Source organism: Phaenicophaeus curvirostris, chromosome 2, assembly GCF_032191515.1.
Source record: "Phaenicophaeus curvirostris isolate KB17595 chromosome 2, BPBGC_Pcur_1.0, whole genome shotgun sequence".
In the NCBI taxonomy this organism is placed as follows: domain Eukaryota; kingdom Metazoa; phylum Chordata; class Aves; order Cuculiformes; family Cuculidae; genus Phaenicophaeus; species Phaenicophaeus curvirostris.
This window is the reverse complement of record NC_091393.1, coordinates 60,753,654-61,774,381: the sequence shown is the minus strand read 5'-3', so window position 1 is coordinate 61,774,381 and position 1,020,728 is coordinate 60,753,654. Positions and strand designations below refer to the sequence as shown.

Sequence of the window (1,020,728 nt, the reverse complement as noted above, 5' to 3'; positions counted from 1 at the left end):
AACTCCCCTCCCCCTTGTAATCCTTTAGTCAATGTTCATTTCCAGCTTTTGTATTCCTCCTGCTTCACTTCATTCCACTTCAACTTTGGCTGCTTCGTTTCCTTTATGTGTCCCACTTGTGTATCATGAGAATTGCCCTGAGGATCAGGAAGTCTTGTTATATGTCTGAATAGCATCTTGTTCAAGGGCAGCGTAAGAGCTGGCTGAGCACCTCAGGCACTACAGCAAGGCAAATAATGGGCTGTAACAATAATGGCTAACGCCTGACAATCACAAGAAGCAGAGGTTTTGCATTAAAAGTTGTGAAGACTAGCTAAAGACATGGATTTTAGACTATGCCCAGCTATCTGGGTTAACAACAGGTAACTTTGAGATGCACCAGCTGCTACAGATGTCACACTCCCACTGTCTGGATGCAAGATGGAAGAAGAGGATCTCTGTCCTTTCATCCAGATGGACTGGAGAACTATTTGTGGTGCTCCCGCTGTTTTCTAAACAACCAAATCTGGCCTGAGCTCAATGCCATTCTTTGTTGAGGAAATTAATTTATTAAAAAGGCTGGTGAGTCACAGTCTGTGGTGAGACTGTACATTGTTTTGGTTTGGCATACTCCTGCCTAATGGATTCTTCCTATCCTTCAGGTTCTCCAGTCTCTGGTAGAAATAGCCACAGCTGCAAAGCCTCACACTTTCCCTACCGTAGAAAGCAGGCTCCAATTTTAATGCTGGTCTCCTTGGTAAGACATGCAAAAAAAGTCAGTGATTTCCAGTGCATTTCCCCAGACTTTCCACTTGTCACATTACTGACTGGGCTCTTCTCTCTATTGTAAATTCTGTTATAATCAGTTATTTGCTTTACTTATCCATTCAGGCTAGCTGCTCCTCCAATGGGACAGTCAGTGTGAGGCATGAAGGTGTGTTTTACCTTAGCATTTGACTTAAGACAAGTGGGTAAATTTCAGATGTGAACTTCCACTAGCTATTTCTATCTGCAGTGACCTCAGCTGAGTCAGATACAGTGGTAAGACCATTCCCTGATGTCCATAACCATGTCTCCATGAAGACAGAACCAGCATACTGAGAAAAGAATATTACTGAATTTAAGCATATGATACTTTTCCTAGAGGCCTAAATTTATTTCACCTGTTGGTACTAAAACTATTTAGCCTTTAGGAACATTAGCTGCTACAATGGAGCCTTAATCACAGAGAACGGAAATAACCTACATTTCACTTCAGAGAATTGACAAGAATACTCATCAGCTTTTAAACACTTTAAACAGTACTGATTTTCTGCTATTTGGACCTCTGGTCTCACTTCAACCACCAGTGTCCTGCCACCTTTTACAGTCTGAGTGGGGCTGCACATCAACTGCATGGCTCTGGTCTTCATATTGTGTCTGTGGACTGATACATACAGGTAAAAACTCTGTCCAGGAATTAACAACTTCCTTGATGTGTGCGTAGATGGGCAGGAATAAAGTGGAATATGCAGCTGAGATGTATGCATGCTTTTGGCCCAGACAAAAAAAAGCTGAGCAAAGGTGAGGATTATTTATTCTGCAATTCGGATGCAAATTTGTTATTACTCTCCCCAGCCCAGGAATGATAGCAACCTTCTGTGAAGCTCATGTCAGATACCCAGCATGCACATACACACAACTTGCACAATCCCCAGTTCCAGGAAGTCTCCAAGTAGTCCCTCATTTTTCTACCATCAGATAGTCTGTGAGGAAAAATACAGCACTGGCATTAGAACCAGAGTGAGTTATACATCCACCAACACATGAAAAATCATTGATCTTACACTAACATGACCTTTAAACTCAGTATGTTTTTGTAACGTTTATAGCAATTCAAGTAAAGAATACCTCCACCATGATGCAGTCAAACAGCTAAAATCTCAGCCTGAAATGGGCTAGATGACTCCTTCAATCACAGAAGCTTTCTTACAGACTATGCCTTATTTCAGGCAGGATGCCTAACTGGTGAAGAGCCTTTGCCATTGGCCATATCCTGTGCTTAAACACCAGTACTTCAGTCTCCTCAAAACATTCAGTCAATATCAACAAGTACTTGATGCTTTTAAGTATTGATCTATAAGAACTAGGAGAAAAACCTCACCAATGAAGCTGGAAGCTTCATCCCTGGTTTCTAAGGGAAATTAGAAGAGATTAGGCAGTATATGTTAAAAATAAGAAAATGTCATGCAAAACCCATCATTCAGGCCCTCAAGTTCCATTTTTAAAATGCATTGACTAATACCACTGAACATATTTAAAGGGTTTGGAATTTAGGTGCAGAGTAAAACACAAAATGCCTGCCATGGAGGTGTTTAAAGACCCTGATCTCTTCAGGTGAGCCTGGAGATGGCTAAGAGGCAATTTGATTTTTGCCTACAAGAATCCTCACAGGGAGAAAAAGCCCATGTTCTGGAATCACAGAGAGGCAGACCAGAGCATGAAAACAGGCAAATATCTGGGTGCAAAATTCACACTGCTGCAGAATGAAAATAAAGTAGCTATAGTTTTAAAAGCGAGGCTGATTATTCATCAGAAAAAAAGGCATCAAAAGAGAAAAGAGGTTTGACATTCCTCTCAGTGGCTTTCAGCAGATATGCCTTAGCATACAAAAGGCTAGTACGAAAGCAAGTGGACAACTTCAATATCCTGCAGTAATTTGGGAATCAATATAAATGCTATGATGGTCTCGTTTGCCCTGAAATACAACATGCATTCATATCACCCTACCTTCAAGCAGTCAGCACTGAGCGAATGTATCAGTTTTCCACAGGACTGGTATACACACTTGAATCTGTTGTGGGGTGTTTTTTTTGTTATACCTTAGATAAACCTAAATGACTCCCTGTTGAGTCCTAAATGGCATTGTAGAAGACCACTAGAACCTATTGTTTATTTCACTTTGATCTCAGTAGCTTTGGAAAGGACTTTAGCATGTTTACCTTCAAGTTACTCACCTTGTATGCCCACAGCTTGTTTATCCATGGTAGCCTACTGAAATTGCCCTCCCCCCTTTTGTTAGCCTGTTAAAGAAATAGGCCAAAGGTGATTTTAGGGTCCCTATCTGGCTGTGCATCACCAATTTAATCAAAGGCAACCTTTGGCTTCCTCTAATAAGGCAGTGGCATCCTAGATACTGTCTTGTTCTCACAATTCACCAATGAGTGTGAGAAATCTCAGTTCATGAAGCAAAATATTGACCCTAACTTAAGATTTAACGCTACTAGTGATACTGCATTAGACCAAAGTTTGATGTGGTATAATCATGCCTAATCTGCTTTTTTTTCCTAAGTGAAGCCTACCAGTACTTATGTTCAAGGTTCTCTAGTGGCAGTAGCTGGGGAACTTGTTTAACAGGGAAGGGCCGGAGGCGGAGGGAAGCAAGAACTGTACTTCACTAACAGTAATGATCCACCACTCCTGGCCATCCTCCAGCCTCACTTGAGTTATTTAGGCTGGGGAGAGAGCCAAGGTACCAGGAAAGAACATATTTAGAGTGAGTGAATTTATTAATAGTGGAACATACTGGGAGCCTATATTTTTATCTCGTTCTACTAAATTTATATTTATTCAGCTCGATAAAGACATATGAATCCTGAGAAAAGATTACATAATTTAAATGACTGTCATTACTTAACAGCATGTCTCGCAACTTTGACCCCTTCACTTCCTGCCCTCAGTCAGAATCCTGATTTTAGGCTTCTCCTTATGACCTGTGGGACATTTTTTTTTTTATAAAACACTTGAAGGACACAGAAGGCTTGGGAGAAAACCCATGACTAGTTCTCCTCATGAAATAAAAATGTTTCAGCAGTCACTTTGAAAGGCAATAAAGGAGGAAGGAGACTTCATGAACTTAAATGAGATGTTCATGCAACATTGATACTCCTTCCCAAAAAAAAGAAAATATTTTTTTAAATAGAACAGAAAACTATTTCTACTTTTTTTTTATCCCTTTGGATTCATCACCATGGCATGTTTTCCACAATGAGGAAATCAACTCTGCAGCCCAGTTCGATGACTGCTAGGAGGTGCAGTCTGCCGAGAGAGTTACCAGCCCTCCTGCTCTGTTCCTCTGGAAAGTGAAGTGATTATGTGTCACTTAACTATAAAAGATTTCTCTAACTGAGCAAAGTAGGAAAATTTTGCAAGGTGGCTTTACAAGAAGAGGTTCTCTTAACTCAGCTGACCCAATTTGGCAACATAAAGTACAGAGTTCACATGACTGAATAAGCAGCCCTCATCTCTTCCCAAATAAAAGCTAATCATCAATAATTGCTTCAAGGATATCAGCAATGCAGTGGTGCAATCATAGAAACAGCAGTTATGTGCTTCTTCACACATGGATGCAGAGGCATGATGTTTTAAAAAAATTACCATGTATTATCAAAATTTCTTTACTTAAGGAAAGAGAATTTTATAAGTTAAAAATAAAACCCAAATACTATTATAAAGGTCTGGTTTTAAATCATAATCACGTTACCCTTGTAGCCCAGCACCTGTATCCACATAACCAACTGAAAGTACAAGTAACCTGCAACTAAACCCATCAATCCCCAAGGGGATTTTCCCTCCATGTTCCAAAACCAGATTTATTCTAAACAGCCCTAGCAATATAGTTTTATATTTAAAAACAGAATCTAAAACTATCTATTTTGAAGCATTATTAAATTAGTTAACTGCAGAGATGAGCTTAAGAGCAGAAAAAAATCTTAAAACTCTTACATTAATTCAGTCTTCATGATGGTAAAAAACTCAGATGGATATAGCCATCACCACTACATTAATTTCAGGATGAAGTTGCCTTAAATAATTTCAGCTGCAATTTTGGCTGTCTGTTTTATCCTTTGTTACTAATTGAGGACTCAGTGCAGCCTCATCTCATAAAAGCTACATCCTCCAGCTGCCCTGAGGCTCCACACATGAAGTGCTACTTGTGCAGGATGCAACCTTCAGCTACAGCCATTTGGCTTTCATAAAAACAAGAAAAAAAATCCTGGGAGAAAACTTGCCCTTAAGAATAGTTGTACTGTAAGCTTAAGTAGAGGAAGATATTGCGCTCGGGATTTTATTTGCTTGGTTTGAGTTTTTGGGGTTTTCTCACCTTTCCAAAAGGGTTTGAAGCCGGCAGTCAGCCCAGCAGTGGAGTGCTGCTCCCACTCTCGAGCAGTGGCCTCTAGCTCATTCAGGCTCTTTCCCAGGCACAGAGAAAAAGCACCTGTACAGCCTTGCTGCAAACCCAGCCACCACTCTGCCAGTGTGTTGTACTTTGTTTCTCCTTGTCTATACAACCTTAGACACCATATGCTTTTCACAGCACAGGACTACCTCTTTTCAATGTGCATATGGTATTGACCATGCTAGGGCCAGAGCTTGTGTTATTTAGTTTAGAATAACAGGAACATCTACACTAATAAAAGTTTCATGTGTTCAGGCCTGCTAAATCATAACCTAACCATGACAGACAGGTCTTTTTGCACGTGAGGCAGGGAAAGGCAGTGCATTCCTCTCTCCCTGACTGGGACATGTCACCATGCATGTGCCTGCAAAGGCATGTCAAGAGGAAGAAAGAGATGCCCTAAAAGGAGAAAAATTGCAGGCTATTTTACTCAGCAGGTGGATCTATATCTGTTGAGGTCAAGAAATGTTAGCTCCTGAGCTATGGTTCTTGGGTGAGAACAGAAAAGGCCATACATCCCCCGCAGATGTGAGAGTCACCATCTGAGGAACAGAACAAGTGAAGTATATTTTAGAAAAAATGTCTGGCATGACCTAATGAAACTCGGTCTGAGGTCTGTCATGCCCTAGGAGAAACAATTAGAGATCATTAATGATTATCCTCCAGTTCAAGGACAGGACAGTCCAGCACTGGACAAGGGCATGTGTCCAAAGAGAATGAACAAAAACAACCCAACAAAATATAAGCAAATGGCCCAATTCCAATACCCCCCAAAAATTCCTAGAATAATTTATTAAACTCCTTGTTAATGCTCACTCAGGGAACAACGTGCTTAAAAGCAAGCCTAAAATGGACTTGTCAAGAGCAGCTCATGCCAAATCCAGTCTAATTTATCTATTGAACAGGCCAAGGGGATAAAAGAGAAGGCCATGAAAATGGGGTCTTTCGTATGGTATTTGATATCTTTACAAGAAACACAAAAAATGGTATGCAAATAAACCCACTATAAATACATACAGAACCACAGCAAAAGCAAACTTTAAATCCTTGGTAGCTGCTTTTGTTGTGTAACTGGTAGAGCCTGTCACGTGGGACTGGTTTCTTCTGGGTACATTTCCAGTTAATGACTTTTTCCATTAACTACTTCAAAAACAAAGTGGGACACTCAAAAAATAGAGAAGGGTACTGCACTGCTGCTGAGGCTTTGACTGAGACATGATAACCCTTGCTGGGTCTATGCCTTAAGAAAGCTGTAAACAAGAATGGAGTGAGCGAAATGTTTAAAGCAAAAAGATTTAAAAGGCAGAGCCTGTGAAAAAAAAAAAAGTTGGAAGAACTTGTTTCACTCCAGGGAAAAAGACTAAAGAACACCTTCCAGTATAGATAGAAGACTTTTTTTTTCCCCTCCATATATAGCATTAAGGAAAAAAAAAAAGAAAAAAGCACCTTTTCAGTAAGGGAGAATAAGGCTACATTTTTAGGTAAAACTGTAGCTGCAATATTAATGGCTGAGCCTTACCATATAGGACACGTGGAATTCACCTACATGATAGTATTGTTTTAGCATACAGGATTGATTTCCATAGACATTCCTTCTGGCAATACAAGTTGAATCAACTAGAATAAATTAACTCTTTGAGATCAAGTTAAAATTCATATTGTTGCTTTTAAATGAGGAGTCTAAATAGTCCATAGAAATATGTTGGGCTACGTTTTGGCTTTTCATAACGTGGTATACCCAAGGGAATTAAAACTCTTTCTCCCATATAGCAATGCCAGAGGTGGTTGTGGGGTGTCATATCATGTGCCATGGACATAGAAAAAGGAGGGGATGTGTCTACGTGACGCTTTCCCTCAAACCTGCTACTCTCTGAGCAAGCAATTAGGGAGTCAAGGGTGAAGAGCTCTTACTCTTTTAGGTTTGGTTTGTTTTTTCTCCCCAAGATCCTGCAAGGATGAGGAGGGAACCAGAAGAAAATGAAGCAGCCATGGCCTCTGGGACCTCTTGCAGAGCATAGCTATGCCCCAGGTTGCACTCAGCCCAGTTCTTGTCTGTAAAAACCGAGGCTGCAAGTCTTGGGAAAACAGAAGAGATAAGCATCCATTTTCACTATCTCTAGCGCACTGAGCACAGATAAAAGCAGTAATTCACATATAGATATTTGTATGGCCCAAATTTTACAGAGATGGTATTAGCAGGGTTAGAGTTTATCTTCCTTTCTAAGTAAGTAACCTCTGCTCAGGTATGAAACAGAAAGTGTTGTTAAGAGACGGGATCATAGACCATTCCAGGTAGTAGGAGAGGCTGAACCGTGGAGCGCTCCATCACAACCCTGCGCTCCCAGCTCCAAAAAATTCCAAGCCCGTGGATCGGGCTGTTAAAAACCCCACAGGAGTACATTTTTTTAAACGTCACTGCAGCAGCTCCGGGCTCTCTTAGCTCTGTCCTGCTCCGCTCGCCCTCGGCCGGCGCGCTGACGGGGCCGTTTACGTGAGCAGGAGCAGCGACTCGCCCGCTCGCCCCCGAAGGCCCCGGGGAGAGGCAAACGGCTCCTCCCGCACCCGGACAGCCGCCTCGCCGCGACGAGCCGGGGGCCCCTCGGCCCCGCCCGCCGCTCCCTGCCCCTCGGCGGCCAATGGGAACCCGCCGGCCGCCGCCGCGCAGCCAATGGCGGCGCCGCGCGCCCCGCCGCGAGGCCCGCGGGGGAGTGCAGGCGGCTCGGCCCCGCCGAGACCCCCGCCTCCTCGCGCTTTGCGACAACGCCCACCCACCCCTTTCCCTCCTCCCGCCGCCTTGCTTTACGACATCACAGCCGCTCCCCCCCACCCTCCTCGCGCCCCTCTCCCCGCGCGCGGCGCGAGGGCGGAGGGGGGCGGGGCCGCCGCGGCCAATGGGCGCCGAGAGCGCCGCGGGGGGGGGCGGCGGCTGCCGTAAAGCGGGCGGCGGCGCGCGGGAGGAGTTGTCACCGGTGGCGGGCGGGCGGGCTGAGCGCTCGCGGCCGCCATGGCGGGGGCGCTGGGCCGCAAGGCCCTGGACTACGTGCGCAGCAAAGACTTCAGGGACTACCTCATGAGGTGAGCGGGGGCCGCTGTCCCTTCCTTCCCCGGCCGCCCGGTCCCCTCCCTCGGCTTCGGGGCGGCGGCCGGGCGGCTGCGTTTGACCTCTGCCGGGGCGGCGAGGGCGCGGTGCCCGCCGGGGCGCCTCTGTCGCCGCTCTGGCTGGTGGGGCTGCCGCCCGCCCCGCCGGCACCGAGCCTGACCTTGAAACCGCGGCGGCGGGATGGGGGGGATGTGAGGGAGGGATTGAGGCTGCGTGTAGCGGGGGATGCGGGGTTGGAGCGGGAGGTGTGCGGGAGAGATGTGGGGGGGTGTGCGGAATAGAGGGCTGGGGAGGGGTGCGAGAGGGCTGGGGGGGTGCGGGAGGGCCCCGAGTCGTTCCGCCCGGCGGTGGCCGCCGCGGGAGCGCTGTCCTGTCCTCCCCCGTCCTGGCACTGGGGCCGGGCGCAAGGACAGCGGGCGCCGCCGGCAGGCAGGACGGAAGAGGCTTTGCTCAGCCGTGGGTGGAGGCGGGGTTGGTGACAGGTGTAATCTTACTGCCGCTTGTGTATATCTCCGATTATGCGATAATAGGTGCTTTTGTCGGAGGCTTGTTAGAGAGCCGCTTTCATGGGAGCGTGGCTTAAGTCACCTCCCAGGTAGCTCGGTGCTCTTGCTGAACCTCAGTTCGTGTGCACCGAGCATGGCACCTCTAACGAGAATGCTCTAATGATACTGTTGCAGCACACTTGCTTATTTGGTTGAACTGAACGGGAACTGTCTCAAGCAGGCAGAGTGAAGTTTCCTGTCTAACAAACACTTTGACAGAGCTACACAAATAAAAGCGGGCTCTTCAAATAAAGATGGTTGAGCAACTTTTTGCTATAGCTGTTGCTTATTGTTCTACCTACATGTATTGCAACTGACATTTGATATTGAGCAAGCATGTAGGAGGACATACCTGGGAAACTTAGGCTTGGTTAAAGTAGCAGGAAATGGTGTAAGCTTGTGTGGAAGAGGGACTGTAAAGCAAAGGCTCAGCAAGCAGAAGGGCTTGTTTAGCACTTGCAAAATCAAGTCCCGCAGAAACTGTGGGGCATAAAGATGAGTAAAATCCAAGAACGAAGAAAACATCCTTGAAGAAAAATCATGAAAGGTCAGAGCAGGCTTCTATATGGGTTCCTTTTGAAGGTCTTGAAGATATCATGTAAGCCTGATATATTCATTTTAATGTCAACATTTAGTTAATTGTACCAGAATTCATGCAAAGCAGGTATGGCCAGTAAAACAGCAGCCTGCTTCTTAATTAGAAAAGCAAAACCCAAAAATTTGGAAGTGATAATAGCTGCTTTGTAATACCACCAGTTACTTGCTAGAAGTATCTCTTTCCTTACCAAAGACTGAAATAAGCCTTTTCAGCTGTATTTCATCCTACATCTGGTCTTGAGATAAGCTGTCTAAAAAGAGCGTTCCACAGGATCCTGCATTTGTGGAATGCTTTTTGCTTTATGTGCAAAGAAATGTGCTACTGGGTGTGTCATGAAGGGCTGAAGTCAGTTGCTTTCTCCAGTGTGGCTTTTGAGCATTATTTCTTGATTACTAGGATACCAGTGTCTAACTTGTTTTGCTTTATGTTGAGTTTAAAATTTAAATTAACAGTCAACAAAAGACTGTCAGCTGTCTTCTCTGCAGGAGAAATGGAGAGTTTGTACTTTAGACCTGCACCTCTTTACATTTCTTTCTGAAGGCTCTTGTTTCCACACGCGGCAGAACTCTAATGTGAAGAATATTTTCCTCTTGCCTTGCTCACAGAGCAAGAGTTTCCTCAGAGCTCTGAGACTGTTATCTGTTCTCGAAATTCACATCTAATCACTGCAATGAAGCAAGGCTTTATAAATGTGAAACTTGTTTTTGAGGAAACGATGAATTGAGGTATTGTTTGTGATAACAGTGTTGTATTTTAAAAAACTTGCCCCTCAATAGAATAACTGAAGTTACCCAAACTGGTGGAATTGCGTGTGCCATTATTATGGCTTGGGGCAATCAAGACTTGCAGGCATCTGTTGGAATAAGTAGATTCACTTCTAGCTCCATAACTTGAAAACATGAAAGCAAGCGTAATGAGAGCATGCTGCTTTTTTTTGGGTGGATATACCTGGCATTAGAATTCCATTACATCATGGGTTAGCTTTTGGATCTTCTACAAAGGAAAAATACAAGATAATTTTAAAACTATCATTAATAATTAAGTGTTCTGCTAGTTTCACGTCTGGCTTCTCTAAAGGGGTGATTAATAGGGATCTGAGTAACTGTAAATCATGTAAGTATAGGTTTGCCCTAACGATGTCTTAATGTTTTAAAGAAAGCCTATTAAGAATGTAAGCTGTAAGTAGACTTTTCCTGCTTCTTGTAAAATTTAGCAGTACGGCTAACTTAAAACTAGCTGATCAGCATATGAAAGTTTGGTAGCTCTGTACATTAGGAGCTTGAAGTTGCATCTTTCTCCGTAGATCCTAAAAATGTCAGCTATTGCTAAAGCTGTGTTATCTAAGCCACTAATAGTAGGCAACTGAGTCTTCTTCCTTCCTGTCCCAAAGACTTAGAATAATATCTTTTGAAAAACATGCAGTAGAACAGCTTTCCTCTTCTCTTGAGAAACAAAACCTATAGGCCACTCTAGACAAAGTCTGGTATCTTCTTGTGGTAAAAGTCTAAATTACTGCAGTCACATAATGAATTCCAAGGAGTCCCAGAATCTTCTGGTAGTAAAAAAATAAGCAGGGAGACTGCCACCATTTGGGACACTTCTAAAATGTCTCTTCCTGACAACTCTGCAGTAATGCAAATGTACTAATTCTATTAATGTAGATGGCTTTTAAATAGATAGTATATTCCTTTTAAAGCCTGAGCACTTGTGTTGATTAAGCTGCCTAGGTCCTTTCTTTAAATTGAAATGAACTTTAAAAGAAGTAACATCGGTAGTGTAACTAGAATTAGTTGATCTTCAGTTCTCCTCATTAGTAAATTTTTAAACACAAGAACATAAGGGCTTAACAAAATGTCCTCTAACAGTCTATGCTTAAAATTGAAGGACACAGTATCTCTTGTCATCATCTTGCTTACTCTGAGAACTAAACAGTCTACCTCTTGCAGAACAGTAATACCCTTTCCCCTTAGGGGATGGCAGTGTAGAGGAAACGAGAAGCAACAGTTCATCTGTTTTTCAGAATGGTCTCTGGCCTATTAATATCCTGATTGCCAATATGAGGAAAACGTACGCAAAAATTTTGGAAAAATAAATCTTCCCCAACAGACTTTTTGTAGTAGAAATGTAAGGTATTAATCAACTGGTGGTTCCTCTTGTGATATCCAGATACTTACACAGAAATTAATGAGTAAATTAAATAACTGTTGTCTACATTTCTGGAAACTTTAGTACAACCTGTTCCCTTTGTGAAGGGATTGCATGTAGTTCTTGGAAACTACTAATTTGGAACAGTATCACTTCAAGAATAGACACATGCACTTGCTGTGATATTGTTGCTGTTAGATACTGTGCATTTGTTGCAGCTGTATTGGCTGCAGAGCTTTGGGGCTTGATGCCTGCTTCTGGAAGAGTCTTTGACCTTGGTGTGCCCCTCTTCTAGAGTATAATAACTGTTCCAGTCTCACGTGGATGTAGGACAACCTTGCAAGACTTTAGCCAGACCTGCCTACTCTGTTAGAACAGCAGCAGTTGATTCTGTTTTAGGCTTTCACTTGCCTGAAAACAACTTCCCCTTTAAAAATGAAGGTTGGCTTCTGTTGGCACAAAAACGTTGTGCCGAGAGACACATTCGAACTTTAGACAAGGTTTTATAAAAAAAAAAAAAAAATTGAAGTGTGCACTTGTCTTGTGAACTTCAGTTAATTATTGCTGCAGTTCAGTTAATAAGAAAATAAAAAACAAGTGGTTAGGCTAGTCAAGGACACCCTAACAAAGCGTCTTGAACCAGCCTGCAGCTTGTCACAAAGACTCACTGAAATGCACTTCCAGTGTGACTTCCTAAGCAGACCTGACTATTCCCTTACCATAGCTATTTGTAAAACAGTGCTCTAAGGAGATGAAAATTGATGTGAAGGAAGTGACTGTATTCTGCAGCTTGAGGCAGTGGTAGGTGAGCAGCAATCAGTCAGCAACAGGCTTTCTAATAAGTTAGCAATAGGCTACTAAGTCATAATTTGGAACTGATCAGGATTCTTGTTAGAATCCTGTCAGGATTCTTGTTAGAAAGTGAATATTTAAAAGTTCTGAAGCAGTTTAAAAGGTACAGTAGCAAGCAATCTTAAATATATGCTGTAGTCTAGCTTTCAGGGATAGATCATTAAGTGATTACATTAATTAATTGGTACCTGTATGATCACTTAAATGAACCCCATACATGACTGGAGTGTAGTTGCATGTTAGAACACTGAAAATGTGTTATAGCTCGTGTTTGGTCCAGCCATGGTTGGCATGAGCTTAGGGACAGTAAGATCTCTGGCAGCATTTGGTTTGACTTGCTTATGTGGGTATACAAAGAATTCCAAGTCGCTTCTTCAAAGCCTCCACAGAGGAGCTGTAGCTGTTCAGCTTTGTCATGAGCAAACCTTGACTTCTTTTGGCATCCTTTTAAACTAGTTGGAGTGGGATCTTAAACACTTTGAAGTCTACTGAGGATGAATGTCTTCCACAGACCATAACAGGATTTTATTTTGCTAGGAAAAATGTGCTTGAGTGACAGATGCTTGTCACAATGACACCTCTTGAGGGAAATGGGATTTTTAATAGTTACATTAATCAAGGTTAATGCCACAGCAATCTCCTGACTTCTGCTTATCTTCCGTTTGTGGTACGCTTTGTCGATTATGAAAAAAGCCCTAACTTTTGTCTTTTTTTTTTTCTTTCCATGTGCTTTTTCAATGGAAAACAAATAATCGCCACTCAAACAGCACGGTAAGAAAAGGAAGGGGACTTCTGGTTTTACTTTCTCCCCAACTTCAATAACTTGCAGTCTTTTTCCTCAGCACTGTTATGACCTTGCCTGCATTTGAAACGCGTACTGTGAACCTCCACAAGTAATATTTATTTGCAAGTCTGAGGCTAAGGTGACAAAACATTAGCTCCTTCAGAATGTCTCCTAAAGTAATCACTGCAAAATTAAAGGGGCTTCATTCCCACCCACCACCTACCCCAGTACTCTTTGCCAAGGAGACTGGCTCCATATTGATCCATTCTTCTGCACAGCAACATTACTGGTACGGAATGGAACTACTTGGTTTATTTTTAACTAGCTTAAGACAATAAATAGTACCGTATAGCTCTCACTCCAGACTTTTCTTTCCTTTAGCCTTTATTTACTCCCAAAACTGGGAGTGGATATTTTATGCCAGTTACACCGTGAATCATAATAAGGCTTGCTGTTCTATGTAGACCAAAGACAATCTGTATAGGTGTAATTTAATTCTTGTGTGTGGAAACTTCAAAGGGCTGCCTGCCTGGAGACACTTGAAACTGGATAATCATCTCAAGTGGGAAGGTTCCAAATCTGCCTCCCTGGTCAGCAGAGAAAAGTTACTACTGTAGCACAGCTGGAGTGTGAACTGATGATTTTTCAGCTTGTGCGGCCTGAGCTCAAAGTGGTCTGTAGTCTATAGGGCATTACTTGTTTATGTTCTGATGAAGTGTTTATTTTCAATCCCTTACATCAAAAGTAGTCCCTGTCTTAAATTGGAATTTTACCTTAACTGTGTCCTCTAAAGCTTTGTGCGGCTGAGGAAAACTGTAAGAATACTGCAGGAGGTCTGTGCTTCTGTGTCATTTATTTTCCTTTTCCCCCCTTACAGCACTTTTGGGGGCCAGTTGCAAACTGGGGACTTCCTATTGCTGCTATTAATGACATGAAGAAATCTCCAGAAATCATTAGTGGCCGAATGACATTTGGTAAGACCTTTTCAATAAACTGACTACAGAACACAGATTCTATCCTTCAGGCATTTATATATTATAAATTGCTTGTAAACTTGTGATGAATGCAAATACAGATATCAAATATCTTGTTATATGACTGCAGAGGCCACTTAAAAGTGGAAGTACTGGAAAGCTGTGGAGCTCTTCACAGGGCTTTCCAGTAATTTTGGGGGCAGGAGGTGGGTCTTGAGTCTTAGCACTTTTGATCACCAGAATAATTCCTAAATTGTTTAGGTATCTTATACTACTGCATGCACTCGTATCATCTGAGGAAGGTTAACTCTTTGCAAAGCAGTTGCCTGTGAGAGGCTAGCATGACCCTTAATGGGATAGTGTGAGAATTTCTTTTTAAAAGCATAACCAATATTTTTCCACCTGTTTTTGGAACATGTATAGCTTTTGCCTAGATGTCTGTCTCTGTATTTTATTGTTCAAATACTTCTCTAGTATAGATCATAAATCTGACAGCTTTGATTTATTAGCCTAGTTTTAGAATTACGTCTCTTCTTTAATTCAGCTAATAACTTAATTTTGAATAATTCTTCTCCCTGAAGCAAAATACCTTTGGGTTAAGGAAATGTTATAGCCTTACACTTACCAGGTTCTGCTTAGAGTAATTCAGTCTCTTAATTGGCTTCCTAGAGATGGAAGATGAGTTTGAATAATCTTTAGTATTATGAAACTGTTTTGGAAGTAGTACTTTGGTAACAGCTACTCAGCTCAGTGAAGTTAAGACACCTCTTTAATTTAAGTGTATATATATGATTGGGTATGTACAAATATTTTCCCTCTATCTTCTAGGTTCTGTATGTTTAAAAAAAAAGAAAGAAAAAGAGCTGTTCTCTTGAACAATTCATTTCCTTATTCAGAAAGCTAAATATCAACTTTGCAAAACTAGTTCTTGTATTTCATTGCGCTTATGGCAGGAGAATAGGTTAAAATTGTTTCTTGTCTTCTTGGAAAGCAGGTGACAAAAGCTTTATGCTTCTGAATGATCATAATTTCCTGGAGATGGAATCCTCTTTCTCTTAAAGTCCTTTTCAGAATGTTTGCAGTAAGAACTATATTTAAGTAATTAGTACTTTTAAAAATACTCTGTCCTAGAAATTGTCAGAATAGTTGCACTGTACAGGTCATGTCTCATTGGGCTTGACTCTTATTCTCTGAGACAGTTGAGGCAATAAACTACAAAGGCTTCAGTTGCATCACAAGAAAGCTTATGAGCAAAGTAATTATTTTTTTTTCTTTTGTGGAAAGCTGCAGCTCTATGGATTTTCTTGTGTAGCAAAATTAGCTCTGTTCCATGTTTTCCGGCATTAGATCCACAAAGTGGTCAATTTGTAGGATTACTGGAAAGCTCAAAAGTAGTGAGAAGCATTTTACTTGTCATTACATTACACTAGTATGAAAATCAAGCCCCCTGCGAAATGCAGATATTAAAAATAATGTATCTGTCGTGTTTTGCAGCACTGTGTTGTTACTCCTTGACTTTCATGAGATTTGCCTACAAAGTGCAGCCAAGGAACTGGCTTCTTTTTGCATGCCATTTCACTAATGAAGTTGCACAACTTATTCAAGGAGGACGACTGATCAAATACAGGCAAGTCACACTTTAGAAGGGGAAGTTATAAACTCATGGCTCTTGGAATACTCTGTTAGTGGCTTTTAGCTGTGGTGCAAACCTTGCACAGTTTATGAACTTGTTTAACTTCATTACCTTTTGTAACCCTGTTAACAAGCTTGTTGTCAGTAGGCTGAACAATGGACCAGTTGCCTTGCACCTTTCTTGAAGCCTGTGAGGAGTGCACACAGAAAAGGCTGAAAACCTTTATGGTCATGGAAGTAGACAGGGCTTTTGGCAGCTGCTGGCTATTTCGCTTTGTCTTGTGTATTACATTTTTAGCCCACATGTGTTCATCTGTGAAGGGCTTATTTCTGAAAGAGAAACCCAAGCAAAACCTCTCCAAACTGACTCTTCTATATTTGGGGTAGATCCAACTGAGTGTGACTGGAGAAGAAACCACAACCAGTCTTGTTACCTTTGTTATGTAGCAAGTGGTGCAGACACTGCACCAAGCAATCCTGATGAGTAAGGATTATGGCTTTTCTCCTTTCCCTCCAAGAAATCCATGTGGAGCAGTGAGAGGAGGAAGTCTCTGAATTATAAATTAAAAAATTAGACTGAGTAAAACTGGACCTAGACCTGCTTTTGCATGAATAACTGCCAGGTGTCCTTCGTTCCTAAAGTTCTACTCTAAGTACAGATTTTGTATAGCAACTGTAGTTCTATATTCACTCTTATAAAAGCTGTTCTTCTCTTGGCAGGATGGAGAAAAAGAACTAAATATCTAACTTGAAATAAGCCAGGGAATGCGTTCATCCCAAATTACAGCCAAGGAAGACTTGCCATCTACAGTTGCTGTCACAGTTCCAGCGGGGACAGAACAGAAACACATATTTTGAATATGATCCCACCAAGACAAGAATCCTACTAATTTTTGCCTTTTAAAAAGTACTGTTTAGCAATGAAAAGTATTGGATTTAAATCTTGTTGCCTTACAGGTCCTTAATTAACTACCCTTTTAATAAAGAGTTAGTCATCTAAATAACAAGCAATGTTTGAAAAGCAACTTTTCATCTAACAGTCTACAAAAGTGGCCCATGATGGTTTGGCAAAACTTGATTTCAAATCAAAATGAACAGAGGTCAGTAAACAGAACTGTAGGTGGTATTGTTGTTCTAGGTATTAACATATTCTTAAAAGCCATTTAACTTGGGTGCATTCATTCCTATTCTGTCTCCTTTTTTTAACTTTAGCAGTGGCTTGCTAATCTGCAAGAACAAATGTGTAGATATGCAGCCTGGAAGTGACCATCTTTCCCTCTTCCCTTGCTGCATGCCTTGTCTCAGTAAAGAGACTTTATTAACATATGTTTTTAAGTCGCACATTATTTAAAGAAGACTCAAAGGCAAAAGCATAGCACTGAATGAAGGAAAGCAGTGAAGTCTGATACTGTTCTTGAAGTTTTAAGTGGATTTTAGTATTTTTCCTGCTGTTTGAGTTGTTCTAGCTGTATGTAATCCTTACACAGGCAAAAACTTGACTTGTTTGCAGTCTAAGATCTGAAGGACACAGGGTGCCTTTCAGTGGTTTTTGACTTCCTTGGAAGAGTGGGTTTTCTGCATGACCTGCCTGAAAGTTACATTGCTGTAAAGATATAGACAACAAAGAATGTATGTGATGGATTTTATTTCAGTGCAGTGTTTTTGAACAATAAACATGTTCCAAATGGCAATAAATCCCTTCTACATTTTGAAAAGTTTTTTGTTTATCATATTGTGATACCAGATACCAAAGTGAAATTTTAGTATGCAGTGTCACTTTATTACTTAAAGTGTGAAGCAAAAACAGCCTGGAAAAGTAAATGGCATTGTCCTTTTTATGTGCTGAGTTTATGCATGTGTCCTTTGGATCCTAATACCTACCCCTTACCCTCCCCTCCCCCCTCCAAGGAAAAGGTGGAGTGGGTACTTGACTGAGTATTCCTGCCATGACAGGCAGGGTTAAATTCAAGGCTCTCTGTGCAGCTGAGTAAATATTATATATTGTCTTCTATCAGTTAGAAGGTGGTTAATGAAAAGACTTGCTTTAATCCTAGGTTGATACTGTGTTCTCAATTGCACCATGGATAAATTTTGTAACAGGTATACAAGAAATAGGCTTATAGGGCATGCCCAGCTGGATGGGCAAAACTTGTATGGGCTGCTACTTGTTCCTTTTGAAAAGTTAGTGCATAAAGCTGCCAGTTTGGTACTGCTAACTTATCACAAAAGTAGTCATCTCCTTTCTGATTTCCTAGAGCAGAAGAAGCATTAGACTGTTGCATAAATGCATAATGAGATACAAGCAGATAAGCATAACTGTTTATCTGGGCATCTTATTGTTTATTATCTTATTTCGGGAGAGAAAATACCTTATACATGAGTTTGAAATTCATAGGTATGAAATGTTAGTGCTGCACCTGGGTAAAGCTTGAAGTAGGTGGAATACTCTAGCTGCACCTGGTGTTTTGATTGCTGTTCACTAGCTGCTGATTGTCTTAACTTCCCTAACTAGGAAATACCATTTCTGAGAGTTTGTCTCCTCTCATTTTCCTGGTATCTGCCCGTCCCATATTTTCTCGTGTATTTCCTTCTACCTTTCCTTTCTTTCCCCCATCCATTCACTGTGACAAGGCTCAAATTCTTTCATACTGGAGTAATGCATGAGTGAATTGCAGGTGGAAAGTGGGCTCTAGCTCACATTGATTAGACTTTAAACCAGTGGTGCTTCCTGCAGCCCATACAGCCCTCTATGAAGAGGGGGAGGAGTGGAGCAAAGCATCATTCATGAGACTTTTATGGACAGGGCCCAGACTGGATGAGGAGTTTGGGGCTGGATGGATGTTCCACAGCCTGTCAATCTGCCTAGTGACAAAAAATTTATATGGGCAGAGTGCTACCAAGTAGATTGTGTGACCTGTGTCCTCCAGAGCATTTTTTGTCAAGGCATTTACATTCAATTTCTTTAAGTATTGGTGCTCTGGAGGAGGGGGAAACACACACACACAACCCAAAAAAAATAAAGCACCCACCCAACCTGAAAGAGGAGAAATATGGCATTGTAATCATAATGATATGTTTAATCTGTGCCCCGTTCCTCTAGCACAAAATAATGGGATGCATTGGCATATGGCCATTTTTGGGATGGTGCTGTCTGGAGCAACCCAAAATAGAACACTTTAAAGAGACTCTGGATATTGGATAGCATTGAATGAAAGAATGGATCTATAGCAGTTTAACTGATTAATAGTAATCTGAAGTTAGAGCTCAGTATTTGCATTTGATTTATAAGATTATAGGGCTTGTCTCTACATGCAACTATTTGGTTTTAATTTCACAGCTTGCTTTAATCCTGGTAACTTTCCAACTGTAGGATGTGTCTTGCCACTGGAGACTGTGCTGTCCTGTGTGTACTGCTCCTGTTCCACCACAGTAAGACTGCAAACAAGAGAGCCTTTCTTGTCTTGCTGCAGTGGCTGCTGCTGCAGAGTCAGCTGCTGTCTTCTTTCATGTTTTCAGACAGGAAAGAATTTCTCACCTTTCTGAGCAAGTGCTGCTAGATTGCTGGTAAGGAATGTGACACCCTTGGGAATTCAAGTGAGAGAGAATACCAGCTTTCAGTTCCTCTCTCATTCCCCATCATCCCCCAGTTTGAGTTGAGATCCCTTGACCCAATTCTTCAAGGGGACACTCGGACTATAACTTTCTGTGGCATTAAAATAGCTGACAATTTCTTTTGCTGTTGAGAGATCGAGTGTCCTTGATCTGGAAGCTTGCTGATGTTATGTTTTAAATGTGGAGGTAATTTCGTAACACAGTAATAAATGGCAAAAAAAGCAATAACAATAATGGTGGGGTCAGAACAGAAGTAATTTGCAAAGCTTACTTAATGAGGGTAATAAAATCTACCTAGAGTGAATTTTGTTCAGCTTCCCACCGCTGTCTACATAATTATTTCAGCCAATGCTGTGATGTATGGTATATTCTTTTTTTTTTTTTTCATTTTGCTTCTATGACTTCTCTGTACTCTAAAACCAGCAGAAAACTCCCTTTTGCCAGTGTATGGCAAATACAGCTTGTCAATTCTCAGAGAAAACACATTGCTAGCAAAACACAGTTCTCCATAGCATTGTAGATTAATTTTTCTTCTCCATACAAAGCACAATGGTGCCATCTGAGCAAAGGCAGCAGCGCAGAGGACTTGGTGGGAGGCAGGGCAAAAGTCTCCGTAGGGTTACAGACTGAGAGAAGGAAAGAAGAAAGGGAGAGTTAGCTTCTCGGGACCAAGACCAGTTTTGACATGGAAGTAAAGTCTTTAGAAAATGCAATCCCTGATTAGGACAGAGCAGTCTTCCAGCTGCTCCAGTGCCTTCCCTGAGCTCTCTCCGTGAATGCAAATACAAAGTGTGTTATGGTCCAGCTACTATGTAAAGCATTTACATGTGTTTACTTCAACTGCTTATGTTTCCAGGGTACATGAACCTGTATTATACTGGCACAGAAGCAGACATATGTTACTGCTTTACATGCCACTTAAAAGAAAGGGAAGGAAGTAAAAAAAAAAAAAAAAAGATAAGATAGGAAATAATAATTTTAAAAAATACCGGTATTTATTAATTGGTGGGTTTAGCGTGGAGCCCTTTATGAATAAGGCCTGTTTCTTCATGCTAATGTGACAGATTAATGACAGTATTAAATAATAATCAATGAAAGATTCACAAGTGCAGTTACCAGCTCTCTTAGGTTTTCAGCCTGAGTCTCACAAGCTACTTTGATCCTGATTGCAATTAGAGAACAGTTCTGACAGCCTAATGTAGTATGTCTGCCGTTCTGCTTCTGTAGAGCTGAAGTATTTCTGTTGTCATCTTAAACGGAGACTAAAAAGTTTATTCTGATTAAATAAGATGTTGCTGCAAGTTTCATTATCTTTGTAAAGCAGAAAAGCAAACAGTCTGGTGTTCTAAACTGAGGCATTTTCTTTATTAGATAAATTGTGCAGAAGTCTGTCTCTCCCCACCTGATCCTTTCCTGCTTTTGCTGATCTAATAACTGCCAGTGCATTGCATTTAGTGACTGTGGTAACTATATATAACCGATGTCTATAGAATCAGCCCAAGAGCAACCAGAGGGCAGAAATACTGGCTTCCTGGATAACCTGCTCTGAGTGTCGTTGCTGAGGTCCTGGTCCTTCAAGATCATTGCCTCTATCACATGGTTTAATCCTAACTGTGATACTGCTCTCTTCTTTTCCTACTTTTTCTCCTCTCTCTCTTCCCTCTCTTTTAATAGTAGGTTTCAAGTAACTATGGCAACAAGCCTGAGAATTTTAAGCTTATTCATTTTGTTTGAAATCTGGGTCATGTCTTTCTCATTCAGTGAAACTACTGTATGTGGATAACTGGCCCAAACTCAGCCCTTAGTACAAGAGAAAGTGGCACCAATTACAGCAGCACTTGCAAATGCTTGAGATGGCTGTATTTGGTCCACAGTGTAGAGAAGTGTAAAGGTACAAAGCAAGCTATGTAGAATTTTTAAAGTATTTAATAATTTTGAAAGCATTCCTGGAAGACTGGGGAAGTTCCACTGGACTGGAGGCTGGCTGATGTTGTGCCCATCTACAAGAAGAGTTGCAGGGAGGATCCAGGAAACTACAGGCCTGTCAGTCTGACCTCAGTGCCAGGGAAAGTCATAAAACAGGTGATCTTGAGTGCTATCATGAAGTACATGCAAGAGAACCGGATGATCAGGCCCAGTCAACATGGGTTCACAAAATGCAGGTCTTGCCAAACTAACCTGATCGCCTTCTATGACAAAGTGACTCGGCTGCTGGATGAGGGAAAGGCTGTGGATGTGGTCTTCCTGGACTTCAGTAAAGCCTTTGACACAGTTTCTCACAGCGTTCTGCTTGAGAAACTGTCAGCCTCTGGCCTGGACAGGCGCACACTCTCCTGGGTGGAAAACTGGTTGGATGGCCGGGCCCAGAGAGTGGTGGGAAATGGTGTGAAATCCAGCTGGAGGCCAGTGACAAGTGGGGTTCCCCAGGGCTCAGTGCTGGGTCCAGCCCTGTTCAATGTCTTTATCAATGATCTGGATGAAGGCATCGAGTGCACCCTGAGCAAGTTTGCGGACGACACTAAGCTGGGTGGAAGTGTCGATCTGCTGGAGGGTCGGGAGGCTCTGCAAAGGGATCTGAACAGGCTGGACCGCTGGGCAGAGTCCAATGGCATGAGGTTTAACAAGGCCAAATGCCGGGTCCTTCACTTGGGGCACAACAACCCTATGCAGTGCTACAGACTAGAAGTCTGTCTAGAAAGCTGCCTGGAGGAGAGGGACCTGGGGGTGTTGGTTGACAGCCGACTGAACATGAGCCAGCAGTGTGCCCAGGTGGCCAAGAAGGCCAATGGCATCTTGGCTTGTATCAGAAACAGGGTGACCAGCAGGTCCAGGGAGGTTATTCTCCCTCTGTACTCGGCACTGGTGAGACCGCTCCTTGAATCCTGTGTTCAGTTCTGTGCCCCTCACCACAAGAAGGATGTTAAGGCTCTTCAGCGAGTCCAGAGGAAGGCAACAAAGCTGGTGAAGTGGCTGGAGAACAGGCCTTATGAGGAACGGCTGAGAGAGCTGGGGTTGTTCAGCCTGGAGAAGAGGAGGCTGAGGGGAGACCTCATTGCTCTCTATAACTACCTGAAAGGAGGTTGTAGAGAGAAGGGTGCTGGCCTCTTCTCCCAAGTGACAGGGGACAGGACAAGAGGGAATGGCCTCAAGCTCCACCAGGGGAGGTTCAGGCTGGACATTAGGAAAAAATTCTTCACAGAAAGGGTCATTGGGCACTGGAACAGGCTGCCCAGGGAGGTGGTTGATTCACCTTCCCTGGAGGTGTTTAAGGCACGGGTGGACGAGGTGCAAAGGAGCATGGTTTAGTGTTTGATAGGAATGGTTGGACTCGATGATCCTGTGGGTCTCTTCCAACCTGGTTATTCTATGATTCTATGAACTGATAACTTACCCAGAGGAGAACCATGCTTTGTTTAATTAGTATTTCTTTATAGGTTGATTGAAATAGTCCTATGACATGCTTGTTGTCCTAGGGTATGTATTAACTGAAGAGACGCCTTCTCAGAGCAGTATTGAGTGATCTAAATGATACTAATCGCCTCTCTCATTCTTTGAAGGGGGCATGTGGTGTTGTGAAACCTTAAAGCTGTTTTGGCAGGACAAGATATTAATCTCTAATCTGTCACTCTTCAGTCTGCATGTATCTAAGATCTTGACTTATCACAGAAATAACTCCAGGTTTTAACTTGTAGCAGTGCCAAGGGAATAAGGAGGTTGCCTCAAACAGTCTTCTCTTACACATTCAGATGCAGTATGTCTCCTTGCCCCAGGGATCACTTAAAATCCTAAGACAATGACTGTGTTTGTTCTTGGGGAAGCCATGCGAAGCAATAATTACAAGGGGTTTTTTTGTATGCACTTGATCATATGGGTCACTTGGAAGCAAAACACAAAGCCAGCAACGTGATTGGTAAACTCTCTAATACTTGGCATATATACAAGTATAGTTAAGCTCTCAGCCAGAATATTCTTAGGAGCAGGAGTGAATGGGTTCAAATATTTGGCAAGGTAGTATATCGGATAATCAATCCTCTGTGATACCTAATCTGAGTGTGTGGTGCCACAGAGAGAGATGATCTCACAAGGCTATTTGTTCCTTCCTTACATGTGTTGCGTTAGCCACAATGAGCCAAGAAAGTCTATGACCTTTCCCTCCAAAGCTTTGCAGTAGCTCACAGTGTTATTGTGAACCACAAACACACCTAGCTGCTAGGTGTCTGACAAGCACTCTGTGAAACAGCTCTTATTTCTGAGGTTGGCTTTTGTATGCCTCAGCTCCCTACTTGAGAGACCTATGAGTAAGATCACTTTCTGTCACTACAGAAGCGATGACTGAATCTGGAAAAGTTTGAGTCAGAGCAGAAACAATTACCATGAAGCTGTATGAAGTCACCAAGTGTGCATGCTGCTGGACAAGCCTGTGACTCTGGGTGATATACAGGAAGTATCAGACAAATTAGAAGCACTGGGTTGCCTCAACTGAGGCAGAAGAAAGGGGATGCATTTTCCAGCTTTTGCTTCTTTGCTCCTTGTTTTTGGATCACCACTACTTGTCACTGTCAGCGATCCAGGCCTGTTGGAGGAGGTTTATAACTACATTTTCAGGAGTACATTTTCCAAAATATACGAGGGGCATTTGTGCCTACTGCAAGCTCCTTTCCTTTCAGCGGGCTTCAGAAGCTGCTGTTTTGTTTGATGTGCTATGTTTGCGCAAAGCAGCAGGATTGAGGTGGAGTCTTATCATGTAGAACGGCCAAGTCCCTGAAGCAGCTCTGTTTTCTGTGTCCTGCCATGCTCCCAGTGGGTCTCTGTAGGAGATCTTTGAATTAGTTTGTTTTAGCATTCTTTGTAACCCCTGGCTTTCACACCTTTCAGCAATATTTATTCAAATTTCCCATTTCCAAACGTGAAGAATGCAAAAGTGAGGAGGGATATGGGACAAAAAAGCCCTGAAGTGTGGCCAGAGCAATCACAGAACTATTACTTTTACATAATAAGGGTTTACATCTGGTAGAGCTATAACTCTGAAGGGTATAAACACTGCTCTATGTACATTAAAGCTATGCCACTGATTGCATCAATTCAGCAAGTTGTCTGAATTTGTGTGTTTTTCAGGAAGACAACATTACTAAGCAGCTAGCTTCAAATTTAGATGTGGATACCAGTGAGATCATGAATCAATAAAATTTGTAAGCAGACCATACCATACCTTAGGAATAGAGAATTGAAGTGGGGCTTTCAAATCCATAATGCCCTCATCCTGAAACCAGAAATTAGATCCAAATATGCTATGTTAGTCAGCTAAAGGCAAGATGGTACTTTGTACTAGCTATTTGGACTTCTGTTCAGAAAAGGAATTTGAACTTCCTAGAAAAGCAGACCATTTTTTTTTGATCCTACTGCCTTGTTGGCCAAAATTCATCACAGAAATATTGAACAATATAGACCTTCTGAGTTGCCTGTTTTTATGGCAAGGTATGTCCTGATAGTGCAGAGAATTAAGAAGTTCTTTTGAGAAAAAAAACTAGGAAAAGTAAATTTGGGGTGACTATGCCAATCTTCCGCTCAAGAACATAGCAGGGAAGCAAACAAAGCCTTTTGCCTCATTCAGGAGTGAAGCAGCTATGAGTGCCAGCCAGGCGGTGCAGCCCAGGCAGCAGCCAACTGGAAGGAAGGGGCAGGAGCAGGATACAAGCTGCTCAGGGCTCAGGCAGACAAGGTTTGCACTGTTCTTCTCTGGGTTAGGTAGCAAGACTATGCACTTGTTCACACAGAAACAAAACCACAGTTCAGCTTGCTCTCTGCCAAGTGCTTACGTGCATATATCCCATGTACAACCAGAAAGTCACCGCTAATCTAAGGCAGAGCCAAACACTCCTGCATAAAGTCATGCAGATCAGAAGGATGGATCCAGATTTAAATTTTCTTTATCTAGCTATATCTATATATAAATTAAGAAGGAAAAAGACAAAAGCAACTTTAATTGTTCTTGGTCTTATGTTTTGCTCTCAGTGCTTGGTTAACTGCACATCTTGCATACAGCCTCCCGCAGCCTCTGCAAGGAGCTTGAGCTGCACAGTCCTTTCTCTCATCGAACTCAGGGGGCTGATTGTATGAGTAGGGCTAAAGCTGGCGCAGGTCCTGCTGCCCAAGCTGACCCCTGTGCTTGGGGATGCAGCAGCCACAGTGCCCTTCCCTCCACAGTGTCATTGCACCCCAACCGTGATTCCAGCAGGGTCACAGAATCACAGAGCTAGAAGGAACCCACAAGGATCATCGAGTCCAATTCCTGTCCCTGCATAGGACAATCTCAACATTCACACCATGTGCCTGAGTGCATTGTCGAAATGCTTCTTGAATACTGTCAGGCTTGGTGCTGTGACTACTTTCCTAAGGAGCTGTTCCACTGCTCCACCACCCTCTGAGTGAAGAACTTTTTCCTAATATCCAACCTAAACTTCTCCTGGCACATCTTCCTGCCACTCCCTCGGGTCCTATCATTGGTCACCAAAGAGAAGAGATAGCCACCTGCTCCTCCTCCTCCCCTTGTGAGGAACAGTGAACTGTGATGAGGTCCCCCCTCGGTCTCCTCTCCTCCAGGCTGAACAGACCAAGTGACTTCAGGCACTCCTCATGCAATTTCCCCTCTAAATCCTTCACTAACTTTGTGGCCCTCAAAGGGCCGTGTGCAGTCTGCGTGTCACCATTCTGTATCAGAGTCATAGAACGGTTTTGGTTGGAAGGGACCTTTAAGATCATCCAGTTCCAATCCCCCTGCCATAAGCAGGGACATCCCACCAGCCCAGGCTGCGCAAGGCCCCATCCAACCTGGCCTTGAACACCTCCAGGGGTAGGGCAGCCACAGCCTCCCTGGGCAACCTGTGCCAGGGCCTCACCTCTCTCGTGGTGAAGTAGTTCTTCTTCGTGTCTAGTCCAAATCTGCCCCTCTCCAGTTTACACCCATCGCCCCATGTCCTATCACCAGAAGCCCTTGTGAACAGTCCCTCCCCAGGTTTCCTGTAGCCCCCTCAGCTACCGGAGGCCGCCCTAAGGCCTCCTCTCCGCCCTCTCTTCTCCAGGCTCCCCCCCAACACGACCCTTTCTCGAACCGCCCCCGCGCGCGCACCGCCCCCGCCTCGCGCCCAACCCCGCCCTCCCGGGGGAGCGGGGCCTACGACGCGCGAGGACGCCACTTCCTGTCGGGCCCGCGGCCCCGAGGGGAGTGTGGCCGCGGCCCTGCCCGAGCGGCGGCATGGAGAAGCTGCGGCGGGTGCTGACCGGGCAGGACGATGAGGAGCAGGGGCTGACGGCGCAGGTACTGCCCGGGGGAGGCCCGCTCTGCTTCCCTCCGCTCGCACCGGCGCCCTGGCGGCGGCACTTCACCCCCCATCTGCGGCGCGAGGTCGCCGAGGCCTCCCTGCCCCAGCCCCGCACCCTGTCTCCGCGCGTTTCCCTCCCCGGAGGCTACACAGGGACGGGCGGGCGGGCGGACAGATAGACAGACACAGCGGCGAGCGGACGGACGGATAGACGGACACAGCGACGAGCGGACGGAAAGACAGACAGACAGACCCAGGGACGGACAGACGGGCGGGCACATCTTCCCCCACGCCCCCCTCCCCCCCAACGGCCTCGGTGTCAGCCCCCTTCCCTGCTCGAGTCTGAAAGCGAGGGAGACGGGTCTGCTGCCAACAGCGAAGGGCGAAGTTTGTGGGCACCAGGGAGCTTGCCTGGGAGTAAAAGTTTTGGCAAATTTTTGGTGTGCTGCGAAGCTGTTTGTTGTGTTGGTGGTTTGGGGTCTTTTAGTTTCGTTTTCCATGTCCTGCCTCGAGATAACATGGTCTCCTGATCTTGTCTGTACTCCTCCTCCTGCATGGCCTTAGTACTTAATTCGTTAAATGGTACTTTCTACATTGCTTCTCCATCTCTCCATTTATAAAAACTATGAAATACTTCCTCTAGACAGAGAGAGTTTTTTGTGTATTTTGCCGACGTTCCTTTTTTTGCCCCATACTCTTCAAACACAATTTAATTTTTCCATTCATTCCCCAGTATCTTCATTGTTGGCAGTTTTGTGTTTGATTGGGTTTGGTGGTTTTTTGGTTTTTTTTTTTTCCTTCTGGGCTTGAACACCAAGCATTAGTGAGACTTCACTTCTAGGTTGAGGCAGATCTTAGCTTACATCTAAAGAACCATTTATACCATCAGCTCCCTTTTAATTGCTGTGACTGCAGGTCACATGGGGTGTCTTGTTACTATCTGCTACAAAATGCTGGAGCATAACGGAGGCAGCTGGAATGTAGAGCGGCTTGGATCTGAGCTGCAGCTAATAAACCTTGGTGGACCAGCACAGTCTCAGTATGGTTAGTGTCTGTGTTTAGTGTATGTTAGTTCCAGCAGCTTGCTGCTGATATGCTTCACTTGTCTTTGCACTGAGTTGTTCCTAGCCTACAAGGTTTGTGAACTTGGTCTCTTTGCAACAAAGTAGCTAAACTGTGTCCATGCCTGATTAAATCTGGAGGCAGTGTAGCATCTGTGCCCTTTCACACCAGAGCTGGCTGCCAGCAACTGGGGAAGAATGTTTCACCTTCTGATTTTACAGATTATCAAAGAAATACTTAAGTTTCTGTTAATCTTAGTTCAGTTCCAACAGAATTAATTAATCTGCCATCCCCAGGCCCGTTTTACCCGTGGTATATGATAGTGACATACAGTTGTCTTTTACTGGGTGCTGTGATGTTTAAGGCAGCAATTGATAGGTAAATGCCAAAGTATTTAATTTTATATTTGAAGTGTATATCCTGAGGAGAAAACAGAGCTAAAAATGTGCTGTTTGTTAAATGTCAGTAACTCAGCTGTGTATGATTTGCTGTCACATGTAATGGTGCTGTAGCTGGAGAAGACTTCAAATACAAAACATCTCCCCATATTTAAAGCCTGTCTGGTACATGTAAGAAGAAAACATATAAATATGTCTTTGGTGTAGTGCAAAGGGGCTTCATGCTGAAAATGAACCAGAAAGGTCATCTTTAAAGTAAATAAATACCTACCATCTCAGATGTTTAGGTTGGTGATGTCTCTGTAGATTTCTCTCGAAGTAGCAATGTATTTCTAGAATACTGGAAATGAAGCCTTTTTTTAGCGAGGAAATTCACGTGACATTCACTAAAGCTCTAGCTTTACAGCTGGATGGTGTTGACTTTTTTAAAGTGTGTATAATAGAGCAAAAAAGTGTATGCATCCATGCAGAGAATGACACTTTTTAAGAGGGGTGAGTGTGTGTGTGTGGGGGGGTTATATGTATTTTGTGTGTAAAATCTTCATCTGTTTTATATTATATTTCTGGAACTAAATCATGTGTAGGGTTCAAAACAATGGCCCTCTCTTTGGAATAGCTGGTAGTTTCGTAATAGCAATCATACGGTTTGCGTTCATAGATGTCTCTGTGTTCTGTTCCTCCTTGTTTTTTTGCAGAACTGTTAGCATGAAGTCAGCAGTAATTCCTGTTAAGTAGAAGAAAAGTATATAGCAACACAATTGTGTGACAATTCAATGAAGCCTTTTTCTGTACTTTCTAAACTCTTGCTGCAATTAGGTAATTTATTCTAAATATTTTAAAAAAGGAATTAAAGGGATTTATTACAAAAAAATCAGTAATAAATTGGAGATTTACCAGTGTAATGATATCAGAGCAGTATTATGCTGCTTAATTTTTATCATCACCAAAAATAGTCTAAAAATCTGTCCATTTAACACATTGGCTTGTTTTCTGGCTGTAGTTTCATAGTAGCTGCCAGTTGACAACTACTTAAAGCAGATTTTAGCAAGGAGGGGTAGACCAGATATTCGAATTTCTTTTACTTTTAAGTGTTGATAGAAATACATATAAGAAAGCCTGTAAGGGAAGGGTAAAAATATATCTTTTTCAAGATTCTTTAAAATATTGCTTAGGAACTCAGTTCTGCAAGTGTATTCAGTGTTTCTTTGAAATTGAGTTTTGTGTTAACTTGCATATTCTTGAATTTACTATTAAGAAGAGCTGTGACCATTAACTTAGAATCTTTCTTAAAACCTGTAAAAGAAAGTGCTGCTAAATTTTGCTTCCCGTATGGAAAACTTTTATAAGACAGTTAATGTCAGAGGAGCTTAAGGAGATATCCAAAAACACAAGAAATGTTTTGGAGCAAAGTCAGCCTTGCAGATTATCATTCATAGGATTTATTGGGTGTCTATAGCAAGCTGTTCTTCAAAGAGACCGTTATCTGTTGCTTGCAACTTCAGCTATTAGACTATTGCAAGACTGTTGTGTATGTTTCAAGAAGTCTGCCTTCTAGATTCCAATTTCACTTGAGGTTTCCTCTTGATTTCTGGATGTCTTGATCGTTTCTTTGATGTGACATTTTCTTTGAATATACTGTGAATAAAAATTTTTTGCTTCTTACCCAGGATTTTGGAGTTAGAACCCTGTAGTTTTCTATAGTTAAGCTTTATTTGTTGATTTCTGTTTCTTTTTATTACTTAGAAACAAGCTGATAAGTGGTATAGCAAGAAAGGTATATTTTACAGAAGCTACCTTGCTGCCACCACTGCACAGTTCTTCTTTCCGCAGATGTGAAATTTGCATGGCGTTATTTTCAGTCTCCTAAGTAAAGGCTTCTGCTAATGCAAATACTGTAGAACGTAATGCTAGATCTTTTTATCTGATATCTAGGATTAGCTGTACAGCTTATGTCAGACTATAAAAGAATTACTAATTACCCTTCCGTTGTTTCCTACTTTTGTTGCAAAGGCAGCTTAGACTTACTAACTTTTTTTTAGGCTTCCGGTTCAGTCTCTGCATGTAAGTTTAAAACTCAGCTGTTATTTCATGTTGTCTCACAGCCCATCTTCTAGAAATCACTGCTCCTGCAGAACATACACCAGAATAGGCAGGTTCTCAGCTTTTACATATTGTAGCTTGGCATTTTAGCACAAACTTAAGTTTATTTTAAGTAGTGGAACTATGTACCTGTCACACAATGTCTGCAGCAAGATGCTTCACTACAGGACTGAAACAGACATCTCTGAAAAGTAACCAGTTTGGTTGCTTCTGTGGAACCTGAAAAGTATTAGCTATCAGGTACTAAGAAAATGCATTGCTAGATCTTCAGTTTCGAGGATTAAAACATTGCATTAACTAGGTTCAGGCTGATAAAATAAATGGTGATGGCATCAGGAATGGTTGGAGGATCAGCCTTCATTTTAATGCCAATTCATTTATTTAATATCATTATTTCAGCGAATGCTACATTGTGGTGCTTTGGCAGCCCTCATGTCACAGCTTCTCTTCCTTAAGTTCACGTGCATGTATTGCCAACCTCAAGTTTTTAATTAATTCCATAAATTGCATTACTCTAGTTTTAAAATCATATTTTAAATCTTGTGGCATTTTTTGTTCTGAGCCTTTGTGTTTTCCAGTTATTTATGGTGCTGGTATTTTTTTCCACCTAATAACTGTTAGGTATTTACATGAAGATAAAGCTATTTTCAAATTTATACAAAAAATGAGATTACATGGTAGTTGTTTTAGGAATACCATCAGATACTAAGACTGGAAGTAGAATAGTAGTAAGTGGCAGCCGTGTGCCTGGTACAGCTGAAGAAACTATTTACCTTTGTGCTTTCCCTGTTTTCTCAGCAATCTGAAATAGGTGTATTGATAGTGGTAGCCCATCCACACTTCATTTCTGAACAGGGATAGAAAGGATTTTTACTTGTGTGTGTGTATACATGTGATTAGTTGTGTGAACAGGTATAACTAAAAGTGTGATTCAAATTGATATCCTCACTTATGTCTTGCCTGTACTTCAGACATGTATAGACATTCAGGAATATGATTATCAAATATGATTTCAAATGCTGAACCCACTTTCAGTTACTGGTTTTTGTCTGTTTCTTTAATGCATACATAAGGATAAAGAGTTGGACCTCACAAGGTAAGATGCAACTTCTGATGTTTGGGAACTTCTGTCTTAACTGCTGAATGCAGAAAAAGGGAAAGAAAATTCAGAACAATATCGTATCCCAGCTCTGTGTCTGCTCAGACAGTATGCAAGTGTAAAATATTATTTTTAGTATTGTGGTCTGCCTTCTTAAGTAAATATTAAAATTATTTAATTGGATTAAATAAGATTAGCACTTTTTTTGTAAGAAGAAAGTATTCCAAGCTATTGCTTGTTGACATACGTTCAGATGCTGATTGATCACAACACATAAATGTGTACTTTTATGTGGCCCTTTCTTACTATACTAGGTGTGGATTCTTCATTTGTACAGCAGTTAAATCATTCTAAACAGTAACCACATTTCATTCATTCATTCATTTAACCACTACCTGAAAGAGAAACTTCTCAAAAGAATAGGAGAAATGTCAGTCTTGTTGGGGAAGCCTTAACTTTTTTATTTAATTATTAATACTTGATTGAAAATACACTGTAGTCATTTTATGTAAGCTGAAACAACACTTAACAGACCATTTTAGAATAGAAAGTGCATTTGGTTTTAATGACCTGAAGTAAACTGAAACACATTGTTCTTACAGCATGGGTGGGGGAGATGACCTGAGTATATCACACCTGTCACTTCTGCTGAAAGGGACTGTTCTGCCAGTTGTGTGGCCCTACCTCTTTCCTTATATCGGCCCTGCTGCTTTTCTGACATCTTGCTGAGCTGGTTTGACTCATTACTCTAGCACAGGACTAAGTCTTCAGAATAGAAGGAACACTAGTTCTTTTCCCACTTTGTGAGTTGTATTAGCTCACTCAGCTCTTACAGGTTCTGGAGTAACGCTGGAGAAGCAGGAGCTAAAATTACCCTTTTTGGCAAGTTAGCTGTCTGGTGAGATAAACTGTGTTAATCTGCCTACACCTTCACCCTGTAAGGAACAGTAATTGAAGTGGAATCATAATGCTTGCAGTAGATACTTCTGACTAGTAACAGGAAAAGGTAGTAATGCCTATAGGAACATACAGTACTGCACAAATAGGTATGTTCATCTGCAGATACCTAGAAGGTCCATTCATCTGTGTTGGTACAATTGTGAGAATATTGAATTCCTGTTGTATGGTGAAAAGAAGGTCTGTTTGAAGGCGGAGCAGTGTTGCTTGAGTTTTGGGATATACCTTCACAGGTTTTGTCTTTGTTTTGGAGATATGTTTCCAGATTGCTTATATAATTTCTTAAACTGAAATAGTTCATACACAAGCAACTGTTAAGCAAGGTAAAATAATTGCTTCTGACTAAAAAAATTTATTTTGTTTGAAATTAAGTACTTAAAGAAAACAAATGACCTTTTAATTGTTCAAAACTGGAGTTTTGATATCCTTTTTTCTCCCCCCTCTTTTCCTGTTAAGGTCTTTGATGCCTCAACACTCAGCTTTGGTACTCGAGTCAGATGGTTTGCCATATGCTTTGTTGCTGGCATTGTCTGTTCTATTCTTGTAAGTAAAGCGATTCCATTTGCTTTATCTTCTAACCTAAATTTTATAACCATAAGTCTAACTTGACATTAACTGTATAATTAGCATGTAGGGACTGTTGTTATGTAAGTTATGATTTTCGATGTCTTTCTGCCATTCACAGCAGAGGACATTTTTATTGTAGTGTAATAAAATTTCTTACTGGAAGGTTTGAACACTGATAAAATATGCTATTTTTTAGTTTAGATTTGTCAGTGATGTACTAGAAAACTTAATGTGTACTCATCTTATTTTTATTGTCCCCAATAAAAAGGGAAAAGGAGAGGGGGGCTTGAAAGATTTTTAAAGGCTGAAGAAACCACAGGTGTAACCTGTTGCACTCACAAATCAATAGGTGGTGGCTGTGGTAGCACATTGACACTTGAAAAACCTGCTGCACTCCTATTTTATTTGCTAACTGCAAGATCTTTGTTCATTCTTTGACTTGACATGTTGTCAGGAGGCTTAAGCCTGCAGTTTAAAGTTGAGAACCATTAATTGATTGTGTCTATCAAAATCTGATATGGGTAACTTGCAATACAAAACAGTTCTTTATCTGCATGGAAGTCTCAGAAACAAGTCAAATAACAAAATAATGTTGGATGGGTATCCAGAGTGCTGGTTTTGTGTTTTTTCTTTCTTTTTTTTTTTTTTTATTGTGAGGTAGGGTGTACGTTCTTCACACAGCATGACTTTCAACGTAAGCCAGTCATCAGTCTATGGATAATCTATCGGGATGACATTTGCAGTTTTTGTGGAGAGTCATCAGGCAGATTGGCTTGACTTACAATGCCTTCTGGTAGTGTGATGCCCAAGCTTGTCCTGTGTGCATTAGTTTCTGGTTTTGCCATTTAAATGGGTTGCTGCTCTCTCATTTACCATGAAGAGTTTTTAAACCAAGGAGACTTAATGTAGTGATAGAAAGAAGCAGCTGTTGAGGAGCAACCTATTGATTGTTTGAGGGACTAATTTAGACATAGCAGCTTGCTGGATTCTCCTGTGGGTGAAAGCTTCTGATTCCTTATCAAAACTGGTTGTTTGTTAGATTCCCTGAGACCCAGCGGTAAACCAGAACAATTGTTTGTCTTACCTATGAGAGGTCTCATTTAAGCGGTAGTCAGTTCAATGAAGGAATTGGATATTTGTATCTATGCCAAGTACAGAGACACAAATTCTGGCCAGATACTTGTGTTATAGAAGGGGTAAGTTCTGGGGATGGAGCTCAAGACTGAGATTGGAATATCCCTTTTTTTAGGGTTGCTTAATCATTATTGGTTGAATCCATTTCCCCTTCCATATTTGATTTTATAAGTAACATTTAACTGGTATAATCACAAATGTTAGTGCATACCTATTTCTGGATAGGTTAACATCACATTTTTTGCTGCTATTTTTTTTAGTGTTTAATCTCTGTGCCTATTCTATATCATGTGGTGTGAAACTATAAAACAGCAGATAAAATGCTTTAGGAACTTGGTTTCCTAAAATTTCTTTGAGCTTGATAGATAAGAGTAAAAAATCTGCTCATGTATTCGTGGATCTCGTATCTTGGAGAGTTTGAAGGCAGCTTCCTAGCTAAGCTTTGCCATGTGAATCTGAGAGCTGGCATCTCTACCTTCTTTCTCAGACTATGAACTATTTGGTATATTTATTATGTTCTTGGCTAGCCAAAGTTGTATATTCTAGTCTTCGCAACATGTCTGTAGGCTTTTCTTGCAGAGTGTAATTACACTCTTCTCCTGCAGTGTTCCATGATTGCTTGTACTGTGGTCTGTGCAAACTGACATCATGGACTCCCACAGAAATTGCAATTGGGTAGAGTATAGTAGAGCTTTTTTTTTTTTTCTTAGCAAGATATAGTGTCCACATCACACCTTAAAAAAAAAAAGTGTTGAAAACCCAAACTAAAAAAACCCTCTTTTTTTGCTTGTAAATTAGAATCTGCTTTTCCCTGGCCATCATAGGGACTGTGATTAGCAGAAGGATTTGGAGGTTCTTGTGTTTAGTGGAAATAGATGTCTGGAAGTAAAAGTTCTGATGTGTTTCTATTCAACCTTAATGCATATCTAGACTGAGAGTCCAGACGGTTATATGGAAGAGAAAGTTGGATGGCTTTATGACATTTTCCTTTGTGTGCAGAGGTGTGTGGTGTATAGTGGGGAACAGTAACAAAACTGAAAGTGCCATATATAGAATATAAACAGTATGAGTAGATGTTATAAACAATATAAATAAGCAATGCCTAGTTGTAAAAATTGTGAAATGTAGTAAATGAATACATTATTGCCAGTAGGTGGCAATAGAAGTATGCTGGATATTGACTGCTACAAATCTGAGAACAGTATACTCTGCTAGTGTATATTAGAATGACACACTTCATGGTCTGAAAATATGTTTCTGGACTATATAATGTAAATAAATTCAATTACCCAATAAAACCCCCTGTACAAATAACCTATCTTTTATAGGGAACAGCATTGCTATGGCTCCCGAAAGGGATCAAGCTTTTTGCATTGTTTTACACGCTGGGAAATATTGCTGCATTAGCCAGGTACTATCTTTTAATTTTCATTATTAGAAAAGTATCCTACTTTTTACCTGTATTTCTATGTGCTTTTACTCTAAAATGCTGTCTATGTAGTGTATAAACAACATTGTTTTCATATTGAAATGCTAGTAACATTTTGTTTGCCTTAACATATTTAAGATTAGTAATCAGTGAACAGTAGTTATTCACTTGTTATGGCCCAATTGTAACGTTTTACATGATTATTTTGTAGACACATTAAAACTGCTATCTGAAGCATGAGGTACATCAATTTCAGAGGCAAACTCATCTGTGTGGATGCTTTGTTACTGGAAGAAGCTTTTGTTTTTAACAGAGAGATCATCCTGTTTCTAGGAAAACCCTTTGAAAAAGGAGAGATTCGTGAAATCCTCATTTTCACTGTATGGCCAGTAGAATCTAAAAATTGTTCACCATGTATTTTAAACTCTGCGCTTGTTTCTTTGTGGTGTTCCCTGTAGCAATTAGTCTTAAAATATTTGCAGGGGGGACTTCTGAGGGTCTGAAACTCTTTCACTGTTTGAAGGAGCTGGAAGAATCAACTTAATGTCAATGAAGTATTTTCAATTTCTATTTGTCCTCCTTACTATCTTAGCATAGTTGAAGCGTGGCCATGGGACTTATCAGTCATGGAGTCTGCTCTTGACTTTCTCGGACTCAGTGATTTTAGTCAAGTCACTGGAGTCAAAGCATTGTTAGTCTGTTAAAACTCTTGCAGTGCACCACTAATGTGCAAAATGTGATGGTGTACTGTTCTTCCTCAACAAATTTGTTAGGGGACAAAGGTGCTTATACAGGAATTGAGTGTCTCATTTGTATAATTATTCCACGCCCTACTAAAACAAGACAAAAAATTAATATTAGAGGAAGGCAAAACTGAGTATTTCCCCCTCTCTCCAGTACCTTTTTCTTTATTGTTTGTTGGTTTGTTTTTTTGTTTATCTAGTATATTTTGTGTGTTTTTCACTGCTTTAAATTAATATTTTAGAAACTTGATACTAAGCAAGTCTAATTATCAGTGAACTAATAGGAAAGCCTATACAGACTGATATGGAGAATGCTGAAAATCTTTAGTGTGGACTCCAATTAAAATTAGAAGTAAAAAGAAGGCCTCTTCCCTGTCAGTAGTCTTTTTAGATATAAACAACAGGCAACTGTGTTCTACGAACAGTAGGAAATTATAATAAAATCCCAAATTGACAAAGATATTTCCGGTTTGTTTCCAAGTCTGTCTAAATAGTATGCAGTTCACACTTTCAGTAAACATTCTGGTCTGTCCTGGTTTTACTGAATTTTCTAGCCACAAACAAGAAAACAATAGTGCTTATTTGATTCTCCTCTGAGATGGTTAGTTTATCTCCTACAGAATGAATTGTATATGAGAAATATGCTGTGTAAGTTGTGGACCTCTAGAATCTTTTTCCCTTAGCCTTTTTCCTCCCTAATTTTATGACTCGGCAGCCAAGAGCAGAAAATACTGAGGAAAAAGTTAGTTTGGATTGCAGTGAATTTAAAACATATTTTTCTATCGAATTATCTATTAAATATTGTCTATTGAATTAAGAAAATATTTTTGGATGTTTAATATCGACTTTAAAGATCTGTCTGCACAACTTAAGACAAAAAAAGAGTGAAGAGAAGGCAGATATATACACAGAGTTGCTGGCAGGGGAACATCTGGAGACAGTAGGTTCAGTTTACTGCTTGGGATGTGAATTCTCCTGTTTTTTCTATCTGAGATGTGTTCCTCACCAGGTTTATGACTGGTTTCAGGAGGGAACTCTACTAAGCTCTTCCCCACTACTAGTTGTTTCATTTCATGTAAATAAATATTAGCTAGAAAAGGTGTTAAGCTAGGTTTCTTACTCTGTAATAAAGCATTCAGACCAACACAAGGCTATAAGCACTAAATTTTTGCATTTTCTGTGAAGCAGAATGGCTTGAATGACAGGGAAGGAAGAGTGAGAGACTCTCACAATATTTGAAGACAGATAATTACTCTTATGGTTATGAATTTGTTGTTCATATCACCTTTTTTTGCATGCACAGGTATAGCACAGTATTGCTGATGCTTTTCCTTCTCCTTTTTAGTTAAATACAGAGTAGAAGAAAGCAGGAGGATTTAATACAAACTGCTGAGCTTTTTCCTCCTTTTTTTTTGCTTGTTGACTTTGGGCAGAGAGTTAGAGTTACCCTGTAATGTTGATTGTAGCTACTTCCTCACTACCTGGGTAAGAAGTTTACTGTTAAACAGAATTTTTTTTACAGAAGATCAGTCTTTGTATTCTCTGCGTTCTTTTGGTAAGTCATTTCTTGGAAGAACCTTAACTTGGAATTCAGTAGACTTCCAACTTAACAACCCTCTGGTATAAGTTGTAATGTTACAGAAAGAATTTCATGACCGAGGATGACTCAATACATAACCTGTTTCCATGTCTAAATTCATGAAGTATTTCACCTTTTATTCTAGTGGGTCTCTGGTAAACACTATAAAAGCTTTTTTAAAAGACTTTATAGTCACCTAAGTGTTGGAAAACTGGTTAATTACCTATTGTCTTTTACAAATTTTTATTTTAAAGTGATTTACCACTTGTTTTGGGTTTTTCCCCTGCTATTAGTACATGTTTCCTGATGGGGCCTCTGAAGCAACTGAAAGCAATGTTTGAGCCAAAAAGATTATTAGCTACAGTTATGATGTTGGTAAGTATACTATTGTTACTTCTTTCTGCTAAAACTTTTTCCTCTAGCCTCAGAGCTAAATTTGAGGCTTTCCTAAAGGGAAGTTATTTCTCAATCTACCTCTTCTTTGTATTGAGTAACAATGATCAAGCGGATTTGCTCACTGTATCGTAAGAATTAACTAACTACTTTCTATGAGCCTGTGGTTTTGTTGCTTAAGATTTTTTTTTTTTATTAGTCATCTGGAGTAAAATTATCTTTAGAAATATTTCTTACTAAATACTAATATTAGATTGATTAATCTATTCTCTGCAACAATTTCTTCAAGAACAGGGCTAAAGATACTTTCCAGCTACTGTGAAAAGTCAGTGGTCACAGTCTAGCTTCACAGTTGTTTGTTGGCTGCAGCTCTGTTTGTATAATTTAGTGGTTCAGTGCTTTCAAGCAATGGAGAAAATTAATTTCTCTCTCCAGTGTCTGGGGAGCCACTTGTTCAGCTTCACACTTCTCCATTGTGAGGTCCTTAGCTACTTTACCTCCATAAGCATAATTTCTTCTTCCAGGATGGAAATAATGACTCCACCCCGAATCTCGGAATTCCTGTCCCATAATTCTATATTAAAAGCAACTTTCTGCCCCTGCTGCTTCTCTGTTTTGTACTTCCTTGCTGTCTTGTTCCTTCTGATTTGTTTCAGCTTTTTTTTAAAATGTAGCTGGCTGTCCTATTCTAGTATATAACTTTCTTTTCTAGTTGATTACAGCTGATGTGGATAAAGAAGTCACAGATCTAGCTATCTAAATTTGCAGAGAAACTACCAACAAGGTTAGGAAAAGACAGAATAAAAGCTCTCATCTAATAGGGAACAGGAACATTGAGTGAAAGCTAAGATCGTTAGGATGGAAAATTTCAGTTAATACAGAAAACAACTGGAAAACTTATAGAATTCAGAAAACTTTCGATACATTTGACTGTTTTCTTGCCCATCCTAACACAAAGCTAGAATTGTAGGCAACTTGGGAATCATAAATATGTTTGTAAAATTTCAAGAGTACATTAGTTTTGTTTCTTTCAGTGAAATACTAACAATTTTTTTTCAGTGAAAATAAATTCTGAGTTCTGTTTTCTACTATGTGTATTGACAAATGGAGGGAGTCTGGTGAGATTTAGTGGAAAACTTACAAGTGATGGTTGAACTTGGGCAAATGTGATTAATTTGGCATAGTAAGCCATATGTAGTAGTGTTCCATCAGAGGTGTATAAGTAGTTAGAATAAAGCTTCATGTGAGCTTTTTTTTACTGTCTAAGGCATCTGCTGCCTAGTGGGCTTTTCATTACTGTAAGAAAATGAGAAAACACTGTCAGAAGCAGCAGAGCCTGTGTTTGCCAAATACCGTGATTGTGAATGGAAGTTTTTAATAATGGATTTTTCATGGTGATGCGCATACCTTTCTTGTCAAATGTCAATGTTATGAATACTACATCCAAAATGATACTATGTACTGAAATAATAGAGTAGCAGTTCCCAGACTACTTGGTTGCTTTCAAGCAAGCTTTATCATCTAAGCCTACCTCTTAAGAGACCTATCAGATAAGGCTACACAGACCTGGTTATGTTCCTCATGGTTTCTGAAGTCAGTTCCTGCCTCCTCTTTCTTCTACAACTTGTCCTAGCCCTTCTGGCCACAGAGCACACTACTGTTCTTTGGAAAATATCACTTTACATGGATTTCAGCATATAGACACTGTGTGACAACATTTGGTTCATGCTTTTATCATGAGTTGGTTCTGAAACTGCTGCTTACACATTGAAAACCTGAAAACAGTTACTGTATTTGGTTTGTTGAGTATTCATCCTTTTGTTTTCTTTGTCTCTCCTTTCATTTCCCTGCAGCTTTGCCTAGCATTGACTCTGTGTGCTGTATTCTGGGTAAGTGAGAATACATTGTTTCTCTAAAGAGCAATCTAGCTTAGTTACTTTAATTGTATTACAGCTTTAACATTTGGCTCAGCTGTAGAGGAAAGATGAGCTTGTGTGTGTGGTATTTGTTTTCAACTGCAGTTGAGTTTAGGTAGACTGATGAGCCTGCTGGCTACAAAGCAAATGCACCCTTCCACCTGCATGGGACATAGATGAGAATACAAAATCCAGAGTTTCGGATACCGTCTGCAGACTAAGTATTAAAAAAAGCAAGTTAAAAATATACTTATCTCTTAGTAATGTGTCCTTATGTCAGAGAATATCAGAGGATACATAGGAGCCATGGGTACATTATATTTACCTGATTAAGACAAAGGAAGAGAGCAGAACAAGTAATTTCAGGCATTTGACTGAAAAAAAACTGCTATAATGATGTTCCATGCAAGTGAATATGTGGCTGAAGTGAACTTCCGTATTTGCAGAAGTACAGTATCATGACTGAAAGTGGAAGTATTAGCATCACTGTTATTTAGTTTTCAAATCTAGAGATTTTCATAGCATGGTGGTAATGGAGTGACAGACAAAATGAATGGAAAGTTGTTTGAGTGGAAAGGAGTAGTAAGTTAAAACAAGGAAATTTAGGCATAGTCAGTTAACTAAATTTTTGACTGAACAGGCTGTTGCAATTGTTTACAGTGTAGACTGGTGCACAATGAACTAACTTGCAATATTTGCTTTGCTTTTATTTAGTGGAACAAAAAAGGTTTGGCACTGTTATTCTGCATATTGCAGTTCTTGGCAATGACCTGGTAAGATTCTTAAAATTAATTTTAATTTATTCTTCCTGCCCTTGCACCAGCATGATTATAAACCTGTATATATACTTTGCATAACATAAGTGTGCCAAAATGCTAGCCTCAATCTGTTTTTCTAAGCTAGTTTGTGTAACTTCAGCAAAATCTATATACAATTATCTTGCAAAAATGGTAATTTTAAGTATATTCTGCAATATGTGAACTTATTTGAGGCATTAGGAAAGGAATATATATGCAAAAAAATTCTTATGCCTTTTCTCTGTTGTGAAAGAAACTGTATGTTTGTATGCTTCTTTGATCATCTCCTCCTTGTTTTGAGTTCTAACTAAATTTTAATTTTTGAAGTGGAAGAAACTAAGTATTTTTATAGGATGTGTCCTGTCCCAGGAATATTGAGCAGCACTGGGGAAAGAGTGGGTGGATGTGAGAGGGTAAGCTTATTGCAACAGGTAGTGTGACGACCATCCAGGTGCACTCAAGGGCTAGGCTTTGGAATGTGGGAGCACAGCTGGTGAGTGTTTGCAAGCCTAGCAGAAGTTATTATTTTGTCTATGGAGATATAACTGAACATACTTAAGTCTCTGTCCCAGATGAATTACTTAGTACTAACTCTTAAGTGATCCAAGGTGACCACAGTTCTTGTTTGAACTTGCCCTGAATACACAGTGTCTGTACTGAACTCGGATCTAAGGGCAAATAACCATTTGTTCGGGATAGGGACTGTTGAGCATCGTGCTGGGCCCAGGTAAGTGCTTGATATTAGATAGAGGGGAGGCTGCTGACTCAAACTATGTTCTACATGTTTAGAGCAGTTTCATGTTTAAGCATCCTAGAGCTTGATGAGGCTTGGCCTGAGCACAAACAGCTTGGTGGCTTGCGAGGAGCGAGTTTCAGAGGACGATAGAATCAGCTGTATGTGTGTCACAGTTACGGGCATGTTATTCATACTACAGCATATATCTTTATTTAGGACTATATGAAAAATATGATTAGATGTATATATTTGTCTTTTAAACTGGGAAAAGTTGTCTCTATCATCTTGAATACAATTTTCCCAGAAATCTCCATTCCTTTTGAATCTGATGATAGTAAATCTGCTTTTTTAAGTTTATGTGCAATAGAAGTAATGAACTATATTAAAGAAACTACACAGAAGGAAAAACTAAACCAGAAAATCCTTGGCAGTACATTTTATTCTTGTCAAAGTGTGCTTTTTTTTTTCCTTTAGTCAAGCATTAAATTGAGTAGGTAATCCTGTTTCAAGTTTTGTTACAACAGGTTGCTTTTATTAATGATGAACTGAGGTGAAATAATAGGATTCTAGGAGAGATGCGAACACTCTGTCAAATACACTTTTTTCATTTTTTTCTGTTCAGGTATAGTCTGTCATATATTCCTTATGCGAGGTGAGTGTGCGTAATTCCATCTTAAAAGTCAGTTATCTTTATGCTAGGGAGGGGGAAGAAGTTTTTGAAGTCAGTATGTGAAAAAGACATAACGTCTGTCCTTTCCTTTTAATTTTTAGAAATTGACAAAGCTGAACTCAAAGTCTCATACAATTTTTAGTTACAAGTGAAGTGCTTAGTAATTCTCTTTAACTGTTATTTTAGTTTTCATACTGGAAAATAAATTTAGGTTTTGTTTAAATCTCTGGGGATTTTAAAATGTATTGATGCAATAGTGACTTCCCCAGTACTTACATTAAATACATCTTACAGATCTGAGGTGTTAGTTAAAAGCAATCAAGCAAGCATAATTTCAGCTGCTAAGTCTATTTCTGAATTCCTCCATCATTTTTAGGAGGGGTGAAGGCAATGCTTCATCTTCATTTTCATTTTGACAAACTTTCTCCTTTCACTTTTGTGTGTACAGAAAGGGAATGAAAGCTAGCCAAACACACAGAGTGAAAACATGCAAGTACACAAACCGAAGAATCTACTTTTTTTATAATGCTTCACATAAAATGCAGTATGATCTTTCAGTTGGTCACTGGTATTTTCTTCCCTACCAATAGCACTTTAAGTTCTAGTCAGAAAAATATTAGGTTCTATGCCTCACTTAATTTCTTTGGTTTTATTTGTCTTAGATTTTATGAGCCAAAGAACTTAATTTACACAGGCTGTTTTTAGTAATGCAGTGATTTCTTTGGGGATTGTTGAGTTATTTGCTTATGTGGAATTCTATCTTAAGTTTCTTGCACAGGCTGACTTTCTTACAGAAACTCTGATATAAACCATGTTAAATGGTTTAAGCCATTCATTCTGTGTTGTTATTACATACACCTTAAACCTTTCAGCTGGGGCTTTTTTTTTTTCCCCCTATGGCCTGAGGGTCTAACTTAAATGTGGCTTGGACTCAGAGCCCCTGTGCTTTGCCAACTGTCTGCTCCTCTGCCCTGCCCTTGCTTGTCAGCCTTTGCAAAATGAGGCTTTGACCTGTGTGTGCTAAGCCACCAAGAGTGCTGCAGAACAATTGTTAACACTGTGTCTGCATTGTAGCATGTGCTTGAGTGGAAACTTAGAGGATATGGGCAGACCTGGGCTTTGGAGTGGGCTTGAGCCTTTGCTTTAACTGGTGCTGTAGGTGTATTCAACATATTGATGGCTGCTAAGAGGTCCTGAATTTGATGAACTATTGATTTATCTCTTTATGTAATATTTTTAGTTTTAAATACATAAAATACATAATGGTTGGTAATAATGAAGAAAATAACTTATCGTAACTGACTTTTTTTTTTCTCTCTCCTTTTTAAAGGGATGCTGTGATTAAATGCTTCTCATCCTGTCTAGGGTAAATGAAAACCAAGAACCACTGTACACTTTAAAAGCCAACTTTATTCCTCTGTGAATTTTGCTTGGAAAACTGTACTTTTCCATTCATGAAATATCCAGTAACAGTTTAGTATTTTCCTTGCCTTTTGCATTTGGGGTTTTAAATAATTTTTACTAGAAACAATTTTAAGAAAAAATTGGTGAACAGTTTGTTTACCTTGGAACTTTCAGGCTTTTTTTTTTTTTTAACAAAAAAAGTACATGTAAATATGTTGTGCAAAGTAGTCATAAAACTACCTTGCATGCAGTAATAGTTTATTCCCCAGTGGAGGCAAGACACTAAGAGCTGGGAAGTATGCGTAAAGATTTCATTTACAGTTCTGCCTAAAATTTGCAATGTGCCACTTGTGTTTGTATGTTATTCATTGTATGCTTTTCCAAAGACAGAGTTTTATAAACGTTGTAAAGATTTGGTAAGTTATAATTAACTTTGAAATGTCCTTTGAAATGTCTATAAATGTGCCTTATGGAAAAAGCTTAATGAAAATATGTGAAAAGTCTGTTTAAAGCTTGTTGGATTTTATTAAAAAGCTATGTTTTAAATGATTTTTAATTTACTTTCATACTTAAATACTTTTTACTAAAAGAACTTATGGCTAATGTATCAATGAGATTTGTGAAATAAATTCATTTTAAAGATGCCTAAACTATTTTTTATTCATTTAGGAATCTGCTGTTTATCTGCATAAATATGAAAATATAATGAAAGGTGTGATATGCATATATCCAGATTTGCTGATTAGGTTTGCAGAAGCAATGTAAAAGCTTTTTTGTGTTAGTTTTTAGACAAATTGTTCATTCTGACTTAATTGATCTAATACTTGGACTAGCTTCAAGGTGATGTTCTCATTTCTAGCTTTGAAACTAAGAGCTATTTATTATTAAGGAGCAAAGTTAAATCTTTAGTGTTTGGCTAACAGGAGGTTCTTTTTAGAACAGGACAGATGTGCTTTATCACCTGTGTTCTAAACTCCAGCTGTTTTGGATTATTTTTTTCTGCTAATCCACAAATAGAAGAAGGAATGGATTTGAGAAGGTGTGAGTTGCACTGTCAGGAGTTGGCACCTCCCCAGTCTTCTGGTGTTAAGGTTTCAGGCTAAAGAAATGAATTGTGGTACGCTCCTGTTAAATCTCAGTGTATGTTGCACAGCATCTTTTGGGGAAGCTGTATAAAGGGTGATTGCATGATTTTGCAGCTAAACTGCCAACCAAGTCACACCTTTTAATGAGTTAGTACCAATAAATTGCCAGTGAGTCATCCTTCCTAGTGGTGATGTAGGACCAGGTAGTCCTGACCCTGCAGCAGGCTCTTGGGCTTGCTGGTGCTGTGTGGCGGAGTGACAGCCTCTCCAGCTCTGCCTGTCACAGCCTGAGGGTGCTGGTGGACCCTTGAGTGAATTTGCAGTTCCTTTTTAGTTGTCAAATTGCATTGTTTGCATCTGTTTGCTCCAGAGTTTGTTTTGCCCATCAACTAACAGATTTGGAACATGATCACATTCACTGTAACCTATGGTAAATAATAAAATTAACACTCGTCAGTTACCAGAATAGAATGGGTTCAAGAACTAAGTCCAGAAATTCTATGTACGAGTATGCTTTCATATGCGCTTAGGTCTGTGATGCCATGTACTGTCTTATCTGTTTTTCTCTTCTGAACACTTACTTATTCATCTGCATACAGAGCATGTTCTTTCATTGGTACTTTTGCTCCTTCACATCCTCTTTGTTTGCTGCATATGAATATTCCAAAAGTTCCCCATTGATGCATCCTTATTGTATGATACCTTTTTATGACAGTGTGAAACCATAGACATGGAGACCTGTATCCCTGTGGATTGCATACATCTTACTCATCTTTTCGTAAAATGCTGGTGCTGTAATTAAAACAGTACTTTGATGTAAAATCTATGTAAGTGCCATGACTTTTTAGACAAAATTTTTGAGTGGTATTTATTTTGGATTCATAAGGAAATACATGCTTACTTTATTACTACCATTAACCTCTGTTATTGTTCAGAGTACTTTAAAAGTTAGAAATGACTGGCTGCCCTCCTCCAAAAAAAAAAAAAAAAACCCCCAAAAAAAAAAGAAACAAAACAAAAAAAAACCCAACAAACCACGAAGTGCTGTGCCTCAGTCACAGAAGGAGTTCAAGCTAGGAAGGAGGATCTCTGGGCTAGGTTCTTCATTAGGACCTGAGGGCATGGCAGGAAGATGTGCCAGGGGAGGTTTAGGATGGATATTAGGATAAGGTTCTTCACTCAGAAGGGTGGTAGAGCACTGGAACACACTTCCTAGGGAAGTGGTCATGGTGCCAAGCCTGACAATATTCAGGAAGCTTTTGGACAATGGTGGGTGATGGCGCTCTTGCCCTGTCTTCTTATTATTATTCACGGCAATTCAAGCAGTCACAGAGCTCAAACTATCGTTAATGTCTTGAAGAGGGTGCCCGTGTAACATAAAAGTAAGAGGCTGCCCTTTCACACTCGGACACTTGAGGGCTTCGGGAGGAATTGGGAGTCTGCCTGCCTTTGGGGGCACGATCCTGTCCTTGCTTTCCTTCAGCTCTGCCGTGGGCCGGGTGGGAGATGTGGGGGGAGTGGTGGTGGTGCTAGGAAAGTTACACTTAAAGTAGGATAAAACACTGATCATCGACTAATCAGGAACTAAGACTGAATGTAAAATTTCATGATTCTGTTGATTCTTAACGTATCCTAGCAACAGACCCGAGATACTTGCTCAAAGGACCTCATGTAACAAATAAGATCCAGGTATGCTTAGGAAAAGTACGTACTAGCTACCCTACCCAAGTAGAACATACACCTGCAGCAGCCAAAAGACCATCATAAATCTTGTGAAGGACAGAAGAATAGGTTTCAAGAGGCAAGAAAAATATACCTGAGCGGTCAAGTGGAGATAAGTGCGGGTCCAGCCAAGAAAAACCGACGAGTTTGCCAAAAGAACAAGATGTAATAAAGACAATGCGAGGAAGACTACTTACTTCATCTGAGGAAGACTACTTACTTCATCAGGACGACCACCAGAGGGGGCTACGCAGGCGCAATAGAGACTGATGTCGCAATAAGGCGATGAAGTAACCTACCTATGCATATGTATTAGATAATGAAGTAACCTGTTGAATATACAATAGATTGCGAAACTTTTAGAGAATAAAAAGCGGACGCGATGTGACGGTCTTTGGAACCAGATTTGGGTGCGTACCCCTGGTTCCCGGGGCCTCGAAATAAAGCACCACATATAACCTCCTAGTGTGGTTATGTGTTTGTCATTCTGCTAACAGTGGCACAACCAGCATGGGAAGGACTGACAGGCTGAGAGTTGGTGGTGTTCTGCCTGGAGAAGAGAAGGCTCCGAGGAAACCTTATAGTGACCTTCCAGTACCTGGAGGGGCTACAGGAAACGTGGGGAGGGACATTTTACGAAGACATGGAGTGATAGGATAAGGGGGGGGGATGGCCTTAAATTGGAAGGGGAAAGATTTAGACTAGGCATTAGGAGGAAATTCTTCATCATGAGGGTGGTGAGACACTGGCACAAGTCGTCAAGGGAAGCTGTGGCTGCCCCATCCCTGGAGGTGTTCAAGGCCAGGTTCGATGGGACCTTGGGCAGCCTGGGTTGGTGGGAGGTGGCCCTGGCCGTGGCAGGGAGGTTGGAACTGGATAGGCTTTAAAGTCCCTTTAAGATCCATTTTATGACCCGCCCCGCGCCGAGAAAGGGTGTTCCCGGGGCGGGAAGGGGGCCGGGTTATCGAAGGGGGCGAGGCCGCAACCGGCTCGGCTGGGAGCAGCCCCGCACCCCGCCCCGATCGAGGCGTCGCTGCTCAACGAGAGGCACCGACGAGGAGGAGGAGGAGGCGGGAGGAGCCCGGGACGAGGCGCCGGTGCAGAAGGAGGAGCGCGGAGTGGACGCGCGGAGTAGCCGCACCGAGCGGCCGGGGAGCCCGCTCTGCCGCGTCCTCTGGCCTCGCCCCGGGGGAACCGCAGCCTCGAGGCGGGAGGGAGGCAGAGCAGCCGCCGCGGGGTCCCGCCTGCCCTCTGAGCTCGGCTGCGTCCGGAGAAGAGCGACGGGGGTGGAGAAGGGGCTGGAGAACAGGCCTTACGAGGAGCGGCTGAGGGAGCTGGGGTTGTTTAGCCTGGAGAAGAGGAGGCTGAGGGGAGACCTCATTGCTCTCTACAACTACCTGAAAGGAGGTTGTAGAGAGGAGGGTGCTGGCCTCTTCTCCCAAGTGACAGGGGACAGGACAGGGGGGAATGGCCTCAAGCTCCGCCAGGGGAGGTTCAGGCTGAACATTAGGAAAAAATTTTTCACAGAAAGGGTCATTGGGCACTGGAACAGGCTGCCCAGGGAGGTGGTTGATTCACCTTCCCTGGAGGTGTTTAAGGCACGGGCGGACGAGGTGCTAAGGGTTTAGTGTTTGATAGGAATGGTTGGACTCCATGATCCAAGTGGTCTTTTCCAACTGGTGATTCTATGGTTCCATGATTCTAAGCTTAGACAATTGCCGTTTATCACTAGCCTGGCTGTGACCGCCGGAGCCTGCACCCTGAAGATGGGGATGTTGGAGCTGATAACCAGGCGGAGACGGTCTGCCAGCCCAGCAGTTGCTTAGGACACTGTCGATAACAGCCACCACCAGCTTGGCTTCTGCCAACATCTGCATCAGGGATGCAGCAAGATGAAGGGAGGTGGGAGAAAAAGCAGCCGGAGCTGCCGAGATGGAGCTGTCAGGGAGCAGCCCCTCTGGGGGACCCACGGACAGTAGGAGGATGGGGGCAGGGGAGCGCAGAGGCTTGAGTCTGTCCACAGGCTGCATGGTTTCACCCCCTCCCAGGTAGTAACACATCCCACCTTTCCCCAGACACTTTCCACCCAGCTGCTGTCGATGGATGAGGTGGAGGAGGGATGGAAGAGTGGGTGGAAAGCAGTGGCAGCATCTTTTGACAGTGTCCCCCTGCTCCCAGCTGCAGCTGTAGCTGATGCTTTCTGGTACTCTGGGTGTTGGCAGAGGTTAAGCTGCAAAAATTACTGGTGGAAAGGAAAAGGGTCAGTCTTAACAGGCTTACACTTGTCATCTTGGGCACTTACTGCCACTGTAGTATTGTTATCCGACCTCTCAGAACAAAAGTAAGACCTAAATGTTTACTATTATATGCTAAACATTTAACAAATGGGTGAGCACGTAGGAACATTTTAGGTTTGATTTACTTAGGGGAGTAAAACACAGTTTATTACCACAAACTGAGAATTACATGTTTCATGTGGATGTCAGTAGTTTACACCAAATGATACCTGTGTTGACTGTTCCATTAAATCATGGGAGATAAATCTTTATTAGTTGCATAATGTAGGGATGTGCTACATTTTGTACAACGTTCCCTTTCGTTCCAGGTTAGTTCAAACTTCTTCTTGTTTCCATTTTTTTTTTTTTCTGTTGAAACATCAGGAATGACAGAGGAAACACTTCGAGAGAATATTTATTAAATTTGTTGATATAGCCATAGAAAAAATAATGAACCGATATAATACTGACATGAAATAGCTATGCTCAAAGAAAAGCATGTGGCATGAGAATGTATGGACAGTAATCCCATTAAGGAAATGTAGAGTAATTTGTAGTGCTAGCTATGAAACACATGTGTCTTCATGTCCTTTTAACTGAGTTTGCATGTGGTTCTGCTGTATTCATCAACGTTCAATAAGATCTTCAAGCAGATCTGCCTTAAAAATTGCAAATTTCCTGCTAAATTTTATTTATGCTGGATTGATGTCAGGCACACTTTGGTTTGTTGGTTTTTTTTTTTTCCATCTCTTCTAACAAGTAGTTAAAACAGTAGCAGTTAAGCTGTAGCTGAGTTAGTTAAGCTGTAGCTCAGTTTTCCTCTTGTGCCTCTTTTGGGAGTGCAAGTTTAAAAGGAGCATCCTGGACTCACAGATCTTTCCTCCTTTCCATTAAAAAGAAAACTGATGAATTCTAGTATCAAAAACTGGAGATAAGATAAACATAATAAAACTGCTTATTTACTTCATTAATATGTGGTATAATAGACTTCTGAGACCAGTGACAGGCTTCAAAAGACAAAAATGATTGTGGCGATTCTGATCTGATAGAGGCAGAAACCCTGAAATAAGTCTTTGCACAGCATCACTACTGCTGTCCAAGATCCAGTAGTTAATTATGTGCTAACACTCGTAATGTTATGAACATGGTTCTTTTTCTTAGAGCCCTCTGAAGTGCTGAGAAGTTAAACTTCCCACCACCCCTATCCCACCTTTCCACCTCCCATCCCAACAGTTCCCGGTCGACAGGCTGCCATTAGCTAGACTGGAAAATGCAAGTGGGATGCTGTTCCACAGCATCTCTCCTGTCCCTCTGCTGTGCCTGGGCTCAGCCAGGGGAGCTGTCAGCAAGCCCCAGTGTAAGTACTGAAGCAAGTAAGAACCGTTATTCTGTACCGGTGAACAGATTGGATACATTCAGGAATACTCTTTAGGTGGCATAGATCTACTTTTGCCATAAGGACCAACAAGCAACCTGGAAGTCACTGCATTTGCTTTTTACAGTATATTAGCCATCCTCAAGCAGCCTCAACCTAAGCTTCCCCCTCATAACCCTTTCAGCTGCTGAAAGGGAGTTATGAGCAGCTGGTGCCATGAACGCTTAAAATAATTGATACTTGCTTCAGGGCTGATAGCTTCCCTTCTTCCTCCAAACATGTTAGTATGACTTACAGGGGAGGAGGAAGCCCATTTTTCTCTACTGAACGGCCCCAGCACTCTGCATCTCTGGGTTTGCTTTTCGGTTCCAGCCTGAATCTCAGCTCCCCCACCCCGGTGACACAATTGGCACTTTCTTTCTTCTCAAGGCTGAGGAGAGAGCATTTTGTTGCCAAGCTTTTCCATGCTTTCATGCTGTCCCTTACGAAAAAACTTATAAAGCCCAGGCAGGCGGTATTCCCTGGGAGCTGGCGAGTTGCTCAGCTGCCTTCGTCAGCCCTGCCTGATGGGTCCCATGTGCAGCTCGAGGGGAACGCCAGAGTTCGGCAGCAGCTCTCCGGAGAGGACCGGTCAGGTCTGTTTTGAGCAGCCACTCTCTTTCCAGCTCGGGGCTGCTTCTTTGGCTTTGTGGGTTGTTTTTGTGGGGTGCTTAAAGGCACATTCTGTTAAGCCCCTCCTAATTGGTGGGTTTGTAAAGAGAGGAAGAGCTTTTGAGCTTTTTGTTTCCTGAAAGAGAGAAACCAACCGCTGAGGTGCTTAACATGCCCACTCCCTAAGCCATCGCATCCAATGAGCTTGGCTGGCCTGGGCTGGAGAGATTTGCTCTCTGGTTTGTTTAGACTGTACTATCAGGGAGAGCTTCTGCAAGTGGTTGAATCGATAAATGCAAATAAGACGTTTTGCTATAATCTTTGATTGCAGCCTGAGGATTTCATTTGTACTGTATTGACCCCTTGAAGGGTTTACTCGAACTCCCATTTTTTGGGGTGGGGAGCTTAAACCATTGCTAGGTAAAAGCAAATGAAAACAGCGGAAGTGTTCTCAGTAGTAGTGAAATGGTTTATTTCCGCTGCTGCTTGCATGGGGTCACATAAAAAGGTGTGATTTTTATCACCTGACACTAACAAGTGTGCCCGCATTGATTGTTGTTTCCAGGGGAAACAGCAAGTTTTGTGAGTGATCCTTGCTCTCACCATTGCCTGGGTACTGCTAAACAGCAAAGGGGTTCAGTTTTGCTTGAGAAACAAGCAGAGTGGGTCACTAATGCCTCATTCTTTTTCATGGAAAGAAAGAAAATACTATGATTGTGAGATCATATCTTAAGGTCTTCAGTGTTTGAATCTCAGTTGCAACCCTACAATTTATCCTCAGTTAATATAACAACAAAGTTAATAAAATAACCTTTGTTTTGATTCTCTGAATGATTCACCATCCCCCTTTGTGGCTGTTTTGTTCAAAAATAAAGGGAGGGGAAGAGAGTATATTTTAAGTACAAAGGGAGAAGACAAAAGCATCAGTCCATTTCTGTACCACCCATGTAATATTGCCATAGTAACAAGAAGCTGAATGCGGCTGTTCATCACTGAATGCTGTGGTAAAGCAGACGCTCTTCATATTCAGAGGAATATTAGTAAAATACATATTTTTAAGGTGTCAGTAAGGAATCGGGGGGAAAAAAATCTGCCATACATAGCACACTGTAAGGTAATAATAAAGTACCACTTGGAAAGAAGAGAGGGTAATTAAGGCATTTAGCAAACCTTTATAATGCTGTAAATCAGAGTTTTATCTTCCACGCAAAGCCATGCTGAGTTGTGAAGTGCAGTCACAGATAATATATTCTCACATTCAACTTACAGGAGACAAAGAACACTCTCTTCTGCTTAATACATTTTGTGCTGCAGCATTGACTGGCCATGCTCTAACATGGATTAAAATATAAGGGGATAAATTGTTTTGTGAGTTTAGGTCTGTATGGTGTCTCCTAAATCCTGGTGCTAATTTTTTAACCATTAAACCACCTCCAGAGGGGTTGAAATACTGTTCTAGGTGTATGTATCAGGTAAAAATATATGTCTTTGAGATTTCAGTGAAAAAAAAAAATAGATTACTCTCAAGAGTGAAATCTGAGGATAAAAACGTACATTTTAGGGCACTTAATATAATTTACTGCAGTTTCTCTGTGTTTTGCAGCAAGATTTTGACATTTAACATGTTGCATTTGTGTCCAATGACAGCTTTTTTTTTTCTTTCTTTTTGCAAAGGTTTTCTGTATTTGATCAAATGGTGGATTAAAAAGGAAATATTTTACTCTACACACACTGTCAAAGGTCTTATTAATTTGGAAGTTGTCGTTTGTGGGGGATTTGGGGTTGGTTTTTTGTTGTTTTTTTTTTTTTTTTCCAGAAAGATTTTTCAGCCTGAAGCATATTTAAAAGGAGGGCTTGAAGCAAGGAGCAGAAATTTGTTAGCAGCCACATCTGCCTTCTGGGATGGGGTGGTTGGAAATGGCTGCAGGAGCAGCTTTTCTAACAGCACTATTACTCTCTGCCAGCCTCTCACGCCTCTGGTTGGGGTTAAAACAAGAATACAAGAGCTGGAGGCAACAAATCTGGGGAATGTTATCTGTTCTCAGATGCCTGGGAAAATGATATAGATTCAGGACAGAGCCAGGCTGAAGGGATGGAAGAACTCAACCATAAGGAGCTGGAGGCTGTTGCTGTAGGGGCTGACAGAAGCAGAGACTGAACTGAGGGTGCTGGAAAAAACCCTATGAAACCTCTAAGTGAATGGTCTGTCCCAGCTTCTGTGGTTGACTCAGGTAACAGGTGACAAACTGGCTCTGCAGCCTCAGCTCTCTGCTGGCACCCTGACAGTCCCACCCAGCTGGCAGCTGGTGGGGCAGGTGAGGTGAGGCATATGGTATCATTTGTTTGAGAAGTTAGGAGGAAGGTTCTCATTCACTTTTTCCTCTTTGAAGAGTGCCCTGGGAAGTCACACAGGTGTGCACACTACAGTTGTGGAGTTAAGCATGAAGTAATTAATACATCCTCCCTCATTTATGTACTCAAATAGGCTTTTTGTTTAAGTAATCTCAGCATGACTTACAGCTGAGGGTTTGTTCTTCCTCATGCAGTCCTGTTGTGTTTCTAGGAGTTTGTTATGCCCTCCATGATGGGTTTTACAACTGCTCGTTGGGCTGAACATTGACATGTTCTTGTTGATGTTGACCATGTTGCCTGCTAAAAGGCTGGCAAACCTGAACATTTAGCTCCTGAGCATACTAATGAGGGCTTCTTATATTGCACCTGCCAGGGAGTCTCTGTGTGGGAAGGGAACAAATAAAGGTTCAGTTTTCATGGTTTGAACAATTGCCTAGAGGGTATTCTTATTGCTTGTCTGTGACTAGTAATTTTTTTTTTTTTCCTGTGAAACTTTGACTGATTTGAATTATGTACCTCCAGTTTCAAAAACAACTCTTAGATTTTCAGGTTTTCAGCTTGGGGGGGATAGAGCAGGGTGTGAGGGTGGGGGAGGGAGTATGGGGAGATGTGTGCTTTTGAGGAGATAGGAGACCGGGCTTTGGAAGAGGGAAAATTTGTGGCTTACTATTTCTTGTCAGATTGCTGTAATTAAAATACCAAGCACATAGTTTTAGAAGCAAATGAAGAACAGGCTTCCTCTCCACCTGGCTTGTGCCCGTTGGGGAGAGATATAGCCTTACATGCATTCTCTTTTCCTCATCTAGTAGGCTCAGAAGACAAGTAAAATACCTTCAGTGTAGTCAATAGACTGGTTCTTATGTTGCTGTCCTGGAAGGTGGGGGTGTATGGGTCTGAACTCCTTAGTGCAGAGGAAGTGAATGAAGTGAATACTACTAGCCATTTACTCAAATATTGCCATTTTGTAGGACAGTTTTCATCATTGGAGAGGTGACAGTGAAATGCTTCTGCTTATGAGGGAACCCAGGCTTCTATAGACTGCCAAATCAGTAGTTAATTCGTTACCATAATTCTTAGTGAAACATCTGATTGTAGATGTGAGAAACATTCTTTTTGGGTACTTCATTGTTACTTTTGGAATTCTTTTATTATCCACCTCCCCCTGCAGCCAGGGTATGAAAAATTTCAATGCACCTGTGAGAGGGAAAATCTTCAGCATTTAAGCTCTAGGCTCTGTCAAGCGCCATTGATATGGGGTTTGGTGTCTGAGCTGGACTTGAATACCAGTCAATGAGCTGTATGCCTGAAAGCTAGATAGGGCGATACCAAGAGTTGCCTCACTGTAAGCGTATGTCTTTTCTGATTGCTGTGGATTTTGGCTATTGTCTTTATTTATATGTGTTGTGATTCAGGTGGTTTTACACAACAAAAATGTTTCTGAATGTTGGAAAATTATAAAGTACTGAGATTAGGGCTATAATATGTGCTTTCTATGGGGCTTTGTTTAAATTCTTTAGAAAAGGTAGACAATGCATCACCTAACGGAGAAGAATGAAGCAAAAAGTTGACACAAGGCAAGTGTTGGATTATGTAGGGTCAACGCAGTATTTTATGTGCAGCCAGCAAATAATCTGACACATGACTAACCAGATAAGAACATAAGAGCGCAAATAGGCAGATTCTTAATTGGGTTTAACAGTACTTTTACAGTGACTTCTCAGCAGTTGTATTTACTTGGGGCCAGATCACATAAAGGAAGATCAGGTATGTTAACATGTATTTGATTATTCACCTGCTGAGTGCTTTTTCTGGTTTTCCTAGTGTACGTGCCAGGATGTTGCACAGTATAATCCATGTTTGTGTGATGCCAGCCTTGTATTGCTTATGTTACTACTTTTTCTTCCAACAAACACCTACTGACTTGTTGCTCAGCTGTCTGGAGGCTGAATTGCTCTTTCCTGGTGTTGCAGGAGGTACTGAAACTTACAGTAAAAGATACACTGCATACTAAATTTTTAGGATTGCGAGTGGAAAGTTTTGTTGCATGAGCCTAAAAGGAGTCTTAGACTGTCTTGTTCCTGAAATTTTTCTCATGGTGGTGTTTTACCACAGGAGCTTTTAGCAAGATCATCATAAAAGCCCAAACTCTCAAATACTCTGTGGAATCAAGTTATTACAGCAAGAAAGAGAACAAATGATTAGTAGTGATCAACAACAGGGTAGCAGCAACAGCTTATGAGGGCAATGCATCTAATCGTTAGCAAAGATAGATCACCGATTGCTTTCTTATCATCATGCAGATCTGCAGTCTCTGCAGGGGCACCTCCTTTTTCACAGCAAGGATTTGGAGAGGCTATCAGCAACTGGGAACCCCACATAGCACATCCACTCATGGGTGATGTCTCTCGCCATTGCTGCAAGGGTCTTAGCCTTTTTACCATTGAACAAACAACTTGCTTCACCCCAAAAATGTGGAGTCTCTGGCCCCACCAGCATACTACCTCTTTCTCATGCTTTCTTGCTCCAAGAATAGCACAGCACAATCACACCATTAATAAAACACTTTCTCAGACTCCTATGTATTAAGAATAGCACAGCACAATTCTACTGATAATAGCAATGTGAAAAGTTACAAACTGAACAGTACCTGTAGCAATGCAATACGAATCATCCATGGGTCACCCACATTACTTTAGGCCTTGTCATTTCAGGTGGTTTGATTGCTGTTTTCTTTAACTTTATGCACTTTTGCTTCATGATCCTCAAGCCTCATTGATGGCGGATCAGCAATACACTAGAATTGTATTGGCTTGGAATAGGTGAATATTCACAGACTCTCAACAGTTTCTCTTCATCTAAGCTACTCTGTGTTGTCTGTTCTATGTATTAGTGTCCACCGTACACTAAAGATGGGAACTCAGATCCAGAAAGCTCACTGAATTGTCTCACAATGGTGTTGCTGGGAACCTTTGTGTAAGAAGATGCAAATGGGAGCTGCTTCAAGAAGGAGATGGGGAAATAGAAAAAAAGGGTTGACATGAAGAAGAATAGGCAGAAGATTAGGAACAACAAAATACCTCAGTCCCTGGCATGGTTCCATTTATCTCTTATAAATCTTGTACCGTCCACATGGGTCTCAGTAGCATCATCTTGCCTCTGGAGAACGTGCACCATCTGTCAGCCTTGTCCTCTCTGAGGAGATCACCGTGTCATTTGACATTAACTCAGTGTGGGAGTACATTCATCTGAGTCTATAGTATAGTCAGTACTTACTCCCTTCACTGCTTTTGACAGAATTGTAAAAGTTTGCTTTGCTTCACTGCTCAGGATCCTTCAAATGCTATATTTAAAAAAGAAATGGGAAGGGACATGGGTTGAATTATTGCTACTGATTTAAAATCTCTCTCTTTAGCTCTTTCCTCTACCTTACAAGATGTTGTCAGTGCCATAAGGTATCATTGGTGTATTTCTTCGCTCTAGACATTGTTGCTGTCTCGTACTTGGTTGGAGGCTGAGGTCTGTGAGGTAGGTGCCAAGTGGGTGCTCACAGGCCTTTCTGCAGGGTGGGAACAACCAGGATTATGTATGTTTGCTCATGTCCCTGGTAGCAAAGAATTACTTACAATGCCAGTGGGATTCTTCCCACTGCAAGCAACGTGCCTATTAAGCAGTGCTTTGGTATGTAGCCAGAGATGGATTTTGCAAATAAGTGGGAGGAGGAAAGAGTGGTGCTTTTTGCTTGTGGCTTAGTTTTCTGGGTGGGTTGGTTTGTTTGTTCCTTTTTTTTAAAAAAAATCTTTTTATATGTCAGTAATTTTTATTTTACTGCCTTTTTAATTGTTTCTCATCTACTTGATTTTGGTTCTTATTAGATACATATTAGATATTCACAGACTTTCAAAATCAATCACTGGCATTCTTGAGATTTCATAGAAACAAATTATACCAGTGAAATAAAAAAGCAAAATTGTGCTGGAATACTTCCAGTAATGCCAAGTATTTCTGTGAGATGGTAACAACACTCAACCAACTAACATAGCTTACTTCTTGCTTGCAACAAAACTTAGGGAAGCCTTACCTACCTGTGAGCCACCAGAGCTGTTGTAGCGTCACAAGCTATCCCTCCAGAACCAGAAACAGGCTCTTGTCTTTTGAAGTATGTGTAGCATGAAAAAATGTCTTAAGATCAGCTGTATTCCAGCTTCATTCTGCTTATCTAGTGAAGTTAGCCCTGGCACATATGTTTAGTCCATAAAAGCCTCAGAAACACAGTGCTTACACTAGGGCTTCGTATTTCAAAATGGTTTGTTAGCCTGTGTTATTGCTTCATAGTAGAAAAACTAAAAGTGTTTGTGAATTAAAAATTGCATGCTTAAATACATGCATGAATTATGTGTGCCTTACTAGGGTCTGGATTATACATACTGGCAAAGAAAAGCATTTCAGCACATATCCATTGCCACAACTGCACAGACCCTCTTTTTTGACAGGGATTTATCTTTTTATGGAATAACCATGATGTGTGGGCATATGATATAGGGGAAAAGTCAGAAAAACTTAGAAGGCTTAGCTCACTGAAATACTCATTGTCTGCTAGTAAAGGCCTTGAAGATCCTGGATGTTGATAAGGGAGGAGCTCATCCACAGACATTCACTGATAAGGGAAAGCTGAAATGTGCACAACAGCAGAAAGCTGACTGCACCTGTCTCTGCAGTCTTGGAGCTTGACCAGGATGAGAATGTGCCTGCGCACAGATTGGGTTCAGGGACGATTCATGAGGAAGATGAAGGCTACTTCAGCCCTGAGCCCCAGACCACGACACTGTGCCTGTGCGAGTATGGGAGAAGCTTCTTGAATCTAATTATAATAAGAAGGGGGAAAAAGTCATGAATATGTAATAGGCACTTATGAATAGGCATGTCTTTACACTATAACTATCTGCTTGTTAGACCATACAGTGTACGAGTTAGGAGGATTACCCCCTTGCACCCACGGGCGAATAAACACATACCTGCTTTATAACCCTTAATGGAGTTATAGAGTTTGATTCCGCAAAACAACCACAAGCAAAAGGGAACTATCAAAGGTAGCAAAGAAGAGAAACAGCAAATCAGTATTTAGTGAGGATGATGAGGAAGTTATAATGAAACAAGCCCTGATGGACCAGGTAATGCCATTACAGCAGGTTATCTGATAATTGATACAACTGGGTTTAAGGATTTCTGATCAAGAAGCAGTCAAATAGTTCAGTTTCCCAGGGGCTGGAACTCCCTGTTTAGTACCCAGGTGCAAAGAAAGTTTCTATACTGGTAGAGCACCAAGGTAATTCCTTTGCTTAGCTGCTAAGAGAACAGATTCTGATATCACTTGTGATTATTCTAGCTCTATCTTTAATTTGTTTATTCTTTATTTATTTCTGTATGGGCAAGAGAAAAATTGGACGACATAGCCTAATGCTGAAGACAGTCTTCAAAAAAACTCCTTTTGTACCTATGTAGTAAGACTAACGGAAATAAAATGAGATTTTTAGGTGTGGTCTCTTGCTTTTGCTGCGGTGTTCATTGTTTTCAACTGCTAGCAGATGAGGGTCTGTAGGGAAAGGCTTATAGGGTGTTTGGCCATTTTCAGTATAGAATATTCACCTATGCATCAAATGATAGCTGACCTTGATCCACCTAGGTATTAGAGCGAAGATATTAATCAGTAATTATTTGCATAATGACGTATGCAAATGTGTGATATATCAGAACACTTTTTTTTAATTAAAAAATTTGTTTTGTAGCCAGTGCCATGGAATGCTTTCAAAATTTTCTTATGATTAATACTCACCTCTAGCATTTCCAACAAGTATCAGGGAATTCAAGAGCTGACTTCCCTGTGTCTCAACTCAAGCATTGCTGATAACTACAAGAGATTTGCCTTTGTTGCAAGTACCGTCACATCATTTACACAACAGTGGCATGCAGTAGTATGACAGCTATAATTTCGCAGTGCCAGAGGTTGTAATTGTACATGGTTGAAAAGACACTCTCTGTTCTGTTGAGAGTTTGAATGTACTTTTCTTTCAAAAAGCTAAGTCCTATGGCTTTTCTTTTCCTTGTTTGACTGTATCTCTTAGTATATGTTGCTATTTAGCGTATTAGGTAGCTGAAATCACATCTCTGTACATTTTCTTTGGCGATATGCGACATGCAAGAACATAAGGCAGTTAATTCAAATTTACAGAAATTTGGGCAGCGTGTAGAAACAAGCTATAAATGTGACTCGGAATACACTTGTATGGAGTGAAAGTGGGCTCCAAGGCGTGCAAGCACGTGAAACTCAAAGAAGGGAAGTTCTATCGTGGATAAATTCTTTGAGGGCATGTGGGTGGGAACCAGGTGTTACTAAATGAAAGTCAGAGCAATGTTGCCATCTGCTGGGGAGTTAGGGGAGTTGTCAGTTGTATATGGCCAGAAAATACTACTTTGTGATATTTATAGTCTGGAGTTTGAAAATGTGCAGATAATGGGGCGTACAAGCTAGCGGTGTATCATTAGCTAAAAAAGAAAATCTTGCTGTGCCCAAGCTCTTTCCATTTGAGTTTAGAGAAAAGAGGCTTCCCGAATCTGGAGTAAATCTGCTGATGCCTTACTCTTTCCCCAGGAAGAAAAGCAACCCACAACTATAGACATTACCTTCAAGCAGTTACTACTTGGTTTATAACTTCTCTGTATGTTCCTTTACAGAGAATTCTGTATGAGGCATTTTTGCGGGTATTCATTTGCTCTGTGGCCAGAACACCTCAATTTCCAATTAGCCAACGAGTATCAAATGGAAGTGTCAGTATGTATCCATTCCTGAGAGCCCCATAACACTATGAGGAAAGGAAAGTTATAACTCAGCTTCTTTGTTGTATTAACTAGTTTCTTTTAACAACATAATGCAGATAAACTTCTTGGGTATCTGTCAAAGATCAGTCTGTCTCTACCCTTTTAAAGACACAATAAAACCAGCATGTGAAATGACTGTTCAAAGGGCTTTTATAATTTAAACGGTTTCAACATGCTAAACAACTCAAGCTCCTTCAGTTTTTCCTTTTATATGACATCCATCCAGGATACATATACATTGACAAAAGATGAAAAATACATGCATTTAACAAAATAAATCTGCCAAGCATAAATTAGTTAATGAGAGAGACTTCTTTTTCTCCGGTGCTACCTTAAAGTGTATAAGGATCTCTGTAGGCAGAGAAATGCTATGTATATCTGTTACCAGGACCTGCTGAATACAGAGGCTCAAAAGCACAGAATTCGGATCCCAATGTCTGATTTTAGGACCAAACAAAATCTTGAACAGCAAAAAAAAGGAAAAAGGTATGAAGCTGAGGGGCATGAGGGTTCTGGGCCAAGGGGGTAACAGAGCACAAAGGGTGTTGCTGATATTACTTTTAAGAAGAATGCTGTGTTCATGGGAGGATCCACATATTGCATAGTCCTGGAAATTAATATATATTCTTTTCCAAATAGGGAGCTCTGTTGGAAAGTCAGTTTGTTATGAGAAGCAAAATAACCAAGAAGACTGACAAATTCCATTAAGAGAGACAGTTTGAAAGCAGATGTGAAAACCTGTCTTTATGGAGTCATTATTAGTTAAGCAGAGATGGTGTGATCAAACCAGGGTGCTTCTTTTGACAGAAAGAAGTAGTGACACTGGCACTTACAAAAATCTTTCTCCAGCTTGTATGTCTGGGCATTGCCTTGTGCAAGGATTGCCTAGCTGGTTGGAGGTGGAGCTGTATTACTTAATAGCTTCAGAAGAACATAAAAGGAGTCAGATTTTTTTTTGTTTTTTATCCCTGTTTTCTAATGCCTCAATGTTAAGCCTCTAAAAATCCATTTGTATCTCTCAAGACTTCTACCTGTTCTTACAACATGACTTTGTGCTGAATGAAGAGAAAGGGCAAATCTTTTTCCTATCTTCACTGCAAAGAATGTATGAAGTCCTTTGAATTATGAGAAGAAATTTGTTTTCAGAAAAGCTTTACCTATGTTTTCTACTGAAAGCTTTCTTTTTTTCTTTGTTCCTGGTGCAGGAAAGGATTTTCTATCTCCAGTTTAGCTGAAACGGAGAAACTGGCACTGCAGGTTTTTAAAGTGCAACTTCAACATAGATGCATACGTTTCAGCAATTTATGCATAATAATAAAGACTAAGTAGATTTAAAAGCCGAAGAGATGACTGTAAACAAAGGACATTAAAAGTAAAAGAAATCAGTCAAAATGGAAGGCAGGCGGTTTATAACAGTAACTACAGTAGTAAGTAACTAATTTTTTGCAATGATAGATGCAAAGATACCCGAGAGTTTAAAACCACTTTTGTAGTTATGTGGTCACCGCAAATGTAACCTACCAAGAGCAAGAAGTGTGATTTGTTCCCCTTTCTTGCTTTAATTCAGTTTATGAAGAAATTCGGAAATTAATGTTTTAAATAAACTAAGATCTTTTAGTAGCAGGCAATTAAACTGCTCTGCCTAGAAAATGCAGACAACCCAGCAATCTCCAAACAGTTTTTATAGCTTGCAATTCACCAAATGCCAATTGTGGAAATCTCCTTCCTGTCTGTCACTTGGGTTGCTAACATTGGCATCCTTTTATGGACTCTTACTCCTTTGCAGTTGCTACTTTTTTTTTTCATCAGAAGAGGAGAAAGCCCTCCAAAATTGTTTGTGGGCTAAGCGTGCTGTATTTTCAAGAAACTCTGGGGAACAATGCTGCTTTGAGTGAAACAACACATTTATCTTGGGGGTTTGCCAGTCTCCAAAATTCCAATGGATATTAATATCCAAATGTTAGGGGGGTTGTATAGCTTTTGTAGATTTGGTCTGTCAGCTTGGCTGTACAATAGCTTTGTTATGTGGTAAGAATTCTCCCCCTGCATATGCATCAAGGTTTTTGCTCCTGATGATATTATTTTGTTTAGCTATGAATTTCCACATGCTGCCTTGGGTTGTTACTGCCCAGCTTGTGATTCTGTTTTTACAAAAATCTTGTTAAGTTGGCTCATTGACAGGAATATAGTCAGAGCAGTGAGCTGAATAATATTTTGTTCATTTGGCATTAGCCTGCAGGCAGACACAGCTCACATCCTCTCCTCTCCCTCATTTGCTGCTGCTTCTGTCAGTTCATGGATTTTGTGGTGAGGTGCCCTGCTGCCCCTTAGCAAAGCTTTCTCTGGAATATCTTGATTTCTTCACACTAGTTATTTCTCCTGCATGATCTGTGAAGACATGAATGTGTTGGCCTCTGGAATAGGTGCCACAAATCAGTCTAGCACTTCTTTCTAATTTTAATGGAGATGAGCTACTAGTTGTAATTTCTTGAATCTCTCAGTTAGGATGTAGGGAGACCATAAATCTTAAAGCAACAAACATCCCCAAATCCTACGCTTTGAAGTGAACGGGAGCTCCTGGGTCATCAGCCCTTTTGGGAAACAGGCTGCTTAACTAGGTGTCTGAAGCTATTACACCCATCTTTTTTTTTTTTAAAAAAAAGCTTTGCTTATAATGTCTAAGGAAAACTGCAACAGGTTTCCTTTAAAGTTTGCATAATGTGAGCAGCGTCTTCCCTGAACAGCTTCAGACAAAGCCAATGGATATTGGAGCACCCAGACTTGGCATTTCTGTGCCAAGCCAAGTGTTTGGTTTTGAGGTTTATTACATTTATTATTGTCGTTTGATTTGGTTTGTTGGGAGGGACTTTCGGGTTTTGTTTGCTTTCAACTTTATTATTAAAAAAACCACAAGAAAATATAGCCCAAATGCCATGTTTGTTTGGGGTTTCTTTTAAGCTTCTTCCATCAGGACTTTTCATTTCTTATCTTACATCTTTCCCTTTCAAAACTTACTCTTAGTTGGGTATTGCATGTGATGATATTCTAAGCAATTGCTATAAACATGTTTCTTTACAATTTATGACATAACTAAAAGCATGCAATAAATTATGTTCTGATTCTTGCCTCCCCTTTTGTTTCTTAAACTGAAAATCCAGTTTATCTTCATAATTTTCTTTTCCTAAGAGCTAGTGCAGTTTTCCCAGTACATAAACCACGTAAGCAATACACTTAAACATAGATGAACAAATAGACCAATTTCTGATAAATCCTTGCAAATCAATTAAGGAGGTAGGGGAAGGTAGTACCATGGTTTATCATATAATGGATCATATCATGGCATAAGCGTTTACATTTTTCTTAAGGTAAACTCTTCAGCCTTTGTTGGGCATCTCTTGAAGACTGATTCATCCTGTGGGCAGCCTTCAACAGCCCGGCTTGTTGGAGTAACACCCTGCATGGTGTGGAACTCTGGTTTTGATGGCACAGCTATGCTTCCACCACAGCACTCATTGTGATTTTTATTGGGGATTATTCCATATAAATAATCTTCCACTGAACCTTTCGGGGGTTCACAGGCACCTGAGCACTGCAAAGAAGTAGATGAAAGGAGCTGAACTTCCCTGGAAGAGGCAAGGGGCATTCCCTACACTAGAAAGTTTCCAGTGCCTCACTATTGCTAGCAAATCTGTGGTGTTATTTGCGTGTAAGGTCCTTGGCAGGATGCAGCAGAATGATTATCAGATTTCTCCCTTTGTAATCACACAATCTGAACCTTCATTAGGTGGTGAACATTTTTTTATGTTTTGTGCTGGTGGATCACTCAAAGTGGTGCCTCCTCTGTCCAGAGGCCTCAGGGTGATGATACTTGTGTCCTACAAAATGACCCTGGGCTGGCTCCCCTGGCAAAGACTTTGCCAATCTGAGTGTCAGTAAAGCACAGCCTACTTGTACTTGTGGCCTGGCAAATGCAGCAGGTGTACTGGCAAAAGGATATTTGCACATTTCAAAGATGTTGTTTTTCCCAACACGTAGCCTGCATGGTTTCTGATTCTGTTTTTATTCCTTAGTTAAAAGGTGCTGTATAAAATGACATATATGTCCTTACCTCCATTTCCACATTCCATTCCTACCACTGATCACCAGCATGCAAGAAATATCTTCCTTGTTTCTTTTTCACCTGCTACTTTGCCAGACTTTGTAATTTACTGTCCTTCTACCCTTGTTAATGTGGTTATGTGCAGGTGGCTCATCTGTTGCTCACAGCTTGTGCAGGCTCTTCTTTGATTAACACTTTAGCAAAGCCATCCTGTCTCACTGTCCGTGCTCCAGCAAAGCCCACCCATGGTGTCTGAAGTATTTTTCTGGCACTACTAGTCTAGTCAACGCCCCCCCATCAAAAGATTTGGAGGCTTGCTTCCAAAAACCAAAGCAGAGTGTAAGTGGGTATTTCTCTCAATGTCATTGGCCACTTCAGAAAGTTTCATGCTTATTTTGAAGGCAGCTTGGGTGAAGCCTATGGGCTTTTGGGGTATTTTGGATTTTTTCAGTGTTTTTTCTGTGATATCCTCACAGTTCTTCACATCATTGTGTGCGGCTCATAGTATAGTGGAAAATGTATGAATCTTGAGTGTTTCTTTCATGCTACGCTTCAGTGATTAGGAGTGTTTTAAACATGTGATTAGAAGGTTCCAAAAAGATCAGGAGTAATATTCTCTATTTTTTTATCCCGTATGTCCTTTGTTTCTTTGAGTGTAATTATAATAGGTAGATGATGTTTTAAGATCCCTTCTGGAAGGGAGTAAATGCAAACATTTTAAACTCCAAAATTTTTAGATGTGAATTCCTAATTCCATGATATTCTTAAAATAATTTATTAGGAAAATAAAACTTCAGTTTGAAAAATCTACCTTGATTATTATAGCCAATAAAAAAGGAAAACTATTAACTCAGTAGGTTACATTAATTTGAAGTATAGATTGCTCCAAACATTTATAATTTCACAAGCATCAACTGAACTTTATTTTTAAACCTACACGTATTGTGCATACCTCTTCCGGAAAGAGCATTTATTTTGTTTTGAAATTTTAGGTGAAATGCTGTAACACCAGATATAATTAATCAACCTGTATTGGGTTCGCACAGCAGGGTGTTTGTAGTGGTGTTCTGCAGGAGTAGCTTCTGTGAAAAATGGAAGCTGGCTCCAAGATGAACCTGCTGCTGGCAAAGGCCAAGTCTAAGCACATCATCCTCTGGGATATTTAACAAGAGGGGAAAAAAATCTGCTGTACAACAGCAATTGCAGCTAGAGAAAGGAGTGAGAATATGTGAAATAACTCTACAGACATGAAAGTCAGTGAAGAAGGAAGGGGAGGAGGTGATCCACGTGCCAGAGCAGAGATTCCCCTCTGTCCCATGCTGAAGCCACGGTGAGGCAGGCTGTCCCCTTGCAGCCCATGGAGGCTAACAATGGAGATGATGTTCACCTGCAGCCTGTGGAAGACTTCATGGTGGAGTAGTGAGATGCCTGAAAGAGGCTGGGACCCTGTGCAAGGCCTGCACTGGAGCAAGCTCCTGAGAGGACCTGTGGACCCACAGAAAGAGGAGCCCACGCTGGAGCAGGTTTGATGGCAGCACTTGTGACCCTGTGGGGGATCTGCACTGGAGGAGTCTGTTCCTGAAGGACTGCACCGCATGGAAGAGATCCACGCTGGAGCAATTTGTAAAGAACTAAAGCTCATGGAACCAACTCACTTTGGTGAAGTTCATGGGTTGGTCTCACCTAGGCGGGACCCCAAGCTGGGGCACGGGAAGTGTGTAAGGAGTCCTCCCCATGAGGAGGAGGAAGGAGTGGCAGAAACAACCCACAATCCCCATCCACTTGTGCCACTGTAGGGGAGGAGGTAGAGAAAATTGGGAGTAAAGTTAAACCTGGGAAGAAGGGAAGAGATTTTAAGATTTGCTTTTATTTCTTATTATCCTACTCTGATTTGATTAGTAATAAATTAAATTAATTTCCCCAAGTCGAGCCCATTTTTGCCCATGATGATGGGTGAGTAATCTCTCCTTGTGTTGTCCCATCAATCTTTTGCTATATTTTCTCTCCCGCGTGTGGCCAAAGAGTGGGAGTGATAGAGTGGCTTTGCTGGGCACCTGGCATCCAGCCAGGGTCAACTTGCCACACAGCCAGAGGATTCTGAAAAAAAAAATTAAGTAAACTAAAACAGATCTGTGAGGCTTGCTCTTTGAAATAATAGAGAGGCCAACAGAGTGTTAGCTGCCAGATGTGGAAGTAGGTGTCTGTGTATCCATCCTGTTTTAGAACTTGACAATCATTCTGGCTTCAGCTCAGGAAGGGACAGTATCCCTGCTCTGAGCAGTCTTTGGTACCTACAGACCTCACGTTAAGCATGCACTTCAAATGCTGCATAACATCAAGCTGCTTATGTGGCATATTCCTAATTCAGACTCTTCTAATTACTTTTCTTCTTGTATTTCATCTTGCTACATTTTTAATGATGTGATATATTTTATACGTATAAAATATATAGCATCAGAAATAGAAAACTAGAAACTGAGGTTATTTGTATTGAAGTTGTGTATGTCCATTATGAGTTTCTTGTCCTAATAATTTCATGTCTTTCATTTTATGACCATGAAGGCCAGCAGCATCTCTCGTCTTTCTCGTGCTTAGGCTTTCCCTCCCAATTCACAGGATGTCTCTTGCTGTTCATATCTTCGGACAATCCTAGTCCTGATGAGGGGAGCAAGGTGGGTGGAACTGAAAAATCAAAGGAATGTCCATCAGTTTAGGCCAGGACAGATGAACTGCATCAGCTCCCACAGGCAAACCTCAGAGTGGTCAGTAAAGCATGATTAACATCTATGGGACCCTATAAGATAAGAGATTGAGAAACTGGGATTTAGTTTTCTGTTTGAATGTTAGATTGAAAATTCTTTGAAAAAGAAAATAAAAATCAGAGAAAGAAGGAGGTCTCCAAACAGAAAATGCTTTAATTTGTAGATAATGAAGAGTGCTTTCTCTTCTATTTTCCTGGTTTTAAAATCCAAACACCTCATAAAATGTCTTTTAATACCCTGATGGTATCTATCCTCTAAAATATTAACTATTTCCACAGAAAAAAAATTATATTTGTTGCTTTCACTTAGCTAATGGTCTGATGAAGGGAAAATGCATTTTCACAATGCAAGTGAAAGTAAACTTACTATTCTATTAAGGTAAATTAAGGTAAGCTGTGTAACTTGGGAGTTCCTTTTTTTCTTCTTTCTTTCTTTATTTACTTTTGTTCTGGGAAGAACAATACAGTTTTCAGTACTGCTTCCAGACTCTTTAAGGGTCGTCTTGTGTGGTGCTGAAGTTTGTCTTCACTCATGAAAAGGTGTGGGCTTTGTGTCAGGGCAGTTAGCAAACTGGAGTTGTTCTGAGTTGCTGTGAGGTGAATTTGCCAAGATTTGTTTTCTCGCTGATGTTAGCAGTTTCACCTTAGGGTAAATCAGCATCTCATCTTCCCAAAGGTAAAGATTTGTTATTACCTTGGGGTGGTCTTTATACGTTGTTTATATTGAGAGAGATCTCCTGCATGGTAAATGAGCCCAGAGCTGGCTGAAGGAGGAAGGCAATCTGCTGGCTTGGTTGTCAACCCCGGTCAGAGGCAGCAGGCAGGACCCAAGTCGGGGCTAGTGATGGTAAGATATTCACTATGGCCTAGAGGAGCTCACACAAATTTCCCTAGTGGCAGCAATGCAGCCGCCCTGATATTGGGTTTCCTGACTGCAGAGATAGAAAATAGCTTGTGTTTATCCAGAAATGTTATCATTTCTGCTTTGAATGCAGAGTTGGCATCTCCTACAGATAATGTGCATTTCCTAATAGTTCAAATATCTAGGACCCTTCCCCACAAAGCATTCAGCCATTGCTTCAGTGGATTCAGTTTCTCCCATGTAGTTTTTAACAGCTCTCACAAGTCAGAATTTGAACCGATCCCATCAAGGTTGACATGAATGGTTGGCAAGCCATTGGGAGAAACCTGGCTTGACTTTGCACATGTAGGCTGGCTTCATGAGTTTAAGGATCCTGTTAGTCAAAGAGTAATAAAGACTGTACTGTTTTCAAAAGATAGTCCTCGAACTAGGAAGGCAATATGGTTTTGGAATACTATCTGAATGACATCTAAAGTGGCTGAGGGCACATGCCCAAGTGCTACAGGCACGTGTGTTCTCAACATCTTAGCACCTGTAGTACAGAATACAGCCAGCTGTGTATTCGTATGTATTTTGAAGGTCACAATAGCATGTATATATACCTGCGTGCATCCTTATATTTGTTTGAGCTCTGGTTTATGGCTTGCCCATTTTCTGTGGATGTTTATGTTCCTCCCTTGAGCCTGCGCTCTGGCTTTTTAGGTCATACAAGTGGGAAATCAAACTAGATTAGCAGTAGGTATCAGCGGTTATTTGACTTGTTGCTGTTCTTTGAATGCAACTATAACAGTCACACAAGCACTGCAGCACAGCCCTGAAGGTACTGTGACCATACCCTAGAGCTGTCCTGCTCCATCTGTAAGAGAATCCAGTGCCTGGAGCTCTGGACTTTCATATGTGTCTTCTCAAAACTGGAAGCTTCCAGCAAGAGAAGAGTGAGAGACTTTTCTCCAGCACAGTGGTCTTGTGAGCAAGTGAGATTTAAAAAAAGAACAGGTTTGTGCAAACCATAGCACTATGATGGCTGCAATCATGCATGTCAGAAACAGCATCTCGTGAGTAGTGCTGAGTGCCTTGTTTCAGAATATGCTTGATTATGTTTATGAGAGTCGCTTGCATGGACACAAGCGTATTTTGAATCGTTTGCAGCAAAGTCATAAGACATCTTGGGGTCACATTTTGCTTCTGCTCTTTTTGTTGTCTTTAGATGAAGGTAGCTTAAGTGACCAGATGAAACTTGTCATGTAGAAATGGCAGGGAAGAGGGATGGGAATCCCGTATTAGCCAACATTAAAATTAATAAACTGCTTTGCAGTTTCAGAACTATAGTTACTCATTGGCTTTTGCATTAAAAATGGAAATGCTGCCAGACTTTCTTCAAGTTTACAAATAAGAATAACCAATGGGTGACAATTCTCCTTTGGTTTTGTTAGCCACTGAAATCAAGCAGACCAAATATTGTCAGTACAGCCTTGAGCTGATAGAAATAAGTTTAGAGCAGAGAACTTTTTTCAGGATAGGAAAAGGTATTTGAAACTGTTTGAGTAGCGTCTGGCCACACACATGTTGGCAAATTGTCCAGGCTGGAAATACGAGTATGTATTGAAAACAAATGTAAAATGCTTAAGTCATATAGATTTTTTTAAATGACAACAAAAATGGGTATTAGGATTTTCTTTTAGTTGTATTAAAGCAACAGTTTATACAAGGGATAAGTTTCTGTGTCAATAGGTTAAGAACAATCTTAGTATTTTCCAGGATTTTTATTTTAAATTCAAATGGAAATCAGTAAGTTGTTTGTTTTCTTTTTCTCTTCTGTGTGTGATTTTTAAGTAAAAGACATTTTTAGTGGCTGATGATGAAAGCAAAATTGTTCCAAATTATTTTTGTTGTTCAAGAACTAAAAATGAAAAAAGTTGAAATAGGGAAATCGAAGTTGTTTTGGGGGAGAAGATGTGCAGAAGACTTGTTTGAATATGTAATTAACTTAATCCTTAAATGCTACTAGATGTAATTTCTAGGTATTTTTTTAAGGGTAACTATAAACTAGGACATATACATGGTCAAGGTGATTCTTACCTACAGCTTTTTATTTCTTTGTATCTCTTATAAATTTTGCAATTGTTGTTTGAAAACAAAAACAATCCATAAATATTTAGCTTTGAAATATCTCAGAAACTTGCAACAAAACAAGATCTTTCTCAAAGTTTTCCATGAAATGCATCAAGCTATTGAAATACATGCTGATGGTTTCTGTGCTCTGCGATTTTGATACCTGAATTGTTTTTGTGACCTAGTAATTTAAGCAGGCTTGCAACTGAATGGCCTTATTTTGCATATAAGATTACCGATGAGAGCAAAAGCTGCTCCTAGTTACTTTAAAAGGCTTGGCTTCTGTCTTGATCTTTTGAAGGTTGCTTTAACTGAGAAACACTCTTAAAACTAGTAGTGTAACTTTGCAAGACATTTTCATCTGAACTTGTAATTAAAAATACTTAGTCTTAATCTCTTGCTGTGTGCGAGGGGAATAAATCTTCTGCTTAAGACGGCTAGTATAGCTGGTGCCACATATCAGGTTGTCTCTACAGGTCCCTGTTAAAGTAGAGCTGTAGGCTTATTAGCATCCTATTAATATGTGCATAAAATGTAGTCTGTGTCTGAGCCCAAATACACAAGATGGGAAATCAAAGAGAAATCCTTCACACCTTTTGCTGGCTTCATCCTGAACTTTTACTTATCTTAAAACAACTTCCTTAAGAGAATTTCCTCTTCTAAAGGAAACACTTTTCTCCATACTTAACAGGGGAATACTGCATTGAATTATTTGTGGAGTAACACAGTCACCATTGAGAGAGAATTTCTTTAATTGTGACATAAGAATCTTAATTTTGACTTCTGTAAAATATTAATTACTTTAAAAAGTATTGAACCACCTGGGACTTTTTTGTTTATAGGTAAAGGTTAGGGAAATATTTGATAAAGAGCATGCTCACTTGTATTTTATCAAATGTTTTGAAACAAGGGACTGCAATGGCTGCACTGTTACAAGTTTTATTTTATTTATATGAACAATAGCAGCATACTTGTTTCTGACTACTTTAGTGCTTTATATGTACCACAGAATTACTTCAAAAACTTGGTCTGGTTTAATATTGACTTAGATAATGTATTTAACACTTATTACAATTTAAAATTACTTCTGTTTAGCTTATGTTAGTAAACAGTCAGTTTAGGCTGAATTAATATAAGTCACTATTAAATTGAAAGAAGAGGTTTATACAAGTTTAAAATTCACTGTTTAAGTGTTTCCTAGCACAATTTGGTGTTCTGCCAGAGACTGTTTCAGTTATAAAGTTATGTAGACTGAAGTCTGATGCTAGTTAAGCACTGTCTTTTCCCAAGGTAGACAAAAAAGCTATTAATTTTATCAGGCAGAAAAGAATCATAGAATCATAGAATGGTTTGGGTTGGAAGGGACCTTAAAGATCATCTAGTTCCAACCCCCCTGCCATGGGCAGGGACACCTCCCACTAGATCAGGCTGCTCAAAGCCCCATCTAACCCGGCCTTGAACATTTCCAAGGAGGCGGCATCCACAACTTCCCTGGACAACCTGTGCCAGTGCCTCACCACCCTATTTGTGAATAACTTCTTCATAATGGCTAATCTAAATCTTGTCCCTTCCAATATAAAGATATTTAAAGAAAAAAAACAATGCTTCTCAAGTACAGTACTTATTCTTTTATATTGACACTGCATTTTGGCAAGTGGTAATTAGATTTTGTTAGCTTACACATATCTCATAATTATTTTCCCTGCACTAATAGTCAGACTACCACTTGACTACTACTATATTTTAATCTGTAATGCTATGGGACTCCAATGGCAACTGCTTGTGGAAAAGTTCATTTCCCAACTCCTCTTGGTCCAAGCTCGTTTGAACAATTGTGCCAGAGAGCTTGGTCTGAGCTTCAGAGTAAATTGAATGATTTGTCAGAAATTGTGGCACTCTGACCACTGGGCAGGGTGAAGAGCATGAGGTGTAATTGTTGCCATATTTGGAATCGTATTCAGGGTGGCATTTACATAAAGCAAGCTGTGAGTTGTTGGTGGAGAGGGGATAGGATAGGTTCTTGCATACACTGTTTTCTCTGGTGTCTAGCACAGTTTCAGGTCTGCCTCATGCATGCTTTGGAATTGTTTAAAAACATTAGGGAATTCCATTAGAGCTTAAAGGTTGAGGACAAACTTCATTTGGCAATGAAATCTAAAGTGTGTACTTCTAAAATTAGACCAAGTACTTATGTCTTCTAAATTAATCTAATTTAACAGCTCAGAAAGTTTCCAATACATTTATGTTGTTCAAATCAACAAAAATCTATTTCTGTATGTTGTTCTTCAAGACTTTTAAATGAACATATTTCCCCTTCATTTTCCTGACTTGTAGCCACCAGTGAAAGTGTCCCCTGAATTGCCTGCAGCCAGATGCCTACTGGTAGCTGCTCCTTGGCAGAACCAGCACAAGCAGCCTCCAGGCAAGCTGTTTCCACACTTGTGTGCCAATGGGTCTGGAAACCTGTGTCGAAAAGTGCTGTATCCAATTACTCAGCTGTCATTCAGATTTGTAAAAGTATGCTAATGCTTCTTTTTACAGGGATTACTCTCATATTATTGCTCAGGACTTCCATATCATTGTTTCCCACTGTATGTTAATGTCATAAATACAATGGTGACCATAAAATATAGGCTTCCTCTGCCTGGGCCTGAATACATAAAATAGCTACACTTTTTGTAGTCTTGTCAACTGTGTCACCAGGGCTTGGAAGTCTAAAAAGAAACACTGTCTCAAGTTTTCTCCTCTTTCAGCATTTTAAGCTTGTTTAAAGTATTTTCTGTAGTGAGTTGTATTCATGTGTATAATGCCTATAAGGTCAATACAGAAATTAAAAAAAAAACAAAAAACCCACAATATTTTTTTCTGCCCAAGATCTATCCATGGATTAGACCACATTTGTAAAAATGAATAGATCACCTGTTTTGCTGTAAAGACCTAAACATGTCTAATTTCACTGATGCTTATTTGCAGGCATTTTTGCATACACATGGGAAGCCCTGAGTGTTTTAAGTACAAAGCAGGAAATCAGTAGTTGTGCTTATTTAAATAAGCATATTTAAATCATAGAATAGTTAGGGTTGGAAGGGACCTTAAAGATCATCCTGTTCCAAGCCCTCTGCCATGGGCAGGGACACTTCCCACTAGATCAGGCTGCCCAAGGCCCCATCCAGCCTGGCCTTGAACACCTCCAGGGATGGGACATCCACAGCTTCCCTGGGCAACCTGTGCCAGCGCCTCAGAAGTCCAATGGTGAAGAAATTCTTCCTTATATCACGCCTAAATCTGCCTCTCTCCAGTTTCTACCTGTTCCCCCTTCTCCTATCACCACAAGCCTTTGTGAACAATCCCTCCCCAGCTTTCTTGTAGCCCCTTCAGGTACTAGAAGGTTGCTATAAGGTCTCCCCAGAGTCTTCTCTTCTCCAGGTTGAACAACCCCACCTCTCTCAGCCTGTCCTCATAGGAAAGGTGCTCCGGCCCTCTGATCATCTTTGTAGCTCTCCTCTGGACCTATGCCAACAGCTCCATATCCTTCTTATGTTGAGGATTCCAGAAGTGGACACAGTACTCCAGATGAGGTCTCACAAGAGAGGAATAGAGGGGCAGAATCACCCCCCTTGACCTGCTGGCCTCAATCCTTTTGATGCAGCCCAGGATACAGTTGGCCTACTGGGCCACGAACGCACATTGCTGGCTCATGTCAAGCTTCTCGTTGACCAGCACCCCCAAGTCCTTCTCTGCAGGGCAGCTCTCAATCACATCATCCTCCATCATACACTGAAATTGGGGATTGCCTCAACCCAGGTGTAGGACCTTGCACTTGGCCTTGCTGAACCTCATGAGGTTCTCACAGACCCACTTCTCCACACTGACATCCCAGTGTTATGATGATGTCACAAGTAAAGCAATGGATGTGATCTCTCTAGACATCTGTAAACCCTTTGACATGGTCCCCCACAACATCCTTCTCTCTAATTTGGAGAGATATGGATTTGATGGGTGGACCATTTGGTGGATAAGGAACTGGTTGGATGGTCATATTCAGAGAGTAATGGTCAACGGACCAAGTCTAGATGGGGGTCTGTTAAAAGTCGTATCTCTCAGGGCTCTGTACTGGGACCAGTGCTGTTTAATATCTTCATCAATGATATTGACAGTGAGATTGAGTGCACCCTCAGCAAGTTTGCAGATGTCACCAAGCTGAGTGATATACATGATCACAACTGCTGACAAACATTAAATCACCTTTGTCCTTACCAGTTTTAACTGGAAATACCTGAGATGCATTTAAACAGTTTATTTAGCAAAAGTCTTTAGAGCTAATTATTTCAGACTGACAATGTACTTTGAAGTCAGCCTCCAGTTGTCCCTTCTTGGCTCAGCTCATCATGCAGCAGAGTGGAGGTCAGTTGCATGGAGGGAGGATGTGTTTCATCTCAAGTGTGCCAGCTGCTAGAAGGTGTTTCTGTCAATAGATGCAGATTAGAGGTAGCCCAAAGTAAAAATCCTCAAGTGGATGTTGAGTCCTCAGCACTGACTTTTGTTCTGTAGATTTGGCTTTCACTGTGCTGTGCCAGTTGTTAAAGTAGACAAGACCAGAAAAGTGCACCCAGAATCTGTTCATTTCATTGCTCTTAAAGTGCCTGCATCTTAGGAATTATGAAATTCTTGATTCCATTCAATAATTTGTAAAGGTGGAGTCTGTGAAACTGTATCAGGACTTTAAATCTTTGGCTTGGGTATGTAATGCATTGCTATGTGATCAAATAATAACTAATTTTTAACCTTGACAGCTATTAGCTTTTAGCAAATAAAATAAGCTATATACTGCAGGCTTGGTTGTGCTGGTCCATGTAAAAAAAAAATCAGTTGGAGCAAAGGACAGGGTAATTTGGGATGTTTTCCTCTGATGATTTCTTCAGAAGAATAAATTCTGCAGGATGTTGAGGAGGAAGGGGAAAAAACTGTCTGTAGGGGAACTGAGAGAAAGGTTCTGCTCTGGCAGATCTGCCAATATCAGTTTCTCTGTTGGATGCAGTGGCTGTTATGAGGAATACTGCACAAAGTATGTTTGCTGTGAAGCTGCTTTTCTGGACTCAAATCTTGCATTTGCACCATGTATGAATGTATCTATCCAATAGGTTATGGACAGTGGAATCAAGTGAGTCTATACAATGTAGACACTGCTTTGCTCTGCTCCTTGCCTGCAGATGCCCAGGTTTTGACTGTCTGTGAGTGAGCATTGTTAGAAACTGGGGGTGTAAAACTGAAGTGTGTGACTTGTTGATCTCCGTGGTGTCTGCCAGTGTTTTACAGTCCTTTTACATCTCTCCAGCCTTCCCAGTCCTTGAATTACTGGAATGCAGCACGAAGCTCTAGGACAAGGCAGGTGAAATGGTTGTAAACTAACAATTAAGGTCTCTGCTACTTTCCTCAACCATTATGGATTTCAGTAGGATTATTAGCGTGACAGGGATATAACTGTGTTTAAAGGAACACAGTGTCTGGAATACTGTGTATTGGTCAGTGTTTCAGTTATGACAGTTCAGTGACAGTTACTTATTTACACTTAAATATCAGCATGGTGCTGGCAGGTATCTGTGAGTCTTTTCAACCAGCCACAGCAACACAGTGAAAGGCGAACCTAATGTCGACATTTTACTCACTCTGTAAGACCAGGGTCTGACTTGTAGAATTTACAACCACTTTCAATGTCCCCATGTAATCACATTTTTTATGTTTTCTCCCCGTTTTGCAAATAATTGACATGAGAAGGGAAAATCCTAAAGGGTGTGATGGTAGGAAATGGACAGAGAAAAACACTGCCTGTCCCTTTCTCAACCTGTTTTGGAGTTTAGTTTATTCAGGACTTATGAAGCAGCATGCTGTCTTTCCTGTGCAGGGAGAAACTGGGCTGATGACTGAAGATTACGTATGTTGCTGGCACGAACCTGAATTTCTCAATTCCTTTGGCAGTTAGCCTTGCAGGAATGCCAGATGTGACTCTCATCATTCCCTATTTAAAGTAAATATTAGTGGTTTAAAGCAACTTGCAAACTAAAAAAGGAGACAAAAGTAATTTTAACAAAATCAGTGTCCGGTTGATTTGAGTGGTATTTTTTGTTCTGAGGTTTTTGTTTGTGTGGACTTAGCTACATTCATAAGTAGTAAATGCTAGCATATAAATAGCTAGCATGGAGAAAACAGAAGCAAGGCTATCTGTTTTAGTACTGAGAGGTACTGTTGAGAGTTATTATTAACAAAAGCTGTTCTTACTCTTCGCGTGAGTATTATGCTAAATGTAAAAAGAAACCTTGCACTGCCAAAGAACAACTATTGTGAAAAACTATTGTCTTTACTTGACACTGTTGTGCCAGATGAATGGGAATAGTGAGCTATGCAAGTTCCTCCTCTGGGTTTGTGCCTAAAGTCAGCTCTTATGGCTAATGCCACATTCCCATCTTTCCTCTTTGCTCAGCTCTGACAAATCTATCCTTTACTTTGGTAACTTGTTGCCACAAAATGTGTAAGATTTTTTAAAATATATGTCTTTCTGTCATATTGAGATGAAGTCAACTAAGAGGTTTGCAATAAATAATTTGTTAACCCTCAGAATGTGGTCGGAAGGCAGAAGAACATGAGCCCTGTTTCTTTAGGAAAACACGCTAAAAAATGTCCATCTGTCTACTATAGATTCAGTGACCCACAGCTCGATTGATGGAGACTGTATGGTGACTTTTTTCACAGGGAATTTAAATTTTTACTCTCTCCAGGAGCTCAAATAGAATGTGAATTTTTCACACGTGTGTGAGTCTATATAATCCTTTCTAATCTCATAGTATGAGATTACTCTTAACATTAGCTGCTAAAAGTTAGGTATCTCTCCTAAGATAGTAATCTAAGATGATCCCTCCCCCACAGGGCCAATAGCAATGCCAGGGGGATTCATCTCACCTGTTTTACTCACCTATCCTAGAATGGGGTAAGTGGCAATCTGGAGGCACTTATCTCTCTTGCTTGACTACAGAAGGAGCCTAGATGACTGGCTTCAAGGAGACACCTGATTTGTAGGTGGATCCATACCAGGGAGACTGTCTTTTGATCTTGGCACATAAGTTGTAGTTTTCAAAGATGTTTTCTTAATGCTGAAAAGATTGCTTATATATGTATGCACATAGTTGTATGAATAATTATGTCTTTCTTATTAATCAATGTTTTGTACAATGATTTCTGTACACTTAAGCGATCAGTGCTTAATTGTAAAATTTTGTGTCCCAAATTTATTTTTGAGAAGAAATGTGTGTATGCAGATGAAGTTATGCAGTTGCAGTAGATCCCTTCCTAGAGAAACAAGGCACACCTCACTAATGAGTGAAACTCCCCTCGGTTTGGTATCTGGTAAAGAGCAACGTAGGCTAATCTCTAATGGAATAAATAAACCTCATTCTGAAAATTTGGTCAATGTCCTCCATAGTCATATCCTTTTAGCTATGGAGGAGGATGTCTGAGCTTGCATTTATTCATGGGGCAACACATCAGCAGAGCCCAGCTCAATTCCCTTCTGTGTTAAGTCTAAATTTGTGGCAACGGGCAAGCTGGTTAGGCTTTCTATACCTACGTTTCTCTATGTGTAGTGTTTTTCAGTATTGCCAAGGAACCTCAGTCCCTGGAGAGTTTCAGTATACTGACCTCCAGTTACGCAGTGCTCCTGTCCTCCGACATGCCAGGAAACAGTGATACAGACTCTTCAGCCCTTGGTTTCCTGCTGAGGTGATAAGAACAGGCCAGGTACTGAATTTCTCTATTTTAGAGGCCACACAGTCTCATTGGAATGCTGAACAGCAAGGCAGCACCAGTGAGAAGTCAGTGCTGTCACAGTACTCGTTGGTTTTTAGCCACTTCCCATGATGTGACTGCTGGCCAAGTGAGCTGTGGGTGCACACAAGTACTGTGGGGTTTTTGAATTCTAGGCTGCTAATATCTGGTAATCATAAGAACACCTGTATACTACACACGTGCTGAGATGCATGTCATGAGGCTTAAGGTATATTGCTTGTTACTCTCTGAAACTCATCAGACAGTCATCCTGGGAACTCTCTGGCAGCCTTTATCCCTCTGTCACAGGTGATTTTCAGTGCAGGTTGTGGGGGCTGTTTAATGCAAAGGCTGCGTGTGAACAGCTCTGGCAGGCTGCTGAAGGAGCAGGAGTTGGGAGCTTCGGTAAGAACTGTCAGCAGAGGGGGTATAGGAAGCTAGGGTAGCTGGGTCCACTTTTGCCAACAACCATCAGGGATTTAACATGAAGTACTATTGGGAAGTAATTCACTAATCTCATGGTATTTCCTTTGATTTTTTTTTTGAAGGGCTGAGACAGGGAAAAATAAAAAGAAATTATTAAAAATGAAGAAAATTGAAGAGAAACAGAGAGAGCTCTGCATTGGCACAGTTATTGTCTGCTTTCCTTGTTTTCTTACAATGCCAAAAGCATCAAGAAATGATCAAACTTCAGCTGATTATACTTTGGTTAATTTTCATCTAGCAATGATAATGGAAGCAGAAATGGCACATCAGAGCACCATGGCTGTGGGTGGTTGATAAGAAAAGGTTAATTTAGTGAAGCCAAGTGGATTGTTCGACACATATCATGTCATATTGTGATACACACTAGAAAAAACTCTTAGTTCTCTGGACTGGATTCTGAATTTTCTTTTGTTTTTGCAGTGGTATGATGCTGCAAAAGTACTTCTTCATTTTGCAAAACAGTGGCAAACTTGTAAAATCTTGGATTGGGGGTTTCCAACCTGCTTTTATTTTATTGTACAATCTCAAGATGCAAAAGTAAGAATCTTATTTTGCGTCACATTTCAGTAAAACTCTGTACTTCCTAAGAGAAGATGTGAGGCACCATCTGTAAGTGACTTTAAAAGGCCTGGATGATTTATCAAGGTTCTTCGGATAGAAGATATAAAATATATTAGAGTTGATACAAGGATCTCAAAGTTGCATGTATTATGTGCGATGTTTTCAGCTGAATTAGAATATGTTTATATGTGGTTCTCTATTAATTATTTAAGGCCTTGGATTAATTTTAAGAACAATATAATTTTTACTCTGTTTTACCAAAAGGGTTATGTTCTTGTTGCAAAATCTGAAAAGTCACAATTTTTTTCTCCATGAGCCCATTTTCTTGACCTCAGCCATTGTGTTGTGCATTCTCCTCCAAAAGAGAAGTTGAAAAGGAGAGAGAGACAAAGAGGAAAGGGATCACAGTATCTCAATTTTATTTTCTTTCCTGAAAGTATTCTCTTTGGACAGACAGTAATTGTAGTTTCTAATGACACAAACTTGAAGGGAAACAGAAGAAGACTACAAACAGGTTTATGGGCCTATCAGCAGGAATATGTGGCTACAAATTGCTTAGTAAATGAAATAGCCTGTTGTTTCCTAAGCCTGAGTTTGAGAGTGTTGTGCCAAAGTATTTGAGGAGGAGCTAGAGCACCAGGCGGTGTAAAGGATACCTGCTGGGTCCTAATTGGTGCCCACTGTTGTTAATGGCTTCCTGTGGCTGAATGTTTACTTGTCATTTGTTTTGGGCTTTGTTTCCCAGCTACTGGAAGGAAAAAAAAATACTGAGCAAAACTTTATTTTGCTTTTAAGTGGACATCCCTGGACATCAAGTACTGTGCTGCAAATTGTCTCACAATGCTAAGTGCGTTGAGTCTGTTCCTCAGTCCTGTAATTACGTGGTATGCTTCAAATGTTACATTTGCTTTGGATATTGTTTTTGAATTTGCAAAATGATCTGATTTATTACAATATATTAAATATATAACTGAGAAAAATATGTAATGTAAAGGTCTGGGGTTTTGTCTACTCTAAGGCTCAGCATGGTTAGACATTAAAAAAAACAAACCAAAAAACCCCACCCAGATAATACCAGTCTATTTTTAGCATTTATTCTGTCCATTTCTCCCTTAAATCTCATTTTTTGTGGGATACCTGTGAGCTGTCTGTCAAAGATGAGGAAAATTGAAAATTGAAACCTTCCATGCTCAGATCTTAACTACAAAAGCGTTCCCATATGTGACACAGTCACTGTCCAGTTTAGTGGTATTTTTCTGTTCCAGTCCAAAGGGACTAATTAAATCCTATGCAGGACAATGTTTCAGACCCTTTGGTTGCTATGCCCTTAGTTTCCCTAATAAGACAGCCACTCACAGTGCCAGCTACGGTGTGAACACTTCCCTGCTGGGAAAAAGGAGTGAAACTGCTATTTTTAACTAGGCCACCAAATAGTTAGCACTGAATAACCGTGTACAGTGATCAAGAAAGAATTAGAACTAGTTAAAACATACTAATCCCATAATCTTGAGTCATCTGCTTCTTCTGCAGTGGGTTGTGAGATTGGGGTGGTTTTGAGTAGCACCAAGGGAGATTTAGTTTCAGTATCCTAGAGAGCAACACAGTTTCTCTCTAAAATTAGAAGACCACAGAATAAACTAATTTAGCTTGGGTCTTCAAGAACCAACAGGACTGTGAAGACTGTTGGATGCTGATCCCACAGCACAGCTCTGCCATAGGTCTGTCACAGCTCACGACTCAAAGAAAAACCTGAGGACATAAAAGAAAAAAAAAGGGGGGGGGGTGTGATGGTTCTTTCACACTTGGTTATCTCTGAATATTTAAGCAGTTTAGGTATAAAAAAATCCAACAAACAAAACTAAACTCAAAATTGGTTGCAAAAAATGGCAGCAACAAGGCAGCATGAAAGAAGCCAGACTTGCAGAAGTGTGCTACTCATTAAAACCAATGTAGCTGTGCTCATTTGTGTCACCTGAAGATCAAGCCCAGCAGTATGGTGTTATGGGTTTAGATTAATTCTTCTGTTTATCAAATTTTTTTTATGTTTCTTAAACAAAAAGTATTCCAGGCTCTAGGAGAAGGAAAACTGAAGTACATTTCAAATACAGATACAAACCACCCCAATTTAAAGCAATTTTCTTTCAATTATTTTAATACAAAGGAAGCCCATATGCCAGAGTACGTAGGAAGTCTGATTAGTTTGTCTTGTGTGTTTTGAACAAGTGATTTTCATGATTGTCTGTAATGTAGTATTAAGTTGATTATTCAAGTACACTAATCCTCATGTTAGGATGAGAAATACATTGACTTTTGGTTGTGATAGTTTACATGTCACTTGCTCATTTTGATCCTCATAAAAGTCATTGAAATGTGCAGACTGTGTTCTCAGTGTTTATAACCTTACTCCTCTCTTAACTTTTCTCTGTTTGTTTTGCACTGTTATTTGCTTTTGTACTCTGATTTTTACCACAGTCCTGCAAATATGTACTTGGTTTGCTATAGCTATTCCATTAACCTAAACTGGCCTGTTGAATAAAGTCTGCAAGATCTATGAGTTGAGGGAAAAAGAGTATTACTTGATTCAAACTGATCCCTTGACTTCTATAGAGATGTCTAAATCTCCATCAGCAGATCTGGAACTCTGATTTCTCTGCACCTACACTCTACTTATAGCATAAAATATCTTGTCTTACACAAATCCGTGAGTATTATGATATTAAGAAATTAAAAAATAATAGAGAAAAATGCCAATCTAGAAATGGAGTATGCAAGAGGTGGAGAACTGTTACAATTAATCCATTTGTATTTCTTTCACAAGCCAGCAGTATATCTTTGATTATTGTTTTGCTTTGATTACAGTGATTGCTTCCAAAACTTTGCCTTCTTGTATCTTTGCATGAACCCATATGGAGCAGCCAGCCTTTGTTTCTCTAAGCCAAAGACATGGGCAGCTGAAAAAGGGTAAGCGATTTATATTATAGTTAAATAAAACTTCTGTTTTCAAGCAGACCTACTCAGACTTCATTTATGAATTATGTCATCCAGAGTGATTCCTCCCTGTATTTATGCTGTACTTGGGAGAATAGCAGAGCAGGCAGCTATGGTGCTCCCATCTGCTCTGGCAGGACACCCAGTGCCTCAGTCCTTGTCAAGGATCTAGCTTCAGAACCATGCTCATCTGTGCATTGCCCCTTCCCTGGAATGCTGGAAAGTGGTTATGACAGTCCTGTTTGTCATGGGCAAGTTGTACCAGTTCATTGCAAAGCAGGAAGAGGGCCACGTTGCATTTGACCCTCAATTCTTTGTAACTTCCCAGTTGTGAAGAATGTGAGTTAATTATCTCTTTTTTTTTTTTTCTTGGACCTGTTTTGCTGTAAGTTTTAGAGTGTACTCATGTCCACCTGCACATCATGGGGATAACACTGTGCTTTGCAGCAGGAAGGCAAGAAACTCTAGAAATTTAGAGGAGGAAAATAATTATTCAGGCAGTGTTTTCAGACAAGGAAAGTTCTGTGTCAGATTCAGGGACTTGCTGGTGCTGCTAAGGGTAAATGAGAGAGCTAAAGAAAAGAGCCTGTGTGAAGGTTTCCAAGTTTTTGATAATGCACACAGTACCTAAGTGGCATGGAGGCAGGGAGAGTATTTCAGGATAGATATATGTGGAGGAGGAGTGACACTTAGATCACTTTATTGGTGTTTGCCCCTATCTTCTTGGTAGAACACCTTCCCCTCCTGCTCATTATTGCCAGGTGTCCTGTGCTAAGGTAGTGTTGGCTGAAGATGCAAACAACGTGTGTTTAAAGGACAGTGATGAAGAAATCATGAAAAGACTCACTTGCACTCCAAGAATTATTCAGTTAAAAATGACACTTTTCCAATATGCTGGCAATGAAAACTGCTTGGCTCAAACACCAATAGGATATGAAGGAAAGAAAAAATATCTCTTATTTTTACTTCAGCCCCTTCTCACCTCCTCCCCTCATACCCGCTTGTTTCCCCTCTTTGTGTACAGTTCAGCAGCTGTGCCCTGTGAGATGAGCTGGGGTGGGCTGTGTTCCTCACACCTCTGTGCAATGCACACATCACTCTCCCAGTCTTCCAGACTTAGCAGTATTTCTCGGGCCAGACTGTTAGATTGCTGAGGATAACTGAGGGTTTAATTTGCAGTTTGCATTCTTTTACTAAGTACTGCATACTCTGGACAGAAGTCAAAAGCAGTCGTATGATTATGAACTCAATGATTCCATCCATCTTTTAATTTAACAGTTAGTTCTGTCCAGATGGTATTTCACATGTTGGGCACACGAAGGTCCTTTATATTGCAAGGGACAAAAATAACATCTTGTTTCTTCAGGAATGAAAGAGATGGGGAACCTCAGTCTCTTCCTTACAAATTAAATAGGCTAATCTTGAATCCAGATTTTTTTTATTGAACATAGCTATATACATGTGGTCATTTTGTGCCTGAATTTACCTGTTTTAAGCATATAATTTTCCATATAAATTGGTATATTTGCTGTGAAAATTAGGTACATGGTTCAATACCTGAATATAATGTGTTTTACAAATGTAAAGCCTGTGTACCAAACAACCTAAACAATGAAAAAGTTTGAAGTTAAAAGAAGTTGTATTCTTTTGGTTTGGGAATTATAGGATAGACAATTAGGAGGTTTATTTTGTATAATTGACTATAGGGCTTGAAGTTTTATTTGTAAATACACAAAGTGTATTACACTACATTGAACAACTTTGAAGGAGTTACCATTGGTGAATTATGGCAACGTTAGTATGATGTAAAGAATAGTTGCGTAAATGAGGAAACTGAGGGGTGGTATAATGTGTCTGCTAGAGCCAATTTGCAGTAAGAGAAGATGAGATTTTGATCTTATTTGTCTTCCTCTTTGTTTTAATTTGGGGGCTAAGGGACTGAGGGTGGTGGGTGTTTTTGTTGGTTTTGTTTTTTCAGGTTTTTAAAACTTTTTTCATTATTGTAGTGGTGGTACAGAAAGCAGAAATTATTTTTCTTTTGGATATTGTTACTTGTCTTGAAATTAAAAAAAAAAGGCTAGGGAATATTTTGAGAGAGAATTTTAACCATCTTCTGGTTTAACTTTTTAAAATACTTTTTTGGCTTTCCTTGGTATCAGGCAGATGTTAAGTGACAGCTCTACTGACCTGATTCAGCTTTTTTTTTTCCTCAGAACAGTTGAAACAAAACACTGTAGTAGCTGATCGTCAGAACAACTTTCTTCCCAGATCCAGACCTCTAGTGTATCCATCACTGTTATCTAGGTGATGACAATTGTAATAGTTTGTATAGAGGACTTCTTTCCTCCCTGCCACTCACCCATACATTGTTGGTTTCTTTCTGTTTTGGCTGGAGAGAGAAGCTACAAAGCTATGGACCCTTTCCAGAGTGGTGGCAGACCTGCAAAGCAACTTGACACTGCTCCAATATCCCTATCCCCAGTGGTGAATAATGGGCCTGCCAAGAACCAGCTATTTGCTTGAAACTTCTTTAGCTGGGTTTCTTGCAGCTGCTGTTATTGTAAAGGCAGCGTGTTCTTTGTATGGCAAAGATGCAGGTGACAAGTTAGGCTTTAGTTTAAGGTGTTTAAACAATAAGGCTGAGGCATTGAAGGTGGCTTTTAACATGAGAGGAAGAGCTAACTCATTTAGTATGAAGAGTGCCTTTCTTTTGATCAAAAGAAGTCATCAGCCTCTTGTTCGACTTAAGACCCAGCCTCTTCCCCCAGTTGGACTAGAGAAGATTGTGCTGTGAAACCCCAATAGCCTTGACTTTGTGCAGCTCTCCTCTGTTAAACTGAAGATGGAAAAAGTATCATTGTCAGGTTTGGGTTTACCTGGGCGCGGAGAGAAAGGACAGAAAGGGTGCTGAAGAGAGACTTGGGTTCTCCAGTTAGTTCACATTTGACACCTGCTGTTTCTCAGCTGATAACTCATCTCTATACTACCCCCAGTGCAGTGCTACAACTTCCTTTTAGTACCTGCAGGGCTGGAAAGAAATGTCAGCACTGCACCACAGCTGTGTCATGTTTACACCCCCTCCCAGCTGTAGTCCCCTGTGACAGGATCTCTTCTACGGCACCACTTGGTGTGGAGGGCCCCCCAGCCACCTCAGAGCACCTGGGCTGTCTACGTGGCCACCACCACAGTGGCAACGGGGCACTTCAGAGCGAAGCACTGTCTTGGCTGTTGGAAAGTGAGTGTGTGCAGATGAGGGAAAGTGCAATTATCCAGTTGCCTCCTCTGAACTTTTGTCCTCTCTCCTAGTACCATGTCTTTCCTAGGTAGCGCTGTAACTCAATTTACAAGATTAGAAAATTGCTGATTATCACAGGCATTGTCCCATGTGGGCAGCAACATGCCTGGGGTAGTAATAAATTAATAGTCACTTAAGCTCTGGATAGGATTTAGCATTGGAGCACAGGGCTTGTGAGAACTTTGCTTTGACTCAAACGTGGGCTTCTTTCCTTGGGTCCCCAGTAAGCAGGAAGATACCGTATATTACCTTTTGGCTGTAAGCTGAAAAAAAAGCAAGCAACTTTAACTCTGTTTTCTCTTTCTACATCCTGCAGCTACACTTGTCAAGCTGAACCCAGGAGCAGTTCACAGTGAACTGCTCCGATGAGTGGACATCCTACGCAGAACAGAGGAGCTAGGGCAGGCTTCGTGTTTTTGTGTAGGCTGACAGGAAGGCTTATTTGGGCAGACATATATGACTAAGACTGATTTATTCCATTCCCATTAAAAGTAGGTTTGAGGACACGTTTCTTTCCATCTTTAATCTCTGGGTAGATATTTCCTCTATAAAATATAGTTTTGTCCATTCTTAAAATTGCTGTTACGTAGGACTTAGCCATCAGCTGAGACATTTGGAGCATTTATGTTAACTTGTATGCAGCGTGCTGATCTGGAAAAAGCACCATGAAAAAAGGGTGAATTTTACCCCTATAAAAAGAACAAAAATGAAACCACACAATTATCGTTTGTATTATTCTTTATTTAAGGAAAAAAAACCCTCACATGAACTACTGTGTAGTCTGGATTGGCCACAAGGAAGCCGATTTATGCACTCAGAAAAAATCCTAAACTATTTCCCTCTGTGAAAGCACCCTTGATTCCCCTCAGTGTAAGTGACAGCAGAAAATGGGTTGTAAGCAAGGGAGGTGAAAAAGCACCCTCTCTTAGTGTTTGGAAAGAGGTTTATTTGCAGACACACTTTCAGGTGACTTTCTGTAATTGTTCCCAAACGAAAGGAGGATTAGTTCAGATGTCACCAAACCGTGAGGAGGCCTGGTTGGCCTTTCATCCTGCCCCAGGTTAAGGGCGGGCTACATCTGCCCTGTTTGCCTGACCCAAGGCAAATATGTCTTGGCTCAGTGCTTGTTTCTATATGCTTGACTGGAGCAGAAGTGATTGCTCACAAATATGTGAGAGAAAAATAAAGTGGAGAAATGAAGGGGCAGCCTTTTGTGCATGAAAAGGGGGAAAGGCGACTTGAAACCCAAACTTTTCAGGCTATTATACTGGCAATGATAAGAAAAGAAAACGAAGTTCAGTGAAGCTATTCATAGAATTATACTCTATGGAAAATGGAAAGTTCAAGTTAGGAGTGTAGAGGGGTTGGTTGAAATGAGTTGGTTCATCGTCGTGTGCTCAGCTTAGAGCAGCTTAACAGTGGGCTGGGGAAAGAAAAGCAAGAGGGGAAAATGACATGTAGGCAGATCGGCTTCTGGATGCTTTCTTGCTTGCTTTGCCCCTAGTATTTTGCATTTTAGGAAAGTATTTCTAGTCACTCAAGTAGTTGCAAGTAGTTACAATACTGAGCCACTATATAGTGCCAACACTACACCTGTGCAAAGGAACTATATGAGTAGTTACGCAGGTGCAAGTCTGTGGAGAATCAAGCCCAGAAATCAGGCCTTTTTTTGTTTCTTTCCATGAAATGCAAATGGCTTTTAATCAAAGGCCTTGCCTGCTCACAAGCTGGCACTGATTTAAATGTATCTGTGTTTTTTTAAGCTGATACAGGCAATCGATGCGGGTTTTACATAGACATTGCCTAGAGCATTTCCTTGTTTTGTATTCCTGCCCACCAGAGTTAGAGATAGATATTCAGCCCATGTATTAAGATTTGCTTAGATGCTTACATTCGCAGTATAAACATTTACAAATATTTATGCTGTTTTACTTCCCTCAAATTCTCATTTCCTTCATACAAACACACTCAAGTCTTTCAGTTTTCATTTGATTTGACTGTGCACTTCAGCCATGTGTTAAATGAAAGTCCTCAGCCCTATAAAGTTTAAAAAAAATCTTTAAAATAATTTTCTTCTGCAGTTCTTTTTCTCCAGCCATGATTTTTGCCTACAGCAAAGCCAGCTTCTTGTTACTCTGAGAAAAGTGTTTTTACTGTCTTGATGCAGGGAACACCCCTAGAATGGAGGCCAACCAGCTCAAGAGTATTTAATGAATCATGTAATTTATTTTCAAAATTTAGTTATAACATTTTAATACTCCTGAGTGTTAAAATAGAAGAGAAAACAGAACAGCATAGAACACCTCAGTTGGAAAGGACCTACAGTGGTCATCTAGTCCAACTGTTTATAAGCATTCAAAAATCAGTATGCAAAATATTCTACAAATAAACTGTAATTCTTGTAAAGTTGTCCTGAACTGTAGCTATTAAAACAACTAAAATGTCAACAAGGTGATGATGTGGTTGTTTTGGATTTATTTTTTTTTTATTGGATGATATGCTATATGTAGTAAACTCTGGAAGTGAACAAAATTTAGCTGAATAGCAAGAAAATAAATCCCACTTTCAGATGCTGCTTTCACTAGAACATCTGCTTAGACACATTTGTGTCTAAGCAGAACTGCATATATGTAACAGTTGAAAGCTGGAATTTTAAGAAAATCCATCTTGGGCATAGAACTGCAGTTTGTAGTCTTTGTTTAGGCAAAGACACTTACATTAAGCTATATATTCATGGAGACTGGAACATGCTGCTAAACTGGCTGTAATGTTAACCTGCTCTGGCTAGTGCCAGGTAGTCCTGCTGTGGGGCGTGGCATTTGCCATGCTCCAGGGACAGCTTCTGATTGGCAGTCTTGCATGCAACCACCTTGGTTTGAAGGCTAAGAGTTTCCTAGCATAAATACCAGCTGCTTTGTGCCACTTAGCTTCTGTGCTAGAAAGCCTCCCTTGGCACATTTGATTTACTACACTTGGCAGAGCATCAGCAGCCCCTAAATATGGTTTGTAGTCTGGTTTGTGATGAAAGCAGTGAAAACACTAAGAGCCAGCAGACGTGCATCAGTGTTCTGAAATAGTAGGGTCTCCTGAATCAGTGGATTTCATTTCATTTCATTTCATTTCATTTCATTTCATTTCATTTGTCTTGAAAGACAGTTAGATCTGAAAGATAAAGATGACAGTTTAAATGTAGTAATTGTTGCCTCTTTCACTGTAATCATTTAAAATGCAAATAAACAGGAGGAACTAAACCTGTAAGTAGAATATGTAAATCTGGTGAGGCTTGTTCCTAATTCTGCTTTCTGTCTCCCTTTCTACCCTCACATTTGAGCACACTGGCCAGTTTCATCTTATGGTTCTGAAAAGTTTTGTGAAAATTTGTATCTAGGAACGGGAGTGTGAGTCAGGCACAAATCTGAAGAAATTATTTCAGTGCAGATTCAAGTTGTCTTGCCTTTTTTTTTTTTTTATGTCATTCTGAGGACACTGTAGGTAACCAGAAAGTCCAGAAAGTGAGACCTTCTGTCCCAGTTCTTGGTGTAGAATTTATGGATAACAGGCAGAAAATGGAAATTCAAAAGGAAGGGAAATTACAGAGTATATGGAACAACTATTCTTGTTATTGTTTCTGCATTTCACTTTTCATGTAATTAAAGTCGCTGTGGACTAATTATCCTGCCATTTCTAGGTGCACTGGGAGTGTGATGCACCACTCAGTTCATCACAGGTTCAGAAAGAGAGGAGCAGTGAAGGACCAAAGAGAGAAATATTTAGAGTAGACAAAGATGGCAAGGAAGTTGGCAAGCATATTGTCTAGATTTATTTTTTTTATTGTGGAAGAGGATCTGAAAAGCAAGAAATATTCCAGCAGTGGTAGGTAGACATAGTCATAGTACAAATTGAAGTTTTTGAAATGGGAAGGATGTTGCTGCTAAATACAATGGAGAAAAGGATATAACATAAAAAGAAAAATACAAGCTGTTTAGCAATAAATGCAAAGATAAATATTCACCCTTCCTGGGTAGCAGATCGGTAGTGTTATTAGATGTATAGGGCTAAACTGAGGGAGATCAGTTTGGTATTGAGATGTAGATTTGCAAGCCATTTACCTAAAGGTAATAGTTATGTCCATGTGAAGAGAGGAGGCTCCCTGAGGATAAGATATAGAAGATGAGACCCAGGATAGAGCTTTGAAGAGCTCTCACAGACAGGGGACAGGAGACAGAGGAGAATGAGATGCCATTAGAGGGTGATGAGAAATCCATATATGTGCTGGTCTGCAATGCAACACAGAGTGATTTGCTAGAACTGGGAAGTATCACAAGTGCCCATGGCTTGCTCCATGCAGACTTACTGGTGTTTGGACTTGCCTGTTAAAAATAAACCAGATATCTCTACCTTACAGTATGGACATAACTTCAAAACTAGGGAACAAAGCCAAGGTGAGTTTTAAAGGAAAAAGTGTGACAACAAAGCATGGGAATCAGGAAGGCAAAATACAGTGCAGGCTTTGACAGGGCTGAAGAGGGGAAAAAACGGAGTGAGTGCGTGTAGTGTTCAGCTGATCCACAGAGGTGAAAAGGAAGGCACTAGGATGAGTCAAGGAAGAAGGGTTGATTGGTAGCAGGGTTATTAGGCTTCAGAGAAATGAGGCAGAAGTTTAAATAATAAAGAAGGCCTGGGACCTGGAATTGCGTGTGTGTGTATGTGTCTGGTGGCTACTAGAGGGTGCTTGAATGTTAGTAGGTGAAAGCTATGGCTCCCTTCTCTTCCCTTTCTAATCATAACAAAATAAAACCCCAACCTTGTCCACGTTGTGCTTCAGGCAGCCTTCCTTTCCCACTTTGCATGCGTCCTCTGCTTCTTACCCTGAAAAAGCCCCTGGCTTTTCCTCCTCTCAGACATCACTGAAACACATCTGCCTTAGGAGGAGAAGGCAGTCTCTGGATGGTAGAATCTGGCCCATTACTACAGGAGGAGAGGTTGCACTTCTTACTTCTTGATATGGAATAGCTTTTGAGGAACAGCATTTTCTGAGGACCAGCCTGGCCATCTGCACCAAAATTATCTTTTTGGTATAGAAATTTTAAAAAAGCTTCCACTGACAGTAAAGAAATTGTCATCAGTGGTATGAACAATCTTTCTTTCCTTTCCAGATCATGCACACTTATAACTCCCAAACCAGAGCTTCCTGAAAACCAGACACCCCCATTTTAACTCTAGGCAGAGCAGCTAAGGTTAACAGGAATTTCATAGAATCATAGAATCATAGAATAACCAGGTTGGAAGAGACCCACCGGATCATCGAGTCCAACCATTCCTATCAAACACTAAACCATGCCCCTTAGCACCTCGTCCACATGTGCCTTAAACACCTCCAGGGAAGGTGAATCAACCACATCCCTGGGCAGCCTGTCCCAGTGCCCAATAACCCTTTCTGTAAAAAATTTTTTCCTAATGTAATTTCTGTTACCTGAAGTTGTATGTATTGATACCCACTGCAGTTTCTTGTAACTGTTAACCTTAGCAGCAAATGGAGTTAGATGTGGAACAGCAGGTGCCAGAGAATCTGAATAAAAATCAGGTAAGATGCATAATTTCTGGGAAACAGAAGCATGCAGAATCATAGAATCATAGAATAACTAAGTTGGAAAGGACCTTTGAGATCATCGAGCCCAACTACACCTGTCCACTCCTAAATCATATCCTTAAGCGCTCCATCTACCTAACTTTTAAATACCTCCAGGGATGGTGACTCAACCACCTCTATGGGCAGCCTGTCACAGTGCTTGATAACCGTTTCAGTGAAGAAATTTTTCCTAACATTCAATCTGAACCTCCCCTGGAATGTTCTTACAGCATAATTCTATAAGAATGGATTTCAGGGATTATTTGAGAATGAAAATATCATTGTTCATTAAGAACATGTAAGGTGGTTCATCCTAAAGTGGAATGGTGTTTCAGTAAAGATTTAATATTTTTCCCCCCATATCAGAGGCAGGGTATGGCTTGGGCCTTGATTTGAAATTAGTTTTTATTCTTCACTAAGCACTTAAGTAGCTCTTGCCTAAGATAGTGAAGGGAGACCACACTGTACTGGCTTCCCAGCTATGAGGCAGTTGGATCATGGATGGATAACAATCCATGTGGAAGGCAGGGCAAAGCAGCTGGCATATTGTGAATACGCAGGTGAATCTTCTGGCAATGCACTTTCTAATACACACTTGGCAATGTTAAGAAATAAGCTTCTTTATACAGGACTAATGCAGAGAAATAACCTGAATAAATATTCTATAAGACATGCCCTTATTAAGTTATCCTAAACAAAGTAATTCCAGCTATATCTGGAGTGAAATTTGATGTTTAGGAAAAAAAGTCTAGAGCTGTTAACCGCAAACGTTTCTATGAGTGGAGGGATCTTGGATATGGTATCGATGGTCTCTTGACATCCCAGCAGGGGTAACTGATCTGTAGAGAGGTGTGGAGAACAGCAGGACTGTGCCAGTTCATTTTTAGGAGTGTAATTAAAGAAGGGTGGGGAGCACCACAGGTATTTATGCTTTCAGTAACCTTCCAGTGGAAAAGCAAACCACAGCATCACTTCTTTCTAGAAAATCTGGGGTTATTCAGTAATTTACAAAAATAACTTCTGAGGCCACATGCCATTATGGTCAAGGAGATTTGTATTTAATCTCATAGTCATCTGTGATTTGTTCTTGAAGCTGTGTCACTGGGTCCTTGCCTGTGGGAACTGGAAGTGCTTTCCAGGAACTATGATCCTTTGTGACGCCAAGTCCTGGATCAGTGTGAACTCTGACAGTTTTCTTCATCAAGGTGGCTGCTGGAGGAGTAGGTCCTGCTTCAGCTGTGCCAGAGAACAAATCCTAATTTATTTTACAATGTGCTCAGAATGTAACATGTGAGAGGGGGCATTTTACTGTTTGTGTATATTTGGTCATTACCAAAGCGCTTATATGTCCAGTGTACAAAATGTGTCATTCATGTTGTATGTGGTTCTGTATAGCTTCTTAGTATTACTGTCATACACAGAGAGTTAGACATAAAACGATACATAGTTTGCTCTGTAGAAGGATTGCAGGTGTGTTTGGCAGAGGACTATTGCAGACCTGTTTTCCATCACCTTACTCTTCTCTTGTCATTTATGTCAGTGCAAGTAGGTGTAAACTGCTGCTAATTCAGGGAGGTGGCAATGACAGCTCAAGGTGCAGAGTCGAGAGAATCGGACTATATCTCTAATACATGGTACTGCACTTAAATTTTGTTCCTTGTTGATTTCTCTTCCTGAACGCTTTTCAAACAAATAGCTACATCTTGTGGTGAGGTCTTTTTTGGTTGTTTGGGGTGGGTTTTTTTGTTTGTTTTGGAGTAATTTTTTGTGGATTTTTTGTTTGTGTTTGTTTTTTTGTTGGTTTTTTTTTTTTACAGAAGAGCATACAGAGTCATTTTATCAAAACTGGTTTTTGAGAATCTCTGTAACAATGGTGAAATCAAATGCAAAAGGAGCATTTAAAGAAACAGTTATTAGATGTTATTAGTTTTTAAGATTTCTTTTAATTCCTCCTTAAAAGGATCTTCAGTTTTGTCTGACATATGGACCTAAGACCCACACATCCCATTGTGAAAGTATCCCTAATGATGTGCTAGTTCTCAAGGATGTATCAGAGTGCTGCAGCTGACACCCGATAACACTGCTCACTCCAGTGCTGGCACACTTTGCCTGCTGAGTGCAAAATCTCTCCTGAAACAGATCTGAAGCAAGATGTAGGGATCTGCATTGATTTGCAGGACCATGCAGCAAGCAGCATAAAAATCAATTCTCACTCCTACTCCTCTTTTTCAGAAAACTAGACAGAATGCCTGATCCTTTTCTTCTTTGGATGTCTTCTTTTTCTCCTTCCTGCATGCAGAAAATGCGTTACTTCTCTTACAAACATTTAGCAATTTTATTTTTTTACACAATAATAGTGGCACATTGTGGCAAGATTTTGCTTTTTAATTTTTTCACAGACTGAAATTAAAGCAGAGCTCCTATGTTTAATGTATTTACAAAGATTAGAGGAGTAATAATTATTATCTTTGCTCTGAGACTGACCTTTGGTTAACTTTTGTTTTGCCAAAAACAATGTGTCTAGTTAAAGCAATGAATTAAGGCCAAGTGTGCATCTGACAAAGAACTGTGGGATGCATACACTTGTGGAGCTTGCTGGAAATAGCTCCCCTTCCTTGCTTTAGCTCTTGTTTGCAGGTTGCTCAGGGTTTCTGCGGGAAGACAGCTGTAAGGACTTTTCTGTTTGCAAACTACAATATATAGCTAACCTCTGGCACCAGGTCCTGGAGGCTGGCCCACTGCCTTCTCTCTTTGCTCAGCTGGCCTCCTGCCTAATCTCCCTGCTGTAACTGGGATGTTTGTAGTTACTTTCCCTCTCAGTAGCAGCTTGTGTTGTACTGTATGGTCAGAAGACACCTACAAGATTGTTTGTGGGTTTCTTTAATTAGAGCAGCTGGAAAAAGGAGACGGTCTGTGAGGCGCGGAAGCTTTTCTCCAGGCTAAACTAATAATCTTGTCATCTGAAGAACACTAACAAAACTTCAAAGACTATTTTCCCTCTCACATGTCTTCATCTAATCCTCTATTTATCGTGTTTTAAGGGCAGGATGGCCTAACCGATTATTGACCCTGTCTCCTGTTCAAGCATCCTTTATATTTTACCCAGCTGTCATAAAGACAGGCTAGTGACTTGTGTTTAGCCAAAGTAGTTAGTCCAGAGAGACGTTCAGTTTTGATAATGACCTCAGGCGTTACTATTTGTAAGTACTTGCTGTTGTACTCAGCAGTGGTGAGACCGCACCTCGAACACCATGTTCAGTTCTGGGCCCCTCACCACAAGAAGGATGTTGAGGTTCTGGAGCGAGTCCAGAGAAGAGCAACGAAGCAGGTGAAGGGGCTGGAGAACAGGCCTTATGAGGAGCAGCTGAGGGAGCTGGGGTTGTTTAGCCTGGAGAAGGGGAGGCAGAGGGGAGACCTCATTGCTCTCTACAACTACCTGAAAGGTTGAAATTTTTCACAGAAAGGGTCATTGGGCACTGGAACAGGCTGCCCAGGTGGTTGAGTCACCATCCCTGGATGTCTTTAAAAGACAGGTAGACAAGATGCTTAGGGACATGGTTTAGTGGCAGGTAGGAACGGTTGGACTGTATGATCCAAGAGGTCTTTTCCAACCTGGTGATTCTATGATTCTACTCTTGGTAAAGTACTCAGGTGAGGCAGGGTGCCTCTGTTGAAATGAGTGGATCAAAACTACTGCTAAGTGAACTTAAAAGCATTGAAAAGACAGTGGTACAAGGGATCTCTGGGGTTTTCTCATTCAACTTCCACTCCAGCTTCAAATCTAGATCAGGTTTCTCAGGATCTTTTCTAGTTGAACTCAGCATGTCTAATCATACCCATACTGAATCTGCCTGCTGCCAAGTGCAGAATTTCAATTCAATCAGAATTTCACAGGGAAGTTTTAAATCAGGTCCATTATAAAACCAAAATATATTACAACCACACAGTTGTTGCCAACCTAACTCAGCAGATAGAGGAAAAAATGCTGATAGCATTCATTATGATTTTATTGCATAAATCATTGTAATAAATTCTTTCTTCTAAGAGTTTGTTAATAGTTTGAGGCATTGACACAAGCTTTTGCATGAAATCACCATCAACTTATCCAACTCAAAACTTCCTTGTAGCTGAGGTTTCCTTTGCTGCCTCAGTCATGAAGCTTTCCACTTTTTGCTCCTGTCTAGAAGTGAAAATGTGTGAATAACTTACTCTTATGCTGCTTCTGTAGAGTCAGATCCAGGAATTTTTGGAACAGTGGTCCTGAAAGCAGCAGGTAGCAGCCACTCGGTCAACAGTGATTTGAGGCAGATGGAGGAAACTATGGGAACAAACAGTGAACCAATGCAACTACAATACTGATGGTCTCATGGAAGTGCAATAACCACTTGGAGTAAAATTACTGTGTTTAAGGTTTCATCAGAACAGCTTTTGCGCAGAGATTAATAGAGTCCTCTCCAACCTCCCCGTTTTCTGTTGAAAGAGCATTGAGATAGCCTGAACAAGGCTTTAAATCTCTCTTTCCAAGCCCTAGTGTTTCAATTCTTGGCCTCTGAGACAGATCTTATATCTTCATGTATACCTGCATTTTACGAAACGTTTCAGAAGAACCACTACAATTTCCTAGCCTCTAAGGAGAAAAAAAAAAATTCAAGAGTTTTGAGGTTTTGCTGTTGTTAACAATCAGCTTAGCACAGATGCTGTAAGTGATGGGTTGATACTACAGCTCAGCTGAAATAATAGCTATTGCTGCCAAGTTCTGCTCCCCTCCGCTTCCTGTCCTTGGTCTTCTGCTAGTGCTTGTCTGACACCAAAGTGAGCCAGTTCACAGAGTTCAAACAAAAAACAAAGAAAGATTCAGGGATTTTTTTTTTTACTGTTTCTTTGTTCTTTCTACAGATTTTCTTCCTTTAACTATGAATTAGGCCAGGACTGTAGTTTCACAATAACTTTGGGTTGATGTAATTGTGTTGTGTAAAGCAAAGGTGTCGCTCGCAGCTTATCCCTGCTTGTAGTCCCAGTGGTACTCGCACCACCCATGTAGGGAGGCAGATCTTGGTGCTGAGCTGGAGGAAAATCGTCTCATCACTCCACTTCCTAGTTGTTCTTCAGGTTAGTTTTGAGATGGTTTCCTGATATGGCTCACTACATAACTACAAATACCAGAAGGAGGTGACAGGACCTCCTTTAGCTGGTAACTTCCAGTTGTTTTGGCTGAGAGCGAGCATGGAAGAGCTACTTCAGCTATGCCCATGCAAAACTGGAGCCACTTTGCTCACACTAGACTATGTACTCTCTACTTTCACTGAAGGTAAGCGGCAACAGGATACAGCCCATATTTTCTTTCAAAAATATGTGGAACAAAGAGAGATAAGTATGAACAAAACAGAATTTCATCCTGTTCAGAAGTTGTTTAATTCCAGAGAAAAGGAGTTTAGCTTAAATAAATAAAATATAACCTCTAAAACAGTCCTGCTTTTATTACTTAGAATTTCCAAGGTGAAGATGCACTTTAGGGTGTCAAACCAAGAGGCAACTATACCATCATGAGTTGAATATCCTGTTTAGAAAACACATCCTTCTAACTTTGTTTTCATTCTTCTGCCGCAGCACTCAGCCAGAGTGCAGGGACTGGCACGCTGCCAATGCCTGCCTCATCGTCATAAACATACAGAGCCCCAAAAAGAAACCGAGCAAATATTTCCTAAGGTAAGTGTGAAAATCCCAGCCCTTGCTGGGTCCTTTCAGCTGAATTTTGCCCTGTAATTGCCAAGTCTGAGTGTATGAAATAAAGGACATGTTTGTTGGCAGTTTTTTTTCCAGTGGTCTTACTGGAGTTGGACTTGGTAGCCATTTCTACAGAATTATTCATAAGTCAGTGGGTGGTTTAGTTACATTTGGCTTCAAAGAACTCAAGAGTTGATTTCATTGCTGTAAAAAAATTAGCTGAACTATAAAGGAAAATATTTGTAATTTGTCAATCCCTACCTGTTGAAGAGGCAGTTAGGTTATAATCATCCTTTTTTAAAAAAAAACCTAATTTCAATACGTCTCCAATGTGTCTTTTTAAATAGTAATAAAAAATAAACTTAACAAATCATTCAAGTTTTACTTTTTGGCTTTAATCATACTTTATTCATATGTCCATAAGGTGGAAGAGGAGTGGTCCAACCTTGCACAACATGAGGCTAATGTGTCACTTAAGTTGTGAAGGTCTTGCCCGTGCTTTGCACATAGAGAGGGATTTCAAGCAGTAACTGTTCCCCCTCCTCCAGTCTTTCCAGTGAAATTCCCTATTCTAATGCTGTCAAGAAAAAAAAAAATTCCATGTCACTAGTTCTAAATGTTCTGCATATACTGATTTTAGACAAGGGTGTCTGTCCTCCTCCTTCCTTGCTGCTGAGGATGAAATAGTACATTCTTAAACTGTTTTTTCCCCCTCCAGTTAGCAGATACTGGGAGAACTTTGTCTGAATGTCATCTCTTTGTTGCACTGGACCATTGTTCAGGTTTACATTTAGTCTCATCTTGATAACACAGTGATGGTTAGCTCTCCCCCTCCGACAGGAAAGATAATCCCATTCTTCAGAGCATAACAGCTGAAATATTGCTTGAGTTGTGCCACTCCCGTGGGAGGGCTTAGCACAATCTTTTCTTATCTTCAAAGCTTCTTAGAGCTTTTCTTCTTCATTGCAGTACCTCATATTGCCTTTCTCTCCTCATATTCTCAGCTATTTTCTTCTCCACTGCTGCCTGTGTGTTACTACCTAAGCATTGCACTGGCACCTTGATCTCATCCAAAGTTCCCAGACCATGGTCATACTAATAGTCTATCCCACTGCCCTGACTGGAGCAAGTCTCAAAGCCCCAGGTAAGTTCCTTGTTTTCCTTTGCTGATTTCTTTCTGCGCGTCCACCTCTCAACTAACTTGAGAAGTACAGCACCTTCTTGAACATTAAAAAATAATATTGTTACACAAAAATTGCTATAAGAAAACCCATAGATGCTACTTACAGAAAGAGGTGGCTAACATTTGGTCAGGAGGAAAAAATCAAATAGATTCCTATGACGGTATTTTAGATTTCAGGTCTAGCTGGAAGTGATGAAGTCTCACAAAATACCTTCTAATTCCTCGCTAGAAAACACTGCTTTCTCCCTGCCTCACCATGACTGTGTTCTATAACCTAAAATATTGCATATGCTCAGAAAATGTGTCTCATTCAGCACCAGAAAAAGATTATAAGAATGTGAGCCACGGGGCAGCACTGAGGTGTGTCAGCTTGAAAAAATGGTCAGTATCAGAACTTCAGAGTTAAGGAGCAGACTGTTTTGCTGGTTTGGTTTTGGGTGTTGTTATTTGTTTTAATTTTTTTGCGTTCTTTTTGTTTGTTTGTTTAAATTTAGATTATTTCTTTCCTATTTTTTGATATCTCTCTATACCACAAGAAGACTGTTATGCTCCAACCTACAACAGAAAATATCTTGAATAACACCTTTAGTGTTGCAATAGGGAAAAGTTGATTTTTTTTCCTAAGAGAAAAAGTAACAGTATTAATTATTTCTTTAAAACACAATGCTCTTCATGTCTGAAAATGGTTTATTTGATGTATAGAAACTGTAGTTACAAAAACTAGGCTGGTTAATTTGTTTCTTCCTAATGTGGTGCTGTAATATCTGCTTTTCAAGATTCTTAGATGAAGTATTTTTCAAACATCTCTTTATTAAGCCTCTGGGCATACAGTGGGGTTGATAGTCTCTGAAATGTGATCACATCCGGTTGTGTATTTGCAGTCAGTGCATACTGAAATGCACTCTAGAGTCTGAGACATTGTTTCAAACAACAAGGTGAATTTAAGGAATTATCTGAATTGGGTTAATGTAACATAGCTAAAAAACAACTTTTCTGACCAGCATTGGGGGAATCGCAGCACAGAGAGGACACTGTTTTTTACAGATTTTCTTCATTCATCTCTCCAGGACAGTAACACATTTTCCTCACTGTGCCTGGGAATCCTTGTTCCCTTTGATCACCATCTCACGATCTTGCAGTTTCACTTCTCACTCCAGCTGATACCTCAGAATTCTTCCCACCTTTCTCTTGGTTGCCAGATCAGACAAGGGTTGGCCGTTGTCATGTTATCATGAATTTACCAAGTTTTAATGTTCTGTAGTATTTCTTCAATTAGAATTCACTGGGAGAAATGAAGAAAAGGGAAATATTTATAGCCTGTTTGAACTCTGCTGGTTTTCACAATGTGTTTTATTGTGTTAAAATTTCACACACTTCCAGCATTTTGATAGTTTAGAAATTGCTGCTGTTTGAAAACAGTGTTTGAAATTAAAAATAAAAGCACGTAGACTTAGCTATACCTTTTACTTTTTACCATGTTATCAGAGTTCAAGAAAAACTGCAAACTCCAAATGTCATTAATTGAAAAAGTTTGCAAACAAGTCTGGGAAAATCAAGGTGTGCTAGAAACTTCTTATCCTCTGAGTAAGCGGAGTTATAAGAAGCAGGATAGCCCTGCTAGCCTTGTGTTCCATCCAGGTTGGAACAGGACCCTGATTTAACTTTGCGCTGCAATGCGCTATGCCTCATTCAGCCTTAAAGTTAAAGCCTCTGATTTCAAACAGAGAAGGACCAGGTCATAATAACATAACTGATTAAATGGTGGACAAATAAGCTAGTAGAAATCAAAGTTTGATATCACAAAGATGCTTGTTTAAATAAAAATATATTCCACAAGTACACTGATACAGAGCAGAGAAGGCAAAAGTGATCTGCAAAAAATTATTGGCCAGTGTGTCATGTTAATAATCGTTCTGTGTTTTAGGCAGCCTATAGGATTAATAATGCAGGGGATGCCCTGTGTCACGTGCGGCATACAACTAATCTCAGTATAGCATGTGGCTGGGACCTGCAGTTGCCACTATCCCAGCTGTATTGGGAAGGGCAGAGCTGAGGCTGATACAGAAAACCCCATAGTGTAGTCCCTGTAGGATGCTCACCAGCTGAACCCAGACAGAGTCCTAACAGCCCATGAGAGAACAGGTGAGCACACCTGGAGATGAAGTTCTAGCTCCTTCAGGCTTATAGCTGGCTTTACCAAACTGTATTTGAGGCATTTCAAAAGGGACTGTAATGCAGCAAATCTAAGGATGCTATCTATAGCAATCACAATTGCTGGCAGTATCCATAAAAAAGAAGCTCGGGAATCACAGAATAAAGAATCCTACATAAATCTAGAGAAAGGCAGAACAAAAAAAAAATCAGTCTGAGATAAATTTATTGCCTCAATTATTTTGATATTTGCAGCTTTTCTGCTGCAGTAGCTTCTCTAAAACCTCCCATCACCTCACAACTTCTTTCTCACTAGCTGCTTCTCTCAGTCCTTATCATATTGCCATGCTTTAAAACACTGATGCAGAGGGCTAGGGTTCAAATACATATTCTTAAAGGTTGGAACACTAGGGGACCTAGGACTTAGAGGCTGACAAAGTGCTGGCATCTCACAACTAATCAGGGGCTTGCGGACGGATTTTAATGCCTAAATGCAACTGTTCAAGCTCTATTTCCTAGTGGAGATAGGGTCACTAGTTGAAGTTGGGCACTAAACATTTTGTGAAATCTGAGCCATACTTCAGTGTTTGGATGATCTGCAATTTTAAATCTCAGTGATTCTGAGTGGTAGAGAACATCATGTGTCACGTGTGTTCTGGAAAAAGGTTCCTGTAGGCCACTACTTTCTGGCACCTATTTCTAAAAATCTTGATCTGGAGTTGTTTAAATTGTTCTTTTGGTACAGTTCAGATCACAGCTTGAATGATATTTAAAGTAAATCAGACTTTTAAGTTATTTTTATAAGCTAAGCATTTTAGATATTATGCCATTCAGTTATTTCAAGAACAGAAAATTGTTGTGATTTTTCACGGGGTTTTTTTCTGCAATTGGTCCTCTCTGCCTTCATTGCTTTCATTGCCCAAACATTAGTGGGTGCAGAAATTCCAGATTAAAACTTATGAACCCCTAATGATTTGATTTTTGTTTTCTTCTGTTGAGTCCACATAATGGGAGCTGGCTGCTCATCCTTGAGTAAGATCATGGAATGATTTAATGGGAGGCTAAATGAAAAGTAAGAGTTTTCATACTAGTGTGATGCAAATCCTGTGCCCAATTAAAGCCTCAAAGCATTTTTTAAAAGCTGTATAAAAGGTAAATCATTTCTGTAAACAGCCCTTAAAGTGAAAACTCAACACCTTTGCTGTGGGAGAAGTAATACAATCTTGAATACCTTTGCAAACAAAGAGTCACTTGCCTTCTGCGAGCTGTGCTCTTTTTTTCAGCAACTCAGCATGGGGTGCCAGAAAAATCATTAACGGGCCCATCTTGCACTTCTGGCTTTTCCACACCTGCGTATCATGATCCCTGCTGTAACTTTATGGACCGTGAGGAGGCAGGTTTGACGCCACGAAACACAAGCTCGGCTAACAGCTGCAGGATGGGCAGAAAGCCAGACAGTAAAATGTAAAGAGGAGGAAGGAGAGAGATCACCTTTGAAGTTTACAAAAAAAGCATGACTTTGACCACTTCCTTTTTTAATTAGCTGTCTCAGGTACATTGAGTTTGTATGGAAACTGGTGGGAGTTTGTTGGAAATTCTGAAGGTAATACTGTAAGAATTTCATTTGAATGCAACTATTTTTTTTAAAGCATATTTTTTGCTGTTGTTGTTGGGTTTTGTTTGGTTTGGGGTTGGTATTTTGTTCTGTTTTGGTTTTTTGTTTTTTTGGTTTTTGGTTTTTTTTTTGTTTAACAGCCTAGCACAATATCAGGGGAAAGAACATATTCCATTTGGGAACACCTGAAATACAGCTAAAAAGTGTCTTGCAAGCGTGAAAAAGTACATTAATGCAGTGTTGAAAGTTAGGATTTTGATCGCACTCAGGCCAGGAAATTCATCATCATCATTCCCATAGCAACAAGAACACATCTTCAGGGTACAAGGGTAGAATTTTTTATAAATTTAAATCATGTTTACTTTTAGTAAATATCTATGCTAGCACCAGGAGGTTGCTTTTCATTTACTTTACTGTGGCTGAAAGCCAGATTTGAGGGATCTTCTAGAGGAATTACACTTACTACAGAAACCAAACTTTCATGAGTCCTTAAGAGGCCAGAAGTCCGTTTTGGACTAGTGTGTTCTTTGTAATTTCTATGCAAGCTAAAGTGGGTTCAAAGAAATGGATAAGGAGAAAATACAAACTGTAGTTGTTATCCCTGTAGGAACCACACACATTTAACTTGCAAGACTGTAAATCAAAAGTACATTGATATTAACAGTCTATGTTAGGGTCAGATACTTATATATGGGAGCATTTTTTTCTAAGGTGTCCTTTGTGACTGAAAAGCTTTACATTTAAACATGCTTTAAGGATAAGTAAATTTGTTTGTCCCCATATATTGATGTGTAATTCTTTATATTAAAACAAGCATTTCTTGTAGAGGGGGATTCAAATTATTTGTGTATTCTTGCCTATGAAATGACAGTGATACTTCACAATACGTGTTAAGACAAACACTCAAAATATTTTCCATTTCTCCTGCTGCAAATTTGGCAAAGGTGTTCTCCAATCTGAACACAACAACTTGAAATAAAAAAGGAAACCAAACACATTTTGAAATACTACAGGTCCTCCAAGAAAGCAGATGCAAAATATGCCCTAACTTAATAATTTTAATAATAACTTTCTAATAATTCAGAATGGGATGAGCTATCTACCAGGTTGACAATTTCTGTGACGCGATTAAAGGATAACACAGTTAAATCCTGAATACATTCAGGGAGTATTCCTCAAGCCTGGGAAAATTAATCTGATAATTTATTGGAGAAGCAAAAAAATCCTGGAGACTGGGAAAAAAAATCAACAAAATGATCTACTGTCCTGCTGTAAAGTGCAGAGTGATCTCACAGTAAAGTCCAACAGTACAATATCAAAGACTTACAACTTCATTGTGATTTGTAACTGCAATAATCCTGAGTCTGATTTCTGCTTTAAAGAAAAAAGAAAGAAAGAAAAGGTACCATTGGATGCTGGTATAAATCTACCGAATCCAGGTAGAAACCTTTCAGATTTATACAGGAGTTGAATCTGGTCCAATATGCCAGTGTGTTTTAAAAGCTTCAGAACATGGCAAAAGTGGACACCAAACTCGGTATATCATTATACACAGCTTGTGCATATAATTTAAAAAATATTTTTGAGTCATTAATTTCTTCTGGTGTTTTTCATACAACATTTTTAAACAGAAAATTCAAGACTGTTTTAGCTCATGTTCAGCTGTAGCTGAAGTACATAATTTTATACATGATAGATAAAGAAAAACAGTTATGTAAACCAGTTTAAGCTATTACTTTATTTTTAAATAATCTATTTTTAATTCTATAGTATATACTATAGTATAATAAATCTGTCTTTCATTCCTTGATGCTTGTTTTTATGTCTCTGGACATATGAATTAACAGAAAAGCATACAAACAGATGGTTCCCTCTAGGTGATACACCCCACAATATAGTAGTGTTGATTTTATTTTTCACGATCAGGTACTGTAGATAGGCTTAATGGTGTTCTCAGAAGTCATTTCTATAGACTAATTCCTTTAAAAAAGCCTAGCTAGTGTTTAGGAGTTGTTGCACTCCGTACTTAGTTAAGCATAAGACAAAAGTTGTTTACTGATATCACATTATAGTAAGACATTACGAAACTTAATCTCCTTCCTGACACTTACACCTATTCTTTTTTTGCATTTTCCCTCAGAGAATAACTAAATAAATTTAAAAAATACTATAATTTCCTTTTCACGGGTTTGCAGGTCATAGTGTCTTCAGTCTTTTCTTTTTAAACTAACACCATTGTAATTGTATTTTCTAGACCTCTGTTCATCTTCATTGTTCTGTTCAGCTTTCCTGTGTCCCTCTTGAAGTACCTCACACACAACTGGATGCAGTACTCCCCTTGAGGCTGCAATACAGCATTTAATAGAATTATTATATTTTGTGATTTCCAGGCTGGACTTAAAAGAATTCCTCTTGCAGTGCTTGGATTTGCTTGCAATACTCTCTGGACCCTCAGCTTTTATCTCTGTAGACCTCACTCTTTAACAGCTGTTTTGCTTGTAGTGGATTATTCTTGTCTGTGTGCAGTCTTGCATTTGTCTGTGCTGCATAGCTTAGGACTTCTTCAGACCACATTTCTGACTTGTCAAAATCACTTTATATTCTAAGCACAGCTTCCTAGTAGTCTCTTCCCACTTAGTATCATCCACAAGTTTAAGAAATACTTCCGCTACTCTGTCATCCAGATCACTGCATGATGTATTATGGACTGTAAGATTAATACAGGAGGAATACAAATATATTTTGTCAAAAGGATTAAAGCTGTGCCTAGTGGCTCTAACAGCAGTCCTCAGAATACTAGATCAGGAGCTGCAATGGTGAAGTGTACAGATGTACAAGGACTTATGGCCTAGAAAAAAAGCAGTTGGGAAGTAAAAGGATAAAATACAACAAGATCTATTTTCCTGTAGGAATACACTCCCGCTTCCTAAAAATGTAGTAGCATGTTTAGTGACAGAACTAGGCATTGAATTGAAGCTAAGAGAAATAATTCTTCTACTGAGGCCAGGATCACTTTTTTTTCTGCTTGGTTTATGAATGTCACCAGAGTAGAAGTCTAACCTCTGGCATGGTTCTCCTTTTCACATTGCATTAGAAATTGGATGATGGTTGTATTGTCTGCACCAGCTGACTGCCCTTTTTTCTGTACTGACACAAAGAAGAACCTCTGTAAGCTACTCCCAGGTGAACCATAACTGAATCTGTGACTCATTTTCTGCCTTAAGGAAAGTAGAACTGAGCTCTGTAATGTCTGGATCAGAAAGCTTACTTTTCATGAGGAGCCCCAGAAGTACGTTTATTATTCCTTTGGTACCTTGCAGCCCTAGCAACGTGGGAATCACTAAGTCCCACAATTTAAGGAGAGCAGGTTGTATTGAGTTTGGGAACTGTCCACAAATTCCAGCAAGTGGCAGAGACGTGGAGGGGAAGGCTTTTTACTTCACATCGGTGCTGAGTGAGGGCTGTAGCAGACTGTAAGCCACCATGCTGTTTCACACTGTGACGCTTTGTATGAGCCTTTACATGGGATTTTCTTCTTTTTAAAATTTGAACTGTTATCAAATTATTTCTCAAGATTATCTTAGAATGGTGAGGTCTCATTGGAATAAGGTGGATTATTGCCCACTCAAACACAGTTGGCAGTCTGCAATCTGTTTATCCTGTTGGACTCACTTGTTCCTGTTTCTGCTTTAGGCTAAACCTGAATGTTGGATTACATCCCACAGTTAAAGCTTTCTGGGCCTTCTGAATTGCAGAAAAAACCTGAAGAGACGCTCCAAACTGTGGAGGAGGTGAGTTCTCCTGGCAAATCTTCCCAGCACCTCTCTGTTACCCATGCTTTCTCCTCATTCCCTCACCCCCTACTCTGACAAAAACAAAGTTTATTTGAACTCTTGTAATTATATCTGTCTGGGAGAACGACCAAGGTGTCAAAGTATCAAAGTGAAATTCAGAAAAGTCAAGAGCAAGTAGAGACTTGAAGGGGCAAAAGGGAAGTAGAAAAAAAATGCTGGTCTTTATCATGGTAATAGTAATGAAGCCAAGCTGAAAAAGCTCAGACAATGGGCTGAGTTACTGTACTATAAACTGCTTCCTGCCACTGGGCTTCACAAGGCAATTTTACTGAGCTGATTAGAGAACCACTGAGCCATTCTTGTTGTTTCTGATCCTTGGGGAATCTTACCAAGCCTTGGGACTTCTGTCATTTGTGCATTTCTGGTTCTCACTCCTGAGAAGTGAAGGAGCAGGAAAGACTAAAGAAGCAAACTGCTTACTGTTTACAGCTGGGGAGCTTTGGGGTGGGCAAAACATTTCTCCTGCGGGAGAGCCTCACCGCAGGGGGCTGAGTGTCCTCACATGCTGGCTGGTTTCTGTGTCAGCTGGCCCCTCAGTAACCTGCAGGAGGTAGCACTCATATTTCTCTTGCTGTCCCCCTCTCTCCGAGTCTACTCTACCCAAGTTACTCGGGACCATGCTAGAGATGGGCATGAGCTCCTATCCAGCACTGGTCAGCAGAAAATGATTTCTCAGATGAGGTTCCAACAACGCAGGACATTGCCTTTCTGTGAAGCTCCCATATAAACTCCCTGCCCCTGTGCATGCCCCCTCCAGGCATCTAGCCCTTCAGGGATGCAATCAGGCTTCTAATCAATTAGGCAAATTGACTGCAGGGGTAAGCTATTTCCTATTCAAGACAACAAGCCTGGGTTACATTAACTCCATATTTCCCAGGAGTCCTGATCCTCCCTACCTTGGTGTTTTTTTCAGATGTTTGAAGGACAAAATTATGAAAAGCAGAGGAGCTTCTAGGAACAGGAGATATGCTCTGTTGCTTCAGAAAGCCAAATAATTTAGCCATGCATTGGAGGATTTATGTGACTCTTCAAAAAAAAAAAAAAAAGGGAAGTATTTACTTGGGTTCAACTGTGAAGGGACAAATGTTCCAGTAAGCAGATATGGGACCATTTCCTCTTTAAATCCCAGTCATCTGAAAACACAGTGCACATGAGCAAGCTTACACAAGTCTGTATAGTTACTCATAGAAAAAGTGCTATACGTATTTAAATCAGTAGGTGCTACAAGTGGTTATGGTATGTGACTTACCAAATACAACTTTAAAAGTGCTGAGTACAGAAGTATCAGATGAATGTTAAGCCGCACTTTCCCTCTCTGTTGTTCTTTATTGCAAGTATTTGATTTACCAGGCTCTTCAAGGAGTTCTGCATAAACAAGTTTCTGAAGCCCCAAGGACTCCACGGAAGTGCAGGCATATTGGTGGATCGGTCCTATAGGATGTCATGACTGTTTCTCTTAAACATTTAGATATGCCAGCCTATTGGTTCTAAAGATTACTTCCAAAGATGACATCAGGCTACACTACTGTGTTTGATTTCAGTTGCTATTTCAAGATTTTTTTCAGTATAGCTTCTTGTTTAGTGTTACATACGGGACAGAAAAGTCAGCCCACACAGTACTATAATCAGTTCCTTTCCGTGTGTAGCTGAGCAGCCCACTAAGCGTATGGCCCTGCTCTTGTTTCTGTACAGTCCTACCAGCTGCATTATCTTCACTCTAGGGGGAACATAGAATGCAGAAGATGTTACATAATGAGTCACCCACACCAGTAATTTATATATTAAAAGTGAATTCTGCATTAAGAATGATTCTTGAAGTCTTCTGAAGGCCAGCTACAGAGCCTTAACTTACATTTGACCATCAAGTCACCCAAGAATTTCAGAGAAAAAAAATAACTCATCAGCAATTAAATAGCTTGTTCATTTTTTTATCAGATTTCTTTCCCTCAGGAGGCGAGAAAGCTGCTGAATTCATACAGAAAAACAAAATTAAGAACTTGATGAATTTGCCAGCATACACATATAAAAATCAAAGATTGCTGCAATTAAAAATTCCTACTCAAAGTCATTAATGACAGTTTATCTATTTGTTCCAAATGTCAAGCTGAACTTGACGTGTATGAGTGATACAGTCACGCAGTGAAATAGTGGAAAGAAGAGAGCATTAGTGACGAGTCTTGTTTGCTTGCTGGACTAGCCAGCACAATAGATGTTAAACCCTATACATTTTCATTTACATAATATAAAAAAATTGTAGGAAATATTAAATCTCTCTAGAGCTATACCAATATGGTAGAAAACTATAATGTAACCATATTTTTTTAATATTGGATTTTTGTTGTATACTACTTCCAAGGCTAATTCAAGGCTTTATCAAATTAATTAAGTGAATAGGAATTTGAATAGGAATTTTAGGAGGTCATCAAATATCAAGTGTTTTACAGGATCATAAAGGCAATCTTTATCTCCTATTTGATATAAGTATGCTTAGTCCTTTAAATAGGCTAACAGTTTATAATAACATTTATAATAATGAGAGTTTATAATAATCACAGGCTGAGTTACTGTATTATAAACTGAATCAACCTCCTCCCTGGGCAGCCTGTTCCAGTGCCCAATGACCCTTTCTGTGAAAAATTTTTTCCTAATGTCCAGCCTAAATCTCCCCTGGCGGAGCTTGAGGCCATTCCCTCTTGTCCTGTTTCACAAGGCAACTTAACTGTATGTGTGCGTCTAAACTAAAACTAGTTGCTTTATCCTGACAACGTGTAGCAGATAGATGGGTGGTAGGTACCAGAGGCAGTTGGAACCTTTAAAATCACCTTGCAGTTTGGTATAATTGGTATAAAGTTGAGCTCAGGTCTAAGGCAACAGAAATCTGGCAATACTGAGTAATAGTTTGTGGGCAGATAAGGACTGTAGGCTGAATGTCCTCTAGCACTTGTAGCTTCTTGTACTCATGAAAGCTAAAACTAACCAAAATTTTTATTTTTTTTATTTTTTATTTTTTTTAAAAAATTGTGCTTCTGCTAGAGTCAATGGTAGATCTGCCTAGATGACTGGATGGAAAGTTTTCATCTCCCATTTTCAACCTCTCCTTGGTCCACATGAATTTTAATTAAAATAAATTAAATTAAAATAATTGCCTGTAAGCATAAATTAATACATTTTAAGTAGTTCTTGGATGTAGATTTCACATTTTTGTTACCCTACAGGTTAGAAATGTTGCATTCTCAACTATTAACCAGAGGAAAAAAATCAGACTAATTTTTTTTAGATCTTCTAGGTATAAAACTGGGTTTTAATATCTATTGATATCTGATACCTACACATAAGCCTTTCAAGCAAATTATATCAGTATTCTAGCAGAAATTAGCTGTGGATGCTGTGTGCCTTTGAAAAATAATAAACTAATTCAGGCTTAGGTTCCCAACAGAACAGCAGTTTGCATGCATGAACCCAGAACTGTGGTAAGACGAAAGAATAAGCTCTTAGTTTTATAGTACACCATAAAAGGGAATGCTGGATATTTGTTAATAACATACATGAAAGCCAAAGGGAAAACGGGACACTAAAGGATCATTTTGTTTGAAATTAATATTTCTCTTATTTTTGATATATGAATGGCACAAATTTGACCAAAATAAGAACCATTATTTCAGGCAATAAAATAAAAAATTCATAAATTAAAATTTTCCTCCACCACTTAATATTTTACTGAACAATATTAAAACCATCAAAACCTCAGAATGGGTTGTGATAGTCTCAGACTGTGAGACATTCTTACTGAATTTGGGGATGTATGGCTCTTCTTAAAACGCAAAAACTTTAAACACTGTCCTTTCACGGGTTCCTCTTGCATGATTCCTACAATTATTTCTTTGTACAGTGTATTTAACAAGTAGTAGGTGTAGATATTAATTGCAAGTGTTTGTCTAGTAAACTAAACTTGCATAAAGCAGTAGCTGATTTTGACAGCTTATATCTTACCTATGTTTAAAGTAGATCCTTAAAGATCTAACCTCCTGCCATCTCACCTATCCATTTTCTGTCACTCATGAGGAACAGTGTATGGCTAACTCAGAACTCAGCTATGAATCTCACCCACCATGCTAACTGGCAGTTATTTGCTTTCTTATTGGTTCCAAAATTCAGTCTAAAACTATTATCAAGACTCAAAAGTGGTGAATAGTTCTAGTAACTAACAGATCCAAAGCTCAAGATAAAGATGCATTCAGTTCTGAGCATGTTATTGATTGTTACCACATTTGATGACTTGTAGCTGCATGCAGTATTCTGCTCTGAGTGTGCAGAGTTGTTTTTCATTATTCAAGATAATTTTGTGTTTCTCTTATCCCGAAGTGAATTATTTCCTTCTGAGTGAATGTGAATCACCAAGTGCCACAGAAAAAGAGCTGATGGGAAAAACATTTCCAGTTATGGCCAGAAAGAAGCAGCAGGGACAGAACTGCAAGTTTGCTTCCAAAGTATGCAAATTTTTTAATGAGTGGAGGAATGACTATAATGGAGTCACAGAAATGTGAGTATATTTTCTCAGCCTAATGATTTGCATCAGCATATTTCCTAGATCACAGCCATTCTTGTAGGAAGCCCTCTATAAAGTTTATTTTTACAGGAATAATGGTAGTTCCTGTGAGTAAAATGCCTATATTCTCTCATTCTCTGACTGAAAGCAGGAACCTGATTTATTATAAACAATAAGGTCTCCAACGCCTTTTTCCTTTTGTAACTGTGATTCAGAACAATGCAGTTCTTAAAGTAATCACACATTCAAATACAAGTAGGTGTGAGCTTTCAAATATACTGAAAGTGAATATTCAGAACATCACATCCTGGTGTTTGCTTCTGAAGTTAAGAAAAACCTGCTGGGCAAACCAGGATGCGTGTTTTGAAAAGTCTATAACTTTGTTATTTTGAAACCAGATTTCTTCAAACAGCAAGGCACATATTTACTTTCCAAGGATGTGTGCCATTTGTGCCAGCTTTGGTACTCTTAAAAGAAACTACTTTTGAGTTTCCCTAAATGTAGAAATGCATGCAAGTGCACACATTCACAGCTCATTTTTAGACTATTTTTTCAGGTGTTCTGGAATAAGGGTTTACTAATAATTTATTCTAGTTGAGGTGGAGAAGGTTATACTAGTAAAGGAGAGATGTTCTAAATAAATTAATAAATTAATTTATTATATTAGAAAATTGATATATAATATAATTATTTTGCAAACACATCACTATTCTGTAGACATTAGAATTAGGTCCATTAAATTAATTGTTTATAGGAAGCTTTTTTGCAGAGATGTTATTGATGTATCTTGCATCTTATTTGTTTTTACACTCAGGTCTGAACAATGTAACACACACTGTGTCCTGACTTCCTATGTACAGGCATGCAAATATTGGTATTAATGTCTTCGCCCTAAAAGATAGTATTAGGAACTTTAAAAGTACAGCTTGTTAGAGTTTTGGTTAGAATTGGGGCTGAAAAAAGAAAAGGAAATACCTGAATTTTTTAATGTTTGCTGCTTTCTGAACAAAGAATTAAAATATTTTTGTCCCTTCTGAAGGAGAAATGTCCCCAAGATTCAGTCTGGCAATAGGAAAGCAGTGCTTTGACTTAAAAAAACTCAGACAAATCACTCAACTAAAACACTGAGGTTCTTGGCTCAGAATGTGTTATTTCAGTTTGTTGCAATGACCCCGAGTGCTCTAGGTCAGCTCAGTTTTAACCTGTATTCTTACTATATCCTCCTGACTCATGGGGACCATAACTCACATAAAGAGAGAAGCACAGGCTACCTCTGCCAGACTTTCACATCAAACCAACCTCCTGTGCTGCACTTATTCATAAAGCCTCTGGAGTGTCACTGGAGAGGAGACCTCTTTGTATCATACACGAATAGAGGATAAGCAATCCAGCCAAGGGACTCCGGTAGAAATAAGCCATCATCCTTATGTGGAATCTGACTCGAAGGCTGGCAGGTGCTGTATTTGGCTCCAAACATTTAGACTGGAGTAACAAGAAGTAGTATTGGGGGTCTCAGATCTCTCAGGTTTGTCTTAAAACCAGATTCTTTATGCATCATTTTTTCCTGTTCCAATTACACATGTTCTGTGAGAATGCTTACTTCTGCAAATACTGTATTTTTCTCCCTGTTAAGTAAGCAGTAAAGTACTGAATTATTTCTTAAGAAGCGGATATAATTATATTAATGATAAATCTCTTGTTCAGGACTGATATTATTAATGTACGTGGCTTACTTCTTCAATACAATGGTGAACTTTTATTTGTTGTTTTTTTAACTTCAGGAAGCTAAATCAAGAGTTAATTATTGGACTAATTATGCAGATAAAGAAAAAATCTCCTAAACTGGAAAATAATGACTAAAATTGAGAAGCTAGAATTTGTGTTTTTATAATTTCCAAAAAAGCTACATGAAGTACAGGTTATATATAAATGCTGGGAAGTCTCCCTATTTAATGATCACTCTGGCCCTGCATGAGGATAAGAATATTTGCCAATCTTTTATCTTCTTCTTTTGTAACAAATCTACAAAGTAATTTTTCAGAGCAGTTGGTATTACTGCAACCGAAAGCTTGTACTGGTATAATGAAACAAGAACTTCTCCATTTTGCGCTAATACACTTACAGTACTGAAAAACTACAGTACCAGCAATTTTTTTTGTTTTGTGCTACTACTAAGTTGGAAGAAAAAGTTTTCCAGTGTAAGATCTTCCATATTCCAGTACGTGCAAGCAACAAAACTGAATATGAATCAATTAAGATTCCTACTAAAGAGTACAATAAGCATATTCAGAAGTCTGTTTGTATTTTTGGTATGTTGAAGAAAATGGGTTTCAGATTTGTTTTATGAAAGACGTTGTACCTCACATATGAGCGGACTGCCTTAGATTCTTTTGGTAACTGCTTACAGAATTAAGTAGACCAGAGAGGCACATAGCGGAGACAAGACACTTGCCTGTATGAGAGAACACAATGGAAGAATGGAAATACTTTGAAAAGTCCAAAAAAGGCCAGTGAAGAAGAAAAAAAACCCTTTTCTAGGTGGATCACTAATTATTTTGAGCTAGAAGTAGTCACTGAGAACTAAGAATTTCAACAAACTAAAAAACTTAATCATTTATGATGGAGAAGGAAATATGTAAACCCTAGAAAGCTGTGTGTAGATAAACTCCCCCAAATTTTTTAATATGTAAAAAGTGGTTCCCTCACTCTGCAGAATATTAAATGGATGTGAAATTTTGTTTTCATATCACAGCTGAAAACTGCAAAGCAGATTTAGCCAGGTATGTAAGGTGTCTTCCTGCTCCCTGAGAACTGACTGGACAACCCTCAGTTCATTTAAACATGGATGAAGTCCAAGTACCAGCAAGTTCCCCCCAACTGTTGGAAGAAAAGTCCCACAGTAAGTATTACAAGATCATGTATCATCAGCCACTGCCAAGTAATCAGGCCTCTGGAGGGTATTACACTGCAGCCATGCAGAAAAGCATGGGTTTAAGGCGTGAACACCTTAGTTACTAGCAGTGCCAGGTATGCATATGTAAGGGCACTGTAAACTTCATTGCAGAAAAATCTAGAGAATAAGTTCAGTTCTTGCTTCCAGAAATAGCTGCTGGTTGTATATATCTTGCCCAGAACACAACCAACATGTCTTTAAACAGGAGCAACTGGAATGGGAAAAGTGTGAAAGGTGAAGTCAGTAATGACACTTGACAAAGCAACAAAATTGGGACTGGCCAGCCTGCTTTGCAAGAGCATGGTTATTTTGATAAATAAGTCATGTTCACAGGAAGAATCTCCCTGTTGTAGATGGCCAGTGCTCTCTTTTAAGCCTTTCTTCAGGGCTGATCAATAAATTTATGCTTAATCCAGTTTTATAATTGAAAATTCAGAGTTTAACCGCATTCATGCTCAGATAAATAGCTTCATTTCCAGCTACTAGTTTCCGAGTTCCAAGTACAGTGGATAAAGAACTGGGGGAAACAATCATCCATGACCAGTAAAGAAAGTTTGCCAGCATTTACTCTTATTTAAAGTAAATTTTAAAAAGAAACCAATAGGTTTAGCAAAACAAGCTGTCCTATTTCTTTGCCTTATACTCCAGGCAACAAGCTGGGGGATAAAAATGCTATTTACAACAGACATGCAAGATTACAAAAGCCATTAGTAAAGGCACATTTTGTTGAAGCCATCTGAAATCCAGAACAAAGGTAGTAAGATTTTTAAATGGTATATTTCTGCACTTAGCTGCTAATAAAAGTGGCTACTAATTGTTAGGCCCAAGAGTTATATGGGAGGGACCATTAACATGTTGTTCTGTTTTTGAAGTATCTGTCTGCATTAACATAGGGCATTGTAGTGCAGATTACATTGAAATGCTGACTACTCTGCTGTAATATTGCTAGGAGGAAAACACTCAGTCCTACAGCAAAGAACTGATATTAGTTAACTTAGGGAAGATATTACTTAATTTTATTTTTTTTTACATTTTAGATGGTCTGATTGATAACTGAAGATATATACTAATTTCCTATGAAGATTTGGCTTTTCTGCTTTCCAGAAATAAAAAATTTCCACCGTGACTTTTTAACCTAAAACAAAGCAACTACATATACAAACAGCACAAAAGCTTTGACATTAATGCCCACTTCTTCCTTCCAAATCCCTTGTACTCCAGGAGAAGTCGAGCAGGGTACCTCACAAATTTAAGTTTTAGATTTAGAGGAAAGTCAGATCACTGTGGGTCAGGTTAGTTTTCTTTGCAGCAGTCAAGCCTGTCTAAGGGAAACCTGTACTTTTGAGGTGCTAGAAATGTATACGTTTACTGGTCAAGGTCAATAAAGTCAGTATCTGTAGCCTTACCATATTATATTTTCAGCTTTACATTTTCATACCTAATTGCTTTTGTCCAAAGTGAATTAAGTGCCAAAAAAAAAAAATAGCTAAGTGTCACAATCCAAGCAAAAGAAGCATGTTTCTTTGCACATGCTAATTGGTTCCCTCTGTGTTTAACTTCTCCCCTTCGTGGGTGCAGACTGAGAGTGGATAAGAGCAAGAGTAATTAATTTCTTCTGGCCTGACAGCTATGCTTCTTCCATCATCTCTCCTTCCCCTTTGTTCCTTCCTCTGAACAAAGAAGTTTCTCCTACAGGGCTTCTCCTCAGCTTACCATAACGCTCCTTTCTGCTCTCATTCCCCAACAACCCCTTCCCCCATGCTCCCTTCCCACTGGCTTTCCATCCTCCCTCCCAGCACTTCTGGCTCTTTGTTCCCACAGACTTTCGAGCTCTGCAGCAGGAGCCCAGCACTCTTATTTTTTTTTTTTTCCCCCCTTCTTTCTTTCTCTCTGGAGGGAAACATGGAACACTTGAAGTCCCGTTGACAGAAGACAAGAAGAGAGAAGAGAAAAGAAGGAACTGTCATGTGCCTCAAGAAAATGCCATAGTAAGACATAGCCATGTTTTCCTTCACAAGGAAATATACAAGTGACAAGAAAGAGTGTATGCAACTTGCATGCAATTAAGATTGCTGTTTAAATCATTTATATTGAATTAAGGACTTTCCTTCCCAGCATATTCAACATTTTTAGAAGCACATTTATTTCTGCGGGGGAAAGTGATGAGAAATTAAGTTAAAAAGTCAATTTGGGCTGAAGTTTCTGGAAAGCTTTTACACATAGAATTAATAAGTATATTTTCAAATCCATGTAAGGATGTTTAACAAGGGTTAGCTTTCTGCACTACAGTACAGAAAGGCCTCACTGCATAGTATTAACCTGCTACTGTAGTGGTGCTCTGGGTAAGAGAATTATAAGTCTCCTCAAAGAAGGAGAGAAAGCACAACTGTCTTTTTTTCAGCTTTGGAAGGGTGTATTTTGAAATTTTCATTGAAACCGTAAACCCCAACTTTTATCTTCACCATATTTTATGAGAATAACTGCCAAAACATGTTTAAGCAACCAAAGAAATTTTTTTTTATAATGGAATATGTCTATCATCCATTCCCTTCAACCAAGAGAGGTATCTTTGCTTTCTAATCAAGTTTTAAAACAGTTTTTAAAATCCTGACTGCTTTCATTTTATGCTTGAGATAACCATAAACTGTTGGTTACCACCAAGTGGAACAAGCAACAGTCAGACCAGTCCAGTAGTCCACGTAGCTTGCATGGCAACGCTGAGAAAGCTGAAGGTACTTGCAACTTCATTATCCCTTATATCAAAGATCAAAAGAGTCAAGTGTTGCTCTGCAGCACAGCACATAAATTACTTTATAGGCGAATTCTCATGTGTCTTGATCAATCTATGAAAAGTGGCAGACACTAATAGGCAGTAAAATAATTTCTCTGGAAGTCATCCTTGCTGGCAATTACCTAGCAATTTACAGTACACCAACGTAACAGGAGAACTTGCATTGCAAAGCAATCTGACTAGATAACCAATCTTCATCTTCTGATCCCTCTGCCCTTGCAAAATTCAACAAATCCTAGTGATCATCAGTCATTTTGCCATCCTGAAGTCATTTGGGAGCTGCACTTCGACTCTGGCATTGTATCTGAAGTTATGCAGAAACCACATTCTGCACTGACTTTGGTTTCTGAATAACCTGTTTAATGAGGAAGGCTTTTCAGTAGGACTGTGTGAATGCAAACCAGCAGCCCCATTAAGCTGCAATAGGAACTTAAAAGTTTTTATTATAGCGGCAACCTAAAATCACTTATTCCAGCTGAACTGTGGTTTGGACTGCTCCCGAGAAGGGACTTCCTTCCTGTGTGTAAGACAGAAATTGTATTGCTGGGTAGCTTTTCCCTGGGAAGTAATGAAACCCCCTTCTTCAGATCTAGACAACACCAAGTCTAGCACTTGTGTTAGCCTGTCAGAAAAAGAAATGTGTAACTGAGAATTTGTGAAAGAGATGAGGGACTTTGGAGAGAACTTCCCAAAGAAAAGAAGACCAAAAGGATTTAGAGTTTTTTTCTTTTAAGTCATTGCTGGGCTGATTTTCCAGTAAGCAATGGCACAAATGTAAAAAGATTTTGTTGTACTGTTGATGGAAGGATAAAGAAAGAAGTAAATGCATGTTTTTATTATCTACATATGAATAAAAGTAATTTACAATGTAAGGAAAAGGCAAATAATACGAAGACCAAGAAAATGCCTCATGGATCAATCCTGTCTTCAAACGATTGTGATGTTTCTAAAAACTTATTATTTGCTGGTAAGTGCCAAACCCAAATTATTGTTTCAAATTATGTTCCAAAACAAAATGCATAGAAATTACCAACCTCTGATAAGCACCACAAAATAAACAAATTGTACGTACTTGGGGGTGATTTTTTAAACGTTTTAATTCTTATGACTCTCCCAGATCATTCTTCACTTTGTCATTACCACTGCAGTCTTTAAACCTTGAGTATTTGAATCTTAGCGTCCTTCCTCTGAGATGCTCAAATAACTGGAAATTCTGTGAGATTGTTTCATACTTTATACTTTGTCTAACACAGTGCTGCTGACCAGAAGGGATCCTTACCACAGCCATCCAGCAAATTGTTCAGCTATAGGCCCTCTACTTCTAAACGGATATGTGTATATATATATTCAATTTTCCTCTTTACTATATGCAGCCATTTCACAGACAATTTCGGGAGACAACTCCTTTAAAGACTTTACTAATGCCTGTTGCTTGAGTTTAAAAAAGGAAGTATGAAAACCAAGGGGCTACAGTACACTCTGATAGATAAACTTTTGGAGAATATCTATCTTTTTTCACATTTTTTTGACAGATCTTTCCTAAAGAGGCAAGTGTAACAATAGTCCACCCACATTCATGACCACAGGTTGAGAGTCTTCCCCGCAGAGGACATACAGCATCACCGATTCATGATAGCATGTTACACTGTTTGGGTTTTCAACATGGACATTGATAAGGTAGTTTGTGTGACAGTACTATGTGCTTTCATGCTTAAGGACTGGAAAAATCTGAGTAAACAGTTAATAGCGGTGTACCCGCAAAAAGACAGATTAATCTACTTTACTGCAACTGATGTGAACCAGAGCAAGTGTGTTAAATAAGGAGATATGCCTCACTATATTTGAGATATCATTATACACACATATAATTTTTATACCTTTTTTAGTACATGTATCACACTTACCTGGTGTATATATATTTTGATTTTGTGTAGAAGGATTTATAAATTGGGTTGCTAACTTTTATTAGAGTATTAATCATTACAGTTAATTAATAATTTACGGACGTCAAAACCCTACTCTCCTTACAAATATAAGACTAATTTCTGAACTCATGCCAGCATATTTTGAGCTTCTATGTATCATCTTCCTTGTCCTCAAGAAGCCTTGCTGGGCAGCAAACTTTGCTACTCCAAATCTGACTTGGTCCAAGGTGTTACTGAAAAGTAGGCAGCTCACAAGGATCAGTGGCAAGAAGAATAAGGTAGGCTATTTTAAAACTTCTTTCAGATTACTTCACTGTTCTGAAATGTATGAAAATGAATATTTACTAACTATAAATCAATGATTAGAAGTCAAGGATGGAGAGTAAGAAGTGTAATGCCACACTACAAACCAGGACATGGTATGTTGATGTATTTAGATTCTTCATATTCATCTCCATTGCGCCCTTATGAAATGACTATGAAATGACACATACTGTAGTAATCATTCGCAGTGAATTTTAAAGTGGAAGAAAGACTTGCCTAAAAGCTAACTTGAGTAAACAAAATAAAAATCATAGTTTGTTCATGAATTTGTGGTCAGATGGAAATCTATTGGGAGTCTAATTTAAACCTGAAAATCATGGTGTTGCGTTTTAAAGTTTTGCTTGGTTTACTTGTCTGATGTTCAGAATACAACATCCTTCAAACGGCTTTTGCAAGGCACTGTGAAGCAAGAAGCATGGAGAAGGTGGTTATACAATACCCCTTACCTCTCATGACAGCTGATTGAATACCATAAGACTTCATGGAGCTGTGCTTCCTCCTGGAAGAAAGACTAGGATTCTGTATGTCTATCTAGTTGTTTTGTTCTATTGTCTTCTTCTTTTTTTTTGTTTTACTATTTAGTCCAAAAAAATGTATCAAACTTCTGTGGCTAAATTCAGCGATGTGAATCCAATTCTTCAACTGCTTTATTCAGTGTGATTGAGCCTAAAATAGTTAGATTGGTAAGTAAATGTAAATTTACTGTAAATATGCATACCTTTCTGTGTCTGGGGGCAGGTGAGAAAGGTGTGTGGGGCTGAATTATCCTAGCTTTCAAAAGTTCTTGACCTTGGTGTGAATTGTAGATATATAGTACCACTGATTAGCAGGTAACTTATTTCAGTGTTTAACTTTAGTCACCCAGGTAGGTTGAGTTTTGAGTTGGTTTTTTTCTTGAGTCTGGACATAAGTGAGGAGAGAGTGGCATTGTATATCTCATGAGATGTAAAAACGCAGAGGGAAAGAACTGCTTTGAGGTTGCCTATGAAGATATAGCTAGAAGGAATAGGATGAAAGCTAAGCAGAGTAAAATATGTGCAGCATATGAGAAAAAAAAAAAAGATGACTTGCAAATGAGGTATTTTTGTCTGTAAGTGGGTTTTCCAAGACAAGGAAAGGAAATTTTAGTGTGCATGGACATTCAAAAGGGATCTGGATAAAAGGAGGTACTTACTGGACCTGCATCAAAATGGTTTTAATCTCTGGTTATCTTGTCTCTGGATATTTTACATGAAACATGGTGATTTTGCTTGAAAATTCATGGAGCAGCCAAAAGTTTGTTGCCAGCCACTCATACCTTGTTGAAAGATCAGCTTCCATAAAACTGAGTTCCTTTAAAGAAGGTGCCATGCTGTCAGCACATCTGTCTTGAGAAAGGGAAGGAAGCACTGAAGGTGGAGGATTGCTGTTCATTAATTGCATCATATTGGGCTTCCAGGCAGACAAGTACTTGAGACAGCCAAAAGGTGGAGATTTTTAGGTTCCACCCCCTGCTTTTCCTTCTCTTCCCACTTTCCCAAAAGAAATGCTTTGTCAAATCTTCCCTGTGGCAAAGCAAAGGTTTTTAAAGAAACATCAAGATGAAAGAAAAAAATTTGGAGACTTGTTTAATTTCAGTCTTATCTTTTCTGGAAGGAAGACTTGTAATGTATGCACTATATCATGTTACACCCCTTCTTCAGTGTTATTCTGGATGCAAATCAGAAAAATTTTAAAAATGGAAATAAAACCAAAAAAGGGGCAGAAGTCATTACCCGGTCTTGCAAATACAAGGATTTTCAGCATCCAGTTGTTGCACTGTGAACAAAAACTGTAAGAATTATGGAGGTATTCATACTCCATTCAGTTTTATTCTTCTATGGAATACTCATGGAAAAACTTCCTGTGCTTTCAATAGAATTTTTCACTGGTAAAATTTATAGAATCTAGCTGATGTTTAAGAACTCTTTTTTTAGCGTAAGTATTCATTGATAAAATGAGTTTGTGGCTTTTCTGATTTCATAATCAGAAATGTATACCTTACTTTTTGACTTCATATTGTTTCAGTTTTGAACACTGTAATCGTATATTTCTAGATGTAAAATAAGGGGAAAACACTTGAGAGGGTGAAGTTCAGTTCATTTTGACGGCTACATTAAGAGGATCACAGCAGTTGCTATTCCAATAGAAATATATTTACTGTAAGCGTACACAACTTCATGAGTGAGACAAGACATCCACCAAAGATACACGCTTGAATTATATTCTATTTTTATGAAAACATTGAGGCTTGAAGTTTTTTTTCTGGAGGACTGTGCCTTGAAAGTAAAGCAGTTATTTTTCTGCTGTTCAGATTGACTGTGTCCTTGGCATCTGGACACGGAGAATCAAGGGTAAATTCCTGGGGATACAAGGCATCTGCCACAAGATTCTGGAAGTGAAATGCACCTTAAATCATAGACCTGGACAATACTAAAAATTTCCTTCTGCTTTCTGAAAGAAAATTTTAGAAAAACCAGTGTTAAACAAAACCAATAAAATGTCTAAGGGATAGAATTGGTGGTGTTTGTGGACTCTTTTAGCAATATAAACCAGCAATAAATATAAGATGGCTGAGATTTGTTTTAATTCAACTGAAGATTAACAACTTGTTTTAAAAAGCTGAAGGCGGCAAACAAATGTTTGCAATGTACCTGCAAGATTAACGTATAACATTAACAAATGGAAAGTCCGTGAATGGAAGTAACCTGCTAGCTTGAATGAGCACAGTTGGTAGCATCAGCAGGTGTACCTATGAAAGAACAGAAATATAGTTCAGATTTAAAATTAGTAGTATCTCTTGTATGATGGCTATCGTCTTTTCACTTGTATACCTGGAACACTGAAAATGATACTCTAGAATACCACTGCAATCAGGTCAAAAGTTTCCACATCTCTCTGGGAGAAAATTTTGACAACGTTGTGCGGAACAACATTAGGGACAAGTGACAAAATATCTCTTGAATTAGGAGCTATCAAAAGTGCTAAAGCAGATTGGGACATGATTGGGATCAATATCTTCTATGTTCCCACACAGAAGTTAGGCACACAGATTTGTAAAGAAGAGGTCAGGACAAGACTTGAATATTCAATGCTGAGTGCAGCAAGAACATTGACGTGAGCACACTGAGCAGTCATCTTGGTGGGTGGGTGTAGTGTAACATTGGCTAGCTAAATATCACAAATTAGAAGTCTGTACTTGCTGAGAAGGGGATAAAAATGTTATCATTGAAGAGTTCTGCACAACTAAATTCCTAGCAATAAGAAAGCAGGGTATCCCTGGATTCATATTTTGTCTTTTAGATATCTGGGTGAATTAGCCTGGGGTTCTATCAATAACTTTAAAATAAATGTTTTGCTCTCTTCAACTATCTTGTATATTCAGTGGAATATAAAAGCTCTTATGAGGTGATGAGAGGAAGCTTGGAAAAGGAGTTTCCTTGGGTCCAAGGGAGTGAAAACAGTAGCTGTTCCACTGCCATTTAGTTGGTCTTATCTGAGAATTTGATGTTAGGCTGCTGGAACCAGCGTCAAAAGTGAGAGATTTGCATGCACAGCATTATCAGAATATAGTCTCTATAGAGTGTTTTGAGGTAGTTAAAAACTTAATTGAGGCCACCAATGTTTAGCATTATAAGATTTTCTAGGCAGGGGAGCTATGCATTTTTACTAGCAACCTGCAAGAATATTTGTGATGACCCAGAAATACAGTGAACATCTATGATCTGAACTAGACAGAAATATAATTTCATAAGAATGAGCAATTTTAATCAGTATAAAGATCAGACGCAAGGTGGTTAAGAAGAACATTTAAAGTTAAATTGGCTTATTAAAAATACAGGTGTAAGGCCATATACTTTGGAGAACAACTGAGTCAACAGAAACACAAAGGCAATACCTATCTGACTGGAAACCTTATAAACTTATTTGTATATCCAGGGTTGAAGGATCACGTCTTCCTATGTGATGACTAACCACTGCTAGACAGGACATCAGACTACACAGACTATTAGTTCTAGGTCACAACTGACGTTTTCTCAGCGAGGGCAAGAAATATTTTCTGGCTTTGGGAAAGCATCTAACATACAGAGATATCGAAGAGAGGCCTCCTGTGGCACATGTGCTGGTGGTTATTGCATGATGTGGTACTCACACATTCAGCATCTGCTGCTCAGTCATGATCTCTGTTGTATCCACATGTTGTACTGGCAGCACAAACTGTTAGACACAAAGGTAGGGCTTAACTTATCCCTTTTTCACTATGCAAACTTCTTTTCTAAACAAACTGAAAGTGGAAAATGAACCAATGTCTACCGCATGCTGGAACTAAGTGGGACTAAACTGAGCAGTTTGCTAAAAGTGTAAGTGTGCAAAAAGCATCCAGCAGGAAAAAAAAGAATCAGAGAATCAGACCAGATTTGTATTACCAAAGAACAAAGATTGTGCATTTTTGTTCTGACAGGTAATAACAGGTATGCATTATTAGCTTATTGGATACTTATTTTTTACAAATCGATCCAAAGAAAATAAGGATGGGATATTACCAACAAAATACTCTGTGCAATGTTTTCTCTTTGAAGTAGAACAGCTTACCAAAATAGAGGTCTTGAATATTTGCCCAAAGTGAGACAGTGAGTCAATGGAGCTCAGATTCAGCTCTCCTGACTTCCAGTCTCTCGTGCTGTATGTTGCATCAACCATCTTCCCACAGCTAGAACTCATTAGGTGGCATAAAGCAGGAAAAAAAGTAGCCATGGCCCAATTAACCTTTGCTGAATTCCTTGTAGGAAACCGTAGAAACATTTCTGTTTGTCAAAGCTTGATGGGTATGTTTAAGGCAGAAAGGCAGAAGAGTGCAAAACATTTTACACACTTTGTCATGAACCACCTCTGTGCTCCCCAGAAGATGCACTCCAGGTCTGAACCCTGTGTGACTACAAGAAGCTGGCATCAGTTCACCCACTGTTTCTCTGAGAAGACCAACAGGAGCATCTTTAAGGAGCTGTTGTGTCAGTAATTTCTCTTCTCTGCAACTGCCATTTTCCAGTGAATGTTGCCTTGCTTATTTATTCCCTGCCTAGATTTAAAGCTGTTGGCATCACAGTCCTGTTCTTTCACTCTGTATTGTCCTTCTATCATGTATTTTCATTTGAGTACACCTGACCAAAGTGGTGCAAAACAAAAATGCTGCAGATAAAAGATTTGCAGGAAAATGTGGTGGTCGCTTAATCAGTTTGGGAGTATTTCACTCTCTGTAAAGTAGTAACATGAAAATATTTATATCAGATGTGGAGAAGTCCTTGTTGGTGAAGCAAGTGTGGGTAAGATGAAAGGTTGAGTGTATAAAGTAGAGGTAGGTCACATACAGCTTGGAAGAAAAAAGTTAATTGGGTTCAGAGCAATGTAAGACAGTGGAGGGAGCTAAAAAGTGGCTCAGTTGGTGTAAAAGTATGCTACCCATGAGTTCAAATAATATCTAGATTGTGTTAAGTTTTGGTGCTTTCCTCTGAGACAGCTGAATCGAGGTGATGAAGACAGCAAAACTATCGGTATCAGTCACTGGAGACTAACTCAAATGAGGTAATTGAGAGAACAGTTTTCTATCAGGTAACTTCTTACTGAAGAGAAGCAGAGAATTTGCTTTCAGTAACCCCTCATTGCTGAAGCTGTCCAAGTGCTTCATTTGTATGGATGAATGAGTTACTCAGAACAAGAAATCAGGACATAATCTTGGCACTAAAGGGCTCAGAAGAGGCTGTAAGCTCTGAGCAAGGCAATTGCTAATTCCAAAACATGAGATACTCTAGATTTAGGTGCAAGTTGCCAGGTCAAAGCTAAAACTGTTATACTTTGCCAATAAAATATAAAACAGTACTCATTAGCACTATATGATTACCTTTCCTGTGGGATAGTGAGAAGGAGGAAAAAAGTGTTAAACAGTAAAGGAGGAGGAAAAAAGTGTTAAAACAGTAAAGGAGGAGAAAAAAATGGAAAAGAGGTTGAAATGTTTTTAAAAATTCTGCAATTACAAATTAGAATTTGTATCACTTTTTTCTAGAGGTGTTGATATTATGTAGCTGTGAAGCATCCAGTTTGTCTTAAGCCTTACAGTAATTAAATGTTCAAAGGAAAGGGTAATGAGAAACTATGGATTCCTAATGGCTTAAAATCTTTTGTTGATATTAAAAGAACTGGAAAAGGCATATGGCTTGTTTGATTCGTAGCAGTGCATACTTTTATAAAGAGAAATAATGCTTAGGGCAAAGATGACTATTCCCAGTAACAGTATGTTGGTTTTGTTGCTAATGTCAGAAAATCTGAGGACTTCTGTACTTGAGACCTGAACATCAGCCTTTTAGTATCTCAGCAAGGAAAGTTGCATTTACATTAGTGATTTTTAGGAATTATGTGGGTCTAAGTACAGCAAAAGGTGCTGTTTATGATAGGGTCTCTTGGCAGGACTCCTGTTAGGATGTTTATGACAGAGCAAGTACTTTCTGCCATCAGGTTACTATAGCACTTGCCTGAAACTGAATATGTCTTCAGTGAGTGGTTGGGGTTTTTTTTTTGTTGTTGTCTTGGGGTTTGCTTGGTTGTTTTTGTTAGATTATTTTAGGCCAGGATAAAGCAGTAAACAGTCCTTATTATTCTCCTACCTCTGTTTGCAGCCCCCGTGGTCCATTGGGCCTGTCTCTCTGCAGTTTTTGAAGAAATGGCCTGTTAAGAGTGATAGATGGCTCTTATTTGTGTCATCTTGTGTTTTCCACAGTTAACTCATGATAACTTGATTTAAATAGCTCTGCTCTTCTAAACAATATTATTAATATATCGAAAGGGATACTCTAGCTCTACGTTTTGGATGAAAAGTACTCTGCCCTCAAGTTTACTGATTCTACTCATCTTTGAGCCAGACTGTCCCTTAAGGGCTTTCCTGGGACCTTCAGTTTATTTTGTTGTTTTTCCCCAGTTGGTGCTGTCTAGTGCAGCAGGCGCTGAAGTAATTGGAAGTTTGATCATTGACTTTCATGAGGCAAACCTCAGGATCTGAGCATTTGAGATGGAGAGGGTACTTAGCAGTACTCAAGCAAAGATCTGACTAAGTCAACGGGAGTTTTGCCACCTTCAGAAAATGCAGGATGGCACTCTGCCTTTGCCTTGCCCCCCCAAATGCTCAAGGGGCAAAGCAAAACAAACCAAAATCAACATGTTGTGCTCTGTTCAGACTACTTGAAAAGAAAATATTTTTAAAAAATATGTGTGCATTAAAACTTATTGAGAAAACCAGTCCTTTTTCTTAAATGCTAAAAGTAGAGGACTTGAAACATAATTATTTTGGAGGCTTAATGCTCACAATACAAAACTTAAAATTATTAAAACCACTGTGTGTTTTCATTTGTCATTTACTTTGTAGGGATATGTGAGTACTTTAGGGTTACAAAGCGGTGACTACATCAAAAGAGCTCTCCCAGAACGATCTTTAGGCTTTTTCTTGTTTAAACCTTGTATACAAGGGAAGCAACATGCCAACTTGAAATGAAATCCAGAAGCTTCTTATGAAAATGGCACTTACGTTCTCAGTCAATGCCTCAGCACCAGTTTCAGTAGGACATTACTCTCCAGTGTCGGGAGAAAAACAGCTGACAAGTCGAGATAGAGAAATACGTCTATGTTATATTAAATGCATCCATTTTTCTTCAGGGGGGAAAAAAGAAGAATGAAAAAAAAAAAAGGAAGGTCGTGGGAAAGTGGTTTTTATTCTTTAGAGGTGGGTCCAGCACCAAAGGCAGTGCTAATTGCCTCTCTGTGTGTGTGTCTGTGTGTATGTGTGTCCCCTTCCCCCCACCTCCCCGACGCGAACTGCAAGTGGAAAGATGATTTAAACGAATACCTCCAATACCTAACCACGCTGTTATTTTCACATGGAATCCCCCGGCGATGAAAGCTGCGCATGGGTCAGCGGACACGGGTTTCCATTGGGAAGGTGTCTGGGGATTTGTGCTGTCCCGGGGAATAAGGTAGGGGGTGGTGGACAGGTCTTACGAACTCGAGGTGACAGCTGGAGGGTACTCCTTGCCCCATGCAAGGAGGGAAGTATTGCTATAAATTGGAAATCTTTATAGCTGTTCGGCTGGAGGAAGTTTTTTGGTTGTAAACTGTCATGCACTGCAGCTCTCGGTGAAAAGGCTATGAAAGCGGGAGCCCTCTCTCCTGAGAACCAAAGTGCAATTAAGATCAGAAAGAGGGAGAAGGAAATAAAATAAAGACGGCAGGAATCCAAGCCAAGGAAAAACAGTTTGTGGGGAAGGGGTCCCTCGTTCCAAAGATTATGTTTAGCTTCTGGAAACGTGTTTTTTTTTATTTTGTTGTTGGTTTTTTGGGGGTTTTTTTGTTTGATTGTTTTGGTTTTGTGTTTGTTTTTTTGTTGGTTGTTTTTTTTAATGGTCATTTAAAAATTCAAAGCTGGCTAGACTTCTGTTTTGAAAGCCCAGCTAAATTTGAAGGCATGCATTACTGGTCTGGGATGAGCGATGCGATCCCTTGCTAAGTGTTAAGTAAAACGTGAAATGTATCAAATTAAATTCAACCTCACCTCTCTCTCCCTTTGCCTAGAGAGAGCGATCAGTGCAAAAAGCAGTAACCGTATAGATAAGTGTCTGCTGCCAAAAAGGTTGAGTTTGCTGCCCGTTCCGTGCGTATGTACATATATATGTGTATTAAGAATTAGCCCTTCCTTGGAACATCCATCAGGAAGAATTAGAATAGTGTTTTTAAAGCCTGGATTGCCTAAATACACATTTAGATGAGCTCTATTCAATGTATTTATTCATTTTCAGAACCGTTCCTTTTCCACCGAAACGGCCCCGTCGCTTTCAATTCCGGTTGGTTCTGCTGCTTTCGGCTCTGAAACATGCTCCTTGCCAGGTGAGGTCTTGTTGAAGAAGCTCTGAGGCTGGAGTTTGCCCCACACGGGACCCACCACCACCCCCCATCTCGCCCTCCCCCTCCTGAGGACCGTATCCTCGAAGGGAGCGACTTCTGCAAGAGGGAAAAGTCCCTTCTCTCCCCTTCACCCGCACGGAGTGGGTGAGTGTCTGGGACTCGGTTTCTCCTTGTGCTTGGATTATTTTCAGGATTAAGATGCCTTCAAGGTCCAAACCCAAAGTAAAATGCTGCTGTCAACCCAAACGAGGGACACTGTGCGGTGTTCTTTCGGGGTTTGGATGCTCACGGCTTTTGCTAGGACGTGTTTGTTTCGAGTGGAGCACCTTGAGAGAAATAAACACCTGAGAGTGAAAAGAGCATCTCAAGCTATCTATAGCATCCACTTAGACGTCCACTGAGTGAGCTTCGCCCATAATTTCCTTGCAAATGCTACTTTCCCCTTCTGAAGAGAGCAAAAAGCGCGTGATAGGTGTTCAGGCAGAAAGAGTTTTAAGAAACTTTCAAGCAGGAATTAATCTGAAGGGATAATAATTTTCGCGGTTGAAGAGAGCTGCCGTGCGGAATTTAACATGTCAGGTTGAAGAGGGGGAAAAAAACGCTCCGCGGACGTGAGTAAGTTAACGATACAGGAGCCCGATGGTGCTGTGTAATGAAAATACAGGCGTCACTCATAGCTCCTAAACCAAAAAGAAACCGAAAACGGTAGCGGAAACCTCGGGTTTATTTGAAGTTGGACGGAGGCAGAGGCGCTGGGGCTGCTCTCCGCTGTGTGCGGGGCGGTGCGTGCCCCCTGCCAGCGGCATCCCTGCTGTGTGCCCTGCCCTGCCAGCCCTGACCCCCAGCTCCTCCTGCCCCCAGATGTATCCCAGGCACTCTTTCCGAAAATGTTAAAAATCCCGGCAGCGACGATGCGCGCTGCTTGGAGGGAGAGGAGATGCGTGTTTTAAAATACACCCTTAGTTTTTTTCGCACCGCGCAGCTCCTTTTCCTTCTCCTTTGCTCCTGTTTAAAGAACTTGTTATTGTAAAGGGACCCCATTGAACTATTTCCTGCTCATTGTCACCTCTCTCCCCCTCACCCTCTATCCAGGGATTCTCACGGAAAGGTAATAAACTGTTTCCCTCACACCACAGACCGCAGCAGCCCCGGAGAATGCAAACTATTAAAGCACCGGCCGGCGGGAGCGTTTCAAAACAACCCTCCTCTCCCTCGCCCCATCTCTGCGTTTTTGCGCGAAGAACTTTAAGAGAAATTCATCCCCGCTGCAAAGTTTCACCCGTGAGGCTCAGGCTCCGCTCTCGCCAGCAGAAACTCGAGGGAGTTTCTCCTTGTCATACGAAAGGAAGCCTTTAGTTATCGATCTGATTTTTAGAAGTATGTTTTTATTTAGGCGGGATGGCTCGGAACCTTCCATCTGACTTCTAGGTTTCAAATAAATATATATATTTATTTAGGTAGGGTGACTCGGGACCATCCAAGTTTAGCCTGGAGAAGAGGAGGCTGAGGGGAGACCTCATTGCTCTCTATAACTACCTGAAAGGAGGTTGTAGAGAGGAGGGTGCTGGCCTCTTCTCCCAAGTGACAGGGGACAGGACAAGAGGGAATGGCCTCAAGCTCCGCCAGGAGAGATTCTGGCTGAACATCAGGAAAAAAAAATTCACGGAAAGGGTCATTGGGCACTGGAACAGGCTGCCCAGGGAGGTGGTTGATTCACCTTCCCTGGAGGTGTTTAAGGGACGGGTGGACAAGGTGCTCAGGGGCATGGTTTAGTGTTTGATAGGAATGGTTGGACTCGATGATCCGGTGGGTCTTTTCCAACCTGGTGATTCTATGATGATTCTATGATGAAGTGATTTCTAGATTTCGTGTATTTATATATGTTTAGGTTGGGTGGCTCGGAACCATCGCAGTCCAGTATCCCGGCTTCGAAGGCGGTGGGGAGGCAAACTTCGTCTTTTCTCAGGGCGGTGCTCGCTAAAATCTGGGGACACGGCGGCGGGGGGTGTTTGGGGGGTGCCCTTTCTGTGCCCGGTTTGTGCTCAGCTGCTCTGCGGCGGGGTGCGGGGGGTTCAGCTTTTTGGTTGAAGCAGAGCAAAGGGCGTCGCTGCCAAGTGTCGCTGAAGCCGAAGCGCCACGACTGGGGGCGAGGGAGCGTGGGAAGCGGCGGGGCGGTCGCAGGAGGCTCTGGAGTGTGTGTGTGTTTAGGGGGGGGGGGCGGTTAGAGGAGAAGGACTTCCCATTTATTTTTTCTTTTCCCCTAAATCTGAAGCCGAGGTGCCTCTGGTCTCGGAGCGGCTGCCCGCCGGGGGCTGGGGGCGGCGGGGAGGGAGCCGCGCGCGGGCTGTGGGGCCGGTGCCGAGATGGGCCATTTCCTCCGCGGCGGCCGCGGCCCCGGCCCCGGCGGCTTTGATAGAGGTGCAAACATTTGGGGGTCCGATTTACATAAAACAGCCGCGCCGAATCCCGCGGGCCGCAATTAACATCAGAGGCTCCCCCGGGCCCCGGTTGTGATATGGCCGCGGGCGGCCAATCGGCGGGGCCGGCCGGCGGCATCAAAGCGGCCCGCGCGCCAATCAGCGCGGCCCCCCCGCCGCGGCCGTGATGTCACCGGGGGGGCCTTTAGGGCCGGGTATAACAGCGCCCCGGCCCCGCTCCCCGCGGCCGCCGAGGTCAAGGGGAGTCCCGTCCCGCTCGGGGCCACGATGAGCTCCCCCGGCGCGGAGGGCGCGGGGAAGCCGGGCCCGTACCGCGTGGATCACCTGCTGAGCGCCGTGGAGAGCGAGCTGCGGGCGGGCAGCGAGAAGGGGGACCCCACGGAGAGGGAGCTGCGGGTCGCGCTGGAGGACAACGAGCTGTGGCTGCGCTTCAAGGAGCTCACCAACGAGATGATCGTCACCAAGAACGGCAGGTAGGGGCGGGGAGGAAGGGGGGGGTCCCGGCGGGGCCGGGCGCGGGGAAGGGGGGGGGGGGGGTGCTGCCCCGCCGCCGCGCATCGCGCCTCCGTGTCGCCCCGCAGGAGGATGTTCCCGGTGCTGAAGGTGAGCGTGTCGGGGCTGGACCCCAACGCCATGTACTCCTTCCTGCTGGACTTCGTGGCGGCCGACGGGCACCGCTGGAAGTACGTGAACGGGGAGTGGGTGCCCGGGGGGAAGCCCGAGCCGCAGGCGCCCAGCTGCGTTTACATCCACCCCGACTCGCCCAACTTCGGAGCGCACTGGATGAAGGCGCCCGTCTCCTTCAGCAAAGTCAAACTCACCAACAAGCTCAACGGCGGCGGGCAGGTAAGCACCGGGACCCGCACCGGCACCCTCACTGGTCCCCTCACTGATCCCCGCACCGGTCCCCACACCGGCCGCGCGGGTCCGGCCGAGCCGCTGCTCACACCCTCCTTAATGCTCACTCTTGTATTTATCAAACCTGTTGGGGTGTCTGCGTGTCGCTCCCCAGCTGCTTCTTTTCTTTGTCAGCGCCGAGGGTGGGTGCCTTGGCGTTTTGACTTTCTTTTCTCAATGTCTTTCTGGTCTGAATGATGGTAGCAGCAGTGTAGTCGGTGTGTCTGTCTGGCTACCTCTCGCTAGCGTATTTGGGACTGTGCGAGCTGCCCTGACAAGTGACAGGGATGAGGATAACTAGGCAAGAAGTTGAGGAGTCTAACTGCAATGTTCCTTTCCTTTTCTTACAGCTTCGATTTTAGGGTTTATTCCTACCTGTTGCCTCTCCCTCTTCTGCTGGGACTGCTTTACAGCCCGAGTGCTTTCTGTGCCTGCCAGCATCTGCCTCCGCTCTGTCACTGCTCACCTCCTCTATCCGTTTGCTCACAGATCATGTTGAACTCTCTGCACAAGTATGAGCCAAGGATTCATATAGTGCGAGTGGGTGGCCCGCAGCGGATGATCACCAGCCATTCCTTCCCAGAGACCCAGTTTATAGCTGTGACGGCCTACCAGAACGAGGAGGTATGCACACTGGGGAAGAAAGGATGCAAGAACCAGGAGGCTTCAAGTGGCAAAGTGCATGTCACAGAGCAAACTAATGGATCTCGTTTCACGTTTTTCGGTTCTTTCTGTGCTTTATTTGAAGCTAAATATAAATATAAAAAAGAAGAAATTATTATAAATAAAAGGGCTGTGCATGTGTAATACCACAAAGTTCTGATGACTGTTTGTCCCAATATGTGGTGCAAATGTATTGCAGGGGAATTCTTAAAAGATTCAGTGGGGCAAACGAGTACAGTAGGAAATAGTTGTCATTTTCAGCTAAATAGTGGAATAAGCGGGTGTGCGATTTTCAAAACTGGCCTTTCTCTGATAGCCAACATGCCCTTCTGTATTTAATGGATCTGTAGATTACCAATCTGTGAATTTTCTTTTGATGCCTGCTCTGCTCTGGCTTGAAATGTGAAGCTTTTTGTAACTCTTTGGTGTAGTAACTTTCTTAGCTCTTTTATTAACTGATCAATATATTCAAGCAACCCAGTCTCTTGGAGTCTGGCAAAGGTACTGATTCGCAGCCCTCTGCTAATACTTTAGGGTTTAATTGAAGCCGTTAGGTTGGTCTCACAGGCCTAATCTTATTTCTTCAAAAATCTACAATTTTACAAATTTTAATGGATAACCTGGTCTAGTGGGAGCTGATCTTAAAGGTCCCTTCCAACACAAACCATTCTATGAGTGTATCATCTGTATGATAATGAATTACAATGCTTGCAAATAACAGTGTTTGTTGTTGTTTTTAGATCACAGCTTTAAAAATTAAATACAATCCATTTGCAAAGGCATTTCTTGATGCAAAAGAAAGGTGAGAGTTCCTAATTCGATTCTGAAGTATGGATTTTTTTCCATAGATTTGTAGAAGCGTATTCTTAACTAATACAACACTGTTTCTTTTGTAGAAGTGATCACAAAGACATGATGGAGGAAGCGGGAGACAACCAGCAGTCTGGGTATTCACAGTGTACGTTTCTTCTCATTCTGCATCATGAACATAACTTCGATTTCTTCCATCTCATCTGTTTAGTTAAGCAAAACTTCAAAAGCGATGTTTGCTGGCTTGTTAGTTCACAGGAAGAATAGTATCTCGTAAATCTGAGCTCATGCAGGTTCATGCTTGTATAAACGTGATGATCTATGTGTGTGTGTAGTTAAGACTTCTGTATTATATTCAAAATCCTTTAGTAGAATCTTGCAGTTACCTTGATGTCTAAAAAGACGGCCACCTTTGGATACAAGGACAGCAATATTCATGTAGATATAGAGAGAAAAGTTTATTTCAAAATATGGCAGAAAATTATTGAAATGGTGTTTATGTTTTAAGTACTACAAGAAAATTAGTTTGCTTAAAAAGCTTTTTTTCACATGAATAAAAAAACATCAGTGTTTTAATGATACCTGTTTTAACAGATTATTGCCAAAAAATGCCTGCAGCCTATAAAGGAGAGAAGTTGAATTGCAGTAGGAATTATTTTGTTTCAGCGAAAATACGTAACTTTTAAGAATTATTTTTTGCAGTCTGAGAAACTTCAGGACTTAGCTGTAGACTGAGAACCCCAAAGAGCAGTTTAAAACTGAAGATCACACGGACTATTACTGAGCACACACCATCTGTGTAAGGGAGGGTTTCATCATTTTAGTGTTCCATTACTGTGATTGTAATTAAATGGTGATTTAGAAAATAATGTTAGCTTGGCATGGGGCTTTTTCTAAGCTGTCTTCTAATTTTCTTTCATAAGATTGTTTAAGAAGTTTTAAAGATGCACATTTTTCTGCCACGTTGAAACAGTTTCCTTTTCTGAGTGTGCATTTCCTCATTGATTGATTATTTATTTCATTGCTCTGTGATTCTGTCTTTGCCTGGCTGCATTTTATACCCATCTTATAAACCTCTCACTTCTCCACAGTAGGTAGTTGGCTTATTCCTGGGACTGGGACTCTGTGCCCACCTGCCAATCCTCACCCTCAGTTTGGAGGCCCCCTGTCACTCTCACCTGCTCACAGCTGTGAGAGATACTCATCGCTGAGGAACCACCGTCCTGCCCCCTACGCCAACCCCTACACTCATAGAAACAACTCTCCAAGTAAGTTTGACGTTTCAGCTCTGTAAAAAGATGGGAAATGAGCCAAGGGCTGTGAGCTCTGAGCAGTGGGCATCTCAAACAATGTCATGGAAACTGAGGTTGCCATCTACCTCAGTTTGTGCAGAGGGCTTGGGACGAGTGTTGCAAAGAAACAGGGGTGATGAGTACATGACCCTAGTCTCTTTATGATGGAAAAACTGAGGGTGGGTAGCACTGCCACCTGCTATTTGATTAGATTATATTGTATGGGCTTTATCTCGTGCTCTTGAATTGTTGTAACCAGTAAGCTTAAACTTTATTATATTAAGTTTGAAAGTGAGGATTTTAATCATTAGTTGTAGGTATTACAAGGAAATGAAGAAGTATATGTCTGGTTCTGTTAGTCTAACCTGTGATTAGGACATAACAGTTGAGGGCCTGATTCTGACCATTTTCCTTTCCTGTTACTGTAATTAATATTAGTGCATTAAGTTTGTTCTCACTGAATGCGTTGCAACTGGATACATGAAAACAATACACAGCTGAGCAACCTGCAGAGCTATTTAAAAGCTGTGCTCTGAAATAGCTGCATAGGTACTTAAAGGAGAGAGGAGAAGGGCATTTTTACCACTGATTTTTGGTTTTTTAAATATTACTTCTATTTTATTTTTCTCCTGGCAAAGGCCTGTTAACAATTTTTGCCCTTCAGCCTGTATGGACATTGAAGGTGCCCAATTAAAATACATAAGTCAATATTTTGAATTGTGAAATAATACAGAGGCTTCCAAATGCAGCCTGATCAATCTTATATGGAGTTTTGTAGTTCATTTTAAAACAGAAAACTAGCTTTCTATGGACCTCTCTTCCATCCTGGAAATTTTATGCAAGTTTTATGACTTGAAACAAAAGACCAAAAACCTCTGGTGTTCCTTCTTGTTCCCTGGTCCTCAACAAGGAACCTCTTCTTCTCTTAGGCAGCTGCCACAGTAACTTCTTTCTGCTATGGGTGGCTGTATAGGATTCCCCTTGTAGCTTCCTAGTGTCTCTGCCGTGTTGGCCAGTCAGGTTTGGTCACAAGCTGAGTAGCTTAAGCCACAATTCAATCACCCTTGATTGTGCACAAGGCAGATTTCAGAGCCTGCCGTGGCATTCTCAGCTCAAAACTGGGATGTGTGGTCCAGTGATATGCTTGTTATCCAGGGCTGCCAGGCTGTTACTGCCAGTGCAGACAATGAAGATAAAGAAGGTACCCTGGAAGAGCGATTGAGATAGAGTAAATAAGTAGCCTGCCTCTTCCCACTGACCAAATGAGGAAGCATGGGCTGAATTAGCTGCTGATGTGAAGACGGCTTTTTGGCTGTAGATCCTTCATAGAAATGAGACTTTGCAGTTGTAAGTTGAGCAAAGTGACACATCAGCAGGGACATGCCAGTGAAGTTGGAAACTTGACACAGCTAGTAGTTGACTTCATTTTTCTCTGTGTGTGTGAAGTTTGGTTTCTCGCAAGGCAGTAACCAGGACGGTGGTTTAAAGCTGTATGTTACATCTGAATACAAAATTTTTATTGGACTGATTCTAGTGTGTTTAAGTGCTTGCTTGTTTTCTTAGCAGCCTATGCCGATAACTCCTCTGCCTGCCTTTCCATGCTGCAGTCCCATGACAACTGGTCTTCTCTCGGAGTTCCCACACACACGACAATGGTGCCCATGAGTCACAGCACTGGCACAGCTACCAGCTCCAGGTAGGAATCCATCCCTCAGCCAGCCTCAAATTGGTAGTGATACTTTCTAGGAAGAGAAGGCTGAAAAAGGTTGCTGACCAGAAAATTAGAAGTCCTTATCGCCACATGCACATTATTGGCCATGTGGGGGGGCGTGCACTGAGAAAGACTATTTACAAGGAGAAGATTAAACAAACAGATAACAACTATTATTTTTATGTTTTGATTTTGGAAATGTAGATACTTGTGACAGCAATATTTGATAGATGAAGGATTGCAAATTACTTAAACATCCATTGGATTTGAATATGTTCTTTTACGCTTCATCTCCATTTTGCAAATGGTGTTTAAAAATTTTTTTTTGATCTGTTTCATTTTGGCCAGTCACTGCTTTCTTGTCCCTCTCCTCAAACCCTTGTTCTGCCACACATGAAGGGGCAGTGAACCATACTATGGAGAAGGAGCAAGTGGTTGGGTCAGTAACTGTTTACTTGAGCGTTGCCACAGAAGCCAGCATAGCATCAGATTGTACATGTGGTGAAAACCTTTGCCATTTTCTGATCATATAAATGTATCTTTTCACCTCTCTGTACTTTTTACCATAATTAACTTTTGGATCTTTTAGCAGAGATTTATTTACAGTCATTCCCTTGGAGCTAAACTTACAAATTCGAAGAAATGCATGTAAGGTGGTAGAATCTTTGATATTAACCACAGAGGGATGAGGTTTGGGCGTATTTCTTGGCAAGTCAGATCTACCACTCTGTGGAAACCATTTTTATTTGAACCAAGTGCATAGACAGTTAGCTACTAATCAGAATATGTACTACTACCGAGTATAAAATAACTATTACTGGACAAAAGTTTAGTCCTGAACATATATTAATGAAGTAAACAGGTCCGTCTAGCATGTCTGGCCCCCAGGGTACATATTTAGAAAGTTGCAAAGTCCACTGAGTTTCAACTCTTGTGCTATGAGTAGATAAAACCAGTAGAACTGGAACTGTGGGACTGCAAGGAAGGCATTTCTGCCATTCCTGTTCTCTAAGCCGCTATTTGTAAAGTAAGAAGAATATTTATATTTTTTTGCTAAACTGCTTGGGATCGATAGGTAGAAAGCGCTGTGTATTATTACATAGCAAGACCAAACTTATTCTCATAGTGTTTCTCGAATCAATTTGGGTTTTTTAGTTCATATGTGTGTTTATACATATGTGTTTGTGTCTGTTTACATACCTAGACCTGACAGGGCTTTTTTTCATTTAAGCGGCCTTTTCTGTAGTATCCATGCAATCTGCAGCCATCGAGCTATCTCGTCCCCTTCTAACATGAGATGATGAACAAGGAGGGCTGAATTGCTTTTGGACTAGAGAGGCATTTAAGGGAGACTGGGGATTTGACAGACCCATGGCAATGGATTCAAGCCTGTCTGGGTCCATATTGCTGTGTTTATTCACCTTCACCATGTTGCCTTCCCCTGAGGCAAGGGTATGGCATGGCTTAGGAATCAGCTTTCAAACCTCTGCATTTTTCAGGCCAGCCTCTTCCTCAGTTTGGCGTAAGATTTTCTAGTATACCTGGCACTGGCACCAGTGTTGGGAAAACAGGGAGGTTAGATTTATTGGTGTAGTACCATGAATATGACCTCCTGCCCAGAGGTCCTTCATACTTCATAGTGGCTGTGAGCTTTCTGAAGAAATTCACTGTTTCCAGCAAACAAACTCAGCCTGAGAGTTCTGTTATGACCCGAGTGACTGCCAGCAGGCACTAGTGTCTCTAATAACCTATTTTTTTCCCTTTCCCTCTTTCAGTCAGTATCCTAACTTATGGTCTGTGAGTAACAGCACCATCACACCCGTGTCTCAGTCAAATGGAATGTCCAGCGGCCTGAGCTCACAGTTTTTACGCAGCTCTCCAGCACACTACACTGCCCTCCCGCACTCGGCCACTGCCGCCTCCTCCGCATGCCCCCTGTACGACAGCAGGGCACCCACGGACCTGCCTGACAGCCAGTACGATGCCTCCGCACATGCCAGGCTAGCATCCACATGGACGCCTGTCACCCCGCCTTCCATGTAAACCCAAACCTTTTTCTATAAGACTTTTTAGCTACTGAATTACTTTAAATGCTTAAGCCTCAAGGAAGAGAAAAAAGGACACATGAAGTAAATTACAGACAAAGCATCTGCACAGCTTTGCAAAGAGCATCTACACAATACCTCTTGTAGTGAACAGTGCATCATTGACTTCATTTAGAGTTTACAAACCTGGTGAGCGTGCAATTCTGAGAGCAGATTCACTGCTTTTAATATATTTTTTTAAAATTTTGATAGACCTAAGTTTTAAGATTTTTACTTAGATTCTGAATTTCTCAATGTTCTGATATATTTGGACCTGAAGTTTGGCGTCGTTCTTATCTGGACAACTTTCTTGAGTGAGTTACTCCTTGTGTTTCAGTTAATTTTTTTTTTTTTTTAAGGCAAACTTAGCTATAGTCATGAGAAGACTTTTATTAACCGTCTAGTTAGAAGCATTCTGAAATATGCACAAATGTAGCTGAGGAGTGATTTTTTTTGAAAATCATGTGCACTAACACGTATTTGCCTTACAAATACGTTGTGTTCTTAATTGTATTCTTATTTCCTTGCTGCTGAATTAATGTTGAGACAATCTGCTAGAATTATATTCTTCCTAATAAACACAGTATTAATGTTTGGTTTAAATTGTTTTACGCAAAAGACTCCTTTTAGAGGTAAGTTTTGCTGTTTGATCATATAGATTTCAAGTACCTGCCAGCTTAGCTAAGCATCTCATTTCAAACAGCCAGTCTCTAATAAGGAGCCCCATCCAAAACCTTTGTGAGCCATTGAAACAACGACACTGTTTTGTCTTTTTTTTGGTTCAGGCCCTAAGGGAGGGAATTTAATACCCGGAGAATCATTCTAATTTATTTTACTTCAATATTGTACTCTGTTGAGCTATATTTATTATTTGGTAAGTTACAACTTTATTTTCTACATGTTAAGATATGTAAATAATCCTTCAATCTATGGTGTACTCTTTCAAGACAATCATACGTGGGATATGTTACGCAATGGCACACTGAACAGCATGGGTGTAACTAGTTAGCTTATTGTAAGATGGAAAGCTCTAGGTATCAATAATATGAGCGGAAAAGTACAGATAGACTAAACTTTAAAATACACTGACTGATTGTCTTACTGAAAAGATCAGGTCTTGATACTTCCTTCAGGACTGACATTGAATAATTTAAATCTATATTTCTAATGTAGGCTAACCGAAAGCATTGGCTCAAAGTGTGCCCTTGGACATGTCTCTTTCTCCCACTGACTCTAGCAAATATGTATTGTGAGGGAAGTTAATTGTTTTGCGTAAGCCATAATAACTTTTATAATGAAGTGCCTAATATAGCGAAGCAAAATTCTCTATCAGGGAATTCTTTAAATAACTCATCAATGTGTGCTCATGTGCTATAGTGGCAGCTTGAAGATGAAAAAGCAAATATTTGCCACAATTTTGGTCTCTTTGGCAGCCTATGGGCAGGTCCCTGCACCTAGAAAGACTTTGGCAGGGCTTTCTCCCTGCAGAAGGATTTGTGTGCAACTGCAGGCTGTGGTCTCCCAAAGGTACTCCATCAGGAGGTAGCATCAGAAGCAGATGGCTGCACGACTGCGTTCTCTGTCAATATGTAAATATTGATCTAAGTGCTCCTATTTTATTGTGTAAATGATGTAAGTGCATTATTATTTAGATTATTTTGTAGAAATCGGTAACATATTTCATTGTGAGTTTTTTTTACTTGTATTTCAGAAGTATAATTTAAATTGAAAAAAAAAAAGTAAAGATTCTTAAACTCACTGCCTGCTTTTCAGTTTGTGGGGCGCGGCAGGAAAGATGAAACAGTTGCACATCAGACCTATTGAACCTACAGTATGTTGACCTTCCATGGAGAAGTTTCACAAATGGTTCCTGCTGCACAGTGGCTTCCAGCTGTGGGTGTAGGGTCAGAGAGTTCTTCATAACCAAATTAAAGATGATTTAGTCATGAAGAACGTAAAAAGATCTCTTGAGATGCCACATTCTCCTCATCCACTTCTCCCCTCACCCCATCCTTTGTTTCTACCTCTTTTTGGTAAATCTCTGACTGGTGGTCAGGGGTAGTAGCTGCAACTGGTGTTGGGTGAAATGCTGGAGCTGGATGCAAACTTGGCAAGTGCTGTGTTCTACTTTGAAAATCAGATTTTCAAGCATGTTTCTGAATGACCTCTCCCAGTAATAAATGCATTACTCACAACCTGTTCTTGGCAGTTGCATGAAATGAGCAACTCCGTGCTGTCTGGTCAACTGAAGGGCTACTGCAGGGCTCTGTATTGTGTGTAGCTATACATGTAGCTGAGCATGCAAATGCACTTCTGAGAGCTGATGCCAGTGTGGGAGCCCAGTTCATGTCACGGAGGGAACCAGCATAATCCTTTGCCTCAGAGCTGTGACCTCAAAGCACAGATGTCAAGGGAAGAGGACGTCTGCCATGCAGTGAAAGGAAAAGGGGCATGTGAGGTGCGAGAGAGCTGCTGGGTCCAGGGCTGCAATATGTCCCTTTGCACAGCCCCTGGCAGGCAGCCCACTGTGGGGCTGTCCCTATTCCAAAGAGCCTTGCATGGAGAAAAACAGTTTCTCAGGTCCTTGCAGAGCTTGTACTGAAAAAACAATTGCCATTGATGTAGACAAAAATAGTTTCTCCATTTGTTGATTTAGTGTAGGCTTGCCAAGCTAACTGTCCCGCAGCTAGAGACAGCCTGCCATGAGCTGGAGAAGCCCAGTCCCCATTTCCTGCTGTAACTTGGTGCTTGGCCTTGGAGGCCCCAGTGACACTGTTTTGATGTGCATTTAAAGCCAGCAGAAGCTTTCTAATGTTTGGAAGACTGTGTGATGCTAACTTGGGAGCTGAACTCTGGGTCCTCTAAGAGTTAAGTTCTCAGGTGCGAGACAACTGTTCTGCATGGTGAGCAACCTTGGCAACATCACAGGTTATGTCCCTGTTGGTCAATACCTGAATACTTGTTTTAGGTCTTCAGCCAAAAGCAGATTACCATTACAATAAAATAATTACCATCAAAAGATTTCTGACCCTGAAGAATAACTACACACACAAGTCCTTCATAGATACAGCATTGTACATCTCCACACAACTCAGTGCTAGTATCAGATGGATCTTGCCTAACTGGCTTTTTTGGTATAGGGTTTTTTTTCCTTCACACACTTTCAAATTAAATAAACCGAAACCTTTCAACCCACTGAACAGAAGTTGCACACAGCTTTAAAGCAGATGGAGCATTTCAACATCTGTCTTTTCACACCTGCTGTGCTACCACCTTCTTCCTGAACTGTGCTTTTTCTCTTACTGGGTTCATGTGGCCAAGTAGCCTTCAAAGGTGCTTCAGACTCACCTTACAAACATCATTGGGGTTGTAGTTGCTGGAGGAGTTGGGCAGTCAGACACAGATTACTCTACAAATACTCAAGCTGAATTTCATGTGACTCATCTGGAGAAGCTTTTCTCACCCATGGGCTCACAAACAGCAATGCTGTGCCATGTTCTGACTCCAGCCGCCCACAGGCATGACCCTGCGGCTGGTGGCGGAGGCGAGGTGGAGGCACAAATGTATCCAGAAGCTGGGGAGCACTGGCGTTGACAGTTCGCCTTGACCAGCTCTCTGGTGAGCAGGACTCTGCAATTTCCCTGCAGTAGCTCCACCATAGCTCTTTGCCGCTCCTGTCATTGTGCCACATGCAGACAAGCAGCTGGGCTAGAGGTGAACATGAGAAAGGCACAAATGCTCGGTGACTAAGTGACCAGCAAATGCTCATGACTCTTAGGAAACCTATATTGTTTACAATCTCAGCATATTAATGTTTTTCCTCCTTTATTTTCCTTTGGGTAACAAATAGCTGACAGTTGCAAAAATGTATGTAGAACCCACAGCCCTATTGCACAGAAATATCTTACTCTGTCTGCAAAAGCCATGTGAATACTCAGTCCCATGTAACTGAGTGAAATATGGGACTGGGTATTCCCACGCTTGTCTCCAGCCTGACTCTTCTCCATAGATGTCAATTAGACCTGTGAGTTAAGTGAGACAATACACATCAAGGTACTCCCTCACTGACGTCAATAGTCCCAGCACAAAGATGTAAATAAAATAAAAAGTAAATAAAATTAAAAGTTAAAAAAATAATTAAACCCACACATATTTTTAGGCATATGTAAAGGAGACAGAAATGTAAGTTTTTTAAATCACAAATGGAACCATTCCAAGGTCTTAGATATGTAGAGAAAATTTCCTTTTCAGGGAGTCTAGCTTTAGCTGCTCCTGGATTTCTGTGCCTTTGGAAACTAAGATAAGGAAAATGAGGGAGCCAGTCTCAGTGCATAGTGCAGTTCCAGAATTTCTCAGTGTCTAATAGCATCTTACAGAAACCTTTATTTCTGATGATGTCAAAAATTCTTTGAGAAGATAAGAATAAAGATAAACTCAGGTTCTTCCACTGCACACACCACTGGACACTGTGAGCTTTAAAGGCCAAGGGTATATGACTGGTTAGAGCAATTATTTTTCTAAATAGAGAAGCCACAGGGCTTCACAGGGAACTCCTGGAGCCACCAGTGCTTTTCCACTCACAAAATTTGTCTTTCTGACCTTTGTATTCATCTGCACCCCTTGCTCTCCCAAGCTGACATTGCTAGTTTTATTCCTGGGAACTACAGCAAAGCATCCATACATGGAGTCTGTTAGCCAAAGTGTTGGCTTATGTTTGCCATGTTTAGCATACCTCAAGTGTGTCTACACTGCTGACAGTAGCAGGGTAGTTGCTGAAGCCCAGTCATTATTTCCCAGAGGTGCATGTTGTCTGATTGCAGCCTAGAGCCAGCATGGAGCGAACAGCATTGGGCTCATGTATAATACATACCACCTTGTAGTATCACACAGGTCACTGAACTCAAATTTCAAGCCAATCAAGGCTCTCCCTTTCCCCCTTTTTTATGGAGAGCAGCTGAAATTTATCTATAATGGTCTTATGACTCTGTTCTTGAGCCAAAACCTATTCCCAGCTTAAATAGTTCTTCCTTGGTAGTGTATAAGCTCATATTTATTGTTTGGCAGTGATTGCTCTGCTTCTCTTTTCATGGTTTATAAAAAAAACACTCTTCTTCTCAGGTTACTTCCCCTCTCCTGCTGGTCCTCTGTGCCTGTATGGCTTGTTGAAAGGAGGAGCATGAGTATATGTGGTACAACGCATGCGCTTACAGAAGAGCCTGTGCAATGATGTGCTTCTTCCCTATCTGCACTGAAACTAGCCATTTTGGTAACTTTGAAAACCACATTTTTGTTATCTAGTGTTACATCAGTGACTGACTAGTCATGGTGATCCAAGTCCTTTAGCCACTTTTTGCTGATGAGCTCACATCTCCTGGCAGAAAGTATTATTATTCTCTTACTATGACTTTGACCTTGTCCCATTCAGCTTTATTCCACTTCCATTGCTCCCCAATTGTCTAGTTTGTCCTGTGAGATTTCTCTATTTTGCTCTACATCAATGAGATCTCTCAACCTCACATCTCCAGCAGATTTTGTCAATGAACTCCTAATTTTTGGACTAGGTCATTAAGGAAAGAGACTCCTAGCAGCCTTTTTCTAGCCTGGCACTTCCCCAATAGCTATGCCCTTACTTAGCCTATAATTCACTTGCTAATCTCCATTTGTGATTTAAAAGAATGATCTCAGACCTGTGCAGCTGGGAACAGTGGCTGCCTTGCCGGTGGTCACCTGTGAGGGCCATGGCTAGCGGAGAGAAAAGGTGCTGGGGGGCAGATGCATTTCTGTAAACCCCCCACTTCCTGAAGCTCTGCAAATTGTCCCTGGCCCTGTCAATGAAGAGGTTCACAGGAGGTTCAGAGGGTTAGGGAGGAGTTGTGACGTCTTAGCACTTCAACTGAGGCCAGGTGACAATAAAGCCACAGGCCATATCAGCTTCCATTTCCACCCTTATCCTTAATTATGCTTTCTTTAAAAACTTCGTAGTGAAGCCATTTGTGGCTCAAGATGAACCTCTCAAAGTTTGCCATGTGTAAGTGCATCTCTGTGAGTCTTGGCCTTGCTCAAGCGGTTTCTTTCCCCCGCCTCGGAAAATACATCTCTGATATCTGCGGTTGCTAAATGTGCAACACCAGGTCTGAGCTGAGGAATAAATATTTGCTGCTGGGTAGCAATTTCAGGCTCCAAAATTCTGCAGTAGAAATGATGTATTTATTCCCCAAGCTCAAGTACACTCATCTCCTCCATCCTTGTTTGCATTTTAGGGGCATCCATTCCCAAGCCTCAGCTTCCATTAGCTTTTCTGTCTTTGCCACCACATTATACCTCCCGCTCCTCACTGAGAACAGAAGCAGACTAATGAATGCTTGTGAAAAGAAACTTTGTACTATCCTTAATTTCAATCAGCACAGCAGTCCCACTTCTCTCTCTCTTCTCTCCATGCACATGGGCTGTGGGCTTCTGTGATCCTTACCCTTGGTAGATGCTAGAGAAAGATGGACTTGTTCAGGTTTGCCACACTTGAGCTCTCTGAATATCATTAAGTGACTTCTCCTTGGAAAGACATTCAAGGCTCAAGTTATGTAGGTCAGTATGGGAAGAGCTATACAGTTTACACAGGCAAACTGGGAAAATCCACTCGCTGAATGAAGAAAAACCCGGAGAAGCCTAAACAACACTCAGATAGGAAACTGGAACATTTAGCAGGTCATGAATAAGATCTGCCTGTTTGTTCATATTTGTGATCTAGGACCCCTTACTACTTAAACAGGGATTGGTGTGCAAGCCTGATAACTCACAGTCCATTTCAAAAGGCCTGATGGCCCTACAGAACGTGGGCTGTGTTGGGCTTACAGAGCTGGCACGTAAGCGGCACTAACCCACCTCATGGCTGGCCTGTCTCTGTGGGCAGTGGGAGAGCAGGCAGGTGAAGATGGTTTGGGTGGGCACAGGTGGGTCTTTTGGAAAAGGCAGAGCCAGCTGATTATGTGGGAGGCTGATCTGCTAGTGGAGAAGAGAGGGAGCTGCAGATGGGTTTGGGATGTGCAGGATAATGGTGAGACTGCCTTTATCTCAGGAGTAGCTAACCTGGAGCTTGTAAGTTGGAGTGGTTTTGCTGTTGGACTAGGGTTATATTGTAGAACTGTTGATCCTGGGAGGAATGAACTGTTGTGAACAGGTGAGGCCTTTTTCACTGTGTTCCTCTACAGCAGAGCTGCTGCTTGGCTGTACTCCTGTGGTGGTATGGTCAGATGAACCTGCAGCTTGGTCCCAGAGGCTGCCCTGTGGCTCAGCCTCTAGAGGAGCAGCTTACTGTGGTGCGGTCTTGTATCTTACTGATGTAATTTTTCTGCTAAGAAGTTTGGGGTCTGTAAAGGTAAAGCCTTCATAAGCCTTGCTGCAGGCATTTTTTACCTCTGAGGTGGAGAAGATGCTTTATAGAGACTCTTTTGCAAAAAGTTTCATGTGCTTGAGTTGTATTCTGGGCACTGTACTGAGTGTGTGCAGCTTAATTCTTGATGTGTTTTGCCATCCTTCACCTTAATGAAACATTAGTAGTACTAATTGTGAAACTCTAATCATTCTGAGAACTTCCCACTTGAAAACTCCTGTTTCAATACGCTAGAAGTGGTGTCCCCTGCCGTGCTCTTTGCTTGAATTTATGCCCCAAGGCGTATGGTCTGTGTGAAATGTAATTGTAATACTTGTAACTCAGGTTCTGTTGCTCCTCTCTTACTAATATGTAGATGGTTCATATGAGTTTCCATCATCTGCTACTTCTTTGCCTAGATATATGTTGACTATGGTGGGTGGGAGGGGGAAAGACAGAAATTTCCCCTCACCCCAGCAGTAGGATTTTGCATTTCCTGCAGTCATCTTATGTCTCTACAAAATGAAATGCAGCCTTACAACTGAGGTGAGTGGAAACTTCTGGATTCTTTCTGTTCCTTTGGTTTGGACACAGGCAAATTCTCAAAAAAAAAAAACAAACCAAAAACAAACCAAAAAAACAAAACAACAAACAAAACCCCAAGCTAACAATGAAACAACCAGAAGAGACAACAATATTGTCATGAACTGGATGCATGCTTTCTTATGCCATTGGTTGCCAGAGAATCTGTCACCTTTTGGTGGGGCTTCAGCTTCTGTGCAGCTGCTGCCAGGATGCTTGCAGGGCTGGAGCTTGGGGATCTGCACAGAGGAAGGGGGGAATCTAGGCTTAAGGTGAGACTCGTAGATGGAAAGGGAGCACTCAGTCAGGAAACTTGAGAAGATGAGTTCTGTAACTTTGACATTTTATTATGTACAGAAGTTGTCTAATACCTGTCAGTACATTATTTGTAGTGAATGTAGTGCTCTCTTCTATGGTGCATAAAGAGCATTGACACAGTGTCACTAGGATTTTCATGGTGCAGATGTTAACAGAATTAATGGAAGCAAGTGTAACTGCTTTAAGCTAGGCTTATTTTTTAGTACACTAAAAATACCTAGCAACAGGACAGTAACTTGAATGTTAGGCTAGTGACAATTTCCATTCCAGGACAAGTAAAAAAAGAGATGAACTTTGTCAGCTGGACATGCAGCAGTCTCCTCTCTACATTTTTTTACTTGCAAGCACATTTTTCTATGTAGGTGAGGAATGGTGCTCATCTGGAAAGCACTCTCTTCTGAAAACTGCAGAGCTTTTGTTGGGGAATGCCAGGGAATTCGGCAAACACACTGACTGGCAAAAAAAATGGTAGCAATTAAACAGTTCTTGAAAAATTGCCTGTCAGAAGACTAACTTTGTGGTTTTAAACTGACCAGTAACAGCAAATAGAAACAACTCTTAATTTTTACTCGCCTTTTTTTTGCTAGTGAGTAGATGACAGCATTCCACTAGTCTGCTAATCTGGCAGTTTGAGGAAAGTCTTTCTTTTATTGAATTTCTGCTGTCAGGTAATTAAATAAGTCAAACGCCATCTGCAGTTCACTGAGAATTCAGAAGTTGGTTTCAGCAGGTAGCCAAGTTCTGGACTGAAACTTTTTCCTATTCATTGAATGATTTCGTGCTAGGGAAGCATGACTGACAACACACATAAAGTCTGTGCTCCTGAAGGCTGCCAGTACTGTCTGATTTGTGTTGATAGACTTGATATCAAATGGCTGTCGCTCCTCCCTAGAGTTTTATTTTAGCTCTGACACATGTGGGTGTAGTGGTCCCAGTAAACATAAGGACTGAGTTTTCTCACTGAAATGCGCGTTTTCCCCCTGGACCTTGAATTTATTAAATTAGTGCAGAGAAACTTGCTCACAACTATCTTCAAGGGAATTTAAAATACTTTCTTTGTTTTTGCTCTGTCCTTCTGGGATGGGCTTTTGTGTGCTACTGCCAATGAGATGCTCTCCCTAAGCATACAAGTGTGAGCTCTCTGGTTCTCCCCATTCTTTCTGCCTGCAACAGCATCCCTGACGCTTTCTGGTGCATTGCTGCAGGGAAGTGATCTGGGATTTGGAGAACAGGCCTCATGCAGGGACCTCCTTCTGCAGACTGCACTACACTACAGTGTTTGTGGAAACACTTAGCTCTTTTCTTCTTGTGGTAGATTTCTGTAGGGTCCAGGGTGACACTGTTGGCACTTGTCAAGCATTTAGAGTTGATAAAATTAAGGTGATTATTGTGGAAATAGTAATGTCAGCTGAGATGCTTATGCTGTGATAACAGAAAGCTGGAGGTTAGTCTTCCCTAAGTGAGAATTCCCATCATCCTCAAAAATCCCATCATGCATGGGAAGGCACTAACTGTGCGACTCTGAAGCTGGGCTTCAGGCAGCTTCAGGCCTGTGCCACTGTCTGGGCTGTATCTACCCCTACTTCTCTCCGTGTTGGAGCACCCTATGGCATATTCCATGTACTGGCACCACGTGGACTTGAATAGACATCTTCCATGTGAAAAATCACGTTGCTGATCATTAAATGTCTCTATTTTTATTTTTAGTATGCTGGTTGTGTAGTGGCCAAGTCTCCATACATATGCTGGCATGTGTAATGAGCTGAGGAGGCTGGGAAGAGGCAAAGCCCCTTCCCCTGCTCAGCTGAAGGCTGCTGCTTTGGGAACACAAGCTGGCCCAGGAGAGTCATAGAATCATAGAATAACCAGGTTGGAAGAGACCCACTGGATCATCGAGTCCAACCATTCCTATCAAACACTAAACCATGCCCCTTAGCACCTCGTCCACCCGTGCCTTAAACACCTCCAGGGAAGGTGACTCAACCACCTCCCTGGGCAGCCTGTTCCAGTGCCCAATGACCCTTTCTGTGAAAAATTTTTTCCTAATGTCCAGCCTAAAGGTCCTGGCTGTGTCACGGGATTGGAAAGTGAATACAATTTGGAATGTGCTGACAGGTCTGCAGCTACAGTTAGGGGCAATTAGGTGAATTGTAAACACAAGCCCATGTGCAACAGCAGAGCTGGGCAGGAGCAGCCAGCTTTGTTCCTGCTGTTGGGGAATGCTGTGCTGGCACGGGAAAACTCAAGCCAGCATTTGCTATTTGGCCTGACAGCCTGTGGGGAGGCTGTGGTGAGGTTTTTGCTCATCTGTGTGACCAGGCCTCAGAAATAAGCACTGCAAGTGAATCCCTCCTTGGGCTGTCACACGAGTAGATGGCCAGAATGCAGTTTCTGATGCTGTCTCCACTTAGGTCCACGCTGCAGACGTGGCACAAGTGTTCTCTAGGGCACAGAGACTTGAGTTTTGCTGGCGGCCAGGGAGTGTCAGGTCTTCAAGTGACAAGCAAAATGTCACCATTATTTCTAGAATAAGATCAAGCAGATTGCTTGTGACAAAGTACCTCTTACTGGACAGCAGGCAATGCTAATAGAAGTGTCCCCAGCCTTGTCTGTGAAGCATAGGTCAGTTTTTGTTTTTAGAACTCTGTTACAGAGATTCAGGACCTCTCCAATAAAGAAATGCTCTTTCTTTAGTATCTTTCACTTCCTGTCAAACACGCTTGACTGATAAACAGCCCTGCTGCGGCATCAGGCCTCCTCTTTGGGCTACTGCTGCAGGTGAATTTCACCAGCCACAGCTCAAACCCCTCCCTTTGCCTTCCTTCGACATAATAAAATTTGCTTTTGTTAAAGCAAATACTCAAAAAAAGCTTCTAACGTATAACCAGGTGTGTTGAGCTGATCTTTGTATCTGCCTGCTCAACTTTTGCCCAGTTTCAGAGGTCTAAGCAAGCAAGCCCACGGGGTTGTTGATTGTTCTCTTAAAATTAAATTCTCAAATTCTCTCCCTTCCACCTTCTGCTTTTCCTCTTCCACCCCACAGGACCCTTTCTAGGCTTCAGTGTAGGGGAGGGAGGAACATCTCTCTGAGCCTGGGACTGCACTGGCCTCTTGGTTTACACCTGTAACAGAAATAAAGACTTTATTATTGCTGGTCTGCTAACTCCCTCTTGTGGATAGACCTCTCTCCTTCCTATGAGCATGTAACGTAACAGTGGTATTATGTGTGGCTTGGTGCAGCTGGCAACAGATATAGGATAAACTAATGTGCTACTTGTTAAAACTCACTGGACTTTCTCTGGGTTGTAACTCCATTGCGTGAGCCATGTGAACTGTCCCTGTGAATAAATGCTGCTGCAGAAAAAACCCCAATCATTATATTTGCATTTGGCAAAGCAGAACTAGAATTTTTTAAATCTGCTTTTTGTATTTGGGCTGTCGCTTGCTACCTTTTTTGATGCTGATAATCTGTTGCATTTTAGCAACTGAAATACTACAGATTCTTATAGTGCTGTGTGAGTTTTTGGATATCTTTTACAAAAAGGAGAACAAAACTAAACTTGGTTTAAAAAACGCATATATGAAAGGTCAAGATCAGCAATTTCAGATTTGCCTGTGTCATGGTCACTCAGTTTTCTGCCTTTGCTGTCTTACACATGATAAACTGCTATATCTCCATCCCTTGGCTGCTTGTTGTGCAGCCACTCTGTCTGTGAGGCAGCGCTTCCAGGATTGTCTTGCTGGAAGTCTTGTCCTTTCTAACTTTGTTTTAATGGCATCTGTATGTGTTTTTCTTGATCATTTAAATGTCTTTTTGATTGGACTTTTGAAGAGAAGAGGTGAGCTGAAGGCAGATGATGGCATTTGGCTGGGTAAAAGCACAATGCTTTCATTGGTTAACTATTGATAATTGGACTCATCTTTCTGTATCTTAGTCTATTAATAAACATGAACTTTCCTGCTTTAGGTTATTTACTTTAAATCAAGTTCATTTAAAATATGCCCTTTATTCTTGAATCTCTTATCCCACCTGGACTGCAAAAAGCCATGGGAGAGGAGGCCATGAAGCACTCCTTTGGGCTGGGGCTCTGTGGTCTGGCATTGTCAGTGGTAAGAAGTTTCTCTCTGGGGCTCCTCAATGCTACACAAGAGGCCTTTCCGGTTTGGAAAGAAGCATCTTATAAAAAATAAAAATAAACAAAAAAAAAAGCCTGCAGATATGGGGAGGGCAGTATGATGGATGAGAAAGGAGTGGTCTTCAGCCAGCTCACTTCTTTGCATTTCTCTGGCTTGGTTTTTTTTCCTTACAGGAGATGGGAATCCTTCCCTTGCATAAGGCAAAGGCACGACCACATGCAAAGGCATGGCCAAATGATGTTACACTGAGTCATGAAGCTAGGAGGCATAGTTGAGTTGTTGCAACTTCAATTTCCATGTTGTAGTGAAGTTTCTTAACTCATTACCTGTCTCTGGGAACATTGGAGGCTCCCTGCTAGGCCAAACGATATTGTTTGAGAGTGATTCAGGAACAGGAACTGATGCTTGCTGCTAAGAAATACTGTCTTCATACAGAGCTTGAACATTAAAGATGCTTATGAATGTGTTCATTACTCACTGCATACTTACACAGTTTTTATCTTTATTTTAGTAGGGGGAAACACCAGGAAACAAATAATTTCCTCAGTGAAAAAAACTGTATGAAAATGTATTCTGAGGCTAAGCACTTTTTGAATAGTATAGATAACTAATCAGTAAAGGTAAGACAGACTGGTTAAAACACTTGCCTAATAACTTAATGTAGCTTTGTGTTGGACAACTATGTGGTTAGCTTAAAATCCATTTCTCTTGAAACTGGCTCGGGTTTCCCAAATGAACATTTTGGCAAAGGAACAAATCCTTTGGGAAGTCTGGAATGTGATTATGTAATCTGAGATTAACTTTGTAGTTGCTTTTATTTACTGTTCAGAGAAGAGAGAGCTGGTTTGGGTGAAGTAACTGCCCTGGATATAATTTTGTGACCTAGGTTAGAAGAGAGATTGTACAAACTAAATGGTCTTGACAGCACTTACTGGTCAGGAAATGAATGCACACACAAAATCTGTATTGATAATGTTCCTTCCTTTTGTGAAATTCCCAAACAGATGGTTGATTATCACACCTAATGTAGCTTTCTAATTCGTGCTTTTGCTGCAGTTTGTTCTTCTGCTGTCAAGCTCATGGCACTTCAACAGCTTTCTGGACATTAGGCTGTTGCCAGCTTGCAAAGTTTCTTGGGGACAAATCCTCAGCCCTAAGTGCTGTGTTTTAAATGAGAAGAGGTTGGAAGGTGAACTGGTGCTGCATGAGACTTTCTGTGGGCTTAGGTTTAGGACTAAGTTCTTGACAGCATGCTATCACGTTCTCCTGCAAGGAGAAAAGAGCATTGTGGGATAAGTTGCTGACATCCATCTAGATGGTCCGATGGGTGCCAACAGTAGGTTGCATTGGCACGTTCCTGTTTAGGGGTACTTGGTGCTCCTCTGGGCTAGGTGGATGGTCGGTAATGCCATGCCAGTGGCCCAGCCTCACACCTAACCCACAGTGTCTCTAGGCTGCACTGTGTGAAGTGTCTCTTCCTTCCCAAAGTGGAACGGTCCGAAGTTTATCGTAACCTCTTTGCCAAAGTGATACGTGATGCTTTTTCAGAGCACCTGTGGCATGTAGTTCAGGTACTACTTCATCCTGATGCAACCTGGTCAGGTTGGCCAGTCTTGTATCAAATAGTCTGTATCAGCAGCAACCTGCCCAAGGAACTTCTCCTTCTAGCCTTTGTGGAGAGAAAAGCAAAATGAAGCCTATCATAGAAAACCTTAACTGTGTGTTGCTCTTGCTCCACTCCACAAGCTGTTGAAGACCCTTTTTTTTTAATTTCATTAACAAAAAGCCTATTCTCTACATGTAATCTTTACTATGGCTTTTTCTTATCCCTGCTTTGCCTCCATGTTCTCTCAACATTTCTTTTGTGTACAGGCTGCATGTGCTGCTTGCAGGACTGGGAGCCCTTAGCCACTGTTCCAGGGGTGGAAGAGTTATCCATGGAAACGAACAACTAAATCCCCTTTTTGCTGGAAAACCTGGCAGCAATTTAGAAACAAACCAGTTTATTCAGCAATCCTTTTGTCATAAAGTACAGCTTGTCCTGGGAATCTGGGGCTGGGATAAGAGCAAGGTAAGGTACAGGCCAGAATAAGGTATAATAGAGCAAAATGTCTCTGGAGTGAAGATTTACTTAAAATTCACTGTAAGTGAACATGTGTTGTTCTTGTCCTGTGTTTTCTTTAAGGGTAACCTTAAAAACCTTACCCTTAAAGGGTAGTTAACCTTCTAACCTTCTGTGAAGAATAACGTCCCCTGCAGCTTTGACTCCAAGGGTTTGAGTTTCCTCGCTCAAGCTTCTTCCACAAGCCACAGGTGATTTGCATGTGTGGGAAAAGCATGTGTTTTGTTCAGGAATGAAGCACCTTGGCCTTCAAAAACTTGAATTTGCTTTCTATTGGCAGAGCAACTTACGATTTAATTTTTTTCTTATACAACAGAGGAAATTAACCTTTTTTATAAAAAAAAGTGAATTTTCAAAATCAATAAAGACTTACTGCAATGTATATTTAGCAGCAAGATCAAATAATAATAATAATAAAAAACCAAACACAAAAACCTAAACACCAGCCCTTGACATGTTTTTCCCTCCTCCTCTTCCCTACCAGGCTTTGAGGTTCTAGTCATCCAGTGCAGCCTTTACCATATGTTCATTCTTGTGTGCTAAGGAAATGGTACTGGTGAGGCTTTACTGCCTATTGATCTACAGATCAATATTCTCCTAAAAGCTTTTGAGCATATTGCTCAGTTTGTCACACAGAGATGTCTCAAAAGCGAGAAAGCAACTGAGACTTGAGGAATGTTCTCACTGGGGAGAAGACGTAGAACAGGTCTCCTCACCGAGTGGCTGGTGCTTGCCTGCAACCACCATACCTCTGTTTGACCCTGTATATTCCAACCAGGTGCCTTAGGGTGTGCTGGAGCACATAAGCAGGAGCATCTAGTGTGGTGGGATAGTGTTGGTGCATGGGCTCTGAAATCTGTCTGAAAACAGGCTGTCTTAGTTCTGCTGTCCAGGGAACAGTTATCTGTGCTTTGTGAACTGCCTCTTTCTACCCCAAGATATACACTTCTGAAGTCAAGGAGATTATAAGTAGAGGGAAAGCATGATTCTGCCTGTTGACAAAAGGTGCAGGCTTCAATGAAGTTGAAGTAAATAGAAGCAAAGTCAAAGGTCAGAGAGTTAAGACTCAGATTTAAATTTTTCTTGCACAACTGTTCCTGAAGAGAGGTTACCTGCTCTCCTCTCTTCTCCACAAAGAATTCACCTGGATACTTCATCTTTCATAATAAAGCCCTAATTGTCTCACGCAGCTTGAAGAGAATGCTGATTACCAGCTTGTGCATGAGTTTTGGGGGCTACTGCAGCTCTTGTGATTATTTATCCCATCACTTCATGCTGGAACTGTTAAAATTTAGACTTGCCCCATGTGAGGACAATGTAGACTACTCCTTGAGTCTTTATTTAATGTTAATAAGGGTCATCAGAAGGAAAAGAAAGAGTTTGAAGGAGAGAAATCATTTGTGAACAAATCATCAGCCTAAGCACTTGTGGAATATCCCTAGAGCTGCTGTGTCCTGCTTTCTGTGCTTCATAGCCCATGATTTTCCAAGAGCCTTCATTGCCTTCTTATGATGTTAAAAAGCCCTTAGATGGATGCATAATGCTTTTTCATTGTTTATGTACTACTTTATTCTTGGTGAGACAAGACTTCTTAATTTGGAAGTTAGTGATAATTTTCAACTCTAGCTAAATAGTTATTCATGGGGAGGCGGGAATGGAAACTGGAGTCCATAACAGGGCTGAGCAGTAATTGACTAATAAACTTCTGTTTGCTTGTGTAGGGAGCGATATTTTGTTGAAATAGAGGTGTATGGGTGAATGGCAGGTAAAGCCCTGGAAGGGAGGTTGTGCCCGGGTGTTCCTGGGGATAACTGCCTGGAATATATCCCTGTGCAGAGAGTGCCATGACTCCTGACCACAGCTCCCTTTCCAAGGCTCCTGGTCTAGACCAACTTGCTAAACCTGGGACAGAAATGATAAAATATTTCATGGATAGCTTCTGCAACAGGTTTGCTTGTTTTGGCTTCTCCCTTCCACGGTGAACTTTCACATTCCAAAACTGAAAACAAGTTGTATGTTCATAAGCACAATTTCTAAAATGAAAGAGCACAAATTCTTTCTCTTTAATGAAGTGGGACCTACATCTGAAGGAGATGCTAGAAAATAATAAGTGATAATAGCAGCAGAAATAAGACCACTCTGTTTTTATGGTATCTGTATTAATAAAGTTGATTAAAGAACTTATTTTTCAGTTGAGAAACATGACCTCTATAGCAGCAGACATAATCTATCAGTAACTGGATATGTTACAGTGATAGCCAGTAGCTATAGCTGTTGATCGAGCTGGGTAAATATTTCATCCTGTAACCAGATTATGACTCTATGCAGAAGCCATACACACGAATTGCCAAGGATATGCATTTAACAGTACCATAGCATGCATAATTCAGTTTAGTCTGTAAATGATTCTTTAGTGACCTCATGTATGATTCCAAAAGTAACTAAACACCACCCAGCTACAATGCTGAGGTTCAACATAAAATACAAAATGTTCAGTGTGTCACAAGGCACCAATGTCCTCTAAGATCATGTCCTTGCTTTGCAGAAGCATTGATTTCACTGTATGCAGCCTGGCATGCTACAGAGGCTGCCGTAAAAGATCTGGAAATAAGAGTCTGTGGAGTAGCAACTCTGTATGAACTTTTTTAATTTAATCAGGTTCAAAAGACCTGCATGTGGAAAGAAATGGGTCCCAAGATGTGCAAGGGTCGTACTCTGAGACGCAGAATGTAATTCTCTTGTGAAAATAAAATCTAGTTTGTCCCTGTCCATCTTGCCAGATGCAAGCTAGTACTTGTTTAAGCAAGTCCTCCAGGAAGTTCAAAGCTGGAGCTCAGCCAGCCTATGCTTCCAAGGAAGAGAGGCTTGTAAGAAAATTCAGAAGAAGGAAATGTGAAATCAGGTATAACAATAAAGTTTCTAGGCAAGTTTTAAACATATCTGAGAGTAAGTAGTAATGTAATGCTCAGCATTCAATTGGTGATAAAACAGAGGTTTTGCAAAGCTATTAAGAGTTTTAAAAAATATCTGAGGGTAAATTTCCATATACCAGAAACACAGCCTTCAAGATATGCCTGAGATGCATGGCTGTGATTTCAGCCAAGGTCAACCGATTATTCAGCTTCACCTATTGCAAGCTATTTGTCAGCCAATACAAATATTTTGACAGTATGTTCAGAAATACATTGGACTGTTCACCTGAACAAAATGTCAATTATTTTTTTCTGAGGGATGAAGAAAAAGCTAATATTTTGGCAGTAACAGTAATCTACTGGAAGCAAGTATGGCTTTAATCCACAGTGAGGCAGTCACGGTTTACCTAGTGCGTGACTGGTTTTAATCTCTAACATGCATGCAGAGATGAAATGGAAGTTTTGCAACATGTATCATTTATTCCAGGGAGAATCGTGGCTTGGAACTTTTTTCACAAGTAAGTTAAATCTATTTAGTAGTGTTGAATATAGCTCTCTGTCCATTTTATTAGGAAAGTCTGTTAACCACATGTTTCTCCTCTATTAATTGTGGAGAAATATTGATTATGTGTGCCTTGTTAGGGAATTACTACTTACACCAGGGTTTCATTTGGAAGCATAGCTGAGCTAGAGCATAAAGCAATGCTTCACTTAACCATTGGGCAAACTGTCTGGTTTCTGGGGGTGTATGGCTACAGGACATGCTGCTTTGAACAAGCTGTTTGAAGGTACAACTCCAGCAACGTGTCTGCAAAGGAGAAGGCTCTTGGCTCAATTGCTGAAAAGTAGCTGGCATGGAAATACTTTGTGGTTTTCTGCATCTCATAGCACAAGACAAGCTTTTTAAAGGAGAGACTTAGAGGGACAGGCACAAGGTTTCTGTAGGTAAACTTTGATCTTTTGGTAGTAAGTCAGTATTAGTATCCTACATGAGTAGAAATATTAATTGCAGAAGCTGCATGTGCTTCCCAGAAGAATGGGTGTAGGAGAAAACAGTTTTCTTTAATCTAAAAGCTATGGCCAAGGAGCAATGAGAAGTCTTGACTTCGTTGCTTGCTGTAAATTAATTTTGGCAGAAGCAAGTGGTCTGTCATTTGCTGCAAAATCAAGAAGCATCCTTTAGTACTGTGTCTTGTTCACATTAGGCTTTGTATTTGTTATTTACTCCTGCCAGCGCATATTAAAACTTGCCTGTTTTTACTGCTGCAGAGGGACTCTTCTGTTATACAGCCCTGGTTTGAGTATGAGTGTTTGTGCTCTGGGGTGCTGATATCCCTTTCACTTCATGCTCAGTTGCGGACTTTAGAGCTGTGTTTGGCCTTTCTTCAGGAATCCAGCTATTCATATTTTAGGGGTGGACATTCAAATGCGTGCAAGCCAGGAATAGTTATTGAAACATTTTTTCAGTGAAAAACAAATGGATGCAGCATAAGGTTATCTGTCTGCAAAAGAAAATCACAACGTTAAAATAGATGGTTTCTAAAACTACCAACTTGTAATGCATATTAAATATGAACATGCTGAATAGCATTAACTTGCTTGAGTACGAATTATGTCAAATTGTTGCATTGTATTAAAAATATCCATGGCATGAGATAGATATCTTTTCATGAGACCGTATGTCTGATTGCTTGTCTCTTCCAAGTTGTAGTCTGTTTACGCTCCAGCACCACACTGAGAAATGTGCAGTTGCCTTCTGTGCCCGTTTTCTGTCTTCTTCAAATAAGTTTTTCTGGGCAAGTAAAATTTCCCTGGTGCTATGCACAATATGGAGCTGGAGTCTTCAATTGCTAAGTCTTCAAAGGAGAAACATGATCTAATTATTTATGTCTAAGGCACGTTAACATAAAGTGTCTGCTAAACTACTGTGTTTTACAAGTGGACCTGGCTACTCAAAACTAGATCTGGACCTTGTGGGGTGCTGCAGATATGCCAGCCAGAAAAGGAAGGTCAAAAAAAAGTGTACCCTCTCTTTAAGCAAGACTGGTACACTGGTAGCAGCAGATGAGGAACAGAACGAGGTACTCGACTATTTTGCCTCAGTCTTCTCTGGCAATCTCTCTTCCCACACCTCTGAAGTGGATGTACCACAAGAAGAGGACTGGGGCAGCAAAGTCCCTCCCACTGTAAGAGATCAAGTTTGTAACCATCCGAGAAATCTGAATATACGTAAGTCTATGGGACCTGATAAATGCATCCCAGAGTCCTGAGGGAATTGGCTGATATCGTTACCAAGCCACTCTCCGTGATATTTGAAAAGTCATGGCAGTCAGGTGAAGTCCCTGGTGACTGGAAAAAGGGAAATATCACACTGCTTTTTAAAACTGGTAGAAAGGAGGATGCTGGGAACTACTGACCTGTCAATCTCGCCTCTGTGCTGGGGAAGATCATGGAACAGACCATCCTAGAAGCCATGCTAAGGCACACCGACGTGATTCAGGACAGTTCAGCATGGCTTCTCCAAGGGAATGTCACACCTGAGCAACCAACTTGGTGGTCTTCTGTGATGGAGTGACAGCATCAGTGGATGAGGGAAGAGCTACGGATGTTATCTGTCTGGACTTCTGTGTTGTGTTCCCCCACAACATCCTTCTCTCTAAATTGGAGAGAGATGGATTAGATGGATGGACTGCTCAGTGAATGAGGAATCTTTCAGATGGTTGAATCCAGAAGGTAGTGGTCAATGGCTTGGTGTCCTGATGGAGGCAGGTAACAATGGTGTCCTTCAGGGGTCTGTACTGGGCCCAGTACTGTTTGATATCTTCATCAAGGACATAGGCAGTGGGATTGAGTGCACCCTCAGCAGGTTTGCAGACAACGCCAAGCTGTGTGGTGTGGCTGATAGGCCCAAGGGATGAGGTGCTATCCAGAGAGACATGGACAAGCTTGAGAAGTGGGCCCATGTGAACCTCATGAGGTTCAATGGGCCAAGTGCAATGTCTTACATCTGGGTTGGGGCAACATCTGGTGTCCATACATGCTAGGGGATAAACCAATTGAAAGCAGCCCTGCTGAGAAGGACTTGGGGGTAGTGGTAGATGAAAAGCCAGACATAAGCCAACAATATGCACTTGCAGCCCAGAAAGCCATCTGAGGCAGTGCCAGAAGAATCATGGCTGGCAAATTGAGGGAGGTGATTCTAGCCCTCTACTCTGCTCTGCTGAGAACCCACCTGGAGCATTGCATCCAGCTCTGGAGCCCTCTGCACAGAAAAAAAACATGGACCTGTTGAAGTGAGTCCAGAGGAGGGCCACAAAAATAATCAGAGAGGTGGAACACCCTTCCTATGATGAAAAGCCGAGAGAGTTGGGGTTGTTGAACCTGGGAAGAGAAGACTCCAGGTATACCTTGTAGCAGCCTTTAAATACTTAAGAGGGAGCTCTACAAGAACGATAGTGACAAACTTTCTAGCACGGCTTGATGCAATAGGACAAGGGGTAATGGTTTTGAACTAAAAGAGGGTAGATTCAGACTAGTTACAAGGAAGAAACTTTTTAAAATGAGGGTGGTGAAACCATAGCACAGGTTGCCTAGATAGGAAGTAGATGCCCCATGCCTAGAAACATTCACAGTCAGATTGGGTGGGGCTCTGAACAACATAATCTAGTTGAAGTTTTCCAGGCTCATTCATTGCAAGAGGGTTGAACTAGATGACTATCAAAGGTCTTTTCCAAACCAAAGCATTCTATGATTCTGTATTGTGCAAAAAATATGAACCAGTCCATGTCCCAAGTATTCATAACTAAATATTAAAAAGACAAAGTGAGTTAGGAGGATATCTGCTCTCCAGTGTTGTTATTGTTTTACTGGAATCCTAAAAGAAATGCCCTCAAAACTCTGATTTAACAGTGTCTGGCATAAAGCAGCATGTTGAAGAATCTGTTTTTCTGGCTATAAAAATCAGCTCTGTGATTCAAAGTACTACAAGTGCTATGTCTTGTGAAACATATCTGTTCTATTAATACCTCGTTTTAATAAAGTGGAAAGCGCTGAAAGCTGTCAGAGGGTCAAATGGGCTGGATAGCTGTCATATTGTTTATTGGTATTTACTCACTTGACTCTGACATAGTATACTTCTAATTGGCAGGCAGGCAAATGAATTGGCTATAATTCTTCCTGCAATGTTCTCGGCAGGATGCAAGGGAACAGGAGAGGAAAGAAGCTTGAACACTATCATGCCTAGGGGGGAAATAACAGGACAGAAAGCCCAGAAATCAGAGCTGAAAGAATAAAGGAAACTTCAGAGGAGGAGAAACCGTGCATGCAGAAAGTTCCACTGCACTGATAGCAGCTTGAGAGAAGGAATTGGAAACAAACTTCTCTAGTTCACCAGGGGACTGATTTTTGTAATCCATTCTGTGCAAGGATCACTCATGGAAAGCAGTGAGGAGCTCTTTGCACTAAAAACGGCTCTGCACCTGGTGCTGCAGTGGGTCCAGGTTGCAGAAGTTTTGTGTTTTAATCTGTCCTCCGGGTTGTGTCAGACCTATGCCAGCCTTAATTTTATTTTTGCAGTTGGATTATTGAGAGCATGAAGAGTCCTCTAAGCTAACATGTGGCAGACAATCATCTCTTTCATGCACATAGATACATCTCCATGTCTCTTAATTAAGCTGTTTTTAAATTTTGAGGTATGTTCGTCAGTAATCAAATTTAAATCAAAGGGGAGAAGTTGCTAGTACAGGGATACGGTCTTAGACTTAGGATACAAATTGCTTCTCAGATTTGAAAACTGCAAACCAGCAACATTTGGCAGTTGGCTGCTGTGTATTACTGAGCCTTGGAGCATGCAGAGATATAACATGGATGCAGTGAGGGCCCAGTAGGACCCTCAGTCACTGCAGTGCTGGAGAGGCTTAATGGGACCCAGCCTTCCTTCCTGGAAGGAAAACCAAGACAAGTTCTCTGGTGATGTTGACTGTTTAAAGATAGAATAGAGTGCAAAGAAAGAAACCAGATCCTGCTCTGGGGTTAAGGAGGCTGGAAAAGAAAAAAGAAGGGAAAAAAAAATAAAAAAAGGAAGGGAAGCAAAAGAGTATCTTTTAGGGACTTTCCAGAAATTTCAGTTAACAACCAGGAATCCAGATGCATATCATCACTGCATTCATATGCTAAGGAAAATGTTTTTTAAAAAACAAGAGGGAGAAGGGTGCTTCAAATCGGATTTCTCAAATCCTATTAAATACTCAATTTCTCATTCCAGCATTTGAAAATGACTGCCAAAACCTTGTAATGACTGCCCATTATGATAGTTACCACTGCTAATAACCATTCTCTTTTTTTATCACCCTTCCTTTATCTCAGCAAAAGAGTTGTTTCATTAGCGGAATTCGTTATATTCTATAGGGAAGCAACAAGCAGAGGCTGGACAGGGATTGGGTGGGATGGAGGTGACCGTTGTATTTACTGCCTCAGACTACTGCTTTCTTGTTTCATGACTAGCAGACTTCCAGAAGGGAAGCAGGGCTTAAGGAAAGAAAATAACTTTCCACAGACATAACAGGCCTCAGAAGATTAGCCTGTGTTACTTTAAATTTGATTACGCTCATGCCAGGATATTGCTTTCTGATACTCTGTTCAAGAGGAAAGTGATTTAAAAAGTGTAAAGAATTTAGGTCACAAATGAATGATTTTTCTCCATTGTTTTCCTTCCTCTCTGGTTAATAAACTGTTGCATGATTCAGAGAACTTATAATGTACAACAATTGCAGGAATTGCCCATATTACAATCTGGTGACTCTTCCATGCAAGATGCATACTGTTTGTGATATTCTTTCTGCTTTATCTCAGTCACCAGCTGTGTAACCTCTATGAGAGGGATTCTTACTGAACATAACTCTACAGGTGACATGCACATTTCCAATGTTGTTCTTTCCTGATTTTTCCCAGTATAAACATCACTAAAATATGTATCTACATAATGTCAGCTGCATTTTAAGTTTGAATTTGCTTTGTTGAGAGATTATTTTATTGACATCTTCTTGTATCTTTTTGTAAAAAGCTTGGAAATGGATCTCAAAAATGGACTAAATTATAGTAAGAAAATGCTTGTGATATGACATTGCTTCACCCAATATGTCTCTCTGAGGTATTTTATTCTCCCAATACCTCTCCAGGAAAACCAAACATGAACAGGCTAGGTGAGTCCAGCTGAGGTCAAACTGCTGGAAGCTTTTGGCAGAGCATAAACGAAGCTCAGGTCTCTCAGAGCAGAAGCAAGTATCTTTCTTTCTTTTTAGATTTTAACGAAGTTGCAGAATGGCTTCTTGTCTTCCAAAAGTGCACCTTGGATGATTTCTATTAGCAAAAGCATAAGCTGATGTTACAGTGTGGGAGGAGTGTAAGAAAAGGAAGAAAAAAAAGACATTTTTCACAATCCCTGGAAAATTTTCAAAAAAGAAAGTATTACTTCACTAGGGGAGAAAGTATGAAGAAAGCGCATGCAGCTGCTATCAAGTAAATTATGCAGGCTGAGCAGATGACAAAAATGTTGGTATATGCTTCAGGGACTGTAACTGCATCGCCATAGGAAATCTGGTAGAAGTTCCATGAGTAAGCAGGACTTTTTATTGTTGAAAAACTGTTCTGCTGCTGTACTTCTAGTTATAAAATGATGTTTAAGCTCTCCCTGCTGCTGGATCCCCACCTAAGGAAGTTCTCACTGTTACTCAGAAGAGTTTCCAGTGTTAAAGAAAATGGAAAGTAACACTAATGTTTTATATATTCTGGCTGACAACTTTGCTACATATTCATACGCAGCATATCCAAATCCTAGGAACCTGCCGTATTCTCTTGCAGTGAAAGGCTTTGTCCTGCTCAGAAGGAGGCACTTCTACATCTCTCCTAAGCTAAGGAAAGGCTTTGGAAAGTGTGGCTTATCTGTTGACGTGTGGACAACTATCACTCAGAAATGTGAAAAGCCTTTTGGAGGGGGTTGGAATTTGTCATCATGTGCAAGCCTTGACAGTTCTGCAGTAGGGTCCTGGGAGGGAAGTTGCATGTTTCTCAAAGGAAAAGGTGTTTTCTGCAGTGCTGTTGTGTGTAGCTTCCAGTGCCCTTTGGATAGTCATCTCTCCAGTGCCTACAGGGCAATAGGCAGGATTTTTTTGCTAGATGCAAGCCTTGAATCTTTGCACTTAGTTATAAGAAAGAAGATCCAGAAGTTGGGAGGCAGTGGGCACAAACTGAAATACAAAGTATGCCATTTAAACATAAAATCTTTTCTTATAGTGAAGGGTGGTCAAGCAGTGGAACAGGTCGCCCAGAGAAGCTGTGCAGTCTCCATCTTTAGAAACATTCAAAAACAGTCCCAAGCAATTTGTTGTGGCTGACCCTGCTTTGAGCAGGGGGCTGTACTAGATCATCTCCAGAAGTTACTTCCCAACTTGCCAGGTCTGTGATCCTTGTCAAGTAGGTTAAAGTCTAAGCACTTAGCAAGTTATTCACCTATTGAGTAAGCAGTCCTGGTGATATTTACACTCAATGGCAGGGTGAAATAAATAAATAAGACAAGCTATTGACCGATTCCCAAGCTGAGGCTAACAGAAATATATCCTTGCCTTAAAGTCTCTCTCTCCAGTAACAGATGCTACAAAGTGAGTTTACAGAAACTGGAAAAGCCCAATTGACTCAAGATTCTTGGACTGAGATTCTAAATGCTTCTTCTGACACGTAGAGCAGGATTCCAGTGCTATTTAGTTGCCTAGATCAAAGGCAGTAAACTAGATAGTCCACACTCAATGGCTGGCTAGCTAGAGATGTGTAAAACTTAAGAAGTTCCTTTTTGTTTGACCCAAAGGTTGTACCCATAAAGTTGGATGTGCAAACACACACCTAAGTAGCCAAGTATAGGGTACTGGGTCCCTTGTGACAATCTGAGTGCCTGTATTATCTATAGGTGAGGTAGCAATTATGACTGAATGCTTGTGAGGGGTTGGCTTCTCCTGTGTTCAGGGCATTCCTGAGCACAAAAAACACCTGCCAGCTGTGCACGCTGCTCTCATTCAAAAAGGCAGAGAAGGAAGCAGTGTTCACCTTTTGCATAGTGGTTTGGCAGCTACTTGCAACTTCTCCCTAGGAAATGATAGCTCCGGGGTTAGCTGTTTCTGCAGTCTGTCTCTCACTTTCAAGCAAAATCCCTAATTCCCAAGCTAGGAAACTGTCCAGGCTGGACCCGATTTCTGGACTAGTTGTGCTGCAAGGAAATAATGAGATCAAATAATGTCCAAGGAAAAGCAACATAACTCCTAGTGTCATGGTAACTTCCAGGGTTATTTCTGCAGCTAAAGTATGTGTATTCAGCCCTGGAAACACAGTCAAAGGCTTTAAACATGAGGCCATCATGCTAAAGTTAGGTTCAACTGCTCTGTTTCAACAAAACTGAAGCTAGATGAGGTCCAGTAACGTCCTACTCAGCATACACTTTCTGGGTCATTCTTCAGAGATAAGCTTGTCTGTTGACACCCTCAACGAAATTTCCTGGCCATGACTAGACTCACAACTTTTAAGGCTGTACTAGAAAGAGACAGATCTGGATCTATCATGTTTCTAATTGTCACCGACAGCTGATGCGTAGGAAACAAGAATAGGCACACTACTTCAGAGCACCCTCACACAACAATGCCTAGGTGTGGTTGAGCGATCTTGTCTCCAGTGACATAGTGGATTAAAAAAACTTGCTAAGATGTCTTAGTTGGATTGCTCCCAACAGCTGAGACCAAAAATCTTTGTTATTCTAGGCATCCTTACAGGCAAACCCTATATTATATGCAGCATTTAGAGCCTCAGCCCTACAACCACTGCCGCAACTGTGCAAGAGGTGTTGTCTTCTATGACTGCATCCAAATGAGGTACATTACTCCTTAGCAGTCTGATTTCAATGGATTATATGCAGGAGTTTTGTGCCATTGAGATATGGTGGAAAGGTCGTACAAGTTTTGATGATGATATTTCAGGCTTTGGCCAGGAAATCATAAGCTATGGTTTTGGCAACTCAAGGCAGCCGAAGCTTTTGATAGCAGTGAGACAAAGCTGCGCTTTCCCACACGCTCACTTGAATGAGGGCAAATACAATCCATGTGGTGCTAAGTTTTGCAATTTCCACTTGCTATCCCAAAAGCCATGATTATAAGCCATCTTGCTCGTCACAGCATTCTTCTGCAATCAGTTTACTAGAATGGACACCTCAGCCTGATTTTCTGCTGCGAACATTGGCAACAAAATAATTTAGACTGTGCTGTAGTGGCAATGACCAGCAACAGCACAGCCACATTAAAAAAAAAAATGACGAAGTAGGTCTCACCATACTAAACTAATTTGCAGCCTGAGCTAACTGGCTATGATTTTGCCTGTCATTGACTTTCAGCTGTTTGGGTTTTTTTCTGTCATTGCTGTTTTTCTTTTGGTTGGTTGGTTGGTTGTGGGTTGTATATTATAGCAATAAGAGCTGCGTATTCTTTATATAGCTTATAGTCATCAGAGTATAGATTTTTTCATCATTTAAACTTCCTCAGTAAACTGTTTTCAGTCTTTGGCACTATGTTTGACAGGCACCTAGCTGCTGTGTGCCTGATCTAGCCGATAATGTTTCCAGGCAGGATTAAAATCAGGTCAGTGTTTTCAGGCAGAATTTGACCATACTGAGTGGTGTAGAAAGGTGTTATCCTTCCCTGCTTTCCTACAGTAGATAGGTTAATGATGTCAGTTAGTGACAGTACAATGATAATATCTTCAGAAGGTAGGTATGGTGAATCAAGTGCTTCTGTACCTTTTATGTCTCTTTATTTGCAATTTAAAAAAACCCCAAAACATAGACAAGCGTGGGTAACATTCTTGGATGCTTTTGTAACAGCTCTTGAAGGGAGATTAAAAAAATTTTGTCTAGTGAAAGCTTGCCTCCTCTAGGCACAGCTTAAGGCTCCTCCATTTACATCTCTGAAAACTCTCTAATTCAATGTGGTCTGTAATACACACCTTTATTGCATTTCAGGGCTGACTTGTAAGTTCAATACTGTAGCAATGTGTGTGTCTAGATATCGGATCTGGCTGGGATTTTAGGTAGGAGAATTAGAGCAAATGTCTCTTTGAAGGCAAGGAAGTGCTAGTGCTTTAAGAGGAGATCTTAACAGTAAAAGACTGTATGGAATGGTATAGACCCAAACCTGCCTTGTAAGAGCTACAAAGTCAGAACTGTAGGGCGTTCACTGATATCAGAACAGCTGTGTGTTAACTTACACAAGAGTAGCTTGTGAAAACACAATACAGTTAAGACTCTGTTTTCCTGCATGGTTAATTTTCACTTTTTTTTTTTTTTTACCATCAATATTAGCTTACATTGACTGTAAAATTAGGTCAATTGCTTTGTGGTATCCTGGTGGAATTCACTTTACCACGTGTGTTCAACTGATGACCATCATCTGTTACCCGCAAGGACTAAATAACAGAACCACAGAGCTAAACACAATAAATTGGGGGGGTTTGTACCTTGAAGTAAGATTTAACAGTCTTGCTTCTTGGGCCATAAGCTAATCTTTCATTCCTAACTTGACTTTAAAAGAAATATACATTTATCTTTCTCTTATTTGGTTTCATGAAACTGAGCATTTGAAAGCCAAGGGAGTGATTTAGATGGGACATAAGCTAAATGCTAACTGGTGTCAAAAGGAAGTAATCCAACTAAGAAGTTAGTTTATAATTGTTTATTGAAGCTTCTCTTGCTTGCCTTATGAAGCTGATGGGTCTGGTGTAAGGGAGCAGTTATTGTGTATTGAAGTTCATTAATTGTAAATGTAACTTTCCTTTTTACACACACAAAATCAGTGGTGTCCATTTGGAAATACTTATTCTGAAGAGAAAGTAGTCAGATTTAATTTCCTTCTTCTTGAAGAGTCAAAGGAAAATGAGGCTTTAAATTAAGAATATTCTAATATAATATTTTGTTTGTTTGATATTTTTTACTTGCACAAGCATAAACGTTCCTCTAGACTTAATACTCTAAATTCAGGCATTGTTTTTCACCCTGGTGCCTGAGCGCTTATAAGGACATGATCGTCAGAGCTTGGCTTCAGTCGCTATTTGCAGATACTAAAATTTAGTGCAGAAACAGCAGGTGCTCTCTTCCTCGGGCAGATTCATTGACAATATAATACAGAAGGAAAACTGAGCTGGATAATGTTGCAATTGTAACACAATAGAGCAGATCCTGTACTTCCCAAGTGCCCTTTATGTAAAATATTGCAGGCATCTTGGAAGTTTAAAAATCACTCAGAGATGGGGAAGTTAAAACAAAACTAAATCGTACGTAACCACTGAGTATGCATTTCCTTTAATGAGGAGTCTGCTGAAGTTTTTGTTAATGTAAGTAATTCAACGTATCATTTATGGAATGTAAATAGAAAACAACAAACTTCTGAGTGTTATTTTCTGCTTAATGGCAAGTTTAAAGCTGGCTGACAAGCTAAAGATAGAATAAAAATTATTTTATCTATTTATTATTTAATATTTATTATTTTATCTTTTATCTAGCATTGTGGTGTTGTTGAGCAAGGTCCTTTATAAAAATGAGTAACACCAGCTTTTACAAACATGGAAGCTTGGTGTGAAACTTACATGAAGATCATAAGTGCCACCAGTGACAGAGCAAGGAGTGCAACTCGCATCACAATTTCAGGACCAAAGCAGGAAAAGTTGACAATTACAACTCTGAATCTTCATTTAATTTGGTATATGGAGAGGCTAAATTGTTGTAACAGATGGTGAACTCTCAGTTCTTGCCTGGCTGATAAAGTGAATAACAAACTATAGGTTTGGCATTCAGTTATTACTAATAATGATAACTTCAAAAAAGTAACTATTGGGGATGAGCAAGTACTCATTTGTTTAAGCGATCTGGTGCCATTCATATATTTTTGTTATAGCAGAGTGAATTTTTCATTTTCTAGCAGATTAGGTCAATCAGAATTAGTCATGAAGTCACATTGAATGTGATGAATAGTTTTTCTTATCTCTCTCAAAAAAAAGTGATAATTCCAGAGAGGACTGAATTTTCTATTTTAAATTTCAGGAATACATTTAATCTTAAAAAAGAAAACTTCTCAAAATTAAGGAAAAAAAAAAGTGGTGTATTTACCCTAAAACTATTTTTTAAAAAAATAAATTCCAATTTAGCAATAAATCCCAGACTCACTTATTTGTCCCCTACTTCTAAGTTAGAGATTTGATGAGCCAGTAATTTATCAAAAAGGCTAAGGGCCCCAGTAGTGAATGTTGTGGTGTTTACACCCTTCCATGAATCAAAGCCAGAATTCTCAGAGCTCAATGCTCCAGCTGTGTTGAAGGCCTTGAAAACATTTTTCTTTGGCATCTAGTACCAGTGAAGCGCCTTACAGTAGAATTGCTCCAATTAATAGCTATCCTGGTGGATTTGGACCATCTCCATCTGAAACAGGGTGGAACAAGGGACACCTTCAAACTGTGAGCGATTTTCTGTCTTTGCAGACAAGATTATTCTGATTTAAATTAGTCTTCTCTCACCCACCCCCGGCCGCAACAGAGGCGTATCAGGAAGAAATGTAACTTCTCTGGTTGACTTGAGTGGGTAATCTTACTGGGTTGCAGAATTACTTTCGTCTGTAAGATGGACCAGTGCCCACTGTGGCTAGTAAAAGTAAGAACACTGTTAAAGTCATTACCAGAAGAAAAAAAAAACCACACCAGCTCTCTTCAAATAGGCTGTTGGTTTCCTGGGACAGGATCAAGCTTCTTTTGATACTGAGAACCTTGCCAGTTAGCCACCCTTTATAAATGTATATATAAAATGTTCCCTTTTAGCCTGAACTGCTAAGGAAACAAGACTTTTCTGAGGTCACTATCTGTTTACCCATCCCATTCCTTTCTCTCCCGTAGCTTTTAGCTCCACTACTCAATTTCCACCACCTTCAAAGGAAGGTTTCAGCAATCACTAAACTTCCCCCTTTGCCTGGCAGAAGAGCAGGGACAGCCCAGGACCCCGTGTGGCAGCAGGCCAGTCAGCTTGCTCGTCACCTAGAAGGTGATTGAACACAGCATGGGCTGCATTTCAACCCACAGGGTGCTGGGTGGATGCAGGGGAAGCCTGGGCTGTTGCCAGGAAAGGCGATTGAGAAGTAATGCTTACGGTGTGCCAGCAGGAAACCAGGCTTTGGTAGCTGTGCTGCTTACAGAATAATTTCTTGGTGAGACTAGGTATGGAGATGCATTGCTCCTCTGATTTCTTCAGTTGTTCAGTCATTTGCTGCACCTGCTTTGCTGCTCTGGCTGTGCACAGAGCTGCATTCGTCTCACTCTTCAAATAGTTTCTGTGGTCTGAAATAACTGGGAAAAAAAAAGGAAGTCTTGGCCACACTGAAGTCAACAGCAAGACTCTGATAGCTTTCCCATTGTCTTTAGTTTCATCCAAGGTCTTCTTGTTTATTCCTTTAGGACCACAAGCCTGAGACATCAACCTTCCTATGATAGAGATTACTGGATTTGTGTTTAAGGAGTTCCGTTTTCTGATGAAGAGGTCTGAGAAGGGAAGGTTTCAGGTGATGACAAATTGGCAAAGAAGTTCTTTTGGGTAGATATCACAGGATCTTGTTTGGTGGTTGCTCCATCTTATTCCCTGTACGTACAATGACCTGCTTTAATGTGTAACTTGTGTTCTTTAAAACAGGGCTTCTATTCTAAAGTGTGCAACTTCAATATGCCTCTGAGTTTTTGATTGTGGTATATTCCTACTGATGCTGCCACTAGAAATTCTCTGGAGAGACCGTTTTCTGTGAAAGGTCCTTGGCTGTGAAATGAGTTTCTGCTGCTAGCTTAGCAATGGGTATGTGTTTTTCAGGGCAGATGACAAGACAAGATGATGGATCTTGCCTGATGTTACGTATCTGACTCTATATCTACCACAGAGAATCTATTGAGATCATAGCATTCACTTTCAGGTTTTGGGCATATATTTTTATGCGTTTATATTTTCTATAAAGTTTTCAACTTTTAATGTATACAAACACTCTTCCTTCATTCTCTTGGTGCAGAAGTACAACAAACTACCCAGTGATTTTGTTGCAGAGACGTTTAGATGACTTGTGGTCTTACTGTAAGTGGTGTGGAAAGACACGTGTTGAAGTGATTAAGTATAAAGAATCTGTTCCAGTATGTAATCCCGACACTCCTTTTATAAACAAACACCAGTTCATGTGTTCTGCCTTATGGAAAGCACTGTTTAGGACTTAATGGGATTTTTTGGGGGAAAAAAGTGACTGGAAATCTAAGAAGGAAACAGTAAAGGAACTAAATCCTGATGAATTGACAGGAGAGAAAGCAGATGGATCATGAAGTGTGTACTGAAAGAACAATCTTCCTAACTAAAGTGATTTACTATTTTGCCCTGGCAGACTCCACGTGGGCCTGAAATGAGCCACTTTGACTTAAAAATGCACATGTATGCTTTGACATTAAAACATTTTTTTTATTTATACTATGTCTGCAGCAAAAGTATCACAGAAATAGTCTTTTATAACTGGTAGAAATGGCTGTAAATTGGTAATTCCATTCAGATGGAAACTTATGCTTCAGCACTTGCTTTTTCATCTATGCTTGGCTCAGACTGACCACATACTGAACCTCTGCACACCAAAGTGTCATACCACAACATTGTTTCTTTTTTGGCAAGTACACAGACACAACACCCAAAATGTACTTGCAATGCATTATCCGTTTCAACAGAAAACACAAAACCTCGAAACGAACAAGTTGCTTTATTTTAGAAATAAAATATTTCTTTTCCCAACAAAAAGAGGATCTTCCTAAAACTACTAATGTCTTGTAACATGTTTTCAGACATGCTGGGATGTTTTGTGAAGGCTAATTATTTTTCTAAAAAGTCTTCAAAGGTGTTTTTGAGGTTATGGAGGGACTGTGCAAGTACTCTCACTGTATCAAAGGTGAGCTGTGGGGAGAAAGAGAAAATATTTAGGAAGTAGCATCCTGGCATTTAAATTTCCAGGCAGCTGTGTGAGCTGCTCTTTCTTCCTAAATCAGTGGCATCTCATGGGAAATGGCTGGGACAAGCTGCTGGGTGGTTTTACGTCACTGTAGTGAATCTGCTCTTCCTGAAAAGCTGCAACCTATTTATTTTTAACAGCCCCACTTATTTCCCAAGGGTCAGCATGTTTTCATATACTGCATTTTAAAAATTTCTGAAGCAGAAATGACGATTAGACCTGTCAGTCCTTTCACAACGGAAGATTTTGTTTGCTGCTGGCTCTCTCAACTCCTTTCAGGGTGGTAAGCCATAAGGTTTTCAGAGAAGAATACAGTAAGTGACAAATTTCCACTTTTTGACACTCCCTCCACTTTGCTATAATCATAACCCATTTCTAACATTCTGCTGTTTGAGCTAATCTGACAATAAAAGTTAGACACTGGCATGTACAGGGTGACTAGGCAGATAGATAGTGCAGGCAGTCTGCCTGAGTATTGATTGAAAGCTTGTGATCTTGTAATTAACCTCTTATGTGCTAATTGATTTCTATTGCAATTGGTAGCCCCTCTTCTTCCAGCCCTGCCTTGCATGGAGCTCACCAGTTCTCCTGTTGCGGGCACAGGCTGCGATGGCATGTGAAGAAGGATGCAGCTGGGGCAAAGCCTGTAGAAGGAGAGGATTAGAGGCACCCAAACTGGTGTTCCCAGCAACTGATTAAAGGTATTAAAAGCAAATTGAACAGAATGTGCTAGTTTGATTGTTTAGCTGCTTTCGCAACTGGTCTGTGAGAAATTCTGAAATTGCAGTTGTTTGTTGCGATATAGGACAAAAATGCGTGTGAGGATTTTCCATAAGAATGGAATTCTAGCTCCTAATCAGCTCAAAGAGCAACTCTTCTGTTCTTTCTCTGTTATGTACTCTTGATATGTGAAGTGTGGGCCTTTACTACAGAGATGTTTATCAGTGACTCCTCTCGTCTTCCAATATGCACGGATATTTCTGCAAAATTGTGAAATCATGTAATAGTCATTATTTTTCCTCTGTCAACACCCTACAGGACTTATGGTTTCAGCAAAGTCCAGTGTATCCTAACAATGTAATGAGGTATCCATCTAAGCCTGCTATGGAAGGAAATAGTCTTCATTTACACAAACAGGTAGCAGATAAATTTCCTGACTCAGTCATCATCGTGTTTCTTCTGGAAAACCTTAATTCCAGTTAGCTGTAAATATTTTTAAGTAGTTTTCAAGTCTTGAATACAACACTTCAGCCCACAGAAAGAGCTTTTTTTATATAAATCTTACCAGAACAGTTCCAAATATTTTTCCATTTTAATTAATTTTTCTTAGAACTATATTCAGGACATATTCCCTTACTGTAGATGTACTAGGACATTAGATGACTATTCCAGAAGTGCAAAGAAAAGTGATTCTAAAGATCTATTGGCTATTTAAAAGCATTTGTGGTTAAAGTGAATTAGGAGATTTGTAGTATTAGTAAAACTGGGAAATGTTTATGTGTTTAAGTTCCTATACTGTAAGTGTCAGGCTTTTGAAAGAATAATGAGTTTCATTGCAACCCAGATAATTGATTGCTTTTAATTTATTACTTCAGGTGAAGAGCTAACTAAAGTACTTGCTGCAGCAAGTAAGTTGAAGGGGTTTTTTATTATTCAATAGATACATCCTGTCCGGATATCTACAGCAAATTGACTAAACACCCAAAATGTCCTATTCCAGAAGCAGTAGAGTAGGGACTAAAACCTGGGATGGATCATTTTGCTTGGTGTTAGCAATGTTTGTTTCAAAGGCCCTTCTAAAACACAGAATTTGTTTTTTTTTTAAAAAAAAAACCAAACAATCAACCCAGCAAAAGAACCCAAGCAACCAAACAAACCAGACTAAAAACCAGGCACAAATACTCTTATTTTTGTATTGCTAGGTTCAGTAAAACACCAAAACAAGTAATTTCAAAAACACTAGTACACTCCATCACTGATGGAATTACATTGCTGATGTAAAGTCTCAGCCTGGGTGGCTCTTCTCCATGACAGTCAAGAACTGAAGGTAAATATCTCCATGGAAGACAATGTTAATTACAGACTTCCCAGAACTAGCTAGCTCAGAACTGGTTTATAAAGCTATTTTGGTGAGTAACTGCCATAAATTCACAGATCAGGAAGAACATGAGAGTAATATAGTTGGGAGAAATTGAGGCAGACTTGTAACTCCGTCTTTACTATCATGAAAACAATAAAGCTCTCCTCCTCTTGAAATTTAAGATACTTTAAGAAATTTCATGCATGAGGCTGAATGATGTTTGCATACACGACATGAAAAAACTTTAGTTTACTTTTTTGAGAGAGTTTTATGAAGAATTTTTCACTGGTAATGGCATTTTCAAAGCAGTTAGTATCCTGCAGGCACAAGCACCAAGTCAAAGTCGAGGCAGTGGCAGAACGCTGTTCCACCATTCTCCTGTTGCTGCCATGGGCATTGTCCCTGTTACAGTACTACATTACTCTAGACTAAGCTTACATACCTTTAATTGTCAAAGTGCAGTACAGCAGGCACAGGAAAAAGCTACTGTGAATTCAGTCACGGAGTGAAGATTAATTCATACCACAATAAACTTTGATGCAGATGGCAAAGTAGTGTACCAACTTTGAGACTAGAATAACTTCAGTGCCTAGATCTGAATTTCAAAAAAATTGCATCCTCTAGGAATGTGAGGAAGGCTTGTGCTTTTAAGTCAGAAATGTCTTTTCTTAGCACACCTTGCCTTGGACAGCAGAAACAATCTATGCGGTGCTTTTAATCTCTTCTCTTGTTAATGAGTGAATGGAAAGAATGTTCCAGGTGTGACTCAACCTCAATTAATTTCAGTGATCAGGGATTATGCTGGTCCATTGAGTTTACCTGAGGTTTGCTGGGCTGCCAAAATGAATCATGGCAATATGAGGGTTTCTTACGAGTAAGGCTTGATTCATTCATTCATTTACCTTACTTTCACTGGCAAACCACACAGTTACTTACATTGGCACCTGTAAACAGAATAGTGAATCCCCCACAAAGTGTTTCTCTCTACAGCTTCTTGAAAATATATCCCTCAATTTCTTGTTGCCCTAATCACTGGGAGAAACGTTCAGCTTAGAATTTCCAGGTAAAGTTTAGTCCTTCCAGAATAATGACCTTTAGCGTTAGTCCACTTTGTGATTTATTTGGATAAATTTAGCTCTCGTTAAAAGTGTTAAACCTCATTTATATTACAATGAATACACTCAATCTTGGAAGCTAAGTGGTTTCGGACCACTCTAAGACTTGAGATGTTTGAAAATCCCAGATACTGAAGGCACAAGCCAATAAGTCCTGGACAAGAACTAGTTTAGAAAGACTGACTGAACTGGTAGATCTCATTTGGCTTTCTTGGGCTGACAACAAGAAAGAAAGGAGAAGGGGGAAACAGCAACTTCTTTGCTTGATGCAATGCCAGAAGGGCACCCTCAAACTCATTCTCAAAGGACCTATCTAGAGTAGAAAAGCATATGTTTCTGCATCTGTGACCTTGCTGCTTATATTGTCAGAGATGATCGCAAGCTCAACCGGTTTTGAGCTAGGGATTCTTTAGTCTGAAATGTGGACTTGATGTGGCTCCTGACATAGGTAGAGGCCTTGGAACACAAGCTATCTCCTCATCTACAAAAAAATAGCACTGCAGATTTCCTTCTGTTGGTGATCTCTTCCTTAGAAAAATCAAAAACACTCCTCTGAAGGGGCTTTTGTTTGGGATGCATTAATGTTTGGTATGCATTAGTGTTTGAGCTTGGGCCAGTATTCTTACTATCTTTCCTTTGTCCTGATGTCCTAAATCTCCTACTTCATTCTAGATGCACATCATTATCTGAATACTGGTCTCGCCTCTATAGTCACAGGGATTATTTTGTTATGATTAGATAGTTGTAACTAGTATAAGCCCTGTACTTTCTTACACAAAACTCGTTCAGAGCTTCTCAATTCCTGTCTCTCTTAAAGACGAGTATATGAAGAGTTGTGTAGCCCTTGTTTATTGGGTGATGGTAGGGAACAGCTGGGCTCCAACTGCGATTTTGGATAGTTCCCCGTCTGTCGAGTCAGAATTTGTGAGCGTAGAAAGTCTGGAGCTAGCATGTGTGTGTGTTTATGTGCACTGAGAGGAGACATGGAAGGAGACATGCTGAGAAGCTGAAGGGAAGACGCTGTAGCCTTACTGTGATATCCTAGTGCTGACGGCTGCAGTCCCAGAGCCTGCGACAACTGCCTGCAGTGTCTGGGGGCCGTACAAAATGGAGGGAACACCTGATGTTTTGAAGCCCTCAAGTACATACCTAGTAAGTCTTCTTAGTCTTCAGTCCCTCAGCTGATAGTGTGTTTAAATCTGTGCTTGTTCATGTGGATACAGTCATTCAGAAGGCCCTAGTTCATGGACAGATCACCAAAGGTACCTCCACAGAGCAGGGCACCATGCTTTGTCTCTCCTTGTGGGGCTGCAGGCATGACATGCTGTGTGCAGTCCCACTTTGATGTGGAACCTATGTGTTTGCTGGGCCTCTGAAGATTTAGAAGCAGGTTAGAACTGGCTGTGCTTACAATGCAAGGGAGGAGTATACCACACTAATGACACACTGCCTCTCTTTTAGACTTTCTAATCAGGGACTGGGTGCAGCCTGAACAATGGCAATCAGGCTTATTCACGCTATCTTCGTCAGCACATTTCAGCCCTCTTCAGTTCTGGATCAAGGAGGTATTTTCAGCATTGTTTCTTGTGGTAATTTGCACATTCAAAGCTGCTTTTTAAGACCACATAACCAAAACTGCCAAAATAAAAAGCTCTCCTGAGGAACCAAACTTGAGGAATTAAAGGAAACAAGTTTTTGTTCAGGAAGGCTCCAGAGTGTATAAGAGGAAATGTAAACAGTGCATATAATCTCCCTCCATCCCATTTTATGTTCCCCCTTGGCAAGGAAGGGCTTGTTCACTTTCTCCTAAAGAAGTTGGTACCTATAGACTCTCTTCAAAGCCAGGAGTTCCTTATTCACAGATGCTGTCAGTAGACAGAAGGCAGCTAGATGTCTCCACTCCACTGCAGTTCTCACCAGATTTTGTATGCATATTTGTTCAGTTTAATTCCATCCTTTTCCTAATCCAGTAGATATGAGAGAGGACTGCACCAAACCAAGGTTAATCCTCCACCTTGGAATTTGTTGGGTTTTTTTTTTCTTTCTCCTTCTAAAAATTTGATCTTTTGTCCAACAACCTACAGCCTCTGTGTCATACAAAGATACAAAGACACTGCGTGATTTCTTGGTTATTTTTAAGATCTGTGTGCAAATCATACAGATGCAAATGTATGCAAAAGAAGCAGCTGAACTTTTCTCAAGGGAAACCTTACCCAAGAGGTATAAAAGTAGACTAATCTGTACTTACCGTTCTCCAATTATCAACATGTGATCTGTTCAGAGTTAGAAGGACCTTTAGGATAAGTGTCTGACTTCCCAAATAGTGGGGCCCAGAGAATCTCAACTGGAAAATTCTGCAGCAAGATTATAATCTCTAGAAAGATATCCAACCAGTCTTGAGTTAAATGCTCCAGACAGAGTGAATTGTGCCCCGGGGAAGTGGTTGTAATGGTTAATTAGTTACTCTAAAACACAGAAGATTTTGTTTAGCTTCATTTTTCAGACACTGGGCTCCAGTCTGACTCTTTAATTATAAACAATAACAATAACTCATATTAATTTTTTGAATCAGTGTCACATGGAACTGAATCCAAAAGACTTATAGAAGCCTGCTACCTCAAGATGGTTTTCTTTCAACATACGCGTTTATAAACTAAAAGAAAACAAAACAATACAAAAAATAACAAGTATTGTTTGAGGCCTCTTACACTGTTTCTAGATAACTATGGTAACTGGCATTGATCATGTTGCTGTCCTTTGTTTTAGAGTTGCCAGATTCTAAAACATTACAGTTGTACTAGTTGAACTACAGTAACCATGTACACATGCTCTTAATCAATGACAAAGGGGAAGGAATACTGTCTAGGCTGGCCAACAATGAGAAAAAGGTAAGATAAATCCAGTTATTTTCCACCTGTTGTAGTATCTACCTATTCACAGGAAAACGATGACAGTTTTGGTGGCAGATAATTCATGCCCCTGCGTCTGCTCTTTTGTTATTCCACAGTTTTGACTAGGACCAGTGCCAAGCTGACTGACCAATGGCTACATCCATTTAAAATCTTTTTTTAAAAAAAAAAAAAATATTGGCTCTACAGTAGCTTTTTTCCAGTAATCTGGAGCTTCCAATTGACTTTCCATTGACTTCAGTGCATTTTGGATCAGATCTTAAAATGAACATCTGGTTGCAAACTTATTAGCCAAGGCCTAGCAAGACAGCCTTCATGAAACAAATACCTTCGGACTTTTTGCTTTGATACTCTTTGAACATCTTACTGTAAAAATTTGGTGATCTCAGGAGCTGTAATGCAGTGGTTCTGGCAGCAGCGTCAGTGTGGTGTTGACAATGTGCTCACCTGCTGTTCTCTGATCCTGTTATTTCCTCTTCAGGAGAACAGCTCAACATTTTTCTGGCTACACTGCCAATACATAGGATTTACAGCTCAGCTGAGCTAATGTTGGTATTGGAAGGTTATCTTCTTAATTTCTCCCATTCCCTTTCCATTTAATCAAAAAATTGTGCTGCATTTTTCTGTAATGATTTCAAGTTCTCGGTGGGTGTTAGGAGGAGAGTTTCCCTGCTCTCAGGGGAACTGCCAACAGGTTAGCAGCAAGCATTGGCGCCATCATTTTTATGTAACGGTTGAGTCTTCTTTTAGAACTTGGAAGGGACCTAAGCAGTATTTTAGGCTTTGAGGGCTCATTTCATCTGCAAAGGAGATATTTAGCTTTCTAAAATTCCAAATGAATGAGAGTCAACCTCAGCTATATGTTTACATTTATTATTAGACATACACAGGCGTATGAAACCAAGGAAAGTGAAAACTGACCCACTTCATCTATCCTGTTTTAATTTGCTTCCAGTAGTTTACACAAGCAGGAAAATACATGCGGACACTGGGGAAAGCAGGCTTCTAAAGAGGTTGCATTAATATGGGGGAAAAAGATCCCAATGCATATTAAGAAAGGCAAACTTGATAGTTCATTTAGCAAAGACAGCAGTGCCTGTAGACAGAATTTGTACAGCTCTGCTGGATTCCACCCTTGAAAAGTTTTTGTTATTGTTGAAACCATACATTCATAAACATTATTCTTACCCTTTTTTGGAATTTCTCTATTTAATTAGTTTAAAGCACATGCAGATTTTCTAGATCCCTCCTGATGTGGATTTTTCTGACTAGCAGTGCATTTATAGTTAAACAAGTGAGGCATTTGGACTGTAGTCATTTTGATTTATAGCAGCAGGAACAAAGCGAGAGAGTACAGACGTCAGTGCTGCTGCTGCTGATCTGGCAACAGAGACTTCCTAATGTACAAATTACGTCTTTCACCACACAATTCCGTCTCTACCCTAACTAGAGACAGGGACGCATGCTTATTTAATGCAGTGTGTGCGACTTATGCAGAGGTGTATGTACAGTATTGGGTGGATATTGTATCTCATTTTAGGCGTACAGTTTATATTTCACTGTGCCTTTTGCATTTTAAAATTAATTTTCTATAATGCAAATATGCAGTAATTGAGTTTTCTTGCCCCTCCTAGACGGAACAGTCAAGTGCAAGTTAAAGCCAGCTGTGGAGGTGGCTGCGGTGCTTTACTCATACAGGCACCTGCCCATGAGAATCTGCATTGGAACTATTAATTCATTGTATACAGGCTGCCAAAACACCATGATGTTTGTCCACATCTGGCCCTGGAGGCCTTTGAGTAACTACCCCATGGGTAAAAGGCTTCAGATGTTCATGCTCAGCTCCCTGCACAACCGAGTGGAAGGAGGACTGTTTTGATAATGAATATCAGATTTGGGTGGTGGAACAAAGCAAGCCTCTGGAGAAGATCTTGTTCCACAGCTGGCACTTCAAATTCCAGGCCTGAGTCTATACTTACTTCTATTCTGTATGTAAAGATCCTGTCAGTTTTCCTCTTCAAATGCATGAAGTATTCCATTAGTCAAAAACCAGACTCAACTCAGCTGGTTAAAACAAAATCTTCTGGCAGTCATCACGCCCAGGGACCAGGCATCACACAGCTCTGGTTAATAGGTGGCTGCATTTCATTAGTGGCTGGAGTGATTCCTGTGCGTATAGCACCATAGCCTGTATATCTGCTAAGCCTTTAAAGCACTTCAGGATGAAAATAGCTCAATGCAAAATAATGGTCTCAATTTAGCACTGCAATCTGTAGTCAAAGACTTGGAGCAACTCCCAAGGCAGAGCACAGACTGCCTTGTTTCAAACCTGCTTCTCCAAAGCCAGATCCAATGAGTGCAGTGCCATATTCTGTGCAAAGGCAGGGAGCTACCCCTCTGTCCATTAGGCAGGCACCGCTCTCAGGATGACAGGAAAGAGCAACTGTTTCTGCAGAGACAGCAGGCCACTTCCCCCTCTGCGGGCATCATTCCACCTTCAGTATCATATGGCATATACTGGCAACAGGTACCCTTGCTCTCACAAGGTCAGCTTTTAATGTGAGGTAATAAGTAAAGTCACCCTTATTGATACATAGTAGTGAATGCTATTTGTCCTATCTCTCATTTAACATGCCTGGATACTGAGAGTTGCATCATTCATAACATAACACGCAAAAAAAAAAAAACATGCACAAGCAAATCCTGAGGTCAATTTGCCACACTGAAAGTCAAAAGTAAAAAAAAAAAAAAATTCAAAATGCAGTCACAGTGGTAGGATGTAAGTGATGATGGGTGAAGGCAAGCCGTTTGCTATCCCTGGGACTCTGCAGGAGCGTTTCTGAATGCCTGCCTGCCTTTTCTCACACATCCTGTGACTAGGGCAGTTTGCTGAGCTGCCTGCATGCTTGAATCAGATCTGGTACAGGGAGCCTGGGCTTAGTCAGTTCCCTGAAAACCTCTGTCCTGCGTGGCCTTATGCCTTATCTGTTAAATGCATATTTATTGAGGTGAATCCCCCCCGATATAATTAAGGAAAATACAAAGGGGTAATGTTAATGCTGTTTTATGCATAAGCTGGGTATTAAAATGCGTAACCACATTCCTGCTGTCGTAAGGATCCCTATTGGCATCCGGCACTGTTTTTATGATACCAGGTTTATGTTTCCCTTTTTTTCATGTAAAAAATGCAAATAATAATAAGTTTCAAATGCACAGCAAAGCTCTTGCTGTGTGCAAGTTATTCAGTTGTTAGATTCCTTTTTTCTCTTCAGAAATCTAGTTTGTGGTCTAATTGCTTGCCCTTTTAATTTTTTTTCCTCGTGTTTTGAAGAAAAATGCTTTTTCAAAGTAGCTGATGCTACAGAACTGAGCTGTTTCTGGAACTATTGCTTTTTGCATGGACAGAAACGAGGGTTTTCTACCACGCAATTGTTAATACACCCAGACCTGAGCTGAAGGGGAGCAGGGGTAGGTGCAGGTGGGAGGGTATAAAACCAGCTGTGCCTCACGCCACTGGGAGTTGGACGGCACTGGGCTCGTTTGCAGTCTAAATTAATACAGTCTTTAGATTGCTCTAATTTACCCGCCAATCCCTGACCTCGAAGGACCTTTATCTGCTGGGGAGGTGCCAGGAGGTGGAAGCTAGTTTTGGGTTCCTTGCATGGCGGCAGCAGGGAGGTGCAGGATCTGTTCCAGCTGTTCAACGTCACTAAGGATTCCTGTATAGGAGGGTAGCGCTGCACCAGCAGCACAAGCCAGCCTCCCAGCAGCTTGGCACTGCTGCAGTTAAGCTGAATCGAAACGGTGCAGGGCTTGGCCAGAGTGTGGCTGCACACTCTGCCAGCCAAATCCGGTGACGCTTGAATTCACTGATTCCCATTGACTTTAATAGGAGCGGGATATTGTCCTCTCCGCAGAGCTGAGCGCAGATACATTCTGAAGTAGGGCAAGGTCTGACCCCACAAAAATCCAGGGAGCATTGCCATCACATTCTCCTGAGGAAAAGGAGCTGAAGGAGACAGTCAGGAAGAAAATGTAAATAAATACGTTTTGTGTTTAACTGTGCCCTCAAGACCTCAGTCTGACCTTGATGAGCAGGAGAGGAACACAGACGGGAGGCTGGGGTTATGCGTGCAAGTGAGGACATTCACAGAGCAACCATTTTATAAACCATTATTTGTTAGAGCCCAGGACTTGATTAATGGGGCAGGGGGTGAGACGCAGAGTGGTAAGGGGAGAAATAACAGTGGGTGTGCAGATAATGCAAAAACACAGAATTAGTAAGCTATTGAAAAGCAAAAAAAAAAAAACAAAAAAGAAACCTTGCTTTTTCTGGGAGAGAGGAAAATCTGTTATAATGTAGTAAGCTGAGAGTATGTTGTGTATGGCCTCCTGCTTCCATCCTCCCTCTGTGCTGCAGTGACAGGGAGACCAAGGGGGTGGCCAATACCTGAGGAGATGCAGGCATGTGTGTGACAAGGGACCTGTGTGAAATAACAATAATAATGATAATAATAATAGTAACATAGTATTTATTCGTCAAAATAAGTATTTCAAAAAAATAATGAAAAGGTAAGGGGGGAGGCTGGAATCCCCTCAAACACACACAAAGGAACTGTGTGCCAATGGCCTGATTTATAAGGGGGATAAAGAAAAAAAACAACCACCACCACCTATCCCTCCCATTAAAGCCTCTCACTGAGAAAAAAAAAAAAGGAAAAAGAGAAAGGGGAAAAAAGGGGGGGGGGGGGGGGCCGAGAGGGGGGAAAAAATGAAAGAAGGAGGTAAAAGGGGAAAAAAAAAAGGAAAAAAAAAAGAAGTGAAAAGAACCTAACAGATCCCCAGGAGAAAGGAGGATGCAGTTGATAAAAAAAATAAATAAAAATCTTATTGAGGAAAAAAAAGAAAAGGAAAGAGAGGGGAAAAAGGTGTGGAAGGGAAAAATGGCAAAAAGAAAGAAGACGGGGAAAATATTCAAAAAAGCGGGGGAGGGGAAAAAGAGGGAGGGAAGGCGATAAGGGAATAAAAAGGACAAAAAAAAAGAGAAATAAAAAAAAAAAGAAGCCAACAAACCCCAGGAGAAAAGAGGAGGCAGTTGATTGAAAAAAAAAGCACAACTCATTCAGAAAAAGAAAGGGAAAATGGGAAAAAGGAGGGGAAGGGAAAAAAGTCAAAAAGGGGAAAATTAAGGGGGGGAATTAAGATAAAAGGGGGGGAGGGGAAAAATGGGGGGGGGGGGAAGGGGAGAAAAAAAAAAAAAGGGAAAGAAGCCAACGTAGCCCGGGAGAAAGGAGGGGGCGGTGGGGGCGGGGAGCGCAGAGCCCCGGTGCGTGTCGCTGAGGCAGCATTGACGCAGGCAGCTCTGACGGCAGCAGCCGCCGCGGCGGGGCCGGCGCGGGGCTGAATGGGAGCGGGAGGGGGGAGGGAGGGGGCGCTGCTGCGGCGCTCATCGGTGTGCAGGGCACGGAGCGGAGGAGGCGGGAGAGCCGGAGGGCTGAGGCGCCGTCTCCCCCACCCCAACACCCCCGCGCTGCCCTCCCGGCCCCGGTGGGGCGGGTCGGCTCGGAGCTCGGTGGACACCGAGCTCCGAGCCGACCCGCCCCACCGGGGCCGGGAGGGCAGCGCGCATCCCGCCTCACCTTCAGGACTGGAAGACTTCATAAAACAGGGAAAGGTTGCAACCCTATTTTTTTTGCCGTGCTTCCCTGCCTTTGTATCAGAAACGGCGTGGCCAGCAGGTCCAGGGAGGTTATTCTCCCTCTGTACTCGGCACTGGTGAGACCGCTCCTCGAATCCTGTGTTCAGTTCTGGGCCCCTCACCACAAGAAGGATGTTGAGGCTCTGGAGCGAGTCCAGAGAAGAGCAACAAAGCTGGTGAGGGGGCTGGAGAACAGGCCTTATGAGGAATGGCTAAGAGAGCTGGGGTTGTTTAGCCTGGAGGAGAGGAGGCTGAGGGGAGACCTCATTGCTCTCTACAACTACCTGAAAGGAGGTTGTAGAGAGGAGGGTGCTGGCCTCTTCTCCCAAGTGACAGGGGACAGGACAAGAGGGAATGGCCTCAAGCTCTGCCAGGGGAGGTTCAGGCTTGACATCAGGAAAAAAATTTCCATGGAAAGGGTCATTGGGCACTGGAACAGGCTGCCCAGGGAGGTGGTTTAGTCACCAACCCTGGAAGTATTTAAAAGATGGGTGGATGAGGTGCTGACAGGCATGGTTTAGTGGTTGATAGGAATGGTTGGACTTGATGATCCAGTGGGACGTTTCCAACCTATTGATTCTATGATTCTAAGTAGCCCTGAAAATATCTCCTTGTCTGTGTGACTGATATTGTGCTGTTCCCGAACAGTACTTAGAAAGGGCTTCACATTTTGGGATCATCACTCCGGTAACTTCTAGCTATGTATTCACTACAAACATTTTATCAAATGTACAGTACAAGGAAGAGTTTTTCCACTCTGTCAAGCAGGATGGTTTCTAAAGGGAAGCAAAAATGTAACACCCAGACCCTGACTGAAAATTAGAGGCCAATATAGTGGCAGAATCTGTGGAAGGAAACTGAAAAGGTGACTGCTGGTGATTGTGTCCTAGACAGCGTTAAAGCATGCAGTGTGTTGCTTTTTCTTCAAGCAGGCGGGTCATAGAATCATAGAATCACCAGGTTGGAAGAGATCCACCGGGTCATTGCATCCAACCATTCCCACCAATCTCTAAACATTGGTAGGAGCATACATGAGGCCATGGCATCTGATTGTACTCTCACATCTTTCAGAGCGATTTGGGAGCGTTTTTTGGTCAAATGTGTAAATCAACACTGGTAGCAGAGAAGAATCCTTTCTTTCCTCCTCTAGTCTCCCCAGAAAGGTCTCTCTCCTGTGTTCTGGGTCTTCATTCTGCCCAATTTGTAAAAGCAAATCTTCTGCAAGACTAAGTATGTCCTTGAAAAAATGAGGTTTGCTGAAGGTTTTTATGGAGTGTTCCAATCAAAAGTGCTACCTGGAACATCTCTGAGGCTTCTGACTATGAATACTGGTGTTTCTTGCTGCTTTTGCCCGATCTAGGAAAAAAAAAAGAAAACCAAGACAAACTCTACCCACAAAAAAGAATATGTTTAGAAAAGCCTGAATCAATTCCCATTCAATTCACTGGTGAAGATGTAAGTGTAAAGAACTTACAGAGGAGAATTATAGGTTCAGGTGGGCAGGGACCTCCAAAGGTGTCCAGCCCAAACTCACTCAAAGAAAAGTCAGTAGGGAGATCAGACCAGGTTGCTCAGCTCAACCTACCCTCTTCTTTTATGGTAGTTTTAGAGCACGTCAAGCAGAGCTGCCACTGGTTTGAATAGTAGGAGCAAGAGTAGTTGATGCAACTACTCCTGCTCTATATTAATATAAGGAAGAGGAGTAACCAGTGCTGTTGAATCAAAATGCACCTTAAAGCAAAACCTCTTCTTTGTATTGGTGACTGAATTGCATTTTAAAGACTATACTTTGTTATAACCACTCTTTTAAAGTTATGTTGTATTTTGACAGTATCCTACATTTAGTTTTCCGTTCTTTCTTTCTGTTACCAAATATATTCAGCTGAAAATACCAACAATTATTCTCAGCACCAAAATAGTAGGGGTAGATGATTTGCTGTAGAGTAGAATTCATTTATAGGAGTTGTATGTTCTTCTGATAGCGTTTGATTTTATCCTGAGTTCCTTAAGTAAAGGGTTAAAAATAATTGGAAATAGAGAGTGGAGCATATCTTGCAGAAACATGCAGTTAGATATTATTTATTTTCTCCTCTTTCCACAGAAAATTATGAAGAAACAAAAATCCTGTAGGTTAGACATCATGGCAGGTGTTTAAAAGTGTAACTCCTGTGAGCCAAGAGGATAGTTGAGGAGATGTAGATGTAGCTCGAAAGCAGAATGAAAGCTGAATAAACAGTAAGGGGAAATTATGTGATTTTCTAATACCAGAATTACTTATTTAGACTAAAATATTTCCCCTCCCTCCATACAATCTCAAATGAAGTTATTTGACTAAAACCCAAAGCGAACCTGATTTTCTGTTGCTCATGCTTATTCCTATAAAAATTATATGTTATGAAACATGGGTTTTACCCAGATGAATTTGAGAATGTTTTACTTACAGCTCAAAATATTTGAGCACAAGAGACAGAGGGATAGACTCTGTTCTGCAAAACCTGCAGGCCAGAGGAAGTGAGGAGGCAGAGCAGTAACTGTCTTTGATCCTTCCCCGGCACAATAGCTTTTCAGGTAAAGACTGGCCCCACTAGAGCCCTGCAGGTCCAGGCTGGCTGGCACTGCTGCAGGATGCCTCCCTGACCCCTCTCCCTTGCCCTCCTCCCAGCCTGACGCTGGCAGCACTCCTGTAGGGCAGTTCCCTTCCTACCATAGACTTGGCCAGGATGCCCCAGAGGCAAAGGGTGAGCCTCTGTGTCTTGCCATAAAGTTGAGACTTTGGCCTGTAAAGGAGCCTATAAGGAAGAGGGCTAAAGTAGTAAATAATTCAAATAAATAAATTTTAAAAAAGACAAGTCTTGGATCTTTGGAAGAAAGTGTCATGGAAAATAGCAGGGACAAAGCCCAAAGCGGCAGTGTGTGAGGCAAGACCTTTGCAGACTGGTTTCTCCTGCCCCAACCCTTTTGGTTACCAAAGGTGCCACAAATTACTTTTCAAGCATACTGTGTTTCCCATATCCCCATCATAAAAACTCTCAGTACTGACCTTCTAATGCTAGGCTGGAGTCTAAGAAACCTAGAAACTTGTAAGCAAAATGACCCCCTTGTTTTTTTTACAGAGAATAACATAGTTACATTTTCATCTCACTAATGTCCTAGACGCTTGACAAGGCAAGTGTGTGCTTTCTCAGCTTGGTAGGGGACAGTGGGTTTTACCTCCCAGGAGCAAGGCAGTTGTGAAATTCCTGCCATAGAAATAGAGGAGGAGAGGAGAGAGCTAGAGCAGAGAGAGGGTAGGGAAGGAAAGTGCTGGAGAATCAGAATTACTGCCACTAGGAGATGAGGAAGTTTCTGTACACTACCCCTTTCTGTCTTGAGCAGCTACCTTGAACGCTGTTATTCTTCCCAAAAGAGAGGTGCATGAAAGTACAATCAACAAATTCACAGCTCTTAAAAACTGGCAAAGACTCCAACTGTACAAAATAATCTACCTTATTTTTACAATTAAAAATGCTGTTCTATAATGATAGCAAAGGTTTATGAGAAGACATGCATCAGGACTTGGTGGCTATTTATGTTGAACAAATATGAGGTAGGAAGTAGGAAAAAACAGTGGACAATATAACTTTATTCTTGAAGATGAGAGCACCCAGTTCCCTCTAACTTAACAGAGCAAATTCAGCAAGGCCTTTCTGAAGTACCTTTCTTCATCTGTCCTATGAAAATACGAAGATGAATGTTATGAAATTAGAGTAGGCATTTCATGCTGAAAGAACAATATTTAAAAACAAATCTAAACAGAGACCTAGCTTTGTCTCTTGAAACTGACAATGCCACCTTCCTGGTAGTGTGAATTTCATACGGAGCTTTTATAAGTGTCTTTCACCTCCCTTCTGTGAACGGTTAAATCGAGAGATCAAAAAGGTGGTCATTTTCATAGCATAATAAATTGGGAACTGCATCAGTCCTCCTGAGTTTTCTTTGTGTTATGTGTCAACTTGTATTGTATGTAATGTCAGTACAGAGGGGCTACTTGGTCATTATTACTACTGCAAGTTAGCTTGTGGGGTAGAAAAATGACAGATACGTGTTAAGGTCTGGGTTTTGGTTTTAAATTGGGAAAGCGGGTGAAGCAAAGGAGTGTGTGTGTGTGAAATAGAGAGAGTTCAGTCCTAAGCCTGCACTAAACTCTCTCCAACGCCTTGCTCAAATCACTTAGTGGAAGACACTGTGATTTTCAATCGTATCAAATAGTATCTCACCATGCAAGAATTCCCACTGAAAGTAGTGGAACTAGCCAGGGATTAAGGCAGTAATCAATGTGAGTAAAGATGACAAAACAGACTCTTCACCTCTCTGCTGTTGTTTCCCAATTTATAACATGAGGATAATAAAATTTACCAACTGTTCTGGGTGTTGTAAGTATACATTAGCTCATGCCAGCAAAGCACTTTGAAGACAAAATTGAATGCTATACAAATAATAAGTATTCTGTCAAGATGTGCAGGAGTGTATTCATAGTTCAGGGACACATACCAAAACAACTGCTTTGAGTAGAGAGAGGGCTTTTGCGAATTAGGCTTTACTAATACAGATGTCTACAATATCTGGAACATTGTGTTATAAGTCACCTCATAAAGACATACAATAAAAAAATTACAAACTGCTTGGGAAAAGTGATAGTAGGGCACTGCATGAAAGAACACTGATTCTCCCATTGTGCTGTTTGTTAAGTATTGGTTACGTACTGTTGGGTCAGTTCTGAACTGAATCAGACACGTGAGGGAAAAAGGAAGAGAAAGCAAACTTGCCATGTAAGACCTCTCTAGGTCTTATGACTGTTGGTTTGGTTATTTGCTGTGTCTGTGCAGTGTGTATTGTACAGAAGCGGGTTTGTAGTAACCAGTGCTATTTCTGTCTCCTCTGAAAATTTAATTTTATCTCCCTTTAAAATATGCTGAATTCAGACTGACTCATCACTGAAAACCATCGTGAATGGTCCTTTGTGAACATGATTGACAGACTAGGCTGGTAATGCTTTAAAAAATAAAGCGAAAACCTAAAGTGTTTGCATACTGAGCTGTATTTATTGAAGGACTTCTGCCTGCTGACTTCAGTTACAGACTTATGTGAGGCCAAATCTGTATGTCTGCAAACACTTCAAGTCTATCTCTGAGTAGGACTGCACTTAGTAGAACCTTAACTCCAGGTGCCAAAGCCTGCTTCTGGAATCCCACAGTGAGGGATCACTGGGTATGATGTAACAATTTACCTTCAAAAGTTTTAGATCAGGACCATCTCTTCTAATGGAAAGACTTTGGACTTGATATACTGAATGCCACTTCCTAAGTTTGCTGACATCAAGTCCACCAACAGATAAACAGCTCATGTAATTCTATCCAAAAAATGGGTAGCATTTACATGAGTAATAGCATAGAAATTAGTTACTTTTCAGAGCATTGAAATTTACCTAACAGCAGAGCTCTGGTGGACCATATTAGACATTTTTCTTTGAGGCCTACCTGAGTGATAGCTAATCGCAGTGCCCAGCAGAGATGAAAGGCAGCGTTCTTCTGGAGGTGGGAGTAAGAAGTACTAAAATACTTACATAAAAAAAGATCAGTAAATAATGGTGATACACCAAGAAACCCCAAACACTGGTAAATTATTTCAGACTGGTACTAATGCTGCGCTTCCACAGCTTTCTCTTTGCTTTTCTCTTCTGGATTGTATGCAGTCAACTAGCAACAAGCTGTCTTCTCCTTTTTCTCTGTTTCCCTCTGAGACTGTCCCAACATGATTTGAAGTGCAGAATCACGTCTAGACTGTAAGCAAAGAAAGCCAGTGCAGGTACAGAACTGCCTTCCCTTTTTTTCCTTCCTCCTTCTCTTCTATTATTGTACGTGTCAAAGAGTTTAACTATGGCGGAGGTAGCTCCTTGAGATGGTCCAAATCATGTATGGAGAGGAAGAAATCTAAAAAAAGAGTGCTTAGAAGTAGCCAGATGGAAAGCTTTCCTTTAGCAACATCTGATAGAGAGGATGGAGTAAAATCCCAAAGGGAGTTAAAGTTTGGCTTGGTTCAGCCTCCAAAATTATTGTTTATGGAATTATCCTGTTCACCCCATATCTTCCCCCCAGGAGATGATCTATTCTGTATTTCCATCTCTGATTTCCATGATACTGTAATAAAACCACGATCTGTCAGCCTGTTAATAATTTAGTGGAAACTCTTGTGTAAAGATCTTGATGGGAACTTCCTAAAACAGAGAGGTGGGATAATGCAATGTCTTGTATTTTGATAGATGCATTGTGAATTATGTGTGCTGAGTGAGTGAAAAAAATAGATTTAGAAATGTAGTAAAGATAAAATGAAATACAACATAGCATAGGATTGCCCCTAAAGCTTGACAAATATTTCCAACCCTGATCTCCATATATTTTTTAGAGTATCTCTCAAGGAAGGGGATGTGCTACTAAATGCTGAAAGACTCCAGACATCATTCACAAAAATAAACACCTTGCTAAATCAGACTCTGTAAGAAAGCAAGCATCTTCTGCTGACGATTTGAAAATTTCCTCCTTCACTTTGCAGCCAAATCTTACTAAAGCTGTGTGTGGGAGATTATCACAACAGATATATCAAAGGCCATCACGAATGCCATATTTAACATCCATGCTAGCAAGAAGGTTGTTATGCCTCCTTTCCCTGCTTGGCGCTCCTGTTCGCTGTCTTTCCCTTCTCACCAATATAAACTTTCAAAAGGGAAAGAACTTGCCACCTTGTGAGTGCTTCCAGCAGCCTGCGTACCTGATTTGGGCTTGCAGTGATACCACTTACATCACCAGTATCTAAAATTGTCCAGCAAAGAACAGGCTTAACGGTTTGGGCAAGTAGCCACTTACTGTGTGTAATCATTTGGAGGCTGAAAGAGCTGTGCCCTGGACCTGGAAGGATGCAGAAAGAAAAATCTGGACACTAGGCATGGGACTGGGGATGAACAGAGAGGGAAGAAAGTAGCTATCACAAGACACCTCAAAAGATGGACCCGGCCACACAAGCTGGTTGGGGATGGCCACCTCGGCCACCCAGCACTGCACACCCCTGTATGGCCTCAAGTTGCCCTAGGGGAGGTTCAGATTGGACATTAGGGAAAATTTCTTCACCGAAAGGGTAATCGGGCACTGGAACAGGCTGCCAGGGAGGTGGTTGAGTTTTCATCCCTGGAGGTATTTAAAAGACGGGCAGATGAAGTGCTTAGGAATACGATTTAATAGTGGGCAGGTACGGTTGGGCTTGATGATCTCAAAGGTCTTTTCCAACCTAGTGATTCCATGATTCTGTGGCTTGACAGCAGAACAAAGGCAGGTGTGGGTGCCAGGCTGCCGCTGTGGGACACCCCGCACCGTGCCAGGACACCCCACGGAGGTCAGGTGGCGCTTGGGAGGAACAGCCGCTTCTTCTTGCAGCGCCCGTTCCGCACCCGCTGCGAGGCGCGTCTGCAGCTCCCGCACCATCGCGTGGAAGCCGTCCTGGGATCTCCGTGGCCCTCCCACGCTCACACTCCCCCTCCTCCTCCTCCTCCTCCTCTCCGGCGGAGGCGAGGCGCGGAGACCGACCTGCTGCGTTTCCCCCCGCTGCCCAGCGCGGCCACGCGTGGGCCGGAGCCGCCGGGCGAGGCGCTGCGCTGCGCTCCCGCCCCCGCGGCGCAGCCGGGAGCGCTACCCGGCACGGGAGCGCGGGGCCGCCGTGCCCGCGGCCGCCCGGGGGATGCCGGCGGGCGGCGGGGGAGGTTATCCAACACCCCGGCTGGCATTTCTAGGACGGGAGGGGCGGGGAAGGGCCCCCCGCCGGCGTTCGCAGCGCCCGCGGGGACTGGCGGGGCTGCGGGGAGCGGCAGCGCGCCCCATATGCGGTCAAAACCGCGGCAGTGGGGAGGGTGACCCCGCAGGGAAAGGAGCCGACTGCTTTGCATCGGCTTTTTTTTATTTTTCTTTCCATTGTAAGCACCTTTCAATGCTGTGTGTGTATGGGGGGGGGGGGGGAGCAGTCATTGCAGCCCATTCAGCAAGAAATTCCTACTTAAGGAGATCCAGCCGTACACCACAAACACTTGAGCATGTACCCGAGCCTAAATATATTTGGAAAGATGGGGGGGAGGGCACTTGTACTAGGCTTTCATCAATGCCTGCTTTAAGAGAGACAGAAATAATTAAGGAAAAAAAAATTCTCCCCCCTCCCCCCTGCGCGAGCAATCATAATAGATTGAAATTTCCCAAAGTCAAGTCAGCTGCAAAAAATAAATGTTTCTGGAGCTAGAGGATCATGTTGCAGAGGCGTGTGACTGCAAGACCTAGATTCCTTTCCCTGCTTCCCGGTCTCTTTCCTTAGGTGTTTTTTAGCATTATTATTTGTTTTGAGAAGGGAAAAATAATCTTCGCTTCAGTCTCTTGCTAGAGGTCCAGACTGCTTACGTCTGAGCGCCCCTTATCATTTCACTGAATGGCAATTGCAGCCTTGGTGCTGTTATAGCAATGAAGCTACAGACGTCATTGCCTCCTGTTGGACGTGAGATGTGTCCAAGCATCAGCCCCTTTTGCTTAAGAAAAACTCCTTAACTTCCAAGCAGCCGACAGGCAGGCTTTTCTAAGATCCTGTGGACCCAACATTGTATTGCTAGTTATTGCTTTTTATTTATCTATACATGCCCACATACAAAGGTGTGCATGTGTATGTGTGTTTGTACGTATGTACATAGACAGAAATAGAGAACTTAAAGCTGCAGCTATATTGCGAGCTCCACTAAAATTTCCTGCTCGTCAGAGTAGCTCTCTGCATCGTTTTGTTAAATACAGCCCGGCGGGAAAGCCATCATCAATCAATTTCGGGTAACAAGGAAGACTTGTTGAACACCTTGTTTTCCAGACCCCGGGAAGATGCTGGGCTGCTGGAGCGTGGAAGAGCCAGGATTGTGCCCCGAACTTCACCCACTTGGCAGCCGCTATTCCTAAGCCATTTCCCCTCTCCTCCCCTGCCTCTTTGCCTCCCGGACTGAGAATCTGCTCTTTAAAGTTGATCTGAAGGGGAAAGCAGAGACGAGCTTGTGCATAGTTTGGAGGGTAAGTTGTGTTCTCATCCCCCCCCTCTGGGAATAAATACCCGCTAGCGAGCCTCGAGATCCGCCAGGAAAGGGGGCAGGTGGCGGGGTGGGTACTCCCGGGGGAGAGGCGCATCCCGTACCCAGGACTGAAAGGGTTACAGAGGGAGCGAGGAAGACCGACCGATTGCGGGGGTCCTGACTTGACGGCGGAGTTTGCGAGGTGCGAGTTCCCGGTGACTGTTCCCCGCTCCGCCGCCGCTCCCGCAGGTGCCGGGCAGGGTGACCGCAGCCCCTGCGGAGCCCCTTGCCTCCGGGGAGCCGAGCATCCCCGGCTACCGCAGCACATGACCCCTGCAGGGAATTTAGCCTCCCTGCACCTGCAGACTCTTGTCATCCTTCCTCCTCTGCTCCTGGTTTTCTTTTTAATCCTCTCATTCTTTCCCCCCCCCCCCCGCCCCGCACTCCACCTCCCCATCCATTCAGCTTTTATCTTTTTTTTTTTTTTCCTTTTTCTTTTTTTATCCAGAAGGAATCCCAACAGGGTAAAATAATATCAATCGGCTCCCTCCTTCCTTCTCCCCCCAGTAAAAAAAAAAAAAAAAAAAAAAAGCACCACCTGCTAACATTTGGAAAAACAACAGAAGGCTATTGCCTCTCTCTTTAATTTTCACTCACACACTCGGATGAATGAGCGAGGAAGGGGGATACCTCAACAAGCCCCTTTAGGTGTGGGGCTGAATTGATGGGATTGTGATTTGTAGGATTTCTTCACTTAGTCCCTGCCTCCTACTTGCTCTCCAGCCACTCCAAAGTCTCTTCCCCTCTCTTTAAGCAGCGATTTCTTTCAATCTCTCTCTCTCCCTCCCTGTGTCTCTCTCCCTCGCACTCTCCCTCTCTCTCCACATACACTCATCTCCCCGGAGAGAGAGAGAGAGAGAGGAGAAACTCAACTCCCAAACACCGACCAGATGTCGAAGAAACGCAAAGCCCTGGAGGGTGGCGGAGCTCGTCTCCCCACTGAGGACCCCAGAGCCTGCTTTGGGGCCGGCGAGGAGCAAGGTAGGGCGGCGGAGGCCTGCAGGTGGCTGGGCGGTTGGCAGCCGGGAGCCCACCTCAAGGGGACATGGTCCTGGCTGGCCTCCCGCAGCCCAACAACGCTGGGGTGACTGGCACCTAGGCCAGGCTGCTCCCACCACCGGGCTTGAAACTGCAGGGCTGTTCCCACTGCACTGACACTGAACCTCTGAGATGGAAAGGGTCGAGGGGTGGCAAGGGGATGGGGAGAGAGAAAGGGGTGCAGGAGGGCAGTGGAATGGGGCGTCGGGTCTGCCTAGTGGTCCAGGCTCCCGGCCCCACTGCAGTTTTGTTACTGGGATGGGCATAACCATGCTGCCTTGTTCATTTGCAGCTTGTGTAAATCTGTGTTTGCAGGGCACTCCTAGCTTGGGCAGCGAATGAGCTATAGTTACCTAATATATATGTTGTGGTTTTGTGTGGGTCCGGTTTCCTTCAGCAAGCCCCCGTCCCTGGTACGATTTTGGTTGCGTCATGCTGAAGCTTCAAATGCTGCACTTGCAGTGCACTTTGCATCCAGCTAAAGTTGGTTTTTCCTCAGCCTTGGTGCTTTGCTGTAATTTTCAAGATCCAAGTATTTGTAGTGAAAGCTGCTCTGTACTTTTTGACAAGATAATATCAATGTAGCAGCCGAGTGGTGTAAAATCATCTATGCACACAAGTGTGAAGGAGTTCTGCAGCCAAATTTCTTGTTGTTGTTCAGCCAGCCCAGTGGGTTCCCTTCCTTTGTATTTATTTTAACTAAGTGGGCCCAGATGAACCAAGCTGAGCTACAAGGCTTTGGGCTTGTGGCTGTAATGCAGAGAGGAGAGGGAAATACCGTTTGGATTCAGAGCAGTGTTTCAGGCTGTTGCAAATTGCTCTGGAGGCTGCAGTAGGAAATGGTGGGTGTGTGGTGGGTTCAGATGATGATGTGAATATGTCTCTGTGCCTTCTTGAATTTAGAAATGTGGTGCTTGTGCCTGGGCAGGTGTACACAGAGCAGAGAGGAATGGAATGAGTGTGTTCTCCAACATGGAGTCTGTGGCCCTTTTTGTAAAGGATACGAAGGATCATAATGTCACAAGTCACCCAGATCGTGAAATTCACTCACCACCATGGGTGTTTTTGCCTTTTGCAAGGAAATGTGTCCAGCACAGTGGCTGGTGTGCTCTTCTGGTTTCGTTAGAAAGGAGCTCTTGTTGTGATTCACCATCTCTCTCAAAAGATTTGGTATAGGGTTTATGTGGTGGTTGGTTTTAAATTGCTTGGCTCTCACAAGAAAATAACATCCATGTTCATATTTTCTTATAATTTCTCTGCTTGAGACCAGTCTTGACATGAGAGGGACATTTTCAGACCCTGTGAATGACTTTATTTGCATGACAGCATTCAATGTTTTTGCAGTGTGGAATTTTGTTGTTACTAACCTGGAAAATCTTACCTCTTTGTCAGCAGTGGAGGAGGTTAAACACAGAAAAGGCATTCAGCATAGACCTGAAAGTTGATTATAGATTACATGTAATTTTAGTTTAAATGTATGCCAGTAGTGGCTGTAGGAGCAGCTTACACATTATTGTGATGCAGTGCTGTGTGCCTGGTTTTCATTTTTTTAATTTTTTTTTTTAAACTCCAGAATAGTGTTTCCCATAACGCTTCTGGTTATGTAATAAGAAACAGAAAACAAAATCTAACTTTAAAATAGGATTATTTTTTCTTGATTTCAGGGTGTACAAAATGAATGAAATGGAAAGTGAAAAAAAAATTAATAAAGCATTGGTGTGCATTTAAAGAACTCAAGTAATTTTCCTGGTAAGGGGACACAAGGTATTGTGTAAATCAAACTGATTTAAAACCTGTGCTTGCGCCTTTGTAGTCCAGTCTTGTGTTGTCTTTGACACAGTTAACAGTGAAATTAAATTAAAAATGTAGCTTTATTTCTGAGCTCAAATTTATTTTTGTGAACTTTCATTCTGTTTATTTTCTTCCCCTTATTTTACTGGAAGGAATGTTGCTTGTTAATTACATTGTCTGTGTCTACGTAACTGCAGAAACCATTAAGAGTGTGTGCAATGTATCACAATGTTGTAGGGAGTGTATTTTTGTGTGAGATGGTGGGTGTGGAGTTTTCTTAAGGCATGACATGTCCAGGTAATTTCTTTGGATTAATCTGAAATATTTCACTACGAAGCACTGAGCTCTTACAACAGGTTTAGTACCTCTGTGGACAAGGCATACTTGCTAGTTTGGAGGGAGAGTGTGTAATATTTGTCAAGAAGTATGGAAAAGCCATGTAACTCCTGGGTTTTAGCATTAAAATGTGTGTGCATTGGGAGCAGGGAGGCGGGGAAGGGGAAATGGGCATTAGTAAATGAAGGGAAGAAAAATAGAGAGCTCGGATTTCTGGAGGCTGCCAAATCCTGTGTTCCTGCAGAAGTCAAATGCAGAAGCCCTGCTGTCCTCAGCTAATGAGGTGACTTCTTTCAGTGGCAGAAATGTGAGTGCGCGAAACCCCGGATCCAGGTCTGCCATCTTATGTTTCCGTGTCCCCTGGTCAGCTGAGGCCATGCATTGCCACCAGATGAATCTCAGACCCTTCTGAGGGTCTGCACATCTGTTTTTAGATCTTAAGAGAATACAGACTAGTTCTTAGCTGCTCCAGACTGCGTTGGATATTTGGCCAACGGAAGCGTGTGCTTGCGGAGTTTCATTCAGCTCTTGTTTATTCTCACTTGGCAAAGCTGTGGGTGGGCAGACACTATGTAGGCCACAATAGAGATTTTTCAAACTTCGCTGGTGTGGTTGTGTTCTTACTCTCCTTCAAAGTATTTTACGAAGGAGACTGTAATCCATGCTGTAACGTCACCTTTTATTATGGGGTCTGATATTTCAAGACTCAGTGGTCTGGAGAGGAGATATGTGATAAGAGTACTCGGCATCTCCCACCTTCTCAACAGTGGGAGCCTGAACCTGTCTGTCTAACTCAAGGCACTTCACTGCTTCACAATAGTAAGAGGTTATCTCCTGAGGTTCCTTCCCATAATCTGTGGAGACAAAGTGGCGTTTCCAGAGAGAATTCGGTTTTTTATAATAGGCTGAATTGCCTCTCAGAGGTGCCCCTTTCTTCCTATTGACTGTGCATGGAGCCTAGGGTTTGCTTGTACGAGTCTAAATGGCAGAGACTGCAGCAAAGCTTGATAGGGTCTTACCAAAGAAATCAGATGTGTTTTTTTGGTGTGATATCCAGCATGGAGAAGGTCAAATTTGTCTGTTGAAACACAGCTCCCTGGACTCCTTTTATAGTCAGGAAGCAGAACATTTCTAGGGAGTAATTAATCTCTTCCTGAAGTGGAAGTCTACATTTAGTCAGCAGAATCAGATCTGAGAAGAGCTGTTTCTGCCAACTGAACATAAAGGTAGTCCAAATATCTAGCATGGATGTAGACAACTGTGTATCAGCAGATGACTTCTTCCTTTTGACCAGATCTTTCAGGCTTCAGTGCAAGTCAAAAGGCAAAGATATTTTTCAGCTGCATTTGAAGCAGAGGTCTTCCCTTCTGGTGATAACACTTTTGCTCAACATTGTAGCACAAAAAAATTGAAAGGATCCTGTTTTCTGTAAATCGGTGTTTTCTATGAATGTGTTGAAAGGTACTGTGGAAGATGTAAAAATGGAGAGTGTTGGTTTAAAGTCAAACAAATAAAATATGGACACTTGTCGGGACCAAACCTGACATGAAATTGTGCTTCAGTCATTCACTGTTGCTGCTCACAATTATCTGGCAATTACTGGATATAGTATAATACAGTATTAAAGAAATTTTCTTGCAGAGACTTTTGAGCATGATGGATTCAGGGGAGGAAGAATCTCTAAATTCTCTTTGGGCAGCTCTTTTTCTATTTGGATTGCGTATGAAGAAAAATAAAGGCACTTCTTCTTCCACCTCCCCTGTGGTCCAGTTTTTTAGAGTGCTGAATGGTCTCCATTGTCACAAATATGAGTGACAGTTGAGAGTTTTCTGTGCTTTACAAAATCAGTCTCTAAAGAGAGAAGTGTTGCAAAACTCTTCCAGAGACAAAGTTGAACGCCTGCCTACCCGAGGGTAACTTCTAAGTCGTGATTACTTTCCGTGAATTTGGTGGGACTGGACATGTACATACAAGTTAACCATATGCATAAGGAAGTGTTTGCAGGATTTTGAGGGTCTTTGTTCTTATTACCGAAAACCCTCTTGAGGGTCACTTCTAAGTAGAGGACACTTCCCTTGTAATTACTAAGGGGAGCAGTTAATACTGAACTATTCTCTCTAACTAATACCATGCAATTTGTGTGAGTGCTTAGCATTCATATTTGTCTTGAACTTTGGTATTAAGTTATTGATTATTATTAAATCTTAATTTTGGATCATCAGACACAAGAGACCAAGTTTTGTCCTGTTATTCAAGGCTTATGTTGATGTAATAGAAATCAGAGTTGAACCGAACATCTGTGTTACAGTTTCCCCCACATACTCAGTCTTCATCAATAACAACTGAAGTTACAGCCTTTACTCCCTTTGTTGTTTTATCATGCAGGTGACGTTGGTATTCCTTTGAGCTCTGCATACTTGTAGATCTTCATGTTTCTCTGACACAGGTGGAAAAGCAAAGCAGTTCTTCCCTTGTGTGTGCAATCGGAGGCTTCAGTTTATCCCATGCTTACTTTTCACCATCTTCTGTGTCCTGGCCACTGTTTTCTTTCCACTTAGCTTTCAATCCCTGAAAAAACCAAGCCTTCTCTGTCTCTCGATCCCACTCTGGAAGACCAGGCTACTTGGAGTTAAGGCGTTGAGTGACAGAGACATATGCATTTGTGAGGTCATACAGAAGGCAAGGGAACTATTGTACAGGTTGGGGTTTGTGCCAATACTGTAATAGCACACAAAAAAGCAATCATTTTGATGCTGTTCAGAGGAAAAAGTTTGTGTCACCACAAAAAAAAAAAAAAAAGAAGAAATGCAGCAATAGCTTTTTAAGGGCTTTGTTAATGGAAAAGAAACCATTCTGATTAGCTCAATGGTTACTGATAGTTTCCTGTGTTACGTTTTGATTTTTGATCTCTTTCTCCTGAGACAGTCATGGATCTGCCTTCCAGATGCTGTGAATGGTAGATGGGGTCTAACTTTTGGTTTCAGAGGATCATATTCAACATGCTGAAAAGGAAGACAGTTTTACCAACCCACTTCATTGTATGTGAAGCTGCAAACTGAGAATGATGGAATGATCTAACACTAAGGAAAATTCAAAATACTTAGGAAGAGAGAATGGGGAAAAGGTATATATGCTGTGAAATAGTCTTTTAAGAGCTCCCTGGAAGAAAACGTCTTCCTCAGGTGTTGTTGCTGACTTGCCTTCCCAGCCGCTGTCTCATAAAGACGGTTGAGGAGGTTTGCTTTACATTTGTTTCACATTTGTTTCAGAAGGGTATGTTAGTGTGTACCTAGGTATAAGTTTATGAGCCTTGGTTGAAATGAAATACAAAGGCTAATGCTTAAGTGATTTGCTGAGTTGGTGTTTCCAGGTAGGAGAGGACTTCTCTGTTCAGCAGTGCAGTACTGCCCAGTACACCTTTGTCTTCAGTTGCTGCTAGCAAGACATGAAGTCACTATCTGCATTCTAGGGGGAAAAAAGCTATCCCAACTGATGTCATGAGGCAGAGTCATAGGGAAAGGGGTGATATTTTAAGTAGTTGACATACTTACTTTGGTTGGAAAGTGTGACTTCGGGTGAATTACTGACTTGTCCTATAAATAAATTTATCCAAACATTTTAAAAATGGAGATGACTTTTTAATTATTTGTGGGCACTTAAATATTACAGCTATGCTGGTCATGTAGTATGTATGGTAATGCTATAAAGTTGCCTAGTGACTCAGGAATTGAAATTTCAATGAAAAACAGTGGAGAAGTTGTCTAAGTGACTTTTAGAAATGGGACTTCGGTAAAATACCCAATGCTTCCAAGAAAAGCATCTCTTGAAGCTTTGTGATAACTATTTGAGACTCTGCTTTGGGTTCCATGAAGTTGTAGAATAGTTACCATGATGATGGTGCTGTAGCTCCATTTTTGTCTGCCTGCGAGTGCAAGATACTTGTTAGCCTGTCCTCCTGGCTAGCCCCAGCCTGCACGATACTCCAGTGTACCAGAAAGTGTTAACTCAAGGTACTGACTACTGTTAAATGGAGTCAAGTTCTGCGGCTGGCTGAGTCTGTACCCAGTGGTTGCTGTCTCCCTACCGAGTCAATGGGAAAAGAGTGTCTCTGAAAAATATCTTCAGTGGAGACCTCTCCCTGACTGTACAGTGGGCCTGACTGGCCTGCCAGAGGGGACTGGGGCTAGTCTTTGGGGAGCTTGTCCATCACCTGGCCTCAGGTGTTCCCCTGACTTGTAGAGGTAATGGAGCCTGGATAATGGAGACCCAGCCTAACAGAGAAGAAAGGCTCTTGATTTAAGATACCTTCTAAAACTTGCAGAAAAAACTGAATAGGGAGGACAGTTATAAAGGTGAGAGGATTGTAAAGGAAGTTGTACTGAAAATGTAGAAACTTTGCAAGTTTCATTTAATTTCTGGTAGAATGAAAATCTGTGTGAGTCTCCTTGATTTACTGACAATGCGTTGTGTGGTTTCTGTTTTATCCTTCTTCTGCAAATAAATAATTAAATTAAGTTACTTCTCTATTCCTGGTCAGCATAGGAATGCATATCTTCTCTTGTGCATGAGAGAGAGTCCTGGTCTCCGTGTTAAGTTGTTCACATTCACCAGATCACCCAGTGTTGGCAGAAGACTTGTGTTTTATTGATCATACCACCTTACCTGAACATATCTGAATCCAATGCTTCTATGTGGGAAAGGAGGGGAGTGGCATAAGCCAAGTGATGTGAAAATGCAGATGCATTTATTTTTTAAAGGCATTGTGTTGTTTATAGACAAAACCAGAGACTGTAAGAATCTCTAATGAAGCAGTCACTTTGCATTTTCACCCTGTGACCTTAAAATTTTTGCACTATTTGGGCACAGTCCTGTTTTTAAGCCACTGGTGATAATGCAGAAACCTTGGCAACTCAGTGAGCAACAATTGTTGTTTTACGTTGGACGAGAAGAGCGACTCAGTCTGGGTTTGATGGCCTAGAATGCAGTCGTTTTGTGTGTTTATCACTTCAGTCACAGGGTGATGGTTAATTTTGAGATTTAAGGTGTGCCCACGCATTGGGCAATTCAGCTTGTCTTGCTAAGCTCATTCCTAGCATGTCTGCTAACATGTGGGAAGAGCAGCTGTATTTTGGCTGTCCAGCTGTATTAAAGCCATCCACATTGTATTCCAGTTGAATCCCTTATTTCAGGGGAGGAAAGTTGATAATCAATTGATTCTTGCATTGTTTTTCAGGTAGCATTGGGACCAGACATAATACAGGATAATTACAAATAAAAAACAGTGCAATATGGATCAGAAGTGGAGGAGTCATACATGGCAGGAATACTAAATGGTAATTATGAGAAATGAGAGAGCAAAGATGATCCTCAGATATTACTTGGAAAGTGCTGATGGATCTCCAGCCTTTGAGGGAAGGCTTACTTAAGTTTAGAGACGAAGGTAGAAAAATGACAGAGCGAAGATGTCAAAGCACCTGGAGAAAAAGTTAAATAAGTTTTTTGGAGAAAAGTTAAATAAGTTAATGGTGGCTTCAACTTTGTGACCTTGCCAGAAATGGGACTAGGAGCACTCACACCCCAAGAAACAATTGAGTAAGTGACCTCCCTCCTGCCTTTCAGCTTTTTTTTGTCATCTATGTAAGACTGCATGAGTGCTTCTAGTCTCTTTCAAGGGCAAACTAAAAAAGAGGGCTCACAACGTTTCATCATGGCTTGTCTGTGCAGTGGTAACTAACAGTTGAACGTGCCTGCAGGACACAAAGAGCATCCTCAGTTGTGTGGAAAGAGCTGTGAAGAGTGCTCTCTGCTCTACTGCTCTTCCTCAGCATAACGAGGGCTTGGCTTCTTGTGAAGGTCAGTACCTTCTTAGAAAAGCAAGAAATGTTGCACAGGCCAATTTTTGCATTGGTTAACTCAAGGGCCTTGCCTTCAGTGTTTTGGGGATGTTGGTGGATTTTTTGTTTTGTTCCGTTATCTTTACAGTATATGATGAACTGCAGCGTTTTCTTGCAATGGTCCTTTTGACTCCAGAATATGGTGCTGTGGCCCATGAAGGGTTTTGAGGCAAATCATGTGGATTGTATTGGGTTCTGGTCATGGTACCTGGAAAAGGTGAATTTTTAAGATCAGTTACTTTTCTGAACAAGGTCCTGGTTGAGCATTGGTCATTATTATATCACTTGTCTTTTTACTTGCATAGTCTTTTAGTTTCAAACTACAGTTCACACATCAACAATGGAAACATACAGCTCCACAGATTTAAAACTACACAGGGAGATAACTGTGACCTAGCCACACAACTTCCTCTGCCAGTGGCAATTAGTCTGCGTAGGCAGGGAGAAAGCTACAAGTCTTTTCCTCTCTACTCTGTGAAATACAAAGCCACAGTCCTGAATGGTGGTAGCTAGTACTTGTGAAGAAACATAAATGTACACATCTGCTAATGCTGCACGTGCATTTTTGGTAAAGATATGCATGAAGAAGCCTCTTTATCCAAGGAAAGGGTGGATTCACATTGCGAAGAGGCAAGTGTCATTATACTGTATACAACATTTTTATTGGGCTTTTAAGGGTCAGAGCACCTAGATAATACTTTATCTATGGCTTTACAGCTACAAGTGGCTTCTAGTATGCAGCTTCTTACAGGATGCTCCTGACAGATGCCATTCATTCTGCAACTGCGAAGTAGGCCTTGGGTGCTCCCTAGATTTTCCTCGGTAGGACTACGTCTTCTTGCTCTCTCCTTGAATCATTCCCAGGTAAATGAAGACTAATCAGGAATAGACCATGCCTCACTGGTTTTTAAAGGCAGGTGATGTGTGACACTTAACCTTTCTTTAAATCAGTAAAGAATAATATCAGTCATTTTTGGCTGGGAAACTGCAGAATAAGCACCACTAATCCTAAAGCTTTATATATTTTCTATTTGGGATTTTAATAGGCAATGAAAGAAGGAGGAAGAAAAAAATTTCAAGCTTAACATGAAGGAATGTTTTATTTTATTTGGGAAACATTTTGGCAAAAATCCTCTGGATCTGCACAGAACCCACAGATTTAAGATGTCTTTGCACAGCCAGAGGCTGAGATCATGGCTGTCTAACTAGAGTTGGATATTTTCATATCTGCCAAGTTTAGCCTTAAATAAATAAATGAAAAAAGGTCGTGCTTCATGCTTTGTTCAGACTCTTGAAGTGATTCTCACTTAATATTCTAGGGGATAGTGACCTCCCTTTGAAGATATTGTCTCCTGCTCAAAATCCTGCATGGAACCAACAAAGTAGCTGCTTAAATGAAGCCATGAAACGTCTGAAGGTACTTTCTGGAATTCCTTAAAATTACCCTGGTTCAAGAAATATGCCCTACTTACTGCCAGAAATGCAGTAAACTCAATCACTGGAAATCTATTAGTTGTGGGCAATTGCAAGTGCGTTACTCAACAGTAATCCACAAAAAGGAAAATTAACAGAGTTAAGAGTAGTTCTTGCCAGAGAAAGATGAACAAATAGGAGCAGAAGCTGAGTGGGAAGCTTCTAGCAGCAGGAGGGGACGACTGTAAAGATCATCTGTTCAAACATGCTTTTTAACTTCTCTCCCCCACCCCCCCCAAGTCCCCAGGTATCTCCCTTCTCATTCTTTTAAAGACACAGATGCAAATACACCTAATAGCAACTATGAAATCTGTAATAAGGGTCAACTAGCCAGGATGCAGTTTTCAAGGCCCACTGTGATCGAGGGTAATGTTTTTACAATGAGGTCATGTCGAAAGGCAGCTTCAGCTGATGGCAGGCTTGTACTTGAGCACTGAATAAGCACCTTGTCTTGCATGGTCCCACCAATCTAATAAATCTGGTACACACATATAGGTCTGGATTTTTAAAATTGCTCATTTCATGGGTTTGTGGTTTGCTTTTCTTTTGTTTGAAGTCATCAAACTCTTTCTTCTTTATCTCTCTCTATTTAAATACCCCTTATTTATCTATTCTCTGTCTTAGTAGTGCAGCAAGCCAGTTTTGTGCAAAGTGTTTTTCTGTACTTCACAAAATTACTATTACTAGTCTTGTGAAGAGAACCATGAGATTGAAGGAAGGGAAGCAGCAAACAGGGCAGTGGTTTTTTTGCTAGGCCTGCAAGAAGAGCAGAAGGGAAAGGAGGTTTTATCTGTTGAGTCCTTACTTCTTCTTTATTTTCAGTTTTCTGATGCTGTTTCCCTTTTCCTCAGAAATACCTATCTGTGTGATAGTCAGCTGCATCTGTGCTCCGCAATAATGTTGCTGTTCAAACGGCAGGATGGAACGGAATGTGTAGGTGAGAGAAAAATATCCAAAGTCAAACTGGAGCAGGATTTGGCCAGAATGTTTTGCTTCAAGACTTCTAAACCAAAAAACTCAGACAAAATGTCTTGCCTTGTTGTGCTGTGTTGATAGTCTTGGCAAACCATGTAGAGTTTTACATAGCATTTTGTGACCTTCAATGCAATGACCTGTTTCCAAATACATAGAGCCTGTTCACGTCTTTGCAGGCTTGTCATGACTCAGCTTGGATGAAACCAGGTAGTTTATGTGAGATAGCTGATGGTTCATTCTGGTGTGGTAAGGTGATCTTTGCACTATATTACCTTTTGAGGGTGACTATTCACTGAATTTAACATCTCATCTCCTTTTACTAAAACCAAAAGTTGGTGCTTTTGAAAGAAAATTTGTAGAAATTCTTGTCTGATCATCCTTTCCTTTATCTGTTTGAAAATACTTTTCTTTAAAGAAAGTAAGTGTTCTTTGTATTCTGCTGTGAAAAGTCTCTCTCTTACCAAAATAAAAAAGAAAGGGGGGAAGAAAGAACACCTTACTGGGGATATTTAGAGGCACCATTTGTTTACCATGAAGGAGTCTTGTTTTACAATGGTTGGGGTTTGTTTTGTTTATTTTCTGTTTCCTGCTACGTCTTGGGGAAAGGAAACAAAACCTATCTGGTGATCAGGAAGAGGGGTTTACTGGTGGGTTTGGTGGGATTTGGGTTTTTTTGGTTTTTATTTTCTTTTTGGATGTCATAGATGGGAATTCATGAAAGATAATGTTCTTGGATTCTTGGATAAGTGTTACTGAGGGGGACCCTACAAAGACTGTAGCAGTACAAGTTTATTATAGCGTTTTGTTTGACCAGTGGAGCTTTTTGCTACTGGTTGTGGTGCAAGGTAAACAGGGAGGGTTTCAATATGGCTCTTGGAACAGAAGTTGAATTTGCTTCCTTGTGATGAAGACAAAATGAAGGTTTTCACACATATTTGTTGAAAATAGAGAAAATTCCAAACAGGGAATGCCATGGCTTTGTTTTACAGCTCCGTTCACCATATATGTGGTGTTCCACGTTGGATTATTTCTTTTCAGTTTTTCCCTCTAAAATGATCCTCCAAATTGTCTTGCAGGACATTGTGTTTTCCTCCTCTCCAATTGTTTATTGCTTAATTTAGAAAACCTAAATAAGTGTTCTGATAATGTATAAGTTACTGATTTTCCTTACCCGTTTTCTATCCTCCAGACATCTCTGGAGTTCCACATGGTACAGAAAGTTCATTTTGAAACGAGTGCTGGCCTGGACTATATAAACTCTGTAACTGCTTGGATGTTAGTTGGAGGAAAAATCATGTCAAGTCATCACTGGAAACTGCTGGCACAGCTCTGCTTTTCAGTAACTTTTAGTTCTCTTAACTTTTCCCATTCTATTAGAAAATAATAAGAGACATTAAGTAACTGCTCGCAACCTTACATCCTTTCATAAAAGGGATTGCTATGCTGATGCTGTTAGAAGTGCTGTTGAACTGTTCAGCTGTGGGACTGAGAGTTTTTAGAGAGGGAATATACCTGGAGCAGGGCATTTGTAAAACTCTGAAAGTTATTACTAAAGTCCTGCATATGTATAAAGACGTGCCTATACACAATAGGTTAATACTAAGTTAGGCTTGTGGGTGATTTGTGGTTTTTGATGTTAGGCAGTTGTTTGCTTACTTGTTTTGGTTTTTGTAAGCAACTTTTTGTACATTAATGGTAAAGTTTTGCCTCATGAGGCTCCACTTATTTTTATTTAAATGATGACCAAATAGGATAGATCTTATGCTACCATGACCAGCCCTTTAGCTGATGTTGGAAGCTATGAACTCCTTCAGCTGTTTTATCAGCTTGGTGAGATTAGTAAAGTAGATATTCTCTCACAATTTGCTAATCGCTGAAGAGTGATATGTGGTAAATCTGAGACCTCTTTGCAGAAAAGCTGCTTTTGCCCTTTTCCCTCTGCCCCCAGAATTTCTCAGCTTGACCATTGGTTAACTGCAGGCCAGAATTCTTTACCTGGCAGGTACTACTAGCTGCAGGAATCTAGAATTTTTTTTTCTTCTTCTTTTAGAAGATGACTTCTACCAGCCTACATGAACTAATTAAAAATTGGTAATTTTAGATACAATCATAGAATAGTTTGGGTTGGAAGGGACCTTAAGGATCATCTAGTTCCAATCTCCATGGGATGGGCAGGGACACCTCCCACTAGGTCAGGCTGCCCAAGGCCCCATCCAACCTGGCCTTGAACACCTCCAGAGATGGGGCATCCACAGCTTCCCTGGGCAACCTGTGACAGTAACTCACCACTCTCCTCATGAAGTTCTTCCTTATGTCTGCCCCTCTCCAGTTTGTACCCATTGCCCCTAGTCCTATCACTACAAGCCTTTGTAAACAGTCCCTCCACAGCTTTCTTGTAGGCCCCCTGAATATATTGAATATATTGCTATTTAGCTTCTTTTTGCACTCATATCTGAGTTAAATGTAATACTTTGAATTTTAGCATAGGTAGAAATTTTATTTCGGGAGTCAATGTTGTCCTTGCTGTCCTGACACAGAATATGGTACATGTCATTAAGCTACATCCTTACATATTGGGTTCTGTTTAAATAGTCTAGAGCAACAGACTACTGCTTCTTGGGAAAAGGAGATCGAGTTGAACATTCATCCACTGTTCTCATCCTTGCTTGAGTTGCTGAGTGGCCTACTGTGAATATTCCTGATGGGGTTTAAGGTGGTTGAATTGAATCTGGTGGTTGAATTGACCCTAGCTAGTAGTTATTGGAAGAAATATTCACTTTTGAATAGTATGTAATCATTTTTTTAAATGTTTGCTGAACATGTTTTTCTGTAATAAGCTTCTACAGCATTTGAATATCTTCTGTTGTCTTTTCGTGGAAATTTCACATTTCAAACACCTTACACATGTTGTGAGAGTCCTTCCACTGCAGGAGATGAATTATATGGATTATCTTTATTGTGAGTGGGCTTCTTTCTTTAGCAGGAGTTGCAAGTAGCCATATTCTCTGTTTTGACAGTTCTACATTCACGTTAGTCTGGAGGTCAATTATTGTTTGAAAGTCTGGCTTGTGAGTTTTCCCAGACTTTTTTTTTTTTTCTTCTTATCTGAGGGTGGGTTTTTTTTGCCTCTGATAGAGCATTTGTCTTATGGTAGCTTGAGCAGATGTTTTATATCAAGGTTACTGGCTTGTTCTTTTTGTCTAGGTGAGAGGCAGAGGCAGTTAGTATAATCAACCCCTTCCCCTTGGAAAATCCTTTGGATTGGAAAATCCTTTGGATTGCCTTGGGGTGGAAGGGAAGGGAGGGATTGTTTGGGAGTGGGATTGTTTTTTTTTTAAATGGACATTTGAGACATGTCTTCTGATGTGTTTACTGGAACTATCTCCCAGCACTAGGATCTGCTGCAGGAGAACTAGTGCTCATTAAAACACTGAACTGTGGTTGCTTTAAGATTGGAGACAGCCTGTATTGATTATTGTGCCCTTATTTTCTTCATATCTATGTAGAGATCAAAGAGGTAGGTTCTGTGCATTTCATGGCAGGATGGCATTGCAAAAGAGAAGTCTAGATGCGTCTCAACTTATGTTATTTAGGTCTTATATCTTATGAAGGGACCAAAGGCAGCCTGGAAACATTACCTGGTGTTTCCTGGCAGGCTCAATGAACACTGAAGTGCTAGGTGGGAGGGCCAGCTTTTGTGGTGTTCCAACAAAAAAACCAGCTGAAAGCAAAGGTTTTAGTAAATTTGTAGAAGTCAAATATTTTCCCTGCTCTTTGCTGACAGTATGGCCCACTTGCCTAAATTTTTTAGGTTGAAGCCAAAATGCAGACTCTCTCAGCAGCCTTCACAAATGATCTCTCCACCTGCAGCAATTTGTTCCATTGAAAATAGTTCCATATTGGCTTTCTGTGTTGGATATGTACAACTTGTCAATGGAAGCTTTTGGGACATTGCTAGTAAGGAAGTGGTAGGATAAGATTTGGTCATTAGCAACTGTCTAATCAACTTTCATGTGCTGATAGCTTCCTATGGTGAAGCTCCTCTTGAATATCTCATTCCTTTCAGGCTTACACACAACTCAAAATGAATGTTTCTTAGAATAAGTTGATAAAAAAGTCCCAACTAGAGATACCTCCACTAGGATACAATGGAATTATGTTTCTTCCGGTTGCTGCTAAGAGTCCTCATGCAATTTATTTCACTAATAAATAGTTCTTTTAATAATTTTTTAATAGTTCTTTGTGCTTGCACAAACTTTCTGTCTCAATATAGTTTCTACTAGGGCACAAACACCAGCTGCGATTACGTGAGAGGTGCTGTGTGGTGTGAAATATGAAAGAACCTTGATAGCAAGAAAGAAAGGGGACGTCCAGTTTCACTGAGGTCAGGCAGTCACAGAGCAGACAAGTTTCTTTATGCTGGAGTCTGCACATGCCACTATGTATTGTAGTTCCTACATGTACTGAAGACAGGCGATAATTTCTGGGGGCTTTGCTTTCGGCAAAGTCTGATATACAGCACTCTCTTGCACTTCTTGAGGTTTTTGCTCACCTAAAACCTCTCTGTTCTGCAGTAATCTCTCAAGGCTGCTTGTTATTCCTGCTGGAAAAGCATGGTTCCCAGACTTTTGAGTGACAGTTTTCCCAGTGGGCTGTTTTTCTTTCACTCATTAATAAAATGACATAGTTGCCTGCAGAGATCTCCAGCTGTGAGCACCTTTCCCAGATCTTCTTGGGACCTCATACTCTTTGCTGTTAAGTCACAGCCCCTGGTAGGTCAAGTGCTGTGCAAATACAAGGCATGCAACAGTTCCTTCTTCAAAGAGTTTGCAAAGCAACTGATAATAAAGTGAATATTTAGATAAAGCTAGATTCTGGATCTATCTAAGCCTTTCTTAAAGTGCATACCAACTTAATCATCTTGAGAAGAAAGCCACAAAACATGCACTGTGAGTGGATTCCTTTTTGGAAGTGGATTTGGGTTTGGTCCACTCTGTGCTGAGCAGAAAGTTTGTGGTTTAATCCTGAATTGGGAGACTTTTCAGGATTTGAGATGCTAAGGTTTATATTATGGGTCCATCTCCAGGTAGGAATTTGCACCAATTTCTCTGGACTAACATGGGTGGCAGCATCTCCACCAGTGTTATTGAAGGATCTCTCCAGTACAAAAGGTAGGTGTGGACTTCTGGTTTGCATCTGGGAAGAGAAAGAGAAGTGGTTTAAAGTGGCATTTGAGTGGAAGGACTCTTTCATAGAGTTTAAACACCTTTGTGAGTAATAGCAACCTTCTGCACTGGTTGGGGTAGTGTAACATTCCCTGAAATGCCAGAAGTACTTAAGCCTCAATTTTAATCCTGTTCCTTCCAAGTCCCAGCATGCTGCTTTCAGCAGCACTTTTGAGATCCCTAACAAAGCAATCTTTCTTTTTCTTTCTCTGTTTTGGCCAGTCTATCTTTTATACAGTGGAACCAAAGCTTCTGGGTCTCTTTTAGACCTACCCCTCTATCCTGGTGCTGCGTTTTGAGGGATTTGCCCCGAATGACCATCAATCAAAGAACAGTGAAGTGTGAAGTTAGTAACAAAGAGGAAAAGTTGTGGTGCCCACTGTTCTCTGTGCTTAGTTTGTGGTATGCTGCGTATTGCAAAATGCCTCTTGGCTCTGGCTGTGCAACAACACTGGACTGCCTGAGGCCTGACTGCTGGAAGAGGAGCAATATAGATCCTCCTTCTACGGGGCGTATGGCAGTGAAAAGAGAACAGATGGGGTGGAAAACAAATTAACATTAGGTAGGGAGTAGCAAAAAGAATAGTCTATTTGTGAAGAGTGTATTGCTAGAAAGGTTGACTGGGGCGTCTGGGGCTGAGATGGGGCATATTTGGCTGCCTTAGGTTGTACGATTACGTAGTGACAGATGGCTCACATGGTTTTCTAATGCAGGAGAAGGTATGAAGCACGTCTGTGTTTGTGTGAGAGCGCCAGAGTTTGGAGGATTGATTACGTGCGAGAAGCTTAACATGTGAGCACAGTGTTGTGTGCAAGCATGCAAAGGCAGGAGTGTTTGTGTTGAAGGACGTGTGTGTGAGGGAACTTGTCTAGCTGGTGTATGTATGTACGTAAAGTGTACAAGGAGGTTCTCATGTTGATGCTGTAGTAAGAGAGGACCTGAACATATTTGTGTAGACTGTTAAATTTTGTTGTGATTTTTTTTTTCTTAAAGCTAATGTATCTTGCCTCACTGTAAAACTATGAATGCTCGGAAGATGTATTCCCCTGCTGAAATGTTCTTTTCTGCAAATACTATGAGTTCTTGAAACCTCATTATTTTTAATAAAGCATTCTGTCATAGGACATAAAAATTTCTATTTTGATAATCTGAAATATGATGAACCCAAGTTTTGCAGTACATACCTAAGTCATAACATATAGAAGACACTTAATTTGTGGACCATTACAACATATTTCACATCATGTTATAGCCAAAGGCAGTGACTTCATTTACCCCAGAACTAATCACTTTGAAATACACTTCCTGAACTTTCTTGCTTTTTTTATGGGCTGATTCTTTCTTCCATTCTTCCCTTTTCTCTCCCCCTTTCTCTCTCTCTCTCTCTCCCTTTCTCTCTCTCCCCCTTTCTCTCTCTCCCCCTTTCTCTCTCTCCCCCTTTCTCTCTCTCCCCCTTTCTCTCTCTCCCCCTTTCTCTCTCTCCCCCTTTCTCTCTCTCCCCCTTTCTCTCTCTCCCCCTTTCTCTCTCTCCCCCTTTCTCTCTCTCCCCCTTTCTCTCTCTCCCCCTTTCTCTCTCTCTCTCTCCCCCTTTCTCTCTCTCTCTCTCCCCCTTTCTCTCTCTCTCTCTCCCCCTTTCTCTCTCTCTCTCCCCCTTTCTCTCTCTCTCTCTCTCCCTTTCTCTCTCTCTCTCTCTCCCTTTCTCTCTCTCTCTCTCTCCCTTTCTCTCTCTCTCTCCCTTTCTCTCTCTCTCTCCCTTCCTCCCTTCCTCCCTTTCCTCCTATGTTTACTAATACAAAACCAGTCAAGAGTATGCATTTATTGGGCACGAATGAATAAAATTTAAGATTTGGCCAATACCACTATGGGTTAAAATTCATTGTGGAGAATGATCAGGATTGTATCAAAGCTCTAGAACAGCCTTACCACTGTACCATTCAATCAATACTTTAGAAAAAAAGAAGAAAATATATCAAATTTGGACAAACTAAGAGTATTTCTTAGCAAAATCAGTTTGATGTAGTTCTGTTTTTATGTAGTCATTCTTGTGTGTTTTATATTCCTTTTCAGGCCTACTGTGTTCTTTCTCATCATTCATAGTCAGTACGTTAACTCAGTCTGGGAAATCTATGCAGTTCCTAAATTCTTCTCGGTGTAGCACAACCCATCCTTCAGAAATTGTTCTGTTTTTTTTTTTCAGTGGTTTGTTTTTTTTAATTATAGAGCAGCCTTTGATGAATTTGCTCTACTACAATCTGAGAAATCTATGAAAAATTAAAACTCCGTCCTGGTAGTTAGAGTCTACTTGCAGACATTACTCTAGCAGCAGTTGGTTGGGAGTAGGAAACTGAACATTTTTTAAGGATGGCCTCACTTTGGCTCTCAGCTTACTGAACACGTTGTAAACTTTTTTTTTGTTCTAATATATATATATATAAATAGTGTGCCAGGAACAGCCAGAGAGAGAGGTGTTAAGCATGAAGTTAGGCTATTCTTTTTTTAAAACTTATTAGATAGTCTGACACGTTAGGGTAATGTGTTCTGCTGCAGTCATACTGCTCCCCCATGAGCGTTATCCTACTAAGCAAGGAAAACTGTTCAGTGGGAAACTGCCAGGTCAGAGTTGGGTACGACAGTTAAGTCACCTGGAGGGGGGTGGTCCATAACTTCCACGCTGTGATGTAGGAGTGCCCTTGCACAGTGCTGGGAGCAGTCAGCTGCTGAAAATATTGTACTGTACTTGAGAGGTGGAAGGAAAGGCCTTAACTGTTTAGGGATGAAAGAGTTGATGCTGGACAGCTGATGTAACCCTGCTGTCTCAAGTAGTCTTGGATACTCCCAGCAAACAGGCAAGCAGTTCTCACGTGGAGAAATAGAATTAAAGAGGCAGCTCCTGACACCTGCCACTAGGGGACTGATTTGTACTCTGGAGTAGAATGATTGCTGGTTTGAATAAATATTCTGATTGTTCACATTTAGATTTTGATTGATATTAAGCTCTTGATGACCTTGATGCAACTGTGTGCGGAACAAGCTCATGCAGTGGGTTTGTGTTGGTGTGGGAGAGGAGAGTGAATTGGGGAAAATAAAAACATTCACTAAAGAAACAGTCATTGTGTTTGGTGATAGTGCAATGCAATGATTTCTTCAAGATATTTCTGCCCTAAAAATTACATCTTTACTAAAATGTTTTTGCTTTTGTCCATTCTATCACATCACTTGCATTGGGAGAAAAATAGTTTAGGTACAAGTGCTTGGTATTGCCTGTTTGTTGAGGCATTCTGAATTTGTTATCCTGTTTTGTTACATGAGGACCCCAAGGCCTCAGTGAAGCTTCTGTCACCAGAACCCTATTTTAAAACAGCGTGGGAGACACGCTGCTGTCTGATCTGCTCCTTCCCCATTGCTTTCCGACTGTCCTTCTGGTAACCTTTTTATCTTCATGTTGACAGAGGCATAGCATCTGGCTTCTTGACAGAAGGTGCAGGTGATCAGAGTTGACCATTACAGAGTGGGAGGGGGTGTTTTGGGTGTGATCCCAAACCCAGCTTTATTTTAGAAGTGCTATCTGGTGTTGTGTTGTGTTGTAAGTCGCCATAGAAAGTAGCCTCGAGTACAAAAAGCATTCACATGTTAGTTCTGTGAATGTGAATTCAATGGCAATTATAGTGCCACAGTGTCTGTTTGAATTGATGAAGGCTGAAAGGAGTTCTGAGATTATAAATGGTTTCAAAATTATTCTAATCTGTGATTTTAAACTAGGAAGTGAAGGTGACTCTTTTTGTTTATTGTTCTTGAAACTGAGTTGTTATTAGCAACCTCTTTGATACCAACTGGCTTCTTCCTACCTTACTGGACTCAAATGGTGCAATCTCAAAGGCATGATAGAAGTGTGCTGGTTTTCTTGTTTCTTTTCTTTTGGTGGATGCTAGGACTCGTGTATGCAGGTGAGTTTTTTAAAAAAATTAATTTAGTGGAGAGGTCTTATTGACTTGTTTAGTGGGCTTTGATTCAGACATTTTTTGCTTGTTTTAAAATACTTGGGGAGGAATATGCGTATTGCAGAAACAGTTATTGAAGTGTTGAAGGGTGGGAGAAGCTGAAACATGCATTGCAATTCTTGCCAATTGTATTGAAGAAGTCTTGGAATATCTAATGAAATGTTAATCTGTTCCACTGCATGCATACGATTCTTTTTACAGCTTGCGTAGAAGCACTCCAGGATTATTTCATAGAGTTCATGGAATTTATGTGATTATACATATGATGTTGCTACAACCTTTCTCAGGTTTTGGGTTGTACTAGTCTCTTACTATGAAAAGCTGCTTTGCCAGGTGGTGCCTGGGAAACCTGGGGCTACTCATTGCCCAAGCGGCTTGCTTGTTTTGTTGCATGTTCTAAGTTAGGCTTCAGCTTGGCTGAAGGCTCAGCTGAAACCCGCAGGTTGAACTGAACAACTGCAGGCTCGCTCGCGTTTAAAATCTTGCATTAATGCTGAATGAAACTTTTACCTTGGGTTTTTGAGGTGATTCAGCTCCTAAGCTTCAAAGCAACTGAGAGCCTGTATGAACATGGCACGATGGTGTTTCCATATATCTATGTGAATTTGTAGCGTGTTCTTGTCATATACTGCTAGCCTTTTTAAGACATGAGACATGTCAAAGAGCTGTTCTCATTTTACTCTTTTGGTGTAAAATTGCTTTGACCCTTAATTGCTACATCATTCTGCTTGCATCCAAGCTATCAGAAATTAAAATGTAACCTATAGGGATAAACTGGTTTTCTGCCTTCTTTCTAGTTCTAGTTTTGTGGGGTTTTTTAACATTTTTATTTTATTCTTTTATCATTTTATTTTATTTGTTTGGTTTTGTTTTATTTTTTTTTTCCAGTTAAGTGTATCATCACCAGTATGGAAAACTGTAGGTTGTTTTGAACCTTTTTATTGTTATTTTTCCCCCTCTGGCTTACAGTTTCTCTGACCATATATAGTTACTATGCTGTGAATAGTGGCATGTGGCCTGGGAGAGTTAAGTGATACCTCGTTTGAGTAATGTTTATAGCGTTTTCTGTTAGAATAGAAACTTGTAGGGTTCTGTTTTGTCTCTCTCCTCTTATAAGTAAATATGCAAGCTTCTGTTCTCTAACTTTTTAACACTGAATTTTAAAAATTGGACATCTAAAGGTTCTATCCCAATTACTCTGGGATTTCCTGCTGTAGCATTGTGCCCCTTTGTGAATCTGAATATGTGCTGATGTTCTGGTGTGGATCTTAATTTCTGCAAAGTCTGAGTGGAAGAGTGGGGACCTGGTCTGAGAATCACCAGAGCTTGTACTGAATGGCTCTGTCTCCATTTTACTCTGAGTCTGTGCCTTTCAGGTGCTTTCAGTATTTTATTATTTAAATGTCAGTAGTGCTTGCAAGCTGCCGTCATGAATGTCAACACACAATTGGACTTTATGTAGATTGGTTTTGAAAATCCGGTGGCTCTTTTTCTTCTTTTACCTATCATAGAATCATAGAATAACCAGGTTGGAAGAGACCCACCAGGTCATCGAGTCCAACCATTCCCATCAAATACTAAACCATGCCCCTTAGCACCTTGTCCACCCGTGCCTTAAATACCTCCAAGGAAGGTGAATCAACCACCTCCCTGGGTAGCCTGTTCCAGTGCCCAATGACCCTTTCTGTGAAGAATTTTTTCTTAATGTCCAGCCTAAACCTCCCCCGGCGGAGCTTGAGGCCGTTCCCTCTTGTCCTGTCCCCTGTCACTTGGGAGAAGAGGCCATCACCCTCCTCTCTACAACCTCCTTTCAGGTAGATGTAGAGAGCAATGAGGTCTCCCCTCAGCCTCCTCTTCTCCAGGCTGAACAACCCCAGCTCTCTCAGCCGCTCCTCATAAGGCCTGTTCTCCAGCCCCTTCACCAGCTTTGTTGCTCTTCTCTGGACTCGCTCCAGAGCCTCAACATCCTTCTTGTGGTAGAAAACTTATGTTGTCTTAACTTGAAGTATTTTTATATATTCTGAAATGCCTTCTTAGACTGAAGCTGGTCTTTCTCCCTATGTGTTTTTGATAAATGGCTGTTGTATTTACTTTGCTACTCCTCAGTAGTGTTACCTATTTCTCATATGTCTAATAAATTAGGTTCGCCATCACTTTTATGTTCCAAAGCTTGATAAAATAAATGTTTTCACTTTCAAATTGAGCAATTCATTTTGTCACAATCAAGACTTGTACAATTTTCTGAAGTAAAACAATTATTACTTTGATTTCAAGTTATATCACGAATTTGTCCCCACTGGAGAGCAGGTGCTGGGTCTTGCTGGTGTTTAGCCATTAGAAGTTATATAGAAGTCCTAAAATCGATTTTCTATTGATCTGTGAGGTTATGATGGAAGAAGTTTTGAATAGCCAAACCAGACAAAAAGCAGTTTCATTTACACTGCCTCTCCTCCTCTTCTTTTTTTCATGATTATGGCTAACATTTTTTTTGTGGTGGCTTTAGGTTTGTTTCATCTGTGTCTCCTGCCCCACCCATGCCCCTCGAGGGAGAACAGGGATTTTTCATAGAATATGATAATACATGATGATTTTGCTGTAGTTACAATGAATTAATTAGAGCTTTCAAAACTTCAGTCATGCAAAATAGGATGACATTTCAGGGTAAGACACAAAATATAATAAAGCATGAGAGCTGTCAGCACAGAGTACTAGAAATAATACAGGAAACAAAATATTTTCCCAAAAATGTGGGATTAAAGCTGACTGCCGGAACATGCTTGAAGATATTCATAAGACTACAATTCATTCAAAATTCGAAGAGCCTGCCCTTGTATTTTTTTGTCTGGCCTTGTTATAGGAAAACCATGGAGAAACTTATTTTAAAGCCAGACATGTTACACACATTCTTACAAAGGAAATGATATTTCGTAGTTCCCAGTTCAAAAGAAAAATAAGATCTGACAGTATTTGGTATGTGTCAATACAGAGATCTTAATGCTCTAAAATAAAACTCAGACTTTGCAATCTTTTTATTCATACTGAATAATTTCCTGTTTTACAATTAGCTAACAGAATGTCTCTGGTGTAAAAACAGGTACTTGCTGAGAATAAGTGCATTGGCCTCTGTTAACCATAAAAGAATGATGTTTTCATATTTGTACAGCTGAAATGTTAAAAGTTCCAATAGCGGTTCTGAAACAGCAGTCAGATGTAAAATCTTGGGTTTGGTGATTTTGTCATAGACTGGTATAGGATTGGCTTTTCTCCTTGATCAGTGTAGGCTGGCTTTGGTCCTAATAAAAGTTAACAATTTTTTTTTTTTTTAAGTTTTGATTCAGATTGTCATTGTCCCAGAAACTTACAACGAAAAGATACTTAGGACATGCTCTTTCTCAGTGATGGCCAAGTCGCAGCAGGGCTTTAGTACATGGCTTTAAGTACGCCCCACTGCTGTAGCAGGGAAGTAGTTATAGAGAGAGGCTGGCTTCTAAAAGTGCCAAATGGGTTGCCTTGAGAGGCAGTGCTTATATTGGGACTTCTCATCTGGAAATGTTTGTCAATTTTCTCTGATCCTTCCACTCCTCTTGTCTCTTGATCAGGGATGCACTGGGTGACCTCCCAGCAGGTGGGGCTGGTAAAGGGTCTAGTGAGATAGCTTCATAGAACTTGTCAGCTCTGCAGGGAAACCAGGATCATCTCTTCAGAATAAACTTGCTCCCATCATGGCATACACAGCGCATCCTTGGTTTTGCTGCCAAACAAAGCATACATAGCAGAAGCTATTTCCTTCTTCTGTTCTTCCCATCCACTCCAACCACGGTTTTCCATGGTTGTACTCTAATTTTGGGTCATTCTCTGCAGCCAGGGAACTTCCTCTCCTGTGTGTGATGTACCAAACAGCTTGGATGCTGGATATCTAGTTAACAAAAGGGAAGTTGGCTTTGGGATAATATCTTGAACTTTAAGTATATGTAGGAAAAATCCCATTTCCCTTAGGAAAAAGTTACGCTGACGTTATTAGATGTATAACCAATACAGTTCTATAGACATTATTTGACAACATTAATTTAAAAGAAAAGGCATAAAAAGAATAATATTTTCTACTAAATAATTAATGTGTTTTAAAGTGAAGTTAATATTCTATAGAAACTTCTAGCACATGGGCTTTTTTCCATAGGTATTGTCACGGTTCTTTCACTTTCCGTGATAAATACCTTCTCTTTCCCTCTGGGTTTGTTCTGGCAAAATTGAAGTCCGTGTAACTTTTTACTTTTTTAATAAGGTTAATAGCTAATTCAGAAGTGCTGGCAGGCTGTTGGATGAAGATCAAATGATATTCTTTCATGTCCTGCAGTAAGCTCTTTGGAAAAGCAGAGTGCTGGACAAAGCTGAATATGTCTTGCAGAATCTAACTGACATTATCAGTCTGAATTTAAAACTGAGTTTTGAACAGGTTTCAAGTTTGGCTCTTTTTAACTCTACGATCTAAATAATTAATTTCAACCTGAATTTTTATCCTATGTGGCAAAATATGCGCGCGCACACACACACATATATACTGTTGGCTAGGATTTTGCTGTTTCCTCATAAGCATTTACAGGAGTGCATTTTGTTAAATAAGCATCTTGTTTTGCTGTGGTAGATTTGACAAGAAAGGTGCACTGAGGTATTGTAATTTATCCTCCAAAAGAATAGTTCATATTTTATTACGCTATGTGGAGTGGGTTTTTTTTATGTTTATGGTAGAAATTATAAATAAATTTTAAGTTGAAGTATGTAGGGCCATCCATTTGTTGGGAAGCCATATATCAATTGAAATCTTTGGGATACTAATGTGAAAGCCGTATCTGATAATGTAATACTTTTAACAAATACTTGACCCTACACCCCTTGACTCTGTGTGTTTATTTGCTAGCCTCTATAGGATGTAGACTTGCTTTTGGAAGTTCAAGAATGTACTTTTTCTTGAGAATTTTGATGCAAAGTGAATATGCACTTGAAAAGTTTGTGTCTGTATTGCTACAGATGCGTTGCATGTATTTAAGGAGCATTGTCTTTTGAGAATGAATTCTGCATTAACACTTGTTATGCTTAACTTGCGTTTCTCTATGCCATCAAGTGCTTATCAGTCTGATAACTGCTTTCTTACAAACTGTTATATCTTGTTTATATACCACAGCTACAGTATTCCAGTTCCTACAGCAAGCATGTAGGTACCTCTCAAAACTTGCCCTTACAAGTCCACTATTTCTTGCTGCGTGTGTTGCCACAGTATGTCTAACAGCATTTGCTGACCTACTCTTCTCCATTGTATGCTCTTGTGCTGAGGGCAGCTGAGGCTTCAGTGTAGTGCAGTCTTGTAGAAGTTGAAAGGTCTAGAGGAATTAGTTGTCTGTTGCAATGGGACATGACTTTGTGAGTGAAAAACAATAATGAGATAGTTAGGTTTTGTTTTTTTCCAAAAACAAGAATATTTGTTTATTCTGTGTCCGTATACCTCATTCTGAGGAAATGTTTGCTTCGCTGTCGCAGAACCTGACTTGTTCTTACTGCCCTGATAACGTTTCAGTATTAAAAAGGAAAATATAACTGTTGATTGTGTATTGATGTTTCTCTCAGTGGAAGAGATTGACTCAAGAAAGCTTTTTTTAGGGTACAAGTTCTGAGTCAGGACATGAAAACCTAGATAGAAAAATAGAGCCTTCACATTGGATTCACCATGTGGACTATCTAAAGGCAGTTTGTTTGGTGTTGTCTTTGGAAAGCTGGAGCCTGATACCTCCTCCAAAGGAAAGGCAGGGTGAACAGGGAAGTTTTGTCCACCTGCTCCCTGCTATGTGTGCTGATGGAACTTACTGATTAAGGTGTTGAGCTAGCCTAGTTTCTCAGCTGACTCTACAGTGCCCAGAAAATGGAACCCTAGGCACGAATGCTTGACGATACCGTAAACGTGACCATTCACTGAAGGTGTCCAAGTAATTTTTGAGTACTAGATATAGGTTGCTATGGCATCCTAACCATGGAAATAAGCCAGGCAGGGTTTCTGTGTTTCACTGGTGGGAGTTCAATGCCTAAGTTACCTTCCTAATACATAAGCGTTCTTCAGACGCTTTGTCATTTCAAACTGCTGTATATAAACACAGAGGCATTTATCAAGTCTATCTACTAAAAGTAAAAACTGTGTTGAAGGAAAACCAAGGAAATTACAAGGCAAAGTTAATAAAGTACGTGAATGTTGACCTTGGTAAGTGTGTATATCCCACTACACTGTCTCTGACCCTTGTCCTTCCTTTGTAACAAAACACAGTCTAAATACATAGTGCCTGTTTTATGTTTTGTGATTAAATTCACATGGACGCGGTACAGGGCTCTTATGCAATCTCATTGCAGAGTATGAGAGCAAAGAACTGGTACAATAAGGGGAAAAATATCAGCAAACTTAAGTTGACTTTTTAAGTTAGTTTGATACTTTTAATAATCCTTCAGTTTTTCAGATAAAAGTAAACATAATTCTTCTGCTGATGTGGAAGACTGAAAAAAAGGCTTGATTCTTCTTTCCTTCCAGGTTAAAACCAGGAGAGAAATGTTTTCTAGCTGAAGACTATTTCAAAGAACCAAAAAAATTGCTCAGAACTTCAACTGTTTCTACCTATTCATGTCAAATATGCGGGGTATTTTTTGGCAATGAAAATTTGAGGCAGCTGTAGACTAGATTATAAATGCATTTGCAGTCCACCAAATAATAAAATATTTTCTAGATGACCTGGATATTTAAGCACATTTCTTCTTTATCCACTGTTGCCTTAATATATAAGGTTGTCAAAATGGAATTATCTTTGTTCCAGGGAAAAACATCCTATTAGCTTCTAATTTGCCAGCTTTCTTTAAAGACAAACCTACTACATAATGTGTATACCCAATCATAAAACTGTAGCCATTGCATTATGAAAGGAAGTGCTCATACAGCAACAAACAATTTAACTGTGTAGATCAAATTCCGAGTTAATTTTTAAAGTTTTGGGTGTTACATGAGTATCTTGTCCACCTTCTCCCACAATTTAGAGACTAACTATTAAGGTGGTTTGTGCTTCAAAAGGGTGATATATAAACAAGGCAAGAACTTCATTGTTTTAGGGCACTAATAGTGATTCTTATCTCTTCCAATTTACACATGTCTCACTTTAAGACATCTAATCATAGCCGGTCAGCTTAGGTTGTCCTTGTATTCCGTGGAGAATACATTCAGTGAGACACAGGCACCACCAGATGGTGATTCATCTAATCTATTTTAGACACCTATTTTAAGACAAGATGAATCACCCAGTGAAGGGGCCTTTCTCATAGAGTTATAGAAAAATTTAGACTACCAGGGCCCTCTTGAAGTCACTGGTCTAACTCCTTACTTAAATCTGGGCTAGCTTCCAAGGTTATGTCAGAGTGCTCAGGACCTATCCAGTTGAGTTTTGAGAATGTCCAAGGATGGCAAGTGCAAAGCCCTTCCGATCTCCTTTCTCAGTGCTGAAGCACTTGTACTTTGTTTATTTTTTTCCTTATGTTTGATCAGAATTCCCTGCACTGCAATTAGTGACCATTGTCTCTTGTCACCTTTGAGAAGACTCTCATGCCACCCTCTCTACAACTCACCTTTAGTTAGATGACTTCTGCAATTGGCTCTTAGCCTTTTCTTTTTCAAGCTAATCTAACCAGTTCTTTTAGCCTCTCCTTGTATATCTTCTAGTACCTCCAGCTGCTTAAGTGATGCTTAGTCATTCAGTGCTCTACTGCTGTTCTTTCTCCAGTTTGTCAGCCCTTGTATTGAAGTTGGGATTTTTGCAGAGCTTCTAACCAGTTGGTCCCCGGTTTGTGCTGATTTTTTTTCTATCTGCTGACTATAAAGGAGCCTATGTGGCTAGACTTAACACTAAAGTTAGGTCACATGAATATCATCCTCAAAGCTGATTTCTATGACTAGGTTAAATGTTAAATTTGGATATGCTGCTATACTTGTAATCTTAAACCTTGGAATCCTGCCTGCTTATTAAATGTGCAGAGTTTCTGTGTGCCAGATGGGTATGTTCTCAGTAATGTGTCTGCCTAAACTGAGTACCATAGGGTCTGTCCTGGGACCAGTCAAGGAATATCTTTGACAGTGACCTGGAGGAGGTGGTGGTGAGCTTGCTCACAGTTTGCAGATGACACCAAACTGGGGGGACACCAGTCAGTATGCTTAAAGGCAGAGCTACCATCAAGGGATGCAGGCAGGCCAGTAGAAACTTTTAAAAAATTCTCGAAGGATAAATGCCAAGTCCTGCACCCTGCCTTGTAATAGTTCAGACTAGGGAATAGCTCTGCTGAAAAGAACCTGATGGTTCTGGTAGACAACAAAGTGAGTATGAGTCAGTAGTGTGCTTTGGCAGCAAAGGAGGCAGCCAACATCATCCTCGGCTATATTAACAGGAATATGACATGTAAGACGGATGTGATTATCCCCTTCTAATCAGCAATTGTTAGAGTGCCCCTGTAACTGTATGTTCAGTTTTGGATCCCCAAATACAAGAAAGACATTGCTAAATTGTAGCGAGTTTAGAGGATGGCCATCAAGATGGCTGGGGCTGAAGCACCTGACTGGTGTGAAGAGGCTGAGGGACTTCAGCTTTTTCAGCCTGGAGGAGAGGTGACTTCAGGTGGACCTAAAGGCAGCTCCTGAATTTCTAGAGGAAACATTGATAACATGGAGCCAAGCTCTTTACAATAATTTGTGGTAGAAGGACAAGAAACAATGGGCATAAGTTGAAACAAAAGGTTTGTCTTGGCTGTAAGGAAAAGCTTCTTCAATATGAGGACAGTCAGGCAGTGAAGCAAGTTGCCCAGAGAGGTCATTCAACTTCCATTCTTGGAGGTTTTCCAGAATTAATGGATAAAGCCCTAAGTGACCTGGTCTGATCCTGGCTCACCCTGCTTTGCACAAAAGGTTAGACTAGAGACCTTCAGAGATACTTCCAACCAGAATTATTCCATGATCCTATGAATTGCATTTAGTATCTTCATCTTGTGTTTTAATTTTTCTTTTTTGTTCCCTTTAGGGAGAGAAGACAGTTACAGAAACTATGTTTTCTTGTTTAAAATACTGTGCAAGAAATGGAACATAATTCTGTGAATTGGTGAAAATGACATTTAGGCATGTAACATTTCATGCATTTCTGTATATTTCACTTGTTTTGTTTTTTTTTTTCTATACAGCAATATGACTTAAAAGAAGTCTCTTTAGGAAACAGTAGTTACTAAAGGAACCTCCAGATGAACTGGTTAAGATGCTATCCGTATGTTTACTAGATACAGATAGAAATACTACTTTTCAGTCTAATGAGTTTGTCCTTTTATCAGTACAGTATTTCCCCATGCTGCGCTCTCCCATTAACAAAAATACCACTGGGCTAAATTCAGACCTACAGCTTCTCTGATCTCAGACACATCTATGCAATCTTGTTGATTCAGCTTTCGTAGGGTATAAAATGAGAAGCAGTTGAATAGGTTCTTTAGACATTAATGTCTAAGGCTAGCAGGTTATTTCCAGAACTAAGCTTTAAATACTTGAATGTGGAATTAGATACGTATCATGCTTAAAAATGAAGGCCCAGATAAACATATTTCCATGTTCAGTCTTGTTTCAAAGACAGGGCCTCTATGTCTATGGAACTTCATTGCAACACCATCCAGCATCCCATAATGAAAGCTGGTATAGAGCAAGTGGTAGGGCAATGTCGCTTCTACTCTTTAAAACAACCTGGATCTTTAACTTGGTGTCGTGGATCTGTGAACCTGTCTTAAAGGGCTAAAATCGCCCCCTGAAAGAATGTTTTGCACTAGCCGTTGCCTGGGACTCTTGGCAGACATTGATAAGCTGCAACAATTTTAAAAGGATGCTCGCAACCCAGACAACAAATTTCAGAAGGTGGAGACAGTTTCTTTACTTAGGTTCTCTTCAGTCTCACTTGGTTAGTACTAGATGTGATTGACTCCTTTCAAACTGACTAGAAATTGGAGGATGTCTCACCTTCCCCAGAGCTGTGTAGTTCAAATGATGTGACTCAGCTCTCTGAAGCTTTAAGGCAGGTTGAGAAGATCCCCATTCTGCAAAATCATACCTGTATGCCTGCTCACTTGCTAGCATGTGTAAAGTCTACCTGCCATAGTGCTACCTGTATTTTTTCATGCCCTGCAAAACTGTATTTTTATCATCTTCCAAACAGTGTCAACATGGTCACATCTAGGCTGTGGGTCAGGTAAGTTATGAACCTTCTGACTGCCCATACTGAAGATGTATCCTGCTGTGGCTCCTTATGTGCCTGCCTTCCTGAGTTCATTTCCTTGGGGAACTAAAGCAGGGAAGATCCATGTCCAGGTCTCACCCTGAGAATAGGGATCAGGACTCAGGTTAACTTTTTGAGGGCTATTATGTTAGCATGTTGCTGCCCCCTGGGAAAATAAATGGCTTCCTTCAAATATGTGGAAAATTTATTTTGAGCTATGTTAATTATAGCAGGAAATACCTTTGCTTGAAAAGCAGATGGTTCACTGGGGTTTCAAGCAGGGAAAAATGATTGTTGCTGGACCCATGGACAGTATGCAGGTGTCTCATGGGGACTGCTCTTTCCTGGCAGTGTAGGAGAACGATTTTACCATGTTTGAAAAATTCCCAGTCACATGACACAATAGCTTTTCTAGCTGTTGGCTTTGACTTTTTCCACTTGTATTGAGTAAGAGTACTGGAACTGCCCTGTAAGGCCCACTCGGCCTTCCTAATGCAGAACCTTCTGTACCAACTAATGAGTTGGTTGTAGGCTCTGTCAGTGTATTTGTCAGGTTTCCTTATAGGCACATTTGAGCTTTGTTCTGTGCCACCATATATGAGTAACCTTTCAGTTTTGAAATTCCTCCTATATAGTGTCAGCATTGCTGATGGTGATTCACACTACACTGCACCTGAATTCCATACCCTGTGAATGTAGTGTGGCTGTCATGGCTCACGCTAAATAGTACCATCTGACAAGGTCCTGTGTATTACAGAGGACGTATTTTATTTACTGGGCTTTTATTGTCTTAATAGTTTGCCAAAAGCTCTTTGAGGCAGGAGCTTCACCTGCAGTGTTTGCATAGCATCTAACAAAAAAGATCCAATCCCATGAGCAAAAGGTGTGGGTGTTTTTCTGGTGCAAGTGTGAAATGCTAAAATGTGTGTTTTGTCTAATTTGAAGGGTTTTCCTCAAGTGAAACTTACAGAAGCCCAAACATACAGAAACCCTCTGTATATTGACAGGTACAAATTGATTGAAGTTGGATTATGATCATATGCTGTTTCTAGGTATATTCTTTCTAGATATATCCAGTTACTTTTGTTTCCTGATACAGTTGCGAAAGTTGCATAATTTCATTAAAATGGAGTGTTCCCTCCTTCAAGAGATAGATCATTGATTATACTTAACTAGCATTCTGATAGCTAAATCATTTTAAGATCTATTTCATGGAAAGATTTTAATACCTTATATTGCAATGGAGCAATAAATATGCATAGAGAAAGTACAATGGTAAAAAGAAAACATATATTCTTTTTCCATTAAAACAGATATATTTGGTCAACATCAACATCAAAAAAAACCTGTCAGTATGTAGTCTTTTCTCTGAGAATATTCAGTGAGATTGAATGTATTGAAAAAATACTATTCTTTAAGAATTAAAAAAAGAATTTATTTTTTTAACTTCAGTGATTTTTTTAATGGTAAGATATTTCTGTTTGTCCATTGATAAATTTCACTGGCGCTTTGTACAGTGACTGTGCCCAAGGCCTTTAAACCAGCTGGCATACGTAGATAGTCATGTCTGTGCTCCTCTGAAGATATCATAAAATTCTTCAAGCATCTGTTTTAATTTAAAACAAAATACGCTTGAGGTGTCTTCATGATAAAGAAAACGTAAAAAAAGTGGAGTTAACTAGAGCAGTGCAGGTTTCCATACAACCTGCAATAGTCACCCCATGAGGTGTGAATTAAAGCAAGTTGTAGATCTTCTAAAACGCCTCTTTTACACAGGCAAATCCAAACCATCTAAAGTCTAAGGCTGTCCTAGAAGTGTTCCATCTTTGAGCTTTCACTGAAACCGTTTGTTTCTTGCTGGCTTGCTGTCTGTGCTGCAGACTCCAGGGCCTCCAAACTCTGTAGACTGGGCAACTGCTCCACGGATGCCTCTTCGGGCTGAGGGACTCCCTCATACCTCCAGTTTTAGCAGCTGATAGGAAGCTAGTAGATTATGAGATAAACATCTTGATATCATGAGTCTGAGGCTTCTTGCAACCCCTCTGTTAACTAAGGCAGCAGCCAGTGCACTTGGGCTTTGGGAGGATTGTTCCCCCCTCCACGGGGGGAGGGTATTGCAGAGTTTTTGTAGCAAATTTTATGTCCTGATAAGCTCTTCCAGCAACTACCATGTTCAGCCAAATGAGTTGGCTACTCAGGAATAAATTGTCCAGATGTGGACGTGTGTTGACATGAACCATTCATCGCCATATTTAAAAAAAAAAAAAGGCACCACCATCCCTCATTCCTCCCCCCTTCCCTGAAAAGAGGAAAAAAAAATCAGAAAATGCATGATTACTTGTGAGCAATTTCTCATTTTCATGCTTGCTAGTGCAAAGTTTAGGGAGCCTTGATAACCTGGGGTGACAGCATTACAAGCAAGTCACAACCAGATGTAAACAGGCACTTATGGTGGCTCATGTGAAGAGTGCTTATCCTACATCCATCACATTTCCTACCGTGTCTGTTTTTTCCAACAGGACTCCCCCTATTCTTGAATGAGGAGCTGGCAGGGATGGTTCAGTGCTTCAGCCTCTGATCACCTTGTTTCTGCAAGTCAGGGGAATGTGCTGCAGAGTCCTGAAGTAGTTTTGGATAATTTCTAAGCGTAGTTGAAAAAAAAACCAAAAAACGCACATATCTTCTCTGAGAACTGTAAAAGAAACAGCTGGACTGTGGCAGCAGCTTTCCATGTAAACACGATATCTTATTTAATAACTGTGAGCATTCTTTGCAGTAGATGAGTGTGGCAGGAAGAAAGTGCTTTAGCAGTATCCTGCATCAATTTTAAAGGAAAAAGGTTTTTAGCAATTAAAATATGTGTTGCCGAAGGGACAAACCCACTTCTAGCATTTGTCCCGCAGTCAAATGTAAAATAAAGATATGTTCTCCTTTTATGGAAGGCTATCCTGTTGCTGTGTGGATGGTGGTCAGTTTTGCAAAAAACATCAGAAAGGTTTGTAATATAGAATTTTGAAGTCTCGTGAAGCACTAAAGAGTGAGCCAGTGATCCATATAGCCCTGAAGATAAATGTTCTAGATAAACTAATATAAATTATAGTTATAAAGCATTTTATTATTATTTTATTTTTACAGGCATGCGTTTAAAAGTCAACTTTTCACGCTGTGTGTGTATGTCATTGCCCTCTAGTGGACAGAATTAGAATAACTTTTCGAGCAATGCTGCCTGCTTGCTTGGAGTCTGTGATTGTTACTTCAGCGTAATCAGAAGAGGGATGCCTTCACGCTCCAAGTATTAAATAAACATATGGAAATAACTCTGTAAGGTGGGTAGGTTTGTCTTTCTATTCTATGTTTAGTCAGTAGTTTTCTGTTTTTAATTTGTGACAAAAGCCTCTTACAAAACTGATTTTTTGAGGTCTTTGTCTATTTTGTGGAAAGTTATGCAAGGTAAGACTGCTTATCCCTACTATAAGCAATCATTTATATGGGATAGATGGGGAAAATTCTCTTTTGGCTTGGTACAATCTCCCAAACATTTCACAAAATAAAGAGATTCTGAAAACAAAGTCAGCAGTGAAAATAGAACTGGAGTGGGCAATGTACTTGTATTGTAGTTCATGGGTAGGTCAATGTCATATATTCTAATCCATAAAATGTTTTTAATGAACAGGTTTAGAATGGGTAAATAATTAAAACCAACTGTCTCACTGTTTCCACATTGCAGTTTGGAGGCTTGATCCCACCTTGTGCCCAAAGAGCTGAAATCAAGCCCCTATTTACTGACAGTTTGGACAGGATCATTCTATTTTGGCTAAATATTTCTGTTTTATTAGTGGCTGGCTTTCTGCTGTTAACTGAACCTTGCCTGGAGCTGGTCTCATTTCATACAGAGCAGAGGCAAGACTTGACTCTCTGCTGCTTTGCAGATTTATATTCTGGTTTTCTTTGGTAGGGGAGGTGAGGGATAATCACATGTTGCAGCTAGTGAGAGCGGCTGTGACATGCAGGTTTCCATATAGGACAAGAAGAGCGTGTCTGGTTAGAGTGGGAGGAAGGTGGCAGCTGTCAGTAGCAACAATTGGTTTGGCTGGGTATTTTGCTTAGGGATGTTTTTCCCCCATCTGCTCACCCACTTGATAGCTGTCCCCTTTTGTGACTAGATGGATATCTAAACATACTACATGGAGAAGGAAATACTGCTACTGTCTCCAAAGGTAGTAAAGTTGAACTTTTAGTACAGTACCACATAGAGAACTTCTGATTAACCAGAAGGAAAGGAGAAAAAACAGGTATTATGCGATAGGTAAGGATGTAAATGAAGTCAGAAGGGCGGCAGGCAGAGATGGTGAAGGAGGCACTAGGCTTGCTGAGTGACAATCTGCCACTGCAATTGCTTGAGGACTGGTCTTGGGCCTCCTGCATGCAGTGTTCTTATGTTGACCTTAGGCACAAAACTTGGGAGTAATGATGGAATTGGATGATGTAAGAAAGTTGAGAATTGCTGTAAATACAGAGGAGGATTAGGCTATCACACAGAGAAAAATGGACTGCCTTGAGGGCTTCAATAACAGTAGAAGTAGGATAAGATTTAGTAATGCAGAGAGCAAGGTCATACTTGAAGTTTCTTTCTGGTCCTTTTCTCTTTCAGTTGATATGTAACAGATACAGATCTGCAGGCCTAGCTGTCTCAGGTACTGTAGTCAGCATAGTTCATTTGAAAGTGGAAACTGATTTAAATAAATTTAATGGCATGCTACAGCCAAACTGCCATGTAGCAGGTTTTAGGACTGACTTTTGGTCAGTACTGGTGTGTCATCTTTTGAGCTGTGTGGTTTATGCATGTTCTCTTTATTTAATAACTGTTTTACAGCACCAAACACAATCATAAAAGAAAATACGAAAGCAAATTTTGTTCTTGGGGCAGTATGACCAAGAAGTATGGCATAACATTTAAGTGACAGACAGCATCTTGAATGACACAAAAAAATTATTTAACTTTTCAACCAAAACTCGTTATTAGATTGTTATGGCATATTATTTGAGCTGAGCATATTATCTGAGACCTGGCTCATATAGCAGTCAGAATGTGATTTAGTGTTCAGATCTTAAGAGAATTTCTGGTGTTCCCTTTGCTTTTGTCTCTTTGGAGCTTGGGAAGAGACTTGAATACTAGACATTGATGAGGCTGCACCAAACGTTTTGGTGATTCTTTCTGTTTGAAAGCCTGAATGAACTAAGAGCCTTAAGGGATTGTTTCCAGTTATACGCTGCCTTTTGGAATTTGTTGCTTGCTGATGCAATAGTAGATCAGGAGGCAAAGAAACATGATTTCTGTGGTTGCCTTCTTTGGGACTGACAACAAAGAAAAAGGAAGTTCAAAGTCTCGATGATAAAAGAATCTGAGTTAAATGATACACAGAATGGAAACTTTACCTGCACTTTGGACAATTGTTGATGTTTTCTCTGAACTTCTTCAATATGATATTATGGCAGGAGCACTAAGAAGCGAAATGGAATGAGACCTAAAGGGAAACAAACCTGCACTGAGTAACGCATAAAGTGACGTGCAGGTGTTTCCAGTTTGCCAGTGTTCATTAGAACTTATGTGTATTAAGATATGTATCATTGTGCACTTAGTACCATCTAAACAAAAATATCCAGGCAGAGATTAATCTCGTTGATGCTTTTAGAAACAACTTTTTTTTTACTAACATTTTACAGTGTGATGAGTTTGGATATTCAATAAAACAAATTAGCATAATGGTTTGCTTACAGGATATGTAGCTTTTAGCCAAAGCATCAGATTATAAATGAAACTCATCCGCATCTAGCCAGGAATCACTGTTTGCCTATATAATTTCCCTCGCTCACTACCAGTGCTCTAGCCCTTACTATGTTGTGCCATTGAGAGGAAAAATAGCTTGAAACAGCCATGAACTATTTTTAGCTTGCATTTAGCAAGAGATAGGGTTGAAGGGAAAAAGAAAATTAAGGGCAAGAGAAAGAGTTATGTTGTCTGTCTGTTTTAAATATCTGAATGCTGTTTATGGTGGTTATTCAAAATAGCAAGAGCTAATAGTAAGTAGTTTTTACTAGAAGTTGCAATGTTATTTATAAGAAAGAGGTGGGTGCTGGATTAGTGTGAGAATCTGGAAGACATTTACTACATAATCTTGATTTTTTATTTTTTTTTTTTAACCAGGTATAAATCATACCAGCACTGAATGCCAAAGTCAGTAGGGAACTTCTAGACTAATGAGATGGCTTTGGTACCTGCACTTTGTGGGGTATGTCAGAGAGTAGAGAGCAGTACTTTTGACATCTTGGAACTGGAAGATGCCTTTGAGAATAGAGTGGTAGTGAAGATCAGGACAGATAGTGGCTGAAAACACACTGGAACAGCAGAAGTGGTTTTTGTAGGCAGCAGGGTAAAATTGTGACAAACTGATGGGTATTGTCATATAGACACAAAGTATGTTGAAAGATCATCTTTGGTGACTGCCATTGCTGTCCCAGAAAAACAAGCTAAATAATTTCCATCTATAACAAACATGAGACTCGAAGTCTATGGAAGTTCCCAATACATCAGAGTTAAGTTCACGAGGTGGGGAAGTGTTTCTTTAAAAAATTTCAACCTGTATGCCTGGAAAAGTTCACTTAATATCTATTGATGAAGAAAAGGTAACTTAACTTCAACGTTAAATTTATTTTATTAAATTATATTTATTAAATTATTTACTGGCTTCACTAGCAAATGTGATGCCTTCATTCTCTGTCCATGATTTGAGTGAACAAACATTGGACTTCACCACAGTGTATGTAACCTCGGAAGGAAAAGAACTGAGACATCTGGGTTAGCCACATAGGAGGTGCAGTTAGGAATGGAGCTGTTTCAGGAGGGAATCGGATAGCAGCAGAGGCTGTTCAGGTAAATGTGTTCTTGGTAATGTGTGGCTGGGCTGAGTTCAAGGCAAGTGGAGACAGCAAGTGTGCTGGCTAGGGTGAAAGAATGGTTTCAGCGTACTGGGTGTAGTGATTTGGAGGCTGAAATGTGTGCAGGTTATCATTTGAGGGATGACAAAATACAGAAGGCAGCTGGTTATCAAAACAGTTTGTAATTCACTGAAGGCGAACTGCAAACATCTTAAATGGCAAAGGCTTCAAATAAACCCATGCTTTCTCTCCTTCTCAGGTAACTTCCTCAGTAATGTTTGAAAATACAATTGTTTCACCTAAGCTTTGCGTTTCAAAGTTCTACTAATAGCACCATTTAGGCTGAACATTAGGAAAAAATTTTTCACAGAAAGGGTCATTGTGCACCGGAACAGGCTGCCCAGGTAGGTGGTTGAGTCACCTTCCCTGGAGGTGTTTAAGGGATGGGTGGATGAGGCACTGAGGGGCATGGTTTAGTGTTTGATAGGAATGGTTGGACTCGATGACCCAGTGGGTCTCTTCCAACCTAGTGATTCTATGATTCTGTCTGGAGGGCTTGGAGGAAGAACATAAGGAACCAGTGTTTTGGATATAAAGGTGTATAAAATTCTGTTTTGACTAAATAAGACAGTAACTGTTGGCTGTGAGAAACTCAATCATGCATGTACTGGGCAAAATTCTCTGTCTGGATCCCATTTACTAGTGGCGGATGCCACTACTGATTTTAAGAGTGCACCTCTAGTTTTGTAAAATGCAGCACTATTCTGACCAGTGTTGCTTTCTTTTTTCTAAATCACTTTAGGGAAACTCAAGTTTATGGCCTGAAAAAAATCGTAATGATACACAGAAAACATATTCAAGTCCTACGCTCATGTAATCTTCATGAAGTCTGTGCTATAAATGCCAAGAAATCAGTCAACTCAAGGAATTTAGATTAGGGTCTCTTTGAACTCTGTGACTTGGTGTAGGGCCAATATCCTGCTCTTCCTCTGAGCAAGGAAATCCTGCTTGGATGTCAGTACAATTCCAGGCGTGCATACCAGGATATTGGAGAGAAAACTTGTCACACTGACTTGGATTGGAGAACGCTGTTTATCTTGCTTCTGCATTTCCTGCGCTATGGAACTTGCCCTCTTTGTTGGTTCAAAATATTTGGTGATCTTACTTGGGTGAAGAAACTTGTTCAACAGCTTTTTGGATGGAACTAACCATATTTGCCACGCAGTAAGAGAAGGGTGGTGTGGCAGAAAGAAGCTTTTATTTTGTTTTTCTTTCAACAGATGGCAATTTGGCAGAATTCTTTGCACAGCCATTATTGTAAATGCTGCTGGAATTCTGTTCAAATACAGTACAAAGACTGCCTTGAAGATTTTGTTGCCGTTTTAAACGGGGGAGAAAAAACAGTTAGTTAAAGCACTGGACCTATGCGTAAAAAGGAGGATGAATGTCATTCTTCTTGTTTCACAGCCCCACAAACTGAAGGATAGGGAAGTAAGCCTATCTTACCCAAGGTCGTACAGCATGGAGAATCAGATGGAGCAGTACAACCAGGAGTAGGATGCTGCTCTTTTTACTCTAAAGCAACATACTATCCACTAGAGCATAAGGCCTTGGTCACAGCCCTACTGTCATGATGTTAATTTAAAAATATGAGAACTTCCACCCTGCTCAAATCAAACTTTTTTTGAAATGAATACTTTGAGTTTTGTTAGAATAATGAGGGACACAATGCAGACTTGTTGTAACTAAATAAATTTATACTAGAGCACAGTTTGTTTGTATTTTTTTTTTTGTTTTCCTAATTTGAAATATGCTGGAAAAGACTAAAGCCAGTGGCAAATTTACAGTCTGTTCTTCCAAATTATTTAATGTATGAAAAATCTGAGAGGAAAAGAGGGAAGGGTGATAGCTATACATGAGCTGCTTTTTTTCCTCTGTTGTAATTTCTGGCATGATTTTGCATACTATTTGACAGTAAATTCAAATTTAGAGTAAAGTTAAAGAGTTGGTGTCAGCCATGGTTATGGCTCTGGCACCCAGTGTTCTTAGTGATGATTTTTTTCACCTATTTGGATTTCTGAGGCTTTAGAGTCCCTGTGCTCTGCACCACCAGATTGCAGATGAGGAATTGGCTGTAGTCTTTTCCAGCAAAATCTGTAACGATTATTTATTTGGTATGTTTTTTAATTTGGTAGAATGCTTATCTGTTCAAAAGTTCAGGTTCCCATAGCAATGTTAACATGGCCACATTGCATGTATGCAGCATTTTCAATAACCGTTAATTTATGCTCTGCTATATATCTCAAATGTTTCTGAACTACTGTTGCTGTAGGAACCTAAACTTTTGAGCATCCTGGCTTCTTTGAATAGATTAATACTCAATTATGAAAAACTGCAGTGTAAAAAATGGTGCTAGCATTGAACTCCTTTCTTAGTCTCCTCAGAGTCAGGTATGTTGGAAAACAGTGGGCAAAGTCATAACAGATTCCAAATGTATTTTAAAGTAAAGGGTTTTCCATTTTACTTCTAAGCTAGTTACCCCAGAACAGATAGCGCAATAGTTGTGCAGTCCAGAGTATGCCCCCAGTTACTTCAGAAATCAAGCGCTTGTAGAACTGGTACGTACCTCTACTAACATTCATCTCTGCAGGCAGACTTTTTGTGGTGTAGACCAGGACCATCCTTTGCAGAAACTTCTGATCGTGTGAGGGTAAAGAAGGTGGCATTCAATGGCATAGATAGTAGTTTTGTATCCTGTGATGAGATACGTCAACCAGCCGTAATTGTTGTAGCATGTTCTGGAAATCCCTTGAGGTACTTGTGATTTCCTTTACGGACTTCTGCATACGTGACTTACAAGAACTATGGCTCACAGTTTTCCTAAGTGAATGCAGATTCTTTTTGAAGTTAAACAGTAGGGGTCTCCAGTTATGTAATGAGATCTTCTGCATTGTTCCCTCCAGTAGCACTGTGGTTTAAGGATTTGCCTGTATGAGGAAAATTGATTGGCAGGACTGTTCTCTTCTAGCTATTAGGGTATAATTTAGCTGTTCCAGAGTAACTCCCACATGTGGATGAAATATTCCAAAATAAAAATGATTTTATTCTGTAACAATTATTTCACTTTGGAACTGGAGTAATTATCCCAGAATAAAATAATCACTCTGCTTCCAGGGCAGAATAATTATTACAGAATCAGAGTTGCTTATTTTGGACTAGGACATGAACACTGAGGAGCTGTTCTGGAGAAGTTATTTTACTTTATTTGCCCTGTCTAGTGTCACAAGCAAGTGAATCCTGTTGGTCCTACTGTGCAGCTGGTGCCCTTGAAATTGTGTTGGGGAACAGATATGCTGCAAAGATGGGTCTTCAGCCATATAGCCAAAGGCTTCAGATTAAAAAAACTGTCTTAGCCTTTGAGCTCTGTGAGTATTTTCAGAGATTGATTATTAGTACAAGTGTTTCAGAAATAGTTGATTTCAATAATAAGTCCATATACCACAAGACAGGGCTTCTTGCGTTTTTTTTAATACTGAGAAGCGCTGCTGATGGTGCTTATCCAGGGCCAAAGGGTTGGAAATCAGAGCGATGCTCAAGTGAGCATGAAAGTGTGCCTGGAGGAGATCAATTAGGCAATGGAAGAGGCTACCAAGGGGAGAGGAGGAGTTGCTCTTCATTAGAGTCTTCAAATGACATCACCTCTGCCTTAGACAAATGAGGCTCTCCTTCCCAGGAAAGGAAGAGCAGCTGGGACCTGTGGGGGCCATGGCAGGTGCTAGCCCAGGCTCAGCTGGGCATGTGCCTGGGGCAGGAGCAGGAAGTCTTGGGTTGCCTACGTCTGAAGGAAACTTGACATATTTCCAGAGTCAGTGCAGTTCACTGGTGACGACATACAATTGCTGTCACCTAGGAAATGAAATGTGTTCCCATGGCAACCCCAAGGCTGTGTTATTACTCAGCTTCAAAATGTTGACAGCTGGAAAAAGGCCTCTTTGGTTACCACCCCACACCCCAGCAGTGTCCCCTTCCTTTAATAAATACACCTTATTATTTAATCTGAAACAGGGGAAAGGCACATATTTAACTCAAGATGCTTTGTGGAAGCAAACCTTTTGAAGAAAAAAAATGCAGGATGTCTTACTCACTAAGAGACTTCGCTGCCTCCTAAAATAGTTCCAAATCCTGTGAAGGTAATTTTAATGAAGTGTGTGGCACTTTGGTTGGCTTAAATCATCAGACAGCTCCTGAAATTACTTTGCTGGCTGCTTTTTACTTATTTTGAATCACTCTGTAAGTCTGCAGCTGTAAACCGTAGCTTCTTTTTTGTAACCATATAAATAACTGGGAAATGAAACCTTCATTTTGCAATAGTACGAATGGAGACGCACTTGCTACATGCAACTTTCAGCACTTCTTCAGTATTTATTTTCCGTGGTCTTTTTTCCTTCAGTTACCTGCCTGGATCTTCTTGTCACCCCCACTGGAAGCAACTGTGCATAAATAGACACTTACACTTCTCAAAGTGGTGGGTATGGATGTGGGTATGTGGGGAGTAAATGCTGAAGTTAGTTATTTGTGGCAATAAGGACTATGCTTCTTGCTGAGAAGCGCTCTGACAGCAATGAGGTCGTATGGCCCCAGTACCTGCTGCTATTTCTGTGGGGTTATGTCCCATACCTGTGTGACATTAGTAAGATGACGGGGGAAGGATTTCATCACATCAGTTCTCAACTTCTTCAGATGTCTTTTTCTTGCTGTTTTAAGTCTTGCCAGTGTTGAAAGTGCCTCTGAAATTCATGCATGGAGTCCTGCATAAAATTTATGCAGGGAGTCCTGATGAAAACGTGCAGCTTTGTACAAAACTCTTTAGTGAAAATATTAGGACCAACCTATGAGGAACACAATTTCTCTCCTACAGATACTACTAGTGCTTTTCAGCACTACTTGTTGCTAGTGATTTCTCCATCTTCTTAATACATCCGGTAGTCATTTTCTTCCATTAATGAATTATTTCCTTCATGGCACTGTATTAAAACTTCTCAAGTAGATGAGAAATACCACTTCTGGATTTTTTTTGTTTGTTTGGGGTTTTTTTGTGTAGTTGTTTTGGATTTGTGTTTTGGTTTTGTTTGGTTTTTTTTTTCCTATGAGCTTACTTATAAAAAGGTCTGTCAAGTTAGACTAGCAGTCTATGCTTATCTTATTTTCTTTTCTACTCCATGTCATCTTTTATGCTTTGTTTTGAGATGTGTTGTAAATCCTGGCATGCAAGTAAGATTCTTTGACTGCTTGGATCCTTCTTCCTCACTCCTCTTCTGAAATAAAGGTCCTATGTCTACTGTCCTCCAGCTGGTATCTCCTCATGCCTGACTTCATTAGGAAGATGTAGAACTGGATCAGCAATTTTAGCCTATTGGTCTTTCAGAGTCCTAGTGTGGTTACCAGTGCCCTTCACCTAACACATCTATGAGTACATTGAGCTGTTGGCTTGCTTGCAAAATTTCCATATTGTCATTCTCTTTAGTCATCCTGCTATAAAAGACATTTTCATTATCATGTTTATTGGCAAATCAGGCAAAGTATTCACTTAACTTGAGATTGTACTTGTGTTAGTTTTTGCATTGTGCCAAATGAAATGTGCCCTTTCTTTTTCTGATGTTATTCTCTTATTTATATAGCAAAATAACCTTTCCCTCTTCCATCAACACATAGCAAAGTATATCTTGGTTTGATTTTTGATACTTTTCGCTTACCGCTTCCCCTCTTGATCTCTGGTATTAAGAAGATCTCATTCCTTGCCATTTCACCCTCTTTTGCATTGCTTGGTAAGCTTTCCACTTCTTCTTAGTATTTTCCTTCAGGTTGTTATTCATCTGTTAGATCTGATGCAGCTTAACAGAAGTCCTCCTAATTACCAAAAATATAATTTCAGTATTTATACCCTGGGTACCTCTGACTTGGAGAAGTTCCAGACCTGCTTCACAGTCAAGTCTCTGACATCTTCAATCCAACTGATTTTACTAATAGAGTTTATCAAAGCTATCTGTTTTCCTTGTAGAAATCTGTTGTGGACTTGATTTCTTTGTACTTCCAGTTAATTTACACAGGGACCTGTTGTGATCCTTCTACCCAAGGTCATATTCTACATCTAGATTTTCTCTAATGTCCTCACTGCTCACCAAAAGCAGTAAAATCTAAATTTGCTTTTGTTATTGGATTGAATAGCTGAAGAGGTCAGAGTAGCTGATTGTATCTGTCATCTTTAACTCCTTAATTGTATGAGATAAAAGGTTTATTATTGTTAATATTATTACTCCTTCCTAATGCTGTTGAATAAAACCTAGCGTTTTCCTGTGAGATGTTGTATTTATTTCACTGTAAAATGCTGAAATTAAACTTCTCATGTAATCTGGAAGAAAGCAGTCTGGAGTAGCTCATGATTTTCCATTTGGTGAAATTTTGTGTGTTCATTTTAAGTATTGCAGTTTACTTGTAGTGCCACTTCATTCTGGATCAACAAAGAATAGGTGATATATGAACAAAATAGTGATTCCTGTACAGCTAGAAGCTGGTGTGGACTCATCTGTTCTAAAACTGCTACTACTGTAAATGGGCATCAGTATTTTTCCTTGGATGCATTACATCTGTTTTCCTGAGGAATCTGGAAATGTAAAGATGGAATTTCAGTACCTACTTCACTGTTAACTCTGCTTGTAAAATTGGTATTGACAATGCTCCCATCAGCTGCTGATTTGGAAAGTGCTGACTAACATAACCACTGTCAGATAATTTCTTGGCTGTGACCAAGTCAATTGAGATGATGTGAGGTTGTAGAGACACGACAGATTAGTCACAAGGCCCATTGGAAAGGATTAAAACTTTGCAAAGAAGGTAGAAAATCTTATCCCAGAATTTAGTTCTGTTTATGTAGCCTAAAACTCAGAGGTGATTTGAAATAGGTGTTGGGTTTCTAACTACGCTGGGAGATAGGAAGCACCAGTAGATCAAGGACAAGCTTTCTCTGTTAGACACTAGTCAGAACTATGAGAGAAGGTGAAGTCATGATGCAACAAAAATAAGAACAGCACAGAGGCAAGATGTATTTCCCCTTTGTCAGGTACTTAAATGTAGATATCCAAGTTATCATTAAACACGAATTCTAGGAGAGATATTTATTTCCCTAGCATTCTTTAAAACTGATAAAGATTAAAATGTTTGAGTAGAAGTTAGATACCTGAGGAGTGATTCAGGGACCAAAGCCCAGGCATGCATATAATGTGGTTTTTAGATTTCCTCTGGTATCTGAGACATTGGCAAAGAGATGGCAGATAGGATGCAGGGTTTATTGGAGATGCCACCCTTCTAGAGCAGAAGCTGAAAGCCTGAGTGAATACCTTATAACTTCTAAAATACTCATGCATATCTAAGTTTAAGCACTTAAATCCTTCTCCAAATAGCTTTGTGGATCTAGGCTTTACTCTTTAGTGTCACTGCTCTATTGGATGCTGATTTGCTGACTCCGGCCACACAAATGACTACGTGTGCAACAGCTGTGCTTGCAAGTTTAATTTTCTTGTCATTTCCTTTCAAACAATAAGCTTTTCAGGTGCTATGAGAGCTGTGAGTTCTTGCTGTTTTGCCTCACAGTCCTTATTCTTCCTTTAAATGACGATCCTTCTCCAGAGCTCATTGGGGAAAAGGAGAGACCGTGATTTCTCTTTGCTGACCTTGACAGAAGGGGAAGAGATTGGAGATCTAGTTTTTATTTTACTTTTGTAAGCTTCCTTATGATAGAGGACCACTTTTTTTTTTTTCTTCACTTCTCCCCGCATCCCTCATGTTTTTCATTAACCTTCTTTTTCCCCTAGGTCAACATCCTGTCTATGGTTACTCTATAAGGTATATCTCACTAAGCCTGTGCAATCATTGGAGGGCAGAATGTCCTGCAAGCTTAGCAGACAGTGCTGTTTCTGACTTGTGAGTCATAGTTTGCAGACTGATCAGGCTGAAGACCAATAAGATATTAGAGAACAGGGAGATTAAGGGGGGGGTGTGTGTGTGAAGGTTGCTGAGCAACAACATGACATAAGCATGGTTACAATCTATTTTTAAAGCAAGAAGGTTGCAGAACACTATAGAAAACATTTATTTTCTAGATCCTTATTTGTATCTGTGGGATGAGAGTGGCCTGAGGGGAAGAAATCCTCTACTGACTTGGCTAGTAGCTGTGCCCTTATAATTGCCTCACTGTATGGCCAGGAGTTGGCAGCGGATAAGAAGAGAACAGTCGTGTGCAATGATCCTCCCACAGGTTTTGAGAGGAAAAGGCCATGATGGCTATAACACTATGAGATATAGAGAAGCAGCACAACTGTCAGTAACATCTGGATGCCACTTTTTTACATGCATCAGAGATATGGAATGTTCTTATTTTTTAAAAAGCCCAAGATATGTCAACATAAATTTTCTTTGGCCAGCCAAGATGTCTGTGACTTAATTTTTTCTCTGCTTGAGACAAGAGTATAGGCATATTTTCTAGCTAATCTTTTTGCGTACCTCCCTGATCCCCTAGGAACAATAGCATGTCATCTGTCATCCATCCTTCTCCTTTACCCCAGTTTTATGTCTAGAATGGGCTAACTGTAGTCATGCAATTTGTCACCTTTATCTATGGAGGGACATTCAACAGCAGTCAGGAGGGAGAGTCAGGTCTAGCCATTGAAGTGCAGGGATCACAATTTTGATTAGCTGGAGTCCTGAAATCAAACAGAGCCACGACAGTTATGGCTTCTTCAAAGAAGATTGTTTGATCATTTTGGCAAGAGGTGCAAATGATTGACATAGCCTACAACTTCGAAATATTGATGATTTACTGACTATAGTAGCGTGTCTTTTGATTGGTTTGGCACTGGACATGGAAGCAAAGTTATAAGGTAGGAATAAAGCAGAAAAAATTATGACTAGAATTAGATGTAGCATGAATTAAAAATAAATATTTAATCTAAATTTACTATAAAATTTTTAAACTGCTTGAAGGCCTAGAGAGAATAACTTCGCACAGTGGCAGCATCCCTTTATAAAGTCTTTCTTCACTGGAAACTTTATGAACAAGTTCCTCTGAGACTACTTCATAACTTTCAATTAAAGGTGGCTCAGCCAAAATTATATGAAAACCTTATCTTGTCCCATTCTAAAAATGTTCTTACTGGTTTGTGAGGTTTCCTTTATTGATTTTATTCTTTAATTTAATAGTAATGGTAAATATAGACTTTCAAATTCTAGCTTTTGAAGTCTACGGCTCAAAAAAAAAAAAACCCAGTCAGATTATTTAGTGCTTTTTCCGTATACTTTGTTCTTTTTCTCCATGTCTTCTGTTTGACCTTCTCACTACTGCGAAGGCTTTAAAACAATAGTGAGGTACCAATTGTGAACTCCTTGCAAGATATATGTGTAATTTACTTAATTTTTAAATAAGTAGTGTATTTTAGTTTGCCTGTGGCAAGTGCCCTCAATCAAATGAACCTATCTACGTACAACATTTTACATAAAGTTTTAATGTACCTGAAACAGGTAGAGTATTTCTCTCTTGAGATGAATTTTTAATGGTTTCAGGTGGCTCTCCCTCCCCACCCCAGTTTAGTTTTATGGATGCCTTTTTAATACTAACAACTTTAAGCAATGTAGTCCTCAGTTATGTTACACTGTCATTCCACACAAATTTGTTCTCTAGCTCTATTTTGCTGATTATTATTTACTTTGGATTAAATAAACGATCCTGTTAATTCTAGAGTTCATTTTTGTAATGACATCCCATATAACTTGTTTACCTTAAAAACCAATTTGTTAAATTCCTTTGACCTGCTATGGTGTTCATTCATGCATTACGTTGTTTATGTGCTTGAGGACATGTGTCTTTGCTTAAGCATTTGGGAACTTGGATTACAGTTCAGGAACTAGTCCTTTTGTTTCAAAGTAACTGATGTATACAAATTGATTGTAATAACCTTATTTTGACTCCTGCTCATCTGTTTTCTTTATCTTCTAACGTTTGCTGCCATCCTGTGGTACATGGAGAGAGGCACACACATACACAAAAATGCTAGAGTAACTTAAATGGAAAATGCTTAAACATACAAGCTGAAGGAAGCTATAGAGGTGTTGAGAAGAGAAAACACAGATGACAGTCTTCACTTGTTGCTAGTTTGAGCAGTGTAGTGTGTGTCTCCTTCTCACAGGTACTAGAGGGAAGACTTATATATCACTGCAAGGATGGTGAAGTTTTATGTAGCTCCAGTGAAGGTGCTAACAAACATTGGGGTTGGCTGCTTTTAAACTGGCTATACTTAAAAAAAAAAATAAAAAAATTCTCAAACATGTTCACTCCTTACTCCTTAGTTATTGAAGTGATGAATGGTTTAAGATCTTCCAAGTGCTAGATTCTTGAAAATATGTTCAAGGTTTTACAAAGAAGAGAGCTTCATGCAAAGGCTGCTGAGCAGAAAAGCCAGGTTCATATACTGTGTTGGGGTTTAGCCTTGGCCTGGCTTGATTGTCAGCTAAATGTGAGCAGTTGTGTCCTGATCTGACCCTCCAGGGAAAGATAAATGCAAAAAAAAGACTTGTGGGTTGGAAACTAAAACTAAGAGAGCTTTAATGAAAAAAAAAAAAAAAAAGAAAAATGCCATTAATAAGAAAGTAATAGAGTATACACAAAATTGTGCCCTTCCTTCCCCAATGATGACTACATCACCACAGATGCTGCAGAGCAAGCACAGGGAAAAGGTTCCAAGCTGGATTCAGTGGTGGGAGGGAGCTGGACTCAGGAACTGGATTCAGGAATGGATGGATCTGAGATCAGGGGCAAAAAGACAGATGAAGTCCTTGCTGCAAGCCATCAAAGAAGAGCTTGACCCTCATGATCCCTCTGTTTTATACCAAGTATGACATATATAGAATGGAATACTCTGTTGGTCAGTGTTGGGTTACCTGTCCTGACCATTCTTCCCTGCAAGTGTGATCCTTTTCTGCCCCTTTCATTTATGGCATTCCACCAGCTTGAGCATAGCCTTGGTTTTTATAGGGATAGATGTAAGCAATGGCCTTTGTGCATACCAATGCTCCGTGTTATCACTTCTAGAGAGAAGCACTATCTGAAAAATATGCAATTAACTTTCAGAAAATGAAGTTACCTAGATGAGGCTTAGCTGAAAAGTTAGAAAGCTGATTCTACTTTTCCTCAAACCAGAACAACTGGTTTGATCTGCAATGATGAGGCAAGCCTAGTGCCAATTTTTGTGACAAACTGAGAAAGAAGGTAATAATGCTTTAGATTAGCTGTTATCTTACTGGCTTGTGTACTTGCATCGATCATGTTGGAACCAACAGATAAGTCAGGCACTTACCTGGATCTTTTCTGTCTTTTCAGGATTGTTAACTTTGAGAGGAAGATGAGTACTCTAAGAAAGATAGAGGACAGAAACATTTCCGTGTTGCTCTTAATATTAATATTCATCCAGAATCTGAGACACCTACCCTGATAAATGTCTTGGGTCCTTCTTGCAGAGGGCTTTGGTTTCAACAAATCAGCATAGTCTGATGACAGACCTTTTAAAATAAAAACTCAGATCAGCTATAAAAGTTGTGTCTTATTTTCCTGTATAAAAACATTTCAATGGTTGTATGTAACACTTATAAAACAGATGAAGTGCCTTGGAGGAAAAAAGTAGACCATAGCTCTTCCTTTTCTATCTTTGCTCACTTGGTCCCTTTCTGCACCTCTGCTAACAAGACAACCTCTCAGCTTGTCCTGATTAGCTGGGACAGGCATGGATAAGATTTCCAAAGGTTTCTTGCAGTTTCTTTTATACTAGAGAAATCAGAGAACCTCTTCTTGATTTCTGGATCGTCTCATGACCTGGTCAGCATTCCCCACTTCTGTAAAGTGTTAATAAAGGTTAAGCATAGATGGATTAATATGGGCTTACACTGAATGACTATGTATATGAAAAGAGAGATCAAAGATTTCTGAGTTCTGACAAGAAATCCAAATCTACATATAGTACTGTTTTGTTTTAGGTGTTGAAGTAGGCAGTTTGTGCCTTTCCTGAAGCAGCTGATAGTGTGCAGGAAAGTGAAATCTTGTAGAATTGGATCTACATGTGTGGAGAAGTGGCTAAGTTTGAGTTTAGACTGTTTGGCCTCCCAAGTTCCTGTTATTTGCCCTTAGGATTTTCTGATAAGACTTGTTCCCTTATTCCTCTCAGCAGGCCATTTTTTTTCCTTACTGCTCTTTCCTTTGATTTCAAGATGCAAGAGATTGTGAGATCTTTTGGCAAAGTAGAAGGCATCCACGTTTCCTTTACTCCATCAAGAAGAGATAACTGAACATGTAGTTGTTATACTTTAGTGAGTGCTGTTCTAAGTACTTGTTGTTTCTGAGCTTTGTGCCAAGTTGGCTGGCATGACTGGGAAAAAGTTCTGTCTTTCTATTCTTTTTCGAGATGAAAAGGGTGGAGAACAGAACGTTTATTAGTTCTAGCAAAGACGTGGAGAGGTTGAAAATGTTAGCAGTCCCACAGAAGAACCAAGACAGTGGAGTAGTGAGCCAGCTGTCTAGGCAGAGATAAGGTGGGAAAGAGCATTCCATGAACAAATCCTCCTGGCAGCTATTTCCAAAGATATTAAGCATATGAGCATGATTGGGAGTAGGCAACATGGATTTATGAAGGGGGAATTAATGTTTGACCAGCTGGATAACTTTCTATGAGAAGATGACTGGCTCAGTGGATGCTGGGAGAGCAGTGCGTGATGCTTATCTTGATTTTTGGCAAGTCTTTTGAAACTGTCTCTTATAATATCACTCAAACTCAACAAGTTTGCAGATGATACAAAACTTGGAGGAGTAGCTGATGAACCAGATGGTTGTGTTGCAATTCAGACAGGCTGGAGAAGTGGGCTAACAGGAAGTTCATGAAGCTCTACAAAGGCAAATGCAGAGGTCCTGGGGAGAAAGAGCCTCATTCACCAACACATGCTGGGAACTGACTGGTCAGAAAACAGCTTTGCAGAAATGGACCTGGATTTTCTAGTGAATAACAAGTTAGGCACGAGTCAGCAAGGTGCCTTTGCAGCAAAGATGGCCAACAGCATCCTAGTCTGTATCGGGAAGAGCACTGCCAGCAGGCTGGGGGAGGTATTCTTCCCCTCTACTTGGCACCAGTGAGAGACTTCTGGAGTTGTGGGTCTGGGCTTGCCTCAGGGGCAAGGGATGTAGACATGCTAGGGTGAGTCCAAGCAAAGGGCCATGAAGATGGTTAGGACCTTGGTGTATTTGTTGTCTGAGGAGGGGCTGAGAAATCTGGTACTGTTCAGAAGAGTAAACTTGGGGTGCTCCAATCAATGTTTATATGTGTTTATTTGATGGGGGTGAGTAAAGAAGACAGGGCAAGATTTTTCTTGGCAGTGCCCACCAACAGGATAGGAGACAATGGACACAAACTGAAATACAGGAACTGCTATTTAGACATAAGAAAAATAATTTTTATCTATTTAAGGGTGATTAAATAGTGGCACAAGTGGCCTGGGGAGGTTGTGGAGCCTCCATTCCTGGAAATATAAAAAAAGTAACTAGACGCAACCCCCAGCAACCTGCTGCAGATGACCCTGCATGAGTAGAGGGGGTTGGATGAGATGTCTCTAGAGATCCCTTCTACCATCCTGAGGTTCTGTGACTGCTGAGCTGAGTGACTGGCAAATGCTGATAGAAACGCTTTCTCCAGGAGAAAAAAATAAGAAAATAGAAACCCAACCAAACTCACAAACCCAAAACAAACGAAGTTTTTTATGCTGTGGATGGTACTAGATATGGGGTTATCAAGAAACAGATATCTTGTTTGATAGGAGAATTTGCTTGATCAGTATCTTTTCATTCTTAAGCACATGTTTGTTTGTTTGGTTGGTTTTTTATTTCCTACTTTCTGCAGGCTTTTCCTTCTGCATTAATAAGGCAGAACCCACAGATGTCCCTGAGATCAGCAACTCTGAGGGCTTCGTGACTTTGGTAGCAAGGAGAAGCATAAAATATGTGAAACACATTAGTGTATCCAGACACTTATTCAAAGGTGATTTTTTTTTTGTTTGTTTGTTTTGGCAGAAGTGGGATAGGCTGAAGGTGGGAAAGACCAGTGGCCTGTGTCTAGGGGATGTGTGGAAAAAGCATAGGGTCCCCGAGAACAATGCCTGAATTGTTTATCATTAGGCCACAGGCTCATAGCCTGTCCAGATCTCAGCCTGACCTTATCGCCAGGGAGATGCCCAATGCCTGGGTGCCCTGGCTGGTGGCTCCTGGCTGGGGACAGGACCAGTCCCTATGGCCAGACTTTGCCCCAGTGAATCCCCATGGGCAGACCCCACCACCCCCCGCCCACTGGGAACCCCAAGGGCCCTAGTAATTGTTCTGCCACCTTTCTAGAAATATTCTGAGGCTGTTAGTCAGTGTCACGTTCATTTAAAGTTAATGTGACCCCTGGATTTCTCTGGTACGCACCTCCCAGCCAGCACTGCTGCAGGCAGGTGAATACCCTTGGTCACAGCAGAATCCTTGGGTGAAAACTTATAAACTTTACGAGTGTCTCATTGACTTTGAAAGAAACTTGTGCTGAAGTCATATTAGCAAATGTAATGTGGGTGCCTTGAGAACTTTATTCCTTTTATTTCTGTGACAGAGTCCTGCTATTAAAATAGCATAATCGACGTGCGCTAGGTAGTGCATTAGGAAGAGAAACAATGGGAAACTAACTGCTGAAGGGCTATAGATAGTGCACTAAATGGTGACTTTTTTTTTTCTTTCTAACTTGGGTGTCTTGTCATATGTTAATTAAATGCCATGAAAAATCTTTAGGTGGTAATAAGAAGATAATAGTGCATAGACTTTAATGTAAATTGGAAGCATTATGCTGTACCTTTCTTCTGTCTTACTTTTAAAGCTCAGTAAGAATTCTTTGCTCAAACAATTGATCTTAATGTACTAAAATGTAAGACAATTTAGAAGTAAATTAGAGAGTTGAAAAGCAAGCTTTCTGAATTCAAGTGATTTGATTTGTCTTCATTGTTTGAACTCTCTTTCTCACTTGTTTATATATCATTTCAAGATTTATATGAAGGCTATCCTTGTCCTAGCTCATCTCTCACTGGAAAAAATCAGATTTCTTAGGTATTTCTTTGTTACTCCTTCCCCCCAGTTTTGCCTTTCACTTTTGGAAGTCTATTTCCTGTGTTTTTGATCATGGGTGTGAAACTGTAGTCTATGCATTCATGCAAAGACACTGGAAAAATGCCTGCCATGGCCATAATGAACTGAATTCCACTACCCTTGCCACAGAAGATGGGAGAGGGATGCAGCTTCTGATTATCCCCATGACTGCAATGATTGGCCATTGTCATTATAAAGGCTGATACTCGCATTCCAGCAGGGCTTGATCCTGTTAACCACACAAAGGAACTTCACCATTCATCACTGTTCTACCCAACACTAATTGAAGAATGCACTTTGCTCTGAGGAGGAATCCTAAGCAAAGCTGTGCTGTCCTATTACTATCTTGTTATCTTGTAAGAGTGGATAGTTGCTTATGTTAGATCTAGATAACAAAAAGATGTTTGGAGTACATGCACAGTCTGGCCAATGGATTCATCATATACGTTCCTGAACACCCTGACACTTTTGCTATTTTAACATGTTGTGTGGTCCACTGAAATCTTTCAGCAGAGGAGTAAATTTCTTAAAACACAGTGAAAATGAGAGTTTCTTTTGCTTGCTTTCTGATGGTATTTCATTCCTTTCTTTCCCTTCCTTCCTCCTTCCTTCACTGTCTCCTGGAAAGGGAGACTTGACACTGTGTTCTGTATTGAGACCATTTTTCCTATCTGTTCAAAGCATTAAGTTTGAGAAGGCAGTTCTGGCTTTCAGCTCTAGCTGCAGGTGTCCTAGGTTGGAAGGAAATGGGCTAATGGCCTCCAGGATGCTTCTTTCTAGGTAGTGAATCATGCAGAGTGTGGAAATGATCCATTTGAAATCCCAAACGATTCCCATGGTAGTTCAGAGTGCTGTCAAAAGTAAAGAAGTTATTTGCATAATGTCTAGTAAGTGTTGCAGCTTGGATCGGAAAACAGGGATCCCCCTTCTCCTGTGTTATAGGATGGTTATTTTCTGCAACAGTTTGTCTGTTACATTTTGCTGATATTGCCTGGTTTTGGCTTCAAAGTGAAGAGAAACTGATGCTCTCTTCAGTTTGGAAGACTGAGTTCACAGGAACTGCTTTATTCCGTACTACAGTAGTGGTGACTGCAGCCAAAGAAAGATTTCAAATGATAAACAGATTTTTCTTATCCACTTACAAATCTGTCCAAAAGTGTTAGTGAAGACTTTAGCTTTGGAATTGTTAGTGAAGTCTGATGCTTTGGAATTGTGGCTTCCAGGTGCGTACAGCTCAGCAAGAGGGGCTTGTATACCTTAAGGGCTTGTGACAAAGCCAGACAAATAAATAGCTGTTAGTTATGACCTGTATGTTCCCTTTGTGATCAATTTATTGCACTCGTAGAAACATCAACTTCGGTAAGAGTGTCCTGCTCTACACCATTATCAGGGGTTTCAATGATACTCGGCACCAGGAAGGCGCTCCATGTAGGCAGTTAAAAGTATAAGTCATGTCTGTTTTTTTCAGGAAATTCTACTTTGGGATTGAAGAGCTCTTTGTTTTGGCATGCAGAGATTTTTTGCGCATTTCTAAGATACCTAACCATTAAAATAAGGAGTTAGTGTTTTCTTCACTTAATCAGGGCTGATGTTCATCTTTTCCTTTCCAGCTCAGTCATCAGCTCTACTATGATACTTCAGACAGCCTGAGCTCCCTTAGTGCTTGCATATCTAGCAACTTAGCTTGCCAGTCTCCAGTTCAAGGAGATCTTTGTATGCAAGGATAACTGTTTTCGTTAAAAAAACCCACTGAGAGCATATATTTATTCTTCCTCTCCTGGCTTCTAAATGATGCTGTCCCAAGATTAACAGGCTCTCTTTTTGAACAGTGAGTTTGTCTTATGTGCTTCATTGTTTTTAGCCAAAAAGTCTTTATGTTTGAAATTGTAGCAGATAAAAAGGTAGGTGGGAGGGACAGTACCCCCAGCTGAGATATTTAATAAAGAGAAATTGCTTTTTTTAATAATCTCTGCTGGTTTTACCTCACTGATAAAAAAATATTATAGCTGAGATTATGTAACTGTGTAGCATTTTTCCTTGAAAACATGAACAAAAAAGGGCAAAGGTAAATTTTACAGTTTCAGTCTTCAGGAAATTCTGTTTCTACCTGAATTAATTTAACTATTTGAATCACTCTCTTGCATTGTTTTCCATTTATGGGAACAACATGAAAGGTCAATTCATTGCAAGACAGGTCTTTAGAGTACTAAAGATCCCATGCTAAAGATATGTAGGAATATTAAAAAAAAACATTAAATACATTTACCATCATTACTAAATGGGTTATTAGGATTATGCGATACATTTGATTTGGCTAGTCTACAATGTGTTCACATACTCAACATGTCTCCTCTGGTACAGTGAATCGGTAGCAGTGGCATTTATACAAAGAAAAAAAAAATTGAAGTAGCAGCAGCAGAAGGGGCAACTTCTGTGATTGGTTCATGAAAAGGTGTTGTCCCTCCATTCTGTGACTGTGCACCCTGTAACTAAACAGTCAAATTTTGCATCCTGTCTTGGCAACATGAACAGCTAGGGTTTCCTTATATCACTTTTGAAGGTACAGACAGTTGGGGTACAGACATGATTCCCAGTGGATTCTGCAGGCTTGAGGAATCTAAATGTATTTCACCATGGAAAATGTATGGGCAATTCACCTAAAGAACAGGAGCAGCTGTAAGAAAAGTGGTGACTTCTCCCTGGCATTAGTAAGTTTCTGTTTTGGCTAGCAGGTTAATCCCAAGCAGTATTGAAAGAGTTTTGCAGCATGTTCATTATTTGAAAATGTGTTTAATAGATGCAAAGAGTTTTATGAGCTGTCTTCTGTCGGAAGGGATATGATTTTTATATATATTTTTAGAAATGTACGTACAGATCTGATTTGAAGTTATTGTAGAATATTAGTTTTCTTTCATTTTTCTTAATAGCAGGGTCTTCAACATCCATATAAACATATTTTTAAACTTTTAAATTTGTAACCTCACATCAACAGTTATACTTAATTATAATCACGTTGAATGCTTCCATATCAGTAGCATTAAATGACAGAAACAGTGGTAAGAACTTCAGACTTACGGAATATTTGTATGTATCTGAATGTCAGAGGGGATGTTATTTGGTATTATGCTGATAGCCTCCAAGGGCCCCGTATGGGATTGGGATGCTGTTGTCGTGGTGGTTTTGGAACCATGAAAGTCATCCATTCCACAACTGTGCAATGGGTTTTCCTATAGCTTGAGAAATACCAAGCTAAAAAAAAAATGTGCAAACGTTCCCAATATATTCAAAACATATCTTTCAAATAAGGTATATTCCCATCTTTGTCTTTCCTGTCTTTTTATTTTACTATTTTACTACTTTCTTAGAGTGGAGTCAGTTTGTGGAGCTACATTAAATCAGCTTTTCATGAGTGACTGCCATTCAAAATACATACGTAGAAATGGCAGCAAAGTTTGAGCAGGGGATGAGCAACATCAATTGACATTATCCTATAACCAAAGAAGGGAGATCAAACTAGCTGGCTGGGAAAAATATTGTTTCCTTAAAGTTCACTAAGGGTTTCCTCACTTTGTTCCCTTCCTCCCCTCTTTTTGCAAGTAGGCTTTTTTTTTTCTAAACTGGGAGAAGGGAATGGCCAGTATACTTCACCTTCCTCTCTTTCACTTCTAATTGAGCAGGTGAGATAATAATTTGTACATACTGTATACCATGAGTGTCATGTACAAATAAACATATTAACTATATTTAGTCACCCTTTCCTAAATGAGGTACGCTAACTCAGGTATTGGTGAATTCAGCACAAGATTTTCCCTGCTCTTTAGTTCTTTCCAAAAGTATTGAGAGTATCTATAAACCCTGTTATGAACCCTTAGACTGCAAGGTGCAGCAGCTTCTTTAGTCAAAGTACCATTTGCGTCAGCATTGAAATTGGAGCCTAACAATGTTCATTTTGCTGCTTCCTGCTGTTTTTAACCACTCTATTTGCACAGAATCCTTTCCAGACTTCTGAACAGTGCTGTGAATTTCTCCAGAGGGAATATAGCAATTATGTTGTGGTCACTTATTTAGTGATTTGGTGGTTTTTGCTTCCTGGACTCTTCTCCTGTGCATTACTTGGGAATTGGTCAAGGGCACGTTCTCTCCTCAGATTAGGCTAAGTTACTTTTCTAAGAAAAAGTAATTTGAAGTATTAAAGGATTTGTTTTTGCCAAACTGTAGCTAGATATGCCGGTAAACTCAGTTGATTTTGATGTTCTTTTACTGCTATAGTTGTTCTAGAAAGTTTTGTTCTCTTTCTGAATTTTCTCAGCATTTAAACAAGTCTCCCCAAATGGCTGGTTGTCCTAACAGTAGAGGTTTTTCAGGTTAGGAAATGCTCTTTCTGAAGAACCTTTACATCTGTTGTGGCTCTCTATCTGAGTAACAGTTCTTCTATGATCACCTTTTGTCTGAGCTGGAAGGAGAAAAGGAACATCAGGTGCCACTGGACGTAAGACAAACCAGCCCATTTCTAGCAGAGCTGACTGTCCTCCAAGAGCTGGAGGCCTGCTAGTGAGGTGCTCCAAGCCTTCAGGTCTTGCCCTAAAGTGATGCACTCACTGTTTCTTCCTGAGCTGCCTAATTCATCGCTGCTTCCTGTCTCGTCTGACTAGAATGGGGCCATATGCACAAATGTTTTACTGAGTGGTTGTTGCTTTCTCCCAGCATTATTTTGAAAGCGTGAGTATATTGAAAAGCCATTACCTAACACTAAGGCTGATGAGGGTGTCCGTGCAGAAGGATGAAGTCTGTCCAGATGATAAGAAAAACTTGGCTTTCCTAAAAGGTAACAGAAAAAGATTTTATTTTTTTGGGGAAAGATAAGAGAGACAGATCAGTATAAGATCTGAGCAGATTCTGCCTCTCCAACTGTGATTTCAGCCATGTTCAGACAATGCTGCATCGGTTGCCTGTCCTGTCATATCAGGGAAGTATTCCAGATAGAAACCTAATGTGGAGCTCTACTGACCCACACCAGCCAAGATTCTGATTTAATGGGGAATCAATATAAAGCTCACATTCTTCTATACTATGTTAAAACAAATGGCAGATTCCCTGGCAGATCTCCTGGTTCTGGTAGAGTCAATTGTGGGTGAACCTGAGTGCTGTAATTTTCTTGCTCTGTAGGCTGCTCATCCTTTTTTGTATTGTATAGCAACCACTGCAGTGATGGCTGCATAAATATTCTTCACGCTTTATTCTCATTTACGTCAATGCCTAAGGGAAGAATTTTATTGAAAAATTGAAAAAAAAAGTCTGTATAATATAGAAAATGTAGGTGCATGTCATGCAGACAAATAATTTACTAAATATTTACTTGTGCTTCTCTGAGCAATTCAAAAGCTGAAGAGATGAGGAAGACTGTGGCCTGTGGGTGATTGATTTGGGTTTTTATTTATTTTGTTTGGGGTTTTTTTTTGTGGAAATAGGCCTTCTGGAGAAGTCCCCACATGTGTTTGGAAATTTCTCATTTTGGTCTGTCTGTGTTATTTCATATTTGAACAAGACAGCTATCACACTTCTTTCTATAGGTCCCTTTGGGATTAAGAGAGGTTTCACAGTTAGAGGCTATGCAGCTTGCTTAAATGAATACTGAAAAAAATACTGGTTCCTAGGTGAAACTCTAAAATCTATAGGACTCCATGAGTTTAATTCAGTGGTCTGTGGGCTGGAAACATGATGAAGATATGTTGTGCAGTGAAGTTTTACCTTCATGGGAATCTTGTGGTCTTTACGGCATCCCCTGCTATGTTAGCTGCAAAAGGCAAAGGCTTCATAGAATCATAGAATCACCAGGTTGGAAGAGACCCACCGGATCATCGAGTCCAACCATTCCTATCAAACACTAAACCATATCCCTAAGCACCTCGTCCACCCGTCCCTTAAACACCTCCAGGGAAGGTGACTCAACCACCTCCCTGGGCAGCCTGTTCCAGTGCCCAATGACCCTTTCCATGGAAAATTTTTTCCTAATGTCCAGCCTAAATCTCCCCTGGCGGAGCTTGAGGCCATTCCCTCTCGTCCTGTCTTCTGTCACTTGGGAGAACAGGCCAGCACCCTCCTCTCTACAACCTCCTTTCAGGTAGTTGTAGAGAGCAATGAGGTCTCCCCTCAGCCTCCTCTTCTCCAGGCTAAACAACCCCAGCTCTCTCAGCCGTTCCTCATAAGGCCTGTTCTCCAGCCCCTTCACCAGCTTTGTTGCTCTTCTCTGGACTCGCTCCAGAGCCTCAACATCCTTCTTGTGGTGAGGGGCCCAGAACTGAACACAGGATTCAAGGAGAGGTCTCACCAGTGCCGAGTACAGAGGGAGAATAACCTCCCTGGACCTGCTGGTCACACCATTTCTGATACATAGTTATAGTTGTTAAATGCCTCTGTTGTTTGTTAGTTAATACATCCTTTAGGTTTCTAAGTAATTCCAGTAGAGCATAGATCTATTGCTCTCCTGTTTGCTAGCTGACAGTATTGCATAACAAACTCTTGGGGGTGGCTCCTGACTTAGGCTTTATAACTCTTTTGTATCAGGAGCTGGTAGAGCAGAGCTCTTTCCACCTTTCAGCATGGACTCTCATTAAGAGACTGCACTGAATAGGCTATATGGGCATGATCCATTCTTTTTTTCAGTATTGGACTCAGCTGTTGTCATACAGTTATAAGTTTAAAGTTTTAGTTTGTCATTTGAATGAGTAGAACAGGCATGTGGAATTCTTGAAGAGCTTGGAAATAATGATGCTAGCCAGCCATCTTTAAGCTTTTAGTGTACAGTATTACTGATCCTTGTATGGTCAGATCACAGTGCTGAGTTAATGCCACAGTGTGGCCTGCATAAAACTGAATACTGAGAAGGAGAGGATTAGCCTTGGCTCTCTGTATCCCTTGACACAGGGGAGTTGGGGATGGAGAGGAATCAAGTGGGATGGAATGGGGGAGAACTCTACACAATGCAACACGAATTTTATTGCATTGATTGAGAGACTTCCCTGGAATGCTGCCCATGCAGACATAATCAGTCTGTGCTCTGAGGTACAAACCAAACTGTAGAGCTGACCTCATTAATTCTATTTTTATTTATTTTTTCATCTGTAGAGACAGACTAATAAACAAAATGAAACCTGTGAAGAAAGCTATTACAAAACGTTATTGCTCTTTACATTTTATTTTACTGATAACTTTTCAGTCTTGTTTGCATAGCTAACTTTTCACTATACGTTTGCTTGCTTATTGTTTTTTTGACAGGCTAAATTGCATCTCTGTCAGTGAAGCTTTTGCTGAGCCTCATTAGTTCACAACTAGCTTGCGCGTCATATGCTCTGCAATCAGCTGGCAAGAGAATGGTGCTCATTCTCTGTCTCCTCTCTGTTGTGTTTCTCCTCCCTGCCTTCCTGTGGGCACAGCACCAGAAAGCAAAACTTGCCAAGACTCTCAGCATGAACTTTCTGTTCTTCTTTTCCACAGAAGAATTTGAACTGAGGTTGGCTTTACTTCTGGCTGTCATCATTAGCAGCTATGTCCCCATTTAAAAGTCCAGTTTGTGGATGCATGCACTTTGGTTGCTCACAAATTACTCAGTGTGGGTAGTCCCGTTAGAAGTCGCTTGGTGATACTTACCTGAGGGAGAGACCTTATGAACTAGCGCTGAGTAACAGTGGTACATGCCAGGCATAGAAGGGTCCAGTGATAGTTAAGCTTGGTTTCTTAAGCAAATTGGGCTGCAGTATCTCTGGGTCTTCTCCCTTTACCCTTTCCTCTTCCCTTTTCTCCCCTGACTTTTGGACGCTAAGGCTAAATTTAAACAAAGTTTTAAAGGGGATAGAAGTTTTAAATAGAATTAGTTTCACTAATTTCTGTTGCTATGCTGGCGCAAGAGAAAAAAAAACCAAAACAAATTAGTTCCCTTGCAGAGGAAATACTGAGCAAAATTTAACAATGCAGTATCGTATTCAAGAGTATCCAAGCTTCCAGTCCTTCCATATTCAGGCTGGTCAGTCAATGTGTGTCTAACTCCATAGAAGCCACAACATGTATCATCTCTTATACACAATACGTTGGGGTCTTGATGTTATTGTGGGAGTGAGGAAGGTTTAAAGGATGAAGGACAGAAATTGTTGGAAAATTCATCTTCCCTTCGTAGGACAGGTTATATTGCAGTTGGATATGAGAAAAAGATTTTGTACAACATTTGCCTATATGTTAGCAAATATAATTTAGCCCCTGAATAAATGCAGCTTCTTTGCTGTTGCCTTCATTGTGTAGACCCTCTGTGGATATTATCCATTTCGTGTTGCTTTGCCAGAGTAGGAGCAGTCTAGCTTGAAGGCTCCTTGGCTATGACAGTTCACAGACGGAGCGCTGTGGGAAGCATTTTCTCTTATATAAGAGTAGAAAGGAGTTCGAGCTATTTTATACCTTGTTTCAGATCCCATACTACAGCTTTACTCTGTTCCAGTGCAACTAATGACAGGCTGTCTTGTTTTCTTACATTTCTTAATTTTTATATTTTTTGTAATAAATGTGTGATGAAGAAACTGTATGTTATTCTGCTTATTCCAGAATCTTCCTGGAACAGATTTAGCCTGAAGTGTTACAGGAACAACCTCTGTCCAAACATAGCCAGAATGACGGTGGATATGGAAAATCTCATGAGCTTTGGCAGTTAGATGATGCTACAGCAAGTCACATATGTGACTTGCATGCTAGACAATTTTATATTTCCAGTTGCTAGCATTTTGTGCTGTTCTGGAAAAAATCTATTGTGCAATTTTAATCATTTTAACTAATGAAAAAAAGAAGTTAATATGTGATTTTTTTCTGTAAAAAAACAGAAAACACCAAAAAAAATCCCAAACTATTCTGAAGGGGCATTGTCAGGGTTTTTTATTAACAAAAATGTTTATTTTTAGCAGTAAATATCATTTAACATTATCCAGTTTAATCAAGTCTAGTTACTCTCTGGCATTTATAATGCGTTTACTTTATATTATACCTGAAATATCTTATTACAGCTTATTATATCTTATTAAATGCTATAATACAATAAGCATTACATGCTTATTTTGAGCAGTGACAAAAATATTGGCAGTCAGTGTGCTCCTGGGGTATCCTGTTTTCCAGGTTTCCTGCAGCCCTCATCATCAGTGTCACAGAGGCAGTTTTCAGACCTGGAAAGCCTCATGAGAGCAAGAATTGAATTAACTCTCAGTCGCAGAGGGTGAAGCAAAGAGTTCTAACTGCTGGTCAGCATCGTGCTGGTCCACATAGAGCTAGGACTTCATAGAGGACATGAATTAAGTCTCAGATATCCGGATTTGATATTAAAGGTCAAATAAACCATCTGCGTTATTAAAAGATAAGCTTAAGCACAGTGTTTTTGCCAAATGTAGTGTTAAAGCCTTTAAGCAAGCAGAAATAAAGGGAGAATGATAGAAGTTGTTTCAGAGGTGGCGTACTGTCGCTGTAAATTAATTTCAGCCTGTGGGTTGTCCACAGACTGAAAGGGGTTGATTTATTTCATATTTGCTGTTCCCAGTGGAATGACCGGTCCAGGGAAATTCCTTTTCCTGTCCTACTCCTGACTTCAAATATTCAAATGGACTTAATAGTCTTGTACAAACAAGTCTGTCTGTAACAATGCAAGACTTTGCCATTCACAAATGTTTTTTGACCAAGGGCAGGCTGAGGTGAATAACATTCTGCTGATTTAGTAGCCATGTAGGCACTGGAAGCAGCCCTCTTGTTAGAAGGGTTATCAATTGCCACATGGAAACAAATGAGCAGAAATCTTTGTGAGCTTATGGGGGGAAGGCACAAACCAAAGGTATGTTGTCACAACATGCAATTAGTACCACAAATGTTTTTTAAAAACAGTTGAAACTCTAACTTGTCCTGTACCTCAGGCCTGCCCCCAATGTTTGGGGGTTTGTGTAATAAATATGGGATATGTTAAAGATCTATTTTAAACTTGGTATTTGGTCCTCGAACCTGTGTCCCACCCATGCTCACTGTGGCTGTTTCTCTTCTTTACTAGCCTGGTGTGAAGGCACAAAGTGCAATTTCTTATTGCTGTTAGTGAGGCTGATTCGGGACATTTTGCTTGACTCCCCTCTTATTTTCATTACTGCTGACTGCTCATAAACTTAATAGGAAACTGATGACACTTGGAAGCCACTCAGGTGAAAGGCAGCTATAGACCACTCTGCCTATGAGGTGGTTAGAGGTTATTCCTTATAAAAGTGCTCCTAGAGATGTGATAGTGTTTCTGTTATTCTTTGTGATCCCTGCAAAGGATGTGTCCTGGTTGATGTGAGACACTTGAAAGTTCACCCCAAGGGTAAGGTTCCCACCTTTCATGTAGTTTTCATTTACCATCCTGGATACCATCCTTACCAGAGGCTGCCGAGAAAAGTCCCGTGGCCTTCGTAACAGATCTGAAATTCTGATCTGAACCAGCATCATTGTTTTCAGTGGACTGTCCAAGAAATAACGACTACTCAGTGACTGATGCTTGTTCATCATTTCCTTTCAGATGTTTTGAGGTTAAACATAACACTATGATTTGAAATTCATGCTGGAACCAGAAGTCTTGTTGCCATACAATCCTTCTGTTGGCTTCTTTGCTGCAAACAGGTCCTGCTGCCAACAGTTCCTACCAGATCGAGCTTTCCCCAGTTTTCCTTTCAAGTGTAAATTGCATACTGATCGAATTGGGTGAAACATGCAATCCTTTCCTCCTTTCCTATGTCCCATTCTTTCAGCTTAAATCTCTCCTGCTTGGCAAGGAGTTTGGGCACTTGTTAGACTGCAGCGCTGGAATTGTAAAAATTACCGTATGATTGACAGTCATGAAAATGAATCCCACAGCACTAAAGCAAAATCTCTCTACTTTTCTTGGCAGACTATTGATTTCAGCTGTGCTTTGCTTAAAAGATGCAGAATTTCTCAGAGATGCAGAGAGTGATTGTGATCAGTCCTGAAAGCAACCTCTGCGCATATTCTCCTGAGTCACAGGTACAGCTTTCTTGCAGAGCTGCAGGGAGGGCCAACATTGCCACTCTCTTTGTGCATCATCTGCTGGCAGCGTGGCATTTTGGGGGAAAGCGCTACTTACACAGAGTATGAAAAATAGGGAGAATAATCTCTTAGCATGCCATAATAGTGATGTTTTCAGATTTGAAATATTAAGTGATCAGAGTTCACTGCTGTGAAATTCCTTAATTAAAAACAAATCTGCTCTGTTTATAAAATGTCTAAACGTGCTGTTATGGTTAGAGGAACACACAAGAGACGGCTTTGTTGAAATGTAAACACCTTGTGAATTATTACTGCAGTGTGCTGTCTGAATGCACTCATCTAATGACACAATTCTCAACATTCAAGTGAATATAATTGTAGCAAAGGGCTATTAGGCTCAGATTCAGCATTTAGGCTCCTAACTTTCCACTGAAGCAGTTTATTAAATCCAGATCCTTTGTTAACTCCTTCCTTCCTTTCTAGTTCCTTACAGTGATGGAAAGCGGTAACTGACTATTTTAAATGTCATCATGAATGATCCATGTTCCGCAAGGGTCGTGTTTGTGAATGAGATCCTCAGCACAGTCTTTTTCTCTAGCACTCAAAGAAGAAATGGCTTCATCAGAACAGGGGGAAGGTTGTGGGACTCAGAGAAACATGGTTCCCCCAAAGAATAAATAAAAAGACCTTGCTTATTTACATCTGAATGTGAGTTTAAACTACCCTTACCACTTGCCTGCAGCCAGTGCAATTGTAGGAGCTGTCCTGGCAGATTCATAGGTGAGGGCAGGCCAGGAAAAAATTTTTGAGAGGTCATAGATGTGAATGCCCTTGGATTTCTCTAAAGCTTCATCTACTGTTACTGGGTTTTGGATGCCTCAAATGATAGGGGTAGGCTTCTCTGGTATCCCTGTCAGGGGTAGGTGATGAGGTCGATGGTTCTTCTGAAAGTAGTGCTTCTGAGCAATGGCAGCACGGTAGGCATATAGCTTAGACAGTAGAGTGGTAGCATCTGCAGATTGAACAGTTCAGTCATTAAAATCCTTGCAAACTACCTTAAATCTCACCACAGTGAACAGTTCCACATCAGTGTCTTTAGAGTGAACCGTGTAAAGTTTGGATGGATTTCAGAAGGAGAATAAGCTCAGCTTTTTATTCAGAATTTGCCTGCTGTAATTTGTAATTGAGTCATGTCTGGCAAAGATTTAGTGCTCGTGGGCATAACAGAGTGTTAATGTTATGTCCACAAACTCAATTTTAGTTGGCATTTTGAAGAATTTACTACAGGCATGGTAAAAGGAAATGTGAACCAGCCATCTGAAAACCATGCTGATTGGGAGCTTCTGTATTTTAGTGTAGACTGAAAGGTATATCCTCAGCTTCAGGACTTGGGATTTGGTTGATAAGTATTTTGACTTTTTTGAAAAAAAAAATCCATTATACTTTTTTTGCTGATTGCTAATGAAAACACAAAGGCATGCCACATTTAGAGTTCTCCTTAGTTTTTAAACTGCTGAGTTGATGTGGGTCATGCTGAAATCATCCCCAAAGATCAAAACTTGCATGTAAAGTGTGAAGGTGGTCTTAAAAGGAGACAGTGGTCTCTGTCCAGAATGTTGCTGAGAATACTTCTATGATTAAGCAGACCAGGAGTAAATACTTCATCCTGTTGAAGTGAGCTGCGTTACAGGCAGCCAAGGCTTTTGATGAGGAGAAGATGCTGCAGTAGCACAAGCATTTTCAGAGCTCCAGTGTCCCCCGTTGAACACCAGAGGGCACAAACTCTCTAACAGTCTCCTCTCCAGCTCTGTGAATGCCAACTTTCGAGCAAGTCCACATAAAAGCAGCCTTAAAAGAGCAAACACGAAATCTCACTGGAAAAGCAAAGGGAAAGTCAATGCTTTAGCACCATCAGAGTGCAGATGAACGTCACACATGCAGGTTGTGTACAGCCGTATTATGTGAATTTATATCAAGGACTGTTGTATGGTATGCATGTAGGGGGTTTTATTTTTAAATGCAAAGAGACATGTTAATGGTGTGTTGCCAGTGCATATTTACAAGAGTTGCTTTATATATGAGTGAGAACATAAATGGATTAAGCCAGTCATTTTGAACTAGATCTAATCAAAATGATTTTGTAAAAAGCATTTATTTCTTTAAGTTGTATTTTGTAGAAAGATAATTTCAGAAACATGATAGGATGTTTTGGAACCATTTACCTACCTGACTCCCCAGTTCTCTTTGTGTATCAAACTAGGTACTTCAGTTGCCATGGACTCAGTTGCACAGAGTTGCAGGGAAAAATTGTTGGTACTATATCTAAAGACTTTTCTAAGCCATGCAGAAACTTTTTGCTACATTAGCCTCTCCTAGCTAAGAATATAAGTGAGAATTTGCAAATGGATGCATATGAATTTTCAAGAGATTTTTAAAGCAAATCGGTAGCTAGACTGTGGTCTTTGAACTAGTAGCTTGGGACCTTCCAGGCATCAAAGCAAGCGTTATCTGTCCCTTTGTCAAGCTTCTGCTGTAGGAAAGTATAATACTCCTCTTTTGAGCTGTGTGAAGCTGTCAGCTTTACAGTGATAGAATTAAATCTGGAAGAAATAGACTTGAGAGCTGACTGCAATTTATCATGTGATACAATCTCACTGTATTTTATTTTAAATTTCAGCCTAAAAAGGGTGAATAAAGCTGTAATCATCCTGTCAGCACATGTAACTACTTTCAAAATTAGACAGTGATCAGTCTAACTGAGTAAAATTTGTTGTAATTTCGGTAATGCTATTAAACTTCTAATTACCAGCAAGTGAGGCTGGTCCAGTGGTCCAAAAATGTATCTGTGATCAGGGAGACACAAGTTTAGTCCCTAGGCATGTCATTAGCCTCCTATTGGACATTAAGCTTTTAGCACTTCAAGTTTAAAGCCTTCAGAGAGGATTAACTATGTCAGAAGCCTGGGCAGAGTTCAGGATACCCAAACATTTCCCAAGAGTGTTATTCAAGGTGCTTATCCTCAGTCTTACTCTCTCCAGAAGAGGTGAAACCCCTTTGAGCAAGCTCATTGGGCAGGGGGAAGTCCTTTACTAGCTTTTAGTGCAGTGCTGACTGGGTGTATAAGAGTGTGTTGTGGTAATGGGGAAAACCTGAATTGTTCTGGCCATGTGATCCCTTGTCTGGACATTTGCTGAGTCTGGTGTGTGGGGCTGAATCTTCCTGCATCAGAGAGAACCTTTGTTTATGTCATCCATAACTGGTTGCTGCAGTTGATTTTCTCTGTCTCTCTTTTTTTTAAAAAAAAACTTTTTTTTCACCTTTTCCTGGCAAATACTTGCATATAGGAATGGTTGGACTCGATGATCCGGTGGGTCTCTTCCAACCTGGTTATTCTATGATTCTATGATTCTATATTTAGGATGGTATAGGCCAACGCCTGCATGCCAGCCTCTGGGGAGAATATGATTATCTCAGTATGTCATGACAGGCTGCTGACAGATCAGGCAGACTGGAAAATAGAAATGGAGCTGCCTGTGGCTGCCCACCTCTCAACCAGAGCGACAAAAGGTGTATTTTCCTCTCTGACAGGTGGCAACCATAGCAGGAGCACTTCTGGCTTGTGCTCCTGGTCTTTTTTAACCAGGACTGCCTAAATGAGAAACTGGGGAAGAATATTCCAGTTCAGGAAAGCTCCTACTCTCTCTGCAGGATGTAATGACACAGCAGTAGTAGCAGCAAGGCTTCAGGCCAGCTCTGCGCCTAGGTAGGGAGGCAGGCTGGTGCTCCTGCCTGGCAATGTTAGACCATCAGGAGAAGATCTTTCACTTGGAGGGACAGTGTTGTCCCTGTGGAGGAGCTCCCCAACAGAAGAATCCTTGCAAGCTGGCTCCGAACCAAAATTGTCAGTCCTGGGTGAGGGACCCAGGTGGCTGGAGTGGCAGGTGCATGCTGCGAGTGACGGGGACAGTCAGAAATGCCATCAGGGCTCTTCTGGTGTTAGCATCCACCGTAAGCTGGTTAATACACTTCCCTTGGGGAAGTCATGTCTGTCATTGCTAAGGCTTCCTCTAGTCCCTTTGTGCTCCCAGTCCAATCTTTTGAGTTTTGTAGCAACACTATTAGTAAATCTGGTGATTAGCCACGTCTTCCAGCTCCGTTTGAAGAGGTGCCTTGGAGCAGGATAATTTGAACAGTGCAAGTTGAGACTAGAGCATGTTGGTACAGCTGGAAAGAGTTATTTGCACTATGCCTGCCTCCGGCCTATGCAAATAGCAAGAAAAGCAGTTCCTTGCTTCCATATGACCTGACTCCGTTCATGTATAACTGTGTGCACCTGTGCATTTATGGAACATAAACAGACTCTGCAGTAAAATGGAAAATGTATGAAGCAGCACAGAAGTACCTGTTCTGTTTCTGAGACTGCAAAGGCACCCAGAAGAGCAGAGCATTTGAGCAAGCTGAAGAAATAAATTTGGAGTATGTTACTAGACAGTTTGCAGGCATATCTTAGAAAAAAACCCTCACTGCCTTAGAAACAGTTGTCTTTGATCTCTGCGTCTTTCTAAGCAGTGTTTCTTTGCTTACAAAGCAGCTAGAATTCATTGTGCATTAGATAGTTAACAGTCATTTTCCTGATCTTGCACAGTATTTTTTAAGAAGTGTCTTTCCCTCAATTCTGTGATTCCTTTGTGAGTATATTTATCAAGGAGGTAATGGACAGAGAGATGCATTTAATACTGGTGTTACTCATCAAGACATTTCTGAATTTTAATGAGTTCTTCCCAAGCTTTGAAGAGCCTCTTGTTTTGTTCCCATCAAGTGCCCTGCCCTTTCTGTATTCCAGCTCTGTTGCACCCATTGACAACCACTCCTTGCTCTCCTGAGCTCCTGGGAAGGTACTTGGTTTTCTTCATGGGCTTACAGAGCTGTATCCATACTGCTTCAGGTTAGGACAGCGATGTGAAGCTTCTAAATGTCATGTTAAGGCTTTCAGTGCTGCTCCTAAGCACTTTAAAAATCAGATACCTGCGATTTCATACTTGTTGGTTTAAGAAAACCCACAAGTGTTTTCTGTTTTGGCTGGTGTTCCAGAACTGAGCTGTCCCTAGCTCTCTGACCTTCTTCCTTGTTGGCTGGAAGCCACCATTAGTCCCGCTAAAATAGCGATCGTAAAGTAGCTGGGGCAGACACTTGATTTCTTATATACGCTTCAAAGATGCATGTTATTAGGAAAAGCAGTGGTGGTGCGTTAACCAATAGTAGTGCCATTTGTTAGTAAATTAAGCATTTACTGAAAGACAGGACTTTCAAGTAACGGTCTATCAAAATTAAGTGTTGTTTTTTTATAATGTCCCTGTAAACTGGGAGGAAATTAACTAAAACCCTTAACGTCTGCAGCCATTCTAAATAAAGACCTAATGCTCTGTAAGAAATATAATACTCTTATTTTAGTGCACATCAGCATTTTAAATGCAACTGCATTCACTAGGATGTTTCTAGGCTTTCCTGGATATCAAAGTTTCAGTTACTCTGTAAAAGCAGTGGGTATACTGGTGGGGGGAATTTAATGATATTGTGTTATCTGTTTTCTGGCATCTTGCCAAAGAATAGTGCCACTGGGGCACTCACTGCTGTTTTTGTGATTTTCATTGACTTCAGCAGGCATTGAATCAGGCCTTATAAGCACAATTTCCTCATTGTTAGCAGCTGTTCATTGCTTAGCATTGCTTTAGTCACTATTCAGCTGGCCATCTGTGATCTGGGACTTCTCAGACTGTAAGAAAATCATTAACTGTTCCATTTTGGCAGGATAATATTGTAACTTATCTTAGGGATGTATTTGCACAAGGAGTAATAAGGTTTTTACCCAATAGCTATTGCTTGTCACTCGCCCATCTGTGGTTCTAACTCACAAATGTTAAATAATAAATACAGTAACAGAACCAGCACTTCATGCATTCAAAGACATGGTTGTCTTTTTTTTCACCAGAATGTGAAAAAATTAAGTCTTCTAGCAGGAGGCAGTCCATATTATCAGTATAAATACATGTTCATCAATTTCCGACACCTATCAGTCCACAGTAAAAGTTAACGAAATGATGAAAGTAGGTGCCTATCCAGGAGAGTTTGGATGGCGAGTTATGACACCAAATCATGACTGGGAGTTTTGGATTCAGCTGGATTAAAGGGTATAAGAGAACAATTGAATGTGCATCACATTAAGTGCCTGTATAGCTGAGAGCAGCTGTTTGGAGGTAAAGTTATTACCCTACAATAATCCCTATCCAGAAAGAAGCAACCATGGAAGTGGAAGTCTGTATAAATAAATCAACATTTCAGCTAAACTGTTCAGTGTTATCCTGTATGTCTAGATTTGTTCGAGGATACATCTGTACTTACATTCTGCTTCTTGCAGGAACCATTTGCAAATTCCTGATGACAAATATTTCCCTTAAAAACTAATCCCATTTTATGAAGGTTCAAATGAGCATTGTAAGGCATGGAAAGGAGGAATAAAGGATCATTTCTGTTAAGTGTACCCATTTCAAGAAAAGGATATATTAGCCCACAATCAAAGTGACATAGAATGGAGATCTTACTAGGAGGGAAATTGTCACTTTTTTCTAGAAATACTTTACTTATAGTAATTCCTGGGCTAAAAGCTGCTCCTCATTTTGCTCATGTGCTAAAGTAAATGACAGCAACCTTAAGTTTGGGTTTTGGTGAGTAGCCCTCTGTCCTTTATGTAATTTCAATCATCTTCTTGGTCGGTACTGGAGGTGCACATCTCTGGCATTGAATGGGAAAAATCTTAGCTTTCTCTGGTTTCTGAATCGAGCTGCTTTCACTTTCAGATTTTCATTTAAAAACAGGGAAATCAATTTCACTGTTGCTGTTGAAGCTTGACTGCTCGTTTATATGAAGAATAACTACGGAAATGAGGCTGGGAGGAGGAGAGAGGCAATGGGATTTCCCTGACTTCCTGAAAACAGGATTTCACTGTGTCCAAATTTTCCATTTCTATTTCCAACATAGAGCACTATTGCCTTGTGATAAGAAAAAATTACAGTATTCCCAGACTATGGGAACTTACCAAGTTTCACACAGATTTCAAAAAGAGTTTTCTAGATGCCAGAATAAATGTCTGACTTCACAATGCCCTGGGAGGAGAGCCTGCTGAGCTCTCTTGTAAGGGGGAGGAAGGGTCATTGTGCTGTACTAGGATCTTTGTTGACTCTGAATCTGTCAGCAAAGTTTTGGAGAGAGATAATATGCATGACTGTACCTTGCTTTGGGAACTGCCAAGAGAAGCACAAAGACTCCATCCTATAAACAAGACATGAGACACAAGTTCTGTCTTTCTCAGCCAGTTCAACAGCTCAGAGACCATTCTCTCCATCAGGTGACAGGGACAGTGGTAAGGGTATATCCATGCATCCTCCAAAGTGTGTATTAAAAAGGTTTAAAATACTGCAATAACAGTTTTCCCCATAGTCAGGCTTTGTTTGCCAAATCATGAAGTCTATGTAGTAAGTAAATCTTGGGAAAATATAATAAATCTTCTACGTATTTAGCAGATGTTGGTGGATTTATCCATGATAGGAAGTTATATATCAAACTGTACAATTTAGTGCCTGGTTTGTGTACTCTGTGAATCACAGACATGTTTAATATTTTTCCCTCTGAGCTTTAACAGTGTATAAATAACATTTAATAAACAACCTTTAAACAAACGTATTCAGACATTTGATGTCTGCTCAGATCTCATATTTTAAGGAAAATTATTATGAATACTGGACAGGACTGGTTAAATCTAGCAGTATGTCTTTAATTTATATGCATTCAGTTTCTCTCACAGCAGCATCATTTCAATGTCCCAGTGAAGGATGCATTACTTTTGTTATGAAGTGTTGTTTCAAGGGTGGGAAGTTTTGTAACCCTGATTTGTAGAGAATTTAAACTTGGCACATGAAATTCCTACCCAAGAGTTAATTCCCCCCTCCCTAATATATCTTGAGAAATAGTTCATTCTCCATGTTTTTATGGAAAATGCCCCTTTACTTCCTCCAGTGACCAAGTTATTTTTACATTAGAAACGTCAAGGCATGAAACAATTTTTTAGTTCCTTAAATTTCAGGATAATTTTTTTTAGTGATGGTAAATGGTGATCTGAGAGCAAACCAAGGGAGAAAGAAGTACCAGAGAACAAATATATGAGGTGTGGGAAAATATGGAAAACATTAGCAGGTATTAAAAAAGCAAACAAACAGACAAAAAAATCAAAAACAACCAACTACAAGCAATCAACCAAGGAAGTGAAAACTGCAAATTACTGTGATCAGCAGACTGCAGATAGGCTTTATATTCTTGGAGTGTCCAATATCAGCAGCTTTTCTCTGTTTTACCCTGATGTCCCTCATAATGAGACTTAGCTAAAGAGGTCCATAGCCTTGAGAAGGTAGTTACAGTAAGGTAAAAGGAACCAAAAAGAAGCCTTGTTCTCCTCTGGCCTTTTTGGTTTGGGTTCCTATCCCCTGAGTGTGTTCTCTACTCTTCCATCATTATTTTAATGTTCCCTAGAACGGAGCACTTGCCATTGACTTTGAGAGATTTTGGGGTGCTCAGCAGCTGTTAGTATTTGTCTTTGTGTAACACAGCTTGGTGTAGGGAGCCTGCTAAGAATAAGTGGAGATGAAGAAGGGGTTGATTGACAACCAAAACTCAAGCTATTGGAGACACTAGTACCAGCTTCAGTGAGGTTAGATTGTGATTTTTTGATTGCAATCATGTCTGGGGATTTTGCCATTGCTCAGAATATAGATGTCTTCTTCAACATTGCTCTAATGTCCATTTTGAATATCTGTTGCTTATTGTTTCTTTCTTAATGCACAGGGATTTTTCTGTGATTATATGAAAAGGGAGTTGTTAGTATTTTATTAGATTACCTACAGTAAGAATCTGTAATTCCAAGAGACAGACATACACTCAGATACAGTAGCTCCAAAGCCACAGATTTACGGTCCTTTTTGTCATGCAACATACTGTGTATCTCTTACTGCTAAAGAGGTTGTTAACAGAAGTCTAAACTTGAGTGCCCAGAGGGTACCAATGCAGTCATATTTTACCTGTTCTGCTTATTAAAGGTAAAGGCAAAGTGTCTATTACACATTTCAAACTGCAATTTAGTTGTTCAGGAAAATGAGAACTGTTCTCAGTTTCATTTTGTATTATCTACTGCTTGCTTTGTACAGAGATGCATAAGGTGATTAGGTAAGAAGTGGAGATTTTTCTAGCCCCTAAACTGCCTATTCCTTGAGAAGAAAATTGGAGATGATAATTCCTGGTGGATCCCAGCTGGTGAAGAGTCATTTGCCCAGACACAGCAGCAAAGTGTTACCAAGCGCTGTACTTTGTCTCTTTTGGTTGAAAACCCCAGAGGAGCTTTCTTGCACTAGTTCTCCAGAGATGCGTGAAGTAAGCCATATTCTAAAATATTTTGCTTTTGGATTTGAGACCACTTTACTATCAAGTGCAGGCATCAATACCAACATGAGTGAAATGGGTTTGCAGGCTTTTCAGCAGGGGTGAATAGTTAGAGACCTGCACTATTTCTTGTTCTGCTGGCTTTGTTCAAAGTGAGATCTGCTACTCAAGGGAGAGAAGTCAACAGACCCTTTGAGTTCATCTTCAATTCAAAACTTCAGCATACAAACCAGGTGCATGAGTTATGGCATTCCCACAATGAGTGTTCCTGGAGTGAAATCTGGGATTTCATCGGTTGGTTGTCATATTAAAACAAATGGCACAGTGGGAATTCTAAATGTTTTGTATAGCGGTAAGTGAAACATTCAGTTTTCAGTCTATTTAATACTTTTAGCTTCTTTTTTTCCTTAAATTTGAGTCAGTTAAAAAATTCTGTATTATAGCAAGACATTGACATATGTAATAATGTGGAAATACAACATTTCAGCATTTCTGAAATGAATAATTATGGTTAGAAAATGTTGAAATAAAACCTTACACTGTTTAAACTGTTTTTCCTATTCTTCCTGGCCAAACATTTCCATTAGACGAGACCTGAAATAGGAATCATTCTGTACTTGCCCCTCTCCCTCATTTCCTCTGAAATTGTAGGGTTTTGGCTAATTTTAGCTGTTTATGAAAAGAAAACAAACAAACAAACAAAGAAATCTGTCTGTGCTTCTATCTTATAAACTTTTTTTTTGTATAGACTTCTTTAAACTTTATCTTCATTGCTAAATGAAGATATGTTTTATAGGTTTCTCAGTGATATCTTCCACTTCTCAGATCTTTAGAGGTCAAGGAGCAGTACGTAGGGGGGAAAAGTAAAGTTAAGAGGAGAAAAAGTGAATGTAAGTGTAGACTAGTCATGTGGGTTTTAGGCTTATTGTGAAAGAGCTGAAATATTTTACCCCACTCCCAACTGGGTTCAGATGTACTGCTGTTACCACAGCTGGAAGAATTATTATGTATTAGCTGAACTGTGAAAAGTAGTCAACTGATCTGGTAGCTTGGGGCAAGCTTGAGGTGAGAAAAATTTGTCTAAGCTCTTTCACTGAGGTTTATGCTAATGGATTTTACCTCCTGTTTGTGGCAAGCAAGCTCTGCTGACCTCGCTGTGTACTAGTAATCAGAGAGGAGGATCTTCCTACTGGTGAAACACACCATGGCCCTTAGGGGTGACATGAATAAAGGCCACCACAATAACCGGTGCAAGTTTTGAAATGAACACAAAGGGCGTTTTTCACACCTGTTTCTTTGTCCCATATTTCAGCTAGCTCTTAAGTACAAATCAAGCCCCACTGCAGCAGTGGTGAATAATGCAGATCAAGAACAAGGAGTTAAAAGAAATGCTAATTTATTTTGTGGCATCAAGGATGCAAGCAGTGTTTTTAGGCAGCAGTTGCATTTTTTCTGTGTGTTCACAACCTGTCTTGCTGACAACAGGTCCTAGCTTGAGTCCCAGCAGCTGTAGAAGGCAAAGGGTTGTTGTGTGTGAGGCATCTCGATCAGCTCCCAGCTGCCTGCTGCTGTTCTCCCCATCCCCCTCCAAATTACCAGGGTTACTGCCTGGCTCAGATTTGCTCAGGGTTATGTCTGCAAGCGTCACCTCTGCAACTGTAATACAGATAAGAATTTACCAACAATCATGAGAGACATTCCCTGGCCTGAAGTGCTTGGAGGCATGTGACAGCAGGATCCAGGGCTGTGCTACCAACAAGACAAACAAACACACTCACGTCTAAGCAGTTTTGTTGCCTTGTCAGACTTGGCAAACTGTTGATATCCTTCGAATAGTCTGCCCTTGACTTTTCAGAGAGCTGGCTGGGAAAGGTTTTATGCAAATTCTTTCTAAATGGTTCTCTGCTCTCTGGTGAGCTTGTCCTTTGCAGATGCAAGGGAAGGAGGAAGTTGGTGTCCCCAAAAGTCAGGTCCTAGACAAAATGGGAGCTATCAGGTCAAGCTGAAAAAAAACCCGAAAACCAAACACCCAATCCAAACCAAAACTAGGCTTAACTTTAGATCTGTTACATTTTCACTAACAAATGTGACTGTCTTTTATAATTGGTGCACCTTACCTGGAAGACTGTCTAATGGCTGCCATTTAAGTGAGCTACAGCTACCTGTGTGCTGTTGTCAGGCTGCATACAGAGGGATTTAAGCTTAAGGCAGCAGCCATGCCTCTGCTGTGACTGGGATCTTCTCAAGAGTTTCTGCTAGCTGACACAGTGTTTTCTCGAGGTCTGTATCTACCGGGAGAAGGGAAGGAACTGAAGAAGGTTAAAAGATATCCCCCCTATCATATAAATAAGTGAGATTATGAAGGATAACCTGAATAGAGTGTCAGCTCTAGTACACTCAAACCTCTCTGGAGCGGATGAATAAATGACCACAGACAGCAGGGGAATGGAGTCTAAGGGGTTTACGCTGGACATTAGGAAAAAAATTTTCACAGAAAGGGTCATTGGGCACTGGCAGAGGCTGCCCAGGGAGGTGGTTGAGTCACCTTCCCTGGAGATGTTTAAGGCACGAGTGGACGAGGTGCTAAGGGGCATGGTTTAGTGTTTGATAGGAATGGTTGGACTCGATGATCCAGTGTGTCTCTTCCAACCTGTTTATTCTATGATTCTATGATGATGATAATTCATGCTCAAACACCGGTCATCTGAATGGAGGTAGAAGAGGAGCTAGCCAAGAAAAATCTGAGAAAGGTAGTAGGTTTGGCATTGTGGTGTTGCTAGCTACCTGCTGCTCGTGCTCTGTGGCACCTCTGTGGCTAAGGAAACCCATGGGAGTTCTTGGGTTCAAATGTGTTGGGCTCCAAGGATTCCTTTTATGCCAGGCTGTAGGGTCTTAACCGATTTTTGTGCAGGATTGTTTTTATTCTCTTGGCTGGTGATGCCATTCCTGAAGTAATTCAAATTAATACAATATGTTTGGTGAGTATACCACAGTAATTAAGATTCTCAGCTGGATGTCTTGTTTAAGCAGCAGGATGATCAGGAGAATTAAATTAAGAATCAGGAGCTCCTCTGTCCTAACCTCACTCTTTAGAGTGATTCATGCCACAGGTGGGGCCTGTTCACTCAGACTAATGTTTCCAGACTTGGATGCCTAAAGGTAGGCACTTGGACTTGGATTTAGGCTCTTGCATGAATGTAGATTACTTTGCAGAGGTGCAGCTCCCTGAGAAGCGAGGAGGTTTACAGGCTTTTGGCCTCTCTGGAAAGCGAGACAAGTTTTAGGTACTCAAGCAGTGAAGAATAACTTTAACTTTTGAGGGGGGGTACAGTTCACTCATGTGAAAATAGCAATAAATGCTTTGCTATATCACAGGAGAGGAGTGAGGCTGAGCTGCTGAAGTTAGCATTGGAACAGCATTCTGTAAGTAATACAGCTTTTGCTATGTATATGCTTGATGGTAGAGTTCACAGGATACATTTATGATGGAGATGTCTATCTCGACTTCCGTAAACCCTTTGACACAGATTACTACATCATTCTCCTGGAAAAACGGGCTGCTCTTGTTTAGATGGTTGTGCTGTTCTGTGATTAAAAAACTGTCTGGATGGCTGGGCCCAGAGAATTACAGTGAATGGAGTTAAATTTCAGTTCATGGCTGATCACAAGTGGTATCTGCCAGGAATCACTGTTGGGGCCAGTTCTGTTTAGTATCTTTATCAATGATCTGGACAAGGGGATTGAGTGCTTTCTCAGGAAGTTTGCAGATGACGCAAAGTTGGCCAGGAGTATTGATCTGCTTGAGGGAAGGAAGGTACTACAGGGGGATCTGGGCAGGCTGGGTTGATGGGTTGAGGTCAGCTGTATGGGGTTCAACAAGACTTAATGTTGTGTCCTACACTTGGGCCACAACAATCCCATGCAATGCTACAGGCTTGAGGACGAATGGCTGGAAAGCTGCCTAGCAGAAAAAGCCCTGGGGGTGTTAGTCAGAAGCCAGATGAACATGAGCCAGCAGTGTGTCCAGGTGGCCAAGAAGGCCAGCGGCATCTTGACTTATATCAGAAACAGTGTGGCCAGCAGGTCCAGGGAGGTTATTCTCCCCCTGTACTCAGCATTGGTGAGGCTGCATCTCAAATACTGTGTTCAGTTTTGGGCCCCTCACTACAAGAAAGACATTGAAGTGCTGAAGTGTATCCAAAGAAGAGAAATGAAGCTAGTGAAGGGTCTGGAGCACAAGTCTTATAAGGAGCAGCTGAGGGAGCTGGGGCTGTTTAGTCTGGAGAAAAGGAGGCTGTGGGAAGACCTTAACACTGTCTACAACTACCTGAAAGGAGGCTGTAGTAAGGTGGGTGTTGGTCTCTTCTCCCAAGTAACGAGTGATAGGATGAGGAGAATTGGCCTCAAGTTGCACCAGGGGAGGTTTAGGCTAGATATTAGGAAAAATTACTTCACTGAAAGGGTTGTCAAGCATTGGAAGAGGCTGTCCAGGAAAATGGTTGAGTCACCATCCCTGGAGGTGTGCAGATGTGGCACTTATAGACCTGGTTTAGTGGTGGACTAGGCAGCATTAGGTTTACAGTTGAACTCAATTATCTTAAAGATCTTTTCGAATCTAAACAATTCTGTGAAAAAAAATCCCATAGTTTTTACTTCCCTGGCTTAATTTTATGCTTAAATTTCAACCTCATTAAAGGTCTAAATCTTGATCAAATAATAAAGCTATTTCCTTTTTCTTTTCTTTTTCTCATGCAATATGAGAAATAATGAATAAGCAAGTGCAATGTATAGGGGGAAAAAAATCCACCAACAGTGTTTGCTGAATTGAGCGACTGAGTGGCATTCCTGTGGAGTGGTTTTACAGTGTCAACTGAACCCAGTGGTTAAGCAGTCTCTAGGTAACTGGAGGCAAGTCTGTTTTCCATAATATATTGACTCAGCCAGGAACTAAAAACACATATGCATAAAAATCCCCAAACCTTGCTGTATCCATTGCTGGCAAAAATAATAAAATCCGTTTAAAATGTTGTGCTTTTTATCCACATCGAGTGACTTTTAAATGGCTTGGTACATAAAGAAAAGGGAAATTTGCTTGGCAGGTTTTCCCAGATCATAGTTACTTCTTGATGTAAGACATTTGCAAGAGAAAATGTATGCTCTGCTCGAAGTGCAGAATTCAGAACAAGATGCAAAATTTGTTTGGCTCTGGGACAAAGCTTTGAGGGTAATGGGCAGTGAGGAAAGTGTGGTACTAATGAACATGAAGTCTTACATGAAGGGAAGAGAAATGAGCCTCATTATGAGAGGACAGAGAGATGGTGGGAGGTTGGTGAAAGCGTGTACACCTTGGGAAATGTGAGGGGAGAGTCATAGGAAAAAGCAAGGGAGTTGGTGGAGAGTGAAAGAGGTACTTATCGAGGAGCAGAATTTGGTGCTCAGTTTGCTAAAGCTGCTGCAAAGGTCTGGAGGGAAGTCAGAGATGGCAGCAAAGCACAGAGGAAGCCCAACTAGAAACCAACTGAAAACTTTTCCTCAAAACAGTGCCAGGTACTTCTGGCAGTCTTGCTGGTTTGTGAGTGTTGGAGTTCATGACACTGTTTGCAGTGTCTATGTTATTCCTTGGATGCAGCTTTAAGAAAGAAAATGCTGCCAGTCTGAATGACTGTTTATCCTAGACTTGTTGTAGGAGACTGAACAAGGGGGAGTATTTACCACCTTTTGCCACAGCAGCCAGGATAGGAAAGTTGTAGAGAGAAGACTCCCTTGAAAAAAGGGAGTTTTGGACTCTGATGGAGATGCAAAAGGCACAGGCTGTGTATGTGCAGTAGTTAAAAGAAAAAGGGAAATGCAAGCATGTTTTTACTTCTAATTCAGTCGTTTCTCACTGTAGGCAAGTTGACTAAATGTTGGATAGCTGCATTTCCAACAAGGAGGGAGCTGACACCATATCTGTTGTACCATCTGTTTACCAGTTACCAATGTACTGGGGAGAAGCTTCAGTGAGGAGTGGGAAAGCTTCCAGAGTTCACAGTTGTGTTTAACTGCTTGAATGCCAGCAACATGAAGTCAATGTATTGGCAAGCCTCTGGTGTTCGGAGCCAAAACTACTGTATTGTAGGATGTCCTTTTCAACTAGCACAACTTTTCCAGTTGGGTCTTTCTCCTTGCAGTCTGCTAGTGGTGCCAGAGGAAACCTGGCCCCTCCTAGCCAGGCTGCAGTGGGGGCAACCTTTACCTACCCACCTTTTAATTGTTCTGTGGTCAGGAAGGAGGGAAAACAAAACACCTCAAGTCTGTTAACAGTGGTACCAGAGTAAAAGTTGGAGAGCAAAATTATTTTGCTATAGCTGTGTTGGTCATGTCCCCTGTACAGACAAAGCTGAGGTATGCAGGGTGCCTTGCTATTGTACCAGTGCTGGAATGTCAGTTTGTTAATGAACTACTAGTGTGAAATAACCAAATACATGGTAACTAAAAGCTCAAAAGTGATGGGCAGCACTTCAGCCCATCATCCTGTTTCAACAAGCAGTTGAATTTCTGATTTGCAGTTTCAACAAGCAAGCAAGTTCCTAGTAAGCGTCTCAAATCACATTTGGATAATTTCTGCTTTGGTTTTCTCTTTCAGCTTTTTCCACTCCAAAGCTGAAAAAACCTGGTGGCTGCAAACAGGCTTGAGTGAAAGCTGCAGGGCCCCCTCCAGCCCTGGAGATTAGAGGATTCTGTTTCAAAGCTTCAGTGCTGAAGTAGGTACAGGACATGAATTTTCTAAGTAAAAACTGTGACTCTGTAGGAGGAATAGCAGAATTAGCTTCAAGCTTATAAGGATATTAAGCCCAGGAAGATGGCAGTGACTACCTTTGCTTTCTGAATACTTAATTTCCTTATTAAGTCAGCGCAGCTCAATTATTTTTGCTTCTGTCAAAACTTGGGCAAACTATGACAATTAAACTTATAGGAATCAGTTTTGATGTCTTACAGAACTTTTTAGAGATGGAAAATCCTTATCAATTTCAGCTGTAGTTAGTTTTGCTCCATTTGAATGTCATCTTTGTCAGTCTTGAGGCTATGTGCCTTTCACTTCCCTCTAGCCAAAATTTCCCTAATGTTTATTTACCTTGACCTATAGATGTATATCCACCCTACAGATATACTCTATTGATCTATCAGGTCCAGTGAATTACACACATCTACAGTTACTCCTTTAATGCACAATAGGACCCACAGTGAAGAGGATCCATCTGTCCTGCAGTATCTTTGGGGCAGACATGAGCTTGTTCTGCTTGAAAATTGCATATCAATGAGTTAGTGAACCACTGAGCCCTGGTTAGTAGACACGTCTGAGAGGCAGGGCATATGTTTTTTGCTTGATATTAGAATAACAGAGCCAAGCATCTTCTAGAAAGCTCAGGACCAGTCAGAGTAAAGCGATGTGGCTGCAGAATAAATCGAGCTTCAAGTGACGGCTGCATGGTACTTGTTTTAATACTTGAAATGATGCACTGAGAACAGACATTTTAAGGGAAAAATTTTATGTCAATAGTTGTTCTGAAGCTCCGCTGTACTATGAAGATAGCCTAAGCACAGTTACATGCCCTATCACCTATGTTTCTTTTCCTTGAGCAACTATAACTCCTCTCCCTGCAAGAGAGGCCCTTTTAAATTCACTAGAGCCCTTTGATCTCACATGCACATGGTTGCCTTTTGGCATCATCTTAACCCTCATATGCTTGCAAAGGAGTGAGTTTTTTCATGCCAGTCTGTTTTCTTGCTTCTCTCTTTTGAAAGTGCTAGTAAACTAGTAGCTGTTGAGTGATCACCACCAGGACAAGGTTTTTATGCTTGCTGGCCATCACAAAAAAGACTCATCTTCCAGGTGAGCATTGAACAAAGCACTGCATTCACACAGGAGAGCTTCTCTTCCTTCTTGATAGTTCCTGTAAGAGAGGGTAGTATTTTCTGGGGTTCAAGCTCCTTACCTAGAAACAGCAGCCCAGAGCTTGTGGTGGTTCTCTTACTCCCAAGGCACGTAATTTTGATGCCTGTGTTGTTCTTTGCTATGGCATTTGTATACCCTGTGCCTCTGTCGTGGTCAGCGAGATAGCCTGCTTTTGTACACCTCCTGCACCACTCTGCTCTATCTGCCAGTTCTGCAGGGCATGTAGGCTTTGAATACATCTCCCATCAGCTTAATCTGTTTCCTTCTCCTTCAGGGAGCACCTGAGTAGTTGCCTCTGAGATGGAAGGTTTTGTTCTCACCCACCTCAAAAGCCTGCAACAAAGGTTGCTCTTGGCTTTCCTTCCTAGTCTGACACTAACCAAGGACTCTGTGCGTGTGGAGAGGTGTAAAATTGCTCTAGCACCTGGAACTGCCACTTTGTACCCTTCACTGCCCAGCTACCAGAGCACACAAGTTGAGAACTCAACCAACAGAAATGCAGATCACAGCTTGCTCCTTGGTGTACATATTATGGAGGAGACAGTTTTCCTCTCTTCTCTGATACGCTGTTAAATCTAGAATTACATTTGATTATAATAAAGAACTGAAACATATTCCTCATAGTAGTATACTTATCTTCTCTGTGAGTCTTTGGGTGACTGGAGAGGAAGGGAGTCTCTGCACCTGTGCAGAGGTGCTATGGTAAATCAATCAAGATAGATATGCTCGTGCCACTCAGCACTGAGCACACTGGCAACACTGCAGAAAAGGTCTTCAGGCATCACTCTCTGTAGCTTGTCTCTTCTGCTCTGATCTTATTTACATGTGTCCCTAAATGAGTGAAATGGCAGAAGAGGCTTATCCCTCATCATCACAGCCTTCTTCAGGTACCAGGCGTGTTCCAGGATGCTTGTCTTGCCTGTTCCCTGGCTTCCCGAGGCTACAGACTGCTCAGTGAGCAAGGTGTGCCCATGCCAGTGCAAGCATGAAGGGGGCTGTGTCCTGCAGCGGTGAGGCTGGCCCTCCCATGCCCACTGTGCTGCCCTGATATGGGTTTTTTTTTCTGGATATTGGCTCTGAGGGCAGGTGAGAGTGCCCATGGGGCAGCAGATGCCCAGAGGCAGGGGCAATGCGGAGGTAGCGGCTGCGGGTCTGACGCAAGCCCTGCCTTGCTCTCCTCCCAGCTCCCCCGGCTTTGCTTCCTTACAGCAGGGTTTGATTCATGAGCTTTCTCTCAGCTTGCTGCTGAGCTGAGTGACTCAGAGCACAGGCTCTGTGCAGGCTTCGTTAGTGGATATCAACGTCAGCCTGCACCTTTTGTTTGTATTTGGCTCTTCTCCCCTCACTGCCTCCCCACCCCAGTCTCCCTGCCTTGTAGCTGCTTGCAGAGCGAGCATCAATTGATACAGCAGTCTCTGTCCTTGCCCCTTGCCTGGTTCCCACCAAAGTGGGCATGTTTCCAGAGATGCACTTCAAGTGCCTCCAGCAGTACAGGCTAGATGTAAGCCAAAGCCTTCTCTGTTGTGAGAGGGGCTGCTGAAAACGTTAAGGCTCCTGCTACGGATCTGAAATAATGTTTGGCCTCTGAGGGGAAAAAGAAAACACTGTGGTTTGGGAAAGGGAGTTTGGGGGGGCTTGTCCTTTGTTTGAAAGCGGCAGCGAAGATGTCATGATCAGCTAAATAAAAAGCTGCAAGTCATAGCACCTTGCCATGTGAAAATGCCAGTCAGCAGCTTCCTGTATCCTAACAGGAGAACCACAGGCACCCCATATATTTCCCTTGGACTGGGGAGAGACGTTCAGCAAGGTTTTTGTCACTGCTCCAATCCCTCCAGTTTGCTAAAGCTGGTTCCCAGCGGGTAGGAAGACAATTTTTTAGTGATGCAGGAGAGGGAGGGAAGAGCTTCGGTTTTCTTTTAGCCCGTGCAAAGCAGTGAGAGGAAGAAGAGGGCTGTATAGCTGTTGGAGTCAGTGAGCAAACATGGGGTGTGATCACTGACTCCTGCCTTTCCAGTCACAAATGGCTTAATTTTGTAAGTCTGGCCTGGCAAAGTATTGCTGAATGCTGTTGTCATGCTAAGGCGCTTCGGCAGTGTTTCTTGTCTTAATCCAGCCCTGCCGAGCCCTTTCTCAGCAGAAGTATTGCTACTCCCTGAGTCCTCATAGGCCGTCTGAACTGCAGGAGGGCTGTGAGTTGGAATGGGAGCTGTGGGCGCTGCAGCTGTCCCCCAGGGCAGCCGTTCAGATGCTGAGAGGAGCAGCGGAAGCCAAATTGCACTTGGCCATTGCTTTTGCTCTCTCTGAACTGTCAGCCCAACACTTCCATTACTGCTGACATCCACACTTAAAAAAAAAAAAGAAAAGAAAACTAAGGCAGAAATAGAAAAAATATATGCCTGTACCAAGTAAAACAAGAAACAGGATACTGCAGGAAGTAGGTGAGACTTAGTCCGTGCTGTGAAGCATGACCTATCTTAACAACCAGTGGAGTGAAGTGTTACTTCATAACAGTCCAAAAGAAGCAAGGCGAGCAAACTGCCATAGTGATACAGAACATGCTTCGGCAGTGACTTCAAAATACAAAATGAGAGCAAGTGAGACAGCAGGTCAGTTGGACTGGGCAGTTGATGTTCAGAGATGTAACTAGACCTGCTTACAGTGCATCAACGAGAAATTTGGACAGAAGTGCAAGAAATGAGCAAGTAAGACTGAATAGTTACACATCAAACCCAGTTGACGGGCATGAGTTCGGCAAGCTGCAGGACCACTAAGTCAAAATAAGTGAAGTGGGAAACATGGCTATATTGTCATGTGGACAGATGCAGACTCACAAGTTGCTTCAAAATAAAATAATACCTTTAGGTGGCCTCTAAAATGAGAAAGCAAACAAAGCCTACGTAAGTAAGAAACACAAAGAAAATTAGATTTCTGAGAAGGCTTTGAAATCAGTACCAGAGCACTACAAAATGGCAGCTTGTGCCTTATTCCACAGGGCTGCAGCTCTCAAGGCACGCAGACTGGACAGCATGCTCTTGTGCTTCACGTGGATATCTAGCAAATAACTGGCATTACAAGAAGGCTGTATTCCTTCTCTAATAGATGGCAAACAAACAGAATACCTTCTTTAATCTTTTGTCCCCTAAATGCAGGGTGAGGTGTTTAATGTACAGGGATTTCTAGTAAGTGTTTTACGTACTTGCCTGGTTTTGATGCTGTATTTCAGTTCCTTCCTTAGCAGTATCAAATTCTGTAATAACTAAGAATTTGCTCTTTCAGTCTGGAAATTGAAAGGGTGAGAAAATGCAGGGAGAATAAATGCATAGAAGTCTGCTATTCCATTTTTGTTTCCATTGAACTTTTTTGGTGGCAGTTTCAGCCTGTTCTGAAAAGCAACATGGATGTAATCTTGGGATGAGACATAGCATACCTCTAGATTTCTCTGTAGGAATATTTTACCAGCCTCTGTGATTTCTTCTTCAATACTCTCAGTGCTTGACTTTTCTGAATACTTCCTGGAATCAAGAATTTTCATGAGGTTTTCCATCCTATTCTTAATAAATAAATAAATAAATAGGAAAATTTTGTGTTTATATAGAAACACATATGATGTGCTCTAAAACCTCAGAAAACATTCTAGGAGAGAAAAGAGTGGAATGAAAACTGGCCACATATCTTCAATGCCTTTTTTTTTTGTAGCATCCTCGGGGGGAAGAGATTTCAGGATGTCTGTAGTCCAACTTCATGCTTGAATGAGAGTCAGCTTTCAGATGAGAACAGGCTGGTTAGGGCTCTATCCAGTGGGTGCACAACCACCTCTGGGCAACCTGTTCGCATACTAAGACATTGTCTGTATAGCTTTTTTGTTCAAAGAAGTATATTTATATATTCTAATGAAAATGTGGCAGTCATACCTGGGAAAACCCTAGGCAAACAACACATTACAGATAGGTAACTTTTTTTTTGCATAAGGCAAATATAGAATTTTCTGATTCCTGTGTCAAGTCAGTAATTTCCCTTTGCTGCTGTGGGTCTTCAGAAAGACATTCAGAACTGACTTGCAGGCATCAGATGGTGGAGAATCCTCAACATCTATTAGTGAGATTTTATAGTACAAAATTGTCTTTGCTGTGAAAACTTGACTGAGTTTTCAGTTCTATAAGCATGGTTGATCTTCATGGGATATCTATTTTATATGGAAAACAAGGTGATGTTGAAAATTCTGATGAATATGTGTCCTCTTTCTTGTTGACTTGTTTGGCTCTTCAGAACCTTGTTTTGACAAAATGTTGCATAAAAGAATTCAAATATTTCATAGTATTAAAACATAAAAGGAAGCAATGATAAATTCCCAACACTACTTATTAAAATGAAGCATTTAATTTTTACAAAATGCAAACTAAATAACTGTGCAATGTTTCAATCTTTCGTTTCCTGGTAGAAAAAGCTGCTGCTGTGAGATAATGTAAAGCTTCCAATTCTGTTGTAGATTTAAAGAAGTGCCAGAAGCTTGGTAGAAGCAGCAGAGAATGCACTGAAAAGGGTTAATGCTTGTTAGGGTTTCATTGTTTGTTCGTGTGGTTGGTTCATTGTTGTTGGTTTTTTCTTACTTCTAAGTTAAAACTCTTTTCTCTGACTTCTCAATATTTTTCATTTTATAATTTAAATTTCATTTTATGTTTTATATTTCTCAGATGCTTCCTGTATTTTTTTTTAAAGGAAGCAAGAACAGGAAACAAGTGCCTGAAAAATTCTGATTAATACTGGATGCTAGGCAAAGAAAATATGGATGATGTGGAATTCTTTAGGAGTATCTTTTCTTAATAATTATGAATATAAGATGGCACAGTCAGTCCTAAGACTGGGTATATACCTAATGGTAGGAAACACAAGTAGTTCTGTATCAGTACTTATACTACCTTTCTCCACTTTCATTATGTAATAGAAGAAATTTGATCACAGTGAGATTAATTGAAGCATTGTTGCTTTCTTCTGGATTTAATTCCACAACTTCTTGGACACTGATAACAAAATGTGCTTTTTATCTTTAAAGTTCTGATACCTCTGATTGAAACTGAAATGAAAGCTCAAAGCCAAATTCTTACTAAGTTGTGACCAACTGTGCAGTGAAATTCAGGTCTGGGGAGAGAATTAAAAAAATAAAAGTTATTAGAACCTAAGAATTTGACACAATTTAATATAATAATAGAATAAAAGAAACATAGAATATAATATTTAATATAGAGTGGAATTCAGTAACGCGGATCAAGGCTTAGCTCAATTTCCAAATTCATTAGACAATACCTTTATAAATTGGCTTGTCATCATGTACTGTGAATAAGTAAGGGTAAATTTTGCAAAAGTTTATCTGCGCAGCTGTTACCCAGAGTCCACTGAACGGTTACAGTCTCCAGACCCTCTTTTGGAAAGTATCACATTTTTAAACAAGCACAAAAAGTCTTTGAAAATTCCATTTATGGTGTGATCTTCAGTGTACTGAACCTCCATAGATTACAGATTCCCAGGTACCAAGTGTTTAATACCTCTGGAGATGAAAGCTTATGAATGCTTAGTAAGTATCTTGTAACAGCAGTCTGGTTACATACTGCTGAGAGAGAATGGTTTGCTTTCTTTAAAGGAAAGTTAATTTCTCAAGTGATCTATGTAGATTGCAAAATAACCAAGTACAACATTTTCTCAGTCTGACATAAGTTACTTCTTGATTAAATTCTTTTTTACTGTTCAAGAAGAATTAGTAGGAGGTTTTCATAGCTATTTTATTAACTGTCTAATGTAGTTATGCTTTCCATTCAAATATCGTAATGTTTTTACAGTGCATAGGAAGTTTGGAATTATTTGGGCAACTTGTCAGTAAATTTTCCTGAATTGTAATTTGCTCTAGAATCAGAACATTTCATCTGAGAAATAAGAAAATATGAATGTATGTGGCAGTGTGTTGTGTGAGTCAGAAGGCAGGCAGGACATTTAAAAAATGCTGCTGGGGGTCACTTAAAAAAATCAGGCTATCTTGATTTTCAGTCTGGAGCAGATATAGGTTCAGATTCAGTGTATGGTGACCTGCAAAAGGAACTGCAAGTGGGGCTTTAATTTGGGGGCACCGCCAGTGAGCTGTTCTGTAGTGTGTAAATGCCCAAGCCACATTTTTCTTCTTGTCTTTTACTTCTGTTTCCGTATTTTCCTTTTTACCTCAGAAACACTAAGTTTTATTTTTTCTATTTTTACCACAGGCCTACTTGGAGGGTGTGGGCAGTAGAAATCTGCGTGGAAGGGCTGATTTGAAGGGGCTGCATTGTTGAACAAAGAAATATTCAAGTTTGTCAGAGGTATAAAGAGATTGATTAAAGCCTTTCTCTGAGTATCTGAGGTACAGATTTTATGTAATTGCATCAGAAAAGGAGTTCTTAACAGAAAGTGAGGGAACTAATGCATGATAGTGTTTTTATTCCACCTTGTTTCTTGGACATTAAATAGCTCAGTTCAACTTTTTTAATGTAAGTTGTGGGGTATTTTTTTGCTTACAACAAAGGTGCTAAAGTGGAGAACTCTTAACTATATCTGGTTTTGTAAATACATTTAAAATAATGACATTCAAAGAGATAGCATTTATCTCATCAGGGTTTATGTGCCACCAACTGTCTTTTATTCAGATTTAATTGTGCAATTGCTGTCCTTAGCACGGGGGGTTTGGCAGCAGGGTGTTTTTCCCATGTGAAGAAAATATTGGTCCTAGTTAGGTAAATATTTATTTTTCCTTAATTTGTTATGTTTATAGAACAAACACTGAATGTATGTTTCTGGCATAAAAATGCCTATGTAACACAATCTTCTGCAAGTAGTAGGTATAACTGGATATGCTGAAGTATATTATTAAATCAGCACACAATTAATTTAATAGTATCCTAAAATTAATAGTATGCTTTGACATAAGAAAATGTGAATTCAGGAGCTTGAAATGCATTTTCTTTTATTTCACTTTGTAAGCCATTAAGAGAAGTTTACCGATGCTTTTAGAATACTATTAATAATCTGAGACTATATTTTCCGAGTGGTTCTGTTTGATCAGTATTCACGGAATACAGAATTTTGCCTATTTGGATTTAATTCTCCAAAAATTATTTGTGAACTACATCCCATCTTAGCAAACATATTCTTCTTTGAAAATAGCTCTCAGTTATTTGAGGTACTCAGCATTAAGGATGTCGTTATGGGTTGCAATTATCTTTCTGCTTGCACGGAGCTTAATAACTGCATGTGCACACACAAAAATAATGTAGTTTTCCTGCATACCTTCAGGAAAAACCTGGAAAGTAATTGCATCTTTTTCTGTATTGTATAATTGTATAATTAGTTGGTGATATTCTTGATGCATGTAGCAGGATAAAAATGCTTTTTCAAAACTGCTAGAAGTATAAACTTGATTTCTTTTGGTAAAGTATATTAGTTTTATTTTGAATATGAATATATGCAAGGAGAAGATGTAATTTTACACAATATTTTTACAGTTACTTTCTGGACCATAGATCATTAAAAGCTACAGAAACTGCTTGGCTAAATGAGGTGAAGTGGATGGGGCTGACAGATGTTAGCAAAGATGATTTATCTCATACATTGCAGCTGAATGCATAGAGTTTAAAAAATGCAGCTTTTGGTTCATAAAACAAATTCTTTCATATAGGTTACTACATTAGGAATAGATTCTAATATAAATGTTTTAAGTCTTTAAGCAACACTTTGTTTATGAGTTGGTACAGTAAAGATAAAATGTACTTTTAACAAATCTAATTTAAAATATGAGGCTTCCTTTCATTTGCAGATATTTTCTGCAACAGAAATGTGATGTCTTAAACAAACTGATTTCTAAATATCTAGACTTGCACATCTAGCAAATAAAAATTAGATTAGCATTCGATTACACTGCTTACAATTAACAATAAGTGTATATTTCTTTATCTTTTTTTTACTGCAGCCAGTATTAGTTGTCCCTGTCTTTTATTACTCATTTAGATACTCTGAAATCTTTTGCAAAGCTTTACAGGAGATGGGATAATTGAGCTCAACCTTTGACATTTTGTCCCTGTGGATAGCGGGCTAAGGAAAACTAAGCACACAACCTCAGACTATGGTGATATATTTATACAACGTGTAGTTTTATGAATCTTAGGGAAAGTGTGGGAAATTCCTTCTGAAATGTGCCTTTGCTTAGCTTCTGTCATACTATTTTGTAATGGGGTTCATGAGAGCTCTTGAGGGTATTCTGTCAAGGCTCTTTTACCCTGCAGTAAATCTTCTCTTGTTAAAAATTAGTTAATAAATTTGGGGGAGGATTACTCTCTCTTATTTTTTCCTTCTTAATGAACATGGCAGATGATATCCCTTATGCATGAAGAAATCCTAAACATCATTTTGTCAACATACAGTCATATCAGAATAAACCATGTCAAAGAAAGATTTTACTGAAGGCTTGACTGAGGTCCCCTCCTCTGTACTGCTAAATGTTTATTTAAAAAAAAAAAAAATTAAATTAAAATTTAAAAGCCATCTCTATGGCTAGTTCTCTCTCCTTGATAGCAAATGGCACAGACCACTATGTCAGTGTCATATAGTGCCAGGCCCCAAGTCTGACATGACTGTGGTCCCGAGACATTAGGATTAGTGCCTGCATGGTGCTTTTGAAGATCTCTTCTCAAGTGACTTCAGGCAATCTGGTCTATGCTGGGTCCTGATGGCCTTAGAGAGGAAAGCTGAAGTGGGATGTCTCATGCTCTGGGCTGTGGTGTGAGGAAGGGTTGGTTGGGGAAATGTCTGCAGGGGAATAGTGCCAGAGGACTCTGCAGGGCCGAGGAAGTGAAATATAGTGCAATCTTGCCCATACTTCCAACTAGGAGTTGCCTGGCTGTATGCTATACCCCAAAATGTGTCCAGGCATTATGCTAGCTGGCATGGGCCAAAACCCCACTAAGGAGCATGCCAAGAATTAATGTAGCACAGGTGATCATTGAACTGTCTTACTAATAAACTGAATCTTATAAAAAGAAAAAAAGAAAGACATCTGTCTTTCTAATAATACTTCATGTTATAGACTTTTTTTTCTGTCGCTACCATTTTTGGATTTTTGGTGGTTTTTTTCAGCTTTATTTTGAGAATTCAGAAGACTAACCTTCTCTTTCACAAAGACATTCTGTGATTGTCTGAATTCCTGACACTATAGGGGGATATTTATTTCTTTTGTTTTCATTGTGATTTAAAAAATATATTAATATATAAAAAATATTTAAAAATTCATGCTTTCTCATACACATTTCTGTTTTACTCCATGTAAAAACAGAACATTTAATTAAATGCCTTTGCTGTGCCTCTCACATAAGGAAGGTTCCATGTCTCTCCCTTCCCACCATGCTGAAAGCAAATTTGATCTTTTCAGACTGTCTCCCCAGTGGCATGGGCAGCAAGATGTCAGGTTGTGGATGTGGAGGCTGAGAGGGTTGTGTGTGCCACAGCTAGAGCTGCGTTGCCCTGGCTGCTCACACTGCACCATGGATACTGAGCCAACCCATCACCCTGTGGGGACAGACAAGTACTGGGTGATCTGGTGACCATGGGGTTGGGCTCAAATGCCAGCAGAGGCTACAAGGCTGCAGCACGTCCTCAAGTGTGCTCCAAGGAGCCTGGCTCGTGGACCTTTTCCCAATTAACTGACTAGGAGGTTAAAAGAAGGGGCTGTGTTTGCAAAGGGATTTAGAAGATGTCAAATATATATAAAGGGATGGGTCTGTCTTTTCTGCTGTCATGCAGGAGCGGTGTTCCTAAGGTCCCTTTCAACCTCCTTAAAACATATCAGGACAGCTTAAGAATTTACTTACTGGCAGAGCAGCCCCATGAAAGCAAGGCAAGCAAGGCATACTGTAAGCAATTGTGCCACTATTATACTGCGTTTCAAAAGCTCCTTGGAGAGGCACGAATGAATGAAAAGTATCTTGGATGCTTTCTAGAATTGTATTTCTTCCTTTCTCATTACTCTGTCTAGAAACTGGTGAATTCTTTAGATGCTTTCTGACTTAGGGCCCAGGTGGTGATTACAGGGCCATTAGGCTGGACACTTTAAAGGAAAATTCTCCCAAATGTTTTTCCAAGAAGGAAAAAAAGAATACTGAGAAAAACTGAGAAAATCTGCAGTAAATATTTGCTTATTCAGATGAAATTGCAATTATTGAAATTGTAATATCAAAGAACCTCTGAAAGTCAGCTGGTCCAACCCCAACTTAATGAGGCCCAACTGGGAAGTTAGGTTGTGTTGCTCGAGTTCTATGCATCATGATTTCTGCATAGAGAATACTGCTGGATTTATTCACTAAATAAATTACCAAAGTGCTATAAATTGTTGACTTGTAAATAATTACAGATTTTTCCAGTATTGGAGGTCTGGTGTAACTGGAGGTGCTTCAGTGCTTTTCTTTCATTTGACAGACTTTGGCAATTAGGGGGATAATAATGCCAAAAATAGAAATTATCAAAGGTGTTGATTAGTAAGCAAAGAAAGGTTATAGCTGTAAGGTATAACTAATATATTAACATAACTAATATATTAACAGATGAACACAAAGAAATGTATATGTTTCAACACTTATTATAATGTAGTTAATGCAGCACATAATTTGCCTACAGGATAAAGGTCCAAAAGGAAAGGAAGATAAGAAAAAAAGGTAAGAAAAGTAACTGCACAATATCAAAACTTTTGAAATGAAATGACTTCATTTGAAATAGATATCTATTATAGAAAAATTTCTGAAAGATTGACATGTAGAAGTAATACCATTTTTTGAAGCCTAAAAATACATCACTTTTAGTTATGAAAGAGAGTATTTCACTCTTCTACAAATATCTTTCTTCTTTTTCTTTACCAGACCAGCAGCATATGTGATGGGGTAAAATTTTTTCCTCCCACAAGTCTGTCAGTTAATATCCCTCTTACTTTCATAGTGTTGACCACTGTGGAGGTCCAACGTGGTCACCACAGTAAGGGATGCTTTGACCTAGTCATGGGTTGTCATGGTTTACCAAGGCAGAAAGTTCAGGCTGAGGCTGTGCGTGTGGTTGGAGTGTTGTCCTCCCTGATCTCTGGGCTGAGCTATGGTCTGGCAAAGGCTCTGGCCAGCTCCTTTGGGGTCCTACCTATGGGAAGCACTGGTCCCAGGCAGCCGGTATAGCTTAGTTTTTTGCCTGCTGTGGTCCTACAATAGTCTCCTTAATGCTTCTAAGGGAGCCTGGATAATGGAAGCTGCTTTTAGAACCTAAGGCTTCAATAGCTGATCCTGAGCTTCTTTTTTCATGATCTTAGAAAGGCAGAGGAGATATGCGAAAGTGATGGTAGGTGAACAGACTCATCCCTGGATCTGCAGTGTTCCTGCTGGAATAGGAGAAGTTGTCATTACTACCTGTTTAGTTTTTTCTCTAGCAGTGAGGAAAAAGGGAGTTAATCTCAGTGGACTGTGGATGAGTAGAAGAGAAAAGTAAGGTCCTTTATAAATATATACTGCTAACAAAAGAGGGAAAGCTTGGGCTTGAAAGTCAGATGCAGTTCCTCAATCACAAACTTCACCTGTGATTTTGGTAAATCACATAATCTTGGCTATCTAGAAGCCCCATCTAAATGTAAATGCAAGTGTAAAATGTGACAAACACACCTGCCTCACTGAAACATTGTGTAGGTAAAGCTCATTCATGTAATATAGACAAGTGTTGATACTGCATTTTCAGGGTTGATACAAATCCATGTAGAAGGAGTCCAGTTGCTTTCTGGAGCACTATCTCTATATTCTAAATCTTTGGAAAGGAGAAGAAAAACTGCTTGAAGGAGTTGCCTTACTGTAAATGGAAGTTCATTTACTGGATGATGGGAGAAGGCTAAAGAGTACTAATTTAAAGTTGTGATCCTTTTCGGCTTCTCAGTGGATGATTTTCATCAAAATGTTACATGCACACTCTTCCCTTCACCTTACAACTCTGAAATAATGGCATAGGGCTACATGAAAGAAGGTAAAAGGATGTCTTCCCACAGCAAGGCTTCTGCAGTTACAGTACTGGATTTTTCATGACCTGTGATTTTTGGAATATGTTGCAAAACCATTGATGCTTTTTTTTTTCTTTTTAACTCTGAGGAATCTGTTGTCCATCCCTTGGGAAAGTTTTAGTCACTGTAAAGCTCGGTATAAGCTTGAGTCCTCCAAGTCTTTCCAAAAGCAAGCAAGTTTCCTTTTAGTGAATATGGAGCTGTGTGCTACTCTGTAAAGCCATTATGTGAAAGCTGGCTGTTTGGCTGGTAACACAATACTTGTGTAAGGATATGAAGCTGCTGGTGCAAGAGAGAAAAAGAAGGTCAGCAGCCTCTGCCACTATGCCACAAGGTCATCTTTATTTACAAGAACAGCAGCAGGCTTCTTCAGCATCCTTCTGTTAAGCATCTTTTCAATCCTTTGCTTAGTAAAGAGGACTATTTAAATCTTCAATAGAAATCTGCATTCAGAGGAGACAACTGACTTTTTATTGCATAACTTAAAGATATCACTGATCACTCTCCCTCCCCCACAGCGACAGAGCTGTCAAATTGAAAACATTTTCAGCGTACAAGCCTACTCCTTTCAAACTTCATCAAAATTAACTTGAGAACACTTTTAGAGGGAGAGAAATGCTGCAGAGAAACAGCTGCAGCGTACTTGATACTGGTTTCTTTTGGGGGACCCATAGAAATGTCAAAGTTTAGATCTCTGAAAGTTAGTAATTATTAAAAAGTAAAATTGAACACAGGTGATTGTAAAATAAGACTTTCTTGGTTGGACTGTTTCAGTGGTCAGTTGAAGGTGGTAAGCAGATTTGCAGAGGAGGTTACTGTTGGCACAGAGTCTTGGAGTAGAATGTGTTTCCTCCAAGAAGAGGCATTCAGCTCCATTGGTCAAAACATTACGTATTCATGATTCAGCTCCCTTGCACAAGTTGCTAATGTCTCAGGCAGGGGTTCAGAGGAACCTTCGAGACTGAGGAAAGGAATGAAAAGAGATTGTGTTGATCTAAGCTTAAGTACAAAAGGGGGTGAATTCTTAACTCCTTGCATCTCAGTTTATGAACCAGCCAGAGGCCTCACTCTTCCAGGGTTAGTCTCTTGCTCTGAATTGCCTTCTAGGATAGATTTTCCTTTTTGTGTGCAGCATACAGAGTCTAATAAGAACACCCCATCCTAAATTAGTTGCTTGTGTTTGTGCAGCAGCAGTGCTTCTCTTTAAGCAGAGAAGTTCAGTTGTCTGATATTAAGTGGGATAAGTATTGGCTGAAGAGTTTTGGAAGGCTCCTTGCCCTTTCCTCTTCCAAAGACATTTACTGCCAAGAGATGTTCCCTGTATTACTTCTTGATATCTTCTCATATTACTTGCAACAGTACAGTGGATGGTTGCAGTTTCTCTTGGTGTCTTGTGATTTTCTGTAGGTTGCCTGAACAAGAATGGCTGTGAAAGGTTGTAGAGATGTAAGATTTTACTTTTCAAACTAAGCTCTCATCAATCCATACTAAGTATTATGTGAGAGAAAACTCACTTCTTTTAAGATCACAGCAATTTGATTTGGGATTAGAAGAGGATGGCAGCATGGATTTGGATGGGCATAGCTAGGAACAAGCATTTGTTATGAAACAGATCCGTCTTTGAATTAGGCTGTGTCACCTCTGAGATCTAATCTTCACTTTTGGCAGATCTAGTGCTTCTAGATTTTTTTCTTTAGTAGTAACCCCTGGATTAACATCTAAGAACCTGAGGCATATTCACATGGCTCGTATCCACATGAAAACTTCAAACTGCTGAAAGCTGACCGTATAGCACAGTTATCCTGTAGTTTTCAAAGTCCAGACAGTTTTGGTGTGTAGAGGATTGCCCAAGATAGATTACTAAACATATTGAGGGATGAGGAACAGTTCCAATTTCTAATTTACACTTTTCTCCTTCCCCTGTTATTCTACATCCATTCAGATAAGTGAGGAGCTATTGGGGTGAGGACAGGAGTCCTGCATGAGAAGTCCGACAGCCAATAGGGTGATTGTTCATTTCATTACAGGTTACATGTTCAAGGACACTGACTACAACTCAGCAGTGACCTGGAACAAATTCTCCAGCATGGAGGGAAAAGAATGCTGCTCAAATGCCTTCCTAATGAGAGCAAAACAGAGGGAACCTGAGATAAATTCATAACCTGAACTACAAAGCAGGAGAGCCAATGGGGAAAGTGAAGCAATGGGAACTTGGCAAGAAGTGGCAGAAACCTTCCCCCAATGCATTTGCCACACAAAGCTGTTGAAATGTTGCTCCCTTTCTAGTGATAATGCAGCAGCCCTTTTAATGATGGTTGCTGCAGATAATGTGGCAGCGATAATGAAATATAACCCAGGCAGTGAACCAGAGAGAGCTCCAGACTTGCTGGAGACTGAGAGAGAAGGGCTAAGTACCAGAAATGACTGAGAGGATAAGTGGCTTGCTGAAAGGAGCTGAAGGACATCGAGTAATGAAACAGGTAGAAATTCACAGAACAAAATGGAAGTAAATAATGGTCCCCCAAAACGTTATTAGAAATTGTTACTAACAAAGCTTCCCAGACTCTCAGGGAAGTTTCATGAACCAGAGTGTTCTGTGTGTCAATTAATTCAGCAATAGTGTCATATGTTCTGACACAGGAATCACGAAAGTGTTTTGAAATATTTGGATTATATCAATCAAAGGACATTTCAGAGGAGGAAACAAAGTTCTCTTCTGATAAGGTACAAGACTGATGCTTGTAGACATACTTCTGGTCTCATGTCTGCCAGAAGGTCTCTCTGGCACCTTGGACAAGGTTCTTGGGGCTGCCTTTTGCTTCAGTCCCAACAACACTAGAGCTCCTTGCAACCCTGACTATAGTTTTCCATACGACCTGCCTGTTTTCCAAAGCTTCAGATAGGAAACTAGACCCACCGTCTGGATGCATAGAGAATTTGTGGTAGAACTGGAAAGTGGCTTGAAGCTTTAGGATGTCATTTAGGTGTCATGTTTAGGAGTGTTTGTGTTTCAATCATTCTTACTGTGTATAAAATTGAATTAACATGCTCCAGCTCAGAGACTGGTAGAAAATTTTGCCACATTAAGCTGTATGTAAAGTAGTAGAAGAAACAAACAGATCACAAAATGTTCTGTTTGTTTTGCTAAATACTACATTCATGTTAAAATCATTAAGAGTAGGGATATAACATCACAATGCTTCTCTTTATTTATAGCAAATTATGAATTGCACTTCAGCTATTCCAGGTGGCTTGAAATCTTGAAAGTTTTATTTATTATCAGCTTTGCATTCAACTAATTTTCCTATCCTGAGAAGCTCTGAGGATTGGCAGGGCTTTCAGGCAGACATGAAATGTAGATGTTTAGTTGTTCCCAGGATTGGGCCCAGATTAAAATAATATCGAAGGGAACATGTCACAGTGACTATTAGAGTATTAATATTTTGTTTTATTATATAGAATAAATTTTAGCAACCTAGTCTGCATTCAGTCTGAAGAACTAAATTACAGGGTTAAAGTGCAGCATATATGACCTTTGTCCGATGAAGTTTGTTGGGAGTTGCTGTGACGCTGAACTCGCCCTTCGGCTCAATCCAAATACTAGTCATCATTTCCATAGTGTGTAAATGTTCATCTAGATGATGACATTTCATTCCCGCCTTATCCCGGCTCACGTTACTGCTCTGGGAATATCTATTGTAGCTCTTATCCTTCCTCACACTGTGCTGTCGTCACCACTGCTGTGGCTAATCCACTACTATTTGGCAAGAAAATTGTTTATCCATTCTGTGTTAGGCCAGATAGCTGAAGTAGAAGCTGGAGGACGAGGCAACCAGCGTAGTACATTGTGTTTGTTCTGCAGCGCGTTAACATGCTAGCTGAGCTAACAAGGCGAAGATGACCAAGTGATTTAGTCACTATACTAATTCTGTCAGGGGTTTGACGACATACTCCCTGATATGCTACAAATATGCTATCATAATCAGCCAGAAAGCATTAAAGACCATATCCGTGTAGATTTCTGAACTAGCTTGCACTTTTTCTATACTTTGGCACGTGGAGAACCACTCACGTTTGAATTACTAATGCTGAACTGCTCGAATCACTGTCTTAAAAGCATGAACATTTATGGCTCAGTGTCTCAATTTCCTCCATTTTTTGATATCTTATGTTTGTTTTGGCTGCCACTAGGACAGACACCAGCCTTTTTTTTGCTGCCACAAGGCCTGGTGTGGTGTAGAAAGAGAAATAAGGCAAGAGCCTTCCATCTGAGGAACAACTGCAAACGGTATTCACCCCACACCCTTCCCTGTTTGTGGTTTTGTATTTGGGAAGGGGGGCGGGGGGGGCGGGGAGGGGAAGGGGCAACTTATTTGGTAGGTTGTTTTCTTTTTATACTACATTTTTTACTTTGTTGGATTCTTCCAGTAGCTATTTATAAGATTGTCAAAGTAGACTTAATCTTCATCTGTCTCTCCTAAAGCTAAATAAGCCAGTCCAAAAGAATGAACTAAACTTGTTATAACACATGTAACCATTTACTATTTCTTTAAATGCATTACTTCCATTTGATTCTCCTCAACTAAGAGTTACTCACTATACCTCCTTAAGTTCTTGCTCTGATTACCAAAAAATAAGGAAGTTTTATTTGAAAATAGATGTGACTTTATTCAATGCTTGTGTAGCTGTGCATTTTTTAATGAGTGTGTCCCCGTCCCCGCCCCCCCCCCCCCCTCAAATTAAGTAGTGCCTCTCTTGTCCAGCTCATCTCTGTGATGAGTGAAGCTTTCATTCTGCTCTCTTCCCGGTAGTTCCCTGCCACTGTATTGTGGCCCTTCCACCTATGAATTACTTATTATTAAATGTGAGTAAGCAAATGGGAGAAAACTCAAAATCACCAAGCCCTTTGGTAGTAAGAGATTGTTTATATCTGAAAATTTAGGAGGGAATATGCCTTGTAACTTTAATTCTGCCACTATGTGTGCATGCTTGACAGTAACCTTCATGTGACTGAGCGCAAATGCTGTTTTCTTTCCTCTGCGTTGCAAGGATCCCCTTTCCTGTCCCCAGTGTATTGCCCACATGGGAGCCTGCCAGCTTGCCTTGCTTCAGTGCCAACCTTCCCCTGGAGCTGGGGGTTCAGAGCAGGCAGCAACCAGCTGTGCCCAGGAGGCACTGGAAGAAGTTTAACAGCAGGAAGAAGCTGCATTTTATATAGCAGGAAATCTTTATTTCTCAGGGTTTGTTTTGGTTTCGTTTGTTTGTTTTTTTGTTTGTTTGTTTTTTGATATTTTGGGAATTTTTGTCCTGAAATCTGCCAAGGGAAACTGAAATAATCATAATTTGGGAAAGAATACAGTCCTTATTTTTGTCCTCTGTTACTGATTGGGAGTGACACAGAGAAACGTGCTTAGTCAGAGGGAATGTCTAGAGATCTTATGAAAGACTCTCACAAGCTTCACTGAGCAGAATGTGGTCAACAGATGGTAATTTACTACTGCTCCTAATGCGGTCCTTTCTGAATGAATGTTCGTAGTCGAAGCAAACAAGTGTGGACCTAACAGGAGCTCCCTGCTAGAATCATGTTTCTGTTGCAAGCTGTGATGGAGGTTTTTATTCCTAAAATAAGTTTCACCTTTTTAAAATAAAGAAAAATGCGAGGTGAGCTCAAGATTCAAAATTTTAGTTCAAGCGAGATCTTGGATGCTCATTAACATTAAACAAGAGTATTAGGTAAATCTCAGCCTTCAGAATTTCCCATGACCACAGTATGTGCTCTGAAGTCTTATATTTGATAATATTATCCTCATGAAATGCAAATACAAAAAAAAGGAATTCATTATTCTGTTCATTCTTTTTTTTTCCAATAGCAAATATTTTCTTATTCTGTCACCTTATTTATGGAACTACTTGTTCCCTAGCATTTTTCAAACCTTCAGTATATTGTAAAAAACCTTATTGTTAGTCTTAATACTCCTAGATATTTGTGCTTCATTATTCCTTTATGCACTTCAGGTACCATCATTACATTCCTTTGATTTTTCTTTTTAGGATTAACAATACTGGAGTTTTATGCTCCCTGTAATTTTTAGAGCTCTGTTTTTACTTGCAATTAACTTAACCAGCTTGTCACTCAGACTTATTGGTATGAAATTCTGTGATTAATTTTGTATAATGGTACACACTCCCCCTGAGCCACCTTCATCACGTCTTTAAAGTTTAGCCAGATTTTAACAACTTATCAGTATATCACTAACAAGCTTTGCCAGATTATTTCACTTGTGATTATCAAATTACACAGTTTATTTTATAAATATTTCTAGCTGAACACCCTCCAAGAGCTGTATTAGATGGCAAATTCTGATCCTTCAACAGTCCCTAACTTTCAGTTCATCCCTGCTGTGCAAAACATTTTTAAAACTCTCTTTTACTTTTTGTTGTCTGCAGCTCAGACTGCTGTGAAAGCAAAGCTTCTGCAGGACTTGAAGAGTACGCCTCATGTTGTGTTTGAATACTCTGTTCTTCTGAGGTAAATTTAAATTATCCAGATGCGTTATTTCTAACCTCACAACAGCCACTTGTCCAGTAGTTGCCACTGAGGCTACTTCCTTCATTTGCCAGTTTCTGCAGAGACATGGGGGCTGAAGCACGATGGTGTGTGAGTCTGCTCTGAAGATAGCTATAATCGTCAAAACCAGCTGAAGATACATCCAGAAGTTTGTTCAGAGTTTGTCTAGAGTTCAACTCACTGTCCTGAAATGGGGCCACTCTCTTGTGGGGATTTCCAAAATAAGTTTAGTTTATGTTAAACCTGCTTTGGGTTTGTTCTTTGCCAGCTAGGAACTAAGCAGAATCAGCTTGGACTGTGCTTCATTTGTCCTCTCCTTTAGCATGAAGACTATTCCTTCCCCTCCATTTTGCTGCTTAAATATATCTATTCAAGGACTAATTATATCCCCCTTCTATTGTTTTCTGTAGAGCTAAATAAGCCAAACTCTCTTCAGGTTCCTCTCGTGAGGTAAGCTTTCAAGCTCCTCTGCATTTTGTAGCATCATTCTCCTGTTTGACTACTTCCTTCTCAAGGGTGTGCAACCAGAAGTACACACAATATTGCAGATGAAATGTGTGTCAAATGCCTCACTGGACACACTGTTAAATCACATTTGCCTCTTTCAGGTTGCTTGATACGTAGTGGCTGTCATCTCTGAACCAATCATGGGATTACACCCCACTTTTTTCTGTGTTGGTTGCAAACAATACATTTTTGCTTTTGAAGCGTATCACTTTTTGTTCATATTACTGCATTTCAGCCTGTTTCTGAACACTGTTTTTTCCTGAATTATGCTTCAGTCACATTGATACTGGGGAGAAACAGAGCTTGATGTTTTGGATTTCATCCTCTTGTGCGTATTTTTTGGGCCGAAGTTATTATAAAAAAATGTTGGTATTAAGATTAATTCTGGAGGAACTCAATTAGACCTTCTGCAGCTTGGAGTAAGGCTTTCATAGTATCTGCTTTAGCTATCTTCCCCTACGTAATATTTCTGTGTCAATCTCCATTTTAACAACTTCCCCTCGTGGCACATCACCAAAGGCTTTATTGAAAATCTGAATAGATAAGATCTACTCTGTTCGGTTTCTCCAGGAAATTAGTTATCCTCTGAAAGAATGAACTATTCTGATACTACCAGCCTTTGATTAATGGTAATGTTATCAAATTCTCTTTTTGTCTATGTCTTTAATTGTATTTCATGTTGGTTTTAAAGATTTTTATACTACTGGGAATAAGCTAATGTAATCTTAAACCTTAAGTTTAATTTGCAGAGACCTCACTCACATCTTTATCTTTTGTAAACGGAGATGCTAGGCTGCTTGTTCCCCAGTGATGTGCTATCATATCTTTCTGTAGAGGGGATTCTAGAGGGAATCCTTACAGAAAGAATCTATGGTATTAAAAATCTGTTCTCCTGGATTTGCGATTTCTTAGGTCAAATATTTTAGTGTTCTGGGATGGAGATTCCCCAGTCCCTACTTACCATATCGCAGCAAGCACATTTAGGTTCCTCTCCATTTCATACGTTCTTTTCATTTCTATACACAGTAGTGGTTTTCAGTTCAGACCTGCATTGCATTTAAGCTTCTAGCTTATCTGTGAAATCATGTCAATTATCTGCCTTATCTGTTTTAAACAAGTACAGGCATCACCTCCTAGTAGCAAAAATTAAAGACTATTAGTATGGTCATCAGTCTGACTGATGATGACAGCAAAATTCATGTAGCATTTCCCATGGAGTGTGGTAGTAATTGTGAAATTTTCCTTTTGTTGGGTTGATAGTGGTGAGAAAGTAATGGATTCTTCATAGTGTTACTTAACTTTTGCCTATAAGCAAATTCAGGTGTTTCCACTAATTCTTTGCTGTGCATGTAACCATTAATGTCTAATTACTTTGATATGTTAATAGATGAGGAAATTAAAACCTTGCAGAAAGAAATTCGACTTCCGTGTATTTGGGAAGTAGCAAAAACTGTTGCTCGTTCATTTGTTTCCTAAGAGCGGATATGGTGTTCAGGCTTTCTTCTGGTGTATCTTTTGTCTTTTCCTTATTGGTAAGGAATTATGTATTTCCAGTAATATGTAGCTGATGGACATGAGTCTGGATCAAACGGTGATACCTTTGTCCAGATTCTGAGATGGTCTTTGAATGTTTCCATTCTGACTTTGATGGGATTAAATATTCAATGAGAGCATAAAAATGATATGTGCACTGTTATCTGTATTGCTGAACAGGCTGTCACCTCTTATGCTAGATGAAGCATTTTTCAGGGTGTGTGTTTTCACTTCCAGATATGAATTACAATAATCAACTTAGCTGTGCTCTGCAAAGCTTTCTCTTTTGTTGCATAATTTTAACTTTCACCACAGCTGTTAAGACCCTCTGTGATAATAACTATATATAGCTCTATTGTAATGAGGGAATTGCTACTTTCAGTGAGCAGCTTTTTGCAAGTTATCTTTTTCTCTAAATTAACATGCTTCTTTTCCTGTGATGGTTCAGGGCTCTGAAACCCCACAAGTTAATGTGTACTACATAGCTGTTGGTGTGTGCTACTCTCAATTGCAACATCAGCATTACAGCCAAGAATGCACATAAATTATATTTGGATGTAACAGTTCTTGCTGTCTTCTCAATTTGCTTGGGACCCTCCAGAATGTCTATAAAAGCCTCTCTCTGATACCAAATACTGATGTGTAAATGAGGTTTGTGACTCATTTTCTGTGGTAATTTTTCAACAATACATAAATACCTCTGTAATGCACTGTAAAGACTAAGGGGATTAATCACACGGACTTCAATCTGATGGATTGAAGACCGTGTGATCAATCCCCTCAAAAGACCACAGCCCAAACTAGCTTTATTTAACATTTAGGACTGAAATATTTTACTGCCACTTTATTTTTGCTTAATGCAGTTACTGTTCAATGAAGTAATTTTTAAAATATGTGGTGACCACATTTGAGTCGAAAACCAGTCTTGTTGGACTTGAAACCCCTAACGAAGGGAAGAAACATCTGCTCTGTGTGTAGGAAGCTAGTACCTAAAGTAGTTCTTTCAGGAGTTCAAGGAAGTAAGCAAGATGAATGCACTTAATTTTCAAAGTTTCTCGATACAGAAATTTCTCAGGAGGATTACTTCTAAAACAAGACTACGGTTAGACTTGCTATAAGTACAAGGGCCTTGATTTACTTATGTTTTTCTGCACCTTTGTTTAAACAGCTTGAAGAATGATAAGATTTACATTTGTACTGTCTGTCTAGAGTTAAGTATTTCTTTCCTGCACAGAAATTTCATTCATGTGTTGAAAATAATCTCCTCTTGTTTGGAGGATCTACTTGGGATCTGAAAGTCATGTATTTGTTGTCATTGTACAAGAGCTTGTAGCTGAATAGAGAGAACCTCAAAATGACCTGAGAGTAACACACTGTTTGATAACATAATTTTGAGTTTTGAGTCATTTAGGGCATAAGTGAACCAGACTTTCAGAATTTTTTTATTCTCTGCAATTGCTAGAACTAGAAGTTATTATTTTCTTAAATGACTCTTCAGATCCTTATACAATGACTTGACTCATGTGACTGTGAGAGCTGTGGCTTGAAGATAAATATAAAGTTGTTACAACAGCTGTGATAAAAATGCAGCACTGTGTGCCACTATGTTGAGAGACGAATATTAAAGTAAGTTATTTAAAACTTAGTTCTAATAAGAAATTAAAGGCAGTCATGTGGACTATTGTCCCCAGTAAGGGAAAATGGCATTCCAGTTGTAATATTTTTACATCTTTACCTCCTTTTAATCTGTTTCGGCTTTTAACTTTCTTTTCACCAGCCAGCAATGAAGGCTACATCAACTGTAGCCTTCATCAAAATCAAGGATGATATACATACCTGTAAAATAAAGAACTGGTTCTAAATAGTATATTTTGTAATTAGGTAACAGGAAATGAACCTGAATCCACAAGGCAACAACATACAGTTGTCATGGCAGTAAGTGTTTTCGAAACTTGTTAATGAGATTTTAAAACTTTCTTTTTGGACTTCAGGAAAAGCAAACATATTTTTGTATGTTTTTCCTACTATTGAAAATTTAGCAATGTTTATAATACTGATTTCAGTTGACAGTGGTGTACCACTAAATTACTTAAAATTTTTGAAACGATTTAGAAGCAAGTCTTTAAACAAAAGAACATAACATTTTTTTGTGAATGTTCTGTTACAAAATCTTGAACTATTTAAAAGAAGTATTTGTAATACACTGCACAACTGTTGTGGATCATTACTAGTTTGTTTTAAATTCTTCAGCGTCTTCGAAGACAGATGTTTACCTAACTTGTTCATGTTTTGATGTATACAACGTAGGGTTATATTCCGTTCTCCAGAATTTGCTGTGATAAATTCAAGAAGACTTTTTTCTCTTGCTTTTGTTCTCTACAATGCTTTTTACTATGAAAGAAAAGACAGAGAATTTCAGATAAAGTACTTGTCAAATGTGAGTTACATAAGTTATTACACTTTCCAATCACGGTTCTGTCTGCCACGGATATTGGTAGCAAAACTTCCTTTGGCTTTTGAAGCATGTGTAGATTGTAGTGTATGCAATTACTCTGACTTTGTAGTTTCTTAAAAGATCTAGGCTGATTTATATGCACAAAAGAAAAACATTGATAGAGACAAGTAACTTTCCTGTCATGTTCCAGTACAGTTTATACACCTTTCATGAGTCTGATTTGTCCTCTTCCTGAATATTGACTTTGCCAAAAGTCTAATATAGGAGTATAAACTGCAGCTTAAGGTTTTTGTTTTTTTCCTTCTCAACCCTAGTTCTTTTTCTCAATCCATCCTTCATTTTGTAGGTTGAAACTGTAAATCTTACTATTTATGTAGAAGGCTTGTTAGGAAGCTTTCCTTCTACTTCTTCTTCTAAATCAGAGTTCAAGGAATTTAATCCCTCCATTTAGACAAATAGGTTTGCAAACCCATGCCAAAATTAAGTGTGAGTTTAAGTGTTACTGAAATGGGGAGGTTGGATTAGGGTGTCCAGGCTCCATCTGGAGAACAACATGAGAAAGATGGGTGATAGCAAGAGAAAAATAAGAACCTTGAATGTTCCAGTTGTGCGTGTGTTTAAAAATGATGAAATTTTCAGCTATTCTGTTTTAGAGCAGAACCCCCCCCCATTTCTTAAATTGGCAAAGGGAGGTTTTCCTTCTGCTCTTCATATATTGACTTCTTTCTATTTCCTTCAAAGATTCATTTCCGTGAGGTTAACTATTTTCTCAGGAACAGTACTTGGAAGACAACTTGAAAATCGAGGTCAAATGCTGAACTCAGTTGTCACTGGAAGGGAGGAGGGAAAGGATATTGGGTAAAATGATGAGGACTAGTAAAGGATTTCCTTTCTATCTCTAAGTTGAATGGGAGACAACTTCTGTCCTGCAAAGATTTGAAAGTTTGAATTTTCTGTTTGCCAGGAGTACTGTAAGCAAATTACTGGAGGATGTACTGTCAGAGGAAGTATGCACTGTCCTCCTGCTTGACATAGTTTGACAGAGGAGGTCTGAATTGTGTGGATTCCAGCTCCCAGATACTATGGCCATTTTTCATGTGTATTTAGTTTTTAAGAACAGCTCTTGTGGGAGTCATTTTAGACATTTTCATTTCATGGATATTCCATGACTGGAGATTTGGACATTTTTATTAAAGAGAAACTAAATGTATTCAAATCACCTTGGCCAGTAAAAGGAATTTAAACTGCACACTGAGACTGAGGTGTCATGTGTTTGTGTGTGAGTGCTCTGACCATTTTGATGCTGGGTGAAGAGATTAGTGATGACTTGCAAGTTGTGAAGTTGTGAGTCTAGCCCTTGCTTGTCCTCCTTCTCTCTTGTAATAGGTCAGAACAAACTACATTGTGTGTGAGTGGCATATTCTTTGTTTCAATACAGGCAGGAATGACTGGGAATGTGAAGGAGGGCTTATTTTGCTGTTAACGTCCTTATCTTCCCTCACTTCTCTCTTACAAAAAATAAATACATTTCAAAATGGGTTTAATCCAAGCACAAGAGTTTTTAATATTAATTAATCAACAATTGAGCTGAGAAAAAAACTCAGACCTCACACAGCTTTACTCATCATTTGTTTCATGTAAAGAGCACAGGATTTTTTCCCCCAATATGAAGTTTTTAATTGTAACATAATGAAAAAAGCCCAACCACCAAAGTAAAATGACTAGAGATGAGCGTTGACCTAAACTACAGGAAAAAAAAAAAAAAAAGATTGCTCTTCTAAGAGAGAGTATCTAAAGATGTTCTAAGAAAGGAGCCTTTTAGTGGATAAGCAAACTAGTTCTTATTTGCTGAAAATGGCGATGTGATGCACATATTTGCAAGGCTGATGGTGGAAGGGAGGTTTACCAAAACTTTAGAATTTAGATATGTCAGGTTTTCAATAACAGCCTTAAAGTATAAGTCACTACAAAACATGGGGCATGCGAAGTCATTTAAGGCTTTGTAATAAATTGATGTTGTTAATAGCATTGTGTGTTAATACAGATAATAATTTTAAGTGAAATTGTAGAATTGGGAAAACTAATTTTCCCCAGAGTTAACTCAAACAATATTTTTTTCTAGTATGCTTCTAAAAAGCCAGATTAGAGAAGACTTTAACAGATTACCCATGTTCTTTCATGAAAGGCCACAGAAATTGCCTTTTATATGGAGTATGTTTATGCATGTAGTATTTTACAAATAAATATGAAGGCATTTCTCTTTTCACGAATACCTTGTAGTTCAGGGTCCGGACCCTGCAGACATACTTGTGTGTGATTCGCAGAGTCATCCAGGACATAAGGCCAGAAGGGACATAGATCACCTTGCAGGATTTGTTTTGTAGTGCAAAACAAGGTGGTTTCATGTTACCCATCTCAGCTATCTTGTACAGAGAAACATTTGTTTAGCTAAGCAGCTCTTCCAGAGACACACTCAGATGTAATTCAAGGATCTCAAGACCGGTGAGTCTACTGCTTATCTTGGGCAGCTACTTCCAGTGATTAATAATCTCCTCTATTTAAAGTTTGCACCCTATTTTCAGCTTGCATTTGGCATTGGTTTTTGGGCTTCTGGCTGGTCCTCTGCTGCTCGACCTGTCCCACTTTAACTCAGAGCCTTATGAAACATCTCAGCAATTCTGGTGAAACATCTCCTGCTCTTGAATACATGTGAAACTCTTGGTGGGGTGTGTTTATCCCTGTGCATGCTTTGGGACAGAGCAACTGCTGCTGTTCTTTAAAGCAGGAACTAAAATTGCATGTTCTTTACAGTAGGTTTGGAGAAGGATCTGTAATTTTTTTCTCTTTCCTGCCTACTGTATATTTGTGAAAAGACCAGCTGTGACCTAGCTTTGAATGGTTTCATTATGGAAAAAATAATACGCTTTTCTTTAATCTGTGGTAATTAAAAGCAGTATTTGACTTTTATTTCTAGAAAGATGGTTAAGGAGAAATATTTTTTTTGGTTTTACTGTGAGGCATTTCTTACATATGCTTGATATAACATGAATCTGGCCCAAATGTGTCTTAATGCTATTGCTTGTGTGTTACAAAACCTGGTCTATATAATTGCTTGCAGTTCATGTCTGCATTGACTCATCTGAAGATTAATTCTTTGTTTGTTTTTCCTGATACATATGATGACTTTACATTTTATATTTGCATCATGTTTTTTGTTATTGGTTGCAGTCCTGTATTTCAAAATATTTTAGGTGTCAGGAAGGCATTTCCTGCATCAGTTGGTTTGCTTCCACACTTGCTGCATCAGAATATTCTTTAAAATTAAAGTGTGTAGAGCTTTTGACTTTTGAATTCCAACAATTTATCTTTGTTTTAACAAGTTCTCTTATAGCCTAATAATTTATTTTCAAATTGGGTATATTAGTCTATCACGGCCAGAGCCATCTGTGATCTGTGTTGAAGGGAGGCACAGCTGCAACTGCATCAGGCAACATTACGGTATGTGCTCTACACACACTTCTGCTGGTGGGAGCACAAATCTGCTTAAACCTCCTGGGAAATCTGCACTTATCTACACTTTCATTGTAAGAGCAGGTAAAACTGTGTCTTTTTGCTAATATCTAATGGCACATGTGGTTCATAATGCATAGCCCAGGTAAACAGATACTGAAAGCTGCATAAGTCACCTGTGATACTTCACTATTGTGTTATTCCTGAATTTATATTCTTGCGAGTGTAGTTAGTTTCTTTTAAGAAAATCTGATCATGAGATATGTTGCTTAACATCATTTGTGCTATTTAAGAAGCTTTTAATGGTTCTCAGTTATATCTACAAGTGATTGGCAGAAGTATAGATAATCATGAAGCAGAGCTTTGTGGGGCAGCTGCTTGTGCGGGCAGTTTTCAGTGGCCTGGCAGTAGCTGTATTCATGAGGCCTATGCTGGCTATATGAAAAAATAGACTCGATATGCATCCCAAGCTGAGGTACTCCTGAGCCCAGTCTTAAGCAGTATCAATTGAGGTCAGAAGAATGCCGTTCAGCAGGAGAAGTTGCCCACAGGAGTCTTTGGGGGCATAAGCTCCTAGAAGCAGCATGGTTGTCTCCTGTGACAATTTTTTTTTCTCTACAGCTTCTGGCTTCGTTACTAGGAGGAGCCAGAACAGGCATGTGGTGAAGTGGAGCTTCTGGTTGTCCTAAGTATAGACGCTATCCCAGGAGCATATGTCTTAATAGTCCCTTGATGGTTTAGTATCTCCTGCAGCTTATTTGCCAAGGATGGGGAACAACAGTGAGTTCCATTTAAATCCATCCCACTACAGTTTGCATGTAGTAGGAACTATGGATTTGTTATTGTTACATGCTTTAAATACTGATTTTGAATGACATGGAGGAAACAGGATTCCTCTATGAGAGAAAGGATCTGGTGTTAAATCTTGAAGTTAATAATTCGCATGAAGTTGTAATGCTGCACCTGACATACACCATTTGAGTGTGGGAGCATAAACTATTTTCAAGCCTGTGGCTTTTATTTTAGCAGCCAAACTTTCTCAGACATGAACACGGAGTTCAGAATTCCTTCTATCAATGTCTAACTTTCGTGTTATTGTCAATATCACCTGAGTTTATGTTTAATGAACTGTTTGCAGTAATTTGGCATACCTAATGTTCAAGAAGGTGATGCTCAGGCAAGCTGACAAGCTGAAGTTTTCAAGTAGGTAGGTGTATTTTGTTCCAAGATGTGGATCATACACTGGGACTGCAAATCCAGAACAAGTTTGAGTCTTTTTGTGCTATGAATTGAAAAAAGTGTAATCCAAATGTCAGTTTGTATTTTGAAGAGTGTACACTGAGGCACCAACAATTTGCTCTTAACTCTGTTGTGATGGTGGTCTGCATGTAGAGAGGTGTTGTTAATCAATCATTTGTAACAAAATCATGGATTTAGGTTGTGCTACTTTAAAATTTCTCCAGAAAAGGTAGGCATGTTTAAGATAACGAGTAAACTGCAAAAAGTTTAAAGAACAAACTTATAAAAGACAAAGAGCTGCATGTAAAGTGAAAAAAGTGACAGCCTGTCAATGTATTTAAAATACTGCTTACAGCTGGCATATCAGATGAGTTGAAACACTAAGAGCTGTGGTACACATAAAGACAGTGTGTGTAAAATGAATATTCCAATATTTGATTTTGTCCTTTCCCGTTCTGAAAGACAATCTTATGGACTTGCATGTTTTATTTTGGTTTTGTGGCTTTTATTGTTTTAAACTTCTCCCCTAGTAATTGACAGCTGAAGGCAAGTAATGATCAAATGTCCTATGTTTTCTGTACTATGTGATTAGTATCCAAACAAGCACATCAGACCAATCTAATTCTCTCTGCCTGTAATAGTCTGGTGGCCTGCATTTTAGAAGCACTTACTTTTTCTACTATAAAGAAAACTTGACTCCCCTGCCTGTATATCGGTGTTAAGGCTCGGGAGTGCACAAAAAGGGTGGAGGTAACTTTTCTAGTCAGTTGTATACAATGTGAGAAAATTGAGTTTTTAAGTTGGAATGCAAATGTTGTTAGTTCTGTGCATTTTATTTAGAGGAATGTTACTGCCTTCTGATGGTATTTCTCCTCCTAAAAGTCATTCAAGATTTTAACACAGTGCATCACAGGATATGTAGTCAGTGGTGGTGGTGCAGGTACTCACTTAAAATCAAATCTGTTGTTTTCAGCAGGGCTTCTGTTTGAATCTCCAAGCTTCAGGAGGGAGCCTTGTAAAGCTTTCCTCGGCTTTTCCTTTCAGTATTACACCCTTGCCTGTTGTTAGCTGAAACACTGTTTAAGCTTCTCTAAGGAAGAGATGGCATAAAAGTTAGGCTCCACCATAAACCAGCATGTAAGAGTAACAGAAACAGCATGTCCTAGCCCAAAGTAAAGCAGGTGATGGCTACCTAGTTTCTTGCTGGAAAGACAGTCATGGCTGGGTATGTAGCTAAGAACTGGGGGAGTAGAAGTAGCAGGAGAACTGCAGAAATTGGATGCAGATTCTAAATCTGGGTTTCCTAATTTTTATCTTGGTGAAATATCTCTGGAAAGGTGATGTGTATCCCTCCTAGTAAAGCAAGAGGCTGTCTCCTGTTTGCTTCTCATTCTTCAGTTCCACGGAAAGCTACATTTGGATATTTTTGGAATTGCATCGGGATTCGCCTCATCTTAGTGGCCTGGTTCCTATCAGTCCTTCCCTCGAGGAAAGCAAGCTGCATCACCCCAGGGAGGCTAATGGGACTGTGTGCACAGACTAGTAATGATCTGACTACTAATGAGATGACCAGTCCTTGTCAGGGCCACATCCTGCTCTCATTTTTTGGCATTAATATGCATGAGATGGTACCTCTTCAGATCACGATATCTATGATACTTGACAACTAGTGAAGCTGGTTTTGAAAGGAATTCTTTCTGGTGAAGAACAGGATGGGTGGAAATACCTTGTTTAGCAACACCAGGCTTTACAGAAAGTAGTATTTTCTGTCCATGGAGAAATTTCTGATCCAGCCTTGCTAGATAGCACACTCTGTTAGGGAAATAGTTTCTGGAAGCAGAAGGTTTAACTGGAGTGAAGTAAGAGGGAGATCTCTGCCAAATAAAACAAACAAAGAAGGCGTTCCTGTTTGAGGTATAGGCCAGAAGGTCATATGGATTATCTGAGACATGCCAGGACACTGTCTTGGGAATGATTACGCATTTCAGAGAACATGTTCCTGCTCTCACATTCAGAGACACACAAGAGTGATTATACTGTCCCCTTGTTTTGCCTTACTGGAACTGAGATGAGGAGAATTTAGTAGAATTACATTTTCTTCAGAGGCAACTGAACCATGCAGCTTTGACATGTGGCTGTGAATGAGTTTTGCCTGATTTTGAGATTAGCAATTCAGCAGTTCACCCCATCTTTGATGTTGTTACTATTATTCAAATTATTATTTTAAGATAGAAGAAGTGAGGGACACACTGTGTCACTTTGTCCTACAATAACTTCACTGTAAAGACAATTGCAGTTTTTCTGTTGCTGTTCACTTACCAGACCAGTATCTCACACACTGTGAATTCACATCTCTCCTGTTCTGTAGTGTCACTGTGGGAGCCGTGTTGTCTGTTGTCACTAGCCATTTGATCTAGATTTTGAATGGTTCGTACAGTACCATAACCTACATGAATGCTTTGAAACATAAGTATCCAAGTCAAATCCACTGAACCTCCCTTTCCAACACACAAAGACATCTTATGTACTGAAAACAAAAAAAAAGTGTTTTGAAAGAAAATTGTCTCCCACTCGTACTGTTAATTAACAATTGCCTAGGGAAAGGACGCCCTTCCATGGTCACTTTTTATGCAAGGCTATGATAGCTGTTCCCTTCATTGTCCACTTTTAATCTAAATGGGATTTGCATGCAAGTATTCAAAGAAGACCACATTCAACCTTGCAGGTATTTCACTTTGTAGCAATCACATGTTCTCAAATCTAGAGATGTTTCCCTTTTCTCTCTCTTGAAAGGGTTGTAGACATTTTGGATGATGTAAATCTTGCAGCACCTCTGTTTTTTCTGAGTGTACTATGGAGCAGTCAGTAGTGTAGTTAGGATGTGGAAGTATGAGCTTTAGGTTTGCTTTGTGCTGCTGAGCTGCTCAGCCTGACCAAATCCACTGCACTGAACCTTGTTGGATTGCTGGGGTTTAAACTGGCAGTAGTAAGTATGGCTTCTACGAGCTACTAGAAAGATAAGAAAAAAGCTCAGGTAAGCTTGTTTAGTTTCCATTTATTCTTAAAGAGATTCTGGTTCACGGATCCTACATGCTCCCTCGTTGGGATCTGTATCTTCTGTAGACTTATGTGAGGGTTTAATTATGGCATTCGCAATCTTCCTCCAGTCAGTAAGTGGAGTTCACACATACAAAAATAATACACTGGCCTTCTTTCCAATTACGATGAGAACACTGAGATGGGTTCATTTGACAGTGATGAGGACACAGTCTTTGAAGCAGATGTTGTTTCTAATCTGTTTTCCTATATTTTTAGGGTGTTAATAATAAGAAGGAGAATGTGAAATTGTGCCAGCGCAACAGAACTGAACCATGAGAATGGTTCTTTCAGAACTGGGAATAAGTGGTGTTTGAAAATAATGAAACAGTTTTAAGGTCTGAATTTGCAAAGGAATGTGTATTGTGAACAGACTAAACAAGGAAGAACCTTCTGAAAACAAGATACATTCAAGACAGGCTTTCTATCCCATTGGTAACTTAATTTAGATGTGCTTTACATTAAAAGAGTTGATATTAGCACTTGGAAGAGGTTTGAGTGTATCTCCACTGGATGTCAGTAAAAGTCAAGGAACAGAAAACAAAATCAAGTATTGCAAATATGTTTATCTCATTCACGGAATTGTCAATCATATGTTATCCACAAATTTGCAGGGAGTTGAATGATCAGGTACTCAAATTATGTGTTACTGAAAACTTTGCCTTCTCTTCTTAATGTCAGGCAAACCCTTTTTCTTACAAAAATTCTCAAGTTTTTTCAGACGGTAGCCAAGATTGAACCTTGAAAGTCATGCAACTTTGATCTTCTTCACCTTAAATGGTTGCCACTTGCTTAAAGCTGAAATACAAGACTTCTGAAGAAGCCAGAAGAATTAGCTAACATGCTGTTTATTGTTGTACTTGTTTGTACCTCAGCAAGATTCTTTGCCCAGAGGTGCTAAGGCATCTCGCTGCTGGCTTTTCGATAAAGACATTGTTAGCTATATCCTATATTACCTAACTAATAAAGAAGGTTGAAACCAGCACATCTACACTGCTAGTGCTATTTTGTCCTGAAGAAGAATCAGGAAATGCATTGCTCATGCTTTTGGGGTTCCGAGATGTTTGTGTTTTAGGGTTTGAAGATCTCTCATGCCAAGAACTTCCAACTGTGGGCTTTGTTGTCAGTGACAACAATATCCATTTAATTCGGCAAGAGCAGATTGTGACCTACAGAGCTTTAGTTTTAAAAATACGCCCCTGTTACGTGCCATGTGTTCATGCTAAGTTATTTTATTTTAAATAATAACGCCTGGTCTAAGTGTCTTAACAGTCAAAAGTGCTCTTCCAGGAGAGTCTTATAAGAAGATTGATCTGGCTCTGGATTTTGCACCTGCTCTGCCTCTTGCAGTGTATGCGGGTCTCCCACTGCTGTTCACATGAAGACTTTCAAAACTGTCTATGAAGACTGCTGCACTTGGGTGAAAGGAGCTCTCACCTGATGATGCTCCATTTTAGGGTATGAATGATTTCCTGAATCTCTTCCATCTGGAGAAAATGTGATACTGCTGCTTCTTGAGACCTAGGGGTTATATTGGTAAAAGCTCATTTACCCTTTAAGATGAATATTAACATTCTGGATTCTTGGCTGAATCTCTGGTAGTCTAAAGGGTGGTGTGGGTGGCTGAATCAGTAGGTGCAGCAGTTCATAAATGGCATGAAAGAACTTTTTGAAGGTCTTAAATTCAGCTCTTGATGAGGATGACAAACTCCCAGAAGCTGATTAAATTGTCAGTGATTCATATGATGACTTAAGGCTCTTTGTGTTTTACAGAAACTTTGCTAAGGAAATTTAGTGTCATAAAATTTCCTTGCTATTTTTTAAAAATTATTTTTAGTTTGAAAAAGATTCAAAACTTATAACAAACTCACTCCACTGGAGATTAACCCGAAGTCCATTTTTAACAAGACTGTTTATATCTGTCTTTCAGTTCCTCTGCTTATCTTCAGATAAATTTTCTATTTGTTTTAATCCCTTTTCCACCTGTATTGCTGAAATAGAGGTGATAATCTCATGGGGGGGAAAAAAGAAAAAAAAAATGTGGCTAGGTGTAGAAAGGAGAGGCAAAGAATGCCTCCATTGCAAAGGAGGATATAGTCCTGTGGTTATGGTGTTCCCAGAGGTAGTAGTCATCTGGTCAGTGGCTGTGCACACAGGTAGCTCCAGACTGATTAGAGTATGTGCTGTTGCTTGTCTTAGTCCAGCATGGAGTGGTGAGGGAAGCATGGAGAAGAAAAGCCACTTGGCACACAGGAGAGAGATGACTGAACAGGGAAGCGTTAGGATTTGTAGGACAGAAATCTGCAGGAAATATGCTCTATTAATTCTATTTGTAAAACTGCTTATTGAGGTTATAGGTTAATAGAAAGATTGGGCAGGAGCTTGTGTAGACCATCAGGTCTGTCTCTTTGCAGATAGGAGATCACCAAGAACAATGAATCCTGATGAAGTGCCTCCTGTGGCAAATATCTGATGACCTCTGCAGGAAATCTCCTCTGGTGTTTTAGCTTTGGAGTGGTTCCTAATAGCAAGATGAAATCTTTCTTGCTAAAATTTAAGCTTATTACTGCATAGCGTGCCCATTGGGAATATGGTAAACTCTTTCCTAGTGCATAGAAAACTGTCTTGTCTTCAGAAATAATCTGTATTTACTTTAGTGGGAGCTGGATCAAGCTCTGACTTAATTTCTGAAGTTTCTGATAAATGTACAGGATAGTATAGTAGTTGGAGTAGACAACAGCACCCATCGTACCATAAGAAAGCATTCACAATGCCATATGTAAAGTTTGAAAACTATTTATATAATAGACCATGGACTGACACATTTCACAACTTTCTTTTTTTGAGTGAAAATTATTCTTTCTCGCTTTCTCATGGAAAGCTGTTTTTTCTTTTTGAATTTTTGAATAAAACTCTCTAATAACATAATTTGGCAAGAATTAAAATGTAACTTGCATAGAGAAGCTAGATCTTATTAGCTGACACTGAAAATCTGAAATAAACAGCACATTAAAATATAAAAATGCAGTTAATATATTAAAATTGTGAATTAATCTATTTTAGGGAGGAGGACTGGGTTAAATAATTTCTCTTCTAATCCAGAACATGTCCACAGTTTGAATACTTGAAATCTACAGGACTTCTAATATAGCCAAATTAAAGTTACTTCTGAATTCACCTGAAAGATGGAATTTCAGAAGGAGATTGTTGGATACTTCATGCTGCTTCAGCATTTTTTGTCATATAATGACAATAATGCAATCTATAAACAAATAAGTGTCATTTTGGAACAGTGCACCCACCCTCAATGAGCTGTGTGTGCTCCTCTTCTAAGGAGGGAAATACAAAGTCCTGTCCAGAAAACTTTCCATAATGCTTTTCTCGAGGCTTGTTTTTCTATTCAAAGCACAGACCAAAACCCAAAATAAATCAATGCTTGACTACGGGGTGCTAACCGTGAGGCCTTTCTAACACAAGCAAGCTTCATGAGCCGTGTGTCAGCTTGTTCATTGCTGGAGTTTTCACTTGACTTTTGTGTTCCCAAACACATCAGCTGTGTGAACTAGCAAAGTGATTCATGACATGGTCTTTGCAACGACTCTGTTATATCATTTTAGCTGCCTTCAAAGAGATATTGATAGTGTTTAATGGGTATTGGACTCAGAGGTCTGATAAACATGCCTATAATCAACGCTTTCTATTATTTGTTTTTGTGTTGTTTATGTTGATACAGTGCCAAAGGGCTTTATTAGGAGTGCAAAACAAGTAAAGACAGAATCGTGGCTCTGAAGGGCTATAACTTAAGATGCAAACAGTAGGAAGAGGAAAGAAATGAAAGGAGGTTTGATAAGGGAGAATGAATCACGAAGTATGCTGTGGTTTTTGGAGGCTGCATATATTTCTTTATGGTTGTAGTGCACCCAGTCCTGGTTGACAGGCATGACTGTACAGTCTGGAACGCGTTAAACTTTTTTGAAGGTATTTAGAAAAGGGCAAGTTTAGTTGTCAGCACAGTGTTACTTGTATTGATGAGTTATTGCATAATCTTGCTCATGTTCAGCACATTGTGGCAGGGGAACAGTTATTTTAACTATAATACAAAAATGTTTTCATGCTCACACTTGACTGCTCTAAACATCTATTGTGCATGTCAATTTTCAAGCATAATCAATGTGTTATGAGATACTTAAATGGAGTTTCCTGGCACAAAAAGTTATTAGATTCTTTTACTGAATCTTGTAGTTACTTTACTATAACCTGAACTATCCATCCCTCAATTAAAAAAACCCCTGCATATCAAAATTGCTAATTATGATAACTAATACTTGGTTACTGATGGTTTGTTGGACCTGCTGATTTTCTTAAGAGGCAAGTGTTCCCTGTGATCTCCTTTTCTTTTGGAGTAATGTGATTCAGAGACGACTAAACGCAGGTGCAGTTCTTAGTTTCTCCAATGGAAATGTCATCCTTCTCACGCTGCATTTGATTTTGTCTGATGATGACTACCTTCTGGCAGCATCTTGCAGTTGTGTCAGGTGCTTCTGTGTTGTGTATAGTGTACACATGTAACAAAAAAAAGGTGCTCCTTGTTCGTCTTGCTTAGGATTTAAGTTTTAAGGAACTTGAAAAACACGATTCTCTTCACTAGCTATGAGTAGTGTTTTTCTACTGAAAACCCTGAAAGCGTGTCAGCAGTGTAATCTTTGAATTCAATAGGAAAAGAATATAATAGAGGTATTATTGTGAAGGATGAATACCCTGGTAATTGATTTGAGATGGCATTCATATCTGGAGAGTCTTTTGTTTGGGTGCTGTTTTGGAATGCTGAGATTTTGAACTTATAATGGAAATAAGATGGATAAAGTATGAGCTATGATGGACAGAGAATGAAGGGCATCATTATGAAAAGAGCAGGAAGAAAGGAGACTTTTGAGGCTTTTGTTTGTTGTGGGAACCTTAATGAGAGAACATGGTTAACAGATGCAAGGCCTCAAAGTCTATGGTTACAGGCACCAGTACAAAACCCTGTAATAAATAGTTCTTGCTGAGTAGAGCAGAGAAGTAGGAATTTGGAAAGCTTAGAAGTTGGGCAGTACTGATTGGCAGTGAGCATTTGCTGCGTACATCAGCACCAATAGGTAAGGTGGAAAAGAAGCTGCTGCATAAAGAGAGTGGGCTTCTTGCAAAAGGAAGCTGCCATCTTTTCTCCTCTATTTCTTTTGCTTCTGGGGTGTGGTAATTTCACAACATAGAGTTTTCAGGAACTAAGAACAACTGTTTTCAGTCCACACCCAAAATAAGTGAAGAACAGCAATGAAATGGATGACTCAGAGAGATGACTGACTCTAAATCCAGTGACTGATTGGACGGAATGCTTTCTTGAGTCTTAGACATCTGTATCAGACTTCTGAGCCTGTTTTGGTGCTTGCTTTTCCAAATATCTGGTAGCTGAATATTTTCCAATCCATATTTGGAAATAGTTGATTCATTCATAAGGATAATATTTGTGCTGTTCAGGAAATGCAGTAGTTTGCTCACACAGAACTGATTGAAACAATGGTTTAAAACTAGCCACTATTTTATTTTCTACAATAGTATCAAATCATTCTCTGAGAACTCTATGAATGCTCTAGTGATATGAGCTACCTGTGAGTAACTCAGGTGAAGCAGAGGAAATGCTGTTCTTTTATTTTAAAATCTTTATATTTATTTAGCTGTTCCTTGGCTTGAGATTTAAAATATTGCTAAGTGATATTTCCTTTTAGCGATAAGATGGGGTCTAGCACATCACATGAGTTGGAATTCTTCCCAGACAAACCTCTGAACAAGTAACTGGCCAACATATAGTCTGTTCTTTGCTTACTTTGCAAACTTGCTGTTCTGTTTCTTATGGGCTTAAGAAGGACTCTGCGTGCAGGTGGAATCAGGGTATACTTCAGCAGTGTCCTTGATGGAATATTGGCTTTGAGTGGTGAGAACAGGAATATTATGTGTTGTCATGTAGTTCTCTGATATAATTTGTGTTGGGCTTCAGGTCAGAGCTTTAGAAAAAAGTCAGATCATTGCTTTTTGGGGTACTGGAGACTGGGCATGCACTTTTGGCTCTGGTCTACACAGCAGGGGAGAAGTTTCTCTGCCAGGTGATGATGAAATCGTGCAACCATCTGCCTGCAAATCCTGTGCTCTTTTAAAAATATTAAATGCACTTATGTTTCTTAACTCCTTTATAAGAAGTAATCTATGACCTCTTCCTGGGATTAAAAGAAGGCAACAACTAAACAGCCTCTAAAATAAAAAGTTTAAGGTAAGGTCCACAGGCCTGGGGAGGAGGAGACTTTCCAAAGCACAAATAATAGTGTGAGACCCAGTTCCTGTGCAAAGTCTCCAGGAAGCTTAATGGCAGAGCTAAGAAGAGAATACAGGAATCCCTGCTACAGCCATGGGCACGTCCTCCCTTTGTTGGTTTGGGATCTTGGGGTTTTGTCTCCCTTTCCTTTTGCACTTTTGTTATTTTTCTCCCAAGAGCTTCATGGATTCTGCATGCCACAAAAATAGTAAAGAAAAACAGATTTTATTTCTGTTTTTTTGATGACCTTTTACGAAGTTTATAAACAGTAAGAATCAAGCTTGTTGCCATAATAATCAACTATCAAATCAATAAAATGTAGCTGGTTGCTAAGAGAAAGCCATGTATAGTCATGATGTAATAACCCTGACTGCAGCAGCCCATCTCGTAATAAAAGAGAGGTGTTGCAGTTTGTGTGGGGTGTGTGATTATTTTGCAGGGAGGCTTGCTTAAAACTGAATTCAGTGTTGATTTAAAGTACCTTTCTTTGTTATGGCAACAGAAGGGAACCATCACTTATCTTTTGAAATATCTAATCTTTCTTCCCTCATTGACCCTGTTCTTGATGAACAAGAGTAAATATCCTTGTAGGAAATTTGCATTAGAGAGTATGCTAGAAGTATATGAAGACAAGTATAGCTGAAGAAGTGTAGAGTAGCAAACTGCTTGTTTACTAGAGACTGAATTAGCCCCTTACCTTTTTCACTTGGAAGTTCACCATTTCAAAGTAATTGCCCCAAATATGACAGCTTTGATGTGGTGAGAGGTGAGTCCTCAACCTTGGCTGCTTTGGAGGCTTACCTCAACATATAAAAATCTTCCACAACTGTAAAGCTTTAAATCAACAGCTGCTATACTGCCACCTCGCACACTGGCTGAAGTTATAGAATCATAGAATCACCAGGTTGGAAGAGACCCACTGGATCATCGAGTCCAACCATTCCTATCAAACGCTAGACCATTCCCCTTAGCACCTCGTCCACCTGTGCTTTAAACACCTCCAGGGAAGGTGACTCAACCACCTCCCTGGGCAGCCTGTTCCAGTGCCCAATGACCCTTTCTGTGAAAAATTTTTTCCTAATGTCCAGCCTAAACCTCCCCTGGCGGAGCTTGAGGCCATTCCCTCTTGTCCTGTCCCCTGTCACTTGGGAGAAGAGGCCAGCACCCTCCTCTCTACAACCTCCTTTCAGGTAGTTATAGAGAGAAATGAGGTCTCCCCTCAGCCTCCTCTTCTCCAGGCTAAACAACCCCAGCTCTCTCAGCCGCTCCTTGTAAGACCTGCTCTCCAGCCCCTTCACCAGCTTTGTTGCTCTTCTCTGGACTCGCTCCAGAGCCTCAACATCCTTCTTGTGGCGAGGGGCCCAGAACTGAACACAGGATTCGAGGAGCGGTCTCACCAGTGCCGAGTACAGAGGGAGAATAACCTCCCTGGACCTGCTGGTCACACCGTTTCTGATACAAGCCAAGATGCCATTGGCCTTCTTGGCCACCTGGGCACACTGCTGGCTCATATTCAGTCGGCTGTCAACCAACACCCCCAGGTCCCTCTCCTCCAGGCAGCTTTCTAGACAGACTTCTCCTAGTCTGTAGCACTGCATGGGGTTGTTGTGCCCCAAGTGCAGGACCCAGCATTTGGCCTTGTTAAACCTCATGCCATTGGACTCAGCCCAGCGGTCCAGCCTGTTCAGATCCCTTTGCAGAGCCTCCCTACCCTCCAGCAGATCAACACTTCCACCCAGCTTAGTGTCGTCCGCAAACTTGCTGAGGGTGCACTCGATGCCTTTATCCAGGTCATTGATAAAGACATTGAACAGAGCTGGACCGAGCACTGAGCCCTGGGGAACCCCACTTGTCACTGGCCTCCAGCTGGATTTCACACCATTTACCACCACTCTCTGGGCCCGGCCATCCAACCAGTTTTCCACCCAGGAGAGTGTGCGCCTGTCCAGCCCAGAGGCTGACAGTTTCTCAAGCAGAACGCTGTGAGAAACTGTGTCAAAGGCTTTGCTGAAGTCCAGGAAGACCACATCCACAGCCTTTCCCTCATCCAGCAGCCGAGTCACTTTGTCATAGAAGGCGATCAGGTTAGTCTGGCAAGACCTGCCTTTTGTGAACCCGTGTTGACTGGGCCTGATCACCCGGTTCTCTTGCATGTGCTTCATGATAGCACTCAAGATCACCTGCTCCATGACTTTCCCTGGCACTGAGGTCAGACTGACAGGCCTGTAGTTCCCTGGGTCCTCCCTGCGACCCTTCTTGTAGATGGGCACAACATCAGCCAGCCTCCAGTCCAGTGGGACTTCCCCAGTCTTCCAGGGCTGTTGGAAGATGGTGGAAAGGGGATTGGCCAGCACATCCGCCAGCTCCTTCAATACCCTTGGATGAATCCCATCCAGCCCCATAGACTTGTGGGTGTCTAGTTGGGCTAGCAAGGCTCTGACCACCTCCTCTTGGAATGATGATTTCCGCTCAGCCCTGCCATTCCCAGCAGACCTTCTGGCCTTTTGGAGCTGATGGTGGTTGGTCCTACTGTGAGAAACTAGATAGCTGGCTTTACTAGCTGGGCAGTGGCATGAAAAAGACCAGAGAGTCATCTCTGGATGCCTATGCTTTTCCTTAGCTTTGTGGTGTTCTTCTTACTGCAGCTGGGCCATCTAACCATCATGTGTTTGACAACTGTTGAACAAAACAAGATTTAAAGAAACATAATATGGATTGTCAGCCCCAGGTTACTGCACAATCGGAGTAAATTGTTAACTCGTGTAAATATTTTTATTTCAGGTGTTTACAGAAGTAGTATAGAGAACAGGATATCTCAGAGGTGGCTAATGAGAGAATTAGGAATAGTTCTCTTGAAGACCTCTAGATCAAATCTCTTAAGGTAGCAGCTCCTGCAAAACATGGATATTGAGTAGAGGAAAGAAATTATTTAGTTGATTTTTGGCTCTCATCACAAAATAACAATCACAGAAAGGTGCTAGCTGCCATTCTTAGAGAGACCAGTGATTACATTGCTGTAGAGATTTATCCCCTTGAGTTGCTGTTTTCCTGAGTCAGGGTTAACGCTCTGGCTGGGCTGCCTGTACTGCCAGTGCTTGTATCTACTTTCCCTTTGCGAAGAGATTTAGACACCGGAAAGGTTAATCTGCCAATCTAGATGTTAAACAGAACCTGGAGAACAAATACCACTTGCAGTTTGTTCCATTAATGGTAGTAGATGGGTATTAGCACTACAGTCTTCATTGTGCTTAGTCCCTACCTGAGAAACATATGTGTAGGTGAGAAGAAACACAGTGTATCTCATGAACAGATGATCTACAGAAAACAGATTTATATAAAAACAGCATTATGAAATTGTTTGCATAAGCAAGGCTTGATTAGTGGTTTGGGTTCTTAGGATTCTTTTGTGGTTTGTTCGGGTTTTTTTTGCTGTTGGGATTTTAATATTTTCATTAGGTTGGTGTGAATCACTGGTGGTGAGTACAGGAAGGGGTGTGTTTCAAAGAAGGGAATGTAAAGGACAAGAGATAAGCTGCATGCTTTCCAGGTACAGGGAGTATGTTTTGGAAGGCTTTGGCTCTACAAATGACAAACTGTAAATGCAGTTATAATATTTTGACATTAAAACCCAATAGAGCTGTACTCTTCAGTGCTTGCTATGAATCAGCAGTCCTCAAAGAAATTACTTTAAAGTTTTGTGCAGGCTTATTTTTTTGCTTCTTTTACTGAGTTTTGGTTTTGAATTTTCTTCAGGGCACTTTGTCAGTGCATTGCCTGTAAAAGGTCTTGCTGTGGCCTGGATGACAGTGAGGAGCACAGCTGAAAAGGCATACTTTGCAAGCTGTCTTATTGCCTTAAATATGCTCCACAGGTAGAAGGTTGATAGCTTCTTGCATGGCTCCTCCATCATCCCCGCAGGTGCCTGGCCAGCTGGCCATGTTAACTAGTTGGGGCAGAAGGGAGGCTCCTCCTTCTCCTTTCCCTGCTTTTCCTTCTTAATGATTTCTGGGACGGAGTTGTGGCTTCTAGTGCATGTGCTACACTCATGACCTCGCATCTGAGTACACGTGTACATAGGATTTGTTTCTCTTGCCTGCTCGTTGTACTATCAGTGATAATAATCTAGCCTTTAGAGTGTTTTCCACTTGGCAAAATCGCCCACAACCACCCATTGTTTAGATTAATGCTGACCTTGTAGCTTGTGATGAACCCAAGACCTACGCAAACAGAAAGTGAATAGCCATAGTTGAAAAGTATCTTATCAGATATTTGAAAGAATAATAAACAAGAGGAAGTAGATAGAAGAATGCCTTTCAGTGAGACGGTATTAAAATAGAGCTTTGTAGCCCAGCTTCTATGAAGATAGATAGGTCCAGACAGAGATGAAACTGAAGCAATGCTGTTGTACTTTCATTGAGGTAGTCATAGTGATCACCTCTGTCACCTGGCCTATACTGATGGAAGGATGTCCACATCATCATCCTAGAGTTATCGCCTAGCATCACTTCAGGGCCTATTTTGGGCAGTCTCGATGCTATAGTTGCACATTTATTACTGGGTGCTTGTCAGATATATTAACATAATTGTGCCTTAATGTACAGTATATTGGCTGAGAATTTCTGGGCTTTCAGTGCTTGGTTTGGGGATAATTTACAGTCTCTCTATAGTTTCAAAGTGGGTGCCTAAGGAAAAAAGGCTTTCAGAGTCAGATTGTCTCTCATTGTGTGTGCCCCCTGATTGGTTTTCAGTCCAGGAGTGATATTCAAGCAATTTCACAGAAAGATCTTCCTGATGGCTCTGCAGGACTCAGCAGCAGTAGTGACCCTGCAACATCCAGCTGTGGGGGATGCAGGGAGAGCTGAGCCCTTACTGCTGCTGGGGCTTTCCTACCAGCCAGGCAGAGCTGGCCAAAAGCGTGTTTGAGAACCAGGAGGTTGTTGTGCATTTGGCTCTGAACCTGTTATGATATGTACCGCCTCATGTCTGGTCAGGGAGCCAGAGACAGGTTAGAAACATGGGAGAGAGAGAGTGTGTGGGAGGATGTGTAAAGGATAGGAAAGGGCATAGGATGCCAGCATATGAGGTCAGGGCTGAGACAGAGAGCTGGAGATAACTGTGGACATACCTTGAGGGGTGTAGAGGAGAACTGAAGGAGAGAGGTTTGTTGAGGTAGGGGCATAGTCTGCACATTCCAAAATATGTTATTTTTACTGACTACAGAGAGATCTAGGATTGTGATGTAGGTTTTTTTGTTTACTTTTTAAAAATACATATATTCTTTATAGAGGTCTATATGCCATATACACATCAATGACTCTTCCATTCTATTTTGCCTATTTGTCTTGAAGTATCAGGTGATACTTCAAGAAAGTTGTGGAGTGGCTAGTGAATCTCTGTGTACTACAGGTGCTGTAGCTGAATGTGAAGGCAAAGGAAGATGGACAGAGCAGGAACCTGGGGCAATACAGCCATTCTACTGACAAGCACACTCTTTACTTTTAGGGTCCTGGACTCTTTTTTGGGATGGACTTGCAAGGATGAGTAGTCTGACAGTTTCTTTGTGTAACATTGCATAAAACCCATTGACAGTGAGCTAGTTGTATAAAGGATTACAATAGTTGTCCTGAGGCGTGTGAGCAACAAGCAAGAATATATGTCAATGACAGCTCAATGCAAATGAAGTAAGGGAGGATAGCAAAACTTGATTTTCAAAACAGATTTGTGTTCAAACCAAGGTGCAAATGTTCCTTTTTATATAGTGCAAGTTAGGAGCTGAATGTCATCTAACAATTTGATCCATTATTTAAGCATATTGATGCTGTCTGGACTGCTGAAATTGAACACCCAATTTGTGCAGGATTGTGATTCACATGTTGGATGTATCATGCCATCTTTCCCCCAAGGATTAGGTCACCAGTCATCAGGAGCAGGGGTGGCCTTTTGCTATTATTATTGTTGTTGTTATTATTCTTGATTTAAAATCTCTTGGGTTTCTTTAGGGGAAGGTGGCTGGTTTCAATAGAAGCTGTTTTCACAGTGGGAAGTTACTGCATCTGCAGGAGCAAGAACCTTCTGGCCTTGCAGTCCTGCTAGCACAGCTTCTTATTGCCACAGGGTTTCTCCTAGCAGCCTGTGTAGAGCTGGAGCTTCTGAGGGTGTTCTGAGTTGTGCCTTGCTGCCAAATGCTTTCTGTTTGTTTTGAAATAAGTGGTTAAGGCTGTTTGCAGAACGACTGTGGACTGAAGACACAGGGTAGGGTTTGGTTTGTCTGACTTTGCCCTGGGAGAACAGCTTTTCAGGGTGTGTATTTAGCCTTAGCTGGTGTCAGCGCACCTGGACTGACACAAACTGCATTCCATGGTGAATAAGGTGGTGGCAGCTCTGCTGTCACCCCCCTGCTCCCTCTGTGGCTTCTAAGTTGCTTCTTGCTTTAAATCACTGAAACTTCAAAAGCAATCTGAGGGCTAGAATTGATCTAAGTGGTTTAAATACTTCTAAAGCCTTAAGGCCAAATCAAGCTGTAACTATTCATGTGAGTAGTTCCGTTGACGTCAGTGGGTTTTGTCACTAAAGCATACTAGATTTGACAGCAAGGTTAGAGGTTATCAAGATTTTAAACCATTTGAGAAAAAAAACCCAAAAGCAACCAAACAGAAGCTCTTGACATCCCTTGCATTGAAGCAGTGCTTTTAGGGCAAACAGCAAGAAGCATCTGGAAATGTAAGCAGAGCAGTGGTTTTGCTCTCTAAACTTTTGTTTAAGTGGGTTAAGTTAAATAGTGTGCAAGGACATCAAGTTGTGGAAGCTCATGTGTGCCCTGGAGCCCCCCAGGCTTCTGGCTACTTTTCTTAACTAGCATTTGTCAAGGTTTCACATGATCAGCTTGCCACTTGCAGCTTGGGAAACAATCAAGCAAACAAAATGCCTAGTAAATGCAATGAAGGGAGAAAAAATACATGAGGTTACACTGACATTACAGACTGGGGCTAAAAAATCTTAACTCTCAATTTCCTTGGGATAGCCTTCAACTTCCTAAAATCTGAAAAAGGCTTGAGGTGCCCAAGTGGGTTTCTCTTTTCTCCAGTATAAAGTTTTGACACCGTACACTCTAAAGGGAACATTTTGAAGCTAATTGTTCAGGTGGTTCTCTGCTGTGTAAGATTGAGTTTTATAAAGCCAGGATTGTGGTGCTGTAAAGCAGAGTAACTTTGGGTTGGTGCAGTACCTAAGTAATCCCAAGAGCGCTTTGCAAAGTGGCAAAGTACATGTGAATACAGGAGGTGCGTAGGCAGGAGATAACAAGGAGCTGAGGAGAATAGTTTCACTTGGGAGGAGGTGGAATAAAGTGGGAGTGGGGCTCTCAGCCCTAGTACTGAGCCTGTGAAGTACCCTCAGCCACTGCATGGCTGGCCAGGTGTGCAGGACAAGGTGCCAAGGTGGCAGCCAGTGCAGGCTGGATGGAAGCACGGAGGCCACGAATGGGACAGGCGTGTGTTTGACAATTCAAGGCTGATTTTATGCTGGGCTTTGGGTAGTTTATTTCCCATCATGTCTCTGCCGTACCAGTTTGCGAGACACGACTGGCAGCTTTGCCTTGTAATTTATTTGATCATGGTAATTTTTTTGACAGGCTTCCTTGTGATTTTTTAATATATCAAATAGAGCTTAATAATAGCCTGCTATTAAGTCCTTTTATTTCTCCCTTGGGATTTACTTATGACTGTTGCCTCTCTTACCCATTTGAAGCTCTGAATCTATTTTCCATCTGTGAAGAACTTAGCAGCGTGAGTGCATGCATAATATGTAAAAACATGCAACAGAATTATTGTTATGCTTGGGAATTAATAAATGTCAGCATTTAGGATAATTGCAGGATAAACCAGGCTTGCTTAATTTTCAGGGGTATTCCTATCAAATTCAGTGGGATAGGCTGTGAGGAAAATGCTCTCCTAAAGAATTTTTTTTTTTTAAATTCTAATTTTATTTCCACTCCTCCTTTGAAGATGAATTTTATTGTCTTCAGGATCGAGTGACCTCTGAAGAGAAGAACATCAGTGAGAGCAAAATTGAACAAAAGAATGTATATTCTGCAGTATAGCTAATAGCTTTGAAGTATCAAAGACAATAAAAGGAGAGGCTATGTGCATTTAATCAAAGTATGGTAGCACGTCTAAATGGCATCTAATGGTAGATGATTATATTCCGTAATAGGGGGAGCCAAAATCTTTTGTTTTCCTATTCCCCTGAGACTGTTGATGCTGTATCTTTTGCTGCCTGTTTTCTATCTCCACAAATGCTAGGCCCACTTGTTTTTTCTGCTCTTTGCTTTCGCAGGTATTTTCCAAGACACTCAATAAAGTGCTTGTCTTCTACTCATTCCATTCATATGTGATGTTGAAATGTGCTAGCGTAAAGCCTGATCTGACCGCTCAGGATTCAAATTCACCAAAGGTGACTCAGACCTTCCTTTCTGCTTGTTTTAACTCTGGTTGTTTAGCCCCAGTGTGATGGTTCAGATTTCTCCTTCTTCTCCTCTCCAGCTCTGATTTTCCTGTGTGCCCCTGCCAGAGAAAAAAAACCTGTCAGATATGGGACAGGCTACATTTTGCTGATTTCAGGGTCAATCAAAGTTCACAGGCATATACTGGCTTGTGCTCAGCCCTGACAGTGTTTGCATCAGTGTGAGGATGATGTAGCAGTCTTAAACTGTGCATGCCACTAGCAGACCCAGATTTTCAGTTGTGGTATAGTTTTGGGAGAAGGGCATTAGTACTGTAATAGGATGGTAGGAGTTATACCAATTCAACCCTCTGCCTATGTGTCAGATAGATAAGAGAGAAGATGCCTAAGTGCACCCACCCCTATCAACAATGAAGGTCATATAGTGTTTAAATTCCTTTGTTAAAAAAACAAACAAACAAAACACTACAGTTTGCAGAACAATCACTTCTCCCTTTGTAGGAAGCTGAGGTGTGTAGAAGTCCTCAGGTTCTAGTAACTCTCCTCAAGTCAGAAAGCATCTTACGCTTCCGTGAATTTCCTTGAAGGCTTTCTGAAACAAATAAAACCTGCAGAAAGTTCCAAAGATAGTAAAATCCAAGTTAATTTTGAGCTGGGAATCTAAGAACCTTTCAGAGCTCTTCGGCTATTTCAGGAAATGCTGTGCTAGCTGTAGCTATGTAGCATTTTTCCAGAGCATTGATGAAGTGATTGATGATGCAAAAGCAGGGAAGTTAACAGAAATGGGCATATGTTTGTTGTAAGAAATAGAAACATGAAGTAAAGAAAAAAAAAAATAAAGTGGTGCTGCTTTAGTGAAAAAATACAGAAAGAAACTTTGATCCCCTCTTATGCGTTGTGTCCCATTCTGTTTCCCGATGCAATGAAAACAAGAGGAGGAGAGGGATGAAAATTTATTTATAGAATTGGCACCAAAGATAAAAATAAATGGCTGGAAGTCTGTAGAAGTTCAGACATTCAGAAAGTTCCAAAGAATATGAATAGAGTGAATGGAGAAACTGTCATGCACCTTGTTTCTTTTCCCTCATTTATCATTGACCCTGGATTTTTGGTCTGAAGTGCCTGCTTGTTGCAGGAACTAGAGGACTGAATCATTAGAGGCAGCCTACAGGTCTGGTGACTTCATTTCCTGGGTTATATAAAATTCAAACTTCCTAACAAATTGTCTGCAGGAAGTGTTTACCACATTGCTATAGAACAATCAGTGCACAGAAACCCGACCAGGTTGAAAAAACAATTACATGAAGTATTGACGTTAATTTATAAAGACCTTTAAATGCTGCAGTGGAGTTGCCAGCCAACAAGCAGCCAACATACCTACCTGTGCTTCTGAGCAGAACTATTCAGTTAGATGCCAAGGGTAGATTTATTGTGAAGGGTGGAGACCTGTGTGGAAAAAATGCAATTAAGGCATTACGTCTGGTTTGTTACATTCTCTCTAATAAATTGTTTACCTGTGTAGAGCATGAGATCTAGTATTGACATTTGCTAACATAAATTTTCAGCAAGTCTCCCGAGGACCCTAGAGTTAGTCTAGATTTAAATAGCCAATTAACTACTGAATTTGTTATTTTGTGTGCCGTCCTACAGAAACTTACTCCTGTTCTGAGCTGTTTGGAGCCCATGAAAATGGGCTCCCTACACTGTCATGGTGACACTGTGGGAAATTAGGTTAGCAGAAACAAGAATCTCCCACTGAATGTGGCTGAGAGTAAAACAGTATTTCCTCAACCTATGGAGTCCATGGGCACTTGACATCATCTGTTGCCATGAAAGTGTATTTTTTCCCTGAATAACCATTCTTTATAATACGAAGTGGCAACAGAACGAAAGGCAGAAGTAAACTGTTGACAATTATCTAAAAAAATGCCACTTTCAAATTCACCATTTTCTTTTCTAAAGACCCCAACCAAAACAAGCAACTAATTGTGGAAGTGCTATTGAAGCCATGTTTGTGTGTCGTGACTGTCTGACCAAGTTCTATTAGTTGCTGTTATTGTCCACAGATTTTCATCAGGATGGCAGGCTCCTGATCATTTATTATTGCAATTTATACTTGTCCAAAGCTATTTTATCAGTATCGGTAAGCAGAACATTAGCGTACATTTTGAAAACAAGAAAGATACAACTGCTGTGAGGTGATGCCCAATACTGTCTTTAGCAGAAGATGAAACAGGAGAGAAATTGAGAAAAGTAAATCTTCACATTCAGTTAGAAGTGTAGAAAACAGAGAATTTCCCAGATGAGCCACTTAAGTGCTGCACCATTTCTTGGCCCACAAGTTTGCTGTTGGGGAAATTCCCAAGGTAAATTGTTTAATATTTGCTATTTTGCTTTTAGCTTTTTTAGATAAGTTTTAGATAATGATCAGATCTCTTTCTTTTTAGTCTTGTTAAGCAAGCCTTGCACTTGTTATGTGTCTGGCTAGTTTCTTGCCTAACATCAGTGACATGTTTGTCTATTGAAGGGTCTCCAATGTATTGCCATTGTAGAAGCTTATAATCCTGCAGTCTTTGCAAATTTCCTGTTTAAAATAGTACTCTTCAGGGTTTTTTTTTTTTAGACCATGTTCACTAGAATAAGATGTCTTTCTCACGTAATTTTTCCCATCTATGAAAGGGTTGTTGTATTCCGTTACTGTTGCAAAGTATTGAGGCCTCTGGCCAGTAGCACTTGTTATGACTGTTAAAAATCATGCTACACTTAATTCTGTTTGGACTCCTGAAAAAAAATAGTATGATTTTCAGAGATGGTGAGCAAATGCAAGAAAGAAAAGCCAATAAATACCTAAGAAATCAAGCTGCTTACATTTAATTGACTAACTACATTGACTGTAGGAATCTGTATCTTGGGAAAGAGTATGAATTATTACTACGTGCTGGAACTGTCAGTATTTAAACTCAAATGTGCTCAAATATAGAACTGGGTGCCTAAGCTTTTATGCCTGAATTTGGAGGGAGCCTGACATTTAGAAAATGCTGAGCTTTCAACTTCTGCAACTTTGGTATATCCAAAGCATTTCAGAGGGGGCATCTAAAATTGCTAAATAGTTTGAAACTTTTGGCATTTGAAAGTATGTGTTTTCTTTTTATTGGGATGCAGCCACTTAGAGCACAGGCTGGAAAGATACCACTAGAGATATCTTTGTCAAGGAATTTGTTGTTAGAATTGATGTTGGAATCTAAATCTGTAAAAAGACCATGCTCTTAACATATGTTCCATGTCAGAGAACAAAACAGCCTTTTTGAAGTCTGACTCAGCCTTATTTGCATTGCAGGCTTCAACTATGCATGAGGACATACATGTCAACCAAGCTATTGATGTAACAGTAAAAATTATAGGCATTTGATACATCATTTCTTACATGAATCAACCTTTATTGCTATTAAACTGCTTCTGTGGAATTTTCTAAAGAGTGCTGGAACCATATGAGATTTCTTCCTCTGTTCCCAAGACTGCCTATTTTCATTTCAAAACAAACAAATAACTTCCCTAACCCCTTCACCCTCCATCAATCCTGAAGAACAGACTGTCAGTTTTAGAAATGCTGTAAACATGGGGACAGTAAGTGGCATTTTTATTGTATCTTGTCTTTGGGGAGGAAGAGCTGAATGAAGAGGTGATAATCAGAAGCGGCTGGAAAGTATGTCTGTAAATAAATTAATGGAAAATAGAGCATTTACACTTCTATTAAAGTAACAGAACAAAAATCCCTCTGAATATCTGTGTAGGAATATGATAGAAGCAAAGCTTACAATATGGTAATAATCCCAGGAAGGGCTTTTTCAGCTCTGGTTGCTCTGTTGCATGGCTTTTAAGCCATCTTGAAGCACCTACAAGAGAACCAGCTGATCAGGCCCTGTCAACACTTGCCAAACTAACCTGATCGCCTTCTATGACAAAGTGACTCGGCTGCTGGAAGAGGGAAAGGCTGTGGATGTGGTCTTCCTGGACTTCAGTAAAGCCATTGACACAGTTTCTCACAACATTCTGCTTAGGAAACTGCCAGCCTCTGGCCTGGATGGGCACAGTTTCCTGGGTAGAAAACTGGTTAGATGGCCGGGCCCAGAGAGTGGTGGTAAATGGAGTTAACTCCAGTTGGAGGCCAGTGACAAGTGGGGTTCCCCAGGGCTCAGTGCTCGGTCCAGCCCTGTTCAATGTCTTTATCAATGACCTGGATGAAGGCATCGAGTGCACCCTTAGCAAGTTTGCAGGTGACACTACGCTGGGTGGAAGTGTTGATCTGCTGGAGGGTAGGGAGGCTCTTCAAAGGGATCTGAACAGGCTGGACCACTGGGCAGAGTCCAATGGCATGAGGTTTAACAAGGCCAAATGCCGGGTCCTGCACTTGGTGCACAACAACCCCATGCAGTGCTACAGACTAGGAGAAGACTGGCTAGAAAGCTGCCCAGCAGTGTGCCCAGGTGGCCAAGAAGGCCAATGACATCTTGGCTTGTATCAGAAACAGCATGACCAGCAGGTCCAGGGAGGTTCTTCTCCCTCTGTACTCAGCACTGGTGAGACCGCATCTCGAATCCTGTGTTCAGTTCTGGGCCCCTCACTACAAGAAGGACGTTGAGTCTCTGGAGTGTGTCCAGAGAAGAGCAACAAAGCTGGTGAAGGGGCTGGAGAACAAGTCTTACGAGGAGCAACTGAGGGAACTGGGGTTGTTGAGCCTGGACAGGAGGAGGCTGAGGGGAGACCTTATTGTTCTCTACAACTACCTGAAAGGAGGTTGTAGAGAGGAGGTTGCTGGCCTTTTCTTCTAAGTGACAGGTGACAGGACGAGGGGGAATGGCCTTAAGGTCCAACAAGGGAGGTTCAGGCTGAACATCAGAAAAACATTTTTCACAGAAAGGGTCATCAGGCACTGGCAGAGGCTGCCCAGGGAGGTGGTTGAGTCACTATCCCTGGCGATATTTAAAAGACGGGTGGACGAGGTGCTGAGGGGCATGGTTTAGTGGTTGATAGGAATGGTTGGACTCGATGATCCTGAAGGTCTTTTCCAACCTAATGATTCTGTGATTATGTGATATTGTCAGGGTATATATGAGAAATTATTATCATAGTCAAAATGGAAAAAGGTGGTTGTGGATCTTTGGGCCCACTGGGCATCATGTGCCCAGGAAGCTAGGCAATCCTTAGGTCTTTGTAAATCTGTAGCCAGGGTGGCAGCTGATTTGGCTTTCAGTTCATCGGAGAGCTGCCACAGAGCTGCTCTGACTGATCCCCTGCAGTGGTTTCTCGAATGTGTTATTCTGGCCTTGCCTTTTCTGTCCTGGAAAGGTTTGAGGCGCTGATGCAGAACAAATTCTATTCTTACCTCACTTGCCCAGGCATCCCCTATAAGCACCTACTTCATATGAACTGTGCTTTATATGAACTGTATAGGGTGCATGGGGTGCAAAGTGAATCACCATCTACCTGTTTGCATGTGCATACATTTTTATTTTGCAGATAGTTCCTGGAAGTACTCCTTACTGTAAGGTTCGTGGTTACTTTACAGCTTTCTTAGAAGTGACTGTTCCTATGGCCAGATGGAAATACCTGGCTATTTGGAACTGAGAGGTCTTGGCTGTGTTCTCCAAGTAGAGAGTTTGTCTTCCTTCTCTTTACGCAGCTACAGAATTCACAGCCATCAGCCTCAACAAAAGAGTCCTGTAGAGTAAAGGCCGTCAACTTCTGGCAGCTCTGTATCACAGTAGTGGCCTCATAAGCCATGCTTCCAGGAGCTGTGAAAAGATCCTGTCCAGCTCTGAACAACTACTGAATCAGCAGGGCACTGCATCTTGCTTTTGCTGGGAAGGAAGTCTGGCCTCTATGTAGTACTTTGTCAAACATAAGCAGTTTCTCCTTTTATTCCCTTTTAGTTGCCCAAATTGAATACTATTTTGACACAGTCAGACCCAATTAACCTGATTCTATTTGTACCTGCCAAACCTGTCTTAATTGCAGAATAATTTACTTATTAAATTACTGGTGAATATTTATGTCTTCCTTATGCTATGAGACAGTACAATTCTGCTTGTCCTTTGAAGAATCCAGAGAGATTAGGGCTTCAGCAAGAATAAAATTTCCATTCGCTTCAGTGGCTTGGGGAGATTTTAGTGGAGAAATGCTAGACAGCGTGTATTATAGCTCTCTTGTTCTGTAGTTACTAATGTAAATGATGTATGCTTCAGCGTGTTCCTCTCTTGGCACATTTTACCAAAATTAATCTGGTATAAAGAAATTAAAATGATGGGAAAATTTTTCCTGTACACCAGAAGTATTCAATCCAAAAATCACAAAACCTCTTCTTCCTGAGTTGTGGTATGCAGTGTCCTGGTAAAAATGTCTCAAAAATGGCCATTATCAGTTTTCACTCTGAGGTATGCATCCTATTTTAGTAGACTTGTACAAACTGGCAAGTGGGATATGGTTCCTATAGGTTTGGTGTTGCATAAAACCATTTACATGGCCTGTTCACCTCTTTGGTGTCGCTTACAGGTTCTGAAGGAGTCAGGGCTCCTCTGTTCTGTCATTTGTTTCTTTTTTTCTGACATCAGGGAAATCACTTAACTTCTGTTTTATATTTCTGCCTGATTAGTATAAAACTCAGAGACAGATGTACCTAGATGCTACAGAGGCAAGCCCCAGGTAAGTATTCCAGAGAGTTCTGTGGGCACATTTTGTATATGGTGATGTTGTAGATTAGTAAAAGACCAACACTTTTGCTTTGCTGCTCAATTTTGCAGAAATAGAATAGTTAAAAGTGAGATTGGATTATCTTAATTTTAAATGTTTTACTTAACCTTTTTTGATAGTCTAATTTTCTAAGTGAAAATAACTGTGAACAGATGCTGGGAGGTACAAAGAAGCAGCGAGTGAAGGGCACGCTGGGGGAAAAGGTGTCTGTCTTTAGCAAGGACACATCGGATATACGGGCTGTCCTCCCAAGGTCTGCAGCTCTCTGGCATTTGCAGAGCAGTGACTGCCTGTAAGAGAAACATCCTGGGATTCCACACTGTGAAGCTGTGATTTTTTTAATCAGTTTCATTGCTGCTTCCTGTCTATGGGAAATTCATGGTGAGAATGGGATTGTTTTGAGTTACAGTTCAAAAAAAGTTGAAAGAGAAGTCCTGACAGCCAGGACCTTGGCTGTTTTGGCCACTTCAACAATCCAGTCCTGTTGCTGTAATTCAGCTTTTCTGCCTTTTCTCTAATGTCTTCCCTGCCAGGAGTTGGACTTTTGTCCTGTCAAACAGTGGGAGGCTTGTAGGGGCAAATCCTGAATATTGCACTACCCACCTGTTGAATTTTTCTGGTCAATGAGTCACAGGTGATGTGAGCATTTTTACTTTGGTTGTGTAAAATCAGCCTGGGTGCTTTCTCGCAGCCAGTTCATGCAGTACTGGCATCTTTCCTGTTGAGCCGATTCATGTTTTTAGTAGTACAAATGAGTTCCTAGTCCTGGTGGTCTATCCCCTTAGTGTGGGTTGACAGTGGTCTCTCTCCTTTTTCCAGTTAGTTTTAAAGAGTGAGCAATCACTGACCAAAATGCTTGTTATAGAGTGATAAATAGGTCACCTGCTGAAGGGTTGGTTCTGTTGCTGAAGAATGTCATATGGCTAGCAAAAATTTTCTTTTCATCCCCCCAAATGTCTGCATCTCTTTTCTAAAATATTCCCCTTGTTATCATTAGAGCATTTCTTCATGGCCTTTTTTACAGATCAGTAACAGAGGGTAATGGAGCAGAAGGTTCTCTCTCAGATCTTAATTAATCCAAGAAGAGATATGCATCTATAATGTGAGTTAAGATTAGAAATTAGCTCTAAAACCAAAACAGCCTGTGCAAAATTTATGTACGCTGGCCTATATAACAATTCAGTGAATGAGTAACCATTTGTAATGTGGAATTCCTTGAAATAATTGGCCAACACAGTCTTCATCAGAGGAGGTAGTAAAGACTGAATTAATAGTTTTATCACTTAAAGTGAATTGATGGTGGTGTGCCATGGCTAACCAGTCTGTTCTTTCACTCAGACAGCACATAGCACATTACCATGGCCTCATAAAAAGGTGCTTTTTTTTACTTCTTGAGTTACATGTTGGGTGTAGCTATGACCTGAATGTAGAAGCCTGTGATAGGGATGGGAGGTTCAGTCAAGCTCTGAAGGAGGGAAGGCATCCAGGAAAAAAAGTGTAAGAGCATTTATGTGGGCATCAGAGAAGAGAGAAGGTTTGGAGAAATGACAGGCTTCCATGTCAGAAAGTGAATGTCTTCCCTACGCATGCCTGTGGGAGTGGGCGTAGAGGGGAGGCTGACTGCCTGATTTGCTTCTGGAAATCTTTCATGTTTTCAGCGGAGTGAAAAGAACTTTATTTTTATTACTACTAAAAAGTGCTTCTGTACTTTCAGTGTCTGCAAGTGAGTATTATAGTGCTGCTCAGTGGAAGGTTACCTGAAAGTCAAAGGATATGTTTAGTCTGATGCCTTGGGAGGCTTTAATCTGCATTTCACCTGTGTGATCTCAAAACCAAGTACAAGGGATTAGGAGGTTCCTGTGGTTGGTAATGGGATATAGGAGGCCTTCACACAGCGCAGAGGGGCTCTTTGGTGAGCTGTGGAAGGGAAAGTGAAGGCCGTCAGGATTACAAGCAAGGAAGGAGGCAAGAAACAGCGTGTCAGAAGACAAAGAATGGTCCTGATGACAAAGAGGTGATTAATAAGCATTTCCAAAGGCTCCAAGTATATGGAGCATCCCTCTTGAAAGCGTTAGCTTGCTCTGAAAAGGGGTGGGAGGGCATTGGAGTCGGACTGAAGCATAATAGTGTTAACAGAAAGGGAGTGGCTCCTGTGTATGCCCAAATCCCTCAGGAAGCTTCCTAAGTGAAATAAAAATTTGCGAGGGATGAATGCTGCCCACAAATTGGTTTTATAGTGTTTTTTGTTGTTTCCTTCTTTTATTTTTCTTTCTTTTCACCTGCTGCTTGCTGCTGTGTTGAAGTGATGTGGTCATATCTACTGCATCCTCTCATGATAGTTGAGCAACTTGTATCATTGCAGGCAAAATTATGTAAGACAAGAATGACAAGGTCTTTAGTAGTCAGCTGTCCTTGTGAGTAATGGGGGTACCAAAGACAAAAGTGGTTGCCAGGAAGCTGCCAGGGAACTGCCCTGGATGGGCACTGGTGCTGTGATATGCTTGCACTGTCCATCCTGGATGTTCCCTTGCTGACTGGGGAATGCAGCTGGGGTTGCCTTGCCCCTCATTGCAGAAGGAGATTTGATAAGCATTGTACAGTCTGACCAATGGCTCTGATGTTCTGTTCTCTTCTGCCCCAGATTCAGGAATCAAGGGCAGAGCTGCCCAACAGTTACCCCTGGACAGCCCTGACTACCTAGTCTGCATACCTAGTTATACGTCCTATTTCTTCACTCTCCTTTCCTCCTTGCCATACCTCCCTCTTAGCAACTGGTTTATGAAAGGTGAGACTAGGCATTTGGCCTAGATACCTTCCTGCCCCCTCAGCTTTATGGGGCTGGAGTGTCTGGAGGTGATTATTCTGGCCATGTCTTTGTTATTTTTATAGTTAGATTAGGGAGAGCTAGCTTTCTGACAGGAAAGCTCTTGCCAGCATCACTGACTGTCCCTACTGGCATCACCCAAAGCAGTGTGTGCAAAATGTGCCGCAGAAAAAATGGTTGTTGCTGACCAGTGTTTCCTTTTCTGGCAATACTGAGGCAGAAGGGTATTCCCAGCAACCCTGCAAATAGCCTTTGTTATGAGCAATTAAGGATTGGATATTATTTTAAAGAATTATATGGGTATCTGTTACAGAAGAACTTAACCCTTCCAAATCTAGTCTGTGTTTGCAACAAAAACTGCTTTTAAGTCCTGTAGCTAATAAAATGCAGACATCAGGAAAGCAAGTCTAAGAAATATCGTCTTCTGCATCAAATGAGGAGAAAATCAAGAAGAGGCATGACTATGCTTTTGGTAGCCCTGTCTTACATAGAGGGGGAGAAATCGCAAATCCCCGTCAGGGAGCTTGTTGGCTTCCCATGGGAACTTCCTTATCTAGCAGGTCAGGTCCGTGCTCATTCTCATCGTTTATGTCTGTTTTAGGGGTCAGAAATGCAGCCCTGCTAGGAAATAAAAGGGCCTTAAAAGCATGGGATGGTGCTCCTGACTCCTTCCTCAGTCCTCTGTTTAGCTCATTAAGGAGCCCTTGCCAATTAGACCTCCCAAGAACCAGATAGGCAGGAATAAGTCTGCAGTGAATGTATCAGATTGATTGCATGTGTCATTTGTACTGCTAGCAAGTAAATGATTGTGTTCTTTGGGTAGTTCATAGATTTGTCTAATTCTGCATGTAATCCTCATATAAAAAATACACAAGAGACTAGTCAAGGGTACCATTTCTCAGCAGGAATAAAAAATGCAAATTTTCAGACCAAGCTATTTTGGAGGGCTGACAAATTCAAAGAGTATTTAATAACACTCTTGAAAATGGAATCCAGTGGGTTTTTTGGTTTTTTTTGTTTGTTTGTTTGTTTTATTCCTTTCCGACAATTTCATGTGTGTTTACCCCAATCTGATCAATTGCACGATCAAAGCTCGAGGGGATGGGTTAAACTGTGGGAAGAATTAGCTTTAGCTTTATTGAGAAATGACTCTCACTCAGTGATGTTTGTCCAAAAAGAGGAAAAATGAATGGACTCTTTGGGGACCTGTGCCAATTGCTAGCCTGGTTAATTACTATTAGGTAATTACTAACACTTTGATACTGGCTATAACTGATTTTTATGAACACAACAGAGCATAAGACTGAAAGAAGCATCAAAATTACTAGAATGGAGTAGTGTGGTAGAGTCCTGCACGTCCTTTGTATGTGTGTCCCAGGCTAAGGGTGTGGGGCAGAGCTGATGTCCCCGATACCTTTCCATTGGAGAAATGTCACCTAGACCAGGTAAGTGAAGGACAGCTGGTTTGATGCTTACCAAAAGATATCTACTGCTCTTTAAGGTTTGGAAGTGAACTGACTTCCCATGACATGAAGGAAGGGGTGTGGAGGTGTTCTTTCTGAGCTAAGTGCTCTTACCCTAGTAGCTGCTTTGGAAGAATGTGGCAAGGAAGGACAAGTTATGCAAAGTTCATGTTATTACAGCAAAGGGTAAGTATCCTGTTCCCCCTGCCCTTCCATCTTCCTGCCCCAAGATCTTGCAGTATATTTCTGGTGTGCACATCATTCCTGCGTCATAGCTGTCCTCTTCCCTTATTATTTTTCTACCCTAATTCATCTTGTTCCACAGTGTCTGGCAGGCCTAGCAGTAAAATAAAGCAATGGTTTATTAATCAAAGCCCATAAAGTAAAGCAATGGTTTATTAATCAAAGCCCAAGACAAAGGTACTAGCATTTAGAGGACTGATGACTATAAGCAGAGCAAACTATGTGAGGTTATAGCCTTCATTTAATGTGAGATGCTTCCCTAGCTGTCTCATTGCATCTCACTCAAAGGCCGTGTAGCACATACTAACTTGAGGTGGATGACCTGATCTCTTCCCACATCAGATAAATTCTTCAAGTTCTGGGGGAATTCAATTTCCCTCATAATGTTTCTGGTATTACTGTTAGTAAGAATAAAGGCCAGTAGCAAAGTACTTTACGAAGACTTTCTGCTCCGCTCCTCCAGTCAGTCTCTGGGTCACCCAGTCACCAGCACATGGGAAGATTTTAAGTAAAACCATTAGTAATTCCATACTGTACTCATAGGTGCACCTGTGCACTATGTCTCCTGTGCACTTCTAGGGGCAAATGGCATCATTTCCATATGCTCTGTGGTGAGTGGAAGAACAGGATGGGCAGGGAGGCTTCCCTGAGAGACCTGACTGTAGCAGTGGTGGCGGCTGCACACTGATGGTGGGTAACTCCTCTGAGGAAGGAGGAGTCTTTGTCTTTCTCACATCTGGCTCACCTCACAGACATGGCAAACTTACCTTCCCTACCCCATTCTAGTAAGGGGTTACTTACCATTCCCTTCCCTCCTGTCTGGAAGGGCTGAACAACTGGCTGAGACAAAGGCTGCTATAATGAGCAGGGTTGGGACCCATCCACCCACTGCAGCCTGTTAGAGCTTGTCTTGCCTTCTGCTACCAGCTGCCCTACCATTGTCATAGTCCTGTAGGCTGCAATCCAGGAGAACCTGTGTTGGGTTGTTTGCCACATGAGTGGAAGAGGAAGATTTGCTGCATATGGTGGGGGAAGAGCATGCAACAGGTGTCTGTTTCAGAAGGGAATGATTCATCTAGTTCCATATGTTGTCAACAGAGGTGAGAAATGTTAAGTTTGGTGGTATGACGTCTCATGACCACAAGTAGTGATATGCTGGCATCTGCCTGAAACTGTTTTCAGAAGAATGTGATTGAGAATGTGATTGAAACCTGTGGTTGTTCAACATGAACCAAAGCTCCAAGCATTATATTGTATCAGTGGCTTCTTGGTATAGGAAGTGTAAAGCTGACTTTTGTAATTACAATTTTAACCTATCTGTGTCTCTTTAGCAGAGACTGAAGTATCTAAGGAGGAGGATGTAAAGCTTCTTGAGAACCTGAAGTTCAATAAATTACCAGGACTAAAAGGTACCAGTATACATCTAAGGCTTTGGGAATAGATAGCGTGGAGTCACAAAAGTAATGAATTGTGTGCTTCCCCTTGATCCTGATGAAGTCCAGAGGAATCTCAGTGTGTTTTTTCAGATGGAACATGACATCCTAATTGTGTAAAAGAGTTGTTGGTTTCTTTAAAGGACCAGACAGCTTTTGGATAATTTTTATTTTAGCCAGTTATGATTAGCTGTTCATGGTGAGAAGAAGTGGTTTTGCTGTGCCTATTATCAACTGTTTGCTGAGGCACATCAAAGCATAATTAGGGAGAGGAAAGGCCAGTGTAGGATCCTGGAGAAGAAATTCCTCACCTAGTGCCTCAATTTTTTAACGTCTCTTTGGTGTACTCCTTTGTAAGAAACTTTGAAAGCAAACACGGTGGTACTAGGAAAGCAGTATTTATCCTGAACTGATGCAGTAATGTTTGGAAGTGTAGCTGTCTGCTATGCCAAGCAAGGGGCATGCTCTGAAACCCCGGAATAAACAAATGGTAACTGGTGGCAGAGCAGAGCAAAGTTAAGAGGGGACTCGTAGTTAGGATAATTTCGTACTTGAAGAAAGAACATTGTAGAGATTTGAAGGATTTAGAGGAGGGAGTAGAAAGTAAATTGGGAACTGGCCTGAGGCTCTGTAAAATCAGTGGGAAGTCTTCCCTTGGACTTCAGGTCAAAAACTGAGTGTAGATGATGAAGAGCACCAGAAGGGCTGCAAACAGCAGTACAGATAGAGAGAGGAGGAGGAGGGTGAAAGGCTTGAAGGTACAGAGAAAAGTAGGAGAGATTACATATTAGCTGAAAACCCCAAAAAGTTCCAGTGGTATCTCATGGACTTCCCATTTCCAGATACTTGGGGCTTCTTGTGGCTGAGCTCAGGGAGGGGGTGCCTGGGAAATCCACAGCCACTGAAGTTGCTAGGATATTCACTTCTGTTAAAGAAGGGATTAAAATTTGACTACAAGGTATAAACCTATATGCCACAGAATTGAGGGTAGGTTGGGATATCATGTGAAAGGTTGCCATCTCCTTCAGTGGCAGAAATTGGAAAAGGTGCAATAAAAGTGGTCACAGGAGGAGGAAGGATCAGTGTATAGGAGATTTTAAAGAAGAAAGGTTACAAGAGACAGGTGTGAGGCTTTCTGGAGTGTGAAGGAGATCAGTATCCAAAACTAATTTTTAAAAAAAAACCAAACTGTGAAGGGAATAGTGAAACATGTTCATTTCTTCCTGTTGAATGAAGCCTCCTCCAAAAAAAAAGAGACACATTCTGGTATAGTAAATGTAGAACTAATCAAAGGACATACTTCCTTTCCCAACACTTCGCCAGCTGCTCCAGTCTGCAGTCACAAGAGGTGGAGGCGCATGAAATAAGCATTCTGGATTTACTGTTGAAAGACTGGCAATTTTGCAGCAGAATGCAACATTTTTATTGTAGTATCTAGAGAAATAAGTGGCGGTATTGCTCACAAGCAGGTATTGGGAGGTAGCTCCTGTACAACCCATGTATAACCCTGCACAATTAGCTAGCTACTTACCTCTTCCCATTTGTCACTCTCTGTCACACGCATCGTTTCTCTTGTGCTTTTGGAGATAGCCACAGCAATGCTGGCACGGCAGCCCCTGCGGACCTCTCATCTAATCTGCTGTGGCAGTTCCTCTTCTATGTAGGCCACTGAAGAACAAATTAAATTTTTGGTGTCTTCATCCTCTTCTACAAATGGTTTCTTTCTTTGTTACTGCTTTAATTTGTATTAACATCCACTTTCTCTAACCACATCTGTCTGTCCCTCATCTTTGGCCTTGTGGTGAGTCCAGCATCTCTTTTCCTGCAAACAGCAAGTGTATTTTCAAGGCCTAGGATTTAAATTGCTGTTTTGCTTAAAAAAAAAAGAAAAAGAAAAGGTATAATATTCCTCTCACGCCCTTGACATGAAAATAACAATATGAACAATGGGAGCTGGCCGGAGCCAGCCTGACGCTGGAGCACGCTGCGTGGAAGGAGGTTGAAGAGAAAAAAAAAAAAAAAGCCACATGCCGTGGAGGGAGGATGTTCGACAGACTATTTCCATCAGTTTGAGAACCCACACAATAAAAATGAAAGTGCAGAGCGCAGGACAGCTGCCTGCGATAAGATCACATTGTTGGAAAGGGGAGAAATGTACTGTCTCCACTCTGGCTGGGCAGGCAGTAGAAGTACGAAACAAATGGTGAGATCGCACATGTGGCCCTTCTTCCTTGGGTGCTGACGTATCGAGCAGTTTTGATTGATTTTCTATGTCACAGTATGACAAAGCCAACCTTAGGAGAATTGCAGCAGATGATATAGTGTGCAGGGGAATTGTGCAGAGTGTGGACATGGAGAGGAGCTAAATCAATCATTTTTAACAAGTAAATGCAACTTTGTGCAGTTCCCCAGCAGTGGTAGGGCCGTAACTGATGTGATGGCTTTATTGCAGCTGTTTGTGGGTGAATTTGGCCTCTAACAGGGAGGAAAGAAGGCTCCGCTGTGGCTCAAACAGAGGTCTCATTTGTTCTCTGAGCAGCTCCGGGATTTGGTTCCTCTCATCTGTGGCAAATCTTCTTATTTACCACCTCCAGTGACCAATTCAGATGTCTACAGAAATGGCACTTTAAAAAGTTCACAGATGCAAATAGAGATAATGGGATAGCTGGATTTTTTTATCGTAAATTTAACATATGCTGTGATAAGGCTGCATTGTTGGGTTCTAACTCTCCCACATAACTTTTAGTTCTTGTTTCTTTTAAGGAAAACTATTAAAAATGTATTTTAAAAAACCCACAAAACTCTAGATTGCCTTTAAAGTTCCTGCATGCCTTCCTTGGGCACTACATATGGTTGTGGGGCTGAACTCTGTTTACATTTATTCCAGTTGGAGTTCCTAGGTGATTGCCATGCCAAAATAAATGAGCACATTTCACCATTTTAAGATGATCTTGGTTTTAGCCAAGTACACCAACAATGTCCTTTTCCCAAAAAATTTGGCCCACTTTCTTAGTCTGTGTCTTTCTTAATCTCAGACTGAGGGTCTCATGTTTATTAAGGAAATTTGTTTGTAGGTACCAATACTAAATTTTAATGCTCTTTTCTCACATTCCTTGTGTATCAAGAGGGCTGGTAGATGCAGGTCTTCCCAGTTTTTTTTCTTCAGTAAGTGATACATCTCCTAAGGAATTCAGGCCATCTTAAAAGGGCACATCCTTTACCTCCTGCCTTTGATCTATATGTTCATACTGAAATAATTTTATTCTCTTGGTTTAATGTAAAATATCTACTAAAACAAGGCCTCCTTTGCCCACATTGTTGAGAAATGAGCAAGCTAACACAGGACTGTCCAGCACCTTGTGTTGCTGGCCAGTCTTGTTGGTTTAATGCTCTGCTGATGTCTTTCTGTGCCTTCTAAATTACTTTTCTACTCAGTGATAAAAAAAATTAAGCCTGTGTTATTGCCAAGGAGACGTGGAGAGCTTATTGCAGTGCCTGCGGGCCATTTCTCTCCACTCTTGTGTATGCAGGTGCTAGCATGTGACAGTGCCTCCACCTCCAGTGCTCTTACCTGCTTTGTCCGCCAGGGCTGCTTCTCTCCTGCTACAAATTCACAGCTTTTGAAACACTCTAAGAAGAGTTTTTAGGATGAAGTGCCCAAATACCATGACCCTAGCTTTGTTTCTTCTGATGTAAAGCATGGACAATACCTTCTCTTTACTGCCTTCTCTGCTATTGATCTTGGGCACAGAGAATAGATGATATAGGGACACCTAGCGTAGACTGAGGCAGCTGGGGAACTTATTCGTGAAGCGTGATGCTGTGTTATTGCTCCTTCTTGGCAAAAGGTTGTTAAGCTAGCTCACAAATGAGGGATTCTTCTGCATCTTTTGTGACTACTGCAGTGGATGTATTAGGAGAGAATACTTTGGTATGTAACAGGAGGTAAGGCTGAGCCCTGTGTCTGTTGTGGACTGTGGCATCCCAGTATAGAAGTGTGTATTTAGAGGTAAATTCCACGTACTCCAGCATGGTTTCATCAGTCAAACTGGCTTGTATCTTTTGTACCAATGCGTAAAGATGTTATCTTGGTGTTCTTTCCTGCATTGACAGGACCGGCCCTGCCATTTTACGCCATGGGCTCTGGTTGTGGTTGCATGGAGCAATAGAGGTCTCTGAATGTGGTAGGTCAGGATTGTCACAGGAACCGTATGCATGGATCGGGCCTCTGTTTAAAAATTACTTTCCAAAACTCAGAATTAAAAGCAAGATACATTTCTCTGAGTGGAAATGTGGAGTTGCTGGTCCTGTGCTTATATTTGCTTTAATATAATTTTTTTTTTTTTTTGCTAGCTGTTGAGCTCTTATTGTTACACACTCACAAGTGAATATATATCTATGAGAGCCCACTCAGCTTGCTGAATAAAGACACAAGTCTGGTGGGTAGAATAGAGAACAACAAGTCAAGCTTCACATTCACATTACTCATTCAGTGTAAAAATGCAAGCAAATTATTTCATCTTTCATTGTCTTTATAATTTCTTCTCTTTAAAACAGAGGTTGTGAAATTTTGTTCTGGGAGGATCTTTTTAATTCTTGGATAAAAGTATTAAAGAAGGAAAGAGTGCCTCTTCAGACTCCTGTGAGTCCAGCTCTGCCAGGTCAGCCTTTGCTCAGTCAGACGTGCTCTTTGTCAATTTTAAGAAGAAAAAGGAGCCCTAACAAATTAGTCTCTGGGTAATGGGTGGGGCTTGTGGCCTGCAGATTAATTAGGATGTTTGTTCCCTCTGTTTACTAGTGCTTGAACTTAAGTAGGTACATCCTGTAGAAAAGCATTACTTAAACTGTTTCCTGGTCTTTTAGGAAGTTTAATATAATCTAACGCACTCAGCTTCATGTCTAGAAAGTTAACTGGTTTTGGTTTTTAAGTCTACCTGTGATTTTAAAAAATGGGGATTCATGGAAGGTGAACCTTTTCACAAAAGTATACCTGTACAGATTTTTCCGAGCCATGCACAGTAGTAGGGGGCAAAGTTCCCACTATTCTAAGAGATAATCTTTAAAAAAAGAGTATAAAAATGCATCATTAACTATAAAAAACTGTTGGTTCTCAGTAAAGTCTGTTCAACTCTTTCTCCCTCCTAAAGAGAGACTTTTCCAAAGTCCTTTTCCATATATACATGGGTTTATTTTTCTTTCTTATTTTTATCAAAAGAATTGTGTTTTAAGAACTGCTCAATCCACAGGTCTTAAACAAAGAATTAATGTCTGAATTGTCATCTTAATGTAATTTTTAGGCTGAAAATCCTTCTGGTACGAGGTGCTTGTAGCTTAAAAGCTTTCTCCTATATAAGGAAATGGATTTTATTTAACTTTCTCAGCCATGGCCCTTGTACACAAGAGAGAAGCATCCGAATTTAGACTAAGAATAGAAACTTTCTGACTGCATTAATGAGTTTCTGCTATAGTTCTGTATCTAGCAGTCAATGACACTTCCTTTGTGATCACTCGTCTCTGCTTTCTTGAAGGCTAGAGGCCTCAGGTGTGTTTTCCTAGTCATTTTAATATATCAGTCTTTTTGTTTCCAAGTCCACAGTTGCAGCTATTTGGATGTGAGCTTTGCTCTATCTTCCTCCTGGTTATTCCTCCTACTTTGTGCTCACTGAATTTTGATGGTGAAGGCAATGGTAAGGCTTTTGCCTCGGGGTATTATTGATCCTGGGAGGCTTGAAATCCCAGTCCTTGCCTAAGCGTCCCGTGTTTTCTGAAGTGGATGATAGGTCTAGTTTCTGCATGTTGCCAAGTAGCATGTGCAGCTCAAATTCCTGATCCTTCATGCATTCCCCTTCAGTACAGTTGGTTGTGCTGAGGTCTGTGCACAGTTGTACCAAAATCAGCTCTTGAGCTCCCCAGTGCAAGCAACTACACACAGAGGTGGCATCCAGACTCCTGAGATCAATTCCTCTGGCACCAATGGGACAGCTGGTGGCTCCTCATCTGTCTTTGAGTAAAGAGGACACAAGGTGCAATGGGGTGGGAGCAGGCAGGCTGAGTATGGCGTGCTGGCTTTGGCAGCTGTCTGAATCTAAAGCTTGGAGTAAAAGTGACCCTTGGCTGCCTTTCCTTAGGGCTGCATGCACAGAAGGGGTAATACTGCTATGGGGTATTCACTAGTGGATCCAATATTTAGCTTATTAGCATGTCACTGGTGCTTCATGGAAATGAAAATTATTCTGGCCCATATTGACCTACACATCGTACCTTCCCAGTCTAGGGAAGTGAAGAGTAACTCCTCTTTCCACAAAGCACTCAGTCCTTCACCCTGCTGACTGGGAAGCTCTGAGACAGCATACAGCATGCTTTGGAACCCAAGGCACAGTACAGAGGTGTGCTGCAGTGCTGAGCTGTGTGTGAGCTGACCTCTGCCTGTGGGAGCCCCCCAAACCTCTTCTCGCTTGGTAACAAAGCACAACAGGCCGCTTCACACATTTGCTGAGATGCATTTCTTGTAGTTACAATGCTTCACGTTGATTCCTCTCTCAGATCTGATTTTACTTTTCACTGAAAATTGTCAGTCCAGTCCTTGGTACTGGGGGATTTAAGTAGTTTTAAATCTAGCAACGGAAGACTCGGACCTACTAATCCATGGCCCAGATGAATGTGATGGTTGGGTCCATTTGGAGTTCCTACAGTGTAGGTATTACTGTTATGCATAAAAGATACTTAAAAGCACAAAAAGAACTACAAATGCTGAGAACAACTTCTGCCTACCCCCTTCCCTAATAATGTCTAGCTCTGCCTGCCTGTAGGCCACTGTTCAGCAAAATTTGGTGAGGAAGTTGCAGAACATGAACACATAGGATCAAAATGGGTACCCCATGCTGCTGTCGGCTTCGTGGGCTGTGGGCTGGTTTTTGCCTGTCAGAGTGGCTGTGTTGCCCTTCCCTGCAGCTGCCATGAGGCCATTTGGTGTAAGCATCAGAGTGCCAGTGGTGACTTAGTGCGGTGAGCCCCCTGTGATGGCAGGGAAATGGATTCTTGTCATTTTGCTCTGGAGTAGCTCAGCTCCATGACAACAGTACTGTTGGAGCTCAAGGACAAGCAAGGAGCCCCACGAGTTCAACCTGCTTTAGGTCATAGCAAGTTCAGATGAAAGTTTGTTGTGCCAGTGACTCTTGACATTGTGTGCATAATACATACTTATCAGGGAACTGCAATACAGCAATGGCAAGAATTTAACACTGAGGCACTCTTCTAAAAAGTTAACTTTCCTGGGAACAAATTTATTTCCTATTTAGTCAATTCCTTATATTTATTACTAGAGACAGAAGGAGCTTGTTCGCATAGGGAAATTTTGCCACTCATGCTTGCATAATTATAGTAGGATGATTAGGGACATCATTCCTTGCAAAGATGCTTTTTAGATGCCTAGTAATACAGTCGCCTTGATAAAATGATACTACTGAGAAGGGCAGCATGTAACCATTGGTTGGAAATTTGAGGGTTTCCCCACCTCAGCCACAGATTCTTCTGCTTTTGAAGAGATTATCGTTTAATCTGCCTGTGTATTCATTTGCCCTTTTATGAAAGCTAGGAAAACCTTTCTTTCAAGTCTCCCAGGCTGCTGCCAGGTTTAAGTCATTAAGCTTCAGATCTGTGAATGGAAGGCACTATTAGCTTTACTGCTTGATTTTATTATATTACTATTTTTATTACTGTGGTTGTTCTTTAACAAACACACTGCTTTATGATCTCTACCCTAAAGAAATCCCATTCCACAGAGCAAGAACCATAAGTTGTAGTTACTGGTAGGCTTGCTATTAAACAGTAGGCTCTCAGTAATTTTCTGCTGGCATCCAGGATATCGGAGGCATGCCCTTGTTTTACTGGCTGTGATGAGGAGCAATAGTGAACAGTGACCACAACAGGGAGAACAGTGGCTCTGAATGGGCTAATGTACCAACCCCTTTAAAAGGACACATGGATCCACAGGCAGCAGCCCTTGCAATAATGAAGACTGCTTCCCTGTGGACTTGTGTCTTTGGGAAAGATCGGGCGTGGTCTACATTTTGGTGCGTTCTCAGATGTCAGTAAGGATTATACTTGGAGAATTTGCTCTCAGGGAAGGCACTAATAGGGCAGTAGCCCAGCTCTCCTCCTGCTTCATTGTGCAGAAGCCTTCTGGATCATGGCTGGAATGGGGTGTTAATAAAACCATTTTTTTTCTAACCCTGTGGAGAAAAGCCCCTTTCATTTCAGCATGAACGTAATTTGGACAATCTGGAGTAATCTGAGGCCACTTTAAATTCTCTTTGTGACTTCACAAACTTCTCAGGAGTTCTTTATATCATTTGCGCTGATATAAAGGAGAAATGAATTGGTCCCTATGTTCTTTGCTGACTGGGAGGAGACAAAATTATACACAATGTCAGTGTTACCTCTTCTTTCCTATCCCCATTTCCCTGTAGTTATCCTGTTAAATGATTCAGAGTAGCTCCTTTTCTTTGACTCTCTTCTCTCACCCATTTTGCAGTCTTTATGTTACCTCCTTTTAATCATCCAGATACCCTTGTGAAGGGCCTATTAGAAACACCAAAGTTTGATAGCTGTATCATTTGAACTTATCTAGGCTTCTATTTAATCTCTGCTCATGGCATGTCATGATGAAGAATAATGCAGGAGAAGATGACGTGTCTCTTATTCAGTAGCATCAATCTCTTCCTTCATTCTTCTCTCTGTTGTAGAATGAAACAAGGATAACAAAATTTAGATCTTGTCTCTTTTGATTGCTTAATTCATTTTATAGCTGTGTATTTGTAATGTAGCTTTGACAGGAATATCTCTGGGAGAAACTCTGACCCCATTCTTGTCCACATGGGCCGAATATTGAACATTCTTATGGATGCACTTCTTTTATAATGGGATTTTTTGTTCTTGCAATTCATCTTATTGTCTGTTAAGTTCTTTGTGAGCAAGGTGACGTTAACAGGATTACAGTCAGCAGGTACACTGGAGAATTGTGAATACGGTGTGATGCAGTTCATTGTAAAGCAGTAGGCAGGTTTCAGAGGTGTTCTGTCTTAAGGCTACATTATTGTTCTTCAAGTACCTGTAATCACATCCTAGGGGAAAATTATTTTAGTAAATATGTTAAAATAATGACTTCCATTTCTAAGCACATTAGGACTTATGTAACCATATTTGGGTTTTTTAATGCTAGACCTATATTTCATACATCCAAGATTGCCCCCAACATTAAAAATCACTAATGTAGTAGCCATAAAACTTTTCCAATTTATTGTCATTTTCACTTTGCTAAGAGTTATTTCTGCAGTTACCAAATAATATAACTTTGCTTCTTGACCTCAAAACAGTTGAGCAAAATTTCATGGCAAGGCAAGCTGTAATAATGAGCACACACAAATGATGGTGTGAGTACCGTGTCTATGCCACTGCCCTGCATGTCAGCAAAGAATATAGAAAATCCCGTATTGCTGCTACACACTGGAGGGTGTGTATGTTGGTGGTGAGGATGGTGTATGGAAAGGGAGGAAATGGGACAGAACCCCAAATAGATTCTATTTACTTGGTAAACAAAATGCTGCCTGAAGGGGTGGAGTCCATGAGCCCAGTGCTTAGTCATGCTGTGCTCCCTCTGCTTCTGCCTCCATGGGGGTTTGCTTTGGCTTGTTTGTTTGTTTTTTTTTCTCTCAGTTTTTTTTTGATCATATGTCCTCCTCTTACAGGAATAGTCACTGAAAGATCTCTTTTCTTTGACATTTATAGCATGTGCCTGTGTTTACGGAGTGATCTATGCCTATGTTTAAGGAGGAGGTTGCCTTCGTTTCTCCTACATTCTTCCAGAAATGAGGCTAATTATGTTGATTTTTTTAAAGCTTTTCCTACGTGCTGGATTGCTCTTGGACTCATCACATTTCAAAGAGATTTAATACAATCCATTACAGCATTAAGTAATTACTCATCTATTGTTGCAACACGTAAACTAATCATAGCGATGCTTAAAGAGCATGTGTTGATAACGTAGGAGATATGGAAATTTCAGAAATACTACTTTATGCTGCTTCTCTCACTATTTTTAATGGATAGTATAGCTTCCATCCTCATTTGTAGCCTCCATTGATCTCTGCTTATTTTCCATTAATGCACTCATCTGCTGGATGTCTCTCTGTAATAGTATGCCTATCTGTTAGTTATTTCCATTGTTTGCTGGTACCCTTTGTAGATATTACAGCTTCGTTTTCCCACCATGTGTAGTTAGTAACACCAAGGAGTCTTTTGTGCTGCTATGTATGATAAGGCTATCACTGAAGGATTCATTCATGCTTTCCCTGTTATGCAGTTGCTGTTGGAAACATTTAAAATACCGTAGTCTTTTTTGTGTATTTCGTTATTTTAATTAGACACAGTCTCTGTTCAGAGAAAGGAAGGATCAAGAAAACTGAATTTGAAGTAAGTGTCTGAGGTTCAGAAAGAAGAACTGATGCCCTCAAAATGACAGCACACTTTTTTCCCCATGCTTTTGTGCACATTAAATGGCTTTTCTGTCCTGTGCAGTAAATGCTTGCCTCTTTAATCCCAAACATGAGCTTTTCTATTTGATGTCTGACTTGAACCAGACACTAACCAGATGTGGACTATCACTATTTCAGCAGATTGTAAAACAAAAGGTAAGAAAAGGAATTCTGTGGAAGTTTTGTTGGTCATATTTAACTGAGTGTCAACACTTAATGATACCGTACTACAGCTCTGGATATAACTTTTCTTCTCCACTCAGTTTGGATGAGCTTAAAATAAAGTGCTTGTGGGGGTGGTTTTGCATCTCTATTGCAATCTCTATTGTGATCAATGAAACATAACAATGCAAGCAATGGCCCAAAATCAGTGTTGGGAACAGTGCACAACATGATTTTACCTTACAAATATTACAGTTTCTAAAGGACAGTTTTCCCACTGAGGACCTTTCTTGTGTTGTTGATATACGTGTTGCCATTTTGCTTGCTTTATTTAAGATCACTGTTTTTAACATTATAACAAGCACAACATAAGTTTGGGATTAAAACCTGATTGTGCTGACACAAATGAGAATTTTGTCATTGATTTTAAGAGAGGCCAAAATTTTCCTATTGAATTCTGTATACATGTTAACTCTGTTCAAACCAAGCTGAAGATAATTTATTATTCAAAGAGACTATGTGGCCTATCTCACAAGTTTTATTTTTCACAGTGGTGATCCTAACCAGACCTGTGCTCGCAGTACTGACGCTGTGCAGGAGGAAACCTAGTAGTACAGTGCTTGGCAATTTGCAAAGTAATCTGGCATATTTGTTTAACACTGCAGTCAGCATGTTTGTAGAATTACTGGATTTTTTTCCCCTATTTATTTTCTTTGTTTTTATTGTCTTGGTTTTGGGCTGAGTGTGTAGGCTTGCTGGAGTATTTCCTCTGCTATTTACACCTGTTATGTAAATCCTTGGCACTAAGCTGTTTTTCTGAGCTGTGGAGACATGTTGGTTTGGGCTAAACTTACAGTGAGTGACTGTTATGGCAATAATGAGACTTTGTCTGCATCTAACACTGTCTATCCAAGGGTGTTTCAATCTCCAAGTCTTTGATAGTCTGCGGGTCACAGCCACAGTATTCACCACCACTGATGCATCTATGTTTGTGAAGCTGTTGTTGCAAAATAGAAATGTTAAATATCTGTGAACTTGTTTATTCAAGTAAGACTTGAGTTAAAATCTCAGATTGGAAGTCTATGAAATAGGAAGAAATGCATGGGCCCATGTTCTGCAGGTCTCCAAGGTTTTTACTTTTAGCCTAAATATTCTATGGTGCTATTGTATCTCTTTGAGAGTGGTTGGTCTGAAAAAGGACAGCAGAAGTGATTCTGGATTTAAGTTCTTTAAGTCTCTCCCGTATGGCTTGTTATGCAATATCAAGCAAATCTTTTGTTTTGATCACTTGGATTTTAATTTCCTTTTTTTTTCTTATTATTCCTATTAATAATAATAACATTCCCTTTCAGCCTCAGCCAGTATGCCAGTATCCTGTAATAGCTGGGGACTACCGTACATCTACTTCAGAGAGGTATAAAGAAAAGGGGAGAAGCAGGACATTTGGGTTTAAGTTTGTGTTTGCTCATCGGTGGCACCTTAGTGACAGCAGTGTAATCAGGGGCAGCTTTATTTGTGGTACTGCCAGTCTTCTGGAAACAAAAGACAGAAGAAATTCTGGGAGAAAGCTTCAATGCCTGTTCTGCCATCTTGGCTAGTTTTGTCTGTATGAAAATTATGTCATGCACATGATTTAGATAACTCGATAAACTTATTTAAAGGTCTCTCAACAAGCCCAGAGCTAGAAACCTAGTTGTGCTGAACATGCAAATACCCCTGAGGACAGCAATAGATGTCAGTTGATAAGATGTAGAGAGTAAAGATCTTAGATTTGGCCCCAGGACTGCAGCGTACTCTGCCCTGAAACTACTTGCTGGTGTCTGGGCTGCAGTCAGTGTGCAGGAATACTCAAATCAGAATTGGTCTTGATGTAGTGGAGAAGTACGAAAGGTCTGTACCTAAGCTGGGGAACAGCATGAGGTTTTTGATTTGTGCAACATATTCAAGTAAGTTTGGGCACGGCTGATGGGAGGACCTGAAATACTCAGGCTTGTAACAGTGTTCACTCTAAGTGATGAGAGATGGCCCATCCTGAGATGTTTGTTCATTGGTTTGTGACCCAGTTATCTTAAACAGGGAGGGGGTTAGTTTTCCTCCAGTAAGAGGATAAACAAGAGTACAGCCAACATCTTATCTTCAGAGGTCTTTGCTGGTGTTACCAGCTTCCTGACTGCCAGTGGGCTGGAGCTAGGTTTGCAGTACCCTCTGCCTGGTGATTTTGCAAAGGAACAAAACTCCTTATTCAAGCTTGCAATTCAGACTGCACCAACCAAAACCCATTTCATTCCTGGCACTGTCAGAGGTAGCAGAGGTTGGGCTAGTGTCAGTTAAGGTTGTATCTGCTGTTTCAGCACCAAAGACTTTTAGAATTGCTGCAGTGGTGATATAATGAATGCTTCTACCATGGAGTGGTGGCCAGTGATTTACAGTGTTTATCTGGCATCTGGAGACACATTTGGTGGGGCTGTTCTTTCCAGATCTGAGAAGTATTTCAGAAATGTAGGCAAAGGCTTTCAGGTTCCACTGTTTGGTTCTGGCTAGTTGTTCTGGTTGTGCTATTTCCAGAAAGGTTTATATATGTCTGAACAGAATTGTTAATGTGGAACAGAGCTCAGATTAAGTACGGGCAGAACATTGACAATCCTACTGTTCAGCCACTACCATGCTTTCTCTTGAGGAACCATTGTTTATTTTGTTTGTTGCTTTGATTCCACTTGAAAAGGGTACAATACAGTAACAGTTGCACTGCATGGATGTTGGCCATGAGCCCTGGTCAAAGAGTGGTTCTGAAGCCCATCACGTTATATGTTCAGCAAAATTAGATCTGATACTTTCAGCTCGTGTTTCATCTGTGCAAGCTTCTTGCCATGCGTAATAGATATTTTGAAGTGGTTACAGTGTGGAAGCTTGGGATGGACTGAAGCAGGTAATGGTTGCTGAACAACTGAGCATCTGTACCACTGCCCTCTTGAGTCACCTCCTCTGCTGTTTCGAGCTTTGAGAGATCTGGGCTGACTTCTTTGTCAGAAGGTAGATGCTGAAAAAACAAACATTTTTCCATGGTTGGCATTGTAGTGTATTTTCTGACAACCTAGGACACACCTATGTGCTTTGTCATGATCTTCTGGCGTGAAGTTCTAAGGCAAGAATTTTGCTGAGAACTATGCTTCTTATACCTCATTTTCCTTTGCTATTTCAGCTGACCAAAGTCATCTTCACTTCCTGCTGCAGGCTGCTATTTTGTGTGTCTAGCCATTGCTCAGTACAGATCAGATATCCACCAAGGGGGATGAGCCCGAGTGTACAAAGATGAAAGAAGAATAACTGATATCTGGGTATTATTGTTCTTATGTCTACATACAGTTACAACCATGCTTGATTTCAAAGATGCATTGCACTTATGTGTGATTAGCCTTGACTAATTGGTTATGACAGGCAAGGTGAAATCTAGGAAGACGCTGTAGTTTTAAAATGAATGTATGCGGAAGAAACTGAATGATCTGGATCTTAATTATTCTCATACTGTAGACAATTCCATGAGAATTTTTTTCAAATTTATGTTTATTTTTCTGTTCAGTTTATGTTGAAACTGAAGGCTTGAACTATTACACATTTTAAGTAAATCATTCTCAATGGTCAAAAAAACTAGTATAGATTTTTTTTTTTAGTTTATATAAATGAAACCAGAGTGTCCTAAGCTGTTTATTTCAAACCAGAGCCTAGTGAATTATCCAAAAGGCTAAGTATCATGAGACTCAAGCTGCAATAAAATGACAATGGGAGAATTGGGGGATTTTAGCAGTACTCTAGAAACTGCTTAATTCAAAGCCACACTGAAATAAAGCAAGCTTTTCCCAGACATTGCAGGGAATTTGACCTGAACTATGTGTAGATAACAGATACATAAGTTATATTAAAATAATTTCTTACACTGAAAAAAATGAACCCATCGTGTTATAAAATCATCAAATGCTGTAACTTTAAGTTAATCTAATTTTATGTTATTTCATGTGCAAATGAACACTGTATAGCTAATACCTCACTCAGAAAGAATGATTTTGAGTCAAGGAAATTTTACTGATTCACTCTTGAAAACATATTATGCAGATATTGGTAAGGGGCACACACAGTTTGAGAAGAGGCTGTAATTCCTGGCTCTGCTTTTGTTTTGTTGTGTTTTGTTTTGAAAGAGTAAGCATGTTTGATGAATTCAGACATCAGAACAAAAGACTTTCTGCTAATCTTCAGTTAGGAGATATCACCAATGTTGGGTTTGATTCTGTTTTTAATAAACACAAATGGTGATGACAGCTTTGTTTGGTTTTTAAAATTGTCAGTCTATTTTGGATGCTTTTCTTGCTTGAGCTGAAGGTGTTGGGAGGGGGGAAGGGGGGGACAAGGATAGTTGCTGAGGTGGGCTCTGAGTCCCCTGGGGCTGGAGGGGTCTGGAACACCCTATTTTCAGTCCTGCCTGCAGTGCAGTGAACTCAGGAGCTCCTGCAGTCCCTTCAGGAGCAGCTTACATAACTTTGGGCATGCCAGCAATATGCTACACTGTGAAATAGTCTCTTGCCTGTTTGCTGGATTTTTTCCTTCTTTCTTCCCCCCCTCTTCCTTCTCTCTCCGAGGGATTGCATCATCTGCCTGTATTTCACAGCTTGAGCAGCAGGGGAAAGGAATGGAATAAATCAACATGTTGCTTTTATCAAGTAAACCTCTGTGATGTGGCCTGGTCCGAAGAAATTTATATTCTTTCTATCTAAGCTGTCTTTAAAGAATGTTTCACCCCGTTTTCCCTTTCAAGGATTTTTTTAAGGCTTTCCAAACTGCTTTATCAGAACGTGTGATAAGTTAAAAGGCTGTTTCAACAGCCTAAAACTGTTTTCAACAGTTTACAAGCCTGAAAAACCCTCTTCTCAGAATTGAGAATAAAGCTAAAATGAAGTAATTAGAAAATCTCCTTGTTCTGAAGTTGCAGTGGGACTGATTCCCATTTCCTCTATGAGACATCCAGCACCCCTCCACTGGTTTCAGTGGAGTTACGATGGACTTGCAGAGAAGGAAGGGAGGAGTGAACCTGTCTCAGCATTACCCAAAGCTAAAGGAAGTAAGATGGTCTGAGGAAGCATTTAGCTATTAGTGGGAGCAATGGCAACTACATCAGAAAAAATATGGGACTATGATGTCAGTTTTTAGCATGCAAAAATATTTTTGTCTCTTCTAACATCTTAAACTATGGAGCAATTTCTACAGTCACAATTTAAGTTGTTGCCAGAGACTGCCTCATTCCACTTGCTTATTATTGCCGGTTTTCATATTCTCCCATATTTCTTTAATTTTTTTTGTTTTCTTTCTCAAAGGGGAGGGACAAGTCCTATAAAAAGGAAAGATCTGCTTGGTTTCCAGGATCTTGAGTGTTGTTAGAGTACATGCTTTCTATTAAATACGGTTAGATCCTTTTTATTACTTTATAAAGGAGTCTCTCGTTGGCTTCCAAGATGACGAGATTAGGTATAAGGTTGGGAGGAGGAAGGGATGGGTTTTCCCCTTAGGCAGATAGATATATATTAGGTGAAGGTCTTGAATCAAAATGTAAAAAAAACTCCCTGATGATCCTTTAAGCCTGAAAATGCATCTTTCCATTAGGTGGGTAGGTACAGAATTGTTTAATCTCTCAGAGCTTCGTCTGGATCAATCAATGCCTTGTACAGTCCTTAGGAGACATGTATTTTAGAATGTATTTGCTCTAGTGCTCTTGCCTTCTACAGAGCCACTTCTGAAGTTCAGTGGGGGCCAGGGTGGATCTATAGAAAGCCATTCATATGGCAAAGAGGAATGAAGCTACTATCTTCTGATAAAATAGATCTTTGTTGTTGCTACTAAAGGCTAGATGTGTCTGTCTGCTGTGTTGCTGGGCTTTAATGGAAACACACTGGCTGTGCAAATAGTCAGTATATTTTTATTATCATTATAGCCCAGGAGCACCAAAAGGGTGGTGAAAATGGAAGAACGCTCATGACAGAAAAGAAAGAGGGCTAAAAGAGTTATCTATGGGGGTACCTTTCTTTGAATAGTTCTATATATTGAGGGCATTAACACTGAGGTATTTATATTCTTCATCAGGTACATCCAGGTTCGATAAACTGTTGTAATCTGCAGGCCAAGATCTGGAGGTGTCTGTTTCAGGTTTGATTTATTTTTACTAAGGAGATTGCAATACATTGCAATTAGAAGCTATGTTAGAAGTGTTTCTCAAGAACACAGTTCCACTTAGGGATAATCTTTATACTTCATTTAAAAGTCCTTATCTGTATTATGAAAAATATTTTAGATTACAACAGTGGTTTAACACAATGAATTTACTTTGTAATTTTTGTGGGTTTATTAATTTCATTTTTTCACTTCTCAGCCTGTTAATAGCAAGTAGATATGTTTTTATTTTACTGGTAAGCAATTTCACATTCCTTGTTTGAGGCACAAATTCTATACTCTGAAAGTTTAATTTGCATTTTTTTAAAGGATTAATTTTTTTTTTTCATTTTACTCTAGCTTATTGAAAACTGTGTTGCAGGAGCCAGTTTAACTTGTCAGTGTTATTTTAGCTCTAGACTTCATTAAATATCTACAAGCAAATTAAAATCATTCATCTCAGTGAGATATTTTCTCAAGGATTTGGCTTCCAACACCAGAAACACAGAAGAGGAGTGCCAGGGGCTTTACTATGTTGGAAGAGGAACATTTACATGCCAGTGAAGTACAAGATACCTTTCTATAAAATAAACACACTAGCAGAAAACTTTCAGCTGTATCCTTTCCATTTGGTTTGCTTTGCTGAGAAAGGAAGTGTTTACTTGAGAAAGCATCTGGATTTTATTGTTTTTTAATTCATTGTGGACAGCCTGATGGAGTCTGGAACCACTTAGAATGTCACAACCTTTCATTGTCACATGCAATGTGGAAACGAAATAAAAAGTGATCCAAATCTCAGACTATGTAGCTTCAGTTGTTAAGTTTGCTGTGGTCTTCCTTCTATAAGACAGTTCTCTTGAACAAATACAAATTTGTATTAGCAGCCCTTAAAATGTCTCTTTGTTCGTCTGAATTCTCCCCCATGAGCCTCAGTCTCAGTTTCTCAGGACTAGGGAAACATGAGTGAATCTGGGTAAAAGAAAAGATGAGTAGAATCCAGTGTGGCCACTGTTCCTTTTCTCATGAAGGCAGATGAGAAGAAATAACATCTATCGTGGTGCATCCAAGATGGAGTTCACTTTTTTTTGCTTTTTTTCCCACGTGCTTCTGGTCATTTCTGTCTACTACAATAAGCGGTATCCCAAGAAAGTTAACTCTTTTGTGAGATCAGCCCAATTTTGCAAGCAGAAGTCTGAATTATTTAAATTAAACTTTATGTAAAACAAGATTGATTTTGGTTTTTTAATTCCATGAAATGACCCTTCCTGTTTCTAGTGACTTGGTTATTAGAAGATGACATAAATGTAGACAAGCTGATCTCAAGTGAGCTGCTTCCAATAATTTATTTTTTTAAAAAAAACCTTCCAATTTATAGTTTTAAAGGTAACTTGCCCACCTACATGAGTATGGTGAACAGATGATACATTTCAAGAGCAGATACTTTCATTCTCACTCCTCCTCCAAAGCCTATGAAGTTACATCAGAAAATAATTTGCACAAGTACATCTGAGCAGTCTTTTTGTTTAAAAAATATCTGCAAAAGAATTTGTTATTCCCTTACTCCTCATGTTCCCATTCTTTCTTCTCTTTGTTTGTGTTTTAAATAACACTTCTTTGTATCAATCTGTTGCTAGAACTGGTGTTCTCTTCTTCAGTTATGCTTTCAGATGGCAAACACTCCACAGCATTAATGCACAAAAATCTTTGTTGTGAAACAGCTATGTTGTATGCTTGTGTGTATATAGCAACCCTGATGGCCCTAAGCCATAAAGACATACAAATCAAAAGCTGATGTACATGTAGCATTGCTGACACAAAGAAAAGGAAGAATCTGGAAAAGGAAGGCAGTGCATACCTTCCACCCACATGTCCATCCTTACTGTTACTGCAAATTCTGCACGCATCATTAGTGGTGAGAAAGCTTGCCCTTCTGCACTCTCTTCCCTCGATGCTTCTCCACAGAAAACACAGGCAGTGGAGGAGATTGGCTATGGCATTGGGTTGTAGCAGAAAACGACGGTATGCAGTAGCAAGAGGTAATTGGAGTAGGGGAAGGCTGATGCTGCTGTGGAGCAGAGCTGAGGCTAGGGTTCATGGTCGGTGATTCATGGTGCTTGTGTTCATAGTGAAATACACTCTTGTAGGTGGAGGGTTAGCAAGTGTGTATTGTTTAGGTGGTTATGTTACCAGTGCTGAAGGCACAGTGAGTGATTGTTGTTTCACAGCGCACGATAATTTCCTGATTTTATTGAAAGGCAGGTCAGTGAGGAGGGTTCCATCTGGCAAAGATTTTCCACTAGTGGGAGCAGAGGAGCGCTCCACCTCCCTACTTAGCATGGTTCCATGAAGAGAGAACTTAATGTGATGTAATGCTAAATGGCACAGTCAGTTCACTCCTTTTCCACCCTGCCTCCTGGTAAGGCTGGGCAGGATCAGTCCTGCATCAAGTTAGGGAGTGGGGATAAAGTAGAGTTTCAAATAAAAGTTCAGCTTTCCGTGAATCTTCCTTTACTAGAAGATAAAATTGGACCCCCCAAAAGAGCATATGTAAATTATGACTAAAAATCCTATGTAATTCAAACTTTTTAGAAGCCCTAGCTGTAGGAAGTCTCCTCTGTTGGGATCTATGAGGTTTCTGTCTTTCTATGAGGTTCTTTCTGGGGCAGGATGGACTACACACTATAATTCTTTCTTTTACTTTTTATTGTTGGGGTAAGGGAGTTTAATGACCACCAAAGTGTGGGTTTCCAAAGCAAGATCTAGAGAACAAATGGGAAGGCCTCATATGAAAAAAATATGAATAGAGCAAAGGTAATTTCTAAATTCAGCAATCTAGCCATATCTTAATATAAAATACACATGCTTTATCCCTGTGTGGAAAGCATATGTATTTTGGCAGGTGAATGATCTATGGAAGATGGATATGTAAAAGCTCATCACAATATTATGGCTCCAGATCTTAATTCAGCATGGTTCACAGACAGAAGTCCTCCTCTTAGTGCATGTCTCATTCCTCTGTCTTTACAGGTCCCTGTGTGCATATAGGGTAAACATGGCTATAGCTGCTTTGTGGGGTATTAGTACTAGTTGTACAAAGTGTGTGTCATGGTTCCCTGTGGCTAAAATACAGTAACATTGTATCACATATGGGTGATTCATAGCTGATAAAGGCCGAAAGACTTTTGTGCTTGCCTAATTCAGCTTACCACGGGGCAGACTAAAGCACATTTTTCAAACCATGATACAGCCTTTAAACTGTAGCAAAGTCTACAATGTAGGAGAATTGTTTTGGTTCTGCCTATGGAGGAAGGACTGAGCAATGTGGCTGTGTATGTAGTGTCTGCAGAATTGCATGCAGCTGCAGACTATTGGCATTGTATTTCTGTGTATTTTCTTATGAAAAAGCAGATCCTGCACAGTGAGCAATTAGCCTTTTTAATTGTAAACTCCTGTTTACTGTTGCTGTGGATGTTTTTCCCATTCAAACTGCAGCTTAATGGTTCAGGAATCTTTTGCACACAGGTTATGGCCTGCTTTCTTTCTCTTGAATCAAAGAGACTTGACTCCAGCTGTTTCCCTCTAGTATGACAGTGCTTCAGCCTCTGTCAGTGAGCTCTGCTCACCCATGCAACAGCCTGGTGATTCCCAGGGCTAATTTGTATGTTGTTCCATCAGTGGGAAGAAGTAATTGCACATTAACTGTCTTCATAAATAATAGGCTCCTTTCTCCTGGATTTCTTTTGTTTGTAAGTTTCTTGTCTGAATTTAAATAATATTGGGGGAGTAACTCAATCTGCAAACAGATTAATATTTTGTGAGCAAGGCTTGTCATTGATTTTGTTCTGAACAATTTTGCTAGGAAATTATTCTGGTTTGTTAGGGTAAGAAAATGACTGGCATGCTGCCTCTGTAGTAGCCTAACTCTTTGGCAGATTTATTAACTGTAGCTCACCATTAATTTGCATACTAGATAGTAAGTAGGTATGAAGAAGACTTGAGTATGGAAATGGGCAAGCACTAAAGGAAATTCAGTTTCATTCCACTGTTCTGATTTCTTGAATGACATAGCTCCTTAAGTTTTTAAGAAAGGACCTTTCCTTCCTGGAGTACAGTCTCAGCATTGTTTGGAGCAAAACCAGTGAAAAGCCTTCAGGAAAATGAAAAGAAAAAGTGGAAAGTGAATTTAATAAGATCATCACTGAACTGGAAGTGCGGAAGAGAGTTTTCAGGTTCTTCCATGCAGGCCTGTTCCCACTGTGACAGCTTGATACCAACCGATGCTGTATTTGACCAGTCCAACCCTAGATTAGGTGCTGGATATGATTTGTAGTGCCAGGGTGCTTTACTGAAGGGCTGGCATCCACTGATGTTTGTGGACCTGTAATAGGAAGCTCCTACCCAAATATCAGGAGCAACCCAAAGATGCTTGTTTACTACAAGTAATGCACATTGTCATCTAGAGTCATCCTGATAGCTGGTGGGAAGCAGCAGGTGGGGAAGATGTCTAAAAATCTGTTCAGGGGATTTGCTTGTTTCCTTCGTCTTCAAATGAGGACAGTGTTTCACTCCTCACCTCCTAGGATGTTGCACTGGTTTTGGCTGGGATAGAGTTAATTTTTTTCATAGTCCATGGATATAGCTGCAGTACCAATACTGTACTACTAACACCATGCTGACTAAACTTCCAGTGACAAATAGTGTCGTTTTGTTTGTTTTTTTGATATCATACCTGTAAAGAGATGGGTGCATGTTCTGTACTGCCAGTTGTCACTCATTATGGAAGTTCCTGAAGCTCCTTATCATTGCCAAATCTGAGTATCTCTAGATCTAAAGGCTCAGTACTGACATGTTTGCAAGGTTGAGAAGTACCCTTAGCCTGGTTGTAAAGGGTGTCAAAAGAGGGATTAAATCACACTGGAAGTCTCTTGCAGAGCCGTTAACTGGATCCAGTTTGGGGCCTCAGGCATCAAACCTATCTTCTCCTGTCAGTGCTCTGCCTTTTAAGCCAGTTTCACCCGAATTGCTTTTGAAAAACTTAAACACTTGCACTTTTAACAAGATGATCTCTCTGCCTGATGAAGTTGGTGATATCACCTAATGAGGATGCAGAGGAAAAGGAAATACTAATAAAATGAACACATGTAGGAATAAAACTGACATTCTTCCTCACCCAGGCTTCCAGCTGGCAAGGTTGGATGGGGCCTTGGGTAACCTGATATAGTGGGATGTCTCTGCCCATGACAGGGGGGTTGGAACTGGATGATCTTTAAGGTCCCTTCCAACACCCTGACTATTCCATGATTCTATGAATCAGAAGAAGTTCATATGTACGTGTTGCTCCTGTCTGCACCATATCTAGGCTGCAGGGTTCCTACAAGACATAGAAGTCTGGAGTTAAGACTGTCCTTGATACTGTCCATGCCTGTGTTGCACTGGTGTAAGAAGATATTACTATGGGCTTTGTCTTACCATTGAGTTACTATGTGCTGATGGGGATAAGATAATCCTTTGTGCCTTTGCCTTTCTCTAAATTTCTTCTGCTGTTTCACTAGTTAGTGTGTGTAATGAGTAGCCCTGGGTCAAACAATGGGTAGTGTCTTCCTCCACCACTGTAATGGTACAGTACACATAAGTTTGGGGAACCTGAAGAATATTTTGCATGTCTCACCAGTGTTATAATCTTTGAATGTGCTTGTCTGCTACAGGTGGAAATGGAATGCATATCCTTTAATTCATTTCACTGCAACAAAAATATTCAGAGAAACTCAAAACATAGAACATAGTCTTCCCACAGCTCTTTATTAAAAACAAGGGTCTTAAGTGATTAGTTTCATTTTTTTTTAATAATTTTGAAGTAATTCTGGTATCGTCTACTGATCATGCAAATACATTAGGTATTCTTTGTGGAAGCTGCTTTTGAATGGTGTTGGTTAAGTAATTTGTGGGGGCTTAACTACCTTCTAGTTTGAGACTATTGCTTATAACTTTCTCATTCTTTTGAAAGCAGTGATTACAAAGACTTAAGAAAAGACAGTGCTAGCTTAGCTATGGCTAGCATTTATTTATTGAGTTTAATTTAGAACCTTGGTTTACAAAGTTAGTCTGAAGCAAACTGTAGTGTTTTCAAGTCTTCATCTTTCAGGGAATGGGAGAAGGGTCAGAAATCAGGTTTAAAAACTTACAAATGTTCCCTTTAATCTTGCTAAGCTAAACACCCGTGCTGATGCCTTGTAGCTAGAGAGTAAAATGAGGCATCAACAGAAAGTCAAATTGTCTAGAACATCTCTGAAGGAAAGACTGCTGGAACTCTGTAATGTGACATATCCCAGAGGCCAGGCTGGGATGGGTGGTAAACTTGAACTAAAGTTATTTAAATCCACAAGGAAGGCTTAATGCCTGTGTGCTTCTAGCATGACATCTTCTTGGTGCACACCATATTGTCCACCAGGTCCCATGTAAAAACTTGCTGCTATTTAGTTAGGGATGTCATCTTGAATTATTCACAGCTTTGTGTAAATTAATAGTGTTTTCTGGGGTATAGTTAGCTTGTTTGTTCGTTTGTTTCAGGAGTTTCATTCTGTTTCTATCCTGATACCCCTACCTTATGCTCTGGACAACTTCCTTTGTATCATCAAGTTTAACATTACTTTAAAACTTGATGGATTAATTTTAGATTGCAGTTCAAGCACTATTATGATGACTTTAAAACAGTAAAACATTCCAAGAGGAGTTTTGTGTCTGTGTTTATGGTCAAAAGGAAAAAAGAAGACTCCATAAGTATATAGCAACCACTGGCAGCTGCATTAAATGAAGAAAATGAACAGTTACTGAATTTTTAGAGCAGTTATTTAATTCTGAATTGGTGTACTCAGTGCAAAAGTTTCAAGCAGGCACATGTGAATAGCTGAAATAACCCTTGCCTTGCTCAGGTATTTCATATACCTCCATTTGTGATACCAATCAACCACAGCACAATGTGATTGTACACTACTTCCATTTTACTCTTTTAACTACTTGAGTTTGTAAAGCATAATATTCTTGTTCCAAACAAGTAGCTGCTAGCCTTCTTTAATGCTGTTCTGCTCTGAACAGAAACCAGGAGGCATAACCTGCCAGAATCATCAGGTCGGGGATTGACTGGCAGAGGGGAGGTAAAAAGAGGGATGAGCGCAGGGAATATAGGAGCAGAGACAATGACAGTAGGATCACATGAATTTTTTTTCACATTAAAATGTGCTAGAAACAGACAAAGGATTTGAGGAAGAAATTCTGCTGCTGCAGTAGTAGGAAAGGTGCTAGCAACAGTGCTTAGCAAGACCTTGATAGAAGTGAGCACGTCTTTGAAATCCACTGATGGTTTGTGCTCATCCTTCCTCTTGGCCAAACCACAACTGCATCTCCAGCACAAACCCAGCCGATTGCAGTGTGACTTGAAATAAATCACCAAAACTTTCCCAGCTCCTGTGTGTCTGTGTGTAACAATGCCTTTAGAATTGCTGGGAGAGTCCTGCTTGGAGGCCACAGTGCAAGTGACAATGAAGTTCTTGCATTTGATATCAATTGTCAATGAATAATGAGGGTAGAGCCCTGAGGATGCCCTGCTCCTCACCAGCTCTTGGGCAGGGTACAGACCAGATTTAGATCTCTGCCTCCGTGCTCTTCTTCTTTAAACAGAAAACTCTCCCAGTGTGATGGTTGATGGGCTTTTAAACATGTCAGCTACAGAATCAGGCTCGTTTCTTTAAAATGCTGTTAATGAATGAAGTGGATTATTCAGCAATGTGGTCCACATGGAACCTGATTAAAAAGCAAATATCCCTGAAGATCTGTTAGGTCAGATCTGTTGGTTCCTTGCCTGAATCGAGACCAACAGCTAGTGCATAAAAATGAATTTGACCTGATTTACGCTTCATAATTTTGTAGTGACTCACTAATTAAATTTCACAATTGCAAGTGCACCCCCTGGCTACTCATAAATATCTCAGAGGGTTTAAAAAAATGTAGGTGTTAGTCTTTTAGTAAGACAATATCAGCCTATCTTCTAGAATCTTTATTTGCTAAATGCTGGAACTATGATGTCTGTTTCCAAATACTTGGAAAATACTTCTTCAAATAGTGAATGAGTCATATTTTTCATCTTTCATCTCTAGGTAACTCATGCTGACATAGTGCCTCATCTCTCTTTATCCCTAAAATATGCTTGCTTACCCTTCATTCATGACCATATTTCTGCTTCTTGAGCTCATTAGTTCACCTGAAATTGTTGTCAGCTTGTTAATATTTATTTCCTCACATAGAGAGTAAACTGATTCAATCTTCCACACTTTGAAATTAATGCTTGCTTTGTTTGTTCTCTCATTTTTCAGGTGCTTGTTATGCTAGTGTCATCTCAGTGGGCTTAGTATACATTTTTTACCTTCTTTGTTAGAAATTCCTTATGTTGCTACTTTTGGAAGGTTCAGTAGGGTTAGAAGAAGAGATTGGAAGTTTATAATGTGATTTTGTCTCTGAGTGTGATCTTTGAAAATGCCTACCCTGTAAGTTTTCTATGTAGTATACAGGAGTCGGAAGATGACAGGTTTACCTGGAATTGAGAGAGTGCTGTATTTTTGTACTCCATCTTTCCATCCTGTTCTCTTCCCCATTTCCTTTCTGGAAGACATCCTGGTGTTAACATAAAGTTTTATGCTCTGGGGCTTCAGCTAGCTGTCCACAGGTGTTTGGAAGAATATTTCCTTCTGATGTATTGTTAGCAAATCACATGATGGGATGTTTTTCACCTTCTTTTGACTCCTTAAAGACAGGCCACAGTTGTAGATGAGACCTGATAGGGTAGATAATAGAGGGAGTTCTCGTTGTAACATACCTGTCTAGAATCTTACAGTCTTATACCCCAGGTGAAACTGCTGATCAGATTTGGAGTAGCTGGGGAAAATATTATTCTCCTGGTAACTCTGCTGAGACCTGGGAAGCATCTTGTTTTTCTCTCATGATAGGTATATGGGTCACCTACCAGGAATGTGTGGTTGTACCACACCTGTAGTTCCAAGGATTTGAGCTGCTTCTTCCCTTCTTGTTCATAGTCTCACAGCATGTAGATAACTTGGTTGACCGAAGAATGAATTGCTTTATTATAGCCAAAATTGCTATTCTCAATAGGAAGGACAGTAGTGAATTTTAATGGCCAGTGATAAGTGGGAGGTCACAGTAGATCAACTTGTGGTCTCTTCTGCATTTAAACACTATGAAATCTCCCTCCAAAACTGATGGCATTATTGCTCCATAGGTTAGCTGGCAAGGAGAGGATTTCAAGGCAAGCATCCAGCACCCACCCACAGATTATGTTGGCATTGAGCCTGGCAGCTTGAGTCCCTTCCAAAATGTATCCAGGATCTTCTAGTTAGGAATGCAGCATATTGCTGGTTGTGACACAGATACAGCTGAGTTTACTCCACATCTTATCTGTAACCTTTTAACGTTTTCAGATGGCTTACTCATTTGCAGAAGCTTTTGTAAACCTGAAAACAGAAAACAGCATGGGCTTTATGCAGCTACTGCAGTTTCCCCTGATTTAAGATGTTCCCAGTCTTGCCTCTGGGTATCCTTCATGTTACTTTCAAACCTCCAAGGGTCTGGTCTTGTTACTTTCTGGCCCGCACCCTTCATTTTTCTGGGCAAACCTCCTTCTAGCCTGTTGATGTCGTTCCTAATTGCCCAAAGGAATCATTGCTGAGCAATGTGAGGTATTTCCTTCCCTCTTATTAAAAAGCACCAAAATAAAACTTAGCCTTTCACAGCAGTGGCTGAACCAACCACATCTTAACATTGTGTTATGACTACAGTGTTTTGGACTTATTGTGAAGTAACAAGGTGTTTTAAATCAGGTTTTCATTACTCCCTCCTGTTCCTTGACATTCATGCACGCTGTATATACATGCATGAAGGCTCAGTGAAGTGTTTCTCTACCCCTGTGTTCCCCTGGTAAAAAATTGTTTGTGCCAAGGTCTTCTGACTATGGTGCTGTAGACACAGGGAAGATACCACTGTGCTAACTGTTTTTATGGCAGGAGCATAGATGGCTCCTAGACTGCAGTGAAGAAAGGCCAGTTGAAAATTATGCTTTTAAAGTACTTACTTTGTGTCCCTAGTACTAACCTCCTGCTGGCCTAGCAGAGATAAACACTGAGAGATGAATTACTGGACTATGTATTTCTGTAGTACTGTTAGAAGGGTTCATGCAGCTTTACAAGTCCTTGAAAATTAGCTTTCATCTGTGTTAGGACTTTCCTGCAGTCAGGCATTTTGATTAATTACACCCTCTCATAAAACTTCTCTATGAAACAAAATCCACTTATTGACCACCAGTTAATAACTGAGGCTTAATAAATTGAAAAGAGGAGCCTTGAGATTCCTCTCAGGATAATGGTTAGTGATAGTCACTTTCCCAAAAGTTACAGTTACTTTTCTGATGGGAGGTTGGGATTGCTCTTTGTAATAGACATTCTTGTCCATGAAAATGCTACGAAGATGCTGAAGTCATCCCAGCCATGAAAAATACAACTGCTCCTCACCAATAGCTTTAAGACTGGCAGGTCTGGACTTGAGATGTAGGCACAGAAGCAGTGTCTTGCCCTGTTTTCTCCTGCTCTGGTTGGAAGGACTCATAATTGAATGAAGAGATTAAGTCTGCAAGCCAATTCAGCACTTTGTTTCTTCCACTGAAAGTACTGAGAAGGTTTGTTGGTAATTTTTAATTCTAGAGATGTGGTTTTGAAGTGTGGTTGCCATTCTCTTTATAGAAATTATTTTAAACCAGTAATACCCTAAAGGCAACCAGAAAGCCATCAAAGCACAAAGAAAGGTTTGAGCTGTACTTGAGACAGAAGCATCTTCTTACAAATGAAATGAGTCTCTTTTCCTTAAGGGGTGAGGAGTGTTGTGTTGAGTCTTAGGACATTAATAACTCAATTAATAGTCTGGTTAGCCTCAAGCTGAAATGCTGCTACTATTACCAGCCTCCCGAGATACCCGTTCTGCTCTAGTTTTGTACCCTTGCACAGATTTTGATGCTCTACCTTGCAAAGGAAATTGTTTTGGTATCTTTTGTGCTTCCTTTGTTTTTGCTGAAGACATTAATTCACCAATGCACTGCCAACATGCGAATGCATGCTGCTTTTTATGTTTGATACTAGACTACTATGTTGATGCAATCCATTATGCGTTAATTGTATGGCTTCAAATCACCATTGAGGATCGCTGAAGGAATAGGCAGTAGAATCAATTGTGCCTCTGTCACAGGACTCTTCGTTCTGTTCCCTTTCGCATCAGATCAAAAGCCATCGTCTCCTCCATTTTCTTGTCCCTGGCCTCCACACCTTCACTCTCTGCTTGTCCAGACTGCTTTTCCCAGCAGTGTAACTGCCCCCACTGGGAACACCCTCCGAGGGTTTGGGTGACATACTAACCAAAGTAGGTGCTGCAGATTGCCTGGGTCCCCCCTCTTGAATGCTGCCATTATACAAATAATCAAGTGACCTACACATCTTTACTCTCTTCTGTATGTTAGGAGGAAAAAATAGTCTTAACAGCTCATTTTTGGGTATACACACATTACCTTCAGTTTAAATTGGAGAAGGTGGGGTAGAAAGATGTGGTTACCTGCCTGCAAAAATTGAGCAGCATGATGCTTGTTGTCCCTGAATTAGCAGTGAAAAAAAAATCTGTAGCTAGTGTTTGTGGGAGAGGAATGCCAGATCTGGCATGGTGATGTGGACAGCATGTAAAATGCAGTCATACCAAGTTCTAAAAAGGGTCACCCACTGCAAGTCTGGAGATGCTGGGGAGACTGAGTTTTGCTGTGTGCTGATCCTGTGTGCTGAAGGATGTTAAGAACTTCCAGATTCTGTTGCCTTCAGTTGGGAGGGCAAAACACCATTTGTGTCAAAGAAGGGGTTGCCAGACTTTACCTCAGGAAATAACTCCTTGACACAAGTCTCTAGTTGTAATTTGTCAACTCATACTTTCTGTATGGTGTTTGCTAAAACAGCTCAGATGTAGCATCTCCAGCAGTATCTGGAGTTAGCAGGGCACTTTGGTTCCATTCAACCCAGTCCTCTCTTTCATCAACATGCATAGCACTTTCTGATCAGTATAAGTATGCCCTGAAAAGCTTTCAGCCCAAGTTAAAAGGAAAATAAACAGGAGGGAGGGGCAACGGAGGTGGGGGGAGGAAGAGGGGAGAAAGAGAAAGAAGGCAAGACTGGCATGATTATTAGAAAAACTCTTTCAGATGACTGATGCCAGTGAGTTTTTCGGATTAATGTGAATAATTGTTTCGAATGTGGCAGAAGCCACTATTTCTCATTGAAGTTGATTTTGTGAAGGGGTGTAAGGTGGGAGGATGAGAGGGAGAATGGATGCCAGATGAGGTTTAAGAAGAGAAATCTGGGCACAGAGACAGCATGAAAAGAGCTTGCAAGCAGACGTGAGGGGAACACAAAGGGGCTGGAGAGAGGGCGTGAATGGATACAGGGGAGGGATAGGCTGAGCAGATGGAGGCAGAGGAGGAGGATGGGCAGGCAAGGAAGGGCATTTTCTTGGAAAGAGACCCTGAAAAGTGAAAGTAAGGCGTTTGGCATTGGCTAAGAGGTGGCGGAAGGAAGAACACAGGGATCCCCTGAATGCTGAAGTGATGGTGCGGAGCTTAGCACTCTTGATGAGTTTGGGTGGGTCTAGAGGGGAGTGAATCCTCTTTCTGGGACTAGATCCCACTCAGGACACCCAGAGACCAGGGCCTTGCTCCAGAGTTGCAGTGGATGCATGGGGAGAAAGGATGAATGTGGTTAGAGGTACAAGCAGTGGGATTTATCTAAGGCCTTTCTGGGGAGTCTTTCATTGCACTGCTCAGCGTTGCAGCCATGATTCAAATGACAGAACAAGAGGGAATGGCCTCAAGCTCCTCCAGGGGAGGTTTAGGCTGGACATTAGGAAAAAATTCTTCACAGAAGGGGTCATTGGGCACTGGAAGAGGCTGCCCAGGGAGGTGGTTGAGTCACCTTCCCTGGAGGTGTTTAAGGCACGGGTGGACGAGGTGCTAAGGGGCATGGTTTAGTGTTTGATAGGAATGGTTGGACTCGATGATCCTGTGGGTCTTTTCCAACCTGGTTATTCTATGATTCTATGATTCTAAGGTGATGTCTGCCTGGCTGCATTAAGAATTAGGGATAGGTGGCATGAATTGAAAAGTGTCATAACTTGGGTCATCTGTTTTACCTCATCATTGCAACCCCTTATTAAATGGCTAAGGGGACTGCTGACAGTTTGGGTGAGTAGCTAAAATGTAAGGGTCCTCCTGTCATCAGAGAGTGGGAGGAGAGAGCAGAATACTGACAGGATGCCCTCTGAGGGACTGAATGAGGAGGATGGTGCTGTCTCCTAGTACGACTATGAAGTGCAGGTTCTTGAACATGAAGATGAGATTATTAAAACTAACATTTAAGAAATTTTGGGGATCTTTTTGTGTCCATATCTGTGAGTCCCTTTCAGTCTCTTGTTTATATTTTATTATTCCAGACAGCTTTAAAATAACTTTTCTTTTTCCTTTGTAAACAGATCCACTTGTGCGGAAAAATATCAAGGAAGGAAATAGCTAAACTTTCTAAAAAGTGGAGTATATTTTCCAGCTGAGCTTAACTGGCCTTGGTGGCCAGAACTGTCTGGTAGTAACATGCAGCTCCTCACGCCTCAGCCATGTATATGTTGTTTGCAGTCACCACATCAAGCAAATTGTTGCTTGGGGAATTACCTTTTGGATTAGTGTTGGGGTGATTCAGAGTGTGTTCAGTTTTGTGATTCACAGAGCTGCAAAGGAAAACTCATGAGTGGGGGTCAGGGAAAGAGCAAGACAGTGAGGCAGAAAATCTGTGTCCAGAAGGCATTTGTGAACATGTTTTAGAGTTTCTAATAATATGGGACAGAGATGTTTAGCAACCACCTCATTTATGCTGCATGCTTTAATCTCTACTTCTGACAATATTTTAATGTTTTGCAAAAACACTATTGCTAACATATGAACACTAATATATTCTGATCACTTCCTACTCTTAGGTACTGTTATATCACACAGAACAAGTTAAACCAACTGTTCCAGCCAGGTACTGTTTGGGAATGCAGTCTGTTCATCGGGCTATATTCTGAAGTCCTTATTCATTTTCTGTTCTGCTAAATTTCTTTTTCATATGAAGTGCTTCATTGCTCTGGTTAAACTATGCATCCCCCTCTCCCCAGCATATTTTTTAAATTATTTTGTTCCCCAAAGTTACGTTTGCTAGAAACATAGAAGAAACCATTGCAGATAAGCCTGTCTAGTGGTCTTGGTCTGCTTTGAGAGGGTGCATTCTTAGAAACTTTGGAAGAATCTGCAAGAAATCTCAGTGAAGGCACCTGTGGAATGAACTGCTTGCAGGAGAGGGTATTTCCTAGCATCATTTGTTGAACTGGCAGCCTAAATTCTGAAACTTGAGTGAGTTCAAGCTTAACCTCATTAGCTGTCTGTGAACACTCATTTTTAATATAGCAGTGATTCCAACAGCATGGTTACATATCCCATATTCTATGTATTTTAAACAAGCTATACAGTTTTAGCATTTCTGGAAAAGAAGAAAACCCTTTTAGTTGTTAACTACACTGCACTAGCCTGACTCCTCAGTTTTCTGAAAACAACCAGTTACCATCACCATGCAGAAGTGCTTATGTATACTTCAGTATTTAGCGTTAATTATTTAGTTAGTTCTGTGTGGACAGCCATTTGTACAAACACAGAGCCCTTAAACACACAAGAACAAAATGTTCCAAGGATTAACCATGGGCTGAAATGACCTGTCAGCTGAGGATGGTCAATGTTTGTGCTTGGAACACACGAAACTGTAACAAAGCCATGATACTAATATGTATCAATGAAGTAAAAAAGCCCATTCCACTGGGCCCTTATGGGATGTGCAGTTTAAAAAAAAATGATACTAAAATAAAGAAATTCAGAAAAGCATTTTCGAAACAGCAGGGCATAATGGTTTTGAAGATATCTGCAAAGTCAGAGTTATCTGTACTGCAACTTATGGTGAGTTACCTAATCAGACAGTGACACCAAGGAGTAATGAACCTTAAAAAAATTCTTAGGTCTGTTAAGTAAAAACGGGCTTTCATATGGTGTTTATTCCTTTTGTCCCACCTAATTTTCTTTTAAAATATACTCATTATAAAGAACTATAAGGAAATCCCTTTCATTCAGCAGTTAATACAGGGCTTGAAAAAAATCACCTTGCATCTAAAGAGCCAGTGAAGCCTGAGTCTACAAATGTGAGCAGTTTGTTTTGGTCTCATGTGTGAAAAGCCCAGTTGTAATCCTACTTTTCCCACCTTTCTGAGGATTTCATTTTGGTTTGTTTTGTTTTTCAAACATGCTTGGAAGGCACATGTTGACAAATCAGCAATATGACAGTCATTACCTTTTTAAGTAATTATCCATCTGGTAGTTTCATCTAATTGGAGAGGTGAGCTTGAAGTTCTTTGCTGCTGCTCATTTCACACAGTTTGGCAGTGTTATCTACACAGGAATTCCTAAACTTCCCTCCACTTCCAGTGCTCATTGAGAAACAGATCTATTCCTTGTCCCAAACTGCAGCAAGTACTCACCTGCAGCATAAGGCTTAGGTAACTTCTAGCATTTTTTGCCTTAGAGAACCTTATCTTAGCCAGAGCCCTGGAAGCTGCAGTTGTAGAGGCTTTGAAACAGCAATAAAAAAACCTGCTACGATGACTGAAAAAGGCAGGAAGGCAAGGGAAGGGCTGGAAGGAAAGGCAGAAAACAAGCACTCTGGCTCTTCTCTTCGATTGCAGTAGAAATAACTGGATCTCTTGAAGTCCATGTCTTTATGCTGGCACAAAGCAGAAAAGAATAAGGTACAGGGTTTCAGGCATAGCGAGGGTACAATCTTTCTCATGGGTAAGTAAGTGAATTATCATTGTTCAGCTTGAACTTCTTACCAAGAAGACTGTTTTATGGTTTGGGGAGTAAGAACATGAATGGTCCATTAGACAAGCATGTTTGTGATTGCCTGTATCTACTGCAAGGGTGTGGTAGGATTTACAGTATCTGCCAGCTAAACAGCTAAAAAAAGTGCTCTGCTTTTTCAATAAAGGTGATATATCCTTTCCCAGGGCTCCCCCAGAGCTCCAAGGTGGTGACTCTGCTTGCTTTTCCATTCCCATTCTCTAGATTTCCCTTCCCTTCAAATATTAACCTGCCATTTGATAACACAGCTGTTTTTCCTTTCTCTTTTCTACGCTTTCTTACATCTCACTGTGAACAAACAAATAAACCAAGAGGTTGTTGTTTTGGGTTTTTTTTTAAAACAAATAACAGGTCAGTTTCTGTTGCTTGGATTTTCTAAATTTCTTCTCAGATTAAATTAAGTCATTTACGTACATTGTAATTTAATGTTTGGTAGAGCAAGTTTGCATAGAAGGCTGTTAATTCGTGGTTGAGGAGGGATGGTTTGATCTCAAGAAGGAGTGTGGTTTTGAAAAATTACACTTCTGTTGATTGTGAGGGTTTGTTTTAAAAACTATGTCACTTATTAAAAAGAGAAACGGCCATGGGAAGAGGGAAAGCAAAGAAATTTGTTTTCCTTAAAAAATCAGGACAACAGGCTCTAAGGACAATCCATGAATTGTGATCATACCCTCGGTGGCTGAGACAGCAGGAGGCTTTTCAGGCAGGGCTGGAGCTGTGCTCTTTGGGTGGCTACCCTGCTGGAAGAGCTTGTCTGCTTGTCTTCCTGGAAGGGCAGAGCAGGCAGCCAGGTGCCCTCTGGCAATCTGCGGCTTTCAGGATCTGCTTATTTTGCCTCTGCTTGAGCCAGGTCCAGTCTGGACTCCTCCCTCATACGTGGGATGGATGAGAAAACAGAGGGTGATACTGCAGGAAGAGCAAGGTGGAGGGAGGGAGGGAGGGCGGCAGGGGAGGACAGGATACTTTTGTGTTATTCTTTTAATGTTCTTTTACAACACTTTTTACACTTCCTGCATAACATTAGGGAAAAAAATTAAATGTCTCTCTTTATTCCTCTGTAAGGCAGCATTCATTACTAATACTTCACTGTTTTGCAGTGGTGTCAGACAATACGTTGGGTATTTGTGAATTCTGCAGAAACATTGGGTGCTGTAGACTACTTGGGAATGAAATCAAGTGTTTATAGCTAAACTGTGGACAATTGCCCCACTGGCATAAGGAAGGTTACAAGTTGAATTTAGCAAGTATTTATTTGGGGACTGAACTGATTTTGTATTTTCTTTTCTGCATGCAAGTAAGGGTGTGTTAGCAGATGTTATAGATTATAAAATTTGAGAGGCCGTTTTCTGCACAGAAGGAAACTGGAGCATGTTTGGGGATGATTCAGAGAGCTCTAAAGTCTATATTACCAGAAATGGAATGAAACGTAGCAGTAAACAGTGCAAAATCACTCACCTAGGGACAAATACGAATTTTGTCTTGAAGCTCATCAGTTGGAAACAACCAAGAGGGAAGAAATTCCTCACAGCTGTGTTCATCACAAAATGACTTAGGTACCAATGACCTCTCACAGCCCCCAGTGATGGAATCATGCAACCAGACCTGATTTCTCAAAAAAATCAGGCAAAATATTTCCAAAAGAACTAAGCAAATGTTTAAGCCATCTGTAGAACCTTAGTGAGAATGTGCCTGCAACTGTAGTCACCTGTACTGAGGAAAGATTAATTCCAAGTGGAAGAGGTATAGTTGAAGGGCTTGTAAGGTGAGACATGAGGAGACTGGAGCTACTTTTATATCAGGGAACTGTAAGATTGTATCTTGATTAGTTGGGGAAAATGAAGTCTGAGGAAGATACCACTGCTTTTTAAATACCAGAGGTCAAGAAGGAAGAAGAAATATTTAAACCTAGAAGAAAAAGCTGGTCTGAAAGAAATGGTCATACATTTTTTTGGCTGTAAATTGAGAGAAGAAAGAATTAGATTTTGAATGATCTTTATAATGGGCCACTGGAAGTGGTGTAACTGATTTTTGAATGTGTGAACAGTCTGTGACAGTAGGGACTGACGTTAGGAATCAGGGGATCCCGTGCAGGCCTCTGCTTCAGAGCCCCACTGAACTGGAAGAGAGTGACAGGCTCCACATGGCGATGCCTGCAGCCAGAGCCTGACTTCTGGGCAGGGGAGGCAGTTGTTGGGTTCCCCTCCTGTGGCACATGCTGTTCCCCAAGCTTCCCCTCAAGCCAAAGTTCTGCATAGTTGTCTTGGTTTTGTCTTCTTTCCCCTTTAAAGATTCCAGTGGCTCCCTTTCTCCCTTTTAAAGCAGATTAATTAAAGCTGCTTTAAGGTAGCCTATTATTTCGGAGCTCTATGGTACTGAAATAGTTAGAAAATCAAATTTAATAGCTCTGAAGGCGAGAAAAATGGCCTCAGATTTTGAATCTGTGCTGTGATAAGCTGTGTGTGGCACAAGAGCTGACAGACAAAAAGAAGTTATTGGCAGGAAAAAATCTGCTTTTCTAATAAAATCCTTTAGATTTTTACTGAAGCCATATTCAGTCAAACCACAACTTAGGTTAGAGTAACCACAAATGAAACCCCCCACATAGAGCTTTAGGTTAAATGAGAGGTTTGCGGTCTCACAAAGGAACCCTTTCTCCAGAAATAAACCCAGAGTTGTTCCTGCAGTAATGGCTTGTTTAGTCTGGTTGTCAATCTGTACTTAAAAAAAAAAAAAAGGTAATGATAGATAATTGTATCTGAGTGTGCATGAGCCAGATCAGATGTAGAGATAGTCCGATGTAACTTGGGTGTTGGGACTACTGTGTGATTTACTTTTTCTGCTCCTAGAAACTACAAACTAGATGGCTTGCTAAAAGCTTTCTCAGTGTAGGGATTCTTAGTTATGGGATTCAGTAGGAGCCACATTGCTGCTTTGTCTTGAAAATAGTCAGATTCACAGGTGTGGCATTTACATCTTTGTAGACTGCATCCAGAAAGAGAAAGCTGAGCTGAGGCTACTGTAGAGATTGCTTCAAGTGGGTTAGACTGTGTTTTGTCTTCTGCTGTTGTCCTAAAGGTGCAGGGTATCTGCAGAAGAAAAAAAAAAACAACAAGCAAAAAACCAAACAACAGTTCAAATAAACTGTTTGCAAAAAATCTGCTAGATACTCAGTTCTGTTCTTTCCAAAGGGGATTACAGTATTTTGCAGTATACTGCTCTGTATTTATTTTCTATGTACTAAAGCAATCAGTATATTTTAAAATCCCTACTCTGTTTGGCTAGCATGAATACAAATATTCCTAGCCTGAAGAGGACTCCTGTCAGTTATACCCATGTAACACAACTTTACTCTAAGGAAAACTCATAAAGAAATTTTTTGTGTGCATTTTATTTCTGGGCTGTTTTGGAGTAGCTGCTGATCCTGTATTATCATGGGAGTAGACTGTGTTTTGTTTGTTCTGTTTGAGTTCTATGGTCTGTATTCAGATTCCCAGTCATTCATCCAGGGAACCCTTGTTAAACAGGTGAGATGAGTGACTCCGTGTCTCTGTGGCCAGGCTATAATATAATGCTTCTTCATTTCTACCATCCTAAAGCCTCCTGTGTAGGAAGCACCAGGCTCCTGGTGGAGGAATGCAATCTCTGTCCTTCCTCCTTCTCTGCTTTACCAACTGACCTTTGTTTAGACCCAAGGCTTGTGAAGAAACTACCTTCCCTACTGAGTACCAGAGCTCTCCATGGGATCTGGCCAGCAGAAGAGGTACTGCTGCTAGCAAAAGAGTTTGGAAGCCAGGAAGGGAAAGCAGGTGAAAAGCTTGTTGCAGCAGAGATGCTGTCATCTGCAAGTGTGTTTGCTAAGTTGTGGTAACGTGTGGAGAAATGGTGAACCAGAGAGAAAGATAGAAGGATGTATCATGCATGAGGGAGAGAAAGCTGTTGAGTATCAAGAGATGCTAGATGATGGCAAAGGAGATAATGGAGAATAAGCAGCCAGACAGATAAAAGAGAATTAATAAAGTACATGGCAGTGGTGTCTTATTTCTGAAGGAGAATTGATTTGAATCAAATAAGCTTGTCTGCAATGGTCTAGGGCTGCATATGCGAGATGGCATTTGTTCAGGGATGATGGCAGTAATACCCCATCCTTCTACATGGTGTTTTTTACATATTGATTTGAAGTATTTTCCAAAGGAAATCTGTACTATTATGTTTATTCTGCAGCTAGAGAAATACTGGCTCTTTGAGTGTTTGAGAGAGGGAGGGGAGGAGAAAGAAAAACAGAGAGATAACTTGTGAGTGTAGAAACAGGCAAGAAAAAGATAGCATGGATATAAAGACAGCAGGTACATGTTCATAGCATGTACATGTGTGCCGCTATAGGGAGATGAGTTGAATGTGTTGGTGTGTAAAGTAAGGATTGCAATAGAAAATGGATGATAAACTTTACTGAGTTTTATTCGGCTTGACTGTGGTATTGGCTGAATGCATATTACAGGGCATCAGTCTGAGAGCCCGTGACAGGAGAGCTGCAGGCTGCATGACAAATTTAAAGAATTTAAGCTTTTATTTCAAAGTCAAGTGTTCTATTTTTCAGGTTTGTGATGATATATTTCCATATAAAAACAGGGCATGAATTGAAACCAAACTGTTCTAGAAAATATATTAAATAGCCCATGGTTTCTAGAGATATGCATTTATTTGTACTTTTTTGTCTCATCAGGGTGTTAACTCTGAAAACTAATGTCTGCATTTCAGTATCAACAGCTTACTTTTTTAACAGATGGCATGGGAGTAAAAGTTCTGCTCTTCCCAGAGGGTTACTTGTTAGTTACTGCAACTGACAAAACTGGGATTTGTTAGAAAGTATAAAACAAAGGAGGAATTAAATTGAAAAGGAGGAAGCATTGTTCTCAAAAGAAACTTGGTTTACCTCTGAGCAATGCTCAGAAGTCACAAATGGAGTGCTTAAATTCAACATATATTTGGTTTCTTTGTGGATAATTCTAAAGGCTAGACTCAGTCTCTTCATTTATTCTTGCACCTGCTGTTAATATCAAAGAGGCAAATCAGCTATAGGCTTACACTAGACAAAGCTTTACACTTAAACTCAGAGCTGAGATTGCTAGTTCCATCAAAGAATTTGCCAGAACTGTGCAAACCACACTGGGGAGAAGTTTGCTTGTCTTTAGTGGTTGGAAAATTTGGGAAAGTGTAGAGGGTTGTAAGAGAGAGTTATGGGGGAAAGCTGGTATTCATGTTGTGACAGTAGCTATGTATGGGCTGTGCTGTGCATTAGCCAGATGCACAACTCATGGTAAAGGGGGAAAGGGTAAGTCAGTATTAACTTTTTTGCTTGGATCCTTAAATCTATTACACATAAAGCAACTTAAATTCACATAAAGGTTAGAATTTCTGTGCTCCAATAGAACACAGAATTGAAATAACTCATTAATTATTTGTAGTAGACAGCAAATTATAAAAATCTTCTTCTGTCATCAAGTAACTTGAGATTTCATTATAAAACCAGAAAGATAAAATTACAAAAATCCTGATAATTCTCTTTATTTTCGTTGCAATAAAAATAGCTGTTCCAATAGTATTAGGTAACAACAATGCTGTTGCCTACCATGCCAACTGTTACATCATTTGATGTTTGTTTCATTACTACCTGAAAGGACCGGGTCCTAAGCCAGGGTCCTGTTGTGCTGGACATAATTCAAAAGATGATTGTATCAAAGAGCTTACAATGTTTAAGGTGATTTTGGTTTATAATATAGCATCTCAGTAAAGACAGCTACTGCCAGTATTTAATTTATTTAGAGGAAAGTATTTTTTGGGGGGAGGGAGGGACACTCATTGCTTTAACATTGTTTCCTTTTCTGACCACCCTTTGTGAAAAAACAACTCTGTAAGTATTTGATCTTTGTGCTGCACAAGACTGTACAAAATGGTAGATGGCATCATAAGGTTTCTTTTAGCTAGTTGCACAGTCCTTTATGGGAAACAAACCCAAGTATATTGATAGGAAAGTGAAATGTAAATGGTTTCCTTTGTGCATTGGCATTTCCTTTTAAAACAAAAGCTATTTTGCTTTTTCTTACAAGCTAATATATAGCCTTATGTCTACCTGAAAATTTTCAGATTAAAAAGTCCCACCTTTGCACAAGGTATCTTCTTTCCATAAAGAATTGTAATTTTGCAATAACTTAGCACAGTTTTCTGTTTTCTAAAAGGAGAAAATTGCCAGGAAAAGACATGGTCTTCATAGTTTTATTAATGTACCAGCCATCATATATCCCCTACCATAGCACTTGTAGAGAAACTTTCATTATTTATTGTTCCAGCTACAGAACCTTTCGGGTCTCACCTTGCAGAGCAGAAAGTGAAATGGCATAACCAGAACAGAACAAACTACTGAAAACAAATAATATACTTACTTACTTTTTTTCTTTCTCTTTATATCGGCTATCTCTGAACAGATCTGGACTTCTTAAAAAAAAAAAAAGGTGTTGTTTTGATTTGATGGATGAATTGCAGTTCAGTTTGAAGCTTGCAGTATTTCTTCTGCATCTGGACTGAGTGATTCCCAAAACCAGTGTCAAGATGGCTGCTAGCATGTGCTTGCATGTTATCGACATTTGCAGTTAATATTCTTGTGGAAAAGAGGTAGCTTGTGAGTGTTTGTGGGAATCAAAGAAAATGGCTAATACAAGCCCTTTAAACAAATTTACTCCTTGTACATGTATGACGTTTCAGAATAATCCTTTCCAAAAAAAGAATCTCTTATGAAATAAGGTTCTCTATAAATTACTCTAAAGGTTTATAGAACAAGGCTTTAGGAAACAAAGTCCTTTTCTGTAGGTTTCTAATTTGTTATAGCAGTTCAGTAGCTGGGTAATAATTACTGTATTTTTGTAAGATCATTTAGCAGAAAATCCTTAGGAAATAAAACACAACTATTTTTACTAACTTGGACCAGAGTTTTCAATAAAGGATTTAATTTGGGGCCGAGTTTACTCAGCTCTAGACCTTGGGTTTTAGCTGCATTTATCCTTTTGCTCTCTCTGCCCCCCTCTTTCCAGCAGGTTGCCTTCTCTGTATTTTATTGTGGCTGCTCCTGCTTCACCCACGTGCAGGTGGTTGGTTCAGTCAGCTCCTTTGCTGCTGTCATCCTACATTTTTTGAAACTCCAATTGATCATGCAACATAGAGGAGACACTTAGGATTTAAGAATGAGATAAGGGGATTTACCAGGCAAAAGAGTGGGACCAGATAAAAAATGAGTCACTATCATTCTTAAAATGTAGCAAACAGAATTGGGAAAGAACAGGTGTTGGTTTAAAGCTGTATTTAATACCAAACCACCATTATATAACTTGATTATACTTTTTCCCCACGATGCTTTCCTTCGAGTGTTTTGATTAATATCACCAAATTGTTGCCAAACAGGCTTACTTGCTGCTTTCAAACCAGGCCTTTTCCTGTAAGTACAATGCATGCTAGACCTCCTGATGGCTTCTGTGGGCACTCTGACTCCTGAATTCCTGTGAAATCACATTTATGCATGCATATACCACCAAAGACTTTCACCCATCGTTGCATTGACACAGTGCATTTATAACAGAATCCTTGCACCTGATGGAAGTGGATGCACCAGAACATTTTAACTCACATTTCTTTGTGTTTCAGTTTTTAAAAATTCTTTTTTGGGACAACAGAGCAAACCTCACTGCTTCATATCAAAAATTTCTGTTGGAGACGGTGAGATTTTTCCGGTAAATGATGTGGGCATGTGGTTAGTACCACAGGTAGCATCGGTGACATCATCGCTTGGAGGCAATGGAAACTGTCATGAGCTGAATGAGCAGTGAAAACCCAGACTGACGGATATATTGGGGAATAAGCAAATCTGATTTATCGCTAATTTATCCCCAGGTATTTGGATGACCACTAAGCATATCTGATTTGTTTACAGATCTGTATATTTTACAAATGTGTGTGTACAGAACTTGAATATTAACTTTCACTGTCATCTAACTTTTCTTCTGTAATTGCTTTTGCTTGCCAAGCCAAGAAGCAGGTGACCAACCAGGTATGAATTGTCAATGAATAATTAATAACGATCAAATTAACAGTTTGTAAATAACCCCTAAACTGAAAGCTGCTTATCTAGAATATCTGATGATTCTTTCAAATTAAAATGTGTTTTCCCTGGTTTGTTGACTAAACACATGCATATTTACAAATGCACAAGTCACATTCCCTGTATAAATGCACAGATACTAGTTTCAAGCAGTGATTTTTGAACAACTGTAGTTTGGATGAAGAGCAATTAAGGAATTTAGCACAGATCAGAATAGTCAAACAAGATTTCTACAATTATAAATTGACGATGTAAAGTTTCAGTGATTTACTGTTGGCATCGACAGACCAAATTTGGGGATAATCTGTCTAAAGAAGCACCTTTCATTATTTTCAGGTGAATAGCTCTTGCTTTTTATCAGTCATTTCAGTGATTATCTCTTTCAATGTAAAGAATTTAGTAAAAGATTTGTCTAATGAGAAGTTGTTAATTGCTAAGCAAATAGGCTGCAACAACAAAACATAATTCACTAAAGTTTTATTTCCCTTAGCTAAGCTTTTTCTCAGAGAATTTAAATATTTGCTGGATATCTAGTCGTCCTGCTGCAATTCTGTTTGAAAAGCACTATATGTAAAGTAGGTAAATAATGGTTGCACTAAAGGATATAAAAGCACCTCACACAAATAGATGTATGAGATTTAAAGGATTAAACTATTTTGATCAAGTCAGATATACTGAAAGAAAATGGATCACAGAAGCAGATGCAGTTTCCTGCAGAAAACCAGCAGGTTTTAGGAAACTTCCAGATGAAAATAGTTTAGTAAAACCTGCCCTGTGAGGTTTTTTGGTCTTGTTTTGTGGGGGGGTGCGTTGTTTGTTTGTTTAAATGAGAGTCTTTAATCTGTTTTGGCATTTTAAACCTTTTGCAGGTGCTGTGGATTGTTTCCCAGTGTTACAGAACATTCAGCTAGCTGAAAACACATTTTAATTCTAAAGAGTTACAGTTTTTAGAGGAATATCTTATTAGATTTACAGCGATATATAAATACTCTGACTTTGACTGGAGTTGGGTGCGTATTCCTGCATCAAAAGAAGTCCTGAAACGGTACCTCTAAAGTGCTCGAGCGATTTAAAATTTAAACTAGAAGCGTAGGTTTATATTGTTTTCGAAGCAGGAGTCGAAATTCGAAAGAAAAGAGCGTAATTTTGAGCGGCAAGGGGCAGGATGCGGTAGCCGGGTGCGGATTCCCGCAGCCACCTGGCACCGCAGCACCGGGAACGCAGCACCGGACCGCGCGGAGAATTCGTCTCCTGGAAGGCAGAGAGGAGGAAAACAGAATCTCCCGAGTTTCGGGTGCCCTGCTGGCGACGGCGACAGGAACATCTTCCCCGCGAGTATCCGCAACGGCGTGCGCGGTGGCAGCTCCCGGAGCCCCCGGGCAGCGCCGCGCGGGGCCGGTCCCGCCGCCGAGGAGCCGGACCCCGCCGTCCCGCAACAAAATCTCCGCTCGGGGGCTCGGCCGCGGCCCCGGCCCGGCGGGAACCGACGCGGCGACCCTCTGTCCTCCCGCTGGCGGGCGGCAGCGTCGGGGGAACCGGCCGCCTGCCCGCGGGGTCCGGTTCCCTGCTCCCCGCCCAGGTACCGGAGGAGAGGGAAGCCCGGGTCAGCGCGGTGCCAGCCCCTCACCGAGCCCCGGCCGCTGCCCCGCAGGGAGCCGTCCCGCCGCTGGGGCTCAGCCTTCCAGCCTCCCTTCTTGGAGGAGAGGGCAGGGCAGGGCGGTCCCGGCTCAGGTGAGCGAGGGCAAAGGGCTCAGCGAGCTCCGTGAGCTTCGCCGAGGGCCGGGGCTGCGGGGCCGGGTTGTGCCGGGAGGGCTCCCCGCGCCGGCACCGCCAGCCGCGAGGCTGCCCGCCAGCCGTTCTTCAAACGCAACGGGTAATTCCTTAGGTGCTGGTTTGAACTACACGAGTTTGCTGCAGCGCTCGTCCGAAACACGAACAGCGCTCGAAAATCCTAACTGTTCGGAACTTGGGAGACCGCGTACGAGGAGGCGCTGCCCTGCGGTGCCGTGAGGCTCCGGGACGGCGTCTCCCCGACGGCGCGCAGGGAGCGGGACGGGCTGCGGGGCGATGCCCTCCGGTAGCCTCGGCGGGGCGAAAACGAAACGCGCGGGGCGAGGGCTCCCAGCGCAGCCTCCGGCCCCGCTCCGCTCCGCGCCTGCCCCCGGGCTTCCCTCGGCCGCCCCGCCGAGCGGGGCCGGGGCTGCGGGGCCGGGGGGGCGGCGGGTGCAGCCTGGGGTGGCGGCCGGGGCGGAGGAGCCGCGGGGGCACCGGGGGGAGGCCCGGGAGAGGCCGGGAGGCCGGAGGCGGCACGAGTGCCGCGAGGGACCGCGCATCCCCGCGCAGGAGCGGGGCCTTGATACTCGAAGGAAGGGGCAGCTCTTTGCTGTCTCTGTCCCAGGCGCCGCACAGAGCGTCTGCCTTTTGATCTCGGATGACTGGGAATCTCTGTGTGACAACGAGGCCGCATAGGCAGGATTTTTATTTTTTATTTTTTTTTCTCTCTCACGTCTCTCCCCGGCGTCCCCTTAGGTCGGCGCGGTGCCGCAGGTCCGGGGTGTGCGGGAGGCGCTGGCCCCGCCAGTGGGCGTTCTCTGGCGGCCGGGCCGGAGCCGAGCGGCTCCGCAGTGCTGCCCGCGGCCTCTCCGCAGCCGCGCACGCACCCGCGGGGCAGCCTCGGCCTCGCTCGGGGCTGTCGCCCTTCCCTCGCTTGGAAGGCGAGGCGGGAGCATGAGGAAAAGCGGACTTTAAAAGGGGATCGGAACCGCTCGGCGGTCAGTAGCGCCCTGTTCCCCCCACCCCCCAGCTCCTCCCGCTTAAAGGGGGAACGGAAATGTGAGGATTTTTCGAGGGCGGGGAGCCGGGGTGCGGAGGAAACGCTGCCGGGGGGCTGCTGGAGGGAGCCAAGGACCGGACCGCGGCCGCCCCTCGTTTAGCTCCGTCCTTTTTTTTCGGCTTCCCCTTTCGCTTTACGCCGGTCTGTCTCTAGACGTCCTGCCTTAAAGTGCCGCGAAAGGGAGGGAAGAGCGGAAGCATGTCCAACCCGGAGAAGCGGAGCTTATCCCGCCCCTCGGCCCCCCTGGCTGCGGCGCCCGGGGAAAAGCCCGGCTCCGGCGGCCGCCCGCTCCACTCCCATGGCCAGGGCGGCGGAGGTGGAGGCAGCGGCGGGTCTCCTCCTCCTCCCCCGGCTCCCGGAGGCGGCACGGCTGCCGGCAGCTCCCTCTCTTTCCTCCTGACAGCCGCCGCCAGCGGCAGGAGCCGCGCCGCAGGGACAGCCTCCTCCGCCGGCATCGTCCCCGGAGCGCCAGCGGCTCCTTTCCTCGCTCCAATCCCCTCCTTTTCCTCCGCTTCTCCATCTTCTTTTTACTTCTTGCCGCCGCCTCCTCGTTTCCCCTCCTCGTCTTCCTTTAACCTCACGAGTCTCCAAGGGAGGGAAGGAGGAGGAGAGGCGGCGAGAGCGGCGGGAGGAGGAGGAGGAGGAGGAGGAAGAGATGTTGGCGGAGCAGCGGCGGCAGCAGCTCACTTGATCGCCCATCCAGGCGGCAGCGGCAGGAGGAGACTCTTCTGTTCTTCCTCCATCCAGGGCTCGCTGCTCCGTTCCGCAGCCGGCGGCCCCCGGCAGCAGCACTCCCGGCTCCTCCTCTCCCCAGCCGCCTCTCGCCCGTGGTCCTGCGATTCCCTCGGTGCTGCAGCTGCCCGCGGCGACGGGAACCGAGGAGGCGACGGCCCCGGCGGGAGCAGGACTCCTAGGCGGCAGCAGCGGCAGAGAGGCGCCTTCTTCTCCTTAACGTCTCCCCTGCTCCTAGGGCCAGACATGGAAGATGGATCTAATTCTGCAAGCTGCTTCAGGAGGTTTACGGACTGTTTCTTGAACACAAGTAGGTACCGGAGCGCTGTGCCCGGCGGCGGGTCGCGCGTGTCTCGGGGGGAGAGGCGAAGGGCCGAGGCCGGGGACGTGCCGTGAGGAAAGGGCATTTCTTTGTGAATGGGGTGGAGGCGAAGACACAAAGGGGCCGTCTGCGTGGGGCGTGCGTGGAGGAGCGGCCGGGTGCGTATTGAGGATGCTCGGACAAAGGGGATGCTCCATGTAAGCGGGAGCTCTTTGTGGGAGCTGCCTGCGAACGCTTCGGGGATCGCGGCATCGTTTCGGGATCACACGGCTCTCTGCCTTTCACTTGGTGCATGATTAATTTGCTCGGGAACGATACGTAGGGGGATGGAGACTCACCCCCCCCACCTCGCTTACCTGAAGCAGCAATAAGGAAGCATTTACGCTATCGGTAATTGACATGAAAGCCGCGGCGGCGGAGGAGCGAAAAGGGTGAAAGGCATCGCTTCTTCCCGCATCCCCTGTCGGCTCCGCCACACGCCCGCAAATTCCGTGGCTTCGATCCGGCTTCGGTGCCGGGTGCCTCCTTCCCGTGGCGAGGCGGACGAGGAGCCGGCGAGGAGCCATGTGCTCGTTGTCGTAACGGGGATAGTGCGGGGATGGCGGCATAAAGGGGGCATCGAGGCGCTCCGCAGCCTCTGCCTCCGCCCAAGCCCCAAGCAGCCGCTCGCCGGGTGCCCTCTCCGGAGGGTTTCGCACGCCGGAACCCCCCTGGCCCCGTTCCCAGGGGTCCCCCCCGGGCGTCTCGCCCTGCTCCCGCCGCCGCCTCCCCCTCCGCGCGGCGCACGGAGCGCTGGCGGCACCGCGTCCCGGCGCTGCGGGATGGAGCCGGGCTGTCCCCCCAGCCCCGCGCCCGCACGTGTGCCGGGGATCGCTTTGGGCGTGGGATTTAGGGATTTCCAGGTGCAGCGTGGATCAGGGCTGAAATACATACATATACACATATATACATATATATATATTTATCAGAAACTGTATTTTTGCTCGCCTGATGTTTTGATGCTTAGGGTGACTTCGATCCCCTGTGGTTATCTGCAGTTTTGTTTTGGAGGTTTTTTTCCTTCTCGTTGTGCCAATTTCTTAAATCATGTATCCATGCCTTAAAGCGTCCCTATAGTTGCACTTTCATCTGTTACCTTTACTGTTACTCTTTATCTATTACTTTTTACTCTGTGGCTTTGTGGCTGCTGGTGAATAGTTTGTGCGTGAATGTATTTTGGTGGGATATGAGAAAAACTATAGGGATATCTGCTGAAACCTCATTATTTGTCTTATTGCCTTACAGCCGTCTTTAGAACAATAGCTTGCAAACGCGGTAGTGCTTGTTCCATTCTACAGTAGAAGTGAATAGAGATAAGTACATATTTGCTGTATTGTCTTTTTGAAACTTTATTCAATAGTCAAGTTACAGAGCACATGCTTGTTTAGTTCTGAGGCCTGAAGGGAATCCTAAGCTCTTCCAATTTTTACTTTCTCTGCGTTTGAGAGGGGTAGAGTGCTGTCATGCATGTGGTACCACGCAGATGTTTTAAAATAAGTGGCCTTAGGAGCAAGGGACCGAGCCAGGGAATGTGTGTCATATAGGACAGTTCTCTTCTGTGCTAGACTAAGAAAAAGATGACATAGAAAACATCAGCTCTGTTCAAAATACCATTTTAAAAGCAGTGGAATTCACTTAAGCTATTTTATGAACACTTGAACGCAAGAAACCTGATCATCTCTGACTGGTTGTGACCTCTGACTGAAGATTTTCCTGCAGGCAGGAAGGGAACAGAATGGTGCTTTCCCTTGTGAGTTTACTGACGTCTAAGACGTGCAGCCTCTCTCCGTGGAGACACTTTTCCATGCTCTGCAGCCTGCTTTCATGAAACTTGCAACAACTTAAATGTTTGATATCTCCTCTTTTGAGTGTGATTGAAACTGACCAATGGGCTCAAAAGGTGTTAGTGAGGTCAGACGGACAGACATCCACGTGGGTGTGAATATACATATGCGTACACTTCCCTCTCTCCCCAAGTGGTTGCATGAGTATGATTTCCGTAGGAAGCCAGGCTGCAAAAGAAGTGGAGGGAAGTCAAACAAGATACTATTCAGTTCCAGCGCAGCAACTGCGAAAAGCACTTGTCCAACTGTTTGGATTACTGTGCATAGTCTTGGTTACGGTGCAGCCGGAAGGCTGTTACTGTATTGAAGAGGATGAGGTCATGTAGAATAAAGAAGATGATGTGCTGCATCTCATAGGTTTTGTTTCCTGAATTATATTTTAGATTCTAAATCTTATGTACATACTCAAATACACTGTTTGACTTAAAAGTCTAAATATTTTTATAGGGAAACTGAGGAGTTCTGTAAGGAAGAGAATTGAGATCAGCTCTTTGAAAGGTAGATTTGAAAGTGACCTAATAGGATCCTTAAGACTGGCAAACAATGAAATCGTGAGGGATGTGTTTTTCTTTCTCCTCTGAGCTCTTTCAACCTGTGTGCTTTCCAGTCAGGAATTCATTAGGAGGTTCTTGCTATTATTAAAATTCTAGGTTCTGCGATACTCGGTTTGTGCTATATATGGCTATTTATGCTTTTAAGATTCCTAATAAAGCACTGGACTGCAGAAGGTTATATGAACTTTGTGTGGTGTGTTTTGTTTTTCTTAAATGCTTAAAATCTGTAACTTGATGCATAACATAGTGTTTCAAGAAACTTTTAATATTTAACATCCTGGATCAACTCTCCAGTGGACTCCTACAGTATTTAAGATGTTGCCAGGTATTCCAGGTTTCTGTGAAATGTCTTACCTTTAGGGGAGCATTCCCCCATTCCTTCTGCATTCAAGGCCTTTCAAGCTGCCTGTGTAGCATATTTCAGCTGTGATCCGTGAATCTACTCACATACTCGCAGGTATGAGTATTTTACAGTATGGGGCCTTTCTAATTGTCACATTATTTTCAGAATATTCCTAATCTATATGGCTACTGTTTACCTGCTTTTTTTTTTCTTTTTTCTTTATTTTTTTTTTGTGATGCAGCAAGTTCATCCTGCACCATCATGTGGCAGATGCTGAGACTTTCCGATTGAGTAGTACTCTTGAGAGAGTACAAGCAGTAAGATCTGTAGTTGTGGAAGAAAATGGCAATTATGGTTTAAATAAAGTTAAAAGTATTCCTGCTACCTGCACTAATGGGAATGTTAATTTTGGATTGACTCTAGTTTTTCTCCTGGTCTGTGTATGCATTAGCTGCAGTCAGGGTTTTGTAAGCCAAATGCTCATCTTTAGCAATGAATCCCATGTGTAAAAGCTGGACAAGGTTTGGTTTTACAATTAAATCATCCTTAAAATTTAGGTAGTGATGTAGAATATGGAATTGTCTCTGGTTTTCACGCCAGGGATTCTGGCTCCACCTTAATTGAAAGCAAAATTGTCACTAAAACAGTGTATACTTGTGATGTTGTTCAGCGACATCACATCAGGACTGGTGTTTCATAATACCACATTTTGCATTAATGTATAGAAACACCATGTATCCTGGTCTGAAACACTGCTGTTCTATTTAGAGGGATAATGGGCCAATATGTAGGGCAGTCAGTAAGCAATGGCATGGAAAAGGAATGGAAATGGTGCAGGTGCAAGCAGTTAATAGTGAAGGAGGGCTTGTTTGACTGAGTTGGGTATCTTTACAAATGGTTGTCTATAAAACATACAATTTACATTGAAATATCTGATCTTCTGTCCCTTTGACTCCTCAGCTCTGCTGCCCATGTTTGCGTGATGACTTGGGGGTTCCTAGCAGTTATAGGCCTTAAGAAAGCAGGTGACGCCTACACTGTTAATTCAGTAAGCTTGCTCCTCATTTGAGGTGGACTGTGGAAGGTGTGGTTATGCATGATGGGAAGGTGTAGGTGAGTTGGGAGGCAGTCACTCCTGCAAGGAGAGGATGGCAGGTCATTTAAGCTTCTAACACAAGGCTGGCACCTCCAGTCACCCTGTTCGTGTCTGTCTTCCCTTTGCTTGTGTTTAAGCCATACTTAGCATCTGGACGTGGTGAAAACCAGGAAGCGTAAAGATGAGGTTTTTTATTTTGGTATATACATGATGGTAGAGCGACTTGATTTTGAAACAGTCATATAAATGCTTAATTCCACTAATGATCTAGGACATGCACTTGGTTTATTTGCTTTTTCATCTTCTGTTGTACAGATCAGTGCAACAGTACCTTCTGTTCAGTTTTAAGATTTTATGCTGTAGTCTAATACAAATAGTTTATACCTAATGTTCTCTCAGTAATTATCAAATCATGAACTTAATTTTAGATTTGGAAAACAAGAATGACAGTCTCTGTGTGTATTTATAACTTGGAAATGGCTTATGCAGCGTGTTGGTCGATGTTATCCTTACCTGTGATTAAAATCAGATTTCCATTTTGGTAAGGCTAATGTGAGCTCATATTTTTTAATGCTTCTTTAAAAAGTATTTTAGTTTTGGGTCATGGTTAATACTTTTAAATTCTGTATTTTTAACAATATTCAAGTTTTTGCATTTTTAGCACTATTATCATATTCTAAAGCAAAGCAAGATCATAAGTAAATAAAAATATACATAGAAAAGACCATTTGTTTTTTTTGTTTTGCTTTGATACTCCCTCTGCTGGCTGTTTCAATTACCTGTACCCCTGTACCTCAAAGTTTGTTACTAGATCTGGTCTTCCTTTACTGTTTTATCAAATGAACAGTAACGTGTATTGACTTCAGTCTGTATTTAAAATACAAAAGAGTCTATAATTGTTAATGAGGAAACACTATTTGCAGGAACGGAAAATTCATCACCTGTTTTATGGGGCAGTGTTTCATTTTTGCTATATTGATTTGCACTCTATACAATTGAATCTTTCAGTATGTGGGACAATTGAATCTTTCAGTATGTGGGCCACATCTTCACCAGTAAATATCACAGAATTAACAATTCATATAGCGTTCTGAAATATTTAGTTATATATTCCATTTATTGTAACAAATTTACTACCCAGCTTAGAAGAACAGCTGTGGCAAAACCTAAATAATTATGGTATATTTCATTACGTTAAAAGTAGTATTTTTGTCATTTGTGGGTTTGATTTTCATCTACATAATTAGCTACAAGGCTGCATGCAAAGTGTTCTGCAGATATAATGGATAATTTCTTAAGATACTGGATTTTAGTACACTAGTATACTGTAGCATTCATTGAAAATATTAATAGCACTGAAATTATAATTCTTAGGAACTTCAGAGTCTGTGTACGAGGATTGCTGTATATATATATATTATTGAAGTTATTGTGTTACTAATGAATGTGAGCTATGGTTAAAATCTTTCAATATTTCTTGTTGGTATTTCTGCTAAAGATCCAGACTTTGCTCTGTAATGTCCTCAGTTGTGCTGGTACTTGACTTCCCACTGTCAGAGTTTGAAGAGTGCCACCTACAGCTCCTTGCAGTACTTTGTTTCTTTGCCATCTGAAGGCTCTTGCAGCTCAGCCTTGCTTATCTTGTGGGATGTGACAAGTTAATGTGGTTGAACGTGGCAACTGTGTTAAATAAAGCCTCAGCTTTGATCTCGTGTATTAAGCGATGCTATTTTTTCCATTTTTTTTTCAAGGTGAGGAAACAGGGTTTTTGTCTTGGGAGGTGGGCTTTCCCTGCCCCTCGCCCACTTCTTAAAAGCTTGTGAGAAAGCAGTGTATTTTTGTAGTTTCATCATCGCTTCATATCAAGCTGTCATAATTAGTGTGGGAAGAACCAGCCTGGCTGATGTTTCTGGAAGGCTCTGGCTTATGCTGTGCCAGACAACGTATTGATGTGTTGCACACTCAAGTAAGGCAGTTCAAAAGGCAGGTAACAGGCTTACAATTGTGACTTTATTAACAAATGAACATTCTGAAAAAGCTCATGATGTGTTTGTTTTTGTAAGGGAGAAGGAAAATCTGGATAACAAGTTCTAAAATTTTGTGGTAAATTGATGAATTCATCTTTACTGTTAGTGCACACTGCGAATGCTTTATTTCAACTTAGAAGTATGCTAATTATGTTCTTGGGGGAAAAAACTTGGCAAGAGTATGAATTAGTTAAAAAAACATTGTATCATTTGCATATTTACAAGGAACTCCTTTATTTCAGTGTTCTTTTTATATATTTTTCTTTCTAGTGATTTATCACCACAGGAAGCTTTCGTAATCCCCAGCTCCTAAGCACCTTGTCATAGGTGGCATTAAAAAGAAAAAAATGTTGTGTTCTCAAATTTCATATTCTTTTGAAAAGTGCATTGATAACAAGTCTAAGTCTGTGTGAGATTTTTAACACTAAAATGTCGCAACATCAATAGGTGCCCAATCTTATGGCTAGATAGGACTAGAATGGGAGTCTCTGTATCACTTGAGGGCTTTCAAAAGTGGTTCTGGCTCAAGAATACCAAAAGAGAAGGCTTGGATGTTACTCGCTCCCTTTAGAGAACTCCTACTCATAGTAGTGGTTTTTTTAAAAAAAATAATAAAAAAACTCTACGTAGAAGCAGCAGTAGTAATCTCACTGCCTTTGATGCTGGGACCCAAAGAAGACATTGTCAGCATCTGAGACCAGTTAATCCATCTTCCATCTGGAAATTGTGAAGATTTAATGCTTTCATTAGCACTTATTGATCCGATTCCTTGTTTCTGTCTTATCAACAAACTCCTATGCAGCTGAGACATACTTCTCTTGACAAAGTTTATTCAGCTGTTAAAAATTCCAACATTCTTCCTTCCTTTTATCCTTCCATTTGCATCAAAAAGAAATCCCCTAATGTCAAGCCACAAATAGTTCCTAAAGGAATGAAAACTTTTGCATCCAGATCTGTAACAGAAAACAGTTTGCATGGAAAACGTGCTTCTCTAAGCCTTCTGATCCATATGTGCCTAAAATAGCAAGTATTTCTAGTTGCTGACAAGCGTTGCCATGTTCACCTTAATAATACTGTCTACTTTAATTCACCTTGTGGAGAAATTTCCTGACTGGAAGGAAAGATGGCACTTTTTGCCCTAGATATTTTAGAAGCATTTCTGCAGTATTGGGGTGTTCTGCTGTTTGAGAGATTTAGATGCTGAAGTCCGAATTCTGGTGGCTAAGTGGGCATCCTGTTTATTGTTTCAAAGTTCTCCTCACTGCCTGTTTTTTATTTTTCCATTGTATTTCTTCCATATTATCTATTTTATTTACTTCTAAACTGCGTAAAACTACTACCCTTTCTTCTAATGGTCTTTGAAAAAAAAAAAGTCATGTGCCTTAGTATTTCACTAATGATTTTTTTCCCCCTCGCACATAGCAGTTAAGTTTATGAAAACTCATTCTTTTACTTATGCTGGTTTTCTTTGTGTTTATATTTTGATTTTCTTTCATGTATGTACAGATACCTTGGCAACTTCTCCAGAGTGAATTCTTTCTTGGAACATAGCTTTGTCAGCTGTGTTTTCTTTGTGTGGCTTTCTCTTTCTTTCAGTTGTATCTGTATTTTCGGCTTAATATTATTTCCTTCTTGTCCACCCATCAGCTTATTTTAGCTGCTGTTTCCTCCTTGATTGCTGAATTATGTTGGCTTTGTTTTGTTCTGCAGTGAGCCCATGTCTTACCCTGGCCTTTTTATAATGTTCTTATTTTCCCCAACTCTTTGGTTGTGTGAAGCCACTATGCTGCTGTTACTCTCTTTCTGGTGTAGTTCACTTTGACTGTATTGTCTATATTTTTATTTTGCATGGTAGTTTAAGAACTCTTGCTACGTATTCTGTATTCACAGTGACTCATTGTATTTCCTAATCTGCCACTGTCTGCCCAGCCCTAAGTGTGATGTCAGTAGAGATTTTTTTTTTTCTTGCTTTTTTTTTAAGCAGACGTAGGACTTATGAAAGTTAGTGTTTGATGTAACAGGAAACTGAACTAATCTGTTCCCAAAACAGGCACTGCCTTAGCCAGTATGCTCAGGTTTCATCATGCCAGGCTCCTGTGTCATGCTTGTGAGGAAATTGCTTTTGTGTGAATGTGTCTCATTGTTACTGTTTCTTCAGACTCCAGTTTTCACCAGTAAAGACTCCCAGACAATTATCCTCGAGAAGCTGCCTTTTGATGAATCTTGGGTCTTAAATGTAGTTCTGTGGCTTTCAGTTTATGAATGCAAGAGGGCCTTGGGTTTAGGTGTCCTTTTGAGAAGTGCTTTCAAGAGGTCAGAGAGGATGGGTGACCTACAGTCTCCAATGTTTATAGAAAAGTGCATTCCCCTTATAACTTCTGGCTTAGTTCTTGTGGTAGTAGAGAGAACAGGATCATCTGGCAGGTTGTAGGAACTTCCATAGGCTGTTTGTGGGTAGGAATGTGCTTGCAGATTGCCTGCTTCTTTTAAACCCTTTTTTGTCTTTCATTGGAGCTATATGGAGTGCTTTAAACTTTTGAACTAAGCACACAGAGGATTTGGGTTGAGCTCTAGACCTGTCTATTCTGCTTAAATTTTAGTGTGTTCCTTGGTTTGGTTTAGACTGATGCCTAACTGCCTGCATGGGTATTGGAAGAAAGTAAAGGAGGACCATTGCTAAAAGACAAGGGTAAAGGTATTTTTCTCTACTGACCTTCTGTAAGGAGAAGAGTTTAGTTTTGTGGACACAAGGTGCATCATGCCCCTTTACTTTGTGGCTAGAGAATGAGCTCTGGGCTGTTTTATTTGCTTGTATAGGGACGTAGCCATATGGACCAGCAGAAGAATCTTTATGCCATTTGTGACAGTAAGACCTTGTTTCTATAGGCCAACTTTTCCTAGTGAATGAGCCATAGGTTCTACGAAGTCCTGAATGAAAGATGCATCCAGTGAATAAGGAACCATTGCTGGAGGACGTGGCTTGCTGTCTGACTTAGTACAATTATTTATTTTTAATACCTTTGCTTCCTCAACTTGCTGCTTTGAAAGTCTTCTTAAAAGTTGTGGCTAAAATGCATCAATGCATGTTCATAGGGGAATGAGAAGACACAAAGCTTGACAGCTGATAAGGATGAATGAAGCGTGTGTGATGAAATCACATCTCCTATGTTAACAAAAAGTGATGGAGGTTTACCCAGTAAACAGTAGTATTGAAGATGTAGAAGTCAGAAATAGAAAAAGGGAAAGATTTGAATGATAAGAGAAGTTTAATGTTTTTATTCCTCAAACGAATGTGATTACAGCAGAATAAAATGTGCATGGAAATCTGTTTATAAGCTCTGAGAGGTTTCTTTTGGGGTAGGTGAAAGACTGGACATCTCTCAGCAAATCATCAAATTTTGAAGAAATCTTTTCACTGAGTTATAAGATTTCACTGAGTTATAAGATTTCACTGAAGTGTAAGATTATGGCTGTAAGTGTAATTTTTGTTTTTAATATCACAACTGCTTTCTTTCTGCTTAACTGTATTTTTGTTCCCTTTTTAATAACAACATAAATGGTCCCTGGTGACTCTTATGTACTTCATGAATATACTTACAGAGCTTATTGTTATCTTCACTGATTGGCTAACTGTTAAGTAACAATCTCTTGTGTTTTCCAGCTGGCCATGTCTCTTACTGGTATTTTACTAGGTAATTCTGAAAGTTTTACTGTTCTACCCTGTGTGGTTTTTCTTTCATTTTTTCTTTTTGAAAGCTTTATTTGTAATTCAATACCTAATCAACCTTTTTTCCCAGTTCATCTAGCAGTTTATTAAAACTGTGTAAATCTGGCCACATGTAGAGCACATTCCCTTTCTCTATCACTTAACATAAATTACCTTGGATGGCTCTCATCATGGATATGTTGTGAGTATAGCTGACATCACTGTGGCTGGTTACTTTACTGATGGTGAGCTCTTACCTTTCTGTGACAAGTCTTGATACTTGTTTACAAGATGATGTTGTGGTTGTTACCTTATTTGGCTGCAAGGCTAATTTTTTTGTTTGTTTTTGTTAATTCAGCTGGGTACCCCTTGTTTTTTAAATACGTTGAACTACTCTTTTAGGACTTTGCAACATCTTGTTTTAACAATGTGTGTTGAATCAAAGCAACTAGCTAGCTCTTCTACTGTGCCCAAGAATTTGTAGAAGGAGATTTTTGGTTTTGTTGTTTTGACAGAAATTCTTTTGATGTTTATGGAGCTGAAGGGGGGAGTGGTAAGGAAGCTGAAATCTGCTGTATTTATGTATCAAAATTTATGTATCAAAATTTATGTATCAAGATTGAAGACACAAGAAGAAAACAGTTGCACAGTTACACTGAGCGGTATTGGAATGTTGAAATTCTTTTGCTAAATCATTAATTGCTAAGACTTAAGCTTTGTTTAAATATAGAAATGTCCTGTGCTGAACTTTACTTCGGAAGTTAAAACTGAGTTTTCAAACTGACTTGAAAGTCTGTGTAAAGACTTTTATATTGACTTCAATTAATACAAATTTCTTACGTTTTAGACCTCCAAGATGAGCTCTGGCAGGTCTACTAGTGGCAGCTGAGATTCCTAACTTATGCTTCTCTGCTCAAAGCCACTACCAGCTCAGCAGAGATCGTAGAAGAAAGGCTTAGGCACATTGTCTGGCTTCCTAACCTCTGATCCAGACGGAGTTGAATGTCTGCTAATATCATAGAATCAGAGAATAATCAGGTTGGCAGAGACCCACTGGATCATCAAGTCCAACCATTCCTATCAAACACTAAACCATGCCCCTCAGCACCTCGTCCACTCGTGCCTTAAACAACCTCCAGGGAAGGTGACTCAACCACCTCCCTGGGGAGCCTGTTCCAGTGCCCAGTATATTAAGCTGTAGGCCACTGTGATTGATGAAGAAATGGAAAAAGTGACCTTGAGTCCTGCTTATGTGCTGGTAACCTCTAGAAGCAGGCTGCAAGAGGCTATTAGGAGCAATGACAGCATAAACCGTTAACACGTACTTGTTTCCTTCCCCTTTCTATCTGTTAATACTGGAACATATCTGATCTCAAAGCAAGCTTTTTCAGGGAGCTGAGATGGTAGGTGCCTGTTTACTCTCTCTGGTGCAGGGTAAGTTTTCTGCTGGTTAAATTCCTGGATAACTTCACTGTGAAGTCAGGGGATCACCAGTGCTGATGGGAAAGCAAGCCGTGTCAGCATGTTGTGAAGAGCTGATGAGACCTGTTTCATCAGCACCTCATCTCAGATCAGCTTGGCTGTGATTGATGCAGTTTATCCATAATTTCATGGTCGCTTAAAGTTCACATAAACTAACCTTCTTGTTTAAAGAAATGGCCTAATTCTTCTTCTAAGGCTACTTGTTCCTGTGAATGTGTCTCCTACCTTGTGCAGGAATGTTCACGTGGCTCATGGTGATCTAGGTTGAGGAACTGCTCTCAAATAAAACAGAGCAGAATTGAAAAAGGAGAAGATGTGTGCCTTAAAAAGTTAATAAACTTCTGAAAATAACTTGGAAGTGCATGTTTAAAATGTAATATCTAAGATGGCAGTGTCCTTCAAAGATGTGGAAATAGCACGACTTATGTAACATAAATTTTGCCATGTTGGAAGTTGGCTTTATGGAGGTCTCTACTTGCATGTGCTCAGTGTTTTTGTTTTGTGTGGGTTGGTTGGTTTGTTTGTTTGTTTTTTTCCCCCACAGGACTTTTGCTTTCCTTGCCCGGTACTTTACCCAGCCCAGAATGTGCATGATGTTGATGATAGGAAGCATTACTTGCTATCTTCTTCTTTTCTTAGCAAACCCTGCATCCTTCTAATCTGGTAGTGAAGACCTTCCACAGAGCATAGAATTGCTAGTTGTGCTATGGACTTTTCTGCTGGTGGTAGTTGCATTAAAGTTTTGTGAATATGAAGTAATTTTGTTTTGGTACTGTGGGGCAGTAATAGACTCTTGTCACTTGCACATTACTGAAGAATGCAAAAGAGATTAGAATGGAAAACATAATGGTGCATTGTGCTGTTCAAGGCCAACAGTGAAACCAGTTTAAATGTGCTTTTATTAAAACCATGAAGTGATGTAATGATTAGTTTTGATTAGACCTGCTTCTGCTGCAGCTTTTCCGAGATAAATTTTCATTATGGGAGGAATTACTATTTTAGCAAATAGCCTTATGTTTTTTGAGACATGGTGAGAACAATAAAGATAAGTTTACCTCACCAGTGTCATTCAGACTGAGGAGAGAAAAAAGGTGAAAGAGCAGACAGAAGACAAGATATCCTTCAGATGCTTCTAGACTGTATTTGCAATTCACAGATTTCTGTTTACTTACTATTTTCTGCCACATTTATTGATCTTGAGTATTAGAATTTGCAGCTGTTTTGCTTCATGTTTTAATCTGAATTCAGCCACTGTAGCAATGTGGTCATATCTGAAGCATGCTCTGAGTTTCAGAATATAGTTTCTTCCTTCTGTGTATGATCTGGGCATGGCTAATTGTGCTGCAGTCAGTGCTGTTGGTTAAAGAGTGAAGTATTAAGCTGTACTAAGGGAGAACCACTGGTAATGTCGTATTTGTTGTAGATATTTTCATAACGCAAACCTGCATCTTTGCATCAGGTGAAAGTATGTCAGAGCATGTCAGAGGCATATCCATAAAGGGTAAAAATAAGGAGAAATAAGCATGTATAAAATCATACAGTGACTGTAAATTAATGTGTCTTCAGTCTAGATGATTGTTACTGATACCTTCTTCTGTTGCTATTGGGCATACACACTGCCATCTACATGCAGAAGCATGTATAATGATGACTTCCTATCTTGTACTGCTGGAGGTTATGTGTAGTCCTTTACTTACTGGTGGCTTTTATATTGCTCAGCTGTCAAAATCTGCATGATTCAGTTTTATCAACTGATCATCTGATGCACAGATCAGTGAACCTCGTGAACTCAGTCCCGGGAATTATTCCTTCAGGTTTTAGCGGTTTATTTCTATCCCACAGTTGTTTGGTAATAATACTTTAAATACTGTTATCTTACTGCCATAGTAGTTGTTTGGGTTTTTTTTTTTTTCCCTCTTTTGGAGCAGTGCATAGTTTGGGTGCCAGCCAAAGTGCTGCTCTCCTATCTTATACATCTTCATATTTTCAGCTACTTTTCTTACGTGGCTTTTCTGCTGAACAGCTGGGAGTCTGTTCAACTCTCCACCTGTGACAGAGCAATTAAAATTGAGTGAGATGAAGACCAATAACTTCTAAACACCGACCAATTCAGTGGACATAAGATCTGAAGTCTAGCCATTCCTATCCCTTTTTCTTTTCTCTTTCGTTCCTCCATCTGTTTCTTTTTGTCTAGGCTTTGTACTCCCTGGAACCTGTGCTGGCTTATAAGATGGGCGGAACTTCTGTTCTCTATTAGTTGCCACTCATTTATGTCTCTGTGGTCTTCCTAGCTGCTGTTTTTTATGAACTTATCTGATTAATGAATAGTTTTGTCAAATTTGATTGCAATTAGTCATAAGGTCAAAATGTATTGTAGGGGAAAATTTTGTTGCTGAAAAGCCAGTAGGACAATTGCATGTGTTGTTTCTTTTGACCTTCTAAAGATTTTTTGGGTTTTTGTTGTTGTTGCATCTTTATTAGTTCTCTCAGTAGCATTGAGGTTCTGTTGATGATGGCTGTAATTTCTTTGGATTCTTGAAATTTTTCATGTTTTATGAACAAGGCAGAGCCACATAGCTTCTGCGGGAGAGGTCAACAATGTTTTCAGTAGCTTCTTCCTTCTGAAGTGTAATTTACCAAAGAACTCTGAAATCGAGTCATCATGATGGGAAGTGCATCTCAACTGATGTAATGCATTTGTGTTTCCTGGAAACAGAACAAAATCACAGCTCTGTGCCATTTAATGGAAGGTTTGTCATTGATTTCAGTTGCCATGATATTTACTCTTGTCATTTCATCTTTTTGTTGTAATGGGTTGTTCATGCTTCATGAATCTGATTTCTTGACATCAGTCCCTCAAGGCAGTGTTGAAGGTTTTTATTCATGAAAAGTATTTACAAAAATATTTTGAAATGATGCAGCCATATCTGATTTCAAAGATATGATTTTTAAGATCTGATCTGATTTTCAAAGATCTGATTTTCAAGACTTTAGTCTTTTCCTCTGCAGACAGTACTCAACCAGGAAATCAACACAATTGATACAGGAAGACAGGCAAGATGCATGAAGCTGGATGGACTTGATAGATAAGTTCTTCAGATAGCTGAAATATTTATCCAATGTGTATTACTTCTGTCAGGACTATATTTTCTGATGAAGATGTATTGTTGCTTCTCAGTCTATCTTGGAAACTAAAATGAATTGAGTTGAAACAGTATAACCTTGAGCCTGTCTGGGGCAGTGGTATAAGTTTAACAACGTTACATTGCTGTATTATGCACTATTTTAACCCTTTTGTCTAAAAAATAATTTAATCTGAAGTAAAAACACATTGTATTTCATCACTTGCATGTATGTTGTGCATTTTTTTAAAGGTTCAAACTAGAAGTGTTCAGTGACTACAGTATATTATTATGTCAATAATAATCTATGTCAATAATAATCTATGTCAACAATATCATAATACATGCATATTATTATATCAATATTATTTTTTGATGTCTGTAAAACGAGGGTTGTCTTACTGTTTTTTTGATATGGCGTCCTCTGCGTTGGCTTCAAGAAGAATGAAGTTATGGCTATATATGGAGGAACATGAGCTCAGCGTTAAACAAGGGATTGGTCTGAATTCTTGGAGTTTCCAAATATGTTTATCTGGGCATAGTTGTTAGAATACAACATGGAGGAATTTACCTTCGTAATAATTTGTAGAGTGGATAATTGTGTAATGAATTTTTGACCAGAATATCTTCAAGAACACTCCAAAGGAAAGAGTATTCCATTAGTTATTCTTTTTAATCCTTAATTTCAGTGGGAATTATAGCAGAGAAGTAAAGGACAGATTTGGTGCTTACTGAGTTTTAATTTATTTAGATTATTGCTATATTCAAGGCAATGGTAGTATAGAGTGTGGGAAAGTGTAAAACCAAATAAAAAATAGCATTGTAAAGCAAAAAAATCTCTCCTGTGTACAGACAATTTGATCATGGAGATATTTTCAGAATTCAGACAGTACTGCTGTGATGTTTTCTGTAGAACTTTGTAGGCACTTTATCAGTTACTTACGTATGCAGGTAGGGGAGCAAAAATGTTTGCTTGCAAACGTTCCCTTCCGTCGTGGTCATAATGGTGCTCTGATGGCTCTATATTATTAAAAATAATTGTAATTATTTGTGATATGGGTAATTCATTGTGCTGCTTTATAACCATAATCCCAAGGAAGTTTGTAAGCCACTGGCTGAACCTTGTGGCAGCCTTGATAGAAAGGGAGCAGTAATTAGACAGTTGTCCTTTCAGCATGTTGTAGGACGGAAGACTCAGTGGTTGAGTTTTTATATGCTTAAGTCTGCATAAATCTTGCTGAAGAAAACTCTGTAAGTGGTTTTAAAACAGTAGGATAAAATGATTTTCTAAAATAAAACAGAGTATGTTTTTGTAACAGCTTGAAAATACGTATTCTGTTTATGGTCATTTTGTGGCTGTTCATTTTTCCAGGCCAAAGTTGTATCTATCTCTCAAATCCCAATAAAACTCTTTAAACAAGAGCGGTATTCACAGATGAGAATGATCCTTTTTTTTTTTTTTTTTTTAAATAGACTTTTTCTTCTTTCAAGTGGGGTGAATGTATGTCTAAACACATTTGCAAATTTAGTGAGGACTGGTTTAGCTTAAGATTTCAGGAAAATGAACTTGAAAGAACAGTTTCGGATGGTCTGAACTAATGAATAAGGTGTGCTAAACTGGTGAAAGTTTTCCTTTTTCAGATGTTGGTGTGCTCAGTTCCTACTTCATAGCAATCTCATCTAAAACAACTGTCATCCTCTTATTTGGTTATTTTGGTCATCTAAGTCACACTTAACCACTAAGTTTTCACATGGCCTTTCTGTAAAATCATATATTGGTGCAAGCTTGAGGGCATGAACTGCATTTTGTGTTTATTAAGAAAATGGAGATGAAGGGAAAGGAAGGAATTGCAAGTGGTGATGAGTTTATCTAATGAAACTTCTACACAGCTCTGCTGCTGCTTTTTCCTTAAGTGCATGCCTGTCAGAAAATGGAAAATACCTTTCCTTCACCACCTCCCCCCGATAAAAAATAGGGTCTTTTTCCCCAATGGCCTGCAAATTGGAGAGATGGGGCTGGTGATCTATGTTTTGTTTATGAAAGGGTTGTGATATTTTTATGGCAGTTTTTAAGAAAACAAAACATTAAATAACTGTTGTACAAAGGGGCACAAGTCATAAAATACACAAGAGATGTATTTCTGAATCATAAATTGCATTTTGGACTTGAAAGAGGTTTTTTATTCCCCCAGTGTTTGTGACAAGTATTAAGAGTAAGTTAAGGGCAATGCTGATCCTTTAGCAGAGATGGTTCTCCTGGTTGGATACTGCAGGTGGGCAACTGCCTGCTTGCCCTATAAGCCAGTTGTGCAATATCTAGGGCTGAAAGCCTGTCGGCACAATTTTATTTTTTTTTTTTTGGCGGGGGGTTTTGGCGGGGGGTGGGGCATGGGACGGGATGGAACACAGCATACACACACACACACATGTAGAAGCAGATCATCAAAACTCCATACCACACACACAAAAGCTGCTAGGATAGTGATTTGGATAAGGATAAATAATTTCATTTCAGGTTTTGAAGGAAGCACAGTGGAACTGTCCAAATCAAAATATTTGACATCTGAGTATGTTTTAGTTCATTTTATTTAACGGAGTTCTTCCTTTCTTGAAATCAGAAAGCAAGAAGCTGCTGTATTTCAGAAAATGCATATATGATTTACAGCATATTGAAGAACCTTTACACTTCCAGCTAAGCTCACAGCAGTAGTTCATACTCAGGCAGTTGCTACATTGACTTGAATTCAGCTTAATTTTCCTGACTCTTTTTTAAAAGTTAGATACTTTCCTTCCTTTGACTCAACAGATGGGCTTGTGACATCTTTGAAAATCAGCAGGCTTCGTGAAAAGAAATGGTAGTTGCTGTTTCTGAGGCTGTGGTGAGTCAACAGTGCTGTTGGTTTTGGTTGGGAGACTGGAGTCTGACATATGGTTGTAAACTAGTTTGCCATTCTACAACTTTTCTTTTGTTATTCACTCAATTCTATGTAGACAGCAGTTGTTCTTCAATGCTGTGGTATTTTGAAGTGGGCTAGTGTGCTGAGTAGATCAAGTAACCTTTTACCTGACTGATTTAATGGTCAAAAGAAGGATGGCAAATACTGCGTTAAATACTGCTGTTAGACTATGAACTGCGTGAGCTGCTGTAGTTTTGCTTAGTCACCTGCCCCCTTCCCTTGCTGGTTTTAAGTTATGGATTACTTAGATTTATGGTAAATGTATTTTTCTTTACTATTGTATTGTACATTTGTCAAATTCCCATGTGTCATTCATATAGAAGGTGGGCAGATGGTGGAATTTAGGGAAGGGAATAGAGTACTAGCAAGTACTGGTAACAGTATTTTTAACAACATAGGCTGATCTGTTCATATCCTTCTAAAATACAGAGATGGGATTCCTGGTAGGATGAAATGACGGCTTTTTCTTCTCTATCAGGTCTATATGCTGAAAGGGTGAGAGTGCTTTTCCTTGTTCCAAAACTTCTCATATGGTGTGGGGTTTTTTTGGGTTTTGTTTTTTTTTTTTTTAATTGATTCTTACACAGCTTGTCTTAGTAGTTGCAGTGTCTTCAGGAAAATGTTTTGGTTTTTTGGTTTTGTTTTTCTTAATCTCATCATAAGTCCATTTCAGAAGCAACTTTCTGTGAAAGAAACACCTGCCCCTGAGAGCAGCCATCAAATGAATGAGATTGGTAATTTTATAATCTTTTTGAGAAATACTAGGAGTTGGTATCTATCGGTTACAATTCTGTCACTGCTTTAAGTAGCATTCTTACAGCTATTTATTGTATTCACTAACACTGGCAACACTAAAAAGCTGCTTGATTCTACTGCAGAGTGTACTTTGAAAGATTAATGCGTGCGGGATGTGTTAATAGGAGGAAAGTGGAAGAGAGCAAGAAAGCATATGAAAGAAGAAAGACAGAATTTCATAGTTTCCTTGCCAATCTGAAAATAAACATAGCTGAAAAGACAATTGGGACATCAAGAAATGGAGGGGGCAGTAAGGAATTTTCTGGCAGAAGAGGAAGATTTAAAAAATCGCAACAAAACAAAAATAGATTATGACACATCGGTTCATATTTTTCCATTGAGAAGATACAGTCCCACCTACTCAAGTTTCTGAAAGAAATTCTGCAAGTCTGAGGAGCTGAAACATTAACCTTTGTCCATATTTCTTGTGATATACTCTTATATGTATATATTTGGAGGATGTATGTGGTTATTGTATAAATAAGGCATGTTCTTTCTCGCAAATAGCAGCTGTTTTTCTGGTAGATGCCTTTTATGGTGCACTTAGGTTTTAATGCTTCCTTAATAATTTCCTTTGCAGCATAAAAAGGCAAAGACTGGCCTGCCACTAAGTTTCTAGGCGTCTGAACTGGTTTTTGGAAGGGGTTTCTTTGCAGGATTACTAGTGTGAAATGAGTATGGTATTTCTTGGTCTATTTAGGAAGTCATGACATTTTTGGGCCTTGAATCTATTTTTCAGAGCTATTCAGGGTATAGATACCTCATATATATGTTTTCTTACTAAAGAAAGTAAATCCATGGAACATGGAAATGCAAAAGAGCTCTACTAACACCTGAGTATCAGAGGACAAAATGTTTCATACCAATAGCGTTCTTCAGACATTAAATTTATATAGAACTGGATTTAAATATTAGCAATAGCAAGGAAATGACTGAGGCTTTACTAAAAAAACAGACAAAGGATTTTGTTTTCTTCCTGTTTCTACTTTTTCAGTGTCGCTGATTCATGTGTCCTTTTTTTTTAAAGTGTTTTTTTTTAAAATATATTTTTCTTTCTGTACCTTCCACTAAGCCCTAGGGGACACAGCTGTCTGCCCTGTAACTTTGACTGTCATCATTACCACTCTGTTATCTCACACAGCTATGTGAGGACTTTAATCTTCTATATAATTGGTGGTAGTGACTGCTGCTAAAGCTGTAAAGGAAAAGCATCCGTTCACCTTCGTGTGAAACTGGATGATTGACGAACTCATGAATGTTTCCTCTCAGCTCTGAACCAAGTAAGTAAGGCAGAGTACCTCAGGCAGTCTAATTTCCTGGCTTGATAATAGACTGGGAAAAGAGCCATTTGTTGTCTTCAGGGTTGTCCATATATGGACAAATCTTTTGCTGGGCTCAGTGAAAACAGTCATCTTTCAGGAAAGAATAGAATGTTACAGGATTTAGGAACGAGAAGGTTTTACAAGCAGAGGTCTAGCTTAAAATAATGGATGGTTGCTCACTTCAATGCACTTCAAAACAGCACAGGCTAAGGTTTGTATCCTGGAAGTGTGTTAGCTGATTGCAGCTCTAGATATTAAGTGTGTGTTTACGCTTACCCTATTCTTTGGCAGTGTTTGCTTTGAGAAGGACCAACACCAATGCTGATGCAGACTAGACCTGTAGGCTTTCACTGCCTTTTTATTTAGCTTTGGATTAAAGACTAGGAAGCCAATCAAGGTGAATTTAAATACAAGAAAAGATATTTATATAAATATGTTTTTCAGTCTTTGACCATCCATAGCTTGTACACTTGTTTATTGTTATTTGGAGACCTTTAATAGTATTCCTTGATGATTTTGAGGATCCTTATCACATAGGAGATCCAAGAACAGCTGGAGAAATCTTGACTTGATTGTAGAATTGTGGTGTTATTTATCTAATAATTCAAAAAGTTTGTGGTTTGTGTTCGATTACCTTCCCCTCCCCTAGTTTTTTACTTTAGACGACTATGAAATACAGAGTATGTGTGTGGGGAAACAGCGAAACAGTTTTTTCCCAGATGGATCATAAAACAACACAAAATGAGCTGCTTTTAGCTGTTGTTGGAATGATGTTATCTCTGCATTTTGTCAGATGACAGACTTGAGGACAGGAAGCAGGGCGGAATAAGTCAAACTCATGGTTGTAGGATTATGTTGTATCTACTAATATAATTTCAATGTTTCATTTACTGTCTTTGTTCCAGAGGTAGCAGAAAAGTCCTTGATTTCTGATGAATAGGAACTGTAGGAGTCCTTGATTTCTGACAAGGGAGTGTGTCTGGGACTCATCCCAATTCAAGTGTTGTTGAGCCCACAGGCAGCCTGTGTTAGGACACTGGTTTGCTTCTGACTTAGGGGAGATCCTGTGGTATACCGAGTAGCAGAAGTCCTCCCTAAAAATGTTACGTTGCTCCGAAGGTTCACTTATAGTTGTTGTGTTGACAGTCCTGAAGATGGTGACATTTTTTGGCATGTTAAGTCTCAGTGTAGCTTTTTTCCTCCTCCTCCTACCTGTTGTACTTGTAAAAAGTTACATAAGAGAAAGCAGTCAAGGTTTATTTATTCTTTTTTTTTTTTTAAAGGGTAGAGGGAACAGAGCAGTTGATTTGGTTTAGGCATCACTCAAATCCCTGCTGAATTTATTACACAGAAATAAAATACTGTAAAGCAGATTGCTTAGATTTGACAGATGCTTGAAATGGAACGCTCTCCCTTTTTAACAGTAGGTAGGAGTCTTCCCAAAAACAGGGAAATACCCTTAAAAATTTCACAGAATGCCAGGTTGGAAGGGACCTCTAGGATCATCTGGTTCAGCCTTTTTAGGTGATATATTGTTTAAATGAGATGGCCCAGCGCCCTGTCAGGCTTAGCCTTAGAAGTATTCATTGTAGTGGAATCTACTGCTTCACTGGGGAGATGATTCCAGTGTTTAATGGTTCTCATGGTTTCTTCGGGAATCCAACAGGAATTCCGCCAGGAGCAACTTATACCCATTACACCTTGTTTTCCACGTGACTTCTTGTAAAAAGGCAGTCCCCATCCTCCTGGCAGACACCCTTTATGTACTGGCACGTGGTGAAAAGGTCTCTCTAAACCTTCTCCTCTCAAGGCTGAACACACAGTTCTCTCAGCCTTACTTCATATGATAGGATTCCTAGTCCTCTGATCATCTTAGTGCACCTTCTCTGGACCCTCTCCTGCCTGTCTGTATAGCAGGGATCAAAACTGAACACAGTACTTCAGGTGCGGCCTGACAAGCGCCGAGTAGGGTGGGATAATGACTTCTTTATCTCTGCTGGTGATGCCCTTCTTAATGCACCCCAATGTACTCTTGGCCTTCTTTGCTACCGGAGCACACTGTTCAGTCACATTGAGCCTGTTCTCCATCAAGTCCCCCAGGTCCTTCTCCACAGACCTGCTCTCCAGCCACTTGTTGTTCAGTGGTTATAAAAAGAAAGGTTATAAAAATATCTTCGGCTATTGAAAGTATTGAAGTTTCAAGAGAGGGAGGAAGAAATGCATATAGGAAAAAACAGGCTGCCCAGGGAGGTGGTTGAGTCACCTTCCCTGGAGGTTGTTTAAGGCACGAGTGGACAAGGTGCTGAGGGGCATGGTTTAGTGTTTGATAGGAATGGTTGGACTTGATGATCCGGTGGGTCTCTTCCAACCTGGTGATTCTATGATTCTATGAAAGAGCAGCATGCATAGCTATGAGTGTTGCAGTTTCCTAATTATCTTACAATGCTTTCCTCTTACAGATCTGACTTAGAACCTTTGCACAGATCTTCAGCTGTGAAAACTATTATTGTATTTTCTTTTATTTCTTATTAAATTGAGCCAGTTTAAGTAAGCCTTTTCCTGTTTTTACTGTTAAGAGTTTTTGCTGAAAGTGAAAGACAAAGCTGCAAAATAGTTTATTACTGCCTCCTGCTTTCAAAAATACCTAATCACCTATTGGAAAGAATCTATATCTGCTTGTAGTTCATGGCAGACATTGGAACACTGTTTCACTAGGTGAAAAGCTGGGGTTAGCTTAGGTTCAGCTAACAGAAAACAACAGAGCCAGATAAAGTTAAATATTTTTCTTACCCCCTTCTTAAACAAATCTATTTGTTGGAGGTAAAGTTTACAGTAGTAGTTTCATTTTACAAGGAGTATAAATATGAAAACATAGATGAATAAAGATAAGGTGTATGTTCATTTTTTCACATTTCACTGATTTTATATTATCCTTCTCTTCATACATGCACTAATACTCAGTTTATGTTATGCAGATCAGTTAATTGGTTTATTAACCGTTACTGAGCAATACCTTGGGTGTATTCCACTTCCATCCCAAAATCTGCAATAAATGTATTTAGAATTAAATTGAAGACTTTGTGACATATTAGTAAGAACCACTTTGTTAAAGAATAGCAAAATAGTATTTTAGATTTTTTTCTGATTAAAAAAATAGCCATATGCGTTATCTGCATCTGTCCTATATATTTTTTCTCACTTTGTCTTATGTTTCTGCATGGCATTTAGTACTTTCTAAGATCTACTCTTATTCTGTCCCTGGAAACTTCACTCTATGTAGTCAGTTTCCCCCTCACCTTGTATGTTGTTAGATTCCTTTTTTGAATGTCTTCCTTCAGACTGTCTTGAGACTCAAGTGTAATACCATTCCCTGGTCACTGAACTCATGGAAGGTTTCCATTTTCATTACATTTCAGATAGTTTGAGACGCATTTCCTTTACAGGCTACCAAAGGATGACTCTCCTATTCCTAATTTGTTTTTTTCAGCGTCATAGCTGTATTTAGAGCTAGGTGTGCAGGTCTTGTGGAGCTATAGTTCTGGTTTGAAAGAATTAGTTAGATGGTTGTGCACATTGGTAGCAAGCCTAGAGGAGAGACCTCCCTGAATGTCTACCCATGGCTAGTTTAAGGAGAAAAGGAACAGTCAGTGGGAGGTTGCTGAGGAAGAGTGCTTCAGGCTGAAGGCTGAGTTAGAAAAGGTAAAGACTGGGCCATGAAGGAAGTGATTTCAGCCTAAGACTAAGTGAGTGTGAGACCAAGCAAATAGGAGAGGGATTTGGGGCGGATTTATGTGGTCAGTTTGGTTATGAAGAACCACTGTTAGTTTTCTCCTGTTGTAGGCTCAGTTCTGCCAGTTTTATGGTGAGTAGTTAATAGGTTGTCCATTGCTGAAGCCTCCTGCTGCTGCATTGTTCTTCCTTGGCTGACATCAAGATTTAATGTTAAGTGTAGAAAAGTGTGACTGGGAGCATGTCTACATTAGTGTGTTCAGGTCAGAAGTGTGCTTTCAAGGTGACTGTTCTAATTGTTCTTATTAGTTCACATCAGCAAATGATCCCACAGAGCATCTATTAATTGGATTCTTTCCAGGCAAAACTAAACTGGGGATGTAAGCTACATTCTACCCAACAAAGCAGGTTTGGTGGATAAAACCAGATTAGATCTAGTCTGGAATAAAACCCACCAAACCTTTAAAATACGAATGCTGAGTTTTTGTAATCACCTGCTTCAGTCTGGAAATCCATTCCTGGCAGTCTGTGTTATGTGCCAATGGAGACACAAATGATTTACAGCTTGCCCTACTCTAAAAATTTAGCAGTGCCACAGGAATCCATTATGGTGGTTGTGGCGACAGGAGAAGGAGAAACCCAAGGTGTATGTCATGCATTGACTGATGTTTTACTTAAACGTAAGTGCCTGAAAAATGACCTCCGAAGGCCAGAGTGTGTTGAAGAACTTTGGCAAAGCATGGTGGAAATAGTGTAGAATATTGCTTTACAAATATTTCCTCAACCATTCAAAGGAAGTGGGATGAATGGGGATGAAGGATCACTGTACCATAGGCCTATTCAATCTGTTTGATTAATGTGTTTGTAAAACGTGATTAAGGCTTATATATTACACTGTTTTGAGATGCTATCCTGGGTTTTGATGATTTATGTATGTTGTAAATTTGATCCTGCTGAACTGAGCCTACTTGCAAAGAAATTCAGAATTTTTACTTCACTGAGAACAGCATTATGCATTGTGTCGGATGCAGTTATGGAAAATTTGAGTGTGTGGTTATGAAGTGCCATAATTTTGAAAAAAGAGGAAAAAAAAACCTGATACACTTTTAAAACACAGATTACAAGAGAGGAATATTATGTTTAAATAATGATGTGTTACTCAATGTTCTTTCTGGTTTATAACTGATTTTATAGACTGAACTACTAATCCTTTGTTGTGTGTTGGTTTTGTATTTATATCAATATTGAATCTGACAGAAAAGCCCTGATTTAAACCATATAGTGAAAGTTTTCTTGACAAATGTGTGAATGTTGGGCTGTGGGTTTTTTCCCCTTGTACTCCTGTATCTAGCCAAGTGCATTTTTTCCTAGCCTCATAATGACTAATAAATATACTTATGCCCCCTTTTCTGACTATTTAACCTAGAAGAACACAGATGTTTGACCTCTGTGATCCCAATACAGAGCTGCAACTTCTCATGTACAGAGTGAAGCACTTCTCAATTTCCAGTGTTGTGATTTAATTTTGTACATATATTTTCTATTAATCTTTGGACTGTCCTTTGTATAAATACGATTCACTTTGTGTTCTCTAATCTTTTGCTTTAGTGTCATTTCTGGTGAGAAAACTAAATGACAACCATCCAAAGTTTGCTTGGTTCTTAAAGAAGCTGTTGGAAGAGAGGGAGTATGATATTTGAGGTGATGTGTAGCTGGATCACATACCAGGAGATACTGCTTTCATGTTGCCAAGCAGAAAACCAGAAGGCCAATTTTGACCTTCAAGCCTGTTTTCCCACTTGGCATTGCATGATGTCACTGTGAGGTCATAGGAACATCCATATTTTAAAAAATAAATAAAACTGAGCATCACATCCTCTTCTGGAGCCTGTGCTGGTACCATTTTAGTTAGATTACTATTTGTGTTAAGACCAGTCTAATCTGATGTCTTACGCGGTTGATCTCTGTAATGTTATAAGTCTAATGGGAATTTATATTTACTGTCAAGGAAGTGCATGTTTCGGCAATGAAGCACAGAGCCAACATTATAATAAGCATGAACTATACCTTACTCTCACTGAAGTTTATAGTGAAGCTTTCCCTGACTCCTGGGCATTGGGATGAATCCCTTGATGGCTAGTTTTCCATATCTGATGCACTGGGACCATTCTTGCCTCTCTCTGCATGGCATGTGGAAATGTTAATAGGGTAGTGCTAGCTATCTTGCTTGGGTTTAATAATATGTGTCTTGATGAGGAGCAGTTTCATTACATTTGCTGGAATCATAGAATCACCAGGTTGGAAAAGACCTCTTGGATCATACAGTCCAATCATTCCTATCTGCCACTAAACCATGGCCCTGAGCACCTCGTCTACCCGTCTTTTAAACACCTCCAGGGATGGTGACTCAACCACCTCCCTGGGCAGCCTCTGCCAGTGCCCAATGATGCTTTCTGTGAAAATTTTTTTCCTGAATTCTAGTCTGTACCTCCCCTGGTGCAGCTTGAGGCCATTCCCCCTTGTCCTGTCCCCCATCACTTGGGAGGAGAGGCCAGCTCCCTCATCTCTACAACTTCCTTTCAAGTAGTTGTAGAGAGCAATAAGGTCTTCCCTCAGCTTTCTCTTCTCTAGGCTAAACAATCCCAGTTCCCTCAGCCGCTCCTCATAAGATTTGTTCTCCAGCCCCTTCACCAGCTTTGTTGCTCTTCTCTGGACACGCTCCAGAGCCTCAACATCCTTCTTGTATCGAGGGGCCCAGAACTGAACGCAATATTTGGGGTGTGGTCTCACCAGGGCTGAGTACAGGGAGAGAATAACCTCCCTGGACCTGCTGGCCACACCATTTCTGATACAAGCCAAGATGCCAAATAAAACAAAATAAAAAAAATCCTACAGATGTTGTAATTGATTTTATTCCTAAACACTGTTTTTCTTTTTTTCTGTTCTTAGTACATCACTGGTTTTAACTTCAGCAGGTGCAGCATATTCATATTGCTCATATTGCTGATGTTTTGTGTAACCATGGTCACAGTTATTTGCAAGGGTTTTATTGACTGATAACAAATCACTATTCTATCTTGCAGTTTTATATATTTCATTACTAATGCTATAATCATCTCTAGTGCAATCACTACGTTGACAGAAACATGTGAAAGTTTGGTGTTGTCTCACTTTTTGTTGGAGTAATTCAGGAAGTATTGCGTATACTGACGTATTTATATTAAGTTCTTGGTGCTTATAACATTGGGGAGTGAGTGTGTGAGTGTGTTGTAGTTCTTGTTGTTCTTTATTTTATTTTGTTCTTTTAGGCCAAGCATTGTCAACGCTGCTGTGGCAACATTAGTGGTTTATTAGTTGTTTTTGATATCCAGAGATTCTGGTAGGAAGTTGCTTTAGGAAGTAAGCTGTACGAACGCTTGTGCGATAACCTCTGTAACTATGCTGGTCTCAGCTAAGTTTTCCAAAACTGCATTTGACTCTAACAATATACGCTAACTGACCAGACATTTTTGAATTTCAGTAGCACCGTGTAGCTTATACAGAGGACACTAGCAGCAGTGTTTTAACACAGATAAGGTGGTTTTAGTAACTGCTGGTTTGTGTAATGTTACTTGCACTGATACTGTGTAATGTTACTTATTATTTTAGTTCTCTTTGCTGTTTGCGTACATTAAGAGCATGTTAAACAATACAGATACAGCATTTGTCACAGGTGTGGTTTGTTGTACAAGGTCCTAGGCTGCTGGCCAGAAAAACAGCAGAGTGGAGTTCATGAGTGTGCTTGTGTGAAGCAATGACTATGATGTGAATATACATGTGCATATAACACGTAAACCGTGCAGAGTTTGTGACTGACTTTACACGTCCTCATGAGAGGAATCAAACTATCAACCCACCTGTTTGCTACCTTTATAGTCACGCATTTGATTTGAGCACTATAGACATATGTTGAATCCTGCTTCCGAGGTGTAGGTTTTGAGTTTTGGAAAAGCATTGTAAGAATCAGTTTTGGAGAATGGTGTTTATAGTTACGATAGTTACTACATCTAGTCGCTACAGTTATGGTGAATCACTATTGTTTCTTTCCTGAGAAGGTATGGTAGAAGCTGAATAGGGTTTAAACTGTATTGAAGCTATGGTTGATGATGAAGGAATCTGGCCGGGCATGTGTTCTTTAATTTTGTCATCCAGGTTTGACAGCAAAAGGAATCATCACTGAAATGTGAGTTCATTATCTTAAGCTACTTGCCACGATAAGACTGTTTTACCTGGAGGGCCAGGGGGCTGGGAAGGGGGCAGGAGTAAGATTAGGTTACCTGACAATGGTAGATACTTCAGGTCTTGCCTGTTTTGCACATACTGATTTTGAAGAAGACTGGCTACTGTAAGGAGATTGTTACAGCAGCATTCCAGCTATCTGATTGATTTTCATTTATGTTGATATCTTATTTTTTCTTTCTTTAAATGTAGTTTAAAAGAAATTGAACTAATAATTTCATATAACTTACACTGTTTAGCTGTTGCATGGTGTTGAGATCCCACTTTCATAGAGACTAGTAAGAGTTGTCTCTTTTCACAAGAAATATGTGCTTTGTGTGCCCACCAAGACAATCCTTAAGGTAGCATAGCGTATGCTTTTGTAATTAACAATCATAAAGTTGCCACGTAGGCAGGAAAATGTGGTTAGATTTGAGTGATGAGCCTGAAGTTGGTGTATTCAAACTTCTGAATTCTGGCGTTGCACCAGTGAGAAATGATGACATAAAATAATGCTCTCGTCTTAAATTTCCATTAAAAAAATGGAAAACTGAAGAATCCACAAAATTCAATTATAGTTCCATTGTGACAAATACTCCAATACACAGCTTGTAAAATGAGGCCTCTTAAATCAGCAGCATGTGGCATTGATGTTAACAAATGCTGTGATGTCTCAACCCAAGTGAGTGTGAGAGGAAGCTGAGCAGAATGTTATAAAGTGAAGATTTTAAAAAGAACATGTTCCACTATGCTGTGAGGCTGAACAACATGCTTATAAAATGCAGTTACCAGTTTTACTCTGATTTCTGTGGAGCTGGATGTTTTTCCTGAGAGTTACAGACTTTGGGAACTTATTTAATGCAGGTGGAACATCAAGAAGTTTCTGGGACAAGGGTTGAAGTTCTGAGCATTATCAATTAAGAATATCCACTGTTTAATCAAATATGGTGAAGTCTTTATGAATAACTGTATATCACTGACTTCTGTTATGATCACTGTTTCTCTTTTTAACCCTATGAGACACTAGAATTAATTAGACAAATGTGCACCTGAGTAGAGTTTACTGAATGTGGCAAATTTATACATTTTCTATCACTGTTTTCTGAAATAATTATTTACTGTTTTTGTGTTAAACCTAAGTTCCACTGAATTAAACCTAGTCATGGAAAACTTTTATTTAAAATGTGTGATTTATGAAGGTATGATTTTAAAGAATAGTTTTGGGCAAGACAAACACTAATATCCCAGTAGTACATTTTGGAGAATTTATTAACTGTAGATTTTATTTTGATAAATTGCCTAATAATTTAGCAGGAATTATACTAAAAGTAATAAGGTGTGATGCCTGCTTGTGTTCATTAAGCTCTGTGAAGACAAATATCAATAAGAAAAGAAAAACTAGACAGCAGTTGGACCATAGAGACCTTGTGCTTTGAGGTTTTAGGGCAGTCTGACAAAATTTTCAAGCCACCATATGCCAACACTGCTGCTAAAAGAGTCAGTGCTGGTATTTTGGAGATCTCTGTTTGCCAGCTCAAGGGAGGGCAAGGTAAAACATTTCCTCAAGGAGAGAGTGTGTTGTGCCTAAGAACAACAAGAAATAGTTTGTGGGGAGAGGAGTGAATAGTGGAGAGAAGAGGAAGGAGTGCTCTGGAGATGCTGAGGTATGCCAGATCACATTATCTGTTGAGCTAGCCTCAGGATCGGTGAAGTTAGGGCTGATTAGTTCCCGAGTAGGAGAACACGTCATTAAGTAACCCCATGAGACTCACCAGTGGGACTCTGTTTTAGTCTGGTGGCTGGTCACCCTCTGTAGATGCTATTGTATGTTGTGAGGGCTTAGACTATGCTGCAGCCTTTTTCTCAGTAGAGGCACAGATACACCCTCTTCCAGACTGACCTTTAATACAAGTATTCTGTGGTGATCTCAAACAGATTAAATCCCTGGAGGAGATGAATACTTCTAGTTGCAAATGAATTTAATATTTTCTCACACACACGTGCATGTTTGCACATCTATTGATAATTTAATTTGCTCTTTTTTTTTGGAAATCGTGCAAAGCTATAGTTGCTTCGTGTGAAGCCGATTACACGTTCTGTACTTAGTATCTCTAGAGGTACCTCTTCCTCACTGTAATGCTTTTGGCCTATGTCCCCAAATACTTTTCCTCCCATGTCCCCTAACAGACACATGGAGAAGATGTACCATGTGAAATGACTGATGGCATGGGTTGACTGGCTGCCAGTGTGCTGATTGACTAAACCCTGGCCAGGCAAAAGAAAATCTAAAGCTTTTTTAACTATGGGCACATTAGTTTTTCCAGTTGCTAGTGACCACAAAACTTTCAGGAATGTAGTTATCCTTGGATAACTGTTGTCCTCTGTTAGTTATAGTTGAAAGTGGCTCATAAGCCCATAAGTTATTAACGGACGAAAGCAGAGAAGCTGCTGATCTGGCCAGTCAGACAGGAACTGGGCTTAAGGTGCGAACACTGTGAAGCCTGGGTGTTATCTCCTATAGACTCCTGTAGTGGCTCTGACTTGCACAGGATGTTTCCAGACTTGCATAAGTCTAATGGGGTGAATGCAGATTTTTTCTTCTTGCTTCTGCTTTACACTCCTGTGTTGTGGCATTTATATCCCTGATCTCAAGTTGCTGGGTAGCATGTAGTCACTTCCTTCCTGCCTGAGAATGTGATGTGCCAAACTCTGCAGGTTGACATACTGACTATTCCTGTCATGCAGAGTGGATGCGAGTGTGTTGCAGTAAAACTAGTTAAAAGGGCAGTTACCTTCCCCTGCTGCATGACCCAATGTACCAAGAGGAGTGCCTAGCATGTGATTCTCTGACGACTTGCATAACACGTGAGCAAATGGACTGGAATTCTCTTAGCTTGAGAGGTAAGTCTTTCTACAATCTTATTTTCATTTGCCATCCACACTATTGTTTCAGTGCTTTTAGTGTTGGAGACAAAGTACTCCTTAAAAAGTTATTCATGATATGCAATGTTTCCCAATATATTGATGAGGAATGGCAATCTCGGTGCTCAGAAGTAATGCACTGAAGTGGCTGGGAGTCTAGCCCTTTCCAGGGTGGTACATAGTGATAACAATAGGGCAGTGAAGAGGATGTGTGTGGCAGGGAAGGAGATGTGAAAAAGGGGGCAAATACTATTATGAAAAGTGGATTTGTAAGGGGAAACCAGTTTGCACTACAGATTCAACTTGATCCTACGCACTTTAGTGATATTCACTTCAGCTTGGCTCTGCTTCAGTTCTGTATGTTATGGTAGCCTTGGAGTTCTGGAGAGTATCTTCCTATGTATCTCAGCCTATGAGGAAGCCTCCATGTGTGTGCTCTGAGATTGACCCACCATGGGAACCAAGATGCAATGAGTGGGGCAAATGGAAAGATTCAGTTGAGAGGCAAACTTTTGAGCCCACGATATATGAATGCCATGCTAGCATGGATACGCACCCCATAGGGTGCCTCTGGCAGATGCTTAAAGAGCACTTTAGATACCTTGGAATCTTATAGCACTGCTTTGCTTTGGGTTTCCTTCCATCTGTGCTGAACTCTCTTGTGCGGGTAAGCCTTGGGCTGCGTACACTTAATGAAGGCCCACAGCAAAAGCTTCCAGAGAGTGATGGTGGGTTGAAGGCAGGTGGAGTGGCTTGCCGGTGTTGCAAGGCAAGGGGCAGGACACTGTGCTCCACGCTGCTGCTTCACCCTGTCCTCTGTCTTTTCAGCCAGCTAAGTGACCTTACTGTTGCATCAGGCCTGATGGGGCATCCGAAATTTATGTCCTTGACCTCTGATCTGTTGGGATGGTATAAAGCAGTGTGTCAGAGGGGACTGGGCAAGAAAGGAGAAATGGGTGAGGGAAAAGTGATTGGGAGCCAGGGCTTATGAGCAACACAAAGGGGCAGGGCTGACTGATGGAAAACTCTCAGGGGGGGAAAGCTTCCACATGTCAAAATTCAGGGCTGTTTTTTGCTTTATATGCATTTGTTGCCCGAGTGGGCAAGCATAACTGTATTTGAAATTCTTTCAGCAGTTGGTTAGTTGGTTGGTTTGTTGGCTTTAAAATTAATGCATCTGCAACTAAGGCTACAAAAGCCTGTTAACTGAAATGAATTCATGCTGGTTGCCTGCATTTTCTTTCCAGAAGCTTCTCTACATCCTAAGTTACTTCTGTGAATTTAAAAGAAATGTTTTCACTTGTCTCATTTAAAGTCTTTTTAATTAATTTTTAAAAAGTTCCAAAGTTTGGTAGCTGTGAGGAAGCCAAAGATTAGTGTCCACGATGGTCAGCCCTCAGCAGCAAAGTCAATGGACACATCCCAAACTATAAGCACTGCAACTGATTACAGGTTTTGGCAAGTATTTGGAGACTACCGGAAGATATCCAGACAAAAGCAAGGCCAAGTGAGGTGCAATAGGAGAAAGGTAGTGAAAGGGAAAGAAAAAAAAATACATAGAGCCAGCCAGATCTTGGTGGATGGAAAAATCAGGTTTTATTGTAAGGAGAGAAGAGGTATTGCTGAGTAACTCCATTTGTGGCCTCTGCCTGTCCTACAGAGAGTTTAGGTAGCTTTATGGGGAGAGGGAAGGTGTTAGCTCCCTTGGAGGAGAAAGGTAGAGCTGGTCAGCTGAATGGGATGAATTATCCGCTTTTCTAGGATTAAAAATGTTGGCAGTGCTTGTAGAGACTGTGGGACTTAAAGTGAGAAACCTTTGCTAATAAGCATGCCTCACTGATTTATTTGTGACTGACAGATTTTTTTTTTGCCTGAAGAGGGTTCAGTTCCTGTTGTTTGCAGGAGGCAGTTAAATGGTTTTGGAATGTATAAAATTTTCTCCTTCAATTTCTATAAGGTCAGTGAAAAGTGTACTTTAAAAGTTTCTGTTCAATGTTTGCTTGTTCATGTGCTTTCACTTCAACTTTTGAAAAAAGGAGAGGCAAATAAACTTAGCAGAAGAGAAAGCCTTCAAACTTTTTCCCTCTGAAAGAGATTTCTCTCCCTGAACCCTTTTCTTCTCCCTTCCTCTGGAGCAAGTGTTACTTGCATATGCACTTGACTGACCTGTCACTTCTGTCACTGCCAATCGTCTACTTTTGTGCAGCGATTAATGAATAATTAGTTATTTCATCTGTTCAAACTTGAAAATCTCGGAGATGCAAAGGACAGTATCAGCTTGTAGCATTCAGCTTTTCGAACATCTAAAACCTGATAATGTCGAAGAGAAAAGGTCTGCAACACAACTGGTTGGAACTGGTTTGGCCAGTGTCTGGCTTGCTTTCTTCTGTGTTGTAAGGGAGCCAGAGCGTAGTGTAATATTAAAGGGTAGTGTGGTGTTGAATATTGAAATCACGAAGATGAAAACCAAGGTCTCGGTGTATTAGTTACCAAACGTTTGTATGACTTTGCATGCAAGTTTGTTTGTTTCCTGAACAGTTTACTTTTATTCTGCTAAACTCACCTCAGCGTGCTTCATCTGTAGGAGGAGTTCTTCCTCACTCCTTGGCAGGAAACAGACTCTGTTTTTTGGGTAGTCTTTAGCCTGTGTTATGTACAATGCATGTACAAGTATCTCAAGAGCTGTAGGGAAAATACTGATTTATACAGTTCTGTATTCCGTGACTTTTCTGCTTTGGCTTCTCCAAATAGGTAGCTGCTCAGTAGCAAGTGCTTCTGCTTTGCAGGAGGGTTTACTGTGCTGTACAATGCAGAAGTGGTATGAAAATGCAAGGAGAATTATGGAGTTAAAGCCAGACTAACAGGAAAGAAAGTGTGAAGGAGGAAGGACCTCCTTCGGGAGGTAGAGGGCTGTGGAGCTCAGGAAGCGGGACAGCTTGATTATGTTTTTGGAGAGAAAATTGTTGAAAAGAAAGGAAGAAATTAGAATATGTGATTTCAGTAACCCGAACAGAAACAGTTAATGAGAGTTGGAGGAAAGGAAAGTTAGGGTTTTTTTTTGGGAGAATTCCCAACTGAAACTAATATATGAGAGTAAAACCAACAATAAATATCAGTGAAATGTTAAACATTAAATAGACATTTCCCACCAGTTTTGGGGATCTGTTGAAGGTACTTCATATGACAGCATTTGTTAAACAAAAATAATTCCAGTTTGGAATGTTTAAATCAGGCAGTGCTTTGGCTGTTTGCCCATCAAACTGCAGCATTTTCTAATATTTATGGTTACACCTGTTACACACAGCTGGCAAGTACATAGTGTAGAAACTTGAGTCTCAATTCTTTAAAGTAAATAATTTGAAATAAATAATACTTTATTGATTCTGAGGTTTTGGCACTGGCAGAATGATAGATGGGAACAGTAACTTAGTAGACATCTTCAGTTCTAATTAATGATCTTTTTTCAAAAGCTAATTAGTATTGAGTATCCACAAAAATTGAGCCTTGCCAAATGGGATATATGTTAGGTGAGAATCATGGATAACTTTTCAAAGGCTGAAAGAGAAATATTATTTTTCTGAAGATTTAGGGGAAAAAAAACAACCTTGTTAATTTGTATGTCTCAGATCTCAGGCAGGCCTGACCCTGCCTTTTGGCCAACGAAGTCTGATCAGGGCAGGACCAGATGAGTAATGTTTGTGGTGGTTCAAGTCCCTGGCGACCCATTCTGAGCAGCTGCAGTTCCTAGTTATTGGAAAACTCAGGTTTTGACTAAGACAACAGCTGGAGTCTGGCAAGTTGGTAATAATAAAACAAATTAGTATTATCAACTTGACAAAGGCAACAGCTTTAAATGTTGGCTAAGAAATTGTGAATTGCTTGTTCCAGGTTTGCTTCTTGGCTAAAGGCAGAAAAAATTGGCAGTAAAATAAATTCTCTGAATGCAATTCACTGTTCATTGTGTGGCGTTCAGGAGTAGCACAGTAGAATTAATTGGTACTTTATGTATTAGAGCAAGGAAGCGGCTTCTTTTTAATTTTTTTCCTAGGTTTGCCCAGTCTGTAGATTATTGTTCATTTTTGAAAGTCTTGCTCCTGGAGGAATGTTACACGCTTTATAGAGATGCCTCATGGGTGGTCTGCTGCACTCTCAAGGTAGATGATAGACTATAAGGCAAAGCCAGCCGTGAAAATAAGACCTCTAGCTTATTACTTCGAAACTGATCCAATCCAGAATGTTTGATAATCAAGGGGATCGTGTAGCGTTCTTTTTCACTGATTTCTTGATTGGAGATGGTGTTCTCTTTAAAAATGAACACTGGTGGTGTTTTAGTTTATAGTACTATATTTCATAAACTTCTAGCAAGGGTATCAAATATATGAGAAAGCAAATGATGGATACAGGAGAGTGTGTAGACAAGGCTATGAAAAATAAATGTCAGTACTTTTGACTGTTATGCCTGAGATTTTGTAATATATTCATTTGCTCACCTTCTGCACGTACACATGCAAAATCAGAATGGAAAGCTTACTTTAAAAAAAAAGAAAAAAATGTCCTGAGGGAACACTTCCAAGCTAGATTTTTTTTTTTTTAAAGAATAAACTTAAAAACATGATTTAATTCCTTCCTGCAATATAGATATAATTTTGTCTTACTGAGGTACTGGGAGGTCTCAAAGGACTGCACACAACTTTGAGGCTAGATGTCCCTTTTCTGTTCTTTACCTACTGCTAAGAACTATGGCGGCCATCTGGCTGGAAAGCTGAGCAGGAGAATGTGTCTAATCTTAAAGCCTTCTGCTTTTGAGTACTACTCTGTTAATCGTCTGTGTTTCATGTTATTGTTCATCCTGGGTCATGTTTCCCTTTTTGTGGAGCTGTCAGAAGTGATCTGACTGCTATGAGCAACGTAATGGCTCTACTACTACTGCTACAGCAAGTGTCATCTTAATGGCTCCTCAAAGGATAGTGGGCGTTACACAGCTGCGAGAGGAAAAAATGACCTAGCATGTGTTGGCAAACCAGCACTGAAAAGAGAATAGCCTGCACCACTTTAAAGTACGAGGCAGAAGAGAGAAAAAGATGTAAAGGATAGATGCCCTTCATGTTTTAGTTTTTCTGGTTATATTGCAATAACTGTATAAATGCTTCTAGGCATTGCCACTAAGATTACATGTCAAATTGCATGCTCAGTGGCAGTTTGCCACAGCCAGGGGCACTACTGCATATCTAATCTGAGGTGAGGTTAGAGGTAGTGCTTTCTTTACTAACTCTGTATAAGTTATTGAAATGTTGGTAGTATACATTCTGCAGTTTATAACAAAAAGATAATAGTACTATTAGATAGAAACAGAATGTCAATCAACATTTTCGTAAGTCTTGCTAAAAAAGAGTACTAATACATGATCTTTGTAAGTTTACACTTTACCTGGAGTGCATTTAATGCTGTTGAATCTATGACTGAAGAGGAATAACTGTAAGTATTTGTAATTGGGGTCCTTTGATTATCCAGAGTTGCTGTGCTAGATATACATATGAAAACGCCTCCTTGTTTTATTTTCCCTGTTGGATTGGTTGTTTCGGTTTCTGTCTTTCCGTGATACTTTGGAGACAATCTTAACCACTTCTAAAGCTTGAATGAAATGCATGTCTGTGAAAAACTAAATAGGCAAACTTAACTCAGTGATTGTTAGACAGGAGGACTAATCTGCTGGAGCCTCAGCTGCTTCTCTCTAGCTAAAGCTTGTCCGGCATTTCTCAGGATTCCCAGCTTGGTTTGTCGTTATGCTCCAGAGCTGTCTTGAAACGGGCTTCAGAGTTCTCATGACACTTTTTATGGGTGCTGATAATTGAACAGTGACACCCATGTGACTGTGTATTACGATATTTAATTTTCCTTTGTATTTTCAGCCTCTGTTCAGTGATACTTCCATGCAAACAGATCATTGAGGGCCTGATGCCACAATTCACTCCTCCAGCATTGCATCATGAAATTAATTGCAGATGACCACAGACAAAATACTGTCCAAAATTGTCCATAATCTAATAGCAGAGACAGACCCTGCATCTCCAGAGAGTCAAAATTAACTCTGAATCCATGAATTCATGCTTAGAACATTCATAGACAGCTCATTACAACATCAGTTGTAAATTGTGACTGTGACACTTCCAGTTTATTTGCAAGTTTTGGGCAAAGAGTAGGGAGGGAACAAGCAATATTGTTTACATACTGAAGCTGAGATATGAGATAGGTGTAGGTGCTTTCATATGAACCTTCTTAATATATTGCTATTTTATGGTATGTACATGACAGCCATTAGCAGTATGTACTGCTAAGTTTAATATTGAACGATTAGAAACAATGGAATTAGAATAGTTTCTATTGCAGAAAGAATATTGGTTAGGCCAAAGAAATTTACTTAAAATATAAATACGGTTGATTATCAGTTCACAGTTACATGTTAACCTTAAGAGTTTATAACAGATGTGTCATATTAGACAAATGTTACTTCTTTTTAGTCAACAATCGTACAAAATAGCAGATTAGTACCAGGCTTTGGTATTCATATGTAAGGAAAGCTAATAGGCAGACAGTAGTTACAGCTGCTCAGAATAAAAATGATACCAATGTTATGAATTCTGTAAGCTATGTAAGTAGTGAAGAGGGAAAACACTTTCCGTATTTTTAATAACATTTTCATATGCTGTTCTTAAACAACATTTAAGGAATTTGGGCAGTTCTGATTCCTGTCTTGCATTATTATTACACATATCTATCAAATGTTTGGGTCTAGCTAGCTTTTAAAATGAGAAGATAACCTTAAATTACATAATAATATATACTTTAAAAGTTTTTACTTAGTATCTGAGGAGTCTGAACCAAGCATGCAGCTTTTTAATGTGAACTAACCTGTGCTATAACACAGTAGCAGTTGATCATTGCTAGCTTATAAAAATTTTCTAGGTTTAAAAGGCTAATGATTTAAAAAAAAAAAAAGCGAATTCCTGGCAATAAAATAATTCAGCCTTCTATGTACGATAGGGATTTTTGCATCCTGACTCAGTAACAGCTTATTTGATTATTCTGACTGAGAAATAAGACTCAGTCTGTTTTGCCTTTTATATTCTTGCTTGGTTGATTGACTAATGGAATTGTTCACCACAGATTAATCACAATATTCAACAGCCACTCCTCTGTGTGAAAGGGTTCCAACAAAAAATTCTAAAAATAAGTGAATAGCAGTAAAGATCATAACTGTCTGTTTGTTTGTTATACATGTGTTTTTCTGGGCAAGCTCATTACTGTAGTCTCTTAGCTTAACCACCGTTTTACAAGTGGGGGAGCGAATAATTTAGATCCCTGTTGTGAAATGTAGCCACAAATTTTACATTTCTCTGTGCTAGAATATCTCTTCTGAAAAATCTGGGCTTTTAAAAATCACTTTCTTAACAGAGAGTGAGCCTAAATAGGAAGTGAACTAGCCCTTCTGATGATCAGGCTTAAGTCTCTGATGGGTACCAGAACGTGACATCTGGATTTGCTGATCCTAGTGAGTGGTTTGGCCTTTAGAACTTCCTCGGGATCTCATGGGAAAATGATGTCAAAAGTGGCAACAGATTTTTGTTCTCTAGAGCAAATCTATTTTTATTAACAGAAATGTTATAATTAAGGCTTCATCATTATTTCCACTCAAAGTTCCTAGTATAAATACTCATTGCCCTCTAAAACTTAATGCTCTTTAGGTAGCAATTCCCAGGCTTTTCTTCTGGTTGAGAATGATTATTTTGGGCATTTGCATTAATACAGCTTTCTGAGGGAAAAGAAAGACTGGGAATGATGATGGTGGCTTTTTTTTTTCTTAAATTAAAGCAAAACTTTGAGTTGAATGTTGAACCTTGTACTTACTAAAATAAGTAATATGGGAGATACCTGTTCAAGTGTGATTTTACTTGACTACGATACAAACTTGGAAAGCTCTCATATATGCAGGAAACACTTAAGTGTATAAAGTGAGTAGCCAAGAGTCTGCTACTTACACATTTTACACGTTTATGTTTTATCAAAGGGTGTTTTTGTGTTTCGCACCTCAAGATCAGGTACTGAGAAATGATAATGTTATGCTAATACAGTCTAAAATTCTATTACATTTTTAATGAATAAGATGAGGAATTACTAATGGAAAAAATAAATGTACGTATTCTAATTTTTTTAAAACCTTCCAACTTGACCAAATGCAAAAAGGATTTTCAACAATGGAGGTCTCCCTTGAAACTAAAACTCAATTTGTTAATCCTTCATTTGATTACTTGAGGTACTGTTAAGTTTGACAGTATTGGTGGTTTTGTGTTTTAGTTTTGGTTTTGTTCCTTTTTTGGTTTTTGTTGCTGTGTGTTCCCTCCCTAAAAGAATAAAAAAAGGCAAGTATACTTTCCTTTACCATTTCTGAAATTAACAGAGCTAGATATGTTGAAGTTTGGTCTTCACTGGCTGCAAATGTTTTGATAAACTTGTCTTGAACAGTGAAAATTACAATTAGCTGAAAAAAGCTTTTTCTGACAAGAGTAATCTTAAGAATTGTCAGTTTGGGATCTAATTTCAAGCTAATGAGTTGAAAATAATTTCAGCACTCCCAAAAGACTTCGAAAACACTTGATCTTCCTGCCAATTGCGAGTTTTGTATTTCATTGTGTTTTAAATGCTTTTGTGTTATGCTATGAGAAAGATGCATATGAACTAAGGCCATTGGCTACTTCAAGAAGGGGACTTTATAATAAACTATAGCTGGAGTGAAGCCAAATAGCCAGATTATTTTAATTAAATAATACTGCAGCTTTTATTTTTAAATGTTAATTGAAAGGCTTTTTCCTCACATGAGGCAAGCCCGAAGGGTTGTTGTTTCTCTCTAACAGCTGCTGACATCACTCACACCTAAATTATGGTGAATTGCCTTCCTTCTGCTGATTTAGGTTCTACTGATGCTGGCAATTACAGCAGAGAAAACACTGGAACCCAGAGACCTGAATACATATATTGGCAATATGTGATAGTAGATGTTATTTTAACGTTGTTTTAAATCCATTTCTTTGTAATATAGTTTCGCTTTTTGTGTCAATAAACAAAAACTTCAATTGAGATCTTGTTTTAGGTTTTAAATAATTCTTTAAAGAGCATTCATGCTCAATTTCTGAAAACTATTGGCAATTCTTTCCAGGTTATGTGGACTCGTTGTATTTCTGTATGAGACTGGATTTAATCATAGTAATATAAATCTATGGATCAGAGCAGAAAACATATCTAGGATTTAAAATGTATAGTTTCCAAGATTCTCTCTGCTATTGTTATGCCCTGTTGAGGCACATGTGGAGACTTAATGTCAGCTGAAAAGTTCTAATGTGTTTTGTAGAGAAATTGCCAATATTTTTTAGAAGAACTTTGGAACTGCTCCTTCCTTCTAATCCAGTGTTGTACAATTCATGCATGCTATAGGCTACGTGCACACTGTGTGTTCTTTGTAAAAATAGATGAACTTTGCCCTTCTAAGTATTATTTATTTTAATTTTTCTTTTCTGTGTGTAATAGAATCACAGAATCACTAGGTTGGAAAAGACCTCCAGGTTCATCAAGTCCAAACCTTCCTGTCAACCACTAAACCATGTCGCTGAGCACCTCTACCCGTCTTTTAAACACCTCCAGGGATGGTGACTCAAACACTTCCCTGGGCAGCCTGTTCCAGTGTCCAATGACCCTTTCTGTGAAAATTTTTTTTCTGAATTCTAGTCTGTACCGCCCCTAGCGGAGCTTGAGGCCATTCCCTCTCGTCCTGTCCCCTGTCACTTGGGAGAAGAGGCCAGCTCCCTCGTCTCTACAACCTCCTTTCAGGTAGTTGTAGAGAGCAATAAGGTCTCCCCTCAGCTTCCTCTTCTCCAGGCTAAACAACCCCAGTTCCCTCAGCCGCTCCTCGTAAGACTTTTTCTCTAGCTCCTTTACCAGCTTTGTTGCCCGTCTCTGGACATGCTCCAGAGCTATGAGACTGTACAATATTCATGCTTCTCAGATGCAGGACAGTCATTGCTGGATTTGAGGACTGAACATTGTGGGGAAGGTAAAAATCTGATACAACTAAGTTGCTAATGTGTGAGTTAGAGGTCATAATTATTATATTAAAAAATGAACTGAAGAAGTTATGACTGTATTAAGAATGTGGCTTCTGTGATCATCTTGCTGCACTGTAATTTTTTTTCAGACACTTGAACAGCACTGCTGTCAAAGTGGGCTCAGACTTTGTATTTGCTAAAGCTGTTTCATTGTCCTATTAAAGATGTAACTTCTGAAATGCACATCTGCAAAATAGTAACAGAAGCAATATTTTTTTTCAATTTCATGCTAGTGATCATTTTAATTTCCAAAAAGTATGTTTGCTCTTTTTGTGCCAGCATTATCAGTGATGTTTGGTGGGACTGATTCATGAGATTTCAAGAATGCAAGCTGAAGCAGAATTGGTGTCAGGTATAGACTAAGTCAAAGTATAACTATGTACGTTTTTTTTAATGGTGAGTCTCGATTATTAAAATGCATAAAACCAAACATAGGTTTATTTAGGAACAATCTTTGTCTCTTAACATGCTGTAGGTGATAATTTTTTGTATGCAAGTGGTGACATTTGTGTAGCAGGTGCTTGATTAAAAGGAGCCTAGAAGTGTCTGAGTGTAGTTAAGTACATGTGCTTAATATTGAATAAATGTACATATTTTTAACAAGCAGCTTTTAATTCCTTGTTTGAGGCTGGAGTCAGCCTACACCTGAAATTTAAAATTATTACTTAAGCTCAAACTGAGCTATTTTGAATAAAAGACAGCATTTGCAGTATCTGAGTTACATTAATGTTTTGGGTTTGAGAAAGCAAGGAGCATACAGCTTGGCTAAAGTTAAGTTAGCTGTAGGTCACATTTTGCTGCTTCTAAGAACCTGGCCTTTGCTTGTATTACATCAGTTAATTCTGCTTGCCTCCTAAAATTCTTGTTTGGTGTATTCTCTATAGTATTGATGTAATTGTCAAGGTGGAATTCAGAGATCACTTTCTTGTGGTTTCTTAAATTGTGTCATCATGAGGATGATCAGCTCAGATATATCTCAGACAAGTGGGTTGTATTGTCATCTTTAGAGTTTTTAGAATTTCACAGAAAAATACAGTTTATAATATGTGATTGAGCTGCATTTATGAACCATTATCATTGGTGTGTTTCATTTGATGCCCCTTTAGCATGTTACATACATGGGTGATTACTGAAGAGATATTGGATGCCTCTTCTAGTTTCTAGTGTTTCAGATCCATGCCAGACAATGGTGTCAGAGTTGTATGTTTGCTTTGCTCCCCTCACCAGGTTTCTCTGTTGTAACAGTTCTTTCACATTTCCCAATTATCCAAGCTCTGTTTACCCTGTACCAAAAGGTAATCATAGATGCTTACCTGTTAACAGCGGAGGGGAAAACCAGGGATACGGGTGGAGGGCAAAAAGAACGTGTATGGCAAAGGAAAGAGAAAACATGGGATCTAGTTTAAGAGTAATTAATGTGGCATAACCCCTAAAGGACAAAATGGTACCAAGTATGCAGTTAGCTAGGTTTTCAGTATCTGAAGAGTTAAAAATTCATCTCTTGTATAGCAGACCTTGTATATCATTCTTATATCAGACTTTTTATCATTTTATGGAATTGCTTTGCTTTCTTTTAAAGGCATCTTAACTTGAATCAAATATAGGTCCTGTAATTTTCACGCTCAGTGAACCTAAAAACCTAAAAATTAAAGCTTGTCTCTTGTGTAAAATCCTGGGTGTTTGAAGTTGAATCCTGTTGTCATTTTGTACATATGCTTTCCATTGAATTATATGGCATTGCTGAGCATTTCTGTCCAGTTCTTGACCTGAATTCAACTCAAATGCCTCCTCATACTTCACATGCAAATATTGATAGCTTGCATATTAAAGAATTATTTGTTAGGATGCGAGACTAACTTTTTTTGTCATGTGATATCCCCGTTTCAGCCTAGGATTTCTTAGCACAGCATATTTTCTCCTGTTTAAAGGGCTGTAACTTTAAGATGGATGAACGACTTGATGTGTGAAATCAAGGATGTGACCATCCTGAAGTTTCCATTAGAAGTTTATGTGAACCTTTGGGGGATTCCTGGGTCTTGCCACTTGCATGACTGTTTTTACAGAGAGACCCAGGCAATTACCAGCATCTGTCTCCCAGAACCCATTTGTCTTCACCAGAGCTGCAACTTCAGTCATTAGATGTTACTTTTTCAAGGCTGTCAACACATTCGAAAGGATCATCTGAACACTCTTCAAATGTTTGTTCCCAGCTACAAACACTTGTGGTTTGGTTTGGAATCCCTTTGGAAAAATCACAGACACTTGACCCTGGGGTAACTACTTGAAACATGCATGATGTGTTGATTGCTTCTAGTTGTCACTCAGCTTAAAAAAAAACCAAACCACAAATTGGAGAGAACCATCAGAGCTTTCAGGTCATAAAGGCCAAGGATTAGTTTGGTTTTTTTGAGGCTGGAAGGCTGATGCCCTTCAAAGCCTTTTGCAGACAAAATCTTGTTTTGTGCAGAAGCAGAGAGGTAGTGCTGTAGTGCAAGGGGAGACATAACTTTCAGAGAAAACTCTATGGCCATCCCTTGGCCCAGCTTTGGATTACTTGTCCCTGCCTGACTGGGGAGGAAGGGCCAGCCTTATAGAAAACAAAACCAGGTGGAATCCCATGTGTTGCTTTCCTCTAAGAGTAAGGCTGATTTAAAAACAAAACAAGCCCTGATATTACTACAAAACTACAACATTGCAGTTCTGTGGCTAGATTTCACTAGGTGAATTTCTTATGTTCTCTACTTTCAAAATACTTTTCAAAAAAGTTTGCAAGATTTCTTATATTAAAACTTGAAGACAAAAAGTCATCTTTATACAACAATTTTGATCCCTTTCACAATTTCAGTACTGCTGTAGACATTTGTGTGTGGGAGTAACTTAAATTTTCTTAGATATGTGAATATGCCTACTGAATTGGTAGCACTTAAAATTGGACACATGCTGACATGTTTGCAGGTTTTGAGCTCTGGGCTTTAGCACAGAAAACATTTTTTTTGAGCAAAAATTATTTTCTGTGAGCATCATCTCATGTGCCTCCCCACTCAAAAGTTGGAGTCTGAAAAACTGTTAGATTTTGCTGGCAAATCTGCTGACAGGTTTATGGACAAACTGAAGCCTTTTTCTGGTGTACTAGCACTGGGAACATTCATGTACCTGTGTCAGTAGAACTCTTTCTTCAGTGATGAGCAGGCAATGTGGTCTCCTCGCAGAAATGAATGTTCTGGATAAACCTCAAACTGTCAATCCAGAGATCAGTCTGAACAGTACAGTCCCTGTATATATTTCAGGAAGGTAAATGAGTAAATTTTAACACTGTACTTTATCTCTCAAGTGAGGATCTCGGTATCATTTTGAATTATGATAGTATTATCAGTGTGGGCATGCAGTACTGGATGATGCACCGTAGCTAGCCTGGAGCTTCTGGGCAAAAACCTGTAAATAAATACGTCAGAACAATGGTACCAGATCAGCCGATCACTAAGAACTCTTAAGAACCAGGTAGAGCCATCGTTCCTGCAGAATGGGACTCAGTGCAATTAATAGAGTTGCTTTAATAATGAAAACCAGCTTGTTAATCTCCCTCTGCATAGAGAATGTTTAAATCTAGAGACTTTTCTTGAAAGTTTATTGTTTTCTGTATGTCATCGTCTTTTCCATATTAAGGAAAAATGAAATGAAAAAGTAACAGGTTGAAATAGAGCTTTGTGGAATTGGGTTATGACTACAATTCCCTGAGAAGATATCAGCAACTTCTGTGCTGTGATGCATCAGCTTTGGCTGTCCTGGGAAAGTTTTCACTAAAAGGGAATGTTAGCTGGTAGTGCATGGGATGAAGGAGTGCCCACAAACGGGGCCAGATCTCTTCAGCTGAGCTGACCTGATGTTATGAAGACTGCTGGCTGGGAATGTTCTGCTGGAGCACTTTGGTTGCTAAAGAGAGTCTAGGTGATTTTTTTTTTTTTTTTTTCCAAACTTTCTAGGGTGCGCAGGGTCTAAATTTGGAAAGCATGGATTGGACATGCAATATAAAGTCAGGTAATACAGTGTTAGGTCTGTAACTGTATCTCTTACTTGACAGTAGTGAAGTAAAAACAGCATTATTTGGTTTTTTGGAGAGATTTTGTTAAGGTGGAAAAAATGAGTTACCAGAATGCTTAATAGCTAATGTTTTTGGTATGAATGCTCTTTCAGCCCTTTTAAACTTGTCTTAAAGGAAGATGTTTAGTTTTTAACCTTATAAACTCTATTCCTCTGTAAGAAAGTGGGAATGGGTGGTAAGAAAAATCTGTAATTTGATGATAGTTAGAACTAAAAGCAATAGTCGTAATTGTGAATGTAGAATCATAGAGTGGTTTGGGTTGGAAAAGACTTTAAACGTCATCTTGTTCCGTGGGCAGGGACACCTTCCACTAGACCAGTCTACTCGAGGCCCCATCCAACCTGGCCTTGAACACTTCCAGGGAGGGGGCATCCACAGCTTCCCTGGGAAACCTGTTCCAGTGTTTCACTACCCTCAATGTGAAGAATTTCTTCCTTGTGTTCAGGCTAAATCTTCCCCTCTCCAATTTGTAGCCATTGCCCCTTGTCCTATCATTACATCCCTTTTTAAAACATCCCTCCTCAGCTTTTCTGTAGCCCCTTCAGGTACTGGAGGGTCGCTAAGAGGTCTCCCCAGAGCCTTCTCCTCTCCAGATTGAACAAGCTGAACTATCTCAACCTGTCCTCATATGGGAGGTGCTCCAGCCCTCTCATCATCTTTGTAGCCCTCCTTTGGACCCATTCCAACAGCCCATATCCTTCTTACATTGAGGATTCCAGAACTGGATACAATACTCCAGGTGAGGTCTCAAAGGTCTATGGGGTATTTTTATTGAAAGTAATCCTTCTGGGTTGTTTTACTGAATTTGTGGAGGAATAAACATTTTGCGTAAATAGCGGTAGGGAGAAGATTCACTGCATCCATATGTACCTCATAATATGCTTAATAACCCATACTAATATTTTGTGAGGCAGTCTTGCTAGCTCAATGAAGATAAAAATTTAAGATTATATAGATACTACTGAGTCTACAGAAAAGACCTTTTTTAATGTTGCTTTATTTAAAGTTTATTTTTCTGCAGACTTTCATACTGTCAGACTTGCTAAAATAATAGCACAGTAGACTCTGTTTCTACTTCTGCAGCATTTTCCATGATGGAGTGCATGAAGGGCAAAACATTCTTGAGTTCCATATCTTGGATGTTTTAACATAATTGATATTTAAAAACAAGTACAAGTTGGTCATAATAGATTCTGAATTCCTTTTATACACAAAGAAGTTCAGGGTTTTTGGGGTTTGTTTTTTTTTTTTCAACAGCCCTTCAGCTGTTTGTCCTGCAAAAGCTGAGCAATGTCTGTGTTGGTAAAAAATGAAGACCAGAAACCAGAAGGAAAAACCCAAACCTACATTAGTTTTAAGGACAGCACACACACAAATCATACTTCAGTTTTTTAACATTGTTCTCTTAATGTATTTTGATCACAATTTAGGTTTCTTGAGATGATGTTTGCATAAGTGCATACCTTTTGTGCTATGGTCTTTTGAAGGCTCTCATGCTAAGGAGTATTTTAAGAAATTTCATATGGTTAAGGGACAATTTTTTCCCTTCAGTCTGTGCTGAATCATTCTTCTAGCTGTGGACACATTTTATCTTTAGATAAGATAACAATTCATTCTATATGGGGTTGTTAACTTTCTCATAGCACTTCATTAGTTAGGGTATGTTAATCCTTTGTTTTGTCTATTTGAGCTCACATAATTCTTTTCCTTCTGACTTATTTTCTTTGCGCAGTTTTGTTTTCTTAATGCTTTCCTATTAATATACATAAACCTGTTGAAATTAATTACATCAGAATCTCAAAAAGTAGTTTTGCTTTAAGGCCTGATGGAATTTCTTTAAGGAGAGACGAGAGTTTGGGAATCACTTCATCCATCTCAAATGGATGTTGGGAGTCTTAATTTCAGCCACTGTTTGTACAGTCATTTGAAAACTAGAGGAAGCAGACATCGAAAGTAGAGGAATCAATAGAAGGTCCTATAAAAGAATGATCAATGACAGGGTTGTTTGTGTTTTTTTCTATTATTACAGTATTTTTAGCAGCTGTGGTTAAGATCAAGGGCACGCTGTGCTAAATACGATGTTAATAGGATGTTTGGCTTGTGCAGAGTACAGACATCCTTCTTGCTGACCACAACTGCGATATTATTTTAAGCACATGAAGAGATCCTATTGACTTCATTATACTAAATACATAAGGAGAAATACCACATAAGAGAAGACATAAAGTTTGAATGAAAATAATCATATCCCTTTTACAGATATAAAAAAGTGTATCGAGTGAAGCAGTGTTCCATAGTCAGACACAAGAATTAGGAAATTATTATTTTTTGATTCTCACTTTATTGGTTACCAAAGAACTGTTCCTCTTTTTGACCTTGAAGTTTGACTTTGTTGCGTAAAACTTTAAATGACTGACTATATAACCTGCTTCTGCTCTCTGTTCCCCTCCTTATGTAGAATGTCATCTAAATGTAAGAATGAATTCTCTAGCTACTCATCTATAATTTCTGTTTTGTTTCAGTAACAAAGAATATGGAATAATCCTTGTTAATTTTTGTTTTGTTTAAAATTTCAGAGAAATTAATTTAACATCTTTAACTGATTTGTATTCAAATCAGAAATGAAACAGATTTTCATACCTTAAAAAAGTAAGAGTGCTTTCTCTGCCAGCTTAGATGGTACTTTTTGATAAGTATTTTTTGTTTAATTTAAAAATCAATGATCTTGATCAAGAACTGCCACCTTCCCGAAAAGTCCTCTTCAAGGCTATAAGTAGTTTTGTTGAAGGATTGACCATGTTGGAAAAGCTTGCTAGCTGTACTGTGCCTTTCCAGTAATGTCACATGTGTGATTCTGGCAGGTCACACTCTCATCAAGAGAGCCAGATTTTTTTATTTTATTTGATATTTAGGCCAATGTGCCGTCAGAATTTCTTTCTCTGGGATAGGGTTGTGATGGCAGAAGTAAATTTATTCAATTGAAAAGGGATCTAGCCATAGTATGGAGTGTCTGAGGGTATTTGAGGTGCCCTCCTCAAGAGGGCTGTGTTGCCTCCATGATGGGTTCAGAGTCTGGATCCAGAGTTCCAGCATTGCACTGAGCTCTCTGAAAAAAAAATTATAACTGCTCTTGTGTCATATTCTGGGAAAAAGTAGGGAGAGAATGGATGAACTACTTGATTAGTAACACTTTAGAACAGTAACACTTTCTCTGTAAATAACTTGAATTCTATTTTTTATTATTTTCTAGAAAGTAAAGATACTTTTTTCTTCTCCTCCCTCCTTTTTTTTGTTTTCTCTTTTTTCTCCCCCCAAAAAAAGAAAAAGCCAAAAAAAAATCCATGAGAATCTGAACACAAATTAAACCTCAAAACAAAAACAGCAAAATTCTTAAGCCAACTTCTTTGTGTCTGACAGCAAGTTCAAATCTGATGTTGCAAAGAAAATTAAGGTCCTTCTCTGTAAGTTATTACAATGCAAACGAGCAGCTTGGTGAGTGAGGTTGTGCCAGTTGTGTCATCAAATCTTTGGTAGAACTTGACATTTGCATTAATTAGAATTTAAATACAGTTTAAATAAAAAAAAATGGAACAAGAGTGTGCAAGGAGGGTAATCTGGTTCATTCTTCAAACCTATGTTAGTTCTGCAGATCTTGAGGGGCAAGGGAAATTGTTATTCAAGCATGACTTTAGTTCTTGAGTTAATTGGATGTAGCTTGGAATTCTCATGATTCTAAAAAAGAAAAATAAAAAATTAGTTTACATATTTGAAGAAAGCCACACTTGAATAGTTCATTGTATATATACTCATTGTTTAGATCTGATTTAATTGTGTTAACAACAGCTGGCAAAGAATTCGTGTACAACTTAAGTCTAAATCTGACGCTTCAGTTGAGTTACGTAAAATGATTTGGTATTGTGTATTTGCACTGAGATCTTGAAGATTATCTTCTTCCAAAAATACAAAGGAGGAAGAAGAGGGGGAGTTGCAAAATTGCAGATACACGTCAGACACTTTTTTTCTGTACAGCCATGTAATGTGACAGATATGGTCTTCAAAGATGATGCACGTTATTTTTTCATGTGTGTCTGTTTTTCTTGACTAATGAAGCATCACATCCAGTGTTCATGTATGTGTGTCATAGATCTGTAACTACACTTACAATTCATTTGTCAGTTGTGTTTTCTATTTAAAGTACAATACCTTTTCTTGAACAAACACACACTCTAAGAAACGTCACCTTCTGTAAGTCAAGTGACACATGGAGACCCATGATCCTACATGAAGTAATCTTTGATCACTGTCAATAACTTCTATATTTATCAATTAACTCAAGGGGAAACTGCATGCTCTGCAAGACACTGAATCTGTATCCCAGTTCCTATGCACAGGCCTTTGAGATGAGCAGAGCAGTGACTTCAACCAAGTGTTGAAATCCATTAGTAAAGTTGGCCTGTAGAGTAGTGTCTAAAGGTGATGTTTCTCTTCAGGTTTCTGATTCTATTTGTCTCCTAACCCTGATAAAGTAACAACCTATTTGACCAGGGAAAAGAGTAACAAATAAGAAAACAGAAAAATAAATCATAATAATCAGATTTGGGAAAACAATCTCACGATGACATAATCGTGATAATCGATCTGAACAGGCTGGACCACTGGGCTGAGTCCAACGGCATGAGGTTTAACAAGGCCAGATGCCGGGTCCCGCTCTTGGGGCACAACAACCCTGTGCAGTGCTACAGACTAGGAGAAGTCTGTCTAGAAAGCTGCCTGGAGGAGAGGGACCTGGGGGTGTTGATTGACAGCCGACTGAACATGAGCCAGCAGTGTGCCCAGGTGGCCAAGAAGGCCAATGGCATCTTGGCTTGTATCAGAAACGGTGCGACCAGCAGGACCAGGGAGGTTATTCTTCCTCTGTACTCGGCACTGGTGAGACCGCTCCTTGAATCCTGTGTTCAGTTCTGGGCCCCTCACCACAAGAAGGATGTTGAGGCTCTGGAGCGAGTCCAGAGAAGAGCAACAAAGCTGGTGAGGGGGCTGGAGAGCAGGTCTTACGAGGAGCGGCTGAGAGAGCTGGGGTTGTTTAGCCTGGAGAAGAGGAGGCTGAGGGGAGACCTCATTGCTCTCTACAACTACCTGAAAGGAGGTTGCAGAGAGGAGGGTGCTGGCCTCTTCTCCCAAGTGACAGGGGACAGGACAAGAGGGAATGGCCTCAAGCTCCGCCAGGGGAGGTTTAGGCTGGACATTAGGAAAAAATTCTTCACAGAAAGGGTCATTGGGCACTGGCAGAGGCTGCCCAGGGAGGGGGTTGATTCACCTTCCCTGGAGGTGTTTAAGGCACTGGTGGACAAGGTGCTGAGGGCCATGGTTTAGTGTTTGATAGGAATGGTTGGACTCGATGATCCGGTGGGTCTCTTCCAACCTGGTTATTCTATGATTCTATGATTCTAATTTCATTGAGTTTTATAGCCAGCTGGTACTATTACAGTCTATAGACAGTGTTTAAATGTCAGGATCTTTGATCATAAATTTTTATTTTGTGTTTATGTAAGAATACATTATTGGTGTTTACCTAATAAATAGCCAGGTTGTATCTGGAGAGGAAAGTGTACTACTTCTATTGGAAAATTTCCAAGAATGCACTAAACTCACAGAACAGATTTTATTCTCCTACTTGCAATGTTGACAAAGGCTTAGAATGTGTTTTTATTGAATTCTTTATTTATGCTGGTACAATTTAACCATAAAAGCATATTGCCTCTTCAGGTAAACAATTGTCCCACAGACTACACAGTATTATTGTGGTTCAGGAAGCTAACAAAACACGAGGAATGAAACTTGAAGGACAGGATGGTTGTATGCAGCAAATCATAAAAATTTTTGATGATACATTTTATCAAACCAGTGTTTTGGAGTAGCAAAACTAGAACCTTTGTTTTGGGTGCCCAGTCCCGATCCTTTGTTTTCCGAGCTGTGTTGAATCCTTTGCAGAGTTTCTGTGCAAGTGTACAGCAGTTCTCTTTTGTTCTGTACTAATGTTAGTCTGGCTCACTGCAGTGTAAGATGCAAAATTTTTGTAGGCAAATATGTAGAACTAATTGTCAAGATGGGTCAGGGGTACAAAACCACTAATTTCCACAGATACTTTAACAGCTTCTCATTTTTTCTTGTAATTTATACCTTGTGATGCAGCTTTAGAGGTAGAATAGTGCTTAATTTAAAGGAATTAATCTGAAGGAGGTGACTTTTTCTTTTGCTGTCTGATTCATGCACATTGTGTAGGAAGGGTAGGATAAGACAAATAATATTTTTCTGAGTAATTATATTATTTTCAGTTGGAATAAGCCTTGGAAAGCAGATGTTTTACTTGATAATTGCCTTCCTGGGTGAATGTTTTTCTAAGTACTAAATAGAAAAGTTCATTTGTGCAGTCAAGTTTTAAGTTCACATTTGTGCTGTATCATAAGTCTTCTTTGTCCTCAAGAATAATTTGCTAAAATAAGTCTTGCTGAAGCTGTCATTAGAAGGAAGAATTCAGGCTGTTTAAATCTTGTTTGCAATAAGAAACTTCACTGGTTCAGAGATCTGCTGGAGGATGCGCTTACCTTGGTAAGCTTTTCACGACTCTATCATATTCCTCATTTTTCTGGCAGCCTCCTCTATCAGCTGTATGTGAAAGGGAGCATTGTGCCTCTGACACGCTCGTTATTCTGCCTTCTCCGAAACTCAGTGAGAAGAAGTAGGTCCTCTTTCCTATGAGCATATGGGGAAAGCGGGAGAAATCTCCATTAGGATTTTCTGCAGTAGGCCAAAGTATAATCTGGGTTCTGTTCTGTAGTCCAGTTTGGCTCACAAGTCCCCACCTTCTCCCTCCCAGTCACACACACCTTCCTTCCTTCCCCTACTTTTTTTTTTTTTTTTCACTTTTCTTTTCACACTGCAGCAGTTGAAGTGCCAGACCCTGCAAGCTGATAAGATAAGAACCACATGGTGCATTGCCATAAGCCAGGGGTCCCTACTGGGTCCACTGACGCACGCAGTCCTCCCCTGATGTCAAACAGCTGATAAGTAGCACCTTGGCTCTGGTCCCAAACCTCTGTGCCAAGAGGGAAAAAAAGGCTCTTTGTCTGGAAAAGGCAGCTCTGTTGAGGTATTTTTTTAACATCTTGCTGCTTTTCTTGAATTCAGGCCAGACTTCTGTCTGTTTAAATGATTTAGTGTTATTTCTGAATTGTTTGGCAAGAATAGATGTCCGCTCAGAAAAGTGTGTTTAATTCATCATGCGTGATGTATATTTGACTGGACTTGATGCATCAGATGCACCATACAGTCTGTAGTGTTTGTAAAGCATGATAACTAAGCCTAAGTTACAGTACCGTTTAAAGCAATATGAAGCAGGCTTTTTAAGAACCTATCCTACCATGGAGCTGAACAACAACAACAAAAAATTGAAAAAAAAAATCACAAATTTAAGACCAAATTTAATGGTAAAAAATGAGCTGGATGTCAAAATGATTCCATAATAAATGTGGAAGAATAGTACTCTGTGATGTATTTTGCCTTTTTTTATTGTTTCTCTCCATCTTTGTAGTCCAAATGGTATGACCTTCTTTATTAAATTGTAGGTTTAGTACTTCAGATTTTGAAATGTGCACATGCTTCGACAGTTTCTTATTTTCTCTTAATTTTTTCTAAGCTTTTGTCTTACTATAGCAGAATGTTAGAACGTTTAGAAGATTGCTTACATGACTGCAGTCAGCTTACGTGATTTCAAATTTTTAAGTGTTGTATATTTAAGATAGAAATTTGAACATGTTCATTATCACATGCTTTTTTGTGTATTTGTATAAGCCTTTTGTTTGAAAATGGTACATTCATAGACCTATAATGTTTCAAAATTTGCATTAAGTAATTTACTGTTTTTATTTATATGGGGTTTTTTTGGGGTTTTTTTGGTTTTTTTTTGGTTTTTTTTGTACTTACAGTTGTATTAATAGGAATCATAGGATGGTTTGGATTGGAAGGGACCTTAAAGATCATCTAGTTCCAACCCACTGCCTTGGGCAGAGACATGTCCCACCAGACCAGGCTGCTCAAGGCCCCATCCAACCTGGCCTTGAACACCTCCAGGGATGGGGCAGCCACAACTCCCCTGGGAAACCTGTTCCAGTGCCTCACCACCCTCATCAAAGAAATTTCTTCCTAATATCTAATCTAACTCTCCACTCTCCCAGTTTAAAGCCATTCCCCCTCACCCTATCACTATGTGACCTTGTAAAAAGTCCCTCCCCAGCTTTCCTGTAGACCCTTCAGGTACTGGAAGGTTGCTATAAGGTCTACTTGGAGCCTTCTTCAGGCTGAACAACCCCAACTCTCTCATCCTGTCCTCACAGGGAAGGCGCTCCAGCCCTCTGATCATCTTTGTAGCCCTCCTCTGGTCTTGTTCCAACAGCTCCATATTCTTCTTATTTTGGGCATTCCAGAACTGGACACAATACTCCAGGTGGGGTCAATATACAGGAATATAAAGTAACAATTTTATTTTACCCTGTTGTGAAGCCAAACTAGATCAGATGTGCTAAGATGACCCAATTAATTAGAAGTATCAAAGACTTGGCTACTATTGTAGAAGCCCATCTAAGGCTACTAAAAGTAGCCTTGAAGTATTGCTGCATGAAGTGTAGCACTCGCAGAATAGTACTAACATAGTATGGGCTAACAATTTAAATCATTATTCAAAGCTCTTTGGGAAGCCCCCACAGTCTAAGAGAATGCTTCAAACAACTGTTGGGGCTTTACTTCTAGTGATACTTTAACTGAAGGCAATATGTCTGTGTGCTCTGAAGCATGGGGCTGATGCTAACTTTAATGTGCCATTTTAAGTGGTGATGAAGAGAACATCAGTGTGCGTGGTGTATATATATATATGCTATCTTCTGGGTGTTGTACAGAAGTTACTAAAATGATCACAAGTTATGTTCCCCAGGGCTCAGTGTTGGGGCCAGTTCAGTTTAGTATCTTCATCAGTGATCTGGGATTGTTTAGCCTTGAGAAGAGAAGGCTGAGGGGAGACTTTATCACTATCTGCAACTACCTGAAAGGAGGTTGTAGTGTGGTGTGTGTTGGTCTCTTGGCCTTAGTGACAAATGATATGATGAGAGGAAATGGCTTTAAGTTTTGTCAGGGGAGGTTTAGATTGGTTATGAGGAAAAAGTTCTTTACTGAATGAGTACTAAAGCACTAGAAAAGGCTGCCCAGGGAAATGGTTTAGTCACTGTCCCTAGAGGTGTTAAAAAAACAGGTAGATGTGGCATTTTGGAACATTATTATGCGTGGTGGTGTTGGGCTGCCTTTTGGACTTGATGATCTTAGAGGTCTTTTTGCAACCTTAGTAATTTTATGGCTCTATGAAAATACTTGGACTAGTTTTGGGCTACTTTGTGTATAAAGCCATTTATACTTGTCACCTATTTGTAGAACTTGATCCATACATCAAAAGTTGCCTGGGAAGCTGAGGGCATGTATGGGGGTATGTGTCTCTGTTTAAAATGCCATAGGTGGCAGTGTAATGCAGAGTTTCACAATTGCAAAGTGATGCTAAGTCTCAGTGCTGCTCATTTGGATTGTTGGGATGGAAATCACTATCCCAACACAAATTTTGAGATGTTTTGACATATTTTGAGATACCCAAGAAGTAGTGGGTATCTCTAATCAAATCTTCTCTTGGGCTGGTATTCCCGTGGCTATGCAAGCAAAGCTTGCAAAATTCAGCTGCATTTCTAATCAGGAAGAGCTTGCTGGATTGGATGCCCAGCATTTTAGTATAAAACAGAAACGTTTCATTTCTTTAATGATTGGACACATATGCGACTTAATATTCTTAATAGTTTATCCAGACTCTTATTAAGATGGGAATAGTAGATACAATATTATTTCTTGTGAAAGATCGTGTTACTTGTCAAGTACTTGTTTCAAGAGATACTTAAATCATGCTGAAGTGAAACTGGGCATCAAGTGATCTGTTACTTTTTTTTTTCCAGCTGTGTGAGAAGTCAGAATGGAATGGTTTGAATAATGTACAATTCTGACTTTTCAGGGAGTTATTACTTGGAAATAAATTATGGAGTAAATTTCATCAATATGCAATTCTTTTCTCCCATGTTCCCTCCTCTTTCCCACATAACAATGGGCATTATTTCATGATTGTATGAAAGAGTTTGTCCTAGCTCTCTTCTCCTTCTCAATCTGGTTGTTGTGTTCTTGTTTCTCAAGATTAAGTCTATGAAAAGTGTTTTGTGGATTGTCTGTATGGGAAAGAAGGGAGACACTTTCCTTTAGTCCATTGGTGTTTCTGGTTAATAGAGACTGTATCCACTGTAGAATCTTATTAATGAGAATATATTATAAAGAATGACTTAAAAGGCTGGTATTGAGTTAATTATTGACAATAAAAATAATATAAAAATAGAGATCCAAATATTGTACACATACCTCTAATTATTTCATAACAGTCATATTTAGAGAGACCCTTTCTCTGACAGTTCTTTTCTTCTGCTTAAACTACACAGGAGAAAGTACAGATATATACTGTGATTAATAGAGGCCAAATTTCACCATCCAACTTGCCAGGATGATGTTTCTCCATATGGATTCAAGAATTATTGTCTCCAGATATTTTTGAAAGAATTGTGATTATTGCTTTGATGTAAGAAATATTTCACGAGTTCTTTGTGGGAAGCTATCAAACACAGTATTAATTTCTGATGAAATGTGACTCTAAATACTTTTCATATTAATATTTTGTGAGTATAACAAAATAACTTAAATTCCCTTTTTATCAGTTAGCTTCATTTTAATAGTAATATGAAAAGATAATTGTGTTTTAATGTGAGTAATTATATAATTTTGATCCTTTAGCAATTTGAAGGCTGAAATGGATTTCATTATAGTCAGCAGCAGGCTTTGTACTTTTAGTTTACTTTGCCTGTAATGATTTTTGTATTGTGTATGTTACTTAAAACTCATGAAATATTTTAATTCTGAGTAAAAGCAACTTTAAAACATACACTCGATCTCACTGGTCAACCTCCACTTAGAATAACTCAATTATTTTAAAAAACAGGATTTTGTGTGACTGGGTGGTTTAGTAATATATTTGGAACATATTCTAAGTGTTTTAGAATGTTAATATAAGACATACAGCATGGTATGAAAGGAGGATGAAAGTTACATTACGCAGAAATGGTGGTATGGAAAACTAGTTTTGGCTCATGTGAAATAAACCCCAAGGTCTTTCTTAGAAAAAGCTTAGCCATTGAAATCAGAGGGAACTTACGAATGAACAGTTAAGGCTGAAGGAATCATTTTAGAAAGGCTATGACCAAACATTCTATACAGCTGTAGTAACAGTGCACAGTAGGAACGTAGCAGGCGAGGAACACTTACGGAGTTAAGTGCAGCCTAAGCAGTAATTTGTGACTAAATTCTTCTTGACTTCTTTGTCCCAGGGATCCCATGATAAACTGAAAGCTTCTTGTGCTGTCCTCTTCTTCTCCTGTGCCATTTCAGGCTTCTCTGCTTCCTGGTTTGAGAGCTGCTACGGTGACCTACAGAATGTCATCTCAATTCTAATGGCAGTCTGTGCATTATCACAAGTAAAACAGGAAACTCTCAGTTAAATTTTTATAATGGGATTGCTTTGCCAAATGAACAGCATTATTCAAAGAATAATTAGTAGTAGTTTCCTCTGTAACTTGACAGGCTAGCACACCTTTTCTCGGGCTACATATATTTCATGGAAAAGGGTACATATAAAAAAAAACAGTGGAGGCCACCAAGCAAAGGAGAAGTTGCAAAGAAGGTTTATAATTAAAAAGTATTGGTAAACTGGAATGGTAATCTGGAATGAACAAGACGAAGTGTGATAGAAATACTAAATATAACATATGCAACATAAATACAACAAGTGCCAGGTCCTGCACTTGGGGCATAACAACAGTGTGCAGTGTAACAGACTAGGGAAATAGTGGCTAGAAAGCTGCCTGGAGGAGAAGAACCTGGGTGTGTTGATTGAAAGCCGACTGAACATGAGCCAGCAGTGTGCCCAGGTGCCAAGAAGGCCAATGGCATCTTGGCTTGTATCAGAAATGGCATGACCAGCAGGTCCAGGGAGCTGTTTCTGCCCCTATACTCAGCACTGCTGAGACCGCACCTTGAATCCTGTGTTCAATTCTGGGCCCCTCACCACAGGAAGGATGTTGAGGCTCTGGAGCGTGTCCAGAGACGGGCAACGGATCTGGTGAAGGGGGTGGAGAACAGGCCTTACGAGGAACGGCTGAGAGAGCTGGGGTTGTTTAGCCTGGAGAAGAGGAGGCTGAGGGGAGACCTCATTGCTCTCTTCCACTACCTGAAAGGAGGTTGTAGGAGAGGAGGGAGCTGGCGTCTTCTCCCAAGTGACAGGGGACAGGACAAGAGGGAATGGCCTCAAGCTGTGCCAGGGGAGGTTCAGACTAGATATCAGAGAAAAAATTTTTCACCTAAAGGGTCATTGATCACTGGAACAAGCATTTATAATCTAGGAGAGTGAGAGAATTCAGGCAGTATTTACTTAAGTGTTACCTCAAATAGGATCGTGTTATTTACAAAGGGGACAAAATATTCTTGGCCTGTGTGTAGACAAAAGAAAACTGAAAGTTCAGTCTCTGTTCCTGGTTGTAGAAAAATGCAAGATGAAGACTGAGTAGGAGCCAAGATAGAAGAGTCAAAATGTGCAGGCAAAATTGCTTTTAAGGGATATTGTACTGCACGTTTGTAGTGCATTATTGCTTCTCTTCTGATATGAAATGATGGCTATGAATGTAAAACATGAGCTTTGGTGAAAACAGGTATGTTTTTTCATTTGATTTTGGTGGACATAGTAGATAGTCTGCCAATGCTTATAATGCAACTGTTGGAAATAGTATTCAGCAAGGTAGGTAACGTTTTCAGATGGTTAGTGTTTTATGGAAAGCTTTGGCCAAGTTGCAGCAGCTGAATGTGCGGTCCTGTGCTGGCTGGTTTTTTTTGATTTTTTTTCAGTGGCTGGCAAAACCTACTGTTTCTTCCTTTACTGAGTAATGAAGAAAATACCTTAAAACTAAAATAAGGGATAACAGGAGATTTTACTTTAAAAGAAGGTGTGAGGTTGCAGTTAAAGACAGGCAAGATCAAACTTCAAGAACGTAGTGGGTGCATTAGAGGGAAGCAGTGATGGGGCAGTTGATGTTTGGAACTTGCCTGCTGTTTTACGCTGTCTACACATCAAAAAGAAATGTTTTGGACATCCATAATTTAAATTAATTTAAACTGACAGTTTTGCTTTTATCACTTTAAAGCCAGAATGCTACTATAACACTTCATTATAACTTAGTATGAATTATCCAAATACATACAGTTCTTTCCTTTCACCAAGCAGTAGGATTTAACCAAAGCAGGTTGGATGAATGTCATGCAAATAAATGTTTCTTATGTTTCTGCAGGGCTATAACTCCTTTAAAAAGCCTAGTGAAGCATCTGCCATCTTTATGTGAGGGTATAATACCTGCAAATTTAGCTTGTTGTCCTCTACTGTTTACAAGTCTCAAATTCCTTTTATTGTCATATTTGCTGAAAGCATCAGGGTACTTTATTGTGGATGTGACATCTGTGGGAACAAGTCAGACTTTTGAGAAACAGTGAGATTTCCTATTAGTGTAAGGTTTGTGATTCACATTCATTTATGTCATCAAAGAGGATTTTATGTTGAGAATGTATAACCTTCTGCAGATATAAAATTCAATGTAATTTGTAAGTGAATTAACAAGTTTAGACATAAATAAGATCTGTTCTGTATCTCTAATATAAAAAGGTTTTAGAAACATTTGTAGAATCATTGCTGTTTACTAGATATATATCTACCATTTGGAGTGAACTGAAAAGTGAAAATTTGTCACTGCTTTCAGAGTTTATAAGTGATCTGAAAAATCACTAGGTTCTGAATATTTTAATTGCATTAGTTTTGGATAAGTAGCACTGAAAAAGTGGACTACACATTCAGAACATGACAACATCACAATTAACTCTTATTGAGTTAAATCAAAGGTAATGGGAAGGCTTTGTACTTCTGAAAATATGATTACTTGGATAAGGATCTCAGAATGTTAGGATCAGAAGCGCAAAGTCCCTCACACCTGTTAAAAAACTACATTCCTCTTATGTATGAGATATGTATTTTCATGCAACTCTATGTATTACTGTGAACTGATGTCCATAGTGATAGCTTGGCTGGTGTTGAGCCCTCAGGATAGATTATCGTGTGTGTAATACTGTGGAAAGTAGAAGAAAATGACCAAAAGAAAGAAATTATCTTCTATGAAGGTTTTTTTTAAGGAAGTAAGTTAACTAGGGTGGGGAAATCACTGAAGCCTGGACTTAGTTTCCCTGGTATATTTGACAGCAAAGCAAAGTCAGAACAAGGAATGAAAATTAATCTCTGTCATGCCGAGTGCTGTGAGGAAGTGAATTTTCTTGAGCTTTTTTCTATACTCAGGACCAAAGCCAGCACCTACCGTTTCTGGCTAGGGGCAGACTGTGCTGTAGCTTTGTAATCCAGCTGGTCACTGAGTGCAAAAACATTTCTTCCTTCTGTTGTCAGTAACAGCATATTGTTAAATGAAGGGAGATGAGTGCTTATGAGCAGCCAATGTTTTAACTGTACTATTTGTTTGTTTGGGAACATGGAAGGCAGACAGTACTTCAGATGATTAAAAACCACTGACATAAATCACATTTGAAAATGTTTGTGCAGGGTATGGAGAGCAGAGTCATTGAGCACACAAATGTAAATCCTGTTAGGTGTTGTCTTAGGAGTTGTAAATAATATAAAGTTTCTGGTAAGAGACATCAATGTTGATATATTTTTGTTTTGATACAAGTGTATAACTATAACAATAAGACTAGAATACTGTCCTAAGTTAATCTTAAAGTATCACGGATATTGTAAACTTTTAAGGCTGTATGAGTTTATTTCATATAATGAAGTGTTTTGGACTCCAAAGGTAGAGGAAAACAGACTGCAGGTACGTTTGTTTTATGCAATCATAAGACTGATATTCTGGAATGTCTGTGGGTTTAATTAATGTTTATAGTACATCAAGATGATATTTAAATGAAAATAAGCTATTTTTAGAAAAATGTAGATAAGCTGTATTTTATTTTTTTTAAAGGAGGTCTTAGCTTTATTTTGAAATAACGAAGTAGTAGCTCTAAAAATCAAAGTTCACCCAGTATTTTTTACAGCTTGATAGAGTAAAATTATAGGAAATGTAGGAGGACAAGACTTCAAGAACTAGTTATTGCTTATGACAACATTCATGTTGTTTAAAAAGAAGTGACATTTAAATGTATACAAACCTCTGCCACACCATTTTTTTGTCTGCAATCTGTTTTTGCAAAGAAAAGCTGAGGAAGTTTTGAAGGTGCTGCTTCTACTAAGCCAGTCATTAAGCAGAGAAGACACTTCAGTGTCATTGTTCTGAAGTAAGAAAACAGCTTTCAGCATCAAGGCGCCATGATGTTGCCTGTTTCTTGCAATGTTTATAGCTGTAACTGAGAACTTCTTTCCAGAATAGGCATTACATTTCTTTTGGGGAATTGGAAAGTGTAGTTCTTCACTGATGCAGCAGTCTACTACATGTTAGAATAAAGGCCCATTGAAAAGGTATGTGTACGTGCACTATGGATGTGAGTTGTTCTGGAAGACTTCCTTAGAAAAAAAACCCAAACCCTACTTTATTGTTACCTTTTAAGTGTATCGTATAGTAAAATGTCATCAGCACCAGGTGGTACCACCACTCCCAGCTGAGTGCTCTGGTTCCTGCACAGGAATACCGTTGCTTTTTCTGCTTCTAGCTCTTTCACTTCTCAGTGTCTGAAAAGATTTTGACCTGCTTCAAAAACTTACCTTTCTCCTTCATCTCCCTCTAATTAGAGCTCCTCACTGTGCTCTGGTTATGGCAGTCTGCACAGATTTGAGAGTTGTTGGTTCAAATAGCTTTGGCTGCTGAGGGAAACAGTGCTACACATTATACCTTCTCTACAGGTGTTCCTGCTACTGGAATGTTATATAAAGAGATAGTTACTGTTGTTCCTGTCAGCCTATGTAAGCAATAATGTGACCGCATCCATAATTCCAGACTCTTAGATGCCTTTGCAAACCTGTGGTCATAGCAGCAATGACAGTTACCCTGAGATTTTTTATGTTATATTTCTTTGATTTAGAGGAAACTAAGGTCAGAAGATGTAATACGTGTATTCCGTGAACATGAAGGAAAGCAAAGCTCAAACATTTTTTTCTCGATACTATGGAAGAAAATTGTTTTCTTGGTTTGGGTAACAAGAGAAATGCCTGTACCATTTACATTATTTCTAGATATATCTCAAGAAATTGCTTAGTAGCTGATCTCTCTCCAAGGATTTAAAAAAAAAAATCAAACCCTGAAGATAGCCACTAAATAGAAACCCAGTAAGTTGCTATATTGTACTTATAATAACTTGAAATAAAGTAGTGTTGGCTATTAGTCTACTAATTTATCTTTTAAATGCAAAGGCATGCCACACTACATTGGGAGAAGCTGGAAGATTAGGTTTATGATTTTACTTAGTTAAGACTTGGTATTATATTTTCTTAGGGGGATTATTTAACTAATTCAACTGATTTTTTTATTTTTTTCTCACTCCGTACAAAATTTGTGCTTTATATACATTTAATGGATGTTTAGGACAGACATTCTTTGGGATAAAGAAAGTGCTTATGAATACAGTAGATTTCCAAGGAACACATTTTAAGTTCACATTATCATCTAGCATAAAATCCAACAAAACCAAACCACACCAAACCCCAGATTTTCATTCTCATTTCAGGGTAATTGTAAGTTTGGGAAGTATCCACTACATGTTTTATGATTAAGAAAATGTTGATACTCTTTATTAAAATGCTTTAAATTCAAAATGAATTTGACATTAACTGAAAAGCTCCAAAATTGGCTAATTATCTTAATGTCAAAAACTATTACAAAAATTTACCCTCTGTTTTTTTACTTCTATACTTCATTGCAAAATTGAAGCAACTGAGGACTAATTTTACCTATATGGAAATGCAGACTGTTTGGAAAATTATATTTTTCTTTAAATTGATTATTCAAAATAATTATTCTTAACATCAGTAAAACCACTCACTTTTCATGTGTTGCATGGGTTAATAGTTGGAACACATTTTTCAGCAAAAGTGCTTCTTATGGGCAGTTTATTTTTTTTGGATATTATATTGTTCTTTTCTTGAAGAAATGCCATAAATGCTAATCCACATGTAACTCTGACAGTAAACCTTTCTGTGGACAGGGAAACATGGACTGAGTATCAATCTTGTTATTTTTAAATGATGTTTTTACTAACATATTGACTGAAGTTTTGAAAGTTCATAATAAATATGTAAGTGCTTAGTAAGGGATAGTTATGCACGAAACAGTTATTAATTGGCAGTTTTGATTCCACTGCGTCTCTCTTGTGTGGCATCTTGAGCTTGACTAGGTAGCCTGCTTATGTTGAAAAACACTGCTTGATTTCAGATTAGTTTTAATTTGACTCTAAGGAAGCTCAGTTGTGTTTTTCTCTCTATGAGATGCTGCTGCTTGTAATATCTTTTCTTTATGGTTTGCCAAGTAAATTGATTAGTAAGGTAAGGCATATTCCAGTGCTTCTGTTAAGGAGAAGTTGAACAAGCACATGTCTACATATTGTATAACAGAGATTTTGAGTGGCATGGATATGTGGGCTTTCATCACTCGCAGGTTCTGGAAAATGCAGTCTTGTTGTAATAGAAGTAGGACCGTGTTCTATTAGAACAATTGTGAGTTAATAATTCAGTTTATATTTTTCAAAGTTCTAACTAAGATAATTTTAAGTATTAAATAGTAAATGATTTTGATGTGACTGGAGAAATTTCTTGTGTTGTATAAAATGAAATACAAGTGAAACCAGCCCCCAGTTTTCATTCTTTTATAAATGGCAAAAGGTTGTCTTTTTAATACTGATTATGAATGAAAACAAATTTCAGGATGTTGGAATATTTATGTTTCTTGGGAAATTCTACTTTCCAACTACTTTAAGAAACTAATTGATTAGATTTGGAAATTTTTAATAAGTATTATATATATCCTGAAAACACTAGTACCAATACCTTCCTTGACAGAGATGAGAAGAGAACTTTAGCTATCAGGAAGCACTGAGTCCAGTAGTAAAAATTCAGATTCAGTACCTTGAAAACAACTACTTTCTTGTGCAGCTTCAAAATAAAATAAGAAATCTGTACTAAATTGCCTTGCTATCTGTCAGAACTCTTATGGTCATCAAAACCCCACTGAGAATCACAACACTTAAAAGCTTTCGTTTTCCTAAATGAAGTTTGATGTGAAGTAATGCAAAGATAGGATGCTATCAGTTGGGATATCCTCACTACTTTTTTCCACTCGAAGAGAAATGGTGTTGTCTTTCCAAGGAAACAGAAAGGGAGATAGAGGGACAATATTGTCCTTGGTAGAACAGCATCTCTCAAAAATTTAAAGATATTAAATATTGACCAAGAGTTACAGAATCACAGAATAACCAGGTTGGAAGAGACCCACCGGATCACCGAGTCCAACCGTTCCTACCAAACACTAAACCATATCCCTCAGCACCTCGTCCACCCGTGCCTTAAACACCTCCAGGGAAGGTGACTCAACCACCTCCCTGGGCAGCCTGTTCCAGTGCCCAATGACCCTTTCTGTAAAGAATTTTTTCCTAACGCAAGCCTTGCTTTCACAGTTACAAATTACCTTTTTGGAGACACTTGCATTGTCTTGTTCTTGTGTTGCAGGTGTCTGGAGAGGGTTTTTCCTGAGACTGTGAAGGCAATTTCTTGCAGCTTCCATAATTTTTTTTAAAAATAATATTTCGTCCATTTATAAAAGTGTGATTACATATTGTATCATCAAATCAGACTTTCAAGATTAGGAGACCTCTCCTTTTGTCAAAACAAAACAAAACAAGTTGTTCAGAGGAGCTTCATAGAGTAGACTACATAGAATAAAATAGCTTGCAATAATAATTGTTGATATGGAAACAATGTGCAATAGGTAAGACAGTTTTGTACAATGAGCAAATTATCAGAAAGTGCTTTTTATCCTGCATCTGCTCGGTTTTGTGGTCCAGAAAGGCTGAATAGCTCAAGTCTGTGTGCAGGAGAGATGTAATAATCTTTGTAGTGACTTTATACAATACAGTGTACTCTGTCAAATGAGTTGTGGTGTGGATGACTTAATTATTGTATCCAAAAAGCATGGTAGCTGATCTTTTTTGAATGTTACATACTTGCAAGTTACGGTATAACTATGTGGCCTCTCAGCTGGCATGCTTTCATTCTTCAACATTTTAGGCTGTAATTCACAATCATTGTGAAACCAAGGAGATGAACAACATTGCTGTATGAAGAGATCCTGCCTTGCCTTGTAATCCAGGCTGCTTATTCCCACCCTCCTTCTGCTCTTTGCCACAACATTGTCCGCATTTAGCCCTTATCCAGGCTAAAGTGTACACGAATTCTCTATTACCCTATTCTCTCCACGGCCAACCCAGGAAGGGGAATTAGGGAAGGGAAGGAAAACTCGTGGGTTGAAATAAAAACAGTATTTTAATAATACAATGGACAAAGATGGTATTATAATAATAATTACAATAGTAAGAACAATGTAGATAAAGTGATACTTAGCCGGTCCAATTAGTGATCACAAAATCCATGCTCCCAGAAGTGAATGCCAGATGGGGAACACTGTGAGCACAGTAGTTACAGTTAACAAGGAAGTCACAACCAATGTGAAGAAATCACCAAAGACAGAGACCAAACTCAGAGCACCAGAAACGGCACACTGAGAAGTGCTGAAGGCAAGCAGGACCCCGAGGGACATTGGACACTGAGAAGAAAGTGGACATCCTCAGTCAACTTCCTGCTTTTCTATGCAGTATTATGTTCATGATATGGAATACTTCTGTTGGCCAGTTTGAGTCAGCTGTCTTGGCACCACTCCTCCCAACTTTATACACCTGCTCACTTGTGAAGCATGGAATACTGAGGAAGTTCTTGGTTTCTTTGATAATAATCCAAAAAACCAGTTATTTTTCACCATTCTTCTCATATGGCAATCTAGAGAAACAGCAGTTGTTGAGAAAAAAATATTAATTTTATCCCAGACAAGCATAAACATTACCTGCTAACAACTGTAAATGATAGGCGTTATCAACACTGTTCTACCACTGAACTCAAAATGCTGCAGCTACTAAGAGAATTGACTCTATCCCAGCTAAAACCAGGACAAATATAAAGGTTAGGCAGGATAACTTGATTCTGGCAAAAGTTATTACTTTGGGCTTTGGGGTGGTTTTTTTCATTTGGTTAACTTTGAACTGGTTTGGTTCCTAATTCCAATTCTGTGTGGTGCCTACCCACACAGCAGCTCTGCTCATTCCCTTACCTCCTGAATACAGTCTTTGTACTCCTTCTGACCTGTGTTCATCCTCATGCCCCTCAAGGTTGCTTCTGTCTTCATTTTGTGCTTTCTCCCAGCTTGACTCTCCTCACTTATCCATATTGAAGGAATGGTCACAGGTGGAGTCTTGTGACCTTTTCCTGCTGATAATATATCCTGTATTTCTTGAGCCTGCTTATCAGAAGAGATGCCTAAAATCTTTGGGTCAATTAATTTTTCATTATCCCTTTGCTGTCCTCTTTCTTCATTCCTTTTCCTGCTTTCTGCCCCTCCCCCCAATTAAAAATACACATGGATTATGATTTCCTCAGCTGCTGTCATGCTAAATGCCCTCAATTTATGAAAATATTTTGAATTTACTGATCTCTGTAGGCTTGGATGTCTTGCAGTGAAGTTACAATATGTCTGTCACTGTCACTTGAACATAAGCATTACAGGATGGCTTGTTTGCAGGAAAGATGTAACAGGGTACTCAGATGTGTTTGATTGTCAGGTATGTTCATTAGCTCATGAAGTAACATGAAGAAAGTACTGGTACTATTAAGTCGCCAAAACTGCTATTCACAAAATTACTAAGTCATGACTCCTTAAAGTAATGTGCTGTTGGTACTAAAGGAGAAACAGTAATGTACTGTCATTTATGACTGCTTTTTATCATTGATACTATATCCTTGAGAGACCTTCTGGGGCCATTTTTCTTGCAGTACAACACAGTTAGTTATCTTGGGTACACATTTTTTTTTCTCCAAATAGTTCGTGTTGCCATCAGTTAACTTGCATAACATTGAAATTTATATTCTCCAGCCTACAGAAGTCGCAGTCTTGGAGACTTTCCCAGAGTAAATCTGGAGGAGTTTAAAAATGTTGAAAGCTACCTATTTGTTAATTCTTTTTATTTTTATGATTTGAAATTTTTGAAGCTTTAATTTTTAAGTTTTAATTTTTGCTTATTTCTCCTATTATGATACAGCTTTTAACTGGCTAGTTTTGACAGTAGATCAGTCTGTTTATGTACTATCAATGTGCATTTTTTTAGTATGTTTTTAGAATTTTTGTTTTGTCATTATATGGTATTGTAATGAGCCCATTACAGTCTCGAGAGAATGGTTTTGGTTGTTCAGCATGTTGGACAGAAATCAGAATCTCGACCCCCAGGACTGTAATGCACTGAAGTGAAAATTTATGACCAGCTCTGTGGAAAAGTGCCTTTATTTCCTGTATTAGAATATCTGTCTTATACGGACGACTTTAAGAGTTTTCAACTGTTTCCTGAATGTAGCGAGTAGCCAAGTTCAAGTTGACTTTAGATAAAATTAAGTTATTACAAAGCCGAATTACATTGAAAGATGAAATGATTCTACCAGATTTGTTTTTTCTTATCGAATACTTTATCACCCTTGTCTGTGAAAATTTTATATAAATCATTATATGAAAGGCATAATGCAGAGCATACATCCTGTGAATGGGGGAATGTTGTAGACACAGGTTCTCAGTTTTCATCTTTCCTGTTTTCCTTTTCTCTTCTGCTCTTTTTTGTTTTCTTCTAAGGAAGCTTTTTGGAGGTGAGCACGTTAGTGAACTACACTGTCTCCAAAGCAAACAAAACAGGGTGGGGAGATGATGAGAGGGAGGAGGACAGGGAAAAGATGCAGCTGCTCATTTTTAGATTTTGAAACTAGCCTTGAATTCTGTGGCATTTTCTTAAGCCTTATAATAATAATTAAGCATGCAAATTAAATGCATCATCTTTGTTATATTGTGGTTGCCAACAACAACAAAAAAAAACTAGTATCAAGTAGATTATTTGAATTCTTGTCTAAAATAGTATCGATGGAAGATATTTTCCCAGATGAGATTGTGTGAGTAGAGCGTTTCTACACTAGTGAAAGCTTATGAAAAAACAGCCAGCCTTATTTTGGTTTTTATTTTGTTGTGCCAACATCCACGTTGGTAAAAGATATTTCCTTTTATTTCACCTACTAGGCATTAGAAATCCCTATAAGCACTGTGTGCTTCCTTTCTATTGAACCTGCACAAGAACTGTGCCCTCACAGCAAAGATGACCAACAACATCCTGCACTACATTAGGAAAAGCATTGTCAGTAAGTCAAGAGAGATAATCCTGCCCCTCTACCCAGCCCAGACACATCTGAAGTGCTGGGTCCAGTTCTGTGCTCTCCAGTACAAGAGAGACACAGACAGATTGGAGTGAGTCCAGTGAAGGGCAATAAAGATGATTGGGACTGAGACTGTTCAGCCTGGACAAAAGACGACTAAGGGGGATCTTATCCATGTGTTTAAATACCTTGGGGAGCCGGGGGATAAAATAGATGGAGCCAGGCTTTTCTTGGTGGTGCCAGGCAACAGGACAGAAGGCAGCAGGTACAGACTGAAACATGAGAATTTCCACCTGTACACAGGCAAACCCTTTTCCCACCATGGGCATGATTGAACACTGTCACAGGCTGCCCTCAGAGGGTGTGGAGTCTCCATCCTTGAAGATACTCAAAAGCTGACAGGCCAGAACTCTGAGGAACCCACTATAGGTGACCCTGCTAGTGCAAGAGGTGGATTGTGTGATGTCTAGGGGTGACTGCCAGCCTCAGTGAATCTGTGATTCTTGGATGCCTCTGTTTTGATACTTAGTGGAAATATTGAGCTATGTCAGGTAGCAATGGACATGTGGTGTGTTCTCACATACTTTTCTCAATGGTATCATTAGTGAAATAATACTGTTAACACTATTAGGAGAAAACTTGTAGCTGAGGAACAAAGCTTATAGAATCATTCAGGTTGGAAAAGACCTTTAGGATTATTGATTCCAACTGTTAACCTAACACTGCCAAGCCCACCACTAAACCAGGTTCCTAGATGCCATGTCTGCCTGTCTTTTAAATGCCTCCAGGGATTGTGACTCAACTAGCTCCCTGGAAAGTCTGTTCCAATGCCTGACAATCCGTTCTGTGAAGAAATATTTCCTAATATTCGATCTAAACCTCCCCTGGCGCAGCTTGAGACTGTTTCCTCTCATCCTATCAATTGTCACTTGGAAGAAGAGACCTGACACCCACCTTGCTACAACCTCCTTTGAGGTAGTTGTAGCAAGTAATGAGGTCTCTCTTCGGTCTCCTTTTCTGTAGACTAAACAACCTCAGTTCCCTGAGCCGCTCCTCTTAGGACTTGGTCTCTAGGCCCTTCACCAGCTTCATTGCCCATCTTTGGATACGCTCCAGCACCTCAATATCTTTCTTGTACTGAGAGGCCCCAAACTGAACATGGTATTCAAGGTGCAGCAACTGCTCTACTTGATCCTGTCATCCAAGTAATTGATAAAGATATTAAACAGAATCAGGACCAGCACTGAGCCCTGGGGACCACCACTTGTGACCAGCCATCCACTGAATTCAGCTCTGTTCACCACAACTCTTTGGGCCTGGCCATCCAGCCAGTTTTTAACCCAGTGAAGAGTACACCCACCCAGGCCATGAGCACCCTTTTTTTTTTACCAGGAGAATGCTTTGGGGAATGGTGTCAAAGGCTTTACTAAATTCTAGATAGACAACATCCACAGCCTTTCCCTCATCCACTAAGCTTGAAACAATGCGTGGAATGAAACGTGTTTGCGACTTTGTTGCACAACTCTTCACATGTTAGTGAGCTCTAAGGCACGTAAGTAGTCTCATTGACGTCAGTAGGACTACTCCTGTAAGCGTTCTCCAGTGCAAGTAAGGGTTGCACAATGTGTCCTTGTTTGTAATGTATAAGCGTATGTAACACAATATTTAATTATCACTTGAAACCTCTTTTACTTCATTGGCATATTCATTTAAATATCTCAAATAATACTGCTTTTCCTAGGCCATATTTTACTGACACAGAGATATCATTGCATTCATTGCCTTAAAATTGAGCAGAGTTGGCATCTCTGAAAAATCATCTTTCTTTCTCTTCATCTATACACCTGAAAAAATGGGATGGCAAAAAAAGAAAATAATTCTCTGCTTTCATTATGTTTTAAATAATTTGGAGTCACTAACTTTTTTTCTGATAGTTTGATGTAGTCACTGATTTACTTTTAGAGTTTAATTAATCTGACGATAAGCTTTGTTTTCCCCAAAACAGAACTAAAATACAGCCATTTTTCATTTTAAACACTATTCGAAGCTTAATTTTGTACAAGAGGCATCTTTTATCTGTATTTATAGTAAATCTGAAGGTAAGGTAAGAAAGCAGTTTCCAAGAGAAATTATTTGGTACTAACTTTATGTATTTCAACTTTATTGCTAAAATCTCTACTCTAGTGCTTTGGTGATGTTGAGGGAAGGCTATGTTGTACTCTAACATTGAGTGATAAAGCCAGAATTTCTGTCACAAAACCAGTTATTTTTGAGACTTTTGTAAGCTTTTATTTCTTTCGAACTTCTTTTCTAGTTGCAAGTATTAAATCTGGTCAACATGCTTGAGTTGGGGTAGAGACTGTTCTGAAAGTACTGTAAAATAATGTATATAAATAGATTGAATTAAATCTCTTTGGGATTGTGAAATACTGTATTTTAATTTAGGAAAGTACGCCTATTCCACTTTTTGAAGAGGGTAGATGCTACTCATTCAGGCTAGTGATACCTTTACAGAGAGCTACTCGCTAACACTGAAAACTCTTTTAAGCAAGTAGTTAAAATAAGGAAAAAAAACCAAACAAATTTATTGCTGGAAGCTGAAATAAGAAAGGTTGATAATAGAATTAGAGTGTGGTTTATTTTTTTCTTTAATAGATACACCAAATTATTATCCATTAGCTACCTGAAGAGATTAACTGAAAAACCTGCTAAACTCTTTTATAGCTTGAGTCTTTCTGTAAAATCAGATGTCTTTTTAAGAGAAGGTATGAGTTTGTTTACAATTCATTTTATTAGGCTTTATGTGAGCTGGCAGGTGACACTCCGTCTTAATCAGTAGGTCAGGATCTTGACAGTAGTTTCTATCCGTCCTAATAAAAATGAACCCATGAAGAAAATGGCTGAGCTTTAGATCAGGTAGGAATAGCAACTTACCACAGCTTCTTGCATCATCTCTGAAGTTTTCCATTCATATATTGAGCAGGCTTGTGCATAGTACAGTTACAAAATCTGCAAAATACATAATTTAAGCTAACAGACATGTATTTTTTTATAAATTTTATTTTAGCCATGATGTCGAGAAAAATGTTGGGACTATTGTGCTATGTTTTTGAAGAGCTCGCTTCCAGTGAACAAGATCAAACCTTTCTGCATTTAACCATGCTAGGTTTCTTCTTAATAGAGATTTTTAGTGACAGATGTCTCTGAGGCTTGTAGCCTCTCATTTTGTAAAAGATGTTGACTGTATTTTTCTTTAAGCGTCCTAAGACTGTGGAATTGGAGGGGATTGAAAAAGAAAGACAAATTCTGGTCTGTAGTGCTGCAGGTATGGTGATAGGACTACCAAACACTCAGGTGTCCGGTCTGGTTGCTAAACGGAATGTTATTTGACTGTGTGTAGTTACTGAAGAAGAACCTTTGCCCTGGGAAGCTGCCCTAATGTGTTTACTAATGTAAGTGTTAAGATCAAGTGTGATGCTGCTTTGAAAAGGAAGAACATTCTCTCTATCCTATTTAGTGCAATAACAGAGTGAGACTTGGCACAGGCATGTAGTATCTTTCAAAGGAGGTTTCATCATCCTGAATCTTGTTTGTGGAATAGCTTAAGTAACGTTTTTAGGAACAGCGCTATAAGATTATATTGGTAAGTATATTATAAAAGATTTACAGAAATTTATTCCTGGGTGTTCATTTGAAGAAAAGCAGCCATTAAACTTTGGTAATAAAAGCAATGAGACTGTTCTTGGACCAGAAGAGTTTAAGTGAATAGGGACTCACCCAGGGATCAGCTGTCAGGTAGGAGGAAGAGGTTAAATCAGCCAGAAGGTATTATCATAGAACTCATAAATCAAGAACTTTGTCCCAACAGCGCTATTCAACAGAAGAGTTAAGGCATTCATGCCTTGTATAATTCTTAGTTTTTAAGGAGTTTAATTTACAGTTGCATATGATCTTCCCAGGGATTAGGTACCTGCAATTCCTGAGTAAGTTGACATTTTTCATAATGACTTAGAAATGAACTGTATATTGGTACTTGTCACTTAAATTCATTATCACTGGTCAGGTATATTTTTAGCAGGAGACAAGGTAGCCCAGCTGCGTGTCTGCAAAAGAGAATAAAAAATAGCAACTAATTACATCATACTGAGATGTTCCTTATATCAACAAATATATTTTTGCTTGCTTTAGAGTGACATGTTATTTTAAAGTATGTTAATGATTATTTTTATCAGTAACCTTATGACCATACGTAGCGTTCCTCTCAAGCAAAGTTTTGAAATGAATTTGATTTACAGTTCACAACTTTTAAGGCATTTCTGTATTCCTTTTGCTCGCTTTTTTTCTGAGAGTTAATTAAATCCCCAGATTTGGTCCCATCGTGTACCTGGAAGGAGAATAAACCCCTTTACAGTCCCACAGAGTTACTCCAAAGTGCAAATTAGAACTGGAGAGAAGCTCCTCTCAAACCAGGGAAGTAAAATTCAGAGTTTTAAAAAGCTGCATATATCAAATAATGGATGGTATTACAGCATAACACTATATGTGCTGTGCGGGATTACGCCATTCAGGCAATTTGAAGTGTGTATTGACAGCCTATGAAAAATGATTATTTAAATTAGGATCACTCATTGACCTCATTAAGCATATGTATAATTTCTATGGAAATGTTGCAGGCCTTTTAATTCTAGCCTATTAAAACTGCTTTAATAAACACTCTGACGTGGCTTTTTGCTTTTTTTAACTTAATTCTGAAACAGTGCTCAGAGCTGGCAGTACCGTCCAGTTCTTGAGTGTCAAATTTTGGGGGACATAACCAGCTAAGTGTCTGTAGATGTCTAGGGCTCAAGCTTGCAAGAAGCTGGTAATACCAGAAAAAACACTATGGAAATTGGTGGGCAATAAAGGCACATATGTCTGTGCTTTGCTCAGCATCTGGCATGTTCAGATGCAAAGATACATCCATGGCTTTTTCATCCAGAATAAGGGATTTGGATTACAGGATACAGAATGAGTTGACTATTAGTACTCTTTCTGTAGAAACATGTTCCGGCTCTGTTTGGCCAACTTGGTTCTTATTTTCTCTCTCTAAAACTTAAGCAGTGCTGCTGGTCTCCTGGATGAAATGGTGCATCATGTCCTGCATGAGTGACTGCACTTTGTTGTGAGTGAAGCTATGATCTGTCTGTACATAGTTTTATGCAGTAACTGGAAGCTGACATAGTTAAGCATTCATCTTTATATGTAATTTGAAATGTTTAATGGTAAGATTTATTATATGGGGAAAAAAATATTCTCTTTTTAAATACCAAAATTGACAACATAGTCTTTTTGCGTACTGCATTGTTTTTCACTGCTAATACTGTGAACACTGGAGCAGTGTATTGATTTCCATCTAGAAATGCAGGCGAGAGTTCGAGGGGGAGGGGCAAAAAAGGTGAATGGATCTGCTCACTGGTGAATTTATGAATTAATTTTTCAGGAAAAGAGAAATGAGAAAGCAATCTTGCCAGACCAGTAATGTCAGATTTCACATAGTTTGGGACTTGGTTGTGTTACATTCCTGTATACTTAAATGGATTAAGATAAAAAGTCTGACTTGAAAAGGATATTCCAAAACTGACTGTGCCTGTGGTTTTGAATCCTGATGCTTTGAACAAAGAAGGGATTGATTTAATGGGATTAATGCTTAATCCAAATGAAGCAACGTACACACATGCCTTGAATGCTTTTGAGTATAACTACAGATATCATTTATCAGGTTCTGTAGAAAGATAGAGAGAGGTGATTTTTCTATAAGAAAGAGATGGGGCAAGACACCTTTATTAAAGGAGAACACAAGGCAATGTTGTGTTCCAAGTAGCTCTCCTGGATTACTTTCAGGTATTTTTAAGGCTTCTTTTTTGTACAAGTGTATTTTCAAGTGCTGATTTTGAGGAAGTGTTATATGTCTTCATTATTTTGATATTGCACATGAGAAGGTTTATCTTAATATAATACATTTTTTGCTTACATTTGAGGTAACGTTTTCTGTTTCAGATAATATCTTACCTGGAAAGTGTTTATGATTTGATATCTTGTTTTGTTTTGTTTTTGTTTTACCTTGACTTGCAGATTTTCTGCGTGGCACAATATACTTGGAGAAATTATGACATTGCTTATGACTCTGTGGCCCCTCTCATTTCAGGGAAGAATTATTCATTAAACCAAACGTGAATTTGTAGGGCTTTTTGTTTGGTTTTGGTTTGTTTGAATTTTATTTTTTTAAAAGTTAACACATTCAACATTTACAACATTTAGACTTATTTCCTTTCACCTTAACTAATAAAAGCTTTCTTGATACATAAAATCCATTTTTTTCCCAATGTATACCATCACAATATGTTTTCAAAGTGTTGGATCCTGTCTAACTGGGTGAAAGGTATGTCATATGAATGCCTCCTTACAAGCTCTCCAGCCTGGGAACCAGGATTTTTATATGAAAACTGTAATTCTTGCCTAATGGTGAGATTTGATTGAGCTAGTGGTTTCAGAAAAAGACCAACTATCATAACACTAATGAAAAAATTGCAAGAATTGCTAATGATATGACTGACTTACGTTGTTAAAGTGAGCAGATTTTTAAACATAGCTCTAGGCTTCAGTTCTTTCAGCTCATTCTGTCAGTTGTGCTTTATACTGAGCTCAGTTAAGCTATTCTCAGAGGTCAATGCAGTAGGACAGGGATTAGGAGTCAGAGGGTGGAGCCATTAATTGATTCAGTATTACACTAGTTATCTAATAGCTAAGAAATGTTTTAAATATTTTAGGCATTTTGCTGAAAGCAAAAGTATACTTTTCAAGTGATTTTTGGCTTTTTTTTTTAAAAAAAAAGGAAGGCTTTTGGAGGCTGAATCAAAGACAAGGAGTAATTACTGATAATTAGTGTTTGAAGGAGTTATTGTTTCTTAGTTTATTTTTTAATCCAGCTATGCTATATCTGTGATAGTAAATAAACACTGCAAAGGAGCATTCTTATGTACTGGGTTTTTTTATAGTGATGTCCCAGGCAGGCCTCGCGTGTTGCTCTGAAGTTGGATCAGGCTGGGGACGGTTCCCAGCAGACAGTCGTTATGTGTTACTGTTCCAGTTTTCTCTCACCTTCATTGTTGGAGGTCATGAGGTTTTAATATTAAAGATGAAGGAAGTTAGAAGCCACTTGGTTTCAGCTCTAAACATAGTCAAGATACTGATATAGACAAACCTACCATGTTACCTTGTAGTACCATTACAATTTAAAGTGCGTTTCTAAGATGCTGTGTTTGGTATACTTTGTCACATCTGCTCAAGAAGCAGTTTCTCCTTTAAAATAATAGTGGTTTATGTGGGTTTTTTTTTGTTGTTTTTTTTTTTTTAAGTCTTGATAGCCGTTGATTTTCCAAAGAGTATTTTGCTGGCATCTTAAGAGGACAACAGCATATAAGGCTGTGGCAGCATTTACAGTTTATGTCTCTCTGAAACCTAACATAGACATTGAGGACTGTGATAAACAACGGGATGAATATGAACACATTTCTCACATGAATCTTCCTATTCCATAAGCTCTTCCACTGTTCTGCTTTATTCTTTACTAGTCACTGAGATATACATTTCATTTGGTAACTGTCTTCATTCACGTGAAGCTTCTTGAAAAGTACCTGTAAGATGATCTACTTGCATAGCACACCCAGCAGCAATGCAAGTTCCCTAATTTTCTCTCATTTTAATTAGCATTTTTTGTAGCGCTACAGATTTTCTTTTTAACCTGTGAAGCCGTTGCTTTACTTACACTGGACAGTGGGAGATTGCTCTGTGAGTTAAGTTGATCTCTTTTAGGGTTCTACCTAATGAGATATTGGAGTTGTTGAAATGAAAGCTTTACTGGTGGATGAAAAGGGGAATCCAGACTTGATCAGGCCAGGCAATCGCTAGGTCAGGCAGCCTGGAGTACTCACACTGGCTTTGTATGGGACACAGAAATATAGGTACATCGGAAAGTGATGTTGGTGGTGCTGGGGTGTTTGTTTTCACTAAGCTTTTAGTATAAGTACTAACAAAACCAGAGACCCAGATATGCTTTTGAAGCCCAGGTGATCTTGTCTTGGTAAACTGTTGAAATAAAGGGAAAAAAAGATTCTTGTGGTGGTTCATAGTCTACATAGAATAACAGTTTCTCTTCAAATAGCTGTACTAAACTTGAGAAATTATCTTCAGAAAAAGGTTTCTTTATTCTTTTCCCGTAGTGAAATGAGGCCTGCTATTTAAGTATTAATCGTAGAATCACTGGAAAGAGAGTTATTTGTTGAACCAGGCTATCACAAATGTTTGACTTTCTACTTTTATGTTGAAATGACTGGACTGTGATACTTGATAGTAATGTTTGTATAGTTAGTTTACTAAAACAATTCTGTCTTCAACTATATGTGTTTATGCTATTATTTACTGTGAAAAATAAGCTATTTCATGTAGTTTGTGAAGGAAAAAAACCCCAAAAATACAAACAACCCCCAAACACTCTTATACATACTCCAATGAAAGCCAAGGAGTTATTAAAAAAAACCCACAACAACAAACCTAAAAATGCCCTCCCCCGCTTTGCAAAAAAAACCCCAAACACACAAAACCCCACAAAACCAAACCCCAACCACAAAATCAAAATTCTGATAGGCTGGCATGAGCTATGCTAAATTAAGGGAACAGCTATAGCCTCAGGCATATGCAAATTGGATAAAGACGACTATTGTTTATTTGGTAAATTGCACTTATATACCAGTTTATAGAAATACGATGAGTAAATACAATTGTTTCTTCTATAGTTTGATTCACCCTTCCCTCTCCTACATCCCAGAATGAATATCCTGCCAGAAAGATTGTTCCTTCTGGCAGTAACAAGAGGCCTATCAGTGGTCAAGGAATTGTGTTTTGGGTGGTGTTTGGGGTAAATTGTCTTTTGCCCTCTGCTTTGTATTGAGCTTTGCCAAATTTATATCATACTACCCTATAATAAATTAGATGCACAAACCCCACAGGAAGGTGAAACACTTGCATAAAATCCAGCATTTATTGAAAAACCTAGATTTCTACTTACTGTTCAGAAGGTGCAGCCAAGAAATGGAAAAAAATGAAGCAAACGTAACCTTGATTGATGTTTTCCACGTGTATGAATGAACTTCTAAAAAGCAGATGGCATGGCAAAAGAGAACATTTCAAATAAAGATGTACAAAGGGAATGTAAATGGGTGTGCTGGACAGGAAGCCAGGAGCTGCTGAGCTAACACAAGCAGCAGGCAGCTGGAGCGGTTTCTTTGCCTATGGCTTGTTCAGTGGGAAATGAAAAAAGGAAGGGCTTATCTGATACTTTAATGTCCTTTTCCGTTATATTTTTATTATCATTTTCATTATTTAATCACAATTCCAGAACAAATTGTTAATGTGTGCATAAAACATGGTAACAGCAAGTTGCTGCAGAAAGATATTAGCACTGAAAAGTGGGTTTATCATTTAAAAATAAGAATACAAGGGAGAAAGGTGGTTTGGGGTGGGTGTGTGTTTAATTAAACAGAATATGTGCATGAATCAGGAAGGCAAACTCTAGTGCTTAAATTAAATGAAGGGACATTCAACCCAAGTGCAGCCATATTGCTCATTTAATTCCTAGAGAATTAGGGTTGTTCCAGTATTTTTGTGCTTTCTGGCCTGTTGCATGTTAGGCTGTTGGCCAGGTTTCAACTCTCCTGGGTGATGGTACCTCATAATAACTGCTACAGCTCTGTCAGAGGACGTACAGGTTCCAAATAGAAGAGGTTGTGTTTTCTGGGCATGCATGAGAAGAAGCAAGAGGAGCTTTTCCTTGAGCTGCTTGCAAGAAAGTGTATAGATAACACAGTTATGAATGTTTCCTTTGTTAGAAATCGTTGATGTGTATGATTTATGCTCTGCAAGTACTGATGAAGAAGAATGAGAGGTAGGAACCTTCCTGTTGTGTAAAGAAATAGTGGACATAGTCTACTGTCTCTACTAGTCTACAGGTCCAATCGTAGTAAGCGGATAAGAAAGGAGCAGTGAGGAAATATTTCCAATATGAATGCATGCAGAAATGTTTACTGCCCAGTATACTCAGAACCAATACATTAGAAGCAAACAAAAACTATAACCAGCAATGATTTGTGTTTTATTTGTTTGTTTCTAATTCTGTAAATGATACCTGACTGGTATAACCTTTGCTTCTTCAGTTTGGGCGTATTGTCCTATTTATTCAAAAGTTATTAATTACTGCCTCTGATTTCTCAAATATGGGTTTTTTGCATATTTCGGAATTGAAAGATTACAATGGTTCAATAGAGAGATTGATAATATTTAGCAAAAATGTGTTTGCCAGAAATTTTCAGGAACATGTGAATGTTCAAGAGAGCAAGTGTGTTTATCATTGAACCTTATGCATATTTTCATGTAAAAATCTTAGAAGATCTTACTGCCTCTTGCAATGTAGAAGACTCTATATATGCTATAGAACGATTGTTTATGCATAACTGTGAAACACTTTTACATTCACGCTTCTTTACAGCAATCTTCTGCCTTCATTTGCATAAACCAAAATGTCTAAGCTTCTAAAAGGCTATTTTCTATTATTGCTACATTTTCTTTATGTTAAATTTTGCGTAGTTACAATGTGTTCTTGCTGATTTCGGTTGTGGGGTTCATGTATATGGTTGTGGCATGTATTTTTTGACACAGCAGACCTAACTGTTAGAAGGAATGGTAAGGCTGCTTTAGTCTATGTAGAAAATAGGTTTGTTACTCCTTTTTAACTTTGCAAATGTAGTTGTAAACCCTACTCTACTTGTTCCCATCTACAAATCTGACATTGAAAAAGCATATCTACACAGATGCCTTTAGGGAAATAAAAGAGGGTAATTTAAAGATTATTGTAGAATTTCGTATGTTAGCTCAAATAATCACTTTTCTGTGTAAGGTTAAAGCACAGATTTCACACAAAAGTTGCTGCAATTGCAGGATATCGGGTATGGAAATTAAACTTGTGGCACGTAGACTGAAGTCTTATATCAAATTTACATTTTATTGAATTTTGATGTGTGTTACAAAAACTACAACCCATAAAGATTTAAATCAAGCATTTCCATTGAAGTCAAGGAATAAAAACTGTGTGCCTAAGAAAGTTAAGGTTATTTTCACTGAAAACACAAAGCAACCCTTGTAGAATTTCAGTTACTAATTTTATAAACTTTTCATTCCTAGATTCTTACTGGAAGCAAAATGTCTGTTTGCAGTCTAAAGACAATCTGGAAGTAACAGACATTTTTTGACAACGTGTATTGATAATTTTTCATTCAGAACTTAAAGGGCAGGTAGATTTTGATGGCTTTCTGATGGTTAACTCTGGCAAATCTTCAAAATGCTATATTCTTTATGAATAATTCCCCAAACATGTTTTCTGTTTAAATTCTATTCCTATGAAATTGGGAAGACTTACTTTTTCAAGGTATTACATTTTTCTTAGTTGAGCAAATTACAAAATTATATTAATTAATCTACTACCTAACCAGTATTAGCTGAAAATCTTTATGTTCATGTGGCACATGTACTTCTTTATAGATGCATTTCTATCTAAATTTATAAACAATCATTTGGTTAAACAATCACAGTAGCAGGGTTCTGTTTGTTTGTTTCTGTCCCTGGCTTGCTGACCACCTCCAGCTCTGGCTGATTTAGAAGGAACCTTTTTTTGCTTACTAATGAAAATCAGATTTTCACTTAGCTTTCTTAAGTCAAGTGAATCAGATCTGGAGATTCTTGCCTGTAAGTCAGAACGTTGTTTGAATCTATGATATCAACCAGGAACTGCCACCTATGTGGATTAAGAGAAAGGGTATTTTAAGCCCGGTTTGGGCTGGTGGGGCTGATGTGGTGGGAGTGATGTGCTGCAGTTGGGACAGGGAGAGCGGTGTATGTGGTTGGCACTCTGCAAGTGAGAGTTGTTAGTTTGTGACTTGGTATTGCTTTGTGAAGGCTTTTGTAGTAAACATTGGTAAGACATCCTGAAGGTTAAAGTTATTGACTAGCAGTTAAATTATGTATAGCTATTCTGGTAGACTGAAGCATAACATATGAAAATTGATCTTATTTTATAACAGTAATAGTCTCCAAAAAAGGTTAATGTTGTTTGGAGGGCAGTTTCCCTTCTACTGAACCTAAGATGCTTTCTGTGGAAAGTTTGCAATTACATTTATAGACACACACAAGATGAGAAGGCATATTTAGTTATTACAGTGGTTGCTTCTCCTCTTCCCCTCAGATCTCATTAAGGCTTTTGTACTTAGAGTGTGCGCTCCCTTTGTAACTCCCTGGAGCTTAGTCCCTTGGGACAGATATGCTGCTTTCCTGCCCTCCCTCGGAAAGCCTCCGCACTCTTGGATTCACCATTGCCAGTGGCTATGTTCAGGGGATTTGTGAAGATTTATAATCATATTGTAATTTTATGAATTTGGGGATTTATTTATGATTGTGTCAGGGATCTGAGATTCTGAATGTTCCTTCTTTTTCCAAAATGTGTAGTGGAGTTTTCTTTTTGTTACAGATGTTGTAAAGGCTGTTTTTGTGCCATTACTTTGGTTTCCATAGTTGAATTCCTAAGGTAATAGAAATATACACAACAAAGAACTTTATATTTCTGAAGTTACTTAAGTAACTACAGTATTTAAAAATTGTGCTTAGTTTTGGTATTACATAACAGTTTTTGTTCCTTTTGCTGCTATATACAGTAAGAATACTAAATTTGATGCTCTACAAGTAATACCAATTCACTTTATTCTATCCTTCTGACCAGTTCCTTTATCAATATATCATCTTGCATATCATGGAAATAAGTAATTTTAGAGGAGGAGGAGGAGTAATAATAATAATAATTTATAATAATAATTAATAAAAAAAAATCCTTCCTGTCCACTTATCCAGGGAATATTTATGTGTCTTTCTGTAGGGGACTTTTTGTATGCAGTATCTTGCACGCATATGCTTTGTTTTTTCTATTTTCCATATAACATCCCATTTTTTTTTTTACTGGATATTATTTTGTCTGGGAGAAGACAATTTAAATAGACATGTATTCAATCATTCAATCAGTGTGTTAAACAAAAGGATATTGATTGTTGCTGGTGTCTAGGTATTGTTTCATATGAGGAATTTCATATCAGTATGTAATCAGTTAATATTTTCTCTTTCAGGTTTAACAGATGAAAAAGTGAAGGCCTATCTCTCTCTTCACCCCCAGGTACTGGATGAGTTTGTTTCAGAAAGTGTAAGTGCAGAAACTGTGGAAAAATGGCTACAAAGGAAAAATAACAGACAAGAAGGTAAGCTGTTTGTATTTGTGACTAATATTTAGCTTTGAACATCTTGGTTCTTTTAGATTTAAAAAGGTAACCTAGTTCTGGTAAAACTAGACTGTTACAAATTTTATGTCCACATTTCACTATTTTGTGAAAGGTGGAAGATGTTAACAACTTCTTAAATATTTTCAGCCTTTTGGCATTTCTATTTTGGAACAGAAATTTTAAGTTGCAAATGCTATTCCACCAACCTCTAATATCTATTACCTTTGCGTATGCTTTGAGAACATAATTTTATCTTCTTGCATCTAACATTAGTGAGTTTTGGATTAAAATTAAGAAGTAACTGTGGCATGTAAGCCTCGATAAAATACTGGATATACCATCTCAAAAGTTCCTACTTGCAACATGTATTAAGTCAGTTGCAGATATGAACATTGACACAGAGTCTGGAAAGCAGCATGTTGAATTCTGAAGATATTTTTCTTGGGTTTGGATCAAGAAAACTATTCTGCATGAATTGGCGTGGCTTGAAAATGATTCTAAATTTTGTAACGATGTAAGCCAGGGGTTTAAGTTCTGATGATAATTCCCATTTTAAATAGATGGGCTATTGCTACTTCTTTGAAGATAACTGAGTATTTTCTGCAAAATTGTAGGAAGAGAGCGGACAAGGGACAGAAGAAGCTATATCTAACCAAATTTTAGTGGTGATGACTAGATATTGGAGACAAAGGTGGTAGTATCTTTTTGTTGGTGTTGGGAGATTACTAAATGAAAAAGTAAAAGTATGTAGCAATAGACCACGTTTGCTACTTTCTTTGTGGTTTACAAAGTGCAGTGTTCCAGGTGGGCTATTGTTATAATCCAGAAATGTGATCAGAAAAAGTCTCATGAACCGAGTGAATAAATCATGCAATGCTTTTTGTAGACAGGACAGAAAATACTCTGATGTTACCAGAGATAACTATTACTTTAGAGAGCTGTGTTCCTGTGAAAATGTTGTTTTTCCCTGACATGCTTGAAATCACTATAAGAAATTATTGCTTGTTTGAAATATAGTTTATGGTCTGGGTCAAGAATCTTGAAAAAACTGAATGAATGCTATTGGTAGCATTGTAGCTTCAAGAATTTGTTATTGCTAAGTAGAATTTATTACCTGTTGCTCAGTTGCTCAGTTTCTGGGTTTTCTTTTGGTTTTTTGGGTTTTGTTTGTGAGGGGGAGTGGGGGAAGGGTATAGAGGGTAGGGTTACGTGTGACTTGAAAATAAGTTTTTGTGACAGCGCTTATGAGTTTTTTTTGAGGCATTTACAAAGCAAAGTAGCTGCTGACTACTGTCTTAGCAAAGCTTTAATATAAATGGCTGCAACAATGTGTTTTTTCCATGTTTTTCTTAAAGCTTAAAACTTCTGTTTTATGGCTAACTCTCCCAAAACAGTTGAATTAAAAGTGTCAAGCAATAGTTTTGCTCTTAGTATAATTCAGTTTTGTCTGTTATCATCAAGGGAGACTTTCTGCTTTTCCCTGCTACTTTCCTTGTGATGACAGTAATCTTCAGTGTGGCTGTATTTATTACCCTAAAGGCAATTATGTAGATGTGGCTTTCTTAGTGTTGGATTTTTAGATGAAAGTAAGCAGAACCAGATTTAAATCTACACTTGCTGAGTCAAGAAGTAGTTGTTAAATGCATTTTCTTTATAGAATGAAGCAGATACTGATCAGCCTTACCTGTGATTTTCTTCTAGACAGATAAATTCTATAGGCATATAAAATGTCTCTGCTAAGAAAAATCTCGATTTGTCAGAATGTGATATCTCTAGGAAAAAACTTGCTAACTGGCTTACTCAGTTTGTGTTATGTATGTACCAATCCTACTGCCTGAGTAATGGTGAGGAAGCAGAAGATGGAACTCATTCTTTTGATGTCAGCATGGATCTGTGGTGAATTAAAGTGAATATGCTGCCCAAGACTCTTTACATTAACTGGAGTATAATTTGTGTCTATCCCACTTGCTTTAGTTTACAAATTTTTGCATCATGCACTAGGATACAGACAGAAAAATAAGCTTTGTTTTTGTGAGAAAGTTGCCAGGCGGGCAAAATGCTGTTTTGAGATCTCTGGCTTAGTGTCTGTACTCTAAAATGTTGGTGACGCAGAATAGTCATTAACCTATATGCAAAAATTGTGTCCTGCCTGATTTACAGGCATCCAGCTGTGTGGACTCTTAAGCCAGAAGTCAGTGGGCCTGTAGCCAGAGTAGTTTATCTGAATTTCATTAGCATGAACATAAACTGGTCTGATTTGGACTTAAATGAACCATTTTTTTCTATGACTGAAATTCACTGAATTAGTTACTTTAGATGGATTTTTCTAGACCCGTAAGAACTGAAAATGAAAGAAATCTGTAAATACTTAACAGTTGAAAGTATGACAAGAATCTGTATATCAAAATATTATGAGTTGTATGATCTGAGTGTACCAGATAAATCTTGTATCTCTTACAGTAAAGTTAGCTTGAAAGTCACCCATGACAGGTTGATGGTGATCTGTGTAGCAATTTTTTTTAGTATATCCAAGAAAATCTGCAAAAATTGCTCTGGGAGGCAATGTTGTTCACAGTGATGCTTGGGGATTCACTGCAACTTTTTGAACCCTGCCTGTTATCTACCAACAAAATATGTACTCCTAACACACTCAGGCCTTGTATTGTTGCATAAAGCAGTTCCAAACAACTCATTGTAATCAACTAACACCTGAGTTAAATTTTTCACGTGAGGGTCATGACTGACTTAGGCAGGACTTTGAATGAAACCAGAGCACAAACTGGACTGCTTCTCATGCCAAGTATTTTTGCTTGGATTTTTTTGGATTTTTTGGATTTGGATTTTTGCGAGCAAAACTTAACAAGTGAGAAGATATCTTGATTGAAGAAACTAATTAGCTATTTCAGGGTTCATTTCAAGTCTTCAAAGTCATAGCTATGAAACAAACTTGACTACAGGCTAAGCCTAGTATACTGTTAGTCTATGGTCTGATCTGTATTTGAGCCTTATGGGATGCTTTATGAAGTTTAATGATCAGAAAACCATCTTCATATAGACACAGTAAAAACAGTTAGAAGTGTCCTTACTCCTGTGTCTCATCCTACTTGGAATACTGGTATGAGTTGTACCAGTAAGATAAATGATCTTACTTTATAGATTTATTGAAATTTATGGAAAGAGACTTTTTTCAATGATCATACTGTTTAATAAGTTTACTACTTTTATGTTTCAAAAATTATCAGTAAGCCCTGCAATTGATTTGACCTTAGTAAAGTACTTCCACTATACAAGGAGAGCAGATTACATTTGTTTGCTTGTCTTTGTGCTATGTCACTTAATTTTACATTTCTAAATTTTTAGATGAGTGTTTTCTAAGGAAAAAGTATTGAACTACAGAACTGCTTCACATGGTTTTGCTTTAAACTCTGATGCAGGCATAGTTTCCTCTGTAATTTAATTGCGCTTCTAAAATCATTGCATTGTATAGGGATCTGAGTCCCCAGCTCTGCCTCATTCTCAGATGCTCCCAAAGCTTCACAAAGCTTTTCCTTGAGCCTACATGAAGACATCCCATGTTGCTGTATCTTCTGGCTGAGTGGCCACACCTCTGTGAGGAGGAGTCTGCTTGTGGGAGAAGAAAAAATGGGAAGGGTCACTTTGAAATAACCTTCTCATTTCTGATTTTCTTACACTTGTGTCTACCTACATCCCTCGCTATCCCTCTATTTTATTATTTATTTATTAACATATTTATTTTTCCATGTTTCCGTACAACAGCCTGCCCAGAGCTTTGTCTTGCTGATTCTGGATCTTTCTTTCTGATCCATATATTTGTTTTCTTTAAATACTTCTCTTTCTCTCTACTCTAGAGCCTGGTTCATCAAAGTGTGTGGTCATATTCTTAATTATTTCTAAAACTGGACACATCAACAACAGCTTTATGCATTGTATTCTTCCAGCGATACTTTCCAAAACCATGTAAAGCTATGTATAGCAGGAACTTAAGGTGGCTTTGCTACCATGCAAATGCTGTTAAGTACTTCATAATGTAATACTGTGCTGTAACCTGTTGTACAGTCAAGCAAAAAGAGAAGGTATTATGTAACGTGACCAAAATGTTACTGCTTTAGAAACCATTGCTTTCGCAGTTGTTATTTCCTTACATGAGTTGTTAAAACAGAAACTTGAAATGACTTTTCAAGTATTCTATATATATTCTCTTATGGACTGCTGATTTTTTCCTGTTATGTTTTCCTGTAACTGTTAATTTACTGTCAGTGTTAAATAACTACTACTTGATAGATATGCTGTTGATAACATCTTGCAAATGATTAAATTAGTGTATTTGGTTGTTGCAGTTAAAGGGCATTTATGAACATTCAGAGTACTTTTTCTTCTTTTTATTTATCATTACGCAATAAATCAGAGCGTATTCATTGCTACTTTTATGTAATTACTGTAAGCAGTCTTGATGACTGCAGTATAAAATGTAATTCTTCGTTAGTTATTTAAATGCATGATTTTGTCATGATGTCTCATTCTTCTTTTGTTTCTTGTGAAGCAAATATGACAACTATGTGTAGGTTCAGAATTCAGATTTAGCCCTGATTTTATCCTTCTTTTTAGCTCAGCTATTTCACTTTTCACACTTTTCCCGTTCCTTTCTGTATGTGCCCTAGAAGTGTGCAAAATTGGCATACGGATTTGACGCACTGTATAGCTTTAAATTTGGTAGAGGACTGGAAGCAGTGATCTCTGGATACATTCATTCTAATAATTTGGAAAAATCACTGTAGCTTCCTTTTGGAAGAAAATTGAGTAGGCTTCCTGAGGAAAGACATCTGCATAAAATACCTCACCCACTGCTGGCTGATGTGGTGGCCAAGCCACTCTTTATGATATTTGAATAGTTAGGAGAAGTCCCTGGTGACTGGAAGAAGGGCAACATTGTGCCCATTTTTAAAAAGGGTAGGGCCTACAAGAAAGCTGGGGAGGGACTTTTTACAAGGACGTGTAGTGATGGGATGAGGGGGAATAGTTTTAAATTGAGAGGGGAGGGAAGATTTAGACTAGACATTGGGAAGAAGTTCTTCACGATGAGAGTGGTAAAACAGTGGAACAGGTTTCCCAGGGAAGCTGTGGCTGCCCCATCCCTGGAGATGTTCAAGGCCAGGTTGGGTGGGGCTTTTGACAACCTGGTCTAGTGGTCGATGTCCCTGCCCATGGCAGGGGGGTTGGAACAGGACGATCTTAAAGGTCCCTTTCAACTCAAACCACTCTATGAATGTGTTCCTTTGGGTGTCCCCAATATATTTATATATAATATCTATGCAAGCTACCAGAAGTATTGCTAAAGCATATAGTGAGATTATTCAGCAGAGCAAGAATACAGTTCTGTGCGGGTTAGTTAAGTGTTTTTGTTTCTTTCTTTATAGTCTCTGCTGAGCTGAAAATTTTAGTGGCTGACGCAGTTTTGATGGACGAGCTAGTTTGTTTAACTCTTATACCTTCTGTGGTCTTTAGACAAGTCTTTTCTTCTTTTTAGCCTTTCTTTCTTTAATAGATAATAGGTTGGATGAGTAGGATCTGAGGCAAAAGACTTCATCAAACTTGAGATATATTCAAAGAGAGAATTTGTTTACTAGCTTTTTAAGGCAAACACTGAGAGAAAAATTGTGCTAAGCTGCATCATTAAAATGTAAAAAAGGTCTGTGATAACAAATAGATTGTAAATTGTTTCTGTTCTGGTGCTGCACTTTCAGATATTAAGATATCAGCGTAGTGTGCTTTGAAGTTTGTTTGAGTCCTGTGAAAGAGAAGGTAGTGAGTTTCAGAGAGACATTGATGTATGGCTCTATTTAGAGAGCAAGTATGTATTTAGGTATTTATTGTTAAGCAATACTGAAGTACACATTTCTGCAATAAATCACGGTTATTCCTTTATTTGCTCTCTTAAACAGGTAATTAATTCCTGGTTTTTAATGATGCTTGGTAGAGGAATGACACTTGCAGTTTGGCTAAGATTGTTAAATACGTGAAAGGATGGCTAACATGCATTTCCATAAAGAAGGATGGCTATATGAAAAGATAAATGTAAGCAGGAGTATATGCATTCTAAAAATACATCAGCTTGCTGCCAGAATGAAACGAAAAAACAATTAAGCCTGTGCTTCATTTGTTAGTTTTTGAAGACTGTGCAGTTCCATGCTAAGTAATAGGAAATAACTGTTCTGTAGTGTATTAGTTGTAGCATAGTAGATGAAGGATATTCAGAAGCTGGAGACTAAGAGACTATCACTGTTGAGATACTCCACAGCTTGCTGCTATTCTGAAGTCTGCCCAACCTAGGCAAAAGGAACTGACATGGCAGCATGTTAATCACCTCTTTGGTTTATAATTAGGCTGTCTTAATATTTCATTAGTAGTACCGGCATGCTGTTTCATTCTAATTCAGCCCTGCTGTGCTTATGTTTGTGTGATGTCTAAGCAGGTAACAAATAACTTGCCAAAAAGAAAGAGTAAATGTGGGAATGATTTGGGTAATGCGTGACTTGCAACATTGATGCCACAGTAGTAGGTCTTAATGCTTTTTATTACAAAACCTACTGTTTACATACTTTGATGCCTTTCTTGTAGTTCTCTTCTCAAAATAATATGGAAGGGATGAATCCTCTAGTCTCATTCCCCTCCTCAGTTGCTTGCCTTGGTCTTAGTCTTTGCTCAGCAGCCACTGATGGCCAATTAGAGACAAGACATTGGTCTGAACCAACATAACTGTTGGCATGCTAACAGGTGCTACTTTGTGGGATAATATCCAGGCTGATGAAAGTCATCTTAAGCTCTTTAAGATTCATATTGCTTATGTGTTTTCTCGGAAAATTTGCTATCACATCTCGGGGCTTGACTGCATAGATCCCATTCCTCCATATATTTGGTACAGTCCCTACTTACACAGAGATTAAATTGATCAGTAGACTTTTGTACAGGTAGTTTACAGGTTGCTGTTCTATGTATCGATCATAGTGCATAGAAAGTTTATGCTAGTGTTTCAGTATTTCAGAGGCATACAGATGAAGTGACGCTCCCCCTTAGAGCTGTGTTAGAGCTCTACTGGGGAATGAAGTTTTAGTCCAGATGACAAAAATACCATATATCTGTTACAGGTAAAGAATTATCTTGCAGCTGATTTCTGAGGAGTCTTGTGTCATGCCATTGCTTTTAAAAATTATTTTATCACTGAATTGTTTCCTGAAACAGTGTAATTGTCCAAGGTGAAGTTGTTTCTTTCCTGTGTGTCCAGTTCATTTTTTTATTGTTTTCCCTGTGTTAATCAGAAGAGAGCCAGCTTGGAAATGAGTTCATTAGCTGGCAGTGTGCCCAGGTAGCCAAGAAGGCCAACAGCATCCTGGCCTGTATCAGAAATAGTGTAGCCAGTGGGACCAGGAAAATGATTTTCCCCCTGTACTGTGTGCTGGTGAGGCTGCATCTTGAATGCTGTGGTCATTTTTGGGTCCCTCACTACAAGGAAAGCATAGAGCTGCGGGAGTGTGTGCAAAGAGGAGCAATGAAGCTGGTGACAGGTCTAGAGCACAAGTCTTATGAGAAGTGGCTGAGGGAACTGAGGTCATTTAGTCTGGAAGAAAGGAGGTTGAGGGGAGACATTATTGTTCTCTACAACTACCTGAAAGGAGGTTGTGGTGACCTGGGTGCTGCTCTCTTCCCTCAAGCAACAAATGATAGGGCGAGGGGAAATGTCCTCAAGTTGTACCAGGAGAGGGTTAGATTGGATATTAGGAAAGAAATTCTTTACTGAAAGTGTTGTCAAGCATTGGAACAGGCTGTCCAGGGAAGCGGTTTAGTCACTACTCCTGGAGGTATTTAAAAGACGTGTAGACATGGTACCTAGGAGCTGGATATAGTAGTGGGCTTGGTAGTGTTGCATATACGGTTGGACATGATGATCTTAAAGGTCTTTTCCAACACAAATGATTCTATGATTTATTGATGTTAAAATACCAAGGAGGAGTTAGTGAAAATGTTTCTCTGTTGTGTTATCAGCTTGTTCCTTTGGGCACAAAAAAAGGTTAATGGAAAGCATATATATTTCTATCAGATAGATAATTTTTTTTTAAGTACTAATAGCATAAAAACATTGAGCAGTAGCCTCTTGGTAGGTAATACTGAGGTCTGAATGGTGATGATAGTATTTTATTCAATATGCGCCATGGTGTTGAAGAAGTTATTGATTTTATTCTTTTTTATTGGAATGGCTATCACTAACAAACTCCAAAGAACTGCAAAAAGAAGCCTGGTGCATTAGTTGAACATATTTCTGGATTATTTTCTTCTAATTTGCTGAATTATGTGAGGGTTTGTTGTCTGAAATCTTTTGTTATGAGTAGGTCAAATGAAGGAGGTGATTTTTCTGCATTTCTGGAGCTCTCCTGCATATTTAGGATTGTTTAAATGGTCAGAGATTTGCAGAGAGTAATCCTTTAATGATGAGATGTTTGGCTTTAGGAAGTAGACGTCACTGCTTGGTCTGAGTCCCTTCTTGAACTAATTATGTTAATCACATTATATCTAGAGCAATTATTCTCAACATGTTCTTAAACTGATGGTTATTGTGCCTCTATTAGGCTTGAATTAAGAGGTTTTATGTTTTATCTGTGTACTCAGAAACACTGCTTCTTATTTATAAGCCTTGCTTCGCTGAATCATTTTTTGCCTACATGTGCTTGTTATGTTAGAAAGTAAACAGTGTTTTTTGTCATATCTCAATCATTTTCTCAAGAAAATTAAGCATAGTGCTTCTTTTAGTGTCTTACCTAAGAGAAAGGTTTCCCAGTTTTCTCATCAGTTTACATTTTGAACCTTCCCAGGTTATCCATGTCTTCTATGAAGTGTCGGCAGTGTAAAAGAGATAGTGTTGTGTTAATGGGTTCAGTAGTATTGTAGGTAATAAAAAAACATTTCCCCACTATTCAGGACAATAGTCCTTAATGTTGTCTAGCCCTGCTGTTTGTTATTTTTGATTGTTCCCCTCTTGTACATAGGATCTTTGATTTTAGAATAAAAATGAATGAAGCGAAAGAATCCTCTCACTAAATGATGGAGGAGCTCCATTTCATCACATGGGTGGAGACTGTATACTTGCATAACCAGCACTTTTTAGTAATGGTTGTTTATGGCCATGTAAGCTAACCTGTTTTGCCTGTGTTAAAATGGAGTAGAAACATTCCCATGATCAGCAAGATGAGAAAGTAATAAATAACAGAACAGGAGCAGTCATTAACTTTTATGGGCAGTAACTTTTAAATCCAAGTACACAAGTATGAATTTGGCAAATGTTTTCTTGACAAGGCCTGTAATCGGATATTAACCAACAAGGATTAAAAGACAAAATGCAAAATACTATCTATTTTTGCATTGCTTGTTTTGTCCATTAAATGAGACTTGCATCTTTGGTGAAAAGACAATATATCTTAGTGCAGTTTAGTAGTCTGTTAGAGAACATGTACAAAGAATGGAAGAATAAAATAGCATCCTGGCTTGTATCAATAATAGTGTGGCCAGCAGAACTACTAGTTTTAGACTATTTGTCCTGTGCTTGTCTATCTAATTTAGTGCAGGTGGTTCAAGAGTGTGGTAAGTCATTGACATACGCTTTGTTGTAGTGATGACTGGTAGGTCAAGTTCTTGGAAGAGGTAATTTTGTCTTAAAATGCCTTCTTACTACGTATAGTGAAATAAATCCTGGTAGTTAACTTTCAATGAGACTATAATAGCCTTCTTTTTCCTTGTTTTATGAATGCATGTTAAATTGCATTCCTACTTTATTCAGTAAGAGGAAGGCCTAAGTGTGATTTCATTTCAATTGGTTTACTGCTGTAAGTTCCCTAACTTACTGCTTCAGGTGCTGATACTTGTTTATAGGAGGGACATCTATATTGCACATAAATGAATGCTGCCATGGACTTATGTTGAAGAAAGACATATCACAAATATTACTCAAATACTTTGAAGATATTAAACCTGTGGATGGAAGTTACTTGGTTCAAATTGTGTACTCAAGTTTCAGTTTAAAAAGAAAAACACAGAAAAATTGACATGAGCTTTCTTCAGTAATGGTTGAAGATGTAGGTATTAGAGAAGTCCTATAGATTACTAAGTTATTAAAAACTAGAAAGTAAAAGAAATGGCTAGACAGTTTTCACAACAGAGGTCATTGGTAGTCCGAAGGGGTATTTTCATAAGCTCTCTGGAAAAACGGGTGCATACTAGGATGATAAAGTTTCAAGCATACTGAACTTTGAAACCAGTTGTGTAGAAACTTAAAAAGAATCTCATCAAGCTGAGTAATTGAACAATAAAGTAGCAGATAAAAATCAGTTTTGACTGATCCTTGCCTCTGAGGCCAGGTTGCATGGTGAAAGTCACGTTTACAGTGCTAATTGTACTGTAAGGACAAAGGTGACCAGATGCATTAAGTCTGTATTTCTAAAAATCAGAAAAGCTAGCAGAAAACAGAGCTTTTTTTTTTTTTTTTAAACTTACATCTGTTTGTTGATCCAATGTTCAACAAGCTAATAATTCTATCAGCACCTCCAAGTGTGGCAATGAAATGTGACGATTGTAGGAACCACTTAAACTGACTTTGCCAATGGAGAATGCTCTTGGATAACAGCACACTGAGTTTAATTATGTTTTATTATTTTAATCATTTAGACAATTTGAGTGAAGCAAGTAACTATTGATTACAGAATAGGAGGAGACTGTACCTTTTTATCTTCTCTGGGTCTGAGAGGGGTAGAACACACAGCTCAGGTGTAAGGAGGTTTTGGGAAAAAATAAATGGGTTATAAAACTACTGTCATCTGATGTTGACTCAATAACAGGTATAAATTTTATTTGGAATACTTGTCTTCTTTGAGCATCAAAGTTTCTCTTCTTCATAAATTCCAGGAGGACATTGAGTTCTATTGAACTAAATAGATGACATTTGAGTATGCTTGTTTAGTATACATAGAGCTCATGCTCTTTTGTAGAGGGCTTGTGGTTGAGCGAGTTTAGCAGGGTCTGGAGTTTTTGCACTGGCTGTTGCATCTAGTTCAGTTCAGCTGCAAAAAAACTCCATGCTCTTGGTAACAGTATTAACTCTTTATGAAGCCTGTCTTGCTTGCTATCTTTGCATTGACTCTTATGATGCTGCTATCAAATGGAGGGAATTCTTCATTCTTCACAAGACCTGAACTGTAGCAGAATTATGACTGCCAGGATGAAGACAGTTGACAGATTTGCCATTTTCATGACAGAAAAACTGAAGGGCACTGTGCAAAATGAATTGGTTACAGACTTGAAACAACAGGACGTCCCTTTTCACACAACCCATGCCTAAATTGTGAACTAATTAGCATAAGATATTTTATTTGTTAAAAATGTAAATGGGTTCAGAAAGTGATTAGACACATTCTAAGGAAGAAATACTTCATCAAGAGCTGTTACATACTATGATTCTGATGCAGCCTCCAGCTGAGAAAATTCATAAGCATCTGATTACTCTGAGGCCATACCAGGAATAAGCATACTCTGTGCTTCTATAGTCTGCAGTCTCTCCTTTTCATATACTATAGTTTCTTTATACTTTTTCTCCATAATGAGCTGTTACTAGCCATTGCTGCAGACAGTGAACTTCAGTAGATGAACTTTTAGTTTAGCAGAGTAGGACCATTCTCCTCTAACATTATGCTTCTGTTGCCTCTCTGGCATTTGTGTACAATCCACTGCTAGAACTGAGAGTCAAGTTGTCTTAAGAACTCATTTAAATATGCTGAAAAAGAAACTGTGGTTTTATATTATAAGACATTGTTTATGGATCTTTTTAGATAAGCTGCAAAAGGTATTTTCAGTTGCAACACTTGGGTATCTTTAAACTATTTGGAGAAAGCACTTTATCCAGACTAATGTTGCTTAGCTGCAGCACTAAGTTAAATTATTTTATTCTTTCTTCCAACTTGCATTAGGCACAGATACCCATAAGTAATGATTGTGAATCTTCTTTTGCTTGCAGAAAAACAGAAGATTTATCTTTATCCAGTTGAAAAGTGCTGAATAACACTGAGTAATACGATAACTTTCTTATATATTTTTTTAATGCAAAGCTAGAATGTTTTGTGTGCCCATTTGATTGTTCAGCTAACAGGAATGAGCTCTTTTAGAAGGTGCTTGGTTTTGACCCCGAAGTGCTGTAGTTTCATTTCATTTGTCATGAGATAAGTAGGGGGAGTGGAAGCGAAAAAGATGACTGCATTGATGAGGAACAAGGGTTAGGAAATTAATAAGACAATACAATGATAGGTGTGGGAGGATAAATGTGTGTGAGATTTTGAAGGATTTATAGTAATTGGGTATAACAGTGATATTAGGCTTTGGTGATTGGTGTGGGGAAGTGACAACAGACTTGTTAAATTCATATTAATTCAATCCAAGTGGGTTTATCATGAACACTCAGAAATATCTTCATGCAGTGCGTCAGGTATTTCTATAGTGAGAGGGAGATGTTTATCCCTCCGGACTTGCTGGGCAGAGATTTTAGATTTACTGTGGAACACTTGTGAACATTTATCAAAACAACCTTTAAAGCTAGTAACTATGCAGTGACCCATCGTTTTGAATCAGAGTTGTCATGACCCACATAGTCAATGCCTATTTTGGACAGGAGGGTTCCTTCATTTGAAGTTTTTAAATTACCAGAATTTGCTCTTTTTGCGTTTTACGACTTAGGTAGCCATAGCATTGTGACACCTGATGGTTTACCATCAGGTATATATTTCACGGTATATCGTATAAATAGGAATAATCTGAATTTTCTCTATTGTCTGTTACTTTTCTTAAGCAAAATTTGAGTCCAATGAGTGATAATGTGTTTTTACAGGCATGCAGTATTACCAGGTTGCCTATTCCAGCTTTCTCTGGCCGAAAACCTTTTTATATGCTAGAACGATAACTGTTATCCTCCCCACTGCGAATATGCTTGCGTTCCTCAAAAAACTTTGTCATTTGAGTAGTCATCAAGGACGGTAAATCTCTTCTATATTTGAATGTTTGGGCTAGCTACTCTAGCATTCTACTATATTCACCAACTACAGTGAAAATGGCAGCGTAGAATATAGAAAAGGGTATTATAAGCTGTTTTCTGAAGTCCTTTTTGTTTTTCTATCAAACTTTTGGTTTAACTAATTAAAAAGAATTATCACATTATGAAATAACATCCTTTGACCAAGCATGAAAACAATATAGACTCATCAAAATGCTTGGCATTTCAATTCCCAATAAGTGGCAAGGTGCAGTATGAGAGAGTCACAGAAACATCTAAGAAATGCTGTTGTTGGGTGTGGTGTTGTGCAGCATCTTTTATTTTCAGAGCTGAATACTGATGGCCCATGATGGCAGTTTTGTATTTTACTAACCATTCTCAAACCATAAAGACTTCTTAACCTTGAATTTTGGAATACATACTACAGCTATATAGAATCATAGAATAACCAGGTTCGAAGAGACCCGCTGGATCATCGAGTCCAACCATTCCTATCAAACACTAAACCATGCCCCTTAGCACCTCGTCCACCCGTGCCTTAAACACCTCCAGGGAAGGTGACTCAACCACCTCCCTGGGCAGCCTGTTCCAGTGCCCAATGACCCTTTCTGTGAAGAATTTTTTCCTAATGTCCAGCCTAAACCTCCCCTGGCGGAGCTTGAGGCCATTCCCTCTTGTCCTGTCCCCTGTCACTTGGGAGAAGAGGCCATCACCCTCCTCTCTACAACCTCCTTTTCTCACAGATCTATTTGAACATTGCCAATATTGGCCTTTTGATATAAGGAGATGAATAAGATGCTTTTAAGCATACTCAGAATAAAATCACCAAACCTGTGACTTTCTTTTCTGGGTAGTGTAGGTTATTTGAATGTTTCTTCTGTAGAGTAACAGTGGTGGTGATGTTCCTGTTCACAGATGCAGATGACTTGTCAACATTCTGAACGTGTTAGTTTATGTTGCTGCCTGTCGGCTAATTAGCTGGAGGTGCTTATAGAGCACTTCTAGGAATCTAGGAGTGCTAATAGAATCTAGAAGTGTTTCTGGGGTCAGCTGGAACAAATCATAAGGCAGGTTTCTGATTTTTAGCAAAGCCTTTTTTTTTTTTTTGTAAATAGGAATAATAAGAGAAGCAAAGCTCTAGGTACAGAATCCTCAGTAACAAATGTCAGAAGTTCAACTTTTTTCTTTTCTTCTTCTTTCTTTCTTTCTTGTAAATCTGTAGTTAAGGGGGGAGAAGACATTTGATTTAGCTTTTCTTTACTCTTAAAAAAACATGCATAAAACCTTGGATAAAAGTTTCTTAGTACTTGAGTTTTTATATTTGTTTTTCTGTACCTTAGTGATGCATCTTAAAATACACAGTAATGGCTTATTTCAAATAATAAAATATTTACTCTGGAAGTTTTCTTAACTCCAGATTTTCTTAGTTGGGTTTTTGAAGATCTGTCTCTTCCACAGAGAGTTAAAAATTGACTGGGTTTTTCTGAGTGATTGTCTCTGCATAGTCCTTCTCTTCAGGCATGGAAATCAACATGTGCTGAGAGTTAGCACCCTTACTTACCTTTTGGTCAATTAGCAGAATAAAGTCTGGTGTTCCTTAATTTCCTCTACCTCCCTAGGCTTGTCAACTTTTTTTTTTTTAATATGTATATTAATATGTTTATGTAGTTTTAAGAATATTGGGAGATAAAAAATTGTAGTAGGTTTTCATTTCAGGGTCTTCCATTTCCTTTTATATGTCATAGTAATGGAACCATATTCCTTAGTTTCAAGTTTCTTCCACTCTTTATATGTCCAAATCCCTTGGATGTGGTTGTCTTCATTTCAGTGCTCTTTCTGAAGATGGATTTTCTTAAAAAGTGCAGAAGCGGAGACACTTGTCTGAAGCCTTTTTTTTTAACATCAGTTGGATGAGATTTGTCTCAGGGCCATTCAGTCAGGGCTTGCTGACTGATAGTAGCTTCATTTAATAAAGCTTTTGTGAGATCTGACTCTACTCTTACTTCTTAGAAAAAAAATCTTTAATAAGTGCTCCTGTCATTCCTTTTTTCATATCCTTGAGGTTTCGTCTGTACTTCTCAAAAGCTTAAGGATAACCACTGCTGTGAGAAGTAACAGGGACACACATTTCCATAAGGAGAATCAAGTAAAAGAAAGGTAGGCATTTCTTCATTCTTGTAGGGCCCTACAAGACTGTGTTTTTCTCTTTAGGGATTTTTGTTTCAGATGGCACTTTGTTTTTTAAAAATGTTTTTAGAACATGCACAGGATCCAAACCAGGAGGAGGAATCAGTGAAAACTGGCTAGTAAATCCTGTGTTTCATTGAGGAAACAGGTTAGGAATCTAGAGCACAGTGTTGAATCTCTATTCTGACCTTCCAATAATCCTTTTTATCTCAGTCTGACCTCTGATTACTTGCAAGAGAGGTCATATTTAATTAAATGTTTTTCATTTTATGTCTTTAATATGCACAAATTTTTCTTTTAGTGGTTATGCAGAGTATATGTTGAGTTCAAATTACTGGCATCCTTAAAGACAAGAAAAACAATATCACATAGCTCCGGTTCATTTCATGAATTCTGCTAGAAAAGTCTAGGTTTTTGCAAAAGCAGAATGTGGGGTTTTTTCAGAGAAAAGTTACCTGGAATTCCTTATGACCAATTGAAATGCTACAGGAGAATACAGGCTAAACAACAGGGCTTCTCTTCAAGTTAATGATACAAAGGTCTTGTTTTGCTCCTAAAACACATCTAAAGATGAAGTCTCTGTGACTGGCCAAAAAGGTATAGTGTATAAAGAATAGTTGTGTTAAAGAAACTGTCAGTTCCTAATATTTGCTCACACCTTTCATACTGAACTTGTATCTCAAGAACCCTCCAACCTGTTTATAACGCTTCACCTTATTGAGTTGTACAAATTCAGAATCTTATAAATTTTCCACTACTAGGTTTAGCATTTACTAGTAAAATTACTGCTCTGGAGATTAGTGTTTCAAAGACATTATGGCATAATACATGACAAACTGGGCTACTCTGTCAGTAAAGAAGCTTAAGATAACAGCTTACCTGCTTATCCTGCTCATGCTTTTTATAAATATCCATGGTCCGTTCCCTATTAACACAGGAATATAAAGTGGTTTTATGTAGTGGTTTCTTTAAGGATTTCCTGTGTACTGAAACTGAAGCCTCTTGGGGTGGCATGGGACAGGTAAGTGGACAAATACAGGGAGAGTAGATACACTTGGACTAGAAGAAGGAGAAGTGGTTTGTATAATGTGTTACTGGTGGTGTGCTAAGAGACTCTTTGGACTAATTTAAATCTCATATATTCTGCTAAATATGAAATCTTCATTGTTGTTTTTAGTTTCTTGCTGATTTTCATTTCTAGCTTTTAATGGACTGATCAGATACAATGCTAGAGAGCCTGGGTTTCACTGGGCTTAAGGAAAACATAATTTCCAGAATATAACAAGTTGCAATTCAGGTAATGAGAACTATTTATAATAATATTAGCTGTTAACTTAAACAGAAACCTAGAGTTTCTAAAAGAATGCATGATGTACTCTTTTTTTGAGATTACAGGAAATACTTTTCTGTGTCAAATTGACGCTATGGCTAAATGGTATATGGAATGAGACAGGACCAGTTGACTGATAATATTTCAAAACAGAACTAAAGAATTTAATCAGGATTTTTTTGCTTATTTTGAAAATTACAATATTATGTTTAAGAGAAGAACACAAGATTCTCATTAAAATAATTATTTTTGAGTGTTTATTGTGCTGTGTTTTCTTTGGGTTGAATTATGTACAAAATGGTTATGACTACCATTGACTAGGTGATAGATTAAATTGAAAGATTATTCTTAATTGTGAGACTCTGAACAAACTCCCAATATGTTGCCAACATGAATGTGTCTTTGGGGACAGAACCCAGTCTGTACCACATGGCTGACTGCCAAGGCTTTCCACTGGAAAGCAGCTATTACTTTATGCTTTCTACTGATCAGTAGAGTGCATCCAGTCCTTTACAGCATTCAACCATAGCTTTTCATTTTACTGTAATCTTTTTTTTATTAGATATTCATAGAAATAAATTATCTCTAGCCATGTAGGTCATGTTTCTCCCAAGCAAAAACTGAAAAATCATAGACTCGTATCATTCCTAAAGTGTCTCTGTGAAAATTTTAGTCTTTAGACAGGAAATGGACACATTTTTACCCTGTCAGTGACATTTTAGGCATACCTTATTCAATTTCATTGCCATACTATGGTAGGAAAGCAAACAAAATTAAATAAGGGAGTGTTTTTTCATTCCTTCACTATACTTGGAATTGTAATGGAAAGAGAAAGCAGTAGACGTAATAATGCAGTGTAAGTCAGTAACTGGAATCATAAGCATCTTTCAGAACAAAGCTAGGGAGTCTGCCATTGTGCTGTCCAAGTGAGTTTCTCTCCATGCTTATTTTCTTCTTGAGATTTGACCAAATAATTCAAAACCAGGAAGCTAATAATAATTCTGAATCTGAATCCCCTCCCTCCTTTGACTAGTCCTAAAATTCTCTCATCTAAAGTGTCAATCCTAAATAATTTAAATGTTGGATGAAGCAACAGTAGTGGTATGATTTAGCTGTGTTTGTCTTGAATGCAAAAGTGTTTCAAGATTTAAAGGTAATATTGTGGATTATTACATTAGCTTTTCTCTGCATGCTGTACAGGTATCTAAAACATACTAAAACTTCTTATTCTTTACAATAATGTGCTAGAGGAAACTATGAAATGGAAATGAATGTTCATGTAGATGATCATACCCTTTAAATGGAAGAACCTGTTAAATCCAGACATCTCTGCTACATTTTACTATAGAAGATATGTCTGTCTCCTGCCTGAAGGTAGCATCTTTTTTTATTAAACATGAAAGTATTATATACGAAGGAACTTGTTATGCTCAGAAAAAATAACAATCATCTTAGTGAAGACAACTTTAAATGCCTCTTGAGAGTCTCAGGCTCTTTAGTCTTGAATAGCCTAATCATTAAGAAACTGAGTTGCCAATGAGTCTTGCCTGCTCAAGCAGTATTCACTCAAGACAGAACCACTTGGTTTCCAGGAAAAAACTTTATGGTCGATCTAAGCCTGCACTGCCTGCCCTCAGCTTCCATCTCTGGATGTGTCCTTTCTCTTGCATTGGTCATTGTGCTTATGTAATTGTAGATTATATCTACAGTTCAATGAGTTGCTGCAGCTGAAAACTGCCCTGAGGCAGTCGAAGAATGCAGAGGTGGCAGCTCAGGCTTAAATTGGTTTCTGCCAATGTGGATTTGCACCTCACAATTCCTTTCTAGATGGGTTCAACTCTTCAGGTAGTAACAGATTCAGATGTGTTAATCTGAGATCACATCAGTTATCATTGATTAAGTAATAGGTGTGCATTGGCAAAACATTGGATAAAGTTTGTCATGCAATTCTTTAAAACCTGGAGCAATACACATTTTTTAAATAATATACAGTCCTCTGAATGATTTTCCATGTAGGTATCAAAGCAAGGACTTTCCAAGAATTATGTGTTAGACTGGATAAAATATGCATGGAGTAGACAGGATATTTAAGGGAGTTAAACCTTGCTGAAACACAGATTGTACTAATAAAAATTGCGGAGAGAAGTGCTGTACATCTGAATACATCAGCACGTTTGGGAACTGGTATATATTAGTTCAGAGTTAAAGCTGAATTTTCAGTGTGTTAGCTATCTCTTTTTATAGTGAATCCATTTTGTCACATTTTGAAAGTGACAGGAATTTGTGTCTTTTTCAAGTAACTTAGAATACTAACAGACACCACCTCACCAATTTGAGCTGGAAGAAATACAATAGAAAGAAAGACAAGCAATTACGATTCACACAATTCCTAAGTGATTTCTGTACGTGCTAATAATTCAAGATGGTGAAGAGAACAGCAGATGAAGCATCTCATGTATCAAATAAGCCAGTCTGGCACAGCATTTAAAAGCATTGATGTGTCTGCTAGATGCATTTGGCTGACCTTTTGTTTATTTTCTGGGAATATCACCTCAGAGAAGACAACTGAAATTTCTGTAGGGATTATTTCTAGAGTAATTTCATTGTTACTTATTTTATAACATAGTATGAATTTTATATATATGTTTAAAGAAAAGTAAGTATAGCAAGACCAACAGGCTTTTTCCCTCTTAGCTTTCTTATAGACTGTCAAACTTGAAAACTTCTGTATAGAACTCGGGCTCAGAATGCATGGAGTAACTTGGAAGTGACCCTGGAAAATAAATTACTATTTTATAGAGCTTTTCATGCATTCCTTATGTGCTTTTGTTTCATCTGGCATCATTGTTTTTATATACTAGCTCATAAATATGGGTTTATAACTGTTACTTGTACTTTTATGCTATTTTGAATCCTGCAGCTTTATTTGCAATATTATTGTCTTTTTTTGGTATAGTTAGTGTTGTCTAATGAACTTATAAATACTTCATTCTACTAGAATTTTAATAAAGCCATCTGTTCACTTGATGGAAAATGGCAAAGCACATTGAAGCAACTGATTATTTTTCTTGACAGCTGCATTTTTAAAGCTTAAGATTTAAGTTTCTAGGTTTTTTTTTTTAACAGCAGCAGTGAACAATTTGCTAATGAAATAGTATATTTTTGCACAAATCTTACTTTGTGAATTACATGTATGGTCTTTAGATGTACTCTGAGTTTTTGATCAGTAGAAACAACATTATTTTTTCTTTATAGTATAACTTGTTTTCTACCATGGCAGAAAGTAAAGTAATCCTAGAGAGGTCTGTAAAGTACATCACAGTTAGTAGCACCTGATGTCTTTGTCCAAGCCTCTTACTCATCCTGGCATCTCTGTCCCTCCCTTCACCAAGTCTGTTTTGAAGCTCATTTCTTTGCCGTTTTCTTTTCCCATTTTCAGTCCTGATCTGTTTAATATTTTTTTAATGTTTTTCTTTTAATCCACCAGCCAATTATGTAGTTATTAGACTGTTCTCTTTGGTGTACTGTTCTGTAACTTAGTCTCATTCTGGCAATTAGGTGTCTAAATAAGTGGCCTGATGTTTAGAAATGGTCAAGTCTCTAGCAGCTCCTGAATGAATTAGTGCTGCTGGCCATTTACTGCTTGTGAACATCAGATGGCTTTATACGTATGCCTATGTGGATGTGCGACCCAAATGGATTAACTAATGCAGCTCTGGTATTCTTAGCCAGGTAGATGTAAAATATATTAAAAAAAGCATCTAGGGAGCAGTTGTCACATGGTTGTTTTTCCAAATTCCTCTTTCAGGTACTCGTGTGGCACTTGTGTATGTAAGAAGTTCATCTTGGTGTTGACAGAACTATAAGGCAGGCCTCTTGCAGGAAGTAGGGAAGAATGATGCTGTAATTGACAAAATATGAGATTCCTCAATCCTGACTGTTTCAAAACTATTTTGAAGACATGGGGAAATGGGACTTAGATTATGAATTGCCCTTTACATACTTGCAGGAATAGATTTCTCACTTCGTTGCCTGCTCTCAGTGTGTGATCATTAGTAGTTTTCTTAGATTGGCAGTTTGGGAGATAGACACAGCTCCTTATCCCAGCAGGCGGCAACTTCAGCCATGCTGAAGAGGTATGGTTGGCTCTGGTTCCCTTTATTCCACCGACAGAAGCAGTAGTTTCACTTTCTATTACTGCTGTGTTAGATATAGTTTATTAGCTTCCCAGCTGATTTCTTTATATATTTCCTGAGTTCTTTTAGTATTTTAATTAATTTTCCATCTGCATTGAATTTTGTTAGTTAAATAAAAAAGCATATGAAAATAATTTTGTCTTGCATGAACACATCCAGTTCTCCATTCACTCTAAGTTTGTACATCAGCTTGTATATCAGTTTTCTTCTGGATATTCCTACAATTTTTTTTTTTTTCCTTTTCCTTGGTATCTATCAGGTGGGCCGTAAGCAGAAAATTCTTCCCGAAACAGTCTGTTATCTGTTCTCTGTATGGGTGTATGTCTGAGGCATGTCTGCCTTACGGCCTCTAAAAATGAGATGCTTTCTGGCACTGAGTCTTCCTCATGTTCCTGACTGCAGAGTAACTGTGGTTTACGTCTCTTGCCTATGGTTGGAAGTTTCAGACAGTTAGATCCTTACAATGGGGCAGCCACCAACACTTGCTGGTGTGCCAAGATATTTAATGATCATAACTCCTGATGTATGTGGACTGTTAGGTGCCATGACTTTGCAGTGTATTCTGGTGCCAAAGTGTGTGATGTTGACTGTCACAGTGTGTCCTTGAGGTTGACAGGAGACTGACTGGAGGTATATGAACAATTTCATTTAGAGCATTATTGTTTTCAGACAGGAATGACTGGTATGTGTCACATTTTTTATGTGGGTTTTTAGTAAGCTCACTATCCAATATTATAACTTTCGTCAATTATTTCAAGCATTTAATCAAAGATTCATTAGGTAGTGAGAGCCTTGAGATGATGTTGTAGGGTCACAAGTGGCCAAGCCCCCACAACATAGTGAATTATCATTCTCACTTGAGTTGTGGTAAATCATCATGCCTACTCATAGCTGCGGTATTTAACTTCCTTTAGCTTCAAGGATTTGGGTGCCTGATTTGTTCAGAGGTTTTGGGAAATCCTGGTGCATGTATTGATGCCTGAAAACTTTTCTAAGTCTAGCCTAGTATCTTTAATACTGTACCTGCTACTAGGGAGAGGTAAAATTTTGCATTTGTTGAACTGCTTGTATATAATACTGAACTCTACAACACGTCTTAGATTTTTGCTGTTGTTGTACAGCAGCCAAAAATATATTTTTTAAATTATTTTTCTGATTTTTTTTCTTCTATCATTCTTGTGGATTACAATTATCTGTCATTATAAATCTTTTTATAGTGAAACTGTCTAGTTTAGAAATTCAGATGTTCCTGTCATTATCTTTCATAGAGAGATATCTATAATTTTATTGTTACATATTCTGTTCCTTTACACTCACTGAAGTTATAATTATTTTTTTCTAACAGTCTCTTCACTGCAAGCAAGATGTTTCACTCATGGCGTGTATACTGAGTAGTAGAAAATAGTTCAATCTTCTGTTGGTTTCAGTCTGTTTATTGTGTTAGTGTAACATGTCATTTTTCAAAGACTCTAAAATCTTGAATTATGCACACATCATTATTCTGTAATACTCAACACAAAGACACTGAGAGATTGATTATGATTACAAACAAATCAGCAGAAATATCCTAAAAGCAAAAAGGCTTGATTTGTAACTTTTATTCTGTCACATTTTCTTTTTCTGTATTACCCAGATGAACTTGAACATTTTCTCAGCTTCTCATTTTTCAATTTCCAGAGTAAAACAAATAAAATACATCTCTAATACAAATGTATGTATGTTGTAGTTACAGTAGGGTTTCTTCAGAGGGATTGAAACAGTTACCCGGATGTAAATATGTTTCACACCGGATCACTACACCCTCCCATGTGGTACCCTATCTTCTAAAGCTTTAATGATCCCTTACCCTTGTTGACATTAGCAAATGTTTCCTCTGGGGCATTTTCTTTTGTTTCTTTTGTCAGCTGCTCTAAAGAGAAGAAAACTGCTCAGTCTTGATTTTTCTGCAGATGTTAAGGATTTTACTGCAGAGTTCAGTAACATGACATTTGCTTTCAATGTATTCAGAGACCACCAAAACAAGAAAATCACGCAGGCTGCAAAGCTTCCTGTTCTACTTTAGATTCTCTTGCAGATAAACACTGGACTCTGAAAATTGTAAACAACTTCATAAAAGTGTGATAGCTTACACTTTGATTACAGGGACAAGTTGTTCTTTGAAAAAAAAGTATGTTTCTAAACAGAAGGAAGTGAAAATAGGGGAAACAAAAATTTAGAAATAAGAACAAAATACGAAAAATTAAAGAGAAAATTATAATAAAAGTGCTGGTATCCGATGCTTTTTTTTTTTCCAGCATAAGTGTAAGATTACACTTTTCCCAAAAAGTGTAAGATTATTACATTCTTTTGCTGTCACTGAGCTATATACAATATTTCCTGCTCCAGAAACTGAAAACCTGCTGAAACTTCTTAGCCTGTTAGGGTCAACATACCTTTGAAGCCTCACTACCCATGCCAGGGATGGAAACTCCATGGCACTGAGTTGTGTGCACGCTGTAATCCCATCCCTTGCCTTGTAGGGCTGCAAGTAGAGGACTGAGTGTATACAGTTGTTGGGGAAGGAGGAGGAACTGCTTTTCCTTAAAATCCTCCAGACAACTTATCAGTCAGAAAGAGGGTGTACATGGACTAGAAATGAGCAATTCAAACCCACTATGCCCAGCAGGGTCCAGAGCGTATGAAAAATAATACATTTTTTTAAAATATCCAAATGTCTTTGAATGGACAATATCCGATATGGCTTTCTCAGGTTGCTGGATCTTTGTAGGGCTTGCTTCAAGTAGTGTTCTCTTATAAGGATCTCCTTCATCCCCGGGTCACTATACGTAACAAGAATGCTGTGATGTTTAAAACATAAAAGCATTTCTATTTTCCATTGCATGCTGTAGCAGTTGTATTGATTTCAATGGAATTACTTTAGATATGTGTCTGGGTAGTATTTGAGCCAACAGCGATGTAATTTTTCCTACACATTGAAAACACCTGCTGAACAAAATAAAACTTCAGCCTCTGTGCAGTATATTTGAAACACATTCAAAAGTGAAGGAACAGCTTTATTCAGTAATCAGAGAATGGCTTAGTGGTGTTGATGCTGTTTGAAATACATGATTGTGGTAAACTTTAAGGATCCCTTATACATGGCAACCAGCAGGACCAAAAAATAGCAGAAAATCAAATTTGATTTAACAAGAGTGATACTGAAATTGTATTACTACTGGATCTGAGACTTTCTTCACCAAACATGTTTGCAAGACCTGTAATCAATTTTAAGGAAAGCTGCCTGCAACAGCTAGTGTACTGAATGCTGAACAGAATTGAGTGTCAAGCAAGAAAATGGGTAGCTATAGCCAAAAAGGTGTAGCTGTAAACTGGTAGGCATGAAAACAGTATAAGTTGTTATATGTGCTCTTCAGCCAATTTTCTGTTAGCTGTATTCTGGTAATAAACAATGATGATTGTACCTTGTTGACTGATAAGATAGATGAGCTAACTAGTTTAATAATCTCTTCATTCAGCAGTCGTGTTGAATAGGATATGAAGTTGTAGGCTAATTATCATAAAACACTATTGTAGACTTTCTTCGTGAAGTACACTTGCTGCTGGAAACTATTAAGTTTCTTCCTGGTGATCAGAGACCAGGTTCTAACATGATTTTTGTTGAGATATTTTCAACTTGAGAGACTTCTATAGAATTCTATGGAACTTTTAGCTGCTGTGGGGAAGATATCATTCCACAAGTTCAGAGGCACATCCCTCATCCCTCTGTTAAAACATAATTTAGAAAGCCTATGTTACAGCTATAAAACAATTTTCTTGATCACAACTTTGTTGAAATACCCTGCTGAAATTGTCACATCAAGTATGCAGTTCAGAGTTTTTTGTCCATGGATATGGAAAGTGAGGATCTACTGTCAGTGTGCTTTATATTGTTAAGCAGTTTCAGAAACAAGAGCAAAATCTGGATCTTCCATATGCCTTTCTGTTCTTACAAGAGCTGATGATACTTTCGGTGGCTCTCTTTTGGAAATTTTCTGGCCAGAATAGGTTGTCCTGTAAAATTACTCAAAATATTTCATCAGTTTTGTGGGGGCTAAGACAATAGAAAACAATGAGCTTCCAAACATTTAGGTGTCCCTAGTGAAGTCAGATGAACTGTCTCCTGTCTCCTATTTTGTGTGGTGACCTGTTTGCTTATATGCAAAGGAGTGTATAAAAATTTTAGGACACCTGGCAGACAATATGTTTCTCTGCTTACCATCTGCAAAGAAGTCTTGGTTTAGGACTTATTTATTTTCTGATCCATGTTACATTGTTGTTTAAGAAGAAGGAGAACTGAGCATCCTTTTTCAGGAACTTAAAAAAATGTGGATCATGTATAAGAGCTAGAATTCATTTTTTGTCCTGATTCAAGGAAAGAAACCTAGCATGCCACCAGAGATCAATACTAATAAATGTTCCCATTCAATGTTGAAGTCTATGTCTAAACAAACTGTCTCAGTTTTCTGTGGAGTAACATTACAAGTACTTCTGAATTGTGAAATAAATCCAGAGAGCTGAAAGTCAAGAGAGCTGTTCAAGTATTCTTGGTGAGATTGTACATTAAGGAGCAAGAAGATTTTTGAATGATGGCTTTAGCATATCTGTCACATATGTGAGATAGTTGCCGCTTTGGGAGACTCACTCTCAGCTAAGGTGTCATGGAAAAGATCTTACAAATTCAGTGGAGGCATAAGCTGATAGATGCAAGATGTCTAAAATAAGGATGCAGAGTGTCTGAGATATGGATGCAAATTGCAATAGACTGACCAACTAATCAGATGCTATTCTACCACAAAAATAAATTAAACCAGCTAAACTTTATTTCATGGTAGTAAGATTAGTCTTTAACCGATCTACATTTATTTATGTAGAATGTCTATTGACATGTGGGTGTGTGAGACTTCTGAAGGGAAAAAAAAAAGCAGCAATGATGTTAATGCTGGTCTAATTGCATACCAAACAACTTGTGTCCTATTAGATGAAGGAAAAGGAGCCTAAAGCAAATCTTGAAAAGAAAATTTATTAGGTCAATCTGACATCTACTGTGTGGGGAAACATTCCTTGGGAAAATGTGCTTGTATAGCTATCTGGGATCTCATAAACAGAATTAATCCTTGCATTCTTTTGCTGTCATCAACAGCAATGGTAGACCAGTAGCAGTAGTAGTAGTATTTAAATACACAGATGAGACTGAGCATAGCAGCAGAAACCAGAGTGCAATATTGGTTTTCTGAAAGAGGTTCTGTGATAAAATGTTGAAAGCTTGCTTTGCATTAAAGTTGTCTTTATGACTGCTCTGTCTTAGCATCTTGCAATTGTCAGAAGGTCATTCACCTTTGGTTGGTTTTTTTGTTAATAAAAGCCTGCACAGAAATACAAGTATGAAATGATTTTTTTAAAATGTGCAAAATAAAATCAATTTTTCTTTTTAAATTAACTATGACACAATTTAACACCTTTTCGGACACCCCCAAAGAAAAAGATAACTCCAAATCAAACTAAACCTAGCCTCATATATATCGTACCAAATACCAGCCCTGGCCTCGATTATACTGTGCCAAATGCCAAACCTTCAGTGGAGCTTTTTTTTTGTTTTGTTGTTGGTGGTGGTGATTTTTTTAAAATGTGTGTTCCTTTTCTTGTTTTCTGCTTCTTCCTATCTACTATTATTGATGTACTGCATCTGAATTTATTTTAATGGTTACTCTGTTTCTTCAAAAGCTTTGCATTTTGAAGGGATGGCAGTATTGCCAGTAGTTTTGGACTTCTTATCCTGGAAGAATGCAGTGAGGTAGAGGAGGTAGGAGTGGTGAGAGCAACCAGCAGTGCCAAGTCACTTGCGTGGCGCCAGAAGCAAACCCAACCAGGTTCTCAAGTCAGGAAAGATTTTGATGGTGTGTGAAGCAAAGAAGGTCTTTGGGAGATTTGTAGGATCACAGGCTCCATAGAGAAGGTGGATAGAGGACATCAGATGAAATTCATAATGTGCAGATACAAAATAAAATAGAGATAGTTTTTCTCACAATACTTATGTATGTGAACTGTGGAGCTTGGAGAATGTTCTGAGTGCTGAAGGATGATGGCTCTGGTTTAAAAAAACAAAGTCAAACACCACTCCTACAGTTTCACCCCTTCTACCCCTGAAAAAGTTTCAGGAAGAAACCCCTATCCTAGCCTTTTAAACAGAAGAACATTACCTCTCATTCAAGAAATGTTTGCTTCATTGGTTATTGAAAACTGAGAGTACACTCCAGTGGAAAGCACCATTATGTCATCACTTTGCATTCTTTCATTCACATATTCTGGATCACTGTCAGAAAAAATGGTAGTAGGGGAAATGGATTTTGCATCTAAATTGGGCTGTTTTTGTAACTGTCATGTAGATTAGTCCAGTGAAGGAAGATTCTATGATCAGTGAACACTGCAGAGCATGTGTTACGCATTGTATTGGAAACAACAGAGCTACCTTAAATAGCTCAACTAATTTTACCTCTATGTTCTGTATGTGTAAATTACTGATGTATCATTAATTAGGGATAAGAGAAGACTAAGATTCATTCATAGCTGTGAAATATGTTATCTTACTTGGTATCACTCAATTTTTAGGAGAAATTGGTATGATTATTGGGAGTTCTTTCATTGGAAATTGGATCTTGAATCTGTTTTCTAGAAAATGTGGGGTTTTTTTCCTAGCTTTATTGTTCATCTTAAATGGCAAGATATAAAGATACTTTGATGGTGATAATATTGAAATATTTGTAAATATGCTTATTTCAAGGGGCACCTTGATATCCCTCCTTCGCCTGGGGATGATTTTGGCTAAAATGTAGTGTATATGTTGTTAAGCATCCCAGGTGGTACTATGTCTGTATCTGACGGAGACATCTGAAAATCCACTCAGTAGAGCTGTATCAAAATACATATAACATAAGGGCCACAAATATAAATATATGCTCTTTCTCTCTGAGATTAAATCTATTTGATGATTTAAATTGATTTGTAAAGCATAGTCATTTGATTCTTAGTATCACATAAAAGGATTCAAATAGTTCCTTTCATGTTTTCAGAAACAGCCAACCATCTGAAGGTTTGTAAGGGTGTGTTTAAGCTGCTTTTGGTGTGCTTGAACTGGAAGCTGGAAATGTTTTCTGTGGCAGATGTATTCTTGCTGTATAACTGATTTACCTTTGTTTCCAGAAATAACACTCAGTGGCTTAGCTAGTGCTCTGGTTATACGTGTGTTAATTTTTACATATTTAAATTACAAAAACTTTATGACACTGCTTGTATTTGCAAGGACAAAACATTATAGTTTGCACATATATATATATATATATATAAAGTTGTAATCTGTGTGCTTTTAACATATTATGCCAGATTGTATCAGTGATATTCCTGTAGCCTTACGGTCACAAAGCTTGTTTTTCCACATTTGTAGAAGTTAACAGGAGTAGCATCTTTGATCTTCAGAACAAAAAGTCTAAGTCTGCTCACTAACTTGCTTGTATATGTAGGGTGCAGGTGGCATATATTTGGTAGCAAAGGCCTTTACTGCTCAGACTGTGCCATAATTAACAGTTATCTTACTGTATGGGAGTATGTGCAATATTAGTCTAGTTTGCCTATGAATTGACTTATGAAATGTAGGGAATTTTGTGTTCTTATTAAATCAGGAGAGGATTCTTAAATAGTTTATCCTAATTTTTATTATTTTTTAGATTTAGAAACTTAAAAGATTGTAAAAGCACACCAGTCTCAGGATATTTCAGTTACTTTATAGAATTTTTTCACAAAGGTGCGAAATTGTGTGAAGTGTATCTTGTTCTTCCTTTAGAAACTCCTCTGAGTGCCTAATTGTTTGTTTTGTTTCTTCTCAGGTGAATCGACTCCTAAAGAAGTCAGCAGGGTAAGTGCTACTCTCTGTCCCCTCTAAAAAGAAGTTTAGTCTCTGAGACACACTGTTCACTTGGCATATTTCTTGTGCAGTCTCTGATCAAGACTGCCTATTCCCTAGACATAGTGCATCTCCAGAGGAAAAAAGAATTGGTGTACTGGCTGACTAGAGAACAGTTAATGAGGAAAATAAATATTAAGAGCACTTGATTGGCTGTAAATGAATTAAAGTGTATTTTGCATTAATAAATTTAGAGTTCTCACAGTGCTGTTTTTGTGATCCAGTTTTAAAAAGGTGCTTTACAAAACCAAGAAAATCATGAGACTTTTAGCTTAGGCATAACAACAGACTGTTTAACCACTGTCACTGCCTTGAGAGATGGTAAGCATAAGAGGAAAGAAGTGAAATAATATGCTCTATCTAATAACTTCCTTTGAGATGTGCTGTCATACAGATGAGCTGAATGCTTTAATATGAAATATCTTGTAGTGTACTGTGTGAATCATAGTATCTTAAAAACATATTAAGTAATAAATTCCCAGCTCTAGCCTTTTCTCTGATTGACACTGTGTCCTGCAGAATATTAGTCTGTGGTCGAGGACTAATCGGGGAGATGTTAGAAACTAGTGCCTTTACTGGGAGTGACAAAAGATTAGTACAGGACAGTTTGTTGCCCTCAGATGTGTCCAGTCAGCCTGCAGCATGCAGATTTTATTTCTTATAAGATGAGGGAGCCACTTACAGCTTTCTGAGGTGGAATCATAGTCCTGTTTTACTCCTCTTCTTGAATGCCTCGCATAAACTATTTAATGCTCCCAGGGCAAACACAATAATGTGAGACACATATTGAAAATAAGGCTGATTGAAAGACTACAAAAGCTGTCTGGGTAGGTCAACTGGTGGTCTTGGTCTCAGCTGAAGTCCTTTTGAAAATACGAGGGCATGGAAGGAGTGGGAACCTTGGTTTGGTGACCTTGAGAGCAGAGTGCTGGTAAAAGGGGAAAACGAAGTTCACCTCTTATGAGATTATTAAAGAGAGGTTAAATGATGTCCAAAAGGACTTTATTAAATTGGAATGTATATGGAATGTGTATGGAATAAAATGGATGTATAAGGGTGTTGACAATTTAGGTGAAAATTAGTATGTTTTAGTAATTTATTAATTATAACATGGTTTTTTTGGTCACCCCTTAGTATTCAACAGTTATGATAGTTGAGTAAATACCTACTGGTGCAACCAAAGATTATTGTTATTAGTATATCTGTATGTATAGTTTTGATTTAAAATTAATTAAAAATCTGTGTAAGAATCTCAGAAGCTGTAATTATTTCTGAGGAATTAAGTTCAATTGTCATTAATTTGGTAAACAGATTAACATTTTAAACTGTGTAAAATGGAGGTACAAAACACATGTAGGTTGCCACATTTGAGCTTTTTAAGGCAGAAAAAGCAAAGAACTCTGAAGCTCCCCCCAAGTCTGCCTTGCCAGTTAGCCTCTCTGTCTCTCAAACATGCTGGTCCCAGTCTTCTCAGCCCATCAAATTCATATATATAGTGACCGATAGTTTTCATGAAGATGGATGAGCTGTCAGTTCAAGTTCTGGCATCAGTGGGGTGCAGATGAGACTTCAGATGTTCTTAGTAAACATTTTCTCCCTTGTTTTGTTTAGCTATCAATCATTCTGCATTTGGTGTTTATACCGTGTTACTACTATTATTTTTTTTAAAGTACAGTATTTAAGGGCACTCAGCAATGCACCATAGTACAAATGAACGTTTGTTAGTTTATAGTATATTTTAGTAATGCCACATATAATAATGTAGACCATTGTAATACATTTTCTTCAGCAGCAACTGAAACAGGTGTCAGTTTAATTAAAATCTGAACATAAATTATAATTGAAATTAGGAGGGTTCTGTACATAAGTAATATTTTTCAGACAAAAAGATATGTTCATGCTAACTGGAGAATTATGAGTTTTAAAGTCATTAGATGTTATATTTTTAATTCCTGAAAATGTCTGCAAGAAGCTGCTTATATCATAGGGAAGCAAAAATAAAGCTTAGTGAAAAGAAATTTATTGGAGAATTAAACCATATTAGTTAGGAACCAAGGTGCAAATATGCTGAAAAATATGTGGGTTTCATCACTGCATTTTTTTCTTATATTTCAGTGTTGGACGAAGTGAAGACTAAACAGAGTCATGTGCTGTGACATCTGTTGCTTCAATAGTCTCCATTTTTTTTGTTGTTCTTACGTAGAACAACAGAATTAAATTGGGGGAGGATATTTTTTGTTAAATTTATTTAAGCCCTTTCTCCCCCAAGAAAGCCTCACCATTTTTTTTTAATAAACATACTTGAATGTTGTCCAGATTTTGGAAAAATGTATTTTACTGCTTGAATGACTGGAAGGAAATTTCAGTATTTTCAAGGGTTTTTATTGCAGTTTGACACTTGTGTACAGACACTGCATTTTTAATCTTTTGCCATTTTATCAGCTTAGTAGAAAAATGAAAATGAAGTCGCAGTCTCTGCTATCAACATTACATTGCAAGCTTTTGAAACAAGGAGAGAGTGGGAGAAATCTTCCACATATTTTAAATTTTGAGAGTTATAGAACAAAACCAAAGCTTTTAAAAATTTATTTGCTTTTATTCTGGTCTACTAATGGCAATTTCATTGGTATTTTTGTGTTCTGAAGTTATGTGTAATGATACCCTAGACTGACCTGACATAGTAGCTGATAGGAGGAGGGGTAGGAATTAAAAAAAAAAAAAAAGGAAATATTTTCCAATTCCTGTAGAATGCTGTTGGCGTAACAACTCTGGTTACAAAATATCTGATGAGCATCTGTGACCAAACAGTGAACCTGTGAACTTTTTTCTGCATGCTCATTTCCAATATTTATAAAATATATGTAACTGGGGACAGAATCTCCTTTTCACGTGATGTAGTATTGGGAACATCCTTGGAAATGCTGAGTTTCTTCTGCTTACTTAGTTTGCAGATGTGCATTGGCTAGTCCCATCTGCGCTAGCTACAGAAGTGGTTTTCTGGGCAGAGGGACTTCAGAAAGAAAGTCGACTCTTGAACTATTTTGATTAAGAAAACTTCAGCTGAATTTTATACTTTGTTGTTTTATCTGCAAAAGAAATGAAAATAGAAGTGTGTAAGCTTAACCACTAAGTGCATGTGTATTCATGTATATCTAGACTAAAGACATATTACTTTGACACTGTTAGTGAAAACAATGAGCATTGGAAAAGTGTTATTCTTTTCAGTTGGCAAAAATAACCCCATTCCTTCCTGAACTATAGCCAGGATTTTGTTTTACATGCTGCTAAGCTTCCCATGATCACTGCGTGCTCTTTTGTACCTCATATTCTGAAATTTAAACAGAAATACTTAACGTTCCTGGTAAGATCACAGAGAAATTAGCTGTTGTTCGTTTTGCTTAATGATTTTCTATTCTATGTTTACTCGAACAATACTTCCAGTGAAGCTGCATTTTGCCAAGTACCTTTGCTTTGTAAACTCTTGGTGATGCCAACAGCAATTCACCTTGCAGAAGTGAACCATATAAACACCAGAAAATTATTACCTACCAAGTGACTAGCTCATTTACAGTGCTTTATTCTTGGAAACAGGTATAATACTTTAATCCTCTCCTTTTCCCTTTTTGGTTTTGGAGCTTTTGACAGCTGCCTTGGCACCAGATAGCACCCAGCACAGTATATTGCTGACAGTTACAGAATTAGCAAGTGTGTTTTCAGTAAATAGTTGCAGTAATTGCATATATCTTCACCATGAAACTGGTAATAAAAGTTTGGGCTTCTTATGACACATTGGCAAAGCAAGCTCATTCTTTGTAGTATTTCCTTATTAAAGATGGCATTTAAATGTTTTCACACAATCCCAGAGCTGAAAGCAGCGACAAATTAATAAAAAATTTAAGGGAACTAGAACAAACGTATATATTCAGCCTTTAGAAGTGATGCAAATGGTATTGTGCCCAGGAAGATGCTTGCATAAGTGGATTTCTTCATAATGATAAACTTGTGCATACTGTGGCAGTGATAAGCAACAGTGGTAGGAAAATGAGGAAGTTTATTTTTAATTTTGTACATTATGTTTTTGGAGTGCTTGCAAGTCAAGTATTAGGAGGTGATGTGATTTTATAAAAAGCTTTTTGGAAAGAGGAGCGGTGTTCAGCCTTGTGAGGTTAAGATGAAGCTCATTATGCTTTTTTATTATATAATCTGGAGAGGTGGTATAATTGAGATATTAATGAATTTTTATAAGCCTTACAGTTAATGACAGCTTATATGGTTACTTCCAGGGAATGACAATGTTCTTTCCTCATAAGCCAAGCCTTTGCTTCTTAGTATGTGCTTTACCAATTACTAGCGAAGCAATTTATTTCAGTGTTACCATTTGATAACAGGAAAGGAGCTGATGCAAAGATTAGAGTTAGATGTTAATGAATGGGGGCTATTTGGCATGAATATTCTCATAATGAAGGTGGTCTCTCTTCAAGGCTTGGAGATGGGCTATGTAAAGAGGATGGTAAACGTGGGCCTTCAAAATTAGTGAACCCTCTCTGCTGAGAGTGAGAGTTGGCTTGCATATTTTGAGATAATAGGACTTGTACTTCCAAATGTCATTTCATATTTTCCATTCTTTGCTTTTGTCATGAACAGTGTTTGATGTGCAAACAAACAATTTGTAAATACCTGTGTGTAGTGCCGCAGTGCTAAACTTTATTTGAGCGAGTTCTAATCCATGTCCTCTCCAGTCAAAACAAGAAGAATAGACATCAGACAAATGCGTGTAGAAGCAGTATTCTCTGAGGCTGTGCACAGACATTAAAATGAATCACTTCAGCTATGCCTGTTCTTTGTAGCTTCTTGCAGTGTCCAGGTTTTTTTAAAAAACTGGTTGCTCCAGCCAACCCTGGTTACCTCTTCTGATTTTTTGGAGCAGAGATGTTTTTCTGAGCATCCTCTCCAAGCTCATTGCACCTCTAAAAGCCAGCTTTTCACTGTTTGCTTGCTTACCGTGTTCTCTTTGCTTCTATTTTTCAGTCTGAGGATTTGACATCCTTCAACTCAGGATTTTCACCTTAAAACAAACAATAATTTTTATTCCCTTTCTTTAGTTGTTTTGGTTTTCTTTTTTTTTAAGTAGTATTATTATTTTTGATTTTGATATGAGGTCCAGATCCATATTTTTTGTTCTTCACATGTACAGTTTAGATGTGTTTTCACGGTATTAAAATGTAGTTGTCTTGTAGTTATCTGTGCCTAAAAATGAGAAAGGCCAGTTTCTATGCAAGATATGAACTAGCAATCAGTGCAGCGGAACAGTGCAAAGTATCACAGCCAGTGAAAGTACTAGGACTACAGAAGGTAGTACTACTCATGAATATACATGTCAAACATATATACAACCTGATTTATGTAGAAAAGAAAGAAAGGGAAAGCTGACCTATTTCAACAAAAGGCATCAAACAATTTAGTTTGTTTATTTTTGTGGCAGTAGTCCTTGTTTTTAAGACATATAGAAGTGTTGCTATTGGGATTTCTGCTTTTTCTGTAAAGGAGGTATCAATGGCATTGAGAAGTTATGTATGTAAGAACAGTTTTTTTAATACATCTACTCCAGTATGAGCATACCTAGCATGAAATAGTTTAGATTGACATCTCAGTCAAATGTCAAACAAATGTTCAGAACTCTATGTACTTCTGAAAAACCATATTTCAAGAGGTTTTTAGTTCATCTTTAGTTCATCTGCAAGTCTTGATGCTGTCATTGACAGCTTAATTTAGGTGGTTTACTAATGTGGTAGCTTATTACCTGAAATAATTCTTGATGTAACCAGAGAGAATAAGCATTTTAAACTCCCATGTCTATATACAATCTCTGTGGGCTATGTACATCCTTTGTTCTTAGTGATATAGCACCCTCCAAGAACTGAAGCTCCTTACACGTGCCTCTGTTTGTCCCAATGGATCCTAATATTCATCCAGTAATCGCTTCTTACCAAGTTTTTCTCTCTTCTAATTCCTTTTCTTCAGAATACCATTTTGATCTCATGAAGGGTTTTTTTGTCAGTTTCTGAGGCAGGTTGTTTTTGTTGTTGTTTGGAGGGGTTTTTACTTATTTACTTATTTATTGCTTGCTTACATGTCTCAGATTACATTTATGGCCTCTTTTCAAGTACTCTGGGAGAGAATCACTTACACCTGTCCATGGTATGGCCCATCTGACACCTTTAGAGTGCCTTGCAGATGGATAGGGTGACACTGGGCAAAATGTCTATAAGATTAGCTCACTCAGTGCTGCTGATGTCCTTATTGCACACTGTCCAGACAGCCTGTACAGTGGTGAGATTCAGGCAAGAGTCAGGCTTTCCCAGGGTCTCTACTTTTCAGTCTGAAAATACTTGAAAGAGTGGGTAAGGAACCTTGAAAATTTTTGAGAAAATGCTTTGTACTTGCTAGAGGAATTGGTCCTTGTTTTCCCAAAAAGTTTATTTCCAAGAGTACTGACATGACAAGTCAGGACCTTCTTCTGTTTCCTCAGCAAAACTCCTCTTCTGTCCTTCCCGTTGAGCCTATAATGAAACAGGACTTAGCAGTCACCACCCAAAAGGCTGTGCTACCCTGTCCCTCATAGCTGTGTGGTTGGCTAAAGGCTTCCTGCATCAGTTGACAAAGAGCTCTGTCTTGTGGTTCTCTGACATACTCAGAAACTTGTCTAAGATGCCTAAATGAATACAAATTACAAATGAAAAATTAGCAACATCAAGATCAATCCCTCTGGATGTGTCTGCTTCCTGCTGTGTTTTGTGGCTTTGACAGTTTTGGGTTTTAGTTTTTTATTTCCTCTCCTCATCCAGTGAAATTTTGTATCTGCAAAGTACATTTGGCCATACCTTACCATATTACACATGATTTGGGTTGTTAGTTTGTTCTGACTCCTCCTAGCCTGCAATAATATGATACACTATGAAGGCTGTAAAAGGACATGTTTTTGTTGAGGAACCAGGCAATTGTTGCTGCGCGGAAAGAGCTCTGTAGTAGGGAGTATTACATTGGAACTTGCTCTTCCCATTGCTATTCAGAAGATGCTTTAAGAAGTTACAGAGAAAACAGATCAACTTCTGGGTTATGTTGGCGCTTATTGACCCCGTGCTGTTTTAATGAAGGCTTTCTGTAACAGCAGAAGGGCTTTTTCTTTTCTGCAGGAGCATAAAATACCCCAAGCACAGTTGCCCTGGGAGCATGGAAGTGTGGGAATTAATCTGCATTTCAGCTTGTCCTACATAAAATTTACTTTAGATATTAAATTGTGTCCTTGGATATTTTTCATGTCTTAACTGTTCAGCATGAATGCTTAAAATTCATCTAAGTCTATGAAATTTCAGTATCCCTTTTCATGGAATAAAATGTTTGTGATTCTCAGTCTCTTTGCTTAGGTCTAAGTCATAGCACTACTCTTAAATCACAAGTCATGGGGTGTTGTGTTCTATTACACTACAATATTCTAAAGTCAAATAACCGAAGAAATGTTTTATAGATATATTTTTATATAAATCCTGCAAAAATGTCCTTTCATATTTATAAATTTGAATATGAATATTTATAACAGGATTTCTCTTCTTAATTGTTAGTTCTTTTTCATAGTGTTTTATTATACGCAGCTACTAGAAATATGATGCCAGTATGATAGTGGTATGATAATGCTAAACCAGTTTTTAGTCTGCATGAATTATTTTAATGTAATGTCACTGAAATACAGCATTTTACAATAAATATGCCAAAATACATGTAGATACTAAATCTTAAATAGAAAGAAATCAGCAATGGGAAGAATGAATTAATAAAAAGAGATGAGTATATAATGTATAAATTGAAAACTAAACTAGCCTAAGAGATTATGAAACAGTACTTATGCTATCTATAATGACAAATGCTCTTTTGTTTTTCACTAAATGTGTTGAACTTTTTTTTAGGAATTATTTTCCTTAAGTAAGTTTTACACTAAATATGCACTGGTCTGTGTTAGCAACCGCATTGGATAGCGGGTGCACCAAAGTTTGCTGATGACTTATTTGGTGTTTAAATACATGGTTTCATAAAGAACACTGTGGGTTTTCACCCAAATGTAATTGTGGTTGTCCAATCCTAAATGCCTAGAACCAAACAAATAAACCTCTTTCACTCCACTGTAATTTTATAAATAAAACCATGTTCCAACATGATGGGGTAATTCTTTGTTGGTGATTTATCTAAGTCATAGAACTACTTAATTTTGAATCTTGACAAATTCTATTCATCTGTCCAGCTGTGGATCCACACAATGTCAGTAATAGAAATCTGCCATATTATAACTGTATGTATTACATAGCGGCTATCTTTTTAGTGACATGGATGCATACAGTGATTTGCCCTGTTTCCAAAATGTTTGCAAGCATATGTTGCAGAGGTGAGAATAAAGGGCACATAACTTATTATGTCATTGCATGCAGAACTACTGCTTGATTATGGGAAGAGTTGTTATGCAGCCATGGCTGTTGTGTGAGCTCATTTTGGTGATGTATTCTTTTAATGTATTAGCTTTAACACTTGAAGGTTTGATTTAAATACTGAAGGTGCATCACAGGTGAAGAGATATCTATTCATTTCCAAGCTTTGAGAAGGCATTTTTACACATGATAAAGGCTTTGTGCATGTGTGCATCATTAGCTATTGTCGCTCTAGGATATGTGACTACAGATAATTTGCAGATATGGGTTAATGTATGAATAATATAGACTCTTGTTCACCATTTGCCTTTTATATGGGTACTTATGGCTATATTGCAAGTATAAAAATTCCACTTTCATGGAACTATGCTGTTATTTTCTCCTTTTGAAAAATCATATAGTAGTAAATGTGGGACATAACAGAGGACAATCAGTGGAAGCTTGCCAGCTGCCATATGGTACTAATAATGGTAATGACATGCTGTATTGTAAGCTCAAGACTTATAGCAGTTTATGTATGTGTGCAGTGTGACCTCACCATCATTGCTAAAATTTATAATCATCACATCAATTTATAGAAAGCATTACTAAGTGTTAATTATGTTATAAACTGAGTACTTTTTGGACACCCTAGGTCTCAAATTTTCTAATATGTCCATCTGGAGCAACAGATTAATGCAATACTATGTGTTAAGAAGAGGTCACAGCGAGGCTTGTATGTTCTCAGGAGCCATTTTAAAGTTAAGATTAAGAACTGTTTAATTTAAAGGAATCGGAAATTGGTATTATCCAGCAAGCACTTGGGGGTTTTGTTGGTGGAGTTTGTTTCGGGTTTTTTTTGTTAGTTTTGGTTTTTTTAAGGTGAAGAAGCCAAAAGTATCCTAAACATATGGCCATATGCTCTGCATTCATGACATAGTGTTTTGTACGTAGAAATGGGTGAAAGTAATGGTGGTAATGAAAGTCATACCATGGAATATATTGTCTAAGTTACATGCTTTATCCATCAGTGTCACATGCATAGGTTTACCTGAAGTTACAGACAGAGAATATCTAGAGAGGTACAGAGCAGACTTACACAGGTGTGCATAAACAGTGAAGTGGTAGATAGACTGTGGTACTCTTAAATGTTCATGGCATTTTCCATAGTGCTGTTTACGTTAGTTTGGTCTATATTACATTTGGCTCTAAAGTTTAAATGAGCAGGAGAGTAAATCTTAGTCTTTCAAGCAACGTTAATTCATCAAAGTATCACCAGCTTCCTTTTTAGTTTAAGCAACATAATCTACTGCATTACTGAGTTTGATAAGTAATTGACCATATTACTTTGTTCAGTTACAACATTAGCAGTTTTGGGCAGGGTAATGAATCTTTACTTACTGCCAGGCATTGTTTTCTGTGAAATTATTGTTTATGATGTTGTCATGCTACACGTGCACATTTACAGCCAGTTTTATCAGCCCTTCGGTACGTAGTTTCAGGACTTGGGACCTAAATAATCAAATGCAGCTGGGCCGCTGAAAGGATGCTGCATCTCCTTTCCTGAGCGTTTTTAGCCATGTCAAACTGTTTCATTGTACCAGCAACCAGCACCCCTTTGCTCCCATCTTAATATCCTAACTGATATGTAATCTCATTGTGGCTTAGTCTGCAATCTTCAGTGGAAACAAATGCCTATTAGGCCGCAGTGGCTAGCATGATTTTGACTCATGCAGTTTCTGTCCTTTGGTCTGTTGGTGTCAGTTGCTGTTGTATTTGAAAGGATTAGCTCCTTGAGCTACTTCCTCAAAGGTCTGGTGCTTGGCACAGTTCTTCTGTTTTGTTCATGAATTTGAGGTGGAACATACTGGCAAAAGCAGCTAGTTGCCTCCTTTTCTGGTGGAGTAGGAGCTTAGGAGGAAGGAGTTGAAGAATATTTACCTTTTACTTGCAGCATATCTCAGTTTCTTCTTAAGACATTGTGGCCTTGGCCAAGTTTAGATGATTACTAATTGCTCAGTGTTGTACTTGGTACTCTTTGAGGAAATGTCTAATGGAGCGTACAGTGCAGTGCTGTGCCTCTTGCTTGGCAGTGACCCAGATCTTCAGACAGCTGGATTAGGACAGTCACGATTGACTTGGTATTGAAATCTCAATACATTATTTTTAATGAATTTATATGTTTTAAACCCACAAAATACATCTGACTTATTCTAAAATGTTTTTCTTGTCTTTGCTTCTTTAGTACCAGGATACAAATATGCAAGGTGTAGTGTACGAATTGAACAGCTACATAGAACAGCGCCTGGATACAGGAGGAGATAACCAACTACTTCTGTATGAATTGAGCAGCATCATTAAAATAGGTAAGAAGGATAATCAGATGTCTCTGAGCTGTTACTTGGCATCCATACACAGTACATGTTTACACAGGTTAATTAATAAAGACAGGTATTGAGGCTTGGCAGTGTTTTTGGTTTTTTTTCGATGTTGTCTTAGTATGAACTTACTTGCCTTCTGTAGCTCAGTGAATATCTGACTGCACTTAAGGGAGTTTCATCTTTGGTGAGAGTTTTGCATCTAATTGCAAAATCAGAGTCCCGTGTTAAATGAACCAAAGAATAGACTCTTCTAGTTATGATGGTGTTGCAATGTCAATATTGAAAGTAAAAAAAAAAAAAAAAATTACAATAGAGAGAACAAGAATTATCTCTTACCTCTGACTTTTAAAAGTCTGGGATACAGCAACAGACATTCACCTTTACAATTTTAGATGTTTGTCCTAAGTGGAATTGAATCTGTGGTTTCACCTCAGAGGGCTTGTGTGAGTTCGATTTTCCCCTGTGAGTACAATTATTTCTTTTATTATTGCTTTGACAGCTACAAAAGCTGATGGATTTGCACTATATTTCCTGGGAGAATGCAATAATGTAAGTATACTGGATTAAACTGCTGCTTTTCTGTACAGTGACAAGTGCATTTTTCAGTTCCACAATGATATTTTGATTTTATTCTGCCCATCATTTAGCAGGAAATATTACCTGAGTGCTGAATATTAGCTTTTTGTTATCTTTATTTCTGTAAAATAGAAGTTTATTGAACGTAGTGATAATGAAAAAATGTTTCATGCATTTAGATCCTTGGCCTTTTAATTTTTTTAAAGATTCAGCTGTGGTGCTGCTGTTTGTAGCAATTTCACTTGCAATTTAGCCTGTTATTAGTTGTCTATAAGAAACAGAAAACTTTACTTGGATTTACTCTCTGCATAGCCTGTTAGTTTAATCTAGTTAGCCCTTTGATTTATTTTTTTTTAATGCTATCAGGTCTTCTATTAACTGCCAGCTACAACTTGATAGTGAGATAATGTACATTTCAGATGTAGACTTTAGTTAGCTTGAATGAAATTAGTTTCTGATGTAATAATTTGAATAAAAATGGGTTCAATATTTGCTATTTTATTATTTGGCATTTAGAATATGTTGTGTTTTTTATATATCCAGATTACTTTGTACAGTTACCATTATAATACAAGATTCTCAGTTACTTTGGATGGCTACCAAGGAGGAAATGCTGTTTATGCTTCAGCCAATTCCATCAACTTAAAATTTTTCAGAAATTTTATCTTTCATTAATTGAAGAAACAAAATTACTGAAAAATAACTAGACAGGAAAATATTTTTCACTGGTTTTGTTTCCTTACTTTACACAGCCAGTTTTAACAGTTTATATTTGCATATTCCGTTAGCCAGTTTCCTTTGCTCTCTGTGAAATAATTGGATTGAGACAAAGGGAAAGAAGGACATTTTTTAAACAATGTAAACAGGACTGAAGATGTACAAACCTATGGGTGACTTGAGCCTTGCCTGAAAATATTTTTTACTTATTCAAAAAGGTAGTGGCCAATTTGAAGGATGTGGAAGAAGGCCCATATGGAAATTTACTAAAAGAAATGGAAATGGGTTTTGCATTGTTTTCATTTATTCGTTATTTCTAGAATAAAGATACTCAATTTTATTATTCAGAAATTGGGTCTACTCTCAATGACTTCTGGAAGTATGTAAATAGCATGTATTTTTAATAACCATTTCACTGAGGGGTGTAATTTAAGTAACATTGGTCATCCTTTTTGAGTACAATCTTCGGGTCTTACTAGTAGGTGACAGTGTCCACTGTCATAGGTGGGAGGTAATGCAAAGCATCTCTGAAGAGCTTTCTCCTGCTGCCAAAGGCAGGATATTACATGAAGTGCAACAATCCATTCTGAATGCACAGCACTGGAGAGCTTCAGTGGTCGTAACTACATGCCAGCTGAGCGTGTTCATCTCTTAATGCTTTGTAAAAGATAACGATAAAATTAAGTTTACGGTTTGAGATCTAGAGAATTCTTACTGTGGTGACATTTTTCCTATTAGATCAATGTGGTATAATGCAGGGTTCCTCCTGGTCTTCTGAAACCTTAAAAGCCTGGGCTTTTTATGATTTTCTGCTACTCTATTCTAGTCTAGTCTGTTCTATTCTCTTCTATAATAGCCTGTGAGGCGGTTGAATCTATTTGCTTTCCTTCTTTCCTGAAGAAGATTCCAACTAAAACCACACCTTTCCTTTAATAACCGCTGCTATGTAGCTGCATTTCCAAAAATGGAGTATTCTTTATGTAGTTATTATGGGGACTGATCCCAAGTCCTTTGAAGTTAATGTGAGATTTTCCATTCAAATTAATGGGCATTGGGCCAGTCTCATGTTTGTAGTCTTCAAACTAAATGATAATGCATTGGTCTACTTGTAAGAAATTGTTATTGAAAATTAATTTGGATGTCTTTGTCTCTTGAATATTTAATTTAAAGGATGTGTCTAAGTGAGATTAACCATTGTCCAGCAAATACTGGCAATATATTTTTATTTATTGTTAGTAATTATCTTTTTTAAAAGGGAAAAAATTCTGTGTAGTGTAAACGGCAGAAAGGAGCTAATTCTTTAAGCTGAGGTTTAAAAAAAAATGGTAAAACCCCCTATCATTAGCCTAGACAAAGTAGTTGCTGAACACCTATAGCCACATGTTTAAGAATGACTTCTGTGTTTTGGTGGCTTAATTTTTTGATGCTTGCTTTGCGACTTAGGTTACACAAATTCCAGCAAAAGTGGGTTTTTTTTCTTTTTTTCAATTTTAGCATTTGGCCTTTTATTTGTTAGCTTCAGAAATATACATAAATCTGCTTGTATTTATCCATCCAGCAGCCTTGTGTTTCAGAACTAGAGCTGACATAGCAGTTATTTCCACCATACTTTCAAAGAAAAAATTTGTGACTGAATATAGGTTTTCTGGAGTGTGTGTCTGTGTGTTTTAGAGAATTAGATACTGGGTGGGGATTGTGTAAGAATGGAGGAATCCTGTTAATAGGTAGATACCTACTTTCTCCTGAATAGTTTTGTGATGTTCGTTCTGACTATATTCTGTAAGGGAACTTAGAACCAAAACTGAAGCAAAACGTATTAACTGTATTAACTGTCCTTTGTTTCAGTTCCCACTGTAAATATGTAAGGGTATACTGGCGTTTGTTTAAAGAAGTCCAAATTTAAGAATCTTGACATGTGTTAATCTCAACTAAGGAAAGTTCTTGCAATATGAGATTTCCATTACTACCTTTAGCCTAGGTTAAATAGTGAGTTTCTAATTAGGATAGACAATAACTTCCTTTTACATAAATTTCAGCTATTACAAAATGAAAACCAGCAAATGATTACCACATACTGTGTGCTGTTTTTTTCATGATATTGAGAGGGTTGCTATATCATTGCACTTTTTTTCCATAGGTTACTAAGAATTCATTGTAAATCTTTTCTGAAAGTTTTAATATGGGCAGTACTTCTCTTACATGAGAATTATATTAGAACTGAAAGCATATTCTTTTAATGTGAAGAAAAGCTCTCAGTTAGCTGGGTTTTCTTTTTGCCAAATGGATGATAAACCAACCTTTAAAGGAGGACCCTGTTTCAGAAAAAAATCCTGTGAAGTTTAGAGCATAGGTGTGTGTTTGCTAAAATTTTTGTCCATATGTAGTTTCTTTATGGCCTGGTTTTCTTTCTCTGTATTGAAGTACACAAAGCTGTATCTTGACTTGTATTAGAGTTGTATAACAGTTTAAGGACAAGGTAATTTCTGGTTGACATGTCAGGATCCTCACTTGGGTGAATTTGCTTGAAATGGAAGATGTGGCACCAGTTGCAGGTTACAGTGCATTTCTTTATGCAAATATTACTCAGAACTGGCACCAGAATGAGTGTGGCCTGTTCAGATATTTCAGCAGTCTTCAGGCTGTTCAAATTGCTTGGGAGTACTAGCATTCATCCACACTTCTTGCTAAGAGTGGTCTGATAGTGTGATTCTGCTTTTCACATTATTGCCACCAAGCAGGTATCACTTGCATGCTGAACTCTTTCCTTCCCCATAGTGTTGCCTTGTGTATCAGAATCTGGTTTTGCATATGCTATACATATGGTAGAATGCATTCCAAAATACTCAGGTATGAGACCCAATATAGATTCCTCATCAGGGTCAAGTGATCTGAACAGAGCTATACCTGTACTGCCTCTGATTTTTGAAGTTTCTCCTTGTCTAAGAAATTATCCTTGTCCATGGATTAGTGCAGTTATGCAAATAAAATTATTTAGTCTTAAGGTACATAACAGCCATTTTGCAAATGCTGTGTATTGGAGACTGGAAACACTTCCAAATCGAACAGGGATGTTTCACAACTCTACATGAAAGTGCTTGACTTTATTTCAGTTTTCTGGTTTATTCCTTATGGGAATTAATATATAGTTCATAAATCTCATGTTATGACTTTAATTGAATATCATCTTCAAACACGACTTAAAGGATTTACAGAAATCCTCATATTGGATGGTGTGTGTAAATCAACATGCCTAAGTACCGTCCTGACAGGGCATGGATTTAAGCCCATAAGGTGACATCTTTACAAGGCAATAATTCCAAAATAGTTATCACAGCTACAGAGTTTCTAGCATATTATTATATTATCTGATTCCTCAAATGCTTCTTGTTTATAGTCCTTATGTACATAATTCATCTCATGATTGAATTGTGATTCCTATGTATGGAAGTATGACTTCAAATTTAATAGAAATACCCTTAAAGTTGCTTTTACTATGTCTTGTTCAATGTAACTTACTTCTTGAAACTGCAAGCTGTGTTGACAAACTGATCATCCTTACTTCAGATAAAAGTGTCCAATAGCTTTATTGTAAGACATAATTATGTGAGGCCACAAATATGTGCACATACACTGTGCTTCAGGGTGTATCTTAAGTTATGCTAGAATTTCTGATTATACAGAAATTGTTGCAGCTTGGTGTAGAGTGCCACCTAGTGAATTTATGAGATGGGTGATTTGAATCATTAAGAACCAAAGAAAAACATCTACTGCTTGCTAACTGTCTCGGGTTTTTGTGCCAGACTAAGGAATGTTATTTTGAATGTGTACATATCTTCTCTGAAATTTGAGTCTTATAAACATGTTTCCAGGTGAAGCCCTTCTAGCTGCACATCAGTTCAGAAAATGTTGGTCTCTGGACCACTGTATCCATTCTAACATGGTATACGCTTTTCATATATAAAGTAGTAGAAATATGTTGCTTTCTTATTTGCCAATAAACAGTGATACTCAGGAGAAAGGGAAAGCTGTTGAATTATAGTATCCGAGTCAATAAATTGTCAAACTAAAAGATATTAGATAAATAACACTCAAGATATATTTTAGTGAAATTTCTATCTTGTTTCATTTAATATCCAAGTAAATGGGCTTGTGGAATATGGTCATGATGGATTTCCTATAGGTAGGATGCAGAACAGTTTAGAAAAATAGACAGTGATGAGTTTTTGTGGTTCACTGTCAGAATAGGAGGGTATTTTGCATAAATCCTCAAGGATTTGTCCTGAATCTGGTTTTGCTTAGTATACTCATTAATGCATTAGTGAAGGAACTATATACGCTTATTAAATTTGCATTTTACATGAAAATGGGAAGGACTGCAGATGTGTTTGTAGGGATGGATTAGAATTCAAAACAATCTTGTGAATCTGAAGAAACTGGAAACTGTTTCAGTGAGGAATCTCTGTTGGGCAGATGACTTAGAGATAGATTCTGGGATTTGCAATGCATTTAAAGGTAAACGTGAGTCAGCAATATCATTGCTGTAGAAAAAAAAAAAACACTGTTGTCTGTCAGAAGAAGAAATCTAGCCTTCATGTAAAGTGATTTTCCCATTCCTCTGCCCACTGCTAAGGTGTTAGGTGGAATAATCAGTCTAGTTCGAGCATTGCATATTTAAGAAAAAAAAGCTGAAGTGTGTCTAGGAGAGAACAGGGACAATGTTTGAGAGACAAAAGAACTGTTATTTCATAGTCTAAAGAAAACAAAGTTCAGAGGTGGTGATATGCCTGGATAAGGCAGAAAGGAAAGGAATCATCTCTTCTTCATACCTGTGGTGTGTAGGGCAAGAAGCAGTGGGCTTGAACTGGCATTAAGAAAGCTTCCCCAGCTATGGCTATAATGAAGTACTACAGTGTGTTCCTTGTGGAAGCTCACAGATCCTCATCCCTGGAGGTGTTTGAGAACTGTCTGGACAAACATCTTTTCAAAACATACTTAGCTGACCATGCCTTAAAACGGCAGTGGTGGAAGAGAGGCATTTTGACTCTCTTTTCTGTGTCAATGAACTAGTATAACTCTTGTGGCATTTTTCAATTGTGTAAGTCAACTGGAAATGAAAATATTACAACTGCCACAAACTACTACTTGTTTCTACAGCCTGTAAGTAAACAGTCCCTCTCCAGCTTTGCTGTAGCCCCTTCAGATACTGGAAGGTCACTATAAGGTGTCCTGAGAGCCTTCCCTTCTCAAGGCTGAACAACCCCAACTCTCATGATAGCATGATAGTATTGGGCTTCAACTTAGCCAGTTTACAAATCCAATGTTTTTGCCTGCGGATACTTTCTGAATTAGTTCTGTTTGTTTAGTTTTATTGGTCATCATTGCTTGTTATAATGTTCCTGCAAAAAGACTGGCCTTAGGGCACAGCCTTTATACCTTTTTCTCATCAGGCTATGTGGTCTTAGATGTAGGGTGTTACACCCTTTACCAAGAGTAGAAATAAATTGCTGTTTCTGAACAGGAAGGGATTTGAGCAGAAAAGACCATTAAGCTCACTTAATATCAACTTGTTTAATTCCCATTTCTCTTCAGTTTTTTTTTCCAAACATCAAGTTGTGTAGCAATGCTTTAGTATTAAGTCTTTCATTTAATGTCAGTTGTGTATTAAATGATTTTCCATTAAGCATTTTTAGGGCCATTTTTTTTCAGCAAAATTTGCTGTGGAAAAAACTATATCAGGAGCCAGTCACCCTTACCACTAGAACAGTTTGTTAATGGAATGCTTTTCATGTATACGTCAACCATCATTCTAATAATTAAACCTCATTATCCAGATCTTGTTCCTTCAAAGAAATTTTAGAAATACCGGTTTATGATTGGTATTTACTTACTTACTTATAAAGATTATTATAAAAGAAGAAGAAACAACTGAGCAATTTGTGAAATGGCGAGCCATACCTGTTAGCAGTTCAGATCAAGCCCTGGCAAACTTTATGTAGTTATTTAAGTGGTTTCTACCTTTTGTGGGTTGTTATTTCATGTTGTGCTGGATTCCCACAGGCTGTACACCACCAGCCACTAGAAAACTAGTGTTTACACTTGTAGTTCATCTCTTCATCAGAAGAGGTAAAGACTGAGAGACTTTATCAAAGTGAGCAAAGATTTTAAACTAGGACAGAAGGAATAATTTTGAATATTTTGGCCCAGCTGTAACAATCTGTCATGTCACAGAAAACAGGAAAGGAGGAACCTTGTGTATGCTGAGGTTCCAACAAAGTACAGGAGGTTTGTGGTGTCAGACTTCAGCCTAACTGTGTTTAAAGAAAGAAGTCCATCACCACGTGGAGCTTTCCAAAAAGATTCAGACTAGGGAGTTGTAAGATCCTGTGGGCTCCTGGGTGCCAGAATGCATGAACCTGGATCTTCCACAGGATTCACTGTCCAAGCCAGTTTGCTCTTTTGGTAGATTATCAATCCCAGAGTGACTTTCCCATCTTGTTTGCCTTCTCCTTCATTGGCAGATGTATTTATTGCTCTGTCTACACTAGATTACTTAACTTTTGCCAGGAGAGAGACAGTGACATTGTAATGTCAATAAAGAGCTATTCATATTTGTTTCTGATAATGATTTACATTCTCAGTGCAAGTGATTATAGCAGCAAAAGATACTGTGAGCAGTGCACAGGCATCCTGCTGTCTCCTCAACTTCTTTCCTTTTATTGCACTTTGAGTTGTCCGTGTAGTATTTGGGAAATTATGGGAAATTATAGTCAACAGAAAAAGATATATGAGAATAAGTTGTGCTTGAAAATCCACTGGTTCCTAATTTGTATTGTTAATCACTATTCAGTGTTATTACTAGAAGTGTAAACTGTTACTCTGTTTTTGAAGTGAAATATTCAAACCCACCGAAGAAAAGCAAGCAATCTATCCATTTCTTCATTTACTTATGAAACTGTATACAATATATATGATGTCTACATGGGAACATTTCTAATAACCCTTTGAGCTGATGAAGGATGATTGGAATGTGCATTTGCAAATTGAAGGAATGATGGAGTGATTCGTGGCTAGAAGAAAGTAGGCGAACCCCAAATTTTATTATTACTACAGTACTTTTATAAATATTTCCTTAAGCAGAATGAAAAACAGGGAATTAATAGGTGATGTGAAAAAACTTTGTGGTTCTGGGCAATGGTCATTAAGGAGATTCCCTTAAAGCTGTGTTTTTGAGATGCCTCAGAAATTATTTCAGTAACATGCTGTAGTAGAGCACAGCACAGCTTTTTTTGTTCTTACTGCATTTTGTTTGGCTGATTTCGCCACTGATGGATTCAAAAGCTTTACTAACAAAACTCTAATAAAACTCAAGTAATTTCCACATCCTTGATTGCAAATAAATGTTAAAACTAATTCAGATTTCAATTGATTGTATATGGAATGCATCAATAGTCATGAAATTTCATTGTGTATAAACTAATTGTGGAATAGTAGAAGCTTATGGACTAATTGCAGCTTATACACGGTTATGAAAAAGTTAGCCTTTCTTTTTAATAGTGCTGTATGATTGGGATAAGATTATTAATTATTCTGTGGCCTTGGAGATCAAGGGTTGGTTTTTGAGGTCTAGAGGGAGATCTGTTCTAGCACAGTCTTACTGTTATACCTGTTTAAAGGAGGAATAGTGGCAAATTTAGAACCTGCTGGATAGTTTGAAGGGTGTTTTGACCACTGACCCCTTGTGTCATTTCCTATAAGAAGAATGGGATTGCTTCTGCAAAACTCTTTTCATTACTGGAAGTAAAATAAAGTGCACAAACTTTTTTCATTATAGGTATGCATATTTGCAGCAGTACTTCATGGTGGTAGCAACAGACAGGTTTACCAGCCAAAATGATGATTATACAAGGGCATGGGAAAGACTGTGCCAGAAAAAGGAACTTTTGTTAGTAGCACTTAATGTTCTTAACACATTTTTTGGCTATTGAAGATCCAAGAAAGGCCTTTTCTGGAGAAAAATGCATATGTATGAAAGAAGTGAATTCTTTGTTTTCTGGTGAAAGTGGCTGTTTAGGTTTGGCTGTTTCTGAGAAGAGAAAGATTTGTGCATTGTTTTATATTTAGTTGTGGACATGACTCGAGAGCAGTGTGGAAAAGCACATTTTATACGTGTAAATTAAATAACACAATTACTTTGCTAAGCATCGCACACTGCTGTCTTGGCATTAAGAACCAAATATGTCTTAAGAAAAACTAAGAAAGACGATGTGAATCAAAGTGGAGAGATCAACTTTGGACTTCAGTGTCCTGTTAATTTAATTTAACTCATAAGGTAGACTACATAATGCAGAGTTTAAACATTGTGTTTAATCTCCTACATTTTGCAACAGTCTGCAATATGAACCAACTCTTCAGTATTGAACTCATTTTAGTGTTACTGTTCTTACTATATAGAAATACTTTTAAAATAGTATATCTTTCTCCTATACTCACAGATCAAGTATTTGTGAATATATGTATTCCAATATTTCTGTGCCCTTTATATCCAAAATCTTCTACTAGCTGCTTTGATTTTTTTAAAAAAAATATTTTATTTATACCAGAACACTGAAATAATTGTGAACTGTGATTTCTTCAGTTTTATTGGAATCATGTACCTTTTTTGAGATTATGGGGTGCTTTTCTTTGTATCTGTTATGTAAAATTCTCTTTTTCAGTCTATTTTAAGTGAATGTAAAAACATGAAACTGAAGCTTGTGAAGGCAAGTAACTGTGATACTCATTTAAAAATTATATGTATATCTTTTTTTTCTGTTTATAAGAAAGTAGGAATGAATAGGAATTTTTATTTTGGTAAGTTGAGCAGGCTTTTTCTGGTGGATTCAATGTACCGCTTCTATGTCTTTTGTTTGAGTTTTGTGTGTGTGTCTTTTTATAGCATGTTGTTGTAATTCATATGGAGAATAAACATTCTGAATTTTCCATTGTCTTTCACTGCTAAAGACCACTCTTTAAAGAAGCTGTGACTGTAAATGGTTTTGAAGAATAAGGTGGAAGTTTGGGATCAGAATAAATAGAAAAAGTGAAGATTTCATGCATTTGTGCCATAATGCAAGACCTTATCGCTCTCTGCAGCTACCTGAAAGGAGGCTGTAGAGAGGAGGGAGCTGGCCTCTTCTCCCGTGTGACAGGGGACAGGACAAGGGCGAATGGCCTCAAGTTGTGCCAGGGGAGCTTAAGGCTGGATATCAGAAAAAAATTTTTAACAGAAAAGGTCATCAGGCACTGGAACAGGCTGCCCAGGGAGGTGGTTGAGTCACCATCCCTGGAGGTGTTTAAAAGACGGGTAGACAAGGTGCTAAGGGACATGGTTTAGTGGAAGGTAGGAATGGTTGGACTCAATGATCTAAGAGGTCTTTTCCAACCTAGTGATTCTATGATTCTACATGAAAATGGAGTAAATACTGGGCACGCTCAGTGGAGCTTCTCCAAGTATCTTTCTTTCCAATTGTGTGAGATGTAAGAAATACACTGAGATGGCTTGTCAGAGCTAAATTTCTACATGGCAGCTCTTTTTTCTCTTTTAAGGTAGTTTAATTCTCATCTGTACCGCAATATTAACAAATGAATAAGTAGATTGTCTTCATTGTCTTGCTGAACTTTTTGAGACTGCCTGATGTTCTGCTTAAGAATAGGACACATACTTAGTTACTGGTTTTGTCAGAACCTTGAGTCATTTTCTTTTGAACTTACTAAATGCCCTGACCACTGAACTACTGATTCTTCTTGAATAGACTTAACTCTGGTTTTGGCTGTGAATGCCATGCTCTGACCATTTGTTTTTCCTTCAGCATAAAGTTCAACCTTCTCCTTTAAAAATGCTGTTAATCCTACCTGTGGTGCATTATATTGCATCTTCTTAGTTTCTTAACAGTCCTGTATGTTCTTTTTTGGAATTGTTTAATATATTTTATAATGTGCCTTGCATGTTTGCAGACTGATGAAGGGATAATTATTTTCTGCAGCTGACAGTAGATACTAAATTTTCATGTGAAAATTGTACCTTTAGTGTTCTGTGCTAGAAAACAGTCGCTGTTTAATTTTCCTGGTCTCACAGAGCCCCGACTGGTAACTATCAATCTCTGAAGTTGATCTCCTTTCTTTAACCCTGAGGTTTTTTTTGTTTTGTGATCCGTTTGGCTTGCTCTAGCTCTAAGTCGCAGTGCAAGGCATTGTGTTGGCTATGTGGTAAGCTATGAAGTTTGTACTCAAATTGTAATTGGACCCTCAGCCAAAATAACCATATTAATACAAAATTTTTATTGTAATTTCCATCTATAAAATGAGGATAGCACCCCTACCCAACTGACAGGGGAGTTATAATAATGTATAGTTGGAGATTGTGAAGTACTCAGATGTTACAGTGATCCTGACTACACAGGTCTAGAAAAACAACATAAGAGAAATGCCATTGATTCATAATGCCTAGACTTAACTTAATTTCTTTACTGAATTAGGCCAATGGATTTTTTCATAGATTTTCTGTTAGGTTTTTTTGCTGCGAGGAAACCTCCTGCAGGGGACATTTCGGCTTGACATTAGGAAAAAATTTTTCACGGAAAGGGTCATTGGGCACTGGAACAGGCTGCCCAGGGGGGTTGTTGAGTCACCTTCCCTGGAGGTGTTTAAGGCACGGGTGGACGAGGTGCTAAGGGGATTGGTTTAGTGTTTGATAGGAATGGTTGGACTTGATGATCCAGCGAGTCTTTTCCAACCTGGTTATTCTATGATTCTATGATTCTATGATTCTGTGATTCTATGATTCTTTGAATTGCGTATGCATGTAATGGCGTGATATTTAAATGATAGCAACTCCAGTGTGGAGCTCCTCTCTTACTGCTAAGCCTGGGCTGAAATCTTATTTGAACAAACTAAAAGTTCTTTGTACAGACATTCAAGGCAATGCTTCATTCTGAGCTGCTGGAATCTGGACTACCTGCACATCTGCTTTTGTCTACTATTACAGAAACCTTTTGTGAATGATAAACGTAGGAAACAGATGAGATGGTAATTGTCATAATTTGATACTGTGGACGTTTGGTCCTCGTAATAGTAATAGCTCTGCTTTGCTGAGTAGGGTGTGACAGTGATAAATGCTTCAAAATTTTTAGTGTCTTTGGGATTCTGTTAGGAGACATGTGAATTGATGGGCGTAATGAGAAGAATGTAGAAAAAAGGAAACAGAAGATGAAATTTTTGCTGGTAAAATGAACTGTTCCTGCTGATTGCATTGGAGACGGGGTTTCTTTTGTGCTTTTGTGACTTTGAAATCAGTTGACCCTAACAGACTGCTTCTTTGCGGGTTGTATGAGGGGGAAAATAAAGGAAATTTTTAAAGAGACTGTGATGGGGGCATTGTTTTCCAGCTCTCTACAGTTCCATAAAGTTATCATCCAAACATGAATGCAATTTTAGATTTGAAGAGTTTTTGGCATTTGGGTTTGTAGGTTCAAGCTCTATGTGTGTGTTTAATTTTCTCTTTGTAAAATAATATTTGCAATCCCATTCATTTTGGTGGTGTTACCCTGTTTAATATTTTTGTTGTAGAACAAATATCAGACGTTTCATGGTATGAATGTTGTCATACCTGAACAAGTGAGATAATTTTAGGTAGACAGGAAGTAAAACAGATATTTCTTCTAGTACAGAGGATAAATGCAGTCACTTGAATTTCAGAAAATAAAATGTTAACAATAATTTTTAAATTACCTTTTTCTGGGATGAGATAAACAAGAAATTTAAAGATTACATCTACTTCTTGAGTATTTTCTGTTAAAATAAATGAGTGCATCCCAGAAAAGAAATTTTAGACAGTGAAATTTTTCCTTTGAGTCTGTTGTGTATTGTGTATTCAAGGTAAATGCAATCCAGCCTTGATATAAGCAATGACTATTTTCAGCAGAAGAGTTATCCACTGTCTGAATGGTGACTTTAGAGGGGCATTCTAATTACTTTCTTTTTTTTATTTTTTTTTCCTTCTAACTAGAGTCTGTGTATATTTACGCCACCAGGAGCTAAAGAAGGACATCCACGGCTCATTCCTGCAGGGCCCATCACACATGGCACTACAGTATCTGCTTATGTAGCCAGATCCAGAAAAACGTTGTTAGTAGAAGATATTCTGGGGGTAAAAAGCCTTTTCTTTTTAATGAGATGATTATAGCATGTTCTTAGAATGAATATTTTGTTGCTGAAATGTTTATTGAGCTGAATGTATAATGAGAGAATTTACATCTCTCTCTCTACCAAGAAAATAAATTTGAGTTTGGGTTATCTTGATGAAATAATTTCAGAATCTCTCTCTTTTTTATTTTTCTTTAAAGTTTAAAGATTATTTATTTATTTATTTATTCCTTTAGTATTTTTTTGGTTGTCAGATAGAGGAAGTAATGGTACTACAGTCACCTGGAGAGAAAAAGCCCCAAACCTATAAGTCAAAACTCCTGTCCTCTTGGTCTTGAATTACTTAGTGTGCTAATCCCAAACAAGACTTAATGTAGTCAATCAGTTTGATTTAATTGCAGTGCCAAGCTCACACTGACAAGAATATCAATCAGCATTCTGACTATTAGACAGGGTCTTGATCTCTGCTTATGCTAATGTAAAGACAGAATACTTATAAAAGGATTTATATTATATAAAATTATATAAAATATACTTAAAAAAAGGCCTACATGAAAGGCACACTAATTTAACTGATATCAAAAGGATTCTAAAAATACTAAGATGATATTGTGTAATTCTTGGCACTCTGTATGTACGTGCTTTAAATTTTTTGAAAAACTTCACTGTCTAGTTGCATCTATGCACTTGTATGAAACTGGTATTTAAACTGTACTTTATGAGAAAGCTTTATGATTATCTGGTTGTGAGAACACTAGGGATGTTTAAATTCTCTTCCGTCTTCATTGTTTTCTGTCCTTTTGACTTTTGTCCAGAATAACAATCTTTGTATACTGTTGCCAAAATTGGACATTGCTGTCTCTATTTTTAAAATATTGAAAAATGAATGACCTCTGTGGGGCAACCCAGCCTCTAAACAAAATACCAAATGCCTAATGTGAGTACACTCGAACAGAACCACAAAAGCAAAAGGCAGAAGTTGCTTTCCATATAGTAACTGTCAGTGCTTTCTGTTCAGCCTGGACTATAAAGATTTAATGTGTTGTTAGTTTTTTTCAGTCACGTGCAGGGCTTAAAATGTCATTAGTAGTTTCCAATTAATATCATATCCTTGTATATGAGAACTGTATGTTTTGATTTTACATTAATAAAAAACTTTGGAGTGGATGGGTAGGTAGTGGGGAGGAGTTTTGAACTTTTTGTTAGTTTACAGTATTGGTGGATTATTGACTGAACAGGAATATTTGTTTTCATTTGCTGTCATGTGATTTTTGGGAGCATCTCAATAGCGAAAGGGAAGTGCTTGCAGATAGACTTGTCAGCTCATTTTTGAGGGAGGGCCGAATTAAAACATGAAAGCAGGAGGCTGTGTTGCAAAATGCTTCCTATTCTCTTTTGTCTGTCATTTGTTCTTAGCTGTTCAGATTGATTGTCATCTTAGCAATTAAGGTAGAGATTACTTGCTGTTTTCTTTGAAAAAGGAGAGATTTTGATCAGCCTTGAAGAAATGTCTGTCTTGCCTAAGCAAAGCCTGCAGGGAACATCTGGTACAATCAAGTACTGGAGGATTGATGTGCAATGAAACGGGTGTCACACACTTCATGTTGGCTAGTTACTGCCTTACTATCTGTAACATCCAACTGATTTCTCAGGTCTTTGTGAGTTTTTCTCCATGGGGAACTAAAGCTATAAAGCCTCAGACATTCCCTGTGTAGAGTGAAAGTTATGAATTTGAGTCTTTTATAGCAGCTGGAAGGATTATTTTCCCATTTGTTCCTCCAACTATTGCAACTGGTTTATTTAGCATGCAAAAGCAAGTAAAGAAGAAAGATTCTTACTCTAATGCATAACTTTTTGAGAACGCATTTACCTCCTTGGGAGATGGTTGAGGATTGTGGCTGTATAAGTGGAAGCCTTAGCCTCAGGTTTTGATGTTTGTTTCTTGCAAGCACTGCTGTCTGCTTGGTAATGGTGAAATCTGAGCAGTCCACTTCATCATAACAAAGCCAGGACTGATATTACAGCTAACTCTGATTTCACATTAATAATGTTATCTATATATGTAAATTAATGCTGGGACTTTTTAAATTGCATTTTTAGTACATGTTTTAATAATGTCTATTAATTATGTTGAGAAATAGGAGTTTTAGTGATTTTTATCATTTTTCTGCAGATTTGATCAGCCAAGAGAGGGAAGAAAACATTGGGATATCTTTCATGTTAATGTTATGATATTTACATTTTATCAGATTATGTTTACATTTTCTAGGATGAGCGATTTCCCAAAGGTACTGGACTGGAATCAGGGACTCGTATCCAATCTGTTCTATGTTTGCCAATTGTAACTGCAATTGGTGACCTGATTGGGATCCTAGAGCTTTACCGTCACTGGGGCAAGGAAGCCTTCCACCTTAGTCACCAAGAGGTAAGCTCATGTCCAGCCTTTCCCCAGTTCCCCACAGTGGTCGGTACTTAAGTCCCTTTTTTCCTTCTGATGCTTTACCATCCAGATATTGCCATTTATAACCAACTTCCCATTTCCATGACTTTTCTCTATACTGCATGGTTTACTGTAATTATACAGGACCTTTGTAGCTACATTGTCAGAACGTGTCCATTTGTCAATCCAAAGCAACGAGATGTTAGCCAAGTTCAAACAAGTTTAAAAATAGACTAGATGTCTCAAACGTCATCACTGTATTAAAAGTGTTAAAAGTGCATCTTAACTCTTATGTCTGAATGAGGATCCTTTTTATGGCCCATCTGCACATTAAGAAGGCTCTCACATTAAGATGAAAGTACCATTCATTTCTCTCTGGACCCTTCCCCAGGCAACGGAACCTGAACACAAAAATTAGGACAAAATGGGGTGAATTCTAGCCCGATCTGTTGTCTTGATAGTGGTATGAAATGCACCATGGAGCAGTTTAGCTGTATGGAACATAATTATTCTTGTGAAAAGGACAGAAAACGTGCAGGCAAGAGACACTAAAACTAGCCCTCCCAAAGAAGAAAAAACCAGTAATATTTAATTGTCTATTCTGTTTATCAGTAACCTAAGTAGCCTATCATAAACATAATACTTATACATTTATATTACTTAGGCAGTCAATGTTGCTTCAGCCTCAGTTTCACAACTAGTATTTTTTCACCAGTAAGTGGAGACCATGGTAGGGGGCTGAATTAGCATGGTGATGCCAGTGTCTCTGCTCACAAAACGAGGAACAGACATTCATAAAAAACCAGACTTTATTAATTCTGCTGCTTACACAGAATGTATTTATTTTTTAAAATCATCCTATTACATTAATCAATCTACAATTCAGATAGATCTCAGACATGCATTTTTCTGTGCAAATATGAATCTTTAATGTTATATGAACTACCCTATGTGACTGAAGTCCATGAATGTTATACTTGGAAAAGACTGCTAGATAGAAGTATTTTATTAGTAATTTAAAAATATTTTAAAGTCACTTTCTGAGTGTTCTAAAGCATTCTTTTCATTTTCATGTTTCAGAAAGATCTTTGGATGCCATTAGCAGCTTTTATAAAATGTGGACTGTGTGTTCTTTTTAAAAAAAACAAATGTACATTAGGAGGGTGTGCAGCAAAAGACCTCTTGTATTCCTGTCCTCTGTGTTTCTATAAAGCTTCTGTGTTTCAAGGACAGGAGATTATGCATAGTAGCTCATCTTTGTTAACTGCAGTTTACATGACATTTGCTTGAAATGTTGCCTGGAAACTGTCATACTTAAAACACTGGTCTTGAACTGAGGGATAAGGACTGGTTCTTCTGCCACCAAAATGATAGTGAAAGAAAAAGTGCCTGTTTGCAGCTTGAAATAGCCGTGGCTGAATAGATACAACCCTGGAAAGATGCTGTGGGATATTTTATTTCTGTGGCAGATGCCTTTTACCAATGCATATAACGCAATTTTTAAAGCCCTCGGCTTGTGGAATGTTTCTTTTGATGTTGTATTTCTGAGCTGATGGGTTCCCAATGCTGCTTCTGAAGAGCACTGGTAGGCATTTTTAATACAAAAAAGTAAGGGTTATTCTGTTATGATTGAATGTACCTTACTAAAATTGAAACATTCCCAAGTATATTGAGACTTTCACAAAATAACTGTCTTCTCACAAATTGTTACTGCCTACCTGTCTAAAACAGCTCAGTCAATTTACTTAGCTGCTAGATAGAAAAAAATGAGCATGTAACTGATGTGCAGTTTTCAAAGTTTCTTCAGAATTAGTTTCTTTGCTTTTGTTTCAGGTTGCAACAGCAAATCTTGCATGGGCTTCAGTAGCAATACATCAAGTACAAGTAAGTGTGAGTGTTTTTTTAATTATTTTTTTTCATTTTGTAACCCTTCTGCAGGACATGATTGGTAGGAGCATGGATTATGATCCAATTTAGGTGGAGGTCACTACTGTTAATAAAACATTGATTCAGACCCATTCCCTGAATCTAGGAAAACTATGCTAATGTTTTTTGGTATTGATTGAGCTAATTTTCCTCACTTGCAACTGTGTATCAAATAACAAACAGTATTTTTATTAAAGGAAAAAGAAACTTTAATAAAGTAGATAAATAATTGTTAAAGCAGAATTATAACAACTTTGCAATTTTTTTTTTCTTTTAAGAAGGCAACTGTAGGCCAACTGGTTTGGTTTTTTTCCTGCTCTGATACTGCATTTGAAATTACTAGGTGTTGCTGGCTAAGCCTACTTCAAGCCATCCTTGCTAGCTGCTTCATGGTCCCGTGACTGCTCCCACTAAGGATGCTTTGCCTAATGAAGGTCCACACAGCGGAAGCTGCTTGAGCAAACCTTAGCAACTTTGTTAATATATTTTGTTAGTTCAGCTAACAGAAGACAGAAACACTGAAACTAAACATATTCCATCAACTTACAGAAGATGCTAAAATAGACTTTTCTGTCAACACGAAGGAGGAAATTTATGACATTCTTTTTTTCAAGGTGTCTTTTGTACACTTGGCAGAAGACTCACACAAAGCTTCCTGCTTTTCTTTTCTAGATCTGTAATATTTGCCACCTCGGTGCTAGAAGACTGTCTTTGGGATGGTCATTTACTCTGGCACATGGCAGAATTAGCTGGTTTAGGCTGTTGTAGAATAGCAATTACATGCAGTTGTTATTCACTTCGTAACAGGCTACCACTTGAACTGAGAAGTCTTTCACACCTAAAAAAAACAGAACATGGAAAGTTTAGTTTAAGCCTGTCTACTGGTAATTTTAATTTCTTTCCCTTCTGCTAAGCAGGAGGCTTGCCCTTCTTAAGTTTTTGCATGAGAAGAATGCAAGAGTTTTGATCTGATGTTGGGCCATAACTACCATAGTCACAGCTGGGCTTTAGGAAGCAGCGTATATCAAGAAGCTGTACCTAGTTACTTAGTCATACAAGAGTAAGGCTTGTTGATGTAGTTTATGATATTTTGTATATTTATTTATATATGCATTGCACAGATCGCAAATGCGACTAGTTCTGAGTGATATTTTATTTAATAAAATGTAGAAACAGTAGAGGCTTGCTTTCTTTTTTTTGGTCTCACTTCTTGCTTCAGTACTATACAGGTTTACAATTTCACTTTAGATACAGAGTATGCAGTTAGGTGAAGTAAAAATACAGTTAAAAGCTTTGCTTCATCTAGCGCTTTGCTTCTAAAATGTATACCTACTATCTTTTATGTTCATATTCGTGCTGATTTCTCCCAAAGTTGACCATACATCATCTGCTACTTAGCTTAACTAAACTTGCATGATGTCAGTCTTCAGTTGTGTCTGCATGCTAGTATGCAACCTGTAAAAAAGTGGCAAATATATAGTAAGGAAGAAAGCAAACAAAATATTCAACATTCTCAGAAGGACTCAGGATCTGAATAAGGAGGTATCTTGATTCCACAAACACTTTCACTGGCATAAATGAACAAGTGTAACAACCAACATCTTTCAAAGTGTCTTAAGAAAGATGTTACTTGCACTTGGCAGTTTTAACTCACCTGCTAGATAGCCAAGACTGAAGCCCAGCACACAAGTCCAGTTTTTAATTTTATACAGTGCTGCAACGTATGTGTATACTAGTAGTGGTGTTTTTTTCATACAAATGAAATGCTTTTACTGTGTCTCTCTGACTTCTGTGTTCTTCTGGAGCAAATGATAACGTAATCTGTGTTTCCAGGTGTGCCGGGGCCTCGCCAAGCAGACTGAACTGAATGACTTCTTGCTTGATGTATCAAAGTGAGTTTGATTTGCCCTATAATCTCATCAGTTTATTTTGATGAGCTTTCCTAATATTGCTATTCTAGTCTATCTGTGTTTTACTCTGTAGCTCACAAGCAGGTGCAAAGGCACAGCTCAGAGGGTGGGCAAAATTCAGCACAGGGGCAAGAAGCAACGATGTGGGTGGCAGTTGTGTATATCTGTTAAACCTTTTTTTTGGTGGTGGTGCAGAAGAAAGTGTAACATTTGATTATGCCTCGCAGAGGTTGTTTACTCTTATGTTCTTCTGCTTGGGTTTCTTCCCTCTCTTCTGTCAGTTAAACCTGTCTACCTTTTGAGAAATGACAAATGGGCTTGCCATTTCTCTTCATGGCCAAGTTTAGAAGGTTTGAAAGAACTTTATGAAAAGTTATTTAGCTTGCTTCAGCTTCCTCCTCCCCCACCCCCATGACATTTATGTACACACACACACACATATGCATAAATATACATAATTCAGAGATATGTCCTTGAAGAATTGGGGCTGCCACACTATTGCTTTTCCTCTGAATTTTCTAGAGGCTCTGTTTTCATTTTTAAAGACTGTAAGTGCATGTTATATGTTTTCATTTAATTTCTTGTCACAATAAATGCAAGATTAAATGGAAAACATGGTAAGAGTATGAAAGTTTTAGCTTAGACTCACAAAATCAGTTTAGTGTTTTAGATGTTCTGCTCTTTCTTCATCCCTTTTTTCTTTGCTACTGCTATTGCCATCTTCAGATAGTTAGCCAATATATTAAAAGACAAACCAGAGATATACTTTCTGTGAATGACAGTCTGGGGTGCTTAACAGTGTTTTATCAAACTAGTTTGTTGAAGAAGGACTGATGATTCTGTCAAAAGATGAGATGTCTCGCATTTTTGCTGTTATAAACACTTCCATGGGTCTTGAAGAACAATTCTCAAATAGATGAGATTAGAGGACGTCCAAGATTCCTATGCCATTCCTCAGGAATGCAGGCAGCATAGTCCACCAGGCTGGAATGGGGAGTGATACACTTCAGGAAGGAGGGAAAGCTGTTTGCATCCAAATGTTTTTCCTAGTTTTTTTTTTTACCTTGGGGATAACCTTTTTTTTTTTTAACTTCAGCATAGGTACAGAGTGTGTCTCCTGAAGGACACTCTCATCATTCCTTTGCCAGAGCTACTATCTTACTGCAGTGTCTTGTACAATTATGTTCCTTCCAGAGTGCTTTCATGTTGCTAGCACCTGTACTGAACTTATTTACTGGAGAACTCTATATTAATCTACCCAAATTTATGGGCTGGCAGTTTACTCTTGGTGCATAGTACTGAGATTGTTTTAAAGAACTTTGGTTTACAATTTTAAGAAAAAAATTAGACTAGATATTGCAAATACTTAATATGTATTTCTGTAAGAAAATACCTCTTGTATAATATTATCAATTGCTAGAATTGCTTAGTTTTAGCAGAAAAGAAACCCTGTGTTTTGAGCCACGAAAGTGGAATATAATCTAGTAACTATGAACTTCATGTAGGTAAAGACTTGCACTAGCGAGAAATTAATTTGCTCTTAGAAATGGCCTGTACCTTTTCTTACATGGAAAGAGGTTTTCCTACTCAATGAGGAAATTGTTAGCATGCAATGTCACTGGGACATGTTCTGTAACATTTTATAAAGGGCATAGTATGCAGCGCTCCACCTTTTCAAGTCCCTGACAATGTAAGATTAATGTATTACATATTTCCTTTCCACTAGACCCAAACAGAACTGAGCTGTGTATATGTTCAAGGCCATGGGACAATGTCTTTTTCTGCTGGGAACATTGTAATCCGAGGATTATTAAGACTTGGCATGTGGACGATTTAGACTTCTTTTACTAATATGTTTGACCTTTATCTTTCAATGTTCTTAACTGTCCTTGGACAGTTACCACTTTGCTATGAAACTGACGTATTTCTTTTTCTTTAAGTCATAAGATCAGTCTTTTTCTACAACTTCAGTGTGCTACACCTTGATTGATAGACTCATTAAGTTTTATATATTGTTACCTTTTAAATAGAGTTAAAGGTTGGATGATATGACCTGAATTTAGCTACAATACATAGTTTTTATTAGTTCTGAGTACATAGCCCTCTATGCATCAACCTAATAAGGTACTATCTACATGCATTCAAAATACATATCAGCAATGGAAGAAATTATTTTTTAATCTTCTGGATTGCTTTTTTTCCCCCTTTTTTCGCCTCATTTTAAAATTTTCCATTTGTAAAGAGTGTCAAAGCATTTTGATACATTCTTGGTGTTGCTCAGCAGAGGCCTGTTCAATCCATGGTAGGCAACAGTTGGTAGTCTTTTCCTTTTCTACAAAGGAAATTGTACAGTTTATGGAGAATATTCCACAATTGTGTAATTGTAGAATAATGGCTTGAAGGAACAGAGCTAGGGCCATTTCTCAGTTCCCTTGTGCTATAGCAAGCCAGTTAGTGATTTTCAAGGTGCAGAAGTTTGCTATCACATATTTGGGCTCCACTGTTAAGCGATTAGCCATTTGAGAAGTGTTTGACTATATGTCAGTATTTACTGACTTCTCTTTCTCTGCAGAACGTATTTTGATAATATAGTTGCAATAGATTCTCTACTTGAACATATAATGGTAAGTTGTCTTTTTCACTACTAAGTTTGTTGGTCTTAGTTATTGAAGTCCTCCATTCTTTCCCTGAAGTAAGACATTACATCATTGAAATACATGAACTGTTTATAATGGACATGCAATACAAACAGTATTAACATCTTTGTATGGAAGAAGGTGGTAAAGTTCAGTATGATTTTTCATTGTCACAGCAGCTTTGTTTCACAGCTTTCATAAGTAATGAAACATGACTCTCTCTGAGCAAGGTATTTATTATTGTATTTTTGAGAAGGCTTGAAAACTGTAACAGAACGGCTTCTGTTTTTCTTTCTATTTCAGCTTGTTGTATTCATTCTTTTTTCCTAAATTCAATTTACTACATGCTGCAAAACACTCCTGAAGAAGTTGCTGTCTGTAGGAAGACCTAGAGGTCAAACATTACTCCTAGAGTATTTGTTCCATTTGCTGAATGAGATATGCAAGACTTGACATCCCTTTTGCTTTGTATTTATACCCGTAACTAGTGACAGTCAATATTTTATAAGAACTACTAAATCCAAGGTCATTAAAGTAACTAAGATTGTGTTTAATCAATGAATTAAAGTAATTCAGAAATAGATTTTTTTAATCAATTTTGAATTCAGAATTATTTCCTGAATAGCATTTACAAATAACAATGGACTAGTTGTTCGTAATACATTTTGAGTCTTTGAAATATAAGTTATATTTTATAGCTGTAGAAACACCCCTTACACACTTCAATTATTTTTCCTGAATGTAAATCTTAACCAGGTCTGTGATGCTATTTCTTCAGTTTGCATATTCAAAAAATTACCCACCAGCAGTACCCTGATACTTGCCCTAATCCTTGAAGTGTTATTCTTAGCTAGGCTATTCAAACCCAACAATTTTAGAATACAAACAGTATAAAAGTGGTTTTATTTAGAAGCTTGAATCAGTAATGGAAAATATTCTGCAATGTTTTTCTTATTCTAGTTAGTACACAGTCAAGAATTCTGCTCATAGGAAACATTTTAGAACATTACTTTCCAATTTAAATTAACTGCTTAAAAATAGCTGAACATTTAAAAGCAGCAGTGTAATATAACATATGGCATTGAGAACAAATATTGGTATTCTTCCCTGTCCTCCCCTATGAATACAGGTCTGGTAGAAAACACAATTGGCAGTAGAATACGCTTACTCTTTCATCTTCTTTTCCAACACTTGGCTACATTATGATTCTTCATTTTAACCTGCGTAGATGTTTCATACCCAGCTTTCTTTGTAAGCTGTAGCATTTGGCTGTTTCTTGAGCCAGTTAATTGAATTATGTGCTTGCACATTTATTGCCATTTTATGGGAGTGTGATTTTATCATTATGTGGCTTATTCAGTGTCTCACAGTGAGAAAAGTGTGACACAATTTTACCTCACTATGTCACTCTTTGGGTGACTGCACTTAGTTTGATTTGTTCCTGTAATAATAAATCTAAAAGTACAGAGATTTTAGCTTTCTCCTGGTTTTTATTTTCACAAAAATCCCTCAGCAAAGTTGGTGATATAAGGGTGTTTTTGAATATGGAGGGGAAGCAGTTGTCTTGCAAATTTTTTTAGCAGTATGCTTGAGTAGTTACAAGCAACCTACCCAGAAGGTGGTCACTGGCCTCTCTATCGACAATGCGAAGTAAACCTTTTGTATTGATATTGCCATCCAGCCACTGGCCTGGATTTGAGCGAGGTCTTTAAAGAGATAAGACTTCCTCATTTCTCTCAATTAGTAGTGTTTAGGCAGTTATTTTTCAAAAGCATGAGTCACAACCAAAGTAAGTTCTTGAGTCATATGCATTAGAACACAAAGGTTTAATTGTGTAAGATCAACACTGTTCTGTTGTTTTTATAAAAAAAATCTGATAGAGTTTCTGAATAGGTGTAGAGAAGCATTTACTGGGCCCCTTGTCCTTTTTGGCTCAGTTTATATTCACTGTATTCTGAGCAAAGGAATAAATGGTATGAGTTGTCGAGATATTTGAACTTCTTAATGCTCTTGAGTATGAAATATTTCACAAAGGGTGCCTCTTGGACTGCAGATTTTCTACTGCTCTGATGGAGCAAATGGAGAAGAAAGCAACAGAATCTTTCCAGTCAGGGATTTTTTCAGTACAGGAGGGCCCTGCGAGTTTTGAAGAGTTGGTCTGGGTGGTTTCCGTGCAGCTCCCATTACACGGCTCATATGACATAGGATTGGGCCTCACAACTAATGATTTGTCATCTCATAGTTTTTTTCTATCATGGTCTAATGTTTGTCTGTTTGCATTAGTATGAAAAGAAATATTCTAGGTTTTTAAGAGAGAAGGAGGAGGGGAAGTTATTTCATTGATATGTAAGTCTTGTGAATTCTTAGACATCCCACCTGCATGCATTGTGCACCGAGATGTAGTCAACCTCTCTCTGTTAGTGAATGACTAGACAGCTATTACACAATTTTTTAAAGTTGAATGAGATTTTTCTCAGATCGCGTTCTACTCTGCTATTACTATACTTTCTGAACAGGGACGAAACATGGGAGACTTACTGAATTGGATAGAACAGGTTCTTGAACCTGGATATAAGGTATCTTAAGTTAACACATTGATTCTAATTCGACTTGGTTCATTGTTTCCACTTGTTCTCAGAAAGTGCATTCTATGTCTGAGAAATATTTCAATGAAGAGCTGTAGTGTTCCCACGGCAAGACTCTGTTATGGTAATCAGTGGTGCCTGGCAAATAGTTTTGCTAAAATAAAACTAGCTATTCAAAGTATGATAGAAATCATACAAGTCTGTTGTTGCACTTTCTTGACAATGGGTGCTACCTTGTGGGCATTGGTTAGTTCATGTAGAACTACCAAGTCTCAACTTTTGCATGAGAACTGTCCCTAGCATCAGGAGGGCACAGCCATTTCCTATACCAATGGATAGGGCAGTCCACAATGACGCTTATAATCTTCCCTGTTTGTTCATTGCTGTGTATTATAGGCACTAGCCTCTGTTTGCTGGATATTTCATATCAATGTATTTGCAGTAAAGATAAAACCCCACAATGTTCTTAGGCTTCGCTATATCCTACCTGTTCAAAGTCAAGTAAATCTGGATATTATCTAACCACAGAGGGAAGAAAGCTACTATCTTGAAAAGCATTTTAAAAAAATGTAATAGGAAACCTTCTTTTCTTCTAGCAAACATTCAAGCCTCTAAAAGATAGAGGCTAAAGATATTCCTGCATTCCTCAAAGATAAAAACACTCTAATTTACAAAAAATATTTGCTAAAAGACCCACTTTCATTTTACATTGTATCCTAAAAGATTGCTGTGAAGATGGATGCTTCCTAAAACAGATTTTGTTTCTGGCTGATTTCTCAAAACTATTATGTCCTAGGGACTTACGTTTTTATTCAGTAAATGACTGACAATAATCTAACTAACAACCATTAACTCCAGTTTCATTTTTTTGTCTATAGATATATGCAAAAAACCTGGTGAATGCAGATAGGTGTGCACTCTTCCAGGTTGACCACAAAAATAAGGAGCTGTATTCAGACCTTTTTGATATTGGGGAAGAAAATGATGGGAAACCTGTCTTCAAGAAGACCAAAGAAATAAGGTAAGAGTAGCTAGCAGAAGAAAGCAATTTTGTTAAAACTACAGATGTGCAGGCATTTTATTACCCAGCCTCTGTGACTATCTGCAGGTCCCTGACAATACTTGTCATACTGTGATATCATTCCCACCAGGACCCGCCTCCAGAAGGTAGTACTTCTGGGGATGACATTGCAGTGCCATCGAAACAACGTCTCTGAAGCTATAACGTCACTCCTGGAAATGCCGTCTTCCGGAGGCGGTCCTTTTGGAAATCATGTTGGGAAAAAAACAGAGGTGTTCTGAGGTAGGTAAGGGTGCAGGTAAAGGTGCACCTAATCCATAGTTCTGCCAGTAAGGGACTTTTTTTCCCAAAAGGGTTCCCAAAAAGAGTTGATGTTTGTGCTGTTTAAGCACATCCAAAGCAAGGAAATCACAATTTGTAGTTCTTGCAGATGGATCAGGGATACATATAAACTCATATGGATTAGTCATTGGCTTTGAAGATTTCAAGTCTAGTAATACAGCTTTACTTTTTCTCATATGCATTTAGAGTATTTTCAAAATTTTAAATAGTTATGATTTGGAAGTATGCTTGAAGTGGTGAATTTGAAAATGTGTACAGGCTTGTAATGAATACGTAGGATTCCATGCCTAAAATTGATATTTACTTCTGCTTCATGTCACAAGTATGTAATTTTTGATATATATGAAAAGGAAGAGGCAAAATGAAAAAACATTTTTCGCTTTTCAAAAATTATAAATCTTAAATAGATACAGATCAAGATTTTCAAAGACATACGCATTTTAAACCTGCACCTTTTTATAAAGAAAAAAATGTATGACAAAATATCTTGCACTAAAATTTTCTTAAAATACTCAGCATAGATGTTCTCAAATTTTTTTTCAATTTCTCCATATGCTTCTGAAGTTCTGAGCCAATATGAGATGTGATTCATATCTTCACTTAAAATCATTTAGACAAACGTACTCCCACTTACTACATTGTGTGAGTGAGAATGGAAGGAGTCAAAATTGGTGCAATTTACATACTGACAAGAAAGGAGGTGGTGTCAATTAAAAAAGGTGGCCTGCTTTAACACACACTTGCATGCTCCTTCTTGATAATTGTTTTTCTTGCTTATATCTTTCTGTCTTTTCTCTATGAAAATTATCAGAATGTTAACTCTGAGTGCAAGGGTGTGAGCCATTTCACAGGTGCTGTATTTTGAAAGAAGGGTACTACTGAAATGTCTGTAAGAAAGTGACACTGAGTCAGTCAGTCATCAGGAAGAAGTCTTAAGTTGGTGTCATGTACATATCATTAGAAGCAGCAGAAGAAACTAATTTAAAATCAGGTGTGCAGAGTGAAATCCTGTCAGCTTTGTCACTAACTTCAGTGGGGGCAGAATACTGCCCGAGTACATTTAGATTTGAAAGTGATAATTTCTGCTTATTTTCCTTCACAAATTCTTTTGTGCCTGTATATCATAATTGTTTTATGTCGAAGAATTGAAAATTATTTCCTCGCAAGAGAGACTTATGAATTTTTATGATTCAATTCCACAATGTTTGTTGTGTTTAACTTTCTTGTAGTAATTAAGGAATGCATGTTACTACCATGGCATTGTTTGCATGTCATGAGATGAAACAATCTAGTTATTCTGAAGTGTACATGGCAAATGCATGTAATGTTTACCTTTCAAATATGTAGTGGTCTTCTTCCAAAGTTTTTATCAAACCACCTGTGCCTCTGAAGAATCAAGCTCCATATTGCCTATGATGTGTCTAAAGAAATTATGAACGTGTAAAAACGTTGATAAAATCAATAGCTTGTGACGGTAAACGGAAGTCTCAGATTCATGAAAATCATGTTTATTAGGCATAGCCCCCAGGGTTACCAAAGACTTTGAATTCTTGTCACTAAATTGGTCATATTATGGGAACTTTTGTATTGAACTATGTCGTTATATAATGTTTTATAACTTGTATAAATGTATATATAAACTTTTCAGAAAGTATTTGTTAATATGTGCAGCTTTATTTTATTATTTACTACTTTTTGACAACTTATTTACTACTATCTTGTCATCTTGTAAGATTTTTCTCCTAAGGGCATCAAGATGACATTGGTTGGGAACAAATACCCCTTACCGTGCCCAAGACAGACTACGCTGAAGGCAGTTCATATTGTGACTAACACACATTTTTATTTCCTGCAGATTTTCTATAGAAAAAGGAATAGCTGGTCAAGTGGCAAGAACAGGAGAAGTCCTTAACATCCCTGATGCCTATGCAGATCCACGCTTCAACAGGTAAGTTTTTATTCATGGGAGACAAAAGACAGCACAAAAAACCTTTTGCTTATATTTACTACTTAAATTTCATATTAGGGTGCATTCATGGAGCTGTGATCCTCTGATGAAGAGACAACCCCATCAGAGGATCACAGCTTCATGAATGCATCCTGAGGAGACAACCTCATCAGAAATTGTTATCTCTAGTTATCTATTTAAATGCTTGACCCATTGGAGATATTTTAAAGACACACATAGAACTAGGATTTTTATTAAACATAAATATAATACAGAAAATTTAATTTATTTCTACTATTACGGAACTTTACCTAGTTAGGTAGACTGTTGCCAATTTTCTTTGTTAGATTCCCTGAAATCTGGTTACTTTCAGGGGAGAAAAATCAGTTCAGTAACAAATAGCATGCCTAAGTTCCTGAATGTGTTCTCCAGTTTTATGAATGAACTTACTGTAGTTTTGAGGAAATATTAATTCTTTATCTTGCGAATAGAGATTAAAGGATTAAAAAGTTCTTTCTAAATATGACACAGTAGGTGGAAATATTTGAGAGTTTTGGAGGTGAACTTGCAGGTACTAATTATATCTACATTAAAACTATTTAGTATATTGTACATCAACATTCTGGAGAATCAAGGAATAAATAGTAATTATTAATGTTCACTCTTTTCTTTTTTCCCTTTCTCTTTTCTGGCTCTCCAGAGAAGTAGACCTCTACACAGGCTACACAACCAGAAATATCCTGTGCATGCCTATTGTAAGCCGAGGAAGTGTAATAGGTGTTGTGCAGATGGTGAACAAAATAAGTGGAAGTGCCTTCTCTAAAACCGATGAGAACAACTTTAAAATGTTTGCAGTCTTTTGTGCTTTAGCCTTACACTGTGCTAATGTAAGTTTCATTTATAGTTTTGTAAGCTACTGGTTATAATGAGAAGACTTTGAATTCCATTTGAGGATTTTTGTTGTTCCAGGTTATTAAAGAGATTCATGTCTGTTGTGTTGAATTAACAAGGAAACAAGAATCATTGAATCTTTTGCTGAATAATTGTATTTTAAGAGGATGATAGGTATTCATTTGATACTTAATTAAATAATTCTGCTCTGGATACTTTGATTTCATGTAGCTAAACTCAGAGTTCAAGCTTTGAAACAGAAATGATACCCATCTGTCTTCTCTTTTTCATTAGAAAGTATGGTTCTTATTTATTTTTATAAATTTGTATCACATATTTTACAAATTTAACTAGGAACGGAGATATTATGTATTCTCTCAATTCCATATGCTTAATTTTCAAAGATATCAATTTATACATTTATATGCTGTGTTACATACTCTTGATTATCCATGCTTTTAGATAAGAGTAGATAGTTATTTTTGTTTTCAAGCATTTTATTATATTACTATTCCAGCAGGAAGCATAAGCAATTTACTGATCATTACTATAGAAGTATAAAAATGCAATAAATGTAATAACGATGCAATGCAGAATAAACGTGTCATATTCATTGGAGGTGAGGTACAATGCAATGCCAATGAAACATGGTGATTTCCATTAAGCCATTTTACCAACATTATGCTGTTCATATACTGGAGCAGCAAATTTTACTAGCAATTACTTAAACTTTTTCCATATAACACAAGACAGTTAGAAAGGCCGGCATATAAATGAAAGTTGGGACTGTGCAATTGCTCAGTTGTGTGCAAGTTCACTCTTTCGAGATAGTGAGTATTACAATTCAGTGCATACTGCTCCAGAGGACTATCTTTACTAATAAAATTGTTATGCCCTCACTTGTTTACAAGCTATGCCATGCCCACAATAGCTGTCTGAACCTCTCCATAATTAACTGTGCTTATTTTTTATAATTATTGCATAGTAATGTAAGTATGATAAACATCATCTGTACTTTCTACTGTGCAGAGGTAGCAGTTATTTGTAACAATTAATAGATAAATTCATATAGTGATGCAAATTATGGCTTGTGCCCTATTACTAGTTTTCTTTCTGCTAGCATATTGCAAGGGACTGAGCTCTGTTTCTAATTCCTGAACTTTGATTCTACTTTTCGGGAGAGCTGCTATGCAGTGAAAAACCAGTGAAGCCTTAGATGTTTTCATGAGTGAGTAGATAGAGAAAGATGTGATAGAAGGCCTAGTTTTCCATAAGTACTGACTTTCATATAATCAGTTGCTATTCTAATGTGTGAAGCTGAGGAACCAAAAGCATTAATGTTTTTGCAACTGTGTATTTTAAAAATACTCGAACAAAAGTATTTTTTCCTTTATTAAAATTTTACATTAGTGAATGTCTTTCCTTTTTCAGATGTACCACAGAATTCGCCATTCAGAGTGTATTTACCGTGTAACAATGGAGAAGCTATCCTACCACAGTGTTTGTACAGCAGAAGAGTGGCAAAACCTCATGCACTGTACACTGCCTCCACATATTTATAAAGAAATTGAACTGTAAGTACATTTCTCATATAGTTACAGCTGTATCTCGTATCAGTCTGTGAAAAAGGTTATTTTTTTTCTCCTAGATGTAGTGGAGGTATTTGCCGGAAATACTTTTATTATTGAGTTATCCCCAAAATCATAGGGGTTTATCTCTGGCTTTCTTACATACAGTTATAATTTATGTCCTCTGAACAAAATATATCTAAGATGTAAAATACTATCAACTCAGCACTTCCTTAGGCATGAGTAACTACAGTATTTGCTTTAAGCATTAGTTTATACCTAAAGATTTTGGAGATGAGCTTTCTTTTTGATAGTCCCAGGAAGGCCAACAGCTCAGAGCCAGAGAGAAGGCTGACCTGCAATGTCAGACCGAATGCGTGATCTCATCCTCTTTTGTATATTTTAGAATAAAAGATTCAACTAATTATTGGGAGTTTGGGGGTTGTATTTTAGTTTGGGGGGTGGGTATTGGGTTGTCGGGTGTTTTGGTGTGTGTTTTGTGCATCTGCCTGTATTTCTTGACGGAGGGGAAAATGGGTACAGATCTCCAAACTTTTGAAGATAATTCAGCATTATGAGTCCTAGGTGCTAGAGTTTAGAGTTGAGGCCTAAACTTGGAGGAGGACTCCCCATCCAGCCTCTTAGGCTTTCACTGCAATAATTCAGTTACTTTCAGCTGTCAAGGTTCTGCAATGTGCTGAAGATATACCTCTATCTGTATTTTATCAATCGGTCCCCACTCAACCCTAACACCAGGAGTAATCTCATTTTTGAGTCACTGTTTCTGGCCCAGGACAATAAATTCTACTGTTGTAACCCGATGCCTAAAATCAGAACTCTGTGATATTGAGTCACAAAATCTCAGTTGTCTTTGTAAATCTAATCTCCAGAGCTTGCTCATCCTGTCAGGCTCTGAGCATTGTACCTGTGAGTGAGCAAAGCATGCAAACATATGCTTACCAGGGGTTGCTTATACTTAAAGTTCATTACATACCAATGTGATTTTCTTGAAAGCCAGAGTATTAGCAGCTTGCAGGTTTACACCCTAATATAAGCTTATTCATTGCAAGACAATTTCTTCTGCTTTGTTAGATGATATTATATAACCCACCTCCTCAGCAGAAATTACTTATATTTGCAAAGATGACAGGTTTCATTCTAAATTCTATTAGCATCCTTTAGTTTGAACAATCAGAATACATTTAACCATTTTCCAAGCAATTCAGCTACCTTCAGCTCTCTTGCACCTGCTGTGCTGTTCAGTATGCCACGTACACACAAGTGTTTAGCTGGGTACAGTGAGAAATAAATGGATGACTTGCAGCACAGCAGGTGCAGGGAAAGGGGTTAATTAATAATCGAAGGACAAACAGGTCTACTGAGCAAGTCTCTAATATCAAGCCTAAATGTTGATACAGGGAGAGGGAAGTCCCCAGCTAATGAAATATAAATTTGGTATCAAGTGTTTGATTTTTGAGGTGTGGTCTTATTTTCTATTAATCAGTAAAAGTTTTTTTCTTCCATCAAAACTGAAATGAGTCTCACAGAATTAATGACAGAAATTATCAAAAAAATTCCTATAAATATATTGTTAGAGAGACCATCTGGGAGGAAAGTCTGAAATATTTTAGGAGTGCCTGTAAAGCTCTCATTACCCCTGTAGAACAAAGATTTTGTACAATGCTTAAGCACTGGATTCTTAAATAAAAAAATATGTTTATGTTAAATAAACAAAGCCAAAAGCTAACCAGAGGCTAATGATTCTACTAAATAATCTCAAGGATCTTTTTCAACCTAAACGATTCTGCAATTGTAGTTCCATTGACCTTAGAAGAAACCTATTAACTTACATTGCTGGAAAATACAGCCTGTAAAGTCAGTTTTCTGTGTATATTCAGAAACAAGTAAATGCTGTCGGGTAAACGTCATCTAGTCATTTTCACTTGCTTTTAGTAAAAATGAAAATGTGTTTGTCCTTACTTACTTAGATATCACTTTGATATCAGTCCATATGAAGACGTCTGGCCTGCCATTTTTGTCTACATGGTTCACCAGTCCTGTGGGACAGCCTGGTATGATATACATGATTTATTGCTTTAGTTCTGTTATGTATGTGTTTGTATATTAGGAATTTTTGAGATGATTATTTTTTAATTCAAGGTCTTATTTTCTTTGGAGTTTATTTACTATAACTTGTCTGTACACAGCTGTAATAAGCAGTCTGAATTTCTTGTCCCAGCTTCTTGGTCTTCAGTTAATAAAATTTGTGAACGGCCAGGTGAAAGAACTCACAATATCATCCAAACGGTTGCCCTTCCAATATATAGAAGTATTATTTGGTTCTGAGATGAGATTGCTTTTCAGACAGAAGATAAATTAAAGGCAATCTTATCAATAAAGAGAGAAGATCCATCAGTTCTTATCTTTCAAATGTATTGTTTCTGAAATTAATTTGGTTAAAATAATCCAAGGTTAGATTTTTTAATACAAGGTTAGATCAGTTATCGGCGTTGTTGTGCACTAATTATGTAAGTGAATGATTTTCAAAAAAAATTTTTAATTTATTGGCCTTTCTCTTGGTGCACATTATAATTATTAAGATTTGTAGTCTCTTGGCTAAGTATGTCCCAGAGCTGCTCCAAATTATTGAAAAAGCTACAGATGGGCATTTGAAAGGGGAGTTATCTCCTTGCAAAACAGAGCAACATTTGGTAAACATTTGCTTGTGGTTGTTACGTCTTAGTAAGTGGATAAACCTCCAGGCCCTCAAAGCGTATGGTCCAGCCTGAAGCTCTTTCTGATGTCTTCTTCAATACCACATAGCAGATGACTGTTCTAAATACAGTTCTATATTACCCAGCATAGTTAGATTGTTTCTGTTCCTGACTGAATGGCTGTGACTGAATGGCTGCAGGATTGGGGTTCATATTTCCAGCTAAGTTCTGTTCTTTTTCCTCTCTGTCTGCCAGTCTCTTTCTTTCAAGGTGTAACTTTAATGGGAAAGAATTGATATCTACTTGATATTTTTCAAATAAGCCTCCGTTTTCACATATAAAGTTAAAGAAAAAAAAGTGAGGAAAACATTTCAAAAGGAGACTGTTGGGACTGGACTTGTATTTAATTTCTGAAAGGAGAGAACTTCTCAACTGTCTGAAATAAATACAGTTATTTTAAGTATACAGCTGTGTAATGTATAACTGTCCTGTCCAGGGAGCATTTTGAAGAAAAATCTGTTAAGCTATGTTTTCTTTGCTTTCATGAAGAAATAATATTTTACTGCTTTAATCAAGTATGCAAAATACAGAAGTAGATGAAGTGATAATATTCTGCCTTGAGGTGTTATTGATAATGATTTTTCCTTGGGCTGCAACTGTACTATCACATGGTAGCCATTGAGTTAATATTGGATGTTGATGGAAGTGAAACTGTTATGATACTCTGAATTATGATGTACTATTTTGAACAGTGGTTCTAACAATTCCAGAGCTGTCTGACTTAAATCTCTAGAATTAAAAAAGAAATATTGAAGCTTTCTGAAAGGCAATATGCCTCCATTTTTACTAATGTCAGACTGAGGCTAAGAATAATTACCCTGCTGAGCACATAACCATAGAAATATGTTTTTCTGTCTAACTGGCTCCATATAGTAGATGTGCTCACATTTTTACATATTGGTCATAGACATTCAGCTTTGTTTTCTCAATCCACATATGCTGCAAGACGAGAACATTAACACCACTTCCCTGAGATACCCATGAAACTATCAAAGCATGTAACTTTACTTAAAAAAAAAAAAAATCAAACCACAGCATCTAGGGAAAAGATGTGAATAAAGAAAAACTGATCTGTTTATGAAGGAAAAAGTCTCTGGCTTGGGACTCTGGCATCTTCATTTTTGGGCTCAAGTGTAACACTCCCATTTCACCTCGGGCAGCTCGGATTAGGTGCTTTAGTATATTTTACCCAATATTTAATCTATGCCTGAATTTCCCATCTGTAAACAGCTTTCCTTTCAAAGGAACAGTGGTAGATAATCTATTAAAGATTGTGTGGAGCTCTAGGACTACAGAATATGAACTCCCTCAGAGGTATTTTTGACGTAAGCCAAACATAGCCATTACTTTATTACTGCTTTTTGTTATCACCTTAGAGAAAATACTTTTGATCATAGATTAATTTTGCTTGTCATATTAATAGCAAAAATATTTTAAAAATCTTTATGAAATAATCCCATAAATGTCATAGCTTTGGGGCATTTTCATGGTTGGCCAGCAACTACTTAACAAAATATTTAGTGAAAAATAAAGAAAGAGTGAAATGTGAATTTTTTTTCATTCGGCCTGGGAAAAAAAAAATCTGAAAGTCTTGGAAAAGGTAAAATCATCATCTTTTCACAATGTCAGGATGGAACATCTCAACTTATATTCACAACAAATACTGCACTTGATGTTCAACTGAAGATTTAATTTAAATAGTATTCTTCTGTGTCATTTGCTTAAAAACACGTAATTTCCTATTTTGATCACAATTTATATTTTTAAATTGTCCAATAGATGCAGAGTTGCACTGTTTAGCAGATTGAATTGATAATTTAAATAAACCACACTTCAAATTTCTTCAGAGAAGGTTATGCAGTTGTGTTGCCTGAGCTGGGAAGCTTAATATATGTTCAAGAACTTTACAGATTCAAGAACTTTCAAGTTCAAGTAAAGTTCAAGAACTTTGCTAAGAGCATTCTTAGTTTAAGAATGGATATCTTAGTCAGATATCCACGACCCTCTGTCCTTGCTGAAACTTGGGATGACTCTTGTGATCAATGAGTCATCTGCAATGAGAGCCAGTCCTGGCAAGAATTGTAAATCAAACAGTATCTCATCTGTATCTCAGTACCTTCTTCAATCTCCTCTGTTGGTTATTTTTCCCATTCTTATTTCTTGCCTCTGACCACATTAATTTCTTCCTAGCTTTGAACTTGAAAAGCTATGCCGATTTACTATGTCTGTAAAGAAGAATTATCGCCGTGTGCCCTACCACAACTGGAAGCATGCCGTTACCGTTGCACATTGCATGTATGCTATACTTCAGAACAACCAGGGGCTTTTCACTGATCTAGAGGTAGGTGAGATGATTTTTTCTAGTTTCTGTGCTAGAATTTTTCTCTCACCTTGGACAGAGTATGTATAAAGGCTTGTGGAAGGAGAATTATTCAGATTCCTAATCCTAGTGTTTCCTTCACGTTTTTCAGGTCTGCCCACGGAAGAAGCAGTAGCAGATTTGCTATAAGTGCTCTCTGCCCACTTCCAACCACAGTCGTTATTTTAATTAATTAACTAACTGTCATATCTATTCTAAGGGGAGGGAAACATCCTGGATCTTGAACCCTGTGAGGTCTGGGAGATCCTGAACAGGAGGACAAGGGAGAAGTGCTTGATGTTGCAGGGGTGGTTGATGTAAGTGAGTAAAGGAGGAGAGTAGAAAGGATGGAAGGAAAAGGCTGGTTGAAATGTCCTAATTCACTGCTTGATTTTTAATATACAACAGTTTTCCTTAGCATGCATATACCTATTTAAAAGATATATCCATAACGTTTAAAAAAAATAGGAAAATAAAATACTTTGAAAAGATCACTAACTGGAAAATTTATAACAATAAAATTAAAGACTTAGAATGGTTAAATGTTAATATACACTATGAGAAACTGCCAGGTTTTTTTTCTGAATTATGGTAGGTGCAAGTTGGAGTGCTGTCTATTAATACTGCCTGAAACTTCGGACTGGGAGAACCTATTTTCAGTTATGTGCAACTTTGCCAAATACTAGTTATTTGGGCTGTAATTTTTCCAAGCTCTCTGACTTCCTTAGGCTGATTAATTTGGAGAAATTTCAGCCAAAATTACTTGGCTCCTTTAAAGAAACATGGTAGGAGAAATCAAGTTTTTGTTTGGTGTATAACAGTAAAATAAAATTTTGTGACCTTTTGTTTGAAAAGGTTTAGTTTATTCTGCCATTAAGTAGGAACTTGAAAATTGACATTGAAATAGGAAAATGGCATTTGCCAGCCATATGTTGAATGTTGGCAAAAGCTATACAAGTTGGAAAAAATCAGCATTCCTTCAACAACAAAAACCTGGGGATTGCAGCCTCAGGAAGTATTTAAAGTTCGGAAAAAATCCAGTACTAACCAAATAGCAAGCCCATCTTTTTGGAAACACAGGGTGGGAAAAACAGGGAGAGCAAAAGAGCCAGCTGATAAGAGAGATGGAAACAGTCTTTGTTCCCTGCCGAACTCCAGCCAGACTTCACCTGTTTGAATGCCTCATCCTAGTCCATGTTCTAGCTCCTTCTAGCAATCTCCTTTCCTGAGACTAGAGATGAATCCAACAAGAATACTGGAAACTGCTGAAGGAATGTTTGGGAAACTAGGCTAGGCTGGTCACAAATGAGGGATGATAACATGAACCTAGGTAGACTTAGAGGTCAAAGAGAAGTAAGAAACAATGTAAAGGGGTCTCTGATGTAGAGATAAATAGGTCCAGCAGCTGGCAGTGGTCAAAGAGTTGGGAACCAAGCTGGGACAATTGGTACAAGCTCAAGAGCACTGGAATTAGGCATTGTATAGTCCTGAACAACTGATACCAGGATGATTTACTGGGACATGGAGACTAGGACAAGCTAGACAAAGAGAACCATCTGGTACAAGAGACAGACTGATGAGAACTGTAAGACTGGAAAAAACACAGCTTGTAAAGGATGCATCAGCAGAATTAAACTTGTGAGGGAAGGACAAAAAATCTTATGCCCACTAGATCTAACATGTAGCACAAAGAATTCTGAGATTCATCTTTCTTTTACTATCAGAGGCTGTTTTTCAAGTCTATTTGTTACATGTCTTACCCCTCCTGATAGTAGTAAAAAGGGGATACCAACTTCCTACAGCTGTTTCTGCACAACTTCAAGTAACATAGGTGTGTATGATTTTTCTAAGGTTCCACTTCAGCTGAGGATCTATGTGGATGTATGCAGCTGCATCATCTGTTTTATTATGTGCTTTTTAAAGGTGTACTTCATAAGATGCAATATTGAAAAGCCATAATTGAAAATAAAAGTGAAGGATTGAAAATAAAATATATGGTCTCACAATCAGAAATTCCGTTAGTGTTGCTACAATCTTCATTATGTACATTTTGTATTAGTGATAAAATGTTCAATGACATCATTACTTGCTATTTTTCCACAGGATCATGTGCTTCTTTGTATGGTATATAGGTTGGATGTTGCTCACATCCACTGTATATACCATCCATTGCTCACATAGGTTGGATGTTGCTAATTAGTATCCTTTTTCTACTTCATTTTATAGCTTTACCCTGGTTTACTGAACACTCATCAGAGCCAACTATAAAACAGAGCTGTTAAGTCTATAAAGATATTTTCATGATACTCCATGCTGACAGTGACTGCTTCACAAACAGTGTTTTCAAAACACACCTGCTGTGTCAAAAAGTTCTGCAAGTGTTCATTTATTTTCTGTGTTGAAAGGGAGGTTTCAAGGACTCCATTTTTTCAGGATATTGAGTGAAATAAATAAAAAAAACAGTTACCATCTGACTTTGTTTGCAATTGCCATCGTCCAGCATTTCTGTGGCTAACATTAGTGGCTTCCTAGGAAAAGTTCCACTTAGGTGACTTGGTCTGTATCTTCAAGGAGTATTGCAGAGGCATATCTACCATTGGACTTCAGTGCAGCTGCCTTGACCAGGAGATCATACATCTCTATGTATTTCCTCTCCCTCAACAACTACGCTTTTAATTTTTTTAATAAATGTGGTAAGCATTCAATGGATGATCAGACTGTCTGTTTAAAACTCAGATTTCTTCCTGAAGCAGGTTCCCTCCAATAGTATGTAAATGCGCAACAATGTTTTGGTTTTTTTTTAACTTCATACATATAAAATGGTTGTATTACAATTGGGATGAGAATTTTAGTTCAGTATGTCCTCACTTTCATGTTTATTGCAATTTTAAGGACATTTCTCCATGTGCTTTTTGAAGGCAGTGTAAGCATAGTGCAACTTTTACAGTATTTTGGGAAGAGAGTGACACCTAGGGGCAGGAAATGCATCTTACTTTTCATGTTTATCTCATTTTTTTTGTAGCGAAAAGGTCTTTTAGTTGCATGTCTGTGTCATGACCTGGATCACAGAGGTTACAGCAACAGCTATCTTCAGAAATTTGATCACCCCTTAGCTGCTCTCTATTCCACATCAACAATGGAACAGCACCACTTCTCACAGACTGTGTCTATCCTGCAGGTAGGATTATTGAAATTGTATGTTCTGTGCAGTAGTGTCCAGTGGTGGAATTAAGAGTCACGTCTTTGCCCAGTAGATATTCTGAAGCATGCTTAATTTCATTTCTGGGTCGTAGTGCTCGTTTAGAAATGGGAATGATTTATTACAGCAACCTGAGTTTTGCAATTAGGAAGCCGAGCATTCAACAATAGTGCAAAACATAGCTTTCCCAAAATCTTGACATCACAAAACATAGTGTGCGTTATGCTTTGGACTTTGCTTATGGCCTTCCTTTGGAGCTTCTAGCGTCTGAGTCAATAGGGTTTTTTTCCTGTGGCCAAATGGAATAGGAACTTTGAAAATCAGTTTCTCAGATATTTCCAGCATAGTGCACTTCAATGAAGTCTTCAACCATCTTGAAATTCTGAATAAAATCTCAAATTTGTATGGCAAAAGTTGGTATGAGAAGCTTGAAAACCTGCTGTAATAAATTACGTGAACAATAGATGTGTGGCATGAAAAAGGATATGTTAATTTTGCACGCATGAGAAGTTTAAGCTTGTTTCAATATGTTTTCATGTGCTTTTTTGTTATTTAGCTATTTGAAATAGAAAACACCCAGTTAAGGTAATATTCAGTGAAAGAGGTTCTAATATGAGGTAATGTGTCTGTATGTTTAATGAATAGAAAACTACAAGAAACCATGCAGACACATTTGGAGAAATCTAAGTGGATTACTGACACACAATATTTTCTCATCAGTGACAATTTTTTTTCATGCTCTATTAGAAGAGCGAGAACTCTCACCTATGAAACCATTGACAATCCATAACGTACTTGTGCTTATTGGTTTTAATTTACCATGCACACACTCGAAGTACAGTCTTATCATGCTACTGTGCATGTAGTTCATTATTAACTTTTCTTTCTTTATGGTCTTTCACGGGGGAAGATATTTATTTTCTTAAATACTTAATCACCTTATAGGAAAAATACATATTCTGTATTGCTTTCAGAAGCACATCTTGTGGTTGTGGTTTTAGGTATCATATATATTTCATCAGAGAATGGAAGATTTATCTCTGAATGCTCCTCCATGTAGGAGGATGTAATTGAAATCTTTAGTGGTGGTATGACATTAGATTTTTAGTATTCATTTCTCATGTGACTTTGTGCAGAGTGAGCAAGTTTCTTCAGTCATTAACACTTCTCTGTGTCACTATGGCTACATGAAGCAGACTTCAGTCATTCTTCAGAAACCATTTTACATTTTTCTTGCAGAAATGTTGTAATTGGTGAAAGTCCCATTTGCCAAGAAAGCAGGGAACCCTTTTGCTTCCCTGATGTCTCATAGATTTTGCCATCATTGTGACTGAAAAAAGAGAGAAAAGTGGTCAGGGCTGTAGAGTGGATTCAAACACTGCCTACCCACATGCCCCTGGATGATGATTGATGGCAAAGGTAGATTAAAGCAGCCTTTTGGACTTCCTGTTTTCTGTTTCAGTAATAAAGCCTTACTGAATTCCTCCTAAAGCCTAAAGATGATAGCTCCAAATCTAGAATAATTGAAATGTTGGGACAAATAGCATGTTCCCATGGATTAGGGAGCAAAGTTGGAAAGGAAAGTGCCCCTAAACTCCTAAATAATGAAAATTAGTAGTAGTCATTTCCTGATCCCAGAGTGTTGATGATGGGTTAAAATGTTTTTTAAACATCACGTTCTATGACTTTGGAGGCTGTCAAAGGAGCACTGAGACGTAGAAGGACTGTATTCTATATTCATTATTCACAATAAATCTACTGACATACCAAAAATGTTGGAAAATGGCATTTATGTTCCGGATGGTGAGAAAAACTAAGCCTATTTGTAACATGGATGATTTATTTTGGACAAATTATGTAAATAATTGATGAAAGTCAGGGAAACTTTTGATGATCTTCAGCCTAAATGCCAATTAAATGTCAAAATGCATCTGTTTTAGATATATTTTAATAATATTTTCTATTTGTGAATGTACACACCTTGACATGACTCACTTATTCTTTCTTTTTTTGCTCTGTTTCCTCTCAAGAGCAGAAAGACTTTTGACAAGTTGTTTTCCAAATCTTAGAAACAGTGAAGAGTGTTGACTTTTCAAAATGTGATATAGCTTCATAAGCGATCACAGTACATGGATATTATCAGTTAAATGCACAATCATACCTAGTGGATATCGAAAAGAGATGACAGCGGCAAGTTGCCAGAGCCTCTATAGTGGAAACCATCGTCTTTAGTTTGAAAGTCAGTCAACTCATAGTTGATCAAAACAACTTTTTACCCTAAATGTTCATATACATTAAAGTCTTGTAATTAACTTTATTTCTATAGAGAAAATTGTATCACTAAGAGACAATTTCAAGGACATTTCATTTGGAACACTATGAAAAGAAAATTATTTTAGTACTTTAACTTGGATGTTTCCTTATTCCAATTATGTGTTCATATATCAAAATTGTACTTCAGAGTGAATCAGACACTCTGTTTACCAGCTTGGTAATGCAGTACTCTGGATGAGAACTGAATCACAAGTTCCCAAGTTTATACTGTCTGGGAGTGCTGTGTCTTCTGCTCCGATTTGTCAGCACTACAAAAGTTAGTATTTTTCCCTATTAATACCTGTAGGCTTCAGAATGAGCAGTTCCAAAACCAAATCAGTGGCTTAGTCATAGTTTTCATGACAGTATTTAAAACGGAAAGATAAAAATGGGAATTTCATGCTGTGAACATTTGACTTTGCAACAAAAAAAGGTCATTGGGCTATAAAATCACTGTAACTTGTCTGATGAAGTAAAGACTGAAATAATCTCAGAATTAGAGCTTGTGCTTTTTATTGGTTTTTTACTTTTTCATAGCTGGAAGGGCACAATGTCTTCTCCAATCTGAGCTCCAGTGAATATGAGCAAGTACTTGAGATCATCCGGAAAGCCATCATTGCCACAGACCTAGCCTTGTATTTTGGAAATAGAAAACAGCTTGAAGAGCTGCATCAGACAGGAACATTAAACCTGAAGAATCAAACACACAGGTAAACCAGCAAACCAGTAATAGTTCACTCTAGGTCTAGCAGTAGTCCTAGAAAGAAGAATCTCAAATTCTAATTTTAATAGAATAATTCTTCTGTATATGCAATAATTTTCTTACATATGAGATTTCTAAGACTAGCTATGTTTAAAATGCCGAGCACATAACAACAATTTCCACTATTTTATGTTTGCATGTCACAGCCTTTGGATGTCATCTGCATAGTTCAGTGTCAGATCACCCACAGAGGAAAGTTAGCATACAGGCAGTTAGATGGTGGAGAAAAAGGTACAGTGCAATAATAACTTAGTTTTATTTTTACATAAATAATAGTTTTACATCTATATTTTTGTATCAATTTTTATTACTCTCTCAAAAATTTTATTAAAGGATTCTGGTCAGTTCTCAACCTTTGTGAATTAAGATAGCTCTTAAGTTTTAAAAATAAATGAAGTGTGCATATATTCATATTAATAAATACATGACTCTCTTTGTCCATGTAAGTAAAACATAGTGCACCTTGGATGAGAGATGTTTCATTAAGATGCTCATGCAGGACTTCAGAGCTTTATTAGTAGAAAGTGCATCCTGTTGTTAATCCAAGACAGGAAAAAAATAGAGAGTTAGTATGGAAAAAGATTTTCTTATGGTTTTGATTTATTTCAAATGGAGCTTTGATACTTTGGTCATCTTCTCAGGAGCTTTAGAGGTTTTTGTCAGTAGTTTTGAATAAACTACTACAGCACTGTGGGAAGAGTATTTTAATAAGCTCATTTCACAGTATGGAACTGAAGCTTATTATACTTTAATAGCTCTCAAGATCTTAAGAAGACAAAGATATAGTAGCTCCTGATAATCTCAGAATGAAATTTACCAGAAGTCTTGAATATAGTGTTTATAAAATTCAAGTTTAATATTCAATAGTACACAATTATTTAGTGTGTGGTTGAATATTCTGTTATGTTTAGAGGGTTTTTTTTACTGTTACCTGCCCTCAGAGCATTTTCAGTTCATAACCACGTTGCCCAAATATTGGGCATCAGTTTGTAATGTGTCTAAACAATCCAAGAATTCTAGTTGATATCTGTACATGCAACAGAATGCTAAATTCAGCACTTAAATGGCTGAGGAATGCTCTTTCATAAGTACAGGGAATTGCACTTTGCCATTTATCTATTGATTGTATTGCTTATTCGTGTATTTTCCCTGGTGTATTTGTGTGTTGGTACAGTTTTAATGACTGCCATCACATTGGCATGTGAGCTAGAAAGTTTTGTGCTTTTTTAATGGAATAGGCATTATTAACAAAGATCCTGATGTCCTTAAGTGTCATCTTAAGTTCTCTATTGAGTGGAAAACACATGGATTAATTCATTAATTTACCAGTTTTCTAGATAAAACTTAGATGAGTAAACCATGGATATGGGCAGTAGACAAGTGCTAGAAAACTGTTTAAATAAGACTTTTTTTTTTATATGTGTGCCTTGTTCTAATAATGATTATAATCCTACCAATGCTGTTCAATTATTCTGTGAGCAGGTTTGTCATTGTATAGGACATTTATGTGTAGGATTCTTCTCCAGTCAAGGTTAGAATTCATTCCAGCAAAGAAATGACAGAGTACCTTGAGACAGACTTAGAACTAGTTTTTCATCTTTTTGGAGTTTGTGTTTGTCTCTCTTTAAAGAACAGAAAGAAATGCAGCAACAGGATATTCCAGATTTCTTTTTATAGACTTATACTGTATTTTCAGAAAATTAAGGAAGAGGATTGTAAGTGTTCTAACAGACAGGCATTCTTGTGTAGTTTTCTATGGATGTGGTTGAGCACAGGATAGTCAGTGAACTCTGGCTGCAAAAAAATGCGGGAAATATTACAGGGAATGTAATGAATGTACAATTTGTGTGATGTCTTACAAATGAATCACAAACAAATGAGGAAGAAACAAGCAGAGTAGGAGAAATTTTGTAGTACTTATACTTTAATGCTGATTGAACTAAGGAAGGGCAAATAAGCATTTTTCAATGTGACTCTTAATTCATTACCAAACTTACAATTTAATTTTATTTTGTTTTAGAGATAGAGTGATTGGTCTGATGATGACGGCTTGTGATTTGTGTTCTGTAACAAAGTTGTGGCCAGTTACCAGACTGACAGCCAATGACATATATGCAGAGTTCTGGGCTGAGGTATGTGTGTTTCTTTCGTTCACTGCCTTTTCTTTATAAATGAGAGCATCCAGGAATCAAAAGCAACCATAAGTATTTTTCAATTGATATCTTTATGTGCTTGTTTTAAAGAGTGTTCATTGGTGCAGGCATGTGTTTTGTCATTTACTCTGAGCTAAGTTAGCTTCCTAATTTTCAGACAGCGTTTTTTCTGTCTGTTAAAAATGAATTTAAAAAGCATGTCCTAACAGAAAGAGATCAAGAAACAGAACACAGAAGAAAATCTGTAAGGTTTTTTTAATCATTAACTGTAGTTTTGTGAAGGATTCTAGAAATCAAAAATATGAAACAGCGTCCATGTCAGCTTCCTTGAAACACACTTATAAAGCTGTAGCATGAGTCCAGAAATACTGAAGCAAATATAACAACCCTTAAAATTGTTTTGATCCAACTGTTTGAATCTTGTGAGCCAGCTCAACAACTGTGTCTCAGAGCTGATTTTTTAATAATTTGAAATTTAGTCCACAGGTAAGATGTACTGAGAATTGAAACATGTAATTGAGCTGTACTAATATTCATGTTCCTAAATGAAGATGCAGTCTCTCACATGTCTTATGCTGAGGAGTAAATGTCCAAGTTGTTTCATTTTTAAAGTGAAAGTGACTACTTTATAGATATAAGGAATAAATTCTCAGGGTGTTGCATAGAGTTGAGTTATGCAGTTTGAGATGATACACTGTATTTTCAGAACTTCTACTGCTTGTCTATCATAAAGTGTTACTCTTCTCTATTATGTGCTCTGTGGAAGTCTGCAGGTAAAATGGAAATCGGGCTCACAGAGTTAATGTGGCAGGCATATAGTGTGGAGATTGTTGTCCTGCCCATTGCATGTTCATAATGAAATTCAAGATGTGCATGGCTTGTGTGTATTTTTTATATTTACGTGTTTTCATTCTTGTAGTTATGAACAGTTCCAACTACAATAAAATATTTGAAAGAAGCAGACTGTATAAGCTCAGAGATCTAATTCAATACTTACAGGGAAGTGAGTGTTCTTATGGCTGATATAATGGAGGTACGAAGTTGATGTGCCTCACTGATTATACACTAAGCTTTTCTGCTTACAGGTAAAAAGACTTTTTAATGCAAATCTTTTGAACTTAGTGAGAAGGAAAGATCAAACTTATTTTTCCTATTCAATAAAAGTAAAAATGGAATTATGGATACATAACTGAGCCAGAGTTTAACCTGTTTTGGAACCAAGGATGAGTTAATAAAGATGAATCAGGTTACTTCATGGAACAAATGTAAATTACAAGTAATTTACAGAAATTGAATTCTGTAATTGGCGTTTTACTAAATCTTCTTAAAGAAAAGATTAATTGATACGTGACAGAAGTTCGGTACATTGTGATCCAATCCGGATGACTGACAAAAGCAGCCACAGGTCTAACTGCCTCTAGAAACTGGAAAGTTGGAAGCAATTATAGGGAAAATACTGGAAAAGCTAAACCAATAGAAAGGTTAGATTGTATTTCACTGCCAAGTCATTACTTAGTTGGTAAAAACTGTTAACTCTAGAAAAGTATATTTGACTAGATTGAATGGTTATGTTACAGTTCTAAAAGTAGGATAGAATATTGCTTCTAATTACTACTTGAGTTCATAATTTTAATATGAACATATTTTAATATGTTGAATGATTTAATATTTCTTTGTGCAATCATTAGCTAAAACATTAACTGCAGAAGAGGTTGCAGCAATTTTTTGGGATGTCACACTCATTTTTTTTCATTGAATGAAGCCAAATATAGCCAATATTTTCCACTAAGATTTACCTTGATATCACTTCAGCATGGTTTGCTGATTGATTCTGTAGTATTACAAGCTTGTATAGATTTGTCTGCTGTGATTTTTTTTTTGTGAGATGAGACACATGACAGACCCTTTCTGCAGTATTTTTTTAGTGATTTATTATAGCCATACCACAAGTATGATAAAAACCTCTTTGCTTAGAATTTCAACTTAAACTTTCTGATCATGTTAATAACTATGAGGATAAAAGCAGTATTTTTACAGCAGTGTATCACATACGTGGTCACACATACTGGACTCAAGAAAACACCTGTGTTTCCAGTGCACATGTTCCATCTAAACATAATACTTTTTACTGTGAGAGTGGTCAACCGGTGGCACAGGTTGCCCAGAGAGGTTCTGACGTCTTCATCATTGGACATATTAAAAACCTGACTGGACATAGTCCTAGATCATCTGCTCTTGGTGATCCTGTTGAGGTAGTTGAGTGGGAGGTATTGGTTGATACGGTAACCTGATCTAGTGGCATGTCCCTGCCCATGGCAGGGGTGTTGGAACTAGACGATCTTTAAGGTCCCTTCCAACCCTAACTATTCTATGATTCTGTGATCCCAAAAGGTCCTTTCCAACCCAAACCATTCTGTGATTCTATGATACCTTTTTCTTTCAAGGTGTACTAGTGAACGTAAATCTGAACTTTGTTCGGTTTTGGCATAATCTGTCAGAGGCTGTACAGCTTCCTCAAAGCTCTGACTTCAAGGATTTCTCAGACATTTGATATTGTGTTAATCAAAGATCTTAAAGTCATAAGAATGCTAAATGGTTTAGTATTGAGATTCTTATCATTCAGACTATGTTAGCTGCAGGCAGTTGTGGATCAATCAATTGCAGTACTTCAAGCAAATGGAAAAACAAAAATATTATTTACTAGGGGACATAGAAACCCAAAATTTGCTTACGTCTCCTAAATAACAATTCACTGAATTTCCATGCTTGGAATTGTTATAGGTATCTATTTTATCAGCTGAGGAAGGAGGACTTTCTGTTTATTTCTTGCATCAGTAAAATATCTAACAGAGACCAGATATGGTGATCCTAGCCTATAACTGCTTGGAGAAAGAAATATGTGATGTGAGAAAATAGTACAGACACCAGTTCAAAAATACATTCCTGATTTTATCTCTTGTTGGTTAATTGAGCAGGATTATAGTTAATAGGTATTATTGAGGCAAAATATGAAAGAGAGAATTGAACTCCAGAAGCCTTCATCTTTACTGCACTCGAGGTAGTTGCAAGGCAGTCAGAAAGAAAGTTGCTCTGCTTAGTCCAGAATAAATGTTTTATATTGCAAACTTCTCTTTGAGTAAATGTGCCAAAATCTTCCCTTGCAAGGGCACATTGGCACTTGAAATGTGGATTGATAAAATCTTATGAGAAAGGTGTGATAAATTTACTGCTGGAGGTGCATTCACTAACTGTAGGAGTAAAATAGAACATAGATTTAGGGAATGTCCAAAACTTTCAGATTGCTAAATCTCTGTAACCTGAATCTCACATTAAAGGAGAGAGATAAACAAATATTGTATGAGCAGTTATTCTGCAGGAACTTTCTCCCTACCTGAATTATATGGGTTGTGGTTGGGATGGCGTTGACTTTAGCCATAGTGGCCCTCATAGTTTTGGCAATGGCTCTTATTGGACATGGGGGAAGCTACTGACATCTTGTAGAAGTCAATCCTGTAGCCCCCAAGCTACCAAAACCTAACCATGCAGACCCAGTACACAAGATTAACAGTCTGAAGATCACATTGATTCTAGAATCTCAGACAAGAACAGCAGACAAAAGCAACGATTGCTATAGCTGTAGCTACCTTTATAACCTAAAGGTTAAACATCCATGGTGTCTTGACAATGCAGTTGAGGCAGAAGACTACAGGAAAAATAAAAATTTCTTTCAGAAAATAGCCAGCTACTTATTGATTTTTAAAAAGGAAATTGTTGTCAGGTTCATTTTAGTGCTCAGAAATGTGCTTCGGCTATTCTGCTGTTAATTGTTGAAATATAAGGAGATGGTTTTCTCTTGTACATGACATATATCTGGTCTTTGGATATACTTTCCCAGTATTCCTCTTATGAACGTATGGGGATAATGTACTTAAAAGAGGGCCTTTTGACAGGCAGTATCTTCAAAGCAGCATAGTCAAAATGATTGATTTTTGACAAAGGGCACATTGTAAATTCATCTATTTTACTCAGCTTTTCCTTGAATTACTGAGTTGTGCTCTACTGATCATTGTGTTACAGTGCTTTAAACAGGTAATGTTTTGAAAGGTGAGATTAACTATGAATAGAGCAAAACAGGAGGAACTGATTCCATAGAGTTGTAGAATCATATAATAGTTCGGGTGGGAAGGGACCCTGAAAGGTCATCTAGTCCTGCACCACTGCAGTAAGCAGGAACATGCTGGATATTCTCATCTAGATCTATTTTATTCTTTCTGTTACTTCTTATGATGGAGATGCTTTTGGAAACAAGGAAAAAGTATGTACATTAACACAAAAACTTAATTTTTAGAATCTGCTATCATTTAGGTGAATATATAAAATGAGTCCTTCCGTAGGCAGTTTTGAGGTTGACTTAGACCAGTTTTGAACATTATTTTAAAATCTGGGTGTTTAGATTAACATGCAGTAGGAGATGGAGATCAATTCAGATCTCTGGAATCTTGATTTTTGTTTTCCTGATCTCTTTCTCTATGCTTTTCTGCAGGGCGATGAAATGAAGAAAACGGGTATTCAACCTATTCCTATGATGGACAGAGACAAGAAAGATGAAGTCCCTCAGGGTCAGGTATGATCTCTGTCAGTAAAACAATACATGTTTACAGTGTTTCAAAAACATATATTGGAAAAGAACCCCACATTTTATAAAAGGGATTTGTGTGAGTTTGCTCTGGTGAGAAATGGAAATGTTTGCAAAGGATATTTTTAATTTACTTGGCCTTATTCAGAACCTAAATCCATTGAACTTTTTAGCTTTTCCTCCATGATTGATGTGCATTTTAGCATATAAGCTTCCAGGACCTGAAAGGACACATATTTTATATACTGGGCTTGCAAAGAGAATATTCTTCAGAATATATTGCAGTTTAACTTAGTTTAGTTGAAATCTTTTGTTTTGTATTACTCTTTCAGCCAGATCTACCGTGTGACTGTACCTAAGGTGCCATTTTAATTTTTTATGGCTATTGGAGTAATCTGCTATTTCCCAGTGAAATAAAGTATTCTTCCTTAAAACAAACGAACAAGGAAAAAAAAAACCAAATTAAAAAAACACATAGGAAGAAAACAATGCACTACACAAAATAGCAAACCTTTTGTTGTTGAGAAGATGTCACATCTGTGTGCAGTCTTGCCTTCTTGCCAGCTGAGATTTCTTTCTATCAGCTACATCAGGATTACTTCAACTAAGACTGTTGGGCTCTCAAGTCAGAAATTGTATCGCATTTTTTCAAAGTATGGAACAGTCTTGGTCACATAGCAGTATAGGATGAATCCCTATATTGATGGTGGTGAGCACAAGAGTTTCTCTTCGATTTGTGAATAAGGGACGATGTTTAGATTGTTAAAAAGACACTTATAATCAAATGCTTTGATCACAGCACAATAATACCTGGTGTTTCACTAAAATTTTAAAAAATCTGCCCAAAGAAAGGGATCATAGTACATTACTGTAACTTTCATGAGAGTCTGGGATAAGTGAGTGATGTTACAATGGATCTGAATTCAACCTGTCATCCTTGCTAATATGTAAGTAGCGTTTTCTAAAAATTCCCTCTTGTCATGACAATGGTGTGAGAGCTGTCATACATTCCTAAGCCAGTATTGAATCAGATATCATTTTAAAAGGTGCTCATTTGATATTCTATAAATATATTTACATGACAACGGTAAAAATGTATCACTGAAGGGCATAGGTGAAAAGAAATTGCACACCTTTTAGAAACTTTCCAAAGGTGGAAAGCCTCTAGTGTCTCAGGTAAATTGAGCTATGGAATAAATACTCTGGAGGACACTAGAAAAGTCCAGAATCTGACCATATTTTGGCAATACTGCACAACTCTTCTTTATTTAAAAAAAAAAAATTCATCACAAGAATAACATTTGCAGAAATGGCTCTGTAATCCACAGCTTCTTCTTGTCAATACTTACATCAAAAAGCCAAACAGATCATGAGCAATTGATTAATCAAAAGTCCAGAAGAAGATCCTATCTGAAGCAGCCATATTAGTGATGAAGAGAGTCTTTGAGCTAGTTGACTGTTAACTCTCAGTGTTGTAGTTAGGTGACATTTAACTAATTTTTTTGTTGTTGTTGCTGTTTTTCCTAGATTGGGTTCTACAATGCGGTAGCCATCCCGTGTTATACCACACTTGCACAGATCTTTCCTCCAACTGGGCCACTGCTCCGAGCATGCAGGTATGTAAATGTGCAACTTTTTGCATAGCGTGTAGCTTGATCAAAGAAAAAACAAATAAGTTTTATAATTTAGTCTATAGTTTGAATTTTAGTATTTGCATGCAGAAAAACAGGGTTACACATCTTGCTGTAATCTACATAGCAGCCCCAAGTCAGTAACTACTGGCTGGGACTATCCGATGCATATCTACAAAGAGACCTGATTAAAATGTGTTTCACACCAAAAACATTTGAAGAGAAACAGGTTCAGTGTTTATGTATATCCATCTAGGCTGGTTCAGCATAATTTCCTTCAGTGTTCTTTTTATTTCCTCGTGGTTCTTACAACTAAGATTGACTAGAATTCTGTTCTGTTTCAAAATACATTTTTGGCATATGGTTTTATTTAACATGAGGACATTTTTATTAAAAAAACAAAACAAAACAAAACAAGACAAAAAAAACCCCACAAACCAACAACAAAAAGCCAAAAAAAAATCCAGAAAAAGAACGATATCTAGAAAGATACCTAGAATATTCAGTAATTGGGAGTGTAAGGGTAATACCACTGGAATGTGGAAGAGACAAATGTAACTTTGTCATGTCAGTCAGTTGTGATGTAGATTGGGATCTTCTAGAAGACAGTCAAGTGTCCTTAACCAATTAGCTATTTCTACTCTGGAATGATGATTAATTTCTTTGTACATAGTTCTGTCCAATAACTGTTGTACCCTGAACCTTAGTCTTTCTTGACAAAACTCCCGTTGAAACCACTGTGCTTCATGAAAATGTTCCAGTTTCAGGTTAATCAGTATTCTCCAAGGAAAAACAGCGGGTTTATAAAATGCCAGCAAACTTCAGTCACATCCAGGGAAAAGAAACCTGTTTTTCTATGCTTTTATGAGCACACCCCTCATAATCTTTTTTTTTTTCCTCATGGTCCTTAAATTCTAGCTTGCATTGAATCTTTTCTTTGTCCTGTATGGAAGATCTACCTATTCTGTCACTTTCCTGGTATTGTGGGCTAAGTGATCTGTGTGAAGTAATAGAAGGATGCCCCCTGTATACAAGCAGCCATGAAATTTGATATAGTGGTTAGCAAAGTAATTTAATTTGCAACTAAATGCTATTTCACATAGCTGTGAGAAGAGCATGTAGGTCTGTACCAGTGGGAAAGAGGACTACATTATGAAAAGCAGTGAGTATCTAGAAGCCATCATTAATAATCAGCTGCCTCTGTGGTCCCACTGCTAGGTATGGCTGTGCAACCTTTAAATGGGTAGGGAGAGAATATTATGTAGGATTACAAATTACAGCTTGGTAGTTATGTTAGGAATTCTGTTTAGCATCTGTGCTTTAAGAAGAATTGGTAAAGTTATTAGTAAAGAAGAGGAAGTTAAGAAAGAACTTGAAGAATGTTTTGAGATCTTAGTAGTAAGAGGGTAAAATATTTGACATAGTGTGTTTATTTTATCCAAGAGAATGACTTTGCAAAATCTGGAAGTGTCTTCGTAGTGTGTTTTGTGATTAGACATACCTCACTGTTTTAGCAGGTGAAGACTACTTGAAGCCCAAAGGTTCAAACAAGGAGTATGGTGAATTTCTTCTTTGGCATTTGGAATAGTATAGATTGAAGTTGTTAAACCAAGGCTAAGAATACCTTTTTAAAAGAGACGTGCTAAGTAAAAGGGATGCAGGTCTGAGGCACAGTTATTGTGATGAAATTGCCAAGGCCTATCTCACCAGGCAGTCTGACTAGGTGATCCTTGTAGTAGTAGTGTCTTTTGTCCTCAGAAGCTATGAAAGTAACAATGTCTGGTAAATAATAGGCTGTAATTTGTTATCCTAAATTAAGTAATGTGGACATATTCATAATACATATTTTAGTGGTTCCATCAGTTGCAGTATAGCATTAAACTCTTCTCTAGGTTCAGCATTCCACAGAGTGCGTTGCTGTCATAATGGTATCACAGTCCAAATGCTGTTTTGGAATTCAGGGTTACAGTACAGGATAGGAATGTGTACTCCCTGAGCTGCATTGACCTAAAATATATGTGTTTAGATAGATTGGTTGCACATAATTGAATAATATGTACTCTGATAAATAAAGAGGAGTTGCTTTCAGTGTGAAATCAGAGAACATGAAGTAAACTATAGAACTGATTGTAGTCCTTCCAGTCTTTACAAGGTTGTGAGTTATTCAACTGCTTTACTGAGAGGTAGTCTGGGATCTTGGAAATTTTCTAACTTCTTTTCTTTGTAGTTCTTGCTTGAAAGTATGTTGCTTCACCTGTATTGATGGCTGAAAGCTAAATAGCCTGTTATTTGATCCATGTAACTGGAACATGGACTGTGTTTTGAGTAACCATGTTTTCGGTGAGAGAGTTTTATACTGTTTACATGGTCTAAACAGCATCAACTATAATATCCACTGTTAGAAGTGCATTAATGCATATCAGGAATGTTTGCAGTTACTTGTTTCTGCTGAAGCTAATGAATATTGTCAAAATGCTCTATATATGTGTATTGATTTCTTTGTATTATGTATATGTCAAAATCTAGGTGTATTTTTGCTCCCCAAATCAGTGTCTGTGTCCTTTTAACATAACAAAGTCTTGCAGTTTTTGTATGATTAATAAAGTAACCTGATTTCAAGGAAGTTCTGTTTCTAATGCAATCAAATCAAAGGTCTTAAAAATAGGTTTGTTCTTAGTGTAGAAATACTTGCACAGGCCTGCCAGTATCTTTGGTAAGAAGTTAGCATTGTTACTCCGCTTAATGGAGCTGAGTCTTAGAGACACTAAGTCGAGTGCTTAAGGATGCACAGCATTTTTTTCAGGAGCAGGGTTCTGCAAAGACCCATATCTTTTAATTTCTAGCCACATATTCAAATGAGGCTTATTTTCAAAAGTGTCTTGTAATACTTGATAATCCATCTTTTGATGCTCAAATGAGGAGATGTAAAATTGAATTGTAGAGCATCAAGTACCAGCACGCATATGTGTTCTAGATGAAAGGTTCTCCATCAAGCAAGAATATCTTTTCAAGAGTGGGTTTCTTTGCAAAGGATATGATGTCTGAAGTAGTAGTAGTCAGACTCCTAGCAGAGTTTATATGAAAATTTTCTATTCTATAAATTCTTTGTTGTTTGGAATTCCAGTTATGATACTAATACTTCTGAAAGCTACATGAGCATAATTTGCAGACTGGACACAGATCTGTACAGACACAGCTCCCCATGCTGCTCTTGTTCATTCCCTAGTTTAGATTGCACTGATACAGAAAAGGGGTATAGCTGTGTGGATGGGATGTAAGATCTTTGTAAGACTAAAGAGCTTCCTCAAAATCCGCACCCTGGCCTAAGGTGTTCTGATGAGCAGTTTGATACTTTTAGTTTAACCTTGAAATTACTTTCTGCTTTCTGTCATGAAGTGTCTGAGAAGGAAGTTTTAAGACTTGGAGATATAGACTAGGAAATAAAGAATATGGATCTAGCTTCGACTACCCCATTACTAAAATGTATGTTCTTTCAGGGCTTAGGTTACTCCAGAGTGTTTCAAATAGCTGATTTTGCAGGGGTTCCCCCTTGCCCGCCTTTTTTTTTTTTGAGGGTTAAATGTTATTCAGTATGACGAGAAGTATACAGTCTTATCCCTGTTTGGTAATGACTTAGCTGCTGACTGAAATGATTTTGATATCACCCCTTCACCAGCAGTGCTTGTACTTGAAACAAGGTGTTTAAGCTGCTGTGTCCTTGAGTTGGTTGGAACGCAGACACCAGCTGCAAATAATTGCAGAAGAAGCAGCCAAGACAGCATGTCAGCATCAAGGTTTTGATTTTGAGAACCTCTAGGAATTTATTTCAAACATTTAGGAGCCAGGGTTTCATTGAGAGTGCAAAGGCAAATGAACAGTATTATCTATATCTTAAAAAAATAAAATTAAAAAAAGATGTAAATGGAAACTACCAGTCACCAGTGTTCAGAGTAAGTCCTATATGAGTTTATAGCTATGGTAGTAGTTTGAGGATGAGGTGAAGTGACTTTTATTTATTTATTTATTTATTTATTTCAGATAAAATAATTTTAAAACATTTTCCATGTGCTTTCAGGTCTCTCAATTCTTGCTGAAATTGATACAATTTAAAAATGTTTTGGCTGCAGTTTTTCTCATTACTTTCACAGTTTCAGGAAAAGGACTTAGAAATAGTGACAGTTCAGTTTTTCTGATCCTTAGTGCCTGATTTTATTAGCTGAGATTCAGCACCATATTAACACCTGGAGGCCTAGAGAACTGGCAAAGCAAATTTCCATCTGCCAGCAGAAAATGGTGGAGATGTTTCCCTAGAGGGCACCAGCTTTCTTTGGTAGATTCCATCAGATCTTATCTTCCCCCATCCCCAGTAAATGCAACATTTTCTCTTCTTACCTATTGTAGAAGCAAAGCTGTGACATAAAAATCAGAAGAGGTCTGATGCATAAATTCTGATGTAATACGATAATAAGACACAGTGTAAATGACCTTAGTACTTTAACCAACCTGTTTGTTTATTGTAGATATCTAGTAACTATTGCTTTAGTAACATGGTGTACAAGGGTATACAAGGGTATGAAATTGAAACAGTGAGCTTACTGTCTTTCATTCTGTATTTGAAGACTGAATGATAGATGTGGCCATAGATTGCAAGTATGGTCCATTATTGGATATTATCAACATAGACTTCCAAGTCACTGGGGTGATACTAGTGTACAGCAAGTAAGGTTATGGATCTGTGCTCCCTTCAGATCATTAGAACGTTAGCAGTTTAATTTCTCATTGTTTTATGGCTTCTGAACCAGGGAAGTGGTTGAGTTGCCATCCCTAGAGGTATTTAAAAGATGTGGAGATGTGGCACTCAAGGACATGGTTTAGTGCTGGACTCAGCAGTGTTAGGTTTATGGTTAGACTCAATGATCTTGAAGGACTTTTCCAACCTAAGCGATTGTGATTCTGAATCAAAATATAAGGTTGGGGGTTGGCCAGACTGTGAGGCACTAAAAAATTCTGTCTCAAGGAAGGGGTGTTCTTTAAATGTAATAGATTGATAATATAATCACCAGTAATTGAAAATTGATATTATGATGTCAGCATGCAACATTTTCTACATTATGAGCTATCCCATGTGCAGGAGTTTCAGAAGGCTTAATGCACTTCTGTGGTTTCCAGCAAAGGAAGTTTCCTGGCAAAAGTACTGATCTCTGTGTTAGTTTTTAAAATGGCCAAAGTATGCTGTGGTAAAATCCATGAAATCTGAAGTGGTGAAGGCTGCTTGTCTCCAGAATGCTGTTTCAGAGTCCCTTGAGACATTTCTTTGTTGGGTCACAGCTGGGTTTTCTCTGCAGCTTTGAGGGCTAGAAATTTGTAATGGAAGTCGGTGCTAGCCTCTGCCTCCAGCGCTTGTTCCAGTGAAGGTCTGTCGTAGGCTTATATTTAGTTAAGTTATAAATGATCCTCACAGAATTACAAAATGGGATAACTGGAAGTAAAGAATGAAATAACATAAAGATGATAAAAGCTTGATGACATACAGGTACTTATATACAGCATAAAGCTACATTTCAAAGCATAGTAAAACTGACAATATTGTTAGAACGAAATCCCAGTGAACTTATGAACAGTGCTTTACCTCTTTGACTTTTTTGCATCTCCAGGGACAATCTCAACCAATGGGAGAAAGTAACGAGAGGTGAGGAAGCCTCTATATGGATTTCTTCCCAGTCCATTGCTCCTGGGACCTCAGATTCAGTTCCTGTGAAGATTGATGACTGAACAGCAGCAGCACAGTGCTTTAATCTGAAAAGCATCCCTTCTTGTTTTGGAGGTTGTTTTTGTTTTATTTTGTTTCATTTCTATTTGGGTGAAAAAAAAAAAATGGAAAAAGAAAAGCTACAAAATGCTAAGAAGCAGATCTGCCTAGCAAGGTAATACCCATGGAGTTACCTCAGCTAAATGACTCCGGCAGCCAATCTCCAGACCTACACCAGTGACACAACATGAATAGATGGAAATCGACAAACCCAGATGTTTTGGAATCAGCTATTAAATGAGAACTTATGACTTGTGAATATAAAAGACTGGCCTTATCTCATGGGCTACATTGCTGAGGCCTTAATTTAAAACTGAGGGGGGGCGGGGTGCGTGAATCTTAGGGGGGTACTTCTAAATTGTGTCTTTCTAGTAAGGGTTTCAATGGTACTTTTATTATACCGTACTGTGGCTGGCTTTAACACCAGTGTCACTTGGGATTTCTTGGCTATAAATAGAACAATATACCCATTGCTATTGTGGATGTTTATGTGTGATCTACTTGTAATCAGTTTGAACTCCAGAAGAATCCTTGGAGACTATAATTCATGCTTAGGTTACAGTGAATTCTTTTGCTGCAAACTAAAGGAAAACCAACATTCAGGTTTAAGGTTTGAAGTACTTCATTTGGCATCATGATGCAAATTGTCTGTTGCTCACAAGGCAAATGTTTAAAGAACTAGTCTAGTGATGGTGCTTTGTTCTTCAGAATGATTTATAAACCTAGACAACTCCTCCCTTAAAACACTGGAAGTACTGGATATTTATCTCCGATATGAGAGTTTCAGGTTGGAGTTTTTGTATCCACAGTGACAGAAGTATCATATTCAAATTTAAATGTGACAGCAAAGATTTCCTTGCCTAGCTCTCAAGTAAGTAAAGTCATAATTTTTATTTCTACCTGCTGAGTTGTATTTTTAAAAGGTATTGTAGACATACCTGGAGTATGCTATCTGCCGGGAACAAAAGCCTTGTCAGAAAAGCCAGGTCTGATAAGAGGGATTGTGGTACCATCACAATAAATCAAAAATGTTTTTGTATTGACTTGCTTTTGTGTTGCACAGTAACACTGCATGTCTTCAACTGCTCTCTTCCCCCTCCCACGATGAGTGAAATTAGGAAACTTCTTCATTTCTCTGGTTTATTCACCTAGCTCAGCAAAATTTCCAGGCTTAGAACTACCTTTCTCAATGAAAGAATAGCTGACTGAAGTAAAATATTGTGTTTACAGTTCTGTGCTGACTTGGGCTTCAGCCTTACAAACTTATGCACAGACTTTAAGATCTTATGTTTAATGACACTATTTTAAATTTAGTGCAATTGTACAGAGTGTGTTTCAGCCACTTAATTTGCCTTCATCTCTCTCTTTAAAATAATGAGAAACATTTTTTCGCATTGATCCACACAGTAGGTGAAAACAGTCGTTTCATACCTTTCACATACAGCCTATACTCCATTATATGCTTTTTTACAGATTATACACTCTTGTAGTGGTTCCATGATAACAGCCATTAGTGTAACTGCAGCAAATCATTGTAGTGACTTAAAGACAGAACTCAGGTTCTGGTTTTCCACCTCTGTTGAGCTGTATAACTCTGATAAGCAAACCATCTTATGGACTTCATGTAAATGACTTGTTGGACTCTTGAGTTTTGCCTTTTGTTATGGTCGAGCACATACCAGTATCTGTATATTTGTACAGTATGTGATGCATAATCACATAATGTATAAATGCACATAAGCCTTTGCAGTACATGGATATCTCAGAAGATGAGAATTCAATATGAACTTATCTTATTTGTATGATACAGATTACCTGGCAGCAACACCATAATTTTTTTCAGCTTGCTTTGCCAATTCTAAGTGCAGAAATTCATTGTTAACCACAGCAAACTTATGAAAAAATGGCAGGAAACAATTACACCAAAGTAACAAATAGTATCTCATGCTGTGTCCTCTGCTTTACTCCTTAGCAGTTCTGTTCCAAGTCTTGTAGATTCAACTTTTTCTCTGCTAAGTACTTGAGACGCAATCCACAGTTCCTAATATTTTCATGAAAAATATCCAAATCTATGATGATCTAGAAAATTATTCTTTAGAGTTCAGATACCCAAACAACTGGATGCAATATTTTTCCTTCATGGGTTAAGTATAGTAGCTGTTATTCTCCCTCTTTGAATGCTGATCTTGCAAGTGTTGCAGGAATATTCATCATCACAATGTGTCTGTGTTATGTAAAGCTTTTAATTAATCTTTTACTCATTGACAGTAAAGATAATTTCACTAGTTTTGTTAGCAGTCAAAATATTTGGCAGTATCACATAATATTTTATAGTTTAAAGTTTATATAAATACTGATACAGAACATGTTCCCCAACAAATTTGTCAAATTGGCATTAAGTTGTTCTTTTAATGTCTCATGTCAATCAAATGTTGTTTCTAATAAACAATCTCCAAACCACATTAAACTACATTAAAAATATGTTTGCTATAGAATAACGTCCATTAGAATTAAAAATTTTTGCTCCAGTGGTTGTGGTTTGGTTTGGTTTCCTGGTGTGTGAAAGGAGAAAGGCAATGGGCAAGCAGAAGTTTTTGTTAGCACCTAGACCAACAAAAATAGCCACAATGGGCTGTATTTTCTAAGCAAATTCAGTATGTCTTGGCATTTACAGAGTGCAGATTCAGGTGTGTAAATTTTTTGTAGAAACGACTTTACACCTGCACTTCCAAAGTCAAACCCACTAAAAATTAAAGCTTTGAAGCTGCATTTGAGTATCATGGCTCAAGTACGTGCAGAGATTTAGTTGTTCAGAATAATGGACTTAGACTTACAAATAGAGCAGTAAGACATCTAGATCTGTAAGACATCTAGCTCATTAAGTTCAACTGCTAAAAATAATTTCTTCCTCTATTTTTATCATGCTAAAACTGGTCTTGCACAAGATCAATAAGAACGTACAAAAAAACCTAACAGATCTCTCATTTCCTGGTAGCGTTAGACTTTATACTCGCAGAACTGCATTATTTTATTAATAATTCCAATTGTTTTTCACTTCTAAGCCCAGTAAAGGTAAAAGGACTGTTTGAAGCCATATCTGAGCATTTCTAATGTATTATGAAGAGGTGCCTGAAAAGGTATGCTGTAAGTGAGATCAATAATTGACATAGCACGAATACTCATCTGAGATTTTGCATATTTTATTACAGACCTGACAAACTCTGTTATTGCAATTCATTAATTTTCTACAGTAGTGCAACGTTCTGCAGGAAGTGTTCAACTCATGGCAGTATTTTTTTATAAGTGACCATTAGAGAAATGCTAGTATGCTTTTTCTTTTTTAGTTGGAGTATATGATAAAACGTTTTTACATTGGAGGGGACATGCAGTGTGGAATTCATTTTTTTATGTGGCACAGACTTCTTTTATGTGTTTAAACTTAGAACAGTGTGATCAGTTTGCTGTGACTGCATTTAGAGTATTTAGTGTTAAAATTGTAGAGATAGCAAATAGCACTATTCATGTTTAAAACCAGAGATTGTTAGATGCTCAAAACAATTATGACCCTCTTGGAATAATGCATTTGCCTCAAACACTGTGATATAGGAACAGTTCTCTGAAGTGGAACAATTAATCTGTTCATTTCAAACACAGAAAAGGCTTTCTGCACACTACTACAAGGAAGTTCACATTCAAACTTTAGGATATATATCCCATCTAGCAAAGGCACTTCATAACTGTTGTTTTGCTTTCTGACCAAAAACTGTGCTCGATTGTAATACGGGTGTATACTCTGTCAAAAACCCTAAAATAATGGACTGCTTTCTAGGGTAGATCAAACTGATTTGTAGAGTAGATTCATATGTATTCAAAATTCAGGTTGGGCTGTTATGTGAAGAAGAAAGGACTTCAAGGTAACAACATTCAACTTTACTACATTTAGTGAGCTGAAAAAAATTGTTTTATATATATATATTCACAAACACACACACACATATATATATGATACATATAAACTATCTTTGTAAAAAAAGCAAAAAAAATATGCAAGTGCAATAATTTAAAGAGGTCTTAACTTTGCATTTATAAATTATAAATACTGTACATGGTGTGTAATTTTTTTCATGTATTCATTTGCAGTCTTTGTATTTAAAAAACAAACCTAAACCTTTACTATTACGTTTGTACAATAGAACAGTAAGCATTTATTATGATATAGTTATGTTGTAAATAAATTCACAAACCAAACAGCCAGTACATATGCATATATGGGTGTCCTATTGTGAAACCTGGTTTTGCTTTTACTGCTGGCTTTAGCACAGCAAGACTACTTCTGTGGATATGTAATTATACATATATTTATATGTATGATACATAAAATATATTTAGAAATGTTCATAATTTTAATGGATATATCTATACATATTCTTTGGTGTGAATATTACTGAATACAAAATTTTTTAATATTATTTTTCATGTTTATTTTTGATATTATTGGGAGTGGAAGTGAGGGATGGGAGGGGTGTGTACGTATGTGTATGTTTATACCACAAGTAACCCACAGGAGAAATGGAATCAAAGCAGAGTGCAGTCATTTAAAAAGATATTGCCTGTTTTTCCCTGTAATTGCAGTTTACTGCTTATGGTGTGTTTTCCTAACATAAGTGCATTCTTATAAAAAAAAAAATATATATTTATTTCATCACATATTGCAAGTTCACATTGTCACAAATTGCAGAGATGCACTTTCCCATTTGCTTTTCCACTGCCAGAGAACTTACCTTGCTGTTCACAGATAATTTCACACAAATCCTTGCTTTGCCATCATCAAACAGCAGGGCAGCTAATGCAAAATCATTTGCTACCTTCTGGGAGTTATGGAGATACACAACTGCTGAATTGTAGGAAAAAAATCCCACACCCAAATTTTTAAGGTTAGTACAAATTAACAGAGCTGACAATGCCCTGAAAATACAAGGTAGGTTCAGGGAACTGTAAAACAAAGTTCTGAACAACCCATTAGCAGAACAAAAATGAGGAAAAAAATATCCTGCGTATTTATCTATTTAATATAATCTTTAAAGATCTCTTGCACTGTCCATGCTCAGTTAACGGCATATTTGCCATTTATAGATATCAGTATGGTCTTGCATCTTTATAACCCTGCATGCCTCTTCCATTCTCAGAGAAAGATGTTCTTCCTGGGACCGAGAGTTCAACCTTAACTCTGTCTCTGGCCCTCAGCATGGCCTCCAGTTGTTCTTGGCATCCCTCCTTACTGAAGGAACTCAGCATTGCTAGGGCGTCTTGGCCAGAAAGGTTTCCACAAGGCAATTGTATTGGTTTAACTACAACATAGAGCTGTCAAAAACAAGCTTTACAAGCTATACCTGGGTATGTGCTGCTATGACCAGCCCTTCCAGAATGCTTTGTTTACTGCAAGGTGTGTGGCGCTAGGACTAACTTGGAATGAAACAGGAACTGCACTGACATTTAGTGCATTTTTTTCAGGGTTTATTCAAACTTTCTGAATTGTTTTGAAGGACAGGCAGTACAAGAGGAATGTTTCTGTGAATACTATTAATTTGGTCCTTACCACTTGTTTCTTTATTATTACAAGGAACTGAAGGCTGAAGTCAATAAATGACTTTCTGGTCAAGCTTTTCAAATTGATGGCATGTAATCACATGCCTTTTTATACTTTTCTGCTTGTTATGCAGACTTAGTTCTTATAGCAGAGCATGGAGCTTCACCATGACTGGTCATCAACATGCTTTTCTTAACATTTTTAGCCCTTTGTCATTATCGGAGACTTAGAAAAATAAAACTCTGAACAGATTTCCTTGTAGATATGTAAATGTAAAAACACCTTAACTGAAGCTCAGTGAAGTCTAGGGAAGAAAGTATTTCTGTTTGTTTTGAGGAACTTTGCATTAGGCTTATTTGAATGTATCTAAGTGTTCCTGTGCTCATTTGAGTCAATTGTAAGAGACAGACTTCAGCGGATTTCACCTGCTCAAGACGCGTTGAAGATTATTTTGTTGTAATTATTTTGCTAAAGACGATTAATCAGGAGAGGTTCTACTTCCTAAATTTGAGTCCCTCAGACTAGGTAGAAAAGGGGGTTTTTTTGATGTGTTTCACTAGGGCTCTAGGAAGAGCTGTCTATACTGTGGATGTTACTGATGCAGATGAAGGTCTTTGTCTCTGGGTCAAGAATGAGTTAGAGAGAAATGCTTTAGAAGGTATTTGTTGTGTGTATAAGACCAGTTGTTTAAAAGTCTTCATCTTCCAGCAGTCCTAGCTGACTGGGGAAGTTCCACTGGACTGGAGGCTGGCTGATGTTGTGCCCATCTACAAGAAGGGTCGCAGGGAGGACCCAGGGAACTACAGGCCTGTCAGTCTGACCTCAGTGCCAGGGAAAGTCATGGAGCAGGTGATCTTGAGTGCTATCATGAAGCACATGCAAGAGAACCGGGTGATCAGGCCCAGTCAACACAGGCTCACAAAAGGCAGGTCTTGCCAAACTAACCTGATCGCCTTCTATGAAAAAGTGACCCACCTACTGAATGAGGGAAAGGCTGTGGATGTATCTTCCTGGACTTCAGTAAAGCCTTTGACACAGTTTCTCACAGCATTCTGCTTAGGAAACTGTCAGCCTCTGGCCTGGACGGGCGCACACTCCCCTGGGTGGAAAACTGGTTGGCTGGCCGGGCCCAGAGAGTGGTGGGAAATGGTGTGAAATCCAGCTGGAGGCCAGTGACAAGTGGGGTTCCCCAGGGCTCAGTGCTGGGTCCAGCCCTGTTCAATGTCTTCATCAATGACCTGGATGAAGGCATCGAGTGCACCCTTAGCAAGTTTGCAGACGACACTAAGCTGGGTGGAAGTGTCGATCTGCTGGAGGGTAGGGAGGCTCTGCTAAGGGATCTGAACAGGCTGGACCACTGGGCAGAGTCCAATGGCATGAGGTTTAACAAGGCCAAATGCTGGGTCCTGCATTGGGGCACAACAACCCTATGCAGTGCTACAGACTAGGAGAAGTCTGTCTAGAAAGCTGCCTGGAGGAGAAAGACCTGGGGGTGTTGGTTGGCAGCCAACTGAATATGAGCCAGCAGTGTGCCCAGGTGGCCAAGAAGGCCAATGGCATCTTGGCTTGTATCAGAAATGGCGTGACCAGCAGGTCCAGGGAGGTTATTTTCCCTCTGTACTTGGCACTGGTGAGACCGCACCTCAAATTCTGTGTTCAGTTCTGGGCCCCTCACCACAAGAAGGATGTTGAGGCTCTGGAGAGAGTCCAGAGAAGAGCAAGGAAGCTGGTGAGGGGGCTGGAGAACAGGCCTTATGAGGAATGGCTGAGAGAGCTGGGGTTGATTAGCCTGGAGAAGAGGAGGCTGAGGGGAAACCTCATTGCTCTCTATAACTACCTGAAAGGAGGTTGTAGAAAGGAGGGTGCTGGCCTCTTCTCCCAAGTGACAGGGGACAGGACAAGAGGGAATGGCCTCAAGTTCCGCCAGGGGAGATTTAGGCTGGACATTAGGAAAAAATTCTTCACAGAAAGGGTCATTGGGCACTGGAACAGGCTGCCCAGGGAGGTGGTTGAGTCCCCTTCCCTGGAGGTGTTTAAGGCATGGGTGGATGAGGTGCTAAGGGGCATAGTTTATTGTTTGATAGGAATGGTTGGACTCGATGATCCGGTGGGTCTCTTCCAACCTGGTTATTCTATGATTCTATGATTCTAAGTCTGTCTAGAAAGCTGCCTGGAGGAGAGGGACCTGGGCGTGTTGGTTGACAGCCGACTGAACATGAGCCAGCAGTGTGCCCAGGTGGCCAAGAAGGCCAATGGCATCTTGGCTTGTATCAGAAACGGCGTGACCAGCAGGTCCAGGGAGGTTATTCTCCCTCTGTACTAGGCATTGGTGAGACTGCTCCTCGAATGCTGTGTTCAGTTCTGGGCCCCTCATCACAAGAAGGATGTTGAGGCTCTGGAGCGAGTCCAGAGAACAGCAACAAAGCTGGTGAAGGGGCTGGAGAACAAGTCTTACGAGGAGCGGCTGAGAGAGCTGGGGTTGTTTAGCCTGGAGAAGAGGAGGCTGAGGGGAGACCTCATTGCCTAAAAGCAAGTTGTGGAGAGGAGGGTGCTGGCCTCTTCTCCCAAGAGACAGGGGACAGGAGAAGGGAGAATGGCCTCAAGCTCCACCAGGGGAGGGATTCAGGCTGGACATCAAAAAAACCCCAATTTCATGGAAAGGGTCATTGGGCTGCCCAGGGAGGTGGTTGAGTCACCATCCCTGGAGATGTTTGAAAGACAGGTGGATGAAGTGCTGAGGGGCATGGTTTAGTGGTTGATAGGAATGGTTGGACTGTATGATCCTGTGGGTCTTTTCCAACCTAGTGATTCTGTGATTCTGTGAAGAGGGGATCTATGTCATCTTTTATCATTTACTTCAGTCAATATAAACTATACAAAGGGAAGACTGGAGTGGAACAGTCTTTCTTTTGCTGATGAAGAAAGGCTTTGTGTCAATGACTTGTCACTAACATTTTTGCTTTTTTTTAATAACAGTTCTATATTATAAGCATGAGAGTCCCGTGACTGAGAATGCTGTAATTCAAATGTTTATGCTGCCACAGTCAAGGCTGATGAGGTTGGCAAAGCCTGGAAGCAGGCTTTAAAGTGCATGCTTATCCACAGCCTTTATGGTTCTACAGCTCTATACCCATGTTGCATTTGGTATCTGTTTCAAAAGCAAGTAGCCCAGTAGAAAAATGTAATGTGCTATAATTTTTACATGCCAAGAAATGGTAAAAGGGAAGTGTTTGTGAAAACTCCATTAAAGAGAGTAATACTCTGGGGGAAAAAAATAAACTGCTTTTACTCTGAGAATGGTTTCATTTAGCTTGATAATAAACTGCCTGGATGCTACTTCTCTAGGTTGTATAGGCTCCAGCTAGCTATTATGATTGCTGGAAATCATTTAATCTCAACACTTAAGGTAGCAAGAAGCTGGTAACACACAGAAACAGGCTTCATAACTAAACTAACAGAAATAAACTACAAAAAGCAAAAAAATGATGTTTTAAAATGCTGAAATATTGAGAATAGTTTTCTCAGCTGCTTTTAACACATGACAGAGCCTATGCTTATTGAAAGTTGGGTTTTGGCAGTGCAGGGAAAGCTTTAGGAAAGCTGCAGTCACTCTTCCCTCTTGTAGTTGCTTACACCTGTGTGGTACTACACCTCGTTTAGCATAGACGGTTTAGAATGATCTAACCCAGAAACTGTTCTGTACATCACTGTCTCTGCATTAAAGGATCAGAGGATGCTCGCTGTGACTGGCAAGAGGGCTCTCTGACAAGGAAGAGGTAAGTTCCACTGGTAAGACAATCTCTGCCAATCATGTAAAAAACCAAAAACCAACCAACAACAACAACAAAACCAACCAAAAAACCCAACAAAAACCAAGCAGTAGGCACAATCAAACCAATTAAAGAGGTGATGTTGGGACAGAGGTTCATGGTGTTGCTTATTTCCACTCCCAGCCATATTAACTGGTGGAATCACAGAATGAGAGCTGATGTGAAATCTTACCTGAAGACTTGAGCCTGCACTGTGTTCTCAAACGTGTATTTCTCTGAGCCACAGGGGTGATGAAGCAGGGATTTATATAGGTTTGCATTATTATTCTTACGTTTCAAAAATTAGGTTTTTTCTGCTGTTCCACATAACTTTGACATTGTCCTCAGTTTCCCATTACAATCCATCTCTTGCAATATTTTAGTTATGATGCACAGAATCCTGTGTTGTGTAGAAACTATCCAGCAGAATGAAAAGTTATGGGTGAACACCAGTCCTTTCTCTGAATAGCCACCTGTTTTGTAAAATATGGAGCTTTGCTATTTTTTGAGACTCTTCTCCTTTGGAGTTTGGATGAAATCAGCCAGAACATTCAAAATCTTTATGAGGAGAATGAAGGTACTAGGGAGAGGGAAGTCATCTGGCATTGCAGGAAAGCCACCTAAGATATCAGACTGTGTTTTACAGTTTAAACTTTGACTCTAGGACTATGGTAAAAGAATAAGCTTTATTGAAGCCCCACATACTGTATGAATACCAGCAAATTTATTTTTAGCATTCCTAATGCACAAACTAAACAGTGCAACTTGCCTGCAGTATCTCAGAACAATTCTGGACTTACCTTGGATTTTACTGTTTAAGATGCATTATGTAGAGATATTTTACCTCTATCTGCAGTGGGGAATAATGCTTCCTAACAGATGTCTGGGCTTCAAGACTGCAAGCAGCAATGCTTTAGCCTACATATGGTTATATTTGTGGGACAAAAGTGTGATTTAAATCTCGGATGAAGACAAACAATGAAGTAGCACATATTTAAAAATGATCTTGCATTTTGAGTTGTTAAGGACTTCTGTTTTGTTTTTATTTCTTAAGGATTTAAGCACAGAAACTGTCTTAAATCTAATCTTGGAGTCTGCTGGTATCAATGCCAGCATTCCCAGTGGTACTAAGGAGACTGAATGCTGTGCCTGTTGAATAGCTGGACTACAAGCTGTCCCCAGATCCTGTAAACACTTACTGAGAGATGGGCTCTATTTAAGGTCTCCGTTTTGTCTTTTTTAATAAAGCCATCCCTGCACAGCAGACTGATTTGAATTATCCCATTCCTCAGGTAAGTCTCCCTCAGCCTCCTACTGTTTCCCACCTGTACCCTAAAGGACTTCAGCTTGGTCTTGGTCCATGGGAAAAATTGGAGCTGCATCCTGGCCGTGTCCATGGAGGATTTTCACAGAAACTTCCAGCTAACTCCTTCATGAAGACCAGTCTTAGAGGTGGGTTAGGACAGATGTAAATACCTAAATCACTGTCAATCCCTAAAGCACAAAGTCCATTTAGCCTCTGAAGGTAGCAATTAATGATGGTTGGTAGTGACCTCAGAAGACCCAAGCTCATAATGCAAATGCTGTTTGCTCCCATTCACCCAGCTTTGGAGCTTCCCTTTGACACAGGTACCCATATGGACACATCTGGCTCAACACAACATCCAGTCTGTTTCTATGCCAGAGATAACTGAGAAAGAGTCTGCCCTCATCTTGCCTCTTCCATACACCCAGGCTGGCTCTGCTTGATGCAATGGGCCTATTCAGCCTCTGAGCTGCTTCATTGGATCTGAGAACAAGGTCAGTCCAGCTGCAGTAATTTGGTTTGGGCCCCTCACCAAGGCCTGCAGAACAAATACATTCAACACTTCTAGTGGACTCTCTGCCCTCGGGTTGATTGTGTCTTTTTATGTAATAACAATATGAAATTGAAGTAAATGGAACTCATGACTGTGACAGAGTACATAACAACTGTAAGATATTTGCATTTCAGGGCATTTGAGGGGAAAGATAATATCCATAAAACTTGTAGCACTAGATCTGATTTCTTGGCAACCATTTCTATTGTTCATTGAAAACAAAAGTCCTGCTGTAACACCAACAGTAATGGAAGGAATGCTGACGCTTCTCTTCTCCTTACATAAACATAGCGTGAGGAGCAGGAGCAATAGCTCAGAGGTAAGAGAGGCTTTGCAGCTTGGCGCCTACATGCTTTGCTAGTAACAAAGCTATATTGACTTTGCTAGATTTGTGGTCACCATACACAGGAATGCTGGCTGGGGATGATCACTACTGGGCACAGATGGGAGGTTTCATATTTATTCTAAACTATAACTGGATCCAACTTCTTTGTGAGGCCTGGAGCATAAAACCAGAGGGTTTTTTGAAGGAGAAGCTTGAGCTGCTGTGTGACAATCTGTAGGATGGATGTCAGCCTAGGGACAGCCTTTCGAGTCAGGCAGGTGTGATGACCAATGCTGTGCTCAGTGTTTACTGAAGTGATTGTCATCTAGTTTGTTAGGAATCAAGCACAAAATCTGACATTACTCAAACTATACCTGGGTCAGGGCAATCCCCATTTTCAGTACACAATGGAGATTGATGTGATTGAGAGCAGCCATGCAGAGAAGGACTTGGGGGTATTGGTCGATGAGAAGCTCGGCACTAGCTGGCAATGTGCGCTTGCAGCCCAGAAGGCCAACCGTATCCTGGGCTGCATAAAGAAATGTGGCCAGCAGGTCAAGGGAGGGGATTCTGCCCTATTATTCCTCTGTTGTGAGACCTCATCTGGAGTATTGTGTCCAGTTCTGGAATCCTTAACATAGGAAGAATATGGAACTGTTGGAACGTGTCCAGAGGAGAGCTACAAAGATGATCGGAGAGCTGGAGCACCTCTGCTATGAGGAGAGGCTGAGAGAGTTGGGGTTGTTCAGCCTGGAGAAGAGAAGGCTCTGAGATCTTATAGTGACCTTCCAGTACCTGAAAGGGGCCTACAGGAAAGCTGGAGAGGGACTATTCATAAAGGCTTCTGGTGATAGGATGATGGGGAATGGCTATAAAAAGGAGAGGGGCAGATTTGGGCTAGACATTAGAAAGAATTTCTTCACCATGAGAGTGGTGAGACACTGGAACAGGTTTCCCAGGGAAGCTGTGGCTGCCCCATCCCTGGAGGTGTTCAAGGCCAGGCTGGATGGGGCCTTGGGCAGCCTGGTGTAGCGGGAGGTGTCCCTGCCTGTGGCAGGTGGGTTAGAACTGGATGACCCTAACTATTCTATGATTCAATGATTCAGTGATTCTGTGAAATGGTTTTCATTGGGTGTGCTTGTAGGAGTAACATATAAACATCAGTATGGTTTGGTTTGAGGGGTTTTTTCAGTTCTTCTTTTCTGTGTGCACCAGGAACAAATTACAGGATTTTCAAGCTAATGCATATGTGATGGGACAACTGTGCTTAGAAGATGGAGCTTTGGTCATTGTCCTAAAGCCAATCAAAAAAGTGCCTGTTGCTGTCTGTCAGGCAAAAGCCATCTTCCACGTTTGTATGTTTTTTTCTCGTGTATTCTCACCATGTCATCATCTTGTCTATATTTTCATTCATTAAATTGATGCAGGTTCAGAGGTCTGATCTGACACTCATGGAGGTTCAGTTTGTTTGTGCCTTTGATAGTGGGGCTGGCATGGCATATGCTATGGGGCCACCTCTGGTCAATGACCTTGTGCAAAGCCTGGTGCTGGGTGCCGGCACACGTCATATGTAGTGTGCAGCCCAAGTTTCAACAGCTGCTGGAGAGCTGTGCTCAGCCATTTTGAGCTGCTTTGTCATACTCTAACTTCTTTTCCATCTTCATGTTCTGTAAGCAAAAATATCCCTTTCTCTCCCTCAGGAGGTATATTGAGAGAAGAGATGAAAATGTAGTTAACACCTCTTCCACTCCGCAAGTGCCAATTATGTGGGCTTTTTTTCTCAGATGGTCTAGTTGATAAATATAGCCAGCTAAATTCAGAGTAACTGTTTTCAACCTGCATTTAGCTCTAAAGTAGGCTGGTTCTATTTTCAGGCTGAAGAAGAGTTTGCATGCCTGAAATCCTGCCCAAGTTTTTCTAACTATATCAGTCGGTCTAATAAAAGAGATTACCTCTTCCTACAGACCTTGCCTTGCTTACATCCTTGAGGCACTATAACTACAAAAACACCACTTCTTCCCTGTTGCTTCTCTGCCACCTGCAGTACACAACTTGAATGCACAAGATTGAAAAGGAGGAGAAGAACAACAGGGTGTTTCCTGACTATACAGTGTTTTGTTTGCAAGCTTTCTGGAAACATAGAAAGAATTAAGTCAGAAGGGACCTCTGGCAGTCACCCAGTCCAGCCCTTCTCCATGCTGGGCTAAGAAATTTTGATCAGACTCTCAGAAACTTATCCAGTAAAGTTGCAGATACTTACAAGGATGAAGATTTCACGGCCTCTCTGGCACAAGCTTCAGTGCTGAACCATTCTTACTGTGATGATTTTTTTTTCCCTCATATCCAATATATTCTTCCCTTGTTGCAACGTGTGTACCTTGGAGAAGAGGCTCGATCTCCTCTACCACTCATTGTAATGGGAGACTGCAGTTTTATTCCTGCCTCTCCATATTGGTCTCACCTCTGGGCCATATGAAAATGTTCCTACTGGAGTGGTTTGTGCTCCAGGCTCTCAGCAATCTCAGCGCTTCTTTACTGGACTCTATTCAGATTGTCAATGTCTTGCCCTCCCTGTAGGGCCCAAGACTGGACACTGTTTCAGGACTGGACTTGCCAACGTGGAAAAAAGGGGAATAAGCACTTTCCTTTATCTATTGGCCATGCACGTGCTTGTGTAGTCTAGTGTGTGGTTAGTTGCCTTCATCACAAGGCAGACTTTTGCCTCTTGTTCAATTTGTCCAAAAAGGCTCCTCAACTACTTCTCTGCAAAGCTGCTACCTGCCCATTTCATCCTCAGCATGGACAGCTGTGTGGGTTTAGGCTCTCCCAGTTGTAGATGTTGTAATTCCCCTTTTTGACCTTCAAGAGATTTCTCTTGGTCCATTCCTCCAGTCAGTCAAGGTCTGTCAGGCTGTTTCCTTTATCTCCTTTTTATTAAGCATGTAGTTTCCCATCCTCTTTTACTAGTGTTAACTCTGTACAGATATGTCCAAAGACCTAGTTCCTCTTCAGAGCAGTGTATTTTTATAGACTTTAAAGGCATGGTGGGATGGATTTTTAGAAGCAGACTACTCTTACTTGCAGTAAAGATAATAGTCTTTGAAGGGGAAGGGCCTATACTGCCCAGCATATTGGCCAGTGTCTTTGGAAACTTTCACTTTCTTATAGGTCTCCTACTTACCACCAGGAATGATAGTGAAAGGATGCAGATTTATCCCCTAGCAGGAAACACAGAGTCTGAAGTGTTCACCTGTGCTATCTACTCAGTAATGGAATCACTAAGGAGACAAATTAGAGAATTCCTGCTCCTGAATTGTTGAAGAAAACCACTTTTGACAATTTGTTTTCTTTTGCTTCATGCCTTACCTTGTACTTTGCCTCATCTCCTATCCACTTATAACTTAAAGCTTCAACTTACTTAAATGAGGACTGAACTCAAGGCTGCTTTTGTGTTGAGTTTTTTCAGACTACCGTGATTTGCCCAGAGAGGAAATGAGAGTAAAGCGTCTGAGTGTGAACTTATCCCAGCCCAGCTCTAGACTTCCTTTGAGGGTTATCCTGGGCTATATTCTGAATGGAAAAGCACAATTGGGCTCCTTTTCTGCCCTATACCTAGGCAGCCTACTGTTACATTTCTAGAATAAATGATGGTAATCTCCACAAGAGAGTCTTGTGTCTGTTAAAAGACAGAAAAGTGGAACGAATATAAGCAGTTAGGCAGATCCTACTCAGTAGCAGCTACTGCTACTTCTTTACTCAACATGCTACTATTGCTCTTTCTCTCACAAGTTTCTATGAAAATAATCACCTTTTATCATACTCATTTCCATCCCACCAGCACAAAGCAATCATGGGAACAGTTAAAGTGTTCTGGAATTAGAAGCGACAATTAAAAAAGAAAAAGAGATAAGAGTGGAGTGGCAGGAAGGGAAAATGAAGTTGTTCCTTTCGCCCCTCCCCTTTGCATCCTCTATCATATTGTTCTTGAAGGAATAACATAGTTCTGCCTCATTAGATATCAGTTTCTAAAGTTCACTCTGTGCTACCTAAAACCTACCCATCTCCACATGCTTCTCCCCAGTGGTCCTTCTTGTAGTAATCCACCTGCATTTTTTGCTCCTTGATAAGTAAATCAAGCCTCTGGCTACATCACTTTTAGATAAGCACTTAAAATGCTATTCATTAGCAAAGGGATTCTGTGGGTTATCAAGCTGTCACGATGACTCAGGATTTTACTTCCTGGGAAAATCAAGGCGTGCTCTGTGACACTGGAGATGTTTTTATACCTGATCTCCTAAAATCTTTGTAGTCATGCTACAAGGATGTTTTCTGCTATATGTACTTCGTTTGGTCTCTTCTTAAGGCTAAGTTAATTCTTCCACCTACATACATTTTCTTCTCACTTATGTTTCAGCTCCCTCTCTTCTGGCATCCCTACTTGTCGTAAACCTTCCCTGAAGAGCAGTGCCTGAAACTGGCCATAACATTCGGCTAAAGCCTCTCCTTTTTTGGGCACACTGATAGGATTATTAAAACATAGAATCATAGAATAACCAGGTTGGAAGAGACCCACCGGATCATCGAGTCCAACCATTCCTATCAAACACTAAACCACGCCCCTTAGCACCTTGTCCACCCGTGCCTTAAACACCTCCAGGGAAGGTGAATCAACCACCTCCCTGGACAGCCTGTTCCAGTGCCCAATGAACCTTCCTGTGAAGAATTTTTTCCTAATGTCCAGCCTAAACCTCCCCTGCGGAGCTTGAGCCCATTCCCTCTTGTCCTGTCCCCTGTCACTTGGGAGAAGAGGCCAGCACCCTCCTCTCTACAACCTCCTTTCAGGTAGTTAGAGAGAGCAATGAGGTCTCCTCTCAGCCTCCTCTTCTCCAGGCTAAACACCCCCAGCTCTCTCAGCTTTTTCTCATAAGGCCTGTTCTCCAGCCCCTTCACCAGCTTTGTTGCTCTTCTCTGGACTCGTTCCAGAGCCTCAACATCCTTCTTGTGGTGGGGGGTCAGAACTGAACACAGTATTCAAGGAGCCTACTATGTGTTAAATGCTATCCTGTATGTCCTGGAATGTTGTTTGTTTTGTTCACCCTACAGATGCTTGATTTGTGCTGACCATGGCATCCACAATATTCCCCAGATATTTCTAAGTAATTTTCTCCTGAGCCAGCTGTTGCTGAGCAGTTGATTGTTTCTGCACATATTGAAGTTCATCCAGCTGTTCTAAGAATTTTGTAATTTATCAAGAGCATTTTAAGTTCCAGTCCTGTCTCTAAGAGTATTTGCATCCCCTCTCCATTTCATGTCTTTTACAAATTTAACAAGCATACAGTGTATTCCATCATCCATAGTCTAAACAGAAATGCTAGGAAAATTAGATACAGATTCAGGATGAATCTCCATATAACATCACTTAGTACTTTTCCGTTTGAATGAGGAGCCTCTAAAACTAGTCTTTGCATAGTTGTGTTTGGTGTTGGTTTGATTTTGTTTTGCACCCATGCCAGCCTATTTCCACCTGGATTATTTTCTTTGTATTTGTTTTGTTTTGCTACACAAGACAATGCCAAAATCCCAAGTAAAGGAAAAATATGCAACAGCTACTGCTTCTCTCCACTAATACTCTTAAACCACCATACTGGCTGTTATTTAGGTCCTTATTTTTCATCTTGGTGCTTAGAACAAGTTCACTTTTTTTCCAGAATTTTTTTTCTTTTTGGAAGTTGAAGGTGAAGTTGATGAGCTTTTACTCATCTCCTTTCTCCCTTCCTCACTTCTTTTAAACAGTGACCTTGTACTTATGCTGTTCCCAAGACTGATGGCTCACCAGACTCCAGCTGTCCTTCTCAAAAGTAACTACTAATGCATCTGAGATTGTTTCAGGCAGTTTTTCACATGTGCGAGACAGATGTTCATCAGGCTCAGCTAAATTAGCAACACATTACAGTAAACACTATGTAATGTGCTCATTCAGGCTATTAATTTTTTTAAAAAATTGTTTACCCTTCTCTCACTAATGTTACCTGTACCAGCCACCTGCTCACCTTTTCAGTGATGAGTGAAGGAAAAAAAAATTGATTTGGCAGTTTTGGCCGCCTCTGCCACCTTCCCTGTTGAGCTTGGTGGCCCCATTTCTCTGCCTTTACTATTAATGTTAATGCATTTAGCTCACAAAGTCTTGGACAGTTTGAAATGAAGAGACAGTGATTCCACACATTTCTGAGGAGGGACTGTATCCCTTCATGAAGAAATGTGTCCATCCACTTCAGAATTGCTGGACATAGGTTATCACTGTAACAGCACTGCAGGTTTGCTGGGTCAAAGGCTTCCCTTGGTACAAACCCTCCATGTTCACCACTGGGCAGGGCCAACTTGCTAGGAAAAGTGTTGGTATCCTACTAATACAGCAGACATGCAAACTGTCTTTGTTGGGGTGGCATGAGGAGCTAAGAGGAACCTGTATTGGCCACTTGAGGTTGTCACCATCTTAAGGAGGTGAGGCAAGCTGTCCTATGGAGACCAAAGTGAGAGCCACCTGGAAATACTAGCTCATTGAAGCTGGTCTTGCTTGTTAATAGAGCAAATGCTATTTTGGCATCCTGCCACATGCTAACAATTAATGCAAATATGCTCTTGTTTTCCTCATTGTCTTTCTCATGCCATTGGATTTGGGGTGTGGAACATTGAGGACAGGCTGTGACCTGACCTTCTAGCATGGTCTCCCACAGGCTTGAGTGTCTATCATACATTGTGTGGGTGTCTGCCAGGTTGTGCAGCTGCTTTAAGGTCTTGTCTAGCTCCCAGAGGCACAGAGAGCTGGCCTAAGTGCCAACCCACCCCTTGACTGCTGCCTGGAGCTTTCCCTCAGTGCAGCACTTAGAGGAGTTGCATTGTTTTCCTCCAAATTCCTTCCCATTTAGAAACAGCTTGCAAGACTCTTGTTTTCAGAATTCTGCTACTATGGGTTTCACTACCTGATCCTCCAGGGAAACAAGGTCCTGCAGGACTAGAATAGCTGTGTACCTAAGCCTAAACTCTTCTAAATACACCATAGTGCAGCAGTGACTCATTTATCAGGTCACTCTCAGCCAGAGTACAATAATAACTTGAGTTACAAAAAAGTTTTCATTTTTTGGTAGTGATCTCACACCCTCAACCTCCCAGAATAATCATTCAATGGCTTACCTTCCAGGAAAAAATAGGAAAATCAGCCTACCATTTTTCTCAAGAATTAGGATCATGCTGGTAACAACCTGGTGTTATGTGAGTTTATTACATTAATTAATGCTGAGTGAAGGCAAATTTATTACCACCACAGTTATCATCTAGTTATCAGCTGCAGTGTTTGTGGGCCTTCTTAGTCATGAGGATGACACAGAATGGATTATGCCACCTTCATCCCAAAGGAACTATGGTCTAAGGCTGAGCCATATTAGTGGTAGGTAAGGGCATCCTTTCTTGGTAAATATACTCCAGGAACGTCATTGCCAGTGTTGTTTTGGCAATGTCAGATCCCTGTTAATCCAATGTGTAGATTGAAGCACCAAGACACTTTGGCAGAAAAGGCTGCTCTCATCCTATCAGAATATTTTTATTGTTGTTTTTCCTTTCAAATAAATAAATTTAATTATGGACTGGAAGTTCTTTTAACTTACAATCACTCAAACCTACTCAGTACTTTAAAACAGGAACTCAAGTAAATGCTATGTACGATTCTGTCACTGATGTTCAGGACAGAAGAACTCAAATATTTTTTGTGCCCTTGTGGTAAAGAGGTCCAGGAACATCCTGGACTGCATTAGGAAGAGTGTTGCCAGCAGGTTGAGGGAGGTGGTCCTTTCCCCTACTCAGCACTGATGAGACACTTCTGGAGTGCTAGGTCCAGTTCTGGGCTTCCAAGTATGAGAGACAGGGGCATACTGGTTTGAGTCCAGTGAAGGGCCCTGAAAATGCTTAAGGGCTTGAGGCATCTGATGAATAAGGAGAGGCTGAGAGAGTAGGGACTGTTCATCTTGGAGAAGGGAAGACTCCCTTAGGTTTATACATGAACACTGTTCGCTGAGATTGGGAAAAAGAATGAAGGCTGAGAAGAGCCATGATTTCACTTCAAATACAAAGCAAAGTATAGATGACAAGCTAAGAAATGTTGAAAGTGAAGAACTGGAACAAGATTAGCAGGTAACAAGTATTATCTGAAAATAAACAAAGTTAGACTTAAAATGTAAGAAGTCTAAATTGCTAAAGCAACACACCAATAAGAATGTTGAGAATTTCTGAAAAGGATTATTTGACGTATTATAGAAAGGACCAGCCTTAGACCTAGTGATAATGAATGGCCAGAAGAAGCTACTCTCTTAAGCACCACAATTGATGGAGAGACCTTGGGGAAAAACATCAGACTATGTTACCAAAACGTGCCAGCAGAGGCTGAGCTTCTCAGGAACCCATGAGTGTGTCCAGGTCTGTCTGATTACTTGCATACTGCCATAGATAAGAAGGAAGGTAGCATAGTTTTGTAGGCTGTATCTGATTAAAATATTCTGTCATACAAGTGAAAGGGTTTTGTTCTTTTTTGAAAGTTTTTGTCATCTAAAGTTTTCCCATTTTAAGCATATTTTGTCTTTCCTCTTTCTTTTGATTCTGTGTTACAACAATCCATTTCATCATGGAGGGAAGCCATCAAGTGAGGAGCCTGTTCATCTCTGATAGTTTAGAAATGGCCTACAGAACAGATGTTAAACTTTACACCTTGGGACACTTAAATCATAGCAAGCTTTATAAGCCTTCAGAGAAAATAAAACAGGGACATTTGTACTCTGCTAGGAAACAAACTAGTTTTATGACAGAGAGAAATCAATTCTCGGTTCAAAATGAGAGGGCAAGGAAGATGAAAAGATTTTCAGGTAACTTTTGTTCCAGCATCCCTCTGCTTCCAGCACAGGCTGAATCTTCCTGCCCTAATAAGACATCCACAGTCACCTGTGACCACTGTTGGCATCTCAGCAGATTTTTCTGCTCTGCTGGAAATGTTAAAGTTGAAAGCACTTAAAAAGAAAGTAGAGGGGGAAATTGACAGACTCCATATGTGTCTCAAAAGAGTAGAGTTAGATGTGTTGGAGCTTATGGTGATGAAAAACAAACCAGTTAAGAACAGCTGACAGCATGTCATGGAGCTTGCCAAGAAGGAATAGCAGTTCATACCTTTATACTTGGCTACTGTAACTAAAATTGAACAGTTGAACAAGTTCTTAAATTTCCAGGAGTTTGTAGCAAAGCATGAACTGTTACAGAATGATTTCATGGGGAGAAAAGTATCAGAGCAGCATGAAAGTTGGCTAAGGAAAGAAAAAGTGTGTCCAAGTTAATGGAAGGATAAATTTTGCATTATTTTTCTGGGTGGATTGGTTATGTGTGTTTCAGGAAAATGGAATGGGTATAGGCAAAATCACCTCTCTCATCTTTTCACAGATTCTTACGATATTTCTTTGCTGCATACTGACAGGAGAAATGACACGAACTTGAACAAAGTAATACATTCTGACAGTAACTGTTTTAGAACAACTTGTGCGTATGCAGGTATGTAGTCATTCATTTTGATGATCATACAGGAGTTCCAGAAAATCTGTGAATATGATACCTTCCATTTCAAGTGACTACAGGACATAGGAGGAGTATTAGGATATATGTGCAATAACGCTTTGATATTTGGTGTTATTCTGAAAGAAATTAAGGTAAGAAGTATTCCTAAGCTTTAGCACAACATAAGATAAATGTGAGATGCACATAAGATCAACATCAGAAGGAGACAGGTAAGCAAACAAAAGCAGAGAAGTGTTAAGAGACATACCTCTACAGAAAGTTGGTTTCCAGTTTGCTCAGTGATTTGAGATTGTTAATGGAGAAAGGAGAAACCACAAGGAATTGTGCACCTTTGCAAACTATCTGCAGATGCAAAGTCCACAAGACTGGAAAAAATAGTGCAGAGGAAAAAGGTGAGTTGAAAATTATTCATATTTACCGGTTCAGGAGGAGCAGGCTATGTTTATGTTTACTGCTTTCATTCATTCAAATTAAGGCCATGATTATGTATGTGTTAAGTGTTTCCTTCAGGTTTTTTTTTTATAGTTGACTAGCAAACTAAACTGTATGGCTATATAAAACATGTGGCTTTGTCTTTAATGCATTCCTTGTTCTGCTTCTGGCCCTACTGGTGACACAACAATCCCTTTCATGTGCCCCAGTGTTCCTACTGTGACTTTATGCCTTTTGATTAACCATATAGCAGCAAGTCACGACTTTTTCTTCCTGCAGTGTCCCCCAGGTTACAAGACAGCAACATCACATGGAATACTTATATTTGCACTTTCTTGAATGTCTGTATGGTCAAGAGAGAAGGGCATGCAACTTTTGGGAAAGATAGATGACTTCTCTCCCAGAGATCCCCTAATGTACCATGTAAGTTACACATGCACTAAACATCTGACTATCAGGTAAACACTTAGACAAATAAACCCATGAACAAACCAAAACCTCTCAAACTCCTAACGTTCACTAACATTTTTTTCCAAAGCCCTAACTCTAATTCTAAAATTTTTTAAAATTTCAGGAAAGAAACATAATCAGGCTGTAAGCCACTAGTGAATTATTTTTCCACCTCTCGCTTTGACAGTTACACAGATTCTTATCTGATTTATCAGGCAGTATCCTGTTCTTTTTTTCGTTTTGATTTTTCACTATGTTGAAGGTTGATGCTTGAAATCGTTTATCCGGGGAATAAATGTTTGTTTCTCTCCTTGGGCACTCAGGACAGCAATATGCATGTGGAACACAACTAAAATATTATAGATGAATAATGAATTTACACTTTAACTATGCACACTGTGATGTAGTGTTAGTGATGGTAAAAATTCTACATTGGCTATTAGTAATAACTAAAATGGTGGTGGGGATAAGTCATTCCTCCATATTTGTTGAAAAAATAACTACCTGCTAAAATCCAGCATTATACAGGCAGAGAAGGGAAGGGAGGGTAGACACTATAAGAAATAAATCCTTGAGAAAGAGGACTAGCTGGGTAAGTGAACTGTACTGAGAATGACATTGCAACAGTCAAAATGCAAATGATCATGTTTGGGTTTTGAACAAACCGAAGTGCAGTAGCATAAGTAAAACTCTCATTCACACCTAACTCCTAACCTTAATCCTAACCCTAACCCCTAACCCCCAACCCCTAACAGTAACGCCAAACATAACCCTGAAAGCTAACCCTTAACTCCTAGCACTTAACCCCAGCCCTAACCACAACCCTAACCCTAAGCCCTAACCTTAAACATTAACCCTAAGCCCTAACCTTAAACCTTAACCCTAACCATACCCCTAACCCTAACGTCTAACCATACTCTAGCCCTCACCCCTATGGCCTAACACTTAACTCACAAGCCTAATCCCCAACCTTAACCTTAACCCTTATTCTAACCCTAACCCTAGCCCTAACCCTACCCCCTAACCTAACAATAACCCTAACCCCTAATCTTTAACCCTAATCCTCAACCCCTAACCCCTAACATTAACCTTTACTCTTAACCCCTAAGCCTAATCTTAACCCTAACATATGACCATGACCTAAACCCTTACCCTAACCCTTACTCCTAACCCGTAACCCCTAATCCTCACACTAACCATCTCACCCTAACTCACCACAGAAGTTATGATTTTCCTCAAGCCAAACTGAAAAAAGTCTATAGTCTCTGAGTTGTGTTAAACCTTTTTCAGTTGTCTTTTTTTCCTATCAATTAATTTAGAATGAGCATAAACTGTACTGTATAGTGCTTCTGGAGTCTCTGACTCTAGCACAACACAAGGAAGTATTTGCTTGCCAATATTGGCTCTTTTCCTTGTTGATGCTACAGAGAAATTAAGTATTTGAAGTCAGGTATGGACACTTCCTGACCTTATCTTTGACACAGGACATATAGCGCTCACCCTCTGATTCATTGCTTACAAGAGTTTCTGTAGGAGCAACCCATACCAGAGAAATCTGAGGCAGCATCTGCTATTGAATAAGCAGAACATTGGCTGAATAGCCAGTGCTGGATATCAGAAATATCAAACATATTGTCCTTCTGCTTCCTTTTTTGTAGGCCACATCAAGCTTTGTGCCAGATTTATTGCAGAAATGCTGCTGTACCAAGAGTGACATTGGACTCAGGCTACCAGGAGCAGTGCCACAAACCCCTTCTCTCTGCCTTTCCTGCCAGTGACATTTTAATTCTGACAAATAGGAAGAAATGGCACAAAGAATGTGCTCTGCTATGGTAGTAGAACGGGGGCACAGAGAAGATACCAAGTTCTAAAGGCAGAGCCATTCCTGACTGGATCAACCTGGCCAGCCTCCCTGGAGCCTCTTCCCACCCTGCCCACGGCGCAGGACTGCATTTCAGCCCAGCCCAATCCTGCCAATCCCTGCTATTTCCTCTATCTGACACTTCCGTATTCTTGCCTTTTTTAATTTCCTTCCTATAAAACTAGCCCTTTTTGCTTCTAATAGCTTCTTAGGTTGCTGTTCTCCATTGACCCATAGCCAATCCTTTGGATTTACTCTAGGATTTCACCCTAGCTATCCTTTCTCTTTGGCATTGAGCCTGGGAGCTCCTGCATGATATTGACAATCTGTTGAAATGAAAATGAAAGGTAATGATGAATGTGACACAGTTGACAGCATGAGTGGTTTGTCTAGGATGAGTAACACACTGCTCAGTGCAAAACATCTGAAAGGCTAGTTCAAAGGCAAGGGGTTTGCATGAGTCTGAGTCTTCATATTTACTGGCTGTGACACACAGAGAATCATGCATATTCTTTTTTATTTGTAACAAACCTTTAGATCTATTTATTATATAAATGGAAAGAACTTTGAGTTACTCTAAAGCCTGCCATAGGTTTGGGGTTTGAGGGTTTTTTTGTTCGTTTCTGTTCATATTAGCTTTTAGTCTCATGAGCCACTCATTCAGAAGTTTTCATCAGAACTGAATTTTACTGAAAACATAATTTAAAAAATGGTGCCATAACCCATAGCAAACAAATATTCAACAACATGACTTCAAATTTTACTCTTTTTCATGCACTGTGATAGGTTCTGAAGGCTCAGGTCAAAGGGATCGAAACAAAGCCTTCCAAGGCTCCAGAAATAGAGGCACTTCGGAAAGCTGCGCAGGTTCTTATGAAGAAACTGAGCACTGCTCTGGAGAGAAGCAAAGAATAAGTGTTGCAAATGCTGTCAACATCTCTAGTAGCAACTAAACAGAAACAAATAAATTGAGTACTGTAATTTTTTACCGACATCAGATCCTGGAAGAAAGGCCAAGGGATTAGAGCTGGTGGATGTCCTGTTCTAGGGAAAAAAACAAAACACCTTTCTCCTTTCTTAATATATATGTTGGATTTTTTTTCTCTCTGTCTTTTTTGCCAATCACATTGGGACACATAGTTTAGCTTTGAGCAGGACAAAGACTTTCTTTTGCTATTCCTGACTGATCCCCACGAAAGACTTTATATGTCATCACAGAGAAGTCTTCTGACTGCAGAGACTGCAGCCTGCATTGTTGAATTTCAGACTCTGTCACTTTTGCTGGGACATGGGCTTTGTTCCCTATGATGGAGGGAACAAAAGCCTGTGCTTTTGATTGCCTGTGTCCTGTCCTCTAAGACGTGACTTTGTTTGACTTCCTTATTTTGACCCGCTTATTCTCAAACTTTCTGAGGCTCCCTGTCTTCTTTGGATTGACTTAGTGTTTCCATGCCTCTGTTGCATGCCCCTGATATTTTATATAACAGCTTCCAAATCTTCTTAGTTCTGCTCCAAGCTCTGATCTGACTTACTACCCTTGATGGTTGTATAATACTAGAGCTCTGACCTTTACACTTGAAAGCTGTCCTAGCAGGAGATTTTACCTACCATCTTTCCTGTTCTTGCCCCCTTCCATGCTCTGAACCTGAAGAATTGAGACATCACTCTTTCACTAAACTTCTGTTTTACCTTCTTGCCTATCCCTTTTTCTTTTAAATGTTACTCTGAACAGATGACTTAAGAATTCTTCTATGTCTTTGCAATTGTTGTTTCCAGTGTGTTTAGTGTACACATTTCAATATTTACACTGTGTTTCAAAGTGCAGTTTGGATGATTCTGCAGTTAAGATACTGGAATGTGAGAGAGACTCACGTTCATTATTTTTTGCTAGTGTAAACAGGAAGATAATTTGCGGTGACCCAGTACTATACATGTCTATACTTACCTACAGAGAGAGAACTCATGATGTATTACTGTAGGACAAAGTCGAACTGGCACAAATTTAAGAAGTATCGGGGTATAGTGTGGAATATTTATAAAGCACACATATACAAATTTTATCTGGGCTACAAAGATTGATTTTTGTGCAAGGTTTTATAAATATTTTAGTGGTACCTATAAGTACCTACAGTACCCTATAAGACTTTTAATTTCTGCACGCTGTTTCCAGAGAAGTCTAGGAAATTATGCTATCCTAATGACAACTTTCTAGCTTTGCATGAAAATTAACAATCAAAATCTGACTCATCTGCATGCATTAGTTGCTACTGGAAGCCTAAGACTGATTTTTTTCCTCTTGCCATGGACCATGTGTAGTACTTACATTGTATAAGGAAACTATCCTTGGATGGTGGGCAGGGGAAATGATTTTCATACCAGATCGATGACTTCTTACAAATAACATTGGCTGGTAGATGTCAGAATATCAGGTAGGATTTTTGAGATCTGACAAGGAGGGAAAAATATTGAAGTATATTCAAAGAACTAAGCTGTCCACTTACATAATCGTGATACCTACGTGTCTCATTATGTGTGAAACTAATGTGTAATTGCTTCAACATTTTCATTCTGTGAACAAGAATTTTCCCTCTTAGTGAAAGAAATTACAGTTTCAGTGAGGTAGAGGGTGATTGAATCCTGTTAACTCCTCACAGAAGAGTCAGTTTTTCTCTCCTTTACATCACTAAACTTTCAGACCTGTAGTCACTTTGCTGTAATTCTGTGGGCTTGAATTTGCTCTATGCCCTGTTAGAGCAATATCTGACTGCTGGGCATGTGCAAAAATCTTCATCGTAGGTAACAACTATTTTATTACATCTGACTTTGTATATGAGTCAAGAAGAAAGTAATGATAGTATTATGTTGTTCTAAAGGGTCAGGAAGAAAACCGACCAAAAAGTATCTCAGCTGTTGAGATTTTTCATGTTAGTATGATCAAAATGTGCTGACATCTAATGACATCAGGTGTGTAACATCTTTCTTACACTTCTTTGTGTCCTGGCCTTATCTATAACCAGTAGATGTCAGTGGTAGACTTTCTAATGCTGAAGAAACAGAGAGAACTGCAAAATTGTATCTGAGCCTGTGACTGATACTGTGACTGTCAGAGTCACAACATTCTGGTGTGTTAAAAATGTCTCATGGGAGGGTACATGAAACCCTTCAGCTGGAAGAAATGTAATAATGGGATTTCATGCTTATCACGAGTAGGTTAAGCCCTGAATCATGTGCTTTTACATGCCTTTCCTAAGCTTCCTTTGAACCTTTACTTTATCAGTTCTGGATGCTCTACTTACCATAGAATCATAGAATAGTGGGTTGGAAGGGACCATAAAGGTCATCTAGTCCAACCTCTCTGCAGTGATCAGGGACATCTTCAACTAGATCAGGTTGCTCAGAGCCACATCCAATATCTAGTCTAAACCTCTCCTAGTTTAAAACTATTACCCCTTGTCCTATTGCTACAGGCCCTGTTAAAAAGTTTCCCCCTACCTTTAGTGGCTTTCTGTGATGGGGTAACCACAGCAGTTGACATGGGAAAACCAATGGGTGTGATTTAAGTGAACTTCTGTGAAGCCTTTGACACGGTCCCCCACAACATCCTTCTCTCTAAATTGGAGAGATATGGATTTGATGGGTGGACTATTTGGTGGATAAGAAATTGGTTGGATGGTCATATGCAGAGAGTAGTGGTCAGTGGCTTGATGTCCAAATGGAGATGTGTGACAAGTGGTGTCCCTTAGGGGTCCGTACTAGGACAAGCACTGTTTAATATCTTCATTGATGATATAGACAGTGAGATTGACTGCACCCTCAGCAAGTTTGCAGATGACACCAAGCTGAGAGGTCCAGTTGCCACACTGGAAGGATGGGATGTCATCCAGAGGGACCTGGACAAGCTGGAGGAGTGGGCCTCTGTGACTCTCATCAGGTTCAACAAGGCCAAGGGCAAGGGCAAGCTAAACAACCCCAGGTCTCTCAGTCTCTCTTCACAGGGAAATTGTTCCAATCCTTTAGACTATTTTTGTGGCTCTCCTGTGGTTCTGCTCCAACAGGTCCATATCATTCCTGTGCTGAGGGCTCCAGAGCTGGATACAGTACTCCAGGTGTGGTCTCACCAGAGCAAAGTAGAGGGGCAGAATCACCTCCCCCAACCTGTTGGCTGTGCTTCTTTTGATGCCGCCCAGGATATGGCTGTCTTTCTGGGCTGCAAACACACATTGCCAGTATACATCCAGCTTCCCATCCACCAGGACCCCCGGGTTCTTTTTGGCAGGGCTACTCTCAATCTCTTTATGCCCCAGGCTGTTTCAATACTGAGGGTTGCCCCAAAACTGGAGAAGGACCTTTCACTTGGCCTTATTGAACCCCATGAGGTTTTCACAAGATCACTTCTCCAGCTTGTCCTGGTCCCTCTGGTTTGTATCCTGTCCCTCAAAGATATCAACTTCACCACTGTGCTGGCTGTAATCCACAAACTGCTGAAGGTGCAGTCAGTCCCATTGTCTACAGAATTGCTTAAGGTATTAGACAACACCAGACCCAGAACAGACCAGTGAGGAACACTACTCATCACTGATCTCCATCTGGATGTTGAGCCATTGACCTCTACCCTCTAGATGTGACCATCCAACCAATTTCTTATCCACTGAATAGTTCATCTATCAAATCCATATCTCTTCAATTTAGAGAGAAGAATGTTGTGGGGGACCATGTCAAAGGCCTTAGAGAAGTCCGGATAGATGGCATCCCATGGGTCTCCCCTTGTCCACTGATGTAATCGCTCCCACATAGAATGTATTATCTATACAACAGTCCAGCCCCTTTTGGATGCTTACTGGATATTTAGTTCAGTAACATCAATGAATTTACAGCCCACTTATGTACCACTCAAGAAAGGGATGTCTTTTAATAAGGCTTTGGATCAGTGGAATCTAGATTTGGATCTTTGAGCAAGATAAAATACATAAAACTAGAAAGTTGTGGAAGAGCAAAAAGAAAAGCTGACTGACAATGAACTGAGAAATCCTGTGGAATGCTGTTAGGGTAGAGTACAGCATAACTAGTCTAACTGCAATACAATCTGCCTTTTATGCCTTTATTTGTAGGCAAAGAACAGTTTTCTTCCCCAGCTTGAGGAACTATCAGTTAGCAAATTATAATGTGGTAAAAAAGAAAATAGATGTTAAAGTGGTGACAAAAAAATGTCTTCTGTGTTTCCTCTTTGAGGAAAGAGGAAGATCTAAATCTACTTTCTATTCAATGTCTCAGTGTCCTGCTGCAGGCTATGGGCAGTTGCTAGCTTTGCGGTGGGCAACTCCTATCACTGGCCTCTAACTCACTTTTACAAATACACCTTCAATAGGAGAAACACTTGAATTGAACTACCTTCTGCTTTTCCTTCTTTCTTTCTTTCCCTCCCCCCTTTTAGCAATTAAACTGGCCTAAATTCCTCCCTAGATTAACTGTCTTCCTGTCAATGGATGAATGCCTGAATGCAGCTGCCCTGATTATGTTTGTTACTACAGCATTGTACAGGTTTTGAATTCCAGAGCTTTGCAGCCAACCACTAAAAAAAAACCCTGTAAAATCAGCCATTGGCTCTGGATCTCCCACAGGATTAATGAATAATACAATCAGAACTCTCTAGGTCAAGGCATATCTGAGGAACGGTTTTGCATAAAATGAGCTAAAAGACATTTAAACAATGGGTAAAGGTTTCACCCTTTCTTCTCCCTATCAGGTACTAATTTAAAAACACTTACTCGGTTAACCTCAAACTTCTCCTCCCTACCTTCCTCAATCACACACTGAGGAATCAAAACCAGGCAAGTCAGAAGGATATAAATGTTGCTGTTCCTCTTTTTGTGTTTGTTCTTACAGCTGTATGTAGAAGCCCAAGCCAAGAAATTTGGGCCAAATGTGAAAACACATGCTAGCACTAAAGAGAACAAGGCTCTGCAAATACTGGGGGTTTGTTTGTTTGGTTTTTATTTATTTATTTTTTTTTAATGGGGTGAGGTGCAAAGCAATTAAAAAAGCATTCAATTTGAGTTAACTCAAAATGAGAACTTTACAATTTTCCCACAGGAAGAAAATGAAGATTTGTTTAGTATTTTTGGTTGTTTTTTTTTTTTAATTTGAATAAAATATTTTCTTAATCCTTTCAAACATTTCCATCTCTCCTGGTAGCATTTCTGTAAAGCCTTTCCATTTGCAATCCTGATTCACAGAAAGGGGATATGCTTTCTGTCATTTTCAGTGGCTCACACAAAAGGACAGGATTTTTGAGAAACTGGTAACTGCTAGCAGCAGAAAGTGCAGTGAGGCACTTGCCCCATGTGAGGCAGTGCATCACTGAAGTTGGACTTGCGCTTTCTTCCTCCTACCTGCCTTGCTTTTCATCAAATCTGTCGGCTCTCACTGGACTTATTGACTGCACATTAAATACTGCATTGCATACCAAAGAGTGACAGAAAAGGGGGTTGGCTAACCATGACAAGCTGCTTGGAGAGCAGGAAATTTAGGTGTCCTAGAATCACAACAGGAAGTCTTTAATTATTGAAACATCATCATTACCCAACACAGTGGACTAGTCTTAAATCAGACATCACGACACGAGGCTGTTACATTGCAGATGTGGCTAATGAACAACTGTGGGCTCTGAAAGCCCCTTCTAGCTCTAGTGCAGCACCAGTCAGATAAGCGAGGCCACATTTTTAGGAGCTCTCACACAGCACAGAGTTCTTATTCCCTTCACCAGTGCCTTCTTCCTTCCTTCCTTCCAAGGGGTAATCCTGCACCCTGGCACATTTCCTGGTTGCTTCACTTTCCACAGCTTTCCTTGCAGACAAAAAACAAGACGTGAACCAAGGTGTGTGGGACTGATAGAACAGCATGAACTTGAGCTGGACTGTCACCAGAGAAGAAAACAGTTTATTTGCCTTAGTCCAGGCCCTTGGAGTGAGGTGTTGGAACTATATCTGTGTGTGTAGCTTTCCTCATTCCCTAGATGAGGAGCTGGCAAGGCCCTGTAATACACCTCCAGCTGCAGCAGCACAGACACAGACAGGCTGCAGATGAGCTTGCTGACAAGTTGTGAAAAGCTGAAAAGGTCTTTGACTCAAATAAGACCCTGGCTGGGCAGGAGCATGAACTGGCAATGTAGGAACTTGTAGAATCATGTTATTGACTTGTTTTTGTGAGGTGAGTGGGTAAGGTGGCAGTGAATTTGTCCTAGAAAATTCCGAAGTGTATTTTCTGGACTCTCCTATGGGATTACAACATGTTTATTCTGCCTCTTGCATGCTGTTATCTGGTCTTTGTGCTGGGACACAGTGATTTCCTCCTTGGCTGTGTTCCCATTCTATCTAGAGCCTGACTATTTTTGCATGAAGTGCTAAAGGGCCTCAGTTGGGTGACTGAAGGACAAGTGGCATAGAATCACAGAATTGATTACCTTTTCCTCAGAATTCACTAGGCTCCATCATTACTGCTTGAACTCTAGTTGTCATTGGTATTGTACAAAGCAAACATTGAGAGATAGGCTTATATTGAATATTGTGCAATCCAAGGTACAGTATTTGCTGAGATTTGTTTATGTGCTAGAATTTGTGTACTGAGAGTGGCTTGTGGGAGGACTGCTTAAACTATAAAAATTAGATGCTTGCAAATTTCTGCAGGATTAGAGTACAGCATTTAGAACGGTATTTTCTACTGGCAGTTACACAGTTAGAAATAGCACATGATCTTAGTAAAGGCACTTTTAGCCTGTCCTTGTCACTGGTTACACTGATAAGTGTTCCAGCTGTGAGAAGTGAGGAGGTAATTTCATGCAGCTAAATAGATACTAAAAGTACCATCAGCATGAATAGGAAATAATGTGTCACTCTCAATGGTGGGCAAACAGCAGTTGTTTATGTAGAGCTTATGTCTGGCTCAGCATCTAAAAGGTCAAACATTTCTCTAGGCTTTCTGTCCCCTGAAGCAGAGTTATACCTTTTAACAGGTCATCAAATTAATTAATTAATTGTACTGAGAATAAAACAGACCTACCAGAAAGTCACAGGAAAACTGAAGAAACCTGTGAAAAAAACCCAGAATATGAATATTGCCCTAAGTCTCTATTTCTCTCTTTACCAGCTCAGGTATAGGTACAGCCATTGTGTAGGTCCTCTACTATGCATGGTTGCTTTTAAATTGAGTGACATGTTTAAAATCATTGCTTTTCCTGACAAATTTTTAACCAACCCTCTGCACTGCTACCTAAAAGCATAAGACAGAAGTCTGTCACTTGTTTCTAAAGCAACTCTAGGAGACCTTCAGCATCAGAGATCTTTGGGAAGGAGGTGAACCCTTGGTTAATTTAGACAAATTTATTTGGCATCAAGCTATTAAAACAATGTATAGCAGCTATTAGTCATGACAACTTCCTTTTTCTTTAATTTTTTTTTTTTTTCGCAAACAGGATATTTTAGGCTCCATGTGCATTCTGAAATGTTCCAGCATGTGCTCTGTAAGCTCTGTAAGATACGCTCCCACAGCACGATAACAAATGAGCATGAGAAATCTGGTCTGCTGAAAAAGTAGGCAGAGAAGTTCCTCTCTTTGCCTTTTTAAAACAAATATGAATATTCAGAAAGTCTTTAAATATATATTGCTGGTTTCTACAGTAGATTTTTTTGGAGGAGCTGGGCTTTCCGTGTACTATAATGAAAAAGGAGAGTCAGCAGATGGCAATGTTGTATAGTTGTTCCGTCAGGAGGCAGCCACATCAGCAAGGGAGGGAAACCACGGATATTCCTAAGTAGCCGTGAGGGAAAATGGAGCGGCCCCTCCAGGCCTTTGGGGAGCTGGTCCTTGAAGCATACTTTGACTGAATGCTGGTGTAGGCTCACTAAGTTTTTTTCCTGTTTGTAACAGCAATTCAACATTTAAACCCCCTTATTTGAAAGGGCAAGCCTATTACAATTTAAGAAGAGCAATCTAATTAAACTACTGCATTTCCATATTCTTTTAAAAACATGATTTCATAACGCTACCTAAGTACAACGTGTTCTTTCCCACACAGATTGCATTTTTAAAAAGATAAGTGGGTCTGATGCATTTGCTTTTGCTGGAATGTTGCGTGACAATTTAACTGATCTGTTACAGCCTTTTCAGGCTGAAACTATGAAAATTAACTCATCAAATACTTTTCTCCGAGGCCAAATAAAAGTAAGCTATTTCCTTAGAACCCACTGTGGTTCAGTCATAACGCAAACTAGTTTATACATCAGTTACGCTCACTAGGTCTAATCCCAAATCACTGGAAAGCTCTTCTCTGGCTTAGTAAATTCCAAATCAGGCTTGCCATGCTTTGACGGCTAGTAAGTCTCCCTCTTCTTTTTTAAACTGCCGTGGAGAGCTATTAGGGAGGGTACTGTGATCTAAATCCATAAATCAAAGCTGCAAAATCTCCCTGCTTCCCACTGTACTGAAGACACTAGAATGAGGTAAAAGAGCCTGTGGTATATAATCCCAACATATACATTCCATGGAATAGCTCAGTAAGAAGTACTTGGAAAGACTTCTGTAAAAAAATAGGGACTAGCAGATGTCCTCAAAGAAGAAAAGTGAGTAATAGTTTGAATAACGCAGTCTTTGGTTCAGATGATATTCTGCTACACAAAACTGAAGTGTGAAGCTCTGTGTTAGTACCAAAAAGAACGGGCATCATTTCAGATGTTAGTGAAATGTGAGGAGAAAAGCACTTTGCATTTAAGTAGTCTTTTGTCTAGCAGCTTAATCCAAAAGCCAGAAATGGGCATATATGTTGGAAGACAAAACGAGGTAGTTTGTATCAAAGTAATTGGTTTAGCAAAAGCAATGCTGTGAACACCCTTCCTTGTTTATATGGTAAGACTTGGTTTTACTGTCTGTTGGGTTTCCCTTGGGGTACAGGAACTGGCAAGAAGTGAGGCTCTATGTCAGGCTCAAAGACATTTGTAACTTGAGATGTAGTGCTAAATTAAAACTCCTGTCACAGAGGAACTACTTACTATAATTTATGTCAAGGTTAATGGAGTAAAAAGTATTGGAGTATTTTAAATGCTGATCAGACATTGCCAATTAGTCTCACTGCAGACTTTTTCTTATGTATTGAAGGATATTTCAGTGTTTCTCAATATTTATGTCTCTTCAACAGGAAGTTGAAGGAAAAATCACAGAAATTTTACATAAACTGGAAATCACTCAGGACAATTAAAGGTGAGTGAAAATTTAAAATGTCTATGTCGTTGTGGTTATACAGAAAGTGTTAGGATGATGGAAATGCTAAAATAACACAGATCAGTTATTAATGGCAGCTGCGTTCAAATGCTGATTGTAGAGCAGACATTGCAGCAGCTGGAAATCATAATCAGATATTATAGATTTTACTTCAGTATGGCCCGGAGTGCCAAATCAGAAAAAATAACAATTAGAATTATGCAGTGTTTGATTAACAACTCTGATTCTATGATTTGTTTATTTAGGTACAGAACAGACACATTGTGGTCCTTGTTAAAGCCTTTTAAGCTTTCTGACAGTGTCCTGATCTTTTTTAACACCTTAAGTAGAGGAGTTCAATCTCTTGTCTTTTCTGACATTGATCACTACTGCCAGTTTTAGTAAGTTTTTTGTGAAGTGGAATTTTTTTATGTTGGGAGCTGGCATGAGATTCCTAGACTTGTTTTGCATATTTGGGTTTTTTTGTTTTTTTTTTGAAAGGGATGGATTATAGGGTCATCTCAAGCATTGGAGAGAATATGTTTTAAGAAGTTAAAGTATGCAGCTTTGGTTATTGATGCTTCCTGTTAGAAGTAAATACTGAACTGCTGTGGTGCTTTCAGAATTCAGGTTTAGCCCAAGGCTGTTTATGCTTGCTATGTTTTCAATGTTCCAAAGACTTGGATGAGGAGCTATCCAAGCCAGAACAGCATGGAAGAGGCACTGTCTCTGCTTTTTTTCATCCACTTAGATAGGCATAGCTTCAGGTTGGTTGTGAGTTTGTAGTGCTACCCATAGGTTTGCTTTTCATATCTGCAATATGGTTTTACACAAACTGAGCAAATGCCAGTCATAATTAAAGGCTCCATATAAATTAAGAAAATATACCTATAAAACAGCTGAAAAGTCTAGTGCATTGTGTGAACAGAAGGTACCTTTTCAGTCATGTGCCCTGCTGTTGTCCACAGACATTTTTGCACCTTCAATTTACCAGTTTAAGAAATTGCTGCATCCAGGCTGTAGTCAGTTCAATTCCTTAGTCTGCTGCATGCCTAATTTGTTAGTTTATATCTGCACATGTAATGCAAGTTATTTAATTTGCAAGCTGGGTGCAGACATCACAGGTTAGTAAAAGGCCTGAGCAACACACAGAAAGGCAGACTGACCTTAGTGTGTTTTGGGTCAGACTTTTATGTTTTCACACATGAAGCAGCCACTATGGAGTTGTCTCCTGTTGTTATAACAAAACAATCTCTTGGAGAACTGTTCCTCAAACTTAGATGGCAGGTGGTGTTTTGTGCCATAAGGCCCAGAACCATCACTGCAGGTTCCTATTGTATTTGTGAGCTATGCTCTTTCATGTACAGTTATGAGATTTTTGGTAAAAATCAAAAATTATTCCTATAGACTCCAAGGAAAAAATGCATTAACATGGAAAAGAATTATTCTGTTTTCATCTTATTGCCAGCATTTTGTATTAAGAGGATATGGTTTATTTGATGACATACATAGGCATATATTTTTACCTCTAAATTGTACTAAGAAAGTAAGAAAAGTCTTTTTCTTTCAAGAAAGACTTGACTTTTAGCAAACAAGAACCCTGAACTCAGGTTTTATGAGATATAAAGATTTTCAGTTTACTTTTAGCATAAAATAAAAAAAAATATGAATTCTAAGAGTCTATGGAATCTTAAGATGAAGGTTAAGCTTCAGTTAATTTATACTGTTTATACTATTTATACTATCTTTGGTTAATTTGAGATTTGCCAATGTCATATTTCACAAAGTGGTATGTACAGTTACAGTAGACTTCTATTGTTGTAGGGTAGCAGTGTGAATAGCTTTCCATTCAGGAGCTACCTAATGATCTAAGACCATTAATATATGATAATTTCATGAATATGGAAAATAACCTGCTTTATGGTGTGAAATTACTGTATATAATGTTGTTAAAATTTCCTGGATGGGTGCATTCATTAAGCTTAATGAGCAGGAGAGGAGGAATTGGAAGAAAACAGCAGTAAAGCAAAGCGTGAAATCTAAATAAACAGTCTTCCCAGAAACAACATGGAGAGAACGTAGAAGACAATAACGTATATCTGGCTTCCTACTTAAGTTTGCAAGACTTGCTTTGGCAGCACTGAGCACTAGTAGACCTACAAATTTATGGACAATTACAAAACTACATACAAAATTACATGGCAGTGTGTTGGTTACTGATAGTTATGTTCCCTTCAGGTACTGAACAGAAGTCAGGGTAGTTGATGTGGTAAGGATGACATAAAGGATCTGTACGAAAAGGAAAGTCCTTTGATGCTTCCCTTCAAAAAAATATTTGTGGGTCATGGTCTAAGAACATGGAAAACAGGAAAAGTGCAAACAGGATGATAAAACATGATCATACTTGCATCTGCTTAGAAATTACAGAACTGTGCATGAACCTACTTTCTGACATTTCTTTGATTTTGAAACTAGAATTGCATGACCTGCAGGTCATGTATGGAACTTCATAGATAAATGTCAATGTCGTTTGACATACCAAACTTGGAAGAAAATGAAGCGTAGTTCTATCCATGAGGATAATAGGGTGCATATTGTGAAAAGTTAAAATTTGGGAACATTATTACTGTGGAATAACTGGTCAGCCAAAAGGCTATTAGAAATAAAGCATCGAGGTAACTAGTAGTAGGTATAGTTGAATACAAGGTTAATTAGTCTCATTTGTATGCTGTTAATTATTAAAACTAATCAGCCCTGGGATACTTTCAGAAGGGCTCTTACTAAATATTTAAAAAAATGTAACAGAAAGACTTACATTTTGCTTCCAGCAGAGCTTATGTATAAACCTTTTAAAGATGCACACTGTCTTGGGATATTTGCATAAGATGCTTTGTAAGATGAATGTCCAAAATTCTGCCCCTTCCCCACAATATTATGAATCACATCTCTACATTATTCTTTTTCTCCAGGACAGCTCAGGGAGACAGAAACATTAACAGTAGCATGAGATTTGTGAATCAAAGCCTATCTGGAGGCTTAATTAAAGGAGGGCATCTAATTATCTGAAGTAAAAACTGTATCATCCTTTGCCCTTAATGCACACAAGATAACTTAGATGACATTTAATTAGTGGCAAAGCATGTATTAATACTTATTTAATATCTACGGTAGAAGCTTCCCTTAGGTGCTAAGAGATCAGCCAGTGTATTGAGGCAAATATCTAGCCTATGTCTGCAGGTAAATAAGTAATTTGCAGCAAACAAGTTGCTTAGCCAAGTTTCTATTGTTTCTGCAGCAAGAACATAATTTCTTCAGGCTTAGCATCTATCTCGTTAAAAGCTTGTTATTTTTTAAGGCTTATTTGAGAAATGAAAAATATTTAAAATTCAAAACTTTGAACACTGTTGTTTAGCTCTAAATGGATGGGTTAAGTCACATGGTTTTATTTGTTTTCCTGTTTAGATGGTTGTATCCACAACTCTAGTGGAAGTAGTAAAAGTCTTCTTAGATTTAGCTTTCTATTCTCATTTGTACTGGTGAACGGTCTCTCTTGGGACTTTATAGAAGTCAACTAGAAAAACAACTACAAAACGCGATGGAATACGCTGTTTTCAATGTGAGTAAATATTTATGAGAACTTTCAGCCTGTATTTATTGTCAAGTGTTAACAACTTTATTTGATCCACACCTAAGTCCCTTTAGGAAAAGAAACAGCAGGAAAGTAAGCTATGCTGTGGAAAACATGGCATCCACACTCAGCATTATAAAATCTTATGGACCAGTGCCATGGGTATAAACCCTCCTTACTTTTAATGCATAATACCAGATAAAGAAAAGGTCTCTCTTTTGGTGTCTTTTATTAGAAAAATGTAGAGGGGAGCAAGATATCTTTATGTTCTAGAGCTGTTACACAGAGTTAGGAAGAACAGGCAGGTGGACGGTAAATTTATGCCTAGATTCATCCCAACACTTTTCAGTCATCTAGCAAGATGTTAGGGAGAATGATTCATCCCCTGCAGATGAATCTTTCTCTGTGTAAGCAACCTCAAGTATCTGAAATCAGAGAAGTTGGGCTCAGTTCCTTTTGTATGGCTCATAATGGGAAGACTCCCCAGTGCTCCCTGTGTTTGCATTGGAGTGTTGGCTGTCACTGACTTAGATCTCAGCTTTCAGTATACTCTGCCATCATTCCAACATGACTTCTTTCCTTATAAGAGTACCAGCAGGTATTAATTGAACTCCCAGGATAGAAGTCACAAGTGGAAGTTATTTAAGTAGAATTAAGCTGTGTCTTCTAAATAAAATATGTATACTAGTCTTGAATCAGTCCTTGAACTATGCTGCTACCTGCTAGCATATGAACGTTGCTTATGAGAGTCTTTCCATGATCCCCAGATTTTGGGTTTCATTTTATGAAATCTGACTATAGCTAAATAATTGATTTAAAAGCATGAGCTGTGTTCAGATCAGTTGGAAGTTTCTGCCTAATTTTGCAGAAAGCCTGAAAAAAAACAAGTTGAGGAAAAGAAATAATCCTTTCAACTGTTTTTTGTGACCATCTGTAATTAGACTTTTGCTTTGAGGTTTCTTTCTGTTTATCTTTGTAAAAGAATGTGAAGGAAAAGTAGGAACGACACAGATTTTGCTAACTGCATAACTGTATTCATGCTAAAGGAACATCTTATTTTGGCCCATATAGGATTGAGCTGGGGACAATGGAATCTTTATAACCAACTTAATAAGGAAACAAATGGAAAGGGGATATGGGAACATTCATACTTCACAGCAAGCAAGACAAACCCAGAGATGTCAGTGTGTCAAATGGATATACTTATATTTATTGGAGGGCTACTCAATCCAAGAGACTCATAGACTGTACATCCCAGTTTATGAGAAGGTGCATAGTCTATTGCTGGAAGCCTGGGAGAAGTCTTTTTTTAAAAACAAAGCAAACAAGTAACAACCAAACCCACCATTTCCCAAAAGAAAAATAATAACCCCAGGGTCTTGAGATTTCTTGCAGCTGTTTCTTATTTGGGAAAAGTAAAAGGCTATTCAGATTAATTTTTGCTACTTTTATTCATCAAATTTCATGAACACTTTGTCACTGTAGTAGGTGGCATCGCGAGGCATCAAGTTGGAGAAGTTACTTCATGGAGTTGAATTGTTAGGTTTTAGCCTTAGTGCAGACCTATAAAACCTTGTAGCTGCCAAAAGGGAAATATCCTTACCTTTCTTCCTCTACCTTCCTTCTGGCTCAAGCCGTTGTCTGAGACAAGTGAAACATGAAATACTTCACTTGCAGTGGACTCTTATGTGATCCACCAATGACGCATTACTGTCCCTGTCTTAGACGTAGACACATCAAAGCATGATTCCATGTTGTCCAAAAAAACATATTTAAAAAAAGAAACCAACAACATAAATGTCTTGGGCCTGTAGTCCCTTTACCCTGTCTTCTGATGAAGAGTACCAGATTGGGGGGGTTATGGAAATTAGCAGCATCTCCCAGCTTCTAGTGTACCACTTTTTGTTTGAATTTGCCATCTTCTGCCATCCATGCTACTAAAGAGCAGTTTTAAAAGTCACTATGGAAAAAAGAAGAGAGAAAGACAGCGGTATTATCTCCATGATTTGCCACCAAAAGTTTCATTTGGGTATCGAAACCTGCTGTAGAATGACATGGTCACTAAGGAGTGAGGACAGGATTTTTCTGTGGGTGTCAAGAGTAGACAGAATTATAACAGTTACTGTTCAAAACAGGAAAGGAGTTGGAAGTAAGCCAGAATATCTAATCTGTGGAGTAGAAAGCGAACATCATATAGCAACATATGGTGCTGCTCACTACTGAAGACGGCGTTCTGTGGAAAATGCTTTCTGAATTCGGGCCCATGGTGCCAGTTCCCACGTCCTGTTTTAGAGATGGAAAATGGAGAGCTGTTGAGATTTGCGATTGCTCAGGAATGTACTTTAAGGGTAACTTAAAATATCATTGTCACAAAATTTCAAATTCCATATTTAATATTTCTGTCTTTCTTCTTTTGTTTTGTTTTCTTTTGTTTTGTTTCGGTTTTTTTTCTGGTCATTTCAGTGAAATCAGGGCAGGGGAAACTGATTTGAATTTTATAACAGGGCAGTGTACGCATTCATCTCACAATATAAAACAGCCATTACCTGAGTCTCATCTAAATGCATGTACAAGTACTGATTAGCATTCTGTGAACAAGAATGTGCATTTTGAACTCTCTAATTATTACAGCAGATTTTTAATAATTCTCCTCTTGTAACCCTCAATTTATCTTTATTGCATTTATGAAATAAATGTAGGAGATCCCAAAAGGTGAATGTAATATTGTGCTCACCTCTCTGCCAGAAGTTTACAAACATCAATTAAGTTTCACCATGCTGCCATCTGGGAAATAACTTTTCTTACACCCAGGTTACAGACAGATAAACAAACAGGAGCTAAATAACTTGGCCTGGATCCTGTAACAAATTGGGAATAGTTCTCACGCTGTCTCCCGGTACCTCACTTGGGTTTAACCACTAAGTATGCTGCCACATAGTTTATTTATATTTTGACACTGTCTTTAATGAAGTAAGTTGCTATATCTTTTTCTTCTATACCATGTAAAATATGCCAACATTTTATTTTCATAAAACTTTCAAATACTCAGGCTAGTATTTATAACTAAAGATAATATTTCTTTACCTTTGACTGCTTCTAACATTTCTGCATGCTGATAGCATACGATGATAACAAGCAAAGCATAATTTATTGTGGTTCCTGTTAAGAAATGTTCCAACTGACAACAGTGGCTTTTGGATCAGTTCCTCATGCTCATGTTATAAATTGATCCCTCCAGTTCCTCAATTAGTTTTATTTTTCCTTGCACACAATCCTGTCCATTTCCTAATGGTTTTATGGTAGTGATAGTTGATGCCCAAGAGGATAAGGAGCTGTTGTGGGTTTTTATACACTTAATCACTCAGGCTGGACGCAATACAACTTCCCCTCCTCACCCCCCCTTTTTTTTTAATATTTTTCATTGTAGAGTTTGTCTTCCAGTATTGTTTGTAACCCTTTTCAACCTAACACGGATATATCTAATTGTAGGTGGAGATAGGAAACTTCTAGTTTTACAATAGCTCTCCTTCCATTTCAACTCTAGGTAATGAAAATTTTCCGTGGGGCTTTTTAAAGGTCATCTCAAGTTCTTCTTTATGTGTGATATTAATTATAAGGGCAGAAGGACCACTACTGCAGTAGTCACTTTATGGTGCTGGAGGATTTACTTCAGTGTGAAAAATGGATCATTATTGTTGCACTTTTGGAAGTTCCTGGAATTATTTCTACTGGAGAGAAGGTTGTGCCAAAGAAAACAGGGTACATTACTATACTGGTAACTTCCAGATTGTAGGGACATTGTCTCAGGAGAAAGCCATCCTTAATAACATATGAGATTTAGAAATACCAACTGGTTCTTTCTGATTTTTGCACTGAGATGGACAAATATTAGAACAGATGGGTAGGTACACTATGATAATTCTTTGTAATAAGCAGTGTTATTATCTAAAAATATGTCAGTTTATACCTCAAATATTAGCTTAGGGAGCAGTCAGTGGAGTTCTACTATTACCCTGAAGTTACTTGTTACCGTTATGTCTTTTCACAAATGAAATCCAATCATACAATGCATACGTTGATCCCAGCAGGATGACTATATAAATGAATAGCAAGGTAACCTCTATATAAAAGAATATAAGTTCATAGCATGAAGATTATCCACATAAGGATTTGAAACTGCCCAGACGGGCCTTTTTCTTCAGAAAGGGCTAGCAGTCTGTCATGCACCACAGCAGTCACTAGCTGACTGCTTGCCATTTGGGCAAGCGATAATTACATCTAATCATGCCCAGGGAACACCAGTGTTTCTAAAGGAGATGGGAGCAGCCAGAGGGTGGGAGATCAAATGACGTCTTTGAAAGAAGAAGTAACTGGGAGAAAGAAAATTTGAAAAAGACAATCTTAAGAGATTTTTGTGACTGCTTGCCTATGTATTTCCTTTGATTGTGCTGAGCAACTAGGTGCTTGGACTTAAGCTCTGAATGTCTGACAGTGGGTTTCATGTGCAACTTTAGAGTTAAGTGAAGTAGAAAGGTTTCTTTAATATTTTAATTTTTTTTCTGTAAATTTTGTAGCTCTCTTATCTCTTCAGCTTCTGTCAATAAATGGTTTATTTTACATTTACCTTAATCTGCCTTGGGTTTGGATTGATTTCAGTGTGCTGGCAAATGCCAAGCGGGAACCTTAAACTTGACTGCAGGACTTTTTTTTTATTTTTATTTTTTTTTAACTATTTAGCAAATCCATATCTCTTGGTTTCCAAAAGGCATCTCAGCACCTGCTTAGCTGCATGGACCAGTTTGCAAGCTGATGATAGAGATATATGTGGAAGAAGCCTCTTTTGCCTAACAGCATTAATTAAGTGTAGATTAGCCTGACCATCAAAGAAGCTATTTACCTTAATGGTGAGTCTAGGAACTAACATATGTGCTTATGGTTTTTCTGGTAGTGTTTGTAATACAGATGCTATTTCTAGAATATCAACTTCCTGGACAATGGATACTCGAGATTTTTTTTTTTTTATGACATGTGTTTGTACCTCTTACAAAGTGTCTTTAATTAGGTCTTCTTGTGCCTAAACATTTTCTACTAATGTTTTCTACTAGTAAATATCCAAGGTCTTAGTAGAAGTTTCAACAGAACTCTTTAGAACAGAACAGTTCTCTCATTAAGCCTAAGAGAACAGAGCTCCTAATTGGATTTAAAGAGTTACCATTGAATCTTTTATTAAACAAAGATATTTCTCTTTAGCAGCAGAATAGTTATTTTCTTCTCAGATTTGATTTTCTGCACTCTGAAATGCCATGTAAATATTATTTTATTCATGTTCTCTTAATGAAATGAGAAATTATATTGAAAAAGGAATTATCTTTAAAGCCAACATTACTTGCACTATAGTGAAGATGACACAGTCCTAGAAGTTTTGTTTTTTCTAAACCCCATTCTATTCTGATAAGTCAATCTGTCATTGTCCATCAAGCTCAAATTTGCAAATTTTTTAATCAAGGTAGTTGAGGTGAGTGCCTGAATCACAGAACTACAGAACTGGAAGTGTGCTCATGAAACTTAACTGAGTCCCGATGCTCGTCTAACCTATTCTTAAAATCTTAAAAATTTGGAGGGTGAAGTACATTCTTGCCCTTTATAGCTTGCCTCACATTGTATTTCACTTTCCTCACTTTTAGACAATTAGAACAGTTTTCTGAAATGAAACCTGAAGTCTGCTTAGGAGCACATCTGGCTGCTTTCCTCTTGCAGTCTTTGAAAGGCGACTTACCTTTTAATGAGGTTTTGGTCATGCAGTTTGATGGAGGAAGGCTCTGTCCTTCACTAACTGAAACATCATTTGCATCAGAAAATGACCTATGCTTCTGAATAGTCACAAAAACACTCTGCCTCAAGTAAAAGCAGAAATCTTTCATGACAAAACTCTCACCACCATGCCAACAGTAGTGGGATTTCATTCAAGTGAGTATCATGGGCCAAATGATGCAAAGAAAACACTGTGGGTTTTGCCAGACTGAGCATTATAACAGGTAAACATAGAAAAAACATGAAGAATATCTGCTTTCAAAGGGAAAAAGAAACACAGAAAGATCTCTGGAGTGAGGACGACTTTTGTGGGCAGAATTCATTAGAGTGGAGAAAATGTCCTTGGATGGCTCATACTGTGGGATTAGCAACAGGTATCCATTTCATGACCACCCATGAGGGCTTCTTCTTATCATTTTCGTGTTAGGTAGGTCTTGATTTTGGACACAACTATACAATGTCATGTATAGTTTTTCAGTTCTGCAGTTCTCTTTGTTGGCATATCTCATTTATCTCATGAAACATTTGTTTCCCATTCATAAGGGTAATGAAGGTAACTTTCAGGATGGAAAACTACCATCAGCAGGCGAAAAAGACTTACTATTCTCTACTACCTTGAAGCAAGTGACCTCAGCTCCTTAGGTCTTTGCAATGTCTATCTGTCCCCTGCTATGTACCTACACTATATTATTGCAACTCCAGCACCATATTGCTTTAAGTGAGCAAACAATTCCCCATTATTAGCAGCCAGGAATGGGAGACTTACTTCAAGTCATTACAAAATCTGGACTTGACATACAATCAAAATGTGGCATGTATTTCTTCTATGTTGTTTTTCTAGTTAATTAAACAATTATCCAAAGTGATTAAATTATTTAACCTTGAACAGTTGGTGTATTCAATCTCTTATTTTTTCCACAAAATGAAATACAAGAAGTGTATACAAGAAGGGTTGCAGTAGTAAGTTATTATAATTAACATTTAATTCTGTTAATGAAAGAAAAAGAAACCAACATATGATGAAATTAGTTAGGTACATAAATGACTTTTGGACATAACATGAAAAGCTGCCTCTGTATGCAGTGAAAAAAACTAGTTATTAAGCTACCACCAGCTGTTTGATGATGTGAACAATGTGATGCATTTGTTAATGTCTACATTGCATTATCTGTGTAGTTAGGGGCAGATTCAAGTATTTAAAATCTCCATCAACCTTATCTCTTTGCTTGTTTGCATAAAGCACAGTATTTTGGGCCAATGTCTCGACTAGTAAATATTAGGCAGGACTGGGAAATACTGCAGTATGTTCTACAGGATGCTGTGGAGTGGAGACAGTTCCAGACAACCTGGCACTAGGGTAACAGCTGGGAGTAGTCTGGTCATTTCAGGACCTACAGGTGGATAAGAAAATAATTGGTGTAGTGCAGGAGGGCTAGGTAGGGAAGCAGCTAGTGATATATTATGAAAGGGTGAGTATATAAAAGTAGGTAATACAGTTTTTAGGAAGCTGTGGGTAGAAATCATATAGTTTAATGGAAACTTTGAGGTCTGTGAGTTAAGACTCCCCCCTTCTTTTCTAGCTTGTCCTCCTCTTTTTCCTTCCTCCAACTATTTGAGGTTTATACATTTGCTTTACAGCCTCTTCTGCTACCTGCACACCATCCTTTCTCTGTGTAGACGTTTGCTTCTACCCTCACACACCATTTGCTTGCTCTCCCCCTCCTCCTTATTTCAGGGGGTCACACAGTCTGTTATTCTGCATACTTGCTGGGGCTGCCTGTGCCTCTAGCTGGCCCATGGGCTGAGTCTGCTCCAGAAGAGTTTCCTTCAGAGAAGCTGCAGCTGGGCCAGATAAAAGGACATCAGCATTTGGGGAGGATGGTAACACAGAGTTGTGTGATTGCTGTCAGTGTTTCCTACTATTAGGCCTGCATAGAATACATTTAAAGTTGAAAAAATGTTTCCTCTTGAAGTATGTATGGCAGATGTGGTCTCATTATGAGACAGTACCAAGCTGGAGAAAAACTTTGTTCAGGAGGTATGTTAATCCCACCAAAAAATACAACGAGGAAAATAAGCAGTTGTCAAGAGCAAGATGCTCTAATGAGACCATACATAGCTTGCTGAAGCAATATTCAGGACCAAAAGCTGCTTTTGGAAAAGGTAGGCTTTTATACAGAATAGGTACACTCGTATGCTCTACTATTTTAAAAAGAGTGTTCATGCATAAGCCTGTCTCTTTCTTTTCTTAAGTGAAGATAAGAATGAGGAGACAAATTCAAATCTATATAAGAAACCAAAAATGTTCTGCGATCTTTGAGAGCTAGCTATTATTTAGGTGTCAAAGAATTACTGAGAATTTAATTAGAAATGTTATAAAGGTAATGGGAATGGGAAGAAACAAGTTAGAAAAGAAAATCCTCGCAAATAAGGTGTGGTGTGCTTCAGTCTGGCTGAAGTGTGGCAGCAAGTGTTGTAAGCAGAACAGTAAATGAGAAGCCTTCACCTTACAGGGATGTCAGAAGCTGTTTGCAAAACAGCAGGCAAACTTGTTTCATTTTCTCTTTGGGAACTCAAAGTACTTTGGTGGTATGTTCTGCAAATATTTTCAGTGATAATGTAAGGAGGTGGCACTGCATCATTTTATACTTGTGTGTTGCACCCAATTTGATGTGGAGGGGTTCAAGTCCACTTGGGATGAATTGCAGCTCTATTCTGGAGTTCCACAAGGGTGTAGATTTCAAGAAGAGGTCTTTCCTGTGTATCTTCTTGTTAATTGTTTTAAAGACAGCAATACCTAGCTTCCTCTAGCTATGCGGCAGGAATGTGTGTTAGAAGGGAAATATTTACTGACCACAACGTATGATTTCGGTTCGGTTGTAGTGTTCCTGGAGGGTAGCCTTTTTTAGGATTTCTGTGTGTGCCTGCTACATATTTTTTAGTTTAATGACTTCCTTGTTTTTTCCTTGTCTGCCATAAACTGTTTGCACATTTTAGCAGCTGATGAGCTGATGAGCTGTCAGTCCTCCCTAGACGGCTGAGTGATGCCCTCTGGGCTGCCAAACAGCCCAGAAGCCTCCTAAAGTAGTCTCTAGGTTCTACTCTGGGTTACAGTGGAGCAGGTAATAATTCTTTTAATAAGTGCTACAATGTGAAGTTCTGAATAACATTGAGTGGAATTGGATCTTTAGGAAGAAAAATCTCTTTTGTAAAGTTATTATGTGATCTCGGTAGTTGTCTTGGATCTATAAATGACTGATTTGAGTCGCCCATCAGCAAAGACTGTCAGAAGATCTCTTCTGAGAGAAAAGTTGGTGCCTGCATGTGTGCAATTAAGGAATTCTGGCCTGCTTCTACAAAAAGGCAATGGCAATGTTGGTAAACCATGACTATATAATCAATTTGTTTACCTAACAATATGAAAGTACGTAGTAGTTTGTATTGATGGAGCAATACCTTTCTGTATGTATAACTGCTAACACTATCACTGGATGGAGAACTGCAGATGTTGTTTTATTCCCTGTTGTTATAAGTTTTCAACTAAGATTGGGTTTCTGTACCATGCAAAAGTGTAATGCTACCATCTGTATCTGTACCTACATATTGTCTCAGTGTGAAAACAAAGGTATTTAGTAGACTCCCTTCATTACTGGCACGAGTTCCTATATCCTTGCAGTCAGTCTTGCCTTTTGTTATTATTGATTATTTGAGGGGAGGAAATTCAGGCCTTCTAAGCACTAGTTTGTTATATTTTTGAATCCAAGATCACTGGTCTGAGTAATGTAGTAAAGGCAACTGAATTCTTTTCCCCTCCTGCAGGTGAATCATCTGGATTATAGGCTATTCTGCCTCAATTGCTTTCATACGGTATGGTGGTGATGTGGTTTTTTTTTTTTTGCTTTATGTATTTGTTTTGTGGTTGGGTGGTTTTTGGGTTTTTTTTTTTGCTTTGTTTTTTTTGGGGGGTGCGTATGTTCCACTTTGGGTGTACAATGAAATATTTTTGGGTGTGAAAAAGAGAACCCACATGTCCCAATTCCCATCTGAGTGTCCCAGTGATCACTTGATCACTTATTTATTCCTCTCTCTCACACTTGGTGAACATTTCAGTATCATCAAAGAGAAGCATCATGCACAGGAGAGAGTGCTGCCACAGCTAGGATGTGATCCTGTGCTCTGCATAATGCAGCTCTGTCCAGGCAGCGGAGGGAGCTTACAACTAGCCTCCAGTTTCCTCATCTCAACCTCTAACTGCCAAGCTTCTTTTAGCCAAATGTTGGGTACTACCCAAGGTGCTTCCCTATTCATCTGCCAGTGTCTTATGTATCATCATTGGGTTGCGTTTCTCAGCTATGTAAATACCTTTTTGGTGTGTTCATGATGTAAGAAGTTTGGCATCTGCTTATGCAATGTGACAGTACTGTTGCCTTGCAGGGTAGCACAGTTTCAGCTTTTGCTTCATTTTTGAGAAACCTCTGGTGTCCTAGGTACCTAAGTGGATTATTGAGAAAATTTGGTTACTTTCCTACGTAGGCATCTGCTAGTTTGCTTAAATGGCACCTTGTAATTCAAGTATGGATTGGTATTTAAATGAGGCTGCAGATGACAGTGTGTACTGTTGGGCACCATGCTTTGAGGTTTCAGCAAAAGAGCTGGAATTCTTGGATTTGTATTTCTTTACTGATAAACCCGTGGATAGAAATAAAAGAGGAGGAAATGTGATGGAATGCACTTGAAAACTATTTAGAAATGCATAGGGCTACAGGGACCTCTAGATAATCTTGTTTATTTTGTGCATTTTAGGCTATGTAACTGGGTTGATCCTTGCAATCTGAGTTGGGTTAACTGTCTCATCACTCAGAGAAGTGGCATGGTCCAGACCTTGGCAGTAGCAATTGAGGGATTTCACGTTCAAGATCACTTTGATATAATGAGGTTGCTTAGTACGATGTGGACACATTCACTTGGTGAATTATTTCTATCTCTGCAACTGAAAAAATAGAAAACAACCTTATTTTCTTCCAATCTTGCCATTATGGACTCCTCATCATTGCTATTTTAAACTCCTTCTTCTTGAAAAAAAATAAACAGACTGGAAAATCTGTAAGTTGCGGACAGTGGAATTGCTGCTGTAACTACTCTAGGTGGGTTAGGAAGGGCGTGTCTCCATTGGTGCTATAAGAAAGAAGATTTTCTATAAGAATTATCCTATTGATTCAGATATTTTTTTACCTGTGAAAGCTGTGTGCAATGATGGTATGGATATGTGATATTGTGCATGCAAATTAGGTTGATTACTCCCTCAAGGAGAAAAAATATGCAGGGCACAGTTTTTGTGTCTTGAATGGGAAAGTATCTACATAATTTTTTCTGAAGTGTGTACACGCACAAAGGCAAAGGATTATTAAACAATATACTACCAATGTTAAATGCGCAAAATAATTTATTTCTTAGAGTATGTGTGTTGTGCTTCATCATAATTCTATCTGAACTTGAAAGGTATCTAATACTATTTGATATACATACACATTGTTATCTTAACAAATGTCACTCTTTGCTGCAACATCAAAGTATATTGGGAAATAAGGGCATTTACAGCATATTTATATCATCCTGGACGACTACAGGGAGAACTTCTAAGGCAGTAAAGTCTAAGCAACCAGCCACCATCCATAACTGCAGACTTTCGTTATTAACATTTGTGACCGGAGTACTGCTGGATGTGGAATGAGGTGCATAAAATATTTATTGAGAAATAATAAAAATGCATTCCACAAACAGAATTTTTACCTGCAGTATCACAGACTGACTTTGTGAAACAAAGGAATGGAAACTTTAACCTGCTGGAAACTACTAGCCACAGGTAAAAAAAAAAAAAATACTATAAATCTTCAGCTGAGTATTATCAAACAAAAGGAATTTGTTCACAACTCACCTACATTTGTATAAGAAATTTTAAGCAAATTGATTTTTCTCTTGAACTTCTAAATTCCCCCAAAAGTAAAGCCTAGAAGTAGGATAAAATATTTTTTTTGTTATGGTAATATTCATGCATTTGTTCCAACTAATTATCATTTTTGCTTTATATAGATGACTGAACAAAACCTTCTGTCATGTCTAGAGTTAGATGAAGTATTTGCAGTGGCATATGAAAACTAGGCAAAATTCTGTTTCTTACACCTTTGAAGTAGGCCTCCAATGTAGTTATTGTAACAAACATCTCTGCCACCCAACGCTAATTTGCATGATAAGGCTACAGAACCATGGGAGAAAGAAAAGTGATAGTGCTATAACCATGAGAGATAATACAGGTGCAGGTATTTTAATTGATATTATTTCAATTGAGAATAATCTTAACCCATCTGAAGATCATCACCATGCACTCAATACTGATGCTGATGTTTTAAGTAGAATTTCCTGAGACCTGACAGACAGCTGAATGATTTCCTTCCACTCCTTCCTCCAGCGCACCAATGTTATTACAAACCCAGGAATGCTCTCTAGGAGAGACAAATTTTATTTTGTCTGTGCATTAGACCTAAGTAAATTATTTTTTTGAAAGATTGGTTTTGACTCAATTACTTGTTGGTGTGTGAAAAGTGCACCTGCTCTCAGGTGAAAACTTCACACTTTCCCCTCAAAATGTGTGTCATCAGCTAGAAGGTTTCTGTTTGGCTATCCAGAAATGGTGTGCTGGGAAGCTATAGTTTTGTTTCTTATTTACTTTTTCTCCATTATGAACATTCCCAACAGGAGTAGGATCCCACACTTCATGAAGGTCATATACTTATTCAGTGTGGAAATGGCAAAGCACACTGGGAAATGAGGCAGTGTGGCCAAGGAGCATGGTTATCTACAGAGGATACCCCCTAAAGCATTTAATTAAAACTCCCAGCAGGCAACATCTGCATGAAAACCTTTTCATTTTTGGTGCAGTCTGGAAATTTCAGCTTTCTGATGAATTTTATACACCCTCCTCCTTGGAAAACTATTCTCCAGTGTATATGTAAACAGACTCCATGGATTCCATTAAAAACTTGCAAATTTCCTTTATAAATAATGTCACTGTGGTGCTCTCACCACATCTAGCATAAAGTGAAATGGCAGAACTGTAATGGTGATCACTTGTGTATGCATGCGTGCTTTAGCAGCTAAAGGGCAAATGGCTTATGGCTTTCTATGTTATTGAAATAAGCAGAAAAAGTAGAATGTAGTAGAATTGGCCTAGCTCCTGAGTGACAAAACTGTGATGTTATAATTCCTGTCATCAACGGTGTTTTTCAGGAGAGTCACTCGCTAAGAACATCCACTCCTTTCTGTGGAACAAGTTGTATGCATTTAGTTAACGTGGCACTTAATTGATTTCTGGATGGAAGTTAAAATTTCCTTGTTAGCATTTTCACATTTATTCAAAAAATTATTTAACAAAATCCATACGCTTTGACCAGTATCCTCATTAATGTTTTGAACTCCATGCCTATCATGATACATCCCCTGAAGCATAGCATTTGAACTGTGTATTCATAAAGTGTAAGATATGTAAAATTTTCATTAACACAGGAAATTCTGGTCTGCTTCCATACAATCATTTTTTCTAAAGTACATTCCCCCACAGTCCATATTTTCTGCTTATTTACCAAACTTCAAGGCAATGAATTGCTGCTGATTACATTATTCAGCTATGAGCTTCTTTTATTCCTTCAGAGGGTGTTGGGGGAAAAGCTCCAGAAAAGTCTTTTGCAAAGCAGCAGTGCTCCTGCTGCATTTATTCCAGCTTGGACTGGTTCTTATTGTACTCCAGTGCACTGATGGTGCTGCGATACATTGAAAAGCAAGGAAAAAGAGGAATCAGCTTTTAACCTGGGATAAGAAAGATGCAGCAGAGTTACATTTTGTTTCTTTGTCTCTTTCTATACCTAAATCTGCACTCCTGGGTATAGAATAATTTAGGTTGAACCTTCTTTCCCCAGAAAAAAAATACTGCTTTTTTTCCCACTAAATTGCTCTCTCTTTTCCATTTTAAACTATTTCTAAGAATCGATCTTTTTCTCCTTTCATTTAGGATACAACTACGTACTGCTGCTGCAATCATAATTTGTATTGCATGTCATTTTTCACCAGTACATTCTTTTGTCTGTGTCACATCAAACATGAACCATAGCTTTTCTCTTAAGGACTAACTATCCTTTCTCCCAGCACTGAGAGCTTAACTCCTACTTCCAGCAACCACTTGAAACCAGAAGTGCCAGATGCTTTCGCCCTAATTTTTTAATGTTCTCAGGCAAGTATTATACTTACGCGTTGTCTTCTGTTAGTGCAGGTGCTTGTGAAACTCCAGTGCTCTGCATGACCACTGTGAGTTGACCTCATTGCTGTCTTCCAAATGGATGCTTATAGTTCTCCTTAAAACTCCCCTAGTTCCTACCAGAAACTTAACAAGAGCTGAGCTGCTATAGGCTGGGCTGCTAACTGGCAGGCATCAGCCATGATGCTGAGCACTGGTTTGTCCTTACTTTGAGACCCTTGCCCATGTACCTCTTTGATTGTGTTCAGGCCCTAAAACTTGTCTGCCTGTGCTATGGGCTGTTACATGAGCAAACTGATGTATGAAGGCAAGACAAAAAATTCCTACTCAACTATTGGGTAACATCCATCCACTGCCTTGTAATGTAATTTCACTCGATGTTTTCAGTATATAGGAATGAGAAGAGGCAATGATACATTAGTGTTTTTATAAAATTAATAATACGAGTACATAGGTGTTTAAATAGTGGTGTGCCAAGATGCTATGTCTCTCTATTCAGTACTTATCCTACAGAGATTCCTTCTAATCCTGTGTGCTGTGTCCAGGTTCCTTCCATAACTCTCCTCAAAACAAACAACACTGTTCTGGGTTCCCTTCCCAGACTTGCAAGTTGATGTGGTCTTTGTCTGTTCTCTTAAAAAACGTCTGTTTGATTTCATTTATACAGGACATATTCATCAAATACACAGGTCTGGAAACTGAAATCTTGGTTCTGTCTGATATCAAATATAAAGACAATGTACTCATTGCAGTTATTTTCTAAGTTTGTTTCTCATAGTGATTTAGCTCTTTTTTTGCCCCTGGTTTGTAAGTGCAAGAAGAAAACATCTGAGCTACACATTCTCCTTACCCCAGATTTCAGAAGAGCCTAAAGAGATCCGCATATGCAATTTTTAAATAAATTATAATAAAAATTCTCTATTAAAAATAGCTGATTTCTGTCATGTTCTTCATAAAAATGTTAGGGTTTTTCAAAGGACTTTTATGCTTTTTGCCATCAAAATGTTAGTCAGACTCCATGTTTAATTACTAAATAATTAAACACTGGTGGCTAGAAAAAATGTATTAATTATGCATCTCCTAGGCCACAGAAATAAGCTATTTTATCAGTCTACAAAATGATTTACTATGCATAAAATTTAACATTTAATAATACCATCAGGAACATTTATTTTAAATGTTTTCATGCTCCAGTCCTGTCTAGTTAATAGTTAAGTGTGTTAGTGCAGTATTTATGCTCTTTTTTTCCTTACTCAGTGAAACTGAAGTTGTGTTTAGCAGCCCTTGGTTGAAGCTTCACCAAAAGTTGCAGATGGAGTGATGCACTTTACTGTTAAGAGAGAAGCAACAACAAACTTCATTGATACAAAACAGTGAGCCAGTAACATTCAGTGGTAAATGTGACAGTGGTTTAACAAGATTTGATGGCAAAATACACTTGATTATTTACCATGTAGAGTACAGGGGAAGACAGAACTGTCAGGGAGACCCTCCCATAGAGCCATGAGGTTCAGAAAGGGTCCTCTTATTTCCTAAGCTCCTCAGAGAGGAGTCTAGGTGTGGCTGGATTCACATTTAGCCACAGACTTAGTCAACATTTTATATCTAGAGGATTATATATATGCACAATCAATCCTTTATACCACTTACCTAACATTTTCAAAGTTTCAGTGTACTTTTTGGTCACTTACTGAGGTTCTGCTGTGGCAAGGATTCTCTCAACCTTGAGGAGTAACTTTGAGAGGCATCCCTACTCAGGGGGAGATCTTTGTGTACAGCACACTTGTTCAAGATTGCTTAACAAGTCATCATCACCACAAACTATACAATAGAGTGAAGAAGTTGCCCAATGTAAACTTCAGCCTCCTGAGATATCTTAGAAGTTTCAGGAGGAATGGTCATGAGGAATGTTTCCTATTACAGACAAAAAAATCTAAACAAAAGAGGACTTGGGATTGAGAGGTATCATGCAGGTTAAAGAATGCATCCCTCAGACCCGCATTTTTATGCATAACTACAGAAGCAGTGGAGATTGTTTTGACTTGACTAGCATTTAAAAGTGTGCACTGGAGCAAGTTTTCCAATGCCCTCTTGGATTTTAGTTCCTGAAAGACATTCTGCACTTGACAGCGTATTAAGCTATTCAAGAGCAAAGCCAAAAGGGAAGCCTTTAAGCTGAGCATTTGTTATCTGCTAAAGTGCAGAAATATTGGTTTTAAGCCAGGCAATATTTAGACAAAATATGTATTGGGGTAGATGACATGTCCTCGTAGTCTCATACATAAGTCTTATCCTTACTAAGATAAGACCAAATGTTTTATCTTTAGATGAAAAGATGTTTAAAGTGCAAAACAATGACATCTGCATGAAACAGAAGTCGTGCCAAGAGTGAATGCTTTTTATTAATTAATATACTCTCCTCCTCTCTTGGTGGCATGCAAACACTGGGCCAAGCTTTCACTGAGAGAATCCATCAGGAAGGCTAAGTATATCAAAGTAGTGTTAAAGATACTGCAAAACCTTATTTTATTCTGTTCTAAAACTTTCTCACAACTTTTCTCTTCATTTCCTTCTCTGTTTCTTCACTGTTTATCTTTTTCTTCCCTACAAACTTATTGGAAGTGTGGGAAAAGCCTTACATGCTACACCAACTCATTGGTTCCCTTCCTTCAGGTTAACCCTTTGATTAAATAATCCACACATGTAGATGGGGTACATCCTCCTCTGACACATCACCATTATGAAAAATACTTATTAGGTATGGGAATATGGATGAAAACTTATTTTTTGATAGCTGCAAAATGACAACCTTACGTAACTGCAATTCCAAAGGCAATGTCTGTCTGTGTCACAGACAGTGACTCACTAAATTGTCTAATAAATAAATAAAAATAGAATTAAAATGAGAGTTATTTATAAGATGTGAAGTATGAGTATCCCCTCTAAGGAGAGTTGCCAAATTTAATGGTAAGAGCCATAAGAGTAGACATCACTTGTATTAGATCGATGTTGAAAGCTTGTCAAAAAACGCCACCCCCAGTTCCCCCTCCAAAAAAAGTTTAAGAAGGAAAACTGTCTAATTTGAAACGCTAGTGTACAAGATATATCAAGAGAGTCCATCAATATAACGCCAATTCATATTTACCTTTGAGCAACCATTTGGTTGGTCTTGGCAGTATTTTATGTCAGAACATGGAGGGGATGGAAACTCACTAGACTGAGTAAAGCTCGTGTGGGGTCTCAGGTGCTGGTTTGAAAGGCAAAGAAAGCAGTTCAGTGCCAATATTTTTCCCCCTCCTTTTGATCTTGATCACAGAACCAGAGGATACCCGAGGAGGTGTCTTGGTTCTTTCTTAGCTTTCTTCCTTCATCCTCAAAGCTGTCTGTGGTCTACATGTGCATCAGTAATATCTTTCATTCTGTTCTCTTGTCAAGGACTATGGGCCCATGCTGGCATTCTGAGTTGCCAAACTGAGGCAGTGGAAGCACTGCTGCATGCCCCATTCTGCTGCTGCAGGGCCAGGGATTCAGCAAAGTGTGCAGTGGGAAGCTGAGTTAGTCCCTGAGCACAAACTTGCCAGAGTACCCGTTCCCCTTCTCTTAGCAAAGTCAAGTCAAAAATGGTGAGGCCGAGAGCACTGGCTGCAAGCGTAGAAGAGACGCTCTCTTACTACACCAGTCACTGTGACATTCAAGTTGAAAGATCTGTGCTGGCAGGTAGTCTCCTGCACCAGCATGTCATACAGCGTGACCTACTTATAACACGCAGAACTCAAAACAACTGTTATATATTTTGCATAGACCCCTACCCTGGCATCGCACGAACGTAGATGTGAGAATTAAGACCTGACAAAATACCTTCTTGTAAGCACAATCTTGGATGTTGGCATGAGATGCTTTCTCTTATTTGTAATCTGGTTTTCAGCCTTGCAGATAGAAGTTTGATTTTATCTCCTTAATTAAATCAATTTAGTTTTTAATGCCTAGATTCAGCTGGAGGTGGTCCCAAGGGATGCTGACAATTTCGGGGTGTTTCTTCCTTTAAGGGAAACGATTTCAAATACAATGGTAAGAACATAATCCTCAGGAAAACTGTTCTGTGAGGTGTGTAAGAGGCTGGACAGCATCTTCTGCCAAGCTGCAAGATCAGTATAGAAATTAGCATTGCTGGATTGTGATCCCACTGGCACAGAAATAGCAGGATGTGGATACCCCTTCCTCTACCCACTTGGAGACACCAGACAGCTCTGGTCAGCTTTCAGAGCGCTTCGCGAGGTGCCCTTGCCTCCACTATTAGCAGTGAGTGTGGTTCCTCATCTTGTGGAACACCAGCAGCATGGCTGAGTCCAGTGCGTGGAAGAGATCACAGATTGCTTTTTAATTTATTTTTTGTAAACAGTTATACAAATAAGAATACTCTTATGATCAGAGGAGGAAAAACACTGAAATACTGATTAATGGCATATAACATTCCATCGTTCTTTCTTTTTTTTCCTTCCCCTGTCTTTGCTGATAAGCTGGTATTGTTACATAGCCTTTGGTTATATGAAGAGGTGGTGCAGAGTCAGGGCTCAAAGGACCTGAGTGCTAGGAAGGAGCTGAGAGGGGGTCTTTTGGAAAAAAATGCAGTTGCTGTTGCTAAGGAGCAGTCTGAACAGGCTGGCTGATTTGTAGTTCCAACTGCAGCTCGGAGTTGCCAGCCTCTGAGTCAGTTTTGGACATGTTTGGGATTAGTGAGTTTGCAGTTTGTATGAGACACAGCTGTGCCCTTGAAGGAACAGAGAGCAATTCTGAGCTTGATTTCAGCTTTTTTTCCTGCTAGTCTCTGAGATGTCTGTGACAAGAATGCTGTGCCTCTATATGTGCTGTTGGGGAAAGAATTGTAAGACAGACAACTCTTCTGCTTCAAGTCTCTGCTCTTTCAGTTCATCTCTAAATCCAATATTATTCGAATGCTTTTTTTGTGCTCTACAAAAAAAGCAAAGTTGAGCCAGTGATAAGGTTCTATCTATAGGGAAAATTTCCTTTCACAGGAAGAAAACTAGACTTTAGGGACCTATGAAGAAATTACTTCCTTTTCATCTCCACAGATTTGATGGGGTTTTAGTAAGAGAGTGGTGGTGATGAGGGAGTTGAGGAAAATGGGGCAAAGAGACATCTACCTATCTGCAAATACAAAATGCATTTAGATTTAATAAAGACAGTGAGCAAAGGGATGGGACTTGAGCAAATGGAAAGCCTTGATGGCTTTGACAAGCCTTTCCTTATTCTGTTGAGCTAATTGTGTCACTTGACAGGCTGGCATCAGGGTACAGCCAAATTCTGACAGGCTTATTTGAGCTTGTGGTTCCAGTGAAACATACATACAGCACTCATTATATTTAGTGACAATCAGTGTCATTTTCTGCTTAAATGAAGACAGCTCAATACATTTATTCAGCTGCCTATCTTTAAATGAAGCAAGCAACCCGATGAGGAAGGTGAATCAAAAGGGTTAGATCAGGGGGTCTCTTTGTACTCCTGATAATGCTTGGGGTCCAGAAAGACCCCAAGGGTGGGAAGTTGACTATTAAGCTGGTGTGACTGAAACTGAAAGAGGGGGAGATATGAGGGTAATTGCCATAACCTGCTATTTGATGTGGTAAAGTGAGAAGAATTTTCCTTTCTGCAATAATTGAGCTAGGGATTGAAAGCACTGGTGAAAAAACTATCCCTGCTCAGCGGAGGCTGCCTCCTGGACACCGAATAAGCACAAACCCACTCATTATTATGTACTCTTGGGAGGGATATTGGGGAAAGCAGCCAGATGGGTTGTACACTGCTGGAAGATGGCAATCTTGGCCATGAGCTGCCCTTCAAAACTGAGGAAGTTGGACTGCATGCAGGCTGTTACCCTGGAAAAAATAATCATTACCATTAAAATTCTGCAATTAGAAAGCTAAGTGATACATAACTTAAGAAAAAAAAAAAACCAACCCTTCTTAAATTCTTTTTCTTTGTGCTACTAATCTGTATTTGCTTAATACCACCTTTGTATACATGCCCCAACAAATTTTATTTCACCCACAAAATTGCCAGGAAAATGTCTCGTGAGGGCATAGGGAAGAAAGAATATGATTTTTCAGTGTTGGCTCATGTGTTTTTTTAAATCTGTTTAAGTTCCAATAACTGGGAGTTCAGACCTGATCGATCGTTTTGTTACGTCATCTTTGGGTAATGCTATAATCTTCACATTGTTATGCTATATGTATAGTGACATTCTTCTCTCTCCTTTCCAATTTCTAAATTCTCTGTCTCTAGAAGTGGTATTTTTCTCTTGGAGCAGACACAAGTATTAAGTGTGACTGTGGAACACCTGTATACTGTCTAAGTCCTTATTGAACCAAAGGAAAAAAACCACATATGTATAGAATGCTGTACCATAAGAATTTGTTTATTTGTTTGTTTATTTTGCTGATCATGATTGACGTCTGTGTGCAAAACAGGCAACTTGTGCCAAGATTGTTATCCTTGACTGTTGCTGAGTTTTATTAGGATTAATACTCTGGTATAGTCCAAAGAACAAGAGCCGGAGACATGCAAGACCTATTTGTCTCAAGGTCCTATCTGTCATTCTGTTCATGTGACATAGCTGTGTGTTGTACATTCAGGAAGGATCTGAATTTTTTCTGGTCAGCAGAGGCCCAACACTTCACTAACATAAATGCAAGAAGTCTGGCTTAAGCTATATTATGATGAATCCATGTAACATGGCAGTATCTGACTTTAACTTCCAGTCTACTCTTAGTCTTGGTCTGACGATTCACAAAATTCACTTGTTACTTTGTGGGAAGGGGAAGGGAAACTTGCATTGAAAGCATGCAGCTGAGTTTCACTGAATCTACTTGGATCTAGAGTCTGTCGTTGAATTGGTCTTACTACTGATGGCAGAATTTATATTTTAACATTTTGTTTGCTTGTTTTCCAAAAGCCATTCCCCTGAAGAGTAAGGAAAATGTAATTGGTATGTTATCTGAGGAATCTGATAATTTTCTGTAGGCTTATTCAGTTTTGTAGTATTAACACATTCGTCAAGATGCATCCGTCTCTTGCATCAACACAATCTTGCATCAACACAATCTTGCATTTCCCTACAAGGTTATGTTGATTATGTGCTAATGTAATGATGCTGTCATTCAAAATGAAGATCCATATTTTAATGCTAATGTGCTGATTTCAGCTTTGGAAAGGAACCTGTGCTTAGCTCTGTCAAGGCAACTTGGTGTGACAGATGTCACAGTTTGGAATTGATCCAACTAGGTGTTATGTTGTAAACACCTTGTTTCCCCTCCAGTTTTCAGATGCTGATATGTAATTTATTCCAAGCAGGATGTACTTTGACAAGCCATTTGAATGGGATGCAGCTGCTGTTGTTAAATATTTCCATCTCCCTCTGCTTTCAGGTTTTCTCAGATGTCATCATCTTCAGAGATCTCCGTGCTAGCATCACTGGCAGCTCTGCCAGGGGCTGGGAGGAAGTGGGAGTGGTCAGGGCTGGAAAAGTAGCCCATTATGCTCATTATAGAAAGAGATGGACAAAGGGTTTTGATTGGAAAAACCTTCTCCACTGATGAATAAGTAATTCACTCGGATACTAAATCTGACACTTACTGAGCATTTGATGAATGCTTTGAAAATTCTATATGTGGAAAGATATTGCATAATAATGTGACTTGGAAACAGTGAAGCGATAAGCCTTTTAAAACCAGAGATTCTACCTCAGCTGAAATTATGTTGGTTTTGCTTTGGAACACAAGATCTTTGAAAGCCATTGTATTTCCCACCATTCCACAGACCTAGCAGGTAATGAACATTGCAGTAGACTTGACATATCACTAGAGATGCCTGTCACCTGAAACAGTCCTCCCAAGCTAACCACATTTTTGCTGCATAACATTTTAGAGAAGCGTTTACACAGTTCATCATTTTCTTTTGCAGAGAAGCCAGCAGTGGAGTTATTCCACAAGGTCTTTTAAAAATGTGTCAGTCTGAAATAGCCTATGATACCATCTGCAACTTTTGAAACTGAGTTGTTGCCTCTCAAAAGACTGTAGGAAAGAAGAGTAAAGATTATCTGTATTTTGTTTAACCACTTGTCAAACAAATTTACTAGCCCATCCTTAATCAAACACATATGCTTAGGGCCTTCCGTGCTATGGGTTATCTGACTGTGTAGTTGACTTCAGCAGAGCTCTGACTTTCTTGTTCATTTAAAATGACATGAGAAATAATTTCTTAACCATTTGTTTTCACTTACAATGGCTACTTTTTAATAGGATCTCTCTAATTTTTTCCTGCAGTCAATATTTTTACCTCAACAGTGAAGTAAACTGGGAGACAGAGTTATACCTTTGTTAAAGTGGAGCAGGTGAAATTAGAGCTGGGTCTTGGTTTTTATTGACTCTTAGTTGTTCTGATTGCTAGAGGTAGGAAATAAATTTCAGTCTCTAAACTACACTCCATGTATCAAACGTCTTTAGAGTGAAAATAATTCTGATTTGTGTTGTATTTATTTTTTTCCCCTTTGTTTCTTCCTCCTGCCTTGTTTCCTTTTTATATAAGGAAATGAAGAAAACATGAGAACATAAACATTCGTTCTTTTGTCATCATCCACTGATTCTGTTCTCCAAACCTGGACGAATTATACAAGGGACAAGTTATGGGAAAGTTTATGTGCCGAAAGTACTGTCAAAATCTAGCTGTCCACATCACCATGTGAACTTCTCCTGAATGTTGCCTCCTCCCTACAATTAAAACCCACAATATTACCTCTACAAATCCAAGGTGTTGATGTTATGAACCTATAAGCAAAATAAGCAGCAATGTTGGCAATGTTCAGATTCAGGAAAAACCTGGATATAACATGCCTCTAATTTCTGAATACTGTCTCTACAAAGTGAACATCAAGGATCACTGCTTCTTATAGTTGTGATTCCCTCAGTCTGTTCGTCAGCATAACTAGCTTCTGTTTTACCACAATTTATCGTTTTTTTTTTCCCATTCATAGTGTCCAGTCTTGAAAAATGAAATGTTGACCTGAGTTAAGTGCGTGGGGTGGTGTAAGCTGAGCTGAAATCTGTATGATAGGGTTTATTTCCACACATCTCTGCTTTGAATCTGGGAAGCAAAAGAAGAATACGTTTTGAGAAAATGTGGGGTTTTTTACAATTACAGTATTTTAGACTATTTTAAGGGAAACTTTCTGAAAATTTTGGAGTCAGTTGAGAAAAGACAAACAGTGTGGATTCCTGTCCAGGAGAGCAACTGAATTATTTCAAACATGAAAGAAAAAAAGGTTATGTTTTTTTCATCTGAATTTCAATATGTAATTTTTAAAAAGTATGTATATTTGTCATATGATTCAGCTCACCGATATAATTCTATGACAATCATTATATACTTTAGGAAAAGGCCACTAAATGTGCCCAATTTAGCCAGGATAAATGAAATTTGTGCTAAATACCCTTCGAAAATTATATTCTGAAAGACTAGTTCAGAGTTCAGAACCTATTAGTCTGGTCAGGAACACACAGTGTGCAATAACATATTTTTTAGTACTTTCTGCTGCGTTAGTTTGGCCAGAGAGTCTTACTGGACCCTACCTAATCCCTCATGTATAGAAGAACCATGGTGGAGGTGCTCCTTTGCTCTGTTTTTTTCCTTTGCCTTATTAAGTTTCTCTCAGACATATTTTTATTAACAGTCATCGTAGATTTCACTTCTGAGTAAGATGTATACACTTCTGGGACGATCATTCATGCTCTAAATGGTTGGAATTGATAGTGGCGAATACTGTGCACCTTTCAGTGAAAAAAGTGAATACCCCGAGCAAAAAACACTTTAATTCCCTGTATGAAAAATTCACAGATTGTACACTTCAACCTATTTAAAAAAAACCCAACAAACAACAACCAAGCGTGGGACGATGACGATGCCTGCTGAAAAATAACTGCTTTTAGGTTGTAAAGAAGAAAGAGGTAAGCTTTCTTTTAAGAGTTTGGCAATCAGAACCTTGATTTCAAATATTATCTGAGTGACCAACATTATTTTTGGTTCTTCTGCTTTTTATAATAGCAAATATGTTTTGCTAGCTTTGTGCTTCATTTTTTGCTGCCATATGATAATGATGCATCACTACTGACACTGCAGGACAGGCTTGGGGAAGATCCCAGACTGGCCTCAGTGGCAGGTGGGAGCAGGACTCAGGAACTGGATTCAGGAACCAGGGGCTGACAGACAGATGTGTTTATAGGGTTTGACCTAGTAATCCCGAAGCTTTTATACTGACTGTGACAACTATGGCATGGAATACTTCCTTGGTCAGGCTTGGGTCACCTGTCCCATAAGCTCCTCCTTGCAGGTGACAGCCTTCACCAGCTGCTCTAGGAAGGCCTTAATTTACATAGGAATAGATGCGAGCAGTGGTCTCCCTGAGCACCAATGTCCTGTTATCTTGGTGATATCTCTCGGGTTTATGACATCTAGAGGCAGCCACTGTCTCAGAAACTGTGTTGGTATGGTAAGCTTTAAGAGCTGAGGTTTTGAAAGAGGCTTAGCTGAAAAGTCAGATAATATGTTCTGCTTTAGACCAAACCAGAACAACTGTTGAGTACAATGGGTACAGCTGGCAAATAAACAGCTCCATGCGTAGGCATTGATCTGTTCCTTCCATGCTGCCTTCCGAACTGCGGTGGCCAGCATACCATCGTTCATCAAAGGAGACTTACAGCAATGATAAAATCACTGCTGAAGTTGGTGGAAGCAATATATGGATTCACAGCTGTTTAACAGTTCAGCTCAGCTTTCCTTGTTGATAGCGGAGATAATATACCTAGGTAGATAAAAAAAATGTGCACAGATGTTGCATTTTTGCCCCCATGCAAATGCAAGATGAAAAAGTGTTTCCTCCTGTCTTGTAGGCACTCCTGTCTCTGGCATTTATGCCCAGATAAAATGGGCATAAACGTTGTTTCCAGAGCTGTATATAGGGAAAAAAGCTGGTATATGTTAGAGTATTTCGACTATCTGACTTGGAATTACAATGCTTTAAACTTACTATTTGTTTGTCTGCTTTATTTCCCACACCAGCTTCCATTTCTTTTCTGTTTCTTCTACTTGTTCTCACCTACAGTCCATTCTACAACCCTAAGCAACGTAATTAGTGATTTTCATTGTTCTGCATAAGAATTATGCTTCTTTAAGAAGGAGAACTTAGAGGATGATGTTTTTCATTGTGTTACTCCTTTCCCATGTTAGCTTGTACCATCAATACTTTCTCCTAATTTTTTCTCTTTTTCTCTTTGATTCCTTTTGCAGTAAGTCAATTGCTTTTTGTGTATGCATTTGATGTTAACACTACCACAAGCAGAGCTTATGCTGATGGCTTGCCATAGCAGAGTGGAAAAAAAGATTTTGGGTAAAAACGTGAACATGACAAGTTCCAACTAGTTCAGACAAATTCTAAACAATAGGACTACAACTGGAGTGGCATGCTGTGTTGTGGAGCTGTTGTCAGAAAAAATGTGATCTAGGAGTTTACACACAGAGAAATGAAAATCCACCTAGACTTCCCTTCAGAGCACCGTTTGCATTATGGAAAGGAAAGGAATGAGCGTAAATAATGTCCCTGGCCATGGCCCTGCCCATTGCAGGGGGGTTGGAACTAGATGATCTTTAGAGTTCCTCCCAACCCAAACGATTCTATGATTCTATGGTTCTATGAAATAAGATGTTCTTAGGACATCAAACTTCAGGAGTGGGAAGGGAGGAAGACCGTTGTTTGGTAATCTGAGGCAAATGCAAGTATCAGGTATGATATTTATTTACAGATATGCTAGTTTTTATACTGTATTTACCAGAACTGTTACCTGACATAATGCTCGTTTCCAAGCTAAAGACTAAATATACGCTGGAATAGTTCACAATTATTAAAACTTTTTATTGCAGCACATGAGTCTCCATGAAATTTAATCTAGCAGGGATAGCAAGATGGGCCAATGCCTTTGGTAGATGTCATATAAACCACCATTTCACTACTGATTCACAGATCTCCATCAATGTGGCTACCCACCAGCTGCTTACATTACTTTTTGACAAACAGAGGCTCGTGAAGCTGCAAAACAACCTGTACAAAGATTCCTGAGACCTCATAGTGGATTTTGCCTTGGTATACTATGTCAGTCATTTGGGTGGAGATGATACTAAGTGGTTCTAAAAGGCAAAACAACTTGTTGATGCAGAAATTGCAGATTTGCAAGAATAGATGTTTTAAAGTGATTTATTAGAGTGGCTCCACTAAAGCAATTTTACAGCTTTTTGTTAATCTGTCTGGGAGCTATTTATGGTATTAATCATTTTGCATGTTGTCCCAGCATCACATTCAGTGGACTTGCATCATAAAAGAATGTTTGGACTCTATGAAAAATGTGTCAATACTTTTATTTCCAAAATATATAGTAATATTTACTGCTTCCAGGAGTCTATTATGTGCTCTGAGGCACCTTTTATCAAAGCAGGGATAGTACAGCTTTGTATTATGGATTCTTTTTATGCCCTCTTCTTGCCATTTTCTGGTACTTCATAGCCATCAAGCTGCTTGTGATTAACACAATAAACATGTTTGTGCATGCCTACTGTTAGTCTACATTTTTTACTATTAGGTTATTCCTCTAGAAAGTGATCCTCTTTTTAATAATTTGTTAAAAGCTGCTCAAGAATTTCTACCTTTATACAGACAATGGTGTGCCTGGAACAGAAGCTGCACAGATGGAGCAAGTCAGTCTGGCTGGATTGTCTGATCCTAGGAAGTGACTTACCTTACATCTGTGGAGGAACTGAGAGATAATTTTGCTTGTTGGTTTTGCTTGCTCTGTCACATTTCTCTGCACATCTTCATTCTGGCCATAAGTAGCAATAGAAATGATGCAATGTGATGAGATAGTGACTTCAAGTGGCGGCCTGTCTAAGATTTCGTTAACACAGAACATATTCCAAAGTGACCCAACCAGAGCCATTTGAATACCACCTGTTTCCAGATTTATTTCTTTCAGGAAAGAGACTCTGCTTACACCTTAGTGAGTAAAAGCGGACCAGACTTGTGCCCACCATGTTATCTGGTGTTTGTGTATTGCTGTGGTCTCCACATGGGTCTAGAATTTGTTGCTGACTCTCAGTAGCTTTACAACCTATTTCCTGCATTAACTTCTTGTCTGAGGGTTCAAGGAGACCTCATCCCTGTTGCCTCTATGTGGGGGTCCTGCACTGCTTGATTTTATGGTGAGTACTGGGCATTGGCCCTGTCCTCATGGGTCACCTAATGGGGGCAGAATGGAAGTCTTACCTTAAGCTCTGAGTCATTTTCATGTGCAGAATAACTCAGATCTATAGGTTACTTGTCCACATTGCTCTCTATAGTGCCATTTTGTTCAGGCCCTGTAGTCTTGCTTCAACAAATCAACCGTTGCACTCACTACGTACAGCTTTCTCTTTTTTGTTTTTATTGGGTTTTTGTTGTTTTGGTTTTTTTTTGAGAAGGCCTCATCTCAGTATGTTCTTGCAGTTCCTGTGGTTATTTTCTATTTTCTTGTTGTTCTACCAGCCAGAGCTTCAGAGTACAAGCTGTCAGGGCAAGCACTCTACCATCTCCTTGGGGTTTCACGCCCCCTTTCCTCTCCCCAAACTAACCTTCAGAATAACTTTAACTAGTGCTGCTGCATGGGAACCCTTGGTCTCATGGTTAATGTAGAATGAAACATTTCTAGGGAAGGCTTTGCTCTGCTTACAAATGTTTTAAGGCTATTTCAAGGGCTGCATGCGGGAGATGTCTGGAAAAGCACTGATACGTTTTATCACATTCATGCTAAAGCAAAAATAGCTGCTGAATTCAGTGTCATTACTGCATATGCACAATTTTGTTAATGAAGAGTGTTTCTGTTGTTTGCCTTTTTGATGCTTACCTGAACCTTCCAAGGTTGTCCTTAAAATGGTTGGTTTGGTCATTTTTTAAAATATATTTAGGTTTGTAAGTATCCCATGAAATGAGTGCTCTTGTGACCAACAGACCTTTGAAAAGACTGGCCCTAACAGGGTAGTTTAATTGCAGACTCACACTTTTGCTCACTTTCTGCCTTTTTTCAGGATCAAGTATAGCATTTTAATTGGATTAAGTAGGTAGTTGATTATTCCAATTATTTAATTGTAGCCATCTCTAAAAGCTGTTTTCCTCAAGAAAAGACAACTTCCAAATACAAATATATTTTAAAAAAAGCAACCTCATCCCTCCAAAAAGCCCAGAAAAGTGACTAGATTTATATAGTATTTTGACAGTCAACATAGAGTATAATCCATAATTGCATTGCTGTTAAACTTTACCTCTGTGCCCTGCCTGTGAAAGCTTAGTTGCAGCTCTCCAGTGAAGAGTTTTCCATTTACTAGTCAGTAGCAGACTCATACAGTTGCATAATAATAAACGCTGTCTTGAATCTCCTTCAAAGGGAGATTATTACTGACAAATTCACTTTAGATTCTGCTTTGGGTTTCAGTAGAAAGAAATTTAAAAGGGTTGTGATTAAAGGCCATGCTCAGGATTACATTCAGGAGATCTCAAATGGCTTTACAAAGGAAGAGACAAAAGATCGAGGATTACTTTGTTGACTAGAGGGCTCAGCAATACGAAAGAAATTAAACTGGCTTCTGACTTGGCACTTTGGTTGTGTGGCCCTGGAAACAAAACTACTTTCCCCCTGCCACAGTCTCGATTCCTTCCTGGTTCTGACCTTTTCACTTCCATGCACAACAATTTGGTGTAGCCTTAGAGCAAAAGCCAGCGGCGGCTGAAGCTGAGGCAGAAAGGGTAACCTTGTAGTGTTGGTCCCAGCCAGGGTTTGCTCCACCCTCCTGATATGTGGCCTGGGCTCGTCAGGTTCATGCAGAGATAGCACACTTGGTGAGATAAGATACGCCCAAGGTCTGGCATCTCACCTGTTTCATCTGTAATGTGTTTTAAATTTGATTCTCAGCTGATTATCTTTTAGACAATCACTAGGCAATCGCCAAATACTAGGAGCCCAGTTCTGCCTCTTCACGCCCATGTTAAAAACCCAGCCCTGGAAATCTTGGGGTATTTTTTCCCTCTCCTGCAAGAAATTGGACCAAATTGCTCAGAAGGAGGGGGTGTGGACTGGGGCTGTGACTCTGTCATTGTGTGACTAGGTACTCACAAGACACGAGAGATACAAGCTGCTTTCTATAAAGGCTCTTTTGTGCAGTACTGGAGAAATTAAAAAAGTGTTTAAAGTAAGTCTTGAAGGCTGTGATTGAGAAGATCTCATTTCTGGTTTCTAGCTCAGGTTTGTTTCTGTAATTTCCATGAAAAAAAACCGCAGGCTACTGAAAAGAAAGAACCTTTGAATAGGAGCCTGGTGAGTGTTAACAGCATTTCACTTTACTTCTTAAGTAGATAAATTGCCTTTATCTGTGATAACTTTTTAAGATCAACTGTGGTCTTTTGACCCAAAATATCTGAGAAAAACTCTTATGCAAATGATGAACCATGGAAGTGTCCTGTCTTTTCCTTCTAGTACCTGTGATTTAAAAAGTTAGTTCTTGTACAACTACTTTTGTTCCTTGTAGAACAAAACTACTTCTTGTTGGAGTAGTAGAATAGAACTACTTTGGTTTCTTGTAGAACAAGTGTTTAGACTTGTGGGTGCCTGACTGAAGAAAAGGATTAGTTCAGTCCTGACTTCAGTACCTGAGCTTGAGAAAGTGATCAATGGGTCAGCCATAACAATTTTCTGCTGGTTTGCTACAAAAAGAATGATCATATTCATTCATATATTTGGCTTGGTCTTCTAAATTGACATATTAACATAGATGGGTGCTGAGTGCAACTTTCTGCTTTTGCTCTGGAAACTGAATGTTGTCCCAAAAGCAGGAATTTCAATACCTTGCCTCCAGGTGCCTACTTTATCTCCTAGTTTCCAGTAACAATTTCCAGTACTGGGAGAACTGCTGTACATATCAGAGGCTTGGAAGATATTCTGCTCTATGTTGAGAATGTGCAGTTCCTTTTTTTTAGAGGCTTATTAGATGGTGTGAGCACAGATGTTAGTTGTAGCCAAACTAGATACACCTTCACAGATCAAGTGTGTCTATTGCTGAAATGTGAAATAAAAAATGTAATTAATGAGCTTTTTGGTAGCATGGTGAGTTTACTCTTGAACCTTGAGTATCTCATCTGTATGCTTTCCTGCTAATGAAATTGAGTCAGTCCTGAGTTCATTTCTAGTTCACCTTTCTAGAAAAGCTTTGCGTGTCATTTATAAAGGTTCTTCAGTTGTTCTACAGCTGAGTGAATTCATGTTGACATTTCATTACTGACTGAATAGCATAAAGTGTGAATGTGACAGAGAAACTTTGTTGTTTTAAATTCCATTAAGATCCTTGACTTAAAACCTGAAGCCCTTAAAATCAGATCTTCTTCATGGAAATCTGTTTAAATCTGTGCAGGCAAGCACAGAGGCAGCAGAGGAAAAGATACTGACACATCATTGAAGTGCAGAGGAAGAAGGATATTCAGTTGAAATCATGTTTCATTCTTCCAGGTTTGTTACACAGGAATTGAATGAAAAGCGCTGCACAATCAAATGCTTTGCAGACATCATTTGCTCAAAACTCCACTTCCCTATTTAGTGACTGGTGGTTGAACGCTTTGTTTATCTAGAATTTTCTTTTTCCTGTTTTGGGAATAGTGTTATGGTCTTCAAACAACTTGCTTTTATCAATATTATAGTATCTTGAGTCCAAATGACTGTAATCGAAGATTCTTTTCTGATACTACCCAATAACTACAGAAAAACCCAAAGTATTTTGATTGCATGCTTAGACTGAACAAGTGGAAAAAGTAACATTCCAGCATTAGCCTTTCACTAGATGAGAGATTCCATTTTTTCTTTTCTTATAACATGCCATTTTGAATAGCTTTGTGCAATTATCAGTTCATTTGCTTTTAAAGCCACCGTTCCAGGCTTTGGAGCTTTTTGCCTTTTTATTAAAGCTACAGCAAATCATGCAAGTTTGAGGAAGAATAAGTGTAAAGAATAATTGATATGTTTGTGAAAGAAGTACTACAATTCTTTTAGTAGGTTAGTGAAAGTAGGCAGGATAAGTTCAAGACGTACAATGAACATATGAAAGAAAGGTGTTTTAATGTCTTCAAGCAGAAAGTTGTTATCTCACATTAACTTCCAGTATTGACTACTGCATGATACTTTGAGAAATATGACACTGTTCTTGCTTCTTCTTTCAATGATTTTTCAGTGTGAAGTAAAAAGTATTTCTTCCATTAGGAACGTTAATCTTGCATCTCTGCGTTTGGCTCGATTTCCTTCTATACTGCTGCCTTTATTTATTACATCCCTTACATTCAACATCACTATAGCTAGTGTTTAAATGTGCGGATACCAATATGGAAAAACATCCATATTATGGACATGCATGGAGGTTGATTCTGATGATTTATGCTCAAAGTTTTGCTGAGCTGAACATTCTTAAGTCATGTTTTGTGTTTCTGAGCTATAATAAAAACATAACTGAGCAACTCAGGTGATAGAATTAATCAGAGCTATTTTAATAACAAATACTTAGGTATTGCTGTCTAATTCTCAGGGTCAAATTATGTTGCAAGCAGAAATGTGTAGGTGTTAAAAGCAATGTATTCTGCATTGTACTGTTGAAAGTGAAGCATGTTAATATATCTACTTCATTTAGTAAAAAACCCCCAAAATACAACAAAACAGGCAGGTCTGAAGTGTGTGGAAATTCTCTGGAGCCACAGTTCGTACAAAGCCTGTATTTGTTTAACCACTAATTATGCAAAACCAATGTAATCCCACAAAAATAACCTCTCATGCACACCGAATGCATTCATAGAACCATAGAATCACCATGTTGGAAAAGATCTCTTGGATCATCAGTCCAACCATTCCTACCTGCCGCTAAACCATGTCCCTGAGCACCTTGTCTACCCGTCTTTTAAATACATCCAGGGATAGTGACTCAACCACCTCCCTGGGAAACTTGTTCCTGTGCCTGGTGACCCTTTCTGTGAAAAATTTCTTTCTGATACCTAGTCTGAACCTGCCCTGGCGCAGCTTGAGGCCGTTGCCCCTTGTCCTGTTCCCTGTCACTTGGGAGAAGAGGCTAGCTCCCTCCTCTGTACAACCTCCTTGTTACTGCATATGACTTTCTAACTAAATGTCATATGTGAGATATTTAAAGTAATCTTCATGGATTTATAGCTTCATCCATGTCTGCAGATAAAATGGATTGATTTGGACAGAAGAGTAGATCTTGCTGCCATTTGGTTCCTGGGAGACATCTCTGATTTTGAGCTTACTCTATGCAGGCACTAGCTTGTGTACACTGATAAACGTTGTTGGAAAACAGAAAGCTGTTATTGCTGTGGGACATTCAGGTCTGTCACCCTGGAACAATAAATCTCTTCTCATACAGCTGCCATAACGATCAATCTGTTTTTCACTCAGAGGATCAGTTGTAGTTGTTGTCTTACCAGGTGCAGATAAATCATATAGTGTGTGCTGCTGTGATATTGGTAATGGGAAGGGAAAGTTCAGGAGATCTTCTGTTGACACATAAGAAGTTTTGTCAGTTTTGTTATTGTTGTTTAGGGTGAATAGGGAAGTAAGCTGAGGTCTGTGTAGCTATCTGAAATGTTCAGGAAGCTCCTAATTCAGCATTCAGCAATTGCTGTAGCCATATGCATGTTAAGTCCTTGCAGGTACTCAGGCAGATCTTTCTCCCTGGTATATAAGACAGAGCTACAGAGATGTATAGCATTATTTCTAGCAGCAGAATTTCTCAAGGATTTAGCCAAAGGCATGTTTTTGACAAATAAAATACTGAACATTGTCTTTCATATCACCAGCTGATGACTTTCAGTTAATGCTGCTGATCAGGGCCAGCAAATTTGCTAAGTTAGAGAATTTTCATCTTTAAATTCTGGACTGCATCTTCAGCCAAGGTTAGTTGGCACCTTCTCCAGGTTATACTGTATCCTCTGAGAAACCTAGCCCTTGATCTACTCTCTATCTCTACTCATTCAGTGATGGCATATTTTATGATTCTGCCGTGGAAATGGAAGGCTTGACTGTTTTATTGAACTCTTGCTAACAATGGGCTCTGTATTAAAAATCACCCTTGCTGGAGTTCAGGAATATTTTACTGCTGCAGGAAAGCTTATGAGCATTAAGCTGAATGGGGACTTTTTGTCAACAATGCTTATTAGGCTTTTTTATTACACATTTCTTTTTGTCTAGTGGATGGTACAGTCTGTGTCTTTCAAGGGACATATATAACAATAGCCATGCCAGAAAGGAAGCACGCTATGAAGATAATTGCATCAGCACAGACATGGACTAAACCCTGGAGGTGAGAGAAGTCTGTGAATTAATCTCACTTGACAATTATAACCATGGGCAAAACATACAAGACATGAGGCAATTTAATTAGTGAAATGAAATAGTTAAACCACCAGTGCAATGTGTACTCTTACACCATATTTCCTTTTCTTTACAATAATATACACTGTTGTAGACCATCGTATTAACCTAAACTCTATACCAGAATTTTAACTTTCGAAATCACTGTCCTCTTCAATTTTTTTCCTTTCATGAAGGATTCCCAAACCTTTCATCTTTAACAGTATGTTTTGCTACAGAAAAGTACCCGCAGTACTATTGCATACTACTAGATAGGCAATCTTTGGACTAATTGGTGGCTGGGTGTCAAAAATCTGGATGAGGAGGGTGGGACTACAAGGTTAACTGTGTGAGAAGTATTTCTGGACAGAAAGAGCTGTTTATTTCTCAGGTTTCCTTTCTGAGAAGGGCAAGGAGCTGAAGCTCAATTTTAGGTACAAGATTGTTAAAATTAATGTAGTTTTATGTGTAATGATGAACTCAATCCTTGGTTGCTTCTATAAACAACCTCAGGGAAACAAGAATTGAACCTAGTAAGTTCCTATGTAAATTCACTATTCTTTATTTCCAGCTTTTAGTATTATTTTTTTTAAACTTCTATCCCTCCTCCTTTTTGTAAACTTCTTTTGTCCCTGCTTCAGACTTCTGCAGATAATTCCACTCTGCCCAATGTTTTTTTATAGCTGCTTATTGTTTAACCAGCCAGACCTCTCCTTATCACTTAGTTATTTGGGTTATCACTCTATTTCATGATTTTCTATTTCTCTCTCTCTATTTTTTCTTTTCTTTCTTTTTACCATTAGTAGATTCTGCAGCAAGTCTGTGAAAATGGTTTCCGTTGTGATTATAAGGGAATCTGGGATTAAGTACTAATAGCCTGTGTGCCATAGCCTATGAATCCATTAAGACAGTTAGACCTGTATGAAAGGTCAGGAAAAGTAACCTTTTTCAGCTTTACCACTCCTTAATCTCATTAGTTACCTCAAAAAGTTGTGATTTCTCTTCTGGTGGAAGTAGCTGTATTATAATATCTGTCTATAAATAGGTCTTAAATCAGCTGCAGGTGGATAAAGAATTGTCCCCAAGGACACAAAGGCTTCATGCAATTTCTGGAACATGCATTTTGACCAGTTTCTCAGAATTGGGAGTAGTGGAGAGAGAGGCACTAATGAGGCCCAGCTTACCAACTGGTAATCCAAATATCTAGTGTCTGACATCTTTACAAATTATTCCCTTGGGCACCATCTTTATGTTGTATCTTCTTTATTGAACAATGAACAGCATTTCACAGTATAATGCATGTTTCCTGAAAACTTGGAACATTCTTTAAATATAGAGCAACTTGGGCGAAGCTACTCAAGGTAAAGTGTTGTTATTTACTTGTTCTTATGCTACACTTTCAATCTGCCCTTGGAATATGTAGTTTCTTAACACCTTTCATTAGTACACTCTTGTTTTTTTCCTTTCTTGGTTTAGGGACATTCTGCAGAATTACAGTCTAAATAAATAAGAGAATTTAAAGCAAAAGTTCTTAGTGTGATGAGATATTAAGCTTACCTTGAGGTGATAAAAATCTAAGGTCAGATTTAATTTAAGACTACATCTACAAAATGCCTCTTCAGTTACTGTACTTGTTTAACTATGGCACTAGTGAGGTTTCATTTTTTTCAGAGGTTATTGTTTTTCTGTTTCTTTCTTAATTATTCTTGACCTTTTTATTTTTCCAAATAGTGCTTATCATGGCAGCAGAATTTTCAGTGTAATAGATCCTGATCTAACAGAGTTATGACTTTTCTCTCAGAGACAGTCTGCCACTCCACCTGCAGAATTAAACGTTTTCCATCATGTGTGAGTCTCAAACAATGCTGTAAGTAATACAAATGAAAAGCTGTTGTGTTATGCTGGTCACAAATTTTCACATGCTAGTAAATAAAAATACAATCTTCTATTTTTCCTGGTCAGATCTTCAGTTAGTGATTTGGCTCTGATTTACCTAAGCTCTTGGACAACTGTATTATTCAGAATATCTGAGTTTGTTAAGCAACATGACTTGTGTCACAGTATGAATTTTTAGTTTCCTTTTTTAATGTCCTCCTTCCCCCAGAGACAATTGCTTTTAGGATTTGCTTAGGATTGCTTTTGAAGGTTCTGGTTTTGTTTATTTATATCTGTACAATAGCTGTGTATTCTAGTCTTCCCTATATCTGGAAAATCTGCAGCTGTTTTAATTGCTGGATATTATTTAGGCCTGGATGTTATCTTTTATTCAAAACCTTATTGCCTTGAACTTCCCTTGCAGAGCTGTTTTATGAGCATTTTATATTTCATTTGTGCAACCACTTTAACATGAGGTGCAATGTAGTGTATGTTCAAGTTTGAGAGTATGATTCCATTTGAAGCCATATTGGAAGAAATAGTTTAGGAGTTCTATCTTTGAACTAGCTTGCAACTCTGCCCTCGTACTTGAAGAGGCTGTTTCATCTAAAATTTTATTTCCACTGAATTTGGTGAATTTACATGTGCTTGCTGTTAACTGGATTCTAGAGAGGATTAATCAGATACTGGAGAGGAATCTATTGATATTTAAATTCTGGGGTTTATTTGGAGTTGTGGCTGGTCCCATTTCTGTTTGTCCTGAAGTTTCTGGTAAGAATACTCCCTCAAACAGAAGAGGTGGAAAGAGAAAGATGCTTGTGTGAGTACAAGTGAAAATATTCCTCTGAATAAATTTAGCCCAGTATTTGTGAAAGTATATTTCTTTATCAGTTGAATGAGTAATACAGTATAATGAGGACCAGGAGTTTCTCTCTTCATCACTGCAATGCATTTTAAAGTATTTCATAATTAAAGTCCCGCTGCTTGTCTAAGAATAACAACTGTGTTGCATAGTGCGACTTGCGGAATTCTTGTAGGGAAACTGTCACTCAGCATCCTTCTGCTAGTTAAAGTGCAGGGCTGTGTATAACAAGATTTTGGATTCGCAGCTTAGTCATGTGAAAGACTTTAAAAATATGGCTTTAATAATGAAAGAATAGACTGGTCATGAGTTTCAGATGTGTTTATATCCTTGGTTTCACTGCCTGAAACTTAAATTACTTCTTAAAAATATCAAATATGTGGGATATTTTAAGCTCTCAATTTCGATTTCTTCGTGGAAAAAAAGCATATCTGTGAAAGAAGAGAGGATAAAGAAAGAAGTATTGGATTGAAAAAAGCTAATGGAGGACAGTAAGGGCTCATTTTGATTTGTTCTGACTTTATGAAATGTAGATTTTACAAATGTGTGGGATTTATTTTGCTGTATTAAAAGGAATAAGAGCTCATCAGTTACAACTGACCTGTATATTTCAAACAGTCTGATGCCATTAGCAAAATGCAGAGGATTTTCTCTTCCTATATGTTATACTGTTCTGTCATTGAGTGTGCCAGTGGAAATCTCTTTAATTAGAGATCCAAATCACTCAAAAAATAATAGCTATTTTATGTCAAGTTCTCAGCTACCCTTCTTCATTATCTTTACCCTTTGCATGTCAGTAATGAAAATGAACAAATTCTAGACAACAATGTAAACATTATTTTCTGCCTACTGTCATATGCTGCCTCACACATATGCATGACATGATTCTGAGTCAATATTGTGTTTAGTAAAGCTGATGAAAAAATATTTTCCTATTTTCTTTTTTTTTTTTTTTTTAAAAAAGGCAGGTAACAGTTTTCAAAAGTAAACCTGTTTTTTCTACCTTCTATAGTCTTTCATACAAGGCTTTAAATGAATTCTTACATATGCCAAAAGCTTCTGTTGTTAAACGTTTGAGCTGTGAGAAATCTACCAAGTGGTCTCTGGAAAGAGAAGGATGTATGGCATATTATGGAGAGCTTGTAAATGCAGCAACAGGAAGCATATGTGATTTTATAGGCTTGGTTGTTCATCAGTCTACATTCAGGGCAAAACAAATGTAAGCTTTGTCCTTTTTATACCCTCAGCTTTGACAGTCAAAGAAGTATCTGGCTGTTGCAGGACGGATTTCTGTAACGTCATTTACACACCAACCCACACCCAACCCATGACCGCAAGTCATCATGCAAGGCAAGAATTTCTTGCTGTAAAGTCATTGCAGCCCTGCTTGTGTGCTAGTTACTCTGTGTTGTAGGACTGTTGCTTAGGTATGGGCATGTATTTTTGCAGGGGTGGGAGGAGGAAGGTCTTCATTGTCTGGCTCCCCAGTTACTTTGCAATGTCAGATCAATGCAAATAAGGAGGCAGGATACTGGCTCTGGCTGAGGACTGCAAGTCCACAGTTCAGGTTTTTGTTATCGAAGATGAACAGTCTCTCTACATGGTGTCAGTAAAGCAAAATTCCTGTTTTGCAGGCCAGATCGATGTCTTTGGCATAATAAGCCCATGATCACAGCTGACATTGCATTCATTCAAGGAAAGGAAGGCACATAGTACCTAGTTATATACAATACATTACAATACCATTCAAAGGCAGCTGCTGAGGCTGCATCCCCTGGCTTCTGAGCAAGGTGGGAGAAGGAGGGGAGAGTTTTGCCTTCTTCCACTAATGACACCAAAAGATGATGAATAATCTTTCTCCTGCCAGAGGGCAGCACAGGAGGATCTGTTGCAATAAGCATGCATTAATCACCCTCTAAGGTCAGTAGTGATAGTGCTTGCCTCCTTAGTGTATGCATTAGCTTTCATTTGTTCTTCTTATAAACTGAGAAGGATCAGATTAGAGCTTGACTTTTAATAGGAATTTTTCCTTGCCTTTTCCGTCATCTCCCAGTCTACCAAAATGTTGTCACAAGCCTCATTCTGGGACTGTCTCTTATTAGCAAAAATGTTGCTGATCCTGTAGGAAAGAATGAGATCGGCAAAATATCCCTTTCTAGGAAAGCTGTGTCTTCAGCTCTGGGTTGTGATAATAGAATCATAGAATCACCAGGTTGGAAAAGATCTCTTGGATCATCAAGTCCAACCATTCCTACCTGCCACTAAACCACGTCTCTGAGCACCTTGTCTACCTGTCTTTTAAATACCTCCAGGGATGGTGACTCAACCACCTCCCCGGAAAACTTGTTCCTGTGCCCGGTGACCCTTTCTGTGAAAAATTTCTTTCTGATACCTAGTCTGAACCTCCCCTGGCGCAGCTTGAGGCCGTTCCCCCTTGTCCTGTTCCCTGTCATTTGGGAGAAGAGGCCAGCATCCTCCTCTCTACAACCGCCTTTCAGGTAGTTGTAGAGAGCAATGAGGTCTCCCCTCAGCCTCCTCTTCTCCAGGCTAAACAACCCCAGCTCTCTCAGCCATTCCTCATAAGGCCTGTTCTCCAGCCCCTTCACCAGCTTTGTTGCTCTTCTCTGGACTCGCTCCAGAGCCTCAACATCCTTCTTGTGGTGAGGGGCCCAGAACCAAACACAGTACTCCAGCTGCAGTCTCACCAGTGCCGAGTACAGAGGGAGGATAACCTCCCTGGACCTGCTGGTCACGCCGTTTCTGATACAAGCCAAGATGCCATTGGCCTTCTTGGCCACCTGGGCACACTGCTGGCTCATGTTCGGTCGGCTGTCAACCAACACCCCCAGGTCCCTCTCCTCCAGGCAGCTTTCTAGACGAACTTCTAGTCTGTAGCACTGCACAGGGTTGTTGTGCCCCAAGTGCAGGACCCGGCATTTGGCCTTGTTAAACCTCATCCCATTGGACTCTGCCCAGTGGTCCAGCCTGTTCAGATCCCTTTGCAGAATCTCCTTACCTTCCAGCAGATCAACACTTCCACCCAGCTTAGTGTTGCCTGCAAACTTGCTAAGGGTGCACTCAATGCCTTCATCCAGGTCATTGATAAAGACATTGAACAGGGCTGGACCCAGCACTGAGCCCTGGGGACACCACTTGTAACTGGCCTCCAGCTGGAGTTAATTCCATTTCCCACCACTCTCTGGGCCCGGCCATCCAACCAGTTTTCCACCCAGAAAAGTGTGGTCCCGTCCACTCTCGAGGCTGACAGTTTCCAAAGCAGAGTGCTGTGAGAAACTGTGTCAAAGGCTTTACTGAAGTCCAGGAAGACCACATCCACAGCCTTTCCCTCGTCCAGTAGGCAGGTCACGTTTTCATAGAAGGCGATCAGGTTAGGTTGGCAAGACCTGCCTTTCATGAACCCATGTTGACTGGGCCTGATCACCCGGTTCTCTTGCATGTGCTTCATGATAGCACTCAAGATCACCTGCTCCATGACTTTCCCTGGCACTGAGGTCAGACTGACAGGCCTGTAGTTTCCTGTGTCCTCCCTCCAACCCTTGTAAATGGCTATTACATCAGCCAGCCTCCAGTCCAGTGGAACTTCCCCAATCAGCCAGGACTGCTGGAAGATGATGGAAAGGGGTTTGGCAAGCACGTCTGCCTGCTCCCCTCAATACTCTCGGGAGAATCCTATCCCACCCCATAGACTTGTAGTCTTGTGTGTGTCTAATTGGCCAAGCAAGTCTCTAACCACATCCTCTTGTATCATGGGATGCAAGTGTCTTTACTGCTTAGCTACAGAAAAAGTAGATTTTGCTGTGTAATTTGTATTCACCAACATGGCCAGTTATTAAGGATGGTAATAGCAGCCTTTTTGCATCAGCCTCCATTGTTCATATGTAAGCTCTTCCATTTTTTTTTTAATAGAAGATTTAATGTGATTGTTGTAGGGTAAAAGAGAGCCAATGAAAAAGCTGGCTTCTCCTTATAGCAGTCTGCCCAGTTGTGCTGTCAAAAGGTGATGGGTTACTGCTTCTAATTTTGTATTCCAGCCCCAGGCTGCACCATGGACCACAGGCACCTAAAGCACTTAACTTTCTTGGGAAGCACAAAGCTCTAAGAAACACGCTTTCTCTTATTTACCCTCTTCCTTATCCACAGTAGAGGCAGAACTGTGGCCAGGAGGATGTCTACCCTGAGTTGGTAGGATGACTTCTACATTATTGCAGTGGAGTACAAAGATACAAATATCAGAATTCTGCAGTTTGGACACTTTTCTTCATCAGAACAAACCAACAAAAGCAAGAAGTTATGAAAATATGACTGAACTAAAGCATCATGAGTACTCTAAGTGTCATGTGAAACACAACTTCTTGAATTTTTTTGAAAATGCAGGAAAATGAAGTATATCCCCTGTTTGCTGGCTTTCCCAGTGTACTTCAATATGGATGAACTTAAAATACCTCTTTAAACCAGATAAAGAAGAAACATCTACTGTAAATGAGAGACATAGAAGTCTGCCAGAAATGCTTTGTCCTATTCCGATGAGAATGCAGAAATGGGTAAGTGAAACAATAGTTTCCTGGAACAATATGGTAGTCATTGCCTAGCATATTGGCTAAACATGAAGCATGAATTCTGCATGATTGCTATAGCCTGGAAAAATAATTGTATGTAGTCCTGCCTATATTCCTCTCCCTGGATTCTGAAACAACAAAGGCAGGGAATAAACGCAAACAGAATTGCAGGAGGACACTCTAGGATATAGATTCTTGAACAATTTGAATGAAAAGTGCAGGATTTGTGCATTAGTTCAGAACAAGGAGCTGCTCTCACAAAGAAAGCAATCTATGTCTATCACAGAGGATGAATTGCATGGGCCGTCAGTTCCAGAAGCACAGACAGTTTTGACAAGAATTTCTGTGCTGCATCTGATGAGTGGACTCAACAGTTCCTGAGAGCACATTGTAGTACTCTAGTTGCAAACCTGACAGACTGCAAGGGAAGTGCCATCACAGCTTTAAGGAAAGAGAACAAACTTTCCAAGTGGCACCATGCATGAAATATTTCTATCATTTCTTAGAAGACACTTATATCCAATTTTTTGGTGAATTGGAGTTGATGATATAAAGGAAGAAAGTGTGTGCAAAAGAGCTGAGCACAGGTGTTCAGGATTGTGCTGTACTCATTACGGTGCTCTGTGCTGTATGTAAACCAGAAATGGATCAGGATGGTCTAAATAAGAAGACTTGACTGGAAGTTGTGTTTCTCAGCATGAACTACTGCATCACTTACTGTGACAAGATGATATACAATAGCTTCCAGATGGTTTGCTCACTTGCACTGTCTAAACAGTGTTGAGGTTGTTGTTCCCAACGTCAAATTTAGGCGTGATGGTTTGAGCTTCTGCTGGGCCAGGGAAACCGCTTTCTCTGAGTGGCTTTGTTTAGTCGTACTCCTGGGGATTGCTACATTGGCTCTGTCAGGCACAGAAAGATCCCTGTGCCTTGGCACAGTGTGTGAAAACTGTGTGAGTACTGCTCAGCAATCATGAAAACATCTCTATATTATCAACAATATTTCCAGCAAAAATCTAAACCCATACTAGCTGCTATCCTCCAGAGCTTGTGGTAGAAGATAGTAGGTCAGATCTGGCAGACTTCAAAATTAATTTGATCTCCAAGAACTCTCTCTGACCAGTTTATTATTTGCGTGTTGCCCTTGATAACCCTGACAATGTTTTATGCTAGATAACTTGCAGCTAGGGAATCTTGCAGATTTCTACTTTGAAATAAATCACTGCTAATAAATGAGAGTAGTCACAATGTGGTTTTGCAAAGGTACCTAAGAGGTTAGGGAATACTCCTGAATAGAGTGCAGTGTTATTTTTCTTTCCTTCTGTGAGCTACAGTGAATGGCAGATTCATCAGGTGTTTCACATGTTTTAATAGAGACAATGCAAACAAGCTTCTCTAAATTTCTGCTCCCAGTAACGCTTCTGCTCCTCCTTTACTTGGAAATGATCTTACTTTACTGCTTGTTGTATTAGTCCATGTTGCTCTGCCTGTTATTTTCCCTTTTTTTGGTCATCTTATTTGTCTCTGGAAATTGTAGCTTTTTGTTTTATTACATCAAACAGGAACATGTCCAGGTTATGTAGAGCTGTGCTCTTGAACTTGTAACATTTAAAGGGCAATAGAATGCTAATTTGACTAATAAAACAGGAAAATGGCTTTATGTATGTCAATATAAGAATGGCTCAACCTATCTTTTAAATGGACTAGTTTTCAAAATATTCACTGATAGGGGCCTGGAGGGTGACAGTGAAGCTTGAGGGATTGAGGTAGAACTGTAAAAAAAAAGAAAGCTTTTGTCATTCTTTTCTGGCACCTTTAAAAGAGATCCAGTCAATTTTTTCTAATTATGAGGCCTCTACCATTTATTTTCTACAGATGATAATTCACAAGGCTAATTGACTGTATGTTTTGGTTTTGTTTTCATTCTGCTGTGAAATATGTTATAATCCAAAAGCAATTTTATTGGATTTCTTTACCATTTTTTTTTAATTTTTATTTGGATATGTACAATAAAAGTTCCTCATTTTATAGTTCAGTATTTCTAATATAATGCCATGAGACCTAGAACAACTGTACCTGTAATATCTGCAGGTCATGTCCTTTCTGAATAGTACTAAGCCCATACTTACACTATGTGTTATATGGCCACTAAGTCATGAATTGATGATAGCCAACAAAGGAAAACATCCATCAATTTTACCTTTCTGACCTTATCCATTTCTCCTTTAACAAGGTTTCTCAGTTAACATGAAATCTAGAAATTTTTTCTGGATTGTTACAATAGTCAAAATGCATCAAATAAAAAGAACAGTTTATTACTATAATCCACGGTAATTCTGAGGTATTTTGTTATTCTGGGTAGAATTTGTTTCTTCTTATAAAGGTAATTTGGGAGTTAAATGTTGGGACTGTCTCATGTATAAAGTTTGCTAAAGTTTGCTACTTGCAGAAAGAGTATCGTAGTTATTTTTTCTATATCTTTAACAATAACAACAACAAAACCCAGTTACTCAGAGAATAAGCAGATACAGACCTTGTTTGACAGTTGTCAAAAGTACTTCTAAAATAATTATCATTAAAAGCTTCTTAAAATATTGTTTTCTTTAATGCAGTATGTTTTTCTTTAATGCAAGTGATATTCTTCCATCTTTTCCAGTTACACATAATCTATTATAATGTTTTGAACTGGAAAATTAGTGCTTCAGGTCTGAAGACAGTGACGAGAATAGTGTTTGTGTTATAATTTTAGGACCAGTAATGCAGAAGCACCTTTCCTAGAGGAACAGAAATTTGGTCACCTAATGAACACTCCATGCTGTAAGGTAAATTTTGTCTTAACTCCAAACAATCAGTGACATTGACAGTTTCTTACACGTTGATTTTGCAATATATAAAAAACTACATTCTGGCTCCTTTTTGCCTCAGTACCTTAAGCTTCTTCCTCTGCTCTGTGTCCTGTTCTTATTATTCTAGCTTAAGATCTTCCTGCCACTGAGAGAGCTTGTTTTGTTGGTATTTTCTACTTTGCTACCATTTGTGGTCCCCCGAGATCTGTGGGTGCACTGCCTTGCCAGTGAGAAAAGTTAACCTGACATGTCTACGCTAGCCATCCTGTGTAAGTTAACTTGCAGTTCTGTAGCTCAGGATCTTGGAGCCCTGTATGGACCTCTCTGAGAAATGTGTGCATGTAAATAAATTAGGAGTGGTCTTCTGTCTTAAAAGACTAGTATTTCTAAAGTGTGTTTGATCACACAGATGATGTAGGGCACCACTTCACTGTATTGTCATGTACATTTCCTTGAAGAATTTTCTTCATACTGGAATCTTTTATTAAAAGCATTAACTGAAGATCTTTTTTACACTCCAGCTACAGCTTGTTGTCACTTTGCCCAGTATTTGTTATGTAGGAAACCTGTCCTTCACTGGACCAACACTTCTTCTTTATTTCTCCCTTCTTTTGATAGCTACATGAAGAATTTCTTTCCCCCTCCTTACTGCAGTTCTTTTTTTTTCCTATTTTGCCCTTGTTTCCAGACTTTTCTCTGGGAACAGGAAGGACAGGTGAGAATAATTATCTTGTGCTCACTTTCCAGATTCAGAGCACTGTAGGAGATTTTACTGCAATCTGCTCTCCAGTTGAAAACAGCTGGCACAAACTCTCTGTAGATGTAGTGGTAATTTCAAGATTGCTCATACTTAGCATTGAAGATTTGAAAATGTTCCAGACTATTCAAGGAAATCTTTATTGAACAAAATAAAGCTAGCAAAAAATCAACATTGTTCAGTAATGTTTCTCTAGCAAGACTGAATGTCATTCCCAAGATGGGTGCACTTGTAAAACTGCAGAAGAAAAGAGTCTTTCCCCCTTTTGTGTTATAGAAAGAACTTATTCAGAATTCATGTAGAGCCTTACAACTTAAATCCTACTTTTTAATGTTGAAACCAGTTGTCTTAGTCTCCCCTCACAATTCTTTCCCATGAAATCTACTTCCTACCCATATGCTTTCTGTCTTAGTATGCCACAAACTTTCTATTTCCCACACCCACAGCTTCATGATCATGGTCCATCACTGCAGTCCCTTGAAAGGGTTTTTTATTTGACTGTAATGCTACAGTATGTCAGAAGCTTGGCTGCAGTAAAATCAGGTCTAGATGATCCCTGTGATTTTGCTTTCCGCACAAGAATTAGCACAAGAATTTTTATTCTTGCTTTTCCTAAAAAGTACAAGTACCATCTCTATAAAGCGAATTACAAAGAGTGCTTAACGTTAGGAAGTTAGCAGGCTGATGGTTACTTGCTTTTCTTTGGCTGTCTGACTGCCTGTGATTTTATGTGTGGGTGCAGACATCCACCCTCCTGTGCCAGTTGCTCTTAAATTTGCTGAAAGCAAATCGTCAGCTCTAGAAACTTTATGGGAAGGACGATCTGACCTTTTAGCCTTCATTTATGTGGCTGTAGACAGGCAAAGGGAAAACATCTGTATTATAATTGATGTATAGGTTTTGGTGCTTTTTCTGTGGTTTCTAGCCATCAAATCTTAAATTAATATGGCCTTTAGGTTTACAATATAATGAGAAATTACAAATGGTTATTAATTATCAGTATCCACTTTTTTTAGCCATGTAGGCAGTACTGTTAACCTCAAGCCTCAAGCCATACTTGGTTGATTATTATTATGGGAACACCGTCTTGGGCACTAAAGACACAGGAGTTATACTGGAACAAACTAGTGATATACTTAAACCATAATGTTTGTCTGACAGTGGAAAGAATCTGAAAGTCCAAGAAGTCCTATCATGAGTGTGTGCACCAATAGGGCAGTGATTTAAAATAATAAAAGGGCAGTCTGATTGACAAGGAGTGCTAGGCTGCAGGAACAACTAATGCATTCCTGTGAGAACGGCTCATGGCTCTCAACCCTGTAAAGTTTTACAGGATCCAGGCTGAGGCTTGGAGTGATAAATGTGTTGTGTATTTACTTGCTTCCCTTACTGGTGAAGGTGTATATTTTATTAACTGCAGTCACTCGAGAAGGAAGATAGCAATAAAGTATGAGCAGTTAGGTATCTTCTCAGTTATACCCTGTTTCTTCTAGGAAATCAGATTATGTGATTTTGCTGCTTTTCTGACCCTAGAAATTCATGGAACCATTAAGCCAGTTTTGTCAAATCTTTGCTGAAAGAGGAATGAGTGTTTCTAGCTTCCTACCTATGGTGAAAGTTTTGTGGGGACACTAGGAGTATTGTTTGATGTTGAGGTAGGAAGTGATGGTGTGGGTAGGAAAGATACAATTTGTAGGAAGGCAGACTTTACTAGGTCTACTATTGATGAAACAGTAGACTAATTGTACTTTAAATGTTAATTAAAAGGTAGTTATTCTACTGGCTCATATTCAGCCACAGTCCAAGGGTAACCTATGCTACAGATTATGGTTTGGTTTGTTTTTTTCCTATTCCACTAGCAAATATGCATCTATGGGTTCTTTACTAATCAAAATAGGATAACCTCATCATGCTAATAAATGTGGTTACATTATAGGGCCCATTTTTCCAAAGAGAAGTGAAAGCACAGCATTGTCATTTGAAAGGAGCATATGTGGAGGACAGGGCACCAGAAAAAGCATCCAAGCATGGTAAAGACTATTACTATACCAAGATCCTTTCAGGAACATCCTGATGAGATAGAAAAGTAGAGTTAGGATAAGGAATAAAAGCCCAAATGCACAATTTTTTTACTGTATCATTTTACAATAAAACATAGAACACTTTCCAAAGTGAATTAGCTTTCTGCAGATACAGTTTATCAGAAACTGGGGTTGTTACAAAACCAAACGAAATATGTGAAGATTAATTTTTTTCTACCATTTCCCCACAAATAACATAGCAGATAAATGTGAAAGTGTATTATACGTCTTTAGCTGACAGTAGGGAAAGAGCTCACTTTAACAGGGATTGATAAAAGCAGTTGCATCTTGCTTTAATGGACAGAGAGGATTTTATGCTCCTAGAGTGCCTTGATGTGCCGGTAGCAGATGAGGTTTCATGAGATCTTAATTGTGGTCCAGAACACTCTCTGTTTGCCAGAAGTACAGTGGAAAAGGTATGCACAAGATAAGCTTTCAGGTACTATAACGAAGCATTTAAAGTGACAGAATTAGTACTATCACATGAAAATACATTTATGAAAGTTGAACATATTTGTAATTTTTAAGAAATAAAATATAAGAAATACCCTGCTGGTGTCATCCTTTGGAAGCCAAGGTAAGATGTAGAAAAGGCTTCCAAATAGTAAATATGGCTCTGGTTGGTGGAATGCGCTTAAGCACAGGAGATTAACTGCCCAATTGTTTGAGTAGCTCCAGGTGTACCTGCCAATGGAGCCAAGGGCATTCTTGTCCCAGACATTCCTCCATTCCTTGCTCCTACTTGGTGATTTATTCAGTCCCAAATTTGTCTTCATTCAGGACTTTTACCACATGTATAGTGTTTTGGAACTGATGGATGTCTCAGTATCCTTGTTAAGAGGTTGGGATCCCAGTAAAATAAAAGAAAAAGGACATAAATTATTAACTGTAGAATATCACAAATAAGCTAGGTTAGACAAGATAACACAAAGAGGAAAATCAAGTAAAGCCAAATCAAAGTTCTGTTCATTAGAAAAAAAAAAAAGCTGTTAGGACACTAGGAACTACAAGGCAAGTCTAAGGTATAATATTAAAATTATTTCGGGGGACAATGCTGAAAATTCACATTGTGTAAGCATCATATGAGATGATACTTTCAGCCAGTGTTTCTTCAGCTGCCTTTGGTAACTATACAGCCTCACAAAAGTTTCATAAGGCTGTGTTCTTGGTAAGATTTTATTTAGAATAAGGGCCTACCTGAAGTGTCAACCAAAATTGTTAAAAATTTTGTTCTTTGAATAAGAAGGGCTAGGAGATATCATATGCTGCTCATCTCTGCCCTGACACAGTGTGACCATTCTGGAATTAAAGCCTGCCTCTGGAAACCCAGAGGGGCTACATATCAGTCAAACTTTTCCAAGTCTTTCAGAAATCTCAGAATTAATTGTAATTGCAGTTAAATTAAATTGCAATTGTCATTTGATATAATTGCAGTTAAATTTTATGTAGACCATGTAAAGAAAAGAAACAAAGAAAATACAAGCCATTCCCAACAGACTTTGGAAAAAAGTAGGAAGTTGCCTTTCCACTGCAAGTCATAAAAACAGCCTCATTATTATAGGCTGCTCTGTAGGTTTCTGGGAACTGATTGACTTCTCGGACTTGCAAGTGTTGCAGATAAAGAAACAAAATATTTGGGCAGAAATGGAGTACTAAGCAGTATAATTTAAGATAATGTACCTCAGTGTATTCACAGCGGGTCTGTACAATTTACCATAAAATAGAAATTAAGCTGTATCTTACTGCCATGCAAAACCAGCTACTTGCTGCTGCTAAGCTGTGAGATAAAACTGTTAAGGCTTTATAACAGAAAACTGCAAAAAGCAAAGGAAATATATGACAAACTGTTTTGGAAGTGATAAGAGTTGCTACCAAGGGCCTGTTTAATCTGCAACTTTTAGAGTGCCGAGTATCATGTTTTTCTGGTGTTCTAGGGCTGGAAGGGATGGTAGAGCGAGCTTCAGCCAAAAGAAGTATGAAATACTCAAGTTTGCTGCTACTTCTACTAGACTTCCATGAACTATGACTTTTCAGGTTAAAAATTATGTTTAGGGACAAGTCAAGCATCTGTTGGGAAGAGGCATCCATTTAAAATATAAGCAGGCGTATTAAATTTGCAGTGAGTGAAAATATGTATTACTTAAAGGAAAATTATATTGGACAATCAGGGATGCAAAGCAGAAATGTAATTTTGAAGACAGTGAAATATACACTCCCCTGGGACTTAATGAGGAGGAAGCAGAAGGAATAGGTCAGCATGTTATCATTAGACATCCACTCAGATTTTCAAAAAATCATGCAACAAGAGTAGTGTAGGGGGAAAGGCAGTATCTTTCCATTGTGTGAAAGCCTGTTACTTGCTCCAGCACAGAACTGTTTAAACTATCTATCAACATATAAGGCTTGCTGATGTAATTTTGTTTGGTAGATATCTGAGGAGTGATAAGACTTTAGATTACCAAAGGAAGAAAATTTTTACAATACTTTCAATTGTTTTTCTCCAGATTAATTTGTGCCATTATGCCATTTTGTGGATCTATACATAAAAAAGATTTGAAAAGCATAATTTTAAAGGCTGTATAATGCTATCTAACATGTGAGGGATCAATCCTTTCAAATTACAGAGAAAAGAAAAAAAGTTCCTTCTGTACACCTGGACAGACTGAAATTGTAAAAAGGTTTTTTCTATTTTTTTTTTCCTCTTCACATGAATGGTATAAAATTTAAAACCATGTAACAGAATGATAAATATGTAAGTAGGCCATGGTATTCCTATTTAACTATACTGTCTTGAACAAAAGTGCCAAAAGTAATGTTCTGGTGGATAGCCCTGCAATCGGGGCGTTGTAGTGTGATCACATATTTATATATAAGACAATGTCTAGAAAGTGCTTAATAGAAGGGGACAGTCAGTGGAGGAAGAAATAAATCCTGAGTGTTTCAGTGGGTTGCCTGTCACTCTCATTTATACTTGAATACTGAACATTATCTGTGCTGTGCTTTGAATGTCATGGCTGCTTTGCCAGTTTTGAAGCAGTGCTTAAAGCGAATCCACAAGCAATAGGAAGCTTTCTTCTCCATCTCAGGGGTAATGTCACTGTTGTCTTATTCCAGTGAGCCTTATGCTTGAGAGCCACGTGCGGGTCTGGTTATTTGCTCCCTGAACTTCACCATTGTGAGCTGGCGCTGGCGCATGCACCCTTAGTTTACAATCTGGCTGCGTGCAGCTGGATATTGGTATTGTATTTGGCAGCATTATGTAAACCCCATCCATTTGGTGAAGTCATCTAAAATAATTATACTTTTAAATCTACAGGGCTGTTGCCAAACCATGTACTCATGAAAAACAGATGCTGTGAATTTTCCATTCAGTTCTGCAGCATATCCACCATGCACAGAAGGGGAGTGAGGTGCATTATAAACTTCCCCCTTGTCTTTTATAATGCAGGAAAGCTTTAATTAGACATAAATGAGTTTGATCAATGAATCATTAACTTCCATTAAACTTTAAGTAGATTGCTTGACCCAGCTACTTCATTCTGAATTTAATCTGGTATACACTTGATAATTAGAGTTAAAGGGACAAGGGCTGGAGGCAATCCTTCTCAATCCTTCACACAAAATGGAGTTCAGTCAGCTAATAAGTTAATTTTATAGTCGGCGTGTAAGGACAGAATTGGCCGTAAAACACAATTTTCCAAGAAAAACGGATCAGGAAGAAGACTGTCACTTTGTTTTGCTTTCAGAATTACCTCAGGAATTACCTGACCAGTGTCTTGAAAACCTTCACGGATCCTGTCCTCCTCCTGGGTATTTGCGTGGTTCCACCTGAAACATATATCCAAAATTACTTGAGGAAAGAACATATCAGTCTATGTCAAGTTGGGTGCTATGGAAACAAGAGGTTATTGTGCTGAGCCTTAAAGCACTGTGATATCAAAGTGTCCAGTCATTGTGGTGGTCAGTCCTGTTGTTGAGTGTGTGTGGCTGATGATTTGGTAGAATGGATATATTCTCCAAAGACATGTACAGACCCATGTAGGGAAAGGATACTTTGAAACCCAGAGCTTTTCAGCTCTGACCAGAGTGCTGAAGGGTGTGGTAAATCGTGGGGCAGACACACCACCTATCCCTCTGGCCTCTCTCCATACTTATATTACCATAGTGGACCATGAAGGAGAAAAGGAGTAAGTATAGGATTTCTTTTGGAGTGTGGTTGTGAGATCACTGCTGAGAAACACAGTGTTGCCTGGGCATAAGCTCTTTTGTGAACATCTAGAAGCAGGTGCTTTTTTACCAGTAAAGGATTGCAAGCTCAAAAGCTTAAAAGTGATAATGCAGATGTTCTAAGTTTTGGATTTAGACTTTTCAAACTGCAGTCAGGTTTCAAAAGGGCTCTAAATACCTGGTCTGTGCCTTTCCCGTTCCTTCAGTCTCGCCCTGAGATACTATTTCTGAATTCCCCAGGAGTGCTGCAGCCTGGGGTCACCAAAGGCATTGCTCTGGGCCTGTAATGACCTGTAAAATGACAGGGATTTCTGGGGCTAGGTTTATGAGGTATGTGTTTGCTGCTGCTCTGAGATACAAGTCAAGCAAGGGCAAAAGTAGAAGCTGATTAGCTACCTATTTAAGGAGCCTTGTCCATTCTCTGCAGTCACATAATGCGACACAGAGGGAGGCTGAATTAAGGGTTGCTGAATTAAGGTCATGCAGGCAACCTTAATACTGCCATTTTGAGACTTTTGAATGCTGGATTATGTGACCTTAATGACATTATTTTAAAAGTATTTTATTTGGAAGTGATTTTGTATATTTAGGTCAGACAAAATTGCTAGCAATGTTCTCCTCTGGCTCTTAAATCCACAAATCTATTCTTTTTAACAGTGCTGCCAGTATGCAGGGGAGAATTCTGCTAAAGCCTATGAAGACCTCTAAAAAACATCTCTTTCCAGTGTTTTAATGATGCTGTTGTTGATAAATGCTTGCTGGTATGCTATTATTTATCTTCCATATTCTCTACGGCCAGGCTTCCATTATAAATGACAATAGATGCTGGTGTCTGGTGGCAGAGGGCTTGGGGTGACCTGCTCCCAGACTGTCTGGCTCACCTTCAGCAAGGTCAAGACAGACTAACAGTTTTGCAGTTGACTGTTTTATGTTGCCTGTGTCATGTGAGGTGTTTTGTTCCAGGCTTCTGTAAAACAAATTTCCCAGTTCTGGTACCGAGAAAATGCTTCTCCACCAAAAGAGCACGCAACTTTTCTTCCAAGAAATAGTGCATAGCCACTCCTCAATGCCCCACCCTGCTTTTCTTTGGGGAGAGATCCTTCCAGATGGATGTTTGCTGCACTTTTTTAAGAATGTCATGGGGAAAACATCCCCTGATGATGACCATTTTGTGCTGTAATGAGGCAGATATATGAAGGTTTAATTCCTGTCAGTGCAAAATTGCTCACATCAGTGCTCACAGGGTCATGCATGTGCGTAGCTGTTTGCCATTGGCGGTAATGGATTTACAGTGTGGCTCTCTGGGAATTGAGAAACTTATTCTCTTTAGAGTGTTCCATCCTGAACCTTTTTATAAGCATTTAAAAGTCAATTCGAGTGATAAAACCTGTTATTTACTTTGAAGAAAACATGTTTTAAGGCATCAAAACTGCTTCATTATTTGAAAATACATTTAGAATACATACTTGCTTTCCACAGAGCTCAAAAGACAAATTTCAAGTAACAAAAGCCTTCCTAGCAGGTGGTGGATAAACATTTTATGTTTTCAATAGAAGCTGGGCTTGTCTCTTGCTGCTATAAGCAGTCTGAACAGATAGTTGTTTACCAAAAAGATGCTGCAGAATTTGCTACCAGCCAAGTTTGACTATGAGCTACATCTGTCAAAATGCGACTAAGGAATTTCATAGATCTGTATAATAAAAATAAACTTTTCTCAACTATATTTAACTTCCCTTAACTATCTTTCATCCTATCATCTCTGACTTGCAAACTTTGTCTTACACAAATCCTGCTGCTGAATTCCTGCCTTTTTTTTTTTTTTGAGCCTGCAAAGAGAGGATTCCACAAGTGGTTTGCTCAAAATCTCAAAATCTGATCTCTGCCAAAGCCATGCCTCAAACCTACCCTTACCTGAACCTGCTACTGAGTGAGTCTCCATAGCAGCTGTATCCAGCTGGTCTGTACTTGTATGATCTGGGAAGTACTCAACTAAGCTTTGCAAGAAAATGAAGCGTGTCCAGTCCAGACAGAACCCTCAGAGAGTTTGTTTGCTGGGTTTTATTTGAATGTATATGAACTGTGACATTTGACGGCTTGTAACTTACCCAGACTTTGGCAGTCTTTCACAAGGATAGGAAATTGTACTTTTTTGACCCAAAGCAGATCCTATAAGATTTTTTTCAGATTGGTTGGAATAAGTACTCAGAAGTGGCTGAATCATTTGGACAGAAATTTTCCGCAAAGATTCATACTGAGACAGATATTGACAGGAGAAACAAGCCAAAGAGTAACCAACTGAAAAACTAAATAAAAAGAAAAAAAAGTTGTAATGGAAGAAGTGGGAGGCAGCCTTAATAGATGCTAGTATTACTCTCAGTTACTATTTGTGCACAATCTGGTGGTTACTGGCAAGTTTTGAAACACCATTTCAGACTTCTTGTGGGTTGAAAGTAAAGGCAGATAAAATCTTTTTAAAGCATAGCTAGCAAGTCAAAGGAAGTGATTGTTCTCTTCTACTTTGTGCTTGTGAGACTGCATCTGGAATAGCATGTCTGTTGCTGGGCCCTCTGGTACTTCAACAAATTGGAAGGGGTCTGGTAGATGACCACAATGATAGTTAGTAGATACTTGATGGCAGGCTGAGAGAGCTAGCTAAGGTTGTTCATATCAGGCTGTGACTGTTAAACAGACCTGTGCCTCACAGAAACACCACATTTTGGCTTCTTGATAAGTGCCTTTTCTAGATGAAGATGAAACAACATGGTGTTTTGGCTTTGGTACTTTTTTGTGGTGATGTCTATATAGTTTTCACTAGTAAGTATGACTTTGGGGAAAAATCCCATGTGCTAAAGGCTTTAGAAGAAGAATTCAGCTTTTGAGCTATGTCCACACACCAATTTATTTCTTTGATCAGAAAACACATCCTTAGCTGGCCACTTAGCAATGCAGCAGTGTATCGCCTTTATTTCCAGCCATTGGTTAGTTGTAAATAACAAACCACTTGGATGTGCAGTGACTGCTAGCTGAGAGGCCCTGAAAGATAATGTAATTCTGAGGCATGTGGAGCTCTTGTGTCAACCCTGTGTGCATAGACAGCTTGAGCTCAGACTGTAGAAAACAACTATCAAGGAAAAAGGCCTTTCTGGGATTTGTCTCTTCTTTTAGGCTGTTTTAGCTGCCACACAGCACATAGGAGACCTAAGACCCTGTCCAAAGGAGTGACTGAAAGCTACTGAATAGACAAAAGAAGTGCAAAGCCCTTCCAAAGAGCAAGAAAATGGACCCTGAATTTAACCCCAGTATTTATGGTAGACCTGAGGTTTTCCGCTTGAGAGCCACAACTGTGTGGAGGATGTGCCTGCATGTGAGTGCTGACAGCAAGCAGCGATTGTGACCTGCAGCCTCCTGCCACTGCTCCTCTCTGGCAGCGCCAATACAGCAACTGCCAGTGGGGAGAGTCTGCCCTCACAGGTCGAGTCAGTTCTTCTGAAACTTCCATTAAAAGAGCAGTACCCAGCAGAAGAACTGATAACAGGGAGATGAGCAGCTCCAGTCAGATCAGACAGGAAACCTGGCAGAACTGGAAGCTGAACCCACATATCTTGGTTCTTATTTCAGTGCCTTAGGTCACAGAGAATCCTTCCTGCTGTGAACATGCCACTGTGTTAGCTAAGGAACAGGTTTTTCAGTGTCTATCTTCTCTTTCTACTGCGTTTAGCAACCTTTCTCTCTTTCAGTAGACGTTTTTGGTTGGAATAGTTTGTTCTTTTTTTCCTGCCACTTACCAATGGCATCCTTTTCTGCCTTGTGTCGTATTTGTTGCCCTTAGGCTAACCGCTCCTCCACTTTCTGGCTCTGTAGTACACATCTGCAACTATCATGCAGCAGGCAAACTGTCAGAGTAGCTCTGGCAGAGCCTTCTTGTTTGAAAGCAGTCCAAAGTAGATACAGTATGGTCACAAGTGGTAAGCAGAGGGCATGTAAGACACCCGACGCAAGAGTGAGTTCCCTATTTCCTTTTCTTTCTCCTGCCCATCTGGCTCTGTCTTGTGCTCTTCAGTGGACACCACCATTGATATAATCTCTCCTCACGCACAGTGTACTCTAGGGGTAATGACAGATGTTCTGTAGCTGCTGGTGTGAACCTGTGCAGCGTACACACCCAAGGAGGAGAACACAAGAGAACACCTACATTTTCTGCACCACAGGTAAAACATCTCCCTTTTACTTCACCCGAATGAACACTAACATGTGGTAATGCATTTTTTTTTGTAAATTGAACTACTAGTCTCCCTTGCCCTTGGCAGAGATTATCCTCTTGTTGCATGTGTGGATAGCATACACTGCATCACAGCACAGATGTAGAGCTACAGGATAATAAAGTTGAAGTGGCTTGTGGGAATGTGGGTCAAGAGACAAATGAACACAAGGATAGAAGAGGAACCATGCAGGGAGGAAGGCCAGAGCATGGTATGACCCGATGCTGGAGATATTTGGGATGACAGGGTATGATAACTGTTTTTCTGTTCCTGTCTGATATTAGCAGTGCTGGAGGCAGGAACATAAGAGAATGAATTGCATGTACTGTGCTGTCAGATTGCTTTGTTGTCATCCACCAGACCTCAGTGCACACTAGGAATGCATCTGATGAGCCTCTCTCCTCTCCTTCCTTCATGCCTGCAACTTGGGTGGAAAAGCTAGAGTAGGTATACCTACTTCTTTTCTCTCTGTGAAGGTGTCCCAGGGGATTCACAGGTTTGATATGGAAGGGCTTTGCTGTGTGACTGATATGCAGGAAAACAGTGAGTCAGAAAGGCCAAGAGACCCTGTGGGCTGTGACCATTCTGTGTGGATCCTACTCCTTTCCAATCACTGTGTTATAAGGGAGGGATTTGATAATGCAGAAGATGCTGATGCTGGTTTTAGGGCACAGCACAGGACAGTCCGTTGGAGGATTGCCAGATTAACAGCTTTGGTGGCTGCATTGTTCACTGGCACAGGAATGGCCTGCAGGCCACACTGTTGTTTAAATTATGTGATAAACCGATTGTCTGTGTCAGGTAAACAGAAGTTCCCATTGAATTCCTTTGGAAAAAGACAAGGCATTTGGCCTGCAGCACTTGAGTGAATAAATGTATGCAGCCATAGGGAGCTTGGAAGCAGACTTCTAAATCTTTAAGATGTCTGTTTTAAAAGGTATTTTCTTCTGTAAAAAATCTGCCCTGCACAAAAATGTGGGGGGAAAAAAGGAAATACAGCAATACAGCAAAATAATTTCAGATCCTTAATGAAACATATTCTAATTTTTTATTTTCTCTGTTTTGTTAAATGTGATTTATTTGCTGGATGACTTCTTGAATATGTATATTCTGCATATGCATATGTGTCTGCAAATGCAGATCGAATTCTTTGTGTGTCCTAAATTACTTGCTTGCATTATTCACTTACGCAACTGATGACAATCACAGGGAAATCATACTGAGACCAGGAGCCTGCTACTGTAATACTTTCCAGAAGGATTCTGTTTTGTGTGAGTCCTACATAATTTAGTAATACTAAATAGCATAACTTACAGTAGGTAGTAGTTTTGAATGTATAATACAATGTGTGTTAGCAGAGAGCACTGTAAAATCAATAATACAGTGAATGAGAAACTTAGAGGTAGATATGGGAGAGAAGAGAGTTTTTTGGATTTTTTATGGGCATCAGTGAAGTCTAGAAAAAACGTCAAAGCTTGAAATCATGTACTGGTCTTGGGGAGCAACTTTTTAGCTGACCCTATTGTAGGAGTAGAACATCACCTCGGAAAACAGTTTCAGATTTTCTTCTGTAAAGTCAGTTGTTGTCTGGCCTCTGTTACTCATTAGATCTAACAGAAGATGTAACCCCCTGGAAATCAGGGTAAAATACTCCAGGTATATGAAAATGCTAAGTAACTTTGATTAGTGGTGACCATAATGGTCCTCTGCAATGATTAAAGCTTTGTAGCCTCAAATAGTAGAGAAAATCTCATGGTAACTATTTTACAACACAGAGAGAGCAAGCAATTTCCACCTTTTATCCATGACAGAATGTGGTATTATCTGGCCTTGGGAAGATATTTGCTGCCTCAGTTTCCCATTTGCAAAATGAAAATCATACACAGGGATATCTGACAGGGATTTTGTAGAACTCATTGACTATTAACTAATTGAAGAGAGAAAGCTTTTTCCTTTTAATTCATTGACACTGGTTTCCTGAGGAAATGGACCTCATGCAGATATACTTTGCTTGTTTTACATCTTCATCTTAGCATCTATTGATTTTGTTGTAAAGATTTCAAGCCAGCTGCAATTGCATAGGGTAGAAGAAGAAACCAAATAGATAGGTATTTAGGTAAAGAAGAGACCCAGCAGAGAAGGGTGGGCTTGACCCTAATTAAGAATTTGAGGAGCACAAACCACATGCTCTTGGCATTTAAAAATGCTCCAGCCAAGGAGAAAACGTTGACTATAAGTACATTGGTTGTATTAGTTCTGCTGCTCTCAAAACTAATCCTATTGTCAAAGGCATGTCTGAGAGGTGTGTCTTCGTGTTCCTTCTTTTGTAAGTTGTGGTAGTAGTACCATTAAGCACTTCAGGAGATGGAACTGGGACTACAGTTTTTCCTGGTCTCCTCCTTTCTTCTTTACTTGTTAATGGTTCTCTCTTCACTCTGCAGTTAGTGCTGTTCATCCAAGACCAACTCTGACACCTTTAACTTGCAGGAAAATGCCAAGTGTGGAGAAATTGTTTCCCTTTTCCTAGGACCATAGTGGGTGGATTAGAAGTTGTCATTGTACACAAAAAAGATGGCAAGAGGAAGTGCAGCCGCTAGCAGAGGTGAGGTATTGCTAAGTCGAATGGCTTACTGGAAAATGCAGAGAAATAGTACAAGAGGCTGTGAATCAGCTCTCTAGAGAAAACATAAGATTTGGTTTTTCCTTTTCTGAATGTTGTTTCAGGGCTATGTGGAGTTTCTATGGTATCTCCTTCCTTAAAAATGTTATTTTAAAAATCAGCATCCAGATTATATGCAGGAAACAGCGACATTGCAGTGTCACATTTCATCTTTGTCACATGGTGCAAAAGGAGAAATGGAACTGAAAAGCAAGATCCCTCTTTCAACTATCTGTTTTCCCCCAGCAGTCATAGCAATGCTATGGCATTGGTGTGGGAGGCCATGACCACATCTTCCTGCCTGAGGAAAGACAGAACAGTAAATAAACCCTGCAGAATACTTCTGCCTTGGGTGCTAGCACCAGAACTAACAGTGGTGCACCTGCTTCTGCTTCTTGTCTGCTCAAGGGAATAAAATACGCAGAAGGCAAGAGGATGTGAGAATCCAAGATAGCTGCTCCTGGACAGTAAGTGTCTAAATGATGATGCTTCTAGAAGTGTTTCAGCTCCATGCACAGTAGCAATATGTCTGGAAATACTACAGAATTTTTATCTTTTGAATTCATCACTGATGCAAAGAGGAAGATGCACCAGCTGTAGTAAGTTGAGATCCTCCTTCCAATAGTTTGACGTCAGTACATGAGATGACTATTGATATTGAATTGCTTGACATTAAAGTTCCACTCAGGGCTACCTTGCACCAGCTACTGATACAAATGCCTATGCACAAATAGATTAGAAACTGTGGAATGGACTGGCAAATGCCTGCAGAATAACTGTTACTTGATTCACCTGGTCTTTGCAGATATGTTGTTTTGAGGAAGACTTCCCACAGAGACTGCAAACTCTGCAGCTTTTAAGTAGTCATCCTTAAGATCTTTGTAAGGTTGTTAATACACCTCTAGAGCTTGTAGGCCAATAGATCATGCTTTGTACGATTGGATGAGAACCAAAGTGTGAATTTCATTTTACTACCTTGTTACACAAAATCCATGCTGATCCTAGTGGAAGTTTCTAACCCTTATCCTAGGGTGAGAAAGGGCTGCCAAAGTATCCTGTTCTGAAAAGTAGAGTAGAACTTTTCCCATTGCATATCGCTACACCTTTTCTCTCTCCTTTTTCCTTATAGGTCTCTCTTAGTCAAAGGACATTTTTCTACAGCCAGCCTCCTTTGATACTCCACTTGGTGTAATTAGACTGCTGGGTTTTGCCATTGCCTCTGACATCTGGAGACGTAGTTCAGATTTGGGCTGTGGAATGTGTCTTGAAACAATGCGGGGGAACAAAATAGGATATTGGGAGACTCCAAGTTTGTGAGGAAGAGGTAGAGATCATCAAATGATTTGTTTGGGGACAGAGTGGATTAGGGAATAACTAAGAGGTGGGAAGTTGCTCATTTAGCACCTTGGTAAGTTCACAGGGAAACGTAGGTAAAATAATTTCTTACTGCTTAATGAACGAATAAGATCAGACAACTTAGTTTCTGTCCATGCTTGGAGAAGTGGTTTGCAGGGTTATTTGTGGCTGACTCAGTATGGGACATTAGCAATAAAACATGAAATAGTAGTTTAAGAACTGTCCCTGAGAAAATGGTTCCATATCCAGACCTTATCCCATGGCATATGTTTCTGGCACTGTCACAAGACTTACAGAAACTAACTACAGTCATGGAAGCAAGCCCAGCCTTAAATGATTAAATTGCATAGTAGAATCTCCTTGATTGCAGTACTCGGTACCCTTGTAATCAGGATGCTAGACAATCTAAAACTGGGCATGGGTCCATGAGTGCAGAGTCTCTGTGACAAATGTGACAGTATTCTAGACCATCATGCAGTCGTTGCCAATGGTAAGTAATACAGAATGTCTTTCAAGGCAGATTGATCAAGGCAGGGGGGAAAATTCAACCATTTTTATGGATATTTCATTTCTGTTGCATGCTGGAAAGAAAAAATTCTGTCATGCTAGTTTTAGTTTAAAAAGAAAAATGGAATGTCTACACTAAAAATTATAACCCTGTTTAGGGAAACTGGTTTTTTGTTTTTTCACAGAATAGAAAATATTCAAGTTACTGGCAATTGATTTTAACACCTTCTGACACTAGAAGCAGTCTCCTCCTGGAGCTCTGGGCTTGGGTTTTGAGTAAGAAGAGCTAGAATTTTTCACTTTCGAGAGGCCTTAGTTGTTGCCCCAGTATGGACATCCTTGGCAAAGCTCTGAAGGACTGAATATACAAGGAAAAGAGAACTATGTCACAGATCATTTGTAAAAGCCAAAGGGCTTCCAAGATAGCCAGAGTGCTAACACATGACATATGAATAAGGCTGAAGGAACTGTAACCTGGAGAAGTCTGAGGGAGGTGTTGCTGTCTACAACTGCCTGTTCGCAGGACATTGATAAGATGGAGTTAGAATCTTCTTGGAGGTACACAATGAAAGGACAAGAGACAGTGTGAATCAGCTGGAACATGGACAATTCCGACTGGGTAGTTGCCAGAAGAGATGAGGCAATCTCCATTCTTGGAGGTGTTCATTAACATGGACAAGGCCTTGAGAAATCTCAACCAACTAGACCTGCTTTGAACTGGTGATTGGACTCGGTGACCACTGAAGGTCCCTCCCAGCCTAAATTATTCTTTGAGTCTGTGGTTAAAGCTAGTTGGTATTTAGCACAGTATTTGCTTAATGACCTTGCTGTCACTAACATGCAACTTTGAATATATGTAGTTCTAGAATGGCAAGAGAAAGGAATAATGACTGTCACAGATAAATAAAGGCTGGAGGAGTAAAGCAATCTGAACTATGTCACACAGGAAGTTGATGGAAATGCTGGACACTGCACTGACTACCGTAAGTCCATACTTGAATATAAACAAACTTCAAAAACTTCCTAATGCTTTATTTCAGTGTTGCTGTTTTTAAATAACTACTTTCTTGATTTTGCATCTGGTGCAGTATGTTTTCTGATGTATCTGGTTTTTGCCAGGAACAACAAAGTGGCCATCCAAAAAGCCAGCAGCTGACCCTCAGGTTCTACCTCAGCCTTAGCTCAGACTAGATACAGCTGATATTACATTTGTTAGCTACGTATGATCTCTAAGGAACCATATACTGACTAGGGGTTGCTACATTGCTATGTTATTGAGCCCTTCAGACACCTTTCTGGGCTTTTTCTTGACTGTATAGACATCTCTCTCCATCAAAATATTATCTCTCTCTCTGTACCAGCTGCTGTAGCATGAGGAGTGTGAAAATAAGCCCTGACGTGCTATGCCTTTTGTGTCTATTTCTCTGCAATTCCTTGAGGAGAAAAAGATTCTCTGCAGGACAGATTTTGTTATGCAGACTGATAAGAAGATGAAACTGACAGTTTCCACCTTGGGAATGAACACTTTTATTCTGTTCATTTTTCTCTTTTCTCTTCCTTCTATTTTTCCTTCCTAAATGCAAGTTTGGGTAACAATTGGCAAGCCATACCAAACCAAAATTCCTGCTCTGCAACTATGGGTTCACTGCAGAATTGTGAATGATGCTCACTCGATCTCTGGTTCTGAAATCCAAAGATAAAAATATAGGTTTCTTTCCCCCTGTTATCTTCTAATTCATGGAAAGGATCAGGAAAAAAACCCAAACAGAACACAAACAAACAGAGCAAAATTGTTGTTTTTCCCACCCCTCTTCTTCTCTTTTTATATGACTTGTCATGAAAAACATGATTTTCAGGACATGGAAATGGAGAACTTGTTGTCTGCTTACTGCGTGCACTGCTTGAGGGTCAGCAAGATCAAGATCACTTCAGATAAACAAAGAAAGAAGCCACACAAGACATTTAATGGAGGCATATGCTTCAAACAGGTAAAGGTTTGGGCTGCAAAGAGCTGTTCACTTTATTGCACTGCACTGTCATACCCTACCTGTGACTTACTTCCAGGTCATTGGTCTTCCTTGTGGAAGCTGGTAGAGGATAAATTTTCTATAGCCTCTATTATATAGCCTCACTAGAATCTTTTACAGTTACATTCTAACACTGAATGATCTGTCTCTTTTTCTGGTGAAGAGCTGAAAGGAAATCAAGCTCTGGTTTGTGGCTACAGCCAGGAATGTCAACTCGTTGGGTCCGACAGCATGATTTTACACACCATAAAAAGAGAGAGGAAAAAAAAAAAGCAATGATCAGTAAAGAATTACTTTAACGGAAGAAGTCTTGAAAAAGATTAAATGGTTGTTATCCAAAGGAATGTTTGTGAACATCAAATGATAGAATTAACCAAGAAAATGAGTGTTTATTTTTTTTTATTGCCCTTATTTTTGTTTGGATGTGGACCAACTGTTTCAAGTCTAAGTTTTGAGTCATTCAGAAAGACAAAAGATATTTGCAAGAAGATGACTTTAATTTAAAAGAGATTAATTAAAGGTTACATCACTGCTGGCCATCAGAAATGTAGGTGTCTTGACACTCCTGCTTTGTAACAAACATTTTAACTGTCCATAAATTCTGTGACTCTCAGATTTTTTTAAGAGATTTCTGTTTGTGTTTTTGTTTGCTTGGGCAAAATGTGACAGTTGGGGATAGATGCTGACTTCTAAGGGCACTGCTGCAACAGAACAGGTTAATATTTCATTGCTTCTGCCTCTGTTGAAAACAGGAAGAGAGTTGGCTAATTCTTGAATACTTACTGAATTCTAAGCCTTTGTATCTGTTACACTGGGCTGGGATGCTGTTTTCTTCTGGAGGGAAGACAGGAAGTTGATGTTGTAATATCATCAGTGAGGGTGTCTCTCTTGAAATAACATTGGATTAAAATCTTTTGGTCATGATATTGTACCATGACACATCCCAGGAATTGAAGGATAAAGGGCTGAGTTCTTGGGAACCATCCTGATGAAGGTATATTTTTAGTGGCTTTCAGGGATTCTAGAACTTTTCTATGGGGTGCCTTCAAAAGTATGCTCTACATGTATCAGTTGCCCAGAGAGTACTCCCTCATGGGCCATCAGTGGAATATATTAGCACACAGCTGGGTTTCTAGCTTTGTTCTTTCAGCAACAGATATGGAAAGGCTAATGAAATTTTTCACTGGTTATCACTACTGTTTCTGATGACCACACAACATCTTTTGCAGCTGTTGAAGCACCTTTAGTACTGACCTGAAGGCAATGCATCGTTTCTGTGAATAATGACTGTCTTAGATACTCCCTTACTGGTGAGACCTGTCAGTACAGTGGTCCCTGTCTGCCTTCAGGAGAAATCGTGAACTTGTCCTCTAATGTAAAGAAAGCTGAGCTCTTCCAGGACACTCTCAGGTATGCTGCAAGCTACTATTCACATGGAGATACTGGACATACCTTTGCATTGTTTGGTATGGGTATCATCAGTAAGGTAGTTTTGATGATGAGAGGAAACGTCTGGTTGGCATATACGTGCCAGGTAATCTGCTGAAGAGAGCTGCTGCCGGAGTCTGCATCTCTGTCTTCTTGCACCTGAGTTATGTGGATTAAAACTACTATAGCATAGCTGCACAGCATGCAAGTCCACATTTTGATTGTTGACTGAGTTTCTCCTTTATCCACTACAGCAACTCTGTGGTTTCCTAAGAGGAAAGAGTAAGTAGGTGTTAAATCAGGTCAAGAGAGAGATTATTAAAAATGTATATGCTAAATGAATGGATGCTAAGAAAGATGCTTCAGGTGTAACAGAGTAGGAACAGGCAGATTTTTTGGTTCCTTTTATTTATTTATTTTGCTTTGGTCTACATCTGAATCATACGTTTATTAATTACTGCAAAGACCACATCTTGTTTTTTTAAGGCAGATATGTGATTGCATCTTATGAAAAAAAAAAACCACCCCAACTAAACAACTCCTAAAAAGATCACCTAAACCCTAGAACAACAAAACCCCCCATTAAATAGAGGAGTTTTGCTTGGTAACATGTTTTAATCCTGACATGTTAGTGATTTCTGCTGGGGTAAGAGCACAGTTCTGTCTTCTATGTCCACACAGCCTTTAGTCTGTTGTGTACCTAAGCAAGGTGTCAGCTACTGTCATGAAGTGAAGGGTCATTTAAGTGTTGCTTATAAGTAAGGAGATATGTGTTCTGCTGACTGACTTCTCACGTGTCAACTTATTCAAAGATTACGTTTCTACACTTTTTCTCTTTTTATGTTATGTGGATCCACTATTGAGACAGTGTCTCTGCATCCTCATTCTATTTTCATTGTGTTCACCGAACTTGTTCTATTTTTAATTTCACTCTCCCCACATGCACACACAATCCAAGCTTCTGATCTGAATAAAATCAATGAGTAATGAGCAATTAATTTTTCATACATTCTAAATCAAATTTTTAAAGAGACATGGTAGAAAAGTCAAACTTTGTGAGGTTAAAGAGAACAGAATTTTTTGATTCTTGCCTACTACCTTTTTTTTTCCTTGTTGATTTCTGGTTCTATTTCGTTCATTTCCTGCATTAAGGCTTAACATTAGTGCTTATCTCTCCTTTATTAACATGGAATACTTTATATTAAACTCTCTTTTTGGGAATGACTTTGCTTTTATAATAGCAAAAATTTGGTAATTTGGGAAACTTAGGAGTGAAAATAAATACACTATAAATGTTCTAAATATAAGGATAAATATTGGGATACTATTCCCATCTTAGAATCATAGAATAACCAGGTTGGAAGAGACCCACCGGATGATGGAGTCCAAACATTCCTATCAACCATAAAACCATGCCCCTCAGCACCTCGTCCACCTGTGCCTTAAACACCTCCAGAAAAGGTGAATCAACCATCTCCCTGGGCAGCCTGTTCCAGTGCCCAATAACCCTTTCTGTTATTTCAATCAAACTTTTTCTGATGCCCAGCCTGAACCTCCCCTGGCAGAGCTTGAGGCCATTCCCCCTCGTCCTGTCCCCTGTCACTTGGGAGAAGAGGCCAGCACCCTCCTCTCTACAACCTCCTTTCAGGTAGTTGTAGAGAACAATGAGGTCTCCCCTCGGCCTCCTCTTCTCAAGGCTGAGCAACCCCAGCTCTCTCAGCCGCTCCTCATAAGGCCTGTTCTCCAGCCCCTTCACCAGCTTTGTTGCTGTTCTCTGGACTCGCTCCAGAGCCTCAACATCCTTCTTGTGGTGAGGGGCCCAGAACTGAACACAGGATTCGAGGAGCAGTCTCACCAGTGCCGAGTACAGAGGGAGAATAACCTCCCTGGACCTGCTGGTCACACCGTTTCTGATACAAGCCAAGATGCCATTGGCCTTCTTGGCCACCTGGGCACACTGCTGGCTCATGTTCAGTCGGCTGTCAACCAACACCCCCAGGTCCCTCTCCTCCAGGCAGCTTTCTAGACAGACTTCTCCTAGTCTGTAGCACTGCATAGGGTTGTTGTGCCCCAAGTGCAGGACCCGGCATTTGGCCTTGTTAAACCTCATGCCATTGGACTTTGCCCAGCGGTCCAGCCTGTTCAGATCCCTTTGCAGAGCCTCCCTACCCTCCAGCAGATCGACACTTCCACCCAGCTTAGTGTCGTCTGCAAACTTGCTAATAGCCTCTTTTAAAAAAATTTTCTAGAAGAGCTGCTGTTGCTATTTAACATCTTAATTTGTTCCAGGCTGAAAACTATGACTTCAGATTTCACAGTGAAAGCATAACTCATGAACAACGAATCAATATTTCCATGCTCATGGTTAAGTGAAAATGGGTTTCATCTCAGTAAGGAGATCAAATTAATGCTTACATCTGTAGTTTTGTAGCTATGAGTACTGCAATTTTAATTGGCATTGAAATCCAGAGTGAATGGCTCTTGGTCTGTCATGAACTTGCATTCACAAAGCAAACAGGTGAGTTTCTGTGTTTACAGAAAATAACTAATACAGAAACCTCTCTGTTTTAGAGATAAATTTAATTAGGGATGCATATGCATAGTTTTTGTTGGCTTTTCTTTCTTACCGCCACCCCCTGCTCAAATAATAGAGTGAAATATTGGAAGATAACAAGTCAGCACCATAGCAGAAAGCATCACAAGCAGATTGATGGATAATTTCTCACTGTGGAGAACAAATTCTTTTGCAGATGTTAGTTCTTGCATGTAATTCTTTTTTGAAACTGTTGACAATGAACATGACTAACTTCAGCTTCCATTTTTGTTCAGCAGGATCTGGCATAGTGCAACTGTTATTGTGCATTTTATATTAATTACTCTTATATTTTAAAAGACTGATGAAGGTAAATCTTTCCATTCCCGTCTTCCCTACTCTTGTTCTTTGAATTTCTTCATTGCTTGATTATATTCCGAAATTAGATAGAAATCCATATATTTTGTGCTTTTGGGGGGAATTGAACTGTCTAATACTAGGCTATATTCTCTATTGGTTGAGTAACATTGCCTATTCACTTAGGTGAAAATGAATAATACAAAAATAATATAAAGTTGCTAGAAGAGAAACCATATGTGCTGTATTTGGGCATGAAGTATACTGCTTATACTAAACCATATTACTTTTTCTCATTTTAATTTGCAGTATTTTTGCAGATATAGGAAGAGCCCACATGTTTCTGCATCTATAGGAAACACATATTTAGAAGTCCAGATGAAGGTCAACTAGGCACTTTGCTCTTCTACTGCTGTATTATGTGGCCTGGTAAAAATAATCTAGAATAGCCAAATCCTAAAAAATCAGTGCATCAGGTTTACAAAATTGCATGAATATTAAAAAAAAAGAAAAAAAGTTTCAATTTGCCTAAGAAGGATGTTCTCTATGAATGCTTTCAAGGTTTCCTCTATGACTACAGTGATGAGAGTCCCTTTATGTTCCTCCATAAAAGGATATCTAGGGGTTTTGAAAAATCTCTTGTTTCAACAAGCAGCTCATCAAGAAGTGCATAAGATATCTTGGGAGTAATGGTGAGTGAAAACCCGCCCATAGTTGAAAGAAAAAAAAATTAAATAAGTCAATTGAGTTTGGGTGAGTTAAACTGCAAATTTGTTTTCCATAAAAATGGTGGTCAAATACTGTTTATGACCTAAATACAGTGTCTGAGTGCTAGCAACGTTTGTACGGTGCTGTTGTGGCAAGTTCTGGTGCCCAATGGAAGGAAAGATTTTGAGCCCTATAAGGTGTCTTATAGGTATCTTTCAAGGTATCTTATCTGAGCTCTGAGAAGCCTTTAAGCATGAAAATGAATTTAGACAGCTAAATGCCTTTACATGTGTTAGAACTGTTGCCTTTTAGCCTGAGGGAAAATAACACTGCTGACTAAAAGGGGGTTTTGGATATCTTTGTTGCTTAACATTGCTACAGGTCTGAATACTGTCAGTCTTTAAATGTATTTCTTTCCTGATTTATACTCACTTGTCCCACTTTCCTCATTTGACCTGGTTTTCAAAACTGCCCACTCCACCAAGAGAATCCCGCTACCTCCTTCAGCACAGTAATGAAAGCCATTTTAAGGTATTCCTGACGTCTGTCCGTAGTGGCTAAGCACTAAACTCAATTACGCACACACTTGATCTTGTGCAATAAAATCCTACACCTCCTTTTCAACTCCAGCCTCAGATTCAATTAAGGTCAAAATTAATTTTAGCAGAATACTGCAATGAGGGAAATATATTTATAAAGATTCCATTTTGCAGTAAAATATGTTAAATATGATAACATATATATGGGGCAAATCTCAGTTATTTTCCCAGGGAAATATAAAATAAATTGAACACTATTACTCTTGAGGCTCTGTGTAAATTCCTGCTTCCAGATCTTGGCTTCAGGGATTTCGTTTGGCTTTGTCATCTTGTATGATATACTGGACAAACTTTCTGGAAATGATGAAAACATAAGACAATATTAGCTGGCAAAAACATTCTCCTCTCTTTCTCAGACTTCTCTTTTTAACCGTAACTCTTGCCACACAAGTGGTATTTTATGTGCCTGCGTGGATGATGATTTGTACTAATAATGTTGCTGTACCTGAATTAAATGTTCGCAGAAAAAGCAGTTTCAGTACAGAGGATAATTCAGAGAAACAACAAGCTCAGAGGCTTGCTCATTTCTTTCAAATTTGACACATATGTAATCTCTAGTGAAAAAAATCAGTACCATATTTAGGATCCCAAGCATCTTCACAGTCGAAAGGGATTACTTAAGTTTGCATCTTACAGTTTCATCTCCATCTCTGCTTTTATTTCAGATGTCTCTTCTGTTATACATTCTTTACTGAGTTTATTCTGAGTCAGTCCTTCTAAAAAACCAAAAATAAATTGAGAGGAGATGTTCTTGGCTCTGAGTGTGAGTATGTATCTTCATGAAATTACAGAGAGATTCAACATATGTATGAAGTCTTTTATAGCAAAGCACTAATGAAGTGTACAGGGAAAGATGTATATTATAAGGAGTGTCTGAGCGGCACATGTTTACCTTGATGAAAGGCCTGATAAACCTGGAGGGACAGTGAAGAAGAAATTGAATATGATAACAAACTATTACAAACACTTAGAAAATATTTCAGCCATACAGTACACTAGTAGCTTCCATGACTACTCAAAATTATAGGAAAGAAGTTGCTTGACATGTTTAAAAGGGCTTGGCTTTCTCATCCGAATTTTCCATTACATTAGAAAAACAGTCAGCAGATCAATTCTGTTTATGGAATAAGTTTCTCAGAGCTCCACTGAAAATTACTATGAGAAAAATTTTGCTTATTTGCTTATTATTTTGCTATATTTCTGGATATTCTGAAAAAAAATTGGTATGTACTGCACATGGCAAAGAAAGACTTCACTGCTCTATGCCATTCTGTAGCAATCCCATGAGCATACTGCATTATTGCTTATGAGAAAGGTACATTTAAAGAAACAAAATAACTGTCCAGAACCAATGAGAAAATTCTTAATTTAGGTGTTTGGTGGGTTTTTGGTTTTCTAGCTTTGATGAAAAAATAATTTAAGGTGAAGTATGCGAGAAGCTGGATGAGAAGTTTTCTTTCTTAGAACATTAATGTACACATTTGTCTTCAGTAATTTAAAATGCTTGGCCCAGCTTTCTGGTGGTTTAATTGCCTCTTGACCTAGTCAGGTCCAGACAGCCTAAATGACACAGAGCTATTCCTTCCCCTAGTGATTATGTCAGATTAGTGCAAGTTAAGGTTACTGCAATCTCTCTTTTGCAGATTAGCTTGCCAATTTTCTTGTTACTTATAGATTGCCTCTATCTATCTATGTAAAAACAATGTCCAGGGATCCTATCCAAACCTAATGATCCTGTAATTCTGTGCAAAATGTATGAGGTAAGTAAGAAATGGGGCAGCACAACTGATAAAACAGATGTAATGTTCTGTAAGGTGTGGAGGAAAGCAGAGCAGAAATGTTCATTAGACTCTGAAGAAGCAATAATGAGATATCAACAATGTGATTTTTGAATAAAGGAAAATAGTCTTTGCAATTTAGTTTTGATGCTAGATGAAATTACCTGCCAAAGATTAAATACAAATGAACTGACTAGCATTAGGACCAACAAGAATTCCTGGGCTGGATAGTTTGTGGTATTGGTAAACAACTGTGAAAAATTCATTTCTTTCTTATCTACTGTGGCAAAATCGTAGAATGAATTACTACAGAAAAGTAAAAGATGGGTCACAGGATGCCAAACACTGTATGGTGCAGCTACGCAAAGGTTTGTATATTTTGATATTGTTTTATCAGTGACCTTGCCTTCCTCATGGGATCAGAAGCTGTGATCTCACACTGATTACCAGCTGGTTGTGGGAAGCCCAGAGCACATGTACTGACAAACAGCAGGGAAAAAACAGCTGCACAGAGCGATTGCATGCTGCCAGCACAGAGGCAATGAGCTAAAGCCTAGAGAGAGTATTAAGATACCTGCCAGGAATGAAACCTTGAGGTTGCAGATCTATTCCAAATGACACAAAATAAAATGGACAGGCTTTAAAATGTGCACACAACCAGTACAGGTAGTTATGAACTTGCTGCGTTTCTTAATATTTTGTACAAGAAGAAGCTTTCAAATAAGCTAAATCTATATGAGGAAATTGTACTTTTTTGTGTATGTGTGTCTAGGGCTACATTTTCTCTTATTTAAACTAGCACCAGAGAGGGACGGGGTTGTTTTCTGTAGCACTGAATAAAACCCTAAAAATTTGCTGTCTGTAACACTTTTGTAAGAATCTTTGATCAGGTAATAGCTTTGTCCTATCAATTGACACTTCTAACAGGAGACTATTGATTTATTATATGAGGGATTTTTGGAAGATGGCATTTATGAAGATCAAAACAAGCCTGACATATAGAAAAGTGTCCTTATTTCTCCTAACAGAGCAGCTCATAGTCATCAATTCGTATTGATGTAGCCTTTTGCTTTTTGGAATAATTTTCTTGCTTCTTCAGAAACATACAGAGTAAATGAAGGGAGACAGAGAGGTTGAAGGGGAAGCTCATAGCTGTTGTGAGTATGAGCTGTGTGTGATCTGTTGGGAAGACTTCCTTTCCTGGAAGATGTGACGCATTAAGATATTACAAGTTCTTCTTCTTAATCTGACTTTGCTTGGCACCTACAGCATGCCAGGAAATAAATCTTTAACAGCATTAGAGAAATGAAACTTATTTTATCTCGACCCATAAGGTTTTCATTATATTTTCTCTTCTCTGTCTTCCTAAGGAAGGGAGCGATAGAGCACCTTGGTAAGCACTTGGCATTCGGCCAGGGTAAACCCACTACACTTTTTTAGATGTGGATTTTATACAGGTGGAAAAATGTCAGACTGATTCCCCTATATACTTCATGCAGCTAGAGAACAAGGAACAGGAGGGAAGGTGCAGCTGTCCCATTTCTTCTGGAAAGACTGTTGCAGAAATTACTTGGGGAGATCTGTTCCCTTCTGAAAATACTCTCAGCTTCTCCCAGCTGCTTTACCTAGTCCATAGTCGTCACTTTCCCCTTGTCTTTTAGCTCTTATCTTTGGGGCTGAACTATGGATTGCAGAGAATTAACCCCAAAGTTTATGTACCTGTATTAGATACAAACTCTTGTTACATGTGGTGCTATAATACGTGTGTTGTCAGCACTGCACTGCTGGGGAGAGTATGACTATAACTGCCTATCTATGGTCAATGACACAGCATTCAGAGGAAAAAAAAAGCTGAAGATTTCTCTTTGTCCATCATGGCTTTGACTACTCTGATGAGAGAAGAAGCAGAGAAGCAGCTCCCGCTCTGCTCTTGAGCCCATCCCCCTTGAGATCAACCTTAAGTTTTATGTTATTTTTAAATACTGATTCAGGCTTGTTTCAACCCATAGCCTAAAGCAGAGGAGCCATTTCTTTCTAGTACTAATCCTTTGAGCCTTTTCTTTTCTGTTTCTTCTGACTTAGACAATCACCAGTACAACTTGAGATAAGAAATTAAGAATGAATTTTGCCAAAAAATTATTTATTTCTTTAAAGCTTAAGGCTAATCCTACCTACAGTATGTGAAGAAAGCCAGGTTCCCTGCTGCTGTGTTCTATCATTAACTGCTCTTATGCTTGTAAAAATTTTGGGCACAGTCTAAATTGCATAAAAACTAGATGCACTGAATTTTTCACCCAGAGGCATTCTGAATTCAGTCCTTGCTCTTGAATGTTGAGCTGGGTTATTTTAATCAAGAGTAATACAATCCCATTGTAACTGTATTCGGTTTTTCATGGCACTTGTACAACTCCCACAGACTTAGCTGCATTTCTTCAAGTATAACCAATGGAAATTTGCATAGCAAGGATATTATTCCAGAGGACAGACTACACCTGTCCTTTCTATTAGCTGATCAGATGCCACAGGACTACTAAAAAAGGGCTTTGCCCCCACAACAGTCTGATGTGACTGGATGTACATCTGGCAGAGTTTGATAATAAAACCAGTTTTATCCTGTACTGATCATTTACTTGCATCCCTAATTTTGATTTAAATTGGTCAGTTGTCCCAAGTTTGAAAGTCAAGTGTTTAGAAGTTCTTCTTGAGTATGGAAAAACTGTTCCGATGGAGTAGGATCTTGTCAAAGAAGAGATAACAAACCTCTTTGCTGGCTGACTGAAACATAAAGTCTTGCTCTTTTGAAAATGAACGACTAGTAAAAAAAAAATCACAGTTCCCTTGGCTGTCAGGGGTGGAAGTCTAGAGTTGGAATGAAGAGTATCTTTTACAAGGCCTTCAATTCTTGCAAAGGGCCCAGCAATGAGTAATAAGAGTATTGGTTAAAAAAGGATTCTGGTTAAAAATATATTTTTTATATTTTTAAATAAGAAGTGGAAAAGCTAACATAACATACAAAAATTACTGCTTTACAAAAGCTACTTCAATCGTGCTTTAGCCATGATTCCATTTGTGAATAAATAAGTGTTAAAATGAACACACGTGAGTTGAGATACAGAGATACAGAACCTGGGTTTCCAATTTTGTTTTTCTGTTCTTATAGTTATGTTTGTTCAATTATATACTTTCTTTTCTTTTGGTTTTTTTTGAGGAGAAAATCCTTCTCTCAGACTTTAATTTTTGTTTTCATCCTTTTTCATCTTCCTCCAAATTATCCTCCTTAATTTATAAGTCTCATGCCACAAGAAACCAAACAATTTATCTCCAATTTTCTAATACAGACATATTCTTTCACTAAATTAGAGCAAATGTTCTTAACAATTGTAAGTAACAAAGTGGGTAGCAAAATGTCCTCTCTGTTATTAAACTGTATACCCCAAGGGACCAAGCACATCTGGTGCAAATTAACACCCTCCTACTAAGGAGAAGAAATTGCTACTTCTACTCAGTGCTTCTTTATCACTCCCAGCTATAAGAGCCACACAAACGGTATGTGACAACTTCTCATACTCCCTCATGAAGATGAGAAGCTTTATGCACTAAAATTATCATAAAACAAACAATACTATGTTATACCCAAGGTTATCTGGGTTGCATAATAGACTAATAATCCCAGATTGTGCTTTCTTGTTTTTCAGTGTGTTACTAGTGCAAAATGCCCCACATTTTCTCACCAAATCAATTTTTTTCTTGAGCATATTAACCCTAGAAAACATACTTTTCATACTGAAGGGGTAAATTCAAACACCAGTTTTGTCCCAAAGTTGTATTCCCTTGTTTAGGGTAGACTCGTGGGACACATATGACTCTTGGTTAGTGACAGAAGTAGAAACACATGCTGTTACCAGCTATTCTCCAAGATAACGTTCCCCCTATTCTTCTCATCCTTGAAACGTTGAGTGTAAATCAATTTCTCGCAAATTAATTTCTGCTGCCCATTTCAACAAATTTGCGCCATCCTTGCTGTAAATGCCTACAGAGAGATTGTTGTTCATTTTTGTTACCCTAACTTTCTGTCATACCCTGTTGGGATACGGTTTTTGCAGGGAGAAAAGTTGGTCATCTCTGCTACAGGAAAAGTGGAAGGGACAAGGCTGGCTCAGTCTTGAAACTTTGCTCCTCTCACTGCTGTGTCTAGTCAAGCATCCCTGTGGCACAAAGACAAGAATGGGTGTTGCTGTAGGCTAACTAGAAGGAAAGTGGCAGCTGGGAAGAGCTTTTACTCTGATCTCTGCTGTATTCATCACTGCCCAGCTGGAAGTGAGTCTCAGGGAGAGAGAAAAGCAACACTTGTTTTACAGCTAAGTATTATTCAGTCTATTTAACTATGGTTGTTTTCCCGAGATTTTAGAGATATTTAAGAGCTACTTCTGGTAAGTAAAGGGCAGGACCTTCACAACAGAGCAAGGAGGGTATTTTTTTCCAGACCTACTTTGAGAACCTAAGGGAAGGGGAAAGCTGTGGCTCCTTATGCTATAATACAGCTTAGAAGTTTTGAGAGAATTAATTTTTCCTTGGGCCTTCTGAAACTTCTGTGTGTCCCTGCTGAAAAATTAATCAGTAGCTCTGTGTGAGTGTAAATGAAAGCCTGTTGAAAAATTTTCCCAGGTATTTATAGACTTGATATTCCATCTTCCTCCCAGTTTAAAACAATTAAAGAAATTTAAATCTATTCAGGGATAATAAATACTGGGAAGCTTGGCTTTTCTCATTATTTTAATAATATTAATTATTGATTTTAAAAATTCTTTTGGGACATAGAAGGTAATCTTATTTCATCCGAGAGAAGTTTGGATATTCTGACACTAGAGAACATTTAAGTACATGAACAAGAGTTCAAGCTTAAGAGCTTCTGGTAGTGTCTAGGAAAATGAAACTGAATGACAAGTTAGCAAGAGAAATCTCTATGAATAAGTCAAATGCAAAGAATGAGTAAGGTCAAAAAGAACTTGGCATTTCATGCTAGCATACTGGTGAATATTATAAGGTGGAGAAATTATCCCTTTATCTTTTATAAGTATTTTGAAAGTATTTTATAAGTATTTTGAAAGATGTGTTGTTTTAATAAATGGCCATTGTAAATGATAAAAGACTTGAGATAGATAGAGATGATTAGTTCTTGGTAGTTGATGGGACCAGGAGAGCTGTATACATGAGTGATTGTGGCCAAGATTTATCTGAGTTTTAAGTTTGGAGGTGTAACAGTGTAAGCTGAAAATTATATATCATATTTAACATCTTCACAGGCAAAAGTAAATATGATGCTGAAGAAGTAAACCTTGCTATTCTTCCATTGATTAAAGAAAATTCCTTGGGTCGGATTATGTCTATTTTGTATCATTTACCAGCTATACAGGTGTTCTGGGGCATGGAGGAAGATGCTAGCTCATCCACTGGTGAAACTGGCTGCAGCAATAATGCTCCTCTATTTTGTTGTATAGCTGAGTAGATATGCCATTGCCTCATTCAGCCCAAGACTGTATCCTGCCTCCTCCTACATTACCTCCAGAAATTCAAGATTAATCAAATATACTGAGAGGAGATAAAATCTTGAAATGATAAACAGGAAGATCAGAGGTATTGTCACAGAGGCAATGGAAGATTTTATGCCCAGAGGACCCTCTGATTTTGTCACCAGACTGCACAGCACAGATGATGAAACTCTGAATGGCTGAACTAGGCTTGCTGTGAAGGATCCAATTTATTTACCCATTAGTTATACTTTATTCTTCAGATCCAGAACTTTTTTTTCTCAGTACCACTTGAGTTTTCTCCCTCTTTAACGTTTTACTTCCATTTGGCTTTGACAGCCTCTGAAAGATAAGGGCCTTAAAATACAATGCTATTGTAAATATGAACTTCGGCAAACCATATCACAGCCAGGTGGGATTAGAGATGAGATTGCTGGTTTGTAAACTCCATTATTTCAAAGTGTGCCTGCAGATGCTAACGGGAAAGTGAGAAAAGCAGAGAGACAGATGCCAAGGGCTGGAAATGCTGATGCCGTTAGGTAAGGGGCATGAAAATACTTCATCCTTTTTATTCCACCGAACGCTCTCTGAGATGGAGTGTCTTAAGATAAAGTTGTCCATTATTAACAATGGTCTAACAATTCTCTGAAGAATAAGAACACCAAGACCAGCAGGTCTTTTTGCCCCTTTCTTAATCATCTGAGCCTTTAGAAAATCCAAGGAGTTGCTTAGGCTTTTCGAAGTTAAAAATTCAAATCTTGGGCATATGGCTAACCTTGTGTCTCAACAGAAGGCTTCTAGTCATGTTCAAGGGGAGAGCTGGAACTTATTTATGCTGAACACTTGCTGTGAATGCCTGTTTAATCAAAGTGAACTTTTATTTTCATGCCGAAATATTACATTCTAAGCTATTTCTTCTCGAGTGTACCCATTTTTGGTGGTCAAAGACGTGTTATATCATCACAAGGCCATTAAGTGCTTTTTTCCTCCTTAACTCTCACACTGCCTAGCCTGTCCTAAGGTTGTCCTTTGCTAGAAAAATGATTGATTTTCTCCTTGAATGACTGATCTTGAGGAAAGGACTGAGCATATTTTCCTTTTCTGTAGTTATTATTCTGTTCTGCACTCTGCTAATAATAAACACTGATTTTTCATTCAGCTTCCTTTTTTTTTTGGATTCACTTACATGTTTTGCTGTGCCAGTTTCCTTAGTCACAGTGGAAAGACTTAATTTGCCTTGTTTGTTTGTGTGTTTTTGCTCATTGTTTCTTTTTTTTTTCTTTTTAAATGTGTGATATTTGAGACATTTCTCTTAAGCTAGTAAAAGCTTGTTGTTGCCAAATCAGGCTAAAATGGAATTGTTGCCCCTTCAGATTAGACAGGTGCTTGGAAGAGATCAGTGGTGAAATTCTTACTGGATTCTCCAGCTACTGCTAGAGTTTCATTGTCACTTTTCTGTAGTTTTGTTACTGATTTTTTGGGGGATAACTGAGGTTAGAGGGGAACACTGCTGCAGACAGCTGCAGACAAGACTCACCTGAATGATGGAAAAGGAAATTCTTTGTAGATACTAGTGCACTAGTGTGTCTGTTTTTCCTTTAATCTGAATTTTAACTATAAATATAAGGGAGAGTTTGGATTGCCTTTCTCCAACTGTATCCCCAGAATTCCTGAATTAAAAGTCTCATTTGCACAGTCTGAATGCAAGTGTCTGTTTCTGTAAACAGTTTTCCTACCATGAAAAATATGCATGGCTGGCCCAATCCACTAACTGTTATATAAATTTTATTGATTTCAATATGGCTATCCATGTGGACAGGGTTGTAAATCAAAGCCTGAAAATACTGTGTGACAGGCGCATGCTGCCTGTTCAATGGCCTCTTTTTTGTTCCCATATATTGTTTCACAGTGTATAGGCTTAATTGTTAATCTGGTCACAGATATTAGGTACCTACAGTTTTGTATTGTGGTGAATATTAAGCTTTAAAATTTAACAGTAATCAGTGTTTAGCAGATTGGAATGCTCTTTAGGAATGGTGTTATGTGTACTACTTCCTCTCCTATCCTTGTGTTTCCTCTGTGTGAATGTCTCTTCAGAAGCCTCAGCATACGGTGTACGATTTTAAGCATATGTAGAAGGCTGATGTTTTGTACATATTTGAGTTGTGATTTTTCCCTCTGAGAGGTCTCTATACATTCATTATTGCCTGATGTGTGTTTTATTGACGTAACGGGTAATTTTGCAACGCAGAGACACAGCGAGTTCTAGAGAAAAAGAATTCTATCCTTTTTATGCCCTCGTGTCTCCTTCATTCGTTTCTTATCCTAGGTTTTTCATGGAGATTGAGAATAATAATGCCATCTAAGACCCTAGCATAAACAAGACTGCAATAGCACTTTGTTCCATCTTTGTGTTACAAAGAAAGAATGTATAATGGCTGAGCTGAAAGCTTCTGAAAAAGGGGGAGAAATGAATTGTTCTTGGCTTGTTGGATTATTTCAGCAGCTGAATTTCTTACGAGTGCAATAAAAACTGTAATTAAACATAAAAAAGGAACAATTCAAGCTGCTGCAATTCTGAAAAAAACCCACACCCTAATTATCTTACTGTTCCTGTTCTCTGTTTGGCTGCAAAACTTGTTTCCTTTGTTTCTATTTGCCCTATCCCCATCTATTTCTCTCCTTCCCATCATTGATCTATATTACAGTCTAGTATGGCTTCACAGTTTCTGTAATGACAGAAGCACACAGAACATTAGAACTCAGAGCTGCCTTGGAAGGCTTGATATTAATTGCACAGAACATTGTTACTCAGAGCACAGAGCAGCATGACTGACAAATCTGGCTCAAAAATGAGTTGAGCAATTTTCTTGTTGCAGTGGTGATTATGGCATAGAACATTATGTAGCTCATTTAGGAAGCTTATATTTAGGAGATTTTATTGTTGTTTAGAGCAGTTATGAAAGTCCTATATAAGGCAAAAATAGTTTGTATTTTTGTATTTCAATTAGATTAGCAAATGTTAATGGTCCTTTTTTCTCCTCTTCCAGCCACCCCCACCTGCCTATGTGTAACTGCGTGCCCCATTTCTCACAGAAGCCATGGATGGTGTCATGTCGGCTGCCTTTGTCTTTTTGACATTAGGTGTCAGAATAAGAATTTTGCTTAATTTAATGGCCGCCCTAGGGATAAATTCTACTAGTAAGCCCACTCCAAAGAGTGGCTTAGTGCCCAGTTCTTAGTCCAGAGTGCTTAAACCTTGCTTTGACTCTTTAGATTTGTTTTGGCTTTAACTTAGGGAACACAAAATTGTAAAAATAACAATAAATGTCTTTGGAGTACACCGAGGATGCTAACACTCAGCGTGTGGATGCTCTGGAGGTCAAAAAGCTCCATTTCCCACATTTGAATGAAGTTAGATGATCACAGGGATGGGAAGCACACACATAGACATGCACACTGAAAGCCTTGCCACTCTTTCCAAACTCAGTGAAAATTAGACCAGCTTTTAAGCTGTCCTGACGTAATTATGGTTTTGCATGGCTATTAGAGGACTCATTTAATGGCCAGTAAAGACAACACTTTGGCCAAGTTTGGTGGGGTTTTTTTTCTGCAATAGTTATCCTTGTGGCTGGAACTGATACACCAGTTCTGGGTCACTGAAGACTATCCTGTGCAATGGGTATAATGATTTGTTATAGCATGTGTTAAAAAATGCTGAGACTTACACCGTAATAAAAACCTGGATTGCTGGTACAGTGAATTTGCAGACTGTCCAAATGTCTGCTTCCAGGTAATAGGCTCCGTATTCAGCAGTTTTTTCTTTGTAGCTTGACTGTTGAAAGGGGCATATCTGACAGTGGAGATATGAATGTCAATACATTTGAGTGGGCTGACTTATTAAAACCAATGAAAATGAGCTTTTGCTGGAGACCACAAAGAACTCATTTTGATAAAAGCACCGCATCCACAAGGGATAAAAGATTAAGTGACAAGGTTCTCTAGAAGAAAAGATGGAGAATAAGTGAGGTCGATTGAAACTGTAACTAGCAATGTTCATGTAGGCCTGGACCTAACACACAGGTAAACTTTCTGAAAGGACTACAATTAACATTCTAATGGGCTTGTGCTGTTTAACACCTGGGACAGTTGATTGAAGTTGAGGTGACTTTTTAATCTGAAGCTTCTCTTCCGTCCTCCTGACTAGAGTGCTAATGCTGCCTCTGCAGTGTGGGTAGCAGTCTTTGATTGTTCTTATCTCATGCTGTCTTCGTCGTAATTCCAGGCATACATGACCCTCTTTTGGAAATATCTTTAATCAAAACAATACACTATTCATTCTTTTTTACCAAATATTACAATTAATACATTTATTTGCTTACTTCATCTTTACAATATAGAATTGGTGCCTATAGCCTAACTTAAAGTATGTTAGAACATGAAACCGCACTTCAGCTCTATGCCAGAGGTTGTGCCTCTCTCCAGAGACCAGACAGACTCATTATACCTGTCTTTTTGTTTTGGTGTTGTATGCAGTGTTCTCATGTTCAGCCAGAGTAAGCAGATCTACAGTAAGAGTCTACGCTGCTTGGGATTCACTGATGCACGTGAAGCACTTTGTCTGTTCCTGTGATCTAAATGTTTAATTTATTTACATGGCTACTCTGTAGTGTATGTTACATAAAGCACTTTTCATTAAAAAACATTCGTCCTGACTCATTTCTCTGTGTGCATGATACAGCAGTCAATGAGCAAATTAGTTCAATGAACTGCTGGTGGGAAACATGCACTATGTACACTAATGGATTTGGTACAATGAAGCTAATTTACATGTTCCATTGAGTTGCTTTATGTGCTGTTCTGCTTCCTTCTTTACCTTTCCTAAGTGTTGAAAACATCTGGTACTATACAGTTCAAATATTGATAATGAATTTTGGGTACATGTTTAAAACTTTTCATTAAAGTATAGGATTTTCTCTACAAACATCGTGTGCTGAATAAAAGACTAAAACCAGCCAACTTTTGATTGGTTTTGGCAGTTTTATGCCTCTACATAGAAAGAGTTTGGCATCTAGGATTTTGTTTTTTCTCTTCCGTTTTTTAAATAGTTCAATTAAAAATAAAACAATAATGATAATAATAGAAAAAAACCCCAAAACACTCCAAACACACTAGCTAATTAGCTGTCGGAAGCTAGAGAAAAAGATATCAACCTCTTCAAGATGTTCTAGATGGGCTGCTTCTTCACCTTTTTTTCAGCTCTTTGTGCCTGGAACACTGTTTTATTCCTTCTTTCTTATGGTCTATTATTTCCTCAGGTACTGGGTAAAGCCAGTGTATTTTCTGTTTTTCTAAAACAGAACTTTCATATAGCCTGTTAAAAAACCCTAACTTTTTTAAAAAAAGTGAGAATGGCTCTCCTCCTTAGAAATAAATATGGTGAGACATTCAGAAGCCATTTCTACTTTGCCTGCTCTTGAATCAGAAGGAGCCATAGAACAATGGCAACATCATAAAGCTGATTTTTTTCTGCTTTAGGCACTTCTGAAGAACAAGTGTGCTTGTGGTAACATACTTATAATCTTAACCTTCACATTTAAAATTATTATTCCCCTTTAGAATACAGTAGAGTGTTTCTTTAACTGTCATTGAAGTTTTATTTTTGATTCTCACTGAAAACTGTCTTCAGCTGACAGAAATTCCCCCTCGCCTTTCTTCCCCTCCCACCCCCAGTGGTGTTATATTCATGATTTCTGCCTTTATCCTTTTCTTCAGAACTGACATGACCAAAAAGCTCTCAAATTTCTGAAAAAAAGGTTTGATTTAGATTCTTGGAAGGAGGTCTGTATATGAAGGTCTTAACATGGTGCCATAAATAAAAGAAAGACAAAATAGGAATCTGAAACCAAGCTGGATCTAGGTCAGCTTTAACGTTTATTTTTGACCCTCTGAATTGGATGACGTAAAGTGAATTTGTCTTAGTTATAAAAGGTCCAACTAAGGACTGCCGCTTGGAGGGACCTTTCTTCTCCCCTGTCCTGTAGGAAGAATGAAGTGCCCAATATGTAAACATATTAGTTAATCTCTTTTATACTCTCTCACTAATTCATTACTTTCTCTATCATGGACCATAGTCCTCACTACAGTGATGTTCTTGCAATAGTTTCATGTAAGCTTGGTATTTATATTTATTTATTTTTTTAACAATGAGTTCTCTTTCACGATTGTCTTCAGGAAGTTGAGTAAAAATATGTGTACACTGAAACTCGCAGTAAAACTCAAGATCTCTTTTTGTGATGCAGGTATTTGTAGACACATGTGATGTGAGTACTGCATTTTTGGTTCTGTTTTTGGGTCTGTTTCATGCTGGTCATTTCTTATGCTATTTTTCTATCCTGAGATGCTATTTAATATATCTCAGATGTCCCTGTCTTGAGCCTTTATTTTATTTTTAACCTTCCCTTTCACTTCTTATGAAACTTATCTCTGTGCTACACAAAGACTGTGACACCTTTCAAAGGATTTTGCTTTTTGTTACATTCTGTTCTGCACTCTCTTCCCACCCTTGGCTCTTGAGGTAATTATGCTAAGGGATCTGATAATGGTGAGACTACAATTTGAAGGCATTACAGTGATAAAATTGCACTGCTGAAGATGTGTGTCTTGTTTGTGCTTCCCAGTCTTGGGTCTTTAAGGAACCTTAGGAGGCGTTAAATTACTAGGCATGGATAGCAGCACAATTTGAAAGGCAAATGGCCATCATTTTACTGTGAAATCTGGAAGGTTCCATATGTTGGACTGGCAGTTAAGGGGTGGGGGACTGCTATGCACTGGTTACACTCAGGTGTGTGAGAAAGAAGATTACTGGTGAAGCCAACTTAAAGTAAGTTATCTAAAATACATAATTATTGTTATGCACCTCATTCTAATGAGATTAGTTTGTTTTCATTACTGGATATATATTAGTGCATTCTAAGGGATTTTCAGTTGTTTTACCCTTGAGATCAACAAGGGCAGAGTATGAAGGTGGAATATTCTAGGTTCCTATAAAATGAGAGCTGCGTTACTGTAGTAAGGAAACATTGTGGAATAACCCCTTAAATTATAAAGTTTTCTTCACTTATGAGTTTTAGATATACATTTCTAATTGAGATTATTTAGGCTTTGTGCTTGCCTACTTGCCGTGGACTATAGCAGTCAGATGTCCACACCTCTGTTGAAATGAATGGCTAGAAACTGTAGCAATCAATCCTTCAAATGTTTTGGTAGATCAATAAAACTACTGTCAGTCTCTAAAATGTTCCATAATCAAAATGTCAGTTTATTTACTCAGTCAGGTGTGAGGTGAAATATTAATTATATGAATGCACAAACAGGGCATGTGGGGACAAATTAAGCTTTTTTTCAGCTATGCTTCAGTTACTCATGATTTCATGTTTCCTTTGAGGATTGAGAAGTATGTATGTACGTATGTTTTGCAGTCATTTACATGAGCCAATTCTATGATCATAGAAGTCACTGTAGTGGGGTAATAAGCCCCACCTAGCACTGGCATAAAGGACGGAATTTTCTCCAGTTTGAATGAAGGGATTTGATGCATAATAATGTTGTCTTGCCTTGTGCATTGTGCCATATATATCTCAACACACACAAGGTATTAGGGATGGTAAGTCAGATAAACTGGAAGAGATGTGAAACTGAGAGTGTGTTAGGACCTGGTCAGACAGAATGGTTTTTCGGTACTGTCATTAGTTTTTTAGCTGGCATGATTATATGCCTTTCACAGACATAGCAGGATCTTCTCACATCTACCTAGCAAGCTCAAATTTTATACCATAAAATGTGCCAAAATCATCATCATGAGGTATGTATACCCCAGCCAGCTTCTTGTAAATCCTGTCCACAAGAAAGATTCTTTACAATGATTTAAAAGTCATCCATTACTAACTTTCTTGCATCTGTTTCTGAAGTGTCAGGGATAAGTTAAAGGGAGAAGATTTTCCTACATCAGCCTAATTTGAAGTTTCACACACATTTCACTGCAGCAACTCAGGCTTAGTGTTATAAACAACAATTCTCATCTTCTTGATGAGAAGAGCTACAACTCTTATCTACTGATGGCAGTCAGCATGTTTACATTTTTCTGTGCTTGTACTTGAGATTCGTATCTGAAGCTCAAATGTCGCATCAGTTCTTGTTACCATATAAGATTAATTACTTCTTCCACATAGATATGAGGACATAGTCATGTACCTGATGGGATGGGGTGGTCCTGGCATATACCGCGGGAGATTCAAGCACCCCCTAGAGCTCAGGTTGGGCAAGTCTGTGAAAGATAACAAAAAATCTTTCTATAAATGCATTAAGAATAAAAGGAGGACCAGGGAGAATACTCAATACGTATTGGATGCAAATGGAACAACTGTGACAAAGGATGAGGACAGAGCTGAGGTACTCAATGCCTTCTTTGCCTCAGTCTCTAATTGTAAGTAAAGTTGTTCCCTGTGTGTACGTACTCAGGAGTTAGAGGAGCAAAACAGAGCTCCCATGACCCAAGAGGAAGTGTTTAGAGACTTGGTTGCCCAGCTCGACACCCTCAAGTCCATGGGGCCGGAAGGGATCCATCTAAGAGTATTGAGGGAGCTGGCAGATGTGCTTGCCAACACCCTTTCCATTATCTTTCAGCGATCCTTGCTGACTGGAGAAGTTCCACTTGACTGGAGGCTGGGAGATGTTGTGCCCATCTACAAGAAGGGTCACAGGAAGGATCCAGGGAACTACAGGCCTGTCAGTCTGACCTCAGTGCTGGGGAAAGTCATGGAACAGGCGAGGAGGAGAAGAACCTGGGGGTGTTGATAGCCAACTGAACATGAGCCAGCAGTGTGCCCATGTGGCCAAGAAGGCCAATGGCATCTTGGCTTGTATCAGAAACGGTGTGACCAGCAGGTCCAGGGAGGTTATTCTCCCTCTGTACTTGGCACTGGTGAGACTGCAGCTGGAGTACTGTGTTTGGTTCTGGGCCCCTCACTACAAGAAGGATGTTGAGGCTCTGGAGTGTGTCCAGAGAAGGGCAACAAAGCTGATGAAGGGGCTGGAGAACAAGTCTTACGGGGAGTGGCTGAGAGAGCTGGGGTGGTTTAGCCTTGAGAATAGAAGGCTGAAGAGACACCATATTGCTCTCTATAACTACCTGAAAGGAAGTTGTAGAGAGGAGGGAGCTTGCCTCTTCTCCCAAGTGACAGGGGACAGGACGAGAGTGAATGGCCTCAAGCTCTACCAGGGGAGGTTCAGGCTGGGCATCAGAAAAAAATTTTCACAGAAATGGTCATTGGGCACTGGAACAGGCTGCCCAGGGAGGTGGTTTAGTCACCAGCCCTGGAGGTATTTAAACGACAGGTGGATGAGGTGCTGAGGGGCATGGTTTAATGGTTGATAGGAATGGTTGGACTCAATGATCCTGGGGGTCTTTTCCAACCTAGTGATTCTGTGATTCTGTGACTTTTGAAAATATGTATTTTGTTGTTTGTTTGTTGGGTTTCTTTCTTCTACTTCAGAATAACTTTTATCAGAAGGCATTAGCTGCCAGAGATGATCAAGAGGTTTTTTTTTTTTTTTTTGATTGGTAGTTGTAATCACCAGCTGACAACTGTGGGAGTTACATCCAAGGCATTACTGTAATTTGGGAAAGTAATCAACCAATCACAGCTATATCAGTGCTTTTTTTAACATACAAAAAAGACTGTCACTTTTCTCTTTCATTTGTGTGCCTGAGTTCTTCAAAGAGCATTAAGTACATCAAGTCTGATTGACATCATCTACTTTAAAAACTGCAAAGTATTATTTAACATGCTTTGTTGCTTACAGGCAATGTAATTCAAATGTATCTGAAACCTCTTGCTATTTGGACAATGAAGTATGATGGTGTAGATTTAACTCATAAAAGTTGTGTTAATTAGTTAACTGAAGATAATATTTTACAGTTTTAATAAGAAAAATTTACAAATGTTTTAAGTTTAAAATTATGTATATTGAAGAAATAGAGATCAATTCGTGCTATGAGTAGTGGGCATTGTGTTTTTTTAGGAATACAACCATTCAGTGCATTATTTGCCAAATGATTTGGAAGCAGCATAGGTTTGGATATCATTTCAAACTGTACTTATTTATTTTCTCATTTCTTCGACACACTGTTGTGCTAACTGAATTATTACCTTATTTCTTTTTTTTTTTTAGTGGAGATTTGGTTTTCATTGAATTAGAATAGTTTTGCCATTTAGCCCCTTTTATACATTAACATCCTGCAAGATGACAGACATCTAAGAAGTGGGTAGGTGTTTCTCCCACTCAAGTAGATGTTCTTCATAAATATTTAACCAATAAAAGTATTAAAAAATTATGTTTCAAGAGCTGTGGCACTGCCCTACAGCAGCATACTTTCTTAAAAATATTATTGTTTTGGTGGTTTGTTTCTTTTTCATCCTCTTCCTTCCAGCAACGGCCCAGTCCTTGTTTCTCTCTGGACATACAAGAGAATATAGGCAATAGCACAAGACATATACAGTATAACCACACATAAGCAAAACATTGACAAAATTACTTTGAATTATTTCTTTGAAAACTGTTTTCTCTAGTTATTTCCACAGGCTTTGGGGATTCTAAGGGTAAGGACTAGAGCCCTGGAACAAAGTTTTGTGAATAACCTGGCAGAATAGTTCTTAAGCTAATAAATTCTTCAATTACATAGATCTATACCTATGTATACATTTATACATGTAACTATTTTAAGATCTAATTCTAAAACTTCCCCGAGAAAGACAGAACTGTCATCTGGTTGTTAGAAGACTATTTCTTGAATCCAAGGCATTTCTTCTGAGGAAAATCAGTGCTGTTATACCTGCTTCTGGGTTATCAGTATTTTAACATTTTTAGCAAATCAGAACTACCTTTACACATAAAATTTTACATTAACAGATGTTGAGGTCAGAAGGAAACATGAAGTCATCTGAGTTAACATCCTGTCTGAACATATCAACCTATGTCATCCTCTACATTTACAAACATAACTGGTATTGTGCAAAATCGTATAATTCTTCAAAAGATTCAACTGCTTCTAGGAGCAAGATGACCACAAAAGTACACATAAACATTGGAGGTAGCTGTGGCATGAAATGTTAGCATCTAGCTGCAAATGCAGTTACAAATTTTGGGCAGTAGCCTGGATGTACTTTCTTGTAATATACTGAAATGTTCTGATTGTTTTAATGTACATGTTAATTTAACTTAGGGTAGGTGTGGGAAGCAACAGATCTCCTCTACTTACAATCTGTGTAGACTTTCAAAGTAAAGGTTGAGAAGGGCATAGGTGTGGGATTAGTGGGTGTGCATCAGGACACTGAAGGCCCCGAGGTCCTTAGCCTGCTCCCTCAGAAAAAAGGGTAACTCTGAGCAGTAAAGAAGTGCTAGGGCCATGTCATCTGAAGTGCAGGCTTTTTAGTGACTCTCTGATGAATCCTGTTTTACCTTCAATGCCCACAGAAGCTCATGGCAGAATTTATTCTCCCATTTAGGGTATTACACATTGATGGAGGCCACAGATGACTTATTCTCTCTCACTTGAATCCCTACTGATGTGATTCTGGGCTCTCTTCAGAACCAGTGAAAAACTTGTCATGACTATTTTGGTGCTTTGTCTGTATTTGCCAATGCAGGGTACAGCCCACCTTCCGGGGCTCCTGTCCAGTAGCTGGCATCCAGACTCTGCAGAAAGAGGTGACTGATTTCCAGAATCAGCCAGGTTTTGTGCTGGTGTTGCCTCATTTAAATTGGACTAAACTGATATGAAATCTTGGAGGTGACTATAATATAAAATCCTCTCAGATGTCAATGGCAATTCTGTAGCCGAGCTCCACATACATCACTGAAATAGGAAGCTTATTTATATTGTATTGACTACAACAGTCCTATTCTGGATGTTGTGTTATGTTAAAATACTTGCAAAAAATGTGATGTACTATGAAGAGCTGAGAGTGGGAAATTTAATGACATTGAGTGTGAATGCAAATATTCAAGGAGCAAAGCAGGTCACATTCAAATGCTTATCTATAGTTCTTTAAACAAGATATCGGGGTGAAAGTTTAAATTAATGGATTGTAGCAAAAACTTCTTTTACTTCTTTCAGAAGTCATCATGTATCATGAAGCTGCTATTGAGTTTTAAAATCTCCAAGTTTTTTGATTAATTGGGTTGTTAAACTGAAATTTAGGGATGCCGTTGGTATGCTGGTTCTCCAATGGCTTCCCCTTCAAAACATTTCCAGAGCCAAAGGATCCATTATTCATCATCTGCTGATGGTTGTCACAGATTGGCATTTGAAGTACTAAGAAACTAACACTTCTTGTGATGGTTGATCTACTATAGACAGAATTCATTTTTCTGAACTTATTTCTCTTTTTGTCCAAAGTTGAGGGTCTCATTTTCAGACAAGAAAATCTGGAGGCAGTAACAATCTAAACTCATGATTATTTTAAAAGGGTTTGAGTTTTTTTTTCCCCACAGATAACAGCAAATTAAGAAGTGAGTCCCCTGTTAAAGAAGCTTGTGGAGTGATCTCAGTGCCGGGAAAAGTCATGGAATAGGTGATCTTGAGTGCTACCATGAAGCACATGCAAAGAGAATCAGGTGACAAGGCCCAGTCAACATGGATTCATGAAAGGCAAGTCTTGCCAAACTAACCCGATCGCCTTCTATGACAAAGTGACCTGCCTACTGGACAAGGGAAAGGCTGTGGATGTGGTCTTCTTGGACTTCAGGAAAGCCTTTGACACAGTTTCTCACAGCATTCTGCTTAGGAAACTGTCAGCCTCTGGCCTGGACAGGCACACACTCTCCTGGGTGGAAAACTGGTTGGATGGCCGGGCCCAGAGAGTGGTGGTAAATGGTGTGAAATCCAGCTGGAGGCCAGTGACAAGTGGGGTTCCCCAGGGCTCAGTGCTGGGTCCAGCCCTGTTCAATGTCTTCATCAATGACCTGGATGAAGGCATTGAGTGCACCCTTAGCAGTTTGCAGATGACACTAATCTGAGTGGAAGTGTCGATCTGCTGGAAGGTAAGGAGATTCTGCAAAGGGATCTGAACAGGCTGGACCACTGGGCAGAGTCCAATGGGATGAGGTTTAACAAGGCCAAATGCCAGATCCTGCACTTGGGGCACAACAACCCTATGCAGTGCTACAGACTGGGAGAAGTCTGTCTAGAAAGCTGCCTGGTGGAGAAGGACCTGAGGGTGTTGGTTGACAGCCGACTGAACATGAGCCAGCAGTGTGCCCAGGTGGCCAAGAAGGCCAATGGCATCTTGGCTTGTATCAGAAACGGTGTGACCAGCAGGTCCAGGGAGGTTATTCTCCCTCTGTACTCGGCACTGGTGAGACTGCAGCTGGAGTACTGTGTTTGGTTCTGGGCCCCTCACTACAAGAAGGATGTTGAAGCTCTAGAGAGAGTCCAAAGAAGGGTGACGAAGATGGTGAAGGGGCTGGAGAACAAGTCTTACGAGGAGTAGCTGAAAGAATTGGGGTGGTTTAGCCTTGAGAAGAGGAGGCTGAGGGGAAACCTTATTGCTCTCTACAACTACCTGAAAGGAGGTTGTGGAGAGGAGGACACCGGTCTCTTCTCCCAAGTGACAGGGGACAGGACGAGAGTGAATGGCCTCAAGCTCTGCCAGGGGAGGTTCAGGCTGGGCATCAGAAAAAGTTTTCACAGAAAGGGTCATTGGGCACTGGAACAGGCTGCCCAGGGAGGTGGTTTAGTCACCAGCCCTGGAGGTATTTAAAAGACAGGTGGATGAGGTGCTGAGGGGCATGGTTTAATGGTTGATAGGAATGGTTGGACTCAATGATCCTGGAGGTCTTTTCCAACCTAGTGATTCTATGATCCTGTGTTTGTCATGGCGTTCCTTTCCCAAGTGTTACTATTTCCATCTTCCAGCTGTAAACTTAGGCAACAGATTTTCCTTGCATTATGAATAAATTTTTGATTGAAGAGGTGTCTAGTGACTCCTTGATTTTTATGTACAGATTCATTTTTTTTTAATGTTGATTTTATTTAATCCTATTCTGAGATACGGGAGAGATAGGGATCCAGTATTATTCCAGTGAATAGGCATATATATTGGTTGTAACTAAATGGGCACTCTAAGCATTGTCAGCTTGAATTTTACCTTAGCAAAGAGAACAAGATTATGTGGCATTTCCTGAGTCTGAGAGTGTTGGTGGTTTACAAGACTTTTGCTGCAGCTTTTCAGAAAGGCAAAATGCACTCTAAGCATCTTGTTGTCAGTGCAACACACTGGTTTGTCAAAATCATTGTGTATAGTGATGCTTATCAGCCTTTATGTCCTGTCACAAAGATAACTTTACCTGGATTTAAATTATTAACAATTCTTTTATATACTGCTCTGTCTAGGACACCAGTTAATATTTTATAATCCTGTGATATTGGACGATATTTGTTGTGGGTTTTGGGGTTGTCACTAGATGTCAAAATTATGGATCCTGTTGAAGTTATTGTCCTATGATGGCAAGAGCCACTTCATTTCAGTATGAAGATTTTATGATCCAGATCCACAATCAGCACAGCTCAAGTCAGTGAGGTTGTATTTTTTTACACCAGCAAAAGTATGTTTCTTAAATATGGACTAATATTTTCTCTGGTATACTATATGGTGCTGCAGGCACTTTTCTTCTACCAAGGAAGCTACTAGTTTTTAATGCCGATTTTACCTCATCCAGAGTAATAATCTGCTAGAGGCTGGTTTTAGCTGTTCATAGACTCATAGAATCATAGAGTCATAGAATGGTTTGGGTTGGAAGGGACCTTAAAGATCATCTGATTTAAATGCCCTTCCATGGGCAGGGACACCTCCCACTAGATCAGGCTGCTCAGGGCCCTGTCCAGCCTGGCTCTAAACACTTCCAGGCAGGAGGCATCCACAACTCCCCTGGGCAACATTTTCAGGTGCCTCACCACTCCCATTGTGAAGAAATTCTTCCTTATACCTAGTCTAAATCTGCCTCTTTCCAAATTATAGCCATTGACCCTTGTCCTATGACTACGTGCCTTTATGAAAAGTCCCTCCCCAGCTTTCTGACAAGCTTGATACCTGAACAAATATTTTTACGCACTCCTCAAGACAAGCATTATTGGAATTGGTTATATTCTTTTTTTCTGGATGTTCTGGAAGATTTTATTGTTTATTTGTTTGTTTCTTTCTTTTTTTTTTTGGTGGTGTTGCTGTTGGTAAAAGATTTTTAGGACTAAACTAAAATTCTTTCTCAAAAAACACTGCAGGTATTGGAAGCTCAAAAAACAGAGCTCCATTTTCCAGTGTTCCAGTTCTTTGTAGACATGAAATGGCGTACTGTGAATACTTTAAGAACTACATTGGGAAATCTGGCAGTCTTTCCTGTCCTATGACCTAAAAAACTTGATTTTTTTTTTCAAGGACTTAGCTTTTCAAACAAACATTCTCCAAAATGTTGTTTCTCAGATGAACTGGAAAACGCCACACATCATAATGCATGCACCATCATTATACACCTAGATCACTAGAAGAGTTTGAAACACTAAGAAATATGCAGGCAGCAATCTGGAACAGTTGTAGAAAGAATGTAATAAACATGTCTATTTAAAAAAATAAATAAATCATATGTTCTTGACTCTAGATATGTAGGAATATCTTCTTTTATAGAAATGAGCAGTAACAAATGGAAAATTAATTTATGAGATCACTGGATTAAGTTTTGCTGTTCTAGGGAGCCTGCATGTTGTTTCCAGTTTGCCAGATGGGAACATGGCATCCACAGTGTAAAGAAATGGGATAGGAATGTTTCTGTCTGCCTTCTGTGTTGGGACAATTAGGGTTGGTTTTGGTTTCGTCTTTTCCAACAAGAATTGTGAGGAACAAAATGTACAATCTACAGTAATTGGAAACTTCAATTGCAAACCTGAAATTTGGTAACACCCTTACCCATTTATCATACTTTAACCAAAGGTTGTTCTGATCAGAAGAAGTAGTAGCAGTGAGGAAATTCTTTCCTTTGGGAAAGAATTATGGCTTCTATCTGTAGTTTTAGTTGTGTATGTAAAGTACACATCAAACAACAGTCTTGATAGGAAATGCAAATGTGTACAGTGGCCTCAGAATGTATCTCAGCATGCTAATCAGCATGTGAAAATGGCAACTTTGTATAACTTGTAGTTTAGCTAAATTTAATATTAGAAGTAGCATTACTGTAGTAATTAGACACAAGCTGTGGACCAAAGTCTCATTGTGCTTAATGTTCTACAAACAAGCAAGCATAAAAGTGTGCTACGAAAAAAGGGTTACAATATAAGCACAAGACAAGTGATGAAAGGAGATGGAGCAAAAATGAAGCTGTGGGAAAATATTGGTCAAAATGGTATAAAATATGGTATAAATTCACTGGAACAGATATTTCTCTAAAAGCAGTGTATTTGACATAATCAACTTATTGTTCAGAGTCCTTGTCAGAATCAAGAAAGGGAAGGAGTGAGAACACTGACAGCTTCTCAAGTCATAAGAAAAATGGTATGATGCATATATTTTGCCACGAGGGATCTAAAAGTTTTTAGTTCTGAAAATTTAGCAAATACAGAAGAATAAAAAAATAAAATTTCCCTGAGAATTTTACTACATATAAGACCCAAAACCTGCAGCACTTACATATAAATTCTGTCCTGAATAAGTCTCTTTTAATGACAGCTCTGGTATTGTTGGAGGTTGGTGGTAATGTCAATGACTCTTTTGTTTTGGTTTGGCCTTTTGCACCAGGCAGGTGTTCCATTTACACTTCTAGAAGTTCTAGTCTTTAAAGAAAATTTTCTAAAGGTGAATACCTTCTTTTCTGGGATGATTGTTAAAAGAATTATCTACCCCTGAATCAAAAGATCAACGTAGTCTAAAGCCTTCTTTGGATAATTGTTCCATCAATAAATTAAGAAAACTCTTCTTGTCGTTACTTTGTTTTCTTTTTCGAGTTGCTTCCTTTTTCCTTTTTCTTTTCATGGGTTGATTATAAATGCTCATTCAGACTGAATAAAACATATCAATCTATCATGGAATGTTCTTTCTTTTCTTTTTTTTGTTGGACAAGATTCCTATGAAATTTCAAGTTTCAAAATCCAAGTTCAATAGTTTGTGAGGCTGTGTGATCCCTGTAGCTTCCTGCTACTTAGATATTTAATAAAGAGATATTATTTCTTTTCTAAAGCAGGCTTGTTACTTCAAATGTTTGCCATGTGAACTCTATTTTTTTCCTTGAGAATCTTTTTTTCAAAATTATTTTTATTCTTTAATCATTTTATCCTCAAAGGAAGAAATGTGCCTTTCCTCTCCCTTTAGTCTTTCTGTAACATTTTAGCTCCATGTTCAGGATATTTATTTGACCTTTTATATCTCCTACATCTAATGACATTTGTTTTGTTAGCTTTTGTAAAGATGAATGACCTTTTAACTCTTAAAAAAAAAATCCATTTTCCTTTTTCTTTGGTCTTTTTTCTTGCCATAGAGGTAAGCTTTGCTCTTTCCTTTACTTTTTTTTTTTTAAAACAAGTCTTAAGGTGAAATCCTAGCCTTCATTAAGTGAGGGGAAATAGTTCTGCTGACTTAGTTGGGTTCAGATTTGACTACTAGTTTTACTGGTATGGCAAAGATATTACCCACATTTGCAACAGAAGAGTTAGTCTTTTTAGTCTTCTTTCCCCAAAGCAATAGACACAGAGGTTTTAATATTTATTCTTGGTAAATCTATGCCTAGAAGAAGAGCTCCAGAAGAAGGTAGTAATTGAGATTATGATCAAAGTTGGAAAAAAAATATATCCCCGTTTGAAAAAAACACAACCCCCCCAAAACATTAAAATGTAGCTTTTTATTCTGAATTTAGAAGGGCTGTAATTCTTTATGAAATGAGGCATGAGTAACTCAGTTAAAGGGAAATGTGTCTAGGGTATACCTGATTTGTACACAGATTATTCATCTGCCTCATGCAGAGAACACGCACATGCTCTGTTTCAGGAAAGTGGCTTAACTAAGTGGCTATTTTGGTAGGTGTGGTGCCACTCAGAGCACTCCTATTGTGGAGATCAGCTTTGAAGACAAAACCTCTTTCTACTAAAAATATTATGAGATTTATGGAAAATGAAAATTGACTTACGGCAATTTCATGGAAATGTTTTTGTTGATTCTTGGGCTCCTTGGGTGATTTAAGGAACATTTGTTTAATGTACAGCAGGAATAAAATGAGAGAAAATAAAGTGAGAGAGCACTACTATTACTTCTTTATGTTAAATTTCATTGTCGTCATACACACTCCAAATGTATTATGTTGTTTTCTTTTGAAAACGAGTAATTACATCAGAATAACCCATACGAAAACTAGACTTTGTGAACCAATGAAACTGTAAGAGGCACAAATGACTTTTTTTTTTCTCTGCAGTTCCTCTCTAATTATTTGTCATAGGAGTACTATGTTCATCTCTGTATTCCCATGATGAAGTCACGATTCATTTTAGCTGGTTCCTTTGGGAAAGAAGGATACATGAAGAACTAAACTATAAATAAATTCTGATTCAGAACTCTGATTTCTAAGGTGGTAGTTTGCCTAAGTAAAATGACAGAGTAGTTAGATAACAGATTAATGAAAAATATAAAAGTTTTCTGTGCTATGATCCTGTATTTTTTAATCTCAGAATTTCAATGGTCAAAGCCTGAATGCTCCTAAATTTTCTTCAGGTTTCAAATAAATGTAATCTATTGCTATGGCTGCTATAAATTTTTTTTAAGTTTTGGATCATCTTAATGGTTCTCTGATGAAACACACAGTTATCTTGCAGGCAGTCTGACATCAACAAGTAGAGAATTAGTCTCTATGTAGCACTTAGCTGTGTGCGAATCACGAAGAAGTATTTTTATTCTGATCTCAGCAGTAAAACATCTTAGGAGCTGGATTTTATTTCCCTCTGCTGTCTTATTTCCAAATGAGCCTGATCAATGATAAAAAAATATCTCCCTTATAGGGAGTTTTTTTAGGAATTGTTAAACGCAACTATTAAGAGTAAGGCAAATGAGTACAGCATGCTCTGTTACGTCATACATACCTCTACAAATCCATACTGCTTTACAAAGCCATCTGCTCTTCAAATTGAGTGTTTTCAACAGATTAAGTCTTTCAGACTTAAGAGTGCCTGCAGATCAGAGACACGCCTCTCACCCTTCAATGCTGGTTCAGCAGAAAGGAGGTTTAGCTTAGAGCTGGGACCTTCAAGGAGCAGAGACCATTATCGTGCCCCCTGGGCTATGAGGCTGACGGCATGCAGAAGGCCTACTATGTCTGTCTGAAGTCTTGTTAATGGTTACATTTGTGGCTGTTTCATATCCTCCCTTGCAGCTGTTTGCAGCTCTCTGGGAACTGAAAAATTGCTCTTTTCCAGTGTTGCAGTGTTGTCTCAAAAATAAAAGCCAAATTCTCTCCTCCACTATGTAGTAAAAAAGGGAACTGTCATTGCAAAGCTTCCTTGTGCTTTTGCTGCTTTCTAATAAATATATTCAAACATAACATAAATAGTTTTTCCAGTTTCTTTGATATAAATTTCAAATCCTGTAGATGACTTAATTAATCTAATAGGGATGTGTAACTGTGTGACTGGAAACTGACTCTTTCATTTGTCCCCTGGCTTGTTGAGTGTATGGAAGAGCTCAGTAGATTTATTGTGTTATATGATGATGTGTTTGATGATATTTTTGCTCAAAACAGATCTACTGCTGTATTCTTCCATACTTGTTCATGAAAAGCAGTGCATTGTCTACAATTCATATTGACTTTTCCTCACGGGATATTTTCTGATTTTCCCTTCCAAAAGCAAATATTAGGATTATGTTCTGTTAAGAAGTGTTTAAGATTTTAATATATTAGTAGATATGGTTTCAGATATTTCTTTTTCTTTTTTTTTTTCCTGTCCATTACAGCATTTTTTATAGAAGTATAGACTTATTAAAACTGCTGCAGTAATAGAAAAAAATCTGGCTGAAACAGTCCCTTGGGAATACACTAGGGCTTCACTGTGATTCATCTGCAAGGTATCTGTTGCGGCATGTCACCTCTTAACCAAGCATGTGTCAGCCACCTTTATATGGTTTCTCCAGAGAATATATACCACTTGAGAAACCTGAACATATATAACATATATGGGACTTGAAGTGATGCATGACAGAGTCCTGAGATTGCCCAGGGAAGTTATGGATGCCTCCTGCCTGGAAGCATTCACGGCCAAGTTGGACGGGCCTTGAGCAGCCTGATGTGGGTAGGAGGTGTCCCTGCCCATGGCAGGGGTGGGTAAGAACAGGATGATCTTTAAGGTCCCATCCAATCCAAACCATTCTATGGTCCTATGATTCCTTTTAAAACAAAACTGGACACAACTCCAGTAGTACATAGAATCATGGAATAAAATCCATATCTCCCCCATATAGAGAGAAGGATGTTGTGGGAGATCATGTGAAAGGCTTTTACAGAAGTCCAGATAGATGACATCCATTGCTTTTCCTGTGTCCACTGACGTTGTTACACCATCACAGAAAGCTAGTAAGTTGGTCAGGCAGGACTTGCCCTTGGTGAAGCCCTGCTGGCTGCCTCTAATCAACTCCCTGTCCTCCATGTTCTTTGACATAGCTTCTAGGAAGATCTGTTCCATCATCTTCCCAGGCCCAGCGGTGAGGCTGACATGTCAGTAGTTCCCAGGGTCGTCTTTTCTACACTTTTTAAATATGGGCACAACGTTACCCTTCTTCCAGTCACCAGGGACTTCTCCTGACTGCTATGACTTCTCAAATATCATAAAGAGTGGCTTGGCAACTACATCAGCCAATTCCCTCAGGAATCTGGGATGCATCTCATCACATCCCATATGTTCAGTTTCCTCAGGCGGTCATGAACCTAATCCTCCCCTAGAGTGGGAGTGGTTATAACCCCCTGATCCCCTTCTTGTTGTCCATTAACCCGGGAGGGGTGAAAAGAGTGGTTGTCTGTGAAGACTGAGGCAAAAAATTTGTTGAGTACCTTGGCCTTCTCCTTGTCTGTGGATATGAGGGCACCATTTTCTTTCACCTATTGGATTATGCTTTCTTTAACCTTCCTTTTCTGGTTGACATACCTGTAGAAGGCCTTCTTGTTAGTCTTCACTTCCTTTGCCAAGTACAGCTCCAGCCATGCATTTGCCTTCCTGACCCCATCCCTACACAATGGGCAGTGTCCCTATAGTCTTCCCAGGTTCCCTGTCCCTGCCTTCATTGCTTGTGGAGTTCCCCCTTACTCTCCAGCTTAACCAGCAGGTCTTCAGTCAGCCATGCTCGTTTCTTCCCTTTTCTGCCCAGTTTCCTATATCTGGGGACTGAGCTTTTCTGTGCTAATATTTGTCATTATCTTTTTGGCCTTAAACTCTACAAAATTAGGTTGACTATCGGCATCCAATTTATATGGTCACTCTTCTATAAAATTCCCCACCACTGCCAACCATTTCCTAATAGTCCTGACAGATCAAGGGGATGAAGAAGAGGCGGTGATTTTAAAACTGATTTTATAAGTTCTGTAAATGTCCATGTATTACTACATATGTCTAAGAAAATGTAGCATCAAAATACTGTATTTGGAAATATATTCATGTTTTCTCTCTTCCTCTGTTTAATGTAACTTGGCCATAACTGTGCATTAAGTTACATTTAAAGCCTGGCATGTATTCTTACTGGATAACATTCTAGAAGATAGCAAGTTGCATTGCTCTATTGATTTCAGTGGAGAACAACAATTTATATATCAGTTCTATCAGGAAGCATAATGAAAGGTATGTTCATTCAAAACCAGAATTGAATACCTTTCAATCTGTCTTCACCTTCTGCCCTCTAGAATAAACTAGAACTAATTGCATTGATTCATCTTTTCCTTTCTTGCAAAAGACTGAAGATGTGATTTACTCGGTGGACTTGGTGTAAATTTTGCAGTGTCTGTTTGCCATTCTTTCTCGTGCCTGCTGTCGGAAATGCATCAGAAAACAAAAGTGAGCCTAATTGACAGCTCTGTGGGGGCTGAAGTTAGGATGTGACCTGAAATGAGGAGTGTTCTCCTAATGACAAACAGCTGAAATATAATATATATAGAGCCACTAAAATAGATTCCCTGTCTCTTTTTCATAAACCAGCAGATGGTAGCAGAGTCTACAGATCTCTGAGAAGGCAAATGTACACTAGATACTGTAGCTGCCCTCATTCATTTGCCATTCATCTTTACTTGTCAGTCTCTTCCTAAGAGCCTTCTGTAGTGTTGACCCTGAAATTGCATCACTTAATCTGTAAACATATATTGCCAACATTTCCCCTTTCTATGACACATCACCTGCATTAATTCTGACACACTGTGGACCACCGATAGCTGAAGGCAAGTCTTTGTAGAACAGACATATTTATAAAATGGAGTAGAAACAAGAGGAAAGGCTGACTTGCTGGATAGAAAGAGCTAGGAAGAAGGGAAGATGAAGGGAAGAAAGACAAGTGTGGGTAAGGATTTGTGTGTCTGTCCATTCCTCTTCAAGGTCTCCTTGGAAGTCTAAGTGGCCTGTTACTATTACTAATATTTATGAGTCGACATTATGCTGAACCCCTGCAGAAAAAATGCAGGTCCTGCTTATGGAGTCTCATATTTGAACAGAGGTACTGTGTATAGGAATGAGCCAGAAGAATATGCTTTCTGAGTCAAAACCAGCTGGTATAATGAATGTGAGAGAACATTTCTAATTAAATGGGATACGTGGTGTGGTTTTATGAGGAGTTTTGAAAGGGGAGACTGAAGGCCTCATGATTATGAACAGGAGGAGGGACCTAGTGTCCTTGAAGACTGACATATTTTTGCCTGCTCTTCTTGTAACACTTTCCAAGGATGGCAGGGCTCAAAAGTTCAAGTATTGTCAACAGTTAGTCATGTTGAAATGTAAGTTACATGCTGTGAGCCTCTCTGCAGTGACTGCTGAAAACTATGTTTTCAGGAGGCACTGACAGACCAAAGAGCCCAAAGTGCCCAAATGATTAAGTCAAATATACTATTTTATCCCTTGATCCATTTTTCCTCTGAAGGATCAGCTGTAGGATAATAAAGCATCCCAAAAATGGCATCTGTGAAAACAGTGCATTAAATCCAGCACAGCTGCATGAAGGATGCAAAGTGCTCAGTTCTAGATCTGTTTCCAAAATATTGGAATATCTTTTCTGTGGCCTGGGAAAAAAACCACAAGATTTTGCACATAGATTGTAGTCAGAGTCCAGAAAACACTTTTTTTTTTTAAACAGTGTTATAATAGTCACAGACTCTAGATGGTACTATGCAATCACTCTGTTGTGTCCTGCCTTTTGTAATGATTTTTTTTTACTTCTTTTGGCTTCTACAAAATGTAGGGGAAGCATGGCAGGAAAATGAAGTCAGCAAGAAACCTACCAAATTAAAAATAAGAAGACCATAGGTTTTTGTTTCAGACTCCACAGTTAGATTAGCTTTCATTCTCGTATAATGGGCTAGCTATTCTAACAGTGCTTAACACATTAGGTTCTAGTATTAATGAGTTATGCTGTATTGAGCCAGTGTTTTCATTACATTTAGTGGCAAGAAAAGAAAAGAGAAAAAGATTAATGCAGTATTCCCAAAGCAAAAGCAGTTTCTTTCTTGTGGTTCTGTGTTTTTTTGCTTATTGTGGTGTGTGTGCACAATGTATGTGAACATACGTAAGCACATGTAACTTCAGTGGGAGCATTCACCACGCTGAAGATAACAGTTCCCTGTTAAAGCCAGGTGATAGGGTCCTATGTGCAAATCAGGCAACATCAACTAATTAGAAAAAAAAGAAAGAGAGAGGAGAGGAGAGGAGAGAGAGGAGAGGAGAGGAGAGGAGAGGAGAGGAGAGGAGAGGAGAGGAGAGGAGAGAGAGGAGAGGAGAGGAGAGGAGAGGAGAGGAGAGGAGAGGAGAGGAGGAGAGGAGAGGAGAGGAGAGGAGAGGAGAGGAGAGGAGAGGAGAGGAGAGGAGAGGAGAGGAGAGGAGAGGAGAGGAGAGGAGAGGAGAGGAGAGGAGAGGAGAGGAGAGGAGAGGAGAGGAGAGGAGAGGAGAGGAGAGGAGAGGAGAGGAGAGGAGAGGAGAGGGAAAAGAAAAGAAAAGAAAAGAAAAGAAAAGAAAAGAAAAGAAAAGAAAAGAAAAGAAAAGAAAAGAAAAAGAAAAGAAAAGAAAAGAAAAGAAAAGAAAAGAAAAGAAAAGAAAAGAAAAGAAAAGAAAAGAAAAGAGGACAATTTCTAGCAGCAGAAACTGTTATCTGTACACAATTTATTGTGAACTTCTGCCCTAGAAGTTAGTAGTAAGTGAGAGCCCTTCACCACTCCTGATGCCACGAGGGACACACAATTTCTGAGAGAGGGGAGGAGGAGTCACTAGCCTTTTGTGTATTCTGTTTTTAAGGACTGCTTTACCAAGTTCATAGACACAGGGAGATAAACAGCTATTTTCTACAGAGCTACAATAAAATATCTCTGAGTACTTAATAAATGCTGTAATATGGATTTTTCAGACTGCTAGAGAAAAATAAAATACAAACCCTAATGCAGTTACTTCCCTAGACATTTTAATTCAAAATTAAGGTTTTCTGTGAAAGTCTTTTCAATATATTTGCACTAGAACTCTGTAAAAATCCAGTTGAGACAATAAGTGAATCAGAATTGATAAGTTTTATTTTGCAAATACTGTCTTACCAAATTCCTGGCACTTACTACTCTTAGAAAAACTCTTTTTTGTTCTTTAACTATGGTTATTAATGCACCTGCAATTTCTGACAATCAACAAAAAGGTACAAACTCTGCTCTTACCCTAGCAAAATGAAGATGCCTGAATTAAAGCAAAACATTCCAGGTGTAGTTAAAGTTTTGTCCTTGGAAATTCCTACTACAAATTAAGTGTGTGTGTTATAAGGTGAGTCAATGAACAAACAGGAGAGGGGAATGATTATTTGAGATAAAGAAGAGTCTGTGATATTATAGACAGCAACATTGTTTCTAGTTGCGACTGCCTCAATTGTTTGGTTTTATTTTATTCCATGGATGGGGTGTGTTTGAGCCCTCCCATATTCTCTCTTGCTTTTTCCACGAACAGCTACAGTGCATCCAATTGATACAAAACAGTAAAACCCTGGCTAGCTCTTTCCTTTTCCAGTTTTCAGTGTGGATCCACTAGGTTACTGTTTCCTGTTCTAACTGCAGCAAATGCCAAAGCTATTGATCAGAGCTAAAAATGATGATCAGTATTCGGTAGTTACAAATATCAGTATATGAATTTATTTGATTCCAGATGCCTGAATTCGAAAGGAATGGTAAAGAAACAAGAAATTAAGGAATTTTAACAATTATTCCAAGGTAAAATGGAAACATTTGCAAGAACTGTTAAAAGAGGAGAAAAAAGATTCCTGGTCATCTTGAAGCATGGGATATCAGTTTATACACATTCTACGAAATCAAAAATGTGATTGAATAAAAACTATGGTTACTGAAGCAGAAGAACAGAGTATTGTTTGATCTCTCAAGGAATAGATGTTTGAAGCTAGCGTTATCAAACCCCAACTATAATGATTGAATCTGTTCAAAGCCTTTGAAGTTTAAGTCATTTAATTCAGAAACAATGTTAGTCTGTATTTGACAGCAAAATAATCATGCTTTTGTGCCATGCACATAGATTTTATCTGTAATTATACAGATGATTGTTGGTGTTTGTATGTGTATTATATATATATGAGTGTATGTATGCATGACTAATATTATTGCTATTTTGTATATGTAATATGTATAACGACTCAAAATAAAGAAACTTTTCAAAACAGGAGAAATGGTAAGTGCTCTTCTGTGTGAGAGAAGGTATTCAATGTGCATACTTTTCTGTACAGATATGCACCACTGGAATTTTCATACTGAAACAGAAATGCAGTCTGCCTGATCCTCCTTCCAAGGCCTGGCCAATATGGGAAGCTTCAGAGAGAGGTGGATGAAACTCTATCCACACCATTTTTGAAAAATTATTCATCCTTGATATAAATGTAAACTCTGAATCACAGTCATATGTTATTCAAAACTCTGTTTAAGAAGTAACTTGTAGAAGCAGGAATGGTGTTACTTGCCTTACAAAGGTATCATTTCCACAGGATCACAGAAAAGGAGGCAGGAGGTTTTGAGAGATGCTGCAAGTCATGCTTTCCATCTCCCAGGTGTATGAACAAAGTCCTCTGCCAAGCCCAACAGATGTTTGGATTCCTGGAAGGAATATACACAAAGATATAGGCTCCACAGCTTTTAAATTCAAACTTTATTTTGGTACTTTACTAGCTCAATGGTCCCTAGGTGATGATGATATAATAATAAAAAGGATATAAGGATATATTTAACACTTGGAGACACATCAATAAGCATGGCTAGTGGCATGATGTTGCAGGCATGACTTTATTCATGCATTTTCCACACACACATCGAATTGTTCCTCCTTTCACCAGTAGCCTTGTCTTCCAGAGTGGCATGGAGGAGCACTACCGCAAGCAGGGGAGCAAAGCTGTTAATGAGTGCTCCTTCATAAAAGTGACTGGACCCATTGAAAATGTTGGTCTTGAGGATTTGTCTCCTGCCCCTTGCTTGATGATCTTGCCCTACTACAGGGGTTGTGGGAGGGAATGTGAGTTGCACCTTGGAGTTATGTTAGAGGCTGGACTATTGTTTTCAGTGGCTAAAATGGTAAATTTGTTTGGGGTATGATGATCTCTAAGTTCTTCCTTTCCCTGGACCATCATGAAAGGTGTTTGTCATATTTTTCATGGAGGTTCCTGCATTTGAATGGGTTGGCAGAAGCTGAACAGGTTGTCAATGCCAGTTGAGGGGAGAGGTGCTAACAAATGTTTGCAGCCTGAACGGACTGGCAGGAAAAGGGAGATGGTGCAGTGGTGGGCAGAGAAGCTTTGGGCAGAGCCCAGGCACGCAGGAAGCCATAGACTAGGCATAATTCAAAGTAAAATGTTCAAAAATGTTGACATGCAAAACACCTGCTTGTCACTTCATATACTTTGCCCAGCTAAATCAGTCCCTGATGTTCTCCAACAAGTCCCTAGTTATCTTTTCCTGATATCTTCTCCCTTTCAAAAAAGATTCTGTGTAGACCTTGTTTGCCAAACTTATTATTGCAAGTTATCATTTTCTTTCTGTATCTACGTGGAACAGACCAAGTGAATTTATGGGATTTTGCAGCCTCCCAGGTTAGTAAGCAGCCTCCCCAGACTAGTAAGGCATATACTTGCCTTGCTTTCTTCCTGCAGCAGCAGCAGCTGGAGTTCCCTTACGTGGAACCTGGGTGAACACTGCCTTTGGATAAGTAAATAATGCTATTGCTGTTGTAGTTTACAAATGCTGAAATAAATTAGCATTATTTGAAACTGAGGATTCCTAAGGTCAAATTGTTTTCATTCAGACATCTACGTTTGGGTGTGATTCCTTAAAATAAGGCACTCACTGCTTTGAAAATGTTGGTGCTTGGAAAATGTGCTTTGAAAACATTGTTAGCTGGCTTGATAGGCCAGTAAGAGGTTATTATTCTATCATGGCCTCTGAGCAAAATCGTCCCATTCTCTATTGACATCCTAGGGACAGAAGCACAGACAGCTCATAAAGATATAACTATCTGTATAATGGTTACCTGGAAAATAAAGAGTATTCATTTTGGATGCTGATATGGGAAATTAAATTCTTTTCCTCAAGAAAGAAAGCAAAGTGAAATCACCTTGTTCCTATAATAATGGGAAAGAAGATTCAAACCTGGTCACTGTTTTGCTGGTCTGTGGGGGAAAAAATCTCAGCAGCCCAATAAATTGTGTTTTATTATTTGGTATTCCTCGCATAAAAAGAACAAAAATGAAAAGGCCTGACCTTTTCATGGGCAGCAGCAGAGCTTTGACAATAGTCAATACTTACAGCTAATAGTTGTGCAATTTAAGATCTGCTGTATAATGATACATTTGTAAACAATTTTTTTTTCTCTTTTCCTAGAGCAACATGAGCAGCCAACTACTCGCAGTAGGTATAAAAATAAAGTATTGCTTTCCTGGTGGTTGTTATCCTCATCCTATAATTAGAGTTGTACATAACTCTCCATTGAAGATGCTGATAAGGGAGCCAAGAAAATAACAGGCAGAAGAGAGGAGCAAACAATCATTGCCTTCCCACTGGCCTGAGCGCTGCACTAGGCAACCCATGTGCTGCTCTTCACTGATGTCATTCTGACACAAAACAAAACATGGAATTTTCAGAAAATGCTGTGTTGAGGGGAGACTATAGGGGATACTTATAAGCCAAAAAAAATGAGGAACTAAAATAAAACATGATGTGTTGATGTAACTAGGCATTTAGCAATGTCCAGATGGACTGTCAAGCCTGGAGAAATTCAAAACTGCATTTTAAAATAGAACTCTTCCCCCTGGTTAACCCACTTTTCAATGTTTCATTTAAAAATAAAATACTATGCATGTATGCATGCAAGTTTTATTTTGTATTTTATTTTATTTTATTTTATTTATGTGCTTTCCATTTTCCCTATAGGTAGAAGTCAGCAGCAGCTCTTTCAGTACCTGCACATCTGGTGCCTCATAAAGGGATGTGCCAGAACCATCAGAAATGTTTAAAACAGTGCTTAGACCAAACACCCACTATCAATTCAGGTGTAGAGAGAGAAAGAACCCAATTAGAACTAACTATGGGACCAAACTCTAGCAGATGTTCAATTACCCTTGCTACCTACCTTGTGACAGACTGAAGGTGTAGCTGGTGTTTTATACATGCATTGTTTCAGGACTGGTTTTGAATTTCCATGTGTAGTCTCATCTGTGCTAATGTAGTGATCCTACCACTCCCCAACAGCTATCCTGTTTGGGATGCCCAGTTGCATGGGTTGTATTTCTGTGTAGTTTGCATGTGCCTATAGCAACAAGCTTCACAAGTAAAATGTGGATTATGTTGGTAGGGCTGGGTGAAGAGTAATATGTTCCTACTGGCATTCTTCAGCTGAGCAGAAATCTTTCTTTTATTTTTTTATACTCTGCTCAGAAAGGCTTACATTTTACCAATTAAAGTTATCCTTAAGCAGTGTGGAAATGTGGCTTTGGCTGCCGACACTTTTAAAGCACAGGGCTAGGTAAGGCTCTCTCTGGAATACCTGAAAGGTATACTGTTTCTCTACTAAAAATGAGGAGAGGAGATCCAGCACAAAGAGACCATATGCCTTCCACCTTCAGATGGAACACTAGGTCATTCCAAGGAATGATTTCAGTACTTGGTCATTAACTTAATCTAGTGACAAATTAAAAATTGTGGTCTATCCTGCCAGGATAGAAAAAGGACTTTTTATCCCTGCACAGCTGCAACTGAAAGAAACAGAAATTAATATTCCTCTTAAATACGGATGTAGGCTGGAGAGGTGCCAGACTCACAGAGTAAGGGTAAAAACTTGCTTGCTTTTGACAGGAGATAGGCTTTAAATTTACTTCCTAAGCTGATGGGTTATGAAATGGAGTTCTGCAAAGCTAGCAGACAGGAATTAATTTTTATTGCTAAAATTGTATCTGTGAAGTTGGAAAAACAACCAGTTTACAAAAGACGGCCCTGTCAATGGACCAGAACATTTGGCAAGGAAGTAGTTACAGCTTTTTCCTCCTGTAAAGGCTAAAGGAAAGATGACTTTTCCCTCCTGTGTAAAGGCTATAGATTGATGAATAAGTGAAAAAAATGGGAGTCCACAACCTCACTGTTAGAAGACATAATATGTTTAAGTAATTCTGAAAGAAAATGCTTATGTTTTGTCATATTTTGATATACCTGGGCCCAGAGTTATAAAACATGTCAATCTCAACTCTATTGTTACCCTGGAAAAGATTCCTTTTAGTTTGGGAGAGCTGAGAAGTGTAAAAACACCTTGAGGGTTGCAAAAGTCTCTTGGAGGCTGGGAATGACGGCAAGTTTCTCCTTTACATGAAAGGGCACATTCACTGACCATGGCTTTCAGTAAGATTTTATGCCTGCATGTTGCCCTTTTTATTGTCCACCATTATTTGAATCTCTAAAACTGGTGTGTGAAAAGAAGTGATTCTACTTCACAAAAAAATGAGGAAATTGACTCAGTTTAAATATGAATGGTATCAAATCTTCCCTTGACCTTAGCACTGTCCTACCCATGTGGGTTGTGCAAATTCAGTTGTATATATCTGCATCCATTTCTTTGCTCTGTACAGTTAGATCCCCCAGAATCCATGGATAGATTCAAGGAGGCAACAACATGTTGCACAGCTTCTATGGTATGGATATGGTCTAACTTTACTTCTCATCGACTTTCACTGTGTTCAGTTTTGTCCAGGTTGGTGTGTTGTGTGCTTTCATATGACCTTTTATTTTCTTCCATGCTTTGCCATGACTTTATGAGGCCAGCAACTGGAAAAACACATTAATAGAAGAAAATGTTATGTATATTTCACTGTTATAATATATTAAAAGTAACATGGCTCTGAATCCTGCCACATCTAAATGAGATTAAAAAGGAAATCTGTATATACTCTTGTCATTAATTAATGAGTTCGGTTTCAGTGCTCTCAAGTATTGTAGCGCTAGACGGAGTGTTTATTTGTAGCGGCAGTAACAATGCTGGAGTTAATGCAGCAGCAGGCAGGAAAGAGAAAAGGAAGAAATGGGAGATTTTGTTTGGTGATGTCACTTTGGGGCCTGACCAAAAAATATCCCAAGTAAACAAGAAGCAAATGCTATGCAATTAATAACAGAAGAAAGGGAAATGTTTGGTGCACTTTAAAAGATGAAAGAAAAATATTCAGAAATGCAATTTTAAAAATGTTATTAGAAAAGCAAAATCATAAGAAGTCTTCTATCCTAGTTGTTCTTTTTCAGTCTAACTGAAGTTGAATGTTTTGTACTTGTCTTTGTGCATGGGGCAATGGGTGAAAGAGGAATGAAATATTTCTGAAGTGAGAGGAAGCACAGCTCTTCAAAAGAAAAAGCGTCTTCACATGTAGAAACAAACATCAGTGAAAAAAGTTGTGAACCTACTATTTCCAACTTAGTGGCAAACATGCCCTGAGAAGAGAAGACTGGGAAGGTAAGGGGTTGCTAGTGAAAATTCTGATAAAGTTTTTCTACTATTCATGAGTGCTTTCTCAAATTCTATGAGCTTATCCAAGAAAAAATATTGAAATTTAGCGCTTTGTATATGGTGTTTTGCAGATGAACTTGAGATGTGCCGACTAAGGTGGTGGGAGTTGTACAAGCTCAGCACCTTTTGGTATCTGTCTCCATGTACACATTCACTATGCAAACAGCTAATCAAGTTTCAAAAGTGACAGAAAGAAAAGTTTATTCTCCTTCCTCTAAAAGCAGTTAATTTCCTAGGATCTATTGAGTCAAATGCTGTATTTATGATGTTCATTTCCTCATTTAATCAAAACTAAACACTTAATTTTGCACTTCATACTTCCAAAAAGGAAGGTGAATAATTTATAATGAATGATTTTATGAATTTGGCCTTTTTCTGTTCATGAATAATCCACAAGAGATCATGACTTCTCAGAGGTACTTCTATCCACAATGATCCCTTGAATAACTCTTCATCTGCATCAGCTTGTTGTGTGGTTTGATATTCAATTTTGTTTCTGATTGGACTCATCAACGTATAATTGCTAACTCAATGTGTAAATGTCCTAAAATGATGCTTCCAGGCTGACCCTTTTTCAACTAACACTTTTTATAACTCAATTTTCTTTTTTTTTTATTTATTTGTTGGTTTGGTTTTCTTTGAAAACTACTGTCAGCAAGCTAATTTTTTGAGTCATTAAATGCAGAGGAATTGTAAGTTAGATGAAATCATCTACTAGTGATCTTGATGGCAGCCATAATGAGGTTGGGAAGTAGCTAATGCTTTGAAAGCTTGTATGTCTCTCAGGTAGGACAGTGCACTGTAGCGAAGTCCTTTGCAATGTCTGAAGTTGAGACAAAACAGATCTTTCAGCCTCTTTAATCGAGCACTTTTGACCATCTAGATTAATATCTAGAAAGTCAGTGAAAGCTATTCTTTAAACCTGTTTGTGGTTTTCATTAGAATTATAGCTAGTGGCTGCTCTTCTTGCCATAAGTGTCTGAATATCTATGATTGCCTGTGTTGACAATGTTAGCTCCTTAATGCTCTAGTTATGGCATCCTAGTACAAACACCACTATATAGTGTTTGTCTGAAGGTCTAATAAGGGCTTTAGCAGATGTCAAACTTTCAAGATTAATGGATAGCTATTAATTCACGTTTGGGCTTTTTAGAACGGGAAGAATAAACATCCAGTATATTCTGGAGTAAGTCAACACCTTTGTATTTCCGCTGGCATTCTTAAGTCTTATCCTATAACAAGCCATCAATATAAACCAGGTTGCTTAGTTACATAGATAGATTCATTCTTTGCTCCTCAACCTCTTTTGAGGTGATATGAGATTTTTTTTTTTAACAGAACTGCCAGAGAAGCACTGGATGTGATAAAGAGAGTAGTTAATATAAGAGGAGAGTCTTAATTTGTCGATAAGCTCTGGAGAAACAGATAATCACCCATGTAGTTGTTGAAGGAATAATTACATATAATTTATATTCCCTGTGGAAAAGGGAAGGTTTGCTCATTATACGTAGACAAAGTTTATGCCAGGCATTTTCTTTTTGGAGGCTCAGCATGTACCTGAACCATGTGTATGTAAGCAAGTAGCACAAAAAAATTTAAAATCACGCAGATACCTCAGTGTATCAGGACTTGAGGATGCTATGGGGTCCCTTTGGATATAAATATATTGTTTATGGTTACTGTTTAGCTCTTTGATGTTATTGGTTAGCTCTTTGATACGTTATATATTTGAGCACTACACAAAGATTCTCTTATGCACTCCTTATTGATTCTAAATTGTAATCCAGATCATGATCTCAGCAGGCTTTCTGTCCTCCCTTTTTATACATATATAAAGTGCAACCAGGAAAACCTATGGATATAATTTTTCATAAAACAGGTGAGCCCGGGCGGGTGTATGTGTGGACTAGACAACTTCCTGCAGCCCATTACTTTATGATTCAGTGAAAATAATACAAATTAAACAGAAAGTCAAAAACAAGAAATCGGATCCTTAGTTGGTACAAATCAACATTTTTCCTGGTCCTCAATTCCTCTTCATGCTGGATAAGTAGAGAAGAAGAAGAGAAAATGCAAGAGAAAATGTCACAACTCCAGTACTTTTGTCATTGAAAAGTTCACCTATTGAACCAAATGCCTTCTCCTAAACTCTAAATGTACTGTGGCTGTTTTAGCATGATTGTCCATGCTTAGAGCATAGGATTTACTGGGATGGGAGCTACTTGAATGCACTGAGGGTTGTGTGTGTTTGTGCATGTGAGTGCATGCATGTAAATGAGGAAGAGAGGTCAGAGAAAATGAATTTGTTGTGTCCACACAGCAAAAGATAGAGCCTTGAATATGAAGGCCAAAGGGGTTTTATCAATATTAGAGAACTGATGTGTGACTAAGTTAAAATGTCTTATTTAATCTGGGAAGATATACTATTATTAAAACATTATCTTCAATAGACAACTAACGGAGAGTAACAGACAGACTTTCAGTCAACTTCTTGTCACTCCCAAAACACACTTAGTCTGAAGACTGAGACCATGACTATCACTAGTGGGCTTTTGGTTGCATGCAGGGAAATAATGAAACTTGGCTATTTTGTGTCAAAAAATCAAAATTTTTCCAAAGCATATGAATGGAATAGACTAGTCTGCTGAAACATCTAAGAGAACCATCTCTGCAGAGCTATTATTTCTCCTTTTTATTATCTGCAGACAATTTCCACTGTATATAAAATAGTCTGACTCAGAAGCATCAGACGAGAGATCACCTTTTTTGCACCCAGCTGCTGAAGCTGTTGTAGCACTCTGGAGGCACACATTTAACCAAAGTAACAGGGCAGTGATCACTGCAGAGATCTGGGACTCCCTTCTTTCTTCACTGAAAGAATGAACGTTGCTATTGTTACAGTGACATAAAACTAATTCTTCACTACTGAAAGAACACTAAGTAAGATAAAAATGTAATTTCTCTTTTTACGGAAAGACCTGATTCAAAGCAGTTCAGTAAAATTGTTAAGTGGCTCTGACTTCAACAAATCTGAAGGGTCTAAGAGCACCTGAGCTATCGCTTGGAAGTGGATAACAGGGCCCGGCAGCAGCAGATTTTTATTGCTTATAAGCTCTAATAAAATCTGGAAAGCAAATGTCAGAAGCATAAATAAAATCATATGCAAATTTACTGATTATAATAATAGGACTTTAAGAATAGCACTTTAAATATTCAAGTAGTTAGTTATTAACTGATCCTCATAACACATCTGTGCATCGGGTGAGTAAATATTTCATCTGTTGGGGATGGGGAATCTGGACCAGAAACCAGAGGTGACTGGAGCAGAGGGTGGGATGTAAGGTTTTTCTTTTAATAATCCTTTGTCTGTTCTAGGTCATGCTAGCTAGAGCTGTGGAGTATGTACATTCCCAGTGTTCTGACATTCAGGCTGTGTGTAGGAAAGGTATCTTGACAAAAGCAGTTTTTTCAAGCTGCTATAAAAGCCCAGGTTGTGGTGGGTGAGCTGTAAGTTGATACCCCAGGGTGGAATTGCCCAAATTGTGTTTTCCCTGGTCTCACAAATAACTGCAAGCTGTTCTATTGTGGGCTTCTGGCTGTTGCTACAACATTTAGTATCCTGGCATGCATGGAAGGGATTGCAAGGTAGAAGTACTTATTAAATGTTTTTTACACTTTTTGCTTAACAAAGTTACTTTGGTTTAAGTTGATTGATGCAATTAAAGTGTACTTCCAGTCTATACTGAATTAGAAATCAAAACCAATTGGTTAAATAACCAAAGTGAGGAAGGGGAATCCACTTAAAAATCAACTTGTTGCATTTCCCATGACAGGGCCAGCAGCTGTCTGAGGATGCAGGATCTGCATGCAGTGAATGTGCTCTGTGTACAGAAGATACTACCTCATTGGACAGGGCCCTGAAATCATCTAGTTACAGCTTGACCCTGCTCTGAGGCTGAATGTAACCATATCTCTTGCCTGGGTAGAGCTCAACTTCAAGGTCAACTTCTGTGAAAGTTCAGCCATGAGATACCTTTGGTCTGTTTGAAGCTTAGACAACTCCTTTACAGAAATGAAAAATGAATCTAGGGTTGTTTTCCATCATGAAGTCTTGATCTAGAATTGGAAATTAGATGATGTGCTGAGAGTGATTCCTAGCTGCAAATATTTGAAAAGCTTTTGCAGGAAGATAGGTGTTCAGTTAGCTTGGACAAGCACAGAGGCTTATGGACTTGAAGATTCATTTGTATTTTCTGACTGAATGCTGGCACTTAGCAAGCATGGATTATTCTCATATCATAGCTCCCATTTTTGAACTCTTAATGAAAAAACTATTCTTCCCAGTTTTGTCTATGGAATACCTTGGAAGAACAGTGAAGCCCTTGCAGACAGGTATGCATGTCTAAACCATTCAAGCTGGGAGACCTGTGGTTCAAGCCTTGCATCTCCAGAGCCAGTCCTTCCAGAAACCTCTCCCAGGAGGAAACCTTTATATGTTAAAGAATTGGAAAATAAATGGGACTTACTTAGGTCTTCTTCTTGGTTTTGGCATTGTTAGAAGAAAACAAACTGCTGAGAATCTTACTATTTAGAGATGCAGAAGACATTTAGTATTTTTAACATATACATGAAGTCCTGAGTTGAGTATCTTTCAAAAACATTTCCATGTGGTATGTTTGTTTTTTTAAAAAATATTACAATGATTTCTGGTAAACCTCTCACAGACAAGTACATTAAAGAAGAGTTTAGATGAAAACACTTGAGTTTTTATTAGCACAGGGTAATGACTAGGGGATGGGCTTACACAAAATGAGTATGAGGCAGGAGACATAAGAGGTATGTTGAAACACTAGGAAGTGTTATGTGATGCCTCCAGAGTTGAGACAAAACTTCTGGATTCTGTGTAAAATGGAATTTAACCATTTCAGGGATTCAGAGTGAGGAAGAAGTGGTAGCGCTTTCCAAGAGGAGAAAAAAATGTAGTGAAGCTTGGAAGAAGGAAGCTGTAATAATCAAGATGAGAAACTTGCAAATGAATAAATATTTCAGGGGAAAGAAGAAAACAGGAAAAAATACTTTCAGGGTTGCAAGGAAGAACAACAGTGTTTGACTGAGTAAACCTTTACTGAACAATGGTGTGCCCTGAGATTACAGATTTATTTTGCATGAAGTCTGTGTTCAAGACGGACCAGCTTCATTTCTACCTATTTAGTATTTACAGCAAAAGCCAATCTTATCAATTCAAATAATCTCCTAGAATGCTCCAGCAAATCTTTGAGGTTTTTTTATTCCCTGTTTTCCCTAATTTACTTCCCTTTTGTGGTCCAATTTACACTACAAGGTAAGAAGTATTTCCCCATCTCTTCAGGTATCTCTGCCTCGTATATATTGGGTTTTAAAATATATCACAAAACAATTTGTGAGAAGTATGGATAGACATTTCATGGGACTAGCCAATATGGTTTTCCTATTGAATGATTCTGGAGCCTACATCAATGTAAAGAAAGAGAGAACAGTTTGATGACGTCTACTCATCTTTTCAGTGGATCCTGGCATTTTTTTCCTTTATCTGTTGTACTGTTTAACCAAAATGGCAGTTGGCAAATACTGCTGCACTATTTGCAAGAAATGAAAAAAGATGTCAAAGCTTGTTAAGGTCATTGAGCAAAACTATGTGGATTTTAGGATTATATAGCTCAAGTATTATGGAATTATTAATTTAAAAATCTATATATGAATAAAGCATCTGGTGAATGAATAAGAGTAATTTCTTTTACATGGATAATTTAAATACCAGCTGTCTCCATCCTAAACCATATTTTCTCATAAAAGCTTTTAGAGAGTCTGTCTGATGGCTGTGAAATTCCAGGATTTATGGATCGTGTAGGGTCTGTCTATACAAGGACCTGAATCTTGGCTCATAACTGAAAGCCACCTCCATTGAATGTTCCAAAACAAGTGCAGAATACCCCCAGGAGAAAATGAACAATTGAAATTTACAGTCTGACTTCTCTTAAACGTCTTGTCAAAACTGTAAAGGCTGCATTTTAATGCGGGAGATAAACTTGAAAGGGATAAAAGAAAATGGAGAAATATTCCTTTAATTATCTGCTGGACAGGTGGAAGAAACTGCCTGTCTCTGAGATCATATCCTTAAAATAAATCAATATATTTGATAAATTGCCTTGTTCTTTTATGATGACTTTACCTGAACTCTTCATCCTTACCCATTTTCTTTCTGATATTCATGACAGTCTAGACAACTGACCACAAGCTACTTTTGAATAGCGCTCCAGCTTTCCTTAGCTACTTTTTAACATGCTTCAGTGGTGCTTTCTTCTTTATTCTAGCATACAAATTTTCACTTTCCATATTGGCTGATTTTTCCCATTTTGGCTCTTTTCAGAAAATGTACTGAAAAGAATGAAAATTTTCAGCTAAAACCAGGGCTTTTCTGTGAATGTGACCTTCCTGAGATCCTTGGCAATCGATGTAAACGGGCAGTCTCTGAGAGCTTCTTCATTCAGTTCCTGAAGCATGACTTTCTTGCAGTGCTTTCTGAATGCAAGAAAACACAGCTGGTCAGAAAACAAAATTCTCTTTGTCTGAGAAGTCCCATCTAGAAAATTTGCTTGGAAAAAATGTGTATTTTGAATCTTACAAACCCACATCCTTTTTTTTTTTCAGGTAAGTATATTTCTGATACAATATGAAAATGAACCATGTTATTCAGTATTTACCACAGCAGTAATGGTGATTATGACTATGATATGACTATGTTGCATCAGTAAAAGCCACTGCATAAATTTATATTTATTATCATCATAGAATCATAGAATAACCAGGTTGGAAGAGACCCACCGGATCATCAAGTCCAACCATTCCTATCAAACACTAAACCGTGCCCCTTAGCACCTCGTCCACCCATGCCTTAAACACCTCAAGGGAAGGTGACTCAACCACCTCCCTGGGCAGCCTGTTCCAGTGCCCAATGACCCTTTCTGTGAAGAATTTTTTCCTAATGTCCAGCCTAAACCTCCCCTGGCAGAGCTTGAGGCCATTCCCTCTCGTCCTGTCCCCTGTCACTTGGGAGAAGAGGCCAGCACCCTCCACTCTACAACCTCCTTTCAGGTAGTTGTAGAGAGCAATGAGGTCTCCCCTCAGCCTCCTCTTCTCCAGGCTAAACAACCCCAGCTCTCTCAGCTGCTCCTCATAAGACCTGTTCTCCAGCCCCTTCACCAGCCTCATCATCAGTTAGGTTCCAGCCTCTTTTCCTGATGTTTCCTCAAATGTTTAATCTTTTCTGCTCAGAAGGTCTCGTGGCCAAGTTTGTCGTGCATTGAATAACATCTAGATCACTGTTGCCATTTGAATACGGAATTGTTAAGTCCATTATGTGGCTTATGAAAAGTAACACACTGCAAAATAAAGTGTTTCTCCAGTAAACTGAAAAAAAATCTTAAAGTTTTCCTGCTGAAATACCCCGTTACAGGATCCACTTTTTTTTAACTTTATACTGCATTTGGTTTTGTTTTGTATGTTAAAGAAATGGCTAATTGTTAATACTGAAATATTCAACAAAATGATTAATTGATGTGTTTTTTTCCTATGCATTACATCTAGAAATTTTCTGTTCTCATGCAGAAAAAGACAAACTGCAATCATAAGAATCTACTATCAAATTGTATCTATATGACACTAGAAAAATGTAGTGAAATTTGACTAGAGACACAATGCATGCATCTTGAGATTTTTCAGTCATGATTTGAAGATAATGGGCATCAGAAGTAGAGCCACTCACAAGATCCATGGTTTCAATTCAGCCTGCTTTCAGCTACCAGCAAATTTATGTTTCATTTTTCTTATTCCTCTTCTGATTCAAATTGGTGAACATTAAAAAAATATACCTGGAGTGGCTTGAAAAAGACTCTTGAGACTTTAGGAGAGATAAAATCCTGATTGATTCTCTGAACCACATTGAACACGGAACTTCCAACACATGTCTTTATTTGCACATTGTGCATGTTACAGCAGCATTGAGTTTCTACCCTGTGATATTGATTAAATATTTTAGCATGGTAAGTCAGCAGTACTTGTTACTCCAACTGCCTGTATTCAATATTAGGAAGCAAAATAATTTTCTTAAAACATATTTTAATTGAATGCACCAAAATATTACAAACTGTAATTCCACTGTATTTTTTTAAGTGCTTTCTGTACTATAACAACATTTCCATTTTACAAGGAAAGTGCATTAGCTACTTTTATGTGGAAAAAAGAGGTTAATTAAATTCTGGACTGTAATGAAGGTTAACATTAAAACTTTAATGTTCTGGAGTTCATTCCAAAATAATGATTCTGCTAATGAAATAACTAATTTTTAATTCAGTCAGACAAAATGGAAGTGGTTTTGAAGCTGTGTCTGCAAGAATTGATTGCTTAACACTCATAAGCCAGCTCAAATCTCAGCACTCTTTGGAAAATTAAGCATGGTTAAGATTTGTGAAGGTGTTTAGATATCCGCCTAAATATTATATATCTAGAAACATGTCCTCAAATTACTTTACAGTGCTGAATTACCACTTTTTTCATGGACCACTTAAGGATCTAATCTGTTCCCTAAAAGTACGTGGTATGACGACTAGCTAATGCTGAACAATCTTTCCTGAAGTAATTCTCATTGAATGGGTTATTACAAAAAATATGCATTGCAGATATAGCTCTTCTTTCTGTTCACAAATCATTTCTGAACAATTTATAAGCACAGAAACACGTTCATTATTCATAAATGCTTATTGGATAGTTCAGATTAAAAAATAGTCAGACTATAGCCTGTCTGTGATCCACTGAGCTCTTCAATAGCTAGTTTGTTTTCTGTCACGTGTTATTGGATTGTGTGTCTAAATCGTGGAAGGCAACTAGTAGGTTGCAAATCCTATTGCTCATGCATGGAAGCCCTAGATTTCATGATGTTATAGGTATTTGGTTGAAAAACTCAATTTCCTCAAAAATGTTTGTAAAAAAACAATGTTGTCCATAAAGTTGCAAATAATTGCCAGTGTATGGTGGAAGTATAAACATACACTAACTTGACAGAGTTTTGATATAAAAAAGAATATTTAACAAATTTAAAACTGTGTGTATGTAAAATCCAAGTCCTCAAATCCAGCATAACTAGCCTTTTTCTTCCTCCCTCTACCCCCTCAACAGGGGGAAAAAAAAAAAGACCAAACCAAAACCAAACAAACCCCAAACAAATAAGAGGTCAATGCAATCAAAGGTCCAGACTGATGTCTGTAGAAAAAAAAAATTACTTTTGGACAAATCTCAAGACAATGGTGGTTTCATCAATATAAAATGTTCAACATTTTAATAACTGTCATCTCAAGGAGAAAATGCCTGTTGCACAGGAAAACATGGGATTGTAATAGATGTACCGCCCAGGCCACAGCACCTCTTTCCTATGTTGCTGGCAGTGTTCCTGGAAAGGAGGAGTCATTCTGGGATTTTGGAGAGGAGTATGTTCCCATGCTTTGCCCTCATGGATGCAGATCATCCTGGGTGACTGATTGGGGTCAGACACTGATAGCTGACTTCCCATTTTCTGTTCTCTGGTTTGTGAAAGATGAAGAAATATAAGGATTTGAACTAAACTGCCTGGAAATGCTCAACTGCTCTTCTAAATTTTCAGAAGTTTAGTGGTTTTTTCTCCCCTCCTGTAGCCTGTCAGGTGTGACTGTGATCAAACACTGTATTTCACTTCTTCCCTGTCCCAGCTTTTCCTCTGCTCTCAGTCTTTTCAGTAGTAACATTAGCCATGTTACATAGCTGTGATATATCATTTGGTCTGCTAAAATACTTCTCCCTATAAGCCTTGTCTCACTTGAATGGTATTGAGTCTTGGGTTTTAAAGAGCAGAAGAACTTGTCATATGATCCAACCCACACAGCAGATTCCATGTACCTATCTGGATCTCATTTGTGCCTACACATTTTGAAGTACTTGATTAATCATCTTTCTAACATTCAGGTCTAAATACTCTGCCTAGTAATTGGAGAGCATGGAAGTTTCTCTCGTCCCCTCTGCTGAGCTCTAGGCAACTGAATAAGGTGTAGATACTCTTTCCAAGAACCTTCTGACAATGATTAGTTGTTGTTTTCTTTTATTTGAAAAAGGATGTGTCCATCTTTCCTATATTCAGAAGGATGTTTTATCAGGCTTGAATTTATATATAAATTTATGCATGAACTAAAATACTTGTGTCAGATGAACCACTTTGTACCTTGATGAAATGAGCAGCTTTATGCACTTCTCATCATTCAAAGTTCAATAATTTACTAGAGGTAAAGCTTTTTAATTTTAGCAAATAAGGGGCTAAGGTAGGTTTCAAGTCTCTTCTTCCTCCTGACAGCAGCACAGGTTCTCTGTTCCCCTGCATGGTGGCTGAAAACTGGGACCCTCCATGGACTGCTGCAAGTTGCAGAAATTTCCCTCCTGCAGAAACAAAGCAGAGCTGAGTGTCTGCCATTGGAAAAACAGGGGAATATGAATGAGGAGAGGAAGGCTGTTGCCCAAGCCAGGGAGACAATCTTTTTTAAGTAAGGAGCTGCAGACCAAATAGAAATTTCCTATAGATCTAATTCCCAGGCTGGCTGTTATCTGAACACATTCATTTAAAAAAATAACTTCTATGTCAGAGCAACGTGTTCCACAAAGGCATCTACTGATGATCTGAAGACGTAAAGAGATGACAATGGACTTTCCTTTATACATTTTCCCAATGTCTAATTGCTCTTTCAATTACCAGTTGGTGTATGATTTAATATTTGGCTTCATTTCTGGCTTTGGTTCTTCTTATATCCACCTTTATTAAACTAAAGAACCCTCTAGTGAGTCCTGTTTTCTCCCTTTGAAAAGAATTTAGACATTGCAATCAAGTTTCTCTCAGCCTGCCTCTCAAAAGCTAAACAGCTTGAGCTGTTAAGGTTTTTCACTTTAATGCATTTTCTGCAGCTCTCAAAGTCAATTCTTTATGATCTTTTTCTTCACCTTCTTCTGTTTTCCAATGTCCTTCTCAAAATTTGGGCACTAAAGCTGTTGGCAGCTTGCCAATACTAGTCTTACTTCTGCTGCTTACACGTGCGGAGGTTATAACAGCCCAATTTCCTACAGCATTATCCAAGGAGCATGTATCGAATTGCTTATCAGCTATCCCTGCAAAAGCCATTTTGGAGTAACATCTTTCCCTGATGCTGACCACCAGTATATGGGTGGTACATGCACTATTCTTCTTAGCCGCGTTATTTTCTTCTTGGATATATTGAAGTATATTTTGTTTGAGACATCCGAAGTCCTCTTGTGATTGCTACTAACCATTCCACCAATCTTTATCTTAGATGAAGATTTAAAAGAGTGCCACTGGGATTATTTTTATTACACTTCATTTATGAAAATGTGGAATAGGATCAGACCTATTGCTAGCCATAGCAAAACTCCTTTGAAAAAAATCTCTGACCAGCAAATATTCACTATTTGGCCCAATCTAGCATTTACCTCATCTAACACATGCCATACTCTACACTGTCAATTTATTCTGAGCATTCTATGGTGCTACAATAAATGCTACAAAACAAATCCAAGAATCTTGTTCTCTAAACCTACCTTTATTGATGAAACAAAATCCACTCAAAAGAAGAAAAGAGATTTCCTTGTTGTGATTTCCTGTAAAGGGATTCTTATTGTCATTAATTCTTTATTTCTCTATCTTAATTCTGTATCAACTGAATCCTATTTCATTTTTTCTGTTATTTTACTTGGAGTTGATGTCTCACTAGCCAGTCTACTCAACTCACCGTTGATGAATGATTTTCTTTCTGAACACTGATAAACAATGTTCTTCCAACTTTGTGATGTTGGAAGCATTCAGAAATTGTATTGCTTTAGCAAAGAACAAAACCTCTACTGCTCCCTACGTAAACAAAAATATCCAAACACAGGGAACAGGTTTTGATGAGTCTTGTATATATATATCATCAGATTGAAAATAATACAAAGAAAATTAAGTTCTTGTTTACATTTTGATTTTATTTTTTTATTATATACTTCTTAACACTCCTTTTAGTGACCAATACCTTGCAGACTACTGCTTCAGTTCCCTTCTTAACAAATACAGAACAGGAATATTTTGAACACTCCACATTCCTAATGGACAATGTTGCCATTTTCACCTAAGAAATTCCACCACTGGTACTTCTCTTTGTTTTCAAAAAAATACAGGTTATGGGGAGCTGATGAAACCATTTGTTCAAAAGAAGAAATGCTGCTGCAGACCCATGTGCCCAGGGCCAGCTGGGGGATGCTCAGTGCATGTTTCCAATAAGCATGTGCACACATCTTGTTCCCCTCAGGCTCACTGGGTTGAAATCTCCTTACCGGTAAAAAAACTACATGTGAGCAGCTAGTATCAGACACTTAGTCTGAGCCATAACTGTTCACATTGTCCTCTGGTTTCCCTTTGCCACGTACCCATATATGCACCGAGGCATCTCTCCAGCAGCTGGCTTGGACCTTCTGGACCCTACAGTAGCTAACATGCAGACCCAGTGGTCTCTCCTGTGTCCAGTCCAGGCTCACGGCAGTCTCCCATCCAGCTTACTGGCTGGCCCAGACAGAGGTCAACAACGATGGTGCACTGGCATGGGCATAGCGTATACACCCTTCAGTCCCTCCAGCTGCTGGCCCCACACGTGTGGGCCACTCTAGCCCCTGATCCCACTTTGATTGCTGTGTTCAGATCCCATCTGCATGCAGAGAAATGTTCCGTCTCCCAGGAGAAGAGTTGGAAACAATGTTCAGGGAGGAGATAGAATAGACAGTGATGGCCAGGGGCAGGCACAGCTGGATGAGTTGATAACCAGTAGTCTTTTTGCATACAACAGCTCTAAAAAGAGCTGTTTAAAGGGTTTAAAAAAACCCTTTTCCCTCTGCTTGTAGGAAGCATGTTTCCACACTTGTTCCTGCAATCCTCCGCAATCTTTGCCTTTCTCCTCTTTCTGCCCTTGCCCTAAGCATCACAAAATAGGACTTTTATGCATTCCCCAAATGGTCCTCTCCACCACACTACTGTAAGCTCATGTGTCTGTACATGTAGGATCCTCAGCCCATGAAGTGACCCAGGGAGAGCCTCCCCTGACCATTCATCTTGGGGATGGTGGGCTGGCACCTCTCCGGGGTCCACCTCTGGAAGTACTGCCTGTCTATCTGTCTGCCTGTTTACAAAGCCCTTTGAGACTTCCCTCTCTTTGCCCATGTTGAACATAGTTGAATTGCTACCATTGCTCTTTAGATAACTTCCAACTTCCAGTCTAATGATTCAGTCATCTGCTTTATTGTAAAATAGTTGCCTCATGCTGGATAGAGTGTGCTTTGGTTTTAAAATAGAGATAAGCATTACATCAGAAGCTCTAATAGTGATTTACTATTAGTTGATTGAAACTTGGAGCATGCATCTACTAAGCCGAAGGTTCCAAAAACCTATCACTTTCCCTATATTGTTGATAAGTTTTTAAGGAATGGTTCATCCCGATCTGTAGTTTGATTTGGTGGTCTGCAATAACCCCTCATCAGAATCCTCCTTGGATTTTGTAAGTGAACTCATTGATCCATGTATGTTCAAGGCCCCACTGTTCTGAGTTATCAATAACTCTAAAGCAAGTAATTATTTTCTAAAATGAGCACACTTCCAACCTCTTTCTCTTACACAGCCTTTCCCAAACAGATTATAGGCCGTGATTTTAGCATTCTAGACTATAAAATAGCACCCTCAGGCCTCAGTAATGTCAAATGTATTGGACTTCTTCTCATTAACAACAATTTTCAATTATTTTTATTACTATCTGAATTTTTAGTGATGGTATACAAGCAAGAAAAATTTTAATTTACTTCTATGCTTTTTGCCACACTATCCCAGAACTTTTGTAATATACTGGATTTAAGTTTTATGAATTATTTTCTGAACATTTTTCCTTGCATATCTGACTTTCAGATATTTTTTATTTTCCACATAGTGCCTAAAAAGGAAATTATTTACCTTACCTACGTGATGCACATCATTTCCTTAGTATGGCTTTTTCTTCCAGGGGAATACATACTGCTGCTCCACAAAATCCAGACTCTCTGCTTCATACTTGCTATGCACCTAACTATCTCCTCAAACATTTTCTAACTTTTTTCCATTCCTATAACTAGAAATATCTCAGAGAGAATCACTTGAGTCTATCATCTCTTTTCCAAGTCTTGGACAACTTTCCTAATAATGTGTCTAATTGGACTGACACCAACAAATGTCCAGTTTCTTGTCCTCCTTGCCTTTGAATGAATGTGTGTCACCTTTCCCAGTATGGTGACACTGATAAGACCTGTTTTCATTTCAGAATTGATAGTGCAATACAAGTACAGTCCAGTATAAATATTCCCACGTCTGTCTCTTCTCCTGGATGATTTCATTCAGAGTATTTGATAGTCATACAAAATCTATGAATTAGATCAAATGTTTCCAGGGAATCTCTTACTTTCTTGGTAAAAGAACTAATAGATGTGCTCTTGCTTTTTGTAGTTTGCCCTAAAAATATTATTTTTTTTAAATGAGATAATAGCTGAAGGTTAGCAATGTATAGTATGCAATACAAAGACTGCAGATAAGGTCTAGTTTATTTTGAACTTTCTACATGACAACTATCCTGCTCCAGTACCCGATCAAATGGGACTTTACATATCTCTAACATTCTGCCTCATTGCATAATACCGTGATTAAACAGAAGAGGCTATGAAGGTCCTGCTTTGCAAATAACCCTGCATAGATGTGGCAGGTTCATCCCACTGTCCAAGGAGCACTATGATGCCAGAAAACCCTGAGTTAGGGACCTGCTGGACCATGTTCTAACCCCAGCCTGTGATGACAGTAGAGTGAGAAGGCAGGCATTCTCACCATAAGCCTTGTATTGAGATTTCCCTTCCTTGATTTGGCCTTCATTTTCCTGATAACACTATAAATCCATTGCAAGTGTCAGTCAGAAAGTCCCTCTGTGTCCAGACAGTGTGACTTTATCTGCCCTGTCCCTTCTGGAAAGAGGATTTTTTATGGAGGACGGCACACACATAAGCCAGGCTGAAATGCAGGTGAGTTGGCTGGTGGTGGGCATGGGGCTGGGATAAGGGGAAGAAAAAGGGGTGGTGAAAGAGTCTGTGTTGGAACAAGAACATAGGGGATCTATATGTTAAAGATGATGTTTTATTTCCTGGTAAGAGTTACTCCAGTTAGACACTTCTCTGTTTATGGGAGATGCTTTAGGATAAAGAAACTTGGTTATGGCATGGAGATGTTTATTGAATGGGTTACACATATTTGTGTTGCATGTAATTTTAACTAACCAAGTGATTGAGTCAGGTCAAAGAATATACATTCAGTGAATCAGATAGAGTATTCACTGAACACCCTCTGATTGCTCCTGAGCCAGCAGGTCTGGGAGTTTCTTTCTCACAGGACAAGGTAAATGCCATCAGAGTAGACTGAGAAAGGCTGTGCATGTATTAACACAGACTTTATAGAGTCTGTAGGGGTATGCATGTGTGTGTATGTGTATGTATGTTTCCACTAGAGTTTGTAGTCTGTGCCTAATTTTTTTATTAATTTTTTTTTTAGCTCTTTGTGGCTGGGAAAAAACTTTTGGACAGCAAATTTTCTTTTATAGGTTTTACTAGAAAACCTTCAATGCTACCGCTGATGAGAACAAGAGGAGAAACATTCCCCCTAATGGAACTGAAATATGAATTAGGTATCCATCAGAGAAGAGTTCAACGGGAGCTGAACATGTGTGGATCGTAGTACTGAGGACTGGAAGGGATGCACAGATTGCAGTCCACTGCAATTGCAAGTAATCATGTAACAGCTGTGGAAAAGTCACTCTGCCTTATACCAGATATCACTGTTTCCTGTAACATACTTTAAAACTTCAGAAGACCACTAACAACCACAGGATTCATATTCCTTACACAACTTGTGAGAGGAAACCAGTCATTTCCTCTGTCCTTGGCTCTTCCAGTAATGGGAAAACTTTTTGCTTTGAATTTCCCTCTTCATCCTTGCCTTCATCTTCCTGCCTCCCTCCCTCTGCCCCACATGCAGCAGTGTTTCACCACTGTGGTTCCTTGATTGTCATCTTTAAGATGTATGTAAATAGAGCTGCTGCCAGTATAGTGAAATAGAAATTGCACCTTGGACAGCAATGCCCATAGAAAGGACATCTTTGGATCACTTGTGAACAGGAAAAATGCAGGCTAAGTTGGATAGTAAATGGTGGCGAACAACATTAATATTCTTGCCTCCAAACATTACTTTCTCTGCTCATCATTGTGCTGAAGTGTTTGGGAACTAGATGTCTCCATCACTTTTTTCTTCCCCATCTGTAAGTCTATCATCTCTATAGAAAGAAAACAGGTGGACAGCTTGGTGATTTGGAGGTATCGTTACAGGCATTTAGTTACCACTGATGATGCAATAATTGTGAATTTGTGCATAAGAGTCTGTATGGTTAAGAACCTCTCAATTGTGCTTCCTCGGATGTCTGAGATTCAGGTTTGTGTTGTGTTAGGTTAGGTTAAGCTAGTACAAGACAAAATGTATTAATGTTGATGTGCAGCAATGAACATAAATAATCCCACCTTTTGAGAACTGGCACTTAAGTAAACTGGATTATCAGCCTTACTTCTTTTGTTCTGTGTCCTCCCATTGTGCAGACTACAACCAACAAGCGGATTTTGCGATGGAAAAGCCAATCTTATCCATTTTTCATCTTGCTCCCATTAGTGTTCTTAGTGTATACTATGCATGCAGAAACTTTTATGTGTTCAGCCAAATTCTGCTAGAGATGTCCACAGAAGCCACTGGAGGCTTTCTTGTCTCTGTGTAATGGACAAGGGAATTTTAGCTATTAGATGTGTTTTTCACTAGGAATGACTAGTTAATGAAGTTGAACCTTTCTGAAGTACAGTGATTTTACAATACAGGTTGTACGTGGTGGTGAAGAGCTGTCCTGTTGTTAGAAGGTTCTGGTTTTATTGCAGTTTTGGCTCACAAAATTAGTAAAAAAAGAATGACACCTTTGGCTTTCATACATAACTAGCTCAAATCTAGTTCTTGTTAACTATCAGGTATTATATTGTAGGTTGCAGCCAGACAATAGCTATTCGGAGGGCTGTATGAGGAAAAAAAGAATGAAAAGGTTGATCTCTATTCATCTCTTCGTCTCTTTCCTTCAAGGACATATGCCTGTGTTGTAAGACCCAGCATTACAAGCGCATTCATTAGAAGACAAAGACAGACCTAATAAGTGTAGAAACTCCTGTTACTGGAGACAACCTTCTAGATCAGGACTTAAGAGTATATGAAAAACAATGAAAGTGGCAATTATTTTTATTGTTAGAAAAAAAAGGCAAAACACTAGCAGCGCTCTGAATTCTGTTATTATGTGATTTTGCTGCTGCTAAGGAGCAATATCCCACTTCTGGAACAGCCTTTGCAGAAACTCTCTAGCCTCACCAACTAGAAGGTCAAACACTAATGTTCACTGGCTCATGTATGTGGAATTACTCCACAAAAAGGAATTAGTGTTGTCACTCCCTATGTTTTCCTGTTTGGTCAGTGGTCTGACTCTCACAGATACTACGTTCATTTCAGTGAGACTGTGTGCAGGAAGGTGTCGTTCCCTTTGGGTCAGCAGTTCTTGTCTGGCATGTTTCACTGAGGATGGGATATCCCTGGCTTCTCCTAAGCAAAAGGCCAGGGCTCAGGATAAGATAGGTATGAAGAACAGGGGAATGTGTTCTGGGGTAGTGTCCAAGGCATGGGGAAGAGCTCAGTGTTTATCTGAGCTTTCCTTGGCTGTTGGGTTAGGTCTGGCAGAGAGTTTGTATCTACCTGCTCACTGTGAAGCAGAGTGTGACAGGGGTTTGAAAGAAGCTCAACACAACTCACAGATCAGTGTTATCTGCGTATCAGAGGAAACTAATATATTTCCTGAGCAAGAATTAACATGACGTGTTACCTGAAAAGGTGCTAAATGGAGCACTTAAAAATTAACACAAAATGTTCTAGCTAGCCCTGTATAGCTTTTCTGTACCATACACAAATACTTTGCTAGGGAAGTTTTAGTTTCTGACTAATATTCCCCCATGAGCTCTGACTAATATTCTGCATACAGACCTATTCTTTCTTGATCAGATTTTATCATTACCAGAGGCAGGTACTGATTATGCATTGTCTGTTTTTATCTCCAAGCTTACTTCATCATATACTGTATTAGTTTCTTATTTTTGCCATTTATATTCCATTGTCTGTGGTAATTTAGGCTTTCTTTTATGTAACATGAATAGCTGTGAACGTAGGCTCTATGGATTTTTGAAGTTCAAGAGTAAAACCTAATTTCATTTCTCTATAGTGTGCCCTTTCTGAATTTCACATGAGAAATAACTTGTTCCTGAGGTATCCAAACAAGAATACTTTGGCTTGGGCTGCTGTAGCAGGTCACTTACTCACGCTATTTGTCAGCAACATGTTGATGTAAGCCAAAATGCATTCTGATTTGTTTTTAACCTTAATGAAAACTTGTGGAGAAAAGGTATGCTGGCATAGCAATGAGGAATGAGTCACAACCATCCTCTGCTATCCAGAAACAAAATGTCAATGCAGCAGCTCAATCTTAATTTCTTTACATAACCAAAGGCCAGTCAGATCCTAAAATTTTCTTTTTTATAGAACCTCCAGCTCTCCAGAGCCTCCTTTTTATATGCATGGGTTTGTGTGGATTACGTAGCTTGCATTTCACCAGAACCACACAAAACTTTAATTCTTGATCCTCTTTCCCCCTCTTACTTCCACTCTGAGTCACGCAGGCTAATTTATTATTGTGAAGGTAAGTGGGTTGTTTTCACCTGACTGTTCATAAGAGCATATTATTCCAAAAGCAGCTCAGTCAGTCATATAAGAAATAACCAGCCTTTCTGTTTCTGCATAAATACAGGCATTCATGTTGAAGTAAAGAGGGCATAAGTCATTCTGGCAGCTGAGACATGCAATATACCATGTGCACTTATTGACAAAAGTATTTAAAAGAATAAAATAAAACCAGTTTCCACAGCAACTGCCACGCTACATATTTCTAAATCTAAAGGGACTTGGATTTACCAGGATAGGACAGCTGAGGTACCTCAGGTACTTCCAGTGCAAGTGTTGGGGATACACAGCTCTTCATTTCAAATGTGGATCTTAAAGTTCTGCACAAAATTGGTGCCAAATCTGAGTTGTGATTTTCATGCTGGCAGCCTCAGATTCCTTTGCCTGGGGCTGTGGAGTGAGCGTGACAGCATCTTCTTAAGCATTTTCTTACTGCGATTGACCGTCCTGATCTTAAGAGCACCACAATACAGATCTGTCTTAAGTGTCTTGAAGTCTAAGTGTGACAGCTTCTAGGTATACATTAATTTCTGGGAGAAGGAGAAAGGACTGTCTGTTTGGAGACCAAGTGTATTTTTATAATTTGTGAAAAAATTAAGCTGCAGTTCCCACCTTCTCAAATTCCCAGCACAGGCAACTTATTACCATTTGTTTTACCAATGAAACAGGCTGCAGCAGAGATGTTAATTGCTCCCTGTCATACAGTGAATCACTGACGGCAATAACGTCTTCATGACTCCTGAAGCAAAGTTCTCTGCTGTAACTTTTGAATATCTCATGCTTATTATAAATTTTATAACTTTTTTTTTTTCTCCTGCAGTGTTTTGGACCTTCATACACCAGGCCCTAACAACAGCATTAGTCATGGAAAGCGTTAAGTCCACCTACCTCAGTTTTATAATTCATAAATCTTCAGCAGTTTCTTTTCAGTTCTTTGTTATTTCATGCAAAATATAAATATCTTGTACAATAGTGGAAAAAAAGTAGATTTTGACATCAAAGATAGTTTCCTTACCTGTTCAGAATAATTCCAGTATTGTGACCTGGCATTAAAGAGTTTTATTTTAAAGGGAAAAAAAAAAAAAAGAGAAAAGTACTCCAAACAAACATAAACCTGACTTAAGGTCTGTTACAACTGAAAAATATCACTTCAAAGGATTTCAAATAGGCCCATCCAATTCTTTTTTCCTCAAAAGTTGCATACAACACAGCTAACTAAAGAAGTGACCCAGGGCTTTGAGTAGCTTTTATTTTACTCTTAAGCAAAAAAAGGCTGCAGGAATTGAAAGTCAGATGCTATACGCTTCTTGAAGATTGATGTACTTTTCTGCATACAGGAAAAAATATGCATATATCTGTGCAGAAACATTTTTCACATGAAAACAGATCCTGCAGGCCAAATAATTTCAAGCTTTTTGGAGTAATTTTTTAAATATTTCTTCTCTTTCCTTTAACGTTGTATGATTTATTTATTTATTTATTTAATTTCTAGCATTAGCATTGGTTGTGAAAAATTAAACTGCAGACAGTATCCTTGATTTAGAAAACATTTAAATGCTAGCAATCACTGCTTATGTGATAAGGTTAAATAATGAAATACAACTCACAAATATAACAATGCACTTTGGTCTTCAAATGCCTTTGAATATGTTTATCTGGTGGGTGTCAGAGCAAAGGGACCAGCAAAAGACTATTGCCAGAATGAGGCTAATAACAGAATTCAGTGGGGAGTTTTATTTTGAAAAATCTTTCTAATCAGAAAATAAAGATTAATTAAAACTGAATTTACTTGCAATAAGATACTAGTTTATGTGACAACTGTATTGGAAAACAATTAACCTTCTAGTTGCTAAACTTTCTGATTGGAGAGAACCTGCCAATTGGCCCTCAACTATGACTTGGGGAATTCAGGTTTCAAGTTCTCTCGCGTTACTAAAATAGTTTGGATGGTTTCTTTCCATTTCTTCAAAGAACAAACCCAGCTCCTCAAAATCATTTCAGAAACTTCAGTCTTTTGCCAAGATTAAAATGGAAATACTTTCAACTTCCACATATTTTTGAAGGTGTCAAACTCTTTCCCTATGAGTACTCAGATAATCTGCTGTTCTGGTGTCAGTGGTAGTAGCTGTTGGGTTAAAGACCCAAGGGGAACGTTAATACCTAGAGGAATGTTAGTACCTAGAGGAAATGCAACCATACCTCTGTATAAATACCTTCTTTCTAAATTGCTGATGACTTACATTTATTGTGTTGAGACAATGACATTTGGATAGTTGCTTCTTTCTTGAAATTTCGAACAGGGGCTGAGCGTTCACCACTGTCCCCAAAGAGATGAAGGAATTACTTCTTTATAGTTCTACGAAGTTCTTTTTATCTAGAACTCCATAGGGGGATGATTTCTGAAATATAACATTGGCCTGTGGCCTCATGCATACCAAAAAGAAGGCCTTGAAATACTGGACTTCAATATTGCTGGGAAAAAATATAACCATTTAGCAGTCCATCACGATAAACCAACCAATTTAAATAAGAATTTGCAGCAACATTGTACTCAAAAGCGAGGGCTGGCTGGAGGGGCAAATTGTATTCTGTGTGAATATTCAAATATTCTTCTAGCTAATTAGAAGCTCAGAGAAGTGTGGTGAGTGCTAGCCATGGGGAGATAATCTGTTTAGGCATGTTTGGGGCTGTGATGGGACAGAAGCGAGGAAGTGTGAACTGGTTATGTGAGATAACCCCACGAAGCAGAACTGGTGGAAAGCCAGCTGGCAAATATTCTGTGGCTGCATTACACTGTTACAGAGGGGCCAAGAGTCAAAAAATTTCTGATTTGTCTAGAAAAACTTTATTTAAATGAAAAATGGCTTATTCATGCTGCTTCAATATGAAAATATTTGATATAGTACTTTGTGGTGTTGTCAGTCTTCAGGTAGGAAATATTTAGTCTTACAAGCATACACACTGCTAAACAAATCCATTTTAAAAGTGTTTTAAGGAGAATGTATGAATTATTTCAAATAAAAATATACAACAGACATTCTAATATTTCTTAAGTTAAGCATTAAAAATTCAGGACATTTTTCAGAATAAGACCAATTTTAAATAGAAATCCAAATGTATGAATGTAGAGTACCAAACAGCTTTAATGATGCCATCAAGTAAGATTGTGTGTATGTTGGTAAGGGAAGGGAAAGAATCATAAACCAAGCCAGACTAGGAGGAGTCAGGCTGGAAAGCTGCCTGGAGGAGAAAGACCTGGGGGTGTTGGTTGACAGCAACTGAACATGCGCCAGCAGTGTGCCCAGGTGGCCAAGAAGGCCAATGGCATCTTGGCTTGTATCAGAAACGGCGTGACCAGCAGGTCCAGGGAGGTTATTCTCCCTCTGTACTCGGCACTGGTGAGACCGCTCCCTGAATCCTGTGTTCAGTTGTGGGCCCCTCACCACAAGAAGGATGTTGAGGCTCTGGAGCAAGTCCAGAGAAGAGCAACAAAGCTGGTGAAGGGGCTGGAGAACAGGCCTTATGAGGAATGGCTGAGAAAGCTGGGGTTGTTTAGCCTGGAGAAGAGGAGGCTGAGGGGAGACCTCATTGCTCTCTACAACTGCCCAAAAGGAAGTTGTGGAGAGGAGGGTGCTGACCTCTTCTCCCAAGTGACAGGGGACAGGACAAGAGGGAATGGCCTCAAGCTCCGCCAGGGTAGATTGAGGCTGGACATTAGGAAAAATTTTTTCACAGAAAGGGTCATTGGGCACTGGAACAGGCTGCCCAGGGAGGTGGTTGAGTCACCTTCCCTGGAGGTGTTTAAGGCTCAGGTGGACGGGGCGCTAAGGGGCATGGTTTAGTATTTGATAGGAATGATGATACAGTGGGTCTTTTCCAACCTTGTGATTTTATGATTCTAAGTTGGGGAAAAATAGAGATAATATTGCTAAAAGATATTTTTCTCTCTTATGTGAGTCTTAAGTACTTAATGGACACAATTATATTCATGCTTGTTTCATGATGTCACAGCCTTGCCATATGTACACATTACCACATCTGAGGAATATGGAGCAGCAAATAAATGCAAATTAACAAGTGCGTAAACTAGTAGTAAATAAGTAAACATACAATTTAACTCCTGCTGCTTATAAATCATCTGAATGTATTTTGAACATAGTTCTTTCTTGGAAGAACTCAGAGACGTAATAACGGACATTTCACCCTATGGAGTATTTCTAGGTTATTTCTGTGGACTCTTAACCATTTGCTCCTGAGAGATTGACCTTTTAAAATTGTATCTTAGTCTTTTTCCTTTATAATTAAATGACAATAGAGCTCAAAAAAGGAAGACAAACCAGATTAGACTCTGACACTTGTGTGGGTTTGGCATATGCACTTTACTAAGCAAGTAATTTTGTTAAGTATGCAAGACCTGTTCTTGTGAACACATAATTGTACATGGGACTTGTTGAAGTCAGTAAATATCTAGTTTTTCTTTTAAGGATAATTAGGAGAAAACTCTCAAAACATCTTTACAATTATGAATAGCTGTTCTACAAAGCTTTGATACACTACTTTCAAGATCTGCAAGAAAATAATACGTAATTTAGAGAGTTCATTTTTGGGATGGAGGCACATATCTATGTTTCTAAGGGATTAATGCTTACTGCTGGACAAAAAATGTAAGTTAAGATCTTGGTATTTGTAATGGTTCCATTTATCAGACACTTCATCCTTAAGTAATCAGACACGTGCCTTTGTTTGAGAAGAATCTTTAGGGAAAAGCAGATGACTGCCAACTAGAGATGATTTTGGGGGAAGTGTAAGACTCATGAGATTAGAGAAACTCTGATGGTGAGCTGGACTCTGAGATTCAGGGCTGAAGATTTGGCAAAGAAGTTTGAACTCATATTAGGAAGAAATCTGCAGAGGAAAAACATTTCCTTCACCTGAGAATATGAAGAAGACACGTTTAAGTGAAAGAACTTGATCTTTTAACTCCAGTAATAAATTAGGCCGTCATTAACCAAGCCTGCATGAGATCTGGTTTATACAGAAACCTTGCAATTGCATCCATATAGTTACCTGTGGTGTTACTTAGAGAAAGAGTGTAGGAGCAGAGGATGGGCCTGATATGTGTTGCCAGTGGGCTCAAGAAGAGCAAAAGACAGACCTAAGAGAGTAACAATCCTGTAGACACTGATAGGAACCAGTACGAAGACAAGGTTTCCTTTCAGGAGCTGTCCATAAACAGAGTTATTGGCAACATTTTACGTGGTGTGAAGGATCAGTCTACGTGCCTAATATGACAAGAGAAAAGGGTAGCAGGCTGATTTTATTTTCTCTATTTTTAGGTGGGAAAATGCCCTCAAAAGTGGCCTACTTTCTTCAGATAAGGACTGCACGTAAGTTTACATGTAAGCACATGTGCACACTTCAGGGTACAATTTTTAAATGAGACCTCTCCTCACAGCTGACTTCCAATTCTCAGTGGGCCAAAGCTTCCACATGCACTGCTTGTGAATGGATCACAAACATGTTCTGTCTCATCCTTTTGTGCCTAAAAGGATGCAAAAATTGTACAGACACCTTATTTTCTGTCAGAATTGGACCCGTTATCATCTACTGTATCTTAATTTTCCTGTCATCACAACAGTTGAAGAGGAGGCTTTCCTCTTTTTAATGTGAGCATGGGCAGTAAGTAGGAGAACAGTTCTTCAGCAAAATAGAAAGCAAGAAACTGAATACTCTGGCTGATGTAAATATGTATATCTACAATGGCTAATCTGAAATCAGTGTTATTTCTACGACGCAGTGAAGACAGCGATACCAGTATGAAATTACGCAGCACACTTCTCAATATTGGAGTTGATCTTTAATGTAATTAAAACGGCTGTTGTAGGAGCTACGTGAATGAGCTGGAATTCTGTTATTTCTTTGGCAAATCCTTAAATTATTTAACTGCCAGTTATGACAGACAGCAAGGAGGATAAATGTTACATTTTTTTTATATCTTCCTATTTGTATTGTACTGAGGAAATAAAGATATGACCTTTTTAACTGATCTAAATCAAATCCAGCTCTTCATTCTTAAGGACGGAGAGGAATGAAATATCATCCTTGTTCAATTTAGAAAAATTCAGATTATCACCAACGTTCCCTCAATTGAAATTTGTTTGGGAGTAATGAAGAGTAGTTGACGTTTTTCCTTAGCATAATCAAAGGATTGTAATGTAAGCCATTAAAGATCACTTTTTCTCCAGAAAAATCACAGCTACTGTGGAGTGCTGAGGTTGCAATGAGACATGGTATCTGGGCAGCACAGCTATATCTCAGTAGTATGACTATGCATAAACAAATGTTCTACAACAAGCAGATGCTAATGGATGCTGTTTCAAATGCTATTGAAATTCCAATGGAAAGACTTGTTATGTCTATCTGAATGGCAAAAGTACTCCTAGTGATGGATGACAGAACTATGAATGTTAATGAAACAATAGCATTTTGCTCCTATTGTGTAAAGAACTGGGCAATCGTAACAAGTGTTCCCTGTGTCAGCTTTTTCTAGATACCTGTTCCTGAACAGCAGCAATTTGTTATGACAGCCTTTGCTATTCAGCAGGGCTACAAAGAATCAGTGTTTGTCAATTTGCATTCATAAAATTGCATACTGGTGCATACACTTAAAGTTAATTGTGTGATGGAACTGACAATTAATCTGCTATTTGATACGCTAAATACTCCACGCAGAGCCCATTGCTGCATCTCCCTGACTGTTAAAAAAATGTTACGTTTTGGAAGAATACACATACGCTTTGCTCCCACTTCCCAGGACATTTCAGAAAGTGATATTTAAACTAGTTGGTGTTCCCATATATATCGATATGATTCTGTCACAGAGCTGCTGGTTTTGTGGGACTGTTATTAGAAGATGGCCAGTCTGGGAAATAAGATACAGCAGCAGTCTTTACTCTTTACTGTTACTCATTGCAGTAACTTGACCTCAGGGCTGACAAGCGTTTGTTGTATTTGGTGAGTTCCCCCCTCAAAAAAAGAGCTCCTCTTTTTCGGGAAACAAAAGGTTTGTGCACAGCATTCTGGCTTCAACAAGTTCAGGACTGTTCTTACAGAAGAACAGCTTGGCAGAACACATATGTGTCTGGTTAGATGTAAATACAAGACTCAAAATATCAAGATTAGAGATCAGACAAGCATGGTGTAAAAAGCAGTTTGCTGACCTGGAAGTTTCTCACTCCATTTGGATACTTCACTTCCTTCTTGTCATAAGTATACAGCTACAGAGATGTCTAATCCCTCCTAATTTAACCATCATTTAGGAAAGAGCAGTTCTTAGATATATGTTTGGATTGTGGAGACTTGGATGTCCTGTACAATCCTAACACAAGTTCAGCAACCAGGAAAAGCACAATGGAGCACCATGTAATCCTTTCATGTTTTCGTTAATTATTGCAATGCAGTCTTCATGGAAAAACTTCACCTTCTTAAACTTACTGATGACTTTACAGTTGACTTTAGTGATGTTACTGGAATGTCTTTTCTGTGTTGTGTCATTAATGCTGCAGGTTAAATAGAATGGACTTTCCACAGACAGTTTTACAGTTGCATTAAAAGTAGCAGCTGAAGAGGTAAAAAGGATGTTGCTCCCCTGCTCCTCAAGGAGTTCAGTTTGTAGATGTAATTCTATTAGAAATATTAAATGTATGTTGTACAATCTGTTAAGAAAGATAACATTAGAGCACTTTAACCACAGTAAGTATACAAATCAGACATTGCTGCACTTTCTTGTTTCTTTATTTTTTTTCACTGGTTCATCACTAAGGGTGGTTATTGATACAATAGGATCCTATTGCTTGTTTTCCTATGATAGGTGGGCACTTTACAGAATCAGTAAGACCTTGTCTGTGTTCTGGTAAACCGGTGGATCTTTATAATGTGCTTTTCAGGCTACATTGATCATTGCAGGTTATGTTCAGCAATAAGGACTTACTGAGTGTCTTTTTCACAAGAAACAGGGTCCTCTGTAAAGGAAGAAGGAGGATTTATTTCAGATGCCAGGTAATAATATTATTCCCAAATATTTTTTTGCAAGGTTTCCTCATGAATGAAAACAGTGAAATAGTAAACAATAAAGCACTCTGACATTTTAACTATCTCTGTTATACTGATGTCAGTCAGTCTACTTTAGTTAAGATCACAAAACATTTTCCCTTTTAAGCCTTTGTGATACAATGTGTTTTTTTCACTCCATTATAGCTTATCAGAATGTTGCTTCTTACTGTGTAACTTTGTTCATGTGTTGCAAGAAGTTCAGTAGAGTGTCTTGGCCCAAGCCACCCTGAATGCTGAATTTTTCACTTCACTTCTCAGAATCCTGAGCATCTCCAGCTTGGTCAGAATCTCTGTCAAAATGTTGCAAGGAAACCTGTGAGCTGGGAAGAAGTACATTCTTCCTTTATTCTTCTAACAAAATGTTCTGTTAAAGTGTTTCTAGAAGAGGTGAAGAGCACAGTTATATTCTGAATTTTGTTTGTTGCCCTCTGTTGAATGGCTATGAAGACATCTAGTGACCTCAGGATTCTTTGTGAAGTTTAAGTACATATCCTTCAAAAGAAAAACCAAAAGTCAAACAGAAGAGACTGTCTGCTTTCAGTGAATGTTAGCAATTGTTTTTTTGTTAGGCAAATAAATGCCCTCCCCTAGAAAGAAACGGAAACTAAAATCAATGCACACCCCCAACAAAAAAACAACTAAACAAATAATCAATAATACAAATGGGAAAAATGTTAAAAACCTGGGGTTTTTTTTCAGTAAATTTCAATATAATGTCCAGAATACCATAGGAATAATGGGAATCTGTTTTCTGTTGCTTTTATTTGAAGCTTTCTGTAACGTAAACTGAAAAAGAATTTCATTTCTGAATTGTCACAGGCTATTTTAAGTTTCTTAACTCTTAGAGGTCAGAGACCTACCATGTCATGGATTCTGTGTCAAACTCTTTTTAGGCTGTTGGAATTGAAAGTTTATTTCCCAAAACTTCTGCAAACATTGGTTTTTTTTCTATTATCAATCAAAAATTAGTTTCCTTTGTAATGTAGTGTAATAGGTTGAAGGATATAATGCAATAATGGTGTTATTTCTATTTTATTGGAGTCATTCTTTCTTATGGAAGAAACTCCAGCAACAATTACTCGAACCATATATCAACTTTGCAATGACCACTGAGTGAGGTACATTTATGCTGGGTTTAGTTGCAGCTATGGATAATGATTACGGGCCACATCTCTCTTTAATTCACCCCAGTTCAATGGCTTTATATCACGAGTTCATGGATTTACTGTGGGGCTATGCACTTTTATGTGACTCTTAACAGATGGGTCCATTGTGCCAGAAAGTAGTAATTTTAACAATCTTAGAAAAACATGGAGCCCTTTTGCTTATGATTAAATAACATTACATAAAGGGCTGTTTTCTTTTTTTTTTTTTATACACATAAGTGTTTACTAAACAATTCCCTACTGAAGACCAACATTTTTAGAAGCAGTGGAAGATCATGGATGATCAACTTGAAGACCAACTTCATTAAGGGAAAAATTATACTTTATTGAATAAGGAGATTCTGCAATGCAGTGCAGGAAATTTTTCTCCTGATTTGATGCCTTTTTGATCATCTATGTGAAAGGCAAAACTATGGCAGAAGCTGATGATTCCTGGACTTCTGGTACTATTTAAGGCTCAGCTGGGGTCTCGAAATGCCATGTGATAATCTAAAGGCTGGTGAAAAAAATAATGTTGATGTTCTGAGCATAAATGTTATTTGTGGGCACAAATCTGAGTGCTTCTTTTGGATGTAATACTAGCTGTGAGCCTATAAACTAAGAAAAGAGTAAGCTCCTGGATATTACCAATTGCTGATTATGGTTTCATAATTTATGGTGCTGAATCATTTCTGTAGCATAGTGAATAGAAAGCACAACCACCTGCAATAGATTATGTTGATTGTTTTGCTGGCAGATGTGAGAGAGCATCATTGCTCATTAGATGGTAAGCCTAATTGGTTTTCTCCAGAATTACATAGACAATATTCTTTTAATCTGTTCACACAGGGTGCTTAATTCCAAAATCCTTGAATTATTGTTTAATTGTTAAATTTTTTTTTCAGATAGTGATTATTCTCTGGGGTTGATTTATAATAAAAATGCAGCTTTGTCATTTATGTGGGAGGGAATTATGGATGGAAAGGTCATATGAGAAATACCCACTGTCACCTTCCTCCTCCACTTCAAGTCAGTACAGTTTTTGCCCAAGAAAAGTCCATGGAGGAGGAAGGAGGTAGAGAGAAGGATCAAGACTGAGTTCAGAACATTTAATGATAGGCAACTAGAATAGGTGATCTGAGATTTCCCTTCTCAATTTCACAGGTTTCTGAAGTACTAGATCCCACAGCACATCACCTACATGTTTCACATCCCAATCCATGGAGCGGCTCTGAAGTTGCACTGCTCGGGGCCATGCTGGGATGGTGTCTCTCAAGGTCACTATGAAGGAAGAAAGGGGCTTATGGGTAGAATATGCCTTCCTGTCTTAGCCCTGTGATAACAATAAAAATTGGGACTCAAACCAACATCCTGAATCATCAATGCCATTCTTCTGACACCAAAATTATTTTGTTAGATCATTTATAATGAATGGATTGAGCTTCTTCTTAAAATCAATGATGGAAATTGCTCTTCCTCTGCTTAATGAGAAGTTCTTGCAGAACCTGAATGCCTGAGACAAATGCTCTCTCAAATGCCAGTTAAGGTGTATTCTGTGCTGTTGGGAAACTGGGTAGCCTGTGTCTCTGCTGATAGTGATGACTGATCCTACTGCTGGCTTTTTTTCCTTTCAAAGGACCCTGTTATCTTTTTAGAAGATTGTTTTTTCAAGAAACATAACCTGTGCCATATTTCTCATGGAGGCATATCCACTTTATGAGCTTATTCTTAACATTTGCAAGTGAGGTGTTACAACAGTATCATTTGTACCAGGTGTTATTTTACTCCTACATACTAGAGGACCCAGTGAAGGTCCCTTGCAGCAGGAGTCAACTTCTTTTGCAGTATTTTATGGAGCAATAGATGTCGTGTATAGAAAAATGACATGAATCTCCTGATGACTTCTTAACAGTTTCAATTCATTCCATATCACTAAGAAAGCTTCTATAGAAGACAATTTTCTGAAAAGCTTTCCTTGTCTGATCTTTCCAAAGCAAGTCCTGAGAAATTTCAGCTCTCTTGTTTGCTAGTCAATAGATAATTTCAATGAAAGGCTTGCTTTTAAATCCTCAAGGCTGCTTTTAACATGCATCTCCTACCTCCCCTGCTTCTCCTTTCCACCTCCAACTCACATTTCTCTGGCAAGAAAAAATACAGTTCCAATTTAGACAATAAATCTGTATTTATGATGGAACTAGTTCCTTGAATTCCATGACATCAAGTTTAAAAAAATCCTTCCAAGCTGGAGAAAAGAGATGAAAATAATTTTTTGTTAGAGAAAGAGTGTTTCCAAATAGAACAGGTAATTGCTGCAATGCAAATTAACAGACACTGTAGTTAGCGTTTTGAAGTGGGGAAAGTTTTAGCCTCTTCTGGTCTCCTCTCTCTGGAACCTGAATTTGGAAATGGCTGAAATGCAGGAAGAGAAAACAGGAAAAGTGAGAACATTTATGCTGTCTTTAAATATCAGGATTAGAAATTTGGATCATATATGAAAACACTTATCAGTGCCTTTTCCCAGTTTGTTATTGTATGATCTGACTAGGTCAGAGACTATTTTGGTGGGTAGATTAGGAAATATATGCATAGAGTTATTAGGAACAAAGGATACAAGTAATTAAGAATATCACAGTTCATGGGAGAAGTAATAATGGGAAAAGCACAGCTGGTGTGCACTGAAGGGAGAGAAGTGTCTTGGGCTTTTTTCAAGGCTTTGTACCTAGGCCCACCTTGATTAAGCTCTAGGAAAATGCCAGGCATTTGTCATAATAGAGTTCAAAGATGCCTTTAAAAAGGGAAAATTAAAGAGAATAACCAAATAAGAAATGTACCTCTACTATAAAAGCATAATGGCTATAAATGCAGTTCAAGCCGATCCTGTAAATAGTGATGGATAAATCTCAGAACAGTAGAGATCTCACATTTTAGGGAGCAAATCCAAGCCTGTCAACTTACCGTGACTCTCTCAAAAAGATAAGGGCAGTACAAAGAGCTCCAGAAAACCTTGTTATTTTTTTTATGTTTCAAGCCTGCAAATAAGGATTGGTACTAGAAAATGCTTGAGTAATTTAATTGGTTAGAGTGGTGTCTTTCCGCCAGCTGGCCTGGCAGGATACAGAATTTTGTGGAACAGCTTGCCATGCCATTTGTAGGACTGCTCTCCACAGATGTCAACACCTTAGGTGACATCAATGCATCAGCTTAGAAAATGTGTAACACATATGCATAATGTTTGGCCATAAAGGAATTTGAAGGACATTGAAACTTATTTGGAATGATGATACTTCCCAAATGAGGGACATGGGAATGCCTCCATGGTGACTGCAAATTCGCTGATAGCAGAACTGGAGCAGTCAATCCACACAACACAGCATCTGCGGTGTTAGCAGGAAATCAAATAATTTTGCAAACAGTCAAAACATTTTCTGTCTCAGAGAATTTTGAGATGTACCTGCTCCTCATACTCAGGTTTCTGAGCACAATGTGGGCACAACTTGCTCAGCTGGACCTATCCTTCCTCTCAGAGTCAGAGGTGCTCTTTGTGAACTTGCAAGTGGAAGTAGTACAGTTTCATCCATTATATACTCATCATTAACCTTGAAGTAACTGGGAAAGAAAAGAGGTGATTTCCTTACTTACAGTTACCTATCTCTAACAACAGCCACCATACTGTGTAAACTTAAACCAACCCTTCACTTCTTGTTTTCTGTCTAAAAATCCCCCATCCAAGGGGATAAAAACGCTGTGTCCAGATTATGGTTCTGGTTTAGAGCAACAATGTACGTGCTGTGATTGTCTGCATTCCCCAGGAGCTCCAGGTGCATGGCAAATACTCTGTAACCCTGATGAGCAAATACAAATCAGGCGCATACTGATCATAGGTATTAAACCACATGCATGGTGTGGGTTTTTGTCTATAGGACCAGACTAATGTTAGTGTGAGGTAAAAACCTCAAACTAACTTTAATGAGAGGCCTTAGCAACAATTACTTTGATTTATGGATCTGTCCTATCACATCAAGATATTTGGTAATGCATGTAGACATAGCCAGGGCTGGTTGGTGCAGTTCATGTGGAACATCAATATTAGGTTCCACCAATCACCCACTGGCAGGAAATCAGATTTCTGTGGTCACATGCTACTTTCCCTTTTTCTAAGAGACTACACTGTTTTGATGCTTTTAATGGCTCAATTTGATGACACATGTTGATTATTTGGCTAAAATCCACACCTGTGTAACTGAAGCAGACTTCTGAGTGTTGGTGAATAAACCCTGGGAAAGGACTAACAACAGCTTTTTTGTCAATGAACCTCTGAAGAATACAATAGCTCACTACGATGAGTCTTGTGAATTAGTTTTGGAAAAAATGAAGTCACAGTTATGTAACCGACATAACACTGCCACCCTGAAGTACAAGGTATTCAGGTATATTAAAATGTAAGATTGATTGAAAACTATGAAACATCTTGGGATCTTGATGTTTATTTTGCTGCTTCCAAGTCATTAGGGTTCATTTACTTCACAGGTACTATCATTTTCTACAGTTACATGGATTAAAACTATTGTTATCCTTTTAAAATAGGAAAATAAAAAGTTCTCTCATTTGTGTTTTCAAAAGAAAAACTAATGAAAAGGCCAAAATCCTGGCAAAACTGGAACCAACTCAGCCGCATTTTATGGTGTCCCAGTGACCCATACTGGACTGGTGACCTGAACTGACCTCATATCCTTGCTATAGCAACTTATGGTAAGCAAAAACACTTCTCCAGTGCACGTTACACTTTGTTCTAGTGAGTGACTTCCACTGGCTACTTGTGAAGGAAAAGGGGCAGATTGTGTAAATTGTCTTCACTAGGTAAAGACTGGAAAATTTCTCTGTGTGGGAGCAGCCTAAACAGGCTGATGTCAAAAGCAGCATTTGCAGTAGGCATAAGCATGAAGACCTATTGGAAAGGTAATCTGTGGTCATGTAGCTAGAGTGTGAAGATTTCTCAGGATGAAGAATTAGTTGTAATCTAGGATAATTTGTATTACCATCCAGCTGCTGAACATGAAACCACCTGCTGCCCTTTTCCTCCACAAGGATTCAGGCAGAACTATACTGGCCATTTCCAAACCCCAGAAGTATCTCAGGGGCTTTGGTGAAGATGCTAGCATTGCATGAGCACAGGAGTGGTGAAGGCTGCCCCAGTACCCTAGGAGGCTCTTCTAAACCCATTTACTGTCCAGGGTACTTAAATTAGACAGAAGCAGTAGATGACTTTTCAGTGAGCATAATCAGGCTTTCCAATGACTCTCCCTGTTAGAAAGATGGGGGGCAGATTACATCTCATCAGTCAGCTCTCAATGCTGGGACTTAGAGGAGCAGATCATTTGCTCACTCTGTCTCACTTCTGCAGCTTCACCAGGAAGTGTGGTGGCCAGAAGAAGTGGTCTGTACAGCACAGGGTAGTTAAAAGATTTGCACTCTAGAGGAAACATATTCCTTTTTGTGTAGATGTATGTGTGGGAAAAGGCTAGTGTTGTTTTAGGAGAAGAGAGACAGCTGGGGTTGCATAGTAAATAATTCACTTTGAGTTGTTGCCTTACAAGTTTGTGCTACATACTGTATTTATTTTAACTACAAGAGTTGTGTTCCCTTAAGGTTGAGCTGTGATTTTGCTCAATAGCAAAATAGGAGGAAAAAATATCACTTCAGGTTTAAGGGTATTAAAACCCTTGAATTACCTGAAATAACCATGGTAACAATCTCTGAAGTAATGGCAGTTGCTCCTATTACCATAGAAACAGGACTTAAAAGGTGGAAATTACTTATAATTTATCTCTGTTGCTTACAGTGACAATAATATAACATGCATTTTGTGAAAAAATGCACGTTTTGAATATAGTAACTATCAAGAAGTTAGTAAAAAATTATTGAAAAACATCAAAATGGTATCATTTATTACTTTGTTGGTATGGTTATTTCTTGTTATTAGTCCCCACAAAAGTGATATAGCAAAAAACAAAAAAATGGACAATTTTAATAAAATATAAAATTTTGTAAGTATTGATATAACACAAACAAGAGGTGAAGTCTACTTATGTTGGCCTTACACAGGACAAAAACATTTGTTGTAGTTCTTGAAAAATAATAATTTTGTAACTGAGCAGCTGTGTATTAGTACTGCACATCTTCTGAGATCTTCTGAAAATTAAATGCAAAGCCTGGGTAAGACCAGGCATCTCTTTGCTCCTGTGCTTTTTGGAAGGAATTCATCTGGCAGCCTGAAGTCATGCTTCATACATGCCTCTCCTGCTTCTAACGGCACAAGTCTCTAGAACCTCAACAACCACATTCATTCATATATTAGAAAATAGAAAGAATAATTCTAACCTATTAGTCTGTTCCTTTGTCTGTTCTACCTGCTTCAGAATTTAGACTCTTGTGTCTTGATAATCTGAGAAGACACAGCCAAGTTCTCAGAGATGTTTGACTCAGATTGACCACCTGAGGAGGTTTAAATCGCAAGCAGATTTTCTTCCTAAGTTTTTACAGATGTGAATTAGCAATTTTAGTAGTGTGTCTTTAGTTTCATTTACAGTGGAGGTGGTTAGATCTGCTATTTATATCATTGGAGGGTGAATTTGGCACTCTCCTCACCTTTGCTAGCTGAAATGAGAGCAACCTGAGTGTGTGCAAATCTGGCAAGGCTGTATGAGAATTGAGCAGGTGGCCAGAGGTTGTTATGGTCAGTGAAGAGGGAGAACCACTGAGTGTGCACATGTAAAATGATGGAGTTTCAGCTCAAGAAATTGGTGGTTTGCTTCTCTATCAGCGAAGCCTTGTTCTACAGGGGAACTCTTAATTGAAAAAGTTGAATACAGACAATGCCTCTGAGCTGCTGTAACAGTGTAACAGCAGGGATTGAGGCGGGGTGGTGAATGATGAAAGCCTATTCTTGTTGTGAAGTCTTGGACTTTTAAGGAATCATGTCTGAGAGACATCATGTCATACACAAGCTCTTTATAGTATGGAGAATTGTTCTATAAGAGAAGCAAACAATGCCACATGCCCTGTCCCAACAATCAAAACAACAAAAAACCTAAACACCAAAATCTCTTCCAAACATTTAATGTCATTGGGAATTAAGCATTTATTATCATGATATACTATACTACAAAGTGTTCCTCATTTGTTATGCTAATGCTGATATTACATTACTGAATAGTAACAGACAACTGATCATTAACATTATATAAATCTCAGTAACAACAGCAAGCTAGAAGAGCAAGATTTTACTCTTTCTAATCATATGTACAGATCTGAGGTTAGATTTAACTGAATTCCTAAGTGAAGGAGCATTGGCAGTTAATAAAATTATTTAAACACAATTAAATAAAGCATTAAATACCTATACGGCAGCAGCAGGAAAAAATAGTGACCAAAACATGTTCATATTAGAATGAAAGATTCAGCTATGATAAATCCTCCAGCATTTTATAAACTTCTTCTGTTTATGTAGTAATAAAAAAATATAAACCTGCACATATTTCATTGCAAAGGAAATAAATGAAGCCAAGTCTGAGGAGGCTTGTATTTAATCATGAAATGTGCAACATTTGGCTGTAGTGAATTAGCCATTTGTCTTACTAATGAAAAGCCTCAAGAGAGCTGGAGGCACAGCAGACAAATTCAGTAGTTTTGCATGTGTGACCTCTAGAGACCTTGGTAAAAAATCTAAATGGACACAGAAAGATCTGGTTTCAGATCCTTTTTTAGTATCTTAGCTACTGTGATCCTAAGGTTGCCACCACACCTCCCTTCCCTCTCTGTATTGTTAGCATATCAGTCAAAGACCAATGTATAATTTGGGTTGGAAGAAAATGAATAAGGCACAATGCAGTTTTGTTGTAGGTTGATTTGTCATATGGCTTCCACAGATAAGAAATCCATGGGAGCACTTATCAGAGGTGCAGCATTTCTTATAATCCGTAGTCTGTCCTCTGCATGTTTAGCAGGGTTTGCTTTGCTGTAGGGCTTGTCTTTGTGTAAAAAAAATGGAGTAAGACAGGGAATATTTGCTGGGCTTTAGTATCTGAATATCTGAACACTCAGAAGATCTTTTTTTTTTTTTTTTCCCCTCCAAAAGTGAATGTTTTGATTAACTCACTTCTTCTTTCATTAGCACAAATTGTATTGATCAAATCACTGTTGAAAAGGACATTAATATTTGAAGCCTTCTTAGAAAGGAAAGGTGCAGTGATATTAATCTTTTCATTTTTATAACACCAGTTAAATTACCAGTGTTCCACTCCATCAGGTTTTCCAGAAATCCACATGTGCTGTTCATGTGTCCTGGCAGTACCAGTTCATTTTTGACTGAGTTAAGAGCCTGTGAATTCAGTCTTGTAGATCCTGCTTACCTGATTTTGGTAGGATTCTGTGCAGATACATATTGTTGTCTTTCTCTGTTGCTGCAGCTGGGCCAGATCAGGTCAAATATTACCTTTTAGTTTAAATAGGATGTTAATTCAGCAAGCGTATATCTTGAGGATGGAAATGTAGCCATTACTGTGCCTTTGACACAGTTATTACGAATAAAGAGATCCAGAGTCCAGGTTAAGTTTAGGTGGTGAAATTGTTAATGTTTAAAGTGTTCAAGCTGTAAAATGCTCGAGCTTTTGTCCGTGGAGCATTTTCTGAGAGTGTATAATGTTGAATTACTGTAGAGTTGAGAGTTTTGAGGACTGTGAGAAAGTGCTGTATATAGAAGAGTCTCTTATTTGTGAGGTTGCTGGCATGGATGGGAATAATTGCAGGACAGTGGATACAAAATACACCTTCACTCTCCTTCCTTGAATGGCACAATCTGTGGCATGGCTGCAGAATTGCTGGATGCTTCGGGTCCTGGAATAACTTTTAAGACTCATTCATTACTTATGTTTGTATTAAGGAAATTATCTGTTAAATTCATAAAAGGTCTTGTGGCACATTGGGAGGCATTTTTAAATTTTAGGGTGTTGCACCCATGCAGAGGTGTGATACAGCACTGCCATTGCTAGCCTCAAGCCATAAGCTCTGTGATGAACTTGCAAGGCTTCAGAACTGACCTTTGTCAGGCTTGCTTGAATTTCTTACAGCTTTATTTAACTTGGTTTAGCTGTGGTAGTATTTTCTTTAACTGTCCAAGTTAAAGAAAGAACTAATTTTTTTAACTTATGTTATCTTTGTATATTACAACCTCTTATATAAATAGTGTTATCAAGCATTTATTCTGAGTGGAATCAGAAAATTATTATTCTAATTTAATGATGTAGTGTGAAAAAGAGGCCTTGACAACTAGAGATGCAGGATGTAGTGCAGAGGACTACTGGCATGGGATAATAGGAGATGTTGTTTGGCTAGAGAGACCCAACAGATATTAATAACTCAGAACCCACTGGTTAAAAGGATGCAGTCCATGGAACTGTACAAAACTGGCTTTAGGGGTAACAAAGAGAACAAAGCGGTAGTTTATAACATGTAAAAATCGCCACATATAGTAAATTTAGAGGCAAGGTGGAGGTATAGACTGATGGATAAGGAGCAACATTGTGTTAACAGGCATATGAAAAGGACCTCAAGTGGATCACAAGGGTGAAAAGACCAACACTCAGAGGAGCAGTGAAGGGTTAGTATAACACTAGGGAATGGCTTACAAACTAAGATCTTTGTGTAAAACAGTGTTAAGAGTGTTGCAACAATTACTGAAACATTTTTTTTGTTCTAAAGATATTACTATTCTTTCCTTTTTTGTAGCAACCAATTCTGGACTGACACTTACCAGACTTTAAACTTCAATTACACTAACAATAAATTCTTGACTTTAAACATAATATATGTTTCCTCGTTATCCATAAACAAGATTTTGAGCATGATAGTATGTTCTTCGTGATCTCAGAAGTGTTGGCAAAAGGCTTAGTTTCAAGCCTGTGGACAGATTTTTCAAGTAGTCAGGGATGCTCATGTCTAACTGTGGCTAACCAGAGACTCCATTCCATGTTTAGCCTCCTGAAGGTCACTCCAATTGCTGCAGTTCAAAACTTGCTGCCATCAAAGTAGTTTCCTCACTTAAGTAACTTGATTAAATAATGTGCGTATGCCCTATAGGAGGCACAAAGCTGCATAATGGACACCTGCATGAATCTCTGTGTGGAAAATTTTAAGTCTTTAATCTCTGAGTATACTTTTTCATATTATCTGCTTAAAATGTATCTCCTTGGGGTGGAGACTCAGAGTACTCTTTTGCATTATTTCTAGTTCTGCAAAGTGATAGGAGCACAATCACCATGCAAATATGTCAATCTGACTTCTGTTCGTTGGAAGGAAAAGACATAATGACTACAACTTGTTAGTACTGTCTCAGACCTAGTGATAGCAATCTATCACAAAATAATCTCTTAAGAATTACTGTAATTAAAGCTAAGTATTTTAAATAATACACCTTGCTTAGAGTTCCATTAAAGTATAAGTGATTATGAGGATAATTAATAAAAAAAAAACCCTTTTCTGTTAGCACCTTTGAGAAGCTGTAGTAGTCTATTGTACAAGTTTTGTTCTCATGGGAGGTCACAGAGTGAAGAAAACAAGGTTTTTACAGATGGAAGAAATAGCAGGAGGACTAACCTCATTCATCAGATGCTGTGACCTGACTGGTACCCGTAGTGATCTTCCAAACAATATCCCAGTGCTCAGCATAGGTTTCCAAACCTTCTGACCCTTCGGCCACTCCTGTTTCCTGAGTAACCTCTAGAAGATCACAGTCTGTTAAAAACCCTTGGGCTGATATTTGGGTTGTTAAGAAAAAACTGTGCCTTGCTAGGGGGTCTCATTATTAGAAACCAATGCAAAACAGTTCATCCTGTGCTAAAAGAAACTGAGGGCCTGCACACAGACAAAAAAGCAAAGCCAAAACAGAGCAATTGAAAGGAGTTTTCAAGAAAGCTCAAGATAAAAGGAAAGAGGGAGAGGGAATCTAAGAGGGTAGGAACAGAAAGCAAACCAAGAACATAAAATATAAGGGACTGATTCCATTATTATGATAAGGAGGTATCTTGGCTGTTCTGGTAATGAGTCTAATTCAAATTCAAAATTTGGATTATCATAAAGTAATGCATCTTAGAGGGATTGTTCTCAGATCATTTTTCTCTTCCATGAGATTACCTTTCATTGATACAGGTGACTAGACAGATATGAATTCAAAATGTGACTTCCATTTCCTGGGACCTTTTAAAGTAGTGTCCCCAGTCAGGTGCTGGGAATAAACACAGGAATAGGAATATCTTTCTAAACACTTAGTTACACTTTCACGGAATAAGTCTGCTTAGATGTCATTGTGACTGATTACAAAATTATTTCAAATGTTTTTATATTTGGAAAGAAAATGTTTTGATAAGTTTCAATAGAAAGGTTCTGAGACTAGACACATTTCTTGAAAACACTTCATATTCTGTGAATCAATGTTTTCTGATGTTCCCTTGGAAAAAAGTGCTTGGTTGTCACAGCTTTTTCTTTAACTTCATTTGTCTAATAGAGATGCATGTGGTTTGCCAGAATGTCAGATTCAAGTCTGTAAGTGCTTCTTTAAAAACATATGAGATGCTGTGGCTACGTGCAGTTCTATTTGTTATGGTTATTCGGTGACCTGTTTAAACAGCTCCCTAAATATTTTAATGTAAATAGTTATAAAAAAAGACATGTTAACTATAGAGTTATACTTTTCTTTCAGATGTCAGTATTTTAAGTGATTTTAAGTGACTTTCTGTTTCGTGTGTCCCTTTGTTGCCATTGATCATATTTAAAATCCTGCATCCTTCCCTAAATCCTGGCCAATTTTGGGATCTAAAATCAAGCAGTTGGTCTCCGAATTCCCTACTCCTAGAACCCTAGGAAAAGGGGAAACAGAAATACAAGGAAAATACTTGTAAGTTGGAAATTAAACTAAAACAGCTTTAATAAAATACTGAAAGTAACAATAACAATAAATAAAATTATAAGAAAATAATAAAATACATGCAAATATATGAAATTGCAACCCCAGCCCTTCCCTCAGTGACTGTAGGTTACCACAAATGCTGCAGAACAGCCACAGGGCAGGTGAACAGCTGGACAGCAGGAGGGAGGCTGGACACAGGACCTAGAATCAGGAATGTGTGGATTCAGGATCAGGGGCAAACAGACAGATGAGGTCCTCACTGGACTTCGGCCACCAAAGAAGAGAGAGAAATCCTCAAGATAGCTTAAGTTTATACAGTGTATGACATATATGGGATGCAATACTCTCTTAGTCAGTTTGGGGTCACCTGTCCTATCCAACCCTCTCTTTGTGTGCAACCTTTTTCGCCTCTGACTTACGGCACTCCGCTAGCTCAAAGATGGCCTCAGTTACTACAGGAATAACTATAAACATTGGCCTTTCTGTGTGCTAACGCCCCATGTTATCACTTCTAGAGAGAAACACTGTCTGAAGAAACATGCAGTTAATTTTCAGAAAATGAAAGTAGTACTTAGACAAGACAGCTTAAGCTAGAAAACTGATTCTGCTTTAGCTCAAACCACAACAGAAATATGTCTGGAAACAAGCGGTTTTTCACCGGTATATTACACTTTTACTTGGCTTTTTCACACCTAGCTTCTAGATTTTAGACGTAAAGAACTGGACCCTTTGTTCCATGTCATTTAGAGAGTTGTTACTGATGAGTTTTTAATACTGAAATTCTTTTTAAAAGAAAATAACAAGCCATAGATAAAGATACCAACTGCAGATGTACATATCACATGGAGATTGTTTCCTTCTGGAAATACCGAAAGCGTTATCAGGCAATGGCAGAGGCTGCCCAGGGAGGTGATTGAGTCACCATTCCTGGAGATGTTTAAAAGACGAGTAGACAAGGTGCTCAGGGACATGGTTTAGGGGCAGATAGGAATGATTGGACTCAATGATCCAAGAGGTCTTTTCCAACCTGGTGATTCTATGATTCTATGGTCACAGCTATTTTTACACTTTGGTTAAAATTTCTACATATTCCCCCAAATTATCAGTATTTTATCCTGACAATCACTATTACATATTCAATGCATACTCACAAGATACAATGTAATATTATGAACCCCTCTGTAATCTAATATATGGTATCATTCCTGAAAATGTCAATGGAGAAGTCTACTTGAAAAAGTAAAAGTTTGAAACTCTAGCTGGGTACATATTTTGGCCAAAACAGCTTCTTACATCTTTGAATTAAATGGCCATTTTTTATTATAACTCAGTCAAAGGAGTTCTTGATTATTTCATGGAATCATAGAATGGTTTATGTTGGAAGATACCTTAAAATCATCCAGTTCCAGATGCCCTGCCACGGGCAGGGACACTTTCCATTAGATCAGGTTGCTCAAAGCCTGATCCAACCTGGCCACGAACACCTCCAGGGGTGGAACATCCACAACTTTCAACTTAGAACTAAAGCCCCTTATCCTATCACTACACTCTCTGATAAAGAGCCTCTCCCCACCTTTCCTATAGTCACTCTTTAAGTACTGGAAGGCTGCTGTCAGAGGTCTCTGGAGCCTTCTCCTCTGTAGGCTAAAAAACCCCAACTCTTTTAGCTTTTCCTCATACAAGAAGTGCTCCAGCCCTCCGATGATCTTTCTGGCCCTCCTTTGGACTTGCTTTAAACAGATCCATGTCCTTTCTGTGCTGAGGACTCCAGACTCCAGGTGAGGTCTCATGAGAGCACAGTAGAGGGGCAAAATCGCTTCCCTCAACCAACTTGTCACACTTCTTCCAATGCAGCCCAGGATATGGTTGGCTTTCTGGGCTGCAAGCTCACATTGCCAGATCATGTTGAGCTTCTCATCCACTAGCACCCCCAAGTCCCTCTCTTCAGGACTGTTCTCAATCCGTTCTCTGCCTAGCCTATATTTGTGCTTGGGACTGCCCTGACCCAGGTGCAAAGACTTGCACTTGGCCTTGTTGAACTTCATGAGGTTTGCACAGGCTCACCTTGCAAGCTTGTTGATGTCTCTCTGGATGGCTTTTGTCCCCTACAGCATGTCAAATGTGCCACACAGCTTGGTGTCATCAACACACTTGCTGAGGGTGCCCTCAATCCCACTGTCCATGTCTCTGACAAAGATGTTAAACAACACTGGTCCAAATACCGACCTCTGTGGAACACCACTTGTCATTTGTCTTGACTTGGATATTGAGTTTTTGACTACACTTATCCACTCGGTGTTCCATCCATCAAATCTGTGTCTCTCCAATATAGAGACAGAAATCTTGTGCAGGACAGTGTTGAATGCTTTGCACAAATCCAGGTAGATTATGTCAGTTGCTCTTCTTTTATCCACCAATGCTGTAGCCCCATCGCAGCAGGCCACCAAAATTGTCAGGCATGATTTGTCCTCAGTGAAGCTATTTTGGCTAGTCAGTGGTTGCAGCCTTATTTTCCAAGTGCCTCAGCAGAGTTTCCAGGATGATTTGCTTCATCATCTTGCCAGACACAGAGGTGAGCCTGTCTGGTCTGTAGTTCCCTGGGTCTCCGTTTTTAAAAAATGGGGGTTATGTTCTCTCTTTTCCAGTCAGTGGGAACTTCACCAGACAGCCACAATTTCTCAGATATGATAGACAGAGGCTTAGCAACTTGATCCACCAGTTCCCTCAGGGCCCATGAATACATCTCAACAGGAACCACAGACTTATGCACCTTCAGATTCCTTAGATGGTCTTGAACGTCATCTTCTTGTACCATAGGTGTTTTTTCAATCTCGCAGTCTCTGCCTTTGCCTTCTGCAACTTGGGCAGTGTGGCTTGAGACCTTGCCGGTGAAGACTGAGGCAAAAAAAGTCTTTGAGCACCCTTAACGATCTCCACATCTTGGGTAACTAGGTCTCCCATTTCCTTCTGGAGAGGGCCTACATTCTCCCTATTCTTCCTTGTATCACCAATGTATCAACAGAACCTTTTTTGTTGTCCTAAACCAAATTAATTCTATCTGCCCTGATCTTTCCTAATGTGATCTCTGTCTGCTTGGACAATTTCTCTATATTCTTCCAAGGCTACCTGCCCTTAATTCCATCCCTCTGTAGGCCTCCTTTTTGTGTTTGAATTTGTCCAGGGGTCCTTTGTTCATCCATACAGGCCTCCTGGTGTTTTTGCCTGACTCCTTCTTTCTTGGAATGCATCACTTCTGAGATTGGAGGAGGTGATCCCTGAATATCAACCAACTTTCTTGGCCCCTGCTTTCCTCCAGGGCTTTACCTGGAAGTTTATTATTACTGCACTCCAGGAACATCCTGGATTTCTTATGTCCTGTTTTGTTGTCCCTCCAAGAGATATTGGGGTGGTTGAAGTCCCCCAAAAGGATCAGGGCTTGTGAAGACAAGGCTGCACCTATCTCTATAGAGGGCCTCATTCTCTCACTCTGCCTGGTCTGTTAGTCTGCAGTAGACCCCCACTATAATGTCACCTGTCCCTACTCTCCATTTAACCCTGGCTCATAAGCTCTTGTTCTGCTCCCCATCCGTCCCCAGGTGGAACTCCATGCACTCCAGCTGGTCATTGAAATAGAGGATGACACCCCTCTCCTCATCTCCCCTTCCTGTCCTTCCTAAAACCCCTGTATCCCTCCATTTCAACACTCCAAATGTAAGATCCATCCAATCACGTGTCCATGATGCCAATGAGATCACAGCCATAGACATTATTTTCTGAGACCTTAATTCTACTTTTTCCTGTTTTAAAAAAATATTTTTGTTATATTTTTTTCTCATTTCTACAGACTACCATGGCTAAACCCCATTATCTGTCTTGATTCTCTGTTCCTGGCATAGAAATTGTCTGCTCTGCTGTTCAGATAATGCAAATACTGGAATCTCTTTTTATGTAGTAAGTAGTCCATTTAATTTCCACTGCTGAAACTGAAGTCCTGTTTAGAAACTGATGTCATGCCATGATTTTTCTAAAATTCATTTGAAATATTGAATTAAATAGGAGGAATTTTAGTATGGTTTATAGGAGATTTAGAAAAACTGGACATGAAATATCAATTAAAATATTCAACATATTTCAAATGTTTAGAGATATAGATTTTTTTAACCCAAAATGAATTTAGTATTTTTTTTTTAATGAAGAAATCTTCAAAATGCAGGCTCTTTGAATGTAACATATGGGGACAACTTGTTCCACCCATACTAGCAATACAACTCTGACCTTTTAAAACCAAAAGTTCTATGCTTGTAACTTTTTTAGAGTTGCTTTGTTACATTTTTGGAAACTTGTAGTGCAGAAAGCACTACAGAAGATTATTTTTTTTCTCCATAGATGAAATTGGCTGTAGCTGTTTTCCAGGTAGGGTTTTATGGAAGTGTAACCGTGCAATATATCATAGCCTTCTTTCCATCCATCTTAATGCTCTCCTATAGTTGTTCCTCAAAGTGGAAATTCTTTGAGGCAGAACTACCTTGGTGAAAATAAATTTTAATATCTAGGGATTTGTAAAGTACTGCTAGCCCAAAACTTAATTCTTTACTGTGGCTGCTTCTTAAGGGTTTGTCTTCTATTTCCATGCTTACTGCTTGAATGGATTCTACATTCCTGACACTTCCAGGTCATTGTTTACAGAAAGTGGCAAATGCTACAGGACTAATACAAAGAAGCTATGCCCCTTCCCTGCATTAGTGTGAATTTTTCAATGAGGATTTTGAGAGCCTTCCTGTGGAAATTGGGAGGTTCCACACAGTGCATCCACTTGTAGGAAATGTCTCCAAAGTCATGGCTAGAGTGTCCAGCTTTTGTACTGTTAAATAAACAATTTAAAACACTTTTAAAATGCCAAATCTCTAGTTTCAACCACCCATTGCCCCTCAGCCCCCACCCTGGAGCTTTAACCAGAGCTCCAGAAGGGAGATAGGAGATAGGTGGATGTCTCTCCTCTCTGAACTAAGGGGTCTGTTGAGGTGCAGCACTCCTGCATAATTCTTATCCTTTCACACGGTTTTCATGCTCCTGCTGATTGGTCAGCCAGGGATTCTTGCTCTTTTTCACATCCTGTGTATGCTGGAGAAGCTACAGTTACGGTGGCACAGCCCAATTCTACTGATAATCCAGCTATAATGCATTTTCTCACACTCTGTATTAAAAATAACACACCATAATTCTACTGATAATAACAACGTGAGAATTTACAGATTAAACAGTACATATATCTATGCAATACAAATCATCCATGGGTCACCTATTTTGTTTTAGGCTTGTTTTTCAGGCCTTGTCACTACAATAATGTAAGTTTTTTCACCACTGCTTCTCTAATAAGCACTATCTTTTGGAAGTCTATAGAAATAAGAAGTTTAGTCTGCTACTATTGGCCTAATTAATCATAGAAGACTGTTAACAATGATGTAAAGGGTCATTGCTAGCAGGAAAAGCAGTCTGCACCAATTAGGAATTTGCCTAATTAAATTCTTGTAGTTACAGAGAGAGTATGAAGAACTGACTGGATGAAGAATGCTGTGTGTTTGGTTTGCCAAGTCACTAACTTGTGCCTAGATGTATCAACAGATCTTGCTTGTCATTAGGGCTGTTGAAGCATTTAATTTAAAGTGGAGAACACATAACACCAGAGAGCAAATGTTTTTATTGACTGAAATGATAACATTTTATTAACTTCCTGTGATGACAATAGAACTAAATCAGTGATTAACATGTGTAGATGGAATTCTTTATGTAAGGAAAAACCTCTCCCCTGACCCCTTTGCTCCTTGCCCCTTTCCTTAAAGAACAGGTCACCTTTCCCTAAGGAGGATGAATAAGTTTTGTAGAACAATAACAGAATTGGTGTCCAGTAATCCAGGATATTATTATTAATTTTTATTGTTCTATAATCTTATGTCTGGAGAGATGTCTCTGTGTGGGGTACCTGCAGTAAGTTATAGATGATAACTGAAAGTGGAACATTATTTAGATAACTAGGCATGAAATATCAGTATTTCTAGTGTCTTCAAACTCCAAAACACACTGCAGTCCATCCCTGAAGCAGAAAACATTTAGACTTTCCCTCTCTAATTCTCTTCTCTCTTCCTTTTTCTGTTGATAAGTTTCCAGAGGAAGTCCTACTATCTGTTGTTTTCTTGATAAACTACAAAGGCAATCTTCTTATTGTGCCTTCTGCACCTATTCAAGGACCTTTCCCAATCAAAAAATTAATCTATGGGACAGGCTGGGATTGCCTTTGGGGATAACGCTGCAGACAGTCCCCCTCCATTTGCAAGAAGAGCTTCCTCTTATGGGGAGGAAGAGAAAATATGGGATATATCCCTAGGTAGAAATTTTTGAGGAAATATTTTGTTGGTACTCATAATTAAGATTTCCTATTAAGGATATGTGAGCTGAAAAAAGTTGCAGAAGAAAGTTTAAAGTAGGAAAGGCATCTGTATTTTTTCAGCAACTAAGAAAGAATTTTTCCTAATAGAAGGAGGAAATTTTGCAGCTTGTTCTTGTGACGTCATTGGTAAACTAATTTTTGAGGGCTTTCTAAGAGGAATTTGTTGCCTATTTTGAGTATTCAAACAAAGTTGCTAACATTGTAGGGATGAGGTTTCTTCACTTGTCAGATAAGGGTTAACTTTTGGTTCAGTCGAAGCTCCCCTCTGTTATTTCTCCCTGCCACAGAAAGATCTCTGTGCAGTCCAAGGAGGTAGGAAAAAATATATTGTTGCCCATAGCATGTTGCTTGCTTGTTGGTTTTGCCTGTAGGCCAGTGAAGAACTCACCCAGGGAGCTGGTGACATCTAGAAAACTGCAGAAGTAGAAAACAGGGGAATGTGGTATTAATTTTTCATGTGCATGAAATCCTCCCACTGTATAATATCTGAAACATAGAACATGGTCATGTCAAACTAGGCTGTTCCCTCAGCAAAGAATAAAGTACAGGAAAGATAAGTCTTCTACATGCAAAATTTGCTAAATTGTCAACGTTTTGTCTGAAGGAAGGCATAGCCCTGAGATGGAGTGACTAGAGACTTTGTATAGATTTAATTAGCCCTCTAAGCATAAAAAATACTGTGCACACCTGAATACTGATAAGTGCAAATAAGTAAATTGATCAATGAAAATGTCTAAAGGCAACTTATTTTCTGCAGGGCAAACTGCTTCACCAAGGTTCTGGTGTATTTATACTGACCACTAGGAGATAAAAGCACTCTAACTTACCTTTTTATGGTTTTTTTTTGGTTTTGTTTTAGCAATTTTATTTCAGGCTGGGTGGGGCTTTGTCTCTACTCCTGTGCCTTAAAACAGCTTGGGGACAAAACCTGCCCCTGTAGTTTAAGATCAGGATCATTGGGCACCTTTAAGTCTTCCAAGATGTGGGCTGCAAGACTAATATTTTATTTCTGACAGCCTCCTCTGGTACAAATTCTTGGAATTGAAGTGCACGACAGTAAATGGTTCAAAGGCAGTAAATGGCATATCCCATACTTGAGTAGGAAGGATAATTGCAGCCATTATAAGAACTGCCTGAACATTTCAGAGTTCTTCCACACAGCCAGTATATTTTTTTGTCACAGCCATCTTGCAACCAGAACATTATAATTTTGTTTATATTTGTGCATGTCTGTCCCCTGTACGGCTTAACCTGCCTTAACAGTGTGTAAATACTGCTGAGTAAATAACAAATGAAAGGTGAGCCTGGAAAAATACTGTTCCATTAGTCATTAAAAAGCTCAGACATCTGGGGTAGAATTCCCATGAATCTCTTTTCCAAGAGGCTTTCAGTGAGGGGTGAATGTCAGTCACCTATCATGCTGATTTGATAATAGTTTGGATGTATTTCAGATATTTGCTTGTAAATCAGACTGGATATGTTGAATTTGGGAGGAATGGGAAATGGATTATTTCAGGATGTTATGAGTAACTCTAGTTATATTGTAGTTTAAAGCTAAAGTAATTTGGTATTTTCTTGCGAAAATGTGATGACCTAACCCCCACCCCATATATGATGTAGGTGACAAGGAAAAGGCACCAAACATATTGATGTTTCTGAAATGGATTTTGTTGCTTTTAAAAGCTGTTGGCAAAAGAAAGGTGAAAGCTTGTGTATCTGTTTATTCCACTACATCAGAGGACTAACTTTTTTTTTAAAATGACTACCTGTGGACTGCAGGCTGTCCAGTCCAGTCAGCATTGTAATAGTTGCCAAGTCAAGTGTCCTGCAGTTAAACAGCCTCAAAATATTAAGTCTATACATACCATTTAAGAGTATAACTGCTATTAATGAGCTTGGAAAAGATTAATGATTCTGCCTCTTGTTGTGAGGGCAGTTTTGTTTGTGCTTCAGTCTCACTTTTAGTTTTCTTCCTTCTCTGCAGTTTTGGGGTTTTTTTTGAGCAAGCATCTTTATCATTCTCATACCCTCATTTATTTCTATGGCTTATCTTGCACAGGAGAACAAAAAAGTATCTGAGTCTTGCAGTGGTGGAAGCACCTACAGTCTCAGAGCCTTTTCCCACATAAGCTGAACGTTTTCTACACTGAAATGCAGTGTGGAAACAGCTGAACAACTCTGAGCTGATGAGGTGATACATGCTGTGGGGATGGGTGAGATGCAGCACAGCTTGTAGCAGAAACAAGTTCTGAAGGACTATTTGTCCTGGAAATGGTGCGGATTCATGCTATCATGCCATGTAATGAGGAGCTGAAACTTATAATTCTACAGGAATACATAACTTGGAATTAGGTGCCCTGGATTCTCAGTTTCAAGGAATGTAGGCAGCAGAAGTAAAGGAGACTGGCACCTGACACTAATATTTATTATGGCTTGCCAGCAAGATATGACTCCTGATTTTGTGATTGGAGGTCTCTCTTTTTTTCTTTTTTTTTCCTTCACTCTAGGCTAGACTTAATGCATTAGCTTTTGTAGCACATATATACCCTAAAATGTTTCATTTCCCTGGTGAACTAATGGGGTTTTCCATCCAGGTAATGTCCCTAATGAGGCTGGATCCTGCACAGTTCTCTTCTGCTGCTGCTTGTGTACTACAAAAAGCTTCTAGGACAGGTAACATTTCATAAAGATATGGCAGCTTTCCTTGACTTCATTCAGCACTGAAGAGGTGATTTTTGTCTTGGCATGCAGCATCCCCTGGCAAAACATTATAGTGAATAAAGCTCAACCACTGCAACAAACTTCTTCCACTCTGAGGTGTGCATTCTGCTGGTTCTTCAATCCTTGATTTGGAGATGCAACACAAAGCTGAGTTTCGCTCAACTACTAATGTTCTCAGTATCTCAGGAACTGGGTTATTACATGTCAAATATTTGCACAAGAATTTAATCTTGAGTGCTGTGTCCAGTTGTGGGCTAGATTTTGTGGTAGTTGTAGCAAAAGTTGTGGGGGAGGGTTGTGTGGAAGGGTTTTTTTGTGTTTTTTGTTGTTGTTGTTGTTTATTTGTTTGTTTCTTTTTAATAAAGATGAGATAGGGCAGGGGTGTTGGGGTGTGGATTATTTTTCATAAGGAGAATTCCTTGGTTATGTTCTTCCCTCTCCCCTGAGCATTCCTACCTGCACAAGGGGCAAGGTTATGAAAACACAGAAGTACCTGAAAGAGTAAGCAGTCACACTAACATCTGTGATTAGGTGTCCTTCATGAGGGAGCTGCCAAACATGCATGATCTGAGGAACCATGGCAACGCAGTATCACCTGGTATCCCCTTGACTTGTGAGTGATAAGACTTAATGGGTAGAAGCCTTCAATTAGATATGTGTTGATATTTGGCAGGTTCTGCAGATCCATAAATTAAGAATAGAGAAATCTTATTGTCACTTGCACAAGAATAATATGTGGATGGCTGCTTTCTCTTTTAGTGAAGAACTATGAAGTCTAGTGATCTCCACACTAATTCTGATTATATTAATCCGTTGCATATGTCACCACTCTTCGTTTCCTCAGACAGGAATAGGTGTTATACATTTACAGTCAAATCATTCTTCATAGATATATTGTAGGAATAACTTATCTCCTGAAGGATGAGAGTGATTTTTTTTAAACTCTATTTAGATGAAAATACTTGCACTTTTAACTTTCTACTGTTAAAACCAAAATGGCAAATGTATTGGGCGAAAGCAGCCGAAGCACTCTCTAGTTTTGACTTCAAGGTCAAGCACTCTATGGTGATCAATTTGCAGTAATTTGTTTTCTATAGATTGGTCTGCTCTTTTCCAAAGCTATAAGCCAATTTCATAGTTTGGGAATTAAAAAGAATGTGTGCTGGATGTTTCTATATTAGTGCCCTCAGGGGGCTCCTTGGTGATGAGAAACAACTGTCATGGCAACTGAAAGAAAAGCCTCTCTTGAAGCAACCAGCCCAGCATGCTTCTCCATGCATGGCTCTTGCCATTCTGAACTGCCATTAAGAAAAGTGCTCCTTGCGTTTTTGCTTGTTTGTTCTCCCCTGCAGCAGTCTTCAGAAGCTTTCTTCAATCCCTGCAACTCACTTGCTCTCAAACTGCAAAAGTGTTAAAGTTAAAAAAATGGAGGTGAACTGAGAGATGCATGCAAATCCTAAAAGTTATGGAACTGGCCTGGTAGAAATAAAAATAAATAAATAAATAGCCCACCCACCCTCCTGCACCCAGGCAGGTGTTCACTTCTCTATTGGAAAAAAATATTAGGAATTTATTCAGTCTGATTTCTTTTATTTACAAATGAACTCTTCCTGGTGTGCACAGGCAAACCAGCATGAATTCTCTCAATTTCTTAAAGCTTTTCTTTAATGTAAATTCTTGCCATGTTTTTGAGTGCCAGTATATTAATCTTTGTATCTTTAACTAGTTAGCAAGAAAACATTCAAACACCAGAGCTGAAAGCAAGACTGTACAGCAAGTCAACACAGACAATTTTAACTAACACTTGCAGCAGTATGGAAATAATGGAATAATACCAAACTTGAACGCTGGCAACCTTTTCTGTAGCAATTTGGGTCAGCCTGCATTGTGATATTTGGATTGCCTGTTAAACAACTGAGGTCTACAGTGGAAGTGGTTTTGTGTGGGTTATCTACCTCTGTTAAAAACAACTTTACAATGTGTCACCTTCAAAGGAACCTTGCTAATGTGTTAATGATACATAGAGCTGAGAGGAGGGCATATCTGAAAGATTCCTTATGTTTAGCTAAGTGCAGTGAATTCTGAGTTGAATGAATAAATAATCAAGCCAGCTAGAAGCACAATGAACAGTTGTTGCTTGATCATGCAGTTTTGCTGAGTTTAAAGTCATGTTAGAGTGCTGTTTACAGTCACAGGAGACTAATTGAAAATTTGTTTTGTTCAGCATGGTTGGAAGCAGCTGTGAACACTTCACAGAATTGACTGCTGAATTGGAGGGCCTTTGTCTTATCAGCAAAATTTTTGGACGCTTCTACAACTTCAAGATCTGCCTGATTCAAGAAGCTGAATATCTGCTTGCTTCTGGTCAAATGCTTTTGTAATGGTGAGCAGGGTTAGGATAAACTGAGCTTCTCATTTGATATTCAGGAACCGGATGCCTGCAGACTCTCCTCTCTCTGTCTATATTGTGATTCTTCTCAGGCTGAACTACAGAATTCCTAATGTGGGAAGGTGCTTCTGAAAATCATCTGGTCCATACTACACTCACCCCACCACTACTGGCTCAGAGAGGGTTTATCTACAGGAGATTGCTCAGTGCTGTGTCCAGTCTGGTTTTGAGTATCTCCAAGGATGGGTATCATACAATCTCTTTCCTCAACTTGCTTGAGTGTTTGATCCTCCTCAAAATAAAAAAATAAAAAAATAAAAAATTCTTAGGTTAAACAGCATTTATTGTATTAAAGTTTCAATTTGTGCCCATTGCCTTTTCTTTTGTGACTGGAAACTACCAGGAAGGGTCTGGCTCTGTCTTCTTACTCCCCCATCAGGTGTTTATTACACATTGACCGAATCCCCCCAAGCCTTCTCTTCTTGAGGCTGAACAGTCCAAGCTCTCTCAGGCTCTACTTGTATATCAGATGCTCCAAGCCTTTAATCATCTTCATGGCCCTTCACTGGACTTGTTGCAATACGTCCCAGTGTCTCTTGTGCTGGGGAGCCGAGAATAAGATTCAAAGCTCTAAATGACTCATTGGTGTCAAGTGGGGAAGAAAAATCACCTCCCTTGACCTGCTGGTAATATTTCCCTAATGCAGCTTAGGATACTCTTGACCTTCTTTACTGCAACAGCACATTGTGGAGTTGTGTCCAACTTGTCCTTCATTATACCTGGTCCCTACCTGAAAAGCTACTTCTTGGCTGGTCAGCCCCCAGCATGTGCTGTTCCATGTGGCTCTTCCCCCCTAGGTGCAGGACTTTGCATTTTTAATTGTTGAACTGCATGATATTCCAGTTGGCTCCCTTCTCCATTCTGTTGACACCCTCCTGCATGGCAGCACGATAGCCTGATGTATCAACTGCTCCTCCTAGTTTTGTATCATCTGAAAATTTACTGAAGTTAACTCTTTCCCATCATTAATGTGAATTTCCATAAACACATTAAGCTGCATTGGTCTCAGTATCGATCTCAAGTGACTGCATCCAACTGTACTTTGGTGCTATAAATGGCAATCCTGGCAGCCTGGCAGCTCAGTCAGTTTCCGGTCTATTTCTCTGTCCATTTATCTACCTCTTAATTTATCAGCTTGTCTATAAAAATGTTATGGGAGATAGCGTCAAAGCCTTATATATTTGATTAAAAAATAATACCCACTACATCCCATTCCCCCACCTCCTTATTTATCAAGCCAATCACTTTGGTGTATGTTGTCAAGTTTGTTGAGCATGATTTTTCCCTTCAATTCAACCATCAGATTCCCACTACCATATCTTCTTGAAGGTTTCTGAATAAAGCTAAACTAAGGTGGTAGAAGAATGGAATTTGAAGAAAAAAAATGGAATGAGGCAGGAGATACATGAAATCTAAGCATCACAACTTATAAATAGGAGGAGAGAGTGCTCTGACACAAAGAATCTGCAGAAAAAGAAAAGAATTATAGAATCATAGAATAGTTTGGGTTGAAAGGAACCTTAAAGTTCATCTAGTTCCAACACCCTTGCGATAGGCAGGGACACCTCCCACTAGATCAGGCTGCCCAAGGCCTCATCCAACCTGGCCTTGAACACTTCCAGTGATGGGGCATCCACAACTTCCCTGGGTAACCTGTGCCATTGGCCCAACACTATCACTGTGAAGTAATTCCTCCATATGTTTAGTTTAAATTCCTCCTTATGACTAGTCTAAATTTTGGAATGTCATTGTTACCTTCCTCAGGATGGACAGGAAGATCACCTAGTTCTTAAAAGATTTGTTTATTTTATTTCTGTGCTATTACTGCTCTGGTGGGAAGCAAGGAGTTAACTTAAACGTGTGAATTGATTAGTCCTATTAAAGTTCTGTCTGCAGTTTTAAGAAAGTGTAATACTGTTAAATCTGCAGTTTACTGTGAAAGGTTGCACTTCTACATGCTAAATTCTGAATGCAGATTAGAAGCTGCTTATAAGTAGTGAGAAAATCCTGCTAGGATCATCCTATTCTGTTTTACTTGTCTGGAATAAGTGGGTAAATTCATTTTAAATTCTTACGTAATTTCTACTTCTGTGAATAAAGGACAGCTTGTACAAGCATAACGCATTGCAACTGCAAGTTTGCAATTTTTTCTAAATCTGTTATTTTGATAGTGATTGTATACTTCTTAGTCTCCTTTTTACTTCATTCTTCCATCCAACTGTCCATCTGAGAAGTAGTCTGGAATGGTGGTTGAAGCATGGAAGAACTGCACAAAGACACCACACACTGCTGTAATCTTCTTGGTATGGCCTTGACTCTACTCTGTGAGTCTGATTTTTCTACTTGAAAAAGAAATAATACTTTTTAAAGTAGTATAGATGTTTGCTTAGCACATAATAACTAGTGTGTTTCATTTTCAGCTTTTATTACAGTTGTGCAATTGTTTACAAACCCACATTAAATGTTTTAGGGGCAAAATTAATTTAGGATGACGGGAGATTAATAGTCTATTTTTTAGGTAGAGCTAAACAGAGATATGCTGCCCTTTCTTTCTTTCAGGAGGCCAGTGAGTGGGATTGTCTATATGTTGATCAGTTAAAGGCTGCTGTGCTCTAATCAGTCAGTCACTGAGCTGCATATGATGCATTGAGCACCCACAGAGACCCCCCTAGAAAAAGATGAGTATTTTTTTTTCTGCTTCTCTCATATACTGTTGGACTTGTTTTCATCTCTCGCCTGAGTTAGTTGTTGCTCTTTTTCTTCACTTCTGCTGTGTTTCAAAGTCCTTCTCAGCCTCTGTTTAACAGAGTATTTTTCACCTGTTCAAGGGTATTGCTCATGCTTCAGACACACTATCTAAAATTATCTCCTTTGTAACAATGAAGGGTAAGACCACTTTGATTTATTATTTACAGGAAGTGTGTACTTGTAGGTGTGCTGATGAAGCATACTTTTGAGATGATTGAAAAATATTAGCTTCCAAACCGAGTATTGCCTTTGCTAATGTAAGTAAAAGTACACACGTGGTTTCAGAAAGTATACTTTTGTATTGTTTCCTTAATTAAGTATGCCAAAATAATAATAATAAAAAAAAAACCTTGGGGGACAGAGAAATGTGGGTAGATCCAAACAGGAAAGTTGCTTCACTTAGTGCACAATTAAATTAGGTAGCAAGGTGATACCTGAATTTTACTTAATTTCTTATAACATATACACCTCTAATAATTAACAGTAGCTGAAAGTATGACAAATGTTGCATGCATTGTATAGCACAGAACATGAAAATAACAACATCTCCTCAAAATGAAAATAACTGCTTCTCATGAGACACATGAAATACTATGTTCATCTGTAATATCCCTCCATCTCAAAGCCTGTGTCAGGAAACAGACACATAATAATTATTCAAAACTGCTTAGATTGAGATTAATTGGATGTAGGCACATGGTGATGCGGCAAGGCATGCAGCCATGATATGGAGTGGGGCAAGATCTGCTCTTCTATCATTTTATTCCAGTTGGGGCTACTTCTGCTGGTGTTAAGTCTGCTCCATCCATTTTCTTCTGATAATCTGCAATGATGCAGCCTGCTGAGCTGGAGCAAAAGGGCAGTCTCAAATTTCTGTCCTTCTGTTTTGTCTCAGTGAGACAATCCTCTTTCCACAGCCTACAATGGAAACATGCAACCATTTAAGAGGTGTGGCTCTTCTCTGTTGCTGTCTTTCTTTCCCTGTCAAGTACTCTTTAGTTGTAACATAGTTACAGTCAACATAAAGGGCTTTGCATCATGAACAATTAAAACCGTATTATGTTTCAGCCACAAATCTTGACTGTGAAATTGTCCATGACAGGTTGCAATGGGCATGCCTTTCTGCAGTAGTAACTAATTAATTCTAAGTTCCTTTTTAATTTTTTTTACAGTGACTGGAATGGGGTTCTCTGGAAGTCAGAGATGGTGTTGTGCTTTCATAATCTACATTATCCTCTAATAAGACATGTTTGTCACAGACATGGACAATGGAATTGAGGGCACCCTCAGTAAGTTTGCTGATGACACCAAGCTGTATGGCACAGTCAAGACTCTGGACAGAAAGAATGACATCCAGAGGAAACTTGACAGGCTTGAGAGGTGGCCATGTGTGAACCTTATGAAGTTCAACAAGGCCAAGTGCAAGGTCCTGCACCTGGGTCAGGGCAGTCCTAAGCATAAATACAGGCTGGATGGGGAACGGATTGAGAACAGTGCTGAAGAGAAAGACTTGAGGGCACGTGTAGACAAGAAGCTCGACATGAGCTGGCAGTGTGCACTTGCAGCCCAGAAAGCCAACTGTATCCTGGGCTGCATCAGAAGAAGAATGACAAGGAGGTCAAGGGATCCGATTCTCCCCCTTTACTGTGCTCTCATAAGACCTCACCTGGTGTACTGCATTTGAATCTGGAATCCTGAGCACAGGAAGGACATTGATCTGTTAGGACAAGTCCAGAGGAGGGCCAGATAGATGATCAGGGGGCTAGAGTACATCCTCTGTGAGGACGGGTTAAGAGAGTTCGGCTTGTTCAGCCCTAGAGAAGAGAAGGCTTCAGGAAGACCTTATAGCAGCCTTCCAACATTTAAAGGGGGCCCATAAGAAATCTGGGGAAATGTTCCTTATCAGGCAGTGTAGTGATAGAATTAGGGGTAACAGTTTTAAGCTGAAAGAGGGGAGTTGACTTGAGGAATCAAATGATGATGAATGAGGAAGACATTTTTTACTGTGGTGAGGTGGTGAGGCACTGGAACAGGTTACCCTGAGAAGTCATGAATGTCTGATCCCTAGAGGTGTTCAAGTCCAGGTTGGATGAGGCTTTGAGCAACTTGATCTACTGGAAGATGTCCCTGACCATAGCAGGGGGGTTGGAACTGGATGATCTTTAAGGTCCCTTTCAACCCAGACCATTCTGTGATTCTGTGATGGGTTTACACCTAACGAGAACCTTTAATTACAAATCTTATTAACCCCCTCTCTACTTCAGGTGCTTATCAACGTTCTCGTGTATGTTTGGTTGTTGAAATACAGAAGTGAGGGAAGGCATTGGAAGGGAATGGAAAATGATGTAGAAATGCAGTAGTGAGCTTTTTTGGAAAGATCCTGAATGGGGGAAAAAAATAACAGATGTCATTTTTCTTTGCATATTTCAAATCAGAGGAGTTGTCGGTGCCCTGATTTATTTTAAAAAGGAGAAAATTACCTGAGCTACAGAAATGTGGTGCTGACACAAGCTACCTTCAGAATAGACTAGCATGGGATGTTTTAATGAAAATAATGTTATTAGACAACTTACAGCAGAGCCACCAACCTAAAAAATGAAACTAGACAAGGAAGAACATGTGCAGAATGGGAGGGGAATGCAAGTAATTTTATGTGGCTGAAGAGAACTACCTCAAATATAATGTCTCGTGGTGCGGGAGTTGGTGGGGCTGATGCACAGGGCAGAACCAAATGCTCTTGATCTTTGGGAGAGCAGGGCATCAGTACTCCCCATGCTTGATATATACCAGGATTTGACCTCCTTGTATTCCTGCAAGGTAGGAAGTGTATTTTTACTGAAATATTGTACAGTGATTATGAATCATTCAGGGCCCTGTATATTACATATCAGGCTCTACTAAATTATGAGATGGGATGATAAGTAATACCACAAACATCTAAGCCCCGGAATTTGATATGCTACAGTGTTGCATCTGTTTTATTTGGTCACCAAGGGCATTATCTATTTTCTGCTCTAACTGTGTGTTTGGTCGTCTAACAAGGGCTCTCTGCATTAGCCAAATCAATTGTCCATATTGTTTGGCAGAAAATCAAGGTGGAACTCTGCCAGATCTGTGTGGGATGAATATTTGAACTTGGAGGATGAAAAGAAAAATCCTTGTAGGAACAGAGCTGACAGGGAAAGGTAAAGTGTTCCCTGCATGGATCTGTATAATGTCAGCCTTTCTGTTTAGAATTAATTCCTTCTTCCTCCCTTCATATTGAAATCTATGGCTTTTTATATTATTGATATGGCTGTTGGGGTTTGTTTGGCTTGTGAGAAGGCAGACTAGTACAGTATCAAGTCTCCTGAACAGAAACTCTTAAGGAAGTGTTTCTGTCCTCAAATGTGGTGCAGACACATCACACATATAATTACATACAAAGTCTTAATCAGTCTGCATTTATTCATCAGCAAAATGGATGTAATATTCCTTAAAAGGAATTCTTTGGAAGTAAATGAGAACCATCTAGTATACTATACTTTGCTGATGACATGAAACCAGGGGGAGCTGTTGTCACTCTTGAGGACAAAGAGGCCGTGCAGAAGGATCTAGACAATTTGGAGAGATGGGCAATTGCCAACCACATGAAGTTTTGGCAACTTGGACACGGCAGCCCTGGATCTACATGCAGACTGGAGAGCAAGACGTTGGAAAGCAACCCTGTGGAAAGGGATCTGAGTGCTCTGAACATGCAAGCTGAACATGAGCCAACAATGTGCCCTGGCAGCCAAGAGGTCCAACTGTGTCCTGTGGTGCATCAAGCACAGCATTGCTAGCCAGTCAAGGGAGGTCATTGTCCCTCTCTGCTCCACACTGGTGTGGCCCCACCTTGAGTATTGTGTGGAGTTCCGGGCACTGCAGTATAAAAAGGATATCAAGCTACTGAAGAGTGTCCTGAGGAGGGCCACAAAGTTATTGAAGGGTCTAGAGGGAAGCCATATGAGGAGCAGCTAAAGTCACTTGGTCCATTCAGCCTGGAGAAGAGGAGACTGAGGAGGGACCTCATAGCAGTTTACTGCTTCCTCACAAGGGGAGGAGGAGGAGAAGGTGGTCTTTTCTCTCCGGTGACCAATGATAGGATCTGAGGGAATGGCAGGAAGGTGTGTCAGGGAAAATTTAAGTTGGATTTTAGGAAAAGGTTCTTCACACAGAGGGAGGTGGAGCACTGGAACAGGTTCCTCATGGAAGTAGTCATGACACCAAGCCTAACAATATTCAAGAAGCATTTGGACAATGCACTCAGACACATGGTGTAAACACTGCGGTTGTCCTATGCAGGGATAGGACTCAATGAACCTTGCAGGTGCCTTCCAACACAGGTCATTTTGTGATTCTGTGTGATAGTAAATGGAGAGAAATTACAAAACCTGTATATTATTATGGTAGAATTTATAAAAATATTATCTTAGCTTTATAGCTATTCTTAATAGTTGCATGAGTTTTTCCTGATCAGCCTCTATCTTTTTTTTGAATTATGTCCTTCTTTTATTTATAAGAATTTCTTTAAGTTCATCACCATTAGTTAAATAGAAACTATCTGTAGCTAAGAGTCAATTTAACCAGCAGCAATTTATCCTGACCAAAGCAGAAAAAAATCTAGGAGCAGAAGTTGTATTTTAAGCACCAGATGATTTAGTTTCAGAGGTCTTGATCAAATTAAATGGAGGATCACATTAAGTGCCAACTGGTGACTAAATTACACCAAAGACACTGAACTTGCAACAAGTAGTTTTCCCCATGCAAATGCTTACATGATGAAAATGGGTAGTTATTCACAGCTCTAACAGCTGTGTCACATATTTTTTACTCTTTCATCTGTCTCTCAGCTGTTTTAGAGGAAATATTCTTCAGGAGACACACTCAAACTGCCTGTTCCCCTAGTGCAGCAGTTCAGTCTCCTTCCAAGAAATGCCACACAATAATGCAGTCACTCTAATTCCTAACCATGAGGCAGTAACTTAAAGGAAACAAGCACCAGGAGAACTGCATGTGTATGGGAACATGAGATATACAACTGGCATGATACAAAACACAAATGTCTCAGCAGAAGAATTGTAGATTTCTTCATGTGAAATACTGCAAGAATCTCTTACACATAGAGTCATAGAATCATAGAATAACCAGGTTGGAAGAGACCCACCAGATCATCGAGTCCAACCATTCCTATCAAACACTAAACCATGCCCCTTAGCACCTCATCCACACGTCCCTTAAACACCTCCAGGGAAGGTGACTCAACCCCCTCCCTGGGCAGCCTGTTCCAGTGCCCAATAACCCTTTCTGTGAAAAATTTTTTCCTAATGTCCAGCCTAAACCTCCCCTGGTGGAGCTTGAGGCCATTCCCTCTTGTCCTGTCCCCTGTCCCTTGGGAGAAGAGGCCAGCACCCTCCTCTCCACAACTTGCTTTTAGGCAGTTATAGAGAGCAATGAGGTCTCCCCTCAGCCTCCTCTTCTCCAGGCTAAACAACCCCAGCTCTCTCAGCCGCTCCTCATAAGGCCTGTTCTCCAGCCCCTTCACCAGCTTTGTTGCTCTTCTCTGGACTTGCTCCAGAGCCTCAACATCCTTCTTGTGGTGAGGAGCCCAGAACTGAACACAGTATTCAAGGAGCAGTCTCACCAGTGCCGAGTACAGAGGGAGAATAACCTCCCTGGACCAAGCTGAGCCAGTCAGTGTAGCATGGGGTAACATGGGGTTAAAGCAATACTTTTTTTGGTCAAATACCTCAGCACTCTTCTGGCAAAACTGTAAATGATTTAACTACTGCATGGAGTTCTATACCTTTTCTATAAGAGGGAATAAGTAGGAGAATATGAAATGTGACCTCACAATGTGAGATATTAAAACTAGAGTGGCAAATAGAGAATAAAATATTTTATTGAGAAATACATTAGTGTTCACACAGTTGCTTTTCTACTCTAGCTGCACAAGGCACCTCAGACCAGATCCTTGGTGCACCTTCATTTCCTTTATGCAGTCGTATTGTGTCAGGCATAGCTAGTAATCAGCAGTTGGTAGAATGATATCTGATCAATAACTCCTGAAGCCATTTTTCGCCAACCACTTTAGACAACCCTAGTTTATGCTCTATAAACACTTACTGAAGAAAGCAACCACAGCCTACTCTAAAACCTCTTTTTTATGGGTGGTGGTGGCGGTGGTGGTGAAGGCTGCAAGCAGAATTTAGAATCATAGAATCACAGAACAGATAGGATTGGAAGGGAAATTAAAGATCATCTAGTTCCAACTCCCCCGCCATGGGCAGGGACAACCCACTAGATCAGGCTGCTCAAGGCCCCATCCAACCTGGCCTTGAACGCCCCCAGGAATGGGGCACCCACAACTTCCCTTGGCAACCTGTGCCAGTGTCTCACCACTCTCATCGTGAAGGAATTCTTCCTAATGTCTATTCTAAATCTGCCTCTCTTCAGTTTATAGCCATTCCTCCGTTTCCTATCGCCACAAGCCTTTATGAATAGTCCTTCCCCAGCTTTTATGTAGGCCCCTTTCAGGTACTGGAAGGTTGCTATAAGATCTTCTCAAAGCTTTCTCGTCTCCAGGCTGAACAAGCCCAACTCCCTCAGCTTGTCCTTTTATGGAAGGTTCTCCAGCCCTCTGATGATCTTCGTAGCCCTCCTCTGGACCCGTTCCAACAGTTCCATATCCTTCTTATGTTGAGGATTCCAGAACTGGACTCCAGAAGAGATCTCACAAGAGAGGAATAGAGGGGCAGAATCACCTCCCTCCACCTGCTGGCCATACTTCTTTTGATGCAGCCTAGGATATGGTTGGCCTTCTGGGCTGCGAGTGCACATTGCCAGCTCATGTTGAGTTTCTCATCAACCAGCATCCCCAAGTCCTTCTCTGCAGGGTTTCTCTCAATCACATCATCCCCCATAGTATACTGAGACCGAGGGTTGCCCCAACCCAGGTGTAGGACCCTGCACTTGGCCTTATTGAACCCCATGAGGTTCTCACAGGCCCACTTCTCCAGTCTGTCGAGGTCCCTCTGGATTACATCCCATCCTTCTGCTGTGGCAACTGCACCACTCAGCTTGGTGTCATCTGCAAACTTGCTCAGGCTGCACTCAACCTCACTGTCAATATCATTGATGAAGATATTAAACAGCACCGGTCCCAGTATGGACCCCTGAGGCAACAGACTTCACTGTGAGTGCTGTCTACTTGACATACCAGACCCTCTGTCTCCTTCAATAGCAAGTCTCCTACAACTATGACTCTTCTATTGGTCCTTGTGTCAGTCGTGGCAATGCAGCGTTTATACTGTTTTGATCTCTGACCCTGCTCTGATGTGGGTGCATCTTCCTCCTTGTTTTCCTCTGGTCCATCCTTCACATCAAGAGCCTCGAATCTGTTGTGGAGTGACACCTGAGGTGGTGTGGGCAAGGAGGGGGTTCATTTTCTGTCCTGAAAAATAATTTCATCAACAAAAAAATGTTGGCAATAGATAGCCTATGGATTTTCAAATTGCCCACTCTCAGCAGACATCATGATTTAAGGTGGCCAGCTGTTCATTATTACTCAGGGCCCTCATTAAAGCCAAAATCTGCTGGACTCATCATTACATTCAAGTTACGGTGTGCAATTTAAATCAGAGTTAAAGCAAATGTTCATACTTGTGTTAAAAGCCAAAGATTTTATTTTTTTTTCCAGCTTAAATAATATGTTTCATAATGTGTCAAGATTCATACAAAGTAAGCAATGACCTGTTATGTGTCTACTGAAGAATAACATCAAATTAACTCTTACTTTGTTAAGTTAGTGGTTTTAACATAGTTATTCAATTACAGTGACTGGCGAGGTGCTTAAAAATGGCTATATATTATGCGGGCTAAAACATTACTGATGATAGATTTTTTACACTAAGAACTATGTAAAACCTTAACACACGGAATGAGTGCTATATTTGTATATACATTATGGAAGTGCCATTGTTACATCTGCAATGTTAGTGGTAAAGCTAAAGATTGTGATTATTCATCATGCAATTACCAAAAGAACAAACCACCTTGCTAATATTGAAGTAGTGGGACAAGGAAGTCAGCAACATCTTAGTACTTTGGTATGATCAGGGTATTTTGCTTAATACTGGGCTGCACAGAGGAAAAGTGGATATGCAATAGTTCATCACTTTACTCTTTTACAGCAGTCATACCAGGACAGCAAAATTGTAAAAGGGTACTGTTACATGAAATTTGACTTAATTCTACTGCTTGGGTTTTGTGAAGTGTTAGAAAAAATGAATTAGAAAACTTTAGTCGACTGGCATTTTACATTAAAACAAAAAACCAGCAAACTTTATTTTATATCTTCCGAACTCAAGCACTACAAGAATAACAGTTGTGCTGATATGCCTGAATGGTATATTGTCAAAGATGCAGTCTGACTCTGGTGCTTCTTGTTTCTGTCGTTCATACTGCATAAACTGTCAATAGGAAAAGGACCGGCAATAGGAGCAGTGCAATATTCTGGCTTTTTTTGTTTCTATGCTAATTAAAGTAACTGTTCAGTTATCTTCATTGTTCCCTGAATGCATCCTTCATTACAGCCTGAACACAGCCAGACAAAGCTTTAGGATGCTATGCATCTCATCGTTTCTTTATCTGCTAAATTGAAATGCCTTCCTCAATCAAATTTCTATTCTGCATATGAGCTGGTATACAGTCAAAACAAACTTTAGTAAATTCTCTCTCTCAGTTAAATAGCCTGAGCTCCTTTGATTGTTCACTATCAAGCAAGTTTTCCAGGCCTTTAGTTATTTTTAAGCTATTTTTTAAACAATTATTTTGACTTTTTATTTTTGCTAAATAGATAGCAAACTTATCTGAACTCTTCTACAGTCCTTATCAAGCTAGCACATAGTACTTGGTTCTTTCCTCTGTTTTTCAGAGCTTATTAGCTGTAGTGTCTTCTTACACAGCATAGAAATGTATCCTGGGATACTTTGTTCTCTCGAACTGTGTCAAATGGCTCTGGATGATTAACCTGGGAGTAGAGGCTGCATGTGGCTATGCCAAATACCTGGCCCAGAAGCCTGTATTCTTAGTAGATGAATAATCTTATGCTTGGGGAGTGTAGTGAGTTGAATATTTAGAAACTGTATGGGATGATCCAAATGGCTTGAGCTTGTTGTACTCTCTCTGCTTTTTCGGGTGCATATTCCATAAATTTATTGACTGTAATCTGGGATGCTTCTCTCTTCCCTTGAGATGTCAATTTCCCATCTAGGAAATGGCTTAGATCTGAGAACGTATCTCCAGAAATGCTGCTGTTTAATGGAGGCTTCACATTTAAAACAACACTTTAAGATCTATTACTTTAGGAGGTTTGAATTTGTGTAATGCATGCCGTGCTGATCTTGCATAATTATAATCATTAATTAAGGTCAAATCTAATACTTTACAAAAATCTATTACATTAACAAGTTTACCCTTCTATCAGCAAAAGCTTGTTTGAAAGCAAGATTTAGTTTTCATAAGCCCACAATCATTGTCTTTAATTACATTGCATTCCTTTTAATGCCTAACTGCGCCATAAATTAGTCATTTCATTATTTTGTTGGGATTGGTGCCAGGTTTACTGATTGCTGATGTTAAACCAGTCAGCCCATTTGCCTTTGTTTAAAGTATTGTTCTGTCACTACTTTATTTTCTTGTACTGCTGAACATTTTTAGGGCTCCAGAAGGTATTGAAATCTACTTTAGTGGTTCAGATTGCTTCTCAGACAGGTCTTTTTGTATTATTGCAAGTGGGTTTTGGCTTTTTTGTTTTGTTTTCCTGAGGACTTTGTATTTGAAATGTTAAACTGGTAAACATTCCAACAGTAACTCAAGATGATGCAGAAGTATTTTGTCATCTTTAGAGGGTGCAAGTATTTTCCACTATTCCTTCACAAAATTCCGGAGAAAAAATATTTAATACCTACATCTCCCCCTTTTATATTATCATACACAACTTGCCAGTAATCCATGCTTACTATTTCTGAGATCCATTTGGATTCTTGCTGTGCTTAAAAACCTTTGAGTGCTAATCAGAGCGTTACTTTTATGTTTGTTTTTTCCTGTATAAATTTTCTGGTCTTTCTAGCTTTTAATTCATATTCACTGTTATAATGCTGTCATCTTCTATCTCTCTCTCTCTCTCTCTGGGTATTTATTGATGGATTTTTCATATCTCTCTAAAAAAGCTTTTTTCTTAGTTCACATGACTTTCATTAATAACAGATGGATTGCAACTTTTGGGGACATCTAGTTATTTTAAATGGTTCTTAACTATTCTAATTTAACTATAATTTGGATTTTTTTCTGAGGCCATTGCTACCTAAGGTTGATGATTCAGCTTGTTTTTCTCTTTGCAACAGATAATTAACCCACAGAAGAAGGTTGTGCTCTATTCCAGTGTGCAGTGGTGGTCTGTAGGAGATGCCACCTGATGTCTTAGATGGTGATCATTAATCTATAAAACTTTGGTATCTCTTGCTTCAGAGCTGCTATGGACTTGGAGAGAAGCACTGTGCCCCATTTTAATTTATCCAGATGATTCCTACTGTTTGCTTTTAAATAATGGCTTTTAAAAAACATTCTAGCTCTTCTGCAGCTCAGACTGAGTTCCACCTGGCTGGAGAGCAGAAATGTGGAGAAGGACTTGGGGGACTTGGTGGACAGCAGGCTCAACATGAGTGAACAGTGTACTGCAGCAGACTGAAGGCCAACAGGATGTTGGGGTGCATCAAGAAGGGCATCACCAACAGAGATAAAGGAGTTTTCATTCCACTCTACTCAGTGCTTGTCAGGCTGCATCTGGAGTACTGTGTTCAGTTTTGGTCCTCACTATTCAAAAAAGATGCGAACGGGCTGAAGAGGGTCCAGAGAATGACCACTAAGATGATCAGAGGACTAGGAATCCTTCCATATGAGTTAAGGCTGAGAGAATTGTGTCTGTTTTGCTTTGAGAGGAGAAGGTTCAGGGAAGGCCTTACTGATATGTACTAGTACATAATGGGTGTCTACCAAGAGAATGGAGACTCCTTTTTTACTAAGAGTCACATGGAAAAGATAAGGGGTATAAGTTGCCCCTGGGGAGATTGTGATTGGATACCAGAAGAAAATTTTTCACCATGACAGCAGTTAAACATTGGCATAATCTCCCCAGGGAAGTGGTAGATTCCTCTACACTGAACACTTTTAAGACTCAGCCTGACATGGTACTGGGCTATCTGATTTAAACTATAGACAGCCTAAAAAAGTTGGACCTGATAATCCTTGAAGTCCCTTCCAACCTGGCATTCTATGACTCTATAATTCACTGATTTTTAAAGCTAACTAGTCTGGGTCTATGTATACGAGAAGTTCTTGTTTCTGTAAATGGGTCCTTTACTAGCAGTATAGCCATAATGTCCTCATTTTCAGACCATATCATTGGTACAATGTCCCACTGTGGGCAATTTCCAAAACATCTCGTGACACTTACTTTTCTTCCAAGAAGTTCCCTAAAGTGCTTATCGGTATTTCTTGAGTGGTATGTAGTAACATCAGCTCAGAAAGGAAGCGAAGTTAATCCCAAAGGCAAAAGCCTCCCTGATATAGTGGGGAGAGTGCATTTATGAGCACTTGATATGTTTTTAGTGCTTGTCCTTGCAGGTTTTCTATGTGCAAACAAGAAGAGGGAATCCAGGAGATTATATTTGTTCAAGTAGATGCTGATTCAGACAAGGACTTAAGCATATGCCTCATCATCAGGATGCAAGAAGCCTCATCTCTATTCAACAAAGCTTTTATGTCACCACTTAAAGATAGGCATGTGTTCAAGTGCTTTGCTGATATAGAAATGTAGTTGTTTTCTGTGCATTGATTTAAACATTTGCTTAGACTGGCACTTGTCATGTCTTCTGTAATCTCTTCCTGATTCCTAAACAAACCCCTCTATCCTTTTCAACAAAGGTTTTAGTACTGATTCTTACAATAAATATGCCTATATTTCTGTTTGCAATAATGAAATTCAATGACAGAGAGAGCTAGGGTGGGGGAGTTGCAAGCTATAGTTAATAAAACCCCTCACTTACCTTCATTCTACCAGCTTAATCAAGTATAATATCAGGCCTGATGGATTTTTCTATATGAATGATAGAAAATAGCTTTCTTATTTTAAAGTGCTGCCTATGGAACATATTGTTTGTCTGATTTAATTTGTTGGGTTATTTGTTTGGTTTTGATGTGGGTTTTGTGTTTTTTGTTGTTTGGATTTAATAGCCAGTAGGGTTTGGAATAATGTTTGTGTGGCTCTCCTCAGTTGGATTATTTGGGGAGGAACGAACTGTACTAACATAGTTGGGAGGTCTTTCTTAATTGTTGAGTCTTGTATGCAACAGGACAGCACTTCTGTTCATTCCCATGGCAGATTAAAAAAAAAAAAAAGGCAGAAAGACAGTGGCATTTTTCAAAGCTACCTAAGGTGATATGAGTCTGCAAATCCCATTAATGACTTTTTCAGATGGATTTCAAAAATATTAGGTGTTTGGTGTAAATTCGTAGGAACTAGTGAAATGAAGTGAGTTCTGTAGAGTTTTGTAGTAAAGAAAATGGAAATATTTGGAGCTTTTTCTAATTTGCTGTTATGCAAAGTGCAGTGTAATTGAAAAGAAAATCTGTGGCAGTATCATTTGGACAACCAGAGCGAGGGCCTGGAAAGCTTTTTAATTATTTTTTGATTGATAAAGATACACAACAAGTTCAAAACTTCCAGACATTAGTAGAAATAAACAGAAGTAAACCCACCTTTTTTTGTGGGGCATGTAGTCACTACCCGAGGTTATTATTACAGGGCACTCTATTAATTTCTAATCCCTAATGATCACTGCAATATAACAGTTCTAAAATGTACCATGCAGTGTAATGTGAATCAAATTAATCAAGAAAATGGCACTGAACAGTGAAAATGTGCTTGTTTGGCAAGCAGGTGCTTCACCAGTCCTCAGGAACAAAATCTAATCTTGATAAGTCTGTGAATGGAACTGGCCAAGTTTGACAAGTTCCTTCTGAGATGCTTTCTTCCCAAAATGGTCCAAACTAATTGGATTCTAGAAACAGTCCTTGTCAAAGTTTTTTGAGGTGTCAGTCTGGCAAAAGTAATGTCATTGTCAAAAATTTTCTCGGCTGCATTAGGATTATAGCCTCTTTGGACAAGGTAATGATGTTGAAAAACAATATATAAGCCTTCTTTTAGTGCAGAAGCAGAGAGAGGCTGCAGAAAACAACTTTGTTTTTACAAGGTTCTTAAAAGAATGTATTTTTCTTAAGAAATGTTTTCCCCTAGGACAATTTCAGTGCTGAAGTTCATATGACACATTTGAAAGTTAACGTGTTTTCTTTTTTCATTTTTTCTTTTTCCTTTTTCTAAGATATTTTATGTGAGCACATATAACGTAAAGACATTTTATAGTTTAGCACTTCTCTCAAGCAAAATGTTATCTGGGCACTTGGAGATTCATTTGATTTTGTTGGTATTTAACATGTAATTCACACTAGGTACACAACTCCCATTATTTTTAGGAAATGCTTATGAGCATAATTCCTTGTGCTCTGCATGTGTTTCTGCTCCTTCACATTTTAAAACAGATATGTTGACTTTTTCCTTTTCTAGGTATTCTTCCCTCTGCCCCTTTGATCCCTGTGTGTGTCTGTAGTTCCTCATAGCCAAAAGTACTACTAGTGCTCTCACGACTGAGTGGTAACACCCCCTTAATCTCTATTCATATCTAGGTACAGGCTCACCTAAAGGCAAGATATTGTCCATCAACTGCTATTTGATATGAGCTGGTGCCTTAAACTGAAGTATATGCCTGTATTGTCTCAAGCTGCTCTACAAAAACATCCATAACTCATTTAGTTTCTCCTAATATTTGCGTCCGTCCTTGTAATATATGGGTTTGTCTGTACTAACACATCCACTGTGTGCAAGCAGTAGAAGCATCTAAATTTTAGGAAATCAGAGCCACATGTCTGGCCTGTGGGAAGGGGGAGGAAAACAATAAATCCATTAAACACTATGGTGGATGTGGGAAGGATTATATCTTACCTTTGCCTTCCTCTTTGAGGAGAAATGACTAGAAGCAGAAGTGTTTTTAATTTTCAAAATCTCCTCCACCCCACTGCATCTCTGAAGGTGTTTACTCATCAAGAGACATTAGATTGACCTACCTGCCATCATAGGGCAATGGAGGTCTGAAGTTACTCCATGGTGGAGGTCAGTCTCAGCCATCTGACTGCAAACATCTCAAATCTCACCTTGTTATTCCTGGTCTGTATAATTGCCAGCCTGTTTGTCGATTGGTGGTGACCATTTATGAGGTATTTTGGGCAGGTAAAGCAGGGTGAAGGAGACAGAGGGTAAATGTTTTCTCCCATTCTTTTACTGGGATGGGGTTAGTGAGAGGAATATTTCTTCTTGTAATCATGGTTACTGTGCTGCTTAGAGGCTTCACGTGCTCCTTACCCTTTATGCTCACATATTAGTGACTCAGCATTGCACCAATTGTACAGAACCTCCATGAAGAAAAATCTCCTTCTTTCTCCAGGTCACATTTCTTCTGAAATCTTTGGAGGAAGGGATCTGGAGGAGTTTTTTTCAGAATATTCTCAGCTTTCCCCAGGATGAATTGGAGCAGTAGTGGAGTGGTATAAATGTGAGAAACTCTCCTGCCGTTGTTTTTTCTTCCTATTATTACCACAGAAAAACAAGTCTACTATAAGGCATTGTGATTTTAATCACTCTGTAATTATAATGATGCACCAGTAACTTGTTGAATAGATCACAGAATGCTTCCTTAGAATGAGGATTAACTATTCTTCTAAAAGTAACAGCTACAGCTGCTACAATGTCCTTTTCTACAGAAGCCTATGTCTTCCTGAGGCACAGTGTGTTATGTAGACATATTTGTTATGAAATTACATACGCACTCCCCCCTCCCCCCCTACAAATGCCTCCTTTCCTCCATTGGTCTTTAGGGTATGGTTGTATTTGCAAAATAATCCAGTTTACAGCATACTATTGTAAATTGCAATTGTTTGTTTCTGAATATCTGCAAGAAAAGACAAAACAGTAAGACCTCTGTTTAGAAACTTCTCTTGACAATTCTTAGCTAAAGAAATTATTTGGTGTTCTTAAAATACCTTGCCAAAGTGGGCCTCCACTTGAGATTCAGAAAACATGAAATTCCAAGGTTGATTGGAAAACTCTGGAATTTCCAATTAAAGTGTTCTCACAGCCTTGGGAAAAAGAGAAAAAAAAAGTACACAAGAACATATGCACTCACATGTCTCTCTCACTACCATCATAAAGCCTTTGACAGAATCAAGTGAACCATAGTGAAAGTATAACATGGAAGCATCTGCTCTGTGGTTTCAGCTGAATGCCCTTCATTTCATTGTCTGTTTGCTTGTGTGTGATGAATTTCATGGACTGGCTCAGGTTGTTCATACTGCCTTGCAGGCAAAGGATGTTACCCTCGGCATTGCACTTGATGTCCTTCATAACAGATTGACTTCCCTGGAGAAACACAAGTGCCATTCAAGCAGAGATGATATAATGGAAAGCACATTCTCATGGTTTTGTGAATTGAAATAAATTGCCCCATTTCTAGTATAAATGAACATTCCAAATAAAAATATGGTACGGAAAGGCCCAGTCAAGAATACGTTTCGTTCTAGGGCTATAAGTCACTTGTAGGCAAATGAGAGGAAGCTGTCTGGAAATCTTATTACAATCCTTGCAAGAATGAAAGTGAAACTAAGTATCTGTTCTTTCTCTAATTAGCATATTATCTTTTGTATGTGAATGTCAAGAGAACAAAGGACTCAAAACATAACAGAAAGAAGGAATGAAAAAACCCTAAAGATAAGACCTGGGACTTCTCCAATATCTCAAATATGAATAACACCAAGCTTTCAACCTTTCTCTGCGTATGGTCAGTTCTCCAATTGTATTGAATGAAAGCCATCTGTGAAATCCTTGCCATTTTAAACATGTTTGTGTTTTGCACTTTTGCTTAAAAGATCTTCAAGTTGAAACTTTGCACTGGAGTAACTGAATCAGGGGTTGATGTTTGTTCGCACAAACAAGGCAGATCAAATATGAGATGCAAATAGGTATCCATCTGTATTTGAATACACTGTTGATGCAATTGCTAGGGAATTCTAGTGGCTTCTTGGACACATCAAATATGAAAGAGTATGGAGCATACTACAAATGATTAAACGGGCTATTCTATTTCTGGTTTGTGGTTTCTTTCCTGCTAGGTAGTGGGAACCAGAGGAAAGGTAGTCATTGTCAAACCTAGGTAAGACCAATTGATAGGGTGCTTAGCACCTGAGGTGATGGGAATGTGATGATTTACCAGGAAGTCTGTGGCTAGTGAAGTTTGTTCTTGACCCCACATGCTCTGTGTGTAAGGGCATGTATGTTCATGAGCATGATTATGAAAATGTACCTACTTTTAATGCCTAATTTACATTAGATTTCCCTGTAAGGAAGGCTGAATTTCAGGCATTCATCCAGACCCTTCCTGCACCTTTACAATACCTACTTCCTTTTTGTGGTGTCAGCAAAGTACATCTTCCTTATCCATGTGAATTTTCCATCTTGCAATCTGGGATGCGTGTCCTTCTCTTGATATGTGAAATCTTTGCCTAAGTTTTGGACTAACCCTCCTTGAAAGGTTCTTGAGGCTCAAGCAGCCAGTTATCTTTTCACTTGCCTCCACAGATACTTTTGTTCTTGTTTCCAGGGAAGTGAGAGACAAAATGCTAAATTACCAAACCAAATCATGTTTCCTTTAGCTGGAAAGATGGGGAACTTGGTAAAATAACCCTGTTCATTTGAGAGAATTTCCTGAGTCTGCAGCCTCAAAGACTTGAATAAGCTATCAAAATAGGTTTACACATAGCAAGAAAGATTAATGAATTTTCTGGTTACACAGCCTTACATTAAAAGACATGCACACAGAAAAAAATGCAAAATTTGTGTAATTTTTTTGAATAAACATACATGTTAGGAGGAGGTTTTTTGTAGTCTACTAAATGTGGGTAGCAGTAGTGAATGATAGATAAAGTATCCTTGGTGTACTTTAAAACAACAGAAAAATAGTGCTATATAAACTTTATTTGTAGTAATCATAAAAGCTCATTAACCATAAAGACATTGTGAGTGCAACTTTACTGTTAGTCGAATGAAAGGCCCACTTTCATTGATCTCACGACTCTTTTCCTTATTTGAAGTCTTGGTAAACTTCATTGTGAAAACTCTTTCTGAAATCCTAATCCTACAAGGAGAAGAGAAGCCAATGTACAAATATTCAGATCAGATTTATGTGATATGAAAACTTTAGGTGTTTTATACTCCTTTTCTTTTGCATATTGTAATGAAAGCTATTTTTAGTCTATAGAGAATAAGAATGTTAGAAATAAGCACCAAAAATAGAGACAGATCAATATTTTAGTTCCATCTGTAAAAACAGTTTAGAAAGAAATTGTTCATAGTTAAGTCTGTGCACTGAAAGCAGTGATTTATTTCGTTGTTATGGATGGAAACATGCCTTCAGGGTAAGGCTTAGAATGGGACCTTTACTGCAGTGTTTATAACGGAAGTGTTATCAAGAACCACTATTATAAAGCTAGAAAGATATTTTCATGGTTAAAATGTCATTATTTTATTTCAGGCCTTAACATGTGATACTTAACAGTATACTGAGCACATAAGTATTTGACTACAAAGTAACCTTTGTCTTAAACTTATCTTTCAATGCCTACAAAGTGTTAAGCTTTCTTCCTGAGCCTTTGTGACAAATACAGGCTCACCCTAAAAGAGGGGGGGCCAGACTTGACAGATGTTCTGTGACTGAGCTGTTTTGACTTTTATTGCTTTTCCTCTTTCAGCCCCTGCCTCTGCCCTGCAGTCCTCAGGAGAACTATGATAACTATCCTTGGGCAGTGAAGGCACAAATTGTGTCCTGGTAAGTGTACTGTGTTGGACTTCAAGGACTGAATCTTATGAGAAGAAATTATGACAAGTCTGTATACTCTGCCATATAGTCACTAATCTTTATGCACTTAAGCAATCACCTGCTTATAAGTGAGGGTTTAAGAATGAAACTATTTAACACAGAAACTGGATGCTCTGCTCAGTGTGCGCTCCTAAAAAGATCAAATAGTAGATTGAGTGACTTTGGTCAAAATGCTCAGGAGCACTATCCAACCTATGGCAATAAAATTCGCTGCTGCTCAACAGGTACAATGAGTTTCCTAAAGATGAGTTTAAAATATGTGTATGAATTCAAGTCCTATTTTTTATCTTTACATTTAAGACTTAAAGAAGTATACAACCTATAATGATGTTAACATATTCAAACTATGAATAGCCTCAGAGATTTTCATAGTAATTGACATAGAATCAGAGAAATGTTTGGGTTGGAACACACCTTTAAAGATCTAGTCCAATACCCAATATGGAGGGACATCTTTCAGTAGATCAGGTTGCTCAAAGCCCCAGCACTTCCAGCAACGGGGCATTTACAATTCCGCTGGGCAACAAGTTCCACTGTCCACCAGTTTCAGAGTTAAAAATAAATAAATAAATAAATGAAAGTATTCCTTATGTCCAACTAAATTGACCTTCTTTCAAGATTAAACTATTCCCTTTTGTCCTGTCACAACAGATTTTGATCAAAAGTCTCTGTCTTTCTTATAAACCGTCCTTATATAGGGGATAAGGTGGAACAATTAATTAGAAAGTGGAACAATTTTTCTAAACATAGGAGAAAAGAAAAAGTAGCAAATTCAAGCTCCCAGCTTTCTAGAAGACAGGACATAGTTAGCAGTTATGGTTCCTGAAAATAAGACCTGTCTATGCCAGTGGGATATTTCTGTCACTGTTACCCAGGAAGGTGATAGTGGAATTTTCTTACTGCAGAAGATGATATGCCAGGAAACTTTTATTATCAACAAATGTCTTTAGGTTTTTATGAGGGTTTTCAATAGTCCAAAATTAAGCTATTTAATTATATATAATATTCATAATTGTCTTTATATGTATTTGAATAAAGAGGAAAGAAATATCAAGGAAACTGATGAAAAGAATATTGCTTCTAGCGAAGTCACCTGGAAGATAAAACTTTTGACTTATCTTATTCTGTTTCTGTCCAGAAATGTTGCCAGGGTACTGAACAAATACTATACTGTGGCATGACTAATGGTTTATATTTATAACAGTGTTCATATTTTCATCATTCCCTTGCCTCTTTTTGAGGACTTCAAGGAATGCAAGAATATCTGTAATTGGTGCTGTCTCCATTAGCATATTTAGAGAGCAGACTGTATAATCATCATCTTAACACACTGCTCATACTGTGTTCTGTATATCAGTGCCTCGACTTTAAAATGGCTACTCTGGTCTTTTAAACCTTTGATAAGAGTAAGCATAATTACTGGAGAATGCCTCTGTGATCTTTTCCCTCAGCTGTCTTTGCCCTGTTCTTCAGGAGACAAGTTTAGGCTTTTATACAGAAAGATGATCATATTTCGGTTATAGTAGCCCCTCAATTTAAGAATTTGTTGTTTATAATATCTGTTTCAGATTATTCTTCACCAAATATTTCACTTTTTTATTAAAAGGTTGCTCTATCCAGCAATTGTGTCTCCAGGCATTTTATTAGCCCAAACTCTTATTTGCTGCCTGTTGCACTGAGAGACAAGATTGTAGATTCCACAGTAAAAGAAGAAACTAAGGTGTTGTGACAACCGGCTGGTGTGTCCTTGGGTGTGGGTATGGTAGCTGGAACCCTGCATGATGAATAAGCAGGACCCAGACTGGGTAGAAAGGAAACAAGCTGTGCTTAGGACTCAGCCCCTCAACTGAACTGCAGTTCAGTGCGATACAATTTGTTTCCTGCAGAAAATGTTACCTAGACATGTTGTTATTGTGTTGGTTTCTTTTGTTTGTCAGATTTCGTTGTTGTTTCAGCAAATGATGTAACTGCCAATGGCTGTAGTCTTTCTGGCCCTCCTGTGCACGCCAGTCTCTCCACAAATCATAGATCTTTAATGTGTCAGGGAAACAGTGAGGATTTTGACTGCTGTGATCTGGTCTGTGTTTTTATGCAAGTGTACATCAACATCTATTTTTCCCCCCAAAACAGAAGGTACCATAAGAATTAAGTAAGAAGTTCATGGTGTGTTTCTTTAATTTTTTTTTTTTTTGAGAGCAGCAATATTTGCCACCACATAGATTGCTATAACCTCTTGGAAAATTTAAGAATGGAGTACCTCTGACATACCATTGGAACTCTCTGGGAAGTTGACCTGTACACACCACACTTGATGTATCTTGCAGGTTCCTAAAATGAACATTAGAGAATAGTACTTGCTGCAGCTAAATGATTGTTTTCCTTCATTAGTGTATAAAGTCTGTAGGTTGCCGTATCTGAATACATATGGAGAAAAATATGATGAAGCATCACTTCGGAACAAGGTTGCATGGAAAACAAACCAGAGGAAATAAACTGCTAATTTGAGGAGATATTGGCTGGTCAAAAGTACTTTTACGTTCTAAAATTGTCTCTGTTCTAAGCTGGGGAGACTTTTAACTGTGCTTTAATAGCTGTTATAATAAATGGCTTCATCCTAGCGCCAGTCATCTCTGCAACTTTTGTGATAACAACAGTGTCTGTGTGATATACGATCTTTATCAACTCTGTGCCTTTTCTAACATTAAGCGGTGCTCTGAAAAGTTGTTTTGTGCTCTAATGTCATCACTGTCACCAGTAGATCTTTATTTGTGAATGGATTGAAATTGGAGCAAATTTTATTTTTAGAACTCCATTTTTTTTCCTTCTTGCAGCTCACCTAGCTTATTTTCATTGTGTAAATATTATGCCTTGTTTAGGTCAAATTTCATATCCTATGTCTCTTGTTCACTATTCCCCTTCAGGCAACAGAATCTGATTCTATGATGGTGAGATATGCTCTTGAAAGAGGTTCTCTGAGCTCTGCAGGTTGCTGCAGTTCCTAAGTAAAGCCAGAAATCTATGCCTTTCCTACCAAGCCTTTTAGGATTCTGGTAGACTGTAGTGCTAGGACTGATCTACTACATGACCCCTGTTTTGTAGGGAAGGGCCTTCTCTTGCCTGTTTCTTTGTTTTCCATGTGGGCTTGATGCATCACCATACTTTGTTAACTTTTGTTTCAGTAAGTAGGATACTATACTAATGTGTATTGCTGTTAATTCCAAAAGTGTGCTGTTAGTGACTGGGAAAAGGAATATTTTTATTAAGACACAGTACAATCAAAACACAAATAAAATACACAGCACTTATCCAATGGTGTTACACGGTTGGCTCAATCATTCTGTTTCCTCCTAAATCTGTTCTTCTTCACCAATGATGTTCTGAGAGCACCAGAGAATTCTGGAATAAATAATGCACTCTCAGTGACTATTCACTACTTTATACACTTAATAAAAATATTTTTAAATTCTAAGCTTATACATTAAGAACTATATTTTTATTACGGTATTAAACAAGGAGATAACATTACATTTTTATTACAGAATAAAACAAGGACATATAAAAATAAGATCATCTGGAATTACAGTGAGTGTTGAAATGTTATTTAGCATTGGAGGATCATAATAACTTTTATAAAAGTGTCATTTGCTGACCTTTTTCTATAGAACACTTGTTTTGAAAAGTAGCACTCTGCAGGACAATGAATGAATTCTTAAAACAAATACTTGGAGAAAGAATGGTGATTGATTTGACTCACCTATTACTGTATGACTTATTATATATTGACTAGAAAATGTAAACCATACATCCAACTTCAGTTCTTCCTCTATAACTATTTTGGTTTGGTTTCATTTCATTCGGTTTTGTTTGAGAATAGCCAATAGTTGTAAAAATATGTTCATGGGACATTTTCTCTGGACTACAAGATTACTTTTGCTACTTATTTCCTGAAGCTACTTAACTTTGTATGTGTTATTGATGAATTTTGTTAAGTTTCCTTGGTTACTTTCCATATTGCACACAGAGAAGGAACTTTTTAGTTCCATGTTGGTGTTCCCAGTTAAAACCATATAACTCCTAACATGCTACTGTTTGCCACATCACTTAGTGTCACTTCCAATGTGGCAGAAGAGTACAATCCCTGAAAGACCTTCCCACACTTCATTAACACCCACTAAACCCATCAACAATATTAATGGGAATAGATTTCTTCAATAAAAAGAATGATAAAGATCAAATGTGGGCCATCAGATAAATGTCATTAACAACCAGCAGTATCAAGGACAAATCTGTGCAACATATCACCTTTGAACATTAATGTTAAATAGGAAGGCTTTGAGTTAGCCATGAATTTCAACCAAATGAAAGCCAAAGCTTACAATCTGACTGAAGAAAATGTGTAAGTTAGCAGAGGGCAGGGGAAGGGGTAGCACTTACATTTCTGGCCTCAAAATACCCAGCTTTGAATTTTTTCTGCCTTTTTCTAGATTTCTTGGTGGTTTTTTTTTTCTGTTGTTTGGTGTGGGGTTTTATTTGTTTTTTTTATTTAACTATTAGCATTTTATAGCTTTTTGTATTAAAAATCCTGAGTTTCCTACAGCGGAAGGTGAGGTCTTATACCTTATTCTTGCAGAGCCCCCTGGACACAGTCCTAGGCTCTTGAACTAGTATTTTCTCTTCTCTGTTGTGTACAAGAGAAAAGATGGTTGTAGCATGAGTTGGACTTGTTGATCTTGATTGAAAATATGGATTGGATAATGCTAGATGAACTAAAGATGACTGTTTTGTTTGATTTGGCTGTTACTGTTCTTTGACCATCCAACTCAACTCATTGCTTCATCAGTGATACCGCATATCAACCTTTAAAAAATTTCAACAGAGATATTCTGTAAATCATTGTAAGTTTTGTTCTTATGCTAAATTACTATTTTCACTTTCACCCCTGTTGGAGAGCATCTAGAAAACCCTATTCTCTTTCCTTAAATGTGTTTCATCAAGGTGCTACTTTCTCACACCAGAGGGATACAGGGAGAAAGACCTAAGCGGATTGTCTGTACCTTTCCTAGTGAAGCCATCACCTTTCAGTTTGCTGACCATCTTGCTGAATACTGTGGCTATTAACCTCTGGCTGCTACCTACTGATCCTAATGTGTCTGCTCTTTGTGTTTGATAGTTGGACAGTCAATCACTGTTCAAACACCACTGCTGACCCACATGAAATAGAAAATCATACTGACCTGAGAAATGCCAGAATTCAGAAGGCAAAATGACTCTTGTATTTTCCCAAAAAGACGGAAACTCATTAGTGTGTGTGCTCCCTTCTGATACAAAACAAAACCACCCAGGTAAGATTTCACTCATTAGACTATGAGTGTTGTTCCAAAGACACTCCTGACCTCCTTTGTCCTGACTAGATCCTTGCTTCAGTGTTGCTTCCGAATTCATGTATGCTGCTACATGAAAAACAAGAAATAAACTAGTAAATTGTGGGCATTCCATGATCAATTAATAATCATTACTTATTCTTTCCAGAGTGGCAGCAGACTGACCACCAGGGATCTGCATCAATGGCGAAGAAATCCTTCAGTGGTACTTACTGCTTGAAAGCTTGATCTTCATTTGTTAAGCTCCCAGAGTACTTGTTCCTTTGCATTCCTCAGGTTTATAAGATTGCTTTAGAAAGATGGAAGAGCCTGGCTTAGTTCCTGTGTGGTGCTTGTAAAGATATATGTCCCATGCCTGATTTATACACTTAGTGCGCCTGGAGGGATATGAATAATTGTTGTCTTTTGTACAGGTCTCTCCAAGATTAAAAAATATAGGCCCCTGTGACCCCAGTGCCAATCATTTCTAATATCTCTCTGCCCTTAAACTTCAATAGCCATGGCCCAGGCAGTACATAGGATAGCCCAAGGAAACCAGGACCAGTGACAGGAGCTTTAACAATGTATAGTTTTGCCTGGGCTTTAAATGACTTGCTGCAAACTATGGATGATGTTAATCTGCTATCAGTCTTAGCAAATTAATTGCTGCATTGCAGTTGTTTCTACTCATTGTCTGCCCACATGTTTTGTATTTAGAAGGTGGCAACCTTAAAAAGACCTTGAAAAATTTCCTAGTTCATGCTTCTGCCCCTGAGGCAGATCAGCTATGCCTGAATCTTCTTTAAGGACATTTGTTTTTCAGGCCTGTTGTCAAAAAAATGCTCCAGTGGTGGTTCTGCCAATGTCCCCAGGCAACCTCTTCAATGTTTTCCTCTCCCTACTGCTGGAAAGATTTTCCTGAATGTGACAGCAAGAGAGTTTCAGGTTGATCAAATCTATTACTGTTCATTGACAATAGAAATTGGAAAATCTTTTCTTTTCTTTTTCTTTATAGTAATCTTTAACCTACCAGAAAGCTATTGCCTTCCAGCCCTCTCTTCCTTAATGCTGGACAGATCCAGTTCCTGTAAATTTTTTCTTAGAGGGCAGGCTTTGCAGCTTACTGATGCTTTTTTACTTTTCATGTGAACTATTCACCTTCTTGAAATATGATTCCAAACACAGATGAAGCCTTTTTAGGCCTGAGCAAAAGGATGGTTTTCTGTTTTTTTCAGGCTGTATTTCTGTTTGCAAGTCCTGCTGAATGCATTCTTTTCTTCAGGGACAGAATGAATGTTGTACAGTTCAGCTTGTGGCATGCTGTAATCCTCAGATCCCTCTCTAGAGGGCTGATGCACTGAAACAGTAATTTTCCATCCCATATATTCCTTTGGGTAATACTTGTTTTGACATTCACTGCTTCCAGATCAATTTATCCACATTGGCCAGATCACTTTAAGCTCTAATGCTGGCTTTTGTGGTTTCTCCATCCTTGACATTAATTTCTAGACTAAGATCTGGAAGAGATTTAAAGAACATAATGTGTTCCAAAGAACGTGTCATGAAAAAGCAAGGTGCTCTTACTGTAAATAACTTCAAATATTTGCAGTAGAGCCTGACAATGATCTATAAACCAAAATACAAAAATTCCAAAGCTTAAGTTAATGTATTTTAGTTTTGTGTAGAAACAGGACTCAAGGGAGCTCATTTCAACACATTCCTACAGTTCTTAATGACAAATTGTGGGAAGCAGTGATGGTCCTATTCCACTATGAGAATTCCCCTATGTATCCTCTGTGACACTGGGGTCCCCATGTGTGATGTATAAACTTGATATTCTGGGAGAGTAGTTTCATAAATACATGGAAACCACATCTGTCCAGAGACAGATTTCTCTAGTTTCCTGGTTAAACTGCCTCCTATGCTTAGCTGTGCTTCTTACTCTCGCTTCCATAAGATTAAGCTGCAAACTGCGAATTTACTTGAGAAAGGAAGGACACAAAGGGAAAAAAATTCTTATGTCTGCTCTGAGACTTGGAGGAAGATATGTTTTTCTTAGAAATGAAGAATGAAAGGCATACAACTAGAAGAATATCAGAAGTGCAAGGACTACTAGCCTTTTAGTTTAAACTGAGTTATATCTTTTAGTTATCAGAGGAAGAATCATGGAATCATAGAATCATAGAATAACCAGGTTGGAAGAGGCCCACAAGATCATCGAGTCCAACCATTCCTATCAAATACTAAACCATGCCCCTTAGCACCTTGTCCATCCGTGCCTTAAACACCTCCAGGGAAGGTAAAACAACCACCTCCCTGGGTAGGCTGTTCCAGTGCCCAATGGCTTTCATACTGATCCTAAACCATGACTCTCACTGCAGTAAAATAATCCTGGCTCTGTAATTCAGGTGAGAGTTGAGCTGCAAGCATTTACTATTGACTTGCTTAAGAAGGTATGTAAAATATGGCAGGCAACTACTGTACAAAAGTGTTTATTATGTTTGTAATAAAATATCTTTGTTTGATTGACAATGTTGTCTATCTTAGAAGGATGAAGTATGGGTTATTGAAACCAATAGAAAGTAGATAGCTTCCAGTCATGGCCTTGTGGATGACCAAATAATGACATCTTGGCTGGAAGGTCTCTGCTGTAAACCAGGAGAAAGGAGTATTTCCAGAGAGTAATTCATATGACCCATCCTGGGTCATATGAATTTTAAACAGAGTAGCTGGTATTTTAGGAAGGAAAACCCACTAGTATTGAGAATTTCAAAATGGAAGAGAGCTTCCTTTAGACTATATTCTTCCTTTCAGTACAGATACTGTGAAGTCACTCATTCCTGCTAGAAAATATCACTATGCAGAGTGCTCTGTCAGTGATTTGAAACAGAGCTGGAGCCCAGGATTAGTAGAGTTTGACTTAGCAGATAAGACTAATGTCCAATACCCTTCTGCTGGTAGTGGCCACTCTTCCTCTCTTTATGCCCATAAGAACTTGAGTTTCTCTATTTGTTCTTCAGCTTTGTCTCTTTGAGTGTACAGAACTCAGGTTTCTGTTTTGGATCCTGTAAGGCAGCCACTAGAAGCTTTGTCACTGACTTAGCAAGACTTATGTCTTACCTTGACAGATCTGTGTTGGAGATGGAAGCAGTGGTTTGTGTCTGCAACGTTTGACGGGGTGATAACTCATTGAGGCTCTTCCTGGATTAGGAATTTAACAGATGCTGCTGATCAATTTCTGGACTATTTGTTTTAGTAAATTGCCCTTCTGTCTTTCATGCCATTCGATATCACAGAGAAATGCCACTTTATTAGAAACTGACAGAAGACTGTGAAACCAAGCATGGAAATGTGTGTATGTGTGGTTTCTTTGGTTTTCCACAACAATTCTAAATGAGTATGGAGAGAGCAAAATGAGGTTGCAGACAGAAAGCGTGTAGTAGAGAAAATGGACAGGATATGATCATGATTCCAGAGATAGCTTTGTTCTGCTAGCTTAATGCTCAGCAAAATCTATTCTTTATTGCTGTATTAACAGCATTAGCCTTTACCTAGAGAAAATGTTTATTCCTGACACACCTGGCCCACAGCATAATAAATTTCTTTTATACTTAGTCACGAAAAATTATGTGTTTAAAAAAAATCCCTCCCATATTTTTTTTTTTGTTTGTTTTCTTCTGTGTTTTGGTTTTCTTTTTTTTTTCAATTTTCTTTTTTTGTCTTATACTCTTCTTTGGGTAAATAGTATATTTCAAAACAGTAACAACAACAGTTCTGTTTTCCTTTGTTCAGAGAAAATGTTAGAATTTATATTCTTAGATTTCTGGTCCTTCAGTTCTAACCTTTTTTCAGAGTTAAAATACAGAGGAGTGAGTGAAGAAAAGCTCAAAATCTCAAACCCATGAATGCACTTTGCAAATTATTAACATATAATATAATGAAATTTATTAACCTTCTTGTAAAAAAATATTATTGTATTTAAAACTTATCTGAGGCAACAGAGAGGTTTCACCCAGGTACAGTAGCAGAGAGAACAAAGACTAACTTACTGCATATGGCTGCAGTACCGGCTAAAGGTGTTCCCATTGCCACTGCATATTTCTGCCTGTGTGTCAGGCGATGTTAATCCACTGGTTCTCCCGTCAGCACTGTTTTGTGGCTTTGTATCACAGAAAACCAGTGAAGTCATCACTGCCTCTGCTGCTGTAGGTTGGTGAGATTTTCTGGCCACAGTGTTAATTGGCCCAAAGTGTTCCAACAAGAGGAAGCGGTGGCCAGAAACAATTGCCTTTCTGTCTATCTTTAACTTTGCTCTTCAGTGGGGTTGTGGTAGAAATTCCTTTGACCTCCTATGATACTGTAGAAACATAGAACAGCCTTTTAATACGTTTATGGTTTCTTTGCTTTTGGCTTCATGAGAACTTATTCTCACACTGAGTGACAGAAGGGCTTTCTGATAAGACGGGCCTTCTTTCTATCCAAACCTCTGCCAGTTTCAAAGACGGAGGCGTGCACCCATGTAAGAAGCGTGAAGGTGCTAAAAGAAGAAAGGGATGTGGGTTGTGATTTGTTAAATGCTTGGGGCTGGTGATACTATCTGAATAGGGACTCCATCCTGAATCTGTGTATGATATGTTGTGGGACCAAGGGTCCATTTGAAAAATGGAGCTTGGCTCTGCTACCTGTGTCAGGCTGGATGCTTTCTTCAGAATAAATAATTCCTGAACTTGGGTCATGGGGGAGGAAAATCACAGAGAAATTGTCATTGGAGATTTTCAGTGGTTTTAACTTTTCCTGTGTAAGAAGGCTAAGATGGTGGGTATCATGCTATAATTTCACTTGGCAAACAAGAAAAACAAACAAATAAAAATATACCCCTTAGTTTTGTTTTCAAAGGGACTTATTTCAACTTGAATTGTCTTTGAATTATACAATACGAAGAGGGTGAGCTGGAGACATGCATGAAAGGAAGAATCGGCTGCAATATGATACAGTTGGCTGTTTTCTAATGTTTCTTAATGTATGAGAAAGTGAGACTGGGCCTTAAAATAGAATTTGGGGGAGGAAGGAGAGAATGAAGTTCCCTAAAGCATAATTAACTAGAGAAACACTTTTCTATACTCATCTATATTGATCTTCAAAAGTAAGAATAAAAGCAGGAGAAAAAATATAAAAGAACTAGGGTGAAGCAATTTTCCCTACTTACTTAACACTAACAAATGAAGTCTTGCTTAAAAAAATAAGAAAAGAAAGGGTTGACTTCAAGTAAGGGCCTTCGGGGTAACTATACAGAATTATATGGCTATTTAACTGCTTTGTATCGTGGTGCTATAATTAAGACAAAGTGCCTTACAATTATACCACAACTGGGTTAATATGTACAGTGACTATGAATTCCAAATTAATATATAAAAATTTTAAAGAAATTTTTTTACGAGAACAACACAAAATCCCTGAAATGGCATATAACTATATTATAAGTAGATTACAATATAAGTATAAAGAAGAAGAAAATGCTAAAAATTGTCTCACATTATAAACAGTTTGAAGATTTGTTCTCCTATTGGCTTCTGTGAAGGTAGTAAGCAATATTTGTCATCAAAGAGCTTTTATCAAAACATAAAAATGCTTGCAAACCTGTGAGCTTTCTGCATGGTTTTGTACTAATTTCTGAAATTAAGATGTTGAGTGAGATAATGAAGAGCTTGTCAGTAAATGAAAATTTTGTTATAACTATCTATTTAATTTTATTTATACATATGTAAAAAATTAAGGCAGGCTACCCTCCCTAGTCTATCAGTCTCGCTTGAGGAACCTTGGGGCCAAAACTTCAGCTAGTATATCACTGTACACATCTACTGCTAGCAGGGTGTGCCATCAGTCAAACTAGTTCTGAAAAAGATAACTAGGGCCATTTAGGGCATTGACCTGTCCTTTTTCAGATATCCCGCAGCAGAGCCAAAAGGAGGAATGTATGTGCCTGTTTTGAAAGATTCAGTGCTAAATATCTTCACTTAAATCGTCCTCCACTGGCAATAACCTCCAGCACCTGGGAGATGGCTGCCATCACTGGCCTTCTCTCTGTCATTTTTTCACTAACTCAACTCAACTGTGAACTTGAGGGCTGCTGGAATGCAAAAAGTGGGAAATCACAGTATTCCTTTACTGAATCTTGATTTAGGGACCCCAGTTTGAAGAAAAGAAATGCTTGAAAAATTGTGACCCTGGCTGTCGTCCATACCTCCATTCGTTTGAAATATTGCTTGCCTCAGCTGGTGCAGAAGATCTGCCTTTTCTCTCTCTGTTCAGTATGTTGCTCTCACACCTGTGAACCTGTTAAATGCTGCCCCAGAAAGAGTGCTATCTTGCTATGGAAATGAATTCAGAAATGTGACATTTTGCTGGCTGAGACAGGTGGTGTCTGTGAGAGCCTGACTGACTGCCATTAGTCTGCCTGATGGATTGACTCCCATCACTCTTGAACCAAAATTCATTGATTTTGCTCTTTCTCCTCCTCAGGATGACCTTCTCAAGAGGGAGACTGTGACTATTCTTTACCTTTCCCCCTCCTTGCCCTTCAAGTCATCTCTGATCTCTTTTGTTTATTTTGTTTTCTAAAAAATCCAGCTCTCTTAATCTCTGCTAATTATAGATTGAAGATAAGGGAGGTAAGTCAATGGGTTGAATAGAAGAGCAAAGTGTACAAACAGCAGATCTTCAAGAGAAGAGTCAGAGGTTGCATCTTCCCACTACTGTCAGAACAATTGTACTGTTGTCCCTCTAAAAATCCTTGTCAGGAAGAGAAGAATCGTGGGCAGTAGAAGTGTAAACTGTTGGAGTGAATTCGAGATCATGTCACCTCAGAGACTGGTGTGTGGCACTAAGTGTCTGTTATTTCCACCAAAAGCAAAAGTAAACCTAAGGATTGCTCAGTTTACAAAAAAAAGACAGCACCAAAAAGATAGCCAGAGGTCTCTGACCATAGAAGGGTTTTGTCTTTCAGGATCATCTAGTGAGGATGGTGCAAGAAGGCTTTGCTACCAGCTGTGATAGGGCAGTTTGAGTTTGAGGGTGGTTCCAAGTAAAATGACCGGTTTACTTGAACAGTTTTAAACTGGGGAGCTGAGATTACCTGACTTTTAACTAAAGCAAAGTAAGGAGTGCCTCTGAAGTCAGGGGACATCTGGTCTCTGAATGTTGATGGGGCAGGAGCTGACAGAGTGAGAACTGCAACTCTTTCTCATATCTTCCTGGTAATAGTATATTCACTTCTATGACAGAGTTCACATTTTATACTCACAAGAAAGGAAGGGGGAAAATATAGACTGTGGATTAAAAAAGAAATCTGATTTGTCTTTTCTTCCTGTCTCTTCAGAAACCACTTAAATACAGACAAGTTGTAGTTCAGGTTTTGCCATCTGTTAAATGAAAGCAGTGATACTTGCCAAATCAAGGCTTTAGGTCCCATCTCTGATGGGCTGACAATGTGCAAATACTATAGCAGTTTTAACTGCTCTACAGATAATTCTTAACATATTTTTAAGGATTATATAAGATGTATTAAGTGTAAGCCCCCCAGCCCAGAAATGTTATTATTTTGTTGCATGTTGTGTTTTGAGCAACTCCTCCCCAGAGCAGGAAGGGGGAGGAGGGAGGCCTGGGGTGGAGCCTGTGGGTGGGAGGAACCTGCTGCATGGACAGGCTTTGTAAAGTGGCAGGGGAATGACAGCATGAGGAGTAAAGGAATGGATGATGGGGGAAAAGGGAAAGGGAATCTCCTTTGCCCCAGCTGGTGGGTTCCAGGTCCTTGACTTTGGTTAAAAAGCGCCTGTGTATCTCCTGTCATGGTGCATAGGGGGATATTCACAAGTCTAGGTGTGAAAAGTGCTGAATAAGGGTGTGTTGGAAGGGAATTTAGGAGTGCTAGTACCAGGGAGGAGACTGCAAACCCACCTCTTACCATTGAGGTGTAATGGAGGATACAGGTGAATGCCTCAGATATCAGACAGAAAGGACAGCGTGGAAAATACCTGTGGAGTGTCAGGAAGGCTTGAAAGTGCACTGTAGGGTAATGGATGAATGTGAAGAGTCCTGAGGAGGTTGGAAGATTGGAGGGGATGTGACTCCCAAGGCGTCTCTGTCTGTGCTGCTTGTTATTCTGATCACTGCCAGACACAGAGGTGCCCAAAACCCCAGAGCGAGATTGTTGTCATGGGACTGCTGGTTCAGTGTTGCTCAGTGAGGAGGGGTAAGATAAGCCATCTGCAGCTATGAGTGCTTTTCCTTACTAACACCCTCTGACTGGTCAATTCTGTCAATACATATTTAAATCCAATTGCTGCTTCTCAGTTTGAGTCCAAAATTAAAGACTGTAGCTTATTAACCTAACCCTAACAATGCACCCTGATGCAGGCATAGTGTAGGGCTGGGAGACAGCCTGATGTATGCAACAATCTCATTCTAGCGTGTGTTGGTAAGATTTCTCATGGTGGCAACAGTAGATTCAGAATCCAAACTATCCAAACTGATGATTCTGTACCTATTCTTTTCATCCTTTTTTCTTTTCTTTTTTTTTTTTGTTTCCTTTTCTTTTTAAAATAAAGGTCTGAGCACTTTAATTACACTCCCTAGAGAAAGGATGCTTAGCACAATACACAAATAGATTCTTAATGACTAGACTATAGTTAGCCATTTCTTCTGTATCCACAGCACAGTTAAAGGGGAATCTAATGTACTGCTCAGTAAAATGCATCAGCCACCTCAGCTTTACCATCACTGGAAAACTGTAAACAATATATTCAACAGTCTGAAATGATTGACAGTATCTGCTTCAGAGAGGGCCAGGACTAAGCTATCATGAACACTGTATTACCTTGCACTCAAAGGAACTGCACCATATCATGGGGAAAGTCATTTGAAGGAGCCCATGCTGTGAAGTGACTTTGATTGCATTGCAGCTGCCTTCATAATATGCTTCTTGTAGGTGAGGGACACTACATTTTCAGTCTTGGGGTTTCAACAGATTTCTTGAGCAGCCTGTCTTCTTCCAATCCAAATATAAAGAGTCCCTCTGACAGCAAGGTTGGAAAAACTAGAGAAACTATATTATATTTTGTGCATTAGAGATGGTGAGAGACTAGTCAGTTATTTATAATTTATGGTACTTTCTAAAGGTAAAGAGAGAGAAACCTAACTTTTAATTAGAAACTTTCCAAGGAGAGAAATAGTTGTCTGTTTGCTGAAAGGAAAAACTCTGGTTGATGTGCTTGGGTCATCCCTAACTAATACTGATTTCTCCACCTCATGCAAAAACATGGTTAACAAGTGATTTTTTTTGTTTGTTTGTTTATGTGGTAGTGGGAAAGGTAAAAGGAAGTTGCTTACTTGGCATCTTGCTTCTGATGGGAAGAGAAAGGGATACTGAATGTCCTGCCTTGAGATAGCAGGGAGGAGCACAGGAGCTGCTAGTATCTTCCCCATGGGAGAGGAGAAAAGCCTTGGTGCCCTGCACCTCCTCTGCTGGGACAGCAGGGATAGGGGATTGGATGGGTGAGGGTCCAGCTCTGTATTTGGCAATAGGAGGGGATATTTCAACCAAAATATTGTCATGTAGATGAGGTTGTTTTGTCTTGAAAACCCCAAAAATTCCTGGACCAAAAGTATTGTCTGCCGCACTGGGAGTGGGAGTAGAAGAAGATGGACTACTGCTGGTGGAATCCTGTTGCAGAGCATTTGGTTTGAAAGGACAGTCAAGCAAATCTAGTAGATTTTCGTGAGTGATTCTGGGCTTTAAAGCAGAGCACCTACCTTATGTTTATCTTGAATGCACAGTTCAGCTGAGAATGAATGACCACAGCAAGCTATAAAGTAGCATGAGCAAGCTGGCTGAGTAGTATTTGCTGAATTTCCTAAGCAGGTGAAATAGAAAGTGTTAGTGGTATAAGGGAACTGACCTGGAAATACATTAAATCTAGTTGGAGGAGATGAATAGGGAAATAAGAGAGAGAAATTTAATACTTCACTAGGGGAAAAAAAAAAGCACTCTAATTACCCTAAGTTGTTTAGGTAGAAAACATATTCCTAGAGGAAACAAAAGATTCAGGTCTCTAAAACCTCATGGCAAACTATGCTGTAAATACCCCCTACAGATGCAGGTTAAGGGGTTGAAGGTCAGGCCTTGAGATTCTTTGGGTGAAAGGGAGGGAGAAAATGCTCCAGGTCTGATTCACTTCCTGCTGAAAGTTTGGTGCGGACAGTCACGTGTTATGATCTTGTTTTAAAGCCCAACTCTGCTGTCATAGGACTTCTGCAGTTTACCTGTTCTTTTGAGCATAATTTGGCCCTGCTGCTTGGGGTGAGAAGTGCTGATTCAGACAACAATCAAGTGGTCTTCTGACCTGTGGTACTGTGGGAGGGCAGCTAAAATATATGTGTTAGGACGCAGAGGGGAAGGATACCCACTAGACATGCCAGCAATGATCCTCATGGGCATGCCTGTATAAGCACATGGTTATGCACATGCACAATTTCCTTGGAGGACAGAAAAATAATGTGGAAGCCTCTGTATGGTTGCTGAAAGCAACACTTTTCAGCTCTCTGTGAAGACATAATACCTTCTCTGGGTCTCTGCTAGAAAAATGTCTCCAGCCTTCACTACTTGGGTAATGCATCTCCTCTTCTTTCCTCTCCATCACAAAGCATTTTTGCTTTTTAGAGTAGAGATTGTACTTCATGTCAGGCTGATGGAAAGCTGGGCCATTTATCGGAGGAATTAATTCTCAAGATTTCATTCTGCCCCATTTGAGTCAGTAAACTTGAGAGTGTAGAAATCAAGTAGGCTTTTGCCAGAAAAAGAATCCATGTCTTTAGCTCTGCATTTTGGTGCTTGTTATTTTCCCCGGTGATCTTCACTGTGTTTAATGCCTTGCCCTTATGAAAAACATATATAGCCTGTGAGTGTGCAGGAGTCTCTGTGTGTGCTTGGTGAAAGATTCAGTATAGCCTTTTTAGTTCTTTCAGAGTGCTCTGATCATTGGGATCCATTTGAGGTGGTCAGGAATATGTTATTTGTTGTTTATGCAAATTGTCCTCTGTGCAAAGTTATCTTGGTAGCTGGCAAGGTGACCATAGTCAATATAAATCTCAGCTTTCTCACTCTTTTTCCCCTGAAAAAATAAACACTATCTCTGTGACAAATAAATTCTTTTTGGAGCTTCAAAGACCTCATCTGAACAGTTAAACTCACTTTAGTTTTACTTGATGATGCTAAAGTAGGGAAGGCAGAAGAGGTTTATGTAGAGAATCTGTCAGAGTTTAAAGAGTCTGAACTGCTTAGAGTTAGGGTTAAGTGTGCATAGACATCTGTTCTTTTGCAGACATAGACAATTTCAATAGGACTTAGGGTTGTTCAAAGAGACTTAAAAATAACAAGGGGAAATAATCTTTAAAAATATGGTAGTGGCCTATGACATTAGGTTAATTATTGGAAACTTGTGTAATACTTAGGGGATTTATTTTGTTTTTCCAACAGCAACTTTCTGATTAAAAAAAAAAAAAAAAGAAACCAAAACCAAAACTAAACATGAAGATAGCTGCAGCTTTCCATTTGCACATGCTGAGGCTTTGCCTGACGACTTCCTCAGTTCCCCAAGTGTATATGCAAGCACTTTCTCCATTCTTGCCCTGTGAAGAAGCTATGGGAATTCATTTCTAATTCTACCAGGCAGCAGGTACAGAATTAGAATGGTGACTTTCATTACAGGAAGCAGGAGGCACTGAGGATCTGGATCTAGAAGCAGACATTTCAGTGAACTTGTTTCACAAATGGAAGGCTCCTGAGATTTATGAGTGTTACTGTTCCGTGATAGATTGCTCTTCTTTTTTTTCTCTTAGAGGTTTTAGACTGTAATTCCATCTAACACAACAAAAATAAGAGAGCTGGAGTCAGGCAGATGCTTTTAAGGGAGGCACTCAGAGATGTGGGAAGGGCTACAGGAGCTGATAGATGGGCAGTGTGTTCCCTGGACCGGCTGCAGCTATGAATGCCTGCCTAGGCACCTAGGTGGTGAGCACAGGCAGCCATGACTGTGGTAAGTGGAGTTTGCAAGTCCATTGCACCTCTGAAAGCTAGATAACATAGTCTGGAAGAGTGAAGCCTGGATTTGGGAGTCCAGAGACCTGCAGCTCAAAACTTGCCTCTTCTTTTGACTTCTCTTTGTCATCGCTGGTAATTCCCATGATCTTTATTCCCCTTTCTCCAACTGCAAAGCAAGGCAAGTATTATTACCATTTCTCATAGGGTTAGAAGATGAATTCATTATATTTGTGAAATATCAGATATCATAGTGATGAGTGCCACAGCAAAACCCATGAGGAAATTAATAATCAGGTATTCAGAGCAGGATATGGATATTATGCAGTAAATAAGGTGAGAATACATGTTCAATGATGAGGATAAAAAGAAATATTGAGTAGATAATTCAATCCCAAAGCACCATTAAGCTTCTGCACTGACTGAGGGAGTCACAGAATAACAGAATGGTAGGTGTTGAAAGGACCTTTGGAGATCACCTAGTCCAACCCCTCTGCTAAAGCAGGTTCATCTAAAACAAGATGCACAGGAGAACATGTAGGTAGGTATTTAATTTTTCCAGGGAAGGAGACTCCATAACATCCCTGGCCAACCTGTTCCAGTGCTCCAACATGCTCACAGTAAGGAAGTTTTTCCATCATGTTCAGGTGGAACTTCCAATGTTCCAGTTTGTACCCATTGCCCCTTGTCTTGTTTCTGGGTACTGTTGAGAAGAGTCATAGAAAGGTTTGGGTTGGAAGGGGCCTCAAAGATTATCTAGTTCTAACTCCCCTGCCATGGGTAGGGACACCTTCCACTAGGTTGGCCCCCTCCTCTTGACACCCACCCTTTAGATATTCACAAGCATTGATAAGGTCCCCTCTCAATCTTCTATTCTCCAGGGTTAACAGACCAAGCTCACTCAGCCTTTCCTCATAAGAGAGATACTGCAGTTCACTAGTCTTCTTCATGGTCCTCTGCTGGACTCTACGGTGGTTCTTTGTCTTCTCTGAGCTGAGGGGCCCAGAACTGGAGACAATACTTCAGATGGAGCCTCACTGGGGCAAGGTAGAGGGAGTAGATAACCTCCCTTGACCTTCTGGACACATTCTTCTTAATGCACCCCAGAATACCATCAGCCTTCTTGGCTATGAGGGTACATTGCTGGCTCATGGTTAACTTGTTGTCCACCAGTACTCTCAGGTCCTTCTCCACAAAGCTGCTTTCCAGCTGGTCAACTCCTAACCTGTATTGATGCACAGGGTTATTCCTCCCGAGTTGCAGAACCCTACACTTGCCTTTGTTGAACTTCATTATATTCCTTCTCACCCGACTTTCCAGCCTGTACAGGTTTTGCTGAATGGCAGCACAGCCTTCCAGCATATCATCCTCTCCTCCCCCCAACTTTTTGCACTCTGTTCCTTTATTCAGGTCATTGATGAATTTGTTGAACAAGACAAGGCCTGGTACTGACCCTTGGGGAACACTGCTGGCCATAGGATTCTAACTGGGTTTTGTACTGCTGATGACAACCCTCTAAGCTCTGCCATCCAGACAGTTCTCAGTCCATCTCACTGTCCACTCATCTAACCTACACTTCCTAAACTTATCTATGAGGATGTTGTGGAGGGCAGTGTCTAAGGCCTTGCTGAAGTCAAGGTAGACAGCAACCACCATTGTCCCCTTGTCTACCCAGCCAATCATGACATTGTAGAAGTTATTGAGTTGATCAAGCATGATTTCCCCTAGAAAAATCCAGGTTGACCACTCCCAATAACCTTCTTTTCCATTAAATGCTTAGACTTCACATCCAGGATGAGGTATTCCACCACCTTTCTGGTAACGGAGGTGAGGTTCAGGGGCCTGTAGTTTACTGGGTCCTTACTCTCACCCTTATTGAATATTGGAGTGATACTAGTTTTTGCCCAGTCCTTAGGCACCTCTCCTGTTCCTGAGGAAGTGTCACATAGAAACTTCCTATGCAATTGCATAATTAAAGATGGTATTGTAACATATGTACACAACGGGGTCTAAATTAAAGTCATCTATATGACACCAAATGTGATGTTTTCTTAATATTTGACAGTTTACTTTGTATCTAAACTTAATTTTAATCTATTTTTTCAGTTTCTGAAAGAATACTTTATTCTTAATATGTATTGGGATGCAAAACATTATGAGGGAGAAAAGATGTTGCCTTTTAGCAGTACTGAAAATTGATTGGAATATATACTGAGGTGAAAATTACCTCATCACAAGCCCTTACAGTAACAGGGACAAGGCTAATCTGACGAAACATTGGTTTATTTAAACAGAGAAGAGGCAAATTGCAAGTAACTTTGAATTTAGCACCAAAGAAGTTTAATTATGGTAATCTGCATGTTAAAAGTTGACATTAATTATACAAAGGACTAGTCCTATTACACTAGAGGAAAGTTACCTATGCCTGCATAGCACAAAGAAAGAAAAAACAGGTTCTATGAGGTTCAGACCCAAAAAAAAAGAGACCGTGCCTGTAACGCTTTTTATTTAACAAAGTAAGAAAATCAGCTATGATCATCTTCAAACTAGTTCCATTCTGACTTGACACACAAAGGCATATGATGCTGCCATAGTTCAAAGCAATTCCACAGATCATTTTCTGTAAGGCTGTTGAGGGTCTCCATCATTTTTACTTTCACATCTTCTGCCAAAAATATGGGTTCCTTTGAACACCAACTTGATCTTTGGGATCTCTTCACTGTAAGCCTCAGTCAAGAAATGAAAAGTTTCCATTGTGGATGTATTCAATTTCACAAGAAACCTGACATTAACTTGTTATTCATTCTTACAAGCTGTTATTATCTGTCTGAGGGTAAGAGTATGTCTAGATTTGAACGCACACATTCACTCATACTAAGTGAAGTGATCAAGTTGAACGTTGTCCCACTGTGACATGTTAGAACATGTTCTATAACCATTTCTTTGACTCTCCTTTCCCACTCTCGTTTCATGAAGTATAGGGCTAGTGTCATTTTTATTTTTTTGTTGGACCTTGTATACTGTTTGCCAGGTATGGTAGTTAATTGTAGTGCTGCCAGCCTCCTGTTCTTTCTCCTCTAGATAGGACCTATATGTACATGAGCTAAAAAAGGGAAAAACTCTCCTTGCCACAAATAACACTCATTCCAGTTGACAAATTTAACAACAGTGTAGCTTACTTTTGGAGAGGGTAATATAACTAGAAAAACAGTAGCTGGATAGAATATTGAATTAAATTCCTTATATTTGTTGAACAATATGTTTATGCAAGAGTACTTGGCCAACTATGGCAGTGAATAGTATTTGAAGAATTAAATTCGACAAATACTGGTGGAATATGTCTAATATTTGAAAAATGTATCTTGTCAGGCCCCTCATTCTCAGTTGCTTTTTAAAGGCTTTTAATTTTCTTGGCATGACTCCATTTTCTTTATTCATTTTCTGGTAAGCACATTTATGGGCTTTCTGATCCTAATGTTTCCTCACCTTTACCATTATTATCTCTTGGATCAGTTTCTTCTTCCCCACCCATAACTGACTTTCTGTACTCTTTTCTCTCTCCCCACCATGTCAAGTTTGCTCTCCCCTCTTGTACATTTTACATTCATCTTTTCTGCAGTTTTCTCAAATTCTCCTGCCCTCTGTAAAACCAGTGATTCTTAACTCTCATGTCTGTGTCTTGGAAATGTGCCACATATTTTATAGTGGTGAACCATTAGGAAATAACGATGTTGGCACTAGTCAAAAGTCATGTTTAGAAGAGAAATCACACCTTTTACTACAGGCTTCTGGGAAAGAAGGGTACTTTATGATGCATTACAATCCTGCCTTGATTGGAGAAAATCATCCCCGGGGTCCCATTATTGGTTCATACAAACAGGATATTTTCCTATACCCACATCCATCTTCATCAAAGCCATCTGCTTCTGAGAAGGTAGATGCAAGTAGTTGCCTATTTATGCCATAATGTGATGGGACCAGCTCCAATTTTAGCTCCTCCCCATTTTTACATGTCTCTTGCTGTTCCCACATGTGCTTGGTGCTCTTTCCTCCTGCTCAGCAGGGAGCTCCCTCAAGCTGCATTTCCAGACCTGTTTGAACCCTATTGGTTTCCTTGCTCTTCGGTGTTCTAGAAAACACTGTCAGCAAGTAGTAAAGCCCTGGCAAGTAGAAAAACTCCAAGCACTCTGCACTTGGTGGCTTGAGAGACCTCCGAACAGCAGTTTCATAGTTTCAGCAGTTCAGAAGTCCTGGAGCTTCCCTGCTAGAAATGCTGGGAATCAAGAATGCTTTGTTTTCATGCCAGGGTGATTTCATTGCCAATGATGAAGGTAGAAAGGTTTTTTTGTTGGTTGGTTTTTAATTGGCAAACTTAGACTCCACAGAAACTGGGAGCAATTGTCCAGGAAAAATGTGTAATTGTCTAATTTGCTACATGGGTCTTCAAGCTGTGTTGCTAATAGCTTGCCCTTGCTTTTAAACCTGTGTTTAAAGAGTAGTTTTTAACTCTTCTCTCTCACTTTGTCTTTTGCAGGTAATTAGCAATTGCTTTTATTTTCTACAGAGGTGAGGAAAGAGGGCAAATCTGAAGCCATTGAGCTGAGTGAACTCCCTCTGTGAGCCCAGAACAAAGCTGAGGCCTGGCTGCTGTAACTCCTTCTACATAAACATCAGCCTTTCACTCACAGCTTTGTTTTCTTCCCAGGGACAAGCACTTCCATAGGTCAGATGCATCTGTAGGATTTGTCCTTAATGCTGGCAGCTCTTCAACTCCTTCAGCTGCTGCTAGGGCTGGAGGGGTGTAAGAAGCTAGTACTTCACTGCTGTGTCCTGCCTGTAAGCTTTGTGAGCAAACAAGGATTATGGTTTGTTTTTTAGGTTTTTTTTTAAGGTGAATTGGTAAAAGTTTCTGAACAAGGAAATAAAATTTATTTTTTACTTTCTTAGCAGAGTCTGAGCCCAGTACAGTGCTGGGCAGACAACATGCACTCAACCAGTCATTTTAGGGGTTACCCTTTGCAGGGATTTTTCCAGTTGCCCCATTCACCGGTTAGTTGTTGTAGTCATCCTCCCAAGCTGGTGAATCCTTGAAACTTTAGGAGAAGTGAATACAAAGGAAGAGAATACATTTTGTTGTCTCAAGACATGTTGATCAGCTTGTAAAAGTGCCTGTTATGCATTTGTTATGAATTTTCTGTTTATAGTGCCAATTCCTCACATGGTGCTTAGATCTTTAATGCTAATATGTCTGAAATCAGTTTTCCATGTAAAATATTCCAAGTTACACCTGGTGTGAGCTGCTTGATATGGTCTCTGCAGACAAAGGTACTCAAGTCATGAGCTCTGTGGCAATGTATTCTTTTAAAATCTAAGCATTTTCTTTTGTTTCTTAAATCAATCTGCTGATTAATCTTGTTAATCATGAAGTAGTCCAGAATTTTCCTTAGTCAGGTTTTATTTTTGAAACCTTCTTTTCCATGGATCATACATCATATGGAGCTGTTATAGCTCTGCATGCTGTTAACACCAATGTTTTAGGTGTCTGGGTGCTGCAGGGGAATCTAACCTTACCATGAGACAAGCTGCCCTATACAACACATGGGGCAATCTAGCTGTCTCAGAAATACGGAGTGACAAAATCCACTAAACTCCAGACTGGTTTGAGCATTAGCCTCAGGATCAGCCAGTTATCACCAAGCTGCCTCAAACCTGCCAATACAGATGGGCTAGAGGCTATCCACTGGAGACCGTGTTGTTTCATACAACTCTAGGAGACTGGAGAAAAATTCAAGTTGCCATCTCTTGCTTTCAATGAACTTCTTTATCCTTTTGGAATTCGCTGTCTAGAATTTGTCCTGTCTTTACCTTTAAAAAAAACACACAAAACCACCCAAAATATAATAGGACAAAATTCATTACTTTCAAGAAACAGAATCAACAATACACTTTCCTCTTCCCATGAGAATAAAAGGAATGTGGGGTCCTTGGCTTTGTACTTGGAGACATGATCACTTATCAGAATGGGTAGGGAGCGGGAAAGTCAGAGCCATGCTGTTCCTTGGGGTCTTGAACTCATGTCCTGCTCTCTTGAGAGAGTGTTAATCCCTAAAATGTAAATTATTCTGGGTCATTGTAATATGATGACAATATCTTCAAATTCTGTGATCCAGAAGAGCTCTTGTCTCTCAATGTACCCCTTATTTTATTCACCACTGTGTTCCATGGACATCATTGCAGGTCATGAAGGTGAGATGCTTCCATGGGTCCCACAGGTAGTTTCTAGGCCCCTCGTGACTCACAAGGCCTTTATAATGGTCTTTCAAAAAGGCTTTTTATCAACGATTCTAAAATGAGGTGTGAGTACCGGGGTCTTGATAACTTTGATTATGCTCTTTGTCCAGCTTGTTAAGTGGAAGTGGATAAAGAACTCTGGGATTCATCACTTTAGAAAGTGAGATCTTTTTAAATTGGAAGAAGGAAATTACAGATGTATTTTGGAAACACATCTGATTTGAAGAACTTCAGCCGTTGATTTAAGTAGAAAGAGAGGAGGGGTGCCTGAGTGTCATGCTGTTTCTTCATTCTTCCTCTGTCCTTTTTATTTTGAAGGAAAGTGGCAGTTGGTGCTGTAGGTTTGCAAAAATTGATCTGATAGTATTGACAGGACCATGTGCTCTAGACTGAGTTCCTCCATCTATCTTCTCTGTTGATTGACTCCAGCATAGTGCAAGCATGAACCAGATGCTGAGTCACTCAACCTTGTCAAAAGTGGGATCTTCCTCTGTTGGAACAAGTGCAAGCCCTAGGTGTCTGGGGAACTTTGATGTAGAAAAGTAATGTAACTCTAAAGTCAGTGACAGCTAGGCAGGTGGTCTGAGGATCTCAGTTCTGGGCTTGTAAATTCCGCTTTAATCCAACTTCTAAATACAGAATCCTTTTATAGATTTGGGCTTAAATGATTTATATCAGGAAAGTCAGTTGAACACTGGTGTATTTTATATAACAAGGCTGTATAATTACAATTATCAGATGCTTCTCAGCTTGTGTTAGATGTCTGTTCAGGACTGATTTATATACAGTAGCCTCTGTTTTGAAAAAGCAGGTGAACTGGATGGTATCTTGAGGTCCCTTCCAGCCTTACTTTCTGTAATCTATGCTTAGAATAAAGCATTAGCTATTGTTCTGTGCTGGCATGCAAGGTGATGGTGATTGGTTTGTTTGTGTGTTTTTTAATGCAAAATGCAGGTAGAAAATCCAGGGAATCTCCTGAGTGTTGTTCACAGTCTTTTGAAGTCAGAAAATAAACCTGAAAAAATGTCATAAAATTGACCTAAAATTTCTAGGAACCATGTCCCATTCTGTTTTTTTTATGCTATGAAGTTATGCTAAGACATATTCCACCCTCTGGAGCAAAGCCACTGAGACCAATTAAGTCCTTTCCATTAATGCTGGTATGACTGAGAGCAGAATTTGGTTTATTGGCTTCTCTGGGACTGCATAAATGTGAATTGGGACAAGTTTTATTCATAAAAGTGGAGCTGATTCTAATATTTAGATATATACACAACCATTTACAAAAACACTGCGTAAGAGCACCAGACACAAGTTGTTACTATGGAATGAACAAAACCTACCCTAACACATGCATTATAAGGATAAAACTCTCGGTAGACTTGCTTGCTCTTCTTCTTGCTACATATAGACTTAGCTAAATGTTACAGAGTTCATTTCAGTTGCATCTGTCTCAACATGCTTAGATATAACTTTATGAAAGGAAAACTTATATTAAATTTACATCTTTGGTCCACAGGTTCTTAAGAGTAAGCACGAAAGTACAAAAATTTCTGCTCTGGCGTGTGGAGCACCTCCTTCTCCTCCTTCTTCACTGACCGTAGTGTCTGCAGAGTTGTTTCTCATGTATTTTCACTCCTTTCTCTGCTTGGCATTCTTCTACGTGAAACCTTCTAAGCAGGTTTCTTCTCCCTTCTTACATAAAATATCCTAAAGGCACTACCATTGTCGCTGATCGGCTCAGCCTTAGCCAGTGGTCAATTCATCTTGTATCCAGCTGACATTGGCTCTGTTGGACACTAGGGAAGTTTCTAGCTACTTCTTGTAGAAGGCCTATAGCCTCCCTGTTACTAAAACCTAGCCAAGCAAATCCAATACCTTTCTTCACCCAAAATCACTTCATATCTTTTACCCCATATGTTCCCGAGAAACCCGGCCTTCTTGTGGTTTTTTTGGGGTTGGTTTGTTTTGGTTTTTTTTTCAAACAGCCTGATAGTAAAGTACTGTCTGTCTGAGAGCCTATTTGCTGAATTCCTTCCAAAGTTTGATTTGGCAAATCATAGAATCATAGAATAACCAGGTTGGAAGAGACCCACTGGATCATCGAGTCCAACCATTCCTATCAAACACTAAACCATGCCCCTTAGCACCTCATTCACCCGTCTCTTAAACACCTCCAGGGAAGGTGACTCAACCACCTCCCTGGGCAGCCTGTGCCAGTGCCCAATGACCCTTTCTGTGAAAATTTTTTTCCTAATGTCCAGCCTAAACCTCCCCTGGTGGAGCTTGAGGCCATTCCCTCTTGTCCTGTCCCCTGTCACTTGGAAGAAGAGGCCAGCACCCTCCTCTCTACAACCTCCTTTCAGGTAGTTGTAGAGAGCAATGAGGTCTCCCCTCAGCCTCCTCTTCTCCAGGCTAAACAACCCCAGCTCTCTCAGCCGCTCCTCGTAAGACCTGCTCTCCAGCCCCCTCACCAGCTTTGTTGCTCATCTCTGGACTCGGTCCAGAGCCTCAAATAGTGATGCTATGATGGCAAATCCATCATGGAGAAACAAAAATGTAAGCTGCAGTGCTATCTGAGCACTGCTATCTGAGCACTGCTAGCAGAGATGAAAGAAAGCTCTGTTAAACCTGGAAGCTGTTTTTCTGCAGTTACAATGACATTTCTTGGGGTAGTGCACTTCCTCTTTTCCACAGCACTGCATTATATTCTGAATGGACAAGGTCATGCTCTAAGTAGATGGGTTTCACTTGTGGCATGTCATGCTTGCACAGACACAAGACAACTGATGAAATTGCAGAACTCTGCATTACAACCTTAAAGGCATGAGATTGCCTCCTAAATGATATATGTCGTGTACAAGCCCATTTTCTAGCTAGTCCTTCTCCCCAACCTCGGCCCTGCCTCTGCCACTGTCTTAGTTGTTAATCTGTCCTAATGCTGATTACAAATGATGGTGTGCTCCTCTCAGGACACTTACTGTTCTACTTTAGAGTTGCTAGATAACAGTCATTAGAGGTGACTATGATGCCTTCCTTCTCAAGCAAATTGTATCCACTTCCCAAGATCCCATTTTCTCTCTTACTTGGTTACAAAGATTGTGTTGGAAATGCTGTGGTGTTCTCGGATGGAAAAGCTAACAGGAGTCTGAGAAGTTGGAGCAGGGGAGTAGATTTATTAATCAGGTCATCTAGAGAGTCTTCTGGCCAATGCAAGATAGTTCTCTATTCATTTTCTCATACTTAGCTTAATCTAATTTTAGCAGGCCCCAAAAGATGGGACTTATGCCATTACTGTTGGGAGACTATAACAGGTTAATACATCTAACATTGAAGAAATTTTTCATGATGCTCTGTGTAAATTATTTCACAGATGAAATATACCTTGCTGTCAGGGAGCAGCCTAAATTTTCACTTTCTTAATTTCATCCCATTACTTCTCGTTATATCCCTTGTACCAATCTAAATAATTCATCACCCTTCTTAATGTTTATACCCTTCAAATATTTATAGGCAGTTATCACGTCTCCCTTTAGTCAGAGCTTAGCTGAGCTGTTCATATTTAGACCTTTTAATCTTTCTTCATAAGCAAATCCTTCTACATGAGACTGAGGGCCTGATCCTCAAAGGTACGTAGGTGCCTGTCACTGACTTCAGTGGAATTGCAGCCTAGATATTACTACTGTTAGGTAGCAGGGATTTTTCTTCTCTCAGTTACTACTTATTTGTCCATATTAGACACTGAGGAGCACAGAATTGAACGTGATATTTAGGAGCATCTTGGCCAGTCTTCTCTGCTTTGCTATGTTGTATATCACTTCAGTATGTGCACCCCTGGATCGTGTTACGTGCTAAGGCAGTGTTCAATATTACCCTTACTTTGCCTTCTGGACCTCTTTATTCTGGATCTCTTTATTCTGGATTTCTTTCCAGTGAATACTTGACATAAGTTTTCCATTTCCTAAGATGTATCATCTGTTTTCAGACTTTATATCCCTTTAGCATTGCTCTCTCTTTGCTAGAATTAACAAGATCTCCCATTTCACTGTTCTTCATGTGTGTGTCTGTGTATGAGTACATGCATTTCATATGTATGTGTATAAAAAAGGTATTTATTGCTCATCACCTGAACACAGATGAAAATTAAGAGAGTCTACTGAACATCAATCTCTATATCACTACACCATATGTTTTTCCAAATTCATATGGTAGCATTTAGCACCACTCTTCGTTTATAGATTATTTTCAACTGATTTTTTGTCCACATAACTGCAATAGTATCCAAGCCAAAACTAAATCTGCAAGATGGAATCTCTATATCAAATGCTATACTAAAATTCAGCTATGGTAAATCTAGTGCAGTAGATAGTTCTCAGGGGCCTTTGATGTCCTTCAGGTATGAATTTTTGTTTAAATCATCCATTTGTAGTTTTTGCAACATTAATTATGACTGATGGTTATGGTTTCTGGGCTACTACCACTGGAAAAAGTCTTTTATTTCAGTCAGAAAAAGAAATAATCATCCTGTGTTTGGAATCAGGCTATACTGAAATTATGTGAAATAAACTGTGATTTTTTTATCATCTCAAAAACTTTGGACACACAAGCTGTTTTACCACAGTGTAAACCACAGAATGCAATCAGTATAAAAGACCCAAACTCTCAAATAGCATGTGAAATCAAGTTTTACTTAACTTATTAAAACAAGAAAGGTAACAGATTATTAGTAGTGATTAACAAGTTAACAATAGCAGCTTTAAAGACAATGCACCTAATCATTAGTACAAGAGAATAAGTACAGTAATTAAAAAAGATACACTACCAATTGTCATCATTGAGATCCACAGTTACTGGGAAGCTCCTATTGCAGCAAGGATTTTGGAGAGCCTGTCCCAGACAATTCAGAGGTCCTGCGCAGTGCGTCCACTCATAAGTGAGGACTCCAAAGTTACTGCAAGAGGATCCAGTATTTATACTGTTAAATAAACAACTCTCATAATTCTAAAAACACAGAATCTGGTCTCAGCTGCTCCATTGGCCCCCCTGTTGGACTCTGACCAGGGAACAGCTGGACATCTCTTATCTTTGAACTAAGGAGTCTGTTGAGATACAGCTTTCTTGCGCAGTTCTACTCCTTTCCCACACTGTTCATGCTTGTGCTAATTGATCAACCAGGATGTTGATGACCCAGGGATTGTTGCTCTTTTTCAAGTCCTATGTATGCTGGAAAAGCTACAATTAAGATGGCACAGCCCAATTCTACTTGTAATGCAATTATGATACTTTTTCACACTCTGTATCAAAAATAACACAGCAAAATTCTACTTATAATAGCAGTGTGAGAAGTTACAGATATAACAGTACACATAGCGATGCAATTCAGTTCATACATGGGTCACTTATTTTGTTTTAGGCGTGTTTACCAGGCCCTGTCACTTCATAGGCACTACCCTGGAACAAATCAGAGCTGGACAAACCAGCATGCCAGTGGTAGTGACTGGTTTTGTGGACTGTTAAGAAAGATTTTTCTTCTTTTCTTAAAGAAACATAGCAAAATATTTTGTAGCTGTAAAAGAAACTCCTTAGGTTTTTGTGTGTGAATAACTAAGACTGATAACCAGATTTAAATGAACTTTAGAGAGACTTCTTGGCTACATCAGATCATTTTCTGAGGTAATAGCTTTTGCACAGGTCTACTCAATTTTGTATCTGGCACACTCAAAATTAAATCCTGGAACTTGATACTACTGTTTTGCATGGCATACTCCTGATGCAGAGTTATGCTATGTCACAATCTGTATGTCACCCACAAGCTTGCCAAATCGAACTGTCTCTCCTTTCCTTGTTTTTCTTTCAGTGTTTGGGTGGTGGATTGAGATTTGTGCCTGAAAGCTTGATGCTTGTCATGTCTATAGGAAAACAATTTAGGCTTCAAAATACTACATGGTAAGTAGCACCAAATTTTAATCACTTCCCTCAGGCTCATCCATGCTATTTTGCTGGGTTTGGCTGGGGTGGAATTGATTTCCTTCACAGTAGCTGGTATCGGGCTATGTTTTGGATTTGTGCTGGAAACAATGTTGAAAATACAGGGATGTTTTTGTTATTCCTTAGCAGTGCTTCCACAGAGTCAAGGCCTTTCCTGCTTTTTGTGCCACTTCACCAGTGAGCAGGCTAAGAGTGCACAAGAAGTTGGGAGGGGACAAAGATGGGACAGATGACCGTGACTGACCTAAAGGGATATTCCATATGATATCATGTCATAATCAGCATATAAAGCAGGGAGGAGAAGGAAGATGGAGCCCTGCTTTCCTGAAGATGACTGAATACCTGTCTGCTGTTGGGAAGTAGTGAATGACCTCTTGTTTCTATTTGCTTGCATGCATGATTTCTGCTTAGACAGATAATAGATAAAAATTATTAAACTGTCTTTATCTCAATCCACAAGCTTTCCTTTTTTATGATTCTCTCCTCCATCCTACTGGAGGAAGGTTGGAGGTGGGGTGAGAGCATGGCTGAATGGTCCTAGTTGCTGGCTGGGCTTAAACCATGACAGCTATACTGCTGTATGACCTAGTTCTATTGCAGTGAGCCCGTTTCTCTTTTACATTTTTAGTATGCATTACAATGTATTTACCATCTTCCATATCTTCCTATTTCATGTCTACTTATTTAAAATCTCATTTACAGAAAAAGCATTTTACTGAAGACTCCTTTAGATCTTCTACAGTGCTTGTGTTGTTTTGAGTGTTCTACACCATTGTCTTTGAGAGGTATAGAATTTCAACTTCATCCTTGCAGAGCTGTCTAGATTTTAGTTTTTTTCTTAGTTTTCTGACATTGCGTTAATTCACCCTTTCTTCCATTATTTCCTCCTCTGCTCAAAAAGCTGCATGCCTAAGTGTTGTAAGTGTCCTACTAAAGACACTCATACTTTTCCTTTCTGTTTGTGCCCAGTGCCATGTAAGGGACTATTTTAAGTTACAACATTAAAAGAAAGCTTTTGACAGTATAAAACCTGGTCTTCGCTATCAGTATTGGCCTATATAGCTCTCCTGGGAAATCCTTTTAAATGTAGGCAAGCCAGTTCTGTGTGACCTTTAGCTGAAGCAAACTGAACAATATAGAAAGCAAAATTAAAATGCTTCTATGACAGAGTGAGCACTTTGATGAGTGAGCTGACTTGGAACAAGCATGGTCATTTATGTCTGGGAATGAGGAATTTTTTTAAAACAGTAAGGAAAATAAACAGAAAATAAATAACACGTCCTAAAAGTTATGTACTACTGCTTAACATGCACTTTTTTCTATTGTAATTTTACATCTCTGCAAATGTGCAGTGCTGGAGAATCAAGGCCATTGTGTTCCTCTGACAGTCTATAATGAGTTAAAAGAATACCAACTGAGAAAATGTGCTTAGGAGTTAAAGGAAAGAGAAAACTATCACATGTATAACTTCGAAGATTGCTAAGCTAAATTTATTGCAAAACCTAGTGCTGTATTTTAAACTCCACAAAAAGTACCATAGCTTTCCTATAGGTCGTTAATCAAATGGTCGTTTCTTTTCTATGCAGGAACAGAATGTTTTGGATTTGATTTCATTGGGTTATTTTCTTTTACTGATTTGAGTTTGAAATTTCCAAATTTAATAAAATAGGAATGGCAGGAAGTTGATATAGTTTCGTTCTCTCTTATTGGAATAATAGTGTTAGTGTCTTTAGTTTTGGAAAATGAATGATGACACCAATTATTGATCTTATGACAGGTTAAGAAGGATATTATAATAATTTATATTAGTCAGCTTAACCTTTTATTGACTTGACTTTTAGCTTGAGAAAGAAAATTAAGGCACCTACATAACTTTGTGCTGTGATGTTGAAATTCTAACATGGTTTGGATTACAGTTTGGATATTGGATATTATTAAAACACAGTAGTCTGTCAAATCATTACTCTATATCAGTAACACAGGCAGAGAGAGCTGAGAAAGGCTTTGCTCAATAACTGATGAGAACATTGCTGTCAGGGGAGGGGAGTTACTGCTTTGTGAGTTTTGTATTATTGTTGTTTGGTTTTGTGTTTAGTTTTGCTTTTTTTTTTAAGAAAAAGTTCCTCCATAAAAAGAGGACCTGAACACAGGAATGAGTAAGCTTTCCAGTTCAACAATAATGTAGTCTGGTTACTGCTGGCTGAATTTCAATTACCCCTTTCACTATGCCCAAGGATACCTTTTCTTGCTCTCATGTAGAAAAGGCTAGTCTTCTTTGGGTTTTGTTGCGGCAAATTCTACTAAAAAGCCAATTTAATTAGAATGTATTCTGTACAAAAAAAAAAAAATACCCAAAGACTGCAAATGGTGAAGGATTAGCTAGTGCTACCTGGATTATTTTCTCACAAAAAGGTAACTTGGCTTCTCTTATCCAACAGTACTTGACCTCCATGTATGTCTTGTGGCAACACTCAAGTCTTTCTTCTATCTCCAACTTTCTGCTATGAGAGGAGGAGATACACATGAGGGGGAGGCCAGACGGGACAAATAGCACATCTACCTATGTTGGAAAACAAAGACGATTCAGACGGCGAGTGCATGTACCCTTGTGGGAAGGGCCACAGTCTTTGAGATCAGCTGAAATTGCCTTTTAACAAGGGAATGTTTACAAAACTGAAGTATGAATTGCTTCAAATGAACCTTGCACAGAGCTGAGGAAAAACACTTTGATCAAAACTACTTTCCATGAAATATGTAGACTCCTCCTATATTCAGAATAGTTAGAAAAATAGTGCTAATCTTGTTGACCCCCAAACCTGATCTGTGTTAACAATGACAGGCTATTCCTGCTATCAGCTTTTCTGTCTGAAACAGAAGAGGTTTGAGAGACTGATGTGAAGGTTACAACCCAACTAATGACCAGTTTGATGTCTTGGGATAAATTCTCTCTTTCTCAGTTTGCCCACTTAAAAACCATGGCAACTGCACACACATGCAACATCAGGTAACTATACAAATTCAGCCATGTGGAAATATAATGAAGTTGCAAAAATAAAACCCAACTGTGCAAAATCTGTGAAATGTCAGAATTAATTTGTTAGCCCGGCTTCGGTGATCTCCATTACATACATGCTCAGTATTGTACCCTGCATATATGACCAGGTATTACCCTTTCCTCAGGACTTCTAACTTGTGTGCAGGATGGGCCTATCTAAAACAGAAGTGAGCAAAGTGTAACAGAGGATATTATTCCTTACAGGTGCCTTGTCTTGTTGTCTGTACTCTTTTAAATGTGCATGGAGAACCAGATAGGCAGCTGCAAGAAGAGAAATTGTAGTTTGTTGGACCATATGCTTGAATATTGACCTATAGAGATAGATTTTCCTCCTCTTCTTGCCCTAGAAATCCTATGTGATCTTAGGCAAGGGATTTCAAATCATTCTTGTGACAGCTGACAAGGAGCTTTCCTTCATTGTTTCCTGCATGCCATTTATGGTATCTAAGATTGGAGATTTTTCAGCTTTGTTTCTTGGGTCTGTGTTATGAGCATAAGTTATAGCATGCAGTACTGGGTGCACCAGGAAAACAAGCCAGTGCCGAGTTGTGAAGTCTAAAGTCAGAGGACTTTTGGTAGTAATACCTTCATGCCTCTGTTGCCTATCTGCAAAGTGGGAGGAATGTCTACGCCTTGCTTGCAGGCTGTGAATGTTAACTCCTGTTCAGGCATTGTCATGGGTACTGCCACAGAAAAGCCAAGAGAAAATCAATAATTCTGTTTTGAGATCAGAAGTTGAGTCATAAGTCACAGACCACATACTGTGAAGGTACATCACAGTAATGAACAACTGTTTAGCCAGTCCCCACATCGAGCAAAATATGTGTCATGCAGAAATATTAAAGGCAACTGTCCTTGAGAACTGTAGCAGAAAGGTTAAGCAACAGAAATCTGAATGAAGATATGTATAACCATATTTTTCCTGCATAATCATATTTCATAACATTTCAGTTGTTCTCCTTGCAACCCTTGCCCTTACAATTTTTACAGATGATGGAGGAGGCTATACTGCTTTTTCTAAAAGTCTGACTTCTGTTGGGCATCTTAGAAGCTGTAACTGAGGCCAGAATAACTCTAAGTTTTCAATTTCTAGGCATACAAATTGGATACAGTGACAGAGTTAGAAAAATGAAACATTATGGATTAGCAGAGCCTGGACATAGGCAATCCAGAGGAATCATTGATGGCCTGCCTTTGTGCCATTTCAGCTAATGGTAGAAAAGCTTTTCATGGAAAAGTTCATTTTGGTATTCAGAGATGGTTTGCAAGATTATTGTGAATAATGGATGGAAATATAAGTTTATTTTTAATTTTTCTTTTTACTCACATAACCACAAATTCATCACTCAAATTATGTGATGAGTGAAGAAGCTTTTCTAGTGGCATATATAGCAGGGTTTAAAACCTCATATGACCTGCTGACACAAGTACTTTTCTGCGTGACTTTGCCTATCTTTGAGCACCCTACAATTTGTCAGAGAGAAAAATTAACACCATGCACTGCAGTCAGGAGCATTCAGGTCATAATTAGTTCTCTTCCATGCTAAGAATTTCAAATACGCAAATTTCAGCCAAAAAATATCTGGAATTAATTTCCTATGCAATGCAGTACCTTCCATATCTGTTCGCTCTGCTCTAGGGTCTTCCAAATTTGACTGCTTATCAGCATAAGTATCCACCAACCAAGGCTAATCAAACCCTTTATGGACTATTCCAGCTTTGCTAAGCCTGTAGCATCCTTAGTCTTACAGAGCAACATTTTACTTTGGGTCAAGAGAAGTACCATAGAATGACTGTCATTACAAAGGCCAGAATGATTGCCAATTCTTCCCATTATTTATACCCATGTTTTGTTAACCTTGAGTATTATTTAAATAGCATCAACAACAAAAAAGGTGAGGAATGCAGAGAATAATACTTTTTAACTGTTCTAAGCTTGACAATTGTGTTTTATTTCTGGTATATTACCAGAGGAAGGGAGAAAGCGCCAGAGGTATAGCAACAAGCTAATGCAGTACTACTTTGACATTGATATGTATTCACTGGAGATTCAATGCCTTGGAAAAGTGGTATTTTGAGAGGTCATTTTTCTCAAATGTTTAAAATTTCTATTAATGTCAATAGGTAGAAGGAGGCATTGACAGGTGCGAGTTTTTCATGATCAAGTGTAGGACCTGCTTATAATAAGGCTGTCTGATTCTACTTTTACAAGTAGGACAGGCAGGATCAGGAGAAATAAGATCTTTGATACCCTGGAACAGATACTGTTATACCAGGGGACTTATAGCAAAGAATTTTCCTGAGCTGTTCTTTGCTTTCGGTGTCAGGAGCAAGGAAATCTAAAAAGGATAGTTGTAGTATCAAATAAAGTCTCCTGTGGAAATTTATGCAAAGCTTTTCATGTGAAGAATAAGCACTGCATATGTGCATGGTGGGAATGGTAGTAGATCTCATGGTAAGATTTTTTTTTCAAGGCAGCTCACTTTTAACAAAGGGTTTGTGCAAAGATCTTCCTCTGTGTAGATCTGCAGACTCACATAATCTTGGCCTTGGCTCTTTAGTAGAGTGCAATGCTGAGGAGAGTAGAAGTGCCAAGTGATGAATGAAGAAAGAATGTCAGTGTTTAGGAATATCCCAACTTTTGGAACAATTTGTATAGGAATTAGGTACCGAAAATAAGGGTTTGATATCTACTCTATTGCTTAGTGTCTTATCTTCCTAAGTAATCAAACCCACAGCTAATCCTTTTGAGCACTCCTGTTTCATGACACATGCTCAGTGTTGCTGCTTTGACCCATGTAATTCTGGGTTTTGATCTCTTCTCCTTCTTCCTCCCCCTTCCCTTCTGCCCATCATCAGCAAAGGGCCGCTTTGCTGAACTTAAAGTCATTGAGCTTTAGCTGCTGTCTCTTATTGGTTATCTGACTTCCTCAGAGAGGAATTCCCATTTAAAGTTCTTGTTTTGTTCCTTTTGGTGCATTAGTCCAGGTAACACAACCATTAGTGGTGGCATGAATCTCTTTGGAACTTTCCTGTAGATGTATTGGGAAATACATATTAAATACATTAGATCTGCATGCATAATATAAATTTAGTCTCCAAACCACTAACTTCCAGGTCTACCTCCCTTGTCCCTTAGAATGGGAAGCCTTGTAAGCTAATTAGAGATAGCACATAAGCCTCAGCCTTGAAGGACATTGTTCATTTTATTAATTGTGTTATGCTGAATAAGGGTGGATGCTGCAGGATGATAAAGTGTGTGGAAGTAGAAGAAACACTTGGCAACAGAAGAAAGCTTTAGTAATGCTCAGACATCCTTCCACAAGACCATCTTTTAGTAACATGTTATGTGCCTCTGATTAACCCATATCTGAATGAAAAAAAAACTACAAGACAAACTTTAATCCGTCTATATATATAGATAGCTCTTTAAGAACTCTAACTGCCTCCATGGGGCTCAATGGAGTTCTCAAGGGCTTGTGCTATGGTTACCCACTGACCCTGAGCCTAAATGCTACAGTATACTGAAAAATGATATCTGCCATGTCTCAGTAATCTAGGTAATAAAATATCAATTGAACCTTTTCCTGAAAATGCACGCCTGAAAACACTTGGTGTAGTTACACAGATATTCATCAATCGTATTCCTTTCACCAAACCTATAATCCAGAATTTTAAAAGTAACTTTTGCATTCCCATATACATTGGCCTTTCAAATCTGTCATGCTTATTTTTCCACTGGGATGCTATTTTAACTTTTTCTTTCTTCTATCCTCCTCGTATGGCTTTTGGTTACCTTTCATATTGTAAGGTTTGTTTTCCCAGATGTCCCTGGGCAGTAAGGAGAGAATAACCGTTTTTTCAGATATGAGTGTAAGAGGATTAGGGAAAAAAAAAAAGCACTTGTTACTGAGTTTCTCCTATGTACCACCACAAAATTCTTTGGTGTGATTTCTTCGCTGTCTTTAGAAAGATTATTCATAATATATACCTGCCTTTGCAAACTGAGACAGAAGAATGATTCCTGCATTTTAACAGTATCCCTTGGCTACAATTGAGTTTTTCTTATACCTACTGAAGGATTTCACATTTTGATGGAATCTAAAAATCACTTTGGAAAAGGTGACAGAGCAGCAGCCTGTGTAAGAATTTCCTTGCTTAAGTATGAAATACAAGTGGCACAAAAAAAGTCAGAACTGGTCACCACCTGTGAAACCTCACATTTTATCTTGAAGAACGAACTCTACAAGCAGAGATGGAAGCTCAGTTCTCAGTCACTCCTGGGTGAAAAGGCTTCAAAACAATGTCCAATGCAAGAAGTTGCCTGAAATTGTCTTTTTGTTTGATCAGCAATATATTAATGGTAACACTTAAGCTATGAGAACTGGGGAGTACAAATGTAACATGTGACTCAGAATGAAGATTTGGTTGCATTTACAGCTTCTTCAGATTTTTGGCGTTTATTCTGTAGATTTTTTTTGTTTTCTTAATGTCTGCACCTAATGTTATTGTCCCCTTAAGATCCACATGGTTGTCCTGTTGCATTCTGTTGGGATTTTAACATAGTTGGAAGTTGGCTGCTGAAAGATATTTCTCAGAATACAGAAGACTAATAAAATATCATTTATCAATAGGGGAGAGGAAAGTGAGATCCACAGCACAGAGAAATGTTCTAAAACACACAAATTAGAAATAAATTATTCAAAAGCACTAGTATTTTTTATGGCACTGTGACCTCTTTTCCTGCTGGGGCTTCTTAGAGAAGCCTAGATATAACAACAGGTGTAGGATACAAAATAACAAAGGCCAAACAAAATGTTCGCTAGTGAGATGAAAAACTAAGCATGGAGATTAAATTGCTCTTTGAAGCCTCTTTCTTCATACAGAAATAACAAATAGCATAGGCTCACAGTGGCCCTCACCCTTACAGAAACTGAGTGAGTTAGAACACATCAGGGGACCACAGTAACCTTCCAAGTGCGCCACTGTCAATACAAATTAGGCAGTAATTACTACAAAACACTGACTTTCTATATCAAAAGGTGTGTGGGAGTTTGGTTTACTCGTGCCCCTTGTGTATGTAGCAATGATGTCTCAATTACTTACATGTGTATTTGTGTCTGAGATGCACGAATATCCATTAATATGCCCACACATTTCTCTTATGTTTACATAAAAGAGCACGCATTTATTGCAGTGCTTGTCAGTGATTCATTTATCAGCTGGCCATTACACCTGCTTCTGTGTCAGTATTCAACTAGTATTCCAGCAGGGGCCTGTGGACCATTGTTCTGTCTCAGTTACAGATACACATCCAGGGGCTTGGATATGTGAAATGCACCAGGACTCTTTTGGTTCTACAAGAAATGCTGCTTTTGATATTTTGCCATATTTGCAATACGAAGGCTCCAAAGCTCAGTCTTGCAGACAAGTTCAAGTGGGATTATTTCACTCCCTCTCAGGGGACAATCTTTGGATTCCCTTGAACAAGTCAACACAAGAACAAGTCACAGAGTACATCCTCATCTTGTGCACCCAGTGTACCAGGTAGTTACAAGTTGAAAGGTGGATGTGTGTTTGATGGGGGGGAAAAAAAGTGATGATGGGAGCATTCTGGTTCACTTTCCCAAAGTTCCAAGTCTGTGATTAGGCACAACCATATTTGTCCATGCCCCAGCCCCCTAAAGCTGGTCTGTGTGTATGGAAGTTTTAACTGTTTCCCCACACCCTGCATTACACCATGTTGCTGCATGTAGTTATACGCTCTTATGTTCATGAGAGTGTTTCACATAAAGGCTCCAGATAAAGAGCTTTTGAAATAGGTGTTGATTTCTTAATGCAAAGTTGTATAAGAGGCTGAGTAGTTCAAGATGGTGAGACTCCAAAGATGTTGAATATGACCCACTATGCTGTCCTGGGTCAGAGCCAAGGAAGCTAACTTCACTTTTATTTGAGAGAACACTGCCAGGACAACTTCAGCACTATGAGGCACCGTTTACATTTTTGTCTAAAAAAATGTGATAACTAAAGGCATATTTTTCTCTCTTATTGCATATTGGAAGGGAAAAGGCTGATACTGTTACTGAGAAATTTACATAATAGTCTAGCTTTTCAACAGTAGAAGTAATAGGTTTGGTAGGATGTCGAAGAAGGTCAATGCTTGTGCTGTGCATAAGGCATAACCTCTTCTAGTTTTACTGGGTTTACATGGGCCTAAGATTTGCTTGAACTTTGTTGTAAAATCTGACACAAAATGTTGATTACCAAGGAGCAATAACTTTCAAAATGGAAAAAACCCAAAATAACTTACTAAATGGAAGCTAATGGGCACAAATACAGATGTTTTCGTTTTCCTTAACTGCCATAGGGCCTATGAAGCCCTTTTAATCTCATTTTGTAGTACAAATGGGGACAAAATAATTCTATATATAAAATACCAACTGTAACATACTCCTTGAGTGCAGTGACAATGTGAGAGAAACTGGGATTTTTACATTATTATGCAATATTTGGTAGTAAAATTAAGCTGGAGCTAAGGCCATAGTAGGTGGATTGAAATGTGTCTTTCTCCTCCAACCTCGATCAAGTCCCTAACAAATTATTCTTTTCTACCAAATTATTATTTATGTATTGCAGACCTTAAAATGCAGTTTCAGGTGGTGCTTATGTTTGTCTTGTTGCTGATTAAAATTAGGAAATGAAAATAAAACCCCTCCAGATCCAGTTCCCTTAACATTTTCTAATATTTTTGAATTAAAAATTATATTAAATTTTTTTATTTCAGATGAATGATTGAACAGTGACAGACGGCTGGGAAGTTCTGCACTTGGCTGTTGTCCATTAAGACTACATGATTTGTAATTAGAAAGGAGCTGATGCCAAAGCTGATTTTTTACCGAAGTCTGGATGTGTTCAGAGAGTAAGACTGTTTTCATTAGGAACAGACTGACCAGTAACAAAGTTAATGTCTCCTATAAAGTGTAGCAGGATACAACTCAGTGAAAGACATAAAATAGACTTAAATTCCCCAGTCTGACCACAGCAATTTATGTGACCTTATGCAGGCTTTGAATTTGGCAAGTCCTAAAGATATGTTTAGAGTTTATAAATTTAAGGATTTTTCCTGACTTTCAACATTAGATTTACAACTTCAGTTTTACTTGTTTGTATTTAGCATAATTATAAATGAGGTGATGTCAAAACTTTTTTCCTAGGAATAATAATGTTGAACCTTTTCATTAGGATTTAGTAGTGTCTCTGGAATTCCTTGTCCTCCCTTTTAAAATGTGAATCACCTGATATTTTTCCAGCAGTGAATTTCTTGGACTCTAAGCAGTATATAGAGCATGAATTGTCTATGGTAAAACTGCCAACTAGAACTTCTGTGATTTTGAGCGTGCATGCATAGTGGAAGCAGAAGACACCTAAATCATTCTTGTATCAAGTATTACAATGAGAGTAGAAGCTGGCAATGCTGATGGACTTCTTACACTTTCCTGAGGGCATACTTAGTCCTGTTACTCTTTGGATTAATACCTTTATAATAAATCCTTTTGTTTACAACCTTTCGTCTAATCCAGGAAGTAACTGAATGTATTCGGCATACTGTAGACAGAAACATGTTTATCTGTCACTGAAGTGCAGTTATCTCTGAGGTGAAACCTGCCAGTAAGTTTTACATTAAAGTACTCCTGATCATCTGATCAATCTTTTTCTAAATAAGATGAAGCCTCACCATAGATGAAGAACTATCTTTTCCCTTTTCCTCCCTTTCAATGACTTCTTACTAAAACCAAAGTAGTTGTCTATCCTTTGTCAGTGCTTGTTTTTGAAAAGAGACTTTGAGTTAATGATGAACATGTCATTCTGCACTTTAACAAGGGGTCTCCTCCTGCTATTAAATTTGTGCTACTAGGAGACAGAAAGAGGGAGCAAAGATGCCAGACAGTCTAAAGCTTAATATGTTCCTCACAGCTGGAGGTGACATGACAGTTCTCTTACCATTTGACAACAAATTGAAACATATTTGTCTGGAGCCAAAAGCCACCACCATACGAATTTCTCACTATGCTGTGCTATTTAGGCCACTGAGGCTATTATTTTCTTAAGGTGCCTTAGAAACACTCTTTTGTAAACATGGCTTGTCTTTGGAAAAGACCTTTCTCTACTCCTGTATTTTTTTTTTGTGTATTGATGACAGAGCAGGCATTAAATCTGGGCAGATATAATGCCAGGCGATAAATTCTTTTCTTCCTGACCTCATAAATCAATTGGCAGAACTGTACACTGCTTGGTGTAACATTGTGCCATTTTTAATTTGTTTCTACTGCATTGCAAACTAATTTTAGCACCTTAATGCTTGCTCTATGCTGCAGTTTGCAAAGTGACTCCAGATTAAAACAATACAAGAAGTGGCTGTATTTATTTGCCTTATATCAAAAACTGACAAAGAGAAAATCACAACTGATGCCAGTATTAGAGTTGCTACATTTAAGTATTAGTGAAAAACCCTGTTGCATTTTTAGTATGTTTTGTATTAATTCATAGTATGCTATTCAGACCTAGTTTGATTGTCAAAAGGGCCTTGCTGATATTTAGGGAAGAAAGGCAGAGAAACATTGTGTTTTAGTAGATTCCAGCTTGCCCAGAGCAAAGAAATCTGATTTTCAGCTGGCATAGTCATAGATCAGACTTTCAGAGGTCTGTGTGATTCCATTCTTTTGGGGAGTTTGAGAAAGAAATCCTCAGTGATCTGTTTGCAGAGTTCTTCCCTGTTTATTTCATTAGTATTTGGAAGGGACCAATGACACCATCCGAGACAGAAAAATAACATTCCTTTTCTCCACATAAGGAGCTCAAAAGATGTCTCTTTGCTCAGCTTGCCACTTTCCTTCTGTCTACTGAAAACATCTTATAATGTTTTTGCATTTTCACAGTAGCTCTATCCGCCCAGGTTCCAGATCTGTACTCTTCGTGGCTGCATTGCCCATAGGGTTAGATGTAAGAATGGATTGTGGGGATATCTTGAAGTTCAGAGTGGAGTAACGGCCAAAGAAGCCATGATTAGTAGGATTAATAGGAGAATTAGGCATCCATTGCAAGAAGGACTAGACTTTACATCAGATGATAAGCCAAAAGCAAAGAAAACCAGAAAGAGGAGACATTAATATTGGTGATCAGGGAAGGCACACAGAGAGTGATGGCTTTGAACTGACCTGAAGGGAGTCAATTTTGAGGAGGGCAATTTGGGGCGAATCCCCAAATGACCCTTCATTGTTGTTGTGATTTAATCCCAGCTGGTAATCAAGTACCACACAGCAGCTTGCACACTGCCTCCCCTGGTGGAACAGAGAAGAAAATTGGAAGGGTAAAAGTGAAAACTCTCGTGGGCTAAGAAAAAGACTGCTTAACAGGTAAAGCAAAAGCTGTGCATGAAAACAAAGGAAAACAAGGAATTCATTCACTACTTCCCATCAGCAGGCAGGTGTTCAGCCTTCTTCAGGAAAGCAGGGCTCCATCACACATAATGATTACTTGAGATACCAAACGCCATCACTCCAAATGTCTCCCCTTTCCTTCTCCCCCCCTTCTGCTTTATATGCCGAGCATGACATTATACAATATGGAATATCACTTTGTTCAGTTAGGTTCAACTATCCCACCTTTTTCCCCTCTTGACTTCTTGTGTACCTCTAGCCTACTTGCTGGTGGGACAGTGTGAGAAACACCAAATTGTGTATGTATTGTCATCTTTGAAATTGATATTAGCTCTCACATATACAGATTGTTAATATCTTCCTATGCATTAATATTGAAGTGAATTAGCCATGAAGCACAACCTGTTATGTTAAAAAAAATGCTGGAGTGATATTATCAAAAACGGGACGCTTCTTGTTTTGGGGATATCCTTGTGCATACAAAAATACCAGGGTAGCAATATCACCTGTGTGTGCACAGCTTATTATGACTTTACTTGTATGAGAGTGAAAAAAATAGTGCCTTCATTAAGGCTCTGAGTGTTTAGCATTTGTAGATGCACTATTATGAAGTAAAGTAGTTGGGTTAAACAGAGCCTGTGGCTTCCTGTTGGGGCTCTAGGTGTAATTCATACACTTTTAACAGAGAGGCCAGAGCCTTATCTTTAGTGACTGCAGGGTAAGACCACACAGCACTCTAGGATTCTTAAGTCCTGTTACTGTCTGCACATACTTGTGTATCTCTCTATATAATATCTCTATATATTTACATATATTGTTATTCTCATTATGTATTAATGTCTCTATTGTGTATAGGTATTTTAAGATACAATTGCTCTCTCTATATATAATCTCTATGTAGATTATCTATATAGATACATTATATGTATGCTACCTGTCTCTTCTGTAAATTACCTATGTCTTTCTATATGTCATCTATCTACATATAGATACAAGCACATACAGTTTCTGGAATGGTCCTGGGTAACCTGCTTTAGGAGACCCTGTCTGAGCAGGGAGATTTAACCAGATGACCTCCAGAGGTCTGTTCTGACTTCAGCCTGTGATTATATGATGAACAGAAACCTTTGTTTTTCACTCAGTATTAGATCAATACCCTTAAGGAAGTATCTGAATGTTAGCCAAAATGAAAAATTATAGTATTTTTCAATATACTTTAAAAAGTATAAAAGAAAGAGGCAATTTTGTTATTGCTTTGGCGTATCTCATTGTCCGTTTCTTCAGTCCTGGACATCCTGTTTTCCACTGCCATCTGGCATATCTTTTCAGTTTGCTCTAGCACTCTCCAGCAGTTTGCTGTAGCACCAAGGACAGTTGATCTCTTTTCTCTCTACACTCCGTTTTGTAGGCACCACAAAAACCATTTTGCTGTGCTGTGGCTTGCTTATGAGAACGGGCAAACTGCAGCTAAAACATTGGTCAGCAGCAATTCAAGAAAAATAGAATCGAAACAAGATCATCTCCATGCCAGTGACATAATTGCATCCTCATCTTCTCTATCCATCTATCCTTGTTCATCAGGAACAATGAAAAATGGAAATCCAACAACTTGTGTATTTTTCTGCAGATTCAGCAAAAACTAATCATCTATGCTCTCAATTCATTAATACTGAAGGAATCTGTATTTTGGTACATTTTCTTCATATTAGAGTAGGTTAAATTTCTTGACTTAGATATGAACAGTGTCTGGCTTTTAGAATAGAGGTTTGAGTTTAAAAAGCTATAGTCTGGCTCAACGAGGTGAACTCTCAAGGCTCCCGAGTTATAGACTTTAGTGGAAATGGCTCTCTAAGAAAGAAATAGTAAACAAATGGAAATGCAATGTAGCAGTACTGGTTTTAGGTTAAGTAGTGTTTGGGTTTCTTTAAAGTATTTCACGGGGAAATATCAGGGTGTTGAACAAAGGACTGAACTAGTGGTTGGATGGATGGCCGTGAAGCCATTATAAACTCCAAAACTGTACTAGTGAAACTTAGGCACGTTTCATAGAATCATAGAATTACTAGGTTGGAAAGGACCCACATTTACTACAGTGTGGTACAGGTGAAGTCAAAGACACAATCCTATAATTATGGCCCAGTGTAAAGATGTGTCCCATAAACCTCCTTATTCTTTACCCTGATGGGTGTCTACTCAGTGATATTAGTAAAAGAAAGTATCAGTCCTTAGCCTCTCTGGCAAGAAAGACCAGAGCTCCCTGTAGCGCAAGTACTAATACTTTATTCCAATATGAACTTGTTTTCACAAGAAATAGATAGGGCTCACTGAGAAGTTTTAGACTATCAATGAGTTTTCTGCTTGTCGATTTAATTCTGTATTCTCTGTTATTTTTAGTCTTCAACTTGAACTGAAATTCCAAAAGGTGTTGACACAAGGGAACAAACAGTGATGAGCAATTAAGAGTCATTAACATAGAGTGACTTTGTCTTTGTGATGCCAGTTGTATCTTCAGAGTTGTTTCTAAATTTCAGGAAACAATTTTGTTTTCCACCTTGGATTTCAGACAAGAGGCAAACTGATTGCTTTCCTTGAGAATTTTACTCTCGGGACTTTCCTCATGTGACAAAGACAGGGGAGAGGAAATTCAGGAAGGGCAAGATCTGCCTCAGGTCACTTGGAACAAGAAAGCAGGACTACAAAAAACAATGAACAGGCTGACAGAAAGAACGGGCAAATGGGACCCCTGAAAGCACCAACATGCCCCAGGGAGAAGGGTGGAAACTGCTCATCCACTGGATACTGTATTTTGCCGTACCAATGCTTTAGCTCTGGAACAAATTTAAGGGATACTTCCTAAAAATTATATCAATAATAATGTTTGAGTCCTGAGGCTGTAGATAGAGTGTATTCTACATTCAGAAGTCTAAAAGCATATGGATCTGCTATATTAGTCCCAATACAGTTTAGTGTACAGTTCCCAAATGAGAGATCATAGCCTATATCAGGACAAAATCACCACTGATTTTGATGTAGTACATCTTTAATGGCAGCAATTTACCATCAACAACAAGAAAGAACAAATTTGTAGATAATGTCCTGAAACAGACTGTTGCAGATGACACAGTTTCATTGCAACTGCCATTGCAATTTGTAGTAACATCTTCAAAATGTTCTGTAAAGTACCTTAGAATCTATCAGCATGAATTGTAAGGTCTATTGCACACTTTCACAATGTCCCTATAAAAGCATTCATCTATTCTAATCATCTTACTTATTTACACAAACAATTCTAACTGTTAGCAGATGAATACCTAGAGTTTTATCTCATTATCTCTAATAGCTGGCTTAAAAGAAAGAAGCAACCATAACAAAAGAAACCCTTACCTTTGTTGTTGAGTAGCCACCTTTGTATTACATCAACATTCCCAGTTATCAGTCTGTGTTTTCCAAAAATAAGTCCCTAAAAGAGGCCAGTGTGGGCTGTTTCTATTGCTCTTCTAACAATGATAAAATCTGTATTTAGTTTTCGGTCAAATAAGTGAGTATGAAGTTACGTGAGAAAAACATGCTCTTTTTCCTCGTGCATATCTCACTAGGAACATAACATTTTTTTAAAAAAAATGGAGTCAATTGTTTACATTACTGGTATCTTGTTAACAGGTTGTCTGTGTCACCTTGAACAACACTTTTTTTGGAGGTTATTGACTCAATGAGGAAAAAACTCTGGAGCTAATTTTTTAAAAGAACTACTGAAACTCCAACTTAGAAAATATTCTTTGGGCCTAAAAATTCTTAGTGCTTTTCTTTTATTTTGCTGTAGTGTAAGTCAATATCCAGAGCTTTTCTCCTTTGTGGGGGAAAAAAAAAATTATTTTCCAGCCAAAGCTACTATCGAGTTTATGAAGGGAGAAGTAGAGTTTCTTCTTCTATTATAGAATAATAATTGGGAAGCTGTTCAGATTTTGGCTTACTACAAACTCCTTGAAGATAAGTGGAAGAGTAGTCCTTTGAGTCAAGCTGCTTTATTGTTACTTCTTCAGCACTAGAGCAACTGTATATGATTTAAAGGGAACTTGCAAGGTAAGGGCTGAGAGTCTCTGCAATCCAGCTGGTGGTTTCTAACTTCACTGTCAGCAAAGGGAAAATGATTTGGACTTTTGGGTGGTTTCAGGTTCTGAAGCTGTAGCGTCCAGCTGATATACATCCCTACAAGATGCTACTCTGCTAAACATATCAAGGATGGTACAGTGATCAGTTGAATAAAGCATACCTGCATCACTGAAGAATGAAGTCCTACGAAGACACATTTTTCAAGACTTAGGAAACTGCTAAATGTTTATAGATACAGTGGAAGAGAAGCAGCAAGTATAACGTAAGAGAGACCAATATTGTATTTGGCCTTTTCTTTTCATCTAGGGTAACATTAGAAACAATATAGCTAGTCAAAGCAAGATTAAAATCAAAGGGCAATGAATAAAGGGTCCTGCACATGGGGCACAACAACCCTATGCAGTGCTACAGACTAGGAGAAGTCTGTCTAGAAAGCTGCCTGGAAGAGAGGGACCTGGGGGTGTTGGTTGACAACCGACTGAACATGAGCCAGCAGTGTGCCCAGGTGGCCAAGAAGGCCAATGGCATCTTGGCTTGTATCAGAAACGGCGTGACCAGCAGGTCCAGGGAGGTTATTCTCCCTCTGTACTCGGCACTGGTGAGACTGCACCTCGAATACTTTGTTCGGTTCTGGGCCTCTCACCACAAGAAGGATGTTGAGGCTCTGGAGCGAGTCCAGAGAAGAGCAACGAAGCTGGTGAAGGGGCTGGAGAACAGTCCTTATGAGGAGCGGCTGAGAGAGCTGGGGTTGTTTAGCCTGGAGAAGAGGAGGCTGAGGGGAGACCTCATTGCTCTCTACAACTACCTGAAAGGAGGTTGTAGAGAGGAGGGTGCTGGCCTCTTCTCCCAAGTGACAGGGGACAGGACAAGAGGAAATGGCCTCAAGCTCCGCCAGGGGAGATTGAGGCTAGACATTAGGAAAAAATTCTTTACAGAAAGGGTCATTGGGCACTGGAACAGGCTACCCAGGGAGGTGGTTGATTCACCTTCCCTGGAGGTGTTTAAGAGACGGGTGAATGAGGTGCTGAGGGGCATGGTTTAGTGTTTGATAGGAATGGTTGGACTCGATGATCTGGTGGGTCTTTTCCAACCTGGTTATTCTATGATTCTATGAAATATGCACTGATTTGGCTGACAGTGAGTTCATTTTAAAAATAGGAATCACAGAATCACAGAAAGAATGAACCAGGAAAGAAGTTTAAGGCATGTTCCTTTAACGCAAGAGTGGAAAGGTTTACTAATGGCAGAAATAGAAGCTGCAGCTGTGAACATATTCTAAGGAGTGTTAGATAAGCACTTGAGGGGAAAAACACTACAGGGTACAAATGCTAGACTTAATTGGCTACATGCCTTCCTTCCATCCTGAAATGTCACTATGCAACCAATGTCAGCTTCTCCACTCATCTTCTCTCCAGGGAATAATAAACCCAGCTTTCAAACATGTCAAAATTGTGTTACTTACCATTACTCTTCAGAATAAATCTGCACATGCACTTTATTTTTCCTTTTCCCTTTGTTTTTGTTTAGAAGGCTAAAGTTACCCCTAAACCCCTGGTAACCCTTCCATTCTATGGAAAAAATGCCTTAGTGTTAATGTTGTTCTGCTGTGGGATTTTTTTTGGACATATCATATGTTTTAAATAACGACATGTTTTCAGGTAAGATGAACGTGCCTCTGGAACACATCACCTGCCTCCTCCTTCTCAAACACATGGTCAGTGCATGTAGTTATCTCAGGTCCACAGCAAACAATTTCATTACCATAATCACAGAATCACAGAATCACAGAATAACCAGGTTGGAAGAGACCCACCGGATCATCGAGTCCAACCGTTCCCATCAAACACTAAACCATATCCCTCAGCACCTCATCCACCCGTGCCTTAAACACCTCCAGGGAAGGTGACTCAACCACCTCCCTGGGCAGCCTGTTCCAGCGCCCAATGACCCTTTCTGTAAAGAATTTTTTCCTAATGTCCAGCCTAAACCTCCCCTGGCGGAGCTTGAGGCCATTCCCTCTTGTCCTGTCCCCTGTCACTTGGGAGAAGAGGCCAGCACCCTCCTCTCTACAACGTCCTTTCAGGTAGTTGTAGAGAGCAATGAGGTCTCCCCTCAGCCTCCTCTTCTCCAGGCTAAACAACCCCAGCTCTCTCAGCCGCTCCTCATAAGGACTGTTCTCCAGCCCCTTCACCAGCTTCGTTGCTCTTCTCTGGACTCGCTCCAGAGCCTCAACATCCTTCTTGTGGTGAGGGGCCCAGAACCAAACACAGTATTCGAGGAGTGGTCTCACCAGTGCCGAGTACAGAGGGAGGATAACCTCCCTGGACCTGCTGGTCACGCCGTTTCTGATAGAAGCCAAGATGCCATTGGCCTTCTTGGCCACCTGGGCACACTGCTGGCTCATGTTCAGTCGGTTGTCAACCAACACCCCCAGGTCCCTCTCCTCCAGGCAGCTTTCTAGACAGACTTCTCCTAGTCTGTAGCACTGCATAGGGTTGTTGTGCCCCAAGTGCAGGACCCAGCATTTGGCCTTGTTAAACCTCATACCATTGGTCTCAGCTCAGCAGTCCAGCCTGTTCAGATCCCCTTGAAGAGCCTTCCACCCTCTGGTGGATCAACACTTCCTCCCAGTTTAGTGTCATCTGCAAACTTGCTAAGGGTCCACTCAATGCCTTCATCCAGGTCATTGATAAAGACATTGAACAGAGCTGGACCCAGCACTGAGCCCTGGGGGACCCCACTTGTCACTGGCCTCCAGCTGGATTTCACACCATTTACCACCACTCTCTGGGCCCGGCCATCCAACCAGTTTTCCACCCAGGAGAGTGTGCGCCTGTCCAGGCCAGAGGCTGACAGTTTCTCAAGCAGAACGCTGTGAGAAACTGTGTCAAAGGCTTTGCTGAAGTCCAGGAAGACCACATCCACAGCCTTTCCCTCATCCAGCAGCCGAGTCACTTTGTCATAGAAGGCGATCAGGTTAGTCTGGCAAGACCTGCCTTTTGTGAACCCATGTTGACTGGGCCTGATCACCCGGTTCTCTTGCATGTGCTTCATGATAGCACTCAAGATCACCTGCTCCATGACTTTCCCTGGCACGGAGGTCAGACTGACAGGCCTGTAGTTTCCTGGGTCCTCCCTGCAGCCCTTTTTGTAGATGGGCACAACATCAGCCAGCCTCCAGTCCAGTGGGACTTCCCCAATCTTCCAGGACTGTTGGAAGATGATGGAAAGGGGTTTGGCCAGCACATCCGCCAGCTCCTTCAGTACCCTAGGGTGAATCCCGTCCAGCCCCATAGACTTGTAGGTGTCCAGTTGGGCTAGCAAGGCTCTGACCACCTCCTCTTGGGTCCTTGAGGTACCACAAGACAACAAAACAAAAAATGGGTGTAGCATGCTTCCTCACCTCTGTGAAATGAAGCCATCAACCTAAATGTAATCAATATTTTCATATAAAAAAATCACTGGATCAAGGATCATCGAGTCCAACCACTCATATCAACCACTAAACCATGCTCCTCAGCACCTCCTCCACCTGTCTTTTAAATATCTCCATGGATGGTGACTCAATCACTTCCCAGGGCAGCCTGTCCCAGTGTCCAATGACCCTTTCTGTGAAAAAATTTTCTGATGTCCAGCCTGAACCTCTCATGGCAGAGATTGAGGCCATTCCCTCTTGTCCTGACCCCTGTCACTTGAGAGAAGAGGCCATCACCCTCCTCTCTACAACCTCCTTGCAGGTAGTTGTAGAGAGCAATGAAGTCTCCCCTCAGCCTCCTCTTCTCCAGGCTAAACAACCCCAGTTCCCTCAGCCGCTCCTCATAAGATCTGTTCTCCAGCCCCCTCACCAGCTTCATCACCCTTCTCTGGACTCGCTCCAGAGCCTCAACATCCTTCTTGTGGTGAGAGGCCCAGAACTGAACACAGTATTCGAGGTGCAGTCTCACCAGTGCCGAGTACAGAGGGAGGATAACCTCCCTGGACCTGCTGGTCGCACCGTTTCTGATACAAGCCAAGATGCCATTGGCCTTCTTGGCCACCTGGGCACACTGCTGGCTCATGTTCAGTCGGTTGTCAACCAACACCCCCAGGTCCCTCTCCTCCAGGCAGCTTTCTAGCTGCTCTTCTAGTCTGTAGCACTGCATAGGGTTGTTGTGCCCCAAGTGCAGGACCCAGCATTTGGCCTTGTTAAACCTCATACCATTGGTCTCAGCTCAGCAGTCCAGCCTGTTCAGATCCCCTTGAAGAGCCTTCCACCCTCTGGTGGATCAACACTTCCTCCCAGTTTAGTGTCATCTGCAAACTTGCTAAGGGTCCACTCAATGCCTTCATCCAGGTCATTGATAAAGACATTGAACAGAGCTGGACCCAGCACTGAGCCCTGGGGGACCCCACTTGTCACTGGCCTCCAGCTGGATTTCACACCATTTACCACCACTCTCTGGGCCCGGCCATCCAACCAGTTTTCCACCCAGGAGAGTGTGCGCCTGTCCAGGCCAGAGGCTGACAGTTTCTCAAGCAGAACGCTGTGAGAAACTGTGTCAAAGGCTTTGCTGAAGTCCAGGAAGACCACATCCACAGCCTTTCCCTCATCCAGCAGCCGAGTCACTTTGTCATAGAAGGCGATCAGGTTAGTCTGGCAAGACCTGCCTTTTGTGAACCCATGTTGACTGGGCCTGATCACCCGGTTCTCTTGCATGTGCTTCATGATAGCACTCAAGATCACCTGCTCCATGACTTTCCCTGGCACGGAGGTCAGACTGACAGGCCTGTAGTTTCCTGGGTCCTCCCTGCAGCCCTTTTTGTAGATGGGCACAACATCAGCCAGCCTCCAGTCCAGTGGGACTTCCCCAGTCTTCCAGGGCTGTTGGAAGATGATGGAAAGGGGTTTGGCCAGCACATCCGCCAGCTCCTTCAGTACCCTAGGGTGAATCCCGTCCGGCCCCATAGACTTGTAGGTGTCCAGTTGGGCTAGCAAGGCTCTGACCACCTCCTCTTGGGTCCTTGAGGTACCACAAGACAACAAAACAAAAAATGGGTGTAGCATGCTTCCTCACCTCTGTGAAATGAAGCCATCAACCTAAATGTAATCAATATTTTCATATAAAAAAATCACTGGATCAAGGATCATCGAGTCCAACCACTCATATCAACCACTAAACCATGCTCCTCAGCACCTCCTCCACCTGTCTTTTAAATATCTCCATGGATGGTGACTCAATCACTTCCCAGGGCAGCCTGTCCCAGTGTCCAATGACCCTTTCTGTGAAAAAATTTTCTGATGTCCAGCCTGAACCTCTCATGGCAGAGATTGAGGCCATTCCCTCTTGTCCTGACCCCTGTCACTTGAGAGAAGAGGCCATCACCCTCCTCTCTACAACCTCCTTGCAGGTAGTTGTAGAGAGCAATGAAGTCTCCCCTCAGCCTCCTCTTCTCCAGGCTAAACAACCCCAGTTCCCTCAGCTGGTCCTCATAAGATCTGTTCTCCAGCCCCCTCACCAGCTTCATCACCCTTCTCTGGACTCGCTCCAGAGCCTCAACATCCTTCTTGTGGTGAGAGGCCCAGAACTGAACACAGTATTCGAGGTGCAGTCTCACCAGTGCCGAGTACAGAGGGAGGATAACCTCCCTGGACCTGCTGGTCGCACCGTTTCTGATACAAGCCAAGATGCCATTGGCCTTCTTGGCCACCTGGGCACACTGCTGGCTCATGTTCAGTCGGTTGTCAACCAACACCCCCAGGTCCCTCTCCTCCAGGCAGCTTTCTAGCTGCTCTTCTAGTCTGTAGCACTGCATAGGGTTGTTGTGCCCCAAGTGCAGGACCCAGCATTTGGCCTTGTTAAACCTCATACCATTGGTCTCAGCCCATCAGTTCAGCCTATTCAAATCCCCTTGAAGAGCCTCCCTACCCTCCAGCAGATCAACACTTCCATCCAGCTTAGTGTCATCCATAGACTTAGGGTACATTTGGTCCCCTCATCCAGGTCATTGATAAAGACATTGAACAGGGCTGGACCCAGCACTGAGCCCTGGGGACACCGCTTGTCACTGGCCTCCAGCTGGATTTCACACCATTTACCACCACTCTCTGGGCCCGGCCATCCAACCAGTTTTCCACCCAGGAGAGTGTGCGCCTGTCCAGGCCAGAGGCTGACAGTTTCTCAAGCAGAATGCTATGACAAACTGTGTCAAAGGCTTTGCTGAAGTCCAGGAAGACCACATCCACAGCCTTTCCCTCATCCAGCAGCCGAGTCACTTTGTCATAGAAGGCGATCAGGTTAGTCTGGCAAGACCTGCCTTTTGTGAACCCATGTTGACTGGGCCTGATCACCCGGTTCTCTTGCATGTGCTTCATGATAGCACTCAAGATCACCTGCTCCATGACTTTCCCTGGCACTGAGGTCAGACTGACAGGCCTGTAGTTTCCTGGGTCCTCCCTGCAGCCCTTTTTGTAGATGGGCACAACATCAGCCAGTCTCCAGTGCAGTGGAACTTCCCCAGTCTTCCAGGACTGTTGGAAGATGATGGAAAGGGGTTTGGCAAGCACATCTGCCAGCTCCCTCAATACTCTTAGAGGGATCCCATCTGGCCCCATAGACTTGTGGATGTCTAGCTGGGCAAGCAAGTTTCTAACCACCTCCTCTTGGATCATGGGAGCTTTGTTCTGCTACTCTAACTCCTGGGTATGTACACACAGGAAACAACTTTCCTTGCGATTAAAGACTGAGGTAAAGAAGGCATTAAGTACCTCAGCCTTGTCCTCATCCTTTGTCACAGTTGTTCCATTTGCATCCAATCCATTGTAATGATCAGATGCTGCCTTTCTTCTTCAAAGAGCTGGGTAAATACTGAGCTTTTTAGGCACTAGCTGTAGTTGGGCCACAGCAGACATGACAGGGAAGGCAGGGTGCCAGATAGTGAAGGTGGGGCATGTAGTGATGAGGCTTCTGGGAGTGGAGTTATGTCCTGTGGAGGTTCCTGTGACCACCTAACACCAGGGCTGCAGAGGGAAGAGTGGGCACAGTGGTTAAAGTCTCTTCTTTGAATCAGCATGGAGGATTTGGGAGTGCAGAGTTTCCTTTGCTCTAATCATCAGACTTTCTTCACAGAAAGGTAAGCCACCCCATCCTATCCCAAATGCAACACCAATCATTGTGGCAGTTGAGATCAGGTTGGCAGCTGAATGCTTTGAGCACAAGAGCTGTCTCTCCTGAGCTCCCCCAGGTCTGCTTCTCCCCTTGCCTTCCTGAAGCTTGCTGTGATGAACTTTGCCATGGGATTTGAGGAAGTACCCAGCATCCTAGATGGAGTGGAAGGAGGAGATACAAGAAATACAGCCCTTCTCTTCCCCTCTCTCAGGCTTATGTCTGTGACTTGACGTTAACATTTGGAGACTAATGTATAAGCAATGAATTCTTTAAATCTAAGGACGTTTGCTATCCTAACTCTTCTGGAATAAAGGTTCCCTTCAAGGATTTCAGAAATACTGGTTAATTCAAGTCAAACCAAATACATGCCACACCGTAATAATTCAGAGCAAGGCTAAGAATGCATGGTTGTGATCGTCATAGCAGTATAACTCTGCAGTGACTGCTACGGCAATAGCAAAATGAGAATCTGCCTTCAAGGTTGCATTTTTAATTCTCTTGGACCCTTGTCTACACAGCAGTTATTTAAACATAATTTTCATTATTATTCGTGTCCTTAATCCATTATTACATTAATTATATGATTTTTATGGTGGTTTTTATTTCAAAAAGTCCTCTGTTAGGACATCTTAGTACATAATATTTCATTTACATGCATATGTATTCACAGCCTTCCTTGGCTCTAACTGATCAAAACCACTAAAAAATTTATAAACTAAAAATACTCCCTTGGCCTTAACTTGCACTACTTTTAATTCAATTTTAATTATTAATATTATAGTTGCTCTTTTCAGCTTTGCATTTTGGGGTATATGGAGGCCAGGCTCTTGGCCTTGGTTTTCTGTCTTGGATCTACAGAGAATTTTCCACCACTCCTTTACCCTTATTTCAACATTTTTCCTTGTGCTTGACTACGAAATATCTTGCTGGCATTTCTTACAGATGTTGCTGTATTGTTACCATCTGTGATTAAGACATGATGTCAAGAGCTTGAAAAATAGAACCTGGGAAAAGCCAGACAAAATCACAGAGCCTGAGGGAGGTAATTTCTGTTATAAATTATCAAGGTGGTCTCCTTATTTTTAAGCTACAGTTGTATGGGTTTTGCAGGACAGAGATGACCCAAAGTTTTGAATTTATTTTTTTTTTTTAATCAGTCAGTTTTTGCCTTACCTATTCACTTAGCTTACAGGCAGGGCATACATTTTAGGATGCAGTCATCTTCTGTTGAACCTTACTGCTGAGTGGTCAAGGATCTCACCCTATGTTTCTCTGAAGCCAAATGCCACCTAGTGAGTACTAACAGCTTTTTTTCAGTGACTTGGAAGTCTTTCAATTTTTATCTGACTCCCTGACATTTTGAAATAAGCAGCCTTCTATATGGAAGTGGGGGAAAAGAAGATGAGGCAGAAAAACACATAATGATGAAAGATACAATACGCAGATTTGTGTTTTCTGTAGCGGCACAGGTTATATTTTTAATTTTACCATCCCCACGTTCACTGTGTATCCAAAAGATACTAACTTCCATCCAGTGCCTGTTTTTGTCAGAATGCTTAATGTGTGCACTTAGTACATCCCTTTTTCTTGCCCTGATTGGGGGAAGACATGCAAGTACACATATGAACACACTGCATTTGCAGAGGTTCTGGTTATTGCTTTTTTTGAATTACGGATAGATGCAGCAGGTTGCCTGAGGGAAAGAAATAGAATAAAAAGAAGGAAACATATAAAGGTATAAAAAATAATTTATATAGGCTTTTTTTGCCTTTTTTTTTTTTTAAGTCTACTCGCTAGATCACCTAGTTTAAGCTTTGAAGTGCAGGCCAAAGAATTCCATTCAGTTTCTTTTTTATCATGGCCAAATTCTTGAGTGAGGTGGATATAGACCAGAAATGCTGGCCCTCATGTATCTTGCTGATTTTTCTGTCTCTTTCCTGGGGAAAACAGGGTGAAGGTGATTCCTTAGGGTCTTCCCCTGGAGTACAATGTGCTCTTCAGATAGCTTGGATCTGTGTAAGTGGATCATGTTAAAACTAATTGGGTCTTCTGCTTTTCTTGCTAGTAATATTTTGGTGTGGAAAATGTTTTCCTTCTTTGATTAGAAGATGGTTATTACAAAAAGAATTATAAAAATGGAGATTTTACTAAAAAAATGAGGGAAAAACCAATCTGATTAGTCTGACTATCCTTCTTGGTTGCTCTTTGTAGAGGTACTTTTATTGAAAAGCAGTATCCTGCAGCAAATATTCTGAAAGCAACTGTGACCCTTTGTCAAGACAGGGGGATTGTATCTTGATACCTCCTTCATAACATGGAATAAGCTTAAATGCACATAAATGCAGGCAGGAAAGAATACAGTAAAAAGTACTAATGTACACAAATGAGGAAAAAAATTAGTATTAGACACTGCATGTGTTTTCTACAGTACATTCTTTCAGAAATTTCTAGCATCAAAGATTTTCCTTGGGAGCTCAATAACCTGAGCAGTAACCTCTGAAATTCTTCACTGCCTGTGCGATATATCCCACCTTTTCCACTTGGAAATGGGAGATGTTGGTGCAGTGAAACTTATCTTCTAGATAATTTTAAATAGTATCTTGTGTTACTTTTAAGAACTGCAAGTAGATAGCAGTAAGTAATAAATACAATGCAAATAAGGAATGATGGCTTTTGGTCTTCTAATTTCTCCTTATTTACTGTTGGGCACCATAGTGAATCCAGAGAAGGATGGGACAAAGTATAGTCAGATGCTATTTCTTCTTTTTTATGCTATGTTCAATTCATATTAATAATATGATTCTATTTGGGTTCCTGTTTTACTAGGCAAAGTGGAGGGAAGAGAAGAATCACCCTTCATCTACTATATATCTAATTTCTTAGTTGCAATATCATAGAAAAAGCTGAAATGTCACTAATGCTCTAGAAAATTCACTTGCTTTTGCCATTAGTACTCATGATCATATGTTTGCTATAATGAACCTGTATTTTACACTTTCGCTGCTTTCTTCTGCTGTGTCATTTCTACAACCACCTCCGCCTGCTCAAAATCCTACCTGATCACTGCCCATCACCTTCTTCTTAGAAGGTCATTAGGATACTCTGCTGAGCCTTCCTGCAGGTTTTTACTTCTCTGAGGATGCTGATTACACGAAATAGCAGTTTCTTAAAGCAAAAGTGATAGAAAAAGATCTGACTTTTTTTTTTATTATTTTTTATTTCATGAATGAGCTAATGAAAGCAAATACAATCTCTTAGTTGTGATTATTTCCTCTGTGGTCTGGAGAGAGCTTTTCTGTTGATTTCAGATGCTTTGGGTGTAAGCTGATGGCTTCAGGCCCCTGAGGATCCACTGGAAGCAGTCCCTGACATCAGTATTACTGATGACTATATGTCATGAATGTCCTTATTTGTGCTTAATTTTTTAGCTAATTTTACTAAGTGTGACAAATGTTGGTTGTCTAATGATGTAATATGCAATTACTAGCTCAACCAACTGATTGTTATGAAGTTCTTAATTTTTATAGGCCTAAAATGGAGACATAGATGCAGTTAAAAAAGAAAAAAGAGAGAAATAAAAGCTTTCTGCAGTGTCAACAGCCACTGTAAGTGTTTTATATATCACAGCTATCTTGCCTAAGGCACAGCAGGAGGCACTGACCCATTGCCGATGAGATCATGTGTGCAGCTTTCAAGCATTCATGATGGGAAATGTCTTTACTTCCTTCATCCTACATTTTTCCCTAGTTTATCCTTAAAAATGACACAAAACTAAAATTAAAAAAAAATCCTGTTTTTATAGCTTTTCTTTTTATTTTCATTTTTCTTTGTGACTCAGTTGTCTGTGGGAAGCAGCTAATATTTTTTTCCTTTTTACCAACCCTTTACCACGGCTCGGTGGTGCAAATATCCCAAAGAGTGAGTGAGCTGGAACTGCTCTTTTGAAGGCAGATCAGGAAAGGTTTCTTTCAGGAGGAAGACTATCACCTGCAGGTTGCATCTACAGTTTGTTTCCCTCTCACAAGCCAGGCTGTGCTGGTGGCTGTTGCTCAATGATAAAGCCTGACTCCTCCTAGCCTTATTTGGCATTATGTGTACTACTAGGGCAATTAATATTAAACTGATTAAAGTGTTCTTAATTCTCCACTCTGCAGCTCAATCCTGCTGCTGTAAGAATGTGTGCTGGAGACTGGACTGGATCCCTAATTTGCTTCATTGCAACTTAGCTCCCCTCAGAACAGATCCCAGAAAAGAAGTCCACTGGAAAGCATTCACAGCTTTGAAAGAGTTACATAATCTTTGGTTTTACTAGGCCATAAACCTGAACACTGTATAGACTCAGTCTGTTTGGGCAAATAATGAAATTAGGCAGTGGGAGTCCAAGGTGGGAAAGGTACTAGACTCACATCGAAGATTCTACAGCAATTTGAACCCCAAATCCTTTCAACAACTGCATGTTCTCTGTGTACTTTCTTTCTATCAGCTTAAGACTTTTAAAAGCTGTGCATTTAGAAATGAAAAGAAAAAGAAAAGAAACTTGCTTTTCTGTAATACATAGCGATATTTTAATGTATATCCAGTTGTTATATATAAGCCTTGAAGAAAACGTAGCAATTAAGAATCAGAGTTTTGCTATGTGCCGCCAAACACTGCACTATTTAGCCTTTCATTTAGGCAAGAAGGAGATTAAAAAAACTTACTGTATTTATAGTGGTTAATTTCTTTCCAAATTATTCCATCCTTTTTTATACTGTGCCTAAAGTCTTGCTCCTGGAGCAGCAGTCCTACTTCATTTGAATAGGTCAGTTCATTAGATGAACTGCAAGATGCTGGGTAAAGGGAATTAGAAGTCAGCTGTGTGGGTAGTGCCTATCATTATCTGCTTCTGATTTTCTGTCAAACAAATCATTAAAAAGGCAAAATGTTTACCCTGAAAAAGGCATACACATATATGTGCAGTATAATCATGATATCCAAGTTGTTTAAAATATAACTCTTGCATGTCCTGGCCTTTTAGGATTTCAGCTTTAGCCCAGCCTGTAGAGAGATGGCTGTTAGTATGCATCTGGACCACCCACTGGGACTGCCCGGGAGGCTGTGTGCAGAAATGGGGTTGTTGCATCCTTTCTGGAGTTTTACCTGGAAGACTGATCACTGGGAAGCAGCAAGCTCAGAAAGGCCGGTAGATGTGGCCACCACATCTGTTCTACCTCGCCAGCGGTCCACCATTCTCTGTTTCTCCTTTTACTCAAACCCCATATACAGAAACGTCTGGAAAAGATCAGTTCCTACTCAAACATCCCTGCAGTTCACAGCATGTGAGCACAGGCTGCCACTGATTTTGGTCTGTGTCAAAAGAGCTGGGCTGTAATTCCTGCTTGGGGGTGGAGACAGACACTTCCCACCACTCTGCTTATTTGTCTTCTGCACACAACTCCATGTCCCTGCATTTGAGGTTCAATTTCAGGTCCATTCAATTAAACAAGGGTTCTTCTTGAGAAGAATAAATCTGCTAATAATATGAAAAATTCAATCAAAATCAGAAGTGGTCTGCAAAGGGATGTAAGTAAATCCCCCAAAACAGCACAAACTGGCCAGCCTCGATTGTTGTTTTTTTGTTGGTTTTGTAAGAACTTCTTGAAAATTGAGTCTCATCTATTTTTTGGTTATATGGGTACTTTTTGTAAGTAAAATTTGGCTTCCATTTATAATTCTGGGGTTTACATTTTTAATTTTCTAATTGATTTGTGCTACGATGTTTTAAAATAAAATTCTTACCATCAGTGTTTTGTATGATCCTATTAGCAATGCTGGCTGCAACTACTGGCAGGTTTGCAAAATGCTCACCACTCGTGCAGTTAAAATGTTTTCCCAGAGAAACCAGTCTGTGTGTGTTTGGAGCACTGCTGCATGCTCAGAGGCACTTGTAAAACAGGTTGTGGTCCTGATCAATCTGTGAGACACCCAAGGTGCTTCTATACTAAGTCAGAGAGACTCGGACACAGTGCTCCTGAGCTGCTGTCTAGCTGCAAGCACTTGACAAATCTGAATCATAATGTGAAATAACATGATGCTTCTGGTGTTTGGGTCTGAGCAGTGGGATGTTTCTTGTGTTCCTTGGGCTGACTGACCACGCCTGCAGAATGTCTTTTCCTCCTCGTACTTGCACCCCACTGCACAGGCTGGGAGGTGGGACTGTCAGGGTTTGCCTCATGGTGCTGACTGAGCCATAAAACAGATTGTACTGTGAGAAAATAAGAAATGACCTAAAGAAATTAATTGAAGTTTCACTAGAGCACTTCTTAAGCGGGTCAAGAATGAAACACAATAGGGGCTAATGGCCATCTTTTTGCTAGGGTTAAAGACTGCCTTCTAATTCCTCAGATAAGCTGCATATCAGTGCCTGGACCAATGGATAGAGTGAAAGGAGAGCAAGAAACTTATTTGAACTCTCTATTTAACATCTGAATCTTGAAATCACACTTAGCAAGGAAAGATGACTGTGGCAAGATCTAATTTAGGATCTGCAATGTTCGCAAACAAGTGCTCAAAGCCATGCAGACTGAGAAAATCTTAATTTTGGAGTGGACTAGGCTGAAAATTAGGCAGTCAAGCAGAGCTTTGGAACTACTTGCTGTTGTAGGAATAAAAAATAGTTGCTGGCTGTGTAGTGTTGCAGCCTCATGAGAACAGACCTGGCATCCTCTAATTGCCAGTTTGTTAACCATTTGGTTAGCACTTTCATTGCAGGTCTAACTTTATGTCTCCAACAGATAAGCCAAACCATTTAGTAACTTAAGACCAGAATGGACACCTGAAATCAGCTTAAATATATGATCAAAAATGTGGAGAACGGCTGTGATTTTATTTTATTTTAGTAAATCAAACTGAAGTATTTCTACTCTGTTTTTCTGTAATGTCCTAGTTTATGCTCAGAAAAGAGTCCCAGGTCGCTGGAGGGGTACATAAAACCAGTGACAAATTATAGTCAGATATGCTAAATGTATAACCAGCTTGTGGCAATATAAACCCTCTACTCTTGCTTTTGCTTCAAACATTTTGGTTTGCATAAATAAATTCCAAACAGAAGATACAAATGCTCACAAGACAAGGATAATCAACCATGCAATCATCTGATCCCTAGTTAAGTGCGTTACTCATTGGACTAGTTTCTTTCCGTAAAGTCACGGAAGACCACTGTAATTTAATGCTGAAAGATGGAGTTGACCTTTATTTCCAGCTTTTTACATTCTCAGGAGACATTCTTCTAAGTGTGGAGTTTCTCAGTCTCTCTGCTTAAACCCACAGAAGTTTTAATTTAAAAAAATGTGTGTCCTTCACCAAAGAAAAGTCTTCAGGATTATATATTGTTTAGAGAAGGAAGTATTAAGTACTTAATTTTTTAATCTAGAAGTAAGCTCAGCCTTTCTTACATAAAGCTGTGTTTGAAGTAGGTGTGAATTTAAAGCAAAAGAAAAGTTCATTCTTCTTTTTTTCTCTTTCCTTGAAGTTGAGGGGAAAAGCAACTTCTTGAAATTTTGTCATACAATATAAACTAGAAAAAGATATTTACTGGATGAAATTAATTATATAAATTAAGTTTGTAACTCAGACTATTTTTCTGTTTTATCTGATAAAAAAGCCTTTTTTCTCTGAATTGATTTACAAAGGAGTTCTGAGTGGTTGAGTTTACTTATCTCGTTTGTCTCCTATTTTCTGCAAAAAAATAGAGAGTTTTAATAAAAAAAAATCCTGGCCAAATAGCAAAGTTCAATCACTCACAAGTTCAACAGATGTAATAACTGCTCTGCTACAGAATGCAGTGTATGGGAGAAGTTTCACAAGCCAGTGTTTAATGTCACTAAATGGAGACTATGCGTTTCTGTGACTGGGGAAAAAGTCTGACCTGGCTATTTAAAAGTAATTCTTCATCGTTGCCAGCATATGTAGCAAATGTAGCATGTTTCTGCCTTATTTTGTACATAATACTCTTTGTTGTATGGGTTAAAGACTCCGGTAGAGACATGTATTTGACCATTACTGTGTTGCTATATATGATTCCTTTCTTGCTTAGGTTTGATTTTACTGATCTGTTCTTTCTTTCATCTCTGTAAGAAACTATTGATGTCTTGATTCTCAAACCTTACTCCCCTAAATCTTTTTTTTTCCTTCTATGTCCCCACAGTTACAGACATTAAGTGAGAAAAGATGAGAAGAAAAAAGCTGTAGAAATGCATCTGAAGTATATTTTTCCAGTGTAGTGTAAGTGTCTGATGTAAGTGCCCTTCCCTTTCTCCCAGGCTAGGCAGTGTTGTGGTACGACTCCTGATTTATCTTCAGGTACAGTCATTACGGCTCTTTTTCCTTTGACTTATTTTTTCAGACCTAAATGGCAAATGGCTGTAGCTTACTGCATACAGCTTCTGGAGTTTGGAAGGAGATAAATTTTTGCAAGCAAGGTCACCTGTTGTTCTTCACTTTGACCTCTGCATTATCTTATGTTTTTGTAATATGCAAATTGTTGTTTCCATGATGTGGCTTCATTTTTGTCTGAAATGGCTGGAGCTGAAGGAAAAGAAAGAAAATACTTTTCTGGCTCACCTGAACTATCTCTGACTTTTGTTTTAACAGCTTTCAGGAGCTGATTTTCGGGTGTGTGTGACATTACTGCTTTGATGTGTACTGTTTAGCTTTTATATTTTGTCCATGAGAAACTGTTGTATTTTCTTGATTTTTTTTCAGTTGTTTACTATGCCTCTCCCTTATGATCAATTATATATCATACCACTTAAGGAGGGGAGGGAAAAGTCCATGATGTTATAAGTTTTGGAATGGCTGCCATATAACTGGAATGAAGAACAAGATCTGGAAGTTGTATTTCTTTCCAATGCTAAATCCATACAGCTCTGAAAATGGTAGTGGTGAAGATATTGTACATTTTAGACTTGAGAGCTGGAGCAAAGACCTCCTGTCCATTCTTTGAGGAGTAATCCAGTTATAGAAAATGTGACAATGAAGAGTAGTATAGGGCTGCTATAAAGAACTGAGGCAGATTATCCAGAGTTCTGTGCAGTGTTTCTTGGAGAGTATTTAACACATAGTTTAATCTTGTTATAGGATAGTTTAAATGTATCTTAATGTATAAAAATTGGGGGGAAAAGGCTAGTACATCTCACAAAATAGGGGGAGCTTTGACTGCAAATAGAAAAAATTAGAATAATGTGGCTTCTGATTTTTTTTTTTTTTGTGCAATTTACTGTGTAACAGATACAGTTAAATCAATTTAACTCACTGAAGCCATTAGGTCCACACTGATTTTCTTGGTGTGATTCACTGTCAGCTGCCTGCTAAGCAACAGCTCCAGCACCATTATTCAAGCACAGATGGTGCTGCGTGCAACTGGAAGAGAAACTGCTTAACTTTCTCCAATACCTGTATCAATTCACAGATTTATCTGAGAAGTAGGAGAGGGAATAGCCATTTTAAAGTCTTGTTCTAGGGAAGGCAGCTGCAACCCTAAGGCCTTTGCAGTCCAGCAATGATATCAAGGTTCCCGTCACATGCTGCAAGGCTCAACAACCTTGTGAACTTGACACAGCTGTCCTCATCTGATGAACCTAGTGGGCTGGCTGCTAATTGCATCCAGCTTTCAAAAGGGAAAAAGGGCTTGAAACTGCTGGCTTGTGATGAATTAACGTGGACTAATGTTGCACTCTGGATTAGAGTCACAGTTCTGGGTTAGAATTTCCCTGGATGATGGCAGCTAGATGTTGATTCTTTTCTCACTTTCTCTCCTAGTACTAGTATAAATAGCACAATAGTTAAAAAAAAAAAAAAAGTATTGGTTCCTCACACACCTGTGCTTCCTGCAACATTACGAGGCAGACAAAGGATGCTCTGGGCAGTGTGTGTAAGCTCCTCACAGAAAATATTTTGAGTTCTTATAAGAGCCTGTTGTGTCATTTAAGAAGCATTGTAAATATTTTATAAAGTATAGTATAGCAGTTATTTTGGCAGTCAGCTGGGTAAGTTGGAAGACGCTTACTGGTATTCACTGAAATGGCAGCAAGGAAAAAAGAGACCTTGTTGGAGGTTTCAGACTTGGAGTGTTCTCTAACTGTGTTCTGGAATAGACCCAGCCCAAGATTCAGTGATTAAGGTAGAAGAAGATTAAAATAAACAGGAAGAACCTCTGAGCTATTACAATAATGTCATAAATCAGTAAACAGTCTGAATTTTCGTTCTTAGCATCTAGTTTATTCTGTATATGGCTATTAGTAAATACACAGGGAGAACGCTTATGCTTCCTCAGGGTACTGTTTGTCCTGTGTTTGATGATGAACACAAAAATTAATCCGTAGTATGGTCCTAGCAGCTGAAAGGTACGAGTGACGGGGGACAAGACAGGACAAGAGGGAATGGCCTCAAGCTCCACCAGGGTAGCTTGAGGCTGGACATTAGGAAAAAAAATTTCACAGAAAGGGTCATTGGGCACTGGAACAGGCTGCCCAGGGAGGTGGTTGAATCCCCTTCCCTGCAGGTGTTTAAGGCACGGGTGGACGAGGTGCTGGGGGGCATGGTTTAGTGTTTGATAAGAATGGTTGGACTCGATGATCTGGTGGGTCTCTTCCAACCTGGTTATTCTATGATTCTATGATTCTATGATTTTTATGCTGGAAAAACAGGTCTTCAGTGTGCAAGATGTGAGAGTACTGGATGTTGGCAAGTGGCTATTTTCTATGGTTGCATGAAAGTGTAAGGTGTGGAAGTGAACCTGAAATTACCTTGCTGTTCTGTGAAAAAAATATAGTTTTGATTAGATATCCTTTTAAAGACACGAACTTATGTCTGTCTACTTTTTAATTAACATGCATCTCCTCTAAAAAAAGTCTTCTTTATGGTCTTTCGGTATTAAATTATGAACAGTATCATTATGCCGTTCTGTAGCTTCATTAGAATTATGCCTTTTTTTTTAAAAGCATGAACTATCCACACTGTACAGCTACCAATGAAAAGCCAAAATGATGATAAGCCTATTGAAGAAATGTGCTAAACCTTATGAACAAAAAATTATGTACAAGCTAAAAATAGGCATTTTTATCCTAAAGTTCTGATCTCCTAGCTGCATTCAAAGTATCAATCTAATCTGGAGAGAGTTATCATGTTATTTATATCCTTTTGATAAACCACAAAAATAACCTTTGAAAATCAGATGGCTTGTGCCTTTAACAGCCTTTTGAGACTTTCCCTAAAAATAGTTTACAAAGCAACAGAGTCAAATTGTTGGGGAATTGCACTCAAATGCATTAGAGAGTCTATTCCTGTGGCACTTAAGCCGGTAAAAGTAATAAATATAAAATGGTAATTTTTCTCCATGAGCTGTGCTTGCTGCTCCCACATGATTTCATTCCCACCCTGGAGTAATATAACACTGCCTGCTCAAACAGTCTTCTAGAGTCATGGAATAAGGCGGCATGTGGCTGTTACTTTGTTAAATATGCTCAGAAAAGTAGACAATTGCAATTAATCCCCTTAGGACTGAGAGCATCCCATCATGACTTCCATAGCCCAAGCATCACTGGATTTTTTAAACTCTAAGAAAATTTAGACCAAGCAATGGATTGGAAGAATACATTGGTGTATTAAAGAAGTAGTGAAAACATTTGCAAAAGAGTATATAGCTGCATTTTTTTCCTTAGCTATATGGTTTTAGACTGATCACTAAATAAATGGGAGTAATAAGCAGAGTAAATATTGTAGGCAGACATTCAATAGTGTGTTTTAGTTCATTTCACTTCTTTTTTGTATGACAAATTAATCAACCACTTATTCCCAATAACTATCAACCATGAATATTTTTGTTAACCTGAGGTCTGTTCTGTGCTATCAAAACTCTGTGGGCTTCACTCTTATGCAGGAGGTTAGTCTGCCCCACAGAGGTTTTCCTTGCTCAAGGAGATTTGACCTGAAGGTGACCATGGTCACCTTTGAGCCAGAGTCCTCCTTTGTTGACTGTTGCGTGGGCAGTGGCTACATTGTCAGAGCTGGTATTTTATTTTAAGTGTCACCTTTTATTTTAAGACATAATTCCCACACTCTTGATAAATGCTTGCAGCAGTTGCAACACTAGTTATTTATCAGCCTGTTACAGAGTATCTAGCGATACTTGCCTGTTTGCCTACTTGTAAAGTGCCTGTGTTTGCAGGTTAATTTTTCTTCCATGTTAGATATTCTAAGCAGATTGTGTCTTTTCTGAAGCTCCTTCCACCGAAACATACCGTAGGAGTCCTATAGCTAGCCCCTCATGGGAAATGCAATCCTGCTGGGAAGACGGTATAAGCATAGAGAGTAGGGTACATATATTATTCCACAGGGCTAATTTAAGCATGCATAGTGCAGGGTTGAAAATTAAACATGCTGACCCTAGATGAAAACACAGGAAATATAGGAAAGTGCTTGGGGACAGTAACTCTGTGTTTTGATCACCTGTAGTATTGAATTGAACATCTTAGCCTTGTGTCTTTTCAGTAAGTGGATTTTGTTTGTTCGCATGTTCTGTGTGTGCTTTGTCTGAAAATTTACTTTGCATGGATTCTGGCTTTTTTTCTCTTTTTCAAATCTAGTAAAAACTTCAAAACCCTGTCAAGCTGTCAAGTGTAACCAGGTATTATTCTGTGCTTATTATCTGTATTGTGATTAAGGGCACATCTGCCTTGCATGATGGAGCATCCTCCAAAAAACCTGTCAGTCAGCTAGCTGAACCCATGAAGCAGTACACCTTTTCTGTATTGTGCTGAGGAAAAATGAATTGAATAGCTGAAGAATAAGATACCTCATCTACTGCATCTCCCCAAGGACATCTACTGCCTGTCCCCCTACTTAGAACTGACCATAGTTTCAAGATTCACACAATTGTGTTTGATTTGATCACCCAAACTGAAGTCCTGGTTCATGTTTGGTTGTAGATTTAACCATAACTCACAGTGCAATTACTGTCAACAGCTGCCTACATCTTGTCTTCAATAAACTACCAGGAAAGGCTAAACCGTGGGTGTGTCAGCACATGTGCCTCTCTATTTCTAACAGTAATTCAACAGGCCAAAAATTTCATCCAGGCATGAGCTGGTGCCATATTTGGACATCTCTGTTCAAGGATATTAAACTTTTATTTTTCTGGGCAAAGACTGATAAAGTATAAGCACTTCATCTGACCCATCTGTTGAATGTTAGTCATCACTCTTTCTTTTGCTGCCTGGGTCAAAGACCTCCTTCCAAAGACAATTGAGATTATTAGATAAATTAAAAAGTTCGGTAATGTGATGGGAGTTTTTGGTGTAACTGTTTTTTCAGCCACTTTGATTCTGATGTGTATTGCAAGGACTGAATCTTGTTGATGTCATTACACTGCATATACAGTCATGGATTATTTCAGCTAGAGTAGCTGGGAGAGGGATTTTTAAAAAGTAATCCTTTACATCGTGGTACTTCATGGAACATCTCATAACTGAACCATTTTTTTACTCTCTGTGCAGCTTCCTGGATAGGAAGAATTCTAAAGTGCTCATGGAGGAAGAATACTGCTGCTTAGAAAAGCAGCAAATTAATATCTTGCCATTGGGGACTTGGCATCCTTTGGGGAATTCCTGTCAAGTCTTCAGACATCACCTCCACTGCTAAATTACATTTACATCTTCACTCTGCAGAAAACTTTCTTTCAGTCTGCCCAAAGCAGGGGCTGCACCAAACAGCTACAGTCTTGCTTTCTTATTTTTATGAAGGTGTCATCTCAAAAGATCTGTGCATCACCTCTGGAGAACACCTTGAGCCACCTATCTTACAGGACTCATGTTGAAGACTTCTTCTTCTTCAAGATGATATTCCATATTGCTTTCTCTTACCGTGACATCTTATTTTCCTGCCCTAATGAATATAGTCAAAGTGGCTACAGATTTTATATGCTACATCTTGTTTATCTTTCTTTTTAAAAAAATTTGCTTTTTTCCCTGGGCATCAAGAACTGTTGTTTGGTTGTGCTTTTTTGTGGGTTTTTGGTTTTTTTTCACTTTTACGTATCAAATATGTGTGCCTGAAAGTTTCTGAGGTGATAAGAGAAGACCGTTTGGAGGAGTTCTGCAAGCTTTTCACCTGCCTTGTCACTTGGAGCTGATGTTTTTCTTACTGGTTGGTCAAGCAGAGAATAGGCTAAAAGTCTCTCCTCAGTTTGTTTTGGTTGTCATTTTCTATGGTGCTCTAAACTACTTTTTGGTCTGCATTTCTACATCTGTATGATATTGATGAATGCTACATGGCTAGTAATAACCCATCTACTGATTTTTTTTAACGTATATAGAAAAACAAACACACATTTCCAAGATTCATTATGTTTATTCTTTATGAAACCACAGGAAAGTTCATTAGAAATGAGAAACAAATACCTGTTACATCCAAAGCATCATTTTCATCCAAGAAATGTGGTGGTCTTAATTCACTAGTGGTTAATTTTTAATTGTGTGTGATGACCTTAAACTCCCATGGAATTTGCCTAGAGTTACTAAGCTTTTTGTATGACATGCAATTTGCTTACTTTCTTAGTTTCCTGCTGTTGTCTACTGGTAAAGATATACCCCTAAGGTACTCCATGGAACAAAGGTTAAACTATAATATAATCTCCCCCATGTAAAGAGGTGCTTTCTTGAAAAGCAGATGTGAGTTTGTTTCATCAGTTGTTATGCAGAGACAACTGAAACCATGTATTTGGTAATTCCCCAGGCGTGTGTGCTTGTTTGCATCTTTCTAACAACAGTTTTGACAGGATGGCTTCCATGCCACTCTATGAAACCCCAGGGAGAGTCCATACAGCCTCTCTACAAGGGAGTTGAGAACTTTGCATCCACCAGATCACACTGCGCATAAGAGCATGTACCACTCCAGTTGTATATTAAACCAACTCATTAGAGAGTAATTGGAGATCCCCTATGCAACTTTTCAGAAAAGAAAAAGGACATTGAGTAAATGCTTTCAAAGGTACTTGGGATCCATAAAATCCTTAATTTTCAAGGAGTCAGACTGGCAATAGCTTTGTGTCTTCTGAAGAATTCTGGAAAACTGAAAAGAAATTTTTAATTTTTTTTTTTCAATTTTGAGGGTAATTAAAAATTATTTGATATGGAGATGTATGTTTCTAAATGTTTCTTTCTAAAGCTGACACAACTGACCTGACAACTGAAAGAAAGATCTTTCAAAATATGATGCCATTTTTCAGCCATGCAAACAATAATTCTTCAGCAGCTAATATACTGAAGTGTTTCTGCTGACTGATGCAGGACTTGGCTGTGCTTAGTGCCTCTACTTGCCTGGTTTTCTCTGCAATTGGAATTCTAAGGGGGATGTGGGTTATGTTAATTTTGGCTTTTTTCAGAGGTTGTATGTCCACAGTTTTCTTGTCTCTTGAGTCAAGTAAAGTCCCAGTAAGTCTTAAGTTTTGCACAAGTCTTCATGTAATTTCATTCATTAAGTTAAAGACATATCTTCTTTAGTAACCTCTCAGTTTTGAGAAACCTGCATGCTTCTTGTGGCCTGTAACAGTATTTCAGTAAAAACATTGTGTTGGTAGAGAGGCAGTGCCTGTCTGAAACAGCTGAAGTGCAAAAAAGTTCCAATGTCACTTTTGACACTTGTAGCCTGGTTCACTGACGTTTTTAAGGAGGCTTGGAAATTCAAGTGATCAAGAGCAAAACACAGGTAATATCAAGTAATTAAAAAAGAAAGAAAGAAAGAAAACTCCCCAAGCCTCTTGATGCATCAACATTTTTATTGGCCTGCTTTAGTATCTTTGATTTTAAATTCTGCCGTTTGCTTCTGGAGACAGCTGCTACCATCTGTAGAGATGGAAGAGATGTCAGCAGTCTTGCCCTCAGGATGTCCTCTATGCATCCTAACCAGTTCATAAAGAGCATAATAAAAACTTTGAAGTATTCACTGAGTTCTTCCTGATGAAAAGTTAAAAAGAAAATGCTTCTGTAAAGCCCTCACCTTCACCATTTTTACCAGGCCTTTCATCAAAGAACTGATTTACAGAGCAGAAGCACTCTCCATTCCAGGTTATCAGTGTGTTGCTTATGCACAATACACAGTTTTCCAGTACTCCCAGACTCATTAATGTAAATGGGTAATAACACACATTATGGCACTTCTACTCAAGAGAGGGCAAAGTCAAAGTTAACTTACAACACCATTCTGTGGCTGTGTTTTCAAGCTCAGCTAGATATGAGCTTTGTGCCAAGTCCTCTCTCCAGTTAATGTAATTGGTTTGCTTCACAGTAATTCACTGCAATTGCTTTGCTTCATTGTAACATTTGTGTCCTGCAAATAGTCAGCGTCCATAGGGAAACAAAGTCATAGAAACATCTGCAAACCTGCTCTTTGCTACTGAGCTTTTCTTCGGTCATCTTTCTACTTTCTTTTATCTAGACTATAATTCCAACCTTGGTTAAGGGTTACAGGTTTTATCTTGGACAATTGCACATAACTGTTAATGGACAGCGGATCTTTCTGTCTGGCAATATGCATCATACCAGGCTGCACTTCAAATCAGGCTTTCAAAGATGTGTGAAAGTGCCACTTAATAAAGCCATTTCCTTGATAATAGGTTTGTACATAGAACCTTGCCAACATACATCTATAAAGTTATTTACTATTATAAAAACCTGAAATGGATCTTTTGTAAATTCTGGTATATTCACCCAGCTTAAAACTTCTCCTTATTTCCCCTACTTTCCAACTTGTTCCTGCTGGCTTTATTTTTCATCTCAATTTTCTCTGCTGTTTGTGGTCAAATACGAAAAACATGCAGAATCTAGTTCTTCACGATCACCTTCGTTCAGACACTGTCTGTCCCTTGACCCTTAGTTTTATTACATGGTCCTTGAGTTTCTATATGTGCCATGAGAGTGCCAGTACAAATATCAGTACCTTGTAGAATGACCTTCTGAAATGTAAATCATCTGCATAGACACAAAATTTCTCTGCTCAAAAATGAGGAGGTGTGAATAGGTACATTCCTCCTTCCTCATCTCATTGTAGAGCTTTCTGCCACAATACTTTCCCCAAGGCAGGTGGCTATGTATAGGATCCCAGCAGCTTTATAACATAGGTAAAACATATTTAACAGCAAGCATTAAAATAAGCAGTGTTTGAGGGAAGAACTGTGGCTCTACACAATTCTTGCACTGTCTCCATCACTTCTACCTATTGAAAGTACCATTTGTTAGTAACTTACTCACTTCTTTCTTTTTTTAACAGGACTTTCACAATTGTAATTAAAGGAAAAATTGCAGGGAAGCATGCAAATATTAAGAGGATTTTTTCGATGTTGTTTGGAATTGCACTGCTGATCTGCTGTTATGCAGTGCAACAGAAGAAACCTCTTTCTACAGCTTATCACAAGGCTGTCATTTGCTACTTTATTTTTCCTTTCCCTCCTTGGTGTCTCTGTGATTTGTCTCAGACTGAATTGTCACCTGATACCTAATGCTTTGTAGAACCTCTGCAAAAAACCTCATTCACAGTGTTCTAAGCACAGGCTGCTTTTTTACAGAGGTCAACTATTTAAAGTGGGCTATAAAATTGTCATAAGTTATAAATCTTTGTAATTAGTACTGTAGAACATTTGCTTTCCAGAGCGCCAGCAGTATCTGTAATGGGAATAGCCATATTCTATAAGTGACTGCATACAAAATTATTTCCGGGATGGAGTAGTCACTTATAGCATGGTTCAGGTAACAATTCATAATACTTTGTAAAGATCACTCAATTTCACCTGAGTTCTTATCCAAACAGAATCAATAATCTCATTGGAATTTAGATTCAAATGTAAACAGACGTAGGCCTGCAGGTACCCAACCTCAGCTCATCAACTCAAGCCCAGACAGATACACTGAGAATGCATTCAGGTTTTTTTTTTCTCCATCAATATGTCCTTAATGAAGCACCTGCTTCTTGGCAGGATCATGGATATATATTTTTTTCTCTGGATTGTCCTTATGTTTGTCTTTAAATATGTTATGATCATATTGTGAATGAGCTGACATCATGAAACAACTGTGTTGTTCCTTTTGCTAGCGATCCCTGTAGAAAGGCTGGCAGTTTGAACTGGATTGGTACTCAAGAAAACTTATTTTTTTAAAAAAGTCCATTTGGCCCTTAGAGAGCATTATGGACCAATATAGAATCACAGAATCATAGAATAACCAGGTTGGAAGAGACCCACCGGATCATCGAGTCCAACCATTCCTATCAAACACTAAACCATGCCCCTTAGCACCTCATCCACCCGTCTCTTAAACACCTCCAGGGAAGGTGACTCAACCACCTCCCTGGGCAGCCTGTGCCAGTGCCCAATGACCCTTTCTGTGAAAAATTTTTTCCTAATGTCCAGCCTCAATCTCCCCTGGCGGAGCTTGAGGCCATTTCCTCATGTCCTGTCCCCTGTCACTTGGGAGAAGAGGCCAGCACCCTCCTCTCTACAACCTCCTTTCAGGTAGTTGTAGAGAGCAATGAGGTCTCCCCTCAGCCTCCTCTTCTCCAGGCTAAACAATCCCAGCTCTCTCAGCCATTCCTCATAAGGCCTGTTCTCCAGCCCCTTCACCAGCTTCGTTGCTCTTCTCTGGACTCGCTCCAGAGCCTCAACATCCTTCTTGTGGTGAGAGGCCCAGAACTGAACACAGTATTCGAGGAGCGGTCTCACCAGTGCCGAGTACATGGGGAGAATAACCTCCCTGGACCTGCTGGTCATGCCTTTTCTAATACAAGCCAAGATGCCATCAAGTCAGAAATTTCAAAGTCCATGGGGAATTTACTGTATTTCTTAAGTTAACCATCCTGTGTGAGACTAAAATTTCTTTGCTGCTTAAAGAAAAACTTGTGTTATTTTCAAAATACATTTTTAATAGTCTTTAATATTAAAAAATGACTCTACAAAGTCAAAGAGTATTCTTGCCAGCAAGGAAGGAAATCATGTCCTGAACACCGTATTGTGAAAATATCAGTATAATGTTGTGATATGGAAAGTTTTACATTACCTCTCTATTTAAGAGGTCTAAATTGAGCCAGAATGGGGTAAGCAGCACCAGGCAACTTCCACATTCCATTAATGACATCTTTTACAATAAGAACCTTTGTATTTTAACAGAATTTCCTCCTATACAAAGGAAAAACCAAGATGAACTTCACTTGCATTCTGCATTGTGTGGCCTGGTTCTTTTGGTACATGGACCTTCTCTCTTTCTGTTCTTTTTCTATACAGTTTCAAGTATAACTATCAGACAGATTAATTTGTAAGTACAGCAAAGAGTTCCATTTGAAAGATTATTTCTTTTAATTAGGTTTCATTTTATGTCTGATCTGCCCCAGCAAAATAACCAATACAAGGCAATAATGACATTCCTCCATCTGTGCGGTAAACCGATATGAAAAATATCCCTTACTTCTGTACCATCACATGTAACTGAGCTCTGGTTCAGCTTTCTGCACCTGTGTAAAGAGTGCTGTTGACATCAATTGTACATCAGATATATCACTCTGCTTTGCTGGCCTTGTTGCCTTCAGAATGACGGTGCAAGTATGAAACTGGAAAAGAATATATCATGTGTTTGTAAAATGTGGCAAAGATCAAGAGAAATTAGAATGAGTGTTTCCAGCAACATCCTCTACTGCACTGCTTTTGTATATGAGGTTTGTTCTTGGCCTTGATATTTTGTACCATTCTTGTTTGTGCTGGAATTTCAACCAAAGATAATTGTACATCTTGTTTAAGAACTAGTCTTTCAAGGACAGGATACAGGAAATGGATAATAGAGTATTTTTCCATTAGGATAATGAATAAAAGAGTTGTTTGGGTTTTGTTGGGTTTTTTTTCAAAAAAGGCAAGATATCCCACTTAGATTTGCAATATTCCCCATGTTTATATAGGCACTAGAAGTCTGAACTGAGGAAAGAAAATTGAAAACAATTTTTTTTTAGTCTGTGGCTAAGAAGGAATGAAAAATAACCCATAATCCTTTTCACACAGATAAAGTCATCTTTACCCTCACATTTAACTTTCTTCTTCTTTTCTACCTTGGTATTTTCTCCCTGTATTCAACTTTGCTCTTTCATCCATTACTACTCCTGGTTCATAACCATTTCTTTAAAATACAAATATAATACCAGTAAGGATGAAAAGCCTGCTATAATAACTCCATTTTTCCTGGAGGTGATTACATCCAGCAACAAGGAAAGAAAAGGGAAAGGAGATGAAATGTTATATAGTTTGTTGCCACAATGTAAGGAATGATGTGAAAGAGACTTAAATTAAAATGTTCCTCTAAATAAGTTCTATATTAGTATGATTCCTGGAACACTCATATCCTTATATCTTCTTTTCTCATCCTCTCAGTGGAAATTTGAAACAAAGCTGAAGTCCCTTTGGCAGAAAATAGGAATCTCAGGTACACTTTCATATAGACCGTGATAGTAAATGGACACCACTGCTCTACTAACAGAGGAAACTTATCCAAATCATTACACTAGTTCTTGTCCCATCAGGGATTAATCATCTACATGAATCGCATCCATTTAGAGAATGTCATTCAAGCTTCTTGTAGAATTAAGAGGGTCCTATGACCTCGCGATGCCAGGGCTAGTATTCTGTTCAATATTTTTCTCAGCAATCAGGATGAGAGGACTGAGTGCACCCTCAGTAAATTTGCAGATGACACCAAGTTGGATGAGAGCGTTAATCTGCCTTTGGGTACAAAAGGTCTTCAAGGGGATCTGGACAATCTGGATTGATGGGCCGAGGCCAAACGTAAGGCCTTCAACAAGACTAAGCACCAGATCCTATGCTCGGGCCACCGCAATCCCATGCAATGCTATAGGCTTGGGGACAAATAGCCAGAAAACTGCCAAGAGGAAAAGGACGTGGGGGTATTGGCTGATAGCTAGCTGAATATGAGCCAGCAATGTTCCCTGGTGGTTACAAAAGCCAACAAGCCAATAGCGTTGGGTCTTGTATCAGAAACCATGTAGCCAGCAGGACTGGGGAAGTGCACTAATGAGGCCACACCTTGAATACTGTGTTCAGTTTTGGACCCCTCACTACAAGGTGCTGGAGTTGGTCCAAAGAAAGGCAACAAAGCTGGTGAAGGATCTGGAGCACAAGTTTTATAAGAATCAGCTGAGGCAACTGGATCTATTTAGTCTGAATAAAAGGAGCCTGAGGGGAGACCTTATCACTCTCTACAATTACCTAAAAGGAGGTTGTAGCGAGGTGGGTGTTGATCTTTCCTTCCAAGTAACAAGTGGTAGGACAAGAAAAAATGGCATTAAGTTGTGCCAGGGGAGGTTTAGACTAGATATTAGGAAAAAACTCTTCACCAAAAGGATTGTCAAGCACGGCAACAGGCTGCCCAGGGAAGTCACTGTCCCTGGAGATATTTAAAAACATATAGATGCAATGCTTAATGACACACTTTAGTGGCGGACTTAGCAGTGTTAGGTTCACGGTTGGACCCCATCATCTTAAAGTCTTTTCCAACCTAAACCATCCTATGTTTTTTTTTTCCCCGATACCCAGACTTTCTATCTTGTCTTTTTGTGAGTGTCTTCATTCTGTTTCCTGATCTTTCTAGTCTCTTTCCAAACAAATCGGGTAGAATTGCACACTTGTAGAACTGGTTTCCAAACTTCTTTCTAAAGCTTAGAAGTAGTAATATTTGCATTCTAACTTTGGTGTACCTTGCATGAGCCAAAATCAAGAATCCCCTTTAGCTGTTCTGCTTCTTCATTGACTCTTTGCTCCATCCACTTTGGCTATCTTTGCCAACATAGCACTACATAGTGAATTGATCTGTATTCTGTGGTCCTACCAGACAGGGGAATGGCAGCATTTCCTGTCAAAAAATAGTTCTCTTGAGGAAGGTCTTCTCAGATACTGAACGGGGGAGCTTTAGATAATGGTTTGTATGTGTACTGTGTATAACATGTAAGTGTGTTTTCAGAAAAATTGACTTTTTTTCCCCCCTTCTGAAATATTCTTCTTGGCTTTGGTTTTAATTAGCACCTGAAATGCAATTACTGAAATAATAAATCTTAAAGTATATTTAGTTTTCCAGTTAGCAGCATTCACCTCTATTAAGACATATGAAAGGAATAACCTTGAAAAGTGCTGCTTTATACAAGCAAAAGTATCACAAGGATTTTTCTTGTACTTCATATGGTATCTAAATTATTAACTTTCTTGATGAGTTTCACAGAAATTCTTCTAGTAAGTTGCTATGGTATTAACCTTTTGTGTAATACAAAAATTACGTTTAATGATATAATTATGTATCAATTATACCATTTTTAATTTCTTTGCCTCTAATTTGCTGTTGCTATACTTCAGCTTTGAAATGTGGAAATGTGTTTGTGACCATAGTCATGACTCTACAAACAAAACAGATAAACCCATCTTTTAAGATATGACCTTGTCTTTCTCGTGTGGACCAGAATACCTTGTCCTCCTTGTCCTTTTGCTTTCTTTTTCATCACTATATATAAACATTTACTTTCAGAAATCTAGGTATGCTAAGAGCCATTTGAGTGCACAGAAATTTCATATCCAGCTGCCTCCTATGTTAGGTATGCTTGTGCTCATAAGATGATTTGCTTATACCTACATGAAGGAATGACAGTTATTAGCACAGTGCTCTGCCCATCACAATATCCCTCAGTTCCTGGCTTTGTGCTAACTTGAAAAACAGCTGCACAGACTCCTGGGAGAAAAGACTACATGGGACTGTGAAAGGCTAAGATGCCACACTAGCTTGAAAGTCCTGACTCTGAAGACGCTGTTAGAAAATTTTGTTCTGGAGCTGAAATAGTCACATGCCTGTGCTGTTTCCTGTATTTATGCTGCTAGTAGCCACTGGAAACACGCTAGTGGCCTAAATGAACCTTTGATATGACTCAGTGTGCTCATTCTATTTAACACGTCTTCTAGTGTACAAACCAACTCCTTCAAATATCAGCTTCTGTATTTCTGTATTGGCACTTTGCCAAATAAGTAGGCGCCAAGTGTTCAGCTGGCTAAATCAGTTTGCAGGAGGCTGCATCATGTAAGATGTAATAGTGAGAAGAGACCTCCCATTGCTTATAGGTTCACCTTGTCCTTCTCTGAGATGTGAATGGAAGGCAATCATTTACAAAACTTGATCTTAAAACAAAAAAATTGTGGTATTTCTCCCATGTTGCTTGGCATCTGACACAATCCTGCTTGAGGCACAGGTTTGGAAAGTAAAACAAACAATTGTGGTTTTCTGTCATGATTTTTTGTAAGTTTGGGTGCATTTTTGTTTCCTTTGTTTTCTTATGCAGTTGCCAATTATATCCACATTCTTTAGAGATGTATGTGAACCAGCATAGTAAAAACTGTGTAATGTTTAGTATCTCTGCTGTGTGAGAGACTGAAAACAAGGAAAGATGGATGATTTCCAGGTTGCCTGGGGCATCCAGACTCCTTAGAGGCCAATATGCTGTCCTAGTTCTTTATGTGCAATTTCTACTGACTTCTGTCTCATAAGCTAAGGGAACATATAGCCCAGGAACAAGAGGGACAGAAGGACTTTTTAGTAAAACATTATAGTATCGCGCATATCAATTTGTACTCAAATGATTTGATTGGAATTGCTAATATCAAGTAAATTAATGCTTCTTAGCACAAGTTATCAAGACAGCAATTACTTCCTAGGTCTCTCAAGCACACAATTAATTTAAAAGAATTTCTTTGGACCAAAATAGTATTCAGATGTCAAAGCAGATGTCCATATTTTGTGGGACTTGCAGTATGTATTTTATTCTGGAACCTCTTTGTCCATTGCTCAGAGTTTTGCCCAGATTTTACTACTAGGCCTGGAATTTTCCTAGTTATGCCTTCCACCAAAACTTTAGAAATCCTAAAAAAAAAAGTTAAAAAAAAAAGGAATGAAAGGAAGGATCAATACATGAAAATGAAACTTGTTTGGATTTAGAACGTGAACTTTAAAAACATGTATGTTCTATTATGAGGTGATGTGTGACAGTCTTGAAATCATTTGAGAAACTCTCCACTTGGCATCAGAAGTATTATATTGCCTGTTCGTATGAAAACTTACTCACATGTGACAATCCAAAACAGAGGAGAATCATTACTTCCTTGTGTTTGGTGCAAGACCCTGAAAAGCAGGCTGCAAAATCTCCAGACACACTGGATTTCTGTCCTGACGATAGATTTTTTCCATGCATCTGCTCCTTCTGCCTGACAGAAGGATCTAGGACCCTGGAAGTCAGAAATATATTTAGCCAGAAATATTCTGTCCTAAACATAGCAAGGTCAAACTGCTGGGTCAAACTGAAGACCAAGAAAGAACTGCACAGGCAGTGCAAGCAGGGACAGGTAATCTGGAAAGAGTATATGGATGCTGCCTGGTTGTGTAAGGATGGGATCAGGAAAGCCAAGGCACTGCTGGAGCTGAATTTGGCAAAGGAAGTGAAGACTAACAAGAAGAGCTTCTGCAGGTATGCCAAGCAGAAAAGGAAGGTTAAAGAAAGTGTACTGCAACCAACGAATGAAAATGCATCAACAGATGAGGACAAGGCTGAGGTATTCAACAACTAATTTTCCTCAGTCTTCACTGACAGCCACTCTCCTCATCCCTCCTGAATCAATGGACAACAAGAAGGGGACCAAGGGCTGGAGGAGTATCAGGTTCTTGACCACCTGAAGAACCTGAACATATATAAGTCTATGGAACATGATGAGGTGCATGCTAGAGTCCTGAGGGAATTGGTTCACGTGGTGGCCAAGCCACTCACTATGATATTTGAAAAGTCATGGTGGCCAGGGGAAGTCCCTGGTGGCTGGAAGAAGGATAACATTTTGCCCATTTTTAGAAAGGGTAGAAAAGACGACCCTGGGAACTTCTGACATGTCAGTCTCACCTCTGTGCCTGGGAAGATCATGGAACAGATCCCCCTAGAAGCTATGCAAAGCACATTGGGGACAGGGAGGTGATTAGTGGCAGCCAGCATGGTTTCATCAAGGGCAAGTCCTTCCTGACAGACCTAGTGGCTTTCTATGATGGGCTAACCACACCAGTGGACACGGGAGAAGCACTGGATGTAATCTATCTGGACTTCTGTAAAGCCTTTGATGTGGTCCCCTACAACATCCTTCTCTCTAAGTTGGAGAGATATGGATTTGATGGGTGGATTGCTCATTGGATAAGGAATTGGTTGGATGATCACATTCAGAGGGTAGTGATCAACAGCTTGATGTCGTGATGGAGATCCATGACAAGTGGTGTCCCTCAGGGATCCATACTGGGACAAATGTTGTTTAATATTTTCATCAATTATATAGACAGTGAGATCAAGTGCACCTTCAGCAAGTTTGCAGATTACACCAAATTAAGTGGTGCAGGTGCCACACCAGAAGGACAGGATGTTATCTAGAGGGACCTGGACTAGCCGGAGAAGTGGGCCTGTGTGAATCTCAAGGCCAAGTGGAAGGTCCTACACCTGGATTGGGTCAATCAGTGGTTTCAATATAGGATGGGAGATGACGTGACTGAAGAGCAGCTCTGCTCTTTAGAGTAGGCATTAGGAAGAAATTCTTCATGGTGAGACACTGGAACAGGTTGCCCAGGGAAGTTGTGGATGTCCCTTCCCTAGAAGTTTTCAAGGTCAGGCTGCATGGAGCCTTGAGCAATCTGGTCTACCGGGAGGCGACCCTGACCATGGCAGGGGGATTGGAACTAGATGAACTTTAAGGTCCCTTTCAACCCAAACCATTTAACGATTCTATGATAGGAAGGTCATCTCACAGCATGGGATCAACATTCCCAAGGACGACAACAGAGAATAGTAGTCCCAGAGAGACCTCAGTCTTAAGACCATCACTTTCAATTTAAAACAGAAATGTGCTGAAGTTCTTTATGAATTGATACAGAAAAAATATTTAACTTGTTTACATCTAAGCACAGGAAGTCAAGCTATTTTCAGGATGAGTGAAAAGGGGAATTATTTTTTGTACTTGAAGTTTTGTTTGGTTTTCACTTTCTGTTGCATCTTAAGGAACAAAAATTAGTTGGAAAGTAGCCACAAGCCATGGTATAGTTTGCAGCTGGATTATGATTGGGAAGAGATGCTAGACAGAAGCATTCACAGACTGGAATTCAGTATTGATTTCTCACTGTTTTCTCCAAGTTAGGTGTTCTGTGTGGGTGTTACATTACAGACTAGTCTCAAAGTGAACTACAGGCTAGGCATATCTGAAGTGAATGATTACTTCCCCTAGATTTGCCTTTGTCTTGACACTTCTAGCCCCTTCTTTGAAAATACATAAAAAGAAACAAATCTTTGTCCCTCCTAACAAATTGGTACTACATATGCAGAATTAGAATATCACAGGCACAGCCATCCTGCTAGTACACAGTTGTTCACAGATACTCAGGGAAAAAAATGAGCCTGGAAGGTAATTTAAAATTGCTGATGGAATAAACATCAAATCACTTTCATTGAAGTCTAACGGTGTTAAGTGTATATAATATTACGTACCAGGGTAAGGGGATGATTATTCTCCACAGGTAGAGATAATAGTGTAAGACACAGGAGTTAATAAATGCATGAAGAAAAGTCAAACGACTACTCTACAATGAAGAAGTCAATGCAATTTTTATTGTCTTAGTTTAGCTATTAAGACCTTGCTTTTGTCACTGAGAACAAGCTCAAAGCTATTACAAGAATGTTTCTACATGTCCCTTATTTGGAAGTCAGTTAGAAAGGCGGGTCTCTTCTGAGGAACAAGAAGATAAGATACAAAAGTAGGAATAAAAAAAGTCTGAGAAGTTAAATAGAAGACAAATTTTCTAGAGTAATCTGTCCATTAATTTATGGATGTTATGAGAAACCAGATAAATAATGTGCTTAGTTTTAGTAATTTCCTTATTTTTTTTTAATCTAGTTCTCCCCCTTTTTTCAGGGCATGTGGTAAAGTGTCACAGAGGTCATGGAACCCACAATTATGTGCAGTGAAGTGGAAAACCAGAGGCCTTTCGGGGACCCTTTAAATGTTCCTGATTGTTGGCCGGGTACCTGCAATTTTCCTTGGGTTCTAACAGATTATAGAGAAGAAACCAATAGAACTGTCATAGGGAACTGAAGATGCTGCAACAAATTCTGCAACCCAGGAGAGATGAAGTGAAAAATATTATTACACCTTGTATTAAGATATTGTTACTATTAGATGTACAGAAATGAACTGTTACAATATAAAAAGATTAAGTTACTTCATGCATAAAAGGAGATTAAACTGCTTTATAAGGTTTTATGATGCAAAGTTATTGCCATCATCTGAGTTGGGAAAGGGATGCTCTTGATATAATATATAATTTTGCAGAGTTGCCAGCATGGTGTAAGGTTAATTCATTGTTCCAGTAATATAAAACAGCTGACACTAGCCAGATGTATAATTCCATGCATATTAATGAAAATTTAATATCTTCACTGCACAGTTTTTGATACTTGAAAGATAACAGAGATCTCAATTTGTCTGCTCATGAAAGAACAATAGGCATTCTGCTGTGTGAGTCTTGCTGTTGATTTCGCACTATGATAGAAAATCCAGTTGTTCAGTGTTGCTATTGATTGCAAAACAGACATTCTTTCATGTAGGAGTAAATGTCTTTGGAAAATAAAAAAAATGTTGCTGGTGACAGTTATTGACTACGAGTTTGAAGAGGAATTCACCACTATGCACACAATATAACCAATTAAAAATCCACATTAATGCATTAATGAAATATTAAAAATGTGTCAGTTCTTCAGACTTGGTGATAACTTTGACTAGCAGGATTTTCTGCTTTATGAACAGCTTCTGAGTCTCAGAAAGCATGGAATAGCAGACAACTAGAAACTGCATCCCTGGACATGGCTTAAAGTACATGGCTCAAGTACAGAGTTATCCAAAATGTTATTTTGTAAAACAGTTTCTTTAAACCATTTAAAGCAACACAACTAATGGAGATACCCTTTATAGCATATAGGAAAGGCCATCATTTTCTCCCTCATAAAGTGACAAAGTATCTAATTTACCTGGTAAATTTTTGTCCAGGCTATTTTTATATACCCCACAATGGAGGAAATTCTTTAACAAGCCAAGAGAAGTTGTTACCGTATATCTCAATTCCAGTCCAAATTTTCCTGCCTGTACCATCACCTAGACGTATCCTTTCCAGTCTTTATTAAATGTGGAGATCCTCTTCATATGAATGACAACTTTCTAGCACAGCTGCCCATTTTTTTAACAACTTTTTTAATTGCTAGAATATTATTATAAATTCCTACACGACCTCTCTTTTTCTTTAAAGAAAGCAAGACAAATTATTTTACTTTTGGGGGCACATTTTTCAAATCATGTGTTGCTCTTCCTTTGTCTCAATATTTGGAAACTATTTCCCAGACTGGGTATGCTAAACTCAGCTGAACCTAGCGATCATTGAAAAGAGCTGAAAAAAAGTGTATTTCCTGGGTTGTATGTATGACACCTTGGTTTTAAATGGCTATGCCTTATTTACAATGCTATATCACAGTGTTGATTGATGCACACTTTATAGTGTTCTCAACCCTTTCACCTTTCTGCTCTCCTATTGCCTGGCCACTTGGTTCTTATTGTTGTGTGTGCCTTGCTTACTCCTTTCTGAGTGCAGTGCTTTTTATTTGTATTGATTTGAATTTCATCTTGTTGATTCCACAGCATTTCCCCAATGTGTCAAAATCATTCTGAATTCTACTTCAGTCCTACAAGTACTCCAGAGTGCTTATAGCCCCTCCAAGCTGCAGACATTCATGAATTTTGCAACTGTATTAACTGTTCTATCATTACTCAGAGAAAACTATTTTTCATGTGCAAAATTTCGCTCTAGTTAGACCTCAGTTCTAACAAACAGGAGAAGGAGAAGGAGAAGGAGAAGGAGAAGGAGAAGGAGAAGGAGAAGGAGAAGGAGAAGGAGAAGGAGAAGGAGAAGGAGAAGGAGAAGGAGAAGGAGAAGGAGAAAAAGAAATGATAGCATCTGGGAGTGCACATGTTGTCAGGAAGTATTGTGACCCTTCTGCTTCCAGTCACTGCTTGAGCATTCCTAGGGACACAAAGCAGAATGAAGAAGAAACAAAAGGTTTTGTGTAAAATAAGATGACTCTGAACTTTTACACTTAAGTTAAAACAAAAGAGAATAAAGTTTGTTTAATATTTCTGAAGATCACATAAAGAAATACTCTGCTTAAACAATTACAATGATTTCCACTAAATGATATCTCTCATCTAAAGGCATCATCTCAGAAATTAAGATTATCACAGTCACTATTGCCTGCACGGATGAGGAAATCAAGAAACAATGGAAATGTACTCTGCAGAAGTTGTTACTGTGTAGCACTACCTAAACTATATCTGAAGTGTTCAGCAGCGTTAATTACCCCAGACAAAGCATGGCAGTAAAATAGTTTACACTGCTTTAGATTAATCTGACATCAATTCAGCTTATCATTAGCTTGAATATTTTTAGCCAAAGCTGCCTATTTTTTTATTTTAGTATATGCAGATGACAAAGTTTAAAGAAATTCCTTATTTCAGGCTCTTTTGCAGAGGTGCCTTAAATCTGTAAGGTGAAAATGCTGAGTGCCTACTAAATACACCGTCTGCTGTAGTTATTGAAAACTTCCAAAACTCCTGAAAAAGATGACTGAGGCTGTGGAAAAATTCCAGTGGTGGTGGATGCAGAGTTACTATATAAATTTGGAACCTAAGATTGTTACCTATGGTCTAAGAGCAGGCAGGTTTCAGGAGGACACATAGGGGTCTCATGCACAAACATTGGGCCCTGAAATACTGTGGGGCTCATATCTTCTAAGTGATTGCCTTGCACTTCAGAGAAGACTCAAAATTCTGTGTAATGTTTGCCTGCACAAATAAAGATAATTATTAGAGAATACTGTTTGAAGAAACTACTAGTGCCTTGGCAGAATAGAAGTATCATTTCTAGAATGATGCTTTTAAGTAGTCATTTACTGTTCCAAGTACCTGACAGAAATATTGGAATTCTGTAGTACCATTAAGTTCCATATCTATAATATATTTTGTTGAATAATTTACAGTCAGTTATTTTTCCCCACTGTTTCAACCTGAGAAATACATCAGAAATGCTTAAACAAATTTTGCATACATGCCCCTATATTGCATACAGTGAGTACCAGGGGGTTTCAAAATGCCAGATGACAAGGGTCAATAATATATTGTTGTGGCCTAATTACGGCAAAAGACAAACATAGACCTTAATTTTTTGCAGATGCACAATGTCATCAATTCTTTCTTAATAACAATTTTTATTTTCTTAATAGAAAAAAAAGCAAGACTTCACACAACAAGAACATCTAAGCTGCTCCTGGGATTTCCACTTAAAATTTCTGCTTAAAATTTCCTCATTCCTTTAGGTGGGAAACTAATTTTTAAACTAGTTTTTTTGGAGACAGATCATTTTTTTTCCAGCATTGAGTGGTGTGGCATCGCAAAGAGCCCTTACTTCTTGTTTCAGCTTTGCTGTATTAATATTGTGGTAGTAGATAGAAAATATGCAAGCTTTTTCGGGTAAAGTTAGTGTCGATTCTATTCAAAGACCTAAGAAACAAGGTAGGCAGTATTCTCTTATAAGGAAGTCAATCATGCAAGGAGTATCTGACTGTTTGAGTTGTTGTAACTGTTCTTCAGTGAGCTTAGAGCCAGAAACATCCCAGTTCCAAAGCAGCAAAGATCCACTGCATGCAGGAAACACATTGGGTTTGTCTGCCTGTATCATGAGCTGACAATTTGGCCCTACCACAAACCATAGAATGATAGGATTATTTTTGCTGGAATGGACCTTGAAGATGATCAAGTTCCACCCCCCTGCCATGGACAAGGACACCACCCACTGGATCAGGTCACCTAAAGTTTCATTCAACCTGGCCTTGAACACCTCCATGGCTGGGGCATGCGCTTCTCTGGGCAACCTGTACTAGTGCCTCACCACCCTCACAGTAAAATATTTCTTCCTCATATCTAATCTAAATCTCCCCTCTTTTATCTTAAGCCTTTCAGGGAGCTCAGGGATAAGACAAGGGGTCCTTAAAACTGAAAGGCATCACATAAAAGACATCAATTTCTAGCAGAGCTAACTTCATCACATCCTTCAGGTGTAGGGATTGGACCAGCACTTCTTACACCATTTTTTTTCCTTTCCTTTTCTTTAAGGTCTAGAATCAAGGAGGAGCCAAATTTTGGGTGGAGACATGTCCTCTTGTCCTTCAGAATATTAGCCTCCCGAAAAGAAACTGCTATCTTGAAGCTCTGTTTCAATAAATTTCTTCTACCACAAGTAAGCAGGAGAGAGAGAGAGACCAGAATCCATACCTTATACTCACTTTTTTTTTAAAACTGTACTTAATTGCCAAATATTCTAGTAAATTGCATTATTCTGACTAATAATTTTTTTTTTTTGTCAAGGATAAGCTAAGCAAAGATGAGATGATATATAGCACAAGAAAATGTTCAAGAAGCATGCAGTTGAGTACTGTATAAAATTCAGGGTCATGATTTGCCCTCAGGTCTAATAATGCACTATGGTTTTGGAAATGATCATACAAGTACATATTTACCTCAGGCCATAAATCAGCCTTCAATTTGGACACATTTATTTTTCCTGTAGCCTGATTGTCTACCAGTTTGAACTCATATGTAAATACCATATCTGCTCTGCTGTTGTTTACCAGTACAACACTGCAAGAAATTGGGAAGAAAATTTATGTTTTTAGTTGAAATTTTCTTCTTTTCACGAATATCCTTCAGGAGTATAAGGTCAAGTCAGCTCTTGCATACCACTTTGGAAGTGGGAAACAGAAGAAGGATGACTGTAGATTTTTCTTGTCTATCAAATAGTGGCTATAACTGATTTAAAACAATATTAGGTAAATTTTCAATTAACTTAGTCCACTTAATTTCAAGTCTCTTTTTTATAACTTGCTTCTGAGTCTGCATGTCAGTAATAGGAAATTATTTCAGTGTTTATTTTTAGAATCATTGAGGTTGGAAAAGACCTCTAAGGTTGCCCAGTCTAACTATCAGCCTAACACCATCATGCCTAATAAACCATGTCCTGAAGTGCCGTATCTACACATTTTTTCAACACCTCTAGGGATGGAAACTCCACCACTTCCCTGGGCAGCCTGTTCCAATGCTTCACCACTCTTTCAGTAAAGAAATTTTTCCTGCTATACCATCTAAACCTCCTCTGGCACAATTTAGAATCATATAATGGGTTGAGTTGGAAGGGACCTTCAAGATCACCTAATTCTAAACCCCCTTGCCAAGGGCAGGGACACCTCCCACTAGATCAGGCTACTCAAGGCCCCATCCAACCTGGCCTTGAGCACTTCCAGGGAGGGGGCATCCACCATTTCCTGGGAAACTTCTTCCAGCGCCTCACCACCATCATTGTGAAGAATTTCCTCTTAATGTCTAATCTAAATCTTTTCCTATCCAATTTATAGCAATTATAGCTGATCTAATCACGTGCTGCACATGAGGTGTATATAATTCGACTTCATCTAAGACCCTATTTTGTAGCTTCTGGAATTCTATTTCAATCTAAAACATGGAGTTTTGCATTGCATTAGATTTTTAATCTGAAAGAATTTTTTTCATACACCGGTGTATTCACAGTCTTTAATCTCCCAGTCTGGGCTAATACTCTTCCAATGGTAATCATTATCTGTGACTGTATTTATCTTCTTTCTGTATTCTAATCCTTTCATGCCTTATTTTTCCTATCTTTCTGTGACCTTTTTTCTTTGCTGAATTTATTGCATGCTTTCCCCTGGCAGCCTCTGTAAATATGTGCATTACTATTAGTTTCATCTCAATGTGTATGGGATTTATGCCTGTACAGCTTGCCCTCCACTTAATTTAATCACAGGTTAATTAGATCCTCCATTTAATTTGATCAAAATGTTTCTTGAGCCAAATCACTTACATTAAGAAGACTAGTGGTGCTTCCTACCCTTTAGTTTGATCAATATCAATCATTTTAAGCAGGTACTTTGGGGTAATTCAATCACTGGCTATGGATATTTTCCATTTAATTAATAATAGAAGCCAATATCCTCAATGAGAGGAGAAAATAAACATAGAATATAACCACAGACTTGTGAAAGTAACTAAGTATATTTGGGGGTTTTGGCAGGGAACAATTCTACTTCCATTTTTGCTTCTATCCTTAAGAAGTTTTTTTGATGACACTAAGGGCAATTCTTGCATACACTATGATGGGCAGGCTTGTACTGGTAGCAATGTCCATAAATACACACAGAAAGAGCAGTAAGGATTTTCAGTATGTTATTGCTACATCTGAAAACTAGGTTTGTTAAACATAAGTTTTGCCTTTATTTTGGCTAGAAGAGATGTTTTTGAAGTGAAGTTTTGTACCTCACTATCCCAATTTTGAAATAATGGTATCATCACTTCCTTAGTTTTACAATAGAAATATTTTTTTATATTTACTGTTTCCATTATTGCAGAGGTCCACTGGGAGTCCTGACGTATTGTATTTGGGTAATAACCAATAAAAAATAATTCTAAATGCCAGGGAGCAATGTGACAGTATGATAATTTATAAACCTATTATGTGTGTGTGGGTATAGGAAAATTAGTGTTGAATGAAGTTACAGGTAGCACATTTCTCTCTTGAAGCACAGTGTTTGCTGTGTTTAAAAGAAAATTCTATGTTTAATTTAATTTCTTTAGAGTGGTCATTTAAAGACCTTAAAATAACCATGGAAACTGAAGGAAGACGAAATGCTTAACCTCAACTTTTTCAAGAGCTCTTATTGATAAGTGGAAACCTTCATGTGTCATGTTACAGATTACTTATTTTAACAAGCATTTATTCATGTTACTGCTGCCACTGTTTTTAGGTAGAGTATTCATTTTAATTCATATGATTTTATGCTGCCCAATCTGCCTTAGGAAAATGTTCTCAGGTGTGTATTATGAGATAGATGTGAAATACCTCTAGCTGAGCTAGATTTTCAGAGGCTTTTGTTAGCAGGATTAACACAACCATTGAAGTGCAAGTTCTAGTTCTCTAGCACACCCATATTTTTCACATTGTCTTCATCAGCCATGGGGCCCTTAATCCTTGGGCTTACTCCAGTAGTTCCATGAAGACTGTAACACCTAAACCAACACTGCTACCTACTATACTAGTAAAAGTAACACAAGATTTAGGGAAATTGTATATACAATTATCTTCAACATCTTGTAAGACTAGTGTTTGAAATGTGCTCAGTACAGAAGACAGAAAAGAATTAATTTCATGTAACTTAAATTAAGCATTTAGTCCAGTCATCTAGTCTCATCTAAAGGACATTTGTTCTGATTTATTTATGTGGGATTCTTTCTTTCTGTTGACAGTAAAGAGAGCATGTATTTGTAGTTTTAACAAGCCATTAAACTGTGAGATATCTAAAACCTAGTGAGGGCAATTCTGTCCTTCATATCAGTTGCTAATATCCAGAACCATTATGGCCTGTACAAAAAAGAAAATAACCAAGGAAAAACTATTTTAAATTTACAGATGTCACACTTTGGAAGGGACTGTGGTATGAAAAGCTGTTTCTAGTAAAAGATAATAAAATATACAAGTGATTTAGTTTAGCCTGTCATCTAGTTTTTCCTCTTTTTGATTATTAATTTTGACAAGCTAAGTACTCTCCCCCCCCCCAAAGATGCATGCAAATACTTATGGCATTGTTTTGTGTGGATGGCTCTGCCTAAGACCATCTGAAACATGGTTTCAGATGCTTAAAATCTCTTTAATGCATTGCTCCGTCTTAATACACCTCAAAACACATAAGTCTCATGAGTCTTGTATTAGAGATCAGGAAATCAAGGCAAATAAAAATCAAGGATTCTAATTCTTGAAGTCAGGTTTTCTTGAATAATTTTAGACATCTAGGACTAAACTTAATTAAATTGTAGTTTCCATCCATATTTACCTACCTAAACTTTATAAGCTGATTCTGTAGAAATGTTCCTCATCCCCTATCTTCACCTGGAAATTTTCTGAGTTCAAGTATTTCTTAATATGAGGTCCAAAGCTCTATAGGTGAAAACAAAATCTTTTCCAAGTTCAGTGACTACATTTAAAGTGGTAATTATAGGTTCTAAAAACTATCCACTGTATACACTGGATTTGTTTTTCCTTTTCAGGCAATCTTACTTCAAGTCTGACAATTTTTTTCGGAATATTTTTGTTAGCACAAGCAGTGGCCTGCACAGAGGACCATGTCAGTTTCTCTATGTCATTTCAACAGAGTCTCAGAATTAGAGTTGTGTTTACTCCTTACTCCCTTATGGTCAGTAGAGATAGATGTTCATGACCAAAGACTGATTCATTCCATCTCATTGGTGAACTGTGGCCACACCCAGATGTCTCTCTCTGTCTACAGAGTATAACTGTGTACCCAACGCAGAAGTCTCACTGAGATGCCCAGAAGTATATGGGACTCAGGCTAGAGTACAGTTGTGTGTCAGCAATTTTATGTACATACTGGCTTCTTGATTGTGATGAGATTTTTTACATGTGTAAAATTAAGCTTACTTTGCCACAAAATAATGTTTTGTGCTTTTGTTTGGGATGAAGGTGAGGTAGTTTGCAATAAATACTTCTACATTTCAAAGTACCTGCGATGTGATGTGATAGCTTATTAGATAGAAAATGTAAGAAATAGACCACTGAGAGATAAATTAAAGCTCGAGGTTACGGGAGATTTTGGCAGTAACTTGTGTTTCTGACTCTTTTATGTTGCTGTTCGTACATGGCTAAGCAATGGTCCTGGATTTCAAAAGGTTTTGCCATCATTTCATTTTTATTTAAAATGAAAATAATTTTTTTCTGTTGGGAATATGTTTTTAAATATGTATAGAGAAAATATTTGTTGTTCTTTTGTTGACTGATCTGACACAAGTGGTTTGTAATTTTCTGGTTTCCATAGGTACATTAAAAACATTTGTAAATCTTTCATTTTTAGATAAACGTGTCCCATTTTATAATAAACCAGATGATCAAAATACTACCCTTTTAAAAAATATTTCAAATTATGAAAAGTGGTGCTGGTAAACAATACTGAAACAAGAAGTAAATGATGATATTTCAGGAAGCACCTTTGAAATAGCTTGTTTTGTATTTATAACCATAAAGTTAACGTGCAAAAGACTTAGGCAAACAAAAAATCTTGTAAGTGTTGTGCATAGAAAAACACTCTAGGAAGAAAGTATTGCTAGGTGGGTAAGGAATGGGTCTGGTATTTAAGAGACCTTGTTTCTATCCCCAGTTCTACTATTATCCTTCTGCTTTTGTCAGAGAAACTCTCTCTTCCTTCATGTGCCATCTGAAAGATGTGATGCTTACTATTTTACTGAAGTGCTTAGACATCCATTGATGAAATTGTGATATGTAGGAGCTACGTATTTGATCATCATCATCATCTGGTTGCCTAAGTGACCTTGTGCTGTTTTAGCACACAAGATTCTCTCATTAAGAATACAATCCTTCACTTCAGTCAGTGGAAAAAATCTTACTCATTAGAGGGAACGATTAGGCTGGTATGGGGTGCACACTTTTGTACTTGGCTTCTGGCAAAAATAATACTGAAACCTCTGAAGAGGCAGGAGGGCTGGATGGAGGGGACCATTAGCAAGGATGCTGATGGGTCTCTAAGCAATTGGCTCCATAGGAGGGCACAGACAATGAGTGATAAAGGCAGTGTAACTCAGTCTGCAAAACAGCCGAAATAAAAAAAAAAATAAGTTTTGTAAACTTCTCTTCTTACTGCTTTTTACCATGACTAAGGTGTTTTTATCCTCTCACCTTAGGCTGGGAAGGATAGCAACAAAAAGTGAGGTATCCCAGGAAAGCGATACTTGATGGAGAAACAGACAATCAGTAGCTTTCTGCTGTGGCAAGAACATTTTAATAATGGCTTTTGAGGTGCAGTCAGATTTTGTAAGGTCCTGTGGCAGGTTTAGGGATAAGGCTGTGTCAGAGCCCTGATGGCTTTAACGGGTCTAATAATCCTGCACAAGCTCACCTGAGCACCCAGCCTCAGGCTTTGCCCATTTGACCTCAGGCCACGGCCCTCAGCTCTGCCTGAGCTAGGCTGAAGCTGTGCCTTTATTCACTCCTACCTCTGATCTTACCTCCTGGATGGACCCCTTGTACCCATACTGCGACCTTGTCTCCTGCTCTGTCTTGTAATTTTTCTCCTGCTGCTCTTAACTGGAGTTCCTGGACCTGGTTTGTCTCCTTGCCGTGTCAGGTGCTGTTGGACTTTGTTGCCAGCCCTGGCTCTGCCCCCTGTGTCCAGCTCCTGAGCAATAGTGCCCATGGCTGTGGACATGGTCTGTGCCTTGGTCACCTCTGCTCCTGGCTTTTCTGCACTTCAGAGGCAACCACCCTCTCTTCCCCAAAAAGATTGTTATCTTGGTGACCACTTTGTGGCCCAAAGCCTGCCTGTGTCAGAACTGTACAATGGTGATGCCATGGTTCATGATGCTGTGTTTCACATCCTATAGCTAATGAGTTTAGGCTCCTGTTTAATAAGTGTCTGCTGAAATGTCTGGTCTTGGTGGGAGAAAGACTGGTGGTTTTCCAGCCTGGCAGCAAGGGGTCCCAGACTGTGATGGAAGCTTCGAGCAAAGGCTGGCAAATGTGGTGGGAATTCACCACAGTTCTGACTCAGCCTGAGAAAAGATTGATTTTAAGCTAAGGATGTGCAGAGAAGAAGGGAAAATGAAGAGGATGAGAGTATTCTGGAAAAAAAAAAAAGATTGGGAAACATGTTCTAGGACAATAGATGGTTCTGTCTTTATTTCCCTTTCCTCATAGCAGACTACATTATACTGTAAAACACTCCAGAGAAGTCAGAATACAGGTTTCTCTGTGGTTCAAGGGGTGAAAGGTGTGGAGAAAGGGACAAAAATGCAGCAAGGATAGATGTAAGGTGTGATAGGTTACGTTAAAAAGAATGCTGTTTCATAGAATTGTTTGACAACGTGTTACAGATGAATCACGTAAGCCATGGTAGTCTTTTTAAATTGTAGGCTATGTTTGTGGATTGATGTAAGCAGGGGAAGAGATGGAGCTACCTTCCGGACAAACAGCTATTGAGCTCAGACTGATACTCATTTCTGCAGTAAGGTCTATGTGAGGCTAGCAAGGCTTTTTGGTTCAGTAAGTCCTCCAATAAAGCCACTTAAACCCATATACTTTTACTTTCCTTTTGCCTTCATGGTTTTCGTGTCAATCACAACTATTCGTTTTTAATGAGGGTTGTCTCCCTTCCAGCCCATCTTCTCCAGCTATTACCATACATCATGCAGAGTGTATGTGGTGACACAGTAATCTTTTTCATCGTGCAAGTCATTAAGAGTGCAGATAGCAATTTGAAATTTGTAAATATTCTGACAAGTCAATTGCCCCCTGCCCATTTAAACACCCATAATCCGCCAAGGTAGAACTGCCACTGCAGACAGCATTATCACTAACCCAGCATGGGCTGTCATAGAGCGATATCTGGCAGTATGTTAAAAAACACCGAAAGAACAGCAACAAAAAAGCAGCTTAAAATGACAACTATAAACAACCTGCCAGTTGCAATAAAAATTGTTGCCCACAGGAAATTAAAAATTGTACACCACAGTGATCATAGCCTATGCCTGACTACACTAATGAATGGCGTAAACTTAAGATTGTGACCTCTACAATCAAGATAGAGCCTGAGGTGCAACAGAGACACTTTTTCTCAAATGTGAATGTCTCTTGTAAAAGAAATCCAAATATGCCATATTCCTGACATTTTTTATTCTTATGTTGCGTTAGATATTTTCCAGTTTGCTTGGAAGACTTCCCCTCTAATGAAATATGCAGAAACACTCACAAATTCGAAAATACAGCATGATATTGTGATTATGCATATTCTTGGTGCTTTGGGTAAAGAGAAAACAGAGCAGATGCTGTTTGATGTAATCAAAACAAATTGCAATCTTAAAAGATCATAAACATATACTGTATTTTGATATTATTCAGTGATCTTATGGTTTGAAAAATATTTTAAATGAAATCTTGAATACCTAACATTTAAAGTACTATGCATAATACAATATTTGCTCTGAAATTCAGCCTGGATGTTTACATATTAGCTAATGAATTTTAACTCATTTTTAACTAATGAGCCTTTAAAACTCTTGGCAAACTGAGATCTTCTCTCTCATTTTCTACAGTGTAGGAGTAATTGGAATTCCTTCTTTTCCTTGGGCTACATTAGGTGTCTTTGCCTCTCCACAGAGTACTCTCCTTGCTTGGAGGTTCCCTGGCTTCCCAAATGACTGTTGTCACTGCTGACAAGTAGTCAATGTGTTTCTTAGATTGGAGGCATTGGCTGGAACGGTGATCTGCTGGTTGATTATTTAATCTCTACCTTTCTGACAATTGCATAGGGGAATACTGATATGTTTTCTTTCCTCCCATTTAAATCTCATGTTCTGCCCAAAACATTCCAGGCTGTGATGATCTGAGGTAATGAGGAATAACTCCTTCCTGCAGACTACAACAGTAGTGATGTTACTTTTACTTGCATCAGACAGGGTAATATCCTGACAGTTTACTCACAGGCAAAATGTGATTTGTCTGCCCTCTCCATCATCCTGTGCCTTCCCTTGTCTCAAATGGTTCACAGTGGGAATGGCTCTTTCTCCAGATGGATGCTGAAGTGAGCTTTTTGGTAGCTCCACCTGGAACTTCACTGTTTGGAGGAACTTATGTAGAACTTCTGTCCCCTTTCCTTAGTATTTAAGGATGGACAGGGTTCTGACTCAGAGAAGGAGTGCAACTGAAACCATCCACTAATTTAGTAGTGGGCTACAGGATACCCAGACACTGGTAATACGAGTCTAAATGCAGAGGTTCCAGGTCTTGAGTACAGCTGCTGAAGAGGACAGGAAGGAACTAACCCTGAGTGAAGAAGTGCTGTTTGTCTTCTGAAAGTGCCAGTGTTTCAGAGCCCTAATATTTGAGAAATATTTCTGCCTCTTCAGATTCAGGACAAGGCATGATATGTCAACATACACAATGTGAATTCATAGGGAACTTTAGACCGGGTGCAATTTGCATGGTAGATTTTTTGCACTGTATGTGTTAGAATACAAACTCTTATTTCACTCTGGCAGGCAGACACTCCTAAATCTAAACCCACTGGGTTGGATCTTATTCAAAGGCAGCATTGTGAGGGATTTTCTGCTGTAAAAACAGCTCTGTGTTCCCTGGGTATCTGCATCCAGATTTGATGATTAAAACAAATTCCAGATATTTATTTTCCTTTCAGAGAGATACAACATTCATACTATTAGCAGTACAAGAGACCAAGGCAGTCAGAAACTGAGACACCCATGTCTGGGCTTCGTTATCTTCTGAATCAATAAGTCCTTAGCTTTGCTTTACTGTGGAATTATGTTTCACTAGGTGATATTTTCCCTATAACTTCATTAAAAACGAGAATTTTCTTATGGATAAGATCATAGACCACAACCTAACTGTGCTGGCCAGTTACTGCCAGTTCAAGTTGTAATGGGCATCAAAATCCCTGTAATTATCATGTGGACATTGTTCTACTTATGTAGGAATGTCCCTTTTCTATTTAGATTATCACTTTAGTTTGTCTTAAACCAATTTAAAGAAAAATATTCTCTTTCAGGGGTAAGTGTTCATCCATGGAGCTACACCAATAGCATTTCATTCTAACCTATTACTAGCAAAACTACCCTCGAGTACAGGCCTTCTGGCTGAGGAGATCTGAACTAAAATCCCATCTCAACTCTGTGTTGACTTCTGAAAGAAACAGGAGAAAATTGCTGAGGCCTGTCATCAAATTGCACCAGTCAGAAACCTAGTGAATAACTAACAGAGCAAAACCCATGGATAGTTTCGTCTTCTCTCACTTTCATCACTGAGGTAGCGAAAGTGCAAGTTCCCAGCTTCCTAATATAGGTATATTAGTTAAGTAATTCAAATCAGGAGGGTAGAATCGGTATTTTAATCCTTGTGCTTTAATTCTGCTTCATTTTTTCTTCTTCTATCTGCTGCAATGTGTACACAGAATGTTGGTGCACTCTTACTCTGCATAGTGTACCTAGCACAGAGGAGCTGTGTTTTCCACCTCATGTTTCAAGGAGCCATGGTAATTATGAATGAGAAAACAACACCACTTAGTAGTCAAATATTATTCTTTTCTACACTTCTAATTTTTTTCTGCCCTGCTTTTTTTTCAGGCATCTAGAGGATTTTCACTCTCCCTGCTTTTCACCTCCAAGCTCAAGGTGACATGAGCTTTTAATCAGCAGGCTCCCAAACTGTAGCTCTTGAATTCTGTGGCCATCAATCAAGTGTCAGAAACTGTCTTAAAATGGAGAGGTAAAAATTTAAAATCTCTTCCATCATTTCCTAATCCTTTTTGAAAACAAATAGCAAGATTTTTTTTTAGATGCCCTGTTTATAAAGGGATAATCTGAATCTTTTGTAGATGTAAACATGGTGTGTTTGTTGCCAAAATTCATTGTTATAAATATAAATTGTAATTTTATTCAGCACATTTAATTGCTTTTTTGAGTAGCTGTTTATGATTTTCACACAGCCAGGTGTAATGGATGACCTCTTTTCTATCACTGCAGAAGAAATTACCAGCAGGGAGTGTCTTACTCTGCAGATGGTGAATAATAACCTCAGTTATTTGCCTAAGGACAATCGGACCCAAGGTATTGATAAAATCTGTGCCTTTGTCAAAGGAAAGGAAGGGGCTACTCTGGCTGCTGAATCTATTAATCTGCCTACTTTTCCTCATGGTGGGGGTGTGTTTGAGGTGGTCAGAACAACAAATAGAGCTGAGACTGGTGTTTTTCTCTCTCTTTCGCTCTCTCATTTACCTCCAGAGTAAACTTAGGCAGGATTACTCATGTAATGCTCTTTCCCTTGGCTGACCACTGAGTAGAATGACGTGGAATTCATTGGTCATGCATCTATCCTCTGTACTTTTCAGATAGCAATTTTTGAATTCTGGGATCTTTGCATGGGAGATACCAAATTATGTAAATTACAAAATAGAAACTTCCACATTTCTGATGTTCTCCATTTCTGGGATTTATAATATTGTTAAATTATATGTTTAAAGTATTTTTTTAAGTTGCAAAATCTTGAGGGAAACATCTCCAGAAATTAGTTGGATCTCAAATTAACTGTGTGATCAGCTATTACATACGAGATGAAAAAAAACAAATTCCTCTTCCAAAGGATGCTGAAAATGTTGATACTTGTTGAATCTTTTTGGAGAGCAATGGTTGCTGTATCTAGGCCAAAAATAGCATGTGCTTAGGAAGAGAGGAGAAAAAAACAAGATGCCCCTAGCGTCAGGATAAGCAATTATCAAGGAGATACTGTAGGTGGAAACATTGCTAGGAAGAACGGCATTGGATTTATATGAATCCAAGTTTGGCTGAGGTTTGGTTTATCACAAAGTGTATCAAGAAACTTCAGCAAATGAATACAATGAATAAATGTTGTAATGGTAACTGTAGTTTATGATTTATTCTGCCAAAACAAAGAATGCAGCTATGGAGAGACAGTGTAGTGGGTTTCAGGTTTAGTTTAAGGATAATTAATCCGGGAAAAATTAGGCCAGCCTATGTCCAGGCAGGAATGATGCATTCGTCTCTCCAACTACAGCTACAATAGTACATCATGACCCATCTCCTGTCAGTGCTGTGCAGGCTTCTCTGAATCTGTCTTTCATTTTGAAATTCATATTTGGATTTCTTATTCTGATGATATGCGAAATGGGAAGATTTGCTTCTCTGTCTCTTTATGGCCAGGTATAAGTTCAGTTCAATACATTGATGAATTCACTAAGCATATTTGGGTTTGTTTTGTTTCTTTTGCGGCCTTATTTCTTGTTAGTTTCCTTTTATAGTGAAGTGTATTTTCTCAATATGCCTTTTACTTATTCTGATCTTTACCAGTATATCCAGGCAGTCTTGGTTGTTTTAAATTTCTGAATGACATAAAGAGCCTCCATTTACGCTGATGCAGTCACAGATCCATTACTTCATCTGTATGTGGGGAATGTAGTCATTCTATTTTATTTTATCAAAACATACAAGAACCCACTTCAAGGCATTATTCTTGTCAGAGAAGTGTCCTAGTGGAGTGATGAGACTGAAAGAATCAGGAACCTCATGCCTGTCTTATGGTTTTGGGGCTGGGAGCCCTGCGAACCTTGATTGTGAGATAAGCAACTAGATAAAGTTCTCAGCTGGAGATTTTGGAGCTTTGGATTTCCTAAGAGAATTACATAAGCTATCTTGAAGCTTAGAAGATCTCCAATGAAAATGTGCCAGAGTTTTCATGGAAGCTTCTAAAAACTGAGAAGTGGACACATTTCCATGAGTTGTATTTCTGCTGGAAACAACCTTTGCCATAAGATTCTTGATCAATTGTAATTGTGTGTACCCACTTCCAAATTTCTACTGCAATTAAAATCCACAAAGATTAAACTTGCTTAGTTTACAAGAAAAGAGCATCCATCAAATAACCTCAGTGCAGGAAGTATGTGGAAGGAATCCTTCCCTGTCCTGAAATCTGAGTGATCTGGATTGCCATCAGACATACAGTTCTAATACCTAGTTTTGGATCTCTAGGTCAGAAGCCTGTACATTCTTATGTAAAGAAATTCCAAGTGTTAGGAACGTTGCATATGTGCGAGAGGCAAGGGAAAGGCTTCAGAAATTCTTATTACCACAGCTGGCAGCTTGGACTGACGTTAAAGAAGACAGGTGACTTGGTATATAACTAGTAAGCGTTCTGCACTGTTAAATGGCACCACCATACCTTGCATGTATGCACTTTTTTTACAGAATGTCCTATAACATAATTGTTTGCTGGTGGTACCGGATAAGCATCTGCTGATCTTGAATTGATTTCTGGGAGCCACGGGATAAAAATGCCTGCAATGACACACAGTATCATGAATTGTTTCACCAAGTTCTGTGACACCTAATTAGCTCACACAAATGTAGACAGATGTGACATTTACACTGTGAGGTTTGCAGTCTGGCTCAGTGTGTGAATCAGATAGCTGAGCTATGAATAAGTCTCTAATGCACTCTGATTTTCTGAAATGACGTGTCTGAATTGCAAGAGGTCTTAGAATAAAGCCTCTTTTTCTCCAGGAGTGTTGTCAGAAGTGAAGTGACATACATCTGTTATTAAACACACAATATAAGCATTGTCTGCTCCAAAAAAAAACCAAATTCCAAAGTCAACACAAACAAATATATGTTCTTCAACTATCAGATACTGTATCCTGTAACTGCAGCTACTGATATGCTACAGGATATTCTGGATACTTGACTAGCATCCTAGATCTCTGTATTGATTGGCAGGGGGCTGAAATGGGCTTCTGTGTTCAGTCTTTGTAACTTTGTCAGGCATTTAGCTCCCTCTGTGATCTTCCCACTTGAACAAACAGTTTCTTAATGGCTTAAGAAAGCTCTCCTCTCAAAAGTGCTTGGTACCAAATTCTGAATGAACATACTTGCACATCTAGTAACAAGTGCATTTCAAGAATAATAATGAAACCCTAGCTAATTACAATTTTCTGCAGTATAAAATTTCTCTAAGTGAAACGAGTGGAACTCCAGTTTCTGTGCTTTGTTAGTAAATCCATGTAGAGATCTACAGCTGTTAGAAGTGGCATAGTCACATGAAGCAGGTGTTTAGGATACCTTCTCTGGAAACACCTCTTTTCCTAAGGCATCAATTGCCAGTTCTTCAGAAAATGCTATTGGTACTGTTTGGATATATAACAATGTTATAGCTTTCTAGTTAAACACACATGAATGCAAATAATCTATAGGTCATGAAGACACAAATTAGTTCTGTTCTCTTTGTGTTCGACCTTTAAAGTTCAAGGTCTTCAAAATCAACAAGCTGCTTCTAACTAGTCTTACTTAAAATTAAAAGAGGGGAACCTTACCTATATGGTGCTGCTGGAGAGCAATGCCAAGGTAATTTGTAGTCACACTTTCTGATAGGAAAAGAAGGAATTTTGTGGTACTTCACTAGAGCTGCCTAGAGAAGTATCTATGCAGCTACCAGATATGGGACCTTCTGGTGTTGGTATGCAGAAAGCCTGCCTGCAGAGTCATCAGTGAAGAATTAAAAAAACAGTGAAATACCAAAGTCTCTGCAGAAATGCAGTTATGATTTCCCTATCCAACCTAAGCCACCAGCTTACCCAAACTACCTCATCTCCATCTGTATTCTCTCAAAGTTCCTTCTTATTATGAAGGTACGTATTCAGCTCTACAATGTTTCCTCTAATCCTTCTTAAACTTATATCTACCTAGAATTTAAAGTCCTCTAAGGCCCTGCTGCCTTCCTATTTTGTCTCCAAATGAGGCCAGTGAAAAATATATATTCACAACATTTTATTTTGTTTGCCATCTTATAGGTGTATAGATTTGTAGGAGCTTCAAGCATTCAGATGTCTTTTGATAGATTAAGTAATAATAAGTCAAGAATAAGAACAATGTATTTTATTTTCAGGACCTGGCACCTAAAAATCTTTGAGAGGGATATACAGATGGGTAATCTTTTGTAACAGGTCATTTAGAACTAGCAATAAACACTTTTCTAAGGAGGCAAAATATTTCAAGTTGGTAAATATACTTGAGCTGGATATTCTGCAGTTAGGACTTCCCTTATTTAACAAAAAGAAACAACTATAGTTACAGCCTTGTCTTATTACCATTAAATAATAGAAAGAATATTTTTCCCTCTAAAGCAAGTGTATGGGAATTAAAATGTCAGTATAAGAATGTAAAGCACCTAGCTTTGTTGCAGGTATGAGGCCAACTAAAAGGAAGAGAGAAGTACAAAGCTGCTCACAGAAGTGGCAAATTTGCTTAGAGAAAGTATCCGTGTCCAAGACCAGTAAGCGGGGCAGGGCTCATCCAAGAGCCCTAAAAACAGCTACATCAGTATCTAATCCCTCAGGCTCAGAATCATAGAATCATAGAATGGTACGGGTTGGGAGATCCCTCAAAGATAACCTGGTTCCCATCCTGCGCGCCCCCATGGGCAGGAACACCTGTTACTAGATCAGGTTGCTCAAAGCCTCATACAATCTGGCCTTGAACACCTCCAGGGTAGGGCATCCATGACTTCAGGCAGGACAGGAAGGGTAGGAAAGGAGGCGAGGTAGCCCTCTACGTAAGAGAAGACTTTGATACCGTCGAGCTTGATTATGGTGATGAGGAGATCGAGGGCCTGTGGGTTAAAATCAGAGGAGCCCAAAAGAAGGCAGGTTTTGTGATGGGAGTCTGTTACAGACCACCCAGCCAAGAAGAAGCAGCTGTTGAGCTCTTCTATAAGAGATCAATGCCTCTTGTTTTTGTGGGAGACTTCAATCTTCCAGATATCTGCTGGACGTACAATACAGCAGAAAAGAAGCAGTCCAGGAGGTTCTAGCCAACCTGACCTTGAATGAGTACAGAGATGTGGCACTTACCACCTCTCTGGGAAACCTGTGCCATTGTTATACCACCCTCATTGTAAAAAAATTCTTCTTTATAACTAGCCTGAATCTACACTCTTGTAGTTAAAACCATTACCCTTTGTTTTATTGCAACAGGCCCTTCTAAAAAGTTTGTCCCCATTATTCTTGTAGGCACCCTTTAGGTATCGAAGGGCCTCAATAAGGTCTCCCCTGAGCGTTCTCTTCACCAGTTGAACAACCTTAACTTTCTTAGCCTCTCTTCATAGGACAGGTGATCCATCTTTCTGATAATTTTTTTGTCCCTCTTCTGGACCAGCTCCAACAAGTCCATATCTTTCCTGTGCTGATGGCTCCAGAGCTGGATATAGTACTTCAGATAGGGTCTCATCAGAGCAAAGGGGCAGAATTATCTCCCTCAGCCGACTGGCCATGCTTCTTTTGGTGCAGCCCAGGATACAGTTGGCCTTCTGGGCTGTGAGTGTACATTGCTGGCTCATGTCCATCTTTTCATTCACCAGCAAGTTAACACAAGAGGAACAGTATTCAAAGAACTCCTAATGGCTATTTGCATAAGAGGAGATTTCATAACATAATTCAAAACTATAGAAATTGCAATGCAAAGTGATGATTTAGAGCACACTGAGTAGCTGCACTAATGAAGCTACTCAAGACAAATGGCAAAAAAAAAAAAACCAAAAAACCCCCCAAAAGAAACTAATATCACAAATGTGTTTACAACAGGTTTCAGCATGCTCTCGAGTTGTCTGGCTTCAGCAAAACTCTGAACTTTGGCTCTGTCCTTTGTATTTTACTCTAGCAATTATGTCAGAAGATGACCTAGTCCTGACTTGTTCCTTCTCCATAGTTGTGCTGCCCTGAGCTCGATAGAAACTGTTTTCTTACTGTGTTTCTCCAGTGATGGAGAAAAAACATTTGTTCTTACCTAGCTGTTTCTATAGCTGGGTGAATATTTTGAAAGCTGTTAATCCCAGCTATTGCTTTAAGTAATTGAATGACGTACTTCAAAGGCTGTTTATTGTCCTTGTTTTTCATCTTAGAGTGGAAAGGAGGAAGAATTCAGATTACGGATATAAGCAGTGGGTGCTCACTCATCTGCAGGAGGCGTCCTAGTCTGGTAAAAATTCTGCTTTTGAGACATGAAAGGAAGGCTTTGCCTATAGCAACATAACGTTGTTGCTTAAATCAGGCTGAAATAAATCTATTACTTAATGGTGTAGAATTGGAATAAAGTGTGACTGGAGTTCTTATTGTATCAAAAAGTTGCTTCAAATTAAGGAACAGTGGGTACAGATAAATTTGGATCTGCTCCATCAAGCAATTTATTTTTCCTGTATCAACTAAGATGAGGAAGAAGTTACTTCTGTCGAGTGAAATTGAAATACATTATGTGTCTGTGATGACTAAATTTTTTTTTCTGGGATGAATTCTATTTAGTTAGTCTGGCAGAATTAAGACTTCTTTTGCTTTTTCTGTAATGTCTGGTACCCTGATAGCTAATCAATTCAGAATCTCTTTACATTCATAGATCAAAGAGGTTGCTTATTTGCCATAAGAATTGCAATTCTTGGATGATATAGCAAACAGAGAACATGAGTGTGTGCCTGCATGTGGGATAGTTTGATTTTGTAAGTATATTATGGATATAATAGCAAGTGAAGATATGTGATGCGAAAGGGAGTACATTAGTGAAAGATATCTATGAGTGGACAGATAAGGCAAATGCTTTCATCAGAGAGCGGCTTCAACAGGATTTGAAAGACTTAAATGGGATTGTTTGGCTGAGTGGCTTCTGTGAGGCCTTTCCATGTTTACCTACTCAAGCTATGGAATGGTAGGCCCTGAGGAAGTTAATAATGAATTAAAATCAAAGCTGCCATTGAGTTATCTATTGTTAAAATAAATTGAAACACGGGAAAATTGCCTTTGTCTAAGTGGAGGATGTGGTATATTAGACTTGCTAGGCTCTGTGGATGGCAAACACTAAACTCATCACTAGTTTGAAAAGGAGAGCTTCTTTGCAGAAAAGAGTGGTTGGCAAGGGACAATCACATCTGATAAAACAGATTATTTGGGTGGTGATCTCACATTCATATCAGCTAAGTGACACCTGGGGTGAGATGGAGGCCTCACAGCCTGATGTTGGTTCAGTAAAGAAAAGAAACACCCTTAACAACACCCACTGAGCTCCCTGACTCGAAAGTGTGACAAACTGCCTAAATCCCTGCTCCCGATGACACAAGTGGCCTTGCCAAGAGCCAATCAACACATACTAATTTAATTTATCCCACTTCACCAACAGGTGCCAAAAGGTTTTCAAGAAATATAAAATGAGTACTCAAAATCCTTTCTCTGGGGGATCAAAAATGACCACCACACCTGATGGATGAGTCAATGGGCCTGGACCTCTCTTCCTCCACCAGAAAAAGGATGCCTTATTTGTAAGAACTGCATGCCTCTGACTTTGTTAGATGTTCTCTTGGGAAAATTACTACTAACTCAAGTTTTTGTTGTAACTTTATATATATATATATACACACACACACACGCTAGTTGTTAACTGATTATAAGTTTTTGAGTGCTAATGCAGCAAATGAATTTATCGATGGCAATCAAAACTTGTTTTAAACTGTCACTTGAATTAAATTACTTACTGCCTCCAACATTGCAAAATTATCTCTCTGACAGGCATTGCTGCAAGCGGTGGCTGGTTGTCCCTTTCAGGCTAAGAGCCACAAGTATTAGCCTTGTGTCTTCCAGTCTCTAAGGAGACTCTCACAGATAAACAAATTCTGACTTGTGGCAAAACAAGTATAAGCACATACATGTAGTCCTTTAGTCATAAACTCTCAACCAAGTCTGAGACTAGAGACTGAATCCAGTTGCACCCAGGTTCCTCTCTGAGGGGATGCTTGGAAAGCAAAGGTGTCCATCTTGAACCTCATGACTCAACAGGAGGGTGTCCTCAGCCATCTGTCAGAATCTTACCTGTTTAATGTGATAGAGGATAAGAGAAAGTGCTTTTCCCTGCTTTTTTTTCATATGCTTATTTTTGCTTTAGTATAATTGTTCTCCCACTTTCATGCAGTATGATGAACAAAATGAAAACAGGTCAAGGCCTCATTTTCACCTGCTTAGATACATGGAAAAAGACAGACATAAAATAAAATCAGAGGGTAGTAAATCTAGAGGTATAAAAGAAAATACTGTTTTGCCTAATGCTTAGCCAATACCTCATGTAAATCAGAGCTTTAAAAGGTCAGCTAGACAGATCTTGTATTTGATAATAATCATTGCATTTGGTAATAATATTAGGATTATGAATAATTTTTGCAGCTATGCAAGATAACACAGCAATTTAAACTTGAAGCTTTATTGCATAAGGGAAATGGTCATTGGGAGAGCAGAAATTTTCTTATACATACACATGTACACCCATATAATGTTTCCAAACAGTAGTCAGTCTATCATGAGTTATTTGTCTTTGAAAACTCAACCGTTGTGTAGTCCAAAGTCCAAATGAAGTAGTGATCCAATCAGATGTGGCAACCCTGGTGTAACTGTCAAATATGTAGCTGCTTTTCTCAACTGCGTCTTGCAATAATCTCCTAAAAGTTAGGACTCCACCCTTACTTCAATTACCTCCTGAACCTTCGGCAGTTCTACAGCAGCAGAAGCACCCAGATTAAAGCTTCTTCTTTCCTTTCTTAACACTATTCCTCCTGGTTCTCCCACTCACATTAGTAGCAGTGCTAATACACCCATAAGAATCTGCCACATCAGAGAGATAATGTGGAAGAGGAAAAAAAAAGTAACAACCCACTCCCTGCCCCCACCCCTGCCAACACACACCCAGTCCTCCACAAACCACTGCATATTACACTATGGATACATTAATCCTCTAACTAACTACTGGTGGAAATGGCTTTGTCCCTCCTCTGTCCTCTTTATTTCCAACAGCTCTGGCATTCACCTGACCTGTGTGACAGTTTTGGTAGCTAAACTGACAGAGAGTGGTATTAGGATAATTTAACTGTCATGAAACTGCACCCTGCAGGGTTATTTCATGTTTCCCCCTCATATTCCCTCATCTAATTGTCAAATTAAGGTGTGTAAAGTGATATAATATACACATCAGTATATTAGTTTAGGGCCTTTATACTTGCAAAGAGGTGCTTGATAGTTGTAGAAAGTGTTGGCAGGGGAAATATGGTAAAAAAATAATAGGTGGAATGAAGAAGGAATAATTTAAAATCTTTTTTACTCATTTGTCTAGTCTAACAGTCTCTGCCTTTCATCAGCTTAGAAACCTTTGCCTCCAATTCCCAATACATATCATCATTGTCTTACTTAAATACTACCAATTTTGTTATGAATGTTCCTTAACAGTTTCAAGAAATGAGGCGTTGTGACTTTCCTACAAGTATTGTTCCTCTTCTTATGTACCAGAAAAGCCATTTCAACCTGTCTAGCTACATCTTATTATGAGCTCATTACGAACTGTATTTCTGATATCCTTTGCAATTTTTGTTATATTTTCCTGCATTTTAGCTCAGATTATCCTATTATTAACCATAATTTTTCTTAGCATATTCCCCTTGAAACTTCTTCCTATGCATGATGTACCTAGGCTCGCCATTATTGAATTTAAACCTGAAGAATTTTTACTTTTCCCAAAGTTGCTTCTCAGTTAGGCTCTGCAAAGGTCAGAACACCTTCTAGCTTTCAGATCCTTAATCACATTCAAGCATCTTAGGAAAAAGAAAAAAACAATTTAAAAGCCTCCCATGACAGTGTTTATACTCAGGAGTAAATTATTGCAATGTCTAATGAGATGCAATTAATAAAGAAGCTTTCTTATACAAATAATGGCACTTTAATGTTACTTTTTTTTTTTTGCAATCAGACATTCATGACTGACGAGTCCAATGTCTTGTTACAATTGTCATTAAGATTGGATGATTTACGCACACTGTTTGTTTGTCCAGACTACATACTGTCTTTAGAACAACAGCTTTCCCTTTGGAAGCACAATGAACATTTGCAATGTAATTTGGCATGAGGAGGAGTCTATTGACAATAGCCTTAAACTATCTCTTACAGCTCTTTATTTCTCATTACCTGTAAAACAGTCTCCCAGAACTCTCTGCTAGCTTTATTTCTATGAGGAGGAAAGCTTAACAAAGATTATGGGGAAAAGAATATCTAATCGCATATATGCTTGCAGAGCTTGTGTTGCCATCTGCAGTATTTGTAAACCAGTAAATACAGGAGCTTTACAACAATGTGTGCTGATTGTGATACTGCAAATTTTTCCTCTTGCAGCCTGGATTACTGCACTTAATTCATCCTTACACTACATAGCTTGCGTGGCAGTTCTTATATGTAGGTGGAATTTGGAAGATGTTACATTGTACTAATCAATTCTGAATCTGTCTAAGTGTTGTGAAAATCAGAGCTTTGAACTAAGGATCAGGCATATAAATGCAGAGTAGCAAAACCTCCATAGTGACATTATCTGCTAATGTTGCATACAGAAGACAAATTATAGGGATCCACTTCAAAAGTCCCGGAAACTGGGAAAATATAAAGAGGGAGAAATGCTTAGAATAGACTTATTTCATTTTAGCTGAAGGAAGCCATTCTCTGTACAGAAGAAACAACTTTGTGATATTTAGTATTTATCCTGTTACCTGCTCTGCCAGCTGGTAACTCCCAGCAGTCTAGAATCAATGCGCTGCATCTATTCAATAGTATCACACTAGTGGCTCCGAAGGGTGGAAAGCATGATGTATTACCCAAGAAATGATGTGTGAAGAAAAAAAATTATATACACAAAAAACCAGAGAAGTTCTAAAATTCTTATAATGGGAGTTAAGCTACTTTTGCAAAGAAACAAACCCAGAAACTTTCACACCAGCTAGTGAAAATAGGTAATAAAGGGTTTGGTCTCATTAAGTATGTTACTGGATACTGTTCACATTTCCTTTTTTTTTTTGCCTTGGATTTTTCATAGTCTGAACTACATCTTTGTTTTATAGTACTGTGTTTTCATAGCAATGGTAGTGCTCCTGTAGCTGTGGTGGAAGTTGTAGTGTGTCCAAAAATATTTGTTTATTTTCCAGTTAAGTCAGCCTGGCAAAAGATGGAATGGAATGGAATGGAATGGAATGGAATGGAATAGAATATTTCAGTTGGAATGGACCCGCAACGATCATCTAGTCCAAAAATTTGACCAATTTAGGGCTAAATAAAAGTTAAAGTATGTTATTAAGGGCATTGACAAATGCTTTTTAGACACTGAGAGGCTCGGGACATTGACCACATCTCTAGGAAGCCTGTTCTAGTGTTTGACCACCCTCTCAGTAAAGAAATACTTCCTACAGTCCAATGTAAACCTCCTCTGGTGCAACTTTGAATCATTCCCATTTGTCCTGGTACTGGACACCAGGGAGAAGAGATTAACACCTCCCTTTCCAGGATATCAGTTTTACATACAAATCATGCTCTATATTGATGCAGCACTTTCCCTCCAGGATCTTCCCAAGTGGCTGTGAGTCCTACCACATTGTTATTCTTTGAGGTGGGAATCTAATAATGTTAGTGAAGTAGGGTCATTGGCCCTGATGTTTCCCAATGCAATACCTCTGGAAGATCTCTAGATGCACTTTCAAGTAAAGCACACGATATTTTGGGGGGTTTTGTTTTTTAAAAGACAGATTTTGTAGAAACCTGAGGCAGAGGGCAGGTACAGAAGGTCCAGTCAGCTGATAGAAAACAGCTTCAACATAGGTATAGTGAATGGTTCTCTGCTGTTTAATGTGGTCTTTTATAAATGCATATTCATATTTTTTTGGCTGCTGGTAAGTTGTTCACAAATCAGTGCACAAATTAAACCTGTTCAATAATTTTTGTTCCCGTGTTTTATTTTAGTTTGGTTTTAACATGCAAGGTTCTTCCTGACCTATGCCACGTAACCCTCTGCACTGCACCATCAAGCAACCTAGCATAAACCTGTCTTGCAGAAGATGTATAACATTATTTTAGTGATAGGCAGCAAGCTTCATAAACTTAAGTGCAGGCAAAGCCCCAGAGTACACATGATGAGGGACATGAACCACCTATTTAGAGCTCAGATGCACACCTTTTTTTTTTAGTATGTTTTTTTTTCCTATGGTCTTTCTTATCTTGATAGAGCTTACAATTCTGGTGACAAGATTGGAATCTTCTATTTTTCAGCAAAATTTGATTTGCCATCTTCTTCTGATAGATCTCTCTCCAGCAGATTCTAAGGAATAGTCTTGTTGTTCTTGACTCATGGGAAGTTACGAGCACAATTCATGCCTTTTAATGTTAATTCGTGTTGTCTGAATAAATCACTGACATTAACGTCTGTAACCCTTTTAATGTGAAAATTGACATTTTCAGATTTTAAGCTCCTCTGCCTGACTACTGTTGTACTTGTGCCAGATGCATGCAATGTCCTTTCAAAACCACTTGCACTGTGCCTTGGAACCTGTAACGTTTTTAAATGGAAGCAATTACAGACTTATTCAAGGGCTGTCACTCTCTCTGATTCTTTCATCACTGTTACTAGTGACATAAAGAGGCCAAGTAAATAACATTCTTTTGTTAGGTTTTGCTAGTTTCTTTACAGATAGGAAAGATTCACCCCCTCCAATACTGTCCTAGAGGTTCAGGTGAAAAGGTGCAGGTGGTCCAGCCAACACTCTACATCTAAATATCAGCCTGAATCATCTCTGCTTCACTCAACCCTCATGAATTTTCACTGTAAAGATTAATTATCTCTTACCAGTTCTTCTGACTGTGCTTGCTGCTTAAGTTCTCCATCTCTGTTTTTTTTGAAGCTGAAGAAGAGTTCTGCAATTACTGGATGACATTTATTCTCTTTATTCTATCCAACTGCTTCCTTACCATTTTATATCCCAAATTTTAAACTTAAATTTGCGCCTCCCATTAACTATTTTCCCATAAATATTTATGGTAACTGCTGTAAGAATTGGCCTGCAAGATAAAGTATGTTAATTCAAAATAATTAAATTATTTGAGAGTGCCAATCAAATTAAATAAACAAACATCTTTGCTATTGATCCTTGTTAGAGTTGTCTGTGAATATGATGAAGCATTACAAGAATTTATTAAGCAATAATTTGGGGGCATGAAGAAGGTGGACTGCATGAGTTCCTGTGAGCAGCACTGATGGTGTGTTGTCATTTAGGTCTATATGTATTGTTAGCAGAACTTACTTTTAGGGCACTCACTCTCTCACTTTCTGGTTTAATCATCATCATCATCATCATCATCATCATCATCATCATCATCATCTGAAGATGTCTCACATGTTTTTGTGGATACTAGATTCTGGAACACAAAGCCTGTTGCCATGGATCAACCTAGTTCTAGAAATAAAACAAGAAATGAAAAAAAAACCCAACAAAACCCCCACCTAATAAAAGTGTTTTCTTGCAACAGAAAAAAGAGTGATTCAGAAGTTAAGGTACTAGCCAGGTGTTAGAGAAATTTGTACTTAGTTTCCTGTCATGCTAACTGTACAAAATGATTTTTAAAATTTGTGATGAAGATAGGATCCTTAATCTCTTTGCAATCAATGAGACCTTCATTCCTACAATTTCCTTTAAAATAAGCAGGCAATAGAAGAATGTGTTAGTTTTAAAACCCAAAATAATACTGGAAACATGAACAGCATAATTTCCAGAGGCAAGTGAAGATGAAGGCATTGGAGATTTTGAGGCATTTAAAAGTAAAAGTAACCTGTAACACACCACTTCTAAAAGAGAGGAATTATTTTCTCAGAACGGGAAGACAGGAGTCTATTTTTCCAAGACCATAAGATACAATATAATAAGCAGAGTATGTAATTTAACTTTGCCATCTTCTACTGATTTGCTTTTTAGCATTTAAGTCAATGTAATATTTCTCTCTCTTTTTACTACTCTATCTTTCCTATTGTGTTGACACAATATCAAATGCTTTCTTGAGATCCATATAAAATTCTGAACACTCATTTATTTTTATTGTACAGTCATTCTGGGTTATATATTCTGTGCCACCTAAACTCTTTTATTGGCAACGTTTGATGCTTGAAAGATGTAAGGTCTGCACTGAGTGCCTGTTTCACAGTATAGTCAGATTTGTTGGCCACAGCACTGCTGATTTTATGTTTTTCTAAACTGCTCTGTCACTTTAGTTCTTAATTAACTGTTCTAAGTTCTGTTGCAGTATAATTTTTGTCAAAAACTTGGATAAATTTCAAATGCAACCAAAATGTAACCTCAAAAACAAATGTTCAGAAGAAGTTTTACAATTCTTATTCCATAGTCCTTTGAGGGTTGGTTTGTTTGTCTGTTTATAATTTATTTTAGAGAAGCTTTTCCTTAAATGGCTCTTTTCTTTCTTTGCTCTTGTACCACGTATGTCACATTTTATAGATGCCACACCCATGCTCTGTGATCATTCAAAACTCTCTTAGGCTTTATTTTACTTCAGGAAGAAAACATCTCTGCACAACAAATCTAAAGGAGAGATTGTGGTGAGTACACTGCATGTACTAGCAACCCTAGGGAGCTGGTGATGTTTGTGTTGGATCACCACTGCTTGCACAGGATGAGGCCAGTGGCAGCACCCTTTCACAATATTTTGCAAGACGCTGTCTTATATTGTTACAGTTTTGTGGAAAACTATCATAGCATTTACTGGAGAATTTTGATTTGTAGAATTTTACATCACAGCTACAGTTCTTCATTGAATAACACAAGTTTATTAAAATTCTGTACAAACTGTATCATTCATTTTCAGATGCCTCTTGAACTCCAAGGGAACCTTTTGCTTTTCTCCTATTATGCCTTATAGGCTTTTTTATAAGAACAGTTTCTGTTCAGCTAGGTGTTGGTGGTAGTCAGTGTGTAGTCAGTGAAAGTCTTTGCTGTCTTGATTTAAAGAAATGTTGGCTCAGGCCCTATAATAGTGGTTGACTTTTTCTCTGCAATTGTGGTCATGGCAGTGCTTTTAAAAAGTCTGTCTTTTCTTTTCTTGGTAAACATACCATATGCCAGCACCATAATTAGTTTGGAAAGCACTGTGTATAAGTTCAAAGGACACTGAATAGCTCTGAGTATGGAGAGTTACCAGATGCCTGCATGTTTCTGCTGAGCCATGAGGCCCATGTTTACTGTTGGTATTACTGCTTCTGCTCTTCACTTCCTGCTGGGGTGATAAGTGCACTGATATATTATTTTTTCAGTGTTGCAAAGTTCTTTCTTGTTTGGACGTCCAAAACAGCATACTGAAGATTATACGTTGAAGAGGCTGTGTCTGTGTATAGTATATAAAAAAATGGCTACCATCTTCATTATTTTTCCAGTCTTTCTAAAAAACACTGTTGTCTAATCACTTCCAACTATTGTATTTAATTTATTAAAAGGGAAATGCAGTAAAACTGTAATGTCAAATCTCTGATTAGGTGCGTGAAGGCAAAGATTTGGAGTTTTTCTTTGCTCTCATATGACCTCTAGCCCTAAAATCTGTTATTTTGTGTGCTTGTTTCTAGAGTCTGTGCAAAACATCCTAATGTCAGTCCAACTGATGTGCACATCCCTATTACCTATGTAGATTAAGTATAGGGTTTCTTCTGCAGTGTGATCATATTAACTACTAAAGCCATAGAAGTAATAATGTAGCAGTATAACAAGCAGCTTCAGTATTTGGACCTCTCAAGTCTCAGTAGTCTGCATTTCCCATAGATGCGAAGTTCAGTGAATCCCTCTTAACTACGCAAATGGGAGGACTGAGACAGTCAATTATGTTTAAATAAATAAGAGTAAGACCACCTAAAGCATGATACAGAAGACTATCTGACCTTATAAGTATGGAAAGCTCCCTAATTATTCTTTGGATCCAAAATTTGAAAGGTTTGACATTGTAGTACAATATTTTTGATTTTAAATAGACTTATTCCGGTGGGATGATAAAATACGATCAAATGGGTAATGAAAGTGCAACCTGGATCTAACTTTCTGATACTGCTGAGCACATGCTCGTAGTAAATTAAATTATTCTCTTATCATGCTACCCGAGAGCACTACAGAGCAGACAGCCCTAGTTCCTTTATGACCTAATTACAATGCCTAAGAACTTAAACAAAAAGCAATAAAGTACGTTAAGGGTGTAAAATAAAAAAGCAGTATTTGGTCGGTATGATCTGTGGGCTGAGAGTTTTGACTGCCTCACAGTCACCAATATTTTCCTATAAACATCATGAGAGTTTGAAGAAGGACAGAGACGTGGTTTTGCAGATGCCTAGGGATCTGCATATTCCATATAATGAGAAAAAGCTAGCTGTAAATTAGGTAACCTGAGTCCCCAGAATGTTATGCCATGTTGGTGACTCACTCTGTCTTAACACCCTTGATGGCGAGTTCACCTCAAAAATTAGAGACAATCTATAGCAAAGCTGGGAGGTATTTTGTAGCAAGTTTAATAAGTGGGCTCTGGAGATAGACACCAGATATACATTAGAAATGGGTCTTTTGTTGAACAGTAAAAGAAAAAAGTAGGCAGAATATAGGCTGTAAATACAGTGCCCCTTAGCGTATTGTCCCCCATGCAGCTGGTAACAGGGAGGAGCTCTTGTGAGTAACATTTTTTGCCTCCAACAAGAAGTCTGCCAGCATCATTAATGTCTCTAGGAAAAGTGGATACTTATGTGCATAGAGCTTGGACACGGGTTTATTTTCTTTCGAGTATGAGAAAGAAGAAAGAACAAAGGCAGGCAGTAAAAATAAATACATTAATTACAAATTAGAAAACAGATAAGGAAGTGTAGAGAAATATGAATATAAGAATGCAAAATAAAAAAGAAACTAATGTTTTTTGGGCTTTTTTAACAGAGTAGAGTAATCCCTAGACATGAACTCTTATCATTGTGCCTTGAGGATATGGTTCATTTTGATGCTAAGGGGCATCCAGCTGTATGTGTTTGGAAGTCACTGTGCTGGGAAATGTCAATGAGTACTGCAACCCCAGCTTAGGAGTGGTTTAATGATAATGAGAGTCTGAAACATGCTTCTTCACAGCCAAAGACATCCAGCACATCCTATCTTCCTGAACATTAGCGGTAGACTGATTTAACGGTAAATGAATTTCATTCCCTAGCAGCTAGCATGTACCATTTAATTAATTGTATATTTGTCATATCTCATTTAAAATGTCAATCAATGAAACACATCTGATAGGACAGAATGCCTTATCCTGGTCATAATATAAAATAATTCAATTATACAGAAGAATTTCAAAACTTGACTTCCAGAGAAAGACTGCACTAAAAACAATACTTGGTGCAATTAAGGTCTCCCACTCATTATTTTGAAGTTAGGTGGCAACAAGAATGGTTATGAATGCAAAATAATCTTCTGATTACAGGCTCAGGAAGGGTATTTCACTGATCTGTCCCTTACATTTGACACACTATTTTAGCTTCATAATAAAAACTGATATCAGGGAAAATTTCTGTGTGTAGTACCCTTATCAAGTAAACATTTAGATTGGCATTAGGCTAAAATCATAAAATTCACTCCCTGCTGTTACCAAAGGTTCGTAGGAAAAGGTTATTCGAGAATGTGTAAGTATTTACAATGCTTCTAGGCAGTGTTTCACATTAGATTTTATTGCTCAGAATTAATATCCTGGTTTTGCAGCAGGTATTACTCATAAAGTGCTCAGCTTCAGTGTTTTACTGTAAAAGAAGGACAGAGAGACATCTTAAGGAACAGATTTTGTCTCAGCACACATTGATAGGGACAATGCAATACTCTCTTTAATCTTTTAAAGGTCATATTCTTCCTCCACTCCTTCGTTTCTCTTCACTTACAGCTTTTTTCTCGAATATTAGTGCATGACCACTGCATGCCTGTTGCTTCTCACTAATCAGAGTTACAGCCATCTCATATACTTACAGTTATCATATGAGGATCTATGATAGGCTTGTGCAACAACCCTGGTGAGTGTCATGTGCTGTGGTAGCAATAAGGAACCTTCTCACTTCAGAGTAATCTAATTACTGCAGAGGGAATTAAGTTCCTGATTTCTCCCATTTCCACTCCAGTGCCTAACAGGTATGCTTTGTTTTCAAGTGCAGGGAGTCTGCACCTGTTTCAGAAATCTCCAATAGCGGCCTAGGACATCCCTGAGCTCACTGGGTTCATTGATCTGATCTGATAAAAGTACCATGTACTCAGACCCAACAGCTGCTGTACAGAGAAAACCAAAACTGGAAGATGCTCTAAATTAAGTTGCATTCTTATGTTAGCAGAAAAACAGAGCCATATAACTGCATCTTTTGTCAACACACAGCATGGGTCAATGCTGGCTACCAATACCAAGGTTCTTTAAGTCTGGCCCATTAAGCATGAAATACAGGACCACTCTCAAGTGTGAATGAATGTTTAGACAAAAGTTTTTCACTGACAGCTTTTACAAAAGTAGGTATCTTTCCTCCTAAATTGAGCCAGAATAGCGATGTTGGTTGACATGCTTTGCTCTCATCTGAGAGAGATTTTTAGTGCTTCTTGGAGCAGTGGGGTACAAAAGTTTGATAGTTTCTTTCCACTGAGTGCACAGAGGAGCAAGAAAACCACTTTTTATTTGCTCTATTTTTTTGCTTCGGCTTTGGAGCTGAGGGTTTCACTGCGATCTGTGGTTGTATAATACCTTACATTATTGTCAGGCTCCTTTCTGTTAAGTACTGAGAATTACTTGATATGATAGACATGGTATTGCAATTCCAATACACAGGAAGTTTTTTATATATATATATACACAAGATATATATATAAGATTATATATAATATATATATTAAGATATATAGAGAAAGATAATTAACAAGTACTAGAAGGGGACAAAAAAGCCCACTAAATCTGTAATATTTTCCAAAAGTCCAATCTGTTAGGATGTTCTTGAAGCATGATGGGTGTTTCTTATTGGGACAACAAAGAATATGCAAGAAGTGAATCCCCTCAGCTTTCACCTGGCTTGCATTTTTCCCATCTAGATGTACCATATACTTCAGGCAAGCTTATTAAAGAAATTGTAGTCTGATAAAATCTTTTCTTCAGAACGGTGAGAAAAGGATTCTAAACTCTACCTGAATCTATACTTTCCATACTCACTAATAGTGTCTCAAATTTCATCCATACATTTTCGGCATGCGTACATGTTCCCACCCTACTTTTTGATAATTCATTGTGATGTAAGACTTGTAAGACTCCTTCCATTTGAAACAGCTAAGGTGAAGAATGTTTTCAGAAGTTTTAAGTTGTGCATCTGGTGTTTCGCTAAATTGTCTATTTCAGGTTCAAAATATTTTCTTTTTTCCAGTACCACCATCAAAACCCAATATATTTCAGTCAGCCTGCTAGTAATTTTGTATTACGAAACAAAGATTATTCAAGTGCTTATTTTCAGCAAAGGATGTGTAAGAGATAGTGATTAAATTTAGGTTTAAATTTATGTCATTTTTAACTGTGTTGAAATACTAAAGGGTTGTTTTTCAAATGATGGCAGTCCTTGCATAAGCTGTTCCCCTATCTTGAGATAAAAAGTCTTTAAATTATTTGGAAGCACTTTGAATTTAAGTGCTTGCTGGCTTCAGAAAGGGCAGGTCTAGACCTTGATATTCAAAGGATTACAGGATTATATGGTTTTGTCATATTTGTTATTTACTGACCATGTAATGGTGATACTGACATTTCCCTCTAAAACACTCTCAATCTATAATCATGTGTCTCAAAAAAAGTGGTCATCAATTTCCCATCATCTCAGGATCATACTCTCTTATCTCTCATTACCAAGTCATGTCCAGATATTAGACCCATCAGTCTACCAGATCACATGCTTAAAATGTAAATGTTATCAGAACTTGGGCAGAAATCTTCAGGCCAGAGTCACTGTATTTCAGCAGGTGCCTAAGTAATTCCATAAAGAAGATACAGGAAAACTTTTTCTAAGATTGTAAAATTCATTGCAATGAGATAGTCTGGAGGACAAAACCAGAAACATAATATGTAAAACCCTCCAAATTTTGTTGCAGAAAGCAAGAAAAAAATATTTCAACTTGTACTAAGTAGCATAACATAATGATTTTAACAGATTTTAAATGTATGTCAATTCAAGTATTTTTAAATCACTGTGGCATTTTTGTAAAACTATTAATAATTTGAATATGGAAAAAGAAAAAAATAAAAAAATCCAAATGAAAAATATTCAAAAAATTGTTTGAGTGAAAAAATATGAATTACATCTTTATAATGGGATATTATAATGCATATTTGGCTGTACAGATACCAATATGTCATCCTAAATTAATGCAGTAGTTTAAAAATACTGCATTATTAAATATTTCTGGGGCTCCAAATTGAAATAGTGCACTTCTTTAGAACTGAGAAAAGTTTTAGAAAAAAAAATCTGAAATAAAATTTCCATTTTGGAAAAATACTGGTTGGCCTTATTCAATAAATAATCTAGGTTTGACAACATCATGAACAACTGTTCACTGCTGCTCTGCCAGTATTGCTACCATTGTTTCCAAATGGAAAATTCTTTATTCAAAACAGTAGAGTACCGATACATTTCAGAGAAAACACTGTTAAGAAGTTTTAAGTAGTGCTGAATATCTGACTTCACTCCAACTCATTCTTTGAAATCTATGACAGAAATTTTGTATGTGAGCATAAGTACATATAACATCACACATTCACAGGCAATCAATTAGCCACCAGACCAGCAGCATGAAAACTGGAAGGCCGTGAGATTGAATGCAGATTTAATCATGATCTAGGTCCTGCGAGTGGAATCTTTGGACTGAAGTAATCAACCTTGTCTTTAATAATGATGCAAAAGAAGGAGATAATATCAAGAGGGAACCAGGAAAGCTATCCTTCCACGTGAACTCCGAGACTTGCTTGTTCATCACCAGGAATAAATTTCTTGTTTTGTTTGATTTTAACTATTGGGTCACAATTCCCTCTAATAGACTTTTAGCACAAGTGTATCTGGGTTGTTTTTTGGTATATTGCATAGATGAGTATGAACCAAGAGTAAAATTAAGTGATTTGTATTTAAGATGTCATGTTATCACTACGAAAAAACAGCAGCAAGGCTACATTTCTCTGGATATCAGTTCAGTAGCCCATAAAGACAAAACATGGAATCATCAGTTGCAAGCATCAGCTTCACTATCAATCAGTAAATAAAAAATTAAAAATACTGAGGTGTCCTTGACCTATCACAATATTACAGCAGTGCTATTCATTGAAAGTGGAGTTTCTTAGATGCCACTGCGGGGGCTGTGCAGCTGAAAGGGAAAGAGAAATATAGATACTTCCTCTAATGCTCATAGTCAAGCTATGAATTTGTCATTTCAGGGGGAAAAACTGCAACCTTCCTAAATGGTAAGCAGTGGACATTGTTGCTATCGGCCTAATTTTTGTAATGCATCTCATAAAAAAAGACCTAAAAAAAAAAGTGAACTTCATGGGTTACAACTTTTAGATTATTGTATGAATTTTCTATATATAAGACCAGGTTTTATTTGATATCCTAGTAAAAGCACGAGCAGGGATGTAGATTGTGAAGCAGAATGCATTTAACATTGTTGGCTCTTGTCTTTTTTAAGCTAAATTGCAAAACTTTTAATATAGTTGAGCTGAGAGCACAGTAAGGTGCTAGGGGTCATGGAAAAATGGGTCGAGTCAGGCAGAGAAACAAAAGAATGAAGGGGAAGCAGAACCAATGGGAAATCCTGAATAATCCTGAAAAAGCTTTCTGGTACACATGATGAGCTGGGAGAGAAAACTCAGGTTAGCAGAGATCAATTATTTGACCAAGGTTGAGATTTATATGATTGCGTGTCACAGAACCAGCCTCAGATTTTAAAATCTAACAGTTTATATAATCATTCACTCTATTTTGTTTGGAATTTTTGCTTCACTAGTATAGAGCAGACTAGGTGGACTTTCTCTGCTTCCTTAGCTCTGAAGTATCTTTTGTTATAGATGTAATATATTTTACTGTCCCTGAACAGGGAAAGACAGGGGGATATATAGGAACATAAATGAAACAGGACTTTTATGGAAGCATTAACTCAAATAATTGAGGAAGATGCGTATTATTGCATTTAATTTCCTCCAGATGTTCTTGCTAAGTGGGAATTTGGATTAACCTGGGAAGGTCAACAGAAAAGCACAGTTTACTGCTTTTCAAAACAGGGAAAAAGGGACCCTTCTTGCACTAGCTTTACAGCTTTACAATTATCAGAGTAGTCATTGACTTCACTTGCAGTACTGTACCTACAGAGCTCTCAGAGGAATGGGGCAAATTTTTGGAAAAGACATCACCATAGCAGCGATTAAAATTCTAGAAACTTGCCTGACATTCAGAGCTTCTGAAAAGCTGATGGGGAAGAGGGCCTCTGTGTTAGCATTGGATTAATACTGTTTGCATTTAGTCTGGGTTTTATGTGTCTGTTGACACTGACTGAAAGAAAGAAAGAAGGAAAAAAATGAGAAAGCTCTACCACCAGAAATAGCTTTAATTAGCATCCTGTTAGGCAACATCAGCAAAGGCTGAAATATCACCGTTAATTGACTGCCTTGCAAGAGGTTTCTCTTCTGTGGAAAAGTAGGTCATATTAGAAGACTGAGAAGTGGTTGCTCTGGATTTTCTATGATGAATGTGGTGGGAAACCCCGATGGCTTACAGATGAAGTCATGTGAACTAACACAATGTTAAACATGATTCTGTAATGTGAGGAACTAGAGACAAGTTAGCTGTGTCAATTTCTTATCTGAGTATAGAATACTGAAAATGTGGCTTTTTCCTAGCTTGTGCTAGTTACGAGGTCCATACTCAGTATTTGCTGATGATTCTTCTGCCTCTGGAAATATCATAAGCTACTAACAGGTCAGGGGGACAGGTATCTGTATAGCTGCTTTTCTGCTCCACCTTCTCTGAGGCAAATTGGAATGTGAGAATGCATAGACCCAGCAGAGCTAATAAATAACAAAATTACCTTGAAGGTTGTCTCTATGACCTTCCTATCCCTCCCTAACCCTTCACTCAGTGAGCCTTGAAAGAAAGTTAAAAGAAAGACCATAACGTAATACAGAGTTGGGCTGCTGGAAAAAAATAGGATATTTTTAAGACCTCAGTGGTGTGTGCCTTTTCTGTACAAAGGAGATGCTGAAGATTTAGATATTTTTTCATTAATATTCTCCCCGGTGCTGGGAAAGGGACAGGATGCAGATGTGAATGTTACTGGTGTGTTACACAAGCATTCCCCAATATTCCTCTTCTTCAAAGAAATAAAGTTGAAGACCCAAAGGTTTTTCCATCCTTAGTAACCAAATTAGCTAAAACAAAATTCTTCAGATTTCAGATTACATGTCTACTGTTTTTCTGATTTGACATATATCAATAAAGGAGGATCATCTAAATCCCACCTATGCAATGCAACACATCCTTATTAGCACACCAGAGGATGTTTTAGTCCTTTTGAATCATAAGTGCTGTGTAATGCATAGCCTGACTCTGAGAGAGAAGAGAAAGATACCATAGAAATAGGACAAGCCAACTGTACCTTTCCACTCCTCAATCAGTCTCAGTGACTTTCCCTACCTATCACCTCTTTTCCTCCAAGAATCTATGTTACCCCGAGAAAAAAGTCATCTTTGCCAGAAACCTAATTAATGCCCACCAACATCATTATCAGCTCATTGCAGTCTCACAAACTCAATGTTTGTGTGAGGCCTTCTGTTACCAACCCATACCAATGTAAACCTTCCCATGTGGAAACCCTTAATGTGCGATGGGTCGCAACAGCTGCTATGCAAGTGTTTCAGTGGATGTCACCGTGGCAGGCTGGTTAGGAATGAAACAGAAAGGGGCCAGGAAACTGGAGAGAAGTCAGAAGAAAGAAAGTGAGAAAGTAAAACCAAATCAAAACACAATACCTGCTGTGTTGTGCAGAAACCACATCAAACTGATGTGAAATGGAGAGAGCGGGGCGGAGGGGTTGGGGAGGGGGGTGGTAGGAAGCCTTAGGCTTAGCGTTACTCTTTCATTCTTAAATCACAGTTTTCCAGCAGGTGCTTTCCTGTTGCCTGCAACAGCAGATGATTGGCGATATGCAGTTAAGTGCAGCATTTGGTTTTCCTCAGAAATACCAAACCTTTTCGTGTAGCTGTTAAGCTACACAGTCGGTCATTGAGGGAAAAATAGTGACACTTTCTGCTAAATGTTTTGGTTCTTAGCACAGGAGAACTTTATGATAACATAATACAATAGCTTTGTCTTTAGCTGGTGTTTCTCCCCATTAACTTACTTTCTGGTGTTTTCCTGGTAATATCTTGGGTAGTAATAAGTGGACAATAGTCTCTCTTTTTCTTACCACTAGTATTCACTGAACCACATTTAATTAAGAGAATGTATATTGACATGCAGAACATAATCAGGTCAGAGGCTCAAGCTGAAATTGATTGAGTGCAGTTCTTCTACACTTACTTCAATTTATGAATGTTCAGATGCAGATGTGTAGTGAAAAGGTTTCATTTCCATTTGTGTTGTTAGCACAATCCTTATAATGTAAACAATAATTGAACATGCTCTGTGTCAGTGTGGAGCAATCAAGCATGTCCAGTTTTCATAAGTGAAGCTCAGAGGCCAATTTTGAGCAGGTTTCAAGCAGTCTAGTTACAGAAACATATTTAAATTTGATCAGGTATAGTGCTAAAGATAATGTTCCTGGAAAGCCAGTGCTTTTTTAAAAAAAATGTAGCAAGTATTTTCTATTTTAGAATAACATCTCCTACAAAAAAAGTACGGGCTATCTTTATTTTTAGGAGTTACAGTGGTGCAGATGTGAAATGGTTTCCTGCTAGGGATCTCTGCAATATGTTCTATTGGTTAGGTCATCATTCACCTCATTGTAAACTTGAGGTTCCAACTCTAACATCGATTCATTAATTATCTTCATGAAATACAGTTGTTTTGACCTGAAAGCCCCATGGCAGCACTGAGTTACATTGTTTTTTCACTGTGTGAGACATGCATCCCTTTAAATTTGCCAAGTAATGTTCTCTATAACTTCAGCCAGACAACAGTATGGGGTGTTCTAACGTCTGTGTTTTGTTAGTGGAAGTGTTTTATCCTTGTAATGAACTTCATTACTTTCAATCTTATCAACAAATTGATTTTTTCTTGCATGCTGCATCATGGCATATGACATTTTCTATCATCCTTTTTGTCATTGTGTTCACATAATGATTTGCAAGCGTTTAAATCTCAAACAGAAAGATACAAGTAACTTTGCATTTTGCCCACAACAGGAGTGTGATTTATTTATTTATTCATTCACTTACAGGGGGAACAGACCATTAAGATACACATCTCATTTCCAATTTAGAGACCTCATAAATTCTGCTTGATAAATGAATAGAGAGTTCTAGGGATTTTAGTCTGGGAATTTCTGTCACATAAAACATTCTTCTTTCCCTTGGGATTTTGTTGACCCAGAAAGGAAAATACATTGTCTTGTTTCTGAAAATCTACCTCAGGAACTAAAGGCCATAACTTAAAAGATATTTAGAACACTGCAGCAGTGTAGTGTACTGTACGATACATGGAACAATAATTGATTTTTTAGTTCAGCTGCCAAATAAAAAAATATCACCAAATGCAATTCATTATGATTAAATCGAATCGAAATTTTTTCAGCTTTTCTCACAAGGGCGAAATGTTGCAAACTTCCTTTTTGTGCCAAACAAAGTCCTCAGCTTCTCCTGAATTGAAGTGTTTATTATATTTTTGAATTGATGTAAGGAGGGCAGCAAAGGACTTTAATCGTGTAGTTGTCATTGCCTTTTTATACTAACAAACGCTCACAATTAATGCAAAGCTCACTGATGCATTCTTCCTTTTTCTTTTGGACTTGTGTTTCCTGAAAGAGGCCATGGGGCATCAGTGGAGACAGTCCCCCTCTCATTCTGCCTTCCTGAGGTTAATTTTCTTCCTCCATTTGAAAAAGAGAAGCCCTGTAAACTCACTCTTTTTACCTACGCAATGAGTGTGTATAATCTAGCTAAGTAAAAGGGTCATTTTTTTTCACACACACACATATTGTACAAAACAATAACATATGTCATAGCTTATCAGACAAGATAACCTCTTGGAAGGTGCAGGATGAATGAAGGCTCAAACGGCTTCAACAGGCTGTGAAAGTTTAATCCAGGTTTTCCACTAAATGGGTGATTGACCTAGCCAGTAAGTGTTTATCTGTGACCATTAAGTCATGCACTTTTTTATACTACTCCTGAAAAAGCAACAGAAAATACTTTGCCCAGTTTCTGATTTTTATGTTTTTAAATGTGAAAAGAAACAGGTAGGGGGATTTATTTTTAAGTTCCTGACGGCCTGACTCCTATTGATTCAGAAGCCATTTAAGAATTAAGACATTTTTAAAGTTCTCACGAATACTTCTGCCATCTGTGTACATATATGTACATATACACCTGAAATATCATCCCAAAGTATTTTCTTGAAAAGGAATTTTTGTGGGGGAGACAAATGCAACCGGGATGTGAAATTGTTAACAGTTTCTCCATGCTAGGTGCACATTAAAGCAGTGACATGGCTAGGTAAACAGACTCCAAGTCAAATTCACACCTGGCATACTTTTCAGTGTCATCATAAATGTCAATATCTCTTGATGGTGTACCTCAATTCCACCTGTACTCTGTTCTTGTCTTATGTGGATACTTGATACTATGGGTAGAAGCAAAGAGTGCCTCATCTACACAGCCTGCTGGTAGAGATCAGAGCAACCTCCCCATGGTTGCAGAAATGGAAATTAGAAACTCTCAAACAACTGAAGTGAAATACAGTGAGAGGTCACTCAGCTCCTTCCGTTTCCGGCTGCCTCTCAGTGTAGTTTCCTGGATAAGGTGGAAGGGTCTTGTTTAGCCCTGGGATTGAGATGCATCTCCTCTACACAGTGGGAAGTCCTGAGCCTTTAAATACAAGTATCTTGTATACAGTTTGTATGTAACTGGCAATTACTAATGCTCAGTGTAAATGCCCTTTTCTGTGAAAGGTTCTATGTAAACTGGTAGGGAGGACGCCTGATTCTACCTGTACACAAAATTCCTCTGGCTAATATTTATTTCTGGCATTAGATTATTTGAAAGAGAAGCAAAAGTTTACCATATGATTTAAAAGAACATACATTTGAACAGAAAGGGCATAATGATGTATGTCTGTTGTCTAATTAGTTGTGATTGGCTGCAGGATGGACGACACGTTGCTTTCTGGAAAGGTGGTCCTCAGTATATCTGATTCATATCTCTGTCTGATGCTCATTGATAAACAAATACTTACCTTACATACTTTGCATTTGAAACTACTTTCAAACACAGGGTCAAACTGGCTGCTCAGGTATTTCTGGAAAAAAATATATCCAGAAATGAATGGTTCCAGTAAATGAATGGTCCCTACAAGACATACCAAAGTGTTTTATATTGCCCAGCTAGGGATAGCTCCATTCAAAGGAAGTCACGTAGACCTCTGGATACACTGCTTAATAAATATTCTTCATGAAAACATAGATTTTTTTCTTTTTATTCATTTGTAATTAAGTACATTGTGGTTAACACTTGGTGGGTCTCTTCCAACCTGGTTGTTCTATGATTCTATGAAAATCAAAAGACTGATTATAGCCTTACAAATAATTTACTTAATACATTTTCCAAGTGTTTCCACTCTAATATAAAAACTTTATCTTGAATCATTGTATGGAATAGTGGGAACCAATGCCTCACCATGAAATTTCCTAAGGATGTTGATCTTGGAAGGCTTAGCACAGTTGCATGAGCTGGGCAACCAGCTTATACCCTGTGTTTCCATGCCCTGAGAGCTGTCACATTTTCTGTGTGGGTAGACTTCGAAGAAGGATTTCAGTTTTGATTTAGCTTTAAATAGCTTTATATTTATCAACAGTTGGTACATTGGAAAGGACTGATGTGCCCAGGTCTCCATAAGACATTCATGTTGATGGCATGGGGAAATTTGGATTGCAGAATTTCTTTTGAAGGGATTCAGGTATTTGGGCACATCTTGACTCACAAACATGGAGGAAGGTGGTGCGTAGAATTGCCTGGGCACTGTGCTCATCTGAATTTATCCCAAAAACCTAAGGTTTTATTATAAAGCTTGTATAAAAGTGTATATTCAAAGGGAGCACTTCTATGGAAGAATAAGATCTTCATTTCTCCATGGATTCATCTACATTCACTTTCAAAATGAACACTAGGAAAATTCTGACAGTCAGTATTTAAAGATAAACATATATTTGTATAACTCATCAGTTAAAGTACCCTTTTAGTAAAGAACAATAACAATACCATTAAATAGTTCTTTGATTCAGAGTTTGTTTTGGCAAGACTAATTAATTGACCAAGACACCATTCAAAGTCTGTTCCTTGGACAGATTTATACCAATTTTTTAATATAAAGACTTATGATTCTTGCAGTAAGTATCTATCTCTTTCCTAATTATTTGCAGGGAAAATACTGTGCTGGCATAACAGTCTGGAAACAGGCCTCTCCACTGCTTTACAGATTTCTAAAGCTGCCTTTTGACCTCCTATGATGAGTCATTTCTAGTGTTTTGCTGGACTGAATATCTCTGAAAACTGGTTTTAAATAATTTTATAATTAAAGTTTTGAATTAATACAGAAGTCCGATGGGACAGTGCCATTGATCTTAGATGCAATAGACTAAACAGGAAGCTCTACCTAAGACAAGGAATATGTGCTACAGACAATCAGTCTACTGCTCCTGGGAGGATCTGTAACTCTTTAGGCAAACAAACCAGCACAGAACTGATGCTAGAAAGAACTATTCTCTGTCTGGAGAAACAGAAACATTTCAGTTTTAGAAAGATCAAAAATTTTGTTTCAATTTTCATTTCATAGAATCATGGGATCACCAGGTTGGAAGAGACCCACCGGATCATCGAGTCCAACCATATTTGAGAAGACTGAAGCAAAATGCTTTTTTTTCTGTTTGGCTTATCCCAAATCCCAAGGACTGGATTTTGAAAAAGCTTTGATTTCCATTTTTATGTGTGTTTGGGATAGAAAATCTTGACAGAATATTTCCCAGCTAGTCTGGTTACAGGGTTTTTGTGTAAGGAAGATGTTAAGTAAATGTAACATGTTTTGTTAAAGAAGAAGTCTGTGATGGGAACGGTGGTAAGTTATGCAGAAGCTGTGATCATAAAAGCTGCCACAGGAGTGAGATGTGTGTGCATGGACTGCTCTATGGGAAGATGGGAAAAAGGGAGATATGAAGCCAGACTCTTTAGAAATAGAGACTTGTGAAAGAGGTAAGTTCAGCAAGATTGAAATCAGCAATCTTGAAACTAGATTTTCAAGCCATATACAAACATGAAAGGCCTTTGCTACATTGGCTTCCAGGAGTTTCTAAAACATGGCAGATTTACACCAGAGTCTGGAGGAAAAACTTCTTCATAAAGAAAGTTCTTAAGCGAAATCCCCAAACCCTGAAATGTGTTTTCTGTAAGTATGTATATGAAGCAATATTGAAAAGTCTGACTTTCAGAATACAAATTCCTGGGAAACCAGAGTGAGCAGGAACAGACAAAAGATTTTCCTAGATTTGGACTGTCTTCCAGTTTGGAGTAAGGACACCTGGCACCTGAGCCCTGCGTAGTGGAATGGGAGACTATATAACTGGAATAGAAGTTTAGACATGCTTTTCCTCCAAATGGATTAACAGCTTAAACTGTTAGTAGAACTTATAACTCTCTCCTTGCTGCTTCATATTGATCTCCTTCACATAGAGTTTGCTGGAAACATTTCAAACCTTTTTTGACACATGCACACATATAGTTTCTCTTCATGTATCATAGCTCATTTGGTTTTGATGTAAATATTGACAAGGTCAAGCAATGCTATTTTTTACTTTCTTTTTGCTCTTTAAGTCCAAATAATTTTACTACACTGTCTTTGACATATCCTGGGGGAGGAGGGGAAGGGTGGAGGAATCTTTGTACACACCCACTCCATGTGTACCTCATACAGCAGATGTATATCCTGTACCTGCACCTCAAATTAAGACTCAGCATTGCTTCTGTTACAGTCAGTTAAGAAATCCATGTCTACAGGAATGAATTGGGGATGCAGCTGAGCAGAAAAAACACATGGACAGTTAGTCTATAGGACTTGCTGGAGGAAGAGAAGGATAATGCTGACAAGTAATTGTTCCAGTTTCCTTGTATGTTTAACAAATAACAGGGAATATCTGATGCCTAGGAGCACTAGAAAGGACCTTGACTTTTGAATAGCATATCATAAAAAGCCAGATTTTTACTGAGCAGAAGAGAATGTGCCTGTTTCAGGAATATGAACTGTAACAGTTTTACAGAATTTTAATTTGTGTTTTACAGAGGTATAAATCCTTCCAATCATAAGCTTAAAAAAACCTTCTCATATGTTTTAGCAGATCTAAGATAGTTTAGCTAAAAGCATTTGCATTGGAAACTGGGGTGGAAATTTCATGAGTGTGTGATGGGAGATATTTCCAGTAGCTCAACTTGCCTATGTTGAAAACAACATGCAGACAAACCTTCTTATAGGTCTAGGAAAAGAGCCAGATCTTCAAGGACAGGAAAATTTAAAGAAAATAATTAAAAATCATCAACTTGTTAAAAAGTTGTGAGATGATTTTCTCACAGCATTCTGCTTAGGAAGCTGTCAGCCTCTGGACTGGACAGGCGCACACTCTGCTGGGTGGAAAACTGGTTGGATGGCCGGGCCCCGAGAATGGTGGCAAATGGAGTTAACTCCAGCTGGAGGCCAGTTACAAGTGGTGTCCCCAAGGCTCAGTGCTGAGTCCAATGCTGTTCAATGTCTTTATCAATGACCTGGATGAGGGGATCGAATGTACCCTTAGCAAGTTCGCAGATGACACTAAACTGGGAGGAAGTGTTGATCCACCAGAGGGTGGAAGGCTCTTCAAGGGGATCTGAACAGGCTGGACTGCTGAGCTGAGACCAATGGTATGAGGTTTAACAAGGCCAAATGCCGCGTCCTGCACTTGGGGCACAACAACCCTATGCAGTGCTACAGACTGGGAGAAGTCTGTCTAGAAAGCTGCCTGGAGGAGAAGGACCTGGGCGTGTTGGTTGACAGCCGACTGAACATGAACCAGCAGTGTGCCCAGGTGGCCAAGAAGGCCAATGGCATCTTGGCTTGTATCAGAAACAGCGTGACCGGCAGGTCCAGGGAGGTTATTCTCCCTCTGTACTCGGCACTGGTGAGACTGCACCTCGAATACTGTGTTCAGTTCTGTGCCCCTCACCACAAAACAGATGTTGAGGCTCTGGAGTGAGTCTTATGAGGAGCAGCTGAGGGAACTAGGGTTGTTTAGCCTTGAGAAGAGGAGGCTGAGGGCATACCTTATTGCTCTCTATAATTACCTGAAAGGAAGTTGTAGAGAGGAGGGAGCTGGCCTCTTCTCCCAAGTGACAGGGGACAGAACAAGGGAGAATGGCCTCAAGCTGCACCAGTGAAGGTTCAGACTGGACATCAGGAAAAAAGTTTTCTTTGAAAGGGTCATTAGGCACTGGCAGAGGCTGCCTGGGGAGCTGTTTGCGTCACCATCTCTGGAGGCATTTAAAAGTTGGGTAGACGAGGTGCTCAGGGACATTATTTAGTGGCAGATAGGAATGGTTGGACACAATGATCCAAGAGGTCTTTTCCAACTTGGTGATTCTATGATTAACTGAAATTAAAATTCCCCCAAGAGGGAATGGCCTCAAGCTCTGCCAGGGGAGATTTAGGCTGGACATTAGGAAAAAATTTTTCACAGAAAGAGTCATTGGGCACTGGAACAGGCTGCCCAGAGAGGTGGTTGATTCACCTTCCCTGGAGGTGTTTAAGGCACGGGTGGACAAGGTGCTAAGGGGCATGGTTTAGTGTTTGATAGGAATGGTTGGACTTGATGATCCGGTGGGTCTCTTCCAACCTGCTTATTCTATGATTCTATGATTCATTGTTATTCTATCAAAGCCAGTTTGTTTCCCTGTTGGTATTGTTGTAGTGATATAATTGCAGAGCTCAGCCACTCTTTGGTCAATTTCTTAATATGTCCATCTGAAACATAAGGGCTTTGGTCTTAGTGGGCAAGAATTCATGTCCTGTAAGTCTGATGGAAGCAGTTGTGTAAAAACCAAAATAAAATACATAGATTAAATTTTTAACCACAGGTTACAGCACTGTGATAAGTATGTAGAAATTCAGAATTAAAATATCATCTCACCCTGGGATCTTCTGTTTCAGGAAGCAGAACAGCTAAGAACATAATTTGTGGTGTTTTGTGTTCTACTGATGGCTGCTGGTCTGCTGTGATGCATCAAAGCTGACTAGAAGCTGAGAAATATATAGACCTTAAATTAGTTTTTGCACTTCAAGAATCCTGAACATGTACTCTATGTAGAGAATTGCTTAAGACTGGTGAGAGCATCCTCACCAGATACATGAGGCTTGTACACTGTATTCCTGTTAGCTCTGTGATTGTCCTAAAATGTATGCAGGAACAGTAAAACCTCATAGCAATTCAAACTTGCCCAGCACTAACATTCTCCTAATCTCAGCAGGGAACTCTGCATGGATAAAATGCTTCTATGATTCTCTGGAACTGCTTTTTTGTCCTTAATTTTACATTAATGCACTGGTGGACTATACTACCAGGATAAAAGATGAAAACACCATATGAAATACGTTGCATCTAACAGTTCAGTATTGATGTCATGACTGATGTTATTTTAAAAGAGGAAATGAAAACTTCATGAGAAATAATTCTAGTCTTGGTCTTTATAAGACTCCTTTTAAAAATCCATGTGCTGTTCTTTAAGATGCAAAAGCTTGATATAGGGAATGTAGTCCATACTCCAGTTACACAAGAAACACTGTGAAGTTAACAAACTCTGTCCTTCGAACATGCTTAAAAAATATTATTTTCACCATTGTTCTTTCTTCTAGGAAGAAATAAAGGGGGAGAAAAGCCAGTTCTTAGATCTCCCAACTAAGATTAGAAACTTTTTCCCAGTGTGATATTCTCATTACAGTTACAGATTGAGAGCTGAATTCTCTTAGCTAGATTTCTGTCTTTAAAACTGTTTGCTATGAGCAGCAGAAATTTACAAAAACTCTCTTCCTGTTAGTTTAGTGATGAAGCTCAAGGAGGTCACAAAGCTAATGTGTTGACCAGGTCATGTCTCAGCCTGACTGCTGCTGATTACTAACTTTTTCCCAGAAAATCAAGCTGTCAGTTAAATGTGAAAGAAGATTTTTCTGAAATCTGAATTTGACAAATTTCATCAGCTTCCCATAACCTTCAACTATTTAACAACATCATTAATTGCAGCAGAAGCCCCAGAATGGCCAGGCAGTCAAATTGCAGTGGGATTAACCATGTCAGAAACTCAAGGCAACAGGGAAGTTTATACCAGCCAGTGCCTAATGTTGTTTCACACTAAGTCAGCACTGCCTGTGGCCCTATTTGTTGTTATCACTTGCAAAAATCCTAACTCCTTCAGTTTTGGCAGGGGTTTTAGATTAGATTAGGATCCCTGTAAATAATATCCAAATCTGCTTAATATGAGTCATATGTAATTAAATCTGATAATTTAATCTTAATTGTACAGATGAAAAAGATGGCATTAAGACAAGGCAGAGTTTCTCACAAGAGATTATTAAGAAAATTAAGGATTAGAGAGTGAGAAATCGATTATAACAATTTCTAATAGCAGAGTGGCAGAAAGCATATCAGGAATAAGTGATTACTCTTTTAAAATGGCGCAGGATCAGAAGACTGATACTTTATATTCTCCCTTAGGATTGTTCTAAACTCCTGGAGTGTGCATGTAGCAAAGTGCCTAAGAATTAGATCTTTTTCATCCAAATTTTCTTATAAAGGTCTGATGTCTTACTATTCCCTTGACTGGGCAGCTTGTTCATGGTAAATGGGTAGTTTGGCTTCCCATGTACATGGCCCTAATCCAGCAAAGCAAATGGGTACTTGTGTAATGGCAAATGTGAAAAGTTCAAATAGTTGCAATAAGATTGTTTCCATGCCAAACAGCCAAGAACACACATCAGTGTCCTCCTTATTGTGTACCAAGACAAATCTTGCTTAATAGGATCTTGTTCGAAGTACTGAGTACAATGAAACTACCCCACAGTTTACAATTTTCCTGACATTGTCCAACTTTTAAATAAAGGTGAAAAAAAAGTGAAGGGAACATTACAGTCATATTTACACAACTGATTGCAACAAGTCTAACATGATATAACATCTCAGATGTCCTTCTCTTCCTTGTTTCTAGTGTTGGGTTTGGCATGACAACTGTCAAAAGGAATTGTAAGTCAAGTTATATCACATAATGAAACTTCATGTTGGTTTGTATCACAATCTTCAGCTTCTATTAAAGTAACATAATTTACACATTTTTTATTATGTAATAATACTTTTCAACCTACCTACACTACATCTATTCATGGGTTTTATTTGGCTCAGAGAATAAAAAACTACTTTTCTTTGTTAACCCTATACTTATATATTCTTAGTTGTTTGGGTTTTTTTTTTTAATTTTTGCAGGCCACTAGGAAGATCTCACCTTCAAAATGCGTTTAATTTTCACTGGAACCTGTTCTGTGCACTTAACTTAGAACTTAAGTTTTAGTTTCAGTCACTAGTAATGAATTTTGGTTATTTTTCCTTTTTGGCTCTCTAACCTGATAAAGACATGGAGAATAGATGTGCCTCTCTCTGCTACTCACCCTATTTTAGAACACATCCTATACTCACCTGGACACAGTAAACCACTATTTTGCATTAGCGGCAACAGGTGTGTAGAGACAGAACATGTGGTTGGGCTCATTTACATATAAACTGTCCGATGCTGTGTGAGAAGAGAATTAAGTCTGTACATTCATGTCATTGTGCACTGGCAATCAACACAAGTAATTGCTAGGTACAGTATAAAACTGGCTCTTCCTAAAGTGTTCTATATTATGGCTGAGATTTTTTTTCAATATATAAGTTCCTGAGTATTAAAAAGTAAAGAAAAAATAGCATTTTATGGACAGGATTTTATTAGGAGAATGGGCATTATGTGACTAGGAAGCTATAGTTACTTGATTAACTCCAACAGAATTACATTGCACCTCTGTTACTTTAATGAGCAGAAGCTGGTCCCCAGTGTCCATGTAAACTAGCCGACATAAAAAGAAAACTGTTGGTTCTAATGCAGGGAAAGGTGTTTTGCTATTTTGTTGGTTTTGTTCTTTTTAAACGCATTAGTCTGTAACAGTACCCGCCACTATTTTGAATGAAGTACTGAAGTATATGTGGCCTTTGGAGCTCACAGCAGCTTAATTCCTTAGAGCTGGCTGTTTCATATGAAATCCAGGAAAATCTGCTCCAGAAGAGAGGGCACAATGCAGTCTTTTCCCAAGAAATCTCCTTTTGATCCAAATCCAGACAAATAAGGGCCTCAATAATATATCTGAGAAGCTAAGCAACTAGTACTCTATCTAGTGTTTGTTTTCTTCATTTACAGCAAATAAAAACATGTTGCCAAGAGTAATTTATTGCTATTCTTTCCATATGTGTTTTTCAGTCTTTTCTTGGAAAAGGGATTCCAGCTGTCTAAATTTTTAATTCAGTTTTGCTTTTAGAATAACATCTGACTATTTAACAGTGTACTTTTTTCATATGCAAGAGTAGTGCATTACAACAGTCTCTCTGTTCAAATTCTTCCCTTTTCCTCTGCAACAGTGCTCCCATTGTTTGTGATGAGACTGTTCATATATCATATATGAACATATATAATCGGTATTATAATAATTATATTAAATTCAGTATGTTGTTATATGATATTTATTGTATTCCATTGTGTTCTATTATAACAAATAATATATTATTATATTCTTTAAGGGTCATACATGTGATGAACATTCACAATTAATATACAGCATAATCCATAGCATGATATGAAATAGACATCCGAAGAACAGAAGCAATGTATACATAAAACGATATCCCAACCTCTTGCAAGAAGACCTATTACATATCATATCATATCATATAGACCTAGAAAGAAACACTTAAACATGAAATCTGTTGCCTTAGTATAGATTTTTCTTCTTTTCAATAGACTCAACTTTTGGCCTATTAGTGTAAATTTATAGAAATGTACTATGCTGCCAGCTTTAATCACTATTTTACCTTCAAACTAGAATTGTGAGCACGTATCATTGCATGATTTCAAAGGAAAGAGGTCAGTGGAAGCCTTTTGAGAAGTTAAGGATTTTTGTCTTTTAATGAAAATCTGTACATTTTTTTTCCCCACGTAACTGACACCTTTACATACAGTTGCATCTAAAATGGTGTTACATGTATTATATTTGAAGTTGATCATAGGACTTTTGGTGCCAGAAACCTTTTCTTCTACTGCATTTCATAAAGCATCTTTCACGCTTACAGTATTACATAAATAATAAATAAAATAGATAAAGAGCTTCGCAAAACCTTCAAATAAATGAAAGGCATGTAAGTTTTCAGTCCTATCAGTGCCTACCTGCAGTGGTATAAGTTTGCAGTAAGTTATTATTGTGAACTAACAGGGAGTGTGAACAAAACAGGTCTTCCAAAAAACATATAGGCTGATATTTTGGCAAATTTACTTTCTACAGACCTCTATTGAGACGAACAACAAAGCTGGTGAAGGGGCTGGAGAACAAGACTTATGAGAAGCAGATGAGGGAACTGTGGTTCTTTAGCTTGGAGAAGAGGAGGCTGAGGGGGGACCTTATCAGTTTCTACAAATATCTGAAAGGAGGTTGTAGTTAGGTGGGTGTTGGTCTCTTTGTCCAAGTGACAGGTGATAGGATAAGAGGAAATGGCCTCAAGCTGCACCAGGGGAGGTTCAGGCTGGACATCAGGAAAAAATTTTTTACTGGAAGGGTTATCTAGCACTGAAACAGGCTGTCCATGGAGGTGATTGAGTCATTATCCCTGGTTGTATTTAAAAGACGTGAAGTGCTTAGGATATGATTTAGTAGTGGACAGGTACAGTTGGACTTGGTGGTCTCAATGGTCTTTTCCAACCTAGTGATTCTATGGTGCTATGAAGTCATTGATAGATGTAGATTCATATTTCTCACAAACAGATGTGGTTTTCCTGCTTACTGTACCTGTGAATAATTGACAGGCTGAGCAAGAAGATGTTTTTAAATAATTACCAGCTTACTCTGATATTCAGCCCACAACTGGCCAAGTGAACTCCTACTGTGTGAGCTCAATACTGCATCCCATGTTGTGCAGATTTTCTCTATCAGCAGTATATAATAGCTAGTTGCGTGTTTTTCTCTTTAGATTAACAGACTGAGAGAAGATAACTGTAGCAGCTGGTTATACAAGAATAATTGATGCCTAAACCTATTTCTGTTTTAATTTCTTCTAGGAAACAGACCAATACTATATTTCTTTATAATTAAGCAGTGCAAAAAGGGAGTTGTGTTTTGAATTAGCTATCTCTGCCAAAGAGAAATCTCCACTACTTCGACTTTCTTTGCTGGAGGAGAAATCATTATAAGAGGCTGACTTTTCCTTTCAAACAGATCCTATTCCCAGCCTGCATATGCTTCTTACCTTGATGTCTCCTAGGCTCCAGCAGGTGATCAGCATAGCATGACTCATAACAGCAGAAGACATGGAATCAGCAGCATCCTTCAAAATGATTGGTGGGGGAAAAAATGAAAATTAACAGGAGTGATATTTGTGGAGACATTTCCATGTGTTTCTTACTTCTCCTTCCTCACATCTACTGCTGCTCTGCTGATGACAAAACTCAGAAGTTATTAAAAATTTAACATTATTCAGAACCATCTTTCCCTATACAATCCAAGTACTTATTTTTTCACATACCTTTCCTCAGAAGCATTTTCATTTCTCCAGAATAGTAGGGGAATAAAATACATATGCAATGTATATTATGGTTAATATATGGCAACTGATCTTTACTTGTGTACATAAATGTCACAACAGATCAGTTGCTGGGTGTTTTTCAGCTGTATTTGGCACTCAGAGGTTTTTTTCATTTCCAAAAAAAAAAAAAAGAATAAAAGAATAAAATCTATATACTCTATGAACACAGAGGATAGAGGATTCTGCCATTTGAAAAAAGGACTGTGCATTAAGAATATGAAAAATGCCCACAGACACACACCATGCCATCAGGACTACAGCAGCAGCTGCTCTGCTGCCTTTCATTGCTCCAAGGAAGAGGCTGGACGAAAGGATGATCATGTGAGTGCTTTGCACCACAGTTTGTGGCTTGGTCATACCTTTATGTGAGGAATACCTTGCTGTCCAGAAGCCCTGAGATCATGAACAATTTAGGAAAGGTAAAAGGAAAATGCAGTAATTGTGCACATCCAAGGTAAGCAGCACAGTTATAAAGGACAGAGGCAGAAGTACCACGTGAAATTTGCCTCCTTAGAGATTCAGTCAGGAGAGTCCGTCCATTAGTTCAGCTAACCCACTATATCTTTTCTTGGTGTCTTGGTGTATGCCTCATTAGGGATCTTAGACTTGTATGTATTTAACAACCTGGGTTGCATGCTGTGGAGAGAACCCCTTGGGGACGTTAGTGTTTATAGTCCCTCTGAAGTCCTCCAGGAGGTATGTGCAGATTTAATCTTCCTCTCCACAATTTCTCTCTTGACTGAACTAAACATCATTTCATTTCCTGAGAGATGTCAATTCTCTTTATTAGACTAAGTACCAGTACTTGCCCAGTTGACTAACAAGTCTCTACCTTTAAAAGATAAAGGTCTCCCTTACACACACACACATACACAATTTTGTGAGCCAAAGACCCACCCAGCAGCCACTCAGGTTGATCTGTTTGAGGCTGACATTGCTCCTTGCACTCCCTGGTCGTATTGTCCTTCTCACTTCCTCGTGAACGGGCAGTTGCAGTTCAGGGAATGGATCAGCTTATAAAATGGTTTGTTTTACAAGGCTGCTTTTGGCTGGGTCAACTGCCCTGTGCTACTGTAACACAAGGGGTAGCAGCATCCTGTGAAGTGACGGAAGGGGAGCAGGGCTGTGACAACTTATCTGGCTGCGGAGCCATTTGAGTTTTCATTTTTCACCGAGATGTGCATCTTCTACTGATCCTTAGATTTTATGTCAATATGTACAGGAGCAAATATTTTGCATCTAAGCTGCTAGATGGGATAGATGCATGTATCTCATTACTAGCTTTTAACTTCTGCCACGTTCAACGGTAACAAGACACTTTGTGATGACAGTAGGATATAGATATTGACTCCCTGCTTCCAGTATTTTTCTCCACAGTCCTCTCTGAAAGATACCAAATTTGGAGTGACCCCTTTTCTACTGCTGAGCAGGTAATAGGATTCAAAGATAAATGTGAAACACAGTAAAAGAAGTCTTAAATAACACTTTGTTAAGCCAGTGGTTATTGGTAGTCTGCATCTACATGGAGGGTTTTTTTTCCTGTGGAAAATTTAGTTTCTGCAAACTAAACAGAATAGAATTCTGCTTCCAAAAAAATTATGATTTAGTTTGTGGGATTTATTGTTTGCTTGTTTGTTTTCCTATGAGGAATACTGAAATTATTTAACTTGGGGTCATTTTGTATTATGAAATTAAAATATTCCAATTTTTTGAACCAAAAATATTATTTATTCTTGAATAATAGAGGATTTTGCCAAGCTCTTGAAATTGCTGCTTAGATGCTTCATCTCTTAAGTTCTTCTACTCCCACAGTCTAGCTGAGCCATATGTTGACAGGACATGTGATACCAAAGTAGATTATACATTGTCTGAGGAAGGTAATAACAGGAAATAATACACCCCTAGGATAATCACAGATAAGGTAGGCAGCTGTAATTCAATGCCAAACAAATAAAAAAAAATAAACTTATAAGTTATGATCTTAGCAGTCTTGTACAGTGTGCTTCTGCACAAGAACACTGACATAAGTTTGACTGTAATTCTTGCAGTAGAATATTTTGCTGTTGCCTTAGAAACCTCTGAAATCTTCAAAATCATGGAGCAGGTGAGGTTAGAAGGGACACTTGGAAGTCTCTGGTTTGAAGCAGAGTCCAAGCTAGAGTAGGTTACTCAAGGTCACATTCAGATGCTTGTTAAACATGTCTAAAGATAGAGACTCCACAGTCTCTCTGGGCAGCCTATGCCAGTCAGTGCTTGACATTTTCGCAGCAAAAATTTTTTACTTAAGTTGAATTTCCTGTCTGTAAGTTTGTCCAATTGCCTTTTGTCTTCTTGCTGGGCACCACTACCCTCTTTCTTACTCTCTTCTGCCCCTCATCAGGTATTTGTATACAAATCCGGTATTGAAATACTGGAATTTCCTGTGTGTCGAATATTCCATAAAAGACCAGGACAGGAAGATAAGAGGAGACAGAAGACCAAAGCAAATTTTTCTCACGATGAAGTAGCTTGCATAAAATAGCTCCTATCCTGAACTTTTTCTTAGATATGGTATGATAAATACAGGACCACATCACTTCAAACCCCTTTATGTTCAGTAACATTTCTATTTTGTCCCTACTGAGACAGATACCTCACAGCAAAGCCATTACTGTTTTTATTAGGCCCATCTGAATAGCATTGTAAAGGACAGTGGGGCCTGCCTTTTAGTTTATGACCCAGGCTGGGCTGCAAGTTTATGTGGACAGGAATGTCTCTTCCCTTCACTCTAAGAATTAAATATCACCAGTGCACAGCAGCTATTCTTTCCCTGAATGCAAGTTGTGGAGCAGTCTCTTGTTTGCTCGGCTTTGAAGTGCAGTTACATATGGCCTAGAGGGCAAGATTATTTAAATGTTAATAATTAGTCTTAAAAATTTAAAGCAGTTAATATCAGGATGTAATTTTCTCTTTTCTGCTTCAGTAAATTGCATTTGAGTCCTTGTTGGAGAGGAACTGCCTCCTACAATGTAGGACGTGCTTCTGCCTAGAATGTGAATGGATGTAATGAAGTGAGGGTTTAATTGTGGGTTGGCTACAGAAGACCATGATGGAGAAGGAGCTCATGATTGATACTTTGATTTCCCTCAGTGGTTAGTGCAAGACCCTCCTGATCATTTGCTTGGAGGAATGGGGAAAATACCGGGGCACTTCATGCTTGCCAAACCCCTTTCCATCATCTTCCAGCAGTCCTGGCTGACTGGGGAAGTTCCACTGGACTGGAGGCTGGCTGATGTTATACTCATCTACAAGAAGGGCCAGAGGAAGGATCCAGGGAACTACAGGCCTGTCAGTCTGACCTCAGTGCCAGGGAAAGTCATGGAACAGGTGATCTTGAGTGCTACCATGAAGCACATGCAAGAGAACTGGGTGATCAGGCCCAGTCAACACAGTTAGTTACCTGATCACCTTCTATGACAAAGTGACCCGCCTACTGGACAAGGGAAAGGCTGTGGATGTGGTGTTCTTGGACTTCAGGAAAGCCTTTGACACAGTTTCTCACAGCATTTGGCTTAGGAAACTGTCAGCCTCTGGAATGGGCAGGTGAATGCTCTCCTGGGTGGAAAGCAGGTTGGGTGGCTGGGCCCAGAGAGTGGTGGTGGATGGAGTTAACTCTATTGGGAGGCCAGTTACCAGTGGTGTTCCCCAGGGCTCAGTGCTGGGTCCAGCCCTGTTCAATGTCTTCATCAATGACCTGGATGAAGGCATTGAGTGCACCCTTAGCAAATTTTTGGATGACACTAAGCTGGGTGGAAGTCTTGATCTGCTGGAGGCAAGGGAGACTCTGCAAAGGGATCTGAACAGGCTGGACCACTGGGCTGAGACCAGTGGTATAAGGTTTAACAAGGCCAAATGCCGCATCCTGCACTTGGGGCACAACAACCCTGTGCAGTGCTACAGACTAAGGGAAGTGTGGCTAGAAAGCTGCTCAGAGGAGAAGGACCTGAGGGTGTTGGTTGACAGCCGACTGAACATGAGCCTGCAGTGTGCCCAGGTGGCCAAGAAGGCCAATGGCATCTTGGCTTCTATCAGAAACGGCGTGACCAGCAGGTCCAGGGAGTTTATTCTCCCTCTATACTAGGCACTGGCGAGACTGCTCCTTGAATATTGTGTTCAGTTGTGGGCCCCTCACCACAAGAAGGATGTTGAGGCTCTGGAGCAAGTCCAAAGAAGGGTGATGAAGCTGGTGAAGGGACTGGAGAACAGGCCTTATGAGGAGCAGCTGAGGGAACTGGGGTTCTTTAGCCTGGAGAAGACAAAGCTGAGTGGTAACATTATTGCTCTCTACAACTACCTGAAAGGAGGTTGTGGAGAGGAGGGTGCTGGCCTCTTCTCCCAAGTGACAGGGGTCAGGACAAGAGGGAATGGCCTCAATCTCTGCCACGAGAGGTTCAGGCTGGACATCAGAAAAAAAGTATTTCACGGAAAGGTCCACTGGACCCTGGAACAGGCTTCCCAGGGAGGCGGTTGAGTCACCTTCCCTGGAGGTATTTAAAAGATGGGTGGATGAGGTGCTGAGGGGCATGGTTTAGTTGTTGATAGGAATGGTTGGACTCATTGATCCTGTGGGTCTTTTCCACCATAGTGATTCTGTGATTTTGTGATACTGTGTTCTCACATGTCTTTCCCAAAACTAAGGCATTCTCTTTCACTGTATTCCATATGACAAAATCCAAAATGCAAGTCTGTGTCCAAGGCTGAGAATCTACAGGAAAAGAGAAATATGTCCATGGAACAGTAATAGATATAAGTTTGTTCTGCAGTACCTGAGTGCAAAGGCTGTGTTTCTAATAACAAGCAGGTGGTGACTGCTGTGGATTGATTTCTATTACCAGTTTTAATCATCATTTAAACCTGCAAACAGGAAACTTATTTTTAAATAATCAATTTTAATCTTGACTTGCCTTTTTACTTATTAGTCACCTTCCAAAATGAATGTTAGTAACACCTGCTTAGTAACACCAGGAACATGTTGATTTCCACCTTAATACAACCTGTATGTTAAGTAAGGTACTTTTTTTAGTGATATGAATACATTATATGCATTTAGTAGCCTGATATATCCTTAGTCAGATTATGATCACAAAATAATATAGAAAACCAGAGAAAGACACATTTACTCTTTACCCTATTGTGATTCTGTGCTTATTTGTGTCTCTCGTCAAGTTGTAGTTGGATGGAATTTGCAACTCAATTAAAAGCACAAACGATGTTGTTTGCTTTAGTTAAATTAAACCACCTTAAATAACTAGTTACTTAGGGAAAACATTCATTTATTGAAATGGATTTTAAAACTAATTGATTCATTAAACAAAGGAAGCATTGTCCATGGTTAACAAATTGTACTAATACTTCTGATCATCATGTCTGTCATGATTTTAGAACTACCAGATCTCATCTTTTTACACCTCATTTATATTTATAGGTTGGAAGGGGATAATAAGCTATCTGTTTTTTCAACAGCCAAAAATTTCTCAGCTATGAATAAATAAGTCATTGAATTTCAGTAACTAAACAAACAGAAATGCAGAAAATATCATCCTTGCAATTGCAGAAGAGGCTATAACATTTTAACTAGTTCAGTACATTCATGATTTTATATCTAGTACTCCATAACTCCTGAATTACCTGGTTCAGTGATTTGCTTTCAACAATTCACATGTGTTATGGGGATATTAATATTTATTCTATATAAATAATTTCATAAATTATAAAAATAGATTTCAACTCTGTAATCAGCTTCACAGAGTTATGAAAAAGGACAGAAAGAGTTACTTATTGACCAGCAGCTGTTGAAAATGTTTATTACAGAGGACAAAATTCATCTTGTACCTAGGCTGAAGCTGGACTATGAGGCCCACCTTAAGCGAAGTAATGTTAATGATAATCTCATGCTTCTAAGGTATGACAGAATCACCATGGACTAATACAGGAAAAATATTATTAAATTGTAGTAAATCAGCTTGAGACATACTATCAGTGTGGCACAGAGGTGCTAAAATAGCTTGCTGATTCATCCTGACAGTCAGGTCAGGCAGGCTGGCTCATTAATGCAGAAGTATAAAATATTGAACTTTTCTTTGAGACAAGAAAGAGAGAGAAGGGACAGCAGAGATCCTGCTGGTAGAAGGTATAAGAGCAGTGAGCTCAAGAGGAACGTGAAGACTAAAGCTTATGTTTATGAGTACATTTCTGCCTACAGCCTTTTACAGAATTGGAAATAGGAAAAAAGTCTTCATCCAAACTCTGTGGGAGGGATAGGTATGTACATAGGTCTAAGTGGTGATCACAGCTGGAGAATTCAGCTGCCCTGGGGCCAAAGAGCACTTTGGATAGCAGCAGCTCAGCTATCCTGTCATCCTCTGCTGCTCCTGGCAATCTCTCCTGGGGCTGGAGCACGCTTTTGAGTCCTCCAAAAGTACAAGGGAGCTGAGGGCTGCACACCAGCCCTGTAGCAATACAACCAGCGGCGCCTGTCTTCCTATGGTTGAGTCTTTGTGATTGACTATGGCAAAACATTGCTTCATGGTTTATAGTCACTAATGCAGAAAACTGACGACACAGTTTTGTCATCAATTCAGGCAGCATTCTGACTCTTCCAGAGATGGCAGTTTTGAGGCATGTTGAATGTAGATGGGGAATGGTAACAAAATCAAAGTGTTCCTATTCACTCTCTCTTCCTCCTAAAAACAGCAATATGGTTTCCTTTATCGAGTAATGAGTAAGTTTTCAGAAAAAGTCTTCAAAAACAGTGTACAGCATTTTCATTTTGAACCAGGCACACTACTTTTCAAAACTAACACGATCTTTTTTCAGTAGGATATTCCATAGTGTTGTGATTTAACACCAGCTGGCAACTAAGCAACCAGAATGGGAAGGCATAAGTTCACTCTAAGAACAAGGGCACTCAATGCAGAGTCTGTGGGTCTTTTCTTCATATGACTTTTTAAAACAGTCCACCCTTTGGAGTAATTTTTAGGGTCCTGAACTAAACTGTCCCTTAGTGAGGAAACATTCAGCAGCTTTTAACTGAATTCTGGGGTAATAATGGAGAGACAAAGTGAATACAGCTTGAAAGGATGACATTGTTCCCTGAATTTAAACCCTGGACCATCATTGCTGTGGTAGTAAGGATAACTAGACTTCCATATACCTGAGAGTAGAAAGAGAGAGAGTTCTACCACACACACCTTGCAGACAGACCATGGCAAAAAATATGGTTGGACTCAATGATCCAGTGGGTCTTTTCCAACCTAGTGATTCTATGATTCTATGAATCTATGATTCTAGGAAAGGTCAGAGCACTGGGGCTCCTTTGGCTTTTTCAGTCAGGTCAAATATTGATCAAGGATGGGATAAATGGATGGATAGACTAAAGCTGTGTATGCCTCATTCATAGACCACACAAATTTCTTACAGAAATGCACCTTGTTTCTGTTACTCATTTAGAAGGTTATGAAGTCCTTAGCTGTTTTGGGGAGCTTTGTTACTTCCTGGAAACAAAAATGTGATAAAAGGTATTTTAAAGTGTGTGTGGAAAGCTAAGAGCATTTCAGAACACAGAAGGACTGTTCCCTACTGAAGACCCATGGTCACATCTAAACAGGTAACACAAGGATGAGATGAGACTATTGACTATCTTGTTTCCAGACTTCAGCTCATAGCTCAGTCCTGCAGCTTTGGAGCTGTCTGTGAGGATTAATAAGAGCCAAGGTATTGATGGATTGCATCTGATGAACTGCAAAGGAGATTACTTGTAGTCCTTTCACACCTTAGTGACCCTATAAGATACTCCAGGGTTGATGGAAGCAGCAGGATGCCTGACTTCCAAAAAAGCTAAATTTCCTTTCAATTCACTTGATCACAAAAATCCACTCAGTATACCAAAATGTTGCAGTGTTGGAGTGCTGGGGCACAGGAGCAAGAGCTGAATTGTAAAATCATTCTGGTACTTTATCCAATAACTGATCTAGGTCGGATGTGAGGGTGAAAAAATGGGAAAAAAAAAAAAAAGAAGAAGGCCTAATAGAATAAAAGAAACAAGAGAGGCCTGGAAGAAGACTAAGAATCAAAAAAACCTTTAGGGGAATGGCCTGAAGGGAGGAGATTGGCTCTTCAAGTAAGTCTGGGTCAACAAAATTTAGTATGTGGTTTCTTTGCAATGATAAGTGATTCAGTGAGACTAGCTGAATCTATCTAGGGAACTCACAAGCTAGTGAGTGTCCATTGCTGGACAAGGCTTGTATTTTTATAAAACAAAATGATTTTTATTTAAATTGATACACAGTCACTTATTGCATACTATATTATTCATTCTTTTTTGCATGGAAAATGATTGCTTCAGGATCCTGAAATATCTATGAAATAATCCAAATGTTTTTTGTCAAATTTGTGCATGTTCATTATTTTGACTGAGCCAGAAGAATTATTTTTAAATGTTGTTCCTCTTCTACATCACTTAGTTTGATTTTAATGTGCTAGAAAAGTCAAATTATTCTAACCCTAGACCATTCATTATACATTTATGAAGTAAAATAGATGGACAACAGCAAATGATGATTTATGGCAAAATATTAAAATAGTGTAGTTTTTGGCATAGGTCTTCCATAATGGACACTAGTGTCACAAAATATTCTCAATCCCAGTCATGCATATTCTACTTTCTATTTAATACTTGCATCTCAAAAGGCTGGAAAGGAGTATGTGGACATTTTCAATACGACATTGCATATATGAAGCATTTTGATATCAAATATATGTACCAAACTGAGGGTGAATAAAGTGGTGCTGAATACACCACTCCCATGTGGACAAAAGCAAATGAGAAGGTTTTCCAGGGGCAGACACTGCTCAGGAGAAGTTTGTAAGAACTTTTTGTGACTGAAGGGAATAATTTGAGTTTAGATGCTGCCAAATCTATAGGCAGAATAAACAAAATCCAGGGTAAAGTAGCAAAATTAGATAATGACAGGCAAAAGAAGACTTCAAATTTAGGACGGATTTGAAAAGGTGCTGTGCCCTCACGGCCATCTCTTGGGATAACAACAGATCTCCACAGCAGGTCTTCTGATATCTATACTGGCAAGTCATAAAGTCATCCCTTTTCTCCCCTACACACACTGCTTTTAGAAGTGAATAAAAAGGAGGTATTCTGTTGGCTCCTGGCACCACTTCTCTAAATGATGTCTTTTGTCTAGTGGGAGTGTGCCAGCACAGCCCAACTGCTGGGGAACACAACTGATTCCACATTCCTCCCTGGAAGCACATCTTTGTTGTGTGGACTTGGGCTAGGACATAGATTTTTATCATCTCAGCAGGCTGGGCAAAAATAAGGCATTCATCCCAAATGCCTTACTCGGGTTTGAAGGCAGCTGAAAGATACATCTTTATTACTCCCATGAACTCTCTTCCAAGAAAATGGACTGCTATTCCTGAATTACAACCATCATCAGAAGCTCTAGTGACTTACATTTCTGTCAACCCTTTCATCCAGAAGGACTGTTCATAGACTGATGCAATAGACGATTTACCTCTTTCAGGCCAAGCACTGAATTTTTAGAACAATGTTTCTATTGACTGTCAGGTAGATTTTGGCTGATATTGACACTGTGAGCTGGGCCCTTCAGTGCTCAGTCAGAGCACTAGAGAAGAGTACATCCTTATGACTCAACCTATAGATCAGATCATTTGTCCACTACACAGCTCTGGCTGCAGTACAGTATGCCAGCTGCTTAGGACCCACAGTGTCCATTGTTTCTGCCAATGGGAACCGGTACAGAATGTACATGAAACCGTGAAGTGAATATGAGTAGGGATTATAAAGTCACTTGCACTGGACTGAACTGAACTGAACTGAACTGAAACACTAAGACTGTCCCTGTCTTCTTGTGGACGGTAACACCTTCTCAGGTTTAGGAATGGCATATAGAAGACCGTGGCTCCCATAATCTATGAAATAAGGAGAATTTTAGACTGAATGAAATGACTATAGAAAACACACAGAGAATTCAAAATCTTTCTTGAAATGTCTTATTGCTGACCTCAAAAAAAAAAAACAAACAAAAAAACCAGAAATATTTTAGGATAGATTGAGATTGGGCTTGGAAATTGGGAACCACTGAAGATGATTTTCCAGGAAAGCAGCACTGTGCCACTAGTTTTCACCATACTGACTCTGCAGCATTCATCAAAGGAAGGGAAAATGGGGAAAATATCTTTATTAATGTGAATTTCCTTTAACATAAAAGGGTGTGTTTATCCTCTGTGACTAATATTCCCCATAGGTACTGTTGTAAAAAGGTAGGAAAAGTTTAGATCTGCATAGTCACTGAATACTTTCTTGCACTCAGATTTTTCCTTCTCAAGTGTATGGGTAAGTGTAAAGGTCATAATTTCTAATACAGTGCTCAGATGTAAAATAGGAGTCATGCTGACCACCACAGCACTTAGAACAAATACACAACTTAGGTCAACATCTACTTGGTCTGCACTGTGAGACTCAGTCAAAGAGTAAAATGACACAATTAAAGAGTAAAATAATGCAGGTACATAATGTAATCAGAGGCTTAAAACAGTGAAAAATGCCACTGTCACACTTCTCCCCGTTAAGACACTTTCTGTGATTCTTCATGTTTCAGTAACCCCCACATCCACACCTGTCACAGTGGGGAGTCCTCTCCAGAGAGCAGTGGCTGGCTACGACAGCTTTGAAAAGAGTCAAGCTAACAGGAAAGCAGAGAGTCATCTCTCTTTAAAGGAGATGGACACTATCTAAGGAACTAGCTTATGTAAGGTGCATTTCTGACAGGCTTCTTTGCTGTCATCATTAATATCACTGGACTGGACTGACAATAGCTCAAGGCAAGTGTAAATGGAAGACAAAAAATGCATCTGCCTCAAAGCATGTTAGTTAATAAAGCTTTTGTTACATCTTGGTTCATTGTCTAGTTGGGAGTCAAGACTAGTTATTAAACATTTCAGAGAAAGGATTGCTATGACAACAAAGTATGAATAATTCATCTGAAGGGGAGAAGGGACATGTAATAATAGAACAATTGCTAAAATTCTTAGAGGATTTGTGTGCATCAAAGGCAGTAATAAAAAGGAATAGTTTCAATCTATGTTATCGTGCTAACTGCAGCTTAAAAAACATCTGTCATTGGTGGCTTGCAAAATATGAGTTAGGGTACAAAATCTGCAGTTTCTTACTTCTTATAAATGGAGAGGAGGGGCACAAGGAAACATCAGGGCACAATAAAACAATCAGGAAGCCTATGTGAACACTGAAGTTTTGGGTATCTGAACAAGGTTAAAACTTTAGGTGTTTTTTCCTATCATAAATATCTATGGAAGTTAGTGGCATGATCCAAAATACAGTAAAATACTATTAAAGCAATGTTCTTTAGAGTGAGATTTGTTTCTCTGGGAAGCTTCTAATCTATTCCAGCAGAATTTAAAGAAAGTGGTAAAAAAAGGTAATTTTAATGGAAGAATGAAAGTGGGCTCATTGTCTCCATTGTTTTATTGTATGCATCGATCCAATCACTTAAAAAGAAGGCTTTTGCCTTGCATTTAATTTGATTCTCTTTAGCACACAACATGAGTATTTTTAACATTGCATGGCAAACCTTACTAAAAATATTTATTTTTTTTTAAAGCTGGTTTACCTTTTCTTTTAATTTATTTGACAGAAATCCACAAAGAATTAAATACTTAACTCCCAATAAGTTACCCTAGATTAATCCACAAGAGAAAAGAGCATAAACAGCAGCAATGAAAGCTTTTCTGTCCTATTTTTCTCCCCTTGAACCTGAAGGAGCAGCTTTTTTAGAGACTTGTAACTATGCCAGTTCAGACTCTGGTCTCTCTTCTTGTACCAGAGAGAGTCATGTAACCTGGTTTTACCACGTATTCACAAACAAGGCAACCTAAATGGGATCAGGACCAGAAAAAAAGCCATTCTGACTGTAATACGAAGGGAAGGTCATCAACTGTTTGAAAGACAGTAGTATATTAAGGGGATGGTCAAAGAAAGCATAAACAAAACCAAAAAACACTAGAATTTTTTTCCTAGTAGAAACTAGTTCTGAAATTTTAAACCTTCTCTAGGTCTCTGAATGAATGAATGAATAAATAAATAAATACATTAAAGCAGTTCATTACATATTACAAACTTTAAAATTACATTTTTATAACTAAAAGTGGATTTGAGTGATAACACAAATGGACGATTAGTTGAATAAATTTTTGATAGAGTAATGTTTAGACAAAAAATTAATTAAGGCAGCCATTCTCCTGAGCATAAAACCCAGTAACTGTGGCTGCATTACTGTGTCATTATACTCAATAAAAATGTCTTTAGGATGTTTAGCATATGAATTAAACACACACTTCCAGCACCTATACTGACAAGAAAGAAGGTCAGAGCTTCTTTTTCTGCTAAATGATCCAGTAACTGAAACAGTTCTTCACAATGGACCTGAAAAAAACAACTTTGTAGAAAGTCTTTAAACTTATATTCATGATTCCTGATAGATCACTCTCTTTGAACTTCCCCCCCACCCCACGAACTTTCAGAGGAGGTAATGTGATTCACACCAAAGGAGCTCTCAGATTTAAACAACTAATCTTTAAAAGTCAGATGTGGACTAATTGCAGCAGAGAATATCAGACTTAAGTTATACTTAGCCTACCTCAACATGTTTTTTTATGTACTTTGCATTTACCATATTTTCCCTTCCATATTTTTCCTTTGTATTTTAAAACAATTTTTAAATACTCCTCCTCCTTTAACATTTCCTCATATGAATTGTTTCTTACTTTCCCTTATTCCTTGCACAACAACTTTCATATGCTTTCTAATGATGGATTAATCGGATGAAATAAGGTTTCATTGAAAAAAAATGAGACAAGAAAGTCTAATTGATCTTTCCCACTTGTAAGGCAAACTTGTCTGAGATCAGGAGTCAGCTGATGCCAGAGAGTCTGCCTGTGCACAGAGTCACTGCAAGGGTATGAAGCAAAGTATATAACATTGCAATAAGAGAATTTAACAGGGTTACCTGGCCAGAGAATTTAGCCCCAGATCACTGTGGAGTTCATGGGACTTTATTTGTGATATGAGAGACTCAGAAACTGTTCACATAACAAGATCAGTGTCTGAAATGCAATTTCTTCACTCTTTTGTGGGCTCAGTAAAAGGTAAGATATTATTACAGAAAGTAAGAGCATTTTTTCAGCAGCTGATGCAAGATAGACGTCCCATCTGTGCATTGACTGAGTCACCGCATGGTTCAGTCTCCCCAGAATAAATTTTTAAATTACAGTTTGACCATCCACGTACTTCAACAGCTGAACTTGGGTAGGTAAATTTTACAGGTACTAGTACAAATGTGAAATGGGATCTCCCGTTTTCATCACTTTAGCTGTGTGCTTTCAATGAGGAATGTGCTGACCCACATACAATCAACTTCCAAAGTCCATCATTCCTTGATCTGCACAATGCCCATTACCTCTATGGCTACCTTTGGAACTGCGCATCTATAATTCCTAGGTTCTGTTGAGAACAGGAATGCAAGTATCAAAATATCAAGAAGAAAACTCAATTTAGGTCTGTTCCTAAGCATAAGGAATGTGTAAAACTCACTGATTTCAATAAGTTGTGAAGGAAACAACTTATTTGCAAAATGACCAGAAAGAGGGAAATTGCACAAGCCATGCTGACCTAATGATATCTCCAGCAGAGTCTTGCTGTTAAAATGCTTAGATAGTTCAGGGCAACACTTAAACATTAGCTGTGAATTTGAAGCCAATACCAAATCTGTCTGGTTTATTCACTGTTGCTCTGGAAGTGTTGTTGATATATAGGATTATTATTTTTTATGGGAACAAATCAGAAAAAAATGCGTCCAATCACATTTTACTGTGTTAACTCTAAATGATATCAGTCAACATTGCCAGTAATGCCATGTAATATAGTAGAAACCTTCTAAAAATGTCCTCTGAAACTTGTACTCTGAGTAACACAGTAATGAAAGAAGTGTTCCCTGTTTTTTTTTTTTCTTGTGTTCCCTTAAATACAGAGGAATCTTTGTGCCTATTCTGAATTAGTTGCTATTGGTTTTATTGCAAATCTGGAATATTACAGTTGCGCACAGTATGTTATTCAGCTCACTTTGTTTCTCTCACTTTGTTTATTGGAGAGTTTGACCAAGTTTGTCAAAAATAAATATCCCAAATTAGGCTTAAACTTTCATAGGCCTGCCTATCCAGCAGCTTCTATTAATGTCAGTTAAAGTAAAGGCATTCATCACCCAAATCATCCCTCAATATTTTGGGTCAATTTCTGGCAGGAATGCAGGTCAACACATGTGTTTATCTATTGTACTGTTTAGAATTCCTATTTCTGTTCACTGGTTGTTTTAATGTTTTGCCTCAGAAGATACTAAGCTGGAAACTGGAGGGCAAAAAAATGTTTTTCATAGAATAACCAGGTTGGAAGAGACCCACCGGATCATCGAGTCCAACCATTCCTATCAAACACTAAACCATGCCCCTTAGCACCTCGTCCACCTGTGCCTTAAAGACCTCCGGGGAAGGTGAATCCATCACCTCCCTGGGCAGCCTGTTCCAGTGCCCAATGACCCTTTCTGTGAAAATTTTTTTCCTAATGTCCAGCCTAAACCTCCCCTGGCAGAGATTGAGGCCATTCCCTCTTGTCCTGTCCCCTGTCCCTTGGGAGAAGAGGCCAGCACCCTCCTCTCCACAACCTCCTTTCAGGTAGTTGTAGAGAGCAATAATGTTACCACTCAGCTTTGTCTTCTCCAGGCTAAAGAACCCCAGTTCCCTCAGCTGCTCCTCATAAGGCCTGTTCTCCAGCCCCTTCACCAGCTTCATCACCCTTCTTTGGACTCGCTCCAGAGCCTCAACATCCTTCTTGTGGTGAGGGGCCCACAACTGAACACAATATTCAAGGAGCAGTCTCGCCAGTGCCTAGTATAGAGGGAGAATAAACTCCCTGGACCTGCTGGTCACGCCGTTTCTGATAGAAGCCAAGATGCCATTGGCCTTCTTGGCCACCTGGGCACACTGCAGGCTCATGTTCAGTCGGCTGTCAACCAACACCCTCAGGTCCTTCTCCTCTGAGCAGCTTTCTAGCCACACTTCCCTTAGTCTGTAGCCCTGCACAGGGTTGTTGTGCCCCAAGTGCAGGATGCGGCATTTGGCCTTGTTAAACCTTATACCACTGGTCTCAGCCCAGTGGTCCAGCCTGTTCAGATCCCTTTGCAGAGTCTCCCTTGCCTCCAGCAGATCAAGACTTCCACCCAGCTTAGTGTCATCCAAAAACTTGCTAAGGGTGCACTCCATGCCTGGGCCAGACCCACTCAATAGACATGTGGCAAGACCACCCAAACATGTGCTGATGGGAGTTGGACAGGCCTTATAAAAGAACTTGCAAGGAACCACATGGGGGGCTCTCACTCCCACACTCTATCTTGCTCTCTCTCAGCCATCATCACGTCAATTCAACCAGCCTGGACCACATAGCCTGGAAGAAGCTACTGCTGCAACCACATGTTGCCAAGGAACTGCCGCTACCCATCAATGTGGTGATTCCTTTTCTTTCCCCTTCTCTCTCTTTCCCTCTGTCTTCCTCCCATTACCTTATGGTGTGAGTGTCGGATCAGATCCAAGTGACCTTGGCTGTGTTCAGGGATCAGATTGTGATCTCAACAGGTTGGTATTTGTTCCTGTAGCTTTGGGAAGTTGTACCCTCATGTCTTGTCTGTGCACCCGAGTATTTTGGTCTGTTTATGTTTTCCAGAGCCAGAATAAATGTTGCTTTTGATTTTTGCCCTGAGAGTAACCTTGTTGGTCTCTAGATCACCACACAGATAAAAGACATACCCCTCCCCACCCCCGCCTCCAGCAATCAAGCCTGGACCCGAGCGTGTGGTTTGTGGGTCTCACACACACACACACGTACACACACACACACACGTACGTTTATTTGATTAAAAGAACTTTACAGTCCCATAAAAATGCATGAAGACTACTAATGCTAGGAAGAAATTTTTTGACCTCTGTTACAGAAATAGTAAAATACAGAGCACTGGGCTCCTTAAAAAAGCAAATCAGTATTAAGTTTTATAAAGGTGCTCCTGCTAGAAAAGGGCAACTGGACCAGGAAACACTTTTCCCAAAGCATCATGAATCAGTGTTGTCTTGAGTCCTGAATGCAGATGTGGGCAGCTGTGGGCTAGAGATTCAGTTCAGCTGGGCACACATGCTTCATGTGCCGACATAAACTTCACCACCTTATGCTTTGAAACAAACTCATGGCCCCAAACATTGAAAGTCAGAGCTGCATTATGCACCCAGAACAGAGAAATGCTCATGGGGAGTGTCTCAGTTCCTCAAAATAACTGAGAATTTGCTCAGTAAAATTCCTATATTACTTCCCATATTACTTCCCAAATTACCCTCCTGTGTTGGGAAATCAGGCAACAACAGAGAGAGGGAGCAGGAGCAACTCAGGGCAAGCCTACAGTAGTTCTTATTAAGCTTGTATGCGGTAAATTATGATAAGCATAACTGGAAGAAAAATAAGGTGTTTTTCAAAATCACACACTGACCAGAGAAGACCATAATCAAATGCATTTCCAAACATCTGTTAGTGAATACTCAGAGAATGTTAGGCTCAGTCTTTCTGTGAGTGTTCCTATTTGAACGTGAATTAAAACATAATGGTTTTCTTTGAAAGCCATTTGTGTCTGCCTTTCACAAGCTTTTGAGTGGTTGAGGTCTTCTGTTGCGGTGTAAGGCAAATGTCAAGTTGAAATACACAAACATTTACTGAAAGAATACTTCATGTAGTGTAAAATTTCCTATTTAGATTTTGTTCTGGGATGAAGGATTACATAAATCATCCAGAAACAAAGAAGTTGAGTTGTGCAACAAAGCAGCAGAGCATAAACTGTGAATGGAGAACAAACTCTTTGCAAATGACCTGTAGATACGGAACAAATTTGCTGACAACTTTCCTGTATAATTTCTAACTATTAAACTTGAGATTTTTTTACAGCTGAGTGAGGACAGTTTCCCAGAGAAAGAAATGCATGTTCATGCTTGGAAATACTTCTGGTGCTTTACCTACACCTTTGCTCATGTCTGCAAATATACAGAATAACTTCCTACTTAAGTTTCCTACTGAAACAGGTTGATATTCAAAAACTGACTGGACATGGTGTTGGGCAGCCCGCTGTAACTGACCTGCTCTGAGCAGGAATGTCAGACTGCATGACCTTTGACATCAGCACTGTTATTTATTCTTCAGTTTATTCACATTTAACTTAATCTTTTCAGATTCTTTTCTGATGAAGATCTGTGCATCTCAAATGAAATCTGCTGGAGCCATTGCATTTCTACACCAAAGGAGAATTGTTGGCATGAGCAGAAAGCCCTAGGAATAAAGCTTGTAGCAAATGATTCACTATTGCCAATAATTTTGGATAATCCCAGCTGGGAGCCTAGCAATTTATGTGCTGCCATTGTGATCTGACGGTGCTTTGCTCTTGATGCACAGGTGCAACACTAGTGACCCAGCATGGATGGTAATGGTGGACCACCAGTAGTTTTGTATCTCACATTCTCCTGCTGGCAGAAGAGGTTGATAAGATATTTAGCAGACTCTAATGGAAATCCATGTAGTGCACAAATGAGACTGAATTCTCTCTACAGCACACAGTCACTCGAAGCACACTTTTCTTCCAGATGTATCAGAATCAGCCTCACCTTTCTAGTCATTTTTCATAGGCACAGGCTGAGTTCTTGTTATTTTAATCGTTGTTTTTCCAGACATCTCCTAAGTCATTTTGCCATTTGCCCACTTAAATAAAAAGCCATAACCAGAAAGAGGAAATTAGACTAAGTGGTGGATTAATCTTTTTTTTAAAAATACATTCATCATGGCCACACTTGTTAATTTTTAAATTGTGTTGCTGTGTCACGCTTGAAAAAGCATGCTGCGAGCTAATAAAGGAATATAAAAAAGCTACTCGAGTTAGGTGATCCTTTAAAAAAAAGGCAAGATGTTAAAGAGAGGAAAGAAAAATAATTAGCTTTTTGATATCTTGCTTGCATCTATCAACAGATGAGAGAGATAACTTAAACCTTGGCAAGGGGAAGCAAAGACATAGATGTCCTACTGTGATTTTAATTCAGCATATAAATATTTAGGAGGGAAAAAGAGAAATCTAGAGGTAATTTAGTGGTACCAAGGTATTAGTAATATATTCAACAGTTAGCAAGGTAGAAAATTATTAGAAGGTAAACTAAGGGAAAGTCATCAGGGAGAAGCACAACTGTTTTATTACAGCAAACCATGATGGTTGCACTCACGATCTAATTACTGGTCAGGATCTTTTTCAAAGATAAGATTGTTGTGACTGGAATGTCAGTTATGATTAGATGCTGTACCATGTCATAATTTAATATAATGTTTTATACTAGTCTGACAAAGGTCTTGATGAACTGAAAATGTTTGGGAAGAAGAATGGAAACAGAGACCTGAATGGTTATGTGAGTTACTGCTTTCATCTTTCTTCCCAAACAGAATTTTTGTGCATTCATTTTTTTAATACTAGTGTCAGGTACTAGTAACAAAAAAAACACAAGGAATGAGAGAGTTGCAGTATTGTTCTGCTAAAGATTGCATCCTCTCCATGTGTAATTAAATTGACTTCATCTCTGAGTGCCTCTTGTAAACAACTCAGTGGGTATTAAAAACTCTGTGAAAAGAATACTGGAAAAATACCATTATGGCCAACAACTCTTCTAGGAAGAAAACTATAGCAGGGTCCTGGGAGCTCTGACAGCCATTGCTACCACGCGTAAGTTGGAGACTGAAATTCTAACTCTGCTGCTGCCGTGGATTCCAAGTCACTGCTATTCACCTTCTTGTTGCAAAGAACTTTTAAGATAACTTGTGGTATAAAACCAAAGCCTGCTTTTTTTCTACTAAGATAACATGAGATTTGCAAGATGACAGCAGGTGTATAATTTAGCTCTGTCCACAGGTTAGACAGCTTAGTGGAAATTGAGGGCAATAAATATGGTCAGGTTATGCTAAGACTTCTCTATATTCCCCCAGAGCAGTTAGGACATCAAAGATCTTTAGAAATAAAAGAAGCTTTTAAGGGGAAAGCCTTGATCCTAGGATGGGAGGGGAGTAGAGGGTAGGTTGTGAGGGTGATGACTTGTACATTGTTCATGTTAATAACTCTGAACACTCTGAAGCGGGAAGAGCGTATCTGCAGTTACTTAAAGGATTGCTTCCTTCTGCCATTTGTTTTAATTGCTAACTACAAAATTACAAAGCATTTTGGACATCTTAATGGACATTTATCCAAACAAGCAGCTTAGAATATTAGGTTACCTACTTAAAAGCTGAGAAAAGAAGTAATAAAAAAAAAAAGAGAGAGAATAGAAGTAATAGACAGATTGGTTTTATTTATAGATGTATTTTTACTTTAAAGAATGTGAAAAATTTTACCATAGTTAAAGGGAACACCTACACTAGAGAAGCCGCAAAGCAGGAAAAAAAAAGTGCTAAGAACCAGTTGTTTCAATGGAAGGGTTTGAAGAGGGTCGTACTGATGAAAAATTACATTACCACCTTTCTGAGAGCAACTTCCTGTTTCTGCAACAAGAAATTATGTAAAGATTAATAGTACCTTCCAAACTGATCTTCAAGAAAGTGCTCAACAAGTCAGCAGTGATAGGACCTATTCTTAGCTCATGTCTTGCTCATATGTGATTGTTGAGGAGTGTGCAAAGAGGCAAAGCGCTTCCTCCTGTTCTTAGTGACTGGCACTACCCTCTCCTTAGGCATATTGTGGCAGTTTAGAGAGATCCTTAGAGAGCTGACACATCTGAGTGAGCGCAGAAACCAAGCTATCCTGATTCAGCTCCAATCTGCATTGCTGCTCTCTATTTTAAGGATCTACCCAGCCTCAGCCATGGGAAAGAGTAACTTCAGGCTCCTAAATGGGATGCCAGCAAAATTTTGTAGAATTGGCTAAGCCTTGTCTTTGCTTCATTCCTGTAAAGTGTTCTTCATGTAATTTCAGACTCCTGAAGTGGAATAACCTAAGCTCAAAATAGTATTATTATTTGTACCATTTGTAATTAAGTCCATTTTGGTTTTTACATACACGTAAGCAGTGTTCATTAAGAAATCATTAACTCCCCATCCTTGCCACACAGATAACACAGCAATTCTCTGCATTTCAAGTGGTAGGGTGCTGCAAATTAGTTTATAAATTTTTTTTTTTAAATGGTGTTTGTTGTAGATGCCATGTGCACATGCATACATATGAACATTTGTGTGGTCGTAATAAACACATAGTTTCCCCTACAGGAAACAAGCAGGAAAAATATAGATGCAAGAGTGTCCTGCTTCTGCTCAGAATTCCAGCTCTGATGAGTATGTTTATGGTACACAAATTACCTTTCTGAGAGAAGATAGAGAATTAGCAAAGCCCCCATTTCAAGTATGAGTCAAATTTTTACTGGCTGATGGTGTCATTTGGTCACTGTCTATAAAAAGAGTTGCAAAGCATAAATCCAGTAATTATGGAGTATCTTCCATAAGTACCAATTGCATTTATAGTATTAGAAAAAATTTGCAGGGATGTAGGGAGTAAACACGTTGCAAGTCAAAAAGCATCATTTATTTAGAGGCAGTCATGCATGAAAGGACCTTTAAGTTAAGTCTTAACTAACTTTGAATGTTTCAAGCAGATTATGGCAGTGAAAATGCAATGAATGACAAATGCTTTGTGTCAGTTACTGGGAGTACTCTCCAATCAGTTCATTCAAGAACCTTCTTAAAAATTTATGACACAATTAAAAGAATATATCCCTACAACAGCAACAAAACCCCAGCCCTCAAAATAGCTTTGGGAAGGTTCAGAATAATAGAAGGTAGTAGAAGTCTTTTTAAAAAAGATCTTGTTGTGGAACACCTGCTCTATACTTTTTTGAGTGATTTTTTTTTGTGAGACTGATTGGGAAAAGTCAGTTTGATATAAATGAAGAATAATTGTTCAGGGGAAATGAAGGGAGGAAAAGCAAATGCTGATGATTTTTTTCTCTGCAAAAGGGAAGATTTCAAGGCAACTTAGAGAAACATTCAAAATTACAAAGGACTTGTTTAAAGATGAAAAATAGAAACAATATATACCAGTGAGGAGTTCAAAACATGATTTTATAATGGACTGTGAATGGATTTTGTGTTATTTGGGCTTCACCTAGGGAAATGCAGGGTTGCTTGACAGCAGGAGTGGCTATCAGTAATTAATTTCTAGGTTTAAAGGTGCAACCTACCCAGAAAAAAACTGCTGTTTTTAATGGAAACAGTTGTATCTTGGAACACAGATAAAGGAAGAAAGGTTTTTATTTATTTATTTAAATGGTGGCTTTGGGCAGAGAAATTAAGCACAGTAGGTAAAAAGATCTTGTGCAGATGTGAATTGATCTTGTGTGTCTCTGTGCTGACTGAAAAGTGAGCAAAGTGGCTGAGATTAAATAGAAAAAAATTACTTCTCCTTAAAGTTCATAGGAAAGCTGAAAAGGTTCTTTTCATTAAGAGCCTGAATTATTTCTTGCTTTGATACAATTTTGTACTTTTTTCTTCCAACTAGGAAAAAGTTTTCAGTACAGAAAATATGCATTTGTTGTTATCAGGTAATTTTCTTGAAATATTTTTGGACAAAACTCAAAAGATACAAAATCTGTTGAACTTTCTCATTGGGAAACTGCAAATCTTTGGGATACCAGTAAACCTAAACGTTGCTATAGTAGCTTTTGGCTGCTCTACAGAGGTGCACAAGAATGATTACATTTATTTTAAAGAGCTGAAAAAGGGATGCATAGAATTTGCATGACTTGCCCAAAACACATAAAGCTACGAGCATTGACTCTATTTCCATAAACATCCAGTTAAAACCATGAAATTTTGACATGGGCCTAGCCTTACACTAAGGAAGTGACAAATAGGAATTCTCCTCTGTATTGACCTAAAGAAGGCTGGAAAGAATTTGGAGAAAGCATGAAGAGCAAACTGTCTTGGTAATTGCTCTTAACATATTTAGACTGCAAATGAAGGCATTTGTGGTCTCTACCAGCATCATTGGTAAGAATAGAAGTAAAGACAAAGGACTTTGTTACCACTCTGACTGTAATTTAAAACCTTCTAGGAAGAGGGTTTGCAAATACAATGTGAAATGTACAATAACCATGCAACATGCATCCTTGATGACAGCTATCTTCAGCTGTCCTCAAGACACACTACAGTCCTCCTTAAGCTCACTCTCCAGATATGCCTGCAAGCTCAGTGGAAAGCACAATGATTGTGCCTGTATTAACAAGTATTGTGACCCAACACAAGCAGGTTCAAAAAGGTGAATAGTTGGTGTTGTGACCTCTGCACAGAACACATTTTCAAAGGTGTGGCACTGAGGTAGCATTTTGTAGTAGCTCTAGTCTGGTCTCGTGAACTGAATGCTAATCAGCAGCTGGAGTACATTCAATGAGTTCCTGGAGCATGCCTCCTGATTAAGTTTTCTCTGTCAGGGATTCAGTTGATGCACATCGGGACAGCTCTATAACAAGAAGCAAAACATACTGAATAGAGATCGTCTAGTATTCCACTTCAAAAGTGTATCTTGATCCAAACTAAGACCCTGGTGTAGACACACTAGAAATCATTCAGGACTGCAGCTTTAGAGTGTGCATTTCTCAGCTCTGTTTCTTAGATATTATAAGTCATTATACAGGATTTATAGTCTTTTACATAGCAAGCAACTATTTGTCCATAATTACTTCAAACCCCTGAAAAAGAGATCCAGTATATATACCTAGGATAGTTAACAGGGACATCTGCCTAGTGCTGAAGAGCATGAGATCACCATTCAGCCTTATTTGGGTGCCCTGGGATACATGAAGGAAAGGGTCCACATGTATGACATCTTAGTGGAGTAGGACAAAATAGACTTCAGATTGTATCTCTATTACTTTAATTAATTAACTCAAAATTCAAGATTTTTGTAGTTGTATGCCTGCAGCGAAATAAACTTTGCTGTTGTTGTTCAGATTTTCTCTCTATAAGACTCTTGGAAGTGTATCCTTTTTGTTGCAGATGTACTCATTTTTTTTCCATATTTAAAAATTCCCTATGCATAGATCAGGTGGTTCAGCTGCCAGGTCTCTCCCTCACATTGACTATAGTCACTATCCTTGACTACTGACCTTTGAGGTGAGCAGAAAGATAGACTTATTCTTAAGTTGTGTCTATTTGTTTTTCTCATGCCAACCGCACACTAATAATTGACAATATTTTTCCACAGTTTTCTGAAATATTTTGCCATACAGAAAGTATATACCTGCTGTATGATCCCACTGAATTTGATCCCACTGAACTGCCCCTTCATCTCTTTACTTCTTACTGCAGATTCTGCAGAGTCAGGCGGACCTCCTTATGGCCTATTGCAGGAGTTCTTCATTTGTTTTCTACTGATGACTCCTTATCAGATTTGCTGAGTTTATGAGTAAAGGGATTATTTTTCTAAATGAGAATTCAGCCTGGGCCCTGCAAGTCAAGCTGTGTTTCCTTCTGCTTCTTGCATTATCACCACTAATAAAGAATCTGTAGCCTGGGGACTCAGCTGACAGCTTTGTCAATGATGCATGAAGCAAGGTATACTCTAGAACAACTTGTTCTTCCACAGCCACAGCAGACCTCTGGTATGAACTAGAGCAGGAGTTCCATTTTTTTTGTCACTGAAACAAAAAAGTGGAACAGAGTCACTCAACAGAAGCCAAAATATTGAAAGTATTTGTAAATGGTAACCATTTCATCTTGACCATTCTGTTGCTCTACGTATCAAGTGCCCTAAAAGGCTTCTTCAGCAACAGTTTTTAATTCTCTCCTTCCTTTTTCCCACTTTTTAGTTGCAGTGAACAGAATTTTGGGTTTCTGCATTCCTCTCATTTCTTCATCTGCATACCACCACTGCTGTTCTCTCAAGGTTTCCAAAACTTCAGCAAAGATGCTTTCCTAAATCTAAAAATATGATCATTTCCACTGCTCCCTGATGTTATTTGAGATTAGTTTTTAAGATATTGTTTTCTTTACTGGAGAAAAAATTTACTGTGTGATATTACCTAATTGCTTAATTTCCAACCTAAATTTTATGGATTTTTTTTTTTGTTCAGTAAACTGGAAGATGAACTCTTTGTTTTATGATAAAACCTCAAAACCTTATCTGTCAGAGACAACCAAATATGAAGTTACTGTGACTAAGACCTTCTGAAATATAGAGAGGACCCGTAAGTTCATGCAAACAGACATGAGATTTGTAGGGTTTTGTCCCACTCAGATGGGAAGAGACTAGAAAACTACCTGCAGATTAATGTGAAATAGTTCTTGGTTTTCATCTTGATCTTAATAAAAAATCACACCTCATCAGAAAGAAAACCCTAAACCAACAAACCCTGCATCACAATCAGCAGTGACTGTCACAACAAGGAGATGATATACTGAAGAAGAAAAAGAACAAGTTAGAAATTAAACTACTTCCTTTTTTCTTAAGGACAGAAGGGAAGAAGGGTTTTTTGGTCAGACAGTTTGGGAAAAAATGACCTATCCAGAGTTCCGATCTCATGATCTATGCAATATTTGTAAAAAAAGAAATTAACAAAAATTATGCAGAAAGATTAGTTATTATGGAGGGAACATTTAAATTTTCTGTGGACTGGGATATGTGGAAAAAGGCAGTCCTAACCCTGAAGGAAACTTGCTCCACCTGGCTGCACTTTATGTTCAAGGAAATCAATCAGAATTTGTAGTCCACTACTCAGCAGTGAGGGCACAACATAGAGGTACCACTACTCATAACGCCATGGAGGCAATACCAGGTACTCTGGTATACCTCTTGGTAAGGAGCATGTCAGCATAGAGCGGCTCTTTTCTGATCTGGCCTTATCCAGAGCAATGGGTTATTTACCCACAATTACTCAGAAAAGTAATTTCTCTTCTCCCGTTTCTTTCCATCTTTCTATGAAGGGCTCTCTCACTATTCTTTATGGAACTCAAAATCCTTGACTCTACATGCCTGGAGAAAATCAAAATTGCTGTTCTCCATTTATCCTATGAAAATCTACTAGAGAAGTTGCTTGACTTTTCTTGATTTCATAGAGGCACATGATGCATATGGACTCTGAAAGCCTTGTACCTCCAGGGTCATTCAGTGATGGGGTGGAAGAAAAAGGGAGCCAGCTTTGATCACTGGCATCACGCAGATTCAAAGGAAAAAAGTATCAAGTAAAGAAAAATGTGAAATAATGAATTGAGGAACTTGGAAGGCTATTGCAAAGGTAACACTGATTGAGTCTCTGTTCCCATTGTCAGAGGGATGGATCTGAACTCTTCTGGAAGCACAGTCGGGGGGAAACACTGGAGTCACCTCAGAAATGGTACAATGCACGCCTGACTACCTTCAAGGGAAAGAACCATTTCCCTACTGAAGAAATCATACATATGGGGTTAATGTGCAAGAAGATAGGTGAGATGATCTCTTTCCCTTAACCATGGAATATTCTAGGAAGATTACAAAAAAAATTGACTTCCACTGGGATCAATAGAGCAGAAAGAAAAATCTTGCTTATTTCTGGGTGTTCCCTCCAAGGTTTTGCAGGTGACAGACCCAGTGAAAGCATCCATCTCCACTCTGTGCTCAATAAGCAGAAAATGAAACAGAAGAGTCAGTGTGACAGTGAGTGATTTCCAGCCACATGTAAAGGCATGCATTCAACCCGAGGCCATCAGCTCAGGAGTCCTCACAACAATAGGGGTAGATTTTAATAAAACCACAGCCACCAGAATCCAAAGGGATCTTGAACCAGACAAGCAACAAACACAAGGCCCTCTAAAATGCGTGCTGCTCATCAAGATACAGCAGTACCCCAAGGCACTTTGTCAGGATTTGAAATTACTCTGGGTATTCTTGTCTGCCATAGCCTGGCTTCAGCTTACCTCTGCTCAAGAAATCCCCCCAAAACCAGACTGCAACAGCAGATTATAATTGTTTCTCTTCTTTTTTTCTCTTGGGACATCTGGATAAACTTTATAGGGACTTTCCCATGTCTGGGGTCCCTCAAACCATTTGCTTAAAACTCAACAAGGGAGGGTGACTTACATGTGAATCCTGGGACTTATGCAATTTTCACTGTGTGCTATCAAATTGGTACTGCACTACTCTAGGCAACTTATATTAAATATATAATTCATCAGAGAAGCCTACTCAAAATTGCTCTATGGTGACTCACATAATCTTGACATAATTTTCTTTTCAACTGTTGAGCACTCATTAAAAACCACTGATTTAGTGGAACAGGACATTTTTCAGTGTGGGCCTGGATACTTAGAGATACGGACTCACTTCAAAACTACCAGGAGTCCATTGTTTAGGTTCTGAAATAAAAGAAACTACCATTAAATTCCTAAACCAGAAGGCAAATTTCTACTTGCACCTTCCTAAACAGTATCTTCATCCAGCCTGTACCCAGTCTTTCTCTTAAACTCTGCTGGAGTTTTCACTAAACACAGACAGGTGATTCAGCCTCTTACCTGTGATAAGGGTGATCAAAGACCAAATCCACACGTTTTATCATCCCATTTCTATGCCAAGGAGTGTTTAATTTTTCATATGAAGAGGAAGAGCTTTAATAGGAGGTATTGAGACTGGTTGAATCCATAGTGTGGGAGTCAGAGCTTCCTGTTGGTGTACAAGAGACAGCTGCAGAGCCAGCTTCAGGTTGTCTTATGCATCTGAGATGCAGATTGTACATGCTGGCTGGTGGGACGTTTTCTCCTTTCTCTTTTACCAGGTACAGAACAAATTAAAATCTTAGCCTGTTTTGCAGGGAATTCTTGTTTTCTAGCCTGCTCTAGTTTTCAGCTTTGCTTTGAGTGTGTGCGTTGGGATATGCTTCCTGCTGCAGTAGAGATCAATAGCAAATGACACCTTTGAAGAGGGGAATTTGAGGATTCTGCAAGAAATAGAGAAAACAGGGTTATACAAGCCATTGCTTCCTTGAGAGGGTGATCACAAACAATATTTGCTATTTCCAAGAGGTGGCTAGTTCTGTATATTACAAACCAGTGAGTTATAAAGCAAATAGAATAATGAGGAAACTTAACTGGAGTTTCACAACCAACGTATCCTGAAGCCTCTTTCTTTCACCTTCTTCAGAAAAAGGTGTGGAAAGGGAACCAGGAATGCAATTTGATGTGCTTTGATAGCACAGTTTATCTGTTACGTAGGCAAAGCTTTCCAACAGGTCTTATTTAAGGCGTGAACGTTTACTGAAGAAATATTTTCTCCTTTGTGCATCCTTTCCTCAGGAAACAATGCAAACAGGCTCTCTTTAACCTTCTAATCTTCTGAAGGACCCACTCTTGTGGCTGAGATACTTAAACATTCCTTTCCCAAACAAAGGAACAGGGAAAGAAGGCAGAGCTGCGGGATGATACTGACTGTATGCAGTTACACGTAATGTATCAGTCTTCTGTCTTTCTGAAGAAACTTTTATGCTCATCTAATTAGCAACTTTTTTATCAAGTCTTTCAGGGAGATGCTTCCCTTACAAGTTTATTAGGAGTTGGCTGTGCAGTCCAAGTAAGTTACTTCACCTATTTCTGCGACCAGTAGAGAGAGCCAAGCACCTTTAAAAATCAATTAATCCTTTCTCCCTGGCATAAATTTCTAAAGTAGGTGAGGTGGATTTTTCACTCTGTTGCCTCTCTGTCCCCATTAACAGTAGAGGGAACATAGAAGGAAAACCAGGAAGGGCAGGATATTAGCAACTGTGTGAGAAAACTGTGGAGAATCCTCTCTTAATATGCAGACCATACTGCATTTTATTCAGAAACTGAGAGAGTTTGCTTGTTTAGGTCTCTTCTATCATGTTTCCAGATTTAATTGTTTCTGACAAAGTTGGGGGGGTTTTGTTGTTTTTTTTTGGTTTGATTTGGTTTTTTTGTATAGAAAATGCATATTTTTGAAGAAATTACCCTTTGAAAGAGTTAAGTTAAGCAGGGAGGATATATATTTTCTTCAATAAAAGCAATCATTGTCTATAGCTGGTTTTAGAATACTAAAAGCAACTTCCAATTGTTACCAAATATCTGTTAGAGTCTCAAACCTGGCAAAGTCTTTGGAGAGTTTTTTTGTAAATGATACTATATTTAGCTTTAATATGGAAAAACATAGATTATTCAGAACACCTGGCGGTCACTGAAGTAAAATTAAAGGTGTTGTTTTGCAAAAAATCTCAGGTGAGTACAAAACAAACAATACCTTAATTCTTTTACCTTAGTCCATTAAAAGTTAGTGTGTGCATTAAGAGCTTGATCCTTATCATACTGAAATTAACAAAAAAAATTCTCATGGACTTCAAGAGCAACAGCAGAATCTAAGACAGAACTGCCCTCTAGATTGATCTGAAAGAAATATTTCCTTCAAGATTTTAACATTAGTCTTAATTACATGAATAATGCTTTGAGCAAAGGACTGGTTATCAGGAGCCTTGCATTCTCTTCCAGGAACAGAAAATCACATGCTCGATATTAAGGACGTGTTTAATTTCTTTGCAGAATAGAGCTGCTTTCTGGAGTTAAAATTTACGTTCTGGGAACTTCCCTCTGTGTCCTTGGCATGATCAGTCAGGGCCAGCAATGTGTCCTTGTGACCAAGAAAGCCAATGATATCCTGGGGTGCATTAAGAAGAGAGGAGTAAGCAGATTTAGGAAGACAATTCTTCCCCTCTACGCTGCCCTTTTGAGGCTGCATCTGGAGTATTGTGTCCAATTCTGGGCTCCCCAGTTCAAGAAAGACAAGGAACTACTGGACAGAGTCCAGCAAAAGGCCACAAAGAAGATGAGGGGACTGGAGCATCTCTTATGAGGGGAGGCTGAGTGAGCTCAATCAGTTTAGCCTGGAGAGGAGGGGAATTTGTCAGTACTTATAAATATCTAAGAGGCAAGTGTCAAGAGGATGGGGCCAGGCTCTTTCCAACGGTATCCAGTGACAGGACAAGAAGCAACAGGTACAAACTTGAACATAGGAAGTTCCACCTCAACATGAGGAAGATCTTCCTTACTCTGATGATGACCAAGTACTGGAAAAGGCTGGTCAGGGAGGTTGTGGAGTCATCTCTGGAGATATTCAAAATTCTCTTGAACATTTTCTTGTACAATCTGCTCTAAGTGAATCTGCTTTAGCAGGAGGGGTGGACTAGACGATCTTCAGAAGCCCCTTCCAACCTCTAACATTCTGTTGCTCTGTGATCATCCTGCAAAGTAACTTACATTTTTGACATTGGTATCAAGAAAGGGTAATCTGAGCAATTCCTTACAGGTCCAGAGTCTTGGTGAACATCTTCATCTTTAGAACAGGGACAATAATGACAAGATGACCTGGTGCAGTTAAATAACTTCATACGGTCAAGCGTGTTTCAAGGTGAAGTGATATATAAATACAAGGTTTCATTGTGATATTGACATGTCATTTTCAGATGCAAATGTCATCTGGCTTGCTATGACTCCAGTCCTCTGCTTTGGATGTTGTTATTGTCTTCCCATTGATTTATGTCATCAAGCACTGAGCACTTTCTGTACGGGTCCTAAGTCCCTTTTTTCCAAGATGAAAGAGGATTGGTGACCATTCCAACGTAATGTTTTAACAGCAGCAATCTCTCCAAGTTCTTAGCAGTCTCTGTCTAAAAAGGAGGAGATTATGATGGTTAATAGAGAAATATTTATGCACCTTAATGTAAGATGAAAAGCTGGAGTCATTAATAGATCTCTTGAATATGCCAAAGTAATGTAGCCTTGTTAGCATTGCTATTGCATCCTTAGAGTCTGAAACCTGATTTCAGTCGATTGGTTTTTTCCAAACAGAAACAATAATTCCTGCTCTAAAGTATGTTGATTCTGGATGACTTGCTGTTGAAATATAGCGCAAGCTACAAAGCTCATCAAAAGAGCAAAAGTCCTGGCTTATACCACCTTGAGACTGATCTTACCCTTTTCAGAAGTTTACAGATGTGTCTGTATTTGAGGGCATACGGAGCTCATCTGTTTTCTCTTTAGCTTGTCTTTCTTGCACATGACGCTAGACTATGCTCTGTCCTTTCCTTCCACCTAAATGCAGTGCTCCTCCTATACATCTCCTCCTTTGACCCTCCTGGTTCTCATGTGATCCTTGAACAAGAGCTGGTGGTAGAGGGGTACCCTTGAGTTGCTGTTATACTGACTTCCCACTGAGATGTCCAGGCAGTTTTCACTGGCAGTGAGGCTGACCAGAATACATTCTAATAATAAAGTAGAGGCCCAAGTCATACAGGCAAATTGTAGCACAAGTCTGCAATCAGAACCAGAGGTAGCTATTCTATTATGGTTGTCAAACCTTAGTGATGCTCATTTATGAGGTCTAGGGTTTAACACTGGGCACCAAAATTTGAAAAAAAAATATCCACAATATATGAAAACTGAGTCTAGAATGTGGAACAGTGACTTAGTATTAGTTCACTGACAGACTTGTGGGCAGCCAAGGGTCTGGAAAGGCCTTGATTTGGAAGGCAAGCAGATTCAGATCTGGATCTAAATTCCACAGTCTGCATCCATTGTGACATGGCACCTGCTGGATCAAGCACTGGAACTGGAGAAGTCAATAAACACTCTTTGTTTTTTTTGGCATTATCTCCAAATTTAATTTCTTTTTACTGTTTGCATTTACAATGCATTTGAAAGTCTGGCATTTTACAAGAATATAATAAGAGCAGTAATTAGAGCAAGATGGAAGAATCCAAGCCAAAGCCGATAGTTACTCCAATAGATACTTTTCTGTCACGTTAAGCAAGAACAAACTTGAAGACATTATTTATTTTAACTTAAGAGTCCCCCACCAAAAATAAGCCCATTCCACAAACAAAGACATTAAATGAGACAATTTTAAATTAGGTTCTGTTCACAGAAGAGAATTTGCCTAGCTGAGAGTCACAGTTCTGTGGCTCTTCTAGGAGAAGCTGGGCCTTGAGCAACAGCAGCTCTGCTTCCTGGGTGCTAACATTCACAGGAGCACTGGAATACAATCAACCATGGAAATAGAAGAGCGGTTGTTGTACCTGACAAAAGCACCAGTCTAATAGATGGAGAACTCCACAGAATGTTGAAGCATCTTGCAAAGTGTTAACAACTAACAAGAAAGATTATGGCCCAAATGCTGCACTTCTGCAGGCATTAATATAGGCTGCTCATAGCCAAAGGAAATAGTTTGTGGGGATCATTACTTTAATAGGTCCCTGTCATCTAGTTAAAAAAGGAGAAAAAAAAAATGCTCCTGACAAAGAAACAAGTCTCTCTGCAAGTGGTGTTGCATTGCTATAACTCTGCAGTGCGCTGGCTGGCTGTCATACCAGTCACATGGGGTGAGCACGTCCACCACACTCCATTGGCACACAGCAGCAGTTGGAAGCAATTCCCTGGCACTAGTGTTTGTCTAAAACACTACTATTATATCCAGCTAGGATGTGTGTAAGCCTCAGCCACAACTACGCAGTTTGGAGTGCCACCAGCCTGAATGTTATGGGCCTGTTCACTGCAGGCAGCCATGCGTTGTTCTCCTGCTTCACCACCTCTGAGTCTGAGGGACTCTGAGCTGCTAATTTCTAAAATCATTGTAAGCACAGTTCGGTGAGAATCAAGATTCAGCAGGAACTGTTGCTAGAGACTAGTTGTACCTGTGGCTTGATGTGTAAGCAGGTATAAGCCATGGACTTCCTTACCCATGGTGTGGAGTTAATATTTGCTTAAGGCAATGTCTGTTGTGGTGTAGATGACTCTGTTATGAGACTGTTCCAGAGAGGAAGGGTGCTGTGTGTAGGTGATTACTGCTGTTGCCAGCTCCCCGCAGTCCTAGTGGTGACAGTGGTGCCAGCCAAGATGCACTGCAGCATTGGTCAGCGTTGGTCTATGCTGTTCCCTTCTGAACCCAGCTAACAGAAGTTTGACTACACTGTCAAAATCTATGCATATCTGTTCCTATAGTGGTCTTGGTTTCTTATTTGCAGCCTTAGCTGCTGCAGGGTTTTACTGAAGTTCCCTTCTGTCCCAGAGCCTAAGGTGAGTCTATTAAGGCTAAGAGTGTATTCTGCTTTCTAGTTAATTAAAAACCTGTGGCAAAATTAACAATATTGTTTTTATTATTTATCTTCATCTGAGAAACACTGGCAGCTCCTCTGGGTCAGAACAGCAATTTCTTTTATGCTGTAAAATACTTTTTTTCCCCAGAGTGAAAATGTGTAGACTGTCATTATGTGACTCTCCAGTTCTACACTGATAAAGGCTACCTGTGTCATTTTTTTTTAAAAGCTAGTAAGCTAATGTCTCAGAATAGTCTCAGAGCACTATTTTTATATATTTTTTTCTTTAAATTGTTTTTTGTTTGATGCTACAGGATTGATAATACTTTTTTTCTTTGTGAATCCTGCCCTCTTTGACTGTGCTGGTTAGCCTCTGTTTTTTTCAAAGCTGTCAGCCAAGCTAAGGCTTTCTTTTTGATTCATGAAGGTTGTAAGGTCAGCTCTGGTGGGTATGATCTGCTAATGAATTCATGCTCCATTTCTCAGCTGGCTGGTTCTGCAAGTAGGCCTGGACAAATACACTGACATTTGAATTTAAGGGGACATTTAAAGACCAGGGAAAAAAATATTTGAGAACAGATTTAGAAATCTACATGGTGAAAGTAATATATGAAGTAGAATACATAAAACCACTTTGATATTAAGAACATCTATGCATGTGTGGATATGTATAAAAGTCCTTGTTAGAGATTATAAAGTTTATATAATTTTGTATATGCCACCATCACTCTGAAGACTCGTCTGTGCTCCACAGAAATAGGAAAACTGAAGTACAAGAAATAGAATAAAAAAGTGGCAAGTAGCCAGTAGCGTTTCCAGTGGCTTCATTGCTAATGGCATGGCAAGTGCTGGTGCACAGGAGAGAGGGAGAGAGAGAGACTCAACAGAGCCACTATTTCCCATCCTTTTCCAGGTGGACATGGGGGGTGGGACAGAGCATGGGCAGAACTGAATAAACTGCTCCCTCTCAGAGCACTAGGCACCCAGACTGGGCCATCACAGTCGGATGAAGTCTAGTCTGGACTGATTTTCCTACTCCGGAGATAGGGAGAGACCAGAATTTGAATCCTGTGCTGCAGTTCATCCTTTGGGTCATTCTTTCAGCACCACAACTGTGTCTGAAATTGGGAAGGGATTCTAGAGGTTCTGTGTCTACTCTATGCCTCAGCATCAGAAAACTTATAAGATTTGCTGTGTTACAGAATCGTCAGTTCTACAGATAAGGCAAGGTCTAGGGGCTAAGGCACCACCAAAGACTTCAATGTTGGCTTCCTTTTCCTGTTTCATCTCATACTTCCTGTGTTACTGTGGTCAAGTTATTTCATCTGTCCATGTCTCCATTTCCCCTGCCATGAAAGGCAATGGGCAATACTGCTTCATTCCCTCATCCAAGTAAGTAATCTAGCATATACCAAAAGTATTGGGCTCCCCAGGATGCAAAATACTACTTAATTTCAAAGGCAAGAAGGCAAGGTCTTGTGGATAGAATTGGGAAATTGTCTTTAACTCACTCTTCGATCAGAAGAGGTACAAAACTACATTTGTCGTTCCCTAAATTCCACATGGGAGTCAGAGGTACTTCCATGTTGAAGTTGTTTTCCTGTGAAATGGAGAAATAAAGGAAATGTATCGGTAGTCAAAGAAAGATGGGAAGAAAGGTGTGAAAAAGAGGAATGTAATGCTAGAGATGAGAAACAGGACAATAGTAAAAGGGGAGAGTCTTGGGCACCAGTACTTACTTTGTAGGATGTTTCTGTGTTCTGTATTAAATACAAAGTGAATAATACATTTCACTGTCAATGCCACTACTGTTCGTACTTTTCCTTTTACCAGGCCTGTATAGGAAAGAAAAACAGAGCCCTGAATGGGTTTTCATGAAGAAAACTGTGGGCTGTGCTTCAGGAACAGGCTTCAAATGGTGTGTCCCTCTTTGCTGTTAGTGCCTAATGCAATGACAAGAAAAAGACCCTATTTTGTTCAGTTTGAAGTTTCTAGTCCTCCATACAGGTTGAGGGAGGTGATTCTGCTCCTCTATTCCTCTCTTGTGAGACCTCATCTGGAGTACTGTGTCCAGTTCTGGAATGCGCAGCATGAGAAGGATATGGAGCTGTTAGAACAGGTACAGAGGAGGGCTACAAAGATGATCAGTGGGCTGGAGCACCTCTTCTATGAGGACAGGCTGAGAGAGTTGGGCTTGTTCAGCCTGGAGAAGAGAAGGTTCCAGGGAGACCTTATAGCAACCTTCCAGTACATGAAGGGGGCCTACAAGAAAACTGGGGAGGGACTTTTTTACAAGGGCATGGAGTGATAGGACAAGGGGGTATATCTTTAAATTGGAAGGGGGAAGAATTAAACTAGACATTAGGAATAAATTCTTCAGAACGATGGTAGTCAAGCATACAACAGGTTGCCCAGGGAGTTGTGAATGCTCCATCCCTGGAGGTGTTCAAGGCCAGGATGGTTGGGCAGCATGGTCTAGTAGGAGGTGCCTGTGCACATGTCAAGCGGGTTTGACCTAGATGATCTTCAAGGTCCTTTCCAACCCAAACCATTCTGCAATTCTATGATTCTGATACTATGATTTCAGGTTCTTAATCCTTACCCTGGGATTAGAAAAAAATAATCTGAGTTCTCAGAAAAAACTCTTATGTAAAAATGCCTTGGTTTATTCAGAACACGACAAAGGTATAGTTGTTTAACTTGCACATGAACACCTGACTACTTTGAATTTCTTAGAACAACAGCTAATTTGATTCCTTTACAATATTCTGCATGTAAACAGAGCACACAAAATCTTAATTTCAGTTTCTCTAAAATCACAATGTTTTATATATGTACACTAATGAGTTTCAGTGGAGCATGAGAAGCTCCAGAAATATGAAGACATTTAGAAGGCCACATCTGTGCTGTCACTCAACAACTAGTTTAATTTGTAATCATCTCGCCAAGATATTCAAAGTACATCAATTATATCAAATGCTTTGATTGCTATTTAAACTGTTTTCTCTCCCTCTCAAAAAGGTTTCCCTTTTAACTGTCCAAGTGTAAAGCACAGTTGCAGAATGGTCTGTATGATTATTAGACATACTAAACTTACCTGCCCATTCAATATACATTTAGATATGTGTTTCTGAGATTAGTATAATGACAAGCTCTTGCTTGGATTATGCAGGACTATTGCATTAAAAGAAAAAGAAATGTGGGGAGATTAGTGTCAAAACTTCTTTTCATTTAGTGGATGCTGTGTTAAGGAGAGGGGTCTTAGGTTTCAATTAAGGATAATTGCAATTAATTGAATGTAATTTAGGAAGTAAAGTCTTTTAGAAATGATGGTCAGCTAATGAGTAATCCAATACTTCTCTCTGGCAGAGGAACTTTTGACTATAAAGCAATTAATTTGATGTTTCAGTGTCATTTATCTCTGCTTCCTCAAAGCAAAATGAACACAGAGCTCCAATGACACTCAATGTCAAGAAACAAGAAGATGCAGGGGTTTTTTGATTATATTATCATGATCTTATTGGCTTCTTGAGACATTTTTTACTCTCAAGGTTTAGCTTTCTTTCCTGCTAGATCTCAACCACAAGACCAGATCTCTAATAAACAGTATCCAAACAAGCTTGTTACCAAAATGAAAAGGTACTTTTAAACACAGAAATTGTGTATGCATCAGTTGATCTGTTCAGTCGGTGCACATTAACAACAGCCTGGGTGAAATTTTCCCAAATTCAAGGTAAAGTGATACTTTCAAGGTAAAGTGATACTTTCAAGGTAAAGTGATACTTTCAAGGTAAAGTGAGAAGACCTATCCAGGTTGAAACTAGTTTTCTTCTCTTTATATTGGATTAGTTTTTATCCAGAGTCATTCACTGATCCTTGTTTCTATGTGCCAACACATGGGAAAGGCTGAAAAATAGCAGCCAAGGCAAGGGACAGTGTCACTTCTTTCTGTGGTATTGCTATTTTGCCATTCTTGTGTATAGGACAGATTGAAGGTGGTCTAGCCTAGCCTAGGCCAGGGCTTGATGACAGGGAGGGTATTCTTTTTTACCCTGGAAATGTTGGATCGCTATTAGAACAAAAGATTGTGTCCGAGCTTCCTACAGTACACTGAACTGGGCACCAAGAGAGAATTAAGCAAAACTGTAGAGACAATATGCAATGATACAGACTTGCTCAATGTGCAGCTATATCTTTTTTCAGAGACAATGTTGTGAGCTATCAATAGCGGTTGACTATAATAAATACTTGAAATAGCCTCTAAATAGAATGCTCACAGAAATCAGCTGGTTTTGTTAAAAAACTGACTTGTGAGGAAGAGGGGGATTACTTGATAGAGTATCAGACTTTAGAAAAATCACAGAAAAAAAAAGTAAGATAGAATTATATTAAAAAATAAAGTTGCTTAAGTACTCATTTCCTTACGTCAGAGTGGCAACACTGCTGTCCAATCTATCACAAAGAAAAGCTAGACTGTCTCTTTAAAGGAGGTAGATATCAAAAGATCTCCCATAACAGACCCTCTTTGCTGCTTGACCAAACACAATCAGAAGGGAAACAAAATAATCCATTGTAAATCATCTAGGTTTCTCTCCCTTTTTCTCCTCTATCATGCTGAACCTCGAGACATTTTAGACTGATGAACCAGATTTCTGGTGAGAAAGCGCAACATTAGCAAGGCATCGAAATGTAGAATGTTGTGTTTTGCATCAAAAGTAGCAATATGATGAGGTGTACTGAGGGCATCCAACTGCCTAAGTCTCATCTCTAAATGTACTATTCAGCTGAGAGAACTGGGGTTGTTTGGCCTTGAGAAGAGGAGGCTGAGGGGAGACCTCATTGCTCTCTACAACTACCTGGAAGGAGGTTGTAGAGAGGAGGGTGCTGGCCTCTTCTCCCAAGTGACAGGGGACAGGACAAGAGGAAATGGCCTCAAGCTCTGCCAGGGTAGATTGAGGCTGGACATTAGGAAAAAATTCTTCACAGAAAGGGTCATTGGGCACTGGAACAGGCTGCCCAGGGAGGTGGTTGAGTCACCTTCCCTGGAGGTGTTTAAGGCACAGGTGGACGAGATGCTAAGGGGCATGGTTTAGTGTTTGATAGGAATGGTCGGACTCGATGATCCGGTGGGTCTCTTCCAACCTGGTTATTCTATGATTGTATGATTCTGTGATTCTATTTGGTATATAGGAACCAGGAAATAATATACTTTGCGGAAAAATAAAAGTATTTATTTCCCTAGTGCAGAGCCCTTAACCCTTCAAAGTTATCTTTACTAATCCCAGTCAGTCTGGAGATCATTTAGAGGTCTTTGATAAGGGAAAGTTAAATTGTCTCTGGAGAGTTTGCAGCGCATCCCAAATGATTGCAGCTTTTTAGATGTTTATACCCGGCAAATTTCCTGTGTTTTATGTTTCCTTTCCTGGAAGTTCATTTAAGAAGCTGCTGTTAGACAATTATTTTACCAATAATCCCAGTGTTTCAAAATAGCACCATTTACTCTTCTGTCAGTCACACACTATATTATTTACATGTTTTTGTTTAGGTTTTTTTAAAAGAGTGTTTTGTGCTGGGGGCTAGTGTTCATTAGCGTTCAACAAACCCAACTGCCAGAAACATTGTTCCTGAGCTGAAATATAGATGATTTCCTGTAATGCATTTGTAAACTGGTATTAGTGTCAGTTTCATATAAATAGTAAAGTTAGACAACAAATAATGCATAGACAAATTAATTAATGTTGATGATCTGTTCAAATGTTATAGTAAAAGGAGAAGTCTTTCTTTGTATATAGCTGGAAAGTTCTGCCCAGGGCTGTGCATTCAGTTTGAAATGATGGGTTAAGCATCATTTACCATCTGTACAAAACTATCTGGAGGCATTCATCTCTTTCTACTCAAGTGTCCTTTTTGACACCAACCAACACCCATGGAAACATTTAATATTCATTCATTTTAGATTTTGGAGCACCATGGGTTCTCAATGGGTCCTGAAGTGCATGACCTACATCACTGCGAAGTTTTTTATGTCCTTCTAAACCATATTTATAGGGCAGTCCTGAACACAGGCTGATTGGAAGTCAGACTTCTGTAGGTAGGACATGTTCCTTTCTTCAATATTCTTCTGCTGGATTCTGGTAGGAGGTTGCATACCTATTTCAGTTTAGGCCCGACTCAGCTTAGAAGGCCTCATCTCGTTGTGATAGTCCCATAAAAACTGAACCGTTGTGCCCCAGCTCAGAAGAAGGTGGGATGCAATCAGTACAGTGGGAACGAGATCTTGGAGAATGCTACAGGGAACATTGCTGGGGACTTGGAAGTATACACTATGACCAGAGGCAGGAGCTGAAGGAGCAGCACAACAGAGGAGAATGGGGGAGAAGGACACACTAGAGTAGGATAAGGTCTGCCCCACAACTTCACACCGAGTTCCCATGTGCCCTCCTGCTGCAGCTCCACCATGCAGGGAGTGTGGTGAGGGCAGCTGCACACCCTGCAGCCAGGTAAGCTCTGCAGTGGGACAGAATCACAGAATCACAGAATCACAGAATAACCAGGTTGGAAAAGACCCACCGGATCATCGAGTCCAACCATTCCTATCAAACACTAAACCATATCCCTCAGCACCTCGTCCACCCGTGCCTTAAACACCTCCAGGGAAGGTGAATCAACCACCTCCCTGGGCAGCGACAGGACATGCTTGAGGGTAGGACACCAGCAGAGCACAGATAAGGGAGGCTTCTCCCTTTCAGTGAGCCCAGGTGCAATGCCCCTCTGAGGTCCAGGGATTGGGGGAGGTCCTGGTATTAGGCAGTCAGTGTAGTGGATTGGCATCAAGGCTAGCAAGGGTGAATCCTGTTGGACCCCTCAAAAATTAGCTTTTCTCAATTCAAGTTAGTAGATGCCAGGTGCTTTATTAATAAATAGATAAAATTATGGGGAAAAGTCACAGGAAAACCTACCTGAAATTAAAAGTGTTTTGTCTTGTTTTCAACTGGAGACTTGTTGGAATCCAGAGATGACATTGAACTTGATTTTAGAAAAGGCAACTGAAAAGAAAAAGACAATCAAGGGATGAATATATGAAGCTTTTTCTTACTTCCGTATGAACAAAAAATGTTGTTAATAAGCCCTTTCATTTTAGCCTTTCACTCTGCAGGCACTAACCACATAGATAAAGTTTTTTACCCCACAAGCCCTTCACTGCACTACAGATGCTTCTGAAAACAGAGAAAGAAGCTACAGTGGCAAAGAACAGTGGTTTAATCAACAACTCTTTTAAAATGGCTCTTTTATTTCTAGATTTTCAGTATTTATATTCCATAACCAAATCTTTACTAGGAATGGCTCGTCTCATTTTACTGTTTTTTTAATTTTAAACTATAAAAAACCATGCTCTCTCCTTGGGCCTACAAAACAAAATCACTTATTTGGAAATCTACTGAGATTCTGCAGAAATGAAAATAAGGACATCTACTGCTGAGTGTGAGTTATCAGGCTTTTTCAGTGCTCCCAAACATCTGCAGGATGTGACCATGATACCAGTTTCTTTTTGGGGAACACGAGTCTCGCAGAGGTTTTCCATCAATGCTTGTCCTTCTGCGTTTCTGTTGATGGAGGCATTTAAACAGAAGGAAAATACTCGCCTAGAAGCAGTTATCAGGAAGAGAAGGGCATGATCTATGAAGCTTTGATCACCAAATAGTAGGTGGAAAGCCAAACTGGTGCAGCTGCGGTGCTGAGGTGAATAGGACATTGGAAAGTAGAGGACTCGTTGCCATTTAGTGTTGCCCTTTCAGATTCCCCTGTGAGATCCTTGCTATGATAATCAAGGACTGGAAAATCTGATGAGCATGGAAGGAAAAGACACTAATGAGAGTTGAAAGGCAGCAGGGGAGCCAATATTGTATATACAGTTTATCTGTGATCAGGAAAATAAGTGTACCAAGTCCTCACTATACATTTGTGGATGACCAAAAGGAAAATCTAAATTGAGTATTTAACTACAATGACTGTAACATGAAGCTCAGAAAATGCTTTTTTTATATATATTCATTTGTGATTTTAAATGCAATACCAAGTTTTTGCAAGAATACTTTTATGCCTTTAAGGTCATGATGGCAGTATCCATTTTGGACAGTCACAATACAAGAAGAAGACAGTAAGTGTATGGATATGTAGGGGGGAGTAAAAATTGGGGGTTTTGTGATAGTGTTTTGAAGAAATACTGAACTAAACTGATTTTCCCTCTCTGGTACCTCGGTTAAACAAAATGTTTGTGTGTGGGTGTAATTGGTTGACGTCAAAATCAAGTAAGGTTTAAGAGGGCAGCGGGATTTCCTCAGAGCCCTGCTGGTCACAGCAAAGCACATTCTTCAAATCCAATTGATTAAACATTGTGGAGGGTTTATCCCTATAGTTAACTGTGTTAACCTACAAAAAGGATTCAAAGATTAACTAGAAATAAAGACCAGGAGATAAACTGAAGATTCTTGAGGGAGACACTAGTATGTAATATCCTTGAATTCGATAATTATTTAAATTCTAACTATTTTAAAGTGGTGTGCTTACCTGAACATAACTCTAATTGCCTTTTTTATTCTTAGCTTCATGGGTTTTTGCAGACTGCTAATCATATTCCAAATCCATTAAACACCTGCAGAAACAGAAGTGCAAAAATTCTTAATGTCCTAATTTGAGAGGAGATTATAGTGCAATATTATTAAGATCAAACTGCCTCTTGCCTCAAATGAAGAGTAAAACCACCTTTCCTTGGCTAAAGTCGGATAGGATTCTTCTGCTCATCTTGAACTCACATTTTCTCTTAGGTTAAGTTTTAGAAAAAAAGAAAAATGGGGGCTGATCAAAAGGTGGGGTAAATGAACTCAAGTGCTTTCAAGGGAAAAGCAATACTCAGGGCTCTCATTTTGATGCATGACAGTAATACCATACAACATTTGGCTTGTCTTCAGCACTAGTAATAGAGATCTATCCTAGTCCGGAGCACTACCAAACATCTCTGAAATGCTGCAATATTCACTAGCCAGGTTTAACCAGGGACCAGATTTCAGTGGAAAGATCAGCTTTCCATCTCTGTCGCTTCCCATGGGCTTTTGAAAGCTTTCTTCCCAGTCTCTGGCTGCCTTTTTGTACCACTGTACCTCTAAGTAGCAACCTTAGAAACTGATCGTGCTCCCTTTTAAAAAAGATGTGTTAAACATAAAAGTAAAAAACTCTGAAATACATATTGATAAGCTGAAAAAGAAGAGAAGGCAGAAAAGTACCTTGCAGGCAGTATTAAAAAAAAGCAGCAGAAGAACCCTTCAGATCTGTTTCTTTCATCCAAACTCCAACTGAAATTACTGAGGAACCTTTCTCATTCATGTCAATGCAAATATGTGACTGTTGTGTTTGAACACTGAACAGCTGGTATTTTTTTTTTCATGCCAACAAGAATCTGATGTATTTTACTACTTCTGAGAGCTACTGCTGATACTATACAGCTACAGAACAACAGGAAAACTAAATTTTGACACTAAACCTATGGGGCAGATTCCTCCCTCTACTTTATATGACTATTTCCTCCAGTTACTTGGAGACCAAGGTACTAGCCATCAAGAATTATCTGGCTTAATTACATCAAACACCCATTTCACTGTAAGGGTAGTGCAATCATCAATTGCAAGGAACATTTTTTGTCTCTCAACTTTGTGTTCTCTAGATGTATCAGGAACTAAAACAGGTAATGCTCAAAAGCCATGAGGTTCTGGATCCTCCCTATATTTAAGTCTAAATGCACATTGGCAATTCTGGAAATGTGGAACCTTGATCCAATATTTGCTCAGTGTCAATATGTTGAATAAAGGGGACACCCTTGTAGCCCCGCAGAGATGAATCTGGTATCTGAACTAGCCCAGATCTCTTGATCAGATCAGAGGGTTTAGACCAGCTTGCAGTGGTCTTTATAACTGCTGCCTTTCCAGCAGAGGCTGTGAGCTTGCATTTGTTATATGACTTAAGCTGACACAGTAAAAATCTTTTGTCCTTAGCCTCAAGCAAAAGGAGGTGACTACTTATTTCTCCTCTCCTGCTGCTGATGTGAACACAGCATACAATGTTCATAGGTAGTGGCTGATAAGAAAGCTGCGGTGGGGCTCCTTCCCTGAGGTGAATTGTTTTATTGTAATGAAAAGGAAGACAACAAGAGGGGACAAGCAAATCTCTTCACTTACCAAGTGCTGTGAATGATACATGGCTCTTCAGGGCCATTAGTTTTGGCTGTTTTGAAAATACTAGTTCTTACTAAGTTTGCCTGTGTGCCTGTCAGGTGAATATCTGGATGATCATAGAATCATAGAATCATAGAATGATTTGAATTGGAAAGGATCTTGAAGATCATCTAATTCCAATGCCCCTGCCATGGGCAGGGATGTGTCGAACTAGATCAGGCTGCTCAAGGCCCCATCCAACCTGGCCTTGAACACCTCCAGGGATGGGGTATCCACAGCTTCCCTGGGCAACCTGTGACAGTGCCTCACCACTCTCCTGGTGAAGAAACTTTTCCTTATGTCTAGTCTAAATCTGCCCCTCTCCAATTTATACCCATTGCCCCTTGTCCTGTCACTGCAAGCCTTTGTGAACAGTCCCTCCCCAGCTTTCCTATAGGCCCCCTTTAGGTACTGGATCTCCCTGGAGCCTTTTCTTCTCCAGGCTGTACAAGCCCAACTCTCTCAGCCTGTCCTCATGGGCCTCCAGCCCACTGATCATCTTTGTAGCCCTCCTTTGGACCTGTTCCAACAGTTCCATATCCTTCTTATGCTGCAGATTCCAGAACTGGACACAATACTCCAGATGGGGTCTCACAAGAGAGGAATAGAGGGGCAGAATCACCTCCCTCGACCCGCTGGCCACGCTTCTTTTGATGCAGCCCAGGATACGGTTGGCCTTCTGGGCTGTGAGCACAAATTTCTGGCTCATGTCAAGCTTGTCATCAATCAGTATCCCCAAGTCCTTCTCCACAGGGCAACTTTCAATTACATCATCTCCCACCCTGTATTGAAACCAGAGTTTGCCCCAACCCAGGTGTAGGACCTTGCACTTGGCCTTGTTGAATCTCATGATGCTCACACAGGCTCAATCCCCCAGCTTTTCTAGGTCCCTCTGGATGACATCCTGTTTTCCAGTGTGGCAATCAGAAGGGAAAAGTTATGACCCACAGTTTTTAGTGGAACTATATAGCCAGGTACCATATCTGGGTTTTTTTCTTACCTTGGATTTTTTCGTTTGTGGAATTATTTGGGGGCAGATGAAATGCCACAGTGCACATGACTGAAATGTGTGAAAACTTAATTAACAGAATAATTACACAGTAGAAATAAGATCTTGTCTCAGCGAAAGTCTGGCAGCAAGCTTGGATCCTATGGAGTACGAGTCCAAATATTTAGTCAGTGACTCTTTCCTGCTGGAAAGAGTTAATCAGGTTCCTGACTTCAAAGTACCCGATATGCCTTAAAATACTCTTCTATGGGCTTCTCAGGTATGCTGTAAATGAATATGTGATTTTCTCCTAGCTACCTCAGTAAATCTGCATAACTCAATTAACTTCAGTTGATTTATGCCAGTTACACCAACAGAGGATCTGGACAGAACATAACAGCATCTGTACATCTAACAGCCCAGCACGATGTGTGAAAATTATGCATTATTCTGCCTCAGCCCTGCCTTTGCAGCCAAGATGAATAGCAGAAAGATTTTTGATTTATTGAATAAATTCCTGTTCTACAGAGCTGAATCTACACTGTTTCCCATGAATTTCTACGCTGGTAGGCCACGTGAAAAGTATTAAGATAATCAAACAATCAGTGTAATTTTCTTGATATTTAGTTAGAGACGCATTGCTTAATCATTTTACTCTTATCAATAAAAATTTGTATCATGCAAGAAATTGATCACCTTCTATTTTTTACTAGCTTCTTAAATTATTTAAATTTTGTCTGTTGGAAAAATTTAAATCCTGGGAATTAATTTAAAAATAAATTAGTTTAGATATTAGTTTCAGTTCAAGCAGACTGTGAGGTATAAATCTTGTTTATTTATATTCTTCTTTCATTTTATTTTTCATATAGGGCAATATTTAGGCCACTGAGTTGAAGCAAATCCTGCAGTGCGATTATCTTCTCATTGAAATGCTCTCTATTGTGCCCATTTGTTTGATGTGTTTTTCTTGTGCGTTGTATTTCTGATGGCTTTGGGGTAAAATAATCATTATATGTCACCCATAGTATCTCTTTTAATCTCCAGAAGATTAAGCATGTTTATTTAAAAATCCCTTTGATAGTGTCTTCACTAACTCAGCTATCTTATAAAATTGGAAATAATGAATCAGGGAGATGCAATTTTGATAATGCCATTTATACAACTCCTATGAGGCTGGCAAGCAAAATAACTGGTGATATGTAAGTATCTGACATACATACAGTGAGAATGGGAAAAATATTGTAATTTCATGTAGGTTATTAGGTGCTGGAAAAGTGCAGTCAGCAAAAGAGAAGTTTCAGGTAATTAATCACATTCTTCAGGGACCAGTGGACTCAGGAGATGGGTAAGAGGATCAGGCATGGTTCCTTTCATCTCTGGGTCCCAGGGTCAAGTCCAGTAAGGATAGGTAGCAATTAAAAACCACTGCTATTTGAAGGCTCCATTATGATCTTCTTGGAATGGAACTGGTGAACTGCAAAAAAAAAAAAAACAAAAACAAAAACAAAAAAACCCAAACCAAAACTCAGAATACCTGTGAAACTCGCATGCCTCACAGCCAGTAGAGTACCCTACAGGTCTGAGCAAGACTTTATAATAGACTTCCTGGAGCTCAGCATGTACTGTTTGTATGCACTATCATGTGACTGGTACATGTCTATCATTTAAAGGACATCAGTCTCTGACACATATCTGAGCTAATGACAGAAGGTTCTGCACAAACAGTAAACAGTGGCACTCCCTGAACTAAAGATTACACACTTTTGGAGAATCCACGCTACTAATCTACAATTATGACTCTTGCCTGGTGCTCAGTTGAGCCTAAACATGCCCCTGGGACACCACTCCTCTTCACTGGTCTGGAAGACATTGGCAGAGTCCTAGGCTACCGGAGCTTCCTGAATGTCAGGTAATCACACTGTGTTGTGAAGATGAATGTTGCACATCAACATACTAGCGTTTCAGATCACCAGAGAGGACGGGGAGGTCCCAGTGCCCCTGTGGTTTAGGGTGTTAAAGTTATCCTGAAGGAGGGTGCAAACGAGGTCATGTGAGTGGAAAGGCACTTAAAGGGCATCACCTGCCAGTCAGTGCTGCAGCAGGCTACCAGAGGATGTGCTCTAGAAGAACTGTTTAAAGAAAATCTGTAATGCTGAAATATACTCAGGTTGTACAGATAAATTGCTTTATACCTGATGGTCAAGAATTTAAATTTATACTTTTTTTTTCCTCCTCCTGTCAGTGCAACACCAGAGGAGGAATGCCAGCTATGAGTCACACTGTCTGCTTTCCAAAACCCAGTTCTTGGCAGGAACCACACCAGTGGGCACAGGACAATGTTTTTTGGTGATATTTACCTTTGTTTTCCTGAAACTTTGTAGTGTTTTAGTCTGTAAATCCAAATTCTTTGCTATTTTTACAAGACAATGGAAGGAGCCTCTGTTTTTGGAACAGGGTTCTGTAGCAGCCAAATCAAAGTCTGAAGAGATTAATCTGTTTCAGACATCTGAAATTGTGATTTGGCATATCGTAAGAACAGTGGAGACAGTGAAGGATATTTCACGCAGATTCTATCCTGCTAGCTGTTAAAACAATTCCATTTGCACTATTCACTTCATTGTTTCCTAGAAAACAAACTCACTAAAATACCCAGATTAGCTGGTTTCAGAAAACTGATGTTACCTTTAAGACAATAGATATTACCAAGGAGGGGGGAAAAAAGGGGGGTGGAGAGCAGAAAAAATGACACTCTGAAGAGCAGAAAACCAGGAATTAGGTATAGAGTTATTTAAATACCTCAGTCCTCGCTTTGGTCCAAAAGTGAATAAACTAGTCTTGTATCAGGGTTAAAAAAATGGCTCATATTCAGTTATGTGAAAATGTAATTTTTCCAATAAGCGAGACATATCTCACTGGGCTCTAGGAAGGTTTTCCACAGATGACCTGCGTAATTAAAGTCTTCATTGCTTTCTTGGCCCAAGAGAAGTTAATGGCAAAACAGCTGCTAGCAACCAATAACTATATTTGTGTTGTTTACAAGGAAAGACTTAGGTGCCTTTCGAGCACTAAAAACTAAGCCATAAATACATTAGCCTTTATCAACATGCATACTTGTAAAAAACTGACTTCAAGGATTGAAATTTGCAGTCACATACTTCAAGTGTCACTGATAAACATGTGTTAAAAAAGCAGCCTATCACAGGAAGTATACTATAGGGGATGTTTCTGCATTTGTGTGGGACACAAGGTCTTCACTTAATGACTGAATCTTTAGACATTTCAGTTTTGTTCCTTACAACATGAAAACATATCAATTTTCATTTTTTTCACTTCAGAGAATTCATATGGACCTTTTTTAATTTTTTTTTCTATTATCATTTTGTTTGGGAAATGAAGGAATTTCATTTTTCTGTTTCTTCTAGAAACATTACCTTTTTCTTAACCTAAAAAAGGATGCCCTGTAAATAAAATCTTACTTTTTCCTAAGTCCACTTTCACAAACATTCATTACTTCTAATAAAGTTAAAAGCAGCAAGCAGCAGTTACAGACCTTCATGCTCCCTTTTTCCATTTGGAAGCTTCTCCCTTGGGTGTGTTTTTACTATAGAGATCAGAACAGTTCCCCACACCTAGGGTTGGTGTATAAGTATACATGAGAATTAACTGTTTACTGAATAGATATACTGAGATACTGTCACTGAGGAAAAATTAGTTCATTGTTAATTCAACTGTACCTTGTAAGTCATCTTTTTCAGTGTAGCTCTTCTTAGTGGTGAAGACAAAACAAATGTTTCCTCTGAGATGAATCCCTTCTCCTACCTCACTACATGTAAGTGCCCTCCCTGCTTCTTTCCAGCACTAAAAGTTACTCTGCAAAACAGGAAAAGTAGCAGCTTCACATGACAATCATTCCACAGAGAAAGCCAAAGCAAAGACCTTCTTAATTATTGGTGTTTTCACCTTTTATAAAGCAGCAAATTGCTGCAGAGACAAGGCAATAAGGAAGTGCATTTAAGACAGGAGGCAGCCAGCTTTAAAGGTCTTCTCTCTTGTCAAAGATCCAAGACAGCCTGGCATCTGCTTCAACATCTACAGCAAAGGACTTCCCATACATATAGATGTAGTGTCAAGCAGTGGATATTTCAGAGGGTCTTAGTAGCTGGAGGCAATGAATCTATCTGCTGCCTTTTGTTAATTTTCACATTAGCTCAAGCTCTGACATAAATGTGCTTCTTGCTCTGGTAGACTGGGGTTATCCTCCTTCCTGGAGGGAAAATTGTTATTTCAGGAATAGTTTTTATTCTAACTGGAAACCAGAATTTTAGAAATGTAGAACAGCCTGCAAACAAAAATTTTAATTCTCAGCTGGCTCTGTCCATTGGCTTATTGACTTACTTTGGACGCTGCTAAAATAATCCATGGCAAAGGTAGTAGATAGCTCTAGTAATTTGTGCTGTATATAGAATCAGTTGTGGGGTGCCGTTTCAAATCCAGAGGGCCTGCATGGGAACAAGAAAAGGTTGATAGCATGATTTCAACCATGTACTATGAGTTTACCTTCCTGGGTATAGATTATACCGACAGAAATAGTATTAATTAGTCCATTTTGGCATCTGACATAACAAGATCTGACATAACAAAGCAGGGAAGCCTACTGTGGTGCAGGCTGAGCTGGGCTTGCTCTGTGGATAGACATACAGCTTCCATATTCAAGGTCCAATCCAGATTTTCTTAACACTGTCTCTGTGACACCAAAGGAAAAGCTAAGAGAGCTGCTTAACAACTAGCAAGAATAGCAAAAAAGCGTCAAACTTGGTAATTGGTTAGAGACAGTACCCTAGGAAGACAGGGACAAAAGGCAGTGAACTGTAACCAGCCACACAATCCAAGGTAACAAGCAAGCAGCATGGGATTAGTAACCAAGGCAACATTAATAATTTAACTACAGCATTCACGCTAATTTAACCACGCTATCCAGAACAAAAAGCTAAAGATGATATAGTAAACGAAGTCAGAATAAGGTAGTATTCCAAAAGTTTTTAAGTGGCAGCACCTAAAAGATTCTCTGTGGGAAAGGCTAATGTTCAAATATTTTGTTCTTGCTTTCTTGTTTCTTGAAGAACATAAAAGGCAAGTGTTTATTCTTTGGTAGTCACGAAAAGAAGATGGGCTGTTTCAGAAGTTCCTATTGACAGCTGACTTACTGAGTATGACAGGTCAACACATTTTGCTGTCTTTGAAAAGTGAATAACAAATACTTCTGCTATTTAAGAGTCAGAAGTGAAGGAATTGATCTAAGCTACAGAACACCTCCCAAAATATATAAATGCCTATCTGCATGCACCGCTTGCAAACTCTGCCTTCACCTACGTTAACGTTAGGTTATAACTCATCCTGATTTATAGAGGTTGCGAAAAGAGGTATAAAGCAAGAACATAGGAATGCCGTAGCTTAGAATAGGCTCTCAAAATTTATTTTATAGTTTGCCTTCACACAGAGTCATACCACTCTATCGCTGTGATTAAAATGGTAGAACCTCTCTCTGAGGATTACACCCACTATTTTATTGCTGAAGATGCTAGCCTAAATAAAATCCACGGTCATCCTGTGTTGCATTCTCTCACTCTGTGAAGTCAAATTATTTTCTAGAAGTGACAATGTAAAATGGTTGCTCCTTTTGCAACAAGGGTGTTTTCTCTATGATTTCATAGGCAGAGCTTTTACTTTAATGACAAAAAAAATTATAATATTTTACTCACTTGCATTGAGGAGTCCATATAGTTAGGAAAAAATGAATTAGATTCGATTGTGGCTCACAAGTCCTGATGGAGCTACTAATACAAACTCCTATTGCAGCAACAAATTCTGTAAATTGCATTGTGCAAACTAGCTACACAGTATAAGCTGAAAGAAAATTTAAACTCCCAAGGAAAACACATATTCATGAATACATACTGCATTCTACTCCCAACTTCATGTTGCAGTGGCCCACCAAATCAATTCTGCAGCAGCTTTTCAGCTCCATGGATTCCCTCTGAGTCGGAAACTATGCAGATCCAAGTGCTCGACAGCTGCTGGTGTATACCTTTTGGTTAGTTTTTCACTAGTTCTAAGCACACACTGAAGAAAATGGTTTCTCCTTGCACTGACAGCATGTCTTTGAAAGAACTGTATTTATGAAGCCTAGTGGAGGCATTAGGGTAGTTGTGAGTGTGGAACTGTAATTTTTTTTGTTCAGTTTACATGCAAAACGTGTAAAGCCAGATTTCCTTCTCTGGGAAGCACATGAGAAAGGATCCACAGAGCCTGGAACTTGATTTGTCCTTAGAACCCTAAGTACATTGTGACTGCTGTTGATAAACTAATGTTGGTCGTACCAGGCAGAAAAGTAGCCCAAATCATCCTGGATCTAAAGGATGAAAAAAAAGTCAGGTCTGTGAAGGGGCGAAAAAGAAGGACAGATTGCCCTTATTCCAGAAAAATGTAGTATGAACTGCATCACTTATCTTTTTTGGCCTGAAGCTTCATCTACAAAACAATGCAGCACTGCCATTAGTAATAGTATTTTAGAGCATATTTTCAGAGTTAACAAAAATATTAGGCATGCTATTAGTATCACTAATCATGCACACTGATGTGAGAAAAGGCTTTTTGCACAGCTTCCCTTCTGTGTTATTTTATACTCTGTTTCAGTTCATATATCAGTGAGCATTTCCTGCCTTGACCCTGTACCTTTGTGTAGGTGGTCTTTATGTCAGACCCAACAAAGAGCGAAATAATCATATTCCTAGCAAGAAAAAGTGCCTGGCTGAGCCCAGGAATTCAAGGTATGAAACATGGTTATGGAGCATGCAGCAAGCTCCATGCAACACACAGAAAAGGAGCATCCCTGCCAGGCAGTGTGCATGTTCCCTTCCACATCAAGCAGGATGGCCTGTGTCTGTAGTGTACAGGGGGGATTCCTGCCTCCCCTTCACTACTGGGCTGAATTTGGTGCTGGGAGTAATGCAGATACCTAGAGAAGAGTCCCCAGGTGACCCCCGGAATCCCTGCTCACTCAAGGCAGGCCACAGCATCTACTGGAGAGCTAAATTGGCAAACTGTGGGTTCACTTGGGTTTCTGTAACTGAAAGGAAAAGAAAGCGACAGAAAAAGTAGTTATGATGGCTTTATACCCTGTCTCCTTCATCTCTTCGGTGTCTGTACTGGGTCTGTGGTAGTGATGCGCTAACAAACGATGGTCAGTTAGACTGTACTCTTCATGTCCTTTTCTTCACACTTTCTTCTCACTAACTACAACCTTCCCATGGATGTGCATTGATGATTTTTCCTTCTCATTCGTGTTTGTCACATCCTCTCCTTTCACTACTTATCTTTAAGGAGCAGAAAGCAATCTTGGCTTGCCACTGAGAAAAACAGATACAAAGAGATGCCATGTACATCTCTCTCTAAAGACCTCACGTCACAGCTAGCAGAGGAATTGGCACTAAATCACTGTAACAGAGTATCTTAAGGCATGAGCTCCATCCAGCCTCAGTAGATATTGATAAACAAAGACATGCAATAGAAGAATTCACTGAGGAAAACTCCAGAAGTGGTGTTGGCAGGTGACTAGGAAGCCCTAATAGCTTTGGATCAGAGCAAAGCCATGTGCTAAAAGGCTGTCTTATGATTATGGGGAAACTTAAGATTCTAGCCAAGATCTCTTGATTTTTTCAGACAAATTGGATTAATCAGAGAGACTTCTTCTTGCACTTTAATTTTGAAGATTACCTTCAGAAAACAAAAGCCATTTTTGCTGTCCTTTAGATACTTATGATTTTGTCATGCACTTCCTCTTCTAATGGATTGGGTACTGTTGCTCTGAAATGTCAAACCTTCTCTGGATTTCAAACATACTACAGCACATCCACCTCCAGGATGAATCACAGCGATATAAGCAATAATGCCTTCAATGACAGTACTGTAATTAATCTAAAATATTGTGTTGGGCTTATGAACGGGGATAAAAAAGATGAAGGAGCAGCAGGTGGAGAGAGGGGAGAGGTGTGGGAGTACATGTGCACCTCCACACTGGGCCAGCCCAGTGTGGTGACCGAAAGAGAGAAGTGAGATGTGGGAGAAACCCTACACCAGAGGCAAAAGAAATAACTATGCAGACTTTGGATATAAGAAAAACAGCACTGTAGAGAACACTAAGGTCAGTGAAGAAGAAATGGGAGGAGGTGCTCCTCGAGCAGAGATTCCCCTGCAGCCCATGGAGGAGACTGTGACTGAGCAGGCTGTCCCCCTGCAGCCCTGAGGAGCCCCTGTGGATGTCCACCTACAGGCTGTGGAGGACCTGATGTCGGAGCAGGTAGAGGCACACAAAGGGGGCCAGGACCCTGTGGAAACCCACACCAGAGCAGATCATGGGGGACTGCAGCCTGTGGGAAGGACTTAAGTTGGATAAGTTCACGGAGGACTGTGGGATGGACCTTATGTTGGCTCATGGTAACAGTGTAACTTCTCCTCCCTCTGCAGAGGAATTAGCAGCAGAGACAATATATGATGAACTGACCACCACCCCTATTCCTCATCCCGCTGTACTACTGGCTGAGTAAAAAATCAGGAGTAAGAGTCAAGCCCAGGGATAAAAGAGGAGGTGGGGGGAAGATGTTCTTTTGAGGATCTAGGTTTGCTTCTCAATATCTTATTCTGATTTGGTTGGTGATATATTAGATTGACTCTTTTCCTCCAAGTCAAGTCAGGTTTGCCTGTGACAGTAATTGCTGAATGATCCCTCTCTGTCCTTATCTCTACTCATAAGTTTTGCTTTTGTTTCTTTTGATTCTCCTCCTCAATGGCATTCTGAAGAGGGAAGGGTGAGCGAGCAGCTATGCTGTTTTTGTTGTCCACTGGGGGGCTCAAAACCATGGCTAGTATATTTACCAATTTTACCAGACCTTAATGAGATTTATAAAGAAGTTTTCAAAATTATTTGGGATCTTTAAAAAAAACAAAACAAAACAAAACAAACTTTATCTAAAAAGTAAATGTTACTTATAGAAAACGCGTCAGAGAGCATGTATTGCTCCCACATGCATATGTGAGAGCACTATTCAGACCTCTTACAGTGGTGCACAAAGTCGATTTAGGACTCAACAGTGTGCTGAACAAGATAAAGTGTCTATAAGCCAGTGCTAGCTGCACTAGAGGCTGTTTTCTTATATGTTTAATGGGCAGAGCTCTAGCATTACTGTCATGTCTACTTCTATCCTTTGCCTGTCTCTGCAGTTTGTAGTAATATCTTCATATAGTATAAAGCTTATTTAGTAGTGAAGCTGCATTCTCTGGTGATGTTACAGCTTGAAGACATATGCTAGGGAAAGAAGAAAAAAGAAATAAAGAAAAGAGAAAAAGAAAAAAGAAAAAAGAAAAAAGAAAAAAGAAAAAAAGAAAAAAGAAAAAAGAAAAAAGAAAAAAGAAAAAAGAAAAAAGAAAAAAGAAAAAAGAAAAAAGAAAAAAGAAAAAAGAAGAAAGAAGAAAGAAAAAAGAATAAGAAAGAGAAAGGAGAAAAAAGAAAAAAGAAGAAATAATACAAGATAAAGAAGGGAAAAAAGAAAGAGGAAAAAAAGAAAGAAAGAAAGGACAATTCCTCAAATAAAGGAAAAGCAGCCTTCAGTAATTAAAACATCTTTTTTTTAGAGAGGCTACTCCTATGGATCTCCTTTTACATTTTTCTTAGCTTTTAATTACTTTTCTTTTAATAGCTTCACATGACAACACATCATTCTTTCCAGCCCAAGGTGGGTGGGGGGAGCAGGATGACTGAAACTCCTGTTTGAATATCCCAGTGCTTTTCTGATAGATGTACTGCTAAGTTTGACTTTTTCTTATTTTTGTTTTTTTTCCTTTGGAGCTCTTAGGATTGAGTAAATAGAAGATCTCTGCTGTGAGGCCCATCTATGGCATGTCAGGAACATTTTTTCTCTCTGGCAAATGAATTATTGCTTGCAATGAGTGAGGATGAGTTGATAGAGGTGCAGACAACAGAAAGCTGTGTGCAGTAGTTTTTCCACCAGCTTTGGGAGTCTTTCTATCAAACAATCTCACTCGATATATAAAAAAAGAGGATGTGAAGTTGATCTCTGGAAAGGAAGTACAGAAGAAAATTTCTGAGCTGGTGCCATATCTAGGTGAAATCAAACTGAGTGCCCAAGTGTCTCATCATTGACCTTTCCTGCTGGTTTTTCGAGCACAACAGGACAGCAGTCCTACTGAGACCCTCTAGGGGCTACTGCAGTTCAACAAATAACAATAAATAAAATGCAAACCATTTTTTGACTTTGATAAGAGCTATGTTAATCTCTGGTGTAATATCTTGAGCTTCAGAGGACTTAGATGCAATGGAATTGTGCTCACCGAGCCTTTGCTGTCTGCTCTCCCATTGCCATGGAGGATAAAGGATGGCAGTGACTACAGAGCATTCCCTTAGGACACAGTGTTTTGTCATGTTTTCTTGGGGGAGCAATTAGTCTTTCAGTGCTCTTCCTTGCTTTATTCCCTCCTTTCTACTAATATTACAAAAGTAGCATGCTGGGTTCTGCAGAGAACACACCAACATTAAGTACATAGCAGTTATTTCAGCCTTTGCTAAGGCCTTCATGAAATTTGCTTTTATTTGAGTTAATAGGAATCAATGTTTTACTAATTTGCTCTTTAGAGATACTATAAACCCTTGATAATCCTCTCCCACCACATGGGGTTTGGTTCACTGTGAATTGTTGTATGCAACATGTGAGACAGAGGGAGAGAGCAAGCATGTGAGAGAAGGGGTGAGCTTGAGTGCAGCGTATTTAAGAAACTCAGACTTTAGGAGGAAATCACTACAGGATATCAAAGCAAATTTCAATCCAAGAAGGTTTCACTGTGTCAATAGATGCAGCACAAGGGCTGCCTGTTGTTTCACAAACAATGAATCTTCTCCAGCCTATAAATAATGTAACGACAAGTCTCAGGATTTTTAAAATATTCTTCTAGCTTCAGGCTACCTACCCAGCATGCCTCCTTGTTTACAACTTCCCGTACAAACATATGTTGTGTTTGTTTTCAGACAAAACATCAGCTTTCCTGAGTTCTGGAATTAACCTCTGGTACATATTAGCAGCAGCCTTTTAAGCAATTTTTACTTACAGAGACATTCAGTACCGTGTTGGTATCTCAGTACCGTGACTGCAAAGGGATGTGCTCTCACACAGCCAAGAGGTGAGCTCCTTGGCATGAGGTGTGCAGTGCAGCCCCTTCACTGTACCGTGCTAACGAGTTATCACAATCAGCTGCCAGTCTCTTGGCAAGAACCTGCTCTTGGTAGGCTCTCTAAAAGCCATTTACAAATGTAAAATGAAAAGAACCATGCAATTTACACAGATCTGGGGTTATAAATGGGGACTATGCAAAGGAATGGTTTTGCGAAATTCAATTTTTTGTTCAAAGGTAGCAGGCCTGTTGTCATCTTTTGTGTATGAGGGCCTGAACTCCTGACTTCTCCAGGAGTGCAGGTGAGTGGCCCAATTGCTTGAGCCTTCCTTGCTTTTCTTTGGTCTGTCATCCCATGATAACTATATTCTTCTCTCTATACAGATGCAATAAGCCAAATGAAGAGACCCTCTACTTATGCTAGCTTGTTTTAGCAAGGTTGAGACCACTTCCACACTGTGGAGACATGGCTTTGAACCCTGGCAGGCTGCAGAAGACATAGACTCCATGCCTGATGCTTCCTAATCAGCAAGCTTTTGTAGGTAATATACGTGCTTGTCCCTTATGTGTGGTGTCTGATCCTTTTCCCTGCAGCTGAGAAGTGGTCTACAACAAGAATTTGTATAAATAGTTTTTAGGCTCATGTTAGACTGGAGATGTTCAGTCAGAGGGTGCTTTTATATAGTCAGGAAAACAGAATCCCAGGCATCTCTAGAGCTTACGGAAAAGAAAACAAAATGCAAGACACTGATGAAGTGTGGGCAGCAAGGCGGATTTGGATAGCAAGTCTGGAGTTAAGCACTTAAAATCCACGTTCTTTGAATTTCAGCACTTTTACTCTTTATTGGAATTCTTCTCAAACACTTTTTTTTTCAAAAAGACAGAATATATAGCAAAATAGAATTTGAATCATGAACAAGTCAGCCTATCACTCTTTCTACTGCACTTTATGTGGAAAAATTATAATGATGAAAGGCTTCTGTCTGCAACCTAAGTCTTGGCTATTTGTAAATGTCCTCAGAGTTTTATCTTCATTGTTAGCCCTTTGGTTTTCCTGGAAGATATTTAAAATGAACCAGTGGTCTTCAAAAGAGGATGTAATTTATTTTAAAGCATGTTTGGGAATTCAAGATGGGACAAATGTTTTACTCCAATACAATGTAATAGACCACAAACATGGTGGAGTATGGTCCACACTAGAGAGCTGGATTGAGTTGGGATCAGTTGAGGACCAACAGTAGGTCATAACTGTCTGTCAACTTTTTGATGCTGTTTGAGAAGAAGCATACACCTAGGCTAGTCCAGTTCTCTGAATCTTGTCTTACAGACATCCACATCATGAAAACAACACAGCGAACTGCTTACAGAGATTCAGTGACTGGTCACAGATGGTGAATTCCCCTCTCCCCTGCTTCGTGGTGATTCACTCAGGACAGAAGGTAAGTAGTTTCTTGCCCAAATTATGGCTGTTGTCATTGTGCTGATGATACTCATTTAGGAGCTTTCAGCATGGCAATTGCATAATCATGAAATGCACCTGCAAAATGTATGCAAGAGAAAACTTTCAGCTGTATGAATTTAAGAAAGCAACAAGGGGGAGGAAAAGGGTCAGAAAGCCAGCTGCCATTGCTGTTGGTCCCCAAGGAGGCCATCTATTCTCAAGCTTTCATTAGCTTTTAAAGTTATTGCAGGTGCTCATCTAATCTCCTGGCTGTACATATCCAGCTGAGGTATTACTTCCTTACTGCCCAAGTCAGGTTTTGTGTTCTACAAATGGTCTAACAGAATATCATTATAAATCCATATCTGAAAGAGCCTGTGCATCTTAAGTGTTCTTGCATTTGCTACCTCTGAATATTCTGCCAGCAGAGATTTAGAACATTGGCACTGTAAATGCTTTCATGTCAAGAGTAACGGCAACACTTGTTTAATTCATTCTTTGACCCAACAGTAGCTTTATCTTAGGTTATCACTTGCTAAACTCTCTAGAATGTTTTAAGCATAAAGGGGGCTGCTGTGTATATATGTACAGTGTACTGTATTTTACTTGTACATATTTGACAGTAGTGATTCATAAACATCAAAACCATTTCCTTTCTGTGGTGCAAATTCAGCTTTACTCTAGTTCCATTCATAGGATGTGTAACCCATTCTAGAAGAAGAAAGAAAAAAAAGAAAAAAAAAGAAAATGCTCTTATCCTCCACCCAATTTGTAATTTTTTATTGTAGATCACAAGACCTCACAGATTTTTCATATATATGCTTGTGTATACATATTTATATATTAATATACTTCTGTGTATAAGAGTTTTTGCCTGTACATGTATAAGTATATAGTATACATATATATTTGAGTACATATGTATTTAGAAATATAAATATGCACACATCAGGACAGTTGCAGCAATGATGTATGCTGTGGTGTAAATGGAAGATTGGATTTAAATATCAAATGTACTGCAACCTGATTAGAATAAGAATTAATGGAGTATAGTGTGCTCTACATCACACATTGGCAGTGCAAAAGCAAAATAATTTACACAATTGATTTAAGCCCATTGATTGTGCCAGCATAGGATTTATCCCTAAATTGTTGAAAAACTAAAATTGTATTTAAAATCAGCATCTGACTGTGAACCCAATAACTGACTTCAACAGAATCATTCTGGATTTGCATCACATAACAAGTATCATAAACAGTAAGTTTTGTGTTATAGTCATTGGACTAACTTGGTAAAAGTCCTGTGCATGTACTCCTAACAATGATGTTGTCTACACCATAGGACAGGTAACTTTTCATGCAAACATTCCATTCATGAGTTGTAAGCCTGATTTCTCCCTCTCTGAATACCTGAGTAAGTGCCATCTTCCTGTTGCCTCTTTAAAATAAACAAATAAGCAAACAAACAAATAGATAAATAAATACATACATACATACATAAATTCAGTTATGTGGGAGTGGCGAGGGAACCACAATATCCTGCAGCTTTTCCCAGTCCAGATAAATAAGGGATCAAGGACTGCAATGCAGACAGGGCAGCTCAGCTCTGTGCAGAGGGATGGGGTCTATTACACATAATTTGGTCTCAACATCCATCTCATCTTCTAATTATCTGCTGTGATATCTGCATGAAAATATTTAATAAGCATGAAATGCCAGAATGAATCTGTGAACCACAATGCTGGTTCAGGGAACATGCCACCTGCTAATTGGTAATACCTGCTTCAAAAAATATGTATTCCAGTCCTTGGTGTATTTAGGATTAACAAGCCAGAGACAGTGAAGCCCTTGGCTGCTGACAGTAGAGAGCAATAAGATCTCTCCTCAGTTTACTTTTCTCCAAACTAAACAACCTTAGCTCCCATAGCCACTCCTCATAAGGCTTGTGCTCTAAACTCTTTACCAGGTTTGTTGCCCTTCTCTGGACATGCTCCAACATCTTGATGTCCTTCTTGTAGTGAGGGCCCCCAAACTGAACAGAGTATTTGAGGCGCAACCTCACCAGCGCCAAGTACAGGGGAAGGATCACTTCCCTAGCCCTGCTGGCCGCACTATTCCTGATGCAGGCCAGGATGCTGTTAGCCTTCTTGCTCACCTGGGCACACTGCTGGCTCATATTAACAATGAACATCCCCACATACTTCTCCTCCACCCACATCCCCAGCCACTCCTCTCCAAGCCAGCAGAATTGCATGAGGTTGTTGTGACCCAAGTGAATGACCCGGCACTTGGCCTTTTTGAACCTCATGCAACTGGCCTCAGCCCATTGATCCAGCCTGTCCAGGTCCCTCTATAAATACTGGGAGGAGAGGCTGATATACCAGAAGACTGTGCTGCCATTCAGTGAGACCTGGACAGGCTGGGAAGTTAGATGGATAGGAACCTAACAAAGCTCAATAAAGGCAAGTAAAGAATCCCGTACCTCAGCAGCAATAAACCCATGCACCAATACAGATTAGGGACTGACCTGCTGGAAAGCTGCTCTACAGAGAAGGACCTGGTGGATGGAGTCCTGGCAAGATAACCATGAGCCAGCAACATGTCCTTGTGGCCAAGAAGGCCAATGGTGTCCTCAGGTGCATTAAGAAGAATGTGGTCAGAAGGTCAAGGGAGGTTATCCTCCTTCTCTACTCTGCCCTAATGAGGCTACATCTGGAGTATTATGACCAGTTCTGGGCTCCCCAGCTCAAGAACTACTGGAGAGAGTCCAGTGGAGGGCCATGAAGATATTGAGAGGACTGGAGCATCTCTCTTATGAGGAAAGGCTGAGTTCAATCTGTTTAGCCTGGAGAAGAGAAGACTGAGAGGGGACCTTATCAGTGCTCATAAACTTCTAAGGGGCAAGTGTCAAGAGGATGGAGCCAGACTTTTCTCAGCAGTGTCCAGCGACATGACAACAGGCAATATTTACAAACAGGAGCACCAGAAGTTTCACCTCAACATGAGGAAAATCTCTACTGCAAGGGTGATGAAGCACTGAAACAGGCTGGTCAGGGAGGTTGTGGAGTCTCCTTATCTGGAGATAATCAAAATCTGCCTGGACATGTTCCAGTGCAATTTGCTTTATGTGGACCTGCTTTAGCAGGAAGGTCGGACCAGATGTTTTCCAGAGGCCCCTTCCAACTCCTACCACTCTGTGATTCTGTAATAGTTTTTATTCAGTGCAGACAGCAAAGGCTAACTATGAAAATGCAATATAGAACTGAAGAGAGAATGTGCCATGTGCAGAATTTACCTGGAGAACACTTTTTTTAAAAAAAAAAACAATAAGAGAATAGTGCTAAAATACACACAAATGAAAATTTCTGAGGGTGAAGACTTGGCTTTGAAGTTTTGGGAGATGAGTTTCTTGTGAAGGACTTCATTGTGACTGGGGTTCATGACAAAAATGAGGGTAGCCTTGAACAGTGTGCTAGAGTGACTTGGAAATAGCCCTGACTAATAAAGACAAGAGAGGATATTGACTACAGTGGGATTAATCTCCAGTACTCACACGTGTCAAAAAGTTAGATGTCTGGTCTACACTAATCATTCAGGCTCCTGTACAGTGAGACAGCAGCCCAAAAGCAGCTTCAGGGTTTGATGAATCCCGGCTATTTCAAAGATAGCTTTAAACAGAAAGATCTGCCCTCTCAAGGGAGTGAAATCAAATACTTTGAATTAGACTTCTTCACTTTTTCCACAGCTGCAGTAACAAGAAATGAATCCCACATACAACCCAGGCTGATGATCATGAGAAAAGGACAGTGCTCTAACACAACAGGCATGCTAGGAAAGCCAGAATACTCCGTTATTGATTTGTGCTTCGGGAAGGAGGGGGATAAAACACCAGCAAACACCGTGGAAGGTGGAGACAAACAGTGACAAACATTTCTGCCAAAGCTCTAGTCCTATGCCATGAAAGCTAGGGAGTTTTAACCACTGTTTTAAGTGAATAAAATATCAAGCCCCAAACAAGTTGGACTGAGGTCACTGGTGCACCTGAAACCAGAAAAATTTTCAATTGTCGTCATTTTAGTTTCCTTCTGAGTTCAGAAGTGCTTCTATTTAAATTTGCTGCCATAACCCATAACAAAGAATAATCTTAGCTCACAGTAAACAACAAAACTACATTTTCTTTCTTTATTTTTTACTTTTTAAGAAAGCACACATACTTTTTAAGAAGGATAAACAGTGTGATAGCCCTGAAGCCATCTAATGCTATGCTTTTCTATTCAATACATAGAATTGTCCTAAATAAATAAATGAATGAATCAGCTGTCAGTCTTGTGTTTATTGTTGCATTAATGTCAAACCCATGAAAAGGGTAAGTATATAACATAACATGTTTCTCTAGCATTGAGACAATGACATCTTTTTTAGAATATGAGTAGGTTAAATTATTTCAGCCATATATTTTGAATATCTATTTGAAGTTATCACTTTACAGCAAATAAAATGTGGTTTATCCTTGCTAAGTCTGCAATCAAGTCTAGCGCTGTGGCTTAGTGGGCTAGTGTTCTCATTGCTTCAACTTTCTCACTTGGCAGAGGATCAGCCTCCATTTTCTGCTCACAGAAATGAGGCAGACTTGCAGATTTCAGTCCTGCTGGCATTTGTCTCTGAAATAAATGGGCTGTAGTCTACCTTTTGGGCTGACAAGAAGAATGTGAATCTGGGAGCTTTCCCCTCAGCCAGTGTAGGACCTCAGAGAGGGGCTGATGTTCCTTCACCATCAATGTCATTACAAACAATGCAGCTCCTTAGTGAAATGCTTTAAACACATGCAGAGAACTAAATTAGCCATGGCAAGAACAACAACAAAACCCAGTCTATAACCCCTTAACAAAAATACTCAGATGAAAGCTACAGGACTAAATAACTTGAACTTGAATGGAATTATCTGGGGTTTTTTTCTTTTTCCTTGCAGGTCATGTAAGAAGGGAAAATAGCACTGCACCTTTGATGTAGTTCTAATAAATATTCAATGTCTCTTCAATTACTGCCTGAGTAATTAGTGTGGAAACAAATAAAATGGGGAACAACAGAATGACTTTCTAGGTTTTCCTCAGGGGACTGGACTTTGGAAGCCACAGTAGTGTTGTATATGATGTGACTTTGAGAAGAGGAGAAAGAAGAAAGCTAAGAATAGTAGACAGTGGAAGCCACCCAAACACATTACATTGCTAGCTGTGCACGTAGAAGAATCTACACCAGCACTGCAATCTTCAAGCATTGTGATTTACCACTCACAGTTTTGGAATTGATACTTCCTTGCTCTTTGTGCCCTGAAGGAAGTCTCTGTGTATTACCCTGGTGCCTGCTTGAGTGAGTCCTTTATAGCAAAATAAACCTGGTCATGAGTAACAAAGAATATTTTCAAGCCAAAGCACCCATGAAGAGGCTTATATTTGTAGTGAGAGTTTAATTCCAAGAATCTCATCTAGTCTATCTTACACTTCGATCCAGTATTTCCCGTGTTGTGACCAGCCATTTCAGAGGCACCCTAGGATCCGTCTTACAATTCTCCACAGTACTTCAGAAACATGATTTCTCCTGAGAATACACACAGGACATTATGGTGGCTGTTTTAAAGCCATTGCAGTTGATGAAAATATTTTGAATTATGTTGGTTAAGTACATGCGAGAGTCTATATGCTGTCTCGAATAAGGCTCAGATGGGCTTGGATTAGTCATATTGTTCTCACATTGTAGAGGTCCAAGAAAGCCTTTCATTCACATGGAAGAAAGGATATATCTTATCATCTCGCTTCAACTTTAAAGCTGCCAGCTGGACAATCATGTGATCTCTGCCATAACACAGCTGTAAGGTCCTACTCTCATTTTTTTTCATTCATTACTTCAAAGTTCCCATTCTAGCTATCACTTCCTCTGACTTGTGGTTGCAAGGGTGGTGTGTGTCAGTGGACTCTATAGCCTGCAAATTTTCTAAGAAACTCATCATCCACGCTGTGCGAATCTGTCCCCTCAGTCTCAGAAAATCAAGTAGCAATGACTCCAGCACCATGTGATATACACAGCCATCTCCTGTGATGTCACCATCCTACAGTGAAACTGAAATGTACTGATCTAGCACCAGCAGAACCTCCCTGCGACTTAAAAATGTGGACAATGATTAGAATATTTCATACCTCAGTCAAACCAGCTGAAAGGCTAAGGACTTCTAGATGAGGGATAAATCTTCCGTAAATCAGAGCATAGGTGCGAAAGATTCAATCATCTTTCTGTATTTCAGAAAACTTAGTGTTTTACAGCTTAGTGTTTTACATTTTATAATTTCTAGCAGCAGGCCGTTGCTTTAGGGGTCCTGCATGGAAAATATTGTGCTTCCTCTGCTCCTGTTCCCATGGATGAGACCAGTCTCTGCTACTGCCTCTTGATATTCACATTTGTGGTCTGGAGGGTGCAGCCCACATCAGTCAAAGATTGTGAGTGACAGGGAAATCTGCACAGGAAGAAGGACCCTTCTGTTTAACTATTGCTGGTTAAAAAAAGTCTCCTTTTCTGACTGTTATTCGAGTAGCCCACAGCTTTCTGTGTTGATAAGGGGCTATATTTATTATCAGTTGCCTTCTTCAGTGACTCAGCAGCAAACAGGCTGAGATTCACAAACAAAAGCAAAATGACATCAGGAGTTGTCAAATAGAAAAAGACAAAGCTGAGAAAGGAATTTAATGCTTCTAAGCGGATATTGAAAATAGCAGAGTGCACACACAGAGTCACAAAGGAATATTCAACATGGAATTTTAAAACAGTTGCTAGCATCCACATCTTGGAGAAAGAAAAGTTGCTTTCTTCCTTAATAGCAACTTGTGTTTAAGTTCAGCTGATCAAAGATGAACACAGCAGTGGCTGCAAACAGCTGCAACAGCTGAGCTAGTGAGTCCTCACATCGGGATGGAGCTGACAGGTGGCAGCCAGGCAGGTGGCACTGACCAGCAGATTGTGCCACGTAAAAGATCTCAATAGCACATGGGGGTGTGTGCCCTTCCAGCCGTGCTAGTTACTAGTCTACTGTTACAGATATTTTCTGCATAGTTAGTACTGAGGGAACAGGAATCAACAAAGGCAGGATAGTCAGAGACCTCTTACTGTTCTACTCTGTGTATGATCTCTGAGCTCCTATCAATGACCAAATTACTCATGTTATTAGCCTGCATGCTCGCCTACCAATATTAAGCTCGGAGAGACCATGTGTCAGGGTTTTTTGTAGCAGCACTAGAAGCCCTGCTAAACATCCTCCCCTGAGCATGACTTGGCACTGTCAAAGAAATACAGTAAGTTCCTCATCAATATGTGATAATTTTCTTTGGCTTTCTCCAGTTTTCTATGTGACATAGAGAATCAAGAGGCTAATTCTTCCCAAAGTTCAGCTTTCCACTACAATCTGGTACCTTGTTTGGCATTTCCGTATGTGATCAGTTCACCAGTTACTTTCCCTTGTGCAGAAGGATGAATAAATGAAGATCACTCAGATAAGAATTGATCAAAGTTTGTTCCTCAAACAGAGCCCAAATCAAACCTTTTTCTGAGGCTCATGGGGTGTTATCGTTATCCACCTTCAAAAGGCAGGTGCTCACATATGTCTGTCCTTTTCTCCCCACCACAACTCTAATCAGGAAGAAAAAGGGACTCAAACACAGCAAGAAACATTTTACTGTGCGTTTACATTCCTTCACCTCTGCTTCTCTTTCTGCCTCTTCTAGATTCCCTTGAACAAGAGTCTCTTGATCTTTTAGTTCTGAAAGTCATCTCATCAAGTTTCAAACATATCCAATCATTCATAACTTCTCCCTTCAAGAAACATGTCAAGTTCCTTTCGCATTTTTATTTCTGATCCTCTCTGCAGATACATTTAAGAGATTCATGACATTAACATCCTTACTCTTCACCTTCCTTCAGAATCTTTCAAAAGTAAATGCCCATTGTTTTGGGGCTTTTTTATCTCAGGAGTAAAAGCAACATTTTAGATCTGGTTTTGTTTGTTTGTTTGGTTGTTTTTTTAATAGCTAGGAGGATGTCAGTTTTGAAGCCTCCAGCTCACAGTGTATTCTGCTTGAACAGAAGTTTGAGCATAGACAAAGCATGGTTTTTTTTTACCAGAGATAATACACCAGTTCTCTAAGGGCAAGAGGCTTAACAGGTAAATTGACATAGATTTTACTGAAACCATCTAGGTAAGTTATACCAGCTGAGACTCTGGCTGGAGAAATCAAAACCAATCCTCTCTGGAAGCAAGTACAGTCAGCAACTGACTAAGATATTTTTCTTGTCAGTGTGCACTTTTGACTTGAGGATGTCAAAGATCGTTTTCCTGAATCTTCTCTCTACTTTTCTGTGGTCCTCTTTGTGCTGTTTGTGTGTGAATTCTCCTAACATATTCATTTTTCTTGCCCTTGGCTTTCAGACTGTTAGCTGAGTTGATATCTGTATGAAAGCTGGGTGACACATCATGTGGCTGCTGCTGAGCAACACCGAATGGCCTCTTTTTCTGCTCATCTGGTTTTTCATACTTCAGCAACTGTCCTGTTCATTTTTGGAGGACCCTCTAGCACTGCTTTATTTCTTATACAGAATAGCTGCTGCAATTTAATAGGCAGAAGGGATCCATGCTCATTTCTCTTCCACATTTCCTTTACTCACGCTTTTTTCCCTCCCTATCACTTCAACAATGACCAAGGTAGGTGATAGACAATGGCAAGTCCCAAAAAATAACCACGAAGTGGTGACTCCTTGACTTCATCACATCTTCCTTACTGAATGGTATTCTTCTCTCATATAGGTGGGAAGGTGTGCATCAGTACTGCTGCCTGGCCAGAGTATTGCTGGGAAATGTACTTTGGTTGAGGGGCAAAGTCCCCCAACAAAGAACTGGAATTGGAGGAACTTAAGACCTCTGGAGTGCTGTGATTCATGAAAAATTCACTGCCACTGAAAGCTCCACTCTCTGTTGCAAAAGAGTTTGATGTAAAACTTTTCAGCTGACTCCAGTTAGGACAAATGTAGAGCTCTCTCTATACTATCTTGAGGCTTGGAAGGCAACCTAGTTGTTGTCCTATGTCTCCTGTAGCAGTAAATGTATGTAGCAGAAGAGCTGGAATGCATGGAGCCTGCAGTTGGTGATGGCATGGTTGAGAGTCTCTGGGTAAGGATTAAGGGATGGACAATTAAAATGCATGTCATCATGGGAGTGTGCTATAGGCCACCCAACCAGGAAGACTAAACTGACGAGTTATTCTTTGAGGAACGGAGAGATGCCTCCAAGTCATCTGCCCTTGCCTTATTTCCAATTCTGCCATTGCATTGGGCATGCCACTTGTTTGGTTCAAGTGATATTTTTCACTGAGATGGATTAAAACATTCAAATACCTTTAAGCTGAGATGCCTCTAAATGAAATGCTGTAATAATTACTGAGAAGATATAATGTAAAAAGCAATTTTCCCAGTTTCGAAGTAAGAGTTGCTGCATGGACAGCCTCAGCTGGAAGGTCACCACAAGCCTCCATAGCTGCTTTGGTTAGTTTTAACTGCATATACATCAGTCTTTATTTCAGCAGAATCTGTGCCTTTCAGTCCTCAGGATTTCCGGAGTCAGTAGGCACCTTATACTTGTCTGTCTCCACTGTTTTCTACCTGATTACTGGAATATGGGTAATATTTAGAGGAGATGACACATAAACCCTGTGGCTACTTTCATTATTCTGTTGAAGGGAGGGAAATAATCAAAGAGCTGTAGCAGGAAAACAAATGGCCAAATAGCTGTTGAACCTGGAAGTTTCAACTCACTGGAGCTCAGCTTATTACAGGCCATATGCCTGAGTGGCTCCTCTCACATAGTGCTTCGCCCAGCTATGGAAACAAGTGTGAAAGCGCCTGTGGTTCATCAGGACTGATTTGCTATAACTGTGTGCAACTGCTGAGAGCACAGAAAATAAGAACCTGAAGAGGCTATGGGGCTAAGAGTAGAATCTTTTACAAAATATAAAAATAGTATTCAAATTTCCCAAGTATTTGTATAAGATGTTAACAGGCAATAATAATTTGTTTTCCAAGCTCACAGATGATACTCTTCTTTTACTACATGGGCTATATTCATAAATGATGCAACTTAACATCAGTAAGGAAGCAAATTGATACACTCTTCTACTGTATTTTTAAATATCATGGAGTGGAATTAATAGTTACTCTTGACAGATATCACTAGCTTACATCCCTTCAGCTATGTGTGATGTTTGCAGGACTTGCTGTGTTAATGAGTGACTAAGCACATGATTCTGCCTCTGAATGATGGATGTGTTAAGAAGGCTGAATGGCAGAGCTGGCAGAATAAGAAGAACAGAAAGAGTGGAAGAAGCCTGTATTTTACCTGGCATTTCAGTTGTCTTTGCCTGTCAGATCTCCTCCCAAGAGTGCTGAAGGCTCAGGCCACAGCTAGCCATTTCATATGGGTGTTAGGAAATCTTAATTATCAAACACAGGCAGGTGATCATCAGCAAACACGAGCTTGCTCTACAGCTGCCATTCTCCCCATGCTCTCTGAGGAATACTTCTTTACTCATACGTTTTAGCTGCTTAATCATAGAATCATAGAATCATAGAATAGTTAGAGCTGGAAGGGATCTTAAAAATCATCTAGTTCCAACCCCCCTGCCATGATCCCACTAGATCAGGCTTCCCAAGGCCCCATCCAACCTGGCCTTGAACACCTCCAGGGATGGGGCATGCAGAACTTCCCTGAGCAACCTGTTCCAGCACTTCACCACTCTCCTGGTGAAGAAATTCCTCCTTATATCAAGCCTAAATCTGCCCCTCTCCAGTTTGTACCCACTCCCCCTTGTTCTCTCACCACAAGCCTTTATGAACAGTCCCTCCCCAGCTTTCTCGTAGGCCCCTTTCAGGTACTGGAAGTTTGCTATAGGATCTCCTCAGAACCTTCTCTTCTCCAGGCTGAACAAGCCCAACTCTCTCAGCCTGTCTTCATATCGGAGGTGCTCCAGCCTTCTGATCATCTTTGTAGCCCTCCTCTGGACCCATTCCAGCAGTTCCATATCCTTCTTATGTTGAGAATTCCAGAACTGGACACCATACTCCAGATGAGGTCTCACAAGAGAGGAAGAGAGGGGCAGAATTACCTCCCTCGACCTGCTGTCCATGCTACTTTTGATACAGCCTAGGATATGGTTGGCCTTCTGGGCTGCAAGCACTTCTTGCCGGCTCATGTCAAGCTTGTCATCAACCAGCACCCCCAAGTCCTTCTCCGCAGGGCAGCTCTCTATCACATCATCCCCCATCCTGTATTGAAACCAGAGTTTGCCCCGACCAAGGCATAGGACCTTGCACGTGGCCTTGTTGAACCCCATGAGGTTCTCACAGGCCCACTTCTCCAGCCTGTCCAGGTCCCTCTGGATGACATCCCATGCTTCCAGTGTGGCAACTGCACCACTCAGCTTGGCGTCATCTGCAAACTTGCTCAGGCTGCACTCAATCTCACTGTTAATATCATTGATGAAGATATTAAACAGCACCGGTCCCAGCACAGACCCTTGAGGGACACCACGAGTAGCAGATCTCTCTCTGGAGTTTGAGCCATTGACCACTACTCTTTGAATACAACCATCTAACGAGTTTCTTATCCACCATACTGTCCACCCGTCAAATCCATATCTCTCCAATTTAAAGAGAAGGATGTTGTGAGGGACCGTGTCAAGACTTTACAGAAGTCTAGATAGATCACATCTGTCAGTTTACCTGTGTCCACTGCTGCAGTGGACATCATAGAAAGTCACTAAGTTGGTCATACAGGATTTGCCCCTGGTAAAGCTGTGCTTTAACATTGCTTCTAGAAGGATTTGTTCTATGATCTTCCCAGGCACAGAGGTGAAGTTGACAGGTCTGTAGTTCCCAGTGTCGTCTTTTCTACCCTTTTTAAAAATGGGCACAATGACACCCTTCTTCCAGTCACCACAGACTTTTCCTGGTTTCCATGACTTTTCAAATATCATGAAGAGTGGCTTGGCAACCACATCTGCCAATTCCCTCAGGACTGTGAGATGCATCTCATCAGATACCATAGACTTATAAATGTTCAGGTTTCTTAATGACTTATTCTGAAAGACATCTTCTTGCTAAAGTGGCTTTACTAATTCAGGAGAAGTATTCTTCTTCCAAAGCATAAGACATGCACATTCAGTTATTCTGGAAGAGGTACTCCACTCTAAGTTCATACCACATTCTTAGTCCAAAAGTTTTTCCCTAAAGAAGACAATGCATCTTTTCTCATCATTTCTTCTGTATTTTCAGGGCCAGGTTGTAGAGCTCTGTGGCCTTTTTCCCCTCTAGACTGGGGTTATGTCATCTGTCTAGCAGGTCTTTGCACACATAGTTGACAACACTATCCTTAATTTGGTACAGCTACATCAGTCCACTCACGTTTCACAAAAAGGATGATGACAAGCTCTATTTCATTTATGCCCCTCTCCCCCCAGTATGAGAGACTTCTGTCCTACTTTTGAAACCTTTCACCTTTATTTTCTACTTTGTTGACCTTTTACCTCCCCTTTTATATTGTCCACTTGAAAGTTTGTTTACTTGGGTTGTGTCTTGCCTAACTTTCCCAGCATGGAAGGATGTACTTTATAACTTAAATGAGCTGTGCTGACAGCTTTGGTCTGTCTCTGTTTTGGTTTGAAAAGCTGTTACATGAAATGCTAGGAAGGTTTTTAGACACAGTACGGGTAGGCATACACTGTAGGCAGATATTACTAATCCCTCAGTGCCAGCTGCTGTCCTCCTCCATGTTAGTTCCGATGTAAAAAGGATTGTGTGACATTGTTTTCACCTGCACAGGATGGTTTTAACAGCCTTTCTTTCCTTGTAACAATAAGCAAAACTAAACAGGGAAAACCTGTTTCTTAGAAACTAAAAAAAAATTGTCTTGCCATTTTTATTTAACTTGGCCATTCCTTGCCTTCGTGTTACTTAAGAGTCCATTAATTATCCCACTGTCTCTGAACGTGGCTTCAAAGAACAGGGTGACTACTTTTTTCAACAAAATTGCAGATTTACAATTTTCCAGCTCAGTGAATTGCTGATGTTTAAATATATTTAAAGGTCAGTTTCAGGCTGTTCTGCCTCCCTCCACATCATTTTACTGTGAAGGGGGTCCTAGAGGGGTGAATGAGGAAAGAAAGAAAAAGATAATGGAGAAGAAAAAAAAAAAGGGCAAGATATGGGCAAGAAGATATGCCAGAGAAATCCTTCTAAAATAGAAGGGACTAGACTCTCAGAAGGCACCTAAGATTCAGAGGTGGCCCTTGCTACTTCCTCGACTTTCCTTTTGCGCCCAAGTAGAAACAATGGTTACCAGGACCACAGATAGGGTCTGTCCTGAGACGTATGACTGTGAGGTGAGGATCAAGCTGTTCTATCTGCCTGCATCTTTGCCCAATGACTTGCCGAGGGAATAAGAAGAAAACAAGATACTAACTGCACTGTGCCTCAAATGCAGGTAGGTGTGATACATCCATGCAGAAGGTGCAGGATGAGTCATGCTTCCTGTCAGCTTTGCTTTGTTGGTAGGGGGAAAGATGAGCCCACACAGGATTTTCCTGCAGTTGTCTGCAATTAGAAATTTGTTTTCTTCATCTGTAAAATTGTATGTTTTTCTGGCAGCAGGGAAGACAGGAAGAAAAAAAGTAGGAAACAATTTAAAGTGAGTGAACAGAGGAAATTAATGGTGATCTAAATAAAAACTATCAGAAGGAAGAAGGATGTGGGGTGTTGACAAAGGCAGAGCTGGGGCTGCATTTTTGTATCTGTAGGTTTTGATCTTGAAGTATAAAAAAGCAACCTCTTGTGGCTGCCTTCCTCAAGTATGAAAAACAGCCTTTGTTACAGACACAAAATAATAAAGCATCCAGTTCCTAGAACTCAGTCTCTTGTCTCAGTGCTTATGGTAGTATTCATGCTCCTGAGGACACTTGGTGACTGCTGCTGTTGGACACTGTTGGTGGAGGAAGAAGCACCATAATCTCTTGCTAACAGTTTAGCTGAGTCCCAGGAGATCGATTTAGTGGTGAGAAAGGACTTTGGATACATGGATTATCTACAGAGAACAGTGCCTGGTTGTGCCTGGTTTTACACATAGGTGGACCATGCCAGGCACGCACCTCCTGCCTGACTATGCTGCTAGGGATAGCAAGGCTGTATCCAGCACAAACTCCCTGCCAGAAAGTCTTTCCACCTGTTTTGTTAAAAGGGCTGCAGAGACAGGAGTAAAGTCTAGAGTCCCTTCCTGATTTTCTTTGATTCACTCTTTTTTAAACAAAGCTTCTGTAATAACAGCCAGGAGGGTTTCAAGGTTCTTCTCTTCCTTCCTAGGAGACATTACTAGAAGCTCACCCTGGCTTCCAGGTTACAAGTGTTGAATTCTGCTGCATGTGGGGCTGAACAAGGAGACATCCATTTCCCCTGGGCAAAGTTTTCCAAGGGCCTCAGAGGGAAGTCCTACTGCTGAAGTAGCGTCCTTCCCTTTCCTCTTTTCCCATCCTTGTCCTTCTTCCTAGCACACAACACTGCACTCACAGAAGTCTATTCAAGCCTCTACTAAGTGGTACTGGATGAAGATTGAGGTCTGCTAAGCTTGTGTCTGGGTCTTGGGAAAACTGGATGCAAGTCTTTCTTGGAGTGCAAACTTTCTATAAGATGCTGGCATTTAGAGTGGAAATTATGTCACCTCACCACCGATAACAGGTCTGTACATCTGATATGATCACTTCTGTCTTCCTCTAGAAGCTGGAAGTCAAGACAAATGGACTTGTCAAGACTGCAGTGCATCAGATGTACTGTATTTCTCTCTTAGGACAAGATAAATACTTCCCAGAGGGAACTGTTTCTTCCTGGCCACCTCAGGGTGTCCATGTTTGTGGTGGGCACCCCTTTTATGGATAACTGCCTTAAGCCAAATAAATTGTACCTGCAACCCATCCTGGGTTTTAGTTTGCTTTATATAATGTGAGGGTGGCACAGTCATTTTCCTTCTGCAGAGATATGGTGAAGCTTAAATCCATTAATGCTTGTGTGGCATCTGCATGGGGATATGAGAACAGCAGGGGAATGCCTATCAAATTGTGAACATGATGAGGTGCTCTCCCAAAGGTTCAGGGAGGAGTTCCTCTGGCTGAGGCACCTTGATTCTACACCATGTTCATGAGTAACCCAGGGAGTCACCTCTGTGTCATGAAGTATATGGTTTGTTGCGGCAAAGGCAACACTAGAACCTCAGTCTTTCTGGATGATGAAGTTCTTCATGAGAAATCCAAGCTATATGTTTGCAGAAAGGAGAGATACTGTGAAATTATTGTCAGGGGAGATGATGAAAATGGAACTTGACATAAAATGTTATTTTGATTGATTTTATTGAAATTACCTCACTTCCATTACATTTATCTGTACCATACAAACAAAAAAGCTGGAGTTCAAATGAAGTTATATATAATTTTAGTTTGTGTTATAAGTAAGAGGTTTAAGTTTTTCAAAAAAGCACTGTTTTTACTGAAAATATTTTTTTTTAAAAAAAACACATTCCTTATCCCAATACAAGGAAGCTGTACTGAAATGATCTTTTTCTTTCACATGACACTTTAAGAAATTAGTTATGCTACTTGCCTTGGTGGGATAGTTAATCCAAATAACTGAACATGTCTCTGTGAATATTATATTTTTCTCTAAAACCTTGTTCATGAAAGTCATCCTGTTGACCATATTCTTCATTATTAAGATTCTAGACTTAATTTTGAAATTTTTGATCAGTCACAGTTCACTATTCTCACATTCTTGGTATCAACATGGCAATAAATAGTTGTTTACAAGGCACAAAAATGTATCCCAGAAATTAACACAAGGCTGGGGCTCTGTTAATGTTTGCCTACATCTCTGTGGAAAAAATTACATCATTATGAAAACTTGCCTTAAGATAAAGAAAACTTCTTGAAACTTGCTGATACAAAGCAGATTTATTTCTTCAATCCATTTTAGTGCATTTACCAAGTTCACGAATGAGTATGCACTGCTGACAGTTCAAGTGGATTTGAAAGAATATTTTCCCTCTCTCCCTCTTCCACAGGCACACATACACACATGCATGCATTTGTGCACACATTCAAGTGCAAGTACGAGTTCACAGAAATTCCATCATGCATTTTAACACCAGTGTCAGACTTTGCAACTCACAGGATTTTTGGGTTTTTTTGTTTTAAGAGGTTAGAACTTTGACTAACTTTAGAGGGCATATGAAGAATGTGAAGCACAACAAAGCATGCTAAAGACAAGAGAACAGATGAATGTATATCACCAGCTAATTGCCATGTGCACCATACAGCTGCAAATGAAACACAGCAAGAGATGAAAAAACATGAACAGATTACATTACATAGGATTATAGTCATAGTCTGAGAACAAAACTGGAAATTCAGATCTCAAAAATACCCCAAAACCAGTTGAAAGTCCTAGGGAGTTTTAACAATATTGTAGCTGGAAGGGTCTTCCAGTAATACTTTTCAATGGCAAAGTTGCACCTCCCTCAGGCTGAAAACAGAGACTTCTGCTTGCTTTCACAACTCAAACTAGCAGCAGCGATAAGTGTTTTCCTCCTACAGGATCCCCCACATTTTTCATACAGAATCACAGAATAACCAGGTTGGAAGAGACCCACCGGATCATCGAGTCCAACCATTCCTATCAAACACTAAACCATATCCCTAAGCACCTCGTCCACCCGTGCCTTAAACACCTCCAGGGAAGGTGACTCAACCACCTCCCTGGGCAGCCTGTTCCAGTGCTCAATGACCCTTTCTGTAAAGAATTTTTTCCTAACGTCTAGCCTAAACCTCCCCTGTCGGAGCTTGAGGCCATTCCCTCTTGTCCTGTCCCCTGTCACTTGGGAGAAGAGGCCAGCACCCTCATCTCTACAACGTCCTTTCAGGTAGTTGTAGAGAGCAATGAGGTCTCCCCTCAGCCTCCTCTTCTCCAGGCTAAACAACCCCAGCTCTCTCAGCCGCTCCTCATAAGGCCTGTCCTCCAGCCCCTTCACCAGCTTTGTTGCTCTTCTCTGGACTCGCTCCAGAGCCTCAACATCCTTCTTGTGGTGAGGGGCCCACAACTGAACACAGGATTCGAGGAGCGGTCTCACCAGTGACGAGTACAGAGGGAGAATAACCTCCCTGGACCTGCTGGTCACGCCGTTTCTGATAGAAGCCAAGATGCCATTGGCCTTCTTGGCCACCTGGGCACACTGCAGGCTCATATTCAGTCGGCTGTCAACCAACACCCCCAGGTCCCTCTCCTCCAGGCAGCTTTCTAGACAGACTTCTCCTAGTCTGTAGCACTGCATAGGGTTGTTGTGCCCCAAGTGCAGGACCCGGCACTTGGCCTTGTTAAACCTCATGCCATTGGACTCTGCCCAGCGGTCCAGCCTGTTCAGATCCCTTTGCAGAACCTCCCTACCCTCCAGCAGATCGACACTTCCACCCAGCTTAGTGTCGTCCGCAAACTTGCTAAGGGTGCACTCAATGCCTTCATCCAGGTCATTGATGAAGACATTGAACAGGGCTGGACCCACCACTGAGCCCTGGGAAACCCCACTTGTCACTGGCCTCCAGCTGGATTTCACACCATTTACCACCACTCTCTGGGCCCGGCCATCCAACCAGTTTTCCACCCAGGAGAGTGTGCGCCTGTCCAGGCCAGAGGCTGACAGCTTCTCAAGCAGAATGTTGTGAGAAACTGTGTCAAAGGCTTTGCTGAAGTCCAGGAAGATACATCCACAGCCTTTCCCTCATCCAGCAGCCGAGTCACTTTGTCACACTCTTTCCAGCTTCCTACAGCCTGTGGAATCCAATTCTCAAACCTTCAGACAATCGAGTGCCATCCAAACAAGGCTGCATCTTGCTCAGTTAAAGAGATTTTTTGTTTGTTTTATTTAAATTATGAGTGAAGCCCTACTGTAATCTGACTTCATGCAGAGGTGAGATGTATATGTCCTCAGATGAAGTGAAGAATATCACTAGGGAGGAATGTTAGTACACAAAGAAACTAAAGGAATACTCACCAATTTCCTCACAAGTGCAGGCTGCTCTGTGATGTGCTTGTATGGAAAAGTGGGCCAAATCTCCCAATATGAGAGGACAGCATGGAGGCTCTTTTAAGGGATTTTTCAGGTTAACTATTCCTGCGTGACTTTTTGAGAGTGACTAGTGTTGTGTATGGTTGTCAGAGAGACACAATTATTTTTTCATTTTTGTTAAATATATAATTTACAATAGTGCTAGTATTTTGTGTGCTCTTTAGGATGCCTCGTTCCCCATGGCTGACAAAGGTTATTTGTCAAAAATGTGGCTAATTAAGCCATTTCCAGTCCCCCAGCATCCTTGCACATACATACAACACAACATACTGTCTTTCCAAATAGAGAAAATATTTATCCTAAAAAATGAGCTCTAGGTTGCTTTGAAGAATGAAGAAGCCTGTTGTCCTGTAGCCTTACTGAGATACATGTACTGTTTCTGGCATGTTGTATATTATTATATCTTTTTCAGAAACACAGACACCTTATAAATAAAGAGTATCAGAGGGACAAATAACCTTTCAGTTCGCAAGATTACTCTTACATTGAAAATACATTTGCCCCTACTAGAAGCAGGAAGCAAGACTAACTGAACAGCATATCTTTTAAAGCATACTCAAAATAGCAGCATCAAATATAAACATCTCTTTTTCTTTTTTTTTTTTTTTAGTCTCCTAAAGCTGTTAGCACAGTCCTTTTTCACAATGCAACTTCATGTGGCCTCAGCACAGACTTGCTTAGTTTACACTCAGCGACCAGGCTTTGAGTAAAAAGTATGCTCCTCTGCATGGGCTGGTTAGTGCTCATAGTGTCTGAGCACTCAGGCTCCCCATCAGGATGCAATCATGCTGGATGTCTACACCACAGCCTACAAATGATCTCTTTGCTGCTGGGACACTAGTCGTATAATGAGATGCCATTGAAGGTGACTATGGATGGCAGAACTGTCTCTAAGTACCAGCCAGTGAGCCATAACAGCTTACAAGCTGATATATACATTGTATACAGCAGAAGAGAACAACAGGTTCTATGAATTCCTCATAAGGCTTCAGAACAGTTGATACTATCTTGGAAGTATGTTTAGGGCAACCAATATTTTAATCAGTCTCCAATCAGTGGAGGAAGCAGCTGCTGGATTCAGACTTAGTGAATGATAGTGAAGGGAATCCTCAAGGGATCAGACAAAATTACTGCTAATTTCTAATCATATTATAAATATAATACAGTAATATAAATATATTTACATATATTAAGTAACATAAAATATTAAATTACATTTCCCAGCTATCACACATATAATTTTTAAAGAAATTTAGGGATGTGAACCAAAAATGTGAGCCTGTTTATTTTTTTTATTTTTTTCCCCCAGTGCAAAAGTGTACTGCAGGTAGCACTCTGATGGCTACAAGTTAATTTTTTTTAGTCTCTCCAGTAAGAAGGCAGTTTCATTGCAGTTATGTCTTGTGCAGACAAGGTCGTTGTAAAAACCTTCACTCATTCATGTTAGTCACAGAACTTATAACTGCATTACTGGAAGACTGAACAGAGGCAGATTGCTGATATTTTTTGTGTAATGCTATCTCCTCTTCATATTTATTGCAAAATCAGACAAGGTCTTATCAGTGTTGCATAGAGATTTGTTAATAACATGCAAAATAATTTTCCTTCTGGGAGATTCGGGGTTTAGATAATTTGAATTTCTCTTTTAGATTTTAGTTTTCTTGGAACTTATTACATATTTCCCTGTAATTGTTAACACCTCTCATTCTAGCATGCCAATTATCTCTTCTCCTTTTACCACACCGAACTTCTTAATTTTTTTGAACAACTTTGTAAAGATTTATATTTTTCCCCTCTCACCATGTGGGTTAAAGTTATGTTTATATTTTCTCTCTTTATTTTCTTTTTCATGTTGCTAAGCAAAGGCAGGAATTTGATGAACGCTGACTCCATTTGATAGAAGAAAAGCTGACTGAGCCTAATTCAACTGGTCTGTGAAGCTGAAGGGGACTTCCTCCACTGGAATGCTCATATTTTCATTCACTCTCACTCTCACAAAATGGCAAAGTGGTCAAAATGGAGAAGAGGATAAAGATAATCTGTGGAGGCAGTTCAGATGCATCATAGGCTTGAGAGGTGGGCCTGTGTTAACCTTATAAAGTTCAACAAAGCCAAGTGCAAAGCCTTGTACCTGGATGAGGGCAATCCCAAGCACAATTACAGGCTGAGCAGAGAACGGATTGAGGGCAGCCCTGAAGAGAAGGACTTGGTGGTGCTGGAGAATGAGAAGCTAAACATGAGCTGGCAATGTGCACCTGCAGCCCAGAAAGTTAACAATATCCTCTGCTGCATCATAAGTGTGTCCAGCAGGGAGTGGAAGGTGATTTTGCCCCTCTACTCTGCTCTCATAAGACCAAACCTGGAGTATTGCATCCAGGTCTGGAGTCAGCACAGGAAGGACATGGATCTGTTAGAGCGAGAAAATGGAGAAATCATTTCGCTCTGCTGCAGCTGTCCATCACTCTATGGGCACTGGGGAAAGGCAAGGTCAAATTAGCTAGCTTCTTGATGCAGATTAACAGAACAAAAGTAACTAAAATGGATAACTTATACTGTCTCAAAAGTAGTAAAGGAAAGAAGGTGGTTCTTCTGCCTGCTGTAGAGGCAGAGTGATTTTTTAACTACATATATGTCTTTGAGAATCACTCAAAGATGCACAGTTTTGTACAGCTAAATACCCCATAACCTCATTTAGTCAATGTCTTTTTGTGGTTGCATATTCTAAGGCAGAAGCATATGACATTTTGCATGGGGCACAAAATTAAGTTAACCAAGAGTGGCCCGTGTGTCTGTTCTGTTTTCTTAGGGGTAAGCTTGTTGGCCTTATAGATGGGAGAAATGAGACCTCCTGGGCATACTGGACCTCTCAGTCTCTGGAAACAGGAAAAAAACCAAAACACCACGCATGTATACAGAATCGATCAGGTCAGAAAGGAAGTGTCTCCTGTTAAGTACTTCAGTGCAATAAAAGCTGAAATGATGACCGTGTGATGTGTAGCAAGTGTTTGCTGAACTGTTCTGGTCATGATTTGGGAGGCTCCAGCATCTGCCAACATACATCTGTCACTTGCCTCATAAAAAAGTCCCTTGATGAAGTCCCTTCTTCATGCAAAGTAGATTGGAGGCAAGAACACACATGCTTTTTCCTTCTTTCTGTATTTTAAATTTGACCTCTTGTCTGCTGCTTGGGTTTATTTGTATACACTGGTGCATCGGAAAAGCGCTTGGCTATGTTAAGTACTGTACTTTGATTTTAGTGGTTTATGCAGCATTCACAAAGCATGAATAAAATACATTTTAAAAATGCTGTAAATTGACCTTACATCTATATTCATGCACGTTTTAGTTGCCAAGAAAAGAGCAGTTTGGCTAAAGTATCCAACCAAATCTGTTTTGTGAGTCTTCCTTGGCAAGAGCAAAGCAGGCTGCTTTCATGCAGTTCTCCCTTAATCACCATAAAGAGGTTTCAGAGAGATTAATAATAACTAGTGCCGTTGTTACACCCACACACAGTGACTCAGATGCACCAATGAAGCCCAGGGAGAGTCTTTACCTGTGTGGGCCACACAGACACATGCCAATATTTAGTCCAATAAAGTTGTCTTTCCAGCAGCATGAATGATAATCTTGGAGGTAGATGATGACAGGCCCTGTCAAATAAACCCCTATACTGAGGCACAGCCCAATATATAACAGTATCTCACTGGAGCCATATTAAAGGCTGTGGTGGAAACCTTGCTCTCTCTCCTTCTCTCTCAAATATCAGTAATGTTGATTGAAACTAAATAATACAGAGACCCAGCATCACGCTATGCTGCACTGAGAGAGGACTCAGAGAGTAATGAGGGCCTGTTTGGTTTAAATGAATTTTCAGACAGTCTTTTTTGAGCACAGGGCTGAGGCAGCTGGCAGTTAATCAGACATGATGCAGGCAGGAGGTGATCAGACAATGCTGCAGTAGTGGGGGGGCTGAAAGAGCTCTGAGTTGCTTCTGTTGCTGCTCATGATAAAGTCAGGCTTGTGGATAGCCCTGCTGCTACTGACTGACTCTGTGGTAGACACCCACCATTAGTCATCCATAGTTTAAGCTCTTATGGCCTTTTATATAGCTTATATTTTGTAGGGTTTATGTCATTCCATCCCTTCTTTCTGACCTAACAAAGCAGCAATTGTCATTTGACTAATCTCTCTGGGAAGGGGCAGTGCTCAGGAATACACTGGCCAAGAGTATTTAGCCAGATGTAGATTAACAGGGAATAATAATTCAGTGGACATTACAGAGTCAGTTGCACCCAGTAAGTGGAGTTAACTAATTATGAATTGCCTCCTGCCTTTAGCTCATTTGATGGCAAAACTCCCATTGACTTCAATGGCACAGAATCAAGCTTGATATACCCAGTAGACTGTGGAAGCCTTGGACTAGCATGCAGGGCTGAAATGAGCCAACTGTAACATTAGCTATGGAAATAAAAGCCTTCTAACAAGAGTTTCCCAAGGCAGGGTGGAACTAGATGACCTTTAAGGTTCCTTCCAACCTGAATGATTCTATGATTCTATGTTTCTATGATTCTATGATTCTGTGAAGAGAATAAGAGCTAAATTGAGCACAATTAGGAACTGTTGGAGCTCTTCTTCCTACCTGCAGTATGGCAGGAGACCAAGCTCCGAAGGAATTAATTTTGTGGCCAAAACCAATAAGCCAAGAAGCAAAAGCAGGAGAAATTTCTCTCTTTCTGCCCTTTGAGGGCTCTTCCTGTGCAGAAGGGGCACAGAATTGACTTCTGTGGGAGAGTACAATGTTGGCTGGCATACCTAAAGTTTTCTTTGCAGGTTATTTCTCTAACGTCTCAACAGTTAGAGTAATTTTCAGAATAAAAGGCAGAACATCAAACTGGTGCTATCCATCCCAAAGTTGTATTAGCTCACTCCCACAATTTCTGCCATGAGTTAGTCTGCTTCTTCGCATTCATAGTGTTCAACGCTGTTGCTGTCTGCGTTGTATACAGTTAATCAGTGCATTCACAAATTGGCTGGATAAGAGCACTGTTTCTATAACCAGCTTCTTATACGCATGTATATAGCCTAAAATAAACTAGCAACTGATTTGTTATTACAAATTCCAGGCTATTTGCCAGAATAATAGCATTCAATATCTATGACAAAGAGTGCGGGTGTCTGCATTCATGGAATGTGGATGTGCAAAGACACAACTAATATTTTTTTTTCAAATCTTTATATATTTACAGAAATCATCAGTTTCACTTACTTTGCTTGGATGCAAGCTTCTGTTTTTCAAACTCCTGTTTCTCATGCATCTTGTTTGTTCTGCATACTATATCAGAGACCACATCGCAGAGTCCTAAAAAGCCTTTAGTCCCTATGAGACAAATGGCGTGATGCACTATTGTATGCAGAGGCTTCTCTTCAGTAGTAGACTTAAGCTGAAGTTACTTTTCTTCAGCTCTCAAGGCTGTGCAACTCGACAAGAAGAGTTGCAAAATAAGGAACAGAAATAAGAGGATCAGAGAGATTAGTGTAGTCTTGTTTTAACACGCAAGAAAGGAAGAACAAGAAAATCAGCTAAGAAGTTAAAAAAGTGAAAGGGGACAAGGAGGGACAGAAAAAAGGCTAATATGATCAACAGTGTATGAAAGGAAGCATTGCTATTGGCAGTCAGCTAGAAGATTGAGATAATCACATCACCACATCAAAGTCACGTAAGGTAAAAAAAACCCCAGTGCAATATTTATACCTTATGGCAAAGGTCAAGGACATGGCAAGGAAAGTAGAACAACCAGTTGCTAGTCCAAATATTAGAAGGATAATCAAAGACCACAGTGGGACAGCTGGTAGGATTGAGGCATGAAAAGCAGATAGTGTGCACTGTTCAGTGCGCCATGAGGAATAACAGTGATATGGCAGTTTAATAACACAATTGTAAGACAAGTTTAGCTTAAAATTCGCTGTTGGCAAACATTAAAATGTAGTATCACTAAAATGGTGGTAGGGGACTAATTTTCTTTTTTGCTGCATTCACTGATATCATCACTTTATTTTAAGTGAACACTTCTCTGGTAAACACTAGGAAGAATAATTTTGAAACATCTAAGTTATTGGGGCATGAATGATTAAGTTTGCAGCAATAAAAATTGAAATACATTGCATGTGCATTTCCTTCCTCTCCTAATTTCCTTGAACAGTCTATGATGTAACCCACCTTATTCTTCCTTTGTAGTACTCTGAGGATAATTTCCAAAAACTGTAGGTTGTTTGTGAGCAGCTTTTTGTAGGTTTTCAGAAATCAAAATTAAAATCAAACTGGTTTGGATTTAATGTGTTAGTCACTTTGTATTTCTGTGCCCGTACTGGATAATTATGTCTCTAAGAATGAGGCATTTGGCACAAATTTCGAGGATTCCAAATCTGCTATCAGTAATTATTTAAAATATTGACTGGTTTGAAGAACCTTCTTGCCAGGAAAACTTTCTGTCAGAATATTCATGGGAAGAAAACATAACATGGCCTCAAACACTGTTAAAGTATATTTATTTAAAAACCTGGAGAAATCTTTGCCAGTTCTTTTCAAATAACTGCAATAATTCATGATCTTATTCAGCCAGTTGGAGCAAAATTGCTATTCTAGTTGTTCATTTGAGAACATTAATCAAAGCTATATTCTAATTGTCTTTGGAAATCACTGCAGTGTTTAAGTTTTCTTTTTAAAATTTATGTCTATGTAAAGGAAGGCAGAGAGTGCAATTTCCACTTGGTCCCCTCTCTACCACACCTGACAGATATTCACAGAGAATTTCACCATCTAAACTTTTATGTGCTTCCCTGCCCTTCCCCCTCCACCAGCAGAGAGTGAAGGTCTGACGCATGACATCAGCAGTGGGGATGACCTTATAAAGAATGGGATAGTGTAGGGAAAGTGGCTTTTTCAGCACCCACTGTGTCAACTGAAAAGGCTACTCCCCTTGGTGGCAGACCTCCACGTGGTTCCTGCATACAGCAGTTCCTCCACTCCCTGCCGGCACGGTGAGATGGGATAGCTACGTGGATCATCTGGCTGGTTTTGACTGAGTGGGGCCTCAAAACACCTGTACCAGTACAGAACAGTGAATGGAACTGTACCCAACTGTGCTTGAGACAGAGCAGTGAGGACAACCTCCTGCCAGCAAGGTGGGAATCGGAAGGATCAGCATAACCAGGTCCTGCCTGGCTCACCTTTTCTGTAACGAAAAAGAAATGTACACACATGTTCTGCTGTCACTTCCCAACCACCTTTGTGTCTTTCAGAGTTAATGTTGCGTATACCTCTTGGTGGGAAATACTGTTCTGGGAATTAATGTTTAGGAGAGCCCACACAGTGTCGAAGCTTAGTCAGAGGTATTCTGTTTATCCTTGAGCAGTAAGGCAGGAGTTAAATGCTCACCTCAGGATTCTCACTTCTAGCCTTCCATGACCCAGCCTGGAGCTGGCTGTGACTAAAACAGAACAAAAGTGCCAGTGCTGACCCCAGTGATAATAGTGACAGGTCTTAATTTCCAGTTTTCATATGTAGAACAGTGATAAAATGGTAGCAGTGATACAGCACTAAAGGATCCCATTAACCCTGTTTTATCTAGTCTGTATACAAAATCTGATGGCATGAATGACCTTGAGTGTACTTTTTTTCCCTCTCTAGTTAGAACCCATTATACCCTGGTTGGGATACCTCAAACATATGCTATTCTGCCACAGTTTTCCTCAGCATTATAGCACATCTGCTGCCCTTGTCTTCCCTTCTCACAACCAGTCCTTCCATGTTCTGGAGGGAATTGCCACCTACTGCCTGCAGTCTTGTCTGTCCTTCTTTACCAAATACACCTGCATTGCCATATCAGGAAATTGGATCAACAAAGCTGCTTGGACAGCATCATGTTTGGTCTGTGAAAAGACACTGTCTTAGAATTTATCATAGCAGCAAGCACTGTGATTTAGGAAACAAGACGCAAGACACCAAGCTGCCTGATGATTCATATCAGCTAGCCTGGCTAAGGGTATAACCCAGTGAATAAAGCTGCTGAGCTGAGGGAGCATAAAAACAACTAAATCTGCCTTTAAAAGGCACCACGAGATGTAAACTTTAGTCTTATCAGTCTGTAACACTGCCCAACACTACAATGAATAAAAAATCATGGTGTTAGATATTAAGCTCAGCTCTCTGTATGGCCACACTTGTGCCATTCTGTGTCTGAAGCATGCCTGAGGGGACAGCAAAGCCACAGGATGGTAAAGTTAGTCACTGGTGACAACCGGTCCTGCTATCACACTCAGCAGCCCTAAGTGGGACAATTCAGGGTATGTTCAGAGAAGAGAATAATACAGCAAAATAGCCCAGAAGTGCATGTTTTTCCATGCTGTGACTTTTATTTCCCTTGTTGAAACCTTCTCACAAACTCCTAAGCCCAACTTCCTGAGAATATAACACACATCTTGTAGATCATAGGTAGCAGGTGAAATTGCATGGGCCAGCCCATATTCCTCAAATGTGTTTATTGACATGTATTTATTTGCCCCTTCTCTACCATTTTTGGTCTAAGAGGCTCTTCTGCTGGCATCAGCTTCTTTGACTCAAATAGCTACTTTTTTATAACCTGCACAACTTGCTTGTTGTAAGAGGAGGATAAGGCTCTTTCTTCACTGTGGCTGGCTTTTGAGGAGGCACTTGCAAAAGAAGGCAGAGCTGAACTCACATGCAGCGGAACTGAGATCCCAGTGCATATGAAGGTATATAACCTGGGCTATGTTTTTTAGTTTTGAAAGCCCAGAGCAAGAGAAGAGAGCTCTGAAGTTTTTAGCTAGTTAAATAAAGATTCCAGATCTATTAACTATCTTCAAACCTGTGTAAGGTGGTAAGCAAGCTAAAGTGCCACCTAAAAAGTCATTTTTTCAAATCTCTAGAGATTTACCAGTTGCCAAACATCATTGTGGCAAATCATACCTGTTATTTAAGGCATAGAATCTAAAGAGACTGGCAAGCCCGCTGAGCTGCACAAGATCATGCAAAACTACATCAGTCCAGATGGGCAGAGTTCACAAGCTCAGTTACTTGGGCCCTACTCTTTCTTTTGCATGAAACACACTTACTGTCCTATTCTCATTGATATTATAGTAAAAATTGAAAAAATACAGTGGGCTTGTGTGTTGAGATCTTCAGGTGAAATTTGTCTGCCTGTTTTTATGGTGTCACTGTTCAGAGTGATGAGTTACTACAGCAGCAAAACTAAGCACCATGGAAGCAACCTGTGCCTACTGTCATAGGCACAGTTTCTGCCCCTCTTCCTGAACTGTATACTGCTTTTTAAAATAACCAATGGGATTAGGACATAATGTGACTCAGACGTTTTTTTTCTTGTTACAGAAAAATAATTTTCTTTTAAGAAAATTGATGTCAGCATGTGATCTTAGCAATGTGTTAAAAATTACTAAAGAAACTAGTCTCCTTCTCCCTATGGAAACATAAATGTATTGGAATTTTGTTGTATTTTCTAAGCATAAAGAGTGAAAAATTAACTGATTAGGAAAACATATGTCAGGTACTTTCAGGATTTTATTCTTTTTGCTTGAATAGTCTGCTAATTACTAACCAAGACTTTTAGGGGATCCCGACTTTTAGGGATAGAGTTTGCTATTTTGGTCTATTCCCCTAGATGACAGATGTTTCTATAGTAGCTATAGTTAGAAGCAATTATGGGAGAGAGGGAGGGAGTGAACCACCAGTAGAGGAGTGACTCACCATGGTACTACTAATTGCCAACAAAAAAAATGAGTTTTTGCTTTGCAGATTAGGGAATCAGCTGCAGAACAAAATCCTATATATTTGAGAACCAGATACTGCACGTGATCGTTCAATATTAAAACTATACGGGATGGGTGTAGGACCAATAACCAGTGACAGACAGACATCTGAAACTACTCCTTTTTAAGTCTGTATGTCTCTGCATCATTTGCCCATCAACACAATTTCCCGTTGCTCTTGCCTCTTTCTTTATCATCCCTGCAATATCTGCTTGCTCTTGACATTTTTCCTCTTCTGTTGTTCCATAGCTTGAAATATGTTAAGTAGACGGTAGCTAAGGGGACTGGTAGCAGCCTGCAAATCTTTCAGTTTCTAGGTCTCTGTCGAGGGTCCAGGCAGGTCAATGGCAACCGAGAGTCTCATGTCTGCTTTGTGACCTAAGTGTCATTAATTCCTACATTGGCCACTGTGACAACCTCAGCAGAGAAACAACTCTCTCTCTCTCCCCCGTTCAGAGCTAAGATTGTGAGAGGATTGCTTCCAGGAGGCCACCAAGAAAAATAACATCTTCATCTTCCTCATCCCTTTAACTATGTTAAAATGACTCATTATTCTTATTTTCCAGCCAACACAAAGGGAGCATGACAGCTGAGGCTGTGCTGTCTTGTGTTTAAATACTCTGCTATTGACTTAAAAACAAGCACTATTGTATGGGTAACTAAATAAACTAAGTAACTAAGTATGAGTATAGAGCACAGAGTGCTTCAAATATCACAGCTCGGAGCTTATCAGAGTGACATGTCATCTTGCTCTCTAGGTGAAGGGTTAGCTTGATGCATCCAGGGAAAAAGAAAGTAAAGAAAATGTCTCCTTGCCTCATGCTGCAGTCCCCCTGCAGGCTGATCATAGCTGTTTCCAGGAGAGGTACTTCCACCTTCCCTGCTCTCCTCCTGTGTTATTTTTGGCCCATCAAGGCCAGGAACAGGTTTGTCTTCTGGTCGCATCTGATACCTGGTCTCCATATCTAAGATAGAAACAGTAAAGTTTGTCTGTCCTTCCTACCTTCCTTCCTTTTACTCTGATGACTAATTTGTGAATAGTTCTCTTAGTATAAGGGCAAACTTCATACTCCCTAGGAGAACTTATGATAGTGCTATGAAATGTTTTCCATTTCAGAGGAAAACCGTACTGTCAATTTACATCAATATTTTACACTTTCCAGTGCTTGTGACAAATCTTGCCATATACTGTTTTGTAGGAGGAGCATGGAAAGCTCTAGCTTTTTTTTTTTATTTTTGTTCTTGGGTTTTTTTTTTCTGAAAAAAAATCAGCTGCTGGTATAAGAGTTTCACTGTTTTTTCTTTCTCTTTCTTGATATCAGAGAAGAGCATGAAAATATGATCTTTATAGGTGAAAAAAGTCAAAGGGAAAACAAATTAAAAAATAAACCATTACTTAACAGAACAAAGAGCTAGCAATGTTTGAAACTACATCAGGGAAGTTTGGAGCCTTCCTCGACATTTTGCAGTACTCGGGAATGGCAATACAGGTTTGTATCAGATTAATGAGGATTTAAAGGTCTTTCTATTCAAACCAACAAATCATAGTTAAGCTGAATTTTATTCCCAGAATAATGTCATCTAAGTCATCTTGGTTAAATCTTTCATATTCATTGTTTTGGCATGCTAACTTTTTATAAAAATGAAATTAATTTACTTACGGATAGTTCCTGTAAAGGACTGAGTCACAAAAATTTGGATTTATGTATCTAAATCTGAACTTTCAGTGTTGGAAAACCTTGCTTCATTGTTGTCTAGCCTTAAAGAAGGAAGACGAGATTTTTATTTAAAACTACATCACAACACTAGGGATCATATTCCTGACCTAGGTGTATGACCAGAGACACTGGCTAGAGGCAAGTGACATCTTAGTCCCTGGTCTAAGTGTTGCTCTGATGAATGGTATTTCTGCAGCTTTGAGACACAGAAACAGAACCAGGGTTCAAGTCCCATCTTGTATCCCTTGATAATCCAAGGTGGGTAGGAGGAGGTGGCTTAGAAAGTGAAGGAACATCTTATGTCACCAATAAAATGCATGATAAATAATTTTCTGCAGACCTTTACAAGACTGCCAGGCCAAACTGAGCAGATCTATTCCTCTGCTATAATGTTTCTTCATTCCCCAAGGCTCTTGCAGTACAGGCACACTACTGATAACGGATAGTTATCTAATACAGGCATCCAGGTCCTTTGCGTATTCACTGGGGAACAATTCAGAGTGTATGAGTAAGGATCATCTGTCTTTCCCTTGGGTAAACGAAGCTCTTTAACATAGATATTCTGGACCAGACCAAAGAACCAGCTAAGCCACCACTGTCTTCAACACTGCCAACAATGGATGTTTATGGAAGAGCGGAATAGTAGCACATTCATATCCAAATATTCCCCCTCAATTACTTTTTCGCCCTTCACCAGTATATATATCACAAGGACTTCCAGATGTGTCTCTGGTTTTTACAAATGTAGAGTCCCTATTGATAGACAGTCTGTCTTTAAACTCAGGTAAGTATCTAGTGTCTATAATATCTGAGGCCGGGATTTATAAAGTAAAACTACATGAGTACTTCCATGGGAGACCACTGTGAAACTGTGATCTGTGTGAGAAAACTAAAAAGACACAAATAAACTTGGAAACCAGTACTCAGAGCAAGCAGCACAAGAATTGTTTAGACCTTTTCCTGATACTATGATGCACTCACATCCTTTTTTGCATCAAAGGCATGCTGAGAACAACAAGGAAATAGTCTCTGAAGTAGATGTCCACGTTGAAAGTCCCAAGCTGATTAAGTGCACGAATCAGATGCCACCTACAGCCCATGAAGTTTTTACATGTGACCAGCTTAAGGATTTTTCTTATTATACTTATCATCAAAAAGGACTAACTGTCAGGAATCTAGCCTAAGCAGGACTGGCTGCAGAGCTACACAGGGTCTAAGTGATGAAGCATTTGGGCTGGAGACATCATTCAATCACCAACAGCCTACTGAGCAATTTGGCAGCGTTCCATAGATCATTATACTCTTTTTTATTTCTCCTTAGAATTGTAAATATTTATGTGGAAAAAATTCTCAAACGTGAACATTAATATTCTCAATTTGAAGTCGCATCTGCCCAGTGATCACTTTTTATTAATTCCTTGCACTGCATGGCAAATATGAACTTGGTTTGCCACAAATTGTCAGCAACAAATTCAGATGGTTGCAGCACCTTGTGCTGTGACTGGGGTCATTGTATTATGTATGGACTCAGCATGAAGGGGGCTTATGTTATCTGCTACAAAATCAGTTTTCACAGATACAGTATAATGAGTTTGAGGAAAATATGATACCCAATTACAGGTTACAGAAAAGCTTTAGAAACCCTTTGAACCTTCTCATGATAAGCATTCACTTTAGTTACTCTAGTTTTAAAAAAGTGCCACTCCTCATAATAATATGTTTCTAGTTATGCATCTGTTAAAAAAACCCAAAACATTACCCAGTAATGGATTTCAAAGATACTTAAGGTAGTAAATGCTGAAGCTACTAAAAAACTGCAGTTTGAGCAGGTCTTCTGTGGTCTGTGAAAAGGCATGCAGTCAAGAAGAAACAGCATTTGGATGCATAAGAATATAATCTACCAGGGCAGGGTAGGCAGCCGCAGACTGCTGTGATTTTGCCTATGCCAAAAACTTTTGACTCTGCCAATGGCTCCTGTGTCAAAGCCACTGAGAGCCAGGCTGGCTTCTCCTGCCAAGGAAGATGTTGGACAATGGGCTGTGGAAATGGCACAGAGACTCTTGTCAGAGTTGCCCTGCCAAGATACAGCATTTTATGTCTCCAGCTCCAAGGTAGCAGCAACAGTCCTTACCCCTATTCACAGAATCACAGACTGGTTGACATTGGAAGGGACCTGTGGAGGCCAACTGGTCCAAATCTTTTGCTCAAGCAGGGTCACCTAGAGTCAGCTATCCAGGACCGTGTCCAGACAGCTTTTGAAGGTTTCCAAGGGGGGAAAGTCCACAACCTCCCTGGGCAACCTATGCCAGTGTTCTGACACCCTCACAGTAAAAAAAAAAGTTTTCTGATGTTTAGACAGAAGTTCCTGTGTTAAAATTTGTGCCCATTCCCTCTTCTCTTCCACACAAGAAGTTGTCCAGGCTTGGTCTGGTCTCGGCCATTTAATTGTGAAGTGGCTTATTCAAGATTGTCTGTATGGTCCTTAGCTGACTTGGTAGCTCATGGCCAGAAGCTAGCTCCAGCCTTTCAATTGCTTCAAGACCATGAATAGGAACTGCATAATAAAAATAAAAAGTAAATATGGTGCATACAGCTTCAAGTGAGTATGAACAGATCCAGACAAATATCTTTGTCTTCTTTCTTCATCTATCTAGCTTGTTTCTTAGAACGTGCCTCCAGAATATAAATGGCAAGAAAAAGCCATTTGACTTATATTCAGTTTACAAATTAAGTTGTTTTCATCCTTTTATACAAGCCTTTGTTTATATCTGATTAGCTGATATCATCCAATTAGCTAATATCAACCCAAGATGCAAACCCTTGTTTTGTCTGATTAGCTAATGTCACCCAAGAGCCAGACCATTTGTTTAACACTAACTGCTTCCGAAACGTTGCTGTTAGTATCTTCTAGAAAAACTAATATTAGGTCTATGATGAAACAGAGGGTTATTATCATTCACAAAGTTGTATAATTACATTCAATGCTAGGTTTGATACTTGCTCTGTAGCTCGTGGAAATGAAATTTCCTTTTTTTTTTTTTTCTACATCAACATCTAATAATGTTCAAATATGTAGAAATACAGATGGGGTTTTCTTACCCTTGCTTTTACAAAATACATTAAAAGATCAAAACGATTTGTTTAGACTTGATCTTTGTCCCAGAAATTCCAAGGAGCAACAATAAGCAAATTATTCACAGTAATTGACAGATTTTGTAATACTAGTGCATATAATAAACTATGTATGTTGGGAAGGTTTGATTTGCTCCTTAAATCTGTCTGTAGGAAGTGCTACACATTCCTCCAGATATTTAGGTATTAATTCAGAAAGCTGTATGTTAAAAATAGAAAAAGAGCTTGCACTTGTTTTATATCAGACTCATTGAACAGCAGGCCTTAATGTTTTTTCCTTTTCCATCCTGTTCTCATACACTCTCAACTAGTTGGCTTAAGACTTGAGACAGAGTAAAACCCCATGTATCTGGATAGGACCCCAAGGAGGGGAACACATGGATGCACCACATCAGGAGAAGACCAACAATAATATCTTGATTTGGTAACCTGGTCTCCATCCAACGTCATCTCTGCCCCTACCATGGGCACACAGCTGCATCTTCCCTTTGCAGGGTACAGGCTCTTTTCTCATTGTAGGGCTGTCTGGGAAGGCTGGGCCAACACTGCCAAGTTGTGTTATATTGCCAGCCAGACCCAAAACATCAGTAGCACAAAGCGTTCATGTGGGTAGGGCACCCTGCCTGTGGGGAAATACCCCACCTGATGAAACGTAAGTTTGTAACAGTACACCAAACACTTAGCCCAGTCAAGGCACTTTGGATAAAAGTTGTATTAAAAGGCAGCTTGCGTTGACTTATAGAGGAATATTGGCTATTTTCTGCCTATAAGTTTGCATATCAAGCTCAGATACTCTAGGCAAGTTTGATGGGATCTCACCTAATTAATTGACATTTAGCATTTTTCTAACTCTGGGGTGGACTTTCAACCTTATTCCCCACCAATTAAAATAGCTGTAGTGAAGAAATGCATAACGACCTCAGAACTAATTGGATTTTACAGCAGGCTGTGACAAGTTGTCCAACGTATCCTCATATGGTCCACTCTGCTTTTACAAGCTAAAACTACAAACTGCAATTTATTACTCTCCTTAAGGTTGAAATTAGAAAGAGTATTAATGTTGGAAGGAAAATATATTAGCAGAAACACTTACTGGAGCTGAGAGATCTGCCTTTTGGATGAGATCAATAACCAGCCTAAGGCTGATCTTTATCACAATATGGAATGAATGCCTAGGAGAACGGATAAGTGCTGCCCAGAGATTTCATTCCCTTCACACAACTATGTGAAAAATGTAGACACCGGGTCCCACAAAATTATAGGTTTCATTTAGATGAAAACTTTGTTTTGCTCTTATTTAACTAGCAATAAAGATTTTGAAACACTAAATGCTGCAGATGTAACATGATCTGTCTGCACTGAATAAGATAACTGTTGCAGGGACTTTGTTTCCTAAGGTGTTTGCACAGCACCTAACACTTGTTAGTTCTCAACCTCAACAGAGGACAGTAGCTGTTTTTCTGGTGCACCACTTAAGTAACCATAATTCATAGTCATACCTGGCACATTAAGTCTCTGTGAGCATCTCTTTGGAGCAACAAGCAAAAATCCACAGACACGTGGATTCTTCACTACTAGTCCTGAATGAGTAGGTATATACTTTGACTCCCTTGCAAACAGGCTGAAGGAAAGGGAATCATTGCCTGCTGGCTTTCTTGCTAGGAGATCTCAGAGGACAAACTCAAGGAATTGCTCCTCTTCCTCGAGGGCTGTGTCCTGCTGAGTTCAGAGCCATTACACCCTCATATGCCAGGGAATTGGGATGTATGTGACCTGTGAAACATCCAGAAGGCAGAGACAGTTTATCTCATTAGGAATCTGACTAGGATTAGGATTTGCCATATATTCATTTGGTTACACCTCTATGACAAGCCAAAGAAAACAGGTCCAGACTGAGTGATGTCTGCATATGTATTTGAACAGAAGGATATGGATTTGTCTTTCTGACACTAACCACACTACAGCCACCCATGTTTGTCAGCTAGAAAATGGCTTTTCATAATGTGCTCTTTATTACATATATGTCTTGCTCTGAAATGGCAAGCAAGACAGATAAGGTTTACCTGAGGGATCTGCACTATTTATGACCTTCTTTAAAATTGAAGGGACTTGCTAGACATGTATATTCAGTAACAAACCATTGAAGCCAACAGTTTCTCCTCCAGTCACCCCAAAGTTCTGGAGTCTGTGTACCTTTCTGCTGTAAGCATTTTGGGCAAATGAAGTGGAGTAGCATTTTTGAAATAGTGAGAAAACCTTGCACAGGGCATTCAGTTACCATACTCAATTTATTACCTATCATTTGTTTGTGCTTTGTCATGTAAGGGATATGGAGAGAAAAAAGAGATAATGGTTTAGTGATTCAAATAAAATAAAGAATATGTATACAGGTGACTAATCATGCTCTTGGAGCATTTGAACAACAAGTCAAAATTAGCAAGTGACAAAATGAAGAATACGCAGCGACTCGGAGGATTAGCTAACATCATCAGAGGATCTGGCCACACAGGATTCAAAGTGATATGCAAGTGTTTGATAATGTTGGTACAGACTCTGAGCAAGGATGATGTGCAATTCACAGTGGGCATATGGGGGGCGGGGGACAGGGGAGGGAAACAACAAACCACGTGATTTAAGCGTGTAGGCAGATTTGTTAGCTGAGCTTGCAGAGAGCAGGCTTGATGATCTCATTATAACCACAGAGAACAAGTCCTCTGGAAACAGTTAGCCACTTATATACATGTTCTCTCCACAGTGTTCAAACATAAACAGGATCCTGGGGAAATGGTTTTATGGCAGGATGATAGATGACTGACTATGGACATCATCCTGATCTGAATTGATGAGCTCATGGTGACTCAAGGCTGGTATCTGATGACTGTCTGCACTCATGAAAGAGCCCTGGAAATCTCTGTAGAGCCTGTTCAGGTACATTGGCTGGTATTGCTGTACGCTGGTGTGCCTTGAGAGAACCACCGCAGATGAGACCTGGGACCAAAGCATGCCTTTACAACCCATAAACCAGGATCACTTCATGTGATTTCTCCCAGTCAGCACTCAGGCTCGCTGAGGAGACAATAAGACAGAGTTTACCTTTTCTGTAACTTACTTAGGGGTCAAAATCTTCATGCTAAGTAGCTCTAGCAATCATACAATATAATTAGAAGGATAAATAGAGTGAAATAAAAAAAATGGTGAATAAAATCTACCTGAGTACAAACCCATCTCAAGATTTAGGATTCAGATTAAGATTGTTTCAGCCATCTCTCATCAATAATATATAGTTTTGCAGCTCAAAAAACAAGCTGAAATAAAAATCATAATGATGAAAAAAAGCACCTCAAAAAACCAGTGTTTGCTTAAAACCTAATCACTTGTTTAAATGAATTTACACTCCAACATGTGGTGTGTGAGCTAACTGGTGCCTGAAGGAGCAGAGCCCCTACAAAGAACTGCCACTTGTGGACGCTCCATCTTTTCAGCATCCAACCCGATTGTCTCACTCTCATGTATATCTAGGTATTGGAGACTTTCTAGCTTTTGTCAGCACCGCAATAACAAGTTATAATGATGTATGAAAGAGCAATATCACAGCCTATAGAACAACTAGTGAGTTAGAGGCAGTGATCCACAGACAGTGTTAGGTTCTGCTACTTTAACACTATGTCACTGAAACATTGTCAGTGGAGCCCAGTAAATGCAAACATAACATGACAAAAATAGCAAGAAATGAAGGTCCTCCTGGAGAGAACACAGCCACAAAAAATACTAACAAGTGCATTTGCTATGAAGTGATTTTATTTTTATTTCATTATAAATAAAAGGGACACTGAAAATGCATTAGTAAGCTTCAAGTTATATTTCTTGTATATGCAAGTGCTGAATTTTAGATCAAAGCTAATTGTTTCTGATATTTTTTAAATACTGGAGTGCTTTTTAGTGGAAGTGAGCTAACACTGATAGTTTTTACAGAAGAGATGAGTAGCACTGCTAAGTGGATAACAACTGCTTTGCTCTATATTCGAACCTCAAGCAGCAGCTAATTTACAGGCTTTCAGAAAAAGTAGGGCAAAAAAATGGAACAAAGTTGGGTTTTGTTGGGTTTTTTTGTTGGCTTTTTTTTTTTTGTTTTTGCTATAGTGCAATTTTAATTTTGCTGCCCATCTGGGATTTTGCTCAACTTTGAATCAGAGCTGTACAAATCAATGCAAGTTGTTCTATAACTTGTTAATTGTTCTGTCTACCTATACACATGCATAACCGAGGGAAAGAAACAGAGTGATTTCAATTTCTTTTATATGTTGTATGATTTCATCTTTTACAATTATACTGACACTTACCAGGAAATTAATGTGAACTTATATAATTTTTCGTGAAAAATTCATCATTAACTAAGGTACATTTTGATATTTTCTTTTTCCAAGAATAACTTTCACTATTTCAAATAATTTCTTATTAAGCCCTTAAGTTTTAGGTAAATACTAACTTGCAGCCATATTTAGCTGGGGAGTATGCAGTATTACTTTTAACTCTTAGTACATTACAAGATGGTAGTTAAAATTTTGTAGAAAATGTAACAATGTCCTTTAACTAACATGAAGTCAGCAATTCATAGGTATTAAATCCTACCAATATTGAAAAATCTTGCTATTTCTAGGTCTTGATTCTTACTGATGTAAATAAATGTCTTGAGACCAAAGTATATAAATGCTTATTGAGATGAGAAGGTACCAATGCCTTTTGACACACTGATGTAGTAATAACCTACTGATATAAACACCTTTAGATATGTGTCAAAATTGATAGGTCTCAATGCTTCTCTCTCTGGATCAAAAGTGCCCACTGTCTATAGGTTTTGATTCCTAACAGTATCAAAAATTTTCTTAAGACCAATATGTTTGGGCTCCTATTGAGATCAAAAGGTATAGCACCTTATAAATAAAATAAAATAAAATAAAATATAAATAAAAGTTTTGCTATTTATAGAACTCAATTCTTATTTACATCAAAAGCAGTCTCTAGTTTGATAGGTGTAGATGCTTATTACACCAGTGACTAATAACACTGGAAGGTCTAATTTTTGATACGTGGTGTTAATAATACCAAAATCAGTCTCAAGACTGATTGGAATAAACCCCAGTTGAGATAGGAATTTATGCTGCCTACTGCTATTGGCTAACAACTATAGTTATCAATGCCTATCAACAGACATCCGAACTGATAAGTACTTATAACCATAGATATTAGAAGGTTACGGTGTCTCCTGATATCAAGAAATTTCTTGAGACCAATGGATGCAGATGCCTATTGAGATGAAAAGTTAACTATGGCTAGGTATCACTAGGTATTGATCTTTCATGCTTACAGATCGGTCTCGAAATTTATAGACTTTGGTGCCTGTCAATATCAAAAGGTCTCACTGTTTATAGATCTTAATGAAGGTATCTATGCCTTCTGATCTATATCTATCCATTAACAACTATTGGTACCCATGCCTAAAAATAAGCGTCTGAATTTATAGGCATTGACACCTATTGATATCCACAGGTCTTGCTACTGATAGATCTCAATGCCCATCAATATAAAAATCAGTCTCAAGACCAATAGATGTAGAAGACTATCAAGTTTGAAAGGTATCACTACCTATTAATAGGTATTAAAATTACTGGGCATTAGTGCCTATGAATTGCAAGTGTTGGCTCTCTATTGGTCTTAAATTCTACTCATATATAAGGATTTCTTTAGACCAAAAAGCCTAGATGCCTCTGAAGACAGATTGGTATCAAATGCCTATCTGCAATAAAAGCAGATTCATTTAAATATATGGTTTCTACTAAAATCAACATTACTGTAAGAAAATATGACTTCATAACATCATATTTGAGCTATCAGCTGATGGTGATTTGTGATTTGAAGATGACTTAAAAAGACAAATACAGATATATTACATATGTTTGCATGTTTCCTAGAAGTAATACACTGTTTGTGCTGGACCAAAGTGTTTTTCCTAACTACCTTGAGAATACTAATCAGACTTTCGAGTAGCCAAAAATCTACATAAATATAATAACATTCTTAGGTGCCCAAAAATATCTGTGCATTGGAAAATTGCTTGAATTTTTAAATACTGCAGTCAGGTGTGAAATTGTTCACTCTACATTGTCTGTTTGTTCCTATTTAGAAATTTATAGGTAATGGTGCATCCCATTTCCCCTGGAGGGCTGAGAAGTTCTGCCTTCTGTACCTCGCTGTGCTGCTTAAAGATGTCTTCATAGTTTCTGGCAATATAGTAGTAAAATTTCATTTTATCAGCTGCAAAAATTCTGGTATCCTAGGACTACTTTTGATAGCACTGCATGGTGCTACATAGATGTGCCTTCAGTGTTAGAATAAGAAATATAAAAAAATTTCAATTACTTTCCTTGTGTCTCTTACTCTTTTTCAACTCAATTGTCATCATGTACCAAACTGAAAATTTTAGAATACATTTTAGTTAAATTACTGTGAAAGCCATTGTAGCAGTCTTGTTTTAGATATTTTTGCCTTTGGCTTACCCTAAAAATAATAAATGCCTTATGCAGTGTTTTGTACTAATTCAACTAAGATAGCGTAAAGCACTGGATGTACAAATAATTAAAAGTCAGCTGAAGATAGATAGCGTTATTGCATTATGGCTCAAGTTCACTATCTCTATGCCTCAGCAAAGTGAGTAAAGGTTATATGGGCAGTCCTCCTCTAGTCAGTACCTCCACTGACAGTTTAAGGTAAATTCTTTTGCTTTACAGTGGAGCAGATAAAGAGCGCTCACGCAAACAATGTAGTAAATGCTGCCCTGGGAGCAGTAACATCCAGCTGAGACGTAGTGGCAGTCAAGTAAGGAGAGGACCAGTGGTTGCATATAAAAATGGCACAACCATTTCTACAGCAAACATCTAATCCTAGTTTCTAGTGCATTGCCCTTTATCACAGTTCATGAGCACAGAGCTGGATGGTTACTGCTACTCAGCTGATCCACAGTTATGCATTACTCTACAGCAATTTATTGCGAGCCTGGCTTCTCAAACAAAAGTCTGAGGTGTTATTGTTGGTGAAAATACTTACTGAAGACCAATCTTTTCATGCTGACCACCTAGATGAGGGAGTGTAACTGTTAACAGGAGTTTAAGAGGGTACAGGGGAAAAAAAGAAAACAAACCCAAGGTATTCTTTCCAGAGGCTTTTTACTACCAGACCTTTCTAGACAGGTTGGTGGCTCCTGCGATCGTTCCCCAGCACTCTCTGTTTGCTTTCTTGGCTCAAGCCCATAAAATAAGTTACCATTCCTTCAACAATGGGTGCCTGAGTACACATACATGCACTGCTCATAGTTCTCATCATTGATCTTTGGCCAAGGTTATACATCTGTGTTTAGTGCTCCTACGCCAGACTTCGGGAATTGCAGGGAAATAAGGGAAGGTAACTGAATCTTTAAAATAAACACACATAACAGATCATGGATCTGAAACCAAATGTCATAAGAACAGCCATAAGAACAGAGACTAATTTTCAAGGGCAAGGATAGCAGATGTATTTCTTTTTAATGCTTCTAATTAGAAATCATTTTCATGGGTCATTCAAGAAAAATGTAAAAAATGAACAGTCTTTCCCTCTCTGTAGTCAAAACATAAAGAGAACCAGAGAACAAGAGAAAGAATGATCAGAGGCTTCTTCAAAGTAAATGGCACCTATGAAGAACCTGAGATTTGGGGAAAAATAAAAAGTTATGCTGTACAACATACTAGAAAAAAACATTCTTTTACGAGAAGGACAATGTTCAAGAACTATGTTTTAATTTTTCTCCACTATTAATGACATCAAGAAAGTTTGGAGGCTAGAATGATAATTTGAGGAAAAAAAGTAATATAAAGCCTAAAAAGTATAGAATTAAAAAGTTAATTTTGTTTCTTTTATGTATGTCTGCTATATGGAGTCAGCTTTTTCCAAAATAATGTGTAAATAACCAAGCAAACATTATTGCTCCTAAAGCAAGTTTTGTTCTAGCATTTAAAGAAATTTGGGGAGATTTCCTATATATTTTTTAAATAATAGTTCTGGGGTTTTTCTGGCCAAAATTTTTCATGGATAAGTACTATTTTTCCTGTTTATTCTTTTTGTCAGTTCTGGAGGAATATCCTTCAGTTGCTTGTAAACCATTTCCTTTAGATTAAAGGCCCAAAATAATAGACATATTTTCTGAACTAGAAATGACTCCAAAAAAATAAAAAAAATGGAAAAAAAAAAAAAGAGGATTAATGCCTTATTCTTGGTTTACAATGAGTCCAGGGAAGAAAATCTCCTCAATTGAATGTCAATGATAAACTCCATTGACTCAACAGGCTAAGATTTCATCCTTGTTCTTTGCCTTTTTGCTGATATGAAAATTCAAATATCTGTATCTTTAATACAAGGCCAATCTCAGAACATTATGCATTTGTGAACATTAAATAAGAAAGGGGAACAATTATGCATGTTAACTACACAAGCATTAGAAACTGAATCAATATTTGCAGACATTTTTCATAGCACTTGTGCTTCATTATTAAATAAAAGCAGCTTTCTTTTATTGATCTCCATATTTCAATATTTTTGTCTCCTGTGCACCAGGGCTGCAAATCCATACTGAGCCTTAGCTCTCAAGGCTGTTGTCTCAGACCTGATGAAGTGTTCAGTGACAGTGTTCAGCAGCGACTGAACACTGTCACTGCTTGACAGCTGTTTGGGGTCTGCATGAAACGCCTGGTAGGTTCAGTGCAGTCCCATGGAGATGCTGTCTACATTATGAAAAGTATGACCAGAAATGATATTAATTAGCAACCCTGGGATTTTCCACACAGCCAAGGACTGAATAAGCTGCAGCTGATGGAGTTACTCTGGCATCTCTGGGGTAGCCTCTTCCGGCCAGAAATATGGCTCATTGGTGAATATGGTGGGAATCTTGCACTGAACTAACAAAAATCTGTGAAGTATTTCATTCTCCAAGGATGCCAGCCCAGCAATTTTCATCTCTGCTAGAAATAGACGATGTTGCACACAAAGAAACAGAGGAAAATAATTTCTCCTCATTCTGCCAGCAGTTTGGCCAGGCATTATTTTACTTTACAATGTGGCCAGTGAGCATGAGCTCTGTACCCTCATGCCTGGGATAAATTAAGTGAAATACTTGTTTTAGAAAGTAGCACATTAAACTAAGAAAATGCATTTTTAAATCTTCCCTCTGAGCTCTGAAGCAGTCTCAGCATAATGGATGGCTACACAGCTGCCTGGCAAAAATTGCAAGCTCTCTGGCATGCAAGTGTGCAGAACAGGAGAGGAGCCACAGACTGACCAGAAAGCTGCTGATACCACTTCTCTGAGGATGCAGCTGACTCTTCTCAGTTTTCTTATTTGTCCCAAACTGCTGCTGACTGATTCTTTCAAGTAAATTTCACACTACTCTTCAAACAACTCATCCAGCTCCTTTGACTTTATTTAATCATTCCTTGCTAAGATAAGTGGCAGAGATGAACAACTCAATAGGTACAGCAAAACAAATACACAAAATGAAATTCTAAAAGAAAGGGGGAAAAAAGAAAGATGTTTCTGTGCTTCCTTGATTCTGATCGCAAAACCAGAGGAAGGCCAGCAGTCCTGCCTTTGGATGATGGTTGAGGTGATTGTCGTGTGCCATTCACCCACCTGGGTACACACATATCTGAAGACTGGAAAGTTCATCCAACATTCAGCTTCTGTGATTTCGCTGAACTTCATGCTGTAAAAAACCTCCCTAGACACAGTAGCATTACTAGATGAGAATATTTTACACTGGGGAGAGAATTATTATTTTCTAATTCATGTAATTTACGTGAATTCAAGATAACTTCCAGTATGTGATATTCACACTGAACATATCTGAGTGTAATAATAGCTATGAACTTTGCTTATTTGTCATCTCCTAGAGGTAGATTACATTTTCTATTAATAAGAATAAGGAAAAACCCCATGTCCTGAGATTGTGTTTCAATATAATACCCTTGATAAATGTTACCCAGGTGCTAATTTAGTCACCTGTAAGCAGGTAGCTCTGCACCGTGAGGTACACTGCAGTCTATAATCTCTGCTTCTAGTGCTTCATCCCTGTGGAGTGGGGACTACAGGAGAGCCTTCATTTACCCACTTCAAGGACGAGGAGTGTATTGCTTAGCCTAAAATAATCTGCTGCAGTGGTGACTAACACTTCCCATGGCCAGTGGACATGACACAAAGATCAGAGATCACATACTAATGTCTAGATTACACTGTAAAGCAAAAAAAGCAAACAACAAAAAAACCCCACAGCAGCAAAAAAACCCTCACACCAAACAAATTTAAAAAATCAAATCCAAATCCACAAGGGTGTTGTAAAAAGGAAAAGCCTGGACTCTTTTTTTGCTTCCCAGCATCTTCCTTTTCAGTTTCTTGAGTGCCATGTTTCCTCACCACTGCATCTCAAAGCTAAGGCCAGGTCTGCTAGGCCTAGATATGGAGTGCCTCTTCTGTATTTTATATTTAGGCTGGACCATGTCAACTCCATTGGCTTACATCTCTTCTGAGCCATTTCGAACCAAATGCTCTGCTGGGGACACAAAGAACATGAAAATGATTCCATCAGTCCCAGAGGACTCAGTTATTACAGCCAAATAATTATCACAGACAAGTCAGCAGCATTGGTCTGATTCTTGAGGGATCTTTAACTAATGGGCAGGGATCAAAAGGAGCTCCTAGGGCCACCAAGGCAGAATCAAAACCCTCAGAGTTGCACTAAGGGACAATGAAAATATACAGTTGTGGACACAAATCTTGTGCAACTACAGACATTGTTTTATACATCCAGCTGTGGAACAGGATGGGGCAGGAGAGAAGGGGGTCAAACACTGCTTTTGGGTCTATAAAACCCATTTAAAGAAAGCTAACCCCATAACTTACCTGTGGGAGATTTCTTAAAGGGTTTGTAAATTTATGAAAGCACCAGTAGTGCTGGATAGCACCTCTCTGGGATACAAGCCCACCATTTTATTTATTCAAAATGATTGTTGTGTTATAATGGCTCTGTGAACAAAGGTAAGGTGGTCAAGGTGTACCACTTTTAGGCTTGTATTAGAGCCACTGAGTATGCGGCCACTTCTTTGTTTGATTTGAAGGCCTTGTTGCTATCTTTTCTTCCTATTTTTAGCTATTTTATTACTATCTTCCAAAGGAGAAAAAAACACACAAATTATCCAAGCGCTTAGACATCTTTAGATGTTACAGTTCAATAGCAGTTTACTGCCATTTTGGTAAATTGTGCTCAGCAGTGAGCCACAATTAAATGAAATCTTCATTCTAAATGTCTCCAAGATAAGGGTGTAGATTTATTCTCCTCAGAATGCTCTATATCTTTATTAAATGCACATGTCATTACAACATAAAAAGATCAGCTCCTCAAGCAGACTCTGAAAGATAGCTATGTTTATTTTGCTTTCTTCCTCAGATTCCTTCCAGAAATGCCTAGAACAAGATTTTGTTCCTGGTAAACATTAGGCAAACTGGAAGCTTTCTCCTTTTGCAAAACTAGCCCATTGGCTAGTAGGTCCTTGGCTTGTAGGCTTAATCTGGGAGGCAGAGGGGGGCAGGAGGGAGAATAAACACACAAGCAAAATAAACCTCTAATCAGTAAAAGCTCACTGAAACACTCCTCCCTCCACTGTCCTCGCTCCACTGTCCTCACTCCGCTGCTGGAAAAAAATCCACTTGCTTCATGCTACATCCACACTTCATGCTGCATCCACACTTCATGCTTGTGTCCAGTTAATTTCTAATCTATCACACTCACAATATCACTTCAAAGAGATAAAAATGCTTGATAGGAAAGAGTTGATCCTCCACATCATGATGATTTTGACTGTGTTGGAGAAATAAGGAGAAAAAGACCATGCAGAAATCTACCCCAGCTTCTGCTCTCAAATCCTGTTTTTTTTCTGTATGTGTGTCTAGGTAGTAGTTTAAGCATCTGCACACACTTGCTGACCTCCAGTTGAAATTGGATGCCACTCTTGTCAATCTGCAGGCATAGGCAGCACTCCAAGACCTTGCCTACCTTTAGCACACAAATGAGAAGGAGACCCCAGCTGAGCACAGGGCTGACCAGCAACACCTTTTTATCATGGATGTCCACCACTAGGGCATGAAGGGGAGGGCAAACTGAGAAGCATAGGCCTAATATTAGCCCCTCCAGCAAAATTCTTAACTCACAGCAGATCAAAAGTTGCTGCTTCTTTTCCCTTGATGCTTTTTCCTGAAAGACCTGATCAGCTGTCTATGCATAGGACAGGGCAAAATGCAAATAGACTCTATATGTTATAATGGGCTTTTTTGTGACTGATATCCCTATACTGCTTTAAAAAAATAAAAAAAATATAAATCCCAGTAGTATTTAATTTGTTTCACAGAGAAATAACAGGCTAGATAGCCAATCTTATCAGATCCTGAGTACCACCTGCAAGACGCAGAGTACCTCCAACTACAAAAGGCAGCCTCAAGGTGAGAGGTGATGACTGGTGTATTTAACACCTCCAGTGGTAGGGTCCATCCTCACCTCCCTTCCATCACCACCGTCGTCTTCAGCAGGCATCTCTGTGTCTGGGATTGCACTGGGAATTGTTTTTAGGAAGAGCTTAGGAGTTAGAGTTGAGCAAGACAACACCAGCATCAGAGTTTCAGCTCTGCCAGTTTGATATAATCTAATTACAACTACAATGAGCAACTGCTGGGCTGAGTGGTGTTCTGCAAAGAAAAGAGCTCCTGACAAAAAGACATAATTTTCACACAAACCAGAAAAATGAAGAGTTGTCTTCCAGATAGCTCTAGCTGACTATAGGGAACACCAAAGCGAGCAGCTTATTTATTATATTACATCTCACATTATGAGAGCGTATGTAATGTAATCATCTATAAAAGTCCCAACAGTCTGCCAATTGTTCCTCACAGGTGCACTTCTTTTTAAGACAGCTTTCCTAGGCATTCATTACTTACAGCTTCTTGCTTGCCTTTTCCTGTTCTCTAAACATTATGAGGAGGAGTTCTTTTGCCATGAATAATTATACGAAAAAAATTCGAAACCACACACAAGCTCTGGGTTTAAAAATATAGATTTATTTTTATTGCTACTATATTTGAGTTTTATTTAAATCTTGTTTAATAGAGAAATATTGATTTTTAATTCCAGTCTCTTAATGATCAATGGATGGCTTCCTTGAAATGCTCATTATACCGTGCTTCTTGAGCTAAGCTGGCTTTATCCTGTGACTGGTACCATGATCTGAAAATACTCAGTCATGTTGATTGACCTGCAATGTAGGCCATGGATTGGTCCTCTTAAAAGGGGTTAGGTTTATGTCGTAGGTCAGGTTAAGCTTTTAGTTTGCATTCATAAAGAGATTTGGATAAGACTTAGGAGGCCAACGCAGAGTTGTGTGAGGCTCAGTCTAAATATGAGTTCCTTAAAACCTCAGCTAAGCTGACTAAAGGTGTCATGGGAGGTGTCTCTAATCTTTACAACAAAGTTAACTCTAGCCCCCAATATATAGTTCTGAGCTTGTCTGCCTCAGTTTTGACAGTTCATGCAGTTGTACATGCATACACACAGCCAGGCAGAGGCCTGCCTCTATCTTTCTCACGGCACAACCCAAGTCAGGAAACACCCAAGAATGAAAGTATGCCTAGTGTTTATGGCATTCTTAGAAAGAGAAAGACACCACCACTACTACTCTACCTCTTTTCTGTTTTTTTTCTGTTACAAGTCCTGCTCCCTCCTCAGCATGCTGCCTTTTGTGAATCTAAGACAAACAGACTCTTTATATCTCATAAGAAGCCTACACATTTAACTTGGAGTTGAGAATCTTTTCAGGCCACCAGGAATGTGAAAAGTATTCCTAAGATCACATTGGATTGCAGCAGTAAAAATTCCATACTGTCAATGGCAAAAAAAATTCTTTCAGATATGCAAAGTAATAGATGGAAAAACCTCATTGGAAGCTCCTGCCTCCTAACAATGATACTTGTGATAAGTAGAAGAACTTTCTAAATATGTGTGGGCTGAACTAGATGTGATTTTAAAAGGTATTATGAGAATATTTTAATTAAGAGGATATTATAATTAACCTATTTTGAAAGACTAGTGTAAGCATGGAAAGTATGGTATTTACACATAGTATCAGCTGAAGATGAGCTTTAGTCTATCATTTGCCCTGCTATAGTTAGAAAACTTATTTCTTCTTATTAAAGATACGTAAAGAGAGGATTCAAATACTTTGGCTGCACATAGCGTCATGCATTTGTAAACTCTACCTGCTATGTGTTCTGTGCTTTCATGTTGTAGGATGACACTGGCTGAGAACATTTTTTTGAAAACTGGCACCAGCAAAGACCCTCTTTTGACTGAAAGAAAGCACAGCAAAACAAAAAAAAAATGAGGGAGGAAATTTCCCAGCAGCAACTAAAGGACCTAAGGCATACTGCTATCTCACAATGTATTTGCTTCTCTTGGGCTATTATGTGTTAATCCTTACAAGAATTGTATAAATGGAATTACAGCTAAACATGAGTGAATCTTAAGAATGACTGAAGTGGTTCAGAGTCTCATTATATTTTTAACTAGATTTCAATCTTATTCAAACTCCATGCCAAAAAAACACCCAACCCAAGGCTTCAGGCGGCCTTGAAAAACTCTTAAAAACACAATAACATTGAAGATACAAAGCAAAAATTGATCCGAATGGCAACATTTCATCCATCTATTTTATCCCCAAGCATTTCAGAGGCAGTTCTGTCTAGTACATAGGAAACAATGAACTAGCTTAAGAACAGGGCTTGACTCGGGCACTTGTCAGCTCCCCTGCCTTAGCCAAATAACTCTGTAGTTTTTCTCGTGCCACACTTCAAGCCTTCTGGAGCTTGAACTGGCTATTTTCACGCACCTGAACTCTGTCCATATGTTCATTTCTAGATGCGTCTCAAACCTTGGTTCCTATAAGACCTCTTGTTTCTTACGGCTATGGAAAAGAAGAGCCGATACAAGAGAAGAGGAAACACGATGTCAAATAGGCATCAGGCAGACTTACATGAAGGGTAGAAGCTAAGGCCCGGAAACAACAAGATTTTGGGAATTAATTCTTTTCTAGTTCTCTGTGACTCGTTATGTACAGAACAAGATCATAAAAAACAGGATTTCAAGGAGGAAACAGGAACATGTACGGCCATCCTAGGAGACACACTGGTGATGGTTAACAACTGAAGAGAAGAGATAGATGACAGGGAGAAAGAAAATAGCAAATAAGGAGAAAATCTATTTGCAGGTAATCAACCTAGTTTAGGAGATTATGAATCTAACGTCTTTTAAAAATCTACTGCTTTGAGCAACACATACATTTTATTTTGCTAGTCTTTCTATTTTTCAGAGTCTGTCAGGGGACACCTGGTTGTTCATTTGCTTTGTGTTCTGAGAAATTCCCCATGTTTTAAGTCCCCAAAGATTATAGTTGACCACAACAGAATATACACACTTGAAGATGGATGAAGCTGAAAGAAGAGACATAGCCACAGAAAGACAAATATTGTACTGAAGGCTGTTAGCTGAGAAGTATGCTGTCACTGTGAATGTCTGGCTTCATAAAAACAATGTTCAGCAAGGGGTCCATATTAGGTGTCCCCCTAGGCTTTGCAGGTAAGCCATCTGAAAAGCCAACTTGAAGTAGCGGCAATATCTTCTGCTGCTGAGGCCAGGAGATGCAGTTATAATATCTAGCATTCTTCCTGGAATATTTATGAGGAATTTGGAAAGATTGATTTGGCCACTGAGGATAGATACGTGAGCATCTGCTGTAATGGTAGTAAAAAGAAATATACTCATCAGGAACAGTGATTCATAATGATAGTGGCAGTGTTTGCTCTTTGAATATAAAGCATCTACTAAGCCCTTAAATCTAAGAACAACTTATACTTCTACATGCAAGAAAAGTCTCCTTTTTTTTTTTTTCCAGAGCAAGAGTCATAGCCAGGAAGGGGCCCAAACATTTGTGCCCCTGCATACAGGAGTGAGGGGATGATCATTAATTGAGATATCTCCTTTGCTGATCACCTCATATAAACAAAAGGGCATGCCATCATATTTGCAAAGACACTTGAGAAACTGTTATTATCTGTAACAGCATAGATGAAGAAACCTCATGTGCAGATCAGGCAAAAAGTAAGCATTCGCTGATCAGTCAACAGCAGTTCCTGCAGAACTGACCCTAACTGAACCTGAGATCCCCAGAGAATTAGAAGAGATGAAGTAAGCAAGGCAGATTTCTTCTCTCATCCACCTGGGACCCAGGGTGATAAAGTCTGAACTTGATTTCTTTTTATGTATCCCATTAAGAAAAAATTAAATGCTGTTCATTGACTATCTTTCCATCTTTTCTGAAAGATATAAAGAAAGTCATCCTAACATCCTAAGCAAGGCCCACTTGCAGTTGTGATGAAGTCACTCAGACAGAGTGAACTGTTGCCCCTTTCATATCTGCCTCTCAGGTGAACCAGACACACAAACATTTTTAATTAGGATTCTTCATGCCTTCTTCATGCCTTAGGTTAACAGACCCTCACTTTTCCTGGGAATAAGGAGTCATAAAGAAAGGTAATAAAGATCTTAATAAAGCTAGAATCAACATTGTATTCTTAAAATTAGAACTTAAGTTGCTATTTAAAATGCTGAACCACAGATCTAATTCTCCATAAAACTCTACTGAAAGTGTAAATAAAACTATGGAAAAGATTTCCTATTTAACAACAGAGAAGTTTGCCATAAATGGGTGTAATAGAGTACATTAGGCTCTCTGGAGACAGTTAATTGAGCTCTCTTTCCTCTTTTAGCCTGCATATTCTCTGGCTGAGCCCACGCATGCAGCCAAAAGAACAGCTCCTGGAGTACAATCCTGCTCTACAAATGAATCTCTGCATGGTTATGTGTTCTGCTTAGAGTCAGAGCAGCATGTTTGTGACAAGTGTTGTATATGGGGTGTTTAAGAATATGACTGCAAAAGATTAGCAGGAAGCAGGTGCTTGCTTAAAATGAGGTAGGCGTGGGAAACAAATTAAAATGAAAGAGTCTTCAAAGACCACTGAAAAACCTCCTCCTTCTAAGGAAACTCTGCCCACATTAGCAGTTTAAAAAACAAAACAAAACATGCTTATTTTGGTCAACATTGACAACCTTCCTCTGTTGTGTAGTAGTTTCCTTCTCAAATAGTCAGGTGCTGCCTGCAGAGCACAATCCCACTCATCAGGAGCAAAGTTGACAAAATCTGGCTCTCAGCTTGGCCCATTCAGCAGATCGCAGAGTTTATACTGTATATTTGGTGAGTCATGCATCCGTGCTGCCAAGCCTCCATGTGTAAATGCAGCCCTACCCACACTGGCACAGTATAGCAGAAGGGGTTCCCAGACTTGCTTACATGGAAAAGCATGTTTATTAAACAACTATGCTTCAAAATACAACTGCCTTTTTCTTTTTCCCTATGGCCTCATAGGATACCTTTGGCACCAAAAATTCCACAGCAATTACTGCCAAAAACTGCAACTCAGCCTGAAGTCCAGATACAGACTTCACATCCCTCTTGAGCAATCACTCATAATTTCAGGGGTTTAAGGAATTTCAAAAATTGCCTGCAAAGAGCTAAATCTTAGAGAAGTATTGCTTGTTCACCACCTGAGACACAAGGACTGTACTTTCTATTTTAACACTCATAAAACATGTACAAGGGCTGAGGAATTTTTGACACATAAATCTCAGGCGCTGAAAGTTGACTCTTGTTCTGCTGCCTCTTATAGTTTTTTCAGGGAACGTGCCACTCCCAGTGTTTCTGGAATTGTAATGGCACCCTTCCTCCCAAAGGCCTGCAGTCTCGTTATTACACAAACTTTGGAAGTTTAAACTCTTTCTATTGTTTCTTGATCCTTTTCTTAAAGATTAGGTTCTACTTTGCTTTGCAGTCAGTCAGTCAGTAATAGTATGTTTAAAAAACTGGTTTAGAGATAGGACCACAGTATGTCTTAGGTAAATAGATAGTGTCCATTAACTTTATGCTCCTGTGTATCTTTATTTTAGAATAAGAGATCATGTGTATGCCCACTGTATATGCAGTATGAACTAACTTGTCATAGGCACTGAAAAGGCTGCACTGTGTGATCATGAGCCCCATCTGCAGATCGTGAAACATGCAGTCTGCTTCCTGGCTCCCATCAGCTCCTGGGCAAGAAATAGCCAAGGGGACTCCATCTCCTTTGTGAAGGTCACTCACAGCCCTGCACCTCTGCCATTGTGAGCAGAGTGTGTAAACCTTTGCCAAATCCCAATGTTTCTCTGCTCATAGGAAGTTATGTGAAAATGCATAAGAGGAAGATTCCTTCTCTTGCCTATTGTCATATGCAAGATGGTGTTTAATATCAAATGGTGAAGAAATATGGATATGGCCTTTTGTTTACTGGCAGTTTCAGACATGAGAGAGAATGATCCCTGCAATACGCAGCCCTGTTTCTTTCCAGTCCATAAAACTACTCGGAAAGATTTTCTTTCCTGCCTTCATTTTATCCAAGATAAAGAACATTGAGTTCTAGTTTTGTTTTTTTCTGAAAGATTGGTGAAGTAGAAAAAGAACTTTCTATAACTGCAGGGATAAGGGGGCATAATCTATAACAGAAACCTAGTACTCAGTTTCCACATATTTTAACTCAGTGGGTGCTAACCAAAGAAAATCCAGCATGTTTAGGACATTTCAAGAAAACCTTTCACTTTACATTTGCTTAGACTTAGTCTTCATGGTACAATTTGTTCAAGTGCTTGTGTCACACTCAGCACTGTCATAGCTAAGCCCCTTCCAGAAGCACATCATACAACATGATTAACATTTCCACATGCTGCTTGTTTTTTTGTTCTTTCCAGGGCATGTATTGTCTTATTTGCTCCTTTATTTGTTTTAAAAAAATACATCTCTGAGCAAAAAAAAGGGAAGATAAAAGAGGAACATTTTGCACTCTACAAATGAGTGCAAACTCAGATGTGGGGGACTCAATGGACTGAGCCCTGGAGCCATTCCCTCACTACTGTCTAAGGTGGCACTGTCTGCTGAATGCTTCTTACTCCTTGAATAGACAGCCTGAGAGAGGAAAGATATTGCAGTTTCCCTCCATCCTCTTCCAAAGTAGCATTAGTTAACAAAGTTCTTTTACACTATACAGCAAAATAAGAGATATATCAACCATCATAGCATGACATTGCCATGGGTCAGGTTTTCTGGCCCTTTTTAGTGTAGAGTAAGAAGTTATTTAGAGATACTTTCCCAAACACATTTTACAGAAGTTAGATATTAATGACTATTTGTGTTGTTTCCATCTCTTCACCTTCTCCCACCTACAGCGCGAAGTACCATCAAAAGTACATTCTGGTCAGGTAGGTCTTAGTGATCCTCCCAAGTCACACAGTTGGCTGAGAATGTCAGTCAAGTAAAATAACACAGTTTATGTAATGGTTGCCTGTCTTGTGTGTACCATGCAAACTATTACCTTGAAGAAGCAAACAACCAAATAACAAATGGCAAAACATAATGCAACACTACTGACGATCATGCTGAAATCTGAGTTAGGTGGCATGGTGTGTCTCTCCTCACATCTCTATCAGAGTGTTGATGGGGAGGAAAGACTGTCTGTGGTTTAAATTCCTGAGGCTAAGGCTAAGTGCAATAGAAATATCCTCTGAAGTCAACAGACCTTCATGTGTTAGACATCTGTGATGAATTTGATAGAATCATAGAATCATTAGAGGTGGAAAGGACCTTTAAAGGTCATCTAGTCCAAACTCCCTGCAACAAGAAGACACATCATCAACTAAATCAGGTTGCTCAGAGCACCATCCAATCTGACCTTGAATATTTCCAGAGATGACACACCCTCTCTGGGCAACACATTCCAGGATTTCACTATCCTCATTGTAAAAAAAATCTACCCTGTATCTACTCTAAATTTACCCTTTTTTAGTTTAAAATCATTACCCCTTGTGCTATCACAATAAGTCCTGCAAAACGTTTGTCCTAATAATTCCTGTAGGACCCCTTTAAGTACTGAAAAGACACAATAAGGTTTCTCCAGAGCCTTCTCTTCTCCAGGCTGAAAAACTCCAACTCTCTCAGCCTTTGTTCATAGGAGAGGTATTCCATCCCTCTGACCATTTTTGTGGCCGTGTTCTGGACCTGTTCCAACAGGTCTATGTCTTTGTTGAGCCGAGGGCTCCAGAGCTGGATGTAGTACTCCAGGTGAGGCCTCACCAAAGTGGAGAACAGGGGCAGAATCACCTCCCTCAGCCTGCCCATCACACTTCTTTTGATGCAGCCCAGGATATGATTGGTCTGCTGGGCTGCGAGCACACCTTGCTGGCTCATGTCTGGCTTTTCCTCTACCACCACCCTCAAGTACCCTGCGGGGTTCTGCTCTCAGTCCCTTCATTGCCTAGTCTGTTTTGATACCAGGGGCTGCCCCAACACAGGTGCAGAACCTTTGCACTTGGCCTTGTTACCTCATGAGGTTCACATAGACCCACTTCTTGAGCTTCTCCAGGTCCCTCTGGATGACATCCCATCCCTTAAGTGTTTCAGCTGCACCACTCACCTTGGTGTCATCTGCAGACTTCCTGAGGGTGCACTCAATCCCACTGTCTATGTAATTGTTGAAGATCTTAAACAGTACTGGTCCCAATATGGACTCATGAGAGACATCACTTGTCACTAGTTTCCATCGGGACTTTGAGCTGTTGACTACTACCCTCTGGATGCCACCATCCAACCAACTCCTCATCCACCACACAGTTTATCCCTCAAATTCATCTCTCTCCAAGTCAGAGAGAAGGATGTTGTGGGGGCCAATGTAAAAGGCCTTACAGAAGTCCAGACAGATGACAGCCATAGCTGTTCCCTTGTCCACTGATGTAGTCACGCCATTATAGACAGCCACTAGGTCAGGCATGATTGCTCTTGGTGAAGCCATGATTGCTCTTGGTGAAGCCATGCTGACTGTCTCAAATCACCTCCCTTTACTCCACATGCCTTAGCATAGTTTCTAGGAAGATCTGTTTCACGATCTTCCCAGGCCCAGAAGGAAGGTTGACAGGCTGGTAGTTCCCAAGGTTCCCTTTTCTACCCTTCTTAAAAATGGGTGCAATATTTCCTTTTCCAGTCACCATGAACTTGACTTAACTGTTATGACTTTTCAGTTCACACAAAGAGTGGCTTGGCAACTAATATCAGCCAGTTCCCTCAAGACTCTGGGATGCATCTCATCAAGTCTCATAGGCTTAATTTTGTTCTGGTTTCTCAAGTGGTCACAAGCCTGATATTGTCTTACAGCAGGAAGGACTTTTCTCCCAGAGTCCCTGCATTGTGGGAGAGATTACCAGAGAAAACTGAGGCAAAAAAGTTGTTGAGTACCTCAGCCTTCTCCTCACCTGTTGTTATCTGTTGCCACCTTTGCTCATCAGGGCAGGTACACTTTCTTTGACCTTCCTTTTCTGGCTGGCATACTAGTAGAAGCCTTTAGTATTCTTTGCAGCCTTTGCCAAATTCAACTCCATCTGCACCTTGGGCTTCCTGACCCCATCTCTACTCAACCAGGTGGCATTCTTAAACTCTTCCCAGGATACCTGTCCCTTCTTTCACCGCCTGTGTCTTTCCTTCTTGCCCTTTAGTTAAACCAGAAGGTCTTGGCTTAGCCACACCGGTCTCTTGCCTTCCTTTCCTGATTTCTTATGTCTGGAGATAAAGAGTCCTTGAACTTTACGGAGAGTGTCCTTGAAGATCTGCCAACTCTGTTCTGCTCCCTTGTCCCTGCAGGTAGTTTCACAGGGAATCCTATTGCCTAATTCCCAGAGGAGCTGGAAGTTTGCTTTCCTAAAATTCAGAGCCCTGACTTCACTTTTTGCCTGACTGTGAACTCCACAAATGCATAAACACCACAGCCAAGGCTGCCTCCAATCTTGATATCACTGGTTAGCTTACTTGCTAATGTGAACTTCTGGTCCAGTATTCAATCCCCTCTGGTGGGACCGTCCATAACTTGGCTTTAGAAGTTACCTTCAATGCATTTCAGGAGTCTCCTGGATTGCCTACAGCTTGCTGTGCTACTTTAACAGCAGATGTTGAAGTCCCTAGCAGCATGAGATGTCTTTTTGCTTCCAGTACCCTGTTTCCTAGATTTCATGGGGGCAGGTGGCAGAAGAGTATCCCTAAAAGCAGCATGTTCTCTCTCCAAGAAGGACACCCTTACATCTCTCAGCCCTGAACTATCTGGTTGATTAATAAGCAGCGTTGTGGGACTTAAGAGAGAGTTCATCTTACTTCTCTCACCTACAAAGCAGGACTTTACTAGGGTAGGGGTGTTAAACTGGGACTGTCAAGAGACATTCAAGAGATGTTTAGAGCAGGTGCTGAAACTGGATGGAGGAGTGGGGAAGAAAAGAGGATGTTGTATCCTCTGAGGTGACAACCTGTCGCACGTGGTGTGCTTGTCTGATGTGACAGAATGGATGACAGTTCCCAGAACTGAGGACAGGTGATCTGTCTTCTCAGCTCAGTCTTCCTTCTTAGGCTTACTGTTGCAATGTGGCCTCTCTATGTAGTTCAAAATACACCACAATGCTCGGCAGAGAACCTGACAGAAAGTCTTGGTCTGTGAAAAGACTTCTTACTTTCTCCTTCTGCTTCTAAAGGAGACGAAATCAGCCATTCAGTTCAGAGCTGGGGATGTTTCCATGGCTTCCAGCAAACACACTGCACTTCAGTGCTGATAAATGTATTAAATGAGAGCACGTTACTTCTAAAGGGCAAGTGGCTATTTTACCTAAATGCTACTTACATGTGAGTGTTAACCGAGAAACATGTTCTGAATCAATTCTACCATTATACCAGTTCTGCTTCCTTTCCTCAATTTGGCATTTATTTACAAAAAGTGCATGAAAGATAATGCTGTGATTTGAGTTATACTGCTACCGGTTTTTATCACTGATTGTACATTTTCTTTAACTTTACATAAATGACTGTTTGGGGCACTTGAAGTAATACTTTTTTAACAGAAAAGTGGATATTCATTGGCCCTTTTACCTGACTCTAGGATGGTAGAGAACCAGAGAAATACCTTAAAGTAATGTGTCCACCTCAGAGAGAGATTTTAAAGAGTGATAACTTGAGAAGTTCTGCAGCAGGATCCATCTGTACTTTTCCTACAGAAAAAGGGGAAGAAAATGAGGTAGCTCTAGGGATGCAAGTGAAGCCTAGCAGTCCTCTCCACCCCACGGTGCCAAATGGGGATCGGACCAATTATGTGTGGGAAAATCTCAGCTGTGACAAAAGCTGAGTTGAGGGAATGAAAAGGCCTCTAGGAAAAAATCTAAGAGTCCTTGTGAGTAGAATGTAGAACTGGGCTTTTTGGGGTATGTGCTAGTTATAGCAGGTTAAGGAAAAAATGCACTGAACCAAATGGATTTTTACTGAAGTTGCTTGAAGCCTGCAGATGAAGAAACAAACCCCTGTGAACTGAACCCAGTGGGACCACTCCAGAAAGCGCATGTGAAACCAGCACAGCACAGGCCCAGGATGGCAAACTCTGCTTCTACAAAGTCTTCACTCATGCCTGTCACTATTTACAGGAATATTTCTTGTAAAATGCCTGCAGACCTCAGCGTATGACAAATGCTACAAAATGAGAAAAATTAATTTCTTTATTCTTTCTCAGGATGTTGGAAAGGTTTTTGAAAAAATTTAATAGTCATATTAACTTGATATGCCTCAGAACATCAATGCAAAAGACTTCTTTTTTTCAAACAGATTCATAATATTTATAATAATCCTTATGCTATGCTGCTTGTTGCCACCCACATGAAGGAGATGACATACAATGTTTTCTGATATTATTTGCTTAGCTGTAGAAATTTTGGCATGGTATTGTGTGGAAAATGAGAGGAATCAGCTGCATGCTGCTGATACATTACCTCCTTCCACAGCTTCAAATGGTTACAGCTTTCATGTTGCACCCTAGAGGTGACTTCATTACAATAGGTGAGTGTTTTGATTTGTATTGCAATGTGCTTGTAACAGACTCATAGGAATTAAAGATGCTGGATGGATTTCTAACGGGACATTTAGTATACCTGGCTGAAACATTGGAGATTTCTTTTAATATATACCGCTTCATTTGTAACCCTTCTGCTCTGCCCTGGCTGGCAGGAACAAGAACCAGTTTCTGTGTCTAGGTGTCAGCTTTTACCATCATCTTGAGACACCATCTAAAACTAAATCAGGCTGTCAGAACAGTTACTGAGCAATATATTCTCTGCTGAAAAGCAGTGAATCAAAGAGACTTACTCAAATAGCACATTATTTGGGAAAGAACAAAAAACCATAAGAGAAAGAGCCCATTAATACCTTAGTTAAAGAAAGGAACTTCCTTAAAATCAGGGTCCTTCCTTGTTTCCCAAGTTTATTTAGCCCAATTCTTTGATCTGCAGCATTAGATCTGGATGGCCAGTCACGCTCTGTAACACTTCACTGGTTTCAATTAGAATGTCCAAAGAAATGTCTCAGGGTTCAGGGTTAACACAATCTCTCAATAATTTACTAAACTGTGTGGGATCAAGATCAAAAACTAGTTCTAATCTTCAAAAGTTGTCATTGCTTTCTGGAAACCTTTATTTTTAGTGTATTGAGTAAGTTCTGAAATTTATTGTGTCTGAGTCTTCTCATACTCCAGCTGGCAATGCTCACAGCCAAGGGAACAATATTGCTGTTATGCACAAAATTTTCAGAATCCTGATCCTCTCTTAGTCCTGCTCATTGATTCTAGTCCACAAATTGATATTTCTTGCAGAATATGATCTTTTAGTCAGTATTAAACAGTGTCAAGTGGGGTTTTTTTATAGGTAAGAACATGGTAGAAATATTATCTGATTGGTTAACTAAACTGCAATATTAAATACGTAATTTATCGTCTATTTCCTGCCATATGTTGATGCCTCATATTCCTTTGTATTTCTACAATTTATTTTTTTTCTATAGTCCATGCAACTTAGCTGTAAAACATGGATCTATAGCTTGGTCACATATTCTTTCAACATAAAACCAGCAATAAAAAGTGCAGTGAAGTCTGAGATGGATATATACAACAGGCAGACATGAAAACCATATCCTGGTGAAAACAAAGTTAGCTTTATCATTGATTTAATTTGAGGCAGGATATCAGTCAAGGTGTATACATGCCTCAAGCCTTGCTCACAGGAACATATCTTTATGTGTGCACACTCCCTACACCTACTTCCCTTTTTTATCATGGTTTTCCCATCAGCAAAATCCAATATTTTGAATACTGATGAGAGATCTGAGAGTCCAACAGTTCCAAAAAGCAAGCTCTAGGTCAAGGACAGTCTGATAGCTGTTTTGTACTTTCCACTGCCAGAAGTTACTATTTCCAGCAGAAAACTCTAGTAACCAAATGCACTTGGAAGTCAGACCCCCAGCAGGATCAGTATAGCTTTATTAAAAGCGAATATGACTATACTTATATCCAAGACTGCAGGAGTGAGAGAGGAAGGAAGGGAAGCATTTTCCAGCATGCCCTTAAAAAAGGAGAGAAAATTGTGATATTCAAGGGACCATGGATTCCAGTGTGTGATGTTGACTATTGCAGAAGTTATAACAACCTTTAGTGAGCACCCAGAGAAACAGTAGGTTTTGAGGTCCATTCTAGTCCTGGAATAAAACTCTTTTGCCAGCCAAAGATCTCAAAACTGGATATGGACCTGCCATATCTTAATTGAGCTTGTTGTACATTCAACCGTGATATAATTGAATTGTGCAAGATGAGACTTGAAATGGGAACAAACTCCTTCCCAAAGAGGTCAGCAACGGCAGAAACGATTCTGGAGCAGACAGAGTTGGTTTACTGGTATTTAGGTGTCCTCTCCCTCCACATGAGCATTTTCAAAATAAAATAACTTTCCTTGAGAAATTCCCAGACCTCTTTACTTAGACATGTAGACATTAAATACAGAAGGTACTGAGTCCTATAAGATTCACCATCTTGAATAGTTTTGAGGGTGGTTACATGGGACAGAGCTGTTAGTGAAAAGATTTACTCTAGGAAGGAAATTAATACCACACAAAACAAGGACAAAGATCTTGCTCTGGAAATGCTTTTTTTTCTCTTTAAACTAGAAGAAAAATCACCTGAAGACCAGGACACATAGTGGGGTTGGAATTTATTAGGTGTAAGGAAATAACCATGGCAAAACTTGCTTTTCTGTGTCAATACCTTCAGCAAGAGCAGATTCAGATAAATCATAGAATCATAGAATCATAGAATAACCAGGTTGGAAGAGACCCACCGGATCATCGAGTCCAACCATTCTTATCAAACACTAAACCATTCCCCTTAGCACCTCGTCCACTCGTGCCTTAAACACCTCTGGGGAAGGTGAATCAACCCCCTCCCTGGGCAGCCTGTTCCAGTGCCCAATGACCCTTTCTGTGAAGAATTTTTTCCTAATGTCCAGCCTCAATCTCCCCTGGTGGAGCTTGAGGCCATCTCCCCTTGTCCTGTGCCCTGTCACTTGGGAGAAGAGGCCAGCACCCTCCTCTCTACAACCTCCTTTCAGGTAGTTATAGAGAGCAATGAGGTCTCCCCCCAGCCTCCTCTTCTCCAGGCTAAACAACCTCAGCTCTCTCAGCCGCTCCTCGTAAGACCTGTAGCAGGAAGTACTGAAGGAGGTGGAAAGATTTAAGAAATCTGGGATGACGCTGTCTTGTAATGCTGAGCTAATTCAATAGCACATCAAACATCATGGCACAAGCTTACAGCTCTCTGTCACATAATTCAGATGGCAACCAGAAGCAAAACAAAATATTTCAATTAACGTACCTCTAAGGGCAACATGAAGTTGTTGTCCTGTCTGGATTTACCCTTTAGCAAATTATATACATAAATAAATAATGGCTGACATCTGTAGTCTTAATAAAGCTAATTATACCCTGTGTGGAAAGATCTTTCTTTTCACAGTACTTCCCTCCACTTTTATTAATGTACTAACTCTTTTATGTTTTCTCAAATCTAGTTCTGTTTTGATACTGGTATACATGATGCATCTCACTCAAAACCACCTTTGTCACCTCAGTTTAGTTCACTTTTTTTCAGGGCTCTTTTCCGGTGTCGTAGTCATAGATGACATGTCCCAGCCATGTTCAGTCTTTGGTTCTCTCTAGGCTATCCATAGACTATCCATGCATTCTGGTAGCAGCAACACCTCTTCATCAGCTAAAATATCCTCATGCTATTCCCTGGGTCATGTTCCATATATACATTTTCCTCCCCACCAGTTTGCAGTTGATCCAGTCTTTAAAAGATGTGCTTCAGAATGCAATGCACTTCAGTGTACCTTACATGCATAAGGACGTATACAAAATGCCAACATCAGCAATATGTAAAGCCAAGTGCTCCCTATAGAGTCAATCTATTTTATCCATCAAAGAGACATAACTGTCATCTTCTAAAGGCATGTCCCAAAAGGTATAACCCTATACTCAAAGGACACTCCTGAGATCTGTGTAAGCAAAATTTGCTGATGGTCTTTTGTTATGTCTAAAGCTAGATATATAGATGACATCACCTATTATTTTTCTTCCACTATCCAGGGACCTCATCTTACTCATCTTGATAAAGCTAGTGCTGAACCTTACTTAGTCTGAGAGCCAGCACAATAGCAATACCACTATCTGTTGTGTGATATTTCAAAGATCCTCACATTTTCTATCTTTTTTTTTTCCTTTTCTGAAGAAAAAGTGACTTTGCATCCTTTGCCCCTGTCTTTATTAAAGGAGCAGCAAAATCACATCTCTTTCTTTGCCATTTAGAGAAAACTCTTCTAAAATCACAAAGTAGATGGGTTCCTATGTGGTCTTTACAATTAAGTGTTTTCCCAGCTGAGATTCATACGCCTCTGTCACATCAAGGTCTCAATAGGATCACGTGAAATGTGGCTTTTCTGACAACCAAGTAAAAAAAAAAGGCTCTGTAATATAGAAGGCCAACCAGTGGAAACATTTGATCTATGTTTTGCCCTGGGATCTCCCTTCTAGCTGCTTACTCTTGGTTCCTCACACAACAGCCTGAATATCAGCCAGGCAATTAAGAACCTCCTGTCCACACCCACACCCCAGTGTATTTCAGTGTCTAACAGCATAAGAGAATATAAATAATGACACTTATGATGCAGAAGAACAGAGAGAGATAGAAAATGTAATGAGTTATTGTGGAATAATGCACTTGTCCCTGATGTTGAGGAAATCAGCTGCAAGTTGTATGGTTAAAGCCTGAATTTTGTACAATGATGCATTATGCCACTCCATGTTCATTTTACTATTATGTTTTACTTAGCAACAGTATATTGTTCTGACCAGAGCATCGTTAGTCAATTTTGTCGTTAAGCAAGTTGAACTATACACCTGACCTGATGTAACCTAACCTAAGCTACCCTAAACTTATGTAACCTGCTCTAACATTAGCATACTACATACATCACATAAATTAACAATCATTATTGAAATACAGTAATAATAATATATTATAACAATATTAATACTGTAGTAATAATACTGTAAGTTATTGTACTTACCAACTGCATTGCTGAGCTGAAGTTCTGGATCTTCTCATGTGAAATTTGGTAGAGGGGTTGTTAAAGACAACTCAATGCCATCAAAATAGAGGACGCCTTCAAAATCATTCGTATAAATCTAATACAGTACTGTACTCTATTACACTGAACAATCTCTTTTCTAGTTGCACCAAACCTCCTTCCTCATGTTGCTTTACCACTTTTATCTTGGTTTCACAGTCTATTACCTTTCTTTGCTTCTCAGGAACACTTGTGGAAGCCAATTTCCATCATTTTGGGGCCATATTGAATGAAAATATGGCATATATAAGAGCATTTCCAAGACAAAGTTATGACTGCATTTGTTTACACATTCTATGTTGTTTACATCTGTTTGGAAGCTCCATTCGTAAAGTGCAACATTGTTAGTTAGGACATTGTTAAGTAAGGCATGACAGCAATTAAATTGGGTCTTTTCTTTAAAACATTACTTTCAATGTTCAGTCTTCAGGAAAAATATTAAAATAGGCTACTTTCTGCCTTTGTCAATACACTGTACATGCATCTAAGTGTTTCATCATTGCCTAAACCTCAGTTTCTGTAGCAGTCATAACTCCTGAGCCTGCAAGGGAGAAAATCCTATCGGTTAGATAACCCCTCAAGAAGATAGGCAGACATTGAGTAGTATCTGCTAAAGGTACATCACCCATGCTACCCATGGGAGGTTTATAATTTTGTCTCAAGGGAACGTGATTCAGCAATAGGTATTTAATATTTTCTTACTTCTACTGACAGATGACCTACAAAAAAAAAAAATCTGAATTCTGAATTTTGAGATTAGTCCTGTGATTTCACCAGCCATTTTGTGCTTTTTATCCATTGTGGGATTATTTGGGTACAGCTATTTCTTTAGGTAATTATTTTCAGTATTTTTACATACGTAACTTTGAAGGCTTTGTAAAAGGCTCTATAAAAATATAATTGATAAAACTGCATTTCTTTGGGAATGATCAAGCATAATCATATAACTGTAAGCATGCAATGCACAGAAAAATAGAATACAGAATTCACACAGTCTCAGTCGTGGTTGCTATA

At 39.4% G+C, this 1,020,728-nt stretch overlaps 4 protein-coding genes and 1 long non-coding RNA gene across 8 annotated transcripts; all 5 read left to right on the top strand.

Moving 5' to 3' along the window:
* Nucleotides 1-8,153: 8,153 nt before the first annotated feature.
* MPC1 (mitochondrial pyruvate carrier 1) lies at nucleotides 8,154-17,542 on the top strand. Its single transcript, XM_069852247.1, has 5 exons — nucleotides 8,154-8,272; nucleotides 13,205-13,208; nucleotides 14,099-14,195; nucleotides 15,690-15,822; nucleotides 16,548-17,542. The coding sequence occupies exons 1-5, from the start codon at nucleotides 8,202-8,204 to the stop codon at nucleotides 16,564-16,566; spliced, it is 324 nt and encodes a 107-aa protein (XP_069708348.1). The 5' UTR covers nucleotides 8,154-8,201; the 3' UTR covers nucleotides 16,567-17,542.
* Nucleotides 15,088-15,634, top strand: LOC138717482 (uncharacterized). Its single transcript, XR_011336870.1, has 3 exons — nucleotides 15,088-15,119; nucleotides 15,157-15,421; nucleotides 15,452-15,634. It is a non-coding gene; the product is annotated as an uncharacterized lncRNA (long non-coding RNA).
* Nucleotides 17,543-26,628: 9,086 nt separating the features above from the next.
* SFT2D1 (SFT2 domain containing 1) lies at nucleotides 26,629-47,011 on the top strand. The gene is made up of 8 exons (XM_069852246.1): nucleotides 26,629-26,754; nucleotides 32,831-32,917; nucleotides 35,404-35,486; nucleotides 38,120-38,201; nucleotides 40,073-40,108; nucleotides 40,850-40,908; nucleotides 42,291-42,320; nucleotides 43,669-47,011. Exons 1-8 carry the CDS (start codon nucleotides 26,692-26,694, stop codon nucleotides 43,706-43,708), a joined length of 480 nt encoding a protein of 159 aa, XP_069708347.1. The 5' UTR covers nucleotides 26,629-26,691; the 3' UTR covers nucleotides 43,709-47,011.
* An 82,402-nt stretch (nucleotides 47,012-129,413) lies between these two features.
* On the top strand, nucleotides 129,414-136,736 carry TBXT (T-box transcription factor T). Of its 2 annotated transcripts, none has more exons than XM_069850996.1 (8): nucleotides 129,414-129,619; nucleotides 129,728-129,992; nucleotides 130,533-130,667; nucleotides 131,447-131,508; nucleotides 131,603-131,664; nucleotides 132,608-132,784; nucleotides 134,375-134,504; nucleotides 136,295-136,736. In XM_069850996.1, the coding sequence occupies exons 1-8, from the start codon at nucleotides 129,414-129,416 to the stop codon at nucleotides 136,560-136,562; spliced, it is 1,305 nt and encodes a 434-aa protein (XP_069707097.1). In that variant the 3' UTR covers nucleotides 136,563-136,736. The 2 variants fall into 2 exon arrangements, with proteins under 2 accessions (XP_069707097.1, XP_069707096.1); XM_069850995.1 differs by having other exon boundaries at nucleotides 134,372-134,504.
* Nucleotides 136,737-190,920: 54,184 nt separating this feature from the next.
* On the top strand, nucleotides 190,921-977,375 carry PDE10A (phosphodiesterase 10A). 3 transcript variants are annotated; one of them, XR_011337005.1, is made up of 23 exons: nucleotides 374,390-375,267; nucleotides 455,698-455,826; nucleotides 484,573-484,601; nucleotides 495,348-495,468; nucleotides 495,983-496,032; nucleotides 508,820-508,960; nucleotides 511,226-511,381; nucleotides 513,230-513,280; nucleotides 515,156-515,214; nucleotides 517,805-517,856; nucleotides 521,332-521,474; nucleotides 523,672-523,764; nucleotides 524,465-524,651; nucleotides 526,087-526,229; nucleotides 528,212-528,295; nucleotides 531,188-531,338; nucleotides 534,379-534,534; nucleotides 537,406-537,578; nucleotides 539,652-539,763; nucleotides 544,328-544,408; nucleotides 545,948-546,036; nucleotides 551,706-555,819; nucleotides 977,357-977,375. XR_011337005.1 is itself a non-coding variant. In XM_069852239.1 (22 exons), exons 1-22 carry the CDS (start codon nucleotides 190,988-190,990, stop codon nucleotides 551,821-551,823), a joined length of 2,409 nt encoding a protein of 802 aa, XP_069708340.1. In that variant the 5' UTR covers nucleotides 190,921-190,987; the 3' UTR covers nucleotides 551,824-557,601. The 3 variants fall into 3 exon arrangements, 2 of the variants coding, with proteins under 2 accessions (XP_069708340.1, XP_069708339.1); XM_069852239.1 differs by lacking the exons at nucleotides 374,390-375,267; nucleotides 977,357-977,375 and adding an exon at nucleotides 190,921-191,078 and having other exon boundaries at nucleotides 551,706-557,601; XM_069852238.1 differs by lacking the exon at nucleotides 977,357-977,375 and having other exon boundaries at nucleotides 551,706-557,604.
* Nucleotides 977,376-1,020,728: the final 43,353 nt, after the last annotated feature.

Coding starts and splice junctions, on each gene's coding strand:
- PDE10A (XM_069852238.1), top strand. CDS start 374,424: ATGTCCAACCCGGAGAAGCGGAGCTTATCCCGCCCCTCGGCCCCCCTG. Junction 524,652..526,086: donor TAGCCTTACACTGTGCTAAT/GTAAGTTTCATT, acceptor TTCCTTTTTCAG/ATGTACCACAGAATTCGCCA. Junction 537,579..539,651: donor CTGAAGAATCAAACACACAG/GTAAACCAGCAA, acceptor ATTTTGTTTTAG/AGATAGAGTGATTGGTCTGA.
- SFT2D1 (XM_069852246.1), top strand. CDS start 26,692: ATGGAGAAGCTGCGGCGGGTGCTGACCGGGCAGGACGATGAGGAGCAG. Junction 35,487..38,119: donor AATATTGCTGCATTAGCCAG/GTACTATCTTTT, acceptor CCCTGCTATTAG/TACATGTTTCCTGATGGGGC. Junction 40,909..42,290: donor CAGTTCTTGGCAATGACCTG/GTAAGATTCTTA, acceptor TTTTCTGTTCAG/GTATAGTCTGTCATATATTC.
- MPC1 (XM_069852247.1), top strand. CDS start 8,202: ATGGCGGGGGCGCTGGGCCGCAAGGCCCTGGACTACGTGCGCAGCAAA. Junction 14,196..15,689: donor TAGTGGCCGAATGACATTTG/GTAAGACCTTTT, acceptor CGTGTTTTGCAG/CACTGTGTTGTTACTCCTTG.
- TBXT (XM_069850995.1), top strand. CDS start 129,414: ATGAGCTCCCCCGGCGCGGAGGGCGCGGGGAAGCCGGGCCCGTACCGC. Junction 129,993..130,532: donor AGCTCAACGGCGGCGGGCAG/GTAAGCACCGGG, acceptor GTTTGCTCACAG/ATCATGTTGAACTCTCTGCA. Junction 134,505..136,294: donor GGCACAGCTACCAGCTCCAG/GTAGGAATCCAT, acceptor TCCCTCTTTCAG/TCAGTATCCTAACTTATGGT.